The 1,057,962-nt window shown below is 41.7% G+C and overlaps 2 protein-coding genes across 7 annotated transcripts; both read left to right on the forward strand.

The window, feature by feature from the left end:
* Nucleotides 1-86,734: 86,734 nt before the first annotated feature.
* Nucleotides 86,735-959,538, forward strand: EPHA6 (EPH receptor A6). Of its 4 annotated transcripts, XM_054046132.1 has the most exons (19): nucleotides 86,735-87,252; nucleotides 131,322-131,386; nucleotides 285,702-286,365; nucleotides 560,371-560,526; nucleotides 577,000-577,335; nucleotides 706,385-706,509; nucleotides 735,602-735,649; nucleotides 736,074-736,236; nucleotides 754,701-754,809; nucleotides 759,636-759,706; nucleotides 761,613-761,738; nucleotides 790,604-790,789; nucleotides 834,265-834,387; nucleotides 855,268-855,329; nucleotides 870,969-871,178; nucleotides 935,429-935,578; nucleotides 948,527-948,720; nucleotides 957,097-957,246; nucleotides 958,696-959,538. In XM_054046132.1, the coding sequence occupies exons 1-19, from the start codon at nucleotides 87,150-87,152 to the stop codon at nucleotides 958,808-958,810; spliced, it is 3,156 nt and encodes a 1,051-aa protein (XP_053902107.1). In that variant the 5' UTR covers nucleotides 86,735-87,149; the 3' UTR covers nucleotides 958,811-959,538. The 4 variants fall into 4 exon arrangements, with proteins under 4 accessions (XP_053902107.1, XP_053902124.1, XP_053902114.1 ...); XM_054046149.1 differs by lacking the exon at nucleotides 834,265-834,387; XM_054046139.1 differs by lacking the exon at nucleotides 735,602-735,649.
* A 12,854-nt stretch (nucleotides 959,539-972,392) lies between these two features.
* On the forward strand, nucleotides 972,393-1,015,721 carry ARL6 (ADP ribosylation factor like GTPase 6). Of its 3 annotated transcripts, none has more exons than XM_054046173.1 (9): nucleotides 972,393-972,417; nucleotides 979,878-980,027; nucleotides 982,833-982,894; nucleotides 992,570-992,638; nucleotides 996,397-996,491; nucleotides 1,002,011-1,002,140; nucleotides 1,006,596-1,006,651; nucleotides 1,006,764-1,006,776; nucleotides 1,015,006-1,015,721. In XM_054046173.1, exons 2-9 carry the CDS (start codon nucleotides 979,905-979,907, stop codon nucleotides 1,015,040-1,015,042), a joined length of 585 nt encoding a protein of 194 aa, XP_053902148.1. In that variant the 5' UTR covers nucleotides 972,393-972,417; nucleotides 979,878-979,904; the 3' UTR covers nucleotides 1,015,043-1,015,721. The 3 variants fall into 3 exon arrangements, with proteins under 3 accessions (XP_053902148.1, XP_053902141.1, XP_053902157.1); XM_054046166.1 differs by lacking the exon at nucleotides 972,393-972,417 and adding an exon at nucleotides 972,445-972,501; XM_054046182.1 differs by lacking the exons at nucleotides 972,393-972,417; nucleotides 1,006,764-1,006,776 and adding an exon at nucleotides 972,445-972,501.
* Nucleotides 1,015,722-1,057,962: the final 42,241 nt, after the last annotated feature.

Genomic DNA, 1,057,962 nt, shown 5'->3' on the forward strand with positions numbered 1-1,057,962 from the left:
ACAAGGATGGATAAAAATTTTCTTCTTCACTTAATCTTGGCTTTATTTTTTATTTTTTATTTTTTTAATCACTTGAGCCCAGGAACTGTGGTTTAAAACTAAATCAAACAAACTAAACAACCCCCCATACACACACTCATCTCATGAGATTTGTGATAAATTGACAAGAATTGGCAACATGGCCATTGCCTATCCTCTCCCAGCTGCCAGAACTTGGGGAAGCCTTGGCTACCCAGCTCTTGAGAATATTTACTTTTGTTTTGGAACTCTTGTTTGAAAATAAAGCCAGCCCTGAAGAAAGGGTCTTCAACTGAACAGTTTTATTCTACTTCCCACCATCTTCCAAGGATATATTAACACATTTCAAGGAAGAGTTGAAGAAGGCACAGAGAGTTAAAAATAAGGCAGAAAGAAGGGATATAAGGAAGGTCAGGCATCAGGAAGTAGGAGAGATGGGCAGACAAGACATTGAGAAACTAGGATGACAGGAGAAAATGCTCATGGTTGAAATGAAGGAAGAAATGAGCAAGATGCTGGTAAGAGAGAAAAAGGCAGATATGAAGAGGAGGTATTGGAAAAGGTACAGTGGGGCAACAAAAATTATTAGGGATATGGAACAGCTCCCATATGAGGAGATATTAATAAGACTGGGACTTTTCAGCTTAGCAAAGAGACGACTAAGGGGGCATATGATAGAGGTCTATAAAATCATGACTGGACTGGAGAAAGTAAATAAGTGTTATTTACTTATTCTCATAACACAAAAACTAGGAATCAACAAATGAAATTAATAGGCAGCAGGTATAAAACAAACAAAGGGAAGTATTTTTTTCACACAATGCACAGTCTACCTGTGGAACTCTTTGCCAGGGGATGTTGTGAAGGCCAAGACTATAACAGGGTTTTTAAAAGAACTGGAAATGGGTGACCGGGGATAGATGACCTGACGATTACCTGTTCATTTCCTCTGAAGCACCTGGAATTGGTCACTGTTGGAAGACAGGATACCGGGCTAGATGGACTTTTGGTCTGACCCAGTATGTCCGTTCTTATGTTTAAAGAGAGTCACAAGATGGACAAGAAGCAGCTGAGATTTTAAGAGAAGGATGTAATTGTGCAGGTAGAGTTATTTTTGCTCACATTTCACACAAAGCCTAATGCTAGGGAAAGGAACACAATTCACAGAGGAATTTTGCTCCTCAAAAGGTGTCATGCAGCTGAAAAGATTGAAATATCAGTTCTTACTAGACTTCAGAGTAGCTGAGCTGCAAAGCTAATAAAGGGCATGGGGTGCAGTGGATGCTGTTTCTTTTAAAATATCCTTATTGAGGTTGCAGGAACAAACCATCCCGATGTGTAGAAAGAACAGTAAATATGGCAGACGAACAGCTTGGCTTAACAGTGAAATCCTTGCTGATCTTAAACGCAAAAAAGAAGCTTACAAGAAGTGGAAGCTTGGACAAAAGACCAGGGAGGAGTATAAAAATATTGCTCAGGCATGCAGGAGTGAAATCAGGAAGGTCATATCACACTTGGAGTTGCAGCTAGCAAGAGATGTTAAAAGTAACAAGAAGGGTTTCTTCAGGTATGTTAGCAACAAGAAGAGCATGGGCCCCTTACTGAATGAGGGAGACAACCTAGTGACAGGGGATGTGGAAAAAGCTAATGTACTCAATGCTTTTTTTGCCTCTGTCTTCACGAACAAGGGTCAGCTCCCAGACTGCTGCACTGGGCAGCACAGCATGGGGAGGAGGTGACCAGCCCTCTGTGAAGAAAGAAGTGGTTCGGGACTATTTAGAAAAGCTGGACAAGCACAAGTCCATGGGGCCAGATGCGCTGCATCCGTGGGTGCTAAAGGAGTTGGTGGATGTGATTGCAGAGCCATTAGCCATTAACTTTGAAAACTCATGGCGATCTGGGGAGGTCCCCGATGACTGGAAAAAGGCTAATGTAGTGCCCATCTTTAAAAAAGGAAAGACGGAGGATCTGGGGAACTACAGGCCAGTCAGCCTCACCTCAGTCCCTGGAAAAATCATGGAGCAGGTCCTCAAGGAATCAATTCTGAAGTACTTAGAGGAGAGGAAAGTGATCAGGAACAGTCAGCATGGATTCACCAAGGGCAAGTAATGCCTGACTAACCTAATTGCCTTCTATGACAAGATAACTGGCCTTTTGGATGAGGGGAAAGCAGTGGATGTGTTATTCCTTGACTTTAGCAAAGCTTTTGATACGGTCTCCCACAGTATTCTTGCCAGCAAGTTAAAGAAGTCTGGGCTGGATGAATGGACTATACAGTGGCTAGAAAGCTAGATCGTCGGGCTCAATGGGTACTGATCAATGTCTAGTTGGCAGCCAGTATAAAGCGAAGTGCCCCAAGAGTTGGTCCTGGGGCCGGTTTTGTTCAATATCTTCATTAATGATCTGGAGGATAGCGTGGACCGCACCCTCAGCAAGTTTGCAGGTGACACTAAACTGGGTAGATACGCTGGAGGGTAGGGATAGGATACAGAGAGACCTAGACAAATTAGAGGATTGGGCCAAAAGAAATCTGATGAGGTTTTACAAGGATAAGTGCAGAGTCCTGCACTTAGGACGGAAGAATCCCATGCATTGCTACAGACTAGGGACTGAATGGCTAGGCAGCAGTTCTGCAGAAAAGGACCTAGGGGTTACAGGGGACGAAAAGCTGGATATGAGTCAAGTGTGCCCTTGTTGCCAAGAAGGCTAACAGCATTTTTGGGCTTTATAAGTAGTGGCCAGCAGATCGAGGGACATGATCATTCCCCTCTATTCGACATTGGTGAGGCCTCATCTGGAGTACTGTGTCCAGTTTTGGGCCCCACACTACAAGAATGATGTGGAAAAATTGGAAAGAGTCCTGCAGAGGGTGACAAAAATGATTAGGGGGCTGAAGCACATGACTTATGAGGAGAGGCTAAGGGAACTGGGATTGTTTAGTCTGCAGAAGAGAAGAATGAGGGGGGATTTGATAGCTGCTTTCCAACTACCTGAAAGGAGGTTCCAAAGTGGATGGAGCTAGGCTGTTCTCAGTGGTAGCAGATAACAGAACAAGGAGTAATGGTCTCAAGTTGCAGTGGGGGAGGTTTAGGTTGGATATTAGGAAAACCTTTTTCACTAGGCGGGTGGTGAAGCACCTGAATGGGTTACCTAGGGAGGTGGTGGAATCTCCTTCCTTAGAGGTTTTTAAGGTCAGGCTTGATAAATCCCTGGCTAGGATGATTTAGTTGGGGATTGTTCCTGCTTTGGGCAAGGGGTTGGACTAGATGACCTCCTGAGGTCCCTTCCAACCCTGATATTCTATGATTCACTACATGCTACCGTGAGCTTCCAACTCCCTATTATATACAGTTTTGACACAGTGGATCTGTACAGTGCATGGAGACATCTGTCAGGCACCTGTCAGACTTGTACCTTCTCCACTCCCCGTTAAAAGTGAGGTGGGGTGCAGCGTCCCCTTGAAGGAGACTTTTTACTGTGGTTGGTGCACCCCTGCACAGTAACAAGCTTCTTGTAGGAGTTTTATTTTTTTGGCTTATGGATTTGTTTCTCTTCTCCCACACTGTTCATTGTACTCTTTTCCAGGTTTGGATGTAGCTTCATCAGTCTTTTTTTCTCTGCCCAGTCCCTACCTTCCCTCCCTCCCCCATATGAATGAGAGGTTAAGGCTCCATATATAATAACTGTTATGTCTATTGCATCTGTAATAGTACAACACATTTAGATACTCTTTAGTCTTTTGTCAATTTTAAATGGATGATAAATTGTTCAATGAGGACACTGTTTTGTGGAGATGTGCTTCAATTTATGGAGTTCTGAGGAATGTGCTATATATTTGGCAGTATTATATTGAAAATGAGGTTCTGATTTACTCATTGTAGCAAAGATGTGTACACCGTGGCTTAAGGCTTTGTAGTATGTGAGAACTCTGAGTCATTATTGGTTTAATTATAAACATCTAAGGAGTTGTCTTTTGAAAAATGAAACACTGATTGCATATTCACACAACACTTAACCTGTAAAGCATGAATTTTCTAAACTAGTGTACAAAAGTTTTAGACAAAAAAAGAAAAATATAAAAATATGTAGAAATGAAATAGAAACCCCCCTAAAAACATAGCTAGTTTTGTTTATTGCAGTGGGAATTGTTGGTTGTTTGCCTCAGTAGAAGTGGAGTGAAGACATCAACATTTGGCCCAAAGAAACTACATTCTAGGCATGGTCCAGAAGTTTCAGGTAAGATTTTTCCGGGGGAATAATTTTTGTGCTATGACTATTCGTCAGCTAAATTAATTTACTTTATTTTAGGAGTACTATTATGCTACAGGGTGGTGATTTTTTGTGTTTGTTTTGTATATAAATCCAAAAGAATAGATGAAAGTATTACTTAGAATACTGAAATTGTTTTACCTGATGTTGAAAAAACTGTCTCCATAGGACACATTAATATGTGTAATGAAGATGCTAAGCAGAAAAAATTGGGGCTTTTAATGAAATTGCTGTAGAACATTTAGGGTATATTTAACATCACTGGTATTATATTGGGGAGTGTCATGAATGAGTCATTCAAATAAAATGAATTGTTGCCAGTGAAAGATGGCTTCCTATGAAAGGAAACAGAAAGGAAAAATTGTAGCAATTCTACCACATCCTTCCTTCCTCCTAGAAAGGGCACATGAAGATTTCCAAAGATTTTTTTTAAAAAAATACCAATTTGAAAAACCTTGTTGCCATATTCTGAAAGTTAGAGAAGCCTGTCGTGATAAGTTTTGTGGAAGGTTTGTGATGACAAATTTATCATTACAAAAATGTTACCCATTCATTTGTATGGAATATTCATCACATAAAAGGAAAATATTCCATCTTTCTAAAAGAAAATATAGTTTTAACATACCATAAATATTTGTAAGAGATGTTAAGATATTACCAATCTTCTATAATTCTAAATTAATCTATTCATCGCAATGTAAATAAATGTTGGAAAGGTACATGCATGGGCACTTTAAGTGTCCACAACAACAGAAGTGAAAATTTAAGATATAAGACCCATTATCTTGTCAATGCTTTTATACAGAATTCTACTTAGCAACATAGTAAGTTTGAGTGACCATTTGTTAGAACTAGAGTGTTTCATTACAGTAAAGAGATTTTCTGAAAAATATGTAATAGATTTGTTTCATTTTCTATATTCTAATGCAGAAGCTGTGTGATACAGCAATTGCAGCTTATCAGAAAAGGTCTAGCTAATTATTACTATATTCCATGGTCATGTTACTATGCCATAGAAAACGTAAATGATAGAATAATTGTTTTACAATAGTGCATTGAAAATCAAACATAAGGCTTAATCCTTTTTCAACTTTCACCAATGTTGATGGTGTTTTTACACACACAAATCATGTCCATTGGCAGTAGGACCCAGGCGATGCAAAGCCATAGATATGATTTGAGTGGGGACAAGCTAATAAAGAAATCCAGAAGACTTTGGCTGGACTATATGTTTTATTTTTCACCAAATTGTATTTCCTTTCTCAAATAAGATCCCTGTAGAATGTAGCCAGTCATTACACTATATGAAGCTTCATGATGATAAGTTTATAGAAGATGGATGAAGTTCAAGAAGTAACATATGCACCCTAGAAATGGGTGTTTGCGTTAAAGTTCTGGCAAAAATGAGGCCAGCTCTTTTACCCAAGTCAGTTTGCCCACTCTGCTTTTTGGAAGAAGTTCAGAAGTCCTATTAACAATATGAAGTGTGGAAAAACACAGATCAAAGCGTGCTTTAAAGAGTCAACATTCAAAAGCAAAAAAGGGAAAAAAAACAAACAAACAGTAGTTGTCTTATTAATTTTTGAACAGCCTTGATTGGAGGCACACTCATTTTCATCTCAAAGAAGGTGCAGTGGCTCAGTAGTTAAGGCATTCAACCACAATCTTGAATGTTGTGGGTTTGAATCTTGGTCAATCTCATTTTGAAAGTCCAGTTATTCCACATGTGGTAGCTGTGCATTTGATTTTTCCTCACAAAGTGTAGTACTTTTGCTCTTATCCTTAATAAATTTCATCTTATTGATTTCAGACCAATTCTCCAATTTATCAAGGTCCTTTTAATTTATAATTCTATCTTCAAAAGGCTTGCAATCCCTCTCCCTCCAGATTAGTGGCATCTGCACATTTTATAAGCACACTCTCCACACCATTATTCCAGTCATTAGAGAAAAATATTTACTACTACCAGACCCAGGACAGACCCCTGCAGGACCCTACTTGATATGTCCTCCAAGTTTGGCAGCGAACTATTGATAACCACTCTTTGAGTATGGTTTTTCAATGAGCTGTACACCCACCTTATAGTAATTTAAACTAAACAATCTTTCTCTAGTTTGCTTATGAGAATGTCACCAGGGACTCTGTCAAAAGCCTTACTAAAAATCAAGAGATCACTTCTGCTCCCCACTGCTTTTCACTGCCAACTGTAAATACCACACCCTAGTGAGTGTGGACACATCCTGCTTTTCACTGTACCCTGCCACAAGTGTAGGGAACGTCACAGTATCTTTCCAGGTAATAAGTTAGACTAGTTAGTCTATAAGTCCCTAAGTCCTCTTTCCCCCCTGCACACTTTTTAAACATGAGTACTATGTTTGCTCTTCTCTAGTCCTCTGGGACCTCACCCTACCTCCATGAGTTCTGGATGATAATCTTAAAGTCTTATCCTGATCCTTAAAATTCCATTTATATTAAATCAAGGCAGTTGTTATATTACAAAAAGTTAGTCCTGTATGCTCAGTATTGTGATATCAAACCCATAAGCAGCATATTGATGGAATTAAAAAACACGTAATCTTGTTGGCCTAACACTCTATCAAGGCCATTCCTTAGCACTTCATCTAGATATCTATTTATTAGAACTACTGACAGCTGAGAATTATTTCTATTATAACATGTCAAGCATCAGAAAAAAAATTGCCTGCTTATTTTCAGTGTCAGTCTGCCTAGGAGAGAGACGTGCAATGTGAATTTTCTGTTTCTAGAAATATATATAATAAGGGCAATAGAGGAAGTTAATGCTAATTTGTTGTGAAAACATCATTTAAAATAATAGCACCATGCAATTAGATTTTGTTATGATAAACTACCAGCACCATTTAGCTTATGAATCACTTAGACCTTTCACATTAGAGGAAGAAATGACAAAGGCAGAGTTCATGCAATAGGCTAGTAATACATAAAAAATAAGTAGTCGCCAGCTGTTCCAACATAATTAATGAAAAGATGGAATTCACATTTCTCTTTCAGCAAAATGAGATTATACTCATGGGGGAATGTTTAATCTCGCTAGGACAAGGTGACATAATTACAGCAATGAAGTGTAAAATGACTGGAAAACGTAAAAATGTACCTGGAGACAAGAATAGATTGATATAATACAAGTAGGACCACAGCTTTTATGTCAGTAACAACATGTTTTATGCACTGTTACTACTTTGATTAGGAATGTTCTATTACTTTTCTTACAGGAGAAGGCAAAAAAAAAAGATAGAAATATGCTGTTAAAATGGTGTAACAGTTGTAAAAGTAACTTACACAGACACAAGCAAGCAAGTGGAGAAGCCACTCCACTCAAAAAAGACTATATTTTCAGTCAAAAGCACTATCCAGATCACTTTGCAAGCAGAACACAAACAAACAATGTGCCTTTCAATATGGAAAAATGTAAATGTATGCATCTAGGAACGAAGAATGAAGGCTATACTTATAGGATGAGGGACTGGGAAGCAGCAAGTCTGAAAAGGAGTTGGTGGTCATGGTTAATAATCAGCTGAGCATGAATTCCCAGTGAGATGCTGTGGTCAAAAGAGCTAATGTGATTCTTAGATGTATTAACAGGGGAATAGAGAGTAGGAATAGGGAGATTATATTATCTCTATATTGGCACTGTTGCAACCATTGTTGGAATACTGTGTCCAGTTCTGGTATCCAGTTTATCAACAGCCTTCTTGGACTGTTGAAAGGGTTCAGACAAGATCCATGAGAATGATTAAAAGATAGCAAAACAGTGGAAGACTCAAGGAACTCAATCTTTTTACCTTAACAAAGAGATGATTAAGCGGTGACTTGATCAGTCTGTAGGTACATACATGGGGAACAAAAAATTGATAATGCGTTCTTCATTCTAGCAGGCAAAGGTATAACAATGCTTGGAAGTTGAAGCTAGACAAATTCAGATTAGAAAGAATGTGCAAAAATTTAACAGTGAGGGCAGTCAACCTCTGGGATGATTTACCAAGGATTGCTGAGCATTCTTCATTACTGACAATTTTTAAATCAAGATTTTTTTAAACATATAATGTAGTTGAAACAGCAATTAATTCAGAGGAGTACAACCATCACAACAGGAAAAATTCTAGGTAGCATTAGGTACTTTGAAAAAGAGATTTACAGTCATTAAAAAGGGTACATTACAATAGTGTTAAGATACTGAACTAAGTCCAGTTCTCATCTTATTCCCACTGTTCCAAGATATGGGTCTTTATTTTGGAGTCTTGAAACAATACCTTTATGGCTCCCTACCATAACTTGTTTTATTACTGTAAAGGTGATTGTCTGAAGACTTCAGTAAGACCTCAAGAATGTGGTTCAGTATAACAGTTATTCACTATGTATCTAATATTTGTTTCACTTACATTTGAAAGTACTGCACTCTAGACTTCTCCAAAGATCGGTATTCCCAGGATTAGATAGTTTGCCTATAGAAGAAATACCTTGAATAAATAAGCTATTACAAATGGTTGCAAGTTAAGAGAGAACTTAATTTCTCCAATGTGCCTTGTTATCTAATTTTAGGGACTCCATTTTATCAGCCTTTAAATAGTTACTTCTTTTATCCAGGTTTTCACTGAAGGACTCTAGGACAAGACATTCAGTCCTATAGAATATGTTGTGTAGGTCAAGACATCAGTAATTTTAGGATTTAAACCAACTTGTATATTGTTTTGGAAAAAAGAATAGCTCACCTATTATCATGAAAGGTGAAAATGCTGTATAGAAGTTAAACTAAATCAATAACTAATTGTAGTGTATTCATTCACTTTAAGGGTTAATACAACAACCAAGATCAGCTAATGATAACCTGAGTATCGTTTAATATGTCAGATAATAATTCAGATGACTTATAGTTCCCATGGATTTGCAGTCTAGATGAGATTATTTTTCACCATTCGTTCAAGCTTCACAATGAACAGGTAGGTTTGGTGAAATGCTTTTGTATTTGGCGTTTAAAACTTTGTAAACTGAAGTGCTTTTTTACTTTATCAGCACACAGGACTAAGTGTTTCTGCAGAAAGAAACCATTGCTTTCCCAAGCCCATAAAGCAAGCTATGAAGAAAAATAAAGATCTGCTTCAAAATCTAAGTTTAATTGCTTCATAGTGGCATCTGCTCATGCATTAATATTTAGAGATCTATTAAGATTTTCATTTAAGCATCCTATTTTCACGGCATCGCACAGTTACGATACCAAGGTCAAGTTCTGATCTCCACTATATGTAAATCCAGAATAATTCTACTGAAATTAATGGTGTTGCTTTGCTAACAGAACACAGACTCCTGCCCACTATCCTTATAAAATAGAACATTCCTGTAAACTAGAACAAGTAATCCCACCATGCTAGTTATAACTGATTCTAATGGCTTCCAATTACTGTGATTAAAATGAGTGTTGTAGGAGAGCGTATGTTATTTTTTGGTTCCATAAAAAAAACATGATGACCTTCAGCCTTCCAGGTGCCCATCAGTTATCTACCCTACTCAATGATCTAGTAACTTGGTAAACAGCTAAAATAAAGCCCCACTTCTCAGTCCATGCCTATGCTGAATCCAAAAGCAGAGGTGAGTGTGCAAAGGCAGCTTTAACACCCACCTCAGCTGCTCTACTTTATGTTCTGCTTCCTAATGAATAAGGGAAGTAGAAAATACCGAAAGCACAGTGCAACCTGCCACAACATCACCCCATCTCAGGAGATGGGACAGTGCTCAATTTGTAATGAAAGAGATGCCGGGACTCAAGCAATTTTTTTTTTACTTTCATAACTGATGCACCAAGTCTAGAGGTGTGGGGGTCCAGCCCTAGAATAAATTAAGCACTGAGATGGGAGCAGGGTTGGCATAGGACCCTTACCCCAGCTGAATTTCAGCCTGAGATCGCCCTTATGTTTGTGCTATTTCCCAGGGTCCATCTCTAGCAGCAGTGCACAAAGCAGGAGTCAGAGGGGTAGCCGCGTTATTCTGTATCAGCAAAAACAACGAGGTGTCCTTGTGGCACCTTAGAGACTAACACATTTATTTGGACATAAACTTTTGTGGGCTAGAACCCACTTCATCAGGTGCATGGAGTGGAAAATACAGGAGCAGGTATAAATACATGAAAAGATGAGAGTTGCCTTACCAAGTGTGAGATCAGTCTAATGAGACAATTCAATTAACAGTAGGATACCAAGAGAGGAAAAATAACTGTTGTAGTGGTAAAGAGAGTTGCCCATTTCAAACAGTTGACAAGAAGGTGTGAGTAACAGTAGGAGGAAATTAGTATGGGGGAAATTAAGTTTAGGTTTTGTAATGACCCAACCCACTCCCAATCTTTATTCAGGCCAAATTTGATGGTGTCCAGTTTGCAAATTAATTCCAGTTCTGCAGTTTCACGTTGGAGTCTGTTTTTGAAGTTTTTTGTGTGGAAGAATTGCCACTTTTAGGTCTGTTATTGAGTAACCAGAGAGACTGAAGTGTTCTCCTACTGTTTTTTGAATGTTATTATTCCTGATGTCAGATTTGTGTCCATTTATTCTTTTGTGTAGAGACTGTCCGGTTTGCCCAATGTACATGGCAGAGGGGCATTGCTGGCACATGATGGCATATATCACATTGTTAGATGTGCAGGTGAATGAGCCCCTGATGGTGTGGCTGATGTGGTTAGGTCCTATGATGGTGTTCCTTGAATAGATATGTGCACAGAGTTGGCACCGGGGTTTGTTGCAGGGTTTGGTTCCTGGGTTGGTGTTTTTGTTGTGTGGTGTGTAGTTGCTGGTGAGTATTTGCTTCAGGTTGGGGGACTGTCTGTAAGTGAGGACGGGCCTGCCTCCCAAGGTCTGTGAGAGCGAGGGATCATCCTTCAGGATAGGTTGTGGATCCTTGATGATGCACTGGAGAGGTTTTAGTTGGGGGCTGTAGGTGACAGCTAGTGGCATTCTGTTATTTTCTTTGTTGGGCCTATCTTTTAGTAGGTGACTTCTGGGTTCACTTCTAGCTCTGTCAATCTGTTTCTTCACTTCACCAGATGAGTACTGTAGTTTTAAGAATGCTTGATAGAGATCCTGTAGGTGTTTGTCTCTGTCTGAGGGATCGGAGTAAATGCAGTTGTACCTTAGAGCTTGTCTGTAGACAATGGATCATGTGATGTGGTCTGGATGAAAGCTGGAGGCATGTAGGTAAGTATAGCGGTCAGTAGGTTTCCGGTATAGGGTGGTGTTTATGTGATCATCGCTTATTAGTACCGTAGTGTCTAGGAAATGGATCTCTTGTGTGGACTGGTTCAGGCTGAGGTTGATGGTTGGGTGGAAATTGTTGAAATCCTGGTGGAATTCCTCAAGGTCCTCCTTCCCAGGGGTCCAGATGATGAAGATGTCATCAATGTAGCGCAAGTAGAGTAGGAATGGATCACAGGTGACCAGGTCCATGGACAGGAATTGACTGTCACCTGATTTTGCCCAACAATTCCCTCTGTAAGGAAAAGAAGTTTGTTAGTGAAAACTGTTCCTTGCTTAATGGATGTTGCAGATGAAATTCTACTCTGTTGTATGGAGCTGCTAGAGAGGAAAATAATGGAGCATAGCACCTCTTTCCCTAACCCCAACATTCATCCCTGTAGAAGTGGTCTAACTTAGCTGTTATCACTCAAGAAAGAGATCTTGGAGTCATTGTGGGTAGTTCTCTGAAAACGTCCACTCACTGTTCAGTGGCAGTCAAAAAAGCGAACAGAATGCTGGGAATAATTAAGAAAGGGATAGATAATAGGACAGAAAATATCATGTTGCCGCTATGTAAATCCATGGTATGCCCACGTCTTGTGTGCAGATGTGGTTGCCCCATCTGAAAAAAGATATATTGGAATTGGAAAAGATTCAGAAAAGGGCAACAAAAATGATTAGGGGTATGGAAAGGCTTCCATACAAGGAGAGCTTAATAAGACGGGGACTTTTCAGCTTGGAAAAGAGACGGCTAAGGGAAGATATGATTGAGGTCTATAAAATCATGACTGGTGTAGAGAAAGTAGATGAGGAACTGTTGTTTACTACTTCTCATAACTCAAGAACTAGGGGTCACCAAATGAAATTAATAGGCAGCAAGTTTAAAACAAATAAAAGGAAGTATTTCTTCACACAACGCAGTCAACCTGTGGAGCTCCTTGCCAGAGGATGTTGTGAAGGCCAAGACTATAACAGGGTTCAAAAAAGAACTAGATAAATTCATTGAGAATAGGTCTATCAATGAGTATTAGCCAGGATGGGCAGGAAGTGTGTCCCTAGCCTCTGTTTGCCAGAAGCTGGGAATGAGTGACAGGGGGTGGATCACTTGATGATTACCTGTTCTGTTCATTCCCTCTGGGGCACCTGGCACTGGCCACTGTCAGAAGACAGGATACTGGGCTAGTTGGACCTTTGGTCTGACCCAGAAGGGCCATTCTTATGTTCACCTCCTAAAACAGAGTCCAGGAGAAGGGCCTGGTATAGACCTACTATCCTGGCTCCAAGCTAGTTACTCAAGTGGAAACCAAACAGAGGCTAGTTAAGCCAGTTTTCCAGCTGCTTTGCATTTCCAGAACAGCACAAAGCAATGAAATCATTAGGGAGAAATGGAATCCTAGTCTTTCTTCTAATCCTAGTCTGAGCTAAAATTTGTGTAAAGATATGTATCACTTTCTAATCTCTAAATGCAGGTATCCCAATATGGATATTTATCAATTTGTTCCAAAACCTCCTCTAATGATACCTCAATCTGGGACAGTTCCTCAGATCTGTCACCTAAAAAGAATGGCTCAGGTTTGGGAATCTCCCTCACATCCTCAGCTGTGAAGAGTAATGCAAATAATTCATGTAGTTTCTCCGCAGTAGCTTTGAGTGCTCCTTTAGCACCTCAATCATCCAGGTTGTTTAGCTGGCTTCCTGCTTCTGATGTACTTAAAAAAATAGCTATTACAGTAACTCCTTGCTTAACGTTGTAGTTACGTTCCTGAAAAAATGCTACTTTAAGCGAAACAATGTTAAACTAATCCAATTTCCCCATGAGAATTAATGTAATTTGGGGGGTTAGGTTCCAGGGAAATTTTTTTCAACAGACAAAAGACATTATATACATATACAGTATAAGTTTTAAATAATTTTAAACAAACTATTTAATACTGTACTCACCAATGATGATTGTGAAGCTTAGTTGACGCAGGGCATAATGAGGTCGGGGCGCCAGGGCTTGCCCTACTCCGACCGTCTGGTGCTCCGGCCAGGGAGCAGGGTCAGGGGCTTGCCCCACTCTGCCCTTCTGGTGCTCCTGCCAGGGAGCGGGGTCGGGGGCTTGCCCGCTCCCTGGCTGGAACGCCAGCAGGGCAAGCCCCTGCACCCTGACCCCGCTCCCTGGCAGGAGCGCCAGGCGGGTGGAATGGGGCAAGTCCCTGCGCCCCAATCCAGCTCCCCGCCAGGAGCGCTGGGTGAATGGATGGAGCAGGGCGAGACAAACAACCTTAGAACGGAACATTGAGTGACTTTAAACGAGTATGTTCTCTAATAGATCAGCCACCTAATAACGAAACAATGTTAACCAGGACGACTTTAAGTGAGGAGTTACTGTACTTTTTGAGTCTTTGGCTAACTGTTCCTCAAATTCTTTTTTGGCCTTCCTAATTGTATTTTTACACTTCATTTGCCAGTGTTTATGCTCCTTTCTATTTTCCTCACTAGGATTTAACTTCCACTTTTTAAGGGATGCCTTTTTGCCTCTCACTGCTTCTTTTACTTTGTTGTTTAGCCATGGTGGCTCTTTTTTGATTCTCTTACTATGTTTTATAATTTGGGGTATACATTTAAGTTGGGCCTCTATTATGGTGTCTTTAAAAAGTTTCCATGCAGCTTGCAGAGATTTCACTTTTGGCACTGTACCCTTTAATTTCTGTTTAACTAACCTCCTCATTTTTGTGTAGTTCCCCCCTCTGAAATTAAATGCTACAGTGTTGGGCCACTGTGGTGTTTTTCCTGCCACAGGGATATTAAGTTTAATTATATTATGGTCACTGTTACCAAGCAGTAGTTAACAAAGGGTATGGCTGGATTAGTGCTGTTCTCTGGCAACCTGAGAGCTAGCACGGCCTCTGGGGAAATAGACAGCTCAGGCTTTAATTTGAGGAGTCTCAGAATAAAGTTCTATGTTAGGCTAGGCATCAAGGCCTGCCTCGGGAATGGGAATGGCAAAGGCACCAAATCACATTTACACCATATGCTTCCCAGACCTTTACCACATGTAGCTCAGCCAGACTAGAAAATCCAGAATAAAATTTTTACTTTTGACCCTGCCTCCCCAAGGAAATCCAAAGTAATGGTCTACGTGAAATTCAGGGGATGTTTTTGTTGATTTTACTCTATGCTAGATTCAGACTGATGGCTTCAGGAATATTGTTGATGGCATTGTTGTATTGTATGTTCACAAGATGGACTGTGATGGTGAGAAACAGTAAAGACAAGTAGAAAGGGAATAGATAGTCTGAATCGTCACACTTTTTAGAAGCTTGCAGGCATTGATGTTAGTTTTGCAAGTAACAGTAAGTAAAACAAATGCCTCTTTGGAAGAGAGTTTCATAAAAAATACAAAAAATATTAATGTTTAAAGAAAAATAAGCTCTCACCCTAGCAAGTTCAGTCTAACTTTTCATCTTGGATGCAGAGGTCCATGTTGAACTTTGAGTTGGCAAATTGACTCATTTTTTAAGCCACAAAATTACAGCCTTCAAATTCCCTACAGATATTAAACATCTGGAACAAAGACAACTTCAGAAGCCTACAGGCAAAGGGGAAAGAGTCCTCTTTTATAAGATCTTTCATAACGTTCTTTGCATCATCAGAGAAAAGGAAAAGTTTTCTTATCTCTTCAACGTGACTGGTCCCAATTCTCCTCTACTACACACAAACATAAATCAATGGCATCTCCATTTAGTCATTGGATTTACAATGGCTTAAAACAGGTATAAGCAAGGGAACAATCAGGCCAATTATGTTGTTTTGCTGCAAACCTTCACTAAGTTCTCTAAGTAAGATGAGGGATTTGAGGTTTCAATACTAAGCACACAAAAAATGTGTCAGTGCCTATGGTTTGGGTTTCATTTAAAAACAACAACAAAAAAAGATGTTCACAAGACTGCAGAATTTTCTACTGTAAATTCTTGCAAATATTTTGCATCAATGAAGTTAAAGATGATAATTTCATAGTATTGTTTCCTATGTCCATATTTAGAAGCTACATTAATCTACATTGTGGCTCAAATGCCACTGGATTATTGCCACACAATACTATCTGGTTCTAGACTACAATCAGATTTGGCAACTCTTACTAATGCTGATATGTACCTTATTCTGAGTCATATAATTTAATCAGTGGGGCATCTCAGAGTAAGATGCTACCTACACATGAATATGGCCCTTTGTGATGAAGGGTAGACGGTAGCAGAGTAATTAGATAGCCTATTTAGTATTAGATTAGCATATTCTTCTGAGTGTACTTAGTCAGAATTTTGACACCATTATTTTGTATTCTCTAAAATAGTTATATCAAAAATAATTCCTCTTTAATTACTGTTTTCAAGTTGTCTGTCTTTGCACTTACAGCCCCTATTACTGATTTATCTGCAAGAATAAACCAGAGTCCATAGAATTATTCATGCCATAAAAGTATCATTTTCATTTCTTAGCACATTAGGATTGCCATTTCAGAGGGATGAATTTAGAAGTTTAACTGTTTGTTGCATTCCATCTTCGCCAGGTATGGAAATTGTAAAGGCTGAAACAGGCACAAATGCCCAAACAAAATAGAAGAGGAACCTGGTTACTACTCCCAGGGTAAGTCCTGAGCCAAGTTCCACAGTTATATAATGGTAGTATAAGATACTTGTTTTGCAAAACCATTGAATGCCAGATCAGTGCGAGTGACACCACTCAACTGTTTATACCCATTTTCTGGACAATCCAAAATGTTCTTTATACTGCTATTTATGTCGCTGATGAATTTAGCTCTGAATATTAAACTTCCGAGCAAGGATGGTCAAATTGTTAGGGTGCTGGTCTACGACTTGAGACCTGAGTTCAAGTATTTGCTTGGCCAGGTTTCCTGTGTGACCTTGGGCAAGTCACTTATCCCATTTATCTGATGGGGAATAGAGACACAGAGAATAAAGGTTCCCTATCTCACAGCGTGTTGTGAGAATAACTACATAAAAGATTGTGACGTGCTCAGATACTATAGTAGTGGGCACCATATAAGTACATAAGATAACTTAAGAGCCAAAATGCCATTCCTCCTGAATTGTCACCAAGTGCAGTTTTCCCCTCCCTCCCAGCCAGCCAGCCACCAACTTCCTTAGCTCAGTAAGAATCTCACTCATGCAAGTATACAAAGCTGCAGTTTAAAGCTTTTCTGCATTCATTCTGACCTTAAAATGCAACTCTATTTTGTTGTGACTTGGGCATCCCAGTGCAGATACTATTTTTGCTTTTCACTAAATGGCACTTGTTCCTATTGCAATGAGAAAACAAAAAAACAAGAGGAAAAGAAAGCTTTTCATTCCTGCAAATCTTTTGATTTAGAGAGTATCTAGGAATAAAAGAGAGTGTTTAAATAAAAGAGAGTGTGTTTACATATTTCTGTGTTAATATTCATAGTTAAATGAAAATTTTACGTACGTTCAGAAATGACAAAACACAGATAGAACATGACCTTAAAATTCAGGTTAAATAACTCATTTAACAGCTTCATTCCTCTCATCTGAAGATTCACCTACAGACTAAAACTTGGACTTTTTAAACTGTTTATTAACACTGAAGTGTGTGAGAGTCAATGCAGAGTTTAACGCGCCAAAGACTTTCAAATGAGAACATGCAGTCAGTTATGTACTTCAAAATTATATGTAGTTTGAATCTTGTGGTAGTGGTACTTTATGTTAAATGATTTATAAAACACTAAACTCTCATCTTTAGTACTAACACATTCAATGCAGCACATTATGGTCACACAAAGTGAGTCAGCCCATCTGATCTTTAAAACTTCAGAGTTCAGCTTGAAATTGTACCCAGAAATCATACTGACAAGCTAATGGATTATGTTCAATGTAACATTTTTAACCTCCCAGGATGAAGCTGAAAGCCAAAAAGGTGATGCTAAACATCTTTTTGTTCCTCAGTACCTTTGAAGTAGCAGCTTTTTAAAGAGCATTAAGGCTAACGACTTCATATATCACTGTACTCTGCTTGCTCTCAACAAAATAAATTCAGCTAATTATTTACATGTCAGTGTATTGTTCATACTGTTGATTCACAGCTTCTTTAATTTTAAACAGGTTTGGCATTTTTGCCTTGGATTTGCTTTAGACTTCAGTTATTTATCCTTTGTAACATGCTAATCCCTCCCTTGGCATAACATGCAACACTTATTCTGAGGTACTAAGTAGCCAAACAGTTGCTTCCTTAATGACAGAGGAAAATTAACTGCTGAATAAAACAGCATTTTAAAAAATTCAATATCATTGTCAGGGTTTTAAAATTTATATTCTAGCTCAAAGGCATGTCATTGATAATGCTGTTTGTTTTCTAAGAATGAGAATGGTTCAAAAGGTTGGTTATCTTACCACAGGCCCATAATGAACACTAGAGACCTCTTCATTCTAGCGGACAATGGCATAATAAGAGCAAATGGCTAGAAGCAGATGCTAGACAAATTCAAATTAGAAATAAAATGCAAGTTTAAGTGAGGACAATAAGACACTGGAACTACTTACCTAGGGAAGTGGTGGCTTCTCAATTACTTTAAGTCCTTAAATCAAGGCTGGATACCTGATAGGAACATATGCTCTAGCTCAACTAGAAGCTATGGGTTTGATGCAGAAATGGTGAAATTCTGTAGCCATTGTTTGCAGGAAGCCAGGCTAGGTGGTCATGATGATTCCTTCTGGCCTTAAAATCTAGAGCATCTATGTTCGCATTGCTTAGCTACTAATGGGACTTATCTTCCTGTTATCTCAAGATTCATGTTCATCCGCAAACAAATCATTCTGGAATCAAAACTTTAAAAAGTCAGATTAACAAAATCATTTGTCTTGTTTTAACTATGTAACCAACGTAGAGATTTTTACAAAGAGTCCAAGTTCGTTTCAGTTTGTAAAGTATTAATATCAGTGTCTAGGTACATGTGTCTGTTTATTGAAAGCCACAGGATTAAAATGAATGTTGGCCATTAAAACTTTCTTCACCAACTTTCTTCACATTATTTCTCAGTAATAATAAACAAAGAATCTCTGACACCAGAGTACACCCAATCAGCAGTAAAGTTTCCCATATAATCTTGTTCACCTCTTTAGAGAGCCTGACTGAAGAATCCATTGTTGGCAAGACTTCAAAATATAAGTACTTTGGGACAGTGACCATCTTTTCGTTGCATATGGTGCCTCATGCAATGGGGCTCTGGTTGTAATGCAGAATAAGGCTTTGAGAAGAAATTTCAAATGTATTTCTGATGCATCATGTATAAATAGTGTTCTAATTCCAAGAAGTTTAAAAAGTTACACATACATTTATCGGAACCCTCAAGATGTGCACAGGTCTAAATCAAGCAGTCACTTGGTATTTGTAGAAAAGTGGACTCACTGCTGGTGCACCCCCACATGGCTGAGCATGGTGTAGTAGTTTTTCCTCGCTAACACTCCCTGCTGAGAGTCACCCTAATCCTGCAGAGGTCTGCCTCTTCTCGTGACTCAGCCCTCCAGCAAGGCCACTTTAAAATCCCCCCCTCCCCCACCCCCGGATAAGAGTCCAACAAATAATTCCAAGACCTTGCGTCAGGTCTTTAGCTCCAACTCTTGGCCCCATGGTCCTTATACCCTTCTCTCAGAGGTTCAAATTGTCCTTATCCCCTTACATCAAGAGACTTCATGTCATCTTCCCAGTGGCTACATTGGGTTCCAGTCCTGGGACCCTAGGATGATCGGTCCAGGTCCGCTCCATCAGACACCTTGCTACCACTTCCCTGGACTCTTTCCTACCATTAGTCTTTCTTTAGTCTTTTTCCCCTGCCTCTCCCTGGGCTCTTCATAATGAGGAACACCACTCAGTGTCTCCCCACACCTCTGGTACCTTGCCTTGAGTGTCAGCCACAGGATCTTGCACCAAACCCATGTCTTACAGGTAACTTCCCCGCCCAGCAGGAGCCTTCCTGTTCTCCACCTCTGCACCATTTACCACTAAGAGAGAAACTGCAGAGTTCTTCCCTATCTCCCTGCTACCTCTTTCTTCTCTTGGGTTATGTCGCATAGCAGACTTGTTTCCTGAGTCTATGACCGCCATGCCCTTTACTTCGTATCTTGTTCATGACTTAGAATCTTGCACTTTTCCCAGCATTCTTAGAGAATTTTAGAATAGCTTTTTTTTAATTGGGCCCCATTTTTCTTATACTCTTGATAGATGTTGCAAGGAAAATGTTGTCACTTTAAGACTTTTGAATTTTCTATATAAGCACCTCCTTTCACTGATACAGTCTTTACAATTGCAAAGGACTGGATCTATCATTTACTGAACCTTACACATTCCGCATAATCCATCTTTATGATTGTTAATTAGAAATAAATTATTATTTAATCCACAACACCCTGTTAGAATTCTAAATAAAGCCACTTCCTCTGAGGGCCTTGGATTATATCAACACTTTCAACTATTGGGCATACTTCTTGGAATTTTTTTCCCCTTCGTTTCATTTGTCCACAGTTCTTGCCATTCTTTCCTTAGCTCATTTTTTATTAGGTGTTTAAATTCCAGGTTGCTTAATGGGATTCCTCAGTCAATTTGTTCATGATGAATAGCACTTTTTGCCTGTTTGTCTGCCAATTTGTTGCCTTCACTCCCTAAATATGTTGGGTTCCATGCTATTACTATAGTTATATCCAGTTGCACCAGGTCGGTTGTTAGCAGTAATATTTCATTAAAAATATCATTTCTGCTGTAAGATTTACCACTGTAAATTGCTTGCAGCCCTGATAAGGAATCAAACAGGATGGCCAGGGCAGCTGGCCACACATCTAAAGGCCAATTTAGTGCTAGTATAATCCCTGTTAGTTTAGATGTAAAGATGGATACAGAGTTAGTTTGCCTTATGGCTTTCTTGAGTGCGAGTGAGGGCACACAGAAAGCTGTTCTCACTCTCACTCTTCCTGTTCCTTCTTTTTAGAGCCATCTGTATACATATGTGGCCATAATGTCCCCACTTATCACAATTATATTGATTTGCTATATCTTGTAGATTTATCATTCTTTTATTTATTCCATTATATAATTCCATGTCTATGATGCGGGTGGGAGGTTTCCGGTGACAGTATTTTCCCATAGCTTTATATTTGGGTCTCTTTCAATCCTTTCTCTTCATTAAGACTCCTTATCCCTTTCTGTACCCTATTTACGTGAGGAATTTTGATTTTTTTCCTACCCAGCCTCCACTTAATTCTCAACAATTATATATTAGCTTCATGTTGTCAACTTTGCTATTACCTAGTACTTTGGCTCAAAAGCTTAAGTCTAGGAGCCTCATTCTAAGAGTGATAGGCATTTCACTGGCTGCTATCTATAGTACACACAGAGGTGCAGTAATGAAGGAACCACATGTGATACACAAAGCCAGTGCCTGGATATAGTGTAGTTTTCTCAGATTTGTGTGCTTTGCTCACCCAGAGGCCTGGCATCCACACTCAATTATTGGTTTAATTTGCAGTCTGTATAGCATTATCACGGTTTCCTTATCTATTCCCCAGAATGTTCCAGAGATACTTTTAAGTAAGTTAATTCTACCTTTGCACTTCTTTAGTATTTTCAGCACTGTCCCTACAAGTGAGCCTGTGATCAAATATCACACCTAAGAGTTTGTAATTGTCTCTATATTTATGTGTTGGTCACATAGATATAACTTTAAATCATTTTGGATTTTCCTTGTTGTGAAGAAAATTCATTTAGTTTTGTTAATGGAGAATTTGAAGCCTCACCTGTTTCCCCAGTTCTGCACCTCTCTAAAGTGCATCACTGATTCTTTTGGTGGTGCTTTCAAAGGCTCTGCTTTTGGTCCATAGGGCACAGTTGTCAGCAAATAATGTGATCTCTATTTCTCATCACCTTAGGAAAGTCATTTATCATGTTAGAGGGTTGGGCTAATTACTTTCCCCTGTAGAGTTCCATATGTGATTGAACGTTTGGTGGAAAAAGCTTACCCTATCTGGACTTGTATAGTTCTTTTACTTAAGAGTCCCTTATTCATCTGTACATTCTTCCTATAATACCCTGGAGGCCACTTTATGAAGCATTCTGTTTATCCATAACACATTGTAGGTTTTTTCTGTGTCCAGGAAAGTTACTATCATGAATTCTTTGGTTGTCATGCTTTTTTGTGCTTCTGTCTCTATCCTTGCAGTATGGTCCATTGCACTCCCACCTATTCTGAACCCACTTTGCACCCCATCTATGAATCTATTTCTTTCTAGGTGTGCTACTAATCTCTCCATTACCATTCTTTCCTTGGTTTTACCTAAACATGCTGGGAGGGCAATTGGTCTGTATGCCTCAGGTCTTAAGCACAATTTAGCCGGTTCCTTCCCTGGAACAATAATCACATGTTTGCAGTCTTTAGGTATTTCACCTTCTCTCCATATGTTATTATATAATTTTAGATTCATCCTCTAGCTTCCTTCACTTAGATATTTAAGCATTTCAAAGCTTATTTCATCCTTGTCTAGTGCAGTGCTTTCGTTCCTTTACTTTCGTTCCTTATACTTTCTCATACTAAAGTTTCATTGAAAATAATATCCACATCCTTCTCCCACCTCTTCATTGTCACATCATTACCCTTAGTGAATATTTTTTACTCTCCCTGGGATCGTCATCATTGCCAACTTTTTAAAAACATGGTGGCCAGAATTTCTGCCTCTTTCTGCAGCTTATTATTCCATGCCCTGAAACTGCAAGGTTTGGTATTATGTGGCCCTTATTCTTTATTCCTTTCATTTTCCTAATTTGTTTATATATTTCTGCTGTATTAGTATCTTTATTTACTTTCCTGCAGCAAGTTCTCCAGCTTTCTCTTGTTGCCCTTTATAGCCCTGTATGCAACTGCCTTACTTTATTTTACATTTCATTAAGTCCTTGCTATTTAAGGAATTTTCTGCTGTTTTTTGTCTTATTCATTTCCCTAATTACTAATTCACATTCCTTATTCTACCATGGTACATTTTTCCTATCTTTAAGTAGTACTGGCAGACTATGAATAACTAGGCTGGCTACCTTTGTGATTCCCTTAGTAACATTACTACAGAATTCCTCATTTATACATTGCTCATTCACATATTCCTCACTTTAGTTTCTAAAGAGTTTCCAATTTGCTATTTTAAGATTCCAAGTGGGGATATTATCATCATCTTCGGTATTTCCTTTTCCTTGATATGTAATTAATGTCAGGAAGTGGTCATTACCCATTCCCTCCTCTCTGTAAATTTCCCAGCTGCATTTACTTGCTGTGGCGCTAGAAGCTATTCCCAGATCCAGGCATGAGAAGCTTCTGTGAGCTGTATTGAACCTGGTATGTGCACCATCATTTAATATTACTAAATTATTCTCTTCAAAAATTGCTTTACACATTTTCCTCACTCCCCCACAATCTGTTGTGACCATTCAGATCACCATAGTTAATAAACTGACATCTGCAATTAATTCTTTCTGATCCACATCCTCTAGTTTCCTGCATGTGTTATGTACATTATAAAGGCTTATAGATGCAGAATTGTTTTGTATAGGTATCTCAATAGCATTATACTTGACATTTTGCTTTTTAACCTCTACTTCAACATACCTCAGGTTCTCCTTAAACAAAGGTGCAGACACTCCCGCCCTTTCCTATTTCTCTATCATGTCTATATATTCTATAGCCTGGGATTTTATAGTATTGTTTTTCTATTAGCCAAGTCTCTTATATGCATATTATGTCAGGCTTTGTTTTAATATCAATAATATTTTTCTTTAATTCCTGCACATGTGCTATTAGGCTATGGGCACTTCAGCTGAAAACAGCAACCACCATTCTTTTAACCTTCAATATTTACTTCACTTAGGTTACTAGCTCATAGCTACTTTTGAGCAGCTTTAATAATTCTCATTTTCTGTTTTCTTTCTTGTTTGAGACATACAATTTATTCCTTCAATCATAAACTCAATGAATCTGTTTCTATAAGTAGTATGTCAGCTCCTTTTACCCCAGTGTCACTTGTTACTTCTTCCCATTAATTTGTTGCCGGCTATTTCCCTTTCCCAAACAACATTTTCTTTTTCCCCTTAGGTCTCTCCTAGAACCTTCTGCACATTAGTAGCATTGGTTTTTTGTTTTTCTCTAGCTTGCTTTGCCTCTGTACATCCTCCATTTGTTGAGCTGTGTTTTCTGCCACAGTTGCAACACTTTTATTCTGTCCCGTCCTCACCATTATCCTATGAATTTTCACCACCACACTTACTACACCATATTTTCTCTTTGCAGTTATTTGTTATGTGGCCAAATCTTTGGCACATGTAGCATCTCACCAGAGGAAGAATATAGGGCTTAGTCCAGAATATCTGTTACCTTAAGTTACTCTATCTGATAGCACCCTTTCCTTAAATGTGTTCAGTACAGCTGTAGAGAACTTGCTATTACCTCCTCTTCTGCTAATTAGCATCTTAGAGAGACAAGGTGGGTGAGGCAATATCTTTTACTGGCCCAACTTCTGCTGGTGAGAGAGAGACGCTTTCAAGCTACACAGAGCTCTTGAAGAAGGTGAAGATCAGCTCTGTTTAAGCTTGAAAGCATCTCTCTCTCACCAACATCTGTTGAGCCAATAAAAAATATTACCTCACCCACCTTGTGTGTCTAATATCCTGGGGCTGAGATGGATACAACTACCCTGCAATTAGCCTCTAAAGGGTTATCACCTTTATTCTTTGTTTTATTTATATTTCTTATTTAATTTTGCTTTATTTCCTTTTCTGACATTTCAACTGGCACACTATGTTCTACACCCCTGGTTGAATTTGGGTAGCTGACAGTTTATTTTTATTTTCACCTAGCACTTTTGTCTTAAGGAGCTTCCCTACTTGTTCCCTGTTTTTATAGTCCATTAACAAGTCTCCACCAAGTAGTTTCTTAACTCTTATTACATTTCCAGCACTTTTTTTGATCTGCCCTGCAATACTCTATGTTCTTACCTAGGGATATTACAATTATTTAATTTTCCCTATTTCCCTGTCCTGCCTTTTTATCTGCTAGCATTCTTCTGGTTCCAGAGAAGCTACCCATTTCTTTTACCTTGTTTGCATCCAGTCTTCCTCAATACTTTCCCTATCCTTATTGTCTAGCCTGGTTTCAGTTTCATGTATTATCTCTTCCATCTCACTTGGCCTAGTCCATCAGCCGAAGCTTCAGCTAGACAGCAGCCGACTAAGCCTCATCTCAGTAGATACAGCCCTCTCTCAACCCACAGCTACCCAGCCTCTTTCTACGCCAGACTTCCTCTCTTTATAGCAACACCCAGCTGGACTTCATCTTTCTATTAGGTTTGGCCTACACTCCAGGTGCAATCAGATCTATGAATTGGCCTCTCAGGTCTACATTAACCCTTTCACCACAGGTGGTGAAAGAGTTAACAGGATAGACACCGTATCACAGTATGTTATAATCTTTTTCTTCCCCCGTCTTTTGTTCATATTACCTGTAAAGTTAGATGGTAAATTACCTGTGATGGCATTTTTGGACTTTGTCTCAAATTCTGTAAAAGGTGAGGCATGTTGTCTTCTTCTGGTCAAATTAGCTGGAATCACATAGTTTATAAGGTAGTTCACAGGGCTATTACTGTTAGTCACAGTCTAATTGTTATAAATGCTGGCACAGTCATCACAAGTCTAGGCTTGGCAAAGGAGCAAATGTGGGGCTAGATGACATTTATAACACCACCTGGGTGGATAAGTCTAACAGTTAGGTCATCCCAGTACCCAGTTTCCTGGCAGGATTAGATATTAGAAATTTGAGATAATGCATCAAAAGGACAAGCCTTTATAAAGTCATAGAAAGAGACGGCTAGATGGAACTTGAAGGGGTCAGCTAGTCCATTCCCTCACACTGAGGCAGGATCAAGTATATCTAGTCCATACCTCCCTGATGTTTGTCTAATCTGTTCCTAAAGTCCTCCAATGATGGAGATTCAACAGAAGGTTTGTTCCAGTGCTTAACTACTCTTGCAGTTAGGAAGTTTTCCTGATGTTTAACCTAAATGTCCCTTGCTGCAGATTCAGCCCATTACAACTTGTCCTCCCTTTAGAGGACATAGACAACAATTGACCACCATCCTCTTTATAACATCCCTTGACATATTGTCATCAGTCCCCTCTCACTCTTCTTTTCTCACAACTGAACACACCCAATATTTTTAACCTTTCCTAATAGGTCAAGTTTTCTAAACCTTTTGTAATTTTTGTTAGTCTCCTCTGAATTCTCTCCAATTTGTTCACATCTTTCCTAATGAGTGGTGCCATGAACTGGACACACTACTCCAGGTGAAGCCCCACCCATAGCTGAGTAGAATAATTGCCTCCTGTGTCTTAGATGTGACACTTCTCTTAATGCACCTCAGAATTATATTAGCCTTTTTTGGCATAAAATGTGCAGTCATCTGTTTGAACTATGCCAGTGGCAAAAGTCCCTAATAGTTTCATTAACAAGTAAAAAATGAAGTTTGAGACTACTCAAAATATGTATCTATTTAGTACCATTAGTAGTGATATTCCTCAACTTCCTGGTCTTCATTCTTTTGCAATATACATTTTACAAAGCACTGCTCTCAGACACCAACAGGTTATCCACCAGGAAAAAAAACCTACTCTATATTTTTTTATTCTTCATTCTAAGAGAAGACAAATTTTATCTTTTTATTACTTGTTTGTAGTATCTACAAAAAAACACTAGCAGGTGTTTTCTAATTTCACCACATGGCAAGTATATTAGTGCAAGTTTTCAACCACTTTCTGTAGTTCAGAATAAACAAATACAACTATATCTGAAGCTGTCACAGCCAAGGATGACTCAGGGTTCTTTTTGTGACATAGTAAACTAAGGACCAACAGAAAAAACTGTTTTAATTAATTCAAACTAGTTCCTGGATATTGTTTGGCTATAAGCATATAAAAAAAGCAAGCTATTCCGTACTGAGTTGTGTTTTAAATGTATTGCAAACAAACATCAGAAATATGGTAAACATAGAAAACAGGATGTACATAGTTGGGATGATATATTACAATGAAACCTTATTTATGGCCCTGTGTGTGTATTTATTTGATATGGTCTTTTGTTTTACAGCCACACACTTTCCACATTCAGCACCCAGGATGGACAGTGCTGAGTGACTGAATAACATTTAAGCGATGAAGTGTGCAAAGGATCCCTGCCTCAGCTGTTGAAGAAGTTGAAAACATGTAGTCAGAAAGGCCGAGGACTATAGCAATAGAAAGGATGACTTTGGGGTGCCAATTATTCAGTTTTATCATAGTTTTTGAGGCAGAATGTGTTCATCTTAAAATCAAACATCTATATTTTAATGAGAGCCTTATAAAGGTAGTATATTGTACAGAGCAAGCTTCCTGGTGAGGTTTTGAAATATGTACCCAAACATTCCTAACCCTAATTACTGAATGTTTGAGTCCTCTCAACAATATAGCTAATGGAGCTATACAGTTATATATAAAGTTATATTTAACATAAGAACATAAGAACGACCATACTGGGTCAGACCAAAGGTCTATCTAGCCCAGTAGCCTGTCTTCTGACAGTGGCCAATGCCAGGTGCCCCAGAGGGAATGAACAGACCAGGTAATCATCAAGTGATCCATCCCCTGTTGCCCATTTGCAGCTTCTGGCAAAGAGAGGCTAGGAATACCATCCCTGCCAATCCTGGCTAATAGCCATTGCTGGACCCATTCTCCATGAATGTATCTAGTTGTTTTTTGAACCCTGTTATAGTCTTGGCCTTCACAACATCCTCTGGCAAGGAGTTCCACAGGTTGACTGTGCCTTGTGGGGGGGGGGAAATACTTCCTTAAGTTTGTTTTAAACCTGCTGCCTATTAAATTCATTTGGTGGCCCGTAGTTCATGTGTTATGAGAAGGAGTAAATAACACTTCCGTATTTACTTTCTCCACACCAGTCAGGATTTTATAGACCTCAATCATAACTCCCTTTAGCCGTGTCTTTTCCAAGCTGAAAAGTCCCAGTCTTATTAATCTTTCCTCGTATGGCAGCTGTTCCGTACCCCTAATAATTTTTGTTGCCCTTTTCAGACCCTTTTCCAAGTCCAATATATCTTTCTGGAGATGGGGTGACCACATCTGCCCGGAGTATTCAACACGTGGGCATACCATGAATTTATATGGAGGCAATATGATATTTTCTATCTTATTATCTATCCCTTTCTTAATTATTCACAACATTCTGATCACTTTTTTGGCTGCTGCTGCACATTGAGTGGATGTTTTCAGAGAACTATCCACAATGATTCCAAGATCTTTCTTGAGTGGTAACAGCTAATTCAGACCGCATCATTTTATATGTATAGTTGAGTTTATGTTTTCCAATGTGCATTTATCAACATTGGGCAACAAAATGGCAGATGAAATTCAGTCACCCAGTTTTGAGAGATATTTTTGCAGCTCTTTGCAGTCTGCCTGGGACTTAACTATCTTGAGTAGTTTTCTGTCATCTGCAAATTTTGCCACCTCATTCTTTACCCCTTTTCCCAGATCATTTATGAATATGTTGAATAGGACTGGGCCCAGTAGAGACCCCTTGGGGACACCACTACTTAGTTTATCTTTTGATAATTTCAGAGAACAGTGCCCCCCATATTTGATTTATTACACAAAAGTTATTTACCTCTTAGTTCTAAGAAATTTTTAAATTCAAGAGTGAAATATTAGGCAGCCATTTCTCTTTACATTGCTGGAAAGTTGAAAAATTGACAGGCTAATTTTCTTTGTCTGCTCTCAAAAATTCCAGTACTACTACATGAAGGCAATCTAGCCTCATATTTAGCTCCTAGATTAAGAAATGGAGCACTGATTGGTCTCTGGAGTAATTTAAACCCATGGATTAAATGTCAAGATTGAAAAATTGCACCTTAAATCATGTCATATCCATATGGAAGCTTAAACCAGAATTTAGCCCTGCTTTCTTCAACACTGTGTTTAAGTCTCTGTGAATGCATTCCAACAACTGTGTCTGGGAGTTGATGTGTAAGTGATCTTTTAATCATGGGAGCCATATAGAAATGTAGCAACTTTAACAATACAAAAGATGTTTCCAAAACACTAATTTTTAAAAGGAAGTCTGACATGTAAAGACCTTCCTTGCTTCCAGGTACAATGTTAAATACAATAAGTTTCCTTTTGTGAAACAGACCAGTAAGACAGAAATGCTAGATACTGTAAAAGATAAGAACTAGATCTTTCTATGTCTCAGCTTTGCATCAGTCTACTGGTGTAAAACAGTTCAAAACTCAGCAGATTTTGCCTCCTTGGGATCCCCTTGCATAGGAAAATTCTTGGGGGTAAAGTCTGCTATAGAGGCTCCTTCTCCACACACACCCACTTCTGACTCCCAGCATAAGGACCATAGCCAGGGTGTCTCAGGAGTTATATGAGATGGAGAATAGGATCTTCCCAGACCCCGTTGGTCAAAGCCCTGATACTGAGAAAATAAAAGGTAAGTAACTGCAGCCTTCACTCAGAGGACATCGCTACTTTTATAACTTCACTAAGCAAACACAGTTATTTTATCTAGATGAGATAAGCTTGCTAAACAGCCAATGGATGCTTTAAAAAAAAATCTTTTCTTGCCCAAAGGCAGAAGGAACCCGAGTATTTTTAAATCCGTTGATTACTCTATACATGTTTCCCATTAATAAAAGCTAAGTCATCTAGTCAGGAAACACTAGCAATGCTCTACAGCACAAGTAGATAATTCTAAATATTAAATACCCAAATTAATGCTCAGTGAACAGGTTGTAAACCATGTAGTCACTTATAGTTGCCTGTATGAAATATTAAATGTTATAAATCCACAAATTAAAATATTTTTACAGACAATTCATGAGCAAAAAGGGCAGATTTTTTCAAAATTGTACACAATGAATAATTCTACCCTCTGTAATTTGTACTTCGAGTGCTAATGTATAACCTATTAGAATGAGAAGATTTATGGTTTTGGCAGGTTGAGAGAACAGGAAATGGGATTAAGAATTGCACATCAGGGTCACGTGTCCAATCCTGCCTTGTTGATAGTGATCTAAACTAGCTACAACCTAATGGCAGATCAGTGGCCTATGTGAAATTGTGTATATTTCCTGCAAAACTACTGTCACCATTAAAAAATCACTATGATACTTGGCACCATTTTTGGGTCTCAATAGAGCCTAAGAACTGAATGGTCACAGATTTAATTTCTCACCTAAGAAGCATGTTTTCAGGGAAGTGGGCCCTCTCACCCCATTTAAAATCAGAACTCTCTGATATGGTCTAACATCCGGAAATTTATATTGCTCTTTACCAACATGGTACAATAGAAGACTCTTGTTTACTGGATAGGCCATCTGATAGCTTTCATGATCATTAGATTCACCTAAAGAACACTTAAAAAGGGAACAGTGAGCAATATTCATAGATTCCAGGTCCAGAAGGGACCATTGTGTCCATCTAGTCTCACCTCCTATATACCACAGTCCTATAGAACTTCCCCAAAATAATTACTAGAGGATATCTCCAGTCTCATACTTACAATATCATTGCACAGACAAGTGTATAGCTCTGATACCAGTTCGACTAAGAAGAGAGGAAGCTATACAGTTTAGGCTCAAGAAGAGGCTACAGAGCCCTGTAATTGCAGTGCAGTGCACTTCAGGACCATTGACTGCAACCACAAAATTACAGTGCTCTAGGACAGGTTAATGAATTCCATGGCATGCTTAACAGCCTGAAATACAGCCCTGTTGCTCTTGTTGGGTTTGAAGCTTACCATTTTCCATGTTGCTTTCCCCCTTTCTCCCTCATGATCATGTGAACTTATTTAGTTCTTTGAACTTTGGTTTTCTTTAATAAAACAATCTGCTTGCTGAAAGCTTGTTGCTTTTATGGAGTGGTGTATATTGGTCCAACAGCAGCAGTTCTATCATCAGTGGAATTTGAAATGCAATGAGTTAAACCTCCCATATATACTCAGGGAGACTGTAATTCAAGCCCACAGTCTTTAAGAATTCTGCATTATCTTGTTTGGAAACTGTAGCATTTCTCAGGGTACCGTGTCATGATATATCTTGACTTTAGTAAGGCTTTTGATATTGTCTCACATGACCCTCTCATAAGCAAACTACGGAAATGCAGCCCAGATGAACTGCACTCACAGAATAATGATCAATGGTTTACCGTGAAAATGGAAAAGTGTATTAAGTGAGGTCCCCAGGGGCATTGGTCCTGGGTCCAATTATAGTCAATATCTTCAAAAATAATTTGGATAATGGCATAGAGAGTACACTTATAAAATTTCCAGATGATAGCGAGCTGGGAGGGGCTTCAAGAACTTTGGAGGACAGGATTAGAATTCAAAGTGATCTTGACAAATTGGAGAAATGGTCTCAAACAGGATGAAACTCAAAAAGAACAAATGCAAAGTACTCCACTTAGGAAGGAATTATCAATTGTACACGTACAAAACGGGAAATGACTGCCCAGGACAGAGTACTGCAGAAAAGGATATGTGGGTTATAGTGGATCACAAATTAAATGAGAGTTAACATGTAATATTATTGCAAAAAAGGGAACATCATTCTGGGATGTATTAGCAGGAGTGTTGTAAGCAAAACATGAGAAGTAATTCTTCCACTCTACTCAGCACACATAAGGACTCGGCTGAAGTCCAGTTCTGGGCACCAAACTTCAGAGAATGTGGACAAATTGGAGAAAGCCTACAGGAGAGCAACCAAAATTATTAAAGGTCTAGCAAACATGACTTGAGGAGAATTTGATAAAATAAATTGGGCTTATTTAATCTGAAGAAGAGAAGACTGACAGGTCTTGATAACTGTCTTCAGGTTGTAAAAGGTTGTTATAAAAAGGAGGGTGATAAATTGCTCTCTTTATCCACTGAAGACAGGACAGGAAGTAATGATCTTAAAATTGCAGCAAGGGAGATTTAGGTTAGACATTAGGAAAAACTTCCTTACTCTAAGGGTACTTAAGCACTGGAACAAATTACCTAGGGAGGTTGTGGAATCTCCGTCATTGCAGGTTTTTAAGAACAGGTTCAACAAACACCTGTCAGGGATGATCTAGCTAATACTTAGTCCTGCCTCAGTGCAGGGGACTGGACTAGATGATCTATCTTACATTTCTCTTATTCTATGAATGTAAGCCATCTTGTTAGCCCCCTGCCTCCACTGAGATGACGACTTGTTTGTGCTTAACTGGGTGTCATCTCCCTGACACCACCAGCTTGTTAGCCACCCAAACAATCTTCCCTCCTTTGCCTTGCAAATTAACAATATGTGTACCTCAGGCCCTGAGTCCCCTTCAAGCATTCTTCTAGTGTTGAAGTCCCTTCCCTACTGAACACTCACAGAAATATCAGGTCTGCTCTCCCCATGGAAATATTATACACACCAGCATGAATGATTTAACTCAGGATCAGCACCTACCTTAATATCACATCGCTAAGTTATATTTATAGTGAAAACAATAATAAATTTATCAGACATTCAAGAGATCGTGAGTAAGGATAACAGAAACAAGAAGGTTACACACAAAACAATCATAATATGCTTTCTAGAGATTAACAAGATATCCTTATGTCTAAAGAAAGTTTATCTCACCCAAATGTCCTTTTCAGCTTTACAACCAAGGCTAGTTGTGATTCCATTTTCATTAATGTAATTGCACTGCCCAACTACTTCCTAGGCACAGATTAAAGGGAGTATCTTTTTGCCTTCTACTTATATCCCTATAGTTCATCATTTTTCCTGTGTCAGTCTAATTCCTTGGTTTATTCTCCAGTGTGCTGCTTCCCTATTGATTTTCCATACCCCCACTGACTTTGTACATAAATGACTTTCAGTTGTGTTAATTTACAATGCTTAATTTACATGCTAGACAGGTGACTAAACATGTTTTGTCTGACAGAAAACCCATTTGTCAACTCTGCCTTGATAAAAACATTTTCAGTATACAGACATAGCTACTCATCATATCTGTCATTTCACAGGGATATCAATGATCAGCATGAACGTGGCTTTCATTTAAGACCTCATGTGATATTCTTTGGTGAACCACCATCAGGATATTCTTTAACATCTTTTGCCAGTTGGCATTAAGGGGTTTATGGGTCACATACACTTTCACGGATTGTTACCATTTTGTGAATGGAGTTGTAATATATTTAAACATTCAATAAGAATGATCACACTAAGAGCTTCCACAGCAACTGAACAAAAAGTGTTCCGCTTTCCTCTTCCCAATCCACTAACAGCTTTTCCCTGATGCACATAAATGTAGCTGGCTGAAGAAGTTGTCATTATCATCTCATTTTGACCCTTAGTACTGGCTGTGTTTTATTGGATTATGTTTCTTATTTCATTATGCATGCACCTAGACCGGAGCAGTGATTTCAGCTTAATCTGATATCATTCTATCATGATCCTATTTCTGGTATAGGAATATTGACTGGAACATTGGCTACATGAAGATTTCAGCACCTTTTGAATGCTTTCTAACACATCCAAATGGGAAAATTGTAATATTTTAGTGAGTCTCCCACAAAGGCATGTGTTTAATTACATTTCTACCTTAGGAAATATAGTAAATTATAAAGAACATGTTAATGTTTTGGAGCCACATTCCTTCCTCCCCCTTACTCCTGGAGAGTACACCATGCTTTGCAAGTACCTCAGTTGAAGTCAGTCTGTGTATGAAGCAGATACAAATCAGTTTGTATCTTTGAGTTTTAATACTAGAATGCGAGAGAAAAATGGACGTAAGTCTCTAGTTTAAAAAACGTTTGAATCATTACATTGAATGACCTAATCTACACATGCGGACCTGGATCTATAGACAAAAGGGACCTCTTTGTGTCAAGCTGCAGCTTCCCATTCCATATAGAAACTGGGGTGGTCATTTACCTCCACAACACAATTCCCATTTTCCCTCCAGCACACACTAGAAGGCACTCCCTACATCTGTGGTCTCAACTAGAAACAAAAAAATGGAGATAGGATGGCTGGAACAAGCAGAAGGTTGATGTAACACAGCATTTTTCAAACTTTAAAACCCAGCATTTACTTCAAGAAAACAAAACTAGCTGCACCCCCTTGCAACCTTACCATGCGGTAAAGGCCTAACTCAGATCTTTCACACCCCAATATTCTAGTTTGACCTTCCTGATCCTCACCTCACTTCAGATTGATATCTCACTCCAGGAAATGCTGTTCTAGTTGATAGAATACTGACACTATTACCATAGTCAAGTCAGCTCTCCCAAAAATTTAAAAAAAAAAAAAAAAAACTTACCAATCATGAGATTTTAATATTAAGTGTATTTTAGTTTTTTGTTTGCTTTCTGGTTTATCTTTAGGGTTCACATTTTCAAGCTTTTCTCCACATCCATGAGGGCTTCAAAAGTATTTTAAAATTAAAGCTAAGATTCTCACATAGTCACATACCTTCGAAAGCTGGAGCTTTACAAGAAACACTAATGGCAGGTCTACCCATAAAATGCTGCAGCAGCTTTGGTGCACCAACGCAGCTGCACTGGTCCAGCTGCACTGCTGTAGCACTTCAGTGAAGATGTCACTATGCTGATGGGAGAGCTTCTCCTGCCAGCATAGTTAAGCCACCTCCCCAAGAGGTTGATGGGAGATCCCCTCCCATTGTCATAGCACTGTCTCCACCAGCGGTTAGGTCGGTATAACTGCGTCACTTGAGCGGTGGATTTTTAACACCTCTGAGCGATGTAGTTATACCAGTGTACGTTTATAGTGTAGACCTGGCCTAAATATCAGATAACTTGTTATAAAGTCACAAGAGTTGGCAACATTGCCTGGGAGTCAGGAGGTTTTGGTTCTAGTCACAGTTCTAGCATTGACCTGCTGTTAGACCTTTGGTACATCACTTCACCTTTGTTTAGCTTCCCACCCCTGGTCTATTTAGGCTGTAAACTCTTATGGGTAGGGATAGTTTTAGGCCTGCTCTACATGTAGTTTATACCATGTTACTATATCAGTTATGGCTGCAATTTTTCACTGATATACTAGCAGCAACCCTAATGTGGATGCAGTTCTACCAGTATAAATGGGTTTATACCAGTGTAGCTTGTTTACTATTCAAGTGCAGGATATGCTCCCCAAATATGAATGGTTAATAAGCTATACTGGTATAATTGCATCCATACTAAGAGGAGATTGTATTGCTTTAACTGTATCCATATACAGTTACGGATGATGCTTAGACAAGGCCATACTGTGCATAAGTAAATCCAGCATAATGGAGCTTCTAATCTTGTTTGATGCCTCTGGAGTACTTCTGTAATACAAATAAATAAGGAAACAAGTGGTGGACTGCGGTCAGGTAGACACATCATCCCACATCTGGGTCCATGAAGTTTATTACAGAAAGTCTGAGGCTATGCTATAAGACTTACATTTAAATACTAACAGATACCCACTGTAAAAAACAGCCAAACAAACAAACAAAAATCAGACTAAGCAGGTATCAAAGATTTTACATTCAAACCGCCTTGTTATTTAAGCAGAAAATTAACTTTTATTAAATTAAAGTTATTAAAGCAAAGCTTTGATATAACTATGCACAAAGATGCAAATTAACTCATTTGGTGACCTCAGTGAAAAAGGCTGATAAGCTCTCCCATCTGAAACACCAGTTAATTAACGGGGGTTGACACTTGTTCCAATGCACAAACAGACATTCAATTTTGGTTTTTAGTGATATCAGATTAGCTCTACTATGAATAATTTGTATTATTGTCATTTGAGTAGAGCTCCTGTAGAGTGAGGCTGACTTTCTGATTCGCAGGTTACATAATTCTTGCATCTGCCAATCACAAGATCACACTCTCAAACTTTGACGGATGGTTTAGAAAGCCGCCTTCTTAGGTCTGTGGCTCAAACTCCAAATTATTATGGACTTTGTCAAATCTTTTCATGGCTTTCCTAGATTCATCTTTTCAATTGATCCCTTTTGCTTCTTATTAAGATGCCCAGTCCTGCAAAGTGCAGAACACCCTCCATTTCAGTCAAGCCAATGGAGTTAGAAGATGCTCACCACTTTACAAGAACAGTCTCAAATTAAGAATTGTTTTATTTCTAGATCAGGTTAAATAAATTAAGATAGTGGTAATATTACCCACTGAATTGTGGCTGTGTTCCAAGTCTACTCCGAGGTACCTCCTCGAGCACTACACTGGTCAGAGATTTCAGGGAGCTCAGTATGTGGTATACCAAGCTACTAATTTAGTAGCCATTCCACGAGCTCACAGGATTCCCCTAAATGAAAACAAGTGGGATCGGAGTTAATTTCAGAGAATAAAAAAGGAAGTAGTATCAAGTGTCAGACAGGGTAAAGGAGTTCAACAGTCAGTAAAGGTCATGAAGGTCATCAGAAGAGCAGAGCAAATTAGTCATGTGAGTAATTTGAGGAGTTCAGCCTTTTCTATTTGCAAGTCGTCCACAAACAGAACATAATATATCAATGTGGGGGTTTTATCATTTGCTATGTAATTTATGCAAACCAGTTTCAGCCTATGAATTGCTCACATGTTGTTCATAGTAAGTATTTGTTTGATCTCTTGGCATTCAGAATTCACTATTCAAGCTGTGCCATTAGTCATGTAAATCACTGTATGTTCCTCAGTTGCCTGGCCTGACTTTATAAGGTACTTCTGCTTCCACACAAAACAAATTTGATTTAATCACATAACAAGCTACTTTCTTGATTTAACAGATATTTGCTACATGCCAAGACTTTGCCTTCAACAAATGTTCATACCACATGATGAAGACTTTAGTCGTGAACATTTGCCAGAAACAACTTGAACGTGGCCAAATCAAAATGTGAATCAGAATATGCTTAAATGTTCACAACTACTTCTCCCCATTTTTCATCCAACTCTGCTCAGCAGCGTTTTGGCAAATAGAGAGGAATGAACTTCACAGTCAAACTCCTGTGGGAGATATATAAAGTATGTTCAACAGCTGCATGAGCTACAAATGAGAATCAGAATTACGGGGGTGATTGGTGTTGAATTTCTTCTTAACTTGAGAAAACAATACCTTCATATTCTCTGTCTTGTAAATCAATCTTAAGCACAATTATTTTCACAATGTTTGACACAGTCATATAAAAACTGCAGGTTTCTGTTTAGCTATTCAAAGTTTTATCCCCTTTGTGATAAATATCATTAGTTACTGTGGGCCCAGAAATACAATGACCCAAACCTGTCGTTCACAGTAACAGAATAGATAATTCAGGTTTAATGACAGATTCAATTCAAGTAGATTTTCTAAATCTGATTACATGAATTAATGTAATCATATACAATCTTAGCTTCCCCTCAGTCATGAAGCTAAGCTTAGTGAGTAATAAGGCTGTTAGTTTTTAAAGTTCAGTCTCATTACAGGACAGCAACAATCATTTGACTTTCTTACCACCTGAAAGTGTATTAATCTATTAACAGAGTTAGTTCTTAAATTGCTCATAAGTCTTCAGCCTCTAAAGGACTCTGATAATTGAATTGCAAGTTAACAGTTCTATAGGTAGTAGAGTATTATTGCCATTCGCCTTTAGTACACACAAGAAAAGTCAATCAATTCTCAGACATTCTAACAATAGAAGGCTAGTTTTGCATTGAAACAATTATGAAAGTGGAAAATCACTTTTATCATGTAGAAACTCGCATTGTTCGTTTCCTTCACAAAAAATGAGAAGATTGTATACAAGTGTAAAAGATATTAAATATTTTTAAAACTTCTGAAACTAGAGTTAAATCTTACTAAAGCACTTACAATTTTTTTTAAATAATTTTATCAACAGTCTCAACTAATAGTCAACTGCATTGCTACTGCCCATAATTCTACCAGTTTACCAAAAGAAGTCAACTTTAAAAAAAAAAGATGACACTGTGTAATCATAACAATAGCAAATGAAAACTGGGCTCCCAGTGAAAGAAGGGGCTACTCTACAGCTATTTACCCCACACCTATTGACATCTTTCTCAGTATTACCACTCTTGAGAGCAAAGTTGCCCTATAATAGGATTTTTTTTCCCCCATAATTCATTTTGGGGAGAGTGCCCCAGAACTTTAAATTTGCCAGAGTCAAACAACTAAAACCTTTTCACCATGTATAATGCAGATAAGCTACTAGAGAAATGCCTATCAATTTAAGAGTGAAGTGTTAGATCTGACATTTTGGGCTAAAGTCAAGGAAAATAGCTCAGATAAGACTACTGGACAAATATATGAGGAATGTTAGCCTAACACAATAAACTCCCTCATGCTTGTAGGGTTAAAATGTGGGTAAAATAGTTAAGTGAAAAAGAAGGACTAGGAGAGATTAAAATCTATAGTTATGGGGCAATAAATTATACCTGGAAAAACATCTCTCTGGATGTGGATTTAGAATTATATAATAAAATAAAGGGAAAGAAAGAGTCATCCTATCTGACAAGTAAAGTGTGTGATCATATACATGGTAAATGGAGTCACCATTGATGAATATATATTAACAGATCTACAAATGAAAAAACAGTAGCTTTTTGCATCCTTGAGATTGGAGTTAAGAAATCTAAAATAATATCTAATTTTATAGCTATTATGACAGCTGAATTGGTGTGAAAAATGTTAGCATTAAATTGGATGAGGGATGTACAGCCTACCCCAGCAGCTAGCTTTTCAGATACATTATCAGATATATTGGTAACTAACAGGGGTAACTCAGAAAGCAAGAGTGATCTAATAAGTGAAATATTGTTTCTGACAACAGTTATGCTCAGGTGTGAACAAAGTACTAGCATAGATCCCAGCATACGTTGGAATACTAGGCAATGAAATGGCAAATAAGGAAGCAAAATTGCATTAAAAATAGAGAAATTGATATAAAGATTCCTTTGAGTAAGCGGGAATTTAAAAGTTTAGTTTTAAAAGGATCTTTAAAAGGAATAGCAAGAATTGGAGATCAAGAAAGAAAAAAAAGACGATGATTCTGTGAATTATTCCACAAAACAGAGGATAATGCACTACTCCGAAGTTGTGAAAGGATCATTGATATACTCATTTTGACTGCTAACTGATCATTTCAGCTTGAATAATAATTTATATTTATTGAATTGACACAAAGATGAGATACATAACACGTGTAAGGTTAAAGAAACAATTGATCACCTGAGATGGGAGTGCAAGGAGTGTTCCAGGAAAAAAAGGCTCTTTATGAAGAGTTTAGACAATGTAAGGTGACAGAATATACTGTAAAGAGTTTAGTGAGAGTATTGGGAAAGTGGGATAATATTAAAAAAATGCTCTACTACATTTTTTAAGGATATAGTGCAGGGTAAGAGAGTGGAGTGGCATGAATGAACAAGAATTTAGTAGGTGGCAGTTATAGACCCAGTAAATGAGTCTGCTTTGCCATAAAGCATACGAAGAATTAAAGCCCTAAAGAAAACATTTGGAATTGGTAGCTACTGTTGCCGCTTGTTTGGTCTTTCTTCTAACTGGTAAGATGTCATAGCTCCCGCACACGCTTACCACTGTTTTCTTATTTATTGTTGGTTATTGCTGAGTTAATAATGCATTCTCATAAAATGAATTAATAATGCATTCTCATAATGACTGCAAATAACTTGCTGAAAAATTTAAGGAGAATTAAACTGTAACATGACAATACAATAAATTCTCTGAAGTAGGAAGAGCAGATGAATATCTATATTTTATAAATGCTGCAATAGTTTAAAAGTTAAACATTTACATCTGAATGGAGTTTGAAATTATTTTGTTTGTAGAGCATGTAGGAGAGTGAATTTGGCTACAAACCCTATTAAGAATCTTATGTTAATATTAGTGCATTATGTGCGACTTTAGGAAAGGGAAGAGGGAGTTGCTAAGGGACTACAGATAATGAAGAAGAGCAAAACATGGATGAGTCCTTTTTCTAATGATACTCGGAGTTTAAAAACTAAGAGAAAAACATACAGGTTGCAAGCAAAACACACAGTTGTAATGTTTAGGAACTTCTCTTTCATAATTGTGTAAATGTTTGGGGAAAAACTCTCTCTTTAACTTATCTGATTTTGTGTTCACATAGAAGAAAAAAATGTAGAGGTGTTCTTTAGTGAGCCTTTTCAGAGGGGGGCAAACACACTAATGGTACTTTGCAGAATGAATAACCAAAGGTCATTAAAACAAAAGATAAATTATCAATAAGCTAATTGCCCAAAATTTTGAAGGTGATAAGTGTTCTTAAAATAGTTCTGCATAAATAAATCTCCTTTAATCAATTGTGTAGTAAAAGTTTAAAGTAATCGTGTTTTGTTAAATGCATTCTCTGGAGTGAAATCTAACAATTTGTTGAGCTACTTGTCAAAATCTGGGAGCATTTTCCCTGACATATATTTTATTTGGACAGTTGTATCACCAGCACCATCTTATTGAGACTGAATATTTAATATTCAGTGAGTTTGACATTGTACGTAATTTAATTAGATGAAAATGTTGTCTGATTACACAGTACGTTTTAGTCAGTTATTGCAAAATGAAAAATTCACCACTTAGCAAAAAACCAAAGTTTTATTTAATTTAATAAGTTTAAAAGTGTAAATATGCAGTGAATGGTTGATATCTCTTGTGAATTGTTTTTATTGTACCATATAATTAAATAGAGAAAAGTCCCCACTGACTGCTGCACATTTTGTGTTCACATGCAGCCAACCAGAGAGGAGGAGACACCCATGAGGTTTCTCATATTTAAACTTTCCCTCATGCCAGAGGTAGCAAGTGCAGCATGAGAAGACTGCCATGAAATGCCACGAAAGGAATGTCGTACAAATGAAATTAACTCAGTCTTTTAGAAAAGGTCTGTTCATGTTAGGTAGAAGGATCCAAAACTTAATGCACAATTTTAACTATCTTTGAGTTTCATTTTTTAATCTTATTTTAGTTGTATTTGAATGAAATTGTGTCAGCATTACAGAAGTTTTGCTTTCCTTGTTTAACTTTCTAAAATTCACTTCTATCTCTGGGCATTCTTGTAAATCAAAAGCCTAAAATTAAATAATGAAGAACAGTTTCAGTTGTTGACAGTGTAATATGGGTTTACAAGTTTGGGGATGAATAATTTAATTCTAGCATGATCAGTGTTGCAGCAAGCAAGAGACTCTATGATTTAGTCATATACCAAAGCAGTTAAGTGGGATGCTCTCACCTCTCTATTCCATGAGGCCACCTTTCCACTTCTGTACAACCAGGTATTGGTGGGAGGAGTCACATTGATCAGAGTGCTCCCAGTCAAACCCTTAGTGGATCCATAGGTGAAATCAGCAGTAAAGTTAATGCAGGCTAATTTTCACATGTTCCTCAGCTGCGTAAAAGTCAAATAAAGGGCAACAGATTTATGACGGAAGAATTATGTAGTGTCATTGGACACATGGTGTCTGTATATTCTTCTACCCCTCAAAGCACAGTCTGCTGGACTAGCTTGGTTGTTTGGAGGTAGGGCTGGAGCAGGAGAGTGAACAATTGGGGCTCCAGAAAACTTCTGATCGCTAAGCCTCACCAAGCATGCCCAGCTGCATGGAGGAACTCAGTAATCAATAACTTCCAGTGTGCAATTTATAATGGCCAACATTAGTGAACATTGGGGACTGTTGTAAATGTCACCAATTAACTACATAAAGGCTGAATCCTCCAGGGAGCAGATCAGAAAAAAATAAGTGCACAGGAGTATGAGTTATTACAAATTGACAGTATTTTCCTATAGGTCAGTGACACATAGGTGATCTTAGAAATTATGTAGCTGGAGGAATGAACACAGAATAAAGATGAATAATTAAAATATATCCCCTCAGCTGAAACTTTTAAGATCAATAGTAGTAGAAATGGATATTCAGATGAGATTAGTTTTAAGGTTGGTAAATGTTTAATTATGTAATCTGTATATCCTTTTTTAATATTTTGATCCTTAGGAGCATATTAAATATGCAAATAGGGACCAAATACTTTCATTGAGTATATATGTCATTTTGCACTAACATAGCACAATCCACCTGAAGAGCTCAGTGTTTTATGAGCACTGAAGAGGTAGGGACCATTGCTGGACAGGAGACAAACTGTGGAGTTTATTGCAGGATTGGGGTCTTAATCCTCACAGTGTAAAGATGTAAGGAAATCTTATCCTTATTTTATACAAAGGGAAACTGAGGCAATTTAAAGACTTGCCAAAGGTGACACAGGAGTTCCACAGCAGCAAAGGATAAAAGTTAAACCTGCTCTCAGTCTACTACTTTAAACAATCTTTCTTCTCTTATGATTATAAACAGAGTGTCTAGCTAACAAGAGCCATGTCATTACTTTCTACATTATAAGGGTAATTTAGAAAAATGCTGCTTTTATAAAATACATTTATATTATGTCTGTACTGTGGCACGAGAGAATTTTTTAGATCAGATAACATGATGTATTCATCCATAAGAACCAAATTCACTGACACTGTTATATTTGACTGAATAGCAAGTGCTCTTTGAATTTCTTGTCCTTAGATACTAGACAAAGTACATCTCCTTAATTGTAACAGAATGCTCTGACTTTGGCCTCAGAAGTTGAGGGGGAAGAAAGGTCCTCTTTCAAATCTCAACCATCTTTATAATGAGCCTTAGCACCACTAATAAGACAGTGATTTTATTTATAAATCATGGTCTATTTTTCTTTTTACCCTCTTGACTTTTAACAAATTCTCTTTTAATTCTCTTTAAAGCACACACACACACACACACAAGAACACAGGAGGCTATTTAAAACTCCAATATTCAAGCTGAGTCTGAGGCTTACAGAAGCACCAGCAACTGAAGCTCTTTACCTGGAGGGATTAAATCAGGGATCAGCAACCTTTGGCATGCGGCCTGTCAGGGAAATCCTCTGGCGGGCTGGGACAGTTTGTTTACCTACAACGTCCGCAGATTCGGCTGATCGCAGCTCCCACTGGCCGCGGTTTGCCGTTCCAGGTCAATGTGGGCTGCAGGAAGCGGCGCGGGCCGAGGGATGTGCTGGCTGCCACTTCCTGCAGCCCCCATTGGCATTGAACGGCGAACCGCGGCCAGTGGGAGCTGCAATCGACCAAACCTGTGGATGCTGCAGGTAAACAAACCGTCCCAGCCTGCCAGGGGCTTTCCCTGATGGGCCGTGAGCCAAAGGTTGCCGATCCCTGGGTTATGCAATTCTTTGCATTCTAGTCTAAAGGACAAAATCACAGGGAGAGGTGTCAACACAAAATGGAAAAATAATGGGTTGGTCAGCATAGAAAACATTTGCAAATATTTCTATTACTTTAAATCCTAGAGCAACTCCATTGATGGCACAATTTTTCCAGAATTACACAGGTGTAAATGAGAGTAAAAATTGGTCATCTGAACTAGAGTCTTCTCCCACACATGTTTAAATCAGCAGTCCATTAAGGTAGATGATTTTACACTGGTGTAAAGATGGTGTGAGAAAAAATTCTGCCCATTGTCTAACAGAAATTCCTTTAAATTGAACTCAGTGAGCTGTAGTCACCCATTGGCTTTATGGATAACCTGGAAAAGAAAAGTAACTTCCTGCCAACTCTAGCTTATCCTCTCCTGCTCCTTAGAAAGTTCCACACATCCTCATGTAACCTGCATGCCAGTTGCTTCATATTCTCTATATACATCTCAACAATATGAACAACAAACAATCCTTGTGGAGCACTGGCCTGTCCCCCAAGGTCTGTGAGTGTGAGGCTAGGTTGTAGATCCTTGATGATGCACTGGAAAGGTTTTAGTTGGGGGCTGTAGGTGATGGCTAGTGGCGTTCTGTTACTTTCTTTGTTGGGCCTGTCTTATAGTGGGTGACTTCTGGGTACCCTTCTGGCTCTGTCAATCTGTTTCTTCAGTTCACCAGGTAGGTATTGTAGTTTTAAGAATACATCATAGAGATCCTGTAGGTGTTTGTCTCTGACTGAGGGATCAGAGCAAATGCGGTTGTATCTAAGGCCTTGGCTACACTTCGCCACGGCAGCGCTGTGAAGCGCAAGTGTAGTTGCACTGCCAGCGCTGCGAGAGCTCTCTCACAGCACTGCAAGTACTCCACCTCTCCGAGGGGAATAGCTTGCAGCGCTGCGAGCGAACGTGCCTCTCCGAGGGGAATAGCTTGCAGCGCTGCGAGCGAACGTGCCTCTCCGAGGGGAATAGCTTGCAGCGCTGTGAGCGAGCGTGCAGCGCTGCAGGCGCTGATTACACTGGCGCTTTACAGCGCTGCACTCGCTGCGCTCGGGAGGGTGCGTTTTCACACCCCTGAGCACAGCAAGTTGCAGCGCTGTACAGCGCCAATGTAGCCAAGGCCTTAGAGCTTGGCTGTAGACAATGGATCGTGATGTGGTCTGGATGAAAGCTGGAGGCATGTAGGTGAGTATAGCGGTCAGTAGGTTTCCGGTATAGGGTGGTGTTTATGTGATCATCGCTTATTAGTACCATAGTGTCTAGGAAGTGGATCTCTTGTGTGGACTGGTCCAGGCTGAGGTTGATGGTGGGATGGAAATCATTGAAATCTTGGTGGAATTCCTCAACGGCCTCCTTCCCATGGGTCCAGATGATGAAGATGTCATCAGTGTAGCGCAAGTAGAGTAGGCGTATAAGGGGACGAGAGCTGAGGAAGTGTTGTTCTAAGTCAGCCATAAAAATTTTGGCATAATGTGGGGCCATGTGGGTACCCATAGCAGTCCCGCTGACTTGAAGGTATAAATTGTCTCCAAATCTGAAATAGTTGTGGATTAGGATAAAATCACAAAGTTCAGCCACCAGGTTTGCCGTGATGGTATCAGGGATGCTCTTCCTGATGGCTTGTAGTCCATCTTTGTGTGTAATATTCGTGTAGAGAGCTTCTACATCCATAGTGGCTAGGATGGTGTTTTCTGGAAGATCACCAAAGGATTGTAGAAAACACCATCCTAGCCACTATGGATGTGGACTACAAGCCCCTACATGATCTCTATCAAGACAATCCCTCATTCTCACAGACCTTGGGGGACAGGCCAGTTTTCACTTACAGGCAGACCCCCAACCTGAAGCAAATACTTATCAGCAACTACACACCACACAACAAAAACACCAACCAAGGAACCAAACCCTGCAACAAACCACGGTGCCAACTCTGTGCACATATCTATTCAAGGAAAACCATCACAGGACCTAACCACATCAGCCACACCATCAGGGGCTCGTTCACCTGCACATCTACCAATGTGATATATGCCATTATGTGCCAGCAATGCCCCTCTGCCATGTACATTGGCCAAACCGGACAGTCTCTACACAAAAGAATAAATGAACACAAATCTGACATCAGGAACCATAACATTCAAAAACCAGTAGGAGAACACTTCAACCTCTCTCGTCACTCAATAACAGACCTAAAAGTGGCAATTCTTCAACTAAAAAAACTTCAAAATCAGACTCCAATGTGAAACTGCAGAACTGGAATTCATTTGCAAACTGGACACCACCACATTAGGCCTGAATAAAGACTGGGAGTGGTTGGGTCATTACAAAACCTAAACCTAATTTTCCCCGAACTAATTTCCCACTACTGTTACTCGCACCTTCTTGTCATCTGTCTGAAATGGCCCACTCTGATTACCACTTCAAAAGTTATCTTTCCTCCCTTGGTATCCTGCTGTTAAATGAATTCTCTCGTTAGACTGACCTTACACTTGGTAAGGCAACTCCCATCCTTTCATGTATTTATACCTGCTCTTGTATTTTCCACTCCATACATCTGATGAAGTGGGTTCTAGCCCACAAAAGCTTATGCCCAAATACATTTGTTAGTCTCTAAGGTGCCACAAGGACTCCTTGTTGTTTTTGATAACACAGACTAACACTGCTACCACTCTGCAGCCTGTCCACAACATGAGTTCTGTCTCCAGGTGAAAATTGTCACCTGGCTTCAAATCTCCCAGTGAGATATGCCTGCAGTTGTATTTAGTTAGATGCAATACATGGGCCCAAAGAGTCAACAGTGTTAACATCACTCTGCAGCCTGTCCACCATTACACAGATTTGAACAAGGTTCAGAGTTTGATATACAGAGAACTCAACCTGCTCAGTACCATAGCAAACACACTAGGAAATTCATGCCAAAGATTAGAAAGGTTATCACTAGAAACACACAAAAGGAAAGGAATCACAATAAAGCAAAAGGCAATGACGTGGAATTGAGTGATTATGCAAAGCAAAGTTAGACAAAACCTCTCAAAGTGTCTATTTGAGAGAGAAGGAATACTGGTTAGAGTCTCACCGGGGTTTGCCAAGGGGTACCTCAGAAGGCAGCATGAGGATGTCTTGCTCAATTCCTGTGGGAAGGGAATTCCCATGGCAGGAGCTTTTAAAGTCCCTTTAAGGTACTCCACAGCTTCACCCAGCATACATGGTCTGCAGCAGGTGTGGGTATCTTTCCTGGAAAGTTCACTGGTCCAAGACTGCTTCTGATTGCCATTTCAAGGCTTGAAGACCCTGTTGTGAAGACAGAAACAGGGATTTAGTGGGTTTGTATGCAAGTCTGACATCTAATGCTTAAAGATTTTTTTTTAATTAATCCCCCTTCCAAGACACCAAACTATACATTGCACATCTACATATAGTGTTGGGAAGGGGTAATGAGTGAAATGTGCAGGAAAGAAAGTTCAAGGGTAGTCTGATGCACTGCCTTGGAGAAGGTAGCTTGATTAAGTGGGTGCTAAAAGGCTGGCATAGCTACAGTGGCAGCGTTAAGGTGATAGTGTGTGATCTGTGGTGTACTGTGGTAGTGGTATGGTATTGGCCTGTGGGTTGGAAAACAAAGGATATGTGTCTTGAAATGACTTAAATTTTCATTCCTTTACCTTTGAGATTTTGGTAGATCATATGTATCAAACTTAACTGTTTCACAAGGAAGGTTTTTTGGGGGAGGGGACAGATAGTTTTATATAGTATTATAGCAGTAAGCATTGCATTATAGTTTATTGTGCATGATATTTTGTAATATTTTAATTCCAGCAAAATTTTTCTTATCTTGACCCTTTACCCCTTTGTTAAGTCTCTCTTCCTTGCTATGCCTGGGTGCGTATCTTTATTTTTATTTATCCATGTTATAGCTGCATTTCTTATGTAATGTTTTGTTGTATTTTTAATAAGTGGACATATTTTTATCCTCTTATACTGTTCCTCTGTAAATGTTTTACTAGCTGGTGATTATAAATTAGCTTTAGTGCAAGTCACCGCCTTTACGTAACCCAAACTTTTTTTAAAAAAACAATACCATTGTTTGAATAAACAGAAATTTCACTAATATGAGAGGCCTCGGCAGCAGTAAGGTCTGTTCAGAAACACTCATTCTGACTGGTACAGTGACAAGTGTTATGAAAACAAGATATGTAGATGGAAATTAGGTATTTTGGAGGAGTCTAGAGATTGGGTTTAGACCTTATCTGTTCCTGTATTGATTACAATTTTGCAATACATAGAGCAAGGAGGCATGTGCAGACAATACCTCCTGTGCATTCTTTTTGCCTAGCACCAACATTTCCCAGATTAAAAATCTATGGCTCATTAAACAGGAAGGGAGGAGTATATTGCCTTGGAAATATTGCAATCTGTCAAGATTGCCTTGTCCTAGAGTGGAGGCTTATCTGTAAAACCTGCACACAATTACTTTTTAATGATTTTTATCCTGGCTCATTAGGAGAGCAGCCACCACTGAGACTTTTAAGAGTAATCATGCAGATGTACCAATGATATAGCTACAGTGAATCTTGGAAAAGCATCTCACAATTTACTGATCTGGGTTGAAAATCCAGAAATTGAAAATAAGATTTTTTTTTAAATCCTATGTAAACTTGCATGGCATGTCCATGATGTAGTATATCACATCAGTAGTAACATTATTTTTTTGTTAATAACAGCATTTTCTTTAAATATGGTTATTTATAAATGTATTGAATTGATCTGTTGAACAACCTAGGAATTATATACTAAAATTCTGAATTGTTCATTTAATTGTGAGCCTGTGCTTGCTTTAAGAAGGGTTGTTTTTTAAAATGCTTTTTGTCATAATAGAGTGCGATAGTATTTTCTTCTAATTTATAACTCAGTCTATTTGGAACATAAGTGAAATTCTTAAGCTCAGCCCTGAGTATGGGATGGCATGCAGCTGTGCTGTCCTAAGAGAAAGAGTTTCCACTCCCCTCTTGTCCTGGTGAGATGGGAAGAAACTAAGGGCATGTCTACACTTACCGGGGATCAACGCTGCGGCAATTGATGCACTGGGGGTCAATTTTGTGGGTCTAGTAAAGACCCACTAAATCGACTGCAGATCGCTCTTCCATCAACTCCGGTACTCCACCAGAACGAGAAGCATAAGGTAAGTCAACAGGAGAGTGTCTCCCATTAACCCAGCACAGTGTAGACATCGTGGTAAGTCGACCTAAGCAACGTTGACTCCAGCTACAGTTTTCACGTAGCTGGAGTAGCGTCGCTTAGGTCGACTTATCCCTGTAGTGTAGACAAGGCCTAAGATGGTAACTCCAAAAAGTGGTGAACTCAGTTAAGCTTACCCTCCACCACATCTGGCCAGGTTTGCAAGCTGACACTTAGGAAGGATTGAACCATGACTCTAGTCTCTCTTCACTTGCTGATAGCAGGCATGGAATCTTCCTCTCCTGAATCCCAGCCATAGTGACCATAACATAACCATGCAGGTTTATTCCCATGTACAACTGTATTACAATTGGTCAAAATCTAGCCTTCTATAGGAAATATATATAGGAAATATTCTGTTCATGGAGTGAGTGAACACAACACATGCTTGAAAACACTACAAGGGTCTTAAAATAGGAACCAAGAAGCTTTGGAAGACCATGATGGAGGAGAGCCAATACGCGGTACTGCTGACCCCATGCATTCAAAAATCTTGAGTCTGGCTCCAGCAATTCATGAGATTGGCTTAAGTCATGAGATTTTGTAGAAAAGAATCTCAAACTTTGTTTTCTTTTTTACTTGGTTTTGTGTTTGAGGCTTTAGAGTTCAGTTTTCAAGTTTTTTTCTTTGTAACCAGTAGGTACTATTTAAAAATGCAAGCTTAAAAACTTCTCTGTGGAATCTGGGGCTTCAAGAAAAACACAAAGTATCAGTAGACTTATAATAAAAATTCAGGAGTTAAAATATTATTGGTGGGAAGGTTGACTGACACTTCCCATTAAGACAGTATTTTCATTTACTTATAACTTTTCCAAACTTTACCCATTTGGGCTAAAGTTTTCAATGCTGGCTGTCTGCTTCAGGCTGAATTGATCTGGAAAATTTAGCCAAAACAGTTTAGCCACTTCTGAGAACAAGTGTAGAGGAAAAATACATTGTTTTTCCAATGTTAGAAAAAAAATCAAAGGAACCTTTTCTGTGGGAAGCGTTAGTGTCCCCTTGCTTTGGAGCAGGGATTTGAAATTTGACAGGAGGATAGTCTTTGTATCAGGGTTATGTGTTTTGCTATCCCTGTGAAAATCTGTCCAAATTTGGTCATCCGATAAGCCTTTTAAAATAGCAGTTTGCACATGCCCAGTAGAGAGTTGTTAGAACTTGGCAGCTAAAATTCCCCCAAAATTCCACCTTCACCGAGCATAGTCAAGTCTCTCACAGCTCCTAATATTGATTCTACCGTATGTGTACCATCCCCAAAGAGCAACTGAGCATGCCTCTTCCAACCCAGGGCTATAACGTCAAAGCCAGATTTTCCACACAATAGCTGTTCCAGGCTATGCACTGGAACTGAAAACAGAGAGCCTGTACAACCTTAATTCTACCCCCTTCTGCATATCCATTATCATACATTCTAATTATGCAATCCCACACTATTTTTCCACAGGAGCCATGCGTCATTCATTGCACAGGGTGGACCTGCACTGGGGATGAATTAGGGCTGTGTAGTAAAGGAGACTGTTGTGCGTAAGACCCTTTGCTGAAGAAGTTGGAAGGTGTGAAGTGAATGAGGCAGGCTACTGCACAACCCAGAGAGGACATTCTAATGGCTAAAGCAGCCGAATGCTGCCCTGGAGAACTGGAATCTATTTTTGTCTCTGCCACAGAGTTCCTGTGTGACACTGGGCAAGTCACTTAAATTCAATTTTTCACAGGTGATCACTAATTGAGTTTTCCTCATTTTATCAGTGCCTCATTGGAGACCCTTCGGTCTGATTTGCAGAAGTGTTGAGCACCCAAAACAGCAACTGAAGTCAATGGGAGAACTGCTTTAAACATACAAAGTGCTACATGATGCTAAGTACTGTGAAAAATATGGCCCTAGGTGTCTCACATTCGGCACCAAAAAGTAGTATATACTTTTAACCTTAGTCTCTGTGCCTCAGTTCCCCCGTCCATAAAATGGGGATAATAACCAGTCATCCTGTTGTAAACAGGAATTCATGTTTGTGAAGCACTCGGGTGCTACAGTGATGAGTGCCATTGTGGCAGCACACTCTCACCCTTACAGTGCCTCTTTGCATTTGTGCAGGATGTTGCTAAAACCTTCAGCTTCAGCCCCTCCTGCTGCCCACCTGCTTCTGGCACCAGGTGTTCTGTTTCTCAACCCTCCAGCCATGTCATCTAAGTTCAGACCCCTTCTGGGGTAACAAGTCCAAACAAAATGGAAGAGTTCTGCTTTATGACGTACTGAAATTTTCTCTGCTTACAAACCATATCTCAAGATTTCCATTACAGGAGCCCCCCCTTGACTTTCTGTATGCTAACCATGGGTTTCTCTCAGCCAGAGAGATCTGGCTCCTATGCCACCTTTCCCTCAACTGAGGGACTTCGATCTATTTACTTTGGCTTAGTTCCACCCTCTCTGGCAGGAGCTAATTAGCTACTCACCTTCCCAGGAGCAAAGCATGAGTAACTGTGCGCAATCACTAGCCTTACAGGTGATGGGCAGTTAGGTCCCATCACAACCATAAAAAAGTTTTGAATAGTGAGCAATAAATAAGGCCTAGGACTGCACATTGAACAAAGAGAGGAAAACAAAATATTGAATAGCTGCTCATTAAGTGAGCAGCATCCATTCTGTGCACTGAATGAGGTATGTGTGCCTTGGGAAACAAATGTGATGTGCTCATGTACCATAGCATATATGCACAAGACTGTATTAAGATTGCACAGGCAACCTTAACTCTTATATTTCTTTACTTGATTGCTTCACTTTGCAACCTTAATAGTGTTCTTTTAATATACTTTTCTGTGTATAATATGAATTTGTTTAAACAAAGTTTCTAGTTAAATTCTGCTTAAGTCTTGCTTACTTGGTTCAAAATACAAGTAAGTTACAATCTCGTTCCCCAGGGACTCTAAAACAGTAGAACATAATGCTATGAGCAAATCAATGTAATTATACTTATAACTATTCTTTTGGTTACTCATGTATACTAAACAACAAGCTGAAGGGTTGTGAAGTTTGAAACCAAATTCTATAGTCACTGCAGAATACAAATATTTATAAATGAACAATACCTTTTCTGTACACTACCTGGTGTACAGATGTTCCCATAAGCAGAGCAATGTCTTAAATTTTAGCTTTAAAGGGGATGATTGGAAAACTATAGATTTTCTCATAGATGAAAAAGTAAATTTTCTCATCCTCTGATTAGGAGACTAGACAAAGGCATGGAAGGAAATTGTTCTCTACAACAGCTCATTTGCTTTATTGATGAAGGAATAGACTTGGAGTAAATTCTGGAATCAATTGCTCTCTGGACAGGTCAGCCAAGTGAACGACTAGAACTGAATAGACTAGAGTTGAGTAGATCTTCCTTACTGCATTTCACACAAACTTCTGTGAAAATTCCTATTTGTGTTGTGCACAAGCTTAGCAAACTGTAAGGGTGAAATTCACCTACATGCAGAAAGCCAGCATGAGTCCTATGGACCACATAAGTGTCTACTTAATTAATCCTCAATGACTTAATTGATAGTAGATGGCCTTCTTTGTAGAGTTAAATTCACACCTAATTCATCCAAATTCAAACTCTACCCAGTGTAAACTCATACCATTGGACAGCTTTCCATCCCTATGGCATCACTCCTGACACCCATGATGATAAGAAGGGCAAAGCTACCAAAGAGCGGCAGCAGTATGTTATTGGTTGTGCTGCTATTTCTTCAGGTCTGTTATCAGTAATGCAAGTACTTGCCCTGACATGGTTTGCCAGATTTGGACCCCATCCACCTAGCCTGTATGATTGATGGACATCAAATTGGATCATAATTCTGAAGCCCAATCCCTTGATTTATTTTACAAGCTCTGTATATGGTTCATCTGCAGACAGACTCAGCCACAATGACTGCTTTTTGTAATGCTTTCTTAATTGACCAGCAGAGTGCAGGTGCTGCTGATAGAGGTGGAATTTGGCCATGCTTTGCCTCCCAATGCAGTCTAGGCGACCAGCACCAGAATCATCACCACTCTGTGTGGATTCTGCTGCCAATCTCAACATGTAGTGCAACAAAAATACTTCGTATGCGGTCCAGTAAGAAAAAGGATATTAAATTAGCATATCCTGGCCTATGGTTACTATGCAACCAGACGCCAGCCTGTTTTTACCTCCTACAAATGAAAATGTTAGTTGCAGCAACAGAAACATCTGCTTCTCTGACAGGCTGGCTCTGTTTGTAGGTAAGTTTAATCAATTAAAGAAATTCATGGGCAGCATCTCTTAGACATCTGCAACTGGAATTTTCATGTTGGAAGGTGGCAAGTGCTGAGCAATGCATGCAACTCTCTTGCACTCCTGTCCTGCTAGTGACCCTTTTGTATGCTAGTTCAGAGAGACAGTTAAAAAACTAATCAGGTTTGAGCAAGTATATCTGCCATTCAAGTTCAGCAGTTGATATTGAACTATATGGAATGTTGTGGAATACTACTTTTTAGACCAAGAGGTCAGGTGTAAAAGTATAATTAGGCAGGCCAAAAAAAGAATTTGAAGAGCAAACAAACATTTGGACAAGGGTCATCCAGGGGATATAGTGTACTTGGACTTTCAGAAAGTCTTTGACAAGGTCCCTCACCAAAGACTCTTAAACAAACTAAGCAGTCATGAGGTAAGAAGGAAGGTCCTCTCATAGATCAGTAATTCGTTAAAAGACAGGAAACAAAAGGCAGGAATACAGGGTCAGTTTTCACAATAGAGAGAGGTAAACAGTAGGACCCCCAGGTCTTTACTAGGACCAGTACTGTTCGACGTATTCATAAATGATCTGGAGAAAAGGGTAAACAGTGAGGTGGCAAAGTTTGCAGATGATACTAAACTGCTCAAGATAGTTAAGACCAAAGCAGACTGTGAAGAACTTCAAAAAGATCTCACAAAACTAAGTGATTGGGCAACAAAGTGGCAAATGATATTTAATGTGGATAAACATAAAGTACAGGCAAGTCTCATCTTACGCTGGGGTTATGTTCCGCTGTCAGCGCGTAAAGCGAAAATCGCATATAGTCAAAATTACATTGAGTGTAATGGCGGGTGGAATTGCCCGCACTACAGGTACAGTATTTAAATTGTTATTTTTCTCTCTTTTTTTTTTTTTTGTTTTGGTTTTGTTTTTGCTGACCGCACAAAGCTGAATTTGCACATGTTAAATGCGCGTAAGATGAGACTTGCCTGTAATGCACACTGGAAAAAATAACCCCAAATATACATAAAATATGATGGGGGCTAATTTAGCTACAACTAATCAGGAAAGAGATCTTGGGGTCATAGTGGATAGTTCTCTGAAGATGTCCACACAGTGTGCAGTGGCAGTCAAAAAAGCAAACAGGATGTTAGGAATCATTAAAAAGGGGATAGAGAATAAGACAGAGAATATCTTATTGCCCTTATATCAATCCATGGTATGGCCACATCTTGAATACTGCATACAGCTGTGGTCTCCTCATCTCAAAAAAGATATACTGACATTAGAAAAAGTTCAGAAAAGGGCAACTAAAATGAGGAGAGATTAAAGAGGCTAGGACTTTTCAGCTTGGAAAAGAAGAGACTAAGGGGGGATATGATAGAGGTATATAAAATCATGAGTGGTGTGGAGAAAGTGAATAAGGAAAAGTTATTTATTTGTTCCCATAATATAAAAACTAGGGACCACCAAATGAAATTAATGGGCAGCAGGTCTAAAACAAATAAAATGAAGTTCTTCTTCACATAGCGCACAGTCAACCTGTGGAACCCCTTGCCTGAGGAGGCTGTGAAGGCTAGGACTATAACAGGATTTAAAAGAGAACTAAATAAATTCATGGAGGTTAAGTTAATTAATGGCTATTAGTCAGGATGGGTAAGGAATGGTGTCCCTAGCCTCTGTTTGTCAGGGGGTGGAGCTGGATGGCAGGAGAGATCACTTGATCATTACCTGTTAGGTTGACTCCCCCTGGGACACCTGGCATTGGTCACTGTCGGTAGACAGGATACTGATCTGGATGGACCTTTGGTCTGATCCAGAATGACCATTCTTATGGTCTTATGTTAAAATAACAGATGAAATTCAATATTGATAAATGCAAAGTAATGCATATTGGAAAACAGAATCTCAGCTATACATACAATATGATCAGATCTAAATTAGCTGTTACCACTCAAGAAAGCGATCTTGGAGTCATTGTGGATTGTACTCTGAAAACACCCACTTAATATGCAGCATCATCTAAAAAATGCTAACAAAATGTTAGGGAAGAGATAGATAAGAAGCTTATAAATATTACAATGCCACTATATAAATCTATGGTATGCCCACACCTTGAATATAGCTTGCAGTTCTCGTCACCCCATCTCAAAAATGATATATTAGAAATGAAAAAGTTACAGAGAAGGGCAACAAAAATTATCAAGGGTATGTAACAGCTTCCATATGAGGAGAGAATAATAAGACTGGGACTGTGCCACTTGGAACAGAGACATCTAAAGGGCGATATGATAGAGGTCTGTAAAATCATGAATGATGTGGAGAAAGTGAATAAAGAATTATTTACCCCTTCACATAACACAAGAACCAGGGGGTCACCCAATGAAATTAATAGGCAGCAAGTTTAAAACAAACAAAAGGAAGTACTTTTTCACACAACGCTCAGTCAACCTGTGGAATTCATTGCTAGGTGATGCTGTGAAAGTGAAAACTACAACTGTATTCAAAAAAGAATTAGATGAGGGTAGGTCCATCAATGGCTATTAGTCACAGTGGTCAGGGATGCAACCCCATGCTCTGGGTGGCCGTGAGCCTCTGACTGCCAAATGCTGGCATGGCACAACACGGGATGGATCACTTGATGATTGTCCTGTTCTGTTCATTCCCTTTGAAGAGACTGGCATTGTCCACTGTCAGAAAACAGGATACAGGGCTAGATGGACCATTGTTCTGACCCAGTATGGCCATTCTGATGTTCTCATATAATTTAGTAGTTCACTCCCAAATGTGTATATATAGTACAACTCTTATTAGTGTTAAAGGAGATTTAAGTTAGTAAATAAAGGGAACAGTACACCTCCTTAGATTTTTGTCTCCAACATTTATGTACTTTTAGGTGTAGGAAAAGAGGACAAGGGTTTACCAAGGATTGTTGTATTTTAATAGGAATGTTAGTGAAAAAGAAAACTCTCTTGAAAAGAAATTCAGTCTTTTAGGTGTTTTCCACTCTACAGCACCTACTGGTCAGGAACACCAGTAAAGGTAAGTGATCAAATTCTCTTCAGACTTATAATGGTTTCAATCTTACACTTTTCTCAAAAGGTCTGAAACTGTAAACAAACTGTTTCTTTTTGACATTACCAAATTTTTTTGACATTTTAGACTCAGTTGAAACAATCTGATGAACTCAACACAAATTTACAAATAGTGACATGGATGTTGTTGCAAAGTAGATTATATGAAGGAAAATCCTACTCTGTCTACTGCAAAACATTCATTTTACATTTTAAAAAAGATGGCTTAATAAATAAAAAACAGCATATAAGGAAGCCTCTTTCAAGAATGCCAGTCCCACATGTAGAGAACGGATACATCTTGTTGGTATTCACTCCATGTACACCAGAAAAATATGTGATGCCCGATGCTTGTGTCTCGCCAATTTTACCCCACTGTGACATCATTGATGTTCCCGACAGTTATCCCTGAGGTACACCATTTTAAGTAAGAGGAGAACAGGTCACATGGAGTCATATGTCAAATGGAAGAATTAATGACTGAAATCAACATACATTTGTGAATATTGAAAAAGCAGATTGCATAGAAATTTATAATCCAATCAAACTAGTAAAATAGTCATCTTTAATAGTCTCTTTGCATACTTTTGTCTGTAAATAGTGTACTTAATCACAAATAAATAGGCCCACTATTTGATTGGCTTCAAACATGTTTAAATTATGTGTTAAATAGGTTATGTATTTGTTAGAGCAGGAGTCGGCAACATTTGGCATGCGGCTCGCCAGGGTAAGCACCCTGGCGGGCTGGGCCAGTTTATGTACCTGCTGACACGGCAGGTTCGGCCGATCACGGCCCGCACTGGCCACGGTTCGCCGTCCCGGGCCAATGGGGGCGGCGGGAAGCCGCGGCCAGCACATCCCTGGCCCGCGCCGCTTCTCGCCACCCCCATTGGCCCGGGATGGTGAACCGCGGCGAGTGGGGGCTGCTATTGGCCGAACCTGCCGTGTCAGCAGGTAAATAAACTGGCCCAGCCCGCCAGGGTGCTTACCCTGGCGAGCCGCGTGCCAAACGTTGCCGACCCCTGTGTTAGAGAATAACTTATTCACAATTTTTCCACGGTTAGACTAGCTCTAATTCTAAACATATTACAGTTATTTAACAGTGTGCTTCTGACAGTAATAATCCAAGTTTGTTTTAACCTTTCCATTGTTGTAACAGTCCTTTGTTTTATTTCCCCACTGTTGAGTAGTTATGCTGTTCCTTGAACCAAATCTAGATTGCCTTACTCCCACAAGTTAGTCCCATACACTTCACTACAATACACTGAATGAAGGAACATTTACTCCTGTTTAACCTGAAATGTCACTCAAATTTTTTGTCTGCCATTAAGCCATAGGATAAAGTTGAAAGAGTATGAACATTTTAAAATGTACTATTTTTCAACATGTATATGTTTTGTTTTGGTTTTTATTGAAAAGATTAGTCAAATTACCTCATTTTAGAAAATGGCTTTTTTTATTAGCCAATGCAAATTATATTTATTTTCAGAAGAGATTTAACAATTGCAGTCAGTCATCAATATCTAAACAAAGTGAGCTATTAAAAAGAAATTGCTATAAAGCATAATCAAAATCTGTAAAATATCCTCACTACTTACATAAAACATACAAAGTTTGGAGTGCCAAAGATTACAATTGTCTGAATATGAAAACTTTTAAGAAACTTTAAAAAAAAAATACAGAATTATCTGCGGCTGGGGTGGTGGTTTTTTTGTTTTGTTTATTTTTTGCTAGTCTAATGTCTTTCCCTTTCTGTTTCTGGAATACCTAATTAAAGTTTATTTTGCATTTTCTTACCAGTTTTTTGATGGAGTTCATATAACCAATAATATCAAACTTCAATATATTTGATTACTTACACTAGATTACATTAAATTTGACAGGATATTGTAATTTACAATTTCATAGTAAATAAATTATTCAAGGCACAATGTTCAACTGACTTAAATAATTTACAGTCTGGAAATGGTGCAATAGGCAAGCCCTTAATGGAAAACATAAAATATTGCAGCATATCTTGAATACTTAATCACTGTGTACTTAACAAAGCAAAATCCATTATTAAGCTCTGTTTGTACATGTAATCAAGTACTTTTTGTTTTTGTTTTATAAGCGATAGTGTAGTATGATGTACCTAATGATAGTTCCATATCTTAGGAGAGTGCTATTTCAGACAGGTAGGAGCCATTTTCATTAACCTAGATTGTAACTACAACCTGCTAAAATAGACAGCCCCTTCTTTAAGTGAATTTAAAAAGAGATCAGACAGTGAGGACATGCCTCTGTAGCCATGCCTTACTTTTAAGCATTGTGTTGTTTTCTGCATAATTCCATTCTGGGGTTATTAATTTGTTTAATTTTCCCTCACAAGTTTGTCTCCATAAGTTAGGTAAATGCTAAATATTATTTGAAGGAAACCTTTCAGTGTGTGCTGTGGTTGTCAAGGCTAGGAGGGAGCCCTAGTTTTTCCATACAATCTGTAGTCAGCTCAACAATCTTAAAAGCTCCCAAGAATATATACGTTGTGTCATGTGGTTTTAAAGTTTTAAATTTAAAATAATAAAGTTGCTTCCAAATAAATATAATTGTACATTTACATTTGAAAGGTATCATACACAATACATATGTTTTCATGCACAAAGGGCAAAAAGATGTATTTAATGTTAAATTATTTAGTTTTGATTAAGGAAACCCAAAGAAAAAAAATAAACCACATAAGAGCATAATGTATGTTTCTTCTGTAACAGGCTGCAGCACCTCTATAAAGAGAAATAGCTGCTGTTTCTGCCCTCAGGCACAATTCTTTGAAATGTAAAGATGAAAAACAAACAAACAAAATCACAAGTATAGCAGTTTCACACTATCATTATTTATTTCTATTACCATAGCTCCCAGGACCCCTAGTCATGGATCAGGACTCCATTGTGCAAGGTACTGTATAAACACAGAACAAAAAGACCGACCCTCCCCAAAGTGTTTACAATCTAACCTGAAAAATTTACTTTCTAGAAGTCTCATAGTCCATATAGGAATTGTTCCATTTTTGCCTTGTGGTTTGAACGTGGGGAATTCCATAGAGATGTCTGGGTCAAGACCAGAAAGAAACTACAGTGATGGGGTAGAACTCAGGCTAGAGATGCAACAATAATTTCTTTCCCAGAATAAGAGACTTGGTATCAGTAATGAAGGGTCTAGGTAAACCAACCAGGGTAGAACAAGTGTGGATGATGTATGAAAGAAGATAATGAGTCCAACTGGAGATCCTATTAAGTTACAAATCACTACATTTGCCAAAGCATGTAACAAAGAGATTAACAGAGTGTGATGTAAACTACCCCTTGTGGCTTGATCAGGACACACAGGCAATGAATGATAGATGCATGGGATGAATTCAAGTGACAGGCTGCAACTTTATTAATTTAACACTGGGAAAGAGAAGCTATGGGCCTATCCTCTGCTATCTCATATCAGGCATTTAACTGGTTCCAGTGCACTGTTACAGGGTTCCAACCATGTAACCAGTAACTTGGGGGTAAAGCAACCTAGAGCTTTCTTTAGAATTCAGTTAATTCATAATTACAATGAATAATCATTAGGGCAGGAAAAGTATGAGAATGATTTTATGGTCTTCTGGTTAGGGTACTCCCCATAGATGTGAGAGAGCTAAGTTCAAGTCACTGCTTTAATGGGTATTTAATTATTTATAAAAATAGAACAGATTCAGCAGGAGCGATTGAGACATATAGATATAGAAATCTATAACAGAATATCCCATAGTCCAGTGGATAGGGCATTCATTTAAGAGCTGGGAAACCCTCAACAGGAAAAAATTGAACCCAGGTCACCCTCATCCCAAGCAATATTTTAACCACTTGTCTAAAGGTCCTTTGTTTTTTGTCAAAATGCCTGAAATTGGAAAAAAAATTAAAAAGAAACATTTTGTTTTGACATTTCCAAAACACTGAGTTTTTCTTTGTTTTTGGTTCAATCAAAAACTATTCAGCAAGTTTGACACAAATTCACAAATAGTTTGAAGTCAACCCAAATTGCAGTTTTCAGCAAATAAACTATTCACTGGGGAAAAAAAAACACACTTGTGAGTAGATAATGACAGACTCTTGTACAACACTACAGGCCTAAAATTGGCATTTTTAAGACCAGAGCAAGAGGTTTCCACCTTTCTGAATAGCAATGTCACTTATGAAACTGTCAGCATGAGGGTACTCATGGAGTGAAAGTGAAAACCCAGTTCCAGCCCACTTTAATTAGTCTTTTCTGTAAGCTCTCTTATAGCTACTGTCAAATGAGAGATCATTTCACATGAAAGTCAATTACAATGGCATAATTTTTTCAGCAAGATGGACACCTTCACACTAGGCTCAGAAATGTCAGGTTTAATTTAAAACATTACCCCTGCCCCCCAAAATATGCATATTTCACACTTTATGCAGTGACAAGACTTTCTTACTTGAATTCAGAAGTCTAATCAAAGAGAAACAGAAAACAAGGAATATATTAGTTGAGATCAGTATTTGTTCTTTCATATTATGAAATATCAGCTAAGCCAAGATATATGTCCATAAATCAACAGATAACTGTACCACAAAACTATTAACAAATGCAAATTTTTTACTTGAGCTTATGATCCTGGACCAACATAGTTTTAAGAGCTATTCCAAGAACATGTTGTCCAGCTATACTGAAAGAAGGATAGGAGACACTTGATATGGATTTAATCAGGCAGCAACTTCATTCTTAAACATCTGGGACTAACCAGCAGATAAAAATGTACAGTGCAGGTAACCCCCTGTTTATTCTGTAATGACCTGGGGGCTTCCACCTGCTCCCCCTCATTTTTCCATCCAGGTCTATTGCCGGGACCTTACCATTCACCCCCCCTCATAGGAGGGAAGAATGGGGACTTGGCTCCCTGCTGTACCAACCATAAGAGTTCAACCCCTACGCTCCCATTCCATTCCTTTAACCAGCACCTCCTTTTTTAAGTCCTTTACCAGGCCATTTATCTGATCACTGGATGCCTTCCCTATGGAGCACCTGCTCTGGACATCCACTCCACACTTACAAAATAAGTTGCGACATATAGCCTACCCCTTTTCCTCCTCACCATAATAGGTCTTCCCTGATCCCCACTGCGTGGAAGGCAAAATAACCCCACTCCACTGAAGCCAATATGGTGGTGAGGGAAAAATTCCTTCCCAGCCCCCCTAAAAAGGGGCGACTAGTGCAATACCCACAGCAGATTCAAACCCCACCTGATAATCACATCTCAAGGGGAGGGAGCATGGGTGCTGTCTTGCCTGTTGCATAGAGAAAGGGGTTTCCTATGCCAGGGCTTGCACCTTTCGAGTCTTCTGCCCTTACATTCCAAGGGAGTGAGTCAGCGCTGCAAGGCTGACCAGCCCCCTTCTTTTTGCAGCAGTTTCTGACCTTGTTTCCCTGGCTCCCGCTGCCATAAAGCACTACTGTCTTCCTCCTGGAAGCCTGGACAACATCCGCCATGTCCTCCCCACCCCCTGCTTTAGGTGCAGTGCGGTCATTAGGCTCACACAAATCATATTTTTCCCCATACCCTTTAAAAGCATGATCTTTCTATAGCCATTCCCTTTCAAGTGATGGCAAGGGTAAAATTTAAGGTCAGTGCTGATGGGAGCAGTAGCCATTTAAAATGTTATGTATCTGTGTGTTCTGCAATCTCACTAATACAATGATAAATAATATTATGCAGCCCTCGCTTCACTAAGATTTCATCACATTAACTTATAAATTGGGTCATCTGTAATTATAATAAAGAGTTCTTTTGGTTTAAAAAGACCAACTGACTATTACTGGGGCCCTCAGTTTTCTCCCACTCCTCTCCAAAGGCGGAGAGAGTTTTCAATGCCCCCTCTGACAGGAAGCTGCTGCTGCTGCTATTGCATATTCTTGGAACTTTGATGTGGTATAGCCATGTTGGGTATTAATGTTTGTGAAAGATAATGCTGATATTACTTTAACTGTCAATTTTATTTTCTAAAACATACTAGTTAGGTACAGTGCTTAATACCTAGTTGAGTTTAATGGAGTCTCTTTGCTCCTGTCTTGTTCCTGTTATGTAGCCTTCTATTTTCACTTTCTCAATGTATCCAAAGAGACCTATAAAAAAGAAGGTAAAAGCATACAGAAATGAACTTCTGCACATAGTCCTGCAATTCCTGAAGGGGAGTGAAGTGACAAGGAAAGATGCTATTTTTTCTCACTTTTACTCCCATTTAGTTGCAGTCACTTTAGACAATACCATTTCAGCAGGAAAAAAATAACTTTCCCCTCAACATACCCCTCTGAAAATTACATCTAAATTTTTATTGAATATAGCTTTTTCCCACCAGAAAAATTCTTGAATGCCTATTTGATTTATTTGTACACAAATGGGATTCAGTTGTAAGTGAAAATTCTATTTTAGTAATGAGCAGTTGACTAATTAACTAATGTTCCAGATCCACCAAACACATATGCATATGTTTAATTTACTCACATGAGTAGTACCATTTAATTCAATGTGACTATTTCATATTTTCCCACTAAATCTTGTCTTATTATTATGGGTACAATTTTCTAAAGCGCCTAAGCCCCTTTTTAAAAAAAATAAAATACGCACTTACATCCCATTCGCTTTCAATAAGACAAGTTCTTATGTGCCAAAACCCTTGTCACTTTTGAAAATAGGACTAAATTATTTGGTCACTTAGGAAAATGTTACCCTATATGTTTGCAGGATCAGGTCCTTAAAGCATAAAGTAAAGAATGTACAAAGTTAAACTGAAACCTTTAAAACTTTATGTACTTATATTCAAAGAAAATACCATTTTCATTGTAATTTTTAAAATAATGAATAATAATAAATACTACAACATTAGACTTTTTTTTTGGACTATTTGAAAACTAAGTGAGAAATGAATGATGTACTAGTTTGTCCTCATGTTGGATTTATTCCTTAAAAGATCCATCACTCTACAAATTCCATTCATGTCTTCATGCCTTGCTTCTTCAATGATTTATTTTACATCATTATTGAATAACAGTTATATCAAAAATGTGGAGAAGTAATCGAACTGGAAACATTGGGAGGTGAGGGAAGCTAATGTATTACCTAAAATAGACAGCAACACGGGGTCATAGCAAGACTTTTTTTATCTATTTATCCATAGGTACTGCTGCATTTCTCACTTTCTGCTCAACCCTGTTATTTAAAAGTCACTTGAAAACAATTCTGCTAAAACATTGTTGTATGAAGAACTAAAAGAAAGTACTGAACTTGTCAGAAGGAAATTTAGAGATTTGAGGGTTTATTGGTAAATTCTGTTGCCCAGGAGTATTAATTTAAGAATATTTGTATGTTAACCAATTATATTTTAGCGTAATTTAAAAGGTCTTGTTGAAAAGCTTAGCCTTTCCCCTCTTTTGGTTATTCAAAGAGTCTTTTCTCTTCATTGTCCCAATATAATTTTTTATTTCCCCACACCAAATCTTGTCAATTTATCAGCACACTACTATTTAGGTTGCAAAGTTAAAATATCAATTAAACATTTTTAAAAGACATGATAAAAATACCATAAAACTGAATTGTTCTTGCTATGTAACATTAACTCTAACTTGAATTCTTTTTCTGGTGATAGTATTTAAACATCAAATTTTAGCCCATAACAGTCTGCTCAAGTCTGAGTTCAAAAGTTCATATAATTGTCACTTTATCTCAAAGAAAAATGTTCTATAATATTTGTAGGGGAACTGTCAGGTTAAAACGTAGAAGCCAGATTCTGCTGTGTTACACCACATGCAACTTTGAAGTCAGGGTTTTTATGTCAGCACAGAATTTCCCAATTTTTAAAAAAAACTTATTAATATTGAAAATATACCTTATATTAAAATAATTTAGAGAATTATGCTGTTATCTCTTGCATTTCTCCTGCCCTGGACAATGAGTTGTCTTGTCAGTTTCATTATTTAGCCAATTTTATTTTCAGGTAGCACAGGGCTGCAATATTTGGATTGTAAATACTGGTTATGTTTAAAAATCACAAATATTACTAGTGATCTTGGCTTTTGTAAAAACTTAATTTATAAAATCAGAATTACAGGTAAAATTTGACTTGATAATGTCCCTTTAAAAATTTGAAATGTGTTAAATAGAAGTATAGGTATACTGCAGTATATTCATTCATTTCCTTTATGTTACTATAAATCACGTGTGTTCCCAAACCATTAAGCCATTGTAACTGTCATTTTAAATATTTCAGCAGAGGACTTAATAGCTTGCTTTTTTCTTATTGACTCATGATTAGATCTAAGTGAATAATTGTTTGCTTGTTTGTTTGCTAGCTAAGCCAAAAAAAAAAAAAACAACCCACAGGAAAAAAAATTGTTTAGAGTCTAATGAAAACTTTTTTCTGATTTTTCATTTTATGTAGTTTTTCAGGGGAAGGGAAGATTGTTTGTTTTTAAGTACATCTAGCTTTTTTAAAAAAATCATTGTTTTGAAATAAAGTCAAAAAGTTAAATTTCAAAATATCAAACCAAAAGCACTGACTTTTACAAAAAATCCCTTTTTTGACTGAAATAGTTTATTAAATTTTGACCTGAATTTGCTAATATTTAACTAACCCAAAGCTGCCTTTTTCCGTAAATAAACTATTCATCTGAAAAAATTCACACAGTTCTACTCATGATGTAAAATGGTTTTCTATTTGTATTGACATCATCTTTATTTAATTTGTTTAAATACATAAATAGTAAAATTTGCAATTGCAAAAAACATTGTTTGCTACCATTCACAATGTGCTCATATTGTAATTAAAGGGAATTACATATTAACTGTTCACTCAGTGCCATGTAGCTAAATGTCTGTCAGATAAACATCACTCAAAATGATATTTTCTCATAGTTCATTTGAAAATCCTTCAACCCATTCCCCCATGGAATATTTTTCATCTATACTGTGTGCAAACTACACATTTTTTGCTGCTCATTGTCCTCCTCCTCCTTCCACAGATAGAAGTGGATATTGTTAATTATGCAGCTGTCTGTAAAGTGGAGTAAAGCCCAGTGGAATACAATTGTTTTAAAAAGGTATTTATTTAAAGAAAAATTAGAAAATCATATCAAATTCCAGAGTTAACTGCAATAATATACCCAGTATTGTCAGCAGGTGCTTGGTGCAATATTTTTAGGATCAAAAGGATGCACAAGAAATTTAGATGTTATTGGGAAGACGCTGAGCATGGATAAACAGATAGCAAACAGTCTTTTTTTTCTTCACATTAGATTTAAAAATAAAAATGTAGATATGACTCAAATGTTTTCATTATTTATTAATTTCTCCAAGGTTCTTTCAGAATCTCATGCAAGAAACTTCTGGCTGTACAAGTCCCTCTAGTGGCATCCTATATGCAATAGGTAGCCATAAAAGTTTGGTTTCATTTTCTCACTCATTAGTTCCATATAAAGTACTTAAAATTCTTTTGTCAAAGGAATAGCAAATATCCATTTTTTATAGACTAACAAACACTTTTTAATTCATTTGCTATTCCCTGCAACAGCTCAATGAGTTTTTGTGTTCATGTATGTTCCAAACGTATTTAGAGTAGAAATCTATTTTAATAAAGAAATTGTCATTAATGGAATCACTGGGCATTCAGCCTGAAGAGCCAACACTGATGTGTCTTTTTAAAACTAAATCATAACTTAAAGAGCCCACATGCTTACCACCCGATGGCCTCTTACTATAAAACACTGAAAAGTATTTGCCTTTGGAAAGTAAATGGCAAAGAAGCTAGAAGACAGTACAAAGTAGTGAGAAGATAATCATGACACTAAGGCAGGGGTGGTAATCCCGCAGGCCGGATCCAAAGCCCTGAGGGGCCAGATCTGGCCTGCGGGCCATAGCTTGCACACCCCTGCACTAAGGCATCACCTTTTTCTTTGTCACTTAACATTAAACCTGATGGAATTCTAAATGCTTTGGGAAAAGATTTTCAACCAGCTAGTGATTTGGTGTGCATTAGTTTTTGGGTGTCCAGCTCAAGGTATCTGAAAGAGGCCTGACTGTGAGAAAGTGGGCGCTCAGTGTTTCAGAAAAACAGAGCCCTTTAAGTTTTGGGTGCCCAAAACCAGGCATTCCAAATCCTTAGTCAATTGAAAAAAAAACTTGCCACTTAAAAAATGTTAAGTTCTGCATAATATTTGCCTTCAGTATGATAATGGCTAAAACTTTCAAAAGCACCTATAACCCATCTTCAAAAGAGACCTAGGCAATCAGGGTATATCTACATCAGAGCTGCAGTTGTGATTCCCTGCACAGGGAGATAGTCTCACATTAGCTTTGATCAAACTAGCATGCTAAAAATAGAGTGTAGCTGCCATGCTGGGAGGGGTAGTTGCCCCAAAGTATGTACCTATCTGAGATGCTAGAGGCATACTCAGGGTGGCTATCCCCTCCTGCCACTGTGGCTATACTCTATTTTTAGCATGCTAGCTCAATGAGAGCTAACATGGATATGTCTCCTCACACCGATAATTACACATTCAGCTCGAAGTGTAGACAAACCTTCAGAAGCCTCACTTAATGAGTTTCCATGAGACATCAGCTCCTAAGGCATGCAGCACTTCTGAAAATTTTATCCAATTGCTTTATAAATAGAAGTAAGTTTACTTGGAAATATATTTTGAGAAGCTAGAGTGTTTTTGCCACAACATAGTGATTATATCTGTGGACAAATATGTCCGAACTATGGACAAAATTATTACACAAGACTTAAAGCTGGGATAAGACATAGCACGCAGACACAAGTTATAAGCACTCTTTCAATTCAAATAACTATCATAAAAAGCCAAACCTTAATTGCTGAAATTAAAAGTCCAAGTTCAGTATTTCAGTGAAACATGACTACATTGTAGATGCTTTAATTTTAGTTATATTTTCTCAGTGCTGACTTTGTCACATGATTAAATTTAAGAAAGCCTCTTTCCTTCATATTTTTCTCCTATCTGTCCACTCATCTTTATTTCAAATTTTTCTTGAATGCTTCATCTTCACCAAAGTTCTATTATATTAGATTGTAAATCCTTTGGGAAAGGCACAGTCTCATTGTTTGTACAGCGCCTAGCACAATGGGGTCTCAATCTTGTTTTGGGGCTTTAAACACTAGAGTAATATAAATAATAATGCTATAAGAACCAAATCAGAGTGAGCTAAAGCAACCAAAAATATTGATTTGTCATGATTTTCAATAACACCAATAGGCATAATAATGTTCCCTGGCATTTACAGAGCCATCACAGCATTTTGTTCAATGTACAATAGTATCTTTTATTTGCCTATATTCACTACAAACTATGACAATTTACATGTGGTCATTTTGCTTGAGTGTTTTGTGATTTTGCTGTATGTGATATGGTACACTAGCATTCATAAGAATCAAGAAGAAAAAGAATCTATATATGGGTGAATCATAGTACCACCCTCTTGTTTTATTAAATGACTAATTATTGCAGGAGTGAGCTGTAGTGTTCAAGACGAATAAGGTACAATTAATGAGGTACGATGAATGATTTTCCTAAACACACACACACTCACTCACTCTCTTTTCTCCTCCCCCTTCCCCCCCCCCCCCCCCCGGTCTAGTGTGGGCCATCATACAAAACATAATCAATTCTGGGAAAGCTTAAAACAAGTGCTTCTTATTGTTTCCCCTGCATACCTTCTATTGACTTTCTGTCTTCCTCTCTCCATACTTTCTCTCTCCTGTCTCTGCTCACCTGTGTTGTGTTTTTCCCCCTGGCATGAGTGCACTGGCTGCAAGTAGAATGCAAGTCACTCACCAGTGTCCTAAGCACTGGAGTAGCTGAAACACAAGTTAGTTTTACACTTTGGTTCTACTCTATTGTCAGGGCTTAAACTCTCAAAGAGTTTTTCTCAGAGCCCCCTGCAGGAGGCACCAGGGCTTGGGGCTTCAGCCCTTCAGGGCGCACTGGGGCTCAAGGCTTCAGCCTCAGGGGGCATGCTGGGGCTCAAGGCTTCAGCCCTGTGGGAGGCGCTGAGACTTGGGGCTTCTGCCCCAGGGGGTTAAAAATATTTACTGGAGCTCTGCTCCAAACAGCTCTGACTGAATTTAAGCCATGGTACTTGTACAGTTTTGGAAATGTAAAAGACTAGAGGTCTGCAGTCTGGTCATCTGGTTTTGAAAGAAAATGCTCCCCCTTATGTCCTAATGCTAGAATATCTGAGTTTAGTAGCTTTGCTCCTAGATTTTAGGGTGTCACACAAAGGCATTGTCTATGCTCATTTCAAAAGACTGAAATTAATACGTTATATAGAATGACCACCCTGCACTTTTAAGCAGGGGTGTGGAAGTGTTTGGCTGGCTGGCTGGCCGAATTAAGGGACCAGTGCTTTATGGCTGGAGGGTAGGAGGGTGGAAGCAGCCAAACTAATTTCTGGCACCTCCTTGTGGTGGATGTCCAGTGCCGGTACTCCATAGGAAAGGTATACAGTGACTGGATAAATGGCTTGGAAAAGGACTTAAAAAGAGACGTTCATTAAAGGAATGAATTTGGGGGGGGGTGCTTGGGGACTCCTATGATTGGTATGGCAGGGAGCCAACCCCCCATTCTTATAGGCCACTTAAGTCTCCTACAAGGGTGTGGGCGGGGGGTGAATGGTAAGGTCCCGGCAATGGATTTGTTGGAGGGAAAAAGAGGAGGAACTGGTAAAAGCCTCCGGGGTAATTACGGAATAAACATGGGGTTCCTGCTCTGTACACTTTTATCTGCTGGGTAATCCCAGATATCTAATAATAAAGTTGTGGCCTGATTAAACCCATGCCAAATGTCTCCTGTCCTGATAATCATAGTGTTAGAAGGGACCGCAAAGGTCATCTAGTCTAACTCCTGCCAAGATGCAGAATTTGTTGTTTCTAAACCATCCAAGACAGATTGCTATCCAGCCTCTGCTTGAAACCTCCAGTGAAAGAGCTTCCTCAACCTCCCCAGGCAGTCTGTTCCATTGTCCTACTGTTCCTACAATTAGGAATTTTTTTCCTGAGATATAATCTAAATCTGCTATTCTGTAGTTTGAACCCATTGCCCCTTGTCCTGCCCTCTGTGGCACTAGAAAACAACTTTTCTCCATCTTTTTATGGCAGCCTTTTAAGTATTTGAAAACCACTATCATGTTTCCCCCTTAATCTCCTATTTTCCAAACTAAACAGACCCAGTTCCTTCAGCCTTGCATTCAATCCCTTTGATCATCTTTGTTGCTCATCTCTGAATTTTTTTCCAGTTTCTGTACATCCTTTCTATAGATTGGTAACCAAAATTGGACATAGTTCTCCAGCTGAGGATTAACCAGCGCTGAGTAGAGCAGTATTATCACCTCCTGTGACTTGCATGTTATGCATCTGTTAATGCAGCCTAAAATTGCATTTGCTTTTTTTGTAACAGCATCGCATTGCTGACCTGTGTTGAGATTGTGATCTACCACAACTCCCAGACCCTTCTCAGCAGTGCTGCTGCCAAGCCAGTTATCCCCCATTCTGTATTTGAGCATTTGTTTTATCTTCCCTAAGTGTAGCATGTTACATTTGTCTTTGAGTTTCATTTTGTGGTCTCAGAGTAGCAGCCGTGTTAGTCTGTATCCGCAAAAAGAACAGGAGCACTTGTGGCACCTTAGAGACTAATAAATTTATTAGAGCATAAGCTTTCGTGGACTACAGCCCACATAAGACAACTCCCACCTGTTCATGCTCTCTGTATGTGTGTGTGTATATATATCTCCTCAATATTTATTCCACTCTATATGCATCCAAAGAAGTGGGCTGTAGTCCACGAAAGCTTATGCTCTAATAAATTTGTTAGTCTCTAAGGTGCCACAAGTACTCCTGTTCATTTTGTGGTCTGTAGCCTAGTTCTCTAATTTATCAAGATCCCTCTGAATTTTAGCTCTATCCTCCAAAATGTGGGCAACCCTCCCTCCCTGCTTTTGTGTCATCTGCAAATGTGTTCAGTATGCTCTCTATTCCTACATCCATTAATAAAGACGTTAAACAACACCGGACCCAGAACAGATCCCTGTGGAACCTCACTTGAGACCTCCCTCCAGTCTGACATCACTCCATTAATAGTTACTCTATATCTGTCTGAGTACCCATATCTGACTGAATGCTTCCAGGATCTAACCAGAACCACATGCCAAACAGGAATTTGTTCTAAACTGACCTATCTCATATGATAAAATTTAAATTGTATTAAATTCTTTTCCCTTATATTTTTCTCTTTATCATAACCCTCCCCTCTATTTCTCATTCTTTTTCCCTGCTCTGTCTTTACTTGACTACTGTATACCTTGTTTAATTAAAATTAAACAGGCTGGGACAAAAGAAACGGACAATTATCTGAATAAACTGGGAATCTGAATAAGCATTCACATTTTCCAAAGCTACTCTAAACTGAACTTCCAACACTTTTAAAGTTTAACCATAACTCATTTAGGGGCTTGTTCCTGATTGTTAGGAGTTTCATGACCTAAATCTCTAAATATCATGCTAAAGATTAAACTCTGAGGGTCATGCTTAAACTTGCAAAGTTAAAGATATAATAAAATGGATCGACACACTGTCTTTACCTCCTCTAACCTTACTGATTGTGCAAAACCACTGCACTGTAGCTCAGTGTAACATCAAGCATTGCTCTGAGATTTCTCCAATAACTAGACATGAATCCAAAGCATTGTCTCCCTATGTTTTGTCCGCAGTGAAACTATCTACAACAGAGTGAATCTTTTCAATGTGATTGACATAGATGTGTTAGAAGTCATGAACAAGTCTGTTAATGCAGTAGCTAGAATTGATAGTATGATCATGATTGCCCCATCGGCTATTTTTCTGAAAATAAATATGAATGCCAGCCACCCTGAACTCATGAGCAGCTCCATAAATACACAAATCAGTGTGTGCTTGTAATGGATTGTGGAGGCAATTTCAGTTTCAAGCTCCCAAGCATTTATCATTAGAGTAGAAAACAGACAAAAAGTACTATGCCAATACCCTTTAACCATTACATATATGTTTTTAACCAAATATCCAGTCCCTGATAGCACTCTTTCTGATAAAAGAAACAAGCGGTATATTAATAAATGCTCTGGTGGCAGGTATAAAGGCAGATTGACACAATATTATTTATAATATATGCATACACAAACACTTTTCAGCAATAATGGTTTGGATGGTCTTCCTTGTCTCTGACAGGAATTGGATCAGATTGTAAAAAAAAAAAAAAAATGGCAGGTATTTTCCAAACCTTTAGTGAGGGAGGATATCTGGGGTCATCCATACAAGGTCTTCTCCTCCATTATCCTCAAATGTATATAATTTAAACACTACTATACCATTAATAATACAGTCTGAATATTTATTTCAAAAGTATAAACTATTTCATCAAAAGACAGTAGTGGAAATTCCAGTAATCCCTACCAGAATCCTTAAAGTGCTTTCTTAGGCCTTGTCTACACTGGCAAGTTTCTGTGGAGTAAAGCAGCTTTCTGTCGTGTAACTCCCTAGTTATACACACTGCCAAGCCACTTAGTGCACAAAAACGCCTCAGTTGCAGTGTTGCAAAAAACCCATTTCGAGGAGAGTCGTAAGCCTTACAGCGCAGAGGGTCCAGCGCTCTATTGGCAGTGTAAACACATTATAGTGCAGAAAGCAATCAATTGGCCTCCGGAAGTGTCCCATAATCCCTCAAGTGGCCGTTCAGCTCATTGTTTTGAACTCGGCTACCCTGGAGACATGCGCCCCTCCCCTTTCAAAGCTCCGTTTCTGACAGCCCTTGTGTGCTGTGCTGATCTGCTCTGGGACACAAAGCAAAACATTAATGTGGAATGCTCATGCTGTTGAACACAGAGGCAGGCGTGTGTGTATGTGAGAGAGAGATTGCTGTGCAGAGAGCCCAGGGAGGGAGGCAGGGGCTGATGTCGGGGTTTCCTCATCCACGTGCCTCAGGACTAGTTGCTTCCTGCTGCTGTCTGACAAGACAGCATGCTGACACACTCTCTGTCCCCCCAAAACACACTGTCTCTCCTCTCTCCCTCTATACACACACTCACCCTCCTCCCCTTCAGTTGAAAAGCAGCTGGCATTGTAGTAGAATGCCCTTGGAAAAATGGGATTGGGAAACCTGCATCATGTGACAGTGTGCCTTCCCCAGGAGGCATTGCAAACCCTTCCCAAAGAACCCTGAGGCCAATTGCACAGTGGGATAGCGACCACAATGTACTGCTGTCTTTGCTGTTGCAAGAGCGGCTAATGTGGATGCACTCCACCGACACAAGGAGCACAGTGTGGACATGCAACAGCGGTTTAATTCCAGCGCTTTAATAAAAGTGGTATAACTTGTTGTGCAGAAAGATGCCAGTATAGACATGCCTTAGTTTCTAATGTATGGACCAGTGGTCCCAAGAGCAGTACTTCAATTAGATTTGTTCTGTTCCCAAAACACTTGGCAACTGAGATCAGTTGAAAATTTCCACCTGGAATTTCTATATGTATTAAATAGTGTTTACTACATGTCATCTCCAGCATTTATTTATGAGCTATTCTACTGCAGGTTTATTGAGTCAATGAAGAACAAGAACTAAGAAATAATATTGCACTTTACATTGTATTTGATGCTATATTTTGTTTTAATACACTGGAATTCTGTCAATCTACTCTTAGTTAAATTCTCCGATATGTCCACTATTATTATTATTATTTTTGTTATTCCATTTTTTCCATTACATCAGCAATCCAATAAAAGCATGATTACCGTGTTTACTTCCATCTGGTACATTTACCAGAGTTACTCTATTCCATTAGGTTGAGGATGGGTGTATTCGGATGAGTTTAACTATTTAGAATTTATTTGGAGGGTATTATAAATTATACTCATTATACTATATGATGAATAATTAGAAATAAAATGACTTTGAAAGCATTTAGCAGGAAGAACATTGGGAATGAAGTTGTTCCAAATGAGGTAATTTAAGGAACCAAACACTCCACTGGGCGCAATCTGATTCCCAGCACATGTTGCAATGGGAGACAATAAGGACAGAGAAAAACATTCACTGAGACTTGTTCATTGAAGCATATAAAAAGAGAAAAACATTCCCTATACATCTACAGCTCCCCTAAACTTGTGTGGAAGCTGTGTGTCTCCAGTCAATGCAGGACTAGGGGGTTCCTAATAGCTCTATAACTGTATTATAGGGAATTAAACCCTGGTGAATGGAGCCAACCATGCATCTAACAAGCAGGTTGTTAAAGTCCTGCTCCACATTGTTAGATAAACCCTGCAAACAGAGCAGGGATTAGAGAGAGAGAGAGAGAGAGAGAGAGGCCACCAGCTGAAACTCTGGCTGCAAAAAATCTAACTGCCAGACCTATTGGTAACTGTCAGGCAGAAGTTCAAAGGGAAATACTGGTAAGCATAGTGAAGGAAAATGGATCAAATTCCCCAACATGGGGCAGTAACTGCAACAAAGGAGTTCAAGAAATGTCCCTAGATGAGTACCCTCACTAACTTCCTCCTTCCTATGGGAAACCCTATTCTTTTTGGTATGGACTTTTGGCTGTAGGAAATCTGAATCTTTTCCTATTTCTTCTTTGGAACTGATGTAGATCTCCCAGGTTGGATTGCCTTCCATTTTAAAACTATGACTTCAGAAAGTCATCTTTTCTTCTTTTCATTAGGGAAACTGGCAATGGGAGTTTTTTTCTGTGTAGTGACAGGTTCTAGGGTAAATCTTGCCCGCCAGTACCAGAATGAAAAAAAAAAAAGTAATTTTATAGGTTTCTTAGGTTATATGGCTCACAGGTCTGGCCCAACATGTCATGATTTCCTAATGAGACTTTAGCAGGAACATACTATGAAAAGATGTATGACTTCTCCTCCATAGTTAAGGTTGAAGCAAGACTCCTATTATAAAGACAATTTTCAGACCCATTCCTGTAACTTGATAAATCAAACAAACCTGAATCAAACAAACCTGAAATCTGGCATGCCACAACCTACTATAAAATAGATTGTTTGCAAATTTTGAGTATATTTCTTGATAAGGTATTTGGATATATAATTTTAAGAGGTAGAACTTAAAATTATAGAACAAAAAAAAAATCCTAATGTTTTTCTCAGGCTCTATTTAAAGGTATTTATCTGCAAACGTTAGGATGGTCTTATCTTTTGTTTCCATGAGTAGTGACTTTCACTGTTTTTTGTAGATCTCTTGGAAACTTAAAGAAATGTTGATACCTGTTATCAAGTTCATATAAAACTCTGTATGCCTCGTGCAGACAAATTTTATAGGAGTTACTTTTATATATCCTTTTTAATCTTTTAGATAGGGGTGTGTGAGTATGCAAGAGCAATTACAATGTACATTTAAAAACATGACTAATTCAATAGTGAGTGTCCATGCACTAAGTTAAAAAATATATCAACACCCATACATGTATGTAAACATTTGGAAATAGCAATTTTCATATATATGCAAATATATTAAATGTCATATATATGTAAATGAATAAATTCCTGTTCTATATGTATGTGCATATATTTACATGGAAATTACAGCACATTTCTAAATCTTGTTACTTATTATGTGTGTGTACAAATAAAATATTTAAAAAACTAGATTATAAGTTTTATAAATCAAGCACTCAAAACTTTTTTTAAACTACCACATTTGACACTGTGAAACATTAATATGATCCCTGGTACACATGCTTCATAATAGTCTTTAATTACACAATCACATATAATTTTTTCACAGGACCACTGCCTCATTCAGTGCATGGCATGGATAGTGCTCAGGGAAAGAGGTATGTTCAATATTTTATCCTCATTCAGTTGGCTGCCCCTGCCTTATTTACTACATGTCACGCAGAGCCTACATTGACTACAGAATTCATTTCCTCATGCTACAAGGAGGGTGACCTAATATATTTTATTGGACCAGCTTCTTTTGGTGAGAAAGACAAGCTTTCGAGCTTACATAGAGCTTTTCAGGATCTGAAGATCAGCTGTGTGTAAGCTTGAAAGCCTGTCTCTCTCACCAACAAGAGCTGGTCCAATAAAAGATATTACCTCACCCACTTTGTCTCTCCAATATATCCTGGGACCAATGCGGCTATAACACCACAATCATTTCCTCATTGTCTTTTCTACAGCATTCAGCACTGTAGTCTCTAAATGCCTCACAAAAATATATGAATTTATTGCAACAGTGAGACCAGAGAATTATCCCCTTCAGGAAAGTGAGGCAAAGGGACTTATTTGACATGGCATACAGTGAATTGTGGCAAAGCCAGGATTTAATAAATTAGGACCTCCTGTCCCTGACTTTGAACTCAGAGTGGCCTGGAAGCATAAGCATAGTCGCATTGCCTTTGTCCTGAGCATCCAGAGCTCATTGTGACTTGGGGTGCAGTTGAGTGCTGAAGTGACAATGCAGAAAATATGGAGCTTATTAATACAAGTTATATTCATCCACACATAGGCCAGAATCCTTGGAATAACTTGGAATAAAGGTCTAATGTCAAGAGGCAGATGCCATTTCTGTGTTTCACAGAGACGAGGTGTAGGTTGAGTTACAACTGCTAACTAACTAGTCTTAAAGTCAAGCTCTTGTTAAATTAAGTAATTCCTCTTATCTTTTTCTCCTACCTTATATGCTTTATGCCTATAAGTTTATAACTGAGCTCAAGATATACTATTTGATACAATAGCATAATGTTTTTACTAGATAAAGATATCTTAAAGGTGTCAATTAAGATTTAAGAAACTATATCAGAAAATTAAAGCTATCTAAAGGCATCCTGTAACAGAACCCTTCAGTTCAAGGAATTTTCATTGTCTAGGTCACTTGACCACAAAATATGCAACCTATTTTAAATAGAAATGTGATCAATGATATGTATAAGTAATCTTTAACAAAAATATATCTACCAAGGTATTTGCATTAAAGGCGCTGATACATTCAAATAGCATGTTGAAAAGCCAATGAAGTGTAAATTTTTAAGGTGAACAAACCTAATTGTAATAAGGCCATAAGACCTGATCAAGTCTGTGATTGGCAGTTGCATGGAGTTGCTCATATGAAGTAATCATACTGACCTTATTACTGAGATGGAGGGTAATAATCAAATACAGAGGGGTATACAAATACTTTATCCTATGCACTCAATGAAACAGGGGTCAAGTGAAAAAATACTAAGTGATAATGAAATACTACATATACGCAAGACAACAGAATATGTTATATGGGCAACCTAAATCCTGAAACTTTAACTTTTCAGTCCTTGACTTTGCAACCTAACATTCTTTATTTTTTTTTTAAAGTTTGATTTCCTAGGTTTTTTAAACAAGTTTTAAAAAGCCTATTCTATACAATTGTAACATACACTCTTATCATGTATCGTTCATAGGTTTGAACCCTGACCCTTAGTACTAACTACGCTAGCTAGCAGCAGGAAAATGTGTTTATCGTAGAGGAATGGGCCACTGTGGTCCATGAAAAAAATAAATGATCTAGTGCCCAAACACTGTAGATCTGTCAAGATATCAAGGCTATCCACCCAGACTAATGTGGCCCTAGTAACGACTCCTCTATTTGGGCCATCTGATCAACAGTCAGATACACGTACCCATGGCGAATGCTCCATGAGATCCATGTGTGAAGGAGAGATGCCTTTAGGAATGCAGCTGTCCCTGCTTTCCATGTGGGTAAGAAAAAATATCTGTGCCAATCACAATGACACAACCTGAGCATTAATTCTGTTAGTACATAACAAAGTAATCATTCAAAAAATAGAAAGTATAAAGTAAAAATTAGTTAAATAATAACTATAAATATCAGTACCCTTTAAGTCTTGGCTAACACCCAGCCAAATATTTTTAATCTGACCTATCATATATTTCTAAACAAAATAATTCCTAAATGTTAGTCTTCAAAATGTACAGTTAGTGAATAGGTTAGATATCCTACTTCCATAAAATAGATAACTATTGACTATTATCCCTAGCAATTTTTATCAACCACTCAACCTTAGCTTTTGTTTGGTGTTTCAGTTGATGTTAGTTTCATAGTTACGCACATGCATTTTTCAGGAGTATATTTAGAATATTTAAAAAGCTGTCAGCCTCAGGGCTTGATCCTTCGTCTTTTCTAAGTTTGTGACAAAGCTTCCATTGACTGCAATGGTACAAATAACAATCCTTCACATTTCCAGTAAATTATATGTAATATTTGAGTTTTATTACATAGTGACATTCTGGTGCAGGGCAAGTTTGTTAATATAGGTATAGAATTAGAATGTATGGGGGTTTTGAGTTAATACATTTGTTCATTGTGCTATATTTGTAAAATATTCTTTTTGCAAGTACTCTAGAAGATAACTGTGATATAGTGAAGTAACTCCCTGCTCTCCATGTGTCTGTATATAATGCCTGCATCTGTAGCTTTCACTCTATGCATCCGAAGAAGTGAGGTTTTTACTCACGAAAGCTTATGCCCAAATAAATCTGTTAGTCTTTAAGGTGCCACCAGACTCTTTGTTGTTTTTGTAGATACAGACTAACACGGCTACCCCCTGATATGTGATATAGTGAATAATTCTAGTGTATTGCTGCTGTTTTGCATAATAAGTTCAATTCACTATATATTTTATCAGTAGTCCTGTGTTAATGTTTTTATAGATTTAAGGGGCAAAGTTAAGACTGAATGAGTGGTATGAATTGGGTGATTAGTGAACAGTCACTTATTACATTGTATTGGGGAACTGATTGGATACCATAGCTGTACATTTTCACAACTGTTCATACTTAATGGGGTTTTATGTTCTAAAATGGAGACTTAAAAAGATTTGATTACATGTTAACACCTTTTCAACCTTAATTTAGCTAAGTATTTTGTGTGGGGTATAGGACTGAGTGAGTGATTGAGACTGATTTTTGTTTGTGCAGCAGGGAAGGACTGTAAAGGGGGACCTCCTGAGCACTCCAAGCAGCTGGGTGCAGTACCACAGTCCTTTTCTCACGCCTGGTGCCCCCAGTAGGCGGTTGACCAACCCTTGGCAGGTCTTCAGGGGCTTGGCCTTCTGGCCAAGTCACAAGGTCCAAATGAACCCATTCCAGGGTGTTAGAGTCCAATAACTAAGCCATCTATTTGCTCTTGCTAGGGTTTTCAGTCCCAACTCCAGGCCTTTTAAATTCAGTCCTTTGTTCAGGCTCCAAAATAAAGCCTGTCACCTTTTAGAGTTTACACCACTTTACCTATGGCCAGTGGGGGAATCTGGGCCCACCCACTACTCCAAATTCTAACCCAGGAACGCTGTACACAGCAGCCATGTACTGCTTACTCCAATACATCACCACTATTTCCCTAGGACTCCTCCAACCTGGCTCCTTTTATCTCCAGCCCTCTCTCGAGTCAATATCTCCAAGCCAGAGAGGCACACCTTTCTTTACTCTTCAGGACCTGACTTGCTAAGGCCCTGAAGTTCCTTTTATCTATGCTTGCTTGGCTCTGATTGGTTGTCACTAGCCCTTCTTACCCAATGGAGGATAAGGTCTATCTAGCTTTCAAGATGGCTGCTCCAGTGTAGCTTCTACAGATAGGATTGGCAGACCCACCTTTGCTACTCTTTTCTTCCCACATTGCCACTTCCTGGGGTGGGGTAGCAAAGCAGCGGGGTCTTCAGCATTGGTCCACAAAGGCCTGGTACACCCTATCACAAGGATTCTTGCATATAACTAAAAAATGGCAGAATGTGGCCTTTTATTTAAAGTAGTAGCAAAAAAGATTGTATCAGCCACCCTGCCACAATTGGGAACAATAACTTTCTCTTACTGTGGACCAGCTCAACATGGTGTTTTAGAATCATAAACATCACATCACACCAGCTAGTAAGATAATATAAGCATGAATAGAGGTAGTGTTATTGTTCAAACAGAATGTTCATCTGTGGTAATCATAAACATGTCTGATCCTGTGCCTGAAGCAATTTCAGCATTAAGCTTTAGTTGGATAAGGGCAAAAAGATATGTCTTTATAATAAGTCTAGTTGTTTGCATTTCTTGTTATTTGTACTGTGCCACAGTTTACAACCTAGGTGTTTTCTCATTTTCTTCTACAAGGCAGCAGTACTGAAAGAAAAACCAATCAGGAAGATTCAAATCTTTAAACAGATATAGTATTAGTTCAAGACAAACAGTAAGTAGCCACAGGGTTTGATTTCAGAGCAATATATATTAACAAAGCACAGGAAGTTTCCCCATTTTTTCCTAAGGTATTGTAAAACTCAAGTAGAATATTTGAAACAGACAGCTTCCATTTGTCCCAAGCTAACAACATTCTGAAAGCAAAAATCACGAATTGTCACTATTTACAAGGTTACACAGATAATTTATCTCATTTCAATTTTTGTTTTCAATATTTAAACTTTTCTTGTAAGTACTGTTGTTTTGGTGGGGGGATTGGGTTTTCCTCAAAGTTCTTATCTTTTTCTATAGGGGAGAAAAAAGCCCAAACCTTTCAAATGTGAATATCAAACAATGCTGAATGTATTTGTGTAAATATACCATTTGGAATAATTATGCAATGAGCATTTTAATCAACATTATAAGATTTGGGTCCCTAAAGTAAGGGATCTAAGTTTGAAAATGTTGTATTGTTATTATATTATAAATCCAATTGTGGGTATAGTTCCATAAATAAACTTAATAAATCTAAAAATACTTGAAGTAAATATTTCAGTACATTTAATAATTATTTAAATTGTAAATATTAGATTGAAACATTCTTATAAAAGAAGGTACAAAGCAATATACTCAGGAAAATTTAAAGAAAAGCCTATATGCTAGTATACCAGTTCACTGGAAATTAACAAGAGTCCAAATTCTTCCCTGAGGGACACCTTGGCTTACTCAAATTGTCACTGAAATCAGTGGGGCTATTTGAGTAAGCTGAGTGCAATTTGACTCATTCTCTGATATCTGGACAGTTTATTTCATTGTCTTCCCCTGTCTTGGCCCTTCCCACCCCGCCCCTCCCGCAACACACAACTTTGAGTTCTTTGTACTTAAAGCAGCTTACTTTGCTATTTTGGGGCCCAATTCCATTTGCAACTACATCAGTTGGAGTCTTCTCATTGACTCTAATGAGAGTTGGACCAGGCCCTTTTAAACATAGGCCTAACCTCCCTCTGTGAAATTTCATCAGCACATACAGTGGCTCACTCTTACATTTCACTTCTAAAGGCTCTTCCCAACTATGCTCCAACGTGTATCTCTGATCTCCTTTTACAATTCCTTGCTCTCATTCCACCAACATATGGTCCCACTGACTTCAGAGTGCTAGGATTTTCACCCTTTTGTCTAAACACTCCCTTATTTCCTTCTTCTAGCCACATCTTTGACTCATTCCATATTGCCCACTGTGCCTGAAATACCCCTTATCCCAATGCAGCAAGCTTCCACTGCCTTCCTTCAAATCCCTTCTCAAAATACACTTAACCATGCAGCCTTATCAGTCTTTATATATCACTCTAGGGCAGTGTGATGGGGCGGCTGCCCCTCACGGGTATGTAAGGGGTTGTATGTAATGGGGTAAGTAAGTGGTTAAAGCAGCCCTGGGGAGGCAGCTGCGTGGGAGGCAGCCAATAAAGAGGAAAAAGCTTATAGTGCCAGCCAATCAGGAGAAGGTGCTGGAGCTGCGGGGAAGTGGCCCAGGGAAGGAGATGGCAGAGTTGGAGGAGGGGCAGTACGTGGCTGCCAGCTATAGGGTGCCTGTGTTGGGACCTGGAGTAGCCGGCAGGCCCAGGTTCTCCTGCCCCGCACTTGCTACTGAGTGAAGTGGCTGGTGAATGGACTGCAGTTTGCCATTGAGACGAGCAACTAGAATCGGGACTGCAGTGTGCCACAGAGGCAAGTGGTTGGACTAAGGACTGTCGGTCCCCCCGGAAAAGGGGAAAGGACCAACTGGAACACCGCCAGAGGACTGTATCCAGAAGAGGATGATGCAGTCCAGGGAGCGACGCAGGTCCTGGAGGTGGAGACATATAAGATGACGGGCGAGATACCACCTAAGAAGGGTATACTGGCAATCCCTGAGCTAATTCCCAAGATGGCCAGCAGGCAGCGTTGCAGTGGTGAGTCGCACCCCGTTACAGGCAGGCAATGCTATTATTCATTCATGCATTCATGCAGCATGTACCCTTGTTGTATGCAGTGTTGTTGTACCTGTGCTGTTCCCAGGCTATTAGAGAGACAAGGTAGGTGAGGTAATATCTTTTACTGGACCAACTTCTGTTGGTGAAAGACAAGTTTTCAAGGTTACAAATTTTGTCGTCTAATAAAATATATTACCTCACCCATCTTATCTCTCTAGCAAGTATCTTTGACATACCCTGTTTCCCCGAAAATAAGACATCCTCTGAAAATAAGGCCTACTTACAGTTTTGCCTCTCGTTGTAATATAAGGCATCCCCCCGATAATAAGACCTCCCCGATAATAAGGCATCCACCGATAATAAGGCATTTTTCATTTCTGAAAAATAAGACATCCCCTGAAAATAAGACCTAGCGCATCTTTGGGAGCAAAAATTAATATAAGACACTGTCTTATTTTCGGGGAAACAGGGTATATCCTTTGGCTTACCTATAAATCCTGATGATTAGATAATATCTGAGAAAAGTGCAGGTGAGAAACATGTTGAACAAATTATGCTATTTGTATACATTGCCATATTAAAAGGTACATGGTTTTCAAGACGGATTTCTAGAGTTAAAACAATACAGGGTCAAAATTTTATAAAATAGCATAACAATATAGAAATACAGTCCTCATGCATACTCTCCAGTAACCTAATAAACATAACATTTTATGCTATGTGTAAAGAGGGAAAAGAATATAATATCCTACTTAACCCTGGTGACTCAGTAGTTACTATAAAAATAATTTGGGGGCAACTCCAAGCGACACAGTGTCCCCGTAACAAGATGTTGTTACATTACCATACCTCACATTTTACCAATAATTGCCCCCAAAATTGTTCAATATAATTGGCTCATTGTCACTTAATGAAATTACATATTCTTACATAGTGCATAGCATTAGAATTAGTGTGATCAAAATAAGTCCATGATATATATAAGTCAACTGTAATAAAATAAGTAGTCTAGCTACATATCTTAAATAATTAGCAAACATGACTTTCAGCAAACCACTTTCCTTGTAACTGTATACACGGTAATTGTTTCCTACTACACTTTCTTCTGTAACATAGTAAACTATGAATTGTAGTCTTTATTTTCCTGCTATTTTGAATTAGTGAAAGGTTAAACATTCTTTACAGCTAATAACATTTTGCAATGTCAGAATTTAAAAATACTAAGCTTGGACAGAATAATGTTTATCTACTTTTGTAGTAGATCACTCAAAAAAAAATCTTGATTTATCAAGTTGTCTTTTTTGGAAAATGTGGGGCTTTTTTTTCACCTTTACGTATCATCAATATATTAGATGATATGGCTGAAAATATTTTTTTTCTTTTCTGACTTTTAGGTTTTTGTGAACTTAGAAAACTACTAAAACTGCAAGTACTGAACAAAAGGAACACTTGCCTTGCTGATTACATTTTTACACATACAGCAGCAATATTTTGCACTGTCAAAGAGAGTCAGAGTATGGCAGTAATGGGGGGGAAACTATTTGTCCTGTATTAGTAGCAGTTTACTATTAAATTTGCTAAAAGGTAAGGGCTGTGTTAAACTAATAGCACTGCTCACTTCAGCAACAACAGGGGGAGGGATAGCTCAGTGGTTTGAGCATTGGCCTGCTAAACCCAGGGTTGTGAGTTCAATCCTTGAGGGTCCACTTAGGGATCTGGGGCAAAATCAGTACTTGGTCCTGCTAGTGAAGGCACAGGGGGCTGGACTTGATGACCTTTCAAGGTTCCTTCCAGTTTTAGGAGATATCTCTATTAATTTAACGATTCTATACAACAACAGAACTCACATACAATTCATTTGTATGGAAAAGTGTAATTTTAGAATCTTGAACATGTGACCTATTCTGTAAAATTGTTGTTGATGGAACTAACAAATCAACAGTATACTTAACTAATTAAGAATGCTAATAGCACAGACAATTTTATGGAAACAATATATTAGATTTAAAGCCATATTTCAATTATTTTGTTGAGTTTATATACTCCAGATTAATTATTTTACTACATTAGTCTGTTTTTTAATCATGGATAATTATTCAAACTTTTGGCTCAAATATGACAATATTTTAAAAAATGCTAAATCCCATCAACTCCCAAAGACAATTGCATTTAATGACTAGAGTAGATCTATCCTCAAGCCACCAACTTTTTAGTCAAGATTTTATTTTATTTTTAACAAGTTCTGTTTACTCCATATGTTTTTACATACCGTAAAATATTGTAACTATATCTGTTGTTAATTCACACTACACTTTATTGTCATGAACAAAATGTAAGATACATTCTATAGATTTTTTTTTTTACTAAAGAAAAGGCTAAGTCTGTTTACCTTTTATTATATTGTCTATGAAATTTAATTTGATTCTATCTTAGTTAAATGTTTGTTTTTGCAGTACATCCATCGGGGGAAAAATCAGTTTTGCAGAGTATATCACATTCAAAAAATACAGAAAAAAATCAAACAGCATTTTTTCTGTTGAAGTGATGGCCAAATTCAGCGCTGGCTTAAAGGGGTACAACTTCCTTGATTCTATAAGAATATGCTCATTAGGAATCTTTGTTTCAGTTTTGAGGTGGCTCCAAAGTTCTATCCCCCCTCTCTTGCTTTATTGCTGTATTTTAAAGTTTAATGTTCCACCTGTTCCAAACAAATTGGACTAAAAATAGTGAAAATGATGCACACTATTTAAGACAGTTGCTGAGTTACTGGTCAGAGATTTCTGACGAGGCAAATTATAGGGACCCTGTATATTTATGCCTAGAGTGTTTGTTTCTATTTCCTTATTCTTTTATGCTGGTGCGTTTGTGTTTAAATAAAACAAAGCATCTGATTAAGACTGCACTTGAAATTCATGGCAATAGGAAATTTCGTCTAGCATTTCTATGAACGTTAGGTTTGCCTTCATAGTAGTTTTGCAGAAATTCAGCATCTAGCTAGGCATTAGTTAATGGACACTTAAGATAAAGTGTTACCCCTTTTAGCTGTTCTCTTACATAACTGTTCCCTGTAGCTTGTGGAATTCAAGGTTACCTGGAGGTCAGATTGCACTTTACATGTTTAAGAAAACATACACAGATTTTGCAGTGATATTGTCATTATTTAACTACAGCCTGACATGACATTTAAAAATAAAAAGGTTGTAAACCAGAATTTTTTAGTGTTTTTAATTTAATTTGGATTTATTCTTCACAAGTAAGGATAGTTGATGTGCAGTAAGCAACTTCCTTTTAAGTCATACAGCCACCTCTGAGGAAGGCATACAACTGTGTGTATTTTATTTTCATATATACACATAGGTGGTGTGCAGGTAATGCTGTTTGAGAAAAATCCAATTTACACAGCCAAAAATCTGCATATAGTAACCATAAATGTGAGGGATAGACGCCAACCTTAATCACGATATTTGTATTGCTGCTTTATAATTTTAAAATATATTTTAATTGGCCACTGTATCACAATTTTTTAAAAATGTGTTTTAATTGGCCACTAACAGACAATTCTCATGGATAGGAACGAGATTAAATGACACACCTTAATCTGGAGGCACCTATTTATTTTTGGGGGAATTAAGTGCTTCCTGTGATAATTTGGCTGTAAAGTATCTTGTTGAAACAAGAACAAAAGCAGATATGCATTTGAAATATCTGAGAGATCTGAATTCTCCTGAAAGAATAGAACTAAATTTTTTTTCAATATTACTATTTCTTTGTTTCATTACAGTTTCCTTAAAAAATATTATGATGTAATTGTAAAGGTACTTTGACTGTGCCTTCCATATGGCAGATGAATTTCTAAAAACAGAATCTAACTTTCTCCTCATGCCTCCAAAATGAAACTAGAGCAAGACAATAATATTTACCCGATTGTTGAGAAAATGTTTTTGTAATCTCCAATTAACTTTCCCTTGCACAGGAAAGTAACTTTATAATAGGTTGTTACCAAAACTAATGACATGTGAAGGATTAACTTAGTTTAAGGTCAATATGTATCGCAAAAGTGTTGCTGTATTTTAGTATAAGAAAAATTACTGTAAATAGCTATTTTAAAGAAAACCTTAGTAAGATAACTGATTCTAAATTTAATTCTTGTCAGTATTTTAAATTCCTGTTTTACAAAACAGTCATGTGTCCATGAAATGCTTTATATTCTTAATCAAATTTAGGTATCTAAGTAAAAATTGCTGGATTTTCTGCAGTGCTGTGCACCTCTACCTGACCTCCCCGTTGACCTAAATGGGATTGGAAGTTGCTCAGCACCTTTGAAAATTAGATTAATTTTATTTAGTGTATAAATATGGGTTTGGGCACCTAATGTTAGGCTCCCAGATTTGAAAATATGGACCCCTGAATTTTTTTTTCTCTAGCTCTACTAAATTCAGGAACTCCAATATTTCTCTTAAACACGGCCTACCATGGATTAATGGCAAAACAAATAACAGGGGTGAGTGACCCATATATAAAAGGGTTATTTTTAAGCGCAGTAGTTAAAATATTGAATCCACCTCAAAACAAAAGTTAAGGTAATGCCTCTTGTCATTCATAGGGATATATTGTATTAACCTCTGAGGTGGACTATGTTGATCTGATCAATATATATATCCATTCCCCAAAATTACTTATGCTTCATATTTCTACAAAGGACAGAAAGTAGCATCCTTTTTTGTTGCTGTGGGGAGGATACACACAAGTAGCTAACTGAATTAGAAAGAATCTACAATTAGTTTTTCTTCAGACCTACATGCCCAAAATATTTCTAGCTGGGATGTATTGTGTGAACTGAGCGACTTTTTTTCTTTAAAAGGCATTATAACTAGTAAATACTAAGCATAGTTTTCCTAAAATGCTTGATAACATCATAGTTGGTAAATTGTTGTCCAGCTGACAATAGATTCCTTTTCTTTTGTCCCATATTCATTAGTAAAAGTACCCTTATGTAAAGTTATTCCTCCTCTCCCAGATTATATATGCACAGACTCTTTCTTCCCATTAGTTCTTTGGCCCTTATTATTCTGATGAAAATGAGAACAAATTGTTGTAAGGAAGACAAATTCTCTAAGAAAAGAGCGAGGCAGTTAAAGAGAACAACCAAATTGCACAATACGCTGCAAGGTTGACTAGTACGCCTTTAAAAATGAGTTAAGTTTAGTATAAGTGCATCTCTCCTCTTAAGATATTTTAATGTTTAGCCACAACTCCCCCCCCCCCAGCAAAGTAGAGGGAGTTTTGTCTTGTCAACTAACCCCCTCTAGTGCTGAACAGGCTGCATATGACCTGCGGGCTGCTAGCAGCTTCCAGGCTAGGAAAGCTCTTCGCCGCTTGCTGCATACACACACACGCACGCACTCAGTATCACCTCTTCTCAGGAGAGCAGCTGAGGAGGGGCCAGCGAGAGTCCGAGCTCTTCCTTGCTTTTCACCTCCCCCACTCCACCTGCCACACTCTGCCCACATTTAGGACCAGCCGCATTATTGCGATCCATTTCTTTGGGGGGGGGGGAAGGGTGTTCTGCAGCGAGCAATGCCCGCTGCTTGCAATGTCCGCCTGCCCGGGGACGGGGAGACCCCCCGGCTCTGCACGTCCGACGCCAGCTCGGAGCCATCCTGCGGGCGCTAATGAGGGGTGATCGCTCCAGAGAGGAGCGGCGGCAGCACCCAAGGCTGCAGCCGACCTGAAGGCAAGGCAGCCCGGGAGAGAGAGCCGCCGCAACCGCACCGAGCGCCGCCGGATTCCTGCTCGCGCCCCTGCCCAGAGGGAGACCGCCCGGGGGGCAGGCGCCGGGGCTCCTGCGCGCTGCAAGTTTTGCCGAGGTGCGAGGCGGCTCGGGGAGCTGTCCAGCTGTCTTCAGCGTCCTCCCGCCTCTGCCGGGGGCCCGAGGGCTGGAGCGCCTCGGCGTCGGCTCTCGTGGGGGGGCCGGGCGGTGCGGAGGCGGGATGGGGATGCTCCGGAGCAGGAGGCTGCCGCCGCTGTGGGGGCTGGTGCCGAAGCTGCTGCGGGGCTGACGGGGCTGGCGGCGGCAGCTCGGGCGGGAGGGCAGCGAGCTCCCACGCCCCTAGGCAAAGTTCCCGGAGCTCGCCCGGCTCCCGCCAGCGGCTACGCTCCAGTACCCCGGCCCCCCAGCCAGGACGGCAGCTCCAGCCCTCTGCCCCCTGTGGCCGCTGTGGCTACTCCTCCCTCGGCCGCCCCGGGACCCCACCAGCGGATGCAATTACTCCAGCCTCTGCAGCACCTGGCGGCAGCCCTATCAGAGGCACCTGGCTAAGTGGACCCTGCCCTCCGGCGTTGGGGGGCAGCGGCGTTTCCCACCGGCCTGGAGGAGGAAGAGGACCTGAAGCCCGCCCCGCCTTCTCGGGGCAAGGACCAGGGGGCGCAGGCACCAGCCATGGGGGGTTGTGAAGCGAGAGGTTTGCTCTGGAAATTTGGCCTGTTCTTCCCTTTGCTGACGGCGTGCCCGGCGGGCTGCAGTCCAGTCTCCGGCAACCAAGGTAAAGAGGGGCGCGGCGGGGTGGGAAGGCATCACTCTGTGTGGCTTTGCTCAGATCAACTTTTCTTACCTCTAGGCACCTGGCTGTGGCAGTCGGGTGCTGGGGAGCTGGCCGTAGCCATGGCAATGACGGGAGCAATATGTTTATCCTGCACAGCTGGGGGTACTTTGCTGTCCCTCTTCTAAGAGGGCGAATTGGCTGCCTCACTTCGGGGACTGATGGGCAATGTTCGAATTCTAGAGCACCAAGAAGAGGGACAAGTTCAGGGGGATTCCGCAGCCCTACCGATAGTGGCTGGTCCAGTGCTCTCAGAGGAAATGCTCTCCGTGAGCAGGAAATGTGGTACTGATTAAAAACCTCAATGAAACTTGTGAAGACCTCAGCTCTTTGAGTTCACATGTTATCAACATACTATTCTTTTGGCTCAAGTGGGCTCTATGGATACAGGTGGCAAATAGATTAAATATTCTGCCCATTTCTGTAAAATACAACCTGTGTCTTCTCTGTAGGGATTTCTCTTGGGTGGGTGATTGTTTCTGGGACAGATAATAGGAAGCAAAAATACCTGTCTCTTTCGTTTGTTCTCTATGAATGATTTGGCAGGTAACTCCCTCAAAGGCAAGTAGATGACTCTTTAAAACTTAGTATTTCTGGAAAGGAAGCATATAGTGTGTGTTTGAGAGGTGGGGGCAGGAGCAGGTTGAATATTAGAACTGTTTTCTTTTGCAGTAAGAGACCAATCATATACCCACTGAAGTCCACAAAAAAACTCCCTTGGATTTCAAAAGGGATAAGACTGAATCTTAAAATGCAAGTGACTAGAAAAGTGTGCCATCCTGAATGAAATTGGTTTGGTATTAAGGGGACTTTTTTGCCCTATGATAGCAATATCAGAGCATGTAGTGTAGAAAGGAATCTTAGTCCTGATGTAATCAAGATCATATCGGGCTTTCTATATGAATGTCTGTTTCCATAGGTACATAACTGTACAGTAGAACTTGATCTAGGCTGAAAGTTGGCACAGAATGGTAGCATATTTTTATTTAAAATTTGAATTATAAGATGTGCTTTCCTCTTATTTAGCTCAAGAAGCACATTCAACAAAGAATTTTGGAAGCTCACAGCATCTAAAATGAGATGATTGCTCCCTTTATTCAGAAATCATAGAAAGATCTCAAGATGACAATTTAAACCTTATTTTGCATGTGGCAATTCTTGGTTGCCCAAAATGCTCATTTAATATATTATCACAGGCACACGCCACTTACGTATTACTTGACACAATATATTTTACCCCCTTGGCTACAGTGTAGTTCATGCTAAAATGTAGTCTCTGTACCAAAAATGACTCTATTTAAAAAGATCCATAGAAAATATCCTGTGTATTCAAGGAACATTAAGATTTTGTCAAATAAATTAAAAGGAAACAAACATAGCTGAAGGTGAAACGTACGATATTGCATGCCATCCAACATCTGAGTAGAACAGAGAATTTCCTTAACTGCGTCCTTAATGTACTTTTTTTCCTGCCAAAATATTGGAGGACATGTGTGATATATTTAATCCTTAACTGTTTTGGATATTTGGGCATGACTCAACTTCATGTGATGTAATTTTAGTGTAGGCGTAAAATCAAAGGACAGTTTTAAAGGGACACATCCTAAAATGTTTATCTGAAATATTTTTAACCATTATCATTATAAGGAATACCTAAGATTGCCACAGTAGGAAACGATTAGAGGAAAGGATTTTTTTTTAAATCATGCATTTGATAGTACTTATTATAATCAATTTCATATTTCCTCAGTACAATAAAATTTTAATGGATTTTATCACAAGAAAGAGAAAATAACATTTTTAGACACTGGAAAAATGTGACCATAAAAATGCAAAAATTTGCATGAGGAATCAGGGGCAGGTATAGTATCTGAAACTATACTTAATACAGGTTTTTAAAATTACTAGAGATTAAGTTGATAATGACCCTTTAACTCTTCTATAATAAACTTTTTAAAAGTTCAGGTATTGTAATTTTTACAATGTATAACTTTACCAAAACCATTGAATACATATTTTTTTGCACAGAAAACACAAATCTTCCATGGCAGCACAATATTGTTTGTCTTTTAGCTCACCTTCTTGCTAGAGCGTACTAAAGTCTACTATATTACAAGGCCTATCCAGGCACACAATATATATATATAGTTAATAAAGCAAAGTATGTAGTCATTTTGAAAAATTTAAAGCCTGATTACTTGGACTAAGGATAAAGATTTTTGTAGGAAATAATTTAAATTAGATTAGTATCTACTCATTGATGTGTATAGGGGTAATTAAGTTGGCAATAATCTTTAAGCATAGTTTAATTTACAGGGTCAAAGATTATGAAGAAAAAGTTAAGTAAAACAAATTATCCCAAAAGAGAGTTCCTCCAGGATTAGTCACTTTTTAAAAAATAATTTTTGAAAGTTTTTTTTTATATGCCTTTCAATAGATTTATTCAAAGAAAGAATATAACTGTCATGAACAATGTTGGGATATCCAGTTATTTGCTGAATACAGTACTCTGGGATTTCCTAACAGTTTAATAATTTCTCCTTTTACACTTCATTTGTGAAAACTTTCAGTACTCTAAGAGGTCATTTTTGAGCATCATGATTATATTATAAAAATCACACAGTTAAAAAAATCCTACTCAATCTGATATTAATAATGAATTGAAAATGACTAAAATAGGCCCCAAATCCAAAATGCACACATAAGAGCATCTGCTTAATAAAATGTTGTCCAATGAAGTTTAGTTTTAAGGGAGACTTTCTCAAAATAGAGTGAAAACTGAGAAATATTGCATTAATTCAAAGTGGAATTGAATGGAAAATCTGGATACATTGGGGAGGTCATTCATTGTATAAACACACTCAAATGATTAGTATTAAAATACCTGTTGATTAAATTTGGATACCCAAATGTTAAGCACCTCTAAGAAATTTTCAAGATCTGCTGTAGTGTACTAAAGAAAATAATAAGACATTGCTGTTCTCAAGTTTTCATATGGCAACATTTCAGAATATTAATTTTGAAAATGGAGTTGGGTAAATCATAATTTAAAAAAAAAAGGCTGATTAACTTCCATTGAGTTTTGAGTTTGGCTTTAAGATTTGATGTCTTTGACCTCTTATCTTTCAATGCATATTTGCAAATGGTGAAGACATAGGTCCACATTAATATCAAAAGTCTAGAAGAATCACAAAGGAATATTCTTTAAGGAGAAAAATAGAAAAATGAAATAAATTACTCTATCCCACCATAGCAACAAAAAGAGCCTTTAATGCAGTGTTTGCAGTTAATCCTCTGAAATGATGTTTTTCAGTATCATGTCAATAGTATACTCCAGTTTTTAAAGGACTAAATAAATCCATAGATTCAGAATAGGTAAGGGTTCTTTTCCTTAAAAAAAAAAAAAACAGACTGAAACCTTTAATTTTTTAATATAGTTCCTAGACTCTTTGGTTCTTACCCTTCACTCAGTAAATCAATGCTTGGTGTCTTGTTCTATCTGTAGCAAGGCAGACTGAAACAGTAGTATTGACAGAGGAGTGAACTTACTCATTTATCTTAATGGAGTGGTGAGTTCAAAAATAAATTGCAACCATCCTAAGAGCTAGTTTCTACTGTTAAAAAGATCTGTGGATAGATGAGATACTTGTCCACACATTTCTGTGCAGAAGCAGTGAATCAGAAATCAACCTTAAACAGGCATTCTTGCAACATAGACCTCACTGGGTGGATCTCGGGTGGGATGTTTGTCCAGACTCACATTGATCAGCTACCAATATCCAACCACTAGCTAGCTGCATAAATGAGACTAGATTTTATCCTGTATTGCTGCTTAGTTGTTTGGCTGTCAAACTCAGAGCAGACTTCTTCTGTATTCTCAAAGATACAGAAAGTAGCATCCTAACTACAAGTCACTTTATCAGAAATATACTTGTCTAGAAGATGTGGGTCAAAACAGATCATTCAACAAATTATTCAACAATCCCAGATATTTTAAAAATATCTTATGTTGGAAGAAGACACTAGCCAACAATTCCTGGGCTGCACCCTCTATTAAGTTATTTACTATTTTCTGTCACCAAAAGTTTAGAAAAAAAGAAGAAAATGACAGGGATTGCAGAATTTTATAGCATGTTTCGTGCATGTCAGTGAACTTTAAGAGCAAGTCATACACCTTTTTGGATATTATGTATCAATGCATTTTGCCAGCTTGTGAAATGTACAAGCTTGGTCTGTTTCATGCTATTTTTAAAAAGAAACTATATCCTTTGTCCACATAGCACAAGTGTGTAGTATTAAAATGATGTCAAATTTTAATGATAAGATTGATTTCCCTTCCCCACCACCTCCAGTAAAATTGAATAGCATGGCTCAAAGTACAGATAATGGAGCCTTTCAGCTATAGGTCAGTACTTGAAATCTGAGACAGATTAGGAGTCACCCAAAATCATTATCAGCTGAAGGAAGTTGGGGGATTTTTTTAAAATCAATTTTCTAATGGATAAATACGTATCTCAGATACAACACTGTCATAATTGCACATGCTGAAACCACAAACAGGAATAATGAGCGTATAGAGTCATTGGGTATAGAAATTGAACTACTTGCTTGCTGCTACAAGGTTTACCTCCATGTCAGGACTTGAGACAGTATGAGGAAAATTGTGCTGCCTGATGTCAACATTGTACTTGTCTTGTAGGCAGGGGGGTTTGTCATTCTGGATTGTCCTTCTATACCTTTTGTTAACTTTAAAGTCACTATGGAAAATATGAGGGAAAATGAAAAAAAGTAACTGTACCAGTCTGGGAGAAGTGTACAGCTTCCCCTTAAAAGACCATAAAATGAATAATGAGAACAAGATTATTTCTGCCTCAAGCTATCAATAATTTTTATAGAACTTAAACTGTTCCAGAGTTTCCTAGAGCCATATAATAATCTTGAATGCTAATGACAGAATAGGAAACTTCTCAGTAGCAGATATGCGTGCAACTTTATATATCTAGTAGTCTAGAATAACTAAGATAAACAGATTTGAAGAGAACACTTCATAAAATATTGGTTCTAAATGCTGAGTTAGCACTTTCAGTTCATCTCTGTTTGGCAATAGTGAAAGTGAACCTAGTGTACTTTAATTTCTGAACACCTTCAGATCATCATGAAGTAACTCTTTCAGACTTCATTATGATAGATAAAGATGAATTTAATCAATGGAGTGGAATTAAAAAGCAGGATAATGTAATTGTATCACATGAGGATGATAAAGTACTTTCTAGTTCATTAATAACCAAGGAGGATGTTAAACATTGTCTCCTAGGGACAGACATTTTTAAATCAAGAGGGCTTGATTACTTGCATCCAAGAATTCTAAAAGAGTTGTCTGAGAAAAACTCTGGCCTACTTATGTCAATTTTTAATAAATCTTGCAATACCAAGGAAATTCCAGAAGACAGAAAGAGTGTTAATGTTCTGTCAATATTCAAAAAGGGCAAGCAGGATCACCCAGGTTACTATAGACCTGTCAGCCTGACATCAATCCTAGAGAAAATAATGGAAAGTTAATACTGGACTTAATTAATAAAAAAATAAAGGTTAGGGATATAATGTCAGTCAACATGGTTTTATGGAAATAGGTCTTGTGAAACAAATCTAAGCATACTATAGAACTTTTAGTGCCTGGTAGCTAGGTAATCCAACCTTCTTTTTTCCATTGATGTCCTTCATTCCAATTATGATTTTATTACCAATTTTTCAACAAATTCATTTGTGGATGCACCATTCTTGTCTTTTCCATATCTAAGAATAACACTGTTCATCATTAGTAGGCATTAGAGATTCTGTTCCATTTAATTTAGACATTACTTCTAAGGCGTGTATATATTGTTGAGTACAGTTCACTGGTAAATTCTGCTTCAACTCAAGTGCCCATTTCACAAGTATCTTCTGCCTGAGGCCTGTTTATATATCTGAGAGTACCATCTGACCTGAAGTCTTTTTTGTTTGTAGTTCTAGCAACTCTGGAATGGTTTGCTGATGTGTCATTGTTCAACACATGTCTGATGTATGATGTCTAAGCATCTCTAGCATTTGTTGTCTCAAGTCTATGCATTTGGACTAAATTCCAACAAAGTCCGCAGAATATAGAGCTGGTTGAATAAATTGAAAATATTCATTATAACTGTTGGCATGGTTTTCATGGAACAGTTATTAATGACTAATTTTGTTCACTATTCAGTCAGCTCTATAAGCAGTCAAATAACATTAGCTAAGTAATACACAATTTTTCTACCACTTGGTAGTTTTCTGTTAATATTTTTCCACTGTTCAACTGGCTCTACTGTATTTTAAGCCTCTTCAACCTCTGAGCAGCACCTGAGTATTAAATATTATCCATATGTATCTTAATGTTCAGCTGATTTGCACAATAGCTGCAAAGTTCACAAATTACTTTGGTATACGAATTAGAACTGGTCAAAAAATGTAATTTCCTTTCTGTGAGAAATTCTGACACTTCAAATTTTATTTGGGTCTGAATCAGAACAAAAAAGCTAAAATTTCCCACAACACACATTCTGAATATTTTTTTATTTGAAGCCATAGAAACATTTAGTTTCAATAATATGGAAACATAATATAATATAGAATATTAAATATAATACAAGCATAGCTCATAGTACTGCTTATTACGGTTGTTTAAGACCCAGTTTTCAGTTTCTTATAAAACCTTGCCAAACTTTAAATATTTGAGCTAATATTTACTATGTGGATGAATGTCTCAGGCTTAATTTATTTGGAAAATTTTAGTCAAATTAATTCATCTGTCTCCAAAAATGAGGCTATGAATATATTGCCAATATTTTTGTAACAATAAAAACAACCTTTTCCTTGGAAAGTTATCACGTTCCCATGCTTTGGAACAAATCTTGAAATTTGACAGGTGTGGGCTTTGCGTATTGCTGTCCCTCTTAAAATCTTTACATATGTAGTTAAATTAGAGACCTTTGAAAAATTGCAGTTCACACATGTTCATTGTAGACTTGCCAGCGCTTAGCAGCTAAATCCCAAAAGATTCCACCCTAATTGAGTATGCTCAAGCCTCTGGTGGCACCTAGTGTTGATTTAATTGTGCATGTGCCATCCCCACAGAGACTGAGCATGTTCCTTTATCTCATACCTCCTACTGCTGACCAGACTATGCATGAGCCAGCCCCACAGAGCAACTGAACATGCTAACCCCCTCACAGCTTGTACACATGACAGGACTGCATATACATCATCTCCACAGACCAGCTAAGCATGTTCTCTCCTGCTGAGGACTAAAGAACAAAGTCAGACTTTCCCTATAAAAATGGCTTTTCCAGGCTGGGTACCAGAACTGAGAGCAAGGAGCCTGTCTCTCCTGTTTTCTCAGTGAACCCTTGCCTTCAAAAGCCCCACCTCTTTTGGTTGAGGCCCCACCCTGCTCAGGACTCCGGCATACCGGTAAGTCCTTTAAGTTACTTTCACCCCTGAATAGAGGCAAGAATCTGATTGTATAGTGCCCATGTACAGGTATACATTGAAAGGGCATAAGGACTTTCCCTACCCAACCTCAGGTCCTCCATAAGTGCCAAGCGAAACTGCAGTCCCAGTACTTGTGTCAGTGTAGGGATTACTTCCTTTCTAGTCCTCTCAGGGTACACAGCTCTCAAGAGAGCAATGGAGGTGTTGCGGTACAGACGTAATTCTACCTTCTCCTGCCAACTGACCAACTTCTCACACAAGATATTAGGAGCAGATTAACAGCCTTTGTGCATGTGGGAGCTCTCCATAGGGCAGTGAAGCTCCATACTTCTTAATAAGGGGCTGACCCTAAATGACCCAATACACCTCTACCCTGATATAACACTGTCCTTGGGAGCCAAAAAATGTTACCGCGTTATAGGTGAAACCGCATTATATCGAACTTGCTTTCAGCCACCGGAGTGCTCAGTCCCGCCCCCGCGGAGCAGTGCTTTACCGCATTATATCCGAATTCGTGTTATATCGGGTCGTGTTATATAGGGGTAGAGGTGTAATTTAGGGTGAAATATCTCCATGGGAATAGATAGATAGATACTGGACATTTAGTAATTTGTGTTGCTTCCTCATTTCAGCAGGTTGTGGACATTATGGCACTTTTTAGTGTGGAATGAAATCACCTCTTGGGGAACATAAAAAAGGGCAATCAGAACAATCAGTAATAACACTACATGAAAGCACACACATGAAATGAGGACATATTAAAAGATGTATTTACCAGGAACCCTTACAATCTCCATCCATTTAATGGTTTCTACACCAAGAACAAAAGGGGGAAAGTCACCTATAGCCTATACGATCACTGGTGCATGTAATGAGTGATTTTCTTTAGCTGGGTTAGAGTGAAGTTGCTGCTGTAATTCATAGTCTCAGACTTCTGGCTACATCTATGTAAAAATGGACACAATAGAATGTTCTTATAAATCCAGAAGTGTCATTTATTTAAGTAAAAATTATGTAACTTATTTAACTAAAAATTGAAGTTTAGATCATGCCTTCCCACAAAAGATCCTGGAGGGCTAAGGATACTAGAAGAAAAAAAGTTTTCAACCTATCATGTGGTCAAGAGGGGCAGTATTTGTCTCTCCATAGAGTCCAACCCCAGTGATGTCAAACAAGCTATGGCAAATTTGAAAAGCTAGGGATAGTTGCAGAGGGCTGGCTCTTCCACGCTACCCTTTGGGACCAGCAGTGTCCATGTGGAGCTGTGTTGTCAGTCATGTCCCAAGTGTGTCTGGACCCAAAGAGGAATGTCAAATCTTAAACAACAACAAATTTTCTGGCCTTACCGGATTGACAGGGGAATAAGAAGTTGTAAAACACTCGGGTACCAGAACAATGCCTAAGGTGGAGATATTTAGATGATGCAACAAGGCTAGACTTACCAATGGTGCTGCCCAGCTGCTAGGTCACTGAATCCCAGCTCTTCCCCCTGCCTGCAATTACTCTGACACTGTGGCAATCCCCATTTTGGTAGGTAGCAACTTGGCCCTCCAGCCCAGGTAACAATCTAACAAAATGTGTATAGTCCAATGTCCACAGAAAAGAAAGTGTCTTCAGCTCCATTCCAGGCCCCTGAGAATTGTGCACCCTTCTCTCAGGACTTACAATGTCTCTATTCCCCTTATCTCCATGGTGGAAGAAGGGATTTGCTCTCCCTTCACAAGAGAGTGGTTAGCAGGAAAGCCCAGGCCCTCCCTCTCCAGCAGGCTCTGACCCAGAGCCCTACAAGAGACAGCAGTAGCAAACATCCACAGAATGCCTTGGAGCTGCCTCCCTGGGCAACTTCCTATAACTTACTTTTCCCAGTTCAGGGCATGGTCAAAAGTCCCACAGGAAGTTGGAACAAAGAGTTCCTTAGCCCCAGAGGAAGGCTAGTCACTTCTCTAGAGTCTGTGGTAGCTGCCAGCTTGCATACTTCTCCTCTGAAGTCAGAACTTCTGGCTGTAACTTACTGAGAAGCTTCCAAAATAAGTCTCTCCTTCTCTCCGATCTACCCCCAGTCTTTCTTTTCCTGTAGTTTTATGGCACAACAACCTCAGCATGTGAGGCCATGATCACCACCTACCACAGATTTTGCATAATCAAAATCTATATCCTCTCACCCTGTCCTGTTTTCTTTAAAAAAGCACAGTAATGTTTTTCTAATGTTACCCCACTTGCCCAGTACTCTCATCATTCCTTTCACACTATATTCTTTCACTTTGAGGTGTCTCAGTTCTTCATAAAAAATGTGTATTTCTATATGTGTCCCTGCATTGCCATAGCAGATGCTCAGCTGTTTCTTTAACTTTGCATGTTTTGCACCACCCATCTTTGTGCACATTTAATAGAGATAAATTACCATTCAGGCCACAGTGACCTATTAGTGCTCGAAATATAGTTACTTAGCTTCTTCTATCATAGCTGTGAAGTATAACATTATCCTCAAGTTTAGGAAATACTTCATAGAACTTTCATCCTTTTTTTTCTCATTGATCCATATTTCTTGCCATTCTATCTTAAGTTCTCTCTTAATCAAGCTTTTGAAGGCCTATGTGCTCAGAGGAATCTTTTTATATCAACCTCTTCATTTTTTTAAAAACATTTTTGCCTCTTTATATGCCATTTCCCAGGTATTCCAGCATGCACTGGAATCTACATCATTACATATGATTACCTAATTGTACTATTTCCATAGTTAAGTACAATTGTCCCCATTCTGAGTTGTCTGGGTCTCTCTTAAGCTCCTCCTGCAGGTGCGGTGGAGGGAAGACATCTGGACTCAGAACTGTTCCTCTTTCGTTTTTCAAAGTTAAAAGTGACTGTAAACAGAGTGTTGTGATGGAAAGTGTTGGGCAATTTTAACTATAGGCTGCGCTGTCAGCCCTACCAATAATAAAATTATAATAACTTTAGTAACTAGATTGTATGTACATATACTAATTTAGCATTTATAGAGTGTCTTTCATCTGAACACAATCTCTATACGAACATTAATGTAGGAAAATATATCAGTTTTACAGATGAATAAACCAAGGCATAGAGTGATTGTGATTTGACTAAGATCACAGTGATTCAGTGGCAGAGTTGAGAATAGAATTCAGGAGTCCTTTTTTCACCAGTAAATACCAAGACTTCCTTGTATTAACTAGGATAATGATGCATGTAATTCACTTCCCTTTTCCTTCCTCAGTTCTAGTCCTTAAATAATATAGCATCCATTTTGTTGCCATTGTACATCACAAGTTCCTGTAATATTTAATCTGTAGACTTCACTATTTATCATTTTCCTTTCTAATTTTGTAATAAGTAGTTTTCTTTTTAAATAATGTCCTGCAGCTTTAGCGTTACTGGTTTTCCATCATATTAGAGTAAATTGGGGAATTATTTTTAATAACTATAGTCTGATAGATCATGTATTTTACTCTTGGGAGATGTGCCTCAAGAAATATATGATGATTGAAATTGGTGCCACAGATGGATATTTTGAAAAGAAAAAAGAAAATCAATAATAGATTAGGCTTGATTAGATGTTGACATTTAGCACTGCAGATCCAGAATGTTAAAATTTACTGACAACACAATCTTCCTCCTAATTTGCAACAGTACCTCTATTCTCAGTTCATATATATCATTGTGCATATATTGTAAAGGTTAATGAAGAAATGATAATAAAATTAGCAAAAAGCTCATCTGATTGTTCAGGCGTTAGCCTTAAGGATTGAATGTTTTATAATCTAATTTGTCATATGTGAAATCTAATATTTTTGTTATATTAAATTTTATATTGCTAGAATATTTAGGTGAATCCAAAGACCTTTATGGCCTCATTTTTCCTCTCACACCAGTTTTATGTGTACTGTTGTTCTATTGAATTGAGTGAAGTTACTCCTGAATTACACTGATTTAAACTAGAGGAGAATCAGCTCTATAGTGGAACAGCATTAAACCACTGCTCATGGTTTTAATAAACATATCAAACACTGGTCCTAGTATGGAATCTTATGGCACCTTACAGTTAAGTGTTGCCCTAATGAACAGTGATAATTTATTCCTACTCTTCTTGTCTCTTAACCAGTTTTTGATCTGTGACCGTGTTTGATCCTCTCACTCCATTAGTGCTTAGTTTGATTTCTAGCCTCTTGTGAAAGACTTTGTCAAAATCTCCTAGGTTAGCTTTTCCAATAGCTAGTTAAAAATGGCTTAAGAAGCCACGAATTGCAGCTTGGCACTTCCTCCTTTAATCTCCATTCTCACAGGTGACATTTTCTCATTTACAAGTGACAAATGGCAGTTTAGAATATTAAGAATATTTTTGATCCTGTTCTCAAGCTTCTTCCATACTTTCACTGTGAAAATATCTTCTTGTTTTATTAAATTCACTTTTGGTGTTTACAAGGACCACCTCCTGTTTAGTCCCCAGGAACAAAAAATGCCATTGAACACCCTTAGTTTTAACTGTAAATGAGTTAATTCCTCCTCTCCTGAGCCCCAACAGCATTTGTACTGAATTGTCAGGGTTTCCATGGCACTTCAGTTTCTAAAGCAGTGGGCTAGTGGAGAAAATATCTGTGGGGAAAGGAAGAGAGGGACAGGTTGTTAAAAACAGAGAGAGAGAGAGAGTTACAAGTGTAACTGTCTTTGACACTAAAATCTCTATGGATATGTTTTCGAATTAGTTAAACAGCAATGGGTTTATTTTGCTCTTGCCTATTATGTATAATGGGTTTAGGGATATAGTTTTTTCTTGAGTGAAGTAGTCCCAACTGTGTACCATTTTGAATTGGTGCACAATCATGACATCATCAAAATGTCCCAACCAGCTAATCAAACTGCAGCTTCCTCAGCCAGACTGTAGTCGGTCTCACTGAGGGTCTTCACATATAGGTTGCATCGGCATCCTCCTTGTCACCCTTCCTGTTTAATGTGCATGTACAGCGGATAAAGATGTTTTAGATGGTGTCTCCAATATGACATACAATTTGACTTTTCATTACAACTGATGGTCTCTAAAGGAGATGAGAAAATAAGTAAAATAAAGCAAGTTACGCTTAATCCAGGTAATGAGGAAGCAGAGCTGATAATAACAGGAAGAATACAAAGGAAATGGTCAGGAACTGTGGGTGTTCCTGTTTCCAACTCTCACAATTTTATTGTGTCACACAATATTTTGTGCTTTTCTTAGAGCTCTGGAATTAGGTTATTACCCGAGAATCTCAGTTTTCATTAAAAACAAGTACTTTTCTAGCCTTCATGGTTGCAGGGAAAAACTTGAAAACATAAACCCTAAACATTCCAATGCCAGAAGGCAAATAAAAAGAACCCAAAATAAAATATTTTAAAAAACCTTATTACTTTTAAGCCAGCCTTTTGGGGGCGAGGGGAGGACTAACATGATGTTTGAAACCTTGAGTAGGCCTGAGTGTACCTTTTAGTGGAATTCCTTCTACGACAGTTGCTAATAAGGTTTTCTGTCTTGGGGTCATTTTGGATCCATTTGTGCACGTGGACTCTCAAGTAACATCTGTGGTTTCTCTGTAGTGCCTTTCCCCACCATAATTAGCATGGAAGCTGACTGGTGCTTTTCCATGTGTATCTCTCCACATTGATTCATGCAACTGTAATCTCTAGGTTAGATGACTGCAATGCACTCTACTTGGGCTACCTTTGAAAAGGGCTTGGAAAGAGTCAGCTAGTACAGAATCCATCTGCTCATCTCTTGTGAATGGCAAGTTATTGTGAGCATAGAGCTCCACCATGGCATGCTCTTCACCCAATACCTGTTTGCTCTCAGGTTGATTAGCCCACTGAGACCCAAATGGTCAGAGATACCCCTCTTTGTATATCCTATGGAAAGAGTGGTAATGCTTTTCTGATCAGGGACTTTTTCATTGCCAGAGTCTGGTGAGCTAGGGAGAATTGTGTAAGATTTCTTTGACTTTAGCTGGTATTTTCTTAGCAGGACATATGTTTATGTTGGGGCTTGATTCTGTGGACTTTCTCACTACTAGTCCTTGTGCAATTAGACATGTTCACTGGGAACCACACATGTCAGAGTTGGCAGAGATAGATTTTTCATTAATGTAAGGCAAGACACCTGCAAAATACAAAACTCGCAGGTATAGAAATTCAGGCAAATTAATGGAAGGAAGTTAAGAACATGGCCCTATATTTAAATTTAGTCATAGATAGCAGAAGTATAGAACTAATATAGTCTGATCATTTGCAAAGCTGGATGCCAAATTAGTCATAACAATCCTTATTTAGATATGTAAATAAGTGGCCTGATTCTCAGAGCTGCTGAGCACTGACAACTCCTATTTGACAGTTACTCAGCACCTCATTAAATAAGGCTATTCACTTAGGAACTGAAATGTGTTTAATTTTAGGCACTCAAGTTTGAAAATTTTGGTCTAAATCCACCATATGTTATAAAGATTTTTGTGTTCTAATTTTAAATGAAAGTAAAAGAAGAAAACACTCTTTCTGGAAAAACAAGAATCAGATTTTAATATGCAAGGGTTTATGATGAGTTATCAAACTAGCACTCTACAGTAAACAGAGACAATTAAAACTAAGAACAAAGCAGAGGAATAAGCACAATCCAATTTACGTGTTCAGCAACTCAAGATGCAAGAAGAACACACTTATAAGCATCCCACTATGGTGCTGGACTTCATCAAGGCGCTATTTTGAAAGCAAATGTAAAACCAAATTTCTGTGTACTTTAAGAAACACACAGACATTTTTTTTAATTTTTATTACTGTACAATGATACCAAGTTTCATGAATAAAGCTGACAAAATATAAAGAAAGAGTCTTTTCTTTTACAGACAGTAAGACATAATGGCAATAAATAAGCAGATAGATATAAAGAAGAGGAAAGGATTAAGCCCATCGACTTCCTCTTAGAGTTTCTCTTAAATGAGCATTCTGACTTGCAATCTTTTATTTTTATTAAAAAAATTAGCAAAAAAAACCCCACCGTATGTGTGAACACCTGTATGTTTCATCATGGTATAGCTGTGTCGATTTGTACAGCTTTGCAAGTTTCTGAGCCTGACCAAAGATGCATATAAAATAATTGTTTTTAAAAGTTTAATTGTTTTTAATTTGAGCAAGTGGGGGTGTCATATGGTGGCTGGGCTCATAAAGTAGAGATGGAGTTCAGCTGTAGCTGTGACAAACGTAGCTCATTTCCCTGAATGAGGAATGTGACAAATATGGCAATCATATGAGTATCTTTGGGGCAGCATATTGTATTAAGTTTATGAAAGTGTTATATAATGCTATGGGCCAGGGATTGTGTGCAACTCCAAGCAGGGCTGGCTCCAGCATTTCTGCCGCCCCGAGCAAAAAAAAAAAAAAAAAGCCGCGATCGGCGGCGGCAGTTCAGCGGCAGGTCCTTCGCTCCTAGAGGGAGTGAGGGTCCTGCCGCCCCCGAATTGCCACAGGTGCCACCCCTCTCCCTTGGCCGCCCCAAGCACCTGCTTGTTAAGCTGGTGCCTGGAGCTGGCCCTGACTCCAAGGTGGGGAAGGGTTGTGTCACAGCTCCTCCAGGAACTAAGAATAGTGGGGAGTAGTTAATGTGAATCACTCAAGTTGTAAACCCCACCAGAGAGGTGCCTGGGGAGATCTGCCTATACTGATTCAATATGGATTTTCCAGAGATCAAAAAACAAAGAAAGGGCCTTTGTCATAGAAAGGCTGGGTTTAAACTCATTCAGAACTTTCTTTCTGATCCAGCAAACAGACAGGACCTTCTGTCTATGGGAAGCCTGAGCCCTTGCAAAAAAGTTGGGAAGGTTTTGGTCTGCTTGGGCCCTGTAAGACTGAGGGGTGATCCCTGGCAAGCTTTGAGCATATAGGAACTTTTATTGTTTTTATATGGCTTCTCTGTGATGCTTTTATTTTAAAAATAAATGTGCTGGCTTAGAAAGAGCTATATGGTAACTTGTAATGGCTGTAGGGTGACCAGACAGTAAGTGTGAAAAATCAGGAGAGGAGATGTGTATGTGGTGGGTAATAGGCGCCTATATAAGACAAAGCCTCAAATATTGGGACTGTCCCTATGCAATAGGGACGTCTGGTCACCCTAAATGGCTGGCAATACACTGTTCATAGCCCTCGGAGAGAAAGCAATGCACAGGTGCTGGCCATTAGGCAGACTGTGACAGAGAAGATGAGTAATGAATGAGGTCACCTGACTAATTCAGGTCAGGCTTAGGGATCCCAGATAGGCAATGTGAAGAGCTTGGGTGAAGTCTTCAACGCTGTTGTTTGGTAGGGCTGGGAGTGCTAGGCAGGACAGAGCCTCGGAAGCTGCAGCTGGCCTGAGGCAGCAGCTGCAGGTAAGTGCTGCAAGGGGCAAGACTGGCTTCTGCAGGGGGTAAAGGGAATGTTTTAGAGTAAAGAGAGTGTATAACTCAACTCCAGAAGCGAGGGCTGAGGATTCCAGATTCCCAGAGGGTGACACTGTTTGGTTTACAATCCAGCTCCAGGAAAGAGGACTGAGGTGGTGAGGGTCCTCATTCAGAGAGAGAGAGAGAGAGAGAGAGAGAGATGCTGAACTGAACCTAGGTCTGGCAAGGAGGGCTGCCTTCTGATTAGAGAGAGAACTACTTGAACTATGGAGTACCTATGTGTGACCTAAATAAATTGGACCTCCTCCAGTATGTTTTAAGATAATATTGATTAGGTGGAGTCTTTGAGAAGCTCTGAGAGTGAGGGAAACTAAGGCAGGGTGTTGCAGAGCCACGCCAGCCTGGAGCTCTGGAGGCAAAGCCCCATTTATAGGGGAAAACAGTTTCAACTAGTTATTCCACTTTTATTATTCAAAACTGCTCTGGGTCACAAAATTCAGTTTTGCATGACATTAGTCCATAATGTGTGCTGTGCTCTTTGGAGGGTTATGTTAAAGATCTGGGCAGTAATTCAGAAACATTTAATCTGTGTGTTTGTGAGGCGGGGAGAGGGGGGTTCATGCTATGCTTCTTTGGGGTGGTATACTCTAAAGGGATAATAAGTTAGTCTCTTGATATCCTTCATATTCAGGAGCAGATATTAACACTGAAAGAGATGGTTTATCAATGTCAAGGAAATGGCTGACCCTCAGTGGAGATGGGAAGGCATTATTTGTATTTTATTGTAACACTTTGGTTTTTAAATATTTACAGTTGTTTAACAGAAAAAATTGAAATATATCCTTAGAACATTTTTATCTTCAAATATCTTGTAGCTTCTTTCATCTTTCATGTTTGTCATTGCCCATTTACTCTGATATTAACAAAGTGTTTTTACAAAAGTTTCCTCACCTGTGTTTTTAATCACATGCTATACCCAATGGTGCACAGAGGATAGGAATGGACTGGGATATCTAGTTGTTTAAACAACCACACTTATCCTAACCATAACCAAGGAAGTAATTGACTCCACCACTTGGCAAACAAACATGCTAAAAGTCAAGTTCCCCAGGAACTATGCAGAATGCAAATAAACATTTGGCTTCTAATTTGCCTTAATGTTCGTTTTACCCAATAGTCTTCACCAGTTCTAGTCACAGACTGCAGATAGGCTCTGTTCCACTTTTGGCAACTACTGTTGTAACTGCATCTGAAGATTACTGCTTTGAACCACAGAGAGAAGATCCCTTAAAGAATCACTGCTTTCTTCCAACCTCCTTACATCCTGAATGCTAAATGCTTCTAAGCAGCAGCAGTTTGAAGAAAAGTTTCCAGGTTAACTGAAGTTGCTCAGTTGTGTGACCTGATTTACCAAATCACAAACTTGAAATAATTTCCTCCCCTCACCCCATATGTTGGTTTCATCTGGAGATAACAGCCCATGGCTAATGTTATGCTGTACTAAATATGCCAAATGACACTTATACATAACTAGCAAAAGAAATTGTGAATCTGATATTATAAAAACTTTGAAAATCTGTTGAGGTTGCAAAATATGCAAAACTTTGCTGGGCAGCCCCCAGACCCTGCGCCCCTGGCCGGCGCTTCCCCAGCGCAGCTGGAGCCTGGGAGGGGAAGTGCCCAGCTGGGGGCGCAGGGTCTGGAGGCTGCCCGGCAAACCGTGAAGCCGGTAGCGCTTGGGCTTCGGGCAGCCCCCTTGCCTCCGGACCCTGCGCCCCCAGCTGGGCACTTCCCCTCCCGGGCTCCGGCGGCGCAGGGTCCGGAGGCATGGGGGCTGCCTGAAGCCGGTAGTGCTCGGGCAGCCCGGCTCTTAAACAGAGTCGGGGAGGAGCAGAGCCGCCGCGGCTGGAGGCTCTGCTCCTCCCCTGACTCTTCGACTCTGTTTAAGAGCCGGGCTGCCCGAGCGCTACCGGCTTCGGGCAGCCCCCATGCCTCCGGACCCCAGCCGCCGGAGCCCGGGAGGGAAAGTGCCCACCGGCGGCTGGGGTCCGGAGGCAAGGGGGCTGCCCGAAGCCGGTAGCGCTGGGGCAGCTCGGCTCTTAAACAGAGCCGAAGAGTCAGGGGAGGAGCAGAGCCGCCATTTTCCTGGACATTTTCGGCTTTTTGGCAATTCCCCCCGGACGGGGGTTTGCGTGCCGAAAAGCCGGACATGTCTAGGAAAAAGAGGACGTATGGTAACCCTAAGCAACAAACTATGCACCCCTTCCCCCAAATCCAGATTTGTCCCTTGGCTTTCAGCATACCTCTCCTGCAACTCCAAAAGTTCTTCACCCACCACCGCCACCCCTTACTAGGCCTGGCATTGCCGCATCAGAAAGGAGACGGGGTGAAGACAACAGAGTGACCCATTTGCACGAGAGGAGAAGAAGGTACAGAACCACAGAAGGAACAGAGAGGAAAGAATTGCTGGCCTCTTTCTGCTCACTCTTCCCCTCTTGTGAAAATAGGATCTGCTACTCCCTCTCCTGCTACTCAAAAATTCTGAGAGGAAGGGAAAGCACTCTGTCTTTTTCCTAGAGCAGTGTTGATTTGGCTGCCCTTCCCAGGAGGCAGTGAAGTTTAGAAGGCAACCAGTCAGAAGTTTTTTCTCCTGGGCAGGGCTGAAAGTTGCTTTAGCAAGGATATAAAATCACACAATACACAGTTAAATTGTGTTAGTTGGCAACACTGTATCAGGATTTATTTAATTTTTTATAAGTTTTAACTAGTCTCATGATTGTAGAGTCTCTCTATCAAGCACTCCACCCAGATTGTAGCTGCTTCGGGGGGAGGGGGGGCGGAGTGGGGGCTTAGGTATGTGATAGTGGGTTGTTTTGTTTTGTTTTGTTTTTTTAAACTGGGGCTGTAATAACTCTTGAATGCAGCTTCCCTAGGGACTAGAAGGAGGATATGTCTTCCCTGTCTGGATCTGTGTACAGAGTCCTCTGCAGGGTTTAGAGAAGGGGAGGAATAATACCACAGAGACATCAGATGGTACCTCATACTATGGAAGGTGTGTGCGGTGATGGGTAAGACCTTTCTTATGTAGGTTTTTGGGGCACAATCTGACCCTTAAAATTAAAAAAAAAAAAAAAAAAAAAAGACATGACACGGTAGAACTGTCACTCTCTCTAATATACCCTTGCCACACAAGTACTAGTATAATGTCCTGCAACTATACAGAAACATTTAATGCAAATTAATAATTCTCCTAAATATTTTTTCACTCCATGTAATTCTGTACAGAAAAAAAATGAGAAATTATACCCAGCAAAGTGAGACTGCAGCTGATTTTTTATCTTAATGTAGTATAATTCATTGTCCATTTTCCCCATGATTTGATATCTCTTGGACATTAGAAAAATTGCTCAATACTGTCTAATTTATTGCTCTTAAATCAAATAAATTAAGCAATTGAACAATATAAAAGAGGTAATCTACACTGGTATAAATTTGTAATTTACATGAATAACATCTTACATTCCCCCTTCATCTGTTATAAATTATAAGATCTAAATCATTTATTTTGATTTGTGAGTGTACTAGAAATGCACGAATTACAGGCATCAAGAAAGCAAATGAAATGCTGATGAAAGTATCTATCACTGTTAGTAGGAAAAAACAGTTAACTGACAGTGTTTAACAATTTGTTGTTTTTACTGATGATGGGTCAGAGAAACACCTCTAGAATCCGATATTAATATTCATTAAATATTCTGAGAAGGGTTTTGAACAGTCAGGAAAATTAGACCAATGACCTGCTTTGATTCTGGGTCTCTTAGGAAGTGCTCATACTGAGGCAGCTGCTATTATAAGAATTTAAGGGTCTCAAACCTGAGTAGTTATTCTGTTAACTTGAATTTCTCCTATCTTTTATTATCATAATAGTCATACTTGCGTTAAGCGCAGTGCATCTCAAAGCCGGTCTGCCACTTGTTCAGGGAAAGCCCCTGGCGGGCTGGGCCGGTTTGTCTACCTGCCATGTTCACAGGTTCAGCCGATCGCGGCTCCCACTGGCCGCGGTTCGCCGCTCCAGGCCAATGGGGGCTGTGGGAAGCGGCGCGGGCCGAGGGATGTGCTGGGCGCACTTCCCACAGCCCCCATTGGCCTGGAGCAGCGAACTATGGCCAGTGGGAGCCGCAGTCGGCCGAACCTGCTGACATAGCAGGTAAACAAACCAGCCCGGCCCCCCAGGGGCTTTCCCTGAACAAGCGGCGGACCAACTTTGAAAAGCTCTGCTTTAAGGTTCAGCAAGAATGTAGTATGTTTACTGTTCTGTCAATCAGGAAGATATTTGATTAGCTATAAAAGGAAAGATAGATGCTTTTTGAAAATATTTTTTAACTTGTGATAAGGTTTTTTGTTATATGGTGTTTTTAGCATATTCTTTCCTTTCACCTCTGCATTTAATTTGGAATGACTTAACATTTTCCGTTCTACAAATATGCTGTTTTTACCCTTATTCCTTCCAGCTCATTCACTGACACACTTTCTTCCTTTTTAATAGGTAATATATGAAAACAGAAAAACCTTTGACCATAAACTGTTGTTATGCTTACCAATGTAAATCTTGCGTTGCCTACATGTTAACTCTGTTGAGGATAATGGTGTTATTCCAGATTTATTCAATTATAACTGAAAATGCAATGTGCCAAGTTGTCTGAAAAGCATACAGTCCATAGTGGTTGCTATCTGAAAGTGGGCTCAAAAGGAGTAGTTCAGGTGTTGAGTGACAAATAATGTTATCCCCCAAATTACTACAAATTTATAATCTAGACTCTAGAGGAAAAAAGAAATGTCAGATCTTGGTTGCTTCTCAATGCCAATTCAGGGATGTGACACCCACTATCTTTGCAGTAGGTTTCTCTCTCAAGTGTAAGGGGGCACCATGGTTAAAACCAAGCAAAATAATCACAATTATTAACTATGGCCTTTTCTTGTAGCTACAGGCCACAGTGAAAGGCAGGCTGCATCCACACATACTGCCATGGAGCTACAAATGGCAGCAAAAGGCTTTGGTAGTGGGGAGGCAGTAGGAAAAGTCTTTGGCAGCTCCTTGCTGTCACAGCCTTTCCCTGCAATGGGATGTTGCACTGCTAACAATAGCTCTGTAGTCTTTTGGGCATGTAGAAAGCCATGCAGGTTATATACTCTTAGGATATGTCTACACTACGGGATTATTCCGAATTTATAGAATTTGAATTTTGGAAACAGATTGTATAAAGTCGAATGTATGCGGCCACACTAAGCACATTAATTCGGCAGTGTGCGTCCATGTACTGGGGCTAGCGTCGATTTCTGGAGCGTTGCGCTGTGGGTAGCTATCCCATAGCTATCCCATAGTTCCTGAAGTCTCCTCCGCCCATTGGAATTCTGGGTTGAGATCCCAATGACCGATAGGGCCAAAAACATTGTCGCGGGTGCTTCTGGGTACATCCTTCCCCCCTCTCCTGGGAAGCAACGGCAGACAACGGTTTTGCGCCTTTTTCCTGGGTGAACAGTGCAGACGCCATACCACGGCAAGCATGGAGCCCGCTCAGCTCAAGACAGCAGTCATGAACATTGTAAACACCTCGCGCGTTATTGCGCAGTTTATGCTGAACCAGAACCTGCAAAACCAGGCGGCGAGGAGTAGGCTACGACAGCGCGGCGGCAAGAGTGATGAGGAATTCTATCAAATATGGACATGGAATTCTATCAAACCGCGGGCCCCCCGTGCTTTGGAGATCATGCTGTTAATGGGGCAGGTTATAGCTGTGGAACGCCGATTCTGGGCCCGGAAAACAAGCACAGACTGGTGGGACCGCATAGTGTGGCAGGTGTGGGACGATTCCCAGTGGCTGCGAAACGTTTGCATGCGTAAGGGCACTTTCATGGAACTTTGTGACTTGCTTTCCCCTGCCCTGAAGCGCCAGAATACCAAGATGAGAGCAGCCCTCACAGTTGAGAAGCGAGTGGTGATAACCCTGTGGAAGCTTGCAACGTCAAACAGCTACCGGTCAGTCGGGAATCAATTTGGAGTGGGCACATCTACTGTGGGGGCTGCTGTGATGCAAGTAGCCAAAGCAATCACTGAGCTGCTGCTACCAAAGGTACTCTTGGAAATGTGCAGGTCATAGTGGATGGTTTTGCTGCAATGGGATTTCCTAACTATGGTGGGATGATAGATGGAACCCATATCCCTATCTTGGCATCGGAGCACCAGGGTACCCAGTACATAAACCGCAAGGGGTACTTTTCAATGGTGCTGCAAGCACTTGTGGATCACAAGGGACATTTCACCAACATCAATGTGGGCTGGCCGGGAAGGGTTCATGACGCTCGCGTCTTCAGGAACACTACTCTGTTTAAACGGCTGCAGCAAGGGACTTACTTCCCGGACCAGAAAATAACTGTTGGGGATGTTGAAATGCCTATAGCTATCCTTGGGGACCCAGCCTACCCCTTAATGTCATGGCTCATGAAGCCATACACAGGCAGCCTGGACAGTAGTCAGGAGCTGTTCAACTACAGGCTGAACAAGTGCAGAATGGTGGTAGAATGTGCATTTGGATGTTTAAAAGGTCGCTGGTGCTCGTTACTGACTCGGTCAGACCTCAGCCAAACCAACATCCCCATTGTTATTGCTGCTTGCTTGTTTGTGCTCCACAAACTCTGTGAGAGTAAGGGGGAGACCTTTATGGTCGGGTGGGAGGCTGAGGCAAATCGCCTGGCTGCTGATTTATGCACAGCTAGACACCAGGGAGATTAGAAGATCACACCAAGAAGTGCTGCACATCAGAGAAGCTTTGAAAACCAGTTTCATGACTGGTCAGGCTATGGTGTGAAAGTTCTGTTTGTTGAAAACCTGCCCCCTTGATTGACTCATTCCCTGTAAGCAAACCACCCTCCCCCTTAAATCACAGCTTGTTTTTAAAGGAAATAAAGTCCCTATCATTTAAAAATCATGTATTCTTTATTGATTGATTATAAACATAGGGAGAGAACTGACAAGGTAGTCCGGGTGGGATTTGGGAAGAGGATAGGAGGGAAGTAAAAGACTGAAAAAAATCAATATAATGACAGATTTTTGGTTGGGCTGTCCACTGGGGTGGACTGGGAGGGTGCATGGAGCCTCCCCCCCACGTTCTTACACGTCTGGGTGAGGAGGCTATGGAACATGGTGAGGTGGGAGGGAGGTTATACAGCGGCTGCAGCGGCACTCTGTTATCCTGCTGCCGTTCCTGAAGCTCCACCAGATGCCGGAGCATGTCCATTTGATCACGCAGCAGCCCCAGCATTGCAGCCTGCCACCTCTCATCTCGAGCGTCCCTCATGACCTCACATTCACTGGCATCTTTCCTGTACTTAGATACCGTGTCCTTCCACTCATTCAAATTTGCTCTTTCATTTCGGGTGCATTCCATTATTTCCAAGAACATCTCGTCTCGTGTCCTCTTTCTCCGCTGCCTTATCTGAGATAGCCTTCAGGATGGAGGAGGGAGGCTTGAAAAATTTGCAGCTGCTGGAGGGATGGAAAAAAGGAGAGAAGTTTTTAAAAAGATACATTTTACAGAACAATGCTTATACTCTTTCACGGTGAACACTATTCACATTACATAGCACATGTGATTTCAGTACAAGGTCGCATTTTCCATCTTAATATTGAGTGCCTGTGGCTTTGGTGTTAGAGATCACAGACGCAGGTCTGGGTAACAGAATTTGGCTTGCATGCGGCCATGGTAAGCCATTCTCTTTTGGCTTCTGCGCCCTCCTTTCCCACATACCAAGCAAAGCCCGTTGACTGCTGCGGTTTTCCTGTTAACCTTCAGCAGCAGAAAACAAACTAACTCCCCCCCCCCTCCAATTCTCTGGAATGATCGCTTTATCCCTCCCCCCACCACCTGGCTGGTATCAGGGAAGATCCCTGCTAGCCAAAGGCGAAAAGCTCAGCGCCGATTTCCCCCTCTACCCCCGCGCTTGGCTAACTGCAGGGAAGGATTTCTTTTCAGCCACAGGCAAACAGCCCAGTAGGAACGGCCACCTCTGTCCCCTTAATTAAATTCCCGTATTTCAACCAGGTTACCATGAGCGATATCACTCTCCTGAGGATTACACAGCGAGATAAACAATGGATGTTGCTTGAATGCCAGCAAACACTGGGACCATACGCTGCCAGGCTTTGTCATGCAATGATACCAGATTACTTGCTACTAGCATGGCGTGGTCAAGTGTCCTACCATGGAGGCCGGAATAAGGCTGCACTGCCCAGAAACCTTCTGCAAAGACCTTTGGAGTACCTCCAGGAGAGCTTCATGGAGATGTCCCTGGAGGATTTCCGCTCCATCCCCAGACACATTAACAGACTTTTTCAGTAGCTGTATTGGCCGCGAATGCATCCCAAGTCCTCAGGGCAAATTAATCATTAAAAAATGCTTGCTTTTAATCCATGTCTTATATTTTAAAAGGTAAACTCACCTGAGGTCCCTTCCATGGGGTCATGGTCTTGGGTACTGGCTTGGGAGGGTACTTCAGTCAGGCAGAGAAAAAGATCCTGGCTGTTGGGGAGAACGGAGTGCTGTGTGCTCTCTGCAAGCTCGTTGTCGTCGTCGTCCTCCTCCTCCTCTTCCCCGTCCGCAGAATCCTCAGGTGTGGCTGATGAGATTACCCCCACCTCGGAATCCATGTACAAAGGTGGGGTAGTGGTGGCGGCCCCCCCTAGAATTGCATGCAGCTCTGTGTAGAAGTGGCATGTCTGCGACTCTGACCCGGAGCGACTGTTTGCCTCCTTTGTTTTCTGATAGGCTTGTCTGAGCTCCTTGACTTTCACGCGGCACTGATCTGAGTCCCTATTGTGGCCTCTCTCTATCATGCCCTTGGAGATTTTTTTTTTCAAAAGTTTTGGCATTTTGTCTTTTCGAGCAAAGTTCTGTTAGCACTGAATCCTCTCCCCATATAGCGATCAGATCCAGTACCTCCCGTACGGTCCATGCTGGTGCTCTTTTTCGATTATCAGCCTGCCTCGTTACCTGTGCTGATGAGCTCTCTGTGGTCACCTGTGCTCTCCTGTGCTGGGCAAACAGGAAATGAAATTCAAATGTTCGCGGGGCTTTTCCTGTCTACCTGGCCAGTGCATCCGAGTTCAGATTGCTGTCCAAAGCGGTCACAATGGTGCACTGTGGGATAGCTCCTGGAGGCCAATACCATCAAATTGCGGCCACACTAACCCTAATTCGAAATGACAATATTGATTTCGGCGCTACTCCGCTCATCGGGGAGGAGTACAGAAATCGATTTTAAGAGCCCTTTATTTAGAAATAAATGGTTTCGTTGTGTGGACAGGTGCAAGGTTAATTCGATTTAACGCTGCTAAATTCGAATTAAACTCACAGTGTAGACCAGGCCTAACGGTTCAGGCATATAGGGCACTCTGCTCTACTTTCCTAAGCCATGCCTCCTCCTCTGTGCTGCTGTTTATATCACTGCATACCCAGCTAGCAGGGCCTGCACTATCCGTGCCAGTAAGTGTAGACTTACTCTGATTATTTTATAATTAAATGAAGGGAAATAAAATGATAATCAATGGTTACTTTAGATACTAACATTTTCTATATGCATTTAAATGTAAAATATTTGCAACTATACACCTCAAAGAAGCTTGTCATCTCAAGTGCTTAAATAACAACCAAGGTTTGCACCATTGAGAGGAAACATACATGAGGTACAAGTAACCAGCACTCTCTTAGTATGCAAAACATTTTCCAACCATCAGTGGTTTTTTCTTAACATTGAAGGCTTTACAATGCTTATAAAGGGAATTACTTTCAGTAAAGCAATTCTTTAGCAACTTTTGAGTCAGTTTAAATTAGATGCTTTTACTTGCAAGGAAAGCTTAGTTTTATGGCTTCTGATAATATCTCTTCTGCATCACTTTTAATTCTGAATTCCAGCATCAATCAATGTGCCACTGATCCATGCTCTCACTTATGCCCAAGCTCCTTGATCTATTCTGTCCATCATCCATCCTTTTCCCCTCATCATCACAGCCCACCAATCAGTCTCCTGTCTCTGAATCCCACATCTTTCCCCAGCTTCCCAGTTAAAATCTCCTCTTCTCCTTCTACTCCTTACCCCCATGCTTTCATTCAAATTACCTCTAGACCCACAGTCCATCCTCAGATTTCTGCTGAGCATCCCTAGTTCATCCTCTGCCCACGCACCTCTTCAATCCATGATCACTGCCAACTGTCCATCTTCTGAGACCCGCAGGAGTCCCCTATTTGCCTTTTTCCCAACCCCAGTACCATGAATCAATTTTCTGTTCTTCATGGTAATTAATTTTTTCATTCCTGCCTTTCCACCCAATGATTCCCAGACAAATCTCTCCTCAGTCCAACCCTCTTCCACTCAGCCTCCTCAATCAATTTTTTTGGGGGGTGGCATCTGCTCATCCTTTTGGGCCTATCAATTCACATTATACCATCCCAAAATACATTCTACGTGCTTGCTACATCCCACCCACTTAATCCATCTTCTGCTCTATAGGCACCACCAATCAACTGATCCTTTAGACAACTCAATCAACTGGCTGTTTCCACAGCCACTGCCATTAACTGATTCTTCCCTTAACAGGCTACAGAAGGCTACTTTTATTCTTAGACATTACCTCTTCCTCATTGTCATAGCAAATTCACCTCATCCCTCTAGAAATCTCTGCCTCCCCAAAGCACTGCACTCCAGCCAGGTGACCCTCTGCCTCCCCCTGACAACTGATCTTCAGGTATGTCTACATTACAAAATTAGGTCGATTTAATAGAAGTCGGGTTTTTTTTAGAAATCGATTTGATACAGTCGATTGTGTGTGTCCCCACTAAGCGCATTAAGTCAGCAGTGTGCGTCCACGGTACCAAGGCTAGTGTTGACTTTCGGAGTGTTGCACTGTGGTAGCTATCCCACAGTAGCTATCCTGCAGTCTCTGCCGCCCATTGGAAATCTGGGTTGAGCTCCCAATGCCTGATGGGGGAAAAACATTGTCGTGGGTGGTTCTGGGTACATGTCTTCAGACCCCCTTCCCTCCCTCCCTCCGTGAAAGCAACAGCAAAAAATAGTTTCTCACCTTTTTTCCTGGCTTACCTGTGCAGATGACATATCACGGCAAGCATGTAGCCTGCTCAGCTCACTGTCACCATATGTCTCCTGGATGCTCCTGGCAGACGCGTTACTGCAGTGCTACACAGCAGCATCCCTTTGCCTTGCCTTTCGGACGGCAGACAGTACAATACGACTGCTAGCCATTGTCGTAGTCCCGTGGGTGCTCCTGGCCGACCTTGGTTAGGTTGGTTGGGGGCGCCTGGGCAGACATGGGTGCTCCTGGCTGGCTTCGTTGAGGTCGGTCAGGGGCGCATGGACAAAACTGGGAATGACTCCAGGTCATTCTCTTTAAGTTTCGTCTAATGGAGATTCAGTCCTGCCTGGAATATCATGCCAGCTGGAGGCTTCTGCCTCAGGCTGCTCTCCCAGTCAGCAGCACCGCGCGGTCGCACCTACCCCAGCCTGCCCCTTGCTCCCATGGCTCATGAAGCCTGGACAGTAGTAAGGAGCAGTTCAACTATAGACTGAGCAAGTGCAGAATGGTGGTAGAATGTGCCTTTGGACATTTAAAAGCTCGCTGGCGCAGTTTACTGACTTGGTTAGACCTCAGCGGAACCAATATTCCCATCATTATTACTGCTTGCTGTGTGCGCACAATATCTGTGAGTAAGGGGGAGACATTTATGGCGGGGTGGGAGGTTGAGGCAAATCGCCTGGCCGCTGATTATGCGCAGCCAGACACCAGGGCAGTTAGAAGAGCACAGCAGGGCGCGCTGTGCATCAGAGAAGCTTTGAAAACCAGCTTAATGACTGGCCAGGCTACGGTTTGAAAGTTCTGTTTCTCCTTGATGAAAACCCGCCCCCTTGGTTCACTCTTTTTCCCTGTAAGCCAACCACTCTCCCCTCCTCCCCTTGATCTCCACTTGCAGAGGCAATAAAGTCATTGTTTATTTTTTTAATTTAATTTATTGTTGTTTCAAATTCATGCATATTTTACTAATTCGTCATACAAATGGGGGGATATCTGCAGAGGTAGCCTGTGGGGGAGGAGGGAAGTACAGGGGTAAGCATAGAAGCAGCATGTCTGGGGCTCTGACCCGGAGTGGCCGTTTGCCTCTTTGGTTCTTTGCTAGGCTTCATGCAGCTCTGCTGCGCAGGGCCGCCCAGAGGGGGGGGCAAGTGGGGCCCCCACGAGAATATAGTATTCTATAGTATTGCAGCTTTTTTTTAATAGAAGGGGCCCCCGAAATTGCTTTGCCCCAGGCCTTCTGAATCCTCTGGGCGGCCCTGCTGCTGCGAGTCCCAGGGCTTTTCCTGTCTACCTGGCCAGTGCATCTGAGTTGAGAGTGCTGTCCAGAGCGGTCACAATGGAGCACTCTGGGATAGCTCCCGGAGGCCAATACTATCTAATTGCGTCCACACTACCCCAAATTCGACCCAGCAGGGTCAATTTCAGCGCTAATCCCCTGAGGAATACAGAAATCAATTTTAAGAGCCCTTTAAGTAGACAAAAATGGCTTCATCGTGTGGATGGGTGCAGGGTTAAATCGATCTAATGCTGCTACATTCGTCCTAAACTCGTAGTGTAGACCAGGGCTTCGTCTCTCCCTGACACACCTCTCAGAGGATCCACCGTCTCTCTCTCTCTCCCAGACCCTCATCATTCAAGGCTCATTGTAGAGCTGTGTGTCAAACTGATCTTTTTTTTTTTTTTTTCCTTTGGTTTGCTGGGCATTCTGAAAAACTGGGGTAGTGTGGGGATTGTTTTGGAAAAATTCTTCAAAATTTCCAGTGAAACAAAAAGTTAGAAAAATTCAACTTGGGTCAAATGAAATATTTTGTTCAACCCAAAAGTAAACACTTGATTAAACAAAATTTGAAAGGTTCTTTAATTTTTTTTTAAATGAACTAAAATTTCAACTAAAATAATTTTGAATTGAAAAACCAAACATGTTTTGAAAATGTCAAAACAAAATGTGCTTTGAATTTTCTCTTTTAGGCTTATTTCAACTGAATTAACTTAGCAAAATCTATACAAATTCACAATGTTTTTTATTGATCTGAATCTGCATTTTTGGGTGTGGGGGGGTAAATTCTGGGCAATTTTTTTTTGCCCAGATCTATTTCCCAGTAGTCCTGTTCCTCCTCTGACTGCACAGTATCACTGTATGCTTGTGAGGGCACTCCCCTAGGAAAAGGCAGAGTCAATGTGATATCTGTTCTGCTCCTACGGCTTTCCTAGCTAGGTAGTGAGTGTCACAAGAGAAGCCAGAGCAGCTCATTCTATTCCTGAATCCCTTCCTTTCTTATTATATGTAGGGCTTCTGTTTTTTAGAGTTTATTCATCTCATTTACCAGGGTTTATTTTTAGCACTTTGAGTTTTATGTAGATGTCTAAAAATCATTTTCACATCTTTCTCTTGTGTATATACCATAATGAATAATGTATATCACACTACCGTACTGAGTAATCTCTCTCTAATATTCCTTAGTGCACTTTAATGTAGTACTGTTTCAAGCTACGTTAGTACTGGGGAACCTTGAGTGCACACCAACAGGGTCTACATGGGCTAACTAATGTGCAATAAGTTATTGCACTTTAGAAATCAAATCCCTATTGTCTGCATTATTATTCCATATAGTGAAGGCCTTTGATACAAGTAACCATTTCCAGTGTTTGTTGGACAAACCCTATTTTTTTATTTGGGTGTTTTGTCTGTTTAGCAGTTAAAACTGAAAATCAGAAGCCCTACTTGTATGTGAGGGGAGGAGCTGCTGTAGGAATGCAGAGCACCTGATCGGTGTGTTGTATGCTCATACAGAAACTGCAGGGACAGGGAGAAAAGAAAGTGTAGAGGAGGTGTTATGCCCCATGTTGTCTGTCTATGGTCCTGGATGTGGTAGTGGGAAGATGGGCTCTATGATAGGAAATCATGACATCTCATTCCATCTGTTTTGCTTATCAGCTCTGGAGATGTAGGAGTAGGAGACATTATGGACACGCTAAGAAAGAACTTCCTTTTAATACTAAGGCTTCATCTAGAATGGAAAAATCTTACTTCCATAGCTATTATGCTTATCACAGCTCCTTATTCATCAACTTTTATCTTGGCACTTAAACAACTTACTAGCATGTTTTCCTTCGCCACATTGTCAAGATAGTTAAGTCCCAGGCAGACTGCAAAGAGCTACAAAAGGATCTCACAAAACTGGGTGACTAGGCAACAAAATTGCAGATGAATTTCAGTGTTGATAAATGCAAAGTAATGCACATTGGAAAACATATAATCCCAACTATACATGTAAAATGATGGGGTCTAAATTAGCTGTTACCACTCAAGAAAGAGATCTTGGAGTCGTTGTGGATAGTTCTCTGAAAACATCCACTCAATGTGCAGCAGAAGTCAAAAAAGCGAACAGAAAATTGGGAATCATTAAGAAAGGGATAGATACTACGACAGAAAATATCATATTGCCTGTATATAAATCCATGGTACGCCCACATCTTGAATACTGCATGCAGATGTGGTAGCCCCATCTCAAAAAAGATATATTGAAATTGGAAAAGGTTCAGAAAAGGGCAACAAAAATGATTAGGGGTATGCAGGGGCGGCTCTAGTTTTTTTGCTGCCCCAAGCATACTTCCATGGTTTGGAAGTCAAAGCTGAGGTAGCGGTAATTATTCATATACTATTATGTCATAGAGAAATTGGCTACTCTTTCACAACTCTTGCATTTCAACAAGAAAAATACTTACCCATCTCTAAATTCCTTCTGATATCTTAAGCATTTCCATTGCACCTCATTCTTTGATTGGAGGCAAACATAATTGCTATAATATTTGTTCTTTCATCTAAGAAAGTACTTAATTGGTACAATTGAAGGGTTATTTATCCCCTCCCCCATTTTTCAAATAACTTGCTAGGCGGAACAGCAAAAAAAATTATCCCTGCAAACAGAGTAATACAAAATTCTTAATTCTAATTGCTAACACAGTGATACAAATCTAGATGTTTCAAAGTCCTCAGCTAATAGTGTTGATGCAGTATTATACAGTCTGTTTTTGGCATTGCCTTTTAAAGTTCCTCAGCACCACTCCAGCAATCCTCAGTGACATTCCCCTTGCATCACTGGGTTATGTAAGAGGTACTTAAGTCTGAAGTGGTCCTTTTGAAGCCCTGTTTTGAACTAAGTCAAACCACTACTATTGCATTTCCAAAGGTAGTCATGCAATATTTTTGCTGCATTTTCCCTACATAATCACCATGCCCCAGACATATTAATTACAGGTAAATGGAAGTTTGAGAAATGCCTTCCCAGCCCATGTGTTACAAGAGACTCCTTGCTACAAAAGTCTATTTTTAGTTATCTTAGAAATATTTATACAAATCTTTTAAGTAAGTAGTGTAAAAAAAATGATCCTTACTAAAACAAGTACTCACTTGCATGTATAACTAATTCTTCTGGAGTTTTTTTTTACTGGACATTAAGAAGCAATGGAGTACGATATGAGATGTTGAAAATGCCTCTTTGTATCAGCACCCTCACATTTTCCCCCCAAATAAATAAGTATACGAATGTAGTATGGGGAAATTGGGTCTATTAAATGCTTTGTATCAGATTTCACATCACTAGAAAGAGCTTTTTCTACTATTGGAATATTTAGTTACAGTAATAGGAAAAAATAATTATACATCAGTAAATACTAGACAGATTACTTAACAGATTAGGCATAATAATGGGCAGACTATATGAACTATGAAGTTCTCAGGTCTCTAATATTCTTCAGTTAACAGTGGACTCTTAGGATTTCAAAGTTAACTCCCTGTATGTGCCTTTACATTATACCATTCAAAGCTAAAGCTCAGACTCTGCAGGTGTTAGTATTGTGTACTTCATGCTGTCCAATTCTGCAAGGCAATTTGGGTTTTTGGTAAGAGCATCAAAACCGTATCTTCTACAAATGACATAACTGTCATTTATTTGTTAATGTTAGAAGCATTGCAAACCTGATTGTTTATATAAACAATTTTAGCCCTCATGCTGATATTACATGGTACATAAAGAGACTGAGCTACCAAAGCTACCAATTATTAGCATGTACTTCAGTTTGACAGCCTGACCCGGCACCTATAAAATGTTCATGCTGTGAAGGCTTGGTGCTTAACACTGTAAATTATAAATGAAGAGTTAGCAGAAAGTGACAGACTGGCTCAGTGAATGAGGATTACAAAGCTGAGAAACATTAAATTGACTCGGTAGGTGGATATTTCCTAAAACGGGTCATGAGAATAAGACCAGTCTTTTTCTGGAGCTAGCTATCATGAGTGAGCAACTCTCATAGCTATTTCAATTGTATTTGTTTTTGGTGGGCTCCTAATGCTCTGCAGTAAAAATGATACTAAGCTAAGCATTTTATATAGCTGATGTTCTTGTTAACGTTTGCCTCAGATGGTCTGAGGTCTGTTACATATCACATTTGCTTTATATTTTTCCTTCATCTTCATTCCCTGTAACTTATTTATTCTCTCGCCTTTACATAATTTGTTTTTAAAATTATGGAAATGAGACAAAATATTCTTAAGCTTATCAAAGACTTCTGTCTTTAAAGCAGATATCTGCTTTAAATCAGAGAAGTCATGTGAGTTAAAATGACTTATTTTTCTCACTACACTGGTAACTTTGAAAACCACACTTGCTTCTCCCAGTAGATGTTTGTTGCCTGCTGACTTGTACATGCTGCTGACAGCAGTATGAATGCTTGCCAGCCAGCTTTAACCCTCAAGCAAGCAGGAAAAATACATATTTTGATTGTATTCCTCTTCTCCCATCCTTCATATGTTGCTTGGCTTCTTCCTGAAGTGCTAAGACAACATGTCCTTGTATAAGATGACACAAAACGTAGCACAACAGGGCCCTGACTTTGGGTACAGTTGTAATTAATACTAATACTCTTTCACTCTCCAAGAGGTGTATTTCCTGGATCATTCATACATCTCCTGGGTGACTTCTGAGTGGTAGCTCCAATTCTGTACAATGTCATTGTGGGTACACTGTCTTTGCCCCTTGTACACCAGTTCATCCAAACGTACTGAAGGCTTTATTTTTAACTGTTGGAGGCAGTGTGACAAAACACTAAAATGGGCATCAGGAAACCTGGGTTCTATTCACAGCTCTGCCACTGATGGGTTGTGCTACTTTGGGCAAATCACTTCACAGCTGTACCTCAGATTCCCCGCCTGTAAAGCAGGAGCAATGATATTGTACATTTAACATCAAAGGCCTACAATTTTCAGGCATAACATTTTTTTTATTTACTTATCATGGTACTAGATAAATTTAGCTAACTAAATTGGTTTATAGACTGAAAAATAAGAGTAATTTTTTGTTCATTAAATCTTTGACTACATAAAATTGAAAAGGTCAGTCCCTGATTGCACTCTGTGTGAGCGCCACTGTGACATGATGCACCGTTCTGCCTTGGGCTGTCCCAAAAGGACTACTGGTAGGCGTTCTGGCCACTTAAAGCTTCTTGTAGTGCAAAGAGCAGGCCCGTTGCTGTTGACCCTTCATGGGTTGGAGCATACGGATAGTAATCCAGATCTCCAGACCAGGATTTAACAGGGTTCAGGGTCATATCTTTCCCTCTCAAGGTTATTGTGTTGCCCCAGGGCTGTGAGGAGTAAGAGACGTCCCTGCATTCCCATGTGGCGGTTATGTGGGTTATGCAAATGGAAACAGATGTTTCTTACACTCTTCTTCTGATAAGGGGCATGCAGAATATTTTGAGAGGAAAATTTAAATCCTAGTAGATGTAACAGGAATCTTTATTTTCTTATATAATTGTGTCCAAAAAAGTAAATAAATAGTATTAATTAGCCTTCATATACGCAGGCAATAAATGGAGGCTGTAAGAGGTCAGTTGAAATGGACTTAAAATCTATTTGCTACAATAAAAGCAATCTGTGTGGGTACCAAAGGGACCAGTGTCAGAGGGTAAATATTGAAATGAGCTACCATGATGCAAACAGTTCAGAGGAATAAGTGTAAAGAGAACTGAAGAGCTGCCTACAGCTACTGATCAGTTACTGTAACATTGAGAGTGAAGGTTATCTACTAATCAGCATGGAGACCTCTTGATTGCAACTCAGCTCAAGGTGCATGAAGTGCTCATGACCATTTGCTCATTCTTGAATGGGGACACTCTGATAGACCTCTGCAGTCATGCATATGGTGATAGCAACAGCCACCTGTGCGGCACCAATTAACACCCTCTTGGAACCGCGTGGAGAGCCCTCTTTGGGGTCACATGTGCAATGAGGAGAGAGCACGCCACTGGGCTATTCACTACCTTCTTCTGTAAGCCCTATAAGGGATTTGGTGGGAAGTTATCTGAAGCACCCTCTTGAGTAGGGAGGATCCCCTAGAAAACAAGTGGAGATGAGGCAACCGCTCTGGAAGTGTCAGTGAATAAATGTAACTAGTTCAGATTTTTTTGCTTGGCTTTTAATTAAAGGAAGAGCATAGGAACACACACTCTGAAAAACATTAAACACATTTTACCTGTTTATATTAAAGTTTAATATTGTTTGGTTTCTCAATTATATTTCTGTCAGAACTAAAATTAGTTTTAAAAATTAGTCATGTCATGTTAATTTTTATTCAAATGGCTTTAATGTTTGAAATAAAATATTATAATACAAATGCAAATATGAATGGAGAGTCCACAAGGTTAAAATCAACTAGAAGACTGTTAAATCTGACTGATGATGACATATCAACATGTCCCAATCTCCTACACTTTTCGGCCAGAAGACACCATCATGATAATGTACTCTGGCCTCCTGCACATTACAGGCCATAGAACTTCACCCACTAACTCCTGTAATGGACCCATAATCTGTAGCTGAGATACTGAATCCTCAATTCTTGATTTAAAGACTTCAAATTACAGACAATCCACAATTTAATCTAGTTTAAACTGGCAAGTGACCATGCTGCAAAGGAAGGCATAAAAACTCCCAGGGTTTCTGCCTGACCAGGAGAAAATTCCTTCCCAATCCCAAATTGGATTGGATTGAGTTCAAAGACAGTGAATATTTTTAGCCTTACAAATTTATTGGAAAAACTTTGTCCATAATTCACTTGTTTCTAATTTTCCTAATAGAAATGTACTCTCAAATTTATAAATGATGCTGACAAAATTCAGATACTCGTGTTCACTTTACAAAAATCTGTCCAGTAGCCCATTGTTGAAGTGAACATAACCATGATTAGCAAGTCAACTAGAGTTGGTGAGAACCAATTTTTTTCTGCAGGGAAAATGGCTTCATTACAATGATTTTGAACTCATGTTCATATCCAATATAGCTATTGACCTCATTAAATCCCACGCTGGAGACCAGAAGTTTTGAAAAATATAAGTCATAAGACACAGGCTGTTTTGTGGTATTAGTTTCTGGGCTTGTGATCTATATTAGCTTAACAGAAATCAACACAGCACTATGAAGGCCACAAAGGAATATCTTAGCTATTCACTCAGTTTTTATTACTAAGACAAAACATTGTTTCAGAGAACATATTTTCTCATCCTGAACTTAATTTCCTGAATAGCCTAGTAAAGGATAACAATTTACTTCTACCAGCTAAGGGAATTACTTCTTTAGCTCAAATGATAGAGTCCTGTGCTGTCCGGCTGAGGTTTCTATCTTCAGATCCTATTGGTATCCAATCCGGGTGCTTGTAACATGACTAGGAATTAGTCCCTTTTGTGTTCATGTACCAGATATCCCCAGACCAACTCCCCCATCTTCTGGTATGCAGCAATCTAACACATCCCATGTGAGGCCTAATGCCCCAGGCCCCATGTGAGGCCTAATGTGTCATGTGGCAGGCCCAGCAAGACTTTATTCTCCCACGTTATTTTTCCTCCATTGCACCCCCAAGGAAAGCTTGAAAATGCAGATGCAATCCACAAGTTAACAGGCTGACTGTCTCTCTGTCTTAATAGGATTTTTTGCAATCCTCTTTTACAATTTTGTTATGCTTATGAATTAGTCTTTTGGAAAAGCAGGCAGTAATTTGGGATTCTTGAAAACATAATGTGTACTAGTTTCTTCTGGCAAAAGTTTTCACAGTAGTAAAAATTATAGATTTAAAAAAAACTATCTCTTGGTAGGCTTATTGTAATTATTAACCCAAAAAGAGTTCAGTGCAAGTTTATTATCAAAGATTTCTACATAGCAAATACACTTTCAAAGCGTACTTGCATTCTTTGGCCCATATGAATATACAGAGATGACACCCAAGGTGTGTGTTGGCATCACATGAAATCAAATATGAAAACTGCATGGTTGGGCAAGCTCCTAGTTTCTTTAAACTGACTGGTATTGTATGTCAATAACTGATAATTCATTTGATTGTTTCCCTATCTTTGGAATATTTGCATGAATTTGAGTGTTACAGGGCTTAAACTTGTGATTTTGGAAAAAGAGGTGTGCTGAGTAAAAGTTATGCTGGTACAGTGGGTGTCACATGGGGACAGCTGCTCCCACTTGAGCCTCTTCATAAATGCAACCACCAGTAGCATGGCCATATGGACAGGCTCCTGATGTTGGGAAGGAAGATGTTAAAGTTATAGATGGATGCATCAGACAGGGCAGGAATATTAATAGCACAATTACATAAACCCAATGAGCCTAACACCCATGTAAATATCATGAGGGGACTATGGCTTCTATACTAGCCCACTGTGCAGAGGAGCTTCCTAGGAGATGGACGGCCTGTTTTGGAACCCCAGCTCTCTTGGGGAAGAGGGCGACAAGATGCAGAGGGGGAGAGGGAAACGGGTCAAAACACTTCAGTTTTATATTTAGAGGGTAAATATATTGGTCTAAATCAGTCTCAGGTGCAATTCTAGTTAGATCACTGAGGCTACCTCAAAGATGAATTCTGTCCAGTATGCTTCTCAGAGTTCAGACAGCAGCAGACTTCTCTTCACTAAAAAACAAAACAAAAAGCCATTGAAGTATCCATGCTTCATCTTTAAAGCTGACTATGTTTCTCACTTTTCTAAAAAAAAAAATCCTTTGTGTATGCTATTTTTATTAAAAAAGTGTTCTTTTAATACATTATTTAAAAATAAACTACAAAGTAGTGAACAGAACATAAAAATAGACTTTTCTTTATGCCAGGGCTGCTCCTTCCTGAAAATCATAAACCCATCCAAATTCTTGACCTTTAACACTTGGAGCTTCAATTTTTGAAGGGTATTTAAAAAGGTGAAAGTCTTAAATTCTTGTAGTACTTCAAATGGGCCCTTATCCTGCAATTGCATGGATAGCCTGGCAGGGGAGAAAATTTAAAGTGATTTGGCCAGAGGGATGAGTCAAGAGAAGACGGGGGGATCATGATCAAACTAACCATAAGCAGGTGGGACTAGAAAGATGTAAGTTTCAACACCACACAACATCCAAGAAAATAGACTTTTTGAACAACCAGACACTGAAATCATTGCCACAGATACCACATGGGGCGGGGGGGGCGGGGGAAGAGGGGGGTTGAGGAGAGAGACAATGATAAGGGAACTGCAAAGCACAGAAATGGAAGAAGCAGAATAGTGACTTATTTCCAAAAGGGGAAAGAGAACCAGGAGGTGCTCAACCCAGCTAGAAGTATGGAATTGTTATCTGATACTTAGCGAGTTTACTACTAAGGAACTTCTTTTTGGGTGAAGAGAACAGAAAGCCAGAGGGAATATATTTGGTGGGTGTCCTTGTGATAATGAAGCTAGCAGCCATGGAGAGATTCTTCAGCCACCCAAGAAAGTAAATACTTGTCATTGGTAAATCTATTTTAAGATAAGTGGGCAGACAATTCAGCAAGGGGCACAAGGACAACAGGACTGCGTTCTGTCCTCCTGGAGCAAAAATACAATATGTAACTGGAAGACTGGATGGAATTACAAAGTTTTCTGATACATTCCACTGCTGATACCTATTGGAAAAAGTGACCTGGAACTACACAGATTATAGAAGACTTCAGGAATCTTGAAAGGGAGCTGAAGAAGAGGAAAGTCCAAATGATTTCTTGGTGATTCTTCAGGTCCCACAAGTAAGAGAAAAGAAAAGGCAGTAAATACTGGTGAACCATTGGCTGTGTGACTGAAGGTTTTGGTTTGGGGAAAACCAAGACACATTCCAGTAGGATAGATGATGGCACACGTATCTCAGGCTAGGGGCGAATATTCTAATTTGAAGGTTAACCAGAGTAGCCACGAGGGTATTAAACAAACCTCAAAATGGGTATGTGCTACGAGGTAAATGAAGTACAAACTAAAAATTGGTGTCATGAACGGATTCTACTTGTGTGGAAAGAAAAGATAAGAAATTTTTCATTTGCCTATATACCAGTACTAGGAGTCTGAGTAACAAGCAAGAAGGATTGAAAATTCTCATTAAAGATGTAATTGGCATTACTGAAACCTGGTGGGATGACTTGCATGATTGGAATTAAAATCATTGGTTATATCATTGGTTACATAACCTGTTTAGAGTTGGTAAAAGATGATGTGTGGAAACTGGACCTCTACATTAAATACACCATTATCAGTAACTCAGAACCACAGGATTTTGAATGCATATGAGTCAATGTGCTAACTAACAGAGTCCAGGAAGGGGTACTGATAGGTGTTTGTAACAAACAACCAAATCAAACCAGAGAACAGGATGAGTTACTCCTTAAGTACCTGCCTGGAATGTGTGGAAAGAAAAAAATATATTATGGGGGACTTCCATTGCAAAGACACATGCTGGAGATCTAATGCAGCTGGTAGTAAATTTTCTAACACAAAGTATTGCCCCCAGTACAATGAAAATCTATTTTGGACCTTGACTGATTGAAAATGAATTCATCGGTGGACTGGAAGTTGGTGGTTGCCTATGGACCAGTGATCATGATCTGACTGCATTTGATACAGGCAAACAGAGGAAAAGATATAATTTGTCAAATTTAAGGAAAACTGAGCAAAATTGAGTTAGAGAAAAAATTTAGACAAATAGGTAAATGTGCCTTCTCCTCCCACTCCTTCTTTTCATGGATCCTAGTCCTTCAGAGGGCCTTCCTAGCAGAGAGTGCCACAAAAGCTTCCACTTGGGAAGCAGATAACATGTAGATGGTCCATTTTGCTTAGCGATATTGGGGATAAGCTAATGGACAGCTAATGGTTAAATCCTCTGACGACATCATATAGGAAAAATTACTAAAACATTAAGTTTGACTTGCCAATACCTCTACAGCTTTTTGTATTTGTAATGGGTAATTTAAAAAAAAAAACTTTTGTTCAGTGTTACCGTATTCATTTATATCCTAGTTTTGGTTTTTATCTTTATTTTACTATTCTAGTGATAGTCTAATACTGTCAACTACTACATGTTTATATTTTTTCCTTTTCTATTTGACAATTTTTGTTTTTTTTCCGGACTTTATTTTTTGGCTAATTAGTTGTTGATCCTTTTCCACTAATGATATCACTGGTCTACAATTTTTGAGAAGTCATCTGCTTCAGAGATAAAATGTGCTATTTATGTGTTTTGGGATGTGCTGAATTCAAATATGACAGTTAAAACAACTGATTGGCTACTGTTTCTAAGATATTTCAGTTTTTACATTTTATGTCTATGTATATCGTGTAGATAGTAGAGCTTTAATCATAAATTGTAAACCTAGGTCTTTTCATGTGTTTATGGTTGCTTTACATGATAATATTTCAACTGTCCTGTTTATGTAACACTTAAAAATCAGCAAAAGGGTTATATCAATAAAATGTATTATGAAACAAAAGGCAAAAAACTATTATGTACATAGTTTAGTCCTATTCAGTGTCTACTGGGCGCTTCTTGGCTTGTCTCTTGTATTCATTCAATGGAGCATCTCTTGTCACTGTCCAGCAATAGTATGCAAGCACTGATGGGCTCCATTTGCCCTGATAGCGTTTCTCCATTGTTGCAATGTCCTGGTGAAATCGCTCGCCGTGCTCGTTGCTCACTGCTCCGCAGTTCGGTGGAAAAAAATCTAGATGAGAGTGCAAAAAATGTATCTTTAGCGACATGTTGCAACCAAGGCTTTTGTATGCCTTGAGGAGGTTTTCCACCAACAGCCTGTAGTTGTCTGCCTTGTTGTTTCCGAGAAAATTTATTGCCACTAACTGGAAAGCTTTCCATGCCATCTTTTCCTTGCCACGCAGTGCATGGTCAAATGCATCATCTCGAAGAAGTTCACGAATCTGAGGACCAACAAAGACCCCTTCCTTTATCTTAGCTTCACTTAACCTTGGAAATTTTCCACGGAGGTACTTGAAAGCTACTTGTGTTTTGTCAATGGCCTTGACAAAGTTCTTCATCAGACCCAGCTTGATGTGTAAGGGTGGTAACAAAATCTTCCTTGATTCAACAAGTGGTGGATGCTGAACACTTTTCCTCCCAGGCTCCAATGACTGTCGGAGTGGCCAACCTTTCTTGATGTAGTGGGAATCTCTTGCACGACTATCCCATTCGCAGAGAAAACAGTAGTACTTTGTGTATCCAGTCTGCAGACCAAGCAAGAGAGCAACAACCTTCAAATCGCCACAAAGCTGCCACTGATGTTGGTCATAGTTTATGCACCTCAAAAGTTGTTTCATGTTGTCACAGGTTTCCTTCATATGGACTGCATGACCAACTGGAATTGATGGCAAAACATTGCCATTATGCAGTAAAACAGCTTTAAGATTCATCTTCGATGAATCAATGAACAGTCTCCACTCATCTGGATCGTGAACGATGTTGAGGGCTGCCATCACACCATCAATGTTGTTGCAGGCTACAAGATCACCTTCCATGAAGAAGAATGGGACAAGATCCTTTTGACGGTCACGGAACACGGAAACCCTAACATCACCTGCCAGGAGATTCCACTGCTGTAGTCTGGAGCCCAACAGCTCTGCCTTACTCTTGGGTAGTTCCAAATCCCTGACAAGGTCATTCAGTTCACCTTGTGTTACGAGGTGTGGTTCAGAGGAGGAGGATTGGAGAAAATGTGGGTCCTGTGACATTGATGGTTCAGGACCAGAAGTTTCATCCTCTTCCTCTTCCTTGTCTGACTCAAGTGAGAATGATTCTGGTGCATCAGGAACCAGCAGTCCTTCTCCGTGGGGTACTGGGCGTATAGCTGATGGAATGTTTGGATAATGCAGTCCACTTTTTCTTCTTTGACATACCTTTCCCAACTGGAGGCACCATGCAGAAGTAACAATTGCTGGTATGATCTGTTGGCTCTCTCCAAATCATTGGCACTGCAAAAGGCATAGATTTCCTTTCCCTGTTCAACCACTGGCGAAGATTTGTTGCACAAGTGTTGCAGCATATGTGTGGGGCCCACCTCTTGTCCTGATCTCCAATTTTGCAGCCAAAATAAAGGTGATAGGCTTTCTTAACTATAGTGGTTATACTGCGCTTTTGTGATGCAAAAGTCACTTCACCACAAACATAGCAGAAGTTATCTGCACTGTTCATACAAGTACGAGGCATCTCTGCTCACTTTGGCTAAACAGAAATGTGTCCCTTTGCAAAATCAAACACTGACAAATAAGAGAGCACGACACTGTATGATTTCTAGAGCTGATATAGGGCAATTTGTTCAGCAGAGTGATGTAAGCTTCGTTATGATCGCATCATCCATGACTTCTAGGAATAACATGATGCAATTCATATCATGTATGATGCAATACCAGCTTCAGATTGCATCATTCATTGTTTTGCCTAAAAAGCAAATACTGTCCAAACCCAGTCATAGATTTATTCATAGATCCAGTCAAAGATGTATTTTAGTAATTTCTCGTTTAAATTGAGATCCCTTCCCTTTATAACTCACTTATCCTCCACCATTCCCAAGTCAAGGGTTGTATATACTGACCCAATCGCATATCTTGAAAACTAGAGCCAATCAACAATTTTAAGCATCATTTTCATTCTCAGTGACCCAGAATTAGTAAAGTTTGACTACATTTATTTCAGAAGCATTTTGGCTGTAGAGCAGTGTTAAAGTTAACACAGATGTTGTGTGTATGTAACTCTCGCTAGTAGTTTTGAGCCTCATCCAATTCTTGTTGAATTCAGTGGATGATGGTTTGGGACCTTTCTAGAGCCTCTGAGGGATTACTATTTAATTAATACTTCAGGTTCTGCTGGGGGAGCTCACACCTTATTTATTTTTTGCCCATGACAGAAAGGTATTTTTTTTTTTAATCAGAACTCGATTATGTGATGGCGATTATTGTAAAAACAAATGCATCTGTCTTACAAAGATGTAAATCTAAATCTATCATAATTTCAATGATTAATATACTCTAGTTTTGAAAAGTTGATACTCATTACATGTATAGCTTGGTTTGATCCCAGAAACCATTACTCAAGAAAGCAATTCAAACTCAAGGGTATTGTCCAACTGAAGTAAAGGTTACTCCCTCTTGCTGACTCTTTGTACCTGCTTAGTCTGTGAACTGCTTGAGGTTTAACTGTCCCTTTAGAACAGCTGGAAAATCATGAGAACCATGGGGTTGTTACCACAAACAAATAAGACATGAGTGGTGCATAGTTCATTTCCTAGCTAGCTGTTCAGGGGTGTGAACTTCATCTGCTCTGAGCCATGGGTGTAGCAACAAGTGTAAATCTTACCTTCTTGTGTGATGAAAGTAACAACAACCCAATATTACCAGGACTGTATCTTATAAGTACCTCAACTTTGATCTTGCTGTTGAAAAGTAAAATGGTACTTGTGAAAGAGCTAGGCTGGCTGTTCACTGTGTGTGTGTGAGAGAGAGAGAGAGAGAGAGAGAACTGTAGGATGCAACTTAAAAAAATATTCTTCTCAGAAACCTGGTTGATACTTTTTTAAAAACACCATAACTGGGGAAATAGAAATAACAGTGCTAGTCAACAATGAATTTTATATCTCAATCTTGGCTTATGATTCTGATATGGGACCATAAGGTCAAACATAACTCTTCGATTAGTACAGGTACAATCTGGCATATCTCAAGATACTGAATTTACTGACAGTTTTACAAGTTCTGAATTGTGCGTTGTTTTTGCATAATTAAGACAGGAAAGAAACCCAGTTTGCTATGCTTTTTTATTTGAACACCTATAAACCCAAAAATCCTTTCGAAAAGAAGTTTTTATTACCTTTGTCAGTGTAATGATATCCAAACCTCGTGTCATATAATAAAAATTATACATGAAAATTGCAAAAGATTCACAGTATACAACATTTTGGAAATGATAGTATCTTTTAGCACTTAATCCAAATAGACTAGCAAAACTTATTATAGTCAGACTCTCTAGTTGTTTTGTTATTGTTCTACAGATTCAGTTACAAATGATGACATATAAAATGGAGATAATGACCTTTATAAAGTGGTTTTGAGATGTACCAGTGAAAAGTGCTATGTTAGAGCTAAATGGTGGTGGTATTATATTGATTGATTGTATTATTTCTTAGCATTTTACCCCAATTACGTTTAACTTTAAAATGTGGAAATGACTTAAACTCTGCTTTTCTTCATTTTTAAAGTTCACAAAGCTTGAATCCAGAAACACATCTGAATGAAAACTTTCCCAAATTTCCAGGTGGGGCTGGCGTCTGGAACTGGGTTTCCTCATTCAGGCATATCTAGTTATAACCACAACGGAGTAATACACTTTTAAATTACACTGTAGGAAAAGATTGAATTTTCATATAATTAGTCATATCTTCTGAGATTTAATTATGAAAGGTAAACACAAAGCTAAAATTCTACTAGTAGTTACAGCCAAGCAACCGCATTGACTTTAGTGGGATTAAACCAGTGTTGAAGAAGTAGAATTAGCCAAATTAATGCAGGCCTGGTATTTAAATTATTTTGCTCTATTTCTATGTCTAGAACAAATAAATATCTAATATATATACATATATTTTTATTTCTAGTGGTGTTGCTTGATACTACAGCTGCAATTGGAGAACTAGGATGGAAAACCTATCCTTTAAATGGGGTAAGTCAAGTTCTTGTTTTGCTTTTGTTGTCCTTTTTATTCAGCACTCTGGCATTTCAACAATCAAATGGACTAGTTCTGCTAAATGGATACTTTCCTTCAGTATGTACTAATGGAAAAGATTTTGGGATAGTGAAATAAAGAATCTGAATTGTAGTTAACACTAAGAGCCCCAAGAATAACAAGTAAATATGTGCACATATTAGGCCTGGTCTACACTAACCCCCCAATTCGAACTAAGGTATGCAACTTCAGTTACGTGAATTACGTAGCTGAAGTCGACGTCCCTTAGTTTGAACTTACCGTGGTCCAGACGCAGCAGGCAGACTTCCCCGTCGACTCCGCGTACTCCTCGCAGGATTACCGGAGTCGACGGGGAGCACTTCTCGGTTTGATTTATCGCGTCCAGACAAGACGCGATAAATCGAACCCAGAAGTTCGATTGCCTGCCGCCGAACCAGCGCGTAGGTATAGACAGTACCCCCATCAGCTGCTACTTCTATAGGGAATGGTCTGTCAGGATTTCTCACATGTCTGTAGTTGGAGGTTTGTAATTCAGTTATGAATATCTTTTCTGTTTTTAAATCAGGACCAAGCTTTCTTTAAATTTCATAGAAAAAAATAATTTATCCATTTATTACAGTAGTTTGAAACAATTTATGTGATGAAAGTGGCATTTTTGACTCCACTGTCTGATGGCATGATTCCAACTGTTAATTCTGAAAGCCTATTAAAATATTGTAAAAGAGTGAAAACAAAGCTATCAAAGTTTAGAAAATGTATATATTTATGTAAAATGGCTTTTTCCTATATGACATTTTTAATCCAAAGTTCAGTATCCTAGATAATGTTTTACACAATTGCACGATAATGTTAATCTAGATTGACATGACAAGAGACACAGGGTGCTTTGTAGGGCACAAAGCCTCAGAGCTTTGCAGATGGCTGGCATGCTTGGCGTGATGTGGCCAGACTGGGAGGGAGAAGAAGGGTGTGCTTTTTTTAGTGTAACCACTTGAGAAATATTTGAGGCTGAACTTCAAATGGTGTATTGCTCTTTCCACCTGTCCAATGCTCTGAACAGCACATCTATCCTTTTTAGTTTCACTTTTAATTAAGATACAGTATACTGAAGCAATTAAGTCCTTTTTATATGTTGGGTCCTTATCCTAAGGACGCCCTAAGTTTAGCTATCTCTTGCCTGGTGTGTCATTCCTTTTCATGTTAGGTGGTATTATCTTTTAATTGCTGTATATGATGCATGTGCTCCGTTGACTTCTGAAACAAACTGAGATATAGAGCACCGATGGTGTTTTGTATTAATTCTTTGTGGGTTTTTCTTTCTTGCAACACATTCTAGAAGGAAATAAAGTTGTCCATCCTCAGCACCTTAATAATCTGTTCTTTAAAAGTGCCGCTAGTGTCTGCCCTCAGGGACTCCAAGCAATGTGATATTTCTTATTCTCAGCCTGTTTTCAAAATAATGGATTACATTTTTCAGGCTTTTCCAGTCCTTCGTATTCTTAGACAAGATTCTTTCTCTGTTAATATGTATCTCGGTATTTTACACTTTGTTTGCAGTCTCATCTAGCCTGAATCCTAAATTCTGAAGGTTTTCTATGGACAAAATAAACAGGCTCAGCTGGAGTGGAGTACCCGCAGGGACACCTCTTAAAGAAGAAGAGGAGGTTACTCACCCTGTTCAGTAACTGATGTTCTTCGAGATGCATGTCCCGGTGGATTCTCCACTACCCACCCTCCTGCCCTCTACTTCAGAGTTGGGGTAGCCTCTGTTGTAGAGAAGGAACTGAGGAGACCAGTTGCGCACGCATACTATTAAGGTACACTCAGAGTGGGGGTGGGAGGGCAGGCGCTGTGCGTGCACGACCGGTACGAGTACTGCTGTAAAAATCTGAGTGAAGGCGCAGGGACGCACTGACATCTGGAGTGGAGCACCCTCAGGGACACTCATCTCGAACAAAGTCAGTTACTGCATAGGGTGAGTAACCTCCTCTTTTCAAGGCAGAACTCTGTGCCAATTTGATGAAGAAGAAAACTCACCGCCTTCACACTCTCTCACTCACACACACACACACACACACACACACACACACACACACACACACACGAAAGGCAACAAAATAGCAAATAAAAACTTCCAACATTTCCTTATCCCAGTGTGGAAATAGCCCTAGAAGAAATATAGGGAATTGTCTGGCCTCATGAATTGACACTTTGAATAGAGTCTTTTCTGTCTACATGTGGCAACCCCTTTTATTTATTGTATTGATTTTGAATCAAGGATATAAGTTTAGTTGTATGTGACTTTCCATGAGTCTGAATTTAACATCCATTTTATATGTCTTGTTGTTTAGCTCTTTAAGAGACTACTCAAAGTTAATTGGTGGGAGAGAAGCTAGCCTAATTAGGTCAGCTTTTTGCTATTGTAAGGGCACGTTTTATGTTTTCTCAATATTTCTATTTTTGTTTTTGACACTATGATTTAACTCCTTTATATACTAAGCTATAGTCATGTAAAAGTGAAATGATCACACTGGCAACAAAAGGCTCAAATCCAGTATGCAGGGTTTTTTTTTGTAAGTTGCCTTGGAGCTTTCTAGAATGAGAGCCATCTCTTGTTAGTACATTAATACTCCTCTTAGGGTTACAGAAACTTGGTGAAGTCACTAAAATGACATCTAATAAACTGAAATGAAAATCTGTATTTTTTCCCCTATGCTGTCAAATTCTGTGGTACAATCCAGACCAGTGAGGGGATGTGCCTCTACTGCTCTGCAGCCTTGGGTGGCTCACAATGCTTTGCTGGTGTAGCTCCTGACCTGGGCTCCTCACAAACAGCCAAAGAGGCTGCAGATCACACCGAGTGCCTATGAATAGCTGCAGCCTGCCAGCAGCACTCTGGCTTCCTCCAGCCTTGGCTATTACCTGCAGAGTGACCTCAACATACTCCCAGTCTCTGATTTTCTCCAAAAAACATGTGTTATGCACCCACTCAGCCCTCTCCTGGGCAGTTCAGACATTAGAGGTCTGTTTTTCCCTGTTAAGGAGTCAATATACAAGCATTTCCAATTTAAACTGGAGTTACCCAACAATTCAGATTAAACACAACACTGGATTAGTTTGGCTGAAAAAATAAAACAAGTTTATTTAACTGCAGAGAGATTAAGTGAGTTACAAGTACAAGGTATTAAAGTCAGAAATGGTTACAAGAGAAATAAAGATAAAATGCTTCCTAGTAGCATAAGACTTGGCTTGGTTAAATCCTTACCACAGGTTTACCGCAACATTGCTAAATGAAATTTTCAAATCAAAATCTCTCATTAAGTCCAAAAGGTGAAAAAGAGAGAGAGTACCTGGACAGTTTTGCACCTCCCTTTTTATAGTCCTCTCACTCTCGAAAATGCATTTTTGTGGGGGTACCTCTAGATGAAGTTCCTTCCAGTTGTGAGGATGGAGGCATGGAGTCTCATGGATGGTGGTTAAAATGCAACTCAATCTGTTCCTGTCCCTCTTCACTGCCAGTGAATGCCACTTGACCAATGATTGCAATCATCTTTGACACCCGGCTAGAGGTGTCAGTTTGTCTTTTTTTCTCTTTGAGAAATAGATTACCCTCCCTCCCCCAGACTTTTCTGGCAAGCACAATTTAGTCATAACTTCAGTTTATGTTCATAACTTTACAAATGTTCCTACATACATTTCACTATGATATTGTTGACCAGTGAGCTGTTTGTTTTCAAATGATGCCTTGCAAGGCATATTTTGCACAATATTATTACAATAGTGTGTTTGGATGTGAATACAGGGGTACATTCAGTCACATACACCTGTCCCAAGATCCCCCCACCAAGTTGTGTGGATTTACAATAACCTTTTCTTCAGAGAAAATATTTTTAAGTGATATTAAAATAGGGGAAATGATTCACTGACTGGGGAGCAGGGAGTGAAACTGACTATTTTTCTCTTAGTTTGTGCATTTGACAGAACTGCTTGTTTAATAATTACACTGATCATAGATGTCGCTTGGAATAATAAAAGGTTAAAACTGTGTTCAGGCAGAAATATGATTTTAAGATTCAGTGATTGGAGAATGCTTATCAGTGTAAACCTAATTGTAGGGGACTTTTTTGAGTTTTATTTAGTGCTATTTTGGTCACATCTGATTGAAAAAGTATGTCTCCATTAAATTAGAGAGTGGTATTCGTGATAGGCTATCTAAGTTTTCTACCTCAGTCAGGGATACATGTGACACTTCCAGCATAAAATACTCTTCATTTCGAAATAAATCAGTCATTCCAACACTTCCCCCTCCCCCTTCCTGCAAACAAATCCTTCGTTGCAATACTTCCTCTCCATAAATAATCAATTCTGTGTTCTTCCTTACCAAGGATCTATCTATCCTTTACTCCAACCCCTTGCAACCCACCATACTTCCAACTCCCCAGCACCACATGGAGATTATTTTAAGTGTCACCTGGCAGCTATTCCTCACAATAACAAGAGCAGATCCTTCTGGTGGTGGGTGGGTAGTTGTATTATTGAGAAGTGAGTAGATCTGTCCAAACTGCTGGTAATATGGGAGGTGAGTCTCTCCTAAATAAGGAGGAACAGGTTTCTCCTGTGGTAGTAAGGTTGGGGTGGGGGAGCAAATGGGGGGGGGGTGTCCAGACTCCCTCAGAGTACCAAGTCTTTAATCTCTGAGCAGGACATGTAGGCTCTGTTGTTGAGAGGGGATGTATTGCTAGGCTTGTACTGTGCAGCAGAAGTTTTATTATTAATGATATTAAATTTAGTGCCAAGATGCCCCCACCAGAAATCAAGGCCCAAGTGTGCTAAGTGCTGTACATAAACATTAGTAACAGCAGTCCCTGCCTTAAAGAGCTTACTTTAATAGACAAGACAAAGGGTGGGAGAGACCAAGTACTATCCTTATTTTAGAGACCAGGAAAACTTAGGTACAGGATATTAAGTGACATGTGCAAGGTCACAGAAGTCTCTTGGGAGATCAGGGTTCAACTCCAGCTCTAAATCACAATCCAATGCCTTTAGCACAAGAATATCCTTTCTAGATTATCCTAGATTATATGTCCTATGCACTGCTGGAATAGTCAAATGCATATGGAGAGGTAATAAAGAATTCCTTACCTATGCACTTTTCGCCATACTGGTGGGGAGCAGGGGGAGCAGCACAAGGGGGAAGTTTCTCTTGTCACAGCTGTTCCTGACATTCCCGGTAGTTGCTTGAGTGAACAGCAGTTAGTTCAATGTCATCCGCAGAAAGCACTAAAAAATGTGAATGAATAGAGCCAGATCTAGAATTTCAGATTGAGCCTATGAGACACCAATTCTTGCCCCACCCTATCTATTCTTTTCATAGTGCTATGCATGGGGCCACAGTCAGGATTTCGGGGAGGGCTAGTAGAATGATTACTTGGGGTATACTTTAAAATTAATTGATTTTAATTATACATGTAGATTAGATTAGTTTCTCTAAAGGAAGATTGGCTGCTGCTGATACAAGAAAAAACACTATATCCAGCAAGCTCAGATGTTCCCTCCATAGCTTTATCTCTAGATGCAGAGAAGGCCTTTGGTAGGGTTGAATGACCTTATCTAATATACTTACCTAAAATATTCAGATTTGGACCAATACACTGACCCAATTCAGGTATATTATAACTCTCCCCTCACTTCACTATAAACTAAAGAAATTATTTCTCCCACATTTCAACTAGAAAGAGGGACACCGGCAGGTCTGCCTCCTCTCACATCTCCCTAATCTCTCCTGAAGCACTGGCAATGGACATATGTCAGCACTCAGCCACTGAAGGTGTGACTATAAACAGGAAAGCATACAAAATTAGTGTACATGCTGATGGCATTTTTGAAGACTTTAGCCTCATCAATCCCATCATTATTGAATGTAGTTGACTTTTTTGAGAGATCCCTAGTTTTGGTATTAACTTGAATAAATCCGCAAGCAACGAATATATTCAAAAGATTAGATCCTTTCAGTTTCAGCATTTTCCATTTTCAATATGCAAGGAAATAACTTCTTTAAGTGTTAGTTTTTGGAACATTAGGACAAATCTTGTTTCTGTAAATACGGACTACATATTAAGAGGTTTCCAAGGATGTAGAGAGGTGGTGTCTCCCCCCTCTTTTCTTGCTGGGGAGAATAGATTTACCCAAAATGAATATCTGCCCAAGATTGACTTATATCATTAGCCTCCTTCACTCTTTGCTCAACTAATTGGATTATCATGCAGTTTATATGGGATAAAAAATAGCCTTGCTTGTCACACAAGTTCCTTAAAAAAAAAAATCCTGAGAAACTGGAGATATGGGGTTGCTAGATTTGTACCTAGCTAACATTTCAAATGTAGTGGTTCCCCTCCAGTGGCTGTGTTTACACACCAGCCTGGTTTGAGATAGGAAAAAAAGCTTAGCTTGCTGTTTGATTTCCTCTCTTCTTGTATATACCTTAAGAAGCTACCCCCACCCTGGAGGAAAAATCCAGTCTTCCAATCTACATGCGACATCCTGCAATCTGCTGAGACAATTAAAGCAATCTGATTTTACTAATTCTCTTCTCATACCATTATGGGATAACCTGGTGTATCAGGATCAAGGCAAAATCCACACTTAAGACAGTTTGGATAGCCAAAGGATGTACCAAAAAAAAAATTTATATAATATGAGATGATAGACTGGTCTTCATTCAATTACATGCATAACAAATATCAGCTACCACTTTTTCACAGTTCCTTCTTCAGTGTCAATGCTCAAGGAATCATGAAAGGATAGGGAAGAACTGGTTTCTTTCACTCTCTCACTTCTAGAAGAACATGTTAATAAATATGGAAACAAATCACTTTGTAGGAATTAAGGTGTTTTACTGCTTTGTAATAATCTCTCAATCTCAATTGCAAAGAAAAAAAAAAAGGGAGAAAGAATTTAGCCTTTACTATTTTAACAGAAACCTGGGAGGATATCTAGCTTAATGTGAAAGATACTTCAAGTTCTTTATCCTTGTGATTCTTCCAGAACAAGATATTAAGCAGGGACTACTGGACTCCAGAACATTTAAGGGTAGATTACATCTCCCACACTCACTGTGTGTTACCAAACAGTCACATGTCAACCTTTTGCCCATACTCTATACTTGTCAAAAATGCATGTGTTCTGGAATGCCATGTTCAGTGCTCTCTCAAACTGAGTGCCACTATCTTTCCTTCTCCAAACTTGTATGTTTTAAGGGTGCAGAATGAGTAGGTATTACCAGTTAACATTGTGCAATAGATTGCAGTAACTATTTTAGTGGCCAAAAGAGTTTGTTGGAAAAAATGGAAATCTGCAGTTCCTACCTTGTACATAGACTGGCTTAGCGAGCACTCTACTGCTGCATTAATGGAAAAAATGACTGTCTAATAGAAACATTTTGGGGAATAATGAGGATGTCTGATTACACATGAAATTATTGCATAGTTTTGCAGTTTAGTGTGTATATATTGGTCCCTTATACTAATAGGTTATGTTTTTACTTATTTATCCATTTAGACACTTTGATACCCTGCACGACTTCTGTGGGTTTGTGGATGGGTTTGTGTGTGTATTTTGTTCTGCAAATAATGACAATTTTGTTTTATTTCATTGTGTTTGTTTTATATAAAAATGTCTTTTTTTAAAAACTTTAAAGTACCTGTGTAGTGAAACTAAATCTCTAGCAACCCCAAAGCACCACTTCTTCTTCAGGCAGTGAAGCCCAGCTGCTTGCTTCTTTCAACAGTAGGGTTCCATTAGCATCAGTTTCTATTGTCTTACATTTTTCCAGGGAATCCTTCCGAGGAAAAGACATAGAGATGATATTTGTAATGAACGTAGAGATTCCTTTTTAGCAGAAAGGGCCCTTCCAGCAGAAAGAATTTGCACATGCCCTTCCAGCTCATCAGCTTAGCTGTGCTTACTTTCTTATTGGACACCTGTGTCCAAAGTATCTAATTACACTCTACCGCATCTGCGATGAACACCTTAAAGTGAGCACCCTAGTTTATCTGACTGAGAACATTTAATCCCAGTGATTTCAGCTATTGTAAACGCTTCCTTGTCAATTAGTAATCTTCCTACAAAATTAACCACAGATGTAATTACTCTTTGTTTTTTGTTTTTTTGTTTTGTTTTTTTCTTTTCTTTTTTAATGTCTCATTTTCCTTTGGGGGATCTTTTAAGCTTTTGACTTTTTTTTTTTCTGGTTGTCTGATTAAAACTCTTCAGAAAGTTTCAGGCAGCTTCCTTGGTTCCAAATTTGTCATATCACTGACAGTGAACTTGTGGTACTATTGTATGTTTTTTTGTGTTTTTTCTTTGTTCTCCTCCCACCCATTACACATGCACTCCAGATGTAATTTATTTTACCCTTTTCTTTACAATAGTTGATTTCCAATATGTTTTAGTGCACACTGTCATATTGGCTCCCTCTAAACCAATTAGAAAATATTGTTAGATTTTTCTGGCATATCACTGCTCACCTGCAGACTGTGCTCTTCTATATCTATTTATATATATTTGAAACTTTGTTCTATTTTTAATCATGTTCAGAGCTATCAATGTGATGTTTTAAAACCTTTGGCCAGGTAAGGAGTATTCCAGCACTAGACTCTTTGGCTTTATTTAAATAAAAAATTCTCCAGTTCTGAATCAGGTCACTCCATGTTAGTTGTCTTGATTTGCTTTAAAGTAATATGGAGACAATGGGCCACAGTCCATTCCCTGATGCAAATAATGAATAAACCCTCCCATCAGAATAAAATCACTCAATTGAATTAAGACATTGGATATACAAAGAGTGCAAGTAAGTAAAGCCAGGTGTTTTTCCAAAGAAAAAAGGAAGACAGTACAAACTTTACTCTGAAGTAATATTGCAAAAGTATTGGATACAATATTATGCATCGGGCACACACAACACAAAAGCAAAGATACGTACAGCCAGAGAGCGCCAGTCTTAGGGAAAGTGGAAACATGAACAAATTGTGAAGTCCAAAAGAATAGCTCAAGTGTGTACGGACAAAATCAGAAAAGCTAAGGCACAAAATTAATTACACCTAGCAAGGGACATAAAATCCCAACAGAAGAGGCTCTATAAATACCTTAGGAGCAGAAGAGTGAGCAAGGAAAGCATAGATCCACTATTTAAAAAGGAAGTAGAGCTAGTCCTAGATGCCATTAAGAATGCTACAGTGCTTAATATCGATTTTCGGTCTTTACTAAAAAAGTTGATTGTGCGTGAATGCTTACCACAATTAATAACAATAACAAGGGGGAAGGAACGCAAGCTAGAAAATGGAAAAAACAGGTTAAAGAACATTTAGGTAAGTTAGATATAGACAGGGCTTCATGAATTTCACCCTACATTACTTTGCTTCAACTAGTTGCTTATCTAGTGATTTTGTCTTCAGAAAGTCATGGAGGACAGGTGAGTTCCCAGGTGACTGGAAAAGAGCAAACATAGTATGTAGTTTAAAAAGAAGAGCAAAGAGGAGCCAGGGAATTAGGCTGATTGGTCTATAACTTTGATATGTGATAGTCGTGAAATAATTATAAGGGAGGTTGTATCTAATGGGGGGGAGGCTCTGAGGGGGGCTCTGCTAGTTCTAGTACTAGTCAATATTTTGATAATGACTTGCAGCAGAGAGTGTACTTTGGCATTTGTAGATGACACTATGCTTGGGGGTAGGGTAGGGTGTGTGTGTGCAAGCACTTTGGAGGACAGGATTAGAATTTAAAATGACCTTGATAAATTGTAGAATTTGGTCTGAATTCAACAAGATAAAATTCAATAAAGATGAGTGTGAAATACTTCACTTAAGAGGGAAAAATCAAATATGCAGATAGAAAATGGGGCAATTATGTAGCTATGTAGCAGTACTATAGAAAAGGATCTGGGGGTTATAGTGAAATCACAATTTGAACGAGTCATGTCATGGAAAAAGGCTAATGTCATTCTGTGGTGTATTAATGGAAGTGTCTTATGTAAGACATGGAAGGTGATTGTGTCACTCTACTCAGTACTCCAGCTAGGTCCACTCCAGTTCTATGTCCAATTTTGGGAGCCGTACTTCCGGAAAGATGGGGACAAACTGGAGGGAGTTCAAAGGAGAGCAACAAAAATGATAAAACGTTCACAACTGGACATGTTTAGTCTTGAGAAAAGCAGACTTATCAGGAGTCTTCAGATATGGACTGATATAAAGAAGATGCTGATGGATTTGTTCTCAATGTCCACTGACAATAGGACAAGAAGTAACTGATTTAGTTTGCAGCCAATGAGATTGAAGTTAGATCTTGGAAAAACTTCCTACTTATAAAGATAGTTATCCAGTGGAAAAGGTTAAGGGCTTTTAAGAAGTTAGACAACACCTGCAGTGATGGTCTAGGTCTTGCCTCGATGCCAGGGAATGGACTAGATGATCTCTTGAGGTCCCTTCCAGCCCTATATATTTATGATTCTATAACATAGGCTGATAAGAAGATAAAAATTACACAAGAAGGTACCAGATAATATAGTAGGTAATGGGAAAGAGGTGGATTTCCTTCTTTGAGGTATCCAAGAAATAAAGTGTAGAGACAGTGAAATCAGTACTAAATAGAGGCATAGAGCTGGGTCACTACATGAAGTTATTCAAGTAGTAATATGGTATGATAGAGAGTACTGTAGCCACAGTGATTTGCAATGTGCCTATGATGTAAATGCACGAAAGTAGGACAATATGAAATAGAATTTACAGATGAAAGTTATCCAGAAAGGGGAAGGAACTTCAGATTTGTAAGGCCAGAAAAGACTATTGATCTGATCTCCTGTATGTTGGGGCCATTAAATTTCATCCATTTTAACCCTGTATTGAGCTCAGTTAACTTGTGCTTGACTAAAGTATACCTTCCACAAAGGCATCCAGTCTTATTTGAAGATGGAAAATATATCACTTCCATTGGTCGTTTGTCCCTATATTAGTCACCCTTGCTATTAAAAATTTTACTTTATTTCTAATTTGAATTTATCTGGCTTCAGTTTCCCACCACTTGCAGTTCTTATGCCTTTCTCCACTAGTCTAAAGAGCCCTTCATACTGGGTATTTTCTCCCCCGAATGTACTTTTTGCACAGTAATCCACCCACCTCTCAAGCTTTCTGATAAGCTAAAGAGTGGGGTTTTTCTCTAGCTCTGAAATAATTTTTGTGGCTCTTTTCTATACTACCTCCAGTTTTTAACATCTTTTTCAAAATGGAGACACCAGAACTGTGTGCAATATCCCAGTATCCTTCTCAGTAATGCTGTATGAAGATATAAAATCACCTCCCTACTCCTACTTCCCTGTTTATACATCCACAGATCACATTAGCCTTTTTTAGCACAGGATTGCACTGGGAGCTCATGTTCACTTGCTTGTTCTCTGTGGCCCAAGATCCTCTTCAGAATCTCTGCATTCCATGAGAGCCAATTATGTAGATATGGCCTGTATTCCTTGTTTGTAGATGTATTACTTTGCATTTGACTATTTTAAAATGCATTTTGTTTTAAATGGGCCTAGTTTACAAAATTATCCACATCGCTTTGTATGACTCTTGTTTTCTTCCTCATTATTTACTACTCTACCAACTTTTCTTCATCCACAAATATTATCAGCAATAATTTTATATTTACTTTCAGAATGATAAAAATGTTAACTAGCATTGGGTCTAGTACTGATCCCTGCAGAACTCCACTAAAAATACCCTCATTCAATGATGATTCACCATTGACAACTACTTTTTGAGATCTTTCAAGTAGCAAGTTCTTAATTCATTTAATGTGTACTTAATGATATTGTATATTGCTATTTTTTAATAAGTATGTGGTCCAATAACAAGTCAAATGGCTGTTTTCCTGTGGTGTACAGGACAAATACACTTTCATAAGACAATACCCCAGAAATGTGGTTTAATTAGGTTGCAACTTTATTAAGTAACACATCTGGGAATTATCCCATCAGGATGTATGATAGTTTTGCTAGAGACCACTTTGAACTAGCTGGAGGTTGGAGATTTGAAGGCTGGCTGGATTGAAGATAACTTTCTTCCCAGAAGATGGATTGAGGGGAAAATAATCATAATCCTGGTCAAATAAAAGTTACAACAATGAAAGTCTGGCTTTCAGATCCCATGAGGAATTTGCAGGTGTGGCATTAAGAAAAAAAGAATTGCTATTAAAAATAGCTATTTTGATCTGGGAATCAGATATAATAAGCATGGAGCTTCATGTACAATTTTTTAGAGTCACGTTTGAGGGTAAAACAGCACTAACCCCTGCCCCCTCCCCCCCCCCCCCCCAGAAAACACAAAAAGGTGAATTGCAAGGCATTTTCTGGTAATGAATGATACTCTGCCAGGATTTGACAATGGGGCATAGCCAAGAGACATTAAATTCCTTGGAAGAACTTTGTCTGTTATTATAAGATGATGAGGGAGGGTAATTAAACACTTCTTTAATCCTGTGCTTTAAGAATTGTTTCTATTGGGGCATCCTTTGTACATTAACCTTTTATATAAATAACACATGCATACCACATTGTTAGACCCTTTAAAATGAATAATAAAGAGTCACATTATGGATACATTTTATATTAGCACTTAGAGGCCCCAGACAGATTGAGGACTAATTGTGCTCTGTACTGTACAAACAGTGGCTGCTCTTGCCCCAAAGAGATTGCAGTCTAAAAAATAAGACATAACAGACTGGAAATGAATAAGCAGCTTGTAGAGAGGCAGCGAGGAGAAAGTATAAGATTACAAACTTAATAGGATAGTTCAGCATAGACTAACTGTATGCACAATTAGAAGCCAATCATCAGCAGTAGTAATAAAGTAGTTTATAGATAGTTTTGATGCACTATCTTTTGTCACTATTTATAAAGCTGTTATGCAGTATGGCAAAATACTGTTGTACAAATGACATACCCTTTTTATAGTATCTCTTTCACCCATGTTGCATTTGGGTAGTATTCAATACAAATATCTTTCTAAAAAAGATAAGAGATTCACATACACAACTAGACCTGTTGATGCTATATCACATCTGCTAAGCAGAACAATTTTTCTTGCTGATTTTCCAGCAGGATGACCTCTAACTGGGACATCAAGCTGGGAGACTGTCATCTCCATTTCATCCTCCATGGCTGTTCAAATGTTTAACATAAACCACTCCAAGGGAGGTAAAACTATGTTGTATCAACATAGTTGATTCAACTAAATCAATTTAATAGCACTGCATATGGCTCTTAATGCGGCTATTTTTCTTTCTTGTCTAAGAATATTAGTTTTTCTACAGCTGAGTTGTCTTTGCCTCCTTACCTCTGTAGAGGTTTTCAAGATCATTAAAATCTCTGCATTAAAAAACATATTTTTTGGGTTGAGAGGAAATACATATATCCAAGCTCTTAATCCTTAAAGAAGATATAGAAGTGCTACTAGTCAAAATATCTGAGTTTTTTTTCTTTAAAATAGTCTTAACAAAATCACTTCAGTTAAAACTAGTTCATATGTTCAGTGCATTGAAATCCAATGCAAAAAATGAAATGTTAAATTATCCTTTAACCTAATTTTGATAAGCTAGTGGAACTTACTTAGTATCAACTTGTAGGGATCTGGTGCAGATCCTAGAGCCCATGTGTAGTTGTGGACAAGAGGTGGCCTTGTTCAGGGCAGCATTCCTGGTAGTGTTTTTTGGAGCTTTTAGGGTCAGCAAGCTAGTACCTGGGTCAAGTAGGGAGTCTTCTGGAAGGGCTATGGAATTGAGGGATGTACATTGGGAGGGGTGATCGATTATATTAACCTTGAGGAGGTCAAAGATGGATCAAGCAGGCTCAGCTGAATCCGCTTTTACAGGAGGGTGGTGAGCCCAGGATCTGCCCTGTAGAGGCTATGAGAACAGATAGTGCAAGAAGACCAGGGAGGGATGGGCCCCTCTTTATTCACAGTGACAGGAGTCCCCTCACAACATTCCAGTTTGTTGCACTTTTAAGATGAGAACTGATGAGATTGGGGCTTTCAGAGCATGAATTTGGTTCTTGCTAATTCAGGACTGGGGCAGCAGCTGGGTATGGCGTTTGAGGCAATTGGGCAATGGTATTCTGAAACATACAGAATGTGTGTGAGATCCCAAGTGGGAATCAGTGTTAATTTCCCCTTGTGCTTGCATTCTGGATTCTTGAAAGTTTAGAGCTGTGAGAACAGTATTGTTCACTGGGTGCATAGGTGGGCTCCCAGGTTGTTTGCGGGTTCACAGCTGGACGTTGGTGATGAAGCAGTCTAGAGCTGGCATTGGAGGAGGGGCATGTAATGGGACCAGCTGATGCCACTTCTTTACGCAGTTGTGGCCCATGAGCAGCACCAGATATGATTGTGATTCACCTCAGAGATGGGGGAAATGACTTGGGAACATATAATGGGGTGAACTTAATGTTCAGAGCTAAAAAGGGATTTTGGACAAATCTGAGAACTTTTCCCAGGATTAAAAATTATTTGGTCGGACATGTTGCAACACACTGTGTGGTGCAGAGCTGTGAAGCTCCCTCAGGTCGACAACGCTGGGAGGTATGTGAACAGGGAGGTGGGCAAATTCGTAGGTGGCGTAGGTGGAGTTGATAATTTCTCATCCAGGCATAGCACACGGGATATCAGAGTTATTCTGGGAGGATGGAGTCCATCTGCCAGACTTGAGAGCTGATACGTTTTTGGCCAATACTAAAGAAGGCAGTAGTAGATGTCTGGGAATCCAGCCAGGTATTTGGTGGCAGGAGAGAGGCAGCTAAATTAATTGCTAGTTCCTCCTTGTGGCAAATGTCCAGTGCACGTACTCCCGAGGGAATTAATGCAGAGATCAGATAAAATGGACTGGGAAAGGATTTAAAGGAGTAGAAATGGGGGTGAGGGTCTGGACTTCTATGACTGGTATGGCAGACAGTCAATCTCCCTTCTTTAAACCTCATTCAAGGTGAAGGTAAATGAGGTCCCATTAGTGGGTTGACTGGGAACTAGGATGGATAAAGTACAGGGCTTCCAGCAACCCCCTGAGTATATGTAAATGACTATGGAATTACTTGCTCTGTTCTACTTTATCCACCAGATACTCCCAGCAATAAAGTTGCAGCCTAATTAAACCACATCTAGTGTCTACTGCCCTTCATCTGGCATAGATGGACAATAGTATATTGGCCCTATATTTGTCTTTTCTGTAAAATTTAGTTTCTAAATATTCTCCAGATAGTAAATAAATTCTTTGGGAACTTTTTTTTAAAAAAGAAAAAACGAACACAAAAAACCTATTAAAAAAGAAAAAACGAACACAAAAAACCTATTATATAAAACTTTATATAATATATATATATAACCCCTGTAAATATATGTACTCTGTGCTTGTGGGAGGTGATTTTTTTTCCTTATTTGGAGACACTTTAGTATCATGGGTTCAAAAGTTTATCTAACTGTAACGTATATTACAGTTACTGTTCATCACCAAGAGGCAGAAAGAGAACAATTAAGTGTAAATAGTGAAATGATCGTATATAGGGCATACCCACTTCTTCCTGCCTAAATGTTCTAGTCAGCGGACAGGTTGTAAGTTGGGGGTGGTGGTTTAAAGTTAAATCTCATTTGGAAAAAAAAACAGTTTTAAATTTCAGGGGAAATGGTTTTTTGCCATTTCTGCAAACTCCAAAATATTATGAGGTTGACAAAAAACAAAACAAGATTAATCTGTTCCTAGTTAAAACTAATATTAGATAAAAAATAAATTATTTTACATACACACACTGCACAAAAAGATGACACCAAACTAAAAGGATGGTAAGCCTGTTTGGTTACATAATTTCCCTTTTCCATGATTGTATCTTACATAGAGAGCATAAGGAAAACCAGTGTCATGGAAATGCAAGCCAGATACTGAGCATTTCTAGATGTGAACCAATGTATTTTTAGAGGCTAAGAAGTTCTGTTGACTGCAATTTAGTCAACTCATGGGAGCTATCAAGTGAAGTAGTTGCATAGGCCAACCTTGGAAATGGTTACAGAAATATTTAAGGAGTTAAGTATCTGGGTATTCTGAAAAGCAATCTCTTTGAATTGTTCAAGGACCACAGATCCATTATTTGCTACGGAAAAATAAACTATCAGCAGCAAGAGATATTCAATCTCCTGGCTTATCCAGTTGCTGCTTTTTACTTACTTTCTACTTCCAATAATTGACAGAAACTGTAGCTAAAATCAAAAGGGAAACAGTGATTCCTCGTCATAGCTCTAGAGTACAAAGAATGTCTTTCCTAAGAAGTGGATTATTTGTCTTCAATCAACATAGGATTCAATGAACTCTCTTAAAGTTTTGCAGCATCCTGATCTTACCCTAATCTCCTTCATTCAGAAAAGTTTTTTTTTTTGTTTGGTTGTTTTTTTTTTTAAATGCATCTGATGCTTTCTCAGTCCTTTTGGCTCTGCTTGGTAACAATTTATTAACTCTTGTTCAGGAAGTAAGATTTGCATATGCATGTGCCTCAAGGGATTTACATACATGTGCAAGATTTATTTATTTATTTTTAAAAGCAGTCACAACATCACAGTGATCTACAAACTTGAGACACTTTCCAAGGTCCCAGTCCTGCCAAACATGTTTGAGTAATCCCCATTGCAAGTGACTATAAAGTAGTTAAACCTTTAGGATGTTCTATATTATAACAAGCACTAAACTTGTCACTAGCAGCTCTGGCAAATACAGAAATGTGATCGTGGTATAAGACCAACTTTGCCATCTCATTGAGTCTTGCACCAAGTTGAATCAGTCCGATGCAAGAATTAGATATGCCTGGAAACATGCCCCAAAGAGCAAATAGACTATTTTTGCAGGCTTTTTCTAAAGAAATGGATTAAACTAATGTGTATTTTTCATTTTTGTGTGTGTGTTTGCACACACATGTGCATTTGTGCATGTGGGTGGAAGGAACCTTTACTGCTTTTTTGACACTACATAAAATGTTGATTTTTGCATTTTATTATACCTAAGGCATGCAGTGTGTATACTAGTGTGCATACTCAGTTACAGGACTATGTACATGCTTGCATGTGTTCCCCATACTTACACCAGGTGTCCACATATGCTGTGCTGGACATAGGAATAACACCGTCTACATGTGTCCAGACTGCCACTATTATGCGACATTAGTGCTACCATTTCAGGAGAAGGATCCCAGGGGTCTGTGTGTCACAAGAAGACACTCAAGGAATCATTTTGCTGTGTGGTCACACACTTGCTAATTGCAGTTCCTGCTCATGTCTCTCTCCTGCCAAACTGGGTGGAAGACAGGGAGTAATGGGATGATGGTGTGGTTCCACTCTTGCTTCTTATCACAGGATAAATGTTTATGCAATGGAGTCAGTGATCAGTGAGATGGTGGATAGAATTTGGGCAGAACTTTGACACCTCAAAGATGTCTAACCTTGAGGATCAAAGATCCAACTCATTCATGTCACCTGGTACTGGTCTGGTGAATACCAGAATTGCCATGGTATCCCATCCCATCTCCTAGAACTGGAAGGGACCTTGAAAGGTCATCGAGTCCAGCCCCCTGCCTTCACTAGCAGGACCAAGTACTGATTTTGCCCCAGATCCCCAAGTGGCCCCCTCAAGGATTGAACTCACAACCCTGGGTTTAGCAGGCCAATGCTCAAACCACTGAGCTATCCCTCCCCCTATGAGCAGACCATTTCTTCTGGTGCAGGAAGAACCAGTACAGTGTAGTGCATTCACACCATTTGGGAAGCCTGGGAAGACTAGCAGTGGCTTCCGAACTTCCAAATGAGGAAACAGAGACAAGGTGGGTGAGACAATACCTTTTATTGGACCAACATCTGTTGGTGAGAGAGGCAACTTTTGAGTTTACACAGAACTCTTCTTCTTGAATCTGTGTGAGGAAATTACACCAAGCCTCCAGTGTCAGATCACTTGATTCAGGGAAGGCATACTGGTGCTGAAACAGGTGGCTATTGCCCTATGGAAGCTCTCAACACCAGACACCTATAAAACCATTGCAAACCACTTCGGGGTTGGAAAGTCCACTGTCATGGTTGTGAAGTTTTGCCAGGCAATTAATACTGACCTACATGAGGGTGGTTGCCATAGGAAATGTTCCAGAAATCATAGCTTGATATCAGAGGATGGGGTTTCCAACTGTGCAGGGTTCATCAGTGGAACCCCATCATAATACTTTGCCCACCAAAAAGGGCAAGTGAGTGTGTGAACCAAAAAGGTTACTATTCACTCATTCCATAGGATGTAGTGGACCGTAGAAGCAGATTAATGAATACCAACATGAGAAATACTAGAAAGCTTCATGACACCAGGATGTTGAGGAGATCAGGATTGTACTTGAAGGGGGAAGGAAGGATGTTATTCCTCATAAACAATGTGGTTCTCTGGTGTGTCTGTGCCAACTGTTATTTTGGAGGACCCCCTCCCTCCACTCCTAACTTGACTCATGACCCTGGGAAAAGGGAATTCAGTTACAATCTCAGTAACTACAGAATAGTCATCGAGTGCATGTTTGGTAGGCTGAAAATTGTTTGTGATGCCTACGCACCTGTTTGGATGCCAATATAGCAAATGCTGTTCTTATAATTATCACCTACTGTGCATTCCATAATGTTTGTGAATATAAAGAGGAGTGCTTCCATCCCAAGTCAGCTAAGATCTTCTGGTTTGCAAACTCTTTACACACAGCCAGATCACATCCATCTGCACACTGATCCTGGTTCTCAGTGGTCAAGTGAAATCCAGGATGTTTTATGTGCACACATCTTGGAACAACAAGGAGGCAGAGGGTAACATCTGCCTGTGCCAAGGGATACCTTTACACCATGTACTGTGGCTGGAAAAGCACAAGATGGAATATTGGCACATGCTAGTGGGGCTACATAGTTTTGTGAGTTTTATTCCCCTGTAGCTATAGGTCATTAGCCATACATTCCTAAACCTATTCACTCATTACAGACAATTTATAGCAGGGCATCTCCACTGGGTTATTAGCTTAGGGCTGGGTTTGTGCTTTGCATGCAGTCATTGTGCAATGCTTCACTGTTCACTCTTGCTTACAAACTTCTGTTAGTAGGAGCACTCAATCCCTTTTAACAACCTTATCAACATTTGTGGGGGTGATGGGGGGCATACTCATTCTTTGTCAGCAGTGTTTACTGCCCTTTGTGGCTGTTGTGGAACACAAACCCCAAGGTTGACAGTGATCAATATTTTATGGGGGGAAGGAGGAATGGCCATTTAATCACTGGGTAGTGGCAGATGCCTGTCTTGTAACTTGAATTGTGTTTTGGTTTTCTGCATATGCACCAAGCCATAAAGACCCTTATCTACCCATTTTCTGTGTTGGGAGTTCTGCTTCATTTAGTACTAGAAGTGCTTTCCGAAAGCACAGAACATTAACCCATCCCTTCCCTCTATCCTTGGGACTTTGAATATTTCTGAACTAGGGTTGTGGGTGTGGGATAGACAGGGAAGTGTTTGCAGTATAATAGCACCAGACAATTACATGCTTCCCATTCATGTGTTGTGAATCATTGGGCCCAGTCTGAAACCTAAAGATGTCTTATGTTTGCCATACTAAGGAAGGAGGATCTACACACACAAGTCAGGGAAACCATAACCTTTATTAAAAGTACTACATGGTACATGGAAGTACAATATTTTAAAAGAAACCTAAATCAACAAAGCCTAACAAGTCTGAATCTGTGAGCAACAGCAAAATGTTAATGTATCTGCACCTATCTCCTTGCTTTCCCCTGACTAGAGGGGAATGACAGGGGAAAACTGTTTTGGGGGACTAAGGGTGATGTTCCCTGCATGGGCTATGGGTTGTGGGGCACTTGGGCTTCTGGGACTGCCTCAGGCTCATCGTTCCTCCTTGACACTCAGGAGGTCCCTCCATGAGGGATTTTGAAGGTATGGTCCCGTGAGTCCTGCAGGCACCTCCTGGTTATTTGGGGGTGATTCTCTGCCTTAGCAGAAGCTGGAGGAGGTGGTGGCAGTTCACAGACAGGCTCAGTGGTGACCCCAAATTTGTTCAGCCACCAGTTCTATCACTCTTTCCATTGGGGAATACCCTTTTGGCATACCTCTGTTTCATGAACTAGTTCATCAGTGTCTCTTCCTGCTTAAAAGTGTGATCCTTCTGAGAAACTTAAATGGCTTCTGGTTCCTCTTGTACATGCTAATGAGAAACTTCCTCAGGAACCTTCTCTGCTGTCACTGGGGTGCTGCTCCTCTCCTCATAGGGTAATGGATTCCCTCTCAGAAGCCAGAGGTCCTGTCAGTTCAAAGCCAAGGGTAGCATGATATTTTTTTTTCTCTTTTTGGAAGAAGCCATTTTCTAGAATTTATTGACATTCATGATGCTACAGGAGCTGGTATGACAAATGTGCTTCTTAAAAATCTGGAAGATATGGGAATTGCAATAGCTGACATGAGAGGTCAGGGCTACGATAATGGTGCCAACATGAGAGGAAAGAACAAAGGCGTGCAGACATGGATCCGAGAGTTAAACCCTTGAGCTTATTTTGTACCATGCAGTTCTCATTCATTGAACTTGGTGGTCAGTGATGCAGCATCAGCTTCTAGTGAGGCTGCTGAATTTTTTAATGTAATTCAAAGCATTTATGTATTTTTCTCTGCATCAACTTATCGATGGAAAATTTTGAAGTAAAATATGGGAACATCCTCTCTGATACTGAAACCACTTAGTGCCTCTTGATGGGAAAGTTGAGTGGAGGCAATAAAACCTATCAAACACCAAATTGGGAAGATAGATGATGCCTTAGTTGCCATTATGGAGGATAATGCTATGACAGGAACTGTTCGTGGGAGAACAGTAGCAGAGGGAAATGGACTCACCAGAAACATACATAACTTCAAATTTCTGTGTGGCTTAGTGTCGTGGCATGACGTACTGTTTGAAATAAATGTTGTAAGCAAGAGACTCCAAGGTGTTGACCTTGATATATCTAGAGCAATGGAGTAACTGGACAAAGCAAAGTCATACCTACAGTCTTACCGGTCAGATGAGGGATTTCAAAACGTTCTGAAGAGGGCACAGAAGTTGGCAGAGGAACTTCACACTGAAGCTATTTTCCCACACATTCAAGAATACAAGAGTCACCTTTTGATTACAAGGCATGGGATAATCCCATAAGAGACCCCAAACAACAATTCAAAGTTGAATTCTTTAACCAGGTGCTAGATTGTGCAATACAGTCAGTTGAAGAACGTGTCATGCAGTTCAAGGAACACAGCAGTATATTTGGGACATTGTATGATATTCCAAAACTCCTCACTATACCTGAAGAAGACCTACACCAGCAATACAGGGCACTAGAGATAGTGGTGACACATGATGAAATGCACGATATTGATGCGAGTGATTTAGGTGATGAACTGAAAGCCCTTTCAAAAAACATTTCAGCAGGATCAACTCCAAAGGCTGTTCTGGAATATACATGCAGAAATAAGATGACCACCCTCTTTCCAAATGCTTTTGTTCCTCTGCGCATATTTCTAACACTTACTGTAAAGGTTGCCAGTGGAGAACGTAGCTTCTCAAAGCTGACGTTAATAAAAACACATCTACACTCCACAATGACACAGGAGAGGCTGGTCGGACTTGCAGCCATCTCAATAGAGCATGAGCTGGCCCAGTCTGTGGACCTTCAGGAAGCAATTCAAATCTTTGCAACCAAGAAGGCCTGGAAAGCACCACTTTGATTTTTCAAACAGATAAAAAATGCCAGTGTTCACTATGCAGACAAGAAAAGTTACATTTGCTATTCAGGTGATTGAAAGTTAAGTGTTACTTAAAATTTTTGAATAAGGCATTTTAAGTTAGTTCTCCTTTACTGGGGTAGGTACAGAGCAGTACCATGAGAGGAGTAGAACAGGAAGAAGGCAGAATTGAAACCTTTCAAAGTTTTGGCCCAAGCAATGGGGCATGGGGGCGTCATTTGAACTCCCCCCCCTCAGGTGCCAAAATGTTGTGGGCCGGCCCTGGCAAGAGCACCTTACCTTAGAACTGCTCTGTCTTAAGTTGGAAGAACCCACTATCAACCAGATTAAACCAAAATTTAGTAGAAGGCAGAAAGATGGTTTAACATCGACTCCCTTTGTACTGTGCTTTTTCTCAAAAGGATAGAATCAGTCTCCCATTATTTTATTAATCTGTTGTAGGTTCGACTATTTGCAAGCCACTTTGCAAACACTGAAGGACAATCCCTGCTCCTAGGAGCTCATGACCTAAGGATAAACAAGTAGCTGGAGGTCAGAGGAAGGGGGTTAAAATTAGTCCATTTGTATACAACTGAACTGGATTTGTTATACACAGCACAGTAGAAGTGGGTCTTCAAGACTGACTTAAATGTGAAAAGAGTAGGGGCATTGTCGATGAGCTCAGGGAGCTTTGTACCTTGCATGTGGGGCAACATGGAAGAAGGCATACAGACGATTGTATCCAAATCTGACAAACAGGTAGGGTGAGGTAGGTGAGGGAATATTGGTGAAGCAGAGGAGGTAGGGGATCTAAATGAAGCTTAGCAAGGGAGGATAAGTATGGGGCAGGGTTAAGTAAAACTTTGAAGGTGGTGACAAGAAGCTTAAATTTGATATAAGAGCAGAGGGGGAGCCAGTGGAGAGACTTAAAGACGGGAATTACAAGAATAAACTAATATGCAGGGGATATGAGTTTAGTATCAACATTTTCTATGGACTGGTGAGGGACAGTCTGTGTGTCTGTGAGGCCGAAACAGGAACATTATTCCAGTACTCAAGGTGGGATATAATGAGGGCTGGAATAAAAGATTTGGCTGCGGCAATGGAGAGAGGAGGACAGAGCTTGGAAATTTTCACGAAAAAAGTGGCAGGATTTGGAAACAAACTGGATGTATGGTGCCAGGGAGAGGGAGGAATCAAAAATAATACTGAGGCTGCAGGTCTGAGTAATGGGGGAGGATGGTGTAGATGTTCTTCCTCCCATCTCTCACTCTTTAGAAGATCCATATGACTTGTTGACATTCTCACTTTACATCCTCTAAGTGATCTTACAAACTCACATAGCTTCAACTGTCACCTGTATGTGAGAAAAAATAACATGATGATATCAACCGTATCAAGAGGAGGATGAGGCTAAAGAACAGGCCTGAGATCTAGCCAGGAAGAGGCCAGTGAGAACAGTTTAAATTGAGTGGATATGTTGGAAGCCTAACTAGAAGTGTTATCCAAGCCAGAGTTGGGGGAGAGGGAATCAGTGCATTCACTGTAGTCATTTTAATGGCAGAGAGGAAAAATTTGCAAGTTATTACCTTACACATGAAAGCAGAAACCATGTGAGCTGATGGATAAGGTGTAAAGCGAAGAGACCAAAGGACCAAGAACAAAGGAAACGTTGTTACCCTATCTGTTAAATGGGGCAGAATATTTTTCTGATTCCTGATGTAAGATTCTGAAGCCTTGCTTCATAATAAGGACAGTAAAGTGCATAGAATTATTAACACCAGTCACTGAAAGAGCTGGGGCTAAAGTTTATGGCTATTTACTGTTGCCTGGCTCAACTTCCCTTAGACAAAAGACAGGTGGGCATCAGCTGCAGAAGAATCATCCTCTCTCCTCAGACCTCTAGTTCTATGACTTTGTGCCTGGGAGAATGCTCAGTGAGGATGGTATGTAGGGTAGTTGATGGGACTGGAGCAGCTCAGTGCAGATGGATTATTCAGAGACTTTTAGTAGCAATCCTCTAAAAAGCTCCATTGAGTATTTGCAAATGGTAATTTTCAGAGGCATTAGAACTAAGCCAAATCTGGGTAAATTTTCATGAGGAACAGCAAAAAGTACCTCTGTTATATTAGGACTTCCTCCTGTCAAATTTTAAGTTCCTGCTCCAAATTCTGAAGTTCCTCTGGCTTTTCAAGAAAATAATGGATATTTTTAAATTGTCAAAACTACCTATTCTCCCCTAGCCTCTTTCTCCAAAATGGCTGAAATTGCCAAAAAAATAGATATATATTCAGCCTGAAGCAGAGAGCAAACAAGGAAAATTTCATCCCAAATGGTAAAAGTTAGGCAAAGTTCTAAATAACTGAAATCAAGAGCAAATAATGGGAAGTGTTAGACAACTTTAATATGAGTATCACTACTAACTCGACCTGCAGAATATAGGTACCTTAATTCTGGCATTTCCTAGAGCTTGACTTTGCCATCATAATAATGTAGTTTGTTCTTTTAACATACTTTTAAGCATGTAATGCCAAATATATATTCCCACATAGAATTTGGTTGCTATTCCTTATATTATAGTTTCTCCACTACCTCTTAGAAATAATTCTATGGATTCCTTCGGTAATATAAGGGTAATCTTAACAATCATATCTATTTGAACAAATGCCCCCAAATAAGTGGCATTGTATTAATAGCTATTCCAAAACCGGGTACAATGTTCACTGAAAAGCCAAAAATGTAACTAAATTGAGGCTGGTGGACAAAATGTCTAAAATCATGTATAATATGACTATATAATAATATAGCCTTGTTTAATTACTTCTCACTACACCTGGTAACCATACCTATCAGTTTTTTCTAATTACGAGAGTTATCCATAAATTATTAAAAGTGATCTTGTGTGTGAAACAAAACTCATTCGTATTGTAGTCTATGCTGCCAAAAATACTGAATCATGAAATGAAGAGTATAGAACATGTAATTTATTCTGGAAAAAATATCAAGTAATTTTAAGTTTCTTTCACCTGTGGCACTACTGTGTACTCAGTTTGGGCTTTGGTATGTTCAGAAATGTAGTACTAGTCATTTAATGTCAGAAGAGCTTAAAAGGTTGACAGTTGCTTTTTAACACCACCATAACTAAAGAGATTGCCAGGCTCCCTTTTTCATGTGGGATATCTAAATGGATTGATTTTAGCTCCCTGATTCTTGCCATGATGATTAAGGGGATTTGCTTAAATACCCCATTTCATGTGGTATAGCTACTATAAAAGGATTAGCTTTAGATCCAATTTTCATGTGGGATAGTTAAATGGATTAACTTTCATTTTATGACGCAATAACTAAGGGCGTTTGCCTTAGCTGCCCACATGGATGTATTGAGGGGTCTTGCCTTTTTAAGCTCTTGATTAATTTTCTTTTGCTCTGTTCTCATTGGGATAACTTTATTTGATTGTTTTCAAACTTTCTACCATATGATGAGAACAAACAAACATGGCCCATGTTGAACTTTGTCTGTTAGGAAGTGATGCTAGTGAGAAGCAGCCAAATCCCAGTGCTTATCTTTTGTAGTTGAAACCAAAATGTTACCATTCCTATGGACTAATATACATTTAGGAATTGCCATAACAGATCTATTTTGTTGTCCATTTTGGTGATCTATTTTGTTCCGTATCCTGTCTTTGTCAGTCGACAGTACAGTAACTCCTCACTTAAAGCCTTGTAGAGTGTGAGAGGCTACATTAACAACGTGTTAACCCCTGAGGGCTCAGCCAAGTTCTAGTTCATCATTTAGCACAAGGGTTCTCAAACTAGGGGTGTCGTGAGCTGTCAGCCTCCACCCCAAACCCTGCTTTGCCTCCAGCATTTATGGTGGTGTTAAATATATAAAAAAAGTATTTTTACTTTATTTGGGGGGGTCGCACTCAGAGGCTTGCTATGTGAAAGGGGTCACCAGTACAAAAGTTTTAGAACCACTGATTTAGCAGCAAGGCATTCCCTGGGAAATATCCCAACCTCCTCCACCCTCTAACTTCACCACCTCAACCAAGCTTCACAATCATAGCTGTGAACAGTATTAAATAGTTTGTTTTAAAACATATACTCTGTGTGTATAGTCAGATATATACACACACACACACACACACACACACACACACACAGAGTATATGTTTTAAAACATACTATTTAATACTGTTCACAGCTATATATATATATATATATAGTTATAGTTATAGTTATAGTTTTTAGTTTTTTGTCTGGTGAAAATTTTTTTTCCTGGAACCTAATCCCCCCTATTTACATTAATTCTTATGGGGAAATTCGATTTGCTTAACATCGTTTCGCTTAGTTGCATTTTTCAGGAACATAACTACATCCTTAAGTGAGGAGTTACTGTACCAGATGTTTCAGAGAAAGATGCAAGAGTCTAAGTTACAGCATAGGGAGGAGGGATGTGGAGTGAGCCATCCCATAATTGTGCCTGTTGCACATATTTGGACTTTCAGGTCCACATTTTTTAATGGGCCCTTAACAGCAACGTTTTGCTAGCACAAACATGCATTTGCAGGCAAATGGGTGGCTTGATTGCATATGCATGATGGATACTTTCATGCAGACAGTTACAGTCCACATTTTCGGGACTGTAGGCACAAAAAAGTGTGTGCATTTGCACATCTAATTTAGCTGCCTCATAAAACACTGGCACAGGGTCTTTCACTAGCCCCATGTGTGAACAACCATCTTAATCATTAATTGGCCATTTATACTCTGCATGCAGACACTGCAATTTTGTATGCAATGGTGGTCAATTATATGAACACATATACACATGAGATGTGTAAATACATACATGTGCACAATGTTGAAAATAAGGTCTTGGTTGTGCAATTCTCTACTCTGAATATGTTATTGGGGGGGGGAGGGGGATCCTGTAAACTTTGGGGGAGCTTATCCAGGGATTGTTTCTCCCTTGCCTCCAGTCAAAAAATCAGTGCCACAAACTGGAGATCTCTTTTTCCATACTTTACTTTATATATTTCAGCAAAAGTTTGCTGAAAATTTGCTTTCACATGCTATCAAACCTCAAGATTTCAAGACTAATTGGGACGTTATATATACTAACTTTTTTATGCATGGATATTTTTGCCCTTATTTTTAAAAATAAATTGAAACAAAGATTAAATTTAAAAAACTGATAGTGTAACATGAGACTTCAAAAATTTAAAACAATAGGAAATACAATAGAGAGGTTTTTTTACAGTACTTAACACTAACTGGCAGATATTGCATATCCTGAATATTTTATGGCATAATTTTTACATGAAACGTGGTCATACATTAAGGTACGCATGTCGATAAAAGCAGGAAAACAAAATATTGTATATGAGCAATATAGTTGAGCTAACATTGCTATAGGAATTCTGGCCCTAATCCCCAAATCCAATGGATTTGTACGTCACATGATATCAGAGTGTGGTTTGGGCAAAGCTGGCTTTAAGCAACCTTTTTACATTTTTCTGCTTTTGGGGGTGCCTGGGAGTCATTCTGGTCTCTAGAGCTACTCTGGCTTACACTAGGCTGCCCATAGTTCCAAGGGGCCATTTCAGCAATTGAGGAATGCCAGGGAGTAGGGCTGCCCTTTCTATGGTTCCTACACCAGGAACCAGGGGTATAGTATAGGAGCCACTGTAATGGCTCTCAGCCATCCCAAGTTTTCACTCTCTGGTGAGAAATATCAGGGAGTTGGATCCTGGATGTTTTGCAATGCAAAGAATTTGGAGCGGAGTCTAGGAGCTGGCCCCTGAAGTTTTGCATTTCTTGAATCTCTTTTTTTGACTGTGCAGCTTTAATTATACAATAATGTAATCCCATGTGTGTGTATGTGAATATAAAATCAATGGTAACAATTCTAGAGTAAGAGCTGAGATAATTTGTGTTCAGTACTAAGGATAAGCCTTGATTCTGTATTGGATATTGAGAGGGCCTTTTATATTCCTATCATATGCAAGCCTTTTGAAGTAATATTGGGTAATGTATGTATCTTTTTAAAATTCTGTGCATACTTTTTTATGCTCTGCAAGTAGGAATGTTTAGAAAAATATATGGAACGTCAATTAAAACAAATGTAGAAGTAAGAACATTATTCACTAACTGGTGATGGTGGGTTTTTTTTAAGCTAAGTGACAAAAATAGGATGGCAGCAATAATTATAATATACCAGTATTATGTCTTCAGCTCTGTCAGACTAAACATTTGAAGAAATAGAAACAGAAAGTTTTTTGGATGAGAATTTTACACTAAAATAAGTAGTCTTTTTACTTGTAACATAGTAAATAGTGTTCCTTTTAATAGCCCTTTTTATTTCCAAGATGTCCCAAAGCTTTTTAAAGAGTAATACATTAGATACTGTGAATGCAGTGACTGTGTAAGAAAATGTGATAATTACTGTGCACTCAACATATTTCACTTATGTTACTTTGGCTATTTGATCCAGTTTTGAGGGGAAAAGTTTTTTGCACAAATTGGAATTATCACCTGTTTTTGCTGAAAGATGTCAACAGATAGCTAAACTCCTCCTCAGCTGCCTCTGAGGATGGATAGAAGCAGGGCCAGCTCCAGGCACCAGCGAAGGAAGCAGGTGCCTGGGGCGGCCAATAGAAAGGGGCGGCACTCCGTTCATTATTGGGGCGGCACATCCAGGTCTTCACCGGCACTTCAACGGCTGCTCCAGCTCTCCGGTGTAGTCTTCGGCAATTTGGCAGCGGGTCCTTCACTCCATTTGTTCCTCATCGGCGGCACTTCGGTGGGTGCGCAATCGGGTTTTCTTTTTTCTTCTTTTTTTTTCTCGCCACTTGGGGTGGCAAAAAAGCTGGAGCCGGCCCTGGATAGAAGTAAAGTTTAATGTCAGTCCAGATAAGCACATTTAAGATTATAGTACTTCTTAGTATTAAACTGCTGTTTCAGCACTGGGAAGAAGCCTGAGTAACCTCACAACTTTTAACTCGTGCCTCTCGGGCCAATGGCAAAGTATAATTAATACAAGTATACGGTTTAACTATATATGCTGCCTAAAGAAGACAGTGATTTTTGTGTGTGAATGTATGTGTTTTGACTAGATTGTTTCAACAGTTGTATTATGCAGCCATTAGTAAGGTTGATACAAGCATTTTCATTTACAAGGATTAAAAGGCATGTAGTAACATGTTTGGTTAAAATATGGAACCTTTCCAAAAGAGGTGATGATTAGGGCTGACAAACTATTAAAAAAATTAATTGCAATTAATTGCGTGGTTAAAAATATTAATCACTATAAATCATGCTGTGAAACGATAATAGAATACCATTTATTTAAATATTTTTGATGTTTTCTACATTTTCAAATATATTGATTTCAATTACAACAGAGAATACAAAGTGTACAGTGCTCACTTTATATTTTCAATTACAAGTATTTGCAAATAATGAAATAATATTTCAATTCACCTAATACAAGTACTATAGTACAATCTCTTTATCATGAAAGCTAGTAGAATTATGTACAAAAAATAACTGCACTCAAAAATAAAACAATGTAAAACTTTAGCGTCTACAAGTCCACTCAATCCTACTTCTTGTTCAGCCAATCGCTCAAACAAGTTTGTTTACATTTGTGGGAGATAATGCTGCCTGCTTCTTGTTTACAATGTCACCTGAAAGTGAGAACAGGCATTCACATGGCACTGTTTTAGCCGGCATAGCAAGATATTTACGTGCCAGATGTGCTAAGAATCATATGTCCTTTCATGCTTCGACCACCATTCCAGAGGGCATATGTCCATGCTGATTACGGGTTCTGCTTGATAACGATCATTTTCATCATCTGAGTCAAATCCCACCTGCAGAAGTTTGAACGATCAAAAAAGAAAATCCGGTTCTGTTGTTTCTGCATCAGAGTGTTGCTCTTTTAAGACTTTTGAAAGCATGCTCCACACCTTGTCCCTCTCGGATTTTGGAAGGCACTTCAGATTCTTAAACTTTGGGTCAAGTGCTGTAGCTATCTTTAGAAATTTCACACTGGTACCTTCTTTGTAGTTTGTCAAATCAGCAGTGAAAGTGTTCTTAAATCGAACAACATGTGCTGGGTCATCATGTGAGATTGCAATAACATGAAATATATGGCAGAATGTGGGTAAAACACAGAGCAAAAGAATTACAATTCTCCCCTAAGGAGTTCAGTCCCAAATGTAATTAACACATTATTTTTTTAATGAGCGTCATCAGCATGGAAACATGTCCTCTGGAACGGTGGCCGAAGCACAAAGGGGCATACAACTATTTAGCACGTAAATACCTTGCCACGCCGGCTACAACAGTGCCAGGTAAATGCCTGTTCTCACTTTCAGGTGACATTGTAAATAAGAAGCGGGCAGCATTATCTCCTGTAAATGTAAAGAAATGTGTTTGTCTTAGCGATTGGCTGAACAAGAAGTAGGACTGAGTGGGCGCTAAATTTTTTCTTTGTTTTGTTTTTGAGTGCAGTTATGTAACAAAAAAAACTATATTCGTAAATTCACGACAAAGAGCGTGCACTACAATTCTTGTATGAGATGAACTGAAAAATACTATTTTTGTTTTATCATTTTACAGTGTAAATATTTGTAATAAAAATAATATAAAATGAGCAGTGTACACTTTGTATTCTCTGTTGTAATTAAAAGCAATATATTTGAAAATGTAGAAAGACATCCAAAAATTTCAATTGGTATTTTATTATTGTTTAACAATGTGATTAAAACGGTAATTAATGGTGATTAATTTTTTAAATCACAATTAATTTTTTTGAGTTAATCACGTGAGTTAACTGTGATTAATTGACTGCCTAGTATTTATACATGTAAAGCAGAGGTGGGCCAACTACGGCCCCTGGGCCACATTCAGCCCGAGGGACCATCCTGCCCAGCCCCTGAGCTCCTGGCCGGGGAGGCTACCCACAGCCCCTCCCCTGCTGTTCCCCCTCCCTGTAGTTACACTGCCACGTGGGCAGCAGGCTCCTGACGAGCAGAGTGGCAGCGTGTGTAGGTCTGGCTGGGCGGCATGGCTGCCAGACATGCCGCTGTGAGCGGCATGGTAAGGGGGCTGGGGTCGGGGGGTTGGATAAGGGGCAGGGTGTCCCGGGGGGCAGTCAGGGGACAGGGAATGGTTGGATGGGGTGGAGGTTCTGAGGGGGGCATTCAGGGGATGGGGAATGGGGGGGTGTGGGTTGGATAAGTGTGGGAGTTCCGGGGGGGGCTGTCGGGTTGGAGGTGTGGATAGGGGTCAGGGGATGGGGAATGGGGGGGGGGTTGGATAAGCGTGGAAGTCGGGGGGGGCTGTCGGGGCGGAGGGGGATAGGGGTCGTGGTAGTCAGGGGACAGGGAGCAGGGGGGTTGGATACGGGGTAGGGTCCTGGGGGAGCGCTTAGGGTCGGGGGTCTTGGGAGAGGGTGGTCAGGGGACAAGGAGTGGGGGAGTTGGATGAGTCAGGAGGTTCTGAGGGGGGGCAATCAGGGGGCGGGAAGTGGGAGGAGGTCAGATAGGGGGCCAGGCTGTTTGGGGAGTAACAGCTTTCCCTACCCAGCCCTCCATACAGTTGTGCAACCCCAATGTGGCCCTTGGGCCAAAAAGTTTGCCCACCCCTGATGTAAAGGCATTTCTCAAATTACCTACTTTAGCATTGTAGCTTTAAGTATGTAAGAGAGAGATGGAATGATGACAAAGAATAAGTGCATTGTGTTACAAACTAATGCCAAAGTAATATTCTAGTCCAACTATTATTTTTAGGATTGCACTACAAACAAGAGAGGGTAGTTGTGGTTTGAAAGATGTTAATCATTCTTTGACTCTAAAGTCTTCCTAAAGATATTAATTAAGATTTTCTTCTTTTCAATCTTTGATGCTTTTATCCCTTCTTTCAGTTATTTTGCTTAAATCCTAGTTACTGTTCCTAAGATTTTGATTTTTGTTTTCCTATGCTCCCAGTGCTTCAAACTTCATTTTCTCACTAAAGTTATATATTGATTTATTATTTTGGAGTAGTTGCTCCTGAATGTGTCAGGTTTCTTTGGGCATTCCATTTCTGCTGCTGAGCATGACAATATAAGCCTTGCAGTTGCTTCAGGCAGGACAGCTAAAAAAATGTTTAATTGTGCCCTTAAAAATAAGGTCAAAGTCAATGACATCATCTTACATAAGACTCTTGGAAATAAAATTCAGGGACTCATAAATATTTTGTGGCTTTGTCAAATAATAAAATGAATGAAGGCACATGAAACCAAACGCAGTAATGTTCACATATTTGTGTGTCACTGTTTGTAATTACACTCTTTACCCCAGGGAGTATGACATTAGAAGAATAATATTTTCTATTCTAAATCTTAGTTTGCCTAAAGTAATGCCATTGCTAATGCTAACTGACATGATATTTGAAGCAGGAATTTTGTTAATCCAAGGATTTTTTTAAATCCCCTTAAAGTTAAAAGTATTTTTACAAAGCCTTTGAAATGAAAGCAAATGTAAACTTCCTATCTTTCTTTGATTCCCCCATCTCTTTCTTACTTATTAAAGAACAGTTAGTATTGACTTGTGACTAAATTCTACCTCATCTTGTGTGAATCCACAAAGGGAAGGGAGCCTCCTTTGCACACCCTTGTAATCCAGGTGAAATAGCAATTTAGCAATCTTTGAACTCCTCAGCCTCAAAAGACTTTGCATCTTGGGGGAGTGGTAACACCATTTGCCCCTCCAATGTACCTGCTATTGTACAAAGACTACTGATGGGAGTAGCATACATCATTTCCCTCCAGATGTATGGAACACTGCTGACTTTTCAGGCCCAGGCCCAGACCCATCTGAATGGTTCTCCCTCTGTCTCATCCAGGGCAGAATGACCAAAAGAATCTGTCTTGCAAGTATGTGTCTTGCAATTAAAAAAAAGCCCAGCAATAGCCAGGTAGGCTCTCTAACCCTACCTAAAGCATTGCTGAAAATGGATAATTATATCAAGGCAATTATTTACCACCCTCTCTAGCAAATGAACATTTTGTAGTAACTTCAGAAAAAAGAGTTGCAGCTATCCTTTCCAATCATGTCCTCCTCTTTACTCAATGCATAGCAATTGCCTGAATGAGGCACATTTATCAGTTTTCCTTCTTTGGTAAATACATTTGGATACCTTCCAGAAATACAAAAATACAGCATGTGGTGTATAGAAAATAGCATGCATGCACAAAACATGTGTTCTTCAGTCTACGAAAAGTACATGCATTTCTGCAAAACAGGAGTTGAGTCCATACGATGGCTACAAACAAAATCAAAACAGAAATAACCTCTTTCAGTACCCTGAAGTGGATACAATTCATCTGTGGAAAAGGCACTTTCAATTGCCTTAGGATGTGAACTACAAATCCTAAAGATACGCTGTCAGAAATAGAAATTGCCAATAATGCATGACAAGTGAGGCAAGTGTCAGTTGTCACACCGCTGAGTAGGTTAACATAAGTTAGAAACAGTATTTCAGCCATTAGTAGGTTTTGATGCTATTAAAGGAACACTAATCAAATTAAATACTAAGGCGTAGTTTCTTCTCAAGAGAGCTGACAGAGTGACATGCTTCTTTGAAAGGAAATAAGCTTTACTTGAAAGGGCTCCATGGCCAAATCACACAAATAAGTGGATTTTCTACTTTTAGGACCTGATTCTTATCTCTGATGTATGAAGGGCATCAACTTCTGTATCAAAAAATCTGTTTATGCTCTTGCATACCAAATGCAGTAGAAATATACTTTGAGCTATGTGGCAATGCAGTTGTTGTATCTAGGAGTTTGCCTTTTTAAAAAGGATCCAAACAGTTTAGCAGACTTCAGCTTCCCAAGAAAGAAAAAATTGTGCACAGATAATTCAGATGTTTTATTATACAAAATTCAGAAATACCCATAAGTAAGCTAGGGACTGACACGTGTTCACCTACTGATTCTTCATTTTGAGCTTTTTCCCTGATGCCCTATAGGACGACAGGATCAAGTAATTTTTCCATTGGGAAATTTGTTTTAAGGAATTATTTTTAGATAACCCTGGCTATTTCTTTGTCAATTGTCCTACTTCTTATCTGTCTCAATACTTAAAATATCATGCTCAAGTTTAGAAAATATGAATTCAACTTAACTGATGGCATACTGCATTATTGTTGTTAGTAATATTACAAAGTATAAATATGTGCTGGAGAATCTGTATTTGGGTTAGCCCTGTTGTAATCCTGTAATTCCAATACAGTAGATGAAATTTTTATCATGCATATATGAACTAGAAGTGCACCTCTAATACTGAGGTAATCCCAGTAACTCTGGTTATTTCTATATTTCCTGTGTTTACAGTATGATAGTCGGGGTTCATATAGAAAATCTAGATGAAATATAGTAGATTGGTGGTTAGCATTCAGGAAATTACTGTGGATAGATAGAGGCGATGATTCACTATCAGTTATGTCTTTTTATGGAACTTATGAAAATCCTCATTTCAAACATTACTTCATTAACTACAATATTCAAATTCTGCTGAATATTTAATATCTCCTTAGCATACAGCTATCATTGTAACTTGAAAGTTTTTTGTTTTTTGTATGTAAGATTTTTTTTAGAAGAATGTAAGGACATTGATATATAGGGAGGAAATTAAATTGGTAGTACTTTCTGATAAAGACTACATTTTACAATGATTATAAATGTGGTATAGAGGTAACAACCATTCTGTTAACTGAAATCCAGAATAATAAGATATTAAAATCAAATAGTCTGGAGTTTGGAAGCTTTATGAATTATAGTGGCTCGAAAGAGGGTATTTACCAATTCTGCCAAATTTTGCCAGTGGAATTGATAATCATTTTTTTTAATGACAGGTTTCAGAGTAGCAGCCGTGTTAGTCAGTATCTGCAAAAAGAAGAACAGGAGTACTTGTGGCACCTTAGAGACTAACAAATTTATTAGAGCATAAGCTTTCGTGGACTACAGAAGAAGTGGGCTGTAGTCCACGAAAGCTTATGCTCTAATAAATTTGTTAGTCTCTAAGGTGCCACAAGTACTCCTGTTCTTCTTTTTTTTAATCTGAGTGTTTCACTTGTTAGTCTTTGGAAACTCCACTTGTTGTTCTATCAGAGTTTGTGACCTCCTTGAACTAGTGCAGGTTTTGTAGGATTATCTTGGAATCCTAGATGCTACTGGTTTGCCAGCAGAGCTTCTGAAATGTGCAAGACCTTTGGCAAACTTTGTAAAGCCCACTGGGACATGGCAGATTATTCAAATGGTCAAAACTCCATAGTATATAACTCCTAAAATAAGCAGTCAACCTTACCAGAAATATTCCTGTGCAGTAGAGATGGGGCTCACAGGTTTTCTGTCATGTTGGAATTCCTTGCCATTTGCAAATCTGCCTTGCATCTCCATAGCAGTTACTTACATGGAAAACAAATATTAAAAAACAATTGGTATTTTTATGTGCCCTTTACTTAAGTAGTATTTTCTTTGTTTTGACATTTGGGTTTTTTTGTTTTAAAAAGTACAACAACAAAACCACCTTCTTTATCTCCTGCCCTTCATTTTGTCTCCTCCTGGCCTCTTATTTCTCCCTTTCCTTTCAGGTCTGAATCCTCCATGCTGTCCTGCCTATAATATACCACCTGATAGTCTTGCCTTTGTTTCCCTCCACACACCTAGTCTTCCTTAACAAGCAGCATAGCAGACAGGGGCGGCTCCAGGCACCAGCTTAACAAGCAGGTGCTTGGGGTGGCCAAGGGAGAGGGGCGGCAGGTCCCTCACTCCCTCTAGGAGCGAAGGACCTGCCGCTGAACTGCCACCGCCAATCGCGGCTTTTTTTTTTTTCCCCAATTGCCACCACCGATTGCGATCTCTTTTTTTTTTTTTTTTTTTTCTTGCTTGGCGTGGCAGAATGCTGGAGCCAACCCTGATAGACATTCTTCTGTCCCGGATGGCTCCAGTCCCATAGGCAGCTCTTGACAGCTTCCACTCATTGCTTGTAGCCTCAGTCCCTGCAAATGGCTGCTGTTTCCTCTCTTCCTTTTCTTCCTCTTATACACAGTCTTCTCTAGTAGAGGCTGCTAGACTGTCCCCTTTTCTCTGTTTCTTCCTGGTTCAACAAATATCCAGGCTGCTGCAGACAAGGAGTAGCAGCTAGCATAGTATGACTGGTAGCTTTCTGTAGACATATCAGTGGAGTTGGAAAACCACTGCACTATATCTTATTAGTGAGTCTGAAATAAAACAAAATAGAAGTTTCTAGACTAAGCCATTTCTTATAGTTGGCTGTTCAAAAAAAAAAAAATTAAAAAAATGAAACACACCTGCATCTCAAATACTCTGATCAGTTCACTTCAAAATTAATAAATAAAGGTAATCTCTTTCTCTGGGTACAGCTATACAAGTGAGAGTTCAAGCAGGGGAATGACATTTTTTGGTCAATTATCAAAATCAAATTTAAGGGAAAGTGAGTTGCAACTTAAATTCAGGAATTGGTATAATCAGAGTTCCCTAATGGAAAAATAGACATATTTGTGTTCATTGATATTGGACTGGCTGTTTGGAAGTGGAATGTTTTTTAAAAAAGAAACCAAAAAAAACCTACTCTTCCATACAGCCTACAATTTTATTTATTTATTTCAGTTTATATAAACTATAACAAGAGTGTCCATCTAAAAATCTGGCCTCCCTTAAAATTTTAAAATACAGTAACTTCTCGCTTAACGTTGTAGTTACATTCCTGAAAAATACTACTTTAAGCAAAACGATGTTAAACTAATCCAATTTCCCCATAAGAATTAATGTAAACGGGGGGGAGGTTAGATTCCAGGGATTTTTTTTTCGCCAGACAAGAGACGTTATATACATATACAGTATAAGTTTTAAATAATTTTAAACAAACTATTTAATACTGTACTCACCTATGCTGATTGTGAAGCTTGGTTGAGGCGGAGCATAGTGAGGCTGGGGCGCGGGGGCTTGCCCGTTCCCTGGCTGGAATGCCAGGCAGGGATAAGCCCCGCACCCCGACCCTGCTCCCCAGCTGGAACACCAGGCTGGCGGAGCGGGGCAAGCCCCCACACCCTGACCCCACTCCCTGGGAGGAGCGCTAGGTGGGTGAGTGGAGCGGGGCGAGTCAAACAACCTTATAATGGAACGTTGCGTGACTTTAAACGAGTATGTTCTCTAATAGATCAGCAACCTAATAACAAAACAATGTTAACCGTACATTAAAATAGCCCCACCCATCAGTTCTTCCAAATCAATTCAAATACACAGGGAGAACATAAATATAGTTAAACTTAACTGATCCATGACTCTGTAGATTGCCACGGTATCACTACTTGGCCCTACCCAAACCCCAACTCCTTAATAGATCTTGTATCCAATGCATGCACATTAAAGGGCACTATTCAGAGTGTTGGTTGAGTTTAATGGAACTTAAATAGAAGAAAGCAATGTTTATTTTTTATTTTTTAAATATTTGTTTAGATAATTATAGGCAGCACTAGTCTTTCCATTATAAACCACTGTGTTTAGTTGCTTATAAGTTTGTCAAACTAAAACTATTCAGGCTAAAAATATGCCATGTCAAGTGTATGAGTCAGGCTGAATTTTATTTATTTATGTTTCAAGAAAAACAGTTCATCTGCTTCTGAGAACAAAGTTAAGGGAAACAGTGTTTGGTTCCTCTCACTCGTCACCCCTGCCCTCCACTCCTTCATGTTATAAAATTCTTGCAACTGCTTAATTGACAAATTCTAGTGCCTCCATGCTTTGGAGCAGGGACTTACAAGCTTGCCCTAGTGTCAGGGATGTGCTTTTTGCTGTCTTGTGAAAATCTGCCCAAATTTGGCCAAGTTATAAGCCTCTGAAAATCTCAGTTTCCATGAGCTAATTAGAAGCATAGTTTAACATAGGTTTTGTGAGATGTAATCGAATCTCATGCTTTAGGATGTTTGTTAATTTTGGTAGGGTCCGATAAGAATTTGTTCTGCACCAGATATATCATTGCACAACAGATACTTTCAGCGAGGGGATCACATTCCACTGTGCCACCAAGTATTGGTTAGTTTTTTGTGTCTTGACATTTTGGACCAGTGATTTAAACTAGTATGAAAAATGATGTGCACCGGTGACTGGTAGATAACATCCATTTTGTGAAATACATGAGCGCTATAGCACAGGAATGGTGCTTACCAGTGTTAACAATTGTAAGGTTAGAGAGTATTTTTTGTAGATAAAGGTAGTAATAAATTGCTTAAAAACTGAAAAAATAATAAAGTTGTATATTTTAAATATTTGTAACTACAAAAAAGGTGGCTCTGAACATTGTTCTAATACTGAACATTTCAAAAGACAACTCATTTTATAGTACTTATTTGCTAATCAATCCTGTGAAAAAATTATCACTTGGAGCCCTAGTTTGCCTTACATGTCCAATTGCTGTCCAAGCTGAAAATTAAATGAGCATACTATGCAAAATGTTTACCTAATATAATATGCTTTAAATGTATCAGAAGAATTGCAGTAAAAAAAGGGGGAAAGTAAGATAATCAATGCAAGGAACATGAAAGGTCAAATCAGTTCACAGAAGTAATGTATGATAATAGGTGCAGTTGATTTGATGCAGACCTAGTCGAGAGATGTATAACAATAAATTACAATGGAAAACTTAATAGTCAGGAAAGTACAGTATGAAGTTTTACTACAATGTGATTTTTAGTAAAACTCAATAGCTATTACAATATGGATTTGACAGGCTTGTTGGTACAGTAAAATTTTCATAAGAACATTTATGTCAAAAGAATCAATAAAGTGGGATGGTGAGGGCTCTATGTAGCACTATTTTCTGTAGAACATACTAGCTTATATAATGCCACTTGACAAGGGAATCAGAATCATAATTTTCAGAAGAAACCTTTCAGGTCAATGCAATGCATAGTTTGAAAAGAGAAGCAGGACAGCTGGTACGGCACAACATTGCACAGAGAGGTACAATATTAAAAGTTCAATGCATAAAAGAATTTTACAGACAATATGAAATGTGAAAAAGTTATATTCATGCAAATGTTAGGAATGCAAAGCTGTGTTCACCATGGTTTGGTCCTCATTTATACATATAGGATATTCTTTTGTATATAATAACTTTTCCTTCTTTATAATATAAATACAGTGTGGTGGTTTATGATTGCTATAGGAACTACAATTTTGAACTTCCTGGCTTGTGTGCATGTAAAATCTCAACCATAACATTACATGAACTTATTTAATTTGCTTCCATTTTTATATAAACAATGTTGAAAGACAGGGAAATAAACCTCTATATGGAAGCACATTTTCAAATATACTCCCATTTATTAGTTAGTGAAATATAGGTGCATATATTTTAGTAAATGGATATTATATATAAAATAATGCTCACACATCTAAAAAAACACATTCCATACATACTCAAATTGATTAGTGAGCTCATACTGTACATTCACTGTATTTTCATTAATTTATAATACCATTATTACTCAAGAAATTATATTCCAATTTCTCCAAGCATATGTACCAATTTCAATGTAGCCAGTTTACCATGACTGGTAGATCATCCACACAGTGGTCATTCTGTAAGAAAAACAAAAGCTCACATTGTGGCAGCCAGGAACTACAGACTCTAATGGACAGAGATAACACATCAAGACATGAAAGACCTACAGCATTAACTGCAAGATAATTTGCTAAACAAAGCATCAACATAGTTGCCTTCAGTGAAACCAGACATGCAGATGAAGGCTTCATAAAGGAACCAGGAGGTGGCTACACATTCTTTTGGAAAGGGAAGCCAGCAGAGAGAGACAGCATTTATGGAATTGATTTTTACTGTTAAAAACAGCCTCCTGAAGTCACTGAAAGACTTAAACGAATGTCTAATGAGCCTACAATTACCCACTAGAAATTTACACATAGCAACTCTTATCAGTGCTTATGCTGCAACCATGAACAGTACAGAAGAAATTAAAGAACAGTTCTGTTATGATTTGGGTTACATAATGAAATCCATATCCAATGAAGACAAACCCATATTTCTGGGAGACATTAATGTCAGAGTTGGAAAAGGCAGTGAGGCTTGGAGGGCATAATAAAGAGCAGTGCAGTTGGTCTCCTCCTACTCACAAGTGTGCTGATCACAAAAACAAGCTCGTTATTAAATCTTCAGGCAAGGCGACAAATGTAAAGCTTCAAGTCTGCATCTGAGATCAGAGCACTGTCACCTGATTGATTATATTGTTACATGGCAAGGAGATATCAGAGACATCAAAATCACCAGAGCAATGCAAGGAGCAAACTGATGGTTTGACCACACGATGATGAGGGCTATTTTCAATTTACATGTTGTTGCCCCTCAACAAAACAATGCTGAATGGATTAAACCAAAATTGAACATAACAAAGTTGAGACACCCATTTCCTCAAGAAAAACAAAGGGAAAAATTAGATGAGAAAATAAATAGCATTACATTACATCATATTCACTTGAAAAGTGGAATATATTCAAATCAGTTATCCGTTAAGCCTCAGAAGAAACTCTAGGGAAAAAAACAAAGATGGAACCAGGACTGGTTTGATGAAAATGATGATGATGATGATGATGAAATAAAAAAGATAGTCAAGGAAAACAATGATGCATTTGTGTCTTGGCAAAATGAGAGAGAACCAATATCAAATAAGGACACACTACAGTGACCTGGAAGCCAAAGCTCAAAGATGGCTTTATGTTGTACAGCAGTGGTTTTCAAATTGGGGTACCCTGATGGGTACAGAAGCTCTCATCAGGGGGTATGCAAGAAAAATCCTGAATGGCAGACAACTCATTTTATTTAGTAAAACTTGACAATCTAATAATAGGGTCATAATATACTGATCTGAGAGGGTTACGTGGTAGATTACATTATTTGGAAAGGAGTATGCAACCTAAAAAGTTTGAAAACCACTATTCTGCAAGATAACTGCTGGGGAAAGAAAGTAGAATAAATAAAGTTTATGGCAATACTAACACACACAGTTGTTTTATGACTCTGGGAAGGTCATTTATGGCCCATCAAAATCAGGACCAGTTCCAGTGAAGAGTTCTGGAGCTACCATAATCAAGGACAAGAGAGGCATCTCTGAAAGATGTGTGCAGCATTTTACTGAGCTATTCAACCATCTCTTCACTGTCAACCCAGAGGAACTAACCCAGCACCCCACACACGAAGAAATCGTCCAATTCCCTATAGTTGAGGAAATGCAAAAAGCTATCAAAAAAATTAGGTCACCAAAACAACATACCAGCTGAAATCTTTAAACTTGCAGGCCCCCAAACTGTGAACTATCTGTACAAAATTAACGATATCTGAGAAATCCTCAGGATTTCAAAGATGCAATCATAATTACACTACACAAAAATAAAGGCTACAAATCAGACTGTGACAACTACTAGGGTATCTCCTTGCTATCTATAGCTGGTAAAATCCTTGCTCATATTTTGCTCAGTTGCCTTGTCAAAACAGTATCAGAAAAGTTTCTACAAGAAACCACATTGTGGCTTTAGATAAGGCTGGCACACCACAGACATGGTGAGCAAGATTCAGGAAAAATGCATGGAACAAAGCATGGAACTGTATGCTGTCTTCATTGATCTTAAAAATCATTTTATACTGTGAGCAGAAATAACCTCGGCAGAATTCTACAGAAGTTTGGCAGCTCTACCCAGCTTATTAATATCATACCTCAATTTCATGAAGTCATGACTGGTCAGGTTCTCTGAGATGTTGGCCTCTCAAAACCATTCCCCATATCTAAAGGGGTGAACCAAGGCTGCATACTGACAGTGGTCCTCTTTGGTCTCTTCTTCACAGCCATTCTGAATGATAGAACTGACAACTTTTGAAAAGGGCATCTATATAAGGTACAAAACTGATTAAAAACTCTTAGGTCTCTGAAGGCTTCCTGCAAAGACAAAAGTCCTTGAGACACTCATTTGAAGCCCTTTTGGTGGATGGTTGTCTACGTAGTCATGAAAGTGACCTACATCTTATCTTTGTCAGGTTCTGAGAGGCACATCATCAGTTTGAACTTACTGGAAAATAGTGAAGACGTCTTCCTTCCAGCACCATCAACCAGTACCACTGAGCCAAATATCACTGCTGATGGACAAAACTAACGAAAATCAATAATTTTACATAACTTGGCAGTTCCACCTCAAGTAATATTTGTCTGGATCAGGAAATGTCAAACAGAATACAAAAGGCAGCTTTCAGAAGACTTCATCAGAGAATACTCAACCAACATATCCTCAAACTGCCAACAAAACTGGTTATATACAATGCAGTAGTGATAGCATCCCTTTTATATGGATGTGAAACATAGTTTTCTGCAGATGCATCAAGCAACTTGAAAATTCACGTGTTGTATGTGCTCTATTCTGAAGGTCCAATGGCCAGACAGTGTCAAACATTAGCTCCCCCTTGAAGGGAGGGGGGAGCAACAAGGCAATGATTATCAAAGTTCAGTTTAGATATTAGCAGAATGGGTGTCAACATACGTCCCAAAAAGTCCTCTATAGTGAGCTGAAACTTGGAAAGTGCAGGAAGGGTGCACAATGTAAACACTTAAGCAGAATCTCAGCTCATGTGCCATAAATATTGATAACTTCCAAGACACAGGCAAGGACAGACCTGAATGGAGAATAACAAACAATAAACACATTGAGAAATACAGTTAAGAAAAAAACTGATTGATAAAAAGGGCCAAGCATCATGCCAAGACTTCAGTGGGAGCCTACACAGGGCTGAAAACTCTTTGTGACCTTCTCCTCACAGACTGGGCTATACAGCCACAAAGACCACATGATATGCTGTGATGTCCTCATTAGATATGATGGACACCCTCACATACATACCGAATTTTGAACTATTTATAGTTTTTAGACCACCAAACATATGTCTGAAAATTGAAAACAGATTTTTTTTTCCCACACTTGAACAATTCAAAAATGGAGTTTGAAAGAAACATACCCGTTTTAGTCAACAGGGTCAGGGTGAAGTAATTGCTAAGAAATAAATTCTACTTTTGTGTTTTGAACAATCTGTGTGGTTTATTTGGAGAAAGGAATTATTTGGATGAATCCTCTAAACCAAATCATTAGAACATATTTAATCTGTTTTTTTCTACAGTCTTTCTTCTTTATATGCTGAAATATCTTTAGGTTAAAAATCAAGTGTAAGGAATCAAAAGATCTCACAGGGAAGTACCATTTGTGCTCCTTTAAAACTGTATTGAAGTGTTTTGCCCCAGGCAAGATAGCATTTTTCCTTTGTTACTCAAATGTTCAATGCAATGAATGAACACTTTCTCTTGCTCCAGCATATGCTATCGCATATTACCTACAGATGATTCAGTAAGCCATTCCTCTAGAATGTTTTTTGAAGTAATGAGAAAATAATAAATGAATGTTTAAATTGGGGAGAAAAAACCTGACTGAGTATTGGTACATTTTCTATTATTGCAAAATTATTTTTTTATGAGTATAGCACATTTCCGTGTGTTTAAAATGTTTGCCATAGGTGTTTTACAAAACATAATTGGAAATTCACTTTGATAAAATAATGTGCTGTAAGTAAATGCAAAGTGTCTTCCTCCAGTGAATTCCTTTTGTCCTCATCAGAGCCTCAAGGGTTGTCAAAAGTCTTTCTCATAATCTCCATTTCCTCTATATTTACCCTCATTGAAGATTAGCTTTGAACTCTTTCATCTCTGAATAGTTTGGTTAAATCTTTTTTAGATCATAAGTGAAATATATTTGATGGTCTTATCCTGGTGCTCGGTGGACATTTTGTCCACATTACTGAACTACTGTACCACACAATATAACAACAAAAATGTGAAGGCAGGAGGAACTGTGGCAGTGAAGAAAGGGGTGGAGAATGAAGCAGGGAGAAGAAGACTCCATTTTAATTTTGTTTTTGTGCAATAAGGATTGCTGCACTCCAACACTGTTGCAACCCTTTTTCTATATAGTGACTAAGGGGCCTATCAGCATTTTTTAACCGTGACTTTCACTAACTCTGCCCCTTCCTCTCAAGGAAGGGTGAGATAAATTTAAAGGGGAAGCTATTACCTTTCTATTTATTTTTACTAAATATTAACCCGAATCCACACCCTAGATCCAAACACACTAAATTATAGGAAAGATCAAATCAAGGTTCAGATCCAAACTTTGCAGCAGGACTAACCTCTCCATTTGAAGCAATTTAGTAAAATATCTTTGGATACTGTAATTTTTTATGCAATGAAATGGGAAAAAGTAGTAAGCACATTTTGATATTCTGAATAACAAAAGGATGGTTGGCATGGCATTGGTTTATTTTATGTACAGTGTCTTTCTATTGCCTAATGTAGTGCATCCCAAAACCCTGTTCAGCCCCAGGATAAACCATTCCTATTTCAACATTTATAGCAGGTGCAATAAAATAAACCATAAAAAGTTCAAACAATAAATACATTCATTTTTAATTATAGGCCAGCTGAAGTAATGAAATAATCAATACTTCATCATTGATTGAGAATGATCAAGATTTTCATGTAATGACTTCCACTGACTGATAGTTATTTGGGAAAAAAACATGTTCTATAAACAATCAATATATGTAGATAGCCATACTATATGTTCCACTTCACAAAAATTATATAGTCCTGAAGATATAGGATTTAGAAATCAAGCAACTATCATTATTAATATGAATTAAACCATCACTGCACATGCGGTCACAGAATCTAAAACCTCGGCCTGTTCCAGAACTCCATGCACTCCAGGGAGAATTCCACAGAATTCCAAAAATAACCAACTCCAATTGACTTCAGTGGAGCCAGGATTTCTGTCCCTGCCTTCCTGAAAAAATGGTGATATTTTGAGGTTTCTGTACTGTATTAAAACATGAATCTAATGCATCCCACCTTCAAGAAATTGTTTGTTTCCATGATAAGCAGCAAGACAAAAGAGAAACAGATACAATTTAGCTTCTTTAGTATGAATAACAATGCCTTATATTTTAAATTCCTTAGAGTTTTCTTCATGTGTACTCTGTTTTCACTTAAAAGCTAAAAACTGATGGTTCATGTTCACATTAGCTCTCCTTTCACCTTTGGTAGAATTTACTCTAGATGTTTCACCACTGCCACATAATGCTTGCAGCAGATCAAATACATCAGAGTTTTAATAAGGTTTACTGTAAGTAGCTCACATATGTCAGAAAAAGCTATAATTGAATGTGCTGGATATGCTCACGTATAAACAAAAAAGTAATACAATGGTTTTTAATATGATATGAGAAAATACAAGGAATTAGTATGCCTAAAGGAGTGTAAAAATAATTCTATGAAGAACCTGTATAAAGGCCACACCTTTTGTTAAATAAGTCAGGGATCACTTGCAAATAGGCTTTGCAGCCAGGTCTAGCTGCGGTCATTGAATTGGCCAAAGGAAAGAATTTAGAACTAGAAATTGAGTAAACCCAAGATCACTTGCATGGTCCCAGGATGATATGGCCATAGGTCTAGCAGGGCTGGACATCTGAACAGGAGCTTGATCAGCTGATAGACTACTCAGTCAGAAAGAATTAGAGCTCCCACAAGGCCAACTACGGACAGTCTCTCAAATGTCCTGTATCAATGAATAAATTACCCTGTTACTGTTGTTAGTAGTAGGAAAACATAATCCTAACTATACATACTAAATGATGAGGTCTAAATTAGCTGTTAACACTCAAGAAAGAGATGTTGGAGTCCATGGATAGTTCTCTGAAAACATCTGCCTTATTTTCAGTGGCAGTCCAACAAGCTAACATAATCCTAGGAACCATAAGGAAAGAGATAGATGATGATATCATAATATCATAGCATAATAATAATAATATCATAATGCCACTACATAAATCCATGGTATGCCCACATCTTGAATATTGCATACAGTTCTGTTCATCTCATCTCAAAAAAGATATATTGGAATTGGAGTAGGTACATAAAAAGATAACAAAAATGATTAGGGTTAGGGAACAGCTTCCATATGAGGAGAGATTTAAAAAGACTTGGACTGTTCAGCTTACAAAAGATATAACTAAGGGGGGACTTGATGGAAGTCTATAAAATCAAAAATGTGTGGAGAAAATGAATAGGGAAGTGTTATTTACCCCCTCACATAACACAGGGACCAAAGGTCACCCAACTAAATTAATAGGCAGCAGGTTTAAAACAAAGAGAAAGCACTTCTTCACATAATGCACAGTCAACCTGTGGAATTCACTGCCAGGGGATGTTAAGGCCAAAAGTATAACTGAGTTCCAAAAAGAATTAGATAAGTTCACGGAGGACAGGTCCATCAATGGTTATTACCCAAGATGTTCAGGGATGCAACTCCATGTTCTTGATGTTCCTAAACCTCTGACTGCCAGAACCTGGGACTTGTAATTACCCTCTTCTGTTCATTTCCTCTGAAGCATCTGGCACTGGCCGCTGTCAGAAGACAAGATACTGGGTATGGCCACTCTTATGTTCTCATTAATAATATTTGTATTATAGTAGCACCCATGTTGTATTAAGTGCTTTCCATGCTAGCAGTCAGATGCAATTACTGTCCATAAGAGAGAGAAGCAGCCAAGAAACAACAAAATAACTTATTTTATTTAACAAATATCAACTAACCCCAACTCCCCTCTGTGATAGTGTACCCCATAAGGCTTTATGGGGGGTGCTTATAAATGTATGTATGATATAACTGGAATAGGGTTTTGCTACATATGCCATGTAACATATCTATGTAAGGGTTATGATCTACTGGTTATGTTCATCTTTGTTGTATGCAGGCACCATTCGTGTGTTCAAAGTTATGTATACTTGGTTGATTTCTAAGTAAGCTTTGTGAAGCATTTGGTCAGCTTCTTTAGGAAGGAATTCGCAAGGTTAAGTACCCAATCAGAAAAAACTTGGGGAATAATGCAGCTTGAAATGCTCCAATCCACATAAGAAGTCTTCCTGGAGACATACAAGATACCATGTGGACAATGGCTTTGACCTGTAAAGACTGAGTCATGCAGGGACATGTGACTTGCCCAGGTGACTCCAGAACTCCATCTTGGAGCTGGACTTTGCATAGGAGTGAGGAGGGGGGGTCTCCACCCACGGGAGAGAGTCTATTTAAACCTGTGGGAGACCCCTCCATTTGGTCTTCAGCTGGCTAAAAAAGGAGAATTCTCCACCCCGCAGAATACTGGAAGGAAACTGGAACAAAGGACTGTAACTACAGGGGAGTGTGAGTGATTGCTGGACCCAGGCTAAAAGGAGATTAGCCTGTAAAAGGGAGCATTCTGGAACTGGTGAGGATCTTATCTGTATTTAGTTTGATTAGACATAGATTTGTGCATTTTATTTTATTTTGCTTGGTGACTTACTTTGTTCTGTCTGTTGCTACTTGGGACCACTTAAATCCTACTTTCTCTATTTAATAAAATCACTTTCTACTTAGTAATTAACTCAGAGTATGTATTAATACCTGGGGGAGCAAACAACTGTGGATATCTCTTTATCAGTGTTATAGAGGGCAAACAATTTATGAGTTTACCCTGTATAAGCTTTATACAGGGTAAAACGAATTTATTTGGGTTTAGACCCCATTGGGAGTTGGGCATCTGAGCGCTAAAGACAAGCACACTTCTGTGAGCTGTTTTCAGGTAAACTTGCAGCTTTGGGGCAAGTTATTCAGACCCTGGGTCTGTGTTGGAGCTGACGGGAGTGTCTGGCTCAGCAAGACAGGGTGCTGGAGTCCTGAGCTGGCAGGGAAAACAGAAACAGGTAGTCTTGGTACATCAGGTGGCAGCTCTCAAGGGGGTTTCTGTGATCCAACCCGTCACACCCTCTACCTAACCATTATTAGTCACCTAGTTTCTTATAGGCAGCATGGTACAAGTGAATCTTCAGAAGCGGTTTGAAAAAAGATTACAATACTGGCTTTATAAGCTAGCTGAGAGACCGTGTTCCATGCTTAAGGGACAATGAAAGAGAATGTGAAATTGTTTATAGAAGAGAACAAACACGAGGACAAGGCCGATGTGGTTGGGAACAAAGGGTCTGTGACAGATAGGGCAGTTTCCTACCATATCTGTGGGAGATCTTATTGAATTACACTTTAAGTATCTTAGGGGTCCCTTGTACTAAATGAATGGTTTATGTACTATTCTGGGCCAGGATTGTATGTAACCTCTCAAGGGAAGAGAAGTGAGATCTGGGTGTTCAAAGGACACAAACAAAACAAACAAGAATGAACCTTTGGAACAAAAAGTGTTAAGTGGTTTTCCTGGGAGAATATCTAGAGAGAAGTGAATGCAAAAATCCAGCCATTTAAAGCTACACCCTTTGGAATGGATCATTGTCTACTGATCCCATGTTACATAGGGCCGAGATCAAAGGTGCAACCTGTATGAAGGAAAGACTGAACTATTCAAGATTGTTTTGGTTCTGAATTTGAGATTGTTATGAACTTGTAACCATTGGGGGAAAAAAAACTAATTGTATGTTTTGAAGGACTGACACCTATCAGAGCTCAAGGCTGGACAGGCTGGGCTGACCTGTCATCAGCTTTTTAGCATGTATGTAGTTTTTTATTGTTTTCATGTTTTCTCTGTAATGCTTTTACCTTAACAAATGTACTTGCTTAAAAGGATCTGTGTGGTAACTTATAACTGCAGGCAATTACATTGTTCAGAGCCTGTGCATTCAGCTTAAACCCCATTATATTTGTCTCTGACATGCCCTCATTGGCTGAAACAAAATAAAAAATGAAAGTTTTCTTTAAAATATCTTTAGTTGTGGGACTGGATGGCTCACAAGATGGGTAACTGGAGAAGAGGTCTTTCTCCCATAGGCCAGCACTTGTACTCTGGGTGAGGACAGTATGTATGGATCAAAACTCATTACTAACAGATGACTGGGTAATATGTTAAATAATTTAGCCACTAGGATCTAGCGGAGAGTTTTCAGCACCGAAATCCCTACAACAGCATTTGATAAGTATACTTTCATAGGCGGTCTCAACAGAGTCTAAGAAATGCATAGGGATTCATATTCTCTCATCTCACCTTAGAAGTGGTCTTTCCAGGTAATTTTTGAAGCATCTCAACAATGCAGTGTGGGAAATCTTATACTTCTGCTTCCTCAGCTACACCTGCTTTATAAATAAAGAGAATTCACAATTCAGTCCCAAATCATGCCAACTTAATATCTAAGTATCATTTAAAACTGTCTCAAATCTATTCTCTTGAATTACATTTGGTAATAAAATGTTTTAGTAAGATGAAATAATATGCAGCATATTAGCTTTCCAGCATATAAAGTTTGCAATAGATTACCCTCTGTTTATGAGAGTAGGCTAATACAAAATCATGACCAGCCACATTTAAAATAGTGGAGTCTGCAAGTTAGTCTCTGTGACAATTTCTAATTTGTCATTTCTCTGTCTAAGTTGAAAACTTTCTTTAAAGGGAAAAAATGATTTACCTGTCTTAATTTTTTATAGTAAAGAGTGCATTTATTAGAAAGATTTGTTTATGATGGAATTATTTATGTGGAATATTTATTACAGGATTTAAAAAAAAAACTACTGGAAAAGATGTTGACCTACTGAATATTTGTTAATTAATAGACTTGTGTCCATTTATAATTAAATCCTTCCCACTTTCCTCTCCTGATCTCTGTTTCACCTTCCAAACCGACAACTTTCTTCTTTAATTTTGCACTTTAAAACAAACAACTTTAGATAGCTTAGCTCCCCAGTTACCTCCATAGAAATTACCTGAATTCAAATTTCTCAGTTTGTCTGGGTCGGCAGGGAACTGTGGACAAGCCTAGAATAGCTAGTACAGATAGGGTGACCAGACAGCAAGTGTGAACAGTCGGGACAGGGGGTGGGGAGTAGTAGGAGCCTATATATAAGAAAAAGACCCAAAAATCGGGACATCTGGTCACCCTAAGTACAGAATAGTTGTTCCTTCCTAGCTCCTGCATGGACGCTCTTACTTCAACTAAGAGTGGTAGGATAAATGTGTCTGAATGAGGACTTAATACTGAACAGCTACTGTGCTTTAAATTCACAACTTACCTATTTCACACTAAATTCTCTCTGAATTCCCTATGTAGAAAAGCCCTTAGAAATGGGACAAATTAAGAGAAATGTGATTACTACCTAGGTATTCCAGTTCTTTGCTCTAAAAAATAGTGTATTACTTGATATCTATTGTTTACCTCTATAAATAAATCTGTTATAGTATTATCAGACAAAGAGATGGGACTAAAATCAGGGATTCTAGGTGAGTGGTCTGCAGTGCATTTGAGGAATTTCTTACTTTTGAATAGGCATTACCCACTTTTGTATCTAGTCAATGTGGATTCTGTGGCTGCAGATTTTGCCATGCAGTCCATCCCCTGCTACTGCAAATTGTATTACAGAGTCCTAGCTTCTATTGTACAACATTTTCAGAAACATTTCTGAAAAAAACCTGCTCCAGTCAAGCATGAGTAAAAGAAGGTGCTCTTGGCCTCTCATGGTACTTGGGACTCAAAGAACAAGTAAACACCTTGGTCAAAGGATGAGTAATCTCCCATTAATGTGGGCAGGAACCATTTCATGTTACACATCTATCCCCCATCTTACCAGAACCTTGATTTTCAGTAATGTAATACCTTTGTTATTCATTTGACCCATAGTATACTCATGTATGTTTATCTACAAAGCTTTGCATCTAATGTATGCCTCATTTTGGCTGTCTAACTGAATGAATAAACAGTATTTGGCTAAAATTGCAGTATCCAAATTGCTCAGCCAACATATGGATGCTTGGGGATATTAAATAATCTGGATTATTTTCATACATTCTTCTTGACTGCTGCAAGCAGAAAATATGCATAAATGAGCAATATCATCAGCTTGACATGTATACTACATCATGTTTCATTAAAAATCATTAAAGTATTTTGTGGCCTCTAGCATGCCTCTAAATACTATGAAAAGCATATCACATTAGGTTTTTGACTAGTATGTCACAGTGGCTTTTCAGTTGTGTCACGTTTCTCGCTTTCCTGATATTTTCAACACACTCACATTTTTAATATGAAACTTGCCTTTTGTTGTGTTGTATTTTGTCTCATGTGGAGTTCTGAAACAAATAAATAACTAATAGTTTGCTTTTTATTATTAACTTGTACCAAATTACTCTGTAATTATTAAGACTATGCACCATATGACTTTCAGATTATTTAAAAAAACTGTATGTGTATGAATATTTAAGGAAGTTTTATGGACATAGAGAACTTGAGGGAATATCAGATATCCACATACTGTAATGTCCATGAGAGCTGGATAGTGCATTTGGATCTCAGCTAAAAGATGAGTAAAATTGTGTAGCATAAAAACTCCCTATTGACTACACATCTGAGGTAACTTGATATATTGCTTATATATACACTTGAAAAATGTATCCCTAATATGCTAATTTCAGAGACAAGGTAGGTGAGGTAATATCCTGGGGCCGGTTTTGTTTAATATCTTTATTAATGATCTGGAGGATGGTGTGGACTGCACTCTCAGCAAGTTTGCAGATGACACTAAACTAGGAAGCGTGGTAGATACACTAGAAGGTAGGGATCGGATACAGAGGGACCTAGACAAATTAGAGGATTGGGCCAAAAAAAACCTGATGAGGTTCAACAAGGACAAGTGCAGAGTCCTGCACTTAGGACGGAAGAATCCCATGCTCTGCTACAGACTAGGGACCGAATGGCTAGGTAGCAGTTCTGCAGAAAAAGACCTATGGGTCACAGTGGACGAGAAGCTGGATATGAGTCAACAGTGTGCTCTTGTTGCCAAGAAGGCTAACAGCATTTTGGGCTGTATAAGTAGGGGCATTGCCAGCAGATCGAGGAATGTGATCGTTCCCCTTTATTCGACATTGGTGAGGCCTCATCTGGAATACTGTGTCCAGTTTTGGGGCCCACACTACAAGAAGGATGTGGAAAAATTGGAAAGAGTCCAGCGGAGGGCAACAAAAAATTATTAGGGGTCTGGAGCACATGACTTATGAGGAGAGGCTGAGGGAACTGGGATTGTTTAGTCTCCAGAAGAGAAGAATGAGGGGGGATTTGATAGCAGCCTTCAACTACCTGAAGGGGGGTTCCAAAGAGGATGGATCTTGGCTGTTCTCAGTGGTGGCAGATGACAGAACAAGGAGTAATTATCTCAAGTTGCAGTGGGGGAGGTCCAGGTTGGATATTAGGAAACCCTATTTCACTAGGAGGGTGGTGAAGCACTGGAATGCGTTACCTAGAGAGGTGGTGGAGTCTCCTTCCTTGGAGGTTTTTAAGGCCCGGTTTGACAAAGCCCTGGCTGGGATGATTTAGTTGGGAATTGGTCCTGCTTTGAGCAGGGGGTAGGACTAGATGACCTCTTGAGGTCCCTTCCAACCCTGATATTCTATGATTCTATGATTCTATCTTTTATTGGATCAACTACTGTTGGTGAAAGAGAGACGCTTTCGAGCTTACACAGAGCTCTTTGTTCCCCCAGAAAGGTTCCCCCCAGACCTAAAGAAGAGCTCCGTGTAAGCTTGAAAGCATGTCTCTTTCACCAACTGAAGTTGGTCCAATAAAAGTTATTACCTCACCCACCTTTTCTCTCTCGTCTCCTGGGAGCCACATGAGTACTAAAGCACTGCAAACAAAATGCTAATTTCAGACATTTAATGTACATATGTTAACTAAGGAGAGTTAAAACTGCCCATTTCTGATTAAATCATTTAATGCTGTATTTTGGGGATTATACAAAGAAATGTAGTATCTATGATTGTATGATCTTACGAGCTTTTTGAACAGCCTCATATTCTGATATGTATCTTGTTCATGCTACTGCTAAATGCTCAGAATAGGTAATTCCACCATTGAAGATATTGGTGTATACACTGAGGATAGAATTGAGACTTCTGATTACTTTTTGGATGAGGGGATTTAAATGGATGAGGAAAGAAGCAGTGAGTTGTGATTTATATAGACCAAAAATAAAAGGCAGACGTTGTGATAATATCTTTCTTCTCTTAACATTGTATGTCTTTATTAGACTTGTGAGTACCTAACTGGAAGAGTTTATTGATATACAAATGGGGCTGTGCAGCCAACGCAGTGCAGCAAATAGACTAATTTCTTATGGTAAACAGACAGATTAGATTATTTAGGAGGAAGCTATGTGCTGAATGATGCTACCTAGAAGAAATGTAACTATGTGCAGAAATTTATTTTCCTATAATGTTTGTTCAATGCCACATTGAGGTTTCAATGGGACTGACTAAAGCATCCACTGAGAGTTACTGTACAAAATGTGTTGTTAGATCCAAACTGTCAGATAGATAGAAACTAATGCCAAGACTAATAGGATTAATGAATTTCCATCCCTGGTGATCTGCAAAACAGAAATGAAAAGTGGAATAAATAGAGACTAACCATTTGATAATGCCCCTCTCTCCTCAAAATGGCAACAAGAAACGATGAACTGCTTTCTCTTGATGTACCAAGATATCCTAATATTAATTACAGAATCCACAAGTGCAATTGTTATTCTTCACGAGAAAGAAAAATATTTGATAAGCTTTCAAATTCAAAATTTATACTTTTGCATTCATTAATGGGAGCATTAAAATGTTGTGCAAGAACTCAGTCACAATGGAAGCCCAGTTCATGTTTTGGAAGAGAAATGTGAAAAAGGATAGCTGAGCCAGCCGTGAAACCACCAAAATTAAAAGTAACACTGGAAAGCAAAATGGCCCACTTGATTTAAAGTTCCTGAAGCATTGTGGCAATGCTTGGACAATCCTGAGAATAGTAGATCAGTAGCTATCACAAAGCAGCTTTGTGATGTAAGTAACTTTGAATGCTAGTTTATTCTCCTGTACATCTCTGGGCTAATATCAGATGCACCTTTATTTTGATTGTTTTATCTGTCCATTATTTCAATGGAACTTTGACAATTTTCACAGCTCACGATCAGTCCTTGTATGTAGGAGAAGGGTACTCATTTGTTGGGGAGTGTGCTGACACCCTTTTAAAGAACTCAATAGAGAAATGAGACTTTCTAAGGAATATTTATATTTACCTATAATATTGTATGGCAGAGAGAAAATTCTCTTGAATTCACTACCGCAAACTTATATAGAGATGGTCATTCTCTATTAAATTGTGTATGTTTTTAGAACAATTTCCGTTGAGCCCTATTGGTTTCATTCCTATTATGTGCTACTGGGCTCTTCCAAAAGGAAAGTTTCTGTATAGCCTCATCACAGGTATCAGGACCGCCAGTGGGCACTACAGTCAAAGCCAATAAAGTAGCATGATCCACCTCTCCCTGCAATATACAAGATGAAAAGATACCATAAAGGTGAAAGGAATTCAGCCAGTGACAACTTGAAAATAACAGATCTTAAATAAGGCCAAAAGTGGAGATGATGCAAGGGACAGACAAATCCGTTGTCATTATAGCTAAAATATGATGGAGCAAGAAGTTCCAATATAAAGATTTTAAAGAAAATGTGCGTCAATTTCCCTTTATATTTGGTCTCAAAATTCTTTTTTTCCAGCTAGATTTCTGCCATTAATCTCCAGTCAGATACTCCTCATTATCAGCCATTTTTATATCTGATCATGATAAAATAAATGTTTCTTTAAAGAATATATGAAACAAGATAACAGCATGTTAGGAACACTGGAAAAAAGGAGGAAAAAAGCTCTTGAAAGAACATTTCTCCCTTCCATGCCACTCCTTTATTATCCCCTCAGCCATGTTAGGGTGCTTTATTCATGTGTGTTTTATTCCTGTCTAATTTATGGACCAATCCTTCAAGATGTTGAGCACCCTTAACTCCAGTTGCAGTTAATGGGAGTTAAGGAACCTTAGCATCTTACCAGAATGGGTTCTTTGACTGTAAGCTACTTAGTCCAGGAAACTTGGCTTCATAAATATGTGTAAAGTATTTGCACACTTATAGCACTATATAAATGATAAAAAACTATTGTTCTTGGTCTACTTGGAGTGCCCACAGACTGTTGTAAAGCAAACACTTACTGCTGACCTACTTCATTGTGAAAGCACAAGAAAAGTGGTTATTGTTGGCAAAGAAATAAACACTCCCACCTACTGACCAATTAATATTATTACCACCTAACACTCAGATGTAGTGTATAGCAGTGATGTGTTATAGGAGTTAGCCAGTCATGTTGTGGTTGGATGTCATCCTGGCTTCTGGCTATCATGAGCTGATGTTATATGATATAAAATAGTACATGCCATGTTGCAGTAGCCATGACAATGTGCTACTACTATGCTCTACATCAGATTTTTACCTTTCCTAAAAATCGTATTCTGTCATCTAACTCTGTAAGGTAACAACAGAAACAGTGTAAATAGTATCAGAGAGCAGAACCACAAACAATCAGTACATGAGAGGGAACATTCTTCCTAAGAGGGAAAAATTCCATTTTTTACATCTCGGGGGATTTGTTGACATCTCTCCTCTTTATTTTTCGCTCCAGAATTAACAGCCGGCTTTAAGCCAGATATGTGTCTGACTGTTTAGCTATTACCAGTGTCAACTTGATTTTACAAATGAAATGCCATGCTGTCTAGGAAACCTAACTTTTTCTCTGGAACCTGAATGGAATATTTTTGTAATCAGTGCAACATATTCTGACCCAATGGCCCAACAACTCTTATTTCTTGCTTACAGTTATGGTAGCATATAGAGTACAGGCACTTCCCATGTAGCTACACACTTCAGTGAAAGAAGGCTCCAGCCACTCTTATCATTTTGGGGTGTAGCTACACAAGGCCAGGAAAGCTTCTGTCAGGGAGAGGCAGTGGGGGAAAAACTCCAGCAGGTGATGGATGCTGGAGCCTTTCTCTGCTGCCAGAGCCTTTCACTGTGGTGGGGAAATGTGGATGTTTACTTATTTAAGAATAATTGTCAGTGTTTTCCCAAATTAATGCTGTGATGATTCCATCAGGTATCCCAGAACCATAAGCCACTGTGTTATCTCTCCCTTAGCAAGAGAGCCCTTTTCTGGAATTCTGATAGCTTTCTGTCACACCAATCTGTCTGCCACACCAGCAAACTCCTCAAGACTCTGCTAGTCGAAACCTTGCCCCACGGATAACATTCAGTGAACCCTAGTTCCTGAGTTTCCCAGAGGTCTCTCCTGCACTGTCCAGTCCCTCTCACTGGCCACTCACAGAAGGTAACCAAGTCCCTTCATGACGGGTTGGATCACAGAAACCCCACTGGGAGCTGCCACCTGATGTGCCGAGACTACTTCCATTCTTGTTTTCCCTGCCAGCTCAGGACTCCAGCACCCTGTCTTGCTGGGCAAGACACTCCCGTCTGCTCCAACACAGACCCAGGGTCTGAATTACTTGCCCCAAAGCTGCAGGTTTACCTGAAAACAGCTCACAGAAGTGTGCTTGTCTTTAGCACTCAGATGCCCAACTCCCAATGGGGTCTAAACCCAAATAAATCTGTTTTACCCTTTATAAAGCTTATGCAGGTTAAACTCATAAATGGTTTGCCCTCTATAACACTGATAGAGAGATATGCACAGTTGTTCGCTCCCCCAGGTATTAATACATACTCTGAGTTAATTACTAAATAAAAAGTGATTTTATTAAATACAGATAGTAGGATTTAAGTGGTTCCAAGTAGTAACAGACAGAACAAAGTAAGTTACCAAGCAAAATAAAATAAAATACGCAAATCTATGTCTAATCAAACTAAATAGAGATAATCTCACCCTTAGAGATGCTTCAGTAAGTTTTCTCCTCAGACTGGACACCTTTCAGGCCTAGGCACAATTCTTTCCCCTGGTACATCTCTTGTTCCAGCTTAGGTGGTAGCTAGGGGATTCTTCATGATGGCTCTTCTCTCTCTCCCTTTTGTTCTGTTCCACCCCTTTATATATCTTTTGCATAAGGCGGGAACCCTTTGTCCCTCTGGGTTTCCACACACCTACCCTCCCTGGAAAAGCACCAGGTTAAAGATGGATCCAGTTCAGGTGCCATGATCATATGTCACTGCAAGACTTCATTACCCACTTGCCAGCACACACATATACAGGAAGACTCACAGGCAAAACACAGCCATCTGCAGACAATGGTCCTGGTTAATGGGAGTCATCAAGATTCCAAACCACCATTAATGGCCCACACTTTGCATAATTACAATAGGCCCTCAGAGTTATATTTCATATTTCTAGTTTCAGATACAAGAGCGGTACATTTCTACAAATAGGATGATCATACTCAGTAGATTATAAGCTGTGTAATGATACCTTATAAGAGACCTTTTGCATGAAGCATATCCCAGTTACATTATATTCACTTATCATATTTTTATAAAACCGTAGACTGCACAACGTCACACCCTTCTCCAAAGAGACAGAATACAGGCCAGTCTGTTGGCTCAGCTGAGGATGAACATCTGACTTCAATATAACTGCACTGAGATGGTTGATATTAAAGTTAAGCATAAGTTTATTAATAAGCAACCTAGATTTAAGTGATACTAAGCAAGAGAAAAAGACAAGCGTAGTTACAAACAAAACAAAAATAACATGATTTCTAGCAACTAAAACTTAACTTTAGCAAGCCAGGGCACAATCTTTGCCTAAGCAGCTTTCTCACTTACATCAGACTATCAGCATTCCCTCCCACCCCCTCAGGCTGGAGGATCCACTGTTCATGGGATCAGAGGGTGCTGTTCCCTTTGTCCCCTAAAGTGATGGATAACAAAGGAGTCCCCCTTCTTCCCTTTTATAGCCCAGAAAACCTTTGAAATGTGTTTGAAAAGCAAACCCTGACAAAGTTCCTCTCTTCTGCAGCTTGTTCTTTGAGGTGCAGGCACCATGTCCCTTGTCATCCTCAGGTCAATTTGCTTTCTTAATTGGCTTTGATCTCTTTGTTTACATTAGATGCAAGTGTACTTCTATTGTCCTTTGCTTGTAATTAAGCCATGCTGTTTTCTTATCTGCCTATTAGCTGGATCCATGCAGACATGTAAATCCACATTCATGACCAGTATATCACCAGTGTTTATATGATACCTTACAACGTGCTGTATGGCTAAATATTCTGACAACAGTATAGTCGGGGTGTCCTTTGCCAGTTGGTATATAGGGACTCTTAAAGTCATAAATGCTGTGTTCCCTTTCCTTTTAATAAAAGTCTTCTTTCGTTCTGCACAAACTCAGTACTTGTGAGTGGGGAAGTATTGCCCAGTGGAGTTCATTTTTCACAGATTTCTCGGTGGGAGCTCGAGCTATTTAAGTTTTGTGTTGAACCTGGTCCTTGTTGCTGCCAACACCACCTGGCAGAAGGGTAAGATCACAATATTTTCAGTTACTTCTGATCTTAAGTCAAGTCCACACACATAAACCCCTCATTTTCATTAGTGAGTTCTCTTAAAAGCGAATTTGGGAGAGGTACAATATTTGAGCACCAAAAGAAAAGGAATGCTGATGCTGAAGGTTATTCGTAAAGCATAGCAAGCACACTGTATTTACTACTAGAAATAAAAGTCCCATTGACTTCCAGTGAAACTTGTCGTCCTAAGTCACTTAAGTGCTTTTGAAATTTTCACCCTAAATAACTTTATAAACTGAATCTCTCATGGAGAATGCAGTTCACATAAAGTGAAATTTATTCCAGTGCTGAGGGCCAGTGCAAGCCCTTTATATTGTTTAAATCCAGCTATATCTAATCCTCATGTTGAGTTTTTAAATGGTGCATAGTGTTGTGAGCTTTACCGATGTGGCATAAAACATTTGATAACAAAGGTTTTATATATTGTAATAATACTACTTAGCTAGTAAACTTATTGGTGCTGGGAATTACTTCTCAGTATTTGCACAGTGTCTATCTAAAATAACTTCAGTTTATTTGGGATATAGGCACGTCTGTAATGTAAATAATAATTAACACTTATAGCACTTCATCTTAAATGGTCTTTGAAGACTTTAATGAATTTATTTTCAACTGCTGTGAGGTACGTTATCTCATGGATGGGAAACTGAGTCAGAAATTAAGTGATTTGCCTCAGGCTACAGAGGATGTTGGTGACAGAGCCAGAATTTGACTCTGGGAGCTCTTGGCTCTCTGTCCTGTTCTCAAACCATTAGACTGTGCTCTCCCTGATTAGCACTGTGCATCACACAGTCATATTTTGTCTTTAAATTTGGCATTTAAAATTATACTGTATGGAGGCAGGATTTGCACGAGCAGCATTTCTTTTCCTCTAGAAAAAAAAATAGGGGAGACAGACCTGTCCTCACATACAGACAACCCCCCATCTGAAGCAAATACTCACCAGCAACCACACATCACTCAACAAAAACACTAACCCAGGAACCTATCCTTGCAACAAAGCCCAACGCCAATTCTTTCCACATATCTATTTCAGTGACGACATCATAGGACTTAATCACATCAGCCAAACCATCAGGGGCTTATTCACCTGCACATCTACCAATGTGATATATGCCATCATGTGCCAGCAATGCCCCTCTGCCATGTACATTGGCCAAACCGGACAGTCTCTACACAAAAGAATTAATGGACACAAATCTGACAACAGGAATCATAACACTCAAAAACCAGTAGGAGAACACTTTAACCTGTCTGGTCATTCAATGACAGACTTCAGATGGCAATTTTGCAACAGAAAAGCTTCAAAAACAGACTCCAATGAGAAACTGCTGAGCTGGAATTGATATGCAAACTAGATACAATCAACTTAGGCTTGAATAGGGACTGGGAATGGCTGTCATTGAACATTGAATCTATCTCCCCTTGTAAGTATTCTCACACTTCTTATCAAACTGTCTATACTGGGCTATCTTGATTATCACTTCAAAAGTTTTTTTTTCCTCTTACTTATTTGGCCTCTCAGAGTTGGTAAGACAACTCCCACCTTTTCATGCTCTCTGTATGTGTGTATATATATCTCCTCAATATATGTTCCATTCTATGCATCCGAAGAAGTGGGCTGTAGCCCACGAAAGCTTATGCTCAAATAAATTTGTTAGTCTCTAAGGTGCCACAAGTACTCCTGTTCTTTTTGCGGATACAGACTAACACGGCTGCTACTCTGAAACCTGGGGAATAACTGTAATTTTATAAGAAACTTTTTGATTTATCACAAGATCTTAGAATATTTAGGTAAGGTTCAGTATTGGTATACTACAGCAGAGCCCTCCTTCAGTGCAATTGATTTGATCCTCTTAATCAATGGGATGTGGAGTTCTTTATTTAGCAGGGTCCTGAACGTGATTTATTTTCCCCCACTTTAAACTGAAACATACTTTCAAGTGGAAAGCTTGATGTACGCTTTCAGACACCTATCAACAACCATTTTGTTTCATCAGAGCTTTGAGATGCCAAGGGAAACAGAATAAAGAGCTGCAAATACGTGCCAAGAGTGACCACAGGGCAATTTAACACAGGTTGTAAAGAGCATGCTGGTTGCCTCTCAAAGTTGTAGCATTCTGATGAAGACTTTCAGGAATATGATGAATATCAGGAGTGAAAAGTGCAAATCACCAGAGCTTTAAATTACAGTATCTGCTATCCGTTTCTCCTCAGCTGCAGTGAACAGCAGCCATGTGTATATACTGACAAAGATATAGATATTGCAAGTGAAAGGCACTGAATTAGATTTGAATTAACTTAAAGATTGCCCTTCTTCATCTGATTTAAGATGTACTTGTGAGTTCACACATTTAATATACGAACATGAATAAGATGCAATTGTTTTTCAGTGGGCCTTTTTTAAAACAAATGTTTCACTTAAATGTTTCTGACAGAAAGAAAATGTGAAAATTGTTTGGCCCATATACAGAAATATAGTTTTTAACTTCTGAGGTTTCTAGTAAACATGTTAAAATGGTGATAAATGAAGGAATAGTGTAGCTCAGTAATTATTTTTTTGGCCAATTTATATTTTGGGGGTGAAGCAGACTATTAGGAGTACATCTTATCTTGTAGTTTCTTAATATATTGTTTTTATTCCCTTATTTAATTTTCAGATAACAAAAAGAGATTACCTAAAAAGGCTTTGTTGAGAATAATTTGTAAGACCCCTGAAAAAAATAGTATGTTGAAAACAAGCTGCTTACTATGCACAATATTTACTTTTCAATATTGTGTGCTGTGGGCTAAATCTTGGTCTCCGTGCACATCCTGTATATTTTTGGCTCTGTGATGAGAACATTGCAGGGGCTGGAGGACAAAGAATGTTCCCTTGCAGCATGAAGAGCACTAGAGACCTTATTCTGTAGCCACTGTTACACCACTAAGTATGTTACAGAGCCATATTTAATTCTCCTGTGCCCTGTCTCCCTCTGATGAGGGAGAGTCCACAATTGAACTGATGAAGCACACACTGGTCTCATCCCCACACCACACCTCTTCCATAGTGGCATGAAGGAGGATCCTCCAAAGTTGTTTTTGGTTCCCCCAAGCCTGTGCTAGGTTCACATAATTTTGCTTCCTCATCCTAATCAGAAAAAAAACCACCAGTTCTGCTCTGTTCAGGGTCTTCTACGCTCACAGGAGTTGGGGTGGATATATGATTTGCTTCTGAACATTAATATCTATGGAGAGCTGGGTTTGAATGTGTCTATTACATACTCCACATCAGTTTAAAAAACTGGAGTGAATATTTGTCACTGCTTACATTGTTTCTAAACAACATTTTGTGACCATCGTATCGTTAATTGGGCTGAGAACAAATGTGCTGAATTTCATTCAGTGGTTAATAATTGTTGCAAGCAATTAGTGGGGAGAGGAAAGGTCTTTTTAAAATGGGAATGCGTCTGCATCCTTAACTGTAGGCTTTTCCTGGAATACTTGGACTGTACTGTAAATGCATATGTAACACCGACAGACCCCAGCGGGCAGGATTGAACTGGGGACCTCTGGAGCTTAGTGCATGAGCCTCTACCGCATGAGCTAAAAGACAACTCGCTGTTAGCTAAGGCTGTAGAGGAGACTCAATCTCTCTTTAAATGGTCTCGGTGCCACTAGATGGGACAGAACACCACACCCAGAAGGTGTGTGGGTTACACATACTGGATCAGTCAGGGTTTGGTGTGGCCAGGTTTCACTTCAAAAAATGGCAGAGAGCTCTGGGAGGGATCCTACAGTCACTAATTAAGGAGGCATGTGCCTTTAAATGGGAATTGTAAGGCAGAGAGAGCAGGGGAAGCAAAAATTGCAGTCACTCTCTAGAGTTTGTATCTGAAGCCAGGGGAAAAAGTTCATAGGTTTCAGACCAAACTGGGTTGCAGACCAAACTGGATAAACAAGCATCTCGAACAAGTATTAAAAGAAAGCAAAAGAATACATGAAATGGAAGAAGAAATGAATTGGCAAGGCAATCTAACTCTTGAAGCTCAGAAAGTGCAGAAAAAAAAAGTGATAACTGCCAAAAGCAAGCGGAGTTAGACCTTGCAAAGGATATTCAAACAAACAGTAAAAGATTTAACCATATAAATAAAAAGAAAACAAGGAAAGAAGTGGGAATACTAAGTATTGATGATGGGGTGGAGATCAAAGATAATCTAGGTATGCCCAATACCTAAATAAATATTTTGCCTCATTTTATAATAAGAGTAGTGAAGAGCCTGGGGACAGTGACAGGGTGGCTAATGGTAAGGAGGACTGTTAACTGCTAATAGCAAATATCTCCAATGGGTGGAGATGGGACACTAGCTGGGGAGGTCTCTGAGTTACTACCAAGAATTCTTTCCCAGGTGTCTGGCTGGTGGGTCTTGCCCACATGCTGGGAGTCTAGCTGATCGCCATATTTGGAGTCGGGAAGGAATTTCCCCCCAAGGGAGACTGGCAGAGACCCTGTGCTGGTGGTGTTTTTTTGCCTGCCTCCAGTTTGGGGCATGAATCACTTGCTAGGTTGAACTAGAGTAAATGACAGATTCTCTGTAACTCGACTTCTTTAAATGATGATTTGAGGACATCAGTAACTCAGCCAGAGTTTATGGGTCTATTACAGGAGTAGGCAAGTGAGGTTCTGTTGTCTGCGATATGCAGGAGGTCAGACTAGATGATCGTGATGATCCCTTCTGGCCTTTAAAGTCTATGAATCTGAGTAAGGGAAGCAGTTGTAAGGCTGAAAGCATAATAGTTATTGCCATTGTGACCTAAGGTTTGGCAGCAGATAGGAGAGCCTGTTACCCTTCCATGTGTACAAAACAGGGATGGAGACAATTGTACCAGGGCCCTGACCTCAGGGAGGCCCCCAAAAGTCTGGAACTGGGGTGAAATGGAAGTGATATGGGAGAGGATGCGGCCCCAGTGAACATGATGTGCCAGGGCCTAGTACGAAGTATCACTGAGAAGCAAGGGAATAGCACACAAGGTATGCAAATCTCAAACTTCAGTCAAACACATACAAAAGCAAATAGTAAATCAGCCCCGCTATGACCAAAGTACACATAACACCACAGTATAAACAACGTTCATCATAACTGTAAAGCTATATGTATCAAATGGTGGAAAAACAACCTGTCTGAATCTATGGAAGAATCCACCAGGTCACAAAGTGCTCTGTCCCCATGCAATTCCCATTAAACCATATTTTTTTCTTCCTCTTGCAAAGGGCCACTGGTCTTCTACCCTTCCTCCCATTTCTTGCAGAGGCCATGAGGCAAGGACACTGTTGCCCTGAAATGCTACCTAGTATTCACAAGGGTGATATAAGTAACCTTTCCCCACATGGCATCAGAGCAGCACGTAAATCCACACCTCTGTGAAAGCAAGGCAGAATTGCTTCTGCTATCCCTGACTACCCGATCAATCACAAAACTACAGTATAATGTGATGAAAGTGACCGGTCTCAAAAAGAAAAAAAAACAACCTAAAATGCAAAAGAGGGAATGTGCAGGCTAGTATCAAACAGATTTTACTTTTGTGAGATAACTTTTGTTGTTGTTGTTGCAGCTGATTGACTTGATAAAAGGAAAGCATTGTGTGATTGAGTTTCATGTCACCCATATAAAAATTCAAGTGGGAGTCACAGGCTTATCACACTTACGTGATAGCTCTGTGGCCATCTTTAAAGATGGGACAACTTCACTCCTTTGGTATTCACATGAACATCCAAATAGTCACCAATGTTTGTTCAGTATGAACACAGAAAGAATAGCGCACTCTCATAAGACCTTGTGCTCACAGTGACATTGTCCATATGGACAGGTTTCTTTTTCCACTAACTCTAGTAGAGGACCAGGGAGTTCAAAGCATCTATTGTAGTAGCTGAACCCACTAAATTCAAATTCTTCTATAGTCTTGGCAGTTGCGGCTTCACAGACCTACCTCCTTCCTATGTGGTGTCCTGGTGGGAGATAACATTTTGGTTACAATTTTTAATCCTTCTCTGCTTCCATATGATTGAGTGTAGCTCCCATAAAAACAATGAGGATCTTGCCCCCCCCCATTGTAATTTGTAGATAGATAGATATAAAATATGCAGGTGGTATGTGTTGGCACCAGGGGGCTACTACCCCGAATGGATCTTTAATGGCTCCCCGTGGAGCAGATTACTGTCAGACCAGTGAAAAAGGTCCACAGTAATTAACTTGCATATACTGCAGTTTATTTGAGAAGGAATTACACAAGCTGTAAAGGGTTATATTAAGCACATAACTCCTATGTTAGACATCAAAGAACTATACACTAAGAGCTATACATTCCTCTTAGCAAGTCTCTCTTTCACAAACATACACAAACAGGCCCTGTGCTAGCCTCACACAGTTCCTGCTTGGCAAACAGAGAAGGTGGTTACCAAATTCTATGGACGATGTCTTCTCTCCAAGTCTGGTCTCAGCCCTCTGGTCTGTCTCGGATTCCCTCGAGGCCAGGCCTTGGCTGCCTGGAAATCCCTCTGGTCACAGTCCTACTCAAGCCCATGGAGCAGAGTTTTGGCTACTCTGTCTAGCAGCATCTTCAAGCGTCAATTACGGAATTCCCCCAACAGTAATTTAATTTGCTTGATTTTTATACTCTTTTTTTCCTCAAAGGAGTCACATGTCTTAAAAGCATACCCAGTGGGCATGTGGCTACAAATTTTTACTTAATTAATACTTTAGGAGGAGACTGCAGAGTGATGCCAACTGAACATAACCCCACTTTCGCTCCCTTATCAATCATTCACTTCAGACCCCTGAGTGATGTCCTGATCAGCCCATGCTCCTCTCAGGATGTTCTACACATGTTGTTTGCTTTCAAGTGGATATATTTGCTGACTCAAAGATCAGTATTGATCATACATGCAGCATGGAGCCAGTCAGTTTCACATCTGCCTGATGCTAAGAGAAGGATTTTGCTCCCAGTATCCTCTTTCATAGTTCAGTCATGTCAAGCCATGTTCTTACCATTCATTCAGTATGGCCACACCAATTCGGCGCCATCCCAACAGTATGTTTCCCATTGTTGGCTCTCAGGGAAAACTCAAGTACGCTAGAGCTATATTTTGTTTAGATTGCATAAAATGTGCAGGTTGGATTTGAGGCCATTCAGATTTTGGAAGTTGCATAGTCTATCCTCTCATCTGGAATATATTGTGTCTGTGGGCATGTGTTTTTGGGATTATCATTTGTAACCCATCTGTTAACAGTGTAAATTTGGGAATAACCTTTATTTTATTATTACCCAACAACTAGATACACATACAATAGACTGTACTGGACATTAGCAAAACAAACACAAATTAGTGAGACCAGCCACTATGGATGATGGTATTCAGACTACTATGTTATATCATCAATATAATTAACACCATCTTCACCTTCTGCAACAGCTGCAATATCACTACTGCTTCTCTTAGGATTTGCCCCTTAATCTACTCAACCTTGACATTGTTAAGCAGAAAGCTTTTCTAGAGAAAGTAGATGTTTGAACATGATAGTTCTTGACTCAACCTCCTTATAATGTGTGGTTTGAGGGCAGTCATACAAAATGCAAACACAGAAGCAAATATTATAACTGCCCATTCAGAATCCGCTGCTGCTGTAAACTCAGCCTGTCTTAGCTCAGTGTGTAAAACTCAGCTCTGTTCCCACCACTTCAGTATTTGCTTCAGCTTCAAAATTAAGTTTGTGTGAGAGAATCTCAGTTGACTAACACCGAATAATTCGCCTCTTGCCAAGACTCAAAACGAGGGCAATAGAATTAAAGTTAACCTTAAAATGATGTGGGATAAGGAGTGTTTTTAAGTAGAAAATAGTCTGTAACTTCAGTCTTGATATAAATAATTTAATAAAAGTGAGAACAAGAATTTGTGTGGAATGGAAGTAAATCTGTTTCAAAAGTTTCAAATGAGGGCTGGAGGATGTCATAATGAGTGTGTTAAGGCACAGGGAATGAAGTAGAGTTTATGCCATTAAACAATCACATTTTCAATTGATTTGTACTACATGATCACCTTAATAGATAAATTAAAAGGTTGAAACCATCATTTATCCCAAGAGCCACTTAAAATACTGTATTTAAATAACACTGAATATAGAAAGCAGACTGATATTAAAAGCAGAAATAGCAGTATAGTATTGAGCTGACATAAAGAGCTTTTTACTAGGGAGACAAGGTGGGTGAGGTAATATCTTTTATTAAACCAACTTCTTTTGGTGAGACAGACAAGATTTTGAGCTGCTTCAGACCTGAAGAAAAGCTCTATATAAGCTTGAATGTTTGTTTCTCTCACTAGCAGGAGTTGGTCCAGTAAAAGATATTACCTCACCGATCTTCTCTCTCTAATATCCTGGGACTGACATGACTACAATGCTGCATACAGACTCTTTACTACCCAGGACATCATATATTTTAAAAAAAGAAAAGCTAATGTACCTGAATATCAATCAGCATTATCTGTGAGAGGAATTTTACTGATTGTGACTAGTATGGAGTCAAGTATGCCAACTATCATATTAACTATATGTGGCATAGGCGCCGACTCTGTGGGTACTCCAGGGTTGGAGCATCCATGGGGAACACCCACCAGCAGCCCCGCCCTCAAAAGCTCCCCCTCCCCCAAGTGCCTCCTGCTGGTGAACCCAGCCAATCAGTGCCCCTCCCTTCCTCTCTGCATCTCCCGCCTGCCACGATCAGCTGGTTCACAGTGTTCAGGAGGCTCAGGGGAGAGGGCGGAACTGGGCGGGAAGGAGTGGAGGTGGGAAGAGATAGGGTGGGGGAAGGGGTGTAGGCAGGGCCTGGAACACAGTTGGGGGTCAAGCCCCCATCCCTGGCATTTTGAAAAGTTGGTGCCTATGATATGTGGCAAGATGAGGTAACATGGCTTAGTGAATAGAGCACAGGACTAGGACTCAAGAGACCTATTCCTGGTTCTGCAGGGTGACCTTAAGCAAATCACTTTACCCCTCTGTGCCTCAGTTTCTCCATCTGTAAAATGGGGATACCTGTCTCCTTTGGGATCTACTAATGAAAAGTGTTATGTAAGACCTAGCTATACATTATTATTTAAGGATGGAAATAAATTCTATCTAAAATCAAACTTATATAAAATGTATTTTAAAAGTTTTTCTGATATTTTAATTTGGAGAGGTACAGGAAAGAGATTTAAAGCAACCCAAGAGCTTTCACTCTTTAAATTATATTATGTAAAATACTGTTTGGCTAGTGGAATTAATGAATTGAGAAACACTGAGATGGAATTATGAATATTGATTCCAATATACTTATGGGGAAAAATACTATTTTTTTAAATTTGCAAAGTGTAGTAGCAGAACACACACACACACACACACACACACACACACTATAACATAATTAACACTAAAACTTACCTAGAATTAGTCACTGTCCTGTAGCAGAGTAAGGTCTCAAGTCTGAAAACTTTTTGGCATATAGATACATTTACCTGTGTGAGTAGATCCATTGACTTCAGTCAGACTACACTGATAGATGATTAGGGTTGGAAGAGACCTCAGGAGGTCATCTAGTCCAATCCCCTGCTCAAAACAGGACCAACTCCCAACTAAATCATCCTAGCCAGGGCTTTGTCAAGCCAGACCTTAAAAAATTCTACAAATGGAGATTCCACCACCTTCCTAGGTAACCCATGTCAGTGCTTTACTGCCCTCCTAGTGAAATAGTTTTTCCTAATGTCCAACTTAGACCTCCCCCACTGCAACTTGAGATAATTGCTCCTTGTTCTGTCATCTGCCAGCACTGAGAACAGCCTAGCTCCATCCTCTTTGGAACCCCCCTTCAGGTAGTTGAAGGCTGCTATCAAATCCCTCCTCACTCTTCTCTTCTGCAGACTAAATAAGACCAGTTCCCTCAGCCTCTCCTCGTAAGTCATGTGCCCCAACCCCCTAATCATTTTCATTGCCCTCTGTGGGACTCTTTCCAATTCGTCCATATCCTTTCTGTAGTGGGGGCCCCAAAACTGGACGCAGTACTCCAGATGTGGCCTCACCAGTGCCGAATAGAGGGGAATAATCACTTCCCTCGATCTGCTGGCAATGCTCCTACTAATGCAGCCCAATATGCAGTTGGCCTTCTTGGAAACAAGGGCACACTGTTGACTCCTATCCAGCTTCTCGTCCACTGTAACCCCAGGTCCTTTTCTGCAGAACTGCTGCTTAGCCAGTCGGTCACCAGCCTGTAGCAGTGCATGGGATTCTTCCTTCCTAAGTGCAGGACTCTGCACTTGTCCTTGTTGAACCTCACCCGATTTCTTATGGCCCAATCCTCCAATTTGTCTGGACCCTATCCCTACCCGTCAGTGTATCTACCTCTCCCCCCAGCTTAGTATCATCCACAAACTTGCTGAGAGTGCAATCCATCCCATCATCCAGATCATTAATGAAGATGTTGAACAAAACTGGCCCCAGGACACACCTCTGGGGCACTCCACTTGATACTGGCTTCCAACTAGACATTGAACTGTTGATTGCTAGCCATTGAGCCCGATGATCTAGCCAGCTTTCTATCCCCCTTATAGTCCATTCATCCAATCCATACTTCTTTAACTTACTGTCTTCCACAGTATTCTTGCCAGCATCAAAAGCTTTGCTAAAGTCAAGATATATCACATCCACCGCTTTCCCCATATTCACAGAGCCAGTTATCTCATCATAGACAGCAATAAGGTTGGTTAGGCATGACTTGCCCTTGGTGAATCCATGCTGACTGTTCCTGATCACCTTCCTCTCCTCCAATCGGATTTCTTGAGGACCTGCTCCATGATTTTTCCAGGGTCTGAGATGAGGCTGACTGGTCTGTAGTTCCCCGGATTCTACTTCTTCCTTGCCTTTTTCCAATCGTCTGGGACCTCCCCCAATCGCCACGAGTTTTCAAAGATAGTGGCCAATGGCTCTGCAATCACATCTGCCAACTCCCTCAGCACCCTCAGATGCAGCTCATCCGGCCCCATGGACTTGTGCTTGTCCAGCTTTTCTAAATAGTCCTTAACCTGTTCTTTCAACACTGAGGGCTGCTCACTTTCTCCCTATATTGTGCTGCCCAGTGCAGCAGTCTGGGAGCTGATCTTATCTGTGAAGACCGAGGCAAAAAAAAGCATTGAGTACTTCAGCTTTTTTCCACATCATCTGTCACTAGGTTGCTTCCCCCATTCATTAAGGGTCCCACACTTTCCGTGACCACCTTCTTGTTGCTAACATACCTGTAAAAACCCTTCTTGTTACCCTTCATGTTCCTTGCTAGCTGCAATTCCAATTGTGCTTTGGCCATCCTGATTACACACCCCTGCATGCTCGAGCAATATATTTATACTCCTCCCTAGTCATCTGTCCAAGTTTCCTCTTCTTGTAAGCTTCCTTTTTGTGTTTAAGGTCACCGAAGATTTCTCTGTTATGGCAAGCTGGTTGCCGGCCATATTTGCTATTCTTTCTGCACATCGGGATGGTTTGTTCCTGTGCCCTCAATAAGGCTTCTTTAAAATACAGCAAGCTCTCCTGGACTCCTTTCCCCATCATATTAGCTTCCCTGGGAATCCTGCCCATCAGTTCCCTGAAGGAGTCAGTCTGCTTTTCTGAAGTCCAGGGTCTGTATTCTGCTTCTCTCCTTTCTTCCTTTTGTCAGGATCCTGAACTCGGCCATCTCATGGTCACTGCTGCCCAGATTGCCACCTACTTCTACTTCCCCTACCAATTCTTTCCTGTTTGTGAGCAGCAAATCAAGAGGGACACAGTCCCTCATTGGTTCCTCCAGCACTTGCACCAGGAAGTTGTCCCCAACACACTCCAAAAACTTCCTGGATCGTCTGTGCACTGCTGTATTGCTCTCCCAGCAGATGTCAGGGTGATTGAAGTCTCCCATGAGAACCAATGCCTGTGATCTGGAAACTTCTGTTAGTTGTCTGAAGAAAGCCTCATCTAGCTCATCCTCCTGGTCTGGTGGTCTATAGCAAACGCCGACCATAACATCACCCTTGTTGCTCTCGCCTCTAAACTTAACCCAAAGATTCTCAACAGGCTTTTCTCCAGTTTCATACTGGTGCTCTGAGCAATTATACTGTTCCCTTACATACAGTTCAACTCCTCCACCTTTTCTCACATGAATAAAATTGTGCACATCGTTAAATATTTGCAGCTCAAAGCTTAAAGAAAAAAAAACATTTCTTAGAACACAGAAGCAATGGGAAACACATACCAGATTACGATTAAATGCAGAGGCCATAAATGTATTAATCTATTAACCAACAAGGAGTCATTCCCCAAATTATCTGAATGGGCTGATCCAGTGTGGAATTTAATTGGGCATCAGTGGCCTCAGGTTCTAGAGACTTGAGGATGGGTATGAGGGTAATGCCCCTCAACATCTCTGGACCTCCTTAAGGAACCTGGCAGGAAGCTTCAGTCCCAATCCATTCCCCACATCCACACCGAAGGTACAGAAGATAAGTTGAGGGGAGCCCCATGCTGCAGGAGACTGTGAAACGTCATGTTAGGGCCTATGCCCAAGCAGCCCACTGGGTTACAAAGACTTCACATTGGTTCCTTTCTTAACTCTCCCACTGCACTGACCATATTTCTTCAAATATTGTTTTCTTTTAGTTGAAACTGGTTTAAAAGACTGGTCCTGGGTTTGATATCAGGAATATTTGTGCAAACCAGCAGGTGCTGAATTTGTGAAAAATAACTAACTCATGAAAGCCATATAGAAACAGCATTTTAAAAAGGTATAATTTCAGTACTAATTATTACGATAATTTGGTATGATATGACGTTTAAAAATAATTCTGATTTATCCTTTGATGTAATTTAGTATGAACGTGCATTACACACTATGGATTTCAGTCCCTGGACAATCACAGCTTTAATATATGTCAAGTGGGTGTTTTGCCTGAGTTGAAGGTTCAGGCAAAATATTTTTGACAAATTTACAATGCATACTACAACAATGAATATTATTTCAGCTGCTGCACGTACAGTATATCCAATATAGCAGCGTTTCTCAATTTTTTAAATTGTATTGTAGCGTGGGCTACATTTTAATACAGGGACTATCTCATTGACCACGTCCCCATCCATGTTTTAGTGGTCAGAGGTGAGTGTTAATTAAGCATCTTCTAAGTATGTTGAGCATATGCTTAAATGCTTCCATTCCTACCAACTATAGAAAAATTAAACAATCTTTGTTAGTTTAGTAATTATATAGATTTGTACTTCATGGTAGTAGTGTTTCAAGTGGCAGGAAATTTTATTCAAAGGCTCCAATATTCACATTTTCCTTGATCTGTTTATGCACTAGTTTAGGATTGTTTAGTTATAAATATAGTTCCATTGGCTCAGTTTTCTAAACTTAAATGTCTTTGACAATACATGCAAGGATTACAGGCAATCTGATTATGATTTGCAAGGAAATTCAAAAGGAAAAATAAAGCAAAAAAAGCCCTTGGCCTTATGGATACTCTCCTTGGAGTGACCTCAGTGGCCAGACCCTTGTTACTGCTGAAGGAAATAAATGCTTAAAATACACAGATGAACTGATATACCTGCAAAGAGTAAAACTACTATCTAGTCCTGCATATTCCCAAAGATTCATGATATGCAACCCATGGAAAAGCTCCAGCTGCAAGCTCTCTCATAGAGTAAATAAACAACTTGGTGCAAAATGTTTTCCTGTACTGTTTAGAAATGATTTGATATAAAACCACATCATCCCTTCCTCAGTTGCTGCCCAAGGTGAATTTCAGATTCCTGACCACAACTTACTAATGCTCTAATCACAGGCGTCACCTGTGGAACCCTATGTACTGAGCTTCCTTTTGATCTCAGTTACAAGAGTTTCATATTAGCATAACTATAAATGTTAAATCAGGAGTAAATCCATTTAACACTGGTGCTTATGAGATCAGAACTAGGTCTGCTTTATGCACTGGTCATCTTTGTTGTCAGTGCAACATACCAAGTGCTGTTCATCCGTGTTACTGTAGACATGTCTTCTCATTGCACTCTCTGTAATTATTCATATTCCCAGCACAATACAGGCAAAGCAGCATTTTGCATGGGATACAATCACCCATCCTCCTTTTCCAAGTAACAAAGAATATCCTTTTACTTCTCTACAGAATCCTTCAGACCACAAGCGGGCCACTCCTTTGGCTACTGAAATGGAACCTCTTATTCAATTATTCTGTCTGAAGTGTAAAAAAAAAAAAAAACAAAAAAAACATATAATATTGCAGGACTCAGTCCAGTAGCTTGCCTCATTTAATGTAGATGGTAACTTCCTTGTGCCCCAGGGGTTTCCTACTGATCTGCCAAATCAACACTACGTATCCAAAATAGCTTCCATTCCAAAGGTCCAGTCCTCCACTCACTAAAGTCAATGGGAAAAACAGGAGTAAGATTGGGTCCAGAGTGGGCAAAGAACTATGTAAATTCTGTAAATAAACTGATCTACTTACAAACAGTTGTAAGGCATGGAGCAGTAAATATTAGGAAAAGGCGTACTGATAATTTGCTTTGCTTACTGTACATTAAGACTTTGATCTTACTGGCTTAGAGACTTTCAGTGCATAATAGTGGTGTTGTATCCACCAAGCAAAGTATTAACAACTTCAACAGAACTTTATTTACAGTGGAAGTCTCTTTTCCAAGCTGTAGCTGCACACTCTGTAACTCTCCCAGCCTCCTCAACTCCTCCCCCCTCCTTCCTGTTTCCTGTCCTTTCAGACTCCCAACAGCCAGTGCTCCCAATTCTAATGATCACATGCAGCATCTAAACACCACATTCCCTCCTCTTTTAAGAAACTTTCCAAATTAAAATAAACATTGTTGTTCTAACCACAGGAACAAATATGACACTATACTGTTGGCAGGAATATCACACTGAAAACACTGTAGATACTACATAACATAATCTTTAGTCCAGGCAGGTGGTCGTCTGAGTCTGACAGGCCGTCTCTCAAGCCCTGGTTCCAGTGCAATGTCTTGTTGTGTTGGTTCTACAGTGCAGTCATCCAATGCAGACTGGGTGTTGGCATAATCTCCTCTTGGTGCATAAGCAGGTGCAAGATAAGTAGCATTCCATACCCGCCCATCAGAAAGTCGATAGATGTAAGGTCCCTTCTTCTCTATGATTTTAAGAGGAGCTGTGAATTTATGGTCCCCTTTGCGTAAGATTCCAGGTTTTCATATTCTAACAAAGGAACCACACTCAAACTTTGGTTCCTTAGCACCCCGCTGTTTGTCTGTGAAAGCCTTAGACTTTGCTTGGTTCTGTTCAACTGTCTTTCTCACATCATCCCTGTGTGGGGCATCAGGTCATGTCTTTAACAATCCAGCAATGTTCAGTTAAGTAGTCATCTGTTTCCCATGAAGTAACTCTGCGGGTGATCTTTGCGTTGTGGCATGTTGTGTAGCCCGGTATGCTTGCAAGAAATCAGTAGTGAAGGATATCCACAATCGCCCTTCCAGTTTAGCTGTTTGCAAAGTCTCTTTCAAACTTCTGTTAAACCGTTCGATTTCCCCATTGGCTTGAGGGTAATATAGGGATGACCTCCTGTGTAAAATGTTCCTCTCTGCTAGAAAAGTTTCAAACTCCAGAGAAGTAAATTGACTACCATTATCTGAAACCAATTCTTTGGGGTTACCTTCCCGGCTAAAAACTGAAGAGAGGAACTTAATTACTGTAGCTGAAGAAATTTGCGATGTAAATGCCACCTCAGGCCATTTGCTGAAATAGTCAATTAAAGTGATGGCATAATGACAGTCAAGTGGAGCAGTATCAAAGGGTCCTACAATGTCAATCGCCACTTTTTCCCATGCAGATTCAGGAAGAGGAACAAGCTGTAATGGAGGGGTACATGTCACTGCTGTCTTATCATGCATTTGGCAAGTAACACAGGATTTTATGAGTGCTTCAGTTTGAGAGTCCATCCCTGGCCACCAATATAGATCCCGTAGTCATTGTTTGGTTCTGACAATTCCTTGATGAGTATCGTGTGCCAGGTGTATGAGTTTTGACTGTAATTCTTCTGGCACAAATATCAGGTGTGTACCTCGTAGCACACCGCCATCGAGCAAAGAAAGTTCATCCCGAACTCTAAAATAAGGCGGCAAAACTGGGTCAAGGTTTTTAGGGTTACTGGGCCATCCTTTGTTAGAAATTCCTGTAATTTTTGTTGAATTGGACATGCTGAACAAGCAGCTGGAAATTGTTCTCTTGTAGCTGCAGTAAGAGTGCTTGTAATAAGCACAACCACTACATCCTCATCCTCCGGTGGACCATCTAGTGAAGGCAAAGGCAGGCGAGAAAGGCAATCAGCTACCACATTTTTGTTTCCAGGCTTATATTCCAGTTCATAATTGAAAGAAAGTAGTCTTGCAGACCATCTAGCAATACGATATCCTGCTCTTCCCAGTCCTTTCGTGGTGAGCAACATCATCAAAGGGCTGTGGTCTGTGCGCAACTTGAACGTGCGGCCCCACAGGTAAGTTCTCCATTTTTCAGTAGCCCAGACACAAGCAAGTGCTTCTTTTTCAACTGTAGAATATTTTCTCCCAGCATTACTTAATGTCCTTGAAGCAAATGCAACAGTCCTCTCTGTGTTGTCTTCATGAAGTTGTCTGAGGACAGCCCCAAGTCCATAATCAGAAGCATCAGTAGTTACAATTGTGGGCAATGCGGGACTGAATAATGCAATTACTGGACTATGTACAATCAAGTCTTTCACCCTTTTGAAACTAACTTGTGCATCCGTTGTCCACACTAAGGTTGAATTTCTCCGTAGTAATTCTCGTAACGGTTCAATGACAGAAGCATAATTGGGAATGAATTTTGCATACCAGGAGGTAAGACCCAAGAAGGAACGTAAGGTTTGCAAATATGTTGGAGGAGGAGCATTTGGAATTGCCAGGATATGATCTGGATCAGGTTTTAGTCCAGCCTGTGAAATTGTATGCCCCAGAAAGGAGAGTTCAGTTTGTCTAAATTTGCATTTGGACCTATTGAGCTTGAGGCCTGCTTTGCTGATGCAGTTTAGTACAGACTGCAGGTTATTGTCATGCTCCTCAGTAATATTTCCAAACACAATAATATCATCCAAATAGTACTGAACTCCATGTTGATTCTTCAGAATCAATGACATCATTTTTTGAAAGGCACATGGGGCTGATATGAGACCGTATGGAACACGTTTAAAACGAAATAGTCCCTCATGTGTAATAAATGCTGTGAGGTCTCTGCTATCTTCATGCAACATAACCTGGTGGTATGCACTCTGCAAATCAAGAGTAGAAAACATCTTTGCTCCACGGAGTTCTGCAAATACTTCCTCTATGTGAGGAAGAGGATGGCTGTCAATCACAATAGCTTTATTTGGCTCCCTTAAGTCCACACAAAGGCGAATGTCTCCACCCTTCTTCTGCATCACTACTATAGGTGAAACCCATTCCGAGGAGTTAATCTCTTCAATAATGTCCTCTGAAACAGCTTCCCTGACTGAAAATGGTAAGCGCCATAATTTCTGTCATACAGGCAACACATTATTCTGCATTTTAACTTTATGCAGAAACCCATAAGCACAGCCGAGTTTCTCCTCAACCTGGAGTTGGGTCCCAGCTGAAACTGGTGTGTGTACCGCAAGAGTGCTTTGCTGAGGAAGATCAATTTGTCCATTAACTACTCTGAGATTTAAAGCAGCTAATAAATCTCTGCCAAGGATAGGAGTGCCTTTGTGAACAATGTAGAATTCTGCAGTTATACAGCGATCACCAAAAGTAACTATTGCTTACGGTTACCATATTTTAATTTTAAAAAAGGAGGACACTCCATGGGGCCCTGGACCCGCCCCAACTCCGCCCCTTCCCTGCCCCCGCCCCTTCCCGAAAGTCCCTGCCCCAACTCTGCCCCCTACCCTGAACACTCCGTCCCCCTGCTCCTCTCCCTCCCCTGCTTCCTGCGAATCAAATGTTTGTGGGAAGCCTGAAACAGGGAGGCGGCAGGTAAGCTGGGGCTGGGGCTGGGGCTGGGGCGGGGTGTGGTGCGGCCCAGTCCGGCCCCCCCGGCCGAGCGGCTCCCTCTGGCAGCCGGCCGGCCCCGGCCAAGAGGCTCTGGCCCCGGCGTCTCCCACCTGGCTCGGCTTGGGCCCTGGGGCACTGGCCCTGGTTTAGGCCGAGTGGCTCCAGCCCATCCTGGCCCCAGCGGCCCCGGCCTCCGGCTGAGCACCACCGGCCCCAGCGGCTCCGGCCGGGATCCAAGCCCCATGACCCCTCCCTCCCTATTTTCCTGGACATGTCCGGCTTTTGGGGATTTTCTCCTGGACGGGGATTTGAGGCCCGAAAAGCCGGACATGTCCCGGAAAATCCGGACGTATGGTAACCCTACTATGGCTGGCAAGCAGCCATGTACTGGAATCAAATAGCATACCAAGTGAAGTTTGGGTTCAGTAAGAGGCACATCTTTAAAGTAATGCAAATAGATGGAATCAGGTAGTATAGATACTGCTGAGCCAGTGTCCAACATTAGCTGAATAGATTGTGATTTGCCTGAGGGTATGACAGAAACTTTTACAGTGCACTTTATCTGTTCTGGAATATGGGCAGTAGTAATTTTGTCTACACTCAGCACAGTAACATCTGGTATTGTAACTGCATGCACCTGTTGATTGAACTGGCTGCTGTGACATACTTTAGCAAAATGCCCAATCTTTTTGCAATGATTGCACTGAGCTACTTTTGCTGGACGTCCTGTGTAGCTTGCAAGATGTTGTGGGGATCCACAGCGAAAGCATGCTTTTACTGTATTTTGCATTTGCTGATTCAGTGGCTTTTCATTAGTTTTCCTTTTGCAATTGTTTGTCTGCAGTGATAGTGAACTTGCCTGCAAAGGAGTCACAGCCTGGACTGGGCCTCCTGTACCCTAGCTCATTATTTTGGCTTCAGCTGTAGTTGACTCAATCTGAGTAGCAATGGTTATTGCTTTTTCTAGTGTAAGTTGTGGTTCTAGAAGTAAACATTCTCTTACACGAAGCATTGTTGTTTTCTCAATGAGCTGGTCTCTAATCATCTCATCTGCCATATTCCCAAAGTCACAAGTTACAATCAGACTCCTCAGGGAAGCCATATACTGCATTATAGTCTCCCCTGGTTTCTGCTCACGCTGGTGAAATCTGTAGCTATTAGCTACTACATTCGCTTTTGGCACAAAAAAGTTCTTTAATGCAGTGAGTGCAGTCTCATATTTATCATTTGCAAGGGGAAAAGTGTGGAATATACGCTGCCCTTCTGCTCCAAGGCAGTGGATTAGCAGAGCACGCTTTCTTACTTCAGAAATCTCTGTAGCACTGATTGCAAGCAGATAAGTCTCAGACATATGGATCCAGGCAGTAAAAGCAATTGGAGGCTCACCTGGGCTTTGCAGAAAGGGTGCAGGTGGGGTCAGAGGCAGAAGATCCATCCTTGTCGCCAAAATGTTGTATCCACCAAGCAAAATATTAACAACTTCAACAGAACTTTATTTACAGTGGAAATCTCTTTTCCAAGCTGTAGCTGCACACTCTGTAACTCTCCCAGCCTCCTCAATTCCTCCCCCCTCCTTCCTGTTTCCTGTCCTTTCAGACTCCCAACAGCCAGTGCTCCCAGTTCTAATAATCACATGCAGCATCTAAACACCACAAGTACAGAAGTAAATGTTGCAAGGAAAGAAAAGATGAATTTTTGTATATTGCACAAATGTGATAGCCCAGTGATTAGTCTGGTGCTAAAATCCCATAAGGTTTTGTTTGCACGCAAACCCAGCTAGTGGCTGAACACCATTTTTTCTTCCCGCGCCTCCCCATTCTTCCCCCCATCCCCGGAGTCATATTACTTTGGCATATTTTGAAATGTTTCTTTTTGGTAGCTCTAGGGAAATAATATTGCAGTCAGACCAGAGTCCAAATCCTGGTTCTAGCACTTACTTGATTTGTGATCTTGCTGAAGTCATTTGAGTTCCGTATGTTTTTCAAACTGTAATTCTGGTGAAAATGATGCTTAGATACTTTTATAGAGTATGCAGAAGTATTCTGTCTCATTATTATTCATAAGTGTTATGTGCCCAGAACATATGCCATCTCCCTCAAATTCTTTAACACTTCTTGCATTACAGAACTACAGGCAAAAGAAGTATTATCTTTCCTAGACACATGGTTCTGTTTTCTGTTGGTTCTGCCTTGGTTTGGTTTCAGACAGCTGTCCCTCATCCAGGTGCTAATTTCAGGTAGGCATTCAGAGAACCAGCAAATGGTGGCGGTCTTGTTTGTCATAAAGGGGATGACGGCTTACATATTGCCTGCATAGTGCTGGCATCTTCCCAGCTCTCCCAGGGGCTTCAGATAGATATTGAAATGGATGGGGGAGACCCCACACATGAGAGTCTTGGAGACTGAGGGAACAGTTACCCATAATAACCCTTTCATTTCAGAAGGAAAGACCTGAGCCATTTCAGGATATTTTTGTCTAACCCTTGGAAGTTGAACAGGATTGCTTGGTGGTCCATAGTATCAAATGCTGCAAAGAGGTCCATGAATATAAACATTGTTTTTCCTGTCTATGGGCAGGAGGAGAGGAAGGATTGTTCTTATGGTTAAGGCACTGGTCTAGGATTCCAAAGACTTGGCTATAGAAACCCGGTATGATTTTAGGCGAGATACTTAATCTCTCTGTTTCAGTTTACTATCTGGAAAATGGAGCTCCTTCCGTACCTCACAGAGATGTTCTGTGAATAAACAGATGAATGGTTGTGAGGCACTAAGATATTATGCTGGTGGGGAGGCCATATAAATAAATAGATCATCAGAGCAACTGGGGCTGTCTCAGTCCCATACCTTGAAGTCTCACTGGTGGGGATGCTGGATGGTGGCAACAGATAGGTGATGCTGAAGATATTTTTTAGCTTGCTTAGAAATAGGCTGGAAACTGAGAAGTAATTTGAAAAGTTACTGGTAACAAGCAAATATTTATTTGGTATTGGACAGATTATTCCATGTTGGGGTGGTGGGGGAATAGAATTCCCTCTTCAAAGGTGCTGTTGATGCACTCTGTTAGAAGATGTCCTCTAAGTGTTTCCTACTTTTTCTCACTACCCAGGAAAGATGTGGATCATAGTCACAGGCAGTTGTTACTGAGTGATGCCAGTATTGGTGTAAGAAAGGTCTATAAAATCATGAATGGTGTGTAGAAAGTGAATAAGGAAGTGTCATCTACCCCTTCATGTAATAAAAGAGCCAGGGGTCCCCCTCAACACACAATCAACTGATGGAACTTTTTGCCAGGGGATGTTGCGAAGGCCAAAACTATAATTGGAGTCAAAAAAGAACTAGATAAATTCATAGAGGATAGGTCCATCAATGGCTTTTAGCCAAGATGGTTAGGGATGCAACCCTGTGCTCTGGGTGTCCCTAAGACTCTGACTACCAGATGCTGGAACTGGACAACAATTAAATGATCCCTTGATGATTGCTCTGTTCTGTTCATTCCCTTTAAAGCACCTGGCATTGGCCACTGTTGAAAGACAAAATACTGGGCTAAGATGGACCATTGGTCTGACCCAGTATGGCCATTCTTACATTCTTATGTTCTTGTATGAATAAACAGTGTTCTTAAAAAGAGGGTGATGTTTATAGATCTGGTGTGGTATCATCTCAAATAAATAAATGGAAAGATCCTATCTCCTAAAACTGGAAGGAACCTTGAAAGGTCATCAAGTCCAGCCCCCTGCCTTCACTAGCAGAACCAAGTACTGATTTTGCCCCAGATCCCTAAGTGGCCCCATCAAGGATTGAGCTCACAATCCTGGGTTTAGCAGGCTAATGCTCAAACCACTGAACTATTCCTCCCACCATTGAGGAGCTCTCTGAGGAAAAAGTGGATTATTCCTCATGAGAAGCTGTACCAGATTCTAGGGTTGGACTGAAGCATTCTGGAATTACATAGTGATTTATCAAACAGAAGAGTTCCATGGAGAAAGACTTTGCTGCCCCATAGACAATGAGAAATAAGCCATCAGAGTGTTGGCATATACTTGAATTCTTTGTGTCCAAATCAGTCTTTATCTCCAGGGCTGCTTGAGATTTCCCCCCCCCCCTTCCTTCCTTCCTGTTGCATGTCATTTGAGAACCAAGATAATAGGTGTGAGCCATGGAGTGGAAGCGGGGGCTTTGGTGCCAGTGTCTAATGCAGTAGTTAGTGTATCCACTTATGTAATTCACAAGTTCATCTATATCCTTTATAGTAGTGATTCTCAACCAGGGGTATGTGTATCCCTCGGGGTACACAGAGGTCTCCCAGGGGGTACATCAACTCATCTAGATATTTGCCTTTTTTTACAACAGACCACAGAAAAAGCACTAGCAAAGTCGGTACAAATTAAAATTACATACAGACAATTATTTGTTTTATACTCCTTTAGATACTACACATTGGAATACAAGTACAATATTTATATTCCAATTGATCTATTTTATAATTGTATGGTAAAAATGAGAAAGCAAGCCATTTTTCAGTAATAGTGTGCTGTGACACTTTTTTGTATTTTTATGTCTGATTTTGTAAGCAAGTAGTTTTAAGTGAGGTGCAACTTGGGAGTATGCAAGACAAATCAGACTCCTGAAAGGGGTACAGTAGTCTGGAAAGGTTGAGAGCCACTGCTTTCTAAAATTTACAAAACTATTGAATTCAGCTTTTTTTTCAGAATAGAGTTCTATAAATACAATAAACTGGATGATGCTTAACATAATTTTTCAGTGTTGTTATAGCTGTGTTAGTCCCAGGATATATGAGAGACGAGGGATGAGGTAATAACTTTTATTGGATCACCTAGGGTTACCATACATCCATTTTTTCCTGGACATGTCCGGCTTTTCGGCAATCAAACCTCCGTCCGGGGGGAATTGCCAAAAAGCCGAACATGTCCGGGAAAATGCCGGCCGGGCACTTCCCCTCCCGCGGCTGCTCTGCTCCTCCCCTGACTCTTCGGCTCTTAAACAGAGCCGAGCTGCCCGAGCGCTATGGGCTTCAGGCAGCCCCCTTGCCTCCGGACCCCAGCCGCCGGCCGGGCACTTCCCCTCCTGGGCTCCGGCGGCGCAGGGTCCGGAGGCATGGGGGCTGCCCGAAGCCGGTAGCACTCGGGCAGCTCGGCTCTTAAACAGAGCCGAAGAGTCAGGGGAGGAGCAGAGCCGCCGCGGCCAGAGGCTCTGCTCCTCCCCTGACACTTCGGCTCTGTTTAAGAGCCGAGCGCTACGGGCTTTGGGCAGCCCCCATGCCTCCGGACCCTGCACCGCCGGAGCCCAGGAGGGGAAGTGCCCGGCCAGGGGCACAGGGTCCGGAGGAATAGGGGCTGCCCGAAGCCCGAGCACTACCGGCTTCACGGTTTGTCGGGCAGCCTCCAGACCCTGCGCCCCCAGCTGGGTGCTTCCCCTCCCGGGCTCCAGCTGCGCTGGGGAAGTGCCGGCCGGGGGCGCAGGGTCTGGGGGCTGCCCAGCAAACCGTGAAGCCGGTAGAGCTCGGGCAGCCCTTTTCGCGTGGCTGGGAGTGGGAGGGAGGAGGGGGCGGGGTTGAGGCGGGAAAGGGACGGAGTTGGGGCGGGGCTAGGGTTGGGAAATGGGCGGGGCCAGGGCCCGTGGAGAGTCCTCTTTTTTATTTGTTAAATATGGTAACCCTAGATCACCTTCTGCTGTTGGAAGAGACAAGCTTTTGAGCAACACAGAGCTCTTCTTCAGGTCTGAGGGGGAGGGGGAACTAGACCTGAAGAAGAGCTCTGTGTAGCTCAAAAGTTTGTCTCTTCCAACAGCAGAAGTTGGTCCAATAAAAGTTATTACCTCATCCACCTTCTCTCTCTGATATATTTAAGTTTACAGTTTATAGAAAGACACTTAAAATTTTTATACAGCAATTTTTCATTTGTAACCTGTTATTGTGCAAAGGTTTGTATGTAGAAAGATTATGGCTCATATATAGCAAACAGCCTATAGTATACTCTTGTACAGAATGCATATCTATTGGAATCCACAAGTGTGTACCAAAGGAATATATGTCGTGCTTTCCAGCAAATGAAGAATTGAACCTTTTATTTTACTTTTTAATTTTAACAAGAAAATGCAGCAAAATATTTTATAGAACTATGAAGTCAAGCCTCAGCTCTTTCACTAAGTGTCTTCAGCTGCTGGAGGTATGTCGTACCTTAATGGCCACTTAAGACATGCCTTAAAATGTCTTTTGTGTGTTACAGTACAATACAATACCTTAGTCTTACAATAGATTTTTAAAATCTTGTTACTCAATGTATTGAATAATAGATTAAGAAGGAAAAGAAGAAGAAAATTATAGAAAAGACAGTAGACACATCTTTAAAATACCTTTAGAATATTTTTCTAATTTTTAAAATAAAAAAAGTTTGGTTGGCTGTAAATCTTTTTGCAGCTTACCTTGAAGTCTCCAGTGTTCCATTATTACTTTCAATAGTGAATCACAGGGGGCTGAGACACTACAGTTAAAATATTATTAGAAAATCTAAATCAAAATGATGTTTCAAAAACCTGTGAAATGCTGTTGAAAGAGGTGGCATTAGGGCTAGTGGCAAAGAATGTAGCTTTTTGTATAATTGTACAGAACTGTTGCATTTTGATGAAGACCTACATTGTTAGGGAGAGAAAGGAATTAAAAGCTTTAAAAAAGTTTTTGAAACAAATAAAATCCACAAGTGCCTGTTTGATGAGGAGTGGAGCCTATCAAGTACTCATAATCTTGTTCTCCAGATGACTGAGTGAAATTATATGGAGTTATTTTCAAATGTTGTCTTCAAATTGTAAAGCAGGCATTAATGTGAGTAAAATAACAGAGGGTAAATCTATACAACTGCTGATATATATTGTTGCCCCCAAGTAGCTAGTCACAGTTTGGAGCCCCTTGGGATGTTCCTGTTGGGAATAGGAATTTGTGGTAATCAGGTATTTCTTTGATGCCAGTTTGTTTATTTATAGTGAATGTACAAAGTCCTGTGTGTCTCAAACAGCAAAGGAAACAGCCTCTTTTGCTCACAACACCGAGAACAGCTTTTACCTTTGACCAAAAAAACACCTCTCCCCAGGTTTCTTCCAGGGTCATACACCATGCTTTCATCTGCCCTTTTTGGCTGTTTGTCTGTCTCTGTGCGCTCTCTTTCTCTCTCCATATACATATACATATACGTATACACACACTCTCTCTGCCCACTGAGTCCAAAACCTCTTGGGGGTGTTCACAAACCCATTTTATCTTAAGTGGTGGTGTGATGGGGCCCCACACTAGGCAGGAAAGAGTTAATCCCACACTAAGGGAGGCAGAAGTCCCGCCCCTTAGGCCAGACTGGGCTTGCTCCAAATGCTGACTAGTATAAAGGAGAAAAGCCCAGCTCATTCTGGGCTGACCACTGGGGACAGGGGCGGCTCTAGCTTTTTTGCCGCTCCAAGCATGGCAGGCAGGCTGCCTTCAGCGGCATGCCTGCAGGAGGTCCGCCGGTCCCGCGGCTTTGGCGTACTCACTGCCGAATTGCCGCTGAATCCGCGGGACTGGCGGACCTTCGGCAGGCATGCCGCTGAAGGCTGCCTGACTGCCGCCCTCGCAGGGACCGGCAGGGCGCCCCCACGGCTTGCCGTCCCAGGCACATGCTTGGAACGCTGGTGCCTGGAGCTGCCGCTGACTGGGGAAAAAGGACGCTCAGTGGAGGCTCCATCCGGGGAGCTGCTTCCGCCCCCGATTGCAGGAACCAGAGAGCCTGAGGCCCAGACCGGAGACCGGTTGTCCCCAGCCAGTTGACAGGAGTCAGAGTCCCAACCAGCTACCTGTACCAAGGAACTCGGAGATCCCGATGACAAATGGATCCCAGCTTCAGGACTCACGGTAGGAAGTGGCCTGGGGGGTATAGTGAGTGTACCTCGCACCTGTAGGATCCCCACTGGCTGGGTGGTGACCACACTCACTGCTGACAGGGCCCTGGGCCGGGAGCCAGGGGAGAGGAAGGGGCTGAGTCCTCCTACCACCCCTTCTGCCACCCACCTCTGGGTGGTGGTCCACTTCTTTGGCTATTAGGCCACACAGCCCTGACCTCAAAGGCAGAGCTATTGACTCTGGCCACTAGGCCACACAGCCCTGACCCCAAGGGTAGCTGTGTTGAATCTGACCACTGTGTCTTATCGTGGAGAGGACTGAAAAAGTCAGGTAGATGGTGACCACGGTGTCAGCACCCCCATCACCCTGCTGTAACAGGGACAGAGTGTGCATGCACCACTACAGTGATTAACTTATCCTGATAGTTATGATAATTGAAGGGTGTGTTCAGACCCAGCCTCAAAAAGGTTTGTCATCCAAGCAGTCACCATTATCTCTCAGCAAAACAATATAATAAAAATAGGTAAACATCTTGAATCTTTTCCTCTATAGCTAAATCCACTCTGCTTGTTCTCAGAGTCACAGGCATATGCAGTCCAGAGAATCTGTTTAGCAATCCCAGGAGGTTCATGCTTAATCTTTCTTTTTCTGTTATGTGATACAAAGACACATCAGTATGGGAAGCATATCCCCCATGCAGATTATAATAGGTCTCTCGGGATTCTGAAATGTCTATCCCCAAGTTGTTGACAGTAGTGAGCTTCACACAACAAGAGAAGACTGTGTTAGTTCATTTTATGGCAGAGTCTCCACTAGTTAGTGGCATTACCTTTAAAAGACTCAGCCTTCTTATAGACTTTTTACAAGTTAGAGTGACTAGTTTGTGTAATAAAAAATTAATTCTCCCCAAACACCTTCTTAAAAGTAGGTAAGACAAATGGTAATCTCTTTGCAAATATTGTACTTGAGATAATGACATATAATATAAAATAATACAATAAAACAACCATTATGTAAATTAATGTAAATTTCTCTTTTTTATCGCTTGGAGGCTTTTTGTTTAGGGATCTGACTCCTGTTACAAATATGTATTGGTTCTAGCCCTGTCGTCTAATTCTATAACTCTGGCCTTGGCAACATACTCAAAGCAGGTTAATGCTCAGTCTTAGCATTGTAGGAAAACTAAACAAATCTTTCTCTCTGCCATGTATAAAAAAAGGATTTTCATATATCTGTACTTAGATTACCTGTTGATAAATAAGTACAAGAAGAAATCAGTTAGATCTTATGGCAAGGTAATGGATTTATTCATGGGTACATTATTAATGTCTACAAAGACATGATATCTCTTGCTCAGTAAATGAATCATGTGGGCACATCTTAACTTAGCCTTAGGAAAAGTTTTCATATCTCATCATCCATTACAATAAGAGAAACAATCTCCTCTAAGGCTATCAGTGTGACATAATTCTCTACATTATTATAAATAATACATTGCACTTCTACAGAGCCTTCTGACTGGGGCCTGTACCAGTAAGAATGAATTAAGAATCACAGCACTCCTTTGACTTTGTGATTGTCCCCATTTTACAGTTGGGAAAAATGAAGCAGGGTGATTATATGACTTGCTGAAGGTCCCAAACAGAATGTGTGACAGTTATAGAAAGAGAATCCAGATCCCTCCCACTTGCATGCCTAGAGCCTTTATCTGTGGGATGGCAGTGGCAACCACAACCATGAGGAGTCCCTTACAGGACAACTCAGCAGCGGTAGCCAGAAGATGGCTTCCTACAACAAGTGTGGATGCCAAAGCGGTTGGGCCACGGGACTCGGGAATGTGGTTGCGGATGGAGGGGGGAAACTCAGGCTAGTTGGTCCCTGACCTGATAAAGTTGGAGCCAGAGGACAATCTGGAGGCCTTCCTCTCTAATTTAAAGAGCGTGGCAAGGGCAGCAGGTCGGGAGGAATCTATTTGGGCGGCCCACATAGCACCATCCCTGATGGGTGAGGCACGGGCAGCCCAGTGACGGGTAGTGGTAACTGACAAGTAGGTGAGCTCCTCTGATGTGAAGGTTGGGACTGACTCCAAAGGTATACAGGCACTGGTTTCAGGTTGAACCATTTCCATAGGGGAGGGGTGTACAACCATGGGTAGTAGCTCAAAGATCATGGGATCTTATGGCTTGGTGGTCACACCCTGAGACCTGTTCAGTAGAGAAAATCATGGACCAGATCATCCTGGAACAGTTCTTAAAGGTCCTACCTGCAGGGACCCAGAGATGAGTAAGGTGATTTAAGCCTGCCTCACTGGGGAGGCAGTAGAACAGGCAGAAGACATCTCTGGAGCCAAAGGAGACAAGTGGCTTGAATGGCATGGCAGAGTGAGAACAGCCCATGTCCATGGGGAGTTGCAGGGAAACTCTCAATGGAAAAAGATCCTGAATAGCCCAGTAAAGGGGGTTGCATAGAAGCCATTGGGCCCTGGGCAATCCAACAGTCTAGTGGAAGCTCTTCTGGGGAATACTAATGGTGGTAGCTGGGGAAGACTTATGCTGCTCTTTAGATGTGGGAAACCTGGGCAGATTAGGTAAGAATGCCCAATAATGGAATGTGATTATCTGGGCTGTTGTTACAGTGACTCTATGGCCTGGGTTCACCCTGAATGACACAGGGTCTCAGCCATATGTGGTACCAGTCAGACTAGGAGGAGCAGTAGTGGAAAGGCTTGTAGGCCCCGTTTGTGGGTGCACCCATGTCTGGGAAGATGAGAGCAACTCTAAAGAAGATGGACCAGCATCTCCTTGTACATATCTTGTGTATACATGGCGAGATACGTTACACCATGGCAGTGGTTGGACTGGGGGGGTCCAAGGCCGGAGAGCTCAGCTTTGCAAAGGGGTAGTCAAGAATTTGCCTTGGCCAGAGATCTTGGGGGGAAATTGGCTGGGTTTCCAAGTCCTGATGCAGGGAAGAGTAGACCAATAGCCTAAGGAAGAGAAGACTCACAGAATTGTAGGACTTGAAGGGACCTCAAGGCAGGACTAATTATTATCTAGACCATCCCTGGCAGGTGTTTTCTCTAACCTGCTTTTAAAAATCTCCAATGAAGGAGATTCCACAACCTTCCTAAGCAATTTATTCCAGTGCTTAACCACCCTGACAGGAAGTTTTTCCTAATGTCCAACCTAAACTTCCCTTGCTGCAATTTAAGCTCATTGCTTCTTGTCCTATCCTCAGATGTTAATAAGAACATTTTTTCTCCCTCCTCCTTGTAACAACTTTTTATGTACTTGAAAACTGTTATGTCCCCCCTCAGATAGTACACAACCCATTTTTTTCAATCTTCCCTTATAGGTCATGCTTTCTAGACCTTGAATCATTTTTGTTGCTCTTCTCTGGAGTTTCTCAAATTTGTCCACATCTTTCCTGAAATATGACACGCAGAACTGGACACAATACTCCAGTTGAGGCCTAATCAGTGCAAAGTAGAGCGAAAGAATTATTTCCATTGTCTTGCTTACAACAGTCCTGCTAATACATCCCAGAATGATTTTGCTTTTTTTGGCAACAGTGTTACACATGACTCATATTTAGCTTGTGAACCCCTATGACTCCCAGATCCCTTTTCACAGTACTCCTTCCTATGCAGTCATTTCCCATTATATAAGTGTGAAACTGATTGTTCCTTCCTAAATGGAGTACTTTGCATTTGTCCTTCTCGAATTTCATCCTATTTACTTCAGACCATTTCTCCAGTTTGTCCAGATCATTTTGAATTTTAATCCTGACCTCCAAAGCACTTGCAACCCCTCCCAGCTTGGTATCATCCTCAAACTTTATAAGTGTACTATCTATGCCATTATCTAAATAACTGATGAAGATATTTAACATAACCAGACCCAGAACTGATCCCTGCGGGACCCCACTCACTATGCCTTTCTAGCTTGAGTGTGAATCATTGATAACTACTCTCTGGGAATGGTTTTCCAACCACTTATGTACCCACCTTATAGTAGCTCCAGTGTTTATGAGAAGGTCATGTGATACAGTACCAAAAGCCTTACTAAAGTGAAGATATACCACATCTACTGTTTCCCCCCATCCACAAAGTTTGTTACCCTGTCAAAGAAGCAGGTTGGTTTGACATGATTTGTTCTTGACAAATCCATGCTGACAGTTACTTATCACCTTATTATCTTGTAGTTGTTTGCAAATTGCTTAATTATTTGCTTCCTTATCTTCCCGTTATTTTTCCATTATCTTTTCATGGACAATGGAAAGGGGTGGAGGGAGCTGAAAGCTCAAGTAGAGATGGTGGAGTGAGGCCAAGAGGAAGCACTCAATCATCATCAGATATATGAGATCAGCTAAAAAAGTACAGACAAGAACTAGAGGATGTAAACATCTTCCAAACGAAGATTATCCATCAGTTGAGGGGACTGGAAAAAAAATAGCACAGGTTAGGGTGGAGGCAGAGAGTGGGAGGCAGCAGTGTTTAATGCTGGAATAGTAGTTGGCCACACTCTGGATAGAGAAGGGGGCTCTGGAATAGAATGTGATAGCAGAGGCGAATCAGGTTCTGTGGGGATCCAGACAGAGCTTCAAGCTCAGCAGGGTATAGTGAAGATCTAGATAGTACCTCATCAGCAGGCCAGGGCTCAGATAAGAGGCTAGAGTGAAAGTAATGGTGCTTCACAGGAGGAACGGCAGAGAACACCTGTTTTATGGGTTTTGTTATGAAGCTGAGGAACTATCATAGCAACTGGTGGCCACAGAACACAAGTTATAGAAAATTCAGCAAGAAAAAAGAACAGCTCGTTGTGGAACTTTGGGCCACGCAGGATGAGAAAGGTTGCATGATTCTCTCGATCAAAATGAACTTGAGAGAGTATTAGAGACTCTGAGTGCAGAGACCCCCAAAGCCCTGGCGAAGAAGATGAAGTTATGTGAATGGCATCCTGGTGGGCGTATGGATTGTAAGGCTGGCTGAAAGTACTGTGGGGAATTTGGGGATTACTGATGTGTGAGTTTATATAGAGTTTTCTGTGTTTTCATTTGTGGGTAAGAATAGTCTTAGAAGGAGCCTTGCAGGCCAGAAAAAAAAATAACTGGAAAAGAGCAGTTTTGTTTTAAAAGGGGAGTGGGGGAAAATATATGTCAGAGGATGGATGGCCACTGTAACTGAAGCAGCTCCAGCTCCCTTGTGCCACCTGGGACAATTATGGTGTGGGGGGATATGTCTCAGGCACTAAAAGGGTCAGAGGGAGATCCCAGGAGGAATAACTGGCAGAGAGAGCAAGCTAGGAAGCTGCAGGATACAGAACTGACTGAGTCCCCTTGGAGGAGAGGCAGTGAGAGCCTGAGATGTGAAGGGTGAGCTGAGGAACTGTTTCACTCTATTTGTTTTTATGTTTGAACAATAAAACTGTCTAAAAGAGACTAAGCATAGCAGTGAGTCCTAGCAAGCTGAGGAGAAGCCCTGCCTTGTAACACCTCATTGCACCAATTCTGTAACCTGAAAGATAGCAAAGGGTTAAAGCAAATGTGGGTCTGATGGTTCACTTTGTAATAAAACCATAATTGCTGCCTGTATGAAGGTTTAGTAGATATAGGTACTTGCTCCTCCATCTCAGCAGCCACACCACCAAATACAGTCAATTTACAGATTACCGCAACTTTGTGGTGAATGAGAATATTTCTGATTTGGATAGCAAGAGAACCTAAAGCCACAGTGATGACATCTGCTTGTGCAAAAATTTGAGGCACTGAAGCGAAGATTCACTCTTAAACATTAAGTCTCAAATTAGGAACTAAAGATGATGAATTGGATACAAATTTTAAACCATACGAAGAGAAATGTTTAGTTTTATAAGCTGAAATTGTCGGTGCCACTGATCGGAGAGGTTTTAGAACATGATGTACTCTTACATCTCAGGACAGATATCTGAAAACAATAGAAAATTCCATGCTGTTGGTTTAATGGAACGTGCCAAATTGCTTCAGAAACTGAATATTTTAGAAAACAGTGAGAACCTCATGCCCCAGCACCTGAAATTCCTATTGATTGTAATAGGCGTTGGTGTAACCGTGCCTCAGTGGGTAACAACCGAGGATGCCAAATTCAGGACAAACTTCTGAAAAATAGGGCAGATACACCCTAATACTGGTGGCTCATCCCCCATAGGATATACCAAACCAGGAACAAAAGTAAAGTCTGTTTCACCACACTGGCTAACAAAAAAACATAAAGGCAGTTTCTTCAGGCATTCCAGTTTTTATATCACCACCAAAAACACTGGATTCAGAGATGAGTGATTCTTTACAACCAGTTTCATCAAATAATAGGTTCTTCTGATCCCAAAGGACCAGCCACACACCTAAGTCAATATATAACTTAGATCTTACCCAAAAATCATGCTGATGCCAATCCTTTAGTATCTAAAATCTAAAGATTTATTCATAAAAAGAAATAAAGATGAGAGTTAAAATTGGTTAAAGGAATCATTTACATACAGTAATTACAAAGTTCTTAGTTCAGGCTTGTAGCAGGGATGGAATAAACTGCTGGCTTAAGTCAAGTCTCTGGAATACATCCACAGCTTGCATGGGTCCTTTGTTCAGAGTTTCAGTTTATAGCAAAGTTCCTCCAGAGGTAAGAAACAGGATTGAAGACAAAATGGAGGTGCTTCCAGGGCCATTTATAGCTTTTGCCATGTGAGGGCATCCCATTGTTCTTACTGTGGAAAATTACTGCAGCAAAATGGTGTTTGGAGTCACATGGGCAAGTCTCGTGTTCATGCCCAATTTCGCTCAGTCATTGCAGGAAGCCATTACCAACCCTCCAGACAGCATGTTTACATGACAGTCCACTCAGTGTAGATGGGCATCTCCCATGGTTCATTGTCAACCAAGTGTTTCTTGATGAGCCACTTAATTTGAATAGTCCCTCCAAGATGTGCTGGCTAGCTACCTTGTGGGTGGTATTCCAGGAGCAAACATTTGAAATCCAGGTTTAGAGGCAATACTTATAACTTCAAATACAAAAATGATACATGCGTACAGATAGCATAATCATAACCAGCAAATCATAACCTTTTCATAGACACTTCACTTGACAGCCTTTGTACAAGATTTGCTGCAATTATATAACAGTAGTTGCAACAATGATCTAGATCAGTGGTGGGCAACCTGCGTCCCACGGCCTGTCAGGGTAATTCACCAGTGGATTACCCTGATGGGCCACAGGTTGCCCACCACTGGTCTATATGGTCATATTTTAATCAGATAATGTCACAGTTGGAAATGCTCAATATTTCTTGGAGATGGTCCTGAAAGGTACACATGCTCTAATTCCTAAACAGCACTTTCTCCTCCTCTTTAGACTGTCCATTGTTAGTTTTATTTGAGAAGATAAACATCTCAGACTTTAATCCCATCTTTTACCTGTAAAGTTGGGTTAAAAAGATGTCAGGAAAGACAAGAACCAAATTTGATTTTTCAGAATTAGATGAGGTGGTTTAGGAATTCAGTCCAGGCAGATTTTTTTACCCAGTTTACAACTTGATAATCTCTTTAGTTTTCTTTGTTCTCATTTGGTAGTCATACTGTTATATGGGGTTTGCATCAAATGTTGCGGTCTGAGAATGTTGTCTTGCTGTTTTTTAAAAACATTTCCAGTTCAGCTGAAAGAATTGTATTATATTCTTTCCAAAGTCAGAGAAATTCACAGCTTTTTCCCTTGTTCAAATGAGCTTTTGATTGTACTGATTTTCTTTCAGTGAACCTTATGGGAAGTATTTTGAAACGGGTATTTCCTGCTGCATTTCCTTTATTAGTTTGGCTTGTCCCTATTTTTGTATGTATATTTATGAGAAGAAATAGGAAACTGTGATAAAAATTCATAAAGAACTATGATATTATTATTAAGAGTCATAAAAGAACAATGTTTAATATTAAACAAGCACTTCTTATGATGTTAAACATTTTTAAAGCATCCTGTAAACTCTTTTACATTTACAGTACTTAGTAGGGTTTTTATACTGCCAGTGCTTGATATGACGTGATTTTAAAGCAAGATGGTTAACCCCACCCAGAAGCCGAAAATTGCCAGTTCTAGTTTAACTCTGTTAATAGAATGCTGACACATCGGGTATATCTTGGTTTGCCGACTTTTCTTTAAATTCATTTACACAGTCAAAGCCTTAATTACAGAAGTTCTTGTATTCCCTTAGAGCAAACAGTAAGAATCATAACAGCAAAATATTCTTCCATTATCCTTTCTCAGACCCATCCCCCCCTCCACACACACGCTCACCCCAGCACCCACTTTCTAGGAGAGGGGAGAAATGCATTACATCATTACATAGTTGATTCACGGGGTCATGTACTTCTTACCATGTGAACTTTCATATTGCTGGAATAGGTCAAATGGGGTGCAGTTTTCCTTTTCATATTTTTTCTTATTGTAGCTTATCACATAGTGACTTTTAAAAATTGAATCTTTATCACATATGTAGTCCATTCAAGCATTTTTCACTGAGAAAATGTCCTTTTTGAAGTCCTGAATTTGTCTTTAATCTCCCTTTGAGCCATTTTGTCTGATTTTATGTTTTAAGATAAAAAATGTAAGCCAGACTGATGCAGTCTACATATTTTGCAGTTTTGTATGCTTCCATTCCATTCCCTTGCAACTTTCTTTTAAAAAGTTGAAGATTTTTAGGTGAAGATTTTTTTTTAACCTGTCCACATTTCTTTTCCTTTTAATCCTTGGATGTGTCTGGCTCACTTTTTCTTATCTTTGAAAATGCTGTTCTTGCTCAAGTACTAACATGTACAGTAGGACTCTCAATATTTTCCCTTTGTTGGATATAGATCTTCCTTTGGCTATTCTATTTTGTCTTCTCTAATTAGTTCTTTTCAATTTTTGTGTTCTGACTTAGTTTTTTGATACTTTTAGCTTAAGTAATAACCTGTCAGGCAGAACTTTATCAAGAGCTTTCTAAAAGTCAAGATAAACTGTGTTCTGTACAAGCCCATTACCTGTTTTAACTCTGACCACATTGAGGAGTCTGAAGGATAGAAACTCACAGTACTAGATGACTGTCTGTCTGTATATGATGGATTTTAAATGGGAACACCTGTGGTTTTCTTGATCCTTCTTTTTTAAAAAGTGGTTTAATATTTATTTGCTTCAATTCATCCACAGTAATCTTCCCTTTTGATTCATCAGATACCCTAACATGTTTCATGTGATTCAAACTTCTAGGGTTTTTTTCCCCCCCTGTCGATATCAGGGGGATATTATAATTTTTTTAAGTAAGAATTTTTAAATTGTAAAATCTTTCGTCTTAAATCAATAGCTTTGCTTCAGTAACCTTGGAATTTATCTTGTCGTTACCAGTGTCAATGGTCTATATTGTATTGTCACTATTAAATGAGAGAGGCATTTATTTAATATGAAAGAAAGAGCTCAGCAAAAAATACCCAGAACTTCCTGCAGATTGTTTGAGCATCATAGCTCTGCCGCTAAAAGTTATTTAACAGAAAATGTAACTGGCTCCTGAGGACCATTTTTGGCTGGTTCTATGGTTGCCTGCAATGAAGAGCTGTATCTCTGAATTTCATGTACTCCCTTCACCCCTACTTATAATTTTAGATACATTTAGAATTTGCTCATCACACACAACTATAATTTTTGGGAGCAGGCAGTTGTTAATAAAATATTTTAATTGATTACATTAGATTACACATGTGCTCAATGCATTAAATCCTTCTGTCACAACAATTGTTTGGATATCCAGTGGTGTTTGACGTGGTCTTGTGGTTGGCCCTGAGTTGGGAGAGCGGGTTAATATAGTACTCCAGCAATGTAAATCATGAAGATTTGAAGCTTATAAATACTGGACAAGGATATTATCACTTAGTACCTTTTATAGCATTTTTAATCTTCCAAGAACTTTAACTATGGTAATTCTCACTGTGTTTCTTTGAGATAGGTAAGTAAATTATTCCATAAAAGTGAAATCCCATCTTGAGGCCGGTATTCAGAGTGCCATGTATATTGGCAGTATTGTCAGCCTCATGGGATTTTTTTTAAAGATTATATTGTCTGTTTTGTTCTCTCTTTCAGTGTTTGAACTCCGCCTGCCCATTCCGTGTGTGTGTGTAATGATTGGTGATGCCCACTCTCCCAAATTTATTGGCTAAGGTGATTTTGGCCTCACTGCAGAGGTTCTCACATCCTAATCTGCTCATCAATCTTGTCCCCCAGTCCCCACATTGGTTCTGACCCCACATCGGTTTTGCTCTTCCAGCCCCTTCAGTTCTGACTCCGTAGCTCACTTCTGATCCTCCTGGGAATCTCCATCCCCCTCTCCTAGGCCTGGAGGGGTGCAGTGGGATCACCTTCTCTCCATTTCAGGTTGGGGGGCATCTCCAGAAATTCTTCACTCCCTTCCAAAGCTGGGCTTTGTGGGGAGGGGAGAGGGGAGTAGAGATACTATCCTCTCCCCATTGCTCACATGAGGGGAGGGAAAGGAGAGAGTAGACCCACTCAGAGCTGCTAGGCTCTTCTTGCTCTCTCCTCTTGTGAGAATTGTTTCGGGTTGCTCGAGGGAGGAGGGAGAGGTCTGATTGATTGCACTTCTCCAAAAGGCAGGCCGTAGTCTAGTGTTGCAGCAGGCGGTCAATTAGAGGGGTTCCCCCCATTGCAAGGCTCAAATTGCTAGAAGTGTGAAGTTTCTAATGTCATCATGACCGTGGCTTCAGCTCTGCCAAATTCCTGCCTCTCATGTTAAAAATCATGAGAGTAGGTAACAGTCAGTAGCCAAGGAACCAGTAACTGTTAGGAGCTTTGTCACCAGAGATTAAAAACAAACTATCTTCAACCAACGGTGTGTTACTGCAGTTATCCTATAGCTATACAACTACACTTCACCTGATTTTACTTCAGGTTTTCATAGAATCATAGAATATCAGGGTTGGAAGGGACCTCAGGAGGTCATCTAGTCCAACCCCCTGCTCAAAGCAGGACCAATCCCCAGACAAATTTTTGCCCCAGATCTCTAAATGGCCCCCTCAAGGATTGAACTCAACCTTGCGTTTAGCAGGCTAATGCTCAAACCACTGAGCTATCCCTCCCCCCATTGACTTAACTTTTTTGGGGTGGGGGGTCTTTCTATAGAGTCTTTTCCACTTGTAATTTTTTTTTGTCATTTAAAAATATAAATTGAATAATTTTGGGCTTCTGGGTGGCTAAGAATTAGCTAAGGAAGCATAAGAATGTGTCCAAGGAGTGTGGATCTCTTTTAGTTCCATGCCATCGCACGAAGAATTATTTGTGGTGGGGACCCTCAGGGATCTGTATTCTGTCAAAAGGGCATGGCCAGAACAGCCAAACATTGTACTGATTCAGTAGCTCTCTGGAAGATTCCTCACTCATGGAGGTCTTTCGAGGCCTCAACAAGACTTACGCCCTTCCACCACTAATGAAAAAAATCCATGGAGCTCAAAAGACTTGAATTTCTCCTCAGATGAAAGGGGTGTTGCTCTTGCAAGGAAGGGCAATTTATAATTCCCTGTACCAACTTTACTACATTTTCCCGAGCACTATAATAATTTTCTCTGGGTATCCATGCACAGTGGGTTAACAATGTACATGTGTGCATTCCAAGTAGAATCTGTGTCTATTGAAACTGCTACAGAGAATGGTGAAGTTGAGTTATTTAAACTGCAGTTGGATTTAACTGTTCTCCACAACCATGATTTATCAGCTACCGACAGGATTGGGGGTGGTTCTTCTGAGGTCTGCCTGGGAGTAGGAGGGTTAAAAATGTAAAACAAAAAGGCCAGACATTTATGCTAAGAGATTAGTTCATGAAAGAAGCAGCTAAGATGGGAGCTCCATTGGCTTACAGTCAGGGGCTGCTGTAGACCGTCTGTATTTGTCACCCAGGAGCTGCAGTTGCTTTAGAACAGGGGTCCGCAACGTTTGGCACATGGCTCACCAGGGTAAGCACCTTGGCGGACCGGGCCAGTTTATTTACCTGCTGATGCGGCAGGTTCGGCCGATCATGGCCCCCACTGACCGCGGTTCGCTGTCCTGGGCCAATGGGGGCGGCGAGAAGCCACGGCCAGGACATCGCTCGCCCGCACCGCTTCCCACCACCCCCATTGGCCTGGGACGGCAAACCGTGGCCAGTGGGGGCCGTGATTGGCCGAACCTCCCACTTCAGCAGGTAAATAAACTGGCCCGGCCCGTCAAGGTGCTTACCCTGGCGAGCCACGTGTCAAACATTGCCGACCCCTGCTTCAGAACATAGTTCCAATTAACTTAACTATCTTTTTTAAATCATGCCATCCTTATGGAAAGCAGATCTGTCATGGGTAATATGCTTTTAAGAGAAATAAATGGCACTTAAAAATTGATCAAACCAATCGAGCACACCTTCCAAAGGACAATGTATGACTGACTGAGAAAAGCAGGAAGCTTTTAAAACTGTTTCAAAGGAAACAAAGGTTAGAGCAAGTGGATTCACATTTAAGTGCTTAAAACAAGTGACCTGTACATATTTTGGCAAGGCCCCTTTTCAAAGCAAGCTGCAACACACAACATCCAGTTATTCAAATACAGCAAAGAAACAAATGAATGAACTGAATACTCATTTAATTAAATGTGAGTTCTGTCTCTTATTCCACTGGTTATAACTGATGTAGAGATTTGAAAGTAAACTTGTCTTCATTATGTTGTGCTGGTGATATTCCTTTCTCTTAGAGGAGAGGGGTCTGTCAGTATGATGGATTCTTCAATGTTCGTTAAGTGCTTTGTTCTTCTATTCCATTTTCTTTGGATTGTCCTTGGATTTAAGGGGGTTTAAAATAATTGCCAAAATTCTGCCAAAGATTTTATCCAGACAGGTAAAGGATGATCTGTCCATCTTTAAAAACAGAGACCAAACTGGGTTTCTAAAGAACAGCAAATTGTCATAAATATCAGGAAAGATCTTGATGTTGCCAGTCTTCTCAATTAACTGCACCTTTGTTATGTTTAGACGCTGAGAAAGAGGTATATAGGTGGAAAAGGAATTGCTTGGTTGTAAAAATGACATCAAATTTGTTGTTTGGGCAGGTTCAGTGGTAGTGTAAAGCAAAAGATAAGCATCAACATGTAATGGATTCAGTCTGGACTAAGGGATGTAGCAAGGCTGTCTTCTGTTTTCTCTGCTCACATATATTCTGTTTGATTCGTTAATTGAATCACTAGCACAGAAGCTCAGTGAAGACAGAACTTGAAATTTGAAAGGTGAACAAACAAAAAACCAGCACTTCATACAGAAGCAATGATGCTGCTTCTGCCCACCTGCTCAGACAACACCCACTTACAGAAAAATTCTGTTAGTGTTGGGATTTCTGCTGAGACCTTTTCCACTTGGCTTATTCAGAACACCTTGTCCAGTCCTGGGAGAACACGTCATCCAGTTCTCTGGGATCCAAAAAACTCAGTTTGATTCATGATTTCGTCACTTAGGTATCCTTTACTTGGTATGCAACAAAGCTATGCTGAGCTTGAAGGAACATAAATCCACACCGTGTACAGTCAAGCACAGGAGTTTATTACGCACAGTGCTGGCGGAGTGTCACCTTGCTTATTCGGCTCAGAGACACTGCAGAACAATTAATTACAATAGATTATATAGGGTGCTCATTGGGCGGAGAGAAGCAATGGGGATGGGTTTTCCCAAACCTCTGGATAGGTTCTAGCAGCAAGACAAGATAAGCACAATAAGCCAATGGTCTAAAAGATTATATAATGGCTCCGCCCAAGGCTCAAATTAACGTATTGCTGGCATACAGATAATTACCCGCAAACTATGTCTATTAAAGTGTATAGGTTAAATCCTAATTTTGGGATCCAGGGGAATGAGGTAGCAGCTCTCCCAGTTGACCAACAGGTACATTCCTGGAGATTTAAAGCAAAAAAGCAGTAATTAGCACACAATAGTTTATAAGTTTACCCTTGCATTTCTATGAGCTAGGATTGGCATACATCTGTGAGGGGAGGGTGTCATAACTAATGTCAAGCATATTAGGCCTCTCCCCGAACTCTGTCTGGGATCTGAGGGGTATTGTACTACTATCTCCTCCCAGCATTAGAGAGTAACCTTGAGGCCTTTCTCAGCACTTCATGTGTCTATAACTCATGATAAGGACGCCCAGTTACATTCAGAATTATGCTGACTCCGCTCACTGACTTGAAACACACAAAGTTATCTGAGTAACAGCCGTGTTAGTCTGTATCCGCAAAAAGAAGAACAGGAGTACTTGTGGCACCTTAGAGACTAACAAATTTATTAGAGCATAAGCTTTCGTGGACTACAAGAAGTGGGCTGTAGTCCACGAAAGCTTATGCTCTAATAAATTTGTTAGTCTCTAAGGTGCCACAAGTACTCCTGTTCTTCTTTTTACAAAGTTATCTGTTTACACCAGCTTTCTCTTAGCTATGTATTGTTCTCTGTTAGCCAGCCCCCAGGGCACAGGCCAAGCTGTGGACTTCGGGCCTATATGAAAAGTTCTTAGCAGAAACTGCAGTTAAGATCTTACATTCACATTAAATGGATTATGGCCCTTCAGAGCTGATCAGAGTTGAGCATAGGGGGTGAGTATAAGGCGAACCACACATCCAAAGTTACAGAGAAACGCTCTCCCTTTGTATACATTTACACGTCTCAATGCATTTACTGTACATTGCATCACACATTTTTGGATTGGCGTGGTCACTTTGCTGGAACCAACACGTGTGCAGCATGTTCTTTCCATGTATCGTCCATATTTGACCTCTTCTTTGCATTCCTAATTTGTCCATTGTTAGTAAAATATTCCCTCTTATTTTAGCTGGCTCAGATATTCTGTCTATTTAGCCTACTGACCTATCTCTTGACCTCCCTAATTCTGTCCTCCAAGAAATGAGGCCTCCTTGCATGTGTTCTAACTCATGTAACTAACTCATGTCAGGCCAGGTTTCAGCTACAGTTAGTTCAGTGTTCTCTCTCATTTGAAACCAAATTATGAAAAACTAGAAATTTGTAAATAGGTATTTTTGGGGACACAGTGAATCTATTTTCCATTTGGGCAAGCAGGGCAATTCACTACCTGGCTATCTACATCCAGAGCAGGGCTACTGATGTATTTAATTTATTCTATACCATTGCTGTGGCATCCTTATGACAACTACCTTGTCTTCACTGCTAAGGAAAGGTGCATTTTTACATCTAGGTAACTAACATGAGCTATCCCTCCGTAAAAACGCAGTGGGGACAAGGCTCTTTAGTTTTATTGTGAGGTAAACTAGGCATTGGAATCTATGTGCCCCCATAGTGTTTAGCTACCAGTTCTATTTTATCAAGGAAGAAGCTCATCTTGGTAGCTGCAAATGGTTTCTCAACTGCAATGCAAACCATTTTATCTTCAAGACTTCGTTTTGCTTCCAACTCATGTTTTCCACAGTGCTGTTGAGTGTTTCAACTGGGCAGTTGAGTTTCTATTTATTTTTAAAGTTTCCTGAATGTGCTCCATTAGCACTGTCTCAATTGTCAAAAAATTGAGGCTTCAAGCTTTGTAGCAGCGTCTGTTGCATTAAAGGGCTTGGACTTTCTTACTTAGACACTTTTGCTGCTGAATTGCATGTTTGTGCCTTTTTTTTCTTCTTCCTGTAGCCCCTTTTATTTCTCAGGGACAGAAAAGAAGCAACCTGGCAGCTTCAAAAATATCTTTCATGTGATGTGCAGGCATGAATGCTCTAGCCTGTGCCACAGAGTAGATTCTGACTGGCTCACAGGTAAGTTTTCTTACAGAAGTCTCTGTGAACTATGTATTCTTTCATAGAGCACTTAAAAATCTCTTCTGGTCTTCTCCAATCTGTTGTGTTAAGCTGACACAAGGTGGGCCCAAAGACCTTGAAGACTTTGGTATTGAGGGATCCAGGGTCAAGAGTTCCAGCTAGGCATCCTGACCGTTAGCAGCACTTACAGGTCAATGGGACCAGTACTGATGTATGACATCCCCTAAAAATTACTTAGTGTTCAGAAGGAGGATCTACTCGTCTCATGTAGCATGACAGTTGAGCAGGACACATGGAGATTTATGTGCAATATCTCTTCATTCAGCTTTTTCAGAACGTCTGCCAAAGATATTGTCTGATCAACCTGATGTTCTCACCTCTTGGCCATATGTCTCCAGAGGGCTTTCCCTTTCCATGACTTGTATTTGAATTCTGTCAGTTGGGATAGGCATTACTACATGATTCTTTTTTCTTATTGCATTTATGATATTCCTTTTTCAAAATGCTGTACAAGCATAGTGTCCTCTTGGGTGGGGGTGTGATCCATTGCATCTTATGCAAGTGTTTCAAAATGCATGCTTAATGCTTGAGATATGGCCTGCTGGAACTATAAATTTTTGTGACTCTAGAATATGAACAGATTATACTTTGTTTTCTACGCTCAAGCGTCATGATTTGGCCTCTTCCATAGCTCACAAAATGTCCATAAGGTTGCCCACCATGAGCTTTGGCTTGCTGAGAGTTGTTCTGCAAAGTTTGGTTGATGGACAACATTGAACTGTTTGCTAAATGATCTCACAATCCAAGTCAGAAAACTCACGTGAGTGTTAGTTGCCATAAGAATCAGTCAGTGTTTCATCTGGTTCTTGTCTCACTTGCCTGAAGACAAATGTTTTACATACCACATTCTTTTTCAGAGGGACATGGTCAGACAGCTTGCTAAAGGCATTTTCAAAGGGATCTTTATCACTGTCTCCTGTCCTGTTGGAAAGTGAATTGGAAATGTCATTTGCCACCTCATGCAGATACTGTAGCAGAAATACAGCTTGCCATTTCAGATTTTCAGTATTCAATGTAGTCAACAGATTTTTTTTTTTTTAAATTTGCTTGTTACTTTCTGCCATTGGATATTAATGTCTGGTATGGAGTTAATAGTAAATGATATGCTACTTCTCCCCCTCAATGTTTTTTCCTCTTTAACTCTATTATGGTACCACAGATGTGCCGTGACATTGTCCTTTTAATACTTTTCTTTAATGTAGAGCTGTTTTTTAGTTTTATAGATAAATTGTTACTGCAGATCTTATGAGCTACTCGCCTTTCAGGGCTTCCAACACTTTGTCTGTGCACAAATGCTTCCATCAAAGATGGATACTACATATTTGTTCTTAGTCTTTTTGCCCATGTAATTGGGCCAGGCTTCTCCCCCATCTCCAAAGCATGTGTCCTTGGTGGGGAAGTTTATTTCTTTAACAGAGGTTAGCAAACAAACAGAAAATAATCTTTTAACTCCATCCTTGGCCCCAGGCTTCAGGGCCACCTCTCTCTGGTCTCTGGTACTCCATCTCTTGGCAACTTCCTAGTCTGTCAGCTCTGCTCCCTTCCTGGAGCAACCAGCTGCCCTAAGCCCCTGACCCCTTGTTACAGGGACCAATCACAGGAGCTAGCTCCACTCCAGTGTGGCTTTCCCTTTCCAAGGCTCAGCTTGTCTCAGTCCTTCCTGCCCCAGGTGCCCAATAGCAGCCCTTTATAAGCCCAGGTGTAGCCCAGTTGTCTTTAATTAGCTGGATTGGGCTCATCTGCTCTGGTCCAGTCTATCTACAGGGACCAGCTCCCCTGTGACAGCCTTCTATAATGATGGACATTGCACTTTTAGCTCTGCAGTTGCAGGCATCCAACAAACAACTTCAGTTTTGTAAAACAAGGAAATAACTGACATCTTTTTAAAAGCCCCTATTGCTGTTGCTCTATTATTATTTCTATTGCAGTAGTGCCTTGAGCCACAACTGAGATTGGGTCCCTGTTCTGCTTGGCACTGTACAAACACAGAGTAAGACACAGTCCATGTCCCAAAGCGCCTATACTCTAACTGAGGCATATTACCAGTATCCTGCATGTGCTGATGAAAACCCCTTCTGAGCAATTCGATACCTGTTAGCTGCCATTTCTTATAAGGAAGGTCAATGTTCTTATAACTATGACCTACATTGGCAGGATTATTGAGCTTCAGGCTATAGTGTCTGATCCACCTTTCCAAAGGTAAGATGGAGCTACAGGTGCTTCCTAAATTCTCTCCTAAAGTGATCTCAGAGTTTCACCTTAATGAGTTGTCCTTTGCGCATTTTGTCCCAGTTTTTAATGACTTTCTCAGTAACGCCATTTTTCATACCTATATGTCAGATGGCTTTTTCTGGAGTGGAGTAAAGCCCTTGGAAAAGTCAACACTGCTTTTCCTTTTGACACAAATTCAATAGATTCCACTGTCTACAAGAGAACCATGTCCAAATGGCTGTCTGATTAAATTTCTCATTGCTGCATCTTGCCAGGCCTAGAATGTGAAGGTCATGTCAAATCCCATTCTGTATGATGCAAGTGTGCTATTAGCAAGGCAATTCCTACAGAGTTCTCTATACACTTCCACTAAGCAATATTCCTTAGACTCTTCCTCAGAACAGGAGTAAAGATGTGGTCCATCATTGTTACAGAACCGTCTTTCAAGGTTGGCACCGTCACCAATTTGTTGTAATTTTCCTGTTCATACAAATTCCGGATGTTTTGTTATTAATGTTCAAAGCATATTACCTTGCTTTAATTCTTCCTGCCTTTTGCAGCATCTCTAGTGTGATTACATTTTACCTTTTTCCGCCCCCCGCACCAGCAACAGCACTGGAATTTTGTAGTTGTGGACAGTGAGAGTCTTGTATGATGAGTTTTTTCAAAGAAGTGAGAATTACTTACTGTAGCTGTTTGTTCTCTAAATGTGTATATTACACCTCTACCTCGATATAACGCGACCCGATATAACACGAATTCGGATATAAGGAGGTAAAGGAGTGCTCGGGGGGGGGCCGGGCTGTGCACTCCGGTAGATCAAAGCAAGTTCAGTATAACGCGGTTTCACCTATAACACGGTAAGATTTTTTGGCTCCCGAGGACAGCGTTGTATCGAGGTAGAGATGTATATAATAGATCATCATTAAAATGCCCACCTTTTGGAAGAGGTGAATGAGGTAACTTTTTGATTAATTTTCAAATTATGATATACATGTGGAGCTGTGACAATCTGGGGGTTCTTTCTGTATCACTTCTGAATTGTGAATAATTTTATGAAATTGTATCATGAAATTACTGTGTCATGGAAAGAGTACATGGATGTGGATCCACTATTAGTTAACAGGGCTGTGTCACCTTTCTGCCAAGCCAAAGACAATGGGGAGTGATCAGCCCTCAACAATCATTTGTTAAAAGAAAAACACCTTGCAACAAAGGCTTCCTTGTAGCTGGGAAAAGACACTTCCTCCTCTTGTCTGAAGGGAGGTGGCTTTGAGAGCAGTGGAAAAAGACAGAAAGGCAGAGCAAAGAAGCAAGTTGACCGCTGAAGGAGTCTGTAAAGAGACTCACATTGGAGAACTAGGAGAAAGCCGTTTTGCACCAGATTAAGATGAGGCATGCTGCTGCAGGAGCAGGTCAGGCAATGAGGTAGAGGATGCTGCCTCAGTGAAACACAGGTCTCCCAAGGAAACAGTGACCTAGTAAGGGAGTTTGCATTTAGGATGTTTGATTGTTTTGTTTAATCTGTATTCTCCTGGCTTTTCATAATTAAATATAAGAGCATAAGGGTGTTACTGGGAGATGTTTGTATGTGGACTGCCTCACAACTAAATTGTAAACCAGAAGCTTTACACCTGTTGGGTGGAGTTCTGGGAGAAGGGTGTGTTCAAGTACTGGGGAGTCAGAAGGATCGGTGCTGTGTCCAGAAAGACTAGGTGTTGGGGTGGCTTCCGAGACCTTATTCACTCCGTAGCCTCTGAGATTTTATTCACTCAGTTCCTAAGAATTTAGCTCAACTTTGAACTTGTCAATAAGGTTTTATTATTGGCATACAACTGTTTGGAAAATGGAATTTCTGTCTTGTGAGAAGTTCCAGTAATTCAAAATTTTCTTTTCTTCTCGAACCAGGAAACAAGTTGAAATAGGGAGAAATTTCACAGGTTAGAAAAGCAAGGGGAAAAAAATCTGAAAATTTTGGGAGTGCTATGGAAGGTGCATCAATTTTCTTGGACTTTTGTGGAGATGTAGGGTTTAGGAATAGGGATGACCTGAGGCAGAAGTTTGTATCTTATTTTGGTGGTATTTCATTTTGCTCGGGATTGACTTATGAATCAACATCTATGGGGGACTTTCCCCTAAGGGTCTGGCCCTGCAAAAATATACATCAGTAACTTTACTAATTTTGCTAGTACTAGTCAATTAGATCATACATGTCTGTGCGGTTGTTCACATATATTACCGTTCGCAGGACTGGAGCCTTAGTTCGTATATTTTGTTTTATATAAAAATACTACAGACCCCTAGAACTGTTATGTTAGGTGCTTTTTGTACATTTGAATAAACTGAGGGCAGAATTGCAGGATTTGTCCCATGTACCTAATATAACTAAACTATAAAGAAATAGGAGAAAAATCCTGTTGCTCGTTATGTATGATCACATCTTAACTACATCATAAATTTGAATGTGTATATAGTGGCATATATAGGCAATATTGAAAGTGAGCCAGGATGGACTGGAATGGTATTTCTGTACTAATACAGTATTAAATGCCTTATTGTTTTCGCAGCCTTTCTTATTGTGGTGTTTATTACCATGTTCCTTTTCATTAATTCCTTAAACAAGTTTATACTGGCAACTCTTCTAATGTATTACAAGAAATAGTCACCCTGTTGATTAAGGTCATTCCAGGTCAAATCAAACAATAGTGAAATACATTTGAGTTTGCCCATCTTATCAGGGGTGTATGCAGGAATTTAAATCGGATAGTTTTTGGAGGGGCTGGGTCCCAGGCAAGAGCAGCAGCCAGGACTGGGACAGCAAACTGAGGTCAGCCACCCGGGCTGGAGCAGCAGTACATAGTTTTGTAGATGAATATTGGATGGGGGGTGCGCCCCTGCTTGCCTCCACTTGTGCATGACCCTGGATCTCTTATTTCTTTCTAATTTTAATATGTGACATTAGGCAGAAGAGGGAGAGGAGAGCAAATATTAATGCATTATTTAGGTTTAATAAATCAAGCATATAAAGTCAGGAAATGCAGAGTTCCGCTGAAACTTAATTCTGCCCTTTGAGCCTATACCATAATATATGGCTCTCAGTTTATATCACTATTTAAATTTTATAATATAATACACAGTAGAATTCAAACTGGACTCCTTTGCAGCAAGTTAGAGCAACACTTGAAATTTTGATAAATGCTGTGTGCTATTTAACCAGTTTTATTTAATCTTGGCTTATTCCTTAGGTGCCAAGTTTGACATTTCATCAGTTGACTTATCCATGCACAAAATTGTTGTTTGAAATGTGCGTAATAGCATGTTTGAAAAAAATGTGCAACAAAAAAGGCTTACTCAATTTCCTTATTTTTTTTTTAAAGCAAGTTTTGAAAAACTTCAGCAGCTTTAAATTTATGAATGTTTAAAATATGATGGCATGTATAACAATTAAGTGGACTTTTTATTGATTATTCTGGAGCATCTAACATTGTATGGGCTGTTTCAAAGACTGAGTATTCAAACATTTTTAACAGTAAAATTAAAGAAAATTGTATACTTAAACTTAGCTTACTCCGGAGATTTCAAATGAGATCAAGAAAACAACTCAAATCTAAACATTCTAGCTAAACACACTTTTTAAAATTTATCCAGGTATAATTATTTTGATTGAACTGTATAAGGAAGCGTGTGTCCATTGTTTCTCCTCTCCTCTCCTCTCCCGCCCTCCCGCACCTAAAGCATAATCAAATACGTTGGCACAAATAAAAAAAAAAATCCACTGGGTTTAGAGGAAGCATGAAAAATTTCAGCCTCAATGGCATTTGTTTTACAAAACTGTGAGCTACTTAAAAAGGGACTAGAATGAAAGTTAGAATTCATCCTTAACTGTAGTATACACTTCCCAGGCCTTCTAGAATCAGACAGGAGTGTTTGTTCTGGAAGCATAGATAATACCGCACAGACGACTTGACTAGTTTCTGAAACACAAAATGTAAAGCCTGATAGTCTTTCGCAGAGTATAGAACTTAACACTGGGCTGATTTTGGCTGTGCTTCTGTGTCTGAAAAGAATGACAAGTTTAGCTTGAATATTGCATTTTGGACAAATCTTGGTCCCACTGAAATGAATGGCAATTTTGTGTTGATTTCAGTGGGACCAGAATGCTTTCAGTAGATATTAAAGAACCAGGTCATACTAAGTCCTGGTTGTAATTTTCATCTGTAACTAAATTAAATGTTAACAAATTTATTTAACTGCAATTACATAATAAAAGCAAATCACTTCTTGTCTGCTTCGGATTGTCAAAGTTGGCCCAGCATTCCGATTTCTACACTGGGAAGAAAAAGAGGCTTTATAGTCTATGGGCCAAATTCACTGGTGGCATAGGTGAGTTCAACTTCATTGACTTCAAGAAATTACACTTTTTTTACATCAGTGGTGAATATGTCCTCTTTTTGTGGAAAGTGTTCAAGAATCTATTTGATATTTAGCAAACTCCAGTCACAAAAACTCCTGGTATACATATATATCAGTCTGAGGGTAATCAATACAAATAAGAAGGCATAGTTGATTTGGCATAGAATAACCCATTAGTGAAAACAAATACATAGTGCCATAGAGCACTTTTATCGTCCATTGAAAAGTTGCTAAGATCATATAATAAACCCCCTAAGGGAATATTTGATATAGCTTTCCTGTGCTTTTCCAGACCCACTTTCAACACTGCAAAAGGGAGGCGGGGGGGGGGGGGGGGGGGAGTAAGATGGTACTGAGAAGAGAGTCTCCACATCAGAACCTGCTTCTACTGTGGATGTTCATGCTGCTGCTCCAATGGAGCCAGGTTGGATTCATTTCTAGGAAATAGACATCGTTTTATTTTTCACACATATACTTTGTAGGAAGCTTCTCAATAGTATTTTATGCTCTCTTACAATTAATTTACATACATCCTGTTTCCAAATATAATCATTGATCCCGTTTTGGGCCCAGTCTCCCATTTTTTTCATGCTCAAATCTTCCAGCAATTTTGGATGTGAAAGGAATTCAAGATTGGGCTTGAAAATGCATTCAGCATTAATGCATCTCAGGGTTCCATGTTTGTGTCCTAGTGACTTCCATAGTCAAATCTGTTCACTTTACAAGGAGATTTCCCCCCCCCCCACACACACACACATTTAGCTGCCAACTAAGTAAATTCAGCCTGGGATGTAACAGGCCAAGCTGTGCCCTCTTTTGGCTTGTTCATTATCGCCAGTAGTAAAGATTGTGATATCAGTTACACCTGTTCTACAAATTGTGGCCTCAGCCACACTGGTGCAATCCTAGTACATTGCACAGGTGTAACTGATGAGGTGTCGAACTTTAGTTAACCGTTAAACTGTAACTGTCTGGGATTTTCAAAGGAGCCAAAGGGAATTAATCAGCTCTGGTCCAACTCCCATTGAATTTCAGTGAGAATTGGGTGCCTAAATCACTTACACTTCTTTGAAAATTCAGCCTGTATTGATACACAAAGCAGAGAAGGCTCCAGCTCACCCTCCCATAGTAGTAGTGATACTACTAGTCCTCTAGTGATAACAGCAAAAAAAAAAAAAAACCCCAAAAAACAAAAAAAAAAACAGGTAAACCACCTATACAGGGTGATAGGTCGGTTGAGTAAAAAGAGGTGCCATATTTACTCTGTCACTTTTTAGAGTATAGCTGTACCTCAAGAGAGTGCTTAACATTTTTATGTGAGACCATCCTTAACCTCTCCAGTGAGGACACTAAAATTCCTCTGCTTGAGCTAGAGAAATTAGATTTTTCTTTTATAAGTTTGTGATATATATACAATAGCTTTTGGGAGATGTTGCTTATTGCAAGCAACTTAGTTAAAATTGATCTATCTAAACAAAGTATCCCAGGATACATCACATGGACAATTTTAGATATCAAAATAACCATACATATGACCCCTTGCCTGTCCTGTATTTAACACTTAACAGCCCCAGGGCTCAGCAACTTTCACTCTGCTAAGAAAGTCTAGGGGCACGTCTTCACTACCCGCCGGATCGGCAGGTAGCAATCAATCTATTTGGGATCGACTTATCGCATCTAGTGAAGACAAGATAAAATCGATCCCTGAATGCTCTGCCGTCGACTCCGGAAATCCACTGCGGCAAGAGGCGGAAGCGGAGTCGATGGCGGAACAGCAGCGGTCGACTCGCCGCCGTCCTCATAGCCAGGTAAGTTGACCTAAAATACGCAACTTCAACTACGCTATTCACGTAGCTGAAGTTGCGTATCTTAGGTCGAACCTCCCCCCCCACTGTAGTGTAGACCTAGTCTAGGTGTTGTTCCCTCTGGAGCCAGCCCTTCTTTAGCTTAAAGAGGTCAATAATAATAATAATCTGTCTTCTGTGGTTTGAGCTTGCCGCATCTGCAGCTCCCTGCCATCTCTTTTGGCAAGGAGGGGAAAACTTACTTTTAATCTCACATATTGCAGTACTTTGTGCTGCCACTAGACCATCATGTCAATCTGAAGAACATAAGAACGGCCATACTGGATCAGACCAAAGGTCCATCTAGCCCAGTATCCTGTCTTCTGACAGTGGCCAATGCCAGGTGCCCCAGAGGGAGTGAACAGAACAGGTAAACATCATGTGATCCATTCCTGTTAACTATTCCCAGCTTCTGACAAACAGAAGCTAGGGACACCATCCCTGCCCATCTTGGCTAATAGCCATTGATGGACCTATCCTCCATGAATTTATCTAGTTCTTTTTTGAACCCTGTTATAGTCTTGGCCTTCACAACATCCTCTGGCAAGGAGTTCCACAGGTTGACTGTGCGTTGTGTGACAAAAAAATTCCCTTTGTTTGTTTTAAACCTGCTGCCTATTAATTTCATTTGATGACCCCTAATTCTTGTGTTATGAGAAGGAGTAAATAACACTTCCTTATTTACTTTCTCCACACCAGTCATGATTTTATAGACCTCTGTCACATCCCCCCTTAGTCGTCTCTTTTCCAAGCTGAAAAGTTTGTCATATTAATATCTCCTCATATGGCAGCCATTCCATACCCCTAATCATTTTTGTTGCCCTTTTCTGAACCTGTTCCAATTCCAATATAACTTTTTTGAGATAGGGCGACCACATCTGCACACAGTATTCAAGATGTGGAGGTACCATGTGTGACGGATTGGATCACAGAAACCCCCTTGGGGTGCCAACTGATGTGCCAAGACTACTTCTGCCCCTGCTTTCCCTGCCAGCTTGGGACTCCAGCACCCTGTCTTGTTGAGCCAGACACATCAGTCTGCTCCAACACAGACCCAGGGTCTGAACCATGTGCCTCAAAGCTGCAGACTGAACTGAAAGCAACTTAAGAAGTGTGCCTGTCTTTAACACTCAGATGCCCAACTCCCAATGAGGTCCAAACCTCAAATAAATCCGCTTTACTCTGTATAAAGCTTATACAGGGTAAACTCATAAATTGTTCGCCCTTTATAACACTGATAGAGAAATATGCACAGCTGTTTGCCCCCCACCCCCAGGTATTAATGTATACTCTGGGTTAATTAATAAGTAAAAAGTGATTTTATTAAATACAGAAAGTAGGATTTAAGTGGTTCCAAGTAGTAACAGACAGAACAAAGTGAATTATCAAGTAAAATAAAATAAAACGTGCAAGTCTGAGTCTAATACAGTAAGAAAACTGAATACTGATAAAATCTCACCCTCAGAGGAATTCCAGTAAGCTCCCTTTTACAGACTAGTTTCCTTCTAGCGATCCAGCGATCACTCACATCCCCTGTAGTTACTGTCCTTTGTTCCAGTTTCTTTCAAATAGCCTCTCCACCCCCAAGGATATCTTTTTAGCCAGCTGAAGACAATGGAGAAGTCTCCCAGAGGTTTAAATAGACTTTCTCTTGTGGGTGGAGACCTCCTTCTCTCTTCTATGCAAAGTCCAGCTCCAAGATGGAGTTTTGGAGTCACTTGGGCAAGTCACATGTCCATGCATGACTCAGTTTTTACAGGCAGCAGCCATTGTTTACATGCTACCCTGAACCTCCTCAAGTAGACTTCTTATGTGGATTGGAGCCTTCCAAGATTCATTGTCCTTTAAGTATTTCTGGATTGGGCACTTAATTTGCACATTCCTTTCTCAAGAAGCTGACCAAATGCTTTACTAAGGCTACTAAGAAATCAAGCAAGTATACAGCCAATATTTATAACTTCGAATACAACAATGACACATACATACAAATAGAATGAATATATTCAGTAGATCATAATCTTTACACAGATAGGTTATATGGCATATGTAACATAAAACATATTCCAGTTATATCATATATACAGTCACAAGCATATTCCCATGAAGCTTTATCGGGTATACTGTCACACCATGGATTTATATAGAGGCAATATGATATTTTCTATCTTATTACCTATCCCTTTCTTAATGATTCCGAACATTGTGTTCACCTTTTCGACTGCCGCTGCACACTGAGTGGATGTTTTCCGAGAACTATCTACAATGACTCCAAGATGTCATCTTGAGTGGTAACAGCTAATTTAGACCCCATCATTTTATATGTATAGTTCAGATTGTATTTTCCAATGTGCATTACTTTGCATTTATGAACATTGAATTTCATCTGCCATTTTCTTGCCCAGTTACCCAGTTTTGAGAGATCCTTTTGTAGCTCTTTGTTAAATCCCAAGCAGACTGCTATCTTGAGTAGTTTTGTATCATCTGCAAATTTTGCCACCTCATTGTTTACCCCTTTTTCCAGATCATTTATCAATATGTTGAATAAGACTAGGCCCAGTACAGACTCCTGGGGGACACCACTATTTACCCCTCTCCATTCTGAAAGCTGACCATTTATTCCTATCCTTTGTTTCCTATCTTTTAACCGGTTACTGATCCATGAGAGGACCTTCCCTCTTATCCCGTGTCAAATTACTTTGCTTAAGAGCCTTCAGTGAGGAACCTTGTCAAAGGATTTCTGAAAATCTAAGTACACTATATCCACTAGATCCCCCTTGTCCAAATGCTTGTTGTCCCCTTCAAATAATTCTAGTAGATTGGTGAGGCATGATTTTCCTTTACAAAAACTATGTTGACTCTTCCCCAACAAATTATGTTCATCTATGTGTCTGACAATTTTGTTCTTTACTATAGTTTCCACCAGTTTGCCTGGTACTGAAATCAGGCTTACCAGCCTGGAAATGCCAGGATCACCTCTGGAGTCCTTTTTAAAAATTGGCGTCACGTTAGCTATCCTCCAGTCATTTGGTACAGAAGCTGATTTAAATGATAGGTTACAAACTACAGTTAGTAGTTCTGCAATTTCACATTTGAGTTCCTTCAGAACTCTTGGGTGAATACCATCTGGTCCTGGTGACTTTTTACTGTTTAATTTATGAATTTGTTCCAAAACCTCCTCTAATGACACCTTACTAACACTTTTATTATTATATTAAAACTATAATTTGAATATGGAGAATTTTAACTGCCATTTATGGATGAGCCATTTAGAGTTTATTTAACTTTGGTAATAAAGGACCCATAGCAAAATAAATTGCAATTTGCCTTACACTTTACAGTATGACATAAAGACAGGCACAGAAGATATACTGAACTACCCAAAATCAGTTAGGATTTTGAGCATAACTGGGAAATTCACTGATGCAAAAATTTCAGAGATACTGTACAGTCTCTTACCACCCAAAATACTTAATTTGCTTGTCCACTTCTTTGCAAATAATCAATGTCCAGAATATCCATGATCCTATACTATTAGACGGACAGATTTGTATGATATTTTAGGGATTACCACATGTTAGCATAATCTTTGCTTGTTGATCTGATAACAAAATATTATGATACAGCGTGACTTTTTAATAATTTAAAATTAGTAGTGAAATATCCACAGTTATTTAAAATGGTACCTGAAGGTCCATATCTTTTGGGGCTACGTGTGTGTGTTTGTGGGGATGATGAGGTAGCCAGGGAAAATGAGGCTTAGATGGAGTATCTGTAAATCCTGTGAATCAGTGGCTCCCAGAAGCCCTTGTGGCGGTTAGCAACCAGCCCATAACACAGCAGTTTTTGTGTTGCTCTAACCTCCACTGGGGACCATCCTGGTGCTTGATAGGGAATTGGAAAGGATTTGCCTACAGTCATGTTTCTGGCCCTCCAGAATAAGTTATGTGCTTATAAGTGGCTTTTTGATATTTAGCAGTCACAATTTTGGTAGTGGAACCAGGTTGAGAAGAGGTTGAGACATTCAATAATTGCTAGATGGAGAAATATAAATTGATATTTAATCATATGAGATGATTGAAATATTACACTAATACAAACTTGTTTAAATTAGGCTCATAAAGTTTTGTTTCTAAAGACCAGATCCTATGCTGATGCAAATAAGCAAGCTCTGTTACCCTAAATATCTACCTTATTATTGTCTTCCAGATGTTTTCTATTTCTATTACAAGAATTCCCTCTTTTGTTCATTGTTTGGATACTGTATGAGTGTCAGTCAATTCGGTTTTTAAAGGAAGAATTGGAAAGCATAATGCCATCTCCCTGGCTTTGTTATAATTTTATTCTTCTAAAATGAGCTAACACATGCTTCTCTATTTCTTGGCATCTTTCACTTGAAGCAAAGTATATTAGTCATTATCTCAATGAATGTTCACTTCAAGATTGTTTAAATTATGTGGTGCTCAGAAAATATTAGATTGTCCTATAATAAAAGTAGAATTTAAATGTTCTGTTAGGACGAGTTTTTCTTCGGAGAACATTTTTAAATTACAAGAACTAGCTCTCCTAAGTATCTTATGTGATTTAAATTAACTTTGTCTTTAAATGTTTTTACTATAAAACACTTAAAATGGAAATAGTGTTTTAAGACAACATTTACTGTTAATTACTTTTAGACATGTAGATTTGAAGTCCAAAAGCATTTTATTACATAGAACCCCCTACTGTATATATAATATGAAATGCAATGCAAAGAACCAGGTCTCACTATGACCTTTTGTTTTAGAATGGATAGCACAGATCTGAAGGATATTAACAAGGAATAGGCAATGGTATATTTGATTAAACAATATTGGTTAATCAGAGTTGAGCAATGTATTTCCTGTGAAAACTGAAAAACCACAATTCCCATAGAAAGAATTGAGATTAGTTTTTTGCTGTTAAATTTAGAGACCTTAAGAATGATTTTCAATTTTAATTCTTTTGAAGGGAAAATTACCACAGCTTCCATCATTTTATATTTAACTGAAAAAAACATGTTCACCAAAAAAATCATTCTGCAAAATACAGTCTTAACCTATGGTGTTTTATTCTTCCCATGTTGCTTGTAAATCCCTTTATTATTATTGGGAGTTAGAAGTACATATCAGGTGGTGAAAATACCATACAGCAGTTCTCTATACTGCACTTTTAATTAAACTTCATCTTTTTAATAACATTGCATTTAGAAAGTTTGTCATAATCCACTTTTTAAAGAATAAAGCAGATGAACAACATATATAACATGGTAAATGGTTTTAAAAGTAATTACATTTTCATATAGGTTTATTTTCTTGTATATATTTAAATCTATTGAATGCCCATTAGAGAAGATAAGCAATGGCATTCCCCATTATAGATTGTAGCCAGACAGTTACAGAATGTGTGCAACAAAAGTAAGGAATGTGCGTAACAGGATGCTATAACTACTCTGTGCACTGAGAATCAACAATTGTCTGTCCCCAGTGAGAAGAGAGAGACAAAAATATTACCCATTTTCTACTTTGCTTTGCTTTAATTTAGCCTAGAATAGATATTGGTTGATGTACACAGAATGCAGGTGCCAGCATATACACAAGTGCTGACACTAAAAGAGGAGGAATTGTGTATTCACCACAAAATTTTAGCAATCAGTGTATTTTCAAACAGTCACCACTAAAATCCAAGTGCAATCACACATTAAATACTGAAGTTAAGTTGATGGAATCACAATAACCATCAAAGGAATGAAGTGCCTTTTTCAGACTTTCTGCAGAAGATGGAAAAACTGGTTCCTGTCCATAAAATGAGAATTTGCTTTACTGAAAAGTCTGTGAAATACGTGTTATCCCCTTGTCAATACTTTTTATGGTGCAGTAAAGAGTGTCAACTATTTCAGGCAGTCTCTTCACTAGAAACGGAAAAACAAAATGAGTTTTAATACACAGCTGGAGTTTTGTAAATGGATTAGTAACTAGGTTGCCAGGCGACCAGTTTTCGACCGTAATACCCAGTCAAAAAGGGATCCTGGTGGCTCCAGTCAACACCAGTGACTGGGCCATTAAAAGTCCAGTCGGCAGCACAGCGGGACTAAGGCAGGCTCATTGCCTCCCCTGGCTCGGCATGGCTCCCAGAGGCACCTGGCATGTCCAACTACTAGGCTCAGGGATGGCTATGGGGGCTCTGTGCATTGCCCCTGCCCCGATCGACGGCTCCATAGCTCTCACTGGCCAGGAACCGCAGTGCCCCCTTGCTGCTCCACCTAGAATCCTGAGGGGGGCACATGCACTGCTGCTTCCGGGCGGTGCCTAAGGGAAGTGCCGCCCAGCTGCAGCCCGCACCCTGACCCCCCTCACGAACCCAAACTCCCTGCCCCAGCCTGGAGCCCCCTCCCACATCCTAACTCCCTCCTGGAACCTGCACCCCTCCCACACCCCTAGCCCCAGCCCTGAGCCCCCTTCTGCACCCAAACTCCCTCCCAGAGTCTGCATCCCTTCCCACATTCTGAGCCCCTCATCCCCAGCCAGGAGTCCCCTCCTGCATCCCAAACCCCTCATCCCAAGCCCAACCCCAGAGCCCGCACCCCCAGCCAGAGCCTCATCCCCTCCCACATACCAACCCTCTGGTCCAGCCCAGTGAAAGTGAGTGAGGGTGGGGGAGAGCGAGGGATTGGGGGGGGGGTGGATTGATCAGGGGCTGGGGCCTTGAAAAAGTGGTGAGGGGTGGGGTAGGGGGCGGGGAAAGGGTGTTCGGTTTTGTGTGATTAGAAAGTTGGCAACCCTATTAGTAACTCATAAATGGAGCCCATATTGTGATATGTGGGCTGCTTGAAGTCCACTGTCTATTTACATTTAGTAAAACTACTTGAACATATATAGTATCAACACATTTGGTACTTTATATGAGTTGGTTATGGATATGTTTAGGGTACTCCATGGTGGATTAAAGGCTGCCACATGAATCTGAACCCTCAATGTAATTTTAAATAGTACACAGGACATTGTGCAAGCTCTCTACATTGGAACGAATTCCACCTTAATGATTGTGGTCCTCAAATAATATCTCTGTGCAACAAAGTACAGTAGAACTTCCTGGTCCTTAGTGAATGAGGGATTAACCTGATTGCAGCTTCCCCTTGTGCAAAAGTGCCCAGGGACAGGCTAAAAGAGTAGCTGCTTTGAAGACAGACAAGAGATAGAAGGCCTGTTGGAAGGATGGGTTCCACACCCATGGCTAAAGGATCCTATGGGTTGTAGGACTGGGTTGAACCTGAGGCTACGAAGTTTTCTGTTTCCTTCTGCTTAGTTAACTTACATTTCTTTCTTGTGAATTCTCTATAGTAACTCAGATCCCACCCTATCTAGTGTCCCATCGGGCATATTTACCGCTAATAGTCAAAGATCAATTAATTGCCAAAATTAGGCTATCCCATCATACCATCCGTTCCATAAACTTATCAAGCTTAGTCTTGAAGCCAAATATGTCTTTTGCCTCCACTGCTCCCCTTGGAAGGCTATTCCAGAACTTCACTCCTCTGATGGTTAGAAACCTTCGTCTAATTTCAAGTCTAAACTTTCTGATGGGCAGTTTATATCCATTTGTTCTTGTATCTATATTGGTACTGAGCTTAAATAATTCCTCTCCCACCCTGGTATTTATCCCTCTGATATATTTATAGAGAGCAATCATATCTCCCCTCAGCCTTCTTTTGGTTAGGCTAAACAACTGAAGCTCTTTGAGTCTCCTTTCATAAGACAGGTTTTCCATTCCTTGGATCATCCTAGGAGCCCTTCTCTGGACCTGTTCCAGTTTGAATTCATCCTTCTTAAACATGGGAGACCAGAACTGCACACAATATTCCAGATGAGGTCTCACCAGTGCCTTGTATAACGGTACTAACACCTCCTTATCTCTACTGGAAATACCTCGCCTGATGCATCCCAAGACCGCATTAGCCTTTTTCACAGCCATATCACATTGGCGGCTCATAGTCATCTGTGATCAACCAATATTCCGAGGTTCTTCTCCTCCTCTGTTACTTCCAAGTGGTGCATCCCCAGTTTATAACAAAAATTCTTGTTATTAATCCTAAATGCATGACCTTTCACTTTTCGCTATTAAATTTCATCCTATTACTATTGCTCCGATTTACAAGTTCATCCAGATCTTCCTGTAGGATAACCCGGTCCCTCTCGGTATTGGCAATACCTCCCAGCTTTGTGTCATCCGCAAACTTTATTAGCACATTCCCACTTTTTGTGCCAAGGTCAGTAATAAAAAGATTAAATAAGATTGGTCCCAAAACTGATCCCTGAGGAACTCCACTAGTAACCTCCTTCCAGCCTGACAGTTCACCTTTCAGTATGACCCGTTGTAGTCTCCCCTTTAACCAGTTCCTTATCCACCTTTCAATTTTCATATTGATCCCCATCTTTTCCAGTTTAGCTAATAATTCCCCATGTGGAATCGTATCAAATGCCTTACTGAAATTGAGGTAAATTAGATCCACTGTGTTTCTTTTGTCTAAAAAATCTGTTACCTTCTCAAAGAAGGAGATCAGGTTGGTTTGGCACGATCTATCTTTTGTAAAACCATGTTGTATTTTGTCCCAATTACCATTGACCTCAAGGTCCTTAACTACTTTCTCCTTCAAAATTTTTTCCAAGACCTTGCATACTACAGATGTCAAACTAACAGGCCTGTAGTTACCCGGATCATTTTTTTCCCCTTTCTTAAAAGTAGGAACTATGTTAGCAATTCTCCAGTCATACAGTACAACCCCTGAGTTTACAGATCATTAAAAATTCTTGCTAATGGGCTTGCAATTTCATGTGCCAGTTCCTTTAATATTATTGGATAAAGATTATCTAGGCCCCCCGATTTAGTCCCATTAAGCCGTTTGAGTTTGGCTTCTACCTCGGATGTGGTAATATCTACCTCCATTTCCTCATTCCCATTTGTCATCCTAGCATCATCCCTAAGCTCCTCATTAACCTCATTAAAGACTGAGACAAAGTACTTGTTTAGATATTGGGCCATGCCTAAATTATCCTTCACCTCCACTCCATCCTCAGTGTTTAGCGGTCCCACTTCTTCTTGCTTTGTTTTCTTCTTATTTATATGGCTATATCTTATTTATATTCCAGCTTCAGTTCCAGTATTCTTATGGCCTTTTCTCCCCACTTTATTCCTTCCCTCGCATGCAGATAAGCAGATGATTTAGCTAGTTTCTTGTAGGCATGGTAGAACAAGTGATTCTCTAGGAAGGATAAATGGGTAGTAATTCTGGATTTATTACATAAATTAAAGGGAAAATTCTATTTGTTTTTTTGTAGTAGAATTATTCTGGGATTTAACTTTGTCCACTCACGGAAATGAGAAATTCAAATATCCTATCTCCTAGAACTGGAAGGGACCTTGAAAGGTCATTGAGTCCAGCCCCCTGCCTTCACTAGCACAAGTACTGATTTTACCCCAGATCCCTAAGTGGCCCCCACAAGGATTGAACTCACAACCCTGGGTTTAGCAGGCCAATGCTCAAACCACTGGTTTACATTTGCAGTTGTAGAATTTTATTTGCTAATCCTAAACTCCAGTTTGTGGTTTACCAACTGTATGATTCCCATTCATTTAATCAAAGTATACTGCCTCAGAAACAATAACTAGTAATCAGCAATTGTGTAGTTTGAAAACGTAAACACAAAGCGCCATGCTTTAAGCAATGGCTAAGGAAATTCCTATCCAGGAAGTTCATACATTTGGTAAGCTCCCTACAGCAACACATGCTGGTCCTCTCTCTTGTAACTGTGGAAGACCAGGAACTCTATAACCATTCCACAGCTCTTTCTTTATAATGAAAGTTTAAAACGTAAATTATAAACCAACGTATATACACACAACATTTCAAATTAAACTTCAGATTCCTTAAAACTATTTACACCACCATGTCCCCTTGTCAATTGCATTTGAATAGTCCTGAGCAGATAGTCTTTGTGTGGGTCTGATCTGTCTTCCAGGCTGTTTTCTCACTTCTGCTGAGTTTGTGGGTTTTTCTTTTCCCTTTTTCGTGAAAAGACTGCCTGAAAAAGTTGACCCTGTGGAGGGGGCTCACTTCCTGACAGAGTATTTACCTGCAGGTCTCACTTCCTCTCTTCATTGTGTTGGGAAATATTGAAGATGAACCCAGTTCCCCTGGAGAAGTCCTTGTGGCATCTCCACTAGGTAGGATCTGGGAGTTTCTACTAAGTTCTGAACAGTTCCAAACCTCTGGGAGCTTTTCAGCCAGGTAGTGCTTTTGTTCTGTGCCAAACACTGAAGGTTTGTTATTGCCAAATTTTTATTTCAGCATTCAATTTTTGATATTTCTTCAGGTTGGTCCTCTTAGGTTTAAGCTGAATCGGTGCCATATGTAAAGGTGTGTTTAGTCATCTTCCCATCAGAATTTCTGCTGGAGCTAGCCCAGACGCAAGTGGTTTTGATCATTGTGACAGACGTGCCTTATATGAGTCCACTAACTTTTTGTCCCCAGAAGTCTTTTTAAAATCTGCTCTGCTCTCTCCATCTCCCCATTGCTCTGGGGCTAATGTGGACTTCTAGTACAATGTTCAAAATCAAAGTTTTGTGCAAATGTGAGGAGTACAAGAACTCCATGTGTTGCAGATATTGATTTTATTTTTTTCAATTACCTGTGCCAGTGAAGTCTGTGTAAATATAGCCAAGTCAATATCTGGAGAAGTAATCAATTACAATAACGTATATGTGTCCTTTCCAGAAAAACAAATCTATGACTATCCGCTGCCAAGGTCTGTTGGGTAACTTTGTAGAGAGTAATGGTTCTGGCAATGGTATTTTGTTTTTGTTTATTTATTTTTTGTTTGGTTTTGTTTTCCCCCCTTTAATCCTTCCTTAGAGACAGGACTTCTGTCACTTCTGACACCATGTAGTGTGAGGATGTGAACACAACCAGCCTCAAACAGCAACTGGGAACTCCCTAATCGGGATGTTCCTACATTTATTAAGCTCCCTGCTGCAACACATCCTGGTCCGCTTTGGTAACTGTGGAGGACCAGAAACTCTATGACCACTCCACAAATGCCATGTGGAGATCATCTCTGGGCAGTGCAGATATGTTAAATAGCATATGGGAAATCTGAACAGCCGTTATCAAACACTGGCTTTGTCTCATTTTGCTTCTGGGTCCTCGTGTGGAATATGGGAAAGGGGTAAGGAGTAAGTGATTGGTGCCGGTTTTTTGTCGGTTTTTCAGTGTTGTGCTTCATACTTTGCATTGTAATATAAATCTTGTGATAAACGAATGCTGAAAGTGACATTTTAATTTTGCCACTGGAAAATGCAACTTGAATTAACTAGAAATAAATACATGAGTTGACACCTCAAAATATATCACTGTTAAAATTAGCAACAAGCACAACGCACTAGACCAAAGGAAGATATCTGCTTACAAAGACCACGTGATGATATTGTACTTAACAGTTTTATGGGAGAGGAGGAGGAAGGAGCTCCATTCTGCAGTACTCCTAGTGGCAAAAGTCAAGAGTTTTATTTTTTTAAAGTGGAAGTCATTTCTATGAGAAACTACAGTGTGGTTTGAAAAATATTTTTTTTTTAAATTGGTAAATTTTATTAGGGCTTGTAACTTTTTTTTTGTATTTTTACTGAATAAGACATTAGCAGGAACAGGGATGAGCTGTCTGCATTCTTAGTTTATCAGGTGGCCAGGCTAATAATAGTATTCTAAAATGTGTGAGCACGTGTAGGTTAGAAGTATGGAACAGGCAAGATAGCTTCTTTTCTGACACACACACAACAGATCAAAAGAATAAGAATAATTATTTTAAGAAGTATTATAAGTTTTTAAATGAAATAATGCTTTGCTATACAGGCATGATTCACATACTTAAACACATTTCACTGCTAATACCTATAGTGCAAGACAAGGCACAACAGCAAAGGTGATTGAATAACATTTTCAAGTCCTCTAAAGTGCTTGCCCTCTTCTGCCCCAACCTCCCCCTCACTGGTCTGCCTGATACACACATTGCTCCCTTTAAATTGACCAGAATACAGCAGCCAAAATGATCATATTCATTGACAGTCAGGACATATTATGCAAGTGGCTTCCCCTTTCCCATTGTGTCAAGTTTAAACTACTCATCTTCAAGGACCTGTACCACTCTGCCCTGGCATTCAGTTTCATTTTCTATTGAATCCCCCTGTTCTTTCTCTCTCTCACACACACATATTTTTCCTCTTTTGTGTCTGTCTTCTAGACTGAATGGCCCTCAGAGCAGGGGCTGTCCCTTTTGGTCTTGCATAGCACCAGCCATGTTAAATATTAATAACTGTCTTGAAAGTTTTTGGTTTGTTTGTTATATTAAAGCAAACATAGAGTTCTGTTTTGCTTCAGTCTTATCTAAAAAAGGTAATTGTGACTAGATGCTCAACAACTAATATTAACAGCAAAGGGGAAGGAATACAAGACAGAACAGGGAAAGGACATGTTATATAATATCTGGATAAGTTAGATGTATTCAAGTTGTCAGGGCCTGATGAAATTCACCCTAGGGTACTTAAGTAACTAGTTGAAGCCATCTCTGAACCATTAGTGATTATGTTTGAGAACTCATGGAAGACAAGTAAGGTCCCAGAAGACTGGAGAAGGGCAAACACAGCATATATCTTTAAAAAGGGGAATATAGAGGGAATTATGCAGCAGTCGGTCTAACTTCAATATCAGGAAAGATACGGGAAGAAATCATTTAAAAAATCAATTTGTAAGCGCCTAGAGGAGAGCAGGGTGATAAGTAGTAGCCTACGTGGCTTTGTCAAGAACAAATTATGCCAAACCAGCCTAATTTCCTTCTTTGACAGGGTCGTTGTCATCGTCTTCTTTTGTATGGCTTGGGTAGGTATAGGGTTACCATATTTCAGCAAGAAAAAAAGAGGACGGGAGGAGCCCCGCCCTAGCCCCGCCCCTGCCCCTCCCACTTCCCGCCCCCCCAGAACCCCCAACCCTCCCCCCGTTCCTTGTCCCCTGACTGCCCCCTCCTGGGACCCCTGCCCCTAACTGCCCCCCAGGACTCCACTCCCTATCTAAGCCTCCCTGCCTCTTGTCCCCTGACTGCCCCAACCCTTATCCACACCCCCACCCCCAGACAGACCCCTGGGACTCCCACGCCCCATCCAACCACTCCCCACCCCCTGACAGCCCCCCCCCGAACTCCCAACCCATCTAAACCCCTCTGCTCCCTGTCCCCTGACTGCTCCGATCCATCTCCCCACCCCTGCCACCTGACAGCCCCCCCCAGAACTCCCAAACACTCCCCCCCTGCTCCTTGTCCCCTGACTGCCCCCTCCTGGGACCCCTGCTCCTAACTGCCCCCCAGGACTCCACTCCCTATCTAAGCCTCCCTGCCTCTTGTCCCCTGACTGCCCCAACCCTTATCCACACCCCCACCCCCAGACAGACCCCTGGGACTCCCACGCCCCATCCAACCACTCCCCACTCCCTCCCCAGAACTCCCAACCCATCTAAACCCCTCTGCTCCCTGTCCCCTGACTGCTCCGATCCATCTCCCCACCCCTGCCACCTGACAGGCCCCCCCAGAACTCCCAAACACTCCCCCCCTGCTCCTTGTCCCCTGACTGCCCCCTCCTGGGACCCCTGCTCCTAACTGCCCTCCAGAACCCCACCCCCTACCTAAGACTCCCTGTTCCTTGTCCCCTAACTGCCCCCTCCTAAGACCCCCCCCAACTGCCCCCCAGGACCCTACCCCCTACCTGTACCCTGACTGCCCAAAACTTTCTCCACTCCCCCCAAAAAGCCCCCCCCGTTTCTTGACTGCCCCCTCCAGAACCTTCCTGCCCCCGGTCCCCCTTACCCTGCTGCTCAGAACAGAGTGTTGGGCTCTGTGCAGCCGAGCCGGACACGTGGCTGAGCTCCCCAGCACAACAAAACCCGGTCTGGCCCTGCACAACAAAACCCGGTCTGGCCCTGCACAGTGCTGCTGGACTGGGCTGCAAGGGAGCTGCCGGCTCAGAATGCAGGGCGGATCCGGCTCCTCTACAGCTGCTCCTGAGTCCAGCCCGGGACTTCCCTGCAGCCCTCCCAGCCGCTCGCTCTGCTAATCCCGGACATTGTGAGTGCTTTACAAATTCCCCCCGGACGCTATTTTTAGCACACAAAAGGAGGACATGTCCGGGTAAATCCGGACGAATGGTAACCCTAGGTAGGTAGCAATGACTACACATTTATATCTAAGTTTGATAGCCAGCATATTGAGCAGCAGTGAGCTGGTGAATATCCTTAAGGCCTGGTAAAATTAAAAAGGGGACACTCAGATATGATGTACTCCATTGTTTATGCCTGGTGACCATAGTTATATACAGGTGTTGGCCTTGTTTTTCATTTAAAGAGGGTTTGTCAATATCTCCCAGGAGATGTCCTGATGTGACTCAATCTGAACCTGTCTTTCCGACATAAATCAAAACCTGGTTGTTTCTCGACAGGATCAGTGATGAGCTGTTTGTTTTGAGCGGTTGATGTGTTCCATGTGACTCTCCATTGAGCTTCAGCATTGAAGTTGGGTGTAAGGGTCTTGATGCGGTGCCATAAATGGTTGCGGGATTTTAATCTTGTCTTTGGCGGCTTTTGCAGGTCATCGTCCAGCGGGATCCTCACATTTGCATTGACATGGTTAAGAAAGTGAAATGTTTGCGCAGCTCTTCTAATCTGTGGAGGCTGGATATGCGTAAGGACTGGGAGACAGTTGACTGGAGTCGATTTGAGTGTCCCTGACACTATGCGCATAGCGTTATTGAATTGAGTGTCAAGGAGTTTAGTGTGACTGCTGTGAGACCACACTGGCATACAATATACTGAGGCAATTGTTGCGGTTCATAAGGTGCATGGACTGGAGCTCCATGATGTTCCGGCCAATTTTCTGATAAGTGTGACACAAGACCTGACCTTATTGCAGGTGTTCTCAAGGTGTTGTCGAAAGGTCAAACTCCAGTCCAGTGTAACGCCAAGATACTTTTGGATTAGCCTCATGGCTGACACTCTCAACACAGAACTGCACATCAAGTGCAGTTTTATTGTTCAGATGGAAAGTGGTTACCATGGTTTTTGGGGGTAGGCCTAAGTTTCCAGCATTGGAAATAATCAGCCGTTGTGCTAAGATCTCAGGTTAGGATGCACCTAATATGCTGAACAGCTAGGGCGATGTCATTCACATAGATGAATTTCCTTGACTTGGTCGCTGGTATATCCATAGTGTATAGATTAAAAATTATTGGGACCAGGACCGAACTCTGGTGATGCCCGAGTTAAGAGGTCTTGATTTACTGATCTGGCCATTAAGGTGTATCTTAAAGCAGTACACTCTGTATTGTGTTCTCCGAAGTAGAATTTGCTTTAAATACATATTTAGAAAAATGTATATTTCAGTGTTAGTTATTGTCTAATCCCTAAATTTCCTATCAAGCTTGATCTGCAATATATAAGAGTGGTACTCTTTTAACTTGGCTAAAAAACTACCATAATTGTACCAAAATGTATTCAATTATAAATCTGCCTATCTATCCAACCTCACTTTGTCTGCACTTGAGCAGAGTCTAATTGCAAAGTAACATTGCACTAAGAACTAAAATGTAATAGAAAACGTTGATAATATGATCAAATTATAATAAGGAAATTAATGTTTTAGCATCTGTGTGTTGCATATCTTGGTGAATTTTAAAAAATCATTAATGTCAGTTTATGAATACTGATGAAACACCAAATTCTGTTAAAAATCAAATCTCAATCCATAAAAGATTTTCCCAATTCATTGAATTGTTAGCTTATGAAATGGTAACTTGCTCCATAAAGCAATTGTTTCCTGCCTCAGACTGAAAAGTGAAGAATGGTCTTCAATGAAGAGAAAAACTATGGCACTGATGCATGAAAGATCAGTCATATCTTTGCAGTAGGGATGTCACATAAATCAGAATCAGAAATACATTCCAGTAATTCTTTATTAAACTTTTAAACATACAAATGGGTTCTTTGGGGGAAGGGGGAACACCAATGATTGAGTAATGTTCCCTGTGACGTCTCAGCACCCACCATGGGGTGACCGGATTGACTTTTATAAACAACTCTTTATAAACTTCAGTGATGTTGGGTTTGGTGTTGCTTGTTGGGGTGGGGGGGGGGTTGGTAGTCATTTAATGTGTATGCAATAGGGAATCTGGGTAAGAGGAGAGGCTGAAGGCCAGATAACTGCAGAAGAAGGAATATTTATGAAGCAAACACAAATTCTTAAGTACTGGCTGCAAAACAATTCCTTCCTGACTCTCATTCCCACAGTATAGATTAACAATTATTGTTCACTTATTTTTAGAATACCTACATTTAAAGGAAAAGAACTCCAAGTATCTAGATAAAGGGGGGCATTTTCAAAGTTGCCTATCAGTCCTCATCCTGAAAGGAAACCTGCACACTTTCAACAGACGACCCTGGGAGCTTAAAATCATAACTTCGCTAGACACTAAAAATCATGGCCTGAATAGACTGTAGACATAGTTACAATAATCTATAACTCACTAACAACCCCCACAACTGCTTTCCACCCCCTTCTTTTCCTCCTCCCTCCCCACTTCCATTCCTCCCTATGACTGGTGGGGATTTAACGGGCCACTTCATCTTGAAAGCAGGGGCGGCTCCAGGCATCAGTGCAGCAAGCGTGTACCTGGGGCGGCAAGCGGTGGGGGGCGGCCTGCCGGTCGCTGTGAGGGTGGCAGTCAGGCAGCATGCCTGCAGGAGGTCCCGTGGTTTCGGCGGGAATTCGGCAGCAGGGAGGCCAAATCCGCGGGACCAGCAGATCACCCGCAGAAACGCCACCAAATCCACGTGACTGCGGACTGCCCGCAGGCATGCTGCCAAAGGCCGCCAGACTGCCATGTTTCGGGTGGCAAAAAACATAGAGCCGCCCCTGCTTGAAAGGTCCCTTGAAATGTGTTAATTACTTATGTGTGGAGTTTAGATGCTGCTTGTGATTATTAGAACTGGGAGCACTGGCTGTTGGGAGTCTGACAGGACAGGAAACAGGAAGGGGGGGGAGGAGTTGAGGAGGCTGAGTGAGAGTTACAGAGGGTGCAGCAGCAGCTTGGTAAAGAGGTTTCCACTGTAAAAATAAAGTCCTGTTGAAGTTTTTTAGTACCTTGCCTGGTTGATACAACATTATGCTAAACAATCTGTTCCATCTTGTACTTAACCTGTGACACTGTGTACATTTCCCAAACCCAAAGAAGAGCTCTGTGTAAGCTTGAAAGCTTGTCCATCTCACTAACGGAAGTTGGTCTAATAAAAGATATTACCTCACCCACCTTGTATCTCTGTCTCCCTTAAACTCCTTTAAAATCCCAGTCTAATTTATTTATGGATTTTTCTAGGCCGGGGTAGGCAACCTATGGCACATGTGCAAAAGGTGGCACGCAAGCTGATTTTCAGTGGCACTCACACTGCCCGGGTCCTGGCCACCGGTCCGAGGGGCTCTGCATTTTAATTAAATTTTAAATGAAGCTTCTTAAACATTTTAAAAACCTTATTTACTTTACATACAGCAATAGTTTAGTTATATATTATAGACTTCTAGAAAGAGACCTTCTAAAAACATTAAAATGTATTACTGGCACGTGAAACCTTAAAATAGAGTGAATAAATGAAGACTTGGCACACCACTTCTGAAAGGTTACCGACTCCTGTTCTAGGCTGTTCTCACTGTAATATTTAAGCACCTTCCAAACACTAATTCATTTATCTGTGTGGACTGGTGGTGGAAAAGCATCTTGTTTTTACTGATAGGGAAGTAGAGCACAGAAAGGTTAAGTGAATTGACTAAGGTTATACAGGAAGTTTGTACATAGGCAGCAGTGTAACCTTCTAAATCTCAATCCAGTACTTTATTCACAAAAGCATACTTTAAGGTTCCTCTTAGACTCTCATTGACTTCAACAGCCTTTGGATCGGGCCCTTAATGGGAAAAAATTGCTTAATTAAACCAGTAAATATTTTTTCACTGCTGGAGTTCAAATGCTTCCTCTCTTTTATATGTGTATATATATATATCAGACATGTAAGTGTATGATACAAAACTACAAAGAAGGAAAACACTATAGGGGCCCTAACCAATAGAAAATACCCCTAGATTTCCAAGCCTACACTAAAAATGGAATGCCAAGAACACCAGCTGTGTAGAGGAAAGATCTTTTTATGGAAAAGGTCAGAACAACAAGTTAAAACAACTCTAGATGGTAGATTTAGAGTTAACCCAGTGGGAAGAGAGATAATCTCTCATAGAAATTAGCTCTCTACCTCTAAGCAACTGTCCAGGTCCCAGATCACAGGTTCAAGACTAAGTGTGTAATTAATCATGGTCTCCAGAAACCACAAATAGTGAGGGTGCTTAACACTAATGTTGCTTCTGAATGTGTTTTATCTGTGGTATTCAGAAAGATTTGCAATCATTTGTATTCTGGATGCACCATTCCCATTTCCAGCGTATTCAATCGTGTAGAAATTTCTTGAGTCTTTGGTTTCCGTTTGAAAAACCTGGAAGGCTGTCAGGGAGCCATTTGCAACTCCTGATTCTCTGTCTCAGCCACAGAAAAAATTAGAGCAGTCTAGAGCCTGCTATAACTTATGCCAGCTGTCCTTGATCTCTTAAGGAACATTAAACCAGCTGGGGATTACCAGAACATGTGCTCCAGACTCTCACTGTCCCTTTGCTCCTCCTGACACACTCCCTATGCTAGCAAGCAACGTTAGGAACTGACTGTATACCTGTAAATGGCTCCGCTATGCCAAAGAATCCCTTTCTTGGGGTTTGCAAGAGGTTTCTACAGAGAATCTGCCCTGTTGTATACATCTTGTGGGAGACTTAATTAACTATAATCAAAACTGTTAGTCATTGTTTGCTCCTTCTCACAGCAAACTTAGGTAAGTATTAAGATGGGAAAATCCTAAGGGAAAAAACAGGTCAATGAAAGCTGTCATTTTAGCAACTCAATAAGAGGCATTTTCCCTTCCAAATAAGTACAGAACTAATGACTCTTTCATGATTTTAGATGGGTATGCTCTATTGAAGTTGCCATTTTGGCAATGAGCACCTGTTTTCCTAAGCAACTTGGTCATGAAAGATCATGTGGTGCTTGATGGAAGAGTTAGCATTGTTTACTGTACGTCTATATTTCTGTGGTGAATGCAATAATTTGTGTGTGTAAATGTAAAACACTTTGTAAGCATTAAGAAAACTTGAGGGAAGTAGCGCAAAACCCTGGTTAATCAGAGAAGGGAGAAATTCATCCCTGTGCAGAAGATTGGGCATTATTTAAATCCTATTTATCTTCTCAAAATAGGTCCTAAATGGGATTTACCTAGGACACAGATTTTGTGCCTGGGGTGAATTGTTTTATATTGGATTTGTACAGCTTACTTAGCTTAGTCACATCAGAATCAGAATTTTTATCACATAGCTTGATGCCCTATAGTGTGGTCCATAAATTAGAGTTCTGATTCTGAACATTTGGAAAACTTCCTTTATTTTAAAACTTTTCAGTGAATAACGTAAACTGTTCATTGAACTTCAAATGCTTTTTGTAATATTGCAGTTGTAAAATGGAGGCCCTACTTGCAGTTTCTACTTTGGTGGGGTGCTGTGAGGATTAATTAGTTGAAGTTTGTAAGCGGTTTATATATGGAAAGTGCAATACAAATATTGATTATTTTTATATTATACGGGCAAGGACAAGTCTGCACAGAGAACTCTCAAAAAGATTACCAAAATTAACATTATACATAGCTTTTAATGCTAAAATTAAATAAAAGCATTTGGCTTAGTGTACAATACATCTTTCTAGTTAAAATATACAGATTATTAACACAAAATAGAGCTTCTGTAAACTATGTTTTGTGAGATATATTCTTCACTATATTAATAGGAGTTCCCTATACGCATTGAGAGGAAATAGCATTCCTAAAAATGCAAGTGGCAAACCTTGTTTCTTAATAATTAGATATTTTTGCTGACGTCAGATAAAATATTGTGGTCCATTTCATAATTTGATAAAGTAGGCTATAATTTGAGGAAAATGAAAATTTTAACAAACCTAAAAATGTTTTATACTGCAAAATATGTGTTTTTACTTTTTGTTTGAGTTCAGCTAAGTACTGCTTCATCTCTTTAGTCATGTCATTCAGAATACCAACTGTAGTTTTGTTACATTGTCAGAATTTAAATTACTAGCGGCTTGAAAGCTTGCTCATATCTGTTATTCTGAAGTTAAGCATGCTCCATTTATACCAATGCCTGCCTTAAATTTACATTTTTATGGGCAGACTTCCGTTGTGGAGAGGTTCAAGCACCTTATGTAAAAAATAAAAAAGGAGGGAGGATTGTAAGAAAAAATACGCATGTAATCTCAGAATGAAAACTCATGTTCCTATCTGAGGATGTAAGGATAGAATGATGAGCAGACAGAGGTCCAGAATCTAGAGCCAGGCTCTTTCCACAGCGCTAACCTTCATTTTCACCTTCACAGATGGAGCTCAGTGAGTTAAAAAACAAAACTTTATTACCCATGCCAAATAGACTAAAGGTTATTTTTCTTTCTCACACCATGCTAATGATTTGCAGCTCACTGAATTTTAATTAAAAAACACCGGCTAACTCGATAGCTGAACACACTGAAGTGCTAGTGTTTAGGGTCTAGTACTACACATACACAGTGGATCCAGAGGTAGGACCACTGCATTGGAACATGGAAGCAGGCTCTTCCTCAAGGCAGGTGTCTCTCTTTCCCCGCTCCCTCTTCCCGAGTTGAAATATCACTATAAACCAGGGATCGGCAACCTTTCAGAAGTGGTGTGCCGAGTCTTCATTTATTCACTCTAATTTAAGGTTTCATGAGCCAGTAATACATTTTAACATTTTTAGAAGGTCTCTTTCTATAAGTCTATAATATATAACTAAACTATTATTGTATGTAAAGTAAATAAGGTTTTTAAAATGTTTTAGAAGCTTCGTTTAAAATTTAATTAAAATGCAGAGCCCCCTGGACCGATGGCCAGGACCCGGGCAGTGTGAGTGCCACTGAAAATCAGCTCGCTTGCCGCCTTTGGCACACGTGCCATAGGTTGCCTATCCCTGCTATAAACTAATAATTCTAAGGGAGAAAGTATTTTATATGGTCATAATAAATACTAGTATTTCAGAAGGTTTTTAAAAGTGCAGCTTTAAAATGTAACAAATTGCATCCTCTTTACTTGTTTCAATTAAAAATTCTTGCCCTTAAAAGGGGACATGGCCTTCTCTAGCTGTCACCACCAAAAGCAAGTTCTTAGAAACATCATTGATAAAATTAGCATTTTATTGTTGTCAGTGATATGATCCTGAATGTAATTACATTACAGCATTGTTTAAAGAAGCCCGGTGTTAAAATGAAATTTCACATTAAATGTGTTTGCACCATCTGTGATTGTATGTGCAAATGCATGCAACATAACCTTTTCATTTAGGAAATTGAATGCAATTTAAAAAAAAACATTAATGCAACTGTATTGTTGTTGATATAGTGTGTGCGAGCATAAAAGTCATGAAATTGCAAGTTATGATTCCCATGTCAGCTGTAACTGCCAAATGGTATGTGTATAAAGCATTAAAATTAAGGCCATTTAATATAACATGCTATGTATGTGGAAAGAAGGCCTCCTTTCAAATTCCTGATTTGGGTGAATGAAAAATCTCAACTGTAAAGCAATATGACATTATTGTACTTGTCTGTATATCAGTTACAATGTAGTTGCTGTTCCTAGAAACCAGGAATGGTACAGTACAGATGGTCCTATTCTCTCACGATATCTATACCACCTCTCAGTGTAGGTCTGTCCAATTAATACCCTCTCATCTTTCACATAACTCATTAAGGCACACTTTCTCCTTGATATCTAGAAATGTGTCTGCAGCAGTACTTACCAACTTTTAATTAACTACAAAGATGGATGTGTCTAAACTTAGCACAGTTACTTAATATAACCCTTGCCCTTCTGAATACTACCCCTACTTGTTGTACCACCGTGTCTCTTTTTGGTTCAGTTAAGTGTCTAGTGCATGCTTGGGTACTGTAAAAATATTGTTTTTAATCCAATGTAAATACAAACATAAACTGGTACAAATGTGAACAGTTGTGCCAACTTTAATAAATATACATAGATATGTTCAGAGATGAATAAATCTGTAGCTTTCTCCTCCATTCCACATCTGACAGCCTTATTCTGGGGTTTCTCTTCTTCATGCAGCAAAGTGCAGAACCACTCAGTTTCTCTTCTCTTCCTACTCACCACACTCTCACACTCTGTGCTTTTCAGAAGTAGACAAAACATTAATTCAACTTCACAGAGACAGTTCTAAAGATATAATCTTTGGTCTCAAAATGTCTAATTTGGAGGAGTAATTTTCTTCTGAGTCAGTTCAGAAGCCAACCCTCATCATTCAGGTAATGGCTAGTGAGTTGGCTGACAGGCACAAAAAGACAGACTATTCACAGTATGTTCAAGATTTTTTTCAGCTGTGCAGAGAGGAAGAAGCTTAACAATCAAATGTAAGAAGGAAGTCATTTTGTTAATACCTAGGTTTCCTTTTTATATAGGAATTAACCTTATTTTTAGGTAACCTTATACATAGGTATTTAACCATGAATATCATATTTGTTTTTAAATACATCTTCTCTCTAAACTCCCTAAATATGAGAATATTAGAGAGGATGGGAATTTAGCACAGAGTATTTCATTCATTGTATTTAGAGGACTTTGGGTGTCAGAAAAATTTGGAATAGGTTAGACCAGGGGTCGGCAACCTCTGGCATGCGGCTCACCAGGGTAAGCACCCTGGTAGGCTGGGCCAGTTTGTTTACCTACCACGTCCACAGGTTCAGCGGATCGCGGCTCCCACTGACCGCGGTTTGCCGCTCCAGGCCAATGGGGGCTGTGGGAAGCTGCGGCCAGCACATCCCTTGGCCCGCGCCACTTCCCGGAGCCCCCATTGGCCTGGAGCAACAAACTGTGGCCAGTGGAAGCCGCGATCGGCCGAACCTGCGGACGCAACAGGTAAACAAACTGGCCTGGCCCGCCAGGATGCTTACCCTGGTGAGCTGCGTGCCAGAGGTTGCCGACCCCTGGGTTAGACTTTGTTTTGTGTTAGTGCGTATCTGAGAAACAACCCTTCAAAGTGGAAAGCTCAGTCTTCATATTCATAACTGTTTCTTGTTTTACAAAAAATGATGCTTTTACTAAAACAACAGCAAATAATATTGTGAAAAGATTCATATTCTTAATGTGGTATACTGTCTTATTTTTGTATTAATAGTCTTAATTTTTTTCAGTGGATATGAATAAGGGGCAGACCTCTAAAAGTTTGCGGTAAGGTTCAAGTAATCATCTAGGCATTGGATGTCGAGCCAAATGTCATCCAAGTCTCTTATGTTCTGTCTACACTAGCTTTTTTTTCTCTTAAACTCCAATCACTAATACCACTGGTGGTAGCTCCTTAGGAGTGTATGCAGGGCTGGACAGCCACCAGTATGATGAATTGTTGTTCAACTGAGCTCAGAGTCAATCTCTGTGATGCAGTACTTAAAAAATGTTGGTGGCCACTGACACCTAGTCTGCATTTTCACTGCTGATGGACAGAAGACCTTTGGAATAGAAATCTCATGAGTATCAGCTCCCTGGAGTGGGCCAGGTCAGAAACACCATTAGAATAATATTTCAGTATTTCTCCTTCTTGTCCTAACTGAAACCAGAAAGAGAAGAGGCACGCAATTTAGGGGAGGGGAGATTGTTAACCCAAGTATTTTGAATCTTAAATAATTCCTTCACCAAATATCAAAGACTGTTATCTGATTTTTATTTAATGAGCCGTTATCTTTATGAATTTTCCGGGCTGAGTCTCATTTACACTAAACGGCCACCACTCAAGAAGTTCAAAGGGCCCTTATATTGGGTGTATGTGAGAATCAGCCTCCCAGTTTATGTCCCAATTCATGTGGGAAAAAGTTATCGTATCCTGCACCATGGCTGGAGTGAGGTTGGCGAGGATCAGTCTTTTCCTTTGAAATCTAGGCAATTTAAAGCTTGGGAATTTAAAGTCTGATGTTGACAGAGAGAGATGCTGTAATTCAGTTACAACAAAGAGTAACGTTTTGTGAATTCCATTTTATGCTGACATGGCAAATTTTGGAGAAGTAGGTAAATATCCTCACACATACAAATGTCTTGTATTCCGTTTCATTGCCATTTCATGGTATAATTCTTGTTCTTTTAGGAGGGAGAGGTTTAGTTTTCTAAATTGATTATATTCTCAAGAAAGCTTTCATAAATATTTAATGCTTTTATAGATTTAGCAACTGGCAATTTTTTAAAATTTGTTACAATGACTCTCCCTGAGTTATCAAATCACATCATAATTATTTGTGAATAATGCAATATAAATAGTTCTTCCAAAGGACTTTGATGCATTCTGTTTATTAAAATGGTTGAGAGTTCCAGAATTGAACTGTTACAATATAGTGTTTTTTCTTGATGATGTCCAATGACTGCATATATTTCAAAATGTTACAATTACTTTAATTTTAATACATACATACCAGCCAATGAAAATGATTATCAGTAATGTGTCGCATCCTTTGACCATGTACTGCACAGAACCCACTGACTCTAGGGGACTCTGGGACTCTGCATGCAGCCAGTGTAATGATGTGGCCTCTACATTTTTTTCCGTTTCTATTGCATTTAAGACAAATGGACTTGTCATTTCTTACATTTATTAGAAATATAGAAATTTTGGGAAAAGAATTTTAGGTCTATTTTTAATCCATCATTTGTTCTTTAAGAGTAATACCTATTTTTTAGCAGCTACATCCAGAGGGATTACTGCTCTGTAAATGATTTTCATTTTAGATTTATTATATTCGCTAGCACCATCAGCTTCCATATGGGTAGGCTATTCCTCCATATAGTGAATTGGGGAGAAATTACTTTTACAGACCAGTATGAATCGCTCCTAGTTGAGTTTTAGATCAAGCCCCAGGTTAGGCATTACACATTCTGGGAACAGATTTTCCCTAGATTCTTGTGACTTATTCTTGGGTATTTGAACACTGTATATTGGTGATGGAACACTATATCCTTAGGTCAGTTGGCCTGCCATGAGAACTCACTTTCTGTAGAAAAATCAGTCATCTCCATAGCATTGACCAATACAGAGGTTTATAGTTTAACCTTTCTTTGACTTCCTTGAGCTCAAAGTCTCATTTCCATTGAGCACACCATCATGTAACCATAATGAGCTCTAACAGTCAAATACCAATTCAGTTTAGATGAAACAAAAGATGAATTGGCAAGATAAAGATTAGAGAATTAGAGCAAAACTTCCACACTTAAACATTTACAATGAAACATTAGAAGTGAGCATTATAAATAGCTGCTAGCATGCTGAAGTTGTCTAGTTTAGTGCATTGCTTAATTTTGTAATGAAAGAGGTACCAGGGCTCAAGCTTGACAAACAGAGAGCAGCGGCTGCTGGCCAGGGACCTAGGTCTGAAGGCAGCACCCCACCATTAGCAGCACAGAAGTAAGGGTAGCATGGTATCAGAGCCAATGCTAGGCATAAGCCAACTAAGCAGTTGTCTAGGGCCCCAAGCAGCTCAAAGGGCCCCCTATTTGTTTTTTCAGTATGTGTTGTGTGTGAGAGGTGCGAAAATATTCCTGCTTAGGGCCCCAATGGGCTAGGACTCCTCTGCATGGTATTCTTTTGAGCTGCTGCTCATAGCAGTGCTGCCTTCAGAGCTTGGCAGTTGTAGAGCAGCATCTGATGGCCAGGAGCCCAGAGCTTCTGGAGCTATGCACTGCTAAATCTAGACTGGCAAGCCCTGGCACAATTTAAGCATTAGTTTAGTGTCAAGTCCTCTGCTTATTTTAAGATCTCTGTGAAACATGCTTTTGAGAAAGTGTTTGATTGCCCAACTAACCAACTCTTTCTGGAATTTCTCAAGCTTAGAAGTAACAGTGTAAATTGTTACAATGCACACTAGAGTTTAATTAACTGTTTCCTTTGTTCATTGACTTTTTCTTAGGTCTGAAATTGCTATTAAAAAAGGGCAGTTTGTTGTCTAGCGTTACTTCCAAAAACACAGAATACTAATTTCTTTTCCGATTTTGGCTTTCCTCCTTTTTTGCCTGTGCATTCACATGGTCATTAATCTTTCCTTCATTAACGGGTCTTGTATAAAGTGCTATTAATATGAAAATACCCAGATCACGTTATATAAAAAACAAGCAGAATACAGTTGTGTAATACACTTTTTATTTTGCAATAGAGAAATACAGATTAAAAATCATAAATACAGTCTAATGACAAAAAAGTTAAATAATTGACAGGCTATATATGTGGATTGTTATGCTTAATATTCTTCTTTTTTCAGTGTTCAACAGGTGATTTTTATAGCCTTTCTTTGTGTCTAAAATTAGTGTGTGAAAATTCCAGTACTTCCTTTTTTTTTTTTTAAATCATAACCAAATCTGCATGCAGTAATTAGAATTATAGAGTTGAAAGTAAGCTCAGAATTAACCAAGAGGAGAAGTGTATGGCTCTTAGATTACAGTAAGAATTCCATGCCGGTACTATTGATCCATGACACATTAAAGCATAATTTCTGCTGTACTGGTACAGCATTTCAGCATCACAACAGTTTATCAACCAATTACTTTAAGGAAAAATATTAGTTTAGCAAGTAACAGGGGGGAGGGGTCACAAATTCTGTATTCTGGCTTAATCTTAGTTTATTTCCTGTAATTCTTTTTCTTTTTAATGTTGGTATAAAAACTGACTTGTGGCTCTGCCCTGGTGCCCTATTCAGCTCTAAGCATCTCTGCACTTGTGACAGACCTGTTCAGGAATTAAAAACACACAAGTGAGAAATTTCTGCACACGGAAGTAACTTGTAGCATAACTTTACATTTGAAATATATAAAGACTGAAAGGTCTTGCCAGTGCCAATGCATAAGAGGCATTAAAACACAAGCAACATTGAGCAACTAAGAGCAAGCAATAACTTGAGACTGACTTTCCAATCTGCTGAACGTATGCCACTCCCTATTAAGTCTGTCTTTGCTCATTTTTCTAGCCCCACAGATTTTTCAGCTCCCCCCAAAAATCCAGACCTGACCTAAGTAATGTTGTTTTATGTACAATAGATCATAATTTTAATATTTTGCTATTAGTCACCCATATTTTACTTGTCAGTTTGTTGTTCTCCCACATGGCAAGAGTTAATGATTCTTCCTGCAATCAAGCCAACATGCATTTACTTGCCTAAATTCCTCAGAAATGACAGCATTGCTTTTAAACTGCAGGTGCCCAGTATCAATGTGCTAAGGCTGTAATAACATCTGAGAGAAACCCACTCAGTGCCCTGAAACTCCCTTTAAAGAGGGAGTCCAAGCTCTGTAGATAGCAGGGTATAGGGTGACCAGATGGCAAGTGTGAAAAATTGGGAGGAGGTGGGAGGGTAATAGGCACCTATATATGAAAAAGCCCTAAATATCAGAACAGTCCCTATGAAATTGGGACATCTGGTCACTTTAGCAGGGTAAGCCCGGTCAACTCAGCTGCACTAGAAAAAGGCTGACTGGGAGCTAGGGAACTGTGACATGTGGGCAAGAAGTAGTGTGGAGCCACAGGGCCTCCACTTGGATGTCATCTGTTGGAGTCTCACAGGATCTGAGAGTTATGGGGGATGAATTTAGTGACGGAAAAACCCCTTTCTCCCCCTTGGAAGAAATAAAAGGAAGCTCTGAAAGGAGAATTTCATGGAGTTTTTCACTTACAGACAGTTTCATGCTTAGTTATTCCCCTGGGTGAAAAGAAACTTACCATATCTAGATAAGAGTAACAGAACATTTCTTTTTAATGTGTGGGCTTCCACAGAGGTTAACATGTTTGTTTCCATTTCATTAATTTGATCTACCCTTTTCTCCTATGTTGCCTCTTGATTTTCTTTCCGTTTTTGTAGTTCTTGCTCTCAGAACAAGCTTTCTAGCTGTGGATTTAGGGCTATCAACACTACAATGGGTAATCAGAATGTGGGGTAATGGGTACTTCAAGAGCATCTAATTTCTTTTCTCTTCCCGTGTCATATTCATACACCATAACAAGAAAATTGTATCTGCTACACCCCTCATCTCTAGCAATTCAGGAAATAGGAGTTCTCAGGTTGGCCTTTTATCTCGGTGAACAGCTGGATAATTGGCTTCTATGAAAACTAGTGCAATTATTTTTAGAAACCAGTATCTAATACTAAATCTTAAATATGGTCTGTTTCCATAAGTGATAAAGTAGACTGTTATTAAGTGCTGTTACTTCCTAAGTTATACATATTTCATTGCATTTTGTTGGGGGTGGTAAAGATTAATGAAATTTTTATAAAGTTGGATTGAAAAAAGGGGGAAATATATTAAACTATCCCTGGCCTACTGCACACTAATTATTGTGTCAGATCCCATTACAAAACATAGATTCAAATACAAGTATACTTACTCATTTAACTATTTCTCTGTAAAGAAAGTACTCTGCAAACTCTAGTGAACAAAAAGTTATAGATATACATCTTTCCCAAATCCCCATATTAAAATTTCTTCCCTTTTGATCTCTCCCTCTCTCATTCACTCACACATGCATATGCACACGCCCGCGCACACTCTTTCAGCAAATGTGATAACAGTACCATACCGGCATGCCAAGTATAATATTAGGAGGTAGAAAATATTGACGAGCATTGTCCTATGGAACACAATTACCATTAAAAAGTCAACATTTCCACACAGTTACCCAATCGTGATATCATAGTCTTTGACCAGGACATCATTGTGGTATCTATTGGGTGGGAAAATGACTTTAAAATGCTGTACATTACTGTAAGCAAGGGCACATTTCCTTTATCACAGTTGTATAACCTCAGCACAGAGTAAGGGTTAGTATTCCTAATGGGTAGGGCTCCCCGCCCTAGGCACAGAGTAATGTGATGACATAGTGGTTTGAGATTTGTGATTGGTGTACCTCAGTTTTTGGGTAAGTATATACAAGTTGCAGTGTCTACCCAGACTATATGCAAACCTTTTGGGTCTGGCAAATTAGGCCAGAAATCCTGAGAAGATGAGGGAAAAAATCACAGAAAATACTATGCAATATGAAAGGCTAATTTTAAAGTTAATTACAAACAATACTACTCAATAAAATGTTAATTTAAATCGGCTACCTTTATTTTTATTTATAATTATATATAATTATAAATTAATAGAAACAGTCTGATCCAATTCATCACAGGCACTTACCCCCATTCTGATTGCCAAAAGGGAGGAGACCTGTTGCCTTTATGACAGCTCCATCTGTGTTGTTTGGAGCTGCATGACTCCTTTTAAGGTTATCTTTATCCTCAAAGAATCAGGAGGCAATTGCAGCCTGTATCATGCAATACCTGAGAAGGGGCAGTACTGTATTGACTAAAAAGCAACAGAGGGTCCTGTGGCACCTTTGAGACTAACAGAAGTACTGGGAGCATAAGCTTTCGTGGGTCAGAACCTCACTTCTTCAGATGCAAGTAATGGAAATCTCCAGAGGCAGGTATATATCAGTGTGGAGATAACGAGGTTAGTTCAATCAGGGAGGGTGAGGTGCTCTGCTAGCAGTTGAGGTGTGAACACCAAGGGAGGAGAAACTGTTTCTGTAGTTGGATAGCCATTCACAGTCTTTGTTTAATCCTGATCTGATGGTGTCAAATTTGCAGATGAACTGAAGCTCAAAAGAGAGAAACTGCTGAGCTTCAGTTCATCTGCAAATTTGACACCATCAGATCAGGATTAAACAAAGACTGTGAATGGCTATCCAACTACAGAAACAGTTTCTCCTCCCTTGGTGTTCACACCTCAACTGCTAGCAGAGCACCTCACCCTCCCTGATTGAACTAACCTCGTTATCTCCACACTGATATATACCTGCCTCTGGAGATTTCCATTACTTGCATCTGAAGAAGTGAGGTTCTGACCCACGAAAGCTTATGCTCCCAGTACTTCTGTTAGTCTCAAAGGTGCCACAGGACCCTCTGTTGCTTTTTACAGATTCAGACTAACACGGCTACCCCTCTGATGTATTGACTAAGTCTCCTCGTATGTCAGGGAGATTCCTGTTTACAATAAAAAAACTCCCAACTCCTGATTTAATAATGTTATTTCCCACATAAAGATAATGAGAAAATATCCCATTTATGCCAACTTCAAAAATTCAGTGACATTACCCAGAATCTCATGTGTCAGCCACATATATGCATCCATGTAGGCTGGGGAGCCAGGAAGCCATCAGGAGGCCATAGCCCAATAGGGTGACCAGATGAGGGGAAGAAATTATTGGGACACATGGGGCGGTGGGTGCCCGCCGGCTGAGCGAAAAAAAACAACAACCCAGTGCTGCCGGTGGATATCAGGACACATTTTATCAGGACATCTGGTCACCCTATAGCCCAACCACCTTTTAGCGGGGCCAAACCTGAGTGGCACCGCACCCCTTGTGCCAAGTCTGAACTCCACTCAGATTTGGAGGGGCTGGGTGAAGGGGCAAAGAGTGCTATGTTCCCTATACTTCAGTCAGATCATTATGGTAAATACATGTTTCTACATTATTTGGCAAGACATATAAGGGAACTTATATTGTGTGTCTATTCAGATAGGCTTTATTAGCAAATTAAGTACCACCACAAATCTCCTTGAAATTAATTTGAAAATGTTGATCAGTATGGGTAGTACTCCCTCATAATATCATTTGCACTCAGGGGATTAGATTTGCCCTTGTGAAAATATGTCATCATTTTAGGATATGGAGAGCCTTGCACAGTTTTGAAACTCCAGTTGGGAAAGGACAGACAATATTGTTTCAGAAACAATAAGTACAGTTGTCAAAATGTTTAAACTACTTATTGATAACAAAGGGTTCCTATACTAAACATTATGGCAAATATTTTGAAAATAATAACATGGAATAGTAAAATGGCCTTCAGAGTTAGCTACAATGGAAATATTACTTTTATATTTGGGAGAAACAAAAGATAGATGGCCTGCATTTCTTTAGGAAACACCTACCTAAATAAGCTACTAAGAACCTTCAGGAACTGGTCTCATAGAGCATAATATTGATTATAAACAAAAAGAAGCCTTGGTGTTTTTTAATAAAAATGTATCTCAGTCCCTGGAAGGAAAGAACATGAATGATGATAGAAGGATCTGTATAATAGCCTGTGGTATACAAAGATAAAGGATTGTCTGCCTTTTAATGTATATGATTTAAATACAATTAATCCAGTTTTAAATTAAAGCTCCTCCTGACACCTTAACTAGGCAACGTATAATAATATGAGGTTTTAATTTATATGTGATTGCAGATCTGGGCACATAGTTCATACCAAAAATCCAAGACAATCCTGGTACACTCTCTCATCAAAATATGTGAAAAGGAGAATATATTCCTCCTAATCTGTGACTCAGGAAAATGCATACTCAAAAGATCATGACAGTCCCTCGTGGCCTTAAAGTCTATGAATGTAAATTTATTTCATTTTGCTTGTACAAGGCTTCATACAAGAGACCTATTTTGAGATAGCTCACATAATTAGGGACCACATAAAGATAATGAGAAAATATCTATCCACTGTCTGTCTCTTGCATTCAACTTTTAAATAATAAAATACATTTCTTCTGGATGGAGAAATACATTAAAGCTTAAGGATAGGACACTTAAAAGATATTTTGTAACAAAATATAACCTTTCTTTTTAGAGATGGATGAATTTTTTTGGCCAAAACTTTTTTCGGTGAGAAATACAGATTCGGTTACACCAAAATGTTTTAAACACTATCAAAATTAAGTGTCTTGTTTCAGGTTGAACAAAATGTATTGTTCAACCTTAAACACTTTTCAAAAAAAAATTCACAATTGTCAGAGAACTGATATATCTATTACTTGCACAGCTCTATTTCTTACAATAAATAAAAATAAAACAGCCTGGCCAAAATGTTCAGAACTGGTCCCTAAAATAACAATTGCAATTGTTTTCAATTAGCTTGTGGCTGTTCTGAACTGCTCAGAATCAAGCTATCTATTTAGGAGTCTAAATGTAGATTTAAATGTCAAACTTTAGGCAGCATCTCTTGGAAAATTTTGGCTTCAACAATTACAAACTGAAGTATTATCTTTTTAAACAATATTACCCTCAAGCATGAGGAAATATGAAAAGGGAAAAAACCTTCTGAGGAAACTCTTACAAGTAAACAGAAATATGAGCTCAACCTTATGTACTCTAAAAAGGTAGAGTATGACTTATTTAGGATGAAATATAACCCATTATACTTCAGGAGATAAGGCAGGGGTGGGAAAACTAGGTCCTGTGGGCTGGATCCAGCCCGTCAGGGCTTTGGATCTGGCCCGCGGGATTGCCAGGCCCATGGCGCCGCAGAGCTAAGGCAAGCTCCCTGCCTGCCCTGCCCCCCCGTGCCCGCGTTGCTCCCGGATGCAGCCAGCACCATGTCCCTGCAGCCTCGGGGCGGGGGGGGAGGGCTCCACGCGGCCAGCAGGTGAGGGCAGCACGTGGAGCCCTCTGCCCTCCCAGGGCCTGCAAGGACATGGTGCCAGCTACTTCAGGGAGCGGCACAGGGCCAGGGCAGGCAGGGAGCCTGCCTTAGCCCTGCTGCCCATTGCTGCCACCCCGGAGCCTCTCAAGTTAAACGGCACCTGGAGCCCGAACCCCTCCTGCACCCCGCATCCCAACCCCCTGCCCTGAGCCCCCTGCACTCCTCCTGCACCCCAACCCCCTGCCCTGAGCCCCCTCACACACCCCTTGCCCTCCTGTGCCCCAACCCTTTGCCCTAAGCCCCTTCCTGCACACCGCACCCCCTCTGACACCCCGCACTTCCTCCCACACTCCAACCCCCTGGCCCAGCCCTACATTCATGGCCCTGCATACAATTTCCCCACCCAGATGTGGCCCTCAGGCCAAAAAAGTTTGCCCATCCCTGAGATAAGGTCAATTGCTAGTCTAGCAACTAAGAATGGTGAAAGTGTAGAGGTTGCATAGTAGTGGTGGGAGGCAATACCAGTTAATAAATGATCAATGTTCTGCATTTTACAGGAACCTCTAATCTGATGAACTTCAAATAATAAAGAGCAACTCTTTGAACACTTTCTCAGATTAATCTTTTTGACTAAGCAAATGTATCTTTGAACACACAAGGAAAATATTAAAATGGTGCAGCATAAGGAGAGTGGAATGTATCGTGGAGTGATGATTTCTGGGCACATTCTAAACATTTAAAAGTGAACTACTAGCCCCTAAGCTGCTTTGAGTGCTAAGTGAAGGCTGCTGTTCAACCCTAGTCTTGTTCATATTAACACCTACTACAGACCCTACATTTTGTGACAGCTGTAGATCAATCTTTCTTCTTAAACACTGGATTACAAGTTGTTAATAAAGAAAATAAAAATGTTGTAACAACATAGTCACCAGTTTAATACTCTCATGCGGCAAGATCTGTGCCAGACAGATATGTCACACCACAGGATTTCCCAAACTATCGTCTTTTGTCTGCTAGTGGTCTGTAGAGGACTTGGTGATAGTTTGCAGAGAGCTCTATGATCACATGATGCCAACTTTCCTCCTTGTTTCTAGCTTTTACCTCACATTAACACAAGGTAAATATGCATTAAATATTGTTCTACTTTTCTTTACTATGAAAACCATTGCTGTAATTGTCACAGAGGGTTATTCAATCATTAGTGGGAGCCGACTTGATTGCAAATAAAAGAGGAGGTGTCAACAAGATGGTAATTCTACAAGTTTAAGAATCTATGCCTTGGAAGAACAGGCAACTGCAGCTGAATAAATTCATTGGCATATTATTTTGTTAGAGGAAGGGTAGGCATTTGATAGAGTAGAGTGGGAATACCCATCATGTATATTTTTTAAAAAGTAAATAAATAAATTGAGATCTGATGTAAATTTCAATAAACAAACTAGAGACTTGAAACCTGAGATCTGCTGCATTTGATTTAATGAGGGACTAGACAGGATTGACTTTTGTTCCCAGTTCTATTTGCCTTAATATTGTAAACATATGTCACATTAATCATATTCATGAATGACATGAAGTATATTCAGACTGAACACAAAATAAATCTCATCTATATAGATGACATTCTGTTGCTCATTAAAGAGCTGCACAAATCTATTCCAGCTACCCTGAACAGAGAAGCAGAGTTTAGAACAGTTTTCGAGTGCTATGTAAATTGAAAATAGTTTCGGTGTTATTTAGCTTCCTTTACACAGTGGACATTCAAATGTGTCCCAAATAAAGTGGTTTACTTTGGGGTCAAAATGAGAATATTTTTTTATAAGTGCCAAGGTAGTTTGGGTCCAATAATTGGTGAAGAACATATAGATTTTTGCTGCTATTACAAACAACCTACAGGGAAAGGCAAATGACTCCAGTTCCATTTGGTTAATTGAATAGGTAAGATAATATTGGATTTCATTTAGGCAGGACATAAAAAATGTATTCTACACTAGAAGATAGAAGTCTAAATCCTCACCCCAGCTGAGGCCCCTTTACATTGGGTAAAAGAGAATCAGAATCCTTATTCAGCTCGGGGAGGATTACACCAGCACAGAAACCATGGAAGACAGCACAGGATTCCCTTCCAAGGATGCCATCACAAACCCCAAAATAGGGAGCACGTTGTGGACAGAAGTGCAGCACATAGTGCTGTGGAGATAGTGGGTAGTGCTGCAGCCCACTTAGATAGCCCTGGGAGCCTGTCAAGAATTGGTGCTATTACAATGCTATAGTCCTCAGTAAACGTATCATTTAGAGAACTGAGAAAAGGAATTTTGTGCAAAACAATCCTAATCTGTAAATATGGCAAGGACTGTTGCGCACAATGATGTATGTACCTCCAGATTGTACATTCAAAACATTGCTTGGAAAAATTCAATTCAAACCACAGCAGGCTTCAACAATGTATATGTTTTAAAAATCCTAAATTATGGAAAGTCTGTATCATACACGAGATCCCTTTGGGAGGCAAAAGTTCTATTAACATATTCTCAAGTAAAGTATGTGGCCTATTTGGAGAAGCAGTTATTCAGCAGAGATGGACACATTTAAACATATACAGTCAAATTCCTCCTTAAAATTCACTTCTGTGTTGAGGTGTTACATCAATTAGCCACAGTAGGAACAAATTCATGACAAAAAGAACAATCCTAAGCGAACAAACAGAAGATCACCATTTCCAGTCTAGGACATTATTTCAGCCCACGAGTGTGTTCTATATTCTGTCTAATTTAGGCACAGATCTTGCAAAGGGATCCACAAACAGAGTCCCTTTCTTTCTTGCTAAGTCCCATTGACTTTAGTGGGACTCCCTGTAGAGAGTAAGGATCTCATGGCAGAATCTAAGCTGTTGATTGTAAACCCCTTGAGACAGGAACTATGCCCTCTTCTGCAGAGATGAGCAAACTATCAATGCTAAATATGAGCCTGAGTGATAAAATGTATGTTTGCAACATAAAGAATAGGTTGGAAACACTTTACACATGCTTTTGTTTAGAGAATATTCCAAGCATTACTCTGCCAACCTAAGCATACTTGGGTGTATTAAAATGATATTTCATCTCTACAACATAACATCGACTTTAACAAAAATTGGTTAGGAGAAACCTGAAAATAATGAGGCACTAAAAAGCAACATGACACCTTCAATATCCATGATGATATCTTTGCCTTATTAAGGTATCTGTGAAAGAGTGATGTACAGAATGCAGGGTACAGCGGATCATTAAGTAGATACTGTATTTTGCCACCTTTTATGAAATAGAGTATTTGCAGATATTGGTAGCATTAAACCTTAAAATAATTAAGGGCATGGTGCTTCCCTCCATTTATGCTATTGGAGATGAGATGGAAGGAAGGCGTTTTCCCCTCCTATGAGTTTTTCCACAAGAGTGGATGAATGTGCCTTGTGAGACTGTCTCTCTTCACAAGATAGCAATACCTTCAGGCTCTAAATAAATAAGTAATTCAATAGGAAATTTGTGGAAGCAAATATGATGGAGTAGTGTATGTTTTCTCTCCCCCCGCCCTCCCATTAATCTTTTTGTATTTGTAAGGACACACAGTTAATCTGTGGCAGAGCTGGGACTAAGACCAAGGTTGGTAGTTTCTAGTCCTGTGCCTTAATCTCAGGACCATCTTTCCACCTATCTGACTAGCAGTTTTAAAAATGGCAAACTCATGGTCTTAATCTCCTTGCCTTAAATGGTGAATAACCCCAGTATTGTCAATCCTTGCAATTTTATAGAGAGTTTCGGGAAGTCATGTAATTATGTAAAAATCTCCATTTTCATCTTTAAAAAAGTGTAAATGGTTGCAGAGAGAAGCTTTAAAAGGTGAACTCTAAAGGCTCGAAACATAAGAGGCAAAAAAAAAAGAATTCTCTAATTATTTATTATTTTAAACCTCATGTTTTTAAGCCATGTTTGGGGACTTGAATCATGATTTTTGAATGCTTGGGATTGCCAGTATTAGTGACACCACTTAAGAAAACAGAGAGAGAACTCGCTTAAAATGGGCCCTCGGCTAATATAAACAGCAGTAATAAAAGATAAAGAGATAATGTTGCTGTAAACCTTGACAGCTCTAGGATTCTGCGGTTCTGATGGGTTATAAGGACAGTTCCAATTATGTAGATTGTAGGTCATCTTTTCCTACAATAATTGACTAACGAATGGGGCATCTTGGCTGTACATCTGCTTTGTCCATAGCAAATGGCTTTTCCTTTTCCTGACTTGTATTTGAAATCTGTCATCAGGTATAGGCATTGCCCCATGAAGTGTTTTTTTCTAGATACATTTATGATATTTCCTTTTCATGTGCCGGGCAAATGGAATCTCTTTTTGGAGGCAGGAGTAGAGTCTGGCTGGGGGCCAGAGTCTGACACATTGCATCTTCTGCAAGTGTCTTGAAATCCAAACATATTTCATGACATTTGGCCTGTTGGGTGCCTTGAGCATACACACAGTTGTACATTGTAGGCTCAGGGCTATGACTCAGGCCCTTGCTTAGCTCATAAAAATGTCCATAATGGTTGTTCTGCAAAGCTAGAACAGTGGTTGTACTGTATTTACATTGTGATTTCATACTCCCAAGTCGGCAAATTTGTAATTTGGAACTGAAGTTGGTATCACCTGATTCAATGGGCACCTTTTGAAGTCTCATCTGGTTCCTTTCTCCATTTGCCTGAAGGCAAATATTTCACATACCACATTCTCTTGCACAGAGATGTGATCTGTCAGATCACTATGGCCTTTTACAAGGGGATCTTCCTCTCTGCCACCTGTTCTATTAGATAGAGACATGTCATTTACCTCCTCACCCAAATTGCGTAACAGAAGTGTTAGGCTTTCAGATTATAATACAATAACTTTAAAATGATGCACTCTTACAGAAATGGGATCTAAAATGTCAGGTTCCCTTCTCCATGCTCCCTACAGCAACAAAACATATTATTGCAGCTCTTTTCTACTGCTGTTCTTAGAGGCAGGAACTTCTGATTTCTGCAGCATCACAGTTGCAAGTACGGAGCCGAAGGAAAGAGAGTTGAACACTAGACAAGTACAAAAAATATATACATTTAATACATTAAAATGTAAACTCTTTTTTTAAAAAAGCCTATACTTATGATTAATACTCCATGAATTTGCCATTTTCAAAGATTTGTGTTTTAAAAGCCAACCATGCTTTTTAAATGACCCTTTTTAAAAGTATTAATTAGAAAGTTTTTCTAAACTTCACAATTCTGTAATTTTTAACTGTCTTTGTCTGAATGCTGCTACAGTCAGTGGATTTTGAAATCAGCATTTGCAGATGGCAGCACATTTTGCAGATGCCTGCAACCTAAATATGCTAAGTGAGAGTTCTTCTATGCTGCTGCTGCTGTCTAGCTTTGACCTTTCCGATCCCATTTCCATGGAGATCAGCTCGATGGAAACAGAAAAAGGGAATTTTCAAAACTTTTTAAAACCTCTTACTCTATTTTCACCAATTCAACCTCTGTTTCCATGGAAATAGGATCAAAAAAGTTGTCAGTAGCTTTCTGTTGAAAGTGAGAATTCACTTGTAGACTTCAGCTGATGACTCTTAGCTGAGATATGCAAGTGCTGGGACCCAAATAAAGTAATAAATTAGATTATTGACAGTAATGAATTTTTAAAAAAAATTAAAATACTAAGAAAAATATCTACTATCTCCCATTGGATGTAATGATTAAGTGAAATGTAATTAACCATTCCTACACACTCTGGACGTCCCCACAGTGTCAAACTTTCATCATATAATGAAAAGCCTCCTTGCATCATGGTCTTTTTTTATAATACCAACATAACTAATCCCTTTATTTTAAGAATCTGATCCTGCATCCATTGACATCAGTGGAAGCAAAGATTGCACCTCTGAAAATCAGAGCACTTTGTTAGATGCCTAACATTAGGTGCTTGGTTTAAAAATGCTGGCCTACATTTTTATGTGGTGTTTCACTGAGAATTGTGTAAATCACAGTGAAATGCTCTTTTTTTAAAAAAAAAAGCAAGGTTAGAATAGATTTGGCATCAGTTTTGATTGAAAGAATGTTTTGTCCGTTAATTTGGATGAAAAATCATTTCATGTTACCTCGACAGGGCTATAAGCTTTTACACATTTTTAAAAGAAATTTGGTCTCTCTCTCTCTTTACAGATGTGTTTTCTTAGGAAGTAATGAAACAAACAGAGTGACCGGAGTAAAGAATATTTGCTTTCCCCACTAGCATCTTTTATTATTGTGAATTCCTCATTATTTACTCTTTTCCTTCTTGATAATTCATTACTTGTCAAACTAATGACCTCACTGCACATTAAATGGTGAGGGCCATTTTCTGACTTGTTGGAAAAGGTCTGTGCCCCTTTATGGGATAGAGAACTAGGAAGTGACTTTCTGCTGCAGATTAGGTCTGGGTGAAGTCACTGACGTCATATCTCTCCACCTCCTGCCCAACATGACCAGAAGAGAGGGGGAACTATATAGGTCCATGCTGATGCAGGAAAAGCCCCCTTTTACTTGCACCATGCACAGTGGTCCAGGTTTGTATATGGTTTAAACAGGTCCTGCTCCAATGACTTCAGAGGAGATATACCTGCTTACAGTGGACTGAAAATGGCCCAGTATCTTACTTTCCATTTGAGGATATTATTATAAAGAAAGAAACAAGTATTTGAAAAATAATTGGGTATATGAAATATAATCTTTTCTTAATGGTGGTGTAAATAAAACCTTAATCTATTCACCTATTGAATTGCAACTAATGGTTCTTTTGTGGTTATTTTTTTAACCTGAAAGTAGTGTTCGCTTTTTAAAACACACATACACACACACACTCACACGCGAACAGACTGTGAAAATAATTTCCAATATTATAACAGTGCTACCAGGAGGTAATAAATTAAGTCATTAGCCCTTTATAGTGTTCTCCATATAGTGATTAAACATTAGTGAAGTCCTAAAATGAAAAGGGAAGGTTGTAAAGTAGCTTGTAAAGATATGAAAACATCTGAGATTTTAACTCAATAAAATTTAATTGCTGTTTTGTAGCCCAATCTAATATTTTCTCTTTTGAGTAGACAATTTGTAAATTTATTCTCTTCCATACTCCAAATTCTTCTCTCCACTATTTCAATTGTGTTGATAGAATGAGTTTTATGCTATTGCTACTATCAATTTTTTTTAAAATAAGTACAGGGGCAGCTCTATGTATTTTGCCACCCCAAGCACTGCAATGAGGCAGCCTTCGGCGGCATGCCTGCGGGAGGTCCTCTGGTAACGCGGATTCAGCAGCATGCCTGCGGGAGGTCCGCCAGTCCCACGCCTTCAGCGTACCCGCCACCAAATTGCCGCCAAAGCCGCAGGTCTGGCGGACCTCCTGCAGGCATGCCGCCGAAGGCAGTCTGACTGCCACCCTCACGGCACCCGGCAGGCTGCCCCCCACGGCTTGCCACCCCAGACACGCACTTGGTGCACTGGTGCCTGGAGCCGCCTCTGAATAAGTGGAAGCATAAAATCAACTTGAGTCAACTTCAAAGAGACTAGTTTTCAGAAGTGTTGAGCATCCACTGTATGGATGAACCAGGCACTTTTCAGAGGTCTGGCTATGATTGTTTTTTGCTTTAAGGAACTATTTTAGCAATTGTTCAATATTGCAGGACCATTATTACCTGTTAAATTCAATATATTATATTAACTTTGTAGAGAATAAAAACAGACAGTAAACAAGCATTTATCTTAGGATCAACATGTTCTTGACACAGATTATCACAAATTCAGATGCCTGTCAAATTTTGGAGTAATTTGGGTAGACGTTTTGGGGACCTATTTCCATTTTTGAGCTTGGCATCCAAGAGTAGAGATAAGAAACACACAAATATATAAACATATGCATTTTCTAATTCACTTTATTTCCAAATACAATGGCAGGAGCAAATTAGATGTTCATTTTAAAGGTATATTATATTCATCATCTAACTATTACTTTCTCGTTTAATACATTTGGATTTCTAATAAAGTTTTGTATCTGCCCTGAGTGGACTAGAAAAACTGTCCCTATATATGGATCTTCTTGTTTTGTTCTTTGAAACTACACCTCTACCTCGATATAACGCTGTCCTCGGGAGCCAAAAAATATTACTGTGTTATAGGTGAAACCGCATTATATCGAACTTGGTTTGATCCGCTGGAGTGCACATCCCCGCCCCCCCGGAGCACTGCTTTACCGCGTTATATCCGAATTCGTGTTATATCGGGGTAGAGGTGTAGTTGCTATTTATATGGAGAACCTTTTCCTTAACTGCAGAAAAAACAGATTTATGTTCTTAACTACATGCCCAGCAGCAGAACTAAAGACTCTATTTGTGTAATGTTCAAAGGAGGGTATTGATTCAAAGTAAATATTTAAATAGTTCTGAGGAAAATATCATATTAGAAGAATGATATTTTTACAAGATATTTTGAAGGAGAGTAGCAGCATGCAGGAGCTCTTTGGTTTTAAGCTAATTCACTGCAACAGGACAGTATATGACTGACTGCCTGTTCAAAAACTACGTTCTGGCTAATCCTTCTGTGTTTTTTGACCCAATGTTTGTAAGAGACCTCTGGAGCTATTTCTTGTAGCATCTTCCTCACACACATGCCTTGGTGTACACATGCCACTAGAGAGCCTTTTGCACTTTTTCTTGTTTTGGTTTAAATTACAGGAGATTATGTATTTAGTTATCTATACAGTTTCCAAACTGTGCTCGGTACTTTACAGACAAACAAGATTACATGTCCTTGCTTCAAAGAGTTTACAATATAGACAGGGGGTCCAGAGGGTTTCTAATGATATATATATATTTTAATTCTTCCCTATTTCCCATGTTTTATTGTTTGTTTGTTTTATTCTTTAACTCTAGCTTTTTTAAACCCTTCTCAATTGTTTCTTATTTTAACTCTAGCATAATCAGCTCTTGCTTAGCTATCCCTTATGCGCTGAGCCCTCAACATTCTTTTCACATTGTGTGACTACTTTGATGTGTTCCTCTCTCCCTCCCTAGATTTCTCTGCTGACAATAATCTCCTCCCCTTCCCAAATCCCTTATCTCTCTGGAAAAAAATTCTTCATAGACACTAAACTCTGTTGATGACAGTAGGCTGTTGAAAATTAACTGTGTTGGCTGGTAAAAGTTATCAGGCTGATGAGGCTGTGAAATGATGCTGCTGTTGCCACTGTGACTGATCTGTTACCTCCAAGGGGGATGAAGTCCACGGGGGATCCATGTCACCTTTCCCCCCATGGGACTAGCAATACACTCTTAAAAGTTATGGAATAAAGCAATATTATTTTTCTCTACATTTGAGTATTCACATTGTCCTTTAAGATGACATCAAATGGTTAGACTTCTATAAAACTGAGCTTAATACTTTAACTAATTTCTTCACCTCATATCCACAATGAAAGGAGGTAAAGAGGCAATCTCTTGTCCTCATTACCGAGGACAGATGCCTCAAAATCAGGTTAGAACAGTTCCTTTGTTCATAAATGGTGAATGTGCTATAGGACTCATAGATTATATTCAGCACAGACAATCTAGATTTTCTCAGTCTAGAGTCCCCTAAATAAAGTACACATTCCTCAGGGCATTGAAACAAATAGAAATGATAGATGTTCTACATCTCCAAAAACCAAAGCATTTATGTAGGTGTTTAACATAGATACCTAAATTAGAATATGTTGGTCTTGTCTGTTGTGGAGTGGGCAATATATTTTTAGTATCATGTGCTAACAATATGTGAATTCATGTTTGAATAATGTTGTTTTAATGACTTGAAGGTAATTATTCCCTTATCGCACCTGAAACTGCATATTGACTATAATTCTAATGCACATTTTTACATAACATTTGTTATGTAACTAACATGGTAAAATGAAATTCGGTGTCAAGAGACAAAATACAGAGGAGGGATAGCTCAGTGTTTTGAGCCTTGACCTGCTAAACCCAGGGTTGTGATTTCAATTCTTGAGGGGGCCACTTAGGGATCTGGGGCAAAATCAGTACTTGGTCCTGCTAGTGAAGGCAGGGGGCTGGACTCAACTCAATAACCTTCCAAGGTCCCTTCCAGGTCTATGAGATAGGTATCTCTCTCTCTCTCTATATATATATATATATATATTTACTGCATGGACTTCTCTACTTCGAATTGTTTTACCAATTTCATTTTGATATTTTCATACAGTGTCTTAGTAACTAATACGCATGCAAACAACTTTTATTCAATATATGTTCAATATATGTTCAAAATAATAGCATTGTAAACATAATCTATAAAAGTTTAATGTAAATGGTGATGGTTTATAGCACTAAAAGAAAGAAGTCTGGCATTTTCAGTGATATATTTAGGAACAGCTGTTCAACTCACTGCTATCTCAGTTTACATCTAGAATGGCGTATGAGAATGGCACGTTTGAAAGGCCACTCAGAACTTAGTGCCTTAGATCTATATATTGCCTAGATCTATACTATGAGTATAGTTCTTCTTAAGTAGGGTTACCATTCGTCCGGATTTACCCGGACATGTCCTCCTTTTTGTGCTAAAAATAGCGTCCGGGGGGAATTTGTAAAGCACTCACAATGTCCGGGATTTCCCCCTCCCCCGGAGCGGCTGGGAGGGCTGCAGGAAAGTCCCGGGCTGGACTCCGGAGCAGCTGGAGAGGAGCTCCGCCCTGCATTCTGAGCAAGTGTCTCAGCACAAAGTGCAGCCCTCCCCTTTTGCAACTGGGAGCGGTTTCTGCCATGCAGGGTAGCAAAACGGGAGTGAGAGCACTTTGTGCTGATACAAGGGCAGCTCTCCCCTGCAACCCGGTCCGGACCAGGGACCGGGTTTTGTTGTGCAGGGCCAGGGACCGGGTTTTGTTGTGCTGGGGAGCTCAGCCACGTGTCCGGCTCGCACAGAGCCCAACACCCTGTTCTGAGCAGCAGGGTAAGGGGGCCAGGGAGGTTCTGGAGGGGGCAGTCAAGAAACCGGGGGGGGCTTTTTGGGGGGAGTGGAGAAAGTTTTGGGCAGTCAGGGTACAGGTAGGGGGTAGGGTCCTGGTGGGCAGTTGGGGGGGGGTCTTAGGAGGGGGCAGTTAGGGGACAAGGAACAGGGAGTCTTAGGTAGGGGGTGGGGTTCTGGAGGGCAGTTAGGAGCAGGGGTCCCAGGAGGGGGCAGTCAGGGGACAAGGAGCGGGGGGGGGTAGGGGGCTGGGAGTTCTGGGGGGGAGCTGTCAGGGGGCAGGGGTGGGGAGAGGGATCGGAGCAGTCAGGGGACAGGGAGCAGAGGGGTTTAGATGGGTTGGGAGTTCTGGGGGGGGCTGTCAGGGGGCAGGAGTGCGGAGAGGGATCGGAGCAGTCAGGGGACAGGGAGCAGAGGGGTTTAGATGGGTTGGGAGTTCTGGGGGGGGGCTGTCAGGGGGTGGGGAGTAGTTGGATGGGGCGTGGGAGTCCCAGGGGTCTGTCTGGGGGTGGGGGTGTGGATAAAGGTTGGGGCAGTCAGGGGACAAGAGGCAGGGAGGCTTAGATAGTCCTGGGGGGCAGTTAGGGGCAGGGGTCCCAGGAGGGGGTAGTCAGGGGACAAGGAACGGGGGGAGGGTTGGGAGGTCAGGGGGGGTGGGAAGTGGGAGGGGCAGGGGCGGGGCTAGGGCGGGGCTCCTCCCGTCCTCTTTTTTGCTCGCTGAAATATGGTAACCCTATCTTAAGGAACAGAAATACACGTATCCTGAGTTTCTATTATTGTTAATGAGTCTTCAGAGGTAAAATGATTATTGGCTCAACTTTACTGAGTATATATTTGATAACCAGTGCTGGTCCCTTTAAATTAGTAGATTTCATAATAAAGTAAGCCTCTTACAAGTCTTTCACAGGTGGCATTAGAATAAACACTTTTGTAGCAAGAATCCTACTGGAGACATTCACATTGGATTTTTCAATTGGAAAGGTCATACAAAAACATTATTCATTGTACAGAGAGTCCAGAATTCGAAAAATAGATCACGCCCTGACCTTCCAAATTCAGAGAACATTGAAATTCTGATTCAGATCTAACCTTCACAAGATGGGCTTATCTCTAATTCTGTATGCTCTTTGAGATATTAGTTTGACTACATGGTAAAGGCATGATTTCCTATTAAACTCTGTAAATGCTACGGTTTGGCAAGGAGTCCATGCATGAACTTGCTAATAGCCACGTTATTCAAAAGCTATTTTTACCCTTGCTAAGTTATTATACAGTATCTGTCTTAAGAAGCAGATGTATACAAAGTGATCATCTTTAGCAATATGTACAGTTATACCACACCTGGAATGCTGTACGAAAATTTGGAAGCTTCATGTTGTTGAAGGAAGGGCAACAAAAATTACCAGAGGGCTATCAGAGACTGGTTGATGAAGAGACAATAAAAGTAATACAGAACATATAGGGTCTGATGTTGAGACATGCCAAGTAACTTCATCCCCCATTGAAGCCAAGATCATTAGAAATTTTGTTTTACTGATACAGTTTCTCGATTTCTGTTCTTTTCAACGTGGAACTTCTAAGATGCAAACTATCTTTTCCATAGTAAACCTTCTTCTAATTAATATCTAAGCTCTAATTTGTAAGTAAAGGAAATGTTCTAACTCTATTAAGGTTTTTATATATAAACCTATATTTTATATATATACACACAAAAAATAGGTTATGATTCTTGGTTTTTCAAACAACTTCTTTTCTTTTCAGTGGGATGCCATAACTGAAATGGATGAACACAATCGTCCCATTCACACCTACCAGGTATGTAATGTAATGGAACCAAACCAAAACAACTGGCTTCGTACAAATTGGATCTCCCGTGATGCAGCCCAGAAAATTTATGTGGAAATGAAGTTTACCCTGCGGGACTGCAACAGCATTCCATGGGTACTGGGAACTTGCAAAGAAACTTTTAACCTTTACTACATGGAGTCAGATGAGTCCCATGGAGTTAAATTCAAGCCAAACCAATACACTAAAATTGATACTGTTGCAGCTGATGAGAGTTTTACCCAGATGGATTTGGGTGACCGCATCCTTAAACTCAACACAGAAGTTCGTGAGGTTGGGCCAATAAACAGGAAAGGATTCTATCTTGCTTTCCAGGACATTGGAGCCTGCATTGCTCTGGTCTCTGTCCGCGTTTACTACAAAAAGTGCCCTTTCACAGTTCGTAACTTGGCTATGTTTCCTGATACTATTCCAAGGGTTGATTCTTCCTCTTTGGTGGAAGTACGGGGTTCCTGTGTGAAGAGCGCTGAGGAGCGGGATACTCCAAAACTGTATTGTGGAGCAGATGGGGATTGGCTTGTGCCTCTTGGGCGATGCATCTGCAGTGTAGGATATGAGGAAGTGGATGGTTCCTGCCATGGTAAGAAAATAGCACTTTATAAAAGTTACCTTATGCAATTATCTGCATAACAAATAAAGCATTTGTATGTTGAAAATATTGCACCACATATTTATAAGGAATGCCTCTATAAGCAAAATGTACTTTTTAAGTCATGTTATTGTTGGTTTCTAAGAAAACTTTTAGTTTCTAAGTGACAGCTTTGTAATCATTCATTCAGAATGAACAGTTTTAAGTGCTGCATGAATATCAAGTAAAGTAATTAGGTACGAAATATGTGGATGTTGAGTTCAGTCTGAGAGAAAAGAAGATTTACTGGAGTGTGCACAGAAGTTCAATGTGAATGTGAAAGTTTAGAAATAAGCCTACTCAAATTCTGTTTCATTATAGTATTGAATTATACTGCATAGCCAGTATTGGTGTTTCAGTAAGTCTGAATTTTTAAGAAACAAATATCAGTTACCATTTCTTGCTTTGAAAAATACAGGATGGTTATCTCCTGCATCAAAACAAGTACTACAATAAGAAATCTTCTGCTGGCTGCTTCTTGTTGTCTCCTTGGAAATTACAATATGTCTACCCCAATGCTATTCAGTAGTTTTGTGATTTAAAACTTTACATGGAGATCATTTTGTGTGCTAGTTTTATTTTGGATAGATATATGTAGGACAAATATAGTATTGCATTTTGTTAGGGCATGGAAGGGCATGAATGATTTCTCAGAACAAGTAGCAATTTCTTGAAGATGGCATCAAAGGGAAAATATTTTCATTTCTTGGCTATGCCTGACATGCATGGATTAAAGCATAGAAGAAGAGGAAGTATGAACAAAATAAAGTCTTCTGCAGCTGTCAAGTGTTGTTTATGGACTATAGCACTATTTGTGTCAGACTCTTCAGAAAGAGGATGTACACTTCTATCCCGATATAACGTGACCTGATATAACATGAATTCGGATATAACGTGGTAAAGCAGCGCTCCAGAGGGGGCGGGACTGCGCACTCCGGCGGATCAAAACAAGTTAGATATAATGCGGTTTCACCTATAACACGGTAAGATTTTTTTGTCTCCTGAGGTCAGCGTTATATCGGGGTAGAGGTGTATCATTGGAACTTGGTGGTGATTGAACTTTTTACTCAGTTGAAAAGTCCACCTGTGACCTCAACCTCCTGATTTTTTGGTACATGGCAAATAGACATTCAGATAAAACTCTGATAAAGTCCCATTCTTGGGTAAGATTAGGAATTTTTGTGAGGTTGGGGCACATCCCTCCTAAAATTTGAAAATTTGGTCATATAGTTCTAGTTCTTTTCAGCCATGTGCATGTGTTGACAGACTGTTCTCAGTACCTCTCAAAGATGTCTGTTCTTTGGTACAGCAATGCATCTTATAGCATCCAAAATATGAAGCTATCAGGTTTATCAGCAGGTTTCCTCATGGCAATGATTGTTGCATGTCCGTCTATCACAAGGCATCCTGAAAAGTCTTTGAGATCTATCGTTGACAGCTATTCTAGTAAAAATGTATCCCTAGAATAACTACATTGATACCAGGGATGAATTTGACCCTAATGTCAGCAGACAATATACCTGTCAATACTGACTTTCCACCAGCATGGAAGGGTGCCATTTATTTCCACTAGTGATATAGGCAATTGCTTCTGTTCATCTTGCTGCATATCCTGGAAGTTAATATGCTGGCCAGCTTCAGAAACAATCAGGCCCTACTAGAGAACATATCTGCGTTTGATGTTCTTTTATTCTCCTTTCTGTAACAACTGCATATAGGTTTGTGAATGTGGTGACTCTGTTCCTGAATAGTGAGTTATAGAGGGAATGCCACTCTATAAAACCACTTGCCTTTGCACAAAGGTCTCTGCCTGCTTTAGTCTAATGTCTGGCTTGTAAGGAGGAGGGAGGAAAGCCAGAGGGCTCCATAAATTACACAAGGGACTTTGCTATTGGAGATGGACAACAGTGTAGAAACTTAATATAGATAAATAGTATGGAGAATATGAGAACATTAGCACTGGTGCATTAAAAAATTTCATATACTGCCATAAGAAAGTGGACCTCACTTTCTCCAGTGTTGTTGTGATGACAAAAAATTATCATTGTCTCCTGAAATTTATCCATCAGAAAGATACCAATTTTTGGCAACATCGTCAATAGAAATTTATATACAGTTAAGATATTTATGATTTTTTTCACATAGGATTTCATTTTATCTCTGACTGACTCATAGGGGAAGAATTTTCCACAACAAAAGTTATTCACACTTTGTGAATTCCATTGCATCGTGTGATTCATACTATAGGACTATGTGTGAGCAATGCTACCTGCATCCTAAACCAAGAGAGAGTGACTGTGAAGCTTCTTGCTATACATTGACTCCCTTTGTTAATTCAGTAAGAGGATCAAGAATACTGTTAAACAACCATATCCTAGATGGAAGCATATTGAACTACAGGAGTGCCTAAAAGCTTATTTAGTAGAGTATTTATTTTTTATTTAATTGCCCAGAGAGTGACAGGTTAATGTTTAAACAGATTGTGTTCTAAGATAACTGCTTTAGGGTTTTTTCTCTTTTTGGCTTGCTGTGGAGATATAAATTATTTTCAAAGGTGGCTGACATTTCCATCCATCTGTACATCTTCAGCCTTATGCCATGTATTTTAAGGTTGACACTGGTCTTCCTAATTTTCAGTCCCTTACTGTACATTTGTGTTTTGTTTTCACCAATTAGTGTGCCTAAATGGTGATCTAGAGGAATCCCTGCTAGGGTATTTAAAATTCCTCACTTCATTAGACTGCCAGTACAGACATACATCTCTGCCAAGTCTGATTGCAGGGTATTTTTATTGTGTTTAGTTTTGGAATGTGGATACTTGGTCAAAATAAACTGAACTGGGATAACCAACTCATTTAATATAGCCCCCCCAAACAACCATCAAATCATAACTATCTGGGAGCACTCTTAGCCAGGATGAGGTCTGAATCAGTAATTTAAAAGTTAAAAAATCTTGCTGCCCATCAGCAACCTTCTAAGCCATCAAGTCTATGCACAAATTAAATCTTAAAATGATTTGAAAATTATCTGTTTGGTACAGAAATTAATGCAGCATTTGAAATTTCTAATTTATTTATTAAAAAAGGAAAGAAGAGTGTAAAATAAAATAAAAAAGCACACACACCAAACCAATTGTTTTTTGTGTGTGTTTAAGATCACCATGATTATTGCTTATTCCAAACATTGCCAACAGAATTCCATTTGTGTCCCCAAGGAACTTCTCTAGAATTCTCTCATTGAAGTTTCATACAATTGTATCTCAGAGATATCTGAACGTTCGCACTATTTGATGCCCTTACATCAGTACCCCTCAGTGGATAAACTCTCTCATGACACTCCGAGTCTGTGTGTGAAGCAAGAGAAAAGGCTAGTTAATTGGTTACCTCCCTAAGATCAGAGCTATTTAGTGTCATTCTCTACCCCAAATTAATTGTCATACTCCTTAACATTATCCCATGCTAACATTTGTTCTGATATATTGTGCATGTGCTGAAGGGTTACTAGAGGGAAAAGGCTAACTATGAAAACTATATTAATACATTTTACATTCCCCGTATATATTTTTCCTGTTTGCTGAATTACGGGTCATCAAGGATTGAGTAATCCACCCACTCACCTGCCAGTGATGAATAATAAGCCTTTCATGGTGAGGATGGATCAGTTTCCACTGAACTAAAAAAAATTCTTACTCTTGAAGATGTGAAGATGACTACAAAATATCCACTGACACAGCACTGTCTTTCTGAATCTGTGGAAACACTGCTTTCTGCTGCTCATAGTTTCACTAAGCAGCTACAAAGTGGATGAATAAATCTTTGGTGAATTTTACTGCTGCTCTTAAAAATTCAGTGGGCTGCAGGGAAACTGTCAAAAATCATGTCAATTTCATGGTGCTGGTGGGAAAGTTATTAGCAGCAGCTTAACCAGAAATACCTCGTGTATTGAAATTAATGTTATGTAATTATATCTGGAGACTTACACTGATTTGGTCATCTCTTTGTACCCATGTCAATATTCGTACTTCACTTATTCTTGACTCTTTTTCCTGTTTACACAGGGTTGGAGTCACCCACGATTTTTCACCACTCCTTCCAGTCCATGGCACAGGTTCATAGGTTTTGGAGTTCCAGACTTTTTCTCCGCAAACTTCTCTTGATAGAATCTTTCCTTTGTATCCGTGGTCTTCCACATCCTTTTTTGCTGTCCTCTTCCCCCCATCCTTTCTTTGCTGGTCATTCTTTTTCCATTCTTACTGCATCTCCAGCTCACCTCTGCTTTCCAACCTATCTATCACCAAGAGTCCCAAGTTCATCTTCCCCCTAATTTCTTCCATGCACACTCTGTCTACCTTTCCTACCATTCTCCTCAGTATATTATTTTCTACTACCTGTATCTTCTTTTCCTACGTCTCCGTTAGACCCACCATTTCCAAACCATAAAGCAGCTGGGGCCAAACACATGCAGCATACGCTTGTCCTTTCAGTTGGTTGCTTAATTGCCAATGCCTGCCTCCTTTTTCACTGCTGCCTGTACGCATTAGGTTCTTCTTTTCAGTTCTCCAGATCTCTCTGCTATGGCACTAAGTGTACTTATCAAGTAAACAAATTCTTTCTCCTGATTCAGTGTCGGTATTCGCCATGCAACATTTTTTTTCAGCAGCACCATTTTAGAGTGAATGTGTCTGAGCAAGGGATGTGACAGCCTGGTTATATCCATATGTATTAAATTCACTACTGAAAATGTGGGTGCTAATGTTGGAATATTTAGGAGAAATAGTACTAGAATGGGTTGCCATTTTTACTGATTTAGGGACTTATTCTACTCTTATTGAAGTCAGTGGCAAAAAGTCCATTGACTGCAATGGGTACAGAATTGCTCCCATGCTCTGTACTTTTAAAAAAGATTTTAGTGACAGGCACTTTAAAAATGCAGTCTTCTCTGAATTAACTGTATGCATCATCTGTCCCTCTTTGATTTATGAAACTGAGTTTAATTTCAAACTGTATTTTCAAGAACTCAGTAAAAATAGTTATATTGTCTCTTCTGTACATATGTTCTAGTGTGTTATGTTTCATTAAACATTTTGAATAACTATAGTACCGATGAATTGGAGAAGCTAATACCAGAAATCAGAGCCAGTCACACCATACTGTGGGGAGGTGTTATGCAGGATTCTCTACACAGCTTTGTCAGTACACATTTCTTGTGAGTTCCAATTTCCATGACATTCTTTTTCTGTTGAGCAGAGAATGCAAATCATGCTGAAATTAACATGTGCCATATTGTGGATTGTAGTGTGTAAACCACTACTAGGAATAAATGGTTAATTTTTACTTCTGATCCTTGAGAAGATGTGAATTTGGATTGTTGGAGGTGACTATAAAAGGGAAGAGAAGAGGGGATATGATAGACATCTGTAAAATAACAAATTTTGCAGAAAAGGCCAATTTGATATTCCTATTCACTTTTGCTCAAAATTAAACAAGAAGCTGGCCTTCAAACATCAGAGGTAACAAATTAAAAAGGGCAAAATGAAATTGTTTTACACACTGTACAAGTAATTTATGGAACTCACTTTTGCAGAATATTATTGGTCCAGCTAGTTTAATAAGAGTGAAGAGTAGACATTTAAATAGGAAGAGAACATGCATTTTAGTTAGTTAGGAGAGCAACAAAAAGGCTGTTAGTTGCTGGTTTGTGTTAGGAAGGAATTCCCAGTACTTTTGGTATTGCAGTGTGTAATGGGTACTTGTTCCCCCTCCTCTGAAGCCTTTTATATACACCATGGTCAGAAACAGAATACTGGATGAGATGATCCATAATCTGTATCATTATTCCCTATTAAAGTCACACGTAATAATTTTGATTGACTATCCTAGATAAGTCTTCCATAAGACTAACATACCACTAATTGGGTTATTATTAGCTAAAGGCTGGTTCCTTAATGGTTCAGTGAAAATTAGATGAATGTATTCATTATTTATGGAGTGCATTTAAATTAGGTGGTACAAAATAATAGTTGTTATATCTTTATCAGCATGTGTGCCATTTCATGGTCTCAGCCAATCAAAATGCACTCAGCAATTTATTTTATCTATACAGTGCATGTCCTTGAAGAATATTCTCAGAAAAATAAGGTAAATAATGTTGTATGGCTTTCTGGAGGAATTTGTTCACATGTAGGATGAGCACTGATAAATTATCTGGTTAACTCGGTTAGGGCATTCCAATGATATTAACTAGTAGAATGAAGCTGAATTAGAGTTGATTAAACAGTATTTGACACAGAGAGTAGTGTATGAGCACCATTGAAATTTGCCAGTAATAAGTAAAACAGGTATCTTTTTCTGTTGTTCAAATAGCTCTAGTTCGAACTAACATCACAGTTATAGGATTTATACCTTAATATCCTGCCATCAGCATTATTTCTTGTAATTTATTTAGAAATTATTTTAACTCTGAAGAAATTAATGTAAAAAACAACAACAACAACAACAAAAGCCCATCTCTTTGCTTCTGGGAGTAATCTCACAAAATGTGTGAGTTATGATATGGCAACTTCCAACTTGCTCAGTGCCAAGGTATTAAAACAAAAACAAAAAAACCCATGAGGTAATCATGCTTTAGTTACATCTCTGCTGACATAAGAAAAGAAAAAATATGCTGACAACAGAACAGAAAGTTTGTTTTTGGATGCAGAAGCATAATGTTTCCTTAGAGTTTTTACCAGTATTCATTTACCTCTCTTATGTAAGCAAATTAATCTCACTGTCTCATGTACAGTATAGGAAAATATCTAGAGGGAGAATATAGAAACACTTGGTAAATAATCAGATAGAAACTTAATTTAACAAAATTCAAAGTTATATATTTAAGGAGAAATCTCTTTCTCCCTCCCCCCACAGTGGCCAAGGAGGATCCATCTTCCAGTAGAACCAGAACAGCACCATTGCATAGGATGGGAAGTCAAGGTGCTGGGAACCTAGGTAGGGGGTGCATTCCCCAGAGAAGCCAGGGGATAATTATGCAGTTTTGCAAGTGCTGTTTTGTGCAGCCACAGAAGGTGGCATATAACTTTGCATTTTGGCAGAAGGCCCTGTGGATAGGTGACTACAAGTACACCTCTACCCCGATATAACGCAACCCGATATAACACGGGTTCGCATATAGCCCGGCATCAGGACTCGAGTGGCCCTTTAAATCACTGCTGGAGCCCTGCCACTGCTACCCCCGGGGCTCTGGCAGCGGGGCTTGGGCGGCAATTTAAAGGGCCCGGGCTCCCCGCAGCGGCCAGAGCCCGGAGCTCTTTAAATCACTGCTGGAGCCCTGCCACCACTACCCTGGAGCTCCGGCAGTGGGGCTCCGGCGGCACTTTAAAGGGCTCGGAGCTCTGGCCACTGTGGGGAGCCCCAGGCCCTTTAAATCACCATCAGAGCCCTGCCACTGCTGCCCCAGGACTCTGGCAGCGAGGCTCGGGTGGCAATTTAAAGGATCCGGGGCTCCCCGCGGACGGAACCCCGGGCTCTTTAAATCACTGCTGGAGTCCTGCCGCCGCTACCCCGATATAACGGGGTTTCACCTATAATGCGGTAGGGATTTTTGGCTCCCGAGGACCGCATTATATCAGGGTAGAGGTGTACTCCTCATTCTTTTTGCTGATACAAACTAACACGGCTACCGCTCTGAAACCATGGATCCCCACAAGTTATTCCTCTTCCATCACGGTGTGGGAGAGCACAGCAACTGGTGGAGTTATTGCAGTTATGAGGCTAATTAGTTGCTGGGGAGCATCTCTGCTGCCATTCTACAACCTGGGGAAATTTTACTCCCCCATCCCCTACAGAATTCCCAGCACACACTGCCTGTCGCACAACTGGCTCTTCAGCTGTGTTCTGGATTTCTCCTTTAAGGAATAGAAGCACTAAATAACAACACAATATAGGGAGATAGTGTAAGTGTCCATACAGCTTTACAGGTGCTAATGGAAGACAAATTCTAGATGAAACCTAAGTGCAAGTCTATGCCATGTAGAGGTATTGCATGGAAGATCAGTGTCATGTGGTGGGGAAGCCAGAACTAAGAGCACAGGGAGTTGTGTGTGTAGAGAAGAAAGGATTTTAGGAAACAGGGCATTACTAAGGGTCAAAATACATGGTCAGATGCAGTGAGACCCAGAGCACTAACTCAACCCTTTTCTCTGTTGTCTCCCCATGTGCCTCTCTAGGCTCCTTTTTCCTTTCCGTACCACAAAACAGAGAAGTAACAGTTTGTGTACATGGTCAATAGCATATTAGTTTGGTGAGGCCTAACCTGGAGTATGATGTACAATTCTATTATGAGCTGTAGTAACAGTTTGTACTTATTTTTATTATACTGTTGCCCCTGGCTGAGGGGTGGGTCCAATTTTGAGACATTGCGGCCTGTCAGTTTCAGCTACTGAAGAAAAATCAATGTAACATCGACGACATATTTGTGTACATGTGCTTATCTACACCCTGAACCAGTTTGTCTTAAATTGAAACAACCTAAATAGTGCAGAGGCAACTCTGGAACAACCAGCACAGTCACCTGGCTGCTTTTGGGAACAGAGACCCTTCCCCTCTTCAGTGAGCTGTTTCCCTCCAGTAAGGAGCCTCTGCTAGCCTCTTATTTATCAGCAAATTCATTCACTGTTATCTTGCCAAATTGTATGTTGTGACTGTGTGAAAATCTCATTGTTCTTTACAAATTTTAACCAAGCCCCACAACTTTTCTGGTTAATCAGCAATTATTATTATAGAAGGGTAAACTGAGGCACGGAGCAGGGTATAGATGACAGATCTGGGAAAAGAACCTAAAATTCTAGCTCCCAGACTCCCTTGCTATGACCACTATATTGGGCTTCCTCTAATTTTATCATCTATGAGAGGTTGACCAAGAAAAGTATTGCAAAGAAATAGAAATTAAAATATTAATTTTAGATTACATAGGGAAAAAGTAAGTTATTAGAGAGAGGATCAATGGCAAAGTTGGAAAAACTATATGTAATGTATTTGAGGATGAGGAAGGAGAAATAAGACCTCCCCCCATCCAAAAAAAATATCTGATGAAACTACAATAAGTGGAACATCCTGAATTTGCCTCCATTCCATGAGTTTTTTTCTGTGGAAGTGGGCAGTCCAGTACCTGAATTACTTACAACCATATCACCCTTTTCCTCCCAGAAAAAAGCCACAGAAGGGAGCCTTTGGGAGAGGAAAACTTTGAAATTTTGTGAAATTCTCATGAAGCTTTTATCAAAATAATTCCCACACCCTCCTCTCCTACCACCAACCTTCTATACTGGAATAAACCGCACTTCCTCCCCAACACCTCATAGATCTATGAAGATCCACAGGAGGTAGGGGCCTTCTGTTCAGAGGCCATAAGAACATAAGAATGACCACACTGGGTCAGACCAATGGTCCATCTAGACAAGTGTCTTGTCTTCTAACAGTGGCCATTAGCAGATGCTTCAGAGGGAATGAAAAGAATGGGAAAATTATCGCATGATACATCCCCTATCATCCACTCCCTGTGTCTGGCAGTCAGAGGCTTAGGGACATCCAGAGAATAGTGTTGCATCCCTGACAATCTTTGCTAATAGCCATTGATGGACCTGTTTTCCATGAACTTATTTAATTATTTTTTGAACAGTTATACTTTTGCCCTTCACAGCATCTCCTGGCAATGAATTCCACAGGTTGACTGTGCGTTGTCTGAAGAAGTTTTTCCTTTTGTTGGCTTTAACTCTACTACATATTAATTTAATTGGATGACCCCTGGTTCTTGTGTTAAGTTTACTTTCTCTAGTCTATATCATTCATGATTTTATAGACCTCTATCATATCCCCCCTTTGTCGTCTCTGTTCTAAACTGAACAGTCCCAGTCTTTTTAATCTCTCCTCATATGGAAGCTGTTCCAGACCCCTAATAACTTTTGTTGCCCTTCTCTGTATTTTTGATACATCTTTTTTGAGGTTGGGCATTGAATTTCATCTGTCATTTTGTTTCCCAGTCACCAAGTTTTGTAACTCATCATAGTCAGTTTTGGACTTAACTGTCTTGATTAATTTTTGTATCATCTGTAAACTTTGCCACCTCACTGTTTACCTCTTTTCCCAGATCATTTATGAATATGTTCAACAGCACAGGTTCCAGTACAGATCCCTGGGGGACCCTGCTATGTTCCTGTCTCAATTCTGAAAACTGACCATTTACTCCTACCCTGTCTTTTAACCAGTTACTGATCCATGAGAGGACCTTCTCTCTTATCCCATGACTGTTTCAACCTCCTATGCCAGTTCTAGGGCCCCAGGCACCCACATCCACTTCTGTTGGAGCGTGATGTAAGCTCATCAGTCATGTATGGCCCTTTTTTCAGGGAATAAAGCTGTTCAGTAAAGTAAAGCCAGGGGTGAAAGTAACTTAACGGACTTACCGGTACGCAGAGTCCTGAGCAGGGGGCGTGGCCTCAACTGGAAGAGGCGGGACCTTTAAATACCCGTCAGCAATTTAAAGGCCCCGGGGCTCCAGCTGTGGTAGCGGCTGGGAACCCCGGGCCCTTTAAATCACCCTCGGAGCTACCAGCTGCAGAGGCTACCGCAGCGGAGCCTCAGGCCCTTTAAAGCGTTGATGGAGCCCCTGGGGCTCTCGGCTGCCGCCGCTACCCCGGAGACTCCAGCAGTGGGACTTGGCTGGTGATTTAAAGGGCCCGGGGCTCCCTGCTGTGGCTGGAGCCCCGAGCCCTTTAAATCACCACTGGAGCTCTGCTGCCGCTACCCCAGGGCTCCAGCAGCGGAGCTCGGGCAGCGATTTAAAGGGCCCGGGTCTCTGGCCGTTGTGGGGAGCCCCAGACCCTTTAAATTACCGCTGGAGGTCTGCCACTGCTACCCCTGGGCTCCAGCAGCGGGGTTCAGGTGGCGATTTAAAGGGCTCGGGGCTCCCCGCAGCGGCCAGAGCCCCAGGACCTTTAAATTGCTGCCTGAGCCCCGCTGCTGGAGCTCTGGGGTAGCGGCAGCCCAGGGCTCCGGCAGTAATTTAGAGGTCCCGGGGCTCCCAGCCGCCACTACCACAGTGGAGCCCCGGGCCCTTTAAATCACAGGCCTTGGGAAGCCGTACCTGACCGTACCAGCATACTTTCAACTCTGAGTAAAGCACAAGTCTATAAAACATAAGTGTGTTGGTTTTTTTTGTTTTTAATTACTAATTTGGGATTTATGCCCTTCTGTGGTGACGACGCAGGAAAGGAAACAGAACGCCAGGTTTGTTGGTAGCCAGAGAGCTTTACAAGCCTCTTGCAAAAAGCCTCCCAGGAAAACTTTTCCTGGGGTTTTTATTTCTCTCCTTGCTTTGTTTACAACACTTCTTAGTGGTTCCATTTCATGCGCATAGAAACGCCAGGCAGTGTACATGCACATAAGATAACGAACCCATCTCTTGAGCGCGTGAACGCCAGCTGCGAGGAAACAATCAAATCAGCCAAATAAGTTTCCCAAACATAGGCGCTAGAACAAGGTCACTCCTGCCTCATTGCCAAGGGAACAGTTTGCTGTTCTTCAAGGCTTGTGATTAGGGAGCAACACATTCCTACACCCTTCAGCCATGAATTCAGAGCCCAGGCTTCTCTTCCCTCCTCCATTCCATTCTCAGAACCCAGTGCTTCTTTATCCTCTTCTTCCTGGAACAGCTACTTTTAGGGTCCTTCTCTTAAGCACCTATGTAACCCTGAGTTGTTGTCATTCACTTGCCAGAAACGGAGTAGTTTCTGCAATTCCAGTCTCTCTCAGCTCAATCAAGACATCTTAGTAAGTATGAGAATGGCATAATATAGCTCTAGACTGGTGTATTTTTTCAGGGTAATCACTATGGGGCCTAGATGAGTGGAAAATACTGCAGCCCGCCCACTCCCTTCCACTACATAGATCTTGACCCCGCCATGATGTCCCAGGAAGGAGAATGAAAAAGTGCCACAGAAGTGGATGACCATTCCTCCATTCTTTGCGAGTCAGAGAAGATACCCAGGCATGGAGGGCTGCCTCTGCACAGGGATCTGACCTTGGGACAACCTGGGTGTAGTATTGTTTTCATTTAGTAATTGTGACTGTTTAATTTCCAGTAATTAAATTATTTAAAAATGATTCCATACAATTATTTAATAGCTACTAGAAATTACTGTGAATTACTAAATATTAGTGTGAATTACTTGCAAAGTAGACACATTCTTTTGCTATTCCAAAGAAATTAAACATCTTTTTTAATGTAATTTATTTATTTGGTTGACATCAAAAGCTTCAAGTTTCACTGTTTTTCAGCACACATATTTTCAAGAAAAACTCTGTTTTTCAGTATAAAATACACATTACTAATAAACTGTCTGTCATGTAGAGTAGCATGGTATCTATGAAGCACAGAGAGATTTAACTCTGAACCTAAATATTGAGGAAATGTCACTGCAATTCAGTGCTTCCAATTAATTCCATCTTTTGATTGGCACCTCTTCCAAAAGACTACATTTTAATATATTCTAGCAACATAATGGAGAAATAGCATAGGAACTATGTGTTCTGTGGATAATAGTCAGTGTAGAAAAGCAATTATTATTGACTTTGACAAAGCTTTTGAATATGGTTAACTACAGATAACTCTTGGCAAGCTGCACAAAATTGTATTTGACCTTTTTTAACTCAAGTACTGTATAGATTATTTTCTCTAAATAAAAGCAGATACACAGTAAAGCATAAATCATATTATTAGCTCTTGTGGTACAGCATGCATCAGTAGTGAGGCTTTTATGTTTACATTATTTTTATATTTTCATTTTCCAAATGCCAATATGTCTAAAATTATTCCATGCTATATCCATTTTATATGCACACATAGTTTATATTCCCCCATAGCATACAATGTGTGTATAAAATGCATACTGGGAAGCTGCAAAATATTTCTCTTTTATCTGTTCAACTTTTCTATACCAAACTAACATCATCTTCTTTTCATATTCAGTATCTTAAAGTTGAAGAAATCTATTTAAAAGTCTGTTACTGAAATGATTTGCTCCTTACTAAAGTAAAATGACAGCAGTGACATAATTATATATGAACATCTGTTTTCCACAACTACTTATGTTAACAGCCTGCAAAATCTGAGCAAGTTTTCCTAGCTTCCTCCATATTAAAACACCATACCTGGCAGCCCACCCACCTGCAGACCTGTTCAGCTGTGTAAATTGCACTGCAATCGACTTGATAAAGCAGCTGGAAAGGGAAGCCACTTCAGGATTTAGTGATTTTTTCAAAAAATGAAGAATGTTAATTGATTTTTTAAAAACATTGCACATAGGTGAAAGTGCATTGGTGCTAGGGTTACCATATTTCAGCGAGCAAAAAAGAGGACGGGAGAAGCCCCGCCCTAGCCCCGCCCCTGCCCCTCCCACTTCCCACCCCCCCTGACCTCCCAACCCTCCCCCCGTTCCTTGTCCCCTGACTACCCCCTCCTGGGACCCCTGCCCCTAACTGCCCCCCAGGACTATCTAAGCCTCCCTGCCTCTTGTCCCCTGACTGCCCCAACCTTTATCCACACCCCCACCCCCAGACAGACCCCTGGGACTCCCACGCCCCATCCAACCACTCCCCACCCCCTGACAGCCCCCCCCCCAGAACTCCCAACCCATCTAAACCCCTCTGCTCCCTGTCCCGACTGCTCCGATCCCTCTCCCCACTCCTGCCCCCTGACAGCTCCCCCCCAGAACTCCCAACCCATCTAAACCCCTCTGCTCCCTGTCCCCTGACTGCTCCGATCCCTCTCCGCACTCCTGCCCCCTGACAGCCCCCCCCAGAACTCCCAACCCATCTAAACCCTTCTGCTCCCTGTCCCCTGACTGCTCCGATCCCTCTCCCCACTCCTGCCCCCTGACAGCTCCCCCCCAGAACTCCCAGCCCCCTACCCCCCCGCTCCTTGTCCCCTGACTGCCCCCTCCTGGGACCCCTGCTCCTAACTGCCCTCCAGAACCCCACCCCCTACCTAAGACTCCCTGTTCCTTGTCCCCTAACTGCCCCCTCCTAAGACCCCCCCCCCAACTGCCCACCAGGACCCTACCCCCTACCTGTACCCTGACTGCCCAAAACTTTCTCCACTCCCCCCAAAAAGCCCCCCCCCGTTTCTTGACTGCCCCCTCCAGAACCTCCCTGCCCCTTCTCCTGCCCCCCTTACCCTGCTGCTCAGAACAGGGTGTTGGGCTCTGTGCGAGCCGGACACGTGGCTGAGCTCCCCAGCACAACACAAAACCCGGTCCCTGGCCCTGCACAACAAAACCCGGTCCCTGGCCCGGACCGGGTTGCAGGAGAGAGCTGCCCTTGTATCAGCACAAAGTGCTCTCGCTCCCGTTTTGCTACGCTGCATGGCAGAAACCGCTCCCAGTTGCAAAAGGGGAGGGCTGCACTTTGTGCTGAGACACTTGCTCAGAATGCAGGGCGGAGCTCCTCTCCAGCTGCTCCGGAGTCCAGCCCGGGACTTCCCTGCAGCCCTCCCAGCCGCTCCGGGGGAGGGGGGAAATCCCGGACATTGTGAGTGCTTTACAAATTCCCCCCGGACGCTATTTTTAGCACAAAAAGGAGGACATGTCCGGGTAAATCCGGACGAATGGTAACCCTAATTGGTGCTAAATAAATAAAAGTTGTCTGAATGGTCTCATGATGGCAGGGCTGACCTTACCATGAGGAGAACTGAGGCGGCCGCCTCAGGTGCCAGACTGTGGGGGGGTGCCACTAGGACCCAGAGTGTAGAAAATTGTGTCTGCTGCTGGTGCACATGTATTCTCTCTGCTCTAGATGCACAGAGATGATGGAGGGCTGTGCTGGAGGAAGGAGGGCACAAGAGACATAACAGGCAGACAGGAGAAAAGGTGAGAGGGAATAACAGAAAGCACCAAGAGCTGCAGGGAGTAAGAGGAGGAGGCCCCTCTTATGTACCTCTCTAGCACCCCCCAGGAGCTTGGACCGATTAACACCAGCTTCTCAGGGAGCTTCCTGTTTCCTGCTGCTTCCCTGAACCCACTTGAAGAGAACAGGCAGTCAACTGAAGTAGTAGGAGCCAGTTAGGCCCTTAAGACGCTGATATCTTCCCTCGCTCCGGCCCTGCTACGAGCCTGCTTATTTGTTCCCTTCAATTGAGTGTTGAGAGCCACTATAAGTGGCACTGAACAGCAGTCATGAGTGAAAAGAAAATGTCCCTCTGGGGCAGCATACAGAAAAAGCAAGCAAGCAAGCAAAGGAAGCTTTTCTATCTAAGCAGGAAGGAGCTCTCCTGAGATACATACACACAAATGTTCACGGTGAGCCTTCCGGCCCCAGTGAGGATGTGAGTGGTGAGGAGATTCCTGATCTTCCAGTTAGTCAGAGTGCAGGTGACCTGGCAGCTACTGCAGCATCTATATCTCCATCTCAAATGGATGTAACCATGCACATTCCTGAAGAAAAGTGTAGATCAGAGAAGAGTGTGGTGGAGGCGCAAGAAACAGCTGCAGAAGTTGGCAGAGGAACTTCACACTGAAGCTATTTTCCCACCCATTCAAGAATACAAGAGTCACCAAAGAAGACGACATTTTGATTACGAGGCACAGGATAATCCCATGAGAGACCCCAAACAACAATTCCAAGTTGAATTCTTTAACCAGGTGCTAGATTGTGCAATACGGTCAGTTGAAGAACGTTTCATGCCGCTCAAGGAACACAGCAGTATATTTGGGATGTTGTATGATATTCCAAAACTCCTCACTATACCTGAAGACCTACACCAGCAATGCAGGGCATTAGAGATAGTGTTGACACATGATGACGTGCGATATTGATGCGAGTGATTTGGGTGATGAACTGAAAACCGTTTCAAGATGCATTTCAGCAGGATCAATTCCAAAGGCTGTTCTGGAATATATGTGCACAAATAAGATGACCACCCTTTTTCCAAATGCTTTTGTTGCTCTGTGCATACTTGTAACACTTCCCGTAACAGTTGCTAGTGGAGAACGCAGCTTCTCCAAGCTGAAGTTAATAAAAAGACATCTACGCTCCTCAATGACACAGGAGAGGCTGGTCGGCCTTGCAACCATCTCAATAGAGCATGAGTTGGCCCAGACTGTGGACCTTCAGCAGGAAGCAGTTCAAACCTTTGCAACCAAGAAGGCCCGGAAAGCACCACTTTGATTATTCAAACAAATAAAAATGCCAGTGTTTACTGTGCAGACAAGAAAAGTTACATTTGCTGTTCAGGTGTTTGAAAGTTATATGTTACTTAAAATTTTTGAACAAGGCATTTTAAGTTATTAATTCTCCTTTTTTGGGGTAGGTAGCAGAGCAGTACCATGAGAGGAGTGGAACAGGAAGAAGGCAGAATTGACACCTTTCAAAGATTTGGCCCAACCAAATCTTGGGCATGGGGCGTCATTTGAGCTCTCCACCTCTGGTGCCAAAATGTTGTGGGCTGGCCCTGTATGATGGCATACTGAATTTGCATGCATCTCTTACGGTGACCAAAAAGCCTTGCAGTAGACATAATTAACTGGTTTCTGCTACATTTCATATACAAAGTTTTGACGCCCTGATCTTATAAAGGCTTCTGAATAAAATTATGTGGAAGAATGTTACTGGTAAATGAAATCACTCAGACACCCAAGAGAACAGAGAAGAATTGTCTCCATTATTTTATCCTTGTGCTAAAATGTGTGTGTGTGTGTGTGTATATATATATATATAAACTACATTATGCAGTATGAAATGTATCTCTGCAATGACATAATCAAGTAAAACTAGGTTCAGCAAAGCTGTTTTACTAATTAATTTTCAAGAGAAGATTATCACTGTAACCTGCCCTCACACAGTTACTGTATGAAGTTTTGAGAAGCATAGATATGCTGGTATTCAGATATTTCTAGGTTCAGGTTTTGTACAACTTTTTATAGTGTTGGATATTGATCAGTCCAGCTATCTTTGATAAACACTAGACAAAAATTGCTAAAGGGATTCTCTTCCGATTGATTTTTCTCGCGTCAGGATCAGTAAGCGAGCTGCACAATTTGATATCAGCAACAGTTACTAGCAATCTGTGTTAAATTACAATTATTTGTCCTTGGCACTCTGTCACCAGGCCAGTCACCTCCCGAGTGTTCCCTTTGTCCATTGCCTGCCTCAGTTCCAGCCCCGCCCCCCTTGAAGGGCTTTTTAAATAAACTTTATTTATTCATATAGTCTTTCATGGTTCAATGACAACAGCCCTCCGTAGGGTCAGGTTTATTAACTTAAAGTTCCAAATTAAAAACGTCTTTCCATCAGCCTTAAGCTGGGCACAGCCCCAAACTCCCCTGGTGTCTAAAGGTTCTCCCTGTCATAGCAGGCTACTCCCAGCCCTTCCTACCTGGAACAACTCACCTGGTTTCAAGGTCTTTGCTGCAAAATCTTCTCGCACCCATTGCAATCTCTCTACAACTTCCTGAGCAATCTCCCTTCCCTGCAACATATCCATACCCATCTGGTTCTATTAATTAACTCCAGGCCCCATCCCAAGTGTGGCAGACATGGTTAATAGATAGGGCTGGCCAGCTCTAGGTCCCGGCCCTTAAAGGGACAGTCTACCCTGTGTCATACTCCCACAGAAATATATTATTGGGGGTGTTCAGAAGCTCCACTTTTAACACTATATGTAACCAAGTATTTATCTTTCCTAACTTTGGTAAAATGCATTGTGTGTGTGTGTGTGTGTGTGTGTGTGTGTGTGTGTGTGTGTGTGTGTGTAAATGAATGAAAGAAACAGGTAGTCCCATTAATTTTTAAATTGTCTTCCTATGTATTTCAGTTGATTTCCTTATTCACCATAATTCCCTGGGACTAGGTTAATTACATTCAGGGGGTGTGGGGAGAAGGAGGAAAGGCTAGATAGTGTACTCAGTGAAGTGCTCAGCAGGGATCTGCAAACTTCTGTGACATGGATCTTTTGTACCAACTACAGAGACTACCTAGAGGGACAGGATGACTTAAATAACATAAATGAAACTGAAACATGGGGGTGGGAGGGGAGCAGGGAAGCGAGAGTGCTGCCTAGACAATGCCCTAAATCTAGGAATTTCTATTGTAAATAAAATTCCTTCTGTTTTTACAAAGAACACATCTACTATTGAAGTGTAAGTTCCCAGATATACAGTTAAAAAAGAAGACATTTTATAGTATCACTACTGTAACAGAAATTATAGTATCTTATAAAAACCCATACAATCAAGTGCCAAAAATCTAGTCACCTGTACTTTATGTGAAGCAGCTTATTAGTAATTAACATACTCACACCAAAACTATAAAATAATACCTATAATGGAGCTATTTCCCTTAGAGTTTAGCCATCATTTTATTCAGTCAATTATTAATGCACTTATGCTGAGAAATATAATGTCAAAAGCAGTCAATAAAGGATTTCCTCTTACATGATGTGGCTTGGGAATCACAAAATGAGTTTAAGTAAGTATGCAAAGACTTTTCTGACATAAAAGTTCATATTAGATACTAAAGGAAATGTGTGAATGGTAAAAAGTTGAAATTTCTTTGACTTTTATAACTCACATTATGTCCCTTCAGAGAGATGAGATTTACTATAGCTGGCTAATGTATCCTGTTCTTGGTAAGATTCTGACTGAAACTGAATAGTATCAAAAGGGCCTATTTTGTACTGTGTACTGATGCAGAATTAAGATTGATAATATGTCAGATGGACTAATTTAGTATTCCAAGGCATCTGGTATTAGAAAACAACAGCCTCAGAAATCATGCATAAATAATCACAAATTTCTGCGATGTTTGAAGCACCAATCCAGCAAAGCACTTAAGGGACTCTTAAAAAGCTTAAGCACTTTGCTGGATAAAGACCTTAATTTGGTGGCAAGTATGATGCCACTGATGGCAAGATTGTGTCTCTCTCTCTCCTTTGTGGATGTGCAAACAATGTAAGAGAACGAAGAACCTACTTGCATGCTAATTCAGGGGCTAGTTACAATGTCAAACTTTATTGTCTGACAAGCAAATAACTGCCCATATGAGAGGGAACAGAGCCATTCTTCCAGCCATACCTCAGCACCAGATAGGAAGAAAGGCCTACACTATGCCTGAGTGTGACAAAGTTGCTGTGCTGTTCACCTTTGCTGTGGCACAATATTTTCCATGAAAAACAACCCTGCATATAATCTCCTAATAGTGAGATCTCCTAGTACAATAGTGTTTTAGAAAATGTGGTGGAAGTCCAATTTTCAGTCTTTTAAACTGGACCCGTCAAATCACTGGAGATTATACTGTAGGAAGCAATCCTGCATTGACAGGAGGAGGATGACCTAATGATGATGGTCTTTCATACTTTAATTTCCATGAATCTATGTAACCTGAAAAGCAAATATTCTTAGCAAAGGAAGGTGATCTTTGAGAACTTAGCCATTGCAGTATGCTTTCACTGTTGTAGGAATATGTCTGCTAATGGCAGAATAAATTATGTAAAATAAGTCTCGTATAAGTCCAGTAAAACATCTAACAGAGTCAAGGACTGTACTTGAAATGTCTCTCTTTAAAGGAGTGTTACTTCAAAGGGATAATGATCAAAGCATGCATAAATTCCCAAAGGACATGGAAATATATGCATGGAGGGATTTTTACTCCGAATGCTAACAATGAATGTTTAGTTATTTGGTATCTGGTTATTATATATTAGTAGTTATGTGTGTGAAATGTCTTAATTTTGCTGTGACAGCTTGACTGTATCCCAGAAGTTAAAAATTTCAAAGTCCATCTTATATATATTCATAAAAAAGATGAAAGTGTTAATTCTAATTAAAATGACGCATGGTTCAGTAGCAGCCCTAATAAAGTCCCCATGGAAAAGTAAATTAAATAGCATTATATCCTCCCAGATGGGTCAAAACTTAGACTTCATTTTAGTATAAACTATTACTTTCCATGGAAATTTTTATAGTTAAGATTAAGTATGATTTATTTCTTTTTTTTTTTTCCTTTTTTTTTTTTTTTTTTGGTCTTAAAGTGATTTGAGTATATGCAGTATTTTTAAAAGGTTGTACCTCGGAAGTCAAAACTAAAAGTAATCTACACGTTCTGTTTCAGTTTTAAAGTATTTATATCATTTTATGTAACAACACAGAAATTGATAGCTAGAATACAGAAGGACTGAGTCAGCTTCTCTCAGCAATTTCTACACAGTGCTATTTGAGATACCATACTTTTCTCCTATATTAGGAATAATAGATATCTATAATAAATGAGTAGTAAACTTAGAAAGTAATGTATATATTCTAGAAACCTGTGTCGGGATACCAGGAAGATATTGAACCTACATAAAGATGCTCAGGTATGATTTGCTTTTTCACTCATAGATTAGATCATATGTGTCCTGAATTCAAATATAAAAGCATAAAAGGAGATGGACAGTCTTACTGGTTTAGAAAGTTTGGGATACCCTCAGATCAGCCAGCCTTGTTGGGGAAAGAAGTTAAACTGATGTTTGGTTTGTTGTTTTTATGATGATAGTCAAGACAAACCCCCAAAAGAGACAAGGTTGTTCAATACACAGTTTGTGCACACTCTCTTCAGATCCAGGGTAGGAACTCCCCTACTCATAGTGAGAAATAATTCATTCAATTACATTTGCTTGTTTTACTGTTTCTGAATTATCCAATGAATTGTGATTATTTCAAATGCATTGATTATTTCAAATCTGTCTAATTATTTATCTGTGTTAGAGCTGTGCAGAGGACAAAAATTGCATTTCACGAAGGATGTCTAGATTTTTTAAATTGCCTTTATTTCAAATCAGAACAAACCCCCAAAATTATGAAATTCTCTAAAAGAAAATTCTAAAAAAAAAAATATTTTGGAATCAATGAAAATGTTTCATTTTGCGTTTGACTTTTTATATTATAATATATAGTCAAAACATTTTGTTCTGGAAATGTCAAACAAGATGTTTTTCAATTGTTGGACATTTTATTTTCAGTTTTTCTCCTAAATGAAATTGTGGCAAAATTGGTACCATTTTGCAAAGCATTTTGATTTCAACTGAACTGCATTTTTGGACAGAAAGTGGTTTTGTCAAAGTTTATCCAACCAACTTTAGTCTGTGGCTTATCACAAGCAGTTTTTTTTTCCTGGTATTTAATGCTCTAAATTTGAACTGTGTTGACGGGGGACAAGACACATACAATGTCTTTGTACACTGATTGGATCAGTGAAACTCTTTTGATTCAAGTTTCTAGTATGAATACTCATGAGTTCATGGTTCAATTTTAAGTGTTGTAGTGAAGACTCCTGAAGTAAACTAATGTACTATAATGGGGAAATTAACACAAAAGAGGTATAACATAAGCAAAGCACATTTGTTGAAAATTTGGAATGGATATTCTTGGGAGAATGCCTGCAGTGTTAACCAACACCTACTGTGCAGATTTTCTAATTGGCTGGTGGTCTATGGATTACTTAGAAACATAGAAATATATGACCTGAAGGACTGTGAGAAGTCATGTAATCCAATGTCCTGCACTGAGGCAGGGTCAAATAAAGCTAGACCATCCCTGACAGCTGTTTGTTCAATCTTCTTGAAAACTTAGAATGATGGGGATTCCACAACTTCCCTTGGAAGCCTATTCCAGAATTTAATTACTATCTTACTTTTTCATAATAACTAATTTAAATCTCCCTTGCTACAGAAAAGCCCATTACTTCTTGTCCTACCTTCAGTGGTCATGGAGAACAATTGATCAACATCCTCTTCATAACAGCCCTTACCATATTTAAAGACTGTTATTGGGTCCAACCCTGTGTCTTCTTTTCCCAAGACTAAACATGCCCAGTTTTTTTTAACTTTTGCTCATCGGTCAGGTTGTCTAAACCTTTTATCATTTTTGTTGTTCTCCTGTGGACTCCGTCCAATTTGTCAACATCGTTCCTAAAGTGTGGTTCTCAGAATTAGATACAATATTCCAGCTGAGGCCCACCCATGCCAAATAAAGCAGGACAATTACCCCTCATGTCTTACATACCACACGCCTGTTAATATACCCCAGAATGGCATTAGCCTTTTGCAACTGCATCACATTGTTGATGCAGATTCAATCTGTGATGCTCTGTAATCCCCAAACCCTTTTCAGCAGAACTAATATCTAGCCCAGGGGTGGGCAAACTACGGCCCCTGGGCCGGATCCGGCCCCTCAGGGCTTTGGATCCGGACCGCGGGATTGCCACCCCCGTGGCACCATGGACCCCGCGCTGTTCCCAGAAGCGGCCAGCACCACATCCCTGCGGCCCCTGGGAGAGGAGGGGCAGAGGGCTCTGTGCACTACCCTTCCTGTGTGTACCTCCCCCGAAGCGCCCATTAACTGGGAATGGGGAACCGCGGAGCCCTCTGACCCCCCTCCCCCAGGGGCTGCAGGGACATGGTACCAGCCACTTCCCGGAGTGGCGCAGGGCTGGGGCCAGGGCAGGCAGGCAGCCCTGCCCTGGCCCTGGTGCATGCTGCTACTACCCTGGAGCCACTCTAAGTAAGCAGTGCCGGGCCGGAGTCCAAACCCCTCCTGCACCCCTCCCCCCAACTCCCTGCCCTGAGTCCCCTGCCTGCAACCCAACCTCCTGCCGCACCCCAACCCCCTGCCACACCCCAACCCCCTGCCATACCCTGCACCCCTCCTGTACCCAAACCCCCTGCCTGAGCCCCCTCCCTCACTCCGCACCTCTCCCTGCACCATTGCCCTGTGCACCCTCTCCTGCGCCCAACCCCCTTCCTTGAGCCCCCTCATATATCCTGCACCCCTTCTCTGCTCCAACCCCTTACCCTGAGCCCCTTCCTGCACACCGCACCCCCTCCCACACCCTGCACTCCCTCCCACACCCCAACCTCCTGCCCCAGCCCTACATTCATGGCCCTGCAAGCAATTTCCCCACCCAGATGTGGCCCTCGGGGCCAAAAAGTTTGCCCACCCTGATCTACCCAGTTATTCCTCATTTTGTAATTGCGCATTTGATTTTTCGCACTGAAGTGCAAAGTACATCATTTATCTTTATTGAATTTAATCTTGTTGAATTCAGACCAATTCTCCAGTTTGCCAAGGGCATTTTCAAATCTAAGCTTGTCCTCCAAAGTGCTTGGAACTCCTCCCAGCTTGGTGTCACCCACAAATTTTATAAGCACACCCCACTCCATTATCCAAGTCATTAATGAAAATATTGAATAATACCAGATCCAGGACTGACCCCTGCAGGATCTCACTCCATACACCATCCCAGTTTTACAGCAACCATTGTAACTACTCTGAGGTGTGCACCTGTCCTATAGTAATTTCATCTAGGCCACATTTCTCTAGTTTGCTTGTGAGAATATCTTGTGGGACTGTGTCAAAAGTCTTACTACAGTCTAGATAGGTCATGTCTACAACTTCCCTGCTATCCCCTAGGCCAGTAACCTTGTAAAAGATGGAAATTAGATTAATTTGGCATGATTTATTCGTGAAAAATCCATGCTGGCTAGTCCTTATAACCCTATTATCCTCTAGGTGCTTATAAACTGATTGTTTAATAATTTGCTCCTGTATTTTTCCAGGTACCAGAGATAGGCTTACTGGTCTATAATTCCCCAGGTCCTCTTTGTTCCACTTTTTTACAGATAGGCACTATGGTTGCTCTTCTTCAAAGATAATCGCTAATGGTTCTGAGACTGCTTCAGCTAGTTCCTTAAGTATTCTAGGATGAATTTCATCAGGCCCCTACCAACTTGAATAGATCTAACTTATCTAAATAGTCTTTAACCTGTTTGTTCCCTATTTTTGGCTTGTAGTGTTTCCCCCTTGTTTTTAATATTAATTGTGTTGAGTATCTGGCCACTAAAACCTTGATGGTGTTCTGCAGAGAGCTGGCTGGTTATATGATCCTGAATGGAAGGGAAAGTAGTTCAAGAAACAATCTGTTAAAACACACAGTCCATACTGTGAACATATTTGAGACTTCTGCCCTATTGTAGGTGGTAGTAATTGGCAAATATCGTCCTTTTAATGGCTTCTACAAGAAATGAAGTCTCTAGTGTTAAAATGGCAATGTAAAAGTTGATCTTCGTTTACATTATCAGTGTGGGTGAAGAGTTTCAGGTTGAAATGAAACCAATAGATTGATTCTTTAACTAAAACATGACAAACTTAAAAGTGAAGTTGTAGCATTTATTTAGTCTGAGTATGGATTTTATAGTAGTTTCATTGAAAATTTGACTCTAAACATTACTAAGGATTTTTTAAAAGTATTTTTCACTAGAACTACATTTTATCAGTCGTTATTATGTTGATGGTGCTTTGTGTATATCTAATTAAGAGTTGATAAAACCAAGAAAATCAAATGCCATATATATGCTACATTCATATCAAGTGCTACATTTTCAAAATGTAGGGCAATGGAGTGTTTCAAAATTGCAAAAAGAACACACAAATATGCAGGTACCCAAAATGTGCAGGTATCCATCTATATTTGAGCTTGGAAGCGTGATTCCCAGCTCTCATAACCGTACCTGTTCTAGCTCTACCTGAGGTAGCACCTCAAAATAGCAGTGGGTCCAGAGTGGCACAGGCAGCGTTTGAGCTGCCCACTAGGAGTATGTACCAAGGGGGTCAGGCAGGATTGTATTTGGGGTGGCTGGAGATACCAAAGATACAATACTACTTTTAGGCACTAGCTCGAGGAGTCCTATTAAAGTCAATGATGACTACTTATTTGAGTAAAGTTTCTCATTTACCTAAGTGCTTATAGTATCGGGTCATTGGATTGTCAGGTCCTCAGGGCAAGAACCTGTCATTTCTTTAATGATCAGTACAGTTTCATGTACTTGTATGATGCAGTATAAAAATAAGGATAAGCAGTGTGAGTGAGTGAAATTGTTAGAAAATTATTTACAGCTTTCAAAGGAAAATGGTGGGTAATTTCCATTGTGCTCATGGAAATCTAAGGGAAATAGATGGTTGACTGAGGGCTAGTCTACAGGAACAATTAGACTGGGGCAAGCTGGGGTTTGAATCTACACCACACTAGCCTGCTGTAGTCCAAATATCTGTGTGCACCCTGCTGATGCTTATTAATTAATTAGTGCACTTTGAACTAGCCCCATTTCAAAGACGAATAGATCAAAGCATTATAATGAATTGTTAACACATGTCAGTAGATGTATGTGGACAGTTAGACCACAGCAGGCTAGATTCTCGCCCCCGCTTGCTACAATTTAATTATTCATGTGGACAAGACCTAAGTAATTGCTAATATACGTGTGCAAATTTAGTCAAAAAAGCCTCTAGTCATCAACTCTAGAACGGTTTAAATGCTTCTATGGGTTTAGATTAGGAGGACCATGACATTTACAACAAGCAGCAGGCAATATGACCCTGATAATTTTCCATTAGTCTGAGGAGCATTTGATTTTATACATAAATAGTAGCTCTTCAGACATACAAATTTATTTAAGTTTAAATGGCTGATTAAATAAAATTTTGCTACAATTTTGATTCATAGATCAGTTTAAGGTAACAATTTTATATGAGCAATCTGACATTTCCATGTAAAGGAATTACACTAACATAAATAACTACTTACCTTGTAAAGTATCAAAATTCAAAAAAGTCCACAGCTAAGACTACAATAAAGGGAGAAACTTTACATATGCAAATTCCTTCCATTTAAGAAATATACAGCATGGATAAAATCAGAAGAAACTTTAAAACAAAATTCCATTTTCATATTTTTCACTAGAGCACTACATACAATCAGAATACAAAAGTCATTAGGTTGGCGAATGACTTCGGGAATACACACATTTCTACATAAGCATATTTTATTACCTTCAAAATGTATTGCATATTGATCATCAAAATCAATTAAAAGAAATAATCTCTTCTGTGGTACATGCAAAAATGGGTTCTTATAACCCAATTATCCTCTAGGTGCTTATAAACTGATTGTTTACATGGCAGAGGGGCATTGCTGGCACATGATGGCATATATCACATTGGTAGATGTGCAAGTGAACTAAATAGTTTACTTTTTTAAAGGCAGCATTGAGATTGCCCTTTCTTAATGATTGAGTTAAGGCTAGATTCTGTGTTGCACAGATAAGAAGCTGATAATAAGTAGGCCACACTGCAGTGCTGGGGAGAAGAGCAGAATAGTAGGAGAAATTATTCTCTTGTATCGTAGCTAGGACGCAATATTGCTCTGAATTATACTAGGCTTGCTCAGAGTGTGCCTACGAATAAGCTTGAGGAATCCACACCCACAACACAGAGACAGCCAATCCATCACCTCTATCTTAATTTTTGTTTGTCCATGCAAAATATCTCTGTATAACGATGTACAGAGAACTCCTCCGGGGCCTCCCACTCATGGTGAGTCAACCCCACAGACCTCAATCTGCACTCCTGGGGCTCCTCAACTGCTGAAGGGTGGGGGACACTTCCTTTAGGTGTACCAGGCCACAAGCTATTTTGCCAACAGCTGCTTACTAAAGATGTTACCAAGTACCTGATATACCTACTGCTGTATTCAAACCTCTCTTCCAAGAACTCCAGCCCCCCACATTTCAGGTGCTAGCACAGCACTATATACATTACTCTTTAAGATGAGTTTTTCCCCCAGAAATCCATGTAGTGCAGAGCTTACTAGTACAGTTGTGCTGCTTATCATGGTACTTTCTTCTTAGCAGGAAATTGCCATACTGCTTGCATAATCTCTTCCAAGTAAAAATGGAAAGAAATTAGATGAATTTTGTCAGGTGACAGTTAAGCTGTGCTGCACACACACTGTACCCATGAATTAACAGACAAAATAACATGCCAGTATAGCTTATAGGACTATGGAAGCACAAATGTATCATGGTTTTTTTGGAACATTATTTCAGAAATTGGTGCCCAATAAATCCTTGTTGCATCAAGAACATTATTTAGGCTTCCTACAGAGCACAGCAGGTACCCAATTCATCTAGCCGAGAGGCCCCTTTCTGCTTTCACCTTGAAAATGCAGGTCAGCAAGATTACTATACATCCCCTGCCACTTATTCATAGATTCATAGATTCTAGGACTGGAAGGGACCTCGAGAGGTCATAGAGTCCAGTCCCCTGCCCACATGGCAGGACCAAATACTGTCTAGACCATCCCTGACAGACATTTATCTAACCTTCTCTTAAATATCTCCAGAGATGGAGATTCCACAACCTCCCTAGGCAATTTATTCCAGTGTTTAACCACCCTGACAGTTAGGAACTTTTTCCTAATGTCCAACCTAGACCTCCCTTGCTGCACTTTAAGCCCATTGCTTCTTGTTCTATCCTTAGAGGCTAAAGTGAACAAGTTTTCTCCCTCCTCCTTATGACACCCTTTTAGATACCTGAAAACTGCTATCATGTCCCCTCTCAGTCTTCTCTTTTCCAAACTAAACAAACCCAATTCTTTCAGCCTTCCTTCATAGGTCATGTTCTCAAGACCTTTAATCATTCTTGTTGCTCTTCTCTGGACCCTTTCCAATTTCTCCACATCTTTCTTGAAATGCGGTGCCCAGAACTGGACACAATACTCCAGCTGAGGCCTAACCAGAGCAGAGTAGAGCGTAAGAATGACTTCTCATGTCTTGCTCACAACACACCTGTTAATACATCCTAGAATCATATTTGCTTTTTTTGCAACAGCATCACACTGTTGACTCATATTTAGCTTGTGGTCCACTATAACCCCTAGATCCCTTTCTGCCATACTCCTTCCTAGACAGTCTCTTCCCATTCTGTATGTGTGAAACTGATTTTTTCTTCCTAAGTGGAGCATTTGGCATTTGTCTTTGTTAAACTTCATCCTGTTTAACTAAGACCATTTCTCCAATTTGTCCAGATCATTTTGAATTATGATCCTGTCCACCAAAGCAGTTGCAATCCCTCCCAGTTTGGTATCATCCGCAAACTTAATAAGCATACTTTTTATGCCAATATCTAAGTCATTAATGAAGATATTGAACAGAGCCGGTCCCAAAACAGATACCTGCAGAACCCCACTTGTTATGCCTTTCCAGCAGGATTGGGAACCATTAATAACAACTCTCTGAGTACGGTTATCCAGCCAGTTATGCACCCACCTTATAGTAGCCCCATCTAAATTGTATTTGCCTAGTTTATCGATAAGAATATCATGCGAGACCATATCAAATACCTTACTAAAGTCTAGGTATACCACATCCACAGCTTCTCCCTTATCCACAAGACTCGTTATCCTATCAAAGAAAGCTATCAGATTGGTTTGACATGATTTGTTCTTTACAAATCCATGCTGGCTATTCCCTATCACCTTGCCACCATCCAAGTGTTTGCAGATGATTTCCTTAATTACTTGCTCCATTATCTTCCCTGGCACAGAAGTTAAACTAACTGGTCTGTAGTTTCCTGGGTTGTTTTTATTTCCCTTTTTATAGATGGGCACTATATTTGCCCTTTTCCAGTCTTCTGGAATCTCTCCCATCTCCCATGATTTTCCAAAGATAATAGCTAGAGGCTCAGATACCTCCTCTATTAGCAGCTTGAGTATTCTAGGATGCATTTCATCAGGCCCTGGTGACTTGCAGGCATCTAACTTTTCTAAGTGATTTTTAACTTGTTCTTTTTTTATTTTATCCGCTAAACCTACCCCCTTCCCATTAGCATTCACTATGTTAGGCATTCCTTCAGACTTCTCGGTGAAGATCGAAACAAAGAAGTAATTAAGCATCTCTGTCATTTCCAAGTTTCCTGTTACTGTTTCTCCCTCTTCACTGAGCAGTGGGCCTACCCTGCTCAGTGAACTCATTTTGGTCTTCCTCTTGCTTCTAATGTATTGATAAAAAGTTTTCTCGTTTCCCTTTATTCCCATAGCTAGTTTGAGCTCATTTTGTGCCTTTGCCTTTCTAATCTTGCTCCTGCATTCCTGTGTTGTTTGCTTATATTCATCCTTTGTAATCCGTCCTAGTTTCCATTTTTTATATGACTCCTTTTTATTTTTTAGATCAGGCAAGATCTCGTGGTTAAGCCACGGTGGTCTTTTGCCACATTTTCTATCTTTCCTAACCAGTGGAATAGCTTGCTTTTGGGCCCTTAATAGTGTCCCTTGGAAAAACTGCCAACTTTCATCAGTTGTTTTTCCCCTCAGTCTTGATTCCCAAGGACCTAACCTATTAGCTCTCTGATTTTACCATAATCCGCCTTCCTGAGATCCATTGTCTCTATTTTGCTGTTCTCCCTTCTACCCTTCCTTAGAATTGCAAACTCTATGATTTCATGATCACTTTCACCCAAGCTGTCTTCTACTTTCAAATTCTCAACGAGTTCCTCCCTGTTTGTTAAAATCAAGTCTAGAACAGCTTCCCCCCAGAAGCTTTTTCAACCTTCTGAAATAAAAAGTTGTCTGCAATGCAGTCCAAGAACTTGTTGGATAGTCTGTGCCCCGCTGTGTTATTTCGCCAACATATATTTGGATAGTTGAAGTCCCCCATCACCACCAAATCTTGGGCTTTGGATGATTTTGTTAGTTATTTAAAAAAAGCCTCATCCACCTCTTCCACCTGGTTAGGTGGCCTGTAGTAGACTCCTAGGATGACATTGTTGCTTTGGGCAAGGATCAACAACTAATGACATGCACAGTCGTTGCAAAGTAGACAGATAGGAATGTAAAAATTTTTAAAAGTAAAATACTTAGAAATGTGAACTGAGCAGTGCCCATTTCTTTCCTGATCTGAACCCAGCCTTACATAACTTCTCCTTCTCCATGTCCAGAGGAGACTTTAGAGCAAAGATGTAGAGGTGAACACTTTAAGGAATAGTTAAATGGATGCAGCAGTGATCTTTGCTAAGGATAGCTTGTGGCTTCAGTCCCATTGAAAACAATGGGAGATAGATTCCCTTCTCAAAATGGCAATGTAACTCAGAGTAGCCTGTGGCCTCAGTTCCATTGATAACAATTGTAGATGGCAACCATTTTGAAAGTGGTTATTTGTGGAATTCTTTTAATATTATTCCTCAGCTTCTGCTCAAGGAGAAACTTTCAGTTATGATTGATTTTTAAAAAAGGCCATGAATCATTTTAAAGGAGAATTCAAATGTAGCTTATGGAAAAGATTTCAGTGAACTTAAATAAAAGTTTAAAGAATCTGCATTATTCAATTAACATCTGTGATGAGGTGAACTAGGCTCAGAGGGCCCCAGATGGAAGCTTCGTGATTCTACCACACCCAATCGCAGGAAAGAGCCGGAGAGGTGAGTCCTCTAGGTTGCTTAGAGTGGCTGTAGGGAAACAGCCAATCGGAGAAGAAGTTGCAGCAAGCATCCAGTCAGAGTCCAGTGGGCTCATATGAAAGGGAGCTACTGGACAGAGTAGATTCAGTTGTTAGCTAGAGGTGGAGGAGCAAGGATGGTGCTCCTGGTTGACTGCGGGGCTGGAAAGAGCAGTTGCTGGCAGGGACTAGGGGGGGGAAGGTGCTCATGGCTGGCTGCAGGGACTCAAGAAAGACTTCAGCCCTGGGATAAGAGTGAAAGTACTGAGGCCACAAGGAAGTGGCCTAGGGAACAATAGCAGCAACAACAGAGGAAATAGTTAAAGGGAAGCAGCAGATGGTTCTACTTATAGAGTCCATGGGATGGGATCCAGGGTAGTGGGTGGGCCTGGGTCCCTCCCACCACAGCCATTGGAGAAGTGTCTTAAGCCCTGAGCAAAAGAGTAGGCCAGGGAAGGGGCTGAAGGCCCAGAAGAGTGACAGAGCTGGAGCAACTGGTGAAGAGTCTCCAGGGAAGAAGCCCTGGGGGCGCTGCTCCATACCAGAGCAGGGACAGTTTGAGGGGAAGGGCTGAGAAGCAGTTTGAGAAGCAAGCCCAAGAGGGGCTAGAACCAGAGTAAGAACATAAGAACGGCCATACTGGGTCAGACCAAAGGTCCATCCAGCCCAGTATCCTGTCTACTGACAGTGGCCAATGCCAGGTACCCCAGAGGGAGTGAACATAACAGGTAATGATCAAGTGATCTCTCTCCTGCCATCCATCTCTACCCTCTGACAAACAGAGGCTAGGGACACCATTCCTTACACATCCTGACTAATAGCCATTAATTGACTTAACCTCCATGAATTTATCTAGTTCTCTTTTAAACCCTGTTATGGTCCTAGCCTTCACAACGTCCTTAGGCAAGGAGTTCCACAGGTTGACTGTGCGCTGTGTGAAGAAGAACTTCCTTTTATTTGTTTTAAACCTGCTGCCCATTAATTTCATTTGGTGGCCCCTAGTTCTTAAATTATGGGAACAAGTAAATAACTTTTCCTTATTCACTTTCTTCACACCATTTATGATTTTATATACCTCTATCATATCCCCCCTTAGTTTCCTCTTTTCCAAGCTGAAAAGTCCTAGCCTCTTTAATCTCTCCTCCTATGGGTTCCATTCCAAACCCCTATTCATTTTAGTTGCCCTTTCCTGAACTTTTTCTAATGCCAGTATATCTTTTTTGAGATGAGATCATATCTGTATGCAGTATTCAAGATGTGGGTGTACCATGGATTTAAATAAGGGCAATAAGATATTCCCCGTCCTATTCTCTATCCCTTTTTTAATGATTCCTAACATCCTGTTTGGTTTTTTGACTGCCACTGCATACTGCATGGACAGCTTCAGAGAACTATCCATGGTGACTCCAAGATCTCTTTCCTGATTAGTTGTAGCTAAATTAGCCTCCATCGTATTGTATGTATAGTTGGGGTTATTTTTTCCAATGTGCATTACTTTACATTTATCCACATTAAATTTCATTTGCCATTTTGTTGCCCAATCGCTTAGTTTTGTGAGATCTTTTTGAAGTTCTTCACAGTCTGCTTTGGTCTTAACTATCTTGAGCAGTTTAGTATCATCTGCAAACTTTGCCACCTCACTGTTTGCCCCTTTCTCCAGATCATTTATGATTAAGTTGAATAGGATTGGTCCTAGGACTGACCCTTGGGGAACACCACTAGTTACCCCTCTCCATTTTGAAAATTTACCATTTATTCCTACCCTTTGTTCCCTGTCTTTTAACCAGTTCTCAATCCATGAAAGGATTTTCCCTCTTATCCCATGACAACTTAATTTACATAAGAGCCTTTGGTGAGGGACCTTGTCAAAGGTTTTCTAGAAATCTAAGTACACTATGTCCACTGGATCCCCTTTCTCCACATGTTTCTTGACCCCTTCAAAGAACTCTAATAGATTAGTAAGACATGATTTCCCTTTACAAAAATCATGTTGACTTTTGCCCAACAATTTATGTTCTTCTATGTCTCTGACAATTTTATTCTTTACTATTGTTTCAACTAATTTGCCCGATGCTGACATTAGACTTACCAGTCTGCAATTGTCAGGCTCACCTCTAGAGCCCTTTTTAAATATTGGCGTTACATTAGCTATCTTCCAGTCACTGGGAACAGCATCTTCCAGAAGCTGATTTAAAGGACAGGTTACAAACCATAGTTAATAGTTCTGCAATTTCACATTTGAGTTCTTTCAGAACTCTTGGGTGAATGCCATCTTTTCCCAGTGACTTGTTACTGTTAAGTTTATCAATTAATTTCAAAACCTCCTCTAGTGACACTTCAATCTGTGATAATTCCTCAGATTTGTCACCTACAAAGGATGGCTCAGGTTTAGGAATCTCCCTAACATCCTCAGCTGTGAAGACTGAAGCAAAGAATTCATTTAGTTTCTCCGCAATGACTTTATCGTCTTTAAGCGCTCCTTTTGTATCTCGATCGTCCAGGGGCCCTGGTTATTTAGCAGGCTTCCTGCTTCTGATGTACTTAAAAAACATTTTGTTATTACCTTTTGAGTTTTTGGCTAGCTGTTCTTCAAACTCCTTTTTGGTATTTTATTACATTTTTACACTTAATTTGGCAGTGTTTATGCACCTTTCTATTTACCTCACTAGGATTTGACTTCCACTTTTTAAAAGATGCCTTTTTATCTCTCACTCCTTCTTTTACATGGGTGTTAAGCCATGATGGCTCTTTTTTAGTTTTTACTGTGTTTTTTAATTTGGGATATACATTTAAGTTGGGCCTCTATTATGGTGTCTTTGAAAAGCGTCAGTGAAGCTTGCAGGGATTTCACTCTAGTCACTGTACCTTTTAATTTCCGCTTAACTAACCTCCTCATTTTTGCATAGTTCTCCTTTCTGAAATTAAATGCCACAGTGTTGGGCTGTTGAGGTGTTCTTCCCACAACAGGAATGTTAAATGTTATTATATTATGGTCACTATTTCCAAGTGGTATTGTTATAGTTATCTCTTGGACCAGATCCTGCGCTCTACTCAGGACTAAATCGAGAATTGCCTCTCCCCTTGTGGGTTCCTGTACCAGCTGCTCCAAGAAGCAGTCATTTAAAGTACCGAGAAATTTTGTCTCTGCATTTCATCCTGAGGTGACATGTACCCAGTCAATATGGGGGTAACTGAAATCCCCCACTATTATAGAGTTCTTTATTTTGATTGCGTCTCTAATCTCCCTTAGCATTTCATCATCACTATCACCGTTCTGGTCAGGTGGTTGATAATAGACCCCTACTGTTATATTCTTATTAGCGCATGGAATGCTCTAATAATATCCATAGAGATTCTATGGAACATGTGGATTCATTTAAGATTTTTACTTCATTTGATTCTACATTTTCTTTCACATATAGTGCCACCCCCACCCCGCACGACCTGTTCCGTCCTTCCAATATATTTTGTACCCCGGAATGATTGTGTCCCATTGATTGTTCCCACTCCACCAGGTTTCTGTGATGTGTACCATGAAAGGCCCTACTGGACTGATTAAGGACTGAGCCCAGGTAGGGCTGCAGGAAGAGACTAACCCAGCGTACTGTGATAGGCACTGTTGGACTTGTACCCCAGAAGCAATTTGTTTTGTTCACGTACAACCTGTCTGTGACTCAGCCACCAAAGAGGCACCTGATGAGGGCAGTAGCCGGTGGGAGGCTCTGTGAGCAACATAAAGTTGAAAAAGAGCAGGCGTGCACACACATTTGATAGAGGGCACTCGCAGGAGGTGAGTGGGCCCTGCCGTAACATCACTTCTTAAACAAAAGAAGTGTGACACACAGTAGTAAATTTAAGATCCATTTTAAATAAAGTTTACCTTCTAACCTAATTTACTTGTAAATTCTCAGAATGTTCACTTTATACTCAAAGAGTAAGTGGTGTAATTATGAGGAGGATATGCTGTATTTTATATATAGACTAAATCCCTGCTTTAATTTGAAAATTCAGTTCAGCCTTAAATATGGAGTTGCAACTAGTGTTTCCATAATAGATTTGATTTCTTGTATTAATAAACATTTTTGTAAATTTGATAAGTAATTTTTTTAATGGTCTGATTTTAAAACAGTTTAGGTGAGATCTTCAGCTGGTGTAAATTGGCATAGCTTAATTGAAATCAATGGAGATGCACCAAATTACACCAGGTGAGAAACTGGCAGTTTTCTGTTCTTTGTTGTCCTAATTATATGGTTTTTAAAAATCTAGATTAAGAATTCCTGCCATGTATTTCTATAACAGAGTTATAAAACATAATTGCTGGTATGTTGAAATTATTTTAAAATAATAGCATGAGAGAGGAGTTATTTTGGTGCTTAGTAGAGAGTCTCTTGGAAATTTCACTCTTCCATAACCTATATTCTTTGCATTTAAATATAGGCAAGATGTTGCGTTTCAAAATACCTCACCTTCCATAGGGAAGTATTGTGACAGGACTTGTCATAGTCAGTATTCACCATATGTTTGGTGAGGAATGTTTATCTCTCTTCTCTCTTAGGTTGTAATGATTCTCTAAGAGAATGGCTACTGGTCAGTGTATTTCTAATTCTTTCAAAACAATCATTTGCATTTCAAAAGGCTCATATGAGTAAACATACTTTATAGTTCCATCTGTCATTTCCTCCCCAGTGAGAACTAAAGTAAGAACAGTGTAGCAGGGAAGAAATTTCTGTCCTTTAAGTCTATATATACACCATTTTCCTTTGAATTGTAAGGAGAAGTTAGATACGTTTTCTGTAGCTGTCTCTTTATAGTACACTGTTTTGCTAAAAATTAGCATAAAATAAATTCTGACACTGAGTAGAAAAATGGCATTTTGGGAAAAAAAAAAAAACAACAACCACTTTTCCTCTTCATACCCTAGCTCCACATTATACAATATATTTTTTTTAAAGTCACTTCAGAATTTCTCAACTCTAGTTTTACTTCATTAATAGAGTTTCTCTCTAACCTGTTTACCTTCTCACATGTTCAGTATTACCAAACCCTATTTTGTTTTTAGAGTGGGACAAATACTTAAAAGAACATTTTCTATAAATGTTTGCTCAAATGAAAGTTGGATTAGCTTTGGTTTTCCATTTCTAACTCCTTTTGACTCCATCCTAGTGATGGTGCTTACTGTCAGGAACCATCTACAGAGTGGATAAAAATAGGTTTGGTTTTTTTTTATTTAAATTATATGATTAATTTAAACACAGGGTGTTTTTTTAAAAATAGACCCACTTAAAATAAAAATTTGAAATTAACTATGAATGTTAAGAGCTAAGCTTATAATCTAATAAAATCATTTACATTAAGTACAAAATTTAAGAAATACCATGTTTGCTGCCACATTTTCAAGAAAGTCAGACCACTGAACTGGTGGAAATCACTGGCTAATCACCTGGAACCAGAGTTTGTTGAAATGCTACTCCTGCAGTTTTTACAGCAGTAGCCTCTTCTGCAGATGCAGAGGGAATATTTTCTTCATTTTAGTTTATTTAAGCAGTTCAGTGATTAGTTCATTCAAAGTTAAGAAGCCAATTGGGAGTTGAAAAGGAGAAAAAACTTGTTTTCCTTTTCCACTATTTGAATAAAAAACAAGTGAGAGGATGAGATCTAAAAGTTCTAATCCCTGGAAGAACCTGGTGACCGGAAAAAATCCATTCAATTCATTAACCACCGATAATACTTTGTTTGATAAACCAAGTCTTCAAGGCAAAATATTTTTGATTAATCTTTTTTTTTTCTGATGTGTCCAGCATATTTAAGGTAATTATTTTTTTTAAAGAATGCTCTTTCTGTGCATTTTAATTTATTTGAATTTCTATCCAAATAGAGATTGACACAAATCAAGTAAAAAATTAATCTGGTAAATAAGAAATGCCTCATTCAACATTTTCTAACATAAAAAGTGTAAAAATTGAGAATCTGAATAAAGGTAAATTATGCAATGTAAATTCTTAAACAAATATTCAGAGACATACCCTCCTGGTTAGCAAAGAGAGAACCCAAATTTCCCGTAAAGGCTATATTTAGATGGCAAGCAACATGTTTTAATAGGTACCAACCAGTGAGAATTAATCTTTATTCAGAAAAATAATAAATGCAAAACATGATTAACATTGATTATTTAAATCAAGGTTTCCTGTTGGCTGATTTCAATAATGATTAAAATCAGTTATTTAAATCACTTTGATTTAAATCAAAGCACCCTGATTCATGAAACTGAATTTTAATTAACTATTAGACTAACACAAAATGAACTTTTATTTTGTAAGTGTGAATATTTGCATAGGAATCCTGACCTTCATAGTTAAATTCATCCATTCCTGGATCAGAAACAATACCATGTGGCTTGTGTCCACTCAAGTTCCAGATATTTAATTTACATGGATGAAATGCCCATGATCTACAGGTTTAGGATTTTTCATAGGAGATAGTCTGTGAATAACTTTAACTAAACTAGAGAAAATTATGAATTGCATGCAGATGATTCATGAACAGAAAGAGGTTAAATTAACAGAATAATGTATTCACTATGAATTTATTTATATCTATTCTCTCTTTCACACACACAATTAAATTTAAATATACAATTAAAATTAAAGCCAGACCACATCCTCCTGTAGAGAAACCAACAGTGGAGGGTCATAGGGTTCTCAGAGTTTTGGAACAAGCATTCTTTCTAATGGCTCTCCAAACTTCAGGAAACTTTTTCCCTGGATCCTGGGATCCAACACCTTACCAAACCCTTTAGCAGCACAGTTCCAACAGCAGACATGCTGTTGTTGGCTACATTGCCTTGGCTGCTGAGTGGCAGCTACAGATTGGACCCCAAGGCATTTAATGTATTTAAGGTATTAACTTCTACTCAGATGTTTTCTGGGGTACCTTCAGGGTTAGTATGGGACAGTACTCTGGAATGCACCCAGTCTTCTGCTCTACCACTTCCCGCCTAAAGGATGGTGCCATGGAGGCATCACTTCGCCATTCAGCTGCATCAGGGAGAGAGAGCCACTTGCAGATTCAAGAGAAACAATCCATGCCTAGCTCTACCCTCTTTTCCTCTTCCTCGCTGGGCCCCCATTGTTTCTACAGTTCTGTAATAATTAGGTCAGCTGTTGGCTACAGACTTTGTTGTGTGATGACAGCCACAAGATCAACAGGCTCTCTTTTCCTTTCAGTACTGAATCGGGATTCTCTGCTAAAAAGAAGCAAAGGCAAAGTAAGCGATTATATTATCTGTGACAAAAAGGATGAGATACAGAAGAGCAAGGGAGGGAGCTTAATTAGGGTTACCATATTTCAACAATCAAAAAAGAGGACGGGAGGAGCCCTGCCCCCGTTCTGCCCTAGCCTGGCCCCTGCCCCTTCCACTCCCTCCCACTTCCCGCCCCCCTCAGAACCTCCAACCCTCCCCCGCAATCCTTGTCCCCTGACTACCCCCTCCTGAGACCCCCCCACCCTAACTGCCCCCCTAGAACCCTACCCCCTACCTGTACCCTGACTGCCCAAAACCTTACACCCCCAACCCCAGACAGCCCCCCCGAACTTCCGATCCATCCAACCTTGCTCCCTGTCTCTTGACTGCCCCCTCCAGAACCTCCCTGCCCCTTCTCTGACCCCCTGGCCCCCTTATCCTGCCGCTCAGAATAGAGTGCTGCAGAGCAACGCGCTCGGCAGCGAGCTCCAGATTGCCGGAGGCCTGATGTGAATGGCTGGCCGGCGATCTGCGAATGCAGGGAGGGGGAGGGAGGGAGAGAGAGAGAGAGAGGAGGGGAGTGATTTAGAGTTGCAGGGGAGAGGAGGGGAAGCGGAGGAGGGGCTCTGGCTGTCAGAGCCCCGTGCAAGTGGCACGATCCGGCCGTCTGCCCTGTCAGCTGCGCACGCTCTGTATGGGGGGGGAAATCCAGACATTTACAAATTCCCCCCGGACGCTATTTTTAACCCAAAAAAGCCGGACATGTCCGGCAGAATCTGGACGAATGGTAACCCTAGCTTAATCATTAGTAATAAAAAAAAATATTACTGCTGAAATGCATAAAAGGGGATGGAGACTAACTGCCACTGAAATGGCAAGTGATCACCCAGTTCTTAATATTAAGAAGATACATTTTAACAAATTTCATGCACCTAGGGCCCTAATCCACAACTCATCTTCTCTGGTGAATTTCAACAGTCTTGCAAAGAGATTAGGGTTTGTTTTGTTTCTCACCCCCCCGCCCCCCCACTTATGCCAGTTTTCTTTCAGAAAATTCAGTGGATTGCATGAACCTTAGTCAGTGTTTGATTTGTCACAAAGCCCCAAACAAAGAAGTTTTACTATATTGTGAGGTGTCATGCAGGCCTCCTCCTGTGTGCATAAATTCAATAATTTGATTTTCCTTTTAAACAAATTCTCTGCTTTATCTCAGGAAAGATACAGCCTCTGTTGCAGTGCCTATGGGAAATCAGTCAATTAAAGATGGCTACATTTTATTTATAATTTAAAGAATATATATATATATAAATTCTTCATCTGCCATGTGTTTTAGATTACAAACTCTTTTGCGCATGGATCATATATTTTCATTTATGTGTTACGCCTCCTAGCACAATAGGTCTCAATCCTGTTTGGGGGCCTTTGGGCACTATTGCAATATAAATATTAAATAATCACTTCTCAGCTATCTACTCAGAAGTCCAAAAAAGCCTAGTACAAGCTGTCTCTTCCACAGAGATTAGTCTGAAGGAAGATTTTTTCAACAAAATATCACCATGACCTCTTGTGCTCAGCTTACTTGTAACAATATACATTTTTTTCTACCCACCAGTGCAAGATCTGAGAATTAAACTGGGTTCTTTCCTTCTCCCTTTAATAAAGGTTCTGCAGGATAAATTATGTGTTCATGAACCATTGTGCCACTCCATGGCCTGCTGTCAATTTATACAAGTGTAACTCACTGGAACTTAATTTTCTTTATCACACAGGAAGAATAGAATCCAGCAAACTCCCCCCTAACCATTTTGGCTCTGCAATGCTAACAGGAATAACACATTTGTTTCATTAAAGACAGCAGAATGCACACAGGCATGCATATATATATATATTTATATTTATTTATTTATACATACTGCTCCGATCACCCTACTATCGGAGTGCTTTCCACATAAAATCAATAGCAACAGCCAAGTTGCTAGTGGATTTCATGTAGTCCCTATTACTTCTCCCTTTTCAGGGTCGAAACTCTGCTGGGGATAGCTTGCTTGTTTGGTTTGGTTCGTTTGTTGTAAGGGGACTTGGCATCTGATGGGGCTCAGGAATAAAAAGGATGTTCTAACTGTGACCGTCACTTACGGCAGAAAGGCTCTCTCAAAGAGGAAGGCCTGGCAATGTTTCCTAAAGATGGTCAGACTCTTGATACGCTTGGAGAGGTAGAGCAGTGTGAGAATGGAGATCTTACCAACATTCATAGCCATTAGATCATTTTTTAAATGCCACTTAGAGCTGTACTCCAGACTGAACCCTGATTGTGAGGCATCCAGGCTGATGTTATATGCCGTTGGAGCTTGGTGATTACTACTTTCTCAATTATTGTGCCCAGGAACAGGAGGTGGAAACGGGACAGTAGTGGGTCAGATTGTCAGGGTCAAATGTTGGTTTCTTAAGGAATGGACAAACTGGTGCATTTTTCAAGGAGTTTAGTAGGTGGGTACTTCTCTGGAGGAGGCATATACTATTTCCATTGCTAGTGGGCATAGTTGCTCTTCATTGGCTTTAACTAGCCAGAAGGGGTATGGATTCATTTCACAGGTTATGGCTGTAGTATTTTTCAGAGCTTCTTGAGCTTCAGTCAAGTTTGACAGGGATAGTGGGGCAGATGATGCATCTGATCGGGCTGAATTTTCTTTCCCAATTAGCTTCATGTATACTAAGTTGATCTTATCAGCGAAGTATTCTGACAGTTCTTCACAGCAGGCAGTGTTTAGATTTGATGTCTGGGCTATGCAGTCTAGGTTGATAGCTGGTTCACTATGTGAAATAGCTCTGCTGGTTGGGATTCTGCCATACTGATTGCAGAATAGACAGCAGAAGAGGAGTAGAAGGCTCATGGCATAATGCTGTATGTATACTTTGTGCCACTGCTGGAGGTATTCAGAATACTTTTTATACCACTAGAATTCTTGTTTTCTGCCTATGCTCTTCGTCCGCTGCAAATGATCTGTGAACCCTAGTGATCTTCTTGGTCAGTGTGAAGGGGTGGACTGTTTGGGGTCAAAGCACTGATGACAGTGGGCAACAGGTGATTGTATTGTTGTACTAACTCATTGACACCATTCCCTTGTATTTGCGTGGCTTGCTATCCTAGGGTAAATTGGAAACCTAGGGAGTTCAGGAGTCTCTGGGGGCAGGCCAGCTTTGGTTGCTCACTACCCTGTTGGTAAGGAGGGGAGCATCTCATCTTTGTCCAGATCAAATTAGTTGTATGATAAAGTGCCATTTTTTATATGTACACTTTGGAGTAACCCATAGTTTAGATTCAGAAATCAAAGCTATACAACAATTATGTTATACAATGATAATAAAATGTCAGGTGTAGTTCCTGAAAGAACTTTGAATTGGGCCCACTTTGCACATATGACTTATTTTCTCTTCCTTTGCAGAGGAGGATTTGCAGTGCCTAAATTAACATTGTTATAAAATCCTTAAGTTTTGCATCCCCTGACTTAAAATAAAAGGAAAACCAAAAAAAATAAATTGTGTAACAGTTAATATTTAACATTGTTTATGCATTTAATTTCTAGCTTTTTAAAAATACAAGTGTGGGGGGAGGGATAGCTAAAGTGTCTCTGCTTTAATAAGGTTGTTTAAATATTAAGTTTTGATCACATTTCACTGAGATTGATGGGGTGAGTTCCCACATTTGCTACTATCTTTATTGATTGATTTGTATTGCTTGTACTATAATGCCCATTTTCTGTAAGACAGGGTTAGCAGGGTAAGCAGTATATCACTGTACATCATGACTGACTGTCTCAAGAACAGTAACAATACCTCTGCACTACAAATTAAGGTGTGATTGTAGCATGGGTAGGTATATCTCCATTAACTTAATTCTAGCTATGACGGATAATAGCAATGTAGACACGGGAACATGAGCTAGCAACACGTGTGCATACCTGGGGTCATCAATTGGCTTCTACTGGGGCAGCAAGCATGTAATGAATTCTGTGCCACCTCTTCACTACTATTGTTACCTCTATGAATTAAATTAAAGCTGTGTGCATATGCCAGCCTGCAATACAATCACACCTTAATTTGCAATGTAGATGTACTCTCTAATGTAGAAACAATTTCATTTGTTTCTAGTGTGGAGAAAAATAATTAAGGAAGTGTTATTTACTTCTTCTCATAACACAAGAACTAGGGGGTCACCAAATGAAATTAATAGGCAGCAGGTTTAAAACAAACAAAAGGAATGATTTCTTCACACATTGCACAGTCAACCTGTGGAACTCTTTGCCAGAGGATGTTGTGAAGACCAAGAGTATGACAGGGTTCAAAAAAGAATTAGATAACTTCATGGAGGAAAGGTCCATCAATGACTATTAGCCAGGATGGGCAACAGGGGATGGACTGGACAATTACCTGTTCTGTTCACTCCCTCTGAAGCACCTGGCATTGGCCACTGTTAGAAGACAGGATACTGGGCTAGATGAACCTTGGGTCTGACCCAGTATGTTGGTTCTTATGTTCATTTTTTTAATGAAAAGATTGTGGAAAGAGCCTAAAACCATAGTTTCCTGTTTTCCCGCCACTCTTAGTTGAGGTTGCGAGCACATATGATTTTTCCTTGTGTCTAAAGAAAGTTTTTTTTTTTTTTCTTTTTTTTTTTTTTCCAAGATTTTCCCTATGTGTTTGTCAGCAGATTATCCCGGCATAGACCCTGTACCTGTCTGGCTGGACAAAGGGCATTCCACAAAGAAGCTTGAGCTTAATTAGGCACTTAAAAAAAAAAAGGTAGATATCCAGTGATCAGTCTCAGAAGTGATTTTTTAAAAATTTCTTCCACTGCTGAGCAAGCCGCTACTCCTGATTAAGGACTGTATATATTCAAAGTTTCAGTTGCTATAGTTGTAGCAGTTTCTAAAAAGTATAACTTGATTTTTTTTGTTTGTTCAAATGAGAAGTAATTTTTTCCTCATCCTTGCTAACCTCAGTGACTGAACAAAATTTCCTCAAATATTCCACAGGTCTACCTCTGAGGAAGAATCACCTTTGGTTTAGCTTTGGAATAAAACTGAGCATAGAAAGTTACAGCTCAGTCCATTGTTTTTCCTCCTCAAGAAGTCAGTAATGTATGAAAGCAGAGGATTAAATTTGCACACCTCTAATTGTATGTGATTTAGAGGTTGGGGGAACTTCAAACTGTTTGAGGTTTGCAAAATTAGTTAAAAATAACATTTTTTCCTCAAATCTAAATATTTATTTTCTGGGACAATTTAATTAAAATTAGCTAAAAGGGGAGACAGTGCTATGTGTCAAGGATAGAAAACTTGTCCCCAAAACTAGATTAACAAGCAGTGACTGCCTTAAGTATGAAAAAGACAGGTTATTTTTTTCAGTAGATTTCTTTTCCCTCTCAATGCTCTTTTTTTAACGTCTCTCCCAAGTTTAAAGTAAATTTAAGTTCAACTCAGCTTTCTAACTCATAGATTTCCAGTGAATTTAAAATTAGAAAGCAGTGTGTATGTGCATCCCAAGTTTTAACAGAAACTATTTTGGGGAAAAAAAATTATACTGAAGTTCTATGATTTTACAATAGTTTATACATATAGGCATTTAAAACAGTATTTGCACTCTATTTGTGGCATTGGTGTACTACTACTTTATTTCCAAACCTTTTTAAAATGTAATTTGCTTATATTTTCAACAAAAATATCTCTTGATTAATATTTAAATTTTTATTGCAATTTAGTTTGCATTTTTCTTAATCAAATATTTATTTAAAGATGTTAAGCGGTCATTACTATATGTTATCACAAAACAATGAGAGTTCCTGATACTAAAAGCACACGAGTCAAAACATTTGTTTCCATGGAAGGAAAAGGCTTCCTTTTACCACAAGGCTTTGGAGACGAGACGAGGCTTTGATAGATCTTGCTAACACAGAGTATACTTTTTAATTCAACATGATTTAAAGTAACCTAATCTATTCAGTCAAAAACTATGAAATAAACAGTCTTCGATGTGCTAGAACTTGTTTTGCAAAACATTTGAATGGTTGGAAAAGTCTAAAGTAGTTTAGAAACCTTCCAACTCTGTTCTTCACTCACACATCTTTAAAATAAGTATCTTCAGAAAGCCTTTGGTAGTAAGGATGAATGGTTGAATATGGTGGCCAGAACTAGAATAGCAAAATAGACCAGAACAAAGTTACTCTGCACCTGTCTTTTATCCTGTGTTAACTGTAGGTGGCAGCAAAGCCAAGAAACATTATGCAATAAGATTTTCCAGATGCCAACATCATTCATATGTCTCTGCTGCTGGAGAAGTACAGTCTTAAATAATAGCAACTACTGTAGGTCCTTTAGTTATCAATCTTTACTATAAATACTCATTTAGACATTTTGCAAAATAAGTTCTAGCATATTAAAAGAATGTTTGAAAACTCATTGAAAATGCCATCTGACTAGATACAGTAACATTATGACAAATTAATATTGTGATTACGTGATTGACAGTCCATTTTAGAACTGCTTTGAACAGTTTTAGAACAGATGCTTCTTTGCTACATTTGTTAATTAATTCTAGTCATAAAATTACAGACATTCTTAAATGAAAAGCATTCCTAAGATCTCCAAGAGGTTCTCCAATAAAACCAGAGAAGATCAGACTTCATATATCTGATACTTCTAAAGTAGAAAGCGAGCAATAAACATTAAAAGAAACACTTTTGAAAAAAATCAAGTTACTTTTATACATCATAAAGAAGCAATAACACTTTTTCTCCCCAACCTTTTACAAATTATCTTTATAATCAAAGATTTTCTAGTATTGTGCTTTAAGGCCTGATCTTGCAAAGAGCTTTGCATAGGCCAACCCTTCTACCTGCATGAAATCCCATTGAGTCCTTTGCAAGATTGGAGTCTTAATTAAGAATCTAGTATTGCAACTGCTTTAAAAAAAATATCCAGGCAAAGTATGTTTAGCCCTCCAAAGAGTGGAAGAGAAAGAGGATAAGTACAAAAAAGACTGTCTCTTATAGTAGTCAAGCAATGAAATAGTTCCAATATGCTCTACCAGTCATGGCTGAGTTTATCTCAACATAAGTTGTTCGCCTGAGGTTAATTCAGGAAGAGCATATAATAGCTCCAGGAATTTGGGGTTTCAGATGGTCAACAGTGTTCTGCAATCTGGCTTAACAAGAGGGAGACCTGAGTTGTTTGAATTTGTGTCGCTGACTGTAGTGTCAAAAGAAGGGAAGGCATTCTACTGAGAGTACATCTATTACAGTATTGATTTAGCCAGCAGCTGAAGAAAAAAAAAAAAAAGGATTGAGAATTTGTAATTTAACAGGAGGTTTGAGAAGAAAGACAAATACTACAAACTGATTGTTAGAGAAATCAGCTTCTGTGGCATTGGAAAGTCATCAGAACAAAAGGGATACACCTGATATATACACTGTGTTTCAGTGGCTCAACATATAGACTGATGTGGATATTTTAAGGATCTGTCAAGATCAAGAAACTTTAAGGAAAACTGGATAAAGAAATACAGTTCATTAGCTGATTGATTAGAAGGGAAATAAGACCCATGTCCATATGCTGTGACTGGTATTCTGGCAACTGATTTATTTATTATTTGCATTACTGCAGCACCTAGAACCTAGGACTAGGACCCCGTTGTGCTAGGTGCGGTACAAGCACAGAACTAATAGATGGGTTCCTTTCCCCAAAAGAGCTTATAGTCCAGTGTAAAACAAGAAACAGATGGATACAGACGGACAGATGAGACACTATTGGTCATCAAGATAAGTAAAGGTTTTAGCACATCAGCAGTCTAATCATTGTCAAGTTCTTTGTAGACATCATGGAAAAGGGGAGTTTTAAAGGAGGAATGAGAGATGATAGGTAAGGTGGGGATAGGCCATGAAAGTGAAGACAAGCTCGTATTTGAAGCAATAGAGAAGTGGGATGCGAAGAGAGGACTGACATGGTCAAAATGCTGGGCTAGGAAAATGATTGCAGCAACATTCTGAATGGAAATGAACAGAGCATGATTGCACTTGTCAAGGCCAGGGAAAAGGCTATTGCAGTTATCAAGACATGAGATGAGAGACCGGATGAGAGTTTTAACTATGTGGATAGATAGGAAGGGGCTCTGTAAAAGACAACTAAGTTCTCAGATCAGTGTAAGGAAAAAGCAGGGATCAGGTAATGGCCTTGGTTATTTGATCTACAGCAATAGGAAGTGCAAAAAAATCCTTCTAAAAAACTAAGTCAAGCAAGCTGGCCAAGGTCATTTTGGACATGGGGAAAGAAAAGTGCTCAAAGAATTGCCAGGCCTAGTTACCAATGTGTTCTCAACCAGCTTCTTCTAAAATAAGAGGTTTTTTTCCTGCACAGTTCTTTTATAAAGTAAGACAGTAAAAAGAAATCTTCAGTTACATTATGTTACAGTTAGCAACCCTGTTAATAAGAAAATGTATAGCCCCCAAAATATAGTAAGTCAATGAGTACATTTTAATATGTCTGAAAATGGCTACTCAATAGGATGAGCTTCCATGTCTCCTCTCTGTTGTCTATTCCTATTCCATCTTCCTCTTTTACTATTGTGTTACTATTTTATTCCCGAATTTACACTTACAACATGCAGCATCCCTCTCTTAGGGTTATAATTTATTTTTCCCTTTTGTTTGGAAGTATTTGTTTTGTCTGCAAATTTAAAAAATGCTTCCCACCTTTTTCCCCCATGGTATCCAGTATATCCTCTTTTATAAAGTGACTTTCATATGATACAGCAATAAATTATTTCACAGATGGGCCATTCTTATTCTTCCTGTACCTGAGAATAATTATCATAGTAATCAGACTAAAAGATCAAGTTCCATTTCTCATGAGATTCCATGTATTTTAGACAGATCTAGTAAGACTCAGTGTTGTAAGTATGGTTTAATTTTTGTATAATTATATTTTTATGCATTTGTGAAACTTTTACCCAAATGGTTTTATTGTTTAGCACTCTCAGAACATATGCCTGTAATCCCAAATGTGTTCCAAATACGTCCAGCATTTGTTGTTGTCTCTTAAGCCCAGTCTGTTTGTTTTGTCAGGGGTCCAACAAAGTTTATGGAATATTTTAAACTCCATCAAACTAGCAGCAGCATCTTTTGTAATTCTTACTTCAGTGTCACTTTCTGTACATAAAAGTTCCAATCTCCCTGATATAATTTTAAATAATGGAAGCTCTTGTCACATGGTCTAACAGAAAATGAGGCAGCAAAGAGTCCCGTGGCACCTTATAGACTAACAGACGTATTGGAGCATGAGCTTTCGTGGGTGAATACCCACTTCTCATTCATCCGACGAAGTGGGTATTCACCCACGAAAGCTCATGCTCCAATACGTCTGTTAGTCTATAAGGTGCCACAGGACTCTTTGCTGCTTTTACAGATCCAGACTAACACGAAAACTGTTTCCAGAAAATGAGGGTATTTTAGATTTCTGCTTATGTGGTGTGGTGTTTACGTGACTATTTTGATTAAAATTCCACCAATGTTTGCCTTAAAATTTTCTTTTCCAAAGATCTTTTTTAGTTCTTTAGTGGTAAATTTTGCCAGTGTCTGTTCTTGTGCAAATCAGATTTGGTTTGAAGTGTAATGCCCATGAACATCTCCTTGTAATGAAGGCCTAACGGCTAAAGAAAAGTATTTTCTGGTGGACCAATCTCTGTTGGTGAAAGAGAAGCTTTTGAGCTTACACAGAATTCTTCAGGACCTGTACAACCTGAAGAAGAGCTCTTTATAAGCTCAAATTTCTCTTTCGCCAACCAAAATTGGTCCAATAAAAAAATATTACATCACCCACTTTGTGTCTCTGGTATCCTGGGACCATCATGGCTACAACACTGCAAACCATTTCCCAGCGAATGCTTATAATGTAACTGACATGATGCCCCATATTCTTCACAGAAATATTGTTATAATATTATAGCATAACTGATATTTTTTGCAAGATAAGGCATTTGAGATATCATTGGAAAGGTTATGATTTGCTGAAAATGATTATCCTAGGTGTATCATTTCTGTATCTAAAGTTAGGAATATTGACTATACATCTGTACTACAAAACTGTTTGCACCTGGGGAACGCCCACCAGACAGAATGCAACCAGTCTGGCTGGTTAGCTGTGAACAAGTCAACGGACCATTAGGAAGAACAACAGGTTTTTGAAGATGCTAATCTCCCAACTTCCTGGGATGCTACAAATGGCCTTTGACTCATGGCTGCTTTGACATTGCAGGGTCATGTGATCATGTCACTTGGTACTGGACTCCATGATAGAGTACCAGTATTTTTCCACTGGGTTGGAGGGGGAGGGGGCAGGGGGAAGAACCACACTGGAAAACAAAGGGTTCCCACCATATGTAAAACCTATTTAAGGCAGGGGAGTGACGTAATCAGGGTTTGTTCTTCACTGAATCCCCAATCCCCAGGATGACTGCTGAAAACATCTAAGAAACAAAGACAAAGGGGGAGAAAAGACTGAACCCAGGTGAGAGGGTGTCTGACTTGTGAAAGAAATACCTGGAGTTCTAAGCTGCAAGTAAGAGCAGCTTGCCTTCAAGAACTTCTGCATTTTGCCTAAAACAACATTTAGGGTGAGAAATTGTTAGTTATAACCAGTTTCTTTAGTATATTAAGTTTAGTTTGCATGTTTGTTTCATTTCCTAGATAATCTGCTTTGATCTGTTTGCCATTTTCTATAATCACTTAAAATCTGTCTTTTGTAGCTAATAAACTTGTTTTTTTGTTTTCTCTAAAACCAGTTTGTGGAATTCATATCTGGGGCAAAAAGCTGTGCATATCTTCCTCCAAATAGAGGGAGGGGTGGATTTCATGAGCTTATGCTGCACAGTTCTCTGTGCAGCACTAGATGATACGATTTTGGGTTTACACTCCAGAGGGGTGTGTGCACTTGAGTGCTGGGCAACTCTCTAGCTGAAGCCTTCCCATGCAGAGCTGATTTCCGTGTTAGTGTCTTTCTGCAGCTGGGTGTGGCCCTACCTGTGCCTGTGCTGGAGGAGGCTTGAAGGCCTGGCTCAGCAGGGCAGGGTGAGGGAGCCCAGGCTGGTGGTAGGGAAGTTCAGTGGTACCTCAGTAAGGGGGGGGGGGAATAACACATCACAACCCCAGTGGTATTCCAGGAAGGGGGGATAACCCATCACAATAACAATTAATCTTGTTTTGAATAATAAATTTCCCCAGATATAGGCTTCAGACTCTTAGATATGATTCTGATTTGTGATGTATTTCTAGCCACATTTTCCAGGAACGTCTTCTTGTTTTTGTCATTGTTTAAAGCTGTGTGTTTTTAAGAGAGTATCTCCTGGATTGCTAGCTTCTGTGATAAAATTTGCTTTCCTGACCCAAGGCATTAATTTTTCATGTTTCCTCTGTACTGCAGTGATCTGCACTGAAATGGAAACCACTTGATATATTCTCAGACTGGGTAACAATATGCCATTTCCTAGGGCCCAACCTCATTCCTATTGAAGTCAAAGGGAGTCCTTCCACTGGCATCAGTGGGAGATGGATTGACCTCCTAACATAGCGTACAGTTGAGTTTAACCGAGGATTTGTATAAGCTCTCTTTAGTTTTTCTTATGGCTTTCTCTAAGAATGGTATCCTTTTATGGACTGGCCAATTGGAAGGGCATTGGCCGAGCTATGTAAGAAGCTGGCATAGTTCCTACTCATGTCGTGCCTAAATAGAATATACATTTTCACAAGCATCAACATTTACCAAAGATTAAAAATGTAAAAGGTGACAAATATGTGAAAGAAAAATCCCATTTAGTTATAGCAAGGGGTTAGACTCACCCCTGCAGTGCCTCCTGCTGGTCATCTGGGGAATCAGCTCAATCCAGCCTCCGGAGCACCCTCTGCAGGCTGGTGATCCACCTTGTTCTCTACTGGCACCCGTGTCCCTCCCAGGACCACGGTGCCCCTTGCTCTGGGTGCTGCCCCCTGGCAGTACCCACACACATTGGGTCTCCCCTCCCAGGGGAACCCTCCACCCACTAACCCCACCTCATCTCAGAATAAGGCTACTGCCAATCACCATCTAGCCCCACACCCTGGGCAGACTGCAGTATCAGCCACTCATCACTGGCAGGGTTGGGTTTGGACCTGCTGACTTGGCCTACCTCTGGGCTGCCCTCTGCAACCCCCAGTACTCCTTGGCCCAATACTAAGCCGCAGCCTGGGGCTTTCCAGGCTGGAGCTCCCCAGTCCCTCAGCCTTTCCCCAGCTCTGCTCTGCTCTGCTCTGCTCTGCTCAGGTACCCTGTCTCTAGCTCCCTGTAGCCAGGCCCTTCTCTCTGAGTGCAGAGAGAGACTCTGAGCTCCTGGCTCCCATCCTCTTTATACAGGCCAGCTGGGCTCAGATTGGTGCGTGGCCCAGGTGCAGCTACTTCCCCAATCAGCCCAGTAGCTGCTTCCCTACCCCAGCCTTCTCCCAGGGCTCTTCCAAACCCCTCAGGGCAGGAGCGGGTGTCCACCCCGCTACAAAGCGTGCTCAGTATCCTCTGTAGCTGCCCTGCTAATTGGAGCTCTCCCTTCCTCCTTGGGCTGCTGTTGCTGCTGGCTAGAGCTCCCTCCTTGGGGGACTGCTGCTGAGTCAGGGGCCTTGCCGGCCAGCCCCCCCTCCCCACCATCTTTGGAGGGAGAAGCTAAGACCCCCCACCTTCACCATCAGCACTACCACCTGTGGGGGTCCTTTCTGCCTAGCTGCCAGGGTTGCTGGAGCTACTACTGCTGCTGCTGCTGCCGCCGCCGGTGCTGTGCGTGTCCTGGGGAGCTGCTGGAGCCTGGAGGTGGAGGAAGAGGACTGCGCGGTCCATTGGCTGCTGGGAGAGCGCATGAGACTCTGGAGACCACTGTGGAGGGGGCTGTTTTGGACTGAGTAATTTTCGAACTGTGCTCTAGTGGTGGGGGTCTAGACTGTGTTTGTGGGGACACAGGGGGTATGGCGTGGAGCCTGCCCCCCGGTCCATCTGTGTCCCCCCCCCCCAAACCCCCACCACCACCGTTGCCCCCTCCACCACCCACCACCAACCCCACAGCCCATTTCCCATCTGCCTCCGCTCCTGCCTCTGGGACTCTGCTGCTTTCCTGGCCTGCCACACCCTACTGACAGCGTTTGGGCCTGCAGCGGCGGGCAGGCGGCCCGCACATTGACTTTTCGCAAGCGCTCGTGGGCGCACCTACCCCCCCCCCCGGACTGACCCCTTCCCCTTTTGCTACAGGCCCCCCAGCTTTGCCCTTTGCTGCCTACCCCCTTTGCCCTCTGTAGTCTTTTGCTCTTCCCCAGCTTCAGTTTGTTTGCCTGCCCCGCCCCTTTCCCTCTGTAGTTTGGTTTTGTTGTCCCACCCCAGCCCTGCGGTTAGCCCTTTGGTTCCTCTGCCCCATTCCCAGCCTCGTTACTCCCTTGCGCCCCCCTTCCCCTGATTGACCCCTCCCCTCGTGTGCCCATGCCCCCTCCCGTGCGCTTGTGCCCCCCATCACATTTTGGTTACTCACTGCACCCCTTTCTGTTATTGTGACCTTCCCTCCCCTAGCGTAACTAGAGGAGCCGGTGTCGGTGTCGGTGACTGTCCCCCCTGAGCCCTTGATACTCCCGCATCTCCCTGCGTTTCGGTGCCCTCCTCCCCTGCCTGCAGCCTAGCGGGGAGGAGTGGTTGACCTGCCTTTCCTTTAGCCGCCCCCCCCCCTTTTTTTTTTCTCCAGTGTGTTTTCCCCTCCCTCCCTGCTCAATATGGAGGGGAACACGGCGGGCGAGCCCCCCCAAGTAGGCCCCGCCACCCCTCCTCCGCCTGTTCCCTTAGCCTCTACCTCAACCTCCGCTGCCGAACCACCTGCCACCACTGCGGCATTGGCAGCGGCAGGCGACGGGGTGACCTCCGCTGCTGCCACGTCCCTAGCTCCCTCCAATTATGGGGGAGCTGCCCCAGCCGGCAGGAAAGGCCAGGGCAAGAAAAAGGGAAAGAGCCCCGCTAAAAAGACTGGGCCCTCCATGGCAGGGGCTGCCTCCACTGCTGCGGCCCTGCCACCGGCCGCAACAATCCTTCCCGCTGCTCCCTCCACCAGCTCTGCGGGTGCCCCTCCCCCAGCCCCTAGGGCGTATGCCCAGGTGGCAGCGGCCACCGGTATGCCATCTCGCCCATCCACCGCCTCCGCTTCCAACTATAGTGGCCTGGGCCCCTTCCCCACCTTGACTAGGAGGCATGGCATCCGTTGCCTCCAGGTGCCCGCCTCGCCGCACGTGGAGACCTACGTGCGGGGGTTGGCGAGGGTGGTGGGGCCCGCGGCCATCGTGGCGGCCTCCAAAATGTATGGCAAGGTTGTCTTTTTCCTTGCCTCGGAGGCCGCCGTTCAAGAGGCAGTGGAGAAAGGCCTGGCGGTGGGGGGCGTATTCGTCCCCCTGGAGCCGCTAGAAGACCTGGGTGTCCGTGTGGTCCTTACCTCTGTTCCTCCTTACCTTCCCAATGTCGCCCTGCTGCCCGCCCTTTCCACCCTGGGGAAACCTATTTCCATCGTTCGCCCTCTCTCGCTAGGCTGCAAGGACCCCGCCCTCCGTCACGTCCTCTCGTTCCGCCGGCACGTGCAGCTCCAACTGCCGCCGGCGGCACGTGCTAGAGAGGCGCTTGAGGGGTCTTTCTTGGTCCCCTATCGGGGGACCCATTGCCGGGTGTACTATTCTACGGGGGAGGCCCGGTGCTACCTCTGCCGGGCGATAGGGCACGTCCGGAGGGACTGCCCCTTGGCCCGGCACGGAGGAGCGTCCGGGACCCCCGAGCCCCGGCAGAGTGCCAGCCCCACCATTGCTGGCGCTCCTAGTTGCCCGGTACCCGGAGCCGCCCCTCCTCCTTCTCGGACCACCACTGCTCCCGCTCGGGCTCAAGGGGTATCTCCCCCACCATGCCCAGATGAGCGAGAGAGCCCCGTCTCTGCTATGTGCACTGTGGCGGGGCCTGTAGAGGAGGGTGCGGTGGGGGTATTGCCGGGCGCGAGAGAGGGCCCTCCCCAGGGGGATTCTGCCCCCCCTCCTACTACCCCATTGTTACCTCCTCAGGTCCTCAAGCCATCATCTCTGCCCCCCGACCCAATCCCTGTCACCCAGCCCGCAGACGATGCCATGGAGGGCTGGACCCTAGTACAGGGAAAGCGGGGCAAGCGGAAGGCTCGAGCTCCACTCCTGCCATCCGGTGCGGAGGCCCCCCGGAAAACCAGGAAGGGGGGCTCCGCTGCTGAGCCTTCCGCTTTGCCCGCAGGTGCATTACATCTACCGTTGCCGGTTGGGGAAGCTGTGGCAGCACCGGAGGATGCCGCCATCCATTCTCCGCGGTCCTTCCTCGCGGAGGCCCACGTTGCGGCCCCTCCTACCCCCTTACCACCTGTACCCTCTGCGATGCTCGAGGCAAGCGTCGCCTCGGGTGTTAGCGGGGATGATCCCGGGGTGGTGGGAGGTGAGCTGCCCTCTATCTATGAGGAGATCGAGGCCCTGGGTCTGACCCCGGTCACCCAGGGGGAGGACAACCCTCTGCCAGCGGGCCTTGATCTAGCCGCTCTCACCTCAACCCCCCATTCTGCGTCTCCTGTTCCCCTGACCGCTGCTCCTGCCTTCGAGGAACCCCTGGACTCCTTGCCCTGCCCGGCTGCGGGTGACACATCGCTGACGGCCGCCGAGCCTCTTCAGGCGACGGCCAGTGCCTCGCGGCCGGGACTCGAGTTACCAGGGGTATCCCTTGTTGGTGTGGGGCAACCGAGTTCCTTCCCGAGTGGGGGCCCCATTGCAGATTGTTCACCACCTGCTGCCGTGGCTGTTCCATCTGCCGTAGAGCCTGAGCCCGGCATCCCTGGGGACCCCCTCCCTAACCCTCACACCCCTGGGCCCGACCGAGAGGAGCTACCTTCCAGCTGTCCAGCTCCTGGGGCCCAGGATCCCGCCTCTGTCCCTCTTCCCGACCCTACTCCTGCCCCCGGCCCTACCCCTACTCCTGACCCCAGCCCTGTCCCCTCCACCTCCCACGATGCCATTGCCGCCTCTGGGGATGTGTCTTTCTCTTTCCCAGAGGGTGACCCCCAGGGAGCGGCCTTTGTGTTCCCCAGTCCCGACCCACTAGGGGCTGCTCTTCTCCCTCCGCCGCCGCCCCCCATTAAGCCAGGGTCTGAGGCGGACCGTGTGGCGCTAGTCCATCGGGCGCCACGTCGAGGGTCCGCCCCTTGCCTGCCCGTCTCAGTGGGCCACGGGGCCGAGCCAGGGGCCCCAACGGGGGATGATCTGCAGCCAGTGACCCCACCCCCCCATATGCTGCGAGAAGAGCTGCGGGAGTTTTTAGAAGATGTGCGTGGCTCCCGCAATAAGGTGCCGCTCGCTCTCCAGCGATGGGGGGATTTCCACCAGATCCTCCGGACCGCGAGGGCCCTCATGGGGGAGGGTAAAAGGACCGGGAAGCAGGGTGCTGCGGCTTACCAGCGGGTCCGCAGCTTCCGTGACTCCTTGCTTACCTTCGGGGTGGGTCACGGTTTGCTGCGCGGCCCAATGGGGGCCGCGAGCATCCCTGCCAGCGAGGATCCCCCCCAGCCCTCCTCATGCCACCTATCTCTTTTGCAACATTGAACACCCGGGGCTGTAGGGTGGGTCTCCGCAGGTGCCAGGTGCTCTTCCTTCGGGAAGGGGGGTACTCTGTGGTTTTCCTGCAGGAGACCCACACGGATCCGGCCGCCGAAGACAGCTGGCGGCTGGAGTGGGGGGACAGTGTCTATTTTAGCCATCTCACAGCTCATACGGCTGGAGTGGCTACCCTGTTCTCTCCCGACCTACGGCCCGAGGTGCTGGGGGTTGCCGAGGTTGTGCCGGGCCGCCTGCTGCACCTCCGGGTCCGTATGGAGGGGCTTGTGGTCAATCTTGTCAACGTCTATGCCCCGACATCGGGCCCGGAGCGGCTGCCTTTCTATCAGCAGGCATCCGCCTTCCTCGGCTCCTTGGATCCTCGTGAGTGCCTGGTCCTGGGCGGGGACTTCAACGCTACCCTCGAGGAGCGGGACCGCTCGGGGACCGAGCAGTGCCCGGCCGCCGCGGACGTCCTCCGGGAGATTGTAGAACGTCATTCCCTGGTGGACGTCTGGCGCGACCACCACCCGGACGACGTCTCCACGTTCACCTACGTCCGGGTGGAAGTCCATCGGTCGTGCCACTCCCGGTTGGACCGCATTTACTTGTCACGTCTCCATCTCTCACGGGCCCACTCCTCCGATGTGCGGCCGGCCCCCTTTTCCGATCACCATTTAGTCACCGTGACGGCCTCTCTATGTGGGGAGAGGCCGGGGCCGGCCTATTGGCACTTTAACAATAGCTTGTTGGAGGATGTGGGCTTCGTGGCGTCCTTCCGGGAGTTCTGGCTGGTCTGGCGAGGGCAGCGGCGTGCCTTTCCCTCGGCGCGGCGATGGTGGGACCTAGGAAAGGTGCGCGCCCGGCTCTTCTGCCGTGATTACACCCGGGGCGCCAGCCGACGGAGGGATGTGGCGATAGAGCAGTTGGAACGGGAGGTCTTGGAGCTAGAGAGGCGTCTGGCCGCCAGCCCTGAGGATCCATCCCTTTGCGGAGCGTGCCGGGAGAAGCGGGAGGAGCTCCGGGCCCTCGACGATCATCGGGCCCGGGGTGCTTTTGTTCGATCCCGCATCCGCCTCCTTCGGGAGATGGATCGCGGCTCCCGCTTGTTCTACGCCCTGGAGAAAAGGAGGGGGGCCAAGAAGCACGTCACCTGCCTTCTAGCGGAGGACGGCACCCCCCTTACGGATCCGGTGGAGATGTGCCAGAGGGCCAGGGCCTTCTACGCACACCTTTTCTCCCCGGATCCGACCGACCCTACTGCTTGCAGAGTGCTCTGGGACGGACTCCCAACGGTCAGCGCGGGCGACCGGGACCGGCTGGAGTCGCCTCTCTCTCTGGCCGAGTTCTCGGAAGCCCTCCGCCGCATGCCCACCAATAAATCTCCGGGCATGGACGGGCTGACCGTGGAGTTCTACCGCGTGTTTTGGGACGTCCTCGGCCCGGACCTAGTCACCGTCTGGGCCGAGGCCTTGCGGAGCGGGGTCCTCCCTCTTTCGTGCAGGCGAGCCGTGCTCACCTTATTGCCGAAGAAGGGGGACCTCCGTGACTTACGGAATTGGCGTCCCGTCTCGCTCCTCAGCACGGACTACAAAATCGTAGCCAAGGCCATCTCGCTGCGGCTGGGGTCCGTGCTGGAGGACGTGATCCACCCAGACCAGACCTACACCGTCCCGGGCCGTAGCATTTTTGATAACCTCTACCTGGTCCGGGATCTTCTGGAACTTGGGTGTAGGGATGGTCTGTCGTTCGCCCTCCTGTCCCTGGATCAGGAGAAGGCGTTCGACAGGGTGGACCACGGGTATCTCCTGGGCACTCTGCAGGCGTTAGGCTTCGGACCCCAGTTTGTGGGTTTTCTCCAGGTGCTGTACGCCTCCGCAGAGTGTCTGGTCAAGCTCAACTGGACCCTGACCGAGCCGGTCAGCTTCGGGCGGGGAGTGCGGCAGGGGTGCCCCCTCTCGGGCCAGCTGTACGCTCTGGCGATCAAGCCCTTCCTCTGTCTCCTCCGCAAGAGGTTGACGGGGTTGGTGCTTCGGGAACCGGAGCTGCGGCTGGTCCTGTCGGCGTATGCCGACGATGTGCTCCTCGTGGTCCAGGACCCGGGCGACTTGGTGCGGGTGGAGGCTTGCCAGACCGTGTACTCGGCGGCCTCCTCCGCCCGGGTCAACTGGGTCAAGAGCTCTGGCCTGGTGGTAGGGGCCGGGTGGCAGGCGAGCTCCCTCCCACCCGCGCTTCAGGCCATCCGGTGGAGCGCAGGTCCGCTGCTCTATCTCGGCGTTTACCTTTCTGCCACGCATCCGTCTCCGCCGGAGAACTGGCAAGGTTTACAGGGCAGGGTGACGGAGCGGCTCCGGAAATGGACAGGACTACTCCGGTGCCTCTCCCTTCGTGGGAGGGCACTGGTACTCAATCAACTAGTCCTGTCCATGCTCTGGCACCGTCTCAACACCCTGGTCCCGGCCCCGGGCTTCCTGGCCGACCTCCGGAGGGTGATTCTGGAGTTCTTTTGGCCAGGACTGCACTGGGTCTCTGCAGGGGTCCTCCATCTGCCCCTGGAGGAGGGAGGGCAGGGCCTGAAGTGCCTCCACACTCAGGTCCATGTCTTCCGCCTCCAGGCCCTGCAGAGGCTCCTTTATGGTGCAGGTAGTCCGGCGTGGAGCGTATTGGCGCACGCCTTCCTGCGCCGCTTCCGAGGGCTCCGATACGACCGGCAGCTCTTTTATCTCGATCCGAGAGGTCTTCCGCGAGACCTCTCCGGGCTGCCGGTATTCTACCAGGACCTCCTCCGGACCTGGAAACTGTTCTCAGCGACCAGGTCCGTGGCGGCCACCGAGGGGGCAGATCTCCTCGTGGAGCCCCTGCTACACAATCCCCAGCTTCGTGTGCAGGTGGCGGAGTCCCCCGCAGTGCGCCAGAGGTTGGTCCTGGCAGAAGTCACTAGAGTCGGAGACCTCCTGGACTACGACCGGGGAGACTGGCTGGATCCCCTGACGCTCGCTCGGCGCATGGGGCTCTCCAGGCCTTGTACTCCCCAGCGCGTACTTCAGGAGGTGAGGGCCGCTTTGCCGCCCGCTGCTCGGGTTTGCCTCGACCGGATCCTGCACGAGGGCACGCCCCGCCCACCTTCCACCCCTGGCCCTCCGGACCTTTTCATTGAGCCCCTGCCTCGTGGACCCAACCGGCCCCCCCGCCCCTTCTCCGTGAGCCGGCTGCACGACTTGCAGCCGGTTCGTTTCCTGACCGCGCCAAGGAAAGATCTCTACACGCTTGTGCTCCACACTCTTCACTTCCTCACCCTCGTGTCCCGCCCCGATACAAAGTGGCGGGACCTCCTGCCACCTGTCGAGGGTGAGAAGCCCCAGTGGGCCAGCCTCTATTCCACTCTGGTCCCGAGGCCCGCCGGGGATCTCAGCTGGCGGCTCCTTCATGGGGCCGTGAGCACGGGCGTGTACTTGGCGCGGTTTACCCCTGTCCCGGACACCTGTCCTTTCTGCGGCGTGAGGGAGACCCTGGCTCACGTTTACTTAGAGTGTGCCAGGTTGCAGCCCCTACACCGGCTCCTCACCGACATTATGTTACGTTTTTGGTTACACTTTTTCCCCTCACCTTCTCATTTATGCACTCCCTATCCGTGGCCCCACAAAGTCGCGGGACCTCCTGGTCAACTTCCTCTTGGCACTGGCTAAACAGGCCATCTATAAAACCAGGGAGAGGAGGTTGGCCGATGGAGGTGCCTGTGACTGTGGGGCCTGTTTCCGATCCTCTGTCCGTTCACGTATCCGGGCAGAGTTCCTCTGGGCGGCGTCCACTGGCTCCCTTGACGCCTTTGAGGAGCAGTGGGTGCTGTCCGGGGTTCTCTGCTCGGTGTCCCCGTCTGGTTCTCTTCTTTTGACCCTTTGACCACACTCCTGTCCCTGTTTTTACATTAGTTGTCCCCCATAATTATTTGAGTTCCAGGTCCTGTGGATCCTCCCCTTAGGCTGGGGGGAGATCCTTTAGCAGTGGGCGGGCTTACGCCCGCCCACTTCCCGGAACCCAATAGGTACAGTTATGAAGACCTTAAGTGTCCATATTCTATGGTGACTGGTGCTGTACATAACCACTGGATTGATAAATAAGGACTGTTTGTCTGTCTGACTGCCATAGGGTTTAATACTGCTGCCCATCAACATAGTATCTGAGCACCTTCCATTTCAAATGAGTAGCATTAGAAAAGCAACTAGTGACTTCATGGACAACTAAATAAAAGCCTGTTGGATCCATGCATAAAGAGCACACCTAAAATTAAAGCTTGATGGAAATTATTTAATTGTCTAAAAGCTGCGCATCAGATTAGGACAGCACAGGTATTCAAGGGCGAAAAGGGCACAAACAGCCTTTCCTTCCTAGCCCTGCATCAGGGTCGGGCACAATTCAGTCTTTGTTCCCCCTCGGCATGACTAGCTGCTCCAAGCTAGTGTGCTTAGTGGTACTAACAGAAAAGAGACATGGATGGTGGAGAATAAGCATGGGGCCATGTGTCCCCCCGTTTTCTACTGGCTATCAAACTAAACCAATATATGAAGCGGGACATGCATGTTGCAGCCTCCCTAAGGATGGCAGAACTGCCACTCCACTTTAAATTTCTTTAGAATACCCAATAGAGCTCTGGCTGAGTCAGCCAAAATTTCGGCTCTGGCTTCCACTGCAAAACAGCTCTTCGCTTCCCCATCCTCACAAGGTGAGCCACGAGTAAAAGCCACAATCTTGCTCAAAATATACAGCTCATGTGGCAGTATCTGGCAATGTTTTATACCTTTTGAGGCCGTTCACTTTTCCTGTATCTTATTCCTTTCCCTCTTTTGTCATCATTGATCTGTTTCCTTTCATTGGCCTCCAAGGTTGCCAATTTTGGTTTGACATATTCCTGGTAGTGTCATCACATGACAGAATCTTTACTTAAAGATTAACCTTTAATTCCTGGAGACTCCTGGATAATTCTGGAGCGTTGGCAACCCTTATGGCCTACTTCATTTCACCAGCATGTCTGTGAGGCCAATCAGGCACCCAAGTTCAGTGGATTCAGTTTAAAAAGATTTGGTTCAACTATAGGGGAGAAAATGCAAGATCACTATTCAAGCTGTCAGGTAACTGTTGCAAGCCTTTGGTTAAGTAAAGGAAATATTATTTCTGTTAATGGACATGATTCCTTAAAATCTTTTCCTCTTACAAGTCCACAATCTCCCAATTGTGGAAGCAATCTTGAGGAAATACTTTGGAAAACCTTTGAACTCCTCCTATTCTCAACCAGCCTTAAAATAGGCAAGGAATATATGAAATTTGACTTGTACCTTTTTTAGATTTCCCCAATTTTATAAATTGACAAATTAGGCTTTCATTTTGGCGCTGTTCACCCAGAATCAAATCCAGGAATGCAGCACCAAACCTGTGTGTGTTTACCGGTGGGTAGTGTAAGGAACCAGAGGATCTGTGCAGCAGCGGATATTCTAGTTCTGCTATCCAGGGGAAATCCTCTGGAGCTACATGCTGCAGTGGTGGGGTACACCTGCAGCATGCCCTTGACCCTAAAATCCAAGCTTTAGATACAGACAGGAGAGTACCTGTCTCATAACTGCACCTTTTGGGTACCCCTGAAAAGTGAGAATTGGATTTACCCCTCAATCTTTATGCATACCCATAATGTTCATGGACCAAATGGACTGATGGACACACACAATTTATTTTTATACTAACTGTGAATAGGTGCAAGCATTATTTCACCTACAAGAGGCATATTCTTGAGTAACTTTACTGTGCTAAACTTCAGCTAAGATTAGGGAATATTTATTGTAATTAATAGGTTTTTTTCACCCATTAAGATATGTTACTTCTACAGTACGGAATTACAAAATACACTTTTTTAATGCAAATACAAAACTAAATCATAGACTAATTATTAGTTTCTTTCCCCACTCCTAACTTTGTCACTTCATAATCAGAGTTTGGGCTAGTTCTTCAGTGTCAGTCTAGAATATCTATATAAGATTATCTATATAATATGATTCCAGGATTGCCATTCGTCTGTGTGTAACTCTGAAGCCTAGGATATCTGTTGAGTCAGTGTGAAGCAATGGAAAAAGCTACAAGCTTGATCTTTTTCTTTAGAATGTTGCTGCGATCAATCATCATGGGATTCACTGTCAGTTACCATCCAGTTTTTAAGTTCTCAGCCATTTTTGTCAGACTTTACAACGTACACCCATATGTCAGCATGACCTGTCACCTAGTTTTGTTTTAACCAGGCAAAGTCTAGCTTCACCACTGATGGATGATGAGTGACTTAACTTACATTGCAGTCTTCACCCACTACTGTATATGCCACCAGTTTTTCAGTCATCTAGTTTAACATTGAAAGGTGTACCAAAGGACTTGTAAGTCTGACACAGCATTAAGAGAGAAATGAGTTAATAAATTATAAATAAAAAGTGAATAAAAGGTGCATATTTTTAAATAATGGAGCTTTTTAATTGAGGTCATGACTATATTTCTTATATAAATCAGATTCATTTTTTCCAGCATGTGCATGCTCTTAAATATGTACCCAACCAGCACACAGATAATGCCCAATGTCTGCACACAATTTCAGTTGTAGGTGCACACACAAATCACTGATTTATAGTTGTAGAAATTCAAATACTTTGGCCTTTGTGTCTGCCTACTTACCTTTCCACATAATATTGATAATTTTTTTTTCTAGTGATGGACCTATTTATATGTAATAACTGTACTGGCATTTTACAATGCAGTTAGAATCTGATCACCTTAAAATATGTGTCACTGACTGTGATGAAATAATTTAATTGTCTTCTCTTAATTTTATAAATAATTTGGCACACAAACATTTTCATACTACCCATGTGTTGAAAAGTTTTTGAACTTTTTGTAGTTCCATTTCTTTTGCTTTATTGCAGTGTAAAAATGCATTTATCTTGCTTTGTTTTAGCTATTTTGCATATAGTCCTGTTGGAAACAATCTCCTATGAATTTAGTCAAGCCAAGAAAAATGGAACCAGTAATAGCTTCAGTGTAATGCTGTGAAATAAGTATCAGAGGGGTAGCCGTGTTAGTCTGAATCTGTAAAAAGCAACAGAGGGTCCTGTGGCACCTTTGAGACTAACAGAAGTACTGGGAGCATAAGCTTTCGTGGGTAAGAACCTCACTTCTTCAGATGCAAGCCAGGTTACCTGAGCTTCAGTTGCATCTGAAGAAGTGAGGTTCTTACCCACGAAAGCTTATGCTCCCAGTACTTCTGTTAGTCTCAAAGGTGCCACAGGACCCTCTGTTGCTGTGAAATAAAATATTCAAAGATGGTTCAACCCAAGAAGAATAGGAGCACTATGGAAAAGGAAAACTCAGCTCTTGATAGGAGAGAGCTCTCGAGTTTTCTCTCTATTATCCACTCCTTTGGCTATTGGGAAGATTAGTTGATGGATTTTGTAGAAAGCTCAATCCAGCCCTTCTTGCACTTATAATATACATAGATACAGGGACTTTGAGGTTAGGTAAATCAAAGCTAAAGAGGCAGTTTATATTTAACCCTAGCATTGGTGCATAAGGTGGGGAGGCAAGAAGTCACATCCCAGACAAAATAGTGATCCTTGTGCTTGGAGGTGCACAATGGCTGCTCCTTTCTAGTATTCCCAGGGACACAGCTCACCCCAAAGAGGTGTAACATGACATGTTGGGGAGATAAGGAGTGGTAGGCTCCATCATTTCAAGGGACAGAGTTGAATATATATTCTCTCTGAACTCTGGAAAATGTGTTTCCCAAAGCTCCCTTGTGGCAATGTGGCTCTGCACCGACTCTAACGTGGCCCAAATGGGAGGGTCTCTTTGGGGTTCTTTCTCCAAAACACTCAGACTTCGATGGGTAACAACCGTCTGCAGAGCACCAGTGGAATGCTGATAATGTTTCAAACTGAGGATAAAATCCATACAAAATTTGAAACTTAATTTGAGCAATATTTTTAACAATATCAGGCATGATATATGGCATCTTAAGTACTACATGATTTGAAATATGTAAATCGATACATTGACATGAAAGAGTGTCATAACTATAAAGGGAAGGGTAACAGCTGTCCTGTGTACAGTACTATAAAATCCCTCCTGGCCAGAAACTCCAAAATCCTTTTCCCTGTAAAGGGTTAAGAAGCTCAGGTAACCTGGCTGGCATCTGACCTAAAGGACCAATAAGGGGACAAGATACTTTCAAATCTTGGGGGGGGGGAGGGGAAGGCTTTTGTTTGTGTTCTTTGTTTTGGGAGTGCGTTCTCGGAACTGAGAGGGACCAGACATCAATCCAGGTTCTCCACATCTTTCTAAACAAGTCTCTCCTATTTCAAACTTGTAAGTAAATAGCCAGGCAAGGCGTCTTAGTTTTCCTTTGTTTTCTCAACTTGTAAACGTACCTTTTACTAAAGTGTTTATCTTTGTTTGCTGTACTTTGAACCTAAGACTAGAGGGGAGTCCTCTGAGCTCTTTAAGTTTGATTACCCTGTAAGGTTAATTTCCATACTGATTTTACAGAGATGATTTTTATCTTTTTCTTTAATTAAAAGCCTTCTTTTTAAGAACCTGGTTGATTTTTCCTTGTTTTAAGATCCAAGGGGTTTAGATCTTGATTCACCAGGAGCTGGTGAGAGGAAGGAGGGGAATGGTTAATTTCTCCTTGTTTTAGATCCCAGGGGGTTGGATCTGTATTCACCAGGAGTTGGTGGGAGGAAGGAGGGGAATGGTTAATTTCTCCTTGGTTTAAGATCCAAGGAGTTTGGATCTGTATTCACCAGGGAATTGGTGAAGGTCTCTCAAGGCTACCCAGGGAAGGAAATTAGCCTTGGGATGGTGGCAGCGGACCAGAGCTAAGCTGGTAGTTAAGCTTAGAAGTTTTCATGCAGGCCCCTACATTTGTACCCTAAAGTTCAAAGTGGGGATACAGCCTTGACAAAGAGTGAACTAATACTTCAGAGCTTGTCCCTCATTTTGCTTCTTTTTAAGGCCAGTGTAGCTAGAGAAAATATTTTAAGTGCCGGAACCCTGTAAAATCTGCAGTTTTTCTTTTGGTACTTTTGAAAATAACCTCTGTCTGATCAATTCTAATTGATTTTAACCTGTCTGTGGTGGTACAAGTGTACAGTTTTCTCTCTTGAGCTGTCACCTGAATGAAAATAATTTAATTCCAATTGGGTATGTCAAATCCTGCAGTGACAATATTATATTTGTTTTCACTTAATGCTAGAAGAGTGATGTAATTGTTTACCATGGAGAACAATAGAGTAATTTAATTAACTGCTGTTGAACATCTTGCAAATGTTTTTTCTTTCGCTAGTGTTACACTCTCAGTCATTGCTTTCTGCATTCCATTAGATTAAATGAGGGGTGATTAGGGTTAAAACAGGAAAACAACAAATAAAACTCCTGCTAACCAGACAGATGCACTCAGATTTACAATTTGTCAGTCTTTTACAATTCTGTTTATTGGTTTAATTTACTTTATGCAGAGCTGAAAAAATACATATATTCTTTTGCTGGGAAGGCCTGATCTCCCCCCTCTCTCCTCAAAAAAAAATAAAAAATCCTTAAACTATACAATTTCATCTTACTGACAAATTTTTCCTTCAAGGAGCTGATGTTGCCTGTTCCTCTTCCTCACCTATTGTTGCAGATTTTGCTCTTTACACAACAAATATAATATGAAGACACGACAAGGGCATAGTGGGGTTCAAATACCCATGTTTTCTAGCTGTACATAACATGCAAGTCCTAGTAACTTGTACACAGTGCTGCAGGTTTCTAAACACAGAACACAGAGAGCACCACTAGAGGCCTCACAAACTATTTAAAGGGATAGTACAGCTATCAGAGTTCACTTTTGCAGCAATTATGTCCTTTTCCCTGGGCTTTCACTCTCCCATTGTAAAATATCCTTGGATGGGAAAATAGGGCTCTTGGAGAACAGTATGCCTGGCCTTCTTCACATCAGTTATCATTATTTTATAAAATTGCACAACACTGACACAGCATTAAGCTTGCAGTCTTAAGCTGGCAGAACTCTCACTTTTATTCTTTTAGCACTGTAAGAATTTTTTGAATATTTCCATGTGTGACAAAGAGATCCCTTTGTCAAAGGGTCCCCTGTAGTTTACAAACAACTCTCACCTCAGGCCTGACAAATTCATTACACCAAATATGTGTCCTGCAGGATATTTATCCAAAAAGAGTAATGTGTAAGGTAACCACAGAAAGCTTGTAACTTGTCAAGATTCATAATCATTGTGAGAGGTATGCATGGGTAATATTTAAGGAATAAAGTATTTGCATGTATGTGTAACACGGACAGACCACAGTTGTTGGGATTGAACCTGGGACTTCAGGAGCTTAGTGTGTGAGCCTCTACCGCCTAAGCTAAAAGCCAACTGCCTGTTAGCTAAGGCTGTAGAGCAGACTCATTTTATCTTTTTCTCTAAGTGGTCTCCGTGCCACTAGATGGGACAGAACACCACACCCAGGAGGTGTGTTGTGTGGGTTACATATGCTTAAGGGACTTAAAGTAAAAAATAGTCACCAGGATGTCTCCATAATGGCCCACTCAGGCAAGGGGGAGTTGTCACCCCAGCCTGTCTGGCCAGTGATACAATGCAAGGTACAATTGTTTAGCCTTGTGCAGTACTCAGGCTTTAAATGAGAAACCATCAGAGGCAAGGACACACAGTCAAAACCACTTCAAGGTTAAAAAAAAAGGGGGGGGGGAAACTTTACAAAACAGAGGTTAGCCCTACCTATGAATAGAAACTAAAGACTGTTTTGAGTATAACAGAGTGAGAAGTAAACTCTGCATCCCTTCACTGAGGAACCCCTTAAGGAGGGCATTCATGAACACTTGTTTTGTGTGAAACCAGACAGCTCTTCAAAAGACTGAACTTTTTTGGGGGAGGAGGGAGAGGGAGAGGGAGAAATCTACTTTACTAGATAGGAAAGGTAACCATTGATAAGTATGGACCCAGGTTTGAGTTTTTATGGTTTGGTTTTGTGTTGTAACCAATTGTTTCCATCACTTTCTCTTGTTTCTAGTTAAATCTGTATTCTTTCTTAAACCAATTTTTTAATTTATTATAAGGGCTCACAAGTTCAGAGGGTTATCCTGCATTTCATGGAGCAGAGGCTCTGGAAATTCTGTGAGTAGGCAATGTCAGAGGCTGAATATCACAGGGAAATGATTCAAAGGGATTGGGGTGCACCAGTTGTTAACCTGCAAGCTGAAGTTAGGGCTGGCATAGCCCAGAGGAGAGGGCTAAAAGGCTGGCGGGCCAGCGAGCTGATGCCTTGCTACCACAAGAAAGACTCCCCCTCATTGGAGGCAGGGGGTAACAAAAAGTGACTCTCAGTCCTAGGTACCTGAGAACCATCACAACAAGTAAATCTTCTAAAATAGTTTGATTTAAAATTAATTACAACCTGGGTCATTTTAAAAATTTAGGATCTCTGTCACTCTTTTTGTCCTGAATTATCTTAACAATGGAATAACGCAGACACTTAACACATTCTTTATAGTTAAAATTAACTGAAATCACATAGCTGATATTTGAAAAAAAAATCCTGTAAATAGATACATTTTTAATAATTTAGTTTAATTACTATGATTGTTTTGGCTACAGACAGGCTCAACTAACTCTTAAGTGGACCCTATGTGACAGAGATACTCAACCAATCACCACCCTTCTTCTACAGTTAATTTCCATACATTTATTTTGGATGTAATGAGTCAATGATATGATGGAGATTAGACATGTATTGAGAGATTTCAAAGTGGATTGTGTGGCTCAACTTTAATTGCCCTTTAAAGATTTTGTCTGCCTCTTAGCTTGGACACCAGTTTCTGTTGGGCGCCCCATGCTCCATTTCACATTGAAGCATCACTCCTGGTGAAACGAAGGTAGGAGCAAAAGGGGAGCCCATAAAACACAGAGTTACTGGGAGTTGGGGACTAGGCTATCTTTGCCTGCCCCTTCTTTACAAAGCACCAGTCTCAGAAACAGTTTCTGAACCAATAAGTCAATGTAAATTAAGGCCAGATTAACCAGTATGCTTGCTTCAGCTGCTTTGCACTACTCTGACAATGCAAAATAGCTGTAAACCCAGTTTAACTGACTATTGTACTCTGGCTGGTTTGTACTGCTTTAGCATATCAGTGATTCTGACCTTAAAAGTTAATTTAAAAAAATTATTTAAGGCTAACACTTTGTACCTTCAATTAATTAGAAATTTTGTATGGTTACATTCTTGTGCGTTTCTTGTTTGTCTATGGAATCTTTAATTTAGAAAAAAACTAAGAAAATTCCCAGACAAAAAAATGGAATTAGCGTTGAGAGTACACATAAGTACTTTAATGGTGAAAAGCTTTACAGAAATGTTGTAATTATTCAAAATCCAAGCATTACATACCCAGGCAATTTAGAGATAAGGTTACAATTAAAAGAAATTCAAACTTCTTAAAATAAGAAATACAGAGTTAAGACACCCAAACAACCTTAACTCTGCCCTGTAGTGATCCCATGAGGAGGGGTAAAAAAGGGGCTGGGAAATCTAAAATTTGAAAATCAGTTTCTTCCAATCTGGGACCAAAATCATTAAAATGCCTTAATATAATGTGACAAGCAGAGTGTATTAATATCTTTTATTGGACCAACTTCTGTTGGTGAAAGAGACACGATTTGAAATACACAGAGCTCTTCTTCAGATCTGTGTAGTTTGAAAGAATGTTTCTTTCACCAACAGAAGTTGGTCCAATAAAAGATTTTACCTCACCGCACTTGTTTCTCCAATATCCAAGGGCGAACACAGCTACAACAACATTTCAAACATTAATTTAATGTGTGTGATTATTGCACGAATTTCCAAAGCAATTTCCACATTACAGGAATCCACTAGTATGGAATAAACTGGATTTGTGAATCCAGAGAAATCCACCCGGAGGGTTGTGTTATTTGTGGGTTGTATGGTGTTACTGCTGTTTCCACTCCAAATCCATCTTCTTCTTCCTTTTAATGTGTCCTCTATATTTCCCTTTACAAATAAAGGGTACCTTGATTGATGGTTCATCCATTATGGAAGTGTCAGAAGAGTATAGATATGAGGTACCAGGCTAGTCATAGGGATGAGTACCCTTCAGGGATTATCAAAACCTTATAGGTGGGAAAGGTAGGGTTCCTGGCTACCATAAATAGTTGGGTGGAAGCACCACCCATTAGTGGCTAAGAACTCAAGCCATTGAAACCCACTGCAGCAAAAACAGAGAGTAACAAGGTAAGGGCTCCTGTTGATGATTAGCTGCCTTTAGGGGTATGGTGACCCAGAAACCCCCCCTTACATATATACTCTCATATATAATGGTGTGTTTAAAGATTCCCTTTGTACATGTTTGGGAGAGCTTCATTACTCATGTAACCCTTCTGCCAGAGTTGGCAGCAAGAAGGGCAGGGTTCAGTATCTAGGGGTTCCTTTTCAATAACACAATGCAAAACTGGCTCGAGCCCCCACCTAGTGACCTGGGACAATTACATACCTCCCCCCGGGTGCCTCTAAGAGGCAATACTTCCCCTCTCACAAGCACAGAGTCTGAGTGTAGCAAAAGCCTTGTAGTAAAGGCGGGAAACAATGCAGCATTATGTTGGGGAAACACCACAAACAGGCTTCATAACACAAAACATGAGCAAAAGACCCACCCCCAAGTAAGTTGGGTAGTGTCCTTTTTCCCTTAGTGTCTTAAGTCCAGCAACCCACAAGTCACCCAGCTCACAGTTCCTGTCCTTGGTCAGTGCAGACCCAGAATTCAGAAGCTCCTCTGCAGAGTTCATCTCCTAGCTTGGGTGGAAGGGCAGGGGGGAGGCACAGAGGAACCTTACACACTCTGCTGCTCAGGCCCTCGACGGCCAATTGCCATGCCTCTCTATGGGATATTGCTCCAGTCCTCTCCACCAGCCGTTTCACTAGCCATGCCTCTCCACCAGCCGATTTCAGCTCTCAATGATTTCATGGGTACAGATACCTATCCCCAACCTTTCTCAATTCACTGGGCTTTGGAACCCATGTCCCTTTCCTAGTGAGTGCTGCTTAGTTGAGGGTGAGTTCCTCAGTCATAAAATACCAAGTACGGTTCTACTGTCCTTGATTCACATAACCAGGATAACAACCCTTTATTACTCTTGCCCCAATAACAAAGAGACTGGGGATCCCACAGCAGCCAAAGTGACCATTTGGGCAAGCAGTCCCACATGCTAGGCAGGGTGGGTGTCCCCATGCAAACAAGATCAACCCCTGAAGTCCTTTTCCACAGCTCACCACCAGATATCAGGGGAGAGCTCATTCTGACTCTGCTTACATCCATATATAATGTGGACATCCCAAATGTGTGTAAAAATAACCTGTATACCACAGCGCACCAGTACCTATTTTTATGTGTACTCTGAATTGCCTATATACAAGTGCATGTCCTGTATGGGACTGTATACTGAGGGCTTGCCTACATGTGAAAGACTACAATGACACAGCTGCAGTGTGGCTGCTGTGCTGCTATAATGCTTCAGTGTTAGCCATATCTACCCGAATGGGAGGGGTTCTCCCATCGGTGGTGTAGATTATACACCGCCCCAAGAGATAGTGGCAAATTTGATAGAAGAATTCTTCTGTCAACCTAGCACTGTCTATACAAAGACTTAAATTGGCTTAACTATGTCGCACTGGGCTGTGGATTTTTCACACCCTGAGTGACGTAGCTGGGTCAATCTAATTTTATAGTGTCGACCCGCCTTTGGATAGAGATCAAAATACTTATAAATGAAATATGACTGACTTTGTACAAGGACTGAGATATCTTTTTTTGTACTGTAAGCAATAATACTGCATTGGCAGGAGAACAGGATATTCTGAAAGTCTTTTGCATATTTAATTTCTATGAAGTTGACATTAAATGCTTTTCATTGATTTATTTGTAAATATATACAGTATAAAGCCTCTTGATTAATTCTGAACTCCTGGATTCCTTTGGACTGTAACACTGAGGTCTTTAATATAACTGAAACTACTAAAGGGCTTTTTAAATTACATGATCTCTTCTTTTGATAATGCTAGCCTTCGTCTGATTTAGTTGTTGTGTGCTTTGCCAGTTGATAGGTTTTACATTTATTGTAAAACAAATACAGTACATCACAATATGAGTTTTTGCCAGCTATTTTTGTATAATTAGCAGAAAAGGCCTTGTCCCACAGGGCTTAAACTTGTACTGATCCACCACAGTTATGATAAAATGCCAGTAACATAAAGACACAAATTCCAATTGTATCCCATTTTCCTACACTTCTAAAACCCATGTTTCAAACCAATTTCTAGTGTGTCAGCTGCAATATAAATATAACACAACTGAACAAAATACAGCTGCTGCTTGCTAAGCAGTCAAGAAAAGTTTTCTTTCTTTTAAAAAGAAAAAAAGTTGTTCTCACATCTTCTGTTTTCTGCTAATATTTTCTGATTAAATTATGCTGATATTCTTTGGCTATCCAGATCTGGGTACTGCTTGAACTTTGGTTGTTAAGAAGGGGAGCGTTGTATCCCAGAGAAGTGTCAGCTAAAGCTTATAGTTTGAGAGAAAGGCCCAAACAAATACTTAGTTTTTTATGGTTTTTTTTTATAGTAGAGGACAGCAGGGCCCACCCCAAGAACAGCTAGGATTTAACTCCTACCAGACTCACTGCTCCTTGTCTTTGAGCAGCATGAGGGAGGGAGGCTTTAGCCCAATCCTATGACAAAAGAACTGTGTGTGTTTGTGTGTGGAGGGGATCCTCTCTTGCTAACCCAGCAGGAAGTCTGTGAATATGCGGCCCTCCTTCCATCCCCCTACCATCCCAGCAGAAGGCTCGCTATGGAGAATGCCTAATTGCGGCCACCCCAGCAAAACCCACCCCTGGAATAATGGGGACCCAATACACAAAGTTCTGTTGCTGGGAGCAGCAGACAGTTCAAAAACAGGGACCATTTCTCCAGGGGAGGGGTTGGCAGGCCCCCATAGGACTTCTTTGCTCATGGGGTTTGGTATGGCATGAACCATTAGTGACCAGAGAGGACCCATCCTTAGCCACCCAATGCTGAACAGCAGCAGCCTTTTCTTCTTCCCTGTAGTGACCCCCAGAACCACATAATTGTGATTCACACAGTTTAGTGTTTGTGGTCCAAGATTAAATTAAACTGATTTTTATAGATACTTTAGTTCCCTCCTCCTCTCTCTTCTTTCCCCCCCCCCCCCCATTTTATGGCTTCATTACATGGCAGACTTAATTTGGATGCTCTGATTGTATATTTCCATATTTCAACATACTTTAATTTATTTTAAGATTAATCTTAACTCTTTATTTACTGAATTTATAACACTTGGTTTTAGGATAATTGCAACATCCTAGTAATACATATTTTACCCTACTTACTGATACATGCTCTTAACCTTGACTTTAATATTAATGTATTTTTTTTCTGGGAATTTCCTTGTGTTTTTGTAACTAAAAATGTCATACACAAACACTAACGGAGATGCTAAAATATAATATTACCATGAGATATTTCTAATGATTTGATGATGTGAAGTAACCTCTTTAATTTTTATGGCCATACTCACCAGTACCAGTACTCACCTTGGTTGCTTTATACTACTCTGGAGAATCACAAAGCACACACCACTCTACATTCCTCTGCAATCCTTCCCCTCAATCATTCCTCCCTGGTGTCCTTCACTCTCTTTCTACACATACAGACACAGTTTTCCCCATCTTCCTGAACAGATGTGGTAGATCTTGTAGCTTTTGAAAAAAAATTTTTTTTTAAGATTAATGGTAATGTTTTGCCATTATATTTTTATAACTGAAAGTTTCTCTGTTACCAGATGCTGATGCATAAAATCTCATCCTTCAGAGAAACTCATAAAAAATTGCCCTGTTTCAGAAAGGCCTTCATTTTCTCAATGGGACTGAAGCCATAGGCTGCGCTTGGTTCTGGTGTCATCTTTCAAAATGGCTACCACCTCCCTCTGTTCTCAGTAGGAATGAAGCAAAGGTGCTCTCCTGGCAGATGTTGGTCCCCTATGCTGAGACAAGGCAGAAGTTGGAAGGTGTGTAGTGAATGAGGCAGGAGTCTGCAGGAAGAGAAAGTCAGGTCTGATGGTTAAGGCAATTGAATGCCACAGTGGAATATTTCTTTATATCCCTGCCTCTGCCAAAGAGTTCCTAGGTGATATTGGGCAAGTCACTTAAAGCAAACTTTTCATAGGTGGTCATTAATTGTGTGTTCCTCATTTTCTGGTTGTCCAACTTGAGACCTGGAGGTATGAATCACAGAAGTGCTGAGCAATCATATCTGCAACTGAAGTCAATGGGAGTTGTGCTTTAAATGTTTAAAATGCTGCACAATGCTTAGTACTTGAAAAATCAGTCCATGGGTGCCTTAAACTGGGCACTTAAAATTCATGGATACTTTTGACCCTAATTTTGCTGTGCTCCTGTTCCCTATCTGTAAAATGAGGATAGTATAACCCCCTCACCTCATAGAGGCTGTAGCAGAGAGGTCTGCCACCTTAGGGACAGTAGGGGCTGGGGGCCAGCCAGCCCTATTCCAAAGCAATGGACCGTTAAAGAGCAGGTGCTTTGTACTGATAGTCTGAGGAGAGGATCACCAGGCCCAGCTGGGAATGGGAGCCTGGTGATTGAGTAGTGGGGACTGCCTGCTATAGACTATAAAGGAAGGAAACTTGGAAACAGGAGGGACCTAAGCCCACGTGATGGGGGACTGTGAGCTTTAGAGATCAGCAAAACTTTTAGGGAGTAGACGAGCTCCTACACATGACCCAAGGAAAAGGACCTGGTTTACCTGTTGGTTGTAAGTTAAACTATTTTAATTGGGGAACAAAAAACCCACACTGAAGAAAGGGGACTGAAATAAAGCTGGTGAGTGTTTAAGTCCATGCAGGCTGGTGAGTGGAGACCGCCTGCTTCCAGGTGTGATGTGAAAATAAATTCCTTAGTGTTTGTGAGGCACTCAGATACTGTAGTGATGAGTACCATATAAAAACCCATGAGGAAATTAATAATTTGAGTGTTTGACTTTGCAACCTTAATAATGTTCTTTTGGGAGTTTAATATATAGATTTTTAGGTTATGGGTTTTACTAATTTAAACAAAAATGGAGTGGAAGAAGGGGAGTTCTCTCCACAATAGCCTTTCTTTGCTACTTGCTTCTCTCTTCTTCTTTTTCTTTACTTAGCTATCTTAATCACATTTATCTCCTTCCACATTTCTAAAGCACAATCTCAATGATGCCTTCCTTAACTTCCTCTGTTTACCTGCCTTATCCAGGGCAGTTTAATTTTCCCTAATGAGGTGCCTGCTACCTGTCTGGCTTAAGTACAACCCAGGCAAATGGCTCTAAGCTGCTATAGAGTTTTAAGTCAAACCAATACTTGCAGCTACAGGTCATTATGGGAAGACAAAAGTTATTTTTAAGAAAAATCTAGTTCATCCTTAGAAGTGAGTTGTTAGTTTCCAACTGAGATGTACTAGCAGGAGTAGTCAGGGGTCAGAAGCACCCCAGGATAATAGTCATAGCACTTAAATGAACCAAAGTTCCTGGACTCGGAAAATTATGGGGCAGGGGTGAGCACTGGAGGAAGGTACTGGCTATGCATCATCAGAAAAGCCCCTTCAAAACAGGAAGCCAATGAGGAGAGCTAGAAATGGAAATAAGCAAGTTTCTAAAATAAAAAACAAATTTGAGGTAGGCTGAGGAGATATAATCAGGGCCAACGAGAATGGGGGGAAGCCAGTACAAATTACCGGGGCTCGGTGGTCTGGAAGGGGCCTGGCTTCCCCCCCTCTCATCGGCCCTGTTTAGCTGGTACGCCCTTGCTGGGGGGCCCGAAAAAAATTCCGGGCCTGGCTTCCCCAGCTTCCTCCCCCCCATCAGCCCTGTTTAGCTGGTCCGCCCTTGCTAGGGGGCCCGAAAAAAATTTTTCACCGGGGCTCGAACCCGCTCTTGGCGGCCCTGGATATAATTAGATGGTCGGGGCAGAGGTCTGCAGTTGAGTGTGGAGGGAAAGCTTAGATTTTAAAATAATAAAACTGTAAAAGTTATTCCAACTGTCTGAAAAGAATGCTGATAATTATTTTTAAACTTGAGAGCTGTCAATACATTTTGTGGCAATACCCATTTCCAGTCCGATTTGTTCCTCCAAAATACAGGATTGAAATGTGGATTTCTAGGGAAACTCATTTTGAAGATAAACATAAAAAGTCACTTGGGTTGCCTCACTGATGATGACTTAAGTTCCTAATCACATAGTGATTTGAGGAAGCTAAATAAAAAGAAATAAACTTGGGAGGTAGAATGGACAGCAAAGATGGTCTGTGATAGAGGCCTGTGTATTCTCTACTTCCTGCTCCCTCTTTGCTCTCTGTCTCGCTTACCAAAATGTACGGTGGTGAAGTCTTGTAGTCATTTGCAGCCATGTTTTCAACATAAGTATATGTACAGTGCCCTTCAAAGCTATATATCACAGTCTACCCACTGCCAACTGTAGGATAGAGAAGCAAGTTAACTGGCACCATCTAAAGAGCCCAGAAATGAAAGTGAGACAAAACAACCATTCCCAAAGCTTTTTGGAAGAAATAAAAGGCGGTGGTGGAGGGAGGGGAGTTGAGGGCATTTTCTCAACAGACATCAGATGAAGGGAAAGAAAGGGAGGGTGACGTCCTATGGAGGGCATGCAAAATAAAGAAATGAGATGGATTTGATAGGAAATCTGAATTTTGTTTGGGTTCTCTTGGACTTTGGGGATTCATATGAAGTTCCAAATAAACCACAAGGGCAAAATTAAGTTTCCCGTTTTGTTTGCTGAAACTACAGGAAACTAAAGCAGCTGGTCCATTCCAATTCTACATAGAAATATCTGAAAATTAGGGTTTATACGTGGAGTGTGGGGCACAAATATACTCCTTCACTGTAGAATGGTTTCCACTGAGTCTTTGGAATAAAACAAGTGAGACAATACTCATTCCTTAGAGGATAAGTGAAACTTTTAGGCTCCAGGTCTGTATAATGTAACGAACACCATTATGAGATCACTGAAGTAATTTAGAGCTAGCCAAAGGGCTTTATTCATCTCAGACACTGGGGTAAATTAGTACATCTCTACTGATTTCGATGGAGTTATTTCTGATTTACACTAATGTTAGTGAGAGGAGAATCAGGACCACATTTTTTGAATTTGAGCCCAGGCCATATTATGATTATTCTTATTTATTTATTTTATTTTATTAGGCTTTGAAATAAGAAAAACATATTCTTTTCATCTATTGGTACAAACTCCAAATTGCTGTGAAATGCTTTTCCATTCCTTTTTGCTAGAAGCCAACAGTTATTGTGATTTTCTGCTACAGCTGATGAGGCAAACCTTTATAGAGATATTGGCAGATATTACTTCTGCATATAGAAGAATAGATAATGCACTTAGGAAAAGCTCTCGGGACTCCTGTGAATCTTTTTATATCAACTAATAATCTAGGAAATCTTAGCTTGACAGTCTTCACTAATTAAAATTCACAAGCTGAAGTGTCTTGTTTATAGAAAAAACTTTGTCGGGGTCATTTGCTTTTAGAAACGTTTGTAATCTTCCAGGAATTTGATGCCACTGGTAAAGCACAGGGGGTTGCTCACTGACACTTAAATGAACAGTGGAATACTTAAGTATGGCACTATGAAGTAAAGATATGAAGATGGGGTTGTTGGTTGAAGTGCCATAGCAATGAAGAAATTGTCCTTGAGGCTTTTACAGTGTATAGCTGAAAAGTTACATTAAGAAAATGACTGCTCCAAACTGTGATAAGAACTTGCATTAAAAATAACAGTCCTGATTCTGATCTGTCATGAGTTTGCACTTAGGTAGTCCTACTTACTTCAGTGGGAATCACTCCTGGTTTAAACCTTTGTGCTGAGACAAGAGCCCACCTAAAGTTTTGACATGAAATTAACTGTTGAAATAATTTAACCCTTTGGCAATATATACACAGTAGTTCATTAATTCTCATTTTTGTGTCGCTAAACCACAAATTTAATGCTGTACCTCTCACAAAAGGTCTCAACGCCAGCCTGTATGGCTAAAATAGAACAGCCACACGCTATAATGAAATATTATCTGAGTAAAAGTTCATTATTTTTATAAAATATGCAAGATTAGAAATCTATACAAATTTTAGTGCCCTGTTCGATATTGTAACTTTTATGAAGAGTAAATTGAAACAAAAAAATAAATAAAACAAACTGGCACTTTTCAAATGAACAAAGTATGTGTTGTGAGGGAATGTATTTACTTTTAATCGTGTTTGCTCACTTTTTTTAATGCACTACTTTCAATAATCCAGAAGTCTCAAAGTCATCATCATGAAGTAGTAAAGATCTGCCATAAACACATGTTCTCCCAATAATTAATTTATTTGGTATATAAAAATGCAATGAAGAGGAAAGGAAAACAATTAATGGAAATGACAGTGAGTGGTCAAAATAAGTAAAAAAGGAATGACAAAGGGAAGAAGGGGAAAAGTTCAGAGTAAGGGAAACATGAATTAGACAGTCATGGAAGACAGTGCCCAATCAGATTGTATTTTTGGCTCTAAGGAATAAAAAATGTTATTTATCTCACAGCTTTTAGAAGATGTGAGGAAGAGGGTAAGACATGAGGGGGAAATGGCCAGACAGATTGGTTAGGAAGCAACTAGCCTCTGCCCATTATTCTAGCTGTGTTGCATAAGACTAGAGATAGACTATTATTATTGAGTTTTCCTTTTTGTGATTGAGGGTTTCATCAAAGGAAAATTCTCCTCTGGGAATTTGCTGTTTTAGATTGCATTTTTAGGCTTGACAATTCAACTTTTTAGGTAACTATTAACAAAAATTGTGAAACAGATGATAATATCCTTAAGATTACATTAACTAAACCTAAAACAATTTCCTTTGCTTTCTGTTCTTTGAAGAATGAAACAATAATACTAGTCTAATGTGATACATTTTTCTCATTAAAGTAGTTTAAACATAAAATGTGACTTCTATTTAAACTGCTGTAATTTGGATTCTAGGTATGCCTTTTAAAAATAATCCTCTAGTTTACCAATACATTTTTAATTGCTATTCTTTTAAATATAAATGCCAATATTTTGGCATTTTGCTAGGGTGGAACCAGCCAGGGAACACTTATTTACCAAGCAGCCCTGTCACCAAGGCCCCAGCACTCTGAGGTGATTTGGTCCTAAACTCAGTGGCAATCTCCCTGGATTCTGACACATCCTGGTAGAATTCTGCTACAGATTCAGATGAATTAGACTGTAGGTTTTTATTGACTTAAGTATGAAAATGAATAATAAAATCAGTTCAATAGCCCCTGTGCTATTTATTTCAGTATTAAATTCAGTTTATTTGTAGTGTTTCCACAGCTTCAAATTTCAGTATGCCATAGATTTTTTTTTTTATTGACAGTGCCCAATTGCATCATAGCAGTTGTTAGAGGGAGCTGGAGGGAATGGTGAGCTTAATGATAGGCTCTGCCTTTTATAGGCAGGGCCTTTGGAAGTACAGCTTCCATTAGGAGAAGTTTTCCTTTCTTGAGGGAAATCACTAGTTATATTTCTCTGAACATAGGACACCCTGCAGCCTGAGTCCCAGTAGCTCTGACTATAAAAGGCCAGCTTTAGCATGCATGGTGGTCCTTATCCTGGGAGGTGAAAGAAGGGCAGTAGCTTTTTCCCAGGATTGGCTGACAAAATGTAGTTTCCATCAAATGTTTCAATTGGAAAAAATGCCTATTTTAGCCAAAAACAAGTGATTTTCTAACGGAAAACCTAAACAAACAAAAAATCATTTTGAATTCGTGTTTCTGCTTAAAATGTTTCATTTCAACTTTACATTTTGAAACAAAGTGGTTGAAGAATTTTGTTTCAAAATCAAATTTTTCAGAATATTTTTGTTTGTCGTCTTTGAATTTGGCCGCTTCAGGGATTAAAACAAACATCATAGCAGAATTTTCCATGGGATGTTTTCTGACTAGTTGTACTTTCCTGATAGATCCTAGTATGCTGTGGAGATTTGGAGGGCTGGAGAGCAGTAGGCTCCAGACCATGGTAGAAAGATGCCCCCTTACAATCTCCCTTGAAAATGATTTGAAGGAAAGGGTGATAAAGGCCAGGCCTCCTCTACAAGAGGGTTTCCAAAAGTATTTTGGAGGGTGAACAGGTGCAGTCAGCTTGAGGGTGACATAGCAGAAAACTGGGGATAGGGAGGAGAAAAGGACAGAGGGTAAATTGTTGGGACATAACTATTCACAAATACTTGAAGGCTGTAAACAATCAGAATGGAGATAAACTATTTACTGGTTGGAAGGTATAAGTAGGAGTAATAGGATGAAATTAAGAAAGGGGACATGTTAAGCTAAATATCCTGGAAAATTTTCCTGGCAGTGAGATCTATTAGCCAGTGTAATTAATAGTCTCCCAAGAGAAGTGGTGGAAGCCTAATCAAGAAAACTCCCAATATTTTTACAATGTAGTGACTGTATAGCGTCTCTCAAGAATCATTTGAACTTGAACCTGTGATCTTGACAGGAGCTCAAGCAGAAAATTGTGAAGAAATTTACTATTCAACAAAAACATGCATTTTAAGCATGCTTTTCTTGGTCTAATTCTTACAGCAGTTTTGCATGTAGAACTTGTATAGGCTGCAGAATCTGATCCATATTTGTTTCTGTTTTGACTAGTAAATGAAAAAAAATTGCCAGCAATTCAGCACTGTGGTTAGTAGAGGTACTTATGAATAATCACAGTTGAATTAAATCCAACTAAACCACCTCATCAACAAGGAAATAAATGAAGGTCAGCCTGAAGATGTGGCACTTCGTGACAACTCCAGAAAGAGGTCAGCTCCTCTGAAAGAACATGTTTTGCCAAAGTTCCTGATCCAGGCCTGCACAGAATTAAAGTTATCAGTATAATTTCCTGTACTCAGATGCATCCAAAGAAGTGGGCTGTAGCCCATGAAAGCTTATGCTCAAATAAATTTGTTAGTCTCTAAAGTGCCACTCCTGTTCTTTTTGCGGATACAGACTAACACGACTGCTACTCTGAAACCTGTACTCAGATGGATTATTTCCGAAGAAAATATATTGGCTTTATCAACATTCTTTGTAATGTTTGCTTGTGAGGGAAGGTCATAAGAGAGGGGTACAAGGTTAAGTGAGACAGGCAAAAAAGTGGGGGAAGGGTAACAAAAGGAAGTTGTAAAACAAGTTGATTAAGTCAACATAAGAACATAAAGGCCGTACCGGGTCAGACCAAAGCTCCATCTAGCCCAGTATCCTGTCTACCGACAGTGGCCAATGCCAGGTGCCCCAGAGGGAGTGAACCTAACAGGCAATGATCAAGTGATCTCTCTCCTGCCATCCATCTCCACCCTCTGACAGACAGAGGCTAGGGACACCATTCCTTACCTGTCCTGGCTAATAGCCATTAATGGACTTAACCACCATGAATTTATCCAGTTCTCTTTTAAACTCTGTTAAAGTCCTAGCCTTCACAACCTCTTCCGGTAAGGAGTTCCACAAGTTGACTGTGCGCTGCGTGAAGAAGAACTTCCTTGTATTTGTTTTAAACCTGCTGCCTATTAATTTCATTTGATGACCCCTAGTTCTTGTATTATGGGAATAAGTAAATAACTTTTCCTTATCCACTTTCTCCACATCACTCATGATTTTATATACCTCTATCATATCCCCCCTTAGTCTCCTCTTTTTCCAAGCTGAAGAGTCCTAGCCTCTTTAATCTCTCCTCATATGGGACCTGTTCAAAATCCTTAATCATTTTAGTTGCCCTTTTCTTAACCTTTTCTAGTGCCAGTATATCTTTTTTGAGATGAGGAGACCACATCTGTACGCAGTATTCGAGATGAGGGCGTACCATCGATTTATATAAGGGCAATAATATATTCTCAGTCTTATCCTCTATCCCCTTTTTAATGATTCCTAACATCCTGTTTGCTTTTTTGACCGCCTCTGCACACTGTGTGGACATTTTCAGAGAACTATCCACGATGACTCCAAGATCTTTTCCTGACTTGTTTTAGCTAAATTAGCACCCATCATATTGTATGTATAGTTGGTGTTATTTTTTCCAATGTGCATTACTTTACATTTATCCACATGAAATTTCATTTGCCATTTTGTTGCCCGATCACTTAGTTTTGTGAGATCTTTTTGAAATTCTTCACAGTCTGCTTTGGACTTAACTATCTTAGCAGTTTAGTATCATCTGCAAACTTTGCCACCTCACTGTTTACCCCTTTCTCCAGATCATTTATGAATAAGTTGAATAGGATCGGTCCGAGGACTGACCCTTGGGGAACACCACTAGTTACCCCTCTGAGAATTTACCATTAATTCCTACCCTTTGTTCCCTGTCTTTTAACCAGTTCTCAGTCCATGAAAGGACCTTCCCTTTTATCCCATGGCAGCTTAATTTACATAAGAGCCTTTGGTGAGGGACCTTGTCAAAGGCTTTCTGGAAATCTAAGTACTCTATGGCTAAGTCTACACTACCTGCCTTAATTGGCGGGTAGAAATCGACCTCTCGGGGATCGATTTATCGTGTCCCGTCGGGACGCGACAATCGATCCCCAAATCGACGCTCTTACTCCATCAGCGGAGGTGGGAGTAAGCGCCGTCGACGGGAAGCCGCAGAGGGCGATTTTGCCGCCGTCCCTACAGCAGGGTAAGTTGGCTGTGATACGTCAAATTCAGCTACGCTATTCGCGTAGCTGAATTTGCGTATCTTGAATTGACCCCCCCGTAGTGAAGACCTGCCCTGAGTCCGCTGGATCCCCCTTGTCCACATGTTTGCTGACCCCTTCAAAGAATTCTAATAGATTAGTAAGACACGATTTCCCTTTACAGAAACCATGTTGACTATTGCTCAACAGATTGTTTTTCTATGTATCGGACAATTTTATTCTTAACTATTGTTTCGACTAATTTGCCCGGTACAGACGTTAGACTTACCGGTCTGTAATTGCCAGGATCACCTCTAGAGCCCTTTTTAAATATTGGCGTTACATTAGCTAACTTCCAGTCATTGGGTACAGAAGCCGATTTAAAGGACAGGTTACAAACCTTAGTTAACAGTTCCGCAACTTCACATTTGAGTTCTTTCAGAACTCTTGGGTGAATGCCATCTAGTCCTGGTGACTTGTTAATGTTAAGTTTATCAATTAATTCCAAAACCTCCTCTCGTGACACTTCAATCCGTGACAGTTCCTCAGATTTGTCACTTACAAAAGCCAGCTCAGGTTTGGGAATCTCCCTAACATCCTCAGCCGTGAAGACTGAAGCAAAGAATCCATTTAGTTTCTCCACAATGACTTTATCGTCTTTAAGCGCTCCTTTTGTATTTCGATCATCAAGAGGCCCCACTGGTTGTTTAACAGGCTTCCTGCTTCTGATGTACTTAAAAAACATTTTGTTATTACCTTTGGAGTTTTTGGCTAGCCGTTCTTCAAACTTCTCTTTGGCTTTTCTTATTACATTCTTGCACTTAATTTGGCAGTGTTTATGCTCCTTTCTATTTGCCTCACTAGGATTTGACTTCCACTTTTTAAAGGAAGTCTTTTTATCTCTCAGTGTTTCTTTTACATGGTTATTAAACCACGATGGCTCTTTTTTAGTTATTTTACTGTGTTTCTTAATTTGGGGTATACATAGAAGTTGGGCCTCTATTATGGTGTCTTTAAAAAGCTTGCAGGGATTTCACTTTAGTCACTGTACCTTTTAACTTCTGTTTAACTAACCCCCTCATTTTTGCATAGATCCCCCTTTTGAAATTAAATGCCACAGTGTTGGACTGTTGAGATGTTCTTCCCACCACAGGGATGTTGTATGCTATTGTATTATGGTCACTATTTCCAAGTGGTCCTGCTATAGTTACCTCTTGGACCAGCTCCTGCGCTCCACTCAGGACTAAATCTAGAGTTGCCTCTCCCCTTGTGGGTTCCCGTACCAGCTGCTCCATGAAGCAGTCATTTAAAGTATTGAGAAATTTTATCTCTACGTTTCGTCCTGAAGTGAAATGTTCCCAATCAATATGGGGATAATTGAAATCCCCCACTATTATTGAGTTCTTAATTTTGTTAGCCTCTCTAATTTCCCTTAGGATTTCATCATCACTATCACCGTCCTGGTCAGGTGGTCGATAATAGATCCCTAATGTTATATTCTTATTAGAGCATGAAATTTCTATCCATAGAGATTCTATGGAACATGCGGATTTGCTTAAGAGTTTTACTTCATTTGATTGTACATTTTCTTTCACATATAGTGCCACTCCTCCCGCTGCACAACCTGTTCTGTCCTTCTGATATATTTTTTACCCTGGAATGATTGTGTCCCATTGATTGCTCTCAGTCCACTAGGTTTCTGTGATGCCTATTATATCAATATCCTCCTTTATCACAAGGCACTCTAGTTCACCCATCTTATTATTTAGACTTCTAGCATTTGTGTACAAGCACTTTAAAAACTTGTCACTGTTTATTTGTCTGCCCTTTTCTGATGTATCAAATTCTTTTTTATGTGAATGTTTATCATCTGATCTGGCCCCTACTTTATCCTCTTCCATCCTCTGCTTCTGACTATAACCTGTAGATTCTCTATCATTAGACTCTCCCCTAAGAGAAGTCTCTGTCCGATCCACATGCTCCTCTGCAGCAGTCGGCTTTCCCCCATCTCCTAGTTTAAGAACTGCTCTACAACCTTTTTTAATGTTTAGTGCCAGCAGTCTGGTTCCACTTTGGTTTAGGTGGAGCCCATCCTTCCTGTATAGGCTCCCCCCATTCCAGAAGTTTCCCCAGTTCCTAATGAATGTAAACCTCTCCTCTCTATACCAGCGTCTCATCCACGCATTGAGACTCTGAAGCTCTGCCTGCCTACCTGGCCCTGCGTGTGGAACTGGGAGCATTTCTGAGAATGCCACCATAGAGGTCCTGGATTTCAGTCTCTTCCCTAGCAGCCTAAATTTGGCCTCCAGGACATCTCTCCTTCCCTTCCCTATGTCATTGGTACCTACATGTACCACGACCACCGGCTCCTCCCCAGCACTACACATAAGTCTGTCTAGATGCCTCGAGAGATCCGCAACCTTCGCACCAGGCAGGCAAGTCACCATACGGTTCTCCCAGTCATCACAAACCCAGCTATCTACGTTTCTAATGATCGAATCTCCCAATACTAATACCTGCCTTTTCCTAGCAACTGGAGAGGTAACCTCAGTGCAAGAGGCAACCCCAGCACCATCTGGAAGGAGGGTCCCAGCTATGGGAAGGTTTCCCTCTGCTCCCGTTGACTGCTCTGCTTCCCTGGGCCTTTCATCCTCCTCAACAGCGCAGGGGCTGTCTGACCGGAGGTGGGACAATTCTACAGTGTCCCGGAAAGCCTCATCAACATACCTCTCTGCCTCCCTTAGCTCCTCCAGTTCCGCCATCCTTGGCTCCAGAGTCCGTACGTGGTCTCTGAGGGCCAGGAACTCCTTGCACCGAATGCACACATACGCCACCCGCCCATGGGGCAGGTAATCATACATGCTACACTCAGTGCAATAAACTGGATAGCCCCCACTCTGCAGCTGGGCTTCTGCCTGCATTGTCTCCTAGTTAATGAAGGGGTTGTTTAAAGCAAGAAGTTTTGAATGTAGTTTCGGCTATAGGTTTTAAGGGGAATAAAGGGTATAAGATAGAACCAGCAAGGGACCCGCGCTCCCTTCCTGCTCCCCTTCCAAACTCCCTTGAGAAACTCCCTGTTAGCAACCCCTTGTCGCAAAAGCTCCCTTGTCGCTTGTGCGCTGCTTTATAAAGCCCTGGCCTGGGTGAATGCCCCACCCACTGAATAAGGCTCAGCCAATTACCAGAGGCTTCTAGCCTTCAGACCTTCCTTTGAAGCTCACAGCTTCCAACTGCCAGCCACAGCACACGGTCCTTCAAACAACCAAACAGACAAACAGACTGACAAACACAAGCTCAGCACACAGCAAGTAACCCCCAAACACAAACACACACTACAGTCACTTACCCCAAGTGTTCTGTATTTGCTCCTCCTTCACCTGGAGAACTCCCTTGCGAAACTCCCTGTTAGCAGCCCATGTTCACAAAGTCAAGTTTTGTATGAACTTGTTTAAATAGATTCCAAACACCAAAATCTTTTTTAACTCTCCACATAGCTTTGCTGGAGAACAGAAAAATGAAGTGGACATAGGGTTGGAAAAATATTTAAGTTTTCCTTTCTCTTTGTAACCTCTTTAACATACTGTCCTGAGAAATGAGAAATATGGGAAATTGCTGCAAAGAGTAGTTGAAGAAAGGATAGCAGGAAAGGGGAGGAAGGACAATTATGAAGCACAAATGAATGAAAGAACATTATTTAAGCTTTCAGAGACTTTAGAGAAAAGAGGATTAAAATGATTGCAGGAAAATACCTAAAATGCTCTTGAAACAAGAGTAGAGGGGGAAGATATTTTGAAGGGAACTAAAGGAAAATACACACACAAATAAAAGCCAGTTTTTTGTTTCTGTTAACTCAATGGCAAAACTTCCACTGCCTTCAGTGGGAACAAGATAAGGCCCAAGGTAAGTGAGAGCAAAACAATAGTAGCATGAAAATGTTAAAAACTGCAAATGAAACCTATCTATGGTAATTCCTGTAATTAGTGAAGGGGTTTTGCTTGTTAAACTGCATTATCTCCCACCTTTGTAAAGGAGGGAAGCAGCGTTTGGAAACAATTAATGAAAAACTGAAATGAATAAGTGAATAAAAATTTTATTACAAATAATCAGGGCCGGTGCAAGGAAGTTTCGCGCCCTAGGTGCAACTTCCACCTTGCGCCTCACCCCCACCCCGTGGCAGCTAACCCCGCCCACTGCCCCCCGTGGCAGCTAACCATTCCCACCCGCCCCTTCCACCCAAGGAACCCCCCCCTCCCCCCGCAGCAGCTAACCCCACCTGCCGCGGCAGCTAACCCCCCCCCACCCGGGGAGCCCCCCCTTGCAGCAGCTACCCCCGCTTGCAAGCCCCCCCTCCACAGCAGCTAACCCGGCCTGGGGAGCCCCGCCCTGCGGAAGCTAACCCCGCCCAGGGAGTCCCCCTGCGGAAGCTAACACCGCCCCCCTCCGCGGCAGCTAATCCCGCCCGGGGAGCCCGCCCCAGCTCTCCTCCTCTGAGCATGCCGGCGCTGCTCTAATTCTCCTCCCCTCCTGGGCTTGTGGCGCCGATTGAAGGAGACTTAGGTCTGGTCTATACTACCCGCCTGAATCGGCAGGTAGAAATCGACCTCTCGGACAATCGATCCCCGAATCGGCGCTCTAACTCCACCAGCGGAGGTGGTAGTAAGCGCCGCCGACAAAAAGCGGCAGAAGTCGATTTTTCCGCCGTCCTCACAACGGGGTAAGTCGGCTGCAATACGTCGAATTCAGCTACGCTATTCACGTAGCTGAATTTGCGTATCTTAAATCGACTCCCCGCTGTAGTGTAGATGTACCCTTAGAGCGGCGCTCCCCTCTCCCCCGCCCCAGCTCACCTCCACTCCACTTCCTCGCCTGAGCAGGCTTTTAGGCACCCTCAACCACTAGGCACCCTAGGCGGCCGCCTAGTTTGCCTAAGTGGTTGCACCGGCCCTGCAAATAATGTAAAATAAATTGAGTCAAGTCACGTAATGAAATAGAGCCTGATCTGCAAAGTTCAGATTTGGATCTAAACTTTCTCATAATTTGAGAGCGCTCCAATCATGAGTTCCAGATCAGGCTCATTATACAGATAAGCTCAGGCCATGAACTTGGACCTGGATCTGAACTTTCCCAAAAATTGAGAACTTTTGGATCTGGGGTTCCAGTTTGGGGCTCTCTAACAATATATGTACCATTTTGAACCAGGTGTCACAGACTTTTCACATGAAACATTTCTGTCCATTTAAACATTTACAGTTCTTTTTTACTATGAGATTGAGTTCGCACAGAGAGAACAAAATAATGCTAGTGTTACTCTTAAACCCAGATTAGAGCTCATGATCCCATTTAAAGCAGCTTTGATGGATATATAACTGACTCTGTGATCAAAAACTTGTGCCATCAGGAGAATCCCACATGCCTCCATCAGGGAGGGGTTCCTTTAAGTAGGAAACAACACCAAAAACTCCTTAATTTGACAGATTTATTGCCTCAGTTACAATATTTGCTTGTAATTTAAGGGCTCCCCTAAGCTGTAAAACAGGAAGGAAGAGATGGTTTCATTGCAGACAAAAGATCCATCTACTACTAGAATCCATGAATTAATCCCATGAGGAGTGTTTTGTTGTACAGAGAGTTTTCTATCCATTGGGTTTATAACATGTTCCACAGTATTATCACTTATAGTAATTTTTTTTCCAAATGAAGGCATGCCAGGTTTTGTATAAAACTTGAATTGTGTGAAGGCAGCATTTGTCAATGAGGGTAATATCTTTGTTGACCATGTGCCAAATTCCTTTGTTGTCAAAGTTAATGGATTTACACCAAGAATGCATTTGACCCAGTGGTAGTAGATCAGATCCAGAGCACAAACTTGTATTTTTTATAACAATATGGATTATTTTAATTGTTGAATACAAAGCAATATATAGCTACTGACACTTTTTACACCAGTAGCAAACTGCAGAAACATATGATCATTTGATGAACAAATTCCAAAGAGTTGCTATGTATATAAATACCAAAGATCAAATTCTATATCCAGCCAACATGTTATATATGTAGGAGAGTGTTCTGTTGTGGACAATCTTGTGTGTGTGTGTGTGTGTGTGTGTGTGTGTGAGAGCAAGTGAGAGAAGGGATTTACCAACACAGGTACGGATGTATGTGCGCACACATTTTTTGCATCTTAGCCTACCGTTCCTCCAACACCCAAACTGAGGATAATTAGAAACACTATCTAAGTATCAGCAAGCGAGCAAAGAACTAAAAGTATGGTCATGTACTCCAGTCAGACTCTTATCTTCATAGGATAAATAACTTATAATAATGTAGTTATAAAAATAAAAAAAGTCTCAATATGCCCAGACACGCTATCTTAAACAAAATTAAAAAAGAGAAAAAGGTGAAGAACACACAAAGCTAATTTAATGATGCACCTCATTCTAATAACATTTGGCATATCAATAATCAAATCCTCTATTGTCCTCAAAAGAGAAGAAATAGGCTGGTGGAAATGAAAAAAAAAAAGGCACATGAATTTGGCAGTAAAAAAGCAAAATGCTGACAGTGGATCAAGGCTTAGTGATATCTGTTCAAACCAGTAGGTTATGCTAGGACATCTGAGAAGCCACAGCTTCATAGGGTGTATATTTAAAATTCCCTGTGCAAAATGAAGCATCCCAGCACAAACATTTTTTCCATGGCTATCAGCACCTATAGAATCCCTTCTCTGCTCTACCTCCTTCCCCTCATTTCTAGTCACAAATAACATCAGTGTATAATAAGCTCTGACAATGAAGAGAGAGGCAAAGTCATAGTACTAATCCCCTGGATGTAATATCTTGCTGGATTAAATTCCACACTATCTTGCATAATACATACTGAAATACAAAACAGATCACTGGAAAAATAGCTAGTATTAAAACTTCGGAATTAATTACATTTGTTATCCTTGTTAAGCCATTCAACTTTGCATGCAGAAAGGCAAATGACAGTGGTTAATTGTGCTACCATGAATAGTAAAATCCAAATATACTAAATATTAATATATATTATAATGAATCTGCTGAGCAGTATTAAGCATATGACAGTGTGAATCTGCTGCTGCTTTTCCAGGCCCTGACTAGAAGGTGATAGCTCACCAGGAAGGGAAGGTTCAGTGGAAGACTTATCAGGGTAGCTAGCCCTGGTGGCAGCACAAGAACTGGAGGCTGCCAATTTGACTGCACAGCTGGGGTCTCTTGGTGTAAGAATAAGTGGCACATAGTGTAGATAAGAATATGCATATCTTATAAATAAACAAATTACACCAGACACGAGGATATGACATCAGTTTATCCCCAATAACAGAAACTAACATGTTGTAAGGCCCCCAAATTAATGTCCACTCAGTGGAGGGGCAAAGTTATCAAAAAATATGTTTTCAAAAGTTTTTTTTTTAAATACATATTTTCAGTACCTCCAAAATGTTTGTTGCAGAGAGGTTAAGTAAATTTCTTAAAGCTATAGGTGGAGTTAATATCAGAGTCAGCATTATAACTGAGAAATTCCTTATTCCCAGTTCTCAGCTCCTTCCATACATCACCCTTACTACTTTTGGATGCCTATTCTTCTTCTGTACTATATTACGTAGCAGCTCCAGTCTTTGGCCAAGACCATATTGTGCTAGGTGCTGTACAAACACAGAAGAAAAAGACAGTCTCTGCCCCAAATAGATTAACATAGATTAAAATATATTTTACGTTATGTGTCAGTGATCTTTTAGGGGTATGTGGTTGTGTGCGTGCAAGGATCTTTGCCAGCTAGTCAGACAGTTGATTGTTTCTGCTTTTTGTCAGTTTTCTTTTATTTGTTCTCAGAAGCTGTCTAGGGTGGCTGGTCATAAACACAGTGACTGTAAAACTTCCTTCACAAAGAAAATCTGTCTTACTTTTCCAAAATGTATTGTAACATCAGTAAGGTATTTATTGCTTTTTTGCTTTGCTTCAAAATTTCCTTTACTGCTTACTATTAATTTTATTTAGGATCAACTAGTCAACTCTAAGGACAGGTGGTCATGGATGCAGAACTTTTAAATAAAATCCTTTCCATCAAAAGATCATCTTCTTTCTCCATTCTTTACTACCATTAGTACAGCATTTGTTTCTTTTATGTCATGTCTAAAATTCTACCACATACTATTAATTTTATTTAGCATCAACTACTCAGCTCTTCAAGGCAGTTCGCCGTGCACTCCTGAAAAATATATCAAAAATTCACTGTGAAAGAATGTCTGGGTAAATACTGTTTGTGTGTATACTTGTCATCCTTCAAGCCTTTCTTTATCTTACAAATGTTTAGATAGTTTCATGGTTTAACAGAAAAATTACACTAAAATAGTAACCCTTTGTATTTCATTGATATCGTATGTGCTAAGGCCACATCTTCTACATACTAATGCATGTGCTTAATGTTGTTAGAACTACTCTTACGCTTAAAGTTAAGTGTGTATGTAAAGGTTTGCAGGACCTGGGCCTAAATCACCCTCCCAGCTGTCAAAGATACACAAAACTGTGCACCAAATGGGCATAGGCCTGGGTAACATCTAGCGATAAAGAGAAAGAGAAAGGGGAAAAGGATATTATACAGATGATCTCTTTCATAATATTTTTCCATTTTCTTCTTGATTTGACTCAGGTTTTTTACCATGGCCCAGGGGATGGCTCTCTCTTCATTTGAACAGTGTCTCCAATTCAGTATTCCATATATCTGTAACCCTTCTGCCCATCTAAGTTGGCAGCAACAAGGGCTGGGTTCTGTATCTAGGGGTTCCGTCTCAATAACGCAATGCAAAACCAGCTCGAGCCCCCACCCAGTGACCTGGGACAATTACATACCACCCCCTGGGTGCCTCTAAGAGGCAATACTTCCCCTCTCGCAAGCACGGAGTCTGAGTGTAGCAGAAAATGTTTAATAACATGAGGTAAACAACATCAGCATTAAATTGGAAAAACACCACAAACAGGATTCATAACACAAACCATGAACAAAAAACCCACCCCAGCAAATTGGGCTGTGTCCTTTCCCTTTGGCTCTTGAATCCAGCAACCCAAAAATCACCCAGAGTCCCCAAAGTCTAACACCCCCAAAGTCTCTTGGGTCCAGCATCCACCCAAAGTCTCTGTCCCTGGTCAGTGCAGCCCCAGAGTAAAAGGGGGGCACGCAGGGTGTTAAGGGGTACCTTACGTGATCCAAGGCCGGCCGGCCGTCTCTCCGTGGGGTTCCACCACAGCCTTCACCACGAGTCAGTCCACTTCCTGCCATCCCACGAACTGCTCTGCTCTAAGAGCTGCTCCGCTCCGCTCACCGACCTGTGAGACGCTCCAGCCGTCCCCGCAAACAGCTCCGCTCGCCGTTCCTTGGGCCGTTCCAACCATCCCCGCAAGGCTCTGCGCCACTCGCTGCTCCTCCAGTCGTCACCACAAATTGCTCCACCAGCCTCTTAGCAATATAGCTTCAGGCTCCCCCACTAATTAACACAGCACTCAGTGATCTCAGCTCTTAATAACTTTAGCTCTTTTGTGATTTCAGCTCACAGTAGGGGAGCCCCAGTGCTGGTGCACCATTGGCCCAAAGTGAATTCAGCTCAGCAGCCTGTAACTAGATCCTAATGGAATCAAAGTTAGCTCTGACACTCAACAGTGGAGAGAGAAGATGGTGCAATTGGTGTTTCAGGCCCTCAGAGGGGAGCCAAACTATCAGGTACAAATACCTCAATTCACTGGGTTTTGTAACCCATGCCCCTTGTCAAGCAAGTGCTACTTAGGTAATGGTGAAGGACTCACTTAGTCCTTCTGTCATACAACAGTTCCACTGGCCTTGATTCACAGAATCAGGGTAACAAAACTTTATTCTTCCTGCCCCAATAACAGAGAAACTGGGGATCCCATACCAGCCAAAGTAACCACTTTCAGTTGCTGTTGTTTCATGCCAGGCGAGTGGGTGTGCCTATGCAAACAAGATCAGCCCCTGGAGTTCTTTTCCACACTCGCCATAATTCACCACCAGATGTCAGGGTAGAGCTCATCCTGACTCTGCTTACATATCTGACATTTTGCCATTTGCCAAATTTGGCCCTAGTGTCCTAGGTACAGACTACAAAGGTTTGGGGCAAATTTTGTTGTTGTAACTTCCTGCCCTAGAAGAAGCATTCAGGGAAAGCAGCATTTTAATCTTGTCATAGGGTGACAGAAATTATTCATCTGTCACTGCCAATAGGGTCGTTTATAGACAGGGCAGTAATGGTTCAGAATTGTCATGTAACATTATTTTGGAGTATGGCTACTTTAAGATACCCTTCAAATATGGCTTAACCCTGAAAAATGACGTAATAAAAATCATATGTAGGATTCCGTATCCATTGTTTTACTGATTCTATAGCTTAACCAGCTTGGATGCTCATCCTTTTGAGGGATGGGGGTCAGAAAGTCTTCCTACTATATGCATATATTGCTTTCTTCCATCAAAAATTATAGTTTGATTGATGTGGTTGACGAGATTTGACAAACTGTCTAAATGATATAACCTTCTGGGTCATAAAATTTACATCAAACTTAGAGTAATGCTGCTATAAACATAAAGTGACACACCACATAGCTAACATGTTCATGCACAGTGATTCTGTGATATAATGGCTTAATATGACCTTGCTTTAGGCAAGCTGCTTGGTGAGTGCAGAAGAATATTCAATGGTTCTTATGATGAATGACTTGCATTAGATGAACATGACATTAACTTGTCAGCAGCTTAACTTACAAAAAGTCAAAGGTTTATTTTCACTTCCAAATACCTAAGACAACATCATTTTGGTTTTTTTTTTTAAGATAGAGAGGAGAGGAAAGGAAAGGAAACTGTCTTGGTTTGTGAAAAAATGCCAGTTCATTGACAAACTAATCCAAGTAGGACACCTAAGGGAAGGATGATGCAAGACTCAAAATGTGTGTGCTCGATCTGTGCCAGTTTAAAAGTTCATTTTGCTGCTTTGCTAAATTTTGATTTGCCATTTTATCTGATGATCTTAGTAGCTACAGTTTCTTCCATTTCCTCTGAGGCCTTGTCTACACTACGAGAGTAGTTCGATTTTACTTAAATCGAATTTTTGGAATCGATATTGCAAAGTCGAACGTGTGTGTCCACACTAAGGACAGTAATTCGACTTTGTGAGTCCACACTAACGGGGAAAGCGTCGACATTGGAAGTGGTGCACTGTGGTCAGCTATCCCACAGTTCCCGGAGTCCCCGCTGCCCATTGGAATTCTGGGTGGAGCCGCAAATGCCTTCTGGGTAAAAAAAAGGTGTCCAGGGTGCTTTTGGGTAACTGTCGTCATCCGTCCATCACTCCCGCCCTCCCTCCCTGAAAGCGCCGGCGGGAAATCAGTTCGCGCACTTTTCTAGTCAGTGACAGCGCGGACGCCACAGCACTGCGAGCATGGAGCCTGCTGCAACCATCACTGCAGTTGTGGCCGCTCTCAACGCCTCGCAACTTATCATACACCTTTCCCTGAGGCAGATGCAGAAAAGTCAGGCGAGGAGGCTACGTCAACGCGGTGATGGCCTGAAGTCTGAGAGTAGCACAGACCTCTCAGAAAGCAGGGGACCCAGCGCCGAGAACATCACGGTGGCAATGGGTCATGTTGATGCCGTCGAAAGGAGATTCTGGGCACGGGAAACAAGCACTGAGTGGTGGGACCGCATAGTGCTGCAGGTCTGGGATGAATCCCAGTGGCTGCGAAACTTTCGCATGCGGAAGGGAACTTTCCTGGAACTTTGTGAGTTGCTGTCCCCTGCCCTGAAGCGCAATGACACCCGGATGCGAGCAGCTCTGACTGTCCAGAAGCGAGTGGCCATAGCCCTGTGGAAGCTTGCAACGCCAGACAGCTACCGGTCAGTCGCGAACCAGTTTGGGGTGGGCAAATCTACCGTGGGGGTTGTTGTGATGCAAGTAGCCAAGGCAATCGTTGATGTACTGCTGCCAAAGGTAGTCACCCTGGGAAACGTGGAGGCGATCATAGATGGCTTCGCAGCGATGGGATTCCCAAACTGCGGTGGGGCCATAGATGGAACTCACATCCCTATCCTGGCACCGGAACACCAGGCCAGCCAGTACATTAACAGAAAGGGCTACTTTTCCATGGTGCTGCAAGCACTGGTGGACCACAGGGGACGTTTTACCAACATCTACGTGGGATGGCCGGGCAAGGTTCATGACGCTCGTGTTTTCAGGAACTCTGGTCTGTTTAGACGGCTGCAGCAAGGTATTTACTTCCCGGACCACAAAATAACTCTTGGGGATGTGGAGATGCCTATAGTCATCCTCGGGGACCCAGCCTACCCGCTAATGCCCTGGCTCATGAAGCCCTATACTGGCGCCCTGGACACTGAAAAAGAACTCTTCAACTACCGGCTGAGCAAGTGCAGAATGGTGGTGGAGTGTGCTTTTGGCCGTCTCAAGGGGAGATGGAGAAGCTTACTGACTCGCTGTGATCTCAGCGAAACCAATATCCCCATTGTTATTGCAGCTTGCTGTGTGCTCCACAATCTCTGTGAGAGCAAGGGGGAGACCTTTATGGCGGGGTGGGAGGTTGAGGAAAATAGCCTGGCTGCTGATTACTCACAGCCAGACAGCCGGGCGATTAGAAGAGACCAGCGGGAAGCGCTGTGCATCCGGGAGGCTTTGAAAGCAAAGTTCCTGAGTGAGCAGGGTAACCTGTGACTTTAAAGTTTGTGTATTGAGAAGCTAAACCTGCCCCCATTTCTTTGCCCAGTTAATGTTGACTATCCTATCCAGTTACATACCCCCTTCACCCCACTTCCAACACACGTTTCAAAATAAAAATAGTTCTACTTTGTTAAAGCACACCGTTTTCTTTAATACTGTATTCGCGGGAATTTTTTAAAACTGGGACGCAGACTGTGGTGCGGAGCGGGTGTACTGTAGTGGCGCGAATGCAGCTTCTAAACTCAAGGATTGACAGGCTCCGCTGCGGTGGGATGGTTGTTTCAACGGAGCCTGTCACCCCTCCTGATAGGGACTGTGTGTATGGGGGGGTCTATGTGACTTTGTGGCAGGGGGAGGACGGTTACAGATCCCCTGCTGTGTGGCTCTGTGATCCTGCCTAAGGACTGCCGCTTAAGATCTGTAACTGCCCTCCCCTGCCACAAAGTCACAGAGCAACCCACCCCCCACCACATAACATGAAAACAACCTCCCAGACTAACCAGGGTAACTAGTCACTGCATCACCGCACTATGTATGTGCCCTGCTGCTGTGCCTGCCCCCGACTATATACCCTGCCAAAGGTGACTGTCCTGTCGAATTACCAACCCCCTATCCCCCCCTCCTGCAAAAGAACATGATGGAAACAGTAGTTAACAGAAACGTATTTTTTATTATCAACCAAACATGGAACTGGGAAAGTGAAACTTGGACGGGGGCTTGTGTCAGGCGGGAAGGAAAGAACTTGTCAAATTTTGGGGAATGAGAGCCTTCTGCTGCTCGAGCTCTCTGCAGGGGTGGAGTGAGAGTTAGCAGGGACTCTGCCGCCTCTCCTTCTGTGCACTTTGGGTGAGGGGAGTATGGGACTTGGTGGCGGGGGAGGGCGGTTAGAGATGGACTGCAGCGGGGCTCTGTCCTCCTGCCTCCGTTCCTGCAGAACATCCACAAGGCGCCGGAGCGTGTCCGTTTGCTCCCTCATTAGTCCAAGCAGGGTTTGAGTCGCCTGCTGGTCTTCCTGACGCCACCTCTCCTCCCGATCCATGTTGGCTTGGTGCATTCGGGTCAAGTTCTCCCGCCACTGGGTCTGCTGTGCTGCCTGGGCTCTGGAGCAGGCTATAAGCTCCGAGAACATGTCCTCCCGTGTCCTCTTCTTCTTATGCCTAATCCGCGCTAGCCTCTGGGAGTGTGATGACAGGCTAGGTTGTGAGACAGTCGCAGATGGGGCTGTGGGAATGGGAAAAAGGGAGTGAATTCCTCAGAAAGATAAATGTAGTTGTGAACAAAGAACATAGTCTTTCTCTGTTAACAAGACCATGCACAGCACCTCTCACATGCGCACTCAGCACAAGGTCGAATTCTCGGCCTTCGCATTCAGTGCCTGGGGTCTTCTACAGCACATTTGAGAAGCCTCTCAGGAGAACGGAATTTCTGTTGCAGGCAGACATGGTAAGCCGTAGACTTGTGGCAGCTTAAAACTTTAATATTAGCAATGGCCTCATTTCACATTGAAATCAATGTCGGTCCCTGCTGCCAGCAATTCGGCAAGCAGGAAGTCTGCTCCTGTCCCACACCCTCGCGGCTGTCCCCGGGAACGATCCCTTTCGGCTGCCCCTCTCCCGCCTCCACCGCGTGGCTGCAAACCAGCGGTTACAGTTCTGTAAAGGAACGGCAAAGCAGTCCCAACACTAACATTCCCCTACCTCATTCAAAGCAGGTCATCATGAGCGACATCACCCTCATGAGGATCTCTGACAGCGAGAAAGAGAGAATGCTCCGGGAAAGCCTGCAAAGACCAGGGCCGTATGCCGCCATGCTGTGCAGAGCAATGATTCCAGAGTACTTGATAGTCTCGTGGCGTGGCAACGTGTCCTACTACGGAGGACCCAATAAGGCCGCTCTCCCCAAGAACCTAATGCAGCGGATTTCCAATTACCTCCAGGAGAGCTTCCTCGAGATGTCACAGGAGGATTACTGCTCCATCCCCGGACATATAGACCGCATTTTACTGTAGCTGCTGTAGCAGTGACTAACCAGTAGAGCGGCTTGGGCAGGACAATCATGCAAAACCGGACATTGCTAGATTTTTTTTCAATAGTTGCACTGCCCATGACTGAACCGTTAAGCTAATCAAACTAATCATGAGAAACCCATTTTTTAAATTGTTAATATTCCTGTTCTGTTACAAATAAATGTTTAGATTTTTACAACACTTACTGGCTGATCCTTCCCCAGATTCTGTGTCCGGGGTAACGGCTGGGGAGGGTTGGTAGGGGATCTCTGTAAGGGTGATGAAGAGATCCTGGCTGTCGGGGAAATCAGCGTTGTGAGCGCTGTCGACTGCCTCGTCCTCCTCATCTCCTTCCTCATCTTCCCCGTCCGCTAACATGTCCGAGGATCCAGCCGTGGACACTATCCCATCCTCAGAGTCCACGGTCACTGGTGGGGTAGTGGTGGCGGCCGCACCGAGGATGGAATGCAGTGCCTCGTAGAAACGGGATGTCTGGGGATGGGATCCGGAGCGTCCGTTTGCCTCTTTGGTCTTCTGGTAGCCTTGTCTCAGCTCCTTGATTTTCACGCGGCACTGCGTTACATCCCGGCTGTATCCTCTCTCTGCCATGTCTTTAGAGATCTTCTCGTAGATCTTTGCATTCCGTCTTTTGGATCGCAGCTCGGAAAGCACGGACTCATCGCCCCACACAGCGATGAGATCCAAGACTTCCCGATCAGTCCATGCTGGGGCCCTCTTTCTATTCTGAGATTGCACGGCCATCACTGCTGGAGAGCTCTGCATCGTTGCCAGTGCTGCTGAGCTCGCCACGATGTCCAGACAGGAAATGAGATTCAAACTGGCCAGACAGGAAAAGGAATTCAAATTCAAATTTTCCCGGGGCTTTTCCTGTGTGGCAGTTCAGAGCATCCGAGCTCGTACTGCTGTCCAGAGCGTCAACAGAGTGGTGCACTGTGGGATAGCTCCCGGAGCTATTAGCGTCGATTTCCATCCACACCTAGCGTAATTCGACATGGCCATGTCGAATTTAGCGCTACTCCCCTCGTCGGGGAGGAGTACAGAAGTCGAATTAAAGAGACCTCTATGTCGAACTAAATACCTTTGCGGTGTGGACGGGTGCAGGGTTAATTCGATGTAACGGCGCTAACTTCGACATAAACGCCTAGTGTAGACCAGGCCTGAGACATTAAGCACTCGAGGAACTGATAAAACAATGCTTAACTTTTTGGATTTAGAAGATTAGGAATTATTTTCATTGTGTCTGGCATGTAGTTGATTTTATGTTGGATTTAAATATATGTACAGAACTTGCAAGTTTGTATAGAACTAAAACCTTTTTTGAATGAGGAAAAGCAGTAATTCTTGAGCCTCCCATCTACACATCTCTGCACAAGCATAAACTGAATAGGGTGAACTGTTATATTCTGATTGGAAAATTATCTTACTATAATTGCATTTGAATTTGTGGCAATTTAAATTAATTCCCTTCAAATGAAATGTATATTGGTGTATGATCTGTATGTTTTTTTTGTTAGTCAAATAATCGAATACTGAAGTATGTCGGTCTGATTGTCTTTTATGTGGATTCTATGGATTCATTATTCAGAAAACATCAGTTGCTTAATAAAATTATTAACTAGTCTCCAAAATCCATGCCAAATCCTGCTTCCTTTACTCACATGAGAAATCCCACTGAAGTCATTGGGAGTTTCAGATGCAAAGAGATTCCAGGATCTGACCCTTACTTAAAAACATGTATACTGTTAACTTAGAGGAGTTTCAGATGAATTAATTACCCCAAAATTCATATTTTGAAGGACTACATCATTTTAAAGCCAAATATGGGTACAATAACTTTAAGAAATGAAGTGCTGTGCTATTTTTTTCCAGTGGTTTTCCTTTTATTTTGCCACAGACCAATCCATTACACAGCTAAATACTCTAGGCACCCATATATTTATTGTCTAGGTCCCATAAGAATTCCAGCATAGGTTTTACTGCAATGCAGTGGCCAAATTACCTTAATACTGTGCTACATAATTGGCATTGTGCCTCAGTAATAGATTTTAAATTGGAACATAATATTGGACATGCATTGGACCAGCTTTTCAATGAATTAATGTATAATCACATATTTACTGAAATATAATAGTTTTTAGAAGTTATACATGTCCTTAAATTTGTTTGACAGCCAACATTTTCCTACATGTAAAAATCATTAGTCCTCCTCAAAGAGTCAGTCCACACTAAAATTAAATTTTTAAAACTAATCCTGTTTTCAAGTTATCCAAGTGCAAAATGTGTGCCTGAAAAATCAGTTTGTTTATTTTTCTGAGGAAGGATAAGAAAAACTGAATAGTCAAGAACTTTGCCTTTAAATTCTCCAGATACAACTCAGCTTCTGGATTAGACAAATAATGAGAAATGTTAGCCCCAAATAATATTTAACTTTCATTTTTTTCTCCTATTACATTCAACTAGACTCAAGAAGGTTTGACCAATTTGGACAAGTATCCATATGCTTGGAGGCTTAATTTGGATTTCTATGTTCTGGAAACTCCATGTCCTTTTTTACAGTTTTTATGCAAAGTAAATAGTCTAAAAGCATGTGAAATCCTTTTAATTTAATTTTTCAAACCTCAAAATTAAAGATCAATTCATGTTTAATCTGAGAGACATGCTTAGATTTGAGTTTTTTCTTTTTATCCAAACCAGTTCACTCAAATCTAGTCAATCAATGTTGATAAGTGCAAAATAATGCACACTGGAAAAAATAACCCCAACTATACATATAAAATTATGGGTTTTAAATTAACTGTTACCCTCAAGAAAGAGATGTTGGAGTCATTGTGGACAGTTCTCTGAAAACATGCATTCCACATGGAACAGCAGTTAAAAAAAGTTAACAGAATGTTAGGAACCATTAGGAAAGGGATAGATAATAAAACAGAAAATATCATAATACCACTATATAAATCCATGGTATGCCCACACCTTGAAGACTGTTCTGGTTGCCCTATCTCCAGAAAGTTCTGGTTGCCCCATCTTCAGAAAGATATATTAGAATTGGAAAAGGTACAGATAAGGGCAACAAGAATGATTACAGGTATGGAACAGCTTCTTTATGAGGAGAGATTTAGAAGAATGGGACTATTCAGTTTAGAAAAGAGATGACTAAAAATAGGGGTTATGAAAGAAATTTATAAAATCATTAATAATGTTGAAAAAGTAAATAAGGAAGTGTTATATACCCCTTCACATAACACGAGAACCAGGGGTTATCTGATGAAATTAATAGGCAGTAGGTTTAAAACAAACAAAAGGAAGTACTTCACACAAAAACAGTCAACCTGTGGAACTCATTGCCATGGGATGTTGTGAAAGCCAAAGTATAACTGGTTTAAAAAAGAATTAGTTACGTTCATGGAGGTCCATCAATGCTGTTAGTCAAGATAGTTAGGGAGGCAACCCTATGCTCAGGTGTCCCTAGACCTCCAACTGCCAGAAGCTGGGACTGGGTGTGACAGAGTTGGGACTCTCCACCACGGTGCCTCCTACTGGTCGCCTCGGGGAATCGGTTTGGTCCAGTAGAGCGCCTCCTTCTGGTGGTTTCCCGCCTGTCATCCCGCCTTGGGTTGGCGGGTGGACCCACGTTGCTCCCGACGCGCAGGGTCCCCTTTCTGGGGCACTGTCCTCCGACAGTGTCCTTCTGTCCATTCACGCCCCCTTCTGGGGGGAGGAGGGGCTGGATGATCAACAGTCCCACACCTTTAAGTCCGATCCCTATAGTCCAGGATCAGGCGTGGTTCCGGCTGGCTGCTCCCTGCGGCCTATGGCTGGGCGTATGGCCAAAGGGAACAAAAAAAGGGGGGAAAAGGGGGGGACCCAGGCCCACCCACTACTCTGAGTCCCAGTCCAGAGGCCCTCTAGCGACAGCCTTGCTGTCCTCCTTCTCCTTCCTCCTCTGACTGCTCCTTTGGACCACTTCCCCAACGGCCCTTCTCGCCGCTAGGCCTTTTCCTCCCAGGCCTGCCGTCTGGCAGGCTATGGAGTAGGACCTTCTCCCGCTCTCCAAGGCTGGCCTGCACTGCGCTGTCCGTGGTGCTGGCCTCCCAGCTCTGGAGACCGACCGACCTTCCCCTCTGAAGACCTGGGACAGACTGACTGCTCTCTCCCTGAGCAGTCTTTTATATGGCTGAGCTTGGCCCTGATTGGCCATCCCCAATCTGGGCTCTGATTGGCTCGCAACAAGCCTTTCCCTTTTTGGTTGCCGGGATATGCAGGCACCCAGGCCTGCCCCAGCCCACGCTCCCCGTGCGTGGCGCCGCCGCCCCACCACACTGGGCGACAGGGGGATGGGTCACTTGAAATTGCCCTGTGCTGTTCATTCCCTTTGAAGAATCTGAAGACAGGATACTGGGCTAGATGGACTATTCATCTGACCCAGTATGGACATTCTTATTTTCTTTAAAGATCTCTAGGTGAATCTTCAAATCCCCCCTACACTGCTTAATGGTTTTTCTAGTAATATAGTTTTTCCCAATAACTGACCTACATTTCCTACAATGCAGCTGCAGCCCATTGCTGCTACTTTTGTCCTCAGCGACAAATGAGAATAATTGGTCTCCCTCCTCTTTATAGATGTCCTTATATATATTTGTAGATATTTATCTTGTTATTCCTCTATCTTTTCTCTAGGCCAGTGTTTCCCAAACTTGGGATGGCGCTTGTGTAGGGAAAGCCTTCAAATACATTCTGCTTTATTCACCCAAGAAATAAATGTGGTGCTTGAGAAGCTAATTGTTATGTAGGTTTTACAATTTGTGTTTCAGTCCTCTGATTAGATGACCACAGAAACACATGTAGAAATGATGTTAAGATGACTGGTATTTTTTAATTCATCAGCTCATTTTTAAGTCATATGACATTTTAGACTAGTGACCATGTCTAGAGCTGAGTGAAAAATTCATCACGAATAATTTACTTGATGAATTTATCCTCTTTTCACGTTCATGAAATGTCACAAATAGGTTGTGATTTATTTATTATAATTATTTATTCAGTACTTTTTTAAAATTGAAAGGGGGAAAAAAACCTTTCTGGATTGCTCAGACAATTGCTGTGAGTCTATGGCCTTGTCTACACTAGGAGGTTATGTCAAATTTAGCAGCGTTAAATCGAATTAACCCTGCACCCGTCCACACAACGAAGCTATTTAGTTCGACATAGAGGTCTCTTTAAATCGATTTCTGTTCTCCTCCCCGACGAGGGGAATAGCGCTAAATTCGACATGGCCATGTCGAATTAGGGTAGGTGTGGATGGAATTCGATGCTAATAGCTCCAGGAGCTATCCCACAGTGCACCACTCTGTTGACGCTCTGGATAGCAGTCCGAGCTTGGATGCTCCGACCAGCCACACAGGAAAAGCCCCGGGAAAATTTGAATTCCTTTTCCTGTCCGGCCAGTTTGAATCTCATTTCCTGTTTGGACATCGTGGCGAGTTCAGCAGCACTGGCAACGATGCAGAGCTCTCCAGCAGAGGTGACCATGCAATCGCAAAATACAAAGAGGGCCCCAGCATGGACTGATTGGGAAGTCTTGGATCTGATCACTGTGTGGGGCGATGAGTCCGTGCTTTTGGAGCTGCGATCGAAAAAACAGAATGCGAAGATCTATGAGAAGATCTCCAAAGCCATGACGGAGAGAGGATACAGCCGGGATGCAACGCAGTGCCGCGTGAAAATCAAGGACCTGAGACAAGGCTACCAGAAGACCAAAGAGGCAAACGGACACTCCAGATCCCATCCCCAGACATGCCGTTTCTACGAGGCACTGCATTCCATTCTAGGTGCGGCCGCCACCACTACCCCACCACTGACCGTGGACTCTGACGATGGGGTATTGTCGACACCCGCTTCCTCGTAGATGTTCGCGGACGGGGAAGATGAGGAAGGAGATAAGGAGGACGAGGCAGTCGACAGCGCATACAACGCTGATTTCCCCGACAGCCAGGATCTCTTCATCACCCTCACGGAGATTCCTTACCAACCCTCCCAAGGTGTTAACCCTGACCCTGAATCAGGGGCCTTAACAGCCATCTAAACAGACCAGAGTTCCTGAAAACACGAGCGTCATGAACCTTGCCCGGCCATCCGACGTTGAGGTTGGTAAAACGCCCCCTGTGGTCCACCAGTGCTTGCAGCACCATTGAAAAGTAGCCCTTTCTGTTAATGTACTGGCTGGCCTGGTGCTCCGGTCCCAGGATAGGGATGTGAGTTCCATCTATAGCCCCACCACAGTTTGGGAATCCCATCGCGGTGAAGCCATCTATGATGACCTGCACATTTCCCAGGGTCACTACCTTTGAGAGCAGTAGCTCAACGATTGTGTTGGCTACTTGCATCACAGCAACCCCCACGGTAGATTTGCCCACGCCAAAGTGGTTCGTGACTGACCGGTAGCTGTCTGGCGTTGCAAGCTTCCAGAAGGCTATGGCCACTCGCTTCTGGACAGTCAGGGCTGCTCGCAACTCGCTTCTGGACAGTCAGGGCTGCTCGCATCCGGGTGTCCTTGTGCTTCAGGGCAGGGGACAGCAACTCACAAAGTTCCAGGAAAGTTCCCTTACGCATGCGAAAGTTCTTCTTCGAGTGATTGTTCACGTCCATTACACATTAGGTGTACGCGCGCCGCGTGCACGGATGTCGGAAACTTTTTCCCTTAGCGGCTCCCATCGGGCCGGCGGGGCCCCCTCCTTCCCGCCAGAGCGGCGCCCCGCTCCAGGGTATATATATCCCTGCCGACCCGACCACTCCAGTTCCTTCTTACCGTCCGTGGCGGCGTTGGAACAACTCTGTCTCTCGTCTGAGAGTGTCCCTTAGCAATAGTCATTAGTGTTATCTAGCAGTTATCAGTTAGTTTGTAGTAGTGTTTAGCCAGTAGTTAACAGCTCATTAGAGTACTTAAAGTTCCTGCCGGGGTTGTTTGTTCAGCCCCGGCACCGGCCCTGGGCGGTGGGGTATGCCACACGCCCAAGGCTTCAAGGCTTGTGCCACGTGCCGCAGGCCTATGCCATTGAGCGACCCCCACGCTTCGTGTCTCCGTTGCCTGGGGGAGGCTCACCAGTAAGAGCGCTGCAAGATCTGCAAGGCCTTTAAGCCCAGAACTAAAAAAGAGAGGGACTTTCGCCTTAAGCAGCTGCTCATGGAGACGGCATTACAGCCCTCCACTTCGACGGCACCGTCTGCCTCCGTGCGGAGCGCCCCGGCATCGGTGCGGGAACCGGCGCCGGCGGGTCACCCGAAGCCCGCGGCACCGACCCAGCGGGGAAATACACGACGCCGATCGTCTTCGCCGGCGAAAACGAAGGGCCAACCTAAGGCCCGAGGACGCTCCCCGCACAAGAGGGCGGCACCGGTAAAGACTTCGAGTGCCCCTAAGGCTGATACGGCCCCAACACGGACCCCGGTAGTGGCTCCGGCGCCGAAGGGCCCGTCGAGCCCCGGGATGGGCGCGTCGAGCGAGGATGAAGGGCTGGAGGAGCTCGTGGAACAGCCCTCCACTCCAGACACGTTTGAGGCAGCTAAGGACCTCATTGCTTTGTCCGTCGAGGCCCCGGCACGCGCTGAAGGCGCCCCGCCTATGCTGCCGCGCAGAGGCAAGCCGGCGATGGTGCGCCCATCATGGTCGCCGTCTCGGCACCGTTCCAGGAACCGGTCCCGGTCGAGCTCCGCCTCGGTGGACTCCCGGTTGCCCTCGGCGCAGGAAGCACCGCAGCAGTCGGGCTTCAGCAAGCGGTCGGCACCGACTCAGCAACCGAGCACGAGTCGGCACCGCGAAGCATCGGCGGTTCGTTACCCGAGGCCGACCAGCCGTAGCCGTTCCCAGTCCCGCGATCACCGGCACCGTTCCAGGTCCAGGTCGGCGAGGCGCTATTCCAGGTCCTGGTCGCGGAGGCGCTACTCCCCAAAACCGGACCGGCACCATCCTACGGCTCCACCGTGGCCTTCCAGGTCACCGTCCGTGGTCTCGGGGACTGACTCAGACCGGTACGGCGGGTATGCCCATAGGTCACAGGCCAGCAGGGACTACGGTCAGTCCCAATGGGGCCAACCAAGCCAATGGCCATTCTGGACACCCTGGGCCTACCACCAGCAAGGGCCCCCATCGAGGGCCTCGAGATCCGGGCCATCCCGGTACCGATCCCGCTCCCCGCGGCACTGTCCGCCATCGTATAGGGAGGCAACGGTCTCTAGACCACCGGAGCGGGAAGGAGTGGACTCAGCACCGAGTATGGTACCGTCCCAATCCCACGCTGCGGGTCAGGCCGCAGAGGAACAATTGGCTGATGCCGAATTGCAGGACAATGAGGATGGGCAGAAGGCCCCGACCTCTTCCTCCTCGCCAGACGAGGCGGTAGCGGGCACACTGGTGTCCGGCCCTCCCCCGATTGACCATCGGACACACCAAGACCTGCTTCGCCAGGTAGCCCTCAATCTGGGCTTGCAAGCGGAGGAGACTGTAGAGCAGGACGACCCCATGGTCGATATCCTGAGCCCAGAGGGCCCCTCCAGAGTCGCTCTCCCGATTATACGGACAGTACAGTCCAACTATAAGACGGTGTGGCAAACACCGGCCTCCAGTGCGCCAACTGCAAAAGGCGTGGAGAGAAAATACTTCGCCCCATCTAGAGGGTTTGACTTCCTCTTTCTACATCCATCCATCCCCCTGTTCGCTGGTGGTCTCGGCGGTCAACGAAAAGGAGCGGCATGGCCAGCAAGCTCCTGCCCCCAAGGGCAAGGAAGCTAAGAGATTGGACTTATTCGGGAGGAAAGTCTATTCATCGGGGGGCCTTCAACTGAGGATCGCCAATCAGCAGGCGATTCTAAACAGGCACAATTTTAACTCTTGGGCATCAGTTGCCAAGTTTAAGGACTCCCTTCCACCTGACGCGCATCAGGAGTTCACGGCCCTGGTGGATGAAGGAATGGCAGTGGCCAAGACCTCATTACAGGCCGCACTAGACTCAGCCGACGCTGCGGCTAGAACAATTGCGTCGGGAGTCGTGATGAGGCGTTCGGCATGGTTGCAGGCTTCAGGTCTCCCGCCGGAGGTGCAGACCACGCTGCAGGACCTCCCGTTTGAAGGTTTGGGCTTGTTTTCCGACCAGACGGACGCCAGGCTGCATAGCCTTAAGGACTCACGAGCGACCCTTAAGTCGTTGGGTATGCACACTCTGGTAACGCAGCGTAAGCCCTTTAAACCCCAGCCGCCGCAAAGGCAATACCACCCTCGCCTCCGACATGAGCCGTACCGCCGTCGAGGCAGGGATAACAGGCGGAGACGTAACAATACGCCTAACCAGGGCCAGAGTCACGGCCAGGGCAAGCCACAGCCAGGGAATAAACCAGGCTTTTGAAGCTACGCCCGAGGACAGCGTACCATATTCCATACCGGATCCTCCTCTGTTTTTCAAAGACCGCCTGTCCCATTTCTACCGGGCATGGTCGCGCATAACATCGGACCAATGGGTCCTGCGCACAGTGAAGGCGGGCTATACCCTCCAGTTTACCTCGCCCCCTCCCTGCCATCCCCCTTCCCCGTCCCTCTTCAGGGACCCTTCTCACGAGCAACTTCTCACGCAGGAGGTTCAGACCCTTCTCGCTGCTGGAGCAGTAGAAGAGGTCCCAACAGACCTGAGGGGAAAAGGATTCTACTCCAGATACTTCCTGATCCCCAAGGCAAAAGGAGGCCTCCGTCCTATTTTGGACCTGCGCGACCTAAACAAGTTTCTGATCAAAGCTCGCTTCCGTATGGTCTCCCCGGGAACTATTATCCCATCCCTGGATCCGGGGGATTGGTATGCTGCCCTCGATATGAAAGATGCCTATTTTCACATCGCAATCAATCCGGCCCACAGGCGATTCCTGCGCTTCGTTGTCGACCAGCGCCACTTCCAGTTTACGGTCCTGCCCTTCGGCCTGGCGTCAGCACCACGAGTGTTCACAAAATGCATGTCCGTGGTAGCAGCCTTCCTTCGAAAGAGAAGGATGCGTGTGTTTCCGTACCTGGACGATTGGCTACTCGCGGGCAGGTCGGAGGCCGAGGTCCGGTCTCACGTGACGCTGGCCTTGCAGACGTTTGACAAGCTCGGCCTCCGGGTCAATGTGCCCAAGTCCACGTTAGTCCCCACACAGAGGCTGGACTTCATAGGTGCAACCCTGGACGCGGTAACCGCACAAGCGAGCCTACCAGAGGCACGGTTCAGGTCAATTCACAGAGCCGTAAGCGCGGTCCAAAAGTTCCCCACGACAACGGCAAGGTGTTGCATGCAGATTCTGGGGCATATGGCAGCTTGCACACATGTGGTCAGACATGCCCGCCTGAGGCTCCGGCCTTTACAGTTGTGGTTCGCCCACACGCATCGCCCCAACAGAGACCCATTGGATCAAGTAGTCACGATCCCAAACCAGGTGCTCGGCTCGCTACGCTGGTGGCTTGATCACCAACAGGTATGCGAAGGGATCCCCTTCGCTGCCCCACAGCCCACTCTGACGTTGGTAACAGATGCATCGGACCTGGGTTGGGGGGCGCACCTGGGAGAACTGCGGACCCAAGGGCTGTGGTCCAGAGAAGACGAGCTGCTTCACATCAATCTGAAGGAGCTAAGAGCGGTTCGCCTCGCCTGTCAGACCTTCCGCGCCACCTTAAAAGGTCACAGCGTGGCAGTCCTGACGGACAACACTACCGCCATGTTCTATATAAACAAGCAGGGCGGGTCTCAGTCTTCTCCCCTCTGTCACGAGGCACTCCAATTATGGAACTTCTGTATAGCCCATGCGATACACCTCATGGCGACGTATCTTCCGGGGATTCAAAACGGTTTAGCAGACCGCCTCAGCCGATCCTACCAAATGCACGAATGGACGTTGAGGCGAGACGTCCTGCATTCGATCTACCGGAGGTGGGGCTTTCCCCGGGTGGATCTATTCGCCACCAGGGACAACAGCCAATGCCCTCAGTTCTGCTCATTTCAGAACCTCAGCCGGGGGTCATTAGCAGATGCTTTCATGATCCCATGGGGAGGGAGCCTGAGATATGCCTTCCCTCCGTTCCCACTCATACACAAGGTTCTCCTCAAGATCCGCAGGGACATACTTATCGCCCCGGCCTGGCCACGGCAGCATTGGTTCACGTCCCTGCTGGAGCTGTCCATAGCCGATCCAATCACCCTCCCCCTCCATCGCGACCTAGTCACGCAAGACAAAGGTCGCCTACTCCACCCGAACCTGTCTTCGCTTCATCTCACGGCATGGTATTTCTCTGGCTGAATGATGCAGAACACAGGTGCTCTCACCAAGTCCAGCAAATCCTCCTTAATAGTAGGAAGCCCTCTACAAGAGCGACCTACCTGGCAAAATGGAAAAGGTTCTCCCACTGGTGTGAGCCTCAACGCATACGGCCTTTACAAGCCTCCGTTCCGTCGATCCTGGACTACCTACTGCACCTCAAGAATCAAGGGCTTGCGCCCGCCTCAATTAGAGTTCACTTAGCCGCTATCTCGGCCTTCCATCCGGGAGAGTTGGGAGTGTCAGTGTTCTCCAACCCCACAGTGGCCCGATTTCTCAAGGGGCTGGAAAGGGTTTTTCCCTACTCGCGCCCGCCTGTCCCGGCGTGGAGTCTGAACCTAGTCCTAACAAGACTCATGAGTCCCCCCTTTGAGCCCCTAGCCACTTGCTCCCTCACGCACCTCTCGTGGAAGGTGGCGTTTCTCGTGGCCATCACTTCGGCCAGAAGGGTATCGGAATTGAGAGCCCTCTCTTCGGAACCACCCTATACAGTGTTCCATAAGGATAAGGTGCAACTGAGGTCGCACCCCAAATTCCTCCCAAAGGTGGTATCACAGTTTCACATGGGGCAGGACATTTGCTTACCGGTGTTTTTTCCTAAACCCCATACGGACCCTCACCACCGCAGCGTACATACCCCGGATGTCCGGAGGGCATTGGCTTTTTACCTGTAACGGACCAGGCCGTTCCGCAGAACACCCCAGCTGTTCATTGCTACTGCGGAACGTATGAAAGGCTTGCCTATCTCAACACAGCGCTTGTCGGCATGGATTGTGCATTGTATACGCACTTGTTATGAGCTCGCCAATGTTCCGGCCCCGGAGATCCGGGCCCACTCGACTAGAGCCCAAGCGTCCTCAACGGCCTTCTTGGCGCAGGTCCCTATCCAGGAGATCTGTAAGGCAGCCACCTGGTCGTCCGTGCATACGTTCACAGCCCACTACGCGATCCATCATCAGACCAGAGAGGACGCGATGGTCGGTCGGGCTGTGCTACAGTCAGTTGTACCTTGACTCCTACCCACCTCCAATGGTAAGCTTGGGAATCACCTAATGTGTAATGGACGTGAACAATCACTTGAAGAAAGAACGGTTACTTACCTTCTGTAACTGTTGTTCTTCGAGATGTGTTGTTCACGTCCATTACACTTCCCACCCTCCTTCCCCTCTGTCGGAGTCTCCGGCAAGAAGGAACCGGAGTGGTCGGGTCGGCAGGGATATATATACCCTGGAGCGGGGCGCCGCTCTGGCGGGAAGGAGGGGGCCCCGCCGGCCCAACGGGAGCCGCTAAGGGAAAAAGTTTCTGACGTCCGTGCACGCGGCGCGCGTACACCTAACGTGTAATGGACGTGAACAACATATCTCGAAGAACAACAGTTACAGAAGGTAAGTAACCGTTCTTTTCGCAGCCACTGTGATTCATCCCAGACCTGCAGCACTATGCGGTCCCACCAGTCCATGATTGTTTCCTGGGCCCAGAGTCGCCGTTCCACAGCATCAACATGACCCATTGCCACCATGATGTCCACGGCGTGGGGTCCCGTGCTTTGCGAGAGGTCTGTGCCACTCTCAGACTTAATGTCCTCACCGCGCTGCCGTAGCCTCCTCGCCCGATTTCTCAGCATCTGCCTCTGAAAAAGGTGGATGATAAGGTGCGAGGTGTTGACAATGGCCATAACTGTAGCGATGGTCGCAGTGGGCTCCATGCTCGCAGTGCTGTGGCGTCCGCGCTGTCACACACCAGAAAAGTGCGCGAACTGATTGCCCGCTGGCGCTTTCAGGGAGGGAGGGCGGGAGTGACGGTTGAATAACGACAGTTACCACCCTCGACACATTTTTTTCCCCAGCAGGCATTGGGGGCTCGACCCAGAATTCCAATGGACAGCGGGGACTGCATGAACTGTGGGATAGCTGCCCACAGTGCACCGCTTCCAATGTCGATGCTTGCCCCGTTAGTGTGGACTCACAAAGTCGAATTACTGTTCTTAGTGTGGATACACACGTTCGACCTTCCACTAATTCGATTTAAGTAAAATCGAACTACTCTCGTAGTGTAGACATACCCTATGAAATTTTACTGTGTTGGTTAGCTCTTATTGGTCAGACAAGTTTAATGTTTTCAGTTCCAGGAATAGATAGGCATTGTTTATATTTAGGAGGAGCAGCTATTGGGGTTTCCCATGTCAAAATAAGCATCATGGTCACTTCCCATAACAAAAGTATAAAAATATAGAACTACTCATTTTTGTTCCAGAAGCTATTACTGGTTGTCTATAGACAAGACTTGGCAAATGTATGCAGCTATATGTGAAAATTACATGCTCACTCAGCAGCAGCGGCGTCTGGTGATTTCTAGATTTACTGCATTCTGTAACTGTCATGGACACCACTAAGGCTGTGATGGCTAGAGAACACTAAATAATATTCATTTATATTTCCCAGCATTTGGAGGACAGCCCACACAACATATGGTAGTATCAAATATAGTTCACCATAGTATTCCATCATCTAAAGTCTGTATTACTTAAATCTAAACACAGATGATTTAAACATTTTTATTGCCATTTTAACTGTATATTTTCTACAAGTATATTATAGTTTTTTGCTATTATTTAAATGCACAGTTTACCCTTCCTCTGCCATTTGGGCAGAACAATAATTGGGGCATTAAGTGGGTTAAATAGCATATCTTAATATGTCAGAGATCATTCACATTGCATTCTTTGTAGTCCATATCCTCTCCAGCCTTGATCTATGCCGTACGTTTCAGAGGATGATGGAAAAAAAACAAATGACAAATGTGTATTGCACCTTACCCAATGAAGGAAAGATTTTCTTGAGACATAATTCCAGTAGGCAGGATTTTTCATTATGAGAAACTGAAATTTAAAAGATTTTTAAACATTTGGGTTTTAAATTTTTCGACAAATAGGGTATTTTGAAGGAATTCTAAGAATTGTTTAGCCTATAATGGGGCAGCTTTGTAAAGGATTCAAGTCACGGAGAATGTTTTTTCTTAAAACTATTGTTCAGGGAGAAAAATGGAATCCAGCGCATGGTGTAATTTATTCCTGAATATTTGTGACTGGTGTGTGTAATCTTGAACAAACCTAATTCGGTCTGCATGGGATTCGTGGACCTTCTCAGTGAGGTTTCCTCCAAACTGGCACATGATGCTGTGCAGTTTCACTTCAGTTTTAGGATCCCACTCAATCTAAAACTTGAAGGAAAGCTCAAATAATTCTAATGCAACATCATTGTTGGGGATTCTTTGGTTTGTTTTTTATTTTTGTAAGGAGAGCAGTGAATTTAAACCAGTCCTACATTTCCCACTGGATCCTAATTCCCCAAGAGACCCCAACACTTCTAATATTCTTCTGAGAGGAGGTCCAATGGTCTTCTGGCATCTTCCAGTGGAAAGTAACTGGACTTCTTTACCCTCAGAACAGTTAAAGTGGCAACTAGCTGAACCACTTCCTTCCAGTAACAGACAAAGTAGGTTAGTTGCTCCACAATATTGATTTGGAGCCATCTTTAAGGCCATGGATAAGTAACTCCTAGTTCTTCCATAGTGGGACTGAGAAGCATTAATTAAATGGTAAGGATAATGTAATGAGATTTAAAATGAATCATGTTCAATATTTCCTTTAAAAAAAATGCCTATATTTCTTTGGGGAACTTTCCTGCAGAGTAGGCATATGAAGTTTCCCCATCAATTTTCAGAGCCTCCACTGTTCTGAATATAAAGCGTCTATCATGCAGGTGTCAGACCCCTAACCCATGAATAGCACCAGTGCAGGGACCACTCCACCAGGCAGAATCTCCTGACACACAGAGTGTTGAACAGATCAGGTACAGTACAGATGAGGCAGGTTGGAGTCAGGAATAAGAAAGACCAGGATGGTCCTGGGCCCTGGTTAAGCCCTGGTGCCACAAATGCCATGGGGGCAAGGGCAGAAGTGGGCACAAGTTGAATGTGGATACATAGGAGTACTGTAGATACAGGTTGACAATTCCTTCAAATTTCCTTAAAGTACTTTGGCTCTTTGTTGTGTATTTGGTTGTCGTGGTAATAGAATCTTGTGTTGCTATGACAACTGAGTTAGATTATTAGGGGATAGCCCAGCCAGTTTTGGCTGGCTGTTTGGTTAGTTCTGAGTGTGGCAATAAATGGCTGCTTCAAGGTTTACAGCTCTTTGTGTCTCCAGTGATTTCTTCCTAAAACTGTTGCCCCCAAGGATATAACACTCTTAAAACCACAACTCTGTAAGCACTCCAGTGGAAATGGAATATATGCAGTAAGTCAGGTTGAATTCATCACATGCTTAATATTGTTTTGATCTTTATTTTAAAGAAGACACAAAATGTGAGCAACTAATGTTTTGGCCTCAAAAGACCTTCCTCAAGTGGATATTCTTGTGAGCTGCAACTGTAAGAAGAGTTCTTTGTATGACACAAAAATGATATAGGTATTTAGACAGTCTCTTAATAATAGGTTTTCTTTAATACCGGGTATGTTCATGCAAAATTCTGTATACATCTGTTATACGCCTCTTCTTCCAGGAACTCAGCTTAACTCTGTGCTGAAGTACAGGCCAAAGTTCTGCCTTTTCAGGACTTTTTAGAAAACATTACACAGAGCTATTATATGTCAAACCCTGATACATGGATGTTAACTGTTCCCAGTCAATTTTAAACAGAGCACATTACACATTCTTAGTAAAACAAATATTTAATGCATATAAAACACATTGTAAATAGTATTTGGAATATGATGAATAACTTTTAAAGAAAAGTTTTAAAAGAAAAATTATTAGACAGTAAATCTACTGTTGTTCCTTATGCAGACTTTCCCCTTTTTGTTTCTGCTACATATATTTAAATATAAGGTTTCAACATAACACTTTCTGTTCTTTAGCACACACATTGAACGCACTCCCTCTGATCTTCTCTCAGAGATAATTTCTCAGTCTTTATAGTGTGACCTTTGTATGTAGTGTGTAGCACCTGGACTATTCAGAGCTTGAGGAGAATAGCAGCATCTCAGTCCTTTCAAACACTGGAGATGTGGCATTCCGGCCCTTGTGTTAATAGCTGACAGGCCTCTCAGTTGTTGGTGAAATGGAAATCTGTAGCCTGTATCCAAAGTGGTGCAGAGATTGGGACCCAGACCTCGCAGCAGACCCAATTCTTGATCTTGTGTCAATCAGCCACTGAGTCCACAAGGCTGTTTTTAATTGCTGGTATTTATAACTTACCTCTCCCCACCCACTTGCTCTCTGATTGGCTCAGCTCTCAGAGATTAGGTAGAGTATGACCTGGCAGGTGAGCTGCCCACAATGAAAACTTCCTATACAACTTTAGAATACCTACTGAGCATGTCTGGTAACTACCTATCCATGTTCTGGATGTTTCTAGGCTCTTTCAGCTGAGTTGCCTTGCCCTACTTTCTGTATGTGTTCAAAGACAGAGTATCCAACTAAGATCCATGTCTGCTCCCGACTGCTTTTCTCGGCCTTCCCTGAAGGAACAAAGTTGAATGTTGCAACTGCATGTGGGTTACACAGGCAACTGCTGAAACTATAGGCACTATAGTTAGGGTTACCATTCGTCCAGATTCTCCCGGACATGTCCGGCTTTTTGGGTTGAAAATAGCATCGGGGGGAATTTGTAAATATCTAAAAAGGTCTGGGATTTGTCCCCCTCCCCCCATGCAGAGCGCGGCACGGCTGACAGAGTGGCTGGCTGGATTGAGCCATTCATATGGGGCTCCGGCAGCCAGAGCCCCTCCTCCGCTTCCCCCCTCCTCTCCCCTGCAGCTTCAGATCGCCAGCCGGGCGGCCTCCAACAGCTCTAGAGCGCCTCCCCTTCCTCCCTCCATTCTCAGATCACTGGCTGGGCTGTTCGCATCGGGCCTCCGGCAGCTCTCGAGCTCCTCTCTTCTTCTCCTCCTCCTCCTCCTCTGCGCGCCGCTCCACAGCACTCTGTGGGAGCGGGGACCGGGCTGGGGAACGCAGCAACATGTCGGGCTCCGCGTGGAACCTGACACGCTATTCTGAGCGGCACGGTAAGGGAGCCAGGGGGTTAGAGAAGGGGCAGGAGGGTTCTGAAGGGGGCAGTCAAGGGACAGGGAGTAGGGGGCTGGATGGGTCAGGGGTTCTGGGGGGGGTCTGTCAGGGGGCGTGGATCAGTTGGATAGGCCTGGGAATGCTGGGGGTCTGTCAGGGGGTGGGGGTGTGGCTAAGGGTTGAGCAGTCAGGGGACAGGTAGGGGGTTGGGTCCTGGGGGGCAGTTAGGGGCAGGGGTCCCAGGAGGGGGTAGTCAGGGGACAAGGAGCAGGGGGAGTTGGAGATTCTGCGGGGGGCAGTCAGCGGGCGGGAAGTGGGAGGGAGTGGATTGGGGTGCGGCTAGGGCGGGGCTTCCCTCCTCCTCTTTTTTGATTGTTGAAATATGGTAACCCTACTATAATATACTAATTAGTATATTTGTCCAGCAGCTATTTAATCTACTAAAGATAAATGGATATACTTTGAAAACCTATAGAAAATATTATGCTGATATTAAACACCAAGTAAAGATGCTACAAATTGCTTTCATTTAGGGAATGCCGTTGTCTACCTGTCCTGTTAATCTATGGATTACATTTAAATGTTGGTCCGTTGTGTTTAAAATCCTTTACTACCTGGTTCCTTTGTGCCTTATGTTCCTGGTCTGATTCTTTACTTATTTATTAAGCTATTTGTACTTTGTGCAATATTTAGGGATAGTACTTCAATATCTTGCCCCATGGTGGTGGAATGCCTTCCCACTTTACCTTGGTTACCTCTGTTACTCATAGTTATTTTAAGAGTCAGACTTAAAACAAAATTTTCAAGCTGTTTGTTTATTTATTTAAATTTACTGCTTTTCCCTCCAGTTAGGACCACAGAGTCTAAACAGCTAAGAGTGTATCTGAGCTGGATTGTATTCCTCCTTTTGCATCATTAAATGGGTTATTTACTAAGCTTCAGTCAGTCACACAGGTGTAACTGTGAGGGCATAGTTTGACCTGCAGAATCTTTATTACTGCTGTAGCTCAGAGAGAAAAAAGAATTGAGAAGCTTGAATATGAGAATCCAGCTTGACTTTGCAGAGTTATATTTTTGGGGAAAAAATCATTTTGTAAACTGAGCACTTTCGACCTGGAAATCAATGAGAGGCAATCAATATGGGAAACCAAAATGCTATTTTTACAGTCACATTTCAGAGTAGAATCACATTGTAATATTCCGAAGAATCTTTGCGCTATAATATATGCAATTTTGCAGACTATTGCTCCAATCCATATGCTTGCTATGCACAGGCGTTAAGCATATGCATGGGATTATGTGTTTGCAGTAGTGGGCCTATTTTTTACTACTTGTCGAGTGGTACTTTACACCATAAGTACTCCCATTGATTTCAGTGGCCCAGGTCTTCCCCTTACTAAAGAAACATACTGTGGAGAGGTTTCTGTGAGAGCAATTCTCACTCATAATTCGTCCCTTATTGACATGCAGTCTGTTGGGAGAGTGGTGTTTTCTCCTCCTGCAGAATATACTGCTGAGCCTGCCCCCCAACACTTGAGATTGACATTATAGGCTGCATTATATCTTTTTCCAGGTATTTTTCACTGGGCAACTGTAGCAGTAGCAGTTAGACCAGGGGTCAGCAACCTTTGGCACACGGCTTGCAGGGGTAAGCACCCTGGCAGGTTGGGCTGGTTTGTTTACCTGTCAAGTCCGCCCCCATTGGCCTGGGATGCCCGAACCTGCGGACGCGGCAGGTAAACAAACCTGCCCAGGTTGCCGACCCTTGGGTTAGACAATGTGTGTTCATTCATAGTCCTGAACCCCTGTCTGCCCACTTCTCCTACATGGAACCATACCTCCGTTGTGCCCTTGGAGGGGTCCAGAGCAGGGGCGGCTCTATGTTTTTTGCCGCCCCAAGCACGGCAGGCGGTCCGCTGGTCACGTGGATTCGGTGGCGTTTCTGCGGGTGATACCCGCCGCCAAATTACCGCCGAAGCCATGGGACTGGTGGACCTCCCACAGGCATGCCGCCAAAGGCTGCCTGATTGCCACCCTCACGGCAACCGGCTTGCCGCCCCAGGCATGCGCTTGCTGCACTGGTGCCTGGAGCCGCCCCTGGTCCAGAGGGTTCCCCTGTGCTTTCTGCATGATCTGAGGGAGACCCAAACCTGGAGGGAGCTTCCTCCATACACGGATTCAGGAAATAATCACAGTAATTGGGACTGTTTAGAGTAAGATAATATCCAGGGTATGATTGGAAGAATTGAGCCCCTTAGTTAATGCCATCTTGGAGGATCTTTAAGCAAAGTTCATGTCCTTGAGGAATATCTAGTATGAAATGCTCAAATATGTTCTATACCATACCATGTTTAAATGAATCATTTAATTAATTTATTCAGAGCTTACAAGTTTTATTTTTTAAACTAGAAAATGGTCCAATTCTGCAGACACATTTACACCTGTGTCACTCTATACATGAAGCAGTTCCATTGATTTCATAGAGCTGCTTGTATAAGTAAAGTTAAACACTTGAGTTTGCAGCATCAGGGTCAATGTATGTTGGCCAATTATATTTGACCCAATTATCAATAATCATTGTATTTAAATATCTTTAATAAAAAAGGATCAATTAAACCATAAAGTTAGATGACAAGCATCTTTTGTTCATGTTTCCACAAGTATAGATATTAAAGTTAGTTACTTAGGCCTTGTCTTTTAGAAAAATGTGTCCAAATTATAATGTTTTGACAGTTATGTTATCTATGGTAATGCTTGTTCTACTGAGAGAACTATGATGATCATTCAGTTGAGAACATGCCATGCATGAAAAGAAAATATTCTGTTCCATTTAATGTTTTGAATGAAGAACAGAGTAATAAAAAATGTATTGAAATTTGGCCTGTGTTTTAATTGCTGTGTAATGCACAGCAATTGATAGGTAAAGTGCTAATTATTTTAATATAATTTCATTTAATTATCATAATTGCTACTCATATCTCTTATCCTAATAGAGAGACATCAAGGTCCATATTTATAAAACTGTTCTATTCCCGTCATACAAAAAAAAGTGAATAGGGGATTTACCACATTTTATTTGAAATGTACTGTACTAGTAGCTGCATGTGTTTCAGGCTGTAATTTGCAATGAGCATCCATCATAGCAAGATGCATTGGCTACGTCTACTCCATGAGTTAGGGGTGTAATTCCCAGCTCAAGTAGATATGCTCATCTTAGCGCTCATTGAGCTAGTCCACTAAAAATGGTAGTGTAGGTGCAGTAGCACAGGCAATGGGAAGTAGCAACACAGACTAGCTGTAACAAGTACACACCCACCTGAATCCTATGGGTTCATCCTGGGCATAGCTAACCCATGCCACCGCTCTCCACTGCCTATGCAACTGCGCCTACACTACTATTCTTAGTGAACTAATGCAATTATGTCTACTGGAGATGGGATTCCACCCCTAGCTCATAGTGTAGACATAGCCTAGAGTCAACTCTTCAAAAGTGTGTACGCAATTTTAAACTCATGAACATACATGCGGAGTCCAGTTTGCTGGTGCAGGCACTTACAGATAGAGAGATTGAGGCCTAAAACATGCCTAGGATTATGCAAAAAAATCTTTTATGAAGTTGATAATCTTTAGACTCAAGATCTTCCCATTTCTAGTCTTATGTTTTACCCAGAACATTCTCCTTCCTCCACCTTAATATAGTGTTATATTTACAGTGATCAAAACTGAAGGGTGATACAATGTGGTCATTCATTTGTAAGCAATACTCCCAATGGAAAATATCAGTTCTGCTTAAAAATCAAAGGCACAATGTGTGCAGTCAAAAGTTTGTGTATAAAAGCTTTTTGGTTAAGGCAGTTGTGTAATGTTTTCCTATATTTTACCTATTGTGATGTAGAATATATTTATGAGGGTGGTATCCTTGATTTCCTTTATATCAAGTTGCAAGCAATACGCAGAGGAAGAAAAGATTTTTTTAATTACTACTAAGGAGAAGAATATATAGAACGAGCCATTGGGTATCTAACTGGTTTTTCAAAATCCCGAGCACCCACAATTCCAGTTAATACCAGTGGATTCTTTGGCTGCTCAGAACCTTTGAAAATCAGGTCCTATATCATGGGTTCTCAGTATAAGGTTTGTAAGCACCCTGTTCTAACCTCTATTGCTAAATGAGACATGGGGATTCAGATGGGATCAGAGTTCTGGTATGGAAAAAGTTGAGAACTACTGCACTAAATGGGAATTTAAATCAGTTGCCACTTCTGAAAATTTGTCTGTAAATCTTCAAAAGGTTTTCAAAGAATGATATCCACATAATTGAATACGGGGAAAAAATATACTACACCACAGCAACAGAAAACATAGCACAGCTCCTTTGTTTGCTCTTGAGAGAATTGCTATTTGTGCTTGACTAGGTTTCTGACTCCTTTGAAATGTAAGAAATCACTGCATGACTAGTTGTTTTCTGTTCATTCAGCTGTACCATGACTGATAAAGTCTACAAAATGTTTTCTATATATTTGCTGATCTGTTTTCATTCATTATAGTTTAGAGTGAATATTTTTTATCCAGGAATATGAGTAACTTCTCAGTTACAGAAATGGATATATTAGTCTATGCTTCTTTGCAATCTCCTTCCTTGACTGCTCCTTAGCAATCAGATTTAGAATATTTGCTTGACAAGATATGGACAGATGTTTTGTGACATTCAGACAATCTGAATTATGGTTGAGGATCCAGAATATTTTTGGGGCTGCCAAAAGTAGTTGTGATGAAGCAATTATTTATCGCTATGTTTAGCTTGCTAAATTGAAAAATATATTTGGCATTAAGTGAAAGAGCAAGAGCGAAAACTCAGGAGGTCAAATTCACTGCTGGAGGAACTCCACTGAGTTCATGAGTAAGTGTATTCATTTATATATTTGTCAGGACACTTTCTCAAAATATTTGACATTATAAAAAACTGTCTGAAAATCTCCACATGCATATAATAGTAGCATAAATCTGCACATATTTGTCTTTCTATTGATCAGTACTTATAGATTTTGCTGCCATACAGATGTGCATGTCCATCACTTTAAAAGATAAAAACAAGACATTTGTGATCTGACCCTTCCTCATTGCTTTTGAAAGCAACTATAGCAGAAGAGTCTAGTCTTCTACATAATCACACTGTAAGCTGTATTTAAAATTGTGTGACTGCTGTTTAGCCATAGAGGATGATTTCCTGTATAGCTCTCTTGATTCACCTCAGTCATGTCCTGAAACAACCTTCCTCTTTCAGTCCTAGGCCTCTCTTAAGAATTAATCCAACCATACTGGATTGTGCAATAGCTTTCTGAAGTCGACATATGTTCTCGAGGGATGGGAGTGAGATGATCTAATACAGTGGTTTTCAACCTGAGATCCAAGGACCCCTGGGCGTCCGCCAGGGCTGGCCTTAAGGAAAATGGCACCCGCGCAAACTTGTATTTTGGCACCCCAGCCCTTGCTGCCTCCCCATACATTCCCTCTGTCTAGGGTTACCGTACGTCCGGTTTTTCCCGGACATGTCCAGCTTTTTGGTAATCAAACCCCCGTCCAGGGGGAATTGCCAAAAAGCCGAACATGTCCGGGAAAAATACCAGCCGGGCACTTCCCCTCCCGGGCTCCAGCTGCTCTGCTCCTCCCCTGACTCTTCAGCTCTGTTTAAGAACCAAGCTGCCTGAGCACTACCGGCTTCGGGCAGCCCCCTTGCCTCCGGACCCTGCGCCGCCGGAGCAGAGCAGCTGAAGCAATAACAGTAATAAATGAAACTTATCTAACTGGCATTTACACTGCCACCATTTACCCCACCCAGGAGTGTACACTCCTCTGATTTCAGAGTCCTAGACACTTGCTTGTGTGGGCGCGCTTGAAGATCTGAAGCTGGAGACAGCACTCTGTTGGTTCCGTGTATCAGTCCAGCCAAGGCAACAAGCTGCACAACCCCTCTGAAATTGGAGCTGGCCCCACCAAATGTCAGCCGCTCTGGGTCCTGGTTTGATGGGAAGATCACTCTGCCTCTCCTCAGACTCAGTCTCTCTGCTGTGCCCCTTCCCTTGCAAATACTTTCCCAAACAAGAGTGGGGTCTACTCACAGTTCCTTCACTGCAGCCCACCTCAGTCAGCTCTAGGCACAGCAATAGTCTCTGCTCTAACTCCAATGAAGCCACCAACAGCCTCTGAGGCTCCCTTCTCAATCAAAGCCCCTGAAGGCTCTCAGAAGCAGCTTCTGGCTTCCTAGCAGCAGCTCCTGGTATGGACCGAGCTCCACGGCAGCAATCTCACTCCTTTTTCCAAAATGGAGTCCATGGCCTGCTCTCCCTGCATGAGGAAGTGTCTCCTTCTTTCCCCAAGGCTTCATGGGAATTGTAGTCTCTACAGCTAGATTGCAGCGCACAGACTTTTCCCCTGGAACACTCCCAATAAAGTTCAGAGGCCCCTCTAGTAAAGGGTGCCTACAGTAGCAACAGCAGTCGACCCAAGGTTTAAGAATCTGAAGTGCCTTCCAAAATCTGAGAGGGACGAGGTGTGGAACATGCTTTCTGAAGTCTTAAAACAGCAACACTCTGATGCGGAAACTACAGAACCCGAACCACCAAAAAAGAAAATCAACCATCTGCTGGTGGCATCTGACTCAGATGATGAAAATGAACATGTGACGGTGCATACTGGTTTGGATCATTATCGAGCAGAAGCCATCATCAGCATGGACACATGTCCTCTGGAATGGTGGTTGAAGCATGAAGGGACATATGAATCTTTAGCACATCTGGCCCATAAATATTTTGCAACGCCGACTACAACAGTGCCATGTGAATGCCTGTTCTGACTTTCAGGGGATATTGTAAAAAAGAAGTGGGAAGCATTATCTTCCGCAAATGGGAACACACTTGTTTGTCTGAGCAATTGGCTGAACAAGAAGTAGCACTGAGTGGACTTGTAGGCTCTACAGTTTTACATTGTTTTGTTTTTGAATAGCGTTACCATTCCTCCGGATTCCCCCGGACATGTCTGGATTTTTGAACTAAAAATAGTGTCCGGGGGGAATTTGTTAATGTCCGGACTTCCCTCCCCCCCCCCGCCATGCAGAGCACGTGCGGCTAACAGGGCAGCCGGATGGTGCCACTTACATGGGGCTCTGACAGCGAGAGAGAGTCCCTCCTCCACTTCCCCCTCCTTCCCCTGCAGCATAGCTCACTCACTCACTCCCTCCCTCCCTGCATTCCCCTCCGGCAGTCTGGAGCTCCTCCCCCGCTGCTGCCCAGCGTGCCAGGAGAACGGCTCAGACTCAGCAAGCTCCCAGAGAGACCTTAGGCGAACCGAAGGCCAATGACAAGGGAGCCAGGTAGGGTGACCAGACGTCCCGATTTTATCGTGACAGTCCCGATATTTCCTTCTTTGTCCCGCGTCCCGACCGATGTTCGGTCGGGACACTGGACAAAAAAGCAATTTTGCCCTCCGCTCCGGCGCTCACGCCCCCCCACCCCGACTCCGCCCCCTCCTTCCCCCATTGGATCTCTCCATGGAGGGAGGAGGTTAGGAGGAGGGTCGGGCAACTACCAGGAGTGTGGGAGGGGAAGGGAAAGTTGCCGCGGCTGCCGGGGGCTAGCTGGGCATGGCCCGGGCTGCGTGCAGGCAGCAGCCGGGGCTGGCTCTGGCCCAGGTGGGCAGCGTGGGCCGCTGGAGACACGCGGCGAAGAGGGGCTGCGGGGGCGAGACTTGTCCCAGGCAGGGAGGCCGGCGGACAGGGGCGAGGGGCCAGCCGGGGTCCCCATAAACTTCCCCGCCGCTGCCAGGGAGCCCCGCGCCTCTCTTGCTCGGCTGCGCTCCAGCGGCTCACCCCGCCGGGAAGGAGCCGCTGGAGCGCAGCCGAGCAGGAGAGGTGCGGGGCTCCCTGCCGGCGGTGGGACGCGCCGCATGTGCTCACGGCGGGCTGGGGGGTGGGAGGCTCTGCGGGGCTGGGAAAAGCCCTGGCTCCTGCCGTTGCCCAGCCTGGAGCCCCGGGGAGCCCCTCAAGAGACCGGCCGCTGCTGTGGCTCGGCTGTGCCAGCCCTGGCCCCCTGCACGCCCGCGCCACGCTGCCCCCGGGGTCCCCGGCTTACATGCACTGCCGCTGCCCCGCGGCCAGCCCCGGACTTCACAGTGCTTCTTATTGGTGTCCCCCCCCCCCAGCCCCTTCTGCATCGGGGCCAGCTTTTGCCCTGGGGTGGGCAGCCTGCTAATGCCCCCCGCCCCTGCGAAACTGCTTTTTTTTTTTTTGCCCCGCTGTCATTTTTTTTTTGCTCTGCCCCCCCTCCGCTCCTCCCCGCATCCCGATATTTCATCCCTGTGATCTGGTCACCCTAGAGCCAGGGGGTCGGAGAAGGGGCAGGGAGGTTCTGGAGGGGGCAGTCAAGAGACGGGGGGGGTCGGGCGTTCGGGGGGGCTTTCTGGGAGGTGTGTGGATAAGGTTTTGGGCAGTCAGGGTACGGGTAGGGGGTAGGGTCCTGGGGGGTCTTAGGAAGGGGCAGTTAGGGGATAAGGAACAGGGAGGCTTAGGTAGGGGGTGGGGTTCTGGAGGGCAGTTAGGAGCAGGGGTCCCAGGAGGGGTAGTCAGGGGACAAGGAGCGGGGGGGGGGTCGGGAGTTCTGGGGGGGGCTGTCAGGGGGCAGGAGTGGGGAGAGGTATCGGAGCTGTCAGGGGGCAGGGAGCAGAGGGGTTTAGATGGGTCGGGAGTTCTGGGGGGGCTGTCAGGGGGTGGGGAGTGGTTGGATGGGGCATGGGAGTCCCAGGGGTCTGTCTGGGGGTGGGGGTGTGGATAAGGGTTGGGGCAGTCAGGGTACAGGTAGGGGGTAGGGTTCTAGGTGGCCAGTTAGGATGGGGAGAGGGTCTCAGGAGGGGGCAGTCAGGGGACAAGAGGCAGGGAGACTTAGGTAGGGGGTGAAGTCTTGGGGGGGCAGTTAGGGGCAGGGGTCCCAGGAGGGGGCAGTCAGGCGACAAGGAGTGGGGGGGAGGGTTGAGGGTTCTGAGGGGGGCGGGAAGTGGGTGGGGCAGGGGCGGGGCCAGGGCAGGACAGGGGCGGGGCTAGGGCAGGATGGGGCGGGGCTCCTCCCATCCTCTTTTTGGCTTGCTGAAATATGGTAACCCTATTTTTGAATGCAGTTATTTTTGTACATAATTCTACATTTGTAAGTTCAACTTTCATGATAAAGAGGCTGCACTACAGTATTTGTAATGAGGTAATTGAAAAATACTATTTCTTTTATCATTTTTATAGTGCAAATATTTGTAATAAAAATAAATATAAAGTGAGCACTGTACACTTCGTATTCTGTGTTGTAATTGAAATGAATAGATTTGAAAATGTAGAAAACATCCAAAATATTTAAATAAATGGTATTCTATTATTGTTTAACAGTGTGATTAATCACTATTTTTTTTAATCACACAATTAATCACGATTATTTTTTAATCGCTTGACAGCCCTAATCTAGACCATTTTTCTCCCTCCTCCTTCTATCAATTTTTTATGTACTTGAAAACTGTTATCCTGTCCCCTCTCAGTCTTCTCTTCTCCAGACTAAACAAACCCATTTTTTTCTATCTTCACTCATAGGTCATGTTTTCTAAATCTTTAATCATTTCTGTTGCTCTCCTCTGGACTTTCTCCAGTTGGTCCACATCTTTCCTGAATTGTGGCACCCAGAACTCGACACAATACTCCAGCTGAGGCCTAATCAGCGTGGAATACAGCAGAATAATTACTTCTTGTGTCTTGCTTACAACACACCTGCTAATACATTCCAGAATAATGTTTGGTTTTTTTGCAACAGTGTTACACTATTGAGTCATATTTAGCTTGTGATCCACCATGACCCCCGGAACCCTTCTCAGTACTCCTTCCTAGGCAGTTATTTCCCATTTTGGATGTGTGCAACTGATTGTTTCTTCCTATGTGGAGTACTTTGCATTTGTCCTTATTGAATTTCATCCTACTTACTTCAGACTATTTCTCCAGTTTGTCTAGATCATTTTGAATTTTAATCTTATCCTCCAAAGCACTTGCAACCCCTCCAAGCTAAGTATCGTCCGCAAACTTTATAAGTGTACGCTCTGTCATTATCTAAATCATTGATGAAGATATTGAACAGAACTGGACTCAGAACTGATCCCTGTGGGACCCCAGTCGATATGCCCTTCCAGTTTGACTGTGAACCACTGATAACTACTCCATGGGAATGGATTTCCAAGCAGTTATGCACCTACCTTATAGTAGCTCCATCTAGGTTGTATTTCCTTAGTTTGTTTATGAGAAGGTCGTGTGACCTTACTGAAGTCAAGATATACCACCTCTCAACATGCTCAACAAGAGAGGAAGAAACCTTAAAGGTACAGTCATCCATACAAGATTTGTTTTGTTTCTTCTTTGTTTTTTGTTTTTTTTAATTCTTTGAAAATGTAAAAGATACATTGTCATCTGTCAAATCATGCTTTAATTTGAGCTAATTGAGACCATCCTAATTAATTTTACTTTAAGTATAACTAGCTTTTAAAACTCATATATTATGCCTTTTATCTTTCAGTGCTTTATTTCAGGCTTCAGATAAAATATTTTTACACTTTTCTGAAAATCTCCAAAATATACTACTTAATTAATTTTTGTCTACAATAGCTTATATATAAACTTTGGTTTCTTGTAAAATTTATTTTTTAATATTTGACTAAGTAGTTTCAGCAGCTTTTGTCAAGAATGCGGTAATGATTCAGATTATAGCATTGATCCTGTCACTGTTCCTTTCTCTATCTAATAATTTATTCTGTTGCTGTACTAAACCTTATTGATATACTTTCCATGTTACCATATTTTCTTGGCCTATATTGCTCATGATCATATCATCTATCTTTTCTTCGCTCTTTGCTTGTATGCCACAATTGTATAGTACCGTTATCAGTCATTGCTATTGTATAGAGCTTTCTTGATGTATGATATTGCAGTATCTAACCTTTTGTCGCAGAATATATTCACTATTTCTTCTTTGCACATTTCTTCTATCAAAGCGAAAACATCTCAGCTATAGCTGCTAATCAGGCCAGTTGCACTGTAAATTGTGTCATATGCTTAAACTCTGTTTGTTCAATTAAAACAATATATAGTGTTATACAAATGTTCGTAGTGAACTTTGGAACTGCTCAAACTGAACCTGGGTCCAAGCTTTGTTTGCTTGTGAATCTGGGAGGGAGACATCAAGGGGCTGGAATGTTAGAATAAGTATTGGCAGAGATGAATTAGTTAGCAGCAAGTGAAGTGGTCAAATATTCATGATACATTTATTTAACATAAGTTTCTGCAGTTTATCATCTCCACATATAGGATGCACAAAAAAGCATACAAGTGAATTCTAATTTTTCTGAAAATTTGATTATTCAAAATTCAGACACTTCCTCTAAAATTGGAATTTTGTTTGTCTGACTGAAACTCATTTTCTGAAATGTGAATTTTTACCTGTCTACAGATGTAATTATTTATATTTAGTAATGTATAATTGTGTATATATTTACAAACAGTAATCAAGATAACAATTTATGCAGTCATGATCTAAGTTCCCTCTAAGCTGTGCAGTTGCCTATTAAGCCCCGTGCAGGGGTTCATGGCTGCAGTGAGGAGAGAAGCCCCTCTCCACTGGCCCCAGCACGGACCTGCCCCAGACTGTCTGCTGCCGTGGGAGAGGAGCCCCTCCCTCGGCCCAGCACAGGCCCACCAGATCTGCCGCAGCCAGGGAGAGGCACCTCTCCCTCTGCCCTGAGCTGCTGCAGTAAGAGAGGGCTGCAGAGAGTCCTCTCTCCCCACCGCAGCCCCGTGGCAGCCTGCACCCCCAAACCCTTCATTCCTGGCCCCACCCTGGAGCCTTCACTCCAACCCTCTGTCCCAGCCCTGAGCCCCCTCCTGCACCCCAAACTCTTTATCCCTGGCGCCAAACCAGAGCCTTCACACCTAGCCGGAGCCCTCACCCCTCTGCACCCAACCCTCTGTCCCAGGCCTGAGCCCCATCCCGCACCCTGAACCCCTCATCCCCAGCCCCACCACAGAGCCCGCACCCCCAGCCAGAGCCCTCACCCCCGCCCCCCGCACCCTAACCCTCTGCCCCAGCCCTGAGCCCTCTCCTACACGCCAAGCCCCTCGGCCCCAACCCACCACATGAATTTTGTTATGTGCACCAATATGAAGGTGTCACATGTAAAAAATGGACGTAAAAAATTAGAGGGAATACTGGTCATGATATTATGCAGATCATCTTTTTGCAGGGATAATTTCCCCCTATTGGATGTCTGTAGCTATAGTTGCTAACCAGTGCCTTTCACCCTCACAACTGTGGTTAGACCAATGTAGGCTTTAGCTGTTACAAAAATAGGGGGGTTTTGAGGCCTGAAAAAGAGATCTTCTTCCAATAAGTGGACTGCTCTGGTAGCTTATTTTATTTTACCAGGGTACTTTTATTGCCATAAAATATTGATATTCATACAAAGATGATAATTACAATAATTTGTCTAATATACTTATGTGATCATGAAATGTGTAGCACATTTTCAGTCACAAATGGAACAAAGCATAATTTAAAATCAATAGATTTTGATGATGAAAACATTTGTTAAAATATGTCAATTTTCATTGCTGTCTGGCATACTAAATATTTTAAAATTATATTTGTATCCTGTAGGAAAACTTATTTCTAAACATTTTTAACTTACAAAAGTTTTGATGTTGTCAACTTTCAATGGGAGCCAGCTCCTAAGTCACTGAGCTAATTTTGAAAATTTTACCCAAATATCTTTATCTCCAGCTTAAAAAGAATACACTAATGTTACTCAATTTAAATTGTTATCATACATCCAGATACATGCAGTCCTTATATTTCTAAACACCTGGGACTGAGATATCAGAATACCAGAAAATGTTAGTGTGACTAGCTTGACAACTTATTTCTGTGGGGGGAAATACCATTGACTTAGTCTTTAAACAATGGTTTTAAAAACAACGGTTTTATTGTTTTCGAAAATGCAGAAGAAAATGCATGTCATTTATTCCATAGTAGTTTCACATCATTAAGGATTTTTCATTTTAGTTCACAGTAATAGAGTTGAGAGTTTATTTCTGGAACATTATGAAGTTTAAATTTAGAGAATATTTAACTTAATCAATTTACAGTTATGTTTTATCTGATAACCAAGTATAATAAAGATATCTCCTTATTAATTGATGTATAATTACTAAAAAATCTTGTTTCCTAAAATTAACCCTTCAGGCTAAGGGTAAAAAATTAATCCTGAAATATACCCTGTTGTAGAACACCCAGAACATATTAAAATACAGAGGGGAAGAGTCTAGAGATGTAAAACAGGAAGGACAGGGTATAGAGAGAACAGAAGAAAGTGAGCAAATGACAAGAGACACCATAACATCATATAATAGGTGTTATGGTGGGCAGAAAAATGGGTGTGAATAAGAGAGAAAAAGAATGACAGGGTAAGAAATGCTGATTTTTTTTAAAAAGGGAAAGGAGAGAGACAAACAAGAGAAGGCGAGTGAATGACAAGATATTATAAGAATTAAAGATATGCAAATGAGGTGTAATCTCTCTGACTGCATATAATATGGATAGCTGACTCCTAATATCCCCAGTTCTCTTTTGCTGTTCTGCTAATGAAAAGATGGAAGATATAGAGATTTACTTGTTTCTTATTGTCATACCATCCTGTGTCCTCCTCATCTCCCAATCAAGCTCCTGACAAATTCTGATTCTGCCTGAGAACCTCTGTGCTATAATCTTAGAGTTTAGAGAAGCATTTAATTAAAAGGCAGTACAAGATATATAACACTTCTGAAATTTGCCCTTCCTCAGGTTTCCATTGCTAAGACTCTGGTTCATGCCATGATTTTCTTTCACTTGGTTGACTGTAATGCCCTTTTTTCAGGCCTCCCTGATTGTCACTTCTTCCTTCTCTTTATGGTCTATTCAACATGTTAAATCTAACGTAATCTTCCTCTATCCCACCAGTTCTGACTATGTTGTCCTCCCTTCTTAAATCCTCTGACTAATTAGTTCTTGTCTGTTTTCACCCTAATTTCAAACTCATTCTTTTGAATGTCCTGCACAGTTCTGCCATTGTTTCCACCTATTGCTTGCCCACCTTTTTCTCCTTTTGTCTCTTACTGGTGTCCAAGGGTGACTGGTCATTAGGGCCTAAGCCCCATCACTAATAATCCCGTAACTGTCACCTGCACTGTTTAGTATGGTTGATGTAGTCCAGGTTTCAGTACCTGCTGCTATCAGGGGACTCTGAGTGAAATTGCCCCAGCCCCTGGAGGCTGCAGTACATCTACCAGGGTCTCCTGATAGCCTTGTAGCACATGAATGCAGGTCTTCTGCCACACAGAAGCTGATTATAAAAAAATTTTGTACATACCCCCTGGAATTATAATCCTTCGATGCTGCTTCTCCCGCTGTTTCTTCAGGCTCAGCGACAATTTTTCAACTGAAACTTTTTTTGCAGATTTGGCAACACTGAAAACTGTCACAAATTCATGCCAATTTTGCTGAACTGCTTAAGTTGAAAAGAAAAAACGAAAAAAGAAAAATCTGAAAAAAAATCAAAATGTTTCATTTTGATATTTCCAAAAAATGAAATGTTTAGAATTTTCACTTTGACAAGACTTTTTGTTTTGAAATTTCTTTTAATTTTATTCTCTAAAAATTAACAAGGGTTTTAAATGCTTAAAATTAAAATGAAATGGTTTGCTTAAACTATAACTTTTTTACTTTTTGATTTACCAAAAATTTTGGGAAAAAATATGGTTAAACCTAAAAGGTTTTTTTTTTCCTAATTTTTAACTTTCCAGAAAACCAAAAAATCCATTATTCATACAACTTTCCTGTTTAACTTATGTTTTGCTATTTATTGTGCTTTGCATGCATTTTGTTTAAAACTAATTAAATCAACTTTTCCTTGAAAGAAACTCTTCAAATCCTAAGAAGCATTTCATGCTTTAACACCGCAGGATTCTCCAAGTGCCAGATTTAATGTTTGGTCAAAGAGCTACTGGATTAAAAAATAAAAAAAAGGTTAAGTCCTTAGTAAAAGGTTAAGGCTTTTCTAAGTCTCCAGGATTAATTAGAGACCAAACTGAATATATGAATATTTATAAATCTGTTAATTAAGAGGAGTGTTTGTCTGGTGAATTCACCTTGTTGTGAAGTGTATTTATTAACCCTTACAACTCCCAAACATTGTGTGTCAACTTTAGGCCCTCTCAGCATTAAGGAAATCTGTACAGATATAAATCCCTAATCTAGATGTGCTTCACCAGTGCAAGTGGAGTTTATCTCCTTGCAGTTTACCTTTGTATGTTACTGGATTAAGCTGCATGGGTGTAAGCGTCACTTTACATCACTGCAGTTTGTTTATATATCTACTCTGTAGTTACACTGTTGAAAATGTATTCAATGTAAACGAAGCCTGACATATTTCTCAATTGTTCTGTTGTCTATTTAATTCGTTTTATTAGTTTAATAGATATTTTCTAAGGGATGTCTACATCGTTATAAATTTGGGTTTTATAATTTCTTTTTTAGATTTCAGTAACAGATTTTTTGTAAATTACTGAATTTTATGTTGTGAAAATTTACTTGTTAATGATTGTTTCAAGCGCTTAGTAAATCGTTACATTTTCCTATTTAATATGGTTCCTGATTTGGATTGGCTGAGGAAGCACCTTTAAACTTGTAACAATAGCCCACTGCCAAAGTTTCATAGATTTCATACAATTTAAGGCCAGAAGGGACCATTAGATCATCCAGTCTGAAAAGCCATCAGATTTCAACCAGTTAGCCCAATAACTTGTGTGTGATTAAAATATATCTTCCAGAAGGGCATCCAGTCTTGATGTCCTCGCTATTAACAAATTATGACTAATTTCTAATTTAATTTTGTGTGGCTTCAACTTCTTGTTATGCCTTCCTTCCCTAGATTAAAGACTCCTTTAGTACCCAGTGTTTCCTCCTTGTGAAGGTTATAGACAGTAATCAAGTCACTTCTCAGTCTTCTTTTTGATAAGCTAAATGTATTGATCTCTTTAAGTCTATCACTGCAAGGCTTTTTTTTTCCAGACCCTGAATCATTTTTGTGGCTCTTTTCTGCACCCTCTCCAATTATTAACATCCTTCTTAAAATGTGGACATCAGAACTGTGTAGGGTTGCCAACTGTCTAATTGTGCAAACCCAAAGACCCTTGCTCCATCCCCTGCCCCACCCCTTCCCCGAGGACACACCCCTGCCCCCCTTTTACGAGGCCCCGCTCCCTGCTCACTCCACCCCCCCTCCCTCCATTGCTCGCTCTCCCCTACCGTCACTCACTTTCACCAGGCTGGGGCAGGGAATTGGGGTACAGGAGGAGGTGCGGGGTGCAGGTTCTGGTAGGGAGTTTGGGTGCGGGCTCTGGGCTGCGGCAGAGGATTGGGGTGCTGGATGGGGTCCAGGGTGCAGGCTCTGGGAGGGTTGGCAGCAGGGCCAGCTCTGGCTTTTTTGCCGCCCCAGGCAAAAAAGCCTCCTGCCGCCCCACGCCCCCTCCCCACAGCGCAGCAGGGGAGGGCACCGAGCCCGGCCGCAGGCCTCTCTCCCCGACCGGCCAGAGTGCCAGGGGGAGGGCGGTGAGCCTGCCGCGGCTCCGCTGGTGGCCGGAGCCCCGGGAGGAGGGCGGAGAGCCCAGCCGGGGCTCTGCTCTCCCTGGTGGCCAGAGCGCCGGGGGGAGGGCAGCGAGCTGGCCGCGGCTCCGCTCTTCCTGGCAGCCAGAGCGCCGGGAGGAGGGCGGAGAGCCCGCCGCGGCTCCACTCTCCCCGGTGGCCAGAGCACCCGGGGGAGGGCGGCGTGGTGGCCAGAGCACCAGGTGGAGGGCGGCGAGCCCGCCGCGGCTCCGCTCTCCCCATGGCCAGAGCGCCGGGGGGAGGGCGCAGTGGTGGCCAGAGCGCCGGGTGGAGGGCGGCGAGCCCGCCGCGGCTCCGCTCTCCCCGGCGGCCAGAGCCATGTATGCCTCCTGCTCCATACCAGGGTCAACAATTCTCTCCCCTATGCCAGAGGCTCTGTGTTCATGTCCATTCCCCTCTTCCCACCATGCCCCCAATTTCCTCTTCCCCACCATTATTATTCTCTCTGGGAGCTAAATCTGTCACAGTGCAACTTGTGGCCAATGAGCTTGGAAAATGAGCTTGAGGTATTGTTATACTAGATGATTTTCAACGGGTTGTTTCGCACGTGGCCAACTGCAGAGATGCTTGAAACTTTGTCTATGCTAAAGAGCTGGCAGGGGCTCCATGTGCCCCGCATTTTTCATCTTTTGGTTTTCTGATTTTCCTCAAAATCAATAGGACCACTGGCCACTGCCGCCTAGACCATTCCCTGAAATTTTGGAATTGTTCAGATGCAGCATTCAAAAATAATCATGTTATAGGTAGAAGACTGAGAAATGCTGTCAAGTTGAGTTGTAAGCCCTTTGCAGTCTCTGCCAACTAATATTAATGAGGGGTTTGCTGACATTGTGCTCCCTGAAAGCCATTAGTAGAGGATTTAGTAAAAGATAATCTTAAAGCAATAAGAATTTGCTTTGCCAGAGAAAAAAATCTGTTAGGGTACATTAAGCATAGTGGGATCTGTTTCAGTGAATTGACTACAGATTTGCAACTTAGGCTATATATCACAGAGCTTGACTGATGGAAAACATTGATATTCATAATCAGCTGTTTTGTTTAAAGGGCATCGGCAATGTGAAAGTGAAATAACTGTTTAAATGTCAGAGCAATTATTCCAATGTGGTCTTGGCCACTAAGGAAAACACTTCTCTCCTCTCCAGGAGGCAAAGATGGCATGAAACATTAACATGAAAATTAAAGCCAACCTTTTGTAATAAATATTGTTAGAGTTAACAGAAGCTGTAATACCATTATGCAAGAAAATAGAAAATTGTATACGTATATTAACATGAGTTTACCTTACAGTGTGCCTCAATCATTTTAAGCATGAACATGAATTATAACTTAAAAGATCAGCAGCATGTTCTGCAAAATTAATTCAGGAAGCCACAAATTTATAGATAAAATACAATGAGTCACTGCAATGTGTGTCTGAGAGAGAGAATGAGAGAGAGAGAATAAATATATTGGACACTTGGCTGGCAAAGAAAGTCTGCCAAAAGAGAAAAAAAAGAGCTGTCATTAGCTAATGGAACTAATTAAATTAACCAGGGAATACAGCATAATAATGGTAAATCATTCATATTTGTTGTTTTATTTCAATGGTAAATCAAAAAGTGTTGTTTAATTAATATTGCTTTTGGTACACATCACAGCATACACCAGTCAGAATGCTTAATTACTATCATTTATTATTATAGCACCAAACTGAGCTCAGCACTTCACAAATAAGTATAAAGACAATGGGCCTGGCTCTTCTTCCGCTGGGGGCAATGAAAGTTTTGTCATTGGTATCAGAAGGAGTAGGCCCTATATTTCTGCTAGGGTTACCAACCCTTCAGGATTATCCTGGAGTCTCCCGGAATACATCCAACCAAAATTGGCAACTCTAGTCTCAAAATTGGCAACTCTTAGGGGCTGACAATCTGAATAGAAAACAGATATGCAAAGGATAAGTGCTGGGGTCCAACAAAAGGCACATCATCAAGGGGAGATATTTAGAATATGTCATGTTAGTATCAGGGGATTTATTTTTGTTCTTCCATAGCTTCATGGAGGAAATGGAACTGAAAGAAGCAGCGATGGAAAACATGGCAGACTGAGTCAGTATATCTACATAGTAACAACAACAACATATGAATACTATGCTCAAAGTGGAATGGAAAAGTTGCCACTCGGTATTATCCCCTGTTTTAAAATATATTACCAATTCACACCCAAGCATATTAAAATGGCTTCACAATAGATCAAGTCAGTTCACAATAAGACTCAGTAGCACTCCAGCCTCAGGGATGAAAGGCCATTGCACGGGTTCAAGTATTGGCTAGCCCCGAGTTTTCATGGCAGTTTTCAAGAATAGTACAGGTTATGGGCAATCAGTACTGTCTCTTACAGTAAAGCAAGTTTTCAATATCTATTTGAACACTTCTAGGGGGAAGAAGATAGTTCGCTCTGTATCCATTCACTCCTTGGCCTTCTGAGCCTGACAGCAAGGCTTAACTTGTGCCATAATGATTTATGTGCAGTGAACACTTGACCACTGAAACATGGACTGAGATCAGCTATATGGGCTACCAAAAACCAATCAGATGCTGAAAACTCATGCTTATTACCATATGAGTCAGATTTGAACAGTTGGCCTATAGGTGAAAGCCATTTACTGCCATACCCTGAACCCATATCCACTTTCTGCACCACATCTTTACCAAATAGCTAACTCAAAATAGTCAAGGAGAGAAAGAAAGACCACAATAAAAAGACACCCTAAAATGGATGGAATGTGACAAATCAAATCCATCTGAAACTGTACAAGGTTATGTAATGTCTTCTGCTCTCACTGATTACTCTGATTTATTATTGGTGTTTGCCAGGTTTCACATTGTTTTGTTTAAAGGGCATCGGCAATGTGAAAGTGAAATAACTGTTTCATGTCAGCATTGCTTTTGAGATCCTCTACCTAGCATATCTCTATTAATACCATGTATACATTTAATTTAATATTTAATGCATATAAATATATTTCATTCCTTTCACACTGAAATATTGTGCAGTTAAGCATGTGACAGGAAGATTAGAAATCTTGCATTAAGTCTGTCTAACTGTGGAGGAAATAAACCCCAAAATACACCTTTGTGAAAGTACTCAGTGACTGGAGAGGTCAGATTGTTGATTGCTGGCTTGTTGATATGTTAATGTGAAGTAATTATTTCAGTGAACTGAAGCTTAAAGTCAACATGTATATTCATTAATTCAATATACGCTTCCTCATTGTTAATCACAGTTGGGATATCTATTTTCAGAAAATAGCTCTACCACCTTCCCATTGTGCTTTGCCAACCATAAAATTTGAGCACATCCAATATTAACTTTAGGAGTCCCAAGCAGGAAATGTTTGTAATAATTTTTGACGCTTTCCATTTTGCAGATATATATTATTATGTATGGTGTGTTTTCACTCCAATGCCATATTGCACACAATATTATGTCTTACAGTTATAATATCAGTGTACTATATAAATTTTTTAAGTTAAGATAAAAATCAGGATAATTCATAATATTTTAGAATTACTGTAAGTGTAAAAATTATTTTAATATTTTAACAAGTTATCGTTACTCATACATATTTTGTATAAAATGACTGCCATTTTGCAGCAATATATATTACATTCTTCGACATCAATGTTTGCTTTTTTATTTACTATCTGTCTTTAGCCAGTCTCATTGTTAATGAAAGGTTATTAATAGCTCTGCAATTAAGGTTGTGCTTAGTTTTCCAGTTAAAGTGTGATTTAAATGTGTTTGTTATTAATTTAAACAGATATGTATTATCACAAAAATCATACTGTGCACTCCTGTGGTACATATTGAATTGTCTGAAATGTTTACAAAAAACCCTGTTCAGCAGTGCAGGAGTTCAAATAAGTTAAAAATGATCCCTCTGAAATTTCAGGGGTTGTCTAAAGTTATTTCGGATCCCTTTAATTTTGCTCTTGAAGCGTTAGGTAGATGTTGGTATAATCAAATCTCATGTATAAAAAGCAAAAAGGTATAAAGTTGTTTCATCATAACTGTTTCTACTTAGTCCGTGGAAAATTTAAATCCTAACAGAATATTAAATTTGCATCAAGTTCAGCATGCATGCACATCACAAAAATCATACATACCCTAATGCAGAGCTTCATTAATTGCTATGCTTGTTAAATTTGAATGACTTTCCCCATTTGAGGAAATGGTCTTTATTTCCTCAGTGTAGAGTAACTTCAAAAGAATTATTTTTATATCTTCTCAGGATAAATACTGTAAGACTGTACAGATTTATGAAAAGCATAAAGTTCTACTGTTTGGTATCATTATTGTGGTAACCTGGATTTTTCCATCAAGTTTAGTGATTTAGAGATAGTAATTGTGGTGCTCTTTTTCTAACATGGACAAAGTCACTACCATGACTCTCAATTACTGAGCCTCTTGCCTAATGAATCCTTCAAGTCATTTTAAGCCTGTTCTCATGCCACCTGCTCCCAGCTGTTCTATCAGATTCCCCTGCACAACATGGGAATGCTGATGAGGGCAGAGGCCAGGGCTTCTGTAATTCTCTTGGCTCCCACTAGTGAATAACTAAGATATATTTGATGTTACGTCTTGCATCACACTCCATTTGCACATTTTTCTATAAATAACATTAAAATTTCTTCCCAATGAAAACTCTCTCAAAATTATTAGTAGATGAATGTCTTTATCTGATTAATTTACTATAATTCTGGCAGCTTGGTTTTATTTTGTTTAGTAGCTTCTAAGTGCACTTGAATGAAAAAAAAAAGTCACTATAACTACTGTAATTTGTGAACACTGTTAAACATCCAAAATATTTCTTATTGACTTACAGTAGCCCTTTTTTCTCTGCTAATGTGTACTTTGTATGCTTACTTCATTTGGTAATATCATGTTAAATTAGATTAAGTTAGGGTCACTGAGGTGATATCAATTCAGTAGCAGAAAATAAACTTTCAGGCAGAACTTTTGCAGAAGGAGTAACAGTATACCCAGTCTGTGGTTTCCTATTTGGATTTTTGTGTCCCTTTATACACATTCTTATAGCTCAAAACTTTTTTTTTAAATGGTGTTTTTTTCCTATAACTAGTGTTTGTTCAGGAAGCACCCCCTGATGTGCTAGTGAGGCTTTTGTGGACTGGCACCCTCTCAGCAGTAAATATGTTACCTACCTTCCTATTTAATTCCAATGTGAGAATATTAAATGGTTTACTGCGTATATACCTTTGTGTGTGCCCCTCTCTCTTTCGCGCGTGTGTGTGTGTGAGAGAGAGAGAGAGAGAGAGAGAAAAGTTGTAAATCACTGTTATTACCCCCTATTTTGATGATTATGTGGGGAGGGTTTCATGAGCAGATATTAGCACTTCTTTGTCTCTGCCTCAAGATGCAATGTTTTGGTGAGTTAGAGCAAAACTTCTTCAGTAATTTTTATGGTACAGTGAAGTGGAGAAAAATACATGGTTTTTCTAGTCTTAAACAATAAAAACACACTCTTTTGAAGTGGCAAACTCAGCTGAAGTTTTCAACTTAACATGGATATAGTTCTCATTGACAACTATATATGTGTAATTTTTTGGAATTATAATTTGTTGGGGGGAAAACCTAAATACTCCTTATTCCACACTATAGACAAGTTCATTATAAACAAGATTTCATATCTCGGATGGCTCCAAACAGTAGTCTTAAATAAGAATTCAGATATGCCTCCAAAATATCATTTTGCACTAATAACTTTAAAATGGCCAAAGAAATTTATTTTATAGTTTTTTAAAGCAAATATTCCACAGAAAAACCTTTCTCCAACAACAGACTTGAGTTTCGCTTGCAAGGTTCCAGCAAACTGAATACTACACAGGTGAGTTACGGTAAAATGAGTACCTAGTCTATTTTTTGCAGTACTACCACGTGGCTTACATTTTAAAGAGACCCAAAATAATATAAACTAGAAATTGGAGTTGGGCAGAATTGGTGTTTTCAATCTAGGTCCCGTTTTATCTAAACTCCCAGCATTTGGGTATGGCTCCTTGCTTTGGTCCATATAGTCTGATGGTGACAATTCAAGAAGGTCATCCCTGCTAACATAAAGATAACAAATGTAAGTCTCTGAGAAAGAGTTTATAATATTGGCAGTGTAGAATAACTGCTTAACTATAGTAGTATAATGTGTGATAACAATATAGCATCCTTTGACAATCTATTAAAGTTCTATAGAAATGTCTCACAGAAACAATCTTTTCAGCCTCTATAAATTTAGCCCTGCTTCTCTGTTAATGTTAATGGGTGTTGTCCAATTAAGCCTTTTTGCAATGTGAACAATACTAAACACATTTCTAAATATGATTATACTTAGTTCATCACAGTAAAGACTGTCAAGATTTACTTTAGCAATTCCACTCATAATTCTGAAAGTTTCTGTTAATTTTCTAAAGGGAAACACTGTTAATAGAGCAACTGGAAATTTTTTATGTGCAGAAAGTTTTCCTGACGAAAAAAATAATATTGTTGAAACCAAATTCTGATTAAAAATTACAATGTTCTGGCCAGAAATGAATGTTTATCAATCAACAATTCAAGATACCGTAAAATACTATATATACAATGCAGTGCTTTGGGAAAAATTTTCTCTCAGATGCTCAAATTAGAGGCTGCGTTCCACACATGAGTTTAGCATGTTGGCATGGAGAGCATGCCTTCCACCTTGCTGATCAATGAGAAGTATTTAGCCCTTTCACTCTCCAAATCTATAAGTTTGATCTAATTAAAGTAGTATAACATTGTTGGATTTCGAATGGTTCCTCTGTAGGTGTTTGGAAAGCACCATGTCTAGGTCCTGCTTATGTTTTGATGGTTGTGAGGGCACGATATGCTGCCCTTTTTCTTAAGCTATCTGTTCCATTCCTGTGAGCAGGCAGGTTATTAAAATTGGCAACCATTCTGCATTCCAAGCTGCTTGGCTGGAGGGCAGATTTGATACATTTCAGTAAGGAGACTATCTGTTACTTTGAAACAGACTTTCAGAGCAGAGAGACAGAACCACATACCATATTTGCACTGTGTTTGTAAATCAGAATACAGCTCGAAAGTCTAGTATCACACCTTCTACCTGTTTCGGATGGCCATCTAAATGGAGATTAAAGATCTCTGGAGACCTTTTGGAAAAAGTACAAATGGCAAAATCTGAGGACTAGTTTAATTTGGGGGTCCTCCCCAAATCTAAGTTTTTCTCTTGAACCCCCTCTTTCCCAGTGGCTAATTTTGGGACAGCACCCACTATCCAGCATGAAAGTGAAGTATTCCATTCCCTATTAATACAAAATAGTGCCATTGTCTTGAGTAACATTCACTTTCTCACTAAAAATTGTTTCTAATGAAAAAGCCTATATGTGAACCTATAGTCACTGCAACTTCTATATCTTGCTGTGTGAAGTACTTTCAAACATCTATAAAAAGAGCTGTATAAAACCATAAATCTATGGGTTTTTTTTTATTATTCCCTGTAGAGACTTTCCCTGGTATAGTGTTCTATAGAATTTTTTGTGGGAGGTAGGAGTAATTTTCTAAACTTTCTCATACTACTTTTGTTCTGTATATGCTGGGGTGAGGCGTTTATTCGTTAAGAGAAAAAATGAGCGGATTGCTGAGACAGGCTTAAATCTGAAATGCAGAAAGGTGAGGAACACATTGCTTATCAAACAACATTTTCTCTGTCAGTGGAGGAGAGTAGCAGAAAGATTTTTCACTTGGAGATTATTATGAGAGTAATTTAAGTAGGATATAAAATTGCCAGGTATTTAAAAGAGAAAAATTTCAAATGTAATTGGCAGGTCCATCACTAGCTGCATTATTTTACTGAGAAGGGCCAAGCAGACAGATGTATAATGGGATATATCCTACTGCAAGAGAGGTCATATTTCTGTGTTTCAGATGTATGACTTCAAAATTTCAGAAAGACAACACCTTTATGTTTAAAAAAAAACAGGTCCAGTGGTACAGGATCAGCAAACAGAGCTGTAAACAGGGGAGTTGGAGTGGGAGTTCTGTTGGGGGAGAAGGGAGGAGCAAGTCCCTGCTCCTTAGAGGCAGTGAGTGAGTTTTGAGAGAAGCAGAACCCTGATCAGGGGGCCTAGAAAGGCAGCCAAACTGTCAACCAGTGGCCCAGGTGCAGCAGCATACGAGCAATAAATATGTGAGTTTGTAAGGGGAGTTTGAGGGTGGAGTGGATGGTTCCGGATTTGTTTTGGTGTTTGGGTGTTTGGGTTTTTTCCCTTTAGCCTCCTCTTGCCTTTGCGCCACCATCTGCTCAAAGCTCCTTCAAAACCTTCAGCTATAGTTTCCACCTGCGTCTCCAAGCCTCGGATCATCTCTTCCATCATCTCTGTCAAGCGGCATTTCACACAATTGAAGCTCTTTTCAGGTACCTGTTCTAAAGTCATGTACATTCCGCAGCTTCCACATCTCATCATCTTCATTGTCTCTTCCATGGCTTGGATCACTACCACAGCTGACTCTGCATCTGTCATAGCCTTCCCACCTAAATTCCTGTCAAGGGAGGACAAGGATCCAATTTGGATATGGATAGAGACCTCTTTCATATTTTTAATGAAATATATATTACTAGAGATTGTGTGATTATGGGAGACTTTAACTTGCCATATATAGATTGGAGGACAAGTGCTACTAATAATAGTAGGGCCCAGATTTTCCTGGATGTGATAGCAGGCAGTTTTCTTCACCAAGTAGTTGCTGAACGAACAAGAGGTGATGCCATTTTAAATTTGGTATTCATGAATAGTGAGGACCTCATAGAAGAACTCATTGTACAACCTTGGTTTGAGTGATCATGAGTTAATTCAGTTTAAATTAAATGGAAGGATAAACAAAAATACATGTACTACAAGGGTCCTTGATTTTAAAAGAGCTAACTTAAAAAAATTAAGGGAATTACTTAGGGAAGTGGACTGGACTCAAGGATCTGAATGTGGAGGAGGCTTGTAATTACTTTAAGTCAAAGTTGCAGAAGCTATCTGAAGCCTGCATCCCAAGCAATGGGGGGAAAAAATCATAAGGAAGGGTTGCAGACCAACCCTGGATGAGCAAGCATCTCAAACAGGTGATTAAGAGAAAGCAGAAAGCCGATAAGAAATGGAAGTTTGGAAAGATCAGCAAGGAAAGCAACCTCTTGGAGTTCAGAAAGTGTAGAGAAAAAGTGAGAACTGCCAAAAGCCAAGCAGAGTTGGACCTTGCCAGCACATCCCTTGGCCCGCGCCGCTTCCCACCACTCCCATTGGCCCAGGATGGCGAACCACGGCAAGTGGGGGCCACAATCGGCCAAACCTGCCACGTCAGCAGGTAAATAAAGTGGCCCGGCCCGCTAGGGTGCTTACCCTGGCGAGCCACGTGCCAAACGTTGCCGACCCCTGGTATAGACAATACTGGGGACCGGAATATCATACAAAAAGATCTGGATGACCTTGTAGCTGGAGTAATAGAAATGGGATGAAATTTAATAGTGCAAAGTTGGAAGCGACAGAAGAGGAGAAAGACCTGGGTGTATTGGTTGATCACAGGATGATTGTGAGCTGTCAGTGTTATGCCATCATGGAAAAAAAAGGCTAATGCCGTCCTAGGGTGCATCAGGTGAGGTATTTCCAGTAGAGATAGGGAAGTGTTGGTACCATTATACAAGGCACTAGTGAGATCTCATCTGGAATACTGTGTGTGCAACAATGGTCTCCCATGTTTAAGAAAGATGAATTCAAACTGGAACAGGTGCAGAGAAGGGCTACTGGGATGATCAGAGGAATGGTAAACCTACCTTATGAGAGGCAACTCAAAGAACTTAGCTTGTTTAGCCTAACCAAAAGAAGGCTTAGGGGAGATACAATGGCTTTCTATAAATACATCAGTGGGATAAACACCAGGAATGGAGAGGAGCTATTTAAGGTAAGCAGCAATGTGGATAAAAGAACAAATGGACATAAACTGGCCATCAACAAGTTTAGGCTTTAAATTAGATGAAGGTTTCTTACCATCAGAGGAGTAAAGTTCTGGAACAGCCTTCCAAAGGGAGCAGTGGGGGCAAAAAACCTAACTGGTTTCAAGACTGATAAATTGGATAGTATGATGGGGCATAGGTCACTTACAGGTTTAAACTAGTGTAAATGGTGAATTTTCTGTAACTTGAAGTCTTTAAACCATGATTTGAGGACTTCAGTAACTCAACCAGAGGTTAGAGGTCTATTTCTGGAGTGGGTGGGTGAGGTTCTATGGCCTGCAATGTGCAGGTGGTCAGACTGGATGATCGTGGTGGTCCTTTCTGACCTTAAAGTCTTCTTGACAAGTCACAGAAGAAATCCTTTGCAGAACTCAAATGCAGACATGCATTATTAAAGGTGTCATCTGTCTAAAGTTCAGAGGAGAGTGTGAACCATACTGACCGATTTAAAACTATATCCCAAAGTAGTACCACCGTAACAATGCACGCAGAACATTTTTAGCAAAATTGTTGCAATTCAACAGAAATTTCATAAACTCAAATATTGGCATATTTTGTTGAGAATCCATTTTATGATCAGAATTTTGCACATTTCTAATGTCTCCTATTTAGGACATAACTCCCCCTCTTATTTATTAATTCCAATTTTCTGGACACTTATACTGCCTGTGAGTTGAGATCAGAAACCTTGTTATTTAATAAAATTGTTTTATTTGTATACTTTGAGAACTGCACTTTTTTTTAGGATTAAAAAAAACCCAGTGGTGACTATACCATACAAAACACCTATATCTTACTAGAGAATAGCTTGAGCTATTTTACGTCTCTGTCTGCACCACAGAAAAAAATAGTGATTGACAGCCATTATCAAAAATCTGTTCCCCATGGCTGCCTTTCTGAATTGGAGTTGAAAAAAACTGAGTCACTGGCATATACAGGATCAACCATTTTTAACACTTGATGCAAAAAGAGGGCTAGACCCCTGGTGGAATGAGCAATCTACCATGCTTCCTGTAACCTAATCGCTGTTGAAAAAAAGTTTGAGCTTGTTTTGGCTAGCAGCCAAACTATTTTCAGCACCTATTGGAGGGATGTTCCAGAGGATCTGTGGTTGCTAACAATTGTCAACCCCTGTTTATTTTTCTAGTGTACTAAGAATTTTAGAGTAAGATGACTTATCTTTAGCCCATTTGGATATCTTTCCAGTCTCTGAAAATAGCCTTCCTCAATTTGGCATTGATAGCATGCCATTCTAGTATCAAGGTAACTTTGACTATATTACATTAGTTTGTAGCTTTCCTTACCTTTTAATACAGTGTCTTTCTTATATGCACAATAACTGGATTGTATACTAAATTGTATTTTCAGCAGTTAAACACCACAAAACTGAAAGAGGTGCAAGAGTCAGCAACATCTATAGTAGAGTGAACAGTGAGATTGGGAATACATGAAAACAATGCGCTAGCTACTATCAATAATTAAAACAAGAGTGGGCAATTGCTGCCAATTTTAAAACAGTGCAAAAATGGCTCAATCAGCCCAAGCAACTGATGCTGAAGCATCTGTGTGGTTCTCTCATTCCCATTGCAGCCTGGGGAATAGATGTACCCCCACGGTAAGAAGTACCATTTCAGTGCTCCTGAGAATGAGGTGGCTATGAATTGCAGGACGTCATATCCTCATTATTGTAAATCTCTCATTTCTTGAAAGGTCAGCTTGTCTAAAACAGAAACAAGAAACCCAGCTCTCTAAAGTTGTATTTCTTAAATGTGAAAATGTTATGTCATGTGTACATGAGAGACAGTTGTAGGCAAATGATTGAAGAGGGATTTTATGTTGCATATGTTAAGTCATGAATGTATGTATGTGTGTGAGAGAGAGAGGAATAAATATTCATGTGCAAATTATAATATATTTTCATTTAAATTTGATGCAGAATAGCATTTTTTTTATTTTTAAACAGCACCATTCCAATATTCTTTATTAGTTGTTTTTTAATCCAGAGAGAGGGATGTTGCTGTATTTCTGTTTGAGATCTTGTTTTCAGCATTTAGCATAAGTAATATGAACTATCATAGTTTCAATTTTCATGCCAGGCAGAGAGTGACAGCTGGGAGGCAATGCACAAGGCATATTTTAAACTACTGATAAATTACAAGGAGGAAAGAGGAAAAAAACAGCTCATGGATGTACAGGTCACTATCATTTAAATTATTTGTTAGAGTCATCATAATTGCTTTTCCTATTAGGCTTCTAATATAAAACTTATTACAAAATGAGACCGTAATGTTTTCATCTTAGAACTGAACCCTAAGTAAATCAGTCATTGTGTAAAACTGTCTAGGTAAACAATGAATAGGTGCATGCATAAGAAAGTAATTAAAATATGCAAACGTTTCCAACAAATATGTCCTAGAAATGCTTTGTTTTTAAAAATATTTCTGACCATGTTGTTGAATGTGTGTAGGGTAAGTAAACAGAGAGATATTTCTATATAGGGAGAGCAAATTAGTAAATGTTCTTTTTCATTTAGCTATATTTAAAGTACATTTTTCCAGTCTATCCTCTCTGTTCCCATTGTTTATTTTTATGGTCCCTGTGGTTTGGGGGATTTTAGTGCATTTAGTGTGCAAGCAGATGTTAGCAAAGGGAACTATTGGAGTTTGTTTCCCACTGGTCTGTGACAGCCCAGCTTTGTAAACTTGATGTCATACTGCTCATTTATTCTTTTCTTCTTTGCTTGCGAGAAGATGGGTAATGGGTAGGTAGGTAGGCAGGCTAGGTAGCAGTGATGTAGGAATTGTGTGAGGAGATTAGTTAAATTTTGGTATACAGTATTTATACTGTGGAGTTAACTGGTTCATTTGATATGGGGCAATTGGTGGCTTTCTTTATGAGTGACTTTTTAGAAGCCTATCTAGGGCTCCCAGAGGAATAGAAGGTCTCTCTCTCTTACTGTAGCACAGAAAAAAAAATCAAATAAAAATAACTACCATTTACCATTGTTTCCAATGCAGTTGAGGCCAGGGTCTCTCAGCCAAGAGGGTGCTGCATTCACAATGAGAGGTCCAGGTAAGAAACAGTGAGGGGACAAGAGAAGTGTTTGTGTGTATAGCAGAGGGATCAGGAGAATGTTGGGGAGCAGAGATGGAAACTGAAGAAGGGGTCATAACTGAAAATCTCAAGTGGAACTAAGTTACATTATGAGCCGATCATTTGCAACATTGCATCTTTTAAATCTTGCTTGTGTGTGAGTGGTGTCTGTGTTTAAACATGCTATTATTTTAAATATATGCACATCATTAAATACAATCTTCAAAATGGCAAAGGACAAAATCTAACATGTTGATATTTCAAATGGTGAATTTCAGCCCAGAGTGAATTTTAATATCCAAGTTATAAATCCATGATGCATTACTATTATAAATGTGAGTTTAGTAATTTGAAATGTAACTTCTATAGGAATTGGTTGGTCATGGATTAATAAGACATTATTCTGTTCACAAAGAGAACAAGCAGGAAAATCTATCAGGGCATTTGCCAGCTAATTCTTGTGGGTAAATTTTGTTTTGGCTATATTAATTGTACCTATGACTTGCAAGCACTATGGTTTCCATCATCTACAGATTGGTGTTTCAAAATCACTATTTATTATAATAATTATTAAAACATATGTTGGGGGAGGGATAGCTCAGTGGTTTGAGCATTGACATGTTAAACCCAGGGTTGTGAGTTCAATCCTCAAGGGGGCCACTTAGGGATCTGGGGCACAATCAGTACTTGGTCCTGCTACTGATGGCAGCGGGCTGGACTCAATGACCTTTCAAGGTCCCTTCCAGTTCTAGGAGATAGGATATCTCCATTTATTTACATGAGGGGGAAAGGAGTCCAGGAGAGCGGGCTGTATTTTAAAGAATCCTTATTGAGGTTGCAGGAAAAAAACATTCCAATGTGTAGAAAGAACAGTAAATATGGCAGGCAACCCAGCTTGGCTTAACAGTGAAATCCTTGCTGACCTTAAACACAAAAAAGAAGCTTACAAGAAGTGGAAGATTGGACAAATGACCAGGGAGGAGTATAAAAATATTGCTCAGGCATGCAGGAGTGAAATCAGGAAGGCCAAATCACACTTGGAGTTGCAGCTAACAAGAGATATTAAGAGTAACAAGAAGGGTTTCTTCAGGTATGTTAGCAACAAGAAGAAAGTCAAGGAAAAAGTGGGCCCCTTACTGAATGAGGGAGGCAACCTAGTAACAGAGGATGTGGGAAAAGCTAATGTACTGAATGACTTTTTTGCCTCTGTCTTCACGAACAAGGTCAGCTCCCAGACTGCTGCACTGGGCAGCACAGTATGGGGAGAAGGTGACCAGCCCTCTGTGGAGAAAGAAGTTTAGAAAAACTGGACAAGCACAAGTCCATGGGGCTGCATGTGCTGCATCCGAGGATGCTAAAGGAGTTAGCGAATGTGATTGCAGAGCCATTGGCCATTATCTTTGAAAACTCATGGCGATCGGGGGAGGTCCCGGATGACTGGAAAAAGGCTAATGTAGTGCCCATCTTTAAAAAAGGGAAGAAGGGGGATCCAGGGAACTACAGGCCAGTCAGCCTCACCTCAGTCCCTAGAAAAATCATGGAGCAGGTCCTCAAGGAATCAATTCTGAAGCACTTAGAGGAGAGGAAAGTGATCAGGAACAGTCAGCATGGATTCACCAAGGGCAAATCATGCCTGACTAACCTAATTGCCTTCTATGAGGAGATAACTGACTCTGTAGATGAGGGGAAAGCAGTGGATGTGTTATTCCTTGACTTTAGCAAAACTTTTGATATGGTCTCCCACAGTATTCGTGTCGGCAAGTTAAAGAAGTATGGGCTGGATGAATGGACTATAAGGTGGATAGAAAGCTGGCTAGATCGTTGGGCTCTACGGGTAGTGATCATGGGTCCATGTCTAGTTGGCAGCCGGTTTCAAGTGGAGTGCCCCAGGGGTCGGTCCTGGGGCCGGTTTTGTTCAATATCTTCATTAATGATCTGGAGGATGACATGGACTGCACTCTCAGCAAGTCTGCAGATGACACTAAACTGGGAGGAGTGGTAGATACGCTGGAGGGTAGGGATAGGATACAGAGGGACCTAGACAAATTAGAGGATTGGGCCAAAAGAAACCTGATGAGGTTCAACAAGGACAAGGGCAGAGTCCTGCACTTAGGATGGAAGAATCCCATGCACTGTTACAGACTGGGGACTGAATGGCTAGGCAGCAGTTCTGCAGAAAAGGACCTAGGGGTTACAGTGAACAAGAAGCTGGATATGAGTCAACAGTATGCCCTTGTTGCCAAGAAGGCTAACGACATTTTGGCCTATATAAGTAGGGGCATTGCCAGCAGATCGAGGGATGTGATCATTTCCCTCTATTCGACATTGGTGAGGCCTCATCTAGAGTACTGTGTCCAGTTTTGGGCCCTACACTACAAGAAGGATGTGGAAAAATTGGAAAGAGTCCAGCGGAGAACAACAAAAATGATTAGGGGGCTGGAGCACATGACTTATGAGGAGAGGCTGAGGGAACTATGATTGTTTAGTCTGCAGAAGAGAAGAATGAGGGGGGATTTGATAGCTGCTTTCAACTACCTGAAAGGTGGTTCCAAAGAGGATGGATCTAGACTGTTCTCAGTGCTGGCAGATGACAGAACAAGGAGTAATGGTCTCAAGTTGCAGTGTGGGAGGTTTAGGTTGGATATTAGGAAAAACGTTTTCACTAGGAGGGTGGTGAAGCACTGGAATGGGTTACCTAGGGAGATGGTGGAATCTCCTTCCTCAGAGGTTTTTAAGGTCAGGCTTGACAAAGCCCTGGCTGGGATGATTTAGTTGGGAATTGGTCCTGCTTTGAGCAGGGAGTTGGACTAGATGACCTCCTGAGGTCCCTTCCAACCCTGATATTCTATGATTCTATGATTCACCATACTTAAAACATCAGTGTTCCGCTTCACATAGAGACCATGAAGCTTCTTGATAAAAGTCCAATTAAAAGACAGAGCTGGATTGGGAAAAAAAACATAGATAGATCATTCTTCCTGTTAACCTTTCTGTATTTTCATATAAGTATGAAAACCCTTTCGTGCCCTCACAAGCTTACTATTAAACATATTTAAATGCTTTATAATCCATGAGTTGTATGAAGTAACTAATTCAGTAGTTCAGAACTGGATTTTAGCTGAAACTAGCCAAAACTTATGCTTGGGTATGAGTGTCTAAAGTTAGACAGTTAAATCCACATTTAGTTATACTAATTCAATGGTTCATAAGTTTTCATAAGTTAGTGAACACCCATCAACTCCCATCGAAGTCAGATGGAGCTACTGTGTTCAGAGCATCCATGAAAGCCAGATTACCTAGCCACCTAAATAAACATCCAGAAACCTAGTTTTAGATATCCATTTTTTAGAGAAAATCATTATTTTGTATATAATCTGTGCAGTTTACTTTTATAAACAATATTTTAAAAGATCTAATACAGCTGGAGTTCAAACCAAGTTCAAAATACATATTCTAGTATAGTTATGGGAACTCAATAGTAGGTAAGTGTAATGTCCCTCAAACCACTCCAATCCTCAACATATCAAGTAAATCCTATGGTATTCCAAGTTCAGATACATATAGGAGAAGAGGGAGGAAAAAAACATTAGGTTAAATCCTGTTCATCTGATTAATCAAATCAACTACAGTGGGACTAAATGCATAAGTAAGGTAAGCACCATTTGTCTATAGTATTAGCAACCCACAGCCCTTCAAACGGTACCTATTTCAAATCAGTCTCAGATGTAATTCCAAAACAGTTTTCTTACTTTGCTAACCTCAGCAAGAAGATCAATCAGCAAAGGGGTGCTGTATGTTTATCCATTACTGAACTGTATGAAAAGTGCAGAGATTATTTGTAAATATTTGTGTAATTTCTTCAATTTGCTCCTTTTGTTTGCTTTCTGTGAATATTCTAGTGGAGAAGTTTATTAGCAGGAATATTTGGTGGAACAGCGAATTTTAAGTGACTATTGCAGACTCTAGTTATGGAAGAAAAAAATTATATTTATAATTGTCAGTTTTCTTATTCATTCCTGCAGGAAATAGAAATATGCTATGTGACCTTTGTGCACAATTAAAACAGCTCACATTTCAAACCAAGCATATGAAAACATAAATTAATTGGATGAAAGACACTGTCATAAAATGTATTGGAAAATGTTGAACAATGAAAAAATGTTGATAGAAAACTGATAAATAGAAAATAATGGACTAAATTCAACCAAAACATTTTTTCACTAAGATTAGTTCTTCTTTGAGTACTGTCCCTGTGGGTGCTCCACTCCAGGTGACGGTGCGTCCTGGCGCCGTTGATTGGAGATCTTTGGTAGCAGTGCCTAGTTGGGACGCACGCACCCAGCTGTTGTCTCACGGCATCGTTAGGGTGCCTGTCGTTAGGGTGCGTCCTGCACCCCCTCTCAGTTCCTTCTCAACCGTCCTCGGCTGAAGACGGGACTCGGGGCAGTGCTGAACCTCTTCCCTGGTCACTGAAGGAAATAAGTAGAAATAAATAGAATAGTTAGATAGAGATATCCCAATTCTTTCCCTCCCTTTAGTATAGTTCGTTAGTTTAAAAAAATAATAAATTCTCTCATGTTCGTCTCCCGTTGAGACTCTCCCCCCCCCAGGCAATCATAGCTCCATGATGCCGGGGTCCCCTGGATTCAAGAAATGTGGGTCCCGCCATGAGCCTATGCCGCGGTCTGACGGACACTCACTATGTGTGAAGTGTCTCGGCGAGACACACATCCCTGCTAAGTGTGTACACTGTAACAGTCTGAAAACCAGAGTTCGCCATGACAGAGACCTGCGGCTGAAAATGCTCCTTATGGAGAAATCTCTGCAGCCGCCAGCGGAGACGGGCACAAGTAAACCCTCTCCCTCATGCTCCCCTGCTAGGTCGGAACCGACCAGGAGCATAGCCTCACCCTCTCAAGCAAAGAGGCAGGAAGCCCCAACCTCTCTGCACAGAGACCTGCAGAAGTGTAAAAGGTCTCCAGCGAAATCTCTCCCCCAGGTGCTGACAGTGCCAAAAACCGCCACCACTGACCACCCCAGCACCTCAGACACAGGGTGCAGAAGCAGGGATCCGACCTCCCACAGCAAGCAGCTCTTGTTGGCACCGGTCCCGCCAGCACCGAAGATGGACGCAATACTGGCGGTGGGTTCCACCTCGGTGCCGACAAGAACGTTGGCACCGAGCCTGACAATGACCCCTGCAGCAGACGCGGAACCCCCGCAGGGAGCCTCTAAACGGCCATCAGTGCCGCCTAAGACTAAGCAAAAATCGCTGCGGACATCGGCTCATACTCCACGACCCACAGCACTGCAGCCCACGGAGCAGCAACAGTTTTTAAATGAAGCTGACATCTCCATGGCCCCAGAGCCTGACGCTCCTCTCCTAGGCACTGAGCACTCACTCTATGAACAGCCGCTCTCGCCACCCAACCTGGCCACCCTCACTGACAGTGAGAATGACATGCACCAGCAGGCAGAGTTTTCCCCGCCTGACTCTCCTCCCCCACCAGAGCCATACCCATTTCAAGGCATGGCACCTCACAAGAACCAACCTCAGTTTCCCTTCTTTGTCCCCCAATGGCAGGGCCCCACTTTTCCTACGCACTGGCCCCAGTGGTACCCTCGGTTGGCCCCTGCTGCCACTCCTCCTCGCGGACCCTCCACCAGACTGCAGGTCCACTTTGCATCTCTATCTCCAGCTCCATCTACATCGAGAGCTCCTGAACCCCCCCTTTGAAGATGTGGGCTATGAACCTGAATCACCTGCTCCTAACTCCCCATCAGCTGCAGATGAAGCTCTAATGTCACCACCTCCACAGAATGTGGAGGATTTAAAGCCGTTCCAGGAACTTTTCAAGAGGGTGGCACTCAGTGAGGACATTCCATTAGAGGAAGTGCAGGAGACACAACACAGATTCCTCGAAATCCTCCAACCTTCTGCGCCCTCAAAGATCACACTACCCAAAAACGAAGCCCTCCTGGAACCCACTGACTGCTGCCTGTATCCCACCAACATGTCAAAAGGCTGAACGTAAATATTATGTACCTGCTAAGGACGTAGATTTCTTATTTTCCCACCCACAACCCAACTCTCTTGTGGTGGATGCAGCAACACACTGAACAAAACAGCCACACGCCAGCCCACTCCGCAAGACAAGGACCTCAAACAGCTTGATCTCCTTGGCCTCAAGGTTTATACCTCCTCCACTCTGCAATTCAGAATTGCAAATTACTCCACCCTCCTCGCAAGCTACGACTATGACACTTACAACAAGCTATTTGATTTTACTTCCCATATCCCGGAGGACAGAAGAGTGGACTTTAAATCAGTCCTTGTGGAAGGTCAGCTGGTGTCTAGGATGGCGCTACAAGCGTCCCTGGATATGGCGGACACAGCAGCCCGCACTACCGCCACCGCAGTGGTGATGCGCAGGTCTTCCTGTCTGTCTGCATCTGGTATCCCTAAAGATCTGCAGACCAAAGTGGAAGACCTTCCCTTTGACAAAGATAAACTTTTCCCCAAAAAACAGATGAAGTCCTCACACCACAAAAGACTCTAGGGCCACTCTGCGCATACTAGGGATATACCCGTCTCTCCTCAGGAGACAATGGTATCAACCTTATCAGAGGCCCCACGCACAACAATATCACCGCCCCCAGTCCGGACTGTATGATATTGGGAGGAACCGCAACAGACCTCTCAGGTGCAGAAAAAATCATGTGCAACCAACTACATCCCACACGGGAAACAACAATTTTGAAGCATTGGTCGGGGGTCTGCGTGACCATCCCATAGCACCACCGCCTATTTGCCCATTTGGCCACCGCCTCCAGTTTTTCCACCATGTCTGGGTCCTGGAAATAGTACAATCAGGCTACTCCATCCCTTTTATATCATTCCCGCCCACCCTTCCCCATCCCTCTCCAGGGATCCCTCTCATGAACACCTACTTTGAGCAGAAGAGACTCAACTTCTACAGCTAGGTGCAATGGAACCTGTACCAGCACAACAACAGGGAAAGGGGTTTTACTCTCACTATTTCCTGACCCAGAAGAAAGGCAGAGGATGGAGACCAAAACTAGACCTATGCAGAGTGAACAAATTCGTATGTGTACAGAAATTCAAGATGGTCACATTGGGCACAATAATACCTGCTCTGGAACAAGGGGACTGGTTCACAGCCCTCTACCTACAGGATACCTATTTTCACATCTCCATTCACCCAGCACACAGACGCTTCCTGCGATTCACACTCGGACACGACCACTTTCAATACAGAGTGCTACCATTCGGACTCTCCACAACACCGAGAATGTTCTCCAAGACTCTAGCAGTAGTGATGGCCCAGCTACGCAAACACGGAATTGTACTTTTCCCCTACCTAGACAACTGCCTTATCAAGGGCAATTCATACGACAAGACATTCGAGGCCACTCGTTTTACCATCTCCCTCTTCCACAGTCTAGACCTACAAGTAAACTTCCAAAAATCCACCTTGATACCCACACAGCAAATCGAGTTCATCAGAGCTCACCTGGACTCAATTCTGACCAGCGCCTCACTCCCACACACCAGATTCCTTGCCATTACGAACCTCATATGCACACTCTCCGTCCACCCAGAATAGAGGCACGAGCATGCCTGCAGCTTCTTGGCTACATGGCAGCCAAATACGCCAGGCTACATATGAGATGCCTTCAGGGTTGGCTCAGCTCCAACTACAAACCCAGCAGACACTGCTTCCACATGACACTAATTCTTCCAGCAAAGGTATTGGCCTCCATACAATGGTGGACAAAAACAGAAAACTTACACACGGGCGTCCCCTTCCATCAAAATTCCCCGGTGCTCATGCTCCCGATGGACACTTCCCTGACAGATTGGGGAGCACACCTAGGAGATCACACGACACAGGGCCGCTGGTCCCTATCAGAGATCCGTCTTCACATAAATCTTCTAGAGCTCAGAGCAGTCAGATACGCCTGCCTTCACTTTCTCCCCGTCATAAGGAACAAATCTATTTGGGTCTTAATAGACAATATAGCATACATGTTCTACATCAACAGGTGGGGGGGCGCGATCACACTCCCTATGCACAAAAGCCTCCAACTATGGAATTGGTGCATACAACATCACATAGAGATCACTGCTGCCTGGGTGTCACATGCTCAGCAGACACTTCTCTCAAGAACACGAATGGGAATTGCATCCCACAATACTACGACAGCTCTTTTCCAACTGTGGCACACCATCAATAGACCTGTTTTCCACAACACAAAACCACAAATGCCGTCTATTCTGCTCCAGAGCGGGACTCTGGACTGCGTCCCTAGGAGATACATTCCTCATTCCATGGAGCAAGACACTTTTCCGCCGGTCCCACTGATACACAGGGTCCTACACAAGATCAGAGAGGACAAAGCCAGAGTCATACTTATTGTCCCAGCTTGGCCCAGACAGACATGGTATCCTTACCCGCTGCGCATGTCCATCCGCCGTCCAAGAACTCTTCCCAACAGGCCAGATCTGCTCTCCCAGGCCAACGGTCGGATTCTCCATCCGTAACTACAGAAACTCCATCTGATGGCATGGTTCCTTTATCGTTCCAAACCCACGAACTAGCTTGTTCGGAGCAGGTCCAACACGTCCTCCGACACAGTAGATGAGACTCCACCCATAAGATTTACCTGCAAAAGTGGCCATATGGTGCTCCCACAGACACTTGCCACCCCAGATGGCGCCCCTCTCTGATATCCTGGACTACCTTTTACAACTAAAGAAAGACAGACTATCGCTCAGCTCTATCAGAGTACACCTTGCAGCGGTTACCACTTTCCATGACACGTTGGACAGGTTTTCACTTTTTACCCACCCCACCATAAAATGCTTCCTCGCTGGCCTTCAAAACCGTTATCTTGAGATTCACCCACCAGCAGCTACCTGGAATCTGAACCTAGTTCTCTGGGGTCTTATGAAACTTTCCTTCGAGCAACTGGCTATCTCCTCCATGCTACCCATGTCTATGAAAGTAGCTTTCTTGGTTGCCATAACGTTGGTGAGGAGGCTCGGTTAAATAAGCGCACTGATGGCCTACCCTCCCTACACGATTTTCTTTAAAGACAAGATTACAATGCGACCCCACCCCAAATTCCTTCCCAAGGTGGCATCCACTTTCCACCTCAATCAGACAATATACCTCCCTGCATTTTACCCCAAACCTCATAAGAATCCGCAGGAGCGGCATTACATACCCTTGACGTCAGACGTGCAATTGCATTTTATCTAGACAGAACAAAGGCATTCCATAAATCCCCTCGACTATTCGTGCCCACTACCGAACGATTGAAGGTAGCTGCTATCTCTAAGCAATGACTCTCCAAATAAATCTCTGAATGCATCAGATCCTGTTACCTGACCCAGAATGCTCAACCCCCCCCCCAAGGGCATCAGAACACACTCTACTAGAGCGATGTCAACATCCATTGCATTCCTGCAAAACGTACCTTTATCGACGTATGCAAGGCGGCCACGTGGACATCCGACCACACGTTCACCAAACATTACGCTATCACACAGGATACCACGGCAGACACCATAGTCAGCCATACGGTACTGTCTATCGTTATCACTGCTGCAACTCCAAAGTCCCACCAACCACAGTGGGTACTGCTTCACATTCACCTGGAGTGGAGTACCCACAGGGACAGCACTCGAAGAAGAAGAGAAGGTTACTCACCTTGCAGTAACTGAGGTTCTTCAAGATGTGTGTCCCGGTGGGTGCTCCACTACCCACCCTCCTCTTCTCTACTTTGGAGTACAAATCAGACAACTGCACGGTAGAGAAAGAACTGAGGTGGGATGCGGAACGCGCGTGCACAGACAGACCCTAACAACGACGCAAGACAACAGCTGATCATGTGGGTTCCCACCAGGCACTGCTACCGAAGATCTCCGATCAACGGCGCCAGGATGCACTGTCACCTGGAGTGGAGCACCCACAGGGACACACATCTTGAAGAATCTCAGTTACTGCAAGGTGAGTAACCTTCTCTTCATCCAGATGTACATTTCACTCAGATATGACAGTGACAGGTACAAGTCGGAAGTTCTAACATAGACAGATAGATAGCTCTGTGTCAACATATCTCATAAAAGGAAGGTAAAGTGCCTCATCCCCTCCAGTAAAGAGGTAAATTCCACCATGAGAGTGCAAGTGAAATTCCTTTTCACTGCAGAAATTCAGCAAACAGTGGATGTGAAATTTTAAAAAGTTTTCGGTGCATCAAACATTGGGAACAATCAGGACGGAAGGGCTTATGATTGAGATTTCACCTCCTGCCTTGTCCTGCCTCTTTCCATAGCTTGGCAATGAAACAAAAAAGAAACTGAAAATACATTTTCTTGGAGCCTGCTGGATGTCTTGCTGAAGCAGGAGCTTAACTTAAAGCCAATTTCCATGGTTCCTGAAGATTTGCACAGACTTCCTTGCTGTGGAGAGAGCTTTTAAAGACCTTCTGGGGCCTTGGGGAAAATATTATATTTAGAAACAGTTCTGCTCTATCATGTATTTTCTGTATTACTATTCTCTCTTTTTTTATTAGTAAGAATCTCTGCAAAGAAACAAGGTCTTCATTTCTTAATATAGCTGCTCCTGACACTTATTTTGCTGCTTAACTCATAATTTTCTAGTTTTTAGATCAAAAGGTTTTGCTTTGAATATCATAATAATGTCCAAAACCAGAAGATTGAGTTCAGTTGGGGAACAAGAAGCATGATCATGTGAACTCTTACTTTAAAAAAATCCTGTTTTTCATGCAAACATGCTTAATAATTAAAAAAAAAATTAAAACAAATAACAAAATAAAGGCAGAGGGGGAGAAAGAGAGAAGAATATATACATAAGTGCAGACTTGTTTCTAAGGACCAAGTCCAGCTTGCCTTACACTTCTGAGTAGTCTCATTGGATATGATGGGTAAGACTGTGTTGTGCCTCTGAGGCCTTTTCTACACTACAAAGTTTTGTCAGCAAAAGCCAGCTTTTGTCGACAAAACAGAGAGGTGTACACACTACTATGTTCCTCTTGCTGACAACACTGTCCTGCTTTGCCAACAAAATAACACCACTTCGATGAGACGCATAGAGCTTTTTGCGACAAAGTTAGATCAACAAAGCATCAGCGTAGACACTGTTCATTATGTCACTGTAACTGGCCTCCAGACGGTATCCCACAATGCCTATCATGACCACTCTGCTCACCATTTTGAACTCCGCTGCCCTGCATCCAGCTTAGGGTTACCAACTTTCTAATTGCAGAAAACTGAACATCCCTGCCCCGCCCATTCCCCGAGGCTCTGCCCCTTCCCAGCTCCTTCTCCAAGGCCCCAACCCCACTCACTCCACCACCACCACCACTCTGTCACTCGCTCTCCCTCACCCTTGCTCACTCACTCATTTTCATTGATCTGGGGCAGGGAGTGGAGTGTGGGAGGGGTGAGGGCTCCAGCTGGGGGTGTGGGGTTTGGAGTGTGGGAAAGGGCTCGGTACTGGGGCAGGGGGTTGGGGTGTGGGAGGGGTTACGGACTCTGGGCTGGGGGTGTAGGCTTCAGGTGGGGCCAGAAATGAGGGTTCAGAGTATGGGAGGGGGCTCCGGACTGGGGCAGGGGGTTGGAGTGCAGGAGGGTGAGGGCTCCAGTTGGAGGTGCGGGCTCTGGGGTGGGGCTGGGGATGATGGGTTTGGGATGCAGGAGGGGGCTCCAGGCTGGGGCCAAGGGGTCTGGAGTGCAGGAGGGGGCTCTGAGTTAGGGCAGGGGGTTGGAGTGTGGAGTGAAGGGTGTGGGCTGATGGAGGGAGTTTGGGTGTGGGAGGGAGCTCAGGGCCGGGGCAGGGTGTTGGGACACGGGAGGGGGTTGGGGTGCAGGCTCCGGGTGGCGTTTACCTCGTGCGGCTCTCAGGAGTGGCCAGCATGTCCCTGCAGCTTCTAGGAGGAGGGACAGCCATGGGGCTCTGCGTGCACTGCACCCACCTGCAGGCGCCATCCCCGCAGCTCCCATTGGCTGCAGTTCCTGGACAATGGGTGCAGCGGAACTGGCACGTGGGGCAGTGGCAACGTGTGGAGCCCCCATGGCTGTCCCTCCATCTAGGAGCCAGAGGAACATGCCGGCTGCTTTGCGCAGAGCTGGGCAGGGAGCCTGCCACCCCACTGCACCAGCAGCGCCGCCAGCTGGATTTTTAATGGCAGTGCTGACCAGAGCCACCAGGGTCCCTGTTTGACTGGGTGTTCCAGTTGAAAACCGGACACCTGGCAACCCTAATCCAGCTACACACGCATTTGCCCCTCCCCTTTCAAAGCCCCAGGAAGTTTTGAAACTGCTCATCCTGGAGAGCTCACATAGCTACTGCCCAGCTGAGCATGAGGGCAGTAAATGCACTCCTGCCTGGATTACAGGGGAGAGGGTGGATCCCCTTGGTCTGTGAAGAGAGGAGGCTGTGGGAGAACTCAGAGGGAATCACGGAATCTAAACATTAACATAGAATTGTGCTGTCCCCGGCATTAGGAATGCAGCAGGCAGGCAGGGTGGGCTGCTGCTGGAGGTGGGAGAAGAGGAAGAAAGTCCGGATATGTTGTGCAGAACCAGGGAGGGAGGCAGGGGCTGATGTTGGGGTGTCCCTCCTCCTGCCAGTGTACCGGTCTCCCCTGAGCTGAGGTGGGGAAACCAGGGACAGCAGCTTTCTGTGCACCAGTTTCTGCCTCAAGACCTTAGAGAGACAGTGTGCTGACATATTCACTCTCCCCCAACACGCACACTTCCCCAATACACAGTCTGTCTCTCACACATACACACTTCCCCCACACACACTGTCTCACAAACTCCCCCAACGCACACTCTGCCTCTGTCTCTCTCTCACACATGCACGCACATACCCTGTCACACACTCCCCGCCCCACCCTCCTTCCCGACCCCCCCCCCCCACACACACACACTTCTGTGGGGTTCTTGTGTTAGTGTTCAGCAATGTCAGTTTGGTCAGATTACTGAGTGCTACTTTAAAATTTAGAATTTGTTACTTATCAGGCACACATAGTAATTATTACAGGGTTCATAGCACGATGCAAACAAACAATACCAGGCTCAGCACACTACAGCAACACATATTACTGTGACTCAGTGTTAATGTGCTCCTTCAAGGCATCCCCCTGCTGAATAGCACCATGTTGGGCTCCTTGTATTCATAACGCACAGCACAATACCGAAGAGCAGTGCAGGATCTATGCTTTCTGACAGAAATGACTGGGTTGAGAAACCTTCATCATGTGATGCTATACCTGCCCCCATGAGGCATTGCAAATCCTTCCCAAAGCTCCCTGCGGTCAGTTGCACCAGGGTTACCAGGTGTCCGGTTTTCGACTGGAACTTCCCGTTGAAAAGAGAAACTGACAGCATCCGGTCACCTGCAGTAACCAGCCTCTGCAAGTGAGGGGTGGGAAAAGCAGCAGCTGCTGCTGGAACTTGGAGGAATGGCTCTGCTAAGCAGCTGCTGCTCTTCCTGTCCTACAGCCTGACAGAGAGAACTATCTGCTCCTGGACTGGGTTCCAAAGTAGGTACTGGCACTATCCGGGGGGGAGGGAAGGATGTAACCTGTCTGCCCCCCGCCCAGCCTTGCTGGGCCCCGATTTCCCCAGCCCCTCGCTCCAGGGACCGACTCCCCCCCCACACACACACACTGTGCCTGTATTTCCCCACCCAAGTCTCTTGCTCTGGGGACTGACCCCTTCTGTGCCTTGCTGTGCCCTGATTGGGCAGGCAGACAGACTCCGCGTCAGCTCCTCCGAGCCCAGCTCTGCAGGCAGCACGTGAGTCCCAGTGGATGGGAGAGCAAGTGACGGAGATGGGGGCAGGAGTGAGGCCTCCAAGGTGTGGGACAGGGCGGTTCCTCTGGGGAAAGGGCGGGGAAGGGCTCTTCGGTTTTCAGGGATTAGAATGTTGGCAACCCTATACCACAGTGCACTGCTCTCTGTGTCGATGCAAGAGCTGCTATTGGGGATGCGCTCCACCGACACGAAGAGCATAGTGTGGACATGCAACAGCGGATTAATTACAGTGGTGGCTGTGTGTCGGCGTAACTTGAGTCGACAAAACTCTGTAGTGTAGACAAGGCCTGTGAGATGCAATACAGAGCTTGCAGCTCATGGGGGAGGTGTAGGTCAGGTATCTTTAATCCACCTTCGTTCCCTTCCAATCCTGGGTTATTGCAGGGCCTGGAGAGGCTCCTAGCATAATTTAGGGCTTGTCTACATGGGGACGCTGAGGAAAGTTAATCAGAATTAAAATAAAGGTGTGAATTTAAAGTGATTTACTTAAACTGCATTAAACCCCTGTGCAGAGACACTCATTCAGAATCAATGTCCTTAATTTGGTTTAGCCACTTTAATTCTCGGTGAGCATGTCCACACAGAGGTTTAATGCTGTTTAACTAAATCTCTTGACATTTACACTTTTAGTCAATTCTAATTAACTTTCCTCAGCATCCCCATGTAGACATGCCCTTAGACAACCGTAGGGCCCTGTATAATTTATGGTATCTTCCCTGGACTGTCTATGAGCTACAGTACTTCTCAGAATCTCTGCAGTGCTGCTGGCGGTAGCTCTACCCCTGACACTACCTCTTGTATCCCCTATGCCGCCTATGCTTGGGTTTGCAAGGGAGTCGTATGGTTGGAAGGCAGCCATATGGCTGTTTTATGCAATGTCTGCAGAGGGAGAATCCTCCTCTGGTCTGGGGCTTTTACAAACCTCTTTGCAACATTTTGGCCCTTTTATGTGGCATTGTGTGGAATAAAGGTGTCAGAGCAGAGGTGAGCATCCCACTGAATAGAATTAATAGGAAGAGGAAAGTAAACAGGATTTTGTCCAATGTAAGTTTTTCAAAACTTGAACGAATGCAGTAAAGTAAAGAAGGCAGGTCATGATTGGGTGCCTAGAGTTAGGCTCTTAAATCCATATTTGGGCTCCTAAATATCGGGTCTGATTTTCAACAGTGCTGAGCACCCACCTACTCCCATTACATTTAGCAGGAGCTGCTTGGTGCACTATTGAAAATCAGGCCACTTACATAGAAGCCTAATGTCAGGCATCCATTAAAAAAAGTCTTGGTCTCTGTGTCTGTTTTATTTTCAAGCTGAATTTTTGGGTGCTTTTCCAAAATCCATTTTCTTCTGTCATGCTATGCAGCAAGCATCAAGCTAAATAGGCTATTAATAACTTCCATGATATTTATACTTACATCATATCTACACTACGTGTATACTGCACAAGGTGCAATAGTATGTTCTATACTTACAGGCAGATGGCTGTAAACAAATCCTTTCACAGAATGTTATTATAAATATGTTTTCTTGAGGATGAGAAAACCCAAGTTACATTAAAAAATAGCTGCTTATTGCTATCCTTGGCAATTTCCATTTTTATTTAGGATATTTTATGCAAAAGGAAAACGAAGGATGTGCATGTTCTTATCTTGTATATTAGAATGACTTACTTAATAAATATATTTTGTAACTTGTGCATTGAAATATGAAAATATGTATATATATATACACCTCTACCTCGATATAACGCAGTCCTCGGGAGCCAAAAAATCTTACCGCGTTATAGGTGAAACCGCATTATGTAGAACTTGGTTTGATTCACTGAGTGCGCAGCCCCGCGCCCCCCCCCAGAGCACTGCTTTACCGCATTATATCCAAATTCGTGTTATATCAGGTTGCGTTATATTGGGGTAGAGGGGTGTGTGTGTATATATATATATATATATATATATATATATATATAAATTGTTATATGCTCAATCATGTTTCAGATGTCAGAACAAATTCTTTTTAGATGCTTTTTGATAGTACAAAAAGATTACAATTGTCTGCAGGTGAAGAAGCAATTGTAGTGGGGTCCTTTCAAAATTGAGACACCTCCTGTCTTAACTGATTGTTCTGATTCAATCAGGATGGTTAGCAAATATGCTGATATATGGAAGTTTGTAGGTTATCCTGACAAGCTATTCTTTAAAAAAAATCAGGAAAATGTCAAGCACAATAATTTGAATTCTTGTAAATTAAAATCTGCTTAAAGTAAAATATGAGCTATGAATATGCATGAATATGAATAAATAGAACCATGTTTTTGATTTATTTTTGAAAGCTTTGATTATTAACCACAGTATTTTACCATTACCCCCATTCCACTATTTGAATTAATTTTTACTCAAAGAAAAATTTATCAATTAGCAGTAAATCTACTCCAGGAGTGGGCATCATAGCAGATTATCATGCCGTCATCAGAAAACAACTGTTTAAAAAAAAAGGTTATTTTCTAGATCGCAGTACTGTAACCTGGCTTGGGTGTGCGTTGTGGACAAATATTAAGCTCTTTTGCTTTTGCTATTGCAAGTGGATTCAAAACAACATCATCCAATTGAAAAGTGTAAATTTCTCTCTATAGTAGCAGCTAGCAATATTTGCACTTTGCCCTTGGCTGTCTAAGAAAGACAAGATCATGTTCTCTAACTACACTCAATATTTAAAAGGTCAAAGCTGAAGGACATTGAAATAATTATCAAGGGAAAGAATGCAAACCATTTTGCGAAAACCATCAATTTCCTTAATTAATATCAGTGCTATTTTAATGCACTGAGCTACCAAAAATATATTTACATGGCTTAGAACAGAAGTAGATTAACTGTCATTGGTGCTAAGTAAATCATAGAAATGTAGAGCTAGAACAGACCTCATGAGGTCATCTAGTCCAACTCCCCCAGGCTGAGACAGGACCAACCACACCTAGAAATTCCCTGATATATATTTGTCTAACCTGTTCTTAAAAACTTCCAATGATGTGTATTCCACAAATTACCTCCCTTGGTAATCTGTTTCAGTGCTTAACTATCCTTACAGTTAGAAAGTTTTTCCTAGTGTCTAACCTTAATCTCCCTTGCTGCAAAGCCAATTACTTCTCTTTTCCTACCTTCAGAGGACATATTGATCACCATCCTCTTTATAATAGCTTTTAATATATTTGAATATTGTTATCAGGTTCCCCCTCAGTCTTCTTTTCTCAAGACTAAACATGCCCAATTTTTTTAATCTGCCCTCAGAGGTCAGGTTTGCTAAATTTATCTTTTATTTTATTTTATTTTATTTATTTATTTTTGCTCTCGTCTGGATTCACTCGAACTTGTCCACATCTTTCTTAAATTGTGGCTGCCAAAACTGTATACATTAATCCAGCTGAGGCCTCACCAGTGCCAAGTAAAGCAAAATAATTACCCTCCCCACCATATCCCGCATATGACTCTCCTGTTAATATACACCAGAATGAAATTTGCCTGTTTGGCAACTGCATCACATAGTTGACTCATATCCAATTTGTGATCCACTATAACCCCCAGATCCTTATCTGCAGTACTACTAACTATCCAATTATTTTCCATTCTGTAGTTGTGTATTTGATTTTTCTTTCCTAAGAGTAGCATTTTGCACTTGTCTTTATTGAATTTCATCATCTTAATTTCAGAACAATTGTCCAATTTATCAATGTCATTTTAAATTCCAATCCTGCCCTCAAAAATGCTTGCAACAAAAATGCTTGCAGTGTCATCTGCAAATTTTATAAGCATATTCTCCACTCCATTATTCAAGTTGTTAATGAAAATACTGAAGAGTACTGGAACCAAGACAAACTCCTCTGGACCCCACTAGATACGTCCTTCCAGTCTGACAGCAAACCATTTCAAAACTACTCTTTGAGCACATTTTTTCAACCAGTTATGCACCCATAGTAATTTAAAGTAGTCCACATTCCCCTAGTTTACTTATGAGAATGTCATGTGGGATTGCATAAAAAACCTTACTAAAATCAAGATACATCGTGTCTATTGCTTCCTCAATATCCACTAAGCCAGTAAACCTGTCAAAGAAGGAAATTACATTAGTTAGCATGATTTGTCTTGACAAATACATGCTGGCTATTACTCATCACTCTCTTTCCATTAGGTGCTTACAGATTGATTGTTTAATAATTTTTTCAGGATCTTTCCAGATAGCAAAATTAGGCTGACTGGTCTATAACTCCCTGGGCCCCCTTTGTTTCCCCTTTTAAAGATGGGTACTACATTTGCACTTTTCCTTTTCTCTGGTACCTCACCTGCCTTCCATGAGGTCTCAAAAATAATTACTAATGGTTACGAGAATGCTTCAGCTAGTTCCTTAAGTATTGTAGGGCAGTTTTCATCAGGCCTTGACTACTTGAAAGAATCTAACCTATCTAAATGTTCTTTAACCTGTTCTTTCTCTATTCTGGTGTGTGTTCCTTCCCCCTTGTTTTTAACATTAGCTGTGTTAAGCAACTGGGCACAGTTAACCTTTTCAGTGAAAACTGAAAGAAAGTAGGTATTAAACACCTCAGTCTTCTTGATGTTGTCCTTTATTAGGACCTACACTTTCCTTTATCTTTCTCTTGCGCCTAATGAATGTATAGAACCTATTTATATATCTATTTATTTAATTATTATTTGCTTCTGCAATGCAGAGCCTAATCTTTGAGACTGACATTACCTTCTGATCCAGCTTTCTTAGGCATCCTGTTAAGAATGACTGTAATTATGTGTGCATAGAGAAAATACAGCCTGACTGTGTATGTGAATACATAGATACATAGAACATGTGGGTTTATATATTGGATGGTTATACATAGACCTGTAAAACAGAATGTAGTAATCTACAATACAGAGTGACCCTATGTTGACACCCTACAATGATAAATAGTCACAAAGTATTTACTGTGCCAGCCAACTGCCTGACTTATTAATCATTTTTGAGAAACACTTTTTATAAGTCCTTGATTTGAGAGGAAGATAGAGGTCGGGAAGGGTGTCTCCTGCCAATAGAAAAGGCAGTTGTGGTTGGGGGCATGGTCTCCAGCACACAAAGAAGAGGCCTTGGGTGGAAACCTTGGCCAGAGGTTTCCAAGACTATGAGAGGGGGATCAGGATGATATGGTTTATCCATAATGGGAGTTATACAGTTGCTCTCACTACTGGCCATTGTAAAGAGGGGAGCAAAAAGGGGAGGTGTTGTCATGGAATTAACATGAATATAAATGAAGGCTTTATATTAAATGTTATATTATTTTATAGACAGACTTCTATATGCTTTTTATGGTTAGGATGTGAGTTCTCTCATTAGCGCTTGTCGAATTCTATTCTCACAACCATCCCTCACTATAGTTCTGATCCCTTTTATAGGTGCCTATCAAATCCATGTTCTATTGGTTTCTTTTACACATTACAGTTTTGAATTAATCTTCTTCACAAACAGGAGTCATCTACTCTTCTCTGTGCACTTTTCTGCTTCTCTGTATTCCTTAGTCTTTCATAGAGTCGACTGAAAGGTGGTTCTCATTCACTCATGTGTTGCCAGACTTGGCTGCATAGATCTTGCCAATTCATCTTCTCTGTCTTTGTCACCGGTATCCTTGCTACACCTGCCTCCATAAATTGGTGTGTCATCCTTTTTGTGGGAAGTCCAGCTTTTATCTTTTCTTCTTGTGGCACAGTCAGCCCTTTGCTGCTTCATTACATCAGTTTTCAAGATGTTCTTCATTTCGGGTTTATTCTCATACTCCGTTATCTGTGTTTCCCTCACTATGTAACACTGAACACACATTTCCCCATGCCTTTCTTTCTTTCCAACATTTAGTTCCTTCTGTATGTGCTCATGTTTTTGCTTCATATTTCATGATTGCCGTTATATGATGAGTAAACAAACAAACACAATTCTAGTGCAAAATAAAAGACCCTCTTCTTTTTAAATATTGATGGAATTACTTTTTCATAATGCTGTGCAATCTGCCAAAGTAAGAAGCAGTCTGTTGCATACAGATACCTGGTATCTTTCCATTTCTTAACATAAAAGTGTAGAGGTTTTTTATACTTTCTCTATTTGCTTTCATAGTTATTATTCGAATGGGTATTCTAAGTCATGATCCATTCCAAGCCTTTTTTGTATGTCTTTTTAGAAGAAAAAACTTCCACAAGTGAAACCTTAAAGCAACAAAAAGTCTTACATTTTTTCAGAGTTCGAAATACAAACAGAACATTTCAGGGATTCAGTGTAGTTTTTCATCCGTGCTTCATTAAATTGTCAAAATGGCAATGTGTTCCTTTTCACAGCCCATAAACAATGTCTCACAATTTGAGACCTTACTCCCAAAAGAAGCAGAATATACAAAAAATATTTTTCACTAAATGACTTAAATCATAGTAACAAGGACAGTCCGTTTTCTACCCTGCTGCACAAGTATACTTTGCCATATGAATTCATATTAGGGCTGCCAAGCGATTAAAAAATTAATCGTGATTAATCGCATGATTAAAAAAATGAATCATGCGATTAATCGCACTGTTAAACAATAATCGAATACCATTTATTTAAATATTTTTGGATGTTTTCTACATTTTCAAATATATTGATTTCAGTTACAACACAGAATACAAAGTGCACAGTGCTCACTATATATTTAATTTTGATTACAAGAATTTGCACTGTAAAAAAACAAAAGAAATAATATTTTTCAGTTCACCTAATACAAGTACTGTAGTGCAATCTCTTTATCATGAAAGTTGAACTTACAAATGTATAATTATGTAAAAAAAACTGCATTCAAAAATAAAACAATATAAAACTTTGGAGCCTGCAAGTCCACTTAGTCCTACTTCTTGTTAAGCCAATCTCTCAGCAAACAAGTTTGTTTATATTTGCAGGAGATACTACTAACCAGTTCTTGTTTACAATGTCACCTGAAAGCGAGAACAGGCGTTCTCATGGCACTGTTGTAGCCGGAATCACAAGATAGTTACGTGCCAGATGCGCTAAAGATTCATATGTTCCTTCATGCTTCAACCACTATTCCAGGGTACGTGCGTTCATGCTGATGACAGGTTCTGCTTGATAAGAATCCAAAGCAGTGCAGACCGATGCACGTTCATTTTCATTATCTGAGTCAGATGCCACCAGTACATTTTCTTTTTTGGTGGTTCGGGTTCTGTAGTTTCCACATTGGAGTGTTGCTCTTTTAAGATTTCTGAAAGCATACTCTACACCTCATCCCTCTCAGATTTTGGAAGGCACTTCAGATTCTTAAACCTTGGTTCGAATGCTGTAGCTATCTTTAGAAATCTCACATTGGTACGTTCTTTGCTTTTTGTGAAATCTGCAGTGAAAGTGTTCTTAAAATGAACAACATGTGCTGAGTCATCATCCGAGACTGCTGTAACATGAAATATATGCAGAATGTGGGTAAAACAGAGCAGGAGACATACAATTCTCTCCCAGGGAGTTGAGTCTTAAGTTTAATTAACACATTATTTTTTTAATGATTGTCATCAGCATGGAAGCATGTCCTCTGGAATGATGGCCAAAGCATGAAGGGGCATACGAATGTTTAGCACATCAGGGATGTAAATACATTGCAATGCTGGCTACACAAGTACCATAGAAATGCCTGTTCTCACTTTCTGATGACATTGTAAATAAGAAGGCAGCAGCATTATCTCCTGTAAATGTAAACAAACTTGTTTGTCTTAGCGATTGGCTGAATAAGAAGTAGGACAGAGTGGACTTGTAGGCTCTGAAGTTTTACATTGTTTTGTTTTTGAGTGCACGACAAAGAGATTGCACTACAGTACTTGTGTGAGGTGAATTGAAAAATACTATTTTTTTATCATTTTTACAGTGCAAATATTTGTAATAAAAAATAATATACACTTTGATTTCAATTACAACACAGAATACAATATATATGAAAATGTAGAAAAACATCCAAAATATTTAATACATTTCAATTGGTATTTTGTTGTTTAACAGTGCAATTAAAACAGTGATTAATTTGTTTGAGTTAATCATGTGAGTTAAATGTGATGAATCGACAGCCCTAATTCATATATTAAAAGCACTTCCAGAGATATATGCCAAAATACTTAATATTTTTATTGAAAGAATATTGCAGTTTATTTTATTTTATAACATATTTAATGTAATTGTAAAAATGTGTAAATGACAATTTTTAAAATTGTTGCTGAATATAAGACTGTAAAATCACTCAAGAAGCAACTTTTTACTAGTCTCTTGATTTTTCTTGTACTGTCCATTTTCCAGGTATTAGAAAGCTGTGATGTTTGAATAATTGTGCTTGTAAATTTATGGAGATATCCTATCTCCTAGAACTGGAAGGGACCTTGAAAGGTCATTGAGTCCAGGCCCCTGCCTAAACTAGCAGGACCAAGTACTGATTTTGCCCCAGATCCCTAAGTGGGCCTCTCAAAGATTGAACTCATAACCCTGGGTTTAGCAGGCTAATGCTCAAACCACTGAGCTATCCCTTCCCCCAAAGGATCTGAATCTTTAGCGGGATCCATGCAGGATGAACCATGTGCCCATGTGGAGCTACTTTGACTGCAGTGAGTTGAGAGTGCAGAAGTCCAGCTGTAAAAATTAGCATATGAACTAGTGCTTGCAGGATTGGAGCCTAATTGTGCAGAATTGTCATCTCTTAAAGGTGAACAGCAAAACTGAAATGGAAAATGAATTAAGTCTAGATATCTTTGTTTCAATGTTCTGTTAACCAGGACATAGCAATAAGATTTAACTGACCTTTTAAAAATATCCCTTACATGAAATGCACTGGCATTCCTTGTTTCACCCAGGATATTCTGCCTGTACTGGATTAACAACTGAATTATTTGCATAAAGGTGAATCAAGAAGGATGAATTGATAGGGTAAGGAAATTATTGATATAACTTTTGTAATAATATGTATACTTACTGCATCTCATAACCTTTATTGCCTCAATTCTGCTGCATTCCCTTTATTGTAGATTTGTCACACTTTCTCTCTAATATTTAATTAGAGAAAATAAATTCTACTGTCATCTACTCTGTTTGTCGTTATAAAAAAATTAGTAACTAAAAGATTGAACCTCTAGAAGAGCCCCTGACCCCATGATGGAGCATTAGTTCAGTACTGGCCCAGGGCAGAGTGTCACTTATTGAAACACCAGTGTCACATCTGTGTTTTTCCCATAGGTGTCACTCCAGCAGTGAACTAGCCCAGCAATGATTAGCTTGCAGGATACTAACTTTGGAACCTTATTCTGCCCTCCTTTGCACAGCCAACCTTTCGCTGAAGTTAAGTGAGAGTTTTGGCAGCACAATGAATGCAGGATTAATACCTTTAAAGGTACTTTAAAGTCTTCCTTTCTATATAATCATTGTTAGGAACTTTGCATAAGCAAAACCTAAACATAAACTGTACAATTTTTTTAATATGAAGTACATATTATATGAAGCATCTTCCTTTAGGATAATGGTAGAGATGGAAAAGACACACTTGTATTAGATCATAAAGTTGATTCAAATAGACATTTAGGTCCAGATTGTCTGCTTGCGTAAATCAGCCTAGTTCTACTGAAATCAATGAAAGGATGCCAGTTTGCAGCAGCTGGCAATTGGGCACTGAACATTTTAGTTTGCTACTTATATATGCCCCTATGACATGAAATAATGTATTACAAGGTAACAACTGAAGATTTAGTAGAATAAAGTTAGGGGTATTTTTTTCAATAATTTTATTGGCTTTTGAATCCTAAATGGAATTAATGAATCAAACAAATGGAATCTATACCAACCATAAACAAAGGTGCCCATCACTGGAGCATGAGCTTTTCTTATTCAGAGCAATTATTTTCTAGTTACCCACAAATCTCAAACTAGTACTCAACTACCTTGTTTTTCTGGTCTGCCACTTCTATTTTATCCCTTTCCTTTTCCATAGAAGTCACAATCACCATACTGTATCTTACACAGAAACACAACCAGCTTCCACTGGCTTTGCAAGCCTGTTACCATGCTGTCTAAGACTAAATTGTAAGGCTGTTGCTAGCCTATGTAAAAACATAGGAAATTCACCCTTGCATGGATACATCTTTTTAAAAAATCTGAGTTATTTTTCACTCTCCCAATCTGTCATGTCAATCCAGTTGATGGTAAAGATCTCAAAAAGGGGAAGGGCTTTGATTGCATCATCATTCACATCCCTGTCTTACTGTTGCCTTCTCCCTGGAAAATGAGCATATTTTAAATGCCTAGTTATCTGAAGGTTCACAGTCTCCCATAGTTCACTGTCTGTTAGCTAGTTTCCCCGACAGAACAGAAGGGAAAAGCAGAACAGCAGCTTGTGCCAGCTTGCACTGCATGGGAGACCCCAGGGCAACTGCGCGTTGAACTAAACCTTAGCTCATCTGAAGGCTTAGTGTGTTCCAAAAGACTTTTGGCATCTTCGTGGTTTGACTTTATTGAGAGAGTAGTGGCAGCTACTAGGCATTGTCGGGAATGAGGACGAATCAACAGCTCCTGAACAAACCACACAGCTTTGCTAGTTTTTATACCCTATTACAATGATCCAACCACCAGCAAAAATAAAATATAAAAGGAAGAAAGGTCTCATGTATTCCTGCAATCTGCTAAGAAAAATGAGAATTCACCATCAGGGGGGAAAAAATCCTGCAAATGCTATCGTAATGAGACACAACAGGAAATAATTTGTAGCAGCACTCATTGGTAAATATGTATCTCCTGGGCTATTACGTCTGGATAATGGATAAATGTACATCACCAACAGCATGGTAAATTATCTTCCATTAGTCTGAGGAAACAGCTTCAAAAACACACACATATACTTGTTACTGGTTGTTTGGGGGTTTTTGCCTTTGTATTTACAGTTTCAACTATAGAATGTTTAATAAAGTCAAGACATTCCTGTTCTTACAACTACAAAAATAAATTTTAAAAAATCCAAAGAAGCAAATCCTAAAATATGATAACATGGCGGGGGGGGGGGGGGGGGAGTTGTATAGTTCCTGTGTGTGCGTGCGCACACATTCTTTGTTTTAAGATGCTGTTGCAAACATATCTTCTAAATGTACTTGTAGTTTTGGATGGAAAAACTGAAATCTAATTTCAGCTGCTGCATAGATTTGTAGCATTCTGTCGTCTTAGAATGGAAATACTCAATACTCAATGTAGTTTTGCAGAGTTGTTTTAAATAAGGCCAAAAGGAACTGGTAAATTGATATTTTTCATCTAACTTTCCCGTTATAGGACAAATTTGTCTGTATGCTACATGTCTTGAAATATTTATATTGAACTGCTGGTCATTTCTATTTTGTGATTGGAAATAATGAAAAGGGACGGTTGCATTTTACAGGGATAAGCAGGATATCTGATAGATACTCTTAGTAGTCATGGAGAAAATGTATACACTCCATATAAAACTCATGGGGCTGATTTAAAGGTAGAAGATCAAGACTGGCATGCTGAAATGTGTACACATTTGGGAGCAACATTTTCATTTGCAGTGAGTGCAGTTTCAAACTGCTACATGCCTTTTTGCAAATGCCTGGTCTGCATGTATAAAAGCTTGACGTGCACAAGCAAATCTAGACATGCAAATGTGCACGCATCTTCTTGCATGCAAACCTCAGGCTTTTGTCTTCACAAATATTGCCCATGCAGTATTAGACTGAATCATTATGGTAAATTGGGATTTTACAACAATAAAAAAGAATCTTGAAGAACCATAACAAACATTAGACACTTTAAATATGCGATTACTGTTCTTTTAGGGACTGCTGCTAAATTTGAAGCTACTAAATATCTTAGCACCATGCATTTTGTTTAAAATAGGTCTGGTTTTACTCAGGGAAATACAATGTTCTTGACATTATATGGTAAGCATATGCAGTCATTGGCTCTTGGAATGTCAATAGTTGTTTTTTTTTTTTTAAATCTATTTAAGTGTAATGTATCAGCAATAAAACGTTATTTAAATTATTAATGTTTGTTTCATATTTAAAATAAAATAGTTTTAATTAGAATTTCAACTCTTTTCATTTCCTCACTTATCAGTTCCCATTTATTAATTACAAAAACAATGGTAAGAGGTTTCTTGATGGCCTTGCTATTGGTGTGGAAACTGATTTTCCAAAATTACAGTGTATAATGTCGTTGCTTCATAAAAGATAGGGCTTACGTTTCTCTCTCTGTTCCTCAGACTCCATGCCTTCTTACATATATTCCTTTCTACTTATCTGTAGTGACTTTGCTACTCAATCAGGGTCACCATCTCATGTTACCTTAATTAAAATTTGTTCATTAACCCAGTGGAACTCTACCTTGCAGATGAATATTCGAGGTGTATGTGACATCCATGACAGTGCTTAACTTCAGAAAACAGCATATTTTTAGAGTATGATCAGCCAGGTAAAGTTGTTCTTTTGTCATAATGTCCCTAACGTCATATTCTGGTTGGGGTGCAATATTTGTAGTACCTAATAGAACTGGAATGATCTCTCGCTTGCCAGTTTAAGCTTACTTGAATAGATATCATGGTTCTTTTAAGAACAAGGATACAAGGTAAAAAAAGTATCTGAAACTAAACAAAGCTTATACTGTAACTATAAAAGAGTGAACGGTGAGTGGTACAGGCCCCTTAAAACCCAAGAGGGGGGCCTTGTCCTGGTACACTCATATACTAGCTTCCCTGCAGTATGGAAGCTGTGCTGTGGATGTCTCCTTTTGGGTCTGCACCGGCTATCACAGGGTGACAAACACACAAAAAATTTAAATAAAATGTAAATAAAGTTTGCAGGCAAGAGTTAAGGGAAGCAGAAAGCAAAATGAGTTGGTGCTACCAAAATGGATAAGAAGAATGATTGCTTTTACAACTATATCAGGGCAAAAAGAGGAGCTAGAGAGAGAATCTGAAATTTAAGAAATAAAAATGGCAGACATTCAATTATTTTTAAAAATCTGTATTTCATTTAAAAAAATGAACAGCTAGGCCTCTTCTTCTATGTGAGTGGGTGAAGCAAATATACCAACTGTGATGGGATCAGTTATATACAACTACTATTACACTTTCCTTTCCTCTCTTTCATTTTAACTTTGTCTTTTCATAACTATTTGGAAAGCATTACACAGAGTCAAATGCCAGGACAATTGTATTCAAAACCGTGAATGTAGTTGTTTAGTAACAACTTCCAGTCAGCTTCAGAAAGAGAGTATCACACAGTGTCTTAGTAAACAATCATTTATGGTTAATAGGCACAAAAACAATGCAAATGGCATTTAAAATATTTTACTAAACCTTTAAAACTAAAGCTCTTAGAAAGCAAATTTACTAGTGTTTTTTCCTATATAGGCTTCCATCCTTCTGTTGCTGTTATTGTTCACATTCACAAAATTAGTTTGGGTTGTAATATCTGCATTATAATACAGCTTAATGTTTACAATTTTATACTTGCGAATAAATAAACACATTTTTCCCCTCTGATCTTCTTTCAGATTTTTCACTATGTAGTGCAGCCTAAAATGTAGTGTGTCATCTGAATTTCTTCTCATCTTGAAAGACAACTTCAGTATGTCTGTCCAAAAAAAAAACCCCTCACCAAATGTTTGTCTTGTTTGAAACCAAAAGGCTGGTGTAGAGCGTCTGTGGTTGGAAAAATTCTGGAAAAACATTTTTTCATTGGAATGTATAGAGTCACCAAAATCAAAACATTTTACAGAGATAGTTTGATATTGATGATGATGTGACAGAATGTAGGCTGCCTCTGAGCTGGGAGACCAGGGCTTCCAGGGACTGTGGTTCTGTGGCAGTCTGCCTAGCAGGGCTCAATTTCTTTTTGGGAAGAATTTTCAAATGTTGGCAGTTTGTTCCAATTTAGAACAAACCCAGATTTTGAAATATCAAAATCCCCCACAAAACAGAATTACCTTCCTTGGCCAGCTCTTGTTTGGTGGCTCTTGCTAGGTAACAGCGTTTCAGTCCATTGTTAAAAGGTTGGCTTGCTCTTTTCAGCTTGGTAGTCAGATAAGATATCTGTACTTTATAGCCATGAATCATATGTAATCATGGAAGAGAGATGATTTGAGAGTCAAATATGTGTTTGTAAATAGTGTTACTGTTTTTCAAATGTATGTGTCTGGCATATTGCACACCAGCAACAGCATATTTGTACTGGGTTTGGGTTTTTTGCTGCTCTCACTGAAGTTAATGGTTGCAAGATTAAGCCCATCATATTTATCAAATCATTTCTAGCCATGGATCAGAGGTTAAAATTTACTTTTTAAATTCAAAGAGTAAATGGCCCAAATCCTAAGCCGCTCCTGTTGAAGTAAAGGATGAGACCCATTATATATTTTGTTTTGTTTTCAGATGGGTGGCAAAGTGTGGAATCAAACTAGAAGTCCTACACTAAAAAGATCCATCCACCTTTTGAAGTGTGAGATTTTCTGCTGTAGAATTTAGAGTAGCAGCCGTGTTAGTCTGTATCCGCAAAAAGAACAGGCGTACTTGTGCTAGTCTCTAAGGTGCCACGAGTACGCCTGTTCTTTTTGCTGTGGAATTGTTACTAAAGAAAAGTCAGGTAGAAAACTGGAGCCCCAGTAATTTTGGGACCTATATTCCACAGCATATAAAATATAAAGAAAGCAATATTTCCTAAGTTTGGGGCTGGAGGGTAGGGGGAGTTCAGTTAATAAAATTGATTTTGATTATTAGTAATCTTTTTCTTGAAAATTTGATTTAGCAGCCTCTGTTTGTGTGGTGCAAAGAAGTAATTACAATTTATATTCCATGGATAATGGCTGCATTTGGCAATGAGATTAACATTCATGACCAAAGAAGTCAGTGGAACATTTCAACATGTGTGAAAGATCCGTTTAGCTCACTCTTTAAATTGTTAGAATGCTTAGAGGTTTTCTTAGCAATGTTACACAAGAAGTCCAACACGCAGCTCTCCTCCACGTTTTAGAACTGACAGCTTTAGGGATGCTTAACTTTTAGGATTTATAAACTGTAGCATTTTCTAACCACAATCTTAAATTAATCTTCATATTTATAATGAAAAAATGTAGATTGTTAATTTATTGTATTTTGCATAAAGTCAGTACTTGCCTATAGACTATGAAAACTTTTAAAAAAGCTATATATTTGTAAAAAGAAAATAGTCAAATGAGCATGGAGAATAATCTTAACAAATGACCTCATTTGAAACTGTGAAATCGGAGTAGCACACTATACTTCAGCCTCCCCGAAGACTTTAGGAAATTACTAAGTCACTCTTCATGAGCACCATTGCAGTATACCTTCTCAGCTCACCTTCCCTGATAACTATATATCCACAGCTGCACTCATTGTACCTATATATGTGTCCACTTGCCCCAGGCCCAAAAATCTTTGGCCATTTAACATCATCTAATAATACCTTAGTTAAATAGTTATTCTTATTAATCATTTATAGAATAATACATTAAATTGGTTATTTTAGAGAGGAGGAGAATAAATAAGTATGTCCGTGTGCACACGCATTGTGCTTAGTAAAACATGATAGAATTTTTTATAAAGCAGAAGAGATATCAGTATAAAATGAGAGGATTTTTCCCCACTTCTCCAGGAAACTAAGAAGAGGGCTTTTAGAAATCCACAAAACAGAATTCAACTTAATTCAGTTACTGTGAAAATAAATGCCATGAAGTGTGTTTTAATTAATGTCTTCTTTAGTCCATACATGATAGGTATGACCCTGCAATAGATGTCACTGACTGTTGGGAAAAGAGGAAGGCCAAAGTATCTTCTCAAAAGCGTAGGGTTAATTAGTTCTTGGCAGAAAATTCTTTTAGAATTCAGCCTCCTCAGATTTATATCACTGTAATTTAGATTTTTTTTTTAAATCTGATTGCTGATTTAGGCTGCCCTGCAAAAATAGTGATGATATTTCTGAGCATCTTTTAAGAAATTGATCTTCATTTAATGTATAGATGCTGTTTATTTTTATTTCTCTGCTCATTTTCTTGTGGAAATTATATTTAACTAATATTTAGGACAGTGGCTCTCAAACTTTTTTACTGGTGACCCCTTTCACATAGCAAGCCTCTGAGTGCGACCCCCCCTTATAAATTAAAAACACTTTTTTATATATTTAACACCATTATAAATGCTGGAGGCAAAGCAGGGTTTGGGATGGAAGCTGGCAGGTCGCGACCCCCCATGTAATAACCCCACAACCCCCTGAGAGGTCCCGACCCCCAGTTTGAGAATCTCCCTGATTTAGGAGATTAGCAGAACGAAACCCATTATATTTTTTTCTTCCATTAGCTTATTAGTAGCTTGCTTATTTTTATTTGGGTTTACAAAACTCTAAAGTATGAAAACCCCAACTTTTTTGGTGTGTTGCAACACAAGTTTTAAGAGCAACATGACTCTTAATGGCTGGGTTCAAACTGACTCATTTAAATAGGAGAATGGGAATTGCCATAATGGGTCAGACACAAGGTCCACCTAGTCTAGTATCCTGTTTCTAATAATGGCTAGTAGGAGATGCTGTAGTGTAGGTGCAAGAATCCTGCAGGAGGCAGGTGTGGGTTGATCTGCCCCGCCCCTAACCCCCCAGCACTAGTCTCATCCTTATCTCTAATAGTTGGAGATTGGTTTACACTGTGAAGTATAAGGTTTCATATCCCATCCAAAAATTTTATCATTAATTATAACTGACTATTCTTGATATCCATATAAAGATCCAACCCCTTTTTGAATTTTGCTAAATTCTTGGCCTCCATGACTTCTGCTGGCAACAAACTCCACAGTTTTATCACATGTTGTGAAAAAAGTATTTCCTGTTACTAGTTTTGAATTTCCCACTTTTTAAATTTAATTAAATGTCCCACATTCATTGTATGTTCTTATGTTATCAGACAGGAAGAATTGAAGTTTTAGATCTCCCTTCTCTAGACCATTTTATCATGTCTCCTCTTTTTCATCTCCTTTCTAAAATAAACAATCCCATCTTTTCAATCTCTTTCCATGTCAGAGTGTTTTCATGCCCTTGATCATTCTTGTCACTTTTCTCTGAACTCACTCTACTTCTACAACAGCCTTTTTTTGAGGCAGGGTGACCAATAGAGCAGGGCAAATTTTTTTGGCTCCAACTTTTCTTGGCTCCAAAATCCAGATTTAAGTTGGCCAAAACATTTCTTAAATTCAGGTTGATTTTGGCAAATTGTTTCAGTCGGATATGGGGGAGGAATATTTTTTGGGGGGAAATGTCAGAATGGTCATTTTAATATTTCTAAAACATGGCAGTTTTTCAAGCTAGATTCACAAAATGGTGGTGGTTCACTTTTACCCAATAGCCATAAATCCCAATAGTTAGAGCAAGGGGGAGAGGGGGCAGCATATACCTCTTTTGTGTAGCTTAAGCCCTCAACAAAAAGTTTATGATGATCAACAGATGGCAGAGGCAGTGGTGCTATAAGGAGGGATGTGGGATGTTTGTGGGATGTTTGACCACTGGGAGGCATTCATGGATAGAGGACAGTTGTTGTGGGATGGACTCCACCTGAGTAGGGAGGGAAATAGACTTCTGGGATGGCGGTTGGCACAACTCATTAAAAGAGCTTTACACTAGAAACTTGGGGGACAAAGTTGGGAGATGCTCATATGATTTCCACAGCTGATTTTAACATTGAGAGAGAGAAAAATCAAGTAAGAATGGATACAGCAATGGGGAAAGGAAAAGCAGAGGGTAGGAGAATGGATAATATGGGTATGTCTACACTACGAAATTAGGTCGATTTTATACAGTTGATTTTATACAGTCGATTGTGTGTGTCCCCACTAAGTGCATTAAGTCAGCAGAGTGCATCCACAGTACCGAGGCTAGCGTCGACTTTCAGAGTGTTGCACTGTGGGTAGCTATCCCACAGTTCCTGCAGTCTCCGCTGCCCATTGGAATTCTGGGTTGAGCTCCCAATGCCTGATGGGGCAAAAACATTGTCACAGGTGGTTTGGGGTACATGTCATCAGGCCCCCCGCCCTCCCTCCATGAAAGCAATGGCAAACAATCATTTCTCGCCTTTTTTCCTGGGTTACCCGTGCAGATGACATACCATGGAAAGCATGGAGCCCATTCAGCTCACTGTCACCATACGTCTCCTCGGTGCTGCTGGCAGACGCGGTGCTGCTGGCAGACGCAGTACTGCAGTGCTACACAGCAGCAGCTCCTTGCCTTCACGGCAGCAGATGGTGCAGTACAATTGCTAGCTGTCGTCGTCATCTCCTGGGTGCTCCTGGCCAACCTCTGTGAGGTCGGTCGGGGTGCCTGGGCAGACATGGGTGCTCCTGGCAGACCTCAATGAGGTCAGTCAAGGGTGCCTGGACATAAACTCCAGGTCATTCTCGTCTTTAAATTTCATCTCATGGAGATTCAGTCCTGCCGGGAATATCAGGCGAGCAGAAGGCTTCCGCCTCAGGCTGCTCTCCCAGCCGGCAGCACCACGCGGTCGCACCTACCCCAGCCTATCCCTTGCTCCCATGGCTCATGAAGCCTGGACAGTAGTAAGGAGCAGTTCAACTATAGGCTGAGCAAGTGCAGAATGGTGGTAGAATGTGCATTTGGATATTTAAAAGCTCGCTGGCGCAGTTTACTGACTCGGTTAGACCTCAGCGAAACCAGTATTCCCATTGTTATTACTACTTACTGTGTGCTTCACAATATCTGTGAGAGCAAGGGGTAGACGTTTATGGCGGGGTGGGAGGTTGAGGCAAATAGCCACTGATTATGTACAGCCAGACACCAGGGCAGTTAGAAGAACACAGCAGGGCGCGCTGCGCATCAGAGAAGCTTTGAAATCCAGTTTCATGACTGGCTAGGCTACGGTGTGAAAGTTCTGTTTGTTTCTCCTTGATGAAAACCCGCCCCCTTGGTTCACTCTACTCCCCTGTAAGACAACCACCCTCCTCACCCCCCTTTGATCACCGCTTGCAGAGGCAATAAAGTCATTGTTGTTTCAAATTCATGTATTCTTTATTAATTTGTCACACAATGGGGGGATAACTGCCAAGGTAGCCCAGGAGGGGTGGTGGAGGAGGAAAGCACCGGGTGGGGTGGTGGAGGAGGGAAGGATGAGGCCACACTGCACTTTAAAACTTATTGAATGCCAGCTTTCTGTTGCTTGGGCAGTCCTCTGGGGTGGAGTGGAGTTCTGATAGCACGGATTCCTCTCCCCATACAGCAATCAGATCCAGTACCTCCCATTCCGTCCATGCTGGAGCTCTTTTGCAATTCTGGGACTCCATGGTCACCTCTGCTGATGAGATCTGCATGGTCACCTCTGAGCTCGCCACGCTGACCAAACAGGAAATGAAATTCAAAAGTTCACAGGGCTTTTCCTGTCTACCTGGCCAGTGCAACTGAGTTGAGAGTACTGTCCAGAGTGGTCACAATGGAGCACTCTGGGATAGCTCCCAGATACCAATACCATCAAATTGCGTCCACACTGCCCCAAATTCGACCCAGCAAGGTCGATTTCAGAGCTAATCCTCTCATCGGGGAGGAGTACAGAAATTGATTTTAAGAGCCCTCTAAGTCAACAAAAATGGCTTTCTCGTGTGGACGGGTGCAGGGTTAAATCGATCTAATGCTAAATTAGACCTAAACTTGTAGTGTAGACGAGGGCTAAGAGGAAGGATAGTGCTGATATGAGTCATATAGGCAATACTGGCAGTAGAATGACTGCACGAGCGAGGAATGTGGGTGAAGCCAAGCAGGAACTATTAAGATATTTGTACACCAATGCAAGGAGCCTAAGTAACTAGAACTACTGGTGCAGGAAGTGAAACCAGATATTACATGGATAACAGAAACATGGTGGAATAGTAGTCATGACTGGAGTACAGATATTGAAAGGTATGTGCTGTTCAAAAAAGACAGAAATAAAAGCAAAGGTGGTGGAGTAGCGTATATTAACTATGAGGTAGACTGTAAAGAAATTAGAAGAAATCGAATGGATAATATGGCGTCTGTTTAGTCCAAAATCTCTTTGAAGAAAGCTACTAAACATTCCCTTGATATAGTGCTTAGAGTTTGCTACAGACCACCAGAATCCGATTTGGATATGGATAGAGACCTCTTTCATGTTTTTAATGAAATACATACTACTTGGAATTGTGTGATTATGGGAGACTTTAACTTCCCAAATATAGATTGGAGGACAAGTGCTACTAGTAATAGTAGGGCCCAGATTTCCCTGGATATGATGGATAGACTGATTTTTTCACCAAATAGTTGCTGAACCAAGGTGGATGAGCAAGCATCCCAAACAGGTGATTAAGAGAAAGCAGAAAGCCTGTAAGGAGTGGAAGATGGGAAGGATCAGCAAGGAAAGCTATCTCTTGGAGGTTAGAAAGAGGAGGAATAAAGTGAGAACTGCCAAAAGTCAAGCAGAGTTGAACCTTGAAAAGGGAATTAAAACTAATAGTAAAAGGTTCTATAGCCATATAAATAAGAATAAAACAAGGGGGAAAGAAGTGGAACCACAAAGCACTGAGGAAGGGATGGAGGTTAAAGATAATCTAGGGCCAGTCCAACACATAAACAAATATTTGCCTTAATTTTTAATGAGGTGCTTAGGGGTAGTGGCAGGATAGCTAATAGCAACAAGGATATGGAGGTAAAAATTAGCACATCCGAGGTGGAAGTCCAACTCAAAAAGCTTAATTGGACTAAATCGGTGGGCGGGGGGTGGATAATCTCCATCCAAGAATATTAAAGGAACTGGCACATGAAATTGCAAGTCAATAGCAAGGATTTTTATTGAATCTGTAAACTTGGTGGTCACACCCCATGACTGGAGAATTGCTAATATAGTTCCTTTTTTTTAAGAAAAGGAAAAAACATGATTCAAGAAAAAACAGGCCTGTTAGTTTGACCTCCAATTATATGCAAGGGCCTGGAACAAATTTTGAAAGAGAAAATAGTTAAGGACATAGAGGTGAATGGTACCACTGCTCTACAGCCAAAATGCTTCTGAAATAAATGTAGTCAAACTTTACTAATTCTGGGTCACTGAGAACGAAAATGATGCTTAAAATTGTTGATTGGCTCTAGTTTCCAAGATATGCTATTGGGTCAGTATATACGACCCTTGACTTGGGAATGGCGGAGGATAAGTGAGTTATAAAGGGAAGGAATCTCAATTTAAACCAGAAATGACTAAAATACATCTTTGACTGGATCTATGAATAAATCTATGACTGGGTTTGGACAGTACTTGCTTTTTAGGCAAAACAATGAATGATGCAATCTGAAGCTGGTATTGCGTCATACATGATATGAATTGCATCATGTTATTCCTAGAAGTCATGGATGATGCAATCATAACAAAGCATGGATGATGCAATCACTCTGCTGAACAAATTGCCCTAGATGAGCTCTAGAAATCATACAGTGGCGTGCTCTCTTATTTGTCAGTGTTTGATTTTGCAAAGGGACACATTTCTGTTTAGCCAAAGTGAGCAGAGATGCCTCGTACTTGTGTGGACAGTGCAGATAACTTCTGCTATGTTTGTGGTGAGGTGACTTTTGCATCACAAAAGCGCAGTATAACCACTATGGTTGAGAAAGCCTATCACCTTTATTTTGGCTGCAAAATTGGAGATCAGGACAAGAGGTGGGCCCCACACATATGCTGCAACACTTGTGCAACAAATCTTCGCCAGTGGTTGAACAGGAAAAGGAAATCTATGCCTTTTGCAGTGCCAATGATTTGGAGAGAGCCAACAGATCATACCAGCAATTGTTACTTCTGCATGGTGCCTCCAGTTGGGAAAGGTGTGTCAAAAAAGAAAAAGTGGACTGTGCATTATCCAAACATTCCATCAGCTATACGCCCAGTACCCCACGGAGAAGGACTGCCGGTTCCTGATGCACCAGAATCATTCTCACTTGAGTCAGACGAGGAAGAGGAAGAGGATGAAACTTCTGGTCCTGAACCATCAATGTCACAGGACCCACATTTTCTCCCATCCTCCGCCTCTAAACTACACCTCATAATACAAGGTGAACTGAATGACCTTGTCAAGGATTTGGAACTACCCAAGAGTAAGGCAGAGCTGTTGGGCTCCAGACTACAGCAGTGGAATCTCCTTACAGGTGATGTTAGGGTTTCCATGTTCCATGACCATCAAAAGGATCTTGTCCCATTCTTCTTCATGGAAGGTAATAATATAGCCTGCAACAACATTGATGGCGTGATGGCAGCCCTCAACATCGTTCACGATCCAGATGAGTGGAGACTGTTCATTGATTCATCGAAGACGAGTCTTCAACCTGTTTTACTGCATAATGGCAATGTTTTGCCATCAATTCCAGTTGGTCATGCAGTCCATATGAAGGAAACCTATGACAACATGAAATAACTTTTGAGGTGCATAAACTATGACCAACATCAGTGGTAGCTTTGTGGCGATTTGAAGGTTGTTGCTCTCTTGCTTGGTCTGCAGACTGGATACACAAAGTACTGCTGTTTTCTCTGCGAATGGGCTAGTCGTGCAAGAGATTCCCACTACATCAAGAAAGATTGGCCACTCTGACAGTCACTGGAGCCTGGGAGGAAAAGTGTTCAGCATCCACCACTTGTTGAATCAAGGAAGATTTTGTTACCACCCTTACACATCAAGCTGGGTCTGATGAAGAACTTTGTCAAGGCCATTGACAAAACACAAGCAGCTTTCAAGTACCTCCGTGGAAAATTTCCAAGGTTAAGTGAAGCTAAGATAAAGGAAGGTGTCTTTGTTGGTCCTCATATTCATGAACTTCTTCAAGATGATGCATTTGACCATGCACTGTGTGGCAAGGAAAAGACGGCATGGAAAGCCTTCCAGTTAGTGGCAATAAATTTTCTCAGAAACAACAAGGCAGACAACTACAGGTTGTAGGTGGAAAACCTCCTCAAGGCATACAAAAGCCTTGGTTGCAACATGTCACTAAAGATACATTTTTTGCACTCTCATCTAGATTTCTTTCCACCGAACTGCGGAGCAGTGAGCGATGAGCACGGCAAGTGATTTCACCAGGACATTGCAACAATGGAGAAATGCTATCAGGGCAAATGGAGCCCATCAATGCTTGCAGACTATTGCTGGACAGTGACAAGAGATGCTCCATTTAATGAATACAAGAGACAAGCCAAGAAGCGCCGAGTAGACACTGAATAGGACTCAACTATGTACATAATAGTTTTTTGCCTTTTGTTTCATAATAAATTTTATTTATATAACCCTTTTGCTGATTTTTAAAGTGTTACATAAACAGGACAGGTGAAATATTATCATGTAAAGCAACCATAAACACATGAAAAGACCTAGGTTTACAATTTATGATTAAAACTCTACTATCTACACAATATACATAGACATAAAATGTAAAAACTTAAATATCTTAGAAAAAGTAGCCAATCAGTTATTTTAATTGTCATACTTGAATTAAGCACATCAAAATACATAATGAATAGCACATTTTATCTCTGAAGCAGACGACTTCTCAAAAATTGTAGACCAGTGTAATTGGTTTTACAAAAGGTAGATCATGCCAGACCAACCTGATCTTCTTATTTGAGAAGATAACTGATTTTTTTAACAAAGGAAATGCAGTAGATCTCATCTACCAGGATTTCCATAAGGCATTTCTACATGGGAAATTATTAGTTAAATTGGAGAAGACGGGGATTAATATGACAGTTGAAAAGTGGATAAGGAACTGGTTAAAGGGGAAACTGCAATGGGTTATCAAAGAATCATAGAATATCAGGGTTGGAAGAGACCTCAGGAGGTCATCTAGTCCAACCCCCTGCTCAAAGCAGGACCAATACCCAACTTGAAAGGAGAATTGTCAGGCTGCAGGGAGGTGACTAGTGGAGTTCCTCAGGGATCGGTCTTGGGATCAATCATATAACATTTTTATTAATGACCTTGGCACAAAAAGTGGGAGCGTACTAATAAAATTTGCAGATGACACAAAGTTGGGAGGTATTGCCAATATTGAGGAGGACCGGAATATCATACAAAAAGAACTGGATGACCTTATAAACTGGAGTAATAGAAATGGGATAAAATTTAATAGTGCAAAGTGTATATGTTTAGGGGCTAACAACAAGAATTTTTGCTATAAGCAGCGGACTTATCAGTTGGAAGTGAAAGAGGAAGAGAAAGACCTGGGTGTACTGGTTGATCACAGAATGACACTGAGCGGCAAATGTTACGCCATCGTGAAAACGGCTAATGCAGTTTAGGATGCATCAGGCGAGGTATTTCCAGCAGAGACAGGGAAGTGTTAGTATCATTATACAAAGCACTGGTGAGACCTCATCTGGAATACTGTATGAGCAATTCTGGTCTCCCATGTTTAAGACAGATGAATTCAAACTGGAACAGGTGCAGAAAACGTCTGCTAGGATGATACTAGGAATAGAAAACTTACCTTACGTGAGGCGATTCAAAGAGTTTGGCTAGTTTAACCTAACCAAAAGAAGACTGAGGGGGGATATGATGGCTTCCTTTAAATACATCAGAAGGATAAATACCAGGAGCTATTTAAGTTAAGCACCAGTGTGGATAAAAGAATAAATGGACATAAACTAACGGTCAACAAATTTAGGCTTGAAATTAGATGAAGGTTTCTTACCATCAGAGGACTGAAATTCTGGAACAGCCTTCCCAGGGGAGCAGCGGAGGCAAAAAACCTAACTGGCTTCAAAACTAAGCTTGATAAGTTTATGGGGGGTTGGTATGATGAGACTGCTAACCATGGCATGTGACCCATCGGTGACTGCCAGTAGCAAAAAATATCCAACGGCTGGAGATGGGACAGTAGATGGGGAGGGCTCTGAGTTACTACAGGGAATTCCTTCCCAGGTATCTGCCTAGTGGGTCTTGTTCACATGCTCAGGGTCTAACGGATCACCATATTTGGGGTCTGGAAGGAATTTTCCCCTGGGTCAGACTGGCAGAGACCCTGGGTTTTTTCACCTTCCTCTGCAGCATGGGGCACAGGTCACTTGCAGTTTTAAACTAGTGTAAATGGTGGATTCTCTTTAACTCAAAGTCTTTAAACCATAATTTGTGATCTTCAGTAACTCAGCCAGGGGTTAGGGGCCTACTATTGCAGTGGGTAGGTGAGGTTCTGTGGCCTGGAATGTGCAGGTCAGACTAGATGATCATGATGGTCCTTTCTGACCTTAAAGTCTATGAGTCTATTAATTTTAGGTATCCAAATTTGAAATTTTTGGCTTAAATATTTCTAAAAATTGGGAATTGAAAAATTGGGAAAAGTCAATTAAAATTTCTACTCAGTCCTATACAGCATTATTCTCTGTTAATTTAGAGATAATTATATGATATGGCTTTTAATAACTACAGCGTCACAATGAAGTTTAGCAAACAGAAGTGAGTGTCTATACCAGGGGTTGGCAACCTCCAGCACACGCCCCATCAGGGTAATCTGCTGGCGGGCTGCGAGACATTTTGTTTACATTGACTGTCCGGAGGCACGGCCCCCCACAGTGCCCAGTGGCTGTGGTTCACTGTTTGGTTCACAGCCAATGGGAGCTGCGGGAAGGATGGTGTAAAATTAGTGCCTCTGTGACAATAATGGAACAATCCTCGCTAGGAGCTGGATCTGTTGATTTTCTGGCTGTCTCTGCTATTGCAGTGGTGCAGAACAACTGGAACAAGGCCGAAGATCTGACCCAAACTTTCTGGATGGATCTATATGTTTTTATTGTATGTTTTGTGTATTACTTTATTGTTACAGCTTCATCTATTGTAAATATTTTAGACATTTTTAGTGTAAAATGTACATTTTCCCCTTAATATACATTGTGGGGAATAATAAATTCTTCAGTGTGTTATTGGGTTTGTGCAACTGAAAATGTTATGTGCACAAAATGTTCTGGACATTTAGGTTTATTACTCTGGCAGTCATGGTTTATTGAATAAAGTTTCAGATCATTTAGAAAGACAAAGTGGGTGAGTTTGTAAAATAAACCAGAATTCCTTCATTTATATTTTTTCCCCTTACTGATGAGTGAGTCTTGTTAGAATTTAATTTTTTTGAAACTGGCTGTTGTATTTTAATTCTTCTTCATTGGCAAGTGGAAGCAATCTTAACATATTTCCCAGTGAGATTTGCCCCCTTCAAAACACAGAGATGTTTTTATTTTTTTTTTTGCCTAATGATTTTCTGATCTTGAATTATTTGCTGTTTTTTCTTTTATCCAAAAGAGGGCATTCTCCTTTTCAGTAGATATTAGTTATTTTAATTCTCCATTGGAATAGATGCCAAGATGTGGAAATAAATTTTTAACATTTTAACAAATAATGTCATCTAGTAAACTGAAGATTATATTTTATTAAAGTGAAAAACACATTGCATAGATTATCTAACCTGCAGTTACATTTTTAAGTATGCCCACTGTAAGTATTCCAGTTCTACTACTGTTTCTATCCCACTGTTAATACACTATTAGCTATATAAATGAAAGAAATGTGCCTCTCTTTCAGATAATTCCCTGCTTATTCCACTTGGGTGCACCAGGTCCCAGCATTATTACCATTTCAGGCATATTGGGCATGTGCTCCTAGATTAGAATGCCACAAGCACTTTTCCATCATTCAGTATTATGGTATTCTCTTTAATTCACTCATGTGTAATGCTAGAGATGATGCTTATGTGTTTAGGGGTTGTGAGTGCGGTAAGTAAGTCACTGTTATTCTTTAGACACTCTTCATCCAGTCAACCCCAAAGCTTTTGGCATAATAATTATGCTCTGCATCATATTAGAGCTGGTCAGGAATTTTCAGACAAAACTGTTGAAAAAGACTGTTTTTTGTTAAAACTAAAATGTTTTGTGGAAATGGTTCAGTTACAACAAAGTTTCGCTGAAACACACGCAGATTCTGTTGGAATCCTGCCTGGTTTTCTGCCACTCACCTGGCGGACTGCTGGAGAGCTCGGGCTTCTTGGATCTGTGGCTCCTGTTATGTGGACTGTCCTGAGGCGGTAAACACCAATGCTTCCGGGGTCCTTGCTGTGGAGCTGGGAGCCTGCCAGTTCTCTTTGTCCCAATCTATTCTTTTTCCTCCTCCATCCAGCTTTTGTTCCTTCTGCACTTGAATCAGATGATATCCTCCTCTACACTGTCTGGGTGCCAGCAGGGGTTGATCGAGAGCACAAGAAAGACAGGGTCCCAGCTCTCAATTCAGGTGCCCAGCCCCACCTCAGCTCAGAGCAGCTGTTGCATGGGAAGTTTGGTTTCACTCCCATAACCCTGGGCAGAAGAATACTCATTTGCTCTGTAGGGATGGTGCATGTGCAGTCTGCTCAGCACTAGGGACTGTTACAGGGTTGAATATGCTCAGAGGACAGAAGCTTTGGAGATTTTTAACTGCTAAAATCAAATAAGTCTCTACTGAGCATGTGCAAACTGTGATTTTGTCAAAGGCTTAAAACTTGGCCAAATTTGGGCAGATTTTCAAAGGGATGGTAATAAACATGTCCCTGACACAAAGGCCACCTCCTGCCAAATTTTAAGACCCTTCTCCAAAATATAGGGGTATTGGAGCTTTTTGAAAGAGGTCACCGGAATTGTTCTTGGGAATAGCTGAACCAATTTGGCTGAAAATTCCTCCCCAAAAATTCCACTTGAGACAGACACCTGCTATGTAAAAAGTCAGCCTAAAGAGTTAAAGTTTGGCAATGTTACAAGCTTCTGAAAACAACATCTTATAATGGGAAGTGTCAGGAACCTTAATAACAGGTAGCACTACCAGTCCCGCCTATAATTATATGAACAACATGTGCAGGAACTTTGCTGCCAGGGAAACCAAATGTTCCTTGGGTTTTCCTAGTCATGCATCTACAATCGCTCAGCAAAACAATCCAAGAACTGCTTCCCCCCTCAGGCTGCATTCAGCTCAACCCATTTCTGCTTACTCATTTTGGAATGGCACTTGTCTTCTTCAGCTTATCGAGCAACCGTTGCCCTTCAAAGAAAGCTGTGCTACTTTGTCCAAATCCTCATCTTCATGAGGCATATTTGATGCTTTCTATCTCATTTCCCTCCTTTACACTTTGAATTTTTCTTCAATAATCAAGTAATTTAGCATCAGAAAGTCTTGTATTTATGATTCTAACTTCTTTTACTCCATTTCTTACCTTTATTATATTGGTCATGCAGTATGCACTCTAAAAACAAATCTTAAGGGAAAAATTTTGATTTGGGTAATCATAGCCTGAAGTTGATGCTATGACACTGAAAAGAGATGGATAAATAGAAATGAAATTCATAGTTACAGCAGCTCATTCTTATCATTTTACTCACCTCCATTATGAACTATGGAGATAAAAAATTCAAAATATGATTGCTAGTGTTCTAACTAGTCTTTTATCGGCTCCTCTTCTTGGCTAGAGTACAAGGATAAATAAAATACCTCAAACCAGCACTTCTGTCTCCCTTTCTCTGTGCAAAATAATTGATTATAAAATTTCATAATCAAAATTTGTGGCTATGTTTGGTACATCTGCTGAGAGTTAAACTAAGTCTTCAGCCCAGTTTTCCAGCTGTGCAATGTAGCTGGGGGAATTAATACTCTGTATTCAGTATCAAAGGACATATAAGCTAAGCAGCTGAGCAACAAGGAGGAGGAGCAGGGATTTGAGCTGTCTGTGGGAGAGGACTCCTGCTAGTGCAAGTTATTAATTCCTACTGCATGTGTTTCACAGGCTGACAAATAACAGCTGATGAAGTACCACTTGCACACAATTCACTGGAGTACAACAGAAGTTAATAGTGTAAAGTAAGCTATATTGGCAGCTGAATGCAGTTATTATACACATCAAATTGTTTTTTCCCCCCCACCATTGTGATATACAGGCTACCACTGGGGACTATGGGACACAATAATAATCTTCTCAGTCCCTTTTACTACAGGTTGATGGCTGAAATAACTTTTCTGGTTCAGAGCCTCCACTCCTTAAACCACCATCATAGTGTATAATATGAAGTGGAGGGTCTAGTGATTGGACATACCTCCTCTCAGCTTAGGCTCTTCCCCTTTATACTACAGAGTTAAGAGCATCTCTTTCCAAATGTGGATTTGCAGTTACCCCACTTCTTGTTGGGGAAACGTGATTTCAATTATGTGAGCTTTAGCTCTGTCTCAGAGACCAGCACATCTCTGTGCTGATGTGAGGCCTGAGTTTCATACACCTGCCATTAAGTAAACATTTATTTTAAAACAAGAATGCAAATGGCATCCTAATCAAATGTAGTCTGTACACAAATCAGCCTCACGTGAACTGTTCAAAATTTAGATCCTGACCACTGTACATATGTGAATTTTGAATAGTCATTTATCAGCTGGATCCCCTGATTGTTTCAGTCAAACTCTCATAATCAGCCAATGTCTGCCAGTTCCCTACAAGGCTTTCACTTTGTGTCTCTTGAGATAGGAGTGAGAAAAAGTGAAGCATCATATGAGAGTTTTTCAGTGATATAAAGTAACCTTGCTAAAGCTGACTGTAATTGCTGTAAAGCCAAAATTTCTTGTGGAAATGAAAGTACCTAGCATTACATCAACACTTTTTTTTTTTAAAAGGTTGAAATTAGGCATCAGATGCTCATAAAAACAACATGCAAAAGGTTAGCGGGGACAAATGGCATATTACCAAAGATAGGGTGACTAGATAGCAACTATGAAAAAATGGGACAGGCGGTCGGGGATAATAGGCGCCTATATAAGAAAAAGTCCCCCAAAACAGGGCTGTCCCTTTAACAATGGGACATCTGGTCACCCTAACCAAAGATAATATCTGTATCAGATTTTTGAAGATAGTACCATAATAATGATGAAAGCTTTTATTGAATTGTAAAGTGTTCCTATTGGGATGTTTTGCACAAATTATGTAATTTTTTATTAATGATGTGAGGAGATGAAATTTCCTTGCTCATCTGAACAGCATTTACAAGCCATATATAATCTGAATTTATCGCCTACTTATGGTTTGGCTTTATTGGTAGCTGAAACAACACTAACAGAACATAAAGCTTTGCTCTTCCTGGATTTTCCCTGCCAAGACCTATCATGTCCACCTTTGTTATATCCTGGTAGGGTTAACAATCCACATCTGCTACAGTGAGAAAGCAGAATATTTACTCAGAAACTTTCTGAAAGATTCTTGACATCTGCTAACAAGAAAAGAAATAGAAAAATAGAAATAGAAAAGCTCTAAGTACAGCTGGGGGACATTTTTCAGACAAATAGTTTAGCTGCTGAAAAATGCAGTTTTGAGTCAAGCAAAACTATTTGTGAATTCAACTGCCTTCCCCTCCCCCCCCCCCAGCTACACCTCCCCCCAAATGTTACTTCATGCCTATGAAGGTGTGCCCCACATATTGAAGACCTCTGCTGTAGATTAATTCTCTCTGTGTCTCACCGAATGCGTATTTAAGTAGTTATACAAAGTGTAACAGCTCAAACAGGAGAGATTCCCACCCCAGTGTGAAGCCCAGTGGTGAAGGCACTCAGCTGCAATGTGGAAGACCCAAATTCAAATCCCTGCTCCAAATTCCTGCTCCAAATCTGTTAAAGATACTTCATCGGCCCTTGCCAGGTTACTTGCCATAATGTATGCTCTTTTCTATAGACTTCCGCAGATTTGGATTTCCATTTTCTGAAAGATACCCATTTTGTTGAATGACCTCTTGACTCTGCCATTATCCAAACCAGTTGCCTTAAGCAAAGACCCAGAAAAGCAAAAAAAGCAATATATTCATTACAGGTTGTTGAAAATTAGGAAAAACATTGATTATTATAATGTACATTTTCTAAATGAACTGATTATTATTTTAAAACTTTCTCCTGAATTTATGAAAAATCTGTTTGTTTTCAATTTCAAAGGTAACTTTCTAAAACAAGCATTTCCTGTTTCAGAAAAGTTTTGATTTTGATATAAATCCTACCATGAACTAAAATGAATATCCAAGATTAGAAGTGGAGAGAACCCAGTACCACTTTCATACTTTCATACCCCCACCCACAAAATCCCAAACAAAACTGCCTAAAACCTGAAGATGATGACAAAACACACACATACACAATGTTATGAGAACCACTAACTGAACAGAGAAGAGGAAAAGAGCTACAATGACAAGATGACCAGACAAAAACACAGGCAGGTTAAATGACCAAATATAAAAAGAAAAAGAGGTGTGATGAAGGAATAAAAAAGGGGGGGGCAGGAGGCGGGGGCAGAGAGGTACAACAAAATTCATACATGAAAAGGAGAGAAGAGGCATAATGATCCCTAAAGAAAGGGGAGAGGTACAATGTCAGAGATTGAAGTTTGAATATGAAGAAAACAAAAATACCGCAATAGATTTTTTTTCCACTGAATGTTTAAAATGTTTTTGTTCATAACATTTTAACCAGCTCTAGTATGCATGTATCCGTGACTGTTGTTTTATGCTTAAGTAGTCTTCATGCTGAGGCTAAGGATTTTAGTTTAGTCATTTTTATTTTATTTTATGATTGTTTTGACAAGATTCCTTAAGTTTTTAAATGACTCTGAAAAAAAGTTTTTTTTTTTCAGTACTAGTTTTTGGTACCTTTCCTCCCTCAAGGACATTGAACATATTTTATTGGTGTCGCTATTACTTAGTAGCCACGCTATAGTTACTTCTTACCAGGGCCGGCTCCAGGCACCAGACGAGAAAGCACGTGCCTGGGGCGGCACATTGTAGGAGGCGGCATTCCGGCCAATCTTGGGGTGGCCAGCCCAGCCTGAAAGGGGCACGGACCCCGACTGGGGCGGGGGGGGGCAGAAACTAGTGATCCCCACTGCTCATCGTGCTGCCGGGCTCCCCGGGACACGCCACTCCCCGCTGCCTGCACCGGCCTCCGTCTCCCGCGCTGCTCTGAGCCTGGCCCGGCCGAGCCGCCTTTAAAGGAGCGGCTGAGCCAGCATCTCCTGCAGCCCCCGGGCACTGGAAGGAGGGAGGGTTCTGTGACGGCTCGGCGGGCACCAGAAGGAGGGAGGGTTCTGCGGCGGCCCGGCGGGCAGCAGTGGCAGGGACGGTTCTGCGGCAGCCCGGCAGGCACCGGAGGCAGGGAGGATTCTGCAGCGGCCCGGCGGGCAGCGGAGGGGCGGGCCCCACTGATCCCGGTGCTGTTTGCACTGTGCCGAGCCCCACTGCAATGCCGGCCCCACGCGGAGGTCGGAGACCCCAGCCCTCCACCCGCTCCCTGCGGCTGCTGTTTTTTTGTGGGTTTTTTTTGCTTTGGCAGTCTGGCCGCCTTTTTTTTTTTTGCCTGGGGCGGCAAAAAAGCTAGAGCCGGCCCTGCTTCTTACACCAGTTCCTGAATGTTAATTAGGACTAATTAGAGAACAGCTTCTCCTCTTTTATACTATAGAAGTGGGTGTTTCAAGAAGACATAAGTTGAGATGCTGAAATCGCTTCTCTAAACTTTTGACAGTTAACCAGTTTATAAGTGGGTAGCTTAATAAAACAATAATAATGGGTCAGAGTTATCTTGCCTCTTTGATCACCCTCAATACTGTGCACTTAATGACTGATCTTTAAACACGAGTAGGGGATTTAGCCACACAACTCTCATTAATTTCAGTGGGAGTTGTGTGACTAAGTCTCCTAGTAGAGTTTTAAAATCTCAGCCAATATCCATTTTCATTACCAGAATCTAACAGTATAACTCCTCAAGTATATTTGTATTCTGATGATTTGGGGTTTGTATCCTTACACATTCTTCTGTATGTTCCTCTCTATTCAGAAATGTCATGTAATTAGTCTGCTGGTTCATTTAGTTATAATGCTACTCCCCCTGGCTCTGCAGTCTAATCTGCCCTTTATATGTAGTGTAACGCTTAGTATCACATTGTTTTTAAAGTATTGCTCCAATCTCCAAATCTGCTGTTAGATATCTCAAAAGCATCTGCTCTGTATCAGTTGTCTCCTGCAAACCAGAAAATGGTTTTCGTGGTTACTACAGCTACAAGTTTCTGTTTATCAAAGGGTTACAAAATAAAAAGCAGAAGAGTAAAAAGTATACCAGTTTGTCATAAATCAAACATTTTATGAACTTTTAACATGTCTTGCTGGACCTGATGTCATGTATTTTTCTTGCTGAGGCTAAATATTAAAAGGTCTATTATCTCATCAATAAGCATTCATAATTTCAGTTGGTACTATGAGGAGAGATTAAAGAGGCTAGGACTCTTCAGCTTGGAAAAGAGGAGACTAAGGGGGGATATGCTAGAGGTATATAAAATCATGAGTGATGTGGAGAAAGTGGATAAGGAAAAGTTATTTACTTATTCCCATAATACAAGAACTAGGGGTCACCAAATGAAATTAATAGGCAGCAGGTTTAAAACAAATACAAGGAAGTTCTTCTTCATGCAGTGCGCAGTCAACTTGTGGAACTCCTTACCTGAGGAGGTTGTGAAGGCTAGGACTATAACAGCATTTAAAAGAGAACTGGATAAATTCATGGTGGTTAAGTCCATTAATGGCTATTAGCCAGGATGGGGAAGGAATGGTGTCCCTAGCCTCTGCTTGTCAGAGGATGGAGATGGATGGCAGGAGAGAGATCACTTGATCGTTGCCTGTTGGTCCACTCCCTCGGGGGCACCTGGCATTGGCCACTGTCGGTAGACAGGACACTGGGCTAGATGGACCTTTGGTCTGACCCGGTACGGCCATTCTTATGTTCTTATGTACTGATGGGAATTATGTATGGTGTATTGAGGTTGGAATAGTGCTGTAAAGTAGGTATGAGAAGTGACGTTTCTTAGCCCCAGAGCCATGCAGAGAAAATTAAAAAATCATATGAACTGCATTGAACCTAAGTTAAAATTGCCAAAGATTCGTCTTTTATATCTGTAATTAGGAGCGCTTGTGAAGCCTCAGGGAGTGGTGTAGGAATAGATGCTGAATATTCTTCATATCAATAGATTCAGGATGGATAGCAGTGATTATGCCCCTCTGTTTCCACACTGCCATTCATTCTAATTCTCTCATGGCAGAGAAATTCCTTTTTAGGAAGAGATTATTCAGTCTCCATTCCAGCTTTGTCTTAGGACTCTGCAGGACAGGTGCTATGTTTGGCAAAGGTTTCCTGTTGTGAAATGAAGAATGTTGTTTACTAGGATGTGAGGCAGGGTCAGCAACATGGCTTTTCCAGGAAAACACATTCAAATGCAAACTGGTAAAAAGGGCAAAATGTGAAACTCCACAATTGGGTTCCTTCCAAAATTGCCTGGTTTGGATCACCTGAAAAACACAATTGGTGCCACCTTTTGAAACCATGTGCACTTATTTTCATGGGCAAAATGGAGCCTTTAGTTATCACATTGCTATTTTGACAACCCCACACAATAACATAGGGTTATAAGCTACTGAAGAATTTTTCTCAGGGATGTTGAATCTCAATTTCACAAGCTCAGAGACTCTTCTTCCAGTGAGAGAGGGAAACATAAGGCTGTTTCTTCCATTTATTAACGTTTTGCCTAAGAGCAAGTGGACCATAGTATCCTATCATTTTGACCCCTGCTGCTCCATGAGGGAAACACAGTCCAAGTGTGTGTTTGTGGCTCTTCCTTTCATTTTTGTTTTGTGCTGTTGCTGCTGTATGACAGGGCAGCAGCAGGAAGCATAGAATAAAGGAGAAGCCTTGCAGGAACACTATAGACAACTGTTGTGATTTTGAATTTGACAAACTTTTGCGGCCCCATCATCTCTAGGAGAAAAATAGATTTTTATGCAACTCCCTGCTCTTACTGCGTCAAGGGAAAACTTCTCACCCTTTGCAGTTGGAAGCAAAAATGAAAGCAAAGTGTTTCCCGCCTGAGAAACTGGGTTGTAAAATACTTCCTACTTTCAATAGACTTTTGTAGCCCGCTAATGCTATTTTGTCAACTACTGCTTTCTGTCAGCCTGTATCGAAGAAGGCAGACAAACTTTATCTGGTGTCCCAAAAACGGGTTTTCATATTTTTACACCCATCCTGTCCCAGATTTGCTGGTGGTAGCTACTGCTTATAACAAGTTTATATCTGTCCAGGCTCAGTCTACCCCAGCAGATAGAAAGGAGAGGAAGACTGATGTGGTGGGGAGAAAGACTGATGTGCTGGGCATTAGGGTGGTTAATCATCATGCAGTAATGGCCTGTTATCATTTCCACCTGAGGGAAATTCGTGCAACGCTTGCCAGAGGACAAATGAAGATTAACTAATGATCTTCTCACTGAATGACACAATGTGGCAAAGTATGCCCTCAGGTCAGCATTCACTGCCTTGGGCTTTTCTGCCAGAGCTTTAGCGTCTGCAATCATCTTCAGAAGACATGGTTGGCTCTGGTCATCTTTCTCCACCTTAACTTCTGTGTCCGCTGCCCAGGACCTCCCCTTTGAAGGGGATGATCTTTTCAGTTCCAAGACAGATGAGTTCTTGGAAAAATTCATTGAGACTAGATCTACTGCTCACTCTCTAGATCTGTATTTGTCGACCAGGAAGAGGCCTTCTATTCCTTCCTTTAGATACCAAAGACAGTATTAATGGCAGTTGTGGTAAGTCACCTTCTTGTTTTTCCTGTAGCCAGAGGCATCTGCAACAGTATCAGCAACAGCAGACTTCATTTCCATCTCAGCAGAATAAGTCTTTCAGGTGTAGGCCTAGGATGAAGCAGCCAGCTCCCTCATCTTCAGCAAACACCAGACAATAGATTTGATGTGATGATGGAGAGTGGACCAATCAGCGATGTGCAATCTCTTATGTTATTCAGAGACAGGCTCATCCAATATATCAACCAATGGAGCCAAATTATATCAGGCACATGAATACTGGAAATTATCAAAAGGGGTTATACCATTCAATTCAAAACCTGCCCCCTTTCAACTTCCCCTACTCTTCTCATTTCAGGAACCCTTCTCACAAGGTGATTTTACTTAAGGAAGTCCACAAGCTGCTCCAGATGGTAGCTGTTGAGGAGGTACCTGAACATCTTTGGGAGGCAGGGATTCTAGTAAAGTTATGTTCTGAAACAGAAAAAAGGTGGGAGGTTACATCCAATTTTAGACTTAAGGAGTTTAAACAGCTACATCCAAAAATTTAGATTTCAAATGTTAACTCTGGCCTCCATAATTTCCTCACTCATAGCTACGAATTGGTTCACCACTATTGATTTAAAGGATGCATATTTTCATTTCGATATCTGGCAGTCATCAAAAATACCTGAAATTCATGGTAGCAGGGCACCATTTACAATACAAGCAGTTCCCATTTGTTTTGTCAACAGCTCCAAACGTTTTTTCAAAGTGCCACAGCTGAAAAAGCAAGGTATTTTGGTTAACCCACCTTTGGATGATTGGCTGCTGAAAGCTGCTACATGCGATGTTCTGTTGCATCACAATCTCTTCTCAGATCTGGGGTTGCTTCTCAATATCAAAAAGTCAAATCTCTGCTCAACTCAAAGGATTTCCTTTATAGGTTCTATGGACTCAGTAGCAGGAAGAACTTTTCTTCTGGAAGACAGGTTTCTAAAAATAAAACAAGTGTTTTTGCAAATTCAGGCCTGTCAATGCTAGAAAATGATTCTCTTCTGGGGTCTCATGGGGTTGATGGCAGCTACCACTTAAATATTCCCTTTTGCTCGTCTTATTATGTGGACGTACAGCATTGGATGCTGTGAGTTTATACATCCAATCACGACAGTCTTCATTTATCTGTTAGTTTATAAGGTGCCACAGGACTCTTTGCAGTCTTCATTTGTTCGCCACTGTGCAACAAGACATTTTGGATTCACCAGATGGGTGGACAAAGAGATCAAATGTTCTTCGAGGTGTTCTGTTCAATCCCTCCCTCCCCCACGCCCTCCATCAGTGATAATGTCAGACACTTCCAACACTGGATGGGGTGCCCATTTGGATCAAGTTACATTCAGGGGTCATTGGGCTTTCCAAGAAAAGAGTTTACACATCAATGCATTGGAATTAAGAGCCATCCATTTAGCTCTCAGTTCATTCTAGAACACATCTTTTTCTCATTGGGATCAACCCAAGGTAGACCTGTTTGTTTCCGTCATGAGACAGAAATCAACAAAAAATATCCCATCTTCTGTTCAAGAGCAGGGAGCGATGCCTTCTTTCTACACTGGAGAAAGGGCCTGCTGTATGATTTTCCCCACTTTCCATTGATTCAGAATATGGTGAAGAAGATTCAGCAGGCCAGAGCAAAATAATATTGATTGCTCCAGTATGGCCAAGACAGCAAGTCAGATGGATGGTACATGTGTTCTCCTCTGTCTCTGGATATTTTGTCACAGCAACAAGGCAGGATTCACCATCTGGCTCCACAGTCTCTTCATCTGACAGCATAAGTCACTGGGCTTTGACTAGTCTCAAACAGTCATATTCTTCCTTCATACAGAATGTACTGCTCAGTTCTAGAAAATTATCCATGAAAAAGTGTTACCAATTAAAATGGACTAGATTTGTTTCTTAGATGAAAAGCAAATCTGATTTTCCACTTGCAGCTTCTATACCCTGTTGTCACGTGGTATGCACACCCTGTCCTCCTTAGGGTGGTCAGGGTAGTGACACCACCACAGTTACAGTCTATTGGACAATCCTTAGTCTGAAAGTCAATATGGCGGCCGGAGTCAACATGGCGGCACTTAAGTACAGGACTGCGTGGCCTAGTGGCCAAAGTCTCTCCAATTGCCCTTGGAGTTACGGGCTGTGCAGCCTAGTGGCCAGAGTCTCTGTGGCTGCCCTTGGTGTCAGGGCTGTGCAGCCTAGTGGCCAGGGTCTGTGCAGCTGCCCTTGGAGTCAGGGCTGTGTGGCCTAGTGCCAGAGTCAGGGAAGTGGGCTGCCACCTAAGGGTGGGTGGCAGCTGGATAGGGGGACCCGGGCCCTCCCTCTCCACTGGGTCCCAGCCCAGGGCCCTGTCAGCAACAGGAGTGGCCGTCACCCAGTCAGCAGGGAATCCTACAGCAACATGCTGACCTTGCTCGGATGGTCAATACCACTCCCTCCGCCTCCCTGGGCCACTTCCTACCACCTCTCCTGAGTTAGCAGTCCATACAGAGTCAGTGTCTCCAGGTTCCCTGGCAGGGGTAACTCCTTGGGAGTCCAACTCTCAGTGGTCTGCTGGAGAGAGCAGTTCACCAGTCTAATCCCTGGGTTCTCTGTTTCCTGCAGTCTGTGGCTGCTCTGGAGCCTCCAACAAGCGTCTTCTCCCCTCAGTGGTCAGCCTAGAATGAGCTGGGCTGCTCCCTTTTATACTGAGGCAGCAGTGGGAGCATGTACAGCACGGTCTAAGGGGTAGGAGCTCCACTGTCCATAATGTGGAGTTAACCCTCTCTTATCCAGTGCAGGGTTACATACCCCATTACACCTGTATTTTGGAACATTTAGTGTTCTTAAAGTCTGAAGTATTTTCTAATTCTTCTTTGAGTTCATCTGGCTGCAATTTCAGTTTACCATGCTTTGGTTGAGATTAGATCATTATTTGTACATGACTTTGTAAAAAGATGTGTAAAGGGGTTATTCCATCCAATCTAGGGATCTTAATTTGGTATTAACTATGTATATGAGGTCACACTTTGAACCATGTGGTGGGGATGTTTGTTGTTTTAATGATCTATCAAGGTGGTCTTCATTACTGCTATTACATCAGCCAGAAGGGCAAGTGAATTGCATGCTATGATGGCTGACCCAACATTTACTAATTTTCACAAAGAAAAAGTGTTTTTCAGACATGATCCCAAGGTTGTTTTTTTTAAGCAAAAATCATGTCTGAGTTTCATTTCAATCATACAATTAATATACTGGTTTTCTTTCCCAAGCCTCATGCTAATAAAGTAGAGTGTATATTACATACACCTCTACCCCGATATAACGCGACCCGATATAACACGAATTCGGATATAACGTAAAGCAGCGCTCCGGGGGGGCGGGGCTGCGTGCTCCGGTGGATCAAAGCAAGTTTGATATAACATGGTTTCACCTATAATGCGGTAAGATTTTTTGGCTCCCGAGGACAGCGTTATATCGGGGTAGAGGTGTACTTTAGCTGCACAAGGGAGCACTTAAGCTGCTAGGCGAGCTCTTGCTTACAACATAGATAGAACTAAGTTTTAGGAAGTCATGTAGACTTTTTATTTCTTATGCATATAAGTCATAGTGTGTCCACTCAGACTATTTCCAGATGGGCTAAACAATGCATTGTACAGTGTTATAGTTAGCTGGAATTCCTAAGCCACTTGCTGTACAGTCTCATTTTGCTAGAGCTGCAGAAGCATCTTTGGCTTCACTTGAACGTGTTCCTATTAGGGAAATTTGCAAGGCTGCTACTTGCAAGTGAGTAGACACATTCACTAAATATTATGCGTTGGATCTTGCTTTCTAGATCAAATGCCCCATTTGGCAGAGCAGTGTTACAATCATGATTTAATCAGGACTCTTTCCCACCTCTGGGGTTTTTTTTCAGCACTGCTTGTCAAACTATTCATAAGTGGGAATATGCAGAGCTACTTGAAGAAGAAATGAAGGTTGCTTATTTGTAACTGGATTTCTCTGAGATGACTCCGCATATTCACACTTCCCCCCACCCCCACCTTCCCCTCTTTCTCAGAGTCCTATCGTGGTCTTCTGGTTGGCGGCGGAAGGAACCAAGATGGTAGAGGGCACACTGCCCCTTATATAGCCTCAACCTGGGATGTTCAGAGAATACTGTGTGGAGGAGAAGGGGCGCACGTGCACTCCAGCAGGCAGGCTTTCTATTGTAAAGTGCCACCAGGCAGCACAATACCCATAAGTGTAAATATGTAGAGTAATCTTGATGGATTCCAGTTACAAGTGACCTTCATTTCGATAGATATATCCCACGCTGTCACAGTAAGTGTAAAATGTTGTGGAGAATGAGGGAGTTAGTTATAAATATCATGTGCCCCTCCAGATATCTGTTTGATATTAACCTGCATGAATTCCAGGAGCTAAATCAAAAGAGGCTGTACAGGGAAAGATAAGGCTGTTGTAGGAAACAAAGTGCGTGTGGGGAGGTGGAGTTACCAGTTGGGAAATACCCCCTGTCTGGCTCCATCTAGGCTAGAGTGGTTTACATTTCCCAAAGCTGAGCCTAGGATTAAAAGGATCCTAAACTTCAGAAATGCTAGGGAAGAAAGGAGGGTTGAGTGATTGGTCAGAGGCTACCCAAGGTATATCAGTTAAAGCTGGTAGACTGATTGAGACACACAGAGACACAGTGAGCCTGCTGCAGCAGGACAGGTTGCCTCTCCCTGCCAGAGATGGAGTTAGCTGGGCTGAGGGGAACTTACAAATTCTAGCAAGGAACGTTTAACATGTAGGTAAGATCCATGTGTGTGAGAGGAACTAAAGCACAGTTTGCCCTGTAGCTATAACATACGTCATGCATGATTCCTATCCCCCTGCATAGTATTTGGATTTTCATCATACCTGTAAGAGGAAGTAACTTGCTATGAGTTCTGTGAGTTCTGGACTTTCATTCAAAGCCCACTTTTAGTGATCATTTGTGGCAGACAGTAACGATAAATTACTTTTTCACCAGGTTATTTTTCCCTTTCTCATGATTACACACATTTCAGTTATGGTAACCTACTGAAATAAGACGGTTACTCACCGTTGTAACTGTTGTTCTTCGAGATGTGTTGCTCATATCCATTCCATTAGGTGTGTGCGCGCCGCGTGCACGATCGTCGGAAGATTTTCTACCCTAGCAACACCGGCGGGTCGGCTGTGGAGCCCGCTAGAGTGGCGCCTTCATGGCGCTGAATATATACCCCAGCCGACCCGGCGCCCCCTCAGTTCCTTCTTGCCGGCTACTCCGACAGTGGGGCGGGGGGCGGGTTTGGAATGGATATGAGCAACACATCTCGAAGAACAACAGTTACAACGGTGAGTAACCGTCTTTTCTTCTTCGAGTGCTTGCTCATATCCATTCCATTAGGTGACTCCCAAGCCCAACTTAGGTGGTGGGGTCGGAGTGAGACATTGCTGTGTGCAAAACCGCTGATCCGAATGCAGCATCGTCCCTGGACTGCTGCACTAGTGCATAGTGAGCTGTAAACGTGTGGACTGATGACCAAACCGCCGCTCTACAAATGTCCTGGATCGGAACATGTGCCAGGAAAGCAGTCGAGGAAGCTTGGGCCCTCGTGGAGTGAGCGGTGAGGTGCGGTGCAGAGACACCTGCCAGGTCATAGCAAGTCCGGATGCAAGACGTAATCCAGGAGGATAGGCGTTGTGAGGAGACCGGTGAGCCTTTCATTCGGTCGGCCACTGCAACGAAGAGTTGCGTCGTCTTTCTAAAGTGCTTTGTGCGGTCAATATAGAAGGCCAGGGCCCTGCGTACGTCCAGGGAATGCAAACGTTGATCCTGGCGAGTAGCATGTGGTTTAGGGTGAAAAACCGGAAGAAATATGTCCTGGTTGATATGAAATGGAGAAACCACCTTAGGGAGAAAGGCAGGATGTGGACGAAGCTGCACTTTATCCTTATGGAAAACTGTATAAGGGGGCTCGGATGTAAGCGCCCTGAGTTCAGAAACGCGCCTTGCTGAGGTGATGGCTACGAGGAAGGCTGTCTTCCAGGATAGGTACAAAAGTGAACAGGTGGCTAGTGGTTCGAATGGAGGACCTGTGAGTTTGGAGAGAACCAGATTGAGGTCCCACGTCGGGACGGGATGACGCTGTTGTGGGTACGTCCGGTCTAAGCCCTTGAGGAATCTAACGACCATCGGGTTAGAGAATACCGAGGACGTGAGTTCCCCTGGGTGAAAGGCTGATATAGCGGCCAGGTGAACTCTAATTGAAGATATCGCCAACCCTTGCTGTTTTAGGGAGAGGAGATATTCCAATATGAGAGGAATAGGTGCCTGTAACGGGGACGTGGCTCGTTGTTCGCACCGACAGGAGAACCGCTTCCACTTGGCCAAATACGTGGCTCGTGTTGAGGGCTTCCTACTGCTCAGCAGAATCTGTCGGACAGAGTGCGAGCATTGCCGCTCTGCCTGGGTGAACCATGGAGCAGCCACGCTGTGAGGTGGAGTGATTGCAGGTCGGGGTGACGCAGCCGGCCGTGGTCCTGAGAGATGAGATCCGGACATAATGGAAGCGGGATCGGTGTCTGAACCGAGAGTTCCAACAGTGTGGTGTACCAATGTTGTCTCGGCCACGCTGGAGCGATCAGAATTACGTGTGCCTGGTCTCTGCGCAATTTGAGCAGTACCTTGTGGACCAGAGGAAACGGAGGGAAGGCATAAAACAGGTGGTCTTTCCAGGGAAGGAGAAATGCATCCGAGAGGGAGCCCGGAGCTCGACCTTGTAGGGAGCAGAACACGTGGCACTTCCTGTTGTCTCGCGATGCAAACAGGTCTATCTGGGGAAACCCCCACTTCTGGAAGATGGAATGTATGACGTCCGGACGGATAGACCACTCGTGCGTCTGGAAGGACCTGCTGAGTCGGTCCGCTAGAGTGTTCTGGACTCCAGGGAGGAACGATGCCGTGAGATGGATTGAGTGGGCGATGCAGAAGTCCCACAGGCGAATGGCCTCTTGGCATAGAACTGACGAACTTGCTCCTCCTTGCTTGTTGATGTAAAACATGGCCGTGGTGTTGTCGATGAGAACTAACACACAACGGCCACGTAGTTGATTGAGAAATGCCTGGCACGCCAGGCGCACCGCCATCAGCTCCCGAACATTGATGTGCAGGGCTAACTGGGGTGCAGTCCACAGGCCCTGGGTATGGTGTTCGTTGAGATGGGCGCCCCAACCCAGAGATGAAGCGTCTGTGACCAGATGCAGAGAGGGTTGTGGGGCGTGAAATGGCATCCCTTCGCAGACCACATTGTGATCTAGCCACCAGGTGAGGGAGGTCAGGACCGAGTTCGGGACCGTGACCACCATGTTCAGGCTGTCCCGATGTGGACGGTATATTGATGACACCCAGGTCTGGAGTGGGCGAAGCCGAAGTCTGGCATGCCTGGTTACGTACGTGCAGGAAGCCATGTGACCCAGCAGGGTAAGGCACGACCTCACCGTGGTAGTTGGGAAGGCCTGTAGCCCTTGAATGAGGCTCGTGATGGTGCCAAAGCGGTTGTCTGGCAGGATGGCTTGTGCACGTCTGGAGTCTAGAACTGCGCCGATGAAATCTATTCTCTGGGTAGGTTCTAGAGTGGATTTGTCCTTGTTGAGTAGGATGCCCAACTCGTTGAATGTGTGCACTATTCTGTGGACGTGAGCTTGAACTTGCTCTTTGGTGCGACCGCCTACCAGCCAGTCGTCTAGGTACGGGAACACCTGTATCTCCTGCCGACGAAGGTACGCTGCCACGACAGCCATACATTTCGTGAACACTCTTGGGGCCGAGGATAGGCCGAAAGGAAGGACTGCAAATTGGTAGTGCACCGTGTTTACCACGAATCGCAGGAAGCGTCTGTGAGGTGGGTAAATTGAGATGTGAAAGTATGCGTCTTTCATGTCGAGGGCGGCGAACCAGTCTCCAGGATCGAGGGAAGGGATAATGGCCCCCAAAGAGACCATGCGGAACTTCAACTTTACTACGAATTTGTTGAGTCCGCATACCTCCTTTGGACTTGGGGATCAGGAAGTAACGGGAATAAAATCCCCTGCCCCTTAACTCTATCGGAACCTCCTCTATGGCCCCCATGGCCAGGAGCGTAGAAACCTCCTGTATAAGAAGTTGCTCGTGAGAAGGGTCCCTGAAGAGGGATGGGGAAGGGGGGTGGGAGGGGGGGATAGAAGAAAACTGGATAGCGTATCCCTTCTCCACCGTGCGGAGGACCCAGCGGTCCGAAGTTATAAGGGACCAAGCACGGTGGAAGTGGGAGAGGCGATCCCGGAAGGAGGGGGCTGGATCCTGGGGGATGACTGGGGCGCCGTCCTCGACCGCACCTTCAAAAGTTCTGCCTGGGGCCTGAAGGTGGTCTAGGTGGTCCTTGGTTTTGGCCGGGTTGAGGGCCGGTCCACCTTCTTCTACCACCTCGCCCTCGCCTCCGGGTCGAGTCCTGTCTCTGACGAGGCGGGGGGGGGTAGAAGCGCTGAGGCTGCGGCCTAAATGGTCTGCGCTGAGGGCCCACAACATGCATCCCCAGGGAGCGCATGATTGTTCTCGAGTCCTTGAGGCTCTGCAGGCGAGAGTCCGTCTTATCCGAGAACAATCCATGTCCCTCAAAGGGCAGATCCTGTAGGGTTTGCTGCAGCTCCGGGGGCAACCCCGAAACCTGAAGCCAGGAGATCCTCCGCATAGCGATACCCGAAGCCATGGTCCTCGCAGCCGAGTCCGCTATGTCCAAGGAGGCTTGCAAGGAGGTCCGAGCCACCTTCTTACCCTCCTCTACCATGGCTCCAAACTCCTCCCTGGACTCTTGGGGAATCAACTCCTTAAACTTCCCCATAGAGTTCCAGGAGTTGAAGTTGTAGCGGCTCAGGAGCGCCTGCTGGTTCGCCGCTCTAAGTTGCAGCCCTCCGGCTGAGTAAACCTTACGGCCAAACAAATCGAGCCGCTTAGCCTCCTTTGATTTAGGCGCTGCAGCCTGCTGACCGTGGCGCTCTCTTGCGTTCACTGATGCCACCACCAGTGAACACGGTTGGGGGTGGGTGTACAAGTACCCATAGTCCTTAGACGGGACAAAGTATTTCCTTTCCACCCCTCTCGCTGTGGGTGGGATAGAGGCAGGAGTTTGCCATATCGTATCCGCATTGGTTTGTATCGTGCGGATCAGGGGTAATGCCACCCTCGATGGGGCATCCGCTCCGAGGATGTTAACGATAGGGTCCTGCACTTCCACTATCTCCTCCGCCTGCAGGTCCATATTATGGGCCATCCTACGCAGGAGATCCTGGTGAGCCCGAAGATCTATCAGAGGGGGACCTGTACATGACGTGCCCGCCACTGCCTCATCCGGAGAGGAAGAGGAAGATGCCTCCGGTGGTACTGGATCCAATGAAGGGTCCTGATCCCCCTGCTCCTGGGCCGGAGCATCACCTGTACTTGGATCTATGGTGTCGGGTGGCGTGGACACGGAAGCCTCCATGCCCCCTGGCGGAGGCCGAGAGATGGTGGATTCCGGGACCCTTCTAACTGAGTGACCTGAGCGAGAGGTCGATGGTATTGGAGCCCCTTGCTCCTGGTGGTACGCCCACGGGGTCCAAAACGACCAGTGAGATGGGCCATGAGAGTGGTCCTCTGCCATCTCCTGCCAATGGCCCAAGTTCCGTTCCTCGGCTTGCCCTTGAGGGGGGTATGCCGATCTCGACAGGTCCTCCGAGGAGCGAGACACCGATCTTGATAGCCATGGCGGTGCCGAGAGAGACGAGACGATTCCCGTGGGCTGCGGTGCCGCACGGTGCCAGTCCGGAGATGATCTATCTCTGCGCGGTGCCGGCGAACGGTGCCTGGACCGCGATCGGTGCCGATGATCTCGTCAGTGTCGGGAGCCGGATCTGGACCTCGACGAGGACCTGGAGTATGCCCGGTGCCGGGAGCGGCCTCTCGACGTCGAGCGTCGACCGTAGCGGTGCCGAGAACTACGTCTCGACGTTGATCGGTGCCGACGATCATAGCGGTGCCGAGACGTAGAGCGGTGCCGCGGCGAAGATCTTGGCCGCGAGTACGACCGGTGCCGAGGTGATATTCGGTGCCGGGACTGCGAGCGGCGTGGGGACCTGTTTCGGGACCTGGACCGGTGCCGAGGTTCCAGCCCTTGCGATGGAGGGCGCATCAGGGCAGGTTTCCCCCTTGACTGGACCGGGCGAGTCAACGGTGCCGTCGGTGCCAGTGGTTGAGGCGGTGCCGGCTCTGTGAGAGCTATCAAGTCTCTCACCGCCACGAAGGTCTCCGGAGTCGACGGGAGTTGTATTATCTCCGGTCTCGGTGGAGACGCTATCTGCACCGGACTCAACGGCCTCGGTGCCGGAGTCGACAGTGCTGGAGGCACCTGTTTCCGGTGCTCCACCGGCGGATTCGGCTCTACCCCCGGCACTGGGGGAGCCGGCGCCTTCAGCACGGAGGTCCCCGTCTTATGGGCTTTTTTATGCCCCGGGGATAATGACCGGCGTCGAGGTACTTGCTGCGGTGCCGACGAGGTCCGGTGCCGGGGAGGCTTGTCCGACACCACCCGCGCGGTCGGCATTGCCGGTGCTGCTGGGGCACTGCGCACCGAGGCGCTAGGTGCCGTGGCTTGGCTCGTAGAGGGAGTGTCCGGACTAAGTGCCGCCTCCATCAGGAGTTGCCGGAGCCGAAAGTCCCGCTCTTTCTTGGTCCTTGGTCTGAAGGCCTTACAGATCTTGCACTTATCTGTTTGGTGGGACTCTCCCAGGCACTTCAGACAGGAGTCGTGCGGGTCGCTCATGGGCATAGGCTTAGCGCAGGAGGCGCACTGCTTGAAGCCGGGAGCTTTGGGCATGAGCCCGGGCCCGCGGCCGGGGGAGAAAGGGGGAGACGACCCCCTTAGTCCCCTGGACTACTATAACAACTATAACAACTTTAAAACTATTTAACTATTTAACTACAAACACTAGAACTATAACTATAACTACAACTGCGAATAACTAACAAAGCTAGGGAGAGTGGAGGACAGCTATGCCGCGCTCCACAGTTCCAACGACCGTCAGGGGCGGTAAGAAGGAACTGAGGGGGCGCCGGGTCGGCTGGGGTATATATTCAGCGCCATGAAGGCGCCACTCTAGGGGGCTCCACAGCCGACCCGCCGGTGTTGCTAGGGTAGAAAATCTTCCAACGATCGTGCACGCGGCGCGCACACACCTAATGGAATGGATATGAGCAAGCACTCCAAGAAGAAGTTGAACAATTATGCTATTTTAAAATATATTTATATGTAAGAGAAATGTCTATAAACATTAAACAATTCCTCTAGGGCTTCTTGGATGACCTTGGCTTAATGGGATATTAGAACCTTTCATCTTCAGCTCTCGTTCAAACATAGCTCAGGTTTATAGCAGCTGTTATTGAAAGTCATTATTCAATTATAGTTTTGTAGTTTTTAAATTTACTGTTATTGGGTCCTCCAAATGTGTTCCCTTTGTTCTCATGAACAGAGAGTCTCAAAAACAATACACTGCAGACGTTTAGTGAAAAATAACTCACCTCCATGATGAAATGTAAACTTTTGTGGTGACTCTTAGGCCTGGTCTACTCTAGGAGGTTATGTTGAATTTAGCAGCATTAAATCGAATTAACCCTGCACCCGTCCACACAACAAAGCTATTTAGTTCGACATAGAGGTCTCTTTAATACAATTTCTGTACTCCTCCCCGATGAGGGGAGTAGCGCTAAATTCGACATGGCCATGTCGAATTAGGGTAGGTGTGGATGGAATTCGATGCTAATAGCTCTGGGAGCTATCCCACAGTGCACCACTCTGTTGACGCTCTGGACAGCAGACCGAGCTCGGATGCTCTGACCAGCCACACAGGAAAAGCCCCGGGAAAATTTGAATTCCTTTTCCTGTCTGGCCAGTTTGAATCTCGTTTCCTGTTTGGACATTGTGGCGAGCTCAGCAGCACTGGCAACGATGCAGAGCTCTCCAGCAGAGGTGACCATGCAATCTCAGAATAGAAAGAGGGCCCCAGCTTGGACTGATCGGGAAGTCTTGGATCTGATCACTGTGTGGGGCGATGAGTCCGTGCTTTCGGAGCTGCACTCCAAGAAACGGAATGCGAAGATCTACAAGAAGATCTCAAAAGCCATGACAGAGAGAGGATACAGCCGGGATGCCACGCAGTGCCACGTGAAAATCAAGGACCTGAGACAAGGCTACCAGAAGACCAAAGCGGCAAACGGACGCTCCGGATCCCATCCCCAGACATGCCGTTTCTACGAGGCACTGCATTCAATTCTAGGTGCGGCCACCACCACTACCCTACCACTGACCATGGACTCAGAGGATGGGATATTGTCGACGGCTGCTTCCTCGGAGATGTTAGCGGATGGGGAAGAGGAGGAAGGAGATGAGGAGAACGAGGCAGTCGACAGCGCTTACAATGCTGATTTCCCCGACAGCCAGGATCTCTTCATCACTCTCACGGAGATCCCCTACCAACCCTCCCCAGGCGTTAACCTGGACCTGAATCAGGGGAAGGATCAGTTGGTAAGTGTTTTAAACATGTAAACATTTATTTTGAACAGAACAGGAATATTAACAATGGGTTATTCATGATTAGTTTGCCCTAGACGCTTAACGTTTTAGTCCTTGGCAATGCAACTACTGCAAAAGAATCTAACAATGTCTGGTTTATCATGATTAGTTTGCCCTAGGTGCTCTACTTTTTAGTCCTTGCCAGTGCAGCTACTGGAAAATAAGGTCTATATGTCCGGGGATAGAGCTGAAATCCTCATGGGACATCTCCACGAAGCTCTCCTGGAGATAATCGGAAAGCCTTTGCATGAGGTTCCTGGGGAGAGCGGCCTTATTGCGTCCTCCATGGTAGGAAACTTTTCCGCACCAGGCTATCATCAAGTACTCTGGGATCATTGCCTCGCAGAGCATGGCGGCATACAGCCCTGGTTTTTGCTGGCTTTCACGCAGCATGCGGTCTTTCTCTGTGTCAGAAATCCTCATCAGAGTGATGTCGCTCATGGTGACCTGCTTTGAATTAGGGGAATGTTAGTAATGGGACTGCTTGCCTGTTCCTTTACATAACTGTAACCGGTGCTTTACAGCCACGTGGTGGAGGCGGGAGAGGGGCAGCATACAGGGATCAGCCTGCTACCCGAATTCCGCTGTCCTGCCCCGCTTGTCTGATCTCCACTGCAAGACCACAGGCACTGAATGCGAAGGCCGAAAATTCGACCTTGTCCTGAGTGCGCATGTGATAGGTGCTGTGCATGGTCTTGTTCACAGAGAAAGACTATGTTCATTGTTCACAAAAATTTATCTTTGTGAGGAATTCACTCCTTTTCCCATCCCACAGCTGCGACTATCTCCCGACCTACCCCGGCATCCCCCTCCCAGAGGCTGGCGCAGATTAGGCGGAGAAAGAAAAGGACACGGGACGACATGTTCTCAGAACTTATGGGCTGCTCCTGAGCCGAGGCGGCCCAGCAGACCCAGTGGAGGGAGAACATGTTGCAATACCAGCGATCACACAGCGAACGGGAGGAGAGGTGGCGGCAGGAAGACCAGCAGGCGACTCAAGCGCTGCTTGGACTAATGAGAGAGCAAACGGACACACTCCAGCGCCTTGTGGATGTTCTGCAGGACCGGAGGCAGGAGGACAGAGCCCCGCTGCAGTCTATCTCTAACCGCCCTCCCCCGCCACAAAGTCCCATACCCCCCCTCACCCAAAGTTCCAAGAAGGAGGGGCGGCAGGGGCCGTGAAAACAGTCACTCCACCCCTGCAGACTGCTCAAGTACCAGAAGGCTTTCGTTCCCAAAAATTTGATAAGTCCTTTCCTTCCCGCCTCACCCAAGCCCCCGTCCCAGTTTCATCCCCTAACTGTGTAGTTGCTAATAAAAAATACTTTCCTGTTAATTACTGTTTCCATCATGTTCTTTTAGAGGAGAGTGTGTTTGAAGGGGGGGAAAGGGGTTGGTAATTGGAGAGGACAGTCATCTTTACCAGGGTACAGACATGGGGGCAGGTTCAGCAGAAGGTCACACACACATTGCAGTCACTAGGCACCCTGGTCAGTCTGGGAGGTGGTTTTCATGTTCTGTGTGGGGGGGCTATGTAACTTTGTGGCGGGGGGGAGGGTGGTTAGAGATCTTATGCAGCGGTCCTTACCCTGGATCACAGAGCCACACAGCAGGGGAGCTGTAACCATCCTCCCCTGCCACAAAGTCACATAGCTCCCACACACAGAGTCCCGAAAAGGTGGGGTGGCAGGCTCCATTGAAACAACCAGTCCACCACTGCGGACCGCTCTAGGAGCAGAAGCCTGTCATTCCTCGAGTTTAGAAGCGTTCTTTCTATCACTATGCCCGCTCCCCACCACAGTCTGCGTCCCAGTTTCAACACTTTACCGCGAAATCGGTAATAAAGAAAATGGTGTTAATTAACGAAGTTCCATTTATTTTATTTTTAAACATGTGTTGGAAGGGGGGGGGAACGGGGTGAATGGGGTATGTAACTGGAGAGGATAGTCAACATTAACTGGGTAAAGAAACGGGGGCAGGTTCAGCTTCTCTTTAAACAAACTTAATAGTCACAGGTTACCCTGCTCACTGAGGAACCTAGCTTTCAAAACCTCCCGGATGCACAGCGCGTCCCGCTGGGCTCTTCTAATCGCATGGCTGGCTGGCTGGGCGTAATCAGCAGCCAGGCTATTTGCCTCAACCTCCCACCCAGCCATGAAGGTCTCCCCCTTGCTCTCACAGAGATTGTGGAGCACACAGCAAGCTGCAATAACAATGGGGATATTGGTTTCGCTGAGATCAGAGCGAGTCAGTAAGCTTCTCCATCTCCCCTTGAGACGTCCAAAAGCACACTCCACCACCATTCTGCACTTGCTCAGACGGTAGTTGAAGAGTTCTTTTTCACTGTCCAGGGCGCCTGTATAGGGCTTCATGAGCCAGGGCATTAGCGGGTAGGCTGGGTCCCCGAGGATCACTATAGGCATCTCCACATCCCCAACAGTTATTTTGTGGTCCGGGAAGTAAATACCTTCCTGCAGTCATCTAAACAGACCAGAGTTCCTGAAAACACGAGCGTCATGAAACTTGCCTGGCCATCCGACGTTGATGTTTGTAAAACGTCCCCTATGGTCCACCAGTGCTTGCAGCACCATTGAAAAGTAGCCCTTTCTGTTAATGTACTGGCTGGCCTGGTGCTCCGGTCCCAGGATAGGGATGTGAGTTCCATCTATAGCCCCACCGCAGTTTGGGAATCCCATTGCGGCGAAGCCATCTATGATGACCTGCACGTCTCCCAGGGTCACTACCTTTGACAGCAGTAGCTCAACGATTGCGTTGGCTACTTGCATCACAGCAACCCCCATGGTAGATTTCCCGACGCCAAAGTGGTTTGCAACTGACCGGTAGCTGTCTGGCGTTGCAAGTTTCCAGAGGGCTATGGCCACTCGCTTCTGGACAGTCAGGGTTGCTCGCATCCGGGTGTCCTTGCGCTTCAGGGCAGGGGACAGCAACTCACAAAGTTCCAGGAAAGTTCCCTTACGCATGCGAAAGTTTTGCAGCCACTGTGATTCATCCCAGACCTGCAGCACTATGCGGTCCCACCAGTCCGTGCTTGTTTCCCGGGCCCAGAATTGCCGTTCCACAGCATCAACATGACCCATTGCCATCATGATGTTCACGGCGCGGGGTCCTGTGCTTTTTGAGAGGTCTGTGCCCCTCTCAGACTTCATGTCCTCACCGCGCTGCCATAGCCTCCTCGCCCAATTTCTCAGCATCTGACTCTGAAAAAGGTGGATGATAAGGTGCGAGGTGTTGATAACGGCCATAACTGCAGCGATGATCGCAGCGGGCTCCATGCTCACAGTGCTGTGGCGTCCACGCTGTCACTCACCAGAAAAGTGCATGAACTGATTGCCCGCTGGCGCTTTCAGGGAGGGAGGGCTGGAGTGACGGTTGAATGACATTTACCCAAAACCACCCTCGACACATTTTTTGCCCCAGCAGGCATTGGGGGCTCGACCCAGAATTCCAATGGGCAGTGGGGACTGCGGGAACTGTGGGATAGCTGCCCACAGTGCACCGCTTCCAATGTCGACGCTTGCCCTGTTAGTGTGGACTCACAAAGTCGAATTACTGTCCTTAGTGTGGATACACACGTTCGACTTTGTAATATCGGTTCCACAAATTCGACTTCAGTAAAATCGAACTACTCTTGTAGTGTAGACATACCCTTAGATTCTTCTATCCCGTGGACCAAGTAACTTCTCTATGTAAAATGCAATAATTACTAAGGATTTGTTTAATATATGTTAGCTCTGCTTCAGATGGGAAATGTATGTTTGCCTGCTCTTGCAACTCCAAGTCAAAGCACAACTCCACTCAGCTCAGCCCCCTGCTGCCAGGGAGGAGAAAGCTATCAATGACAATTCACTCCAGCTGCATAGATGTGCTTAACCAATGCTTAACACAGTCCATCTTTAAAACATATTGTAACAACAATGCTATCTCAAAGTGAAGGGGGCAAGAATATGATGTTTTAAAAATCTGACAATTGAATGTAGCCAGATCTCTCTCACTACAGTGCTTGTCTTCTCTAGACCTGGCTGCAGACAACATTGCACTCATGAACATTCCATTCCCCCAGCCCGTCTCATTCCACATCTACCTGCAAATCAGCTAGTTACAATATTTAACTACAAGACTTCCCCCCAACCCACCAATAAAAAAGAGAATTTCCCTTACAACTAATTAGTGACCTGATATGATTCAGTACTATTGTTTGTGCTGTTATTCTATAAGTACTACTCGTGCTGAAATTCTGTGCCACTGCACAATGCAGAACTTGTGCAGAATTAATGTTCCCTGCAGAATTTTATTTTTTTCCCTACAGAATTTTTGATTTCCCCCCAGCACTCCCACCTATGCATAGCACGGGTGGGCTGGGGCTCCCGCTGTCAGCTCCGAGCAGCTGTCAGCGGGAGCCCCAGCCATCCAGGGCTGACAGCAGGAGCACGATTATATTGTTAATTTGACATATAAAATATGTGGAAATTTGCAGAATTTTAAAATATTGTGTGCAGAATTTTTAATTTTTTTGGCACAGAATTCCCCCAGGAGTAAAGTACTTTCCACACCGCCTTAAATTTAGAAACAATTGTGTCAGTTGATCTGCTCTTCAGGTGGCCTTTCATTAGTCAATGCAGTGAGTGGGAAAATACTTTATTAATCATCCATTCATTAAACCTTTGAGAGGGGCCAAGTAGGCAAAAAATGTCATGAGAGAGCTGTATGTTTTTATATTTGTAAAAATTTAGTTAATAGAAAATGTGCACTCAGGAATATGCATTATTTTTATGGGTTTGGTAAAATCAGTAAAGTTTGTGCACTGCAAATGTTTTCCATTGTGTAGCTCTTTATATAAGGTCTTATCGGAGAGAGCGGGTGCTGTGGGAAAGCTGTGATCAGGGAGTATGGACTTCATTGAAATTTGATATCCTCAGACAAAGATATGAAACTATTCAAGACAAGAATAGCTGTGGTTTGGGTAGTAGATCTGTTTTGGTTTTATATTTGTTGATTGGTTTGTTTGGGGGAGAATATAAACTAGCTCTGGGTTATCTGAGGTGAAAATTGTTAGGTGTAGAGTGGTCTTTCTGATTCACTCATTATCTTGTGCTTGAAAACGGTGAATGATATTGATGAAGGTAACATTGGGGATGGGAAAGATATTGTTTGTTTGTCTGTTTAGAAGTCACATAGTTCTGAGGCCTTGGTTCTGCATTGTAGTTTTTTTTCCTACTGCTACTTCTGCCATCACTGGTGATCAGACCTTCCTTAGGCACATAGGAAAAGCATCATGAGAAGTAGTACCGCCTGTCACCCACTGCCCCAGGAGACACTGCTTATGGAAAGGGTGAATCATTAAAGCAAGGAAAGAGGGCAGGGACAGGCCAGAGTCAACAGATGTCTGTTAATCTGGAAAATAATTATCTGTTTCAAGTTGGGTGAATTTTTAGTGCTGGCCAAAGTCAGAGACAGATATAATTGCAGACAGTGAGACATAATATGGGTATGTGTCTCAGGAGCTTCCTCAGACAGCTGTGGCAGTGCACCTGAGTCCTGTTAGAATTCCAACAATCCTTTCTAAACAGACACTGTGAGTCATGCCAAATAATTTCAAAATAATATGGGCAGTTTCTCACGTAGGCCATTTTCCACTGCATGAGCTGCAGTTGCCAAACTCACTAATGAACAAAACGCTCCAAGATCTATCAATTTCCATTTCTTTGAAGAAAATTTTTCATAGCATGCATGGGTAAATTGGATCAATCTTTCTTTCAGAAGAATCTCCTAATAAAATAACTGGATGTAGGTGTACATAGCAGAGCTATTTTAGGGAATAGCCATGTGGGTGGAACATCACATAGTTCTCTGTCTCAAAACATGTGAACAAATCAGCTGTGTTCAATTACTAGAACAGGGGTCGGCAACCTCTGGCACGCGGCTCGCCAGGGTAAGCACCCTGGTGGGCCGGGCCAGTTTGTTTACCTGCCGCATTGGCCGGTTCGGCCGATCGCGTCTCCCACTGACTGCAGTTCACCGTCCCAGGCCAATGAGAGCTGTGAGAAGCAGCGCAGGCGAGGGAGGTTGCCGGCCCCGGGACTAGAAAATATATAAATACCTACGTTTTCTGAATTTCTATCATCTTATAAATCCAGCATCCATTTCTTCCTCTCAGATCATTTAATCATGAGTGCCAGCCTCTCTTTTTTCCTTATGAGGAAGATCATTATGAAAAAAAACTTAATGAAAACTAAATTGAATTTTTATATAATATATGTAACTTCAGTACCAATATAAGATTACTTCTTTTCTTCTTTATCTCCTGATCTAGGTAAACATTTTTTTTCACCACTCCAGATATAGGAGTGATAGGAAATGTCAGTGTCTGTATTTTTACTGATATCCATTTCTTCTGCTCCTTCCCTTTTTCCCTTCCTGTAGCTGAGGTGGAGTTTATGGTAAAAAGGGGCATGCTATTAAGGGGCCAATCTAAACCCCCTTGAAGTCAATAAAAAAGGCCCTTAGTATGTGTTCATATTTTTGTTTCTAAAACTCCACTGCTCGCTAGCCATCGTTTACATCACTGTCATGCATCCCCAGCGTCACATTTTTATTATGCTGAAGGTTTTTCTCTTTTTGTTGTGACTTGTGTTTTAAAGGTGAATTATGTTGAAACCATTTAACAGATTTGAAAAGTATGCTAATTCCTTAGAAAGGGGAAAATAGAAGAGGAAGGGAGATTTATTCTGGTTTTGTATAGTACCTGGCAGAGTGAGGGCCTGGTCCATGACTAGGACTCCTAGATGCAAATCTTATACAAATAATAATAATAATTAATAATATGTTTGCTTTGGGAAGAGACAAGATTTTTGCATAACAAAACTTTATTCCACCTCTCTCTTGGTTTTAGGTCTTAGAATAGCCCATTTTGTTTGCAGATAATGATTCTTTTCAGTTGTGAAACTGCACAGTTTACCTCTTGCCTTTCTAAATGTCCCCACTCTCCTTATTTCCTAAGGTTTCCACTTTATGTGGCTGACTAGCAATAGCCCTCTCTCAGAACATTCTCGCATCTGGGTTGATGGCTTGCACTGATTCCTTTTGCCTCTCTGGTATTTATTTGCAATGCTCCTTTTTATAGGAGCAAATTAAATTAATATTCCACAGGTTTGAGCTTTAAGAAGGACAATCATTTGTCTGTACCATCAGTCATTACATTATGTAAACACTGCATTTCTTGCTACTGAATTCTTCTATCACCTGATACATTGTTACATTTTAACAATGAAATACAATGTATGAAAAAAATATGTTTGTATCAGAAAAATGCATCTGTAGAAAAAATCTGTAATCATAAAGGAGATTTAAACGGAATATGTAAATTCTTCAGTTTGGAGAGAGATTTCCATCAAATACAAAACGGTACAAACTCTCATCCCTTATGGAAAAGTCCCATTGGATTTAATAGAAAATGCTAACTTTCCTATTAGAATTGTGCCCAATGTCAAAAAACCTATAGAAAGGTGATCTAATGATCTGAATTTTTAAAGCAATATGTGTGGAGCCCTATTTAATTTTTGAACAACCTTATTGGTTTTGTCCAATTATATTCTATAGGACTGTTCCTTCATGAGTATTGTTTTAACTGCTTTCTCTTTCTTTTTTAATAACACTGCTCTACAGCCAAAATGCTTCTGAAATAAATGTAGTCAAACTTTACTAATTCTGGGTCACTGAGAACGAAAATGATGCTTAAAATTGTTGATTGGCTCTAGTTTTCAAGATATGCTATTGGGTCAGTATATACGACCCTTGACTTGGGAATGGCGGAGGATAAGTGAGTTATAAAGGGAAGGGATCTCAATTTAAACGAGAAATGACTAAAATACATCTTTGACTGGATCTACGAATAAATCTATGACTGGGTTTGGACAGTACTTGCTTTTTAGGCAAAACAATGAATGATGCAATCTGAACCTGGTATTGCGTCATACATGATATGAATTGCATCATGTTCTTCCTAGAAATCATGGATGATGCAATCATAACAAAGCTTACATCACTCTGCTGAACAAATTGCCCTATATCAGCTCTAGAAATCATACAGTGTCATGCTCTCTTATTTTTCAGTGTTTGATTTTGCAAAGGGACACATTTCTGTTTAGCCAAAGTGAGCAGAGATGCCCCGTACTTGTGTGAACAGTGCAGATAACTTCTGCTATGTTTGTGGTGAAGTTACTTTTGCAACACAAAAGCGCAGTATAACCACTATGGTTAAGAAAGCCTATCCCCTTTACTTTGGCTGCAAAATTGGAGATCAGGACAAGAGGTGGGCCCCACACATATGCTGCAACACTTGTGCAACAAATCTTCGCCAGTGGTTGAACAGGAAAAGGAAATCTATGCCTTTTGCAGTGCCAATGATTTGGAGAGAGCCAACAGATCATACCAGCAATTGTTACTTCTGCATGGTGCCTCCAGTTGGGAAAGGTGTGTCAAAGAAGAAAAAGTGGACTGTGCATTATCCAAACATTCCATCAGCTATACGCCCAGTACTCCACGGAGAAGGACTGCCGGTTCCTGATGCACCAGAATCATTCTCACTTGAGTCAGACGAGGAAGAGGAAGAGGATGAAACTTCTGGTCCTGAACCATCAATGTCACAGGACCCACATTTTCTCCCATCCTCCTGCTCTGAACCACACCTCATAACACAAGGTGAACTGAATGACCTTGTCAGGGATTTGTAACTACCCAAGAGTAAGGCAGAGCTGTTGGGCTCCAGACTACAGCAGTGGAATCTCCTGGCAGGTGATGTTAGGGTTTCCATGTTCCGTGACCGTCAAAAGGATCTTGTCCCATTCTTCTTCATGGAAGGTGATCTTGAAGCCTGCAACAACATCAATGGTGTGATGGCAGCCCTCAACATCGTTCATGATCCATGATCACGATGAGTGGAGACTGTTCATTGATTCATCGAAGACGAGACTTAAACCTGTTTTACTGCATAATGGCAATGTTTTGCCATCAATTCCAGTTGGTCATGCAGTCCATATGAAGGAAACCTATGAAAACATGAAACAACTTTTGAGGTGCATAAACTATGACTAACATCAGTGGCAGCTTTGTGGCGATTTGAAGGTTGTTGCTCTCTTGCTTGGTCTGCAAACTGGATACACAAAGTACTGCTGTTTTCTCTGCGAATGGGTTAGTTGTGCAAGAGATTCCCACTACATCAAGAAAGATTGCCCACTCTGACAGTCATTGGAGCCTGGGAGGAAAAGTGTTCAGCATTCACCGCTTGTTGAATCAAGGAAGATTTTGTTACCACCCTTACACATCAAGCTGGGTCTGATGAAGAACTTTGTCAAGGCCATTGACAAAACACAAGCAGCTTTCAAGTACCTCCGTGGAAAATTTCCAAGGTTAAGTGAAGCTAAGATAAAGGAAGGTGTCTTTGTTGGTCCTCAGATTCGTGAACTTCTTCGAGATGATGCATTTGACCATGCACTGCGTGGCAAGGAAAAGACAGCATGGAAAGCCTTCCAGTTAGTGGCAATAAATTTTCTTGGAAACAACAAGGCAGACAACTACAGGTTGTTTGTGGAAAACCTCCTCAAGGCATACAAAAGCCTTGGTTGCAACATGTCACTAAAGATACATTTTTTGCAATCTCATCTAGATTTTTTTCCACCGAACTGCGGACCAGTGAGCGATGAGCATGGCGAGTGATTTCACCAGGACATTGCAACAATGGAGAAACGCTATCAGGGCATATGGAGCCCATCAATGCTCGCAGACTATTGCTGGACAGTGACAAGAGATGCTCCATTTAATGAATACAAGAGATAAGCCAAGTAGACACTGAATAGGACTCAACTATGTACATAATAGTTTTTTGCCTTTTGTTTCATATTAAATTTTATTTATATAACCCTTTTGCTGATTTTTAAAGTGTTACATAAACAGGACAGGTGAAATATTATCATGTAAAGCAGGGGTCGGCAACGTTTGGCACGCAGGTCACCAGGGTAAGCACCCTGGCGGGCCAGGCCAGTTTATTTACCTGCTGACGCGGCAGGTTCGGCCGATCACGGCCCCCACTGGCCGCGGTTCGCCGTCCCGGGCCAATGGGGGCGGTGAGAAGCCGCGGCCAGCACATCTCTCACCCGCGCCACTTACCCTGGCAAGCCGCGTGCCAAACATTGCTGACCCCGATGTAAAGCAACCATAAACACATGAAAAGACCTAGGTTTACAATTTATGATTAAAACTCTACTATCTACACACTATACATAGACATAAAATGTAAAAACTTAAATATCTTAGAAACAGTAGCCAATCAGTTGATTTAATTGTCATATTTGAATTCAGCACATCAAAATACATAATAAATAGCACATTTTATCTCTGAAGCAGACATCTTCTCAAAAATTGTAGACCAGTGTAATCAGTGCAGCTTCTATGCCTTCAAAGGTTTGTTCAATATTAGAAAGGGATTTAAAAGAAGTTTATAAAGCACTATAGTCTGTTATCTAAGAACAATTTACCAAAGAGATTTTGTCCCTCGTTTCTGAATGCAACATTCATAACTCAACTCAATATTTCTCCTGAACAGATATAACTACTGTAGATGTAACTGAAAGAACAAATCTCCAAAACTGCAGTACGTATAATACGTTGTCTATATTTTGAGTAACATTTTACTTTAGCTATATATATGAATAATGTTTGTAGTAATTTTAGTTCTGATATCACACTTGAAAAATAACATTTCCTCATATAAACAAACAAACACCTTTCTAAAACCAAAATCTAAAACATTTATTGGATAGTATTGAGTTATACATAGTGGTCTAGATCTTCAGCTGTTATAAATCGGTGAGGCTCCATGGATTTCATTGGATCTATTCCTATTTACACCAGGTGGGGACCTGGCCCATTGTCTCTAAGTGTTCTAGATCAAAAATTACTATTCATGACATGGGTGGTAAGTGTGACATTGCACCCCATAATGCTTTATAGAAATATGCTTATGAATGTAAATATGACATAACTGGAATATGTTTTATGCTAGATATGCCATGTAACATATCTCTGCATTTACTTATTTGGAGATTTATTTGGGGTTTGAACTCCATTGGGAGTTGGATATCTGAGAGCTGGAGACGGGAACACTTCTTAAGCTGTTTTCAGTTAAGCCTGCAGCTTTTGGGGGATGTGGTTCAGACCTGGGTCTATGTTTGTAGCAGACTAGCGTGTCTGGCACAACCAGGCAGGGCACTGAAGTCCCAAGCTGCCAGGAAAAATGTGCTCAGAGGTAGTCTCAACACATCAGCCATTCCCAGTGTCATACCCCAATGGCCTCCTCCCTTAAGGGGTCCCCTGGGGAAGGCAGATCAGCATTGTATATTGTCAATGCTGTTTAAAGCATCGCAAGGCATTTTGGGAAGGATCAAAGGTGTGAGTGAGTGTGGAATGGAAGATTCCCTTGCAGGGAGTGAGAGGCCAAAAGGGGGAAGGAGGAAAAGAGTAGAGGACGGGTTAACTCGACACTCCAGCTCGCTCAGTCAAAAGAGAAAGGATCGACTCCAGCCCAAGGCTGCAGCTCACAGCTGATGCTCCAACCAGTCATGAGAAAGGAGAATTCAGCTAAACAGACAGACCTGTGGAGGCAGCCCAAAATGAATGAGATAGCAAAGGGGGAAAGTGTGTCTGGAGCCAATGTGTTTTGGAAAAGTTGAGGAGACCACAGAAAGCTGGTTTGGACTGGTACAAAGAGCACCAGGAACAGAGGTCATGGAACGAAACACCCCCAAAGGAACCCTGGACTTAAAACCCTCCTGAGAGCTGGAGCAATTCGGCGATTACAGTGGACCCCGGATGACCTGGGCCCAGGACAGAACTCACATCCACCTTTCCCCTTCTTCTTTTTATGTTATACCCTGGCTTGGCCAACCGTAGGTAGAGCGTATGTGAATATGAAAGTGGGTTAGGGCTTGGGACACTAACGCTTTCTTCCTTCCTCTGAGTGATGTGGGGAGCACCCATCACCCTCCGCTGTTATTTTATTATTTTATTAATAAAGCTTTAAAATTTAAACCCTTGGTGTGTTTCGTCATCTCCTCCACAAATGATCTTGTGGCCTCACCCTGATCACCTGACGCCTCAGGCAGATTGGTAACTGAAATCTGTCACACCAGGGGGGTCCAAACCCCAAATAAATTTGTTTTACTCTGTATAAAGCTTATACAGGGTAAACTCATAAATTGTTCGCCCTTCATAACATTGATAGAGAGATATACACAGCTGTTTGCACCCCCCAGGTATTAATACTTACTCTGGGTTAATTAATAAGTAAAAAGTGATTGTATTAAGTACAAAAAGTAGGATTTTAGTGGTTCCAAGTAATAATAGACTGAACAAAGTAAATTACCAAACAAAGTAAAATAAAACACGCAAGTCTAAGCCTAATATAGTAAGAAAGTGACTACAGATGAAATCTTACCCTCAGAGATGTTCCAATAAGCTTCTTTTACAAACTGGGACTTCCTCCTAGTCTGGGTCCAGCAATCACTCACACCCATGTAGTTACTGTTCTTTGTTTCAGTTTCTTTCAGGCATCTCTTTGGAGTGGAGAGAATATCTTTTGTGCCAGCTGAAGACAAAATGGAGGAGTCTCCCAGGGCTTTATATAGTTTCTCTCTTGTGGGTGGAAACCCCTCCCTTCCCCCTGTGTAGAATCCCAGCTACAAGATGGAGTCTTGAATTCACATGGGCAAGTCACATGTGCATGCATGACTTAGTTCTCTACAGGAACATTCCCAAGAAAGCTCAAATGTGGATTGGCATCTATCAAGGTCCATTGTTCACCAAACACTTCCATTTACTTGAATAACCCCTTGAAACTATGCTCATCAAATCTGCCTTAGGTGCTTTCTACAGCAAACACTTTAAATACAAGCATAGAGCCAATGCTCATAACTTCAGATATTAAAATGATACATGCATACAAATAGGATGAATACATGCAGCAGAATATAACCTCTGCAAAGATATGTTACATGGCATATCTAGCATAAAACATATTCCAGTTATGTCATATTTACATTCATAAGCATATTTTTATAAAGCATTATGGGGTGCAATGTCACAGTAAGTATGAAGTATCCACCTCTTCTATTTCAAAACTTAAATCTTCCTAAAGTGGATAGAAATTAACATAAAACTATGGATAAAAAATGAAGACTGTTCATGAGATATGTTAATGATAAATAAGGAATAACTTAATACAACAGATTCATACTTGAAATATAATCGATTCAGAATATATTATTTTAATGTTATCAACTAATATAATAGAGCTAGCAGAATGAAAAATAGGTTGACATTCATTTCTGGAGAGAAGGAAAGTTTTTTGCTACTTTTATTGCAAATTGTGTATTATTAATTTTAAGGATATGAAGTTTTAATTCTCATTTTTCATTATGTTTCAAGATTACTCTATAGACTTTCTCTTTCCATAGGCTTTTAATACATGTTGTATAGTCTGAATAAAAAGTATATGTTTCTAGCCAAGACATGGGTTCAGACTCAGTGTCAGACTCACTACAGTGCAATACTGTCAGATACAACACTGTTCTTTAGATGGTAAGATTATGTTAAGTCCCTTTTTCACATTGATAGTGGTCAACCACTTAAAGATTCTATGACTTTTTAGAAAGACTGTAGTACAATACCAGTGTCCTGTCATGCCAACATCCTGTCCAAAAATGTGCGAGAGGTAGTGTTAACTGCATAATGGCTGTTTAATTGCTCAATCACAGTACAACTGTTTGATTTATCATATTGTGAAGGATTTGGGATGCTTTCAATATGAAAGCCACTATATAAAAAAAACAGTTCTGTTTCATACAATACATTAGTGAGATTTATTTTATAGTTCACGGTTGTTCATTACATGGGCAGCATATTGTTAGTAGTTTGTATTGTAGTATTGTTTCAGTGTCCCAATCATGGATCAGTTTCTCGTTCTTCTAGGTGCATAACCAAAAGGTAGTCCCTGCCCTGAAGAGCTTGAAATATAAACAAGTGCTAAATTATGTAACTCCTCTATATTTGACATAATTGTCATGTTTATATCATTGTTTTTGAGAATCAACACCTGTAGGTGGATTTCCACAAAGCTCAAAAGGACACTTTTTTAGATTGAATCACGACTAATGAGAGAGATTTAAAAACTTGTTCGTTTGTTTTAAACTTTTTATAATGTCATATACCCAATCCAAGGTAATTTACAGGTAACTGTTATATAAATGAGGTTAACAAAATATTAAATTGTCTTCAAGCATTTTATTTAAGGTTTCAAAGTCATTTTAGGTATTTTGTCACCTCTATATAATCGTTGCTGATGCCTTAGAATAAAATACCTGCTTTTAGTTTTTGTAAATCGTACTTGATCAATGTAGATTAGTGTATTTATGTACACTTACATTATCTTAACATGCCAGTGGCCTCATCTCCTACAATCAAGTAAGTGCTGTAATATCAAGAGATGTACTTACTGTTGTTCCATTTATCAATATCCTTAACTGGCTTTCTATGAATAATAGTCCCATCAATCTTTCTTCCCTGCTGTTCAGATGACCAGTTACACAGTGCAACTAAACACTTTTACAGTTTCAGAGAATGGAGGATATTTACATTTTTATTGAGCAAGCAGCATACTATTCAGAGCTTTGACCTTGGGTTACTTGTTCTCTGTCTGGAGCTTCATGGCCAGTGAAAATATCTCTCATAAACATATGGATTACTAGAGGACCTGCATTTACACTTCAGCCAGACTTCCAAGGTTTTGTCATTTTCCATTAGTTAACATGTCATGTACTTCCACAAACAGTATTAAGCGGGCCTGGAATTTGACTTGCCTACTGTGCTCTTTTCCTAGGCTAATGTTTTCAGTAATGGAATAACTTATATAGAACAGGAAATGTGAAAAGTCCAAATTCTACACTTGTCTTAAAACCTATCAAGACTCTCATCTCAGAAGTGACGTATTAATCTTTTGCTGCTGTGTCAAGTGTTTTTTCATTAAATACTGTTCTCAGGTGCTGGCCTAATGCATGAATGTATCTTTTTTAATTGTTCACTTGCTTACCCAAGAGACTTCTGTCTGATTTCTGGCACCACCAACCGGGCATGGAATTGTAAGTAATAATAAGAGTGAAGTTTCTGGGCCTTAGCCAAATCCCAAAGTAGGAGTGCAGCAGGACATGAATAAAACAAGCAACTTCATTCAGCCAGAGACAGTCCAGGTTTCAATAGTTCTTCTACATTTCAGCTCTCACACCTTCCAGACTGAGATATGGAGGAAGGGCATATATATCTTTGAAAGGATAACTCTTTCTGCATATGCATATATCTCATTTATTCTGTATGCCTTTAATAGAGCACTCTGCAAATTATTCACATCAGACTGGAAAACCATTGGGTTTGAGGATCAGATCTTCTCCCATGCTCACAAAAGTTTGCTAAACATGGGAAGTGTTTGTGATAGGTGCCAGAAGGGCATTCCTGGAGACGAGTGTCCTTTTTTTAACCACAGATTGGACAACATGAGAAACAGCAGTGCTAGTTTCCTCATACTCCCCACAAATATGCCTCACTCTTATCTTTCTTACTCTTACCACCTCTGGGGTAAACACAGAAGAGTCAGCAGATTTGAGTTCTAATCCTAACTCTGCCACAGATAATATTTCTGATATTGTAGAAGCACCTACAGGCCGCAAATCCATCATGCTAGGCACTGTTCACACACAACAAAAATGTGGTCCCTGCCCTAAAATACTTACTATGAGTCTAATTATAAGATGAGACAACAGGTGTACACAACAAATAGATGGGGGAAGCACAAATGTAACTGAGATAAGCATAATGTGCTGTAACCACTGCATGCCAACTGCCTAACCTTTGTTGAGTGGTTTGTATGCATCACAGCAGAGGTGGGTTCCTCTGTAATCTTATCTAAGACACTTAACCCTCAGCACCTCAGTTATTCCATATGAAAAATAGGGTAGTACTTACATATTGGTACCTCACAGGAGTGTTGTGAGGCTTAATTAATCATAGAATCATAGAACTGGAAGGGACCTTGAGAGGTCATCTAGTCCATCCCCTGCACTCATGGCAGGATTAAATATTATCTAGACCATCCCTGGCAGGTATTTGTCTAACCTGCTCTTAAAAATCTTCAATGAGGGAGATTCCACAATGTCTCTAGACAATTTATTCCAGTGCTTAACCCTGATAGTTGGAAAGTTTTTCCTCATGTCCAACCTAAACTTCCCTTGCTGCAATTTAAGCCCATCACTTCTTGTCCTATCCTCAGAGGTTAAGAAGAACAGTTTTTCTCCCTCCTCCATCTAACAGCCTTTTACGTACTTGAAAACAGCTAGGTTGTATTTCCTTAGTTTGTTTATGATAAGGTCATGTGTGACAGTATCAAAAGCCTTACTGAAGTCAAAATATATCACATCTACCGCTTCACCCCATCCACAAGGTTTGTTACCCTGTCAAAGAAAGCTATTAGGTTGGTTTGACATGATTTGTTGTTGACAAATCCATGCTGTCACTTATCACTTTATTATCTTCTAGGTGTTTGCAAATTGATGCTTAATTATTTGCTCCATTATATTTCCAGGTACTGAAATTAAGATGACTGGTCTGTAATTTCCTGGGTTGTCCTTATGTCCATTTTTACAGATTAGCACTATATTTGCCCTTTTCCAGTCTTCTGGAATCTCTCCCATCTTCCATGACCTTCCAAAGATAATCACTAATGGCTCAGATATCTCCTCAGTCAGCTCCTTGAGTATTCTAGGATGCATTTCACCAGGCCCTGGTAACTTGAAGACATCTAATTTGTCTAAGTAATTTTTAACTTGTTCTTTCCCTATTTTCCTCATTTTCACTGGTATTCACTACGTTAGACGTCCAAGCACTACCAACCTTCTTGGTGAAAACCGAAACAAAGATGTCATTAAGCACCTCTGCCATTTCCACATTTTCTATTATTATTTCCCCCCCTTATTGAATAATGAGCCTACCCTGTCCTTGGTCTTCATCTTGCTTCCAATGTATTTATAGAATGTTTTCTTGTTACCCTTTATGGCTCTAGCTAGTTTGATCTTGTTTTGTGCCTTGGCCTTTTAATTTTTTCTATACATACTTGTGTTATTTGTTTATATTCATCCTTTGTAATTTGACCTAGTTTCCACTTTTTGTAGGACTCTTTTTTGATTTTTAGATCATTGAAGATCTCCTGGTTAAGCCAGGGTGGTCTCTTGCCAATCTTTCCTATGCACAGGGCTGGCCCACAACATTTTGGCACCTGAGGCAGGCAGCTCAAATGCCCCCCCCCATGCCTCCTAGCCTGGTCCAAAACTTTGAAAGGTCTGAATTCTACCTTCTTCCTGTTCTACTGCTCTGCTACCTACCCCAATAAAGGAGAACTAACAACTTAAAATGCCTTGTTCAAAATTTTTAAGTAACACTTAATTTTCAAACGCCTGAACAGCAAATGTAACTTTTCTTCTCTGCATAGTAAACACTGGCATTTTTATCTGTTCGAATAATCAAAGTGGTGCTTTCTGTGCCTTCTTGGTTGCAAATATTTGAACTGCTTCCTGCTGAAGGTCCACAGTCTGGGCCAACTCATGCTCTATTGAGATGGTTGCAAGGCCGACCAGCCTCTCCTGTGTCATTGTGGAGCATAGATGTGTTTTTATTAACTTCAGCTTGGAGAAGCTGCGTTCTCCACTTGCAACTGTTATGGGAAGTGTTACAAGTATGCACAGAGCAACAAAAGTATTTGGAAAGAGGGTGGTCATCTTCTTTGTGCACATATATTCCAGAACAGCCTTTGGAGTTGATCCTGCTGAAATGTGTCTTGAAAGGGCTTTCAGTTCATCACCTAAATCACTCGCATCAATATTGTGCATGTCATCATGTGTCAACACTGTCTCTAGTGCCCTGCATTGCTGGTGTAGGTCTTCTTCAGGTATAGTGAAGGTATAGAGGTATACTAAATATAGAGTTTTAGAATATCGTATAACGTCCCAAATATACTGCTGTGTTCCTTGAGCTGCATGAAACATTCTTCAACTGACTATTGCACAATCTAGCACCTGGTTAAAGAATTCAACTTCGAATTGTTGTTTGGGGTCTCTTATGGAATTATCCTGTGCCTCGTAATCAAAATGTCTTCTTCTTCAGTGACTCTTGTATTCTTGAATGGGTGGGAAAATAGCTTCAGTGTGAAGTTCCTCTGCCAACTTCTGTGCACTCTTCAGAACATTTTAAAATCCCTCATCTGACTGGTAAGACTGTAGGTATGACTTTGTTTTGTCCAGTTGTTCCAGTTCTCAAGATATATCAAGGTGAACACCCTGGAGTCTCTTGCTTACAACATTTATTTCAAACAGTATGTTGTGCCACAACACTAAGCCACACAGAAATTTGAAGTTATGTATATTTCTGGTGATTGCATTTCCCTCTGCCACTGTTCTCCCACGAACAGTTCCTGTCATAGCTGATGCTGCATCACTGATCACCAAGTTCAATGAATGAGAACTGCATGGGACAAAAAAAGCTTGTGGGTTTAACTCTTGGATCTGTGTCTGCACTCCTCTGTTCTTTCCTCTCATGTTGGCACCATTATCGTAGCCCTGACCTCTCATGTCAGCTATCGCAATTCCCGTATCTTCCAGCTTTTTAAGAAGCACATTTGTCATACCAGCTCCTGTAGTATCATCAATGTCAATAAATTATAGAAAATGCTCTCTGACAGTCACCATTGCAGGGACATTTTCACTAGGTTCTGTTGTTGTTACAAAATGCACCATTAAAGTCATTTGTTCTGTATGGCTGATGTCAGGTGTGCAGTCCAGAATAACAGAGTAATATCTTGCTGACTTCAGATCTGTCACAATCTTATGTTTGACTTTTGTTGTCAGTAACTGTATGATCTCATTTTGAATTGTTTTTCCAAGGTAGTGGTGTGTGTACATTTCTTGGGTGGTGACTCTTCTTAGATGCTCCTGGAGTACAGCATCAAACTCGGCCATCAGCGCCACAATTTTAAGGAAGTTTCCATTGTTTGGCACATACAGCTGATCTGAAGTGCCACACAGTGCTAGGTTTTGGATAGCAAGCATTCTCACAATGGCAATGAGCCTTTTCAGAACATTCTTCCAGTAAAGAGACTCTGTTGCAATCTTCTCTTGATGCTGATCATCTATGGTGGACTTTAACCTAATCTCAAACTCTTTCCACCTATGGAATGCTCTCTGATGATTTGCTGCCTTCTTATGGCATGTCAGATTTCTAGCCAGATTTTTCCAGTCCTTTGTTCCTGTAGAACCAAATGTGGCTGGAACATTAGACTGGAAGAGTTTGTAACAAAAACAGTATACAGCATTCTGGGGTTTTGAGTACATAAGCCATGCCCTCTCCACTTTGTCACCATTGGGGATTTCATGCCAATAACGTGTTGGATGGAAACTTCTGTTTTCATTGTCTTTGGGGAACATGAAGTTTTTCACTTGCTGTGGCCCATGCAGTATAAGGAAGTCCCTCAGGCTACTGCTCAAGTGGGTCCACAGTCTTGGATCATCTAGACTTAAGGAACTAAACTCAGCAGCAGCTGTTTCTTGCACCTCCACCACACTCTTCTCTGATTTACACTTTTCTTCAGGAATGTGCATGATTACATCCATTTGAGATGGAGATATGGATGCTGCAGTAGCTGCCAGGTCACCTGCACTCTGACTAACTGGAAGATCAGGCATCTTCTCACCACTCTCATCCTCACTCGGGCCGGAAGGCTCACGTGAACATTTATGTTTAGGTATCTCAGGAGAGGTCCTCCCTGCTTAGATAGAAAAGCTTCCTTTGCTTGCTTTCTTTCTTCTGAATGCTGCCCCAGAGGGGCAGTTTCTTCTTTCACTCATGACTGCTGTTCTGTGCCAGCTATAGTGGCTCTCAACACTCAATTGAAGGGGACAAATAAGCAGGCGGGTAGCAGGGCCTGAGTGAGGGACGATATCAGCATCTTAAGGGCCTAACTGGCTCCTACTACTTCAGTTGACTGCCTGTTCTCCTGAAGTGGGTTCAGGGAAGCAGCAGGAAACAGGAAGCTCCCTGAGAAGCTGGTGTTAATCATTCCAGGCTCCTAGGGATGCTAGAGATGTACATAAGAGGCTCCTCCTCCTCTCTCTCTCTGCAGCTCCTGCTGCTTTCTGTTATTCCCTCTCCCCTTTTCTCCTGCCTGCCTGTTATGTCTCTTGTGCCTTCCTTCCTCCAGCACAGCACTCCACGATCTCTGTGAATCTAGAGCAGAGAGAATACATATGAACCAGCAGCAGACACAATTTTCTACACTCTGGGTCCTAGTGGCGCCCCCACACACACAGTCTGGCACCTGAGGCAGCCACCTCAGTTCACCTCATAGTAAGGACAGCCCTGCCTATGCAGTGGGATAGTTTGCTCTTGTGCCCTTAATAATGTCTCTTTGAAAAACTGCCAAATGTCTTCAGTTGTTTTTCCCCTTAGACTTGCTTCCCTTGGGATCTTACTACCAACTCCCTGAGTTTGCTAATATCTGCTTTCTTGAAATCCATTGTCTTTATTTTGCTGTTCTCCCTCCTACCATTCCTTAGAATCATGAACTCTGTAATTTTATGATCACTTTCATGCAAGCTGCTGTCCACTTTCAAATTCTCAGCCAGTTACTCCCTATTTGTCAAAATCAAATCTAGAACAGCCTCTCCCCTAGTAGCTTTCTCCACCTTCTGAAATAAAAAATTGTCTCCAATACATTCCAAGAACTTGTTGGATAATCTGTGCCCCGCTGTGTTATTTTCCCAACAGATGTCTGAGTAGTTGAAGTCCCCCATCAACACCAAGTCCTGTGCTTTGGATGATTTTGTTAGTTGTTTAAAAAAAGCCTCATCCATCTCTTCTTCCTGGTTAGGTGGTCTCTAATAGACCCCTACCATGACATGACCCTTGTTTTTTACCCCTTTTATCCTTACCCAGAGACGTTCAACAAATCTGTCTCCTATTTCTATCTCAACCTCAGTCCAAGTGTATACATTTTTAATATATAAGGCAACACCTTTTCCCCTTTTTCCCTGCCTGTCCTTCCTGAGCAAGCTGTACTCTTCTGTACCAATATTCCAGTCATGCGTATTATCCCACCAGGTCTTTGTGATGCCAATTATATCATAGTTGTGTTTATTTTACTAGCATTTCGAGTTCATCCTGTTTATTCCCCATACTTCTCACATTAGTATACAGACATCTAAGATACTGATTTGATTCCCTCCGCTCCCCGCAACAGTTCTGTCTTGTCTCTCCTTTATCCCTGCTATAACAGCCCATGCTCCCTTGAAATTCTGAACTTTCTCCCATGTCTCCATGTTCTTGACTTATCTGCCCCCTTTGAACCTAGTTTAAAGCCCTCCTCACTAGGTTAGCCAGTCTTTATCCAAATATGCTGTTCCCCTTCCTTGATAGGTGGACTCCATCTCTGCTTAGCAGTCCTTCTTCCTTGAACAGCATTCTGTGGTCAAGGAAGCCGAAGCCCTCCTGGCAACATCATCTTCACACCCAGACATTCACCTCCAGGATGCATCTGACTCTGCCTGGGGCCCTACCCTTGACTAGAAGGGTCAAAGAGAACACCACCTGCACTCCCAACTCGTTCACCCTTACTGCCAGAGCCCCGTAGTCACTTCTCATCTGCTGAAGGTCATACCATGCAGTATCATTATGTTCAAGCTGTGTGAACAGAGCAGAGTGAAGAGAGCTGCATGTTGAGGGCTGCCGTGGCATGGAGATTTGTAGGGGAATACTCAGCCTTTAGTGAAAACTTCGGCTAATTGTCTCTGAGGCAGAATAGACTCCAGCTCACTATCCCATGGTTGAAATGGCTCCTCATCGCTAACAGGAGTATAAAGTACTTAGTTATTTTTGTTATTAATAATCAGTTGTGCCCCTTTACTGATTGTAACCACACAGTCAACCACCTGACACAGTGAAATGGTGAGGATCATTACTCATCAGCATTGTGAATTTGCTCAGATTCTAAATCTTAATTTTTCATTGAATTAGCCAGTTGATGGCTAACAGGGTTGATGTATTTAGTAGCGGCTGACTGAGTCTCAACAGCAATGAATAGTGGCCAAATTTCATGCAAATGTTTAAATTGATTCAGCCAGATGTAAGGGGATTGTTGGCCCCTTACTAGAACTCAGTGGGGGTGTTTTGGTTGGCTAGATCCCAGTACCAAAAGAAAGGGGAAGGGTCGATGGGAAATCAGGACTCTGAGACTGACTGTCCCCATGAGCAATGGGGAAAGGTCAGTGCTCCAGGTCAGCCTGATTGACAGGGTGGGCAGGCTAATGAGAGAGTCAGGAGGCCAAGGGGGGTCCTGTCTTCCATGTGAGCTGGTATTGCCTGGAACAGAGTGGGCCAAGCTAAGGAGAGAGCAGGGGCCTGAGCTGAGCTGGGGAGCAGAGCCATTCCAGCCAGAGAGAACCAGAGAAGCATCCCAGGGAGCAGGTGAGTGCTGGGAACAGAGCCACAGAAGCAGCCCAGAGAACAGACCTGTACTGGGAGGAGAACTGCAGCAACCAGAGCCAGAGGGCCAAGGGAGCTGAGCTGGAGGCAACCCCAGAGCACGCACTGTGTCAGCGCTATGCTCAGATCCTTTCGTTAGCCCATTTCATCGTAATAATTTATAAGCCAGAAAAGTTCCCCACAATAGCGGGACCATTCCCCCACTTACACAGACGTGTTCACGAAGAGTCACACGTGGTTAAAGAGAAACATTTTTGTTTGAAAACTGTACCTGAAATTGCTGTCCCTTTGCATCCTCTTTATATAAACCCCAAGAACTGGAAATTGCTTGCCACATACGCCATTTCACTTGCCTTGCCCAATTCTTATTTTTGCAAAGAAAAAATTAAAGAGCTCTGTGTAAGTTCAAAAGCCTATCTCTCACACCAACAGAAGTTGATACAATAAAAGGTATTACCTCACCCACCTTGTCTCTCTAATATCATGGGACTGACGAGGGTATAACAACACTGAATATCTTTTTCAAAGCTGGCATTATTGTTTATAGGAAAAGAAAATGTACTTAGCTTTTCTGTTATGTGCTGCTGCATACCTCCTGTAAAATTCTGGGCATTCAAGTCTTTCTGTTTTCTCAGCTTTTCAGTATATGATATGTATGATACAGATCACTTACTTTTTGCTATTGAATTGCAAGCAAAAGATAACTAAGAACACAGTAGGCATTTTGTGTTTCTTATCTCATACAATTAGGCACTAATGTGCTATAAATAGTGATCGTGGTAATTTGTTCTCTCCCCTCAGGACACACCTGTGATTCAGATATACAGTTCCAGTTTCTCAGCATTCAGATAAATGAAATCTCCTTTCTAGGGATTATTTAAGGAAATACAGACATTGATATTTTACAGTCCATGTATAAATATCACAGGTGAAATTATGATTTCTGGAGGCATGTACCATTAGAGATTCCACTATCTGATGAGACCAACCTCTGAAGAGAGGGACAGTTTAATCTACTGTTTGCTGAATTTTAGAGATTAGAAGTGGAAAAGTGTATTTGTATTAGGTCACCTAGTCCATTCCATCCCTCTGTCAATGCAGGATTGTTCTCTGCATAATTTATATCATATTAGTGGGTTGTCTAATCTAGTTTTAAATGTCAGAAGCTATGAAGTTTACCTGTCCTCTGGGGAAATATTTCACAGTGGAATAGATCTCTCTGTCAGGGATTTCTTTTTCCTGTTATCCAGCCTAAATTTTCCCTTTAACTTCAGACCATTACCCTAGTTGCAGACTCACAACCTACCCTTAATGATTTTCTCTTCTTGGTGTTTATACCTTTTAAATATTTCAAGAATATTTGCTTGTCCCTCCAGTAATTGTTGCTTAGCCAAACTACACATATTCAGCTATTTTAATCTTTCCTTGTAAATCAATCTCTCTAGACCAATAAATCATCTTTGTTGCTTTTCTTTGAACTCCCACCAGATGGTTCACATCGTTCTGCAATGAGGTTCCCAGAAATTAATACATTATTCTAGACATGATTGCACCAGAATCATATATCAGAGCTTACTTGCTCCGTGTTGCAATTCTATGTATCTGAACACAAATTTACATTGGCCTTTTTGTCGCAATCTTGAATTGCAAACTCATATCTATTTTGCTGTGCTCTGTCACCCTCTGATTCAGCATTACTGCTTTGTTCTGCCTGCTCTGTTCCCCTTCTTTTGAATATTTATTTCAAATTATTCTTCCTGGATGCATTAGGTTGCATTTTTCTGAATTGCTTTCCCTTTTCTAGGTACTTGCCTGTAGCTGAAGTTTCTTTATATTTGAAAAGTCTCCTGGTATTAAGTATTGTAAAATGCTCTTATGAACTGTTTGGCTTAAACCAGGAAAAAAGGAGATGAGTGGTTTATGGTATCACCCAAACAGTGTGTGAACACAGTTTGAACAACAGGATGATCAGGCAGGGGGAATGTAATTTTATATTTTTTAAAAATATATATTTCACATATAAATAAAAAATATGTACTCAAAAAGTGACAGTGGGCAGTCCATTAGGTGCCTTATTGCAAAAGATGACAGATTGCTCCAGAAGAGACATGTTAGCTAATTGAAAAGTCTGCCTGAAATTGAAGTAAAAAAACTGCATAAAAGGGTTAGACTAGGGAGCATCATGAGTACTTCACTCATGCAGATTCATACACAAAGCCATTCACTTTTCAAGAATAGATTTGGATTTAGCAGATTAGTATTTCTTTAAATGAAAAATACAATGAAATGTGTAACGTGACTTGCCAAGGGACTAGTAAAGAATTCTCCAGGGAGGTGTATTTTTAATGAAGGTGGCTGAGAAAATTACTTGAAAGCTGATGGAAATCCCATAAAAGCTTAAATCATCCTTATTTTTATACTAAAAGATTGTGGTGATAAAATACTTAGATGAAATTGGACCTGGCCCCTGCACAGGTGCACCCACGTGTAGCGTGCATACAGCGTTTCCAGCCTTGCATCCCATGCACAGGGGGCATTATTACAGTCCTTCCTAGTGCCCCAGAGCTGGCCGGGTGCACAGATGGGCACTCCTGAAGGGCAGTGCTGTAGCCATGCCCCTCTTGCTTCCAGGGGATGTCCAGGATGGGCACTGCCTCAGGAAGTTAAAATCCCTCAGAGAGCAGCTCTTCATGGGGTGATGGGACTGTGTATCATCCTTATTACAGTTCAGTGGCTAAGAACCACAACTCAGCTGATAAATACTGGTGCTTTTTCTTTGATGAAATACTTAATAAATACAGATTTTGCATGTACAAATGGCTACTTTCAGCCAGAACGTTGCCCTTTCTGCCAGTTACCCTAGACACATGAAATTAAAACATATTCGTATATGAACTGCTGTCTAGTATAGAACTGTAAAATAGCTTATTTCACTGTGGAATCTTAAATCAGGGGACAATAAATCCATGTTCTTTCATCTGCCTCCACAACATCTAATAGTGCTTTGTATAGGGGTAGGGACTGTAGTGTTCCCTTCAGCCCCTTGCTCGAACAGCCATTATTGACATACCTGAGTTCCCTTCACTCACCTCAATTTACCACACTATTTCAATGGGATGGAGAGTGGCAGGTGATAAAATGTCTCCTGGAAAATAAATGGGCTCCTAATTTCTTTTTGTACTGAGCAGCTTTTCCTTGTGCGCTCGTTCACTCCCAGGTGTGTTTAGGCCTGTCAGTCAGCTGGCTGCAGCTCCTTGCGTTTCCTCTCCAGGGCCTGATGTCTCCAGACTTGGCAGCAGCAAAGTGAAACAGCCGTCAGCTGTAATGCTGTGTTGAAGCAGAACAAAATACAAAGTTTGCCACACATAAAATCTAAAACATAAACCACATTACCAAAGGGGCAAAGAGCCATCCATCACAAAATCGGTTCAAGTCCTTGCAGATTCTGGTCCCCTATGTATTGGTGGCAGAATAACTTGTGAATGAGTCAGTGTGAGCTATTGCTGGATGGTAAGGGGACACGAGGTCATTCTCTAATATTTGCATCCACTTTCTCATCTTTTTGACTGAAGTTTAGGGCAATAACCACGATTTTGTGCCTCAAGCACTGCCTGTGACAAACCATGTGCCCATATGCACAAGTACTCCCAGTGGTCCACAGGAAATCACATCACTGTTTGAATTAGACTTCCTTTGACAAAAAGCAAGCCACCATATGGTCCTCTTGACAGTCTCCTCTAGCCAAGTGCCAATGACACGATAGCACCAGTGGTGCCAATAGTCTTCTCGCTACTTTGTCACAGTGCACTTCTCACTGTTTAGTTTGTGTGTCTGATTTGTTCTCTAGACTGCACTGCACAGGAGCATGCGCAGGAATTTAAATTTGACCCCTTTTGGAGGGGCATATTCTGTGCCTCCCCTGCCTAGGTGTTCGCTCTCTTCCCCACCCCCCAGCCTTGCTGCCCGCCACTGCCCCTGCCTCAGCATGAGCTCACTCTTTCCCACGCCCTGGCAGGAGTTCTCTTTACTGTCCCCGCCCGCCCAGGCCCCAGGAGGAGCTTGGTATTCCCCCCACCCCAGCAGGAGCTCTCTCTTTCCTGCCTCAGTGGCCCTGAGGCCAAAGAAGTTCTGTGACACTGACGATTATTGGGGGGAGTGCCCCTGCTTGCCCCCTTTTGTGCACACCCCTGCCACTGCACAAGGGACAAACCATATTAAATGTACAAGTTGCTAGAAGCCATATTAACTGTAGACATAGTGCTGTATGCACCATGAAACTAATTTGCATGCTATTTTCCCAGCAACCAGCTTTTCGAGAAGCCATTTAACCTTAAAGGCTGCACCTGGTGGAGATTAAGCACTAATTGAAGATGAAGCCCAGCTGGGCAGAAGAGTGCTGCAGGAAGGGAATTTGCAGTTGTATTCTGGGCATAGAGAGGAAGGTAGGAGGAAACCCAGGAAAGGAGCAAAAGACCTGGGATCCCGTTCCTGATGGAAGAGTTTTACCCAGAGGAGTTGCAGGGAAGAGCCTGTAGAGGCGGAGTAGGAAGAAGCCCCGGGAAAGAGCAGCAAGGGCTGAGACTGTGTAGACCTTGGCTGCTTATAGAGTCTATGGGCTGGAATGGAAAGTAGTGGGCATGCCTGGGTTTCCCTGCCAGCCACTGAGAAAGTGGCACAGACCAGGAATTAATGAAGGCTACCTGAGACAGCACATGGGTAGATTGTCCAGTGGGACTTGGCTACCCTGGAAGCAGAAAATTATATAGTGATCTGTCTGGAGGGCTGAGTAATGGAGAGAGCAGCCCGAGTCCTGGAGAGGAAGAGGAACTATGGGGACAGTGCGCAATGGAAGGGGGCACTAGGCCAGATGAGAGCTGATCCACCAGACCTAGCCACAAGAAGGCGTCCTAGTGGTGAGTGTACCCTGTGACAAGCACATTTAATACATTGGGAGTTCCATACTCTATAAAATCTCTCCCCCTCAAAATGAATTGAGTGGGATTAATTAAGGTTATATTTAATATATAAGGAGAAACCCAACCCTAACTTATAAAAATTGACTGCCAATAATAACTAAAAAATAATAGTTCACTGATATGCGTGACTGATCCCTGTTCCCCACCATCAGACTGGAAGTCTGCGTTTGGAGCATTTCTAATTTAGTAGCATGCCAACTGCAGGTTGTGCTGATGTGAGTAACAGCAGCAGTTGTGATAGCTTGTCTATCTGTCTGTGCATAAATTGCAGCAAGTCTAGCTGCCTCCTCACTCCACTGTGTATGGAACACCTCACCTTTGCTCTTACATTTATGTAAAATGCAAGAGGCAGATATTATTATCTGTTCACCCACAATGACATTTCAGTGACTACTGTACCATTATTTCCACCTTTTTATCTGTCAAAAGCACACTCCAGCACCTTCCCACTGCCTGCAGAGTGCACAGGAAAATTGGAATAGCTCCAGATCTGTGTAATCTGGGGATGATTTCATGAAACATGGGAAAAATGAGTATGTAGGGTCACCAAGAACCACAGTCAAAATCAGGATACTATTCATGTCAATGCTTTTTAGCAGGAAGAGTTCCTACTCCACCTGCTCTTGTAAAGACATGAAATTTTGCAAATTCTGCCATTGTACATTTTACCTGACCTCATGATATAAATGTCCAGAACCAGCCATAAGAATCCATGAAGGCCTGCATTGCCACTACTGTCCAGGGTATGCAGCAGTCACAGGGCAATCACCACTCTTTTCCATGCTGAATGAAGCTCTCATCCTCATGTTGTGGCAGTGCAATGTCAGGGTGAGCTCTTCACAGAGGTATAGAAAGGTCTCCTTTCTCATCCTGAAGTTAAACAGTCATGGCTGCTCATCCATTATCAAGAAAAACTGGTTCTACCAGTCTGTGTGGCCTGAACCGAAAAGCAGCCCTTCGGCTGGTGAGCATCATCCTCAAGTACTTTCCAGATCCATCTGTCCCAGGGGGAGGAATGGCAAGGTAGTTGCAAAAGTAATTCAATTAACTGCTGGTCTTGGTCTCGGCTCTCCACAGGCACTTCTGGAACATTCTCCACTGCCTCACCACAGCAACCCAATATACCCCATAGTTTTCAAAAGCTTCAACAGAAGCCTTTTCTTGCCGAGTAGGGAGCAAGAGGTAAGAGCTCATCTTGGACTCCATTTTGAGAAAAGGAATTGGAAATGATTCTGGTTTCTGTCCATTTGTAAGAGTTTCTCGTGGAATTGTTAGTTTGATTTCTCTCAGAATCTGCCCGTGCACCCAGAAGGCATTTCAAAATGCTCCAGGATCCCTGCTTTAGAGAGTTGTCCAAGAACTGTAGAGTAGAGGACTTGAGGACAATGCAACTGCAGTGGTGCCATACAATACAAGGATGGGGGTGGGGTAAAACTGCACCCGAAACAGCACAGCAGGTGTGAACATGCTGCATCGTTGATGCTTATGCTTGTGTTTCCCACCAGTTCATTTATCTACTGTCCAGTCCCCTAGCATAAATGGAGGCTCTGAGAGCTGGAAGAAACTATTGTCTGGTGTTGAATAGATTAGAGTAGATTTTTCACACTCCCAGTTAAGGTTAAGATATTGATGTAAAGCATATTATTCTGCATATATTTTTAAGATGGCTGTGTACTGTAGTTTTGTATTAGAAACAGGTATACGTGGAAGCAGCTGTGTTATTGGGATTGAACTTGTAATGATTTTATAGGCGATATAAGAAACTCAACTGACTGTATATTGATTATGAATCCTCACTGTTTAGGTATTGCTGGACTGAGGTTGTTTCAAGTTTTATTTTTAAGGGGTCTTACACACTGTATGAATGATGGACATTTCTGTTGTTTTTGTTCGGTTTTGATGCTCCTTGATCATTGTGCAAAGAAGCCTCTTTTCTGTCTCCCTTCACAGAGGGGTTGAGTCTATTGTTCTCTCCCAAATGTCACTAACAAAAGTGACTGGGAATTTAATTGCCTGTGCTTCTGTGTGTAATGTTTGTACTGCTTAATTGTGCCATGTGAGAGGAACTGATTAGGATCCATTACACGACCTGTATGATGTGTGCTGTTTATCAAGTATGAGTGTGGTGGGAGGCTTGTGGGGAATTACTGGAGATACTTCTGAAAATTACAGATTTATAGCACTAGTTGGTATCAACCAGAATAAAAGAGTCTGGGAAAGCATACACAGTACAACTGCCACTATTAAATTAGAATACCCCTGTTGTTCTGGTTTTGTACCTTTCTTAACCAGAATGCCAGTTTGTGCCAATCTGCCAACTGTGTGATAGATTTGGGATGTAGGCATATGTGCCCAGAACGAGGATGAGACTGCCTTATTCATTTCCACTTTTGCCCAAAGCTGTTGTTTTTTTTGACCCATAAAACATTTATCCTTTTGAGAATTATAAATCCAGATGGAGAGAAGTAACAGATTAAATCCATGAACAGCAAATGTTTGTATCATAGTATATCATTCCAAATGTACAATGTGTAATCAAATTTATTTTGACATTTCAATAGTGATATGGGTTTCCAAATAGCCTTTGGGGCTATATACATTTTCATTAACCACACTGTACGTTCTTTGGGGCAGATACTCACTGTGGTTGTACAGTGCCTGGCACAATGGGACCCTGATCCAAACCCTACTGTGATTACAAGTAATATTTCATAGTTTTCCTTTGTGCTACCAATGGTGGGATCAAATTCTGGTCTCTTTGATACTGGTTATAATCCTACTGTAGTTAATGGGATAAACTGAGCCTCGATTTTTTTTTTCAGTGGTGAAAACCCAGCACCAGGGTTATCGAGGCAGGAAATCAGATGTTGATGCAGCAGTTTCTACTTCTTCTCTGCCAGAAGCCCATAGAGTATCTTAAAAAACACCACTACCACAAGCCAAGGAGTATGCTGATTCAGTATATCCTCTAAGCAGCCTTCACCAACAGAGTTCCCATGGACCTCTGTGTTCTCTCATAACAGAACACTTGTCTTTTTTTTATTCCTACAATATATAAACCAAGTTGAGTAATCACATTATTGTATAGTCCTTATCACCCCTTCATGTCTCTTCTGTTTCACCCTCACTTGTAATATCATGTCTATAACTTATTTAGTAGGCTCTTTCTGGAGAGGACTGTGGATACAAATTTCAAAACCTATAAGTCACTTAGGCACTTCTGAATTTTTTTTACTTTGTGTCTTAATATATTTTTTGAAATACCTAGCCCTCCCTTTGGAATTACTGAATAACAACAGTGTATGTTAAGTCAAAATAATTAAAATAAGCAAGATTTTTGTCTGAGTAAGGATTGCAGGATGGTCATTAAATAAGAATAAGTTTGTGTGTGTGGATGGGGTTGGAGAACATTTTGTGATCAGATAAATGTTACCGTATTAAGGAAGATACCTCAGTATGTGTTCCAAACGTTCCTATGTATCACAAACTGACCTTAAAAATGTAGCAATCCATATCGTGAGGCAAAGTACCTGAAATTTGACATGCATCCAAATTCTCATTTATAATTAAAAATCTCTGATGTTCTCTTTACTAGTGAAATGAAAGTGGTGTTTTTTTCTTTCAGTTTTTTGAATTTGTTTAAATTTTTTATCAGTTTTAGCCTGCATATGAGTTAGTTCAATAGAAGTACCAGGAAAAATATCATTAGAGTGAGCCAAATCCAGCTCTCCTTACTCACATATTGATTTCAAAGAGAATTTTACATGATTAAGGGAAGCAAAAATTGGCCCTACATCTCTGTTTGGCTTTGTAGTCTACAAAGGATTATTAAGCAAAAACAGGGAATTCAAGACCTAACATTTCTAATGTAAAAAGTAAGAGTATATTTTATTTTAGACTAAAATATTGGACGAAACATGGGTTTCTGAGTAGTTCACCTTTTAAAATAGCGTATATGAGCATTGATGTCCTGATCATTATGATGTTTTTATTTTTAAAAAGAACTCCAAAATTCACTAGTGCACATGTGGTCCTGTAGTGTCTGGGACTGAAAGGACTCACCCCAAACATGCCAAGCTTATCTGTGGACTTTTTCAGTAAACAATCATTCAAAATGTTTTGCCAACCCTGTATAATGCAATAGTGTAAAATAAAACATCACTACTTCTCTTCTTGCCCCTGCTCCCACCTGCCATCCATGAATGTGTGTGTATGTGTGTGGGGCAGGGGGAAATCCCTGCAGTTGCTCCATCCCCTTCTGGAAACCCTGGGGCTGAAGGAGGGAGTTGAGTAAGGGATATCGTACTGGTCCTCTGCTAGATGGGGCTGAAGGAGGGAGTTGAGTAAGGGATATCGTACTGGTCCTCTGCTAGATGGTGGTGAAAGGGAGTGAATGAAGAAATTTAAGGAGATTGGGAAACCTTTTTTCAGCTTAACTGCACCTCTGACCCCCTGGTCTGTCCAAGGGATGCCCCTTTAAGTCTCAGGCCTCAGGCCATGACCTCTCTATAGGCAGAGTCCACAACACTCTCCTTTCAGACCAGGGATTAGGGTTGCAGTCCCCCTACAATTCATTGTGATTTATCCAAGCACGTCTGACTTTAGCTCAGATCCTGGAGTTTTCCTTCTCTCCCAGTGTTAAGACAATGGTTTACCAGAGATCACTTTGCTTTCACAAAGCAAAGTCTATCTAAGGACAAAAGTCTTACACAGAAGCTTTATCATAAAGCAATAAACAATCTATACACTTGCTTAAGCTTACCAGGTATCCCCCATCTTCCACATGGAGACCCTGTCAGGTTCCAGTCCTTCAGACTCTTCAGCAGGGTTTGCCCTCTTGGTTAAAGTTTCTTGTCACTTTATTAGATCAAAATGTTGGCGCACTCATTCAGTTCAGGCTGACCCTTTATACCATCGGCTCTTTCTTTTGTCTCCTGAGTCTCTGAACCAGTATACGCTATTCACCTGAAGGGACAGTACTTCACTGGTGGTACTCTTTTACCTGTCCCAGTGTCTGCAGTAATTAGCCTCCCCCTCCCCCCATATTGACTTTAGTTCCTGAAGGGAACTCCTTAACCCTTCCCTGCCAGCCAGCATACAGGCCTTGGCTCACAGAGGCAGGGATAATGTTTGTAAAGTTGATACAGTAGCCTGTGTTTGTCAGATCTGTCACTCTAGGAATGGAGAGTATTTAAATGAAAGTGGGAGAGGTTGAGGAAGGAAAGAACAGAACAGAAGGATAGAGGAAGAAAATTTATGAAGGGACGGGATTGGATGAAATTGAGGGAAGTAGAATGGAAAAAGCAAATGGTCTTCAAATCAAAGGTGAGATTTTAAAAATGAACATTTAAAAAAATACTTAAATACAAACGCAGAGCTGGCACTAGGCATAAGCAGACTAAGCAATTGATTCGGGCCCCGAGCAGTTCAAGGGGGAACCCTATTAATTATTAGTATTATTTGGGGGGGGTATTCTTGCTTAGGGCCCCCAATGGGCTAGCACCACCTCTGTACAGATGCAATAAATATACTTTTTTGTGGTTTCAGTGTGGTTTCAGATTATCTAACCTTGGTATCCAATGGATACGGAAAATGATTGGGGGTCTGGAAGTGAGTGGGAGAGCAGTGCTGGGGGCTTAAGGAAGGGCTGAAGGCAGACTGCAGAAGGAAGTAGAAACAGTTCAGGAGTTGGGGTGGGGTGCAAGTTGCAATGGGAGGAAGTAGATAACAGTAAGGCAAGGAACAAATGGAAAGAGAACAAAAAAAGGGAGCCATCATAAGGTTGATGTCTTTGTAAAATATATGGTGTAGTTCAACTCCAAGTTGTAGGCATGAATTATGGAGTAAACCTTTATCAACTGTTAGGCAGGAAGTCAGACTAGATATTCTAATAATGGTCCCTTTGGATGCTCCAGTATAAGAATCTGTAATTTCATATTTAATTTTTCAAGATTTAAATATGCTAAAATACAGACAATTGTTTGCTTATATGTCCATCTGTTTCTGCCTAAGAAAATACAGTATGTAACCTGACATATACATTCATTATTTTGCATATGAAATGTGACTATGTTATAGAAATGTAACAGTGATGCTGGCAGCCTCCTAATGGAGAAGCAGAACTGAGCTTGTCTGTGGAGCCTGCTCTTTTTATCTCCTCAATTACTGAGCCAGAAATTACTCCACTATTTTGTACAAGCATCTCTTTTCTCAGAGTCTTTGAGGCCATCTATGCCAGTTTACAGCACCAGGGTAGAACCCTTTTATCTCACAAATAATCAATACCATCTGTTTAAATGTGTACAATTAATCGTACCTGTTCCTTATCAATTTGGTGAACCTAGATCATTGCTTTTCAGCCCATCGTAACCCATAACAGTAGCATCTCATTTATCTCCTTGATATTCCAGAATCCCTGATGAGCCTGACTTTCCTGATCCACTCATTTGGTTTACAGCATAACAGAGTTGTAAATGTAGAGTTCATGTAGCAAGTTCAGCTCCGTGAGTCAAAGTTCAGGAAGTACGCTGAGAAACCTTCTGAGTTAAATAGCATACATTTTTGAGAATGTAGTTGTTATAGTCTACAGTAGCAGTACAGCTTGATGTAAAATGTAATCAATACAAAAAAGTCAATGTAGTCTCTCCTAGATAAGAATATTTCCTCCACTAAATTATCCTTCAGCTAGCCTGTCAATCTGGGTAAAGGTACTTAAGACAATACATTGAAGTGGTTTAATCATCTTTGTTACTGAGAGAGCAGAAGAGTGTGGCTTTCATGGCATCATTGACTGGGACATTGGTTTTCAGTCATTTTTAAAAATAAATATATATAACGGACTTATGCAGTGACAATGTCAGTGTTAGAAAATGTGAAATTGTACACTGAATGTAGGTTGTGAAAGGAAAATTGGAAACATGAAAGTTGGGTGGAGACTTTTTATTAACCACTAGAAAACAGGAATTTGTAAAATGCTTGAAAATTACAAAACAGACAAAATGAAGAAGAGCAAGAATCAGAATAGGAGAGGGCCTACAATGGCTTGATGTTAAATTTCCATCCCGTAATTAAGAGAGCCACTGGACCAGAAGAGAAAAAAAACAAGAAATCACATAATACAGAATATGGATTTATGGATTTATGGCATAATGATCAGAAGCCACCCAATTCTAAACAGATGCAAATCTTGAGTGTGAGTAATGTGCCATTGTTTGCTAGAATATTACATTTACACACTTCAGAGCACACTCAAAAAGGCCATATTTGGTCTCTGTAATCCTCAAAATGAGTAAATGTAGCACTTTTGTAACACCTGCATTTTAATTGCTAAAATGAATTTCCATTTTCCAAATACATGCTGCCAGCAGTGTATGAACACTTCACTTGTTTGTTTATTATAGTGAAGGGATTTTGTGTTAATTTCTTTTCACTTTAAGTTGTGGTTGTGTTTATAAGTAACTTATCTTAAACTAATGTTTGGATTTCTCTGATTTTAGCATCATCAATTAGCAACATAATTTCAGACTTCATATATGTATAATATAATTTAAGGTAATTTAGATATAGGTATAGTAGATATAATTGCCTTAAATTTATGTAACACTTCACAAATTTAGGCCCTGATCCTGGATGCACTTAAGAATCTGATGTTTGTAATGTTGTTGTAGACCTGTTGGTCCCAGGATATTAGAGAGACACAGTGGATGATGTAATATCTTTTATTGGACCAACTTCTGTTAGTGAAAGAGACAGACCTTCGATCTACACAGAGCTCTTCTTTGGTCAATATGAGCTCTGTGTAGCTCAAAAGTTTCTCTCTTTCACCAACAGAAGTTGGTTCAATAAACGATATTACCTAACCCACTGTGTCTCTTTAAGAATCTAAGTAAGTTCACTCATGAGCAGACATACTGGCTTCTCACTTGAGTAAAGTTACCCATATCTGAAAGCATGTTTAGGATCAAGCCCTTACATATTTTTCCTGTCCAAAGAGCTTATGGCCAAAAACAGATGTCTAACCAAAAACATGTGATACAAAACAAGAGTTTTGGTGAAATTAAGGTAGGAGAAATATTATTGAAAGAAGTTGATATGAAGAAGAGGAGAGTGAGTGCATGGTAGGAAAGGAGAGAGAATTTCCTATTCATACAGGGTGATACCTGCTTTCTACCTTTAATAAAACTTTAGTAGCCTAATAGATATTTATGAATCCCTAGACCACTGAACTGCTGGCTGTCTACTATTTAGATTAATTATGTTTAATATTCAACTACTGAGCTGCCGTTAAATTTTATACTGAATATGAGCCTTGTCTGATCTTGGAAATTCTAAACTTGAACAATATATTTATCTGTCAAATTTCATTGCTAGAGTCCCCTTTGTGTCAAGGGGCTTAAAAACGACAAAGTAAAATATCCTGAACTTTTCCAAAACTACTGTGGTTTTTACAAATCAAATGCAAAGGCTAAAATGTAGTATAAGAGTTTTGGCAGCCAAATATGATTTTGTGAACTCTCAGGTTGAAAAGCCTCAATGTAATGGAGTCTTTGTTCATCTTCTTATTGTGGAAATAATAACAAATGCTTACAATTGCTATATACTCTTTTTTGCTCAGCAACTGGAAAAAAAGTGTAAACTATTGACAATTTCTCAATTACTAAAGAATTTTTTAAAATCAGGACCGGTACTTTATCAAAAAAAAAAAAATACAAAAGGGAAGAGTGAAAAAAAGTGGACCCAAGTGTTAGTTTGCTGAAATAGATCTTTTGTCTACTGAACAGAAGATACATTTTATGAATGTTAAAGATTGAAAATGATGTTGATAAGATACAACCCAGCTGAAAAGATGGGAGAGGGATTTGGACAAAGAAATTGATCTGGATAAGTGGGTCCCTATATGGGAAAGGGAATATACATCTTCAATTTGTGTAGCTCTTAAAAAAATGTTTATAAGTTACAGTATAAATTGCATTTGACTCTACTTAAGATCCATCATATTTTTGCTACTGGGGAGACACTCTGTTGGAGGGACTGGGGGAAAGGGAATATACTTGCATATGGGAGTTATGTCCAGAAATTAGATGGTTACTGGGGAAAATTATGAAGAGAATAATTTTGATGAAAGACCAACTTCCTAGATATCCCCTGTTTCAGAGTAGCAGCCGTGTTAGTCTGTATCCGCAAAAAGAACAGGAGTACTTGTGGCACCTTAGAGAATAACAAATTTATTAGAGCATAAGCTTTCGTGGACTACAGCCCACTTCTTCGGATGCATACAGACGTCTGTATGCATCCGAAGAAGTGGGCTGTAGTCCACGAAAGCTTATGCTCTAATAAATTTGTTATTCTCTAAGGTGCCACAAGTACTCCTGTTCTTTTTGTAGATATCCCCTGACTTGCTTATTTAATGTTACAGTAGAGGATCTACATTTTAAACAGAGTAACATTTTTTTTTATTGTTAGTAGTTAGTCTTAGTATTGCACATTATTGGGGAAATGTGCATTTTCCTTTGGAATTGTGGTATAGCAAAATATGGACGGTCCCAGTAATGGAAAATCTTTCACACCAAGTACATACACAAGAGAAGTACCAAAAAGACAATAGGTGTTTAGAATTTCGTCACCCTTATTAGTATGCTCAGAGGAGGAGGGCTCCCCAGCCAGCAAGCCAGAATCGTTAGCCAGGTTACTTGAATATTAACCTGATCCTGTATAAGTAATATATGATGTAGTGTGTGAACGTTTTCTTGTAACTTTGCCTTAATAAAAAGTTTCCAAAAATTATTGAAAAATAAACTTTACCATAACACTCCATTAATAGACACCAAATTTGTGATTTGCCTGGGAATGAGGATTCATCCTAAATGGTTGCTACCATTGTGTATTTATGTAGCTGTAAGGTTGAATTTATTTTTTTGTTTTAATGATCATTCTAGTCTGTCTGACCATCTGTGTATGACAATGTTTCTTTTTAAAAAAATAAATGTACAAGCTGATACATTTTTCTAAAATATAAATAACTTCAATGAGCAGTAATTATTTTTAAATATAATGCCCACAAGTTTTGTTTCATTAATAAAACCAACTTCTACAAATGAGACATTATTGTTCAAAGGGATACAGTGCAGGTATTGCTGTAACTAATTTAAAGATGAATTCTAAAGAAAATCAGTTGTTCTTAAAATCAAGTTTATACTTCTTAGTTGTTTGTACTTCATTGTGAGTGGTTAGAGCTAAAAGAACAGCCAGTAAGCACACAAGATTTCTGCTAGAGCTAACATCTCAGAATGATATATTCTGGGGCATCTCTAGCAAACCTGGGAAAGGCGAACAGATTTTATGAAGGCTGCTGTGGGGAATAAGGGAGTTGTGTAATATTTTTTTATAAATAACTTGAAAGGCATATATCATCTCTTTGATATTAACCTGCCCGACTGCCAGGAGTTAAATCAAAGAAGGCTATTAAGGGAGAAGCCCAAAGGAAATGAAACAATGACACTGATAAGAGATTTGGAGGAACAATATAAAAAATCGGTTTATTGGGGAATACCCTCTATCTGCCTCCATGCAGGCTAGAATAGCTTAGTCTTCCCAAGACCAATTTTAAGATCAAAGAGAATCCTATATCTAAAAAAATGTTAGCCTCCTTGGGAAGCAGAAGAGGGGAGTGGATTGTCAGCAGATGGGGTCTGACACCCAGATTGACCAAGATGGAGGGAGCATGCTGCAAGTGGGACAGTTTGGCTCTCCCACCTCAGCGATGGCAATAAGCTGGACCTCTCTTGAGCTATGGATAGAGTGGTTAAACTTATGTAAGGAGCTGTGTGTCTAGTCTTTTTATTATGTTAACCCATTTTCCTAAATGATTTGAACCTTTGAGAAATGAATAAATAATATTTTGTTCTGAAGACTCTTTCTATGTCACTGCAAAGGTGTGCTGTCACAGGCTTCCTGTGAGGCAAACTCACGGCCAGGCCTGGGCTGCTTACTCAGCTGCCATGACTCAACCCTCCAACAGAGCCTGCAGTGACTCATCGCTCAAGCATGTGGTAGCAGCTTCTTCCCGGAGCAGTGCCTCTGTCAGGTGCCCCCCCCAAGCACAAGTATTTCACTGACCCCACCCAACAGAGCTGCAAGTTAGTCTGCGCAACAGCACTACTTGGCCAGGAGCCCTCCTGCTGCCTCACAATGTCATGGACTCCCTAGCCATCCAGCCTGCCCTTGATCTGGATATGGTTCCTGTTCCTACCCCAGCCTTTTCCCAGCCTGGTCTGTGCCCTGCCCTGACCCTGCTCCAGCCTCCTGACCCTCAGATACTTGGATGGACACCGTCTTGGCTTTGACCTTCAGCCTGCTCTCTATGGTTCTAATTTGGCTTGCCCATGACTTTGACCCCAGTGTTGACCCTGGTTTGAGCATTGCCCTCAGCCTGATCCCAACCCTACATCTGGCTTCCATCACCATTCAACCACTAGGCCTGATTGCCTAGAACCCAGAGCCTGACACTCCCAAAGGGAAACACAGGTGCCAAAAACACAGTTGGGAGCCAGGGGGCTTGAGCCCAGAGATACAGCCAACAGGTTGGACCATGTAGTTCCACTCAGAGTGAGGTGCAGGATACCAGATCTAAGAGGTTCACTCACGAGTGACTAAAAGGAGATCTAAGGTGCAGTTCACCATGTAGTCTTGGCAGAACCAAATTTTTTTATGATAGTTAAATTTGTTAGTATGCTCATAGCTCTTTCCCTGTTTCCCAATTCTAGTTAGTAGGGGTACTTGTAGGCCTATTGTGAGCAAAGACGTGAAACAATTAACAAAGCATGCATTCACAGCAACCTTGTAAATATATGACTAGTAGATAAGAGAAAAGTAGGGGAATTAATAATGCGTAAGGGATACGAGAGAAGTCTAATGAATGGCAGCTGTGTGACATGTGAGACTGGTTCTCAGAAATTAATGAACCAATCATAGAGTGTGTGGTATGATCTAGAATGGAATGCACATCTGGTAGTATCTTTTTTGGGAAGGTGTATATAAATTGATAAATTATTTAGGGCTATCAAGCAATTAAAAAAATGAATCACAATTAAAAATTAATCATGATGTTAAACAGTAATAGAATACCCTTTATTTAAATGTTTAGGGATATTTTCTACATTTTCAAATATATTGATTTCAGTTACAACACAGAATACAAAGTGTACAGTGCTCACTTTATACTTATTTTTATTACAAATATTTCCACTGGGAAAAATAAATAGTATTTTTCAATCCACCTAATACAAGTACTGTAGGGTAATCTCTTTATCATGAAAGATGAATTTACAATTGTAGAATTAGGTACAAAAAAATAACTGCATTAGAAAACAAAATAATTTAGAGCCTACAAGTCCACTCAGTCCTACTTCTTGTTCAGCCAATCCCTCAGACAAACAAGTTTGTTTACATTTGCAGGAGATAATGCTGCCTGCTTCTTGTTTACAATGTCACTTGACAGCGAGAACAGGCGTTTGCAAGGCGTTGTAGCTGGCATCACAAGATATTTATGTGCAAGATGCGCTAAAGATTCATATGTCCCTTCATGCTTTAACCACCATGCATCCATGCTAATGATGGGTCCTACTCAATAATGATCCAAAGCAGTGTGGACCAACCCATGTTTGTTTTCATCATCTGAGTCAGATGCCACCAGCAGAAGAATTATTTTCTTTTTTGGTGGTGCGGGTTCTGTAGTTTCCGCATCAGAGTGTTGCTCTTTTAAGACTTCTGAAAGCTCTACACCTTGTCCGTCTCAGATTTTGGAAGCACCTCAGACTCTTAAACCTTGGGTCGAGTGCTGTAGCTATCTTTAGAAATCTCACAATTGTACCTTCTTTGCGTGTTGTCATATCTGTAGTGAAAGTGTTCTTAAAATGAACAACATGCTGGGTCATCATCCGAGACTGCTATAACATGAAATATATGGCAGAATGTGGGGGAAAACAGAGCAGCAGACATACAATTCTTCCCCAAGGAGTTTAGTCACAAATTTAATTAACACATTACTTTTTCATCAGCATGGAAGCATGTCCTCTAGAATGGTGGCCAAAGCATGAAGGAGCATACGAATGTTTAGCATATCTGGCACATAAATGCCTGGCAATGCCAGCTACAAAAGTGCCAGGCAAATGCCTGTTCTCCCTTTCAGGTGACATTGTAAATAAGAAGCGGCCAGCATTCTCTCCTGGCTGAACAAAAAGAAGGACTGAGTGGACTTGTAGGGTCTAAAGTTTTACATTATTTTGTTTTTGAGTGCAGTTATGTAACAACAACAAAATCTACATTTGTAAGTTCAACTTTCATGATAAAGAGATTGCACTACAGTTCTTGTTTTAGGTTAATTGAAAAATACTGTTTCTTTTATTATTTTTACAGTGCAATTTATAATAAAAATAATATAAAGTGAGCACTGTACACTTTGTATTCTGTGTTGCAATTCAAATCAATATGTTTGACAATGTAGAAAAAAATCCAAAAATACTACTTAATTTCATTGGTATTCTATTATTAACAGTGTGATTAAAACTGTGATTAATCACGATTAATGTTTTTGAGTTAATCATGTGAGTTAACTGTGATTAATCAACAGCCCTAACATTACTGTGTACTTTAGATGTGTTGTACACCCTGTACCCACCCCCTACATGTGTGCCTGATCAACTGTATCCAGTAAAGAAACCTGAGTGACAAGTTTGGAGTTGGGCTGGGTTGTTGGGTTCTTCTTCCAGAGGGAATCCCAACAGTATTCATCCCATAAATCTGCTTATTTTAAAATGAATATTGACCTTGTAGTTCCCCTGTAAAAGTCTCCTGTGGAATACCTAAGCATGCCCTGTAGACATACTTAACATTAATACTGGCCATAATTTATATACAAAACTCTAAAGACAAAGATTGTAGATTGATTGATTCAAGGTAGTGACTTTGGAGAGGGGTGAATTAGAAACCTAAGTGCAGTTCTGTGTGTGTGTGTGTGTGTTTTATTGATGTAAAAGGTGTAGCCAATTGTTTGACTACACTTATGGTTCATTCTTTAAAATGTTAGAGACCAAATAACTGAACTTAGTCAACTTTATTGTCTAAAAACAAAGCAATACAAAGCAGTACAATATGAAAAGGAGACCTATATATCCCCACTTCCGGGAAGTTATTCTTATCTCACAGCATGTTCAGCTCACACAGAAGGTGTGTTTCAGAATTATGCATTTACACTAACTGTATTAATAGTTTGGTTTTACAAGTTACAAAGTACTATACAATTACTATTACAAGGTACTATACATCACTAAAATCCAAACCCCTCCCCTCCCACCCACCCCCCCCGTTCATAACAGTTCTTTATCTTATGGTTTTGTTCTGTACTTTTCTTCTCTCTCTTTTGGATACTACATTCTAAACCAGCGGCCCATGAAGGTACCTGCAGTAGGACATAGAACAAAAATATTTTGCCTTTGACATGTTCTGTTAGCTAGTGGCAAAGCTGACTTCACCTCTGCTGTGTCTTATGGGATACTTAGCATGAGTGAAAAGAATTGTGGGAAGAGCATAATATATTAACATAACTTCCCAACACCCACACCCACAAAGTATATTAATAGTGTGCACATAATGCCTATTAATGTGATATATATATAAAATGGCTAACGGTTTGGGGTTTTTTGTAGTGGGGTTGGGCTTGCAGCATGAATGTATTCGGCTGATGCCAACTTATAAACTGAAGGAGAAACTTTAGTTCAGCACTTAGAAATACTTTTTTATTGCTAACCTGAGGCATAGCTAGTGCAGATAGATTCAAATTATAGTGGTTGGGTGGGATTTGTAATTTTTGATTAAAAAAAAATTACAGGATGTTTGATGTCAAGACTTTGATTGGGCAATTAAGCAAGTAATACCTTAGACAAGTCACCTGACCTCTGTGTGCCTCACTTTCCACAACTGAAAACCAGAAATAAGAAAACCTATATTCACACATCGTTTATAAAGTTTTTTCAAGGACATAGCAGTGCAAATTAGTACTTTCATTATTATAATATATTACTATTAATTATTTTATTTAATCAGTCTACGTACATAAGCTATTACAGAAGTATTTTCTAATTTGGTTAACGTCATTAGTTTAGAGATGTTAAGTAAAATTGTCAAAGGTACTTAAATGATTTAAGAGCTGAAGAAAAATTGAAACTCAATTTGACCCAAGCACTTTAGAAACGGTTAGTAGCGATTGGACGTCTAACATAGTGAATGCCAGGGAAAATGAGGTAGGGTCATAGGCTAAAATGGGGAAAGAACAAATTAAAAATTACTTAGACAAGTTAGATGTCTTCAAGTCACCAGAGCATGATGAAATACATCCTAGAATACTCAAGGACCTGACTGGGGAGATATCTGAGTCATTAACAATAATCTTTGGAAAGTCATTGAAGACAGGAGAGGCTCCAGAAGAATGGAAAAGGGAAAATATAGTGCCCATCTATAAAAAGGGGGAATAAGGACAACCCAGGAAATTAGACCAGTCAGCTTAAGTTCAGTACCCGAAAATATAACTGAGCAAATAATTAAGCATCAATTTGCAAACACCTAGAAGATAATAAAGTGATAAGTAACAGCGTGGATTTGTCAACAACAAATCGTATCGAACCAACCTAATAGCTTTCTTTGACAGGATAACAAATCTTGTGGATAGGGATGAGGCGGTAGATGTGATATATCTTGACTTCAGTAAGGCTTTTGATGCTGTCTCACATGACCTTATCATAAACAACCTAGGGAAATACGACCTAGATGGAGCTACTAGAAGGTTGGTGCATAACTGATTGGAAAGCCATTCCCAGAGAATAGTTTCAGTGGTTCACACTCAAGCTGGAAGGGCATAGCAAGTGGGGTCCCTCACGGCAGGGCTGGCTCCAGGGTTTTTGCCGCCCCAAGCGGCAAAAAGAAAAAAAAAAAAAAAAGCCGCTATCGCGATCTGTGGCGGTAATTCGGTGGGAGGTCCTTCGCTCCGAGCGGGACTGAGAGACCATCCGCCGAATTGCCGCCGAATAGCTGGACGTGCTGTCCCTCTCCGCAGTGGCTGCTCCAAGCACCTGCTTGGCAAGCTGGTGCCTGGAGCTGGCCCTGCCACAGGGATTAGTTCTAGCTCCGGTTCTATTCAATATTAGTTATTTAGATAATGGTATAGAGAATACGCTTATAAAGTTTGTTGACGATACCTCGCTGGAAGGTGTTGCTAGTGCTTTGCAGGTTAGGATTAAAATTCAAAATGATGTGGCCAAACTGGAGAAACGGTCTGAAGTAAATAGGATGAAATTCAGTAAGGACAAATGCAAAGAACGCCTTTTAGGAAAGAACAATCAGGTGCACACATACAAAATGGGAAATGGCTCCCTAGGAAGGAGTACTGTGGAAAGGGATCTGTGGGTCATAGTGGACCACAAGCTAAATATGAGTCAACCGTGTAACACGGTTGCAAAAAAAGCATTATTCTGGGATGTATTAGCAAGTTTTTAAGCAAGACAGGAGAGAAGTAATTCTTCTGCTCTACTCTGTGCTAATTAGGCCTCAACTGGAGTATTGTGTCCAGTTCTGGGTGCTAAATTTCAGGAAAGACGTGGACCTATTGGAGAAAGTCCAGAGCAAGAAACATGATTAAAGGTCTAGAAAATATGACCTATGAGGGAAGATTAAACAAACCCTTTTTTTTTTTCAGTCTGGAGAAGAGAAAACTGAGAAATGGGCATGATAACAGTTTTCAAGCACCTGAAAATTGTTACAAGGAGGAGGGAGAAAAGTTGTTCTTCTTAACCTCTGAGGATAGGATAAGAAGGAATGGGCTTAAATTTCAGCAAGAGCAGTTTAGGTTGGACATTTGGAAAAACTTCGTCAGGGTGGTTAAACACTGGAATAAATTGCCTAGGGAGGTTGGGGAATCTCCCTCATTGGAGATTTTTAAGAGCAGGTTAGACAAAACACCTGTCAGGGATGGTCTAGATCAGTCGTCTCCAACCTTTTTACGCCCCAGATCACTTTTTGACTCTAAGGGGAACCTAGGATCTATCCTGCCCCTTCCCCAAAGCCCCATCCAGCTCACTCCATCCCCCCTCTCTCCATTGCTCGCTCTCCCCCATCCTCACTCACTTTCACTGGGCTGGGGCGGGGGGGGGTGTTTGGGAGGGGGTGCGGGCTATGAGCTGGGGCTGAGGGGTTCGCAGTGTGGGAGAGGGCTCTGTGCTGAGCCTGGGGCAGGGGGTTGGGGTGCGGGAGGGGGTGAGGGGTGCAAGCTCTAGGAGGGAGTTTGGGTGCAGGAGGGGGCTCCGGGCTGGGGCAGAGTGTTGGGGTACAGGAGGGGGTACAGGTGCTGGCTCTGGGAGGGGGATCAAGGCTGGGGCTTGGGGTGCAGAAGGGGGTATGGGATGCTGGCTCCAGGAGGTGGCTGGGGGTTGGGGTGCAAGAGGGGGCTTGAGGTGCTGGCTCAGGGAGGGGGCTCAGGGATGAGGTGTGGCCTCACACCAGACAGCACTTACCTCCAGTGGCTCCCGGTCAGCGGCAGGTGCAGCGAGTCTAAGACAGACTCCCTGCCTACCCCGGCCCTATACCGCCCCCGGAAGAGGCCAACGTACCCCTGCAGCTCCTGGGGGGAGGCACGGGGGGCACATGGCTCTGCCCACTGCCCCCCTCTGCAAGCACTGCCCCCGCAACTCTCCCGGCCAATGGGAGCTGCATGGGCAGTGCTTACAGACAGGAGCAGAATGTGGAGGGAGACCCCTGCCCTCCTGCCCCTGGGGCCACGGGGCTGTGCTGGCCACTTCCGGGAGCAGTGTGGGGCCGGGGTAGGTAGGGAGTCTGCCTTAGCTGCAGCCACACTACACCGGAGATTGCGATCGACTGGGAAACACTCTAGGATCAACCAGTCGATCGTGATTGACCAGTTGGTGACCACTGGTCTAGATAATACTTAGTCCTGCCTTGAGTGCAGGAGACTGAACTAGATGACCTCCTGAGGTCCCTTCCAGTCCTATGTTTCTGTGATTCTATGAAACATAGGACTTAGGTACCTAAGTCACTTGGACATTTTTGATAATTGTATCCATTGATGCTAATATTAAGGAAAAATATAGTGTTCCCATGTTAAATACCAAACATTTGACTGTAATAAGTGTTATGTTCTTTATCAAATCACCACAACATAAAGATGATTTTAACTCCCCTCCAAAATGATCTTTTGATAACCTTTGCTTACTGACTTGTTTATATATATTGGATATACTGTATTAGGATACAGAATTGTCTCTTATAAATCGAAAGGATCACTTTTTTTAACAGTGATCTTTTTTAAAATATGTACATTGCTTTCTAGTACTTTTTTCATGTTGTAGAGAAAATCAACATAGGGTATACTTGATATGTATACTCAGTTGCCATTTTATAACTTTCAGTGTAATAACTTAGGGCCAAATCCTGCAAATTGATCTACCCAGATGTACCTCTGCATCCAGGTATTGATCCATTAGGGCTCTGCATAAACACCGGGGAGTATCTGGATGCATCCTTTTTATTCCCCCCAAGGATTTAGCCTTTACTTTTTTTCAGCATGGCAAAATTTGCTAGATCTAGGTTACTAAATTGAGTAATTGTTTTTTAGGTGAGCAAAGGGCGAATGTAGTTAACTTTAACATGAGCATTAACTGTGATGAGCGAAAAGCTTTCCAAAAGATTGATAAATGCATTTAATAACCTGAAAATTAAGATCACATTCCTATCTGCATTGAAGTCAATGGGAGTTTTGCCAATGAAGATAAGGAGAGAAGGATCAGGCCCTAAATATGCCTACACTTTTTAGTCCAAAGTAGCATGTCCTTCTACAAGGTGAACATAAACTGGAGATTTGTGTGTATGGAGGCATTTTTAATATAATGCATAGACAGTAAGTTGGTAAACATCAGTAAAACATTTTAGATGATATATTAATAGCAAGATTGGTAATCAGTATTTGATTAAATTTTGTAAATTGCTGACATATAATGTGACCTTATTCAGAGGTATCACGAAGTGTTACATAATGTCTTACAAAGTGTTAGGATAATAAAATGGTTTACTGCATAGTACATTAACACAGCAACTACAGGAATTTGTTTACAATAATTTCTTAATAATCAAAGGAGATTGCTTGCCTGTAAACTCGGAACCATGGCAAGATACAAGAGAAGTGATTTTGGTACATATAAATACAGACCTAGGGGCCTGTTTTTCAGAGGCACTCGATATCCAAAACTGCAGTTGAAATCAATGGGAATTGCTGGCATTCAGCATCTCTGAATAGATATTCAGATAATAGGTCCATAGATATTCTATTCAGGCATAAAAAGGAAAAGAATGATAATGTTTTAGAAAATAAAAGCCAGATTTTTTTTAAAAAAAGTAGAGACCATTGGTGCAAGCATTTTTGCACAAGAATTTGCACACTTACTATAGTTATGGATACCTAAGAATAAATAAAATGTATCTTGCTAGTGTTTATGTGCAAATACTGGAATTCTCCATGCAAATATAGATAGGTGCTTAAGCCTTCTGCAGGAGCAAATGCCCAATTTGAAAGCACTGATGTGATAACTGTGATTTCTAATGTAAGCACATAAATATATTTGTCTTTTTAATCCTCTCCCTTTAAAAGTGGACCATATAATTTTTTTTCCTTGCAGTGGATTAGGTTGCACTATCATTTCCATGAGTAATCTCCAGCTCTATTAGAGACCATTACACATGGAAGGGGAAAACAAGGTATGACTAGTTACGCCGGTCTATTGTAATGCTAGGTGGCCACATGAAACTTAAGCCAAAAAGTGAACACTGCAACTCAAAACATTAAAAACTGCAGCCTTATCATAAGGCCATCACAAAGAGGCTTGATTTTGAAACTGTGGATATCAGGCTTGCAGAGATCCAGTCTTTTGAACTCCTGGCCATGAAATTAAATCTACTTGGCTGCTAGCACCACACTGACCACTGCATCCACATAGCTACAGTAATGGGGGAAATCATCCAAGAAGACATAAGGACCTGTCTTTGAACCAGGAAAACTAGGACCAGCAATGCAAATAAAGAGTCAATGTGTTTATACAGGCTCTATCTTTTTCCAGGCATTGTGGCCACAGGAGGAAAAGTGGACAAGGGAGGAAAGCATATATCAAATGGTTTGATTGTTTGCTTGGCCACTGTAATAGGTGTAGGACTAGGATCACAGAACTAGTACACCAAATGGCTTATTGCAAACACTGATCTTGAGGAGGTACATGGATTACTTCCTTCTTGAGGGGATGCTGATCTCAAAAATCAGGATTTAGAGATGAGTTATTGGGGAAAAGCAGAAATTACAAAAGGGATATGCTTTCTCAAGATTGGAGCATAATTGTCACCTTCTGAATCTCCTTTCCAAAACTTTTTGTTGTTGTTTTTGTTCTAAAATGCAGATTTGGTGACACTGGAATGTTTCACAAATTTGTGTTGGTTTTGCCAAATTGTTCATGTCGAAAAACAAAAACATTTAGAAATTCTAAATATTTCATTGACACGTTCTAAATAAAATGTTTTTATTCAAAACAATTTTGTTTTGAAATTTCCTTTAATCTTATTTAAAAAAATAAATGTTAAGGGTCAAAATTGAAACATTTTGTTCAACCCAAAGGTGGTTTTTTTTTTCAATTTGTTGAAAATTCCAAAAAAATCATTTTCAGGTCGACCCAAAACAGTGTTTTCAACATTTTTTTTCAAGATTTGCCAATGAACTAGAAAATGATGTGCACAGCTCTATTCCCAAGTCTCTGAACATAATAGGTAATGCTTTTATTTTTTGAATGATGAGGTCCCACCACTGAGATTTGGTGTATGCCTGTGACATCATCAAACCAGTCATTGGGAATGAGGCTTTCCACCATCAGCATTCCTGACCAAACTCTAATATTGAGCAGGCAATAGCCATACAAGATAATGAGGACTAGCTTCTGCCCTTAGCTGGACAAAAGCATCATCTGCTAGCTTCATTTGGAGTATCATGTACGTGAGTTTTTGTTGTTTAAATTCTGTATCTTAGTATTTTTTTTCTCTCGTGTGAAAATGGACCTAAAATGAAAGGGAAATTAAACAGAATTTGGGATAGTGCATTTCAGAATACATAGGGAATGTTCCAGTGTGATCTATAGACTTTTAGCAACTTCTTTGAGATTGGCCTATGGAAGGCACAGTATGTGGATTGTAAATTAGGACATAGTCCTCTGTATGCTTTGTCCATGGAGTAGCCAGATTCACTGAAACTTCCAAAATATTATTATTATAGACTGCTAGTGTAACCTTTGGGTGGGCTAGAGTTCACTTCATTGCTGTTCGCTGGTGCCTAAAAAAAGCCCAACTCCCATAGAAAGTAGCAGGAGACCCAGAGTTCAGTCTCTATGGATTTTCAGCAAGGATTGCACAGGGTCAGCCTTCCCACATTCAAGTCACAAAAGGAACTAAAGAAATGAATTTAATTAAATAACTTTATACAATCTTATGATAAAGAAATAATAATCTACTTTTTACAGCATGACATGGCTATTTTATAATTTGCAGACATTATCTTCACGGTTATACATAAACATAAAGAAAACAAATTAAAATCTGAACAGTTCAGCCCCCACAGAAACACAGTGAGAAGAAACTGAGAGTTCCCAAAAGCTTTGGTTTTGTTCATCTAAGTCTCAGTTAGAATCTTTGATCACCAAATATAAACAGTCTGCTGAGTCCAAAACAACATCGTCCCTCCACTTGCTTGTAGAAATCTTCAGTTGGAATCCCTGCAGATTCTTCCTCTGCTGAAATCACTGCTAGCCAGTCAGCTGACTGATTAACCAACCACTCAGTTAAGTCACAAGTGTATAGATTTAAGAAAACCCTGTTACAAGAAAATACAAAACTGAGACTAGCAAAATAGAAATGACTCTTTCCCTATTACTACATTTAAAGAAAAGTTGGTGAATCAGACTAGTTGAACTTGGGACAATTTAACTAGAACAATTTGGCTAAAATCAAAGAATGTTCAAAGCATACAATTAAAATAAAAGAAGTTATTTTCCCTCCCAATTTCCCCTTGCTATAATTAGCATTGCCCATACGTCCCTGTTAGAGGGTTTAACAATATCACTAACCTGCTGTAAAATGTTTCAGAGTTAGAGACAATAGCTTGCTTCCTGGGGTCAGCTTCTCCCATCTCACATAGGGCACATGGCTGCATACCCATAACTACCACACCCAATCCAGAAGCTTCTGGATGTGGCCTGCTTAATCTGCCTAGCAACAATGCCCAGACACAACTCACTCCTACCTCCCTCCAATAGGTCTCTTAAAGGGAATCTCCCTATTAGGCACATGGGTTACATGAGCATATACTTATTGATCAAAGTAACCGGACCAAAGTAAAAAGCATTGAGAGCTGTTATAGCTTCAGACATAACTAATGTAATACATTACAACTGATACTCTGCATAGGATTTATGACTCTGCAAAGATTGTTGGAATTTAGAGATAATTAGGGTCAGCTTGGGTACCTAAAGTCAGAACCTAAATCCATATTTAGGAGATTAGTCAATGGGCTGGCTCCAGAGGTGCTAAATACTCAGAGCTCTCATTTTCTTCAATTAGAGGAATTTGAGTACAGTTCTGCTGAAAATCAGACTGCACGTACTTGTGTCTGAAAACTTTAAGCAAAAGTTTACAAAGGTCATACGTTCTTTGACACATCACTGGAGAATCAGGCAACAGTTCTATATAGTAATGCTTTACAGATCACCACAGTCCATATACAGATCAAAACTGGAATCTTCCTGTGCCAATCTCCTCATTTATTCATGTAGCTTCTTTGTTGACTTAGATGCCCAGAACAGATATGCTTCTCTCAAATCACTGACACAGCTTCACTGGGTAGAGGATAATTGCTAGTATTCTTCTAAGCATAGCTGAGAAGGACAATGGATTTTTTTTTTTTTTAAACTTGAGTAACTGAATTTATTTTTGCCAGCTGCAGTTTATGCAGGCATGAGTGACAGGATCCAAGACGCAAAATGAAATTGTTCAGACAACTCGTGGGACTCTTTTGTGAATACATATTAAAGATATACACATGCACGCAAAATAAATTTCAGGCCTCATTTACTTTTCTTACATTATTTTTATTTACTTTGTGTAAGCGGTTTACAAGGAGTGCTTGAAATTCCCCCTGTAACGCTGACAGACCCTGGTCGTCGGTGGGCGGGATCGACCATGGGACCTCCTGGAGCTTAGAGCAGACTCATTTAACGCTCTCTAAGTGGTCTCGGTGCCACTAGATGGGACAGAACCCCACACCCAGAAGATGTGTAGGTTACACCCCCACCTAGGAGCCAAACCTGCTGGTTGTTTCCGGGGCGCACACAGCGCAGTGCCAGGACAGGCAGGAGCCAGCCTGTCTTAGCCCCGCTGTGCCGCTGACCGGGAGCCACCGGAGGTAAGCCCATGCCCCAGCCCTGCACTCCAACCCCCTGCCCCAGCCCTGAACCCCCTGCACCCGAACCCCTCATCCCAAGCCCCACCCCAGAGCCTGAACCACCAGATGGAGCCCTCACCCCCCCTGCACTCCAACCCCCTGCCCCAGCCCAGAGCCACCTCCCAAACCTTGAATCCCTCATCCCCGGTCCCAACCCAGAGCCCTTACCCCCACATCCCAAACCTCTGCCTCAACCCACAGCCCCTTCCTGCACTCCAAATCCTTTGGTCCCTCCCCCCAGCCTGGAGCCCCTCCTGTATCCCCAGAGCCTACACCTCAAGCCAGAGCCCACACCCTGTCCTGCACGTCAACTCCCTGCCCCAGCCCAGTGAAAGTGATTGGGGGTGGGAGAGAGCGAGCCACCGAGGGAGGGGGAAATGTAGTGGGCAGGGGCGGGCCCTTGGTGGAAGGGGCGGGGCTAGGGTGTTCAGTTGTGTGACTAGAATGTTGGCAACCCTATGCTTGATGAACAATACACAGTACTTGCAGACTTCTCTGTAAGGAAGCTTAGTATATATCATGAACACAATTTCATTTATGAGTATTAACATTTGCTATTAGAAGACCCTGTTTTCAGTTGCTTGTAACTTTGCCAAACTGTACTCATTCAGACTGAGATCTTTCTGCCTCAGGTTAATTTTTCTTGTTGTTGTTTCATCAAAAACAGTTCAGCCATTTCTGAGAATGAAGTCAAGAGAAAATAGAGTTCTGCCAACATTAAAAGCATTTTCCAACCATTTCTTTGAAGAGCCCTATTGCCTCCAAAGTAGTCATTTTGCTAAAATCTCTGAGCGCTTCAGCTAGGGTGACCAGACAGCAAATGTGAAAAATTGGGACGGGGGTGGGGAGGAATAGGAGCCTATATAAGAAAAAGACCCAAAAATCGGGACTGTTCCTATAAAATCGGGACGTCTGGTCACCCTAGCTTCAGCTCTACGTAGATCTCTAATACGGCAATCACTCTGAATATGCTTATGTGCACAGAGCTAGATCTGCAGACAGGGAGACAATGCAACAGCAGTAGCAGCGGCTCCTTTGGTCCATTGAAAGTGTGCTGGGTGATGAGACCATGAATTCTAGTCTTGGCTCGTCTACTGACTGCTGTGAATGATTCTGTGTGCTTTGCAGCCCTTATTAAGCAAGATCTCATGTCCCTAGATTTGGAGGCAGGCAAATATCATTTCCCCCATTTTGCAGATGTAGTAATTGAGAGATTGAACCGAGGCCCCTTCTGGTAAAGCTGGGGCTAGAACTCAGGAGGTAGTGCTCTGTGCTGTGCCCTTCAAAAGGCACAGTACAGACACAGAAAGAACAAGATGGGGGAGAAGAGGGAGACAAAGTTGACTTAATCTTCCTTTGTGACTCCTAGCCCCAATATAGGTCAGAGCAGCTCTGATGGCTGCCCTGACTTAAAGCAGCCTTACCTTTTTGCCTGTGAAGTTCTCTGCAGTTTAGAAAGCACAAAGTGCTCTGGACATTCACCCTCCTTTTTGTGACAATGTCTCCTTCTGCTGTGTCACATGCCTATGCCATAGGCTGGGGATATTGTCTGCAGAGCCTTATGCAATTTTAGTTGTGGCATTTCCTAACTTTTGGGTGCTTGATTTCACAACTTTAATGTTCTTTTATCATAGCTGTTGCATGTAATTTATATTTAGCACTTAAAAATGTAGTAGGTGTCTCACAGTAATATATAAAGATGTGGTCCCTGTATTAAAGAGCTTACAATCAAAGTTCACACATGATGTGACAAGATGAGACGAAAAGGGGGAAAGGTGAAATGGAGAGGTTAACAATAATAATATACCTAGGGTGCAGAGTGGAATGTTGTGGAAAATAAAAGTTGACTCTGTTCTCCTCCATGAGGACATCCTAGTGTCCTGTGAGTGGGATGATGTCCTGAACAGCAACCATTGTCCCAGCTAGTGCTCTCCCTTATGTTTCCAAATCCTAGGAAACCAATCCTAGGAGATGGACTTTTGTGGGTTTGGTGAGGACCTTTGAAAATATTCTCAGACAAAACTGTTGAGTGAGTTACAGTTGAAAGTACAGCTTGGTAGTATATTATAGGAATATTATAACAAAAGCAAGCATTATAAACCCAGGAAATTCAGAGTTAAGGTTAAACTTTAAAAAATCCAAACATATTAAGGTATGAAAAATGTACAGTTAAAGCATCCAGACAACCTTAACTCTGCCCTTTAGTGACACCATGCAAGAACCACATGATTGTTTGATATTTTAGTTTTTGTGGCCTCAGATTAGATTAATCTGAAAAAAGATACATTATTTCCCCCCCTCCCATGGCATCACTACAGGGATATATATGTATAAGATATGGGAAAAACTTACTTTAAAAAAAAATTCTGAGCAGTGGTCTTTAACTTGGACTAGGACTAGTTCTTCCTCTATATGCATTTCTACTGAAGAGACTAATTAAAAGGTGATGTTCCAATGGTACTCATCCTTTCTTGAATCAAAATATTTTTTAAAATGTTGCCTGAGAGAAATACATTTTTCAACATGAAGTGGAATGTCCAACAGTGACAATATCCTGGGCATTTGCCCTGGATTCAGGGGGAATCACTGCTTTAAGAAACCTAACTTCCCTTGAACCTTCTAAGCTCTACGCTTATTTCTCATTTCTTGGGGGAGGTGACATGCTCCACAGCTGTGTACTGGAAACAGAAAGATTGCAAAGATACAATTGCTTTCTTTGGAAGTGATTTTATTTAACTACGGAGAAGAGAAGCCAAATTATATAGCAATCGCTAAGGTCAGGATTTTTGAAAGAAACAAGTTGATCACCCAAAAAAAAAAAAGAAAAAAAATCACTAGAGACACTTTGAATGGGCCTGACTTCCTGAAAGTGATGATCATACACATTCTGAAAATCAAGCCCCTTTAAGGTATCTCCAGTGGGGCACCCAACACTGGTTTCAATTTTGAAAATCTCGACTCTAGTGATTTCTATGTAATTTTGCTTCTCTTCTTTGTACTTAAATAAAATAATCACTGAAAAGGCTGGGTAAATTTAATTACTTATGAAATACATGACACATAAGTAGACTTTTTTCATTTGTCTGGTTCTTCTCTCTTCCCCCATACGTGTGTGAATATTTGTTGAATTTTCACAGCTGCACTGTACACTCTCCCATGTTGTTTTGCGATGGTAAAATTCTTTTAGTTTGTGAAAATAATTAAGTAAACTTAAAAAAATCATCACACAGTAAAATGCATGAAAACTTAAGTGCATATTCCTCAATGTGCAGAATATCAAAATCACCTTTTCCCCCACAAATAGCTGTTAGTCACATCATTTCATAATCTGCTAACTGCAAAGAATCATGTATGGTTATTTTTAAAAAAGAGGGACAAATATTTGTATTATACTGTGAAGTTATTAATAGTAATTATATTAATAAATATAAGTTTAATCAAGTAGACATGGTAGCTCATTGGTGTCCTGTGGAAACAAATATGCTCTATTTCAAAAGTAAACCAATTTTATTTCAGAGATTTATAACAAGGTTGTCTGGACATTTAATTGATGATCACCAAGGCCAAGAATAGTGAAAAGGGGAGAGTGCTTTCTCATGGGCTGCTTGAAGACTGTGGAATAAACTCTCCCAGGAACTAAGGATAATCACAAACCTCACCCCATTTGAAGAGCAAGGCACATTTCTTTGACCTTGTCTCTCTGACATCTAGCAGTGTATGTGTTTGGATTTTTTAAAAATAAAATACACAACAAAACACTCCACTGCGCACACTTCAGCCCCTGCAGAAAGGATGAGAGAACAAACATATGACAGATATTAAGTCAAGTTGTACTGGAAGTCGCTTGGATCCTACAACGATGAGTATATAAGAACCTACATATAATAGAACAAAGCTGAAAAAACAGATTTTGCTAAGTGCTACAGGATTTGACCTGTATCAGAGGGGTAGCCGTGTTAGTCTGAATCTGTAAAAAGCAACAGAGGGTCCTGTGGCACCTTTAAGACTAACAGAAGTATTGGGAGCATAAGCTTTCGTGGGTAAGAACCTCACTTCTTCAGATGCAAGCCATCTGAAATCATGATTTGACCTGACATTTAGATAATGACTAATTAAATTAACAAAGGATTAGCACAAAAATATTATACACTAGAATGTCAAAGATATGATATTTAAGAAAACCTGGAGGAACATTTTTCCAAATCTACTTAACTCTATGAAAGGTAATGTGAGATGGATTACCCAAAAGCAAATTGAATGTCCTGAATTATCTCAGTGGGAAAACACGCACAGTTAAAATGATAAAGGCGATGGATAAAGCAAAAGGGTCTAAAACATTTCATATGAAACCAAATGATCCAAAGGATAATACAGCAGGCACTTTCTCTGCTTTTGTAAAATCTATAAAGATTAAAAACCATCAATGGGTGAATTATTTCAAAATTGTTTAACCAGATGTGAATCCAAATTCCCAACTGAAGGGAGGCTTAGCGGTGGCTAGACTGCTGAGTGCCAGTCTTCCTTGTAGACCTTTGAAAAGCTGTCTATAACTGGGAAATGAGAAAGATCAGGTGTTGATTGGACCCTAAGAGAAATGCTGAAATCAGCTCTGGTCACTGCATGATTGTTGGACTGTATGTCAAAACCAAAGCCTAGAAATGTAGTTGGAGTATGTGCTAACACACAGAAAGAGGTTGTTTTGAGTCACTTCAGCAACAAGCGAATTGTTGTTCTTACGTAACCCCTCAGACAGAGACCAACACCTACAAGATCTTCACCATGCATTCCCAAAACTACGATACCCGCATGAGGAAATAAGGAAACAAATCAACAGAGCCAGAAGTGTACCCAGAAGCCTCCTGCTGCAAGACAAGCCCAAGAAAGAAACCAACAGAACTCCACTGGCCATCACCTACAGTCCTCAGCTAAAACCTCTCCAACGCATCATCAGTGATCTACAACCCATCCTGGACAATGATCCCTCGCTTTCACAGGCCTTGGAAGGCAGGCCAGTCCTCGCCCACAGACAACCTGCCAACCTTAAGCATATTCTCACCAGCAACCATACACCACACCATAGTAACTCTAACTCAGGAACCGATCCATGCAACAAACCTCGATGCCAACTCTGCCCACATATCTACACCAGCGACACCATCACAGGACCTAACCAGATCAGCCACAACATCACCGGTTCATTCACCTGCACGTCCACCAATGTAATATACGCCACATGTGCCAGCAATGCCCCTCTGCTATGCACATCGGCCAAACTGGACAGTCACTACGTAAAAGGATAAATGGACACAAGTCAGATATTTGGAATGGCAATATACAAAAACCTGTAGGAGAACACTTCAACCTCCCAGGACACACAATAGCAGATTTAAAGGTAGCCATCCTGTAGTAAAAAACACTTCAGGACCAGACTTCAAAGAGAAACTGCTGAGCTTCAGTTCACTTGCAAATTTGACACCATCAGCTCAGGATTAAACAAAGACTGTGAATGGCTAGCCAACTACAAGAGAAGTTTCTCCTCCCTTGGCGTTCACCCCTCAACTACTAGAAGAGGGCCTCATCCCCCCTGATTGAACTAACCTCGTTATCTCTAGACTGATTCTTGCCTGCATATTTATACCTGCCCCTGGAAATTTCCACTACGTTCATCTGATGAAGTGGGTATTCACCCACGAAAGCTTATGCTAGCATAATTACTAGCATACAGAGTCATTTCAGTTAGATAAAGTTAGGGAAAATAAAACATCTACTGGTGGTTAGAAAATATCCCGTGTGTTAACAAAGATTATTTTTGGAATAATCATCAAATTGGAATGCTTTTTCAGACTGCAGTTTTTCATAGTTTAAGATGACTAAATTGCATGGACACACACAAAAAGTAACTTCTAAAATGACAGACTCCTTAGGTATTAGTTGAGGAACATATTAAAGGTATGCAAACATATCACAGGAGTCTGATTGGATGACTTCCCAAGATCCCTTCCAGCCCTACATTTCTATGATTCTATAATAGTAATAAATTTGTTAGTCTCTAAGGTGCCACAAGTACTCCTGTTCTTATAATAGAAAGTTTGACACATTTTCAGGATGTCCAGGACTGTGAGTCACCCTGTTACCCCCCTGCCTCCAGTGAGAGGAAGATCTCCTTGTGCTTAACTGTGTGTCAGTCCCTGACACCACCAGTCTGTTAGCCACCTGGACAATCTCCTCAAGGCTCTGCCAGTACTTACTTTGCCTTGCAGGTTAACAATAGGTTCACCCAATCCCTGAGCACCCTGGGAGCATTCCCCTGCAGCATCCAGCTCTTAGCCTTGGGACACTCCCAGAAATTAGCAGGTAAACTGTCTCCAGAGCAACAGTGCACACACCAGCTTATTTGGTCCAACTGAGGATCAGCGCCAATATATCACAGCATTGAGATGTATTTATAGTGAAAACAATCACAAGTTTATTGTCAAAGGTGAAAATTTAAGAGACATTGAATAAGGATAGTTGTGGAAACAGAAATGGTTACATATACATACATATAAAACGCTTCCTAAAGTCTAAACTTTAACAGGCTAAATCCTTGTTTAAAGTAGTTTATCTCATCTACATATAAGAATGGCCATACTAGGTCAGACCAAAGATCCATCTAGCCCAGTATCCTGTCTTCCAACAGTGGCTAATGCCAGGTGCTTCAGAGGGAATGAACAGAATAGGCAATCAAGTGATCCATCCCCTGTCGCCCATTCCCAGCTTCTGGCAAACAGAGGCTAGGGACACCATCACTGCCCATCTTTGCTAATAGCCACTGATAGATCTATCCTCCATGAATTTATCTAGTTCTTTTTTGAACCCTGTTATAGTCTTGGCCTTCACAACATCCTCTGGGAAGGAGTTTGACAGGTTGACTGTGCATTATGTGAAGAAATACTTCCTTTTGTTTGTTTTAAACCTGCTGCCTATTAATTTCATTTGGTGATGCCTAGTCTTTGTTATGAGGAGTAAATAACACTTCCTTCTTTACTTTCTCCACACCAGTCATGATTTTATAGACCTCTATCATATCTCCCCTTAGTTATAAAGTACCAGTCTTATTAATCTGTCCTCATAAAGCAATCCCCCAGCATGTTCAGCCAAGGATTCCCTTCTCCTGACTGCAAAAAGTGCTGTCTTTTTTGCTTCTTCAGTGAAGGATAAAAAGGTGTCCTTATGCCTTCTTCTTCTATGCCCAAAGTTCATTGTTTTGCTCCCAGAGTCCGGCTGACCCCAATGGTTGATTCCTTGGTGTGCTGCTCCATGTTTGCCTTCACATCCTCATGTTGATCTTGTATACAAACGGTTTTCCAAACGGTTCCAGTGGTTTACAATGTTTATTTTACATGCGAACCAAGGCAGACTCGTGAATATACATCCTTTGGTCAAAACTTGCTTGTCAATCCTGCTTTGACTCAGACCTTAAAACATATTTTCCACATTTGAGGCAAACTTTAAAATTGATGTAATGTATTTTGCATATCAGATTCCTGTATAGGAAAAATTTGTGTGCTTAACTTCACTTTCTAAACACACACAACCAGTTTCCTGTTAAAAGATTCTGAGAAGTTTAGTCCAGCAGTCATTTTTTGTACTAAATAGTACTTCTGTATAACTAGAACTATCACTAGAGTGTATACTATGGTGATCTTGAGCACAATGTAAGGCCTTGATGCAGCAAAGAATTTAAGCACATAGCTAACTTTAATCCATGTGAATAGCCAATTTGATTCAGTCCCTGGCTGAATCGGGTCCTAAATGCTCAGATATAGATTATACATTGCATAGGCCTCTAAAATGGAACATTTTTCTGCATCCTGATTTTTTGGGGCTGCATAAACTCTCGTTTGTGATGACAACCTGAACTCCAACTGGTATTATCTAATTTGTTTATGCATGAGCACAGTTTGTGCACTCAAGTTAGAGTTTTTACATGCACGGAAACTCACAAATTGTGCAGTTGAATGCCTTATAAAAAATGGGTCCTTAATACAATTTTCCTAGGTTAATATATTTTGTTTAGGAGTACTTGTGGCACCTTAGAGACTAACAAGACAGGTTTCAGTGTAGCAGCCGTGTTAGTCTGTATCCGCAAAAAGATACAGGTGCCACAAGTACTCCTGTTCTTTTTGCAGATACAGACTAACACGGCTGCTACTCTGAAACCTATATTTTGTTTGTAATTTTTACAACTGCAGTTGACACTGATCCCCTGTGGCCTTAGAATCAATGAAGATATTTTAGGCTACCATAAAGTGTCAAGTGCAACATCACCAAGGGCAAACATAGTTTGGCTACAGACAATGGAGAGAACATGGAAGGCTTCTGTGCCAATTTAGCAGTAGTCACTTGCATACTACAGAGCACTAGAAAGGGAGCGCTGAGGGAAAATCTAGATACTTTTTTTTCCCCAAAGGTGCAGAAGGATTTGCTGGCAAGGATGCTTATGCCCTTTTTTCCCCATTTTTTCCCCACTCCTAGCACCTCTGGAGGCTTACACAGACAGTCTCTCAGACGATGAAGCATAATTTAGTCCTTAGACACCAGAGAATGTATTGCACCAAATCCTAACTAATTTTAAACTAGATCAGATCATAGCTCTGAAAAAAATGTTATCAGTTTGTCATCACCAGTAAAATCCAAGGTCTGACTCTGAAATGTTAGGGTGTCCTTCTTTCTGTTTTTTGTAACCTAACAAATGCATGTGGGTTCCCCCCCCCCAAATACTTGGGGCCTGGGTCTGCTGTCCTTTCTCCAGGCAATGGGAGGTGTTTCTTCCGTCCATGCTAACTTTGCATTCTTATCTATTGATCAATTTCCTAGTAAACCTTTACAAGCGCATTGATCCTTTTATTAGTCATTATCTCTGTCTGAAATAAACTTGACCAAAATGTTCTGCTTTCTTTGCTGGATTATGTTAATGAACACCATTGTAAAATCAAAGATTGCAATATAGTAAAGAAAACTGTATATATCACTGAAATCATTTCATGGTTTTTCCCCTGCTGATGAGTTTGTTAAATGACTTTAAAATCCTTGGTTGTAATTCTAATCCTTGTAAATCCTTTGTGGAAATAGTTAAGTTTGTAGCCAATATTTAATTTGAAGGTGAAATTCTGCCACTAAAATCTGATATTTGCAAACGGAATCTAAGCCTGGCTAAGTGTAGCAGCTGAAATGCTTTATTTCAGATTCTGATTGCATATGCATTGATTTATATAAAGAACCATCTTATTTCTTTTCATCTTGAATTTGGCAATCAGCATTCTCCAGAGTTCAATTACTCTGAGTTTGTGATCACTTGGAGATTTTCAGCATATGTTATCATATTATATCTATAAAGCACTGGTTTTTATTTTAAAGTATCCAGTAACTCTGACTGTCTTATTTTATATTTGGCCTTGGGGTTTGTCAATAGTTTTGTAAAATTAACCAAAAAATCCTTCTCTGCTATCTTTTTCTGCCTTAGGGTATGTGGTATGTACCTGAATTTTCAGATAAATTTGCTTGGTTTATCAGTATGAACTGAAATGATTCTCTTATTCACTTGACTATATCAATCTGCCATTACTTTTCCTACCTTCATGTGAGTGGTAAATATGTTCATTCTTTTATCTGTATATATCATTTCAAAACAAAACCAAAATTGTGTTTAATAAATAAAAAGTACACAAAGCAAACCAAGTGCAAATGAAGACCCAAGCAACCCATTGTGCTTGTAATTGCAGTCTTTGTACTCTTTTCCCATACTTTTTCCCTTTGTTTTTGAAATCTTTCATCTCACTCTAGGTCCCAAGCCTGCCACTGATTCTGTGTAACCACACCCCTGCACCCATACAGATCCTTTTGGAAGTCAAGGTGCTCTGTGCAGACACATGCAGTCAGTTGCTGGATCAGGGCTTTAGAATGTGAGCTCTTCAGTGCTATACAAATAATCATCATCATCACATACTTATTTAAATAGCAACATCAGCACTCGTCTCAGTTACTGCAAATCCTTCTTTCTAGCCTTGACTATGCAATCTTGCCCCCCTCGGATCCATTCAAATTGCTGCTGCAAAGATCCCTTTCCTAGCCCCTTGCTTTGACCATGTCACCCTTTTCTTCAGATCTTTCTATTGGCTTCCCCTTTTCTATCACATCTAACATAAGCTAATAGTCTTTATTTTTTAAGGCCCTTTACAGTCAATCCCCTCACCGATCATCTTTCATTTGCTAATGAGCTGTGGACCCTTGCTTCCATCACCCCCTTGTATTTTCCAAAAAGAACCTCCATGCTGCCCCTGAAGTTTAGGAGGCGCTCCTCATGAAAAGCTGCAAATCTACCTCATTATCCACTTTAAGATTCCTCCTTAAACTCTCCTTTGCCATGATGCCGACAAAAACTTGAGGACTGTTAGATTGCTGGTGTGCTGAAACCCCTGCCTTTATCATGCTGACTCCTTGTATTCCCCCATCGCTCTATCCATGGCCATCTGTTGTTTCTTGTCTTATACTTAGATTGTAAACTCCACATGGCAGGGACTGTCTTTTTCTTCTGTATTTGTACAGCACCCAGCAAGTGGACAAGGCTCCTAGGCACTACAGTAATATAAGTAATAGTATGAATTTAATAAAGACACCATCTATAGTCCACTTCTGTCATGTGCACTGACTAAAAGGAAAAAAGGCTATAAATGGTTTGACGTTACTTTTAACAATCCAGAGTAATGGAGAGAATACTGTCTCTTTTTATGTTAAATTAACCAGTGATAAGCCCCTCTCTGTTGATGTAAGGTAAACTGTATGACCCCATTTCCATTAGTAACTGAGCATCTTACAATCTTTAATGTATTCTCTTAGCATCGCTTGAGGTAGGGAAGTGCTGTCATCCCCCATTGTACAGATGGTCAACTCAGAGACTAAGAAAAGCCCAAGGTCACACAGGAAATCTGTGGCAGAGGAAGTATTTGAGCCCTGGTGTTCTGAATCTTACAAAGGCACCCTAACTACAGGAATATATTTCCTCAGACAAACATCATGCCTCTGCCTCATATGATCTCTTTAAGTGCAGAACTTCTCATTCAGCTCTTCTAAGCCTTAAAATACTTTCTAGTCACATTATTCTTGTGGCTAATCCTGTGTGCATATTACAGGTAGCTATACACATGCCAGAGTTGAATTTCATTTTTCTGTATCTAAACCATTGGAAGATTTGGGGTCTGAGAAGATGAGAGCGTGCACTTCCCACCCTGCAAATCTTAGAGTTGTAGTGGTCATTGCATCCCAGTAATGATCATAGCAGTATCAGACCCTAGACCTTTCTTTCTAATGCCAAGACTGTCAAGTTCTCTCCTCTCTTGTCTCCATCACCAGAAGTACTTTTTTTTTTTTTTTAAGTGACTGCAGTAGGGATTGTCCAGCTATGCAGAAAGGAGGAGAGGAGACACTGGGTGTGGTTTAATAGGCTATTACCTTATTCTTAAATGTCTGAGGCTACGTCTACACTACAGGGGGGGGGGGGGGAAATCGATTTCAGATACGCAAATTCAGCTACAGGAATAGCGTAGCTGAATTCAACGTATCTGATCCGACTTAACCTGCTGTGAGGACGGCAGCAAATCGACCGCTGCGGCTCCCCCGTCGACGGCGCTTACTCCTACCTGGGCTGGTGGAGTACACGCATCGATTCAGGGATCGATTTCTACCCGCCGATCCAGGCGGGTAGTGAAGACAAGCCCTGAGAGTACCCAACAGATAAAATTGTATAGTGCAGGTTATTCCATAATCATTTACATATTCTTGGTAGGCTATTGGCATCCTTCCCCATCCTGGTCCCCAACAAACCCACTGCTGGGACCTTGCCAGCCTCACTTGGTTAAGGGGGGGTGTAAGGAGTTTGGACTCACCCTTGCGGCACCTCCTGCTGGCTGTCTCAGGAATTAACTCTCCCAGCATCCAGAGCACCCTCTGCAGGCCAGTGATCCGCCTTACTGCTGGCCCCGTGTCCCTCCCAGGACCCTGGTGCCCCGTTTACCTGGAGTGCTGCCCCTCTGGCATTCACCCCTCACAGCCTCAGGGTCTCCCCCTCCCAGGGGAACCCCCACCCACTATCCCCACTTCGCCTCAGTGTTCGGCTACTGCCAGTCCCCATCTAGCTCCCCGCTCACTGGGGTGGACTGCAGTGTAAGCCACTCGTCATAAGCAAAGGGGGTTCAGACCTGCTGCCTCTGCCTACCCATGGCTGCTCCCTGCAACCCAATACCTAATGGGCCTTACCAGGCCTGCAGCCTGGGGCTTTCCTAGGCCAGAGCTCCCTGGCTCTCTAGGCCTTTCCACAGCCCTGCTCCACTCTAGGTTCCCTTCTTGGCACCTTGCAGCCAGGCCCTACAGGCAGAGGGAGACTGCCTGGGCCTCTGGCTCACAGCCTTTTATAGGGGCCAGCTGGGCCTGATTGGGGCATGGCCCCACCTGAGCCTACTTTCCCCCAATCTGCCCAGGCTTCTTGCCCCAGCCACAGCCCTCTCCTAGGCTGTTTCTAGCCCCACAGGGCACGAGTGGGTAACCACTCCGCTACACAGGAGGGCTATAAAGGAGGGATGCCTCCCTGCCATACCAGTCATAGGCATCTCGAACCCTCCTGCCCCCCATTTACGCTCTTTTAAAGAATGCCTCTTTTAAATCCTTTCTCAATCCATTTGATATGATCACCATATTCATTCTCTGTGAAGTACCTGCACTGGACACAGGGCTTTCACTCCCCAGATGTTGGGCATAAATAGTCCCCTTATCTTCTGGTCACCTGTGGGGGCTGGGTCAGCATCCCCACGCTGACTTGGGATGGAGCTGCCTCCATGTTGCAGGTAACTCACTGGCTCTCTAGCCATCCTCAAAGTGGACAACACACCTTCTCCGCCATGCCCGACAAAGGTCCCTGCAGCTTAATGTGCGATGAGGTAATTCTTCCTTAATGCTAAGTGTACAAGGGTTAACCGGGGCTCGACCCTCTCCGGGGCAGCGGGAAGCCACACCGGCTCACTAGCCGCAGCTGACATTTGGGGAATTAGTCTGTCCGCGGGGTCTCCATCTGCAGCCCTTGCGGTAACTGAAATACGCGCCGTAAGCCCAGGCCCTGGGTCAAGGCGGGGCAACAATGAGTCAGGGGCTCAGGCCCCAAGACAGGGCTGAGCAGTGCCAGTAGACCCAAGCCTCCAAAAGGCCTGGGAGAGGGGGAGACTGCCACCCAACTTGTGGGTGGCAGAGGGGACGCAGGCCCTCCCACTCCACTGCGTCCCAGCCCGGGGCCCTAGCAGCAGCAGAAGACTAGCTGCTGTGTCAGTGGGATCCTGGCCGCAACACACTGACATGGGCTCTGGCAGTGCTGCAGCAAGACTGGGGTCAACTGTCCCCGGGCTACTTCCAGTCTCCCCCCCGGTTAGTAGCTGGTCAGGGTGTTGTCCTCTGGGTAGTGGGCGAGCAGCAGGCCCGGCAACTCCTCCGGGTAGCGGGTGCAGAGCAGGCCTGGCCAGCCCTGGTGGCCGCCCTGGGCCGCGACGTTGTCCCAGTCACAGGCTAGGCTGGAGGCGTCTGGCCTCTCGAGCGGCTAGGGCCTTACTGAGCTCTGAGGGCGAGCCTTTATACTTCTGGGTCGCCGCCTGACACTCTGAGGGGCGGGCTCAGAGCTCCCTAGCTCCGCCCACTCCAGCCTCCAGATGGGCTCTTCCCTTTCCGGGGCAGCGGGGAGCGACACCGCCTCACTACATAATTCAACAGGAAGTAGGAGAGGCACCCTGTGAAAATGGTTAAAGCTGTTGGGCTCAAGCTAAACTCTTAAAATTGCATTTGAAAAATTTGGTTTCTCATAAATAATTAATTGTTGCCTTTTCCAGGCCCTATCTTTCTGTTCCGTCCCTCCCCTTCAACTCCAGCCACTGAAGAGCTTGTCTTTGTGTCAAGCCTATTTGACTCAGCACAGGGGACAGGACTGGCCTGTAGGCTATGTTACATATCACTTGATGATCATTTAAAAAACTCAGTATGAACTGACCATGCAGCTCTAAAGAGCATAGTCACTAGCAGTCTTTACATATTTGTAGGGGACCTCATTCCCTTACTTTGGTAAAATCATTGTTTCTTATGACTGGAGAACAGAAATGCTTTTTAGCTTTTGTGGCAGGGTAAAGCAGATACGCCTGAATGTGTCAAAATCAGAAAAAGCCAAATTAATCCTTAAAATTATATGTATAACAAAGACTTTCATGGTGGAGAAGTTGGAAGGAGTGTGAGACTGTGTACAGCACATACATGGTTTAGTTAGTCTGTATTCTGTTATCTGAATGGGAGTTTGTAATGCAGTGAAAGCAATAAACCAGTCAGACAGGTGTGCAGATTCATATGTGCAAATTTGGCAGTTGGCAGGGGAAGGAAGAAAATGTGCTATCACAGAATAGGTGGTATGAGTCTGAAATTGATTTAAAAATAATATTGCAGAATAACAGCCTGATGGATTTAATATAAGGCCATGTTGGTTTCTTTTAAATTAATTGCTTGAGTGCCATGGGATCGCATTAAGTCAGTTCCCACAGTACTTTGACTCAGATTCTCAGTGCTCCAGAGCGTGGCTTGGAAGACCTGGGTGAGAGGGGAAGGTGACTTTAAATCATCTTTGTACTCCCCCCAGTCCTTGGGGCCATCTTGTCTTCTGACAGAGCAGCCTCAAGGCTGCTCTAATTTGTTTTGGCTTATAATGCTATAATTATATCATATAATGCTTATAATGCTATAATTATAATAGCATCCTAAGGGCTATAACATCCATCAGAAGTTGGACCCCTATGCATTTTATTCTCGGGAGGCAGGAAGGAAGAGGTGGCCTAAAGCTAACTCCAGCCACTCTACACAACCTGAGCATTCCCTGATGATTGTAAGAGCCCCATCAGTCATAATAAGGCAGTTTTCCAGCTTCTTTGAGTCTCAGAAATGGTGCACAGGGACTGGATCGGAGGCTGAGGATCTCTCTCATTGACTTAAATTTGAATCTTGTGTAATACTCGTACTGTTTCTCTGTTGAATGACTGAGTGGATCATAGTTGTTTGCAGTGTTTGGTCCCAGGATATGAGAGAGATAAGAGAGGTGCAATAATATCTTTTATTGGACCAGCGTCTATTGGTGGAAGTTACAAGCTTTCAAGTTCCACAGAACTCTTCTTCGGGTTTGGGCAAGGAAGCAGAATATTGGAGCTAAATACAAGTTGGGACAAATTGCTAAGCAGAAGGGGTAACATATGAGGGAGGCAGTCACTAGAAATGAACAGGAGTACTTGTGGCACCTTAGAGACTAACAAATTTATTAGAGCATAAGCTTTCGTGGACTACAGCCCACTTCTTCGGATGCATATAGAGTGAAACATATATTGAGGAGATATATATACACACATACAGATATATATATCTCCTCAATATATGTTTCACTCTATATGCATCCGAAGAAGTGGGCTGTAGTCCACGAAAGCTTATGCTCTAATGAATTTGTTAGTCTCTAAGGTGCCACAAGTACTCCTGTTCTTTTTGCGGATACAGACTAACACGGCTGCTACTCTGAAACTAGAAATGAAGTGATCAATATGGGTTAAATCGTTATGCACAATAGACAATGAAGTGGGCAACTAAAGATCCTAAAATTTAGGTGATAAATATGTTACATTAATTTTTGGGAGAATGGTCCTTGGGGAGGAGACTTCTTAAATGGCTATTACTCTGCTATTGTAGTGGTACATTCACAAGTGTGGGTATTGATACTTTTCGTAAGGAGAAACTAGTTGGACTGAATAGTAATGTATAAGCACTTACAAGACAGTTTTTAGTGATCAAAAGCAATGCTGGTAGAAGATCTCCACCCCAGTCTTCCTATCCTCAGTGCCCCAGAAAAGCCACTCTCAGGACCTGTTGATAGCCACAAGCACTAGAGGGTGAAGCCCTAGAGTACAAGATCATGGTCAGCTTGTACACAACATATGTGTGCCTGCCTGAAGAATACTTACAATATTCTTTTCCCTACAGGGCCAGCTCTACTGTTTTTGCTGCCCCAAGCAGCGCGCCGAATTGCTGCCGCAGACGGTGGGGGCAGTCCTTGTGCCGTTAGGGTGGCATGTGCGTTTCCGCAGCGGCAGCTTTGCTGCCGCCGAATTGCCACCGCCGCGGAAACACGTGTGCCGCCCTAACGGTGCACGGACTGTCCCCGCCGTCCGCGGCGGCAATTTGGTGCGCTGCTTGGGGGCAAAAACACACAGACTGCCGCCCCTTGCAGATTGCCGCCCCAAGCACCTGCTTGGAAGGCTGGTGCCTGGAGCCAGCCCTGTTTCCGTACACTGATGAGAACTGAATTCAATGAAAGCAGCCTCAACAATACCAGTGTAATAACATAAGGGAATATATATATATATATATACATACATACACACACACCCTTATTTCTCATTAACTGGGTTTCTCTTGTTCCTTTGGTGGCTTATTTAAGATTTCTCAGTAGCATTATTGGCTTTGGGCCTAAGATAATGTTCCAATGTAAATAGCCAAAACTGGAAAACAAAACCTTGTTGAAGTCAGACTTACGTTATTGTTGCACTGTCTGGAGTGGTTCACAACTGTGAGTGCCTATCTCAGGACAGATAGTCAAAAACAGGACAGACACACAAAACTGGTGGTATATTCTATCATTAGATTTAACCAACCCAGTAACAAATGTGAACTCTTGGATCTCTGTAACAATCTTACCATGGAGTCACAGACAAGCCTCGTGGGCTCGCCTATCTATTTTACCACCCAGGCAAGCTGGACTTAGTGCTAAATGGTCACTTACACCAAAAATCACAAAATATTCAGGTTGCTCCCAGTCCCAAGAGACCAGTTACTTACCGGAGATCAGTTTGTATCTTAGATTTCACACCAGAAGGCAATGCAGGTAGCTAATCCCAAAGTAAACTAATTATTTGTTAACTAGGAAAAAGAAATGAGAGTTATTTACAGCTTAAAGCAGGCAACACATATACACAAATGAGTTCACTCTCTGGTTCCAAAAGGTGACAGAGATGATGTTCTTAGCTCCAATCTTTGTAAGAGTCCAAACAGCAGAGATGAAAAATCTTTGTCAGCTATTTTTATTTCCCTCTTCTAGCATTCAGACAGATGAGACCAGGCTTTCTGCATGTACTTCTCAATGGGTGGATGGGCTAATCAACAAAGCTTTTGTCCTACAATGGCCCACTTAATTTTGATAGCCCTCCTGGATAGGGAGGGCAGCCACTCTTGCCATCTGAGTTCACAAGTTCAGAGCAGCTATTTTTACAATTATAAAACAAACACATTTTATCTTGTAGCATGGAATTCAGACATTTCAAGTGAGATTAATGCATTCAGTAATTTACAAGCATTTCATAGAGTCTAAACACTAAACACATACTTACAAGCCTAACACCTATCTTGAACAATACTAACAGACAGGTGAGCTGGTCTGGTTTTCAGCTATGAATTTGTCAGTGTTCAGCTGATGCTTACAGACTTGGCAAAAGCTGGCACCTAGTTTGCCAGCGTCACAGTTATCATAATGAGAGGAATTTTGTTAGGGTGCTAGCCTGGGATTTAGGAGACTGGATTCAATTCCCTGTTCCACCACAAATATCCTGTGTGAACTTCGGCCAGTTATTTAGCATCTCCATGCTTCAGTAGCCCATCTGTAATGGAGATAACACATCCCTACCTCACAAGGGTGTTGTGAGAATAAATAGGTTGACGACTGCAAGGTGTTCAGTTACTTCAGTACTGGGGACCATAGAAATACCTTACATAGATAATAACCTACCCCACTTTTTCTCTTTACTGACAGATGGGACTAGATACATCATACAACTCATTTCTACACTGTGTGATATTACCAGAGACTTCTGTATAATAGAATCATAGAATATCAGGGTTGGAAGGGACCTCAGGAGGTCATCTAGTCCAACCCCCTGCTCAAAGCAGGACCAATCCCCAACTAATAGTTACCTAACTGCGGGGCTGACTAAAATCCAGGTGTAAATTGCTGAGAGCTGTTTGTCTCTTTTCGTTGTTTTCCTGCCTGGAGTTCTGAGACTAGTGATTTTTTTTTGCATTCAGTCCATATACCTGTATGTTAAGCCAAGTACAGGATTAATACTCTTGTTATAATGTATTCTGTATCTAGATTACAGCGAAAAGGAAGGTGCATTGGAAATGCATTGAACATATTGTATTTATGAAAGAAGCCTACTGATAATAATGAATAATTGTTTTCCTGTTTTTACAGCTTGCAGGCCAGGATTCTATAAAGCATTTGCTGGGAATATAAAGTGTTCCAAGTGCCCTCCACACAGTTTAACCTATGTAGAAGCAACTTCTGTCTGTCAGTGTGAAAAAGGTTACTTCAGAGCTGAGAAAGATCCACCGACTATGGCATGTACCAGTAAGTCTGATCTGTAATTTCTGTTTGAAATTCCCCTCATTTTCATCTTATTTATTTTCACATAATAAAAATGGCATCTCTGCATGTCAATATTGTGCTCTATCCCTCTAAAAGAAAACAAAGGAAAATGTTTTCCTTAATCACAAATCAAACAGCAGGTTTCTCTTTAGTCTTAATGCTCCTAAAAATTATTGAAAAAAGTTTTCCATCTTAAGGAACATTTTTTTGTTTGTTGGTTGGTTTGTTGTGGGGTTTTTTTTTTAAGAAAAATTACAGAATATGTAATTTCTTCCCACAGATAACAAGGTTGACGTTTGAGTAGCAATATATATTTCATCTATTAAAAAAATAGCTTTGTTCAAAAATCCTCAAAACACCGAGGACACACATAAAGTTGAAGACAAAACTGGTAGTACTTATTCCTTTCTTTCCTCTGGTTTAAATAAAAAATAACTATCAAACAAACATCATCCTGACAGATTGGCATAAAAGCTTAACTATCCAAAAAATCCTAAAATGAAGAGGGGGAGGGAAGATGCATTCAGTCACACACAGGTACAATTAAACCCTGTAGCATTTCCACTTCTTTCAAAAAACAATTAGATCTTTTTATATAGCTGTGATAATGAAAATTATTTAGCCTTTTCAAAATTTAAACAAAATCCTGTAATGTCTGACAGGAAACAAAACTGATTCATGAAAACCTAGAGGCAGAAGTTCTGACTACAGAAAGACATTTTTCTTCTCATTGGATCAATTTGCTCATGTCTGGAGACAATGTAAAAATATAAATTTTCCTTGTCAGTTAATAAAATAGTTCCCCTGGATTTTCGTCATTGATTCATTATTCACTGACATTAATTTGTTGGTCCCAAAGTAACAATATCTGTTCTATCTGAGAGCATAGAACCAGCGACAGGATCACACTATTTAGGTGTAAAATATTATTACTTTACTTAATGAAGACAAGTCTGGCTTGACTTGCCAAAATTTTCCAAGACCTCAAGTTTTCTGTGAAGAAATGCCTCATCTCTGTTTAATACCCAGTAATGATCTGATTATTTCAAATTGTGTTTGTGCTACAATCAACTTGTCATTAAGATAATTCTGTGAATTTTCAGCACATTCAACATTAAATGTACAAGAAACCTACATTATTATTTAATAAAAAAACTCACAAAGCTAGAGCTGTTTTGCAAACTTCAAACAAGTTAGCATTCAGTTATTGTGAAATAGAATCATTTAAGTATAAATAAACTTTAATGTATTGAAGAGAGAGGAGAGAGAGAGAAATGGCTGAGTTTTGAATGTTGTTGCATTCTTATCAATTAAAAACATTTTTGGATATATTGAGTTGAAATCAGTTATGTCAGAGCCAGAAATTAATGAAGAAGAGAAACAGTTTGATATTATCTGCATATAAGAGAGGGTCAAAGTTAAATAGGACAAGGACAGATCTGAGAACAGAAGGTTTCTAATGGTCAAGGAATATCCATTACCAGTCAGAAGAGTATGATTAGTTAGACATTGGAGAATGTAATAAAACAATATGCTTGATATTTCGGCATGCTATGCCAGATGATCAAGAAAAATATCATGTTTGACCATATTAAATGGTCACTATGTACATAAAGTCTAACATATCACTGGAGTGTGATTAGAAAAAGATCAAAGGCATTTATGCTTAAATTAAGTATCTGAGTCTGAACACATCTCTTATTATGCTATGCTTACATAATTTCAAATACAGCAAACTGCATCACCACTCTCAAAAAACAACCCAAACAATATTCTTTATATTAATACTTGTTAATAATAATGTAGGAAACTACCATTGTCTTGAAGCTGCAAAATAAAAACAAAACAAATCCTTTTTTTTTAGAGTGCCTATACTCTTAATTATATATGTATTTAGTTACTATTTAACTTCCCTCTCTGACCCATTCTATTATATATAATAATACTTTGTACAGACAATAGTGCTTTTCATTCATGGACCTCCAAAGCATTTCAAAAACTTGAATTAATGAAGATGCACAATATCCTTATGATATGGGTATCATTCCCATTTTACAGATAGATAAACAGAGTCATAGAGGTTAGAGGAAGAATAAGTGGCAGGGAGAGGAATAGAACCTAGAATTCTTAGCACACAGTCCCTTGCTCTAATCATTAGGCGACACTTCCTTTCTGGTTTGTAAATTCAATTTGGCACTCAGTATCAAGTTGCACTATTTCATAGAATCATAGAATATAAGGGTTGGAAGGGACCTCAGGAGGTCATCTAGTCCAACCCTCTGCTCAAAGCAGGACCAACCCCAACTAAATCATCCCAGCCAGGGCTTTGTCAAGCCTGACCTTAAAAACCTCTAAGGAAGGAGATTCCACCACCTCCCTAGGTAACCCATTCCAGTATATTTAAATGTATGTATTAGTTATTATAGTGATGGGCTCAAGGCACAAAATTCAGATCCCAATTCTGAGCATTTCAAAAATCTCAGGATGAAATCCTGTCTGCCAATGGGAGTTTTGATGGTGACTTCAGTGGGGCCAGGGACTTCACCCTGAATGTATTCAGATCAGATATGGTGTTCAGTTTAGGGCCAAGAACCATCTTTAGTTGTGGACAAACAGGCTGATCTTCTGCATTGGCTGATACTGGGGAGGGGGAACACTTTCTTTTGAATACTATTTGGTCCTAATTCCAGTTATTCTCTCTTATGTGGTCTATGCGCCTATTTGCCCTGTCTCTTCCAGCAAACTGTTTTACACCCAGCTGGACCCTTTCCTCTTCCCCTTCATCCCAGCTATGTCCTTCTAAGCTGTGCACTCGTGCAGCTGCCCAGCAGTGAATCAAGTGAAATGCACTTGATTAGCAAAGCCGCGCACAGCGGCATGTAGTGAGGTGTCCCTCCCCCCGCTGTTCTGCAGCTGCATTGCTCCTGCCCTCTGCCTTGGGTTGCCAGGTGTCCGGTTTTCGACCAGAATGCCCAGTCAAAAGGGGACCCTGGCTGCTCCAGTCGGCCTCACTGATCAGGCCATTAAAAGTCCAGTCGGCAGCACAGTGGGCGCAGGGGGCTAAGGCAGGCTTCCTGCCTGCCCTAGCTTTGCGCGGCTCATGGAAGCAGCTGCTGGGTCCCTGCAGCCTCTAGGCCAGTGGTGGCTTGTCAGGGTAATCCGCTGGTGGACTGTGAGACAGTATTTACATTGACTCTCCGCAGGCACAGCCGCCTGCAACTCCCAGTGGCTGCGGTTCGCCATTCCCGGCCAATGGGAGCTGCGGGAAGCAGCGGCCAGCATGTCCCTGCAGCCCGTGGGCCTCAGGTTGCCCACCACTGCCCTAGGTGCTGAGGCAACCAGGGACTGGGAGGTTCCGTGCACTGCCCCGGCCCCGAGTGCCTGAACCCCCTGGCCGCCCATGTGCCTAGAGGCCGCCGAGACCTGGCAGACGCTTACTTAGAGCCACAGTATGCGCCACCAGGACCCCACATCCCCTTCCGCACCCCAACCCCCTGCCTGGAATCCCCTCTCACTCCTCAAATCCCTCATCCCCAGCCCCACCCATGAGTCCAGAACCCGAGTCATAGCCCTCACCTCCTCCCACACTCTAACCCCCTGTCCCAGCCCGGAGTCTCCTCCTGCACCCCAAACTCCTGATCCCCGTCCCCACCCCCAGCCAGAGCCCTCCCCCTTTCCCCCCCCCACACCAACCCCATGGCCCAACCCGGAATCCCCTCCCGCACCCCAAGCCCCTCATCCCCAGCCCCCAGCCAAAGCCCTCACCCCCACATCCCAATCCCCTGCCCTAGCCTGGAGCCCCCTCTTGCACTCCAAACCCCTCATCTCTGGCCCCACACCAGAGCCTTCATGGCTAGTCCAGAGCCCATACCCCATTCCGCACCCCAACCCCCTGCCCCAGCCTGGTGAAAGTGAGTGAGGGAGGAGGAGCGAGCACGCGGCGTGATCTTGGAGAATGATGGGGCATGGTGGGGCCTCAGAGAAGGGGCAGGGCAAGGGACCGGGCAGGTGTGTTCAGTTTTGTGTGATTAGAAAGTTGGCAATCCTACCTCTGCCTTGGAGCCCCTGGCCAGCTGCTCCTGGGACCCTCCTGCTTGCTGTACAGAGCGGGGAAAAGAAGGGCGCTGATATCAGAGTATCCGCACGCCCCCTGTCCATGTACTCTGTCTCTGCACAGCGAGGGAGGGGGACATGGCGCAGGCAGGGCCGCCCAGAGGCGGGGGCAAGTGGGGCAATTTTCCCCAGACCCCGATCCCTGCAGGGGCCCCCACGAGAATGTCGGAGGCTCCTCCCCGCCTCCGCCCTCGCCTTCCCCCATCCCCCAGCGCCTCAGCGCGCCGTGTACAGGAGCGGCCCTGGACAGCGCTGCAGCGGCGTGGCTAGGGCGGGGCCTGAGGTCCTCCGGCTCGGAGCCAGGTGGTAAGGGGGAGGGGCTGCGGCTCTGGCGGGCCGAGCGGCAGAAGCTCCTGGACGCGGCTCGCTGAAGCTCTGGCAGGCAGGGGTAAGCGGCATGGTAAGCCTCTCTGAGCTGGGCACCCCCTAACCCCATCCCTCCCCCCAGCCCTGAACCCCAGCTCCGAGCCCAGCCCCTCTGAGCCGGGCACCCCCCTGACCCCATCCTCTCCCCAGCCCTGAACCCCAGCTCCAAGCCCAGCCTCTCTGAGCCGGGCACCTCCCTGACCCTATCCCCTCCCCAGCCCTGAACCCCAGCTCCAAGCCCAGCTCCTGTGAGCCGGGCACCCTACAGCCCTGATCCCCAGCTCCAAGCCCAGCCCCTCTGAGCCGGGCAACCCCCTAACCCCATCCCCCTGCAGCCCTGATCCCCAGCTCCGAACCCAGCCCCTCTGAGCCGGGCACCCCCTACCTCATCCCCCCCGCAGCTCTGACCCCCAGTTCCGAGCCCAGCCCCTCTGAGCTGGACACCCCCCGACCCCATCCCCCCACAGCCCTGACCCCCAGCTCCGAGCCCAGCCCCTCTGAGCCGGGCACTCCTCAACCCAGAGCCCAGCTCCCCACCCAGCCCTGTGCAACAGTAGCGCCACCCCCAGGCAGCGACAGCCCATTGGCACCAACCATCACCATCACCCAGCGACAGTCCATTATGTAATTGCAAATGTATATATACCATTAAAGCATTTAATGTTTTAAAATAATGTATTTTGTGTATTTTCAAATTACTAAAAAATAATTTTTGAATGTATTTCACTGGTTATTTTTTACATTTCCAAATACATGTTACTAGAGTATTGCAACTTTTTTTTATGGAAGGGGCCCCCAAAATTGCTTTGCCCCAGGCCCCCTGAATCCTCTGGGCTGCCCTGGGCTCAGGAGCGGAAAGGAGCTGTTGGCACCTCCTTTGGTCTGAGCTTTCTGGTGTGAGTGCCTTAAAGAGACAGCACATGGTCTCTCATAGACTTTCACAGCAGCCAGAATACACACACACACACTCTGTCTCCATCTCTCTCACACACTCACACATACACTCTGTCTCTGTCTCTTTCACACTCACCTCCCAACACATACTTGTGGTGGTGGTGTTACTACTTCTTGGTACTTCCTGCAATGCACATATATTCTCTGTAATTGTATTCTTACGCTTAAATTTAATTCTCTGAGTAGTGAGTTCTAAAATGCCTAACCTGTCCTGGCTGAAGTAATTATCCCTATGGTAATTTTTTAAAAATATATATTATCTAGTTTTTTTGTTTCTACTGGTGCCGCACATCTGCACATTACCTCGATATTGGTGCCCATTACAAAATTCATTCCGCACATGGATGGAAAAAATTAGAGGGAACATTGCTTCCTAGTAGACCTTGCATTTTCCCCAAGAAATTGTAATGTGATCAGGGCCCAAGTCAGAATCTTCTGGGGAGGTGAGTACCTCGGCCACTCTCTCCTCCCTCTGCCCCAGTACTGCAGCATCAGGTCAGGAAAACTCTCCTTATCCCACTGCTACTGCTTCCCGGGGACAGAAATGCCAAAAGATGCCCATGGTTGTAAATGGAGTATTCCATTGCTATTAATTCTGCAGCTGAACTTGAATGGCCAAATATTGCACACATTCATGCTGTCTGACTATTTATAATTGGTGCTTACTGTTAAAAATTCTATTTTCCAGCCAGTTATCAGTGGTACTTGAGATACCATATTTTCCTCCTTAGATTTCTGCTGTATTTGATTTGCTCCTCCCTATGCACAAAGGCGTGCAATTCACTTCATCCTCTTAGAGCCTGAGTATTAGAGATCTCCGCAGAGCTATTATGAGTTGAAATCCACTCCACTTTACAACCCAGGATCATGATGTGGGGTATTATCCAGGCCCACTGCATCCCTCATATGGTTGAGGATCCAGACTGCATATTGGAATAGCTTCTGCAAGCAACCCTCCACATGAGTAGCACAGGGTACTGTGACCACAATCAATCGTTGTAAATTCAGATCTATGGCTCCCACCTATAGCTTTCTGTGCCAGTCTATGCGTGGCTAGTGCAGAGACCCATGCTGCCCTTTGTGATGTTTAAATGATTCAGCAGGCTTTGTTCACTTTTGTGATGTGTTTCACCCAAACAGAAATAGGATAGTATTTTCTTATCTAGAAAATCTGATATTTAGTATTAACAATAATTAACTTTATTGTACATAATCAGAACAGTCATGATGTTTGCTGAAAGGAGAGGGTGAAATAAATCCTTAATTTTCACCAATTCATTTGTTTCCCATAAAAAACCCCACACAGCATAAGGAAATCCCTAAGAGCTCTGCACACAGATGTCTGAATAAGGGTTATTGCTGCCAAGTTTTTTCAAGGTGTCAAATAATCTTTGTATAATTTATAAATGATAACAAAGCAATCAGACCACATTCATAAAAGCCCAGTGACACATAATTTAGCTGAATCTGAGGATTAGAATTAATTGTCTCTTTTTGTTCCAATTTCTAAATCTTAGTAAATGATTCACTGCATGTCATTACAGCTTAATATTTGCATGAAATCACAGTTTAGCTGGCATAATTTAACGGCAATTAAAAAGCTATTTAATCGTCATGCAAATTGGCATGAGGGCCCTTGAGTATGAAGGGTGTCTGTTTTTTCTTCAATATCTGCAGGCGGACAGTTATATACTTTCAGACACCCCCTACATAAATGATAACATTCTTCCTATTCATGGAAATATGAATACTCAATAATTCAAGTTTTCTATTATAACTAAGGAAAAACCCCAAACCCTGAATATATCACTTCCTAGTACAAAATTACAACAAAACAACAATAAATGTCAAATAGTTTTATCTACAATATTCATTCCTGTACTGATATCATCTATAGAGAATGACAGAAATCTGGCAGAAATTTAACAGAGATGAAGCCAAAGAAATATGAGAGCCGTGCTCTTGATACTTGGATCTACTTTAATTATTTTGTCTTGACCTGCCAAATCCAGTCAAGTATTGCATTGGAACTGAACTATGATGATAATCATCATAATATTTATCTCTTACATAGCGCTAAATTCAACCCACTTTACAAACTTTGGCTCCAGTCCTTCAAACAATTACACACATGCTTAGCTATAAACGCATGAGTATTCCTATTGATTTTAATGGGTGTAAAGTTAAACATATGTGTAACCATGATCAGGGCTACTAAGACTGATCCTGTGTTCCTTGCACACCTAAAACTCTCCATTGACCTAAACAATGGGACTTTATTAGGTCCATTAATTATTTAATCCTCACAACATGTCTCCTGGATAAATAGGCATAAATTATTCCAATTTTTCAGATGGCCAAATACATACAGCGAATTTAAGGACTTCAAAAATCTTTAAAAGTGTTTGTTAATTTTGGGTGCCTCCATTTTAAGTGCCCCAAATTTAGACACCTGTACCCTGATTTTGAAAGATTCTTGAACACACACAGGTCCCCAGTTACTGCATTTGAAATTGTGCGATCAGCACATCTGTCTCAAGCCGAGGATCCTAAAATTGAGGCACACAAAATTAGTGGCCACTTTTAGAAAATTGGGGTGAAGTTAACATTCCCAAGGTTACAGATGGAGTCAGTCTATCACTAAGTAGTCTGAAGGATGAAAACACTGGCAAACTGTTGTTTAATATGATTTAATGTGGTGGTAAATTGTATTTATAAATATTTTTAATTAAATAATTTCAGTTTTGCAGTATAAGAGATATTTCAGTGTCATATTTATGAACCAGGAAACAATTATTTAAAGTTAAGTTAAAAAGAATAAAGAAGGCAAAATACAAAAATAACTGCTGAAACTGAGCAGAAGTATTTTATCTGTTCATTTTCACCATGAATGAACCATAATATTTCTGACCTTAGCTTAATGGTAGAACCAGGCTTCTAAATTGTCCCCTGGTACCTATAATAGTAACTGATTCCTGCTGATAAAAGGTGTCTGGCTGCTGAACTCAACATTCTATATAGGCAGAGAGTACCCACGATCACCCATTCAAAAATATTCTTGTCCACTAAAAAACAACCCTATTTAATTTGCCTGTGTTCCGAATTTAGCAACCAATTTACCACCACCATGAATACAAAACTCATCTTAGTAAAACCACATTTTTTTACTTTTAACCAGTTACAAATAAATACCTGTAATAAAATAGCCACTCAGTTACTTAACTGCATTTCCGAGAAAGCCACAAGATTTATGGTCAGAATTCACATAATCTCCCACATCAAGTATAAAAACATTTTTAGCTGTGCCTCTCTTAGAAAGAGCTCCAAATTGCAAGTACATGCAGGAAAAGCTATATTTTTTCCAACTTTTACTGTCCAGGTTGTTGACAAACACATAAGGCGACTTACAAACTATCCCACAACAAGATAAAATACTTTTAAAGAATGCATAAATCAATGCATTGTATATCAACCCTCTCTGATTAAATATTATTCCAGTAACTATATAATCAGCCTCTTTTATTTATTCTTCCCTAGAGAAACCAGCAATCCCTGCTGAACACAAATGTTCTCTTAATATTCAGGTCAGGATCTTTTAAATAGTCCTTTAACCTCAGATTGAGACATGTACACTTCAAGATTACTCCTTGACGTGCCAAAAAACAGAAGAAAAAATAATGGTCAGGGGAACAAAACATTAACTAGATATACCCTATAACATGCTGTCAGTGATAGGCATACCCACCATATCCCCAATCCAAGCAGTCATTATGCACACTAGATACCATATTTAAAGCAAACATTTAGATCACAAACAAATCGTTGTTGGAATTGAATTTATTAATATGGTACTACTGGGGTGCATAATTTAGTACCTTACAGACAAGTTAAGAAGACACAGAATCTGTTTCAAAGCACTTTCAGTCTATGGCCACAAGAGAGCAATGAGCTTTGTGTGGGTGGGCCCCAACGTCTGTGTATCCCTATTGGAGTTATTTGGGTCCTGTGTGGATGTGGGGCCCAACTACTCAGAGGTCATTGCAGGATCAGAGCATAAAGCCCCTTATCCTGCAAACAATTACACATGTGAATATCATTGGAATCAGTGGAACTATTTGCATACATAAAGTAATTTTTGAACAGAAGTTTGCAGAATCAGAATTAGAAGGATAACATAAGAAAAGCAGACAGGGCAAAGTGGGTCTGGGGAGGAGGAATGAGAAAAGGAAACGTTGGTCCCATATACAGTCTAATTCCGACTGTTTTGGGACTCTGGTTATCAAAAGAAAAGTAGAAAGAGATTAATTATTGGTAGAACATTGGTTACAAATAACATTGTTAACGCTAAGATTAGTATTGTAATGCCTGAAAAAAATAAAAGCATGAAGTATGAGGTTATGGGGGGTTGAAGGTAAGAAAAGTACCTTAGTTAGTATGTGACCTTTTAAAATCAAACTATTAATCTTTTCTCCTATTTTCTTAATTTTATGTATCTGTATGTATGTATGTATATGTGTATATATATGTATATGCATGTTAAGGACATTATTTGCTGTTACTTTGTGTATGTGTAGCTAGTTGCTTTGATATACTGAAATAGTGCCATACTTCAGTTTGAATCAATGGAAAACTGTTTTATTACTAGCAAACTAAATTCCTATCATTTTGACAAACCAGCCTATAACAGTATTATAATGTTGATAAGTACCATATCTGTGACGTTACTGCTTGCTACAGTGTACATGCTTTAGTACTTGATATATAATCATTTTGTGCACTTTTTGGCTTTGGAGTGGAATAGCAGTCACTGTTATGTTGTTCAGGCAGTGTGGGTAATCTCTTTATTCTACTAGGTATACTCAAATAAAGGACTTAAAGTTAGAGGAAAACAGATTTGTGTGTTTCGACCTAGTGGGAAGAAAACAACTATAATGTGTGAGATAATGTATTGATGTGAATGTGAAGACAGTGAGACATGTATGCCATAGTATGAGTAAATGCAGAGGCCACAACGTTAAAAAAAAATTAATAAATGGGGAACCACTAACCAGCAAGACTGTTCCAATGCAGATTTCAAGTGGGAACTGAGGGCCCCAGGTTCTATAAACGTGAGGGTGGGTATGAGGGCAATGCCCTCTCTACATCCTCAGGCCTGCCCAAGATCCCTGGCTAGAAGCCGAAGCTGAAATCATTCTTGTCTTCCACACAGGATATTGGAGAAATGAGAGAAGGGGAGCCCAAAACTGCATAGGAAGTGGGGACATACCCCATTACTGTTCAGTTCAGGTCTCTGGGCCTATGCCAAGCAGTCCATTGGGTAACAGAGACTTCACATTGGACTCTTTTAAACTCCCAAAACTGGACCTCCAAGATGATGGATGGAAGGTGAAAAAATCCACATGGCAGCTTGACAATATTGCCATGCAGGAAAAATCCCTTCCAGATCCCAAAGTTTGGCAATCAGCCTAACCCCTGTCATCATAAGAGATCCAGCTCAGTAGATAAGGTTTGGTTAGGGTTGGGCTGCAACAGAGTCCAAAATGGCTGCTCGCCAGTAGCAAGATCAGGCAGTAGCCACTTCCATCCCCCGACCCTGCCAGATGAGAGCCAATCACCTGGCCACTCATGGGTCCATTGTCCGATGGCAGCAGAAGTTAGCAAACAGTCATCATTACCTGGACGCCATGTGAGATAGTCTTTCCCGTCACGTGCGGGAGTGGGACAGGAGGGAGAGAAGGGGCAGAGGGAGTGAAAAAGTAGCAGCATCCTTCTCTTCCTCATATGTACAAGCTGCAGGAAGAGGGAGGGAAAACCAGAGGAAGTGTGTTTTAGCAATCTCCCAGCTGCCCCCGCTTGGGATCTCCCCCTCTACAGCCAAAGAGAAGGCAGAAGACACACCACAGTTAGCAAGGTGAGCTTTTATCCTTTAAAACACTATCTAATAACATCAGCTGTTCCATAAAATATAAGGTATAGCAGTCTCCATGAGAAAGTGAACATCTCCAAAAAGTTACCATACCTCTCAATATCCGAGAGATACTCTGATTATTTCCCACTGATAATATAGAGCAATACTGCTTTATCTCACATTCAGTATTGTGGTAGCTGTTGATAAATTCTGATTTTTTTTAGCTGTGACACTGTAGTCATGTTTCTCTATTAAAATGAACATTAATTATCATTGCTCTGTCTGAGTCTGTATATGTGGGTTCATATATCATTTTGTGCATTTTTATAAGTAAAATATCAGATTGTTTTCTGATGGTGTGTTTTATGTAAATATTCAGAGGCATCTTTAAAAAACAGCAGAATTTTAATAAACCAGGTTTATCTCAGTCTTGAGATGAACATCTTATCAGAAATGCTGGAGGAGTTGATTTTATAAACCATTACTTTTGCATTCTGTCAAACAGTTTCAGTTCTGAAAATTAAATTGGAGCATCAGGCCTACAACAGATGTACATATCTTACAAAAACATTTACATCTATGGTGTTGAATCATCAGTAAATAGTATTTATTTACAACATTTTATTTCATCTGTAAGGTATAGGAGCCTGATTTATAAATGAAGGTTTGAAGCTCTGAAATAATACCGTCTTATATAGCATATTCTTGTTTCTAAGGTCAAAAATCCCATTTATGTGCTTTCCTTGGGCAGGGCCGGCTTTAGGTCGATTCCCCCAATTCCCCAGAATTGGGCCCCGCGCCTAAGGGGGCCCCGCGCCTTAGGCGCCTTTTTAATTTTTTTTACTCACCCGTCGGCGGTCCGGATCTTAGGCGGCACTTCGGCGGCGGGTGGTCCTTCAGTGCTGCGGAAGACCCGGAGCAAGTGAAGGACCCCCCACCGCCGAAGTGCCACCGAAGACCCGGACCGCCGACGGGTATTCGAATCAGGCCCCGCAGTTCCTAAAGCCGGCCCTGCCTTGGGCACAGGAGCCTGCCCCCATGTTGTAAATTGCAGGAGTCAAGGCTTTAAAAAAAAATCTTGAGTTTTTTTTAAATGCCTGGTTCTTTGATTTTTTTTAATGGACTAAAAATTGTTCTAAAGGAGAATATAATATTTTAATTCTTGGGTCTCTTGCCATGGACTCTATGTGCCATTCAACGTGTTGCATGCAATATATTTTATTTTAGATTTATACAGAATGGTTTGTAAATGTACAGTAGGAACTTTACATCTGCTTCATGATTTCTAAAGCAATAAAATGCTTTGTCTCTACTCAAAGTTTAAACGATATCTCATCAAAACTTTGTAGTCAAGATTCACTGGCAGGTTGTATAAATCATGAAAAGCTATAGAAGTGTAACTTTGGGGAATGTGGAATGATAAATCATAAGTATCTGTAAACTTCTCAAAGTCTTGCCAACCATTCACTATTTAACCAAGTGCACACTGATTTTATTTTGAGAACTGTGAATACAATGCTTAGTCAACTCCGGGGTGAGGGAGGGGCGAGATTGTCGGGAGGAGTTATACACACCTCTGACTTACTTTAGGAGCTAGGCCTTGAGGCTTTGCATTTTGACAGGTCTCCATTTCTTATTCTGAATACTTTTGTGAGCATATTTTGTGTTGTATGAAAAATTAGCTTTGGAAAGCGCATGCCGCTAAGTGATTCACTGAAATACAATCAGATTAAAGAGATAGGGAGTTTAATTATTAATTATTAAGATTCTTGCAACGGGGTATAATTTCTGCCTTTCTTCCATCCCCTATGCTGTCCTTGGCTCTAAATATTTAGGCAATGAGCTTCTGTCATGATTTTATATCTGTCTCTAAGGGTCTGTCCACACTATGAGCTAGGGGTGTCAGTCCCCCGTTTGTGTACACATATTCACACTAGTTCTCATCAAGCTAGTGTGAGTATAAATAGCAGTGTAGCCATGGTCGCATGGGTAGTGGCAGCAGAGGCACGGCTGAGTCATGCCAAGGACAGACCTGCCAGCGCTGCTCTACTGTGCCTCTGTTGCCACTACCCCTGCTACTGTGGCTGTATTGCTATTTATACTCGTGCTAGCTCAATGACAGCTAGCGCGAGTATATGCACACAATCAGGGAAATCACAACCCCACTTCATAGTGTAGACCAAGGGTTCTCAAACTTCATTGCACCACGACCCTCTTCTGACAACAAAAATTACTTCACAACCCCAGGAGGGGGGACCGAAGCCTGAGCCCTCCTGAGGCCCACTGCCCCAGGTCGAAGGGGCCAAAGCCCAAGCCCGAGCCCCACAGCTCAGGGCAGGGTAGTCCAAAGCTGAAGCTCAAGTGCTTCAGCCCCAGGCAGGGGGGCGGCAACCTGAGTTCTGCCATCCAGGGATGAAGCCCTTGGGCTTTGGCTTCGACCCTGGGCAGTGGGGCTCAGGCTTCAGCACCAGGCCCCAGCAAGTCTAAGCCAGCACTGGCAACCCCATTCAAAGGGGGTTGTGACCCACTTTGGGGTCCCGACCCACAGTTTGAGAACTGCTAGTGTAGACATTGCCTCAAGGTTGGTACCTAAGGAGTTTGAGTTATTTGCCTAAGATCACAGTAGCAGGTTCAGTTCATGTTGGTCATGTGGAGAAAAATGCATGGTTCATTGGCAGTGGATCATTTTGCAAGTTCACCTACAAGCTCACATGGGGTTTTGGGTTCTACACAACTCAGAATCTCCATTAAAATAACGTTCACCTTTTCTCCAAGTAGGATGCATCTTTTCTTCCTTCTCCATTTGTCCACCAAATCTGATCTTGTTTGTCATCATGGGGAAGTAGGTGCTGATGACGTGACTCCTGGTCTATCTTGTGCTACTTGCTCTATGGTCTTCCCCAAAGTGGTTAAGAAGCATTTTTTCTGCTTCTGTACCTCCATCTTTTTGTTCTTCCCCATTCAATTCAAGGTCTTATGAGGTGTTAAGTGGGAAGAAAAAAAATTGTGTCCCTGTCGCGAGGCAAGTGCACCCCGTCCCTTCTTGGGATGGGGTCGGGGTAATGACGCGGCTGAGTCTACACAACCATCACTTGTCTTGGGATAGCTTGGCCTAGGGTAAAAGTCAATATGGTGGGCCTCTCTCAGGGATGTGTGGCCTAGTGGTCAGAGTTAATAGGGCTACTCTGTTTGGCAGGGCTGTGTGTCCTAGTGACCAGAGCCAATAAGAAGGGCTTTACAGCCTAGTGGCCAGGGTCAGTAGGACTGCCCTGTTCAGCAGGGCTGCGTGGCCCAATGACCAGATTCAGTATAATAGCCCTCTTCAGTAGGGCTGTTTGGCCTGGAGATAGGTCAGGGGAGTGGGCCACCACCTGAGGGAGGGGGGGTGGCTGGGTAAGGGGACCTGGGCCCTCACTGCTTCACAGGGTCCCAGCTCAGGGCCCTGTCATTGGCAAGTATGCCTGCCGCTGAGTCAGCAGGGAATCCGCCTGAAACACACTCACCCCATGTGGCACAATAACTAGTCCCCCTGAGCTACTTTCTACCCTGTTCCTGATGCAATGGCTCCAAGATCTCTGGGCTCCTCTCCTTGGGCGTCCTCCGGAGTCTCAGTGTCCCTGGCTTCTGCCATCTGGGGCTTTCACAGTTCCCAGGCTGGAGCTTGCATCATGTGTCCTCCCTCCTTCTTGGTCAGTCCTGAATGAGCCGAGCTGCTCCCTTTTATATCTAGTCTCCAGCCGGAGCATGCCCCACCAAGGGTGCGGGGGCATGGCCTCCTCGTCCCAGAGAGTAGAGTTAACCCCCACAGTACCAGTGCGGGGCACGTGTACCCCATCACAGTCCCCTACCACTAACACTCCCATTCCCAACTAACTCTATTACTGAATCAGCTGCAGAGAAATCCTGTAATATTTAGCAGGGTAGTTAAAAACCTCCCTTGGGGTTTCCGAGCAACCATGCCCTAGAGCAGGGGTCTCAAACTCAAATGACCATGAGGGCCACATGAACACCTGGAACTCCCACTGAGGTGAAAGGGAGCCAAGTGCTCAGCACCTCTGAAAATCAGACCGTTTTTATTTATGTGCCTTTTATGATGTTAGGCACCTAACTTTAGACGCCCTCATTTGCAAATGTTGATCTACCTTTAAAATTACAGTCCAAGATTCTCTTGGCTTCCATTTCTATATTAATCACTAGACAGCTCTGACGGTTGCTCTATGTCTTGTTGGACAGCAGAATGGTGATCAGGAAACTGAATAATAATGAACTTTCATAACAATAATAATGGACCTTCACTTTCAGTAACACCAATTTATAACAGAATCCTGTCAGGCCTCACAAATTAAATGGGTTCTGGACAGGTTTATAATTTGGATGGAAGATCATCATCATCATCATCATAATAGTGTTGTTGATGGGTCAGCAGATGACATAATTTCCTCTGAATCATTATTGAATAGTATCCCAGAGTGATACTAGTGAGCCCTTTGAGCCTCAATGGAACTGCCATCTTTTGGATGAGTTGTAGAATGACAGCAGTTCAGAGATTGGAAAAAACTTCGTTTAGTTTCTCTCTCTCTCTCTCTCTCTCTCTCTTCTCTGGCCGAGCAGAATGATTCCCTGTTGTACATTTACTATTTTTAAAACGTATTGATTTAAAATCTTCTAGAATAGCAAAACAGATTAAAAAGACATCCTAAAAAGCCTACCATAATAGAAATAAAATAAACAAAATATATTTTGGGGGCAAAAAATCTATGCCTACTTCTCACTCACCCAGTGGGTATTTAGCTGTATTTTGTTTTGTCAGGCCTAGTTTTTGAATGTTCCAAATAGTGGGATATTTTTAATGTTTATCTTAAATTATCTCTTAATTTCACCCCATACATTTTTATATCATTTATATGATCTCAGATAATTATTTTCCCTCCTTACTATTTAACTTTCAAATATTTTAAATGATTAGATATTTTAGACTGTTCCCTTCTACTTGTCACTCACCCGAATTATACATATTTAACGCTTTTAGTTTGTCATTATAAATCAGTAGCTCAAGCTCTCTGTTTTCCCAAACTACACAGTAAGGATAGTTTAACTGTTTTCTTTTTCTCTAGGGCCACCTTCTGCTCCACGGAATGTGATTTTTAATATTAATGAAACAGCTCTTATGTTGGAATGGAGCCCACCTAGTGACACGGGGGGGAGAAAAGATCTCACCTACAGTGTCATCTGTAAGAAATGTGGATCAGACACCAGCCAATGTGAGATATGCGGTGGAGGTATCCGTTTCATCCCAAGACATACGGGCCTGATTAACTCATCTGTGACTGTGCTTGATTTTGTGTCTCATGTGAACTACACGTTTGAAATAGAAGCCATGAATGGAGTCTCTGAGCTGAGTTTCTCCCCCAAGCCATTCACAGCTATCACAGTTACCACAGATCAAGATGGTAAGTTTTGTTGTTATGCATCAATTACTGCCTGTACAGTTTGTGTATATTAGTTGTAGCACCTGTTTTAATGATATCCAATTAGATGAGGAGTAAGTTTTGCAAATTATTAGAAGTTGCTAAGTGCCTTCTGCGTAGGGTTACCATCTGTCCGGGTTTCCCCGGATATGTCCGGCTTTTTCAGCTTTAAATGGCTGTCCGGGGGTGGGGGGGGGAGATTTCTAATAAAGTAGAAATGTTCGGGATTTCCCCCTTCCCTTCATGCAGAGTGCGGTGCAGCTGATTGGACAGCTGGGCCTGATTGAAAGCCGCTCGCAGCCACTGGGGCCTCTAGCAGCCAGAGTCCCTCCCTCTCCTCCCTCCTCCCCCGTAGAGCAGCGCGGCAGTGTTTAATTGCACATGGAGCTTGCAGCTCTCCCTCGGCCTGGTAGGGGGGGCAGGCAAGGGACAGGGAACAGGGGGTTAGATTGGTCGGGGGTTCTGGGAGGGGGGCTGTCGGGAGAAGGGGGTGTAGAGAGCGGTTGGGGCAGTCAGGGGACAGGGAGCAGGGAGACTTAGATAGGGGGTGGGGTCCTGGGGGCAGTCAGGGGACAGGTAAGGGATAGGGGAATTCTGAGGGGGACGGGAAGTGGGAGGGGGCAGGGCTGGGGCGGGACTAGGGTGGCACCCCGTGTCCTCTTTTTTGATTGTTGAAATATGGTAACCCTACTTTTGTGGGGGTTTTGAGCACTCACAGTTCCCATTCATTGATAGCACTCAGCACCTCTCATGACTAGTTCTTATGGCACCAATATATAAAAGCACATAAGCACATGCTTCAGTGCTGTGAATTTAAGTATATGTTTAAAATTAAGTATATTTGAAAACAGTGGGATTGGCTAATGGAGAAATGGCTTTATTTAGGAAAAGGGATAAAGAATTATGTTGAAAGGCTAACTTTTCTTTGATTACCAGAAGTAGCAGGAGGATGTGGAAAACCTATATGAATCCATTTTATGGAGAGCCTAGGAATAGGGATTGTCGGAGTCTTTAAACTATTGAAGTATACAGATTAATCAGTTATTTTATTGGCATGCTGTAGTCCCAGGGGTATGGATATAGTCAAATGAAATATGCATTTTAAAATATTAGAACTTAACACTACTTATACACTGGTTTCATGTATTTCACCTTTCAGAAGGGTGAAATTTACTTTAATGATTTGGCCAAGTTTCCCAATACTTGATTCAGTATGCTATAGTTTAGAAGATTTCTATATAGCCTTTTCAGCCACCCTCTCTCATTACATGAGACATCTTACTATGTATGTGTGTGAAAGAGAGAGAGAGAGAGCTTTAAACTGTTGGCTTTGGGGATTTTGTTGTTTTGGATGTGGGTTCTGTTTTGGTAGCTAAATTTCTGTTGTGGATGGATTTTTATGGGAAACATGATAAACTAGAAGAATTCCTGTATCTTTTATTTCTAATTGTATTTTCTCTCTATACTGGAGCCTATAGAAATGCCTACTATGACAGCAAACAGCACCATGTGTTACCAACAGTATAATCTATATTGGTGTTCTCTCCTGGCTTGAGGTGTTGTAGATCAAAAGGTTGCTTCAAAATTATTCCATGCTGACATTTGTTCCAGAAATGTATTTTCACCTGCTGTGCTGTGACATTGCAACTTTAGCTGAAGTTCTTAATGTAAAGCTTCAGGTAGTGGAGTATTTAATAATCCGTTTGTCAACCTTTTCTTAGTAAAAGCCCTAATGTTTGTGAGGACCTAATCATGCCTTCTAGTTGTATTCAGACACTTAATTCCTGCATAGGTCAGCCTTTCAAATTCTGGGATAAGTAGCTTTGTTGATGAGTGAGTAATTACTTGTTTTTGTTTCCACTTGGGCAGACAAAAACTGACAAATCACTGTTAGAAAATGGTCATGAAAATTGACCACAGAAACCACAAAATCTACTTGTTCCCCTTAACATGATTATGGTAATAAAAAAAAAAGCTAATTATATAACATGCTAATAGCATATTTTTTGTTTTGAGAACTGTCTGGAGCCCTCACAAGCTTTGTATCACTTTCTTAATCTACATCCCTTTTGAAAACTCTTGCCCATTCTCGCTAAAGCAAAAAGCTATGTCAGAAGCAGCTACTGTATGCACTTATTTTTAAAGGTACTGTTATATGATGCTAAATGCATGTCACCAAGTGTGCACAGGCGGAGGTGACCAGAGATGTTTGGTTTTTAAGCTGGCAAACAGCTATCTAAACACAGCTTGTGAACTGTAGTTAAAACATTATTTTTTAAAAATCTTTGGATCTTTTGCTATTGTCTGTTCCCAGCATAATAGTATAGATTTTCATTTCAGTTTAGCCAAACAGGGACAAGACCTGTGGTTTGGTAATCTATGACAGCCTGACAGTAAATTCTAGTGAGTACTCTGCTTCCTTTCTTCACAATAATTCTTACATTTCTAAAGATGTTACTGTTAAAGCTTCAGAGAATTTAAGGATAGATTTTCAGACTCTCAGTCAGTTTATTTGGATATAAAAAGGACAGTTTTACTGGAAGAGGCAGTGTAATAAATGAAATGACAAGCCTCCATAAAACATTTTTATAAAGATAAAAGCACTTTTGTAGTCTTAGAAATTCTGTAGTTTATATAAAATAGTGAGAACACTAGGTTCTATATCAAAAAATACAGAGAAAATAATGTCAGTAGGAAATATGCCAGGGAAGAAAATTAATGGAGTTTTGCTTAATGGAAACTAGGTAGAGAAAATAAACTTTTTGTTTTTGCAATCTTCTGGTTAGGTCTGAATGAAAGGTGATAACAATGAAAGAACAGGAAGGAATTTGTTCTAGAAATCTGAGCTGAGAAAAAGAGAACAGTGAGAGGAGCAGTTGTCTAATTAATCTGAAAAATTAGAACTAATGTTTCTGAATGTTGCGGAGACTTAATTAATGTTTGTAAAGCACTTTGAAATTCTTGGGTGTAAGGTATTATATGAATGCAAATCGTTGTTTATTATTGTACTACATATTTATATTATTTTTTTTTTATTCAATAAGTGTTAATGAGATAATGTGTAAGGCTATAATCATTCATGGACAAAGTTAATATACATGGTGGGGGGGGGAGGGAGATTAGATAGTTTCCAGTATTTGTGAAATGTTTTAGGGACCAACTGCTACTTTTTCAAAATAAGCCCACTAATAGGGTGTGTTGTACAAAATTCCTCCCCAGCTATGGAAATCCAAAAGGTACATTTCAGTCTCTGGGGAAATAAAGGCATAAAGTATTTAGGACTTTAAAAATATGCATATAGTATTACTTCCTAGCCCTAGATATATTTGTATTGTAGGCCTTGGTGACGACTCTATAGTTATGACTGAGATGCGTTTTGCATTTCACTGTTTCTTGGCCCAGATTAGAGGAAATTTATTCTTAAAATGAGATTTTTTTCAAAGACTGTTTGAATGTTTTAACTCTTTGTGGGTGAGAGAGGGTTATTTTACACATGAGTAAATGTGTTGAGCACTGAGTAATTTTATTTCCAAAATTACTAAAAATATAGTGTAGAGAAACAATTGTTTCTCTTACTACTAATTCAGGAATGAGACGAGACACCCCTTGCTATTTTAGTCATATAAGGTTCTTACCATTCCATAACTAAAAAAGACCCTCAAAATTACTCAAAGTTTTTATTAATGAATAATGTATGTAATACAGGAAGGAAAACAAAAAGAGAATTAAAAAAATGAATAATAAAATGAAGACAACTACATACTAGATGGTAGAGCAACACTTCAGGGTGGAGCTGTTGGGCTAGGTGGGCACTGTCCACACATCATAATCTCTCATCACCTCTGTATGCTTGGATTATTTGTGCTCTTGGGTTGAGTCAGTGGGATGAGTCAGTGCTACCATGCTGACCCATTCCCCAGCCCCCCTTTGCAGAATCATCTGACCTCTCTCCCCATCCAACCCATACAGCACTGTTCCCTTTCCCTGGGCCAGCCATAGAACATCCCCTCCTCCCCCACACACACACCTAAGGTGTAGTGAGGTCATTTACTTAATAGGAATGCAGCAAATCCTCTAATGGAGACAGTGTACTGTGGTCTCTCTGCATGATAAGTGCTGACAAATGTCAACCTAAAAAAATCTCCGTTTATATCCTTAAAATTTTGAATATCAAATTTATTTTCCCTGAACAAGTGTGTATTTGTTTACCTTGCAGATATAGATGTTTTTCTCTTTTTTTCCCCTCACTCTCTCTCTCTTTAGTGCAGCACAAGCCAATTGATTCTATTTATTTTAATGTCTTGTAATCCAACATTATCAATTAGGTCAACAAGAATCTACTCAGCTTTGAAAAATATGTCTTTAACTGATGCAACATGGGGAGCAGAAGGGAACAAAATGTGATATATTTGGGTATCTGTCTCCAATGCACCCATTGATATGGTCTCTCTGGCTTTTCAAACAATGTCTTAGAATGAGTAGTGTACTTGTACATCAGATCCTAAATATCAGTTATTATATTTCCCACCAAATTACCATGTTAAGGTCCAGGAACTAAAATTTTAGCTGCAAACTATTTACCTGATGATACATTTGAAAATAACATCACAATTGCTCTAGTTTAATTTGCAATAGGGATGTTTGTGAAGAACCAAGTAAAATGAACATTTTATAAAAATTGATAGATTTTATAGCATTGGAGGAAGACTTTTTTTTTAATTGTCCCCATTGCAATCAGTGGGAGTTAAGAGCATTCACAGGATCAAACCCTAAGAGGTTAAGATGTTTGTTCATCATCTTGCATGATTTAAAACAAAGAATGCTCAATAAGCCCATTTGTACTATGTGCACCCTACTCAGCTAAGAACCGTATTAAAGTAATCAAGCACATTTCATTTAGTTGGAACCTTTCACAGTGAGTGATATGTAGTTAGAAGAATCATTATTGAATATTCTAGTCAGGGTTGGGTGCAAGGGATTCCAGATATAAGCCTGTGACTTCAATAATTAGAAACCTTTGCCACACACCTTAATTGACTGACTGCTGAAATTCTTCAGTTGTATTATCAGCCTTCTGTTTTCACAATTTACCTAAACATTTCTGAAAGGTATTTTATTTAAAAAAATCTCTAGTGTTCCCACCACTTCACAAGCAAAATGAAGACTTCTGTTGCTTTCTTGGCAAGAGGAATTATTTTGGTCAAAGGCAGTAAAGGAAGACATTAATCATGGCTAGTCAATCTGAAACAAATTGTGTTTATAAATGTCATGACTTTCACATAAACCTTCAGGGAGCATGTTCAAAGTGAAGGACATGGTAAATTACAAACTAATTCTGCTGATGTTTGCTATGGGGTCTTTAAAGCAATTATGTCAGTAGCAGGTTGCTCCGATTCATTTGCTTCTTAAAAAGTAGTTTCTTCATTACATTCAACAACCCTTCTCCTTCCACTTCTGTCTCTCTTCCATATGGATCTGCCTTAGGCTCACAGTTTTGGAGACAGTGTTCATTTATATACTATGAGAGCATTAAGTTATGCACATTGGAATAAGGTTGAAAGCAAATTCAAAATTACCTAAAGTTTCTGAAGTTTCATAAAACTATTTGTTTTACAGCTGAGTTACTTTCCAAATAAAATTTCTAATAATAAACTCCTGACCAGGTTCTATAATGAGGGACATCTCTCTGCTAGTTCCGTCTCCCAATTACAGACATGAATATGCTTTCACCCCAAAGTAAAATTCAGACAGGCCTCCCATAGAAACTATAACAAAAGATTGCTTCTGTGAAAAGATTAACATTATCTAGGAAATGCACAATAAATATTTCATTTTGAAATATGTGCTCTTCCCTGAACTCCTGGCATAAGTGAGGCTTGATATTTTTTCCTATTTGAACTCTGTTTCTGACTGAGGACTGGGGGATGACAGCCAGTGTCAAGGGTTTGAAAGTTTTATTGGGGTGAGGGGGACGGACAACACCACCACTTCAATAAAAGGCTATCTTAATACCATTAAATCACATTGTAATCACACGTCTCCTCTATTATACACATAATCCGTGGCTTCAAAGGGAAGTGCTTTAATGCATATGAAATGTATATGTGCATTGTGCCTCGGAAAAGGACATGTTGCACAGAAGTGCACTCATTGTCACAATCTGACTGCCAGGGCCCGAAAGGACCAGCTGAGACGTCTCATCATGGAGAGATCCTTGCAACCAGCCTCTCACCCTGGTGCAGACACTTCCCCCCAGCCCCCGTGTGGCTCTCCCGCTCTGCTAGGTCGCCCACTGACCTTCCTTTGCTGCCTCCTTCCAAGAGGAAATCCTCTCTTTCCCATGCTGATGGGAAGAAATGGGCTACCACATTGCTCTCTGCAGAACCGCACAACAGAACACCATCCCCTATGAGGTCAGTAGCCTCAACATCTTCATGGGTGAGACACAGCTCCTGTGACTGTCTGAGTACCTCCAGTACTGGAGCTAAAGAGAGGTCTAAAGACCCTAAACAGGCAAACCTATAGGTGACCACACTCTCTCAAATGTGGCATAAGACCATGGCTGGCTCCAGCCACCAGCGCAGTAAGCGGGTGCTTGGGGCGGCCAACGGAAAGGGGCGGTACATCCGGCTCTTCGGCGGCAATTCGGCAGCGGGTCCCTCACTCCGTCTTGGAGGGAAGGACCTGCCGCCGAAGTGCCGCCGAAGAATGAAACGGCGGTGGTAGAGCTGCCGCTGAAGTGCCACCAATTGCAGCTTTATTTATTTATTTTTGGCCACTTGGGGGGGGCAAAAACGCTGGAGCCGGCCCTGCATGAGACCTTCAAAAATGGTGCTGAGAGCCTTGATCAAATCATCTTTGGGCACCGCAGCACTGACGAAACCACTAACACCAGCATCTCTATCAGCATTGGCATCTCTATCGGCACTGATATACCCTCCGGCACTGACAAGACCGTCGACACCGTGTAAGCCCTCGACTCCATCTGCTGGCTGTTCCAGAGAATGCACCTCTCCCTCGTCACCAATGCAACTGCCAGAGCCGATGATGCTCCTCCCTTCTCCCCAGGAGTTCAGATACCCCAAGGATCTGATGATATCTGACATGCCTGAGTCACCACTACTCAGACACAAGCTCCCTCCACTTCTGTCCTCTTCTCCAAAATCACAGCACTGCTCCCTTTCCTCTCTGTTCATCAAACTGCAATGCTTCAAGTTGGTTACCTTATCAACCATTATCCCAGTACTGGAACAAAGGGACTGGTTCTTGGCCCTCAACCTCCAAGATGCATATTTTCACACCACCATACACCCTGCTCACAGACAGTTCCTCAGATTCATCATGGGGACCAATCACTACCAATATAGGGTATTACCCTTTGGAGACTCTACGGCCCCTTGAGTATTCTCCATAGTCCTCGAGGTAGTGGCCGACTACTTAGGCAAACAAGGCATTCTCCTATTTCCATACTGAGGCGACTGTCTTCTCAAGGCCCCATCCAAACCTAACATCCTTCATGCTGTACTGCTGACGATGGACCTCTTTTCAAGCCTCAGCCTTTGTATAACCCTACAAAAATCAACACTGTCAACAGTACAACACCTGGAGTTTATTGGGGCACACTTGGATGCCATACAAGCCAGAGTCCTCCTCCCAGCTCACAGATTTTCAGCAATAGTCTATCTAGTAACCCCAGTGATAACCTGTCCCCATATATCAGCCAGGATGTGTCTCCAGCTGCTTGGCCACATGGCAGCAACCTTATTCATGGTAAAGTATGCGAGGTTGCACATGCACTGTCTCTAGGCGTGGCTACATACAGACTGTGTACCTCACAGACTCAGCCTTCACAGACTTCTATCCATGCCTATCAAGATCAAGGACTCACTACTCCAGAAGACACTACCCAAAAAATGTCTGTGTTGGGGTCCCTTTCCTTCAACCAGCACCGTCCCTGATACCAACAACCGATGCTTCCTTAATCAGTTGGGGAGCACACCTTCAGACCCATACAGTGCAGGTCACGTGGTTCCTAGCCAAATCCACCCTACACATCAACCTTCTAGAGTTATCAGCGGTCCCCAATGCCTGTCAGCATTTTCTACCATTGATCAGGTATCGCACTATAAAAGTTATGCCGGACAATATCTCCTGCATATTCTACATCAACAGGCAAGGTGGAGTGAGGTCACACTCGCTGTGCTCAGAAGCACTGAAATTATGGAACTGATGTATGGAGCACGACATCACCATTTCGGGCACGTACCTCCCTGGACACCATAATGCCACAGGAGATTCTCCCAAGACCACAGGTGGGAGCTGGATACACAAACTCTACATCACATATTCAGCCATTGGGGATTCCCAACCATAGATCTCTTCACCACTTCAGGGAACACCAAATGTCCTCAATTCTGCTCAAGAGTGGGCTTAGGCCGTGGACCCTGGGAGAGGCGTTCCTTGTCACATGCGATGCCCTGCTACTGTACCCCTTTCCAACCATTCCTCTCTTGTTCAGAGTAATCCACAAGATTCAAGGGGACCAAGCACAAGTCATCTTTTTAGCTCCCATATAGCCACAAGAGATTTGGTATACTTACCTCATTCGCATGACCGTATGTCCTCCAATCAATCTGCAATCAATTCCACAACTCCGCTCACAGGATACGGGTTGAATCCTCCATCCCAATCCATAGCTACTCCACCTGAAGGCATGGCTCCTCCACGATTTTGGAATTTGGAGGTGACCTGTTGAGAGTCTGTTGAGAGGTACTCTTGAATAGCAGACGTGACACAGCTCAATGCACATACCTCCAAAAATGGACCACATTCCAATCCAGGTGCACCACCAATCATATCACTGCAATGAATGCTCCATTACTGCTCATCCTAGTTTATATTTTAACTTTTATATTTTAAAAGATCAGGGTTATCACAACCTTCCACCCCAATATAGACGGCCACTCCATTTTCACCTATTCAAGGAATTCCTGAAAGATCTCCAAAATCTTTACTCTCACATACAGGATCCCACCCCAACTTGAGTCCCGGCCTTGTCCTACACTGTGTTACCAGACCACCATTCAAGTCAATGGCAACATGCTCTTATATTCATTTATCCATGAAAACAGCCTTTCTTGTCGCCATCACCTCTGCCCAACAGGTGGGAGAAATTGGCGCTCTCATGGCATACACCACATATGCAATTTTTCATAAAGAAAAAGTTATGTTACATCCACATCTTACCCAAGATACCATCCTCCTTCCATCTATATCAACCTATCCACCTTCCCTGCTTCTTTCCAAAACCACACTGCAAGGAGGTGGCTTAAGCACCTTGGACGTCAGGCAAGCATTGGCTTTTTACAGGGACAGAAGTAAATCTTTCAGACGATTGCCATATTTATTCCTGTCAATGGCCAAAAGTTTGAAAGGCACTACCATTTCTAAACAACACCTTTCCAAGTGGATCTCGTAGTATATACACCTGTTCTGCCAACTACAATCGACAGTCTCCTCCTAGAACTTGAGCACATTCCACCTGCTCTCTGTCCACCTCTATTGCCTTTCTCAACAACAATTCCAAATGCTGACATTTGCAAAGTGGCTAACTGAGCATCTGCGGACATTTTTAGCCATCACTACACAATTACTCATGATGCAACTTCAAATGCCCTACTAGGACACACTGTCCTATCATCCATATTAACTGCTGCTCCAAAGCCCCAGTCTTCCAACTTTATAGAGCACCCGTAGTGACATCACTCAAAGAAGAGAGGGTTACCCACCCTGTGCAGTAACTGAGATTCTTCGAGCTGTATGTCCTTATGGGTGCTCCACTACTTGCCCTCCTTCCCTCTGCTTCAGAGCTGACAAATAAACTCTGCAGTACAGAAGGAACTGGGGGCAGTTGGACCATGTAGCACTATATATAGATGCCGCTCATTGTGCAAGATGGGGAGGAGTACATGTGCAGTCCAACAGGCACGGCTACGGAAGATCTCCAACCCCAGGAGCAGGGGGTGGTGCCACACCTACAGTGGAGCACCCATAGGGGTACACATCTCAAAGAAGCTCAGTTACTACACAGGATGGTAACCCTCTCATCTTACTCCAGTTTTACTCAAATCCTTGTTACCTTTAAATTCCCCTATTTGTATTGGAATTTTCTTTGGGTAGGGCTTATTTATATAAAAATGAAGATAGTGAAAGTCTGGTGTAGCCAATGAGTTCATTTTATCATTCATTTATTATTGTGTTAATTAGTATTATGGACAACTCATATGCTATTTCATATATAATCAATGTATGCTAAGCACATTTAATTTGTAGGATTAGAGACATATAAAATTGACAAGTATTTAGGAGAGATGAACGTGTATTATGTATATAAGTAAAGTATGGCTATAATAGAAGGCCTACAGGCTGAGACAGGTAAGATTTTAGCTTAGCCATACTCGGCCATAGGCTTAAGAACACTTGACATGAGTGGGTGACCTAAAATAACCTTATGCCAGTAAAGTCACAAGATTATTCGAAAGCCTGGATCAATAGGTGATGTTACGGGAAATATGTTGTAATTTACCTATCTAGACAACAAGACACCTGATTGGACATCATTGGACTCCCTGTTTGACCGCAGGTTACAATGGACATGTTGTACATAGCTTCTAATGAGAATAAGGGGAATTAAGACAACAACGTGTAAAAGAAAACAGGGCATGCCAATATTCATCATGAGGTGTGGGAGTACAGATAAGAAAAAGAGGGTTGAAACCCTTATGCATATGCACTGGGTGTTGGGTGCAGTCAGAACAATGTAAAAGAGGTTCCCAAAGTGGGAAGACTGCAAGGGAGAAAGATCCAGGGATGACCTCATTGGGATGACCCCAGCAGGAGCCACCCCTCTTGATGACTACCTGTTAAGAGAACCACCCAACTCTATGAAATTTTGGGTATATGAGTATGAACATAGCATTGGCCAGTGCATGGATTCTTCCAGGTTGTGTAAATGGCTATGTGAATGTATCTTTTAACTTATAATACTAACAAGATTTTTTTACATGTAACTGTGTTTGTGGTTACATTTTTTGTCTGTTCCTAGACACTCCCAATCTCCACTCTATTTATCTTTAAACTGCAGCAACAGAAACTGGACGGACTATAATTTCCAACAGAACTATCAATTCATTCAATTTAAAATAAAGGCTACATTGGCTTTTGTGTATTAGTCATAAATAGTACCTGCAACAGCTTCTAAATCATTAGCTTGATTTATAATGCTATAAAAGAGTTAGAGATTAATGCACATTATCTAAGTGATTCATAAATTAGAACTTGTTATGCAATACAAGCAGCTGATGTATGATCCAGAAAGTTGCTGACAAGTAGTTCAGCCAGTTTCCAATTCAGTATGTTACATTTTGGAAATAAATGACCATTTTATTTTATTAACTTAAATCTGTCTAGAAAACAAATTGACTAATTCAGATGACTGGTTATATATACTTAAAATTAAATACTGGGCCTTCATTTTTCAAAATTAGGTTGTTCTAGTTAAATTATCTAACACCAATTTTTATTCTGTAATTGAAGATCAATAAGGACTGGAAAATATTGTTCTGGATTTCAGTTAGTGGAGTTCAGGAAATTTGATCTAAAATTCAAAGGTGATTGGTCACATTATCTTTCCTTAACAGAGAATATAAAAATCTTTTTTTTTATTTTTGCTCCTTATATTTTGTATCAGAATAGTTATGTCAGTCACTATGTAGAATTGACGTGAACTTTTCTTCTGCTTTTTTCTGTTTTTACTGAGTTTGTGGTTTTCTTGTGGTGATGCAAGTCTTAACTGATATTGGTATGACTGATATATTATGATCTGTCATTGCCACATTTGTAGGTATGACTAGATAGTCTAGTAAAAGGAAGAGTAATATAAGATAACATATTAATGATATTTGAGATCCCCTATATCAATTTACCTAAAATATTGATATTAATTTACAAATAAATTAATTCTGGCAAGTAAGTAAAACCTTCTGATGAAAAGAGGTCGTTAAAGAAGAATCACTATACTCTTTTTACAAGATGATTCATGAAATTTGGCTTTAAAAAAATTGGGTATATATTGGTTTTGTTTTTAAGAGAATTTAGTGATGGTGAAAGAAGAAGAAGAACAGCATGAAGATTAAATCTTGCACCTATTCCTAGAACAGGTGTGACATAGGAGCTTTAATATGCTAGTCCACCAATATATTTTAATGTTGACCCTGAGAGACCACTTCTAGGGGTAAGAAGGTTTTTTTTTTGTTTCCATACCTATTTAATCCTTGATCTCTTGCTGAAACTGCCAGTTCCAGTGTTGGCTTCTATGATATGACAATATGCTATTAGACTGAGGCCACAGACTTGTCTGACATAGATGATGGAATATCTGACAGATCTTCATGGCCAAATTTGATATTGTGACTAATGTTCCAATCCAACTCCCATTAAGTCAATGGGAACTTTCAATTATATTGGCATAATTGACTGTCTCCATCCATGTGGAGCCCTTTTGACATCAATGCATGGTCAGAGCCTTAAAATAACAATATACCATAATTAAATGTAGGGCTGTCGATTAATCATAGTTAATTCACATGATTAACTCAAAAAAATTAACTGTGATTAAAAAAAGATTTTTTTTACGATTAATCACACTGTTAAACAATAGAATACTAACTGAAATTTATTAAATATTTTGGATGTTTTTCTACATTTTCAAATTGATTTCAATTACAACACAGAATACAGAGTGTACACTGCTCACTTGATATTATTTTTGATTACAAATATTTGCACTGTAAAAATAATAACAGAAATAGTACCGTATATAGTCGATCATAAGCCGGTTTGTTTATAAGCCGACCCCCCCAAGATGGATAAGTAAAAATGGAAAATTTTTGTAACCCGTTCATAAGCCAACCCTATAATTCAGGGGTCAGCTTATGAACGAGTATATACAGTAGTTTTCAATTCACCTCATATAAGTACTGTAGTGCAATCTCTATCGTGAAAGTGTAACTTACAAATGTAGATTTTTTTTGTTACATAACTGCACTCAAAAACAAAACAATGTAAAACTTTAGAGCCTACGGGTCCATTCAGTCCTACTTCTTGTTCAGCAAATCACTAAGACAAACAAGTTTGTTTACATTTACGGGAGATAATGCTGCCAGCTTGTTATTTACAATGTCACCTGAAAGTGAGAACAGGCATTCGCTTGGCACTTTTATAGCCGGCATTGCAAGGTATTTATGTGCCAGATATGCTAAACATTCATATGTCCCTTCATGCTTCTGCCACCATTTCAGAGGACATGCTTCCATGCTGATGATGTTCATTAAAAAAATAGTGCATTAATTACATTTGTGACTGAACTCCTTGGGGGAGAATTGTATGTTCCCTGCTCTGTTTTACCTGCATTCTGCCGTATGATGACCCAGCACATGTTGTTTGATTTACGAACACTGTCACTGCAGATTTGACAAAATGCAAAGAAGGTACTGTGACAGTCCCAGACCAGTGGGGTACAGGAGTCTGGTAGAAGGCAAATATACTGGCCACTGGATGAATAGTTTTCTGTTCCCTGGGTGACCAGAGCAGGGACCAGAGCTGCACTAGAGCAATCAGGAACCTGCTAGAACCAATTAAGACAGACAGGCTAATTAAGACACTTGGAGCCAATTAAGAACATACTAGAATCAATTATGGCAGGCAGGCTAATCAGGACACCTGGTTTAAAAAGGACCTCCCATCAGTTAGTGGGAGGGCAAGCAAGGAGCAGGGAGTGAAAAGGTGTGCTGCTGGAGGACTGAGGAGTACAAGCGTGATCAGGCTTCAAGGGGAAGATCCTGCGGTGAGGATAAAGAAGGTGCTGGGGGAGACCATGAGGAAGTAGCCCAGGGAGTTGTAGCTGTAGCTATCACGCAGCTGATACAGGAGACATAGACAGCTGCTATCCACAGGGCCCTGGGCTGGAACCCGGTGTAGAGGGTGGGCCCAGGTTCCCCCCCAACCCCCAACTCCTGATCGGACACAGGAGGAGTTGACCTGGTCTGTGAGCAACACCAGAAGGGAAGGTCGAATTTGGAAAGGGATCTGGCCTGTCCCCGACCCATTAGGTGGAACACAGAGACTGCGGGGATTGTTCTCCATTTCCCCCGTGCTGGCCAGTGATGAGGTTAGCTGAGTGAATGGCAGGTTTGAGCCTCTAGCAGAAGTGGCCAAACTGAGAGCTGCCATGAACCTCTGAGGTGAGCAAATCTGCCAAAAAGCACAGGATCCACCAAGGCAGAGGAGGAACTTTGTCACAGTACTAATGTGAGATTTCTAAAAATAGCTACAGCACTCAACACAAGGTTTAAGAATCTGAAGTGCCTTCCAATATCTGAGAGGGATGAGGTGTGGAGCATGCTTTCAGAAGTCTTAAAAGAGCAACACTCAGATGCAGAAACTACAGAAACCAAACCACCAAAAAAGAAAATCAACCTTCTGCTGGGGGCTTCTGACTCAGATGATGAAAATGAACATGCATCAGTCCGCTCTGCTTTGGATCATTATCAAGCAGAACCCGTCATCAGCATGGATGTATATCGTCGGGAATGGTGGTTGAAGCATGAAGGGACATATCAATCTGTAGCGCATCTGGCACGTAAATATCTTGTGACGCTGGTTACAACAGTCCCATGTGAAAGCCTGTTCTCACTTTCAGGTGACATTGTAAACAAGAAGCTGAGGGGAGGGATAGCTCAGTGGTTCGAGCATTGGCCTGCTAAACCCAGTGTTGTGAGTTGAATACTTGAGGGCACCATTTAGGGAACTGGGGTAAAAAAAAAATCTGTCTGGGGATTGGTCCTGCTTTGAGCAGGGGGTTGGACTAAATGACCTCCTGAGGTCCCTTCCAACCCTGATATTAAAAAAAATCGATGATTATCTCCTGCAAATGTAACCAAACTTGTTTGTCTGAGTGATTGGCTGAAGTAGGACTGAGTGGACTTGTAGGCGCTAAAGTTTTACATTTTTATTTTTGAATGCATTTTTTTTTTTGGGTACATAATTCAACATTTTTAAGTTCAACTTTCATGATAAAGAGATTGCCCTACAGTACTTGTATTAGGTGAATTGAAATATTATTTCTTTTGTTTTTACAGTGCAAATATTTGTAATAAAAATAAATAGAAAGTGAGCGCTGTACACTTTGTATTCTGTGATGTAATTGAAATCAATATATTTTAAAATTTAGAAAACATCCAAAATATTTAAATAAATGGTATTCTATTATTGTTTAACAGTGTGATTAATCATGTGATTAGGTTTTTTTTAATTGCTTGACAGCCCTAATTTAAATATCATCTTCCTACCGGTCTGTCAATGGGACTCTGCAGGGGTGCTGGGGACCCACCTGCATGGGTCAGTTTGTATGGATAGATCCTTTAAAACCAATATGGACATTTACCTGTCTTCTGTATCTTCCACTGTCCTATCTCTTTCATTTTTGCCTTTTAAAAATAATTGTTGCCCTTTTTCTCAGGTCCATTAATGTTGTGATATTTATGCCCTGATTTTCATAGGTGATGAGCAACTGCAGTTTCCACTGATGTCATTTGCAGTAGTGGGTGCTCATCTCTGAAAATCATACGTCTGTATATGGCATGCGTTCAGCTCTTGATGTTGCATGTTCACTTACCCGATTCCATTCTAGATATTGATTATCTTATTTAGCACTTGCAAATGTGACCAGAATATTGTTAGAGCCCAGCTTTTTCCTGTTATTTTAAAAATGGCAGTTTCTCTCTTCAGATATGGTTAAGAATAATTATTGAGTAGTTTTAAGTATGTATTCCACAGTTAAATTCCCCGGCATTAAATGTGTGGTTTCCTCAAGCTCGTGAGGAATAAATCAGTGGCATGTTCAGACTTGGTTGATTATGCAATATGTGCAGCTGCTATATTTTTTTTCACTACTACATATATAGGTATTATGATTAGGTCAATTTTATTTATTCCTTCAATTGATTAAAAAAAAATGTTTAATTATATTAAAGTTCCTAGTTAAAAGTTCTATTATAAATAAGTATAATTTAAAGTTTCACTAGATATAAAATATATATATATACACACACATACACACAGACATAACTGATGTACAAAATCATGGCTTATAATAAATGAATTAATAATGATTTGCCACTCATTTTAAACTAACCAGTTGCTAATACTGATTCACTAGGATCTTCTACTGGAAGGGTTATTTTCCGATAATGAAAAAAAAATATTTTAACTCTTTGATATATTGTAATAAGTTTATAATATTTTATCATAATTATATGATTGTTACATAGACTATACTTTTTCAAAAAAAAAATTTTCACTAAAAATACCCATACATCTGTTCACTTTTAATATGATTAATAATTACAAATAAAAAGTTCACAAGCGAGATTCCCAGTATTTTACACTAAATATATTACCATATGATTTAAACTATCTTCCTATATGTCTAAGATGTGGCAGAGATTAGTAAACATTTTAAGTGCTTAATCAGTGTGTTGTAACGGTGTCAATCCCAGGATATTAGACACACAAGGTGGGTGAGGTTTGATAGCTTTTATTGGACCAACTTCTGTTGGTGAGACAAGCTTTTGAGCTTACACAGAACACTTCTTCAGCTCTATGTAAGTTCAAAACCTTATCTCTGTCACCAACAGAACAGTTGGTCCCATAAAAGATATCACCTCACCCGTCTTGTCTCAATTTACAGTACAGACCCATTTACGTGCAAATCCTCTTAACGCGCGGTAGCGCGAAGCCTCCCAGTGCTTCCTATTTAACACGCGGTACAGGAACTTGCTATGTAGCACTACAGATTTGCTAACTAACTCACTGACATAGAAATCGACAGGAAGTGCGGAGCGGAAACGTGCTGTACGTCTTTACCGCCGACAGGGATGGGGAAAGGGGCAGCAACATTAAAGTGCTGCCGCTGCAAAGGACCGTCCTTAAATCGCTGCCTCGGCACTGCTTTAACGTACTGCCCCTTTCTCCCACCCCACCCCCATCGGCGGCCCTGCCGGTGGGGACCCTACCAGCAGGGCTGCCGACGGGGGAAGCAAAAAGGGCAGGGACATTAAAGCGCTGCCATGGCAGTGCTTTAAGGATGGTCCTTTGCCGCAGCAGTGCTGGGCCGCCGACATGGGGGGAGGGCGCAGCAACATTAAAGCGCTGCCGTGGCAAAGGACCCTGCAGTGCTTTAAGGTCCCTGCCCCTTTTGCCCCCCTTGGCCGCCGATGGGCAGCGGAGGGCAAAGGGAGCAGCTGCCCCGGGGCCGGTGATTTAAAAGGGTCTGGGGCTCTGGACACCACTACCGCAATGACGGCGTCTGGAGCCCTGGGCCCTTTAAATCGCCACGGGAACCCCGGGCGGTGCAGACCAGGTGGCCTGGAAGGGCTGTCTGGAGGATGCTGACCCCTAGCCCCGCCCTTTCCGCCTGAGGCCCCGCCCCTTCCGGGGGCCAGAGCCACCCCCACCCTATACCGGTAAGTGTCCTGAGTTACTTTCACCCCTTTGTAGTGGTAATAATGTTTTAATTAGATTACACATTTGAATTTATATTCTTGCAAAGCGCCGTTTACAGATAGGCCTGCCGTATTTGGGACGCTGCGAATACATATGTAATCCTAGATAATTATACATGTGTATATATAGATATCTTAAGATATTTCAGCATGGCCCTCTTAACCTGCGGTCCGTTAACACGCGGTCGTGACAGCTTGATTCCCGACATCCGCCCGTAAACAGGTCTGTACTGTATACATAGTGCATATTTCCTTATGTAAAAGTGGAATATGGAGTATTAATTACTTTCAGAGCCAGATTTTAAAAAGATCTCAGCACTCAACAGCACCCATATTAGACACTTTAAAAAGGCCCTGATCATCCAGTGATTTATTCCCATACTTCACTTTAATACATGTTCTGAGTATTCCCATTAATTTGTAACTACTCACAATGCAGAAAGTTCAGCACGAGTCTTCATAGGATTTGGGGCCCAAGTGTCCAGATTATCAAGAGTGCTCAACTCCTATTTAGGCACCTAAGTGAAGGGGGGAGAAGAGGGAGGAAGCTCCAGGGTGCTGAGCATCTGGCCCCTTAGTTTAGATATCTAAATTAGAGCTGGTCTCTATCTGGTTCTTGGTGTATATGCAGTATAATAGATGTACTAAAAATGCAACGTTTATTTCAGAAGGATATATATTCATATAATAGTATGTGTTACACAGGTAGAAATACAGTTTTATTCTGGATGATTTAACATACCAAAAAATATACTTGTACTTCTCATTTCTTGATGTAAAATAAATATCTGATCCTGTAAAGCCATACTCAGGCAAGTATTCCTATAGACCCATAGGGTAAGGTCACCAGGGTTTTCGCCTTTCTTTGTCCTATTACATTAAAAAAAATTACTCTTAATATTATTGGAAGCTTCTCCTTTTTACCAGGTTGGTCATCTTTTACTTAGAGCTCACTGTTTGGATCTGGTGAATTTCGTTATTAGCTTCTCTTACAATAATTGCAGATTAAAAAGTCTTTTAAGTACAGTTGCAACAGTAATATTGTTTCTGCCATTTGAACATGGAGTTTACAAACATGACTCAATACATTTTTTACAAGTCAAATCGGCATATTTTTATACATCTTATTTACATGCATTTGACGATCTATATATTGGGTAATGCAATCCTGGAAATTTATGAGCTCTATGTAAAGTTCCTGTATAGGTCTACAATTCTCTATTAATGTAACTCTGACAGTTTTATTTCCAACAGCCTTGATTATCAGGCAGAATATGTAAGATACATTGGTAAGTTACCCTACTTAGGATAATGTCTTGTGTTTGTGTTCCTTTAGATTGCACTCACATTCACACATAGCTCCAATCCTATAATCAGATCGTCTAGTGTGGATCCTTGAGCTCGGGCACAGCCCCATTCACTTCCTTGCATGATGACAGGTTTCAGAGTAGCAGCCATGTTAAGTCTGTATCAGCAAAAACAACGAGGAGTCCTTGTGGCACCTTAGAGACTAACAAATTTATTTGGGCATAAGCTTTCATGGGCTAGAACCCATTTTCCACACCATGCATCTGATGAAGTGGGTTATAGCCCACAAAAGCTTATGCCTAAATAAATGTGTTAATCTCTAAGGTGCCACAAGGACTCCTCGTTGTTTTTTCCATTCACTTCAGTGAGGCTTCTCAGAGATTTGTGCCAGCAAATCCAATTGCAAGGCCGGGGCCGTGGACGAATATTGTATGTATTGTGTGCTCTATGAGTACCACAGTATACAGACATGCAAGCCTCTATATAAAACTCTTATCGGCCTGCAACTTCTGACGGTTCACTGGGTCAAAGATCCCATTATTCTGTATTGAAACTGTGTGAAATAGATGCCATCAGGTGGTCGAGAGACATCTACATAGAACACATCACCAGACATCAGCAATACCAGGAGGGATGAGCTGGAGTGCCGAAGAGAAGCCGAAGAGAAGAAAGTAACTGAAATACTTTCCTCATGGATTGTATTTTCTAAATGGACAACCTACCCTATGTTCTCAGTTACTGAGGGACAATCCTCACTTATTGCTATATATGCTTTCCACAACCAACTCTCTCTCTGTATAACTTTTCATGAGTGATGTACCCAAATACTTGGTTTCTAATATCTAAACTGTATTCTTAAATTTATTCACCTAAATTTGGGTTATTGCTGATTATGCACTATATGTATCTTATGACTTTAAAAACAAACCTTGTATTTTTGGATAATCTAAGCACTACACCCAGATGTACAGATGTACAAACATTAGCTCTAATAAAAATTTTAAATCTTTTCTTGTAACTAATACAATATTCTCATCTCCAAATAATAGTAACACAGATTTATTGGCTCTAATTACCATGTTTGTAATGACCTCAGTGGTCATCTGTGTGTTTCTGTGCATTAAAGTTATTTGGAAAAAACTATGTACATGGATATATAATAAAATATTAAATATGTAAAATCAAATTCCAAACAAAAAATTGTAATTAAAAGAACATTCAGGTTGTAAAGTCAAGCACTAAAATGTTAAGGCATGCCAGAATTAAAGGTTACCTGTGCAACCTTTTAATTGGCCCTCTTGTGCATATGCATTATGATACAGTTCTAATTACATAATCATAATTTTTTTCCACAGGTCTGTATGAAATTAGGCTGCAGTTCAGTGTTTCTTCTTATCCTTAACTTTCAGTGTGTCCCCCCCAGGCCTTCTTTACTGCAAGTTATACAAATCCTGCACTGTGTGTGTCACATTTTATTACCTCCTGAATTCTGTAAGTCATTCATAGTTTACTATCTGAGTGCCTCATGCATATTAATAAATTCATCTTCTCAATACCCATGGAGATAGGGGAGTTGAATTATTCCCATTTTAGATATGCATCCGAAGAAGTGGGCTGTAGTCCACGAAAGCTTATGCTCTAATAAATTTGTTAGTCTCTAAGGTGCCACAAGTACTCCTGTTCTTCTTTTTGCGGATACAGACTAACACGGCTGTTACTCTGAAACTTCCCATTTTAGAGATAGGGAAACTCAGGTACAGTATTTAAGACCAAAATTAGCACAAGTTTCCACTAATTTGGGGTACCCCTTGACTTCAGTGGGAGCTGAGTGCTACTTTTGGGCACTTCGACTTGGCAAAATTGGAAAGAAACAAGGAGGGGTATATTTAATTTATCAAATGAATGCGTTGTGTGTAAAGAGAAAGAACTGCCCTCAGATTACCTTAGACATTGTCATGGCCAAATATATGAAAGAGTATGTCTGCACTGCAACTGCGAGTGAGCATCCCAGCCCAGGTAGACAGACTTGTGCTAGTGGGGCTTGCGCTAGTGCACTAAAAAGAGCTGTGTGGACATTGCACCAGTGGAGGCTCAGGCTAGCCATGTTTACTCAAGTCCAACCTACCTCCTGGGTCTGAGCACAGGTGGCCGGCCTGAGCCTCTGCTGGTGCAGAAATGTTCACTCACCTATTTTTCGTGCACTAGCATGAGCCCTGCTAGCCTGATTCTCTCTACCTGGGCTAGGAGGCTTCCTTGCTGCTGCATTGTAGACATATCCAAAAAGGCTTTGGGGCCTAGATGGCACTAAAAGTAAAAAAAAAAATCATAATTCTCCCAACTATCATTTATTTGTAAAAGACTGCAGGGAGCTAGAGATACAGTTGGGGACGAGAGAGGTGAATAAAGAGCTGGAAGAGCTAATAACACTATAAAGGTGCCACTTCCTGCTAAAGTGTCCAGCTGCTGTGTGTGTGTGTGGAGGGGGGTCACTTCAGCCATTTTAAATTTGCTTTCTAGTATGCAAGCTAAATTGGAAGCTGTTTGCTATTCTAGGGTTACCATATTTTGTGCCTCCAAATGGAGGACACTCCACGGGGCCCCGGCCCCGCTCCCAGCCCCGCCCACGCCCCCCGCCCCAACTCCGCCCACTCCCCAAAGTCTCTGCCCCCTCCCCTGCTTCCCGCGAACATTTGATTCGCGGGAAGCCTGAAGCAAGTAAGGGGCAGTGTGGGGGGAGGAGGCGCGGCCCAGGCTGGCCCCCCGGCGGCGCCAGCCTGGGTCGGCTCGGGCCCTGGGGTGCCGGCCCCGGCCCCCGGCCGACCACCCCCGGCCCGCCCAGCACTGCCGGCCCCCGGCGGCCCGGCGCACCCCCCGGCGGCCAGCCCCGCGACCCCGGCCCCACGGGCCCGGACCGGCTCCCGGCCCCGCGGGCCCGGCCCCCCCAGCTCCCGGCCCAGCCCCCGGCCCGGCACCGCGCCCCCGGCTCCCCGCCCGGCCCCGCACCCAGCCCAGCCCGGCACTGCGACCCCGGCTCCTGGCCCGGCCTGGCCCCTGGCCCGGCCTGGCCCCCGGCCCGGCACTGCGCCCTGGACCCTGGCCCGGCACCGCGCGCCCGGCCCGGCTCCCGGCCCAGCACCATGCCCCCAGCCCCGCGGCCCCGCACCGGCCCCGGCCCCGCACCGCCGACCCCAGCCAAAGAGGCCCCGGCCGAGCCCTCCCTCCCTCCCGATTTTCCCGGACATGCCCGGCTTTTGGGGATTTCCCCCCGGACGCAGATTTGAGCCCCCAAAAGCCGGACATGTCCGGGAAAATCTGGACGTATGGTAACCCTAGCTATTCCAAACTTAATTTTTTATAAAAGAGAGTTGAAATTGGCTACTGATTCTGGGGATAATGGGCCCAAATTGTTAAAGAACGCTTCCTTTGTCTCCGTGGCCCCCACCCCACAAAAAGAAAAAAAAAACAACCAACAACAGAGAGAGAGGGTTAGGAAAAATGAACAAACAAATACATTCAAAACAGTAGCTAAAAGAAATTTATAATCTTTTTCTACTAATTACTGTTATTCTTTACATAGTGAAAGAAAACATAGCATCAGTTTCTAAATACCTTTCTTAAAAGATTTTTTTTTAAATTGAATGTAAAAAGTGGTCTCACATTAGTAGGGTATTAGTGCACTGCTCTTTTGATTGAACACACTCTGCCTTTGGTCTCTTGCCTCTTAGTTTGCCCAGAGTATATACCAAAGCCAGCCTACCTATTCACACTTCCGGGTGGGTTGTTGGATAATGAAAACATATTCTGAGAGTGTTTAAGAAGGGGGAAAGAACAGTTTGGAACACTAAGCACTTTCTGTCAAGCTACTGAGATTTAACTGCAGGACACTCAGTTATAAAACAGTTTTTCATTGATCTGAACTGCTGAATTCCTAACTGTAGTTTATTTTCACTTTGATTTTGAAATCCATAAGTGCCAGTCACAGCTCTTAAGAATGAAAATCATTGGCATGCGAGTTTAAATTAAAAGTGATAAATTGAGAGTGCTAGTGGCCAGTGCCTCAGCCAAACACAAATGCCATGACTAAAGCTCTAAACATCACTGCATGCTTGATTTCAAATTAAGTGTGACAAATTAGGCAGGAAGTTAATTGCTAGCTTGGAATAAATACTGTGATGCTGATTGGAAAAGGCATCAAAAAGCTACTTTTTACCTTTGCAGCAACCCCATCTGACATATCAGAAAACTGAAAAGCACTAATAAAAATTAGTCTGATTGAAGTAATGGGCATTTTCTGTCTGTGTGGCTGTGCCTGTGTGGATGTGAGGGTGACTTTGCTTTGAAAATGTATCTGCCAGTCTAAAATGAGGAAGCAAATTGAAAGATGCATTAGAATTCTTGTAACTAGGTTGCAGATTATGGGGGGAGATAGGGGTGTGTGTGTGTGTGTGTGTGTGTGTGTATATATATATATATATCATTACTGACTAGATATTAGAGTTGCTGTCAACTATTCTTGTGGCAGCAAGTGTCAGGATGAACAATTGCTCTTTAAGCGAATGTGACCTTAAAGACCAAGAGAAGTTGTAAATCACATTTTCCTTAACTAGTCTCTCATTTATTTTACTTTATGTCCACTATGTGCAGAGATACAAACGGGCACTATTATGTTCAGAAATATATTGGACAACAGTTTCCTCTTTCTGATGTCTTGCTCCCTGATTTAATGCATGCATGAGGGCTTGTAGAACTATGTCAGAACTAATCTGCCCTTTGCTCCTTTTAGTAACACTTCAGTTATGGTTTTGTAATATGAACACTCCTTTTGTGATTTATAAAAATTGTGAAATTTATGTTTGCAACAGGAAAGCAAAACATCTTTTAAAAGAACCCTCAAAGCTGAAGTTTAAGTAAATTAGCGATTATGACTTTAACCTGCAAAATTAGAACCATTAGGATTACAGGTTAAACCTCCACGGTGTGAGCCTTAATGTTGCAGCACATGCAAAATAATTTTAAGATCAGTCACTCTTTGGAGACCTCTGTGCTGGAGTAAATGAGACAGTCCGGAATGTTGGATTTAGTCTTTATTCTTCTTGTTTCTCTGGATCTGAGTCATACCACTGGGGCCTGCTTCTACTTCCACTGAATTCAATGGAAGATTTGCTATGGACATAAAAGATGCAGTATCAAGTTCTTAATGTTGCCTTAGTACAAGGCACCATAATATAATGTATGGTGTGGTGTTATGGAAACATCATGTTTGGGGATCAAGGGAAGGGGAGTTCCAAAAATATTTTTGAAAAGGAAAAAAGTCATCTGTAAAGCTTTGCAGATTCTTTGGACACAAATATATTCATATCTTTTATTAATAGCCCCTTTCAGAGTTTGTCGTTTTCTTCATATTTAACATGTTTTTGTAGCTACCTCTTTAACAGCTCCATTTGCTGTCATCCTTTGTGACTGTGTTACACATTGCATAGAACAAAAGTTTTGCTTGTGGTTTGTATATTACTGTTTCATTAAAATATATAATGTGAAAGCATGTTAATGATAGAACTGATGTAGCAGTCAGACACTCAGCCCAATGGGATCAGCTACTAGTATTCCTGAAAGAATCAAGAATCATGATTTTAAATTCTCTTTTGCCTTCTAACTTACATGGAATTGCCCCAGGCTCACGCTGCCAGTAGGTGGGGATATCTTGCCCCCACACCTCATCTACCCATTGAGGCTTCCTTGCCTTATTCTCCACACGTCTGCTTAGCAATCCTGCTTGCTCCCCTGCCTGCCTCATATCTTCTCCCACCTTCCTCGTGGCCCATTCTGACCATTACTTTCTTCTTCCCCCATGTCTTTCTTGCCCCCCTTCTTACCATTGCATTCCAAGGAACCCCTATTCCATCTTCTCACTGCTCCAACCTCATGCTTTCCTCTAGCTCTATTTTTTTCATACTCCCAAACCTGTCCACCTTGCCCACAATTCCACTTTGCCCCCATAACTCCCATCTACCCTACTGCTATTGCCGCCCCATCCCTCTCAATGTTCAATCCAGACCTCTTATATCCTAACACACCTCCTCTTACTGACTCATGCGTCTGTCCAATCACAGCTCTGGTTTCTTTCCTTTTTTTCACTCATACTCTAACAAACACTTCTGCCCCATTGTTCACCACCTCCACTAATTCTGTGCCTCTGTCACTCCTATTCATGATTTCTTCTAGTCCCATGCTCACAAACACCTACTGCCCTATCCCTTCCTCCCCTCCACCCCATGGCTAAGACTTCCCACTGGTTCATGTGAATTGTTCTGTTATTGGTATCTGTGCATGAAGTGGATGTAAAAGTTGGTGACCAAATTGTGGATTTAAGTACCTTATGACGTCTGTTTTCTCCAGTGTATGGGGTTTTTAGTGATGTGTGCAATGGCACATCATCTTTGGAATTGCCGTTAGCAACTTTAACTGTTAACTAATAAGTATCAGAGGGGTAGCCGTGTTAGTCTGGATCTGTAAAAAGCAACAGAGTCCTGTGGCACCTTTAAGACTAACAGATGTATTGGAGCATGCTCCAATACATCTGTTAGTCTTAAAGGTGCCACAGGACTCTCTGTTGCTGTTAACTAATAAAACTTTCTTCTGTGGTAATGTACATATAGGGATTGTTTCACCCATCATGGAAATGCAGCCATGCATTATTTATCCCTGAAGGTTAACATGAAGACTGCTTTTTGCCCCTTAGACGTATGGGATGCAAATCCTTTGAACCATTTTAGCATTGTCTATATCTTTCAATCACTTACCAAATTGCCAAGCGTGAAGACGGGTGGTTGCTGTATATCTGTCACTTTACAAGCCCTATTTGTTCTGGAGAGATCAGCACTGCTATAATCATGATGTATAACTACTGTATGTTATAGATGTATTCACTTGTACTTATGTAGTTAAGAGTCTTTAAATATTCTCATACATACATCTTTCCATAACTGTTCAACATTTGTTCAAACTACAGATTATTATATACAGCCTCAGAGCAGAAGCTATTATTTTTTGTACTCATTTTAAAATAATTTTGTCTGGTTTTATGACTAAGAAAAGCATATTATCAGTTTGAAAGCTTTTCTTTTTGCATGACTAAAACTTGGCCTTTTAATAAATAAAATGTTGGAGCTTCTTAGTTTGTGAATATATATCAAAGCTGTGAACTACTGACTGTTTCATATAGATAACTTTCTGCTCATTCCATATTGTGCAATTCATTCATGCATATGTGGAATCCATCTAGCAGACTGTGGGTACTACCTGAATATAATTTTTACTAGTAGTAATAGAACAGGAAATCCTGATCTTGAAAGACTGGAAGTCAAAAGGTTTTGACCAGGTCGCTCACGTCCACATAGTTGTGCAGGAGTTTATGGAAAGAGCATGCAAACTTAAGGAGGAAATATTGGCAGTCTGGTTCACTTGGCATCTATTTCAACTTTTCATTGGACAAGTTGGAGATAGACCAGTTGCTTTGTCATTGGATTCATCAGTGCGTGCAGTAGAAAGACACTTGTGCTGGGAACATTTCTGTTAACTAGTCCACCATTCTCAGCATTTCAAACTGCCATTTGGAAATTTAATTTGTTGCCTTTTGAAGAATTGTCAATGCTGTATGACTCCTTTTTTCATGTATAGATATTATAAATTCTGTTAAAAGAACCTTCCTTCTGATTATTCTGCCATTTTGATCCTAATTAGAGTCAAATTGTGCCTGATAAACAATTGCTAGGGGCAGTGCAGAGCCCACTTGTTTCCATGGTGGTAGCATTTAATGACCATGGGCTCGATCCTGTACCAATCAAGTCTATTGGACTTTTTCCATTGACTTGAATAGAAGTTGGATCAAATGCTATGAGAACTTTTAAAAATAAATGTTGTGTTTGGCAGAATTGTTGCAACACAGAAATGATAACTTTTTCAGCAAAACAGCATGTCCCGTGCATGCCAAAATGTGTGGAGAAAAAAACTCTGGGCCCTGCTACAGCTTACTAGATAAGTCCAAAATAAAGACTATAGGATTCAGCATAAGGAAAATGTATATGCCTTCGTATCAAGTAGGTAGATGTCTTTTCTACTATGCTCTGAGTATGTGGTGGTTGAGAGGACATGGGCACAGAAGAGTAGCCACTGATGTAAGACCATTTTGAGACATGAAAGCAGCTTGGAAACAAAATACCTCCTTTTTGCACTGGAAACTGGGGTTGAAAGATGTGGAACAGACAGTGCATAATGAATATGCCTTACAGTTTTAGAGATGGGGGTGAGAGCCTTTAGCTGTGGATGCTTGTGCTTTCAATAAATTGTTTCTGTATTCTGCTCATCCATAATATTGCTATTCTTCACATTAGCACGTTTAGTTTGACACAAGCAGCTATCTTCAGGAAGAAAAGATTTAATGTATCCTATGTTACTCTTACTGTGCTGTGAAGTTATTGTGGGACTTGCATGTGAATTTTCAATGAAGTCTTGACTGTGACTGTTTAAAGACACGCTTTTTGAACAAAGAGATTTAACTACCATTCTTGTCTATAAGCAAGGCAGGCTCTGGGTGATGTCATGTCCATGAACAAAGTTAAATGAAAAACTGCTGATTCAATTTTTTTTTTTTTGCTTTGATCATATTCACTGGTGACTGAACTCTGATCTAAATAATGAAAAGCATGATGCTGCTTAACAAAATTGTCTCAGCTTAATTTATCTTCTTGAAATTTTAATTATCTTTGTATCCTCCCCTCATAAGTACATGCATTTAATTTAAACTCAGCTAATTTAATAAGTTCTACCATTTTTATGGAAATAATAAGACAATGTATTCATCCTTATATCCAGTGATGTTACTGATGGCAAATTCATGCAAAAGGAAAATAATAAAAAGCCTACACTGAACATTTATCCAAAGTCAAGGTTACCTGATTTAAACTTTTCTCTTGTATTTAATAGACGTGATTAATAATCATGCTTTCCTTGTGATTACAATACTGTGCTGATATCAGTCAGCTTTGTTCTGCATGTTTATGGGTCTCGTCTTGCCAAAATATTAACACAGTGCACTAGTATCACAAGGCAGTTCCACATGTATTTGGTGCCCTCAGCACAAGTATCAGGGTGCTGTTCATGTCCCTCCAGAACACCTCCAAAGGAATTGCAGGAATAGGAGATTTAAAAAAGTAGAATAGTTTTTTTCCAAATTGGGGAATGAGCTCTCCTGGTCTTTAACTTGACTTTAGTAAGGCTTTTGATCCTGTCTCACATGATCTTCTCATAAACAACCTAGGGAAATACAACCTAGATGGAGCTACTCTAAGGTTGTTGCATAACTGACTGGAAAACCATTCCCAGAGAGTAATTATCAGTGGTTCAGGGTCAAGCTGGAAGGACATATTTACTGGAGTCTCGCAGAGATTGATTCTGGGTCTGGTTAGAGTAGGGAAACACCTGTCAGGGATGGTACAGATAATACTTAAGTCCTGCCTTGAGTGCACTAGAAGACCTGTTGAGGTCCCTTCTAGTCCTACACTTCTATGATTCTATAACTATAAGGAGGAGTAACCCCTCCAACCCCCAAAAAACCCAACCTCCCCTCCTCCTTGCAGCTGGAGCATGGAGATGAGAGCAGGGGCTGCAGTTCCTAGAAGTTCTTCCTACAAGGGAGTAGGTGGGGAGGGCATGTGCTGAGCCTTGGCTGGGTCAGCCCCATCCATGCCTTGATCAGTGGAGCTGAGCCAACACAAGGCAGGAGATAACCTGTATCCAATAAAGACTTTCAGTTCAGTTACTCTACTCTCCCTCCCCAGAAGCAAGGAAGGACATAGAGTCTCATGTTTCTTCCCAGAGTTCGTCCTGGAGCGGGGCAGCTTGGACAGCCCCTTAAGCAAAGGTTTCGTCTAATTTATAGTGAATATGTAGGAATCATACAAGCATTTACAAATCAAGTATATTTTTCAATCACTGTTAAATCAGCATGGCTGGTGGACCTGCCAGTGTCACACATGACACTCATGCATTTGGCAGGTCGGTCACGCCGTCTCACATCTCAGGGAAAATAGAAAGTGAGAATCTCCCCCCTATAGAATACACTGTAATGAAACAGGATTGTGCATTTATCTGTAAACCAGGTTTTCTGCAAACTCCATAACTTTTATTCATCATAAGGCATCATGCTCCAACTTTAGGGGAAGCATCTGTTATTGACCCATTGCCCATCTAAGCTAACTGAAAAGCTCACAAGATTCTTTCTGGCAGAGCTGGGAATAGAACCCCCATCTTTAATATAACTACCCAAGTCACATCCATTTTGCCTCTTTCGAGTTATGTGTCTTGCTGTCCTGATTCTATCCACTAGACCGCACAATGCTTCTAGAACCAAATATAAACCTCAAGATTCCTACTATTTAACATTCCTAGGTTGCTTCACAAATATCTGTATAACACATTGACTAAATATATGTCATGTCTCCATTTAGACACTGGTCTCCATAGTGAATGCCTGACTCCACCACCAATGGTGCATGGTTTAAACCAGTCTGATTTTGGTTTAGCCTAAGTCAGTTAGGAATAAATTTAGCTAAACTGAAATAAGAGCATCTACAGAGGCTTTTGAATCATTTGAATGAAATTTGTTTAGAAACTGATTTAAGTTAAATCAGTGCAACTTTCCCTTGTAGATGGTCTCAGTTCCTGCTTCCACATCGCAAACTCATCATCGAATTCACTAATTAGCAAACTCAACAGACACCAAGAACAGCATGGGCCTTGGAGATTGTAAAGAAGTTCCCCACAGATCAAAGATGAAACATATTGGCAGGGCAGTGTGTACATGGGAAGCTTGTTTTTCTGCTACGCTATAAATGGCAAAAGATAATGGCAGTGTAGCTGTGCTTTGGAGCTCTCCACAAAGTCATAGGGCTCTAACCCAATGATGCTGAAAATCTTAAAATTACTATGCTGTGGAAGCTGGATTCCCAATCTATTACAATCCACACCATTTTCTGTAATATTAATGATCATTAACATTTATTTTTAATCTAAGGACTTATGTTTTTATTACTTATATGAACTTATCTTCAACGGGTTTATGAACACTGAACTTCTTCCTTCCATACAGATGTCAGTAGATGTACATCCATAGCATGCTCAGTGGTGTCCACTTGGTATCATCAGAGCTGGCCGTTATCCAGATATGCTTAGTAATGGGCAAAATACCATATGGAATTGGTTTAGTTCTGATAAGAACTGACTATTTAAATTATATATACCTAGTATCTAAATTTTTTGCTGAGTTGGGAGAGAGAAAGTAGAGCGTTAGATGACAACCAGAAAAAAAGGATAACAATAAAGGGAGGGTTAGGGTTTTGCTTGGATCTTGGCTGAAATTACCAAAGAGTACAGAGAATTGAAAGCCAGGCTTTGTGTTCCTTGATAGCTATCACTAATTAATATTGAGCTCATTAAATTCAATGGACCTAAATCACGGAGACCTGTGAGAAAGTAAAGTAAAGAAAATTCCAAAAATCACACTTCTCCATGGAGGATTGGACTAACATCTTGTCTAAAGCAAACTCTCATTTGAAAGAATACAAGGATACAGGATATCCCAATGAACCATTGTGATTCGGGGAAAATGGGTAAAGAGGCCAAAATTAGTCAGGATATTACATCAGGATGAGCTCCTTCCACATTTATGCTGAGTAACATCCACTACATCAGTAGTCCATTTGATTTCAATGGACAACCCATTGAGTAAAGTACTCCTCAAGTTGAGTAAGTATGGCAGCATCATGCCCTAAGTGAGCGCACCTACCAAATTGAGGGCCTACGTCTCAGGTAGGTTTACTGCTGAGTGGAAGAGGGGGGTTGTAGGAAAAACAAGTGGACGCAGAAAAATTTAGCCAAAACCACTGCATTTTTTACTCTTTGTTTACTATTTACACCTCTACCTCAATATAACGCTGTCCTCAGGAGCCAAAAAATCTTACCGCGTTATAGGTGAAACTGCGTTATATCGAACTTGCTTTGATCCACCGGAGTGCGCAGCCCCGCCCCCCTGGAGCACTGCTTTACTGCATTATATGCGAATTCATGGTTATATCGGGTCGCGTTATATCGGGGTAGAGGTGTATTATGTTTCCACAATATGCTCAGTGCTTTCCCAACATAAAAGGAGGTGTGGTCCTTGCTCCAAAGGACTCAAAGTCTAGTCTTATAGAATCAGGCTTTTCAATGGTTTTATTAGCCAGACCAGTTGCTTTAGCTGGGATCTGTTTTTACTATGCAGTGCCATGCATACTGCAGATATACTGTTTGTTTCATATAAAGGTCATTTCAATCCAGTTTCATCTCAGTGGTTCTGTTCTAAAGTCATGGCCATAATTTATATATACTATAGTAACTCTATTACCTGGATATGACTAGACTGAAGATTTTTTTTTGAGGGCAGGATATATATTACAGGTTAAATTATGACTCTGAGAGCAAATGGAGCATTGGGGGAAGGGATCAGATGCTGTAGCACATGGGTAGTGGTGAGGAGTGGGTATCGGTCCCTCCTATGCTCCCCCTTCGTCCCCTCACCCTCTTGGAGGCTATTGGGAGAGCTTCCTCAGCAGTGACACTTACTACATGTGTTTTTTGTTTTTTTTTTTGGAAAGTGGAGCATTTTCTCCAAAAAAGCAAACAGAATTTTGGGAATCATTAGGGAAGGGATAGATAATAAGACAAAAAATATCATATTGCCCCATATAAATCCATGGTACGCCCACATCTTGAATACTGCATGCAGATGTGGTCGACCCACCTCAAAAAACATATATTGGAATTGGAAAAGGTTCAGAAAAGAGCAACAAAAATTATTAGGGGTATGGAACGGCTGCCATATGACGAGAGATTAATAAGATTGTGACTTTTCAGCTTGAAAAAGAGACTAGTAATGGGGGATATGATAGAGGTCTGTAAAATCATGACTGGTATGGAGAAAGTAAATAAGGAAGTGTTATTTACCCTGCTCATAACACAAGAACTAGGGGGTCACCAGATTAAATTAATAGCAGGTTTAAAACAAACAAGTAAGTATTTCTTCACACAACGCACAGTCAACCTGTGGAACTCTTTCCCAGAGGATGTTGTGAAGGCCCAGACTATAACAGGGTTCAAAAAAGAACTAGCTAAATTCATGGAGGATAGGTCCATCAATGGTTATTAGCCAGGATGGACAGGGATGGGGTTCCTAGCCTCTGTTTGCCAGAATCTGGGAATGAGCAACAGGTGGATCACTTGATGATTATCTGTTCTGTTCATTCCCTCTGAAGTACCTGGCATTGGTCACTATTGGAAGACTCAATACTGGGCTAAATGGACCTTTGGTCTGACCCAATATGGACGCTCTTATGTTCTTATGCCTTGTTGTTGGCTTTTGAGTGCTAGCAGATGTGCAGCAGGCAAAGCCCCACCCCATCACAAATACCTCCTATGAGGAGTATTGATCACCATTATTGGGGCTGCCCACTCTATTCCTCTGGGAGCACAAGCAGCAAGCTTATGGGTATATCTGCACAGGTGTCTTGCTGGGGGTGGGGGAAGGAAAGGAGCTCTCTGTACCATCTCCCTACCCTTTAAATGCCCTGCACTGAGCACATCAGTTTATAAACAGTCAGTTTTAATATTTTTAAGCAAATACTCTGTATTTTATAGATCTTAAAACATACTGCTCCCCCTAGCTCTCGGTGATTTTACAGGCTTGTGAGGCTGTCACCTGTCTACAGACGTTTTAAAGAAATCACACATATTAAATGAACAGCAATGTCTATCATGACAAATGTTATTGCATGCAGTGTAGTTGTAGCCATATTGGTCCCAGAGAGACAAGATGGGTGAGGTAATCTTTTACTGGACCAATTTCACAAAGCAGTCTAATTACTTGATTTTTTAAAATGTGCTAAGCATTCTCACTTCCCATTGATTTCAACGGGAGATGTAAAGTATACAGCACTTCTGGAATAAAAACAAACAAACCTGTATTGTACATGTAAACTGGGCAGTTGTGTGGCTAATGGAACATTCATTTGCACTCATACATGAATTACCAGTTTCAGCTTGTGGTATTTTAATTACAGTTAAACTATTGTGTGCCTATATGAGAAGCATAAAGAATTTGGGAGGTGGAATGAGGTGACTGGGGACATGTACTGGCATTTTGAGTAATGGTCTCAAGTTTCAGTGGGGGAGGTTTAGGTTGGATATTAGGAAACACTTTTTCACTGGGAGATGGTGAAGCACTAGAATGGGTTACCTCGGGAGGTGGTGGAATCAGGGCCGGCTCTAACTTTTTTGCCACCCCAAGCAGCAAAAAAAAGTGCCGCCCTGCCGTAACACCCACCCAGCGCCGCCCCGCCCTGCCGACCTCCCCCCCCACAAAATGCTGCGCCGCCGAAACCCCCCCTGCCGAGCGCCGGGCCGCCAAACAGGCCCGCCCCCCGCCGTGCTGCCGAACACCCCCCGCCGAGCTGATGAACCCCCGCCGAGTGCCGCTGAACACCCCCGCCGAGCTGATGAACTCCCGCCGAGCGCCACGCCGCCAAACACCCCCGCCGAGCGCCGCACTGCCGAAGCCCCCCGCGCGGAGCACCGCTGAAACCCCCGCGGAGCGCCACGGTGCCGAACAACCCCCCCCCGCAAGGAGCACAGCCGAACCCCTCCCCGTGGAGCACCGCGCCGCCAAACACGCCCCGCCGAGCACCGCGCCATGCTGCCCCCCCGCCACCCCAAGATTGGCCGCCCCTTACCAGGTGCCGCCCCAAGCACGAGCTTGGTTGGCTGGTGCCTGGAGCCGGCCCTGGGTGGAATCTCCTTCCTTAGAGGTTTTTAAGGTCCGGCTTGACAAAGCCCTGGCTGGGATGATTTAGTTGGGGGTTGGTCCTGCTTTGAGCAGGGGGTTGGACTAGATGACTTCCTGAGGTCCCTTCCAACCCTGATATTCTATGAATCTATGATTCTATGATTTTCAACATAACTAGTCAAGTCAAATATAATCAATGCATTTGACCATGCTAATGAACGTTTGTTTATAAGCACTCTCCCTACAATGAATTGTTCTCAGTTTTTCACAAAGCAAATTATTGAGGGATATATCTGATTACTCTTAAAGGTATATATTTTAATTTTTATAGGTTTTTTTAAGTTAAAAAGGGGACGATAACAAAACAGAAGTGACAAAAAGTATACTGTGCGAAGAGGGAAGGAAATTAATTATTAAATCCTGAAAACAGCACAGTAATACAGAACATAAATAATATATAATATGATTATGAAAATCTACTCTTTTCTGGTTTTAAGGCAAGTAAAATATTCTTATAATACAGAGAGAGTACCCAAATTTATGTTATATTTCATAATCTCAGGATAATCACAGTTCTGTCTGTATAAATCCCAGTGCTTTCATAGGTTATCATCATATCCTGTGCATTCTCCATTTCTGTCTCCTGAGTGCTTCATCTGAGTTCTCCTCTCATTTGTGACTTTTCTGCTATTGTGCTGTTTTTCCAATTATAGAATCATAGAAGATTAGAGTTGGAAGAGTCCTACCCCCTGCTCAAAGCAGGACCAACCCAGACAAAATCATCCCAACCAGGGCTTTGACAAGCCGGGCCTTAAAAACCTCTAAGGATGGAGATTCAACCACCTCCCTCGGTAACCCATTCCAGTGCTTCACTGCCCTCCTAGTGAAATAGTTTTTCATAATATCCAATCTAGACCTCCCCACTGCAACTTGAGAACATTGCTTCTTGTTCTGTCATCTGCTATCATTGATAACAGCCTAGCGTCATCCTCTTTGGGACTCCCCTTCAGGTAGTTGAAGGCTGCTATCAAATCCCCCCCCTCACTCTTCTCTTCTGCAGATTAAATAAGCCCAGTTCCCTCACTCTCTCCTCGTAAGTCATGTGCCCCAGCCCCCTAATCATTTTCATTGCCCACCACTGGAGTCTCTTCAATTTGTCCACATCCTTTCTGTAGTGGGGGGTTCAAAACTGGATGCAATTCTCCTCACCAGTGCCAAATAGAGGGGAATAATCACTACCCTTGATCCTCTGGCAATGCTCCTACTAATGCAGCCCAATATGCCATTAGCCTTCTTGGCAACAAGGGCACACTGTTGACTCCTATCCAGCTTCTAATCAACTGTAATACCCAGGTCCTTTTCTGCAGAACTGTCGCTTAGCTAGTTGGTCCCCAGCCTGTAGCAGTACATGGGATTCTTCCATCCTAAGTGCAGGACTCTGCACTTGTCCTTGTTGAACCTCACCCGATTTCTTTTGGCCCAATCATCCAATTTGTCTAGGTCACTCTAGACCCTATCCCTACCCTCCAGCGTATCTACCTCTCCCCCCAGCTTAGTGTCATCCATGAACTTGCTGAGGGTGCAATCCATCCCAACATCCAGATCATTAATGAAGACGTTTAACAAAACCGTCCCCAGGACCGACCCCTGGGGCACTCCGCTTGATACCAGCTGCCAACTAGACATTGAGCTGTTGATCACTACCTGCTGAGCCCGACGATCTAGCCAGTTTTCTATCCATCTTATAGTCCATTCATTCAATCCATACTTTTTTAACTTGCTGGTAAGCATACTGTGGGAGATCGTATCAAAAGCTTTGCTAAAGTTAAGATATATCACATCCATCACTTTCCCCATATCCACAGAGTCAGTTATCTTATCATAGAAGGCAATCAGGTTGCTAAGGCATGACTTGCCCTTGGTGAATCCATGTTGACTGTTCCTGATCACCTTCCTCTCCTCCAAGTGCTTCAAAATGGATTCTTTGAGGACCTGCTCCATGATTTTTCCAGGGACTGAGGTGAGGCTGGCCAGTCTTTAGTTCCCCGGATTCTCCTTCTTCCCTTTTTTAAAGATGGGCACAATATTTAAAGGTTGCCCCTTGTGCCTGGAACAATGTCATTACTGTGCAGCAATGCAAGTAAACATCACTCTCCTCCTCCAAATTTCTTCTTTGAAACTTACTTCTTTGGCTTAGCTTTTCTAATGTTGACTCTGATAATATCTGTTCCCACTGTCCTGAACATTAGGAGCTAACAAATATGTTTTGTTTTATAAAACAAAGTTTGGGTACTTGTATGTAAGCATCCAAACTTTATTCATTTTTCTCTGAACGCAACTAAGGAAAGTTTACCCACCACTAGTAACAATCATTTTTAAAACAAATGTTGCACCTGAAAGGCAATACAATTTAGAGGAGATAATTAGGTATTAAACTTGGCCGATGATCCATTCAAAATTGCAGTCTTGTAATGATGGCTATGAGAAACTCTGATTTCAATCAACAAGTCCTAATGAAGAAAACTGAACATCACTGTATGTCAATGAAATTGCACAACAGTCTTGCCATTAAAAAAATTATGTGACACTAGCAATATTTACACCCTGCTTATAGATATACTGTATGTTGACAAAGATCTTACATCATGTCCTAATTAAGAGTTGGCATTTTCAACAATTATGAAGCCTTTTAATGTCAGTCATTAACTGAGCAAAGGATGGCACTTGATTGATCTTTTACAAAAGCATGAAATTGAGTAAGGAAACGCTGAAGTATCACTTCTGCTTTTTTGAAAACAGCATAGACTGACTCTAGAAGGTTATCAGTGATTTTTTTAAAGACTGATAAAAAAGACAATGTACATAGAGACAAAGGGTGAAATCCTGATTCCCATTTAAGTCAATTGGACCTTTATCATTGACTTCAATGGAGTCTGGATTTTACCCAAAAGGTAATACAGAATCATAGCAGTGCTATAGTTAAGGTCGTGCCACCATTTTCATTTTGAAACTTTGTCTAGCATAGACTCTTATTGCATCTAATCTAAAACATCAGAAGATGAGCCCTTTCCTTCTGGAAAATGTTGTTAATAAATTGAGTCTCTATACAGATTACAAAAGCAGATGGGTCTTAACAGTAAATATTCAGGATAGAGATACTTTAGTTTTAAATATCTGTTACTCTTTTGAGAATTCAAATTTTCCTGATTTTAGGGGCCTTCAGACAGGTCCTTAATGTTTATATTAACAGTTTTTGTTACTGATTATTGAATTTGGTACTATATTTTCATAGTACATAGTCAACATAGGAATTGCCAGACTGGATTAGACTTGTGGTCCTTCTATTTGATATCCTGTCTCTGATAGTAGCCAGTGCCAGATGCTCTGTATTAGGTAATTATGAGATAACCTTCCCAAAGGAAAGTTTTCTCTGAACCTTCACTAGTCAGAGCTTGGTTTATGCCTGAGGGATTATATACCTTTTTCTCTTGTGTATTTGCTATTATAATTTTTAGGTAGTCTTGTTATCCGGATAAGTGTCTAAACCTAGTTTGAAACCTGCTAATCTCTTGGTCTCAGTGATATCTTGTGACAATATTGTACTGATCTACCATTAATAACAGCAATACTGGTGGAAGCAATTATTAGAGGTAATACTGCTAGAAGTAACTATGTCTGATGTTGTTCCCACCTCCTGATGATGAGTTCTGGGGGTTCATAAATTCTTGAGGAGGAAACTTCAGCCAATGAGGGACTGAGAGCTTGGAAGCTAGAGTACGCTGAGGAAGCAATATCAACTACTATGTAATTTTTCCATTTAATAATTTGTCTCTGTCTTCCAGATGATAACAGTGCTGTTTAAAGACACATGGATAAATGTTTATATAATAAAGTGCAAACTTAGGCCCTTAGGGACTGAAAATGTGAATGAGTTCCAGACCTGGGAACACTTCACTAAGTATATCCTGCAGACAACCCCCTAAAGGTACATCCACAGTGCAATAAAAGACCCACAGCGTGGCTTTGGCTGGCCCAGGTCAGCTGATTAGGCTTCACGGGTTTGGGCGGTGGGGCTAAAAATTGTAATGTAGACACTGGGGCTTGAGCTGGGGCTTGGGCACTAAAACACCGCAAGGGAGGTGGGCCTCAAAGCCTGGCCTCCAGCCCAAGCCAGAACATCTACACTGCAATTTTAGCCCCGTAGCCCAAGCCCCTTGAGCCCAAGTCAGCTGACCTACACTCTGGGATTTGGTGCCTCAGGGTTTTTATTGCACCCTAAGAGTTCAACCTACAGACTGACAACATAAGCTTCCCAGCCAATTACAACTGCTGTGATAGGTCATTGGGAAAGAGATAATATTGGTCCATAAAGTTTGAGGGACCCATACCGCTTTGTTTTAAATCTGGGCCTGGGCAACAACACATGAGTTGTTCATTTCTCCCTTTTATGAATGAACAAATTTTAACTCTCTCTTTTGCATCCTCTTCAGCATCTCCCTTTCTATCATGTTCTACTTTCTATCTCTTCTCTTCCTGTTTTTTTTTTTTTTTACACATTTTAATTATATGCTGTGGTTCCCATTGGACCATTTCTACCAGCTCTGCTGATTTGGCTTTTTTGAAACAGCTTCTCTATGTGTCTGACTGCTGATTTCACACAATAAAGGGAACACTGCTTTCTGAAGTGCCAATTCATCACAGCGGGGTAGAGGTGGCCCACAGTGGTAGAGAGCTCTGCACAGTGACAAGAAAAATAGTGGAAAATCTCAATCTGCTATTTTATTTTACAAGTGATTTATCAGTGCTCTTGGTGAAGTTATGAGACGAGTATTCCATCACTGTTTGGTTTTGTTCAAGTGGTTTCAGGGAATTAGAGAATTTCTTCACTTGCAGAAAAATAATGGAAACTTTATTACATCATCATAACTATTACTTTAACTAAGAGAGTGTATTCTTAAACACATTCCACACCATGGTACTCATTTTCAGCATTTATGCTGAAAATGTTTGCTGTTGAGCACTTTCTATTGACACTTTATTGTAAAAGACAGAATTTGAATGTTTGTATGATGATAAATGACATGACAATATCTGCCATTCTTACCAGGGGTATTTTACATTATCATGTATTTCTTCTGTAAGAATACCTAGAAACCCTAAATAAGTACTAAGCCCCTTTGTGCTAGGCACCATAACACACAATCCCTGAAGGTCACTGAGAGAAGCCTAAGGCTTATAGATCAAAAACATTTCAAAATAATGTCAATTAAGATTGCAATATGGACATTCTTTTGTTATGCCTATGATTGCTGCTACCTGAGTACGTGTTTCCTCCCAATAAATAAATACCGAAAAAAGAGACAACAGGGAGGGCAATGAACCTAAACTTATTATAGAAATAAACCATGATTGGAAATAGCAATACAAACTATGCAACAAGGTATGTGAAATAAAGAAGGTGAAGTAAAAGCAGACTCACTTCAATCTTCAGGAAATTGTTAATGAGGATTATGATGGGACCACGTCTACATCTGTAAAGCTCCTTGTACAACAGGGCCCTGAGCCAGATCAGGCACTAACATAACATATTATCATTATCAATATTTATATGTGTCACAGATTAAAGAGAAAACAAGACCAATTGTTAAGCGATAAATGAAAGGTGAGAGAAAAGGGCTAGAATGTTTGACATGCATTAAATAAAGAGCTATAAGCAAATACAAATTCACTGGTAACTAATAAAATTCAGAAGGAAAAGGACTAAACAGTAGAAAGCAAGTTTAATTTACTGTAGAGCATGAGTAGAAAAGCTGTTGAGAGCTTTGTTCTTCTTTGAAGATTCTGTTCTGTGATTGTTCTAAATAAGTGACAGCTTCTCTGCATATTTATATTCCTTGCTATTTCTATTTAGGGAAATAATGATGCATGACATGAAACTTTTGGATAGGGACTAGAATTTAGGTGGTCTTCTTCCTAGATTAGTAACCTGCAAGTGAGTTCATATTTTGTATATAGAGGTTTTTTTGAGCCATCAGAAGTTCACTGGTATTTGACCTGTTTTATTTAAAGCTTCCATATGTATAACCCAATTAGATATTTCCTGTTTTAGTTTTAATGTCAAGACATCACATTTTAAAGGTATTGCTTTTTATTTATAAAACTGGCTAAGGAACATGGCTACTATCCATTTTATGCAAATTGATCAAAAGTTGGAGAGTTATGGGAGTAGGAGGTTGATAAAAGAACTCAAAACAAAAAAGACTGATCTGTGGAAAATATTGTTTTCTACTCCCACAGAAATCAAAGGCTCATGAACTATAAAGTATTTGTAGAATACATGTGTTGTCTTATAAACAATAGTCTGAGTTATGGTATGTGCTTCAAAATTCTTGTATTTTCCTTTAATGGAATTATTTGGGCAAATAGCTTCACTGACTTTTTTATTACTTTTATTCTTTTATCATGACTGTATTTTCATGCTCCTTCAACACTTGACAGATTTAGGTATCTCTATAGTATCAGTTCCAGCAGGAGCACTCTACATTTTTTTTGCCTTGGGTAATATTCTGAGCATTTTATCAAAATACTTCCTCTCCAGTCATACCCTCGTCTCAATTCTTGACTGAATCTCCTATTCTTCTTCAAGTGATGTCCCTGGGAGTGCTTCACTTTAGGTGTTCATGCCCCCCTGCACTTGTAATTGGAGATTTATGGTAGCAGTGCCTGGTTGGGTCGCACATGCGTGGTCCCCATCTCGTGCCACTTCAGGCAGTTATCTGGCACTGTGCAACCAACCGCACCTCAGTTCCTTCTCTACCACCTTTGGCTCAGGTCGGAGCATTTAGCAATGCCTCTGTATTTACCATTTCTGGATTAATTTTTACCTACTACTTAAGTTAGGATAGATAGTTTTTTTTCCTTTGTCCCCATTATCTCTGTTATTCTTAAAAAGGAAAAAAATATATTTTACTCATTAGGAGCTAAGTTTCAGTTGAACCTCTAGAATAGTTTTAATCACTCCTTCGGAGAGAAAAACCTTCCTGCATCGGAATGCCTGGTTCCCCGAGCTTTAAATGCTGCCTCACCTGCAGGCTTTCTATACCAATCTCTGACTGGCACTCACAGTGTGTTCACTGTGTAGGCAATACACAGGTACCTCAGAAGTGCTCACGCTGCCATAAGCTAACAGCCCGCACCAGAAAGGCAAGAGACCTACAACTAAAACTCCTCATGGAGAGGTTTCTCAGACCAGCACCTGAACCTGAAGCATGAACCCCGCCTAGACAAAGCTCGTCAACCACGGCTTCTGACAGGGATTCCTTCTCTACAGCTCAGGCTTCTGACCATCCCACTAAAAAGGTGCATAAGAAGTGGGTTACCACATCCCCGATGAAGGAATCATCCAAGAAACGCCATTCTGCAAACAGGCGAACACCATCAGTACCGACCACACCGGCCTTCCCAATAGCTGGAAGAGCGAGATCCTCCAGCACTGCCAGTACTGCGAGAGCAAAGGTGTCTCAAAGAGACAGCTCTGAGACAGGCAACAAAGGGAAATTGAAACCCCACACCTCGGCACCGACAGGGCCGATTCCGCAATCAACACAGAGCGGCTCGGCATCCCTGCAGGCTGCAACTCACTCCTTGGCCAGTATTGCATGCTCGGCGCGCATGCCAGCACAGACATCAGCAACAACAAATATGGCACAGCACTCAGCACTGGCACCATGCTGCCCGCGGTGCAGACACCACAGGCACTACAGCAGTTTTTGCGAGACAAAGATCTTATGGCGAGATCGACACCGGAGTCTCTGATTCTCAGAACAGACACCATCCCGGTGCGTTCGGCACCGAGTCTCCTCATGACTCCACCACATTCTGCCCCACCTCTCTCCAGCAAGGAAGAAGAAGACAAGGAAGGCCAAATATATTATCCTCCACAATCTCCTTCCCATCAAGAACTACTCAAAACAGGACCCCTTCATGGGGCATACTACTCCGATCCCAGACATTCACAGTGGTATAGACAACCCTGGGTACCACCCATGCCTTTCTCACTGTAGTGGGAATACTGGAATTCTACTACATCCAGGGTGAGCAGGCATCAGTTGTAGTAATACCGAGGGCCCCAGTACAGAAAAAGGAATGAAGAGGAAGAGGAACCATCAGACCAGGAAGGGGCAGCAGCAACCCACGTTTTGTCATCCTCTCCAGATGATACCGCAATGCCCCCACCTCCCAAAATGGGACATGACTTTAAACAATTCCAAGACTTGTACAAAAGGGTGGTGAGTTTACTAGACCATAGGTGCTGACTCTGTGGGTGCTCTGGGGCTGGAGCACCTATGGGGAAAAATTAGCGGGTGCTTAGCACTCACCGGCAGCCAAGCTCCCCTCACCTCTTCCTTGCCTCCTCCTCCCCCGAGCATGCCGTGTCCCCATTCCTTCCCCTCCCTCCCAGCACTTCGTGCCACCTAACAGCTGTTTGGCAGCGCTTTGGACTTTCCCGGAGGGAGGGGGAGGAGCGGGGACACGGCACGCTCTAGGGAGGAGGCTGAGAAGAGGCAGGGCAGGGACTTGGGGGAAGGGGTGGAATGGGGGAGGGGGGAGGGCGGTGCAGGGGCGGGAAGAGGCGGGGAAGGCGCAGGGCCAGAGGCAGGGGGGTCAAGCACCCACCAGGCAAAGGGAAAGCCTATGCACTAGACATCTCCAGGAAGCACAGCACAAACTCTTGAACATTCTATATATGTCATCCTCTTCCAAAATCGGTCTTCCCATGAATTATGTGATAATGGAACTGGTCAAGTCCCTTTGGCAGACCCCAGCAACTATACCACCAACATGCAAAAGGTCAGATAAAAAATATTGTGACAGACCCAGATCAGTGGGGTACAGGAGTCTGGTAGAGGGCAAATATACTGGTCACTGGATGAGTAGTTTTCTGTTCCCTAAGTGACCAGAGCAGGGGCTGCACTAGAGTAATCAGGAACCTGCTAGAACCAGTTAAGGCAGGCAGGCTAATCAGGGCACCTGGGTTTTAAAAGGAGCTCACTTCAGTTTGTGGTGCTAGTATGAGGAGCTGGGAGCAAGAGGCGCAAGGAGCTGAGAGTGAGAGGGTGTGCTGCTGGAGGACTGAGGAGCACAAGCATTATCAGACACCAGGAGGAAGGTCCTGTGGTGAGAATAAGGAAGGTGTTTGGAGGAGGCCATGGGGAAGTAGCCCAGGGAGTTGTAGCTGTCATGCAGCTGTTACAGGAGGCACTATAGACAACTGTAGTCCACAGGGCCCTGGGCTGGAACCCGGAGTAGAGAGCGGGCCCTGGTTCCCCCCAAACCTCCCAATTGACCTGGACTGTGGGTTCTTCCAGAGGGGAAGGTCTCTGGGCTGTTCCCCAACCCACATGGTGAATCTCTGAGGCAAGAAAATCCGCCAATAAGCGCAGGACCCACCAAGATAGGGGAGGAACTTTGTCACAATATGTACCAGCAAAGGGGACAGCGTTCCTCTCTCACCCCCCATACCCAATTCGCTGGTTGTTGATGCAGTTCATGAACGGGGAAGACAACAACCCCACAAAAACACGCTTCACTATAAGGATTGGAAGAGACTTGACCACTTCAGCCGCAAGGCAGACTCCTCGGCTACACTTCACGCGCAGATAGCCAACTATGAAGCCTTGCTGGCTAAGTATGATCATAATAACTACACGAAACTCTCAGAATTCATAGACTTTATTCCAGATGACAAAAAAGAACAATTCACAGCACTTGTATGAGAAGGACAACTTTATATCTAAAAAAGCACTGCAGGCTACACTAGATTCTGCAGACACAGCAGCAAGAACTGTAGCGACCGCAGTAGTAATGAGAGAGGCATCCTGGCTCCATCTCTCCAGTTTCCCCAGGGAAGTACAGTCAATGGCTGAAGACCTACCATTCGAGGGGCCCAAACTCTTCACTGCTAAAACTGACAATTCCCTGCTTACACTCAAGGACTTGAGGGTGATGCAGAGATCCCTCGGTATCTATACACCTAGAACCAAAAAGTGACAGAGGAGTTGTTATGCACCACAATGATATCGCCATACTCCTTACTCACAACAACATAGGAGGTATGAAAAACAGGGTCAAAAACAGAGGCCTGTGAGAAGACGACAACCTACTACTCCAGCTACTGCATCCCAACCATCGATGTACAGACAGCAAATTTGAAACTTTGGTTGAGGGCCTGAGACCCCCATATCTTTCTGTGCTGGAAGCACCAACTCTCTCCTGGCCATTTGGAGATCGCCTAACCCATTCTAACCAATCTGGCAAACTATTACAATGGACAGATGGGCTTTTAGAAATTATACAAACCGGGTATTCCATCCCCCTTTGCACGAGCTCAATAATAGTGCACCTATCCACCATCACAGCATTCCACCACAAAAGAGATGAATTGTCGATTTTTCCCCACCCGCTTACTAAACGCTTCCTCAAAGGCCTCACCCACATCTACCCAGAAGTTCCAAATTCTAACACACCATGGGACCTCAACCTAGTACTTCGTGTCATCACTGGCCTTCCATTTGAGCCCATAACGACATGCTCCCTACTACAGCTTTCCATGAAGATTGCACTCCTAGTGGCCATTACAACCGCCATATGGGTAGGAGAGCTGGGAACTCTCATGACTGAACCACCATACATGGTTTTCTTCGAAGATAAAGTTTGCCTCAGGCCATGCAGTTTCTGCCTAAATTCGCCTCATCATTTCACCTCAATCAACCTATCCACTTACTGACATGCTACCCCAAACCGCATGAGGATATATGGCAGTCCAAACTACATACCTTGGATGTATGCAGGGCAATAGCTTTTTACATAGACAGAACAAAATCCTTCCGTAAGTCTCCGAAAGTGTTCATCTCAATCACTGAACGATCCAAAGGGAACACCATATCCAAACAGAGGTTACCCAAATGAATCTCAGACTGCGTAAAACTGTGTTACCTCCAACATGATCTACAACCCCCTATGGGGATTCACATTCATTCTACCAGGCCTTATCAGTCTCCATCCCATTCCTTGAAGTGGCCAAAATGGGGACCACGCATGTGCAACCCAACTGTGCACTGCTACCATAAATCTCCGATTAGGACCACAGGGGCGCATGAACACCTAAAGTGGAGCACCCCTGGAGACACACAACTCGAAGAACCTACGTTACTGCACAAGGTGAGCAACTCTCTCTTATAGTCTTTTCAGAAAGAAAATAAATTATTAGAAATTAATTTTACAAGTGTGCCTATACTTATGTACAATAAATCTAAGGGCAAATAGTGACAGCAAGGACAACTATATCAACTGTCACTTGAAGAAGAATGGTGACTGGGTAATTTCAACTACTATGTAATAGTTACCCTACTACATGCTATGTGAGAGTAGGGTGACTATAGCATATTACTTTATTGAATACTTTAAAATACTAGCCCATCTATCCCAGACACATTTTAAAAGCAAAATAATGTTCCGCTAAAACACTAAGCTGAACAAACTCTTCAGTAACTAGGGTTCCTGAGATCTATTTTATATCAAGTACACAGACTGCAAAAGGACCTCCATTCTGAAGAGTTACTCTTAAAAAGTAGAAGGCCTGATTTTTCAGAAGCGCTGAAAATGAGACCCAGGCTATATTTCTGCCGAATACACAGAAATTAATGCTTTTATTCTTAGTTAGTCCTGATGTTTTTATATAAATAATCATGCTTGAAAATGTTATCAATAGTTCATTGAACAAATGTATTCAAAGCAAGACAAATGGAATAATTAGACTAACTTTCAAATATGCATTTTGAAACATAAACAAGTTACAATTTTTCTGTATTGGAACATAAGTTTAATTTTTTTCCTTTAATCGTATTATTTCTCAGAATCATTACTGGACAAAACATTTTTCACTATAGGGTTTTTCTCTATATGCACCTGGCATTTCATTAAATGGCTACATATTTTTATTTCAAAATATCACATGTCTAGTGGGAAAATGTAGCACAAAAAATAAAATTAAAAAAAGCCTAAAGACAAAGATGTACAGAATTCAATTACTGCAACTCGTACATGGAAACAGACATAATTTCTGTTGATGAAAGAGCAGAATTAGGCAACAAAATAATTGAATACTAGCTCTAAAAATAATAAAAAATGTGAATAAAACTCAATAAAGCCCTAATGATAAAAGCCGTCTGTTCATTTAGTTAGTTTTGCATTGATTGCGTATACTGTTCATAAGAGTCATACTTTAGGAATAATTAACAAAAACAAACAACCACTACAGGATATTGGATCCCTAAGGCCTTTTTGACATATTAAAAATACTATTTTAAAAAATATAGACTAGTAGTTCCCCCAAAACCAGAAATGGAACTGTAGTGAGGCAGTGGGGGGGGGGGGGGAGAGCCCATCCAGAGTTCGGAGTGGGCGGAGCTAGGGAGCTCTGAGCCCGCCCCTCAGAGGGTCAGGCGGTGACCCGGAAGTATAAAAGCTCGCCCTAACAACTCTGTCAGGCCCCAGCCGCCGGAGAGACCAGACGTCTCCAGTCTAGCTCGTGACTGTGAAGACCCCGCGGCCCAAGGCGGCCGCCAGGACTGGCCGGGCCTGCCCTGCGCCCACTATCCAGAGGAGCCGCCAGGCCTGCCCTGTGCCCGCTATCTGGAGGAGCCGCCGGGCCTGCCGATCAATCCATGCCCTGATGAACCCATGGTCCTGGATCCCCCAGAGGCCGACACCAGGACCCAGGTAGGCCCCGAGGGGGAGTGTGGAAGTAGCCCAGGGGCAGCCGACCCCAGTCTGGCTGCAGCACTGCCAGAGCCCATGTCAGTGTGTTGTGGCCAGGATCCCCACTGACAGCAGCGGGTCTTCTGCCAGTGCTAGGGCCCCGGGCTGGGACGCAGTGGAGTGGGAGGGCCTGCGTCCCCCCTGCCACCCAACCCGTGGGTGGCAGTCTCCTCCTCTCCCAGGCCTTTTGAGGCTTGGGGCCTACTATTATTGCTCAGCCCTGACTGAGGGCCTGAGCTACTGACTCAGCATTTGTTGCCCCGCCCTGACCTAGGGCCTGGGCTTAATACCTTGTATTATTGTTGCTCAGCCCTGACTGAGGGCCTGAGCTCCTGACATAGCATTATTGCCCGCCCTGAGCAGGGCCGGGCTTACCGTGTTCTTCCGGTTACAGCAAGAGCTGCCGAGGGAGACCCCATGGCCGGACGAATTTCCCAAGCTCACCGCTGTGTAGTGAGCCGGTGTGGCTCCCCGCCGCCCCGGAGAGGGTTGAGCCCCAGCAAACTCTTGTACAGGAACAAATTGAGATATTGTATCAACAATACTATAATGATATCTGACTATGCCTCAAAAACAAGCCGTTATTACATCTTCCCTCCAGAAAAGTCTATTTTTAGTAAGTAAAAATTATCTTCTTGTTGCTCACTAAATTAAGCAAGTTGTCTTCGTGCCAATTCCAGAAGGTCCAGTACTCCTGTCTTATGAATTCTGTAGAATGGCTTCACATCCCAGTCTTGAGTTCTTGAGTATAAAAGGGGAAAGCAGGAGCCCTTTATCCTAAGATCCTGCAGAACTCCATGAATACACTGCAGGATGGCAGCATTTCGTAAATGACATCTCTCTCAAAGACCATAGATTAAGTATTATCTCACATGGCATCCCCCTCAACACACTGAATCCCCTACCAAAGAGACAAATCAGAGACAGACACTTGTGAGGATTGCATGGAATTGAGAGCTGACTTCTCTGCCCCATCTGCTAAGGATTACCACCAACAAGAGCAAATCCTGCCAACCCTGACCTCTGACAGAATGATGGAGAGAAAACCTGATGGGGGACAACTTGTTGGGTTTCCATCAGAAAGGGAAAATATGGCCCACAATGTTATGCATTTAGAACATATGCAATTTTCTGTGAAACATTAGTTATCTTTTCCCATACAAAATTGTAAGAGACCTTCATGCTTTAGACAGCTATGCAAATGTTATGGGAATTGTGTCCACTTCTGTTATTTAGTAGTTTTGGTCGGAAAACAAAGTACAGTGTTGGGTAACGTTCAGCTTTTTATGTTAATTTTTAATCTTTTTAATAACAAAAAACATCTTGCTAGATACTATAGATTACAGTGCCCTAAGTAAAACACTGTTTGTTTGCCTTTTGTTTAACATTGTTCTGTTTAAAATAGGAAGTATAATTTTCATTTTCTCTCCATTTACAAGGAAGTCCCTTAGTAACAAATGAAACTTTCAGTACAATAAAATTTACATGAAACAAGCTGTCATTTGAGAGTTATGTGGTTGGGATTAAGCCAGTCAATAATGGATAGCACACCTTAATTTATTAGCTACCTGTTCCAGAATTCCATTACAACAAAACATTAAGATGCTATCAGGTTAGGGAAGCAGTTTTAGCTCTTTGGGGGACGTTTATAGTGTCTTTCATGTAAATTAAAACTATCAGAGAGCTGAAGATAGAGAGCACCGTGCATGCACACACATAGTTGCATCTTTAAAGGAGTTGGGGGATACTGCAAGGATTGCAAATTTTGCTGACTATCAAACAGTCTCCCTAATTCAGAGGTGGCCAAACCATGGCCAATGGAAGCTTCGGGGGAGGTACCCGCAGGCGAGGGCAGCACACAGAACCCTCTGCCCCCTTCCCCCAGAGGCCACAGGAAGGTGGTGTCGGCCGCTTCTGGGAATGGTGCGGGGCCAGGGCAGGCAGGGAGCCTGCCTTAGCCCCATTGCGTGCTGTTGCCACCCCAGAGCCACTCAAGGTAAGCAGCGCCAGGCTGGAGCCCGCACCCCGAGCCCCTCCTGCACCTGCACCCCAACCCTCTGCCCTGAGCCCCCTTCCGCACCCCTCCTGCACCCCAGTTCCCTGCCCTGAGCCCCCTGACACACCCTGCACCCCTCCTGCACACTAACCCCCTGCCCTGAGCCCCTTCCTGCACACTGCACCCCCAAACACACCCCAAACTCCCTCCCGCACCCCAACCCCCTGCCCCAGCCCTACATTCATGGCCCTGCATGCAATTTTCCCACCCAGTTGTGGTTCTCGGGCCAAAAAGTTTGCCACCCCTGCCCTAATTAATCTTACTTTCCTCCTCTTTCTGAAGTAATAGATTTTTATGGAATTTTTTCTCTCATTTGATTAAAGGGAAGCTAGTAAAGAATAACTAATAATACACAAAAACCTTATAAATCTTAGCGAAATTGTTTGAGTTATATAATGCCTTTCACAAGGAGGGGAAGGTGTTATGCTGTGTGTGTATATACTCAATTCAGTACTTAATTTTGTATTGTCTACTTCACGTAGAATGTATTCCATCATTATTTATACAGTTAAATAGTAGAGTTACAAAGATAAACTAAAGGGGCAGAGAAACTGAGACACATTCCCTATATAGAGTCAGGAGAGAAAAGACATTTTTAGATGAGATTTGGACACAGGAGAAGAGTCAATGATACCGTGTTAATTGTGGCAAGGGCCGGCTCCAGGCACCAGCTTAACAAGCAGGTGCTTGGGGCGGCCAAGGGAGAGGGGCAGCACCTGCGGCAATTCGGGGGCGGCAGGTCCCTCACTCCCTCTAGGATCGAAGGACCTGCCGCTCAACTGCCACTGCTCTAAGTGCATTAACTCGGCGGACTGCGTCCACAGTACCGAGGCTAGCATCGACTTCCAGAGCATTGCATGGTGGGTTGCTGTGGGTAGCTATCCCACAGTTTCCACAATCTCCGCCGCCCATTGGAATTCTGGGTTGAGATCCCAATGCCTGATGAGGCAAAAACAGTGTCGCAGGTGGTTCTGGGTACATGTCGTCAGGCCCCCACTCTCCCTCCCTTCCTCTGTGAAAGCAATGGCAGATAATCGTTTCGCGCCTTTTTTCCTGGGTTACCTGTGCAGACACCATACCACGGCAAGCAGGAGCCCACTTAGCTCACCGTCACCATATGTCTCCTGGGTGCTGCTGGCAGACGTGGGACTGCATTGCTACACAGCAGCAGCTCATTGCCTTTTGGCAGCAGACGGTGCATTACTCCTGCTAGCCATCGTCATCATACTCCTGGGTGCTCTTTTAGCTGACCTCAGTGAGGTCGGTCAGGGGCGCCTGAGCAGACATGGGAGTGACTCAGCCAGGTCATTTCCTTTTTAAGTTTCGTCTCCTGGAGGCTCAGTCCTGCCGGCAGTCGTACTGCACCGCCTTCTGGTGAGCAGCCAGGAGATGACGATGGCTAGCAATCATAATGCAGCATCTTCTGCCGAACACCCAGGAGATGACGATGGCTAGCAGTCATACTGCACCGTCTGTTGCCAGCCTAAGACGTATAAGATAGATGGAGTGGATCAAAACAAGAAATAGACCAGATTTGTTTTGTATTCATTTGTATTCATTTGCTCCCCCATCCCTCCCTCCTGCTAAACCCAGGGTTTTGAGTTCAGTCCTTGAGGGGGCCATTCTGTGTGACGGTTGTTTGTGTTTCTCCTTGATGCAAAGCCATCCCCTTTGTTGATTTTAATGCCTTGTAAGCCATGTCATCAGTTGCCCCTCACTCCGTCAGAGCAACGGCAGACAATCATTTCGCGCCTTTTTTCAGCACAGATGCCATAGCACTGGGAATATGGAGCCCGCTCAGATCACCACGCATTATCCTGCAGTATATGCAGAACCAGAACCTGCAAAAGCGAAACCAGGCGAGGAGGCGATGGCAGCGCAGTGACGAGAGTGATGAGGATATAGACATGGACATAGACTTCTCACAAAGTACGGGCCCCGGCAATGTGCACATCATGGTGTTAATGGGGCAGGTTCATGCCGTGGAATGCCGATTCTGGGCCCGGGAAACAAGCACATACTGGTGGGACCGCATAGTGTTGCAGGTCTGGGACAATTCCCAGTGGTTGCGAAACTTTTGCATGCGTAAGGGCACTTTCATGGAACTTTGTGACTTGCTTTCCCCTGCCCTGAAGCGCAGGAATACCAAGATGAGAGCAGCCCTCACAGTTGAGAAGTGAGTGGTGATAGCCCTGTGGAAGCTTGCAACGCCAGACAGCTACCACTCAGTTGGGCATCAATTTGGAGAGGGGAAATCTACTGTGGGGGCTGCTGTGATCCTAGTAGCCAACGCAATCAAAGAGCTGCTGATATCAAGAGTAGTGACTCTGGAAAATGTGCAGGCCATAGTGGATGGCTTTGCTACAATGGGATTCCCTAACTGTGGTGGGGCAATAGACGGAACCCATATCCCTATCTTGGCACCAGAGCACCAAGCCAGTGAGTACATAAACCGAAAGGGATGCTTTTCAATGGTGCTGCAAGCACTTGTTGATCACAAGGGACATTTCACCAACATCAACGTGGGATGGCCGGGAAAGGTACATGACGCTTGCATCTTCAGGAACTCTGGTCTGTTTCAAAAGCTGCAAGAAGGGACTTTCTTCCCAGATCAGAAAATAACCGCTGGGGATGTTGAAATGCCATAGTTATCCTTGGGGACCCAGCCTATCCCTTAATGCCATGGCTCATGAAGCCATACACAGGCAGCCTGGACAGTAGTCAGGAGCTGTTCCACTATAGGCTGAGCAAGTGCAGAATGGTAGTAGAATATGCATTTGGACGTTTAAAAGTGCGCTGGCGCAGTTTACTGACTTGGATAGACCTCAGCGAAACCAATATTCCCATTGTTATTACTGCTTGCTGTGCGCTCCACAATATCTGTGAGAGTAAGGGGGAGACATTTATGGCGGGGTGAGAGGTTGAGGCAAATCGCCTGGCCGCTGATTACATGCAGCCAGACACCAGGGCGGTTAGGAGAGTATAGGAGGGCACAGTGCGCATCAGAGAAGCTTTGAAAACCAGTTTCATGACTGGCCAGGCTACGGTGTGAAAATTCTGTTTGTTTCTCCTTGATGAACCCCCCACCCCCTTGGTTCACTCTACTTCCCTGTAACCTAACCACCCTCCCCTCCTCCCTTCGATCACTGCTTGCAGAGGCAATAAAGTCATTGTTGCTTCACATTCATGCATTCTTTATTAATTCATCACACAAATAGGGGGATAACTGCCAAGGTAGCCCAGGAGGGATGAGGGAGGAGTGAAGGAAAAGGACACACTGCAGTTTAAAACTTTAAAACTTTAACACTTATTGAATGCCAGCCTTCTGTTGCTTGGGCAATCCTCTGGGGTGGAGTGGCTGGGTGGCCGGAGGCCCCCTGCACCTGCACCGTGTTCTTGGGCATCTGGATGAGGAGGCTATGGATCTTGGGGAGGATGGTGGTTGGTTACACAGGGTCTCTGCTCCTGCTGCCTTTCCTGCAGCTCAACCATACGCTGGAGCATATGAGTTTGATGCTCCAGCAACCTGAGCATTGACTCCTGCCTTCTGTCAGCAAGTTGACGCCACCTATCATCTTCAGCCCGCCACCTCTCCTTGCGTCCGTATTGTGCTTTCCTGCATTCTGCTATGCTCTGTCAGTGTGGGAGGACAGCATGAGCTCAGAGAACATTTCATCCCGAGTGCATTTTTTTCGCCTTCTAATCTTCGCTAGCCTCTGGGAAGGAGAAACATATGCAGCTGGTGGAGGGGAAAAAAGGGAGAGTGGTAGTTAAAAAGACACATTTTATAGAACAATGGGTACACTCTTTCACGGTAAACCTTGCTGTTAACATTACATAGCACATGTGCTTTCGTTACAAGGTTGCATTTTGATGGCTTCACACACACCCCCCACCGCGTGGCTAACAGCGGGGAACATTTCTATTCCGCCACAGGCAAACAGCCCAGCAGGAACGGGCACCTCTGAATGTCCACTTAATAAAAGCACCCTATTTCAACCAGGTGACCATGAATGATATCACTCTCCTGAGGATACCACAGAGAGATAAAGAATGGATGTTGTTTGAATGCCAGCAAACATTGGGACCATATGCTGCAATGCTTTCTTCTGCAATGATTCCCCACTATGTGCTACTGGCCTGCGTGGTAAAGTGTCCTACCATGGAAGATGGAATAAGGCTGCCCTCCCCAGAAACCTTTTGCAAAGGCTTTGGGAGTACCTCCAGGAGAACTTTATGGAGATGTCCCTGGAGGATTTCCGCTTCATCCCCAGACACATTAACAGACTTTTCCAGTAGCTGTACTGGCTGTGAATGCCAGGGCAAATTAATCATTAAACACGCTTGCTTTTAAACCATGTCTAATGTTTACAAAGGTATATACAGAGGTCCCTTCTCCGCCTTCAGGGTCCGGGAGCCTGCCTTGGGTGGGTTCGGGGGTTACTGGCTCCAGGTCCAGGATGAGAAACTGATCCTGGCTGTTGAGGAAACCAGTTTCTCCGCTTTCTTGCTGTGAGCTATCATCTTCCTCATCCCCCAAACCCACTTCCGTGTTGCGTCCTACTCCATTGATGGAGTCAAAGCACAGGGTTGGGGTACTAGTGGCTGCACACCCTAGAATGGCATGCAGCTCATCATAGAGGCGGCATGTTTGGGGCTGTGGCCCGGAGCGGCTGTTTGCCTCTCTGTTTTTTTTGGTAGGCTTGCCTGAGCTCCTTAATTTTCACACGGCACTGCTGCAAGTCCCTGTTATAGCCTCTGTCCTTCATGCCTTTGAAGATTTTTTCAAATGTTTTGGCATTTAATTTACTGGAACAGAGTTCAGCTAGCACAGATTCGTCTCCCCATACAGCGATCAGAGCCCGTACCTCCCGTTCGGTCCATGCTGGAGCTCTTTTGCTATTCTGGGACTCCATGGTCACCTCTGCTGATGAGCTCTGCATGGTCACCTATGCTGATCAGCTCGCAACACTGGCCAAACAGGAAATGAAATTCAAAAGTTCGCAGGACTTTTCCTGTCTACCTGGCCAGTGCATCTGAGTTGAGAGCACTGTCCAGATCGGCCACAATGGAGCACTCTGGGAGAGCTCCCGGAGGCCAATACCGTCGAATTGTGTCCACGCTACCCCAAATTCGACCCGGCAAGGCCGATTTCAGCGCTACGCCCCTCGTCAGAGGTGGAGTAAAGAAATCGATTTTAAGAGCCCTTTAAGTCGAAAAAAAGGGCTTCGTTGTGTGGATGGGTGCAGGGTTAAATCGAGGTAACGCTGCTAAATTCGACCTAAAATCGTAGTGTAGACCAGGCCTCAGTTGAAAGAGGCATCCAGAACTTTGTGCCCCACACAATGGTGGACATTGGCTCATTTCTGAGGAAGGAGTAGCAACTACTAATTAGTCAATAGCACTCCCACCAGCATCTGAGTTCATCCTCAAAGCGTCCCATCCAAATCCTTATCCAGCCTATTACTGTTTAGGATATAAGATCTGACAAGATTATACATAGCTCCAGGTGCTATTGCAGTAGTAATGAAGGTGGAAAAATTAAAAAGGAAAGAAGCATAAGGTGAGAATTCTTGTTCAGCATCTCATTGAAAAGACTGTTAGGATCACCAAGAAAAATAAAATATCTGTGATTAATACAGTATACTTGAAATCACCAGAATTAATTTTATTAATTTTGGATGAGTTGGCAAAATAGTTTTTTGATCTGACAACCTTCTGAATGGTAAAGACCAAATGGGATAAGATCATTTTTAATTGTAGATTTTTAAAAAAAATAAAATAAAAATACAATTTAAGTGAGGAAAATATAGCTCCAAACCACCTGAAATCCACCATTTATTCCTGAATGTTTCATAGGATCGTAATGATAGAGAACTCATTTTAGATAATTGAGTCTGTCTTCAGGATTATTGCAGGATATATTCACTTGATGGAGAATGAATCTGGTACTGAAACTGAAGCTACTCTTGATCTTAGCCAGAAGGCAAAGTAATGATAGGGCATACAGAAACGCAGAGCCTGATTCTCCATTTCTTTTTGTCTCATATCGTCATGCACACCTCTGTAAAGTGGGTGGAAAATGCTAACATTCTGATTTGACAGTGTTTAATATTCACTTTGCAGAAGTGCACATGACTACATAAGGCCATAACAGTGAAGAATCAGATCCAACATTCCTACAAACAGTAGCTTCACTTTTTTTATGCCACTGTTTTGAAAAATGTTAGAAGTATCTAACACAGAACTGAGTTCTTTTAAACTGCCCCAACCCATCACTCATACTCTTTCCTTCAAAGTCGGTGTCTTATGGTGACAAGCACAAAGTAAATAGATTGTTTTTAGTTCAGGTGATGGGGGTGATATCCAATGGACTTTAACATTAATTTTAGGTAAGAGTTTTCATCTTGGATAACCCAAGGAGATTATATATACTACTCTCTCTCTCTCTCTCTCATATGAATGCCCTAGGGTGAAAGATCTTTGACACCTTACTTGGTACATTTATATCTTAAATAAGCCAAATACTGGTAATATTTATCCGTCAAATATAAAAACTTTGGGCCTGATTCTATCCCACACTACCATCCCATGAGCCCTGGCATAAAGGGGACAGAACAGCTCCTTTGGGAATTCTCCTTTTATTAAGAGATTCCCCACCTAGTGTGGTGACTGACAGCTGTCATATGTCAACTTCCTACACGGCCCACAGTGGATGTGATGGGCCACCCTATACTCCAGCTACTCTGGGCTGCAGAAGAACCCACAGGAGCTACATAAGATTGTTCTAACTTAGAGTAACTGTCGCAGTTGCTCTAAGTTGTAAAGGAACCACGCGGACTTCTGGCCAGTCAGAAAGTCAAACTGACATTAAGCTGCCTTTAGGTGCAGCCCATTGTGTGTTGCTTTTGTTTGGGGTCTTCACAAAGACCAAATTATTTTAAAAATCATTGAAGACTTGTTCCATAATTTCCCCACATACTCTGTGACTTTGGTCATTTTATTAATTTTAATTCACTAATAAGATGCTGTCCATCTTGCAAATTGACTACTGATTTTAAAATAGTCAGAGTTATTACTAAGGATTATGAAGGAATAACGCCTTAAAAGATCTCCACTGAGATGTCTTTGTGAAAACATCTCACCACAGCCCCTGGATTTCAAAAATGAAACTAAAGGAATTTTTAAATGGTGGTTTTCTATAATGTTCCCTCCACTGCAGGGTAACTAAGATCAATAATGAAAAAACAATTAAACAGATTCTAATGTCTGAAACACTATACCTGTCAGATCAGAACTCTTTTTTTATTTTAGTTTCTGAATAGAACTGAGCTTTACCATCCCTATTCAACATAAAATCTACAGTTCTGTTCATCCATGTAGGTATGTATCTATCTATAGTATTTTATAGTGATATTCACCATAATATCTATTTAGTATTTTATTAGTCTTGTAGATCAGCTCTTGAATGTAAGGGATTGTCTGTGTCATGTGGTTATATATAATATCTAAAACTTAGATTAGCACAGGACCCCTTGAAGCAGTGGAGTGAGCCTTTGTATTTGAGAACATCAACCTTTGAGCTCACATATATGCTATTCTCAGTGAGCTATAAAGGACATTTATGCAGGAGCTACAGGGTTTGAAGCTGGCAATAGAGAAGGTTTATTTTTAAGTCTTGCCTACTCACACAGTACAAGTAGGAAGGTTTCTCAGGCAAGTGCCATCAGCATTTGCAGAATTTAAGCTCTCATTAAAACAAAAAGAGTTTCTTAGTTTATATGCTAGTGAAGATAGCATATAAACTATCTGTTCTCTAAATGTGAACAGACTACAAACTAATGCAGTGTTGTCTTCCCAAAAGACAACTCTACTGCCTCTACTGCCCATGGCTTTCCTTTGAGAGTTTTCACTGTCATTTAGAAACCTGTGGGCTACAGCGAAGCTGACAAAAATGTAATAGCAGAGGCACACCCTGTCTGTAGCAGCCATGATGCTGGGAAAGAGGTAAAACAGCAGAAAAACTCCTGATGCACCTGTCAGGAGGCTGATTAGTGTCAGGATGACAAAGATCCCCATTTGCATCATCTAGGAAGGCTATAAAGTCCATATTTCTTCTCCCTTTCTACAGCCTAAGGATTTGTTGACAGCTTCAAATGTATTAGACTAGTCAGTCATTGATTAGAAAAATAGAAACCCTGTGCATAGCTGCAAAGCTGTTTGTAATTCCATGTGTAGCATTTTATGCACAGTATTTAATAAGCGAATTGTGGATATTTGCAACTATTTTCGATGTAACTAACCTCTGGATTTTTTTTTAAAGGTGGGTTTAGTGCTCATGTAGCTATAATGCAGGAAGCCTCTGTTTCATCTACAGGGCAGCCGTGCAAGCTTCCTACACACACTGCCCTACCAAGATGCTTGAGCTGGGGGGAAAGACCTCCAGTGGCTATAGGGGTAGCTGAGTCTCTATGCCCATGAAGCTCTGGGCCTCTCTGCTGGATTGCACAGTGTGATGGTAAATTTGGGATGCAGGAGCTAGAAATTAGACCTGCCAAACTCACTCATAGTGGGGCCAATAAACATCCATTAGATGGAAACAACTTTTAATTCCTGCTGAGCTGGGCGGTAAGTGCTAATGTTCCACCTTCAAGAGTGAAGGTGGGTTTTTTTCTGGAAAGATAAGCTTATTAAAACAAGTTGTGATATTTTTAGAACTTGCAAAGGAAGGATCTTCCATTCTCTGCACACAAAAGCAACATCTTGCACACACTGCTTTGTCTTCTTCGTATAAACCACGGGTTCTCAAATTGGGGGTCGTGAGGTTATTACATGGGGGATCTTGAGCTGTCAGCCTCCATCCCGCTTCACCTCCAGCATTTATAGAGGCTTGCTATCTGAAAGGGGTCACCAATACAAAAGTTTGAGAACCACTGGGACAAACCTTCTAATATGTCTGCGTCCCACCCTATTCTTAAAGGGACAGCTCTCGTTAACCAAAATATAAATCCTAAAAATACACTACAATAAAACAAATATTAACATAACATTCAAATTCACCTCTAAATTTGTTTTCTAAAATAAAGCTATTAATTATTCCCGTGTCCTCATGTACACCATTCTCCCACAAAAAACAAGGTTAGCAGCCAGTTTTGAACCTACAGAGTTCAAAGCACAGCACAGACCTCTACCATCTCAGCTATAGGAGCAGAGGAAGATAGGTTGTTATTCTCTATGATGAGCAGCCAAAAGGGGGAGGTCACACACCCACCACCCATTCATGTGATCTAGCACTAGAAACTTGGGAGCAGAATAAGGTCTACTGTTTAGATAGCAAGCATATCCAAATGTAATGATGCCCCTGTTTGGATGATACGCAGTGCTTGAGACAGGGATCTCTGTCTCTAAAACATGGGCGTCTGCCACTGTAGCTAAAGGACTACATACGTGAATGTGGAGGCAGTATCAGACTCAGACCTCTATATGTGGATGAGCCGTTAGAGCAGGACAGATCAACAAGCATTGGAGAAGGACATAGATCAACAAACAAGGAATAGAACCCAGCTCTCTACAATGACAGACTCAAGCCTCATTCCACTTTGCTACGCTGCCTTTCAGAAGAAATGCCCCCAAATTACATGCTTGTTGATCTATGTCCTTTTCTAATGATTTTGTCCAATCTGCGTTATCTGCTCTGCCCAATGGGTGAATGATAGTTGCCTCCCCTAAAGTAGGGGTATGAACCCTTGATTAATAAGGGTTGTGAAGTGCTTATAAATATTAAGAACAGACAGTGAAAGTGCTGGAATTAGAACTCAAGAGCTTTTGGTTTGTAGCCCAGTGCACCTAAGAATACAGGATGTTGAGTCGGGGAATGTCTCTCTGTGTGAGATTTTACAAATCTTTTGGGGGACTGCCGGGGAGGGAGGCAGAGAGAAAAGAGGGAAAGGATACTAATACAGCACAGGAAAAGACAGAACATGCTCTGTTAAGGGTGCGGGGGGGAGGAAAAAATGGGAATGAATCCTGGAAGGAAATGATGGCATTATATAAACCAGGGAAATGCAGTGAGTTGCATTTTTAAAATACATTAAGTAGAAAGTTATAACTGAACACAGAACAGAAGGAACAGCACAGAACTTTTTATTCCTTTAATCTGGAGAAGGTATGTCCTTTGTGGTTTGGAGATGCAGAGATGGGGGTGGAGGTCATCCTGGGTCATAGGTTTAGCTCTAGGAGAGTAGGTGTTGGGTACATTTTTCAACCCTTATTTACTTTTATCTTATAAAAATGACATGGTATGAAATTGTGGAATATTAAACTTTACCAGCATCCACAATGGTCTTTAGTCCCATTTATTTGTATTTACTTGAACTCTAAGCTCTTTGGGGGAGGGAAAATCTTTTCATTATTCATTAGGAATACAATGCCTTGCACAATGGGAGGCCGATTGTGGCCTCTATGTGTTATCCTAACACGAACAATAAATACTTTAGTTACATCACACACCCAAATTCAGTTAGGCTGATATACCTGTAGTTTGTATGTTGTACTGTCAGGGCCGGCTCCAGGCACCAGCTTCTCAAGCAGGTGCTTGGGGCGGCCGCTCCGGAGGGGGGCGGCATGACCAGGTATTCGGCGGCAATTCGGCAGACGGTCCCTCACTCTGCCTGGGAGTGAAGGACCTCCCACCGAATTGTCGCCGCAGATCGCGATCGCGGCTTTTTTTGTTTTGTTTTGGCTGCTTGGGGCGGCCAAAACCCTGGAGCCGGCCCTGTGCACTGTATACTCAGAAACGCAAGGAGTTTCATTCAGGATTTAGGTTCAAACTTGATTCTTTACTTGCTCCACTGTGTGCTATGGCCATCTATTTGTATTTCATGCATCTCCACAATTCCCTTTCTGAACAAGTGAAGTGGCTCTTTTAATTTACTAGGAAAGTAGTAATAATTAACTTTAAATTTATAAATATTAAAAATAACAAATCCTCCATCTCCATTGCATGAATTATTTCACCTTCCAGATAGTCTTTGCACAGAGAATCTTTATAATGGTTGGGTAAATTTGTTTCTTTTTCCCGAGTCCCCAGCAGGTCTCTCATCTTTGCTGAAATCTTCTCACAGTCTCAGCAAGTCTGATAATCTCTGTTAGGCCAGTTGCTGTTCCCAAATCTTGCAAAGTGCCAGGACACCCTCAGTGTTGGATGGCGGGGGAAATTCATGCTTCCTGGCAAAAATTTGGCCTGCCCAAGATATGTAAAGAAGAGCCAGTTAAAATGTCAGGAGAGAGATAGAGACTTGTCACAGCCACCATAGGCATTCTGTCCTTATTTAGAGAATTAAGTAGAGGGAATTGACAGCAGATGGTAGTGATTGAGGAAGGAAAAGAAAAGCAAGGGGGCAACCAGAACTTCTGATTAAGTTGTGGGAGACGGAAGACAAATGTCTGGAAGGTTCAGATCAGTGTCAAACTAATCTTCTCCATTTCTTGAGTTGCACCCTGACTATTTTTTTTAAACTGTTCCAATACCTTGTGTTGGAAATCAATAGCCAATTTAGCAGGCTACTTCTGCATATTGGGTAGAAACATACCAAGTTCACATTTACATTCCCAAGGCATTCTTCACTCAGGTTTGCCCTGACCAACTGTGGAAGTAGTAGACTATTCAGATTCCAAAAAAAAAAAAAGAAAAAAAACAATTCCCAGAAGATCTACGAATGGTTTGTCCCTCCAGCACAGTTACTCCATCACTTGGTAGCATGGTTCCCCAGTTAGCTGATTTTAACTAAGACCTCCTGTTCTGAGAGGCAGGATAGAATGAGATTGAAGAATTAGATGATTTCCACATCATAACAGGAAAAGCAGATACGGGCTTTTCTACACAGGATAATTGATTGGAATAACTATTCCAGAATAAAATATTCTGCATTAGCTATTCCAGAATAATTCCCCAGATGAACACACTATTCTGGAATAATTGTTAAGCTTCTGTGCGGAGTAATTATTCTGGCATAAAATGCTTTTTATTCTGGAATATTGTGTCCATACTAGAAACTATTCTGGTCAATTTCTCCATATTGACAAGCTCTGATTTAGTACTGAAAGTGAAAGCACATTTTCACCATGTTAAGTTATAATTGCTAGAATCAATACTAGGTGAATTTTGTGATGAGTCACAGCTTGAATTTTTAATGCCATAGCAAGCAATGGAACAGAACATGATTTTCGAACAATGCTGGCAGGTAATTTTGAATAAAAAATAAATTTGAGACAATCATGAACTGTCCATAGTTATTCAATGAACTCAGTTGAAATTAAATAAATTAGTTATGAATAATTCACTCAGCTCTATCTCATGTGGAGGGACTGAGGAGAGGTATCTTGCAGGGAAAATGCATATTGGGCCAATTTTGCTCACAGTTAGACAGATGCAACCCCATTGAAGTAATTCGGTTGCACAGATGTAGCTGAGAATAGAATTTGGCTCACTGTGTTTACTTTCCAGCTATTCTGTAGATCTCATTTAATAGTAATTTAACAGTAAATCCATTTCTCTGCTTCCTTCTGTATTCCCACATTAATTGGACAGATTTCTTGCAAGCAAAATTTTTTGAAGTTTCATAGTCCTGCTCTTTGAATTTATTTCTGTTTCTCTTAGGTGAGTTAAATGTAAGGCCATAAAAATACACATTTGGGAAATGAATAGAGGCCAATTGAGTCATCAAAGCTCATTCCTACTCACATTCAGGACTCTGTTCTCCTCAGGATGCAGTATAATGATTGCTTAAATTACTATACCCATTGTTTTTGGCCTCAAAAACTATGGCTGCGAGGCTGTTCCAGGTATTCATCTCTATGCAAAAAGTTTTGCTTGATGTCAGTCCTAAATTGCTTTTTCTCTAATGCTTACTTACACTATCCTTATTTTTCCTGGTATCGATGACAAGTTAAAAATATTGGGCCAAATTCTACTCTCATTTACACCATTGTAAAACTGGAATTATTCCAGATTTCCCAAGTCTGATTGAGAGCAGAATTTGCCCCATTAACTCCAGCTATTCTATGCCATTTGCAATTGATGGAATTTCAAATAAATCGTCCCTTTACAGTCTTATTTTTATTTCTTCTAGTTTCACAAATGCACATTGTGACAATTTTTTATTCAAGATTAAAGTACCTGGTTGTTGGCCCCTCTCTGATTTAGTTGGGGTGAACTAGGCATTCATTGCCTGCTGTCTTGATGCTCCCTGCAAGGTTGGCTCTAGCTTTTTTGCCGCCCCAAGCACGGCAGGCAGGCTGCCTTTGGCAGCCTGCCTGCGGGAGGTCCCCGGTCCAATGGATTTGGCATACCCGCCGCCGAATTGCCGCCTAATCCGCTGGACCGGCAGACCTCCTGCAGGCATTCCGCCGAAGGTTGCCTGACTGCCGCCCTCACAGGGACCGGCAGGGTGCCCCCCCCCCGCGGCTTGCCACCCCAGGCACGCGCTTGGAGCACTGGTGCCTGGAGCTGCTGCTGGCTCTCTGTCCCAGGAAATAGTGCTTTAAAAGAAGAAGGGCAGCAAATTTTGGACCTCTGGAGTTGCCTAGAAAGGCCTCCTACAGTCAGCTGCTGGTGGAACCAGTGAGATTTGGTCCTCCAGCAACAAGAAGGGCTGGGAGCAGATGTCAGCCAATCATGGTCCAGTGGGCCAAATTAAAAGGGTCTCGTTGCTTCTATCAAAAGGCAGCTCCTGGGTGAAGCCAATGGATGTACAGATGGAGCGATCTGTCTAGCTTCCCCCTACTTAACCTAAGAAGCCAGGCTGGATCAGGGCCCATTGCTAAATTTGCATTTAAGTCACTGAGAGACTTTGATTTGCTTTGTGTGAGTGTAAGGCCCAGAAAGGCTAACCTAATTTAGACTTCAGTCAGACTTGAAAACTAGGTGAGCTGACTTTGTGAGATACTCAATGGCTCTGGTGAGCTGGTGACAGGGACCTAGTCATAACTTTGCTGCTGTAATTCTGTCCCAGAATAACACTCCCAATGGTGACACAAGAGCATCAGTACTGACCTCAGGATAGACAGTTAATAACCAGGACACAAATACACATTTGTTGTGAGTTCTAGACTTAGATTTCATCAACCAACTGCACCAGGTGCAAACTCCTCAGGCACTTTAACAACCTTAACATGCAGTCACAGACAATCCTCTTGTGTTCTGTGGTCTGCCTTGCCACCCAGGTGAGCATAACTCTGTGATAGATGGCCCCTTACACCAAGAATCTCAGCAATATTCAGGTTTCTCCTGATCCCAAAGGACCATTCACTTACCCAAGGTCAGTTGCGTCTTAGCTCTCACACCAAAGACAATATTTGTAGCCAATCCTATAGTAAACTATATGATTCACTGGGCAGTACAGCATAGGGAGAAGGTGACCAGCCCTCTGTGGAGACAGAAGTGGTTCAGGACTATTTAGAAAAGCTGGATGAGCACAAGTCCATGGGGCCGGATGCGCTGCATCTGAGGGTGCTAAAGGAGTTGGCGGATGTGATTGCACAGCCATTGGCCATTATCTTTGAAAACTCATGGCGATCAGGGGAGGTCCCGGATGACTGCAAAAAAGGCTAATATAGTGCCCATCTTTAAAAAAGGGAAGAAGAAGGATCCAGGGAACTACAGGCCAGTCAGCCTCACCTCAGTCCCTGGAAAAATCATGAAGCAGGTCCTCCATGATTCTGAAGCACTTAGAGGAGAGGAAAGTGATCAGGAACAGTCAGCATGGATTCACCAAGGGCAAGTCATGCCTGACTAACCTAATTGCCTTCTATGATGAGATAACTGGCTCTGTGGATGAGGGGAAAGTAGTGGACATGTTATTCCTTGACTTTAGCAAAGCTTTTGATAAGGTCTCCCACAGTATTCTTGCCGGCAAGTTAAAAAGTATGGGCTGGATGAATGGACTAGAAAAGCTGGCTAGATCATCAGGCTCAATGGGTAGTGATCAATGGCTCTATGTCTAGTTGGCAGCCGGGATCAAGCGGAGTGCCCCAAAGGTCGGTCCTGGGGCTGGTTTTGTTCAATATCTTCATTAATGATCTGGAGGATGGCGTGGACTGCACCCTCAGCAAGTTTGCAGATGATACTAAACTGGGAGGAGTGGTAGATACGCTGGAGGGTAGGGATAGGATACAGAGGAACCTAGACAAATTAGAGGATTGGGCCAAAAGAAATCTGATGAGGTTTTACAAGGACAAGTGCAGAGTCCTGCACTTAGGACGGAAGAATCCCATGCACTGCTACAGGGGCCGAATGGCTAGGCAGCCGTTCTGCAGAAAAGGAGCTAGGGGTTAAAGTGGCGAGAAGCTGGATATGAGTCGACAGCGTGCCCTTGTGGCCAAAAAGGTTAATGGCATTTTGGGCTGTGTAAGTAGGGGCATTGCCAGGAGATCGAGGGACGTGATCATTCCCCTCTCTTTGATATTGGTGAGGCCTCATCTGGAGTACTGTGTACAGTTTTGGGCCCCACGCTACAAGAAGGATGTGGAAAAATTGGAAAGAGTCCAGCGGAGAGCAACAAAAATGATTAGGGGGCTGGAGCACATGACTTATGAGGAGAGGCTGAGAGAACTATGATTGTTTAGTCTGCAGAAGAGAAGAATGAGGGGGGATTTGATAGCTGCTTTCAACTACCTGAAAGGGGGTTCCAAAGAGGATGGATCTAGACTGTTCCAATTGGTACCAGATGACAGAACAAGGGGTAATGGGGGAGGTTTAGGTTGGCTATTAGGAAAAAACTTTTTCACTAGGAGGGTGGTGAAGCACTGGAATTGGCTACCTAAGGAGGTGGTGGAATCTCCTTCCTTATAGGTTTTTAAGGTCAGGCTTGACAAAGCCCTGGCTGGGATGATTTAGTTGGGGATTGGTCCTGCTTTGAGCAGGGGATGGACTAGATGACCTCCTGAGGTCCCTTCCAACCCTTATATTCTATGATTCTATGATTTATTAAATAGGAAAAAGAAATTCAAGAGTTATTTTCAAGATTAAGGCAAGTGAATATAGACACATGAATGAGTTACAGGCTTAGGTTTCAGAAGATAATATAGGCTTCTATAATCAGAAAGCTCTGTTTGATGTTCAGGGCTAACCCAGGCTAAGCAGCTGAGAATCTCTTGCTTATGCCTAGAAACACCTTGCCTCTCTTCCCTCCGTCCCCAAGTCCAAGCAGCGTAGAGATATCTAGTTCCTTTTGTTTGAGGGTTTTAATCCCTCTCCTGCCATATGCTCTGAGCTGCAAACTCTGCTGATGGGAGAAGTGCACTTGCATAACTCATCTTCATTGGGAGGAAGCAGAACCATACGTATCTTTAGTCCTTTTCTTGGCAGTTTCTCAATTCAGATTTAGGGAGTTTCCAGATGTAAGATCTAACCAGAGCCCATCTGGTATGGATGGCTCTCCTCTTTTGAGCTCTCCTCTTTCGGGAGGGGCATAACCATTTCTGTAGGAGAGCAGATCTGCATACTAATTAATGACCCTCTCCTGTCTGATGATTTATACAGCCACAGGCTCACAGTACAATACTCAAATATTACATTACAATATAGAACACAGATATTGCAAGTAAGATTAATGCATACAGCACTTCACAAGCATTCAGTAGAGTCCAAACACCACATCCTTTATTATTCTAATATCTGTTCTATCAATATTAACCCACAAGTGAACTAGACGGATTCCAGCTATGCATCTGTTAGTGTCCAGTTGAGACATGGGGATCTTGACATAAACTGACACCTGGGGGCCTGCCAGCATCAAACCCAGATCATCCAAGGCAGATCCACTTGGAAAGCAGGAGTGACCTCTGGCTCTCCCCAGGTGAATTGTACTGTACTGTTGCTTTGTGCAGCTAACTCAACCAAAAATAATTGTGGGGGTGGGAGGTGAGGAGCAGAAGCGGTGTTTCTCACTGCTCTTCCTTCTTTCTGTGCTGAAATCCACCTACATACAACCGTCCTCTAGTCTCCTCTTTGGCTCCTACTAATGATGCTGAGGGAAACCCAGCCATACAGGGAACAGAATTTATATATATAAAATGATGGGGTCTAAATTAGCTGTTACCACACAAGAAAGAGATCTTGGAGTCATTGTGGATAGTTCTCTGAAAACATCCACTCAATGTGCAGCGGCAGTCAAAAAAGCAAACAGAATGCTGGGAATAATTAAGAAAGGGATAGATAATAGGACAGAAAATATCATGTTGCCCACATCTTGAATACTGTGTGCAGATGTGGTCGCCCCATCTCAAAAAAGATATATTCAAATTGGCAAAGGTTCAGAAAAGGGCAAAAAAATTTATTAGGGGTATGCAATGGCTTCCGTATGAGGAGAGGGCCCTTATGCCTGGCTGAAGTTTTACTGAAGTCATTGGGTCTTGGTAGAGTTTCATCCACATGAGTCAGAAAACACGATGGTTAGGACCATAAAAGGTTTGGTGGCTCGTTCAGGATGAAATATGCTGTCTAAATGTAAAATTTCAGGGGGGTTGTTTTGTTATTGAAAGCAACAATTTCATTTTTGCCTGTAGAGAACAAAATTAACAGAAAGGAAGTTATTTTCATATAACATGCTCCTACATCGGTTATGTTCCATCCAACTATACACCCCAGCCTTCTGTTGCTTAGAGGGAGGAGAGAACCATGCAACTGTACAGGATTCAGAACGTCTTAAGACTCTTCCTTTCTAAGTCAACCTTAAATGCTTACATTTCTTTCTTCATACCTAATGTGCATTGTGTCCTGCCAACCTGAACATGGAGGAATTTGGCTTGAATAGAGGTTAGCATTCAGTTAAAAAAATAAAACAAAACTTGCTCTTGCTCATCCATAGTCAGTTACTCAGTTGACGGAAAATCATCTTTTAGGAAACGAAAGATAAACGTTTTATCTGATATCGAAAGTAGAGATGAAATTCTTGCTTCCTGTTTCTACCCATTAGTAACTGACTGACTCTATCGGTGCTTCTATTCAGATTAAAATGGGTTTTAACTAATGATATCAACAAAAAAAAACAAAATGATTTACACCATACTTCAACCTGCTTTAATGTGTACAGCTTCCAAAAGAAGAAACCAATAATAATTAAAAGGGTTGACATTTTCAGATTGAAATGATCACATCTGCAGTCCGCCACCAAAATAAACTGAGTAACATACCTAAGCAGTATATATTATTTAGGTATTATTTCAGTTTTAGACCTTGTGATCATATACTTATAACTAACCACAAAAAAACCCACAAAGACATACACTAAACAAAGATCACTAACTTGGCACTTTGCACACACAAAGAATTGTATTAGAAAGAGACATTGACAAACGACATTAGGCATGTTCTTTTAAAGTTATTTTAAGTGAATTTGTTTATTTTGTTTTAATATAGTGCTGTGGATTATGGAGCAATCCATTTAATGAAGGAAATTGATCAACTGCCATAAAAAGATGGAAGTTGACTGGCTGCAACCTTGCTGAATTAGTCCACCCACAAACATTAGGAGAGCTGTGAGTAGCTCAGACACAGCAGAGTGGTTTTTACCAATGCCAGCCAAACAGCTGTCTTCTTATTACCCAGTGATAGAAAAAGTCTTACTGAGGACCTCTAGATTTGCTGACCTGGAAATATACTTTTGTTTTTATTGGCAGGAGAGGGGCGGGGAACAGGGTTAACAATCACTCCTGTAGTTTAAGGTTGCTTGACAGTTTCTGTTATAACACTTAGACCAGGGTTTCCAAAAATGCATACCTAAGTTAAAAACCTTATTTAGGCATTTAAATAGGGGGCCTGGTTTTCAAAACCACCGAGCACCCAGCAATTCCCCTCCCACTTCCTACTAAGTCAGTAATGTAATTGGAAGAGGAACTGTTGGCTGCTCAGCACTTTGGTAAATCAAGTCGCTTATTTAGATGCCTTAAATCTGCTTTTAGGAGTCTAAATTTAGGCATCCATTTTTGCAAATCTTGGTCTCTATTCCTTAGCTCCTTGAATTACTCCAGAGCAGTCCAGGACAGATTTCCAAAATTGTTTGAGAAAAGTGAGGCCTGGAAAAAGGGGTCCTTCTCCTCCTTCCTTATCTCACAGAAACCTGAGGGGAATGTACACAAGGCTAAAAGCCAGATGGCTGAGTTCCGTTTTGATCTCTTGCATTGACTGGTCTTACCAGTCCTCTTTGCTTCTTGCTCCTTATGGAGATATAGCATTCATACTATTTTACAGACAGGGAAACTGAGCCACAAAGATATTTAAGCAACTTTCCCAACCCAACAATAAGTTTGTGACAAATCTAAAAGTATAACCACTGTCTCTGTGGTATAAAGATGTTACTTTCACTAGATCAGCGGTTCTCAAACTGTGGGTCGGAATCCCAAAGTGGGTCGCAACCCTGTTTTAATGGGCTTGCCGGGGCTGGCCAAAGCCTGAGCCCCACCACGGGGGCCGAAGCTGAAGCCTGAGGGCTTCAGCCTTGGGTGGCTGGGCTCAGGTTACAGGCCCCCTGCCTGGGGCTGAAGCCCTTGGGCTTGGGCTTTGGCCCTCCTGCCCAGGGTGGTGGAGCTCGGGCTTTGATTATCCCACCATCCCCATCCGTAGCGGCAGGGCTCAGGCTTCAGTCCCTCCTCCTGGGTCATGAAGTGATTTTTGTTGTCAGAAGGGGGTTGCGGTGCAATGAAATTTGAGAACTCCTGCACTAGATAGACTACAATACCTTTCTGGAAAATTATTTCAAATCTATGATTAGTTGTCCCACCTGTACATGAATTCTGCTGTCTCCCTCCCCATTAATGGAGGTCTGGATTTAAAGTATGATTGGAAACATTTAAAATGTAACATTAAGCATGGCAAAGTCCTTTTTCTTTATATATATGTCCAATGAAATTAAATGCTAAAAACTATAGTTAGATAGCATTAACAATGCACCATTTAAAATTGTAAAGAGTCAGAAGGCAAAAATTAAGATTCATTATTAACACATCTATGATACACACCTTGCAGAGTTTACAATACATTTTAGAATTTAAGAAATGAATGGAGTCACGTATTTAACCAGAAAGCAGGAATAAAAAATGCTGCATACAGTGGCCTTGTCTTCACTTACCGGAGGGTCCGGCGGCAGGCAATCGATGTTCTGGGATCGATTTATCGCGTCTGGTTAAGATGCGATAAATCGATCCCGGATCGATCCCGGAAGTGCTCGCAGTCGGCGCCAGTACTCCAGCTTGCCGAGAGGAGTACGCGGCATCGATGGGGGAGCCTCCCTGCCGCATCTGGACTTGCGGTAAGTTCGGACTAAGGTACTTCGAATTCAGCTACGTTATTAACGTAGCTGAATTTGCGTACCTTAGTCCGAAGTGGGGACTTAGTGGGGACCAGGCCAGTATATACAACATGACCAAGTTCATCTTGTTGATCCTTAACTTTTGCTTTTAATTTTTTTTTAATGTTAACTGTGCGGCCTGAATGTTGCATAATCTTACATATTTCCTTTAATATGATAAAATGGATGAAGAACTATATTGCATGAAAGGATTTCAGTAAATTAGTCCATTAAAAAAAGGTGTCCTCCAACAAATAATACTGAAAACTTGTATTGATGTTACCTGTGACCAAACAAACTATGTCCTAAAATATTCCCTTTTTGAGACTGATGGACAATTATTCATTTATGCAAACCCCTATAGTGATGTCAGTGAAAAATCTGAGAAGGAAACAGCATTGAACTTTTTATACAATGATATGGCAAGAGAAACATTATTTATGTTATGGTTGATTTAATTATTCTGTGTCTTATACAATATGAATAATGAAACTGGGGTTGGATTTAACTCACAATGAATTAGTTTTGCTGTGATAAACACTTCAACTTTGTTTTGCTATTTAATCAGCCACAAAAGCTGCTTATTGTTTTGTATACTCTTCTGCTATGAACCTTATCCCCAAAACATTTTTTTCAAGTGCTTGTGATTAAGTAAAAGTCATTTTACCCTTTGCCAACTTCCCAGTGGAATGATACTCCGTGATAATGCAGCACAAAAAGAATAAGGAAAATACTAGGAGCTTAGTTGCCTATGAAAGAAGTCTGAGAAATGTTAGCATCCCATCAAATACAAATTTTAACAGGATTTTATATGCTTTAGATGATGGGTATATATTTGTACTCAAAAAAATGCAGTGATGTTGGTTCAGGAAGATTGTCTTGGAAGCTCAAACCATAATCTCAGTTTTCAGATGTTTATTCTGATACAATGTTAGTCAATACTGCAGTCATGACATTTTATATTGGAAGCTGGCATGTCAATAAGCCCCTCAAGCTTTATTCTCTAAAGTAAGTATATAAGCATTCTCTAACTTTTGGTTTAACTTTTCATTGTGCAGGCGTTGTCTGAATGATACTAACCACTGAAAAATATTATAAATGACAAGAATAAATGTAAATTCCCACCTGATATATTAATTCTATAATGAAAACCTTTCCAGTTAGGCTATCTCTAAGGTGCTGCTGCTGTTTTATGGGAGTAATATGTTCATTTAGAGAGTGTGTGCAGTTAAAATATACACATTAAACTCTACTCAAAGGTTATAGGTATTAAGGGTTATATCCTCAGATGGTGCAAGTCATCTGAAGTTAGTGGAGTTGTGCCAATTTGTACCAGTTGAGAATCTGGTTCTCAAATTTGAATTAGGGAGCCCCTATTGATTGCTTAATACTTTATGCCCCCATTCATCAAAAGCACATGCTTAAATGCTTTGCTGAACTGCGTCCTTAATTCTGAAGTGTCATCAACATGATACATTGGAAAATAGCTTAAATCTCCAAAACATTAACACTTACACTATAATCCTCTCTCAGTACAGAGCTTGTCATCTTCAAGTGGCTCTGCAGGCTCTTCCCTTCAACCAGCTGCTGCAGGCAGCTGCTGGGCCTTCTCCCTAGCTGGCTCTATTTCTGCTGTGGGTCCCCTTCCCTTTTTGGATCCCTTTTCTGTTACTGACCGTCTGCTTGCATGCCTTCCTTAGTGGTATCTCTCTTTGCTCTTGCCTCTTCCACTTCAGTCACCAATGTTCCACCTCCTCTCTCCTCAAACCCCACAAACCTCCACCTTAGCCTTGATTTTTTTTAAATGAATGGGCTAATAAAGAAAATTGAGATATAAATACATTCTAATGTTGGATCCCTGTTGCCTTACATGTTTTTTATTGCAGTCTCTGGTGGTGAGTATTGTACGTTAGAGTGGCATATTCCATTGTAACTCCTGGTACCAAATTCATCCACTGCACTCCATTGATTTCAGTGTAGTTACATGGTGGATGAATTAGGTCCCTGTTTTATAACAACTGTTCACTACTTTTTGCAAAATCAAGAAGAAGTGTTATCTTAGGGTTACCATACGTCCGGATTTTCCCGGACATGTCCAGCTTTTTGGTCCTCAAATCCCCATCCGGGAGGAATTTCCAAAAAGCCGAACATGTCCAGGAAAATAGGGGTCATGGTAAGGGGACCGCCTCCTCCCCGGGGTTCAACTTTCCCGGCTCCCGCTGCTCTCCCCAGCGCAGCAGCAGCCAGAACCCAGGAGGAGGCAGCTGCAAGCTGGGATGCCGCCGGCTGGCGCCACTCGGCCGGGGCTGGGCCGGAACCGCTCGGCCGGGGCCGGTGGGGCCAGGGGTGCTCGGCCGCCAGCCGGGGCTGGGCCGGGGGTGCTCGGCCGGAACTGGGGCCCGAGCCGAGCCGGAGCCGCTGGGACCAGGGCTGGGGTTGGGGGTGCTCGGCCAGCGCGGCTCGGTGGGGCCAGAGCTGCTTGGCCGGGCCAATGGGACCGGGGGTGTTTGGCCGCCGGCCGGAACCGGGGCCCAAGCTGAGCTGGGCCGGAGAGACCAGGGCTGGGGGTGCTCGGCCAGCACCGCTCGGCCAGGGCTGGGCCGGAGCAGCTCAGCCGGGGCCGGTGGGGCTGGGGGTGCTTGGCCGCTGGCCGGCAGCCGGAACCAGGGCCCGAGCCAAGCCAGAGCGACCAGGGCTGGGGGTGCTCAGCCGGCGCCCCAGGGCCTAAGCCAGGCCGGAGCCGCCAGGGCCAGAGCCTCTTGGCTGGCCGCCGGAGGGAGCCGCTTGCCGGGGGGGCGAACTGGGCCGCGTCTCCTCGGATGCCCCCCACCCAGCCCCAGCTTACCTGCTGCCTGCCTGTTTCAGGCTTCCCACGAACATTTGATTCGCGGGAAGCAGGGGAGGGGGAGGAGCAGGGGTGGAGTGTTCCAGGGAGGGGGTGGAGTTAGGGTGGGGACTTTGGGGAAGGGGCAGAGTTGGGGCGGGGTTGGGGCAGGGAAGGGGCGGAGTTGGGGCGGGGCGGGGCCCCTTGGAGTGTCCTCTTTTTCAGGGGCTCCAATATGGTAACCCTAATTATCTATAATATTGGATTAGTGCTCAGTATGCAAGAAAATACCATACTTGTTTTTGCTACGTTATATAATGGAAGCAAACAGTATTTTCTTCTTACACTGGAAAGTTCACAATGTCAAAGGCAAGTTATACTTGCAGTTCTTCTCCACCTGGAAGTGTTGCTCATTGAAGTAAATGTCACCTCTCATAAAAAAAGGAGAATTTCTCATGATAGAAATCATTGAGTCACGTACAATTTTTTCAGTGGAAACTGGTAGAGAGGAAAGATCTTACTGGGACAATAGATTAGATGGACACACACAGCTGATTTTTAAAGCTCCCATTTACACTCCTAAATGAAGTCGTCAGTTTTCAGATGTGCTCAACACTGAGTGGCAATCACAGTGGGTGCTGTGGGGTGCTGTGCATTTTTGAAAATCTTGTCACTATGTTTAGCTGCCTAATTGGGAATTAGGTGATCATAGAATATCAGGGTTGGAAGGGACCTCAGGAGGTCGTCCCTCCCTGCTGAGTTTTTTGAAAATCTGGCTTCCTAAATGTGCACTTGCTTAGAAAGAAAATAAATCTACCTATTAAGGTTAATCTGCAATAGAAATCATTGTTGGCAGATTGGAATTACAATGCTGTTTTAACAAAGAAAATTGGGTTTTCAGACATACACGTTATTGTATTACAGGCTGAAATAGTAGCACACCCGTAGTTAAGGTTGTCCAACACTTTTCATAATAAGACCCTGGTTTTGGTTATCTATAGTTTTACCAAACCTAAATTGTTGTTTCCATGATGGGTGTTTGCCTGAGGCTGACTTTTTTTAATTTTTTTTTTTAAAGTTTCAATTAAAATGGTTCAGTCATTTCTGGGAATTGGTTTAGGTTTTTTTGTTTGATTGTTTTTTCATAAAATCAGTCCTTAAAAACATCAAATTGAGAAATTCTAGCATCCCATGCTTTTGGAGCAGGGAGGCTTTTGGACTTGGTGGGGGGGTCACCCCAGCATCAGAGATGTATGTGTCTTCTGCTGTTTGCATGAAAATCCCCACAAATCTGGCCAAGTTATAAACCTTTGAAAATCTCAGTTTGCACATGCTCAATAAAGGAGTCCTGAGTCTCACCATTCCTCTGCTGTCATCAAATAGCTGTGGAATCCACTGGCAAAATGAGTCTTAAACCTGCTCTAATGTAGCGTATATGTAGGATAACTGCCTACTGTTGCTGCCAATTATTCTGTTAATCGAAGTGGTAGAAGTCTGTTCTGTAGATTCAAATGTCCCAACCCTGATCGTGACTTGTGTGGGGATCAATATGATTCCACTTAATAGAATTTGTTTTTTCACTTTGTTTTAGTTTTTAATTTAGGAAACTACATAAAAATCCCTATGTTACAACAACATTAAGTTTCCAGATCAAGCACTCAAAAGTTAGTTTAGCATATGCTAGTTAATATTTGTGTGTGTGCATTATAATACAGTCTTTAATTACATGATCACAGGCTCTGGTGTAGTGAATGCGGCTGTTGTCTGTAGAACAGGGCTCGTTTATTGCAAGAGTTGGAAAATGTATAATGAGTGAGGAAGAGAAAGGATGGTCTTGTTATTAAGGCATTTGAATGCTGCCCTAGAGAACTGAATTCTATCCCTGCCTCTGCCCAGGGCCGGCTCCAGGGTTTTGGCCGCCCCAAGCAGCCAAACAAACAAACAAACAAAAGCCGCGATCGCAATCTGCGGCGACACTTCGGCGGGAGGTCCTTCGCTCCGAGCAGGAGTGAGGGACCATCCGCCGAATTGCCGCTGAACAGCTGGACGTGCCGCCCCTCTCCGAAGTGGCCGCCCCAAGCACCTGCTTGGTAAGCTGGTGCCTGGAGCCGGCCCTGCCTCTGCCACAGAGTTCTATGTGATCCTGGGCAAATCACTTAAACTGCAATTTTCACGTGGTCACTGATTGAATGTTCCTCACTTTCCAGATGCCTTGGGTATATTGGTTGATCACAGGATGACTATGAGCTGCCAATGTGAGGCAGCTGTGAAAAAGGCTAATGCAGTCCCAGGATGCATCAGGCAAGGTGCTGCCATTAGAGATAGGGAAGTGTTAGTACCATTATACACGCCACTGGTGAGGCATCATCTGGCATACTGTGTGCAATTCTGGTCTCCCATGTTTAAGAAAGATGAATTAAAACTGGAACAGGTGCAGTGAAAGGCTACTAGGATGATCTGAGGAATGGAAAACCTACCTTATGAGAGGAGACTCAAAGAGTTTGGCTTGTTTAACCTACACTAAAAGAAGGCTGAGGGGAGACACGATTGTTTTCTATGAATACATCAGAGGGATCAATATCAGGGAGGGTGAGGAGTTGTTTAAGTTAAGAGTCATTATGGACATAAGAACAAATGGATATAAACTGCCCATCAACAAGTTTAGGCTTCAAATTAGAGGAAGGTTTCAAACCATGAGAGGAGTAAAGTCCCAGAACAAACTTCCAAGAGGAGCAGTGGGGGGGGGGAAACCTAACTGGCTTCAAGACTGGGCTTGATAAATGTATGCAGGGGATGGTATGACAGCACTGCCTACAATGGAATGTAGCTGATCTGTGACTGCTAGCAGCAAATATCTCCAATGGCTGGTTATGGGACACTAGCTGGGGAGGCCTCTGCATTACTACAGAGAATTCTTTCCCAGGTGTCTTGCTGGTGGGTCTTGCCACATGCTCAGGGTCTAACTGATCACCATATTTAGGATCAGGAAGGAATTTTCCCCCAGGTCAGATTGGCAGGCACCCTGGGGTGTGAGGGGTTACCTTCTTCTGCAGCATGGGGTACGGGTCACTTGCAAGTTTAAACTAATGTAAATGGTGGATTCTCTGTAACTTGAAGTCTTTAAATCAGGATTTGAGGACTTTGGTAACTCAGCCAGAGGTTAGGGCTCTCTTTCAGGAGTGGTTGGGTGAGATTCTGTGGCCTGTGATGTGCAGGTAGGGTGACCAGGTGAGGGGAAGAAAATATCGGGACACGTGGGGTGGAGGTGCCCGCTGGCAGAGCAAAAAAAAATAAGCCGAGTCCTGTCGGCTGAGCAAAAAAAAAAACCACAGTGCTGCCGGTGGATATCGGGACAAAGAGATCGGTCGGGACGCGGGACAGACACCGAAATATCGGGACGGTCCCGATATTATCAGGATGTCTGGTCATCCTATGTGCAGGAGGAGGTCAAACTAGGTGATTATGATGGTCCCTTCTGACCTTACAGTCTATGAGTCTAACTTGAATCAACTGGGTCCAGATCTGTAGAATTGCTAAACATTCACAAATGCAACTGAAGTCAATGGAATCTGTACTTAGAACATATGAAGTGCTATGAAAGTGATAAATGCTCTGAAAAATCAGGTCCTAGGTCTCTCATATTGGACATGCAAAAGCAGTGGACAGCTTAGAAAATTTTGGCCTTAATCTCTGTCTCTGTTCTCCCTCTGTAAAGCAGAGATAGCAATACCATCTCCCAGGGGTTGTTCTGAAGATAAATTCACTAATGCTTGTGAAGCATTTGATGCTATAATGACAGCACCATAGAAAAGCCCATGAGCGAATTAATAATTCAAGCACAAGGTTTGGATGATGTGCAATAAATAAAGCCTTGGGCCACACACTGAATTATAAAGATAAGAAGAAATATTGAACAGTTACCCATGCAGGGAGCATAATCCATCCTATGTACTGAACGAGGCAGGGGTTCTGTGGGAAAAATAGTATGAGATCATGTAATTAAAGACTGTATCATAATCCATACACACAAGAGGTCTGAATTAAGATCTCATGGGGCAATCTTAATTCTGGCATTTCCTAAAATTTGAGCGCTTAACTTTGCAACCTTGAGTCCTGTGGCACCTTAAAGACTAACAGATGTATTGGATCATAAGCTTTCATGGGTGAATACCCACTTCGTCAGAAACATCTGTTAGTCTTTAAGGTGCCACAGGACTCTTTGTTGCTTTTTACTGATCCAGACTAACGGCTACCCCTCTGATACTTTGCAACCTTTTAACATTTTATAAAATAATAGATAATTGAGACAATAGGACAGATATAGTGTTGCCAGCTATCATGATTTTAATAAGCAACAGAGGGTCCTGTGGCAATTTTAAGACTAACAGAAGTATTGGGAGCATAAGCTTTCGTGGGTAAGAACCTCACTTCTTCAGATGCAAGTAAGCAACTTGCATATGAAGAAGTGAGGTTCTTACCCACGAAAGCTTATGCTCCCAATACTTCTGTTAGTCTTAAAGGTGCCACAGGACCCTCTGTTGCTTTTTACAGATTCAGACTAACATGGCTACCCCTCTGATACATGATTAATGTGAGTCTTATGAAATTTGGTTTTTCTTAACGTCCCAGCTCCTGAAGTCATGAGATTCTCAATTTCCATTTGGAAATAAATGTTTATACCCCTTCCAGAGAAAAGCTTGAAAACATGAACTATGTGTCCCCTAAAACTTCAAAAACCTGAAAGTAAATAAAAAGAACCCAAAATGTATTTCTGTGAGCTGCCAGAGGGCAGCATTTTTTCAATGATTTCATGATTCTCTGATTTCCTGTGTTTGTGTAAATGCAGCTGCTGAATCATGCCTTACCTGCAACATTACATACCCTACACAGTTTTCTTTTACACTGGCTTTATACCCCAAGCCCAATTCCTGAATTAAAATTGTTTTGAGGAAATCAATTCACATCCACATCACTAGTTATTTGCTAATGGTGTTTTTTAAATTCATGTTTGTGAATCAATTGCCATAGCCAAGATATTCTGAAAGAAAATATTGATCTAGCAGCTCTTCAAAGATAATAAATGTTATCTCATTTTACATTTATTGACCACATTCAGTTGAATAAGATTCCCACCAGATTTGGGAAAGCAACAGTCTATCAGTCATACTTTGAAGTGCTGTAGTCTGCTCTACCATTATAGAATGAATTGACTTGTGTTCAACACCACGATTGCACTGGTGCTGGTTTTGGAGTGGGTGGTGGAGTGAAAAAAATCTCATTTCAAAAGCTGGATGATTTTTTCTAGCTGTAAATAAAGTCCTAAAATGAAAACAACTTCTGATATGATGCATTGATATTCTTCATAGTGTGTTTTTTATATTTTCTCTACAAACAGCAATAGAAGATATAACTAATAAATACAGTGCCTAACCTTAAAGGGAAAACCTCACAGAGCAGCTTTCTTGTACTAGTACTATTGCATTTTTCAGTGTAGCTACATCTTCATTTTGGACACCCCCTTAAAACTGTGAAGCAGCAATCTATATACTGACAGTGTGAAATACATTTTATTATACAGCGGGACTAGATAGGTTTAGGAATAGGATAGTGAGTTAATGCCATTTTTATTTAGAGTGAATGAGCCCTGATATTGGCTCAAGCATCCGCTTTTTCAAAGAAACAACCTTCTCCACTTATCAAATACAAAGAGGAGAATGTTTTTCTCTGCCCTATCATCCGTTGTGATCACTAACAACTCTGCAGAAGTTCTACAGTTCCAGTGAACTTCTGCTTTTCTCTCAAATGAAAATATTACTTGACAAAAAAAATGATTAATCACTGAATGCTATTGCTTCCTGCCCAGAATATATTTTAACTTGAGGTCTTGCTAAAATAAATAAAAAATAGTAATAAGTTAGTTGACATGGAAAACATTATACTATGTACCTCTCCATAACACCACTTTTTCCCTTATGTGAATAATCTCCAATAGAATTCATTCAATAACTCTTCTCCCTGGTCGTAGGGAAGGTTTGTTGGCTCAACTTCTGACCCTTTTTTCTCACATTTCCACTAATTTTGAGGCTATTGAATTTGACATAAGGATAAAGGTCTGATAGCACAAAACAAGTTTGCAGGATTAGGGCCCAAGCTTTGGGTTCATTTTCATCCCCACCTCCCACCACAACCCAACCCTGCTATAATTTGCAATCTTAAGAAGAATCCACCACAATGTATCATTTAGAGTTTGTAGAAGGTGAAATTACCAGGATGAGTTTGGTGAAGCAATTATTAGGATGCCTGAAACATGTTGGTTTACCAGGCTGTTGTTGCACTCCAAAATTAATTAATAATTCTCTTGTGAAAAGGCGATTCAGTCTGCAAGATGAATCTCCAGTGCCTTTCAGGTACAGTATTTCACATTTTTAAAATATTGCCTCTAAAAAGACATGGGTGGTCTGTCACTGCAGCACAAAATGATTGACCTCACATTGCTGCATCAGTACAGCTATTGATTTTTTTCTCTCTTCATTTTGACATTTCACATGATTTAATCCAAGATTCATCACTTCGGAAATGTCAATTTTAAGGTGGTTGGGGTTTATTTATTTCTTTGTTTGTTTTATTGCTTTAGTAGAGTAATTTTGAAATGGTTTACTACTTATCTTTTTGAGGCAGTGGGCTAAATGCATCAGTGCTGAATCAACTCGGAATTGACTTGATTTTTTTACTTCCTTAGGGCTTTGTAATGCGTCCTTTTTACTGAGAAGTTAATTGTATCAGTCTTAGAGATATCAGTAACATCCCAATTAGATTTTCAGCATTTTAGCATATTCCATCAACAAACCAACTGAAAAAATTCTTTATACTTCACATCACAGCAGATATAGAAAGAAGGCATGTAACACATATTAGAAGCATAGTTAATTACAATTCTTGATCTTTTCCCAATAGCTAGACTTTGAATTCAGCAAATTGGGAGAAGGAATATGAGGGGAGCTTGGTATCTCAGAGCGGGGGCTGTAAAGAACTGATCAGGAACTGAGTTTGAAGAGGAAAGTGTAAGTAGGAGAGACTTTGAACCAGATGTGATGCTGCTGCATTGTGGAGCTTCATTGGTATTTATGCCCCAGATTTACCAACCTTCTGAAAGTTGGAGGATTTCCAGAGTGTGGTGCACCCTGGACTATAAATATGGGGAAAGCTCCAGAACACAATTTCCAACGGACCACCTTCAAAGCTAAAATGGCCATGACAATGTTAGCCATTTAATGTATTTATTCACTATATTCACAACACTGAAACTTCACGAGATGGAAAGAGGCTCTTCAAGTACCCGCAGGATAAAGAGGAAGAAATCATTTGCCTCAATTCTTCCAGATTCCAGCATGCATGGAATGCTGCTGCCTATCTCCCAACATGCACAAGGGATATCACTCCCATCCCAAAACCACTCCCATCTTCTCCCCAGTCATATCAGGATGCACGTCGGAATTCCTATCCTTATTTTTGAAAAACTCTAAGGACTTTAATCGGTCTATCTTAACGATCTTATCTCTGCTTTCCTTCATACTGCCACCATTTTTATAGGACTTCCCTTCTATATCCTTTCACACAAAACCATCAGAGATTCTTCTTTGCATCTGTTACTAGCTGGAATTGCCCCCATGTATCTCTCTGCCTCAGATTCTTTATCTCTTAACAACCTAGTCTTAAAAGATCTTTTCTGCCTTATGTATTCTTAATTTCTCTTCCTCCGTTGCCAACTTTTTTATCTGAAAGTTTGAATTAATTCACCCTACATGCTTTTTACACTACTATTTTCTGTAATATATACCACATATTTGTCTTGTCCTGCCACAGATTGCTTTAATCAGGCTGAGCCCAAGCACTGTCACCTTCAGAACTTGTTGCAAACCCCATCACTCCTTTCTGGTATGCAGTTTCATAATATGCAGGATCCCTGAAGTGGGTTCCGAAGAAGACGCGGATGAGGAGCTGTGTTATCACGGGGGGCATTCCTGTGCATGAAAAATATCTGTAAAGAAGGCCAGGTAATACAGTGAGAGGGGCATTTAAAAAATCTTTTAAAAGAGCTTGGTAAACAGCGTTTTAGCCCTACTGTAGATGGGGCCAAAATAGAGCTGGTAATTTTGGACTCTTGTTGTTATGTCACCATAGGCTGCATATATATACAAATCCCATAAAGTTTTTTTAAGGGGTTTATTGGGTGGGTGGAATAAGGGACAGTTACCTGGCGCTGACATGGCTGCTCTGGTTCCAGCCTTTTAAGTTGTGACATTAGCCAGGGTACAATCTGGACAGTTGGACAGTGGCGTCCCCTCAATTCTCCAACCTGGGGTGCCTTTTACACTGCTTTGCTGTGAGATCAACCACTCCTGGCCTGCTCACACACAGCCTTCAGCATGTAACATACCCACCCCAGCTATACTGAAAGAGGGCTTCAGCCAGTCAGCCTGCCACCCTTGAATTAAGCTGCAGAGTGACACCAGCAAATTCCCTTTCCAGACTTTCCCCCAGAAATATTCATCTTGTACTGCCCAGCATCCTCCTGGACAATACAAGCTCATATTAATGCTGTCATTTTATTAATAGAAAACCATATGCACAAACCATGTTATCTCAAATGGAGCTACCCAAACACTTGAGTCCAAACACACTGGCTTAGATAAAACAATAAAACAAGTGTATTAACTACACAAAGGTTTTAAAGGATTACAAATAATGAGTGAGAACAGTCAGAATTTGGTTACAAGAAAATAAAAAGTAAAACGCAAACTAATACCTAACTTAACAATCTAACGTGAAGTCAGAGCAAAGGATCTCTCTCACCACATGTTCTAGCAGTCTTACTGGCTGAATCTTTCAGCACACATCACTCCCTAGTCTAATGATGCTGCCTTTGTTTTTCAAGTGTCCTTGATGCCATGAGTAGAGATGAAGGGAGAGATGATCTGTGTCCTCTCGTCTCACTTTTGGGGAATTTCCAGCTGTTCCATTGCCAAGATGTAAATTTCTCACTAAGACCCTTCTTTCTGCCAAAAAATGGCCTCTTAACCAGGTGATAGTCCATGATTATGTTAACACCTGGCTGAAGTGCTAGCTAGCCTTTTTTTTCTCTAGGGAACTGGTTTTTGTCTGCTTTTCTAAACTTGGAGCACGCCTCACTAATGTCATATGGTAGAATCTTATAACTTTACATACATAGTTGCCGCACATATTTTACCAGGACAGTAATGACCAGTAAACTACAAGTTTTCAAATGATACCTCACAAGGCATACTTTGTACAAAATTTATCATAGTCTTGTAAAAAGGTTGGCATAAGGGTATAGACTCTCACATACATGTCTCTAGAATTACACTGGCATGGTTTCAGCAGCCCAATGCTTCATCCAAATCATTTTGTCCTAATCATAATATTCCATAAATTTGCATTGTCATCACTTCATTCACTCTTGGTATCACAAAGTCTTCTTCCTTAACTTTCACTAACATTTTCGTGACATTATTGAGATGGCCCTAAGCAAAAAGGCATTTAACATTTTATCAAAAGAACTTAACCTAAGTCTGAAGTACAGTTTTTTGTGAAGTGCTTGTTCCAGTACCCCTAATATTCAGCCTTTTGGCAAGGTTTATCCATCTCTGTCCTGTGAAGTCGCATTGATATAAAGAATCATGGATATTTTTACTTCCTAAACTTTGGCAATATTGATTGCATTCTAAGCCACATCAAGTTTTCCCTGGATGTTCTAGTGATGGATGCCATATTAATGCTCATTCAGTGGCTGTTGATTTAAAAGTTATGAATTGCCTAGGCATCTGTGGCACCATTAGCAGTATTCCCCATTCTGAATGAATAGCGTCTTTTTAAGCAACCAAAATTTCAACTAGTGTAAGAACTTGCACATAAAATTTCAAATAGAAGAAATGACTATATTAATCAAAGAATAATTTGATATTGATAATGCCATTGCAATAGTAAAGTGAACTCTGTGAAAGCCCTCGACCACCACCGTATGCTTAAAGATATCCAGTGGACTGACTGTTAATACATTATTTATTTTACTTGAGTTATTGATGTCTTTATAACTCAGAATTGGCAGAGCAAAGTGGAAATTCAAAAGTAATATGAAGGGTGATCAATAATGGTGGAAATAATGCATCCATTACCCACCTCATTTGATAAACTGTTTATATAAGAATGTTTATCTTTGTAAAATTTGTTTTAGTGAATATAGTGCTTTTGAAAGGTTGCAGGTTGACAGTATTTAAGGCTGCAGCCACTATTAATCGAGAGAACAAGAACAGCACAGACAACAGCAATCTGAGCTTTTCTGACCTTGCCTGATCAATGTGTCTTGACTCTGACGTGGAGGGACTACTTCAGGGGAGGGAGAGGATAATTCACTGTGTGCCCACTCAGTCCTTAGCACGTGTGTTGAGACTGCCAACAAGGGTGCTAATTATACTTGTGGTACCTGATGGGGAAACCTACCTACCTACCAGGAATTGGAATGAAATCACTAGCCTATTTCATTGTTTTAGGTATGATTTGACTGGTTTGTTTTCATTTAGGAAATAGTTTAGTACTTAGTATTTTTCTGTAATGTGGTAAAGAGCACAAATGTAAAGTTCATGAATACCTTAAAAATTCTGTACTCTCAATGTTTTAAAATATTGGGGGGATGGATAGCTCAGTGGTTTGAGCATTGGCCTGCTAAACCCACAGTTGTAAGTTCAACCCTTGAGGGGGCCACTTAGAGATCTGGGGCAAAAATTAGTACTTAGTCCTGCTAGTAAAGGCAGGGGGCTGGACTCAATGACCTTTCAAGGTCCCTTCCAGATCTATGAGATAGGTATATCTCCATTTGTGAAGAAACCCTCAAGGTTGATAGGCCTCCAAACTGACCTAGTTCAACAGATTTCCTCCTACAGTACCTTCAGACAGCCACTAATGTAAGAAATCTCTTCTTGGTCTGGATATATCTTTAAATAACAAAGTCTTAATCCTGCAATGAGCTGCACATAATTGGGCCGCCAGTCAAACAGTATGTCTATTGAAGGGGCGCTAATTACAGGAGCAAGCCCTAATACTATGCATTATTACTAGCCTAATCTAACTCATATTTAAGTCAATAGGACATTTTCCACTGATTTTAACAGGAACTGGTTAGGCCTTATATTCAGGTCTAAATATGATGGATTTAATTTGGCATTTTAAAAGTAACGATGTGTGGAAAAACTTATCAAATCAAAATGAATATTTTGTTCATTAAACAAGCTAAATATTGCAAGACCGAGAAAAGCAGTGGTAAAAATGAAGGAGAAAGAAGAAAATGAAAATAAGAGAAGACATCTACAACACATTAACTCAAGATCGCTTACGACAGCCATGTGATTCATGGGATACTTATACTTTTTGTGCCTTTTTAAAATGCAATAAAGCTTGTAGTGTGTCTGCTGATTGGTGTAATTCAAGGCTCCGGGATACTTTATGTAGCATAAGCAGGCCAGTGCAGTGATGTATACAGTGTATGAATAAAAAATAGTTTGTTAAACAATCGTGTTGTCTCAACATTTTGAGTGTGTAGATAACATTTTTATCTTGACATTTATATGTGACCACTTTTATATAAATATAATTAATGCATGATCTTATGAAACAAGATGACAAGAAAATGGTAAGAGAAATTTATTTCACTCTTCATAATTACTGGGCGCGATATTAGATGTGGGATAAATGGTATCAGTCATATTATTTAATATACCTAGTAAACCTTTTTTTTTTTCTTTACATTTCCTCTTTTGTATTTTAAAGACAAAGCCAGTACAATTAATGAGGATGTTTTGAAAGCTACTAGACTATATTTCAAAATAGAGGTGGTTGAATTGCTCATTTTGAATTATATCTTACAAATGTTTGTTTTTCTTCATGTAAGTCATTTGCAAATAACTGTCTGGCTCCCAATCTCCAGCTTTCCTTCTCTGGTTCCACTTTACTTCACCCTTGAGGTTTTTTTGCAAGTGGTGACATCTCAGGTGAATGATATTTTTTCATTATGTAACCTGCTCTATAGCAAGCTGTGAGTGGGCAGAAATCCTAAATTCTCCTTGCACAGTATACCTGCTGTGTGCAACTTAGTAAGTACCCACTGGGAGTAATTTGGCTCAAGCACCATCTTTTTGTTATACGTAGCACAATGGTGCCCTAATCCCTGATCAGGACTTCTATGCCATATTGCAGCACAACCAATAAGGGGTTAGTGTCTAAAGCTTCCCTGCTTCTTGGGGTTTGCATCTTGTTAAATTAAATAATGAAACATAAACAACCTCAGCCTAAATTTTCTCCTGAGCTTTACTTATGCCTTGCATTTCTCTCTGCAAGTCCCTTCTATTTTTGGCCGTACTGTCGTCTTCTCCATCAGAGCCATTCACAAGCCTCTATACACTTGATTGGAACTGCTGCTGGTCTGGCTTCAAGCATGAAATAGCAGAATACCTCTTATTGCCATGGCCTAAGCTCTGCCATTTTGTCACACTGGCTGAATAACAGTTGGCAAGTAGTTTGGTGGCTTTGGCCCCCTGTAAATCTTTGATCACGTTATTAGCAAACATAGTTTTTCATTATTTGACCAGCTCTTTGTCAGACTATCATTCAGTGAAAAGTTAAGAATGTACATGTCCTGATAAATGAACATACAGCACTGATTTGGGCTGAAACTAGACTGGGTATTTAGTCTTTACTGCTTCATATCAAATGGTGGGAAATGCTGGTCTATGTCCATACAAAGATATTTTATAGATCTTCTGGCAGCCAGCCTTCTGCTTAATATGATCTCAAAGAGTGTTACTATACTTTGCCTATCTAAATTCTATTTAAAATGACAATGGAGTTCTTGTAATTTTAGGTAACAGGTTCTAATTGGGCGATGCTATCAGTAAAAAGACAAAGGTGGCCTTTGGGATGAAACTGAAAGATGAGGTGTCAGTGAAAGAGTTCCAGACTGGCATACACCATAGTTTCTCCTCACGGGTAGTAATTTGAAGTAATGAGTAGTCCTTATTGAATGACCTTGTACATCTGTTGCATTGCCTATTCAATCAGTAACTCACTTTCCATCAGTTGCACTTTTAGGACAATTAAATGTGCCATCATAAGGCCCTAAAAATGAACAACACACTCTCTGCATATGTTCATAGCTATTTAGCCGGTGACTGGGAGGGTGGCAGAAGCCCATCCTAAACCTTCTGTTCATGCCAAAGTGCAATTTGTTGATTGAAAGATGCTAGTTGATAGAGTTGGAATAGGATGGCAGGGCTTGTTTGCATGCCACAGTAGCACAGAGAGAATGATTTGAGATTGGAAAGTATGCTTTGAGCCAACTTGCTGCTAAGAGGCCACCTGGACTGTGATATGAAATACAAAAAACCCCTTCATCTTAGGCAATCTACAATCCCTTAACAATATATCATGAATAAAAACCTGCTGCTCTGTTGCAAACAAAGGGGGATGGCTATTTTGTCAGAATACTGATATCAAAACAAAGATTTTTCTTTTTTGGGCTGATTTTGTTTTCACAGGAGCTCTGATAGCATCCTGGTTTTTTATTTATGGATATTTAGGTGCTTTATCATTCAACATCTGTTATTCAGCACTTTTATCTTCTCTAAACAAAAATGCAAATATACCAACAATGACCCCCATCCTTCAAAGGGATCTGCATGGATGTACCCTAATGCCCACGCAGAACCCCACTCAAGTCAATAGGACTTTAAATGGTAAACTGCGGGGGCAGAAAGATTTGCCAGTGTGGATTCCATTGCTGAATCAGGAAAAGAGGCAAACTATGACTGCAAAGAAAAGAGATGCAATTTTAAGTAGTACAAATGTCCAGCAAATCATATAAACTATAACAAGAGGCATTCATTTAAAAAGCATGAAAATTAATTGGGGGAACTGAGAAGAAAACCATTTTGGGGGGTTGATCCAGCACCCGCTGAAGAGAATGGGCATTTCATACCATTGACTGCAGTGGAAGCAAAATCATTCCCATCATGTTCACAGATCTACAGGACTTTGTAGTGAGACAGTAGTCTGTTCTTTTGGGACTCTAATAGGACATGTAGTATAACCAGTGCTTTAAACATTGATGCTAGGCATAGAGACTTGTCCTTTCTAACTTTTCCTAGTTTTTTAAATGCCACATTTAGTGAGAGAGACAAGGTGGGTGAGGTAATATCTTTTATTAGACTAAGTTATGTGGTGAGAGAGAGACATGCTTTCGTGCCACACAGAGAGCTCTTCTTCAGGTCTGTGTGGCTCAAAAGCTTGTCTCTCTCACTAACAGAAGTTGGTCCAGTAAAAGATATTACCTCACCCACCTTGTCTCTATACTATCCTGGGACCGACACAGCTACAACTACACTGCACACAAATTTAGTAAGAGTCAGTTGGCAAGAAAAGCTTTGTGGAACTAGTAAAAGCACATTGCTATTCCCTTCTCCTCCAAGCTATGTCTACACTACAGCCTATGCTGTCATAATTTATGTTGCTCAGATGTGAATAAACCACCCCCCTGTGCAACATAAATTATGCCAGCATAAACACTTGGGTGCACAGCACTATGTCAGCAAGAGAGCTGATCCAGCCAGCATAGCTTCTGCCACTCATGGGGGTAGGTTTTTTGTGCCAATGGGAGAGCTCTCTTCTGTCGGGATAGAGCATCTTCACCACACGCGCTGCAGTGGCGCAGCTGTATCAGTACTGCTGTGCCACTGCAGCGCTGTACAGTACATATAGACATGGCCTTACTCTTGATGTATACAGAGAGAGAGCAGATTTTTGCCTGGTGGTGTTACACAGGAGTAATTGAGGACAGAATATGATCCCTGATTACAAGATGCATTCAGAATTGCAGCAGTGTTTCTGAGCAGCAAAGCTGGGCCTGGCATAGTTAGGGATTCCAGGTTTTAGTTTCCATTTGTATACTTTATTTTAATGTTTGCTGCAAAATTGTGAACAGAAATCACTTATTAGAAAAGGAATAAACAAAAAAATGTGGAAAACATAACATTCTTAACTGTCTCATTTATTGTTTGCATTCCTGTGCTCCATGTCAAACAGCCCCCCAACTCTCCAAAAAGCTGCTTTATTACAGTGCTAAAGAGTATTATCAAGTGATATACATTGTAATTCACAGTGAATCCCATTGCTGTTTCCTTTAAAGAAAATTTGTCTGCTTGCTTGCTTGTTTGTTTGTTTGTTTGTTTGAACCTCTCCCAATCCCCACTGCTGGTGTTCTTTTCTTTTCTTTCTTTTTTTTATTTAAACATAAAATTGGACTTCCTCAGGATAATTATGGATTTTTGCTGAACACCAGAAGAACACAAATTAGAAATGTTGCAGATACTGAAGAATGCTTCTTATTTCAAATTGAATTTCAGAAGGGCAGCAGGAAGAATAAGTTTTCCATTTTTAATAACATCAAACTTCAAGAATCTGAATAGAATTTAGTGAGCCTCCCCTTCTAGTTTAATTTTTAATTTAAATACCATGTGCCCACCCTTCTGCATTTAGCTATGAACTATTAGATGATATAATTGTACACTGTCACTACCAAAGTAAGTACATAAGAACTGGAGCATTAAAAGAGTAACTACCTTATATTTTATTAAATAGATAAAATGCTTACAAAGATTAAAATGAGTTTGGCTGTTTAATATAGTTCTGGAAGAATCGAGATATAGAACTAATATGGACTTTGGAATAGAGTTTCCTTTTTTTCCCCTCCATAATTTATTTCCTCTGAAGATTTTCTAATCATTTTGAGTCTTGTAGAGTTGTTCTATAAGAACTTTTCTTCCCCATGGCTGAAATGCTACTTGTCTATAAACAAACTCCCACATAGACCAGCTGCAAAGAATGGAAGGATCACAAATGGGAGAAATTTAAAAGGAAAAAAAAAAAGGCTAGAATATGCTCAGGGGATTTGGCAAAAAGAGCAGTGGTATTCACAAGTGTGAGTGGTGCAACTTTCAAGAAACATTGCAACTCAAAGACAAGGCCCAGTTCTGCTCTCACTTACACTAATATAAGTCAGGAATAGCTCTAATAAGTCAACAATATTACTCTGGTGTAAATGGCAGCAGATTTAGGTACAGACTTACATCCTTGCTGTAGATTTTCATAAAAATAATTGTGAATTGTCCCAAGATTGACAGTTACCTAAATTAGGCTTCTGACAGTTTATTTTGTTGCCTGATTTTTAACTTATTTTATTAACAACTTTAGCTTACACTGCTCTACAGCCAAAATGCTTCTGAAATAAATGTAGTCAAACTTTACTAATTCTGGGTCACTGAGAACGAAAATTATGCTTAAAATTGTTGATTGGCTCTAGTTTCCAAGATATGCTATTGGGTCAGTATATACGACCCTTGACTTGGGAATGGCGGAGGATAAGTGAGTTATGAAGGGAAGGGATCTCAATTTAAACCAGAAATGGCTAAAATACATCTTTGACTGGATCTATGAATAAATCTATGACTGGGTTTGGACAGTACTTGCTTTTTAGGCAAAACAATGAATGATGCAATCTGAAGCTGGTATTGCGTCATACGTTATATGAATTGCGTCATGTTATTCCTAGAAGTCATGGATGGTGCAATCATAACAAAGCTTACATCACTCTAGTGAACACATTGTCCTATATCAGCTCTAGAAATCATACAGTGTTGTGCTCTCTTATTTGTCAGTGTTTGATTTTGCAAAGGGACACATTTCTGTTTAGCCAAAGTGAGCAGAGATGCCTTGTACTTGTGTGGACAGTGCAGATAACTTCTGCTATGATTGTGGTGAAGTGACTTTTGCATCACAAAAGCGCAGTATAACCACTATGGTTAAGAAAGCCTATCACCTTTATTTTGGCTGCAAAATTGGAGATCAGGGCAAGAGGTGGGCCCCACACATATGCTGCAACACTTGTGCAACAAATCTTCGCCAGTGGTTGAACAGGAAAAGGAAATCTATGCCTTTTGCAGTGCCAATGATTTGGAGAGAGCCAACAGATCATACCAGCAATTGTTACTTCTGCATGGTGCCTCCAGTTGGGAAAGGTGTGTCAAAGAAAAAAAAGTGGACTGTGCATTATACAAACATTCCATCAGCTATACGCCCAGTACCCCAAGGAGAAGGACTGCCGGTTCCTGATGTACCAGAATCATTCTCACTTGAGTCAGACAAAGAAGAGGAAGAGGTTGAAACTTCTGGTCCTGAACCATCAATGTCACAGGACCCACATTTTCTCCCATCCTCCTCCTCTGAACCACACCTCATAACACAAGGTGAACTGAATGACCTTGTCAGGGATTTGGAACTACCCAAGAGAAAGGCAGAGCTGTTGGGCTCCAGACTACAGCAGTGGAATCTCCTGGCAGGTGATGTTAGGGTTTCCATGTTCCGTGACCGTCCAAAGGATCTTGTCCCATTCTTCTTCATGGAAGGTGATCTTGTAGCCTGCAACAACATCGGTGGTGTGATGGCAGCCCTCAACATCGTTCACGATCCAGATGAGTGGAGACTGTTCACTGATTCATCGAAGAGGAGTCTTAAAGCTGTTTTACTGCATAATGGCAATGTTTTGCCATCAATTCCAGTTGGTCATGCAATCCATATGAAGGAAACCTATGACAACATGAAACAACTTTTGAGGTGCATAAACTATGACCAACATCAGTGGCAGCTTTGTGGCAATTGGAAGGTTGTTGCTCTCTTGCTTGGTCTGCAGACTGGATACACAAAGTACTGCTGTTTTCTCTGCAAATGGGATAGTCGTGCAAGAGATTCCCACTACATCAAGAAAGGTTGGCCACTCCGACAGTCATTGGAGCCTGGGAGGAAAAGTGTTCAGCATCCACCACTTGTTGAATCAAGATTTTGTTACCACCTTTATGCATCAAGCTGGGTCTGATGAAGAACTTTGTCAAGGCCATTGACAAAACACAAGCAGCTTTCAAGTACCTCCGTGGAAAATTTCCAAGGTTAAGTGAAGCTAAGATAAAGGAAGGGGTCTTTGTTGGTCCTCAGATTCGTGAACTTCTTCGAGATGATGCATTTGACCATGCACTGCGTGGCAAGGAAAAGATGGCATGGAAAGCTTTCCAGTTAGTGGCAATAAATTTTCTCGGAAACAACAAGGCAGACAACTACAGGTTGTTGGTGGAAAACCTCCTCCAGGCATACAAAAGCCTTGGTTGCAACATGTCACTAAAGATACATTTTTTGCACTCTCATCTAGATTTTTTCACACCGAACTGCGGAGCAGTGAGCGACGAGCACGGCGAGCGATTTCACCAGGACATTGCAACAATGGAGAAACGCTATCAGGGCAAATGGAGTCCATCAATGCTTGCAGACTATTGCTGGACAGTGACAAGAGATGCTCCATTTAATGAATACAAGAGACAAGCCGAGAAGTGCCGAGTAGACACTGAATAGGACTAAACTATGTACAGAATAGTTTTTTTTCCTTTTGTTTCATAATAAATTTTATTGATATAACCCTTTTGCTGATTTTTAAAGTGTTACATAAACAGGACAGGTGAAATATTATCATGTAAAGCAACCATAAACACATGAAAAGATCTAGGTTTACAATTTATGATTATAACTCTACTCTCTACACAACATACATAGACATAAAATGTAAAAACTTAAATATCTTAGAACAGTAGCCAATCAGTTGTTTTAATTGTCATATTTGAATTCAGCACATCAAAATACATAATGAATAGCACATTTTATCTCTGAAGCAGACGACTTCTCAAAAAGAAGTCAGTGTTATTAATATCTAAGTCAATAAGATGACCAATGGCATTGATTATTAAATACTGGTTACTAAATATTGGTTATTAAACAAAGATGTTTTGATTTTACTGTAAAAATAGCAAGCAGAAAATAGAAGTTGATGTTTTATCTTTAATTTATGAATAAATGTAACTATTTTCAAGCATAGATGGTTGGATAAATGCAATTATTATGATCACATTTTATGGTATTAATTAAAATTTTGTTCAGTATGACGATATCTGAAAGCTATCATAAATCATAGCATTGTGGTGCCATTGATTGAGTCAGAAATTGTTGCTCTTTAGGTAGTTAAAAAATTTACTTCACAAAACTCAATTAATAGAGTGTAAAAAGTCAATAATTCACTATAAAATAATTAAGGCAGCTCTCAAATGTACCGTTGTACTTAAGAGACCTAGGGTGTATAGCCCCAATTTAGCAAGATCTTCATATATGAGCAGGGCCAGATTAAGGCAATCTAGGGCTCTCGGCAAATCACAACATGGGGTCCTCCAGAGCTTCAATCCTCATGGCCCTGCCCCCCACTTGGAGTGACGTTAGAAGAGGAGGGTCCCCTCTCCTCCCAGAGATGGTGGGTCAGTAGCATAAGGCCTTCTTTCCCCCAGAAGTGGCATCAGGGATCCATTCAAAGGCAGAAGTGTCCATTCTCCCTCCCAGGGAAGCCAGAGGGTGATATCAGGGGGCCTCCTAGTATTTACTCCTGCTCCCAGGATGTATCTGCTTGGATGGATGGGTCAGGCCATCTGTACTCTTCTCCTTCTACCACACACAGAGTCCTCTGCTGGGTGGTGTTGGTGGGGTCCAACAGAGTTGAGGGTCTTGGACTTAACACCACACTGAGGATACATCTACACTGCAAAAAAAAACAAAAAACATAGCAGCGAGTCCCAGAGCCTGAGTCAACTGAGTTGGGCCCACGGGGCTCGCACGATGGGGCTAAAAATAGCAGTGTAGACATTCCTGCTCAGGCTAGAGCCTGGGTTCTGAAACCCAGCGAGAGGAAGGGTTTCAGAGCCTGGACTCCATCCTGAGCAGGATTATGTGCACTGCTATTTTGAGCCCTATAGTGTGAATCCCATAAGCCTGACTCAGTTGACTTAGGCTCTGAGTCAGCTGCATTGGTTTGGGGTTTTGCTGTGGCAGGGTATATGTATCCTGATATGAATGAGGCAGTTCATACCTGTCAAGTGTTAATGTTTCAGGCTGTCTGCAAATTCAGACAAATGTCACTATATTAGTTACAAAGTTCATTTTTTTGATATTTTCTTTGCAAATCTGTGGGCTAAAAACATATGTTGTTCTTCGAGTGCTTGCTTATGTCAATTCCATTCTAAGTGTGTGCGCACTCACATGTAGTCATCAGAGACTTTTGCCTTAGTGATATCCATAGGGTCGGCTGCAGCTCCCCCTTGAGTGCCGCACTCATGCATCGGTATGTTAGGAGCTGCCGACCCTACACCCGCTCAGTTTCTTCTTACCGCCCATAACGGTTGGTCGGAGCACCTTGTCTTGCATTGCAAGAGTATTAGTGGTTCTTACAGTCCATTGTTCTGTCTCCTTTGTATTTAGTAGATAGGTTAGTTAGACCATATAGTTAAGTGTTAGAGTAGTCATTTAGGAGTTAGAGTCCTGGCTGGGACTTTGCCTCGGAGCAGGACATGCTCCATTGCCCAGGCTTTAAGCCATGCTCATCATGCAGCTGGCCAATGCCCATTAGCAACCCCCATGAGAGCTATTTTAAGTGTTTGGGGGAGTCCCACAGAAAGGACAAGTGCAGGATCTGCAAAAACTTTTGCCCTTGAACTCAGAAGGAGTGAGATATCCACTTGAGGGCCCTCCTCATGGAGGCTGGGCTTTGTCCTGCCTTGGAACCCTCTCGATCGGACTCCATGCCTGGCACTTTGGCAATGCACTGCCAGCACCGGAAGCCACCTGGCACCATTCCCCCTCACCAGTACCTAAAAAGCAGTTGAAGTTGAAGGGCACACTGGCACCATTGGTAAAGGGGAAAAGGGGGCTTCGGGCAAAGGACCTGTGTTAGACCACATGCCCACTCCAGAGCTACTCAGGGGTACCACTGTGGTCAGACCCCCTAAGTTTCGGTAGAGCAGTATTGCAAGCTGCAAGACTGTGAACTCCAAGCCCGCCTCTGAGGGCACTGCTTGTGAGTCATCTAGAATGGAATCGACACGAGCAAGCACTCGAAGAAGAAAAAACTGTTACCTACCTTTCATAACTGTTGTTCTTCGAGATGTGTTGCTCGTGTCCATTCCATTGCCCTCCCTGCTGCCCCTCTGTCGGCAAGAAGGAACTGAGAAGGCGTCGAGTCGGTGGCGCCTTATATACTGAGGCGTGAGTGCGACACTCAAGGGGACGCCGCAGCGGACCCTATAGATATTGCTAAGGCAAAAATCTCCAAAAACTCAAAAAACTAGAATGGACATGAGCAACACATCTCGAAGAACAACAGTTACAAAAGCTAGGTACACGTATTTTTTTTGTTTTGTTTTAAGTAAAAGCTGAGAGTCTGATGTAGTCACATGACTCCAAGAGCTGGAGCCTAGGCGTGGGCCTATAGTGCCTATGCTTTAATCTGGTCTGTGACATAAGAAATCCCTTTGACTTCAATAGGACTATCTACATGCTTAATGTCGGTCACGTGCTGAAGTATTTTGCTGAATCTGGACCTGTGTACTAAACAATACTATACTCCTGGTTAAACTTTAGATAACTTTGAAACATAGTAGTCATATTTTCAAAGGTAAGTTTCTTTAATGGATCAGTCAATGAAGATTTGGCAACACCAAAACATTTTGCAAATTTGTGTCTCTTTTGCCGTATTATTTTGGCTAAAAAGCTCTCTAAAAAAATATCATTCAGAAAAACAATTGAAAACATTTTAAAATGCTCAGAATCAAACAAAACATATCTTTTTGGGTTGAACAAAATGTTTCATTCAACCTGAAATAACAAAAAAGTCCTTTGTGATTTGACACAAATAAATACATTAATTAAATAAATAAATTGGTCTGATACAAAACGTTTTTTTGAATTGCCAGAGAACAGAAAAATCCATTATTCCCACAGCTACAATTACTATTACAATAAAAGGTGGTGTAATGTCTTGAAAAGACATGCTCCTACCGTACACCCCAAAAGTCTTAATCAGTGAAAAGTAGCAACCATAACAACAATTAGTTCTAGTTAGATGCTTTAGCTTGATTTTCAGAGGTTCTGAGTATCCATAAATCCAATTTACTTTAATGGAAGCTATGGGTTCCTCTGAAAACCAGGTCATAACTAGATAACTTAAAAGTATTACATGAAACTGGTAGCACTGTATATTTAATACTAAGTGTAAGAGCTAGATTCTAATCTAAATTGTATTGGTGAAAGTTTGTTCTTAATTTCTTGACTGCAATGAAGATATTCTAGATTTACACCATTATAATCAAGAGAAAGATTCAGCTCTAAGTGTGTTGATTACAGCATCCCATTGATTTGGGTAAGAGCAATGGTTTTGACTTTTATTTTTTTTAGTTCAGAAATCATTCCAGCCATCGCCACTATTGCTATCGCCATTATTTAAGATACAAATGGTGTTAGGCCAGCTGCCTTCAAGCTAACTTAGTAAAATTGGTAAAAAAAAATGTAAAGGCGAGAGAGCTTACGAGGCGTGAGAAGGAAATATAGCTAATGTAGTACCAGATTCAGACCACCGTTCAATAGGACTTAACGCATGCTTAAGTGCCCTTCCTGGATATGGATGCTTTCCTGGATCAGGGCCAAAGAGCATACCAAGCATACTTGCTATGTGGTGCAACCCCTTCTGTCTATCCTCTCTTGACATCTTCATCTATTAGATTCAAGTCTCTTTGAACAAGGACCTTGTCTTCATACACGCACTTTTTTGTACTCCATAAATAATTCATGTTAATAAAGTATCTTGAAGTACTTGCATTGGCTCCCAGTGCCAGTATTTCTCTTGTCTGCACTTTGCTTCAGTAGCTCTGTTTCCAAATTCTGGTAAATCTAAGTCTGGAAACATTACTTTGCTTATGGGCTCAAGCATGGAGACTGTACCTTGTCTCCTATTGATCTCAGCCTTGTCTTTACCACTTCATCAATTAGGAACTCTGGCGCTGATCTCAGTTGATCCTTTTGTCATTTCCCTTTGCCACCTTGAAAACTGTGCAAGACTAGATTTGTTCTGTCTCAGGAATAAGATGATTCATTTTTGATGCCTAGTTTTGAAAGCTTCCTTCAGCCATCTTCATTTCTTATTTGTAACTCTTGTAATGCACAGGGTTTTTGGGTTATTCTGAATTCAACAGACTGGCTGCAATCAGGCTAGCCTGTACAAGTGTACAAGTTTTAGCGCTGTTTTAGTTTCTGTTGAAAGATCATATTGATTGTGGGTTTTTCTAACTTTTTAGAAACTCTGTTTGTCTGCCTCTATCTCATAAGTTCATTCCATACATTGGTATATGTGCCTGTGGTTATGCTGTTATCTAAGCTTTCAGTTATTGCTATGTTAGCAGACAAGCTCCAATCATGAGATGGGGCCTCTGCAGGAGGAAATGAGACAGTAGGTGACTAGGATAGATTCTTGATGTTTGGCAGAGAAAAGGGAAGATAGGCGAAGGAGAGGTAGTCTCTGGAGATTGAAGGTAGAGGCACATTGCATTGAGGTCTTAGAGCATTGCTCCAAGACCTGATCACTTTAAGGGAATGTCTACACTATGAAATTAGGTCAATTTTATAGAAGTTGATTTTTAGAAATCGATTTTATACAGTCAATTGCGTATGTCCACACTAAGCGCATTAAGTCACCAGAGTGCGTCCTCACTACCGTGGCTAGCATCAACTTACGGAGCAGTGCACTGTGGGTAGCTATCCCACAGTTCCCGTAGTCTCCACCACCCATTGGAATTCTGGGTTAAGCTCCCAATGCCTGATGGGGCAAAAACATTGTCGCGGGTGGTTTTGAGTACATGTCGTCAGTCTCCCCTCCCTCCGTGAGAGCAATGGCAGATATTCATTTCGTGCCAGACACCAGGGTGATTAGAAGAGCACAGCAGGGCACGCTGCGCATCAGAGAGGCTTTGAAAACCAGTTTCATGACTGGCCAGGCTTCAGTGTGACAGTTGTGTGTGTTTCTCCTTAATGCAAATCCACCCCCTTTGTTGATTTTAATTCCCTGTAAGCCAACCACCCTCCCCCCTTTGAAATAAATTAACTGTTGTTTTGAAACCATGCATTCTTTCTTTATTAATTTAAAAAAAAGAGAGATAACGAACAAGGTAGCCCGGGTGGGGTGGGGGAGGAGGGAAGGACAAGGCCACGTTGCTTATTGTAGCCACACTAAAAATCAAACTGTTTGAATGACAGCCTTCTGTTGCTTGGACCATCCTCTGGAGTGGCTGGGTGCCCGGATCCTCCTCCTTCCCCCCGCCACCGCGTTCTTGGGCGTCTGGGTGAGGAGGCTATGGAACATGACATGGGGAGGAGCATAGGCAGATATACAGTGGATGCAGCAGGAGTCTGTGCTCTTGTTGGCTTTCCTACAGCTCCAACAGATGCTTCATCATGTCCGTTTGCTCCCCCAACAGACACTTCATCATGTCCGTTTGCTCCTCCATTAGCCTCAGAAACACGTCCTGCCTCCACTCTTCGCGCTCACTTAATTCTTTCTTGGCCTCTGCCACTGAATGCCTCCATGCATTAAGCTGTGCCCTATCAGTGCAGGAGGACTGCATGAGCTCGGAAAACATGTCATCGCCAGTGTGTTTTTTTCGCCTTCTAATCTGCGATAACCTCAGGTAGGGAGATGTGGGGGGACATTTCTACAATTCTGGGGGGAAATGCATGGTCACCTGTGCTGCTGAGTTCGCCACGCTGACCAAACAGGAAATGAAATTCAAAAGTTCCTGGGGCTTTTCCTGTGTACCTGGTAGTGCATCGGAGTTCAAAGTGCTGTCCAGAGCGGTCACAATGGAGCACTCTGGGATTGTTCCCGGGGGCCAATACCGTCGATTTGCATCCACACGATCCCAAATTCGACCCAGCAAAATCAATTTTAGTGCTACTCCCCTCACCAGGGAGGAGTACAGAAGTCGATTTTAAGAGCCCTTTAAGTCGACGGAACGGGGTTTGTTGTGTGGACACGGTCATTTTTAAATCAACGTAACGCAGCTAAATTCGACCTCACCCCACAGGGTAGATCAGACCTAAGAGCACTACACCTTGATGCAGCATATTCCCCCAGAAAGACTGACAAAGGAAACCAAATAGTAAGAGAAAAACCTAGTTGTGTGTTCCAGTGTGTATACTGCATGCACACTAGCTAGAATAAGTAATGAATGCTATTTGTATTCTCTTGGTGAGAAAGCAAAATCTGTTATAGTTGTTAGATGGTGGGTACTAGACTTTGATTTGTACCCATTTTTAGAAATGAAGAGGAAGAAGCAATGAAAATGTGTATTCAGTAACCAAAAATGTTTGAAGGGATAACTCATTTGATTTTCCACCAATGTTAGAAATATGGATTGATGTGCTTATAATGCTGAACCAAATAGCTGCAGAAAAATCTGTTATCAAAGTGAGAGCAAAAGCTACAAATCACCATGCTAGATGTTGCAAAGAAAAGTCCAAATACATTTTAAAAACTTAACAAGTACTACAAAATATTATGTCCCTAAAATAGCTGTATAGTATTAAATATTTGTTTTCAAAGGTCTGACTGTTTCCCCCCAGCTTATGTCTTATGTAACTATGGCTTTGCACTTGTTAAATAATTCATACACACTTTCACAAGTACAGATTAGTCTTCCAGCCTCAGATTTTACATGGTCTATGTCTAACAACATTTCAACGAATTGGTAAAACCTGACTGAATCCATCTGGTACCTCTCAGCATTCACGCTGCAAATTCTTACCAGAGGATAAGAACAACCAATTTAGACTTCACAAAATAATCTGCATATTCTCTGTTCTCCTTTCATTGCAACATAATTAGTCATAGAAGGAAAATGATCTCTCTTGGTTTTTGAAAATTATCAAAATATTTTGCAATCTAAAAGCATTTTAAAATATTCTCAGATCCAAGCATGCAAATGTGATATAGTATAAAATCATCTAGGAACATTATTTTTGTACATTTTGAAGTTCTATGACAATTTTAAAAAAAATCACATTAGTGCCTCCATTCCAAAAGAGTTTAAAATTCTACATATTTTAGTTTTGATTGATAGTGGAAATATTATTTTTTATCTTCTGGACAGTGACTGGATATGCCTTGTTTTATGTACTGCTTGATATAACTGATGAATGTTCAAGGTTTTATGATTAACTTCCAGCCTAAATGCACTATGCAAAATTTATTAAGTAATAAGTCTCTTCATATGAGTATATTCACTCTAGTCCATTTTTTATTCATTGAAATGCTTGCTGTTTTGGTGGTGATGATACTTCAGATGGCCCTGAGTTCATTAACAAAATAAGTCATGATAAGGAGTATAGATCATATTCTTTAAAAAAGGCATGCCTCAGCTACTCTGTGAACTTTATGAAAAAGGCCTAGCAGTGTATTAATCTTAGCACATGTTTTGGATTGTCATGTGACTGTAAAAAGTCCCAAAGCAATGTAGTGTGTGTATTTAAATATCTGCTATTATGCAGAATTGTATGTAGGGTGACCAGATGTCCCGATTTTATAGGGACAGTCCTGATTTTGGGGTCTTTTTCTTATATAGGATCCTATTACCCCCACCCCCGTCCCAATTTTTCACACTTGCTGTCTGGTCACCCTAATTGTATGATTTGTGCTGTATGTTAAGATTATCTCTGCTAATATCCCAGCTCACTCCTGTGCCATCCTCACACGTAGTCACTTTCTGCTTCCCTAGGTTACCCATCATGCTGCTTTCCAGTGTCAGGGGAAATGACAGAAAAGCGGGACTGCAAGGGGATGGGGTGAAAATTGGTCAACAGAACAGAGCAGGAACATGAGTGGGCCTAAAAGACATAAGGGCTGTGTATGAGGAAGGGGGCTGTGTTAGGGAGACTGGTGCTATGCAAAAAGAGACTTTTACTGGAACCCAATCGCTGGATATCAATATCTCTGAACTATAAAGTCACTCTCTGCGCTCTTACCTCAGCCTGCAGTGAAGATAAAGCAGCAATACCATGGTGAGCTGTTCGAACACAGCTGCCTTGACACGGAAGGACTGGGCTCCTTGATTAATGATTAATTAATGTTAGTGCTTATGGTCCAGATAAATAAAACTGATTTTTAAAGACACATTACATTTTTTTTCTTCATGTTGTCACTACAGGGTAGAGTTAAGGCTATTTCGATGCCTTAACTGTGCACTTTCTCACCTTTTACATGAAGAAAAAAAATGTAATGTGTCTTTAAAAATCAGTTTTATTTATCTGGACCACAAGCACTAAAATTAATTAATCATAATTGTAAGGTTATTACTTGGTGTCACTCCATGGCTGTGGGTTGTTGTTGTTGTTGTTTTGAATAATTACAACATTTTGTAATATGTTTCACCATTCCATTACCAATATTTAAAAGTGTTTTGTCCAGGAAATAAAAGACGTGCATCTGGATTCTCATTAGCTGTCCCATTATCATAATACTAGGACTAGAAATGTTCACTGATTAGCCTAGCTATGGTCAGGCTAGAGCTGATGTGGAAACAGCTATGCTTATATAGTCCCCAGCATTTTGTGAATACATGCCCACTGATTTACATAGACTGTACCATTAAGATAATGCTGGGGAATATACAATAGTAGCTCTTTTCACATCAGTCCTAACTTTACTGTAATATCTGGGTTATGCATGTGCAGCTGTTTTCTCAACCGCTCTTATCAACATAATATTGGAACTATACACATGCAGATGGTTCCATATGAGTTCTATTACCATCATTCCTCAACTGTACTTGCACACTAGATTTTAGAACAGCTCTGTTTTACTATCATTATGGGACTGTAACAGGGTGCTGGCCAGGAGTATGCCACATCTAAATGCTAGAAGGGAAGCACCTGTGGGCCTCATTATACAGGGTGCTATATAGGGCGGGCTGGCAGGCAAGCAGGAAGGGAGGAGGGAAGGGAAGGGAAGAAGGAGAAGGAGAAGGAGAAGGAGAAGGAGAAGGAGGGCTGGGCTGGGCTGGGCTGTGCATCCCTGCTGGCTGGGGAAGCTAGAACCCCCAGGTTGTTAGTTTGCAGCGGTCTATAAATAGAAGGTAGTGGGAGCTGACTCTGTAAATAGAAGGGACTGGTGATTGCACTCAGAAGAGGTCTCTGGCTGATTTGTTGTGAGGACAAGCAAACTCCTTGCTAAACGTGGAGGCTTGTCTGGGATCCAAGAACCAGCGAATGTGGTTGGCAGCCCGGATACGGAGGAGATATGGCTGGTCAAACAGCAGGAGCAGATACAGGAGGCCCATCAGGCTGAGAGACCAGCCTTACTGACCTGGCAAGCAGAGCAACAGCAGAGTCTGCGAGAGTTCATACAGGAGCAGACCGGCATGCAACAACAGCTCCTGCAAAGAGTGGTGAGCCCTACAGGAAGGGATGGCACCCAGCTGCCGGGCTGGAGACTCTGTTAAATGAGCTCGGTTGGTGATCTGGATGCCTTTCTCAGGACCAGGTGGGAGAGGGCAACCTGGGCCCTCCAACTGGCTCCATACCTGAGGGGAGAGGCTCAAGCAGCCTATATGGCCTTGAGCGACGATTAAGCCCAGAACTATGAGGCGGTGAGGGCGGCCATTCTAGACTGGGTGGGCCTGTCGACGGAGCGGTACCACCAAAAATTCCAGGCGGTGGAGGTGCGGCCAGGGCGTACACTCAGAGACTAATGGACTGGGTCACCCACTGGCTGAGGCCAGAGATGCGCACGGTGGGAGAAATGATGGACACATTGGTCCTAGAACAATTGCTGCAGAGCCTCCCCGAGAACACACGCATCTAGGTGAGGCATCACCAGCCTGTTGCTGTCAAGGCAGCGGTCAGGTTGACCGAGGAATATATCAAGGCAGAGGGTCCCCAGAGGGAGGACCGACCCCGGAAAGACAAGGAGTCAGGGAAGAAACTGATGGAACCTTTTTCCGGGAAAGGCCTAGAGAGAAAAGGGGAGCCCCGAGGAGCACCCGAGAGGCCTGCCAAGTTTGTTTGCTGGCAGTGTGGGAGACCTGGACACACAAAACGTGACTGACCTGATATGGAGTGTGGGTGGACTGAGTTTTGTGGCTGGACTCAGTGCGGGGGCCGAAAAGGGGGGCAGAAACTGTCCACCATCCCAGTAAGGATTGGGAGGAACCCCCAAACAGGCCTGATAGATACCATGTCAGGCTGTTTGCCTGTATAGAGGGGGCTGGTGAAGCCACACTGGCTGATCGCGGGGGCAAGGATGGCCCTCGAATGTATCCATGGGCCCAGGTGCCCCTCAATGTGAGGGGCCACTTCAAATGGAAGCGGGTTGAGGTGCTAGAGTGGCTACCATACCCAGTGGTGCTAGGTAAGGACTGGGGCCCACTACTTAGAAAGAAGCGCAGAGGTGCCCCGAAGGAGGGGGCAGATATCCCTAGACCGAGAAGCCCAGGGTGGGGTGGAGCTGAGGATGGCAAAGAAGAGAACCATAGACAACAGAGCCCAGATCAAGCAAACCTGCGGGAAGGGTGTATGGGGGAGCCAGCCAGCCTGAACCCCTTGGACAATTGGAGTACTCCACAACACCGCTCCCCATGGAAGGGACCCAGAACCCACTGGGTGGTCGGGGGAAACTGAGGCACAGAGGGTCCTACAGGACGGTGGGATGGATCCTGACCCCCTACCAAAAGTAAAGGGGGAACAGAGGATGGGACACCTGCAGGGGTGCGACTGGTGTGACGACCTGCAGGCAGAGGTGGAACTATGGGGGCAGCCACGCCCCAAGTAATGTACGTTTTGCGGGTGGGGAATGGAAAAAACCCAGGAGAGGATGCTGGGGATCATCTGACCAAGAGCGGGGAACTTCCCCAGAGGACAAGGCTGCCCGGGGGGGGGGGACAAATGGGGCAATTTGTCCTAGGCCCCGGGCCCCACAGGGGCCCCCACGAGAATATAGTATTCTATAGTATTGCAACTTTTTTTTTATGGAAGGGGCCCCCGAAATTGCTTTGCCCCAGGTCCCCTGAATCCTCTGGGCGGCCCTGCCCGAGGAGCCTCCCAGGCAGAGGGTGGAGAGACCGAGGTCAGCCTGACCTGGCTGTTCTTAAGGGGGAAGGCGTGTAACAGGGTGCTGGACCAAAGGTCCTGAGCCAGCCCTCTGTTAGCCCAGCTCCAATTAAGAAGCATTAATTGGGGCTGGCTGAGTAGGCCACGCCCAACTGCTAGAAGGGAAGCACCTGTGGGCCTCATTAGCCAGGGGGCTATATAGGTCTGGCAGGAAGCAGGAAGGAGGGAGAAAGGAAAGGGAAGAGCCAAGGGGCTGCGCATCTCTGCTGGCTGGAGAAGCTACTGTAGCTGTCTCCCAGGTTGCTAGTTTGCAGCGGCCTATAAATAAAAGGCACTGGTGAGTGCACTCAGAAGACGTCTCTGGCTGATTTGTTGTGAGGACAAGCAAACTCCTTGCTACAGGGGCCATGCACACACACTGGATTACTAGAGTTCAGATAAAGTATCTTATGTCCCTATCCATGCTCTGTTGGCTTCCTGTCATCCTCTCACATTAAAGTTTTGTGTAATATGTCCTCATGCTTTACTGTACACATTGAAATATTATGAATAAAAGAAAAGCAATCAGTAAACTGACAAGTTTGAATAAGATCTCAAAATGTGCATTCATTGTCATATTTGTGTTTCGTTTAACTTATAAAACCCTCATGAAAAATGGACAAAATTCAAATCAAAAGCTGCAGTAACATGGAGTTAAGGTTGCTAAACAAACAATAAAAATACAATAAACCCTGAGTTAAGGTTATTTCACAGACTGTAGAAATAGCTTCAACTTTCATACTCTATGTAGTAGTTTAAAAACACACCGATATTAATTTTAAAAAGTGAAAAACAAAAAAAATAGCAATTTTAACTCTGACCATGCTTGAAAAGTTTGTGTGTTACATTGCTTATTTTGTATAGTTATTATGAAAACATAATCATGTTCACTTTTAAAGTACAGAACAGGTTTAAGTAACTTGATAACAATAAAAGAACTCTACACTTGAGAATTGATTATCTGGAACATAAATAGACAGGTGGTCACGTGTTGCAGACACTAATAATAGAATATAGGCTCTAACTTCATATGTGACATTTTAAACAAAGCAAAGAACAATTAAAGAAAGTATCTGATATATTACTCTAACAATAGTTATGCAGCAAGTGATTATGCTGAATTTAAAATTATCTTCAAAAGCTATGGTGTGGCTTACATTATTTTATCAAGGTGTTTAAGTATCAAAATATATCATATATTGTCTCTGAGTCTTGGACAACCTCTAGCCCCAATTACTGCAGTACAGAAATATTGCCTTGTAGCCATTCTAGATCAGTTTTTGCATTCAGGAATGTATGCTTGTAAAAAAATGACATGAAGTAGTCGACACTATTATTCTGGAATTTATAGTTCACGGTATGTGTTCCCTTCTATATACCATCAGTTACTTTACTATTAAAACACCAGACAGTAGCACCTCTGAAATCTAGATGCAAACGTTGTAACATTGCTATACCTACATACATGGCAGAAAATAACTCATATGTAAAAGTGTGTTATCACCTTGATCGATCAGTCCTTCAGCCCTCATATAGATTGCGCCGATCACAACACATCTTCCATTCTTCTTGTATCCTGGCCTTCCTTCTCTATGTGCGGCCATGTCTTTTCACGATAAAATCTTCCCATCTCTTTGGAGGTCGGCCAAGTGGTCATTTCAGTTCCCATGGGTACCACTCAGCAACAGCTGCAGTCCATTGATTGTCAGTGAGCCTTGCTATATGCCCGGCCCATCGCATTTTACTATGCCTGCTCTCAACAATGACGTCTGCACTCCACTCTGCTGTCACTTCATTGGGGACTCGGTCGCAGATTAAAATTCCCAGAATTCTTCTTTCCATTGCCCTCTCTGTGACAGACAATTACTGCTCCTCTGTCTTTTGTCAGTGCCCATGTTTCATTGCTGTACAACATTGCTGGCAGTACTGTTGAGTTGAAGAGGCTGGCATGTGTTGCATTGCTGATTTTTCCTTGGAGGACATCCTTGATAGAATTGAATGCACACCAAACTGCTTTCTTTCTTTGCGAGAGTTCACCTTTCTGAGTGTGTTATGAAATAGTTAATGTATCTTTTAAAAATTAGTATATTGAAATGTCATAATTATTATTTAATATGTTTATGACATTGTGTGAGTCTATGGAATACAGAAGGGTCATGGCTAAAATTACCTTTTTAGTGGGTTGTTGTTGTATTGGTGTTTTAAGTAATGAGTGCATTTTTTATCTGCATGTTAAAGAATAAATGTTTTTCTAGTTTAAGGAAGAAACTTAATCAGAATTTCCTATATTTTTAATGTTGAGTTCTTTATCAATGGGGTTCACCATCTTTAATTCCATGTTAATGCAGTGCTTTGTGTATGTGAGAGAGAGAATCTTGTGTGTAAATTTAAATGATTCAGAACTTGTATGTGATAAATATTATCTTTGAAATATACCTTCACCCCAACAGCATGTTCTGCCCTCTTTCATTTGTGCAACCCCATTGAACTCATTGAGGTTGAATGGGTGTAACTGAGAGCAGAATTGGGTCAACACAGCATAGAAGGTACTTGCAGTCTAGGGTTATGTCCATTCTGAAAAAAAAAAAAGCGAGTTCTTAAATTGGGTTAGCTAATCTGCATTAGCTAACTCGGGTTACAATAGCAGTGAAGACACAGCAACTTGGCTTTTAACTCAGGTTACCAGCTCAAGGCTGCCCTTTAGCCTTCAACTCAAGCTGCTAACCCAAGTTAAAAGCTGAATTGCTGTGTTTTGTAACCTCAGTTAGATAAATAATGCAGGTGAGCTAACCCGAGTTAAGAGCACACCTGTTTTTTTTGCAGTATAGACATCTCCAAAGAGCTACATTACTGGAGCTGCAGAGGGTCCTGGAGAGAGCATAGGCAAGTAGCAGGGGCTCAGTTGTGAAAATGGCCACTTGACTGGTGGCATCTTACTTACCCATCCTACCACTCACCTATTATAAAAAGAATCCAGAGATTTTTCTTTGCTTGCTCTCTGGCTCCAGTTTACCATCCCAAGAGGAAGAGGCAGGGCATGGACCAAACAGAGGTCAGGGCCCTTGTGAGTAACTCAGATCATTTCCTGGTGTCTTTTAGAATTTCCCCTAGAGTTTTCTTGCATTCTTCTAGAGGCTTGTTTTAGTGGCTGAAAAGTTGGTGCTTTCAGCATTTTTCTGATACGGCAGTAGAAGGTCATCTGAGCATGGGCAAGCAACGCTAAGAAATGAAGAAGCATACTGCTCTTTGGACATACACACCCATCTCTGAATTTCCTGATTATACACTGGAGACTGTCTAATCAATGGGAGGTGAGTCCTATAGAGGTGAAGACATATTGGGAAACTCAATGTGGTTGCTCTCAAGGAAGTTCATGCTCAGAGCAGCTGTTTCCCCATGTCTTCTCTCCCGTTATCCAGAGCTTAATATGTTAATTATTGTCAATAAATGGTTTAGCCTTTGTGCCAAAAATCTGTTTTATGCCTTTAGTCAAATTGAGAATTTCTGGGAAAACATATTCAAGGAAAGATCAACCAGAGCTATCTGAGCAGTGTCACATCCTCAATCACATCATTTCTGACCATCTGCTGTTTGAGTAACTAAATCAACCCCACAAATAATTTGTGATCATGGTCATTAATGAAGCATGGAAAATTCTGATTTATTATAGAGCTAGCAGGATAGTTCAGCAAATTAATGCCAAGAATCTGGATTCCTCAAAGTGATAACAAGTACATTTTTGTGTGAAAAACTGTGATGGATAAATGGCCGATTTGTTATCATTAACCTTGTGGAAAAATTATATGTGCAGAATTATTTTAATGCAAACACCATGAATATTTTCATACAGTCAATATCAATGGCTAATTTAAATGACTATTTTGTTTGCATTTTTAATTTTCCTATTGGAACACATTTTTCTAGTGCTCATTTTCTGTACAGTATATGTAAAAACATGGCTTAGCTATTGTAACTGTCTCTCATATATATGAGTCATGAGACCCATTATCTAACTATGGTAGGATAATATTCTATATTTGGAATTTAAGAAATTGCAATACTTGCGGGGCAAATTCTTTTCTGTATCCAAGATCCGCTCCACAGTTACAGCTCACTGATTCAGTGGGCTGGTCTACACAAGCCAGGCTATTAGAGCACAAAGGAGACAGATCATACCTGGGAATGTAGCCTATTGGATAAAATGACATCCAGGCCAGAATGGTAGAGATGCCTGGGACTGAAGCCCTGGTCATTGTCAGTATGTAGGTAGGATGTCTGAGTATGAATAGATAAAGTTTCGGTTTTAATTTTGTTGGGCAATGGATTTTTTCTTTTTTTGGTGTGATCTGATTGAATTCTGAAACCTGCAAGTCTTTATCACAAAATAGGGCAGTATACTGGGCAAAGAGGGACATATGAAATGCATAGTATTATGCCTTTAAGGGGAATTTTGAATATTGAAAAGTCTTATTTCAAGGGGGAAATAAAGGGATGGTGAGCAATGTATTGTTCAAAGGAACCTTATTTTGTTGGTTGTTAAAAGGTGATTGTATGTTATTCAACAGTATGCCTGTAAGACATGGACTGTTACAACTTACTCCGAGTCGCCTCTTTGCACTCCCAGTAATGGAGATGCAGCCAGAGCTAAAACTTTTTATAACAGAGAATATAGTGCTGAATTAGTGTGTGTGGATTTAAGAATTGAAACATGGTGATGGGTTATCTGGGTAGCTGCAGCATAAAGTTTACTTGTTTTTGTTTTTGTTTTTTGGAGTCCTCTTCTTCTTTCATATGGCTGGTGTAGAGCAGCAACTATCATTTCATCTGAAGTTGATCAAGCCAAATGGCTACATCAGGAGTAGCAATTTCCTTGTCATCAGAGCAGCAACTCAACAAATCTTAAAGTTTTTTGGAGTGAAGGGAGAAAAGCTTTTAAATGCTAAAGGGCTGATTTGCACAGCCAGTGGTTCTCTCGCAGAAAAGCTTAGGCACTGTTAGTGGTAGCACGAAAGTAGGTAAAGGCCTTCTCCAGTTGAGAGCTTTAGGCTGCGAACTTTCCCACTGGTTGGGTAAAGCTCAGAAGAAAACTTCTTAAATTAAGTAGGGTACCTTTTGTATATTTCTATGTTAATGATAATGATCTGTTGAGGGGATTGGGCTGGAGGGCGTTAAATACAGTCTCACGGTCAGGATTTTTTTTCTGATATTTTGCCTAAAATTTCCCTTTCATCTGATCCCATTTATTTTGTTTATTCTCCAGAGAGGTACACTAGGGCTTGTCTACATGGTGCTTTAGTCCACACCAGCATGTTATACACTATTAAATATTAAGAACATCAGAATGGCCAGAATGGCCATACTGGGTGAGACCAAAGGTCCATCTAGCCCAGTATCCGGTATCTTCTGACAGTGGGCAATGCCAGGTGCCCCACAGGGAATGAACAGAACAGGTAATCATCAAGTGTTATCATGCCTGTCTTTCTCCTTTCTGTGAAGTGATACATATTTAGCTCTTAACCTTTCCTCATAAGTGAATCCTTTAAGCCCCATACTGCTTGCTTTTTTTCCCCTTTTTCCAATTTGTCAATATCCTTCTAGTAATGTCCATTATTATCTCTGGATCTATTTCAGATTACTATTTACCAGGTTTTTCTCCCTTCCATTTATTTTGGATTATTTATTTCATTTATTTTAGCTTGCATTTTTTCCAAGTTGATGTCCATTTGTTATTGTTAACGTATGAATCTGGTCTTTCTCAATCACCTTGTATGCTCTCTCTTCCTTTACCACCTTCTCAACTCTTTCCATGTTAGTGTCTTATATGAATTTCGCTATTTGAAGTTTTCCCTTCTTCAAGATCACTAATTAAATGTTAAATAAGTCTTTTTAACACCAATCTCTTTGGTACCCCATAGGACACTTCACTCCAGCCTGATAAATTGCCATTTATTAACCCTTCTTATGGTTGTTTAGCTTGTTTTCAATCCACACAATAGTAGTTTTATTCAAGACAATTAGAATTAATTTTTCAGTTAAGATTTCATGACATGGTATCAAATGTTTTACTAAAATCCAAGTATATTACAGCTGCAACATTCTCCTCATCCACTAATTTTGTAATTCTATTAAAAAGTAATCTAGTATGTGTGAAAAGATTTATTCCTTTTAAACTGATGTTGCCTAAAACCCCTGCTGTTTGCAAGTGTCAGCTCATTCATGCTTCATAAACTGTGTCCAATTGCCAATTTGTGCATGAAAATAATAATTTCAAAGTATTGTTAGTCATTTAAAATCTGTAGGAAGTAAGCAAACATTTTTTAGTAAGAGAAGATATGTAGAAAATGTTTACAATGTTCAAACCAATTTTCCATGTTTAAAAAACATAATCTATGTAAGATTCCAATGTAGTGTCACAGTTACATTGCACTTGTGGAGTGAAATTCTAACCCCATTGAAGTCAATGGACATTTTCATGTAGCCAGGATTCCACTTGTGGAGTCTTTGTGCATTGATGATTTCATTTTCTCCACTTCAGTACAGTGTCCATAGCTAAGAGATATTGTAAGCCATAATGATGAGGTATGTGTGAAATGCTTAGTCCTGACAACTTTTCCCGTGTATCATCATTCACTAGAATTGGCTAGAACTGTCTTTGAGAGTTACAAGTTTGTGTATAACAGCATAATTGCAGAGAAAACACTCAGCTGTGCTACACGTAGTAATATATTGGGCTTTTAAGGCCCATCATAATCTATCCCTGCCTTTTCTATCATCTCTTAAACAATCGATACATTGATGCCCACCTCCACTCTGCCAATGATGCCAGTAAACTTTGTTTACTCAGGAGGAAACTGGGAGCTGGGGTATCAAAAGAAGACTTTGCCTAGAGTGCTGGTACATCTAAAACTTACCTCTGCCCTGTTCCATTCTGTCTTAGGCTTCTGCTCTAATACTGTCCACAGGGGTACTGAGTATTTCCAAATCTGATATAGATACTGGTTGGCTAGAAACTGAATTTGGGCAGCTCGTTCATTTCACAAAGGCCACCTAACTAGCACTAGATGGTAACAACAATTTTACTGATTGACAATGAGAAACACTTCCACATGTACAGTAACCCATTGATTTGAACAAGCTCCACGTGAGTCTTGTGAGCTATCCAGTCCTGTAGGCAATAGTTTCAGAAATGCTTATGGTTTTTGTGCATAGGTATTCACATTAAACTTAAAAAACACCATAAGCAGTCATTATTAGGCTACATTTGGAAATATTGCCAAATAGAGAACACAAGATAATCAGTTTTATAACAATGCCTCATGAAAGCCATACCAGAGAACAGTCTTAGAATTGCCCTGGCATTAATATGCTTTATTTATTTCTGATGCAAGTAAGTAAATTACTTCATAGAGTCAAATTTATATAATATATTGTTGATTTATAAAATACTATGTAAAAAAAGAAATATTTTGGGGAAACTGTTAGGATGTTTTAAATCAATGGCCAATGTGCCTACGTGCACTTACACATATTAACTGAAGATTTTAAATTACAATAACTAACTCTGACGTTCTCAGCAAATGCCAACAAACATAGCTTTTACAGCAGGTGCAGAGAAGATGTTCAGATAAAATATTCATATTTCCTTGCTAAAGTAAAAGCTTCTTTTGGACCTATATAGTATTGTTTGACAGAAGATGACCTACAATTCAATAGACTCGCATGTTTTGATGTATACAAGAATAGGGGGGAGTTGCTTAAATGATTGTACATTATATTTTGGTTTTTGTATATACCAGTATAAGCAGCAAATAATGAGGGGGAAAGTTTAAAGATTTGCTAATGCTTATTTTCTTGTTTATTTCGTTTCAAACTTCAAAGACCAATTTAACAGTAGGAAATTCTGCACAGTAATTTGGTTCTCGTTTGACCATGAAGTGGCTGTGCTAAATAAGGTTTACTTATTAAACTGCTTCCATAATGACAAGTTTCAGAGTAACAGCCGTGTTAGTCTGTATCCGCAAAAAGAAGAACAGGAGTACTTGTGGCACCTTAGAGACTAACAAATTTATTAGAGCATAAGCTTTCGTGGACTACAGCCCACTTCTTCGGATGCATATGCATCCGAAGAAGTGGGCTGTAGTCCACGAAAGCTTATGCTCTAATAAATTTGTTAGTCTCTAAGGTGCCACAAGTACTCCTGTTCTTCTTCCATAATGACACCTTGCTATAATAAATTATGCCTTCGTAATCTCAAATTCTATTTTCAATAAACTTATACAAATTACAAGGTAACAATAGGAGGTTGATTGAGGACAAAGCTTCTTCAGGCAAACCTGCAATCACAGACTGTCCCCAGTTCATAGGGCTCCCACCAATGCTAGTGTGACATTTACTGCTTATGTTTCAATGCCATGTTGGATGGAATATGTCCCATTTCATGCTGATTAACAGCTCTGCTGTGATAACCAGAGCCTGCTGATGAATCTGGATAGTGTCTCTCCCCACTCCCTCCACTCCATCACAGGCCTCACAGAAAAACATCATCGGTCATCCCTTCCTTTATTTTTAATAGGAATCCTCCATTCACCAATCTAATGACTTCCTCCATGAACACCCAGTTTCAGACTTTCCACCTTGCCAACACTCAGCTGATGTGCCATAGAGTTTGAGACAGGTGAGAGGGTGAAGAATGTTGTGCATAGGATCTTGCTCCTTACCACTGGGGGCCCCAAGTCCAAATGGCTTTGTAAGGTCATTAAATCTGTTTATATCCATCCTGGTTAAGGACACGGCTTTCTTTTCCCTCTGCTTCAGACAGAACAAGCTTGATGAGCATCAGAAAAGGTGATAGGAAAGGAAGTGCTATGGCAAGGGAGTTGGCAACAGTTCACCCACTGATTGAGAGCATTTTTGCCTGTACTTTCAAAAAGTCAGCCTCTCAGCTGTTGCACAGTGGAATGCTTGCAAGGACCAGGAAATGCTATGTCTTTGAGAGGAGCGTTCCCCAATAAAAAGGCAATAATTGAAGTGTATGTGTAATGAGAATCCCAAGAAATGCATGTGAGCTACAATCCCAAACTGTAATGCAATATTCTGCTGCTGAGTAACAGAGGTTGTGTGCTCCTGAGTCTATCCAAGGTATGAGCTGTCAGTGCATGGGGAATCCCTCACTAGCTGTTTAAGCCTGTTTTCTGCCCCTTTGCACTACTCCAGCACTGCACAAAGAACACAGGACTAAGGATCTGGCTATTTTGGTGCAAATCTCTTTGGAACATCAGAGTACAGTAACTCCTTGCTTAATGTTGTAGTTATGGTCTGAAAAATGCGACTTTAAGCAAAATGATGTTAAGCGAATCCAATTTCCCCGTACAAATTAATGTAAATGGGGAGGTTAGGTTCCAGGGAAATTTTTTTCACCAGACAAAAAACTATATATTATATAGATATACACCCAGTATGCATTTTAAATAAGAAATTTAATACTGTTCACAGCTATGATGACTGTGAAGCTTGGTTGAGGTGGTGAAGTTAGAGAGTGGAAGAGGGTGGGATATTTCCCAGGGAATGCCTTGCTGCTAAATGATAAACTAGCACTCGGCTGAGCCCTCAAGGGTTAACACATTGTTGTTAATGTAGCCTCTCACGCAAGGCAGCAGGAACATGAGGGAGGGGAGACAGAGACAGACACACACCTTGTGTGTGGGGGAGAGAGAGAGATGCACACTGCCCCTTTAAGTAAGCTGACCCATTCTTAAGTGTATTGTCTTTTTAAGTGGATCAGGAAGTTGGGACAGCAGCTGCTGCCCCAAGCTCTCTCTGTCTCTTTCTCTGCATGTCCCCTCCCTGCTCTATATGGAGAAGGGGTAAGCGGGGTGCAGAGGGGAGGGGAACACCCTGACATTAGCTCTCCCCTTCCCCCCCTGCACAGGAAGCAGGAGTCTCTGGGAGCAGCTCCAAGGCAGAGGGTATGAGCAGCACATGGCAGTGGGGGGAGGGACAGCTGAACTGCTGGCAATTGATAGCCTGCTGGGCAGCTGCAGCACAGGGAACTTAGGGGAGCAGGGAGCTGATAGGGGGCTGCCAGTCCACCCTGGTTACAAGCCCCCACCAGCTAGCTGCAAGGGGCTGCTCTTCCTGTAAGCAGTGGACAAAGCAGGCGGCTGCCAAATGACATTAGAAGGGAACAATACACAACTTTGAATGAGCATGTTCCCTAATTGATCAGCAAGATAACAACGAAACAATGTTAACCGGGACGACTTTAAGTGAGGAGTTACTGTACATTGATTTGATATGGTTTCCCAGTAAATTTTACTGTATAGTATAGAAATATTTTAAACAAAACTTAGACAACATTAATGAAATTATTTGTATTACATTTTTATAAAACAGCAAGTGTCAGATGTCTGAGCCATTGGCAATTCAGTCTTGCAATTAATGTACCAATAGTCCTATTGGAAATCAGTGGGACTAATTCACATGAGTAAGAACTACTTTCATAATTAAGGGTTGCAGGATCAAACCCTAGTTTGTTAGCACTGCTGCTTAAAGTAAAAAATAATTTGGGAAATAATCCTCCAGGGCCTGACTGGCTCCACTGGCACCTTTTCCCAACATACAGAAGTAAACCTCCTGTGGAAAGGTTGTTGTCTTAATCCCAAGGGTTAAAAGAGTTAAAGATGTTATAAACTCTTTCACTGAGCAACATTAAAACAATGATACAGTGGTTTGGGGTGGTTTCTACACAGATCCTGGTTTACTCAGTTTCTTGGCAAACACCCAAAAGCATTCATTCCAAAGTCGAAAGTTATTGATCAAGCAAGAAATCAAAACAGTCATTGACACTGAAATTGAATAATTATACAAAAACAAACAATTAAAACCTATTGAAGTCTCTCTCCTTCTGGAGACAATATATCAGAGTCTCTTATTTTCCCCAACAACCTTTCTTTGATGAAAAGGAAAGAGTTAATTTTACTCTTAGTCGTCATATGCATTCACTTCTCCTATTTTTAACACAGACACAAAGTGGTGGAGAGACAGGATAGAACAGGTGGGGAAAATATAGCTTTCGTTGGTGTCCTTGGAACACCGGGTATCTGGTCAGTGACGAATGGATGCTTTAGGCTGGCAGGTTGGCCATGGCACCTGTTGCATGGACACAGGCTCACATTCTGGTCAGGGATGTCATTTTGTTGAGTCCTTTCTCCTCAGACCAGGCGGGCCTGAATAGGCCATTTCATCTAGTTGTAGTAATCTGTGCAATGCAGTTGATTTCAGGTTCTATTCGAAAGTTGAGAGTGAGAGATAGGATAGGAGGAAAAATATATTGGGAGAGAAAGTAGCACCAAAAGGAAGGGAGACAGAAGAGGATCTTACATGCCTCTGCACTGCTGACAATTAGGTACAGTAACACCTCACTTAATGTTGTAGTTATATTCCTGAAAAATGTGACTTTAAGTGAAATGATGTTAAGCGAATCCAATTTCCACATAAGAATTAATGTAAATAGGGGGTTAGGTTCCAGGGGAAAAAAATTTTTGCCAGACAAAAGATTATATATATATATATATATTCATACACACACACACACACACACAGAGTATAAGTTTTAAACAAACAATTTAATACTGTACACAGCAATGATGATTGTGAAGCTTGGTTGAGGTGGTGGAGTCAGAGGGTGAGATATTTCCCAGGGAATGCCTTACTGCTAAATGATGAACTAGCGTTCGGCTGAGCCCTCAAGGGTTATCACATTGTTGTTAATGTAGCCTCACACTCTACAAGGCAGCATGAATAGAGGGAGGGAGACAGCATGGCAGACAGAGACACACACCGTGTGTGTGTGTGTGTGTGAGAGAGAGAGAGATGCGCATTTCCCCTTTAAGTACGCTGACCCCACTCTATGTACACTGCCTTGTTAAGTTCATCAGCAAGCTGAGATGCAGCTGCTGCCAGGAAGCTCAGTTCATCCTGAGCCCTGTCATGTGTGTCCCCTGCTCTATGGAGATGGGGTAAGCGAGGTGCAGGAGCAAGGGGGAGGGGGACACCCTGACATTAGCCTTCTTCTTCCCCCTCTTCCCCCAGCACAGCAAGCAGGAGGCTTGGGGACAGCTCCAAGGCAGAGGGCAGGAGCAGCACATGGCAGTGGCAGGAGGGATAGCTGAACTGCTGGCAATTGATAGCCTGCTAGGCGGCTGCTGCACAGGGAATTTAGGGGAGCAGGAAGCTGATGGGGGGCTGCCAGTCGACCCTGGTCCCGAGCCCCCACCAGCTAGCTGAAACCGGCTTCTTTTCCTTCAAGCAGTGGACAAAGCAGGCGGCTGCCAAATGATGTTATAAGGGAGCATTGCACAACTTTAAATGAGCATGTTCCCTAATTGATCAGCAACTAAATTGATCCGGGGGGGAGGGATAGCTCAGTGGTTTGAGCATTGGGTTGCTAAACCCAGGGTTGTGAGTTTAATACTTGAGGGGGCCACTTAGGGATCTGGGGCAAAATCAGTACTTGGTCCTGCTAGTGAGGGCAGGGGGCTGGACTCAATGACCTTCAAGGTCCCTTCCAGCTCTCAGAGATAGGATATCTCCATTAATTTATTTATTTTTTAAAACATAATAACGTTAACCGAGACGACTTTAAGTGAGGAGTCACTGTATCCCCATTGATGGACTGAGAACTGGATGTCATGATATGGTGACTTTTAGGACTCTCAAGTGAAAACAAAGTTCCTTAAATAACAGCAGGGCCTACTAGCCTTCTTCTTGGGAAGAAAATCCTTTGGTCTGGTCCGTTCCTTCTGTGTGGGGGGTCAAAGAAGATGAGCTGAGCTGGAAAGCCATGATGTTTTCTCAAAATCTCCTTTTAAGTCCTCCAAAAGGGGGGGACATAGTTCATCCCCTCATTATTTCATTCACCAATTAAATCCATTTCCACAGGCCCAAATTTGGCATAGATAACTTCCAACATTCTTTTATTTATTAAGTTCATTCTCAACATCATCTTTCAGACTTATCAATAGGTCCTTTTTGTTTGCACTAATTCAGTTTTTCTGTCTGGTTTTCTTCCACCTGTTTATAACATTCTTTATTGAAAATATCTTGACCTACTTTCCCTGATAAACTCCTAAGTAGGCCAAAGTTATAGACCAATTGTCACAACAGGGTTTAGGGTTAAGAGCAAAAAAAGGAGCCTGACATGATGCAGTTTCCACTGCCATGCACTCTCAGCTAGCATGAGCCAGCTGTGTCACTAATGGAAGCAGTGGGTTTGGTTGGGGGAGCCTTTTGCACTAAATCTGTAAATCGGTTTGTTTTCAGAAAGCAATGCTTTTTTCAATTTACTACTAGGACATATTTTTGTGCGGCCCTTTTTTATTTTGGCATGGGTCTTTTATGTATTGCTCCTGAAGAATATTGTGGAGTGACTGGTCCATTTCAGGGGAAATGGGGTCAGACACACCTGTGCCATAATTAATTAGTTGTTTCCGAGCCTGCAGGGGTGGGATTAAGGAATGTCAGGTGATAGATTAATGGACGCCTGGACCTTATAGAAGGACTGAGAGTGAGATCAGTCTGGAGCTGGAAGGACAGGGAGCAGGTGGGCTTCTCTGGAAGGCCCTAAGCTAGGGTCTGAAGGGGAAAGGGTAATTCAGGAAAACCAGCTTCAGTCCCAGTGCTCTATACCGGAGTAGGGAAGGATGCAAGGAATGGAGCCCAAAAGGGGCTGGGAATGGTACTCCAGCAAACCAGGCTGGGGGCTAAGCACTCTATCCCAGATCCATAAAGACCCTCAAAGATAGCGCAGAAAGGGGCTGGAATAGGACCTAGAGGGTGGGCTGAAGAGAAGCCTCCAAAAGGCAGAGGAAACTTTTTGTTTGTTGGGACTTTCAGTTTGCTACCCAGGAAGGGTTAGGCTTGATTGTGACTTGGCTAGAGGGCTAAACCACATCTCCAGAACAGACTGGTGTCTGGTAAGCCAAGGAGATCCACCCTGGGGAGAGAAACTGAGGCAGGGAGTGCTGGCTGTGCCACACTTGGCCAGCAGGGGGCGATGCAGGGCAGCCACAACCCCATGACAGAGAGTTACAACTCCTCTAAGCTTGTTTGAATAGAACTTGTTTTGAGTATCTCAAACATGCAGAGTATATACAGTAACACTTCAAACATATGTTTATGGAAAATATTGATGTGATTTTTTCCAGTTACTGTTGTTTAGGCATTTTCAGAAATAAAATACATAAAAAACTGTCTTTTTCTTGTTTTGTTTTAAGGTCTGCGAATTAGTTCACAGTCCAGTGCATCTTTAGAGGAGCTGCTCTGCACACACACAACTCTGATTGGAGAGAACATCTACACAGAGTGTCTGCAGGGCTGGTCCTATTTTGTACAATGTCTTTTTATATAATTTCTATCCCAATATGCTTTGTAGCACTAGGGCCTGCTTATGTCCTCAAGTAAGATGCAGAGAGCAATGAGCAGCTGCCAGTCTCCTGCTTGCAATACAATGTACAGCAGTATAAATGATAGAAAACAAAGGTGTAGCAATATTATATAATGTATAAATTACAGCAAAAATACAGTCAATTTTTCTTTTATCTGTTATTGACCCTAAGAGGTAAAGGGAGAAAAGATCAACTTATTGATGAGGTTTGAAAAAACTGGTCAAGTTCACAATTCAGCTTGGATGAGAGAGAAATTTTGAATCTATCAGAACTCTTTGCCCAGAGTAATGCAGCAGAATCCACTTTTGAACCGTAGAATTATGTTGACCTGGCTTCCCTTCACCGTTTCTGGACAAAGGAAAATGGCAAGAGAAAAATAACTTGAAATGGGGGAGGGGGAATCATAATTACCACATACATGCTGGAGGCATATTTTTCAATTAATGAAGCACGGCTTGCGAACACACTGTAATGTTGTCTTTAGCATGCTGACTTTTATGCAAGTAGTATTAGAAAATAAAGCAAAACATTGATTTTGATCCCAAATGTGTTAATTTGATAGCTGTAGTGCTATGTCAGCAAAAACAACGAGGAGTCCTTGTGGCACCTTAGACACTAACACATTTATTTAGGCATATGCTTTTGTGGATTAGAACCCACTTCATCAGATGCATGGAGTGGAAAATACCGGAGCAGGTATAAATACATGAAAGGAGGGAGTTACTGTGTCAGTAAACCTTCAAGTTCAGCTTTGAACTCCGAGGTCAGTACTAGCATATCCCCCAGCCACTATAATTGTGAATTACCACTGAAGTGCTTATCGAGATAAGAGACTCTCTAATATGATTAATCAAATATCTTATCTAGTCAATGCACGTAATTGGAAAGTGCCTTCTATAATAAGAAAAATAATCCTCATTTAATTCAGTGTAAACCAAAAGATGTTTCAGTTCTGGTGATACCATGCTGTATTCTTTAAAATGTATAAAGAGCTGCTGTTTATGAAGAGCAGTTTAATAAAAACTAAATCTTTACTAGACTATCTACTTACATAACCCCCATCGCTCATAATATGCAGGCCCTTCAGAAACATTAATGAATGTATCCTCACCATACCCAACTAACATTAAAGTATTATCCCCATCTTAGATTTGGGGAACCAAGGCACAAATATTAAATAACTTATCCAAGGTCATACAGGAACTCCACAGCAGAGCTAGAAATAAAGCCCAGCTCTGAGACAATCTTCCTTCCTTCCTCTGTTTCTACAATGAAGGATCAAAACAAATGGACTCACAAGCAAAAGCAAAGATTTAAAAAAAAAATGCAACTGTCCCATAGAACTACTAGTGGTATTTAATGTACATATAGTTCCAATGTTAATTATACTGAACACTGCACTGTTGATGAGGAAATGTGGTTTCAATGCTTCCAGTTCTGTTGCTAAGATGAAATGTCTCCCTTTAGAAAACATCTTTTTATTGCTCATTACTTTTTCCTCACAGACTGTTCAGAATCAGAAGTAAAATCAATAGTTTTCCTGCGGTGCACCATAATGTTTTTTCCCAAGTGCTCGACTATGAATACAACCTCCAACTCCATGTATTGCCATGTATGAGGTAACACTTTACTTAGTGTCAAATTTCATACATTCTAATCCAGTTACAGAAATCTAGGTTAAGATGTATCATACACAGATAACTGTGTTTTTTAGTAAAAGAAAAGGTACATGATTTTTATTTCTGTCCAGAAAAATATTCAGGGTTGCAGAATGTCATGATTTATAGTTAGCAGTTATAGGTCACATTCAGTTATAGGTCACATTTTTTATGGTACCATTTATTCATCTGTAATTTTAGGTATCCAGATGTAAAAGCTGTTTTTCAAGGAACCAGAAATTCCTATTTTTTTACTCTACCAGCACAAGTTCTCATCTAGACCAGTTGTTGTTTTTCAGTCTAATATTATCAGTACTTTACAGAAGATGATCTGAAAATACAAATAGCCCTTTCTTGTATTGCGATTAAGGGGAAAAAATATCACCCAAAAGAGCAGTACTTATTTTATGTTTTTTGTCTAGGTTCCTATCACATCTACTAGATGGTTTTTACACATAGATGTGTTTAAATTATTCTCTACAACACTTGGTTGAAAATAAGGACTCTACACTCAATTTCCTGGATAAAATGAATGTCTGCAACTTTTAACTTATTCCATAAACATAACATATATGATATCAATAACCAAAAACATTCTATACTTAGCAATAAAATCTTTTTTCTCTCTCTCTGGCCACAAGAGACTTAAAGCCAAAGGCCACTCAGATTAGTCCCCATAACCACCCCTCCAAGGAATTGGTCCCCAACAAAAGGAAACCATTATCTTTGCTTCATGTTAAAGCATGTCCCCCTTTCCCATTATATAAAACTGGCCTCATACCTGGTCTTGGCACAGACTATGCCGATGTAATGCTTTGTACTCACAGTGGCTCCTGCCACCAGAGATGCTATGTAGGAAAGGCTGGCGGGAGCTAATGAGGAACCAGGAGGATTCACATCTGCCAGGCTCCAAAGTGGAGAAAAGTCTGCTTAGTATGCCATCCTCAAGATCCTCCTTGAACTGAAGGTGGGGAGGAATTGAGAAACAAACTGATTGCCTTCACCAGTAGGGCTTACCAAGGTCCTTTCCCCACTAGGCAGGGAAAGCATTTTAGCTTGTATATCAATAAAAGAATAAAAAGGAAAATAGAATAGCTCTGTTATTCACTGAGCACAGTCCATCTTGTGCACTGAATGATGCAGGGGTCCTGAGGAAAAAATAGCATATCATACAATGAAGACCATAACGTAACACATACTACACTAAGGGCCAGAATTCAGATTGCACAGGCAAGCTCAATACTGGTATTTCCTAACTTTCAGGTGCTTCACTTTGCAACCTAAATACTTTGTAATGGCTTTTTAATCTAATTTACTTGGGGGGAGGTACAGAGGGGAGAAGTCTGCAGCACAGACATTTACCACTTGAGATAAAGGACTATATTAGCAGGCAGTAGGAGAAGGCTGTTATTCTCTATGAACCAGCCACTAGAGCAGGTAGGGTTACCATCCGTCCGTATTTCCCCGGACATGTCCTGCTTTTGTGTCTTTAAATAGCCATCCGGGAGGAATTGGTAACAAGGTTAAAAGGTCCGGGATTTTCCATCCCTCCCCTCTCCTCCCTCCCTCCCTTCCATGCCGAGTGCGGCGCGACTGATTGGGCGGCTAGGCCTGATTGCGCCGCTCCCATTGGCCTCCAGCAGCCAGAGCCCCTCCCCTGCTCCCCCCATGCTGCCTGCAGCCCGGTGTAACGACACAAACAGCCCCACCAGCAGCATGTTTTGCCTACACGTGGAGCCAGCATCTGACCAACATGGGCATGGTAAGGGGAATCCGGGGGGCAGTCAGGGAGCAGGGGAAGGGTTGGATGGGCCTGTCTGGGGGTAGGGGTGTGAATATGGGAGGGGCAGTGGGTTATAGTCTTTTGTGGTGCCCGAACTCCAGCAATATCCTGGGCCCTGGGCCCTGCTCCAGCAATATTTCGAGCTGGGTCTCTCCCCTGGCCCTGCCTGGAGCGGGCCCCGGCCTCCACCTGCCACCCCCCCCCTGTGCGTCCCCCTCCCCGTGGGGCCCCCCCCGTCCCTGCCCGAAAGAAAGCAGCGTGCCCCTCTCCCCTGCCTGCTTGTGCTGCCTGAGTAGCACATTCCTACGCCCTCCTGGCAGCAACTGCTATCTGCTGCCCCAGGGTACTAGTGCCCCCCATCCACTAATGGCAAGGCAAGCTGCCCTTCCACCCTAGCCCTGAGCCTCTCCAACACCGCAAACCCCTCATCCCTAGCCCCAGCCCTCATCCCCCGCACCTTAATCCTCTTCCCCATCCCTGATCCCCCTCCTGCATCATGAACCCCTCATCCTCAGCCCCAACCCTCATCCCCCTGCACCCTAATCCTCTGCCCCAGCCCTGAGCCCCCTCCTGCATCATGAACCCCTCATCCTCAGACCCACAGCCCTCACCCCTGCACCCCCTCCTATCCCCAAACTCCCTCCCAAACTCCCTCCCCTTCCCACACACCCCCTCCTGCCCTCAAACTCCCTCCAAAAGCCTGCACCCCCTCCCTTTGCACTGCCTCCCACCCCCAAACTCCATCCAGAGCCTGCACCCCTCACCCCCTCCTGCACACCCACCGCCTGCCCCAGCCTGGAGCCTGCACCCAGCACCCAAACTCTATCCCAGAGCCTGCACCCTGCACCCCTCCTGCACCCTAATCCCCAGCCCAGGACCTACACCCCAGACCTCCTCCCCCCACCCAACCCCTCTCCCAGAGCCTTAGGTGGGGGGGCGGGTTCTGGGCACCACCAAAATTTCTACAAACCTGCCACCCGTGGGTTCTCAGGAGGGGGCAGTCAGGGGACAAGAAGCGGGGGGGTTGGGGGTTCTGGGGGGGCAGTCAGAGGGTGGGAAGTGGGAGGGAGTGGATGGGGGCGGGGCTAGGGCGGGGCTCCCCCACCCCAGTGTCCTCTTTTTTCATTGTGGAAATATGGTAACCCTAAGAGCAGGATTCTCAAAATCCAGGCCCGCAGGCCATCTGCAACCCAAGAACCTCTCCGCTGCGGCCCACGGAAACTTTTTTAAAAATTATTTCATCCGGCCCTCATGGCTGCGAGCCGAAGGGGGAGGGCAGGAGGGGAGAGGGCAGGAGAGATGCAGCCATGCTGCTGGCTCTGTCTGCTGCAGGGTAGTAGCCATGTGCCTCCCCCCCTGCATCTGACCAGTGGGCAGACCATGACTGTGCCTCCTTCTCAGCTGCTTTTGTGCCCAAGATGGCCCAGCCCAGCAGAGCATGGAGTGTGGGAAAGTGGAACGAACACAACTATCTGATGCACATCTTGCTGCAATCCCGAAGGTTTCAACTGCTCAGTCACTGAGGCCAAACATCAACAAACTGACAGAACTGAAGTGTTGCCATATGTCTGGTAAACACTAAAAACTCTCTGGCAGGCGAAGAATTGTATAAAGATGTATGACAGTTTTATTATTTCTAAGAAATTCAAAATAAAAAACAATATAAACGTTTTCTTTTCTGAACACCATCTTCAGTGACATTATTGGCTCACTGGGAGGATTTGAGGACTGGCACTGGCCCTAAGGTATATTGAGTTTGAGGCCCCTGAACTAGAGGATGCAGCGTAACAGGGTGGGTTACCTATTCATGTCAAATTCACTCAGAAACCCTACTATACTGAGAGTTTAGACAAGGACAGAGATACAATAGGTTCTTCCTGAGAGGTAGTGTGACTAAATATATGGGATTTGGGCTGCCCAATTAGAGAACTGGGCTTTATTCCCAGCTTGCGTGACCTCCCAGTGAGGTGTAGGATGTTGTTTAATATATATAATGCATATATAATTATCAACATCTATCAGAAGTGAGTCAAGAACTCAAATTTTCTTGATTCCCATTTATTTCTTATTTGTATTTGCTCCTGGATCTCTTGTCTTGCCCCTGAGAAGTGTGCGGGTTTCCTTCCTCATGTATTTCACCCACAGGGGGTCAGGACTCCATTGGAGCAACGTGCATGGTCTTCAGCCTGGCACACCTCTCTTTACTTTCCCCCTTGCTCCTACAACTGCTCCATCAGCAGCGAGGCTTTCTGTTCCCTCTGATTCCCTATGCAATGTATGCTGCTCCTGCTGTTACGGGACATTAGAAGCCCAGCTTGAGAATGTTCAGGAGTTTTGGAAAGATGCTACAATTATGCTCAGCAGTGCAGGCCAAAGATGGGAAATGGTGATTTTCAGCACCTTATAACTTAGCCAGACCTGAATAAAGTATCATGGGATGATCAAAAGGCACATCTCTGGCCCCAGGGTTTTCCCCCTGTAAATTTGAAAGGCCTGCTGCAGTACAATACAATAGAAATGTTAGTTTCTGAAAATGTGGTAAGAATCTTTTATAATGGAACGTGTCAGGCAACTTAAATATAAGGGTGACTTCCAGCTCCCCCTCTACTTGATCACATATATATATATATATATACATATACACACACACACACACACGTAAATAGAGAGATGATATACTGTATGCAGATGAACTTAGAAATTGTTTGTACTGATGCAAGTTCCCCATTGAATTTTGTAATATGTAAGAGTTATGAAGGGTTACTAGAAGAAACTACTTTGCAAAGATTATTATAACAAACTTTAAAAATACTATATTTAAAAAAGCCAAAGAGACTTTTCTAGATATTATGCATGTTTATATCAATTCAAAAGAACTCTTTACATACTCTTAAACAATGTGGAACAGAAAACTGGAAAATAAAAAAAAATTGACTGAAGGGAAAAATAAAGCTTTAGAGATCTGAGTTATCTATACCCAAGGGAGAGGGTCATAGGTAACTGAAACAAACCATAAGGAGATGAGTCAATGGAGAGTTGGCAAGCCCCAATTATCTTACAAACAAATCCATTAAAGGAATATTCTCCATCTTCCATGTACTCCATAAGAAAGTGGATAAAAAACCTTAAAAATAATGCATTTTACCACAAAATAAATGCGCTTTGAAATAAAGAATAAATACTCATTAACACAATGCAAAAGGGAAATTATGAAGAAATGAATACAGAAAGAAAAAAAAATCTAGCAACATAGAAGATGACTCACTGCAATTCAAGAAACAGAGAAATACAGAGACCAGATGGCACAAAGAAGCTTCCATACAAAGCAAAGAACAGTAATGAGTCCAAGATCTGGAAAGCATCCTTCAGCCCAGCACCAGAGGCAAGAAGATGTAGCCATTAAATGGTGGGTTAAAAGACATGTTAAGATGTTAAGCAAATTCATTTACATGGCTTCATCAGGTAACTGAATTAAAAACTCTCCCACAGTACTGAATTTCAAAAGACTAGCAAAAATAATTTACCTTTGACTCATTAGAGATAAACGAAACAGGTTATAAATGACATACAGGATTCACCTGCCCTTAAATTTTCAAGTTGTGAAGAATTATCTTTGATAAATAGACAAGATCCACCTATTACTTTGGGGTTTAATCAACTTCTGTTTTAGCTTTTCTAGAAATGAGCAGCCCCTACAAGAAGTAGATGAATCTCTTGTAGAAAGTGTTATTTTCTGTTGAGAACTAAAGAAATCATAATTGAACTGAACACATTGTTTTATCACTTGCTTTGGTTTGTTCTTTTTTTTTTTTTAATTTTTGGTAGAATGAATTTATAACTGTGAGTTCTCTTTCTTGTCTAAGTCATTGTGTCCCCTGAAATACGGAAAGAACCTTTATATGACAAATTGCAGTGTCATCTCTCTCTGAACTTATCAGAAACAGTTAATGGCCTACTTGTTTGTTTCGCTAAATGTAGTGATTTGAGGGATAAAACTTTTTGATGCTCAACACCCTAACTCAGGAATAAAGTACCACAGCAGTATGCATCTTAAATACATTTTGATTTACAAGGCACAATGCTAGCAGTGATCCAGATCAATAATGTACAAGCTCCATTGTCCAAGGTATAGAATTTTCAACATTGCAAGTCAGGACAAGAATTGGCTTGGGAGGGAGCTGAAGGCACTTTGTTTTCTTATTTTGCTACGGAGTTATTTCAAAGAGAGAAGGGATAGACTACTTCACACATGGAACATTTGAGATGATAATCTCTTCAGCCAAGGCTGTGATTTGACACTCATTGGATGAAGCATAATAGTTACTGCAGTGAACTCAGGTTGAAAAGCAACACAAATTGCTGCATGACTTTAGAAAGTAGACACCAAATAATAATCAACCATATGTTGTATGTTAAAAGATGTTTTGCTCACAATTTGAGAGGCACATAGAGAAAAGTATAATAGCAAAAGACGAGGATGGCCTCATCACAATAGTGTTTGTTGACATGTTTTCCTCTATATAGTCCCTGTTCATTTCAGGCTGCTGCTTTCTTGTTGCAATATAACAGCTGGGGGTGTTGATCTTACCTTAAAAATAATTGTATTGGGGTCAAGTTGTACACTTAAATACATGTACACAATTGTCATTTTCATCAAGGGATTTATATGTCTAACTCTAGGGAAAAAATTAGGCTTATATTGTGTTAATGTTTTATTCTGTGTATTTTTAAAGCACTTGTTTAATGAATATTCTTATAAGCCTTCTATTATCAGCATAATAGCTTGATAGGTTTTGTTTGCTTGCTTCTTGCTTGCATTGCCCTGTGCAAGGTAAAAGTATCATGGAGTCATGGCTGAGACTTCATAGATAAAGGTTTAAGATAGTTTCCTTTCTAAACCCACTTTTGATCACCCTGCTTCACACAATTTTAAAAAGTCTAGTTGCAGCATGACATTTTGCATGCTTTTCATATATCAGAGGAGACTACATTTTTGAACTGTGGAGAATAATTCTTCACAGGCAGAGAAATGGACACTGTATGTGACCTAACAGGTCTTTTCACACTATTTATATAGATATAGATATTTAGACATAGATAGATAAAGATGTATATAGAGAAAGCTTCCTTTCTCCGAGGGAAAAAAAAACCCAACCGCACTGGGTTTTGCTTTGTTTTTATTCTGGAGTTTGTTGATTATTTTTACTTTTTTAATGTCACTAAAGTATTTACATGAAAAGTAAACATACTTGAAAGTTTGTTACTAGAAATAGACTCTTATTTCAGTCTGTTAATGAGACACTCTCTTTCCAAAGCTAAAAAGGGAAAGTGATAAAAAATTGTTATTTCTACTAGGCCAATTAGAGGAGGAAAAACAAAGTTATAGATCTGTCACGAAACCTAGAAGGGAGATATGATGGGTAGAACCATGAATGACTGAGGGGAGTATGGATGGAATTAACTGCCATTGGATATTGGAGAGATGGGTGGGTAAAGTTATAAATTATTAGGAGGCTTATTCAGTAGAATCTAGCATTCGATGGAAAGTAAGCAGAAAATCTGAAAATGCGGTTTTATGTAGAGCTGGCCTGCCCATTTTAGTTTTAGTTTTCAGAGTGTTTAATTCATTATGTGGTTGTTTCTCATTTTCACAGTAGTATATGTGAAAGCTGCTGATCAATACTGCAAACAGTTTATTATTGGTTAACATACCTAAATTGATTGGACTGAAATAATTAAAACAGATCATTTTTCTTCGATATATTGAATTGGAATTGTTAAATAGCAAGATACATAATTCAGTCATATTTCAAAAACTGCAGAAAATCAGTTTCTTGATGATTAATTGAAGTTGAAGAATAGAACATTTCAAAAGACTCTGTCCTTCTGCCTAGCCAGCTCACCATCAGTAGAGTATGATTTTAGCACATAAGAATTGGTTCGGTCAAAACTCGCAATAATCTAGGGCCTACATTTTTAATAGAGACTAGTTATTTTGTGTGCTTAAGTTTTTGGTTGTCCAATCTGGGACAATTTAAAGGGCCCTGGTTTTCAGAGAGTGGATACTCAGTGTTTTCTGAAAAACGCATTTTTAAGGCATTTGGTGATGTTGGATGCCCAGTTTGGGTCATATTTGAAAATAGAGACCTAGGCACCAAAAGAAAGAAGTTGACAAAAGTGTTGTTGGTATATAGGTAGGGTTACCACATTTGCACAGTCAAAAAAGAGGACACGGGGGGAGGAGCCCCGCTCTAGCCCCGCCTCTGCCCTGCCCCACCCCCAATCACTCCCTCCCACCCCCTGACTGCCCCCCTCAGAACCCCCAACTCCCCCCTGCTCCTTGTCCCCTGACTGCCCCCTCCTGGGACCCCTGCCACTAACTGCCCGCCTAGGACCCTACCTGTCCCCTGACTGCCCCGACCCTTATCCACACCCCCACCCCATATTCACACCCCCGCCCCCAGACAGACCCCCGGGACTCCCATGCCCTATCCAACTGCTCCCTGCCCCCTGACAGGACCCCCAGAACTCCTGACCCATCCCACCCCCTCTGCTCCCTGCCTGCCTCGACCCCACTCCACACCCTTGCCCCTCTGAGAGCCCCCCCGAACTCCTGACCCATCCAACTCCCCACTCCCTGTCCCCCGACCAGGGCCGGCTTTAACAAGAGCCTAGGAATCGGGCTGCGCTCCAGCCGGAGTCGCGGGGTTTGAGGCCAGGCCGGAGGTGCTCGGCCGGGGCCGGGCCGGTCGCCCTGGGGCTGGAGCCGGGCCGGAGCCGCTGGGGTCAGGGCCGGCGCGCTCGGCCGGAACTGGAACTGCTGGGGCCGGGGGTGCTCGGCCGGCGCCGCTCAGCCGGAACTGGGGCCGGTGCCCCGGGGCCCGAGCTGAGCCGGGCCGGGCTGGAGCCGCTGGGGCCGGAGGTGCTCGGCCGGGGCCAGGGCCGGCCGCCCTGAGGCCCAAGCCAGGCTGGAGCTGCTGGGGTCAGGGCCGGCACGCTTGGCCGGAACCGGAGCCGCTGGGGCCGGGGCCAGGTCGGTGCGCTCGGCCGGAACTGGGGCCGGTGCCCCAGGGCCCGAACCGGGCCGGGCCAGAGCTGCTGGGGCCGGCCGGGGCCGGACCGTGTTGCGCCTCCCCGGAGCCCTCCTCCTCGCATCCCCCTGCCCCAGCTTACTTGCTGCTGCCCGCCTGCCCCTGCTTCTTTTCAGACTTCCCACAAAGATCTGATTCGCGGGAAGCAGGGGAGGGGGAGGAGCAGGGGGGCAGAGCGTTTAGGGAAGGGGAGGAGGGGGAAGACAGCTGCGGGGTCGGGGGCATGCTAAGGCTGCAGGGGATGGGGGGAACCGAGAAGGGGCTTTGGCTGCCGAGCAGTGCCGCTTTTCGATCTATAAATAGCCAACCGGGTGGAAATCCCGGACATTTTTAGAAATCCCCGCTGGATGGCTATTTATAGATCGAAAAGCCGGACATGTCCGGGGAAATCCGGACATATGATAGCCCTAATATAGGGGAGTAGTAGGACCAACTAGTTAGCAAAGTGAGTTCTCAATTGTGTTTGTGTTTTACTTACAGAACTGCAAGCTTTTCATGTGGATGACATTTATGCCATTGTGGCTGAGGAATAAATATGCTTACAAAATGAATCACATAGTATGTGTTATGTTTCATATCATAACTTCTTTGTTGTGTTTCCCTGGCTTCCATTTTTTACAGTTGTTTTCCCTTCCTCCCTCTCCCTAGAGAAAAAAAAAAGATTTATATTTTGGGAGGGGGAAAATATCACAATCCTGATTCCTGCTTTCCCAATACAGTCGAGAAAAAAACATCTTGTATATTTTACACATCAAACACGTAATGACACTGTACTGTACTCCATTCACCCATTGGTCAGAGAACTCACCCTATATATACAGGGCAAGTCAAATTTTGCTGCATTCACCATATATAATGGGCTGCAAAACCTCATTGACCATACACTTCCTCTCAATACTGGCCTGAACTCTCCCTCTACCAGGGGAAGGACAACTATGAGTTAAAGACTTTAAAGCTATAATTAGTATCCACAATATGAGAGGATTGGTGTGTCTAAAGGATAGCGTTCACATTGCAAATGGAACATTAATTGTGAGTTTTCTCACTTTCAAAACTGCTTTAGACAACTCTGATGTTCTAATAATGTTTTGCTAAATGAATGTTTAATTGATTTACAAATACATTTTATCTTATGAATTTTACTGCATTTGAGTTTTGTGCAGAATATTTCTTACAATATATCTTTTTTCTGCAAGTCAATAAATGGGTAAAATCTTTATATTCTACACACAATTTATTGTAGAACAAAAAATATAATCCCCAATAGAAACGTAGATTCACTTGTGTTCTAGTCATAGGGAGGAAAAATGCATAAAATGAGTGTATTATAATATGCTTGTTCATTCTGTGGATGACATAATCTCAGTTACCTACTAAAATGTACTAGGTTGGTTTTGGGTTTTTTTAAATTTTGCTAACAAAAACAGGAATTAATTGAATTTTTAAATTGTTAATTTCTTTTGACCCAAAAATAAATTTGACCCAATTTATAAATTAAATATAAAATTTACTTATTTATTATGAAGAAATCTGGTTAATTCAATTCAGATTACTCTTAATTTATATTTCTCTTATATCTTAGTGATACCAGTGCAACCCAACTGCCTTCAGATTATGTGCTTGTGACATCGTCAATAAATTTATACAGGTGCAATTGATTTGAATATAACAGTTCTGTTGATGTAGCTGAAGAAGGGACAGAATCTAGCACTTCTGTAAATTTTGTTGGTTCTGTAGTACTAATAAGAATAAAACAATAATTTTTTTTCTATAAAGTCAACAGATATCACTCAGAGCAGATCTTTTGAATAAGGTGTTGTCATTTCTCAGTCACTTCTCAAAAGTATACCAACACTTTAACAATGAAATTACTGATATGTACTTTCATCATTAACTCCAGGTTATAGAGTTGGGCTGAGAATGTCCATCTGTCATGCTCTTCTGCCTACAGGTCACCACTTGTCAGTATCCTAAGAAAGTAAAGTCAAAAAGAGATTAAACAGTGTGCTTTCTCTTTAATCCTTAGTTATCCTTTTCCCTTTCAGCACCCTCCTTGATAGGTATGGTAAGGAAGGACTGGGCTTCCCAAAACAGCATTGCCCTCTCATGGCAAGAGCCTGACTTTCCCAATGGAGCCATTCTGGACTACGAGATCAAGTACTATGAGAAAGTAGGTCTTGCTTAGAACATCAACCAAATAAAACTCTACAGAGCAGCATGTTATATATTGAAATATCTTTATATTTTTTAAACTTGGAAACTTGTTCTCACTTTATTTATCCCATATACAATCATTAGGTTTAAGTGTTAGTTTTGTTTTGTACTGATCTGTTTATGTTTTGATTTGTCTTGTTTTATGTCAGATTTGAGAACAGTAGAAAAAAACAGATATGCACATCTCATGATGCCACATTAGTGAGGTTTATAAACACTGTTAAATGAATGGCCCCTTTGATGTGTTTTGATGTATAGACTGCCATGATATTGTTGATATAATACAATTATAACAAATGTCATTGTGATTACATTTTTTGTGGTCTGTTTAGCAACAACCTGAGGCCAAATTACACAGTATAAATTTCTAGCTACAGGATTACCAAAGAACAAAGAATATTAGACTAAATAAAATTGCATTGTTTTTAAGATTAGAAAGAGAAATGAGAACCACATAAGTGGTATTCTTGTCAGAAGTCTGAACCCAAAATCTTCAAGCCTATTTGGGCAAAGGTGCACACACACTTCCCTCACTCCAGATGTAGATGTGCACATATGTAAGTACAAACTGGGATCTGCTTTTCCTCACATCCATTCCGTGCACATTTGCACACCCCAGTTTGAAGAGCAGGCCTCGCTACAGAATAAAAGTTTGTGGTAATTGGTACCTTCATGCTTTGAAAAACATCTAGGAGTTTTCAGGTATCTGCATCTCAACCTGCCAAACTCAGGAGATAATAGTATTTCCTTTTCCCTTTCCAAGAAGCATAAACCAATGACTGGAAAGGAGAAAAGAGCCCTGAGGAGAAAGTCATAAAGCATAAGACAGGAAAAGGGAGTTATATTTTTACTTTGTAAATATCTGGGCTTCTTGTTTTTCAGTCTGAGAAGTTCTGAGCCTGCAGTTCTGTGCACAGTTATGCTGTTTTATTAAAGCTAGAATTGAGAAAAGCCCAACAATTGAAACTACTCGGATTGAAAAACAAGTTACACTGTTTATCTTATTTGGTAAACAAACCAATGAGGCCTGGAAAATCCACTGATTCCAGGGATCCTCAAGGACCTATTACATAACTTTTCCCATGTTGCTTCCCTATTATGACTTGAGCTGGCACTTGTTTTATTTATCAACAATAAAAAAATCTGACTCTGAATTAGAAAGATAAATACTATAATCTATTAAGAGATTAATTCAACTGCAGGAAACATTTTGGTTCATTCCACAGATTGGCCATCAAAATTTTAGCAAGGATATTAAGTTGTAAGCATTATATTTACACAAACTCATTGGTAGATTATACTCTGAAGACAATACAGTGTTACTGAGCAACTTGGCACAGGAATCCTCTTTAAAAGGAATTTAAAAGGAAAAAAAAGGCTAGAATATGCTCAGGGGATTTGGCAAAAAGAGCAGTGGTATTCACAAGTGTGAGTGGTGCAACTTTCAAGAAACATTGCAACTCAAAGACAAAGCCCAGTTCTGCTCTCACTTACACTAATATAAGTCAGGAATAGCTCTAAGTCAACAATATTACTCTGGTGTAAATGGCAGCAGATTTAGGTACAGACTTACATCCTTGCTGTAGATTTTCATAAAAATAATTGTGAATTGTCCCAAGATTGACAGTTACCTAAATTAGGCTTCTGACAGTTTATTTTGTTGCCTGATTTTTAACTTATTTTATTAACAACTTTAGCTTACACTGCTCTACAGCCAAAATGCTTCTGAAATAAATGTAGTCAAACTTTACTAATTCTGGGTCACTGAGAACGAAAATGATGCTTAGAATTGTTGATTGGCTCTAGTTTTCAAGATATGCTATTGGGTCAGTATATACGACCCTTGACTTGGGAATGGCGGAGGATAAGTGAGTTATAAAGGGAAGGGATCTCAATTTAAACCAGAAATGACTAAAATACATCTTTGACTGGATCTATGATTAAATCTATGACTGGGTTTGGACAGTACTTGCTTTTTAGGCAAAACAATGAATGATGCAATCTGAAGCTGGTATTGCGTCATACATGATATGAATTGCATCATGTTATTCCTAGAAGTCATGGATGATGCAATCACAACAAAGCTTACATCACTCTGCTGAACACATTGCCCTATATCAGCTCTAGAAATCATACAGTCTCGTGCTCTCTTATTTGTCAGTGTTTGATTTTGCAAAGGGACACATTTCTGTTTAGCCAAAGTGAGCAGAGATGCCTTGTACTTGTGTGGACAGTGCAGATAACTTCTGCTATGATTGTGGTGAAGTGACTTTTGCATCACAAAAGTGCAGTATAACCACTATGGTTAAGAAAGCCTATCACCTTTATTTTGGCTGCAAAATTGGAGATCAGGGCAAGAGGTGGGCCCCACACATACGCTGCAACACTTGTGCAACAAATCTTCGCCAGTGGTTGAACAGGAAAAGGAAATCTATGTCTTTTGCAGTGCCAATGATTTGGAGAGAGCCAACAGATCATACCAGCAATTGTTACTTCTGCATGGTGCCTCCAGTTGGGAAAGGTGTGTCAAAGAAGAAAAAGTGGACTGTGCATTATCCAAACATTCCATCAGCTATACGCCCAGTACCCCACGGAGAAGGACTGCCAGTTCCTGGTGCACCAGAATCATTCTCACTTGAGTCAGACGAGGAAGAGGAAGAGGATGAAACTTCTGGTCCTGAACCATCAGTGTCACAGGACCCACATTTTCTCCCATCCTCCTCCTCTAAACCACACCTCATAACACAAGGTGAACTGAATGACCTTGTCAAGGATTTGGAACTATCCAAGAGTAAGGCAGAGCTGTTGGGCTCCAGACTACAGCAGTGGAATCTCCTGGCAGGTGATGTTAGGGTTTCCATGTTCCGTGACTGTCAAAAGGATCTTGTCCCATTCTTCTTCATGGAAGGTAATATTATAGCCTGCAACAACATTGATGGTGTGATGGCAGCCTTCAACATCGTTCACGATCCAGATGAGTGGAGACTGTTCATTGATTCATCGAAGAGGAGTCTTAAATCTGTTTTACTGCATAATAGCAATGTTTTGCCATCAATTCCAGTTGGTCATGCAGTCCATATGAAGGAAACCTATGACAACATGAAACAACTTTTGAGGTGCATAAACTATGACCAACATCAGTGGCAGCTTTGTGGCGATTGGAAGGTTGTTGCTCTCTTGCTTAGTCTGCAGACTGGATACACAAAGTACTGCTGTTTTCTCTGCGAATGGGATAGTCGTGCAAGAGATTCCCACTACATCAAGAAAGATTGCCCACTCCGACAGTCATTGGAGCCTGGGAGGAAAAGTGTTCAGCATCCACCACTTGTTGAATAAAGAAAGATTTTGTTACCACCCTTACACATCAAGCTGGGTCTGATGAAGAACTTTGTCAAGGCCATTGACAAAACACAAGCAGCTTTCAAGTACCTCCGTGGAAAATTTCCAAGGTTAAGTGAAGCTAAAATAAAGGAAGGTGTCTTTGTTGGTCCTCAGATTCGTGAACTTCTTCGAGATGATGCATTTGACCATGCACTGCGTGGCAAGGAAAAGATGGCATGGAAAGCCTTCCAGTTAGTGGCAATAAATTTTCTCAGAAACAATAAGGCAGACAACTACAGGTTGTTGGTGGAAAACCTCCTCAAGGCATACAAAAGCCTTGGTTGCAACATGTCACTAAAGATACATTTTTTGCACTCTCATCTAGATTTTTTCCCACCGAACTGCAGAGCAGTGAGCGACAAGCACGGCGAGCGATTTCACCAGGACATTGCAACAATGGAGAAACGCTATCAGGGCAAATGGAGCCCATCAATGCTTGCAGACTATTGCTGGACAGTGACAAGAGATGCTCCATTTAATGGATACAAGAGACAAGCCACTGAATAGGACTAAACTATGTACATAATAATTTTTTGCCTTTTGTTTCATAATAAATTTTATTTATATAACCCTTTTGCTGATTTTCAAAGTGTTACATAAACAGGACAGGTGAAATATTACCATGTAAAGCAACCATAAACACATGAAAAGACCTAGGTTTACAATTTATGATTAAAACTCTACTATCTACACAATATACATAGACATAAAATGTAAAAACTTAAATATCTTAGAAACAGTAGCCAGTTGTTTTAATTGTCATATTTGAATTCAGCACATCAAAATACATAATAAATAGCACATTTTATCTCCGAAGCAGATGACTTCTCAAAAATTGTAGACCAGTGTTATTAAGGGGGAAAAAAAGAGATGTTACAGCTTTCTCTGAAACATCAGGCATGTACCACTCTTGCAGGCCAGATTCTGGAAAGATAGACCAGAATCATATGCTGTACTGTGATACTGAAATAGGAAATTTGATTTTATGCCATATTAATGTCTTTGATGTAGCCATGTTAATGTTTTTATATAGAACCATTGTTATTTATATAGCACCTTTGGAGTACATTAGGCTTTGCAGACATGATAACGAATCGGTATAATGGCCAAATGCAAAGCAAAATTGTATGCTGAAATGAAGAGGAAAACCCCTACCCCAAAACCAGAAAATACAAGTGTGGCCTTTACAAAAATCTATTTGTCCTCACCCTGAAACTCCTCGGAGTACAGTTACTAAAACCCCAGAAGAGCAATATTACAGTAAAAGCTGTGTTCTCCAGCACTTTATCAACCGGAAAGCTCTATTAACTGGCATTTCTGATATTCCCCAATACAAATCTTCAATCTAGTAACCAGGACTAATATACTGCCCAGGAGGTTCTGCAATTGCACATTCTGCACTCTACTTTTATGCAAAAGAGGCGGAAGTCAAGTAAGCAAGCTGATATCAGGGATTTATTCAAAAAAGCAGCTTCCAGGGTGTGTCATAGGGTCATTACAGATTCAGCCCAATCTCCTACACTTTCTACATCTACAATGATAATTGATGTTAATAATGATGACCCTGAGGCACTGCAAGATCCTGAAGTGCCTTCTGAATCACCAAAAAAAGATTAAATTATGTTCAGTAGAGTTTTAGTGTTAAGTGTTTTTTAAATGATCTGGGTGTACACCATATGCTGCCCATATGGGTATGTAGTGTCATAAGATCACCTACTGTATAGAAAACTTTACCTGTAAACACCTAAGTGCTTCAAGAAACCAACCACTCTGCAGTGCAGTACTACTACTGATTGGATTGGTGAATACCTGTATACTGTACTACTGTATTTTATACTTTATTCATTTTATTGTATTCTAATTCTTTGAAAATTGGTATTCCATTGGTAAAGTATAACTCAGTTAACTGGAATATTTGATTAACCGGCGTCCCCACACACACTCCCTCAACATGCCGGATAACAAAGTTTTTACTGTAGAAGGGATGTCTAGAATCACAGAAGCTTCCCAGCAACATTTGGTGGTGGAAATATCAGCAGTCACGTTCTCAGCAGCCACTACAAGCCTGAAATGGGACCGTTGTCATAAACATGTAGAGACTGAAGATCTGACATAGGAATGTGAATGATGTTACCGCATGGACATCCTTGTATTGTGAACTTTGAAAACTGTCAGCATTCTGATTTATGCCTAATTGGAGTCCAAAAAAGAGTTTGGTTATGGTATCTTACTGCCCAGTTTACTGTGGGTCTCCCTTAAGTGGAAATACACAGTTCTAAGACCTCAAAATAAGGCGGTCCATCAAACCTAAACTCAAGACAGCAGAGAAGTTCTGAACAATAAATGTGAAGTTCTCACTATGCAAGGGGGGAAAAAATCTTCAGGAGGCAATAAAAATGCATATAGTGATGCATAGTTCCCAATCAGTCTTCATTTGCCCCAGATATTGCTATAAAGACTACCGCAAATAAGAATGGAACAGATATTGCAGACTATTCTGAGGAGTTTTTTTCCTGCATGGTATCCCATTTGCCTCCCATTCGTATTAGAGGGAAGACTGGGTTTTACCCCCACAGACATTGCAGAACTGAGTGCCTCCTTCAAACATTCCTGTATTTGAAAGCAGCATCTAGAATCTGAGTTCATCTGAATAACACAGTGTATGACAATAGTTTAACTCTGTGAAACCCTGAGGATTTCAGCAGAATTATTGGATTATTTTTTAATCCTTTTAAAAGTAACAGTTTATGTTCCCTGGAGCTTTCTTTGGTGATTTTTGGGAACAGGCCAGAGAGACATTCTAGACCTCTATAGGGAGTTCTGCATTCATTTAACTATAGCCATCAGGACTTCCTCATCCCATGAACAAAGCTTCTTGTCCCTCGCGTGCTTCTAAGATTGCTCAGAAGATATGGGAAGCTTTAGTACTGGGATCACAATGGAATTTTTCCTGTTGAGGCCAAACTGGCATGTGGTCCAGGGCTTTTCACGTCCTCACAGCCTCCGAGAGGCACAATTGGGTTGAAAACAGTAAAATACAGAAGTTTACATAATGCTATTAAGATCACTGACTTATCGCCATTTGCGGCCATTTTTCAGTGCAAGTAGAGGCTAAAAGAGCCAGTTCCTAGAGTAAATGAGATCTGGGACTCTGCTGTTGGAGCTTTTTGAGAACTTAGCCTTATTGAGGGAACAAACCATCCCATTGTGCAGAAAGAATAGCAAATATGGCAGGCGACCAACTTGGCTTAACAATGAAATCTTTGGTGAGCTTAATCATAAAAAAAGGAAGCTTACAAGAAGTGGAAACTTGGACAGATGACTTGGGAGGAGTATAAATATATTGCTTGAGCATGCAGGGGTATAATCAGGAAGGCCAAAGCACAACTGGAGTTGCAGCTAGCAAGGGATGTGAAGGGTAACAAGAAGGGTTTCTACAGGTATGTTAGCAACAAGAAAAAGGTCAGGGAAAGTGTGGGACCCTTACTGAATGGGGGAGGCCTAGTGACAGATGATATGGAAAAAGCTGAAGTACTCAATGCTTTTTTTGCCTTGGCCTTCACAGACAATGTTAGCTCCCAGACTGCTGCACTAGTCAGCACAGTATGGGGAGGAGGTGAGCAACCTCAGTGGTAAAAGAACAGGTTAAGGACTATTTAGAAAAGCTGGACATGCACAAGTCCATGGGACTGGATGCAGTGCATCCGAGGGTCCTGAGGGAATTGGCTGATGTGATTGTAGAGCCATTGACCATTATCTTAAAACTTGTGGCGATCGGGGGAGGTCCCGGATAATTGGGCAAATATAGTGCCCATCTTTTAAAAAGGGAAGAAGGAGAATCCAGGGAACTACAGACCAGTCAGCCTCACCTCTGTCCCTGGAAAAATCATGGAGCAGGTCCTCAAGGAATCCTTTTTGTAGCACTTGGAGGAGAGAAAGGTGATCAGGAACAGTCAACATGGATTCACCAAGGGCAAGTCATGCCTGACCAACCTGATTGCCTTCTATGATGAGATAACTGGCTCTGTGGATCTGGGGAAAGCAGTGGATGTGATATATCTTGACTTTAGTAAAGCTTTTGATACAGTCTCCCACAGTATTCTTGCCAGCAAGTTAAAAAAGTATGGATTGGATGAATGGACTATAAGATGGATAGAAAGCTGGGGAGATCATCGGGCTCAATGGTAGTGATCAACGGCTTGATGTCTAGTTGGCAGCCGGTATGAAGTGGAGTGTACCAGGGGTCAGTTTTGTTCAACAACTTCATTAATGATCTGGATGATGGGATGGATTGCACCCCCAGCAAGTTTGCGGATGACACTAAGCTGGGGAGGAAAGGTAGATATGCTGGAGGGTATGGATAGGAATCCAGAGTGACAGACAAATTGGAGGATTGGGCCAAAATAAATCTGATGGGGTTCAACAAGGACAAGTGCAGAGTTCTGCACTTAGGATGGAAGAATCCCCTGCATTGCTACAGTCTGGGGATCAACTGGCTAAGTGCCAGTTCTGCAGAAAAGTACCTGGGGATTACAGTGGACGAGAAACTGGATACGAGTCAGCAGTGTTCCCTTGTTACCAAGAAGGCTAACGGCATATTGGGCTGCATTAGTAGGAGCATTGCCCCTTTATTCAACACTGGTGAGGCTACATCTGGAGTACTGCATCCAGTTTTGGGCCCTCCGCTACAGAAAGGATGTGGGAGATTGGAGAGAATCCAGCAGAGGGCAACGAAAATGATTAGGGGGCTGGGGCACATAACTTACTAGGAGAGGCCGAGGGAACTGGTCTTATTTAATCTGCAGAAGAGAAGAGTGAGGAGGGATTTGATAGCAGCCTTCAACTACCTGAAGGGGGTTTCAAAGAGGATGGAGCTAGGCTGTTCTCAGTGCTGGCAGATGACAGAACAAGGAGCAATTGTCTCAAGTTGTAGTGGGGGAGGTCTAGGTTGGATATTAGGAAAAACTATTTCACTAGGAGGGTGGTGAAGCACTGGAATGGGTTACTAGGGAGGTGGTGGAATCTCCATCCTTAGAGGTTTTTAAGGTCAGGCTTGACAAAGCCCTGGCTGGGATGATTTAGTTGGGGATTGGTCCTGCTTTGAGCAGGTGGTTGGACTAGATGACCTCCTGAGGTCTCTTCTAACCCTCTAACCCTAAGCTTCTATGATTCTATGACCTCATGCTCAGGGCAGAGACCTGACATATTGGCAGACTGTGGTTCCCCACAGAGGCTTGTGGCCTCTTATCACTCGCCCCCCCCCCCCCCCCCCCCGCCCATGCACTCTTGTATGTTGGGAGTTGTGGGGAGAGAAGTTTTCACAACTGAGCTGTAGGGTAGACAGGGCAGTTATTGTTTGGTTCTAAAGCTCCGTAGCCCTCACTGGATCCTGGCATGTGAGAGCAGGGGGTGAGCGTTATAGTGCCCCTCCCTAATGTATTACTGATAAAGTGCCAATTAAACCCATCCCATGTGCCTGTCCTTCATTGGGCTGCTTGTCCTGATCAAAGGATTATAAGGTTGGGGTCAGTCTGGCAGGGGGAAAAAAAAATCTGAAAATCTCATTCCAAGCTTCCATTACTGTGTGATAGAAAGTTTTCCTTTGCTTGAATACTTCAGTGATATTATCAGCTACAGAACATCATGCACCTGAAATAACATTGTATCTGGAAACCTGGCAAATTCACACATCTTATTTCTAGTAGACGATAAATCATTCCAAAAACTGTCCATTTAGCAACATTTGTCACCTTAGATAAGTGAGTCTGCACAGAGACAAACAAACAATCCATTAAATGTTTGACCCTAGAAATCCAAGAGGTACTCTGCAAAGAAGCTCTTGATATCCCCTGCTTCACTGTCCTCAGAGGTACTAGACATTTGCAAATTAAATCTTTTAGTACGATATGCCTGGTATCTGTCCGATGATTCCATAATGATTTAACACTGGGTATTGCCCACATGCTCAGGGTCTGCCTGCTCACCATATTTGGGGTTGGGAAGGAATTTTCCCCCAGGTCAGATTGACAGAGACCTGTAGGTGTTTTGCCTACCTCAGCAGCATGAGGCAATTAAAGAGAATTAAAGTAAATGGTGGATTCTCTGTAACTTGATGTCTACTGTTGCGTAGCAAGACTCACCAGTGCGGTGCCTCCTGCTGGTCATCTAGGGAATTAGCTCTTCCAGCCCAGAGTGCCCTTTGCAGGCCGGTGGCTCACCTGTTGCTGGCCCCTTGTCCCTCCCGGACCCTGGTGCCCCTCTGACTCAGGGTTCTGCCCTCTGCAGTACCCCTGCAGTCTCTGGGTCTCCCCTCCCGGGGAACCCCAACCCTCTAGCCCCACCTTACCTCAGTGGCTACTGCCAGTCATCATCTAGCCCTCCCACTCGCTGGGGCAGACTGCAGTCTGTACCACTCATCATTGGCAACGAGAGTTTGGATCTGCTGCCTTTGCCTACCCTGGGCTGCACCTCTGCAACCCCAGTACCTTTCCCAGCCTTTAACAAGGCCTGCAACATGGGGGTTTTCCAGGCTGGAGCTCCCCAGCTCCTCTGGCCTTCCCCCAGCCCTGCTTCACTCTGGGTACCCTGCTCAGCTCCCAGGCAGCTAAGTCTGTCTCTCTCCACAACTAGAGAGAGACCTCCTTAGCTCCTGGCTCACAGCCCTTTTATAAGGCCAGCGGTGGTCTGATAGGGGCGTGGCCCCAGCTGCGGCTGCTTCCCTGATCAGCCCAGCCGATTGGCTCCCAGGGCCAGGCCTTTCCCAGGGCTGTTTTAACCCCTTCAGGGCCAGAGCGGGGTGACTGCCCCGCTACGTCTACACTTCACCATTCTTTCGAATTATAGAATTCGAATTATAGGGGTTATAGAATTTACTAAAGGGAGAGAGTCATTGAGTAGTATGGACCAGGGGAAATTAGTTTTCAGGTGAGATTTTGAGGACAGATGAAGAGCTGTTACTTTATAACTACTTTTTATTAAGCTGATGAAGTGGAGAGATACAGCAAAGCATCAGATTTAAGGAATTTTGAGGGCAATATGACCTTGCTAATTTTCCCATCGGCCTGAAGTTGTATTGACTTTACTCACAGAAGAAATGATGCTCCACTTCAAAATCAAATATTTAAACAAACTTCTCTATTTCTTTGAATATGTGATTTAAAATGCATAAACCTGAATGTGGACAGTAACATTCATAAGATCTGCTCAAGGTAAATAATTTTTGTAGGAGCAATGTGAAGATTTAAAAACTTAAAAGGGATATTTTTTTAAATATCACTGGGCAATAACTATTAAATGTCAGGATTAGTTACAAACGAACAGGTGGAAAATTGGTAATGAGTCAGGAAGTTTCTTCCAAAGTGCCTGCATACAAGTATGTTATGCAGAATTTAAACCACTTTGAAAAGTGTGTGTACATATTATTGTCAAAGAATACTTCTATTATAGGAATTTTCTATTAAATTCTGAGGATATGAACACTCAGAATATGTGCTCAATATTCTTTAAAAGTCATAGTGTGTGTGCTCAATAGATTATGTATTCTATATCCTGAGTCTAGGAAAGCTGCATACTACATTAATATACATGGGCTTGTAAATTGCTATTGTATGACTTGCCACTTTTCCAAATCCATAGTAATGAATAGATTGTACAGTTTTAGGCACAGCTCTACACTGGAAATGTTGTAGAGTTGCACCACGGAGGCATTCTGTCTCAGAGGGCAAGAATGCCTCCCAGAACTCCACGGTACATAGGGAAGTGCTCAAACTGCTCCATTCCTTTTGGGAGTACAGCTTACTCTCCCCCATATGGCCTGCCAGTTCTCCTCCCCTCCCTTTTTGGGGCACCATGTGCTCTCTTGGGGAAGTAAGAAGGGATAGGTCTCTGCATTCACTTGAGTGCAGAGACTACAGTTCTGCCCACCCATTACGTGTGCGGGGTTCCACGTCCTTCCTGCTCTCTCTCACACACACTACACCTACATGAGGGATAGACAGAATTTTACCCTAAATACTTTTCAAAACACTTTATAAATGTAGTCATTATAGTGTACATAAAGGAGCTCTCTAAATTTCTGGTTTAAGGAGGTTGATGTTAGTAAGATACAGTCATGTTATTCTCTTTTGTCCCATAGCCTCCTGCCCTTCTGAGATATCTACACCACAATATGTAGCTCACTTGATTCTTTTCAAGTCTCTCATAGTAGTGAATAGTTTAACAATAAAAGCTTTTCAATTATTCTTTTACATAATTTGTGATTGAGTGAAAAATTTTAGACTTGTGCAGAGGCTACCATTTTGCAACTAATACCATACTTCCCTTACCTACTAGGGTTGCCACCTCTGAGGTACAAAAAATCAGAACATCTGGGATGACTATGAGCCTATAAAATTGGACAACTGGTAGTGTGTACTGTGTACCCTGACAGATATCCCTCTTTTGAGGGACTATCCTTGGAAAACAATGGATAGGTGGCAGGCAACCCCGTTACCAACCAGCAGTTGCTTTCTGTATTCAGGCTATGACTTTAGCTTAGATTTTAAAATTAGGAAGAATACACTTTTAAGCATCCATTTAAAAATATATTTTTTATCATAGCCACATGTGCTAGGCCCTTCATAATAGTCATAGGAAGACATGCACCCTACCCCAGTGAGCTTACTGTCTACAGGGAAATGGTGACAGTCATACAGATGTGCAGTAGTTTGATTTAGGTATGTGGCCATTATAGTGGTTCAATAAACGGTTTTTATGTTTAATAAATATTAAAGATATAGGCTAGTGAATATTATTCTTGTTAAGGATGGGTAGCCAGTTCAGCAAAAAGGGTCAGGCCCACACAAAGTTTTAGAGTGTAAACAATTTTCATCTTATTATTTTTAAATCGTCTAAACTCTGCACTTCTTGGGTCTCAGTGGAACCAGAAGTGCCGACATAGAGCATGTCTACATAGTGCAGCAGTGCTCACTAGTGGCTGTAAATTCTATTGCCCACTAATGTGTTGCACTCTATATAGACCCCAAAAGTTCTCCGGTGCATGTTACTGTAATATGTCTACATGGACCAGCGAATGTGCCACATGTTGGTGTGCTTTGGTACACATTGCTGCATGCTGTGTAAGAGAACAATATTTCTGCTGCGGCCAGAAGCAGGAAACATAAATCTCATGAGATAGCCCCTTTCTCATGAGAGTTCGAATGTTTTTGCAGAGCCAAGAATTCTGAATAATTTGGATAAGTACGTGAACTTTTGAACACTGATGTAAAATCAGCCTCTAGACTTCCTGCAGTTGAAGGTAGTTCAAGGAACTGATCAGCATTCTCACCACAAGCTTCATGAATGTTCCTTGCTTTTTCAGCATAAGGAAGCACTTCAAAACCACTGGCAAATAAACCACACCTTGAGAATTTTAAAAATAATTACTGTAAATGTGCTTTGGGAGATAAACCATTAAAACAAAATTGCCTAGCTCATTCTAGTATAGTGAGTGGTGTTTAGTAGGCTTTTCAATTTCCCTATTCTGCTGTTATTAATGTAGACCCCAAGGGAAAAACTATAAGAGCTTAGATTCTCAAATGAGAAAAATCTAGGTCTCAGCACTGTTGCAAATGAGAGTGAATAATTATGAGGCCTCTCTGACCAGATATCATTTTTGCCTTTGAGAAAAACCCAGAGACCTTACAGGAGCCATTATTAATGACACAGATATAATTACTATTAGGAGAAAAGGAAATCTAGCCTCTAAATATCAATTACATACAGCCCAGGGTTCTATCAGAGAGATTGTGCACTAGGCCTTCTCCATTAGCTGCCTTGGTTTGTCTGTCCTCCTAATGGGTTTCTTCAATTATTTAGAGCTAGCTTCTAAAACTTTGTATTTAATAATAAAGTGGTCCAGAGAGCTATTACTATTATCATTCCTGCTGAAGCAAAGATCTCACTGAGAAATATTATGCTGTTTAAGATATTATTTAAAGAAAACATCACTCAGTGCTTGCTTTTCTTGTGTTTCCTTCTGGAGTCGATACCTTTTTTCTTTTTTTTTAATATGACAAAAGCATTGCACAACAGTAAGAGACATAAAAGTAAAAAAAAGTGCATTTAATATTTTTGAGTGAGTAATCCAAAAAATAATGAGGAGTAATCAGCTATTTACATTTGATTGTTATTCCAGTGTGTTTACCTTCCATTGGCAGATTTAAAAATGACTATGACTCTTTGATCACAACTTTTTGTAAGGGAATAAAGGTAATGAGCTGTTTTACATTTCATTTCTGGAACTTTAAATTAAACCCATAAACCTAATAGACTAGATATTCAAATGTTTCACATCTAAAAACCAGTTGTTAGCCACAAGTGTTTTTCAGGCCCCTGCTCTAAAGATTTCAGCTTGAAAAGTATATGCAAAGACAGGTTACAAATCCATAAATACAGCATTACACAGCTAGTTCAGTACCTCAAAAATAGCAGATGATAGAAGTGGATTTCTAAGAAAAGTTGTGCTCAACTTCCATTCTACCCAAACAATGTTAGAAGCCCACACTTAAGAAAAAATAGTTTACAAATAATTTAGTAACACAGCAAGAATAATATAGTTAACTATACTCGTCAGCTGTTAGTGTGAAGAGCAGGGCCAGCTCTGGCTTTTTTGCCGCCCTAGGCAAAAAAGCCACCACTCCCCCCGCCCCTGCAATGCGGCAGGGGAGGGCGCCGAGCCCTGCCGCGGGCCCACAATCCCCGACCGGCTGGAGAGCTGGGAGCAGGTGGCCAGAGTGCCGGGGGGAGGGTGGAGAGCCCCCGGCGGCCAGAGTGCTGAGGGGAGGGCGGCGAGCCCGCCATGGCTCTCTGCTCTCCCCGACCAGCCGGAGCGCCGGGGGGGGAGGGCGGCGAGCCCGGCCGGGGCCCCGCTCTCCCCGACCGGCCGGAGGGCTGCGGGGAGGGCGGCAAGCCCAGTCGCGGCCCCGCTCTCTGGCCGAAGTGCCCCGCCGCGCCGCCCCCCTCGATGCGCCGCCCCAAGCACATGCTTGGTGGGCTGGTGCCTGGAGCCGGCCCTGGTGAAGAGTTCAGATAAATAGGTTAAAAAGTTAAAATATACAGCAGCCTAGTGTCTTTCAGATCACACTAAGGAACATAGGATGAAAAGGACATTTTGGATCTCTGTTAAAGATTTGACACATCAAATGCCAAGAGGAGACTAATATAATCTTTTAAGCAACAGACTAATTGAACATACCAATTTAGACACTGTTGTATTGAGAACTAGTTTTTATTTATTTTCCTTTTGATAAACAGGTGCATGGTCTAGTAGTGACAGGAACTCACCATCTCAAAAAATCAGGCCACTTATTTAGGTTCCTGAATATGGATTTAAGAGACTCATTCTGGATAGCCAAGTTTCAAAAATGTTGGCCTGTATTCACAAAAAAATGGTGGCGTGTCAATTCCAGAAAGTATAGAGTTAATTTCGTAGTGGCACAGCTACCAAATAATGATTATATAGACAAGTCTGATTTCTTTCCTTACAAATTAAATGCAGTGTTTGGAGACACCCACTACATTGAAGTCTGCTCAGTAATTAACCTAGGAACTGAATGAACTTACATAAAATAAGAACTATCCCTAACCTTGACCAAAATCTTTATCCTTGAACATAAACCATTTTGAAGACCAAAGCTGGTTCACTGTTTTCATAAAGCACAATCAGTTTGTTGCCCCCAAAATCCTCCTTCCCCTGAAACTATCATCATTGATTCATAGATAGAGGCCAGAAGGGGCATTATGATCATCGGGTGTGATCTCCTGTATAACAGACAGTAGCATTTCACCCAGTAATTCCTATGAGCCCCATAGCTTGTACTTATTTCCATTTTTAATATTATGTCTGTCTAAACTAAAGCACATTCTAGTATGTTACTTTCTCCCTGTGTAGTTTCCTGTAGACTTCATTCAAGTTTCCTCTTAACCTTCTGTCCCCACCCCAACTCCATCTTTCTTTTCAGTTCCACTGACCTAATCCAGCTCTCTTCATACAGGCAGCTCAATTTGTTTTAGTTTTTAAGTCCTCCCTTGTACTCTAAGCCCAGTGACACCATTTTCCATTTCACTGTTCTTCTTTTTCTGGTTCATCTTCAAACCTCTCCAGTTTCATAGACCTAAATTTGGATTTCCCCTCGGATACCCCTTCTTTTTCCGATATCCAAGTAGGGCCATTTTAGTGACTTGGTATTGTAGAATCAGCTGCTACCTTAAAAATCTCATAATTTCCAGATCTCACCCACCATCATGTGTATACAATGTGTTCTGGCATACCAGTGACCTGAGGAAGTTTGGAGTTTTGGAATATGCTGACATTATGATGTAAAAGAAAGCGCTGTAGGAACAAAGACTAGAAAATAGGACTCACTGGGTCCAGTTGGTTAGAGCCAGCCAGAGGGCTAATTTATTCAGAGAATGAAGAATGGGGATCAAATTTTGGGACGTGAAAAGCACCTGGTTTCTTTGGAGTGAGGGAGGCACAAGATTGGGAAGCTGAGCAAGGTGAGACAAGATCTCAGAAGATAAACTGATAAACATCCTGACTTGTCCATACCAAATCAAGTCTCTTCGTTGTCTGAGGTGTGCCTGTTATTCTAATACTTACTGTCAAGAAACTAGAACCATTGTCATCCCAGGCATTTCCTCCCAGTTTGCCCCAGTTCTTCACTTCAGTTATTTTACTACTTCAGTAGATTGGACATACTGAGAGAACAGTGACGAGAGACCCCTGCACTCCTGAATCTAGTTTTGCAGCCACAAACTCCCCCTCATATAGGACAAATTGTTATCATTTCATCCTGTAATATCTTTCACACCCAATAACAGACTAGATAACTACATGAACCCAGGCCACATCTTAGATTAAGCAGTGATGCCAAAAGCAAATGTACTAAGCCTGAAGTCTGCTCTTTCATATCCAAAACAATCACACAACGGGCTGAGGATATAGGACTCAGAAAGGAAAGATGAGATCTTCCAGAGTGAGTCATTCCCTTGTCAATGTAACAAAATGAAACATTTTATAGCACCGTATATTTTTAAATAAAAGACTAGACCTGTTCAATTATTTTTGTTAGTGCAAGATTATGCATTAAACAGGGTTTCACCTTTAAAGGCTTGGTTTGGTTAACCAACTCAAGCACTGAGGAAAGCTGCTGACTCAGTATAATTAAAGAACTCTCATGTAATTCTGTTATGATTGTCTTATTTAAACCAAGAAAGCTAATGCTGTTGATTTAAAGAGCTAGTGTATAGAAAACTCCCTCTTGTAAAGCTTTTATTTATTTATTTATTTATTTTAAAATGCATTGATATTAATAGTTTCAAAATGCCCTTTCTCAATGCTCTTGTCACGGAGGCTGAGTTAACAACCTATTATTATGTACTCCTCCCTGAGTTGTTACTATCTTTATAGTCTTTTGCAGGAATACACCTGCTTCTCATAAAAACATTTATGTTGCTGCAGAAATTGATGCCTCCTGTATTTGCAGTGACCTTGTACAAACTACATTGATTTTAAACCTTGAGAAAAAAAAGGATTTCTAAATAAAATGATCATGTCTCCCTTTATACACCGCCACAAATATTAGTATGTTATAGCATTGTAGTAGCCATCTGCTGAACTAATAGTTAAGGAGACATTTCCATTTTAAAAATCTGATTTCATGTATGTATAAGTTTCCTAAAAACAATTCGTTCATCTGAAGTTTTCCACACTTGTGCTCAGCTCAAAGTTGTTTTCTCTGAGTTTCGTAAGATTCAGATGGGGCATTTTTTAGTTTTATAAACACACAAAACCTTGGATTCCCTGCTTTAAAAGAAAAAAAATCAGGGTTTGGTCTGGTTTTGTAGGGAGGAAGTTGGGGGGATTGTTCTTTTAAAGACACACTTAGCTAACTTTAAAGTGGCTTATTTTTCAAGCTTCACATTTGCTTAATGGACTTATTCCTTTAAGGAGAAAAAATTCCTTTGAGATGTCTGAAGAAACTTAGTTTATCAATAATGAGTCAAATTTATCAGTGATGTAACTCCAGAGGCACAGTGGAGTTATACCAGGGATGAATTTGGCCCTGTGAAGCTAACCGAATTAGAAAATCATGCATTAGCTATCTACTGTGTGTGATAATTTACTGGTTTGTAAACAATGTATTGAGATTTGTGTAGCTGGAGGTGTCTGTGTAGTGAAATGTATTAAATTGAATCTCTCATGGTCTTCCCTACATATTGGTCAGAATCTATCCTCCTGAACTCCCTTACTATATTTATTGGAATGATTGCACATTAAATTCAAACTTCAGTCATTCTAGGAATTTGTGCTATATACCCTACAAAGCATACAAACTTTGAAACCACTAGCAAGAACTCTGGAAGAAATTCTCTTAGTGCCCTCATATCACTTTAAGATGACATCAGAAGAAGCCACCTTTGCCCATACATTTCAGATTTTGTACACATTACGTGTAGGGCCATACAGCTAAGATCTCTGTGATAACGGAAAAAATAGCAGTTAAACACAAAAAAGGACTACTAGATTAGATAACCTACCTGTCATTGTTTAAAATGTATAAACCTCCTCGTTGTTTTTATACATTATGAGGAATGCAGGAATTCCTCATAATGTATAAAAACAATGAGGAGATTTATTTGGGCGTAAGCTTTCATGGGTAAAAAACCCACTTCTTCAGATGCATGGAGTGAAAATTACAGAAACAGATATACATATATATTGGCACATGAAAAGAAGGGAGTTACCTTACAACCGGGGCCGCTGCAACCCATTAGGTGACCTAGGCGGTCGCCTAGGGCGCTAACATTTGGGGGGTGGCGACCGCAGCGGCCGGACCTTCGGCTGCCCCGGTCATCGTCGGTATTTCGGGGACGGGACTTCCGCCGCTTCTGTCGGGAGTGGCATTTTGGTGGCGGGACATTCTGCCGCCTCTGTCGGGGGTGGCTTTTCGGGGGTGGGACCTTCCGCTGCCTAGGGCGGCAAAAAAGCTGGCGGCGCTCCTGCTTACAACTTGTTTTGTCCAGTCTAGTTTTAGATGTCACAAAAGACAGGGCTTCCATCTTTTCTTTTTGAAGATTATTCCAGAGCCGAACAGGAAGTTTTTGCTGATATTTAGCCTAAATTGTACTTCTCATTACTTTTCACTGTCCTATATAATTCTTCCCCCTGTTATCTTCACCGGTCTTAGCAAGACAGGAGATAATATAATATAGGACCACAGTTTATATCGGTAGTTAGCACAATCTATGCAACCTGGTAGATTAAGTTTTTGCTTTATATTTCAGAGGTAGTGACTCACAATTATACTCACAAGTTGTTGAAGTGTATATTAAATTTTTTCAACATGATTCTAGACTAACAGTTACTACTTTTCTATGGAAAGGAAGATGTCTGAGCTACTGTAAATCATTTCACATTCAAAAAAATCAATGTTAAAAATGAAATGCTAATCATATAAAAACCATGGGGACAGATTTTTCTCTATTACAGCATGTAAATCTGGAACAATTTCATTTGCGTCAGTGGAGTTACTCCAGATTTACATCAGCTTAACTCAAAAGAATTGGGCTTATGATATCAATAAAAGTACTTGGTTCAGGCTGTTTAAGTAGCCAATTTAAAAGAGAGACATTTTGCGTTAACTTGGTATGCTCTACTCAATTCAGAGTTCTCTTCTGTGTGTTTATGAACCATCAGAAAGTAGCCAGCTTAGCGTTAATTATGTCTTGTTGCTAGATAATATTGTAGCACTAGGGAGCTTCTCCATAGCTTAGCAGGTAGGAATAGTCTCTCTGGCAAAGGAAAACAAGAAGGTATTCATAAATCTGCAGTGCTGAGAAAGTAAAAAGGTTATATTGGTGTGGATGTTTAAAGATAGACAACTAATGTTCTCAAAAGCAGCCCAGTCATCCTCACATGTCCTTCCACCTTGAAAGCCTAGACTTATTAAAAGGGAGTTAAATGAGGTCTATATCACAGAATGTCTTTGAAGCAGTATAACATTTTTCAAAAATCAGGGAGTAACCGTGTTAGTCTGTGTCTACAAAAACAACAAGGAGTCTGGTGGCACTTCTTAGTCTTTAAGGTGCCACCAGACTCCTTGTTATTTTTCAAAAAGGCAGGCATAGAAATGCACACGGTATATAGAGCAGCTAAAATTCTTTATCACAGCTGTGGAGTAATGGGATCCTGAAAACTGGTATAGTAATAGAGGTGGGTTCAAAATCCTCAATCCAACCACCCATGAACATTGTGGGGATTCAGAAATCAGACAAGCATCTACAGATGCACAAATGAAACAAGTTACACTTGCCATAGGCACCAATAGAATATCCTGACTTTTGTGCATCTCTCACTTACTTTTGTAGTATTTTGTAATTTGTTTGCATTGATACCCATTTGAATATTAACAGTACACAGGGAATTGTGCCCTCATATTAAAACTATGATGCTTTTGTAAGTCAAACTACAGTACCTGCTATATCACAACCTCCATTTTGGATTCCTTCCTCTGAAGAGTGAATCTTCATTGTTATATTTAAAGTTTGGTTTTAGTTTTAAATGCTTCCTTAAGTTTAAAATGTCTCCTGATTGAGGTTGAAATAAAGAAAACTTGTTAGGGCCTGCCATGTGGGAATGCATCAGTTTATATGCACAGCGTTATTATAACCACATGAATTGATATTGCTAGTAGGCTAATGTAAGTTAGAAAGTTCCCATCCATTTGTCACAGCAACTTAGAGAACTGTCGGCTATTTGGCTTGGAGCATGTTTAAAAGTTACTTGAGCTATCCTTTTTTGTTATCTTCCATCTAGGATTTGCAATTTGAAAACTTTATTAACCAGTGACCTACTTTCCATCTTTACCTAGAAGTGCTGTGTCTACAAAGCACAATATTATGTGGGTTTTGTCTCAGGTGTGCTGCTGAAAAAGTTGCTGAAAAGATAAGCCAAAAACAGTTAGGAAAGTGTTCAAAAAGTAGACAGGAAAATATTTGAGTGATAACATTAAGATTTTTTTTTTCTGAATTGTATCAGACTTCCCAAAAAACTCTATGTTGGGATGAAATGTGGCATAAAAATATTACAAGGGGACTGGTTTCTCTTTGAGGAAGTTGGGGTAAAATAAATTGGGTTCAGTATGGGAAGTTAGCTTCAACTGCAGCTATGGAACAACCACCACCGTGTTGTAATAAAGTATCTTAAGTATTACTGTCTGTCATGCTAAAAACTAATTCTATCCCTCCAGTACTTTGATGAACCTTTCATTAAAGTACTCATGTTTCTGAACTCAGAATTTACTCCAAAATTATGAGTTTCATGCACTCAATACTAGGTTCAAAATCTCCATGCACATACCTTCTTTTTGGTGGTTCTCCGGAAATTTAAGAGTGCACAAGGGCTTTATAAGAAACTCCTCTGCTTTCCTTCTCTTCAGTATTAAACTATCCTTCTGTCTCATTTTTGCAATCAAGCATGTAATATGTATAAAAATGTAGTGCTCACACCTGAAAACTCTTATTCATTCTTGTTCTCCCACAGGAGTCAATTGAGTTGTTCACCAGAGTAAGTGTAGGTAGGATTGCTTCTTGTTCTATCCTCAGAGATTAAGAAGAACAATTTTTCTCCCTCCTCCTTGTAACGATCTTTTATGTACTTGAAAACTCTTGAAAACCATCATGTCCCCTCTCTGTCTTCTCTTTTCCAGACTGTACAAACCCAATTTTTTCAATCTTCCCTCATAGGTCATGTTTTCTAGACCTTTAATCATTTTTGTTGCTCTTCTCCGGACTTTCTCCAATTTGTCCACATCCTTTCTGAAATGTGGTGCCCAGAACTGGACACAATACTCCAGTTGAGGCCTGATCAGCACGGAATAGAGGGGAAGAATTACTTCTCATGTCTTGTTTACAACACTCCTGTTAATACATGCCAGAATGATGTTCGCTTTTTTTGCAACAGTGTTACACCGTTGACTCGTATTTAGCTTGTGGTCCACTATGACCCCCAGATCCCTTTCCACAGTACTCCTTCCTAAGCAGTCATTTGTATGTGTGCAACTGATTGTTCCTTCCTAAATGGAGTACTTTGCATTTGTCCTTCTTGAATTTCATCCTATTTACTTCAGTTTGTCCAGATCATTTTGAATTTTAATCCTATCCACCAAAGCTCTTGCAAACCCTCCCAACTTGGTATCCTCCGCAAACTTTATAACTGTATTTTCTATACCATTATCTAAACCATTGATGAAGATATTGAACAGAACCGGAGCCAGAACTGATTCCTGCGGGATCCCACTCGTTATGCCCTTCCAGCATAACTATGAACCACTGATAACTACTCTCTGGGAACGGTTTTCCAACCAGTTATGCACCCATCTTATAGTAGCTACATGTAGGTTGCATTTCCCTAGTTTGTTTATTATAAGGTCATGCAAGACAGTATCAAAAGCCTTACTAAAGTCAAGATATACTACATCTACAGTTTCTCCCCATCCACAAGGCTTGTTACCCTGTCAAAGAAAGTGATCGGGTTGGTTTGACACTATTTGTTCTTGACAAATACACGCTGACTGTTACTTATCCCCTTTTTATTTTCTAGATGTTTGCAAATTGATTGCTTAATTATTTGATCCATTATCTTTCCAGGCACAGAAGTTAAGCTGACTGGTCTGTAATTCCCCGGGTTGTCCTTTTTTCCCTTTTTATAGATGGGCACTATATTTTCCCTTTTCCAGTCTTCTGGAATCTCTCCTGTCGTTCATGACTTTTCAAAGATAATTGCTAATGGCTCAGATATCTCCTCAGTCAGCTCCTTGAGTATTCTAGGATGCATTTCATCAGGCCCTGGTGACTTAAAGACATCTAACTAATTTTTAACTTGTTCTTTCCCTATTTTAGCCTCTGATCCTGCCTCATTTTCATTGTCATTCACTATGTTAGGCATCCTATCACCATCAACCTTCTTGGTGAAAACCAAAACAAAGAAGTCATTAAGCACCTCTGCCATTTCCATATTTTCTGTTATTGTATTCCCCCCTTCATTGAGTAACTGGCCTACCTTGTCCTTGGTCTTTCTTTTGCTTCTAATGTAGTTGTATTTATATATTTATGCAGTACTATCTCATGTTAGGAATTCAGTGTTGCAAGGAAAGCAGCACTGCAGTTCCCCTATGAAGAGTGGAAAATTGTTAACTAACTCATTTGATTGCTATAAGGGGTTTTATGGTGGTGGTCCCTTACTTCTAGCCAGAAAACAAGTGCGTGTGTGTGTGTGTGTGTGTGTGTGTGTGCGCGCGCGCGCGTGCACGAGCGAGCGCACATTTTAAAAAGACTAATTGGAGGGAGTCAAGGGACTATGAAGCTGGTCTCCAGCAGAAGGAGCTCACTCCATTTTAAGAGTTATGTTTGGCAAATTAGTGGCTTAGGAGTTCAATATGTGTTAGGAGTTTGCTCTAATGCATATTAGATTTCAGCTACGTGCCTTTTTGTCCATAGGTTTGGATTTTTTGAAGGGGGGCTAATTTCATGTGATTGATGTTATTGAAACTCTATAAGTTTTCTATGATCTTAAATTAAAGGTTCCCAATTTTGATATTTATAATGCACTCCCGACTTCTTCTGTTCTTTCTCTCTTCCCTATATCTATGAGTCTATAATTCACAACTTCTGTGCTTCAGCTTTACTCTACAACTGTTCCTAAATAAAATAAATGGAGAGGAAAGAAAGAGAACTCACAATTGCCTATCTATTTGCTTTTTTATTACATTTAGGGAATGGTCATTGCAGTGTAGTACATTAATCCTCCTTTTAAAATGATCACTACATCCACCTCCTGTATCTGGTAATTAATTTTTTCATATTGAATTTTCACAAATAGAACAATGAAATACAGACAACTATAATACAATAAAAGAATAAAACATCAGAAAAGTAAGTCAGGCAACTTTGCAAAAGTGAGGAACTTTAACAAATTAAAATGGAAAATTTACCCCAATATCTCTCAGTAAGGAGTAAATTGAATAAAATATTGATTTTTGCACACAATGATGTGAAGCATCTTAATTTCTGAGGTGATAAAACCTTTTAGGTGAGAATGTTGACAAAGTGTGCTGTAGGACATATAGACATTATCCACAGGACATTACGTATGTAAAGTTAACTATCCTTATGTTAAGAATTCATTGAAATGAACAGGAACTCTGGTCAGCCCTCTGCTGTTAAATAATCTTATTTGATATTCTGCTAGTAAAACAACCGAGGTGATAAGTTGTTTAGCACAGAATTCTTCTTTCTACTGTTTGGCTGTATATGTGAAGTTTTCATAGGATAGTGTTCAAATTAATAATGCAAAATGTAACATAGGTGACTCTTCCACCAAGAAAAAAGAACAGGAGTACTTGTGGCACCTTAGAGACTAACAAATTTATTAGAGCATAAGCTTTCGTGGACTACAGCCCACTTCTTCGTATGCATCCGAAGAAGTGGGCTGTAGTCCACGAAAGCTTATGCTCTAATAATTCTAGAGCTAATAAATTTGTTAGTCTCTAAGGTGCCACAAGTACTCCTGTTCTTTTTGCGGATACAGACTAACACGGCTGCTACTCTGAAATCTTCCACCAAGGATAATACAGTTCTTAGCTGTAGTTTATCTTTTCTACACTACAAGCCTGGTGACACGTCTCTGAAGGCTCACAAATTCTGTAGTCCCTGGTTCCTTACTGATAAATTTTAGAACCCATGTGCGAGGTGATTTGTAGGTAAAAAAGCACAGTGTGAGTAAAGATTGATTTGTGGTCTTTGTAACTGAGGCAATGCTAATTTGAAACCAGGAATGGCACCTAAAGTCATACTGGGGTTCTGCCGTTGTAGCAGGCTGATGTTTAGGCTTTGTGGTGTCACTTATGGTTGGTTCGGCTGAATCAATGTTGCCAACTCTCATGATTTTTATCATGAATCTCATCATAATTGGTGTTATGCTTAAAACCACAGCTCCTGCAGTCTTGTGAATGTGATAATCTGAGCTTTCATTTAAAGAAAAATATTTTTAGCCCTCATGGGTGCAGAGAAAAGCATGAAAACATGACCTCCAGGCTTTAAAAACTGGAAGACAAACAAAAGAACCTCAAATTATTTTTGTTTTATTTTGTTTTTTAATCTCAGATTTTTATAAACCATTCTCACGATTTGGGGTGCTTGATTCAGATGTTGAGATTGGCAATACTGCTAATGTCTCTGACTTTTTGGCCTGCCAAAATTAAGAGCGGTCTTTAAAATGTTGATTCAAAAGTTTTCTTTAGTAAATATTTTAAATTAGAAAAGACGCATGACTAGAATATTTTATGGGTGTTGGAGACGAGGGATTTAATATGCAGGCTAGCCTAGCATTTTCAAGAGACATGCCCCACCCCCTTTACTGTATTCTGATTCCAGATTTTCCATAACTGATTTAAGGCATAGATTTAACTTTCTTCCTCCCAGTGTGGTCACCTTGTCAATGTGATTTATAATATCTTATCTAATGTCCTTATACCCTGTTTTCTTCTTGGTCCTCCATATTATTTAATCTTTAATAACACACCCTCTCTCACTTTGTCCACATCATTCATTGTGCTGGTGAGATTTCAAGCACCTTTGGAGTCACCCTGTCCCCTTCTCTCTCCATTTTATGTTCTCCTGTTCATGGCTCACCTCACTTCACCTCAGCCTTTCCTGGTACATAATCCAATTAAAGTGATGTTTGGCTGGGTTCTGACCTATCTGTATTTTCTTTAGATTGGTTATCCATTCTACCCCTTTCCTGCTGACAGCTTTGCTTACCTATAGAAAGAGTGATGAACTGACTGACAGACAATCAAAATATAAAAGTACTGAATGGCCAAAGTGGTAAAGCACACTTCAATATTTCAGGCACCTAAACGGTTATAGCTCAAAAACCAAACAAAAATAAAAAAATACACATGGTACCCAGTGACCAGCAGCTTTCACAAAACCTAGTACATTTATTTTAGGACAAATCGTTACAGAAAAAAATTGTCATAAACCAATAAACAGTCTCCCTGTATGCTAAGCTTACCACGTGTCAGCCATCTTCCAAATGGAGACCCAGGAAGGGTCCAGTTCTTCACATCCTTCCAGCAGGGTTGTGCCCTTTTGGTTACATTCTCAGGTCAGTTTTTGGATCAAAATGAGGGTCCCCTCCAACAGTTCAGGCTGGCCCTTGATATCACAAGATCTTTGTTTGTCTCCTGGCCCTCTTGAACTGGGTTGAACCAGCATATGCAATTCATCCCAGGGGAAGGTTCTTCTCTGGAGTTGTTTCCCTCTCTCGAGATCTGCAGTAATTACTCCTCACTTGTTTTAGTTCCTTGTGGAAGCTTAGTAACTTGCTGTGAAGCTAGTATACAATCCCTAGTGCCCAGAGTTACATATAATATTCATAGATACACAAGTTTGTTACTAATCCCAGTGCCTATGGCATCTGGCACATCCCAGTATAACAGCCTTTTGAAAATTCTCTGCTCCCAAGGTGTCACATCTGTCACAAGTATGTGCTGTATTTTAAGACTATGAAAATGTTAACTAATTAAATTCACATCACCTTTTTGAGGTGGCTAAGTAGCATTATCTCCAATTTACAGATGAGGAAACTGAAGAAGAGATGTGAGGTTGCCCTTTCCCATGCCCACAGAGATGTGATTAATAGGCGTTCCTTGCTCCCAAGGTTTAAGTCATTCCTTTAGATACTGCTGCGTCTCTCAACAACCATGTCTACATGTATTCATCAGGTTGATACACCCAGGAAAGGAGAAAATATTAGATTGCTCTTTTACACTTTTCTGTGTTCATCATTCATTGAGTTTAAATAAACATTGATATACTATAAGTGGCAGAACCCTGGAATATTATTCTTTACTATAACATATTATTTATTCCGCTCTGACATTGTGACCTGTACTCAGGAGAAAATGATGGCCCCCATGGTCTGTAGTGCTTCTATTAGTCTTTATATATATACAATAGTGTATAGTGCCTTGACAGTACTGAGTAGGAAGAATATAATTTAAAGGAAGATAATTTAAAGACACAGCGGATCCAACCCACATTAGCAAACAGAACAGCTGACTGCTTATGTAAATGTCCAGTTATTGTCTCAATGAATTCTTTTTGCACGCACAAATTTGAAAATTTTGAATCACAGTGATAGGCGGCGAGTTATATGGACCCGTGGTACCCATACTGCACCAATATTCCGGAACATGGGCCCGGCTCCATCAATGTTTGGGTTTATATTTTCACAGCTGTCCCGTCCATAGGACGGACCAGGGCAACCGCCCGGGGCCCCGTGCTTCAGGGGGACGTGGGGTCCAGGGCAGCCTGGGGGGTTAGGAAAGATGGACCATGGTCTGACCCAGTATGGTAGCGCTTATGTTCATATGTTCTTACTTGGTGAGAGAAGATTTCCTTAGAAATAAAGAGAGAGTAAAAGGTATCACATATATGGTTGATAGCATATTTTCTACCTAAGATTCTGGACAGTCTTAAACGATTTATTCTGGTGCAATAGCACTATTATAATGCCATTAATGGGGTTTTGGGTTAGTTTATTTTTGCCTTGTATATTTTGGCCAAGTTAAATTTGTTATGGAGAGGAGCACTTAGAGGCCCATAACTTCATATTTTTGGTTGTGAGCTAGCGTTAAGTACTTTTCTGGTTTACACTGTATTTACCTCTTTAACTCAGGCTTCACACGTTCAGCCTGTGTGTTCTCCCTAAATACGTTTCTGATAAGTATCCTAAATTGCCTGAAAACTACAGTGAAGTATTACTGTTAACATGAAGGAACACTATACTTGTTGCATATTGACCCTGATCCATATACAGAGGGGAGACCATGTGCATGCCTTTTATCTCTCCCTGCAAAAGGGTTTGACATTTCCGCAGCACTATTTCCCCCCTATTATGGACTCTTCCAAAAGCCCCTCTGTAATGCTGTGCTCCTCCGTGCAAGCATATGCTTTGTGGACAGGGCAGATCAGGGCACAACATTTGCTCTATTGCTCCCCACCCACATGTACCTCAAGCCCTTCAGAAATTCTTGGAAAAGACAATACATAATATTACTATGTGATATTGTCCACTGAACTCCTCCATGTCCTTGGGGATAAAGCTGAGAGAGTCCCTGGTAGCCAATGCTTTGTGTGTTATCATCACAGGCCTTAAAAACCAGAGACCTAAGCTGGTACAGAGGAACTACTGTTTTTCCAATCAAACAAAAAGTGACTCTATTCTGCAGCTTTGAAAAACAAAATTAGCATTTTTGCCTCTCTTGAAGGGAAAATAAACAATTTTGTCAAACTTCCTAGAAAATGGAAGTTTAGGGGTCACAAAATTGACCTAAGTAAAATGGTTAAAATGTGTGTGAGATTTAGCAGAATCCTTTTGCCTTTTGATACCATAGAGTACCATTCTATCAGTTTTTAAAATTCTGTTGTTTATTTGTATTATCTGTATTCTCCCTCCATATGTACATATATATTTTACGTTACATATTTTGTTTTTATGTTATGTAGCATTGGTTGTTATTTCAAAATTTAATAACAGTCTGCTTTAAATAAGTAGCAACTTGAGGATTTTCTCTTAGTACAGTTTCTCAAATTATCTCCAGAATTTGAACAGTGGGCATTGGTTGTAATAAACTTAAATTTTGGTTGATGTTTCCCCAACCCTAAATACCAACACTTATCTGTGTGAAATCCTGATGTGGTTTAGTTAGTTGATTTTGCTGTAGTGGAAGCATTGATGCTAAATTCATCTTTGGGGTAACTCCACTGAACTCAGTGAGGTTCCATCAGGGATGAATCTGGCTTAATATGTTTGCCATGTCCTGCTTCATGTAAAAGCATATGTATATTGCTCAAAAGTAGTAAATTTCTGCATTGTAACTGCAAGCTGCTCTTTTCCCTGCTGCATCTTCTCCACATTAACAAGCTAGAAACAACTTTTGAATAACTTAATATAGCATGTAGCATAATACCAGTGCATGTATACATTTGTGGTGCCCTGTGAGTACTGCTATTATATTATCAAGAGTATGAACAGTTCTGCTTCAGCCTGAATTGTAGATGAGACATTCTCTAGCACAATAAAGGTGACCTGCAGGCATTGTGTAAAATATTACAGATTACTGAATTATGGAATGGCAGTAACTAATGAAATAACTCTCTGCTCTGTTATATCACACCCTCACTGTGTCCTAAAAATATGGAACTATCACCAGCATTCTCTGTGTGCAAAACTACTTATTACTGAGTTTATGCAGCAATCTGATAGAGTGAACCTTTCTACTAAAGACCTGATCTTGAGAGGTGCTGAGCACCTGTAACTCCCTGTGACTTCAGTAGGAGTTGAGGGTTCTCAACAACTCCCAGAATCGTCTGGAAAATACTTAACATGGCAATTCTGCAAAGAATGTTTTTCATTATAGTGTGCCAGGGAATTTATATACAATCACATTACAGCTAACTAGAGAGAAAAATTAAGTTCAGCAACAACAAAGCAGTTGAACCATGCTAGAAGTTTTCGAACTAAAAAAAAGTTAATCTATATTTTCTTTTACCTACAGGCCTACCCACGGATAGCGCCGGCATTTTGGCACTACCTGCGGGTAGAAGTGAGTAGCGGGTATTTGAATACTCCCACATCTTTACACTTTACTAGTACTTACTGAACTTCTAATTTGTCCATTGTGCAAAATATGTAGCTGCCATTTCAGCTGCCATTTTCTGTGAATGTAGTCATGTATTAATACTATATTATTTTGACTACAGTATATTTACTAACCCAAATCACAAAGGTACAATATGCATTGTATGAAAGAATAAGCAAAATTTCTTAAAATATTTCTGATCTAACGTCATGTCATACATTGTGATGATAGCACAATATCAGAGTACCAGAATTCATACCTGCACCTCCTTTTATGAAAAAATTTTACATTCATAAGAAAAAAAGCAGAGCTTTCTATTTGGACTATTGTTATTACAAAGTTTGCACAACTCAACTTGATATCATTTCTCCCCTCTTCTGTCCATCAGGAGCATGAGCAGCTCAGCTATTCCTCCACAAGGTCCAAGGCTCCAAGTGTTATCATCACAGGTCTCAAGCCAGCCACCAAGTATATATTTCATATCAGAGTCAGGACTGCAGCAGGATACAGCGGCTATAGCCAGAAGTTTGAATTTGAAACTGGAGATGAAAGTAAGTCTTAAGGAAGGGACAAATGTGACTACCATAGAAGTAGTGTCTAATTCTAAGTCAGTCAGACCTTGGGAGTATGAATGAGCTGAGTATTCACCACACACGCAACACAGAATGCCCACTGGGTTAATGTAAAAAAAAAAACTTTTTCACACATCCCCTTAGAGGGGTTCCCTTTATATTGAACTTCGGAACAACAAAAATAAAAATCAGCCCGAGATGAACATTGAAGGATTCTTTTTTCCTTGCAAGATTTCCTCACCCCAACCCCTTTCTTTCCCTAGAGACTTTGCACCTTTTATCCTCCTGAAATGGAGCTTATAAGACACAAGGTATGGATACCAGCAGAGTAGTCTTGTGCGTTCATGCAAGACCCTAGAACCTCACATCTTCTCACAGAGAGTCTTTCATCCGTTGGCTTTCAATACTCCCATTATCTAAGAATAATGGAATGGAAACAATTATGTTTATTTCCAATCAAACAGTAAGTCCGCTAAATACCCAAGTAAGAAGCAAGCATATAAAAAGCCTCAAAAAGATCTGTGAACAACTTCTGTAATGAAACCCAAGCCATCATTAAAATCCCAGTTAGGATGTTTGTAAATATTTGATAGAAAATTAGTATACATACCACATTAAAAATGTTCATTAGTGAAATTACATTAATTAACCACTTACCCATACCATGTCTCATTAATGTGTTGAACTTCATGCTGCTTAAGCTGAAGTACAGATTGAAGTCTTCTTATAAATGTATATGTTTTCAAAATAGACTTCATAGATAAATAAGAAATTACCAAAGCCTCATGAAGAGGGTCATATAATATTGCTGACAAAATGTAAATGAATGTATTTAACATATTCAAATTTATCCAGGAATGATCAACTGGATCGCAAGTTGAAATCCTATGATAAAGTGGAAAATGTTTTCTAATTCTGTACTATTCTGGGAAAGTGACTTTTGTACCAATATGGAACTATGGATCCTTAATATGGCATCCAGACAAACTGTTTACCAGTCAAAGGTTATGGGACTGTCGTGACCATTCAACCAAAAGCAATTCAGAAGCTAAGAATTTAGAGAATTAGTTACTAAAATGTCAATTCAATTTAAATTTGCTTCTCCAGACAATAGTTCATAGCTATCCCTTTCATACATAATATCTCAGATAAACATTGAGACTGCTCCTGACTCTACACTAATGGACTTGGGGTAAAAATACCTAAAGTGCCTCTAAGCCTTAAACTGTTAAATACCATTTTCAAAAATAACGTAGGGCCAGATTTTTAAAGGTATCTAAGTACCTTAAGATGCAGATAGGCACCAAGTGGGGTTTTCAAAAAATCTGCATACTTCTAAATGTTTTGGTTTGACATTTTTGAAATGAAACACTTCAACTTTTGAATTTTACTTCACTTCTATTTTTTCAAAAAGGTACAAAATAAAAATTTTGAAAACAAAACACGTTTTGTTTGACCCAAAATATATATTTTACTTTTTTAGTTCGACCACTGAAAAATAGGAATAAAGCTATATGAATAACCAAAGTGCCTAAGTTTTTTTTGAAAAATGTGACAGGCTCCTAAGTCATTTATATGCTTTTGAAAAGTTTATCCTTGGCCCTTTAGCTGAAAAAGTAATGGCTCATGCATTCAGATCCAGATGACAGTGGTGTCATTACAAGTGTGGTTGTGGTATTACATTCACTCTGGCCAGACAACCTCATCCCAAATGTCTGAGGTCTACAGCAGTTCAAACCGCCATAAGGGCCACCACCTGTGATGATGCTCCTGGGCAGGCTGTCTGTGGGGATTTAATCCTCACCTCTGTATCTAAAACCATGAGCCCCTGCTTCTCAAGATAAAGGACCAAGAGTAAAGCAGATCACAAAAAGGAAGGAAGTTTCTTTTTCACGTATGCCCCAAGAGGTTGTGATTAGTAGTTTTCTCATTCTGAAAATGCATATTATGTGATGTATAGAAAACATCTTTATTATTTTGGGTGTTTTGCTTGCTGCAGCAAAGGAGTCATTGGTATGCATACATTATTTTAAGTATTGTAACTAATAATATTATTCAATATCCATATTGTATGTCTCTCTCACATTTTACTGCAGACCAAAAATTCAGGCCCACCTTGCTAACATTTTGGTAAATCTGAGCTGAGTTTTGAGTCAATCTGGGCTCACTGATGGTTTCAAGTAGAAATCATTGGGAACTCAGTTGTTTTGACCTGTAATTAGCATGCGACTGTTTCAGCTGAGTTAGATTAGGAATTATTTGGTTTGTTCAAATGCTTAACTCAAAGCAAAATGTAATGGTGTATGAATCTACATGAACTAAAATGAAAAGGTTTTCCTGAATCCAGGGCAAACTAAAATCACTAAGTTTCTCCTAAGTCTCCCTGAAAGACCTCAAGCATAAATCAGTGAATCAGAGTTCCGGTGGCGTATTCCAGGGGTCGGCAATGTTTGGCACGCAGCTCGCCAGGGAAAGCCCCTGGCGGGCCGGGCCAGGCTGGTTTGTTTACCTGCTGTGTACACAGGTTCGGCCGATTGCGGCTCCCACTGGCCGCGGTTCGCCGCTCCAGGCCAACGGGAGCGGCGGGAAGCGGCATGGGCCGAGGGATGTGCTGGTTGCCCTTCCCGCCGCCCCCATTGGCCTGGAATGGCGAACTGCGGCCAGTGGGAGTCGCGATCGGCTGAACCTGTAGACGCGGCAGGTAAACTGGCCCGGCCCGCCAGGGTGCTTACCCTGGCAAGCCATGTGCCAAACATTGCCGATCTCTGGTGTATTCCATAGACCTAATACTAATGATTTGATCCTCCATGAGAACTGCATTTTGAATACTGGATGTGTCTAGGCATGGACAAACCTTAAATAGGTGTTCAACATATTGCCAGACTGTAACAAGTTAGCTTGAAATGATTAGTGCCCCATACATGAAAACATAGTTTGGGGATTCATTACATTTCAGAAGGAACACAGAGAGATGCAATTTTATGGCCAAAGTTATTTACAACCACATTTTAATTTAGTTAGCAGATTAAGTACTTCATGATGATCTAAGTTATGTCCACAAATAATTGTGGGTGTAAAAAGAGAAGGATGGATAAAGGCTGGACTCAGTCTCACCCAGTATGTGTAAAGTGTAATTACATGTGATTGTGACAAATGAGGAAGACACTGACAGCAGCAGACTTTAGCCCTTTCATTAGAGTGAGTTCAAAACCCAGGGAAGAAAAAGTAAAATGACAAATCAATATCTCAAAATTAATAAGGGGCTGATGCACTGCTGTCAGTTGAAGCTAGAGTTGTGTTCTCCACATCTTCAATTGTTCCTGCAGTCTGAGGGATTTGGGGTGTCAGAGAGAATTAAGTGCAGATGGTATTTCCTAAACTGTAAGACAAGTACATTTAGCTCCTTCTAGTAGCAATTGTTGCCTGACTTGTCTCTATCATGATGCACACAAAACTCAGCCTGCTAATCGTAGACAGACAGTTGACAACCTGTGACTATTCCTCTGTCCCTTCTTTCTTTTCCAGTTCCCCTCCTTTAACCTCAGTTTAAAACAAATCAAAAATAAAAGTAAACAAAACAACTTAAAATACGTGTAACAAACAAATTCTGCCAATTCTCCACCTTGCTCATTTGCTTGTGTGTTGAATCCACATCTGCTTTAGATGGGTAATTCCTTCAGGGCAAGGATTGTTTCTTTTGTGTGTTTGTACAGGACCAAGCACCTGGGACCTGAGGCATTTCAGTACTATCAGAATATGAATATTTACTGCTAATAATAATAAAATAATACATACATATCCCTCAGTGGCAGTGAAGAAAAACTGTATGAGGACAAGCCATCTAGAATACTAATGAAGTAATTTATTGCAAGAGAGAAAATTGCTTGAAAACTCATTGGATGAAATTTAATAAAAGCATTTTAGGAGAAATATATTTAAGTAATAAAGCAAGCATAAAAATATTTCCTTAATATAGAATAGATTGTGTTGTTTTTGGTTTTGTAATAGTTATAAACACAATCAAAGTATGTACTTGGATGTGGAGTTTTGCTCTCAGGTTGGGATTGAAAGCTATAGCTTTTTATTTAAATGTTTCAAATGTTCCATGGTTTATGCAAAGCAATTTCACAGAGATTTTAGAAATGAAAAATAATAACATTTTTAAACCCTGGACTAACAGAAACAAGGTGGATACATACATTGCAAACCTCTTTTACTCCATTAGCTGTTAAAGGGATAAGAGCTTTGTCAAACATGCTGGTTTTGGTTTCTGGGGGGTTTGATAATGCTAAGGTAATATAATATAATTAACCACTATCTGGGGAAAAGAGAGGAAAATATCTCATGATTAAAATGAAACCAGATGATTTACTCCATAGAGTAAGAGTATACAGTAAGGTTTAAAATTATCTTATAAATTTATTGTTCTTTGAGTGGCTCTGCATATTCCCACTAATGGGTAAGGCACCAACTGATACAATCTAACAGGAGCCCCTTCTCCCAGCAGTGCCTGTGAGAGCACATGTGCGCCCCCTTTCTATACCTCCCCTCAGTGTTCATGAACATTCTGAGGGCAAGGGTATATAAAGGGGCACTGAGGCTATATAAGGGAGCATCAGCTCAGTTCCTTCCAACCACTTGTGCCAGATGGAAGTGAACCACTCTGGTCTTTTGGATCTGGCTTTTTTTCTCCTATTTTAGTCTATTGTCATAAATTTTTAGTGTTAGTATAAATAGTTTGTTAGTAGTTACAGTCAGCTAAGTTAATTTTCAGATTTGTTTCTATGGGGTGACAGATCAGAAGAAGATGAAGAAGAAGTCGGGCTTTAAGGGATGTACTTTCTGCCCAACCATCTTCCCGGTATTGGATGCCCATGTGAGGTGCCTTAAGTGATTCAGCAAGAGTCACTCCCCTTCTGGGTGTTACATCTATCACACTTTCACACCACATATGGAGAGGCGTAATAGGCTGCAGGTGGTCCTATTTAAGGAAAATCTCGCTGTTAACCAATCGGGTTCCAGGAGATCTTTGGATCTGAAGACTAAGAGGCCCATATTGCCTCTGATTGCATCAACAAGTAAGGCTAAGATTTCTGAGAAGTCCCAGGGATCCGTGCCTTCGCTGGTTCTGCCGTACATTGCCATTTCATCATATCCTCCTGTTAAAGCTGCCAGGGTGTCAGAGGCGCCATCTATTCAGTCTGGAGATAAGGACCCTATGCCTAGGTTCCAATTGTGTCCATTACAAAGAGGAAGACAAAGGAGAAGACAGCCACAGTCAGGAATGCCAGATGCCATGGATCACATTTATCAGTTCCATCTGATTTGGATCCATCTTCTCTAGTACCAAAGTTGAGACCCAAGTCAGTTCCACGTTCTATTTTATGATCCAGAATTACTGAGTTGAGTCTGTCTGGATCTGGTGATGCCTAAATCTGTAAGATTGTCACTGTTGTCTTTACAAACCCCTGTACTAACATCAGATCCGAAGAGGATTATTACAGTAGTAGAAGATGTTCACTGTTTGGCCCCCGATCATTCTTTAGATCCAAGTGAGAGTTTCTTGGGGAATAGGAAAAGGAAGACCTCATCAGTTCTAAGGTCTAAATCCCCTACTCTTGAAAAGAGACATAGGATAGAACCACCTCTGCTTCCTCCTCCTCTTAAGACTTCTGTAGGGTCATCAGGCAGATCTTTCTCACCTGTCATGTCAGTTAATCCTCCGATGCAGTTATCTGTAGTGAGACCCATTGCAGATGCAAGGTTGGATCCACAGGTAGAAGAGGATCATGAAAGAGTCAAAAGACCTCAACTCTCCAGATTTTTGCCACCCAAGGCTGGGTTTACTTAGTCTTTTGGTCAGTTTGTGCCACCACATCTTAGGCAGATGTACCTGGACACTAACTATTGGAGAGACTGGTAATCTTGGACTCCATGGCTTTATTGGGCTCCACCACATGAGTTCTTGGGTCATCCACTTTGTGGATGGAGTAATAATGTTCCAGCTGATAAGGATCCAGATGCTGAGAATTTTTTGGATCAGATACCACCAGGTACGTCTGCACCCCAGATAGTAGTGCCTGATACATTGTCTGAGGAAGAAAAGGAGTTGAGTTTGGTGGATCAATTGGCATCTACTTTGAACTTACCTTCAGTTGCTGAGGAAGAGTCATTGCATTCACTATCTGACATTCTTGGTGCTCCTTCAAGGACTAGAATGTCTTTATCTATTTTGAATGGTCTCTTGCAACCTGCTAAGGCCATTGGGTTACTCTTGCTTCCTGTCATCCCATTTCTTAAAAAGCAGACAGACTGTATCAGATCCCACAGGAGGGTATTGTATTTTTATACTCACCCTGCACCAAATTCTTTAGTGATTGCAGCAGCGAGTAATAGATTTAGGTTTGGTCAAGACCAGTCAACTCCAGCAAATAGAAAAGGGAAGAAATTGGATGCCCTTGGAAGGAAGGCTTTTCCTCCTTAATCTTTAGATATTAGCATAGCTAATTACCAGGTGGTAATGTCCCACTATCAATTCCATCTGTGGGAGAAAATGGTTATGTTTGTGCAAGAGTTACCAGACAAACAGAGGAAATTAGCCAATGCTATCTTGGCAGAGGGACAAAATGTGGCAAAACATGCTCTCAGGGCTTCTTTTGATGCTTCTGATTCTTCAGCCAGAGCCTTAGCATCTGTGGTTACTTTGAGAAGACATGCGTAGTTAAGGTCTTCATCATTGACTGTGGACACTAGGGTTAAGGTGGAGGATCTCCCTTCTGAGGGTGGTGGTTTTTTCAGTAACAAGATGGATGAGCTTTTGGAAAAGTCAGAAGAGACAAGATCTACTGCTCATTCTCTGGGTTAGTTCTCCGCTGCTAGGAGACCTCCTACTCCTTGTTTTCATTACCAGAGAACATTTTATGCTCAACCTTCTTCATATTTTTCATCTCAGAACCTTCAGCAACATCTTCAGCAAACAACTTATTTCTGGCAGTCTCAACAGAAAAAGAAGTCATTCAGGTCCAGACCAAAGTCAAAGCAGATCTGCTTCATGCTCTTCTTCATTTAATACATAACCACAGATCTGGCACAAGGTTCAAAAGTTTTGGACCAACTGGCAAAGCTCCTTCCTACCCCTTGTTTGGAAACAGGCTAGACCATTTTATCAGCTATGAGAGGCTTATTACGTCATGCAAACAGGTCATAGAAATAATAGGGAAAGTCTATGCCTTACAGTTCAAAATATTACTTCTTTTTAACTCCCCTTATCCTTCCATTTTCAGGGAATATCCCACAAAAGTTGTTCTTCTATAGGAAGTACAGAAATTGCTTTTGATGGGAGCACAAAGGAAGTTCACAAAGGGGTGGGGCAAGGGTTTTATTCAAGATGGGTCCTGGTGCAAAAAAAAAGATGAGTATTTCAGTCCAATTTTAGATTTAAGAAGGTTGAACACATTCATCCAAATGTTTCACTTTCAAATGTTAATTCACACCTCCATCATCCCTCACTCTCACCATGGATTGGTTCACAATTCTCAATTTAAAGGATACATATTTCTATATTTCTATTTGGCCAAATCATTGGAAATACCTCTGTTTTGTGGTGGGACAGAGATACTTTCAGTACGAGGTCCTGCTGTTTGTCCTCTCTGCAGTGCTTAGAATCTTTACATCTCAGAAAACAGGGTATGATTGATAAAATCATCTTCACAAGAAGATCTACTGACTCACATCCAGTTTACAACTTCCCTTCTTACAGATTTAGGGCTACTTCTAAAAGTCAAAAAGGCAAATTTCTGTGCAACTCAGAGAATCCACTTTATAGGATATGTACTGGACTCAGTAGCAGAAATGGCTTTCCTTCCAAGAAGAAAGATTTTTGAAGATAGTGCAATCTATTTAAAAGATTCATAGGCATTAGACTCAGAAAGTAATTTCTTTTTACATCTGATGGGTCTCAAGGCAGCAACTACTTATGTCACTCTATTTGCATGTCTCAGAATGAGGCCAACACAATTTTGGATGGCTCAGGTTGACAAGTCAAATCTGGACAATCTTCACATGTCAGTCACCATGCCACAAGACATGTAGATTATTTAATGTAGTAAACAAACAGAACCAATGTCCTCAAAAGGGTCATTTTCAATCCTCCTTTGCCATTCATCACCATAACCTCTGATGCACTGAACAATGGATGAGGGAGTTCATCTGGGTTCTCTGACCATTCAAAGTCACTGGGTGTCTCAGGAAAAGAATCTGCACATAAATGTTTTAGAATTGAGGGTGATTCACCTGGCTCTCAGCTCTTTTCTGCCTCATATAAGGAGGAAAGTTATGCTGGGAGAGAGAGACAAAACTACTGTTGTGTATTACGCCAACAAGCAAGGAGGTGCTCAGTCTACTGTGTTGTGTGCTGAGACAATCACTTTCTGGGATGGGTGGGTACAATCTACAGGATGTCTATCTGATAGCCCTGTATTTAGCAAGCGTGAGCAATGTGTTGGCAGCTCAGCTCTGCAGATAGTTCTCAAATGCATGAGTGGTCATTAAAGGATCAGATAATACAAAAGATCTTCTCCAGTTGGGGTCAGCCAGTTGTAGACCTGTTTACAACTAGGTTCAACTGTAAGTGTTGTCTTTTTTGTTCAAGAGTGGGAAAGGACAGTTGGTCTATTTCAGATGATTTTCTAATGCATTGGGGAACAGGCCATCTCTATGCTCTCTCCTTTCCCATTAATTCAGAAGGTGGTGGGGAAGATAAGACAGGACAAGGTGACATTGATCCTGGTCCCTCCAGCTTGGCTGAGACAGCAATGTCATATGGACCTGCTTCAGATGTTGTAAGGGGTCTACGAACTGCTACACTTGCCTTGAGACCTGTTATCCCAGCAGCATGGAAGGATTCTTCATGCACAACTTCAGTCTCTCTATCTGATGGCCTAGGCTATCAGACGCTGACTAATTTTGAACAATCTTGTTCCTCCTTTGTTCAAAATGTGTTGCTGAATTCTAGTCTATGAGGAAATGGACTAGATTTGTTTCTTGGATGCAGGGAAAATCTGACTGACCAGTTACAGCTTCTATTCCTGTGTATTTGATGTATTTAAAGTCTGAAGGCCTGTCTTTAATTTCTCTTTAACGTTTCTTTTGGCAGCTTTCTCAGCTTATGTTTTGATCAGTGACAGATTGTTGTTCAAGTATGATATGATTTAAAAGTTTCTGAAGGGGTTATTTAATATGTATTCCCCCCCCCTTGAGAGATCCAATTCCACCGTAGGATCTTAATTTGATATTATATTTGCTTATGAATATAACCTTTTAAACCCTAGGCAGAGTGTTCTTTATTTCACTTATCTATTAAGACTGTGTTTATTATTGTTATAACATCAGCCAGAAGGGTGAGCAAATTGCATGTTTTGATTACAGACCCACCATTTACTAGTTTTTCATAAAGACAAGGTGGTTCTTAGACCTGATCCCAGGTTTTTACCAAAAATGGTATCCGAGTTTCATATCAATCAGACAATAAATTTACCAGTGTTTTTTCCAAAGCCACATGCTAATAAAGGAGAATCTGCTTTACATACTTTAGATCCTAGAAGCGTTTTAGCATATTATTTATATAGAACTAAAGGTTTTAGGAAGCCTTCTACATTATTTGTTTCATATGGTAAGAATCATATGGGTTATCATCTGTCTTCTCAAATTGTTTCCAGATGGGTAAAACAATGTATCCTTGAATGTTACACATTAGCAGCAGTTCCTGTGCCTACTGATGTCAGATCTAATTTCTTTGGATCAGTGGCAGCATCTTTTGCTTCTCTTAAACATGTTCCTAATGGGGAAATCTGTAAGGCTGCTACTTGGAAGTCGGTCCATACATTTACTGAACATTATGCTTTGGATATAGCTTCAAGAACAGATGCCTGATTTGGTAGCGCTGTGCTTCAATCATTAATTGGGACTCTTCCCTCCTCCAGAGTTTTCAGATGGCTTACCAAACTACCCATAAGTGGGAATACGCAGAGCCATTCAAAAAAGAATTGAAGGTTACTTATTTGCGACCAGAGTTCTTTGAGATGACTCTACATATTCACACTTCCCATCCACCTTCCCCTATTTCTCAGAGTCCTATCTTGGTTTCTCTGCGTGAGCAGAGGAAGGAATTGAGGCAGTACAGACCACAGCACTTCCTTATATAGCTTCACCCTCAGAATGTTCAGACACAGCAAGGAGAGGGCTAGTTGGAGGCATGTGTGTACTTTAATGGGCACTTTGGAGAAGTCTCCACCATTAGGCTGCACTGGTTGGCGCATTATGCCTGAGCATGAATATGCAGAGTCATCTCAAAGAACTCCAGTTACAAGTAACCTTCATTTCCTTAATATTGCACCAAGCCTCCCTTCAGTGGGAGATTACTGTCATACTTGCTCCAGTTTACTGGTTGAAATGCAATTTGTGCTGCTTCAATTATTTAGGATAAAATTAGATACATCATTACGAGGAACAGCTAGAAATTTTGGAATGATTATTAATGGTGGTGCATGAAGCAGAAAGAGGACTGTCTGACCCTGTAGGAGTAATAAAAAAATTAATTAATCAGAGAGGCTGTAGAATTCGTATTGTGTGACTACTCAAAAATGTGGTAGAGCATAGAGCTTCCATTTGGAATTAGCACTAATCAATAGCTGGCTAGGAGTGTTGGCCAGAAAGGGGGCGCAACAAAAATATTGCTGGAAAAATCTGTACCAAATCCCAACTGTCAGATTTGCTGATTGAACACAGTACAGTTTATAATGTATCCTTTCATTCCTTTCTTCTTTGCCTATGCTGAGGCTCCCAATGTCATCCCCTTACTTACTTACTTCACACCATTTTTCTCTCCTCCCTTCCCTGCTCAACCCTATTTTTTAAAAATCTTTCCACACTTCTCTATGCCATTTCTCTTCTCCCTCTCATTAGCTAGTCCTCTATTTTGAGGATACCTAAATTTGTTCTTTGAAAATCAAAGCAGAGGGCTGGTATAAAGCAAAATGTTTCAGATAGGGTTACCATATTTCAGCAAGCAAAAAAGAGGACGGGAGGAGCCCCGCCCTAGCCCCGCCCCTGCCCCTCCCACTTCCCGCCCCCCCAGAACCCCCAACCCTCCTCCCGTTCCTTGTCCCCTGACTGCCCCCTCCTGGGACCCCTACCCCTAACTGCCCCCCAGGACTCCACCCCCTACCTAAGCCTCCCTGCCTCTTGTCCCCTGACTGCCCCAACCCTTATCCACACCCCCACCCCCAGACAGACCCCTGGGACTCCCACGCCCCATCCAACCACTCCCCACCCCCTGACAGCCCCCCCCAGAACTCCCAACCCATCTAAACCCCTCTGCTCCCTGTCCCCTGACTGCCCCCTCCTGGGACCCCTGCTCCTAACTGCCCTCCAGAACCCCACCCCCTACCTAAGACTCCCTGTGCATTGTCCCCTAACTGCCCCCCTCCTAAGACCCCCCCAACTGCCCCCCAGGACCCTACCCCCTACCTGTACCCTAACTGCCCAAAACTTTCTCCACTCTCCCCAAAAAGCCCCCCCATGAACTCCCGACCCCCCCCCCGTTTCTTGACTGCCCCCTCCAGAACCTCCCTGCCCCTTCTCCTGCCCCCTGGCCCCCTTACCCTGCTGCTCAGAACAGGGTGTTGGGCTCTGTGCGAGCCGGACACGTGGCTGCGCTCCCCAGCACAACACACAACCCGGTCCCTGGCCCTGCACAGTGCTGCCGGACCGGGACACTGGGCTGCAGGAGGAGGAGCTGCCGGCTCAGAATGCAGGGAGGGAGGAGGAGCTCCTCTACAGCTGCTCCAGAGTCCAGCCCATGACTTCCCTGCAGCCCTCCCAGCCGCTCGCTCTGCTCTGCCGGGGGAGGGGGGAAATCCCGGACATTTTGAGTGCTTTACAAATTCCCCCCGGATGCTATTTTTAGCACAAAAAGGAGGACATGTCCAGGTAAATCCAGACGAATGGTAACCCTAGTTTCAGAAATCCTTGCAATGAACCTGATCCCAGGTGTCATGATGGCTAAGAACAAGGCAGTGGGTTAACCTGCAGATGTGGAAAGCTACATGCATTATAGAGATGTACTGGTATCAGCTTTAGAGGAAATGTTGCTTAATCTGATACCGGGTTTAATGGACATAATGATCCTGAATAGTAGATAACAATAAAATGTATGGGAACAATAGAGAGAAAGTCAGGTTGTAGGAATTGGGGAGAGAGGCAGAAAAATGAGAGAGAGGTTAGACTTGACATATTCTATGTAGAGAGTAAAGAAAGGAGTCTAATATTATCTGGAGCAAGGAGCTCAATAACAAGGGGAAAGGACATAAATGACGTATAGGACTGTTTCAATCCTATCTACACCAATGGTAATTGGTGCTTTGTCCGAACAGGCCTTGGCTGTTTGCTGCAAGAGAATTTACTGAAACTATTAGTAAATAAATGATGGAGAATTTAAAAATCTTAACTTGATGCTTACAATCGTCATTGAACCGTTATCAGATGCTACATATACATGCTGCAGTAACATCAATAAAAATAGTGGAAGCCTTGCATTGAGCACCAATGCTAACAACTATTAACATCTGGTGCACTTGTTTCTGGGAGGACATATACATTCTGTTGGCTGGTTATAAATACTTACTGATAGATTGTGTCTGTTATTGTATGGGCCAGATGAGCTCAGGATACCCTTCCCACACTGCACAGACCTACAAATGAAACAGCCAGAGCTTGTACTCCCTATGTGAAAGTGGGTGGGGTTAGCTAATAAGGTCCGGAGAACTACATGCTTTAAAAGGTCATGCATGAGTGGAGTGGGAATATAATCAGGGCCCTGTCCCACCCATTATGCCTAAGAAGCTGGTACTGAGTGGCTTTATGGAGAGGATAGTAGATGCTGCTTTTGAGTATGTTTCCCCCAATGCCCCCAAGGCACTCTGCCTGCGTCAACAGCCTACAGGCAGAGTGTCTTCAGCGACTGCTTGGTTGGGTACCCCCCCCACACACACACACACCTGTAGTGGCTTCATGAATCATAATCTAGTCCTTATTTATTTTTCGCTTGTATGGCTCTGGAACAGCATGTACCTGAGTTACTTTCCCCCACACAAACCACTAAGCCTATCCGTGATATATTAAAATGTACTCTTCTGAGTCAAACCCCACAATTCAAGCTATTTGGTCCAATGTATGCATGTTTTTATGTCTTTTTATTATTTCTGAACTAGAGCTTTACAGGAGACTTTTTAAAAAAATATTTAATGAGTAACAGTATTCCTGTTTCTGGAGGAATGTCCTTTACTATTCACCTCAGAGGCCCTTTGTGCCCAGAGGAAACATGTAAACTATTGAAAAATTTACAGCTGTTCCACCGTGAAGTATTTTTGAGTTGTAGCCTCCTTGTGCAGAAGCTGTTTTTAAAACTAAAACTGTTTTATAATGTCAGCCTTATTACCAGTGGGAAGAGAATGTGTGGTTTTTTTTCCTCCTTGATGTGGCAGGTTTATTTTAGCAACCCCATGCTTTAAAACTGCTCCTGGTCTGGTGAGAAATCTTTCTGTATATAACATTTGATGATTCAGTGACAGTCTTAAAATAGGCAGATCTCATCTATTGACTAATATTCTAAAGAAATGTTTTTATTTCAGATTTTTGATGTCAGAACTGATTAAAGGATCTGGAGGAACCTTTACAGTATTACTAAGTGGGGGGGCATCCGGAGGGGCCATTGTGTGACAAAGCAAAACCAACCCCAGCTTTCCCACATGTGTATGAAATAGAATTAGACATCTACCCACCTCCCTACACCCAAACTTCAGGTTTTAAAAAAATGGAACCTGATCTGAAGTATCCCTCATTGTGGTTATACAAGACGAATAGCTGACTTGGGTTTTGCCAAACTAATACAACCTCTGCTTTTGACAAATGCTGCCTTACAAGGAAATGACATCTCTCAAGGGGCAAGAGATTGGACTAATTTTAGTGACTTGTATGCTATGAAACCAAATTTCCTCTTTAAAAAGGCACTGTAAAACAATTCATGTTTAATTTAATAATACACTACCAAGAATATAGTAATTTAGTAATACATTATCAAAAATATAACTGAGGGGAAATAGAAGAAGAGAGGAGATAGCAAGATACAAAGCTGATGGGGGGGAAGGGTGATGGAAGAAAAAAGCAGGGAGGTGGCAAGGGCGGAAAAATATACAACTGAGACATGATAAAACTAAAAGATTTTATTATTTAAAACCTAAAGGTCAACTTTAAAATATAGTTGAAAAAGTGAAAGAATGTGATGAAATAGATCAGACAGAAGGAGGTGCATATGCTAAAATTTGCCTAGGACAGCAAAAGCCCTGATCTAATCTCTGCTTTCAAGAATTTTGTAAGAAAACTGAAAATTGCATTTGCTTTATTACTATATTCCCATTCCATAGCCAGTGTTTCCTGGTGGGCTTTTTCGTGTGTGTGTTGCTCATTGCACTGTGCTTTTATTGATTTCTACAAGGATTTCGTCAAGCAAAAATAAGCATTTCCATCACTTTACAGGCCTTACCTACTTCTCTGTCAGTTTTTACCAACCCCACATTTTCCAATTATACTTGTCTGTCATTTGACATTTTTATCTGACAAGTAAATTAAGGTCATCAGGAAGAGTCAGGCTTGAAGAGACCCTTTGTAGTGATGTGACTAGTTGAAGAAAATCCTAATATATTGGACTCTGATATATCTGCCATCATGGTAGAAGAGAACAAGAGGAGCAAAATAATCACTTTCTAAGAGTATACAGTCCCAGCTAAGAATCATACTGGTTAAAGACAGAAAAGCTAAATTTAGTCATTGAGTTCATCCCCCTCCATGTGCAGGATATAGTCCTGGTTAGAGGACTAATGTTGTTAAATTGATATATTACACTTCATTTTAGCTAAAAAGCCAAGAAACAACAGTTCTACTAAACAGAAATGATCCAGGAAGCCTGACTAAAGCTCTTCTGAGTTTTCTGCATGATGGTTATTTGGGCTACTGAACCAATTTTTATCATCAACTCTATCCTTCTCCAATACCCAGAACTTTAGTTATCAGGAAAGAAAGCTTCAGATTGTCCATTTAGCAGCAAGTGTGTATTAAGGATGTCCAGGCACAGGTAGTTAGTATCTGAACCCCTTCTGCACCTGCTAAATTCATTGCTCCTGCATACCTTTTTTTTTCTATTAAACTCATCTTGAAAGGGCTGCAGTTTGTCCTCTAGTCCCCACTTCAAATGGTGGCAATATGCACTCATTTAACATTTCCTTCTCTTGTTATGGCTTTAAAATGTCTCTAGGCTTAACAACTCTGCAGCAGTTTAGCAGGGGCCCAACAGTTGAGAGATGGTATTCAACATTTGATCTGAAGACCTGGGATAATGATTATTTTTTGCACTGTTACTTGTGTCACATCATTTTTGTTAACTTGATTTTTTCCAAGTAAATATGACAGTATTGAATATAACATGATGCAAAGTCTAAAGTCATTCCCACAATATCACTAGTTACTGTTTGGGAGCTTAACTATTTAGTGAGTAGTTGATAAAAGGTTTCAGTGTATCTTTCATTCAAAAATGTATGTATCTAACTTGTCTGTGAAGAGTTTATGACCACAGATGCTGAATGCAGTATTGTAATTTATTGTCTGTACATATTTCCATTAAATTATAGAGACAGAAACCTAATGCCAGAGATTTAATACATTGTTTTTATTGCAAAGTGGACATAAATTACTATTGTTTTTATTTGCTTTGACTACTGTTGCAAAGATAGCTCAGGCTATTTATTAGTTGCTAAATCATTCAGAAATATTATTTAAAGTCCAAATGTTCCCTCTTGGATACAACATTTTTATGAGGCTTTTGACAGTTTGTGTACAGTATTCTGGGTGTCACAAAGTACTGTGTAAGAGGCTACATTGTATTGAGGCTTCTCCTCAGAGGATCCCAGATGATGTACCTACATTTGAATCAACGGAGGCCCCAGGAGAGCTGCATGTTGTGCTCTCTGAGAAGTGCACAATTGCATGAAACCAGATTTTGTTTTCTTGATGAAGCTGAGGTTGATCTCTTTCCTGCATTTGTTGAAGTCAGCTAAAACACCCGGTACTATATTTCTACCAGTGTCAGAAGGCCCCTAATAGGGCCCCTGTTCTTAATTCTCAAAATACTACATATCTCATAAAAACTAACAAATAGAGAACAGATGGAAATGTACTGGAGGGTAATAACTTTCACATAAAATTAGGTGCTGATAAAGATCCTCAGGATTACAGAGCAAGAGAGACAGAGACAATAGAGCCAAATCCTTCTCTCATTAATAGAGCATCTAATAGACTGAGGCCTTGAACTGGCCTCTAGGCACTACTGCAATATAAATGTTTAATATTAATAATAATAATTAATTAATAGGATCAGACTCGCAGAGTCAATATTTTCAGGTGATTTGCTTAGACCCAATGTTTGTTGGAGAAAGTGATAGAACAGACAAATCTTGAGAACAACATTTTTGTTGCTTGGATAGAGTGCAGGGAGCTAACAGATGAGTCTGCACTCAGATCACTCTGACACCTATTAGTTCCCCTGAAGAAAACTGATTGGGATTATTATAGGTAATTAGTGAATCAGACTGATGGGCTGGCTGAGCTAATGAGCCAATTAGACCATCAGCTCAAGATTGATAAAGAGGCAGAGGAAGGAAGTGCCAGGTGAAGAGGAATAGGGGTAGCTGAGTCCAGTCTCACAGAGGCCTCAGGGAAGGGAGACTGCTCCTCTGTGGTCCTGAAGGGAGGACGAAAAGCACAGAGGATATTGTAAACAGTACTGTTGCATAGGACTGTTGCATAAAGTTGCATAAAGTACTGTTGCATAAAGATGTAGGTGGAGGGAACTCAAATGGTACAGTGAATGCACAGCCAGTAGAATCGGAGCTGATTTCTGGGGTGCAAACAGGCAGGCTAGGGATCATGTTCCGCTACAGTTACCTTTCTCCAAAGCACCTTATAGTTAAAACTGTACAAATATGTTAGCAGCCTGAAGAGCCTGTGCTGCAAAGGACTCTGAATAAGAGTCTTGTCTCTGGCTTCTGTGGGGCTCAGTTATATAGTCCATATTCATACAATACTGGAAGATTTTCCCACAGAATGAATGCAGAATTGGGCTTAGTGTTAAGCTGACTAAATAAATGTGCTGTCAATGTGTCTAGAAGTTTGCTAAACTTGGACCCTGGCAAATTGCAAGAGTCTGAGGGTATGTCTTCACTACCCGCTGTATTGGCGGGTAGCGATCGATTTATCGGGGATCGATATATCGTGTCTCGTTAAGACGTGATATATCGATCCCCAAACGCGCGTGGACCCCAGGTAAGTCGATCTAAGATACTTTGACTTCAGCTACGTTATTCACGTAGTTGAAGTTGCGTATCTTAGATCGATACCCTCCCCCAGTGTAGACCAGCCCTGAGAATTCCATAGGCCTTCCTCTGATCATCCTGTAAAGCTTATACTCAAGAAACCACAGTGATCTTAGCAACTGTGACAGAATATAAAAAAAGTGCCAGTTTATTCATATAGCCAGGCCACAACCCATTTAGGATTTTAAATATATTTTTAAAATATTTGAATATAATTGCTTTGCCAAAACCCTTATAAACCAATTCCACTTCATGAGTTTTATTTTCTTGTGTTTGGAAAGAACACAAAGCATTATTTTTTACTATTATCTTATTACTATTATTATTACAATTATCTAGTATAGTACAGCATTGGGCTCTTTTAAATATGGGACCTGATTTTCACACTCTAGTTGTGTGTGCAACTGTGCACTTTGCATGCACACTACTTCATGTACACATTGCTAGATGGAGAGTCTCTCTAGATATCTGTATGTGGTAGTGTACGTGCATGCTATATGGATAATTACAGGACAATGCAGTGTAGGTTTGAAAATCAGGCTCAATTTTAAATTTCATGATTATTGGCTATTTTTATGAGCTGATAGCTCCAGGAGCTGGACATTCCAGTTATTTTGACTGTAATTTTTAAGCGTTGACAGGCAGGAGCAGAAGTTTCAGGACCAAATAACAGAGGAGAAAATGTTTGCGCAGTTCCCAGGCACCTCTTTAATCTCTCTCTGTCAAAACCGCCTCCCCACCTTCAGGAGCAGTGTAGGGAACTAACTACCTGCCCGTTGATCTCATCCCCTTCCCTCCACAGGCAAATTCCACCCACTGTCTTCATTAACCATCAGAGAAGTCATTGCAACTTTCAGTTCTCGTAGAGTAATCAGGCATTTGGCTGCTGGAATATTATGATCCTTTCTGCATGTATCCCACTCATCGAAACTTTAACCCCTCTTTTCTGTGTTTCTGTTTCAGCTTCTGATATAGCTGTGGAGCAGGGGCAGATTCTTGTAATTGCCACTGCTGCTGTTGGTGGATTCACTCTCCTGGTTATCCTCACTCTGTTCTTCCTAATCACTGGGAGGTAATTCATATTACACTGTACTAGTTCATGTAGGGTGAAATTCATCCCAATGAGTGGGCTCACATTAGTTAAATCATTACTCCATAGCTTATGTGGCGAATAGGGCCTTTTGCAGTCCAAATGTCATGGTGTAAACGTCACCCTTATTGAGTGTTGACAGCTCTCCCAATTTTAGTGAGACTCTTCTAATATTTGGTGTTTTGTTTAAAGCCCCACTCCTAGAGTCATGTGATTAGGTGAGAATCGCTGCATTCATTTTTTCTAGCCCTCCTTGCCAAGAAAAGCTTGAAAACTTGGTCCAAGTACACCCTAAAGGTTCGGAAACCAGAAAGCAAATAAAAAGAATCCCAAATATATTTTTTATTTTAAATCTCATGATTTTAAGCCAATCTCATGATTGGGGGTGGGGCTTGACTCATTATTTGGTGTGCTTGCAGTTAGCAACAGTGTGTACTCTATTAACCTATTTTAGTAGCATATTTTTGTGACCACTTTCTGTATTAAACTTTAAAAAAATACATATCCAACAATAGATGTAGCAATTGAAATACACAAAGAGAAAATATGCTTATTGAAATCTATTGCCTGATCAATGTTTGATTTTTTTATATATCTTGTTTATGAAAACAGTCCAGTCTAGTGATAGAATCATGGTTTTACTAATCTAAGTATAGATCGGAAAAGTGGTACCAGAAGCAGAGGGAGGACAACTAAGAGAAATGTGATCAACTTAAGTAAAGGAAAAATTAATCGAAAACCATTAGAATTAACATACTAAGAGTAATACTAATTAGATTGTAGAATAGTCTCCCCAAAGGAAGTGGTGAGAGTCCTATTTGCTTGGGATTTTTAAAATTAGACTGAACAAAGCCCTATTAAATCTACTTTAGCAAACATTGATGCATTAGGAGGGGATGCACTAGATGACCTATTAGGACTTACCCAATGATTCTCTTATTCCATTTCCATTTCCTTCCTTGTAATACAATACTGACTGTTCAGCTTGCTTCACTTGATATGATGATCACGATCTACTACGGACACTGTGTTAATTGGATGAGGAGTTGCTTTTATTCTGTTGACCAGATTCTGCTCTTCCTTACACAAATGTAAATCTGGAGTAAATCCATATAACCTCACTGGAGTTACTACCATTTTGCACAGATGTAACTGAGATCAGAACCTGGCTCCCTGCCAGTGTGGGGAATCATGTGTCTCAGATCCTCCACAAAGAATATCCATGCAGCAGTATCCCCCTCCCATGTGGAAAAATGGACTCAACCACTTCCTGGTTCAGTGGTTGAACCAGGAAGTGGTTCACCACCCCTGGGCCCCAGGGTGGCCCCTCTCTCACTCCAAGGTTTCACAAGAAAATGAGTATGACAGCCAAGAAAGGGGAGGGCCAGATGGACAGACATCACCCCTGCCCTGTACCCGATTCAGTTTCCAAGAAAAAGACAGTGTGTTTCCACTCTCTTTTGTGCCTGGGATCCCTACAGCCAGTGAGAGTCACTGGTCGTGCAGCTTCTCTGGGGTTGTGCTCTAGGAAACAGGAAAAGCTTCAGGGAGACAAAGCTTCTCTAGAGACATGAGGAGACTCCACAGAGAGGTTCTTTTGTTTTCCTGAGGGGTAGGAGGTCCCACAGCCTGTTTCATGGGGAGGGAATGTGTATGCACAAACCGTGGACTCCTTTCCCCCACACAACATACTGAAGTGGAAGTATCTCCAAAGAGGACTTGTTACTGAGTTCCTCCATCTGTGCCGCACCTGTTTTTTGGGAGGGAGGGGGAATCTATGGATTGCATGGAACTGAACACTGTATTTGCACTCTTGTTTAGAATCTAAGCTTTCATTTGGTTGGCAGAGGAAGTTCTAGCCCTCCTGAATGTGAATATATCCGTCATTATGTGAATTAATGCACTTTTCTCTTGTGAAGCCTGTAACATGACAGACTAAAAAACAATAGAACCAGTGGGTGTTAACATTCCATTAAGATAAATGGGAGAAGTTAACTTCAAAGACTAATTGTGACAAATTAAGTATTAAGAGTGTAAGCAGAGATCTTTACTAGTAGCTACTGCTGTAGATACTGGAAAATATTATATTGTTTCAGTGGAAATAAGGATGGATTCAGCCTACAAAGACAGGAAAATTTTGAAAGAAATGATTATGTAGAATCATCAAGTGGAATTCCTGAAAAACAGTGTGAATGCCTCTCTTAAAAGTAACTCAGTAATGGAATAAGAGTAGTATTGATGTGGAGATTCTTGAATTCTTTCTACTTTCATTCTTTCTCTTTGCTAATGTTAAGAACATCAGAGGTTCTTTTAGCTTTCTAACATCTTACTGAATGGAACTTTTCAATTACATAAGATATGGATTCAATTTGAAGTATCTCTTAAACACAGTGATAAGACAGTATTCATTGGAAATTATTCTCTGAAGACAGAGTGAGAAAATTTTGGATAAATACTCAATTTACTATAGGATTTGAGGCAAATTTCAGTGTGAAAGATTGGATTGGTACCCTACAGATGTGTTCTGCTTCACTATTTAGAATTAGCAATTTGATGGACTGTCGAATCACAAGGCTGCTGATGAGTCTATTCATATTGAAGAGGCATGGTGAGATAAGCACCTGCTTGTGACTTCAGTGAATGATTATCCACTAAGAGCAAATAGGAAGCATTTCCATCAGTTTCAGATATTAAAATGAAAGATGCAATGACTTAGAGCCACAAAAATTATGGGGGATGGTTGGCTAAATTCCAGGGAATGCAGCATTAAAGCCTGGTATGATTTATTTTGATCATTAGGGAAATTATTCCTCAGTGTTTTGTCCTAAACTACCGATAATGAAAACATGTCAAAAACTGAGAGACTCGCTATTACAACCCAGATGAGCTCTCCCTGCTGGACATGCACTAAGCTGCTGCAATGGACAGTGGCGCTCATCACCGTTTGCATGTTACACATGGTGCATACCATTGGCAGCGGCAGCACCACCCATGGAGGGAAAAAGGGCTACCCAGTGAGGGAAAAAGAGAGCCCCTAAATGGAGTGGATTGCTACCGAGTGTATGGGATCAGAGTGCCACTTACTGCAATTTTCCCGACAGATCCTCTGTCACAATGGAGGGACCATCAAACCAAACTCGAATGATGCTGCGACCCCTAAAGTGAAAGGGGTTCAGCTGAGTGTACCATGTCACAAATTTCTGGGAGTGCCGTTGATATTGGATGCAAACCTTTGGTCCCATGTGCTCTTGACTTGCTGGGGCTGGGCAGAATTGAGGCACTGTCTCTCAGGCTCCAGCTGTCTAGGCATAAACTCCAGGTGCAGATGCCATATCTGCCCCCACTCTTGACATTGAGAACACTGTGGTCCAATTACCTAGGCCCTGAAACTAGTGCCAGCTCTCTCAAGCATCCACAGAAGCTGTTGCATGCTCTCAAAGTTCCACCTAAACTGTGGACCCATTGATTTACTGTTTCCCTCTTTGGAACTATGTGACAGTTTAAGGAAGAGACGCTGCAGAGGGATTTCTAAACACCCACACCTTTTGTCACAGAAAGCATACAAGACGTACAGATCCATGCAAAAATAATAAACATCTTTGCACAAATACCCTCCCTTCAGTGTCCTCACTGCTCCAATGTGGCCTTTGGGTTTTGGTCAGTCCTTTTAGGGTCTCAACACCCTCCTGCTCCTCCTGTCCAGTCTTCCCGCCTTGTTCTGATTGGTGAGAGAAAGCTACCAAGAGAAGAACTTGTCCTTTTTTACTTTCCAGTCCTCTCTATCAGGTAATCCTCCAGGCCAGCCTCAAAGCCTCCCTTAGGTTATCAAGGTCCCCATTAGGTGATCCTTTGCTTGGTTACAATCCACCTAAGATCCAGATGAGATGAAAACTCTTTTCTTGCACCATACCCATTATGTTGCCAGGACAAAGTCATTCATGTTTAACAATCCTTGATCACTCTTCATTGCTTGTCTTCTGTCTACACCCTTGGAATTCCAGTCCAAGATGGATGCAAAAAGACAACAGGCAGAGTACAGCCTCACAACCAAATGGTGCTCACAAAACAAAATGAAGTTTTTAGTTTTATATAAATACATTCAGACATATAGTTAATACTTACACTCACACAGCTGGTTGTATGTTATTTATTCCGTATGATCACTAACATCTTCACAGAGGTGACAAAATAATGAATGCAGAGATTGGAGCTGAGGCTAATTAGAGAAAATGTGTGGTTCTGACATGGAAAAAGGGTTTTATCCTTCATGAAGCCCATTAGTGTCATAGAATCTATTACCTTTATAGAGAAAAAGTGAGCTGCTTTAACCCACAGGACATTAAAGATAATAGGATCAGGTTTAAAATGCACAAATCAACATATAAAAACACACAGACATAGCATGAGAGAGGCTAAATTCAATAATTTATCATCAGATTGCAAGGATTTTCTGTTGTTGTTTGTGGACAAAACTAAAGATAAGTGCAAACCCGGAAATTCGATATCTGGTTTGAGCTCAATTTGAAAAGTTTGGATTTATTGTATAATTTGAATTTCAGTATAGTTCATTTCACTGTTAATCACCCCAACCACATTCTATTTTTATATTTTATATGTGGCTTTTTTATAGCTGCTCATAATACATAATCTTTCAAAAATTTGTTATTTATAAATCTCTGTAAATTCATAATAGGTAGATCTTGTAATCAAAGTAGCTTATGATGTCATGAACCTCTATAGAAAACGTAATGTGCATTTATTCTGTGTATGACAACCATTTTAACTAAAACTCTTTGCTCTTTAAAAAGATGCCAGTGGTACATAAAGGCCAAAATGAAGTCTGAAGAAAAAAGAAGGGCTCATTTGCAAAATGGACATTGTAAGTAATACAACATTGTGTTATTTAATACCTATGTTGCATTTTCAATGAAAGTTATATATTGTTTTCTCTACACATTTTGACCCTGATTCTGTAATTTAATCCATGTGGAAAAACCCCTTCGTTTATGCAGACCCACATTGATTATAGGATCAAGGCCTCTGTTTTTATCTGTGCATCCTCTTTGCAAAAGTTATTTGAAAACCTTGCATTTATTCTACTGAGCAAGTCTGCAAGGGAAAAAGTCCATCACCTTTTGGATTTCAATGTTAATAGTTTTTATCAGTTTTCCAGGCTTGCCTGTGAATTCACAACTGCTCTGTATTATATTATTCTTTATGAAGTGATTATCAATAGATTCTGCTACTGTGGTGCATGCAGCTTACATATGTGAGATCAGACACTTCTGATTAGCAGTGCAGTCCTGCAGTCACTGTTCAAGTAGGACTCCTCATACCCACCTCCATGCAAATAGACTATTGCTTGTTAGTCACTAAGAGTGAAATCTGTGTGGACAATCACTCAAAAAAGAACAGTTATTCTACCCTACAGTAGCTGTGGTTGTTTGAGGTGTGTTATCAACACAGATTTCACGACCTGCCCTCCTTTCCCATTACTGCTCAGTTCTACTCCTATGGGATTCTATATTGATGAAGGAACTATGGGGCAGTTGGGCCTATTCTACAGTTTATGTCCTGAGGTGCAGGGGAACGAGGGCACTGAGGTGCAAGCACTGCCCCAATGGACACTGCTAGCCCAGAAGAATCTGAACTTGCACGCCTGGGGCACATGTGCAACAAATGTGGAATCTCTATGGGCAATAGATCTCGAAAAACCATAGTTCCTATAGGGCAAGTAACCATTCTCTTTGCGGCAGTTTCCTTCTTCTTCTGGGAAATATGACAGATTGGGTGTGCCAAAAATAAACATTAACAGTATTTTATCTGTGTATTTACCATTTCCAGTGCTTTCGTATTGGTAGTGTCTTCCTTAATGGTAATACGCTACCTTCCAAGTGTTTTAACAGACTCATAATAGTGGTATTACATGAAATGCTAAAATGGAAATTCAATATTTTTCTGTTGAAGAGCTACTTTTTCCCAATGCACCAAATTATCTTTAAATTAATTGAATCATCTCCAAATCTGAAGAATAGGGGCTGACTATTCAATTGAGAGTTCATATATGCACATTTAATTATAACCTTGCTTAATTTGATCATCTTATTTACTAAAGTGCCTGATTCTTCCACACTACTCTACTCATGTAGAATAGTACCTTACTCATAATCCCATTGAATATTTACTATACTGCTTGCCTGGTCATGTAGTACTTTATGTAAGGGTAGCAGAATCAGGCCCCAAATTATAAACCATCCTTTGGAAAGCAGGATGGGAGTTCGGGGGTTGAGGTCTTTATTTTTGAATGAATGAATATTCATGATGATGCAAGGTGCTGGATGAGCAGCATTGGAGACTGAAGTCCTCTATTAATCCAAATATAAGCTTCCACGCATGCTGCCCTACTTCTCCAGTGTTGCTCAAGCCCATGTAGAAAGACCACCTCTGGGAGGGGGGAAGGGTATTGCTACTTCCATAGTCATTCAATCCCTGGCAGCTCTAAAGCTGCCAACAAGCATGCCAACTGTTGTAGATGTTTGGCCACCCATTCGTTTTACATAGACTACAATTTAATTAGCAATCAGTTGCTAATAATTTTGGGTCACTTTCGACCTAGTCCAGATTGTGTCTGTCAACTTAAATATAAAAGACTTAATATCCCATCACTAATGCACTGAACCATCTGTTCACTTCATTTTTTTTAAAGTTAATATTGGTTATAGCATGGGAATGTTTGTTGAAGGATTTTTGACTAAAACATAAGTAAAATCTTCCTTTCTTTCCAGTGCGCTTCCCAGGAATAAAAACGTATATTGATCCAGACACATATGAAGACCCATCTCTTGCTGTCCATGAGTTTGCAAAGGAGATAGATCCTTCAAGAATTCGTATTGAGAGAGTTATAGGGGCAGGTAAAAGCATGCAGGCTTACAAAAATACTAATAATTATCTCTCCTAGACATAGGGAAACTGCCTTACTCAACTTGAAGTCATATGGTGGTAATCAAATACTGTATCAAATGTGGGCAGAGTTTCCCAACAGGCAAGGACACTCTGGGACAGCTCTCACCCACAGTGCTAAAGGTGCAGCAGGAGTGGCAATGGAAGTCTTTCCTATTGTGCTGTTACAGAAAAATGGACGGGCTGCCCACTCTTTTGAAGAGTCCAGAAGAATAAAGTGGGAACTAGTTACTCCCTCAAGACCATGAAAGTGTGAGTGATAAAGGTAATTGGGCTGCCTCCAGAAGAAGAGTCCAGATTGGTGGCAGTGGTAATCTGCATCTCTTAGCTTTTCCACTGAATGTTGGAGGCCAGTCCTGGGATTCTTCTTTCCTATACAATGGAGGGAGGACAGGAACCACTGCAAGTAGAAGTTCAATCCTTCCTCCATAAGGTGGCTAGGGTTATCTAGGGATGTTGAGTCTTCAGAGAGCAGTACACTCTGACTTTAAGGATGGGTGGCTGAATATTTATGAGAAAATATTGTGACAGATGTATAGTCTTTGCAAAGATTTTGCTGTATTCTAAATTTTAATTAAAAGACAAAGAAAAACGGGTTCCTAGCTGGTCTGGTGGGGAAGATTGACAGATAAATTTAGTAGTGCCTGTCTCTATTTCCACATCCAGACAGACAGACTCCAAGAAAATGCAAACAGAGACACGAAGATAACCTATTCCTATTAAAAGGGACACTGTAGGACAAGTAGGTATGGAAAAAGTGAGTATTACATTTACCGCATAACAGGAAAAAACAAAATCAATGTTGTTTGGCAAACTGTGTCACTGAGGCCACATTTTGCTCTATCATCTGACATAGATTAGATAGATCCCAAATGATATTCAGTTTGCCAAGTACTGCCAGTATGCAAATACAATTTGCAATGTTTTCATTATTTTTGCAAACGTTAATTTTCCTCACACCTATTTCAGAGTTCCCTCTGTTGAGTCTGTCTTTCAGAAGATTCATGAATACAGGACTTTTGAGTGAAAGCGTTAAATCTATCTTCCCTTCCAGAATGATAAAACCTTATTTTCTTTCTTTGAAAGTGTGCAGAATACAAAAAAATCTCTATGAAGACTATACAAACAGAGCCCATGGTTTTGGAATGTTTCCACTTATTGTTTGCGCAAACATGCTCATTGATTTTAAATTCTACATGTTTTTTAAATGGTCTAATTCTTAGTTGGCCTTGGAAAGATAGTGCCAAAACTTGTCAAGCTGTGCAGAATGCAGTAGTTTTATTGCACATGAAGTTTTGTTGAATTTTCTTTTCTGATTTCATTTCATGTTGATTTTCATGCCTTCAGTTTCGCTCCAAAATGCTAACTGAAATTCAGCCAAGACTATAGTTTCATCTGATTTCAGGTTGACACCATGCACTGAGTTTCATATGGGATGGGATTTTTCGAAGTGCCTAAAGGTATGAAGAGCACAACTCAATAGAAACTCCATGGGATTCATGCTCCTAACTCTCTTTGGTGCTTTTTTGTTTCCAAATTAAATCATCATCTCACCATGCTTTGTTCACAACTCAGACCAGGTTCACTGAAAAGTTTGCAAAATCCAACCAAAATCCAGGCTAGATGAAATTCTTCCAATTTAGGGGGTTTTGATGTGAAAGTGTTGCACAGCTTGTTTTCATCCACATGGTATGTACTGCCATGAAACTGTATCAAATTTGTGATGGGGGATGGGATGTACAACAGATATTAATGGAACTAGGTGAGAAACAGTCCTCCACAGGTACATCTAAGACCAAAGACTAACCTCAGCCATATATGCTTTGTACATAATCATTCTTAGCACTTAGCAGAATGTTTTTTCTCCCATAGAAATGAATTCATTTTACTAAAGTGGGTAAGTATTATTATCCTCATTTTACAGATGGAAAAACTAGGCAATAAGGGTGTGTCTACATTAGGAGTTTTCAGTCCTTTCCCCACAGCTGGACTACCACTCATGCAATTTTACCTGAGCAAGTTTAATTGATCCTGGACCATTTATCTAGTTTGACCTCCTGTATAGACAGGCTATAGAACTTCCCTAAAATAATTCCTAGAGCAGATTTTTAAAAACATATCCAATCTTATATATAATCTAAACATTGTAAGTTATGCAGAATCCACCATGATCCTTGTTAAATTGTTCCAATAGTTAATTACTCTCACCGTTAAAAATTTACATCTTATTTCCGATCTGAATTGTCTAGCTTCAAATTCCAGCCATTGGATTGTGTTATAACTTTCTCTGCTAGATTGAAGAGCCCATTATTAAATATTTGTTCCCTTATAGTACCTATAGACTGTTATCAAGTCACCCTTTAGCCTTCTCTTTGTTAAGATAAATAGATTGAGCTCCTTGAGTCTATCAACATAAGGCTTGTTTTCTAATCAATTAATCATTCTTGTGACTCTTCTCTGAACCATCTTCAACTTATAACCATCCTTCTTGAATTGTAGGCACCAGTATTGCTCCTGTGCCAAATATAGAGGTAAAATAACCTCTTTACGCTTACTTGAAATTCTTGTTTATGCATCCCAGCATTGCATTAGCCCTTTTGGTCACAACATCACACTGGGAGCTATTTTTAGCTAATTATCCACCATGACTCCCAAATTTTTTTTTCATAGTCACTGCTTCCCAGAATAGAACTTCCCATCCTGTAAGTATGGCCTATATTCTTTGTTCCCAGATGTATACATTTAACCATATTAAAACACATATTGTTTGCTTGTGCCCAGTTTACCAAGCAATCGAGATTGCTTTGCATCAGTGACCTGGCCTCCTCATTATTTACCACTCCCACAATTTTTAAGTTATCTGCAAACTTTAGCAGTGGTGATTCTATTTTTTCTTCCAGGGTCATTGATAAAGATGTTAAATAGCACAGGGCCAAGAACCAATCACTTCGAGACCCCACTGGAAGCAGACCCACTCAATGATGATTACCTGTTTACAGTTACATTTTGAGACCTATCAGTTGACCAGTTTTTAATCCATTTAATATGTCTGTTAATTTTAAATTATTCTAGTTTTTTAATCAAAATGTTGTGCCCAGTCAAACGACTTACAGAAGTCTGAGTATGTTACATCAACATTACCTTCATCAATCGAACTTGTAATCTCATCAAAAAAAGATATTAAGTTAGGTTGACAGGATCTATTTTCCATAAACCCAAGTTTATTTGCATTAATTATGTTAGCCTCCTTTAGTTCTTTATTAATTGAGTCCTATAACAGCCACTCCTATAGGCATCGGCTTCCCCTCTTTCCCGTGGGTGCTCGAGCCCCCTCTGCCCCCTGCTCTGCCCCCTGCTCTGCCCCCACTCCACCCCTTCCATGAGGCCCTGCCCCTGCCCCACCTCGTCCCCACCCCCATTCCAACCCTTTCCCCAAAGTCCCCATCCCAAATCCGCCCCCTCCCTGTCAATATTCCAACTCCTTCCCCAAATCCCCGCCCTGGCCCCACCTCCTCCTCGCCTCCTCCCCTGAGAGCGCCACGTTCCCACTCCTCCCCTCCGCTCCCGGAGTGTGCTAACTCTGCCGAACAGCTGTTTGGCAGCGGCCAGACGGGAAACGCTGGGAGGTAGGCAGAGGAGTGGAGACATGGCACGCTCAGGGGAGGGGGAGGAGGAGGAGGTGGGGTGGAGGGGGAGGGGAGCTTAGCTGCTGGTGGGTGCAGAGCACCCACTAATTTTTCCCTGTGGGTTCTCCAGCCCCGGAGCACCCACGGAGTCGGCACCTATGGCCACTCCATTATCTGGCCTGGGATTGATGTCAGGCCAACAGCCCTATAATTACTCAGGAGAGCTAGGAATGGAACATAGCTCTCCCAACTCTTAGTACTGTGTCCTGAGCAGTGGGTCACTCTGCCTTCTGCAAAGGTACTCATAAACAATTAGGCTACTGCAGATTAGCATTCAGGCATGGTAGCTGACACTGAGATACACAATTCTGTATACCTTTTATTTGAGATTAGAATCTGTCTGTAAAATCTCCACTAGTTAAAAGGATAGGAAGTGTAAGGTCACTTCAATATAAGTCACCTGCACAGGAACATAGATTGATGACACTGCAGTGGACTGAAGTCTTTTAAAACAGTATTATTCTTTTATGTATTTGGGAAAGTGTCTGGGTTGGGGTTGCAGAAATGATACCTGAGAGTCAATGTATGTAAAATGAACACAATGAAAAAATATTTAAAGAACTGCTCGATATATTTGATATAGTTTTCCCAGTTACAGAGCCCTTCCAGACTGTAGATAGCCACCACCTGTAGCTTTTACTGGTGTGCCAGCCTAAGCGGGAATATCTACACTGCTATTTTTAGCCCCATAGCACAACCCCCACTAGCCTGAGTCAGTTGCCCTAGGCTCTCAGACTCACTCCTGTGGGTCTTTTTTGCAGTGTAGGCGTACCTTCAGAGACAGGAATTCCTGAGTCACTTTTCCTCTCTCTGCTTTAGTTTATCTCATCTGTAAAATGATGATGACTGATAATTTTTGCCTGTCTTCATTACAAAAGCGTTGTGAGGTTAAGTTAGGTATTTCCTTGGATAAGTCAGCCTTATACTGTGTCAGCATGTAAGTCTTATGTTATCTAGAAGATGCTTTTTTGTTGGATACAAGTCCTTAAATGCATAGGCTTTGGGTGAAGTCATATATTTTATTGGGTAGTGTAACAAAGAATTTTAAATTCATGTACCCAGCCCTATTCCAACTGAAGTTACAAATTTCCCATTGACTTCAACAAGAACAAGATTAGGCCATGAGTGAAATATATACAAAATAGACAAACATACAATTAGACATACATCTGTCTTTATGTATATATGTTTTGGTTCCAACTAAATTGTATGTACAATGTCTTGTGACTATCATCTTAGAACCTGCTAAATCCTTATGGCACTTCTTGCAAGAGACATTCAATTAATTTTTCTTACAGAATATATTTTTAATGAATAAAAGGGAGAAGGTCACCGGGTTGAGCTAGCTGACAATGACAGTATGTTTGCAGAGCTTCATCTTCTCTGAACATCTTAAAATATTGTGGATGATTCATGTTACACTGAAAAAAAACAGGCTGTTAATCTGGAAAGCTTCCACCAGAGAAAGATGAGTCAGAGCAGGGCATAATTACATTCCAACTCTCAGATTCTAAGAAGTAGAGAGGTCAGGCACTTGAAAGGAATTGGAAAATTCTTTTATTTGGGGGCAATGCATGCTGTTAAGTTTCCCAATCTGAGCTCAGTCACTCAACCAGACAGAGTGATTGAGAGCTCTTAGAAACACTTTTCTACATAGGAAAATATTGAGACTTTGGTGCTGTGCCCATAATGCTCCTGTATACCATTAAACTCTGAAAATCTCTGTGGAGGCAAGCTCAACTGAAAGAATACTGAGGATGAAATTGGGTTCAGTTCCTAGCAGTTAACCTGAGATCTGCACTGTCAGACAGAAAAACATGAGCATTTCCCAAAGGGAACTATGAGTCTAGGGCTGTGGTTTATAATATTTATATTATAGTTGCATTTATAGTTTTATTGATATACTACAATGGTAGATACCATGAAGATTCAGAAATGTTAATAGGTTTGTCTTTCCTTAAGAGTCTGTTCTCTTTATACAGTAAAACAAGATTCAGTGATTTATTCATATCCTAGTTGAGTATTGCCCTTGCACTCCAAAGATGAAAGTACAGGAAGTATTTTACATAGATGTGGCTATTTTTCTCTCCAGTACACTTAGATGTGTCTCATTTCTGTGTGTTCAACTGAAGAGTATCTATGTTTTACCTCTTTGCCCTCCCCGTGTTTTAAGTGTTGTATTTCATTATCCAGGAAAATTATACCTTTCTGCACTTCTTTTATTATTGAAAAGCCTGTGTGAAGATAAAGGTCTTTCACCAGGCCCTAAATGGGGCACAACTTGGATAAAGTAAGAGAGGTCCTGACAGTGAGAGGTACTCAGGTCTGTGGTAGCATGGAAAAAGTCTGGATGGTTTAGGCAGTTTTCTCTCCAGAATAGTTCCATTAGTTGAGATTGAGTGGGTTCTTTACTATGGGAAGGTATTTTTCCTCCTCCTCTGAGTACAGATGGACTGAGCCCATATATCAAAACTAAATAAATTTAATGGATAGAATCTTGTAAGACTGTTTTCTTTGTAACTCAAGTTTTGATGGCTATATGACACAGGGTTTAAGTGTGAGTGATTTTTTCACTATTCACCGTGCACTGAGAGTGTTTACATTCTGTGCGTATCAAATTGTTGGCTTTTCTACTAAGACAGTTTAGTGTATCAGCGCTGGTGGTTTTGGTGGACACCAGGAATACGAGCCACAAAATCCAGAATTCTAATTCCAGTTCTGACACTGATTCTTTGTATTCTTTGTAACTTCAAAAAGATGTCACAAAACTAACAGGAGTACTTGTGGCACCTTAGAGACTAACAAATTTATTAGAGCATAAGCTTTCGTGGACTACAGCCCACTTCTTCGGATGCATATAGAGTGGAATAAATATTGAGGAGATATATATATACACACATACAGAGAGCATGAACAGGTGGGAGTTGTCTTACCTACTCTGAGTAAAACAACTCCCACCTGTTCATGCTCTCTGTCTGTATGTGTGTATATATATATCTCCTCAGTATTTATTCCACTCTATATGCATCCGAAGAAGTGGGCTGTAGTCCACGAAAGCTTATGCTCTAATAAATTTGTTAGTCTCTAAGGTGCCACAAGTACTCCTGTTCTTTTTGTGGATACAGACTAACACGGCTGCTACTCTGAAACCTCACAAAACTAAGTGATTGGGCAACAAAATAGCAAATGATATTTAATGTGGATAAATGTAAAGCAATGCACATTGGAAAAATAATCCCAGTTATACATACAATATGATGAGGGCTAATTTAGCTAAAACTAATCAGGAAAGAGATCTTGGCGTCATCATGGATAGTTCTCTGAAGACGTCCACGCAGTGTGCAGCGGCAGTCAAAAAAGCAAACAGGATGTTAGGAATCATTAAAAAAGAGATAGAGAATAAGACGGAGAATATCTTATTGCCCTTATATCAATCCATGGTATGCCCACGTCTTGAATACTGCGTACAGATGTGGCCTCCTCATCTCAAAAAAGATATACTGGCATTAGAAAAGGTTCAGAAAAGGGCAATTAAAATGATTAGGGTTTGGAATGGGTCTCATATGAGGAGAGATTAAAGAGGCTAGGACTTTTCAGCTTGGAAAAGAGGAGACATAGGCCTGGTCTACACTGGGTGGAGAGATCGATCTAAGTTACACAACTTCAGCTATGTGAATAACGTAGCTGAAGTCGACGTACTTAGATCTACTCACCGCGATGTCTTCACTGCGGTGAGTCAACTGCTGCTGCTCCCCCATCGACTCTGCCTGCGCCTCTCACAGAGGTGGACGTCTTCAGAGAACTATCCATGATGACGCCAAGATCTCTTTCCTGATTAGAGGAGGAGTTGACGGGAGAGCACTCGGGGGTCCATTTATCGCATCTAGACTAGACGCGATAAATTGACCCCCGCTGGATCAATCGCTGCCCGCCGATCCTATGGGTAGTATAGACATACCCTAAGGGGGGATATGATAGAGGTATATAAAATCGTGAGTTGTGTGGAGAAAGTGAATAAGGAAAAGTTATTTACTTGTTCTCATAATATAAAAACTTGGGGCCACCAAATGAAATTAATAGGCAGCAGGTTTAAAACAAATAAAAGGAAGTTCTTTTTCACACAGCGCACAGTCAACCTGTGGAACTCCTTGCCTGAGGAGGTTGTGAAGCTAGGACTATAACAGGGTTTAAAAGAGAACTAGATAAATTCATGGAGGTTAAGTCCATTAATGGCTATTAGTCAGGATGGGTAAGGAATAGTGTCCCTAGCCTCTGTTTGTCAGAGGGTGGAAATGGATGGCAGGAGAGAGATCACTTGATCATTACCTGTCAGGTTCACTCCCTCTGGGGCACCTGGCATTGGCCACTGTCGGCAGACAGGATACTGGGCTGGATGGACCTTTGGTCTGACCCAGTATGGCCGTTCTTATGTTCTTATGTATGGTCTTGCGCAAGTCATTTAAACTTCTTGTCTTCCCCATTTTGTAAAATATGGATAATAATGCTCCCTACTTCACTAAGATGTTGTGGAGATTAATTAATGTTTGTAAAGCACCACACAATTGGTAATTATTACTACAGGCCACTAGAAAGATGTCAGATGGTAACAATTTTCTTTTTTTTTGGCTTCTACTCACCTGAAGCAGCTGTCAGACCCAGGCCATTGGAGTAGTGGCTGGCAGTCCACCTGGGGCTGCCTGAATAGCTGACTGGCAGTCAGCCCTGGGCCCACTGGAGCTGCAGTCCCCAGACCCACTGGAGCAGCGGCCGAGGTTGGGTCAGCCTCCCTGGGGCAGGAGCCACAGCGGACAGCCCCTGCCACGGAAGCAGTGGCAGGGCTGAAGCAGCTGCAAGACCCTGGCAGCGCTCAATTTGTCCCCCACCTCCTGGGTATTTTTAGTAAAAGTCAGGGACAGGACACTGGCTTCTGTGAAGTTTTGTTTATTTTATTGCCCAAGACCTGTCCCTGACTTTTACTAAAAATACCCATGACAGAATCTTATCCTTACTAGAAAGTATCTTTAACTCTACTCCACTGCACATATACTTTACAATAAAGTCCTTAATTACAGGATCACATACAATTTCTAAAATAGCATGTAGCAGCTTGTAATATTTTTCCATTCTTTTTGTCTTACACTCATTTCATTCTCATAGGAGTTCTGAATACATTTATTGATTTAGGCATTTTACTTTGATAACTTCTTTTAATTCTATGGTATTTTCTTTAATAATTTTGTCAACAACTATACCCATTATAATTTCTTTTCAGTCACCAGCACAGTGTTCCTTACATGCAAATTATCACTATTTCTCCTTGTTATACCTAATCTACAAAATGTTGTTTTACATACTGTTTACTGTGGACGTCTTGTTTAAATATCATGCATGAACTCTCTCTAGCACAGAATTACATGACAGAGAATTACACAATCCTAGAAAATGCTACATGTGTCTATGGTTCTAGAAAGAAATTGTATGATAACATATTGTCTTTGAGATGCAATATGTGATCGTGTAATTATACCATATATTGTAAAGCACATGTCCAATGGGGCAGAGTTAAAGTTGCATGGACAACCCTAGTTACAATATGTACAACTTTTTTGTTTAGTTTTATAGAAAAAATTCATAACACAGAAATATTTGGTTAGACACCACCTGAATCAGGTAAGAGATCTTATCTTCTGTGCAAATGTACTAATTAACTAAGTTAGCTAATTGGGTAGGTAAACTGTAGCCTTCCTTTGCTCTCAGTGTATCACATGCACCTCATATGGACACCAGTTCAGCAAAGCACTTAAGAATATGGTTGTCTATCCAGCCCCTATTCAGCAAAACACCTAAGCACATGCATAAATCCTATTGATTAAAATGGGATTTAACTACATAAAGTTAAGCACACATTTAATGTTTTGCTCTATAAGGGCTAAGATGCACAATAGGAAGTACCTCGGTGCCCACCTTAGCTGCTGTTCACTGAATCAGGTAAGGGGTCCTGAGGAAAATACCTTATTCTCCGTGCACATTTACTAATTAAGGGTATGTCTATAGTGCAGAAAGGTGGGATCTTAACTTGAGTTAGTTAATTTGGATTCAAATAACAATGAAGACACAGCAACTCGGCTTTTACCTCATTAGCAGCTCAAATTCAAACCCAAGCTCCCTATTGGCTTTAACTTGAGCTGCTGAGTTGTTGTGTCTTCACTGATATATTAACCCAAGATGTCTAGCCCAAGTTAAGAACAAATTTTTTTTTTTTTTGCAGTGCAGACCAGTGGTTCTCAAACTATTTGCCATTGTGGGCTACATATGTAGCTCTCTATGTTACATGGGCTGCATCCACACAGTATATATACTATCTGTATGAGCCTGAGGATGTCAAATGGGCTGCAGCTATGTGCTGATTGGGCCACAAGAGGCCTGTGGGATAAGAACCACTGAATGTAGACATACTCAAAAGTAGATAAGTGTGTAAGTAAGTCACAGACATCCTTTGCTCTGAGGGTTACTAGAAAGTGCTTTTAAACCAATACCAAATATACTGTGGATACTTGGAGGGCAGGTTTCAAGGGGTCATTCAGTAAATCAAAATCAATATTCACAAAACGATCTTTTCCTCAGGAAGGGCTACACTTCCATGTCAAATTGAAATTTTCTACCCCAGCCATTTTGGTAGCTCAGCAATTTTGGTACTGTTTAAAAAAAGCCTCACACACAGACAGATGTCTAACAGGGGGAAGAATTTTTTTTAGTCTCCAGTCAATATTGCCTGAATTATTTGTGCTCATATTTTCAATAAAATAAAATATTGAAAAAATTATTCTGTTAGGCACAAAACATGGAAAATTTCAGCCTGAAAGAAGAAAGTTTTAGAAAATTATATCTGATAGATATTAAGGAGTTAGGATGGAAATAGTCACTGTCATGCCCACTCCCAAGAAAGGCAATATAAACCAGTGGAATCCAGGAAGAGTGGAAGGGATTAAAAATAACTTTACAACTTTTCTTCCCCTCAACGTACAGCAACAGCAGCAAACACAAAGCAGTACATTTAACAGAATATGAACATAATCCTTGAATATTTATGATTAGATATTTTAACAACTAGCCATTGAAAATCAAGTTGAGTAGATTTTGTCACAACGAAAACAGCCAATTTGTTTTATTTTTGCATAATTTTTGAAAACCAAAGATGAGACAGCACCTTGTGTGTACAAGACAGCCATCCCTGGATAAGAATTCTGTTCCCAAATACTGTATAAAAGGCGTAGTGAGTTTGCTATGTGTTTTGATTGTTTTCATTTCTGAATGAGCCTCTGCCTAAAGCTCAACACACCAGACTATTGCCCTAAGAAAGGTAGTAGCAGATTTAAACTTCTAGAATTTTTTTTCCCAGTCTCTTTGTTTTGAAGGAGGGATGGAGGAGCTGTGAAGCATCCATAAGTGCTAAATTGAAGTAGGACTCATCTTCAGAGCGCTTTTTGATGGCTCTTCAAAGTGAAACAGCCTGAAATTAAAGCGGATCCTCTAAGTCCTCCTTCTGAAAGCAGCTGGTGCTGGGAATGATGATAGAACTTTAGAATGAAGGTTCTGTCCTCATATGTGAAGTTTACAGAGTTGCACAATGTCATCTTTGGGAACAATTTGGGTCACAACATTAGACCACATAGGTTATATTATCCATTGTCTTGACAATACTGGATCACTCCCTACAATACAGTACTTAAAAAGCTTGGCAGTGTTTGCCTGTTAGCATGTGTTAATTTCACTAGGAAAGATGTGAGTTCTTCTGACTTAGTGAAGCAAGCAACTCAGAAAGAAGAAAAGAGTGGCTCTTTTGAGAGTGAAAATCTAGGGTGTGGTTTGAACAGTCCTTATGTACCAACCTGAGGAGCCGCCAAGCTTGGGGAGAAGGCTTCAGCTGAATTTCATTATCTTATTGCTAATAGAGCCAAACTCCAGGAAGGGAATGGGTTAGACTCTACACAATATGTAGACTTTGTTGTAGAGCACATTGATAATGACACCTGCTCATATATAGCGTCATGAGTTATGAGTAATTTATTAAACCCCTCTGCAAAAGAGATACAAAGGGGGGAGAAAAGGAACTGATCCTTTCATGAATGATGGAACACCAGGAACAGCAGCAACAGCATACAGCTGCAGCCTAAGAATAGCCTCACGAGGCTATGTTGCAATTTATGAAGGAGAGTAGTGACAGCAGTCAACATTTCTGAAGCAGACGTTCCAGGTTTGTTCCCGGAGGGATACCACCCAGGTTTTGAGGACACACCAGCCCATGTCTGTCCAATACAGGACTGGATGAAAACTCTGAAGCATCTGCTCACGTATATTATCTATTGTTTTCCTCAGGCTGTGTCTCAGGAGGAACAAGATCTCCCAGGGCTTTTTGGTGTAGATAGAGGTACAGAGTCTGCACTGTTCATTAGGATATCACAGAATTCTCCCCTCCCTTCCTGGTGCATTGTCTCTGTTCCCGGGCCAGTGAGGAAGGGTGGGGGATGTCATCACCTCCTCTCCTTTCTGGGTGACATGTTCCCCAAAGGAAGCAAAGGCTCAATGGAGAGAGACTATTATTGTGATTTGCTCTCACTGAATCATGAAATGGGCCGGGTCGTTTCCTTGCATATGGCACCCCTGCTCACTCACCTGGGCAACCACAATCTAGCCCTAGGTACCAGAGAAATAATACGTATTGGCTCTTGCTAGGCTGACTATTAAGATCAGGCAGGATTTTATTTGCATGAAAGTTGATATTATCAAGATATTTTCACACCCAGTTTACCTTAGACCTTAGTCCATCCGGTGCTTTGTTGCATATTGGGCTATCCACATTTGCCATCTTTGCCTGTCAACTGCCCTTCTCTCCAAATCTTCCCATTTCATGTTGGGGTTCTCGATGTCATTCAGAACTATTCGTTTCCATGTTATTCGAGGTCTTCCTCTCTTTCTTCTTGCATTTTCTGGCGTTCATTCAAGGGTGATATTTGGTAAGCATTCTTTTTCTATTCTCAGCACATACCCCAGCCACTGATGTCTTCTTTTGTAGATTATTTGTGAGAGGGTACCTTGTCCAGTAATTTTTCTGACTTCTTCATTCGTATTCCTATTTCTATATCAGGGGGGTAGCCGTGTTAGTCTGTATCCACAAAAACAACAAGGAGTCCGGTGGCACCTTAAAGACTAACGGATTTATTTGGGCATAAGCTTTCGTGGGTAAAAAAACTCACTTCTTCAGATGCATGGAGTGAAAATTATATATATATATATATATATATATATATATATATATATATATATATATATATATATATATAATGACACATGAAGAGAAGGGAGTTACCTCACAAGAGGAGAACCAGTGTTGACAGAGCCAATTTGATCAGGGTCTGTGAGAGTGAGAGATCGTTTTCCAGGATAGGTTGTAGATCGTTGATAATGTGCAGGAAAGGTTTTAGCCGGGGGCTGTGTGTGATGATCAGTGGTGTTCTGTTATTTTCCTTATTGGGCCTGTCCTGTAGTAGGTGATTTCTGGGTTACCGTCTCGCTCTGTCAGTCTGTTTCCTCACTTCCCCAGGGGGTGTTGTAGTTTTGAGAATGCTTGATAAAGATCTTGTAGGTGTTTGTCTCTGTCTGAGGGTTTGGAGCAAATTCGGTTGTATCTTAGGGCTTGGCTGTAGACAATGTATTGTGTGATGTGTCCTGGATGGAAGCTAGAGGCATGTAGGTAAGTATAGCGGTCAGTAGGTTTCTGGTATAGGGTAGTGTTTATGTGAACATCACTTATTTGCACTGTAGTGTCCAGGAAGTGGATCTCTTGTGTGGACTGGTCCAGACTGAGGTTGATGTTGGGATGGAAATTGTTGAAGTCCAGGTGGAATTCTTCAAGGGCCTCCTTTCTGTGGTCCATATGATGAAGATGTCATCAATGTAGCGCAAGTAGAGGAAGGGCACTAGGGGACGAGAGCTGAGGAAGCGTTGTTCTAAGTCAGCCATAAAAATGTTGGCATACTGTGGGGCCATGCAGGTACCCATAGCAGTGCCACTGACTTGAATGTATAAGTTGTCCCCAAATCTGAAATGGTTGTGGCTGAGGACAAAGTCACAAAGCTCAGCCACCAGGTGTGCTGTGGCCTCATCAGGGATACTGTTCTTGACAGCTTGCAGTCCATCCTCATGTGGAATATTGGTGTAAAGAGCTTCTACATCCATGGTGGCCAGGATGGTGTTTTCAGGAAGAACACCAATGCATTGTAGTTTCCTCAGGAAGTCCATGGTGTCTCGAAGATAGCTAGGAGTGCTGGTAGCATGGGGTCTGAGGAGAGAGTCCAAATAGACAGATAATCCTGCTGTAAGAGTGCCAATGCCTGAGATGATGGGGCATCCAGGGTTTCCAGGTTTATGGATCTTGGGTAGCAGATAGAATATCCCTGGTCTGGGCTCTGCGGGTGTGTCCATGTAGTTTTGTTCCCGTGCCGTAGCTGGGAGTTTCTTGAACAGATGGTGTAGTTTCTTTTGGTACTCATCAGTGGGATCAGAAGATAATGGCCTGTAGAATGTGGTGTTGGAGAGTTGCCTGGCAGCCTCCTGTTCATAATCCGACCTGTTCATTATGATGACAGCACCTCCTTTATCAGCCTTTCTGATTATAATGTCAGAGTTGTTTCTGAGGCTGTGCATGGCGTTGTGTTCTGTATGGCTGAGATTATGGGGCAAGTGATGCTGTTTGCTCACAATTTCAGCCTGTGCACGTCTGTGGAAGCACTCTATGTAGAAGTCCAGTCTGTCATTTCGACCATCAGGAGGAGTCCACGCAGAGTTCTTCTTCTTGTAGTGTTGGTAGGATGGTTCCTGGTAGGAGGGTTCAGTGCACTGTTCAGTGGTGTGTTGAAAATATTCCTTGAGTCGGAGATGACGAAAGTAGGCTTCCAGATCACCACAGAACTGTATCATGTGCATGGGGGTGGTGGGGCAGAAAGAGAGTCCCCGATATAGGACAGACTCTTCCGCTGGGCTAAGTGTGTGGTTGGATAGATTAACAATATTGTTAGGTGAGTTGAGGGTACCACTGTTGTAGTCCCCTGTGGCAGGTAGGAGTTTAGATAGTTACTGTTCTTTTTCCTCTGTAGAGAAGTGAAGTGTGCATTGTAAATGGCTTGTCTCGGTTTTGTAAAGTCCAGCCATGTGGAAGGTTGGTTTTGTATGAGAATCTCCAGTTTTGAGAGCTCATTCTTGATCTTCTTCTGTCTGCTGTACAGGATGCTGATCAGGTGGTTCCTCAGTTTCTTTGAGAGTGTGTGGCACAATCTCTCACCATAGTCAGTGTAGAATGTCGATTGCAATGGATTTTTTACCTTCGGTCCATTTGGTATGATGTCCATCTGTTTGCACTTGGACAGGAAGATGATGTCTGTCTGTATCTGTGTGAGTTTTTTGTTGAAGTTAATGGATTTCCACTCCATACGGCTAAATTTAGGGCCTTGCATGATGTCGAGTATCAGAGGGTAGCCATGTTAGCCTGTATCCACAAAAACAACAAGGAGTCCGGTGGCACCTTAAAGACTAACGGATTTATTTGGACATAACTTTCATGGGTAAAAAAACTCACTTCTTCACACACACATTGGACATCAGGAATGGTAACATACAAAAGCCAGTAGAAGAACACTTTGGTCTCCCTGGACATTCTATAACAGATTTAAAAGTGGCTATACTTGAACAAAAAAACTTCAGAAACAGACTTCAAAGAGAAACAGCAGAACTAAAATTCATTTGCAAATTTAACACCATTAATTTGGGCTTGAATAGGAACTGGGAGTGGCTGGCTCATTACAAAAGCAGCTTTGCCTCTCCTGGAATTGACACCTCCTCATCTATTACTGGGAGTGGACTACATCCACCCTGATCGAATTGCCCTATCAACACTGGTTCTCCACTTGTGAGGTAACTCCCTTCTCTTCATGTGTCATATATATATATATATATATAATTTTCATTCCATGCATCTAAAGAAGTGAGGTTTTTTACCCACGAAAGCTTATGCCCAAATAAATCCGTTAGTCTTTAAGGTGCCACCGGACTGCTTGTTATTTCTATATGTTATTCCTAATATTCTTCTCAGACATTTGTGATGAAATGCATCCAGCTTTTGTGTATCTTTCTTGGTAAGTTGCCATGTCTCACTGCTATATGTTGTGATGTCAATAACAATTGCTTTGTACACATTCAGCTTTGTCTTGAGGGAGATGTTTTTGAGTTGCCAGATGTTTTTGAGTCTTCCAAATGCAGCGTTTGCCTTCCCGATTCTTCTTATTTCCTTAGAACTAGTGGTACTTCCAAGATATGTAAAATTGTCCACCTTCTCCAATCTCTCTTCTTCAACTTTGATTTCTGTCCCTATAGTCCCCATTAACATGATTTTACATTTCTTTGCATTGTATCTTTGCATTGTATCTCAAACCTATCTTCTCAATTACTTCTTTTACTTGGTTTGTGCATTTTTGTAGTCCGTTGGCATCCTCACTGATAAGAGCGATGTCGTCAGCAAAGTCTAGATCAAATAGCCTTGAATTGTTCCATTTTAGGCCATATGTAACACCGTTGCATTGTTTTAATTCATAGTTGATGACTAGCATAAACGAAAAAGAAGACAGGACATACCCCTGCCAAACACCTGTCTTGATGCTGAATGGCTTACTTTTTTTTTAATTTTAATGCTGCATTTTGAGTTGACATAGAATGAATTCATAATGTTAATTAATTTTGTTGGAAAGTCCACAAAATTGATGGCAAGACTGCCTTGGAATTCAATTGTGTTTTCAGTAATCCATCTCAGGGTGAAAATAGTGTCTGTGCACAATCTCCCTTGTCTAAATCCAGATTGTTGTTCACATAGGATGGTATCCATCTTTCTTTTCATTCTGTTCAGGAGGACTGCTGCTAATACTTTTCCTTTGACAGATAGAAGTGTTACTCCCCTCCAATTTGAACAATTGTTTAGATCACCTTTCTTTGGTAACTTGATTATGATACCGAGGGTCCATTCTTCTGGTGCTTTCTCCTCCGTCCATATTTTGTTGCACAGTGAACAGATGACTGATTCCACATCTTCACCTCCATATTTAAGCATCTCAAGATGAATGCCATCCAGACCAGGTGCCTTGTTGTTTTTCAGCTTCTGCAATGCTTTTTTTACTTCTTCGATTTTTATCTCAGATACATCTATATCTAGGTCTAATCGTTTATCATTGTTAAATTCCAATGTTGTAATTGGTTCTGGTTAGTTTAGCACTTTGTTGAAGTGTTCCACCCATCTATTTTCTTGTTCCTCCTGTGTTTTCAAAATTTCTCCTTGTTTCCCTTTCGCTGGGACACTTCTGAATTTTGATCCATATCCTGTTAACTGTTTCACGATTGTGTATACTGTTCTTGTATCGTTTCTTTCCCCGCTACTTTAGCTAGCTTCACTAGCCTTACTTTCTATCCAATTTCGCTTATCATTTTTGCACTAAAACAACAAGGAGTCTGGTGGCACCTTAAAGACTAACAGATTTATTTGGGCATAAGCTTTCGTGAGTTAAAACCTCACTTCTTCGGATGCATCTGTTTCTTTACTGCTTTGTCAAGGTTCCTGTTTTGTTTCTTCAGTCGCATATTGTAGTACTAGAGTCTTTTGTTTTCTTCTTTTGTCTATAATTTTCCATGTTTCTTCTGAGATCCGCTGTTCTTTATTGCTTCCTCTCTTTCTACCAATTATCTTTTCAGCTGCTTCTAGCATAGCTGTTTTGAAAAATTCCAGTATTTTTTCCACTTTGCTTTCTTCAAGATCTTTAAGGACCTCAAACCTTTCTTGACCTGTATCTGGTACTCTTTTCATAGTCTACAATCTTGTAGTTTCTATGTATTGAATAATATGAGTCTGTGTTGTTTCTTTTTAAGCGCTTTAAACTTCAATTTGATGTTTGCTTTCAGCAAATAGTGATCGCTCCCTATATCTGCTCCTCTGAATACTCTTGTGTCTAACACTGATGTTTTCCATCTCTGACTAATACAGATATAGTCAATCTCATTTTGTGTATGGCCATCTGGTGAAATCCATGTCTTTTTGTGTATGTTTTTATGTTGGAAGAAAGAATTGCAGATGCTAAGACTGTTTTCGGCACAAAATTCAAGAAATCTTGTGCCATTGTCTGTCATTGTTCCAGTTGTATGTGGGCCGATGACTGTTTCCCTACCTCTTTATTCATTTCCAATCTGGGCATTAAAATCTCCCATAACCAGGACACGATCGTGGTTTTGGTATTTCTTTCATTACATCATTCAATTCTGTATAGAATCTCTCTTTATCCTCTTCATCTGATTGTTTGTTGGAGCATATGCCTGGACCATGGTGCACTTAATGTGCCGAGAGTGGAATCTAGCTGCCAATATCTCATATTGATCTTGGCTGCCAATTCATAAGTGATTTCTTTACAGCACTATTCATGATGATTCCTACACCTCTCTCATGTTTGATTCCCCCTGAATATAACATTTTTTCTCCAGATGTTATCGTACCTTGATCATTCCATCTAACCTCACAAAGTCCTAGGATGTCAATTTTATATCTGTTCATTTCTTTGATTACCTGTGCTAATTTTCCTGCACTATTTAGCATTCGTACATTGCAGGTAGCTATGGATGTACTCTTTTTTGGCTGTCAGAATTTGAACCATTGAGTGGGTAACTTCCCGATGGATTTGACCATCCACTGTCATATGTGCATCTGAACGCTTTCCATCCTCCTCAGGCTGTGATTTTTGGTTTATGTGAGTAGTTTCTGTAGCTAGAATTTATTTTTTTTTATGGTGATGGGAAGCCGCCCCATTGACCAAGCCTCCTCCTTTTTGATCTGGGCTTGGGACCGGCACTTGAATCATGAAATGGGCAGGGTTGTTTCCTTGCATATGGCACCCCTGCTCGCTCACCTGGGCAACCACAATCTAGCCCTCGGTACCAGAGAAATAATTCTTATTGGCTCTTGCTAGGCTGACTCCATGCACCATATTAAGACCAGGAAGGATTTTATTTGCATGAAAGTTGATATTATCATGATATTTTCACACCCAGTTTAGTTACAATAAATAAGGTTGACTTTGCTAAAGAGCTTGCTAAGTCATTCCACTCATCCCTTAGCAGGCAGCAACAGCTCCTGCTCAGATGATAAATCTGAATCCTTCTCTTCAAAACTGCGCAACTAGGGCAGGTACATAGATAACACAATTTCAGCCAGATCAAATATACTGCAGAAAGCTATAGAGCCAATACACCAAAATTTCCATTTGCTTTGTCTGGTATTTGTCTGTAGTTACTTCTATAGGGTGGAAACTAAAACATTCAAAATAATAAAATTCATTCATGCTTTATGGATAATAACTCCTGATGTTTAAGTATTTTTAAATTAATTATGTACTTATGAAAGATGTCAGATGACACACTATCCACAGAGCTTATAAAGCATGGGAAACAACCCTACACGCTACTCTCCTCTGACCAATGTTTTTACATCATTCTGGATGCATCACCTCTACTGATGAGAGGAGATTTCAGTTGCCATGGCCATTCAGTTCTTGGCCTCTTTAACAAGAGAGCCAATACAGACTCTAATTGTGATTGTTTTTATGATTTTAAGACTTGTCCTGGATAGAGATCAATTTTTTAGACTTTTATTTAGGTAAGAGAGAATATTAATTGACTGTAAAAAACAAAGGAAAAAATATTCTCCAACAGAAATAGAATGATGCTTTTCCTAGATCTAAGTCGGATTGCTCAAGTTTGAAGACTTTAGCTAAACAAGAGAAATGTTGACCCTGAAGCAGTAACTTATGTATGTGTTTAATAAATAGAAACTAAGAGCCAGAAGTCAGTGAAGTCGACATCTTTTCTTGCTCAGGGGAAAGATGCTGATAACTAGAGAAAAGTGCAGAGTTCACTAACTTTTCAGCTTCAATTATGTGCAAATGATCCTTGATTTAGTGACATAAAACTGACTTTCCCTATTGTACAGTTGGCAGAAAGAAGTTAATTGAGCAGTCCAGAAACTTGTTCTGTACAAACCATGCAGTCCTCTCTTTCAACTTGTCAAAAAAGATGTTATGTTTTGTTTAAAGTAAAATAGGCTTATCCAAATGCTTACCACTCTGGCAGCCAGTACAGGGTTACCATATTGGGTCAGTGCATAGGAACAAATACAGCTGCTACTGCTGAAACTATGAAAGGTTACCACCAAATGCAGCAAATACCCATTGACATGGTGCTAATCATAAGGCATTTAAATGGAGATGTGGGAGACCAGATGGCAGATCAGAATATAATAGGAATACATGGGCTGGGTATAAGTAGGTGCCTTTCCCTAACATAGCACTCTCTAGGAGAAGATCAAAATTCAGCACTTTTCCTAACAACAAAAACAATAAGATAAAGGTCAGCTCACCGGGAGGCACCGAGCCTAAGAGAAGCAGAATGTCTTCTGGAATGCTCCTGAATGCAGGGGGAGGGTGTCCATTGCATCATTCCTTAGGCTGGTGCAGAATGCTCCCCATTCTCTATCCAGCCTCTGCTGGCTGAGTGCAGAAGGAGCAGCATCATGGCTGCACCTCCTTTCCATCTTCCATGGTGTGACTAGCATTGCTAATGGGGCTGGGAGGAAGTAGTCCTTTCACACAAAGGGGCATAGGGGCTGTTTTCTGACTGGAACCTGCCTGGGCATGTAAGAAAAAGAGGAATGCACTGTGCACATTCCCCAGCTTTTTCACCCTGTCTTATCTGGCCTTGCAGCCTCTTGACCCACCATTACATGTGCCTCTAGGTCTGAAGCTCAATTACTCTAAGACCTCTTTACATTCCTCTGGCAGCATACACACACTTCAAGGTACTTTACACTGACAGCGTGTTGTGAAGGAGCCCTAAGATGTTTGAGAATTCAGGACTTAAATTGTGTGGGGAGAGAAAATGGATGATATTGCAAGCAGTGTCACTAGCAGGGAAGATAGACACGGACTTTATAACACCTAGGACAGTGCAGAGAATTCAACATGAAAAAGAGTCACAATCAAGTCACCTGAAGGGACTACATAGCAGTGAGAGGATGGATCAAATTGGTGAGAGGTAGTAAAGAAATATACAAACACATTAGTGATCAGTGTGATGCTGGACTGAAAGCAACAAGTAGGAGACAACATCGACTGTTTAATACAGTGAGAGCTTTGAAAAGGTTTGAAGCCAAGAGTGTGTAACATCAAATTAAACAGTAATAAAACTTGATGAGAGGCAGTGGGAAAAATAAAAGGAATGCAGTGCAAACCTGTGCTAGTAGCAAAGTAAAATAATTAATTTCACTCTCGAAATTATACATATTGCTGGAATGTAACCATCAGTTTACAATCATTTAGTTGGTGGTGATGCTTTAGAGAATAACTGTGAAATTTCCCAGGGTGACTCATTTTATCATTTTTTTTACTGGGAATTTTCCTTGCTTTAAACGCCTCATCTCTCCATTCACCAATCTTCACCATCCAAGGGAGTGAGGCTTTTAAATTTTCAGTGGTATGTTTAGACAGTACTGCTCTGATTACTACATTCATTCCTGTCATAAACAAAATCTCTTGAGCTAAACACATTGTCTTAAACAGCAGCTGCTTTACCTTCACTGTTATAATCTGCAAACAGTTATGAACATATCTCTGTGTCAAACCAAATACCCCATTTTGTTTTGTGAACACTGTTTTGACTGTAAACTGCACTGTACCTTCACTTTTGCCTTTTAACCTCATATGGGATTCCAGAAGGTCTTAACAGAAGATTAACATTGGAGGACACTCGAGAGGTTTTAACTTGGAGGGTCTTCCACTAAAATGAAAGCATACTAGGACAATGAGCTGGGGGAGTCATCTGAGAGAGGGGACTGAAAGGTTGGGTGGGAGAGCAGAACCAGAACAGGAGGCTATGCAGGAGGAGAATGCAGAGAGGAGGAATCCTGGAATCCCTGGAAGGTCATTAACTAAGACACAAAGGACTCTTAGGAGGGGTGAAGAAATTGAGGCAGGGATTTGTGTGCAGGGTTTTTTTCCCCCTGAAAGATGGAAAGGAGGTGCAGCCATGATGCTTCTCCTTCTGCACTCAGCCAGCAGAGGCTGGATAGAGAATGGGGAGCATTCTGCACCAGCCTAAGGAATGATGCAATGGACACCCTCCCCCTGCATTCAGGAGCATTCCAGAAGACATTCTGCTTCTCTTAGGCTCGGTGCCTCCCCGTGAGCTGACCTTTATCCTATTGTTTTTGTTGTTGGGAAAAGTGCTGAATTTTGATCTTCTCCTAGAGAGTGCTATGTTAGGGAAAGGCACCTACTTATACCCAGCCCATGTATTCCCCCGTAGATCTGTATATCTCTTATGTTTGTACGTGAGTAGAGTGCGATTGGTTTAGAAAGTCCTCTGGTAAAGTCTCTGTGTTAGTTGCTTTAACAGTCAGTAAGCTACAAAGGAGGAAATAGTAATCTAGAGGGGCCACAGCTTCAGTAGAACTCTGGGCATACGTAAGAGCTATTGTGGGGGAGGCATTGTGTTTCAAGGATTAGGCAGTTGGACTGTGGAACCTCATCTCTCAGACAGGGAGTCTAGACAGAGAATCTCAACCCAAGAGCATGCCTGGATTCCCACAGACAGTGTTGAGACTGCCCAGATGCAGCAAGCAAAGAGCATGCGGGATCCAGGGGTTAGTTCCAAACACTGCAGACTGGTGAGCATGCAGCAGGGGGAGCTCAGCCAGGATTATAACAGGTACTGCTTTAACTACTACATTCAGTCCTGTGGTAAACAAAATCTCAAGGTAAAATCTCTTTCTTCAATAGTAGTTGCTTTGCCTTTACTATTATAATTTGCTAAAAGTTATGAACTTACTGCAGGAATGTTTATCATGGAACTTTTTAAAGAAATCTAAGACTAAATGAATACAGAGCATGGGATACCAGCCTCATTTATCCATAGAGTCTTTTTTCTTCGGGAGTGATCCCTTTGACTCCAGCAGAGTGATCATTAGGGCCATCTGAGGTTTTTATAATGATGCTTATTCACCAAACCATAGTTGCCACCACTGGTTCTTCCATCATTCTCTATCTGTTCTAATTGATTACTTGGCTTCATTTCCCCTATATAGAGATGGCTAGAAAATGGAAATCTCTTCCCATGAAAAATTTCACGTTTAAAAAAAAATATTAAAATATTATAGAAAGTGAAAGACTCAATTTAATTTTCCAAGTACACCTCTACCCCAATATAACGCGACACGATATAACATGAATTTGAATATAACGCGGTAAAGCAATGCTCCGGGGGGGGCGGGGCTGCGCACTCCGGTGGATCAAAGCAAATTCGATATAACGCGGTTTCACCTATAATGCAGTACGATTTTTTGGCTCCCGAGGACAGCGTTATATCGGGGTAGAGGTGTAACTTTGTAAGATTAAAAATTTAGTAAAAAAAGTCAAAATAACCATAAATTTACATCAATATGTAGGCTTGAGGCTGAACACGGAAAGGTGGTTTTTTTGTTTGTTTGTTTTCCTTTTAGGGCACTATGCTCTGGTGAATAAACACTGTTTCCCATTGAACCAGTCAATAAGCTCAATTCTCTGGTGTAATTCAACTCTTTTGAAGTCAGTGGAGTTACATGAGAGATGAATTTAGCTCAATATGCTTACACTACAAGACATATATACTGTATGTCTAAAACACAAAAACAATAAAAAACCCGACTACAATATTTTTTGCAGAAAAACAACCTTCCTGGGGCTCTCTCAAGTTAATAATTGCAGTGGTGAACAGTGACAACTATTTTTAATCTAGTCTAAGCAATCAGTTAAACTCTTTAAAGTACACAAGCTATGTGGAATGCACAGTGAAACACAATTCTCTCTTTCCTTTTCAAGTGAAAACTTTATCTTCTCTTCTTGTTAATGGAAAATATTTTGGTTTTGATTTGCATGACATTGCATGACATTGTCTAGGGCAGCAGGCACTTGTTATGACAATGGAGAAATTTAGTTTGCTATGTCTTTAATGTATCGTCAAATGAGAGATCCAACTGAAAAATACTTCTAAAAAAAGCAAGGAACACACCTAAAACACAAACAGAAAAACAGATGTGGAGATCCCAGTGTACTGTATGCATTGATAACATCAATCCTGAGACTGCTTACTGAACTGAGTTATCTAGTGGGATCACAAGGAACAGAAAAGCCGCCATTTCTTTATTTGACACTGGGTCCCTTCTGTAATACATAGATATATAATTTCTGCCGTAAATGTTACTATATACGGTTTTCTGTCATGTCTGATGGCAGAATGTTTGGAGAATCCAAGCAGGATATAACTGTAGCTTTGGTATCCTGGAATATACCAGAAGAAGTCAGGGAAGTCCCAGACAGTCACAGAATCCATGACCTCCATGACAGTTGTATCCTTACTGATTAGTGAATGATTAATCATGCAACCCTGACATTGTCATAGCATAGCATGTAATGACATGTAATATCTGTTTATTTTATTTATTGTATTGTGTCCAGCACTCAAATGCTTTGACACAGGATTGTCCCTCAAAATGTATATTTTATCGTTTTAATTCAAATCTATCCTTTTGTAACCCTTCTGCCCATCTAAGTTGGCAGTGACAAGGGTCGGGTTCTGTATCTAGCGGTTCCGTTTCAATAACGCAATGCAAAACCGGCTCGAGCCCCCACCCAGTGACCTGGGAAAATTACATACCACCCCCTGGGCTCCTCTAAGAGGCAATACTTCCCCTCTTGCAAGCACGGAGTCTGAGTGTAGCAGAAAATGTTTAATAACATGAGGTAAACGACATCAGCATTAAATTGGAAAAAACACCACAAACAGGATTCCTAACACAAACCGTGAGCAAAAGACCCACCCCAGCAAATTGGGCCGTGTCCTTTCCCTTTGGTTCTTGAATCCAGCAACCCAAAAATCACCCAGAGTCCCCAAAGTTCAACACCCCCAAAATCTCTTGGGTCCAGCAACCACCCAAAGTCCCAAAAGTCCAACAACCCCCAAAGTCTCTGTCCCTGGTCAGTGCAGCCCCAGAGTAAAAGGGGAGGGGCACGCAGGGTGTTAAGGGGCACTTTACGTGATCCGAGGCCGACTAGCCATCTCTCCGTGGGGTTCCGCCGCAGCCTTCACCACGAGCCAGTCCACTTCCTCCCGTCCCACAAACTGCTCTGCAAGCTGCTCCGTGCCGCTCTGCTCACCAACCTGTGAGCCGCTCCAGCTGTCCCCGCAAACAGCTCCGCTTGCCGTTCCTTGGGCCACTCCAACCATCCCCACAAGGCTCCACACCGCTCGCTGCTCCTCCTGCTGTCTCCGCAAACTGCTCCACCAGCCACTTAGCAATATAGCTTCAGACTCCCATACTAGTTAACTGAGTTAGCACTCAGTGATCTCAGCTCTTAGTAACTTTAGCTCTTTTGTGATTTCAGCTCTTAGTGATTTCAGCTCGTAGTAGGGGAGCCCCAGTGCTGGTGCACCATTGGCCCAAAGTGAATTCAGCTCAGCAGCCTGTAATTAGACTCCTAATGGAATCAAAGTTAGCTCTGACATTCAACAGTAGAGAGAGGAGATGGTGCAATTGGTGTTTCAGGCCCTCAAAAGGGGGCCATACCATCAGGTACAAATATCTATCCCCATCCTCTCTCAATTCACTGGGTTGTGGAACCCATGTCCCCTGTCTAGCGAGTGCTACTTAGGTGATGGTGAGATCCTCTGTCATAAAACAGTTTCATTGTCTTTGATTCACATAATCAGGGTAACAATACTTTATTCCTGCCCCAATAACAGAGAAACGGGAGATCCCACCCCATCCAAAGTAACCACTATCAGTTGCTGTTGTCTCCTGCCAAGCGGGTGGGTGTGCCTATGCAAACAAGATCAGCCCCTGGAGTTCTTTTCCACAGTTGCCATAATTCACCACCAGATGTCAGGGTAGAGCTCATCCTGATTCTGCTTAAACTTTAATAGTGTTAGTTCCTTATCTCATGCCCCGAAGCATAACAGTCATCCTTGTATGGAGGCCCAGATAACCCAGTGGAGCTCAATCACATTATGGAAGTCACATGCTTTGTCTTTAAGAGCAAAAGTGCAAGTCTTCTATTACTTATAGCTCAGTATTGACAGAAATTTAACCTGACTATATTTGCTTTGAAGAAGTGCTGGATGTACCATTTTTCCTGGACTCTGATGAAAGTCATGAATTTCATTAGCATCACCCCCAACCATCCCATCCATTATTTCTCAATAGCTGTATGATAGTTCAACTCTAGAGAATAGACGTGTTTCTGAAAGAACTCTGTGCTCCTATTCCAGTTGGTCAGAGTACATTCTTATGAACTAGCTTTACACAAACACATACATATTTTTTCAAAACAGCTTTTTTAACATAAAATCAAAAAGCTTTAAGGGTGCCTAATCTATACAGGCATTCTATCTCTCTCTAAACTATACAGAGATAGAATAATAGAAATGTAAAGCTGGAAGGGCTCCCAAGAGGTAATCTAGTCCAGCCCCCTACACTGAGGCAGGACCAAGTAAATCTAGACTATCTAGACTAGGTGTTTGTCAAACCTGCTCTTAAAAACACCCAATGCTGGGAATTCCACAACCTCCCTTGGAAGCCTATTCCAGAGCTTAATTACCCTCATAGAATTTTTTTTCCTAATATAACCTAAATCCTCCCTATAGATTAAGCCCATTACTTCTTGTCCTACCTCCAGTGGACACAGAGAACAAATGATCCTGATCCTCTTTATAACAGCTCTTAACATATCTGAAGACTGTTATCAGGTCCCCTCTCTGTCTTCTTTTCTCAAAACTAAACATGCCCAGTTTTTATGACCTTTTCTCATAGGTCAGGTTTTCTAAACCTTTTATCATTTTTGTTGCTCTCCTCTGGACTTTCTTCAGTTTCTCCACATCTTTCCTAAAGTGTGGTGCCCAGAATTGGACACAGTACTCCAGTTGAGGCCTCAGCAGCACCAAGTAGAGCGAGACAATTGCCTCTCGTGTCTGACCTATGACACTTCTGTTAATACACCACAGAACTATATCAGCCTTTTTTGCAACTGCATCAAATTGTTGACTCATATTTAATTTGTGATCCACTATAACCTCCAGATCCTTTTCAACAATACTATCACCTAGCCAGTTATTCCCTATTTTGTAGTTTGCATTTGATTTTTCTCTCCTAAGTGTAGTACTTTGCACTTTTCTTTATTGAATTTCATCATGTTGATTTCAGACCAATTCTCTAATTTGTCAAGGTCATTTTGAATTTTAATCCTATCTTTGAAAGAGCTTGCAACCCCTTCCAACTTGGTGTCATATCCCAATTTTATAAGCATACACCCCACTCTATTATCCAAGTTATTAAGGAATATATTGAATTGTACTGGACCTGAGACTGACCCCATTAGATACACACTCCCAATTTGGCAGCAAACTGTTAAAGCTACCCTTTGAGTATAGTCTTTCAACCAGTTGTGAACGTACCTTACAGTAATTTCATCTAGACCACATTTCCCTAGAGTGCTTATGAATTGAGAATGTCATGTGGGACAGTATCAAAATCCTTACTATAATCAAGATATATCACTTCTACTGGTTCTCCCCTACCCATTTGGCCTGTAACCCCATCAAAGAAGAAATGTGGGTGGCTTGCCATGATTTGTTTTGGACAAATCCATTTCTTATAACCCTATTATCCTCTAGCTGCTTACAATTTGATTGTTTAATAATTTGTTCCAGTACCTTTCCAGGTATTAAAGTTAGGCTGACCAGTCTATAATTCCCTGGTTCCTCTTTTGTTCCCCTTTTTAAAGAAAGGTACTATGTTTGCCCTTCTCCAGTCCTCTGGGATCTCACCCATCCTCCACGAATTCTCAAAGATAGTTGCTAATGGGTCGGCAAGGCCGGTGCTACCATTTAGGCAAACTAGGCGGTTGCCTAGGGCGCCAAGATTTGGGGGCGCCAAAAAGCAGTGCCCCCAATTTTTTTTACAGCGTTCCTACACCCCCTCCCCGAGCGTGCAGTCACCGCTCCACTTCTCCCACCTCCCGCAAGCCTGGGAGGGGAGGAGAATTAGAGCAGGGGCGGCGTGCTCGGGGAGCAGGCGGAGCAGAGGTGAGCTGGGGTGGGGAGCTGCCGCAGGGGTTCCTCATGGCGGGGGGGGGGGCGGGGCTGCCGCAGGGGTCCCCACCCCAGCTCACCTCTGCTACGCCCCCTCCCCAAGCATGCCGTCGCTACTCCACTTCTCCCGCCTCCCAGGCTTGCGGCGCCAATCAGCTGTTTGGCGCCACAAGCCTGAGAGGGGAGGAGAATTAGAGCGGGGGCGGTGTGATCGGGGAGGAGGCGGAGCAGAGGTGAGCTGGGCGGGGGGAGTTTCACGGGGGGAGCCTCAGGGCAGAGGGGGGGGCAGAGAGCTGCCACAGGACTGGCGGGGGGCTCAAGGTGGAAGTTTCGCCTAGGGCGCAAACCTTCCTTGCCCTGGCCCTGTGGGTCGGAGATTGTTTCAGCTAATTCCTTAAGTAACCTAGGATGAATTTCATCAGGCCTTGCCAACTTGAATACATCTAACTTATCTAAATATTCTTGAACCTGCTCTTTTCCTATATGGGTTTGCGTTCCTTCCCTTGTGTTGTTAATATTAATTGTGTTGAGTATCCTGGTCAGGACACCATTAACCTTTTTACTGAAGACTGAATCAAAATAGGCATTAAACACCTCAACCTGCTAGATGTCATCAGATATTAGCTCTCCTTCCCCACTAAGTAGAAGACCTGTTTCCTTTGTCTTTCTCTTGTTCTTAATGTATTTATAGAATCTATTCTTATTGTCTTTTATGTCCCTTGCTAGGTGTAACTCATTTTGTGCCTTAGCCTTTCTGATTTTGTCCTTACATTGATAGAGTCCTAATTTCTAAGGTAGAACTATTATGATCATCGAGTGTGACCTCCAGAAAATGTGAATTGTCTGTTAACAAAAGTATTTGCTCTTGTTCGTTTAAGGTGAATTTGGAGAAGTATGCAGTGGACGTCTGAAGACCCCAGGAAAAAGGGAGATTCCTGTTGCCATTAAAACTTTGAAAGGTGGCTATGTGGACAGGCAGAGAAGAGATTTCCTGAGAGAGGCTAGTATCATGGGACAATTTGACCACCCAAATATTATTCGCCTCGAAGGAGTTGTTACAAAAAGTAAGTTATTAATCTATTTTATTTCTTCTCTGTTGTGCCCCTGGTTTGGTATCAAAATTAAAGGCATCTTTCATGTTAAAAATAAATGTGATTGCATTCCACAATAATGACCCAAACCATCGGTGTATGGAAGTTACTATAAACTTTGGGGCCAGTATTTTAGAATAGTGTAGGATATGTGTTTTTAATAAGGGATGCGACATCTCTGTGAGAATCCACCTCATTCAAATAATACCTTTAGAGGTTAATATGAAATAGGATTGCAGTGTTATCTACTGGAAAATTGAATACAAGAGAGGAATCTAGATTCCCAAATATTGTGAACATGAAGGTAAATTACCTTGCAGAGATAGGAAAGTGGTAGCTATATTCTTTGTTTCCCACAGCCACCCACTTTCTATCATTCTATAGTGTTACACTGATATTAGTATCTGAATGAACTCATTTCCTATTTACAAGAAAGTAAAAGTTTAAACACTTTGTTAAAAAAATGTTGTACACTTGCAAAGCCTTCAGGAAAACGTTATGAAGAAAAACAAATACAGTTCATTCCCTATTTTTAATTTAGAATAATCTATTAAACTTCTTCATCTTTATTCCTATTCACAAGAAGCAAAAAACCCAAACAAACAAAAAACACCTCACTGTTTCAGCAATACCCCGATCATCTTCATCCATATTTTTGTTAGGTTAAGAAACTTTCTAAAGAACTAAAATGCACAGTGACTATTTAAGTCTGAGATGAAAGTCCTATTAACATGCATGAAATTTATTCACAGCAAACTTTTGGTAACAACGAATTCCAAGCCTCAGGAGGCATGATATTCTCATCATGAAATCCTTGCTATAACCAACTCATGATGTTTGCTGATTTGCAATGCTTCCTTCTGTTTATTTCTCTCTTAAAGTGGATTTAGACTTTATGAAAGGTAATGACTGATAGTATAAAGGAGTGAAGTCCCTTTGTCTGCACAGCAAATACAACATAGGCAGTGCAAGCTTTTCTGTTATCACCCCTTCAAATTGTCTAATGCTAGACTTGGGAGATACTATGTACTAGAAGTAAGATGGCAGGCTGGTTTTCTGTGGTTAAGGCACTGAACTAGAACTGCCACAGACTCACTGTGGGACCTTGGGCAAGTCAATCTCTCTGTGCCTTGGCTCCAAATCTGTACAATGTGGATAATAATGCTTCCCTTCCTCACAATGGCATTGCAATGATAAATTCATTAATGTTTATGAGGTGCTCAGATACAGTGATGAGGACCATATGCTGTAAACTTCCAGATCAGTATAGTTTGATCTTCATTATTGTTCAATCATTGATCACTCTGCTGAAACTAGCAAGGTTGCCAATTCATGCCAGGTAAGATACCATTGAGAGGGACAAACATGGTTATGAGCGATATGGAAATCTGTAGGATCTTAATTGAAAGCAGCTGCTTGTTTCGTGTACCCTGGTGGACAGCCATCCGATAGCAATAATCACTTTCAATCTTTACCAACCTGGTCTGTTTATGAATGAATGTCATAGAAATAACTTGACTCCGTATCCCATTACTCATTAGCTGATTCAACAGTGTAACTTAATATGTCTTATTTCTGAAAGAAGCTAGGGATTGTGATTCACAGTAGTTGTTTACATTCAGTTACATGTTGCATACCTAATAGAATAGAATATACTTCATGTTTAATCTTTGCCACACTTCTAAATTATCTTATTTATAATGTGTTGTCAACCATTCTAGTGAGAAGTGGGGCAGGAGTTAGAAACAATGAAATCAGTGCAAGTCTTTGTTCCTAGCTCTGGACAGGCAAATTTGGGTCTTACATCATCTTAAATCAATAAGATAATTAGCACTTGTTCTTTCCACTAAGGACTGCAGATACCTTAATATTGCTTTTAGAATATTTGCCTAAAGGTGATATAGGAGTGTGTGTTCCTGTGGCTTATAGTTATAGTTACACAAAAATGTATTGCTGTCAGATTATAATAAAAATCTAGCATTTTGATCGTTAAAAAAACAACTATGTGGGATGCAACAGGATTAATTCTAGCACTGTTTTATTGGTGTGGTTGGGACTATATTGTCAACAAATTTCACTTTAAATGCTAGACTGTGCAATTTGCACATAGCATGAAGTAAGGAGCTGTGCAGAGCTGACCTACTCTGAAAGACATGCCAGGAGGGGTTCCAAGTTCTCTGGAAACCAGAGAGAGCATGCACTCTGCTGCAGTCCTTCTGCTTCCCAGCATGTGGTGGTGGTGTAGCCATGGCTCCATCTTCTCCCCTCACTGCCTCCTTTGGGACACCATATGCCCAGGTGGGTAGTTTGCATGTAGTCCCTGCGCTTTCTTGAGAGCGCAGAGTCTGCAATTCTGCCAACACAAGCCAAGAAGGAAGGGAGGTTTCTTACTCCCACTGTGAACCCCTAGAAGAGTCAGGCAAAATTTGTCCCTAGATGCCTTGTTTGTTGATAAAATGATTACAAGGTGCTTTGTCTTAAGAGGTAGACTGATAACAGCAGAAACTGTTTATCTGATATGCATCTCCATTGCACTAAGCTGTAGAGATACATCTGATTAGGGTTACCATAATCCAGCAAGCAAAAAAGAGGACGGGAGGAGCCCCGCCCCTGTCCTGTCCTAGTCCCGCCCCATCCTGCCCTATCCCCGCCCCTGCTCCTCCCACTCCCCCCCTCAGAACTCCCAACCCTCCCCCCGCTCCTTGTCCCCTGACTGCCCCCTCCTGGGACCCCTGCCCCTAACTGCCCCCCAGGACTCCACCCCCTACCTAAGCCTCCCTGCCACTTGCCCCCTGACTGCCCCCTCCTGAGACCCTCCCCCCATCCTAACTGGCCCCCTAGGACTCTACCCCCTACCTGTACCCTGACACCCCAACCCTTATCCACACCCCCACCCCCAGACAGACCCCTGGGACTCCCACGCCCCATCCAACCACTCTCCATCCCCTGACAGCCCCCCAAAAACTCCTGACTCATCTAAACCCCTCTGCTCCCTGTCCCCTGACTGCTCCGATCCCTTTCCCCACTCCTGCCCCCTGACAGCCCCCCTCAGAACTCCCAACCCCCCCCGTGCTCCTTGTCCCCTGACTGCCCCCTCCTGGGACCCCTGCTCCTAACTGCCCTCCAGAACCCCACCCCCTACCTAAGCCTCCCTGTTCCTTGTCCCCTAACTGCCCCCTCCTAAGACCCCCCCCCCCAAATGCCCCCCAGGACCCTACCCCCTACCTGTACCCTGACTGCCCAAAACCTTATCCACACACACACACCCCAGAAAGCCCCCCCGAACTCCCGACACCCCCCCCCGTCTCTTGACTGCCCCCTCCAAAACCTCCCTGCCCCTTCTCCGACCTCCTGGCCCCCTTGTTGTTGGCCTTTCTTCGCCTAATGTCTCGGTGAACTTGCTCAGGAACTGCATTAGCCGCTCGTCGGACACTGGGCAGCAGTGGGGGAGGAGCTCCAGATTGCTGGAGCTGATCTGCGATGCAGGGAAGGAGGGAGTGATTTCTGCTGCAGGGGGGAGGAGGAGGACGTGCTCTCTCTGGCTGAGTGTCGGAGCCCCATATAAGTGGCACCATCCGGCCAGCTGCACTGTTAGCCGCGCATGCTCTGCATGGGGGGGATGAAGTCCGGACATTTACAAATTCCCTCCCGGACGCTATTTTTAGCTTAAAAAGCCGGACATGTCCGGGGGAATCCGGACGAATGGTAACCCTACATCTGATAGAATAAGTTTGATTAACAGAGTTGTACCACTATGCTTAGCACATTCTTTCCCCTCTAGTAGCACTCAGGTGTAGCTGTAGCCATTGCTGGTATATATTGCATCAGTTTGCAAAGCAGTACTCTCCTTAACTAAGTCATTGGCTATTGAACTACAAAAGAGAAAGTAATTGATTGCAATATACAGAAGAGCGCTACCAAACAAGTAATTATTGACCGGGGAACAGCAAATGCTTCCATGCATTACACAAATGATAGATCTTATCTTGCATTACTAAGTAAGCAGAAGTTAGCATTTAAGTAATAGTATTCCCCAAAGTTGCCCTGTGTGTGGTCTGTCAGAGAAAAGAATGCTGTAATAGCCCTTTCGCAAATGAATAATTCTGCATTTAAAGGATTTATTCAGCAGATTTGTAATTTCCTTTTCTGACTGTTGTCTTTCTTACATGTGCCAGTCATGCCCCCTGTCCCGACGGCAGGGAGAGCTGGGTATAACTGCTGCACCAGCTCTATGTCACCAGAGGATCCAGTTACAGTGTGCTGGTCCTCCCATGGCCCATTCTGCTGGCGGTAGGAACACTTTCCGTCAGCAGTGCAGACCAAAGCAGGCATGCCACAGCACAGAATCTGGGCCCAGCAGTTCATTTACATCACTACTCAAAGGGCCAGACACAAAAAGGAGCCATTGCTTACACTGGATTTGTTTTAGAAACACTATTGATTTATGTGGGTTGCAATAAAAAGGCCATTTGTTGTCTACAGATCCACTCAGATATGCTTGTCTCGAGCAGTGGAGAAAATCCATGTTTTCCTTTCAGGTCAATCTGCTGTAGTGATGATGTTAGGTCTGCCTTTGGGAGCCCTGTTCATGAGCCAGTTTTTGTTTTTCACTCTGAGCAAACTCAGCTGAGTTTGTGTTTCTTTAGCCACACTGACAGCCTTTCATAAATGGGTGTTGGAGAGGTGAGGAAGCTGCATGCTTCATAGTACTCAGATGTTGCTGTGACCGGGGTCCAAGGGGGGCCACACTGAGGTTGCTTAATTAGGGCAAACTGCAAAGAATGGGGCAGACAATCCCCAAAGCTGGTGGTTATTCCAATACTTAGTTCCACCAAGCTAACTAAAAACAGCTTCTATAATACCTTACTGGTTATACAGAAGCCAAACACAGTCCCCCCTTAAAAGCAACCCAGCCTTTGGGCTCCTCCCAGACAGCCAAGTCAGATATGAAAGTTCTACCAATTGTAAAGGATCGGACACATTACCTCCCAGGTTAATGACTATTTCAGATCTTTACCCAAATACCCACTACAGCCAATTCTTATTAACTCAACTAAAATGTATTAAAAAAGAAAGAGAGAGTATTGGTTCAAAGATCATTATACATACAGATATGAGTACAGTTCTGAGATCAGTTTCATAATAGAGATGATGAGCATTGGAATTGCAAAGAGTTCTGAAAATTAGTCCATAGATTCAGTCCAATGTTTCATACCCGGGGTGATCCAGATGGGACTAGAGATCTCAGTCTTAGGACTCAAACTTCATCTGAATAAAACTCAAGCAGATCTGAGATAAAAAGGATCAGGACCCAGGGGTCCTTTTTATAGTGTCAGGCCTTCTCTTGACAGCAGGGAGTCCTCAAGTGAACAAGAGGCTTTTGAAGTAACCTTCTGTTTCCTAAACATCATCAGTAATTAGCTACATGGATTAACATAAGGTAATTATCCATTAAGCAATTTATCACAGACTTTAAGGAGACATATAGACAATGACATTACTTCACCTAAATTTCATCTAAATGTTAATATTTCTTTTTGATCCCTGAATTAACAGAATACAGCCCTAGACAGGAACCATTTGGTTACATTGTTAAACTCTAACAAGATATAGGTAAACATAGACTACTACGATCACTATCTTCTCCAATTCTTTAACACTACAAGTTTACATTTCAAAGTTCTAGTCTATCTAACATTTCTTTGCTAGCTACTTGTAAGGAATATCTCTAATTACTATTTACATACTTTCCTAATATGTCTTTAAAGGTAGAATTTGGGTCATTTACCCTGCTAGTTGCTTAATCCTCTGTCATAGTTCCCATCAGTTGTCACAGTTGAGGGCAACTGTACCTGTATTTCCCCCAGTGGTCCACTAAGGGCACCCACGCTCAAGCTTCCCAGTGTTGCCTTTTTTGGGTGAAGATTCGTGTCTCTCTCCCTTCTGACCAGGGATTCCCAGGCTGTGCAGTTTCCTACCCTCGTTGTGTTATTTCCAGTAGATATGTTGCCCAAGCACACCCAGTTGCTTTCTGTTTAGAGACAGTTAACAGTGTGACTGACCATGGTTATAGATACCACACAGCTCTTTGTATGCAATCCTATTTCATTATTAGGGTAAAAGCACTCCAGAGAAAACATATTAAAACAATAAAAGAACCCACATGCATGCTAATCAGCTTACCAGAGAACCCCCCAATCCGTCCATGGGCTATGGCAGAAGCAGTCCTACAAGACCACATGCACAGGGTTTTCTTTGTAGTCACAAGTTTATCACAGCTTCAGCTCAAAACAGGCACTCAGTCTTATGGAGCCTCAGCAGGCCCAGTCCTTCCAACCCTAACCTAAAGATTGGGGGCCTCCTTGGACAGGCTTCCTGTCTGCTTTCTGAATCAGTAAGAAGGCTCTGAGACAGTTTAAAACCAGGCTATTGATCCAAAAATCCTTTTGTTGCCTGTTGGTCCTTGGAGAATCCAGTTTGAACTACTATATGTATATTTCTCCAGGGGAGTAGTTTCAAGGGGCTGATAATAGAGGAAGTACCTTAGCACCCCCATCCTACTAGATGTACATACAATGCCACAATAACACATCCATAATTGTATTTTTACTACAGTGGACCCATTTGTCCAGGATATTGTCAGTCTGTCATGCCAGGGTTTAAGCTCCATGGGAACAGGACCCATTTGACATCTAAATCGTGTTGTATTCTATATTACATAAACCCAGGAAAATCCCCCTCTAAGGCAAGCTCTGTGACCTAAACTATGAAGGTTAGTCGCCCCTCTCCCCGGTGCTCTAACTATTCTAATTCATTTTATAGCCATTGCCTCCTATTTGAAAACAACAGCTTTTGCATATTTCAGAATTTGAAAATGTCACTCTGATGAGTTGAATCTTTTTGAAGAATTTATGTCCTTTATATAACATGAACCAGAAAGGTTCAAAATTATCCATCCAACAAGGGAGGATAGAAGAAGGTGACAGCCATATTCTTGGTTCTGTGTCAGCCCATGTTCCAGTAATGATAGGTGTAAGTTTGGTATGACACTGGACACTTGTTTATCATTTTCTGAGTATTGTGCTCAAGTGACTTTCAAATCTTGAATGCCATAATGATCGTGAAATCCATAAGTCAGCAATCTGACAAATCAAATTCAAACCTTTAATCATAGAGCTCCCTGTCAAACTACTGTATATTGCAGAGGAGGGCAAACTTACTGACCCTCCGAGTCACATACGGCAATCTTCAGAAGTTCAAGAGCCAGGGCACACCTGCCAGAGCTCAGGGCTTCATCTCCAGGGGAGGCACCTGACGGGGATTGGGACTTCAGCCCCGCTCCTGCTGAAGCCCCAAAACCTGGCAGGAGCGACCTGTGGGGCAAAAGTCCAGAGACCTCCCCTCCCCGCTGAGCAGAACCCCCTCCCTGCTGCAAGGTAGAGATCCAGGCACCACCACCCCCCACTAACTGGTAAGTGAGAATGGAGGGAAGGCATGCGGGGACTCCGCGAGCCATATTTCAATGGTAAAAGAGCTGCATGTGGCTTGTGAGCCATAGATTAGGCCACCACTGGTATATTGCCTTGTCTCACAGGGCTGGTCCACACTAACCCCCCACTTCGAACTAAGATACGCAACTTCAGCTACGTGAATAACGTAGCTGAAGTCGAACTATCTTAGTTCAAACTTACTGCGGGTCCACACGCGGCAGGCAGGCTCCCCCGTCGACTCCGCGTACTCCTCTCGCCGAGCAGGAGTACCGGCGTCGACGGTGAGCACTTCCGGGATCGATCCCAGAAGATCGATTGCTTACCGCCGGACCCGGAGGTAAGTATAGACGTACCCTAAGAAGAGAATCCAGAGGACAGCAACACCTTGCATTGTTCATGATGAGGGCAAAGTAGCAGCATGATCCTAATTCATTGCAATTTGCAGTGTGTAACTTTTCATTGCAGATCTCTTCTTCACTCATTACAAATGTCAGCAAGAGATATCAATGAATCTTCCTCCCCCCTCACATTCCCTACCCCCTCAGGGAGGATGTTATGTTTTAAGTCTTTGAGCCCTCTGGATAATGCATCAAACATTGCTCTTTTCTCCATTCTATTAACAGGTGGAGACTATTAAAGTGAGTTCAGAATTCACTTTGGAAGGTTACATATTTTACAGTACACTATATTTATTATATGCTGTGTTGTATGCTTGTCTATTATGCAAAAGAATGAGGTACCTTTGAGTTTGTGACACTTTAATGTCAACCACATATCATGAGATTTTACTTTCAGCCAATCTTATTTTACTGTATAAAAAAATATTGAAAATTAAATGTTAAACAGTGACTTTCTGAACTTGGATGCAACATATTAGTTTACATAATGTCTTTAGCACTGTGTACCAAGGAAAAATGTGAACTGTATTACTATCTAGTAATGGTTTTCTAAAATGTAAAATTTTGAAAGTCAACAGAAAACATCTGACTTTAATAAATGTCATGTTAACACTATCTTACAGTGACACTACCAGAGCATATACTTCAAATGTACTGTATTTCCATAAAGGTTCATAATTGATTAATTATATAGTTGCAGCCATTTTTATATTTGGCTATATAGCAGTGTGATCAGTTTCTTCCCCTTGGATCAGAGTATGTAAGTCAAAGGTGTATCAGTCGTTGAAATCTACAATATTAATAAATAATTTGAAAACCAAACAAAAGAAAAAACAAAAGTGTATCTGCAACCATAACAAAACATTTTAGTTTATCCCCATAACTCAAGACACCAACACTGCTAATACCTGTGAAGTGGAAGACCATGCTGAGTTCTGACATGAAAAGGAACACCCACAAAAAAGTACTTTTAAAGCAATAATAAATAATATTGTAACTTTAGCAATGTAGCAAGTTTGCATGGAGAAGCAGTTTAGAATAGATTCGTAAAAAAGGAAACAAAAGCCATAGTATTTGGTTAAAACCTACTATGGGCCATATTACAATCATGATATCTGTCACTCTCAGCAAGTTACTGTTGCATCATTGGTAGTTTCCATTCTAAGTATAGCTAGTATGCTATGTAGCAAATATTGTGGTGAAAGTAACTGGTGTGTTGTGGTAAATTTTTGAGTTTTTAATGCCACATACTGTATTAATGAATGTGTCTAATGAAGCATATTGGAACTATATGCAAACCTTCATGGGCCAAATTCATCCCTGGTATAAATGGTATGACTCCTTTTGATGGAGCGCCCACCTCACACTGGCTTGGAAGGGGTTAAGGTGGCCAGGTAGGCCAATTAACTCCCCTGAGTGCACCTGGAGGAGGAGCCTGGGATCTGGCCACTAAGTAAGAGTAGGCTCAGCTGTGCCAGTACAGGCAGGGGCCCAGCACACAGCCAAGTAGCTGGCTACAGGTGGGGGCTGCAGGAAGGCAGGCTGCAGCCACTCCCTGAGTAAAGGAGTTGGCAAACCCAGAGAGGGGAGAAGCCAGTAAAGTCGGAAAAATCCCAGGGAAAACAGTAAGTAGGACTAAGAAGATATAGGCCTTGGCTGCATGTTATAGGGTCTCTGGGCTGGAACCCAGTGTAGTGAGCAGGCCTGGGTTAGGATTAAGGTTTGGGTTCCCCTACTAGCCATTGGGTAGGAGGTTGGCGATGCCACCCTGAGAACATGGTCTTGAACGCCTTTGAAATCCCTGGAAGGGGAGGAGCTATGAAAGGAAACTGCAAATCTGGGAATGGGTGGGGTAGCAGTAGGAAACCAGATTGGGGAAGACACTACGGGAGGGAGAGTGCAGGCTGGTGGAGCTAATTCCCAGGATGACCAGCAGGAGGCGCTGTGAGCAGTGAGTGAACCCCATGCCACTCCAGTACAGCCAATGGAGTTACACCTGTTTATACAAGGATTGAATTTGGCTCACTGTCTTTATTTTTCTTTGAATATTGTTTAAAAGTTGAATACCATTGCACATTACTGTAAATTTAAATGGTGCCATGGTGAACTGAAGAAAAAAAAAAAGACTATGAAAGATCAGCCATATATTTTCATTGGATGTGTTTTATTAAAATGAGATCCAAAATGAAGATTTGGAAATTAGAACTATGGACCATGTTTGACATAATCAAGACAAAAGTAAGCTATTTTATCCACAACCCTGCATATAATTTGTGGAAGGTTTGTTCTGCCAAGACCTACAATACCCAGTAAATTGATTTTCCTAAATGACAAGTACTTAAAAGGAATTAGCTCTTAAACCCCTAGAAAATTATTCTTTTCATTTGACAGAACTTTTTGACAAGAACCAAAAGGCCTTTATGGTTTCGAACAGTTCCACTTTTTGTGTTCTACTTCTCTGTAATGTAGCTAGCAAGCAATACAGTATAACTGTCAGCTTTGCTGTATGTTTCTTAGGCTGATAAGCAATGAAAAAAAGTATATTGTCAAGTGGTCAAATAACTAACATCTCGTTAGTAGTAGCTTAATCTGACCATGATACCATGTCTGCCATGACTAAACCTTTATAATTTTTTTTTCAAAAGCTGCTTCTGTAAAGAAAGTAGGCGGCAACTGGATTTCACACTCTCTGCAGGATCTTTTTTTCAAAGCTGGCTGTATTTAATCACATAGGGCCTGTTTTCCAAAGGTATTAGGTGCCTAAAGATGCAGATAGGTGCCTAGTGGGATTTTCAACAGAGGCTAGGCACCTATCTGCATCTTTAGTCACCTAAATACTTTAAAATCAGTCCTTTTGTTATCCACAAGGTTTATTGTGGTGGTTTTTTGTTTTGGGTTTTTTTAAGAAAAGCTTGATAGGACAATCAATTTGCATAATTATCATTACCAGCTGCAAGCAATTGCATTTCAGGATAGGATTCATTCTCCTGACTATATTATGTAATTCCCTGTTTTAAAATCCCCATTAGGAGTGAGAGAGAAGATTGAACTTTAAATTGAACAAATTAGTTGTAATGGGTAGATGGAATATGATGGGGTTTCTTGTGAATACAGTCCAGAGAACTAATGAGTAAAAGGGACACAGGTTCAGTTGCACTGATGAGGTTTATTTCTTATTTACATTGCTGATTTTGTGCTTGTATAATAGAACTGTTATAGTTTTGCCCTAGTCATGGTGAGAAAATTAGTGATTATTTTGCAAATTAGCAAATGAGTAAAAAATAAAACAATTTAAAAAGAAATTAAGGGCACTGATTCATAAACTGTATTTTATTAATTTATTTTATTAAATATACATTAATTTGTTATAACTTTCTTCATTACCTCATAGTGCCCTAGTAAATTAACTGTACTCTCATTTGTAAAATGAATAGTCCTAAATCCAGTTGCATCTCTCTTGCTGATAAGTCTTTGATGAGAAGTAAGAGGAGACCATTGGATTTAATGGTAAAACTTCTTGGGTCTGAGGTTTCCCAAAATGATGATTAGGGAGATTCTACTGTGTTTTTAAGCTTGAATCTAGAAGCGTTTGATCATATCTGAGGGATTATTTTGTACACTTTTAACCTAAGTTTAAAAAATACAGTAATTTTCTCTGTACATTCAGTAAAAGCTTTGTCCCTTTGTTTCATTTCACTATAAATGCTTAACTTTAGTCCTACTTTCAATATTAAGTCATCCTGTGATAGCGCTGATAGTTGTGTTGTGGTTGCATCAAGGAGGTGTAACTTGACCAAGTGAAAATGCATTTTTGTCACCTACTAATGAAACCTGCAGCTCTTATGATTAGCTTTATTTATTATCAAAATAGACAAATTACTAGTGAGGGAATAACAAGCTAGAGACAAAGCTGGTCTTACAATGTGCAAATATCCTGTTTATTTCAACTCCCTCTGCACAATACATACAGGGCTCTGTTGTGTCTTTGCAGGGCTGTTGTATTTTGGAGGTAGATATGCAAGTGCACCACTTCAACATCAGTGCCCAGAGGCACTTGTGAAGTGCTCGGGTAGAATGCTTTTATGGGCACTAGCAGCAGCCCTTACTGGGAGGTGAGGCACAAGCTCACCCCTATCTGCCTTCAGACCACCTCAGCCAATGCATTGGGTGAGAAAGTGAGACTGCAGAAGCCGGACTTTCACGCTGCTCAGACATATCCTCTTTGCGCTGAAAAGTACTGCAGGTGGAACTATGACTTTCACTCACTTTTGCAGTCAAAGAGCCTGATTTTCCTCTCACACGGCTGTAAATGAGGAGTAACTCCACCGAAATAAACGGAATCACCAGTGTGTCCTCTCTTACTGGATTTAATCAAGCCCAAGCAGTGCAAGCTTTGGGAGTCTGGCTGCCCCTTTTGTAGGTGCACAAGGGAAGGATGTACTTTCTATCCCCACTCCCTGCCAACCAGTTGCATAGGGGCAACTTGTATCTGCCCATTAGTGTATCAAGGATGGATCCACAATATGATTTATTGAGTATAATATTGGGTATATAAAGTAAAAACTGGTGTGTGATGGGTGAGGATATTGGAAAATTAAATGAGCACCTTAAAGTGAGGCTTTGAGGCCTGGCTTGTAAAGAGTGGACAGAGTAAGCAGGGAATCTAGAAAGAATACTAATACAAAAGCCCAACTGTCAAATAATTAAGGAATGAATCAAAGTATTGGTGGCAGAAATTTAGTATGTGTTGATTTTAGGAATGTTAGCGAAGCAGTATGTAAGTCTGAATTGGCACGGGCAGTAATAGTTTAAAAAAAAATTAGAATCAAAAAGGACTTTCAGGTCCCTTGCTGCCAACTGAGGTTAATTTGGTTAAAGTTGGCCTTAGCATAGAAACAGGGTTGGGTGGTTTTCTATCTCAGGTGAATAAAGTAATTTCAGTTTTAGCCATGTTCATGTGAAGAAGTTCTAGTATATCCAGCACACATCTGCCAAACTTTTAATAATAAGAGCAAGTATATCATCTGAAGCTAGGAAATGGAAGATAATACTGTAACTAATCAGCATAGGGATAATGGTCATGCCTGGAAGAACTCATCAGTTCACCAAGGGGAAAAGTGGTACAAAGAAAATAGTGAAGGGCCTAGGACCGAGCCCTGGGGAAAATTTACCGTTAAATCATACAAATTAAACAAACTAGTTACTGAATGCCTGCAAAGATGGAGAAGACAGATAAAAAACTAGCCAGAATCTGAAAAACAAGCCACAAAGAATGACAAGTGAGGTCTTAGTATAGAAAAAAAAATTTAAGCAGCTCTGGATTTCTTGTCTGAGTGATCTGCAGATTACAAGTAAAAGGTGTTATTTTTGCCTATCAACGCTGCAAATGCAGTCAAGGTCTCTGAAAGTTAAAGTGAGTTATTTTCTTCTTGTGCATCAGCACCAGTAATAAAGGTTCTGCAAGCTGAATTGAGCTTTCACCTATACCTGCCACAACCTCGTTGTCTTCCACTTGTACCCTTAATGTAGGGTGACCAGACGTCCCGATAAAATCAGGACTGTCCCAATTTTGAGGAGTTTGTCCCACATCCCGACCGAAGTACGGTCGGGACACCATTTGTGCCGATATTTTGTTTCAGGCGGGGGGTTTTTTGTTTGTTTGTTTTTTACACTCAACCATCTGGGTCTTTGGTGGCAATTCGGCGGAGGGTCCTTCAGTCGCTGATGTCTTCAGCAGCGGATGCTTCTGCCTTTGGCGCAAGGTTTATTACCCGCCACCAAAATGCTGCCAAAGACCATCAGCGATTGAAGGACCCTCCACCGAATTGCTGCTGAAGACCCGGATGGGTGAGTGTAGCAATTAAAAGGGCGCCTCCCCTCCCCCCGCAGGGGTCCTGATATTTTCCATTTAGCATCTGGTCACCCTACCTTAATGACACCTGTGCAACACTGTCATCTTCCACGGTGTCTCACAGGTATTACTGATTTGAATTTGGTACAAAATTTTGGTGATGCAAAAAAGGAGTAGAAACTGTAGTTCACTGCATCTTAGCTGTATTTGGGTTTGCAGAACTACCCGAAGTAAAATGCAGTAAATGTATTTGCATCACTCAAGGGAGCAAATGTCACTCTGAATTAGAACAGGGAGTGGTCTGCTAAATAAAAACATGCTATTTTTAAACAGTCACTTTTCAGAGTAGAGCTGCACTTTCACTATTTTAACAGTGCAAGATGCAAAAGGTACATCCAAAAGAGTAAGCCATGGGATCACTAAGAGTGATTTTTGGAATAAATAATTAGTACCTGGAAATGAGCATTTTGAAGGAACAGACATATTCAAACAGTATGTTACCTCGAAAATATGTCTCGCAAAAGACCCTTTGGCCAAAATGTTGTACCAGTGTGGTCTGCCCCTCTAATGGCCTGTGGCTGCAGGGCCTGAAACTGACCAGCCCTGTTCTGAAGTGGAACCCCTTTGGGAACCAGTGTTTGGGATTGACAGGTTGCAGATAGGATTATGAGATCATGAGAGCCTCCAGGGGAGTATGAAGGGAGCTGGGTGTGTGTGAGGGGGGTGCAGGAGACAGGGCAGGGGGCTGGGGATTGGGAGGGGATGCAGGGGGCTGGGGGTGTGTGGTGGTGCAGGAGTCAGGGCAAGGGGCTGGGGAGGTGTGAGAGGGGTACAGGAGGCTGGGGGTGCAGGAATCAGGGCGGGGGCTGGGGAGGTATGAGGGGAGTGCAGGGGTCAGGGCTGGAGGGTATGTGTGGGGGGTGCAGGGGTCAGGGTGTGCAGAGGGCTGGGGGTGTGGGCTGGGGCATGGGGGTGCTCACGGCAGGGGGCTGGTGGGGGTATGCCCTGATTCCAGCCCCTTCCCCAAGGCCCCGCCCCCGCCTCTTCTCCTCCTCCTCCGCGGAGTGGCGAGCGTGCTGAGGCTCTGCTCTTCCCCATCCCTCCTGCCGGCAAACACCTGATCAGCAGCAGGCAGAGGGGGAGGAGAGGGAATGTAGCACGCTCAGGGGAAGAGACTGGGGAGGAGATTGGCTGCTGGCAGAGCCTACCCTGCAGCAGCAGGAACCGGCAGCATCAAGCTTCTGCCCCCACAGGAGAGAGACACTGGCACCATGGTAAATCCAATACTGCCTGAAACTGACTTGGATCTGGTTCTTTCTTGGAATGGTGAAATAGCCTGCCAGCCTACTATTGCCATTTCATAAATCCTGCCTCATTTAAACTTACATTTATTATTTCTAAAGAATGACAGTATTTGCACTATAACATAAGAACTGTCTTCTGTTAGGAGTATAAAAGTGTTGAAACTGAATTTAGGATTAGAAGAGATGCTACTACGTTGTTGTTTTCTATAGTAAATTATTTTGGTGTGCTAAAGGCATTCCTATAGTTGCATAGCAACACAGACATTGCCATGCCAGACCAGTGGTCTATGTGATCAAGTTGGTCAGTTCTATATACTTAAAAAGAAAGTGCAGGAAACTTTATGCTAGAAAATTATAGAATAGCCTGCTCACTGGGGAAGTTTCTTCCAAGCCCCCATGAATTAGTGGTTGGTTTATGCCTGAAACATGAGGGCTAATATCCCTTCTAAAAATGTTTGTGTGCATGTTCTCCAGTATAAATATGGATGTTTTTATCCATGTAAATCCTTCTTGAATTGTACAAAGCTCATAGACTCAATGAGATACCCAGTGCAAACTAGGCTTTGTAGACTTTTTTTTTTAAATCCTTTTTCCCAGTTTTAAATCCACTGTCTTTCAATTTCATTGAATGTCCCAGTAGTCACTTATTATGAGGGGATAATAGGAATGTCCATTGACCATCACTGTACCTTTCATTATTTTGTTATATATCCCTTTGATGTGTCTCTTTAAACTAAACAATCCCAATCTTTTCAGTCTCTCCACATGTGAAAGTCTCTTTATGCCTGTTAATCATTTTCTTTACTTGTCTTTGAACCCTATCAGTTTCTGCTATATCTTTTTGCGATTGGGTGACCCAAACTGAACAAAATATCCCAGATGAGGTCATCCCATTGTGTTTCTTTTCAATAGAATTATGATCTTATTAGTATTATCACATTCCTTATGCATTCTAAAATGTTGGATTTTTTTATAACTACTGCACATTCAGCTCAATTCAGCTTGCGGAACCTTTATTGCTGGAGCTGATGCACAAGAAGGAAATAACTCACCTTACTTTCAGAGACCTTGACTGCATTTGCAGCATTGATAGGCAAAAATAACACCTCTTACTTGTAATCTGCAGATCATTGAGACAAGAAATCCAGATGCTCCAATCACAAGTTACAGTAGGAAGACAATTTTTTAATGAAATTTGGGGAGGGGTGAACGTAGAATTTTTTTTAAAAAATCACATAAACTTTTCAAATGGGAAATTTAATCAAAAATGGGAAATTTCAAAGAAAACAACATATACAATATACAAAATATATTGAACAACACAGTGTCCTAATAAAGAACTTTGACAATGAATCATGTGTTCCTTCTTTGTTTCCTGTCTTTCAGTCAGTTTTTATTCCACAGCGGTACTTTACCTTTCACTCCATGACTCCCACTGCAAATCTCCATAGCTAAGGGAGGGAGGCAGAAGAGGGTGGGTACTTCCTGCATCCCTCTTTTTGACTGTTTTCACTTGAAACATGGCTACCTTAGTATATGTTGCCTTTGAAACCAGTCTGCAGCCCCCTTTGCCCCATCCAACCCCCAAACTGGCATTCTAATGCGCAGAAGGAGTTGTGTCACAAGATAATTCTGGCAGCATCAATATTGACTTATGCAATAACTGTCTGTGGGTTTTGTGGTGGAGTTTCTGGGTCCATCCTGCCAACTTTGTTACCTTGTCCCTACTTCCCAGACCAAAGGCAACAAATCCACAGAGGGGTCCTTCTGCAACTTTCAGGGGGAGGAGAGAGAATGCCATCTCAGCATCTCTCTTCCCGCAAACTACTCATGTTCAGTGCATGCCAAGCAATTTTGGCTGTTACTATAGTTGCATGGCATCAGTTTCCAAGATAACTGAACTGAACCTCTCACCCCTTTGTGACTTCCTTGAGGGTATGTCATTTAGGTCCCAGCAGGGCTGGCCTTACCATGAGGCCAACTGAGGCGGCTGCCTCAGGTGCCAGACTATGGGGAGCACCACTAGGACCCAGAGTGTAGAAAATTGTGTCTTCTGCTGGTGCATATGTATTCTCTCTGCTCTAGATGCACAGAGATGGTGAAGTGCTGTGCTGGAGGAAGGAGGGCACAAGAGACATAACAAGCAGGCAGAAGAAAAGGTGAGAGGGAATAACAGAAAGCAGCAGGAGCTGCAGGGAGAGAGAGGAGGAGGAGCCTCTGATGTACCTCTCTAGTACCCCCAGGAGCCTGGACTGATTAACACCAGCTTCTCAGGTCGCTTCCTGTTCCTGCTGCTTCCCTGAACCCACTTGAGGAGAACAGGCAGTCAACTGAAGTAGTAGGAGTCAGTTAGGCCCTTAAGACACTGATATCTTCCCTTACTCAGGCCCTGCTACCAGCCTGCTTATTTGTCCCCTTGGGGGAGGGATAGCTCAGTGGTTTGAGCATTGGCCTGCTAAACTCAAGGTTGTGAATTCAATCCTTGAAGGGGCCACCTAGGGATCTGGGGCAAAATCAGTACTTGGTCCTGCTAGTGAAGGCAGGGGGCTGGACTTGATGACCTTTCAAGGTCCCTTCCAGTTCTAGGAGATGGGATATCTCCATTAATTTATTTATTTTAATTGGTGTTGAGAGCCACTATAGTTGGCACTGAACAGCAGTCATGAGTGAAAGAAGAAAACACTGCTCTGGGGCAGCATTCAGAAAAGGAAAGAAAGCAAAGGAAGATTTTCTATCTAAGCAGGAATGATCTCTCCTGAGATACATAGACACAAATGTTCACGGTGAGCCTTCCGGCCCCAGTGAGGATGTGAGTGGTGAGGAGATGCCTGATCTTCCAGTTAGTCAGAGTGCAGGTGACCTGGCAGCTACTGCAGCATCCATATTTCCATCTCAAATGGATGTAACCATGCATATTCCTGAAGAAAAGTGTAGATCAGAGAAGAGTGTGGTGAAGGCGCAAGAAACAGCTACTGCTGAGTTTAGTTCCTTAAGTCTAGATGATCCAGGACTGTGGACCCACTTGAGCAGTAGCCTGAGGGACTTCCTTGTACTGCATGGGCCACAGCAAGTGAAAAACTTCATGTTCCCCAACGACAATGAAAACAGAAGTTTCCATCCAACACGTTACTGGCATGAAATCCCCAATGGTGAAAAGTGGAGGGGCCATGTACTCAAAAACCCAGCATGCTGCATACTGTTTTTGTTGCAAACTCTTCCAGTCTAATATTCCAGCCACATTGGGTTCTACAGGAACAATGGACTGGAAAAATCTGGCTAGAAATCTGACATGCCATGAGAAGGCAGTAAATCACCAGAGAGCATTCCATAGGTGGAAAGAGCTTGAGATGAGACTAAGTTTAAAGGCCACCATAGATGATCAGCATCAAGAGAAGATTGCAGCAGAGTCTCTTTACTGGCAAAATGTTCTGAAAAGGCTCATTGCCATTGTGAGAATGCTTGCTACCCAAAACCTAGCACTGCGTGGCACTTCAGATCAGCTGTATGTGCCAAACAATGGAAACTTCCTTAAAATTGTGGAGCTGATGGCTGAGTTTGATGCTGTACTCCAGGAGCATCTAAGAAGAGTCACCACCCAAGAAATGTACACACACCACTACCTTGGAAAAACAATTCAAAATGAGATCATACTGTTACTAGCAACAAAAGTCAAACAGAAGATTGTGGCAGATCTGAAGTCAGCAAGATATTACTCTGTTATTCTGGACTGCATACCTGACATCAGCCATACTGCACAAGTGACTTTAATGGTGTGTTTTGTAACAACAGAACCTAGTGAAAATGTCCCTGCAATGGTGACTGTCAGAGAGCATTTTATAGAATTTATTGACATGGATGATATTACAGGAGCTGGTATGACAAATGTCCTTCTTAAAAAGCTGGAAGATACGGGAATTGCGATAGCTGACATGAGAGTTCAGGGCTACGATAATGGTGCCAAGATGAGAGGAAAGAACAGAGGCATGCAGACATGGATCTGAGAGTTAAACCCTCAAGCTTTTTTTGTCCCATGCAGTTCTCAGTCATTGAACTTGTTGGTCAGTGATGCAGCATCAGCTTCTAGTGAGGCTGCTGAATTTTTTAATGTAATTCAAAGCATCTATGTATTTTTCTCTGCATCAACTTATCGATGGCAAATTTTGAAGCAACATCTGGGAACATCCTCTCTGACACTGAAACCACTGAGTGCCACACAATGGGAAAGTCGAGTGGAGGCGATAAAGCCTATCAAACACCAAATTGGGAAGATAGATGATGCCATAGTTGCCATTATGGAGAATAATGCTATGACAGGAACTGTTCATGGGAGAACAGTGGCAGAGGGAAATGGAATCACCAGAAACATACATAACTTCAAATTTCTTTGTGGCTTAGTGTTGTGGCATGACATACTGTTTGAAATAAATGTAAGCAAGAGACTTCAAGATGTTGATCTTGTCATATCTGGAGCAATGGAACAACTGGACAAAGCAAAGTCATATCTACAGTCTTACCGGTCAGATGAGAGATTTCAAAACGTTCTGAAGAGTGCACAGAAGTTGGCAGAGGAACTTCACACTGAAGCTATTTTCCCACCCATTCAAGAATACAAGAGTCACCGAAGAAGAAGACATGTTGATTACGAGGCACGGGATAATCCCATAAGAGACCCCAAACAACAATTCAAAGTTGAATTCTTTAACCAGGTGCTAGATTGTGCAATACAGTCAGTTGAAGAACATTTCGTGCAGCTCAAGGAACACAGCAGTATATTTGGGACATTGTATGATATTCCAAAACTCCTCACTATACCTGAAGAAGACCTACACCAGCAATGCAGGGCACTAGAGACAGTGTTGACACATGATGACATGCACTATATTGATGCGAGTGATTTAGGTGATGAACTGAAAGCCCTTTCAAGACACATTTCAGCAGGATCAACTCCAAAGGCTGTTCTAGAATATATGTGCACAAATAAGATGACCACCCTCTTTCCAAATGCTTTTGTTGCTCTGCACATACTTCTAACACTTCCTATAACCATTGCTAGTGGAGAACGCAGCTTCTCCAAGCTGAAGTTAATAAAAACACATGTAGGCTCCACAATGACACAGGAAAGGTTGGTCAGCCTTGAAACCATCTCAATAGAGCATGTGCTGGCCCAGACTGTGGACCTTCAGGAAGCAGTTCAAACCTTTGCAACCAAGAAGGCACGGAAAGCACCACTTTATTCAAACAGATAAAATGCCAGTGTTTACTATGCAGACAAGAAAAGTTACATTTGCTGTTCAGACGTTTGAAAGTTAAGTGTTACTTAAAAATTTTGAAGAAGGCATTTTAAGTTGTTAGTTCTCCTTTATTGGGGTAGGTAGCAGAGCAGTACCATGAGAGGAGTAAAACATGAAGAGTGCAGAATTGAGACCTTTCAAAGTTTTGGCCCAAGCGAGGGTGTATGGGGGCTGTCGCGGAGTATCGGGGGACTCTGGGCCCTGCATCCCCGGCTTCCTGCGATTCACCATGACTCTCAGCCAGCCAGTAAAGCAGAAGGTTTATTTGGATGACAGGAATACAGTCCAAGACAGGTCTTGCAGGCACAGACAACAGGGCCCCCCTCAGTTAGGTCCATCTGGGGGTCCCAGGCATCCCAGCCCCCCTTGGGAGGTCAGAGCAATCCCTGCCTCCCAGCCATCTCTCCAGCCCGCTTCCCGCACTCTGCCTTCAGCGACCCCTCCCACAGCCTTTGTTCAGTTTCCCCGGCCAAGGAGTCACCTGGCCTCCAACCCCTTCCTGGGCTCCCATGCTACACGCCCAGGTATTCGCCCTCGGGCAGACTCAGACTCCCATCCCCCAATGCAGACTATCCAGCCACACTCCCCTGTCAGCATTCACACACCACAGTAAGAACAGGCCCAGTTCGTCACAGGGGCATCATTTGAGCTTCCCGCCTCAGGTGTCAAAATGTTGTGGGCCGGCCCTGGGTCACAGGCTTCTAGCTGTCTTCTTTCTTGGGACAGAGTCCCACAACTCTCTCTGTCCACACTGGAGATTTAGGCTTCATTTCACTCTGATCACCAAGCAAGTCTGACTTTAGTTCAGCACCTGCAATCCAGTTGTCTCAGGCTATGTCTACAGAGCAATTAAACACCTGCAGCTGGCCCAGGTCAGCTGATCCAGGCTGTGAAATTGCTGTGTAGACATTCGGGCACAGTCTGGATCCTGAGCTCTGGCACCCCAGCCCAAGTATGAATGGCTACACAGCCATTTTACAGCCCTGTAGCCTGAGTCCCATGAGCCTGAGTCAGCTGACCTGGGCCAGACATGGGAGTTTAATTGCTGTGTAGATGTGCCCCCATGGCCAATGGCAGGGTTAACCAGTGACCAGCCAGCATTAATAAGGAAAATTATTATTATTCAGAACAAAAGCATTACAGAGAAAACATATATCTTAAAAACAATAGAACAGCTTACATGCAGGTCTTAGCTTACCAAGCGGCCGGCCATCTACTACATGGAGACCCTGTTCAGAAAAAAATACTTCAAACCCTTTCTACTGGTTCTGTCCTTGGATCCAGTGAAAACAACCTCTTTCCTTATGGCAGGCTGGTCACTTTATACAGTTTTCATCTTTGTCAGGTCTTCTGAAACATATCAGACCAGTCTATGCAATTTTCCCCAGTGGGTTTGGCTCCTCCAGACTTGCTGCCTGTCTAGTGATTTCCATTAATTCCTCCTCCCTCATTGATGTTTAGTTCCTGCAGGAAACTCCTGTAATTCCCCCATGGAGACAGAATACAATCCATAGTATCTGTCACACATGGTTTCCTGCCCTTCTAAATACGGAATCTGATTGGATTAGATATTACAAAATAATTCAGATTTTAGTTACCAAGATGTGTGTCTTGCCTGTCACTTATAAATAAGGGAACTGAGATAATTATGTGCTACTCACTTGTAGGATTTTCTGCCATTTTGGTGTTGGACATCTCGCTTTCCAGCCCCTTCTCCCAGCAGCTTATTGTGCTCAGGATGCTCTTTTTAGTTTTTGGGGGCTTACAGTATTGCATTTCAATTTGCAAAAGATTATATTAAATTTTACTGTGTCTGTTCAGAGACATCCATCAAGCATTTTAGTCTACCAGAATTTGACTACTATAATTCGGTTATTTTTTGGAAGGCAAAGAAATCACTATCTACCTATTTTTCTTGTGTAGTTATATATCCACACTCACTCGCCCATCTCTTACAGGGCCCAATTCTATTGATAAGAGTAAAGTTATGTGCTGAAATGAGCACAGACGGTTGTAACATTTATTTCAGTCAGAAAAGAAGTGGTATTTGGGAACTATATCTTTTTTTGTAATTCCTTGGGTCACATGACCCAATCTCCTAAAAGTGTTCTGCATTCTTTTTGGGTGGTTTGTCCGTTTCCAAGGTTTGCAGCTGGGACTAAAACTTAAACAGGAAGTAATATTAATCTGGAGTTTGAGCAAAAGGAATTACAGGTAATTTTGATTGTAGTCCTATTCCAAGAAGAAATTCTGGTTTGATCATTCAAATACTTTTATGCCCCAAAAGGTTCTGTATATAGTTCTAAATTTGAATCTACATTAACAGTTACCAAGTATCTACTGGGGTTAAACAAGGATGGTTTGCTAAGAAATCGACCCTCAGCTAATGAAAGTCTAAATTTAGTTGTTTGTGCAATATCTGCCTGGAAATGTAGCAGTGTACTTCAAACCTTCCATTCGTTGGAAACTTAAGGTTCATTTTTACTCTCTTTTCTTTATCCTGTCAGCAGCTTAGACAAATGGGCAAGCTATCCTTTTTTCATGTAATTTATCTAATAAAGAAGATTTCTTGGACCAGGATATAACTGCTGTCATGATTAATACCTTTATTGCCACACTCTTTGCTCACTTATCAACTATTCTTTTCCTTGGGTTGCTGTTAGTCTTATCCAGCTATATTCTTTGGACCAGCACAAGTCCCCAGAGAGAAAAATTTTGAGGATCAAGCAGGGTGTGACTGGTGTGATGAGATGGTGCCTGGAAAGATTTTTCACCTAGAGACTCATCCATGGCATGAAAACTCTAGAGACCAATTACTGTGGATTATAATTAGATCTTAATAAATTATTGCATATGTTTAGCTCACACTAGCAGACATACCATGTTGTTCTATGATCCTGCTAGGTCTGTGCCCCTGCCTGGTAGACAATACTATGCTGCATGAGGTTGTCTTTCGAATCAGATGCAAAACTGAAGACTCAGTCATAGTTACCATTAAATATCCAATGCTACTTTTCGTAAGAGAAATGGGTGTTAACTCCACTGTGTTGGCGAAATTCTAACTCATGTTAATATATTCTACACCTCTACCCCGATATAACGCTGTCCTCAAGAGCCAAAAAATCTTACCACGTTATAGGTGAAACCATGTTATATCGAACTTGCTTTGAGCCGCCGGAGTGCACAGCCCCCCCCCCCCCCCCCGAGCATTGCTTTACCGCGTTATATCCGAATTCGTGTTATATCAGGTCGCATTATATTGGGATAGAGGCGTACTTACTAAAATTTCCCCTGTAATTTGTCAAGCTGATGCAGTATTCTTTTCCATTTTTGATCTTAAAATATTGGATATTATTTGTGTGAGGTTCAAGAGCTGCAGTGTTCCACCACAGAGGTGTTTGTATTTCACTGGTGGCTCATATATCTTCTACCTCTTTCCATAGATCAAAGGGATATTGTGACGCTTTATTAAGTAGTGTGTAAAATGCTCTGAGATCCTCAGATGTAAGGCACTGTAAAATCCATTATTACACTTAAATAGTTTGATGTTAGTTTTGTGTTTTTCTTTGAAAATGTGATGTATAGAGTTATATTAACAAAACACTCTTAAAGGTGCTTGGGAGTTGGATGCCTAGGTACTTTTAAAAATCCTAGTAGGTTCCTATCTGAATCCTTAGGTACCTAAATATCTTTGAAAATCTCGTTGTAGGTGCCTAAATTGCTTTTCAAAATAGGACTTAAGCACTCCTGAAAACATTACCCTCCTAGAAGTTTGGAAAGCACTAATTCAGGTCATTATTAAACATGTTACTGCTCGATTTCATTTTGCTTTTCAAACCTATACAAGATTTTTACCTCTTCTGAGCAGCCAATTAATCAGACACTTGAACCACTCAATCCCTCACTGCAAAAATTAAACAAATTTATACACTTTTTTTCTCCAGATAGGGACTAATTCTGCTCTCTGCTCATGCATATGGCTACCATTAAAGGGCAGAATTTGGCTCTAAATGAATGTCAAAAATATCTGACTTGCTCTGCTAGTCAGATTTTGGGTAATTCTTTAGGTTTTATCAATTTATGGTGTATCATTAAACATCTGAATCTAGGGGGGAGAATTATAATGAATCACAGAAAACAAAGTGTGTTAATGAAGATAGCCATCAGAGAACATTAATTCAGGTTAAGAAATGATGGACATTTAAAATTAAATTGTAAAGGGATCCTATTCTCTTACATAAGCAATCTGATTTTATAATTCATAGAACCATAGGAGCTAGATATGTGAAAGGCAACTTAGGTCATCTGCTCTATGAAAATGAAAATGAAAAAATGATTGTAACTGAGCATAGCTGTAGTAGTATTAGAGACCAGGACATGGACAGTCGTTCTTAGTGGTTGGAGCGGGAGTCCAGCATAATGATTAGAGCAGAAGTCCAGTGCTAGAAACCAGAGCCCAAGAGTCACAGCTGGAGTCAGAGGCCCAATGCTAGATCCCAGGGTCCAAATTAATGTCAGAGGCAAGAGCTGGAATTGGAGCTGAGGGTCAGAACCAGGTTACTTGAAGTGAGACAAGTCTGGGAATGAGCAGGCGCAGGAGCTGTCACAACCACTGGCAAATGCTTTGAGTAGCTGCTAGGCTAAAGAGCTGGTGTGCCGACTCTTTCAACCAATCAGGCAGTGTAGCCAATCAGGCAGCCTACTTCAGCCAGATACGCTCATTAAGTGCCTGGAGAGTGGCTCTGCTTCAGGCCTGGATTCCTGACAAATATTTTTAGTGGGCCAGAGAAAGTTGAGAGAAAGAGAAAGAAAAGGAGCTTCTTGAGAAAGATGAAATATAAGACCAATGAAGAACTATATTCTCCCATTTGTGTATGGCATAAGACACAACAGCCACATGCAAACAGCAGTCAGATTTGGATGAGGAGTGCTAAAGGAGGGGAACAGTGGCATGTAGAATTTATCCTTATTCCAAACCAGAGGCATCCGTCTTTATGCCACTGCTGAGCCCTTGGAAACACACAAGCTTTTAGGGAATGTGGACAACTGAGACACTCGAGGCAACATGTTTCCTAAGCAAATGTGCTCAGTTTTTGGTGAGCACGACTAAATGCCGCTGAAAATAATAACTTCCAGTCAATTTCATGACTTGAGCAGGCCTTTGAAATTTGTAAGGGGAATAGTCCTGGCATCAGAGAGGTGTCTTTTGTTGTCACCATAAAAATCTGTTCAGACTTGGTTGAGTTATAAATCGTTGAAAATTGCTACATACTCCCTGTGTTCTGTTCTACAGAGACTTGCTGCTAACATTGCTGAATATTTCATCTGCACTGAGCATGCGCTCTGCATCTTGCTTCAACATGTCACACAGAACTGAAGCTCCAGGCAAGACATAGACAAACTGATGCTGCTACCACTACCTCTGTAATCCCTCACCCCATCAAAATACCAAAAGAATAGCTTTCATTTAGCAAAGTTTTTCATATGCAATTTGTTTATGCAGTATCTCCTCCCTCAGCTTCTCACTGTTACTTGAGCCTCTGATGGTATTGATCCCACAGTCTCCTTTTTAGCTCCTCTTTTCTTGGAGTCTTGTCCTTTCCAATTCACAGTTCATATTTGTCTTTCCAGTTCTTGTTACATGTACAGTTCAAGTTACAGCTAACTGAATAATTTAGATGCAAACTGTCTGGGATCTGTTCTAGATTCTTGAAGGTTAGGTTGGGATTACAGTTTGCAAAGAGTACTATCCCTTTTTGAACATACTATATCACTGCCAATAAATCATCAGTATATCGGTCTCTGGAGAAGCAATATAAAAAACAGTTAAAAGGAACTTCATAATTAGATTGTATGAATTTACAGAATATTCAGTTTAAGTATGTTGCCCTCTCAATGTGAGCATACAATGCTACTGGGAGTTGTGTACACAAGTTTTAAGATGCAAATATATTCAGTTTGAGATTCCAGAATGGATTCATGACAAAGTTAATTGGTAAATAGTGTCATTTTTCTACCAAATTTTCACAAGGTCATTTCTTCTGAATGAAATTTAAACATAGATAAATAAACTGATAATAAGCAATTTCTATATTTACTTTAGAGATATGTAACAGAATATGCATATGAATAGAAAATTGAAACTAATACTGTATTATGAATACAAAAGTATTACATGATTTCTGAAACTACAGAAATTTATTAAATTAATATTGGTCTAGTGAGAAATTATCTATTTTTGAATTTTGAGTGTTTTAGCTCTAAAAAAATGTCAGCCTTTGGTGAGTCTATATCCTTCTTTTGTTTTTTATTGTGCTTTAGATTGTTTAGATATTTTATTTACAACTATCTTCATTACTGCAGGAAGTAGCTTAAGAAGTATGGGTAGAGGTGACATTATTGGCTACTTAAATCTTCTTTTTACACTGTTTATGTCAAAAGCATTGTTACCAAACTCTGGACCATGGCAGGTAGACTGTACCTTAGTGCAGGGGTCGGCAACATTTCAGAAGCGGTGTGCCGAGTCTTCATTTATTCACTCTAATTTAAGGTTTCGCGAGCCAGTAATACATTTTAACGTTTTTAGAAGGCCTCTTTCTCTAAGTCCATAATATATAACTAAACTATTGTTGTATGTAAAGTAAATAAGGTTTTTAAAATGTTTAAGAAGCTTCATTTAAAATTAAATTAAAATGCAGAGCCCCCCGGACCGGTGGCCAGGACCCAGGCAGTGTGAGTGCCACTGAAAATCAGCTCGTGTGCCGCCTTTGGCACGTGTGCCATAGGTTGCCTACCCCTGCCTTACTGCATTCTCCCTTCACCCCTCCAGGCCCTGAAGCTCAAGAAAGAGAATTCATTGAGTATGGAGCTGTTAAGAGATCTCCCAAATACAAACACAGATAATACGCATTGATGAGCATCAGTTTCCACAATAAGAGGTAGGATTGCCCATCACTGTGCTGCAGCCAGTCAGTGGGCAGTAGCAACAGGTACACATGGTTCTGCTGGTGGTTTACAAAATCTGGGCTGGAACATCAGTCTTTAGTCTGAGGAGGAGGAAGAGAAATTTAAAAAAATATATTCTGTCATGTATATTTTGAAGGTAAAATAATATTTAAGCAGCAAAATTCACTATAAGGTCATATTTTGATCTCAGTTACCTCAGTGTAATCTTGATATCACTGATTTCAAAGGAGTTATTCCAGATTTATGCTGATGGGATTGAGATTAGAATCTGGCGCTTAGCTCTCACTTGAGCTTCATTAGTTCATAAGAGTTGAGTATTATTACTATTGTTAAGGAAATTGTAGAATGACAGCATAGCCCTAAACTCCACGTTTTTATGCAGACAAAGAACAAACTACCACTTTACAGAGGTGAATCTGCAATCTAAAGAGTTTAAGCCCAGAAAAATCATACTTGTAATTGACTCTGAAGAATACATTACTGGGGCTATCATCAACAGTGTTCACTATCTCCAAACACTTTCTTAACTAAAAGCCACGAATCTCTTTCAACAGCATTATTTGATCTCTCCTAATTGAATCTGCCTGTTTCCCCACTCTTTGTTCTCATTATTATGAACTGGCAAGCTACACAAGTAGTAAATAATCAAAGATGTAACTGCAGAACAGTATGACAGCATAACAGGCCACATCATTAAGTTTACCTAATATAACAGACAGCCGTGGAAAGCAGTTCCATCTACTAAAGTGAAAACCACCTCAGGTTTTGAGCATTAGGCTCAAAATGATGTGATACCGCTTTTTATATAATATACATTTTTATTTTAAAACTTATTTTAATTTTTAAAAGTGTATTTTATGCATGTAGGTCTACTCTTCTGCAGCCCCCATGCAGTCCTCACCATACAGCCCCCAGTTTTACAGGGTTACTTTGGAGGACTAGTCATTTCTAAAATTATGCATCCCAGACTTTCAAACTCCCCAACATAAATTCTTCTCTGCCTAAACTGATCACAAAATCTCATACCAAATCCCCCTTTTTCCTACTACAAGTTGTAGTGACTCGTAGATCAAAATAAGGCTTATAATAGAATTCTGCTTTCAGCCTTAATGATGGAGAGGCTATCTGTTCTCTCCATAACCCTAATAAATAATCTGAAGACTTTAGCTGATATCCTGAATTAAAGGGATGTTCCTTATACACTTGATCCATCACTTGAACTATTTACAGATAGTAAAATTTAAAACATTTTATTCACACCTAATTTAATTTTACATGTATGACTGTGAAATCCAAATGCATAGTTTGCAGTGCTTGGAATGGTGCTCTGGATATTATGCATAACTATAAATATATTAACATTTTAAAGCTCTTGTTTAGTATCTTGCTAAAGCTATTTTCAAAATTTAAGTGCTGATTGAAAAATATTTATTTAATAGAGAACTAAACATATACTGACTGTTTTATGGCAGCCAGCATAACAGGAACACAATACTTTAAATTACTGTTCCATTAAGAATGTGAAGATGATTCAAAAGAACAGTTGTTATTGCTGTTAAAAGCCTTAATCATATTTATGTTTTCACACTAGTCTTCCCAGCAATCGGAACGTCATCATGCACTAACATTTAACAAGCTACAAAGTAAATGATCACAGTGTGTTGTGACAGACCCAGACCAGTGGGGTACAGGAGTCTGGTAGATGGCAAATATACTGGTCACTGGATGAGTAGTTTTCTGTTCCCTGAGTGACCAGAGCAGGGGCTGTACTAGAGTAATCAGGAACCTGCTAGAACCAGTTAAGGCAGGCAGGCTAATTAGAACACCTGGAGCCAATTAAGAAGAAGCTGCTAGAATCAATTAAGGCAGGCTAATCAGTGCACCTGGTTTTTAAAAGGAGCTCACTGCAGTTTGTGGTGGGAGTGTGAGAAGCTGAGAGTGAGAGGGTGTGTTGCTGGAGGACTGAGGAGCACAAGTGTTATCAATCAGACACCAGGAGGAAGGTCCTGTGGTGAGAATAAGGAAGGTGTTTGGAGGAGGCCATGGGGAAGTAGCCCAAGGAGTTGTAGCTGTCATGCAGCTGTTACAGGAGGCACTATAGACAGCTGCAGTCCACAGGGCCCTGGGCTGGAACTTGGAGTAGAGGGTGGGCCTGGGTTCCCCCCAAACCTCCCAATTGACCTGGACTGTGGGTTCTTCCAGAGGGGAAGGTCTCTGGGCTGTTCTCCAACCCACATGGTGAATCTCTGAGGCAAGAAAATCCACCAATAAGTGCAGGACCCACCAAGATAAAGGAGGAACTTTGTCACAGTGTGTAGAACCATTTTCAAGCAAGTCACCAATGATTTTTTTTCAAATTTCTGTTTGTCTAGAACCAACTGGGAAAACTGAACTCTATTATTCTACCCAAAAATTCTCCAGCTCCTACCATTTCCTTCCTAGGAATTTCAACCCCCTATTCTACACTTGCTTTTTCTTCCAAACCTGCTAATCCTGGGAACTATGTAATACAGTTCTCTAGTGTCATAGTTATTTATACTGAATACATACAACCAGGTTAAGCCTGGGTTTATTCTAGCTTCTACTGGTATAAAATCTAGAACAATCAGTAATTTAGGGCAAACTGTGTTACAGGACTGTTGTAATGATCTCAAAACCAAATGTTATAAACCCAGGAAATTCATATTTAAGGTTAAACTTAAATTTAGAAAATATTGAAACATTATCAGACCCTAATTTGTTTGCATTTCTTTGAAATTTAAAGTTCTCTCTTGGGTTTGTCATGCTTGATTCTGTCATTTGCTCATCTCTAATGTATTTTATTCTTCATTGCTGGTATGTACTCTCAACATTAAACCCATCTTATTTTAGTTTTGGTCTGAGAATTTCCTTTTTTAATTAGAAATTTCATATATGAACAGTAAACAGAAACCTAAAATATTACAGTGATATCTCTAATTATTTAAAAATAGGATGTATCCACCTTAAGTAATTTTTTCAGTATTGCTGATCCCAAACATTAAAAAACTGAGTCATGCCCCTAAAAATCATGTGTTTGACTTAAAAATAATCAGATATTTTAAAAATAAATTTGGGATTCTTATTTGCCATCTGGGTTCTAATACCCATATCTATGAAGGTATTTATGCTCCTAATTTCCATTTATTTTTGTGGCTCTGCCTAAACCTTCTAGGGGACACTCCTTTCAAGATTTTCTCTGCAACCCTGAGGGCTAGAAACTTTTTTTTAATGAAAGCTGAGATTTTCACATATTAACATGACTCTAGGAGCTAAGGCTTAAGTAAAACATCAGCTGTCATGAGACTGCAGATGAAATCGGGAGAGTTGGCAACATTTTTTTATATACTCTGGCTGCTTTATGTTACTCTGGAGCAGCACAAAACATACTGGGCAGTTAAGCTGAGTTTATAGCTGCATTGGCATGGCCAGACCAGCACAAAGCAGCTGCAGTGTATACACTAATTTCCCCCACCCTCCTGGCCCCTAGATTCTCCTGCACTCCCTAAATTCCCTCTGCCTCCTATATCTGCCCACATTCCACTGCATACACTTCCCAATTGCACCCTTCCTCTTGCTCTCCACATTTCCCTTTCCACATGGATCCAGTCACACCCCTTCCTTCTACCCTCTCTTTTTAGTGGAGCAGGTACAATGGGTAACTTTTGAAAGGAAATATTTAGGATTAGTCATTTTTGCCCTTAATTTTCATAAGAGTTTTTTTTCTGTCAGCAGAGGCTAGTGCATAAAATCTTCATGAATTTCTTGGAGTCCGCCTCTTTCAAAATAGCTGCCATCTCCCATTTTTCTCTGCCATATCTGCCTTCACTTAAGATGTCCTATTTCAAAATGACCATTGCCTCCCATTGTTTCCAGTGAATGAAGCCAGCAGCCATCTTTGTTGAGCAGTTTCTGGGCTCAGTCTTATTGAGAACCTTGGGAGACAGCTGCTTTTATCAAAACAACCACCTCATTGTGGGCAAGTTGAGTTTAGTTCCACTGAGAGAAATGATAGATAACAGCCCTTTTGATATAAGTTCTACTGGGAATTCATCAAGTGTAGCCTATGCACAAGCTTACAGTGAGTTTTAATGGCAAGGGAAGTTCGAAGCATTTGTGTTGATGTATTATTAAGATCCTTCAGCAGAAACATTTGACTCAGTGTGGTAATTTTTTGTAAGGACCCATTTTAAAATTAATTTTAATTCAAACTAATCAACCAATTTACTTGTAAGTCTTCAGAAAATTAATTCAATACTCAAGAGTAAGTGCTTTAATTTTGGAGAGGATAACTGTATTCTTCATACGAAGTGTTTTCATCTTTGTTATAAGTGCAAAACACAACTCATCTTGAAGTATGGAACCACAAACAGCACTTCTTTCACAGAATAAAAGAAGCAGCGTAACCCCTCGCACTAACGCACAAAGGTTGTGCTTGTGATCACTCATTTATGACGACTGCTATGCCAGAATGGAATGAAGTTAGTGAGTTCAACTTTTGAGTCTGTACTGTTGAAATTGGGCAAACTGAGCTTGTATTTCCTTGACGGTTAGAAAAGATCTGACCCTACTGCAAGGAGTCATGGTAACTACTCATTCAGAAGAACTCCACAAAGCTCACTGAGTTCTTCAACAGCAGAGACTGCCCCATATTCTGAGAAGTGAAATTCAGTCTGGTGAGGAGTGGCAGCCAAGGTCACTGTACCATTTAAGTCCCATTTTTTAAATGATGTTTTGAGGGCTTGAATGGAATGGAATGCATAGGCTTTGTGCTGGCCTCTGTGGAGGTATGAATTTCCCCAGAGAGAAACATCCTTCTCTAGGGGTCACAATATACTACATTAGGCAGTCCTCAGCTGCGGCTTTCCCGGGGGCAGAGTCTGATTTGTTCTTTTCAGTCCCATTTAACGGGTAGCAAGGCTTGATTTGTATCAAGCAAATGAACAGAACATCAAAAATAAATGAGTATTTAGAAATAGGTTTAGCTGACTGCCAGGATGAGTGGGAAGTCTTTCATAACACAATTCTCCATGACAGAGTATTGAAATAAACACAGCAAGTATTATTTTTATTGTCATTGCTTCCTTGAAGGGATGTAAAGAAATGTGTGGTTTTAATTTGGTTACTCAAAATTGTCTAAAATGATAGAAAGAAATATGTTTTAACCCTTGAGGGTCACACATTGTGTGCATTCAAGAAATATTAATATTCACACAGCACCTACTATGGTTTGTGAAAATTCTTTGTCACCTTGATGGTCCTTCATTGGAAGTCCATAGAACACCAAAGGTCTGTAGTAAGCTCCCAGAAAGCGTGCTTGTTTAAGGTGGGATTTTCATAAGTGCTCAGGGTTGGTCTAACTGAGCCCACTGAAAAGGGTAAATGGGATGACCTGGGTAATTATTGTCATGTCAGCCTGACATCAATCCTGGATAAAATAATAGAGCAACAGCTACAGGACTCGATTAATAATGAACTGAAGGAGGGTACTGTAATTAATCAACATAGATCCTGTCAAACTAATTTGATATCTTTTTCTGATGAGATGACAAGTTTAGGTGATGAAGGTAATAGTGTTGACGTAATATCCTTAAGCTTCTGTAAAGCGTTTGACTTGGTACCGCATGACATTTTGATTAAAAAAATAGAATATAAAATTAACATGACACACTTTAAATGGATTAAAAACTGGTTAACTGATAGGTCTCAAAATGTAACTATAAATGGGGAGTTGTCCCTTTCCAGTGGCGTCCCACAGGGAGTGGCGCTTGGCCCTATGCTACTTACCATCTTTATCAATGACCTGGAAGAGAACATAAAATCATCACTGATTAAAGTTTGAAGATGACATAAAAATTTGAGGGAGTGGTAAACAATGAAAAGGACAGGTCCCTGATGTAGCGCGATCTAGATTGCTTGTGCCCAGTTTACCAAGCTAACAATATGTGCTTTAAGACAACTAAATGTGTACATCTGGGGACAGAGAATATAGACCACACTTACAGAATGAGGGACTCTGTCCTGGGAAGCAGTAACTGAAAAAGATTTGAGGATCATGATGGATAATCAGCTGAACATGAGCTTCCCGTGTGACTCTGTTGCCAAAAGAGCAAATGTGATCCTGGGCTGCATAAACTAGGGAATCTTGAGGAGTAGAGGTTATTTTACCTCTGTATTTGGCACTGGTGTGACCACTGCTGGAATACTGTGTCCAGTTCTGGTGCCCACAATTCAAAAAGGAAGTTGAAAAATTGAAGAGGGTCAGAGAAGAGCCACGATAATGATTAAAGGATTAGAAAACATGCCTTAGATTGAACCCCCTGAGTCTATCACTATATCTAATTTAACGAAGAGAAGGTTATGGAGTGACTTGATTATAGTCTATAAGTGCGGTAGTGAGGCGTTGTGGGTCCCCACCGCCACAGAGAGAGATGAGCCCCTCCGGACACCAGAGTGGGCGGAGCCAGGGCGCTCTGAGCCCACCCCCCCAGAGGGTCAGGCATGGCACAGGAAGTATAAAGGCCCAACCCCAGAGCTCACTGGGAGAGCAGCCGCCGGGGAGACCAGACGCCATGGTGTTGGACCCCCCCCCCCCGACCCAGCTACTAACCGAGGTGGAGTCTGGAAGTAGCCCAGGGGCAGTCGACCCTAGTCTGGCTGCAGCACTGCCAGAGCCCATGTCAGTGTGTTGCGGCCAGGATCCCCACTGACTAAGCAGCAAGTCTTCTGCTGCTGCTAGGACCCCGGGCTGGGACGCAGTGGAGTGGGAGGGCCTGCGTCTCCGGCAGTCTCCCCCTCTCCCAGGCCTTCAGACCCTGGGCCTGGGCCCACTGTGTTTATACTGTTCCTGCTCAGCCCCTGCCTGAGCACCTGACTCACCATTTGCCCGCCCTGACCTAGGACCTGGGCTGACAACTAACTGCGTTGTTTCAAAGAGTACGTCTATACTTCCTGGTCCGGATGTAAGCGATCAATCTTCTTGGATCGATTTATCGCGTCTTGTCTAGACGCGATAGATCGATCCTGGATCGATCCCGGAAGTGCTTGCCGTCGACGCCGGTACTCCAGCTCGGCGAGAGGAGTACGCGGCATCGACGGGGGAGCCTGCCTGCCGCGTCTGGACCCGCAGTAAGTTCGGACTAAGGTACTTCGAATTCAGCTACGTTATTAACGTAGCTGAATTTGCGTACCTTAGTCCGAAGTGGGGGGTTAGTGTGGACCAGGCCAAAGGCCGTGAAGGAAGACTAATTCCCCTCAAGACATCTTCCCGAACTTAGTGAGGCAGTGTGGGTCCCCGCCACCCCAGAGAGAGCCGAGCCCCGGCTAACCTTTCTACAGTACCTATATTGGGAACAAATATTTATAACCAGCTCTTCAATTCTATCAGAGGAAACTAGAACATGATGCAATGGCTGGAATCTGAAGCTAGACAAATATAGACTGGAAATAAGGCATAAATTTTTAGCAGCTAAAGTAATTAACCATTGGAACAATTTACCAAGGATCATGGTGGTTTCTCCATCACTGATAATTTTTAAATCAAGAGTGGATGTTTTTCTAAAAGATTTGCAAAATAATTCCTAGAACATAAGTTCTATGGTCGATGCTATACAGGTGGTCAGACTAGATGATCAGAGTGGTGCCTTCTGGCCTTAGAATCTATGAACTCCGGAATTGCTTTTCTTTTAACAATGATTCTAAACATGCCCTATTGGGCTTCCATGATTATTGTATTCTGTTTACAAGTTAAATAAAACAGTTTTTCAAACTCAGCCTGGGCTCAGAGTCAAGCTGAGTACTTTCCTTCTCTCACATAATCAACAACAAAGATTCTGCAAGCCAATTTAGAGTCTTAGCTACACCTGTGCAATTTAGTGCCTTTAAATTATGCTCCCAGTGGCACCTGTATAGTCCAAATGCTGCCAGGGGGTTTACACAGGTGTTGGTGATTGGAACTTGGAAATAATTCTGTTGATGAGAAATAGAATCCAGCTCATTGATTCTTACAGAAGCTGTGTTCGCTGTGCCATGCTGATAGCAGTAAAAAGCAGTAGAAACTTATGTATCTCATGAGCTTAGGGTGACCAGACAGCAAATGTGAAAAATCAGGACAAGGGGTGGGAGGCAATAGGAGCCTATATAAGAAAAAGACCCAAAAATCGGGACTGTCCCTATAAAATCAGGGCATCTGGTCACCCTACCTACACAAGTTTTTTTGGGGGAAAGGGGGAATAAACTTACTTAAGCCCTGGGAATATTAAAATGCAAGTTTATTTACATGATTTTAAATTACATTTATTTTACAGAAGTATTTTTAAAAGTGTTTCTTTTGGGTCTGTTTTGGTCATCAATATTGGTATGATGTCCATTTTATTTTTAATGCAGATTATTGCCTCAATTTTTCAACTCTATTGGAAACATTTAAAATTTATATTATTTAATTGAATAGTGGTACAGGTTAACCCACCACTCTAACTCTAGAACAGGAGCCCCATTACCAGGCCAATGGTACACCAGGGGCCATGTTTTGCCAAAGGGAATGGCCATTCCTTCAATATGTTTGCAGAGGAGTGTGATCGGTTCTATCCGAGGGTGCATGAAAATAGCAGTAAGGTGTTCCTACTATGCATTTCCTTCACCCATCCATCTGCCCTGATCCATTCTGAGCTATGCTAGTAGGATAACTGTGATTTACTGTGCAGTGCATGGCTCTACTCCACTTCCACCCCACCTGTCTCCATCCCTATGTGGTTCAACATCGTAATACTAGGATTCTGCCTATAGTATAACTTACAGTTTGGAGTAAGGATATTTGCAATATTCATCCTGATGTGCATATTAAGTAGCATGTGTTATTAATAATACTTAGCACTCATATCACATTTTATTTCTGAAGTACTTTGCAGATGTTAAATTTCACAAGACATCCGGCAGGTAGATAACTATTTTCAAATAGGTCAATTGAGGCAGGATGGTGAAGTGACTTGCTCAAGGCCACAAAAGGAAGTCAGTGTCAGCATCAAGATTAGATCTAAGAAGTTCATTTTTTTGGAGTTCTGTGCTCAGGCTGTTAGCAGTTTTGCAAGTACGGTAGTATGGTCCGATAGGCCGTACCAGTAAGATATTTATAGCTGGTATGGCGTACCAGAAAGACACAGGAGGAGCCTGCCTGCAGCCCCGCCCCCAGCTCTTCCATGGAGCTGCATCTTCTCCATCTGTACAGCAGCCCTGCCGGAAAGGAGCAGAATGCTGGCAACTCCTCCGGTGGCTGTATCGCCCCCAGCTCCATCCTCCGGCAGGGCTGCTGTACAGACAGAGAAGACGCAGTTCCGTGGAAAGGCAGGGGTTGGGGCTAGGGGTTCGGCTCCTTTCCCTGCTGTGGTTCCCGGAAAAGCCCTGAACTGCAGGAACGTGGGGCCACCAGGCAGCCCCATGCCAGCAGCTCCTCCAGCATGGCTGCTGAACCTCCCCCAGCCCGGCCCCCAGCCCTTCCATGCAGCTGTGTCTCCTGAGTCCTCCTGCCTGGGGTTTGTACAGCAGAAGTCTCTGGCACAACAGGAGGAGGACAGAGCCCCCACCCCTTCAGGTAACGTGGGATGGATATGGATCATGGGGAGGGGACAGGGAGAGCGCGGGGGGCCCCGGGCTGGGGGCAGGGTGGGGAGGAGTCACGTGGGGGGCTCACGTGGGGAGGTCACGTGCCCCTCTCTTTGTGTCCCTCCCATGAGTGCAGTGTACTGGCAAGAAATGATTTCTACTTGTACCACTGGCTGTTAGTATGTACCTGTTTACAGAAGTGAACGTATTCATGCATAATTTTATAAACCTTAGGCCCAGATCTTCAGCTAGTGGAAATCAGCATAGCGTCATTGATGTCAGTAGAACAATGCTGACTTGCTCAAACGTGTAAAATCTGACCCTTAATTTCTTGTCCATCTTAACTAGTTTTAAGGCAGAATCCACATGAATAGCGTCCTCCTTAGCAAGTGAATGTCCAGCACAGAGGTGGAGACCTTTTATTGGAAGACATTCAGGATGTCAAGTGGCCAGCATATATTAATGAAGCATTTGTGGGACCATGAAGAGTGTCAGAGCAAACAGACATACTAGCAGTTTCAATAGAGTCAATTCTACTTAAATCTTAAATAGCAGCCCATATTTTTCCTTCAAAGTCAGGACGTGTTGTCTTTTGTTCTTTGCACAACAATAAAAACATGAAGGAACCACACAGGCATAGTTGGGCCAGAAGTAGCCATATTTAGGCTACCTCTACACTATGAGCTGGGGTGTGATTTACAGCTCATAAACACATACTTATGTTAGCTTGATGAGAGCTAGAGCAAGTATACATAGTAGCCACAGTGACACAGGCAGTAGCAGCTAAGCCATGCCATATGGTTCAAGCAGGTTTGTACACAGCATGGCTATGCTGTGCCACCACTGCCTGTGTTATCACCACTACACTATTTATACTCGTGCAACCTTTCATCAAGCTAGAGTGAATATGTGTATAAAAACTGGGAATTATGGCCGTAGCTCGTAGTCTTACTAAATTAGTACAAATATCCAAGGCATAGCTATGTACATAAACCTCTACCCCGATGTAACGCAACCCGATATAACACAAATTCGGATATAATGGGGTAAAGCAATGCTCGGGGAGACGGGGCTGTGCACTCCGGCGGATCAAAGCAAGTTCGATATAACGCAGTTTCACCTATAACGCAGGAAGATTTTTTTGGCTCCCGAGGACAGCGTTATATCGGGGTAGAGGTGTACTGCTAGTTTCTAAAACAATGAGCACCACTAAAGGGCTCACAAACTATTAAAAGGGATACTGCCCTATTCCTGTATACTACAGGAGGACTAGAAAATTTACCAAAAAAAGAAAAAAGGAGGGAAACTGTCTCCAAGAGAAAGTTCTAGACTTCAGCAAAGGCACTTGCTCCTCACCAAACCACAAAAGTTAGTAGTGGCTGAAGCAGAGGAAACTAGTATAGAGAACTTTCCAGTAATCCATCTACTCCTAGAAGAAATTCATACAGGAAGCCTACAGTGCAGGCAAAAATTACTGCTATCTATTAAAACTTCAGTGTCTCAGATGAAATATTTACTGCAAGAATTGTAGAGACTGAAGAGTCATTCTCTCTGTAGTTGACTTTTAAAGTATCTGCCTGAAGAGATTTTCAAGTGATTACAGTATTTTGATAATAAAATTAAAAGACCTGAGAAACAGAACGTGATGTTCAAACAATAAAGATTACACATGAAGCTGAAGGCAAAAACATGATTGAATTTGTAACCAACCTGATTAACAAAGTGATGGGGGGAAATGACTTTCACAAATTGGAAGAGGCGAGATTATGTAGATGTCTTCAGCCAAAATTCAAAGGTAAGAGCACATATCATAATACAAAACTAAGATTTCAGGAATAGAAAAACATTCTTGCACAAGCTAGGAAAGGATGGAAAATTCATCTGTGAAGAAGCATGCTTCCTTTATCTTCCCAGACATGAATTCTGAGACCAGCAAGGAAAGAAGGGAATTCAGAGAGGTATTATATGCCCTGGGAGAGAAATGGCTACAAACTGCTCTTTATTTCCAGAAAACTTTAATTAGGATAGCAATACAACTGAAGAAGAAAAAACTAAAATTGTTGCATCATATTTAACATACTTAGGTAAGTATATTTCTTTAACAGAGTAAATTGTATAAATTGGATTTAACCTTTGCTGGACAAAATACTTTAAAAAATGAAACCAGCCTCTGTATTTTTGAGTAGGAAATAATCAACCACATACACGATCAGGTACAAAGGTGGCCTGAAAGCTGTTCTTTCTTATATCTGACCGCCTATTGTCCCAAGTATTTGTTCCAGTAACAGGAACCAGCTGGGTGTGGTGGCTCCCCAGCCAAACCCTCTACTTCAGATAAAAGAGGGGTGTAGTAAAGAATCCATTGTCCTAGCCCTGCACCACCTGGAGATTACCTTATGCAAGGGAGTAAATCCTCAAATAATCAATTTAGATGGCTTTCCTGCTGCTTTTCACTACCAGAGTAGGGACCAGAATCTGCCCTGATGTGTACATCTACTCTGCAAAAAAAAAAAAAAAAAAAAACACACCAAAAAAACCTGCGGCAGTGAGTCTCAGAACCTGGATCAATTGACTCGGGTTTGTGGGAGACTTGGTTACAGGGCTAACAATAGAGTAGAAATTCAGGCTTGGGCTAGAGCCCGTGCTCTGAAACCTCCCTCCCCACCCCCACTCCCAAGGTCTCCACCCTGGGACTGTATTGCTGTCATTTCCTGTTTCAAATCATCCCATGTTATTTATCTCCTTTCCAAATTAATTCTGTGTTTATTCACTTTCTTTGGGTCTACTTCTCATAAGCAAATTTCTGCATATTCTTTTTTCTTGTGAAATTGTGTGCCTCACAAGACAGTGTAAATCAGAAAAGGTGCCAATAAAGCAAGAATGGACTCTAGAAGTCTCACAATATGTCACCAATGAAGAATTGACTTGAAGTTTAACAGTTTTCCAAAAAAAATGTTTTTATAATTGCAATGGTGCACAGTGGTATAAAATAAGCGATTCCTTTCACTGTACTCACGTTAGCCCTGGTCCTGCAATGTGATCTGCTAGCGTCCTTTCATGAGAAAATTATTGTCCAGACTCTTTCTCACCACTTCAGTTGAAGTGCCTTGTTCTCACTCTTTGATCACTTCAGTTCTCTGACAGACCAGACTGAACACTTTTTTTTTTTCTTCCACTTCCACATTCAGTTTCAAATCTTGCAAGGATTAATGGAGCAACAAAATTAGAAATTACAGAATAGAAAGCATATCCTTTCATAGTCTACATAAAAAGCAAATGCATAATCATATAGTCATTCTTTCTTTTTCAGAAATATTTTTGGCAGGCACAAAATGCAGATGAATAGCTTAAAAAGAAAACATTTTTCTGTGTTGCAGCATTATAGTTAGCAGAAAGTGTCTGCAGGTGCTCACGCAGAGATTCAGCTACAAGAACAAAAGCCATTCTGGGGTTTTTGGTTAGTTGCAATCCAATGGTATTGTCCTTCAAAATTCTGAAAGGTTGCAAACAAGGTTTAAAATAATAGGTCTGATATAACAATATATATAGGAGGTCAGACTAGATGATTTAATTGTTCTTTCTGGCTTTAAACCTTGTTGTAAAGACTCTGGATGAAAGAAAGTTTGCCCTGAGTTCTAACCATATACCATTATTAGGGAACCCAAATCTATCTATTATATATGGTAGATTAATAATATCTGATAGATATTTCAAGTACTTCCCATATACTTTAATGGTTTTGTTGCCCTTATTTTTTCTGCTAATACTTTTTTTTAATAATTATAGTTTTCCATATTACTGTGGCACTGCCTGTGTAATTATACATATGATCTTCTTTTGTGTGACGAAATCATTAATGTGGTGGCTATATAGTGGAATGTGTTCAACTTGCTCAGGAATTATGGTTTATTTTTCTTGTCTACTTTTTCCCTTTAAATACCTGTAATAACTCTGAAGGTTCTCCACTTGCTGTAACACTGTCCCTCTCCCTCCAAGAAATCTGTGCAGAGCAAAATAATGCTTTACAAAATAGATGTACAACCCACTCCTTTCAATGAAGTACACTTGGAGAACTGCATTCCTGAAGACGGCTAGTTGATTAAAGAAATACTATCCTGACTCAAATGAAAACAGGATGCTGTCCACTCTTATCAGTTTTAAGAAAACTTTTCTTTTAATCATTGTTTAAAGTTTAAAATTGTTTAAAATATTTGTATTTAGAATAGACCTAAGAGTAGCGACCTCCCAGCAAAGAAATATCTGTTATACTTTTACAGCTGGAAACATAAAGCATAGGAGCCCGCAAAGACTTTTTGCTAACTATGATTTGGACTTGGGAACAGAATGAGGACTGCTTCTTCCTTTTCTAAAGAAAACAAACGCACTAAGCTAGGGGAAACTTCTATTTTCTGTAGAGATAGCCATGGAGTTCTCTATACCATTTCTGAAACTCAGTTACTTCATTTTTACTATTACACATCCACTTCCTTATGTTGATTTGCATTTTCAGACTTTTCAAGCTGCCCTCCTGTTACGTTTACAATTTTTGTTTTTCCCCCTTTGATATTGTATTTTTATCATTAATTTTTTTTTAGTCTTCTGCAATATACTTTTTATTAAATAATTTAAGAAACAAGGTAGGTGAGGTATCTTTTATTGGTCTAACTTATCTTGGTAGAAGGGTCAAGCTTTCAAACTACAGAGAGCTCTTCTTCACATCTGTAGATGTGATGGATGATCTAAAGTCTGCCAGTAATTCACGCTTGATGGTATAAGAAATTAATATAAAAAAATTAAAAAGCGTCACAAAGATAGCTTTAGAGGTGACTCTTCTTAAACTTTTTTTATTAATTTGTCTTACCATAAAAATGAATTATTGGCAGACCATAGATCACTCCTTGAGAGAAAACTAGGTTACACAAAAGAAAATTACTGATTTGGGCCTCAGTATTGCCAAGAGATACATCTGTGCTGAGTTTTCTGACTTCATTCAGCTTTGCGTGGGTGGAAGGATCTTCCCATGCAGATCCCTTTGTAGGATCAAACAACTTAGTACAAAAGTGCCCAATAGAGTGCTCATTAAGGACAGTTCTGAGATAGAACTGAGAATTTGAAAATTTTATTAATGCTTTCAACACTAGGCTTGCCTGGCATAGCGGGGGGAGGAAATTGTTTTGATTTATTTTTTAGAGTTTGATCCCACCCTTCGGTTATGAAAGATCTTTAAGGATACCTAATAAAGGTTCTGTGTTTAAGACATAAATTATATCAATTTTCTTTCTTCATAAAGTAATAATTTTTGTACCATCTTTAGGTTTTAAAAGGGGAAATGTATTGAGGGAAAACAGATCTATTGTGTATGAAAACCAAAGGAGCAACATTTTTTTTCAGATCTCTCTAAGGCTACACAGGCTCAACAAAAAATTGACGTTTCTTCAGAATGAATTTGCTCAACTGGGTTTCTCTGCATCTACAGGAGGCCCCACAAATTGAAACTGCATAAAGATTAAGAAACCTATTTATTTCTAATTATAACGAAATTAAGGCTTTTCCATCTCTGAGGAGCAACCATGATGTGCCTTCTTAAAATGGTGAAAAAAGATATCAAAACTTATCATTGCCTAACTTTTTGAATGGGATCTTGTTTGTTGTTTTTACTAGCATAAGTTATGTTGAATATTCATTACCCAACTATAATTTAGGTTTAATTTTTAATTTTTTTCAAACTTGGAGAATTTAGATTTCCCCCCATTGGTTGTGTGTGTGTATAGATATATATCAAAGAAGCTTTAAGATTTCAAGTCCCTGTTCAATGTAGAGATCTGCTAAGCACAGGCCTGGGCCGAGCCCCATTGAAGTTGGGTCTTCCCCAGTGGATCCTGTTGTAGGATTAAGGGCCTTAATCTTTTCATCTTCGCTATATCAAAATAGCTATCAATAAATGACATAAAATGAGGACAAGTTTAGTGTATTGTCATAACTACTTTTGAAATGATATTTTTCACATCATTTTCTGCCAAGACAAAATTCTACTTTCAGGTGACTGCAGAGATCTAGACTGATGGTCTGCTCCCATTATGTGTGTGAAATTCCGTTGACATCAGTGGGAGTTTTACATATGGAGATAGTGCATCTCAAACTTATTTTGCTCTATGTGGATCTAAGAGGTTGATTTCACCTTTAAAAGTGAATCTCTTTGTATTCTTCTTCCTTGAAGTTCTGAAATTTCCCATTTAAACACTGTACCAGCTATAGGTCCAGAGGAAACAAGCCCTCTCTTGCTAGCACTGTATCACTTAATGGCTTGTGGTGTGGGGTTTTTTTTCTTTTTTTTTTTTGTTGTTTTTGTTGGTTGTGTGTGTTTTGTTTGTATTGTTACCAGTTTTTATCATTTAACAGCATTTTATGGACTCTGCTGCCGTGAAGATATTGTTGACTTTGTAGGGTTTCATTTACTCTCTCAAACAATCAGCTTCTGTTGAGCAGCCAAAGAACAGCTTGTTTGATTAATGATCATTTTTATCTTTTAAAAGGATCCTTCCCGACCATTGGGGTGAAGTCTCTTTCGAGATTCCTGAGCGCGGGCTTTTTAAATAGCATCCCGGCCCCACATCCAGTCTCTCGGGGCGGATCTTTGCCCCCTGGCATTTCCTCTGGTAGGTATTTCAGGCGAAGTTTCCACCAACCCTTACTGGGAGAACAGCACCAAAATCTGTTAGTGGTAGGATAGAGAGGTTAATATCTGTCTCGATGAATAACATCTATCCATTAACCAGACTGCTAGTACAGGACCTGACCTCCTATATATATATAGGAGAGACTGTAACAGGAGGAGGGAAACAGCCATAGCTAAGTGGTTAACTGAAATATAAAATGAGAACTGCCAATGTTCTCTTAACAAGCATTGCATGAAACGCACTTATGTAAATAGAAAATATAACTTAGAAATGGCTCTTGAAATGTCAGATTTGCTCTGTCTCTGAATGTCTGAATGTTTTCCATGAAAGTTTCCATTTTCCCGCTAACAGGCAAAAAATTAGAACAAGTCGAAATTAATTATGCACTGAAATAAAAAATGGGGAAAGCAACTAACTTTGAACTCTGGTTGTATATATGCTTTAACGTGCATTTTTTAAAAATATAGGTAAAAGTAGTTTGGGTTTCATAGAATCAGAGAATATCAGGGTTGGAAGGGACCTCAGGAAGCCACCTAGTCCAACCCCCTGCTCAAAGCAGGACCAATCCCCAACTAAATCATCCCAGCTAGGGATGTACCTTCAGGTACAATGGAGGTGAAAAAGGAAGCATAGTGTAGTAATGAGATCCACAACACAGTGAATGGGCTAATGTCAGGCTGAAGGGTGGGAACAAAAATAATCTGCAGGAGTAGGCTGGTCTAGATACTGGGCTGAGGCAGGGAAAAGTGACAAATCAAGGTGCTCCTTTTCTCCGGAAGGGGAATGCAGGTTATCTGTCTTCATCTGGAATCGTGCAAGATACTTTTTATTTGCTAGTTTTATTGCCAGGTAAGTTAATAAGTTTCACATAATTAATGTAATAGACATCTGTATTAAAATATGTCTAAAAGCAGAATTCAAAATCTATTGCTTTCCACACTGCACATTTCAATATAGAATGAATTTCTTCCTGTCTTAATTTCTTACTTCTTCCCTTTTTAGTAGGAAAATGGCAGCCTCCTTGAAAAATGTTTTATCTTTTTATGAACTACAGTTTTTTCTATTTTTACAAAAATCTAGTTAATTCCTAAAATACTCTGGATTTTCTCTTTAAGGCAGGAAAGGTTGTCTAGTGGTTAGAGCAGTGTAATGAATTCTGCCCTGGATTCCCTCTGCCAATTGAGGAGAGGTCACCTAACTTTTCTGTACCTCAATTTACTTATGCATAACATAGAGATAGTTACAGGCCAGGGGGTCACTATTAATCATTGGTTTCCTTCATTCTCTAAATAGGAAGTAACAGATAGTTTTGATACTTTCTCTGATAACTGTTGGTAAATGTAGGCCACTGTATTAACCTCACAGGTGGTGCTGGCAGACAATGGTTGTAAACACTTTGAGATCTTCTAATGAACTGTGCTATTCAGAATGGTTCTTAAATAATTTTAAAGAGCTATGACTGGTTCCAGCAATATTCCCTACTTTGAGTATCACATATAGTATCATATAGTATTACTGACCCTCATTGCTGACATCCTACTATATTTGTTACCCTGGCCCACTTATTTGTCTCATCTACCTATTTTGTCTTCTTTTGTTTTTTGTTTGTTTACTTGCTTGCTTTTGATTGTAAGTATTTGTGGGCAAGGACTTTCATTTTCTATATTTTTGTACTGCTCCAAGCACTACAATGGGATCCTGACCTAGCTGGCCTATAGGTGCTAATATAATATAATGGGCTTAATAATAATGAGTAAAGGGAATATGACAGACTGTAGAATATTTGAAAAGAGAAGAAACTGTAAGTGCAACTATTATATACAATTTATTGTAATATAGCTAATAAATCACGTTCCATTTTGGCAATAGCAGCAAGTGTAGGAAAGGCATCCCATCAGCATATTGTCAAACTGCCTCATTTTATAGAGGTTGGAGGGTTGTCAGTCTGTAGAAGAGCTGACAGCTCCAGTGATTAATCCAGTGGCAGTCTACATGCATTTTGTTGAAGGGAGGAACTAAGTGCACTTTTGGCTGGGGAGGAGGAGAGGAGTTCCAATATTAAGGTAAAGGAAATGCACACTAGCAGTCTTAAGTCTGCATTGTACAATGTCATGTAATAATTATGAGTATGATGGAGGTATTTTAGCGTTTATAGTTTGATTAGATTAAACTGATTTTGAAGCCATTCAGTTGATACATATTTTTTCTTTCATGCCATGAGTACAGTGCAAAGTTAAGGTTGTTTAGGTGGTGTAACTGTAAATTTCTTACCTTAATACATTTTGGATTTCTTCTAAGCGTAACCTTAACTCTGAATTGTCTGGGTTAATGCTTGGTTTGGGGCAATTATAACATCCCTGTAATGTTTTTACCTTTTAAGTCATGAAATCACATTTCATTTTAAGAGAAGATTCACAAATACACCAAAGCAGCCAGAGAGCACTGTCCAATTACGCTGCTTTGTATTGCTAAAAAAGTGTGAAGCAGCCAGAGTATATTGGTGAATTTATCCCTTAACTTGCAGTTCTCTTCCTGATTTTGGAGGGTTATGTTGGTGAGACTGGTGCTTTATGAAGGGAGCACCCCCGAGTCCCAATTCTCTGTGCATTAAGAGGTCCTCCTGCCTCAGTGCACAGTGGAGCCAAGGCAGAAGTAGCGAATGCCTACTGAATTTTTAAAGAGAAGTGACAGTTGAGCAAATAATGTACTAACCAGAATAATGTATTCTTGACACTTGTTCATTCTTCCCCATACCCCTGAATCATTACAACCACTAGAATAATGCATGCAAATTAGCTATAGAGCAAGTTTAGTGATTGGTTGTTACCTCTGATGTCACAATGGTCCCTCTTCAGTTACCTAAGGTGTTGAGCTGAGCCTTTATGACAAACATATCTAATTGCTAATAACTTAGTTTAATTACAACCTATTTAATTCAAATATAACCCATGCATAAGATTTCCATGAAATTTTAACTATATGGAAAGTTCGAAGCATCTATGTTATTCTGTTGAGGTCATCTGGGACAAAGATGACTGACAGATGTTAAATTTCTTAAAGTTAATTACAAGCCAAGACTTTTAACTCAAACTTATTAAATTTACTTGTAAATTATCAGAAAACTAATTCTGTAGTCAGAGTAAGTGCTCTTAAATTTGAGGAGGATACATTGTACCTTTCATAGAAAATGAAGTGGTTGGATCCTTGCTTTAGGTGGAAAATAAAACTCAACTTTTAAATCTGGAATAATTATCAGAGCTTCCATAATGAGCACCTAGAAAATAGGTTGTTAAGGAAGTTGTATCAAAAGTGTTTTAGAGTAAAATGAAACTAATAATTGACTTTTCTCTTTCACTGAACATAAAATGTTGCCTTTTACCATTGCACCGGTGCGTCATATTCAGTTTTGTAGAATTTGGTATTTGGCTTTGCATCCCTTGGGAATTCCATTATGTCACAGGAATCCCCACCTGACCAACTTCAAGCCTAGCTTGTGGTGCAGGGGTGCTGCAAAGAAGCCCCTTTGCAACTGATTATCTGGCCCTCTGTATTGAGTGAGACTTGTCAAAACTCTTGACTTGCTTCCAAAATGCAAATCTCATTGCATTTTAAAGACTAGACATAGCTATTCTGATGGAATAGTGCTTGCATTTGAAGGCCTAATTAAAATTCTTTCACTGCTTGCTAGCACTTTTATTTGGGAAGCATTGTTTACACTAGTCTTGAAAATACCTACTGTTATTTACAAAATAAAGTCCTTTTCTCACAATACCTATCTTGACTTGACTATCAGTTATGTCACAAACGATTTCGACTCCTTTTAGTCCATCTCCTAACAGTTCAAATTCATGTGCCTCAGCCTTACGTAGGTCTCACCTGGTAGCTGGTTTCATGTAAAGACAGTGTATCTTTCTCAAGTGACATTCATGTGTAGATCAAAGTATTCTTGAAAGCCTTGAAAGCCTTTGTCTAACAATTTGTAATCCTCTCATCCTCCTACTGGAAAGATTTGTGCATTCACCATCTTTGATTTTTCCTCTGTGCCACTTGCTTGCAAGAAAATTTGGAAGTGCTGTATCCACCTCCTCAAGTTCTCACTCTTCCATACATGAGCGCTGTAAGAGACTTCAGTTTATTTCTTGGCCCTAGTCAAGTTACATGTAGGGTTACCATTCGTCCGGATTCCCCCAGACATGTCCGGCTTTTTGAGCTAAAAATAGCGTCTGGGGGAAATTTGTAAATGTCCGGACTTCCCGCCCCCCGCCCCCCACCCCCCCGCATGCAGAGTGCGTGCGGCTAACAGGGCAACCGGCTGGATGGTGCCACTTACATGGGGCTCCGACAGCCAGAGAGAGCCCCTCCTCCCCCCTGCAGCAGAGCTCACTCCCTCCCTCCCTGCATTCGCAGATCGCCTCCGGCAGTCTGGAGCTCCTGCCCCACTGCTGCCCAGCGTGCCAGGACGAGCGGCTCAGGCAGTTCCTGAGCAAGTTCAGAGACATTAGGCGAAGAAAGGCCAACAACAAGGGGACCAGGGGTCGGAGAAGGGGCAGGGAAGTTCTGGAGGGGGCAGTCAAGAGATGGGGGGTTGGGAGTTTGAGGGGGGCTTTCTGGGGGTGGGGGTGCGGATAAGGTTTTGGGCAGTCAGGGTACAGGTAGGGGGTAGGGTCCTGGGGGATAGTTGGGGGGGGGGTCTTAGGAGGGGGCAGTCAGGGGACAAGAGGCAGGGAGGCTTAGGTAGGGGGTGGAGTCCTGGGGGGCAGTTAGGGGAGGGGTCCCAGGAGGGGGCAGTCAGGGGACAAGGAGTGGGGGGAGGGTTGGGGGATCTGAGGGGGGGGAAGTGGGAGGGGCAGAGGTGGGGGCAGGACGGGGGCGGGGCTCCTCCCATCCTCTTTTTTGCTTGTTGAAATATGGTAACCCTAGTTACATGGGTCAGGGTTATATATGTCTACACCCCATCACATGACAGGAAATAGTGTGTATTGGCTAGTTACACCCATATTCTCAGTTTCCCTACTTTAATCATTGGAGACTTAGAAGACAGATGGCTGATCCTGCTGCTATAGAGTGGAGAAAGACAGATGACATTGTCAGTGTCTTCCCTCATAGCTGGTCTCCAGATTCTTCTCTGATAGTAATGAGTGAAGATGTAAGTCAGGAGGAGAGGCTATGACAGGATCCTTGTTTAGCAGCCAGAACCACTACTTGGTGTCCAAATTAAATGGGAAGAGGTGAGAGTAGGACTTTCAGCCCCAGAAAATCTGGCTGAAGCCCCCTGGAGTAGGTCCTATGGCATGACCTGTACAGCCTCTGGTGTGGGGGGTGAGGCAGAAATTATGTTTTATATCTTTTTTACTATGTGCTATACAAACAATAGCTAATTAATCTTCCCAACCCCTATGTTAGGCAAGTATTCAACCATTTTACAGCTAAGGAAAGTAGAAGCATTAAGGCTAAACAGCATTTGCTCTCATGGGCCTCAAAAATTATTTATGTTCAGGAAACAAATGAGATTGCATTTTCCTAGAGTCAATAAAATAGAGCCAATGAAAAATAATCCAAAACAGCACTAAAGCTGAAGGAAAGCTAGAAGTGATACTGGGCAGTAAGTTAGATACAAGTTTGGAATGAATAATGGCAACAGTACTGTCCCAAACAAAGGAGATTACACAAGAGATGATGCCTGTGGGGTGTTTGACAGGCTGACTGTCTAAAACAAAGTTTGCCTGGTACCTACTGTGGTGTCCACATTTATTAGAGAGCCTCTTAAATAAAATCAAATGTAAGAATCAGATATTAAATCAGATGAGCAATGTCATTGTTCCTCAAAATTAATATTTTATGATAATTTCCATATGCACCTGAATGAATGAGCCCATTATTCTTGATACTGTATAAACTGACAATTGAGAGTAAAATTGTATTGACAATCCCTTATTGAGCAAAACTACTCAACAAAAACCATCAGGAAGCAATTATTCATAGTGAAATTCAACTATAAAGTTGTGGTACCAATATTGAGAAAAATAACCATTTAATTCCCCTCACTCCATCTCCTACCGCACCTTAATGTATTTCCCCTACTTTGGGTTACAGTAGCTAGAGTGTGTGCATTTTTGTTAATTGAAAAAATGTAATATCTTTGTCGATTAGTAATAAATTGATAACTGAAGATGCAGAATGCAACAAAACCTGCCTTCTAATAAATGTACTCTTCAGAATGCCCTAGTGAAATGCTGTATCCAATTTATGAACAGACACAATGTAATTTTTCTGGCATAAACAGTTAATATACTGTGCAATCCTTACACGTCCCATTTTACGGGGTGGGGTGAGAGGGGAGGTAGAGGTCCAAGGTGGGAGTATACAAGGAGCTGTCCATTAGCTAAAGGATGAATTTTTGCTAATTCATCCCTTTGCTGCAAGGTAACTTCAGAAGAGCAAATCATTGTTAATGCTGCTGCATGCATTTTTCCAGGGCCCCTTAGTCTAAAATTGGGATTAGACTGTGTGTGGGAGGGGAACAACAATTCTGCTGGAGACTTGCATCTCTACACTGTCTGTAAAGACTTGCATCTCTACACTGACTTGCATCTCTACACTGTCTCTACACGTCATCTAAAACCCATTGAAGTCAATGTAAATACTCCCATTGACTTCAGTGGGACCAAGGTCTAAGTGGATTATCAGGGTGCAGGAACATTTTCTGTGACATTCAGCACCATTTTTAGACAAATGTCAGAACATTTTTGTCAAAAATAATTTGTATTAACTGGGTTCAGGGATAATGGAGGCAAGATTACAATTCCGCACAAAGGGAAGTATAAGCAGAACTTGTTTGGGGGGAGAACACTTACACATCCAGCTCCATTGGTAAATGAGTTATGCAGCATTTAATTGTGATGTTCATGATGGTGGGGGGGATCTTAATGGATCTCTTTCATCTCTAATATAAAGATTAAGGATGTGAAAATTGCTTTACAAGAATAGCTAGTTCAAATGTACACACCTCTCCCAACTAAAGCAATATGTAACCTTTATTTAGATCTCAGTCCCTTTTAGTGAAGGCCTCTAACACTTTTACTGACTCAGCATAGCTGAAGTTCCCTCCCCATTCACAATAAGGCTTTTTGTTTCCTTTCTAACACATAGCTCTTTCCTGTTCACTAGCTTCCTTCCTTTCATAAGATCTTCCATATGTTCTGTCTTTCTGCTTCCAATGACAATCTCTCCACCTAGTGTTACCAACAGGCACAATTTTATCACGAATCTCACAATATTTGGTGTTTTTTCTTAAATTCCAGCTCCTGGAATTATTGGATTATAGGAGACTCTCTTAACTTTAATTACAAAATTAAATTAAATTTCTAGCCCTCATGGTTGTAGAGAACTTGAAAATCTAATCCGCTTAAGGCTCCAACCCAGAGGAGAAATAAAAGAAACCCAGATTTATTTTTAAAATCTCATGATTTTAAGTCAATCCCACAATTTTGGGGGCCCTGACTCATGATTTTAGTATAGACAATATCACTTACCTCACAACTGAAGACACAATTATGGGTTTCAGAAGTGTCCATAGTCTCTCTGCTTCACCCCAACTGCTTCTGAATTGCAAATGCATGTGCTCTTCATCGACAGAAAGCAAAAAGAGATTCATAGACAATGAGAGGAAGATGCTGGCTCAACAACTTTGGATAGTTTCAGATATGAAACCAAACTTCACTTAACCTTTTGAACATTTACCTATAATTAGTAAAGCAGTAATCATCAGCACAGTAATCCTTTGTCTCTGTAGGCAGTGATAATTGCATCCGTTTTTTGGTCAGTGTGCGTGAGGGAGGAAACAAGCAACACAAGTGCTGTCAAAATGATAAATGAAAAATATATATAAACAATATTTTGAAATACGGGGTATACGAGATAAACAGGACGTGACCAGGAATTATGTGACAGATAACCTAAGCTTTCACTGACCTTTCACGGAATGACAGAAGTAACAGTCTGACAAGGTTGAGCACTTCTTGGGGTATTTATAAGGACATAGAAACATGCTTTCCTGCAGCAATTGGTTTTCCTTAAACTTCTGAAACCCATAATTTTGAAAAGTTTTGTTTTGTTTTTAATTTAATGCACCTAATTTCCCTGGCCACAGATACTATGTGAATTTGTATAATGTTTCTATTTCCTCTTACATCCTGCTAAGTAGCTCTTATGTATTATGGAGTATTGAATATTGATGGAGCATAGGAGCCTTTGATATGCAGATATCATTTTGTTTAAACTCCATGACATACTGTGAGGTCAATAGAGCAAGTGACCGCTTATGCAATGAGACTTCGTTTGGGGACAGAAATCATGTTTTCTCACTTTGGAATGTCCCTTGCCCTTCACACAGGAGAGTGTATAGTGGTATGAACATCAAAAGCATTACGACAGCAGCTTTCAGGGGTGAAATGTCAGCATTAGATTAAATAAGTAAATTGTACTGAAATGTAGTTATACTAAGGCGGCGTGAACTGGCCCTAATCTAACAGAGCTAAATGCTTTATCCATCCATTGAATTAAGCCCAAAGTGAACCTGTTATTAATTTAGTTAAGTTTTCCTTTGTTCCTTGGCACGAGGGCCAGACTGTGGAAACTGCAACTCCCAAGTTCTGTTCTTGTCTCTGCCACTGGACCCATCTTGTCTGTTGCTTTGCGCCACTCCACTGGTGGAAAGTAGTCCTAAAGCCAATGTAGGAGCTGACAAAATGGCACTAGGGTAAATGGCCAAGGCTTCACTGCATGCCAGTAATCACTGGCAGCTCTAATGGTCCATTGAGCAATTGTCAGCTGGTATAATTTAGAGCAGGCTCTAGGCTGCTCCAGTTACCACAGAGGCCCGGCCTGGCACACAGCCTTCATGGGATCAAGGGAGCACAAAGATGATCTAAAGCCACTTGAGAACAAACTTCCTCCTGGCTGGGCTGTGTGTTCTTCTGCCACAGCTCAGGTTCTGGGTCACTGACATCTTGGGCAAGTCACTTAAACTTTGTCTGCTGACCCAGACATAACATGGATTTACTTATCGTTTCACAGGGCTCTTAAGGCTTACTGTTTGGAAAGCAATTTGAGGTCCTCAGATGAGAGTGGTCATAGGAGTACACAGAATAATTATTAGTAGTCAGCCCACATGCTAATTTCTATAGTCACTTTATAAAAGCACTGAAAGTTGTTCCCCCTTCATGTATGTTTGAAGTGTGTTAAAGCATGCATGGTCAGCTAGACAGACCTACAGACCATTGAACTGCCAAGTGTTTATATTTTGAATGTATATTTTGGAGGTTTACCTATTGGAAATGAGCTGAGTAAGATAAATAAGACTGCTGCGAGGCAGAATTTGGCTTTTTTTGCATCAGATATGTAATGTTGATGAGTCTGTCGAAAAGGCAGTAACACAATATTGACCCCAACAAGGCAGACCTTGAAGGAATGTAAAATTAGTTAAAAGAAAACTGGCTGGAAAGCTAAAATGAAAATTAACAGTAAAAATCAAAATTTGACCAGAAGATTTATCAAACTTGTACAGCCTAACTATAGAAAAAAGTTGCCACTTGCTTTCCCTCTACTACTGCATTCTCTTTGCTGCCACAAATGGAAGAGATTGCGGGGATGGAATGGATCAGGAAAAGGGAGAAACTATAAACATGGAAACAGCTTTCCCCAAAATATTCCCCCAATCCTGCAGAATCCCCTTCGTCAGAAAACCAGATGATTTGCATCTGGGACTGGAGAGGTGGCAGGCCAGAGGAGACAGGGAACATTTTAAAGCATTGTCCTTTTCTCAGCCTTGCAGGGATTCACCTCCTAAATCAGGATTATTTTAAAGAATGTTCCTCATCCATGATGTGAAACCCCTATGGCTGGTGCAGTGGGAACACCTGGGTTTATGGCACCTTTGGATGTTTCCTGACATAGAGGGAGGCGAGGACTTGGGAGGCTAAGAAGCAGTTTGGAGGTACAGGGCCAACATATAGATGATCCTGGCCTCTATGGTATGTCTACACTGCAATTAAACACCCACGTCTAGCCCATGTCAGCTGTCTCAGGCTTGCAGGGCTCAGGCTGTAAAACTGTGGTGTAGGCTTCAGGCTGCAGCCTGAGCTCTGGGACCCCAGGAAGATGGAAGGTCTCAGAGCTCAGGCTCCAGCCCAAGCCCAAATGTCTAACCTGCAGTTTTACAGCCCGAGCCCTGCAAGCCTGAGTCAGCTGACATGAGCTAGACGTGGGTGTTTAATTGTAGTGTAGACATGGATCTCCCTAGGACTGGGGGCTCAGCCAATGGAGAACTGGGAATTTTAAAACTGCTATATCCCCCTTGGTCCCCAACAGGAAAATGCGAGGAAGACCCTCTGAGGGCATATTTAAGGTTCCCAGTAGTTTAAATTAAAAACACATGCCTGTCACAGAGTAATTAGTGATAGCAATGCCATTTCTATTCTGTTTGTAAGTCTTATATGGTGCTCCTCTTCCCACTGAAGTCTTCAGAAGGAACAGGATTGGGCATTTCATTGAACAAACTGCAGCTATATAGGAGGGATACACAGGGCACTATAGTAAACTGTCAGAGACCACAAGGCTTTTAAAAATAAGCTGGGAAGGAGAAAGCTTGGAAAAGGTGTGAAAAGAACAAACTGGAAGGCCAAGATGTAGTGAATGAAAATTTACAGAAAAACACTTCAAAGAATAATATGTAATTTTTCAAATACTGTGTAGACACAATAAACTATGGTCATTTAGGAATGGCAGCTCTGGGCCATTAGAGAGAGAGAGAGAGTATTCAGCAAATAATGTTCTTCCATGTATTGTACATTTCTGTTATTTATTTGCCAAGGATGTATATGCCCAGCTCTGAGAGTCATTCATTAACTACTGTATATTATTCAAATGGTAGTGTTTATGCTGGCCTAGCACAGCTCCTACTGGCCAGGGAGTTTGGGTGAGCTACTCCACATTCTGCACGTCCATCCTTTCAGGGTATGTGGAATACAAATTGCAGTTTGGGATCATCTCTAATTTAAAACAATTAGTATGAATACAATTATTTGTGGTAAATTCATCATTTGATTTGCACAGAAGTTGTTTTTGGTTGGTTTTTGAGTTAATAATGTAAAATTTGACTGGTTGTGCAGCTGCTTTTCTGCATCATTGGGTTTGGGTTTTTTTGTTTTTTGTTTTTTTTTGTTTGCTGGGGTTTTTTAAAGTCTCTTAGGAAAATATTTATTCCCTGGAATCTGTTCTCCCATTGATATACATCACTACAGTAACTTCCATTAGCAGTAATAGCAGTTATGCATCTAGAAAGATAGAGCAATAGACTCTGCCAATACATATTGTGTATATAAGAAACAGCACAAGTGTAACTAGACATGGGGTTTTGAGCCCTGAACAATTACATGAGGAAAGTGGGGAGTTTCCTGTGAGCTAATCCTAATTAGAAGCAGGTCTGTGCATTTACTAAATTAGAGCCACTTTCTAGCTTCAATGGGAGACATATGGATGTAATCCAAACCCAGAATATGGCCCGTAAGTGGGAGGATACCAGATAAAAGTATGAACTCTGATTTGCAGAGATGACCTGAAGATATTTTCATGTAAATTACAAAGACACCATGTCTTACAATCCTCAATATTTATATAGGTGGACTAATAAATATCCTGTTTACTTTAACAGTTTTATTCCCATGGCAGATATTAAAGATTTCCTTATAAATAAAGACTGTAGAGATTAACATGTACTAAATGTATTCTTTTTTGGAGGATTAATCTTACATAAAAATTCATTAAAGTGGGCTTTGCTGCATTATTTAAAATGACAACAAGCTGAATATTTTGTCATTGATATGACACTTTTATAGTCTCATCCTTATTCATCACTCCATCATTCAATTAAATTACATACTATCAAAATCCTATGTTATGGAGAAAATTAGAAGGAAAATTAAAAATAAATATGAATTATAAATGCATCTGGTATTTAAAGTTACACTACCATGTATGGCAGATATTTCTGCTTTCTCGCTTTTACAAAGAATAAAATCCTGAATTAATTAATAAATGCAAAATACAAAAAAATGTAATGTATGCCTTGACATGGCAAGACATCAATCAAGGATGTTTTAGCAACTTGTGCTGCTCTGATCTGCTTTGAAAGTCCTGCAAAGTAACAGCCAAATGGAGGCAGCAGGTAGTATTGCCAGATGAGGATTCAGTTTTGAGGAGCAGCCTAAGGAATCCAACTTCCTTGTGCAATTAAATATTGTGACCAGGTCTGTCACTTAAGTGACATATTGAATGGGAAGAGCAGACTGGATCGCTATGAGGCCCTACATGAACCAATCACTAAAGCAGCTTTAATACTTTTGATTCACGCTTGCAATTAGACTGCAAGTGCTACACCCACATTGAAAAGAGGAAAAAGTGAGATACATCATCAGGGAAAGGGAGGACCCCCAAGAATGACAGGTCTGGAGTTGCTTTTGATCTTCCTGGAGTATCGGGCCTTGTAGGCAACAGAATAAAAAAGTCTAGCATCTGCCATTTCAGTTGTCATTTAAAAATATATATATATATATATATATATATATATGGGCAACCCCCAAAGACCAATCACCATTAGAGCCCTATTGTGCCAGGTGCTGTACAACTAGAAGAGGGTACAGTCCCTGCCTGAAGAACTTCTCATCTGAAGAGACAAAGAACAGATACTGTGTACCTTTATGAAGCTAAATAAGTAATAGTTGCTTTGTTTGGACTGTAAAGTCTTTGGGGGCAGGAGCAGTTTCTTCCCATGTGTGTACATCATTCAGCACGATGGGACCTCAAAGTGCTACTGTAAAATAAATAGCAATGTATGCTGTCTCACACCTAAAGAGAGAGAAATGTCTACTACATGGGTTCTCAACCTTTTCCTGTCCAGAAGACTTCCCTCTGTCTAGCCAGGAACCCTGTTCTGTTTAGCATTCTAGAAAGGGCAGGGTGGTTCTAATCCCCTGATATCTGACCACAACCCCCCTGGAAGTGAGGAGTTTCATGCTGAGAGCCCCAGGTTTAGTAATTAGTGCACAGAAGTGGAGTCAGGTGTTGAGGATTCAGTCACTGGCTCTGTTTCTGACACTGTGTGAGTGGAAGAAGTAATTTAACCCCTCTATACTTGAGTTTCCATATCTGTAAAACTGCAATAATCCCTGCCTCACTGAGTGATTTGAGACTTAATTGATCATTTGTTAAGTGCTTTGAGTTTATTGTATGAAAAGTGCTGTATAAGTACAGCTATCAATACTAATAGAAGTTAAGGGGTTTTTTAAATAACAAGTGTAAACTGGAAATTCTGTGGAAAGGCTGTTACTGACTTCCATAAGGACTATTTCTGATTATAATAGGACCATTAGAATCTGATATTTGATGACATCTTTACATTGTCCTCCTTCCCATAGCTTTAAGTATCTAACAGTAATCCAGACATTTCTGATGTATCTTATACTCAAAAGACAAACATTATGCTAGTTCAAACATTTCATAATATCACTTGTCAAAATCAAGTCTGGAGTACAGTTTTGAATATTTTATTGACCATCACCAGCTGTCTGTTAAGCTTGGGGCCAATATCTTACATTTGTAATGGTTTTGTCAGGCACTACAGTACAATAGGAAATAATATCCTGACTTTATAAGGATCTCTAAGAAAAGATTATTTGAGGTGGCAGTGTTAGATCCAGATTAGGGTTTGATCTTGAGGCCAAATCATGGCTAGAGTTTGGGGTCTTAGTCGATGGTTCCAACATCTTGCAAGCTTTTCAAGAGATGGCAACATTCTTTCTCATGATCATCTGATCTCACAAGATGACCAAAATTTTGGACTGAATGCCTAAGAAAATTGCTGTTTTCACAAGACTTTGGCTGCATAAGATCAATAAACTAGCCCCCCTCTGATTTTGGATATGACCCTGAAATCAAAGGTATATGGACTGATTAGGCTCTGATATCAACCCTAGATGAAATTTCAAATAGGTTTGGATTAGGGAGTTTCCAGTTATGGCCCTTCTAGTAAACTTTACAACAGCTCTAGTTAAGACTCTAAATACTTTTCATAGAGGTCTTATTCTGCTGGAGGTTATAGGTGGCCAGTTTGGAGGCCTCTCCTTTCTATTGCTATTGGACCATGGCAGTCAAACATAAATAAAGCATCAGGTGTAAGCAAACTCTTACTGCAAGCATGGGGGCAGAAGTACAAATCTGAGTTTGTGAGGAGCTACCAGTAGCCTCAATGGCTTAACTTGTGCTCCACTAGAATTCTCCCATAGTTCACAAGGTGCAGATCTTCTGATGCGCATCTCTTCTGTCTGTGTGATGCCACAGCTGCATAGAATCATAGAATCATAGAATATCAGAGTTGGAAGGGACCTCAAGAGGTCATCTAGTCCAACCCCCTGCTCAAAGCAGGACCAATTCCCAGCTAAATCATCCCAGCCAGGGCTTTGTCAAGCCGGGCCTTAAAAACCTCCAAGGAAGGAGACTCCACCACCTCCCTAGGTAACGCATTCCAGTGTTTCACCACCCTCCTAGTGAAATAGTTTTTCCTGATATCCAACCTGAGCATATATGGGTGCTCTTAGCAAATCATGTCCTTCCTGTGCTACCACTTGAAACAGGTGTTTTTTGGCACATATGAATGCTAATTACATGTAAAATAACATGTTCTTGAGCCTACTCAGGTGTATGGCACAAAGGGAACTAACTACATATGAATTTTTAAGTTATTTTTTATTTTTCACATAGCATTTGGGCCTTTGATTTAGATGATATGCTAACTTATCACTCAGGTTGGCAACACCCTGAGTTGGAATTTGTATCCTTGAATGATTGGATAACAATGAGAAATACTGTGTTTTCCTCAATGGTGGATATAATTTTGCTGCATATAATTTCAAGTTATGTAAAGGAAAACATCTAGCAGTCTGGAAGTTTGTAAAATACGTACCTCTTAGCCCAAAGAAATTCAAATCTATTTCAGAAACCTATCTATATATTCAAATATATTTCATAGTTAATTCAGATTGAAAAGTGCTTATCATTGTTTGGACTGTTTAACTGAGCAAAATGGGTACAGTTTTCTTTTAGCTTGTCAAAGTACATAAGGGAATGAAATCTGCTTGTACAAAATGTGGCACTATAAAAACATCAAGTATTTTGTGCTGGTTTGATTTTATGAATCTAGGGGTTGTAAAAGACACAAATAGGATCTGAGAAATGGGGTAAACATATTTTATATTTCCTGGGGTATATATGTTGGCATTGCTGTTTGGATTGAAGATTCAGGCAAACAGTTTACTTTTCATTGTTACAGTGTCTGGTTCCCCAGGTAGTTCAGCCCTCTTTCTACTCCAAATTGGTACATTGGTACACAGCAGCTCTTATGTGGCTTTGCTCTGGAGAAAGTATGCTTTTCTATCAACATAGTTGGCCTTTTGTATGCAGACATTTACTTTTTCTCTTCTCTGTCTCTGTTGATAGGCCAGAGAACTTCTGTAGTGTATATAACTATGAAATTGCCCTTCCTTTTCCTGGGTCCAAACCCTTTAAATGTCTAAGATACCTACTTGTGAGAAGAGTAGAGCTGGATGGAGAAAGGTAATTCCATTTTGCAGAGACTTTCAATAGTTCAGACTTTGGTTTTGTTCTGATTCAAAACAAAACCCAAATATTTCTAGATTCTCTGCATAAGGGAATGGAACCCCAGCTCTGGGGCAGTCCACCATGCAAACTGCCCTTGTGTGCATACCCTAGAAGCCAGGAGAGGTATACACAGGTTTGGAAATATTCCTGCCAGAGAGTGTTCAAGCCTAGTTTCCATCAGAACTTCCTTGAAACCAGACTGTCTCCTCGATGTTTCAATTTTGATAGCTCCACAGATTCCAACAAATATGTTGCATCCAAAATTTTCTGACCAGCTCCAATGAAGGGTTTGAGAACAAGAGGACTGCCAGACCCACTGCAGCCTGTAGCAGAGGAGAGGGACACTGGTGCTTTCACATAGAGATCATCTTATATTTTTTATGTAAATTAATGGTTAGACTGAAAATACATGTTTTGCTCTTTGTACATTTACACATAAGAATTGTGGTGAAGAAGATATGACTAAATAACAACAGAGAGTTTAGAAAATAAAAGGTCTCCTGGCTACAGGTTTTTTATTTGTAAAATTTTAAAATGCCCTGTCATTGAAATCTATTTCCAAGTTAATGTAAGAAATCAAAAGTAACACCTGCAATGACCACAGCTTGGGTAGTCATGCCTAGTGGTTGGAGCGGGTATCGTGCCTAATGGTCAGAGCAGAGGGTCAAAACCAAAGACAGCATTAGGTACCAAGCCAGAGGTCAGAGCCGGAGACAGTGTCAGAGGTAAGGCAAAGGATCAGGGGCCTGGAGTAGGGCAGGACACTAGGAGTAGATTGGGGTCTGGGATGGGAGGACTGGAACCAGGAGCAGAGATGAATGCAGGCCTCCAGAGTGAGGTAAGCAGGAGAGGTCCATAGTCACAGACAACCAAGGATTCCTCTAGTTGCTCAGACAACTTCCTGTTGTTATTCCTGGTTTAAATAGTACTCCTTAGCCAATCTGGGGGGGAGGGGAGATTGTTTCCCTCCAATTGGGAGCTTTGGGGATGGGGCCTCTGTGAGTTAGCCCTTCCCTGGACCCTTCCTTAGTTACCCAGGTGAGCTGCTGGGTGACAGCCATGGCCTGAGTGCTGCCTAGGGATCCCTGGACCTGGGTTCGGGCCTGTGATTCCTCACAATGCCTCCAGCAAAGAGCACAATGAAGGTGTGCCATCTTACAGGCCAAAAACTACCCAAGTAGTTAATGCCTCATTCAGGGAAGGAATCTTCCCTTCCTCCTTCAAACATGCAATAGTACAATCAACAGTGAAGAAACCTGCACTTTATGCATCACTTCTAGCTAATTACCATCCAGTGTCAACATTCTGTTCCTGAGCAAGCTCATACAGAAGCGAGCCAAAGGCTGAATACAAGTTCATGTAACTGAAGCCAACATCCTAGACCCAGCAAAATCTGGATTCAAACCAGGATGGAAAACTATATTAGTGGCTATGTTGGGTGATTTCCCACTATTGATTGATAGAAGGCACTTGTCCATTCTAATTCTTCTAGACCTCTGCAGCATTTGACACCATTGATCATGAGATACTACTTCCCCTGCAACTCTTTAACCTTCTTCAGATGGGTAATGTGCTGAAATGGTTTGAGTCCTCCTTAAGATTCTGCCATAGAATAGTGATAGGATACTGTACCTCCACACCTAGACTCTCACTTCTGGAGTCCCACAAGGATCTATTCTCTTTCTCTCTGATGCTATTCAACATCTACGTGCAACCACTAAGAGAACTAGTAAGACAACATAGACGCAAGTGTTGCAATATGCAGATGACACACAGCTCTACCTTGTCTTTGCCACATATGACATCACTCTTGGCCCAGTGCTTGGTGGAGATCAACATCAACCCACTGTTCATCTATCAGCTAAACCCAAGCACAATGCAAGTGATGCTGGTTGTCAAAATGAGGAGTTTGTAGCCACTGTGTGGTCTGGGTTTGGTTGAAAGTACACTCCCACAACTGGTAACTTCAGACCACAGTTTAAGATAGCTCCTGGGATTCCTGACAGCCATTAAGCTCTCACCTAGCTGTGTCCACAAGAAACACTATCAACATCTCCAGGTGGCAAAAAGATGATAGCTAATCCTGGCAGACAGTGACCTGGCCTCAGCAACATATTCTTTCATTTGCTGGCTGGACTTCAACAATGTAATACACCTGGGCATGAAATCACCAGCCCTTAGGAAACTCCAACTAGTACAGAACACAGCAGCATGTCTCCTAAGCAACACAGACTACCATAAGAACATCAGCGTCTCCTCTGCTCCCTATACTGGCTTCCCACAGAATATCAGGTCCAATTCAAGGTTTCTGTCCTTATCTTCAAAGAGCTCAATAGCCTGTTCACAGGATACCAAAGAAATCATCTGAAACTCTGTCTATGATAGACAACTCTGCTCCTCGGAAACGAGGGAGCTGTCCAGGGCAAGGGTAAAGCCCATTTGTGCAGGAGACAGAGCTTTCAATGGGGCCAGTCTGTGGCTGTGAAACAAACTGTCACAGGATCTAAAAACCCATCTAAAACATGATCGCTTTTGTTTCTAGAACTTGGCGCATTTCTCGGACCTTGCCTTCCATATTACTGTGATGGAGTGGCTAAACCCCACACTGTAGAGCTAAGAATGCAGGAGCAATTCTGGGCCCAGGAAGACCCGCCCTGACAGGCATGCTCCAGTTGAAAGAGGGACTTAAAAGGGAGCGTCCTCAGCACAGCAGGCTATGTATTTTATTGAGCTGTCCAACATGTCCACAGTCAGTCAAAAAATATGCAAAAATTTGCATATATAAAGAGTGGGATAGAAAATAGGAGTGGAAATATTATAATGCCATTAGGTAAGTCACCCTGATTACTGTGTTACCGTCTCATTAGCCCATCTGAAAAAAATGTATAGCAGAAATAGGAATGAGTCCAGGGACAGCCAACTAAAAACTAAAAGATAGGCAGGTGTTGTGGAAAGTCGACCACATGATTGATTTTGGATCAGATCAGCCTGAGGCACCTTTATTGATTACAAGCGTGCGGGGGGTGGGGGTAACAGCTCTAAGTAACTGCCCCCTGAATCAAGGAACACACAAGCTTTTTAACGCTTAAAACCACAGACAAATTACACATACTTCCATATTAATTACCTTATTTGGAATACATTGCAAAATCAATACAGGCCAAAAGCAAAAACAAGCGTCTCCCCCTCTAGGCCCCTCCTGTTACTCACTGTCTGTTCTTTTGCGGTCAGCGACCTTTCTACCACAACTGTTGTGGTTATATATTTCATAAGCCTGGCTATTGCAAATTATGCTCCTTGGGGACTTTTTCACTCTGCCCCCTCATGCCCTTTATACACACAAAACCATTGTTCTGCTTTGGGGACTTTCCATACAAAAACAGGCTCGGTCAACTCTTTAGGCCTGTAAGCTTGACCAGAGTCCTAAGGCCCCCATAAATTTTCCTTCACACAGGGAAAGACTTTTACATAAGGACTTGAAAAGGAATTGAAATTATTGGGACCGTTTAGAGAGAAATGGGATGAGTCATGATGGCACCTGTTAAAAGTTCTGTTTTACATAGACCCTTCCAGATACAGGCATTGCCACAAAAAGAGATGGGCCAGGAGGAAAAAGTGCATAGAACAACAATCTTGCATATGTGCTTGTTCATTACATTAGTCTTGCATTTATTAGTTGACCCTGTGCAGGGCTGGCTCCAGGCACCAGCGAAGGAAGCAGGTGCCTGGGGCGGCCAATAAAAAGGGGCGGCACTCCATCCGTTATTGGGGAGCACGTCCGGGTCTTTGGCGGCAATTTGGTTGTGAGTCCTTCACTCCCTCTCTTTCTCTTCGGCGGCACGTCTGCGGCAGCTCAATCGGGGTTTTCTTTTTTTTTTTTTTTCCCTTTGCCACTTGGGGCGGCAAAAAAGCTGGAGCCAGCCCTGACCCTGTGTAGTACACCTCTACCCTGATATAACGCGACCCGATATAACACGAATTTTGATATAACGCGGTAAAACAGTGCTCGGGGGGTGGGGGCAGGGCTGCGCACTCCAGCAGATCAAAGCAAGTTTGATATAACGTGGTTTCACCTATAATGCGGTAAGATTTTTTGGCTCCCGAGGACAGCATTATATCGAAGTAGAGGTGTACTAACCATTCTGAAACATCTCACTGCGGGCCCCAATTAGCGGGTAAATTCGACTGTTCCTGCTAGGCAGTTTTGGAGTGACAGCTCATGCCTGGATACCAGCAGTAAGATGCCATTTAGGTACATACAACAGATAAAATATAAAACTTGGCAAGTTGGACATGTTGGTAAAAAAACAAATAATGTTAATCGGTTTCTGAGCTGGTTCTTTTCTGAACATAATACAGAACCAACTAGGAAATATGCATTAGTCAAGCAGAACAAAGTACATAAGAGACCCAGATAGCCCCCAAGCCAGTAAAGCATTTAAGCACATGCTTTACTTTAAACACATGAATAGTTCCATTGATTTGAAAAAATTAAGCACTGAATTCAGTACGTTGGTGGCCTAGGACCATACTGCATCAGCATATCTATGGATAAAAATATGGCCATGTTTCACAGAAATGAAGGTTTAGAAACTCCACCAAAGGCAGATCAGTAACACACACACACACACACGAGAGATTTCTTTGCTTTCATAGTATATAGGGTCATTGAAGTTTTTGGCTTACATGCTTTTTCTTTGACAGGGCAGATTTTGGTTTCTTTTAGAGATGGTTTATCAATTTCTTTTTCTTTTTTTTTTTTGCTTGCCTTGAGTGTTTTCAGAAGTATTCTTTGTAAAATAGAGCTGTAATTACTACACATTCATGTTAAAGATGCTACTTCTCCCACTGACAGGTACAAAAATGGTAACTGTTTGGAATTGAGGACTCTAGTTTGACTATTTTAAAGAAAACACTGCCAAAATGAACTGTATGTAATCAGCTACTTCAGTGCCTCAAATAAAGAAAATATTGATTGAAAATGTTGCTGAGGGATAACAAAACAATGACGCATTTGTGCTGTAGAGGAAGATTTTGAAAAAGAGCTACATATTTAAGTAATGAAAATAATCTGTTTGTAACAGCTGGAAATATAACAAGCCCTTAATATAGCTATAATCCTAATGTGTTTCTTTGCTGTCTTTGCAGGCAGACCAGTAATGATTGTGGTGGAATATATGGAGAATGGATCCCTTGACTCCTTTCTGCGGGTGAGGTGTCATTTTCTGATGACATTTGAATAAGAAGCCATACTAGGTTAAGATTTTAAATCATTTATCATAAATTAATTTTTACATAATGTTATTCATGGATTTTTAGTGAAGAATAGAAGCATTTTCCCCAGGGTAAATTTCTTAGGTACAGTGATACATTAGAGCATAACTGGAAAAAAGAAGATTTAAACTTAAGAATATAATTGATTTCTTCTACAAGAGCAGTTCCCATATTTAGCAAAATGTATTTCAAATGGTGCTATTATGAAGGAAAAGATAAATTGAAACGCAAATGCCTTGCCTTATGGAAGCTGTTCATTTTGCTCAATCACTTTCAGAAATACTTTGTTATAATTTTTTGCTTGGGGAAGTAGACAGCAGGGTTGGTAATTGATTTATAATTATTTATGGTTACTTGCATTTAACAAATTGAATTAGAAAACAGTTCACTGGTGAACTGTCTCAACACTAACCTTTTTCCCCTAAAGGTCACCCTTTGAATATTAAGGAAGGGATGTATAAAGCATGGGAAATTGTTTGCATTTGAATTTGATTTTAATCAATGAGGTGGAAGGAAGAAAGAGCTGCCCCGAAGGTCATATGGGGTCTTCTGACAACATCAGTAGAGGGCTCTGGCACTCTCCACAGCTTGTGAAAATACACTCACTTTAAGCCCAGCCTCCAGTAAGAGACCCCTCAAAACCAGCATGGAACCTACGATTTCAGGATAGCTATGTGAATTATTTAAAATTTGTGTTACATGTATAAATATCAACAAGCCACACTGACTGTCCATCTCACCATTATTAGTTGCCATCATGGTAAAAGTAGGTCTTGAAGTGAGATTCGGAGGAGGAGAGGCTAAGTGGCTTTGTGAACTAATGTGGAATGGGTATTCCATGTATAAGGGGTGAGGTGGAAGAAAGTGTGAAGATATTTGTGGGAAAGTGTATAAGCAGAGGGTCCAACCTGCAACACTGGGGGGTATGATATAGGAGCAGATAAGCAGGGAGGGGCAGAGTGGTCAATGGCTTTTAAAGCAAGTGTGAGAAGCTTGAATGTGATGATGCAGTGGAGAAGAGGGAGCCAGCAGAGGGATTCAAAGATGGGGTCATGTAATCAGAATAACAGGCAAAGGTGGTGAAATTAGCAACTGTATTTTGAATGGCCCCGGGGCAGGGTTGAGGTTTCTGAGAGGAAGGCAATGGAGGGGAGAGTGGCAATAGTAAATACAGGAAAAGATGAGGTGTCTGGAGGGAATACCTTAAAAGCATAATTGAGCCATTACTGAAGATGCTTTTATGTATTTTTTGCCTTCCATTTTGATAATTCCCCTGTAATTTTTCCTCTACCCTCTATTTGCTTTCTGTTCCCTACACTAGGAAACTCGGGAGTTCCCATTTTCTCTCCCCTGGTCCCAAACATTCACTCACCCTCTGTTCCATCAAGATTGGATAACACTATGATGTATCTACTAGAACTGGTCAGAAAAATTCAGATGAAACAATTTTTCATCAGAGTTTGACAATCTGTTTCACAGACAAAGTTCCTTGGGAAACGCAGGCAGGTTTCAAAACGTCTCTGCCAGGCACGCTTCCACCTGGTTTCCTAACAGCTCACCTCACTGGCTCATTGTCAGTCGCCTGCCAGACTGCCTCTGAGTTGGGGACCCCTGAGCTTCCAAGGCAGATTGTCTCTCTGAGTTGGGGCTCCATTCTGTTTTGTGGAGAACTTTGAAATTTTGGGGTCTTGTTCTGAATCAGGGTGAAATCTTATTTCAAATACTGAAATCCTCCACACAGTTACCTTTCTCTGCACAGCTGTAGGATCTAATGAGCTATTCTTGATATGCACTTACAGTACTATGTTAGAAGCTGAGATCATCACAATTATGAGGTTATTATGGAGCAATGATGTTCACACTGTACCAAATATATTTTTAGGCAAAATGTTTGGGAATGTGCTAGTCATTATTTTCTGCAGCTGTTTTCTGAGTATATTATTTTCCAGCATTCTTTCTCACTGCAGATTTGGTTTATTATTTAAAAATGCCTTTTGACAGGATTTTAAATAATAATCATCATCTGAAAGCATTGTAGATATTTCATGGGAATTCCTGTTAGTAATTACCAAAGCAAATGACTGCCAGTATCAAATTTTAAAAGAAATCAGTTTGCTTCATTAAAAATAGTTATTTCCTGTAGATTTCTTAAGTCTAAACTTTGAAATGCTTTTGTGAAGATGCAAAGAAGTACAGAGAGAGTTTATCTCTAAATCATAATAAATTTTTACATTTACAAAGAGCCTTTCATGTGGCAAGATCTGGAAGAACTTCACAACATCTATCTTTCTTCATATTTAAAAGAGTTTCTTTCTACTGTTCTGGGTGTTCTTACATGCAGTCAAAGAATAAACATCCAAAATATAAGAATATCCCCCACCATAGCAAGTGCTCCTCCAAAAATGTTACCCTGCATGTTACCACCACATCCCTCAACCCAACCCTTCTCCAAAACCTGAAAAAAATGGATAACTTAGTCCCTGAAAGTCAACATATGGGAGCTCTGATTTACCAATGTGGAAAGTGAACTCCAGAAAAGACCTTCATGGAAGACATCCTACCATCAGCCCCTGCTCTTAAACCAGAGAATTGTTAGCTTTAATGCTATTACTTGTATTTCAGTAGAACCTAAATGCCCCTATATCCATTGGGGCCCCATTGTGCTAGGCACTACAAAATACATAGTAAGACAGTTCTTGCCTCAAAGAGCTTACAGTCTAAACAGACAAGACCAACAAAGGGTGGGAGAAAGTAAATATTAGCCTCATCCCTATGCTGCAGTTTCCCCAACTATAAAACAAGTAACTTGCCCAAGGTCACAAAGAAAGGAAGTGGGTAGCAGAAGTGGGCACTGAACCCAGATCACTTGAATCCCAGTCCATGGTCTTAAATGCAAGATCAGTCTTCCTCATGTTGTTTTTGTATCACTCAGGGAGAGAGAGAGTTCCAAACTCTCTAGGGTTTGCTAGGTCAAAACCAATACCTTAAACACCACAGAGGCTTATATGAAATAGACAGCAGACTCAAAAAAAATACATACATATGAAAGAGAGAGAGAGAGACACACACACGCATCTTATGTTCCTGAAATATACTGTGACAAAGTCAGGCTGGACAGCTGTAAGAGAGTGGTAGACTGCAAGTATATCATCCCCAGAATGATAAAGGTCCTTTTCCCTATAAGCTGATGAAAAGAGGTCATCTCATGTCAACTAGGGACTCCTGAGTCCAATTAAGGGCTGCCTGAGACCTTCAAAAATCCCTCCTCTGGTCAGTGGTGTAGCCAGCTTCTAAGAGGAGAGGGAGCAAACATAAAAAAGGTGCCCCCCTTAGCTCCTCCTCTGGCCACGCCCTGCTTGACTCCTCCTCCGGCCGCACCGCCCTTCCCCTCCCTCCCTCCCATGGCTCCTCTGGCCCTGCCATGCCATCCCCATTGCCCCCCCCCTCGCTTCTCCAGCCGCAGCTGCCATGCTGTGACCCCCCCCTCCTCCGGCCACGCCCCCCCCCTCCTCCGGCCATGCCCACCACCCCTCCATGCAGTGATGAGCTGCCAAAATATTAACAACCAGTTCCCTCCTCCTTGCCCCATGAGGGGGTCATGCCCCCCCCCGCTCCCCAGGACTCCTGCCCATCCAGCCCCCCACGTTCCTTGACACCCCACTCCCCCTTCGCAGAAAGCCGGGAGGGGGAGCCTTCAGGGGAGGAGGCAGAGCCAGAGCCCGGTGAGCTGGGGCTGGGGGCATGGCAGGGAGCTGCTGGAACTTTTGTTCAATTTAAAAGCCCTTTTAGAACTGGGACAACCAATTCTAAAAAGGCTTCTAAATTTAACAACCGGTTTCAGCTCACCACTGCCTCCATGGCTGCCGGCTGCTCTGCGGGCCGCCAGCCTGTGCCCCCCCACTCCTGCGGCTGCTTTTGGAAAGGCGGGGGAAGCAGCTGCTTCCCCTGCACCCCGCTAGCTATGCTACTGCCTCTGGTGAGAGAAGAGGAGAGACATGCTGCTGCAGAGCTAGTGGCAGCAGGGAGAAAGGCTTCTCCAGGGTGGAAGGCTGCCCTTCTCCCTATAGGAGAAGCTACCTGACTGTCTGTTTAGGGGAAGGACTGGCACCCCAGGTCAATAACAAGGCCACACACCTCACCCCAGCCAACACCCAAAGAGGGCATAGGAAGAGGTATTTCCCTTTGTTTGTGATGTGAATTTGTTTCTTTTGTTTGATGGAGGAGCACTCTTTGGGCCTGAGGCCTACCTCAAAAGTATTCAGAACTAAACCCCTAATGGGAAAACAAATACTGTCTGGAGTGGGTTTGATTTATTCCAAGCCTCCCACTGCCAGAGAGGGGAATCACTGACCCTGGTGAGGTAGAAGAGGTACCTTGCCACAGTACACAAACATTCATAATTTTGAAAGCTGATTCATCTGTGCATTTAATGAAGGGGAGTCAACTAATGACAGCAGACTAAGTAAGGTTATTTATTTAATTAAAGGACATTTTCATTTTAACTCATCTCAGCAATGTGTGCAAGACACCAAGCACCCTAAATTGCCCAAGATACATAGATTCTAAGATAATACCATCTTCTCAGATCCTGATTTGCTATAGTTTTCCTTTTCTTCCCCCATCCCACTGCAATAGTTTAGATAGTATTGATAAGCATAGTATCTCCTCTCTTGTAACGTGTGTGTGTGTGCGCGCGCGCAAATTAATCTTCCAAATACAAGCGTTACAATTATTAATTAAAATCAGTTTCTTTCCCCTATCTTACAAAAGGACTGACCTAAATTTGGAACTATGCCCAAACCTAACCTATAAACCAAACCCAAACTTTTAAGAAGAAATAAAAATTCCACTCCCTTGATGATCAATCTGGCTTCCTTACCACTGGGGCATGTTGCCTCTGTTTAAATCTCATACATGGGAGAGAAGTCAGAGTGGGGAATGTAGAGGTAGAAAAGCTCCTGACTTTGCACTGTTCTGTGGTTAGAGATTGTTTGTTCATTTTAAGGATTTAAGCTTCACAAAAGGAAGGTAGCCAGAGATTGACATTTTGGGATTTGTTTGTGTTTATGGTTGGCTAAGAACCCTAGAAACTGCATCCGAAGAAGTGGGCTGTAGTCCACGAAAGCTTATGCTCTAATAAATTTGTTAGTCTCTAAGGTGCCACAAGTACTCCTCTTTTTGCGGATGCAGACTAACACGGCTGTTACTCTGAAACTTAAAATAAATTAGAAACCCTCCCTCAGAGAGCTTTTATTTTGCTTCCCTGACTACCTGTGTAGTTTTTCTCCAGCTGGAGAGTAGCTAATCTTAACTACTGTATTTTATTTCCATTAGGCTTTTGAAATGCGCTAATCAATAATTAGTGTACTGAGATAGCAAATTGGGACACAGCAACATTAAATCAGATCAGAGTTCTAGTTAAATTACTTTGTACCATAAATTGTTCTTTAAGAGGCCTGATTATAATAGTAATCCATTTGCATTTAATTGTGGTGTGTTGTCTCACTCTTCCATTCCAATCCTGTAGGGATTCACCTTTAAAGCAACTCTTTAAAGTTTGCCTCGTGGCATTTTTATGTAACTGTTTCCTAAAAAGGGAGGGGTCTGGGATTCTGGGGAGGGGTCAAGGGTTTCAGCTTCCCAGTTGTGTGACTCCCAGAGATGTAAAAGGAAGGGAATGCTGGTCAGACTCTCAATCCTGCTCCTTTGGCACCATTGGTTCTTGTCCAGGCACCCCCGCACCAGTGCAAAACTCCATTTTCTCTCTCAGATAGGTACAGGGTGCTTCAAGTATCCTCAGTTATGAGCGTTCACCTTGCTGATGCAAAGTGGCTGTAAACACTGTCATTCTGCTTTGGTAGCGTCTTAACAGCCATTGGTCGCTGGTTTAAGTGACTAAACGTGGTGAAGGGGACAATGGATAATCCAGTCTCCTGATGACTATGAAAGCCGAATGCCATGGAGATCAGCTCCTCCTGCTCCTGGCCACTGAGGGTATGTCCACACTGCAGTTAGACACCCACAGCTGGCCGGCATCAGCTGACTCAGGCTCGCAGGACTCAGGCCAAGATGATGTTTAATTGTGGTGTAGATGTTCCCACTGTGAGGGAGGAGGGTCCCCCAAATATGTATACTGCAATTACAGCCCCTTACCCTGACTTCTGTGACCCCAAGTCAGCTGTCTCAGACCACCTGCAGATTTTTAATTGCAGTGTAGACATATCCTGAAAGGATACTCAAGCCGCACATTGCCTCCTTGGGAGGGCTTCAATGATGCAGCAAAGCTGGCACTCCCACCTTCCTTTTCTGCCAGATCAGAGTTCTTTCCATTTGGAGAAGAATCATCTGGCACTTGTTTTATTTGTTTTCTTATAAAACTATGGCCTTCGTGCATACTTGTAAAGCATGAACATAATGGCCATACTGGGTCAGACCTAAGATCCATATAACCCAGTATCCTGTCTTCTGACAGTGGCCAAAGCCAGGTGCCCCAGAGGGAATGAACAGAACAGGTAATCATCAATGGATCCACCACCTGTTACCCATTCCCAGCTTCTGGCAAACAGAGGCTAGGGACACCATCCCTGACCATCTTGGCTAATAGCCATTGATGGACCTATCTTCCATGAACTTATCGAGTTATTTTGTTAATTCTGTTATAATCTTGACCCTTACAACATCCTCTGGCAAGGAGTTCCACAGGTTGACTGTGTGTTGCATGAACAAATACTTCCTTTTGTTTGTTTTAAACCTACTGCCTATTAATTTCATTTGGTGACCCCAAGTTCTTGTGTTATGAGAAGGAATAAATAACACTTACTTATTTACTTTCTCCACACCAGTCATGATTTTATAGACCTCTCTTATATTCACCCTTGTCTTCTCTTTTCCAAGCTGAAAAGACCCAGTCTTATTAATTGCTCCTCATATGGAAGCCATTCCATATCCCTAATCATTTTTGTTGCCCTTTTCTGAAGCTTTTCCAATTCCAATATATCTTTTTTGAGATGGGGCGACCACATCTGCACACAGTATTCAAAATGTGTGCATACTAGGCATTTATATAGAGGCAATGTGATATTTTCTGTCTTAATGTCTATCCCCTTCTTAGTGATTCCCATTCTGTTCACTTTTTTTTTTTTCTTTTTTCCTGCTGCTGCACATTGAGTAGATGTCTTCAGAGAACTATCCACAATGATTCAAGTTCTCTTTCTTGAGTGGTAACAGCTAATGTAGACCCCATAATTTTATATGTATAGTTGGGACTATGCTTTCCAATGTGCATTACTTTGCATTTATCAGCATTGAATTTCATCTGCCATTTTGTTGCCCAGTTACTCAGTTTTGTGAGATCCTTTTGTAGCTCTCTGCAGTCTGCTTGGGACTTAACTATCTTGAATAGTTGTGTATCATCTGCAAATTTTGCCACCTCACTGTTTACCCCTTTTTCCAGATCATTTATGGATATCCTGAATAGGACTAGTCCCAGTACAGACCCCTGGGAGACACCACTATTTACCTCTCTCCATTCTGAAAACTGACCATTTATTCTTACCTTTTATTTTCTATATTTTAACCCACTACCAATCCATGGGAGGATCTTCCCTCTTATCCCATGACTGCTTACTTTAAGAGACTTTGGTGAGGGCCTTGTTAAAGGCTTTCTGAAAATCTAAGTACACTATATCCACTGGATCTCCCTTGTCCACATGCTTGTTGACCCCCTCAAAGAAATCTAGTAGATTGGTGAGGCATGATTTCCCTTTACAAAAACCATGTTGACTCTTCCCCAACAAATTATGTTTATCTTTGTGTCTGACAATTTTGTTCTTTATTATAGTTTCAACCAGTTTGCCCAGTACTGAAGTCAGGTTTACCGGCCTGTAATTGTCAGGATCACTTCTGAGCCCTTTTTAAAAATTGGCGTCACATTGGCTATCCTCCAGTCATTTGGTACAGAAGTTGATTTAAATGATAGGTTACAAACTACAGTTCGTAGTTCTGCAATTTCACATTTGAGTTCCTTCAGAACTCTTGGATGAATACAATTTGGTCCTGGTGACTTATTACTGTTTAGTTTATCAGTTTGTTCCAAAACCTCCTCTAATGACACCTCAATCTGTGATAGTTCCTCAGATTTGTCACCTAAAAAGAATGGCTCAGGTTTGGGAATTTCCCTCACATCCTCAGCTATTAAGACCAATGCAAAGAATTCATTTAGCTTCTCTGCAATGGTCTTAACATCCTTGAGTGCTCCTTTAGCATCTCGATCGTCCAGGGGCCCCACTGGTTGTTTAGCAGGCTTCCTGCTTCTGATGTACTTAAAAAAAATTGCTATTACTTTTTGAGTCTTTGGCTAGCTGTTCTTCAAATTCCTTTTTTGGCCTTCCTAATTATATTTTTACATGTCATTTGCCAGAGTTTATGCTCCTTTCTATTTTCCTCTCTAGGATTTAACTTCCACTTTTTAAAGGATGCCTTTTTGCCTCTCACTGCTTCTTTTACTTTGTTTAGCCATGATGGCACTTTTTTGGTTCTCTTACTATGTTTTTTAATTTGGGGTATACATTTAAGTTGAGACTCTATTATGATTTCTTTAAAAAGTTTCCATGTAGCTTGCAGGAATTTCCCTTTTGACACTGTACCTTTTAATTTCTGTTTAACTTCCTCATTTTTGTGTAGTCCCCTTTTCTGAAAGGCCCCTGCTCCTGCTTAGAAGCCTATGCCATTATTTTCTTTTTCACGGTAAAACAATAAATGGTCATAGAAAAAGCTAGATTTCAATACGGAGAAGCGTCATGTACCAAAACACTGTAAAACAATTAATCCTCTTCCTCAAAAATGACTATATACAATAATTTGTTTAGCTATCTTGATGCATGAACAGAAGCAGACTATACTGTAAACTATAAGGCCAGGATTTATTACCAAACTTTAATTCCCCAAGGCAAATCTAGTAGAGGCTAAAAGAAGTGAAAGATAAGGTTCTGGAGGGAAGAAGTCTCTGAGTATATTGCTTTTGGAGGCAGCAGCCATTATTATGTAATTCCCAGAGCAGATTTGCCATCAACCTCACCCTTCCTGTCAGCTTAGAGGTTAGATGCTGCAGTAGAAGCCTACATTAAATAACATTGGGGAAAAGGGAGGGAAAGAGAAAAATGAAGACTTGGAAAGAGTTCTATAAAATGAAGTTGTAAAGCACATGTTGTAAATTCATCTAATCTGGCCTCACTAGTCAGAAAGTCATCTTTGGGGAAAAGAGGCCACATGCCATTGCTAAATTTAATGGTTCCCTTTCTTATTTATCTGCAGCAAGAGAGGCAACAACATTAAAGCTCATAACTAATACTCTCTCTTTTCCCTTCACACACAACATGCACTTGCACTCTTATTTATTGGAGGCGCACTCCTTTCCCAGTAGGAGAAAGACAGCATTTCAGTACCTTTTGTAGGGATTTTACGGATTGTTAAGGCAGCAATTTTTTTTTCTCTGAACCAAAAAACAGATTGGGCATTTAAAAATTGAGCTGGAAATAAATGCCACAATCAAGTATCATAGTTGTCCCATCATCCAGGGGGTTCAAGATTAGGCTAAGGACAAACTACCATAGTTGCCATTGTAGAGCCAACATTTACCCAGAGACACCATAGTTATCTTCTGCTCAAAGAATAGATTGTTTAAAATGACAACCATTGTAAATATTCTGCCCATTTAGTGACAAGGGTCATATGTCTAATGATCTGGAGTACAAAAATAATTTAGTAATTAATACATACAACAACAAAAATTCAAAGTGATATGGAGTCTTAAGGGGAGCCAATGTAAAGATTTTAAATCCGTAGTTGTGTTGAAACAATTGTATAAAAATGTGTGCTGAGCATTCTGCAGTAGCTGTGTTCTAGAGACAAGTGCTTTAGGGATGGGGGCAGAAGGAAGGGTAAATGGTTATGTCATATCCTCTACTTATTACTGCTTTAAATGAGAAAGGGGGAGGGGAACAGTTGAGGCTACTGGGCAACTGTTGGTATTTTGTTTCCAATCTGAGCACTACTAGAGATAACACAGCCTGTTACTGTAAAAGAAAAAATACACATCCCTAGTCTGTTCTGATGGTATAATACACAAGCATATAATACTTGAAGATGCACTTGGCACTATTGTCAAACAGTATCATTCAGCAGTGTTTAAAATGAACTAAAATAATTTCTATTATGTTCTATGAAATTACTTAGTATCCATTATATGGAGTCCTGTTCACTAAAGAAGAAGTTGACAGCTGACATAATTCAATGACAATAATACAAATCGGAGTGCCGGCCACATAATGAAGAAAACATGAATTATATGTCTGTGTAATACCTAGTTGCAATGTGATTCTTGAGGAATTTGTGTAAAGTGCTTAGTACAATGCTTAGTAAAATAATAACAACATACACTATAGCAAAGAGAAGTTCTATAGGTTGACTGCAATACTTCATTTAAGTAGGATTTTGCAAGACAAATCTGTAGTTGAACATAACCATTTCCCAAAGCATTAGATCAGAAGCATAAATTCAGAACCAGGCAGACATTAGATATATCCTCAACTGATGACAAAAGTTTATTTGGTAAAGCTATTAAAGCCTGTTTAAAAATTTGATGGAACTGCACAAATTCACTGTAATCTGATTTGTTACCAGTGCTGATAAACACCCTCAGCAGCCAGGTGGGAATCATATCAAAAGCACATTGAATATCTAAGCCCTGGGAATTGGAACTAAGCCCTGGATAACATCCACTGTATCATTCAGATGTATGATAGAGAGTGTTTTATGTCTCCTTAAGACACATAAATGAAGCAAGGCACGTGGGAAAGTTGCCAGAGGATTGTGTTGACTCCCGGGTGCACATAGAGATTTACAAATGCATAAGACTTGGGGCGTCGGGGAGGGGGTCAAGTTCTTACCTTGTGTAACTTCATTAACTCAGTTGAATTGCTCAAGGGATGACTTGGCCCAAGGTGTCTATCCTGGTCAGCTTAAGTCAGACAGACAAGTATGATATGTGGGAGAAACAGCAGTTCAAAGATAGCAAGGGAATAAAATTGGCATGGAAATCAATGCAAAAGAAGTGATTAAGAAAAGATTTTGAAGAGGAAGGATGTTTAGCTTACAGGAAAAGAGAGACTGTTCCAAGTGTGGGGGCAGCATGAAACGAGATGTACAGCCAAGGGTGGGAAGGGAAAAGGGGAGCAGTTACAGGAGAGGATTTGGGAGGAACATATGGAATGAGAGGGAAAGAAGGGTGACATTAGAGACAAAATGTAGACAGATGTGAAACTGTGAAGAGACTGGATGTTGGGGATTAGAAGCTTGAAATTGAGGCAGTACAACAGAAAGTTAATAAAGGGATTCAAGGATGGGGAGACGTAGTTGGAATGTCAGAAAAGCAAGATGAATTTTATCATATGCATTTCAGTTATATTAGAATGTGGCAAATATAAAGAGGTTATATTTTAAGAAAAGTCTTTATCTAGACACTGTCCAGATATTTAGGAGTAGGGAGTAGAGGAAAGGATGATATTTTGTGATTTTTAGAGGGAGACCTGGAGGTGTTGCAGATGAGTCTGAGATTTTGAACCTGGATTCCCAGGGAAGTGGTGGAGGTAGAACAGTCAGCAATGATAATGAAGGGTGGGAGTCTAAAGATTTTGGGAGAAAAGTTCAGTTATAGACACGTTGAACCAAATACTGAAGCAAATGTATGTAGCTATAAGGAGCAAGTTACCCCTAGGTGGCCACATGAATTCTCTGCGCCTGGCCAACAGGGGATGTTTGAGTATGTTGGGATGGAGGGGTGGGGTCAGACTAACCTGCAACTGTTCTGTGGGTGGAGAACTGATGAATATGAGTACTTGACACTGATCCTTGGCCAGGCCTAGGTGACTCCAATATTAGATGTTTAGTAGTTATAAAAACCCTAAAACAATAAGAATTCTTGTAAGGATCCACAAGACTAGAATCCAGGTGTGGGGCAGCTGACATTCTCACATCATCACTGGGAGGCCATGCAGAGCGACATCCAAAGAGCACTGTGGAGATTCGGCACTTCAGGGAGTACCGCCCAAAAGGTCCTGAGTGACAGCACCCTGTGGCCTTCTGATTGGCCCATGATCACTATTTAACCATGGAGAGTGCTCCAGGAAGTTGTTTGGGCAGCTATGCAGGGTTCTGTGACTCCAGACTTCACATCACTTGCTGATTTCCAATTTCTGACCCCAGCCTGATGCTAACCCTGACTCTTGCCTCATGATTCCAGCCTGGTAGCCATCTCTGACCCTGGCCTAACTCTGACCTTGACTCTTGCCTATTGATCCTGGCTTTAAGCCATTACTCTGCTCCCTGCTCCCTGACTACTGACTTGTGACTGATACTAGCCCAGCTGTGGCTGATAGGTCAGACCACCTATACCTGTGTGGCTGCAACAGGGGAAGGACAGAATAGGTTCCTTAATTATTTCAGGGAGAGGATTTGGAGTCCGTGAGAAGATCACTTTTTATCTTTCTACTAATAATTGCCAAGTGGAGATTTTTAGCACAATAGGCCCCAATCATTGAGTTTTCATCTGGGTGATTCTCCCTGATGCAATGTGGCCCCTTTAAGAAGGAACCTTCTCCCCACTTATGGAGTGTCAGTGTATCTCTGTGACATTGCACTCTATATGATTTTATGAAAATATGCTAATGAGTGTGAATATAATGTAACTGGAATATGCTTCATGCAAAAGGTCTCTTGTAAGGTATAATTACAAAGCTTATAATCTACTGAGTGTGGTCATCCAATTTGTATAAATGTATCATTCTTGTATCTGAAACTAGAAATATTAAATATAATTCTGAGGTCCTATTGTAATTATGCAAAGTTTGGGCCATTAATCATAGAATCCTAGACTATCAGGGTTGTAAGGGACCTCAGGAGGTCATCTAGTCCAACCCCCTGCTCAAAGCAGGACCAATTCCCAACTAAATCATCCCAACCAGGGCTTTGTCAAACCTGACCTTAAAAACCTCTAAGGAAGGAGATTCCACCACCTCCCTACGTAACCCATTCCAGTGCTTCACCACCCTCCTAGTGAAAAAGTTTTTCCTAATATCCCACCTAAACCTCCCCCACTGCAACTTGAGACCATTACTCCTTGTTCTGTCATCTGGTACCACTGAGAACAGTCTAGAGCCATCCTCTTTGGAACCTCCTTTCAGGTAGTTAATGATGGCTTGGAATCTTGATGGCTCCCATTAACGAGGACAGTTGGTTGTAAATGGCTATGTTTACTTGCAAGTCTTCCCATATATGTGTGTGCTGGCAAGTGGGTGATGAAATCTTATAGTGACATGAACTGGAATCCATCTTTAACCTGGTGCTTTTCCATTTAGAAGGAGGGGTGGGAATCCAGAGAGGGACAAAGGATTCCCGCCTTGTGCAAAAGATGTATAAGGGGGTGGAAGAGAACAAAGGGGGCGGCAGTCATGAGAAATCCCCTAGCTACTACCTGAGCTGGAACAAAGACTGTACCAGCCCAGGGGAAAGGATTGGGCCCAGATTAGAAAGGAGTCTAGACTGTGAAAGAAGCTGATTGGAACATCTCTGAGGGTGAGGTTTCATCTGTAATCAGTTTCTTACTGTATTAGGCTTAGACTTGCATGTTTTTGTTTTATTTTGCTTGGTAATTTGCTTTGTTCTATCTGTTATTACTTGGAACCACTTAAATCCTACTTTTTATATTTAATACAATCACTTTTTGTTTATTAAAGAGTAAGTAATTAATTCCTAGGGGAGCAAACAGCTGTGCATATCTCTCTATCAATGTTATAGAGGGTGGACAATTTATGAGCTTACCCTGTATAAGCTTTATACAGAGTAAAATGGATTTATTTGGTGTTTGGATCCCATTGGGAACTGAGTGTCTGGGTGCTGGAGACAGGAGCACTTCTCAAGATGTTTTCAGTTAACTGCAGCTTTTGGGGGATGTGGTTAAGACCTGGGTCTGTGTTTGCTGCAGGCTAGCGTGTCTGGCTCAATAAGACAGGGTACTGAAGTCCCAAGCTACCAGGGAAAACGGGCTCAGAGGTAGTCTCAGGACATCAGGTGGCAGTCCCAAGAGGGTTTCTATGACCCAACCTGTCACAACCTCACTGCTAACTGTGGACCAGCCTGACTGTAGATGGCAGTTGGGCTGGGCAGAGAAGAAATCAGTTGACTATGTAGGTGCAACATGACTCTTTGGGGGATCAGCATTGACTTCTGTGATAGCAGAGCTGAGAGCATGTACGCTGCACGGTATTGAAGCAGCTGGGACAGTTACAGGCTATCCAGGAGGAAAAAGTAATTATGAAACTTATTGGTTCTCAGAGTTAATGTTTATCACATTCCAGTCATTTTGTTCCCAAAGCACATTATAAAGTTGTAGACATTAAAGAGCAAAACTAGTACAAACAACTGGCTTAAATGGAGGGTCTATAAACCTCTGCTTTGTTTGGAGACTTACAGCTGAAAGCTTTACAAATCTGATCGTGTGTCCACCATGTGGGTCTTTTTTTTTTACCTAAAAGTACACATCTCGGAGTTTCGGTGCTTATGAGGATTGATTACAGAGGGATGTTGAAAGTTAGACTCCAAAGCATTTTCAATAGCTCCAAAATAAAGATCAGAAATAACACATGCATATGTCTTCACTACAGTGTTAAGGGAGGGTTACAAATGGTGAATGCACTCAACTTGTATAAAATCAGCTGTATTGACTTATACAGGGCTCCTAATCATTTGGCACTTGAGGGGGCAAATATAGTACTATTTTTAAAAATACTAAATGATTTGCATCAATAGCTACTAGGGTATGTTAAACAATAGTTAAGAGGCCAGTAGAAAGAGTTGCATTTTTATGACTTATTCCCAGCAAAATTAAAACAAGAGTACCCACTCTGCTGAAATTACTGATTAGTACTATATGTGCTCCAAGCCTTCAGACTGCATTTAGCTATTTTTACAATACAAAGGGATATTGCATACAAAGCTAAAGTGAGTGGAGTAAGAGCAGATATACAGCATGTCATTTCCATTGGGTCTGAGGGGTTTTGGGTGGGGGGACAGGAGGAGGGACTTTGTTCTATATTGTTTCATTTATATTGCAAAAATTGATTTTAGGTTTTTGGGAATTTGAAGGGAAGGGGCACTGGGGACTGAAGGTTGGGGAGACAAGGGAATTGTTGGATTAGAAGGGGGTTTGATGGAGGAGCGGGAGGTAGAAAAGGAAAAGGAAGGTGACCCACATAAAGGACACCGAGAGAGAGAGGTTGGAGAGCTGAAGGGCTGCAGTATAGGAGGGGGCAAGAAGGAGGAGAACCAACTAACAATAGAAATACAAGCAAGTGATAACAGTGGATTTTCACTGGGAGTTTTTCCTGGATTGGGAGTGCAGGATTGGAACCTAAATCTATAAACAATTTTTAAATGCAAACTGCCGTTTATGTAAATAGTGTTAAATCCATCAAAACTAGAAATGTTCCTTGAACTTACACTGTGTACTATCTTACTTGCAGAAGCATGATGGACACTTCACAGTCATCCAGCTGGTTGGCATGCTTCGTGGAATCGCATCTGGCATGAAGTATCTCTCAGATATGGGCTATGTACATCGTGATCTGGCAGCCCGTAATATTTTAGTCAACAGTAACCTCATGTGTAAAGTCTCTGATTTTGGTCTGTCACGAGTGTTAGAGGATGACCCTGAAGCTGCTTACACCACAAGTGTGAGTGTCTCTTATCTAATTTGAACAGTTTATTAAGTTGTGTAAACTGCATTTGTTTTATTCCTGTTTCAACCACATTTGCGCCTCAGACATAGTAGTCTGGATTGACTGTTTTGTTTCATTAATAGTGTGTGAGGTTTGGATAACTGGGCTGCTTTTTAAAAATGTAATCTTCATTGAAGGTTTTTAAGTAATGCTTAAGCCGCCAGTTTTCTTATCAACCAGCTTTTTTCTCTTCTCTCTCTCCACTCCCTTTTTCCCCACTGTAGCAGAGTGGTCTATCCAGTCAGCAGGCTCAGTGGTCAGGGCCTGCTGCTCTAGTCTCTCTCTCAGTTCAGTGTGTGAGGGACCCCCTGAACAGGGTTCAGCTGGGTCAGCTTTCTTGTCAGTAGCACCCTAGTCCTGCCTGTCCTAGGACTAGGCATAGGGGAATCTGTAGGTGGTAGAGTAGCCCAGGTCCTCCCATTCCACCAGGTCCCAGGCTAGGGCCCTGAAAGTGTGACAGCACCGCCTGACCTACACTTGGCCCACCTCCTGTTCACCTTCCCCAGCCACTTCCTACCCCACCCAATGTCTCAGTTTGGGGCACGGCTGCGGTTTGATAATAGTCCTTGTTCCAAACCCCCAGAGTCTTGGACCTGATGCAGGCAATCCTCTGGTGCCCGGCACACAGTTCTCCCTATATCTGGAGGGTGTGGGGGGAACCTCATAGCAGGGCCGCCTCAGTAAGCACTCCTTCACCTCCTGGAAATGGTTTCTCTCCACCCCCACTACCTGGGCTGTAGGGGCTCTCTTTATACTTCTCCTTTCCCCAGGAACATGCTTGCCAGTGCCTGAGGGGCAGAGCCTTCCTGGCCCAGTACTGCTCCAGCTTTTTTCTTGCCTTGACCTTAGTGATAGGTTTGTAAACCCCATCACACTCACCCACAACCCCGGCATAAATTTGCAAAGACATGCCTTTTTAAAAAGTGAACAAAAATTCTTACTGATTCCTTTGAACCACATGAAACATTTGGTCATTGTTTTCCATGTAACACATAATTGGATCATATGCAAGTCTTTATACTGTGTTTGTGATCACCTTTATTAAGCACTCGGACATTTAGCAATTTCATATGGACTAGCTTGTTTTTGAACTATATGGTAGTATAGCAATATGTTGACTTATTCAGTCCCCTTAAAACCCTTAACAAGCTTGCTAGTTTATAATTTTTCTTCACAGGTTATTCCCTCAGTATCAAATTAATAAAAATATCTTGTGTTAACTACTTGTGGCCATTTTAAAATTAGAGACATGGGATAACTTACTATGCTGTTAACGTTATGGATCCATCTACTCAAACATGAATCACAGTTTAGCTTTTTTAACATATTTTTTCAGCTGTTAACTTTGTTTTGTTCATTGGAAAGTTTGCCAGCATCTTCTTAATGGCATTTTTACACATTGCTGTGATGAAGGCATGCAGTGTTGAGGAAGATTAAGTTGATCTTGTACCTTTTTTGACCGATATTGGCATCCAATGATCCACTGATATTATCTAAAATCTTCTGAAAAGTATCTTACGAGAGATCTGAGCTCATAGGTACTCAGGAGTCTGGAACTCCCCTTCAGTGGGAATTCCATGAGTGGAAGAGCTGAAGGATCAACACCCACCCACCCCCCACATTTATACTTCAAATATCTAATTATGTTGCTCAAGTTTACCATCTGAAAGGGAACTGACCTTGTTTTCAAGGTTGAAGCCTCTTCACATTAATACTGAAGTGCATTATGCTATAAAAGTAAACGTTGGCTATAATGAAGAATACTTTTTTTAAAATTCTCGAACCTGGAGAACACTGTTCAAACTTGACTTATACAACATATAAGATATACAGGATGTGCAATATGAGGGGAATAAGAAATTGAGTATGTTGGTATGTCAACAGAAGTTCCATGCTGAATGACAGTCTTTTCGGTACAATAAAATTTTAAGTCCCATTTTATAATGATTACTATATTAAGAATCTTAACTAAATATATGCTCATTTCAAATAATGTTAATCTGCAACATAGAAATTAAAATGATTACACAAATACACAGCATATTCTAATTAATAGACTATCCTTCCAGAATGCCCATAGACTTATGGGTTCCCATCATAAGGATCAGAGACAAAATGACAGGTTTCAGAGTGGTAGCTGTGTTTTGCTGATATAGACCTCATAGTCTGTATCAGCAAAAACAATGAGGAGTCCTTCTGGCACCTTAGAGACTAACAAATTTATTTGGGCATAAGCTTTCGTGAGCTAGAGCCCACTTCATCAGATGCATCTAGCCCACCAAAACTTATGCCCAAATACATCTGTTAGTCTCTAAGGTGTCACAAGGATTCCTCATTGTTTTTGCAGAGACAAAATGGCTACTCGACCTATTCCTTAACATAGTTTCAGTTTAAGAAGTGGTTTGCAGCCACAGTGTGGAACTGATCTAGTGTATTGTAATGACTATTCTGTTTGTCCTGCTGAATTCACCGCAGCGACCATAATAGGCCTAGGGTTTTGTAAAACAACAGGTTTGTATGTCTATTTGGTTTTAAACCAAAGAATGTTTTTTGAAATTCTACATGCTGACATTCTTTCAAAATGTTGCTGGCATTTACTGAAAGCGTTTCAGCACACTGAAAAAAATTAAAAGAAAGTCAGATATATCCAGTCTCAAAGTTCTTGTAATACACCACTTCCAGCATTAATATTCTATACACAAAAGACTCATGAAACTTTGTAGTTTATTCCATTGTAAATGTGCTTCTCTTGTTTATTTCTTAAACCCTTCCACTGAATATTGCAGGGGATCTCAAACTGGGGGTTGCGACCCCTCAGGGAATCGTGAGGTTATTATCTGGGGGGTCACGAGCCGTCAGCCTCCACCCCAAACCCCACTTCACCTCCAGCATTTATAATGACGCTAAATATAAAAGAGTGTTTTTAATTTATAAGGGAGGGTCGCACTCAGAGGCTTGCTGTGTGAAAGGAGTCACCACTAGAAAAGTTTGAGAACCACTGGAAGATAGTGATGGCTGGAGGAACAGATGCAGGATTACTTACTGCTTTTATTCTTAAGGCAAGTTATTACTGGTTAAAACCACTGGGAAATAGTAGACCATTTAACCAAAAATAGGAATTTTCCCCTATTCAGTGTAAAAAAATCATAGAACCTTAGAAAGTTTTCAACTGCTTTATCTATTCAATAGATTTTAACAGATATAACTATTGAGCAATTGTTCCATATGTTTCATAGAGCTTTGATTTTATTATATGCCTGCCTTTTTGGTTGTAGTATTGTAGTTTTGCAATAATGAGGAAAATCATTGTAAAATCATGACATGCTTTAGACTACAGCACATATGTCAGATATTTTTATGTCTGTTTGGTCAATCATTCACACTGGGTAGAGAGTTGAACAATGATAGCCTTTATCCACAAAGGCAGCTATCCTATACTTAATAGTGTTAAAGCACAGCATAATACACAAAGCCTTTTGCTTGAAAACTGTCCAAACAGCATTATAAATGGACTTGACATGCCTTCTGCATCACTCTTTCCTGCATTTGAGCTCTTTTTTGAGACTAGAACTGAAGAGAAGGAGAGATCGCTGCATGTCAGACTTCATTAATTGAGGATACCCACAAAATGGCTTTGTGAACCTCTAAACATAAAAGTTGGGTTCACAAAACTAGTTTGGATTCATGAACCCTTTTACCTATAATTTAAAGTCATGTGATTTCCTTCTTCTCCCCCTCCCCTTGGAGATTTTCCTCCCCTTCTTTGTTATTTGGTAATCGGATCACTGGTTGCTTGGTTTTAATACCTAGAGTCATGGCTGTATCCTTAAAGAACAGAAAGGTTAATAATTCAGTTTGGGACATATGATCAGCATACAGAAAGGAAGGGTATGTATATCCTAAGAGTCAAATCAAAAGCTAATCTCCGTGATCCCAATTCTCCTTCTTCCCAGGAGACACAAGGTAGAAGAACCTACATTCGTTACTGGGAATAATGGTTTCAGCCATAGATTGATGATAAAAAAAAAAAGTGGCAATATGCCACTAGAGAATGTGACTGTAGCCCAGGAAGCCTTGAGCTCCCTCTCTATTGTCAATACAGTTGAATTGCAGCATTCACCTGACAACTACAGCAAAATTTACCTTCATAATGTGTTCTCCTCAGCCACACAAGCTGGTATCAGTTTCCTAAAGGCTTTGACTCCAGATGAAGCAGAGAATAATATCAGCATCCTGGAACTTTGATTAGTGAGGCTGGCCCTGAGAGCCCTTCAATGAATCTTCTGGAAATAAAACATTTTTCTCTGACCAGACAACTTAACCATGATATCATATGTAAATCAGCAGGGGCCACAATACGACTATTCTACACCAAGATCTTATACAGCTATTCCACTTGGCAGTTATTTACATCCAATCCATCAGGACACTGCACATAATAGAGGTGACATGCACAAAATCTGATGAGTTCATTAGGACTCTCTTGAAATTGTCGGTCCTTAAGCAGGTCTTAAAGTTAACGCAAGGGAAGATCCCAAGGTGGACTCTCTCACATCTGTGTCCAAACATCTTACAGAATGCATTTTCTCTGATCCCCCTTTCTTCCTTGGGTAATGAAGAAGATAAAACCAGGACACAAAGTCACCTTATAGCACCTTACTGGCGAAGACATAATTCGTTTTCTGACCTAGTTAAGATGTCAGGAGGAAACTAATTTTTTCCCAAATGGCCAAGACCTCATTCACTCAGGAGATGATACCTCGCAAAAACTTGACAAACCTGATCTTAGCAGTGTGGTTCTTAAGTAAAAAATTATAAGCCCATTATGTTACTCACCAAAAGTCATAAATATTCTCTTGTAAGCCAGGAAAATATCCATTAACAGAATCTACTGATGCCTGGGGTAGCTTTTAGGCATCATGCTAACAGAAAGCAAAGAAATCAGTTTCTTCCAGTTGTAAAAAATATGGAACTTCCTTAGGTTGATTTATTCGTACTCACAGTGTTTTGACCTTGAAGCTATGTCCTTCAGCTCTCAACAAATCTGTGGGAGAACTCACAGACAACCTCTCTACTCCAATCCACATGTTACTAGATCTATCAAAGCAGCATAAAATCTATTCAATTCCATGTAATCTTTTTCCACATGCAGGGTAAACCTTGCATTTCAGGTGCTAATATACAGACTTTGTGCTCCTACGATATGGGTTGCTTTATTTCCTGTCTATAGAGATGGCCTTTCTAACAGCCAACTATCTGTAGGGTATGCAGGACTCCACAGAAGAGCCTTGTGGCGTATTCCACAATGATATTGTTCTGAGCACCTCTCCTTTATTTATCTCCAAGTACAACACACTCTTTCTGTGTTCACAGGAAATAGTGCTTCCTCCTTTTTTACCCTAATCCCTGTGCCAAAAAGAAAAAAGTGGCACAAGTTAGATATTTGCCTAGCAATCTGAGTCTACCTAAAAAGAACCAAGCCAATCTGAAGCCATAAGACCCTTTTTTTTTTTTTTTTTTTTGTAGCTTCTCATCCATCGTGCAGGAGACAATGGTGCCAAACTCTTGGAAGGTGGAGAAGATACGGTACAAGAGCAGAATTGAAATAAAAGAATATGAAGTTGTCATGTACTATGGCTAGAACAGGCTGCATAGACTAAAGAAATATGAAAAGCAGCAGCTTGGTTAAACATACACCCTTTGACCATGTATTACAAACTGGACTTAAGCTCCTCGGCAGACACAGCCTTTAGCTAGAAAGTATTGCAATCCATTGGGGAATCCTAGATTGCTCTTCTGTTGTTGTCCAATATATATTTTTATTTTCACTCACTAGTGTATGTACTGGATTCTCACTGCTATCACATACTTCTGGTGTGGTTTAGCAGATATCTCTTTACTTTCCCTTGTAAAGATTTTGGCTTACTTCTATGTTTAATTTCTCCTAAAACGTATGTCTGACAATCCATCCCACCCTTGTCTGAGTCTTCCTAATTCAGCTTTTTCTGAAGGAGGTTACCTCTTGGACTGGACTCATCACATTTTTAAAAAAAAGTTGCCAGATTTTGCTATTCTTTTTCTGTTGGCACACACCACCAATTTTTTTCTAGTGTCAGGAGTTATTCCTATTAATATTTTCAGTAGCTTTGGGAAAAATCATTCCAGAGATTCTCCATGGAGAAGTACTTATGCCATGGGACACCATAGAATCTGCCACTATATTGCCTCCCGTCTCTGTGGACAAAGAGACAGGCCTCAGGTGAAAGCAAGCCAGCATTTGGAGAAAGATGAAATTGATAGGCAAACCAACGTTTTTGCCTTCTCTGGTGTATTTAATGACTGGATCAGGCCTGTTTGGATCATTACTGATCCACAAACAGACTATTGCCAAGAAAAGTGTTCACCTCTTTTGGGCTGTAGGCCCTCTGATAAATCTGACATGTGAAAGCAGGCAGCTGTAATTGAAGGAAAGCTGATGCATCCAATGGCTGATGTAAGACAGCTGTTATGGAGAATTGTAGAGTTCCCTGTTTCTAAAATTTAATCTGAAGAAGCTTTATTAGAGTCTCTATGCGTGACTGTTAGTAGAGTGGTAAAAAATACTAGTTTGGGTTTTATTTTGTTTTTTGTATGTCTGGTAGTGGAGTGGAAACTGGAGTTTAGGAACTGGAAAAAATGACAGATGAAGTAGCGAGAAGAAAAGTCTGGAGAAGAAATTACTAAGAAAAGTTGCTGCACTACGAGCTCAAACTGAAACACTAGTTAAGAGACGATATACAGCTAAGAGAGATGGGGCAGCTGGAGAATGCCCATAAGTACGATAGTTTAGGATTAGTAAATTTCCCAAAGGCTTTAGACTGTGAGACTACTGTAAGAGCTCTTGAATAGTTTAAACAGTACAGGAAAAGACAGACATCTCAGAAGATGGCTTTCTGACTTTTGTGAAGGCTTTTTCCTCCAACCTACTGACAGAACTGAAGGTAAATGTGTTTTTGATATTAGGGTTAGCAGGTGGGGAGAATAAGAGATTTGTCTCTACTTGGTGTAATGGAAGGCAAGACCTACAGCAGGATTCAATTTTGGAGCAGAAAGTGGGAATTAAGACCTAGTAACACCCCATCTACAATATTTGTGTCTCAAATTGATCAGGAACTGATAAGGCAACTTCTGAAAGAACTAAATGGTATGCCTTTTTCCAGGGAGACAAAATTTTAGCTTTTTACTAGAGGTTGCCAAGACAACACCAGATCATAAAAAAAAAGACATTTCTAGCATATAAATAGGAACTTTAGTCAATACAGAGGGAGTTTAGGCTCGGTACCTCTGTTTTCAGATACCCCAACGTTGTAGCCCATGGACCAATTTTCTTTAATATATAGAAAAAGTTTATCTGCAATTATGAAGGAACTCTAAGCCCCAGAGAAACATATACATGTGGGAAATGTGTATGTGTAGTGAGAATAGAATTTGTAGTGCCACTGCAGACTAAATTGGTGATTCTGTTAACGGTGAAGCCTTAATAGTTCTGCCTTAAATCTGATTTAGTGAGATAAAAGCTGCTTCAAACTGAATTATATGATATATAAAGAAATGCATTCAAGATTACTCCTGCCTATCTGTTATATTGCTGAATTCAGTCCTTAATATATTTTGTTTTTTTCCCAATGTTATATAGGAATAGGATTATTACCTTGTCCTCACTGTATAATTTGATGGACTTTATGGACCTGATCCTGCTTAAGTCAGCCTGAGACACTAAAGTTGAATAAAGTAGCCTGAGCAGAGATACTTCAGAGTTATTAGATTCAGCCGAGGAACAAAACAGATTGATGCCAGCAATCTAGTTAAAGAGTAACCCAGGGCAAAACTTAAGTGAGATCAGAACTGGGCCCCAAATTTATATACTGAAATTAGGTGAATTATGTTGTTTTCATGAATCACACAATGTCTGTTTTCTTGTTATGGTACATGGATTATGTTCAGCCTAGTGAGGAAAAAATATATGATAGGTTGTTAAAAAGTATAAAAAAAAAAAGTTACCTAGTTAATTCATGCTGACAAGTGCTACTTATCTTATGAACTTTCTAAGTGCTGGGACAAGCAGAATGGCTGGAAAATTTTCTTTAAGAATCAACTTAACAAGAGCAAATAGAGGGAAACAATTACTGGTAACTGTTCAGGCAAAGACAGAGTGAGTAGGTGCCACAAGGGTTTGTATTAACCAGTGTTTGTTTCCCTTATTAACTGCATGAGGAAGGGCACAGTTTCTCAGCTAGCTAATTTTGCAGACACAACGAAAATAAAACATTCTAGTATCACCAATATGAGAAGAATGTACAGAATATTACTAATTATGGATTTGTATTTGGAACTCAGTTCACCTCTGAAGATATGGAAAGTGTTCTGGAATCCCACTGAATACTGTTTTATCTAGATTTTATATTTGATCTTGCTAGCAATCAGCTAAAAAATGAATTCCTGCCTGTGGGGCATCTCAGGGAAAAGCCTAGATCAGGGGTCGGCAACCTTTCAGAAGTGGTGTGCCGAGTCTTCATTTATTTACTCTAATTTAAGGTTTCGCGTGCCAGTGATACATTTTAACGTTTTTAGAAGGTCTCTTTCTGTAAGTCTATAATATATAATTAAACCATTGTATGTAAAGTAAATAAGGTTTTTAAAATGTTTAAGATGCTTCATTTAAAATTAAATTAAAATGCAGAGTCCCCCAGACTGATGGCCATGACCCTGGCAGTGTGAGTGCCACTGAAAATCAGCTTGTGTGCCGAAGGCGGCACACGTGCCATAGGTTGCCTACACCTGGCCTAGATGAACTTGTGTAGTCAGCTAGTCTCTGCATGGTAGAGGTCCTACCTGTATCTTGGGGTTGATGAACCCTCCACCTTTTCTCATCCTCTTCTTGGCCAACTGAGCACTATGCAGCAGTGCAACTCCTCACCCTCCCTTGGAAGAGAATATTCTCAGAGTCATCTAGATGGAGAACGTGCTCATATTCAGGTTGTCCCCCCTCACCGTTTCCGACAAGGGGTAGGTTCCTTCCATTTCATGGAGCAGCACTGCTGACGTAGCTCCAAACAGAATGGCGAGCTTCAAGTAGTAATAGGGCTAGTGAGGAGGAGCAGAAATAGCATCCTGGGCTGCTCCTCCTCCCTTCTCCCCATTCCCTACAAATTACTTGGGTGAAGTGCGAGTTTGAATACCCTGTTCCCACCTCTGTCTTTCCCATGGCAGGGGATGGAGGTGCAGGATGTTTGGAGAGTTGCTCCAGGGCAGTATTTCCCAAAGTGCAGGGACTAGATGGAAGGGGTGAGGGTCAGCAGACAGGCCTCAGTTTTTCTGCAGAGTCCCCATTTTCACATTTTTAAAAGTAAATCTGTAGCTATACTGGTTGTGAACAAAATCTTCAAAATGTGATCATAATATAACTAATGCAACAATGTCTGCCTAAGGGCTTGTCTACACACAGTGGCAATGCGCACTAGAGGGGGTGATGTCTAAAGTGCACCGACATGTTGTGCAGTAACTGGCCCATGTAGACCCTGCTGGTGCACACGAAAATTCCCTGGTAGGCATTAATATAGTGCTGTGCAGCCATGTTGGTGGGCTTTAGAAATCCCACCCCTCTAGTGTGCATGGCTGCACCATGTAGAGAAGTCCTGCATTTGCAAAGAGCCTTAAACAATAGCAGAGAGGAGTGAACTGCTCCATTTGTTTCAATGGGTGCTGACTCTGGTGCCAGTTGTACTTTAAAATGTCAGCAGTATTAACTATTTCACCTCTGAGACCATGTATGAAAGGAAAGGAGTTGCATTCCCAATGTGGTGTGGGGGGGGCATGGTAGATGTATAAATTAAGATAGGTCTTTTACAACACATGGTGGGATTGTGATGGTGTTCAGGTGGTGGTGAAGTCTCATTTGCTTGAGTTTCCAGCCCAACTGGCTCTGCAATCTGCTCTTGGAAAATGAATATAGAGCCCCTCCATGTCACCTCCTTCACCAAGCCACTGTCCTCTTGATTGGTCAGCCCAGTGCAGAGGTAAGTTACATGAGAGTATAGAGCCAATGCTCACTCTGTGCAAGCATAAATAACCTTGGGGCCCAAACAAGTGATATGATTGCAGAAACAGATGGGTTCCTCTCTATCTGTAACATTTAAAGGTGTCACTTCATCCAAAATTGATGAAGTTACATCTTTCAAAGTAGGGGGAGGAAATCTACTCACTGGAATGATGGTTATTTTTTGTTTTGTTACGTGATTTGCAACAGACCATGTGTCATTTATCAAAATGTAAATACTGTAGAACCTCACAGTTACAAACACCTCGGGAATGGAGGTTATTCGTAACTCTGAAAAAAACATTAGGGTTGTTCTTTCAAAAGAACATTGCCTTAATACAGCTTTGAAACTTTACTATGCAGATTAAAAATGCTGCTTTTAACATTTTAATTTGAATGAAACAAGCATAGAAACAATTTCCTTACCTTGTCAAATCTTTTTTTAAACTTTCCCTTTATTTTTTTAGTAGTTTACATTTAATACAGTATTGTACTGTATTAGCTTTTGGGGGGCGGGTCTCTGTTGCTGCCTGATTTTGTACTTCCAGTTCCAAATGAAGTGTGTGCGTAGTCAGTCAGTTTGTACTCTGAGGTTCTATTGTATTTCAATAGATCCCTGTTCTTGGATTCCTTTTTGAGATTTTTTTCCTGCTGAGCTTCTGGATTCATCTAAGGGGTTTTTTGTTTGTTGTTTGATTGGTTGGTTGGTTGTTTTAGTGTGTTTTTTCCCCCACTTTTTTATTTTATTCCCTGGTAAAAAGGCAAAAAGATAACTAAAGCCAGAAGCACAGCAGGAAGAGATCTTAATCCTGCATCATTAAAGATTGAATTTAGTCTCCAAACTTAATACAATAATTTTTCAGATGCCATTAAATTCCTTTTTTTTTTCTTATCAAATATATATCTTTTTCAAGGAAACAGTTTTTCCATAATGATTTTGGAAATTTTACACCAGTCTTTTTTTACCTTTTACTCTTGAATTCTAAACCATGATTCCCTTAATTTATCATAATTAATTCAGTCTCCAGCAAGAAGAGTGGACTGAACTGTTCCAATGAATAAGCTACATAGTGTCTATGATGGCAAAAGGGCAGCTGCCTTTAGGAGAGCTGTAAGTTGTCTCTTTCTGCCAACTTGGATTTCAACTCATTTTCTCCTTGCCTCCTGCCAATTTCTTATGTGCAAATATTTTATCACCATACCTAAGTGAAGAGTTAAATTCTATTGTTGCTAAAGTTGGATTTCAGGTTGTGTGTGAGTACAATTGTGAGGAACTGGATATGTGCATTGTGGGGGGTTTTATAATAGAATTGAAAATTAGTTTGTTATGGAGCTGGGCAGTCATAATAGATATTATGGTATTTTGGAGTTAAGAGTGAGATGAAATTGGTCCAGACGTTAATGTGGCTGTAGTGGTGACTTCCCTGATTTGTGGTAATTGTGTTGATTATTTTCTCATGAGCCAGGATCCTGAACTAGATGGACCTTTGGGTCAGATTTACTATGGTAATTCCTATGATTTAAACAGCAAGGGTAATTAACTATTGGAACAACTTACCCAGGGCTGTAGTGGTCTCTGTGTTACTTGAAGTTCTTAAATCAAAATTCTGTGTCTTTCTAAAAGAGATGCTCTCGCTCAATGAGAAGGACTTGATGCAAAAATTACACAATGACATTCCGTGCTCTGTGCTATGCAAGAGGTCAGACTAGATGATCATAAAATGATCCCTTCTGACCTTAAAATCCATGACTTACCAAAAGAAGTGTGTTATTTAATTTTGCCAAGTGCATGTTAATGAAGGTGGTAACTAATGGTGAACACAGGAATTACAATTCAATGGAAGGATAACATGGAATGCAGTCCAGGAAGAAGAATGTAAGAGTAATTTTGAGAAATGGGTTTGGAGCAGTGAAACCAGGTGAACAAGGACAAGCTTATAAATCTGCAGAAATTACTGATGTTTTATGTTGTACTAGTGAGACTCAATATAGAATATTGTGTGTAACTGTAAACTCCATAGTATGGAGAAAGCATGGCAGAAATCAAAAACTGCAGCAGAGAGCAACTGGGCAACCAAAATGATTTAGGATTTGGGCAGTTGAAACAGTTAAAAAAAATTAGCCAAGCTAACTTTTATAGATAAAATAGCCTGTGCAGAGAATTTTCTGAGAATAAAGATTCAGAAGAGAAAGAAGCAAGCACTGATAACAAACTGTTTAAATACTAACCCAATAACAGGAGGTCATGAAATGAAATTGAGGAGAGGAATAGCCTATAAAACATGCAGCTTGAATTTTCACTGTGCTTGGTTATAATAAGAAACAAGAGGTAATAAAAGCAAATGGCAGACAGCAGGCAAGGAGGGAGTCTGGAATTTATTTTAAAGATACAGATAAAATTAGATAGTGTCTTCAGCTATATTTTGGAAGTTAGGATGATGATATAGTTGAATTGATTTAGTTCAAATGCTGTGAGTTGACATTACAGTATACTATATGGTGATCCATCTCAAAGGAAATCTATCCTTCACTTATCTTCAGAGGCAAAAAAGGGATTTTTCCACCGCTACACTGCTTAGTGAATATAGCACGGTAGTCCTTTGCAGAATAATTGGTCCAGTCTAGAAGACACTATTTTTTAATTCAGATACAGAACCATACTAAATAAGTTACCAATCCACAAAACCAAAGTTTTGTAAGGCCCAACACTTCAATTCTCCTTTTTGGCCTTGTCTACACTGGGAAGGGACAGAGTGCTAGACATAATTTAGCATACAGTGTAGACAAAGATTATGTTTAACAGTTTGTCATGTGGTCATGGTTAATCCTAACCATGTATTTTGTTTTGTATCTACGTTTTAAAATATGCCTTCTAGATTACAGTTAAATCAACTAATATGAAGTTATCAGTCATTCTGGCATCAACTCCTCTGCTCTTCAGCTTTAGGACGGAGGTACTGATTTGTTTAACAGACTGGAAGTGTCCCAGTTTCTCTTATGTATGAGAGGATGTGTGCACCCATCAGAGCCACAGAGAAGTGGCACATTGTACTACCTATACTGAGGAGGAAACTGTGGACCAAGTCCCAAAGGTGTAATTCCTTCTCCTATGTAATGGTGCTATATGTAACTCAGTCACTTTATTTCTATGTAAGGACACATCAGGGAGTGAGAAGATTGATGATGGGGAAGGTAAAAGGAGTACAGCTACAAGGGAGAACATAGGAATGGAGAGAGACCATTATTTAGTAAGAGGAAAAAAGAGAGAAATCATGGGCAAGCTATGTATTTCTCAACCTGCCACCTTTTAAATGTGGCCATCTATGACAGTATATTATACTGCATGTATCTAATAGCCTGGTATACAGTTCTATTTCCTCTCTAAGTTGCTTTTATGAAAAATCTAACAAAATACAAACTATCCTTCCCAGACAATGTACAATTCAGAAGGTGTAATTTAAATAAATAACTGTCTTTATTATATATTCAGAAATACAATTTCCTGTTTCTCCTGGTGACTTGATTCCCTAATTAAGTACTCTGAGATAAATGGACAGGGTCACTTTCCTTGCAGGACTTTGGTAATACCTTCCACTGCATACAGGGAACTTTTAAAATATATTTTAGCTACCTCATATGTGGTATAAAGTGCTTAGAGCCAGAATGGTTATTCATTAGATTTGTCAAAGTATTGTCTGGGATAGTGTTGTATAATTAACTAGTACAACTTCTAGCAAGTCATTTTTAGAAGTGAACTTCCCTTGTGATCCATAACTGGAAATGTGTCCAGTGAGATCATGACATCAAACTATTCATTTTTCATAGGAATTTTTTCCCAAACCTTAAGATCTTCTGATTATTATTAAAATCAGCTTTTGTGAAAGGTATGGCACTCACTGGATCTGGGCCAAAACAAATAGCCATTGCTAGCATCTAAGTAATCTTTAAATATCTTCACAATCATAGATATGTCAAACTGATGTGCTTGAATATTATTTCTGAAGTAACATCAATGAAATTAAGACTGTGTATATTGGAATGACACTGGGTAAAATATTTTAAAACACCCCGTGTGATTAAGGGGCCTAAGTCCCATTTTTTTTTCAATTAGACTTAGATGCTTTTGAAAATGTTACTTTCCAACAGCTACCAGTCAACATTTCAAGATAGTTTTTTGAAACACGGCCTTCAATAAAAGAAGAACATGGCAGTTACCTACTCTCCATGAATTGTTGTGGCATTTTGCCATTAATACCTAATATTACCAAGGGCCTCTCAAAACACTTTAATAATTATCTGAATTTTCAGTCTAATTTCATGCAAGTCTGTTTTTGTCACGCATATGAAGCTTGATTGCATGCATTCATAATTGTTTACTTTTAATTTATTAATCAGAATCACCATATTGCAAGACTATAATTAGGGAGATGTGGCAAACATGTAGAATTTAAAGCTATTTATAGATTTCTAGCAATATCTAATACTAATATCCATGCTTGAGAAGAGTACAGTAATACCAAAGCTTTGTTTTTATTGCTAATCATATGAATGGGCTTTATCGTACATGGCAGTTTTGAAAGGCTATTGCAATGTCTACATTAAGTATAGTTTCATTGTGTGTGATAGTTTACTTATTATTAGGCTTTGCAGAATTCAATTTTTTTGTTGTAATTTTGATGGATAATATCTCTGTTTATATTTAAGCATTTTTTTCAGTTTTTATCTATTTGAATTTGCACAGTTGTGTGAAATTATGGGGTGGGTCAACATATGCCAAAGTATACAAACTAGATATCCTTAAATCAATCTCTAATAAGTTCTCGAGCAGCATTTCTCTCACTTTGCCTTTCTTTAAATTTTGATTATTGATGGAAATTTTTTGTCAGTTTCTGGGTGTATGGTCAAAGTGATGTTTACCAGCATTGACTGATTAAAAACCTAATCCCTCCAAGCCTTCTTATTATTTAGAATATTAATATTCAAAAAATCAGCTAAGATATAATGTACCAGAAAATATTTTTACCATGTAAACATATTAAACTGAAACACAGCTGAAAGTAGACTGCACAGGTGATGACATACTCTAGAAGAGTTTAAAGTCAGTTCCATAAGAGCAGCATGTTGTATTAAATACCAAGTGAACTGACACTAACTAGTTACTTTGAGGTAGTAACATTTCAATATACAGAGCACGTAGGGCAACCTCTAGAAATCATCAGAGAATGTAGTTTTTACCCAATATGGGTTGTTTTTTTTTTTCATTCAAAATCACTAGTTTTGAAAACAGGTTAAGAAGTTAAAGCTGTTTACTGCATACTGTAGAAGGCAGGCTGGGTGAGTGATTCAGAGAGAACACAAGTACCATTCAACTCCAGTGATCCAAAGAATTCAACTCCAAACTATTATATTGCTGAACTCATTGAAGGAAACAAGACCTTGAATATTTTGTATTCTGTTGTTGCAACAGCCCAGCTTCTGAACTTAAAAGCAAATACTTTTGTGAAAAGTAACTTTTCCCCATGTTTCCATATAAATTTTTAGATTGGAAAATGTTAAGTTATTGACTTTGCTGAATGTTTTTAAACGCTTCATAATTAAAGATTAACCTATTACACACTAGAATGGAATTCCCATTGCATTACATACTGAAGTACCTGGAAAGGAATTCCATTATAATTGTGATTAGCATCTGAGAAGAATGAATTATTCAAAGGCATCAAGCCTTTACAGAATGGGGACATAGTCCAAATTTTCCTGCTGTAAGTTTCTGAAAAAGAGCCTTGGAAAGAATTCCATATTGTGCCCCAGAAATGCTCTTCTGATAGCACTGGGCCCATCTGTGCCGCTCCTGTGTGTGTTCAGCTTGCAGTGAATTTATCACTCTATACAGGACCATCTGAAGATCAGATCAGAAATACAGTGCAGGAAGAGAGAAAAAAACCTGATGGCACTAAAAGGCACACCATGATCTTACTTCTCTTGTTAGTGTGGGAGATGTGCCATAATGTGTACTGGGGACCAGGAAGCTTTTCTTCTTTATTTTGAGGGGGGATGGTGTTCATTCTTATTTTTTGAAGAAGGATCAGAGTCAAGGTGAAAGATGACCAAAAATAGGCAGTGTTGTTGTAGCTGTGTCAATCCCAGGATATTAGATGGATAAGTAATATCCATTGGTGAAGTAATATTGGACCAACTTCTGTTGGTAAAAGAAACAAGCTTTCAAGCTTACACAGAGTTCTTCTTCAGATCTGAGAAACTTACTTGGAGTGTCACAGCTTAAATACAAGGAGTAACAGATTGTTTAGCATTAAGTAGTTAACACACATTTCAAGGGACCATTCAAGGTGGACTGAATTTATGGCGTTTATGCTTAAAAAAAAAAAGGAAAGGGAGGCCACTAGTACTGTCTTCTATATCTGGTGGAAATATCTGAAGTTGGCTGAATTCAGGCTGTCCATTTTACGTTTACTTTATACAATCACAAGGACTAGGTTGTGCATTTGCCCTTTGGTGGTACTTTTAGACTTTGCATTTACCCTTTCAAAGACACAAGTTTAATTTCACTGCTATAGATAATGTCAAGTCACTCCCTGGCTGAATACTAGAAAGTGAAATCGCATGCTTTCTCAGATAATATCACACAGTTCAGAAGGGCTTAGGATACTCTATTCATGGAAAAGCTCTCAAATAAAAAAAAAATTCTCCTAGTGATTTTCCATGTTTGCCTCCTATTTTTACATAAAAGAATCTCACAAATCAACAAGGGGCCCTGTTAAATAAAATGGGGGACAGGACTGCATTATAATGTACAGCATACAAGTTATTTTTCCTGAGCTAGAAGACCTAATCATGCTTTCATTGAAGTACATGTTAGGTTTGTCATTGATTTCAATGGGAGCAAGATGAAGTCCAACATGTGTACTACTTCTGTTTGCCTCTGAATTTTTCTATTCTGACCAGTGCTAATTCTAGGATTTTTATACTCATCCTGTATTATGCCTCCTTCAGGGCAGTTTTTTAATATATATAATTTGATATCAGAGTTTCAATTTTTTTAAGTTCAATAATTGCTGAAGAAATTTGTGTTGGTATATAGGAGATATGCATATGCTAGACTTAATTTGCTGTTATTTATGTTTATGTCAAAACTCTGTGACTTATTAGGGAGCAGAACTGTCCAGCTTATGGGCCCAGCCCAATTTTGATTGAAATCAATAAGGAGTCTTTCCATTGACTTAATGGGAATTGTATTTGGTTGTAAATCAGAAGTATAGGTGTAATAAAAAGAAACAGTTATATTTACCTGATGTTCTGTTTACTTTTGTGAGTAGTTTTGTTTGCAAGAATGAAAGCCAAATTGTTTCTCTGATTTCTTCCTTCCTTTCTTTTTTAATCAAAAGCCCTCAGGAATCTTATATATAAGCTTTTCTGTCTGATCCGATTTCCAATAATTTCAACTGGTAAAACTGATTCTTTCAGTCCTACTTTATGGCATACTGTCACAATAGCAGCTCCTTGACCAGCTTTGAATGATTCCTGTTTATTACAATTGAGACATTACCTTTTGGGGTGACTTACAGATTATAGTTAGATGTAATGATTAGGATATGTTTACTGAGTTTTCCCTTTAACAGAATGCTGTAGGAATATTACAGCATAGGGGTTGACTGCCCAATTTTAAAAATACAGCAGACCAAGATTTGTATGATTCTGATAAATGTGTGTCCGCTATCACAGTCTTTACTCAGTACTTACTCAGGCTTCAACAGGAGTTTTGGCTGAGTAAGCACTGCATGATTTTGCCCTTGGTATCTAACATATTTAATCTACTTCACTGTGCACTGTGGAAGCGTTTTGAAAACCGATATTATGTGTTGCCTTTGACTGCCCCACTGTGGCTGCAATGGATTGGATTTAAAATGTGGCAAAATATATGGCTTAGTCTTCAGTCACTCTTGAAAATAAGAGTACTGTACCTCTTTATGTTGAAGATTAAAAAGCTACTGCTTCCTTATTGTATCAACTGTAACTCTGAAACTCTTTTTACAATTATGTGCAACAATTCCATATAGCCTCTTGGAAAAACAATATCCTGTACTAATACAGTAGCTTCATTGCTCCCTGTCCTTTTGTTGCTAGCGTTTTAATCTCTCGTTTTCAGCTATTATATCTTTAATAATGTAAAACATAACTTGCTCCTTACCAAATCATTCTCCTGTGAATTGTTTGGGTGAATGTTGTTAGCTACTGAGTTTGGGTTCCCTGTGGCTCCTTAAGAACTCTGCTCATAAATTGTCATCCCTCCCCTTCAGTGAAGAGAACGATCTAAAGTAAAAGTTGAGACAAAGTTGTTAAGTCATCAATAAATTCAGAGATTCTGCTGCTTTCCCAAAATATCCTTTCTTGACAAGGAAATCATTAGATGAGCACATTGAATTAATCTCAGGTTAACAAAATTTCAAACTTTGACACTTTTAAAAGCATTTAAAAGTTGTGAAACTAGATGTGATCACCACTTTTTTTCCTAAACAACATGAACAGGCTTACTGCTTTGTTTACATTTTTCTATGCATTTTTCTATACATATTTCTATACTATGCTGAAATGTAGTTCAAGGTCAAACTTCTTATTCTTACCTTTAAGATCACACAACCTTAACCATGCCTCCATCTCTGTTCACATTTCTAACCATATGGACCTTCATTCTGCCAGTGAATCTCACTTTATCTCTCCTTTCATCTTCTCTTTTCTTTGTGCCTTCTTCCATGCTGGCCTCTATCCCTGGACCTATTTTTCTATTCCAATGTACCAGGCATCCACCTTCTCATTTAAGTCCTTGCTGAAAACCCAATTCTGAAGCCTTAAAGCAAACCCAAGTCAATAAAAATGCTGTCACCCTACTCTTTACATTAAAAAAACATCTAAGGTGGTATCTTCCTCTTCGTCTCCTAGTGCTTTTGTTGTCCATGTCTTTAGAGTCTAATTCTGCTACCCTTATTGATGCCAATTAGCTCCTTACTCCAGAGTCTACTCACGGGGTAAATTTCAACATGAGCAGGAATGTCAGAACCTGGACCATAGACTGTAAAACTCTCAGAGCAGGAACTGTCTTCCTCGATATCACATGGAATGCCAAATGCACTGTTGGAGCTTAGCAAATATAAAAAAATAGCCTAAGAAAAAAAGATGCTAGTATCCATATCTGGTGTGAGTAATACTTCAGTCGGTCACACTGAAGACTTTCAGGAGAAACGCTGCAATGTTTAAAAATGATGAGCCTCGTTCTGCCCTCCAATTCCCTGTAAAGTCATCTGGAACCACAAACACAAGGGCAGAACTGGTCCTATGAACCTTTAATATGATATCAAAACACTGGAGTTCCTCCACAACACCCAAGCACTTCATTTTGCTTTTTAGCAGTGTCTTGGTTAGGCCTAATTTTTAAAAAATTGTTTATAGACTCTTTAGCGTATGGGCCTTCACAAGGTCACAGAGGGGCCACTATTATCTTTTATTAGGCTCTTAAGCAGATGTTGTCAGGTCACATTCATTCTATCCAACAGAAGGTGGAAATTCAACAATGTAGTCCAAATATTAAGTGATAGCTGTGGTATTCTGGACTGCTCCTTTAAGCGCTGAGCCTCCCAGACAGAGTGTCCCAATGGGGCACTTTGAAGCTCTTATTGTTACACACTGGCAGCTGAATCCAGTGATCCCTTGAAATATGTGTTAACTACTTAAACACAAGATGAAATAGATTGTTTAGTATATCTGTGGCACTCTGAGTCTATTTTCCAGAGCTGAAGAAGAGCTCTGTGTAAGCTCGATAGCTGGTCTCTCTCACCAGCAGAAGTTGGTCCAATAAAAGATATTACCTCACCCACCTTGTCTCTCTAATGTCCTGGGACCAACACGACTACAAAAACACTCCATACGGGATAAAACAGTTATCTTGCAAGCTCCTTCAGCACTGAGTGATCACTGAATACCCCCCATGGGATTAAAAGGAACTTAAAGGGGAATAAAAAGGAACTAAGAAAATAATCTGTGCGGAAGAATGGAGCAGTTAAAAGGCTCAGCGGAGTTGAAGCTCTGGAAACGTGGAAAACAACTTAAGAAGGTTTAAACAGTGCTTCACTTTCGATCTTCAAGCAGCAGGTGCCAGCAAAAAAAGAAGACAGGAAGGTAGCCTTATTTCTGACGGTAGCTGTTTCTTTGGTTTTTAGTATTTTTCGGTAAACTCAGGCAGAGGAGGCTAACTATGAAACTGTATTAAAGAAATTTGAGGAGTACTGCACTTCACATAAAAATTAAACATCGGAGAGAGTTGTTTTTAAACACAGTACAACAAGAAGGTGAAATCATAGCAGGGTTTGTGACTGATCTAAAACTGAAGAACCAATCTTGCAATTTGGGGGGGTCTAACTTAGTCCCTGGTAAGAGACCAGATCGTGATTGGAATCTGCACAAAAAACAGAGAGAGACTGCTGAGACCCCCAGAATTCTAATTGCCCTGAAGAGGGCAATTAGAATTTGCCAAGTAAAGGAAGTCACCCAGTCCAGAATAAAGCTTATGAAGAATGGACAGTGCTCTAGACACTACAGAGAATTGAAAACACTACTAGAGAAGAGACCTGAGGCAGAAAGGCATGCAAAACTCAAAGCTGAAATCCAGCAAAAACAGCCCATGAAGCTGCACTTGCAGTGGCAACCAATACAAACCAAAACAATGCCTGCTATATGGGAAGAGATGAAAAAAGGTAATGGATTACATTCGTTTGCAAGAGTTTGCAAGCACTAGCAAAGTATGTACAGGAAGGACAAAGAGCATGACAAAAGCACGGCTAACTCGGATGAATTCTTCACAGGAGCAATAGGAAACATTGTGTCACAAGATGATTAGACTATCAACCTGAAAGTAAATGGGATATTTATTTTTACATTGGACATTAGTGCACAAGCCAATGTGTTGCTAGAAACAATGTTATTAGCGCGAAAAGAAAAGTCACAGGTATTGGAGGATAAGTGGGTAAAACTGTGGTGAGCTTATCCCCATTAAAGGTGTATGTAAATTAAATGTATGAGTAAATAACAAATTGGAAAAATTAAAATTTGTAATAATACCAGCGAAAAGCACTCCCATTTTTGGATTAAAAGCACGTCACACCTTTGGTCTCATAAAGAGGGTTCATTCTTTGGAGGGGCAAAGGACTAAAACTAGGGTTACTATCCGTCCGGGTTTCCCCGGACATGTCCGGCTTTTTCAGCTTTAAATGGCCATCCGGGGGGGATTTCTAATAAAGTAGAAATGTCCGGGATTTCTCCCTTCCCCTCATGCAGAGTGCGGCGCGGCTGATTGGATGGTTGGGCCTGATTGAAAGCCACTCGCAGCCACTGGGGCCTCTAGCAGCCAGAGTCCCTCCCCCTCCCCCGCTCCCTCCTCCCCCGCAGAGCAGCACCACAGTGTTTGGCTGCACGTGGAGCTCGCAGCTCTCCCTCGGCCTGGTGGGGGGGGCAGGCAAGGGACAGGGAACGGGGGGGTTAGATTGGTCGGGGGTTCTGGGGGGGCTGTCAGGAGAAGGGGGTGTAGAGAGCGGTTGGGGTAGTCAGGGGACAGGGAGCAGAGAGACTTAGATAGGGGGTGGGGGAGGATCTCAGGAGAAGGCAGTCAGGAGACAGGTAAGGGGTAGGGGGATTCTGAGGGGGACGGGAAGTGGGAGGGGGCGGGGCTAGGGCGGCACCCTGTGTCCTCTTTTTTGATTGTTGAAATATGGTAACCCTACCAAAACAGTTAAGGAAGAGTTTGAGTGGATAGGGAAGCTCACAATAGCACACAGAATAGAGCTGAAAAAGCACAACTATCCCACAATTCATGTCCCTAGTAAAGTTTGTTATGCTCATACAAAGCACACAGGATCTTTATTGAGGAAGGTAAATACACAGCATTTATTGAGAATACCACAGTTAGCATATGCTTTTTAGACACACACACATAGACACACACATAGTCCTGCCAGTGATGTTCATAGTTACCAGTCTGTTGTAGCTCGAGTCAATCTAATGGCCAGTTAGATTGAACACGAGTGTGGAGCTGGGATCTGTCGGTTGCAATCCGATGCTCCGAGGCTTTGCAGGACTGAACCCAGAGTTCCATGACAAAACACCCCAGCTTTATAGTTGTAAATTCCCATTTGAGTCCAGGCATTTTGCAATGTCATCCTGTAATCATTAGTCCTTAAATTGTGTTATTATTTGATGGTTATTGTCCCGCTTCCCATCGTTATCTCCTATTCGTTGTCTCGCCTTCGGGGGTGCCTGCATCACCTCTGAGGTCGTCAATGCTGCTAACATGTTTAACATTGGATACAATGGATGTTTTCTGATTGTTTCCTGGTCTTTCCAAGTCTCTCACTTCTTCTTGACCATCTGGACATTTGTGATGGCTTTCACACCTTATCTTTTCCTGATGCATGCATTCCTCATTCACACAAACAATCTCTTATCTCTTACAGAGGTATACAGACAGCAGTATTGTATATTCAGCAGAATACATTGTAAATCAAGCCTTGCTAAATCTTATAACTAAAACAATTCACATTGGGGCTTCAGGCTCTCAACATTCCTCTAATCTTCTTAACATAGATACAATAGAGAATCCTGTCTCTTACTTCCTAATTTGTAATACATATAGGAAACCATAGTAGCTTTATAACTTATTCTAAAACAAAAGGATAACCATAATTAGTCATAAGGATTGTTCTGGTCTGTCATTCCTTTCTGCTATTCAAAAAGGGTGGCTGACAAGATGAAATCAAATCATACATTAATTCTCATAGTACATTATAAAATCCAGCTCCTACAAGTTCTCCTAGTCATAAGCCAGAGACTAAAAGAGGAGCTGGATGGGCTCAATTCTCTGGGAATCATCCAGCGAGTAGAAGAACCAACAGAGTGGATAATTGTAGAAAAGCAGACAGAACCTTTCGCTTGTGTATAGACCCAAAAGAATTCAATATGTGAAAAGGGAACATTTTCCACAATCTACATGGCAAGAAATTTGGGCGGAAGATGATTGATGGTTCTACACTTGATGTTTCAGCAGGGTTCTGGTAAGTGCCCTTAGAAAAACAGAGCATCTGTTTGTTCCCATTCAACGTCCCCTTTGGAAGACCCTGTTTTTGCAGACTGCCATTTGGGTTGTGTTCGGTACGACAGATTTTTGATGGCACAGAAGGTACTAATGTTTTTACATAAATGATGTTTTGATGTGGGGAAAAACAGTAGAGAAGCATCATCAGAGGCTCTGAGCTACTTCAGAAAGATCTCCAGCTATTAGGCTAAAGCTAAACAAACAAATGTAAATGCCATGTAACAGAAATAACATAGCTGGGGAGCAGTTAACACAGAAAGATGTACAGGTAGATCTTAGTAAGGCTGAGGCCATCACCAACATGCCTGTCCCACCAGACAAGGAAGGAGTACAAATATTCCTTGGAAAGGTGAGCTGTGTTGGGAAATGTGTGCCTCATCTAGCTGCCTGAACTTATAACCTGCGAGCATTACTATGCAAAGACATCCAATGGACATGGGATGTACATCTTAATAAAGGTTTGGGAAACTGTAGGCGTTAAGTGAAGATGTCCCAGTCCTTAGGTACTATGAAAATAAGCCCCAAACTAAGTTGTTCACAGATTTCTCCATGGAGCGTATGGCTCAGTCTTCTTACAACAGTGTAGTCAAAATAGGAGCCCTGTGGCATATGTGTCATGGGTGCTAACAAAAACTGAGTATCAGTACACTCAAATAGAGAAGGAGGCTTTGGCCTAGTCAGGGCCGGCTCCAGGGATTTTGCCAACCCAAGCAGCAAAAAAAAAAAAAAAAAAAAAAACCATGATCACGATCTGTTCTCCTGCCACCGCTCTGTTCTCCTGTTCTCCTGCCACCACTTTAGTCTTCAGCGGCAATTCAGCGGCAGGTCCTTCGCTCGGGGAGGGAGTGAGGGACCCACCACTGAATTGCCGCTGAAGAGCTGGATGTGCCGCCCCTCTCCGTTGGCCGCCCCAAGCACCTGCTTGCTGGGCTGGTGCCTGGAGCCGGCCCTGGGCCTAGTCAGGGGTTAGACCCGATGACCCTTGTGGTCCCTTTTAACCCTATGGTTCTATGATTCTAGTCCAATGGTGTAAAAAGTTTTATTTCTTTTTTGTATTGCAGGAGTCTGCTATCTGAAACTAACCAGAAACCACTGTTTGCCCTTGCCAAAAGGGATCTGACAAATACCTTTCTTCCCTCACCCCACTCCACCCCAAAAAATAGAGATTTTTTTTTCAGCTAAAAATCTATGATTTGCAAATTGAATACAAACCTGGGAGAGATTTGGTAGTTACAGATATACTCTCTAGAGCATTTGACAGAGCGCACATTTTTGAATGTGAGTCTGGACAAAAAACCCTGTCTGTTCTCAGACAGAATGTGGACTGTGATTGCCAGACATATTGCTCAGCAGAACGTAATTAAGCATATTCACATGGGATGTCCAGAACAGCATATTCTCAGCCCCTATTATCAGGTTAAGGAGGAAGTTCTCAATACTAGAGGGGATTTTGTTTAAAGGCACCAGGGTGATGATTCCTAAAGTGTTACAGAAAAATATGTTTAGAAGAATACATGGGGTGAAATGAAGGCCAGAGACCTTTCATACTGGTGTCAGATGAACGCTGACACTTCAGGAAGCTGTCAAGCTTTTTGCATATGCCAAAAGTACAGGTCAAGTCAAATGAAAGGGCCCATATTGGTGGCACAGGAAAAATTAATCCCCTTCAAGCAAAGTAGGTATAGTTTTTTCCACCCACTGTAAACAAATGAATGTTCTTGACTAGATTATTATTCTTACTTTGTGATTGCCTGACTAGAAGATAGTACAGTGTGATGTCTTGCTTAGGACACCCAGAACTCTGAGCCACTGTGTTACCTGTCTACCTCAGTAGAAGTGAGCTTTGCTGCTGCTAAGCTGCGTATCAGTTCCCTGATAAATTGATGTATCTGCCTTGCCAGCAAACTTCAGGACTCTGCCAGTCTAAACCTTGCCTGGAAGTTAACAATCAGTAAATGCCAGTTCCTGGATTCCATTGTTGAACCTGATTGTGGTGTCCCGGAAGTTGATGCTGCTGTAGGAGCATTCTAGAGAGAGTTTGACTATGATTGCAGAGGATTTAATTAGCCACTTCATCTTGAATTATCTCTTACAATATATGTTAACTACTTATGCTACACAATCTGTTCCCCTTATATTTAGTGGCTCTCTGAGTACCTTTCCCAGACCTGATGAAGAGTTCTGTGTAGCTCAAAAGCTTGTCTGTTTCACCAGCAGAAGTTGGTCCAATAACAGCTGTTACCTCACCCACCATGTCTCTCAAACTACCATTTTTATAAAGTTTGAATGCTATATTTTGGTAGATATTTACGTAACACCAGTTTTTCTATGAATTGGCCATTTATCTTATCAGAAAATTCTTTAGAACATTTTTAGCGTCATAGCAATCACCTGACCTTGAGGGTTCCTCTTCATCCTTTCCCTAGCAAAATTAGAATATATTAATCCAAACTGCTAAAACCATAAATTAAATACAACTTTGAATAACTATAACTGCTATAGGTTAATTTGTTCTTTGCTCCTTGAAGTGCCAGTCTATCCTTAGGTTGTGTCAAGATAAATTGCTTTGAGGATAGTTCTCCTACTAACTTCCCATTTGGTAGACCAGCAATTGAATGCAGGAAGGCAAATAATTCAGTTACATATTATGCAAGTAAGCACTTTTCTGTGCTGAAACTACCATTTGGCCAGAATACTTGCTTATTCAACCACATACAGAAGATGATTATAATGTAAGCACATCCCAAACATTCAGCAGATCATTGTCTTTCTATCATGATTAACAATTTCCTCGAGGTGTTACTCTATTACTTATATATAACAAGGAGATTCTTGTGTATTGGTCAGAGTTAGCTTCCACTAGGGAGTTATGGAATTTAAGAAAAGTATGAAGGCTTGTCACAATAAGGTTTGGGAATGAAAGAAAAAAGCAGCCCTTTAAGGTGTCCGAGTGTATTTCAAAAAGAGGGAGTCTGTTAAGGTTGCCCAACATATCCCATTATCAGTCCCTGGCTTATTTTGCCAAGTTTAACTATTTGGGCTGAAATTTATGTGCTCAATGTCTGCCTCAGGCTGAATTTTTGAGGGAAAATTTTAGCCAAAGTTGTTCATGCTAAAGAGAATTTAACCAATTAGCCAAGTCCAGTGGCTGGTCTTGCTGTGCATGAGTCTTGCAAATTTTAACAGCCAAGACTGAAACTAAGAACTCTTGTGGGGATCATATGAAGGAACTATAGAAGGGAGTCAAAATGAAGCCTCCTTCTAGACAGGCCAATAGGAGCTGGGCCAACCTTGTCTAAAATAGAAGTTGCTTATTGTATATATTATACAATATTTTGTAAACACGGTTAAGGACAGGAGCATCATTTGCTATAAGGCACTGGGAGCAGTTGCCTCCACACGCACATTGGTTTGCCCCCATGACTTTTCATAGCTCTTTGCCGGCCCAGAGTGTGGTGCCTTTTGAAGCTATTGTGGACATGTCTGCACTGTCACTGGGAGCAAGCCACCAAGCCCACATACACAGACTCTCACTAGCTCAGTTCAAGACAATGCACTAAAAATAGCAGCATGGACATTGCAGCACCAGAGGCGGCTCAGACTAGCTGCCTGAGTCCAAGCCTGCCCAATGCCCTGGGTCCAAGCTCAGGTGACTAGCCTGAGCCGCCACCAGTGTTGCTACTTCCATATTGCTATTTTTAGCATCCTAGTTGGAGCCATGCTAGCACAAGTCTGTGTATCCAGGCTGCATGCTCCCAGCTGCAGTGTAGACATACCCTGTGGAGCAGACCAGGGCTCCTAATTGCCACATTGTCAGCACCACCTCCCTGTCCCTGCTGGCTGGACAGGAAGCGGCAGTGGAGCCCTCTGGGCTGGAGCTGAGCATGGAGAGAGCAGGCCCCTGATCCTTTCCCTGAGCTGGCCATTGGTGAGACACCCTCCTTGGCCCACTGACCTCCCAACAGTCCCCAGGATAGGACCAGCAAACCAGCTCCCCACCCCCTTCAGGATGGGACTGGCCCACTAAATCCCCACGAGCAGCCCTGATCTCAGTTGGATGGCGGAAGCAGGAGTTGTCAGCACAACTTTGCCTGCCTCCAAGCCCAGAATTTTTCTGAAATGATGCGCCTGGTTACAGGCTCTTGTTTAACTGAACACAGAATGGTTTCCTCCTGAAAAAGTTCAAAGTATGAATGGTTTACTGAATATACAGTATTCTGCCTAAAGTACATTCAGATATGCCCATCAGCTTGTGGATGCAGTTTTACTGGTTCTTAGTCATGGGGATTTCCTGTTAGTTTTTAATATATATAGTGACTGTGAAAGTTGTAAACTTTACATGTGTAGCATTAACAGTTGAGTCAAAATGTGTGATTTCAGGTGCTTAAGATAGGCATCTAAATCCATATACAGAGTAACCTCAATTAAAGATAACCTGAATTTCTTAAGTGCTGAGCTGATCTCCCCTGATTTAGTCCGCACCTCTGAAACATATGTTCCTAGATTTACATGCACACTTGAAAACCATGAGTTATAAACAGAGGTTATATATAGTAGATTCATGGGAAAAGAGTGAGAAAAGTGTGTCAATGACAATGCAGCTCCCAATTACATTTTTAGTACCCAAAAAGCTGTTGACACAACAACTTACACTACTAGTGCCATTGTATCTTTGAATGAGGAAAGAGTATAGCCTCTTATACAGGACTTTACAGGTTGAGGGCTGTATGGACATGTAAACTAAATTGTCCTCACCACATTCCTGTAAGATAGGCAGGTTCCTTCCCCAGATGAGGAAACGGAGGCACAGGCAAATAAGTGATTTGCCATGCAATTAATCAGTAGCAGAACTGGGCTTAGAGCTCAGGACTTTCTGACTCCAAGACCTGTTCTTGTTTGCCCAAGACATGCTGCCTCTTCATGGTGATAATTAACTAATCTTACCTCTTGCTCCTCACCCAAGTAAGTAAATCCCACCCATTTTACCAAGGCACTAGAGACTTGCAGGCCCCTTTTTTTCAAAACCTAGTAACGTTTCCAGCATCAGCAAGCCAGTTGCCATCTGAGGAGTAGGCAATAGTCGTTCAATCAAAATCTCTCTGAAGCAGATTAACACCATTTTTCCCCCAAAAAATAAAAAAATAAATATATAACTTGTTGATTGGTGCCATTTCCTCCTCTCTTGCTACAGTTCTCTCTAGCTGAAATTCACTCTTCACACAAAACCAGTACAAGTCTTACTGTGGGGCTTAAGAATTGCCTAGGGTTTTGTCCTGGTCCTTGTTGCTTTGTGCACAGGGTGAACCTCTACTTCTTGGGCATTCTGTTTCTTCCCTGTCTATGCTGTTCTGAATGAATGAATGAATGAATGAATGAATGAATGAATGCTGCATATTGCTATACTTCTTCAACACACATCCCTGTGCACACTTTTTAGTGTAAAAATTGGAGATAATCAAAGTTAAGCTGAGGGTAAAATACTCCATTCACATCCACTAGGTAGTCGGTTGTTCCTAAAACTTGCACAGTTAAAAAAACCTCACCGTTTACCGCAAGTATATGCAGTAAATGCAGTGGACCTGATTCTGATATCACTTACACTGGTGAAGTTCCCCTGACTTTAACGAAGCTATCTGCTGATGATCTCTAACATAAGTTCTTATATTAATGTTAAAACCAGGCTGGGTGCCTTCTTACAGTTAGAGTAGGAGATAATGTGGTACTGCAATGACAAGTGGAGTTTTTAAATAGCTCTCTCTGTAAGAAAGTAGTAGATCAACCCCATGTCATCCTTAAGATGAATTTTTAAGGAGATTCAAAATAGAGATGGTGACATGGATGATTAATACAATTCCCCATGTCTGGGAATTTCAAGAGACCAAGAAAACAAAAACCATTCTGAAGTCTGAAACTCACCCCAGTTTCAAATACTGCCCTTGGATAGTCACATCCCTCCCCTTGTCATCTGTGGAGATCACCTGAGGACAGAATTTAGCCCTTAATGGGAAGACTCTACAACAGCTGGATATTTGTCCACCAGCCTGAGTAATTTTCTTTGTTACATGGTGTGCTTCCCAGTATATGCTGTAGAAGATAATTACTTCCTCTTTTTTGTAGTATTATTTCTGCCTTCTATATACAATGCTCAAGGTCTTCCTTATAGACTGTGCTTATTTTGTCAGCTAATTTAGTGTAAACTTCACCCCTGTGCAGAAAGTCAGCACAAGATTCATGCACCTCTTAAATCCTTTTTAAGGTCAGGCTTGACAAAGCCCTGGCTGGGATGATTTAGTTGGGATTGGTCCTGCTTTGAGCAGGGGGTTGGACTAGATGACCTCTTGAGGTCCCTTCCAACCATGATATTCTATGATTCTATGAAATCCCATTGAAGATTTCAAAATAGGGCTTAAGTGAGACTCAAGTGGAGCACATGGATTGGACCTCTGCACAGGGGTAAATTTCAGTCTTCCGAAAATAGATTGCTTCCAACTAAAATCTGAAGGTACACCTTGTGCACTATAAATGTATTATCTGGTTTACTTTACGCAATACTTTTTTCCTTGGCATTGGTTTTCTACAGGGAACAGCATTGAGGAAACTAGCTAGGATCATAGTTTTCTTGATGTGTCATTTCTACTGTGTATGAACAGCCTGATCATTAACACACATTTCTTCTGTTCAAAGGACAAATGATGTTGCACCCCCATGGTGTGAGGGGACATGAGAGCAAATAGAAAGATGCACATCACAGCTGTGGCTAACAAGCGGAATATACTTCATACTGTAGTATTGCTACTGAAAATTGCTAAGTTCATAGAATAAAGAAAAAACTTTACCGCACAACTCATTGTAAATTATTAAATGAAACCATTGTGGGTAAGAACCTCACTTCTTCAGATGCAAGAAGTGAGGTTCTTACCCACGAAAGCTTATGCTCCCAATACTTCTGTTAGTCTTAAAGGTGCCACAGGACCCTCTGTTGCTTTTTACAGATTCAGACTAACATGGCTACCCCTCTGATATTAAATTAAAGTAATGGATTCTGGGTATGCAGACTTCCCTTTGTCTTTTCTAAAGGGGAGCTACCAAAAGTAGTGGTTCAGAAAACAATCCTTCTCATAAAATAGGTAGGAGACCTGCTGTACTCTTCTTGAAAGAAATATTTGGGAGCCATTAAGAAGTTATTTTAAAAAATATCAAGTTATTTCCTGCTGATTGCCTACAGTACATTCTGGTCTTCGTCAAGGTTAAGACTGCAGAGTTAACATCTTTGTCTTGACAGAGGACAGTGGTTGTTTTGTATGTACTTTGACATCAGGAATAACCTCCATTCCATAGAATAGTAATATCCCATTTTATACATACATAACAGGAACATACACAATGTCATGTAATATATAGGGTCCAATCCTGCTCCCCTGGCAGAAGACATCAATTTCAGTGGAAGCAGGACTGGACCCCTAGTCTCAAACTTAAGATTTTCTAGAATAACTGGTGCTTTTGGGTGCCCAACCTGAGAAATTATAAAGGAGCTTGATTTTTCAGAGGAGGAGAGTTCAATGTTTGCAAATTAGGCCCCTTCAAGGTGTTTCAAGTGAGGCACCCGAAATCACTAGTCACTTCTGAAAGGCTTTGCCTGATGAGCTAATTGCTTTCTAAAGTCAAATTGTTCCATAAATATTACCTCATTATTATCTCAGTTGCTTTGAATGGGAGGGTCTGTATGTGAGAAAATTAACTAAATGAAATATCACAAAAAACATAACACATAAATGCAATAGCTATAAAATAGTTGATTATCCCCTTTAAAGGCATTCATAATGTTATTTGGTCAAAGTTACTGTGGAGAGACATGAAAGGATTAGCAAATATATCTCTACCCCGATATAACAAGAATTCAAATATAACGCAGTAAAGCAGTGCTCCGGAGGGGCGGGGCTGCGCACTCCAGCAGATCAAAGCAAGTTCGATATAATGCAGTTTCACCTATAACGTGGTAATATTTTTTGGCTCCCAAGGACAGCGTTATATCGGGGTAGAGGTGTAATGAAATGATCCAAATGGGAAGAGATTAAACAAAGTGACTTTATCAGCTATATCATCATTTAATTTGCAGGACTATCAACGTTATTTCAACAATCTCCTTTTGATAAGATTGCACTAATGCAGAGATAAAGGTATAATTAAGTTTACCATAATTTTATGAGCAGCTATGGAAGATGTGCTATCTGAAGGAATCATGAGCTTTATTGCATTATCTCCTGAGAACAATACCACCCCTCCTTCTCAGTAGGCGTATAGGACCTAAGACTGGAAGAGACCTCCTGAGTCATCAAGTCCATTAATAGTTCACTTCCCTTTAGAACAGGGGTAGGCAACCTTTGTCACGCGAGCTGATTTTCAGTGGCACTCTCACTGCCCAAGTCCTGGCCACCAGTCCGGGGGGCTCTGCATTTTAATTTAATTTTAAATGAAGCTTCTTAAACATTTAAAAAACCTTATTTACTTTACATACAACAATAGTTTAGTTATATATTATAGACTTACAAAAAGAGACCTTCTGAAAACGTTAAAATGTATTACTGGCATGCGAAACCTTAAATTAGAGTGAATAAATGAAGACTCGGCACACCGCTTCTGAAAGGTTGCCGACCCCTGCTTTAAAATATGATCAATCCCCTGTTTTCAGCTGCAGCAGTGATTCAGAATACTTGCTTATCACATAATTGGTATGATAAATAAAGTCAGATAGAACAGCTCTATAAAACATGGTAACCAAGCTTCTCATTTCCCAACCTTCCAGGAGGAGATTTGTGCTCTACATCATGTGTAGAGTCTGTTTCTCAAGGTAAGGAAAGGATAAACTTTCCAGGGTCTACTTTTTGTTGTTTTCCTTAAGTAAAGGTAGGTTGGGGAAAAGAGGAGTCCTTCACACCTTCTTGTAGGACTTTAGCATTGGGACCTTAACAATAATTGTGGATACCAAGTCTAGCTTCTTAAAGAAAATGACCTTTTCTTTCTTCAGGTGCCTTTCTTTCCTCACAACATATCAGAGTGTTAGGTGACCTAGTTATTACTTTTTGTTCTGTATGTGTGCATAAAGAAAAGAGCACCAAGACAATGCGACATTCAGCCTTTATTCCTTCCTCCACATATACTGTTCTCTCTCTCAAAAGAGCACTTACTTACAAGTTCCTGTACATAATCAGACTATAGTGCCCCTTATTGGGACACCATATTGTAACATCCCTTGTATCACATTTATTTGAAATAGCAAAATTAAACATGAATACCATAATCTGCTTACATTCTCAACATTCAATTATTCTATATTATCATATATATAACCTAAGAACTCTTTTTGATTAACTTGCTTGGCAATTAAGTCTTTTCTTCTGCCATTGGAATGATTGTTCTTTCATGCCTTAGTTTTGTACAAAGTATTGTATATAACTTGTCGGTAGTTTGATGTTAGGATCTGAGTCTCTCTTGTGAGGGCCTCACACTTGGTTCTTTTGGTGCTGTGGTATTTTGAATCTGTTCTGATTCCTGTCAAACATTTGTTGGCCTGCATTCCTTCTGAGTGCTGCTGATCAAGTCTCAGAGTGTGTATTTTATGATCTTCCAGGTCATGTTTTTGTCATGTGTTTATAGTGGGCAAATGTTTGTGTGGTTTCAGTGAAATATATGCCCATCTATTATGAGGACTGATACATTATGAGGATCGATTTGTTCAAGACATGTAATTTGCTTCCAAGTCCATGATTTGGGTTAAGGAAATAGTTTGATCCTGACAGTCGCCCAGTTGTAGTACTGGGAGGTCTTTAGTTTGTTGGTCTAGTAGATTTTGGCCTTTGCATGTATCTGTGACAGGGTCTACTCACTGCCAGTGGTGCCTCCTCTTGGCTGTCCTGGGGATTAGCTCTGCCAGGCATTGCACCCTCTTCTGACTGTGTCTTCACCCATCCTGTCTTGCCCTGAGGACTCTCTCGTTCCAAGAACTCCTTCTGGCTGAGTCATTATGTGGTTTTCCTTTCCAGGGGTTACCCAATGTCCTTCCACACAAACCATCTCAGACAGTCTTCTGCAGCACTGTCCTGATGGTACTACTTCCCCAGTTGCCAATAGAGGAACCCAGGCCCACCCATGTCTCCAGGTTCCAGTGCAAGGACCCTATACCTGCAACTGTGATTTGCTTTCCTTCAGCTAGGGTGACCAGATGTCCCGATTTTATAGGGACAGTCCTGATATTTGGGGCTTTTTCTTATATAGGTGCCAATTACCCCCCACCCCGTCCCGATTTTTCACACTTGCTGTCTGGTCACCCTACCTTCAGCCCTTGTTGCTCCTTCTGTGGATTCCTACAGCTTCTGGTTCCCCACCTTTTCTGGGTGTATCAACTCAAACTCTCTCCTCCTAGGGGGAGAGTCTGTGGGCTATTCTCTATAGCCCCAACACACCTCCCTTCTCTCAGGGAGTGATTGCAGATTACTTCCCTGCAGCCCTCTTCTGTTGCCAGCTTCCTGGCTTTATAAACCTGGCTCATCTCCTCCCCTCACTGGACTTCATCAGCCAATTAGATCTTAGCACTCCCTGGCTCTCCTCCAGATGTGGCCTATAGGTTTATTGGCCTAATTTACCCCTTCAGGCCTTGTGTGGGGTGGACTTGCCATATCAGTGTGTCTTCCTTTTTGTCTGTCTCTTTCCACTGCTGCCAATTGTATTATGGTCATGATGTCATATGACTGAATTCCCATTCCTGGTCAAAATAGCACAAATGCACTGCAAGTAAAGTGGGGTCCATTGCCTGAAACTACACAGTTTAGGATACATGTCTGCTGAAATGCTTCATTGCTTTGTTTATGATGGTCACTGTGATAGTGTCTGGACATTCATCTTGTTCCCAGAAGTCTGAATAGTAGTCTACAGAAACTACTTCATTACTGTGGTTTCTCGTGAAAAGGTCCATTTCTACTTTGCTTGAAGGTCTATTGGGAATGCTGTGTATTTTCATTTTCTCTTTTTGCTGCTTGGTCTGCCTTTCCCTACATGTATCACAACTGCCCACCATGTCTCTGATATCCTTGGTCATGTTTGACCAGTATATGGTGTCTCTAGCTTTCCAGAGACATGCTTCTATTCCAGAATGGCTCTTAAAGCTCTTGAGAGAGTTTCCACTCTCAATCATCTGGGTATCATTCAGCTGCCTTTATATATGATGCTGTGTTATATATTCATCTCAGTAGTTCCAGTATTCTTAGGAGGCAGGAAGAGTTTCTCCCCAGGTGTCTGGCCACCCTCACAGAATGACAGACATGAACACTTGTAAATATTTGTCTTGTATAGTTTGTTCTCAGATTCTTTCAGACCCTGCCTTTGAAATTGGCATATAGTGTACTTGGTTGATTTTTTCCCATGCTTTTCTGTGTCTTCTGTATTTCTATCAGGCAACGGATCTCTCATGCTTGTTCAATTGCCATATTATTATGCTGCAAGGCTGTTCTGGGTAGAAGGTCAGCTATGTACATCTCAGTCCCTTTCTTGTAGTGTATCTCTAAGCTGTAGGGTTGCAATTTCATAGATTCATAGATTCATAGATTCTAGGACTGGAAGGGACCTCGAGAGGTCATCGAGTCCAGTCCCCTGCCCGCATGGCAGGACCAAATACTGCCTAGACCATCCCTAATAGACATTTATCTAACCTACTCTTAAATATCTCCAGAGACGGAGATTCCACAACCTCCCTAGGCAATTTGTTCCAGTGTTTAACCACCCTGACAGTTAGGAACTTTTTCCTAATGTCCAACCTAGACCTCCCTTGCTGCAGTTTAAACCCATTGTTTCTGGTTCTATCCTTAGAGGCTAAGGTGAACAAGTTCTCTCCCTCCTCCTTATGACACCCTTTTAGATACCTGAAAACTGCTATCATGTCCCCTCTCAGTCTTCTCTTTTCCAAACTAAACAAACCCAGTTCTTTCAGCCTTCCTTCATAGGTCATGTTCTCAAGACCTTTAATCATTCTTGTCGCTCTTCTTTGGACCCTTTCCAATTTCTCCACATCTTTTTTAAAATGCGGCGCCCAGAACTGGACACAATACTCCAGCTGAGGCCTAACCAGAGCAGAGTAGAGCGGAAGAATGACTTCTCGTGTCTTGCTCACAACACACCTGTTAATGCACCCCAGAATCGTGTTTGCTTTTTTTGCAACAGCATCACACTGTTGACTCATATTTAGCTTGTGGTCCACTATAACCCCTAGATCCCTTTCTGCCGTACTCCTTCCTAGACAGTCTTTTCCCATTCTGTATGTGTGAAATTGATTTTTCCTTCCTAAGTGGAGCACTTTGCATTTGTCTTTGTTAAACTTCATCCTGTTTAACTCAGACCATTTCTCCAATTTGTCCAGATCATTCTGAATTATGACCCTGTCCTCCAAAGTAGTTGCAATCCCTCCCAGTTTGGTATCATCCGCAAACTTAATAAGCGTACTTTCTATGCCAATATCTAAGTCGTTGATGAAGATATTGAACAGAGCCGGTCCCAAAACAGACCCCTGCGGTACCCCACTCGTTACGCCTTTCCAGCAGGATTGGGAACCATTAATAACAACTCTCTGAGTACGGTTATTCAGTAGCATGTGTTGAAAGCATTTTGGGATCACTAGCAGCAGCTTTTTAAAAATATCAGCCATATCTACACTGCATCTTTGTCTAGTAGTCACCTCCGGAGGTTGAACACATCTGAGAGTCTTGGAGGAAATTTTAATAGATTACAAATCCTAATAGTCTCTGACCTGATTTAATATTTTTAGGGCATCTGCTGCATTGCTTTTACCTTTTGGGGGTCAGGTCATAGCCCTTGGGAGTTCAGCAAGTGTCCTATGTAAGGTACTGCAGTCACTTGCAATTTAATCTTGTTTTTATTTAATTTTAATTTACTTTGCTGGCTTTTTCTAGCAGATGCAATTGTGGTTGTGATATAACACAGCTTCTGCCATGCTGTGTCCATGTCCAGACACCAGAATGTCATCAACTGTGGTGCTGATCCCTTTAAATCCTATCAGTACATCTTGTTGGCAGCATTGATGTTCTTGCACTGCAGGTTTGATCCCCAATAGCATTCTCAGTCATCTGTATCTACTTGTTGGTGTCCAGAATGTGGTGAGGTACCTGCTTTCCTTATCCAGTAACACTTGCCACTATCCATCTTTGGCATCAAGTGCTGAGAATATTTTGTGGTTGCCTACTCAGGTAATATTTCTTCACTTGAAGGTATTTGGTATTGAGCTCTGTCACAGGGTTCATTCCTTGTGGCTGGGTCTGGGGATTAGCTCCAGTCAGATCTGATGCCCCCTTCCTCACACTGTGGCCACCCTCTCTCTCTCTCTGGGACTTGGGGTGCTCCCTTTTCGTGACTCAGCTCTCGGGCCATGTCATTGTATAATCCTCCCTTCCCGGGGTATCGAAGTCCCACTGGGCTAGTTGTCTATATGCCATTCCAGATGGTCTTCCAGTCCAGGCTAGGTCCTAGGCCACTTTCCCAGCAGCTGGTAGGGGAACCCAAGCCTATCAACTACTCCAGATTTCAGTCCAGGGCCTCTATGTCTAACCACTCCTGTCTGCTTGCTCCCAGATGCTGTTGCTATTTCCCTAGACTCCTCCTAACTTCCCTGCTCTGTCTTCTTCCCATCCTTCAGAGTTTACTGGCCCAAACTCCCTTCTCCCAGGGAGTAACTATAGCCTACTGCTTTTTTTGGCTTCTTGCCAGACTCTGTAGTCCCAAATACAAATCCTTTTTCCCAGGGAGTGACTGCAGACTACTTTCCCTGCAGCTCTCTTCTGTTCTTAGCTTGCTGACTTTATACAAGTTCAGTCTGCCACTACCCAATTGTCCTTCAAGCCTGAATCTCCTCCCAAGTGCAGCCTACCAGGTTAATTGACCTAATTTAATCTGTTCTGCCTTATGTGGGGTAAACACCCTGTCACAAGCTCATTTTAGTGCTTGGGTCCATGAAAATGCAGTTTGCCTGGTTTCTCAATGGCTATCATTAGGACCCTACCAAATTCATGGTCCATTTTGGTCAATTTCATGGTCATATGATTTTTAAAATAGTAAATTTCATGATTTCAGCTATTTAAGTCTGAAATTTCACAGTGTTGTAATTGTAGGGGTCCTGACCCAAAATGGAGTTGTGGGAGGGTTGCAAGGTTATTGTAGAGGAGGTTGCAGTAATCCTACCCTTACTTCTACGCTGCTGCTGGTGGTGGCGCTGCCTTCAGAGCAAGGCAGCTGGAGAGCAGCAGCTGCTGGCTGGAAGCCCAACTCTGAAGGTAGAGCCGCCACCAGCACAGCACAGAAGTAAGGGTGGCATGGTATGGTATTGCCACCCTTACTTCGGTTCTGCTGCTTATGGGGAGCCACCTTCAGAGTTAGGCTTCCAGGCAGCAGCTGCTGCTTTCCAACCACCCAGCTCTGAAGGCAGCGCAGAAGTAAGGGTGGCAATATTGCGACCTCCCTGCAACTCCCTTTTGGGTCAGGACCCCCAATTTGAGAAACGCTGGTTTCCCCTGTAAAATCTGTATAATATAAGGTAAAAGCACACAAAAGACCAGATTTCATGGGGGGGAGACCAGATTTCATGGTCCGTGACTCGTTTTTCATGGCCATCAATTCGATAGGGCCCTAGTTATCATGCTGCTTATCCAGCTTGTGTGCTTTGTGCCTTTAGCAATGATGCCGTCTTTTTCCATTTGCTTTACTGCTCCCATTATTCTCCCCTCTAATGCAATGGGTGCTCTGCAAGGAAGAGGCTGTACTGGCTGAATTGTTTTCTTTCCGGGTGTAACAAGCCTGGAAAACATCCCTGTACAGTACTTCAAAAGCATCATAGTAATCTTTCAGTAGCTTTGGTTCAGGCATGCCACAGTGTACTGTCTGCTCTGGACATGTTTTTTGTTTTATTTATATGTCTATTGTCTGAATCATTTGTACGAGGTTTAGTGTTATTGGTTCATGAATTCACTTGTTTTAGCTGGAAGCAGAGACTTTTTGTTGTCTGCACTGAAATTTCACCCTGTATACTTTTCTTTGGTATTCTGTTTGTAATTTACTTTGTCCTTGTGGTATTATGATCGTGCTGTCATCACATTTTAATTTGACTTTGCATGGATGCAATTTCACCTTCTTCCCTTGTATAATACAGAAGTCATCTTTGTAGGCTAGCACATTCACTGATGCCTCTCCTGTCTATTTAGTATTCAATTTTCTGTTTGTGTGCTGCTACCTTGTCTTTGCACACAGTGCTAATCTAAGCTTTGCAACCCATTATTTTGCTGTTTCACACTACATTCATATAATACACATACAAAAATCTCATCTGCTGAGTCACTGCTTGCTTTCCCGATGACCTTTTTTTTTTTTTCTTAGTTTGTCTGCAAGCTTTGGCACAATGCACAATGCCACAAGATGCCACAAGTACTCCTGTTCTTTTTGTTATCTCTATGTTGGACTCGTATGACTCACTTTCTGTAGGGGTGAAGGCTAGGTAGAAGCTCCAGTGTGTGCAACATATCATAGCTTACCTGTTAAGTAAAGACCATTCACCGAGAGCACATCACCAAGAAGTGATTCTCATGCTTCCCTGGGCTTCCCATTTGCTAGTGATTGCAAATTGGGGTCCTGGTACTAGCCTTTCAGACCCTTTACCAAACTCTAAACCAGTGGTTCTCAAACTCTTTTGCTCAGAACTCTCTCTTTTGGTAATGTAATAGCATCTGTGCTATCCCATATCTCCCTCATGCCATGCACTGATAAACATCTGCAACATCTTATCATTTTTGGCCCATTTTCTCACTCTCTTGTTTTTTTAATTTATCCTTTCCACCACGACCCTTATTCTGGCCTTGCTTTCCATTTTCCATTTTTCTTTTCTCTCCCATCTCTTTTCTGCCAATTCTGCGCGTGCACATGCACACACACACACTTTTTCCCATGCTTTTTGACTCTGTAGCCAGTTGTCTTCCCTTTCCCTCCATCTCCTCCACTTCTTCTCTCTTTTCAGTTCTCATGCTCTCTAGTCTCTCTCCTCCAGTGCTCTCCTCTTTTTCTGTTTCCCAATGCCGTGTGTCTCACTTCCATCCTTGCTCATGTTTCCAGAGTCTTCCTAGATTGCTGCTGGGTCTTTTCCTCAGCTATTTTGGGTGGTTATCCATTTAGAGTTATTACTTCCCCTTTCTTTCTGGCATTGTACTTCTGCTGGGGCTTTTCTTTGACACACACACACTTGGGGCTCTTCCTTGCTCCATATTCTCTGCTCCCCTGTTTAGAGCACACCCTTCCCCCACTGACCCCAGTTTCCACACCCAACCCTTCCCTATATTTGTGGTTGGATTCTTCACCCCTTCCCTTCTCCTTTTTGGAGCTGAGTTCTCCGCCCCCATCTTCATGGGTACTGGAAAGACAAGACATTTTGGGTTGGGAAGAAAAATCTAATTAAATCATTCAAACCTAAGAGTGGTCATGAGCAGAGCCATATACACGTAACACAAGTTCTCAGTTTTTGTATTTGACTCCTAGATACTTAGATGATAATGAGTATATTAGAAATGGCGGGGAGGGGGTCAAATAATTTTCCAAATGATAGTAAGTGGCCCAATTGTAATTGTTCTGTGCAGGGGAAGAAAATGTATAACTGGGATCCACTATCTGTATATTCAGCTCTGACCATCTGGTTGATTTAAGGAAAAAATAATGGTACGGTCAATTTCCTATGGCAGAGGGCCAGTACAAGGCCTATGCCCCTCTTACACCATGAAAGTAGGTTTTACATGAGAATTAAATAATGCATAGCCATTCTGCTTGTCTTCTGTAAAGGGTTGTACTACACCCTGAGTCCTTTTGGATTTACAGAATGCAACATACAAAGCCTGAATATTTTCTTTCTGCATCTGAGGAGCCTGGTTCTCCAGTTCCATATATATCACATGGGAGATCAGGTTCTCTGTGTCCCTGGAGATTTTTGATTCTAAGGAAGAAAGGGCTTCTCTTATGAAACGTTTTTATGTAGTTGTGCAGTGGTCTCAGCTGTAAACATTAAACCATATGGACTTTAGAATCCATAGTTGATGATGTACACAAATTATAATTACTCATGGTTGTGATTGGAGTGGCCACACAGCACAGTCTCCCATAACACATATGCAGTGTGGTGATTCTGCTCCTGAACATTGTATTAGGTTTTGCACAATTATTCTTATGACTGCTGCACATTGGATTTTTCTCAGTCTTTGTGCATAGATTTGTTTATAACTATAATAAAACATAATTTTATTAGTCACCTGTACTGATTCCCTTTGGTACCTTACATAATAAAAAATATAAAAGGCAAGTAAAAGCATAAGAAAAGATCAAATAACATGCTGAAGGCTTTTTAAAAATAAATAATAATTAAAAATCTAATTTAAAAGGGTCCAGTTGTAAAATTTCTCTGAGATCAAGAAGGAGGGTAACTTGATATGCAATACTATGTCCTCTACATCATGTGAACTAATTTCATTACAGCTACTATGTGATATCACTCCTAGATTTAAAGTATTGATATTGATTCTTTCAGATTTCTATATCCCTAGGGGTCAAAAATCAGCAAAGAATAATGGAGTAATGACACCCTGGATTCAGCAATTTATCCAGCACTCAGTGTTTTGAACTTTAGTAATTTTATTGTGAGTTGTGTGATATTTGGTGGGGGTTTTAAAAACAGTCAGTGGGATGTAGGTTCCTGCATGCCTAAATCCCTTTTGAAAATGAGACTTAGGCTCCTAAATTAGTGGGGGGAAGTTTAATGAAAGTCAGGAATGGGGCTGACATTTTTAAGATATTTGTGTTAAGGTTGCAGAGAAAAGCTTAAAAACGTGATTCTTAAGTACTAAAAAAACAAAAGGCAAATAAAAAGATACAAAATGGTTTGGTTTGGTTTGGTTTATCTCATGATTTTTGAATGCGTGGGTCTGGCAATACGGCACCCAGAAAATCAATGCCCCTCTAGGCTAGGGAGATGGAAAAAAGGGGCGGGCAGCATTCACCAAGAGGCATTTTCCCAGTCCTCCATCTCTACGGGACAGCTTACAATGGCTATTGAAGAGATATACCTATTTTTGTAAATTGGTTTACAGATATCATGTAAAAGGCCACAGTTCACAGTGTGCATAGACTACTTTACAGCTGCCATGCAACACCATTTTTCACGGCTCACGTGCACAGTTTCACAGCGGTTAAGCTGTGCTATGTTTCATAGCCAATCCACACTTGGTTTTTTGCAGCTGCTCTGCTTCTCATTAAGTTCATGTACCTAACTGTTTATTGATCATCGCTATTCTCCCTCATACTTATGTGTAATCTTTTGTAATGGATGGGTAATGCTATCTCCCACAGATTTTGTGTGCACATTTGTTGGATTCATTTATTTATGAAAATGCTGAAGTCTGACTCAGCATTCATATGAAAGGATTTTTGAACTGTTCCAATACAAAAGATCTTTTGTAGCCTGTGCACTGCATTATTTTTAGCTACTGTCTTATGCTACATCTCATGGTATATTTACAAGTATTATCCTTGATGAAAATCACAGTCTCCTCATAGGAAAATGGAGCTCTTAAAGACAAAAAAACAAAATATAACATAACTTACTTCCTAATCCTATAAATGTTCTTTTTTTATAGTAAATCTTTTGTAAATTGTAAATTCTTATGGGGATATTCTTCAGTAACATATGGTAAGTGCAATAGATTCCCTGAGGGAGGGTGACCTGATGTCCCGATTTTATCGGGACTGTCCCGATATTTGTTTGTCCCGCGTCCCAACCGATGTTCAGTCGGGGCGCGAATTGTCCCGATATTTTGCACTCCGGCGCACAGGCAGAGGGGTCTCATGCCCCCTCCCACCCTATCTCTGCCCCCGCCCTCCCCCATTGGATCCCTCCCCAAATCCCCGCCCTGGCCCCGCCTCTTCCCCAAGCATGCCGCATTCCTCCTCCTCACCCCTCTCTCCCAGGCTTGCGCTAATCAGCTGTATGGCAGCGCAAGCGCTGGAGGAGGGGGGAGAAGCACGATGCGGCAGCCAGCTCAGGGGAGGTGGAGGCGGAGCGGAGGTGAGCTGGTGGAGGGGGGGCTGGGTGTGGAGTTGCCGGTGGGTGCTCAGCCCCTACCAATTTTTCCTATGCCGCCGGCTCTTGGGGCTTTTTTTTTTCCCTCCACTGCTGGCTCTTGGGGTTTGTTTGTTTGTTTGTTTGTTTTTTTGCTCTGCCTGCGCGCCCCCCCTCTCCCCCCGCGTCCCGATATTTCACATCTCTCATCTGGTCACCCTACCTTGAGGCCAAACATTACAGTGGGTTTATAGATTCTAAGGCCAGAATCCACTAATGATCATCTAGTAATGGACTTCCTACAAAACACAGGCCATCTAACTTCACCCAGTGATTCTGGCATGTAACCTAATGATTTGTGTTACAAGATACAGGTTTTTTTATAAACAACATGCAAAACAAAATAATTCCAAAAAAACAAAATACCAAGAACTTTTAAAACAAGAGCAAATAAAAAAGAATAAGAAAGACAAGTAGACTGAGCAGTTTCCCCCTAATTTTGCCTTTTTGTTTCCTTTCTTCCCCTTTTCTGTTTTCTTTTCCTTAGTGATATAGCAAACTCTGTGCTCTGTACACTATAATCCCTTTAAAAAGTGGAAGGGTTTGCCATACTGTGTGATTTCACTTGTGTCTGTGTGTTCCTGTACACCCTCTCAGGAATTATTTTATGTTGTTACTTAAAAAGGTCTGTGTGTTACTGTATCATCCTTTCAGGTCAGGAATGTGGTCAGTTGGCTAGCTGATGCCTAGTATTACTATTCTAACAAGGCCTACTTTGGTTTATACTCTTAGCCATGCTTAGTGCTCCAACAAAGCCTATAATGGCACAATATCTTATTGTGATTCTTTTAAAAGAGGCTTTTCAAACCTGATTCTGCCTTGGTGATTTATTTATCTGTATAATATTCAGTAAGAATTAATCAAATAGAATTGTCGAGTTATTTCTCCTGTCCTATTGAATGTTAAAATTTCTCTAATAATCTTGGACTCAGTTCTTTTACCCAAATGAATGAAGGGAATCTAGTCCTTAAAATGTTCTTTGTACCTTCTTCTGAGTACACTAGGGGTCCTACTAAGTCTTCTACCTGACTGGCAAAATGAAAAAGATAAGATCCTTGCCACCGTATTATATAAAATCTAGCCATAGTAATAGAGTAAAAGGATTTTGGTAAATAATCTTCTCTTTTGTCTGTTTATAAAAAGTATAAGGGAGACGTGGACAGGGCAGATGATAGGACCTTGTGAAGTCTTATGTATAAAGTCTATGTTGATGTTTATACTAGAAATGGACCAAATGCTGTTTGTTTATTTGAACATCTGTGAATTTGGCTCAATTACAAGTCCCAAAGCAACCCAGTAAAGCCAACATTTTGTTCTTCCAGCCTAATAGTAGTGATGTGTTTAATCAAATTAATTATACGATTTGCTGAATTAAAAAGAGAATGCGTCAAATGCCAGCCAAAAGTATAAAACTGATTTTTCATTGTGGAAGCTACTATTCAGGCTGGACAGAAAGTCTTTTTTAGCTCACTTTCTGATCTTTCTAGCTGAATTGAAAAGAGAAACTAGAACAGATCAAAAGTTCTCAGAGAATGAATGCTTTTCTGCTGTTTTTGGAGTGCACACAAAGACCAATGCTAGGAGATTTACTTTTAGGTAGATTTACTTTCAGCCTTCCTTTGCAGAAAATTATTGGTTTGATATTATCATTATAATGACTTTGGATCACAATTTGAAGGCGGGGGGGGCATATTTGCATTATTACAGTTAAACGTATTTGCAAGGAACATTTTCTCAATTATATGTAGAACATAATGTGAGAAATTGATATCAAGATGTTTTCAAGGTGGAATTTTTGGCAGTACTGTAATTCCTTTCCTTAAGTTCAGCATTTTTCCTCTCCCTGTTAAAGGCGGTTATTTCCAGCATAATTATTTAGACAGTGTCTCTGTACAAAACAGAGAGTTTTCCTTTGTGTCTACAAACATTACTAATTTACAGGTGAATTCTTTGACTTTTGTTCATGTGTTTAAGTGAGTAGACCTCAAAGGGGCATCTTATATGGCTAAGTAATTCTAGGAATGGGCCATTATTTTGTACTGCCTTTTTTTTTCTTTTTTCTTTTTTTTTAATTCTTATCAATGCAGCATACATCGGACAACTTTCTTAATTGTAAGTGAAAAGTGTGAACTGAGCACAAGACTAGGAAACAGGAATTGTATGAGTTCTAATTCTGCCTCTGAAACTCTTGCTTTTTGACCTTAGGCAAATAATTTTAGGCCTAATTTTTAGACATATGAGCATTCAAAAAATACACCTGTAATCATTGGGAGTCGCAGGTATTCAGCGTCAGCGTCTGAAAGTCAGATCTTCAACTTTTGTGTCTATTTTTATTTTTGTTAATGGAGTTAATACCTTTCTCAAATGGGGTCTTATAAAGGGTAATTATTTGTGGCTTGTAAAGCACTCTTCAGAGGAAAAGTACCAACTAGTAGTATTGCAAAAAAAAAGAACTATATGTAATTTAATGATTTTCAGCAAACATTTTCCTGCTAAATAGAAATACTTGTGAAATATTAAGTGTGAAAACCAACCATGATGATTTGCTTACCTTTCTGGAACAATCAGAAATGTCAGTGAACCTCAAATAAATGCTTTATAACAGTGGTTCTCAAACTTTTTTTTCCGTGGACCACTTGAAAATTGGTTAGGGTCTCAATGGACCACTTAATGATCTTTCCAAATATTGTTTGTACCGTTAGCTAACTATTGTAAAGCACTTTGGATAAAAGCGCTATATAAAAAAAACCCTTATTAATAATGAAGGTTTTTTTGTTCTACAAATAAAAACACACAACTCACATTTTAATATCAGTAGTCTTACCTTTCTAATGCGATGGATATGCCCTCTCTCCCCGGATGTGGCAGCACCCGAGCTGGGGCTGTGAAGGAGAGGGGTCTTCCCCCACCACAGCAGCCATAGAGCTGACGCTGGGAAGGAGGGCCTTCTCTCCCTGGCAGTTCCAGCCCTGGAGTTGGGAAAGTCGCCTCTCTGGCCACCGCAGCTCTTCACTTCCCAAATTCCCCCTACCCCCTCTTCTCACCCCACTGCCCCCTCCCACCTACCCCTTATTTCCCACAAGGCCACCAACTCACATGTGCGTCTTCTCCAGGGTCCAGGCACCTAATTAGTGGAGCCACGCCTGTGCTACTCCACTAATTAGGTGGGTGGCCCTTCATTCTCTTGCACGCACCTTAGAGGGAACTATCTGTGGACCACCTGAATGGAGCTCACGGACCACTGGTGGTCAGCTGACCACCGTTTGAGAACCACTTGTTTATAAGCTTTTATATAATGGCAGAGACATTTGGAGAATAGTTCAAAAGCAAGCTTGTTTTTCTGACTCAGGATTTATAATGGTACATTTGCCATGAATCTAAAGAAGGCCGTTCCAAACTGAGCTCTTTAACCCACATATGTCAGAATGTTCATAGTCTAGATATTGTCATGCTTACCTCTAGCCAGGACTTTCTCCTATTTCAACAAGTACCCCAAAATACCACATTGCATTGCCAAAAGCCTTGAATAATTGACGTGATTTAAAAGGTCTTGAAAAGCGCAGCTCTACAAAATTGTAACACAGTTCTTGTCCACAAAACATTGTTTGTGTACAGTTACCTCCCCTGAAAAGTCATGGAAACAAGTGGAGATGTTAGCTACACGATTGTTTTCCATTCATTTGCATGGCTGACAATCAGAGTTGTCAAGAACCCAGCTTCTCTTTCTCATTCTTTTTTTGTTGAGTACCAACCATACATATTGCTGTACAGAGCCCTGAGGAGACCAAGGGCATGCACTCAGAAAGCTTATAACCTACTTAGACAAATGAGATAAAAGCACTATATCAACCCACATGTCATTTGGAGGATAGAGCACAGGTTTCAGGACAGAAGAGTTTAGAGGCGTCACCAGGAAGTCAATCTGAGTGCATATGTCTAGGAGGCTAGCTGCAGTTGCAGCATCTCTGTAAATGGTTCCTTTAATAAAGAGTCAGTTTGGTTATACAAGCATGGAGTCCTTTCATGTTATTATCCAGCATGCAGTACATGACACAGGAAAAAAATAATAAATGATTATGTAATTAAAGACTATCATAAAGCATATGCACAAGGGTGACAAATTAAGGTTGGACCGGCAAACTTAATTCAGTCATTTCCTAACTCTTGAGTTCTTGGCTTTGAAACCTTAAAGTTCTTTTAATGTAGATTTTTTTTTTACATAATTAAGGTATATAGGGTTTACAGAAAGAGTATATTTTGAGGAAGGCCATGGAGGAGAACTAAAAGCAGTAGATTAGAAGCAATAGGAGCTAGGTTGGGAAGGTTGTTCTCAACATACGGGGCTGCATAGAAGGCACAGATTAGAGTGAATTGGGTGGGGAAGGGAGGACAGTTAGCTGTCTGCAGATCTAGCCTGGTGGTCTTCCAGTGAAGTACACGGACAGTCTATTGTTCGCTGTGCCACATGCTGACAGACATAGCATGCTGTTGGTTAATCTGTCAAGTTATACCCTTAAACAAACTGAGGAAAATCCTATTGCCCAGAATTCCAGAGCAAATAGAAATGATATTTGGAAAAGGAAATCATCAGATCTCTGTCCCCTTGAACAAGGGTCCCTGGAGTGGGCTGAGCAACATCAGGCACAACCGCATTGAGTTGTCATTCAGAAAGAAGGGTGGCAGGAGGGCTGAGTAGGAGTGTGGAGGAAAGAGAGCTGAGTTGTCTCAGGGATGGGGAAAGAGAAGGAGCTGAACAGAGCAATACAAAATATTATCAAAGTCACTTAAGAAGATGGCAACATCAAGGTCTTGCTGAGGTCTGTCAGGCAACACAGAGCTATTTCAAGGTATCCTGGTTGTTTATCAGGCCAGAGCACTGAAGCCAGTGATCCAAAATTATTATTTGGGTGTCATCTATTTGGACTAAGTTTCAGAAACTGAGTCAAGGCCTGATGTGTAGTCCAAGTCGCAGGTATTCTTAAGTTGATTAAGACAGGCAAATTTGTGGGCACGTTGTTTCATGATAGATTTAATTACCATTATGATTTAAGACTCTTTTATTCTTCAAGAAGATGATCTCTTGTTGTCTGAAGCTAAAATAAAGGAGAAAAACCTGGGAAACATGCAGCGTGTCACTGGGCTATAGCAACCATCATGCCCATGTTTTCAATGCTTTGACTCCACACAGTGACCTAGTAGTAGAGAAAAAGAATTGGAGCATTAGGGCAATATGCAAATTAACAATCTACTAGACCGCTTTATATAGATATTGAATGAGGAGGGAAAGGAGAATGCCCTCTGCCAGCTGTTGCCTCTACAATCATATTTATATACTACCTCATGACAAATATCAGTGGACATACATGTTTAACAAAGATTTTAACCATCTGGGCACCTGCCTTTCAGGGTATATTGCTCTTCATAGATAGTCTCATTGTTCTGTAGCTCTACCATGGTTGAATGTGAGTTTTTCATGACAAACTTAACCAAAACAAGTCCACACAGACATACATGTAGTAAAACACATGCCAGGACTTGATACAGATTCTATGTGAATAGCCTCAGTGTAGATGCTTTCTGCCTTCATCAAGCTATTCTTAAATGTCATAAAGGGCAGCAGTATTGCCAACTCTTGCCATTTTATTATGAATCTTGCAATATTTGGTGATCTTTCTTTAAAGCCCCAGTTCCTGGAGTCATGTGATTACATGAGAATCTCAGCTTTCATTTAACAAATGTAAATTTCTAGTCCTTAGGGTTGCATTGAAAAGCTTGAAAAATGACCTGACTCTGCCTTAAAGGCTCAACAAGCAGAAGGCAAATAAAAGAACATAAAACGTTGTTACCTTTACAAACTCATGATTTTGGTGGCATTCTCATGCTTTTTTTAATGCTTTGGGTTGGCATTGCTGGGAGGACTAGGAACAAAGTCTAAGGGACCCCTGAACAGCAGGCAGTACAAGTAGAGAAGTGCAGTAGTGTTTCTGTAGGATCAGATCTAGATTTCCAACTAGATGGACATTATCCACTATATTTAGGCATTAGAATTTTTGCCAGAATTTGAATAAGAACTGAAATTATGTAATAAATTATTTCAATCTTAGCTGGACGGTGGCAGTAACATTTTAATTTCTAGTGAAGTAAATGTCAAAACTAAACATATAAGATCAAGTAAGTGTCAGACACTGAGAGGAGGAGAAAATGAGAACCTCTGACATAATAGTCCAGAATGGAGCAAGCAGAATGCAGAGAAATGCTGTTAGACAGTTGAAGCAGCAGCAATATTTCATCTTAATTTACTTGAGAATAAGATCACAACCCAAAAATTGGGGCAACCAAATTTTCTAATCTGCAAACCAAATTTGAAGTCTTAGCTGCCTACTGACTCAGGATGAGAATTGATTTTCCTATCCTGTTGAGCTCTGCTGAATCCCTTTGGTTTACTTTCTCTCCTAGTGCTTGATAACTGAATGAGTTTTCCTGCACATACTGTAGACATCCCAAGCACGGTTGTGCTAGTAGGTGTCCCATGTATCTGTCGGAATCCAAATGGTCTTGCTGCCATCCCAAATAATCTTTAAATCTATTTCCTTTTTCATTACATGAATGTTAACAGATTGAGTCAAGGAGAAATGGAGACCATATGTTTCTTTTAAAGCACAGAAAAGAGACTGGCTATAGAAGCTTCATTTATAATATATTCAGGCTGTCTTTATAAATCTGTCATTGCCAGACACCTATGTGCTAAGACAAGAGTCCAGCCAACTTTGACATAGTTTAGCCAGATGGACATGCTTTATTTGCATGAAATCCGAATGCTAAGAGCACAATTCCCAGCTAAGAATTCTTAAAATAGCATTCTCCCCATGAACATATGGTTAAAAGGATCTGCCTTTGCTAATCTAGCACTCTTTCAATTAACTTTTTTTTAAAAGGAAAAATAAGCATCCTTAGCACATTTTAGGCTATTTTGAATTAGGTGGTTACTGTAATGAAATCAACACCCCTGTTTTTATCTATCTGCAGGAGTCCTTCAGAAAAGGCCAAAACAAGTTTGCACAGCTGGCTGAGGGTTTTTTAATATTAATTGATTGGTGGTACATGAAACCACCATTGACAAGATGGGTGGGTAACAATTTCTGTAAATAAATGCTACTTAAAATAAACCAAAGCTGGTCAAATACCAATGGCATTTCTGGTACCAGAAAAGTACGATCTTGCTTGTTATGAAATGTGCCTTCTGTGCCTTTGTATTTCAATATTCTGTTAAATTAAAGCATCCTTGAGGTCTGTTTATCCCTGGGTAATACTATCTAATGTTGAGTAGAACCTCATCAAAACCATATTTTTTTCTTATAATGTCTTACTGCAATATATCACCAAAGTGACACCTAATATATTATATAGTACAATGAAATATCCCCTGAGCAATGTATAGTGATGATAAATTATGCTAATATGTTATTGTCATTACATTATCACTAAGGTGATGATTTAATATGATGTATCATCAGGGAAAGATAATGTGACAGTGTATTACTCAAAAGATTATGCATCCATAGAGGACCAGTAGATTCAACTGTTGTATAGTGCCAAGGTATCCCAGTCTCAGAACTCATGTATGGTTTGGTATTAAAAAGTCTCAAGGCACTTAAAAGAAGTTCAAGAAGGTTGGGCCCATGAGGTACAATAATAAGAAACATTGTTATTGTCAGAATCATTAATCAGATCCTCAGCTCAAGTAAATCAGCGTATCTCATTGACTTAAATAGAGCTACCATTTTGTATGTCAGCTGAAGATCCTGTACAGTAGCTTTAGTCAGAATGATAGTGAAATACAGACTAAAAGTAACTCTGTGCCCTTTATTGAAATATCTGACAGTTGATTTAGTTCCTTCTGGTTGTCTACAGCAAAATTTTATTTTATTTCTATGCCAAATTATTCATCATCAAACAGATGGTTATCCTATTATTCAAGAATATGCTCGTGACATACTGCAGCGATCTATAGACTGTTTTCAGGATGTCATGGAACCAAACTGAAACATTGCTCAGAAGCATCTAATTTATTTAGTCGTCAAGCTAGTATTTTGCGTAATTTCCTTCTAGTATTTTAGTAATTTGTTGACTTTCATTTATGCTGTGTAATGGTAGAATAGCACTGACACCAGCTGAGTTTAATATGGTCAAGCATATCTCCCTCCATAGCAGAATACTTCAACAATAGAATAAAAAAAAATACTATATATGAATATTTCCCACTGAGTCACATACACTTTGGGTTCATTATGAGACATGAGATTTGAATGATAAAGATTCCCAGCAAGTTGGTAGAGTTTGTATCTTTTTTAAAAAGTGAATTTATTTCTGGTGGAATATGTCAGTGTGAAGGTTCTAGAAACTAACGTTCTCTCTCCACAGAACAGCTATAGCGGTACAAGCCTCCACCGACTGCCCCATTAGTATTCTGCAACACTGACCAGGAATGCTATCTGAACAGCTGAGAGTCAGTCAGTCTCTATAGCCATTCAGTTCTTGTTCTTGTGCTGAGACTTCCAACAGTGGTACAGAATTAGTGCCTACTGTTGGTGTTTTTTGTGATACAGACAACTGGACTCAGATCAACAAACTGATTTCTGATGACTCACTAAAGAGCCATCAATGTTATCATAGTCTTGCATCAACACAGCCTATAGTGAGGTATTCCGAATTAAACAGAACTTTTAAAATTCAACAAAAAGTGCATTTTTAAAATAATATAGAATAAATAATAATTATTCTTTCTTTAAAAATATAAAAATATAAATATAAAAATAGTATTTCTTTAAGATGTATTTGATTCTGATGAATTCTTAAATTACGTTCACGTGAACTGAATGTAACCTGAAGAATTGACAAACCGTTTCAGGTTAAAATGAGAAGTGATCTGATCCTTCACCAAAATTTGAACTGAACGTTTTCTGATGTTCAGAAAAGTTTGGTTATCTTTTATTCATTACTCTGTATTAATTCTCCTTTGCACTTCCTGATTCCAGCTGAGTCCAAATCCAAAGTGATAAAATACTTAGAAACGATGAGACTAATCACACAGTAATTCTGATCATTATCAACAGGGTTACAGCACTGGAACTCTGACAAGCCTCCTCTTTATGATGTTTCTGACCCCTTTCTAGAATCAAGGTTTGAAGAAACATTAGATAAGCAAGATACAGTGTACTCTGGAGAAAGCTAAATCTAAATTCTGCATCCGAGGTGCCTGGATTCTGCAACATTCTTGTGCAGCAGATTGGAAATTCTGTCCCAGCTTCATTTAAGTAAAAAAAATGAAGGTTTTGAATTAATTAAATTGAAAATGAATAATGCAATAACTACAGTAACCCTAGCGTTTAAATTTGATTTATTTTACTCTCTCCCGGCTTTCAGTATGGTGCAAATTTTGTAATGACAACTTATAACTGCACTGTAGAATTTAGAGGGAACAGGGGGTGAGATTTGGGTGTTATGGCAGCAAGGTAAGTGAAATAATTAATGTTGATATTTAAATTGTCATCTTTAGATTTCAGTTAAAAATTATTGAGATGAATGGAGCAGTTAATACAAGTCAGAGCTGTTGTTTCAGGCTATGTAGAGACTCAGGCAGACAACATTGTACATCAGTTGACACTGGGGTCCTGATTCTGTAATCAGAGAATCATAGGGGTAGAAGGGACCATTAGGGTCATCTAGTCTAGCCTCCTGCCACTATGCAGGATTTGTTGTGTCTAAACCAGGGGTGGGCAAACTTTTTGGCCTGAGGATCACATTGGGGTTGCAAAATGGTATGGAGGTTCGCGTAGGGAAGGCTGTGCCTCCCCCAACAGCCTGGGCCCCACCCCCTATCTGACCCCTCCCACTTCCCGCTCCTTGACTGCATCCCTCAGACCCATCCAACCCCCCCTGTTCCCTGTCCCCTAACCACCTCCTCCCGGGACCCCCCCCGCCCCTAACCGCCCCCAGGACCCCACCCCCATCCAACCCCCCCGCTCCAAGTCCCCTGAGTGCTCTGACCCCTATCCATATCCCCACCCCAAGACAGGCCCCTGAGACCCTATGCCTATCCACCCCACCCCACCCGTTCCCCATCCCCTGACCCCTATCCACACCCCCACACCCTGACAGCCCCCCCGGGACTCCCACACTTATCCAACCCCTCCCCATCCCCTGACCGCCTCCCAGAACCTCCGCCCCATCCAACCGCTCCCTGTCCCCTCACTGTCCCCCGGGACCTCCACCCCTTATCCAACCCCCCGGCCCCAGCCCCCTTACCATGCCGCTCAGAGCAGCATGTCTGGCAGCCACACCACCCAGCCGTAGCTGCTCGGCAGGAGTGCACAACCCCGCTGCCCAGAGCGCTTCCTGCAGGGCGAGGTGAGGCTGCGGGGGAGAGGGAACAGCAGGGGAGGAGCTGGGGGCTAGCCGCCCCGGGTGGGAGCTCAAGGGCTGGGCAGAACAGTCCCACGGGCTGGATGTGGCCTGCGGGCCGTAGTTTGCCTACCTCTGGTCTAAACCATCCAAGAGAAATGGCTGTCCAGCCTCCTTTTGAAAACCTACAGCAAAGGAGCTTCTACAACCTCCCTAGGCAGTCTGTTCTGTTGTTCTACTATTTTTACAGTTAGGAATTTTTTCCTGAAATTTAATCTAAATCTGCTATGCTGTAGTTTGAATCCATTGCATCTTGTCGTGCCCTCTGTGGCAAGAGAGAACAATTTTTCTCCATCTTTTTTATGGCAGCCTTTCAAGTATTTGAAAACCGCTGTCGTCCTCCCTTAATATCTTCTTTTCCAAACAAAACATACCCAGTTCTTTCAGCCTTTGTTCATATGGCTTGCCTTCCACCCCTTTGATCATCTTTGTCACTCGCCTCTGGATCCTTTCCAGTTTCTCTATATCCTTTCTATACATTGGTGACCAAAATTGGATCCAGTACTTCAGCTGCAGCCTAACCAGTGCCGAGTAAATAAAAAATAAATTAATGGAGATATCCTATCTCCTAGAACTGGAAGGGACCTTGAAAGGTCATCAAGTCCAGCCCCCTGCCTTCACTAGCAGGACCAAGTACTGATTTTTGCTCCAGATCCCTAAGTGGTCCCCTCAAGGATTGAACTCACAACCCTGGGTTTAGCAGGCCAATGCTCAAACCACTGAGGATTACTTGTCTGAATAAGGTAGGTTTGGGGCATGCAGGTTTAAGAACTCTGTATGTGCAGCTTTCATGAAATTGGTTGCTGTAATATGAGTTGGCAGACAGCCTGAAATTACAGTAGAACCTGAGAGTGACAAACACCGGAGTTACGAACTGACCAGTCAACCACACACCTCATTTGGAACCAGAAGTAGACAATCAGGCAGCAAAAGAGACCCAAAAAGGCAAATATAGTACAGTACTGTGTTAAACATAAACTACTAAAAAAATAAAGGGAAAGCAGATTTTTTCTTCTGCATAGTAAAGTTTCAAAGCTGTATTAAGTCAATGTTCAGTGTTGTTCAATGTTCAACTTTTGAACGAACAACCATAATGTTTTGTTCAGTTACAAACATTTCCGAGTTACGAACAACCTTCTTTCCTGAGGTGTCTGTAACTCTGAGATTCTACTGTCATGCTACTTGAAGAGAGGTATATCTTTGCAGAAATACTAGTGTTTCAAGAAAATAACATTTTTTCCACTATTATCAGGTAGTATTATAGTTTCCAAACTAAATCTGGTAGAGAAAAGTGCTTCTGAAACACTTGATTTCTGAAAATAAAAGGATTTTTTCATTGCCTAGAATAAAGCATCTGAATTTGTGAAATTCACTACAGCAATTTTAATCCTAGAAAAATGTAAGGCTTCAATTTCAAAACATTAGAACTTAATCCTACATTGTCAAAATCAATGAATTTTGCCATTAATTTCTTTTGGAGCAGGATTGGGCTATAGAGATTTTGCAAAACGTGTGGGGTGTGTTTGTGTGTGTAGACCAATTTAACTTTGAAAAAGATTTTTTTTAAAAATCTGTCTCCCTCCCTCAAAAAGGTATGCTAGCCTTTTAATTGTAAAACACAAAGTTTTATCAGGTTTCCAACTACGGATTCCTCATTCTCCCATCTGTACTATTTTGTTCATTTTAAAATGAAAGAATTATTTTTAAAAATGAATGGAAAATAATGGGCACTTTGTCAAAGAGGGTACCCTAGATAGTGAGGTTTGACCCTTGCTCTCCCATTAGATACACAAACAAGTTGGAAATGTTATCAGCCAGTCATATTGTAGTCTGCTGTATCTTTGCCATTTTATAATGCTTGTTAAAGTGTACTGTAAAGAAAAATGATTGCAGGACAGATTTAAGTGTTTAGAAATATTCATTATCCTTGCATTTATGTGAATTTTGAGGGTCAAAGTTATGCATTTTTATCAGACTTTTTATTATCTTTCAACCTAAGTGAAGATCAGTGCTTTAGAAAAGGGAAGGGATTTTTCTTGAATGTTAAAATGGTTTGGTACAGAGGAAATAGTAACGGAGACTTTTATTACTTTATAGAAAAAAAGTTGTGATTAAAAAGTGACAGAATTTTTAATATTGAGAGGAGACGAGTTTGATTTTTTTTTTTTATTCCTTTGAGCTAAGGATGGAGAACAATCAAAGGGTCATTCATAGAAAGAATAAAATTGGTTTTTAGAAAGAACTAGTTCAAAAGTATTGATGGCCTCCAGGAAAGCAAAATGGCAAATTGGTGGGGTATTCTGGAGAAACTTGCTAATCACCAAGCTGTACCAGTTCTATTGATAGAAGACTTCAGTTTCCAGAGTCATTTATCCTAGTTTACTCACTAGCACTATGTACATGTCAGTGCTGTTAGAGCTGGGGGAAGTGCTAACTGGATCTTTGTAAAGGCATGACACATAGTGCTTCTGGTTAAATTAAGGCTTTAATAGTTATAATGCCTCCAGGCACTGCTGCTGGGACAGTGCCCTTCCACTAGCATGCCTCTTGACGCTCAAGAGACATGGTTTGGCTTTGTTTGAGACCCTGATCATGCACTTAAGTACATGCCTAATGTTAAGCCTGTGAGTAGTCCCATTCACTTCAAGCCTGTACTTAAGTGCCTACCTGAATCGGGGTGTATATCAGCAGGACTAAGTGATATAGGGTTACCATACGTCCGATTTTTCCCGGACATGTCCGGCTTTTTGGTAATCAAACCCTTGTCCGGGGGGAATTGCCAAAAAGTCGAACATGTCTGGGAAAAATACCGCTGGCCGGGCACTTCCCCTCCCGCGGCTGCTGTGCTCCCTACCTTGACTCTTCTGCTCTGTTTAAAGCCGAGCCGCCCGAGTGCTACCGGCTTCAGGCAGCCCCCTTGCCTCCGGACCCTGAGCCGCCGGCCGGGCACTTCCCCTCCTGGGCTCTGGGGGCGCAGAGTCCAGAGGCATGGGGGCTGCCCAAAGCCGGTAGCGCTTGGGCAGCTCAGCTCTTAAACAGAGCCAAAGAGTCAGGGGAGGAGCACAGCAGCCGGAGCCTGGGAGGGGAAGTGCCCAGCCGGGGGCGCAGGGTCCGGAGGCATGGGGGCTGCCCGAAGCCCGAGCGCTACCGGCTTCACAGTTTGCTGGGCAGCCTCCAGACCCTGCGCCCCCAGCTGGGCGCTTCCCCTCCCGGGCTCCAGCTGCACTGTGGAAGCGCCGGCCGGGGGCGCAGGATCTGGGGGCTGCCCGGCAAACCGTGAAGCCGGTAGTGCTCGGGCAGCCCTTTTCGCGTGGCTGGGAGGGAGGAGGGGGAATGTGGGGCTCTCAGGGGAGGGGGCGGAGTTAGGGCAGGGACTTTGGGAAGGGGCGGAGTTGGGTGGGAAAGGGGCGGGGCCGGTTTGGGAAAGGGGCGGGGCCAGGGCCCCGTGGAGTGTCCTCTTTTTTTATTTTTTAAATATGGTAACCCTAAAGTGATATGCATCCAAGAGTCCTAGGGCAAAGCTCTGCAACCAGGGACATAAAACCAACCATCTATCATATTCCTGAGCTGGAACCGCAGCAAGCAGGGTGGCAGAAAACAGCCGCAAGTTCTTATTGCTAAATGACAAATTAGCTGTCAACAAAACCAGCATCGTCTATGAGCTTGATTTCGTATGAGACACTCAATATTGCTTTCATCACTGAGGTCTGGTATGCTTGCAATCTCCAGCCCTGTCATAGTCCAAATTATCTACTAATATTAGACAATCAAGAGCAAAAAGAGAACGATCCAGAATGAAGCAAAAAGAAGAAAAGGAGGCCGAGTAGCATCTTTCTTTCCCACTGTCCTAGATGCCTTTGGATTTTCTGTGAGGTAAAGGATTAGTGATCTGCTGATCTCTAGACAAAGACCCTTGGACCCAGTCCCTCCACTATGAGGTAGGGAAGTATTTTTATCTCCATTTTACAAGTGCAGAACTGAAGCACAGAGAGATTATTTGCCCAAGGTCAAACAGGAAAACTGAGGTAGAGCTGGGACTAGAACCCAGGTGTTATGAGTAATAATTCCATGCCTTAACCACAAGACTATGCTTTTTCACCCCTGTGAAACTTCCAGCTTCATCTGGAAGGGTTTCAGTGATCAGAGTGAGAACCTCCAATCTCTCTCTCTTTGGTGTTTCTATGGCACTCATCACAGTAGTATCTAATAGCTGATTCTTTCCACCCACAAATAGTTTTCCTTTTCTCATACATGCCCACATGTATAATGTAAGTGTTAATAAGATGTTTGCTAGAATAATTATTTTATGTTAAGAAGTTGCCTGCTATTTTTAAGACAAAAATGGGGATGGCCAACTTTAAAAAAAAATAATTAGGTTGCACGTACCCAACTGTAGTATTTTTAAACTAGCAGAATGTTTGAAATAAAACGGTACTTCCTTTGAGATAAAAAAAATCCAATATTTTTAAAATTAGGTTGAGGGTTTTTTTTTTGTTCATTTCAGTTCTCATGAAAATGAATGATTGATAATACTAGCTGAAGTTAGGCATAATATGGGCAGACTCTGGGGAAACTTTCCAGAATAGTTTTGTCGTCCTAACATATAGCTTCTCTGATATTCTAATAGTTGGACTCTCTGGAGAAGAATGTCAGTAATACTGAATAGTTCTAAATTATGGTTTGGGAATGCTGACAAATGTCCACTAGGAGATTCTAGGTATTAATTGAAGATGACCAAACTGATTTCTCATGTGAAAAATGTGGATAGATCCATATCTTCAAACAAAAACACCACTCTGGTAAAGTGGTATGAGATTTTTATATAGAATGATGAATTGCATTCAATATTTTAAATTTCAGTTCCCTCACTGAGTCTTTGCTCTCCTTTCATTCTCAGGGCCTTTCGTTCTATTTCTCTCATATGGGTTGGGGTAAAAGGCTGAGACTGAATGAGTGCCATGAACAATTATTACAAAACATCACAAGCAAATGTGATTGATAACTCATAGGCAAACTGGAATTGCCATGCCAGATTAGAGCAGTGGTCTAGGTTCCGTGGTGGCAGGATTGGTGAGTATACACTGCAGACCTCCATAGCTGGGGACACTCTGTCACCTCACTAAAAACAACTGAAATACAAATTGGGCTTGTCTTTACACACACAAAAAGTGGTGCGGGGGGATTTTTCTGGAAAATCAGGAACATGAGTTGCCCTGGTCATAGGTGGATAAGGCCTCATCTACCAAAATCTGCTGCAGAGCAATATAATTGACCCAGGAGTATGTATAGGATTTTTGTTGTTATTGTTGCCTGAGACATGCATGGGGGATTCTGTACACAAGGGAGTTCCACAGCTACGAATACCCTGGCCTACTCTGCAGACAGGGACTCCAGGGAGTCTACCAACTCAGGGAGATTAGGGAGCCATTGTAGCAGAAATACACATGACCTCATATTAGTATTAACACTGAGCAAATTATGCTTTTAAGGCCTCAAGTTTGGATAATTTGGATAGTTACATATGATGATGTCTTCTAACATATGTAATAGCTCATAAATCTCTGCTTTCTTGTTGTCTAAGGTTTTCATCAGTATCACTTCTTGGTTTGGTTAGCAGGGAATACAAAAGGCAGGGCAGCTAGCACACTTGCTTCTTTCCCCCTTTGCCACTCCTGATGTCTCCCCATCAGGCAGTCTGTAATTTTGAGCTTAACAAATGTAGTCTGGTCTTCAGCGTTGCTGAATGCAGCATAATGTGCTGTAGCTGCCACAGTGAGCTAGTTCTGGATATAGGGTGACCAGATGTCCCAATTTTAAAGGGACAGTCCCGATTTTGGGGGCTTTTTCTTATATAGGCACCTATTACCCCCCACCCCCTGTCCTGATTGTTTACGCTTGCTATCTGGTCACCCTATCTGGATAGAGTATTGTTACATTGCTCTTCTGGATCTCCAAAAACTTTAAATATTAAATTAATTATAATGTTTGTTTGTTTGTTTGTGTAATGAGACACAGGATGTTTTGGAAAAAGGTGTCCATTTTTTACTTAGTTTTTAGGCATCTAAACTCTGAGAAGGAGACAGTTTTTGTAACATGTATAATTTATTCTATCATTAGTTAATAGAGCACACTGTGCTTTTGTCAACTCTGTAAGGTAGGGTGTGTGTGTGTGTTCTGAAGCTGCATGGTGCACTAAGTGAATAATATAGCACTTGTATTCTTGTTAGGACGGTCTTGACAGCACACTGCGGAATTTTGGCACTCAATTAAAAGCAAGAATAATTCAGGGAATTGTCACTATTCAGAATGCTGCAAGTAAAAAACAGGCTAAATCATAAGGAATGGAATATCACCGTTAGAGCTGTTTTACTACAGGAAAACAAAATTAGCATATCACTGACAGGGCTGGATTTCACAGTAGGCACATGCTTAGAGGCGCCAGCATTCTAGAGGCACCTAAAAATTCAAATTTTGCCACTCCTGGGTCCCGGCAGGGCGGGAGGCCGGCTAGGGTTGCCAAGGATCTGGTTTTCGACCAGAACACCTGGTCAAAAAGGGACCCTGGCAGCTGCAGTCAGCGGTGCTGACCGAGCCATTAAAAGTCCAGTCAGTGGTGCAGCGGGGCTATGGAAGACTCCCGGCCCGCCCTGGATCTGCACGACTTCCAGAAGTGGCCAGCATGTCCCTGCAGCCCCTAGACGCAGGGGCAATCAGGGAAGCTGCGCATGCTGCTCTCACCCCAAGCGCCAGCTCTGCAGCTCTCATTGGCCTAGGTGTGCCCAAGGTGTAAATCCAGCCCTAGGCACAGAGCTCATTATAAATTTTAGAGATGGGGCAAAAATGCAACATGGTTTTTAACAAAAAAAAGTGCTTGCTTGTGTAAAGGCTTTCTGGACTAGGAAACTGTGACAGCTTTGATTAATCCGCTAGAGTAGTTAAATTTAGATCATGTATACATTATTTTAATTTGAAGCTGGCACACTTCGTGTACAATATTGTGTTCAAATTTTTTTTCAATTAGGTGACAACTAAAAAGAAATGCCCAATAATAATAGTGTTGTTTATTACTCTCATCATGAACTTGAAGTGTCATTTAAGCTATCCTGAAGCTTATGCGCCTTATTATGCATGAATGGCTCATAGTTCTTTTTAGTTATATCAGCCTTTACTGTTAGTCATATTGAGGTCTCAACCTTTCAGATTTCTTCCCAAGAAATAAAACAGCTTTTTTGCATAAAAGATATTCTGCAAACATAACTAAGTATTGAAATATACATTTTTGCTTATAATGGCTTATGTGTAAGCTGAGTCTACTGTGTGAATTTAAGAGGATTTGCTTCCCTTTGCCATTAGGTATCCCAGGAAATTCCTTTTATGCTACAACATTGAGCACATACTGTGCCAAGGGAAATGAACTTCCATGAATTTTGTTAAGATTTTATTCTCCATTCTTATTTTCACATTCTAGGAGCCAGTCCCAGAGGAACCAGTCAGTAAAGCTGTATGATGAAGCTAGTTTTGGTAGTCTAATCAGATTCTTTAAAAAGTCAGTTATATGAAGAATCAAATTTTGTTATGAATGCTATTCAAAGTGACAATTGTGACCTCTTCTGAGTATATTTTCTGGGTATGTGATCAGATTCATGAAGGAATGATGATTAGATCTCCACCCTCAATCAAACTTAATGAATAAATTCATTATCTACGTTCAGACTTGAATGCATAGTTCTGTTGATAATTTCATACAAAAAGAATATTTTATGAATATCCAAATGTCAACTACTCATTATTTGTGCGTGTTTTCTCTAAACATAGAAATTCAGTAATTAATAACAGAACTATTCATTAAAATTCAAATGCTGATAAATGATAGATAAAAATGTCTTCCATTGATTAAACTTCTACAAAATTAAAAGTGTATGCTCATTAGAACAATTCATGAATATATTTCACTACATGATATAGAGCTTTAAATTAACACACTGAACATTCAGATTAGTAGCATGTCATTTATTCTCGGTTATAGTAGTATATTTCTCACTGCTGTTCTGATGTCTCAAGGCTTGTATTTGGATTGTATCCATTTTCTGGCCACTAATATCTAAAAAAAGGCTTTGGATGTCAGTCGATACTAGCCTCTGAGAAGAAATTTGTTTTAACCAAAGTCAGTAATTGGGAATAGATCTGTATTATATAGGGTTGAGGAGCATCTTTTAAATCTCTACGGCCAGTCCTCAAGCTGCACATAAATTCTCACCCAAAAAAACATGGTCAGGAAGAGAAACAGAGAATTCCTCTTTTGCGCCTTCCCTCAAAACCTGCAGAGTTCACACTTTGCAGATCATTTGTGTATGGACATATGGCAAGAAGAAGTCTTCAACAGGGCCTGGGTTTAAAGGGTAAAGTCTGTACTTTTTAGCCCAAGTGCTAACATCTTCTGTTCACCTCCCCCACAACTAGCATGCATAATCCAGGCAGATATTGCACCCACTTGTAAGGGTCAACATGAACACAATTTGCCCTTGGCTGTGTTAAAAGCACATAGCGCTGGAGAACCTGATCCAGCACCCACAGAAGGTTAATGGGAATCTTTCCTTTGCATTTAACATGCATTGTTAGATCAGGTCCTGAATTTGGCCTGAGTTACTAAACTAAGAAGAGAGGCGAAATGGTGAATGTAAAAAGGGCAGGACTACAAAATAATGTTAAATTTAGTCTCTTCTTAAGAACCAATCCTATGCTCTTCATGGTCAGGAGGAGTGGGAGTTTTGCCTGTCTCACTTGTGTGGGGGCAGGCTCATAACTGAACAGTGAGAAACATTCACTGATCAAGGTGCACAGGTGAATGAAAGAACGACACAGAGATGGGTTTAAGCACCAGGTGGGATCTGTTTCTTACCTAATCCAATCCACAGCCAAAATGTCAGCCCCAGACAAGTGCACTCCTTCATCCCTTAAAAGCCTCCAGCACATTGTACTGGATCTCCCTGTGTGTAATCCCTGAGCCACCTGCATCCAAAAAGATTGATGGCTCCCTGCCATACATGCTTCGTGAGTATTTCTAACCAAACCAATTTCATGTTTGGCTGTGACTGTCTAATCCATCCCATGTCCCTCTGAATCCTGCAGGCCCCTCAATCATTTTCCCCGAGATAAATAACTAGGACATTAGGTGGGTATAATTCACCCATCAATAAGTGCAAAAGAGACATGAGCTGATTCCAGAATGAGCCCCTTCTGCCAAACCATTGAAGGCAGACACCCTCAGCCCTGAAGCTTAGCTGCAGTCCATCTGCCAACCTGGCTGCCTGCGTGTGGGCCCAATGCACAATAGGGGGCCTGAAAATCCAAACATCAACCTTGTATCTGATGTCTCCTGCAATCACAGACAGACAACATTAGTTCATCTTTGCCTTCCCCAGTCACCCATCAAAGGGAGCACAGGTCCTGTAACAGTCCAATTTCCAGTGCCCAATTGCCTGGACTCACTGGGAGTCAAAACCCTCCAATGCTGACTGCCAGGTAATAATGTGACTACTGCCTGAATGTTGTACCAAAACCAAACCCATTTATTTCTAAATTGTTGGCCCTACATATTGGAAGCCACCAGTATTACTGGAAAACTCAAATGGGACATCTCTTGTTGTAACCTGCATTGCCCACTACTCAAGCTACCTCTGTGCTCCCTTGGTAATACGGTCTACAACAGATTCCCCCCCAGGTATCCAATTCTACCTGAAGCTCCGATTCCAGTATCCAATTGGATCACCAGATTGTTAGCCCACTAAACTGTTCCAAAAATGTTTCCCATACCTCCAAATCTTCCCTCATTTCTATGGTCACCCTGACAAAATTATGAGGCCCTACCCAGCACCACCTCTCTCTATGCAAAGTTTAAGTGCCCCATGATCACCTGAACCCATTTTAGTATAACTTTCCTAGAACCTTTGAGTACCCTTATCAACAGCCTTATATTATCTAGCTTTTCTTTGGGTAGCTGTGATACATGCTGCCTTGTATCCAATTCAATTCCCAAATATGTTAACTTCTGTGTTGGGCCTTCTGTCTTTTCTGTGGCCCCAAGGATGGAAGATGTCTTTCCTTTGTTCATCCTCACAAGGTCCAAGGAAAAATCAATACTAGCACCCCAGGTTAAAATCACAGTGCCTAAATGGCTCAGTATAGCTCTAAATAAATAGGATAGAGCATGAGATTTTAAAAAGCAATTCAGCATTAGTGACCTAACTCTGCTCCCATTAAAGTCAAAGTGAGTTTTGCCATTGACTTTAGAGTAGACCGAGTTAGGCCAAATTTGAATAGCCAAAGTCTTTTACAAAACCATAGTGCTTAAATAAAAAGATATAAACCCCACAAAGGGCATCTTAGCTATAATCATTTATGAACCATAACGACATTAACTAGCTACATTGGTTTGTCACAGTGATTATAATTAATAAAGGGAATAATAACATTCAAACAAGATGCCCACATGCATATATTTTTGCCTTGCAATACTTTCTGATGCAGCAATGGCATTATGAGTCATCATCATCTTGACAAGTTATTGACCAATAATTTTCCACATAACAAAATAGATTAACAGTGTAAATTTGCTTCCTTTTTAAAAACTGCTTGACTTTTCTTCAGCATCCAAAACTATGTTGTAATTAATTTATTTTCTTTCTTCCAGAAATAGTGTTCACACTGAACAATCTTTATTCTCAATACATTGAAAAACAGCTAGGATTAGTTCTCAATTCTTCTGACTGGCCCATTCTGCCATCTAGTGGCACTATGAATACACTACTTTCAAGAAATAAACTTTTTTTTGAGGAGCTCCTCTAATCAGTGATAATTAACACAGATTTTTGTTGAAGGAATGCATCAGGAAAAAACTCATTTTATTCTTAAAAATGCAAAAGAATTTTCCAGATACAAAATGTAATAGATAAAATATAACTGATTATAGTGTATAAATATATCATCATGCAAAAGATCTCCACAGTGTGAATTTGTTAGAGGGTAAATATTTGAACTGTGGTGATCGAATTTTTGCAAATGCTTTTTGCAATAGTAGTGTCATCGAGTTTAAGGCCAGAAAAGACCACCAGATCATCTAGTCTGAGATTCTGCATACCACAGGCCACCAATACCAACATTGTCATTTATACTAAATTGCCAAGGCAAAACTGTATTGTCAGTCTATTTCACAGACAGCAGAATATGGAACCTCAACAGTGAGAGGGTTTATTTATTTATTTTTAAGGTACTTGCAGTTCTGTATTCTAGTGAGACTGAGAAGTTTTTAATATGTCTTCCAGGGTGGAAAAATCCCCATAAGATGGACTGCCCCTGAAGCTATAGCCTACAGAAAGTTCTCTTCAGCAAGTGATGCATGGAGCTATGGGATTGTCATGTGGGAAGTGATGTCCTATGGAGAAAGACCATATTGGGAGATGTCTAATCAGGATGTAAGTACTGCATGGAACCGATCTCCCACTCTGATTAAATGTTCTTTGCAAATGATTGTTACCCCTATCATTTTTTGCTATCTTATTTACTTTCTCGATCAGATCCTCAGCTAGTATAAATCAACTTAACTCCACTGACTTCAATGAAATGTTGCTGTTTATAGATCTGCCTCTCTATAAGTAAAATTTTGACTGGCTTCCTGGAAGGGCTAAAGCCACACCACAAAAAGTCCTAATCAGTTTGCCAGATTCTGGGATCGGATGTGTGCAGCTTCCATCCAAGTCAGTGGGAGCCTTTTTCAATTCCTCCATGAATAGTGGTGTTATACCAGTGATCAGTTTGGTCCAATTTATCTACAGCGCCCTGATGGTGCCCTTCAATGAACATACTTTAGGTGGTCAATCCCAAAACACGCCTGGGGCTAATGGGATACAATTTGAAGCTGCCGTAAGAAGAATATTTCTACTTCTGCTTTTTAATAATTAATATACAATGTTTTCTTTACAAACTACCTGTAGTTTTACATTTTATACAAGACAGTGTAAAGGTATAAAGTGATATATTTTTCTCTGCCATTTGCTCAAAAAAAGTTTCAACTATGTACCGTAAATGTTCTTCTTAACTAGAACAAACATTATCTTCTAAGGAAGTTGAAAGTTTGTCCTGTAAACTGCAGCACTGAAGGAGATAGGGCAATTTTTATCACAAGTTAAGTTTTCCACAAGTACTGCAATTGAGGATGGCACCCCATAGCTTAGAACAGCATGTCTAAGCCTCACGCAAGAGACAATCTCCCTGTCATGGTGCAGAATGACAGCCACCCCTTCTTACCACACATTCTTATCACTCCTCATGCCCTGCATAGTGTAGATATATCTCTGTATCACAAAACTTTTCTAGATGATTATTTTTTACATTATTGCAAGGATGTTGTCACTCCAAGCTGATTGACAGCTTCTGTTAGTTTCAGGCTGATTTGTCAAAAAGAGGTTTGACAGAGGTACTTTTATTAAGGAAGCCACTTTTTTCAGAATTTTTTCAGAATGTTCCAGCAGAAAAAAAATCAGTCATGGCAATACTGCCATATAATCATCATCATGCTGTACCAAAACATATATCATTGGGATGCAGAACAATATGTCTTTCCCAATATAATGTGATGAAGTTTCATTAATTTGATCAAGATGTTAACAAGAAGTAAATGTGACATTCCAAACATTCAGTGGCTTTAAATTGCATTGGAAAATTCCAAATAGTTAGACATGCAGTATGTAAATCTACCTTTGCAGCATATTGTGGCCTATGTTTTAGCACACTAAGTAATTCTAAGTAGGCATGAGTTTGTTTTACAGAAATAATATGAATTTCCCAAAAGTCAGTGATACTGTAGTTCTGACGAGGGAAGTGGGGGTAGGGGGAGTGTGCACAGAGCAGATGGATAAAGGACACCGTGCAAACTTTTGCTGACAAGTCTTGCATAAATACGGAGAATCACAGTTCCTGTTGTAACAAAAAGGACAATAGCTACATGAGCTGACATTCTAAACCAAATTCAGAGGTGTTATATATGGTGGTGTAACTCGCTCATCAGAAAGACAGTACAAGCATACCCTAGATACCAAAGGATGGAAGGAGATACAGCAGAAAAAAAATATTAACAAATTAAGGTTGGGACCTTTTTCTGACACCATTCCACACTCTCTTTGTTAGTAGCTTTTCCTGCTATTCTCCATATTTCTGCTACATTAGAGTGTAAATGTATCTCCTTATGTCCACTTACCTACATCTAGCTGACACCACCATTTACATCACTTCAGAAATAGTTTATATTTTTTACAGATCTGCAAAGATATCAGCTATTATGACTGTTTTGGAAAATCTTGCAATACGTTTTTTTAAGTGACAGTTATAGTACTTGGCCTCCAGTTGGCCAAACCCATGTCCCAGATAGCTTTCACCTCATGCCTGTTGGGTCTTCACTGAGCAACAAGAAAAAAATAAGAAGTCAGACTCTGTTAATATACAAAATGCCCTTTCTAGACTGGCTACTGTGGGCTTCAGCACCGGTGGTCAAAATTGTTAGAATTTTTTAATTCGCTGTCACAGATCACCCTACACAAGCATATAGGAAAGTATTTACATAGATCAACATTTTCAAACCTAAGAGTCTACAGTTAGTCTGATCAAGTGATATTTAGGCATCTGAATAAAAGTGATCTAATTTTCAGAAATTATAAGCACCCATAAATACTAGTTAAGTCATTGGGAACTGTAGAGGCTCAGCACCTTTGAAAATCAGGCAACTTCTATTTAATTGCCTAAGTATGAATTTAGGAGCTGACCTTTAGGCACCTAGATTTGAAAATGTTGACCATACATTTTGTAACATTACCAACAGCATAATATGTATTCTTAAAAACTTACTCGATTTGAGAAATGTGACTCGTTTCCGTAAATAACCATTTTATTATTGTGTTATGTCATTTCAGATCTGTGGTAATGCTGATTAATGCACTTCTTGGATGTGCGTCAGGCACTAGAGGTGTCCATTAATTAGGGTTGCTGCACAATCTGTCATGTCTTATTGCTTAATTAATAAACATTAGATTAGATATTGAGCTTTCGGAGGAAACTATTGTACTGATGAACAGATTGAGCTAAGAGTCTAGCTCACTAATACCGTGTGAGGAAAGGAAGATTTATATCCGATGCATTCAGTTTACAGAACAGCTGTGAATGAGCTCTTCTGGGATACCTATTAGAGGCCGTTGTAAAAATTATTACATATTGCAGAATTTGGATATTCAGAAAAAAATAATATTTAATGGATTGATAGAATATGCATAAAACTATCATAGCAAACTGAATAAACCTTCTCGCTCACTTAACAACAATATTGACATGTAAAAATTCACCATACACATTTCACTAACTCTAACTCTCATCCACAAAACCCACTGATGAACTCTTTCAACATTTACATCACTTAGAGAGAGAAAGTCTGGCTTTGACTATCTGATTTCTGCTTGATGAACTGAGTGAAATAAATTGATGCTTTCAGTCCAGTTCCTGCAGGTCAAGTGTTTACATCCAAAAACCAGAAGCACAGTTAGCACTAATCAATCTTTTTGTTGGCAGTCTTAATGGAGAGTCCAAGGCACCAGTGCCGGAATCGGGGAGCCAGGGGACCATGGCCCCCACTTTTTAACAGAAGAAACATAAGTGCAGAGTTCGTGTCTCCTGCAGAATGATAACTTCTGCCAGGGAGGCACTGCAGTTACAGCTTTTATCCGTCAGGGGCTGATGTGGCACCAAAAGAGAGGGCAGTGGGCTCACCACCGGAGCAGCCAGCCACAGAGAGAGAGAGGGGGCCCTTTGGCCTTCGCCCCCCTCTCTCCCACACATACACACGCACACACACTTCTACAAAGATTCCAGCACCCTTCGTCCAAGGACAAAATTGTTATGAAGACTGAGCTAAACCTATTATCATTTCAGATTGAGAGCAATTGAACACTGATTTGCCAATGTGGGGAAGCTTCCACTGACTGCTGCAGCCTTTTCTATGTCTGTTCTGTAGACAGAGAAGGTAGGACTCCGGGAGAATCAATTTGACACTTTCACCAGCCCTAAACTAGCTACAGAAAAGAATATTAAAAGGGGTTTAAAAAAAATCTCTTCCAGCTTCTTCCACATTTTATCTCCCTAAAAGTCAAATGTGGTCTCTTAGATCAGGGGTGGGCAAACTATGGCCTGGGGGCCACATCCGGCCCTTCAGACATTTTAATCCTGCCCTCGAGCTCCTGCCGGGGAGTGGGGTCTGGGGCTTGCCCCACTCCACGCGTCCCGTGGCTCCCAGAAGCAGCAGCATGTCCCCCCTCCGTCTCCTACATGTAGGGCAGCAAGGGGGCTCCGCACGCTGCCCCCGCCCCAAGCACCGCCCTCGCAGCTCCCATTGGCCGGCAACTGCGACCAATGGAAGCTGCAGGGGCAGCATCTACGGACGGGGCAGCGCGCAGAGCTGCCTGGCCGCGCCTCCACATAGGAGCCGGAGAGAGGACATGCTGCTGCTTCTGGGAGCTGCTTGAGGTAAGCGCCACCTGGAGCCTGCACCCCGACCCCTTCCAGCACCCCAACCCCCTGCCCCAGCCCTGATCCCCCTCCCACCCTCCGAACCCCTTGGTCCCACCTTCCTGCACCCCAGAGCCCGCACCACTAGCTGGAGCCCTCACCCCCCCCCACCTGCACCCTTGCCCCAGCCCGGAACCCCCTCTTGCACGCTGAACTCCTCATTTCTGGCCCCACCCCAGAGTCCACACCCCAACTCCCAATTTTGTGAGCATTTATGGCCCGCCATACAATTTCCACCCCCAGATGTGGCCCTCGGGCCAAAAAGTTTGCCCACCCCTGCCTTAGATGTTTTACCTTACCAAGATTGGCCTTCTGTTCTCAGCTATATGTATGCCTAATCCCTCTTGTTCAGAAGCAGGGAGAGTGGGTGGCAGGGACTCTATAGAGTTCTAGGCCTGCCTTTGACACTTGCCTCCTACTGTATAGTTTGGCAAACTTGCATCATCTCTTTGCCCCAGGTTCTTTATCTGTAAAATGGGGATAATAATACTTGCCTTACAGGGGTATTATGAATATTAATCAGTTAATGTTCATATAGTGCTTTGAAGATAAAAAGCCATATATGCTATTAATAATAGAATTGTTAATAATTATTTCAACAGTAGTCTACATCTCTACGTATACTGAAATTTTCCTTTTGAACAAGAGAATAAAATTAATGGACCTTGACTCCCTACCAAAGAAATTATAAAATGTAATGGGTCAAAGAAAATATAAATGTCAATTAAATCCTTTTAAAAATAATGTCTTTCAGAAAAACCTCATCAGCTTTGTATTGGCATGACTGTTGAATGTTTTATGCCTAATAAAAGGTGTGGAACATTTACTTTTGACCTAGAAAGTAAAAACACCATTCAGAAACACATCATTTGCAACAAGTACAGTAATATATTAGGCTGATATCTGTTTTTCTGAGCAGCTAAAGATTGCAGCTTCAGTCACGGGTATCCATTAAAATCTACCTACTATTATAGTAAGTAACTAAGTTTTCTGTAGCTACTTCTGATAGACCTCTATTTCTTCCTGCTTTTTAGAATAGAAGCCACGCAATTGCAATCATTTTTGATTCATTGCATTAGGTGATACTTAACATTTCTTGTTAAACTTTTGGGATGGGTGACATCCAAGACTGGCATAAAGTCAACTGGCCTCCGAGTCCTAGGAAACATTTTGTGAGGCTGTATCCTTCCTCTGGCAGGATTCTCCCTCTTTATAAAGGACCTGGCAATGGGGCTTCCCATGCCAGCAAGACCTCCTTTATGAAAAAGTTACTCACAGAGCTTCTTTGTTCTTCTATCCACTTAGTAGTTTCCTTTCCTTCCTACAGTTATCAATAGTTATCAATTCCTCACGTGTGGTGTGTATTATAGCTGCCTGTCTCTATATACAGAGAGATTTGAACACCTACATATGTATATAGATACAGAGGGTGAGGAGTGTGGTAAAAAGGCTTTATCAGCCTGAGTTTGGGTTGGCCATATTACCTAATGAGAAAACTGTGTTTGATAATGAAATGGTTGTTGTGGAAAAATACATGTTTATTGCTCAGAATGAAAGGATTCTGATGACTCTGTTGCTGCGGAAGACATAAATAATCCACTATTGTGGTAATTTCAGTTGCTGACATTTTCTCCTCTATGGACAGAGCTTTTTCTCCTGAAAATAAGCATGGAAGGCAGAAATTTCAAGAAGATTTCCATTTGGGCTAACTCCTGGAAATGATCTAGTGTTTATCCCATTGAGAGGAAGGATAGCAGCATGAATTAGGGGGGCAGGGACTCTTACTCACATGGAACCTGAGGACCTGCAAGAAATCTGAGGCCAAAATCTGCAATTTCCAGGACACTTGTAACACGTTTGTCCCTCTGCACACGCTCTCCTGGTTCATACCCCAGGCAGCGCAGCCAGCTCCGCCATTAGTCTCTGATCTATCCGTGCACATTACACCCAAGCATGTAGGAAGTGGAAGAAGCTACAGATTGGAAGATCTCTGTGGCAAATTATGCTAACTTGTGAGTAAAGCATATCAACTAGTGCTATTGCTGAGTGGTTCAAAACTTCCCCCACCGCAATCCCAATTGCCCATACAGCTCTAAACACGTGTTGTTTATGCACAGTAGGTTTCTGCCAGTGTATAGGAGGGCAATGCTCTGTTGCTCAGCTCTTCTTTCTAAAAATTCAGGCCCAGTTGAGTGCAGTTACCATGCTCTTTCTTCCCTCTGCACCACAAGGTGAATGTAGCTTCATTACTGTTATTAGCATAGTTCCTGCAGCATAAACAGAATTCAGAAAGAGCGCAAGCTAGAGTCCCATGCTAATAGGATTGAAAATACAGAAGCTACAGTTGTAAAGCATTGCTTCATTGTAAATAATGTAATGTGCACTCTGCCTGCTGTATTGATTATATGTGCAATGCAGACATGTATGTGTATGTATAATTATACTAAAATATATAAAATGTCACTTTAATGCAGAGTGCATGCTTTCAACAGGTATATTTCTCACAAACGCCAATATATTATTGTAAATATTGTGATTTACTTTTCAGTGGACATTGTATATGGGTTGTTGTCCTTGGAACAGCTGCTGCTTTCCCTCTATGTGCAAAGAAGCATAACTACATCATTCTCTTCTTTCAACAGCTCCACGGGCTCCCTTTTCATTTCAGGATCTAGTAAACATTCCAGTCTGTTTTTAAACCTTTCATGAACTCACTCCAGCTGACCTCTCACAGAACTTGTCTGCTTCTGCTTTCCTTCCTGCTCTCTCCACTTGTGTAGCACTGGCCTGTTTGTCACTTTCAGCCATCTCACAGAGTTACTAAACAAAGCCATCTCCTCTTCAGCTCCCCCTAAATGGAACAGTTTCCCTATATCTGATCTGTCCATTTCTTTTCAAACCTCAGTTCAAAACATATCTTCCCACCCCTGCCAATCCTTGCAGTATCACTTTCCTGGTATTTTTATCTAACACTGTAATTTCATATATATATATATATATATATTGTATATATTGTGACAGACCCAGACCAGTGGAGTACGGGAGTCTGGTAGAGGGCAAATATACTGGTCACTGGATGAATAGTTTTCTGTTCCCTGAGTGACCAGAGCAGGGGCTGCACTAGAGTAAACAGGAACCTGCTAGAACCAGTTAAGGCAGGCGTGCTAATTAGGACACCTGAAGCCAATTAAGAAGAAGCTGCTAGAATCAATTAAGGCAGGCTAATCAGGGCACCTGGGTTTTAAAAAGGAGCTCACTTCAGTTTGTGGTGCGAGTGTGAGGACCTGGGAGCAGGAGGCGCAAGGAGCTGAGAGTGAGTGCTGCTGGAGGACTGAGGAGCACAAGCGTTATCAGACACCAGGAGGAAGGTCCTGTGGTGAGAATAAGGAAGGTGTTTGGAGGAGGCCATGGGGAAGTAGCCCAGGGAGTTGTAGCTGTCATGCAGCTGTTACAGGAGGCACTATAGACAGCTGCAGTCCACAGAGCCCTGGGCTGGAACCCAGAGTAGAGGGCGGGCCTGGGTTCCCCCCAAACCTACCAATTGTCCTGGACTGTGGGTTCTTCCAGAGGGGAAGGTCTCTGGGCTGTTCCCCAACCCACGTGGTGAATCTCTGAGGCAAGAAAATCCGCCAATAAGCGCAGGACCCACCAAGATAGAGGAGGAACTTTGTCACACTGGTGTCAGGAGTGGGATCTTGGGGTGCACAGCACGGCGGAAGAAGGAGGGTGATTAAAAAAAAAAAGGGGAGAAGGTTCATTTTTTTTCACCACAATGGATGACGTAGTGTGGGCACTGATACAAGCTACGTGGCCCAGCAGGAGGCTACCCGTGTCCAGTCAGCTGGCCAACAGGAGACAGTGTGGCTGCAGCAAGAGACTAATCGCCTGCTGATGGACCAGGCTTCTCAAGACCGAGCTACGTTGCGGGAACTGGTAAACCAGGTAAAGTCCCTTACAGAGCTGAATCGCGGCCATGATGGGACGCGGCTCATACGGGCCAGCCATTGGCTGCAGAAAATGACACGGGAGGATGATGTAAAGGCATACCTTCTGGCCTTTGAGAAGACAGCCCTACAGGAGGCCTGGCCTCGAGATCAGTGGTCTGGCATCCTTGCCCCATTCCTGTGTGGGGAGGCCCAGAAGGCCTACCATGATCTGCCTGAAGAGGCTGCGGCAGACTACCCCTAGCTGAAAGCAGAGATCCTGGCCAGATCTGGGGTAATGACAGCAGTGCGGGCCCAGCAGTATCACGGTTGGAGGTACCAGGAAGACAAAACCCCACAGTCCCAATTGTATCACCTCATCCATCTCGCACGAAAGTGGTTGCAAACAGAGTCCCGGAGTCCGGAAGAGATACTAGCAGTTCTGGTCATTGACCGATACATGAGGGGACTACCACCAGACCTTCGTGCCTGGGTAAGCCAGAACGAACCCTCCACCTATGACGAGGTTGTCGCCCTGGTAGAGAGGCGAAGGACAGCGAGGGAGCTGACCCGATCAGTTAAGGAAGAGGCACCCCGGGTTAAACTAGCAGCACCAATCCCTAAAGTTCGGGTGACTGGGCCACCAGGAGGGCCCAGGTGGAAAAAGAGAGAGGCTGAAGGCCCATCAGAGGCCACAAAGAGTCGGAGCACTGAGGGAGAAGAGGATCGTGATGTTAGACTGCCCAAACCAAAAGACCGGGGAACGCCTAGGGCTCCATACAGATGTTATGCCTGCGGGGAGTGGGGACACATAGCTGCACAGTGTCCCAATGTTGAGGAGCCTATGCAGTGTAACCTGGAGAACTGGGCAGATCCATGCTCCCCAATCCACCTTGTGGGGGTCTCACTAACCCCACATATGTATACCAGACCAGTGAAACTAAATGGGGTAGGGAGCACGGCACTGGCTGATTCGGGGAGTGCTATCACGCTTATCTCAGGGAAGCTCGTGAAGCGTAGTCAGCTGCTACAGGCTAAATGTACGGGGATAACATGTGTCCATGGGACAGTTAGTTACTACCCCACCATCCCAGTAAAAATCGAGATCCAAGGGAACACTACTGAGGTAGCAGCAGGTGTAGTCCCTAAACTCCCATACCCAGTGCTCATAGGGACGGACTTCCCAGGGTTTGGAAACGTACTCCCAGTAGGGGGATTGGAGAAAGATGGGGACCCTAAAATTGATGAGGCATCCACAGCAGACTGTCAACCCGCAATCTTCTCCGAAATATCCCCAGATTTGTTCTCCACTCCCAGACAGGGTAGAAAGACAAAAAGGGAAAGAAGGGCAGCTAAGGCCTTGGGAACCCGAATACTGACCCAAAGCCAGAGGGTTGCTCTTGTAGCTAAGCGAACCCGCTTAGCTGAAAAGGAGGCCACGCAGGAGGGAGAAGCACCTGAGTCTGACCCCCACCCTAATGCTTCTGAACCAGTAGAGGCAACAGAGACTGGGCCCCTAGATCTTGGGCAGATTAGCCCCAGGAGAGGAAATTTTGGATGGGACCAGGCAGAAGACCCAAGATATGACAACATTAGGAAGGAGGTGACTGAAATAGATGGGGTCCCCATGGAAGGAAAAACCCAGGGACCAGGACCCTACTTCATAATGAAGAAGGATCTCTTATACCGGGTTACACCAGTACAGCGGCAGAAGGTACATCAGATCCTAGTACCTCAAAAACACCAGAACGCTGTATTAAGTCATGCTCATAGTCATTTTGGGGGGGGGCATTTGGGGGTAGAGAAGACCCTGGCACGAGTCCTACGACGGTTCTTCTGGCCCGGAGTACATGAAGAAGTGCGGAGGTACTGTGCCTCCTGCCCGGAGTGTCAGCTACACAGTCCCCGTCCCCACTTGAGGGCACCTTTAGTACTCCTTCCCATCATAGAGATCCCCTTTGAGCGAATAGCCATGGAACTAGTGGGACCCCTGGAGAAGACGGCTCGGGGCCACCAATATATACTTGTTGTTTTGGACTATGCTACTCGCTACCCAGAAGCCGTCCCCCTGCGGAACACGGCCTCTAAAACTATAGCCAAAGAGCTGGTGGGGATCTTTGCCCGAATGGGGCTACCGAAGGACATATTAACCGACCAAGGAACCCCATTTATATCTAAGTTAATGAAGGACCTCTGTACGCTGCTCCATATACATACCCTGAGAACTTCGGTCTACCATCCGCAGACTGATGGGTTGGTAGAAAGGTTTAACCGAACCCTCAAGGCTATGATAAGGAAGGTGGTAAGTCAAGATGGGAAGGATTGGGAGACCCTACTACCCTACCTAATGTTCACTATCCGGGAGGTATCACAGGCCTCAACTGGGTTTTCCCCCTTCGAGTTATTATACGAGCGTCACCCCCGTGGCATACTAGATATCACCAAAGAGATCTGGGAAGAGGAACTCAATGAGGGGAGAAATATAATAGAGCATGTAATAGAGATGCGAGACTGGATAGCCCGGGTTACCCCTATTGTACGGGAACATTCGGAGAAGGCCCAGGAGGCCCAGCGAACCCATTACAATCGCCAGGCAAAAGTGTGACAGTTCCAACCAGGGGATCAGGTTATGGTGTTGGTACCCATGGTAGAAAGCAAGCTTCTGGCCCAATGGCAGGGGCCCTATGAGGTGGTTGAACCCGTGGGGGAAGTAACCTACAAGGTGCGGCAGCCAGGATGCAGAAAACAAGAACAGATTTATCACGTTAACCTTCTGAAACCCTGGCATGCACAAGAGGCATGCACAACTGTCCAAAAAGACCTAACCCAGGAAAACAAGCCTTCCAAATAGGTGAGAGCGTCTCCCAATTTAACACCAGACCAGAAGAATGAGGTGTCTGAGATGATCTTCCGGAACCGAGATGTGTTCTCGACAAAACCGGGTCGAACAACCAAGACATATCACCACATCGTCACAAACCCTGGGGCCAGAATAACAATGAGGCCCTATCGGGTGCCAGCGGCAAAAAGAGAGGAAATAAAAGCAGAAATAAAAAAAAATGCTGGAGTTGGGGATCATCGAAGAGTCCCACAGTCAGTGGTCCAGCCCAATCGTGCTGGTGCCCAAACCTGATGGCACCACAACATTTTGCAACGACTTCCGGCGAATAAACAAAGTATCCCAGTTCGACGCGTACCCCATACCTCACATAGATGAGTTAGTGGACCGTCTGGGTAATGCCCGGTACTTGACTACCCTAGACTTGACAAAGGGGTACTGGCAGATTCCCCTTGCAGAAGACACAAAGGAAAAGACTGTGTTCTCTACACCAGAGGGTCTTTTTCAATATACTGTCCTCCCTTTTGGACTACATGGGGCCCCAGCTACCTTCCAGTGCCTCATGGACAAGCTATTATGCCCGCATAACAGTTATGCTGCTGCCTAGTTGGACGATGTGGTCATTCATACCCCAGACTAGGAAACCCACCTGGAGAAGGTGGAGGCAGTCCTCGATACCTTCAGGTGAGCTGGCCTTACAGCAAATGTCTGGTAGATGGCAAATATACTGGTCACTGGATGAGTAGTTTTCTGTTCCCTGAGTGACCAGAGCAGGGGCTGCACTAGAGTAATCAGGAACCTGCTAGAACCAGTTAAGACAGACAGGCTAATTAGGACACCTGGAGCCAATTAAGAAGAAGCTGCTAGAATCAATTAAGGTAGGCTAATCAGGGCACCTGGGTTTTTAAAAAGGAGCTCACTTCAGTTTGTGGTGCGAGTGTGAGGAGCTGGGAGCAAGAGGTGCAAGGAGCTTAGAGGGTGTGCTGCTGGAGGACTGAGCAGCACAAGCGTTATCAGACACCAGGAGGAAGGTCCTGTGGTGAGAATAAGGAAGGTGTTTGGAGGAGGCCATGGGGAAGTAGCCCAGGGAGTTGTAGCTGTCATGCAGCTGTTACAGGAGGCACTATAGACAGCTGCAGTCCACAGAGCCCTGGGCTGGAACCCAGAGTAGAGGGCGGGCCCAGATTCCCCCCAAACCTCCCTATTGACCTGGACTGTGGGTTCTTCCAGAGGGGAAGGTCTCTGGGCTGTTCCCCAACCCACATGGTGAATCTCTGAGGCAAGAAAATCCACCAATAAGCGCAGGACCCACCAAGATAGAGGAGGAACTTTGTCACTATATATATATATATATATATATATATAAATACACCCACCCACCCCCCTAAAGTATTGTAAGATGCAGTTTTTATGAAAAATGCTGTACAAGACAAAGTTGCATTATGCGGTATTGCAAAATGCCTTTCATTGTCTGGATCAGTCATACTCAGTCCTGAAGAGCAGGAGAACCACTTTGTCATCAAATGAAGTTACTGGGGGCCAGACATTGCACTGTGGTATTTGCACTGTGACAATCTCATTACAGCATGACATTGGCATGTATTAATGCAATGTCACAATGCAAATATCAGAGCACATTCATATGGGATTATTTTGTTGGCTTCCTGACTTCAGGTTGCTGAAGAGAAAAAGGATGTTTCTTAGTTCTCTCCTCTTCTCCTCCTTCACAGTCATTTAATAGAAAGGTTAATAATAATAATAGAATAAATAGTAGAAATAGTTAAAAATAATAGAATGAGACACACTTTTGTGACTAATGCTTTGAGACTAATACTTTGCTGGCTCTGTCTGAGACTGAAAGTGTAGTGTAAAGAACACTAGTCAAAATCTTGGCCTTCACCCCATCTGCATGCGAGGATCTCAGAGCTGCATACAATGCTAGACCATGAGGGTGTCTTAGTCTTCATTTATCATTGGTCTGCATTCCTAGTTTGATATTGTCCTTATGTGTGTTAATATGATGCTCTGTAATCACCCCTATTGTCTTTGTTTAGGTTATACTGTCTATAGAAGAAGGTTACAGGCTTCCGGCTCCTATGGGCTGCCCAGCTTCTCTCCACCAACTTATGCTTCACTGCTGGCAAAAAGAGAGAAACCACCGGCCGAAGTTTACTGACATTGTCAGTTTCCTAGACAAATTGATCCGCAACCCCAGCTCCCTTCATACCCTAGTGGAGGATGTACTTGTGTAAGACTCACTTCATGCTCTTTCCTCATACAATCATGGCTGCCATCAGATAACATAGTGGATTATGTAGGGACGGGATATCCTGACACAACTCTGAGCTCAGCTAGCTCTTAGCTGTTAAGTGTTGTGTGTTTAAAATCATTCTGAGCCTCTTATAAAGTGTATTTTATTATCAAATGAAACTGGTGAAATTGCAAACAAAAGGACTTTTTTTTCTCAAGCACATTGATAGCCATTTATCTTTTTTGGTCCAGAATTTTCATCTATCTCTTTTGTTTGTTCTCTTTCAGTCTTTGATCTTCATGAGTCTCCTCTCTGTTTTTCCACCTTTTGTTTGGTGTTTGTCCTATATTCTTGTTTTCCAAGTTCCCTCTTTAATTTTCTTCTCTCTTTAATGCTCTGTCTCTTCATTTGAAATAGCACAGAGTGCGTGAACAGTTGGTAAACTGCCTTAGAGTATTTTCCTTCTGAATCTATTTATACTCCATACTTGCTAAGTCATGCTCCCCTTACTGGAAGAGGGATATTAGTACAGCAAATCTATGGCACTCTCATTCCACAACAAATTCCTGGAGGTGCTACCCAAAGCTTCTTCCCTATTCCCAAAGTAATATTATGCACATGAATAAAGCAGATTTTAGGTGTAGAGCTGTTGAAGAAATGACTGGCCACTTTGTAATCATAGTGAGCCAAAGTCATCCTAAGTGTAAACTGAAATCAGTGAATTCATATCAGGGATGAATTTGGCCCCACTCTTATTCATTAAGGGCAAAATTCACTCCAGTGTGAAGGGCCCTCTGAGCCTCTTAATACTTCATACTTAATACTTCCCCTTGGGGAGGCCATGGGGACCTGCACCAGAGTGTGCAAAGAGGCTGGTAGCTAGGGCTAAGGTTGGGGCTGGTGGTTTGCCACAGGTAAGCTTGAGGGGAAAGGCTGTTAGGTAAACCCAGACTAGGTTTAGAGCTGTGGCTGTCTGGCCACCCCAGATTTGTGTGATAGTTGGAGTTGGTTTGTTTCCCCACACTAGAGTCAGAGTTTGGAACAGTTAATGGTGTCTTGCTAAGGCTAGGTTTGGAGTGGTATTTTCCCCTGTAAGTTGCCCCACTGAAATTAGAATATATCTTTCTTTTAAAAGGTACTCCAAAACACTTATAAACTATCATGTGCTTCTTTTAGAAAATATACTTTCAAAGTGATGTTTTTAATGACAAAATACAGATTCTTCAAAGTGTTACAAACACATTTCTGCTATTCAACTTGTGATCTAGTAAATTTTAAAAGGTTTGTTTTAAAATAGTTTCAGATATTGCACCTGTCCCTCAGTCTCCCTGCCCATTTTTGTGGTTTTACTATATTTTTTTCATATTTTATAAAATATTTCCCTGCCCCCCCACCCCACCCCATGTGCTCTGTGAAAGAACCACACAGGCTGGTGAAAATAACAGACAAAATAATTTACAAAGCAATTCTACACAATGTGCTGCCAAATGCATAAAGTCACTGGGAGCTGAGAGCACTCTCCACCCCGTGGGTTAAAGTCCAAAGGAAATAACAGGGAAACAACCCAACAGAGAATGTTGTTTTCTCTAATCTCTTAAATTTTACTTGAAACAATACTAGGTTAAAAAATATTGAGACAGAAGTGTGATTGAATTAGCTGGACCTTTTTATTTTTGTTTATTACCATGCATAAAATTCCATGAAAATCAGAGTATAAAATGTAATTCTTATTTGCTCTTTAGGTTAGTACTCCAGCTGCTGCAATCATTGTCTAATAATGTGGCAATAAACAGCTATTCCCTTTTTCATCTATTTTCTATGTAGATAAAGGTAAAAGTTATTACCCAGCATGGTATTAATACTTTTTCATTCTAACTGTGCAATTTTCCCATAATAGCCAAGGTTAAATCTGCTTTTATACCCTCTGCTTTGCTTTGGTGGGTTTCAAAATTATGTCATTATCTTCATCCCAAGAGTTTAAATTCTTCTTCAAGTGCTAGTCCATATGCATATTCCACAGCTGGGGCGTGTTGGGCTGGCGTGCAGGCATTGGAGAATTTTCTGGTCAACAGTACCCACTGGGGTGGCACATGCACCTTTCATCTCTTCGTGCATTCTGTGAGGGTGCAAAGGGTGATACTACCAAGCCACACCTAGTTCCTTCTCTACCACCCACAGGTACATTTTGGAGCAACTCTCTTCAGATTTTCCTCCAATTTGGCTTCTAGTTAGTTAGCCTTGTTATTTTAGTCAGAAAGGTGCAGGTGAACACAGCAGGAAGAGGGACCCTTCTCCACAGTTGCAGGTAGTACAAGCACCATGGCCAACCACGGCAAGTACCTTGGCTTCAAGAACTGCTTGTCCTGAGAGGCAGTTATGCTGCTGAATGACAGACAAATAAGGTGTCAGTTTTGCCTTGGCAAGGGGCACGCACTAGAATGCTGTGAAATCTGCAGGTCCTTCTCGAAGCAGACCTAGAACTCCAGGGAGGCACAACAGAGTTTTCCTCATGAAGCAGGCGATAAGGCCAGACTCTCGCCCTGGATTCCAGGCATCTAGGTCTGCAGGGGACATCGATCATTGAAATTGGCCCTAGCATCAACTTCTCTAAAAGGTATAGGTTGAACTTGGAAGGCGAGCTTTGGAAGGAGGAGAGATAGAGATCTCCCTCCCGTGCACCAACTTCAAAGCCACATAAAATTACCATGCTGTCAGGCTTTAAGGGTGCCCCAAAACTTTGAAAATGTTCTCTGAGCATTGAAGTAAGCACCAGTTGAACAGATCCAATGGGCCAGAGCTTTCCCCGATGCTGTCAAAGCCGTGTTAGCCTCCTCGGTACTGAGGCAGTCAGAACAGTAACCAGATAGTGCGGTACCTGCTACAAGTTGCCTCCAGTACAGGACATCCTGATGCCCTCATCACTGGTCCCAGCGCCCTTACAGCTATTGGAGCTGCAGTCACCCTTGATGCCATCCAGATCCTTGTACCTAGCAGCGTCAATGTTTGTGCCACATCGTCAGGGTCCCCCTACACCCACAGGGTGGGCACCATGTTTCCCAGAGGACTACACTGTCTCATCCTGTAAGCCAGTAGCCTGAATGAGCTCTCTCCTTCCATCAATTGATGCACTGAAGAAAACACCTTAGGAGCAGACCGTATTTTCACACATGTACCTACTGTGCCTAGGAGATCAGCAGACAAATCTGCTCGGCCAAAGTGATTAATTTTGGCAGTTTGGGGGGAAAATTCATGTAAGTCTTGGATGCAAGTGTAATGAAATGTTGCTATTGTTACTGTATGACTAAACAGCAGCAGAACTTTACTTACATTTAGGTTGACTTCCTCAATTAAGTTAAATTATGTGGTAATGTGAGGTAGTGATACAAATTCAAGTGAAGGTCAGAGGGGCTGGGGACAGGTGTTCCAACCTGGTGATATGGAATCTATTTAAAGAATCCTAGATGCATTTGACCAGCCCCCTCCAATGTTTAAAGACAGAGCTGATTAGACTCAATTGAGAGTCCTTCTTTCTGCTCAGTGATCACTAGAGCTGCAGTCACCGATAAGTGGTCTAGGGGGCTGAGCCTAAGACCTGGTTTGGGGACAGCATTGTGCTGAAAGACAGTGCAGAGGAGGCAGCAGCAGTGAGGTTCCCCACTACCCAGTGAAATCACTAAGAGCTGAAATCACTAAGGGTTGGGCTAGCTGGTGGAACCTCAGAACACGGCATCACAGATAAAGGCAGAGGCAGCAGTGTTGGCGGCAAGAAGCAGTAATAATAACAGTGAACAGATGGAGTGGTAACATAGCAGCAGTGGCAGAGGCATCACTCAACCCTCCCCCTTCAGAGGCAAGAGGTGAACCCACCTGAATGCACTCCTGGACTCTGAGACTTCACTGACTTCAGACAATACACCCCAAGTGGGGTGCAGTGGAGGGAAAGGAAGAGTGGTGTGTTATTGGACTGTTACACCACAAGGTGAGAAACTGAGGGGAAGACTACTGCCCAAGATAGTGTGAGGTGGGTGTTTACTTAATTGTCTGCATACTTTTTGAATCATTGTTTCTCAAATTAATGTTGTGTTCCTTCTACTCTTAATAAAAGTTTTATTTTGTTACACACAGACTCATTGATTGCAAATGGGGAAATATTGTCTATTAGAGGCACCCGGATGGTAGTTAGTTTTCCCAGATTTCTGGGTTGGGGCTTGAGCTGGTTCTGCTTTGTAATGTTAAGAGGAACCCCTAGATATTGAATTCAGCCTCGTAATAACAGTGGCCAACAAGAGAACCTGCCAAGGCCAACAGAAGTTGACACCCAAGGATAAGGAGGCGAAGCACCTTGGCCTGCTGGGTCAGAAATCTTGGTCCACCTCAAGCCTCCAGATGAAGATATCAAACTACCAGGCAGTCCTGGCAAAATATGACCATGTCAACTACTGTGCTTTGCAACATTTTATCAGTAGGCTGCTACAAGACTGCCAGAATGACTTCAAACTGTTCTTGCAGAAAGATATTTGGTTGCCTGGACCATTCTGCATGTGGCCTTGGATGTGGCAGACATGGCCTCCAGGTCAATGGTAACAGCGATCATGATGTGCTGCTCTTAGTGGGTCACCTTGGCAGATATACCTAAGGAATTACAAACAAGCATTGAAGATCTGTCATTCAAGGGCTGCTTACTCATCCATGATAAGTCTGACGAGACTGTGACTGGGGTGCACCAACCCCGCGCCTGGTGAGGCGAAGGTTAAAGAGCTGCTCTGGGCCCAAGATGCCACACCCCCTCACCTCTGCTGGGCGTGCTCCCAGTGGAGGGAGCATTTAAAAGGGAGTGACTCAGCTCAGTCTGGGCTGACTGCAGAGGAGAGCAGTTGGGTGCAGCTGCTGGGAAGCTGCCAGGGCTCCATACCGCTAGGACCAAGCCTCATAGCCCAGCCATGGGAAGCCTGTTGACCACAGACATTGAGGGTGACGACACTCTGGGGCTCATGGAAGAGACTCTCTGGAGACACATCAGAAGGGAACACAGGAGGAACCCCAAGTCACCCGTGATGACATTGGAGGGACTGGAACAAGGGTAGGAAGTGACCCAAGGAGCATGCTTAGGGGTATCAGACCCTGAGCCTTGTGACAGGCCTGTTTCAAAGGGCCCTGGGTTGGAACCCAGTGGAGGAGGATGGGCCCTGGGTCCTCCTCCCCCGCCCCCCGACCAGTGGGCTACCCTGAACTATTGTGACTAGGTAAAGCGGCCTTTGGACTCTCACCATTGGGCAACACTACCACAAGCTGTAACTGCCAGGGAAATCGACCCTTAGACTCTTGCCACTACCCTGAGCTATTGCCGCTAGGCAAAGCAACCTTGGATTCTCACTATTAAGCACTGCACCCTGGAATATTGTCATTAGGCGGTACTGCCAGCCTATATAGCACACCGCCAACCCTCTGACAAAGGCAATGAAATCCTTTAAGGACTCAAGGGCTATCCTCAGGTCCTTGGGAATCTATCTCCTGGACTCCATGCAGAGGCACTTCAAGCCCTAGCCTTAGCAGCAGCAACCACCATTTTTCTAGTAGAGGCCAGCAGAGCCTTTGGGTTGCAGGCAGATGTCCTCAAGAAAGAAGCCTGCTAGAGGATCTACCTTGGAACCTCACCGCTCCTCTTTGGTACCAACCAGGCAACAAATTTGACTTAGTGCCCAAGGATAACATACCAAGTGTTCCACAATCTTTGCCTTTCCCTTTTTTTGGCAACGGTTTGGCTTACTTACTTCACACCTAGTCCAGCATCACTTCAGACCACTAGGAACTGGAGGTAGTCCAGAGAGGCTATGCCATCATTTCCTCTCTCTTCCACACAATCATCCTCCCTCCATATTCCTCTTCAGGGACCCCTCCACAAGACCCTGCTTCAGCAAGAGGTGTAGTCCCTCCTTGCTTTGGGCATTGTAGAGGAGGTTCCTTCGTGACAGAGGGGAAGGGGATTCTATTCAAGATACTTCTTCATTCCCAAAGAAACCAGTGGGGCTTTGACCAATATTAGACTCTGTGGCCTGACTACCAACAACAAAAATCTCAAGTTAAAGATGGTCTCCCTCGCGTCAATTATCCCCTCCCTAGATCAGAAAGACTGGTATGTTGCCCTCAAGCTCAAGGATGCGTACTTTCACATTGTGATGGACCCATCACAAAGTCACTTCCTGAATTCTGTGTTCAAGAACAATCATGATACATACTGGGTTTTGCCCTTCGTGCTGTATGTGGTGCCCCAGGTGTTTATGAAGTGTCTAGATGTGGTGGCTGCCTACATCAGAACGATGGCTAGCCATGTGTTCCCATACTTAGACAACTGGTTTTTCAGCAGCCACGCAGAACCTCAGGTCCAGGCCAACATTGGGACTGTTCTCCAACCGTTTGGGCACCTGTACCTCCTGGTTAATGAAAAGAAATCCATGTTAGCACCCACATAGAGGATGGAATTCAGCGAGGCCGTGTTCGATGCAAAGGCAGCCATCGCCTACCTACCACTCAAGTTCCAGATGCTGCACAATCTCTGCTCCCATTTGCAGTCCTGTCTGCTGACACAAGCTAGACTCTGCCTCAGGCTTCTGGATCTTATGGTGACCTGTATGTTCATCAGCCCGTATGCGAGGCTTCACTTCCGGCACCATCAAGCTTGGCTGTCCTCCATCTACAGCCGAAAAAGACACCCATAGACAAGGTACTGCACCTCCCTCTGGGAATTCTCTAATCACTGAGCTGGTGAAAGGACCCAAGCAACATTTGCAGAGGGGTTCTGTATAGTCCCACTTCTCCCTCAAGGACAATGATCACAGATGCCTCTACATTCAGGTGTTCGGGCTCACATGGGTAATCTTATAGCACAAGGCCATGCTCATCAATGTGTAGGAACTCAGGGCTGTATACAGGACATGCATAGCCTTTCTGTCAGTCATTCAAGGTCAAATGATTCTGGTAATGTTGGAAAATACCACTCCAATCTTCTACCTGAACAGGCAGCAGAGGGGGCACTAGATCACAGGCTCTGTGCCAGGTGGCCATCCAAGTGACTCTGCAATAGGACATAGCATCTCCCTGTCAGCGGTCCATCTCCTAGGAGTGGACAATGTGAAGGCAGACGGCCTCAGCAGGCACTTTTGTGACAATCATGAGTGGTGGGAGCACTAAAGGGTGGGTCCTCCAGGACATCTTCCAACAATGCAGGGTCTCTCACTCAGATCTTTTTGCAAAGAGGGAGAAAAAATGTCACCACCTCTGCCCAGGGGAGGAGGAACAGAAATCCAGGGTCTCTTTCAGAAGCCTTTCTCCTCCCACAGACAGAGGGACTCTTCTATGCATTCCTTCTCTTTCCCCTGCTCCCCAGGGTACTTTGGAAAGTGGGAGAAGGCAATCCTCATAGCCCCAGCCTGGCTGAGACAGATATTGGACTTCTGCAACCTCTCCATAGCCCTGCCAATCACTCTTCCCCTGATTCCCAGCCTCCTGGGATGTGGCAGGGTGGCTTTGAGGAGCAAACAAGGAGAAGAAGGGCACATGCACTACCACAGTGAGTACTGCTGACTAGAAAACTGTCACATGCATGCACACTGGATTTGCACTCACCCACTGTGGAATATGTCAGACTACACATCTCAAAGAACATCAGTTACTGTAAAAGTAAGTAACCTCTTTTTCTGCAGAGAGATACTCTATTGAAAATTATAATAATGTGGATAGGTCCATTTCTGAGCTTCTTGTGCATATAAAACTCTTGTGAAGTTCCAATGATTTCCTTAATAGTAGAGTAAAAAGAAATTTTGGATGCTAAAATATAACTGACAAATTTTAGAGAATGGGCCAGAATCAAGGTGCTAGATCTGAAACTTTGGAGAACTTCAGTTCAGAATCTGAACTTTGCAGCATGAGCTCATCTTATTTCTTTCTAGTGTTGCTAGACTTAGGTTATGTCTATATTTACAGTGTTGCAGCAGCGCGGCTGTATTGTATGTAACCAATAAAGCTGTGCTGCTGCAGCACATCTGGTGAAGACGCTCTATGCTGACAGAAGAGAGCTCTTCCATTGGCATAAAAAAAACACCTCCACATGCGGCATAAGCTATATTAGCGGGAGAAGCTCTCCCGCTGATATAGTGCTGTGCACACGAACGCTTATGTTGGTGTAACTTATGTCACTCAGGGGGTGGAATATATACACCAGTGAACGACATAAGTTTTGCCAATATAGGTTATAGTGTAGACATAGCCCTAGTCTAATCAACTTTTTAGTACAAAAATATCTCTACAAAAGTAAACAAGGCTTTATATTTTTATACTTATTACTTCTTTACAAGCTTTTACATTTTGTTTTTGTAGAATGCCAGATTCACCTGGTGAAGTTCCCGAATATCCTTTGTTTGTTTCAGTCATTGATTGGCTAGAGTCAATAAAAATGGGTCAGTATAAAAATAACTTCATGGCAGCGGGTTTCACAACTTTGGATGTGGTTTCAAGAATGAGTATTGAGTAAGTATGTAAACTATTATCAGTACAGTGGGTAAACTGCAATTGCTTAGATTAACTGATAGAGCCTAAGTCCTAAGATGTATGGAACAAAAGTATATTTTCACTTTGCTAGTACAGTTAATAAAAGGAAAAATAGACTTTCAACCAAAATATGGCAAGGAAAGATGATGTGGTGATTAAGAGACTCAGTAGACCTGGTTTCAATTCCTCACTCCGCCGCATACTTTTTGTGTAACCACATGAAATCAGTGGGACTATTTGTATGCATAAGTGTGTTGGCTCGGGGGCTTGAACTGCTCCCATTGAACCAATGGTAAAATGATCTTTGCTGTATACAAGATCAGGTCCAGGTTGTGTACACTAATCATATCTGTTCTGTGTTGTGTGCAGTCCCAAGCACACTTTTGGAACTCAGTTCTTGATCCTGCTCCATTGAAGTTTTATTATTGATTTCAATGGGAGCAGGAGCAGAATAATGATGACTGTTGCTATTGGTATCTAATTTGACATTTTACCATACATTGTGGCACATTTTGAATGTGAAGGGAGCTATATAATACTAAATTTGATAATACTGGTTTTCTGAAAGTTGTATTGTACTTCATATTTTTTAAAAAAATGCTGTTCTTGCCTCAGAGGATTGGTGTGAGCCACATAAATTACTCTTTTGTCCTAATGTTTAATATTTGGTTCAGCCAATTCAGAGCTTGTCTATTGTGTGGGGTTTTTATCGTGTGAAGATTTGTCACCAGATCATAATTAACTTTACTGCAGTTTTTAATCATTAGCATCCACTAGCTCTTTCCATTTGTTATTAAAGGGTCAAATACTGCCCTCGTCATCCACAGACGGTACTCAACGCAGTTAAATTGTTGGGAGGTTCTACAGTGAAGGAGCTGGATGCTTCATAGTGTTTCCTTTGCATCAGCCTGTTGTAGAAGTAGGTGAGGCAAAGGTGGACTGGGAGATAAGCATGGGCAGATCTACAAATTGTTGGTCTTATCCCTGCCCCTCCCGCAAGCAGCAGAAGTGCTGCAGCAGCTGCAATAGTGAACACGAAGTGGTTCTGCTTGCCTCTACAGCATGGGTGGGAGGATTGCTTCCCTCCTCCCACCCTTTGGAGGTCCCTTTTCTCTGCTTGCTTCTCAGGCTTGTATCTAGGGGCTGGGAGAAAGATTTTGACCTCTAACGATACAGCAAAAAAGCTATGTCCTAGCTATGAGATGTGATTTTTTTTTCTAAATGGTTGTCTATACAAATAAAGAATAGGTGGGTGCACCTTTGAATGCCTGCAAATTTAGGGCATTTTTGCATATTCAAATCAAGACATTGAATAGTTCTGATTAAGAACTACATTAGGTGCTGAACAATATGTGGAAGCAATCAGAATTCTTTCTGTGTGGCTGTACATGCATCCAAGATGAATTTTAACCTTTCTTTATCTTACAGTGACATTAGGAGAATTGGAGTTGTACTCATTGGACACCAGAGACGAATAGTGAGCAGTTTACAGACTTTGCGATTACACATGATGCACATACAGGAGAAAGGATTTCATGTATGAAAGTACTAGAAGCAACTTTGTTTTGTGCCTCAGCATTTCTAAAATGGAAGATATTCTCATTCCTCCCTTATGTTCCTCCCAACTTCAAGAACTGCAGTCTCCCGTTCAGACTATAAACACGTACTTTTATGTTAATGCTTCCAATGTGGAATTTTTAATCACACTGCATAGTTCCTCTGTCAGTTACCTGCCAATACAATCCTGGCGCACTGCAAAACTGTTGCTACACACTGGTGAATAACTCAGCATGGATGTGTAACTTTGTATAACAGTATTTGGGAAACTTTCATGGACTTCTTTGAAAGTAATAGCCTATTTGGCCTGGTGTGGCTTCCTTATTGATGTATTTAGAGTTTGATGGTAGATCAAAAAGTAATTGACTTTTTTCATGTTTTGTGATCATGTAGCTTCCAATATCAAATGTGCAATCAGAAAAAAAAGGTTGACATAAATATTTATTTTATCTCTTAACTAAATCCAAATGTATGGGTCATATTGTTACCTTAACTTTGTAATAGTTTAAATGCTGGTAAGCTGGTGCCTGAAAATGTTAGAATTCTTTGCAGAAATGACCAGTGATTTCATGTAGTGAATTCTCATTATGTGTGACTAACTGGGGTGTGGATTAGAAAGAACTGAACTTTAAATCTTCCTGAGCCCTGGGCTTAAATTTATTTGTATAAGCATCTGACATTATTTTATCCATTATAGAGCTGGTTGCAAAATTGGTTCATTATTCGAATTTTTCACCATTTTTCGTCCTTTTTTTATATACTAAATATCTGCCTCTACCACATGGTGAGTAACCCTTGGAAAGGCTGTTGTAACAATTCTCAAGCCACACAGAATATTCAGTTGTCAGCTATACTGCACACTGCAGTCACATAGACTTTACAGAGCTTTCTGCGCCAAAGCCTCTACCACTGCAGCTAACGGAGAATCTCCATTAGGTTAGTAGTTTTAGGGCTTATATAACTTCTGTGGGCCAGCCATTAGAGGGATGATGAGATCCTCATACTTGAGCAGGTCTGCCATACCATCCACAAGAGATCAGTGGAACACAAACAAATTAATCACTACTGTAAGTTACGCTATGTAAGAGTGCGGCATTAGTTACTACATTTTATGTAGGCAGAGAGAAAGGCCTAGGACAGCAGTGTAATAATATGTTGCCTTGAGTCTACTTTTATATGTTTGCTGTTAGAAGTAAAAAGCAGCCTATGATGAAATGGAGTTCTAGTTATTAACTAGCTGGTCTTCATTTAGTACAAATGTCTAACTGACATCTCAGATAATTCTCTTTAAAACTAGAACTCTTTAATAGCCATATTTACATACAAGAAAATGGATGCAAAGGCCGAACACAATATTTGTACCTCTATAAGACTTAAAGCTTTCATGCTCTATTCAGATGACTTACATAGATATACTGGACTACATTTTCAAAACTTGCATGAGATATGCGCTACTGTGAACTATGAAATGGGCGCATGTCTGCATGCTCTGAAAGCCACGCACATTTTTACATGCATGTCACATGTAAACTGGGTGCAGATGTTTGTGTTAATTTGTTTACCATTTTTAAAGTTATGTGGAGCTACAATATACTTGAGCATTATTAATTTTCAGTTAAAAAGAGCATTTGGGACAATCAGTAAAATGTATATGTATTACAAAATGAATTAACCAGACTAAGTAATCATCATGCTATTTATTGCTTAATTTGCAGCTTAAAAAGCATACTTCTTGACACTGGGAAAAAGCTGCTGTTATATATGGAAGGCAGTGAAGGAAGAGCAGGAGAAGGTTCAGAAAGGTTTATCCTTCTAACCAGTTTCACAGAGTAAGACACACTGGGTCTGATTCACTGCTGTTACTCCATTTTTATGCTGGTGTGACTTCACTGATTTCAACAGAGTAATAGTGGTGAATCAAGTGCATTTTTTTGGTTCTGTTTTTCTAAAGTTCTAACAGAGGAATAGATTTCCTAAAGCTATAGATTCACTAGTATCCTTGAATGCTAATTTGCTGAATATGTTTCAAGAACTTAAACCCCAGTCGCACAAACACATAGAAAAGTAAATTTGTGCACATGAGAAGTCCCAATGAACTGAACAGGAAGAAGTGGGCTGTAGTCCACGAAAGCTTATGCTCTAATAAATTTGTTAGTCTCTAAGGTGCCACAAGTACTCCTGTTCTTCTTTTTGAGGACAACATGTGTGAGAGTGTTTCCAGGATCAAGGGCCCTTAATAGAACAAACTAGCTTTAGTTCTTCTCTGTGAAGCAATCTCCCGTAAATTACTGCCCAAATTCCACGTTTTATTTTTTGTTAAGAAGGGTTCTCTTATGGAACAAAAAGCATACCATTTTTTCCATGTTGTAAGACTTTTTTAAAAAATAAGAACTTTAGATTCAAATCTAAAAGTTGATTTTTGTTCACTGTTTTGCTTTCCCTTTTGCCTGCCATTGCTTCCATCTCCATCAAGGTGCCATTTGGGGAAGAGATCTTTGCAAGCAGCTTTTTAAATATGTAATGAGGAATGGGAGTCAAGTACTTGTTAAGAGGTACTAAAAAATTACTCAAAATTAATCCAAACCATGTGGGTGTGTATGCGCTCATATGTATGTTTGTTTATTTTTGGAAGTGTGGATGCAAAGCTGCTTGTTACATATACATTAATCTGGATATGTCTCATGGAAATTAATTTCCAGATTTATCACACTTTTGAAAATATATTTTCAATAGAACAAATATAATAACAATATTAAAACATTTATTAATTAAATCTATTTTTATAAAAACAAGAGTTTACGTAACCAGGGAAGGAGTGACAGAGGATTCTTTTGGTGAGGACATTTATTTAAGAAAAAAAACAAACTAATCATCATCTCCTAGGGTTTGTGGGTTTCTATGGATGGTTTTTATTGTTGTTGTGCTGCATAACTCTTTCTTAATAATGATCTTGATCAAACTTACATTTCCCCAGCTTTAGAAACTGCATTTTTACTCTTGCTCGAACATGATGCCCATTCCACTGTTTCAACATACAAAAGAAATGCAATGAGGTTTGAGGTTTTTTAATATGCTGGTGTTGTCTTTTCAAATGTGTACATTTCTGTGCAGGCTACAAATGTATGCACAATGTTACCAGCAGCTTCCACTAAAATGGATGACTGTTTCTCCAGATGAAAATTAGCTGCCCTTAGTGTATGCAGTTAGCATTCAAACTGATTTACTAGGCTATTCTTAAAAATCTAGCTCTCAGTGAACACCATTCAGTAACCAAAAGTGTTTGTTGAAAATGCTCAGAATAAAGGGAGTGTGAGAGAGGCAAATACAAAAATTTGATTTAAAATATGAGCATAGAAAAATGTACTGATATAGTAATTTACAGGTGCAGTCTCTGCATACATTCTTCTCAATGATTTTATTGTTGTTCATCTAGAATGAAATACATCCATCTGCTATTGGCCTACATGGGTTCTTTGCACCATTTAAGCCTTCAGAATAGGGCTCAAGTGATACTTATGTAGTGAACAGCTCTTGTGCTGTCTCTCTGCAAAGGGATGAATTTCATCCCTAATCCATAGTACTGATGATAGTTTACTTGAAATGAGAACTACAGAAACCCAGGTCTGGAATATATTCTGTCCCTGAGATATTTGCACACAACTGGTAGCATGCGAGTCATTGTGAAGACGTGGGTTTCTCATGAGATAAAAGGAAGAGAATTTAGGAGAAATGGGTTTCAATTTGCCCTAATGAACAAGTTGCCTCTGTTATATTTTCCTTCAACATAAGTTAGACATGATCAGTAGCAGCTCAAATGTAGGCTTCAGTCATGAGTATTATGTTTATTCTAGGCCATCAGCTGGGACTTTATGACAAAATATGTACATTTTCAACATGTACATTTCAACAATGATCCTTTAATTGAAAACCGATTCAAACATAAATTCACAATGCATATATTATGATCATATTTGTTGCTTTGGCCTACCCACTCTTCAAGTTTGTCCTAAACTTTGGCAGACATCTGCTGGACTAATCATCACTTACACAGGAATATTTCAATATATAGCTCATATACTGAAATATTTTGATGATATTTAACTTAGAATTTTCTGTTTCTTTAAATATAATGGATATGTTCGTTAGCTGCACCAAGCTTATTGTCAGTGCAGCAGGAAAATGGTCCAAATGTGGCTCTAAAGTAACTTTTAGGTTTCTCCATCCTGGGGCTAGTTGAGGGTGTAACTGGCCCCCAGCACAAGTTAGAGCAGGTACAAGTAACTTCCATTGATTGGAATGGTCCCATAGGGGCCATTCTAGCATTTGGGGGTTGCTGTAGCATAGCACACTCTGGCCAAATACCCTCATGACTCCAACTCACCTTGGAATACCCTCTGCACAGAGTGGGGGAAAGCAGGTAGCAACTGAGCTGACTACACCTGCTTTATGCTATCAGGAGATTGTCTGCTGACAGAGAAATCTCCAGATCCCCTTTTAGGACAGTTTTAAATCCCATTTAGGTCCCCCTATAACAGAAACAAAACACTTGCCCAAAAGACATATTCCATGCATTTGGAATGCACAAATCTCTTCCTCCGCCACATATAATCCTTAGAAGATAGTAGTACATGCTGTTCAGACAAGAATACTGTGGTGGAATATAGGTCCTCAGATTACAGACTAGGCTACACAGAGCACGGTATGGCTATAAAAAGTGTGTGTGTGTTATAGTAGTTGAGATTTTCAAAGTAGACTACTGAATTTAATTATACAACTCTTGTTAAAACTAACCGGACTTGTGTGGCTAAATCCTCCAGTCAGCTTTGAAAATTTCAGCCAATGTGTATCGTGTTCCTGGCTTCTTGTCTGAAAATGTACATCCCAAAACAAATATATTAAGAAGTGCAGAAGAGTGGCTCTCAAACTCAAACTATGGAGAGCTGGCTGGTCACACGATGCTGGCCCTCCTCTTAATTCCAGTCACTAAATCACATTAAAAACATTGAACACTGTCCTAATGATACTTTTCCATGTGAATAATTGCTGTAGTTGCTGTAGAGATTTCAAGTGATCATGAATGGTAGGGGAGGTGTTCTTGAGCCAATCTCTTGATTAAGATGTGGTCCATATTGTAAAATAAAGGTTGAGATCTCCTGGTGTAGTAGCTCAAGATGCTTATACAGTATAAATTATTCTCTTTTAAATGTCATCTTATAGGATCTCATCCTCCCATCCCCGGATAATTTAAGGGAAAGTCTCAAGGCAATGGGACTTTCCAGATTTTTTAAAGAAGTGTTCAAGTTTAGAAAAGACAATAGGCAGAAGCTTATTATGGAGATAACATTTGGTTTAAAATAAATAGTAAGCATTATGAGATTATAAATCATATTTTCTTATTTTATTATGCTAAATAATGACATCAGTTCACGTAAGAGTATCTCTGTGTGTTTCTTTAAGATGTTCTCTAACAATATCTCTCACTTTTCCCTTATTGCAAGAGATTTCTCAACTGTTCCTCTGTTCCACAAAGACCTCTTCTATTATCCCTGTATAATTAAATGAGAAGCTAAGGATATGGAAAACTTTATATTAAAGAAACCAATCCCAAAATAATTTCAAGCTTTCTTCTCTGCTATTTTTGCTGTGTTCCTAATTTGTGATCTACTTCCCACATTTAGGCAATGTCAGGTTAGGCGCTATGTCTGTATCTCAGAAATAATATATGTACTATACTAAGTTGCTATAGTAGGCCCCAAATCTGCAAACATTTAAGCACACATGACTTCAATAGGACTACTCACGTGAGTGAAGTTAGGCATAGATTTAAAGTGCTTGCGGGATTGAGGCTTTAATAAGTATGTATAAAGCAACATTAGATAATGTGTTAATTTCTTTTAACTTCAATACCATATTTTGTTTACCTGAGTAGAGGTCTAATCTATGTGGCATTTTTATAAAATCTTCTAATTATATCTTTCTTTAATATGTTGGAAGATTTTGTTCAGTTCCTGGCTATCTTTATTTAGGGAATTCCATTTGTTTCTATAAATATTCTCCTCTTAGGCCTGGTCCACACTAACCCCACACTTCGGACTAAGGTACGCAAATTCAGCTACGTTATTAACGTAGCTGAATTCGAAGTACCTTAGTCCGAACTTACCGCGGGTCCAGACGCGGCAGGAAGGCTCCCCCATCGATGCCGCGTACTCCTCTCGCTGAGCTGGAGTACCGGCGTCAACGGCAAGCACTTCCGGGATCAATCCCAGAAGATCGATCGCTTACATCCGGACCAGGAAGTAAGTATAGACGTACCCTGTGATGCACAACAGGAAGTTAGCTAATTCTCCAAATTTTTTACTAATAAAAAAATTAATGGATACAACAAGACCTCTTCATTAGTGGTGATTTAGTGAGCCTAGTATATATGAAGTAGAGAGAAGATCAAACCAAAATCCTGGATCCACTCAGACTCCTAAACTTTGCAGTTCAGAACTTCATTTAAATGTAAACTGTATGGTGGCTGGGTCCTATATAGCATAATGAGCCATACCTGAACCCTGGATCTGAACACCCTCAAAGTTTGGGAAATTCCAAACTGGAATCCAAATTTTGAGATGATGGTTCATTTCTGGTTGTGAATTATGAAGACAGTGTGCTTCAAATCAACCTAGGTGAAGTAATATTTTCACAATATTATCACACTAAGATGATCTGATGATCTAGTATGTTGGCTATTAAGAAAAAAAAATCTATTTGCTGATTCTCCAGAATCCAGCCTGTGACAATACTAGGCACCATCATTATAGCTTAGAATTTTCAGTAGACGAGATTCTCTTTTGTGAACATAATATTATAATAATTGGGAATTCTAACTGTTCTGCACTTCTTATAATTATGTTTTGTGAGCAGCCAAAATAACAGTAAAGGTATAGCTGACCAATGATGAGAGCCCTAAAAGCCCACATTTCAGTTCTCTCTAATTCAAATTGAGCTCTTACTGGTTAGTCAAAAGGTGAAAAAGAAAAAAAACACAAATTTTGTTAATATACTGGATGCTTTGTGCTATATAATTTATAATCAGTTTACATGACTGGAAAAGTGATCAGCTGAAGCAGACAACAAACTGTAGTTATTGTTTTAAATTTGTACATTATTATTCATTAAGCACTAACTGCAGGTTCAGTGCTGTAAAACTGCTATACAGTTAAGGAGACATTTCCTGCCTTGTGAATCTTTCAGTCTACTTGACCGAGTGCATTTAAAACCCCGTTGGAAAGAATAATGTATTTTAATAGTAGAATCCTGTAATGAGAGTGATGACGATTTGAAGTTTGTGGGAGAGTGGGGAAAATGTCAATAGGGTCCAATCTTGCTCCTACTGAAGTTAATGGAAGTTTTGTCATTAACTTCAGTGAGAGTAGAATGAGGCTCTAAGTAAATTATACATATAATGATCAGTCCAAACACTATAAACGAGTATTTTCCCCCTCTATTAGCACTGTTCAATTGTTGCTAAAGGCCAAACTTGTATTAGTAACCATGCTCTCTTGTGATGTAAACAGGACTTGTTAATAATTCTTTATTGATATTTACAAGATATGGAACTCTCTCACTTAGGGATTCACTCCATTTCAAACAGTGAAAATATGTTAATTGACTGAAATGGGCTCTTGATCAGGCTGTAGAGCTAGGGGGTTGCTGTGGGAAAAGGAAGAAATACCCTACCTGAATAGTGGTGGAGAGAGGACACTAAGCATAACCAGTTGTAGCTCAGGGAGTGATGGAGGCTACCTTATGGTTGCTTTCTGCATGACAGAGCTGAGATCTGGTGAGGAGGAAATGCTCTCTATACTCTCTCTCCCCCGTTCATGTACCTGAAGTGGGCTGCCATAATTTAGCCCATAATAAGTACTGTTAAAGAAAACTTCAAGTACTGTACTGCATATAGTAGTACATCTAGAAATTCTGTAACTATATCTCCTCAGAAATAATATCCACAAGTTAATTTATGCAATTTAGAAGAAAATCATCCCCAAATAAACAGAACCTATCAACCCAATTCAAATGTTTGTATAGTATTTCTTTATCTTGTTTTATTATCTCCCTAAGGTGACACATACCATGATAACCTATGACCTACCCCTCTTAATATTATTCCTTACTGGTACAGTAATTTTCCTCTTTGTAGGAGTTTGTTTCTTCTATGTATCTTACAGGTACGCCCAAAGATTACGAAAAAACACCCTTAGTGCACTGTGCCCAAAATAATGTGATAGGTTTAAAATCATTTAGCATGATTGATTTTAACGTCAGTTAATGAAGGGTACTGTTACAAATAATGTGAAAATAAACATGTTTCTCCTAGGGGTTCTCTTTATTGGATTCCTGATTCAAGTCCATATTTCACTGGGATCGCATGGTTTTGAAAACTCCTAAGGCATACACCCGTCATTCATTAGTAGAAGTTATGACAGGATACGTTTTCTACTTTCCCTCCCACAAAAGAGTAAGTTAAGTTTGAACCAGAACCTTTTCATTTAAAGCTACAGATTATTTTAGGGCTGTTTCTTCTTCCACCTTTTACAGCAATGCTTATCATGGAAGCAAAAGACCACTCTGACTGTGGTGGCAACATTTATCCCTGGAATAACTCCAATGAAGTTACTGTACTACTGCAGGGATGAATGTGGTCCTGAGTTCTTAGTTAAGGCTTCATTCCTGCTCCTGTCGAAGTCAATGTCAAAACCCCCAACTACTTTAGTAGTGCAGAATACATCATGGACATTACTACTGTGATTGAAAACCTATCAGCAAAAATATGCATCTGCAACTCCTATTGACTTCAGTAGGACTGGCAGGCACTGTGCACTTCTGAAAATCATATGTGTAGTTTGCAGAAGCACAAAACTACTTTGCAAATACTCCAATGCAGCAGGAAAAAAAGGTCTTAAAAAGGTCATGTGATACTGAAAATCTGGATGTGAGACTACATTTACTAATTGGCAATGGAGTATCTTCCAGTAAAGCAACTTTAATTTGGTCAAAGATGGCAAAAATTCTGCTTCATCTAATTTTGTCTTCAAGATTATTTTTAAAATATGCTATTTCCATTTAAAGAAAATATGTAGAAAACATAGTTGTTCCCCTCAAAAGGTTAGTTTTGATTTTGACATGAAAGGTAGCAGTCTTTCTAGTTGTGTTTGGTATGTTTTTTCAGCATAGCCTCCAATTCTGTGTATTAGGCTTTAAAAGTGTATGAATTCAAAGGGGTTTTTAATCTCGTTTTTGCTGTGAAATTAGGTTGTACACGATTAAATATGCCTGCTCATCATAGTTTGCTGTTCTAGCATAGCCATAAAATGTATTGATGTATGTGTATATATAAACATATATTTGATGACAGACACTTTAGGCAATATATAAATAGCCATGTCAAAACATCTAAAGTTGCAGTATAATCAGACTTGAAAAATACTTTACAAGTAAACAATGGCCTCTGCACAGATCTTTATCAATATTCTGAAAGCCACCTCTTTAGAAAGATGCCAGCTAACACTTGTGTTTTGGCATTGGTTCTTTTCTCCTTAGAGATACATTTGACTATTGAGAACTACCTGTATCTAAATCACCTTTCTTCCTATACAAAAGTGGCCGTTGGGTGTTGTACCTTTAAGTTATGCCATTCAGTGATTTTGAACATTGAAAAATGTGCCTGTGTAATACTGCAAACAGCAAGTGAGATCCAACATTTCTGAGAGAGAGAACATTTCATAGCTGGCATAGTTATTTTCCTCTTGGGACTGCCTCACCATTTCAAATTACTTTTCTTCATGTAATATGCCTCCCACACATGTTCCAAATGCATTTTGGTTTCTCTCAAGTTATAGCAGTGTTGTGGGAATAACTGAAATAGAAAGTTTAAAATACTGAGCTTCAATCCCAAGAAGAATGTGGTAATCTACTTTACATCAGCGGTGAAGTAGTTCCTATTTACTTGAAGGTGGTATTATTTTCATTTTTTTTAAATCTACTATTATGAAGATATGATGTTCCATGTAAATTTTCATGTGCTGGCATGCCTACAAATTAATAGTGTAATAGACTGTTCAGCTCTCAAAACTAGGGCATTTTTAAGGTGAATTGCATTACATATGCCATCTATTTGCAGAATGAATATGGGGTTTGGCAAAGCTACCTGCTGAGCAACATAATAAGATTTTTGTACAAAGTACAAGTTACTGATTATTATTGTATTTTATTTTTCTATGATTTCCTAAGAGGCATTATCAGGTCTTACAGATGGGGTAAGCCTGTTTATTAAGATATTTATTAGCAAATAAAAGTTATAGTACTGGTGGTTATTTCTGAGTTCATGCTTTTTGTTTTACCTTAACTTGTGCATATAATATACAGTAAAACTTCTCATATGTGACCCAGGCAAAAAATCAATTGCTTATCACAGAGTGGTGTACAAGGTGGATCACATTGTATTCTAATTTTTGGGATGCTCTAGGTGGTCTTTTACAGCAGGAGGGTTCCTAATCAGTGTGGACTCTTGTATACACGTCACTGTAGATTCTGTGCTCTCATAAATGTCTTCACAAAATGCACATGCAATTGATTATGTTGTTAAAGAACTATACATATTGTGATAATCCCCAAACTGCAGAAGACATCAGGATCTGATCCCGTATACATAACAGCACTGTCTCCTGCAAAAGAAACACTGTTTATCTGAATCGGAACACTTTTAAAATTTGTTATTAAAGCTCTGTAGTTTCATTCAGTCTCCATAAACTGGGTCTGTGAGCATTGGTCTTCACTGAAAAATGCTACTTGCAATTCCTTTTCTGAAATGGCAGTAGAAACTTGACTTTCCAATCGCACATGGCAGCAGGTTTCTAACACATATTCGTTATTATTGTTTTATTATTCACATAATGCCACAGCTATACATTGTACTTTACAACAGGAAAAAAGTGCTAAACAAAATACTTAATCCCAGCCCAAAAAAGTTTAAAATCTAAAAGTTTGAGCAGGCTTTTTCTTCATAATGCCTTAAATGCAGTACAAAATTTTTCTCTTACAATCAGACTTATTTCACATGCTGAGTAACTTGCATGCTGTTGCCAACTCTTGCAGTTTTGTCGCGAGATTCATAATCACTGGTGTTTTTCTTAAAGCCTCAGCTTCTTGAGTCAAGTGATTTTGGGAGAATCTCAGCTTTCATAGAAAGAAAGAAATTTTTAGGCACTAATGCAATACACATACAAAATAACAATATCCTTCCATTGCTGTGTCTAGCATAATCAATCTACCTCCTTCTAGAACTCTATTCACCATAGTAGATAGACCAGAGGTGGGCAAACTATGGCCCGCGGGCCACATCTGGCCTATGGGACCCTCCTGCCCGGCCCCTGAGCTCCTGACCTGGGAGGCTAGCCCCTGGCCCCTCCCCTGCTGTTCCCCCTCCCCCACAGCTTCAGCTCACTGCACCACCGGCTGTGAGCTCTTGCCGGGCAGCACAGCTGCAGAGCCGCAGCCTGACCTGGTGCTCTGTGCTGCACGGTGGCGTGGCTGGCTCCAGCCAGGCAGCATGGCTGCCTGTCCTGGTGCTCTGGGTGGCGCGGCTGTAGCACCACCAGCCATCGGTGCTCCCGGCAGCGCGGTGAGGGGGCAGGAAGATGGGGGGGGTTGGATAGAGGGCAGGGGAGTTTGGGGTGGTGGTCAGGGGGCGGAGGTGTGAATGGGGGGTGGGGCGGTCAGGGGGCGGGGAACAGGGGGCAGTCGGGGGCGGGCGGGGGCGGTCAGGGGACAGGGAGGGAGGCAGGGCCGGCTCCAGGCACAAGCGAAGGAAGCAGGTGCTTGGGGTGGCCAATGGAAAGGGGGGGGGGCACGTCCGGGTCTTTGGCGGCAATTTGGCGGCGGGTCCATCAGTGCCTCTCAGAGGGAAGGACCCGCTGCCGAATCGCTGCCGAAGAATGAAGAGGCGTGGTAGAGCTGCTGCCAATCACAGCTTTATTTTTTTTTTTTTCCGCTTCGCTGCTTGGGGCGGCAAAAAAACTGGAGCCGGCCCTGGAGGGAGGGATGGATGGGGCAAGGGCCCCAGGGACGCCGTCAGGGGACAGAGAACAGGGGGATTGGAGGGGCAGGAATCCTCAGGGGGACATCAGGGGGCGAGAATCAGGGGAGGTCGGAAAGGGGTCGGAGGCCACAGCACGCCTGGCTGTTTGGGGAGGCACAGCCTCCACTAACAGGCCCTCAATACAATTTCGGAAGCCCGATGTGGCCCTCAGGCCAAAAGTTTGCCCACCCCTGAGATAGGCCCTCAATGGTTTAAGACTTTTCATCCACTATTATGTGCTACAGTTTGTCTTCTTGGGAACTTGGGTTACTATCGCCACTTCCCCCAGTGCTCTGCTCTCTGTACTAGGCTCTCTACTGATGAAATAGTTCAATTAAAAGTTCCTCCTCATATATTCAAAGCCTACTGCTTGCTCCTTCTCCAGCCATAAGCTTCCATAACAGCTGTGTGTTCCACTGGAACCATGGAAATTTTGACTAGGGAGGTGCAGGTGAGTGTGGGAAAGAACTTTCACAGGTGCCTGCTTTGGACTTTGGAATTCACTCACATAAAAGATTAAAAATGACCATAACCCTTGCCATGTTCAGAAATAAATGCAAAACTTGTATCATTGATTTCCCTTTCCCTTAGTAATGGCTGAATACTCACACCAGATCCATTTTTCCTGCAGGCCAGGAAAGGGGAGAGAGTACACCTGCCCTGTTTTTAAGTATCTGAAACATGCGCCAATATTACAGCTGTATCAGCCATCTGAGCAGCTAGATTTATAGCTTTCTTGATCCTCAATTTAGCCTCTCTGTGTGATCGTGGGTAAATCAAGTAATCTCTCTGGGCCTCAGTTTCCACAATAATGATAACCCTAAAGTGGAATATTCAGCGGCAGATTTTGAAACTCCTCCCAGTCAAGAGTTGGTTCAAATCTGAGTTTTGGGGTTTTTTTTTGGTGAGTGGAGGTGCGGAAGGGATTGGGAAGGGCTGTCTCCAGTTGCATCATTTCTGAAAAAGTCAGGAGACGGGGTCGGGGAAGTTGGCTTTCCTAGTGCCGGTGTCCACAGTTGGGCAAGGTGTGGGACATAATGGAGCATCCAGACCGCTAAAAAAGTCTGGCGTAGGGGACAAACCTAGGTGTGTGAGGGGGAAGCAACTGTCCGCCTTTCCCCATGCCTGGCTCTCCTGCAAAACGTGGACGATGAGCCTGACACCAGCAGCAGCACATGTAGCCCCTGGGCTGGGAGCTGCTGCGGCAGGGCCGGAGTCGCTGGGATTCACTTTGCGCTGCGGAGCTCGGAACCTACAGGTCTGGCCTCTCAGCGCAGCGCAGCGGCGGGGACAGGCGGAGGGGGCGGAGCTACCGGATGGCGGATTGGAGGGGGCGGAGCTAGCGCCGGGGGGGAGGAGTTTACGCCCGTCGGACTGGAGGAGTGGGCGGGGCAATCAGGTGCGGGGTGGGGCTTGGAAGAGGGCGGAGTCGCGTCAGGACTGCGCGCGGCGGCGGCGTGGTCTCCTAGGTAACAACGCAGGCGGTGACTGTTGGTGGGGCCGGGGCCGGCGAGCGGCGGCGGGTCTCGGTGCGCGCGGGTGGGGAGGCCGCGGTGAGTGCGAGGCGCCGTAGGGGTGAGACACAACCGAGCTCCCGGCCTAGGGGCGGGGGCAGGGGCAGGAGGCGGCTGGGCGCGGCCCGGGGGGGCGGGTGTCCCCGTTCCTGCCCCCTCTGCCCGCCGCGGCCGGAGCCGGGTGTGCGAGCTGCAGCCGGTCCCGCGCCGCTTGTTGCGGGGATCGGAGCCCCGGGTGATGCTGGTTCCCCGTTGCGGGCAAAGCGGGAACTGGGGGTCCTGCCCCGGTGCACTGAGCTGCGCTGGCCTCGGCGCCGAGTGCCCCTGTGCCCCGCCGCAGGGTCTGGCCTGGCTCAGAGCGCGCCCGGGCCCCCTGACCCAGCAGCTCCTCAGTGTTTTGTTTTCTGCTCATTAGTCAATGTCTGACCCTCCCCTCCCCCCCCCCCCGCTTATTCACGGCAGTGTGCAGCTCCCCCGTCCTCCCTCCCCCGCCAGAACGGTTAATACCCTGGTATGGTTTTCTTTGGCACTATGGTATCTGGGGTTCACAAATGCTAGTGAAGTTAGTTTATAGACTCAAACTTTAAAGCTGCGCGACATCATCTAGTCTGACCTCTTGCACATCGCAGGCCACAGAATCTAGCCCCCCACTCCTGTAATAAACCCACAACCTCTGGCTGAGTTACTGGAGGCATCAAATCATGATTTGAAATCTTCAAGTTATAGGGACTCCACCATTTACACTAATTTAAACCTACAAGTGATCCGTGCTGCAGAGGAAGGTGAAACCCCCCACAGCTCCCTGCCAGCCTGACCTGAGGGAAAATTTGTTCCTGACTCCCAAATATAGTGATCAGTTGGACCCTGAGCACCTGGGCAAGACCCACCAACCAGACACCTGGGAAAAAATTCTTTATAGTAACTCAGAGCTCTCCCCATCTAGTGTCCTGTCTCCAGCTGTTGAAGATATTTGCTGCTGGCAGTTGCAGATCAGCTATGTGGCATTGTAGGCAGTCTCATCGTACCATACATAGGCACCAACTCCGTGGATGCTCTAGGGCTGGAGCACCCATAGGGAAAAATTAGCGGGTGCCCTGCACCCACTGGCAGCCAAGCTCCCCCCTCCTTGCCTCATTCTCCTCCCCCCCCCCCCCCCCCCCCCCCCCGAGCATGCCTGCCTTGTCCTTGCTCCTCCCCCTCCTTCCCAGCGCTTCCCACCTACGGCCTAACCGCTGTATGGTGGCACTTAGGACTTTCTGGGAGGGGGGGAGGAGCGGGGATGCCGTGCGCTCAGGAGAGGAGGCGGAGAAGAGGCAGGGCAGGGGCGGGACTTGGGGGAAGGTGGTGGAATGGGGGTAGGGCGGTACAGAGGTGGGAAGAGGTGGGGTGGGGGGGTGTTGAGCAGCCACCGAGCAGAAGGGAAGTCGGTGCCTATGGTACCATACCCTCCATAAACTTATCAGGCTCAGTTTTGAAGCCAGTTAAGTTTTTTGCCCCCACTACCGCCTTTGGAAGGCTATTCCAGAATCTCACTCCTCAGATGTTTACAAGCCTTCCTCTAATTCTGTACTTAAATTTGGTGATGGCCAGTTTATAGCCATTTGTTCTTGTGTAAAATAATTCCTCTCCTGCACTGGTATTTATTCCTCTGATGTAGTTATAGAGAGCAATTCTACCTCCCCTCAGCCTTCTTTTAGTTAGGCTAAACAAGCCAAGCTCTTTGAGTTTCTTCTCATAAGGTAGGTTTTCCATTCCTCTGATTATCCTAGTAGCCCTTCTGTTCCAATTTGAATCATTTTTCTTAAACATGGGAGACCAGAATTGCACACAGTATTCTAGATGAGGTCTCACCAGTGCCTTGTATAATGGCATAGCATTAACAAGTGGATGGTGGTATCCCCTTTTTAACACTTGGGAACCTGAGACAGAGATGTTAATATCCAAGGTATCCACTAATTTGGGGTGACCAATACGATGTGCGTATGGCCTGTTTTTTTTTTTTTTTGAGTACTTAGTATTATATAGCATCTTATCTATTCAGGCACAGCTCTAGCTGACATCAATTGTAGCTGAGTTTGCTCAGCGGTTCTGCATATAGCCCACTGGGTTCTAAGTTGGACACCCTGAAAATGAGTAAAACAGAATTAGTCACCACTTGAAGTTTCAGGAATTTGCCCTGCGTCACATAGTAACTCTGGCAATGGCAGTTCTCCAGGGCAGCATTCAACTGTCTTAACCATGAGACTATCATTTCTCTTCCTGTAATGATAATCTCCTACCTCATTCAGTACACACATTCCTGCTTCTGCAACAAATGAGATGGGGGTTCTACAGACAACAGTCTCCTTTACTACACAATCCTCATTCATTTCCCCATGCACTGAATGAGGCCGGAAAAAAATAGTATCTGACCATGTGATTCAAGACTGTATCATAAGTCATTAGGGGCCAAACTAAGGTTGCTTGGTCAACTTTAGTTTTGGCGTTTTTTAATTTTTGAGTGCCTGACTTTATAACCTCAATTTTCTTTTACTGTCGCTCTCTATATATAATTTCCTAGCTTTTTGAAAGAGCAAACTAAAAAAACCGCATTCCATCATGTAGAATCATTGACACCCGTGTGGATTATCAGCAGTGTTTGGACGTTTAGCTCCACCTGTGCCACTTCTGCTTTCAGACTGAGAGTAGCAGAGTTATCATCTTTGTGGGCCAGCCACTAAAGGGAGAGAAGGGACACATTTTGCCAGTGGGTTTCATAGCTCTTTGCTAATTGCAGAAGAAAGTTAAGACTTGGAATCCTGGGTTCTAGTCCAGTTTCTGAGAAGAATATTTTCAAGTGATTGCAGAAAACCTTCTGCCTCTATTTTCTCTTCACTCTGAAGCCTGATTCCTACTGTCCCAGACCCCTCCAGCCTATCCTCGTACCAGTCTCCCCATAATATTTAAAAACAATGTTAACATGTTAGCCTACACATGCTAAATATATCTCATTTCCCCAGGTAGACAAGACCCATAATGTATCACAGTTATGTGTCACTGAACTTTAAAATATCCGTCAAATTTATTTACCTTTCCGTTATGGCACCGTCTACCACATGAAGTAAAAAAATGCTTTAACATTAATCTGTGGGGATTCCCTGTTCTGAATTTACTCACTTTATGGCATTTATTAAGTTAAATCATTCTTGTCTGTTGGCCTCTGATCATTCTAGTTCTATGGCTGAAATTGAGAGTATCATCCTTGATTTTTTTTTCTAATGTTGTTTGCTTGTTATGAGTTAGAAGCATTGTTCATATCTTCCAAATGGATTTAAATTTGGTTATAATCCACTTTGATTCTGGTGACCACAATAAGATATTTGATTAAAACTATATCTTGCATTTATGTACAACAGGGGTATGCTGCTCCTTAGCGTTATCCAGGGCATTGACAATTATTGATTAGTGGAATAGGAAGCCGAGAAACAAAGATGGGAGGGAGGGATCAACAATGCTCTAGCTCTCTTTATAATAGAAGGTGCTATTCACATCTGCTGTAGTTGAGATGGCAGAACTTCCAGTAAAATTCCTTGTTTTCACACACATGACTTTCTGAAAATTTTCATGTTTAGTTTTTTCCCAAAGATTAACTTAACTCTGTCATTTTTCTATTTAACTAAGGGGAGGGCATGTTGGAGGGTGAAGGGCAGGTGACTGGGAGTACATTTTTTCTGTGTTTGTTCTTTAATAAAATTATAAACTGTTATTTATGGAATGCTGCTAGAAAAAATGGCCTCAGTTTGAAACTGGGTAAGTATAAAGATCTCATTAGGATTGTGTACTTCATGTCCACTTGTTTGCTTTAGTGCAGGGGTGGGCAAACTATGGCCTGTGGGACTGTCCTGCCCAGCCCCTGAGCTCCTGGCCCAGGAGGCTAGCCCCCGGCCCCTCCCCCGCTATTCCCCCTCCCCCGCAGCCTCATCTCGCTCGCTCCGCAGCCGGTGCAATGCTCTGGGCGGCGGGGCTGCAGAGCCTGGCCCGGTCTCTGTGCTGCGTGGTTGTGGCGGCGGCGGTGTGGCCCGGCTCCAGCTGGGTGGTGTGGCTGTAGCGCCGCCCGCCACTGGTGCTCCAGGCAGCAGGGTAAGGGGGCAGGGAGCAGTGGGGGTTGGATAGAGGGCAGGGGAGTTCCGGGTGGTGGTCAGGGGGCGGGGATGTGGATGGTGGTCGGGGGGGGGGAAATGGGGTTGAATGGGGGCAGGGGTCCTGGGGGGCAGTCAGGAAGAAGGGGGGTTTGGATGGGGCGGCAGGGGGCAGTCGGGCAGGGGTTCCGGGGGCAATCAGGGGACAGGGAGAAGGGGTGGTTGGATAGGGTAGGGGTCCTGTGGGGGCCATCAGGAATGAGGAGGGGTTGCATGGGGCGCTGGGGGTCCGGGGACAGGGGTGTGTGGATGGGGCGGGGGTCCCAGAGGGGCTGTCAGGGAACAGGGGGGTTGGATGGGGCAGGAGTCTGGGGGGGGGGCAGATAGGAGGTGGGGGCTGGGCCATGACCCTCTCCTCTAACCGTCCCTCCATACAATTTATGAAACCCGATGCGGCCCTCAGGCCAAAAAGTTTGCCCACCCCTGCTTTAGTGGGATAGAAAATAAAGTTTTAAGCAGTTCAGAAATTGCTTGAGGATATGCTCATCTGGCGTCTAAGACTTTTGCAGTCTTCTGAAGCCCCTCTCTCCTTTGTGTCATCACTGCATATTTCCTGCCTACATGGACCAGTGGGTTTAAGCAAGGATATGGGATCTGCTTCTAAGACGCTTCTAATGGCTCCCTTCCTCATGGCTGGGGCTGTCGTCTTTCACTGCCAGCACCATCAAGTTCCCCCACCTATTGAGGTAGATGAGTGGAATTTCTAGGCCACTGCTAGGACTCTTTCCATGAATTAGCCTGTAAGTGCTTTATTGAAACACACATGTGCGCACACACGCACACGCACACACACAATGCTGTCTTTCAAACAAACTGGCTTAATGTTTAGGGAGGAAAAATAATAATGACAAAAAATACTAGCTTCTTAGATTTGGGTACTAACAGCATTTTTTTCTGTGTCCTACATATCTTGCAAATGCTTGACTTTCTTAAAACAGTAACTTTTTTTCTTTTTCTGTTGGTGAAGTTAAAACCTTTGTTAACCCAGCCTTGCAGAAACCTGTCTGCTGCTGCAGTAAGGCTGGCACCCAATCCCCACTGTTGGCATTTAAATAATCCTAATCTCATTTTATAAGTTTATACCTAGTATTAAGCAATGACACTATTATGCTGCTAACCAATAATATTTATAATAAAATAGCTGTTGCCACAATAGAGCAGCCCAGGTGAAATCACTTAAAAAAAAAAAAAAGTGCAGAAGTGAAGTTCCCAACAGCAATGTTAATTGAGCAGCATTGCCTACATATAGTATATTCTGTTCCTGTATTTTCTTGTTAAATGTGTTCTTTGATTAATATTCATGTTGATATACTTGACCATTAAATATGCCTGATGTATGTAATGTGGATGAGTTTATGTTGGTGTTGAAAACTTGACTTTTCATGCTCTTAAAAAATAAACATACAGTATAACTTCTGTGTTACATTAAGATCACTATTGTAGGTTTTAGTAAAGGTAAGTTTTCAGTTTTCTAGAACGTCATCCGCTCAAAAGAGAAGTGTGTACCTTTGTAGCATTTATGTTCTTTGCTCATTCTTTCAACATCGGAGTGACTCTTTTTTATCATCAAACTATCACAAGTGACCAAGTCAGCTAAAAGAGAAAAAAGAGTCTTTGTCATTGTACTTTACTATAGAATTTTCAACAGAAAGTATCTTTTCTCTTTGGCTACTCTTTCAGAATACTGGCAAATCTCTTGTGCAGACAACAAAATGGCATGTTTTGGAAAACAGGATTCTTGTCGGGTTCATTTTTGCAAAGTACAAGCTTTACGTTTATATCCGGAAATGTAAAAAGCTTTTATTGTACCAAACAGAATCAAGAAGATCTAGAAAAAAAATGAAAATTAACCAGTTATAGCAGTTCATTGACAAACTCCTGTTTGTAAAGGCAATACTACCAATAGCAAATAACTTAAACTACTTCGGTAGCAACTTAATCAAGACACATGCTGCTGAACATATAGCTACTGAATATATTAGAATTCCCGAAGCAGTGTGTTTCAGACACAGTACATAATAGAAATTATAAATCTGTTCTAAGTAGACTTTCTACTACTGCCACTTCTTGCAATGCGTATTTTAAGCTAATGTGGTGGGTAAAATAACTGTAATTTTCTTTTAAATGTGTTTAGAATAATTTAATAGTTAAATGTTCAGTCTTGGTTTTCATATTGTAAGGAGTTGTTAAGCTAATGGGATTGAATAGTCTTTATCAGCTTTCCTTTCCTCCTTCTCCCAGCCTCCAGAAAGTTTCTTGGTAATCTAAATTCACCAACAGTGTCTGGAACTGAGATGTGTATAGTTCTGTTCTCTATACAGGGTGGAAATTTTTTTTCCTCCTGAAAATTCTTCTGGCATTATGTATGTTTTATTAGAGTGCCACAGACGTGCAATGTCAATTATCACATGTTGAAATTATTCCCTGATTGTAGCTTTCAAGGACTGCCAGTTCTTAATTTTCTATATGCAGTATGTCCAAGCAGATGCTGTAAGAGAATTCACAACACAAGCTCCTTTTAGGCCCCTACTGCTGAACAAAGATATTTTCTGGGCCTAAGTAACAATTTGGCTTCCCTCTAACAAGTAGCAGTGTGTTATGTTGGCTGGCTACATCTCTGACTAATCCGTCATAATCAGTTTCTGTTTACAGTTAATTATTTCCTAATGTACAGTTCTTAATACCATCATAAAGAACTCATTTCAGTTATAGTTTCAATTAATCATACTTTATTTACAGTTTTGGTTTCAATAACCTTACAGTAGGTATGTGAAAAGGCAAATGTTGTTTTGCAAAATTACAACATGAAGATTTTATGATGTAAATTGTGATGACTGGCTGGACTTCTGATCGTTTAAAATATTATATAAATCTCATTGGTGAAGTTTAGTAAAAGATAATGAAGAGCTACAGTCTTGTTGGCATTTGTATCATTAGAACAGTTTGACTAATGATTCGTTGGCTAGCAATACTGACAAGGACATTGGCTACTTATAACACTGTCTATAGAAGCACAATCTACTTTTGTGTCAGGCTTCTTCCCAGTAATCAGCTTACACTCTATTTACTTTCTGTATTAACCAAACCTGCCGTGACACTGCTTGTATAGAGTCTTATTCATATTGTCCTCTTAAAAGCCTGAGGACTTCTGACCCACATGGCTACCAACTGTGCTAGACCTCTGGTACCGTAACCATTTTAAATAGTGATTTCCTTTTCTGTTCTTCTGAATCACAGGTGGTCTCTGTGCATTGAATCAGAATCATGGGATTGTTTGATAAGCTAGCAGGATGGCTTGGCCTGAAGAAGAAGGAGGTTCATGTTTTGTGCCTTGGGTTGGACAATAGTGGCAAAACAACTATCATTAATAAACTTAAACCTTCAAATGTAAGTAGCCTCAGTTCACTGCTAACTCTCTATTACCAAATGTTATTGCAAAGTTGATGGAGGAAAAAAGTGAAGGTCTGTTTATAAGCTAAGAAAATATAATGTATACAAATACCAAAAAAAAAAAAAAAAGCTTCAGTCCATTTGCAAACCTGGCGCGCTCGCACTTTCTCTCTCTTATTTTTATATATATATATATATATATATATTGTATTTAAAAAAACCACCACCACCACCACCTACTCATATGCCTAGTGTCTTCTCAGATCACAGGATAAAGAAGGGTTTATGATGGACGAGATTAGAAGTGGGCTGTGGAAACTGTTTTTATTTTGAAGAAATAAATATTATAGTTTGAAACTTTAATGATTTGGGACAAGTACAGTTTTACTGTAACTAGCACTTGTCTGTAAACATCATTATCTTTGTTTTAGACTATTAATGATTAAAGATGGTGCTACATAACTAGGAAATTAAGAGTGAGAATGCAAAACTTTTATGGTGAATTCAGCATTGGTACTTTCCAAATTAATGGACTGTGACCATCAGATGTACTAATCCATTGCTAAAAAGAGAGTGTGAGTTCACCATCGATGTTTTGTGTAACTGAGTATGATGAAGAGTACATATTGCTCTTTGATATAGTTTGGCGATAGAACTGAATGGCATTTGGAGTGATTACAGCATTGAAAACTGGAGACTTTTCCCCACCATTTTATTTCCATGCATTCAAGGATTCTGGTGGGTTATGTGTAGCCTGATGTAACCTTAACTATCACTAAACATAGTTTGTTTGTTAATATCCTATTATATATTTAAATGAAGATTGATATCTTAGAGGAGACTTTTTAGCAAAAGCATGTCATATCAAGTTGCAATTTATAAAGGTACTGAGAGTCTAATGTTTCTTGCTCCAGTAATTTTGCTTCTGATAAAATGTAATTGGATCTATAAATGTAAACTAGATATCTATAAAATTACTTTTTAGCAAGATGCAAGCTACCACAACCAGCTCATTATTATATTTCTGGCTTTGTTCTCAAAAGTGATGACCTTGGGATCTTATTATAATATCTGTTTTTATAATATGCCTCAAAACAGTGCAGTATCCAGAGTATGGGTCAAGTCTTGAAGTTAGCACCAAGATATGGCAGTGATGGGCACAATAGAAAACCCTAAAATAGATAAGCTAATTATATGAGTAAAGCAAGTAGAAACTGTCTCCTCCTGTTTACTTCATTAATCACATTATGGTAGTTATTTGTGAATGTATTGTAAAGTGAAAATATGCAATAACACTATTTTATTAATTTGTTAAAATGTAACAAACTTCATTAGATCAGAGTCCCTGAAAACTACTAATTCTGATAAATGAATTAGTTCACCTGACAAATTGCTCTGAACTGTCAGCTAATCATCAGAGTACAAAGCCAATGAATATATTTCAGGCTGAGCAGTCACCTTGGAAAGAGAGCTTGAGAGAGGCATTTAAAAAAAAAACAAAAAACTCCTTTTTACCTGCCAGCTAGAATTTTGTTCTCCACTGGTTAGTTATAAAATTCAAAGAAGTCATTTGTAATTTCTAGTATAAGATATCCTTAAAGGAAAGTTAGAATCATAGAATATCAGGGTTAGAAGGAACCTCAGGAGGCCATCTAGTCCTGCTCAAAGTAGGACCAATCCCCAGACAGACTTTTATCCCGGTTCCCTAAATGGCCCCCTCAAGGATTGAACTCACAACCCTGGGTTTAACAGGCCAATGCTCAAACCACTGAGTTATCCCTCCCCCCATGTTGTACCTTCTGTGTTCAGTGCAGAGTCATGACTTCTTAATGATGGAAACTGCTGGCCAAACTACTACTTGTGGTGAAAATAACTTTTTTTTTCATAATGGTTTTAAATATCAATAAACTAAGCAAGTTTTAGTGTATATGTGGGGGAAAGCCAGTTGCTTGTAAACATCTTTTATAAGATTTTAGAGCCTCCTATTTTCTCAAATAGCTGGACTCTTTGCAACCTTGTTGTTTTTTTCTGAAAGATTCTGTCATATTGCACCAACTTTCCAGAACAGTTGCTCTGGTAACCAAGCTTTTTGTTGAGCTGTGGTGCTCTGTTTTGTCCCAACCTTCCCTTCTTTGGTAAACATGATACTTTCTTTGAAGTGCTCTGGTAGTTGACTAAAAACTAGGTCAACATAAGAACCTAAAAATTCAAGCTACTGCTTCCCAACGTAAATAGGTTCCTGCTGTAGCTTGTGATAAAGAATATTAGGACAATATGTCCTCTCTTTCTATTTAAAAGTGTTGAGATATAATATACTTCTCTTTGGGTTGAAACTGTGACCTCCAGAGGGTAAAAATACTTGGATTCTTTATACTCTGACCTCATTGGTAACTCTTCAACCCAGAAAGCTATCACTTTCTGTGATAGTATGTTACTTAGCTCTGGTCAGTATGTAGTCTGTACAGAAACTATAACTTAAAGTTTGTTGCAAAAGTAAGGGAATTCAGTATTAAGGCTGAAATATCCTCACTCCCGAGCCTTGGTCATAGGTAATAGAAGGTCTCCATTTTTTTGCTAGAAAATCCAAAACTTGGATCTCGAGATCGAGGAAATCCTGGGAAAGTATGTTAAGTACCTGCCATCTCCATCCAGAGGTCTTCTATGTTACTCAAATGTTTCCTGAATATTATATATTGCAACAAAATTTGTGGGAATATAAATAATTTAGAAATGGTTACATTTCAGTAACTGTGTTTCTAACTTAATGAGTTTGTTGTAAAACATGAATTTTCTCTTTTTAAGGCTCAAACTCAAGACATAGTTCCAACAATAGGATTCAGTATAGAAAAATTCAAGACATCCAGGTAACATTACTTTTGTGTACACAAAATTAGTCTTTCTCTTTCAGTGTGATGTAATCAAACGTGATGATGTGTGGTGACATAATGAAGTGTCATTTGAGTCACTCATGTTGCTGTATCATAATATGTTGTATGTACTAGTGCTGCTCTCTAATGTATAAAGAGGCCAATAATGTTTTGCAGTACCGCATGAGAGACTTGGCTTTGATTCCTGGCCTCACTTATAGAATCAGTAGGGCTGGGACTCTACCGATTCCGTGTGTGTAGTCTTTAGACATGTCTCAAATCGCTGAATATTAACCTGTACTAGGTTAAGAAGTATCACTGAGATACTTTGAAGGGATCTCAGTCTTCTCTCATTAACTGAAAAATGGTGGCTGTAGCCTTGACAATAGGAAAGCTGCATTGTTTAAAGTCAGGAAAAGAGGGGGAAATCATCAGTTTCAAGAAGGATAGTAGACAGGCAATTGCCTCAACACACCCCACTTGTGTGTCTAAAAAAATTGAAAAAATATGAGAGAATAATGAAAAACCCCTAATGTAACTTGACAGTATTTTGAAAAAGGTGTGCAGGTAGTCTTCAAAGTAGTGTGGCCTATTGGTTGGGAGACCTGCAAGAAATTCATGAGGTTTCTTGCTTGGACTGGGATTGATGGGAGTAATATTTGTAATTGCTTTGGGTCACCTGGTATCACCTACAAATCACAATGCTTTGACCACTGCTAGGAGAGGACAGTATGCATCCTTCTGTATTGCTGTCCTTTATCTGCTTTTTAAGTTGGTTAGCAGGGGAGGTGCAGAGTGGCGATCACATTTTCATACATAACAAGAGTGTTTAAAATGCTTTCTTCAGTTCTGTATTAATATGCCTAGTAAGGAATCTGTCTGGTCTGTATTGTTACAGACGTACTTGCTTACAGAAATAAATTGCCAAAATAAATGAAACTGGCATGATTATATTGTATTATTTTGACAAAATATGCAGAATTTTAAAATATTGTGCACAGAATTTTTAATGGTGCAGAATTTCCCCAGGAGTAATAGATGCATGCCTTACTGTATCTATACACTCCAAATATGTAAAAGTCAAAATGGCTCAGAACTTACTGAGCTGTAACAGACTGTGAGATCCAGTGATGATTCAGCCTCATGATATTCTGAATAAAAAAAGCTCTCAATCATGCTTGTAGCTGTTTCCGTCACTTCACACTGATTCAACAGACATGTTAGGCTTCAGAATGACATACACTGACAATTCCTGGAATCTTCTTATATAGCTAGGTTCTTACACTGTGCTCATCACCATAGTACCTGAGTACCTTCCAGCAGTGCATTAAGCAATGTGACTGCACATCAGTCATATAGTGTTTGTTCTCTCATCCTCTCCCAGGTGGAGAAGTGGAGTGTCTTGTTTTGGTAGGGCTTTAGGGTTATTGTTTTGTTTTGGGATTTTTGCTTAAATATATGTGGTGGTGGTATGTATTTATGTTAGAGAAGGCAAGCACAAAGAAATGCACTTTGCACTTAAAGTGAAAGGTGGTGAGGTTTGTGATGGTCCCTAGTTTGTGAAGGATTTCATTCCACAGTCTCAGACTGGCCCCTGAGAAAGTTCTGTCTACCGCACAGATAAGCTTTATATGCTCTTTTGTAGAAAGTTCCCTTGTGCCAGAGGAGCTTAGTTGTTGACCACAGTCAAGTGTAGAGATCAGAGGACAGCTTTGATGTATTCATGGTAGCCTGTGTCGCTGAGAAATGTATTTACTAATCAAAGTTTCCTAAGTGCTGAAGACTTCATGCCCTAGTGCAGGGGTCGGCAACGTTTGGCACGCGGCTCGCCAGGGTAAGCACCCTGGCGGGCCGGGCCAGTTTTATTTACCTGCTGATGCGGCACGTTCGGCCGATCGCGGCCCCCACTGGCCGCGGTTTGCCGTCCCGGGCCATTGGGGGTGGCGAGAAGCTGCGGCCAGCACATTGCTCGCCCGCCCGCGTCACTTCCCGACGCCCCTATTGGCCCGGGATGGCGAATCGCAGCCAGTGGGGGCCGCGATCGGCCGAACCTGCCGCGTCAGCAGGTAAATAAAACTGGCCCGGCCCGCCAGGGTGCTTACCCTGGCAAGCCGCGTGCCAAACGTTGCTGACCCCTGCCCTAGTGTATCACTATCACAGGGATCGGCAGCCTTTCAGAAGTGCTGTGCCGAGTCTTCATTTATTCACTCAAATTTAAGGTTTTGCGTGCCAGTAATACATTTTAATGTTTTTAGAAGGTCTCTTTCTATAAGTCTATAATAAATAACTAAACTATTGTTGTATGTAAAGTAAATAAGGTTTTTAAAATGTTTAAGAAGCTTCATTTAAAATTAAATTAAAATGCAGAGCCCCCCAGACTGGTGGCCAGGACCCAGGCAGTGTGAGTGCCACTGAAAATCAGCTCACGTGCCGCCTTCGGCACGCGTGCCATAGGTTGCCTACCCCTGCACAATCACATTGTTGTAGTCTGGCTGAGAAGTGATGAAGGCATGAATAACAGAGGCCAGGAAATCATTCACCAGGATGCATTGAAGTCTCCTAATCAACTGAAGATGATAGAAAGCATTCATCACAAAAGCTGCTATGTGAGAGCTTAGCATCAGCAAGGAATCCAAGAGTTCTTTCAAACTACAGACCAAATTAATGAATTCTGCATGAGCACCTTCAAGCAAAGAAGACTGCATTGTGGCTGCAAATTCCTCAAAATGTTTTCTTCTGCCTACCAGCATCATTTCTGTCTTTCTCAGGTGTATTAAGCTTGAGCCAACTGTTCATCCATGAGCTGTCCAATCACTGGGGTATCTTGGTGATATTGGTGTGTGATTGAAATATGACCATTCATATCATTAATATTGCCACTGTTAGACAATTGCAACAAATCTTGTACAAAGCATGTCATGCAAGATGTCAATGGAAAAGTTATGATTTGCTGAGTGATTATCCTGTTTATATTCATGGATCATTTTTGTTCCTGAAGTTATAAATATTGACTATATACTGGCATCTTACATATGTGCTGTATTCCTGGGCACCACCTACCAGATACGATTTATATCCAGTACTCCTGGGGGGATTCTGCATGTCTGCAGAAAACGCACCCCCCTCCCTACAGAATTCCTGTGCTTCCCTGCAGAAAATGGCAGGGAAGCCTGGGGGTGGGGGGGAGTGACCATTGGCACAGTTTGGGGGGGATTGCCCCCCTCCAAACAGAGGCGAGACATGGGTGGGGGGGCACACAGGGTTTCGTGCCACTGCCTCCCCCTCATTTCTGCAAGCGCAGAGCTGCCCAGCTGAAGGAGGTTGCGTCTGGGCTCCACTGACTCTGCAGCTGAAGGCTGTCTCCTGGGTCTTAGTGAAAGTCCTGCTCCCCTTCTGTGTGCTGGGAGCCTTCCTGTTTTCTGTTGAACAGTGAGTGCCCGTGGTGGGGTTGGGGAAGTGGGGGTGGGGGAAATGAGGGATGGTGTGTGGGGGGGGGGGAGAGGTAGTGGGGAAGGAAGAGGGTGGAATAGGGCAAGGGGAGGGAAATGTGGGAATGAAGGGCAGGGGCTGGAGAAGAAAAAGAGATAGGGGAATCGCAGGGGGGAATGGGAACCCGGCATGCAGTGTCCCTTTGGCAGCAGCTGGGGTTCTCCTGTTAAGCAGGCCCATTGAATCCTCACCCTGACAAGTCCTAACCCTCTACACCTGGACCCCTCAGATGAGCTCCCCACACTCAGATCCCCACCTTGCTGATCCCCAGTCAGCTACACCTGGACTGCCACCCAGACCCTCCCTGCTGAGCCCCAGCCACCTTCACTTGGATCCCCTGTAGAGTCCCATTGCCCCTGCACCCGGAAACCCCCAACAAGCCCCTGTGCATCCAGATCTCCCACTGAGCCGCCCACATCCAGATTGCTCCACACAGAAACCACTCCCCCCACACTAAGCCCCTCCATACTTGGATCCTGCTGGGCTGAGCCTGCCCACCCGCACCTGGCACAGAGGGGCAGGGATGTTTCTGGGGCAGGCCCAGCTCTTGAACTGTGTCAGGGTCAGGTGCAGCCCCACTTCCAAGTCCCTGTGCCGGGAGATGTGGGGGCTTCAGGGCAATCTCCCACCTCAATACAGCCAGTGGCCAGTGCTCCCCACTGCCATGCTGGAGCCACATTTATTTATTGGCAAATAAAATTTGCAGAATTTAAAATATTGTGCACATAATTTTTAATTTTTTGGTGCAGAATTCCCTCAGGAGTAATCTAAGTAGATAGCTTTGTGTTGATGGCCCATCAAAGACATTTATCTCTCACAATGGGGGCCATAGAAGAAACTCATTCTGCCCAGATGGCTCCTCCTGCAGATACTTCAGGCTCCCGTAGGCCAATCACTACCCCATGTGAGTCATTAAGCCATGTAAGGACATGTGATATATTCATGTGACCCTGGACTCCCTCTTGTGCCAGTAACTTTCCATAGACAGGGCTGTGAACTTTGTTTGAAACAGAAAATTTCCAGGCACATGGCAAAGAGTGTAAAAGACTCTGGGGATGACTTCATTTTGCCTCTTTCCTGCTCTGATTTTCTTGATTGTGGATTTACAACTAAAAGGAGCATATTGGACTATAGACTGAGGATCTTCCAATCTTTTGGAAGTTGCCAGAGAAACCTTACAAGCCAGCAGTCTATAACATCACTGCTACAAACCTGATATAAGAATTTAGCAATTATTATATGTATATACCTCTACCCCGATATAACGCTGTCCTCGGGAGCCAAAAAATCTTATCGCGTTGTAGGTGAAACCGCGTTATATTGAACTTGCTTTGATCCGCCAGAGCATGCAGCCCTCCCCACCCCCCGGAGCTCTGCTTTCCCGCGTTATATCCCAATTCGTGTTATATCGGGGGTAGAGGTGTATTATCTACTAACCATTTTAACTCTCTTCTTTTCTTTTATTAATAAACCTTTAGATTTTAATTACTAAAGGATTGTCAGCAACGTGATTATTGGGTAAGATCTGAGTTATATATTGACCTGGCTATGTGGCTGATCTCTTGAGATCAGAAGAATCCTTTGTTTGATAAAATTGGTTTTCCGTAATCGCTCATCATAGAGTCCAGTGTCTGGCTGGAATGCCTAAGAAGACTGCATTTTGACTTCTTGTTAACCAACGTAGTGAGACAGAAGTTTACTTTTGTAATTGGCTTGGTATAATCTAATAATAGAATAACCACAGGTGTGCGGTGAGTCTGCCCTATTTCTCAGTAGTCTGTCCTGAATCTGGCATTCTCAACTGTGACCCACTGAGGCACGGTGACAGTGTGGTCGTAAGTGATGTGTATATTACTGACACTTCAGTCTGTCATCTGGTCAGTTCACCTAGCGGCTGCATGTAGATGTTGGAAAGGCCTGGAGAGAGAATTATTCCTTGTGGGACTCCACAAGTGAAAGGTCTAGTGGTGCAGCTGTAGTTTCCCATAAATACTTTTTGAGTCCTTCCTGGACGGATGCACCCAAACCATTTTAGTGCATTACTCTGTAAGCCTGCCACTTCTCTCAAATGAGATGGCAGTATCTCATGGTCAACAGTATCAAATGCTGCAGAGAAGTCCATGCGGAGAAGAATGGATGTCTGCCCTCTATCTGTTGGCAAGAAGAGCTCGTCCATCAATGGCACTAAAGCTGTTTCAGTTCCATTACCTGGCCTGAATCCAGATTGTGCCAGGTGTAGAGTATTCAGTTCAGTTAGATGAGCTTGGCCTTCGGTAGCTTATGTGAACGTGTTTAGGAATATGAGGTTTGAGATTGGGTGGTTTTCTGGAACCAGTGTTGATTGGACTATTACATGTTTGAAGGGAGAAGGGAAAATTCCTTCTCTGAATGATGTGTTGGCTATTTTGGTCAGGACAGGAGCGGCACCAGATGCTAGTGGCACCAAGGCAAGAGGGGCATGGGTTGGATTCTCAAGTCTTGGGTTGACTCTTTTTGGGTGTCCAGAACTTCTTGATGAGCAAATGTACTGAACTGTGGGAGTGCAGGTGGAGTGGATCCATGCTGTTTAAGAAGACTTCCCAAATGAATTTTTCAGGAAAGTAAGATGACAGTACTTTGCAGCACTTGATGCTCAATACTGGTGCAGGTTGTAGGCACTCAAAGTTGGTAAAGCAGTTTGCCACCCTGGATAGCAACTTGGGCTGGATGTGGCAGCTTCATTGGAGGCTGATTGGAAGGTTCTCTTGGCCTGTAATACAGCCTGACATTGGTTTTGAGGAATTTATGTTTGGTCCCGTGTGTATCAGCCTTTATTTTCCACGATTTTTGTACTTGAGTTTCCATCCCTCTCTTCATCCAGCACACGGTGTCAGAAAACCAATCAGATCCATGTGGGCGATTAGTAGGAAGGGGCTGTTTGGGGCCAGCACATCAATGATGGAGAATAGTATACAATGATGAGTGTCTTTGTGGTCAAATCAGGATTACTGGTCTATCATGTTGCCTGCGAGCTGGAAGATCCCTGACCACTGCTTTAATGAGGCCATGGCCCATCCAAGACAGTGGCTAGGTTGTGATGACTTCTGTCTTGACATATAGGCTCCAGCTCAGGTCCAGAGTAAACCAGCCGCTTGGGTTAGATCTGAGATGACCTGTGAAACTCCTAGGAAGGCAAGTGAGGAGATGAGTTTTTGGGCTTTTGCCTTGTAACCTTGTTGATTTTATTGATGTCAAATGATGAGTGGTCTGTGGGTATTTCACCACCATTGCCAACAAGGTATCTGAGCACCTTTATGAATCCTTGAGTCTGTGGTGGCCTGTAAACTAGTATAAAATCTGTTAGCTTTGGCTCTGGTTTCTAGTACAGGTGTATGAATTTGAAGTTGTCTTTTTTGAGGGACCTCTGTTGCATTTGAGGTTTGCAGAGAAGATTAATACAGTGCTGCCTGCCTTCTTGTCTTGTTCTGTGATGTACTGATTATCCTGGAGGAATGGAGTGGACTAGCACAGGGCTCCTGGTGTCATCCAGCTAGGTCTCAGTGATGCAGCCTTTTTCAGGTGCTTCATCGCTCGCACAGTCACGTATTGTTTCGATTTTTTGCTAATGGCAGATCTTGCATTAATCAGCATCAATTTTAGTTTGTGTGTTTTGTGCTGTCTGCTTTTGACCTATTCCTAGATAATGATCCTGTGCAGTGTATGGGTGATAGATGTCTGAAATCTGGTTTCTTATATCTGCTTTTCTGTTTTCTTGGGCTGTGTAGCGGGGTGGATGCCCGCTCCTGCCCTGAGGGGTTGGAAAAGCCTTGCAGAGGGCTGGGGCGGGGCAAGGTAAAACCCTGGCTGATTGGGGGAAGTGGCTGCAGCTGGGCCACACTCTAATCAGAGCCCAGATGGCTGGTATAAAGAGGTTGGGAGCCAGGAGCCCAACAGTGTCTTTCTCTGCCTTCAGGGACAGAAGGGCCTGGCTGCTGGGGGCTAGACACAGGATACCTGTAGTGGAGCAGGGCTGGGGAAAGGCTGAGGAGCTGGGGAGCTCCAGCCTGGAAAGCCCCAGGCTGCGGCCTAGGAGAAGGCTAAGGGGTACTGGAGGTTGCAGAGGGCAGCCCAGGGCTAGGCCAAGGCAGCAGGTCCAAACCCAACCTTGCCGATGATGAGTGGCCTATACTGCAGTCTGCCCCAGAGAGTGGGGGCTAGTTGGGGACTGGCAGTGGCTTTATCCTGAGGTGAGGTGGGGTTAGTGGGTGGGGGTTCCCCTGAGAGGGGAGACCTAGCGTGTGTGTGGGTATTGCCAGGGGGCAGCACCCAGGGCAAGGGGCACCGGGGTCATGGGAGGGACACGGGCGCCAGAAGAGGACAAGGTGGATCACCGGCCTGCAGAGGGCGCTCTAGGGGCTGGTGAGCTAATTCCCCGGATGACCAGCAGGAAGCGCCGCAGGGGTGAGTCTGGACCTCTCTACAGGCTGTTTTTCCCAATTTGAACAATGATAAGTGAAGTGGATTGTGTCACGGAATGGTCCAAGTTAAGGAACAGTTGTCTTGTTTGCTAGGTGCTAGAGGAAAGGCAGATCTGTTGTATATCTTTTTGGTGCAGCAACCTGCTTGAGTCCTTGGAAGGGGAGGAGCTTGAGCAATGTGTTCCTGGAGTAGTGTTGGGTGTGCTGGAAGCGTGGTGGCATACCATCAATGGAAACCTTGCCACTGTCACTATCGTTACTAGGTAGGCTTGAGCCCCGCAAGAGAAAACATCAATGTGATCAGATAGTATATGTCCAGAAAATGGATATCAGTGTTATGACACCCCCTGTTGCTCTTACTTGCTTTGGGAGGGAGATGGTTAGTTATATAGTGGCCTTCTGACCAGCAGGTAGTTGTGAAGGTGAAGAAGCAAGGCTGGGGCTCAGGGATCCTTCTTTGTAAGAGAGGAGAACCTTGTTCACAGGGCCACCCGGGGGGCGGGGGGCAAGTGCAGCAATTTGCCCCAGGCCCTGGGCCCCGCAAGGGCCCCCACGAGAATATAGTATTCTGTAGTATTGCAACTTTTGTTAATGGAAGGGTCCCCGAGATTGTTTTGCCCCACGCCCCCTGAATCCTCTGGGCGGCCCTGCTTGTTCATGGGGGTGGTTCCTGTGCTGAGGGGCTGGGAGATTACTTACAGCTTCACTTTCACCTTTTAGAAAATCTTCATTTCTATTTCTAAATTTTCAAGAAGTAAAAAGTGACCAGAGGTCCCTCTCCTGCTGCTTCCTGTTGTGCTGGCCATGTGTGGGGCTTGCTGGAGCTGGTTCCTGCTGCTGCTACTGTGTCCTGCTGCTGAGAGGGTGGAAAGGGTGGTTAGAGGTGTTAGAAACCTGGCTCATTTAAGGGCTCTAAGGAACCTGATTGGTTTCCCTTTGTAGACAATCCCTCATACTGAACTGAAGACAAATACAAATAATGTCAGAAGGCTAGCTTTGCCCACATTTTGTTTAATTTCATTTATATGGATGCTTCTTATTTGATTCCAGAAGTTGATCAAAATGTTGTTTTGTAACTCTTTCATAAGTGGATTTAGGATTGTGCTTAATGTTTGGGTTAAATGTTGAAGATACAGTAGACCATTGTCTGCTTAACGGCTTGGGGAGACCCAATAGTACTCAAGTGTTGAGCAAATTAAAATATTACATTGTAAGGATTCTTTCTTGAAGGATAGTTCTGCCCACTAAAGCCAATGAAAGCCATCTGTGCATATTAAGGCATGCCACGAAATTTAAAAATCACACTTCCATCTGAATTTTATTTACCTACTATTACTTTGTTACTGTATGATTGACATACAGAAAAAACATTTCACTCCCCATTTTTTCAGGTTGTTTACATTTTGTATTTGACACTACTTTGTGTAGTCAGTTATTTTCCCTGGTGTGTGTGGTGTGTGTTTTTTGTGTGTGTGTGTGTGTGTGTCTTTCACAAAGCAGAAGGGGGAAGAGAAAACATTTTTTTTAATGGGAAATTATGATTGTACAACCACAAAAACTGGCAGAAAGGTCTGGGGTTTGGTGTCATATCGGAAGTTTATTTTGATTTTTTTTTTTTAATTTACCATGTTTTAAGTTCACTGTCCATTTAAAAGTGGTAAATGAAAATGAGGAAAATATTTTTTTGTTCTATGGGATCTGTACTTCACTCTTTCTTCCTTTTCAGTTTGTCTTTCACAGTGTTTGACATGTCAGGTCAAGGCAGATACAGAAACCTGTGGGAACATTACTACAAGTGAGTAATTTTTTTTAAATTTTAAAACATTGCTGTTAATAGTAGCTAAATATTTTTTTTAAAATCTAGACAGAGGTATAACAAGTTTTAAGAGCTGGGAGTTGATGCTAGACATATTCGGACTGGAAATAAGGTGCACATTTTTAAGTGAGGGTATTTAACCATTCAATCATTGTGGTGGATTCTCCATAACCAGAAAACTTAAATCAAGATTTGCTATTTTTCTAGAAGGTATGCTCTAGTTCAAACAGGAATTAATTCATGGAAGGCCTATGGCCTTCATTATATGGGAGGTTGGACTAGATGATCATAATGGTCTCATCTGGTTTTATAATGCATGAACATTTAAAAGTGTGGTTTTACAGCCTCTTTGATTATTATTAGTCCTAAAATTTATAATGATGGCTTTATAAGCAATTTAGATGAGTCATGAAGGAGTGTGGTTCTTATGCTACTACTGTTAGGAAGAATATTGTTCTTAAACAAAGGTTTAAGCAGCATTCCACTTCTAAACTAATTGGTTTGGATTATCCAGTGCTTTATAATGGTTATGTTAGTCTCATTAACTATTCTTGTACTGAGACATCAAGCTTGTGTTAGATGTAGCTATGTGTTTCTGATTAATCCATAATACTCGCTGCAGGTTTATACTGGATTGTTAGTATAAATAATTCAAAACACATCTCACTTAGAACAATAAAATATGGGATAAGAGAGCATGTGGAGATAGAAAATAAGGAGATTTATGAACAGTTGGTAGCAAGCATACGTATGGGGACTGGTTGTCAGTTCACTGAGGGCAGCATAGAAAAGGAGAAATTTGAACACATTTAAAAAAAAAAAAAAAAGTTGGGGAATCACAAAGGTAGAGGATGGATATCTTACTGTTTTCCTGACATTCATATCCACTTTATGAGGCCTGGATGAACCTAAAAGATGCTGATTTACTGCTGTTTTTATTGACAATTGTAATGCAAAGCTTCAAAGAATGAGGCATCTATGTAATTATCAGGGTACCATACTAACAAATTGTATGCCTTTTATCCTATATGTTGTGGCAAAAATCAAATAAATGCACCTAATAAAATTGTGCTGTTCTTTTGGCATATGCCCTATCTTTAGATTTTTCCATTTTATTTCTTGCTGATATTAACATTTGAAACTCTTTTTTTAGTGATTTCTAGCTTCTAAAGTACTCTCAGTTGTTATCATACATATGAATATGAAGGCCAATAGTGAGCAAGACAAAAGTAACCTGAATTCTCCATTTTGAATGCTTGAATGTTGATGTGTTTATTATTGATAAACTTTGCTGTAATTGATAATTGATGAACTTTGCTTTATTGTTCCTCTTACTTTTTTTTTTTTTTTTAAATTGGGGATCAACATAGAGGCTTTTCCTACAAAAATGAATTGGCAGTTTGAGAAATTGTCAGATAGATGGCTATTTTGTAAATGTGCATTAAGGCTGGGATTTTCAAAGCAGCCTAAGGTTATTAGGTGCCAAATTTGATGGGATTTGGATGCCAAATTCCCAGAAGCTGCTTTGAAAATTTCAGTAAAAGTGTGTGATAGGAGGAACACCTTAATGCCAGTTTTTAATACAGTGATGTCCTATGTGGCAGAAAATCAGTGTGTGTGCAACTGGGTAGTTTCATTTGTATCATGTCCACAGTTTGAGTATAGTTTCTTAGCAGTAACACTGACACTACAGTGCACTCTCCTATCAATAGCCTCCCTATCCACTGCAGTTCTTTTATCTATATGGGATTTAATTCCAGTTAAAAGTAGCATACAGAAAAGCAATATAATAAACTAGTAAAGATAAGCAAGACAGCCATTTTTCTGTGCTTGCAAAGTTAATCTATAGGTCTGGTCTAGAACCTGTGCACATAAGTAGGTACTTCCAACTACTTGACACTTGCACTTTTTTCATATCTGGCTTACACCTCTCTCTTCAAGGGTACATAACTTGAAATCTGATGTAATGATGCATATGGTATCTTGACTCTTGAATATTGTCCCTGTTACTGGTTTTTTGTATGTGTGTGTGTGACATAGGAGAATCTTGTTTCTTTGTAAGTAAATATATGCTAGAATTGTATAGTATATTACATAGTATAGTACTATTGTACAAACCTGATAACACTTTATTTTAGTAGTTTTAGATAATGCTGGAACATTCACAACAAATATTAAGCATTTGCTTATAATTTATTTAACTTTTTGTGCAATACACACCAATAAATATGGGCTTAGTCATGCAATCTTAACTTGGCCAAATTTTCCCACTCTCTTCAATGGCAGTGGTAGGTGATCAAGAATTGCAGGATTGGGTTGTATTGTGGAGATGAGAGGGTAAAGCATACTGGTAGCTCACCTTCAAGGAAGATTAAAATGCAGAGAAAAAGATTACAAAAAATTCAGTAAAATACAAAAATATTTATAGGGGTTTCTTGTATACAGTTCAGAAAATGCATTGATATACTGTTATAAACATTTTCAATTTTCCCTTTATTAGAAAGCAAAAATAACTCTCAATATTATGTCTACAAAGTCGCTAGTTGAATCAGCTATGCATACTGAAAGTGTGTCTGCATTCTTCAAGATACCGGTGTTTAGACCATAGGTTCTCAAACTGTGGTCTGTGGACCAACAGTGGTCCGCAAGCTCCATTTAGGTGGTCCGTGGATAGTTCTCTCAAAGGTGAGCGCCTGGGCGGCTGCACATAAGAGAATGAAGGGCCATCCAACTAATTAGTGGAGCTGTACAGGCATAGGGATAGGTGGGAGGGGGCAGTGGGGTGAGAAGAAGGGGTGGGGGGAATTTGGGACGTGCAGGGCTGCAGCGGCCAGAGAAAGAGGCGACTTTCCCCAGCTCCAGGGCTGCAGCTGCTGGGGAGAAATCCCCCTCCTTTCCAGCCTCAGCTCTGTGGCTGCTGTGGTGGGGGAGAGAGGGCACATCCATCCAATTAGAAAGGTAAGACTACTGATATTAAAATGAGAGTTGTGTGCTTTTATTTGTAGAACAAAAAAACCTTAATAATAATTAAGGTTTTTTTATTTAGCGCTTTTATTCAAAGCGCTTTACAATAGTTAGCTAACGGTACAAACAACATTTGGAGAGAGCATTAAGTGGTCCGCCAAGACCCTTAACAATTTGCAAGTGGTCCACGAAAAAAAAAGTTTGAGAACCACTGGTTTAAACATTGGTATCTCTTCTAATTTGATTCATCTATGCAGACCTTGACAGAGCTTAATGGCTCTGCATATACACAGTTGTTAAACTGGTTGTAGATGAGCAAAGTTCTTGTCTGAGTAGACTCTTAACAAGATTCTTTAGTCAAGGAACTAAAGAACTATGACTTGAATATAATTTTTCAAGACCGTTTTGACGAGGTTTAACCCTTTTCACACTGGCTGGCCCAACGATGTCCGCACCCAGTATTGCCACATTGGGTGTTCATGTGTTTCAGCAGAGGAATTGAGCTTTCTTGAAAGATCTGTGTACAACAAACCTTATGGGCTGTGAAATTGATATTTTTTTTTGGCAGAAGTTACGTTGTTAACCAAAAGGCCAGATTTCAGAAACTGGCCTCAACTCAAAGGTTTCTAGCAAAAATCTTCCCTGAGATTGTAGAAATAGCTAGACAGCTCTGCATGGGAGAGGAGTAAAGAAAATATTTTGAAAGGCTTTTGTTCGTAAAAGTTTCTGAGAGAGCTTACAAATTTGCCTCTTTACTTTTCTATATTATGCAGAGAAGGCCAGGCCATTATTTTTGTCATTGATAGCAGTGATAAATTAAGAATGGTTGTGGCCAAAGAAGAACTTGACACCCTCCTGAATCATCCAGGTGAGAAAACTGTATTTTCCTACCATCTCCATATTATATTGTATTGTTTTAAACATAGAAACTCTTGTTATTGTAGACATTCTGCATTTTAAGTAAATTTCCCTCCTTTTTAGCCACTGCTAGGAGCTAGAATAAAAGTAAAATGGAATTTGTATAACAAGGCAAGATTTACTTCTTTTGAGGAGAACATCAAAACTTAGAACCTGATAAGATTCCTACTGACCTCAGTAGGAGCTGGATTGGGCCTTTTTTAATCAAGGTGGAACAGAAGTTAATAGTTGCTTTGAGGGACAGTAAATCATGTCATTTAAAAGCCTGGAGTTCATAGACAACATGTTTTTCATCTGCAATGTCTGAAAAAATTTCCATTAAGACCATGAATTACTGCAATATAACTTTTTGCTGTTTGGTTAGTGCTGTACCAGACCTCAGTATTGGCCTCTGAAGAAGTTAAAAACACTAGAAACTTCTTTTATGACTTTGCAGCCAGAAGTAGTGATAGCTAAATGATACCACAATTTCAACTGTCAAAATAAGGAGGAAGATTCATGATTATTTCTAAAGTTACTTTTTCAAATAAGTTTTTTGGGGGGGGTTCCATGTTTGTTCCCAGGGGTATTGGAATTAAACCAGTTTACTTAAACCAGCATAATGTGGATGTTCTGACTAATCACGAGAACAAACCCTATGCAGGAAATTTAAAGTAAAACCGCTATATAGCCTAATTTTCGTTCCCAGTCTGGCATATTCTAGCAGTTCAGTGGGGTGTTGATTGCTGGATCTATCACACTGAAAAGTTGTAGGGTAGGATTCTGACAACATAAGGAAAAGTTGTTTACACACTATCTCTTGGTCAGAAACAAAGTTACTGTGGAAACTAATGAAGATAAGTGATTCTGGGGGCATTATTGGTGTAAAAACAAAATATGTACAGCTTGGTCAACAAGATTAAGGAGTTGATTAGCATAAAAATTGTAGTTGGGTCTATGAGAGCTGATTGGTGAAGAGGAGAGGACCCAAGGACAGACTCTGGTACGAAAAGGAGAGACAGAAAGAACAGTTGGAGGGAGTAGTTGGAGGACAGTACCACAACAGCCAAGAGAGCAGAATGTCAAGGAGGAGAGTGACCCATAATACTGAAGGCTGCAGAAAGAGCAAGTTCACTGTACAAATGAATGTAACCTTGTTTCCAGGGATCAAGCTCGTGACCTTCTACAGGGCACCATTTTCCCATTGGCCCAGGAAAGGGATATCTTGAATTTCTGTCTATAGCATCATAAAACAAATGTAATAAAAATTGTTTGTTTTGCTGTTGTGAATATTCATGGGACTACTGAATTGGTTGATAATTCAAAGGTGTATGCAAGAGTAGTAGCAATCATTCTAGCAGTCATCATAGAACTGTAGGGCTGGAAAGGAGCTCAAGAGGTTATCGAATCCATTTTCCCCATGCTGTGGCTGGATTAAGTATACCTAGACCATCCTTGACAGTGGTGTTTCTCTAATAGGTTGTTGAAAACCTCTGAGTATGGGTATTCTACAAACTCCCTAGTAACCTGTTCCAGTGCTTAACTAATCTCGTAGTTAGAAAGTTTTTACTAATATCTAACCTAAAACTCCCTTGCTGTAAATAAGTACTTCTTACTGTACTCTCCATGGACATGGAAAACAATTGATCACCAGCCTTTTTATAACAAGCTTTTGCATATTGAGAGACTATTATCATGTTCCCCCTGAACCTTCTCTTCTCTAGACTAAACGTGCCCAATTCTTTCAACTTTTCCTCATAGGTCATGTTTTCCAAATCTCTTACTATTTCTGTAGCTCTCCTCTGGACTCTGTCCAGTGTGTTCACATCTTTCTTAGTGTGGTGTCCAAAACTGGACACTGTACTCCAGCTGAGGCCTCAGAATAGCATTTGCTTTTTTTCACAACAGCATTGCACTAACTCATATTGAACTTCAGACCCACTATAATCCACAGTGTTTTCTGCAGTACGGCTGCCTTGCTAGTCATTCCCTATTTTGGGTATTTGAGCTTTGATTTTGCTTTCCTAAGTGAAGTTCTTTGTACTTTTGTATTTAATCTTGTTGATTTTTTTTACACCAATTCTCCAATTTATTAAGACAATTTAATTCTTCTCCTGTCCTCCTGACTGCTTGCAACCCCTCCCAGTTTGCTGTCCACAGATTTTAAAAGTGTATTCTCCATTCCGTCCTCCAAATAATTAATGAAAATACTGAATAACTCCAGATCCAAGACCAGATCCCTGTTGAACTCCATTTGATGCATCCTTTCAATTTGACAGGAAATAATTTATAACTACTGAGTATGCTCTTTCAATCAGTTGCACACCCACATTATAATAACTTTATCTAGTTTGCTTATGAGACTGCCCTGTAGGACTGTGTCAAAAGCTTTACTGGGGTCCAGATATATCCTATCTACTGCTCCCTCTTCGCCATTATGCTGGTTATCCTGTCAAAGAAGGAAATTAGGGTGGTATGGCATGATTTGCTCTTGACAAATCAGTGTTGGCCGTTACTTATCACCTTATCCTCTAGGTTTGACTATGCTTGATTAAAGTAGTTTCAGATTGATTCAGTTAATACCTAGATTAGGCTAGTAATATTTACTGTGGCTGTTACTTGGAACAAAACCACTTCTTCCCATGTGCCACTGCAGCAGTTGAGATCAATTGGTGCACTTGAGAATATGTCCCTAAATTTAAATGGAGACCGTTGTCTGGTGATCCCCTAAAAGGTGTCTAGAATTCAAAATCAATATCTCTTGAAGGTTTGCTAGAAGAGGGTTACATATCTTAGGATAAGGTATAAGTCCATGTCTTTCTCTTAGGCTTTTGTCTGGAGTGGTTGGGAAGGAGAGGATGGTAAAGTCAGTTTCATTGTGATGTCTTTATTTTTAAGAGATGCATATTGGTGTGTGCCTTGAGATTACAGTAGCTGGCTGTGTTATGAAAATGAAAACATTTTTAAAGAAAAATAAATTACTATAATTGGACAACACATACTAAAAATTGTTCTCAGTTATATTTTTATTATGTCTTTATTCTACAGCAATTAGGATACTTGATGCTCTCTAAAGGTTGTTATCTTGCATAGATATCCACTCTTGGGTTACTTGACCTCCAGAACATGCTTCTAAGATATCTTCAAGTTTTCAGAAATTTCAGAAACCTCTTATATAAAATTCAAGGCATCGGGGAGAGAGGGAAGATACCATGGCCTCCGACTATAACAGAGAAGCAGGCTTTAACTAGTAGCTACAATGTTCAGATATTTGAAGGCGGCAGAGGAGAATTTCTTCTGTGTTTTTATAGGTATGTTGTAGCTGTATAACTTTGTAGCGATATATAAAAAAAGCTGATACTATAGAATGGAAGCAAAAGTTGCAAAACAGTTTCAGCCCCAGTGTTTCACAAGTTCATAACTTTCTAAAAAATCACTTCTTGGGCAGATGTTTTCTTTGCATGTTCTCTTGCAAAAGATGAAAGTCTGAGGTAACTACTTTCAGACATTTCTGTTCTGTGCAGGTTAGTAAAATACTTTTTCCATTTAAAAAAAAAACCTCTCTTCACACAATTTAAAAATGGCTGATTTTTTTTAAATGAGGTATATAAAATAATTCCCATTAAGAACAACCATAACCAAGTTTTGGGTAAAAAAAGATGGATATGAATTATATGAAAAACTAACAACTGGCTACTGTGTACATGCAGAAAATATTGTTAACACACAGGTATGCTTCTAGATAGACGTGAATACTCTTACGTAAGTGTACACTTATCAGTGTATGATGTTGGCATCTTAAATGGGCTTTAACCCCATTGTCTTTAAAAATAATAATACCAAACCCCACAGTAACCCAAGAAATTAAGAGTGGTAAACTGTTAATATAACACTAGCTTTGCACAGTTGAAATAAAAGATGGAAATAAAAATGTTAGGATTCCTACAATAACATTAATTTGGCCACTTTGCATGCATCTGATATCCCTATTCCTATATTTAATGTATCAACAGAATGCAATACGATTAGCTTAGCTAGCTTTATGTTGCTGTAGGAACTTTAGCTTTTTCATTTCTTGACTGTTTAAGTGTGAAACCTAAAAGTTGCTTTAATTAAGCATAAGTTGCATGTTCTCAGATTTTTAATTTGCTAGAGGCTGTCTGAGGGGAAAAAAAGTAGCTCCAAAGCTGGCAGACAGTTTTAGTTACTGTTTGCTTTTTGATGAGCCATCTTGATCTCTGAATGTGGGAGTTGTGGAGGGAGGAATGTAGTTTCCAGCCATTATGAAGAAAGGCTGAAGAGTTGTTTTTAAAAAAAAAAAAAAAAAAAAAAAAAACACCACAAGCCACTTCAGAATTATGAAACTTACTTATCAGCAAAGGAGACTGGTCTGTGGGTTCCAAATTTAAACAATTAATGTAATGAGAAATGAGTTAGTAATCCTTTAAAGCATACATTTATTTGAAAAACTCTAATATTTTAGTGGTGCTTACTTCCCATTCCTTGGAGTTTAGGGAGAAGCTATACCCGAAGTGCTCACTGCAAATTCTGATGGTTATGGGAAAAAAAGTAGCATCTTCCTATCAAGATTTGGATGATATATTCAGATGTAGTCTTCTTTATTTTCTCCCCTAATGCACCACCCTTTTCCTTAGTAGCAACACAGGTATCCCATAGCTAGACTTGCTATTACCCAATTTTTTGTTACAGGCTAGAGCACTGGTAGACTTTGTTTTCTTCCAATGACTCTTTAACATTCTATATTAGCCAGACAGACTTGAGCATTTTAATAGATGCTGAGTGTGTTCTCACTGCTTTGTCTGCATCTGTGGCATAAAGACATTTCTCCATATTCTTCCTGGGTGTATGTAAGTATGCCAAGAACAAAGTTAATTGCCAGTGCGCTGAGCTCCTTGCTCAAGTCTTGTGGTTCCTGCTGCTAGCTGAGAAGAACTATTGGAAAAGAGGCCTTTGTTCAAGCACAGGAGGGGTGTAAGCGATTACCAAATACATGTTTTTTCTATTTTTGTAGGCTTTAGAGAAAGTAATTGGTATCCTCCAGGATACCTGAAGGTAGCTCAATCTATCCTAATTCAGTTATGGTTGCAGGGGTATGAACTCTGAATTTAATCAATTTTGTGGCTATTTATACACCCTGTCCTTCACTAAATAGTGAAGATGTGGTGATTGGAAGCTATGATTTGACTCCTACATATTCCTCTTCTTCACCAACAACCTAAACCTACAGCCATAAAGATATTTGAGTTGGGGAGGGATTCCAAAACTTACCAGAAAATTTGTGAGCACTCCCAAAGCATGCGACTGAGGCCACGTGACCCAACAGTGTGCGTCTTGGTAGGATACAACCTTCAAAGAACCACAATGACAGGTAAGCAGTATATCCTTTTTTGTTGTTCACGTTTCATTACTTGCAAATGATGACAAGCATTACCAAATATTCTGGTATTCCTTGCTTTTGTTTATGCTTAGATATCAAACACCGTAGAATACCTATCTTGTTCTTTGCTAACAAGATGGACCTCAGGGATGCGGTATCATCTGTGAAAGTCTCTCAGTTACTGTCTTTAGAGAACATCAAAGATAAACCATGGCATATCTGGTAAAGTACTATTACCTCACCTTTTTTGTTGTTGATTGAAATGTTCAACTTTTAGCTATTCCATAGCATTCACTATCCTATTACTTAAATGAGAGCAAACCAGATAAAATGCTGTAACTTTTCACTGGCATGTGAGTAGGTACAGGGCTTTGTACAATACTTGCTATGAAATCTGGTTGAAAAAAATATTTAATTTGTAAAATAATGTAGAGTTGGGTTTGAAAAATTTACCAGAAATCTAATAGCCAGAAACTGAATCAGAGTGGTTGCCCCCAGAGAAGTTTGGGGCAGTGTCCAAGTGGGAAGAACAACCCCACTCACTGTTGCTGGGAAGTGGAATGGTGGTAGATTTTTACCAGAGTGTTGTAGCTAGTCCCTCTCATGCACTGTGGGATTCTGAGTATCAGTTGTGAAACTGATCAGAATCTTGGTACTATCACACTGCGAGTACTTTGGAAATCTACCAGTTGTACAACAGGCAGTGGAGTTGTCTGTGTGCAGATTAAGACAACACTGCATCAGTTCACGTTTGGAAGTTATCTTTGCAATCACAAAAACTAGAAACTTTTCTTTTAAGTGATAGTTTAAATTCTTCTGAAATTGATGGCTTATGTCCCATTCTTCCCTAGGAAAAAGCTTTGCATTTGTTAGTGGCAGCTATCAGAGGTGTATATAGGATTTGTGACTTCCAGGGACCAGCCTTGTTTTTTAACCACTAGACCATAAGACTGTTAAGATATCTCTACAGTGCAGTGAAAGCCTAGGCTCAGACTCCAGCTTGAGCCCAAACCCCGTTTTGTCTACACACAGTTTTGTCTGACTGGGGCCTGGACCCCAGGACCCTGCGAGGTGGGTAGGTTTGAGTCCAGGTCCTGCTGGGTCCAAACTGCATCATTTTGCAGTGTTGATGCAGCTTGGATCCAGGACTCCCAGACTTGTGTCCTGAGAGTCCACCAGTGCTATCCCACAATCCCATGGGCCGGTGTTCTTTGTCCTCTCTATCCCAGGAGTAGCCATTCAACTCCTAGGGAATGGAAGCAACCCCGCATTGTTCAAATACAACTGCTCAGCACATTTAACCCTACCATTTTATTCTGATCACTGAACTGCAAACTCAGTGAACCTTCTGCGTTTGCAATGGCCATTGACCAGAAGAAGTCCTTTGCCAAGCATGCTGCTTCCTGATTGCAGGAACACAGCCAGATTTTGGTGAATCTCTGGAGTGAGGCAAGCAAAAATTTGATTTTTAGGAAGAATACCATGAATGAATACCATGAAGCTGGCAGCGTTGGGGATTCACTGGGCTGGTCACCAGTGCAGGGATTAGATTAAATGGCTCAAGACCAACCACCAGGAAGCCAGGGATGAGAACATCACCTCTGTCATCCTACCTTACTTACAAGGAGTTTGTCAAGGTGCTGTATACGGTGCTGAGCATGGAGCCAACAGTACTTCACAATGCCCTGGTCAGCTGGGATGGTGACCTTGTGACCCCTGAATCCAGTATAGGACTGGAGGGGAATCAGCAGTTGCTGGATCAGGCTAATGAAGTGACACTGGTGCTGGAACTGGTCCATGAGGAGGCTTTGCCTCCTTCATGGTACCGTGTGCTGCATACCAGGATCTCTTTGAACAATTTCATGATTGGCTAGCCCATGCAACTGGGACTTAATAGCAGCTGTACTGGGCAAATCTACCCCTGCATACTTCCACCCCATGCAGACCTTCTCCCTCTTGCAGTCCGCCTCCATGCAGGCCTCTATGCCCGTGGAGCAATGGCAAGTGAGTGGTAAATGCACAAGAAAGGAGGAAGAAAACTTGCCAGGGGGGACACACAATTGGAGGATTTTTTTGACGGCATTGTTTGCATTGTTCAGTGTTGCGTGCACTTTGTTTTATTACTGGTTGTGGTATTGGTTTATTATTGTTGTTTCAATATTCTAATGGTAGCTGGCCTGCCTGGAAATACTTCAATATTGTTAATTTTATAATACAAATAAAGGCTTTTATTTTATTTTAAAAAATTATTGCCATCACTGTGTCATACCTTATAATAGGTATTTTGAATAATAAAGATAAACACATGGTAAGGCACAAAAGGCAAGCTGAATCTAAAAGAAATTATTAAGAAATCTATGTATATCAATAATGTAAATGCACAGTTCCCACACCACTACATTAGCAGTCATGTTATCCATAACAAAAATCATGACAATCATGTGTGTGTAGTGAGGCTGGAGGGTTGGGGCAAGCTGCTTACACAATGCTCCAGAAATGTAGCTTTCTTCATATGAAAGTTCTGGATCCACTGCTGGTCATCCCAGATCCACATAACTAAGTGATCCCACCAGTCTGTACTTGTGGCCCTACTCCACAAGCACCCATCTACGTAGGGGTCATCAGCAGCTATACGAAGAGTAATGAGTAGCATCAGCCAGTTTGAGTCTTCCTTGTCTGTATCGTCGTCATCCTGCTCCATCATTTTTCCTATCAGGTGCCTGTGGTGAGTCAGGAAACATCCACCATGGAATCTCTGCTTGTTTCCTGAAACAGGAGCAAAAGCCCAAGCAAGAGAAGTTCTTCAAATGGTGACTCCTCCATGCTCTTGGCTCCAGTTGCTGGGAGCATGCAGACCAAAATGATGGTTCAGCAGAATGTGTTGTTGCAGCCCACCAACTTCCTGTGATGTGTGGGGTGGCAGTCACATTTTCCCGTACTGCACCATGAACAAAGGGCTAGAACAGCCACTTTGCAGGAGGGCGATAGAAAGCCTGTGATTTGGTTGGTTGGATACTGTATTGTGGACATTGGACTCCCAGTGTGGAGCTGGGCTCAAAAATTCTTAAACTGGGGCCACCAATGAGTATGAATGCTCAAGCCCTGGGCTTTCAAACCCAGAGTCCACAGATTCAAGTCCCACTAATCCTGGGCTTACATTGCAGTGTAGATATACCCTGAGGCTATGTCTACCCCACAATAAAAGACCCACGGCATAGCCACAGCTGGCCTGGGTCAGCTGACTTGGGCTAGCAGGGCTCAGCATGCAGAGCTATAAAATAGCAGTGTAGATGTTTGTTTTGGGCGGGAGCTTGGACTCTGAGACCCCAAGAGGACGGAGGGTCTCAGAGCCTGGGCTCCAGCCAGGTCCTGAATGTCTACACTGCTCTTTTTAGCCCTGCAGCCCGAGTCAGCTGACACAGGTCTAAGACTCAGTGCTGTGGGGTTTTTATCGCAATGTAGACATACCCTGAGGGGGCACCACTTTTTCTTCTTCTTCTTACAACAGCTTCATACTATACTAAAGTAATAGGAGAGAGAAACAAAACCAGAGCATTATTTCCAGATGTTTTAAAATGTCTAGTGTAACTTTAATTTTAGTAGTAAGCACATTAATTTACTGATTTTTTTTTTTAAACTAGTTCACTTGATTTTAAAATACCTGGAGATTTTTGGAAAGGATGAAATCCTAATTTCCAGATCCTGTCACAATGAAATGAAATTGCTTTTTATTTTTTACTGTGAAATGGTCCGCTCTGAACTTCCTTTCATGGTTGATTCTCAAGCTTAAAAAATAAAAAGTTGCAACTTTCAGTAAATATATAATCATGGTGATTCAAGTATGCTTTTTAACACTTTCTCCTCTGTATTATGTAGCTAAAATACTTTGCACAGAAACTGACATACTTGAAAATGCACCTATTCATAAATTGCTAGCCTTTCTCTGCTTTTACACGGTTTGCATATGATAACATGGCTACAGTTTTTTGTTTTGTTTCGGTGGTGGTGTTTTTTTCCAAAATTATCAAGGGTCATATATTTTAGCATTGGCCAAATTCCTTTGTAAATGGATTTGTGAATAACCAGTATAGTGGCCCAGATCCTCTGCTGTGCTAAGTTCATCTCAGTGCAGCAAAATGGGGTTGTAAATAGCTAGTTATGATTCCATGGTTCTAATGGTGGATCTGTATTTGTCCCAGTTTAGCCTGGGTAATATGCTAACCTACAGCAGCTGGCAATGGTCCCTAATGCCAGCTGGGGGTTGCCAGGGTGCAGCAGGACTCTCTCTCCAACGTCAGCATGGCCCCTATGCCTCAGCCAGGAATGCATGTTAATCATGAACTTTGCAGAAGTTACTTGTTCTGGCCTTTTCTACACAGGGGAGTGTCTGTAGAAGAATAACTGTTCTGGTATAATGCAGAGCGGAGAAAATATTTCAGAATAGTGTCCACCCAGAGAAACTGTATTAGAATAGCTCTAGCGAAATAGTTAAATGTGCTCATGTAGGCATGGCCTATTTCTTGGTAAAGAATAATATGCCTGACACTGACACCTGCTGCATTTGGAGATATTCTACTGTATTTACCACATAGTTCACAAAATTCAGATGTGATAACCACTTTTAGTCAAACCAGTGTCTTTACATGGCTTTTATAGTGTAGTCTCTGTTTATTTTAGTGCTAGTGATGCGCTTAAAGGAGAAGGGTTACAAGAAGGTGTAGATTGGCTCCAAGGTAGGTCAAATCTACTTCTATTATAATTTTATTTTCTTTCCATTACTTTGTTTTCATTTTGTAAGTTTTCTTTCATTTCATTTGCCTTGTTTCTATCTATTTCTGCTCTCAGATCAAATCACACAGTGAGTACCAGTACCAAACCTGATATTTTATGCCTTTGTGTTTTGTTTTTTTTATTATGATTTTCTGCAGCAAGGGCCATTCCAGCAGAGGTGATATTTCTTTTTAAAAACTTACATAAACCCAAAATTACAGAATATTCTTTGGAGAAAAGATAAACTATTACTAAACATCAATGTGTACTATTGGAAGTGGGACTTGCAGTCTAAGAATTTCTTGTTTAGGGTAAGAGTACAGTGTGCTCTTGAATCTTTCTTATGTTGCACATGATAACTTAATTATTTTCCTAGTTACCTTAGCTGTCATACCCCAGTGTTCCATATTTCTTTTTTTTCCTCCATATTTTATTATCTCTTTCAAATGTTGAGTAAACAGGCTGAGCAATATATGAAGGTTTCTAGAAGAACTGGGAGTCCTAGTTCAGGTTAATCTTACAAGAGAATTCTTGAACACCAAATATTTCCTAACTGCATCATATGTGTGTCTGTCCTCAACTCAAGCCGTGACATTTAGGGGTGATTGTGTTTCCACTGAAGTGAATGGCAGTCTTGCTATTGATTTCAGCAGAAGGATTGGGCCCTTGAGGAATAGTCATTTTTTATGAATGTCTGGAGGTGAGAGAAGCCTATTAAAATGTATTGTATGGTGTAGTATACATTTTTAATGATATGGAAGCTGAAGACATTTTGGGCCCTTGCTTCTGCATTTGTTGTTGGAGCTGTAGAACAGGTTTCTTATGAACACTCTGAGTTGTAAAGGGACTCTCAATTTAAAATCTAGTCACTTTCAAAAAATGAGTTAAAAGTACAGCTGGCCAACACAGGGGTTTCCAGTTAATAGTAAAGTTCATGGTTTTGATATTTGGGTTCATTCCAAATTGGAATGAATCCAAGTTTTTCAACATTTTCCATGAACTGGAAATCCTGAAAAAAATTTAACAAAATGTCAATGTCAATTTTACCCCTGCAGCTGCCAGGTCTCTCCCCAGGGTCTGCAACTCGGGGGCAGCCCCCTAGGAGTCCAGAAGCCCAGTGGTTCTGGCCAAGGGAAGTCCACATGGTACATTTGCCCTTGAGCAGCCCATTAAAGGACTTGGTGGGCGGATAGGGATAGCTCAGTGGTTTGAGCATTGGCCTGCTAAACCCAGGGTTGCAAGTTCAATCCTTGAGGGGGCCATTTAGGGATATGGGGCAAAAATCTGTTGGATGATCTAATTGGGGATTGGTCCTGCTTTGAGCAGGGGGTTGGACTAGATGATCTCCTGAGGTCCCTTCCAACCCTGATATTCTATGATTCTTGGCTCCTTGATAAGTATCTTAGAAATTCTAAGGGTATGTCTACACTGTGATTAAAACCCCTGTGGCACCAAGTCTCAGAGCTGGGGTCAGCTGACTATAAAATTCTAGAGTAGACATTCAGGCTCAGGCTTGAAGCTGTCTCTGAGACCTACTCCCCTCGCAAGGAGGTATTTTAATGCACTATAGACTTATCCTGAGACCAATACTTCCTAAAGTACCTATCTCTTTGGGGTGTTGTGAGGATTGATTATTTAAATTATTTATTAATGTTTGTGCAATCCTTGGAAGATGTTAAGCTCTGTAACTGTAAAATAATATTAAATCCTTCTACGACTAATTATTAAAAGAAGTGCACTACTTTCTTATTGTTTGGGACCAGGATTAAAGAACGGAAGACAGTGATACATTTACATTATACTGATCATAGCACATGCAGCAGTCTCATAATTACATAAACTGTATGAGATATTTATGTAATGATTTTAATCTTTTTCGTGAAGTCTGTGTACTACTGTGAGTTTGTATAGTGCTTAGCACAATGAGGCCCTGATGTTGTTTGAGTCCTTGAGTGCTACTGCTAAACAAATAGTAACAAATCCTACTTTTAGGTTGGTAGTTAAATGTGCTTGAATTTCCCTCACTCCAATGCACACTTCTGAAATGAGTAGTTCATTAATTATTATAACATAGAATCATAGAATATCAGGGTTGGAAGGGACCTCAGGTGGTCATCTAGTCCAACTCCCTGCTCAAAGCAGGACCAGTTCCCAACTAAAATCATACCAGCCAGAGCTTTGTCAAGCCTGACCTTAAAAACCTCTAAGGAAGGAGATTCCACCATCTCCCTAGGTAAGCCATTCCAGTGCTTCACCACCCTCCGAGTGAAAAAGTTTTTCCTAATATCCAACCTAAACCTCCCCCACTGCACCTTGAGACTATTACTCCTTGTTCTGTCATCTGCTATCACTGAGAACAGTCTAGATCTATCCTCTTTGGAGAACCCCCTTTCAGGTAGCTGAAAGCAGCTATCAAATCCCCCCTCATTCTTCTCTTCTGCAGACTAAACAATCCCAGTTCCCTCAGCCTCTCCTCATAAGTCATGTGTTCCAGCCCCCTAATCATTTTTGTTGCCCTCCGCTGGACTTTTTCCAATTTTTCCACATCCTTCTTGTAGTGTGGGGCCCAAAACTAGACACAATACTCCAGATGAGGCCTCACCAATGTCAAGTAGAGGGGAATGATCATGTCCCTCGATCTGCTGGCAATGCCCCTACTTATACAGCCCAAAATGCAGTTAGCCTTCTTGGCAACAAGGGCACACTGTCGATTCATATCCAGCTTCTCATCCACTGTAACCCTTAGGTACTTTTCTGCAGAACTGCTGCCTAGCCATTCAGTCCCTAGTCTGTAGCAGTGCATGGGATTCTCCTGTCCCAAGTTCAGGACTCTGCACTTGTCCTTGTTGAACCTCATCAGGTTTCTTTTGGCCCAATCCTCTAATTTGTCTAGGTCCCTCTGTATCCTATCCCTACCCTCCAGCGTATCTACCACTCCTCCCAGTTTAGTGTCCTCTGCAAACTTGCTGAGAATGCAGTCCACGCTATCCTCCAGATCATTAATGAAGATACTGAACTAACCCGTCCCCAGGACCGACCCTTGGGGCACTCCGCTTGATACCAGCTGCCAACTAGACATGGAGCCGTTGATCACTACCCGTTGAGCCCGATGATCTAGCCAGCTTTCTATCCACCTTATAGTCCATTCATCCAGCCCATGCTTCTTTAACTTGCTGGCAAGAATACTGTGGGAGACTGTATCAAAAGTTTTGCTAAAGTTAAGGAATAACACATCCATTGCTTTCCCCTCATCCACAGAGCCAGTTATCTCCTCATAGAAGGCAATTATGTTAGTCAGGCATGATTTGCCCTTGGTGAATCCATGCTGACTGTTCCTGATCACTTTCCTCTCCTCTAAGTGTTTCAGAATTGATTCCTTGAGGACCTGCTCCATGATTTTTCTAGGGACTGCGGTGAGGGTGACTGGCCTGTAGTTCCCCAGATCCTCCTCTTTCCCTTTTTTAAAGATGGGCACTATATTAGCCTTTTTCCAGTCATCCGGGACCTCCCCCAATCGCCATGAGTTTTCAAAGATAATGGCCAATGGCTCTGCAATCACATTCGCCAACTCCTTTAACACCTTCGGATGCAGAGCATCTGGCCCCATGGATTTGTGCTCATCCAGCTTTTCCAAATAGTCCCGAACCACATTTTTCTCCACAGAGGGCTGGTCACCTCCTCCCCATGCTGTGCTGCCCAGTGCAGTAGTCTGGGAGCTGACCTTGTTTGTGAAGACAGAGGCAAAAAAAGCATTGAGGTACATTAGCTTTTTCCACATCCTCTGTCACTAGGTTGCCTCCCTCATTCAGTAAGGGGCCCACACTTTCCTTGACTTTCTTCTTGTTGTTAACATACCTGAGGAAACCCTTCTTGTTACTCTTAATATCTCTTGCTAGCTGCAACTCCAAATGTGATTTGGCCTTCCTGATTTCACTCCTGCATGCCTGAGCAATATTTTTATACTCCTCCCTGGTCATTTGTCCTATTTTCCACTTCTTGTAAACCTCTTTTTTGTGTTTAAGATCAGCAAGGATTTCACTGTTAAGCCAAGCTGGTCGCCTGCCATATTTACTATTTTTTCTACACATCAGGATGGTTTGTTCCTGCAACCTCAATAAGGATTCTTTAAAATACAGCCCGCTTTCCTGGACTCCTTTCCCCCTCATGTTATTCTCCTAGGGGATCTTGCCCATCAGTTCCCTGAGGGAGTCAAAGTCTGCTTTTCTGAAGTCCAGGGTCCATATTCTGCTGCTCTCCTTTCTTCCTTGTGTCAGGATCCTGAACTCGACCATTTCATGGTCACTGCCCCCCAGGTTCCCATCCACTTTTGTTTCCCCCAAAATTCTTCCCAGTTTGTGAGCAGCAGGTCAAGAAGACCTCTGCCCCTAGTTGGTTCCTCCAGCACTTGCACCAGGAAATTGTTCCCTACATTTTCCAAAAACTTCCTGGATTGTCTGTGCATCGCTGTATTGCTCTCCAAGCAGATATCAGGGTGATTGAAGTCTCCCATGAGAACCAGGGCCTGCGATCTAGCAACTTCTGTTAGTTGCCAGCAGAAAACCTCATCCACCTGGTCTGGTGGTCTATAGCAGACTCCCACCACGACATCGCCCTTGTTGCTCACACTTCTAAACTTAATCCAGAGACTCTCAGGTTTTTCTGCAGTTTCATACTGGAGCTCTGAACAGTCCTACTGCTCTCTTACATATAATGCAACTCCCCCACCTTTTCTGCCCTGCCTGTCCTTCCTGAACAGTTTATATCCATCCATGACAGTACTCCAGTCATGTGAGTTATCCCACCAAGTCTCTGTTATTCCAATCACATCATAGTTCCTTGACTGTGCTAGGACTTCCAGTTCTCCCTGCTTGTTTCCCAGGTTTCTTGCATTTGTGTATAGGCCCTTCAGATAACTCGCTAATCGTCCTGCTTTCTCAGTATGAGACTGGAGTCCTCCCTTCTTGCGCTCTCCTGCTCGTGCTTCCTCCCGGTATCCCATTTCCCCACTTACCTCAGGGCTTTGGTCTCCTTCCCCCGGTGAACCTAGTTTAAAGCCCTCCTCACTAGGTTAGTCAGCGTGCTTGCGAAGATTCTCTTCCCTCTCTTTGTTAGGTGGAGCCCATCTCTGCCTAGCACTCCTCCTTCCCATGGTCAAAGAATCCAAAGCCTTCTCTCCGACACCATCTGCGTAGTCATTCGTTGACATCCACGATTCGATGGTCTCTACCCAGGCCTTTTCCTTGCACAGGGAGGATGGACGAGAACACCACTTGCACCTCAAACTCCTTTATCCTTCTTCCCAAAGCCACGTAGTCTGCAGTGATCCACTCAAGGTCATTCTTGGCAGTATTATTGGTGCCCACGTGGAGAAGCAGGAAGGGGTAGTGATCCGAGGGCTTGATGGGTTTCGGCAGTATAACTGTCACATCATGAATCCTAGCTTCTAGCAAGCAGCAGACCTCTCGGTTTTCCCGGTCGGGGCGGCAGATAGATGACTCAGCCCTCCTGAGGAGGGAGTCCCCGACCACCACCACCCGTCTCCTTCTCTTGGGAGCGATGGTCGTGGAACCTCCTTCCCTAGGACAGTGCATATCATGTCTTCCAATAGGTGGAGTGTCCTTCTGCTCCCTTCCCTCAGATGCATCATCTAGTCCACTCTCCGCATTAGTACCTGTGGCAAGAACATGAAAACGGTTGCTCACCTGTATCTCCATTGCTGGTACATGGACGCTCCTCTTTCTTCTTCTGGAGGTCACATGCTGTCAGATTTCTTCACTGTCCCTCTGTCCCCGCTGCGCAGCCTGCTCTGATTCTTCAGAACGTTGTGCCCATAGAAGCATATCCTGACGTCTGTTCAGGAAATCTTCATTTTCTCTTATGCAACTCAGGGTCGATACTTGTTTCTCCAGACCTTGAACCTTCTCCTCCAATATGGAGACAGGCTTGCACTTTGTACAGACAAAGTCGCTTCTGTCCTGTGGATGAAAGACAAACATGGCACAACCTGTGCAAGTTAGAACAGCTGAACATTCACCTTCCATATCACCGTCCTTCTAAGAGCTTCCTCGGCTGTTGCAGTAACTACTCAGAGAAGCCTGCAAGATGAAAGCCTCAGTGGGCTCCCCCCAGACGAACTCCCTCTGTTAGCCTCCGCTGTTTGCCGCTCAGCTGGTTCACTGCTGACTGCCTTTTTATAACAGTCAGGCCCACTCAAGGCCCACCTGGAACAAAGCACTCCCAATTCACACTTTTCAAACAATCAAACAAACACATGGTCAAACTGACAAACGGTCCCCGCAACAGACACTCAGATACTCACCAACACAGCCCCCCAATGCAGCACTTAGCGTACTTCCTCTCGGACAGATCCCAGCAAACTCCCTCTGTTAGCCTCCGCTGTTCGTCGCTCAGCTGGTTTGCTGCTGACATAACTTAAAATAACTTTGTTTAAATCTAATTGGGAACAAAAGTCTATATTTGTGCAAGGCCTTCTATAAGAAGCAGTGTAATTTGCTCCCCACCCCCATTTTGGTGTTCTGTTCTGAGCAAGCCACTAGATGTCAGTAATGATCCAAAGTCCATTACAGGTAAAGTAAATGTTGATCTTAATTCAAACTGCAGCAAAGTATTGCTTTTAATCAGGTACTATATTTTGTATTATCTCCATCTATTCATGAGTACTAGAGTACTCTATCTATTCAGCGTCTCGTCTGATTACTAGAGTGACATAAGGTTTTTTTTAACTACTTTTGCTTCCCCTGCGTGTTAATGATGAGAATGTGAGTGAAGGAATTACTTACCTATCACTATTCAGTAGCATTTTGAAGAAGGGGGAACAACTCCCTAAAAGTAACATTTATGGGAGGGTGTTCTATTCTCCCACAAAAGGGCAGGATGCACCTTACCCATCACACAGGTTTTTTTCAGAGGGCGTTTACTATGAGTTTCCTATTCTTCTCCCACATCCTATCACAAAAGGCAGCTTGCAGTTTTTCCTGATTTCCTGACCTGACCTGAAAATCTCCTTATTGTCTCAACTTCTTTTGATTCCTCTTGTCTTCATGAGGAATCCTGCAGGTGGCAACAGCCCAGATTTGGAAGTGATGCTCCAGGTACACACTTTCAGGCTGTTGTTTACATGAATCTGAAGTGCCAGCCAGAGATGCTTTCCTGGCAAAACCCATTCTGGATCAAAATTAAAGATTAAAAATGGACACTGTCAGCTCTTGGACCAGGGATTAGAAGATGCATTTAAAAATAACACATTTAATTGAAAAGATACGGTAAATCATTATAGCAGTTACTTCTGCTGCAGTTAATTTTGCAAAAATTTCTATTATAGACCCTTGCTTTTTTCAGATTATCAGAAAATTATGAAATACTCACTTTGGGGACTGAAATTTTCCATCCATGTTCTTTACCCAAATGTTGAGACTGACTTCTCATCCTCCGTTCTCCCCCACAAAACAAAATAGCGTGACTAAATACAGATATCAATTCTGAGTTGAGAGGGTAAAAGAATAATTTTTCCTTGATGAAAACCTTTAATAAAAAAAAAAAAAAAAAAAACTAGAACAACCCACCTGAAGTTTGGCACATGTACTTGGTGTGAACTTAGTCCTCATTGGGGAATAGGTTATTGCAATATATCTAGAAAAATATTAATTTTATTTTATTGAAGTTATAATTGGAACATTTACTTTGCATCCACATTTCTGCATGAGTGAATTAAGTACACGTTGAAACGTTGCTAAGAAGTGGCATTGGGCAACAGTGGAAAGTGGCATTGGGCAACAGAAATATGGTCAGCAGTGGGAAGCTGCATTTTCATGTGAATTGCAATAATAGCTCTGTAAGACTGAAGTTGAGTCATATAGTTTATAAGCTGTTCAGGAAAAAAGCTTTTATGGAGCTCAGTTACATAGAGGTCCAGAACTTGAGTATAACCAGAGTTGGAATGCATACTCATGTAACTTTCTGTCTATATTGTTACCCTGAGCCAGGCAGTCACATAACATGTGGAAAAGAATAAAATAATTTTGTGGTAGTTTCTTTCTGTTTAAATGGCAGTTCCGGCAGAAATTGCTTCATCAGAGAGGAATCTCAGAAGTAGACCCACTAGGGTGTAAGATGAAGGTGCAAACTGCAATTTTTTCCTGGTTATGACTACATGTACACACACATACAACAAATGATATTGTAATTTTGTAATCTAAATATATGTTTTATTTAGGGGTGACAGTTTCACTAAGTACAGTGTACTAAAGCTAGTATTTTTAAAGTGAGGCTGACTTTTTTTGTTTTGTTTTGTTACCAGATCAGATCCAAGCAATGAAGACATGAGAGGCCAGTAAGATAAAAGACCAGTCATACATTAACTTTGGCAGTAGATGTACAAGCCCCTGGAACAGGAAGGAAGACCTAAAACAAACAAACAAAAAAACCTAAATACAGTGAATTCTGTTGTTTCCTTTCATTATCTTTTACAAGGGCCCAAGAGGAGTAAGCTTTTTAGAAAATGTAGTGCCTCAGGTATGTACATATATGAATTAAATTAAATCTTTGCTAAGTCTGGAGAAAATACTAAATTAACACACTGTTAATAAATAATCATCTGCACTTCATTTAAGTTTTATTGTGAAATACAATTTAAGCATATAATATGTCATTTAAATATCCAGATTTTCAAAGTTACTAATGATTTCTGTGTGCCTGCATAATTTTTTGGGTGTCCAAAGTTGAGATACCTTTTAAAGAAGACTTTTTCAGGATGTGGATGTGCAGCAGTTCTTGAAAAGTCGGTTCCCGTAAGGTGTCTCAAGAAGGTCACTCAAAATCAGTAGTCACTTCTGAAAATCTTGTCCCCTGCTTTTTAAAGTATTTTTGTAACATTGCAGGTTAAAATGTGGTATGTGTTTTGTTATAAATGATTGCAGATGTTTTTAAGGAATTGCTCATATTGTAATGTATGGTTATATTGTAATGTAACAGCTGTACACACATTCCTATCAATAAAATATAAGATATACAACATGTTGTTTTTAAGCTGAATTGTGTTTCAGTCATGGCCTTTTGATGGTGCTCAGTTTTGAAATTTTAGATTAAATTTTAACAATTCATTTTAATTTTTTGTCTTATTCACTGAGAATAAGAGAATGGAATGCTGTAATAGAATCAAACTTTCTTTGCATAAAACTGTTAGAATTATTTCTCTTTACTAAACTTTCATATAAGCTATACCTTTATGCCTGGCACTTCAAAAAAATGCCATTTAAACTTGCATTTTGAAAATGCAGTTTGTCCAGTAGCACATTATCCTCTTCCTATTGTTCTATAAAGTATCTTTTTATGTATCTAATACGGTAGTCTAAACTGTTTATTATTAAGTCCTTGCAGCAAACTAGCTGAATGGAAAAACACCCCAGATAGCAATTTAAGTTGATCTGCTCATGCCTGGGAAATAGATTTTGTAATTCTGCTAGGTTTTTCTCTGCAGGAATAATGGAGTGAATGGTTAAATTATGAGGAAATGTCAGCACTGAATTCTTACGACAGATTCCGCTTTCCCCACCACCACCATTTTCATTTAAAATAATATGCAAACCTAGTGAAAGTGCTTCTCTGGGCGATGAGAAGTCACCCTTTACAGAGAAATTTTTGGAGCAAAGAACTGAATGATATAGTGGAATAGCTTCATATATTTTCAGTTAATTAAACAGTTATGTGGAAACGAGATCTAGCTCAACCTGTTCATTACATGCAACTAAATATTCATATAAAAATGTTCTTATTACCAGACAAAGCTGAAGAATATTTACTCCTGATACTACCTCTTGTCCAGACAGTACCTATCCTTCAAGTCCTGTCTCCATGGCATCAGATGTTACTGAGGGTATGTCTACACTGCAATAAAAATTCATGTCACCGAGTCTCCGAGATTGGGTCAGCTGAGTTGAGCTTGTGGGAATTGGGCTGCAGGGCTAAAAATGGCAGCGTAGATGTTTTGGCACAGGCTAGAGCCTGGGCTCGGAGACCCTTCCAGCTATGAATACTATCTGTTGGATATACCCAACTTGTTTTGCATCCAGGTATCATATGAATAAAAAAGAAAAACACTCCGTGCGGATGTAATTTTTTTGGATTACCTATTTTTAAAATAAAGTAGTCTTGATAGGTTGAAGTTTTGTAGTTGTAACTAAACAACATTATGGGCAAAGTTATACCTAATGCTGAAAGAAAGTTTAAGACCCCATATCATATGGTTTAACTAGGTATGTGACTTTCTTGCTTAAAATGTGTCTGAGTTTAGACCTTGATGTTCCCCTTCTTGGATAATGACTACTCCTTAAAGTACTAAAGTTTACTTTCTGTAATTGGAACTGCATTTTCTCTACTGTGGGAATCTGCTGCTCATCAGGCTTGGAACTTCCGATTTTTTCCCCAGAACTCTCAATGAAAGGCAAACCGTTACTGCTTTCTCTCCCTCCAGTGCAGTTTGCCTTGTGAACTGCATTGATACTACTCCCCAGTCTTCTGCCTTTATGCTCAGATGCAGATGTTTTTTGCAGCAGCACATTGAAGGCTCTTTTCTTTTAACATTTCTTGCCAACTTTTCCTCCTTCCAGTTTGGTCCTAATCTGTAGGGAGAGGTTTTCAGGAGAGCAAGAGCGGGGACTCCCTTTTCCTAGTGATTTATTCCCCAGACATTTCAACCATTGAGAGGCCCTTTTGGCATCGTCTAAAGACTTCTATTCTTGTGTTTGGCTCCAGGCACTAACACTTTGGATGTGAGCTGCACAACACCCAGAAAGAATTAATGCCAATATGGTAGGGTTAGGAATGACTGCATTAAAATACTTCCTAAGAGTATATTAAGTTAGTTTTTTATGTGCATGGTCTGTCACTCTTTCTCCAATCTTCTAAAATTTTGGCCTCTTGTAGGCTGCCATCCAACTGAAGACCTAGTTCATGTGTATATGACTTTAGAGAGTTAATCCTTTTATGAAAGCTGTTCCTGTTTTCTAATGGCTTTTACATTAGTTTGTCAGTTCTGTATAAATACAGTTCAGTTACAAAAATAGTAAACAATGTATAATTTTTAATTATGTTTATTCTGTTATTGCCACGGGGAAAGATTTGAATATTTCAGAACAAAAGTGATCACAAAGTGGCAACCCCATACTTTTTTGATTTTTTTCATCTAGAATTTAAGGATTTCATTACTTTGAGCAGGTGTGTGTTAAGAATAAATGTAAGTGACTTTACTATAACTATGTAACAAGCAACGTGGAAATGCTGATGACAGATTCTAGGCTGGCTATCTTGGAGCAAAAGTTAACTGTTAAATGCCTTAATATGTCTTCTTAGAAAAAAATCATTAGGGCACTGACCAATAAATTACATATTCATTTCCAGCAGACTTTAATTCCTGGAATGTTTTCATTGCTAAGTGGACTAGAGATTTATAGGGGGGATGAAGGTGTCCTACTCTCTGCACTCCATTGAGAATGAGCACATAGTGAAATATGAAGTGAGTGGTGAGTTATCATATTCTACTCTTATTTTCACAGGTGTAAATCCAGAATAATTCAACTGAAGGGGCTACTTAAGATTTATATTGTTGCAACAGAGCAAAATTTGTCCCAAGGACTGTAAATCACACTGTTCTTTCTTTTCACTGTGTCTGTGCAAAATGCTGCTGTTGTACTCTTCTCCAAAGGTTGATGGCCTGTCAGTCTTTTACTGCTGTCGAAACACTAACAACGTTACTTTATAATGCCAAATAATTAGAATGTGTTGTACCATGAAACTCTTAGCGTGTGTATGTTTAATGCTTGTGAAAGATGTCAGACTAGCAGGAGGTAATAACTCATGTACCAGAGAGATTATAAAAAACCCAACCTGTTTTAAAATGTTGATCTATCCCAATTTTTATTGAAAAGCCTGTATTTTGACTGGTTTTTAGCCATTAGTTGTAGAGGTGCATTGATCTGCTTGGGGGCATGGATCTGCATTCAGTGCCTGGGCCGGAGAAGCTAATAACCAGCAGAACAAATTCGGTGATGAATCCTAGTCACAGGCTACCTGAGTCAAGTTGTGCATATGCTAAGAAGATTCATCTGTTATGTGATATAGTAGGCCTGATTGGGGGTGTTGTGCGTAGATATTATTATGGCTACTGCCTAATCTTAATACAGACTTCTTCTTAATGGTATCTTATAACTAATGCCAATTGTGGTGGTGTTTTTAACACTATTCTATACCCTTATTTTGATGTGAGGCTGTGTAGTACATGTCATGTAAGTTATTTCATGGGAGCATCTGCAGTGATACAAACTAGTGCTTTATAATTAATTTACCAATTTTCAGCCAACTGGATTACTATTCAGTTGGCTGAATGTTCATATCCACATGAACTTCTTTAGAGAGCAAGTCCTTAGTTCAGTAGAATGGTTCTGTAGGAAGAGATAATTCTAGTTGAGCGGTTGCTGGCATCCCACTATAAGATTGAGCTAGGTTTACTTTATTTCACTTTCCTAATGAAGGTGTTTCCCATGCTATACTAATTTGACACCCATAAATGCCACTGTTCTAAATATTTCTTTACAACATTATTAATTAAGTGAAAGTTATAATACCAATAATTTATAATACCTGTCACTTGAAGGTCTTAGTGTTTTATGAACTATCTATTAAATGTAAACACTCCTATGAGATATACATTATCCCAGTTTTACTGAAAGGAACACTGACGCATAGAGAGGCTAAGTAATTTCCCCTGTGACATGCAATGGGCACCTCTGAAAATCAGGCCAAGTTTATTTAGGAACCTAAATATGTATTTAACAGCCTAATTTTAGGCATCTAGATTTGAAAGTAGCTTTGGAGAGTAGTAACTACCATATAGGCTCAGCAAGACAGTGACTGGGCAAAATATTATTTGGCCATCTTAAACTACTGTCTCTTCTAAAGGCTGTCATCAGTCTAGTCTTAGTAAAGGGAAAGAAGGACATTGGGGAATGGGGGGAAGGCACCAAGATTGTTAGGATATATGGGGAAGGAGAAGGAAGAATAAGATGTGTGTTTGGGGTGGAATAGAGTAAAGTACTAATGAGCTCAGAATAGCAACAAGAGCAAATGATTGAGCTAGATGACTGGGCAGGATACAGATGAAATTTAAGACGAAAAACTGTATCCAAAAAAGGAAATGGATAGATAATAAAATGGAAAATATCACAATGCCACTATATAAATCCATGATATGCCAACACCTTGAATACTGCATGAAGTTCTGATTGCCCCATCTCAAAAAAGATATATTAGAAATGGAAAAAGTACAGAGAAGGGCAATGAAAATGATTAAAGGTATGAAATAGCTTCTATATGAGGAGAGATTTAAAATATTGAAACTTTTTAGCTTGGAAAAGAGGCGACTAAGGTATATGCTAGAGGTCTATAAAATCCTGAATAGTGTAGAGAAAGTGAATAAGTAAGTGTTATTTATCCCTTCACATAACACAACAACCAGGAGTCACCCAATTAAATTAATAGGCAGCAGGTTTAAAACAAACAAAAGGAAATACTTCTTCACACAATGCACAGTCAACCTGTGGAACTCATTGCCAAGGGATATTGTGAAAACCAAAACTATAACTGGGTTAAAAAAAATAATTGGATTTATCCTCCATGAACTTATCTATCAATGGTTATTAGCCAAGATGATCAGGGATGCATGCGCTTGATGTCCCTAAACTTCTGACTGCTAGATGCTCAGACTGGATAACAGGGGATGGATCACTTGATGTTTGCCCTGTTGTGTTCATTCCTTTGGAAACATCTGGCATTGGCCACTGTTGGAAGACAGGATACTGGGCTAGATGGACCATTGGTTTGACCTAGCCATTCTTATAAACCAGTAGAGCCATTATTTTGCACTTTATAACAGTACAGTAGAACTTCAGAGTTACAAACACCAGAGTTACAAAATGACCGGTCAACCACACACTTCATTTGGAACTGGAAGTATGCAATCAGGCAGCAGCGGGGGCGGGGAAGCGAGTACAGTACTGTGTTAAATGTAAACTACTAAAAAAAAAGGGAAAGTGTAAATAAAGATTTGACAAGTTAAGGAAATTTTCTGTGCTTGTTTCATTTAAATTAAGATGGTTAAAAGCAGAATTTTTCTTCAGCATAGTAAAGTTTCAAAGTTGTATTGTAAACTTTTGAAAGAACAACCATAATGTTTTGTTCAGAGTTACGAACGTTTCAGAGTTATGAATAATCTCCATTCCTGAGGTGGTCATAACTCTGAGGTTCTACTGTATTTCAAGAGCTCATTTAGGATTAAATCAAGAATTGATTAGCCAAATCAGTTGGTAATCATGTGGTACAACTTTACCTGCTACACAGTTCTGATTGGCCAGAGGGTACGTCCAAGGTAAAAAGATGGTATTGTAACACTCCAGCTTTACAAACACTCAGGTATCCTTTAAATTCTTACAAGTTAACAATGGACACTGTCAACCTGGGGGCAAACTTAGCACAGAATCAGTACTTGACAACTTTAAAAGTTATCCAGTGAGCATTAGATGTAAGCAAGTCAGTGTGGCTGACCACTTTTATGGAAATGACCTCTAAACAAACTGGATTTGTTCCTAAACTAATCCAACACAATGGGAGGAAAAACACCATTTCCCCCATCTGAAGAAAACTGACCCATGTTGCAACTAAGTGTTAAGCTTAATTCTGATAGTTCTTCTTCGAGTGATTGCACATGTCCATTCCACTCTTGGTGTACGTGTACCTCATGCACAATTGGACATTTTTCCCTCCAGTGGTACCTATTGGAATGGCTTAAGCACCCACTGCTGCTGCATGTCACTGTGTGCCTCTATAAAGGGCGCAGCTGCCCCAGAGTCCCCTCAGTTCCTTCTTACAGCCCAGGAGAGTCATTGGAATTGCTTAGCTTGCTTTAGCAAGTGCTCTGTGTGTGCTCATTACAATAAATTTACAAATAGTTTTCTAGTTGATTAGTATTTAGTTAATAGTGTAGACAAGATTGGTTTCTTTTTCAGGCTGCAGTTTGGGGTTTCTATTTCTTGGTACCAAGGGATGCCATGGTAACAAAGGCTTCCAACCCTGTGTCTTTTGTGCTAGGCTGATGCCCATGAGCAACCCACACTCAAGGTACTTGAAGTGGTTGGGGGAAGCTCATATTTGTGATCATTACCAGCTCTGCAAAGACTTTAAGATTAGGATAAGGAATGACAGAGGAGCCAGGCTAAAGTTTTTGCTCATGGAGGCAGTCCTGAGACCTCCGTTACAGCCCAGCCGTTCAGACTTGACACTGAGTGCCTTGGCATCAGTTAGGAGTGTACCTCCTACGTTGGCTGAAAACTGGCACTGCTCACCCTCCCCAGTGCCTAGAAGAGGCATAAGACCTATAGGCAGATTACTGAGAGAGCAGTGTCGCTGGTACTGAAATCCTCTGGGCATGGGGATAAGAGTAGAGTGCAGCTGAAACCCAAGCATTCCTCTTCTCTGGTACCACAGAAAGTGGCACTGAGGCAGGTACTGTTGAGTATGGGGCTTGATGGAGCACCTTTTACATCTGTAGTCCCAGGACCATCTCAATACTGACCATGCTGGAGGCATTTCTGGTAGCTAGAGATCTATTGAGCCTTTCAGTACAAGTATTCCCAATAGTGCAGGAGACCACGCTCTTGGTACTAGCAGACAGAGAGGCGCCAGTTTTATCAGTGCAGCACTCAGTATCGCAACAACTGCCATTGCCTCCGATTCCATGCCTCACAGTACCATTGAAAGGGAAGCCTGGCATATTGGCTGTGCTAGGTTCTACTCTGACCTGGTACCAGTCTCCGGCACCATTAGGAGCAGCTCCCCCTTGGTCAGCAGAGGGAGATTCGTCATCCTCTCAGTCGGAGATTGGCTCCTACATTTTCCAGCCTTGGAGCAGGTCTTAGTACTCTCCACCAAGGCACTATTACATTGTAGGGACCCTCTGGCAGGAGTGCCATCAAGCTTGAGGCCAGGTAGTCACTGGGGCCCAACACAGGTCCAATGGCCTTTTTGGAACCTGTGGGGTTCCTCCCAGTTTCTAGGACATGCTCAACGTGTTCCTCCTCTGTGTCCTTGGAGAAGCAAAGGGAGTCTACTCCCCAGTCACCACCTGTTCCAGAGCCCAGTACCAAGCAAGAGGCAGTTCAGAAGGACCCTGATGGACAACTAGTGGAAGAGGAACAGCCTCAGACTGTGCTGGCTTCTTCAGCCTCCTCCCCGATGTGGCAGTCTCTTCAGGAGGCATCTTCCCCCTCTCCCTCCCGTTGATTGTAAGACTCATCAAGAGCTATTGAAGAGGGTGGTCTCAAGCTTGAGGATCCAGATGGAGGAGGTTTAAGGAGTCCTTCCCTATCCTTTTTAATATTTTGGCCACCACCGAGCCTTAATGAATGGCCTTACCTATTAATGAGGCAATTATGGGTCCCATTAAGTCTCTCTAGCAGACCCCTTCATCCCTTCCTTCCATCTCAAAAAGGGCTAAAGATAAATATTATACTCCCTCCTAGGGGTTTGAATATCTGTACTCTCATCCCTCCTAGGTTCTCTGGTGGCCATTGAACAGGAACGACAGGGCCAATGGGGAGCAATCCCCGAATCAAAGGATGTGAAAAAAATAGATCTGTTTGGTAGAAAAATGTATTCTACTGGGGGATGCAACTCAGGGTTGCCAACCAACATTCTCTTTTGGGACATTATGATTTTAATGTTTGGGATTCCATATTAAAGTTTAGGGACATGCTGCTGGAAGATGCTAGGCAGGAGTTCTCTTCTTTAGTTGATGAGGGGAAATCTGTAGTAAGAACTTTGCTGCAGACTGCATTGACTGCAGAAAACTTGGCAGGTAGGACCATGGTTTCTGCAGTGGCCAAGCTCAGGAGCTCTTGGCTACAGTCCTCTGAGCTTCTGCAATAAGTCCTACAGACATTACCCTTTGAAGGGTCTTCGCTGTTTTTGGAGCAAACAGACTCTAAGTTCCATGGCTTGAAGGACTCTAGGATGACTTTAAAGTCTTTGAGGTTGTATACTTTAGCCCCATCCAGAAAACATTTCTGCCCTCCGCACACCCACTGTTACTCTGCCCCTGCTCCTCATTAGTACCTGTAGAGAAAGAAGTGTAGAGGTTATAGACATAGACCACCTACCCCTTCTGCCTCTGAATCAATGCCTGCTCCATTTAGACACCCAGGGGGTACTAAACAGGTGTTTTGATGGGTTACCTGAAGATGCCATGCCAGTCCAAGTTCCATCTTCCCTCATATTCGCAACCGCCTTTCCCACTTCCTCAGTGCTTGGTCCCTGCATAAGCTCAGACCAATGGGTATTAAGTACTGTATGTAAGGTGATGAGTCATTCCTGAACTAGAGCCTGATTAAGCCACATGCGTTGATTAATCATTCTTGTGTATTGGCTGGAACTCAGCACGAGTCGGGAGCTGGTCTGGTGACTCAAGGCAGGTATGTAAGCCTCAAAGGAGAAACAGTAGCTCAGCACCTGGTTTGTGGATTGGATGGAGCCTAGCACAGGAATGACTCATCAATGCATGTGGCTTAATCAGGCTCTAGTTCAGGGATGACTCATCATCTTACACACCTCTAACTTGTTTCTACCTTTCCCTTATCAGGGACCATTCTCATGCGAAGCAGCTCTTTCAGGAGGTTCAGGCTCTCCCTCAGGTAGGAGCCATAGAGGAGATTCCACAGTGACTGAGGGAAGAGGTTTTATTTCCATTATTTCCTAATCCTGGAAGCAAAGAGAGGCCTCAGGCCAATTTTAGACCTGTGCCAGCTCAACAGATATCTCAAAAGCATAAAGTTTTGCATGGTAACCCTGGCTTCTATTATTCCTTCCCTGGATCCTAAAGACGGATATGCTGTCCTCAGTTAAAAGATGCCTCCTTTTAGGCAATTTATCAGTCACAAAAAGTATCTCATACTCATAGTGATGCATTCTCATTTCCCGTTTACCATGCTGCCTTTCAGCCAGTTAGCAGCTCTGCAGGTTTTCAGAAAATGTATGTCAGTGGTAACTGCTTTCCTGAGGAGGTTAGGAGAGCCAATCTGCCCTTACCTCAGTAGTCAAAGGCCAGTCCAGGCTCTGGTACTGTTCAGTGTACATCTTATCCAGTCAACTTGTGAAGCTCTAGGTCTACTGATCAACTCAGATAAGTCAACCCTTTGTCCAGTTCAGAGTGTAGAGTTTATAGGAGCAATATGGACTCTACTCAGGACAGCTTTCCATCCAGACATGAAATTCTGAACAATTTGATCTCTTGTTGCAGATCTCAAGGCTCACCCAGTCTTAATAGCTTGAAATTGTATGAGAGTCCTAGGGCATATGGCCTCATCTGTATACATATTCCAGCAAGCTGGACTACATCACAACATCTTAATTGTTGGCTGGCTTTCATTAATTAGCTAAGTTGTCACTATTGGAACTTTGTATTGAGAGTCCCTCTTGAGTATTTACTTCTGTAGATTGGTTAGCAGACCCAGCCAGTGTTTGTGTAGGCGTTCCCTTTGTCTGCCTTTAACCTTTGCTAACATTGGTGACAGATGTATCTGCCATGGTGTGGGGGGCTCATCTGGATCCCCTCCAAACTCAGAGTATATGGTCCTCAAGGGATCTGTCCCTACATATCAATGTCGGAGAGCTAAGGGCTGTCTGCCTACTCTGTCAAGCCTTCCTATCTCAGGTCTAGGGGAAAAGCCTGTTTGTTCTCACAGACAGCATTGCGGCAATGAGCAGGGAGGAGTTCGTTTTTCCCTGCTTTGTCAAGAGGCAGTTCACCTATGGAACTTTTGCATTGCCAGTTCATTCAATTTAGAAGCCTCTTACGTTCCAGGAGTGCTGAACAAGCTGGCAGACTGCCTAAGAGGAGTCTAGGATCATTTATGAGTCACTCTGTCTACCTGGATAGAGACAGACACATTTTCCAGCAGTGGGGAATCCCCAAATAGACCTATTTGCAACCAAAACCAACAAGAAATGCCATCAGTTTTGCTCACTACAAAGTTACAGTCCTCATTCCATGACAGACGCCCTCCTGGTACCCTGGTCGAACAAGCTTTGCTATGCTTTCCTCCAATCCCACTCCTACATAGTATTGATAAAGATCAAACTGGACCATACCCAGATTATACTAATAGCCCCAATGTAGCCTGGCAGCACTGGTTCTCCACTCTACTGAATGGGTCAGTGGAGGTTCCAGCTTCGCTTCCACTGGACCAAGAATTAATCTCCCAAGATCATGGTTGACTGCTCCCCCTGAATCTGTGAGCGCTTCATTTTAACAGCCTGGGGCTTCCATGGCTAGATCCTAAAGAGGAGTTTTGCGCAGAGCAAGTTTGCAATGTCTTGTTAAATAGCAGAAAGCTCTCTACAATGTCTACTTACACATCAAAGTGGAAGCTTTTTTTCCATCTGGTCTCATCAAAGGACTATCTGTTGCACATAAAATAGCAAGGGTTGGCAATTGCTTCTATCAAGGTCTGTTTGGCAGCAGTATCAGCTTTCCACTCTTGTGGAGATCCATTCTGTATTTTCTAATGATATGACTATCAGATTTGTGAAGGGCTTGGAAAGATTGTAGCCTCAAATAAGGGAGCCTGTCCCCCCCGAGACTTGAACCTTGTTACTCAAGGTTCATGGGGCCTCCATTTGAGCCTCTAGCAATGTGCTCCTTGCTTCCACGCCGAGCTGCGTCTTCTGATATCCAAAACACCTTATACCAACACTTCTCAAACTGTGGGTCGGGACCCCAAAGTGGGTCACGACCTCCTTTGAATGGGGTCACCAGGGCTGGCTTAGATTGGCTGGAGCCCAGGGCTGAAGCCCAAGTCCCATTGTCCAGGGCCGAAGCCAAAGCCTGAGGGCTTCAGCTCTGGATGGTGGGGCTCAAGTTGCAGGCCCCCTGCCCAGAGCAGTGAGGCTCGGGCTTTGTTCTCCCCTGACCTGGGGCAGTGGGGCTCAGGCAGGCTCAGGCTTCAGTCCTGCATCCTGGGGTCATGAAGTAATTGTTGTTGTCAGAAGCTGGTCACAGTGCAATGAAGTTTGAGAACCCTTGCCTTGTACAATCTTTTTTAAGGATTAAGTATATTTGCGCCCTCATCCAAGATTTCTCTCAAAAGTGGTATCTAATATTCATATTAGCCTGGTGATTTTCTTACCGACATTTTACCCTAGATCACTTGCCAACGCCTGCACACTTTCAGTGTTAGAAGAGTTTTGGTGTTCTACAGAGACAGGACTCAACAGTTCCATCTGTCAACCCAACTATTCATGGCCATCATAGACAGAATGATGGGTCTGTCTCTTCACAAAGAATTTCATCTTGGATAACTTCCTGCATTCATGTATGTTATGATCTGGCGGGCATTTCCCCACCAAGTAAAATGATGGCACATTCCGCAAGATCGCACGTGACCTTGGTGGTTGTCCTTGTGCAAGTCCCTATCCAGGAAACTTGTAGAGCAGCAACCTGGTCTTCAGTTCATACCTTTGCATCCCATTATGCCATTAGTCAGTACTCTAGAGATGCTAAATTTGGACAAGTTATGCTCCGGTCTGTGTGTACATGAACTCTGATCCCTCTTCCTGCTTTATGGCTTGTGAGTCACCAAGTGTGCAATGCACATGTGCAATCACTTAAAGAAAAAAAAACTGTTACTAACCTTCTGTAACTGTTGTTCCACAGCCCGCCTTCCTACCCCTCTTCATCGGATTTGTCCAGCATGAAGGAACTGAGGGGGCTTTGGTGTGGCTGGGGCCTTTATACTGGCATGTAGTGGTGTGCAGCAGCAGAGGGCACTCATGCCACCCAGATGGATATCTGAGGGAAAAATTTCTAATGAGTGTGTGTGTCAGGCTCATACATACCAAGCGTGGAATGGACATGTGCAACACATCTCGAAGAAAGGTTAGTAACCGTTTTTCTTTATTTTTTTACAATTTTTAAAAGATAGGAATGACATATAAAATTTTAGGTCATGATTGCTTAGGCCTGGTCTACACTAGGCGTTTATGTCGAAGTTAGCGCCGTTACATCGAATTAACCCTGCACCCGTCCACACCGCGAAGGTATTTAGTTCGACATAGAGGTCTCTTTAATTCGACTTCTGTACTCCTCCCCGACGAGGGGAGTAGCGCTAAATTCGACATGGCCATGTCGAATTAGGCTAGGTGTGGATGGAAATCGACGCTAATAGCTCCGGGAGCTATCCCACAGTGCACCACTCTGTTGACGCTCTGGACAGCAGTACGAGCTCGGATGCTCTGAACTGCCACACAGGAAAAGCCCCGGGAAAATTTGAATTTGAATTCCTTTTCCTGTCTGGCCAGTTTGAATCTCATTTCCTGTCTGGACATCGTGGCGAGCTCAGCAGCACTGGCAACGATGCAGAGCTCTCCAGCAGTGATGGCCGTGCAATCTCAGAATAGAAAGAGGGCCCCAGCATGGACTGATCGGGAAGTCTTGGATCTCATCGCTGTGTGGGGCGATGAGTCCGTGCTTTCCGAGCTGCGATCCAAAAGACGGAATGCAAAGATCTACGAGAAGATCTCTAAAGACATGGCAGAGAGAGGATACAGCCGGGATGTAACGCAGTGCCGCGTGAAAATCAAGGAGCTGAGACAAGGCTACCAGAAGACCAAAGAGGCAAACGGACGCTCCGGATCCCATCCCCAGACATCCCGTTTCTACGAGGCACTGCATTCCATCCTCGGTGCGGCCGCCACCACTACCCCACCAGTGACCGTGGACTCTGAGGATGGGATAGTGTCCACGGCTGGATCCTCGGACATGTTAGCGGACGGGGAAGATGAGGAAGGAGATGAGGAGGACGAGGCAGTCGACAGCGCTCACAACGCTGATTTCCCCGACAGCCAGGATCTCTTCATCACCCTTACAGAGATCCCCTACCAACCCTCCCCAGCCGTTACCCCGGACACAGAATCTGGGGAAGGATCAGCCAGTAAGTGTTGTAAAAATCTAAACATTTATTTGTAACAGAACAGGAATATTAACAATTTAAAAAATGGGTTTCTCATGATTAGTTTGATTAGCTTAACGGTTCAGTCATGGGCAGTGCAACTATTGAAAAAAAATCTAGCAATGTCCGGTTTTGCATGATTGTCCTGCCCAAGCCGCTCTACTGGTTAGTCACTGCTACAGCAGCTACAGTAAAATGCGGTCTATATGTCCGGGGATGGAGCAGTAATCCTCCTGTGACATCTCGAGGAAGCTCTCCTGGAGGTAATTGGAAATCCGCTGCATTAGGTTCTTGGGGAGAGCGGCCTTATTGGGTCCTCCGTAGTAGGACACGTTGCCACGCCACGAGACTATCAAGTACTCTGGAATCATTGCTCTGCACAGCATGGCGGCATACGGCCCTGGTCTTTGCAGGCTTTCCCGGAGCATTCTCTCTTTCTCGCTGTCAGAGATCCTCATGAGGGTGATGTCGCTCATGATGACCTGCTTTGAATGAGGTAGGGGAATGTTAGTGTTGGGACTGCTTTGCCGTTCCTTTACAGAACTGTAACCGCTGGTTTGCAGCCACGCGGTGGAGGCGGGAGAGGGGCAGCCGAAAGGGATCGTTCCCGGGGACAGCCGCGAGGGTGTGGGACAGGAGCAGACTTCCTGCTTGCCGAATTGCTGGCAGCAGGGACCGACATTGATTTCAATGTGAAATGAGGCCATTGCTAATATTAAAGTTTTAAGCTGCCACAAGTCTACGGCTTACCATGTCTGCCTGCAACAGAAATTCCGTTCTCCTGAGAGGCTTCTCAAATGTGCTGTAGAAGACCCCAGGCACTGAATGCGAAGGCCGAGAATTCGACCTTGTGCTGAGTGCGCATGTGATAGGTGCTGTGCATGGTCTTGTTCACAGAGAAAGACTATGTTCTTTGTTCACAACTACATTTATCTTTCTGAGGAATTCACTCCCTTTTTCCCATTCCCACAGCCCCATCTGCGACTGTCTCACAACCTAGCCTGTCATCACACTCCCAGAGGCTAGCGCGGATTAGGCATAAGAAGAAGAGGACACGGGAGGACATGTTCTCGGAGCTTATAGCCTGCTCCAGAGCCCAGGCAGCACAGCAGACCCAGTGGCGGGAGAACTTGACCCGAATGCACCAAGCCAACATGGATCGGGAGGAGAGGTGGCGTCAGGAAGACCAGCAGGCGACTCAAACACTGCTTGGACTAATGAGGGAGCAAACGGACACGCTCCGGCGCCTTGTGGATGTTCTGCAGGAACGGAGGCAGGAGGACAGAGCCCCGCTGCAGTCCATCTCTAACCGCCCTCCCCCGCCACCAAGTCCCATACTCCCCTCACCCAAAGTGCACAGAAGGAGAGGCGGCAGAGTCCCTGCTAACTCTCACTCCACCCCTGCAGAGAGCTCGAGCAGCAGAAGGCTCTCATTCCCCAAATTTTGACAAGTTCTTTCCTTCCCGCCTGACACAAGCCCCCGTCCAAGTTTCACTTTCCCAGTTCCATGTTTGGTTGATAATAAAAAATACGTTTCTGTTAACTACTGTTTCCATCATGTTCTTTTGGAGGAGGGGGGGATAGGGGGTTGGTAATTCGACAGGACAGTCACCTTTGGCAGGGTATATAGTCGGGGGCAGGCACAGCAGCAGGGCACATACATAGTGCAGTGATGCAGTGACTAGTTACCCTGGTTAGTCTGGGAGGTTGTTTTCATGTTATGTGGTGGGGGGTGGGTTGCTCTGTGACTTTGTGGCAGGGGAGGGCAGTTACAGATCTTAAGCGGCGGTCCTTAGGCAGGATCACAGAGCCACACAGCAGGGGATCTGTAACCGTCCTCCCCCTGCCACAAAGTCACATAGACCCCCCCATACACACAGTCCCTATCAGGAGGGGTGACAGGCTCCGTTGAAACAACCATCCCACCGCAGCGGAGCCTGTCAATCCTTGAGTTTAGAAGCTGCATTCGCGCCACTACAGTACACCCGCTCCGCACCACAGTCTGCGTCCCAGTTTTAAAAAATTCCCGCGAATACAGTATTAAAGAAAACGGTGTGCTTTAACAAAGTAGAACTATTTTTATTTTGAAACGTGTGTTGGAAGTGGGGTGAAGGGGGTATGTAACTGGATAGGATAGTCAACATTAACTGGGCAAAGAAACGGGGGCAGGTTTAGCTTCTCAATACACAAACTTTAAAGTCACAGGTTACCCTGCTCACTCAGGAACTTTGCTTTCAAAGCCTTCCGGATGCACAGCGCTTCCCGCTGGTCTCTTCTAATCGCCCGGCTGTCTGGCTGTGAGTAATCAGCAGCCAGGCTATTTTCCTCAACCTCCCACCCCGCCATAAAGGTCTCCCCCTTGCTCTCACAGAGATTGTGGAGCACACAGCAAGCTGCAATAACAATGGGGATATTGGTTTCGCTGAGATCACAGCGAGTCAGTAAGCTTCTCCATCTCCCCTTGAGACGGCCAAAAGCACACTCCACCACCATTCTGCACTTGCTCAGCCGGTAGTTGAAGAGTTCTTTTTCAGTGTCCAGGGCGCCAGTATAGGGCTTCATGAGCCAGGGCATTAGCGGGTAGGCTGGGTCCCCGAGGATGACTATAGGCATCTCCACATCCCCAAGAGTTATTTTGTGGTCCGGGAAGTAAATACCTTGCTGCAGCCGTCTAAACAGACCAGAGTTCCTGAAAACACGAGCGTCATGAACCTTGCCCGGCCATCCCACGTAGATGTTGGTAAAACGTCCCCTGTGGTCCACCAGTGCTTGCAGCACCATGGAAAAGTAGCCCTTTCTGTTAATGTACTGGCTGGCCTGGTGTTCCGGTGCCAGGATAGGGATGTGAGTTCCATCTATGGCCCCACCGCAGTTTGGGAATCCCATCGCTGCAAAGCCATCTATGATCGCCTCCACGTTTCCCAGGGTGACTACCTTTGGCAGCAGTACATCAACGATTGCCTTGGCTACTTGCATCACAACAACCCCCACGGTAGATTTGCCCACCCCAAACTGGTTCGCGACTGACCGGTAGCTGTCTGGCGTTGCAAGCTTCCACAGGGCTATGGCCACTCGCTTCTGGACAGTCAGGGCTGCTCGCATCCGGGTGTCATTGCGCTTCAGGGCAGGGGACAGCAACTCACAAAGTTCCAGGAAAGTTCCCTTCCGCATGCGAAAGTTTCGCAGCCACTGGGATTCATCCCAGACCTGCAGCACTATGTGGTCCCACCACTCAGTGCTTGTTTCCCGTGCCCAGAATCTCCTTTCGACGGCATCAACATGACCCATTGCCACCGTGATGTTCTCGGCGCTGGGTCCCCTGCTTTCTGAGAGGTCTGTGCTACTCTCAGACTTCAGGCCATCACCGCGTTGACGTAGCCTCCTCGCCTGACTTTTCTGCATCTGCCTCAGGGAAAGGTGTATGATAAGTTGCGAGGCGTTGAGAGCGGCCACAACTGCAGTGATGGTTGCAGCAGGCTCCATGCTCGCAGTGCTGTGGCGTCCGCGCTGTCACTGACTAGAAAAGTGCGCGAACTGATTTCCCGCCGGCGCTTTCAGGGAGGGAGGGCGGGAGTGATGGACGGATGACGACAGTTACCCAAAAGCACCCTGGACACCTTTTTTTTACCCAGAAGGCATTTGCGGCTCCACCCAGAATTCCAATGGGCAGCGGGGACTCCGGGAACTGTGGGATAGCTGACCACAGTGCACCACTTCCAATGTCGACGCTTTCCCCGTTAGTGTGGACTCACAAAGTCGAATTACTGTCCTTAGTGTGGACACACACGTTCGACTTTGCAATATCGATTCCAAAAATTCGATTTAAGTAAAATCGAACTACTCTCGTAGTGTAGACAAGGCCTTAGTAACAACTTTTGTTTCTACTGATGAAGCTAACACTGTATAAACCAGCATTTCATTTGTCATTAGATATAAAAAACTATAGCTTCCTTTTTTTATCTGATGTTGGTACAGGAATTTTACTCAATCACCACTGTCTTCTCTTCACCTTCTTTGTAACTGTCTTGATGCTTTATCTCTTTCTGTCTAATCTAACATCTTAGCCTATGATTCTAGAAGGGTGAGCAACTTTTGCAGTAGGATCTCTTAGAATGTAACTTAATATTTGCACAAATCCCCTTGATCTAGGTTATTAATTATGATAGAAAAGCTGCTTTTTAATAACTGAACCCCTGACTTCCACAGGATAAGCAATAACATACACATTCTGCAAGGATGCAATGGTGTAAAAGAGGTTAAGTGTGTAAGGTGGTTTAATTTTGGCATCCCCCCGAATACAAGGGTTTATAACTGTTTGGACCACTCACTGCTAAAGAGTTGTAACAAGCTTTATACAAAGGATGGGTACAGTGAAAGGACAATGTGCACCTTTCCCTTCCAGCAGTGGCTCAGCACATCCTGGGCAATATTTCTGAGTGTTGCTGTACTTGTAATATTTATGGTGTACAGTAAATGATTCCATAAATTGCTGTCTTGCATTGTAGTGAAATTCCCTTAGTTCTATGAATTATTATTCTATTTTTTGTTCATTCAGCTGAAGAAAAGTTGGTCCCTTTCTCAGACCTCCTTCAAAAGAATACGATATTGAGCACCTCAACTGACACAGTTATTCCTGCAGTTCATGCCCTTGACTAATTCTTTAACTTATTAGGTGTATGTATTTACAAAGAGAATGGAATATATTGCAGACTTTGCAAAAATTTAAATGTAAGCTCAAGAGGAAGTTTTTCCTTTACTGAAATCCTTAACTAAGAATTTTACTCCACGGTAAAATAAAACTAGAGTGAACTATATTGTGCCAATATTAAGCCTTCTAAAAATTGTTGGGGGACTTAGCTCATGTGATAGTTTTCCTTTGATTCTATGGAGGGCTTTGAGAGGAAGGGATGGCTTGTGGTTGTGGCATAGGACTGGGAAATTAGGAGCTCTGAAGTACGAAACACTTCTTCAACTTTGCCTTCACGAGAACATCATACATAAAATAAATATTTAAGAATTCACACACAATTTCTCCCTGGGAAGAGGAAGAGGGAAAGAAAGAACCACACATGAAGGGATGCTAGTCACATACATCAATACTTCTGGACGGTGGTAGGATGTGTGAGGGTTATGCTAATAACCTGAATAGAATCTAGCTTCAATTCCTGTCTCTGCCACAGACTTCCTATATGACCTCAGGGAAGTCATTTAATCTTTCTGTTCAACAGTTCTCTATTTGCTGAATGGGAATACTACTTTGTATCAATTTGGGGGTGGGATGGTGGATATTCAAAGGCCCAAAGGGGAGAGCTAAGTGCCTAATTCCCATTGATTTTCCTAACTCCTATTTGTGCTTTTGAAAATCTTCCCCCTTAGGAGCAAGCTGTTTGAGGCAGGGATTATCTTTTACTATGTGTATGTCAGGCACCTGGCATGGTGGGTCCCTGGGTACCACTAAAATAATTTTAGGAAACAGTTACCAGAAGTTTGAACCATCACTATTTTTAGAATACTCTTTAAATTGCTGTCTCACCCTATTCTTCTCAACTTTGTATAATCCTTGTTGTATTTGCATCCATGATTGGATCATGATGATAACTTAAAGTTGTATAGAAAATCTTAAATATCATAAGGGAGACATACATAGTTTCCAATCTTGTAAAACCTTTTCACACTAGTAGAAGGACATTCTTTACTTACCCATGGACAAAAATTATGATTATTAAGACAATTCTGCTTTTCCCTGCTATGTTTTTGATAATTTTTATTTAAAGTTGATTTCAATTATGCTAATGCTTAAACACCCAATCGTGCACACAAAATCTGACTGGGAATTTCTTGCATATTTCTTAAGATTTGACGTATAGCGCATTTTTATGCTTTTTGGAGGCTATCTGCATTATTGCTTTTACAGTAGATCCTCAGAGTTAGACACCTTAGGAATGGAGGTTGTTTGTAACTCTGAACAAAATGTTATGGTTGTTTTTTCAAACGGTTACAACTGAACATTGACTTAATATAGCTTTGAAACTTTACTATGCAGGAGAGAAATCCTGCTTTCACTTTATTTATTTTTTTAGTGGTTTATGTTTAACAGAGTATTGTATTTGTGCTCCCCCCCCCCCCCGTGTTTTGTTTTGTCTCTGCTGTTGCCCTGATTGTGTACTTCTGTTCCAAATGGAGGTGTGTGGTTGACTGGTCAGTTTGTAACTCTGCTGTTCATAACTCTGAGGTTCTACTGTATTGTAAAATGAAACTTGTCTGTACCTTCAGACAAGTTTTGAACTACTTTTTCCTATATCTGTGCTAAGATTGAATAATTTGCTGACTGGGTGATTTGTGGACTTTGTTTATATCAGCAAGTTTTATTATTGTTGAAAACCTAAATAAAATGAAGGGGCAAATAAGTTGTTTCAAGCAATCTCTTTGGACTCTGGAACATTTGAAGCTGAAAACTTCCAGGATCCTGTTAGGCAGAATTCTTACTGAATCCAGTCAGTTAGAGACTGGTGAAAGCACAGGAGTCAAGATTATCCTAGGTTGCCTATTTTTTTGATATTCACCCCTTCTTGTCAACAGTTGGGAATAGGCCACATCCACCTTGATTGAATTGGCCTCGTTAGGACTGACACCCCCCCACACACTTGGTAAGACAACTCCCATCTTTTCGTGTGCTGTAATATGTATACCTCCCTACTGTATTTTTCACTCCATGCATCTGATGAAGTGGGTTTTAGCCCATGAAAGCTTATGCCCAAATAAATGTGTTTAGTCTCTAATGTGCCACAAAGACTCCCTGTTGTTTTTGCTGATACAGACTAACACGGCTACCCCTCTGAAACCTATTTTTTTCTGTGATTAAAGAACAAGATTCTTCCTTTGCAGCAAAGTAGAGTGAGTGCTTCCTTCCAAGGTAGTATAGGAGTTCATACTACCTGTACTACATCTGGCTGCTTTCAAGGAGAGAAAGTAATTTTTGGAAAGGAGTATGACTCAGGCTTTTGGAATAGGATTTTGCATTGTAATCTCCATCTTGAATGAAACTGAGCAAAGGTCATGTGTTCGCACAATTGTTTATTGACCTGACAAAGGACCAATATTCATGTATCTATCACAGACTTTTAAGATTCAGAATTATCACTAATGTAATTTTGATTTTCAAAGGCTGGGCCATCTCTGATCTTAAATATAGTTTATCTGTAGATTAGATTCAGTTGTTTGTGCATATTGTATAGCGAATATTGTTTAAAGTGTTCTGAGATCCTGGGATGAAAAGTGTTTTTATTAACTACAAAGTATTATTTGTAGAATGTATATTTGGTCTCTTTATTTTCTTGTAAGAGAAATGTTTTGGTAGTCCTCACATTATTTTGGGTAGTTGGTCATTTGCACTTTCTTGTCATATATATTATATATATTACAAATTGAAAGAAGTTTAAGATACCAGACTAATCCATCTAATTAGAACTTTACAACGTAGGTTGGTTTAGCAAGAAGGTGTCAGCTTGGAGAGTGTGCTATCATTAAGAGAATCCTTCCATTACAAGGTTTTCAGCAACAGGCAGGATCAGCCCAGCATCACCACTGGCAAGTGTACGTCAGTCTCAGCACAAGCAGTGAGTTTTTGTCATTCAGATCACAGTGATGTAACTTGATATTGGTGCTGTGGAAAATGTCCTAAAAGCGGTTTTAGACTAGTTATGTTAATTAGCTGAAATTTACCAATTCTGTTATTTCTAAGTAATCCAGATTTTTATACCTTTTTGCCTCTTCCCCGGGTCCACTGAAAATCTGTTTTAAATGAACTTCATGATATCAGTTAGTCTTGTGTTTCTGCTCATAAGGAGAGCTGAAAGATTGATATTCTTTAAAACTACTTTTCCATTTTATGTTAACTGTTTTTGCCATTGTATAAATGTAAATAACACAAACTGTAGCGATGAGAATAAATGGAAAGGTTTCTGTAAAAATAATTTTATGCCATTTTGTAATATGAAGTTCTTCTTCGAGTGATTGTTCATGTCCATTCCAAGCAGGTGTGCGCGCGCTGCATGCACGCCAGCCGGAAGACTTTACTATAGCAGCGTCCGTAGGGTCAGCTTCAGCGCCCTCTGGAGTGGCGCCTTCATGGCGCTGTATATAGGGGCCAGCCGATCCTGCCAACCTCAGTTCCTTCTTATCGCCGGTGACGGCTAGCTGGAACTTCGCTTGCTCTTCAGCAATCGTAGCAGTGTTCCATTGTTGTTGTTGTAAATAGTTAGTTAGTTTGTTGTTAAGTGTTAGCTTAGTTAGTTATTACTTGGGGGGTTTTCCCCAACATTTCGTCGCCCCGCTGGGGCATGCATGGGTCCCCAGGGTTCAAACTCTGCCGGGACTGCAGGAAATTCATGCCGAAGAGTGACCCGCACTCTTGGCGCTTGAGGTGCCTAGGCGAGAGCCACCAAAAAGACAGGTGCAGTATCTGCAGGGCTTTTCGCCCCAGGACTCTCAAAGATAGAGAGCAGAGACTTAAAGTCCTCCTAACGGAGGCGGCCCTGCGGCCACAATCAGATCCCGGGCCTACTGAGACGGCACCGAGCACTTCATCCTTGGTGCGCAGTGCTCCGGTGCCGGAGATGAGTCGTGAGGCCAAGGCCACCAAACCCCGGCACCGGAGAGAGTCGGCGCACAAGAAACCGTCCTCTGTGAGACACTGTTCCCCATCGCCAGTGCCGGTTAAAAAGAACAGGCCGGTGAGGGATCGTTCTCCACACCGGGACTCTAAAGGGCCGGCGCCGTCCACGTCTACTACAGGACAATTCGCGCCACAGACCCATCCAGCCATTCCGTTGACTCACCCCGGAGAGGGTACGGTCGAGTCCGGAAAGGCCTAGATCCCCAGACACGATGGAGGAAGTGCGCCTCCCATTGACGCCAGAGGTGTTTGAGGCCACCTCAGACCTCTTGAACCTCCCGGTGCCAGCGTCGCCGCACCGGTGCAGAGAACCTCCGGCTACCACTCAGCTCCATTATCAATCTAGGGGTAAACCAGCATTGCTCTCGCCGTGCTCCCCGCGCTGCGCCACTCTAGCGGCACCGGTGCAGACAGCACCCTCTACAGCGACAGTGGGTACCGCGCCTTCTATGTCCTCCTACTTGGAAACTTCGGACTCGGAGGCGGACTCATGCTGCTCTAACAGATCCTCATGTACGAGTGCCCAGCCATACCCACCACAGTGGCAGCAGCAGCAGGGCAACCGCCTCCCCAGTGGCAGTTCTGGATGCCATGGGTCTACCACCAGTCAGTGGGTCAGGCGTACGGACCCTGCTCACGAGCCACATCTGTCTCTTCAACGTCCACGGTACTGCCACTAATGCCACCACCACCGGCACTGCCGTCTGACAGGAGTGTGCCACAAAGGGACACGGCACCGCCTAGCCAGACAATGGCACTGACGGGGACCTTGCTCCCAGCACCGCAGGCACCGCCCAGCACGTCTCGTCGCTCGGTGTCAACCCCGGTACCGGCCGCAGTGCCGCATCCTGAGTCTGCACCGGCCGCGCAGCCTGAGTACCGTGTGCCGCAGGCCCTCGTAGAGGGAGAGAGGGTAGATGAAGGCCCTCTTCAAGGGATCTCTTCCTCCTCATCTCCGGACAAGGCAGTAGCTGGAACTTATAGACTCATAGACTCATAGACATTAAGGTCAGAAGGGACCATTATGATCATCTGGTCTGACCCCCTGCATGCTGCAGGCCGCAAGACCCTTCCCTGGACTCTACCGTTGAAGTCCCCAATCCTGTGTTTTAGTGACTTCAATCGGCTGAGACCCTCCTGCTAGTGATCCCTGCCCCATGCTGCGGAGGAAGGCGAAAAACCTCCAGAGGCTCAGCCAATCTACCCTGGAGGAAAATTCCTTCCCGACCCCAAATATGGCGATCAGTAATACCCCAAGCATATAGGCAAGAGTCTCTAGCCTGACCCTTGTTGGCCATTATGCTGTTCATGTACCATTGCTTGGTTTTCCTTGGCTACTATGTTTTATCATTAAACCATTCCCTCCATAAACTTATCTAACTTAATCTTAAAACCAGACAGGTCCGTCGCCCCCACCGTTTCCCTCGGAAGGCCGTTCCAATATTTCACCCCTCTGATGGTCAGAAACCTTCGTCTAATTTCAAGCCTAAACTTCCCCCCCGGCCAGTTTGTATCCATTTGTTCTCGTGTCCACATTAGTACTAAACTGGAATAATTCCTCTCCCTCCCTTGTATTAACCCCTCTGATATATTTAAAGATAGCAATCATATCCCCCCTCAGCCTTCGCTTTGTCAGACTAAACAACCCAAGCTCCTCTAATCTCTTTTCATACGACAGGTTTTCCATTCCTCTGATCATCTTAGTCGCCCTTCTCTGCACCCGTTCCAGTTTGAGTTCATCTTTTTTAAACATTGGAGACCAGAACTGCACACAGTACTCCAAATGAGGTCTCACCAGCGCCTTATACAACGGAAGCAGGACCTCCCTATCTCTACTAGATATACCTCGCCTAATACATCCCAAGACCGCATTGGCTTTTTTCACCGCCACGTCACATTGCCGACTCATAGTCATCCTGCGGTCCACAAGGACCCCTAGGTCCTTCTCCTCTTCCGTTACTTCTAACCAATGCGTCCCCATCTTGTAACTAAAATTGTTATTATTCGTCCCCAAGTGCATCACCTTACACTTTTTACTATTAAATTTCATCCTATTTCTGATACTCCAATTCACAAGCTCATTCAAGTCTCCCTGCAGAGTATCCCTATCCTCCTCCGAGTTTGCAACTCCTCCCACCTTCGTATCATCCGCAAACTTTATCAGCCCACTCTTGCAATCGGTCCCGAGGTCAGTTATAAATAGATTAAATAAGATGGGTCCCAAAACCGAACCTTGAGGCACTCCACTAGTAACCTCCCTCCAACCCGACAATTCACCCTTTAATACGACCCTCTGCATTCTCCCCATTAACCAATTCCCTATCCACCTTTGGATTTTCATATCGATCCCCATGTTTTTCATTTTAACCAATAGTTCCTCATGGGGTACTGTATCAAACGCTTTACTGAAATCCAGGTATATTAGGTCCACCGCATTTCCCTTATCTAATAAGTCCGTTACTTTCTCAAAGAAGGAGATCAGATTCGTTTGGCACGATCTGCCCTTCGTAAAACCATGCTGTAATTTATCGCATTTGCCATTAACTTCAAGGTCCTCAACTAGTTTCTCTTTCAGAATCTTCTCCAGCACCTTGCACACTACTGATGTTAAACTAACAGGCCTATAGTTACCCGGGTCACTTTTTTTCCCTTTCTTGAAAATAGGACCCACATTGGCTATTCTCCAGTCTAACGGGACTACCCCCGAGTTTACAGATTCATTAAATATAGTCGCTAATGGGCCTGCTATTTCCCGCGCCAATTCCTTCAATATTCTCGGATGAAGATCGTCCGGTCCACCCGACTTAGTCCCATTAAGGCATTCTAGTTTAAGAGTACCGTGTGCCGCAGGCCCTCGTAGAGGGAGAGAGGGTAGATGAAGGCCCTCTTCAAGGGATCTCTTCCTCCTCATCTCCGGACGAGGCAGTAGCTGGAACTTCAATGGCACCGGCCCTGGAGGACAATAGGATCCTCCAACAACTGCTTACTCGAGCAGCCCAAAGCCTCTCGAGCCAGACAGAGGAGATCAAGGTGGACACGGATCTGGTGATTGATATCCTTACCCCGTCAGGCCCATCCAGGGTAGCCCTACCTCTCCATAAAGACCATTACGGACACATCCCGCACCTTGTGGCAAACCCCTGCCTCATTGGCCCCTACGGCCAAAAGGACTGAGAGGTGATATTTCGTTCCAACCAAGGGCTATGAACATCTTTATACACACCCTCCCCCGGACTCCCTAGTGGTGGATGCCGCCAACCGGAGGGAACGCCAGGGTTTTCAGGGGGCTACGCCTAAAAATAGAGAGGCCAAAAAGTTGGACCTGTTCGGGCGCAAGGTTTATTCAACGGGGGACCTGCAGATGTGCATTGCCAATCAGCAAGCCATAGTGAGCCGGTATGGACACAACACATGCTCGGCTTTGTCTAGGTTCACGGACCTCCTTCCGCAGGAGTTGCGAACTGAGTTTTCAGCCCTGGTTGAGGAGGGAAGATTGATTACCCGGGCTTCCCTACAGGCGGCCCTGGACGCGGCCAATTCAGCTTCACGCACGTTGGCGACTGGTCTGGTCATGAGGCGTGGAGCCTGGCTTCAAGAGTCCGGCCTCCCTCACGAGGTCCAACAAACGATCCAGGACCTCCCTTTCGAAGGGCCCACTCTCTTCTCAGAGAAAACTGATAAGAGGCTTCATAGCCTAAAGGACTCACGGACCACTCTCCATTCACTACGCCTCCACACCCCTGTCACTCAGCGTAGACCGTTTAGGTCACCGCAGGCCCCTCGGCCGTACCAACCTCAAAATCGAGGGGATGCCTTGCTCAGAAAGCCAAGGACGGGCAGGAGGAGGCAACAGCAGTAGTCCTTCGGCCAGTCTTCTACCCAACCAAGGCCTACCCAGGGGCCTAGACCACCATTTTCATGGCCCGGTCGAGGACGACCTACCGGTCAGAACTCTGGATCCTACCAAACTTACCTTTTCGTCACATCTGTCCCCCTTCTATCATGCGTGGGCCCGGATCACGTCCGATGCTTGGGTGCTTTGCACGGTAAAGGAGGGATATTCTGTCCAGTTTTCCACCCTCCCGCCCCACCAGCCCCCCTCCCCATCCCTCTTCAGGGACCCTTCTCACGAGCAACTTCTACTTCAAGAAGTTCAGTTCCTCCTCGCATCAAGGGCAATAGAGGAGGCTCCTCAGGAGCTACAGGGCAAGGGCTTCTATTCTCGATATTTCCTAATACCGAAAGCGAAAGGGGGCCTCAGACCAATTCTAGACTTGCGTGGTCTCAACAAGTTTGTGAAGAAGCTCAAGTTCTTCGAGTGATTGTTCATGTGCATTCCAAGCAGGTGTGTGCGTGCCGCGTGCACGCCAGCCGGAAGATTTTACCATAGCAGTGTCCATAGGGTCGGCTCCGGCGCGCCCTGGAGTGGCGCTGTATATAGGGGCCTGCCAACCCCCCACCGCCTCAGTTCTTTCTTACCACCGGTGACGGCTAGCTGGAACTTCTCTTGCTCTTTAGCAATCGTGACAGTGTTCTATAGTTCTTGTACATAGTTTATTAGTTAGTGGTTAGTGTTAGATAGTTAGGAATCAGTTGGGGGGGGGTTTCCCCAACTTTTCGTCGCCCCGCTGGGGCATGCCCGGGTCCCCAGGGTTCAAACTCTGTCGGGACTGCGGGAAGTTTATGCCGAAAAGTGATCCTCACTCTTTGTACTTACGGTGCCTCGGGGAGGCCCATCAAAGGGACAGGTGTCCTATCTGCAGGGCTTTTCGCCCCAGGACTCTCAAGGATAGAGAGCAGAGACTTAAAGTCCTCCTAATGGAGGCGGTACTCCGGCCGCAATCGGATCCCGGACCTTCAGAGCCGGCACCCAGCACTTCATCCTCAGTGCGCAGTGCCCCGGCACCGGAGATAGGTCGTGAGTCCAAGGCCCCAAAACCCCGGCACCAGAGAGAGTCAGCGCATAAGAAATCGTCTTCGACAAGACGCCGCTCTCCTTCGCCGGTGCCGGCTAAAAAGAACAGGCCGCGGACCGAACAATCTCCCCACCAGAACTCTAAAGCTCGGGCGCAGTCCACGGTTGTTACGGGGCAACCCGCGCCACAGACCCATCCGGCCATCCCGTTGACTCCCGCCCCGGAGAGGGCAAGGTCGAGTCCGGAACGGCATAGATCCCCGGACATGATGGAGGAGGTCCGCCTCCCATCAACGCCTGAGGCGTTCGAGGCCGCCTCAGACCTCTTGAACCTTCCGGTGCCGGCGTCGCCGCAGCGGTGCAGAGAACCTCCGGCTGCCTCCGGGCCCAGTATCACTCTAAGGGTAAACTGGCAATGCGCTCACCGCACTCTCCACGCGGCGCCACGGTAGCGGCACTTGCGTGAGCACCCCAGCCGGCGACTGTGGGTACCGCTCTTCCGATGTCCTCCTATTCAGAGACTTCTGATCGAGGAGCAGATCGTCCTCGCGTAGGAGTGCCCAACCGTACCCGCCACAGTGGCATCAGCAGCAGGAGTGGCAACCACCTCCACAGTGGCCGTTCTGGATGCCATGGGCCTACCATCAGTCAGTGGGTCAGGCGTACGGGCCCCGCTCACGAACTGCTTCCATCTCCTCAGCGCCTGCGGCACTGCCGCTAATGCCACCGCCACCGGCACTGCCGTCCGACAGGAGTGTGCCACAAGGCATTACGGCACACCCAGGTCAAACAACGGCACCGACAGGGGCTTTGCTTCCTTCAGCGCAGGCACTGCCCAGCACTCCTTGGCGTTTGGTGGCGACCCCGGTACCAGCCACGGTGCCGCATCTTGAGCCCGTACCGGCCACGCAGCCGGAGTACTGTGTGCCGCAGGCCCTTACAGAGGGAGATGTGGTAGATGAAGGGCAGCTACTTGGGACATCTTCCTCTTCATCTCCGGATGAGGCAGTAGTGGGAACTTCTGCTGCTCCGGCTTTAGAGGATAATAGACTCCTCCAACAGCTCCTTACTCGAGCGGCCCAGAGCCTCTCGATACAGACGGAACAGATCGAGGTGGACACCGATCCCGTAATTGATATCCTGACCCCGTCAGGCCCATCTAGGGTAGCCCTACCCCTCATAAAAACCACTGCGGACACAACCCGTACCTTGTGGCAAACTCCAGCGTCATTGGCCCCTACAGCCAAAAAGACTGAGCGGCAGTATTTTGTTCCAACCAAGGGCTATGAACATCTTTACACGCACCCCCCGCCGGACTCCCTAGTGGTGGATGCGGCCAACCAGAGGGAGCGACAGGGTTTTCAGGGGGCTGCACCTAAAAATAGAGAGGCTAAAAAGTTGGACCTCTTCGGACGCACTGTCTATTCAACGGGGGGCCTACAGTTGCGTATTGCCAATGAGCAGGCCATAGTGTGCCGGTATGTACACAACACGTGCTCGGCTTTGTCTAGGTTTACGGACCTCCTCCCGCAGGATTCACGAACCGAGTTCTCGGCCCTTGTCGAGGAGGACAGATTAATTACTCGAACTTCCCTTCAGGCAGCCTTGGATGCAGCCGATTCGGTCTCGCGCACGTTGGCTACAGGTCTGGTCATGAGGCGCGGAGCCTGGCTTCAAGTTTCTGGCCTTCCTCATGAAGTTCAACAAACTATACAGGACTTACCCTTTGAAGGGCCCAAGCTTTTCTCAGAAAAGATGGACAAACAGCTCCATAGCCTAAAGGACTCGCGGACCACCCTCCATTCTTTAGGCCTACACACCCCTGTTACTCAGCATAGGCAGTTTAGGCCGTCGCAGGCCCCGCGTCCGTATTAACCTCAAAATCGAGGTGATGCCGTGCGCAGAAGACCACGGACTGGCAGGAGGAGGCAACAACAGCAACCCTTCGGACAGTCTTCTACCCAACCAAGGCCTCCGCAGGGGCCTAGACCACCATTTTGAGGGTTAGGTCGAGTACGGCCTACCAGACAGATCTCTGGCTCCTCCCAATCTTACCTTTTCATCATGTCTATCCCCCTCCTATCGTGCGTGGGCCCGGATCACGTGAGCCGCTTGGGTGCTTCGCACGGTAGAGGAGGGATATTCTATCCAGTTTTCCTCCCTCCCGCCCCACCAGCCCCCCTCCCTGTCCCTCTTCAGGGACCCTTCTCACGAGCAACTTCTACTTCAAGAAGTTCAGTCCCTCCTTACAGCAGGGGCAGTGGAGGAGGTGCCTCAAGAACTACGGGGCAAGGGCTTCTATTCTCAATATTTCCTAATACCGAAAGTGAAAGGGGGCCTCAGACCTATTCTGGACTTGCAGCGTCTCAACAAGTTTGTCAAGAAGCTCAAGTTCCGCATGGTCTCCCTGTCCTCCATCATTCCTTCCCTGGATCCAGGAGACTGGTATGCCGCTCTCGACTTAAAGGATGCATATTTCCGTATCGCGATAATCCCTCACCACAGGCGTTTCCTCAGCTTTCTCGTCGGCAACGTGCATCTACAGTTCACGGTTCTACCCTTCGGTCTATCCGCAGCCCCAAGGGTCTTCACAAAGTGCATGGCAGTTGTGGCAGCCTTCCTCCGCAGGCAAGGGATCCAGGTATTCCCTTACCTGGACGATTGGCTCATCAAGGGCAGGACCAAGGCACTCGTGGAGGCTCAGGTGGTCTTCATCAGGCACACCTTCAGCTCCCTCAGCCTCTTACTCAACGAGGCCAAGTCCACTCTTTCTCCAACACAAAGAATCGAATTCATAGGAGCACTTCTGGACTCGACACAAGCCAGAGCATATCTCCCAGAGGCCAGATTCCGAACTTTGTCCAACATCATTCTCGGCCTCCAACGTTACCCTGTCACCACAGTAAGAAGCTGCCTCAAATTACTAGGACACATGGCAGCATGTACCTATGTCGTCAGACACACCAGGCTCAGACTGCGCCCTCTCCAATCTTGGTTGGCAGGGGTTTATCGGCCAGTCAGGGACTCCCTAGACTCATGGTGACGTTACCTTGTCCGGTGTTGGACTCCCTCCAATGGTGGCTTGACCCACGGGTGGTCTGCGCGGGGGTCCCTTTCCTCGAACCAGAGCCCTCCCTGACCCTGGTAACGGACGCGTCGGATAAGGGATGGGGAGCACATCTGGGCCGCCTCCGGACCCAAGGTCTTTGGTCGAGGGAGGATCTTTTATTGCACATCAATGTCAAGGAATTACGAGCGGTACGCCTCGCATGCATGGCATTCAAGTGCCAGCTCGCAGGCAAGTGCGTTTCTGTCCTCACAGACAATACTCCAACGATGTTTTATATCAACAAACAGGGTGGTGCTCGCTCCTCTCCCCTTTGCCAGGAGGCCCAGGCATTATGGGACTTTTGCGTACAGAACGTAATTCACCTGATAGCATCCTACCTCCCCAGCACGCACAACGCGCTCGCGGACACTCTCAGCCGCTCGTTCCAGGGTTACGAGTGGTCTATCTGCTGGGATGTAGTTCTCTCAATTTTCTGACTCTGGGGTCATCCCCAGGTGGACTTGTTTGCTTCCAACGAGAACAGGAAGTGTCGTCAATTCTGCTCCCTCATCGGACGCAGTCAGGGATCCCTATCAGACGCGTTTCTCCTCTCTTGGGCAGACGGGCTTCTTTACGCCTTCCCCCCGATTCCCTTGATTCACAAGGTGATCCTCCAGGCCCGCAGAGATCACACTTGACTCATCCTCATAGTTTCTGCGTGGCCGCGCCAGCATTGGTACGCGTCTCTCCTACACATGTCTACGAGGGTTCCACTCAGGTTGCCCCTACTACCGGACTTGATCACGCAGGATCGCAGTCGCCTCCTTCACCCGAACCTGGAGTCGCTCCACCTTACAGCTTGGATGCTCCATGGCTAAACCCACTGGAGTTACAATGCTCCCATCAGGTCAGACGGGTCCTGTTGGGCAGCAGAAAGCCCTCGACAAGGTCTACGTATTTGGCCAAGTGGGACCGCTTCTCCCTCTGGGTTACACAATGCGGTCAGGCCCACTTGCTCGCCCCGATCCCTGTCATCTTGGACTATTGGCTACACCTGAGACACCTGGGACTAACTCTCTCATCGATTTGAGTACACCTTGCTGCAATCTCCGTATTCCACCCTGGACAGGGGGGGACCTCAGTGTTTGCAAACCCACTTGTTGGACGATTCCTTAAGGGTCTTGACAGATTGTTCCCACATATCCGTCAACCTGTCCCTGCTTAGGACCTCAGTTTGGTCCTGTCTGTCCTCACGGGGCCCCCATTCGAGCCGCTGGCTTCATGCTCGCTGTTATACCTCTCATATAAGGTCGCGTTCTTGGTGGCTATCACATCAGCACGGAGAGTATCGGAACTCAGAGCTCTGACATCCGAGCCTCCATACACCGTCTTCCACAAGGACAAGGTCCAACTCAGGCCGCACTCTGCGTTCCTACCTAAGGTGGTTTCCCCGTTTCACATGGGTCAAGACATTTTTCTCCCTGTGTTTTATCCCAAACCGCACTCCTCGGCTAAGGAGCTCAGGCTGTATTCTCTGGATGTTCGCAGGGCTCTCGCGTTCTATATAGAAAGGACGAGACCATTCAGGAAGTCGACCCAACTTTTCGTCGCTGTGGCTGACAGTAGGAATGGGCTCCCAGTCACGTCACAGAGGATCTCGGCTTGGATCAGAACCTGCATCCAGGAGTGCTACAGTCGAGCCAATGTACCAGCCCCACCTATCACGGCCCATTCCACAAGAGCGCAGGCCTCTTCAGCTGTGTTCCTGGCCCACATCCCAACACAGGAAATTTGTAGAGCGGCCACCTGGTCCTCAGTCCACACCTTTACGGCTCACTACGCCATTACGCACCATGCTAGGGAGGATGCTGCATTTGGCCGCGCAGTCCTCCAGTCTGCAGTGACCTCCGACCCCACCACCTAGACGTGGGCTTGTGAGTCACCTGCTTGGAATGCACATGAACAATCACTCGAAGAAGAAGAAACGGTTACTCACCTCCTCGTAACTGTTGTTCTTCGAGATGTGTTGTTCATGTCCATTCCAATACCCACCTTCCTACCCCTCTGTCGGAGTATCGGCAAGAAGGAACTGAGGCGGTGGGGGGTCGGCTGACCCCTATATACAGCCCCATAAAGGCGCCACTCCAGGGGGCGCCGGAGCCGACCCTACGGACGCTGCTATGGTAAAATCTTCCAGCTGGCGTGCATGCGGCGCGCACACACCCGCTTGGAATGGACATGAACAACACATCTCGAAGAACAACAGTTATGAGGAGGTGAGTAACCGTTTCTTCCGCATGCTCTCCCTGTCCTTCATCATTCCTTCCATGGATCCAGGAGACTGTATGCCGCCCTCGACTTAAAGGATGCATACTTTCATATTGCGATAATCCCTCGGCACAGGCGTTACCTCAGGTTTCTCGTGGGCAACGCTCATCTACAATTTACGGTTCTGCCCTTTGGTCTGTCAGCAGCCCTAAGGGTCTTCACGAAATGCATGGCAGTCGTGGCTGCCTTCCTTCGCAGGCATGGGATCCAGGTGTTTCCCTACCTGGATGATTGGCTCATCAAGGGCAGGTCCAGAGCGCAAGTGGAGGCTCAGGTGGTCTTTGCCAGGCAAACCTTCCTCGAGCTTGGCCTCTTACTCAACGAGGCCAAGTCCACACTATCTCCAACCCAAAAAATCGAATTCATAGGAGCGGTTCGGGACTCAACACACGCCACAGCATATCTCCCAGAGGCCAGATTCCAGACTATATCCAACATTATCCTCGGCCTCCGACGTTACCCCACCACCACAGCAAGAAGCTGCCTCAAATTACTAGGACACATGGCAGCATGTACCTACGTGGTGAGACATGCCAGATTCAGACTGCGCCCACTCCAGTCTTGGTTGGCACGGGTTTATCAGCCAGTCAGGGACTCCTTAGAATCGGTGGTGACGTTACCTCGGCCGGAGCTGGACTCCCTTCAATGGTGGCTCGACCCGCGGGTGGTCTGCATAGGAGTTCCTTTCCTCGACCCCGAGCCCTCTCTCTCCCTGGTAACGGACGCATCGGATCGGGGATGGGGTGCACATCTGGGTGACCTCAGAACCCAAGGCCTTTGGTCACGAGAGGATCTTTCGCTCCACATCAATGTCAGGGAAGTACGAGCTGTGCACCTCGCATGCATAGCCTTCAAATCCCAGCTGGCAGGCAGGTGCGTTTCTGTCCTCACGGACAATACTCCAATGATGTTCTATATCAACAAACAGGGTGGTGCTCGCTCCTCTCCCCTTTGCCGGGAAGCCCTCGCATTATGGGACTTTTGCATATAGAACGTAATTCACCTGACAGCATCCTACCTCCCGGGGGCGCAAAACGGGCTCGCGGACGCACTCAGCCGCTCGTTCCAGGGTCACGAGTGGTCTATCTGCTGGGATATAGTTCTCTCAATTTTCCAGCTCTGGGGTCATCCCCAGGTGGACCTGTTTGCCTCCACCGAGAACAGGAAGTGTCACCGATTCTGTTCCCTCAGGGGATGCAGTCCGGGTCCCTAACAGACGCCTTTCTCCTCTCTTGGACAGACGGGCTATTTTACGCCTTTCCCCCCGATTCCCATGATTCACAGAGTAATCCTCAAGGCCCACAGAGATCACGCTCGGCTCATCCTGATAGCGCCGGCGTGGCTGCGCCCAGCACTGGTACACGTCTCTCCTGCACATGTCTATGCGGGTGCCACTCAGGTTGCCCCTACTCCCAGACTTGATTACACAGGATCGCGGTCGCCTGCTTCACCCGAACCTGGAGTCGCTCCACCTTACAGCCTGGATGCTCTATGGCTAAACCCGGTGGAGTTGCAATGCTATCATCAGGTCAGGCAGGTCCTTCTGGGTAGCAGGCAGCCCTCTACAAGGACCATGTACTTGGCCAAGTGGAAGCGCTTCTCCCCCTGGGCCACACACGGGGCCAGGCTCCCTCGCTCACTGCGGTCCCCCTCGTATTGGACTATTTGCTGCATCTGAGACACCTGGGACTGACTCTCTCGTTGGTTCAAGTACACCTTGCTGCAGTCTCGGCGTTCCACCCGGGAGAGGGGGGTACCTCAGTGTTTGCGAACCCACTCGTTACGCGGTTCCCTGAGGGCCTTGACAGACTGTTCCCACACATCCATCAACCTGTCCCTGCTTGGGACCTCAATTTGGTCCTGTCCGTCCTCACAGGGCCCCCCTTCGAGCCGCTGGATTCGTGCTCACTGTTATATCTTTCGTATAAGGTCGCATTCTTGGTGGCTATCACATCAGCCTGGAGGGTGTCAGAACTTAGAGCTCTAACATCTGAACCCCCGTACACCGTCTTCCAAAAGGAAAAGGTCCAACTCAGGCCGCACCCAGCGTTCCTGCCTAAGGTGGTTTCCCCATTTCACGTGGGTCAAGACATTTTTCTCCCGGTCTTTTATCCGAAACCACACTCCTCTGCGAGGGAGCGTAGGCTGCATTCCCTCGACGTTCGCAGGGCTCTCGCTTTCTGTATCGAAAGGACAAGGTCCTTCAGGAAGTCAACCCAACTTTTCGTTGCTGTGGCCGACAGGATAAAAGGGCTCCCGGTCACGTCACAGCGAATTTCGGCTTGCATCAGAACCTGCATTCGGGAATGCTACAGTCGGGCCAATATACCAGCCCCGCCTATTACAGCCCACTCCACAAGAGCGCAGGCCTCTTCCGCTGCGTTCCTGGCCCAGGTCCTTGTCAAGGCTGTATCCCCACTTTGAACTTTAGGGTACAAATGTAGGGGCCTGCATGAAAACTTCTAAGCTTAACTACCAGCTTAGCTCTGGTCCGCTGCCACCATTTCCCAATGGATTCCCTCCCTGGGAAGCCTTGAGAAACCTTTCACCAATTCCCTGGTGAATACAGATACAAACCCCTTGGATCTAAAACAAGGAGAAATTAACCATCCCCCCTCCTTCCTCTCACCAACTCCTGGTGAATCAAGATCCAAACCGCTTGGATCTTAAAACAAGGAAAAATCAATCAGGTTCTTAAAAAGAAGGTTTTTAATTAAAGAAAAAGGTAAAAATCATCTCTGTAAAATCAGGATGGAAATTAACTTTACAGGGTAATCAAACTTAAAGAGCTCAGAGGACTCCCCTCTAGTCTTAGGTTCAAAGTACAGCAAACAAAGATAAACACTCTAGTAAAAGGTACATTTACAAGTTGAGAAAACAAAGGAAAAGTAACATGCCTTGCCTGGCTATTTACTTACAAGTTTGAAATAGGAGAGACTTGTTTAGAAAGATGTGAAGAACCTGGATTGATGTCTGGTCCCTTTCAGTCCCGAGAGAGAACGCACTCACGAACAAAGAACACAAACAAAAACCTCCCCCCCCCCCCCCCCCCCCCCAAGATTTGAAAGTATCTTGTCCCCTTATTGGTCCTTTAGGTCAGATGCCAGCCAGGTTACCTGAGCTTCTTAACCCTTTACAGGGAAAAGGATTTTGGAGTCTCTGGCCAGGAGGGATTTTATAGTACTGTACACAGGACAGCTGTTACCCTTCCCTTTATAGTTATGACAGTCCCGATGCAGGAAATTTGTAGAGCGGCCATCTGGTCCTCAATCCACACCTTTACGGCACACTACGCCAGAGATGATGCTGCCTTTGGCCACGCAGTCCTCCAGTCTGCAGTATCCTCCGACCCCACCGCCTAGATTCAGGCTTGTGAGTCACCTGCTTGGAATGGACATGAACAATCACTCGAAGAAGGAAAAACGGTTACCCACCTTCTCGTAACTGTTGTTCTTCAAGATGTGGTGTTCATGTCCATTCCAATACCCACCCTTCTACTCCTCTGTCGGAGTATCGGCAAGAAGAAACTGAGGGGTGGGGGGAGAGTCGGCTGGCCCCTATATACAGCGCCATGAAGGCGCCACTCCAGGGGGCGCCGAAGCCGACCCTACGGACGCTGCTATAGTAAAATCTTCCGGCTGGCGTGCACGCGGCACGCACACACCTGCTTGGAATGGACATAAACAACACATCTCGAAGAACAACAGTTACGAGAAGGTGAGTAACAATTTTTTTCCAGCAACAGGGGAAACAGTATTAATCCTATTAAAATTAGTTATGGCCTTCAGTAGCTGCATGGGAGAGCTACAATTAATCTTAATAACATGAGCCATTTCTAGCTGCCTTCTCCATGCACCAAAACATTTAACAATAGCAGCTGACCATGCGTCTCTTCTTAAAAAAGCTTTCAAATAATCAAATTGAGGAACAGAGTGTTCATAGTTAATATATAAATTTAAAACAGGACGGGGAGGAGGAGGGAGAATGATCCAATCAACATAACTTCATAGCCAAATAGTTTATACCCTAAAAATCTTTGCAAGTAAACTTAATCTATGAAGTATCTACATTTGAGATCTGAACTTTCATCAGTTTTATTATACACATTCATTCTGCAATGAGCACATGGGTTTGAAATCATAATGTAACATAATATATATAGTTATTTCAGCATCCAGAAGAGTGATTATATGTTAGCTAGCCAAAAACGGATGGAAGTGGGTACATGAGATTCTGTTTTCACACTTGTGGTCTCATGCTAGATGTTAGAAACCTTGTCATTATACACTGTACTGCAGGGAGAACAAATAAGAGGTGCCTCATGGACCACCCAATAATAAAATAAATAAATCTCAGATTTGTGATGCTTTTACGTATGAGTGCATTTTCTGAAGAGAATCGAAAAGTATGGCTGGCAATATTCATGCTAAATGTATTGATCAGTATATTTCTTGATTTTTAGGAAATAAAAAGTAAAGGGGCTTTTTGTTTTTCTTTGTTTTTAAGGTAATAAAGTACATCAGATATTTAAATGAAAAAACAAAAACCCTAAACTGTACATACATTTAGGATGACTATACTTAAAACTATAAGATCAATTCCTAATGTATTAGCCCAGAAAAAAATATTGTTGTGGAGGGATGTTTTGGTACCATCTAGTTGCTATAACGTTTGCAAGGAAAACGTTAAAATTATGGATTTAAGGCCTATATTTTGTCTAATTATCACTGTAGTATATCAAACAATCTAAATGCAGTTTTAAAAATCATAAATCAGTACATTAAAGAATTTTACTTTCCTTCTTTCTGTCAAACTAAGCAAAACAATTTACTAAAACATTTTTAAGGGCCTGTAAAAGGAGGGAAATTCTGAAAGTATGATCAATTAAAATGTCACCATCTGTTCACATTGAAGAAGCAAAAAGGAGAGAAGTTTTCCGGGAGTGCAAGCCATTATATTTTGAATGGCAGCAGAAAATAACAGATTGTGGAGTGGATACAACTTTCTCTCTTACTTGAGGTAGTGACCCTAGTGAAAATTTTAGCAGGATGACCTAAGAAACTAAATGTAAACATCTGGGAGGAGACTGGGCCTGAGGTTTGTTATTCTCTGTTTCTGTGGTTCATGCTGAAACTGTTTTAATGAGTTTTTGCTACCTTGGGCAATATCATTTTACCTCATACTGGCCATACGTGGCTATTGTAATTTGAGGCAGATGAAAGTGTCCCTCCATCTGCTTGGCTTGCATGTGTTAGTAATGTCTTTAACATTAACAGCTGTGTTAATATGCTGTGCCACTTGCCACCGGGTAAATACGCATCCTAGGGCATAAGAGTAAACTTTCCCCTACATGGAAGACATATATGGTTAAAGCTGGCTTGTTATAGCCACGCATGCCTGTCTCTCTTATTTTATTTTTGTGCCTCATTTATTTATTTAGAAGGCACCTGATGGCCAAAGACTGCTGGGTACCTGACAAGATAATAAATGTATTACAACTACAAAAGTAACATGGCCCAGCTTTGGATAAATATAGTTTACAGTACGAGTAGAATACTTATCTGTGTGCCCCCAAACCAGAACTGTCATTGCATGTATGTTGATGTTGTTTCTGTGTTTCCTGCCCTTTGGAACAATGAAGAAAGGAAAAAACAGTGCCTAAATCTACAATGAATTTGAGTGCAGAACGTTACCAGAGGGGGATTAGAGTTTCAGATTAGTTTGGCTCTTTGTACCTGGTCCATTAGAGACCTGGTAGTCCATTGTGTTGCACTGCAGAGACTCCCCTGCCAAGTCAATGGTGAGGTTGACAGACTCTGGATGCAGCTACATCTTCTGACTGTCTCTGTGTGCAAACCACTTATCGTTTCATGCTTAACTACTTCACGGTGGTGGTGTTAGGATTAATTGATGATTGTTCAGGCTTTTGAGGAGATTGTGTACTCTATAAATACGGATTATTATTGGGTGCTTTTCAATTCCTACAACTCAGGGATTTGAGGTTATGGCAGTGATGGGGTGGGGAAAGATTGTGGTGTACGAAATATGTACTTATGTGGAGAAGAAACTAGAATGTACTTGGGAAGAATCAGTCATGAAGACTTTGTCTGATAATGTGATGTTTGTAACCAGAGAATAAAGGTGAGGGTGGACTTTCTGGGGTGTCAGCCAGCACTGCGACCTACTCATGCAGTTTCATTTAATTGCTCTTTATAAACTGTTGCTTTTCTATTTGTCTTCAGAATCTTAATTACTTTTATTCCAAACGCAAGAGAGATCCTCTCACCCTAAGCCAAGAATTGACTTGAGACCACAAGGCCCGTCCATATGGGATCTCTTATATTTTGTAGTAACATTGCTGGTAATCGGCCTTTAGCTAGCAAGTAAGAAGGCATTCTCAGTGTTGCTTCATCTTCCTCTATATTGGGCTGACAGTTCAAATGCAGCAGGACCCTTTATGGCAGTGGTTTTCAAACTGCGAGTCGCGACCCAGTACTGTAAGGCACTGGATCGTGGCAGCTCTGGTCAGCACCACCGACTGGGCTGTTAAAAGTCCCGTCGGCAGTGCTGCCCGGCTAAGGCAGGCTAGTCCCTACCTGTTCTGACACCGCGCTGCGACCCGGAAACAGCCGGCAGCAGGTCTGGCCCCTAGGTGGGGGGCCATGAGGCTCCACGCACTGCCCCCGCCTCGAGCACTGCCTCCGCACTCCCATTGGACGGTTCCAGGCCAATGGTAGCTGAGGGTGGGCGGTGCCCAAGGGCAAGAGTTGCACAGAGCTGCTTGCACACCACCGCCTAGAAGCCGGACCGGCTGCTGGCCAGGGCGCAGCGCAGGCCCAACCCCATGCCCCAATCCCCTGCCCCCAGCCCTGAGTCCCCCCACAAACCCAGAGCCCCCTCCTGCACCCCAACCCTCGTCTCCCCCAGAGTCTGCACCCCCAGCCCCAGAGCCCTGACCCACTCCCATACCCCAACCCCATCTGAAAGCCCCCTCCCAAAAACTGAACTCCTCATTCCTGGCCCCACCCCGCAGCCCTCATCCCTCTGCCCCAGCCCTGAGGCCCTCCCGCACCCCAACCCCCTCATCCCCAGCTCTGTTGCGTCATGGGCATCAACAATTTTCTTCAACTGGGTCACCAGAAAAAAAGTTTGAAAACCATTGCTTTATGGGGAAGGCTTAACTTCTGGGCTTGGTTTTGGGCTTCTTTTAACAGCAGCACCTCCATGCTGGAAACATCTGCAAAATAACTGCAGTAACCTCTGGGGAAGGTGGCTGACTGGCCTTCCAGCTGCTAGGAAATGGTTTGTTCCTTAAGTGTCTGAATGTTCAAAATGAGTTCAGGATAAATACTAACACCCTGAATAAGGCTTGTTTAACAGAGGCTTTTTACAGTAACTGTACGTGAGAGGCAGAGCTGGCTTTTGTGAGAAACAGTGGGCCAAGGAAGAGACTCTGTGAGACAGTCCCAACTTTGACAGGAGTTGCTGAGTGCAATGATCAGCACTCTGTGAAATCTTGCATACTTGCTAGATGACCTCCTTTGCCTGGAACTGCCCTGGGTTTTTAAACTTAGTTCTTGGGACTCTGAGACCTGGCCAGTGGCACAGGCAGTTGGTCAAGAATTTTTTAAAGCTGAGATCCTGCTTAAGATGTTGCTGTATGTAGCAGACTGACCTCAGCATGTGGCTTTGAACTTCTCCTTCCAGCTCTCCCAGCCTCTCTGTGTGTTTAAATACCTGTAAGAAAGGCTGAGGCAGGAATCAAGATTGCTCAGTCCCAGACTGTCTCCCTGCTGCTGATTCGGCAGATGGGCTAGGCTACAAACTTCATCTCCACCATATATGTGGCCAGCAAAGCAGGAGCATCAGCTTCTGAAAAGCTGCAGTCAACAGGGTAGAGGGGAGGATAGTGATGGGAATCAATGGGTGCTGTGACACAGAAAGAGGATATCATCAAAGGGAGAGAGACAGGGACATTACAAAACTGGCTAAAATGCGGGGACACAGAAAAGGAAGTTCACAAATAAGCTGAGGTATGTAGTTAGAAAGGAAGGAGGAGAGAAAGCCATCACGGGAAGGAAAAGGGAAGGATGGTTTTGCACATAAGGCACTGGACTGGGCAGTAGAAGATCTGAGTTCAGTTCGAGAGTCTACTGTGGACTTCCACTGTGACTTAGGGGTGAGTCATTACATTTTTCTTGTGCCTCAGTTGTATATCTGTCAAATGCGGATGATATTTCTTTGCATCAGAGGCAGGGCTTCTGATTTTAGGTTTTAAGTGACAAACACCAATAAAACACACCCCGGTTTAAATAAATTAATTAAAAAAGCAGTGTTTCCAATAAATATGGAAAAAACACCAGAAATGATCATTTGTTTCTGAAGACTTGTATACCTGAAGCAGTAATGTGGACTACGGGGTGTGTGTGTGTGTAATTTCTATAGTGCCCTAGTGTATTGAACATTAAATGGTCTGTGTAGGCCCCACTGGTGTGCATTAAAGGTTCCCTAGTGCTGTTTGAAACAGTACTACATTAAAACACCCTAGGGACTAATATACAAAGAGATTACTCATTATTGTAATGAGTAGTGTATATAATATACATTACGCATTACAGGATATACAGAGAGTCCCCAACCCCCCCAATTTTTGGACATCTACCTAAAACTCAAAAATTGCTAAAAATAAACCCCAACAAATTAAGTTAATAAACTCTGAAAAGCAAAAGCCTTAATCATAAGGTGTTGTCGGGTTGTGCTCACTAATGTTGTTGAGGTGCTCTGATACTATAGTGAGAGGAAGGTCGTAGTAGTGAGAGAGAGAGAAGGGGAGTGAAGCCCCACAACCCACTCACTCCCATCAGGGGAGATTCATAGATTCCAAGGCCAGAAGGGATCATTGTGATCATCTAGTTCAGAGGTTCTCAACCTGCAGCCCATGGGCCTTTTGCGGTCCAATCGCGCACACCTCCGGCCCATGTGACATCCTCAGGGCCATACAGATAGTGTATATATATCGTGTGGATGTGGCCCACATAACACACAAAGCTGCATATGCAGCCCACAATGGTAAATAGGTTGAGAACCATTGATCTAGTCTGACCTCCTGTATAAGCAGGCCATAGAACTTCCCCAAAACTACAGCATATCTTTGAATTATTTTTTTTTTATCTTGATTTTAAAATTGCCAGTGATGGAGAATCCACCACAATGGTTGGTAAATTGTTCCAGTGGTTAATTATCCTCACTGTTAAAAATGTACTCTAATTCCAGTCTGAATTTTTTTAGCTTCAACTTCTAGCCATTGGATCTTGTTAATACCTTTCTCTGCTAGACTGAAGAGCTCATTATCAAATGTTCTCCATTTGTATGGATAGTGATCAAGTCACCGCTTAACTTTGTTATGCTAAATAGATTGTGTTCTTTGAGTCTATCACCGACGCATGTTTTCTAATCCTTTAGGATGCTACATGATACATCCTTCCCTTAAAATGTCAGAAAAATTATTAAAACCTGTACACAGTTTCTTATTTTGAAGTGAATGTGCTCCTACTCTGTTTCAATCTAAATGTTGCAACCTCGTGTTTAGTGTAGGAGCCTGAAAGTACTGACTAGGGACAAAGAGTGACATTGAATACTGTAGTTCCCATGATTAAAATCTAAGTTAAGTGCAAAAGTAGGCAAATAGTAAACACTAGGCTAGATTTATAGAATTCCTCCACTGTTGATAATTTCAGGAGTCTTCAAAATCCTCACGACTCTCTTCTTCCTGTTTGCCATTTGCCTCCTCCTGTTAATATTCACTTCTGATCTGTTCCCTGATGTTGTTCCTGCAAATTACACCATACTCAATAAAGCAAAAAGCCCAACTACTAGGAACTAACAAGATGTGTGCTTAACAGTTTGTTTGGATTTTCAGTACTTCTTTTCTCTGGCCATTTGTCTTGTCTAGTTAGTTTGTATTGCAAGCTCTTCAGGGCAGGGACTGTCCCTTACTGTGTTTATATAGTGCATAGTCCAATGGGGCTTTGATCTTGGTGTCAAGACAAAGGCAACTCTAGGAATTACTGTGCTATAAGTAATAACCTTGAAACGTTTCTTCCTGTAACTTGCAACCTTTGTTAATCATCTCATCCTGTTATGTCTAATTTAGATTGTAAATACTTGTCTGTTTTTACCTGTCTGTATTAATAGCCTACATCCTTTGTATGGTTCACACCTGAACCTTTTGTTTCTCATCT

The sequence above is a fragment of the Malaclemys terrapin genome, chromosome 1, assembly GCF_027887155.1.
Source record: "Malaclemys terrapin pileata isolate rMalTer1 chromosome 1, rMalTer1.hap1, whole genome shotgun sequence".
NCBI lineage: Eukaryota > Metazoa > Chordata > Testudines > Emydidae > Malaclemys > Malaclemys terrapin.

What these genes read in the sequence shown, in the direction of transcription:
- ARL6 (XM_054046173.1), top strand. Translation starts at nt 979,905, where the DNA reads ATGGGATTGTTTGATAAGCTAGCAGGATGGCTTGGCCTGAAGAAGAAG. An exon ending in GAAAAATTCAAGACATCCAG is followed by an intron (nt 982,895 to 992,569) that starts GTAACATTACTT and finishes CTTCCTTTTCAG; the next exon opens with TTTGTCTTTCACAGTGTTTG. An exon ending in CTGTGGGAACATTACTACAA is followed by an intron (nt 992,639 to 996,396) that starts GTGAGTAATTTT and finishes TATATTATGCAG; the next exon opens with AGAAGGCCAGGCCATTATTT.
- EPHA6 (XM_054046132.1), top strand. Translation starts at nt 87,150, where the DNA reads ATGGGGGGTTGTGAAGCGAGAGGTTTGCTCTGGAAATTTGGCCTGTTC. An exon ending in AAACCTATCCTTTAAATGGG is followed by an intron (nt 131,387 to 285,701) that starts GTAAGTCAAGTT and finishes TTTTCTTTTCAG; the next exon opens with TGGGATGCCATAACTGAAAT. An exon ending in TCATTTGCAAAATGGACATT is followed by an intron (nt 759,707 to 761,612) that starts GTAAGTAATACA and finishes CTTTCTTTCCAG; the next exon opens with TGCGCTTCCCAGGAATAAAA.